Source organism: Eulemur rufifrons, chromosome 21 (genome assembly GCF_041146395.1).
Source record: "Eulemur rufifrons isolate Redbay chromosome 21, OSU_ERuf_1, whole genome shotgun sequence".
NCBI lineage: Eukaryota > Metazoa > Chordata > Mammalia > Primates > Lemuridae > Eulemur > Eulemur rufifrons.
In genome coordinates, this window is record NC_091003.1 from 18,115,587 (window position 1) to 19,269,019 (window position 1,153,433).

At 44.9% G+C, this 1,153,433-nt stretch overlaps 6 protein-coding genes and 1 pseudogene across 10 annotated transcripts; 5 read left to right on the forward strand and 2 right to left on the reverse strand.

The window, feature by feature from the left end:
* Positions 1–978: 978 nt before the first annotated feature.
* CCDC117 (coiled-coil domain containing 117) lies at positions 979–13,165 on the reverse strand. 3 transcript variants are annotated; one of them, XM_069496724.1, is made up of 5 exons: positions 12,835–13,165; positions 12,151–12,201; positions 6,065–6,289; positions 5,413–5,550; positions 979–3,845 (listed from the first exon to the last, which is right to left on the reverse strand). In XM_069496724.1, the coding sequence occupies exons 1-5, from the start codon at positions 13,014–13,016 to the stop codon at positions 3,608–3,610; spliced, it is 834 nt and encodes a 277-aa protein (XP_069352825.1). In that variant the 5' UTR covers positions 13,017–13,165; the 3' UTR covers positions 979–3,607. The 3 variants fall into 3 exon arrangements, with proteins under 3 accessions (XP_069352825.1, XP_069352826.1, XP_069352827.1); XM_069496725.1 differs by lacking the exon at positions 12,151–12,201; XM_069496726.1 differs by lacking the exon at positions 6,065–6,289.
* A 15,361-nt stretch (positions 13,166–28,526) lies between these two features.
* On the reverse strand, positions 28,527–35,704 carry HSCB (HscB mitochondrial iron-sulfur cluster cochaperone). 2 transcript variants are annotated; one of them, XM_069497172.1, is made up of 6 exons: positions 35,403–35,663; positions 33,736–33,832; positions 33,314–33,403; positions 32,570–32,714; positions 30,278–30,325; positions 28,527–28,618 (listed from the first exon to the last, which is right to left on the reverse strand). In XM_069497172.1, the coding sequence occupies exons 1-6, from the start codon at positions 35,636–35,638 to the stop codon at positions 28,527–28,529; spliced, it is 708 nt and encodes a 235-aa protein (XP_069353273.1). In that variant the 5' UTR covers positions 35,639–35,663. The 2 variants fall into 2 exon arrangements, with proteins under 2 accessions (XP_069353273.1, XP_069353274.1); XM_069497173.1 differs by lacking the exons at positions 28,527–28,618; positions 30,278–30,325 and having other exon boundaries at positions 32,529–32,714; positions 33,309–33,403; positions 35,403–35,704.
* A 235-nt stretch (positions 35,705–35,939) lies between these two features.
* Positions 35,940–70,976, forward strand: CHEK2 (checkpoint kinase 2). Its single transcript, XM_069497079.1, has 15 exons — positions 35,940–35,967; positions 38,710–39,064; positions 42,458–42,582; positions 42,701–42,848; positions 46,520–46,610; positions 52,087–52,195; positions 54,080–54,133; positions 59,005–59,066; positions 60,915–61,014; positions 62,529–62,615; positions 63,710–63,873; positions 64,094–64,209; positions 65,246–65,331; positions 69,626–69,706; positions 70,822–70,976. The coding sequence occupies exons 2-15, from the start codon at positions 38,716–38,718 to the stop codon at positions 70,909–70,911; spliced, it is 1,662 nt and encodes a 553-aa protein (XP_069353180.1). The 5' UTR covers positions 35,940–35,967; positions 38,710–38,715; the 3' UTR covers positions 70,912–70,976.
* Positions 70,977–94,664: 23,688 nt separating this feature from the next.
* On the forward strand, positions 94,665–621,319 carry TTC28 (tetratricopeptide repeat domain 28). The gene is made up of 22 exons (XM_069497389.1): positions 94,665–94,794; positions 352,321–352,468; positions 363,990–364,262; positions 365,239–365,369; positions 469,369–469,876; positions 523,053–524,394; positions 525,625–526,148; positions 529,861–529,970; positions 531,538–531,667; positions 533,790–534,008; positions 535,952–536,117; positions 579,830–579,970; positions 592,705–592,849; positions 604,105–604,284; positions 606,007–606,727; positions 608,574–608,698; positions 611,035–611,266; positions 611,855–611,931; positions 613,501–613,524; positions 614,277–614,406; positions 617,423–617,530; positions 618,888–621,319. The coding sequence occupies exons 1-22, from the start codon at positions 94,720–94,722 to the stop codon at positions 620,522–620,524; spliced, it is 7,146 nt and encodes a 2,381-aa protein (XP_069353490.1). The 5' UTR covers positions 94,665–94,719; the 3' UTR covers positions 620,525–621,319.
* Positions 251,415–251,697, forward strand: LOC138401834 (large ribosomal subunit protein eL43-like; annotated as a pseudogene).
* A 58,250-nt stretch (positions 621,320–679,569) lies between the features above and the next one.
* PITPNB (phosphatidylinositol transfer protein beta) lies at positions 679,570–742,073 on the forward strand. Of its 2 annotated transcripts, XM_069496761.1 has the most exons (12): positions 679,570–679,653; positions 684,170–684,200; positions 687,027–687,172; positions 698,319–698,410; positions 699,054–699,061; positions 699,571–699,645; positions 701,270–701,353; positions 721,597–721,674; positions 733,730–733,840; positions 735,459–735,581; positions 738,826–738,911; positions 740,105–742,073. In XM_069496761.1, the coding sequence occupies exons 1-11, from the start codon at positions 679,634–679,636 to the stop codon at positions 738,871–738,873; spliced, it is 816 nt and encodes a 271-aa protein (XP_069352862.1). In that variant the 5' UTR covers positions 679,570–679,633; the 3' UTR covers positions 738,874–738,911; positions 740,105–742,073. The 2 variants fall into 2 exon arrangements, with proteins under 2 accessions (XP_069352862.1, XP_069352861.1); XM_069496760.1 differs by lacking the exon at positions 738,826–738,911.
* A 38,711-nt stretch (positions 742,074–780,784) lies between these two features.
* MN1 (MN1 proto-oncogene, transcriptional regulator) lies at positions 780,785–824,935 on the forward strand. The gene is made up of 2 exons (XM_069497459.1): positions 780,785–784,547; positions 824,754–824,935. The coding sequence occupies exons 1-2, from the start codon at positions 780,785–780,787 to the stop codon at positions 824,933–824,935; spliced, it is 3,945 nt and encodes a 1,314-aa protein (XP_069353560.1).
* Positions 824,936–1,153,433: the final 328,498 nt, after the last annotated feature.

The following is a 1,153,433-nucleotide window of genomic DNA, read 5'->3' on the forward strand; positions in this document are numbered from 1 at the left end:
TCCACAAAAAATTAAAAAATTAGCTAGGCATGGTGGTGCATGCCTGTAGTCCTACCTATTTGGGAGGCTCAGGTGGGAGGATCACTTGAACTCAGGAATTCCAGGTTACAGTGAACTATGATCAGGCCACTGTACGCTAGCCTGGGGGACAGAACAAGACCCTATCTCAAAAAAAAAAAAAAAAAAAAAGGACAACATCTTAGGTATTGCTGCAGAAAGACTCTGTGAAAACTAACTGGTCAAGTGGAAAGAACACTGGACCTGGTGAGTGCTAAATTGTCACTATCTACTTAGGCTTTAGTCTCCAAACCTGTAAAATAAAGAAATTAGATAAATTTTAGCTATGATTTCCATATTTTGGTTAAAAACAATATCCTTTGTTTTCTGTAATTGCAACCCAAACTTAACTCCCTGCCCAACAAGTCAGGGAAGTACATTTACCAAAGAATAGTTGTAAATATGCAGGCAATACTGCCACCCAGTGACCTGTCAACTCTTAGGAAAGGAACAACCATGTCACAGTATCATTGAATTTTCTATTCCCCATTTCAAATGTCCCAAACCCCTCTCTGTAAACTCTATGTATCACTTCCAACTCCACATTTGAAGACATAGTCACCACTACCGTCTGAATACTGACAATCAACAGCAGTGAACTGCTCTGAGTGGAAACATTCTACGGATTTTAGAACGGCAAAATATAGGCTGCTTGTTTTGGAAACAGCTAGTTCAATTATGAAAAAACCTTTAACTCAACATAACCTTTCAGGATAAATTTAAGTCCCTCACTGATACGAATGCTGCCTCAATTACAATTTACAGGAAAGCAAAGAGATATCTGATTTCATTTACTTAAGTGCAGAAATAACAAATGTATCTCAAAAAGTCCAAAACACTTAAGTTTTATTGAAAATGATAAAATACAGAAACACCAGATTCTCACTGTAAAGTAAAATTGACAGCATCTTCAAGAACTTTCCTAGTACTCAATCATTCTTGTCACTACTGAAAAACAAAGCCAAGTTCCAGATCCACATAACAAATGAACCTGCTGGTAAATACTCTTCTCATGGTTCTAGCCCCTACCTTATTTTTCTAAATTTTACATTTGTACCTTTTTAAGAATAACGTTTTTTTAAATTGATTAATATTTGTGAGAACTGGACTTTCTTCATATTAATTACCAACCCCCCAAAACAAAAACCACACACACCCTACTCAAACTCAGATAAAATATACATTTGTTCATTAAAGCTCACCTGCTTTAGATAATTTTTTCTCTTCACACATTAGCATATTAAGCCAATGTTTGATCCATGCTGCAAAAGCTATACAAAATGAAAAGCCCTGTTAATTCCCTAGGGAAACCTTAAGGCAAAAGCAAAAGCCTTATGCTACAAAAGAAAAACAAAAAGCAGAGGCATTGGGACGGTGGAGATGGCTCAGATGAATAAGCACCACAAGGATGAAAATGACAATTTTTATACAAACATATGCAAGAAGATAAAGCCCAAAAAGAAACATTAAACATCCATTCTCCTGCAGAAATAATCATGTCAGATACCTTGACTCCTGAAACAAATTCTGTTTGGATTTTAATAAACAGAATCTTAATTCGCTCCTGTATTTACCAATAGTCTCAGAGCCTTGTTCTGGGGCTCCTCTTTCCTCTTTTCATCATATAGACCTTGAATCAGAGGACTGCCCAGGAATCCCTTTAGAAGAAAATCTTGGCATGTTTTGCGTCTTTCTTTGGAAAGCTGTCATCTCTCTTTCCACTGTAACACTAAGACTAACTCAAACTCCAGGCAGTTACTTCATGGTTTTGAGTTGTACTAGAACACATTTTTTAGCACAGAGATTGCTTTAAGGCTACAAACTTTACAAGTTGGTCCCATTAAACAATGGCCTCAAGGCAGGAGTTTTCCAAATGGCATGAATCAAACACTTGCACATTTCAACAGAATACAGTTTACATTCATCTCTAAGTCTGAGATTAAGAAACTATTAGCTGGTTTCCAACTGGTTTCAATACTGGTTTGAAGTTTGAATAATTTCACTGTGTAGACATAAATATTTTGTTTAAATATTAAACATTAAATCTTTTCCTGACTATCCAGACAGAAATAGAGAAAGCAGGAACAACAGGCAAGAGAAGAAACAGTCCAATTAACAGACTTGTGACTTCTACGCCATCTGTAACAAGGAGAGGGATTTCAGTATGGGTTTCAAAAATGCCTGGAAGCTGGTTTCTAAAAATTCACCTCTACTTAGCATAAACCATTTTTTTTCTACAAAAGGTATTTGATTCCTACAAAGAGGGAAGAAACACAGAAAACAAAACGAAAAGAACTGGGGTGGTCTCCTGCTGTGTGATGGAAGGGCCAATATTACACTATTACACTCATTTAATAACTTATAGTGAATATTCTGTACCAATAAAGGAACTGTCATTTTACTTTGCACTATGAGTGCTTGTTGCACAGAAGAGCTCTTCCTGAGAAATTAAAAAATTCAATCCTGGTTATCCCTAAAGGACACCTTGAGCTTGGTTTAGGTACTCAAGATGATCTCCTGCTAGCAGGAATCTATTCTCCACTAGCTTTTAGGCTTACTGCACAATAATTTTAAGCACCAGACAAATTGGCTAGTTCAGTAAACCTCAATGTCACTTGCCCATGTATTCCCAGTTAATTATTCATGGTTGTCTAAATTTAACATTAAAAAACTCAACTTGCTAATACAAGTAAAACTTTTTTTTTTAAAGTACTGAAGTTATCGATGCTGGGTTCAGCTGACAAAGCACTTCCTTAGGATTAACTAAAGGATGCTTCTCCCACAGGCAATTTGCAGATGGGTTATCTCATAATCATTTTAACTATCAAAGTGAATTAAGTTGTAAACATTACTGAATAATTGGGGCTATCAATTATGCAAAGGAAACCAAGGAGCAACAGTAGCACAAGGCAAAGCCTTAAAAGAAAAACCTTTTCTTTGTACTTTCATTGCATTTTCAGAGGCAAAGAGGAGAGCTACGATGCTACTGGCTATTTAATCAACATAGCTATAAAGAATTGACAACTGATTTATAAGTTTCAAGGCCTCCCTTAAACTTCTTAGCAATAAGCTTAAGCTACTGCTTTTTTCCCTCTTTCTCCTCAATCATATATAGTCACCATTGCTCATATCTATAGACTGATGTGTGACTTAATTGTTAAGGTACTTGTAGGAACACCCCTTGTTCTTAATCATCTTTTTCAACTCAAGAATATTCTGCAAGTGTCTGAATAGTTTAGACAACAGGGACAGATAGCTTCAGTTAGTCTTACACACACAGCTTCTATACTTGCCTTTGAAGAGACTGTCATCCAACATTCCTTTAAAAAGCCCCATAGAAAACTGCTTTTCCCTTGAGACAAACTTCCTTGGCAAAAAAGTTGAATTCAATAAATGGCTACCCAAAATGAGAGTCCCACCCCAAATCACAGGTGGAGATATTATTACACCCGTTTCATAAAACTTTCGAGTCCCTATACTACGCAAGTAGGTTCATGACTGAACACAGGAGTCTTCTAAAATTTGACAACTTTAGTGTAGAAACTGGTTTCTAGAGTTCCATCTCTTCTTCTGTGCTAGCAGCTGTCTCCAAACTATTGTAAAGAGGCATGCCTGTTGGCCGAGGTTCTAAGAACAGTTCAGTTCTCTGAGGGAAGGCAGTGCTGACAGCTGCATGCTTAGTTTGGCTCTCTCCTGTGTAGGTCTTAGCATTAGATGATGGCTTTGGCTTATCAGAAAGGAGTTCAGGGAGAGGTTTCCAGAGCACAAGCTCCATGGAAGGACGGCTCCTAAGACAAAAAAAAAAATACCGATTTTTATCAAAAATTTTAGGACATGGAAATAAAAGCTGTATGTTGAAAAGCTAACGTTTGCTACCTAATACCTTACAGTCAACTGATGGCATCAAAACAGTTTGGATTTAGGACAATCCAAACTGATCTTTGAAAAATGGAGCCCCTGATTTAACTTAATGTTACAAATTTTTCTTAAGGTTGTGCTTAATATTAGCAGATATGGGCAGCTATCTTGTACTAAATCACTATAAATGAAAATAAAACACTGGACAAATACATTAAAAGTGTCTCAGCCGCCTTTTGCTTAGTAGAGCTATGAAGTATAATGCTATGCAGTTAAGGCAGAAAGACCACGTTGTGCACACACACATCCTTCCCTCCCACCCCGAAGCAGTGATGGTTTCTGGGACCCAGAGGCAAGTAAGGCAAAAATAAAACACAAAACAATGAAGAACACCCCCAAAGGTTAGCTTCTGGAAAACTACCAAGAGAGAAAATGCTATGTTTTCTGCTGGAGGGTACTTTTTGCTAAACTATTTACTCACCCTCAGGGCTGGGTAGTTAATTATAAGCTCAAGCTCTGAAGCTAAAGCAAAACCTCTGTGATCTAACACCAGAACTTCCGAGCACAAATCACTTCCATTGTGTCCAAAGGCAATGGCTCATCTACCTAACTTCACTGGGCCTAGTGTCCTAAGAGGGTTTTTCAGACATCCGAAACTTACCCTCATTGAGTACCAACTCTTTTAAAGTCTTTTCTAGGCAATACCTAAATGGCACTTTATAACTTCCCTATTATACATAGCAGATAATGACGACTTGAGATCATGTAGGGTCAGGGACTACAGAATTACAGGGCTAATCATTAGTTTTTAAATTAATGGGCCCCAGGCCACTACGCTTTTTAGGTTCCTGTGTTTGCTTTCCAGTTTCCTCTCTTGTCCTCACACTGTACTCACAACTCCCTATTAGGAGTTTGTTCTGTTCTCACTTGATGTTTCTCTTTCTACTCTGATGATCTAGGAAACCAGATAACTGAGCTTATTAAATTAAGAGCAAAATAGCTCTGCTAAGGGCCCTGAAGGGACTATGCTATGAGCCAAGAATATGATCTTACTGCTGGGACACTTTATTTTTTTGTTTCCTAAGTCGCAATGGTGTTCCTGGATAACTTAGAGAGAGCCAGGTAAGAAAAAGAGCCTTTGAAATGTGGTTCCTATATGCTATCACAAGAATTTCAGAGAATGGGCTCTCTCTTGCCAGTCGTCCCATTCCCAAATACTAGACCGAAGTGCATTTCAGGACTTCAGAACCAAGGGGTAAGTAGGCAAGGAGCCACTCCTGCATACTTGAAACTCCCACTTGCAAACATTTTGCTCATCCCCAATGAACTAAGAAAAGGCCTCTCTCTAACCTGGGCTAAATATAAAATCTACTGTGCTTTCACTTGCATGATGATCAGGAGATGAAGAGCTAACTAAGATATAGGAAGGACAGTATCTAGACAATGGGTTTTCCCTCCAAGATCATAATTAAACAGAAACCAAGTACCAAAACTTACATGGACTCAATCATTTTCTTTGTAAAGACTTCATCAAATTCCCTCTTCAAACCAGTTTTCATGGTATCAGAAAGGACAAGACTGGGGAGATGATCAACATTTCTGTCAGCTTCAACCTCTTCATCTTCATCAATTATCCTAAATAAATTAAGGCAGCAGATGCAGAGAAAGAAAAATATTTGAGGTATTATATATTCTTCTAGTAATTCGACAAAATTTGAAAAATAAAAAAAAAGGATAAAAGCAACAGGTGCTACTTGCAAAAGACCAAGTAAAAACTAAGACTATACCTGGGTGAAAAAATTATATACAGAAGGTTGTTCAACATTTAACAAAAAAGTTTCACATAGGATGCAATCAAATTTGAAGAATGTGTCCCAGAAAACCATCTCATAAACCAAAAATTAATATTCAGGGGTAGTAAGTGAAAATGCTTAGTATAGTTCTATGAGAAGAACTCACTTCAAAAGTGTACACTCTGAATTCCTTGATTTCTAAACTCTCTCTGAGAGGTTGAGGATCAAGGTATTATCAAATGATGAATAAGACTAGCTTAGAAGAGTAGATTCTCCAGAGACAGAAAAAAGAAAAAAAGAAAAAGAGGAGATACATAGGAACAGCAACAAACCAGCGATACGCACTGCCCATTTACCTGTCCTCAATCTCCTGAAGCTTCCTTCGGGCGACTTCACACTGTGGTTCTCCAGTCGTCTGATCCATTTCTTCACAAATAACATCTAACATGCCAGGTACAGAAAGGCCACTAGTGCAGGGATTTACTCCATGACCCTCCACACCCTGATGTGCACCAAGAATCCAGTCATTAGGACCAGCACAGAGCTCTGCTTCAATTAGCCTTTTCTTTCTTACAGGACAACTGAAAAAGAAAAAAAGAAAATGAAAATTCAATAAAAACCTCAACTACTATAAATGAAATATATATCATCTCTATCTCTAATCAAATTTTTGTATGAAAAGCTCTAGCTTTTTGAACAGTGTGATTACAAGATGGAAACTTATGCACTTTTCCCCTGTTATTCTCACAGATGTTTTCTTCTACTGCTCTTCACCAAATTAGGCTGCACCTGCTAGATTTTGCCTCTTTAGATTATAAGGGTTCAATGTGAGAACTTAAAGTCATTCCTACTTATTTGGCTCTGGAAAGGTCAAGTGGGAAGTAAAGAAACCAAAAATAGCAATTTAGCATCAACCATATTTTGTTTTACTGCTGCTTTTCCATCAAACATAATGGGGAGATGGTCTGGCAGCCATCCTATACTCCTGTAGGGCAAAAATGTGCGCCTCATCAGGTGTGTTCCAAATACTACAGGTGGTGGTGATATCACTGATTTCTTGGTCCCCTCCAAAATGTCAGAGGCTGTCATCTGGCTCTATCAGTCCCCGACCTATAACAGGGTCAGCTTTCCTCCCACCTTGCAACATACTGTTTTCACTTCCTAGGCAAATTCACACTTCACAGAAACTTTAGAATTCATCAAATCCAATTTCTTTCTTCTGCACATTTGGAAAGTAGGACCTAGAAAAGCTAACCTACCCCTCCAAAGTGTCACAGTAAAGTTGTGAGTTGCATGTTGGGGAGCCAGACCCCAGAGCTCCTGAATCCACCTTCTATGCCATTTTTACGAAATCCTTCTACGCCTTAGGGCATAACCAGAATGTGCAAGCATTAAGACATGCCCAGTGTTTAGCTTAAAGCTGTCTGAAGCAAGTTAAATAGACAACTGGGCCTGTTCTATTTAAGTATTTACACCAAAAGTACTTTGGGTGGGTGTGGTGGCTCACACCTATAACCTCAGCACTTTGGGAGCCCTAGGAGGGAGGATCACTTGAGGCCAGAAGTTAGACCAGCTGGGGCAACATAGTGAGACCCCATCTCTACAAAGAATAAAATAAAAAATATTTTTTATTTTTCAAAAAGCCAGGTGTGGTGGTATGTGCTTATAGCCCCAGCTACTTGGGAGGCTGAGGCAGGAGGACTGCTTGAGCCCAGAAGTTTGAAGTTACAGTGATCTATGATCATGCCACTGTACTCTAGCCTGGGCCACAGAGGGAGACCCTGTCTCTTTAAAAAAAAAAAAAAAAAAAAGGCACTTCATTGCCCAGGTATAAGCAAGTACCATCTCAAGACCAGAACACAGCTCTATGACCAAAATAATCATTAATGGCTACCACAGCCTGTGATTCTTTAAACTGAGGGTCAAAGGAAGTGGCATGTATTTTACAAGGGGAAATTTCCATTCCATATTAAGAATAAAAACCAATGTTAAAGTCTCCGGCAATATACAATCTGACAAGTAGTAAGGCTCTCAAAAACCTAGATTTTTGATCAGAATCAACTATTAAACAGAATGTATGGTTTATGATTAGTTTTAAGTCATAAGAAAGCGTTAAAAATGTCTAGCTATACATCAAATACTTCTGTAATATTTGGATAGTTTTAAAGTATATGATGTTTTGGGAAAATGAAAATAAAGTTGGCCAGGCGAGGTGGCTCACTCTGGGAGGTCGAGGCAGGAGGATCACTTGAGGTCAGGAGTTCGAGACCAGCCTGAAAAAGAGCAAGAGTCCGTCACTACCAGAAATAGAAAAAATTAGCCAGGCATGGTGTTGCACACCTGTATTCCCAGCTACTCGAGAGCTGAGGAAGGAGGATCACTTGAGCCCACGAGTTTGAGGTTGCAGTGAGAGAGAGACCCTGTCTCAAGGAAAAAAAAAAAAAAAAGTTACATTTATACATATATATAGTAAAAAAAATAGCTAAGGAAAAGCAAATAAGCTGGGTGTGGTAGGACATGCCTGCAGGAGGACTGACCAAGCCCAGAGTTTGAGAACAGCCTGGGCAACATAGCCAGGTGGCACCAGCACTCCATCCCAACCCTCTATTCCTCACAACCCCCATATCAAAAAAAAAAAAAAAGAAAGGCTGGTCCGATGGTAGTGGGTTATCAGAACTTATTAACATTAGTGTCACTTAAGTTGGTATACCACTCCCCACTGCTAAATTTGACTAGAAAAATAAAATAAAATCAGAACAAGTCTAAAGGGAACAGGTAATTTCCTAGCACATCTAACCAACTCTGAAATACAACTAAGTACAAGAGGCGGGTTCTGCCCTCTGACCTCCAACAATATGATTTTGGCTAAGTTATTTCATGCCTGTAGGTCCACAGGTCCATTTTCCAAATAATGAGAGATTGATGATGATTAAGTCCCAAAGAAAATATGATATAAAAGACTTCTAGGCACTAACAGGAGCTACGGAGGTAGCAGCTGATAGCACACTTCAGGGTATCAGACATCCATATGTTTAGTCCTACCTGCTCCCGGGGTCACAATCTCTCCATTTGTAAATTAAAGGTGGTTAACTTTTTAAGCCAATAGTTTCCAAACTTTAAACTTTTTATTTATTTTAGCACTGGAACCCTTTGTTCAATAACATCTTATTAGGAATTCCAAAAGATAAAATCAAAAAGGTTTTCCTGTGTTATCCACAGAAATCCCAAGGCAATAAAGAACATAAATATTGTCTGGCCCAGTGGTTTTTAAACTAAGGCAACTTTCAAATCTACTGTTTTATGAATCTATGTATCAACAAGTTTAGAAAATTTCAAGTTTCTGATGGCAAAAAAAAAAAAAAATTCATATACAAAGTTAAAAGACAAAGGACAAATTTGAAGAAAACATTTGCAACACATATAATAAACTAACTGCCTTAATACAGACTTCTTACAAATCAATAGACCAACAAACCAATAAAAATTTGCATGAACATGTACAATTCACACAAAATTAAACGCAAATGGCTTAATGAAAAGATGTTCAATATCACTTATAATGAACAAACACATGCTGGGCATGGTGGTTCATGCCTGTAATTCCAGCACTTTTGGAGGCTGAGGCAGGAGGATCGCTTGAGGCCAGGAGTTTGAGATCAGCCTGGGCAATATAGTGAGACCCTGTCTCTATTAAAAAAAAAAAAAAAAAAAAAAATAGGAAAAATTAGCCAGGGGTGGGGAGTAGGAGTTGGAGGCTGCAGTGAGCCATGATTGTGCCACTGCACTTCAGCCCAGTGACAGCGACAAACTCTATCTCTAAAAAAATAAAATTTAGGCCGGGCGCGGTGGCTCACGCCTATAATCCTAGCACTCTGGGAGGCCGAGGCGGGTGGATTGCTCAAGGTCAGGAGTTCGAGACCAGCCTGAGCGAGACCCCCGTCTCTACTAAAAATAGAAAGACATTATATGGACAACTAAAAATCTATATAGAAAAAATTAGCCGGGCATAGTGGCGCATGCCTGTAGTCCCAGCTACTCGGGAGGCTGAGGCAGTAGGATCGCTTAAGCCGAGGAGTCTGAGGTTGCTGTGAGCTAAGCTGACGCCACGGCACTCACTCTAGCCTGGGCAACAAAGTGAGACTCTGTCTCAACAACAAAAAAAAAAAATTAAAAAATAAACAAATACAAATTAAAAGTGATCCAATTTCTTTAACCTTTTTAACTATAAAATCCTACACACATAGAAGTACATCAAACATACAACTTAATGAATAATTATTGAACAAACATCCATGAAAATATCATCTAAGGTAAACATTGCATCCCCAAATGGTAATCTATCCCTTCTTTCAAGAGGTAAACACTCGACTTTCAATCTTTTACAGTAATTACTTCCTTTTTAAAAAAAATACATTACCACCTACATAGGTATGTATTCCTAAACAATGTTTAGTTTTGCCTGTTTTTGAACTTTCTATTTAGGAAATTATACTATACGCATTCTTGTAATGTTTCTTTTGTTCTTAATATGTCTACAAGACACAGTTATGTTGATAAGTGTAGTTTGTTTTTGTTTTTCTTGTATAGAACTCCAATGCATGAATTTGTAATTTATTTTACCCATTTCACTGTTGGAGATATTTGGGTTGCTTCCAGTTTTGAGCCATTCTGAACAAGAAAGCTATGAGACAGGGCCTCACTCTGTTGCCTAGGCTAAGTGCAGTGGCACGAACATAGCTCAAAGTCCTGGGCTCAAGGAATACTCCCACTTCAGCCTCCTGAGTAGCTGGGACTACAGTCACATGCCACCACACCTGGCCAATCTTTAAAATTTTTTGTAGAGACAGGGTCTCAATATGTTGCCTAGACTGGTCTCCAACTCCTGGCCTCAAGCCATCCTTCCGCCTCAGTCTCCTAAAGTGCTGGGATTACAGGAGTGAACTTCAGCTCCCCAGCTGCTATGAACATTCTTGTATCTGTCTCCTGGTATACATGTGTACGAACATCTCTAGGAGGGGAATTGTTGGCTCAAAGGCTTCAGGCTGTGCACCGTGGTGGCTCATACATATAATCCTAGCATTCTGGGAGGCCAAGGTGGGAGGACTGCTAGAAGCCAGGACTTCGGGACCAGCCTAAGTAAGAGCAAGACATCATCTCTACAAAAAATAGAAAAATTAGCTGGGTGTGGTGGCACGTACCTGTAGTCCCAGCTACTCGGGAGGCTGAGGCAGGAGAGCCTACGAGTCTGGGGTTGCAGTGGGCTGTCATGACACCACTGCACTCCAGCAGAGGAAACAGATCAGAACTCTGTCTCAAAAAACAAACAAACAAACAAAAAAAGGTGCCTTCAAATTTATTAGATAATGCCACACTGTTTTCCAAAGTGTTTGCACCAATTTATACTCCCACCCACAGTGTTTCATAAGAGTTCCTGATGCTCCACATGCACTCCACTATCTGAGGGTAGAGTGGTAGGTATCTCATTGTGGTTTTAATTTGCATTTCCCTAATGACTGATGAGGTTGAACACTTTCTCACTTGGTTGGTCATTTGGATATCCTCTGTGGAGAACTCTTTTACTCCTTTTTCCATTAGACTGTCTGTCTGTGAGATGCAATTTTTCACCTATCATTTAAGCAGCGATACAAAATTTGAAAACAGTTGTGGTGAGAAGACGGAGAAACACACATTCTCAGTGTTAATAAGAATAAACTGGCAAAAACTCCCGTTCACAATCTGAAATGCACACACTTGAAGACCTAGCAATTCTGCATTAAGGAATCCATTCATCTACTTGCAAACTTATACAAAGAACTTCCAAAGAATGGTCATGGTAGATTTGTGATAGCAAAAGATTAGAAATAACTTAAAAATCCATCAGTAGGAGACTGGGTAATTATCTATACCTAGTCCTACAACAGAATTCCATTCAACTGTTGAAATTAGGTAAAACTGTTACGTGCTAATATGGGAACAAGCTGCAGTAAAAGGAAAAAATAATGTGTTGCACAGTTATGAACAGTATCTTTCTACAAATGTAAAAAACTAGGGGCATATGCAATTATAAACTTGTAAGTTTTTAGATTATCTTCCAAAGGACACATAGGAAACAGGTAACACAGGTTGCCTCTGGGGACAACTGCGTCTGCGGAGTACAAGACATTTCTACGTGTATTCTTTGAATTCTTTTACTCTGTGCATGCACTAGTAACATGGTTCAAAATTCAAACATTACAACTGGTTTTAGAGCGACAAGTTTCCCTGACCTGTCTGCCAGCCACCCAGTTACTCTGCCTGAAAGAAACCTGATGTTACTTTCTTGTGCCTCCTTCCAGATACATGCCTCATGTTTTTTCACTTAAAACAAGTACTTTAGGATAATTTAACGTAGGTTAAATTTAAACAGTGGCCACAATGTGAATAAATGGCCCCTGAAACTTACTCATCATCTTCCTCCTCTCGCTTGTGTTTCTTTTTACAGTGAACGGAAACACTGTTGAAACAAAAACACAAAAATCAGTCAATTGGGAAATTAGAGCATCTCTTGTTCCTTGCTCCAGTAATCTTGCTCACCCCCCCATTCCCTATGTCCCTTTCTTTGCCGAGTGGGATAGATACAGGTCACAAGGTCAGCCAGGTAATGTCGAGCGGTCCCGACATAACGAGACATTGAAATTTAAACTTGCCATTGTCAAGTTAATGGGAAATAGATTAGGGAGGACCGGTGCAGGGAAAACGTTCTCCGTGCGGGCGTCTTTATTTCTGTGCTCAAGCTAGGAGGGCCCATTCCTGTCCCTCGCTTTGTGGATAAGGAAACTGAGTGTCCAAGAGGCACTGAAAGTTGTCACCATCAGCGGCCGCGCCGGGGTCTGGAAAGAGAGCGCGGCGCACGCCGAGGGGACACCAGGCTCGAGTCGTCCGGGATCCAATTGGAAAAGTCTCACTCCTCAGGGGCGCACCGGGCCGAGGTTCGAAGCGGGGTCCCGGGCTCTGCCGCCTCAGGCGACTTACAGTTAACGTCTCGGAGATCAGTTTCCTCATCTGTAAACTGGGCTGAGAAGCCTCCCGCGGAAGGTCGTGAGGAGAGTTAACCAGCCCACGCCCGCCCGCCCGCCCGGCGCCTCACCGTCCGCGCGCTGCGCTCCCGCCGGGGCTGCTCGGGACTGCGCGGAGCCCTGCCCGCGGGGCCAGCTCGGCGCCGTCCGTCCCCAGCGGGAAGGCCCGGCCGGGGAAGGCCGGCGGCGGCTGCAGGAAGTCCGAGCCGCCGCTCAGGGGGAGGCCGCTGAAGGGCCGGCCGAGTGCGGCCATGGCCGGGGAGACGAGGAGGCTACGATCGCGACCCCGGCCGCCCGCGTCCCCAGGTCCGGCAGCTGCGGCCACGGCGACAGCCGAGAGACTCCCGCCTCTAACCCAGCTCCGGAGCCCGCTCTCGACCCCACGTCACACCTTCTAGAACCCTCCACCCTGGGCCGCCCAGGGGCATGCCGGGATTTGTTGTGTGTGGAGGCCCGCTACCGCGAGGGTTGCCGGGAGTTGCAGTCCTTGCAGACTACAAACAAGATGGCTGCCTCTAGCTTTCTTTGCCAGGGCTTGAGGATGGCTCCGCCTGGCCCATAAGGTAACATATGTTCAAATCCTCACTCTGCAAGTTACGTAACTTCTCCGTACCTCAGTCTCCACAGTAGTAAAGTGGGATAATAATAGTACCTACCTTCATAGTGTTTATATGAGTAAATGAATTAAAACATATAGAGCCCTTAGAACACTGCCTGGCACACAGCACACACTCATTAAATACCAGCTATTAATATAAATGAATCTATTAATACAAACAAAACAGTTTTAATGTAAATGAAGTTGGTGATGAGTTAGAGGGAACAGCATGGAGGATCAGTAACCTAGTGCTGTGAGAAGTACTGGCCTGGGGCATCCAGAGACAGTTGACAGTATCTGTTGCCTGGGGTTGGCAGATCGGCTTGCAGAGTTGGTAAATCCCAACCACTGGTCATGCCCTACTTTTTCCATCCCAAGAAATGGCACCATCATCCACCCTAAGTTGCTTATGCTAATGTCAATGCCCTTCAGCCGAAGACCACCCAGAACACACCTGTGCATAATTGAATAAAGATCAATCAGCCTGAGCTAGAGTGACCCCATCTCTAATAAAAAACAGAAAAATTAGCCAGGTATGGTGGAGCACTCCTGTAGTCCCAGCTACTGGAGAGGCTGAGGCAGGAGGATTCCTTGAGCCCAGGAGTTTGAGGTTGCAATGAGCTATGATGATGCTACTGCACTCTAGCCTGAGCAACACAGCCAGACCACATCTCAAAAAAAAAAAAATAAATAAAATAAAATCAATTTATTGACTCATCTCTATGAGGGAATGTGTCTTTAAGGAGGCGTTAGAAAGTGCTTCTTACAGGATTTGGGCTTGTGTTCGGTGATTTGGGGGAAAGTTCAAGAAAGCAGCTTTGCTGTGGAATTAATACTGTCAGGAAGCAAGAATAAACCTGTGATTGAGTATGTTAGCCAGTCTTTTCTAGAAGGTGGGAGGAATGAAGGGAGACTAAACCTGTCATTGGTAAAGAAGCAACAGTCCATATTAGCCAGCATACGGGGATGTTTGGCCATTTTTGTGGTTTGGACAATGTTCATGTTTTTGTCTGTGTTCAGACATGATTAAGTAGCGTTGTTTTTATCTTGATCCAGGAGGTCACAGAGTACCCTTGTTTGATGATGATGTTCTGTGAAATTATGTTTAACAGGAGGACACCAAGCCTAGCTAGTGGTATCAGGTCAGTTTCACCTGTCAGAAGATGCTTTCCTCTTTCTGACCAAAAAACTAGGCATCATCATTGATGCTTCTTTTTTGTTCACACCCATATCTAATCAGTTAGCAAGTCTTATGGGCTTTACTTGTACAATGCTTCCAGATTCTCCTCCATCTTTCCATGCCCTTGAAATGATCTAAGAAAAACTAGTGAACTTCCTTTGACTAATCCAATCAAATGGATTAGCTTTCAGTTTTCTTAGTGGCATTTACAATCCAGTTTTGCCTCCCTAAAGTAATACCCTGCTTAACTCAACTAAAAGATCCTTTCTTGAGGGTTTTTTTTTTTTTTTTTTTTTTTTTTTTTTTGAGACAGAATCCAGCTCTGTTGCTCAGGCTAGAGTGCTGTGGCATCTTCATAGCTCATTGCAAAACTCAAACTTCTGGGCTCAAGGTATCTTCCTGCCTAAGCCTCCCGAGTAGCTGGGACTGCAGGTATGTGCCACCAGGCCTGGCTCATTTTTCTATTTTTAGTAGAGACTCGATCTTGCTCTTGCTCAGGCTAGTCTCAAACTCCTCACCTCAAGCAATCTTCCTGCCTCGGCCTCCCAGAGGACTAGGATTACAGGCATGACCCCCATACCCAGCCTCCAAGGTCATTTCTACTAATAGGCTCCTCATTCCTCACCTTAAAAAATATCCTTCTAGGCCAGGTGCAGCCTTCTGATTTCAAGACTGTTCTTTTTTAAGCACCAAAGGAGACAAGAAAAGCTTCATCTTTCTCTACTGCACCCCTTTTAATAAAAGGATTTTTTTCTGTAAAATTTGGATTCAGTCAAAAGGCCACACTCAACGATCCAGAATCTCCCTCCAGTCTTTTTTCTTATTCGTATGTTTGTGTGCACAAGGCCCAGTGAGTGGTGGCTTCCCCATATAAGCAAGCAGGACTGTGCAGAGTTCATGTATTACCATGAACTTAGGCTCCATTATCTCTTGCCAGCTGGAGCCTCCTAACTGGTCTCCCTGCTGCCACTCTTGACCCTCCAGCCCATTAGCCACAGTACAGCCAGAGAGATTTGTTCACCATGTAATGCTGATGTGCTACCCTCCCGCTGTAACCTTTCCGTGACTCCCTATTACCCTTGGGAAAAGACCTAACCTCCTTGACAGGCTTCAAATTCCTTCAGGATCCCTCCCCTGCCTATCTCCTCATTTCCTCCCACTCTCTACCTGATCTCTACATCCACCTGTTTGGATTTTCTCCCATTTTCTTTTTCTTTTAATAGATTTAGGGTATGCAAGTTGAATTCCATTACATGTATATATTGTATAGCAGTGGAGTCTGGCCTTTTGGTGTTCCTATTGCCCGAACAGCGTACGTTGTAACTCATAGGTAATTTTTCATCCCTCCCCTCCTCTCCCTACTTTTATGTCTCCGATGTCCATTATTCCACTCTGTGTGTCCTTTTGTAGCCATAGTTTAGCTTTCACCAATAAGTGAGAACATGTGGCATTTATTTTTCTGTTCCAGAGTTACTTCACTTAGGATAATGGACTCCAGTTCCATCCAAGTTGCTGCAAAAGATAGTATTTCATTCTTTCTTATGGCTGAATAGTGCTCCATGGTGTATATAAATATATACACCAATTTTCTGTATCCACTCAGTTGATGGGCGCTTAGGTTGGTTCCATATCTTTGTGATTGTGAATTGTGCTACGGATTTTCACCTGTTTTCTATAGACTTTATCTTGGTTCCTTTCTCTTGCCTCCAAACTTTTTGTGTATATTTCTCCTTCTCCCTGGTTAACAACTGCTATCTTTTGCATCCAAACAGAGCTTTCCAGTCTATCAAATGTTTGTGGTGCTTTTGGAGCCAGAGGAGAGAGATACTGTAGATTGCAGTAAGTAGTCCTGCGTTAAACTCTTGGAATGCCTTGTGAAATGTATTCTGTCGAGAGCAGGCTTCAAAACAGGAAAATAGGGATTTTCACGCGGCCTGTTGGGTTAATATCGGTGAGAATGTCCACAATGTTCTTTGGTTTGTTTGTGCCCATGACTGGGGCAAAACAAATGGGCAATTTGTCTGAGCAGTGAAGCATCTCCCTTGTTGGCACTGTAATGTGTCCTACAATTTTCTTTATATTATTTCTGCACAGACAGTGTAGTAGAATGTGGATGTTGGCATTGGTCCACCTCAGGGTGGGTATGCTCTTCTCTAACCACAATGCATATTCCTAGGGTGGTTAGGAGATTTAATCAAAAGTTACTCTTCCAAAGCAGCTCTTACAAGTGCACTAGCTACCTTTCACTCTTCTGAACTCTAGAGGTTTCTGCTCATTAACATTATCAGTGTTAGAATGGGTTTTTCTTTGACAAGACAAGTGGTGTTTAATATGTGTGAATTAACTAGAATTGCTTTAGAAGTGTCTTTATCCTGGCCAGGTGCTATGGCTCACACCTGTAATCCCAGCACTTTGGGAGATTGAGGTGGGAGGATCATTTGAGCCCAAGAGTTTTAGGCTGCAATGAGCTATGATTATGCCACTGCACTCCAGCCTGGGGGACAGGGAAAAACTGTGTCTCAAAAAAAGAAAAAAAAGTGTCTCATATAGAAAAAATTAGCCGGGCATGGTGGTGCATGCCTGTAGTCCCAGCTACTCGGGAGGCTGAGACAGGAGGATCGCTTGAGCCCAGGAGTTTGAGGTTGCTGTGAGCTAGGCTGACGCCACGGCACTCACTCTAGCCCGGGCAACAAAGTGAGACTCTGTCTCAAAAAAAAAAAAAAAAAAGAAAAAAAGTGTCTTTATGCTGGCATTGATAACAGAGAGAAACATAGCTGGGACTTGAAGCTTCTGGAATAAGTTGTATAGTTGCTTCATGCCTGCTTGCTAAATGTCTTTATGGGAGGCAAAATTCTGTCTGAGACTTGCTTTCATTAAAACCTGGTTGATCCAAAGGGCCAAAGAAGAAATCACACGGGAAATTATGAAACACTTTGAGTGAATGAAAATAAAAATACAATAAAACTTTTAGAATTCAGCAAAAGCAATGCTTGGAGGGAAATTTGTAGCTATGAACACCTATTTTTAGAAAAGAAGATCTCAAATCAATAACCTAAATTTCCCCTTTAAGAAATTAGAAAGGAAAGAGCAAACTAAACCCAAAGTGAGCAGAAGGAAGCAAATAAAGATTAGAGCAGAAATAAATGAAATAGAGAGTAGAGAAAAATCAACCAAACCGAAAGTTGGTTCTCTGAAAGATCAATGCAATAGACAAACCTTTAGTTAGACAAAGAAACAGAGATTGAAGATTCAAATTACTAAAATCAGGAATGAAAGAGGGAATTATAATGGAATACTATGAACAAATGTATGCCAATAAATTAGACAATTTAGAAGAAATGGATAAATTCCTAGAAAGATAAAAATTAACAAAACTGATTCAAGAAGAAAAGAAATTCTGAATAGACCTATCAATCTTCCTACAAAGAAAAGACCACATCCACATGGATCAACAAGCAAACTCTACTGGATATTTAAAGAAGAATCAACAACAATCCTTCACAAACTCTTCCAGAAAATAGAGCAGGGAAAATTTTCCACCTCTTTCTATAAGGCCAGTATTACCCTGATACCAAAACCAGACAAAAGGATGTCATAAGACAACCACAGACCAATATCTTTTATGCATATAGCTACAAAAATCCTCAACAAAATACTAGCAAACCGAATCCAGCAACATATAAAAAAAGATTATAGATCATGACCAAATGGGATTTATTTCAGATATTTAAGCCTGATTTAATAAATCAAAAATCAATGAATTCAACCCACCACATAAACAGGTTAAAGAATAATAATCATGTGATCATTTCAATAGACACAGAAAAAGCATTTGACCAAATCCAACACCTTTTATGATGAAAACATTCAACAAGCTAGGAATAGGAGGGACATTCATTCCTTAACCTGACAAAGGGCATCTATGAAAAACCTATAGCTAACATTGTACTAAGTTGCAAAAAAATGAATGTTTGCCCCTAAGGTTGTGAACAAGACAGAGATGTCTATTCTTGCCACTTCTTTTCAACATTGTACTGGAGGTTCTAGCCAGACCAGATCCTGCCTGTCTTTCTTTAAGCAAGATAAAGAAACAAAAGGCATCCAGACTGGAAAGGAAGAAGTAAAACTATATTTATTCATATATGACATGATTGGAACTATAGAAAGTACTACTGAAGAAATCTACTAAAAAACATATTAGGACCAATAATTGAGTTTAGCAAGGTTGTAGGATACAAGTTCAATATTCCAAAAATCCACTGTATTTCTGTACACTAGCAATACATAATCTGAAAATGAAATTGAGAAAATAATTCCATTTATAAGAGCATAAAAAAGAATAAATTATTTAGGAATGACTTTAACAAAAAAGTACGGGATGTTTACACTGGAATTATAAAACTGTTGAAAAAATTAAAGGTGGTCTAAATAAATGAAAAGATAGCCCATGTTCATGGATCAAAACACTTAATATTGTTTTAATTTAATATTGAGTACTCCCCACATTGATCTACAGATTGAATGCAATCTTTTTTCTTTTTAGATTTTTTTCTTCTATTTCCACTTCTATGTACTTCTTTATTTACTCCTTTCACCATCATTCCCAATCAATACAATCCTTATCAAAATTCCAGCAAACTTTTTTTGCAGAGATCGATGAACTGATTATAAAATTCTTACAGAAAGGCAAGTGTATATATAATAAAGAATTTGGTTGGACTTTGTCACTTCTTTCTGGAGAGAGACCATAATTCCTTGTAATTTCCTGAGTAATTATGGACCCCTTGGATCACAGCAGAGTTATGCTAATAAGGTGAGAAGACTCAGATGGGTGCTGGTCACCAGAAAAACCAACCATGTGATTAGAAGGTTGGGGCTTTGAGCTGGATGCAGTGGCTCATGCCTGTAATCCCAGCATTTGGGAGACTGAGGTGGGAGGATTGCTTGAGGCCAGGACCTTCAGACCAACCTGGGCAACACAGAAAGACCCCTGTCTGGCCGGGCGCGGTGGCTCACACCTGTAATCCTAGCACTCTGGGAAGCTGAGGCGGGAGGATTGCTTGAGGTCAGGAGTTCAAGACCAGCCTGAGCAAGAGCAAGACCCCATCTCTACTAAAAATAGAAAGAAAATTAGCCAGGCAACTAAAAATAGAAAAAATTAGGCGGGTGTGGTGGCACACTCCTGTAGTCCCAGCTACTTGGGAGGCTGAGGCAGGAGGATCACTTGAGCCCAGGAGTTTGAGGTTGCTGTGAGCTAGGCTGAAGCATGGCACTCTAGTTTGGGCAACAGAGTGAGACTCTGTCTCAAAAAAAAAAAGAAAAGAAAGAAAGAGAAAGACCCCATTTCTAAAAAAAAATAAAAAAATGGTGGCATGCAGGCCGGGCGCGGTGGCTCACGCCTGTAATCCTAGCACTCTGGGAGGCCGAGGTGGGCGGATCATTTGAGCTCAGGAGTTCGAGACCAGCCTGAGCAAGAGCGAGACCCCATCTCTACTAAAAATAGAAAGAAATTATATGGACAGCTAAAAATATATATAGAAAAAATTAGCCGGGCATGGTGGCTCATGCCTGTAGTCCCAGCTACTCGGGAGGCTGAGACAGGAGGATCGCTTGAGCTCAGGAGTTTGAGGTTGCTGTGAGCTAGGCTGACGCCACGGCACTCACTCTAGCCTGGGCAACAGAGTGAGACTCTGTCTCAAAAAAAAAAAAAAAAAAAAAAAAATGGTGGCATGCAGCTATAGTCCCAGCTACTGGGGAGGCTCAGGCAGGGGGATCGCTTTAGCCCAGAAGTTCAAGGCTGCAGTGAGCTATGATCACTTCACTGCACTCCAGCCTGGGTGACAGAGTGAAACCGTCTCTTTTTTTAATTTTTAAAAAATTTTTTTGTGGAGATGATGTCTTGCTATGTTGTTCAGGCTGGTCTCGAACCCCTGGCCTGAAGTGATCCTCCCACCTTGGCCTACTCAAAGAACTAGGGTTACAGGTGTGAGCCACAGTGCCTGGTCAACTCTGTCACTCGGTAGATAGATAGATAGACAGATGTTTGGGGCTTTGAGCTAGCCTGGTCTTCAGAGAGAGGGAAGGAGACTGAAGATCAACTATAATACATAGCCAATGATTCAATCAATAATGTTTACATTAAAAGCCCCACTAAAAACTCTGGGCACTGAAGCTCAGTGGAGCTCCCTGGCTGATGAACATATCAATGTGCTTGGAGGGTGACAGTGCCCTGGTATCACGGTTGGTGGGCATGGAAGCTCTAAGTTCAGGACTCTCTCAGATGTTGCACTGTGTGTACCAGATACTAAACCCACCAGATGTATCAGTTCTGCCTGACTTGATGAAATCAGTAGTTTAACAAATATAATTTGTAACTTAACATCTTCTCCTGCGCTTCGTCTACCTGATGAGCTCTGTCTCATTTTTTTCACTTATTGGTTAAAAAAAATCACACATCACTTCCTCTGCAAAGCCTCTTCCCTTTCCTCAACTGAGTTAGCTGTTTCCTGCTTGGTGTGTTCATGAGACCTGGCAGCCTCGGGGAAATTTTCTATTAAAATTCCAATTCCTTCCAAACTTTCAGCATGTTAAAAAAAATTCCAATTCCAGCTTCTCTTGAAAACATCAAGAGATTGTCAAAGCAATGTCTGAACCTCTTCATGGACGCAATTACCAGGGTCAAGTAGTGTCTCCCTGCTTCCTCCTCAGTTTTGACATAGTGCACGTGCTCTCCACTTCCTCCAAGACTCCACCCCTCCTCAGTTAACACCAATGTTACCAGTGTGTGTTTCCTGCCTGGCCCCCTTGCTCCCCTGTACTCTTCTAAGTCTCTCTTGCCCTGCTGATAGCAACTCCTGAAAAGGAAAAGAGGGTGTCTTGCCTTTATTTATTCATCTGGCCATATCTGATATATCCAACATGTCACAAAAAGTGACAGAAACAATGAAATTTTTTGTTAAGGCAAAGATTAGGTCCAGGTCTGTTGTGGCCATTTGTCACTTGCCAATATCAACCATTGTCTCTTTGGCCTGACTGAGAGACCAACTCTCCAAAGCAGAGAGTTTATTTGGGAATAGCAAGGGATTGTAATCTGGAGTCTATGTGCTATGGTGGACCACAGGTGCATCTAAGTAGGTTGGGGCAAAGGGGAAGCTTTTAAAGACTAAAAGGAGAAGTCAATATAAGTTTTTTTTTGAAACAAAGACCATTGGATAGGAGGCTTATTGCAAGATTTGGCATTAGCTCATTGATGGAGACAGGCGTTGTTAGGCAACTGTCCCTGTGCAAGCAGTTTTAAACTGGAAGGCTGAGGTTTTGAAGAATTCTTTGTGTAGTTCCCATCATAGGCATATGCACATGAGGGCCCCTCCTTCATGGACTCCCGGCTCCATTTTGTTAGGATTTGACATTAGTGACTCCGTTTTGGTACTAATGACTTTTACACTATTGAACACGCTAGGTGGCATGACTGCTTTGTTGACTCAGAAAGCAGCATTTTTCTCTTTGCCTGGAGGGGGCCACAGATACAGGCAAAAGCCCTTCAACAATGGAGTGACTTCCTCTTTGGTTATGGATTATTTGTTATATTAGATGGTGAAATATGAAATGTCTGATTTCTAATCAAAAGCATAGTTTATCTCTCAAACAAGAAGCAGTACAATTAATCTAAGTATGCACCTAAACTATTCACATGGTTTTGCCGTCTTAACGGTAGCTTGTTTATGCCAGCAGCAAAGAAGCCTGGAGAGCGAGTGGCAATGAAATCCCAAAAGGCTTTTTCCACAGCTTGTTAAGAGTAGAATATTTTTCTTTGCAAGAAGTGGTCCAAAACCTGGAAGGAACGGTAGTCAGTTGGTGCAAGGTCTGGTGAATACAGTGGATGACAGAGAGGTTCAAAGTCCAGCTTCTATAGTTTGAACAGTGTTGTTTTTTGTGATATGTGGTCTTGCAAGAGGATTGGCCTGTCTGTGTTGACCAATGTCAGCTGTTTAATCACAAGCATCCTCATTATTCATCCAATTGGTTGCAGTAGACATCCGCCATGATCAATTGACCAAGTTTCATGCAGCTGTAGGGGATACCAGCACTGGACCACCAAACAGACACCATTAGGTTTTTGTGATGAATATTTGGTTTTGGACCGTGTTTTGGCATTTCTTCTTTATCCAACCATTGTGCAGAGTGCTTGCAATGGTCAAGAATCCATTTTTCATCACATGTAACAATACGGTATAAATGGTTTGCCTTTATGTCTTGACAGCAAAGAAAGTCAAGCTTTGAGACGATTTCTCTTCTGACGCTCGTTTAATTCATGCGGAATCCATCTATCCAGCTTCTTTATCTTGCTGATTTGTTTCAAATGGTCCAGTATTGTTGAAATAGTAATGTCAAACCTTGCTGCTAATTCACACGTAGGTTGAGATGGATTCACTTCCACTGCAGTTTTCAGCTCATCATTATCCACCTTGGTCTCTGGTAGCCCATGTGGCTCATTTTCAAGACTAAAATTACCAGAACAGAACTTCTCAAACCAACGACGTACTGTGCGTTCATTAGCCACATCCTTCCCAAACACTTCGTTGATATTTTTAGCTGTCTGCACTGCATTGGTTCCACAGCGGAACTCTTTTTTTCGAAAATAACACAATTTTTTAATTTATCCATGGTTTCACAAAAATTGCTCTAAAAAAAATTTGAAAGATAATCACAAGCCAAAATGTGCGTTTGAAAGAATGAGGATGTACACACACACACACACACACACACACACACACAAAACCCGCCCCCCAAAACCCAAAGAAATGTCAAAGTGAAATGTTAGAGACAGCAAATGTCAAACTTAGTACTTAAGGAAATCGGACATTCCATACTTAATAACCTAATATATTTCCCTTGCTGTGATGGGACCCCTTCACTTTGGATTTTTTGTAGAAAAGAGTTAAACATATAGCAGGCCTGATATTTCACATCCTTACAAAATTTTGCTTACATGGTCAGCTCTTGGCTAACGTCTGGAACTTGGACTTTGTGAGGATTTCCCTATACCCAGAACTGGTAAGAGTAGCCCACTGTGCCTAAATTGTTTGTATAAACAATGTAGTTTACGCCTGCTTTCCTTCTGGAAGTCTGGAATCTTGGTATGAAATAGGCAGATGGTGCTTATGTGACCAGCCACCCATGAAAAACCCTTGGTACTGAATCTCTAACAAGCTTCCATTGTAGACATGTGTTGTCACAATTGGGGAAATTAAGTATGTCTTGTGTGACTCCATTGGAAGAGGACTTGGAAAGCTTGCACCTGATTTCTATCAGACTTTGTCCCATGAGCCTTTTCCTTTTTTTTTTTTTGAGACAGAGTCCAGCTTTGTCACCCGAGGTAGAGTGCAGTGGCATCATCCTAGCTCACTGCAACCTCAAACTCCTGGGCTCAAGCAATCCTCACGCCTAGGCCTTCCAGAGTGCTGGGATTACAGGCGTGAGCCACCGCACCCCGCCAATCTTTTCCCTTTGTATTGTTTTGCTATACTAAATCATAGCCATAGGTAGTACTCTGTACTGAGTCCTTTGAGTTCTGCTGACAAATCGTCAAACCTGGGGGTGGTTTTGGGGGCATCTGACACAGCTTCTCTCCGCCTGTCTGGATTCTATTCCTCTGCTTCCCTGAAGGTCTATTTCCCAGTTACTGCACCAGGAAGTGTCCCTCCCTAGGCTTAGAGATGCTGTATGTAGTAGGCTTTGAAAATAGAAACTCAGATCAAACAGTGCCTCTGCAACCAGAACCCTTGTTATGAATTGTTTAACCTCCTCGGCTGGTACTTAATCTTGGTGGGTCCAGCCTCCCAAGGACACAGGCTTTGCAGATAGACTTGGGTTTATTTTATTTATTTATTTTGAGATGGAGTCTAGCTCTGTTGCCCAGGCCGGAGTGCAGTGGCACTATCATAGTTCACTGTAACCTTGAACTCCTGGGCTGAAGGGATCCTCCTGCCTCAGCCTCCTGAGTATCTAGAACTACAGGTGTGTGCCACCATGCCTGGCTAAATTTTTAAATTTTTTGTAGAGACTGGGGTCTTGTTGCCATGTTGCACCAGGCTAGTCTTGTATTCCTGGCCTCAAGCAATCCTCCCTCCTTGGCCTCCCAAAATACTGGGATTACAGGCATGAGCCACCATGCCTGGACTTAGATTTGGGTTTAAATACCAGCTTTTGACCCTTACCTTTGTTACTGAAAGCTCTGCACTTGTCCTCAAGGCCGCATCAGAAGAATGAGAACAAGAAGTTTGAGAAGAAGGAAAGAGAAGTTTATTACTTTGTTGGCAAAGGAGGAAAAATGGTAGACCATTGTCTCAAAATCCGAATTCCTGTCCATAAGCAGAAATACAGAGCTTGTAAAGGGAAGGACCTCAGTTCTAGGATATTGTTAAGACAAACCTGTGACCTCTGCCCATCTGGGAGGCCCACCCAGCTCTCCTGCAAGCCAGGCTGACAGTTCAGCTGAGCAATCTCTTGCAACACAAAGAACAAAATACACTCCCCTGCTCCTCACCTGCCTGCCCACCCCCATGCCCACCCCCAGGCGGGGATGTAGACCTCAGTTCCCAAAAAGAGTGGGAGAAGTTTTAAAGAGACAGAAAACATCTCCACCCCCACCCCCCATTCCCTCTGCCACGCACTCCCCACTTTCAACTCTGTTTCCATATCTATGGGAGGAGCGGTGACCACTCTGTTACACCTTCTCAGGGTCTGTTTCTTCATCTGTAAAATGAGTTGAATTGGGTTTAAATGGATAGAATCATGCAAAGTACTGCCACAGTGCCTGGCATACAGTAATCATGCAGCAAACGGGAACTTTTACTATTGATTTGGTTATTGATGTAAAAGCCATCGCCCCAGACAGACATGAAGCATCTGTTTTGTGTTTCTCTCCCAGGGCTAAGTAGTTCTTACACAAAGTAGGTGCTTGGAACTTTGTTGAAAGAATAATATTTGCTCTGCAATGAAAGGCCTGATTGTGTTGCCAAAGTAAAAATAATAAGAGTAGTAATTATAATTTAAGATATCACATTTAAACACTTACTGTGTGCCATGTACTATGTTAAGCAGCTTGCATAGATAATTTATTTCATTTAATCTTCATAATGACTATGTGAGATAGTACTATTACCTTTGCCCTTTTAAAGATGATGAAATAGTGGGGGAGCTGGGATCCAAGCCCAGGGGTATTAGTCTGCCTGGGCTACCATAATAAAATGCCATAGACTAGGTGGCTTAAGTAACAGAAATTCATTTTCTCCCAGTTCTGGAGGCTGGAGTCCAAGATCAAGGTGTCAGCATGGTCACTTTCAGTTTCCCTGGCTTGAAGAATCTTAATTATTTCCTTAGAGGCCCTGTCCAAATACAGCCACCTTGGGGGTTGGGGCTTCAACATATGAATTTTGGGGGGACACGTTCAGTCTGTAACATCAGCACTGTTTGACACCAGAACCTGGGAAGACATAGCCACAAATTAGTCAAAACCTCTGATTTGTTTTGACATGATATTAAGAACAAAGTGGGGAAGGGGTGTGGGTGCTTAATTTGCTTCACTTGTTGGTCAGAAACTTTAATCCAAATTGGGCAGCCAACTTTTCAGGCCTCTACAGCATACCTCCCACAGAGCTTTGATAGGGAACACTTGAAAGGGTTCCTGGATTTACAAATCCAGCTAAACTTGGGGTTTAGACAAGGGAATTTGGAAGAGAAAAAAAAAAAAAAAAAAAAAGGAGAGAGAGAGAGAAAGAAAGTAATCCCACTGACCTCAAAAGCCATGACTCAGAAACAATGTCTTTCTAATTTATTCCCCGAATCAGATATGGTTTGCTGGGAGGCCCAGCAGCCTTTCCAGCTGATGGCAACAGGTAAGGGAAAGTTTCTTTGAAGTTCCTCCAAAGATGTTGTTTGACGCAAGGTTAATCTGATTTCTTTTTGTGGTCACATTTTGTTTTCCTCTTGATCACTGTTCTGAAGAAGGAATGAAGATTATCTACACAAGTATTTCAAACCCTGCTTTCATTTTCTCCTTTTTTGCGGAAACACCTAATTTAATCAGGACGTTTGCTTGCATTGTAATTATTTACTTAAAGGACTCCTGCTGTGTTTTCAGATGAGTAATTCATCCTCCCTGTAAATTGTGAGGGTGGAGAATGTACTGATACTCCCAAGGATCATTAAGCCAAACAGCTGCTGTGGTTAATTTGCTTTCTGAAATTCAGTAAATCCTAAAATGTTAACTGAGTATAACTGAATCAGGATTCACAAGATACAGATTTTTAGACAAGGACAAGGAGCTGAAGTTTTAAGCTCTCGGAGTAGTATTTAAACCTTGGTTCAGACCCCTGACTTTTTCCAATTGTAATCAAGCTGTTCTCCACAAGAGTTCAAATGTTCTAGTTTTTTTTTTTTTTTTTTGGAGATTGGCTCTTCTTATGTTTCCTGGGCCAGAGCGCAGTGGTTATCATGGCTTGAAATCCTGGGCTCAAGTGATTCTCCTGCCTCAGCCTCCCGTGTAACTGGGACTACGTGTGCCTGCCACCATGCCTGGCTAATTTTTGTTTTTTGTAGAGACAGGGTCTTGCTATGTTGCTCAGGCTGGTCTTGGACTCCTGGCCTCAAGCCATCCTTCTACCTCGGCCTCCCAAAGTGCTGGGGTTACAGGCATGAGCCACCGAACTGGCCCAATTTAAGTTCTTGATCTGTTTCCAGAAAAAACCAAACATTTTTACAGTGTCTAGATCAGGGAGGATTAAAATAGCAAACAAAATTCTGATTAAAAAATTCCAAGAAACAGGCTGGGTGTGCCTGTAGTCCTAGCTTCTTGGGAGGCTGAAGTGGGAGGATGGCTTCGGCCCAGGAGTTCCAGGCTGCAGTGAGCTGTGATTGTGCCACTGCACTCCAACCTGGGTGACAGAGCAAGATCTTGTCTCTTACAAAGAAGGAAATAAAAATAAAGAACTTTAAGAACTTAAACTGAATTGCCAAAGATTCAGAACGGGAAGTGGAGCTGCTTTGGGCTGAATTAGAAGAGGATGGAAATAGTGACAAGAGTGTTAACTGTCCAGAGAGTAATTAAAACTGCTCTATCCCACTTAGGTGGAGCAGAAAATGTAGTTAGTGTTTAATATCAGATTAATTCTTTTTAATATTAGCTATAGCTTGAAATGTAGGCCAAAGAGACCCTTACGCAGCTTTGCTTGGTACCAAATGGAATGGCCCAAGGCCACACAAAGGGGACTATCTATCTTAGTGAAGCTCATGCCACTAGAAAGTTGGGGCTCTTGGGCTATGGTTGGCAGAGCCATGGTAAAATCTGGCCCACCACCTGTTTTGTAAATAAAGTTTGCTTGAAACACAGCCCAGTCTGTTTGTTTACATATTGTCTATGGCTGATTTTGTGCTACAAAGGCAGAGTTGGGTATGGTTACAACAAAGGCCATTTGGTCGATAAAGCCTAAAATAGTCACTATTTGGCCCTTTGCAGAAAAAGTGTTTTTAAAAAAATATAATTTAATTTTTTTTAATTTCAAAATATTAAGGGGATACAAATATTTTTATTACATGAATAACTTTTGTAATGCTTGAGTCAGGGCTATTACTATGTCCACTACCCAAATAGTGTTCATTAAACCTGTCAAGTAGGTTGTTGCCCCACCCCTGCTCCAAAGTTTTTGGACCTCTCCTTGTGGGGCCTCAGGTTGGCCCCATCCCCACCTCCTCACCCACTGGCCGAGGCTGGGGCATGTTGTATGAAGTATCAGATGAAGAATTGACCACCCAAGCTCTGAGTGGGCTGTTTCTTCTGGCACGAGAAACTGCCATCCACTAACGCTTAAGCCACAGGTTTAATTAAGAGGATATAAAATAGTTAAAGCATATTTATTCTCAATTAGCAGAGGCCAGAAAAGAAATATATAAAGACTTTATTTTTTAAAACATTAAATTAGGAACAATTAGAGGGGAAACTTCTTTAACTTGATCTTTTCTTCTACATTTGAAAAGTATCTCATCTTTGTTAAAATTTCCTTGGCTCCTTCAAAGTCATCTGAAATAAACAGAGACATTGACGTCAGGCTTCATTTCAAGCAAGAATAAAACCAACTCTAGGTGACCAAGGCAGCCAGGTAAAAGCTGAGCCCTGGGCCCACTGAACACTCGGTAAATCTGAGCAATGGAGAGGGAGAACATCTAGATTGTTAAGGAGACAAAGGGGTTAACCAAAATGGGGCAAAAGCATGCTTGTTTACACGATTCAGATAAATTAAAGAAGCTGATTGTCTTTAGGGGAGTCCCAAGTAATAAATGGATATGTTTTAAAAGTTTTCCCCTGACACACATGGTGTTAGAACCACATAGTTGCTTCCCATGTGCCAGATGCTGAGGCACAGCGCTGCCTTCAGGGGGCTTCCAGTCTCTTGGAATGATGTTCTTCGACCAGTGGTTTTCAAATGGGGGTGATTTTGCCCCCACGGGGACATTTGGCAATGTCTGGAGATATTTTTGGTTGTCACAACTGGGGATGTGGTACTGACTTCTAGAGGGTAGAGGCCAGGGATGCTGCTAAACATCTTATGGCGCACAAGACAGTCTCCCACAACAAAGAATTATCTGGTTCGAAGTGTCAGTAGTGCCAAGGTTGAGAAACCCTGACTTAGATAAATACAATACAAGGAGTGCTAAAATGAAGGTATCTTATAACTACTGCATCATGCCAGATGACTCCAAATATACAATATTAAGCAAAAAAAGCTAGTCATATAAGGACGCATAAGGTTTCATGCTGCTTATATAAAGATAAGAATAATGCAAAACCAGAAATACTGTTATATTCATATATGGTTAAAACTATCAAGAAAAGCAAGGGAATGACTAACACAAAGTTTGGGAAAGTAGTTACCATGGAAGGGAGATATTAATATAATTCATATAAATATTAATATAATGGCAAAGGGCTTACTGGGCGCTTGGAAGGCTGTGATCATGCTAAAAAATTTTTAATTGCGGTAAAATACATATAACACAAAATTTACCACATTAACCATTTTCTTTTTTGAGACAGGGTCTCGCTTTCTTGGCCTGGGTAGAGTGCAGTGGCATCATCATAGCTCACTGCAGCCTCAAACTCCTGGGCTCAAGTGATCTTCCTGACTCAGTCTCCTGAGCAGCTGGTACTGCAGGCATGTACCACCATGCCTGGTTACTTTTAAAAAAATTTTTATAGAGCTGGGGTCTCGCTATGTTGCCCAGGTTGGGCTTGAACTCCTGGTTTCAATCGGTCTTCCCACCTTAGCCTCCCAAAGTGCTAGGATTACAGGTGTGAGCCACTGCACTTGACCAGGTCTTATTTTTTGATCCACTCTGATAATCTCTATTTTTTAATTGGTACATTTAGATGTTCAAAGTGATTATTGATATAGTTACATTAATATCTACCATATTTGTTTGTTTTCTAATTGTTTCTAATTGTTGCCCTTGTTTCTGGTTCCTATTTTTGTCTTCCATACTTTTTCTGCCTTTTATGGTTTTGGCTGAACATTTTAAATAATTCCATTTTCTCTCTTTTCTTAGCACATACTTCTTTTCTATTTCCCCATGTACCTATCATAGGATGGGTATATAATAACTACTTATTGAATGAATGATTATGGCTCAATGCTTATAATTTCTTTCCATATTTAAGAAAATCAAGAAACAAAGAAAGTACCTTGTTCAAAAGCTCTGCTCACATTGTCAGTACATTCTTTCTGTTTAGCTGAAAAAGAAAAACATTATCTTAATTTTTCTATTTAAATAGACTTGTAATATGAAGATAATACTTTGTAATCATGGTGGTTTGAACACAACAAAGAAGGGAGCTTGGAATCGGGGTAAGGCTTCCTAACCTTTGTTTCCACATGTACCATGATGGCAGCTGCTGTTTAGTGCAGCACTGGTCGACCCTAGTTACACTCTGTTTTTCTACCCATGAAAGGTCTGAGGGGCAATCACCAAGGCTTATAAAATGGCTATAAAATCATTAAAAAGAAAAAAAAGAACAAGGGTATGCCTTGATTATCTCCATGAAGCAGTCTGAATCTTCCAAATTTTAGCAAGGAGAAAAATGAACATGCTGGGATCACCCACCAGCAAGGTATGACTGTTTCAAGCAACCACTTGCAAACTACGTAGCCTCCCAGGAAAATGAAAACATTTAGATCATATTGTGTCATAAGAGAGATGATGCCAAATAAAATAAAGGAGCAACTACTTCATATTTCTCATTTCCTTGTTAGAAAATGAGGAGTTTTACAGTAAGTGCATTTTTCAGATACAAATAGTATCAGTCATTCATATGGTTTCTTTTTCAAAGCACTTTCAAATACATTGTATTCCAAGGTAGGCAATGATAGGTATTGGGGGAATCATCCCATGGTTGCATGGCTGATGAGTGGAATTGCTGGAAATGGAATTCAAGTCACTTGATTCCTAGCCCATTGTTTGAAATTCACCTCTTAGGTAGAATGCAGTGTAGACAAAAGAACGTTGGATTAGGAGTCTGGAGACTCTGAAGTCCTGACCCCCAAATTAACTAGCTCTATGCCTTTGAACAATCACTTTACCTGAGCCTTAGCAGGTACCTTAAGGGAAGAAATTTAGGAATTAATCTAAATTAACATTAGTGACCTGCTCAAAGTCAAATGTTCACTGTAGGGTTATAGTAAGTGCTTTCCATGCTTTACCTCATTTAATTTAATCCCTGCAACAACTAGGGAAACCAAGACTGAAAGGGGATAAAGTTACTTGCTCAAGGTCACATAAAAAGTCAGTAGTAGTGCTGGGACTGAACCCGAGTCTGCCGTACTCCACCCAGAGCTTCCTGCTGCCCTGCCTTCCAAAATATGCAACACCTGAGTGTCTCTTTACCCCACACCACCCAGCTGACAGTCACCTCACCACAGCTTCTATTTTACCACTTTAAACTTCTTTGTTTATTATTATTCACTTATTTCTAAATAATTAGAGAACCTATTATACTCCAAGTACTTTTCTGTGAGCTGAGGATGTGAGGGAAGCAAAAAGCAGACATAATTTCTGCTTCTGCAGAACTTCCAGTGTAATGAGGGAGGCTGGCATTTGATCAAATAATGTCACATAGAACAGTAAAGTTATAACTGTGATTAGCTGTACAAAGGAGAGGTACCCACTACTGAAAAGTATAGACAGGTCAAAAAAAGCTTCCCTGAGGAAGTGATGATTGTCCTCAAATCTGAAGGAGGAAGAGTTAACTTAGATGGGGCAGAGGAGAGGAGGGTTTCAGGCAGAAGCAGCAGCACATGCAAAGGTCCTGGGGTAGGAGGGTGCCCAGTACAGAAGAGGAACTGGAAGTGGCCAGTGTGGCTGGGGCAAAATGGAAGGAAGCAGAGGCCAGGCCATGCAGGCCCTTGTAAGGCATGTGAAAGAGTTTGCTCTTAAACCTCAGAGCAGTGGGAAGCCACTTAGTTTTTAAGCAAGAGCAAGGGTGGTGATTAGATTTGGATTTCAAAAAGATCACACAGTGACAGTGTAGGGATGTGTTAGATGGGGCCTGAAGGTTTTTGACAGAGCAGTTAAAAGCCACTGCACAATTGTCCAGGTAAGACAGGACAGTAGCTTAAAAAGGGTGGTGGCAGTGAAAATAGAGACAGGTGGATAGATTTGAGACACATTTAGGTCAGTTCTTGAAGACTTGGTGATGGATTGATTATGGCAGATTCACACTGTGCAACTAGATGGTATCAGTCACTTAGAGAGGGAACACTGGAAGAGGAACAGGTTTTTGGGAGGCAGGCAGGGAATTCCATTTTGGACACGTTGAGTTGGAAGTATACAAACTCCATGAAGGCACGTTTCAGTATGATAAAAAAAATACTGAGTGATTATGATGACCAATATGTATTCTTACATTCATTTTTCACTAAACTGTGGACAAGTGCTGATAATAGCAATGAAATATGTTCAGTGGTATTTTATCTTTTACCTCTGACAATGGATTCAATCTCTTTCATGGCAGCTTCACTTTGAGCTTCTGCGAGTTTTTCATTGATTTCCATTATTTCCATGAGGAATTGCCTGTCCATTTCATAATCTGTTCCTTCAGGAATCTGTATTCCACGGAGCTTTAGCTATTGTGGCAGAAAGCAAGAAAAATAAGTTCAAGAAGCTATGGCCAGAGTCATGTAAATCCTACTCATCCTTCAGAACATACTACTACTCATGGAGAAAACTGGAGCTGTCTCAATAAAGAAAAAAGCAGGGTAGGGTGTCAAAAGCTTGGACTGACACAGGAATGCTAGGACAGGATCTCGCTTATGCTACCTGAACTGTGTGATCTTGGGGTAGTCATTACTCTACTTGGAGGCTGAACTAGATGTTGTAAAGATTTTATTTGGTTCTAAAATTTTCTGGATTCTAAGATGCTCCTGAAAACAAAACACCCCAAATTACTCTCCCCTAAAATCCATCATCATCAAATCCCTGAAATTCATAGAAAATGGTTTAAAAAATGCATTTGGGGCAAGTAAGATTTACAGAGAATACTCAGATTACTGAGACTACTCAGAGAAAACTATACTTGCTTAGTATCTTTGAGGGTAAATATCATTAGGTTCCTGGGCTACCTCAGGTCACAAGCACTCTTCTGCTGAATACAAGGGAAGGAGCTGTCCTACACTACAATGGGCACCGGGAAGTCACATGTAGAAGGGTTGGGAAATCACCTTACAAGGTACAGTCCCCTGCTCAGGGGGGCCAGAAGGGTCTTATAGGCATCATTCACCAGGGTCGAATGCTTCTCTGAGAATTCCTTTTCAGTCTGTTAGTGGAGATGAAGACAGTCTTATTACCATCCAGATCAGTCAGCTTATATCCACAAATTTTATAAAATGTTGGGCAGGCAGAAGATGGCTAAAATAGAACTGGGGATGGATGAGGTGTCTTTATTTTCAGCTGATGGGTTCTAAGTTGTCTGGGAAGTCAGAGAAAAGACGTGAGTGAGTGACAGCTCTGCAGCACAGTTGGCTGGGGTCAGGCTGCCACAGGGTGGAGCTGGTTCTTCAGCTTTGTCCCTGACAATCACATAACCACAGGGCCACTACCATGCAGTATGCACATGTTTGGGATTATTGGGGATGGCCAATAAGCTACCTGAGACCTCTGGCTGAAGAAATCTGGATGGACAAGACGCTGTAGTTGCTGGTACCTGTGCTGGAGCTTTGTAGTGTCAACTCTGAAGGAACGGTTGCTGGAAGGAAATTGGGAGATGAAATTCATGCAACAAATATATATAGATTTGTCTACCATGGGCCTGGTTCCTGCTCTTATGAGGAAGATGCAGTAAACATAGAAACATACTTTCAAAAAGTGGTAGGTGCTAGGAAGGGAAACAGAACAGGGTCGGAGAGAGTGGGAGATTCGGTGAATAAAGAGGTGACACCTGAGCTGAGACCTGAATGATGATGATGAGTAATCAAAGAGGAGAGGAAAGAGCTACGTAGGTAGAGGGAACTGCAAGTCCAAAGACCTTGTGGTGGGAGCTAGATTGGGATGCTTAAGAAACTTAAAGATCAGTGTTCTAGCAGCTCATCATAAGTGCTCAGAGACTGGTGGGGGCGGATCCCATAGTTAAGGGGAAGGGGCATTCCTGAATCCCACTGACAAAGACTGTTTGCTTGGCCAAACTTCAGACACGCTTCTGAACCTTCTCCAAGGCCCATCTGTGCCCTTCCTTGTAAAATGCAGTTTTAGCAAAGAACCCTCCTAATTCAGTTTAGCAGAACCCGTCATCCTGGATATTTGATCATCCTGGGTATCTGATCAGGTTCTTCATCCTCCCTCTCACCTTCCTCCCCCCAGGTGATGTCTGATCACCTTCCTCCCCCCAGGTGATGTCTGATCACTCTGCTCGTCTTCAGCAAGAATCCCATTAGGTAGGTTTAGCCAGAATCTCCCTGACCCCTGATGTTTCCTCTTAGTAATTTTCCATCCACTGACCCCCATTCTGCTCTTTGGCTATAAATTCCCTTTTGCTCATGCTGTATTTAGAGTTCAGACCAATGTCTTTCCCCCATCACAAGACCTCATTGCAGTGGTCCTTTTACCTATGGAGATGATCCTGAAGACAGTCTTCCCTCCTGTGCTTTAACAAGTGTCACTGAATAATTTTTTCTTCATCGCCATCCTATCTTTCCACAACCCTGATCCCTTCATCCCTGTCTCCCACTTTATTTTAATCTAACCCCTTTCGCTTTCTATTCCCAGAACCTTCTCTATATCCTCACCAGCTGAGCTCTGCCCACACTTCCCCACTTTTTCAAGCTCCTCAACCTCAGAGTGAAAGCGCCATTTCTTGGATCTGCTCCCTCCAATTCCCACTTTCCCCTTAAGCCTCACCCACAATATTGTCTTTCATGCTTTTACCCCCCAATCTTAGACCACACTTCAATACTCTTTTCTTAAAAGTCTCAACCCAACTTTAAACTTTTCTGTCCCTATTCTTCAAGTCTCCCTTCTCCCAGGTCCCACCCCTCCGGTCTCTCTCCATTGTAGCATCTGTGGCCCTATTTTCCCCAACTCAGTTCCCCGCCCCTCCAGTCCCAGTTCCCCGTCTCCGTACCTCTCGCCGCTGGCCTCAGTCCCCGCCCCTCAATTTGCACTCCTCTGTACACATCTCCAACCCTGCTCTCTAGGGCTCCGCCCTCCTATCTTACCAGTCCCGCCTTCTCCTTCCCAAGCGTGGCCGCCCCTCCCCTCTCGCAGGCCAGCCCCTGACGTCTCTCTCGCCTCGGCCCGTTTCCTGAAATCGTCATGCATACCAATCCATGAGGCTGAAGTAATCTCGAGTGGGGTCAGGTGGCTGCAGCGCGCGGCACTGCGGACAGAAGAACCGGTCCCCTTGCCCAGGGACCCCTGGGCTGCCGCAGTTCCAACAGCGGAGTGAACTGTTTCCCGCCTGAGACGCAGCATTGCAGCTTAGCAGTCTCCTTCTGGGGACCCCTGCCGGCCATAACCCCCACACCCGGAGCAAGGCTCCGGCTTTCCCCTTCCACATCTGACCAGTGGCCTATGTCGCCGCGGTCACCTGTGGCAGGAAAACCAGCAAGAGGGGCCGACCAGACTAACGCTGCTGATTGGTTGGAGCGCTGAGGGGGCGGGATCACCCGGGGGAAACCTAAATTGTGAGTTCCGCTCTGCCTTGTAAACTACAACTCCCAGCAAGCATTGAGGCTGCGCCTAGTGGCCATATCTGCTGCTTCTCATTGGTCCGCCGGCGGGGGAGGGCGTTTTGATTGGCTGAGGGTGGAGTTTGTATCTGCAGGTTTAGCGCCACTCTGCTGGCTGCGGCTGCTGAGAGTGTGGGGCGCCAGGTGGGCTCCCGCGGTGAGTCATAGTGGGGAACTTCTCTTGGGTGTTTGGTGGTTCGAATCCCATCCTCAGCACCTTATGCGAGTGGAATCTCCCGAGCTTCGCTTTGTCTGTATTTTTGAGCTGGAGGGGGTGTGTGTGGGCGACTCTCTTAATCGTCGAGGCGAAGTTCACTTCCCCTTTCACAAGCTGAAACAGGCCTGGACGTACAGGATAAGAACGAACAGAGTTGTGCTCTTCAGTATCTAAGCGAAGTTACTTTGTAAAGAGTTTAAGAAAAAAAATTTTAGTAATTATTACCATTAAAGAATGGTGATTTAGGTTCAATCTTAAAAATACTTATAGAAAATCCAATTCTTAGCTACTAGGCACCGCAGGAACTGGCAACGCACTGACCCTGTGTATCAGGATGTCCTGCGAGTGTCCATAAGTAAGTGTGGGATGGGGTGGCGAAGAGTGGGTAGGAGGGCACCAGTCCTCCTCGGGACTCAGTTTCCCTAGTGTGAAAAAAGGTTGTGTTGCAATTGTAAGGCCTCTTGAATTTTTTGGGAATGGAATTCTGTTCACAGTCCTGGGGTTTTGCCGCGGTTAGCTTGGCTGAAGAATGGCTCCCAATTAGCAAGCGTTCGGGGGAGGGGGAGCGTTACATGCATCACCTCATTGAATCCTTTCGATCATGCCATGGCTTATGAGGGGCTGTTAAAAAATATCTACTTTTTTTCAGATGAGAAAACAGGCTCAGAGAGGTTGCGATCTACCTAAAGGTTATGTAAAGGTTTCACTCAAAGGTGTGACTTCAGACCCGCTTGCCTGTAACCTCTCACAGCTATCTGTTGACACATTGTCTTTCTCTAGTTGTCAGGGCAGAGAAGTCTTGCTCAAAAAGCTGCAGGAAGGACCCAGCCTGGCTAGTATTAGAACAGCAGGTCTGGAGTGGCAGACTCAGCTGTGGCATCACCTTCCTGGTTATGTTTTAAAGAGAACTCATTAGGACCTTCATATCTTGAAAGCTGTATAAATGCAGTAGGTGTGAGTACAGTTAGTCGCCCGTTATCAGAAGTTTTGCTTGCTGTGGTTTTAGTTACCTGAGGTCAACTGCAAATATGAAATGGAAAATTCCAGAAATGAACAATTCATAAGTTTTAAATTTTGTGGTTTCACAGTTCTTGTGTTCAATTCACCCTTATTTTACTTAATAATGGCCCCAAAGGGCAAGAGTAATGATGCCAGACAATTCAGATATGCCAAAGAGATGCCGGAAAGTGCTTCCTTTAAGTGTAAAGCTGAAAGTTCTCAACTTAAGGAAAGAAAAAAAAATTGTGTGCTGAGGTTGGTAAGATCTACAGTAAGAATGTATCTTTTACCCCTGAAATTGTGAAGATGGAAAAGGAAAGTTGTGCATAGTATGTATAGGGTTTGGTACCCACAGTTTCAGACATCCAGTGGGGGTCTTGGGCTGTATTTCCCTTAGATAAGGGAGGGCAACATAATGTTGTTTATTGTGTTCTACTGGAGTAGTAGCTTGAGTGTGGGCAGGAGGAAGAGAATGCACCTTTTTTGTTGTTGTTTATGTCAGCGTTGAAAGTTACTTAGACTGTCTTTCAGGTTAATTCTAAGACAAGGATGGGAGCCTTTGTTATGGTCTTTTGTGAATCAACAAATGGTTCCTGCAAGATTCCATCAAGGCTGGAAGGCCATTTAGGGTGCTGAAAAGATGAGCTCCACAGTTACTTAGCATCACAAAGGGTTAGGTGGAGTTGTTTACAGCAGTCTTTCTTAGTGGCTCGGCCCTTAGTTAGGTGTTTGGAAATCTAGATTGAACAAACAGGGTGTGATTGCTTTGCTGTAGGAGCAAGCCTGGGGTAGGAGTATCGGTGAGGGTAAATGGACTCCCTGGAGTGTTGCAGGGAGTTATTGCAGTAATTTTTTTTCCTGTCTTCTATCCCATGCCATCTGTTCCTTCTCCTTCTTTTCCTTTCCAAAATATACAGATGCTCCTCGATGATGGGGTTACATCCAGAGAAACCCATTGTGAGCTGAAAATATTGTCAAGTTGAAAATGCATTTAATACACCTAACATACATTTAACCTACCAAATATCATAGCTTAGCCTAGCCTACCTTAAACATGGTCAGAACACTTACATTAGCCTACAGTTGGGCAAAATCATCTAACACAAAGATTGTTTTATAATAAAGTGGTGAATATCTCATGTAATTATTTGAAGACTACTGAAAGTGAAAACAAGAATGGTTATGGGTACTAGGAAATATGGTTTCTACTGAAAGCATATTGCTTTCACACCTTCATAAAGTTGAACATTTGTTAAATTTAACCATCATAAGAGTATCTGTATATGAAATTTAAGTGTAGTATTGATTGAATTAATATGTTAGGTTTCATTCCTAATTTTTGAAAATTGAATGAATGTAAGCTTTTATGAGTCCCTGCCCAACTCAATTTTATTGCTTTCTATTTATTTGTAGCATTCAAATTTTTGTTGTTGTTGTTGTTGTTTTTCCCCCGTGGTTTATGGCTGTAAGAAAAAATTCTGATCTGATGATAATGATCTGAAGAAAAGCTAAGCCCAGAAGAACTGCAGGTCTAGACTGTTAGGATTTTAATTTTTGCAGAGCATGCTTGCCCTGGATTTTTTTTTTAAGGCTGTTGCAATATGGCCTATGGCCATCCTTTGATTTTGAACTTTAAGTCTTGCTCCTTGAAACTCACCTTATGTTGGACACTTCCTTTTTGAGGTCGTGATGTCTCGGGAGACAGATGTGGAGGACCAGCAGTCCCATGGCAGTGCCTCCTCGCAGTCCCTCGGCGTCGGTGCCTGTGCACAGCCCCAAGGCGGCTTCTCCCAGTCCCAAGGCTGTTTCTCACAGTCCCACGGCTCCTCCTCGCAGTACCAGGGCTCATCTACCTCCTCTACCAGCACGGTGCCCACCTCCAGCCAGTCCTCCTACTCCAGCTCTGGAACACTGAGCTCCTTAGAGACAGTGTCCACTCAGGAACTCTATTCTATTCCTGAGGACCAAGAACCTGAGGAGCCTGTTCCTGCCCCTTGGGGTCGATTATGGTCCCTTCAGGATGGATTCTCCAATCTTGGTAAGACCTTTTGTTGTTGTATAGGGTAGTGTTTTGTTTGGAAAAACAGTCACAGAAAATTGTTGAGGGAGAAAGCTTGAGATTGAAGGTGATGAAAGATAAAACCTATTGCACTGGCTATTTTTTTTTTTTTAATTTTATAAAAATAATTTAATTTACAGGAGGAGCCTGAGACCTGAAACCCTCAAGTCCCACCTGGAGGTCAGGGTCTACCACCTCCATGCACTGGCTCTTAACCTGCTGTTAATCGGGCATTTGCAGTGTGCTGTCTTATCTGAGGATCTGAAGGGAGCTGTGGAACTTCTCCCTAGAAAAATGTAGATTTATGCAAACACGCAGACATTGTAATCTAATCACAGAACCTTGGCCAGTTAACCCCTGCTGTGGTTTGCCACACCTTCAGAGCACCAGAGCTGTTCAGAATAGGGAAGGCTATTTGTTGACTACCTGTTAGTTGTTTTTGTCTCAAAATAACCAGCATTGCAATTTAAATATGTTGATCCTCTCTAGCACCTGGTTCCAATAGTAACCCCCATGAATATGCTTGAAATAGCATTTTTTCCTCCCTCTTACATTAAAATGACCTCTTTGTTTAAAAAAAATGGGAACTTGATATTAATGAAATAGAAAATATTAATCTAAAGAAATGAATGACTAATGTACCACTTTGTACCTTGTCACTCGTCACCCTTTTGCTTTATTTCGTGCCCAACTTTGGAAAAAACAGGAAAGGCTGGTCTGAGTGCAGTGGTGTTTACAACTAATTGATCACAACCAGTTACAGATTCCTTTGTTCCTTCTCCACTCCCACTGCTTCACTTGACCAGCCTTAAATGAAAAGACAAAAAAAAAAGAGAAAAACCCGTAAAAAAAAAAAAATGGAGAAATACTACAGCAATATTCTACTATACAACTTTAAATTTAGAAGTAAGTATTTGAAGCTAATTTTTAGTCATTTAAGCCATATTTTTAAGATAGGCTTTTAGGCTTAGATGAGTGGCAAACAGAAATGGTGAGAAAGGGTGAAGTGGATTGTAGCACCTTTAAAAGTGAGAAAACGTAAAGAACCTGATAGAGTGACAAGCATAAAGTAGATGCCCAACAAACAGAGGCTATTTATTATTATTATTATTTGTTAATGATTTATGCCTATGTTTTCTTCTAAAAATTTAATCATTTTACCTCCTACATTTAGGTCTTTGATCCATTTTTAGTTGATTTTTGTAGATGGTGTGAATTAGGGGTCAAAATTCATCCTTTTGCATGTGGATATCCAGTCGTTCCAGTGCTATTTCTAGGAAAGATTATTCTTTCCCCCATTGAATGAGCATGGCACTCTTGTCAAGAATCATTTCATGATCCTCGGTGTCAGTTATGCAAAAAAAAAAAAAAAAAAAAAAAAAGAATCTTTTTACCATAAATGTGAGAGATTATTTCTGGATTCTCAATTTTTTTCCATTAACATATGTGTCTATTCTTATGCCAGTACCAAAAATCTTAATTATTGTAGCTTTGTAGTAAGTTTTTTTGTCTTTTGTTTTTAGAGACAGGGTCTTGCTCTGTTGCCCAGGCTAGAGTGCAGTAGTGTGATCATAGGTCACTGTAACCTGGAACTCTTGCGCTTAAGCGATCCTTCTGCCTTAGTCTCCCAAGTACTAGGACTACAGGTGCCCACCACCAGGCCTGGCTAATTTAAAAAAAAATTTTTTTAACTTTTTACAGAGATGAGGGGTGGGGTCTCACCATGTTGCCCAGGCTGGTCTCGAACTCCTGGCCTCAAGCCATCCTCCCACCTCCCAAAGTGCTAGGATTACAGGAATGAACCATCATGCTTGGCCTATGGTAATTTTTGAAATATAGGAGTGTGAATCCCAATTTTTTCTTTTTTAAGACTGTTTTGACTATTCTGGATCCCTTGCATTTCCATATGAACTTTAGGATAAGCTTGTCACTTCCTGCAAAGAAAGTAGCTGGGATTTTGATAGGAATTACAATTCAATCTGTAGATCAATTTGGGGAATATTGACATCTTAATAATAAGTCTTCTGCTCTATGAATGTGGGCCATCTTTCTATTTATTACAATCTTCTTTAATTTCTTTAAACAATGTTTTATAGTTTTCAACATACAAGTCTTATACTTTGAACAATTTATTCCTAAGTATTAATATTTATTTTAATATTGACTTTTTTTTTTTTTTAATGAGACAGGGTCTTGCTTTGTCACCCAGGCTAGAGTACAGTGGTATCATCATAGCTCACTGCAACTTCAAACTCTTGGGCTCAAGCGATACTTCTGCCTCAGCCTCCCAAGTAGCTGGTACTACAGGCACATACCACCATGCCTGGGTAATTTTTCTACTTTTTTTGTAGAGACAGGGTCTTGCTATGTTGCCCAGGCTGGTCTTAAACTCCTGGCTTCAAGCAATCCTCCCTCGTTGGCCTCCCAAAGTACTGGGATTACAGGCATGAGCCACTGCAGTGGCCCTTAGCCTGTCTTTCAATGAACATTAATTACCTACTCATGTGCATTGTCCCAGGTGACAGAACTGTACTCTTTTTTTTTTTTTTTTAAGATGTAGGTAGCAAGAACTGTACTCTTAACCAAGGCTGCCCTCCTGGGGTTCATGTTCTAACAGGGGGATATGGGGAGACAATATACAAGTACTCAAGGTAATTTCCAGTTATGGTCCATACTTAGAAAGAAATAAAACAGGATATCATTATGATAACAGGTGGGTAGTACATATATAGAAAGCTGAATGAGAGATGATATGTGAGTGCAGACAAAATAGGCAAGATGGAACAAGCCATTCAAGGGGTTGGGGAAGAGGAAGTGTAAAGGCCACAAGGCAGGCTGAGCCCGGCATACCCGGGGCAATGAAAGGAGGCCAGAGGTGCTAGGTGTCCTGAGCAAAGGGAGAAGAGTACCAGGTGAGGCTGGAATGGAGGCAGGGGCCAGACCCTGAGCCATGAGGAAGACTGCAGATTTTATACTAAGTATGGTGGGAAGTCTCTGGAAGGTAATAAGCAGGAAGTTATTGTATTGTAAGTATTTTTCCAAGTCATTAAAAATTTGATCTGTGTCCACTCCGAGGGGTCTTAAATTATTAAAAAAATTATTTGAGAACTTCTAGTGGCTATTAATTCATGGTTATATATAAACCATCATTTATTAAACTCATTGTTGGAAAATTTTGTTTTCTTTTCCTCCTAATTCTTAATCTTATATTGATAAGCAAATCAAGATTTGCAACGCAAAAGAGCAAGCAAATCTCTATAATTTTGATTGCCTTTTTAAGCTATTTTCCTACAAGTAGATTTATGAGGAATTTTTAAAGATGTTTGATACATGAAATTCAACAGCCGTCTCGTATGTGCTTTTGTTTTACAGACTGTGTTAATGATAGCTACTGGTTTGGGAGGGACAAAAGCTGTGACTATTGCTTTGATGAACCACTACTGAAAAAGACAGATAAATACCGGACATATAGCAAGAAACACTTTCGGATTTTTAGGGTAGGTGACTAATATCCGTATACTTGGGAGATCTGGTAGTCTAGTCATTGCTCTTATAAATTTTCCCACTTTAAATCCCTGCTGTTAAAAGTTTGAAATAAAATGTTCTGTATTTTAGGAAATGGGTCCTAAAAACTCTTACATTGCGTACATAGAAGATCACAGTGGGAATGGAACTTTTGTAAATACTGAGCTTGTAGGGAAAGGAAAACGCCGTCCTTTGAGTAACAATTCTGAAATTGCACTTTCACTGTGCAAAAATAAAGGTAATACTATTATCTTATTGTTACTGGATTTTGTTCTCCTCCTAAGTAAAAGGAAACTTCATGTTGTCTCCTTACAGGATATGGTTTAAGTAAGTAAAGTTAAGTAAGTTAGCATTTAAGATTAAACTTTGCTGTCCTAGTTGCATTTTTAAATTATGAAAAAGACAGATTTTTAAGGTTTAACTGGTTTTATCTAAAGCTACCTGCCATTGAATTATTATATTGGTTAAAATAAGTTATAGTTCATTCATTGATTTAGTTGACACCATATTAGTCTTAGATATCTGTGAGTTGTTTTAGGCCATTAATTCACTTTTTCTCCCTCCCTTATTGTTTCCTTTCATCATTCCTTCCATTCGTTCATTTCTGTGTGCATATATTGAGCTCCTATTATATGCCAGGCATTAGGCTATGGGTGTTTATGTCAGGTTCACTTAAATACCAGATAATTATCCTGCACAAGTGATGTTTATTGTCATTATCAGGTAGCATTTTATAAAAATCCACTCCCAAAACTTTGTGAACATCAAATCTAAAATGAACAGTTGTCATTCAGGATATGGTCTAGAAAGAATAACCGACAAAAACAACCTCCAAAGTAGCTCACAATGATTTTAAATCCTTGGACAAGAGGAATACTCTTTCTTTAATTGAAAAAATTATAGAGCTTCTCAAACCAAGGGGATGTGTGTGTGTGTATGTGTATGTGTTACTTTTCTTTCTTTCTTTCTTTCTCTCTTTCTTTCTTTCTTTCTTTCTTTCTTTTTGAGACAGGGTCTCACTCTGTCACCCAGGCTGGAGTGCAGTGGCACGATCTTAGCTCACATTTTAAAAATATAAGTTTACACAAGCGCTTTCCCACAGATTCTGGTACTATAGTTCTGGGGATTTAAAGACTCATGCTGCTAGGCTTGGTGGCACACACCTATAATCCCAGCTACTTGGGAGGCTGAGGCAGGAGGATTGCCTCAGCCCAGGAGTTCAACGCTCTAGTACGCTATAATTATACTTATGAATAGCTACTGACTCCAGCCTGGGCAACATAGGGAGACCCCCATCTTAAAAAAAATCATGCCCAGAGATTCTCATGCAGTGAAGTCTTCAGACTGGCCTCTGGGAACTATGTCTTTATTGGACATCCTAAAATGTATTTTGTGATTGACTTAGTTTTTTCTGTTTCGGACTATTTTGTTTTCTATCTGATAATTATAGTCAGGGTAGCTGCATAGGGTTTTGCTATTTGTGGGCACATAGTGGAGGGGGCAACTGGGCACTGAAATTTGGTCTGCCCTATACTTGACAAGCTATGTGATCCCTTTTTCTCATGGGTCTGCCCAAAGGGCAACTTTACTTTTTTTTATTCAATAAAATTTTAAAATCAATTTATTTCAATTGACAAATAAAAATTGTATATATTTACCATGTGAAATAATGTTTTGAAATGTGTATCGTGGAATGGCCAATCTGAGCTAACTAATATGCAGTATGTCACATCATTTTTTGTGGGAAGAACACTTAAAATCTATCTCAGCTGATTTTCAAGAATTTAATACATTAACTGTAGTGATGATGTTGTGTAGTAAATCTTTTGATCTTTTCTAATTTGAGCAAAGATGTCATGTAGGTTAAAGGTGATTAAAGTAGATCAGACTGGTACTCTGTGGACTGAATTTGGCCTATTAACATTTTATTAGGCATTTGCTGATATTTATAATATTAATATGAAAACCCAAATGTCTTAGAAAAGTTGGAATATCTGGCCACGGCGAGCCTACAATCCCACAACTTGGGGATCTGCAGGCACTGAGTAGAGGCTGCCTCCTTCAGATGGGGGTTATATTTTCTCTTTCAAGACCCCACTTCTCAACCCAGCCAGACCTTTGTGTAATATATGACCTTCCTGGCTTGTGCAGACCATTCAGTTTGCAGTCACTGAAGTAGACCTTAATAGTTGAGAAATATATCACCAGAGCCCCTCAAATTCCCAGATTCTCCAATGCTACTGGAACATATAGGTTCATAAATAGCCACAAGCATAGAGGGACAGTTGTACCTGGGTGACCAGCAAGTCTCACTGGACAAGTACCTGCATCATGTGTACTAGCCTGGAATGAAGTATACTCTAGTGACTCAGATTTGTGCCAGAGACTCAGACTGGATCTTTAGGTTACTCTAGGGAGGTCAAAACCTATCACCTAGCTGGGCGCAGTGGCATACGCCTGTAGCCTAACTACTTGAGGAGCTGAGGCGGGGAGATCACTTGAGCCCAGGAGTTCAGGGCCAGCCTGGGCAACATAGCATGACCCTGTTTTAACAACAACAAAAACAAAAACTGTCATCTAAAATCTGAGAAACTGAAGGTTTTTCACAAATTTGCTCTTTTAACATATTAATAGGCAATTGCAAATTTACCTTTGATAGTTATGTAGAATTGAAATATTTGATAACTTATTGCAGGCTTGGCCTATGTGGGTTAAATTATTAAAAGAGTAGTTTTATTTATTTATTTATGTGTGTATGTATGTATTTTGAGATACAGCCTGAATAATGAATAGAGAAAGAAAAAGGGAGTTCGTTTAGAAAATGCTATTTATCTAATTTTACAAATAGGTTCAAGATAGTTTGCACTATGAAAAACCAGATATATAAAGGTATAAATGGCTGAGAGAAGATATACTAGTATGGTGACTTATGGTCTAATTTTTATTGGGATATTTACTTGCCTAGGACATTTTTTCTAGGCTCACACTAATTGGTTTTTTTTTTTTTTTTTCCTTCTCTGAGACAGTCTTGCTCTGTTACCCTAGCTAGAGTGCAGTGGAGTCACCACAGGGCTCAAGTGATCTTTCTGCCTCAGCCTCCTGGGTAGCTAGGACTACAGGTGTGCACCATCATGCCTGCCTAAGTTTTCTATTTTTTGTAGAGATGGAGTCTCGCTCTTGCTCAGGCTGGTCTTGAACTCCTGACCTCAAGCAATCCTCCTGCCTCAGCCTCCCAGAGTGCTAGGATTACGGGCGTGAGCCATTGTGCCCGGCCTGAGACTAATTGCTTTTTGATTTTTTGGGACTGTGGTATCTGCATGAATATTTTATATTAGTGCAATTGATTAATATGCTGAGGTTGAGGAATATGAATAGCAGTTATGTTATGGGTTTTTGGCACTGTTGTTAGAACAATGCTGGGTAGTTCCATTGAAGGATGAAATTTTTTTTTTTTTAATTTTTAATTTTTTTTTAAATTTTGAAACAGAGTCTTGCTCTGTTGCCCTGGCTAGAGTGCTGTGTCATCAGTCTAGCTCGCAGCAACCTCAATCTCCTGGGCTTAAGCAATCCTTCTGCCTCAGCCTCCCGAGTAGCTGAGACTACAGGCATGCACCATTACGCTCGGCTAATTTTTTCTCTTTTTAATAAAGATGGGGTCTTGCTCATGTTGAGGCTGGTCCCGAACTCCTGATCTGAAACAATCCTCCCGCCTTGGCCTACCTAACACATATTGTAAATGTTTCATCTTAAATATAATTAAAAACAACTCTGAGTGACAGAGCTGTAAATCAATTAAATGTAATTAAAAACAACTGTCTTCTATACCATATGAATATTACATTTAGAATCAATTATGTTCTCTTTTTTGACTAAGTTAATGAACTCTATTTCTGCCCTTTTTTCCCTTAGTTTTTGTATTTTTTGATCTGACTGTAGATGATCAGTCAATTTATCCTAAGGAATTAAGAGATGAATACATCATGTCAAAAACTCTTGGAAGGTAAATTATTTTTTTTCTTGTATAAATTGTACTTCAGTTTTTCCCTACACATTTGTCATTGGGTAATTTTTCATTTCTGATTTCATAACATTATTTATTGATAACATATTTCTGGGACTTTTATTTCTGATAAGAATTTTATTTTTTTATTTTTTTGTGAGTTATTTGATACTGATTTTATTTTAAATTTTTTATTTTTAATTGACAAATAACAATTGTGTATATTTATGTGGTACAATGTGACATTTTGATGTATGCGTTCATTGTAGAAAAATTCAATAAAGATAATTAACATATCTATCACCTCATCAATTTATCATTTTTTTGTGGTAAGAACATTAAAAATATATTATAGCAATTTTGAAATATAGACTACATTATTATTGTGGTCCCCATACAGTGTAATAGATCACTAAAACTTATTCCTCCAGTCTAACTGAAACTTTGTATTCTTTGGTCAACATCCTCCCTTTTACTATCCCTTCCCTCCAGTCTCTGGTATCAATTTTTCTACTCTCTGTTTCTATGAGATTGACTTTTTAAGCTTCCACATAGAAGTGAGATCATATATAAATAGTATTTGTCTTTCTTTGCCTGGCTTCTTTCGTTTAGCATAGTTTCCTCCACTTCCATCCGTGTTGTTGCAAATGACAGGATTTCCTTCTTTTTTAAGGATGTATAGTATTCCCTTGTGTACATATACCACATTTTCTTCATTCATTCATTGGTAAACACTTAGGTTGCTTCCATGTCTGGGCTGTTGAGAATAATGTTGAAATGAACATGGGAGTGCAGGTATCCCTTTGACATACCAATTTCCATTCTTTGGATATATATCCAGAAGTGGGATTGCTGAATCATGTGGTATTAATAACTCTACTTTTAGTTGTTGGTTCTTTTTTTTTTTTTTTTTTTGAGACAGAGTCTTGCTCTGTCGCTAAGGCTAAAGTGCGATGGCTTGATCATAGCTTACTGCAGCCTCAAGTCCTGGGCCCAAGCAATCCTCCTGTTTCAGATTCCTGAGTAGCTGGGACTACAGGCACATACTACTATGCCTGGCTAATTTTTTTTTATTTTTTTATTTTGTATATATGTTTTTTAAGAAATGGGGTCTTGCTTTGTTGCCCAAGTTTGGTCTTGAACTCCTGGCCTCAAGCAATCCTCCTGCCTCAGCCTCCCGAGTCACTGGGATTACAGGCATGGGCTACCGTGCCCAACCCAGCTTACCATACTATTTTCCAAATTGTCTGTACTAATTTACATTCCCACCAACAGTGTACCAAGATTTCCTTTTCTCTACATTCTCCCCAACACTTACCATTTGTGTTTTTGATAGTAGCCATTCTAATAGGCATGAGGGGATATCTCATTGTGTTTTTAATTTGTATTTCCCTAATGACTAGAGATGTTGAGCATTTTGTCATATATTCTGATAGGTGTCTTATTGATTTATTTGATAATGGTCAATTGGAATGAACTCTTTTTCCTTACAAATTTTATTGGTGATAACTTTTTAAAAGTAGCTTTATTGAGATAAAATTTATATAACATATAATTTACCAATTTAAAGCATATAATTAAGTGATTAGTATATTCAGGAGTTGTGAACCCATCTACACAATCAATTTTAGAATTTTTTTTTAATTTTTTATTTTTATTTTCTTTTATTTTTTTTGAGACAGAGTCTCACTCTGTTGCCTGGACTAGAGTACCATGGCATCAGCCTAGCTCACAGCAACCTCAGACTCCTGGGCTCAAGCAATCCTTCTGCCTCAGCCTCCCGAGTAGCTGGGATTACAGGCATGTGCCACCATGCCCGGCTAATTTTTTCTATATATTTTTTAGTTGTCCAGCTAATTTTCTTTCTATTTTTAGTAGAGACACGGTCTTGCTCTTGCTCAGGGTAGTCTCAAACTCCTGAGCTCAAATGATCCACCCGCCTCGGCCTCCCAGAGTGCTAGGATTACAGGCGTGAGCCACCACGCCTGGCCTAGAACATTTTTATCACCTGCCTAAAACATATAATTACTGCATTTTTTCACTGTTCAGAATTTTGCCAACTTGGATGTGAAGTGAAACTGACAAGTGAATGTAACCTAGGGCAAAGTTCTCAATTTTTGGTCTCAGGACCCCTTACACTCTTAAGTTATTGAGGACCCCAAAGAGCTTTTGTTTATACAGCTTAAATATATTATTTACTGTATTAGAAACTAAAATTGAGAAATTTTTGTTAATTCATTACATAAACTCACATCCTTTTAAGATAAGTAACTTTCTAATGAAAAATAATTATTAATGAAAAGATTAGTGGGAAGAGAGGCATTGTTCTACATTTTTACAAATCTTTTTGATACCTGGCTTTCTTAGAAGGTGGCTAGATTCTGATATTTGCTTTTTCATTCAGTCTGTTATGATATCACATGTCATGTAGCCTCTGGAAAACACTGTGCACTCATGAGCTGATGAGAATGGCAAAAACAATGTCTTAGTATTATTCTGAAAATAGTTTTGACCTTGTGGATGCCCTGCAAGGTCTTGGGGTTCTCTAGTGGTTGTCCAATCATTCTCTGAGGACCACTTCCTTAGAGAAGGTATCCAGGACACTGTTACCATATTACACAATGTCTGTTGCCCATCATGCCCCACTCACAAAGGCCTTGCTATTCATCAGTATTTTGGAAAAGTGAAAGTTAAAAATACATAGAAGGAAATAATCGCCCATATTCCCGCCACATAGAATCAAGCACAGTATCCTCTTTATGACCATCTGTAGAAGAAATTCTGGTTTATAACTAACTGATTGGGTTTCCCTATTTGCATTGACTGCTTAGAATCTCACAACCAAACCCTTATCTAAGAAATATATGGAATTCAATGTTTTCTTAAGGAGGATTTAACACAGATTCTCTTAACTTATATCAGGTGGCAGAATCTCAACACAGATGAATCCGGTAAGAAGAGAAATTTATTGGTTGTTGTAACTGGGAAATATAGGGGCAAGCAAATCCTGGTTTCAGGCCTAGCTGGATCCAGAAGGTCATTAGGGCTTTATTTCATTGTTTTTGAGTTCTGATGATCTGTTTGACTTTATCTTTGACAGGGTCTAAGGGCTCCACAGTGTTACCAGGGCTCTAGCTCCATTTCTTGATTCAGCTGTTCGTTGCTTCCCTATAGAATTGCTCTATGTGACAGGAAAAATGGCTACCAGGAGCTGCAGATTTGTATTTTCGTTGTCTAAAAACTACAGCAGAGAGGATTGTTTCCTAGCATCAGCATTTGATTTCAAGGGAAACTCTGATTGGCTCAGTTTTGATTATGTATCCACCCTGTGGTCTTAGAAGTAGGGATTGTGTCATGGCAGACACCCAGCTATAGAGCTACATGGACTCGGGGAGGATTCCCCCAAGCAAAGGGTGGCTGTTTCCAGGAGAACAGAAATTGGACAGTGCTTTAAGCTGACTTAAAAAATAATAGTTACATGGACCCTTACCTCATACTGTGTATAAAAATTAATTCAAAATGGAACCAAGAACTAAATATAAGAGGTAAAAGTGTAAAACTCTAGGAAGAAAACATAGGGAGAGTTCTTCATGAACTTAGATTTGGCAATGGTCTCTTAAATATGATACCAAAAGCACAGTGACAAAAAAAAATAGATAAATTAGATTTCAAAATTAAAAGTGTTTCTGCTTCAAAAGACAACTGTAAAGAGAGTGAAAACACAACCCACAGAATGAGAGAAAATATTTGCAAATCATATATCTGATAAGGATTTATACCCAGAATAGGTAAAGAAATCTCAAAAAGATAGCTGGCAATTTAAAAGTAGCCCAAGGGCTTGAATAGACATTTCTCTAAAGAAGACGTACAAATGGCCAAAAAGTGCGTGAAAAGATGCCCAACATCATTGGTCATTAGGGAAGTGCACACCAAAACCACAATGAGATGCAACTTCACACCCACCCACTAGGGTGGCCATAATAAAGAAATGGAAAATAACAAATATTGGTGAGGATGTGGAGAAATTGGAACCACCATACACTAATGGTGGGAATGTAAAATAGTGTAGCCGCTGTGAAAAAGTTTGGTGCTTTCTCAAAATGTTAAACACTGAATTACTGTGTGACCCAGAAATTCTCCTCCTAGGTATTTGTATGCCCCCAAATTGTAAACAGGTGTTCAAACAAAAGCTTGTACATGAATGTTCATAGCAGCTCTAGTCACAATGATGAAGTCTAGTTTATCTTTTTTCTTTCGTTGCTTGTGCTTTTGGTGTCATATTTAAGAAACCATTTAGAAAAGGTGGAAGCAACCCAAATAAATGTCCATCAAAAGATGAATGGATAAACAAAATGTGGTATTTACACACAACGGAGTATTATTCAGGTATAAAAAGGAAGGAAGTACTGACGGATACTATAGCATGGATGAACCTTGAAAATAGTATGCTAAGTGAAAAAAGCCACAAGAGGCTACATGTTGTATGAGTTCATTGATATGAAATAGTCAGAACTGGCAAGTCAATAGAGACAGAAAGCAGATTATTGGTTGCTGGGGCTGAGGCAGGGTAGAATGGGTAGTGACTGCTCAACAGGTATGGGGTTTCCATTTGGGCTAATGAAAAAGTTCTGGTCTTGGTTGTAGAACGGTGGCAGTGCACTTAATGCCACTGAACTGTACACTTGAAAATGATTACAATGGTAAATTTTATGTTATGTATATTTAACACAGTAAAAAAGATGTCTTGGTAAACCCCTCACCTCATCCCCTCAAAACCCACAGTAGTTGCAATAGCCTACTTCAGGCAGGTAATGAGTGATGGATACGCTAGTAGCCATTACCTTGGGCTGACCCAAGCCTTGGAGAACAGATCCTGCTTAGGATTAAGTATATGCTGGGTAGCATTCCTCCTCCATTAGTAATATCTCACTTAATTGTAAATTTTTGTGAGAGGTTGCTGCAAGCAGGCTAATTGTGTATTCTGATTTGATTTAGGGTACAATTCGTGCTATCGATTGCTTATGCACTTTCTTTGAAGATAGAGAATAGGAAAGAGAAATAAATGTACCAATGGAAGTAATTCATTTGTGGATTCTGTTTATTGTTTTTTGTTTGGGGTGCTCATTTTGACCAGGGAAGATTGTTCTATTTGATATTTTTCTGACTTCTGGGATAAATAATTTCTCTCTTATTTGTTCTTAGTATCTTTCTGGGGCTGCAGTCAGATTTATGTCTCTATCACTCAGCTCAAAAGTGCAATTTGGAGCTGACTCAGTGTTGCTGGATGGTTCTTATCCACTAATGCCCTTGACATTTTACACTGGTGAGGTTTCACTGTGTCCTCTGAAAACAGGGACAATGGAAGGGTTGTTATATGGACTGTCTTTAACTTATAATACACAAAGTAGACTCGGGAGTAGTGGGTCTCATGATTAAAAACATCCTGACAATCACTGTCTGTGCTTTTCCCCTCTAGCGGTGCCTGTGGAGAGGTAAAGCTGGCCTTCGAGAGGAAAACATGTAAAAAAGTAGCTATAAAGATCATTAGCAAAAGGAAGTTTGCTATTGGCTCAGCGAGAGAGGCAGTAAGTACCTGTGTTTGGTTGCTCACCTTGTCTTGACACTTTTTCGTAACTTCCCAGAATAGTCTTAGAGCAATGATTTTCAATCTCAGGAATAGTTCACTGCTCAGATATGCGAATTTGTGAGTATCAAAGAACATGGACAATTTTCTAGTATCTTTAATTAATCTAGAATCTTTTACTTATAGGTAATTTCGTTCCAAAAATATTTGGTTGTACATAATAATGTACATAGCAGGAAGTTTTTTTTTTCCTTCCAAGTTCAAAGTAGATTGTTTTTACAATAAATGAGAGGAAATTAGAGAAAAAAATCCAGCCATAATACCCCCTGGAACCCCACAGCTGTTTTCAGTTTTCCTTTTCCTCCTAGTCTTTGTTCATATGAATTCATGTTTTTAGGTGGTTGAAATCATATTGTATATGCAGTTTTGTATTCTGCTTTTCCACATGTGCCTTATAGTGTAAACTTTTCTCTAATGCATCCTTTTTGATGATTAAGTGTCCATGTCATCAATTTTATCCTAATTTTTACAGCCATTTCTCCCGTTGATCATTTAGGTAATTTCCAATTCTTTGCTCTTCTGGGTAATAACGACAATGAGTATCTTTTATTTATGGATTAGTTATAGTTTTATAAATTTTTAATTAAATTATTTTAGTAACCTTTCTATGTAGTGCCCACTTGTTTTATTATATTTTTTAAAATCCACATTTACTGTATGGGTGAGATGGCTAAATGTATTGATCTTTCCACACATGACCCAATAAAGTAACGTAAAACACACTCCCTAATCACATTTGCCTTTTTGGCCAGCTGTTTCTTGCTATTATACTTTAACATTCTTTAAAGATCAATTTTTTTTCCCCCCTAGACAATGCCATTCTTACATGGCAAGAGGAATTTCCTTTATGTGTTCACTTTGTTATAGATCTTTTCCCCTGTGATTCTGGATTTGTTTTCCATTTGGGGGAGAAGAAAATATCTACCAGATTGTTAAAAACTTGGAGTAAGATTTTACTTCTTAATTTCATAATTCAAATCATATTGGACTCTTTATGATCACTGTATTATCAGAGTACACCCCGACTTGGTAATGAGTTTAACGGCTTACAGGAAGAGACAGGCTCTTAAAATTAAACATCTGGGTTTCTTAGCTGAAGTCCATTTTACATAAATATGTAATTCTATCTCCTCTTTGCTTGTGGAGGGTGTAGCCCAGGAAGTTGAGTTACTTGATTCATCCTTATGGAATTGTAACAGAGAACAACTTTAGTACCCTGAAGCTTCCTCTGTCAGAGCCTCAGTAAATATGTTAGCCACAGTTGAAGTTGGCACCTCTGTCTGTTCTATTAGTAGTAATTTGACTTGACATTTTCTTCATACAACTGTTAAATACCTTGTCCGTGGTTTTTGTTTATTTCATCATTTTTATGAATGTAAATAATTCCATAGCTAATGACAAGTAGAGTTTACCAGTTAAATGTGAAAACAGTAGAAACACATTTGTTTCTCTGGCTATGGGAACTGGGGCAAGTGGCTTCTCTCCTCTCAGCCTTGGTTGTCGCATCTGTAAAATGGGGAAAATTATACAATCCAGTTCACTTGGGGATTCTGAGGCTTATGTGAGATGATCCTTGGAAATAAAGAGCTTGGCACAGGGCCTGGCCATTTATTGAATGCTTACTATTTGCCATGTACTTGGCAAAGTGATTTTACGTGAGTTATTTAATTCATTGACTTCTGGGCTTTGATTTCTTTGTATGAATAGAACTGGGTTTGGAACTTAGGTAGTCTTTAGTCAACTAAGTTTAATTGCAAATATTTTTTAAAATATTGGCTATTATTATTAATAATAAACTCCAATGCTATTCTGTTTTGTATCAAAGGACCCGGCTCTCAATGTTGAAACAGAAATAGAAATTTTGAAAAAACTAGATCATGTAAGTATTGCTGTAAATATGACCTGTAGTTAAATTCATTTATCTCAAAATACAGGAAGAGTGTAAAGCATTTCAATATAATATAGCTAGTATTAACATGGGTTCCTTAATTTGTATGGATATGCACATGCATACACACCTGGCTGTCATTTAGCTGAGGAGTTTTACCCCAAAATTTTGAGAGGACAATACTGTATAAAGATTTCATGATTAAATAATTTTGTGATATTTCTGATGAGTTAGTTCTTGACCAACAGACATAGTAATCATAGTATTCATAGGGACTTGATCAACTGACTGTGTTTGTGAAGATAGTGCTAATTTTGGTAAATTTGGTTTAATTATACCTGAAGTTTCAATACCTTTAAATACCTTTTATTTGGAGTTAACCAAATAAATTCAAGGGTATCCAATAAGTATGATAGCATCCTATCCTTATGTCTGATTAAATGGTATCTGTAGCCTTGTTGGATGTAAATAGTTCTTATTTTTTGTATAATAATGACTTTGTGCCAATGGAAAGTGTGTCTCACTTTAAAAAAGTGAGAAGGAAAAGTTAGCATGTGGGACTGATCCCATCTTCCTTTTTACTGAGTCTTTGAATTTCTTCATTCATTTATGAGCACCTATGAAGGAATAAGCTTGGTAGGCGCTGGATTAAACTTGAAACAAGACCTCTAGCCTGTCCTGCTAATGATTGTCTTATTTTGGCTCTTCTCCTCCAAACAACACAAATATTTCTTTTCTTTTACCTGCCCAAATCCCTCAAAGAACAAATAGAAACTGAGAAGAAAATGACTGCCGTTGACACAATACTTCAACAGGGTCTTCTAGAACTCAATAGCTGGACTTGAAAACCCTTGAGAATCTGACTGACCTTCCTGCTTGGCTTTCTTCTAATTCTTCTGGAACTTCCTCTTCCTTGAATTTGCCAGGTCCTTTTTCCAGAGTCTTTCTTTAAGAAGAGCCCTCTAATTTTCTGGGGTGGAGTTGCAGCAAACATACCCTTAAGATAAACACTTAGGATTCTCAGAGAATTTTCTCTGATGTCAGAGGTTTCCCAAACGTAACATTTATACAAATCTGGTGTTCAGTGCAATGGAGAAGAATTCAGAACCCTATAAAAAGGTCCTTGAACATATTTCTTGGCACATGGAATCCTTGGGAATGAAACATGGGCCATGAGTTCATTTTAATGTTGGGAACAATGAGTAGGGTCTAGTGGCCAAGAGCCTGGCCTTTGGAATCAGAGATTGATTTGGTCAATTGTCAAACACTTATCATGCCAGGCTGTCTTCTAGGTCCGAGCAGTGTTAAGCACAGATGGAGCTGTCCATCACTCCCCTCATGTGACTTCAATCAGTTGTGGAGACAGACCTGGGTTCTATCCCATTTCTATTACCTCCTGTCTCTCAAAAGGTCATTTTACTTTTAGAAGCCTCTGTTTCATCATCTGTACGGTGGAGACAATAAAGATACTTACCTCACAAGGTCAATGTGAGAATTCAATGAAATGTGCTGCTGAAGCTTTCAGCGCAGAGTACATACTAGGGGAACGATAGTGATCTGTAATTCCCCGAATCCTTCCCAGTGTGACCTAAGTGGAAAGTCTGGGTTAGCAGCCTCTGCTTCCTCTGGTAGAGAGACACTTTCAGCTGGGACATCCCCAGTCAGTGACCCCAGAAGTGGCACAGATTAGAGAGGACAGTTTACTCTGGTTGTGACTGTTTTTTAATATTTATGTATGTATGTATATATGTATGTTTTTTAGAGACACAGGTCTTGCTCTGTTGTCCAGGCTGGGGTATAGTGGTGTGGTCATGGCTCACTACAGCCTTGAACTCATGGGCTCAGGTGATCCTTCTGCCTTAGCCTTTTGAGTAGCTGGGACTACAGGCACACATTACTATGCCCGGCTCATTTATTTTTTATATTTTTAGAGATGGGGTCTTACTATATTGCCCAGGCTGGCCTTAAACTCCTGGCCTCAAGTGATCCTCCTATTTCAGCCTCCCACGTAGCTGGGATTACAGGTGTGAGCCCCCAAATCAGGCTCTGGCTCTGACTGTTGGGCACCTCTTCATGCTTTATGAGCTTCTAGCCACACCCATGCCCATATGAGTATTGGCAATGCCCATTATAAGGCCATGCAGAACCAGGCAGTTCTCAGTTTTCCTTCTAATTGTGCCTTTTCCATGTGTGCCTTTTCTTCTGCTTCTTCTTTAAAAGGTAATTTTATTAAGATGTCAAGTGTATAAAGAGTCAAATAGTGCTAAAAGTTTTATTACACAGACCAGTAGCTCCTTGTTTCTCCTAATAGCCCTCTCTGCAAACATTTCACAACTCTTAGCTGTTTTTGCTAGAATTTACTCCATATTTCTACATAATGTGCATAAACTACTGTCTCTTGGTTTATCAATTTTAGATAGCTTGTGGACTTCCTGCTATGGTATGTGAGGATTTTAGCTGTCTCTCCTTTCTATTCCTCTATATTAATATAATGCTACAATGTGTGTCACTGTTTTCATTATTGTTATAATCACAACTGTTCATGCAGAGCCAAGTAGTCTACTATGATCTTAGGTAAGGAGTGGTAGAACTGGTTTGTTCTTAGACCAATCCTCATGGCCTTATGCTCCATGACTAAAACCTGGCTGACAGAGTCTGCCCTCAGTGGGTGCTGTAGCTGTTTTTGAGGTTGTTGATGTTAATGTGTGCAGCATACGCATGTCTCCTCTGTGCCAGCTGCTCATGCTGGATGTTGGGCCTAGAAAGGTCAATAAAACTTGACTAAGCCCATTTGGTGTCTGGTGGAAGGAGACCCATGGTGGGTGTTAGTTTTCTTTCTCTGCCCTCTTGGAGCTCACAGCGTGGTGGGGAGACAGATAGTAAGATGCAGTGTGGGGTGACACAGATTAGAACCACTGTAGGGCATGTGGATGTGTCCGAGGGGACATCTGAGTTGAGGCTGGACGCCTGAGGCCAAGTGTGCTGAGAGGGCTGGATCCCTTGCCAAGAGTGTAGTATATGAGCAATGGTGTAAACACCAGGAAAGAGTATAGAGAGCCTGGGGTGGGCAGGGAGTTTTGTTGTCTGGAGAGGATCATACATGGCACCAGGAACAGGAGATGGGGACGAGGTGGTGGTCAGGCGACAGGATGAGGCCGAGTCACAGTGGGTTTGGTAGTCCCTAACGAGAAGTTGGATTTTAGCAGCAAGGCAGCAAGAGGCCCAAAGTTTTCTTTCTTCTTGCCTTCCATCCTTCCTTTCCTCACCGATTTCTTTCTCTTCTTCCTGATTTCCTCCCTTCTTTCTTTTAAGTATTTACAAATTATATAATATTTGACACATGTAAAATAACACATGATAAATGGAAATTACAAAGCAACCCAATAAAATGAACAAACACTTTTGAACTCCCCATTCAACTTAAGGATAAAAACCTGACTAAATTATTGAAACTACCTGTGTACATTTTCCCCATCCTATCCCTTCTCTCCCCAGAGGTAGCCCCATTCTCTTGAATGCTGTATTATCCCTTGCTTTTTAAAAAGCCACATTTATATGTCTCCCCAAATAATGTATTGTTTTACTTCTTGTTTCTGAGTCTTATAAAAATGGTACAGGTTGAGTATCCCTTATCCAAAATGCTTAGGACCAGAAGTTTTTGGATTTTGGGGGGGCTCTGGAATATTTGCATTATGTTTACTGTTTGAGCATTCCAAATCCAAAGATCTGAAATCCGAATTGCTCCAATGAGCATTTCCTTTGACTGTCATGTCAGTGCTCAAAAAGATTCTGAATTTGGATTTTCGGATTTAGGGTACTCATACTCTTTGAAGTTTTTGCATTTTCCACTCAGCATTATGCTTCTAAGATCTATCCATGGTGGGGACATGGTGGGGTGTTCATTCATTGCTGTATGACAGTTCATTGTGGGAAGGTTCCAGTGGAAGATCTTAGAGTGATAGATATGATGAAATTTCCTTTGTAGGAAGATCACTCTGGCGAGTTTTGCCACCTTTTCAAATCTAAAAATCAATAAATCTTGTAGCTCTCTTAATTCTGATACAACTACAGTCCCTTTCTGTGCTGGGGTGTTTGTCTCTGATGGATATTCACCAAATCTTTTACTTACCCCTACCACTAAGCTTGGTTGTCTATGCTTTGATTGTAAAAACAGTAGGTGTACTTTCTAAGTATGAAATCATGATATTAAATAGGCATTGTGAAGTGTATAATACTGCTCAACGTTCTTTTTGTGCACCCTGCAGTGATAAGTGGTCACGAACTGTCAGCCATAGGGGGGTGTGGGTGTCCCCCCCCCCACCTAGGTGTGCTTTAGGGTTGTTATAAAATTAGAATTTCCCTCTTCCTTTGGAAAATGGTAGGATCTTGGTGTGGGGTCCAGTTCCTCCGAGGTTCCAGTTGCCTGGAGCTAAGTAACCTTTATTGACAGGCAACGTGGCAGGACTCCCCACCTGGCCCCCTTCTTTTAGTCATGCTACTTATCAGGCTCCCCCAGGGGTCTTTAGGCTGTCCTTGAGTAGCTCTGCTCGGGGCAGTGAGGAGGAAGGCTGGAAAGAGACCCAGCCTTCGTTCCTGGATGGCACCTTTGGAAATGGGATATAAGCAAGTCTCTCGCTAACATGGAGGGGCAGAAAGTTTTCTGTATGTTCTCACTGAGGAGTGGATAGGTTCTGTTCTGTCGTCTCCCCTGTTTGAACTTCAAAGCCTTCTGCGGGCAGGGAGCCAAATGCCTGGTCTTGGACTCCCTGACCCTCTGGGCAGATGTTCCAAGTTATACCGCACTTGTGGTTTTCCTTTTGGGAGTTTCTCACTACTTTTCCTTTTTCTCCCCCTCTTTTTAGCCTTGCATCATCAAGATTAAAAACTTTTTTGATGCAGAAGATTATTATATTGTTTTGGAATTGTAAGTAGTAAACTTTTTTAAAATTTATCTTCCCAAGTAAATGCTTATAAACCACCGAACAATCTAACATAGACTTGCCTTTCTCATCCTTGGCGCCCTCGATGTGTGTATGTGGTGGTGGGCCCTACAAAGTGTGTGTGTGGGGGCGTTAATATCAATTCTGAAAACCCCCCAGTGTTTCTAAAAGCAGGTGGTATGGGATTCCAGGCCCTGGATCTGTGGCCTGACCACCCAAGGGGTGAGTTTACTTCACCTCTGAGAGTCTTGTTTTCCTAGTGTTAAATGGGAATAATAATGATACCCCCACATGCAGAGTTCTCGTAAGAATTAAATGCTATGAGTGATGGAAAGCCCCCGGCAAAGCACCTATCACACGTCGGCGCTCGCCAGAGGTCGGTATTATTATAGTTGGCCCTCTGTATCTGCAGTTTCTACCGGGGGTTCAACCAGCCTTAGATTGAAAATACTCAGAAAACTAAAATGGATAGGTTGCATCTGTACTGAACCTGTATAGACTTTTTTTCTTATTATTTCCTAAACAATACAGTATGATAACTATTTACATAGCATTTACATTTTATTAGGTATTGTAAATAATCTAGAGATGATTTAAAGTATAAGGAAGGATATGCACAAGTTGTATGCAAATATTACCCCATTTTATGTAAGGGGCTTGAGCATCCATGGATTTTGGTATCCTAGGAGGGTCCTGGAACCAAGCCTCTGTGGGTACTGCGGGACGACTGTACTCTGGAATATCTCTCTGGGTGGACCTTTCTGCTTGGGTCACGGGGACCAGCTTGTGTGGTGGTACCTGCGTATCTTTCAGTGTCTTCTTAGTTTAATTCAAGGGCCATAATGTCCTGTGTTATTTGGTGTGATCAGGATAATTTCCTGTCCCATTCCTGGAAGAAGCCTGGCTTTGTGTCTGTCCCTGCTTACATATGCAGTGGTTCTGGGAGCAGCTGTTGTGGCAAGCAGGGAATGGTTTGGTTCTGACTAGCAAACAGTGGCTGTGCAGACTGACCATTAAGACTATGTCATAAACAGCACCAGGAGAGACCTTTATGTCTGTGCTGGTTGGTGCTTAAGGGAGTATCTATTGTTTTCAAATAGGGAGTGTTACCTGGTTGGATACAGTTAACACAGTTTAATAAAAGTGGTAATAATAATATAGTAGCAGTAGCTGGTATTTATTAAGCAATGACTGTGATTCAAGTACTCTTATGAGCATTTTACTTATTTTTCACAACAGTTGTACAACTGATTACTTACAGGTTACAGTTGGGTTACTATTTTTAGCCTCACATTAAAGAAAAGGAAACTGAATCACAGAGGGATCCAATAACCTTGTCGAGCACCTGTGCCAGGTGCTTTACGTACATCAATTATCTCTTAATTTTTACAACAACCATCAAGGTAGGCGGCATCATCCCTATTTTTTAAATGGTAGAAACAAGCTCAGAGAGGTTACATAGCGTGCCCAAAGTTGCACAGCTGGGACATGGTGGAGCAAGGAGTTCAGACCCCAGTTCTCTGATTGTAAACTCCTGTTTGCTCTTCTACATCAGTCTGAGAATCACGTGGGGTGTGTGATAAAAATGCAGAATTGGATTTTAAAAAGTTTCCCAAGTATCTCCAATACCCACTCCTTTCCTCTTGTTCCTTAGCTTATAACTGGGACATCTGATTGTAGATGAGCCTTATTACCTCATTAGCTTTAAAAATGGGATTCAGGAGTGAATAAAAATGGCAACCATTTGCTTGTCTTATTGAGTTTGTTTTTATGTTCTGTCCAAGTGAGCTTCCCTCCAGGAATGAACCCCCTGCTTTGCTTGTGTGTTTCAGGATGGAAGGAGGAGAGCTGTTCGACAAGGTGGTGCGGAATAAACGCCTGAAAGAAGCTACCTGCAAGCTCTATTTTTACCAGATGCTCTTGGCTGTGCAGGTAAGAGAAGCCCTCAATTCTTTTGACGATCTACTGTCTTTTAGGTGAGTTACTCCCTGAGTTAGGCAGAAACTGAGGGACTATGGATTAAAACTCAGAATCTGTGTGTTTGTTCTGTTCTTGGCAAAAACATCCACCCCTTTGACTCAGATGACAAAGCTCTCACGGTGAAGTTTAAGAGACAGTAGGAAAGGCAGTTACAGAGATGAACACTCATTCCTATGTCTCCTCTCTTTAGCTTGGAGGTATTTCTGGAGGGACATTGATTTCTAGGTCTGCCTGATCCTTGCAGAAATCCTCCTTAACTCCCTGAGTGGGAGCTGGGCAGGTATGAGGGCAAGGCTGGCAAGTTGGGGTCATTATGACAGATGGGTTGCTCCCCTGTGGCTCAGTACTAGGCGTTCCCTTCAGGTGCAACATCTTGTTAACTGCAGCAGGTAGGTGGGCAGGTCAGTGGGACATGTGTGCAGCTTTCTATATTCAGTGAAAGTGTTGGATGGAGGAATAGCTGGTGGCACTTTGCTTTGAGGAACGTCACCATTTCCCAGACAAAATTTGGTTGTGACTATTTCCTGCCAAGGTTTCTTCTCTTGAAAACCCACTCCATGCAGGAAATGTAGCCACTGGGAGCAGTTCTTGTATTGAGTGAGGATTGAGAGAGATTTTTCTATGGTTGGTCCACCTGGGTTTGCCCTCCCAGAGGTTTCACCAGATCCATTTCTCAGTGGAAATTTTTGGGAAGAATTTTTGCTCTAGCCCAGAGGGACATCCAGAGAGGGTTGAAGCCCATGAACATAAGTCCTTTTTAATGGTGGCTGCCACCTACCTAGTGTTCTACCTCCTTATTGGTTTATTCCCTCACTTATAGTGACCAAGAATATTAAGATAAAATAAGTGCAGATCAGTGAGTATGGGAAATTTTTATTTCCTAAAGAAATATAACATAGTATGGTGATTTTCTTTTCATTTTTAGGTACTAGACAATAGAGTTTTCAAAGACTAAGTTTTCACATCAAGTTAACTCTGAGTATTTAAACAGATAATTTACAAAATGTATTTTTACAGATTCCCTTTAAAAATATTCTCAGGGCTATAATAACCAAATATACCATTTTGGTGAAAGTTTTATGTTTACTTTGAAAAAAAATTTTAAAAACGTTAAAAAATGTTTACTTTGGTGTGTTCTCAAAATATTTTATATCACCTATTTAATTTTTTATTGACATCAACACCTTCTATTTCTACCAACATGTGAAGGGTTATTATCTTGAAAAGTGAAATCAAAATAAGTTTACTGTTCTAAGTTGCTTTTTTGGTTTTTCTGCTTTTTAAATCTTAAACAATTTGTAAACACTAACCCCTCTACCCCAGCAGTTTTCTGATTTTGAGGAATATGGTTGTGCATATCATGGCTTACAGTTTCACCCAGCTGTGAAATGTGTGTGTGTTGGTGACTGTCTCTGCTTATGTACCTACTGCATAAATCCAAGGGTCATGTCCCCCTTTCTCTGTAGTACCTTCATGAAAATGGCATTATACATCGGGACTTAAAGCCAGAGAATGTTCTTCTGTCGTCTCAGAAAGAGGACTGTCTGATAAAGGTAAGAAACTTACGCTCTGCATGTGGCCACTACAGTAGATTTCTGTTCAGAAACTCTTTTAATTCCTCAAGTAAAAAGTGGGAGCCTGAAAAGATTGAGAATTTGACCTTTCCAGTCTTACCAAATATTTGAGACCAAATATTTGAGATCAGGTGTTACTGCTTTTATCCAGATTCTAATGAGCTCCATTGTGTACAAGTCACTTTTGTTCTCAGAGGGAGAGAGGGGAGTCTGAATGGACAAGTGAATCACATGTATTGCCTTTCCCTGTTTCTCAAGCCTGGCTTCACTTCAGAATCTCCCGTTAGGATTTAAAAATATAATGACACCTAGGCTGGGCATGGTGGCTCACACCTTTAATCCTAGCAGTTTGGAAGGCTAAGGTGGCAGGACTGCTTGAAGCCTGGAGTCAGAGACCAGCCTGGGCAACACAGTGAGACCTGTTTTTACCCAAAAAAAAAAAAAAAAAAAAAAAATTTAAAAGTTAGCCAGGCATGGTGGAGCATGCCTATAGTCCCAGCTACTCGGGAGGCTGAGGCAGGAGGATCGCTTGAGCCCAGGAGTTTGAGGTTGCTATGAGCTATGATCATACCACTACACCCCAGCCTGGGTGACACAGTGAGATCCTGTCTCTTAAAAAACAAAACAAAACAAAAAAAACCAACATGACCTCCAGGCTGCACCTCAGACACTACCGGTGACATCCAGGTGTAAGTATCTTTTCCCAAGCTCCCCAGATATTCCATGGTGCAGCCCAGTTTGAGAAACTGGGGTCTAAGAAGAACCATGTATAACTAATTAGAATTCCAAGTGTCTGTGGTAAGGGTTATAAGCTTTTTGTAAGATTACAGAACACAGGTAAGTTGGAAAACCTGAGTCTTGAGGTCCCTAGGCTCAGGTATTTTAATTTAAGCAAAATTAAATACCTTAACTTGCAAAGACTTGAATTTGTAGATTTCAGATTAATGGCAGGTGTATGTGAATTATACACTAGAAACTGATCTAGCCTACATTTTTTCAAACTTGCAGACTATGTTAATCTTTTTATGTTATGACATTGATAAAAAATTATTTCCTTTTGTCCTTAATTTTAGATTACTGATTTCGGGCAGTCCAAGATTTTGGGGGAGACCTCTCTCATGAAAACCTTATGTGGTACCCCCACCTACTTGGCTCCTGAGGTTCTTGTTTCTGTTGGGACTGCTGGGTATAACCGTGCTGTAGACTGCTGGAGTTTAGGAGTTATTCTTTTTATCTGGTAAGAGAAGTTTTCATTGCTTCACAGTCTGGTTGGATGTGATTAGGTGAAATCGTAATGTGTCCAGGTAGAAAGTTTGTATTTAATTTAGGTCACTTTTGGACCATCGATTTAAAGAAAAATCAGATTTTTCATTATGCTGAAAGAGAAATCTATATGTCCAAATGCCACTGAGAATGCCACTTGATTTCTTTTCCTTTCTCTCTCTACCGATATTAAGCCTTAGTGGGTATCCACCTTTCTCTGAGCATAAGACTCAAGTGTCCCTGAAGGATCAGATCACCAGTGGAAAATACAACTTCATTCCCGAAGTCTGGGCAGATGTCTCAGAGAAGGGTATGAATACGAAAGGGTTAAGATTTTGTGGTTTGCTAAAATGTATATGTGCTGTGGTGGGAATTTCTTCTCAAAATTCCATGGTATTTTCTCCTGTCAATTCTGCTCTTACTTTCTATAGTTAGTTTTGCACCATTTGAGAGGTAGAGGAAATTATTAAGAGCATGCACTCAAGTCCTGGGTCTGCTACTTCTTAGTTGTGTCACCTTAGGCAAGTTATTTAACCTGAGTTCCCATTTTCTTTACTTGTAAAGGGGGTCTCAGTTAACCCCTACCGTAACGGTTTTTTGTGAGGGTCAAGTATAATGTACTCAAGTGCCTGATAATCTTATTTAAATGTGTAAAATAATAAGTCAATTTTTCATTACAAAGTTTCCTTTGAGTAAGTAAGCATGTAAAAGCTAAATGTCATTAGTTACCTTGTATTTTATAATTTAAAAGTGCAACTTTTTAGTTCCCTGAAGGAAAAATAGAAGGTTAAATGTTACAATTAAATGTCAAATAATGTAACTGTAGGTGATTGAATTAAATGTCAGAATATTTAAGGAATAATACTGTATGCAATATACAAGCCAGCCTGCAGTTGTTGCTTGCTGAAGTAGTCATTTTATTTCTGATGAGTCTGTAGTTCCAGGGAGCCTCTCTCTGGCCGAATAACTCTAACCATCAATCTATGGGTCTCAGGAAGAGTTTTCTGTGAATTCTGAGTATCTTAGACCTGGGTGGAAGTTCAGATTTAATTATTTTGAACGAGAGTCTAGCAATAAGAGAGGTACCAGGGAGTTGAGAGGTTGTGATGTCACAGCAGGAAGAGATGGGGAGTGTCATTATCATTCCTAGCGTTTTCAGAGTACTCAGAATGCAGAGAAGTGAGGAGGATTAGAGGGTACTGCCCACCATGTCTGCTGACTCACTGATCTCAGACCTTCTTTCCTCTTTCTGGATAGTGGTCTGTAATTCTAGCATGCTATAATACTGCCGATTTAATATGTTTATCCTTTTTACTATGATTTGCCCAATTATCTTGTTGCTTTAGCTTTGGACCTTGTCAAGAAGTTGTTGGTAGTGGATCCAAAGGCGCGTTATACAACAGAAGAAGCCTTACGACACCCGTGGCTTCAGGTGGGTGTGAGGCAGTGCCTGCTACCGTAACATACATGGAGAGCCCTGTTGCCAGATAGAGAGGAGCAAGAGGACAGAAACATGTCTGCTTTGTTGGGTCTGTTTAATTGTTTTAGATCATGCTTTAGGTGTATGGAGTGTGTGTGTGTGTGTGTGTGTGTGTGTGCGCGCGCGCGCGCGCGTAGGGGTGGGGTGAAGGGGATGGGTGGTATGTATAGGGGTTTGTTTGCAGAGGGGACAACCTTTTTGACATTACTCGTGGCTCTTGATGTACAAGCTCACTTTAGGGCCTGTTCTGATTCCACTTGGCTGCCTTGAGTCTGCAGTTTGGCCTGTGTTCCTCTGAGAGGCTGTTGTGGCTCCACCCTCCCAACCTTGTCCCCCTTCTACCCCACAGATGGGGTGAGCTACATTCCAGCCATCTTCAACCATAAATCAGGGAAGCTGGGGTGGTGGGGGGGGGTGGGGAGGTGGAGCAGGGCAGCCTCCCTGGAGAGAATCTAGCTTTTTCTCAAGCCCAGGTGATTGGGTATGAAGGGTCCCACTTGTTGTTCATTGTGAGTAACCATGCCATCAGCGTAGGCATCTTTCAAGTCTGCATTACCTTCAGCACAGCCATACCCCTTTCTATTAACTCTCTTTCGGTTTCTCTGTTTCCTGTGGGTAGCTTGAGCTAGAGGCTGTTACTTGAGCTAGAGGCTTTTCCTTGGGGGAATTACTGGTCCAGGAACTCCTTGGACAACCCAGCTTCAGCTCTCTACTTCTGGGACTCTGGGAAGACTGTCCCCACTCTCAGTTCCAACTGTCCACACCTAATAGTTTTGCTCAGACCAGCTCAGGTTGAGAACAACAAATTCTTAAAAAGGCAGATATATGTGTTTTGGATGTTGCTCTGGAAACTGCAGTCCCCCCAGAAGAAATCTGTCAGATGATTTAGCATTTAATAGACCACACAGATTTGAACAGCAGGACCCTGGAGAAAAGGAGTTTGGAAACAAAGGGTGCCTTTGCATGTGGGGATTTAATTTTGATGAAAAAGAGAAACATGCCTTTTGGCTCTTTTCATGTGTCCTAATAGGGGGACTTTTGGGTCTAAATGCAGAGGTAGAAGAACTGTTAGTCTTCAGAGGTAGAAGAACTGTTAGTCTTAACAAAAAAAAAAAAAAAAAAAAAAGAGCTGGCCAGTTAGGCCTGGGAACAAGGTTTACATCTGCCTGAAATTTACAAGCAAGCATAGCCTTGCACTTTTTTGTCTCAAAAGAAAATTGTTATTAACAATCAAGGAAAAGGTGAAGTTCAGCTCTGCCACAGGGGTTTTACTTGAGTACTCTTTATGCACATTTTGTTTTTGCAGCAAAAGATGGAGCCAATGTTGAATGAGGACAAGGATGCAGATTTCCCATCTAAAACATCTGTTAGTGATAATTTAGGTTTTATTTTGGGAAACTTCAGTGTTTTTGAACAAACCGAATGGTTTTGTGGGTCTTGCACTGCACTGTGCATTGAATGTGGGCTCTGGTCTCTGTTTGCTCATAAACAGAGTGTCCAGTTTTGGGAGTATCCTTTCTGTCCACTTTCTGCTTCATGTTTATTACCTGAAATAGAGGATTTCTTCCTGCTTGCCTTCAAGGTATATTATATAATAATTTAATTTTTTTCTTTTTTTCCGGCCCTTTGTGAATAAAATTTGAGTACTTGTGAATAGGTTGTAGACCTCTCAAAGGAAGGATATTTACAGATAAACATTGCTACCTGTGGTAACAATGAGCTCCTTCTTCGTATTATTGCTAATTTATGACATGTTTTAAATATAGGCCTAAGTAGACATGTGGCCCCTCAGACAGCACTGAGGGGCTGCCATGTGGAGGGCACTCTATTGTTGTTTCATTTGTTCATGCTTTCACTTTTTCAGAGCACAGTTAATGAGCTTGTGTGTCAAGCACTGTTAGTCACTGGATGCAAAAAGGAATAGGACAAGTCCTTGCCGTGGGGATCTGACAGTCTGGGTCAGGGCCAGCCCTGACCAGTCGCTACAGAGCAGTGCGATCTATGTGGTAACAGGGGTTGGTGTGCAGAGCATGGTTCTAAACCAGGACCAGGCAGGGCCACTGCCCACAGGGCTCTGGGTACCCACATCTTCACACAGTGTGAGGAATGTCTGGAGGCTGAATGGCCTGGCGATAATGTGGGGGATGAGTGGGTCAGCATTTTCAAACATTTGCTGAATCCCTCTGATATGGAGACCCTGTGCCTATTACAGTACCTGGCATCTGAGGGTGCTCAGGAAATATTTGTTCACTGAATGAGGAAGGTGGCTGCGGTGGATGGGCAGGAAGGCAAGGAGGGCATTCCTGGTGGAGATCCTAAGGCCACGAGAGAGTGTGAAGTGGAATACAGATGAGTGTGGTGCTAGCAAAGTGGCAGAGTATTAAGAACTCTGTAAAACAGTGGTGGAAGCAGGTGGTGATTGTAGCTACTAGATAGAGGATGGTTGAACCTCTTACTATATTAGTTCTCTAGTACTGTAGTCCCCAACTTCCGGGCCGCAGAGCTTCCCCCCAATCTTCCATGAAACTTAGGAATGGGGGTCTGCACAGCAGAGGATGAGCAGCTGGCAAGAGAGGGAAACTTCATCTGTATTTATAGCCGCTCCCCATTGCTCACATGACCGCCTGAGCTCTGCCTCCCCTCCTCTTCCATCGCTGTCTGTAGAAAAATTGTCTTCCATGCAATCGGTCCCTGGTGCTAAAAAGGTTGGGGGACCTGCTCTAGTACTATAAATTTCTATATCCATCAAATTGCTGAATGTTGGAGCCCTTTGTTCCTGTGTCCTCTGCCTTTGCCTACTTGGCTTAGTGGGAGTCGGGGGTGGGGTTGGGTGGGAAAGTACACGGTGAGACTTTGGAATCAGACAGCTCTGGGTCTGTGTTCTGCACAGACCACTGTGAGTGGCTGAGCTGGGCTTCTGGCCATCCTCACAGCCCACATTCCTAGTCATAGATGTTTCTTTCACCTTTCTGAAGGTTGGGAGTGCTGTACCAGGCCACCTCTCAGGGCTCCCAAATGCAAATCTTTGAACCTTGCAGAAGTAAGGGAGGTGGGAGCTACCCTCATACACATCTGGGCAGGAGTTCTCTGTGCTCTCCCCTCCTCCTCTTCCTGTAGCATGAAACACTTGTAATGCTATGTTCTGTTCATTGTCTTCCTTTCTCATTAGACCTGAGCTCTGGGATATTGTGGGCTTGAAGTCCTTCTGGCAACTTGTATAGTATCTGCTGGGTGAATTTTCGTAGGGTGCTGGGCTGGTTGTTAGGATGGCCTGGGTAACTGGCCTCATTATTGGCAGGGGTTGGGGGGGTGGAAGGTGGTGGTCCCCAAAGGATTTGGGGAGCTACATGTAGTCAGGCCCAGCCTCTGGCCTCCTGATTACCATTTTTTTTTTAATTAATTTTTTTAGAGACAGGGTCTTGCTATGTTGTCCAGTCTGGAGCACAGTGGCTATTCACAAGTGTGATCATAGTGCACTGCAGCTTTGGACTCCTGGGCCCAATTGATCCTCCTGCCTCAGCCTACTGAGTAGCTGGGACTACAGGCGTGTGCTACTGCACCCAGCTCCCAATTGCCATCTTTCTCAGGATCTGGGGTGCTGGTTCTGAAAGTCTTTTGACCACTAGGGACTGTGGTTCTCTCACCCACTGAGAGCTCTAAGGTACATGGGTTAGATTCAACCAGTGTTTTTTTTTTGAGACAGAGTCTCACTCTGTTGCCCGGGCTAGAGTGAGTAACGTGGCGTCAGTCTAGCTCACAGCAACCTCAAACTCCTGGGCTTAAGCAATCCTACTGCCTCAGCCTCCCGAGTAGCTAGGACTACAGGCATGCGCCACCATGCCCGGCTAATTTTTTTGTATATATATATTTTAGTTGTCCATATAATTTCTTTCTATTTTTAGTAGAGACGGGGTCTCACCCTTGCTCAGGCTAGTCTCGAACTCCTGACCTCGAGCGATCCACCCGCCTCGGCCTCCCAGAGTGCTAGGATTACAGGCGTGAGCCACCGCGCCCGGCCTAGATTCAACCAGTGTTGATGGAGCACTGACTGCTGATTACTCTGGGAAGGCAGAGGGGAGTAGCACACGGTCCTTTTGCTCTGGGAGCTTTGGCAAGGGGATGATCCTTGGTGGACAGACTAGATGTCTATGCCTGCTTCCTTTATTCCAGGGGTATCTTAGCCCTGTCATACTAGGACCTTTCTTTCATTCAGACACAGCCTATTTATGTTTTAATTTCTTCACAGGATGAGGATATGAAGAGAACATTTCAGAATCTGCTGTCTGAGGAAAATAAATCCTCAATTTTATCCCAGGTTCCAGCTCAGGTATTGTATTCCTTGCGATCATTAAATGTAGGCTGGGTTTAAAGAGCTGATGAGTGAGGATGATGAGTTTGAAGGTTCTCCTGAGTAGCAATTGCTGAACAATTTTTTAGCTATAATGTAGTAGATAACTTTTTTTTGAGAAAGAGTCTCACTTTCTTGCCCAGGGTAGAGTGCAGTGGCATCCTCACAGCTCACTGCAATCTCAAACTCCTGGGCTCAAGTGATCTTCCTGTCTTAGCCTCCCAAGTAGCTGGGACTACAGGCGAGCTCCACCACTTCCAGCTAATTTTTTCTATTTTTGGCAGAGATGGGGTCTCGCTCTTGCTTAGGCTGGTCTCAAACTCCTGACCTCACGGGATCCTCCTGCCTCTGCCTCCCAGAGTGCTAGGATTACAGAGCCACCGTGCCTGGTCCTGTAGTAGATACTTTGTTTTAACTTTCTCTGTTTCAGTACCCTTAGAAGACTTAAAAATGCAGGGTATGTTTAATACATTAGAGAAGCATAGCTAGGGATCATTACTCAAAAAGTTTCCTGCAGGGCAGGTTTGGAAGACTCTATTAGAGGCTCAAATTTAAATTTGTTGGAAAAATTAAAATTTGGGTGAGCGGTTGATTCCTAGATTATAATTTTATTCTTCTAGATTTCTTTTAAGTATAAGTTAATATGTGTTTACTCCTGTCCTGCTTTCTTTTGGTGAATGGTCTCTCTTCTTTTTCCCCACTGCTCCCTCTCAATTTTATAATTGGGAAAACAACTAAGGCACAAAAAAGATTGTCTTCTCACACAAGAGCAAGACTTGGGGCTCCAAGTGAAAGGTATCATAGTCCTCTTAAACTTGATTATTTAGGAGAAGATGATCAAGAGGAGGCTGGTTATGCTGCTTGTTTTCTGTAAATGTCATTTAATGGACAGAAGCCACAAGGGAGAGAAGTATCAATTAGATAAATGTGTCTGAGTTGGGGATGTAGTGGAGAGTCAGTTGTCAATGAATGGTACCATAAGTTTAACATGAAATACTCCCATATTACTAAAAGCATATTGGGAAACTTTGATAATCTTAAAGAAGCCAATGATTTTCTTTAGAACATTTCTCCATTTTCCCCCTTATTTCCAGCCTTCCACTAGTCGAAAGCGGGCCCCTGACATGGAAGCAGAGGATGCTGAGACCACAAAGCGCCGGGCTGTGTGTGCTGCTGTGTCTTGATCACTGTGGTTTGAACATGAAAGAAATCTACCTTCTTTCACTCTGTTGACGTCTTTTCTTTAAGTTTTTTTTTTTTTTTAAGTAGTATTTTAATTATGGGAATAATTGCTTTTTATACAATCATTGATGTACAATTAAAAACCAAATGGAACCTGGGCTTTGTGCATATGCTTGATAAACAGCAGTTTAGCTAAATGCCTTTTTTTTATGTTTGAAGTTGTTGTGTGCCTTTCATCTGGAGCTACACCTTGGCTGTCACCAGGCAGGTTTCTCAGGATGTCACCCTGATCTTAGCCTATGAGAGCTGAATACAAATTCCAAAGGCCCCTTTAGGAAGTTGCAGGGAAAGGGGCATAGCGAGTTTGGGGTGGAATATGTACAGACTGGCTGGCTGGCTGCCAATGTCCTTGTGGGATGGCAGGTACTTTGGTGCATAAGAACAGGCCATTTTTAAGTTCTCATCCTCACCTTCTTAAAGATACAGGTCTACAGTTCCTGAAACTTTGGGGCTAGGTAAGTTACAAAATTCAGTTTTCCAATTTTAGGAAGACGATAGGGCACATCTGTGTATTATGTATAGTACCCCAGTGGAGTCCTGTAACCAAACATGTTAATATTTCTACAGCAAATATTTAAGCAAGAGGGATAGCGAAAGATTATAAGTAGCCTCATTTCACTTCATATGAGTCTTTTCTGCCACATGAGTTACGGATGACCTGTTTTTCAGAACTGTTTGGGTCTTGGAAGTGGAGAAAAGGCATGTGGTTATGTCATGTTGACTCAGTAATGACCAGGGAGGCCCTGTGCAAAGCCTTACCCTTGTCTAGTCTTGTCCTAATGGTGTTCCTATGAGTTAGGTCCTCCAACAACCCTGGGGTTACAGGTGAGGAACCCAGGCTTAGAGGAGGAAAGTCACTTTTCCAGTGTCCCATAGCCGGTAAGGCATTGTGGCAGAGCTGGGACCCAATCTGGGTCTTTCTGACTCTATAACTAATATTCCTTGTTTCCTCAGTCACACGTGCAGTCACACTCAGGTTGACCCACACTGATAAAACTCATAAGAGACTGATCTAAATCCTGAATGTCAGTGTGTTTAATTATAGTTTGTTTTAAAAGAGGTCAGGGATTAGGATGATTCCTGAGCGAGGAATTGCCACTTGTCTGCCCATCAAGTGTGTTCAGTCCCTGCAGGCTTGCTCTAGGAACAACCCCGTGACTGGTGGAAGATGGGAACATCGTGGTGGCAAGGACCAGAAGACCACTCAACTTCATGGAAATGGAGATTTGTTTCAGGGTTACAGATGTCTGGGCCTGGGAGCCTTCAGGAGTGCAGACAGTCCTAATGGCTGGCTTCTCTTGTCTCTTTCGGACCCACTGAGTCTGCTGCTTTTGCTAGGTCACATTGTAGCTCACTGGCCATGCCATGAATTGAGCATCACAACACTGGTGATTTGGCCAGGGCAAGGTCAAGGGCACACAGCCGTTTCCCCAGGCATTTGGGGTGGCGGTTGGCAGTTTCCATTAGAAGGGTATACAGGCATTCTGAGGCTTGGCTGGCCTGATGCAGGGGGGCTAGATGGGGATTTAGGTGGTTTGTTTGTTTAAAGGAATGAGGCTGAGATTGCCAAGTTAGATGGGTTTTAGCTCATTTGAATATTTAATGTAGAGGCTGCGGTGTCCTAGGGCATTTTCCCCACTTGAGGCAGGAGTTAGCCAGCCCTTCTGTTTCCAGAGCACTTTGTATTAGCACCCTCTGATTATATCTACCTTGGTAGGCTGAATGACGGCTCCCCAAAGCTGTCCTCATTCTAATCCCCAGAACCTGTGAATATATTCCTTTACATGACAAAAGGGACTTTATAGATGTGATTAAGGATCTTGAGATGGGGAGATTATCCTGTTTTATCCCAGGAGCCCAGTGTCACCACAGTGCTCTTTTAAGAGGGACATAAAAGGAATCAGAGTTAGAGGAGGTGGTGATTTGATGACTGAGTGTCTTAGTCCGTTTTGTGTTGCTAGAACAGAACACCTGAGACTGGGTAATTTATAAAGATTTATTTCCTACAGTTCTAGAGGCTGGGAAGTCCAAGGTCGAGGGGCCCACATCTGGTGAGGGTCCTCGTGCTGTGTCATTCCATAGCAGAAGGCATCACATGGGTGACAGAGAAAGGGGGCTGAACTCAACCTTTTATTCCTAATATTAATTAGGAACCCACTCTTGTGATAATACCTTTAATGACCTCATCACCTCTTAAAGGTCCCACCTCAATACTGTTGCATTGGGGATTAAGTTTCTAACACACGAATTTCAGGGGATACTTTCAAATCATAACACTGAGCAGAGATTGGAGTGATGCACTTTGACACTGGAGGGAGAGGCAACACTCCATGGAATACTGGCAGCCAGTAGATGCTGAAAAAGGCAAGAAAATGGGTTTTCCTTTCAAAAATCTCCTGAAAAAACCAGTCCTTTACAACTTGACTTTAGCGAAGTGAAACCAGTTTCAGGCTTCTGGCCTATAAAACTAAGACTAAGTTTGTGTTGTTTTAAGCCTCCAGTTTGTGGTATTAATAATTTGGTATAGGCCGGGTGTGGTGGCTCACACCTGTAATCCTCGTATTCTAGGAGGCCGAGGCGGGAGGATCGCTCAAGGTCAGGAGTTTGAGACCAGCCTGAGCAAGAGTGAGACCCCAGTCTCTACTAAAAAAAATAGAAAGAAAGTATCTGAACAACTAAAAATATATATAGAAAAAAATTAGCCAGGCATGGTGGTGCATGCCTGTAGTCCCAGCTACTTGGGAGGCTGAGGCAGGAGGATCGCTTGAGCCCAGGAGTTTGAGGTTGCTGTGAGCTAGACTGACACCACGGCACTCTAGCCTGGGCAACAGAGTGAGACTCTGTCTCAAAATAATAATAATATTAATAATTTGGTATAACAGCCATAGGAAACTAATACACCTAGCAATGGGAGACAGCTGCTGATTTGGGGCCACCCAGTATCTACTTCCTCTCCTAACCTCACTTTAATTTTCTTTTGGAGGAATTCTTTTCCCTATCCCGTGAAGTCATTGAGGGGTAGGAAGGATGATAAAGCTAGTGTCTGCACCCTCACTATGGAAGCTGAAGGGGTCCCTAGAGGCTCCTGCTGTAGTGCTCCTCCCACTGGTCACCTAGCTAGAGGTGGGTACAGGACTTTGAAATATGAGCAAATGGAGCTGGGGTGGCTCATTAATGATGAGAACAATATTGTGCTAACCTGAGCTCTGCACTTCCTAACTTTGGCTTTGGATAAGTGACCTCATATTGCTGAGCCTTTGTTTCATGATCTATAAAATGGGTGCAGTAAGAGTACCAACCTCCCATGCTGTTTGTGAAGATTCAATGGAGGAGAGTCCATAAAGTGTCTGGCACGTGGTAAGGGATTCATCAATATTAGCATAAATGATGGGAGAGCCACATAAGTAGCCAGAGGGAGTCATAGAAAGTTCTTTAGCCAGGGCAATATGGGTAATTAGGTTACTTTTAATCAAACAGATTTGGGAAATGCCAGGCCTTGAGTGGGTGATGGGAGCAGAGGTAGGGGCATAACTGCCACTACCTTTTGTGGAGCAGCCAAGTTGCTCCATGGTGGACCCACTGCATGCCTACATGATGGTGCAGTGGATGGTTGTTTGTGCCAGCCCTGTACCCAGTGTGGTAATTGCATCCCTATTTTTCAGGGGGAAGCAGCCCTTCCCCTACTTCCCCATTTTCTCCATGTCCTTCTGGGGGGATGGCTCCAACCCCTTCCTAGAGGGGCTCCCTATAGCCAGGTGTGGCTAGTCTGGCTGTGGTGATTGGCTTAAGTAGGGACATGTGGCTCTGATGGGTCCAATGAAAGTCAACCCTGGGAATTTGGAACTATTGGGAAACAGCCCCTGCTTTCTTGGGGGCAGATCCAAGATAGGAATGACTTCTTAGGCCACTATGTGGAAAGAACTGCATGAGAATGAAATTATCACAGAAGGAAGCAAGAGGCGAGAGATTAGCGAGACTCAGGTGGTTTGAGCGCCTGGGTGCGGCTATGTCTAAAGTGAGGCACCAATCCAGGCCTTTTGAATTACGTGATCAGGGATCAGGTATGTTCCCTTTTTTGTTTTACTTGAGAGGTTTTTTTATTTGTGGTCACTTGTATATGAAAAAGACCGGTCTAATATATGGAACCACTTACAAACTCTGAGAGACTTTTGAAGATTCTTCTTTTTTCTAGCAGGGAAAACATTCTCTGCTGTTTTTCTGCCAACTTTAGGGTTTTCAGAGAGGTTTGGGGGAGAGAATGGAAAGTGAAAATGTGGGAAGAGTCCCTGCAGCCCCAGGGTTGGATGAACTCCTCCCAGCTAATTATACCACAGGGTTTGGGAGCAGAGCCCCTTTCATTAAACTTTTAAGAATCTTGGACGGATAGGGCAGGAATTACACCAGTGAACCTCAGAGAGCTTGGTGTGTGCCAGGCATTGTGCTCTGGGACTCACAGTCATTCGCTGAATAATGACATTTTGGTCAACAATTGACCCCATATAAGTCAGTGGCCCCATAAGATTATATTAAATTCCTATCTTCCAAGGATGTAGCCGTCATAATGTTGGTAGGGTAATGAATTACTCATGTGTTTGTGGTGATGCTGGTATAAACAAGCCTACTGTGCTGCTGGTACTATAAAAGTATAGCACATACAATTATATACAGTACATAATACTTGATAATAAATGACCATGTTACTGGTTTATGTATTTACTACATTATAGTTTTTATAATTTTCTTATATACCCCTACTTATTAAAAAAAAAAGCTAACTGCCAAACAGCTTCAGGCAGGTCCTTCAGGAGGTATTCTAGAAGAAGGCATTGTTACAGGAGATGACAACTCCATGAATGTTATTGCCCCTCAAGACCTTCCAGTGGATCATGATGTGGAGGTGGAAGACAGTGATATTGATGATCCTGATCCTATGTAGGCTCAGGCTAATGTGTTTGTGTCTTAACAAATTTTAAAAAGTAAAATTTTTGTTTAAATAGAAAAAAAAGCTTATAGGATAGGAATATAAAGAAAGAAAATATTTTTGTACAGCTGTACAATGTGTTTGTGTTTTAAACTAAGTATTGTTATCAAAGAATCCAAAAGTTTAAAATTTATAAGATAAAAAAGTTACAGTAAGCTATGGTTAATTTATTTTCAAAGAAAGAAAAATAATTTTTAATTTAGTGTAAGTGTTCAGGATCCTAGGCCTTCACTGTCTCTCCCCACTCACTGGCTAATGCGGCCAGAGAACTGCCAGTCCTGGAAGCTCCATTCATGGTAACTGCCCTATACTATTTTTTCTTTTATACTGTATTTTTACTGTATCTTTCCTATGTTTAGATACACAAATACTTACCATCATATTACAGTTGCCTTCAGTATTCAATACAGTAACATGCCGTTCAGGTTGTAGCCTGGGAGCAATAGGCTATACCATATAACCTAGGTGTGTAGTAGGCTATCCCATCTATTAATAGGTTTGTGTAAGTACACTCTATGGTGTTAGCATGACAACAAAATCGCCTGAGGCATTTCTCAGAACTATCCCGTGGTTAACCACTGCGTGACTATACAGGCATCTCCTAGAAAGCTCAGGTCAACTTTGTGAAGTACTACTGTCCCTCTCCCCCTTTGCACGTGTAGAAATCAAGGCCCTCTGGCTTGGTCAAGTGACCTGCTCAAGGGTTTCCCAGTTTTCGAGAGATGGAGGTGGGACGTGAAACGAGATTTTCCTTTCTCGAGAACCTGTGATTCTTAACCATTAAAACTACTTCAAGAGGTCTTGTCTTCTGCTCACCACCTGCTAAGTACTAGGCGCAGTGCTGAGGCCGATTATTTTGAGTCCTCAGGTTGTAGAGAAAACAGGTCCTGGAACACCTGACCCTAATCATGCGAGGGTTAATGGAGATGCGGAACTTGAATTGAGATTCTCCATTGAGTCGGGCTCTCCCCGGGACGTGGGCGTCCACTGTGCCGCCTACACTCGCACACGTGGTGCCCATCTCCTCGATGGGGATCTCATCGGCTTAGCGGCATCCCTTCCCCGGCACTTCTTGGGGGTAAGTCCCTCCTGGCCCGGACCCTCGCCCGCCGGGCCCCGCGTTGCGGGCCATGCAAAAGGGGCAATGTGGGGAAAGGGTCCAGGGGTCTGGCCCGGGGTGGTCCGCAGTGCGGCAGACGGCGGTGCTGAACAGGGAATGGCGAGCTCTCCAGCCAGGCCTGACGGGCGCGGCGGGGGTGGGCGCAACGCCGGGAACAGCGGCCAGCTTCAGAGGGCGAAAGGCGGGGCGCACGGGGAGGGGGCGCGGCGATTGCGCGCGTGCGTGGTGCGTGTGTGGCTCGCGGGGGCGCGCGTGCGCGCTGGGGGGGCAGTGTATATTGCCGCGGCGGCGCGCGGCACGGCGGGAACATGGCGCGCGGGTTCGGCGCGCGCGCCTAGCTGGCGGGACCGTTAGCTCGAGGCGGACGCGGCCCGGGCCCCGTGGGGATGGAGCAGTCGCCGCCGCCGGCTCCCGAGCCGACCCTAGGGCTCACTCCGGCACGGAGCCGCAGGCGGCGTGAGCCCGAGTCGCCGCCGGCGCCGGCGCCGGTGAGTGCGTGAGGGGCTCGGGCCGGGAGACTTTCTTTGTGAAACTCCGTCGGTGCGATCCGGGCCGGGCCGCGGCGGCTGAGGAGCGCCCGCCTCGCGGTCCGGGTTCGATCCCCTCTGCGAGCCGTCAGGCGGCGGGACCCGGTCCACTGCCTGCCTGCCTGCCTGAGTTTCCGCGGGAGTGTGTGTGTGTGCGTGCGCGCGCGAGGGGTGGGGGTGTGGTATACAGTCGGCGCCTAGAGCGCGAGGCGCCTCCTCATCGCCCCCGTCCCCTTAGGGCGGGCCCTGGGGACCGAGCCCACGGGAGCGGTAGACGGCATCTACGGGGAGACAGGTGTTGGCGCAGCCAGGGGAGGCTCAGGTGCTGCCAGTCCCGGGTGGGGTTTGTAAGAAGTGAGCTCTCCGTCCCCGGAAGGGAGCAAGTCTGTCCGCGGCTGACCACAGAGACATTGTAAAGGTTTGCAGTTACCTCGCCTTCGCGGTGTGTTTGGGCTGTCTGTGAGGGTGAAGGATGCTGAACGAAATGGACTTTGGAGGTGGGGCTCCCGCTGGATGGGATGGATGGCCCTGAGCTCTGGGCTCCAGAGCTGTTTTCTTTTTTGGGCCCCCAAACCAGTTAGGGCTTAGGAGCAATCCGGAGCATTTGTTAAGAATACAGGCGTCAGTCACACCCCTCCCCAAGCCCACGGACTCTGGCTGTCCAAGGCAGGAGAGCAGAGTTTGAATTTGTAACAAGCTGCGAAGCTGTTACGAGCGGGCGAGTTTGGCAAGCACTGTTTTAGAGAGTAAGCTTCCTGTGAGCAGGGACCTGCTCTGTTTATGCCTCGCCGTGTCGTGCTGGTACCAGGCATGATGCCTGGCACGTGGTAGGTGATTGGTAAATGTTTTTAGGAAGACCAAATGACTAGGGAGTGTGCAAAATAGGAGTTCTTGAGACATTTTCAGGAGCTTCTTGAGATTAATTTCGCTGTCAGATTTACTGTATAGTATGTGATTTTTCTTAGCTCCCAACTTTTGTGGCTGTTTAAAATGCCATGTTTTCAGTATGTTCTAGGCAAAAGGGAGGATATCTGTTGCTTAGTGTAAATCAGCAACTGTGTATACCCCAGCTTGGTTAAAATTCTGGAACGGAATTGTGAATAAAAAGATGCACATTTTTTTTCTCTTCATCATTTGGAAACCCTAGATGTAGAAGATTTTGTTCCTTTGAGGCAGGTGAATACATACATTTTCATTCAAAGCAAATCTTAATTACTGTTTATTCAGGAAAGTTACCAATTTGCTTAAACCTGAGCATTTGTAGTCTTTATGTGATATTTTGAAATTGAGATTTATGTTTAGTTCAGAGTCAATGCTAAAATGGAATTGTTTGAAAATTATTTTAGGTTTTCTCATTAAGTTGAATTTCATTTAGTTGGTTTCATTTTAATAGGATTTGTTCACTGGACAAAATATGCATGTATAGGAAGACAAGACTTTTGGAATTGAGATTGCACTGAAGAAGAAAAATTGAAAAATTAGGCACTTCAGTCTCTCAATGTATTTTTTAAAGTTTCGCAGATGTGTCTTTAAAAACTTAATTAAGGCTGGGCGAGGTGGCTCACACCTGTAATCCTAGCACTCAGGGAGGCTGAGGCGGGTGGATTGCTTGAGGTCAGGAGTTCGAGACCAGTCTGAGCAAGAGTGAGACCCCCCCTCCCCCCCCCAACTAAAAAAAAAAAAAAAAATATATATATATATATATATATATATATATATAGAAAATTAGCCGGGCATGGTGGTGCATGCCTGTAGTCCCAGCTACTCGGGAGTCTGAGGCAGGATCCCTCGAGCCCAGGAGTTTGAGTTTGCTGTGAGCTAGGCTGACGCCACGGCACTCACTCTAGCCTAGGCAACAGAGCGAGACACTGTCTCAAAAAAAAAAAAAAAAAAAAAACAAAAACAAAAAACAAAAGATAAATGAGATAAATTCACCTACTGTGAAATTAACCCCTTTAGTGTAGAAGGGTGCAACCATCACCATTATCTACTTTTTTTTTTTTCGTCTGAGGCAGAGTCTTGCTCTGTTGCCGTGGCTAGAGTGCAGTGGTGTAATCATAGCTCACTGCAACCTCAAACTCCTGGGCTCAAGCCATCCTCCCCACGTACCCCCAGTAGCTGGTACTACAGGTGTGCACCACCACACCGGGGTAATTTTTTCTGTTTTTAGTAGAGACAGGTCTTGCTCTTGCTCAAGCTGATCTCGAAGCCCTGAGCTCAAGTGATCCTCTCCCCTCAGCCTCCCAGAATGCTAGGATTACAAGCATGAGATACCATGCCCAGCCACCATTATTTACTTTTAAAGCATTTTCATCATCGCTCAAGAAATCCCATGCTTAGGAACAGTCACTCCTTATTGCCTTTTCCCTCAGCCCCTGGCAATAATCAGCCCACTTTCTGTTTCTATGAATGTAGCTATTTCACATAATGGAATCATACAATATGTGGTCTTTTGTGACTGACTTCTTTCATTTAGCACACTGTTTCTAAAGTTCATCCACGTTGTAGCATATATCAGTACTTCATTCCTTTTTATTTTTTTGAGACAGTCTCACCCTGTTGCCCTGCCTAGAGTGCCGTGGCATCAGCCTAGCTCACAGCAACCTCAAACTCCTGGGCTCAAGTGATTCTTCTCCCTAGGCATTCCAGAGTGCTAGGATTACAGACGTGAGCTACCGTGCCTGGCCTATACTTTGTTCCTTTTTGTTGCTGAATATAGTCTATTGAATGGATATACCACATTTTGTTTATTCATTTATCTGTTGATAGACATGCGGGGTTTTCCCCAATTTTTGGCTGTTAGGAATAGTGCTATGGATATTTGTGTACAAGTTTTAGTATGAACGTATGTTTTCATTTCTCTTGGTTATATCTGTAGGAGTAGAATGCTGGGTCACATGATAACTCTTTTTTAACCTTTTGAGGAACTGCCAAATCATTTTCTAAGGTGCTGCACAACTTTATCATCCCCACCAGCGATGGATGAAGGTTCTAGTCTTTCTACCTCCTGGCCAATATGCGTTATTGCCTAGCTTTTAAACTTTAGCCATCCTGGTAGGTGTGAAGTGGTATCTCCTTGTGGTTTTGATTTGCATTTCCCTGATGACTAATGAAGTTGGATGTGTTTTCCTGTACTTATTGGCCATTTGCGTATTGTCTTTGAATAAATGTCTATTCAGATCCTTTGTCAATTTTTTTTTGCTCATTTTTAAATTGGGTCGTTTGTCTTTATTATTGAGTTGTAGTTCTTTAAATATTCTGGATATTAAAACCTTATCAGATGTGATTTGCAATTTTTTCCCCCATTTTATAGGTTGTGTTTTCACTTTTTAAAATTTAATTTAATTTTTTTTTTTTTTTTTTGAGACAGAGTCTCGCTCTGTGATTGCAGAGCCTTGTCATTGCAGCCGTGAACTCCTAGGCTTGACTACTCCTCCTGCCTCAGCCTCCCAAGTAGCTAGGACTACAGGGGCACACTACCACATGGGCTAATTTTATTTTTTGTAGAGACAGGTCTTGCTATATTGCCCAGGCTGGTCTTGAACTCCTGGCCTTAAGCAGTCTGCCCCCCTTGCCTCTCAAAGTACTAGGATTACAGGTGTTAGCCACTGCCCTTGGGCTGATACTGTCCTTTGATGCCAAAAAAGTTTTTAATTTTGTTGAAGTTCAGTGTATCTGTTTTTTCTTTTGCTGCTCATGCTTTTTGGTGTCGTATCTAAGAATCCATTGCCAAATTCAAGGTCATGAAGATTTGCCCCTATATTTTCTTTAATAGTTTTATGCTTTTAGCCCTTATATTTAGGTCGTTGATCCATTTGGAGTTAATTTTTGTGTGTGGTGTGAGGTAGTGGTCCAAATTCTTTGTTTTGTATTTAGATATCCAGTCCTCCCAGCATTATATATTGGAAAGACTGTTCTTTCCCCAGCTGAATGGTCTTCTAACCCTTATTGAAAATCAGTTGACCACATGTGAGGTTTTATTTCTGGACTCACAATTCTGTTCTCCTTGATCTGTATGTCTTTAAGGCAGTACTACATTATATGATTACTGTAGCTTGATAATAGGTTTTCAAATTAAGTGTATGCCCTCTTTGTTCTTTTTCAAGACCATTTGGCTATTCTGGGTCTCTTATATTTCCATATGGATTTTAGTATAAACTTACCAATTTCTGCAAAAAAGGCAACCGAGATTTTTATAGTGATCTTGTTTAATCTGCTATTCCATTGATGTTTTGTAGTTTTCAGCATACAAGTCTTAGAGTTTAAAAAAATTTTTCGTAAGTATTTTATTCTATTTGATGCTATTGTACATGGAACTATTTTTAAAATTTAATTTCATATTGTTCATTGCTAGAAACACAGTTGATTTTTTGATATGTCCTTTAACTTCATCTAGTGGTTGTCCATTCTAATTTTTTGTTTTAAAATCTCCCCAAAACTAATGAAGAAGAATGGTCCTTGAAAGTTTAAGTATGAACTTTGATGCACATCTAGGTTCATATGTCTGTGTTTTGGCTCCACTACTTATAAGTTGTATGAGCTTTGACAAGTCTTAACTATTATGAATCTCAGTGTTCTCATATGTATAATCTGACAGTAGTATCCATCCCAAAGAATTGTTAAAGAGGATGTAGGTAGATATTTAGGACAATGCCTGCATGTGGTAGGGATCTGATATTTGCTGTTTACCTTCTGCTAATTAACTCCAGTTAAAAGCAAGCTAAAACCCAAAAGGAAAACAAAGCCAAAAATGACCCAAATCAAGAAAAACAAAAAACCCCAAAACCGCAGACTACAAAAAAAAAATTAAAAAAAAAAAAAGAAAACCCACAAGGAAAAAACCACGAACAAAAACCCCAAGCCTCTTCCTGTCCCTGTCACTTTTCTATAACCCAAGAAATCCCTGTGAGTGCTTGAGGAAATGTGAAAGAAGACGTCTTTCATACCGCATAATTGTGTTGTAAAAGCTTGCAAAATCTAGGCTGTTACATATTGTATTTGAGAATGTATTTTGAAGTATTACTCAAAATAATAAAAGTGTGATTCAAAGCTGTTTATTTTTACCCCACGGTTATTATTTAGTGTGCTGTTCTTTTACTTTCTCCTAAAAGTAGAAGCAGTATGTTTTCATTAAATTTGAGGGTTACAGTTATTGCCTCTTTTGAATAATTACTGTTTTTAAAAAAACTCTGTTAGCAAACCTGGTGTTTCCACTTCAACTGAGTAGCACTTTTATTTTGGTGTCTCTTTAGGAATAGGGATAGATTGTTATTTTGTAAGGGGGGAAACTAGAGACACAATATGATACAAATATAATGCTTTGAACATATTAATTGAAGGTATATTCACTGTGAATGCAAAAAAATAATTGTTTACTCTGTAATTATTTTAGCAATAAAAATTTACGTTCAAAATCACAAGTATATTTATAACCCCAAAACCCACAAATTGATAACCCACAGACATTTATGTAAGAAAATTTCCTTTTTTAAATCAAAGTTGATCTTTATTTTCAAAAACCTTTTTATTATGTATGCATTGTATAAAATTAGAAAATGTAAGACAAGCAACCCCCCAAAACTCCACAACATTACCAATATCCAGTGATTACTATTATCAATACCTTACTATATCCTTCTGGAACTTTTACTGTACATCTTTCTATTTAACAAAATTTATACATATATACACAAAAATATTAACATATAGGTATTTTACCTAAAATAAGATCAAACTGTTCAAAATATTTTTAATTTTCATATTTAAAATCAGCTTTAGGCATAATTTACATACAATAAAATTTACCAATTTTAAGTGTATAGTTCTGTGAGTTCTGACAAATATATAAAGTTGTATCATCACTACTAGTAAGCAGAAGTAATAGAAAGTTGTTCCATTTTATTACTCAGTACTACTCTATTGTGTGTGTATGTTGCAATTTATTGTCCATTCACTAGTTGATGGATATTTGGGTTGTTTTCAGTTTTTGGTGATTATGAATAGAGCTGCTGTGAACATTCATATACAAATATTTTATATGTTTCCTGTTTCTTTTTTTTTTTTGGTTGAGGGAGGTAAGTATTTAAGAGTGGGATTGCTCGTTTGTAGATGTGCTGCCAAGGTGAGCATTGGAATTGCTGATTTGTATGGTAAACATATACAGATACTGTTTTGAAATCTTTTTTTTTAAGTCAACAATCCCCCTCACTTTCCATTTAAGAGAATTTTCCTTAAATACTCAGACAATATCAAAATTTTTCGGAAGCTGTTGTGTCTATCTAAATCAGTATCTGATTCAAGACCATGCCTTAATTCATGTCCCTTAAGTATGTATCTCTTTGCTAGCATAGCCCCTTTTTTCATGAAACAAATACATTGCAGAGACCAGGACAGTTGTCCTGTAGAATGCTCTTCCTTCCGAATTTGTCTGATAGCTTCCGTGTGGTGTCATTTATCTTGTTCCTCTGTTTCCTATAAACTGTATAAAAGCTGTATAGAGACTTAATGGATTCAAGTTAAATATTTTTGGATAGATCATGTCTTTGGTGATGTCTGCTTAATCTTCCAATATAAGGCTTTATTGCTAAAAATAAAGTCTTATCAATATAAAATAAAGCTTTTGTCACAAAATTAAAATTGAAATAAAGCCTTTATCACTAAAAAAGTTTTAATTACTAAAAATCATGGCTGGGAGTGGTGTCTCATGCCTGTAATAACCAGAAATTTGGGAGGCCGAGGCAGAGGGATTGCTTGAGGCCAGGAGTTTGAGACTAGCCTGGGCAATGTAGCAAAACCGCATCTTTACAAAAAAGAAAATAAGAAAAATTATCTAGGTGTAGTGGTGTTCTCCCATAGTCCCAGCTACTTGGGAGGCTGAGGCAGGAGGAATACTAGAGGCCAAGAGTTTGAGGGTGCAGTGAGCTACGATTGAGTCACTGCACTCCAGACTGGGCGACAGACTGAGACCTGTTTTGAAAAAAAAAAAATCATTAACATTCTCTTGCTGTTGGGAAAGGGAAAGCAATAATAATGTCCTTTTATTCTTTGACTAGATACCAGTGACTAGTTCTTTTACTGGAGACCAAAAATAGTATTGAGAGAATTGAGGAGGCAGTAATATTAGGTCACTAAGTATGAAATGTCCAATTTCCTTAAGTACTAAGTTTGACAGTTGATATCTCTGAGATTTTCACTTTGACAATTCTTGTTTTTTTATTGTGAAGGTACATCCTCAGTCTTTCAAACACATGGTTTTTGTCTTGTGATTATCTTTCAAAAGTTTTTTAGAACAATTTTTGTGAAACCATGGATAAGGCAAAAATTCATGTTATTTTTGAATATGAGTTCCATCATGGAACAAATACTGTGTAGACAGCTCAAAATATCAGCAAAGTATTTGGGAAGGATGTGGCTCATGAATGCATAGTATGTCAATGGTTCCAGAAGTTCCCTTCTGGTGATTTGAGTCTTGAAAATGAGCCACATGGGTGACCTGAGACCAAGGTGGATAATGATGAGCTGAAGAAAGCTGTAGTGGAAGGGAATGCATCTCGACCTACATTTATATGAATTAGCAAGGTTTGACATTACTATTCCAACAATACTGGACCATTTGAAACAAATCAGCAAGGTAAAGAAGCTGGATAGATGGGTACTGTATGAATTAAACAAGTGTCAGAAGAGAAATCGTCTCGAAGCTTGCCTTTCTTTGCTGTCATGACAAAAAGGCAAATCATTTCTACACTGTATTGTTATGTGTGATGAAAAATGTATTCTTTTTGATAATCACAAGCATTTGGCACAATGGTTGGATAAAGATGAAGTGCTGAAACATGGTCCAAAACCAAATATTTATCCAGAAAAGCTAATGGTGTCTGTTTGTTGGTCCAGCGCTGGTATTATCCACTACGGCTTCATGAAACCTGGTCAATGACAGTGGATGTCTACTGCAACCACGTGGACGGAAAGCAGCCACGCACGATTGGTCAATAGAGACAGGCCAGTCCTCTTGCAAGACCGCATGTCACCAAAAAACAACCCTCCTCATACTACAGAAGATGTACTTGGAAACTCTCTGTCATCTACCGTATTCACTAGACCTTGCACAAACTCACTACCACTTCTTCCAGGCATTGGACCATTTCTTGTAAGGAAAAATATTCAATTCTCAACACACTGTGGAAAATGCCTTTGGTGATTTCATCACTGCTCGCTCTCCAGGCTTCTTAGCTGCTGGCATAAACAAGCTACCCTTAAGTTGGCAAAACTGTGTCTATAGTTTAGGCACATACTTGGATTAATTGTACTGCTTGTTTGAGATACAATAATCTTTTGATTTGAAATCGGACATTTCATGTTTAATGACCTAGTAGTAACTGGTCAGTAAAGCAGAAAAGGGGGAGAAATAGGTATCATTGTATGGCTCTAATTGGCCTCTCTGTGACCACTACAAAAAACCCCTTTTTTATCTCACAGTTATACTACCTCTAGGAGAGAGGACATCTCTTTCTGAAAAACATGCCTTATTTTATTTTATTTATTTATTTTTCCAGGGACAGGGTCTTGCTTTTTTGCTGAGGCTGAAGTGCAGTGGGACTACAGGCATGCATCCATGATACTTGGCTAATTTAAAAAAAAATTTTTTTTTAATTTTTTATTTTGTAGAGACAGGGTAATCTTATGTTGCTAACCTGGTCTCTCAAACTGCTGGCCTCGGCCGGGCACAGTGGCTCACGCCTGTAATCCTAGCACTCTGAGAGGCCGAGGTGGGTGGATTGCTCAAGGTCAGGAGTTCGAGACCAGCCTGAGTAAGAGCGAGACCGTCTCTACTAAAAACAGAAAGAAATTATCTGGCCAACTAAAAATATATAGAAAAGATTAGCTGGGCATGGTGGCACATGCCTGTAGTCCCAGCTACTTGGGAGGCTGAGGCAGGAGGATTGCTTAAGCCCAGGAGTTTGAGGTTGCTGTGAGCTAGGCTGATGCCACAGCACTCTAGCCCGGGCAACAGAGTGAGAGGCTGTCTCAAAAAAAAAAAACAAAAAAACAAACAAATAAAAAACCCAAACTGCTGGCCTCAAGTAATTCTTCTATCTTGGCTTCCCTGAATGCTAGGATTACAGACTTGAGCCACTATGCCCAGTCTATGCCTTATTTTAAGTGATTAATAGTGTAAAGTTAATGTACAGTAGTCTGGCATGTGATTTTTTGAGATTCTACCTGAAAAATAATTGATTTTTAATGAGGATGTGGTTCTATTTTGTGGATAAAGAGCAGGATTGCTAACAAATAGCAGGTGGTCTGAATAACACAACAGACCTGACTTTGTGGTACTGTCTTGCAGGAGTGAAAAAATAAAAAGTTAACTGTGAATGTTAAATAAGGGAAGGCACCCTTATTGTATGTGGTTTCTCCATTCCTGGAATGTACTTGGCATTTCCATGCTGTCACTGGCTAGATGAGGAGGGGAAAGAAATGATAAAATAAAGGAAAAGGATGTACTGGAAAAGAATCATCCAAATATGTAGAAAGTAGAATCAACTGGAGATGGGAGGAGAGAAGAGGGTGATGATTAGATTTAAAGGACAGATTCTAACAAAATATTGGAATCTCTTTGTAACTGGGCCATTTGTCTTTCTTTTGTGATTGAACTCTGCAGCATTAAGTGAAGTTGGAATGGATTCGGTTCTTTAGGGCTGAAGGTATTTTGCTTGGTTATTTTGTTTTTAGCAGTTGGACTGGGATGTTTCAGAAATGTAATTTTAAAATAAGAATAAATCTAATCTTGACATCCCATGTTCATGGACCAGAAGATTTAACATTGTTAATATGGCAGTACACCCCAGATGTTTTATAGATTAAACACAATCCCTATCAAAATCCCATCTACCTTTAAATTTTGGCAGAAACTGACAAACTGATTTTCAAATCCATATGGAAATGCAAGGTACCCAGAATTGCCAAGATAATCTTGAAAAAGAAGAACAAAGGTAGAGGGTTTAAACTTCCCAGTTTCAAAACCACTGCAAAGCTTCAGTTATCAAGACAGTGTGGTACTGGCATAAGGATAACATATAGATCAATGGAATTGAGAGTCCAAAAATAAACCATTACAGTTATGGTCATTTGATTCTTAATGGTCCAAAGACCATTCAGTGGGGGAAAGAATGGATTTTCCAACAAGTTGTGCTGAACAATTACATATCTACTTGCAAAAGAATGAATTTTGACCCCTACCTCACACATTACACAAAAATTAACTAAAAATAGACCAAATACCTAAATATAAGAGCAAAAAGAATAGAAGTCTTAGAAGAAAACATTGGAGTAAATCTTTGTGACCTTGAGTTAGGCAATGATTTCTTAGATTTGAAGCCAAAAGCACAAACAGCAAAAGAAAGAAAAGACAAATTGGATTTCATCAAAATTAAAAACTTTTGGGTGTCAAAGGACACCATCCAAGAGTGAAAAGAACATCTACATATTAGAAGAAAATATTTGCAAACTGTATATTTGATAAGGGACTTGTATCCAGAATATATAAAGAAGTCTTACAACTCAATAAAAAGACAATCCAATTAAAAATGGACAAAGGATTTGAATAGACATTTCTCAAAGAAGATATACAAATGGCCAATAAGCACATGAAAAAGGTATGCAGCATTATTAGTTGTTAGGAAAACTCACATCAAAACCACAATGAGATACCACTTCACATCTACTAGGATGGCTAAAGTAAAAAAGACAGACAATAAAAAGTGTTGATGAGTATGTGGAGAATTTGGAGCCCTCATACACTGCTAGAGTGTAAAGTGGTGCAGCTATCTTGGAAAACATTTGGCAGTTCTTCAGAATGTTAAACATAGAGATGCCGTATGGCCCAGTAATTTTACTGCTAGGTAGATACCCAAGGGAAATGAAAACACTTGCTCACACAAAAACTTGTACATGAATGTTCATAGCTTCATTATTTATAATAGCCAAAAAGTGGAAACAACCCACAAGTGCATCAACTGGCACAACACGGATGAACCTTGAAAACATTCTGAGTGAAAGAAACCAGTCAGTCACAAAAGTTCACATATTATGTGATTATATTTATGTGAAATAATTCAGCATAGGCAAATCCATAGAGGCCGAAAGCGGATTTGTGTTTGTCAGGAACTTGGGGAGGAGGAGTAGGGAATGACTGCTAATGGGTATGGGGCTTATTTTAGGGGTGATGAAAATATTCTAAAAGTAGAATATAGTAATGATTGCAAAAGTCTGAATAAACTAAAAGCCACTGAACTGTATACATTAAATTAGTGAGTTTTATGATATGTGAAATATATTTCAATAGGGATGTAGAAATGAGGAAAATCAATTAGAAAATAAGTCTAACCCTTAAAAATCATTAAATTTATTGTCCTTAGGATTCTTCAGCCAAAAAAAAAATCATTAAAGATATTCTCTTCAAGTCTTGTATCCCTCCTCACTTTTATTTTCATTAGTATGTGGTAAAATGAGTAAGATTACTTGATCCTGTCATTTACAGCTGTCTTATGGAGAGACAAACTAAATCCAACACCGATAGTTAAAATAGAGTATATACTATGTGTATAAAAAAATTCAAAATATGGAAAATTGGATTGAATTCAATAATAAACGTTTATATTTTCTCATTACTTCAATTTAATAATTAACATTTTGTTAATACTTGCATATATTTTGAGAAATAGTAGAATAAAGATTTGTGGAGTCTTTTACATCTTCCAAAATAAATTTTCACTAAGCATTTATGTAGCAAATACCTGAAATTAAGATGGATAAGAGGCTGGGCATGGTGGCTTATACCTGTAATCCTAGCACTTTGGGAGGCTGAGGCGGGAGGATCACTTGAGGCCAGAAGTTTGAGACCAGTCTGGGCAGCATAGTGAGACACCTGTCTCTACAAAATAGAAAAGAATTAGCTGGACGTGGTAGCATGTGCTTGTAGTCCCAGCTACTTGGGAGGTGGACGTAGGAGGATTGTTTGAGCCAGGAGTTCAAGGTTGCAGTGAGCTGTGATTACGCTACTGCACTCCAGCCTGGGCAACAGAGTGAGGCCCTGTCTCAAAAAAAAAAAAAAAAAAAAAAAGAAAAGTCACGTGAACATATTAAGAAATCTCAACTGTTTTTGTAAATAACATTTTTACCATAAGCATGTTAACCTTCTTGGGTTTATGAGGTTATTGTGCCAAATTGTAGAAAAACCAAGGAAACTGACAACACAAGATTTTCTCTGTGACCTGTCTTCTACTAGGAACTTGGTTTCCTGATTTTTTGTTAGTGCAATTTGATATTGAGGAATATATATTTAATAAGGCTAGGCACTTAGGTAGGGGTTGTACGTTTTATTTTGGAGTTAATGTGATACATTTGGGTATATTCTTCCCCTCTCAGGAATGTGCATGTTACCTTATGATTTTGGAATCCAGGCACATTTGGCCCTGTGTGTTTCTTATCATTAAGAAAATTATATTGCAGCAGGTTGCACAGAAGGTACCAAAACCACCGCCACAATTGCTTCTCTATGTAATATTTGTGTTTTGAGTTTTGTCTGGGATCCACGTGGTTTTAGCGTATGTAGCAACAGGAGTTTTGAATGTTCGTCCACTGTTGAATAATGCTTTTGTTAAATTCATTGCTTCCTAATCTTCACAAAGATTTATGGAAAGCATTTATAATAATTGTTCAAGAAATTGGCCACAAATTCCAAATATATTTAATGAAAAATAAAATTTTCATTAGATACTTGGAGGAACCCTGTAAGTTATAGTGTATTTGTGTGGAAGCAATCTTTCGTAAGTATAGGTGTTTCAGATTATTATAGTTAACATTTATATTGTACTTACTCTGTGTCAGGTGCTGTTTAAGTACTTTACATATATTAACTAATTTGATTCTCACAGTAACCTTATGAAGTACGTATGATTATCCCTATTTTATGTATGAGGAAACTGAGGTACAGAGAGGTTAACTACCTTGCTTAAGATCATGTAGCTAGGAAGCTGAGTTGCCCTGAATTCTAATTTAGCGTCTGGCTCTGGAGTCTGTGCTTCTAACCATTGCATTTGACTGTCTTTGATTTATATGATTACTAAGCAAATAGTGACCAATTATAACTATCTTTTGTATCAATTATATCTGACATAATTTTTTTTTTTTTTTTTTTGAGACAGAGTCTTGCTCTGTTGCCCAGGCTAGAGTGCTGTGGCATCAGCCTAGCTCACAGCAACCTCAAACTCCTGGGCTCAAGCAATCTCCCTGCCTCAGCCTCCTGAGTACCTGGGACTGAAGGCATGCCCTGCCATGCCTGGCTAATTTTTTCCATTTTTTAGAGATGTGGTCTTGCTATGTTGCCAAGGCTGGTCTTGAATTCTTGGCCTTAAATGATCCTCCTGCCTTAGCATCCCAAATTTTTGGGATTACAGATATGAGCCACCATGCCCAGTGGAATCCTCTACTTCTATACTTAGTCCTACATTTCTCTCTCCCTTGGAGGATGCTGAATATAGAGAATTATATTTTCATTAACTATGCATTTCTAAGTTCCTGTTGGGTTGACTATGTTCATTTCTGGCACCACTACTTTCTAATTATCTCATGACAGACTCCTTTTAATCATATTTATTTCAATAAAAGATAGCTTCTTTTTCCACATTCCAAGTGTACCATTCTTTGGGACTGTCAGGAAAAATTGTGAAAGACTTGAACCAAAAAGATTACTGGATGTCTTCAATGGAAAATTAGGTTGTCTGGAATTCAGTGTACCCTTCTGTTTTATCTGATTTTATGAGGTTTGCACCTTTCTCTGTCTTTGAGCTACTTTATAGTCTTATGCATTCGAGATAACTGATAGCAGTGCAAGTGATTCTTGTTTGCAGGTATGCAAATAATTCTTTCCAGAGAGAGAGGCAATTGATTTTCCTTTCCTCCTCCCTTGAAAAGGCCAGTTTTGTGTCTAGTATTTAGAAATTCATTTCAGCATTTGTGATTGCCTTTACATACGTGGTACTTTGAATTCTGTGAAGTGGTTGTAATATTTTACTGGGTCACTCAATTAATTAGTTAAATAAAGTCTTTGATATATTTTCATTTTGTGTTTGTATGAGAGGCATGATTTTACCTTTACAAAAACTGATATTTTGAAAGGAACAAGGTCCTTTAGAGGTTTTTATTCATAGTTCCCCCTCTCACAAAGCTTATCAACAAAAGAGGGTGTGAAAGTACCAATAAGTTCAGAGAGCAGTAATAGCCTCAGGGATTTTTATTATTTGTCATAATTGCTGAAAAATAATGCTTTTAAAATTTAATGGCATATGATATAAATTATTCATGCTTATCTGTGTGTTTAATGTTTAAATTACATGTATTTGTAAGTGAGTTGAATTTGAAATTTTAATAATTAATTTTGACCTTGTGTATTTGAATTTCTGTCATTATGAGTAAACAAGCAAAACTATTTTCTCTGTTAGCCTTAAAAGAGGTTGGCTATTTACCATATAAAATGGTAGTGACTTATTTATACCCATCTCAAGTGAAGAGAACCTTCTAGAAGATACAAAGGTTATGAATATTGGAATTATGTTGTGATAAATCTTCAAATCAGAGTTTGTAACGAATGGATTGTGATTTAGTTTCTACAGTATTATTCATGGGCATGAAACTATGGGAATTAACAAGTAAATACAATTTGGGGCTGATCAAATTAGACTTTCTTTTTTTTTTTTTTTTTTTTTTTTGAGACAGAGTCTCGATTTGTTGCCCGGGCTAGAGTGAGTGCTGTGGCGTCAGTCTAGCTCACAGCAACCTCAAACTCCTGGACTTAAGCGATCCTCCTGCCTCAGCCTCCCGAGTAGCTGGGACTACAGGCATGCGCCACCATGCCCGGCTAATTTTTTGTATATATATATTTTAGTTGTCCATATAATTTCTTTCTATTTTTAGTAGAGACGGGGTCTCACTCTTGCTCAGGCTGGTCTCGAACTCCTGACCTCGAGCGATCCACCTGCCTCGGCCTCCCAGAGTGCTAGGATTACAGGCGTGAGCCACCGCGCCCGGCCTAGACTTTCTTAAAACCAAACCTCAGCAGGCTACAAAAACTATAAACTAGGAACTGGAATATTTTTAAATGAGCAAAAGTAATGTTGGACAGGGTCTTACTCTATGGCAGTGGTGCGTCCTCATAGCTCACTGTAACCTCCAATGCCTGGGCTTGAGCAATTCTCCTGCCTCAGCCTCCCAAGTAGCTTGGACTAATAGGTGTGTGCCACCATGCTTGGCTAATTTTTTTTTACTTTTTGTAGAGACGGGGTCTTGCTATGTTGCTCAGGCTGGTCTCGAACTCCCGGCCTCAAACGATCTTCCTCCTCCACCTCCCAAAGAGCTAGGATTACAGGTGTGAGCTACTGTGCCTGATCCATAATTTTCGTGTTTTAAAAATAAATAGTATTTGACTCATTCACTCCCTTTGGCCATAGAAAACTTAGTGATTTTGAAAAATCAACATGAAAAACAGGTCTTAAATTGCCAGAATACAATTTACAGCTGAATATTTTTTTCTTTTGGTGGTCTCCAAAAACTGGTGTTTGTCTTTGAAGTTTCATGGTAGTATCCAAATTATAGTTACCACATTTGCTGGTCCAAAAAATTTCAGTGGTACATCAAAACATTTTTTAAGAGTTTATTTATTTATTATTTTTTTTTGAGACAGCATCTCACTCTGTTGCCTGGACTAGAGTGCCATGGTGTCAGCCTAGCTCACAGCAACCTCATACTCCTGGGCTCAAGCGATCCTCCTGCCTCAGGCTCCTGAATAGCTGGGACTACAGGCATGTGCCACCATGCCCGGCTAAATTTTTCTATATATATTTTTAGCTGTCCATATAATTTCTTTCTATTTTTAGTAGAGATGGGGTCTTGCTCTTGCTCAGGCTGATCTCGAACTCCTGAGCTCAAACAATCCGCCTGCATCGGCCTCCCAGGATTACAGGTGTGAGCCACCGCGTCCGGCCAAGAGTTTATTTCTTTATTTTAAAATGTTCATATGCTCATTGCCTAACATTTGGATATGGGAGAGAAATTTAAGAAAATTAAAATACCCCATAATTTTTTTTTTTTTTTGAGACAGGGTCTTGCTCTGTTATGTGGGCTAGAGTACAGTATAGTTAATATTTTGATCTTGTTCATTATTTTATTTCAGTTTACTTTTTATAGAGATGGGGTCCTGCTATGTTGCCCAGGCTGGAGTGCAGTGGTTATTCACAGGTGTGAATGCATATGCATATCCACATATGCATTCAAGGCACTTTGTTGGCTGCTTTGAGGAAAGTTTGCTATCTTTCAGGGCACAAAAGTTGACATAAAGTAAAGCAGATCAGGAAGAACATTTGTGTTTGAGGTTCAGATGACATCTTTGTCTGTTTTGTGTTACTATAAAGGAATACCTGAGGCTGAGTAATTTATAAGGAAAAAGGTTTATTTGGCTCAGGATTCTGATGGCTGGAAAGTTCAAGATTGGGCATCTGCCTCTGGTGAGGGCCTCATGCTGCTTCTGCTCATGACGGAAGGTGAAGGGGAGCTTCACCTTCTTGTGTAGAGAATACATGGCAAGAGGAAGCAAGAGAGAGTGGGGAGGTGCCAAGCTCTTTTTACAACTAGCTTTTGTAGGAGTTAATAGGATGAGAATTCACTCAACTCCTCCTTCCCAAGGGAGGGCATTAATCTATTCATGAGGGATCCACCCCCATGACCAAAACACCTCCCATTAGGCCCCACCTCCAACATTTGGGATCAAATTTTAACATGAGATTTGGAGGGGACAAACATCCTAACCATAACAGAGGAGGAACCCATATGGATTATCTGAACTTTGACAAAGTCTCTTTGTTTGTAGATTCCTCTCTTTGGTGCTAAGACTATTGGCCAGAGAAGTCCTGATGGACCAGTACTGAGCAAAGCTGAATTTGTTGAAAAAGTTCGTCAGAGTAACCAGGCCTGTCATGATGGAGATTTCCACACAGCTATTGTTCTGTATAATGAAGCCCTTGCTGTTGACCCTCAGAACTGCATCTTATACAGCAATAGATCTGCAGCCTACATGAAAATCCAGCAGTATGACAAGGCACTGGATGATGCAATTAAAGCCCGACTTCTCAATCCCAAATGGCCAAAGGTAGAAATTTTATTTACTTTCACAGAATCTTCTGGGCTGGCTTCTTATTTTAATGTAATATTTTATTGATTTAGTGCAGTTATGAATATTTTAATAATCTATACTTTGGCAAAATGTAGATTGACTTCATTGAGTTGGAACACTAGGGGAATGGCTTCCTTTTCTATGTTGTAGAAGTGTGCTTTCTCTGTTCAAGTTTGATTATTTTCCTGTATGTTTGAGATTTGAATTTTTTTCTTTTCACTCAGCCTCTTGATAGGATACATTCTAGTTATTTATATAGGTTGTGGACATCTTGTTTTGAACAGATGTTTTACATGAGGTATGGTGATCATGTTTCTTTCCTTCAATTTAAGATAATTAATTCCCTGTCAATGACTTTTTTTTTTTTTCAGAATGATTTTTTTTCAGGGAAATTTCTTGTTTTTTCTAATAAATCATTGTAATTATCTGTATTCCCTTGAATAGTGCAAGACTTCGGTTATTACCTTTGTTTTGTATGCACTTTATTTTCAGTGTGCCTACTCCCAGCCTAACCCTTAGTTTATTTTATAAACAATTTCTTAAGATGTGACTAAAGCTGGTGGGGAAGGTTGGAGGGAGGAAATGGGGAGATGCAGGTCAGAGGATACAAAGTTGCAGATATGTAGGATGAATAAGTCTAGAAATCTGATGTACAGTTTGAGAACTACAGTTAATAATACTGTATTGTATTTGGGATAATTGCTAAGAGAGTAGATTTTATTTTTTTTTTTTTTTTTTTTTTTTGTTGAGACAGAGTCTCACTTTGTTGCCCAGGCTAGAGTGAGTGCCGTGGCGTCAGCTTAGCTCACAGCAACCTCAAACTCCTGGGCTCAAGCGATCCTACTGCCTCAGCCTCCCGAGTAGCTGGGACTACAGGCATGCGCCACTATGCCCGGCTAATTTTTTCTATATAGATTTTTAGGTGTCCATATAATGTCTTTCTATTTTTAGTAGAGACGGGGTCTCACTCAGGCTGGTCTCGAACTCCTGACCTTGAGCAATCCACCCGCCTCGGCCTCCCAGAGTGCTAGGATTACAGGCGTGAGCCACCGCGCCCAGCCGAGAGTAGATTTTAGATGCTCTTACAACACACAGACACAGAAAGGGTTACAATGTGAGATGATGGATATGTTAATTTGCGTGACTACAGTTACCATTTCACTGTGTATAAGTATATAAAAACATCATGTTGTACACTTTAAATATATACCAAAAAAAAGATGTGACTGAAGTGTTTGAGATATTTTCTATAGAACCACGAAGCCATTTGATCCCATGCTTAGCTTTCTGTTGGGTTAACAAAGATAATGGATATTTCCTAGAGATTTAAAATAGGTTCTTACTATCTTATTAATAATATATCATGATACTTTATCCTTTGACTCGGGGGGATCTTTTTTGGCCTCATTTAGTAGAATTTCCAGTATTGCTGCTGCCTCGTAAAGTGTTTACTATTCTGTAATTCCCTAAAGGATTTCTTTTATTACCATGATTATTATAAATGAAACAAAAACTGTTTAGAAATATTGTATATGACACCATTTGGGAGTTAGAATGCTGTTTTCAAAGGGCACACCTAGGTTCACTTTCCTGCTCCTCTATTTTTTTTTTTTTTTTTTTAAGGCATGGAGTCTTACTCTGTCACCCAGGCTGGAGTGTAGTGGCATGATCATAGCTCACTGCAGCCACTTGTGGGCTCAAGTGATCTTTCTGTCTCAGCCTCCCAAGTAGCTAGGACTACAGGCAGATACCACCACACTTAGCGAAGTTTGTTTTTTTCCAGAGAGACAAGGTCTTGCTATGTTGCTCATGCTGCTCTTGAACTCTTGGCCTCAAGCTATCCTCTCACCTCAGTCTCCCAAAGTGCTGGGGTTATAGATGTTAAGCTACCATGCCCAGCCCTTACTCCTCTATTAATGACAGTATGGCTTTGAGTAAATCTCTTTACCTCTCTGACGTTAAGAAAAATGGGTATAATAATACCTATCTTGGAAGGTTATTGTTTAAGAATTAGAGATAATTTATTACTTTTATAGAGATGTTTGGTAAGTAATAGTTATGATTGTGACATTTTTACTGAAGGTTCGGATTAGTAGATTATTCTAGCAAGACTTGGCCTCCCCTCCCACCACCTTCCACAACTGTGGTTGATGCAATCAGTGAGCCTTATAAATAGAGAGCACTTAATTTTTAATTTAAGTATCATTTCTTTTCCTTTTTTGATCCATTTGTCTCCTTTCTATATTTGTGAACATCTTTAAACTTTTTTTCATTTTTCTGTATCATTTCCACTTTCTTCCGCCACTTCTGTGACACAAAAAAATGGCTAAAAAAAGTGTACTTTTAGCCAGGTTCAGTGACTCAGTCCTGTAATCTGAGCTACTGGGGAGGCTGAAGGCAGGAGGATCGTGTGAGCCCAGGAGTTTAAGACCACCCTGGGCAACATAGTGAGACCCTATCTCTTAAAAAAATGTACTTTTACTATTATAGAAGAAAAATCAGCCTTATGGGATAATTTCTATTAAGTTTGTCTCTGCTTTTTCTCCTCATAAGTGAGGTTATTATTTCTTTAAAATGTGCATTAATATTTCAGCTCTATATGTACCTTTAAGCAAACCTAACTTGGGAACATCCATAAATATATAAAATATAGGGTTTATTATTGAAATCATAATAGGATCTTTCTAAACAGTATGGTAATGAAATTGATTGATAAATTTTTACCACTGCATAAAAATGTTTCATTTTATAAAAATTCGATTTTATACTTATTTTTCTAGGAATATACTCATTATGTAAAAGAAAGTTCTCTTATACTCTCTTGTCATAAAGATATATTTGGTGAAATTTTACCAATTCTTTTTTCTTTTAATTTTGACTTTTCTAACTCTAGCTTTTTCATTATAGTGCTTTGCCTTTATAAAGTCTTTCTCTGAAACGTTATTGTTATCTAGTTTGATATGGGAAAAGCTACCTTCCAATTTCTGTCTTTCTCCTTAAGTATTAATTTTTCATGTAAAGATTCAAAGGCTCCAAGTAGATGGAGAGTTTTTTATTCATGTCTGTTTTCTCTGAATGAAAGAATGATTTTTCTGTGATACAGGTTGCAAAAGAGTATGAACAAAGCACTATGAGAATACCCCAAAAGCAATAAGTCCAGTCCTATTACTAAATTATGATACCTTATGTCCAGCTGCTTGCTAGATGGTTTTTCTTTGACTTCTTTTTATATTCGTTCTTTTTATGACCTGTTTTCTTAAATCTTTGTCTTACCCAAGATTACAAAGATTTTCTCCTATGATGTCTTCTAGAATTTTTATAGTTTTTACCTTTAGGTCTATAATTTGTTTTGAGTTAATTTTTCATATTGTGTGAGATAAGAGTCAAGGTTTATTTATTTTTTTCCTATATAGATAGCCAAAGTCCAACAACATTTGTTTAAAAGACTGTCCTTTCCCCGTTGAATTATATTGGCACCTTTGTCACAAATCATTTGATCATGTAAGTATGGAGCTATTACTGGATTCTCTATTTCATTGATCTATATGTCCTCCTTTCTTTTCTTTCCTTTCCTTTTTTTTTTTTTTTTTTAAAGAGACAAAGTCTCCCTCTTGCTCATGCTGGAGTGTAATGGCATAATCACAGCTCACTGCAGCTTTGACCTCCTGGCTCAAGCAGTCCTCTCACCTCCCACTCAGCTTCCTGAGTAGCTGGGACTACAGGTGTGTGCCACCACACCCAGCTAATTTTATTTTTTTGAGAGATGGGGTCTCACTATGTTGCCCATCCCAGGCTGGTCTCAAACTCCCAGCCTCAAGTGATCCACCTACCTTGGCCTCCCAAAGTGCTGGGATTACAGGCATGAGCCACCGTGCCTGGCCTAAGTGTCTACTTTTATACCCTAACCATAATGTCTTAATTATTGTAGATTTATAGTAAGTCTGACATCAGATATTGTAAATCCCCCAACCTTGTTCTTCTTTCTATAGGTTGTTTTTGCTACTCTGTGTCTTTGCATTTCTATGTAAGGTATAGAATCAGCCTATCAATTTCTTCAAAAAACTTTCCTGGATGTTAATGAGATTGCATTACATTTTTAGACCAATTTGGAGAGAATGCCATCTTAACATTATTGAGTTTTGATAATCCATCAATGTGGTATATCTCTTCATTTATTTAGGCCTTCTTTTATTTTCCTTTGCAACTTTTTGTAGTTTTCAATGTTCAGGTCTTACACATCTTTTGTTACATTTATTCCTGTATATTTTGTTTTTTTCATTCTCTAAGGTCCATGTGTAAAAAAAAAAAAGAAAAAATATTTTGTTTTTTGATGCTATTATAAATGGATTAATTTTTTTCATTTTCTAATTCATTGAGTATCTCTAGAAATACGATGTAGTTTTGTAGTTTGTGTTGTGTAAAGTAACTCTGTTAAACTCTTAAGTTCTAGTAGGGGTTTTTTGCAGATTCCTTAGGATTTTCTGTGCACATGATCATGTTGTCTGCAAGTAATCACAGTTCTATTTCTTCCTTTCTTTTGGTGTATGCCCTTTCTTTCTTTCTTTTCTTTCTTCTCACTCTTTCTTTCCCTCTTTCTCTCTTTCCCCTCCCTCCCTCCCTTTCTTCCTTCCTTTCTCTCCTCCCTCCTTCCTCCCCTCCCCTCCCTCTTTCCTCTCCTCCCCTCCCTCCTTCCTCCCCTCCATTCCCCTCCCCTTTGCCTTTGCCTTTCCCTTTCCCTTCTCCTCCCTTCCCCTCTCCTCCATCTTTACCTGCACTTTTCTCTGTGGGAAAGTTTTAATTATAAATTCAATTTCTTTGATTTTTATAGAGCTATTCAAGTTTTCTTATTCCTTTTGGATCAGTTTTGGTAACTGTTTCTCTCAGTTAATTTTTTATTTAATCTAGGTTGTCAAATTTATTGGCATAAAGTTGTTACTAATATTGCCTTATTATCCTTTTTAATATCTGAAGGATCTGTAGTGATGTTCTTTCTTTTATTCCTGATCTTGTTAATTTGTGTCTTCTCTTTTATCAGTCTACCTATAAATTCTGTTCATCTTTCTAGACCATCAGTTATTAGTCTCATTTATTTTCTGTATTGCTGTGCATTTTCTCTTTTGCTGATTTCTGCTCTTTATTCTTTCTTTCTTTCTACTTATTTTGCGTTTAATTTGCTCTCTTTTTCAATTCTGAAGATGGGAACAAAGGCCATTGACTTTATTTTTTATTTTATTTATTTATTTATTTATTTTTTGAGACAGAGTCTCACTTTGTTGCCCAGGCTAGAGTGAGTGCCGTGACGTCAGCCTAGCTCACAGCAACCTCAAACTCCTGGGCTCAAGCGATCCTCCTGCCTCAGCCTCCCGAGTAGCTGGGACTACAGGCATGCGCCACTATGCCCGGCTAATTTTTCTATATATATATTTTTAGTTGTCCATATAATTTCTTTCTATTTTTAGTAGAGACGAGGTCTCGCTCTTGCTCAGGCTGGTCTCGAACTCCTGACCTTGAGCGATCCACCCGCCTCGGCCTCCCAGAGTGCTAGGATTACAGGCGTGAGCCACTGCGCCCGGCCGCCATTGACTTTAGATCTTTCTTTTTTAAATAATATGAGCATTTAAAGCTGAACATTTCTCTCCCAGTACTGTTTTTGCTGCATCTCATGAATTTTGACATGTATTTTCATTATCATTAAGTTCAGAATATTTTCTAATTTTCTTTGTTAGTACATCTTTGATCCATGGATTATTGAGAAGTTTGTTGTTTAATTTCCAAATATTTATGTTTTCTTAGTTATCTTATTGTTGATTTCTAATTTAATTCCATTGTAGTCAAAGAACATACTCTTGATGCTATTAATGCTTTTAAATGTACTGGGACTAGTTTCATGGAGCAGCATATGGCTTTTCCTGGTTCATCTACCATGAGCACTTGGAAAGAACATGTATTCTGCAGTTGTGGGGTGTAGTCCTATAGATATCAATTAAGTCCAGGTGGTTGATTGTGTTGCTCGTATCATCTATGTCTTTGCTGACTTTTTAAATCTAGTTATTCTTTCAGTTGCTGGCATTAAGAACTTAAAATCTCCAGCTAAGATTTTGGAATGGTCTATCCCTTTAATATTGTCAAGTTTTGCTTCATGTATTTTGAAGCTCTATTATTAACATATAACATACTGTTTGTCTGCTTGATGAACTGATCCTTTCATCACCATGTGATGATTTGTTTACCTCTAGTAGTAATTTTTGTCTTAAAATCTATTTTGTCTAGGCCAGGAGCTGTGGCACGTACCTGTAGTCCCAGCTACTCAGGAGGCTGAGATGGGAGGATCACTTGAGCCTAGTTGTGGGAGTCCAGTCTGGGCAACATAGTGAGACCCCATCTCAAAAAAAAATATCTATTTTGTCTGATATTAATATAGGCACTCTAGCTTTTTTCTACTTATTCTGTGTTATGTATCTTTCTCTTTCCATATATTTTCAACTTTTTTATGCCTTTACATCTAAAATTTATCTCTTTTGGACAGCATACAGTTGTGTCTTGCTTTTTCAATCAGTTTTGTCAATTTCTGCCTTTTAATTGGAATTTCTGTTCATTAACAATACAGTTATTGATGCTGTTGATTTTGTATCTGCCATTTTATTATTTTTTTTGCCTTCTCTATTTTTTGTTCTTCAGTTAGTCTTTTCCTGCTATTTATTGGTTTATCTGAATACTTTTCAGAGTTGATTTTTTTTTCTCTTGAGAAAGTTTTCCATTGTTGTTGATGTCGTTTGGCAGGTAATTATCTTGGTTAGAATAAATTCTGTTTCTTGAGTGGCAGCTCTGGTATCAGTTCAGATGTTTTGTTTTTTGTTGAACTGCTTTGAATTTGCGTGTATATGTGACTCAGGGGTTATCTAAAGGTTTGGGTAGACAGAAGTTTTTTATTTTTTGGGGAAGAACTTGAGTATCCTTTTTATGTCTCCCTTCCTTCGGGAGTCTTCTTCCCTCTTCGCCAGAGGCCAAGGTTTCCTGGGCTTCATTACTCTTCTGGTTCCCCAGGCCAGAAAGACTGTTTTTCTCCACCAGTGTTTCTGTTCCCGTCACCATCCTGACTGTACTTGACCCTTGAACCTTGAAAATGGAAACTCACTTCACAGCTCTCTTTTTCCAGAATCTGCCTGTTTTTCTTCACTTTCAAGTGCTTTCAGGTAGCTCTTTTTATATTATGTCTAGATTTTATAGTTGTTTTCTCTGTGTGGGTGAGTCCAGTAGGATCCCGCACAATCATTACTGGAAGTGAAAGTGATACCTTTTCAGTGGTCTAAGCTTCCTCACCATCAGCGGATCTCCAACAAACTCATCTTGCCTCTTTGACCAGGTGACTTTCTTGATGTTTTGAGTTCCCTCACTGTGGTCATTGCTTCCACTTAGCTAGTTTCATACATTTAGGATATTTATCTTTTTCTTTTTTTAATTTTTTGCATCAAATTGGTCAATGATTCCTCTATACTCTTTCTTAAATGTATTCCACATATATCTTCTCAGTGTACTTCCATCTTTGGAGATAAAAATGTTCCTTTCCTCTGCATATAGGGAAGGCACTTCTTACATGGCCTTATGACCTGCTTAGAGAGTTCTTCCCGCATCTACCATTTCTTAAATTCCTGTAGCTTAAAATATTTAGCATGCCAAGGTATCACTACCGTAAGATAAAACCATCAAAGCAAACTGTCATTTCTTTTCCTGTTATGGATTTCATTACCAGAACAATTGCTACTACCAGTTTATCTTTGGGAATAAATTGTTTATTGTTATCAACATAGGCCATTATTTCATATGCTTTAAACACGTGATCTTATGACAGGTTTATAATTTGTATGCATTTAAGTCTATGTTCAGGTCTTTATGGTAAATCTATACATTGCACTCACATACATATATATAAATGTTTTAAATTACAAAAGTAACTCAGTTATTTTTGGAAAAATTTTAAACAATAAAAATTTTATTTCTCTATTGTCTTCTAATCACCCCATTCCCCATTCCAGTCCCTAGAGTTAACTATTTTTATGCAGTTTGAACATCTTTTGAGACCTTTTGCAAAATATCTATAACTACACATGTATGTGCACGTGCACTCACAAACATACCCCTACATAATTTCTTTTCTTTTCTTCTTTTCTTTTCTTTTCTTTTCTTTTCTTTTCTTTTCTTTTCTTTTCTTTTCGAGACAGGATCTCACTCTGTCACCTACACTAGAGGCTAGAGTGCAGTGGTGTCATCATAGCTCACTACAGACTCCAACTCCTGGTCTGAAGTGATTTTCCTGCTTCAGCCTCCTAAGTATCTGGGACCACAGGTGCAAGCCTCCATGCCTGGCTAGTTTTTTTTATTTTTTTGTAGAGCTGAAGTCTTGCTGTTGCCCAGGCTGGTCATGAATTCCTCCCACCTCGGCCTCCCAAAGTGCTGGGATTATATACTTTTGAAAGAAAAGGGATACTTAAAAAAAATTTTAAACTGACAAATAATAATTGTGTATATTTATGAAGTACAATAATGTTTTGATCTATATATACACTTCATAGATTCAATCAAGCTAATTAGCATATTGATCACCTTTCAAATTTATTTTTTTGTGGTGAGAACATTAAAAATCTATTTTAGCAGTTTTCAAATAAACAGTACACTTTTTTTTTGAGACAGAATCTCATTCTGTCACCCTGGGTACAGTACAGTGGTGTAATCATAGCTCACTGAAACCTCAAACTCTTAGGCTCAAGTGATCCTCCTGCCTCAGCCTCCTGAGTAGCTGGGACTACAGGTACGCACCACCGTGCCCAGCTCATTTTTTCTACTTTTTGGTAGAGTGGTGGGGGGGGGTCTCAGTCTCACACTTGCTCAGGCTGGTCTTGAGCTCCTGACCTCAAGTGATCCTCCCGCCTCGGCCTCCCAGAGTGCTAGAATTACAGGAATAAACCACTCCACCTGGCCAAACAATACATTTTTATTAACTATGGTCACCATGCAGTGCAACAGATCACTAAAACATTCTTCCAATCTAACTGAAACTTTGTACCCTTTGATCAACATCTTCCTAAAAACAAATACTTTTTATTTTTTATTTTACTTTACTTTTATTATTTTTCTTTTTAGAGACAGGGACTCGCTCTTGTCTCTCAGGCTAGAGTACATTGGTGTGATCATGTCTCACTGCAGCCTCAAATTCCTTGGCTCAAGTGATCCTCCTGACTCAGCCTCCTGAGTAGCTGGGACTACAAGTACATGCCACCACGCCTGGCTATTTTTTTTTCTTTTTTGTAGAGACAGGATCTCACTATGTTGCCCAGGCTGGCTTCAAACTCCTGGCCTCCAGTGATCCTCCCACCTCAGCCTCCCAAAGTGCTGAGATTACAGGCCTGAGGCACTATACCCAGCCTCAAGGATGACCTTCCCCAGTAGGAGAGGATGGTTTTTTGATGGAGGGTATGCAAGTAGCTGTACTCCTTGCTAGAACCTCCAAATAAGCTCTCATCTCTAATTATAGATTTTTATCTTCTTTGTAAGTAAAAACTCAAAATATTAAATTGGTATATTCATAATATGGGATATGATGTAGCTATTAAAAGTAATTAGATGTTTTCAGATATATATCTACCTCTGGGGAAAAAAGAAAAGAAACAAAGTAATTAGGTCTATAAATTGCCAGAGAAAAATGAACACATTGCAAGTCTCACATTAAAAAATATTCCAGCCAACCACAGTGGCTCATGCCTGTAATTGCAGCACTCTGAGAAGCCAAGTCAAAAATTAGCTGGATGTGGTGGCATACCTGTAGTCCCAGCTACTTGGGAGGCTGAGGCAAGAGGATTGCTTGAGTCCAGGAGTTTGAGGTTGCTGTGAGCTATGATTATGCCACTGTACTCTAGCCTGAGCAAGAGAGTGAGACTCTGTCTTGCAAAAAAATAAAAGTGGTTGAAAGGTTTCTGTCTTCTCTTGGATACATGTAAGAAGACACAAAGTAGTGTTTGTGTCTTTATTATTCAAGAAAAGACTACAAACAAAAGTATGTTTTCTAGTTATCACCATTTGATTGGTATAAATAGCTTTTCTACTTGGTGTTGAAATGAGTCTCTCTTAAGCCCACACATCATTGTTTACTTATTTGTACACTTAGTTTTTATTTTATTATTGCTGATCTAAGAGGAGAATTACAATTTTGGCTAAGAGGGATTTTTTTCTCATAAATGTCAGCCTAAAGCAATGTTGGATTCCACAGCATCTCCTTGGAAACTAGCCTTTTGTGGAATAGAAACAACTACTTTAAGATGGACGCTGTCTCCCTAGGAAGTGATTCAGGAAGTCTGGCAAAAAAGAAAGTCTTGCTGTGAAGGAGATTCAGGAAATAGGAACTCAGTTACTTAAGTTTTCAGATTTGTCACAATTTGTTTTAAGAATTTTCCGTCCTAATGACCAAGTTATAAACATGTGATAAATAGTAAGTTTCATTTCCAACTCCCAGATGGTATGTATTTATCACTAAGGAGTGTGGATGTATTGTTTTAAATGAAGAGAAAGTTTTGTTGTCATATATGCTTGACAATGACATTGATTAAAATGTACATAATATGCCTTGTGGGTGCTATTTAATATTTAAAAATGTATTAGGGCGTGTAACTTTTAAAGGTTTCTATTGGTCTTATCTCTTGTAATAAAAATTTGGTAGCATTTTCTATCTCAGTGAAAAGAGAAAACTATCTCGGTTCTTCCAGAATCATTTCATAGAAACTCTTTTTACTATTCTCCAAAAAGGATTTCAGATTAGAAGTTATGAAAGCAACTCCAGAAGTACTGGCAAATAAATAGTTTTTCCAAAGAAACTTTTAAAGTGATAAGATTGCTAGATGAGCAATATACTTAAATAAAATTAATCTCTTTTGGAAATTGAAGTATTACTAGTACCAGAATTGAAACATTCTCCTTATATTTGTGTTATAGCAATACTAGAAGTCGTTGAATAAATTTAGTCATTGGTTAAATTTAGTGATTTATTTTTTTCCTACAGAGATCGGCTAATATTTCTGAAGTATACTGTTTCAGTTTTGAAGAGGGATATGTAAAGCACTGTTTTTACATTATTATATTTTAAAAGTTACCTGTATATAACTTCATAGAATGTTTACATTATTACCTTTATTTGAATTCTCTGGAATGAGTACTTTATAATTTAATTTAATGGAAATATTTCTTTTTCACTAAAGTCCAGTGAGACTTTTAAGAACTAAAGTTAGAATTGCTTCACGTATTTATTTAATTTTTTCTTTTTTTTTTTTTTGAGACAGAGTCTCATTATGTTGCCCAGGCTAGAGTGCCATGGCATCAGCCTAGCTCACAGCAACCTCAAACTCCTGGGCTCAAGCAATCCTTCTGCCTCAGCCTCCTGAGTAGCTGGGACTACAGGCATGCACCACCATGCCTGGCTAATTTTTTCTGTATATTTTTAGGTCTCTAGCTAATTTCTGTCTATTTTTAGTAGAGATGGGGTCTTGCTCTTGCTTAGGCTGGTCTTGAACTCCTCAGCTTAAATGATCCTCCTGCCTTGGCCTCCCAGAGTGCTAGGATTACAGGCGTGAGCCACCACACCCGTTCGATTTTTTGAGATGTATTATACGCCACTGTCAAAGCATTTTATTTATTTTATTTTTAAACTTTTCTTTCTTTCTGGGTTTTTTTTTTTTTGTTTTTTTTTTTTGTAGAGATAGGGTCTCACTATGTTGCTCAGGCTGGTCCCGAATTCCTGAGCTCAAGCGGTCTTCCTGCCTTGGCCTCCCAGAGTGTTAGGATTACAGACATGAGCCACCACACCTGGTCTAGACATTTCTTTTAAAATATACTACACTTCATTGTCAAAGCATTTAAAATTTTATTTCTATAGTTTTTAATTTTAAATTTTGAAATAATATAAACCTTAGAGGAAAAGTGCAAGACTAGTATAAAGGACTCCTGTATGCCTTTTATCTAGATCCCCCAGTTGTTAACATTGTACATATTTGGCTTATAATTCCCTATTTATTAATATTGTTGTTTTCCAAACTATTTCAAAGTAAGCTGTGTACATGATGTCCCATCACTGTGAAATCCTTGAAAATGTAGAGAACACTCTTATGTAAAGCCACAGTATTTAGGACATTACCATTGATACAGTACTGCTATCCAATCCACAAAACTCCTTCAAATTTTAGTGATTGCTCCAATCATGTCCTTACAGACACCCTTTCCTTTCTGGTCCAGGGTCAATTACCTGGGAAAAAGTATACTAGGAGTGGCTGGTTTAGATAGAATGTAGAGTCAGGTCTGTAGTAGCTTCCCATATTATAAGTAACTTACTTTGTTTACTGGGTTTTGACCAGTCTTGGGTTCCTGATGATTATTTTCTTGGTTGGCATCTTGACCTTTGGTCACTGTAGTAATATATTCCATATCCTTTTTTTGTACTGTCAGCCTTCGCTCATACTACACAACCTGTGGTTCAGTGCAGCTAGTCTGGGCTGCTTGCCTGACTCTCCTGCTCCTAGCAGTTCCTCTCGTTGTCCTTAGTTTGATAATATGTAAGGGGTAAGTAATATTTTTGTGCCTGTGTGTACCAGGGGTACTCATGTCAGGTGCCTCCTCTGTGTAGGAGTTAGGCAGAATACACCAGAGTAGGAGTTGGCATTCAGAATAATTTCATTTGTCTCAGCCAGCATTAATGCTATGTAAAACTGAAGAAAGCTGCACACCTGCAACTGTGTGTGTGCGTGTGTGCGTGTTTAGAGTATACTCTGCTGTGAATCTTGGGTTAGGTAGAATGTACCCCTGAATTATTTTGAATTATGTTTCTGCCGATAGGCTCTATAATCTTAGTACAGTTGTCCCTCAGTATCTGTGAGGAATTGGTTCCAGGATCTCTCATGGAGAGAAAATCTGTGGATGCTCAAGTTTCTTATATAAAATGGCATAATGTTTGTATATAAGCTATACACATCCTTCTGTATACTTTAAATCATTTCTAGATTACATACAATATTTACCACAATGTAAATGCTATGTAAATAATTGTTATACTGTATTGTTTAGGGAATAATGATAAGAAAAAAGTCTGTATATGTTCAGTACAGCCACAGGGTGTTTTTGGGGGAAGGGGTTTGTTTTTAATATTTTTGATCTGCAGTTGGTTGAATCCGTGGACGCAGAATTCATGGATACAGAGGGCTGACTGTATATAATCTCCTTAGGTGGTGGCTTGTAATTTTGTGAGAGGGTGAACCAATGCCATTGTGGCCTACCATTTGGGATCAGTTGGGAAATCTTGGAATAGAACATTATAGGTAGAATATTCACTGCTCAATAATTAAACAGCTAATATAGTATGATATTGATTTGCATAAATTTCTTCTTTCTTTTTTTTTTTTTTAGACAGTCTTACTCTGTTGCCCTGGCTAGAGTGCAGTGGCATCATCGTAGCTCACTGCAACCTCAAACTGCTAGGTTCAAGCGATTCTCTTGCTTCAGGCTCCCGAGTAGTTGGGACTGCAGGCAAGTGCCACTATGCCCAGCTAATTTTTCTATTTTTAGTAGAGGTGTGGGGTTTTGCTCTTGCTCAGGCTGTTCTTGAACTCCTGACCTCAAGTAGGCCTCCTGCCCCAGCCTCCCAGAGTGTTAGAATTACAGGTGTGAGCCACTGTGTCTGGCCTGATTTGCATAAATTTCTAAAAATGGGAGGACTATTTCATATAAGTAAGTTTATTATGATTATAATCATTCAGTTGCTAAGCTTTAATGATATTTGAAAATAAACCTTTTAAGAATTGACTAGTTTCTAAACAGTAGGTCTTCCAAGGAGAAGGTAGACTAAAAGGTGGCATTAACTTCTGAATAAAAGTCATACTTTTTCTTAATGATAAAATATTAAATTGAGGCTTAAAGTCAATTTAGATAAGGAATTTAGATTATTGGAGAAGCAGTGATTTGATTTCTGGAAAGTATATTGAGAAAGTGCACTTGGCCTCGAGTACATGCAGGAAGAATCCTTTATAAATCCTATGTCCATGTTTTAAGAGCGGCAAATTGTTGAGTGAAATGCAACTTGCCTTTGGTTTTGTGAATTTTCCAGACTTGTGCGCCCTCTTGTGTTTATTCTATATTATGTGGCTTTTAGTAGTCTTGTATAGATTGATGGGTTGGTTGTTACATGGGTATTCTTTGAGGACATTATAAGTGTTCAAGTATAAAGATAAATATCCAATACATGTTACCAAATCTCATTATTAGAACAGTCTTATAACAGCTTTGTAGAACTGCACAACTGGAAAGAGTATTACATGTTCCCCTGGTTCTATTTTCTACATCTACTTTTGCATACTCTGTATCAATTTTTCTTGTATTTAATGAATGCATTAATTGAGATACATGTCCTTGAACACAAATTATTTCTAAAAAGGCTAAGCAACAAGGTTTAATTATACTATCATTTTTATATGAAGGTTCCATGGCAGTTGTAAGCTACGTTGGCTGACCAAGCTAGTAAATGCCTAGTACGTTGTAAGCCTTCAGAAATATCTGTTGAAAGGAAGAATGTGGAAGAATCAGGGCTGATGATCTTTATTTTTTTGTTGAATGAAAGACTTGAAATTAGTTGGATGGTTGCCAGATTGCTATATTCTGAGGGACAGTTTGTTACTCTGGTTCCAGATAACCTGGGGAACAAATGACTTTTAACCTTTGGGTCAGTATTTAATTGAAATACTGATCTTTATACTTCATTGTACTTACAACCATATTAAAATCTTTATAAACAGCCTTCTTCTAATTGACATGAAACTAGGGTTTCCCTTATCTGGACCCTTCATGGACTGAATTACTTTGATTTTGTGGATCCCCTCATAGTCAGATCAACCTTGGTGCTGGATTATGAGCCATTATGCCAAGCTGATAGAAGTTTAGCAAATGGTGTCCTAACTGAAGTGCTCCTTTCAAATGGGGGAGGAATTGAAAAGGTGATTCTAAAGAGTTAGTTACCAAAGGTTCAGAATTTAATAATGCCTTGCCTGCTTACTAGATAAATCCTCTTACATTTGGTTTGTATAGGCAAAATACAAGCTAAATCATACAATTTAGAAGTGGAGATAAAGGACTTGCCTTTTATCTGCCCTTATAAGACATGGCCATTCCTTTCTTTTTTAATCCTTACTAGTCGAAAGGATTTTAAATGGCCTTCTTGATTATATTCTCAAAATTAATACAACCTACCCTTTAAGGAATGAGATTCTTCATGTAAGTCCCACATAGTTTTATAACTATATGATGTCTCAGAGAAGTAGTTTTGTTCCTGATTTTAGTGTTAATTTGGGTTGTAAGAATATTGCCTGTGCTTGTGCTCTGGTAATTTTCATTGAACAAGCATTTCACTGATAGTTTTGCAATCTATCAAATCACTAATTCAAAAAGTAATAACGTTTGGAAAAAGTTACATATATTTCTCCAAAGAATTGCTGCTATGTGTTGTAAATAAGTACACCTAAAATCCTTTCCTTTCATGTATTTATTTTTAATTTTTTTAAAGACAGGGTCTCACTCTGTCACACAGGATGGAGTGCAGTGGTGCAATCACAGCTCACTGTTACCTTGAACTCCTGGGCTCAAGTGATCCTCCCACCTCAGCCTCCTAGGGTAGCTAGGACTACAGGTGTGAGCTACCATGTCTGGCTATTTTTTTTTCTTTCTCCTAAATGTTCTTGAGGATGCCTGGCTACTTATTAAAAAAAAAAAAAAATTGTAGAGATGGATCTTGCTATGTTGCTCAGCCTGGTCTCAAACTCCTGATCTCAAATGATCCTCCCACCTCAGCCTCAGAAAGTGCTGAGATCACAGGTGGGAGCTACCATGCCCTGCCATTAATCCTGTCCCTTTAATGTGGTGGGAATAAATTGTGCTTCCCTTTTGTTCTTGTTATATGTAGTATGTAGATTTATATTTTATATTTTGATTTTTTGAAAACTTTGACCTCACTTTTAGTAGATTAAAGAGAGTTTGTTTTCTTTTTCTTTTTTTTTTTTTTTTTGAGACAGAGTCTCACTCTGTTGCCCAGGCTAGAGTGGGTGCCGTGGCGTCAGCCTAGCTCACAGCAAACTCAAACTCCTGAGCTCAAAGGATCCTCCTGTCTCAGCCTCCCGAGTAGCTGGGACTACAGGCATGTGCCACCATGCCCGGCTAATTTTTTCTATATATATTTTTAGCTGTCTATATAATTTCTTTCTATTTTTAGTAGAGATGGGGTCTCACTCTTGCTCAGGCTGGTCTCGAACTCCTGAGCTCAAACGATCCGCCCACCTCGGCCTCCCAGAGTGCTAGGATTACAGGTGTGAGCCACCGCGCCCGGCCAGAGAGTTTGTTTTCTGTGCTCCAAATGGATAGAGAAAATTTTGCTGCCTTTTCATATTCAGGATGCTCTATAAATTATTTGACAAATATTTAATAAATAGGAATTGCATGCATAGCACCATGTCAACTATTTTCCTTGGTTAGAAGTAATGCATTTTTTTTTTTTTTTTTTTTTTTTTTGAGACAGAGTCTCACTCTGTTGCCCAGGCTAGAGTGAGTGCCGTGGCGTTAGCCTAGCTCACAGCAACCTCAAACTCCTGAGCTCAAGCGATCCTCCTGTCTCAGCCTCCCGAGTAGCTGGGACTACAGGCATGCACCACCATGCCCGGCTAATTTTTTCTATATATATATTTTTAGCTGTCCATATAATTTCTTTCTATTTTTAGTAGAGATGGGGTCTCGCTCTTGCTCAGGCTGGTCTCGAACTCCTGAGCTCAAACGATCCGCCCACCTCGGCCTCCCAGAGTGCTAGGATTACAGGCGTGAGCCACCGCGCCCGGCCAGAAGTAATGCATTTTTTGATTTTTTTTTTTTTTTTTTTTTTGAGACAGAGTCTCATTCTGTTGCCTGGACTAGAGTGCAGTGTCATCGTCATGGCTTACTGCAACCTCAAGCTCCTGGGCTCAAGCGATCCTCCTGCCTTAGCCTCTTGAGTAGCTGGGACTACAGGCGTGCACCACCATGCCCAGCTGATTTTTTTTCTATTTTTTTATAGAGATGGGGTCTCATTCTTAGGCTGGTTTCAAAGCATTTTTAAAATTTAGCTTTAGACAGTTTATATATATGTAGTAGTGTTTACAACTTTTATATTGCATTTACATTTATTATTTTTTCTGGGTTCAACCCTGTGAGATCAGCATGGTAGATATTTTTATTCCTGTTTCATAGATGAAGAAAACTGAGATCTGGAGGGATTATGTCTTGACTAAATGAATTGGTATATGTGGAAGTTCCTTGTAAAATATAAAAGGCTAAAAATATTATTATCTATTAAGCTATTCTCAAACTTAGGTCTTTTAATTTTAGGTCCAGTATTCATTCTACCTATGTACTATGTATTTTTCCATATAAATATATCATAGCACATTTGCTAGTTGCCGATAACCCTGCTTCTCTATATTAATTGGTGGTACTTATGGTGGATTAGAAGTAGTGCAGTGTACATTATATTTCTTAGTCACTTCTTCTGTGTTCCTGTCTACATACTAGAGGCAATTCTTAGCCCTTCCACTATACATATTTTGGTTTAGGAAATGGGGATGGAATGGTGTTTGAACAAAAACAAACTAAAAGACAGCCTCAAATGCTTGTGTACCTAGTTTCTTTTGTAGAGGCTTAGGTATTGTTACAATGTAATATTATAAGTTAAAAAATAGAAAGTGATATAGAAAGTAGAATGGTGGTTGCTAGGGGCTGGGACCAGGGAATAAATGGGGGGTTATTGTTCGGGTATAGAGTTTCAGTTTTACAGCATGAAAATGTTCTGGAAATCTTTTGCACAACAATACAAATATACTTAACACCACTCAACTAAACTCTTAATAATGGCTAATGTGGTAAATTTTGTGTTTTTCTTTTTAATGAAAATTATAAAACATATTAAAAAGGTAGAAAATACACAAAGTTTATTATAACAAATGTTCAAGAACCTGCCACCCAGAATGAGGAAATGATAATATTTTCTCTGAAGTGATTATTTGTGAGATTGAATTTAACTGAATCTTGGTGTTATGGCTTGGTATTAGCCTTGAGGCTTCCGAAGAACCTGTATCATCTTAGGTGAAATATGAACCTGACCTTAATTTCTAGGCTGTTGCTGTATTTTGTTCAGAAAATTTGGTGAAAAGTGTTCTCTCTTCTAAATGTATGCTACTTTTTCATCTGGTTTCTCTGGTAAGAGGAAGAGATTTATTTTGTTTAATGGCACTTTCATACTTTCACTGAGGAGCCTCCTCTCCAGATGTCTGTCTGGCACTCATCAGGAGCTATTTGGAGATATCTTAGGCTTTGTAAAATTAATAGGTGATTAGCATAAGATCCTAGTATAGTCATCTATAATGTATAGTGGTTTATGCAGGAGCTCTTCAATTTCTTCCAATAATGACTGTCAAAATCTCATTATTCTAACTTCTATTAAAATGTTAGTAGACACTGCTGTTTTATCCTTTAGTCTGAGGATTTAATTATAAAATAACTTTTCACTAAAAAGTAATTTATTAAAAAAGAAAAGCTCCCTAACCAATAGCATAGTAATTTTCCTAAGTATTAATTTTCCTTTTAGTGCTACCTATTAGGCAAATAGAGCAATTTAAATCAGCAAATATGTATTATGGAGCCTTAAATAACTTCCCATCTCACTTAGAATAAAATTCTTAGTATGGCCCAAGAAAACTCTGTTCTGACCTCTGCCCCACTCTCTGATTTCATCTTTTATACTAACCGCTTTCTCTACTATACTCTAACCACAGTCTTTTTTTTTTTGTTCAGTTCTTTAAACGTTTGCATTTCTTCCCCACTTTGGACCTTTTATACTTGCGACCTGGAATTGTCGTTTCCTCAAGTGGTTATGACTGGTTCTTTCTTAGATTCAGATATCAGTTTGAATATCATTGCCTAATCTAATATAACCACTTAGTCATCTTTAGTCACATCACTCTATTCGAATATTCTCTCTCTTGCTCTTCTTACTATCTGATTGTTTGGGTGTTTTTTGTTTGTTATCTGCCTTCCTTCGTAGAATGTATGCCCCATAAGAATAGTGAGCTTGGCTTTCTTTTTTTTTTTTTTTTTTTTTTTTGTTGAGACAGAGTCTCACTTTGTTGCCCAGGCTAGAGTGAGTGCCGTGGCGCCAGCTTAGCTCACAGCAACCTCAGACTCCTCGGCTTAAGCGATCCTACTGCCTCAGCCTCCCGAGTAGCTGGGACTACAGGCATGCGCCACCATGCCCGACTAATTTTTTCTATATAGATTTTTAGTTGTCCATATGATGTCTTTCTATTTTTAGTAGAGACGGGGTCTCGCTCAGGCTGGTCTCGAACTCCTGACCTTGAGCGATCCACCCGCCTCGGCCTCCCAGAGTGCTAGGATTACAGGCGTGAGCCACCGCGCCCGGCCTGAGCTTGGCTTTCTTACTCACTACTGTATCTCCTGTGTGTAGAACAGTGAATGTATGTAGCAGATGCTTAATAGTTTGTTGAACAAATGACTGAATGATTCATTGTTATGTCTTACTATGTGCTAGACACTGTGCAAAGTCTTCTAGAGGAACAGAGTTTAGTCAGAGAGACTGACAATCCAATAACTGTAATACAAAATTGTTAAGTCTTATAAAATGCTATGGGGCCACAGATGAGAGTAATTAATTTCTCCTAGAGGTAGGTCAGGGGGTAGTAGAGATAAGTTAATGTATTAGTGCTTCATATTTTACATTAAACCATCTTCCTGAGGCACTTTGCTGATTAGATACTGACCAGTTCTTGAATTTCTAATACTTCACTTAACCTTGCTATTTACTTTTCCGTAAAAAGATGGTGGTAATATTGACCTCAAGAATGTTGTAAGGATTAATCATTTAATGTTGACTAAGTGCTTTGAGAATGCAAAATGCTATATAAGCCCTTATGTTCTTAATCATTTTAACAACCACTTTCTATAATTAAGTTTTATTATGTATTTAGTTCTTGATTATTCAGATAGAAATGAATACAACACTTAAAAAGAAATTATTTAGGAAAGACCTACTTGTTATTAAAAGGCCTATATGGACCTTTTACATTGTATTATTAGTAGAAAATAATGTGTATTTTCTATTTATTATAGTATTATTTCTCAGCAGAGTAGTAATGTACTATAACCCCCAGGAGGCAGTAGTATACCAAGAAGATTGTGTGCTTAGGCATGCTAAACAGCAGGGCAAATCTGTTAGTGATTAGTGACTTGATTTAACATGCAGGGGCTTCCCTTCTTATTGATCAGAGAGTGAAGATTTCAGGAGATATTTTAACTTTCCTTTTCCTATAGCATTATATTATCTTGTGTTTAAGTGTTTTTTCTTCCTCAAAGAGAGGATCCTGTCTATTTCAGTACTTGGAGTATAATGATATCTAGGGATTGTTATATACACAGGACTACCTCACTTTTATTCTATATTATACTATGCTACACTATAGGTTTTTTCCTGAAAGTTTATGAATATGTTTGAATTTATGTAAATTGAATCTTACTTTAAATTCATTATTGCAATGACTCTCAACCTTTTTTCCTGCGCCAATGTACTAAGGGATAAGATAAACTTAAAATCCCAACAGTGGCTTGCTGCTTCAATTATTTCCAATTTATGGCAATTTTTCCCCCAGATCTCAGAGGGTTTCATGTTACATTATCTAATTAAAGAATCCTACTTAGGAGAGTTAGGGTCAGCCATCTTTACAGAATTAGGGTTAGTGGCTGTTAAAAGAATATTATTCTTAATATTTAACCCCTGCATACCACTTATCCTTAAGGGTTTTAAAAAAAAATTAACATATTAGCAACAGCATTTTCCTAAGGCATGAAAATTTTAAAGGTTTTTAACAGTGAAGCAGTTGGGCATTAGGTTTTCTCCATGCTTGCCTAATACTCTATCCTTATTCCTATCCTGAGTATTGACTTATCACATTGTGTTATAGTTGACTGTTAGTCCTGTCTATATCCCTGGACTATTAGGTTCTTGAGGGCAGAGACTTTGTTGATGTATATGTTCCAGGCCCAGTTTGTTAGCACATAGTGAGTGCTCACAAAATGCTGTAACTGAATACTGGATTTGTGTAGACTTGAGAGATTTTAAATAAAGATACTTAGTGCAGAAACAAGAAGATACCATTTGTACGAGTTTTCTGCTGTCAAGGTGTTTGGGAGTTATTTTACACAATGCATTGAACCAGTGAAATTTTAGGAAATTCTGAGTGGGAATGCTGGTTTCAGAGCTTCCTGAAGCACAATGGACACTTAAAACTGGTTTTATTCCTTTGTAACAAAGATGTGGAGGCTGATAGGTTAGATATTATTTTTAGAAGATGGTTATGCACATTATTTCATTGATTGCTAATTCTTGGAAATTGCATGGAATTGAGAAATAACATTTTAACTGATTTCAAGATAGATGTTGAGGCTTGATTTGAATGTTTTATATTAATCTTTTTTTTGGGAAACCCATTCTGTATGTAAGGCATTCTACACTCTCTATGGAGATATGAAGGTATAAAACCATTCTTCCTTCTGTGTTACTCTATCTTTAAACCTACATGTGTATTTTCCTGATATTAATGTTAGAGTAAGCACATGTATAGTTTATGCCAGTGGTCTCCAACCTTTTTGGCACCAGGGACCGGTTTCATGGAAGACAATTTTTCCACAGACTGGGGTAGGGGAGATGGTTTCAGGATGATTCAAGTGCATTACATTTATTGTGTACTTTATTTCTATTATTATTACATTGTAATATATAATGAAATAATTATACAAACCTCTCTGCTAATGATAGTCTCTATTTGCAGCAACTCCCCAGCACTAGCATCACTGCCTCAGCTCTACCTCAGATCATCAGGCATCAGATTCTCATAAGGAGCCCACCACCTAGATCCCTCGAATGCACAGTTGACAGTAGGGTTCGAGCTACTATGAGAATGTAATGCTGGCGCTGATCTGACAAGAGGAGGAGCTCAGGCGGTGATGTGAGGGATGGGGAGTGGCTGTAAATACAGATGAAGCTTTCTCCGGCTGTTCACCCCCTGCCCTTTGGCCCAGTTCCTAAGAGGCCAGGGACTAGTGCCAGTCCACAGCCTGGGAGTTGGGGACTGCAGCCATGGAGGTTTAGGCCATGCTGTCAACTCAGGTAGCTTAAAAAGATTAGCATCATAAAACACTATTCCACTGTTTAGTTTTGGAGAGACAGTCTTTGGCTAAAGTTTGGTTGACACTTTACTTACACCTGTGTATAGTTATGATAATTATACACTCATTACTATCATCTGTACTAAGAATTGACAGCTTTGTGTTACATAGGTTAATTTTTGTTCTTTTTTGTTTTTTGTCATGAGGAATGTGAGGAAATACTTTAAAAAATACTTAAAGCTCAGCCTGAGCAAGAGCAAGACCCTGTCTCTACTAAAAAAAATTGAAAGAAATTAGCTGGACATCTAAAAATATATAGAAAAAATTAGCCGGGCATGGTGGCACATGCCTGTAGTCCAAGCAACTCAGGAGGCCAAGGCAGAAGGATTGCTTGAGCCCAGGAGTTTAAGGTTACGGTGAGCTACACTGATGCCATGGCACTCTAGCCTGAACAACAGAGTGAGACTTTGTCTCAAAAAAAAAAAAAAAAAAATACTTAAACCTCCAGGATAAGACTTCTGACTATGTTTTTAAAGACAGTTTGGCTTAGGCAATTGAGTCTACTAATTGGCTTGGTTTGGGGCAGAACCATAGGTTTGTAAAAATTGTCTTCTTTGCTGACCAGGTGGGGGTCATAAGGCCGGTTGGGTCAGTTCCTTGCTATAGGCCACTGGTCTGGGTGGCTCAGCGTTACCACTGAATGCAGGACCTGGAAGGTATCTCAGAATCTACCCTTAGGTTTCAAAAAGGTGATGTTATCTCCAGAGAAAGCTAAGAGTCTTTATGACCACCAGGTATATGGCTCCAGAGTGGCAATTATAGAGATGCAAACAGGGACAGTGGCTAATTATTATTTTTAGCTAGGCCCTTACCACAGTTCTTGCCTTGCACCCCTTTATCAATTTGTAAAGGTGGTTTCAGGGTCATCTTGGTTTTTTTTTCTTTTTAAAAATGGACCATTTCACAGATTCATTAAAATTGCTTTGAACTTTAGTTCTACTTTCTAAAGCTATAATTCTTCTAAACTTGATTTTACCCACAAACAATAAATGTACTCTCAGTAATATGTGTAGACCAAAAATTTGTAGTGGGGTATGGTCCCTTTTGAATTAAATTTATATTTCTTTTGTCTTAGGAACAAAAGACAATGATAGCTTGATGATGGCTTGAAGCTATCATTGCAAGCCTTATCATTTGTAGGGCTTGTAGGTTTTGTAATTTATTTATTAGGCTAGATTGAACAAAAAGAAATAGGGCCTCATGGCTCTTAGCAATGTTGTATTCCTTAGTTACTGGTGCCTGAGGTTTGGTTCTTTCATTCAACAGATGTTAATTAAGTGTCTGTTATATACTGAATACTGTTGGAAGCACTTGGGATACATCTGTGAACCAAAAGAAAAAGTTGCCATCAACTGAGATAGAGTTTTCTAATGAGACGAAACAGAAATAATAATCAAAATAAATATGATATATTAGAAATTGATAAGTACTGTGGGAAAAAAATTTCTCAGATCTGCCTGGTGGGAGATGGGAGTAGGGTAGGTTTAATGCAAAAGGTACTATTTGAGCAAGGGGTTAAAGGATGTGAGGAAGTTAAGCATGAAGGGTATCTGGGGGAAGGGCACTGCAGGCAGAGGGAACGGCTAAAACAAAGGCCCTTAGGCAAGAGAGTACCTGGCATATTTAAGGAAGGAGTTTCACTTGGCTGGAGCAGAGTAAGCAAAAGGGAAAGTATAAAAGGATGTTAGTTCAGAGAGTTAATGAGGACCAGGTCATGTAGATCACTGTAAGCCATGGTAAGGACTCTGTAGCTTTTACTAGGTAAATATGGAGCCATTAGAGGGTTTTGAGCAGAGAAGTGACATGAGCTGACTTTCCTTTTAAGAGGATTACTCTGGCTGCTGTGGTGAGTCTGGACTGTGGGGATCAAGGATACAGAGCACAGAGGGATGTTAGGAGGCCACTGTAACAATCCTTGTGAGAGATGATGAGAAGTAGGTCAAATTCTAGATATATTTTGAAATAGTGGCTACAGTATTTTCTGATAGTCTGGAGGAAGTCAAGGATGCTTCATAGGTGTTTTGCTTGAGCATAACCTAGATTTATCTTCAACTGAGATGGAAAAGGTTGTAGTAAAGTTAGATTGGGAAGATCAGGAGTTTAGTTTTGGACATGTTGAGTTTGAGACACCTAAAAGATATCTAAGTGAAATGTTGAGTAGGCAGTTAAATATATGAGTCTGGAGTTTGGGAGAAAGGTCTGAGCTCTAATATGAAATAAATTTGTATTTTAAACCATGATATTGGATAGAATTACGGAGGGGATGTAGACAGAAAAGAGAAGAGGTCTAAGGACTGAGTCTGGAGATGGTCTACTCTTCAGAGGACAGGACGAAGACCAACAACAAGTGAAGGAGACCGAGGAGGAGTAATAAGTGATAGGAAATAAACAAGAGAGGGTGGCACTCCAGAGGTAATAAAATCATTGGATCGATTAGGCATGAACATGGTCAAGATACTAAAAATATTTATGATATCAAAAGATGCTTTGTGACTGTCATTCCTGAAAATAGTGTGTTTAGTTTAAGTGGGTATGGAAGTTGCTGATAACTTTCTATAAATATCCCTTAATTAAAATTTAAAAAATTGCAGTTTCTGTAATTGTTTTATAAAAGTTCATTGATCCTGCTAATTCACCACATAAGCAGATATCTTGCATCATTGCTAGAAAATTTGAGACTTCTTGCAGATTTGTTCTAAAATTTTCATGGAGAATATTATGGAGGCCCCTTGTAAGATTAAAAATTGAAAGATGCCCATGGCTGAGCGCAGTGGCTCATGCCTGTAATCCTAGCACCCTGGGAGGCCGAGGCAGGAGGATCGCTTGAGCTCAGGAGTTTGAGACCAGCCTGAGCAAGAGTGAGACCCTGTTTCTACTGAAAATAGAAAAAAATTAGCCAGGCATTTTGGTCCCAGCTACTTGGGAGGCTGAGGCAAGAGGATCTCTCGAGCCCAGGAGTTTGAGGTTTCAGTGAGCTGTGATGACACCACTGCACTCTGCCCAGGGTGAAGGAGCGAGACTCTGTCTCAAAAACAAAAAAACAAAACAAAACCCCTCATGAAATGAAATAGGAAGTTGTAGGAACATTGTCAGGTTCCCTGTTATTTTTCTAGTTCAACTAGGGATAATTGCAAGAAGTTACCAAAAACCTCATAGACTCCATAACCGTGAATTTACATATAACAATCTCAGATGATAAAAGAAAAACTTTAGACAAAATAAATTTAACAGAATTTATCTGGGCAAAGAATGATTCATAAATCAGGCAACCCTCTGAACCAGAGGAGGTTCAGAGAGTTCCCCTCTGCAATGTGGGCAGTATTATAGACATGAAGAGGTTGAAGAAGGCAGAAACAAGGAACAAAAAACGGATTGGTCCTTTCAAAGTTACTTTTATTGTAAGGGTTAAAACAGAGGTGACTTCTTGTCACAAGGGCTGCTACTGGCCTGTTTGGGGATTTGGCTATTGTCTCTCTCTCCTGATTTCTTGGAAAGCCAGATAAACAACTTAGTTTTAGTTTAGTGAAGTGGAACTTTAGCATGAGTGACTCCATTTTGGTTTGGTCTGTTGGGGCCTACTACAGGAGCTCAGCCCAAATCAATGGCCTCCTATAAATTTTATTTAACACAGGGAAAGGTCACTAAGATTGTACAAGAGTATTTGGATAAACTAGAGCTTGAAAGATAGGAGACCGGTAGTTTTATCTTGTAGGGTTTAGGAATGCTAGGTAAGAATTGGAGGGTTGCATTTATTATATACATAATAGATCTATTATATAAATGGATCTCATAAATAATTTTTGAAATGTTACCTTAAAAAAATCACTTAAAGATTATAGTCTCTGGGCCGGGCGCGGTGGCTCACGCCTGTAATCCTAGCACTCTGGGAGGCCGAGGTGGGCGGATCGTTTGAGCTCAGGAGTTCGAGACCAGCCTGAGCAAGAGCGAGACCCCACCTCTACTAAAAATAGAAAGAAACTATATGGACAGCTAAAAATATATATAGAAAAAAATTAGCCGGGCATGGTGGCGCATGCCTGTAGTCCCAGCTACTTGGGAGGCTGAGACAGGAGGATCGCTTGAGCCCAGGAGTTTGAGGTTGCTGTGAGCTAGGCTGACGCCACGGCACTCACTCTAGCCTGGGCAACAGAGTGAGACTCTGTCTCAAAAAAAAAAAAAAAAAAAAAAAAAAAAAAGATTATAGTCTCTGGAAGAGAATAATTAACCAAAAGATAGGAATTCATTGTATGGGTACTTTTAAATGAATTGTTTTTTTCTTTATTTTTTTGTCTTCTTTAGATACTATTTCCTCTTCTTTTATTTTTTTTTTATTTCTTCTAGTTCTGCTACATGCTACAGCAGAATCTTAAAATGAATTTTATGTGCATATAGTAAACTTTTTTTTTTAACCCTCCAAGCCTTTATTTCTTTTTTTTTCTTTTTAATTATTATGGATACAGAATAGTTATATGTATTCATAGGTACATGTGATGTTTTGTTACAAGCATAGAGTATGAATGAATTAATCAATTTAGGGTAATTAGAGTATCTATCACCAAGCATTTATCCTTTCTTTGTGTTAGGAATTCCAATTCTACTCTTACGGTTATTTTAAAGTATACCATAACTTATTGTTGACTATAGTCACTTTGTTGTGCTATCAAATATTGTTCATTTTTTCTAACTATATTTTTGCACCTACTAAGCATCTCCACTTCATCCCCTCCTTCCTGCTACCTTTCTCAGCCTTTGGTAACCATCATTCTACTCTCTGTCTCCATGAGATCAATTGTTTTTAATATTTAGCTTCCACATATGAGTGAGAACATGCGAGATTTGTCTTTCTGTGCTTGGCTTATATCATTTAACATAATGTTCTCCAGCTCCATCCATGTTGCAAATGGTAGGATTTTGCTCTTTTTTATGGCTATATAATATTCCATTGTGTATATGTACCACGATTTCTTTATCCATTCTTCTGTTATTGGATACTTAGGTTGATTACAAATCTTGGCTGTTGTGAATAGTGCTACAATAAACATGGGAGTGCAGATATCTTTTCAACATGCTGAATTCTCTTCTTTTGGATATGTACCTAGCAGTGGGATTGCTGGGTCATATGGTAGTTCTGTTTTCAGTCTTTTGAGGAACATCCATATTGTTCTCCATAGTGGTTGCACTAACTTACCTTCCCACCAACAGTATATGAGGGTTCTCCTTTCTCCCCATGCTCACCAGCATTCCTTATTGCCTGTCTTTTTGATAAAAGCCATTTTAACTGGGGTAAAATGATAATCTCATTGTAGTTTTGATTTGCATTTCTCTAATGACTAGTGATGTTGAACATTTTTTCATATACCTGTTGGCCATTTGTATTTCTTCTTTTGAGAAATGTCTATTCAAATCCTGTGCCCATTTTTAATCAGATTATTTGATTTTTTTCCCTATCGAGTTGTTGGAGCTCCTTATATACTCTAGTTATTAATCCCTTATCAGATGGGTAGTTTGTAAATATTTTCTCCTATTCCGTGGGTTCTCTCTTCCCTTTGTTAATTGTTTCCTTTGTTGTGCAGAAGCTCATATAGTAAACTTTTAATGTATGATTTTCCATAGCATTGTTATTGTTAGGTAGCCGTCAACTTCTTGGTGGTTAAGTCCTTTTTTGTGGTATGAGAGAGTGGGTATATTTGGCTTCTTGTTTTTTGTTTTAGATTTTTACAGTTAGTTTTCTTTGGGGTTAATGGTATACTCATATAATTTTAATTCCAGTGATAGTATTTTATACTATTTATAACTGCTCTATTCTTCTGGAAACTTTCTCTTCCCTTAGCTTTCACGACACTTTTATATTTCTTTCATTCTTTTTTTTTTTTTTTTTTTTGTTGAGACAGAGTCTCACTTTGTTGCCCAGGCTAGGGTGAGTGCCGTGGCATCAGCTTAGCTCACAGCAACCTCAGACTCCTCGGCTTAAGCGATCCTACTGCCTCAGCCTCCCGAGTAGCTGGGACTACAGGCATGCGCCACTATGCCCGGCTAATTTTTTCTATATAGATTTTTAGTTGTTCATATAATGTCTTTCTATTTTTAGTAGAGACGGGGTCTCGCTCTTGCTCAGGCTGGTCTCGAACTCCTGACCTCGAGCGATCCACCCGCCTCGGCCTCCCAGAGTGCTAGGATTACAGGCGTGAGCCACCGCGCCCGGCCTTTCTTTCATTCTTTTGTATAATTCTTGTATCTACTACTTTTTTTTTTTTTTTTTTAAGAAACAGTGTCTTACTCTGTTTCCAGGGCTAGAGTGCAGTGGTGCATAAGTGATCCTCCTGGTTCAACCTGCCAAGTAGCTAGACTACAGGTGTGCACTACCATGCCTGGACAATTAAAAAATATATATTGTTTTGTAGAAATGGGATCTCACTATATTGCCCAGGCTGATCTAGAACTCCTGGCTTCAATTGATCCGTCTGCCTTGGCTTTCCAAAGTGCTAGGATTACAGGTGTGAGACACTGCACCTAGCCTCTACTACTTTTTTAAATGTTACACATATGTAGGAATTCCCTCCGGAAGCCTTTATGCTAGCAGTTTTTCGGAATCTGTGACAACAGCTAAGAAATGAGTAAATAAGGAGAGATATCAGTGTTAGGACAAGGGTAAGGAAAGAGTGCAGTTAATTCAATATCAAAATAAAGGATGAATAGCAAACATTTCTAGGTTAGGAACCAAGTTGGAGAGCTAGAAATTCAGTATTAAGATAGTTGTCATTGGCAGGGGACAGGGGAAGTACAGTCTAATGTGCTAGGGATTCATGAGGCTGGGTCCCGGGACATCTTATGCAGCTGGTATTCTTTCATAGCATGGTTCTTTGAGATGAGTAAACTTGACTCCTACCCTCATCACAGTTGTTTTTTCTGCCATCAACTACATGGTGTGTTATACTAACTGCCCAAAGTTAGCACAGTCACCACAGGTTAAGGGCTTAGTTCCACAAGACTGTTCCTCTTCAGATGCCAGTCACAAGTCCCAGTACTTACGACCAACTGGCTGTAACTTTGGCGATTCCCACGAACCCCTCCTCAGGTTTGATGATTTGCTGGAATTACTCACAGAACTCAGGAAAACACTTTACATTTACCAGTTTATTATAAAGGATACAACTTAGGAACAACCAAATGGAAGAGATACATAGGACAAGGCGTGGCATGGAGCGTCCATGCCGCATCTGGAAGCACCACCCTTCCAGCACCTTGACATGTTCACCAACTTGGAAGCTTTCTGAGCCCTGTTGTTTAGGGATTTTTATAGGAGGCTTAATTATATAGGCATGATTGATTAAATCATTGGCCACTGGTGATTGAGCTTAATCTCTAGCCCCTTTCTCTCCTCCCTGGAGTTTGGGGTGGGTTTGTAAGTTGCAACCCTCTAATCAAGGCTTAGTCTTTCTGGCAACCAGCCCCCATCTTGAAGCTATCTAGGAGTCCTCTCAGAGTCACCCTATTAGCATAAACTCAGAGGCTAGTTATGAATAACAAATAATGCTCCTATCTCAGGAAATTCCAAGGGGTCAAGGAGTCATGTATCATGAATAAGAGACAAAGACCAAACATATATTTTTCATTATATCACATCTTGTGTTTTCTTCTGTAAATAGGGAGATGAGCCATGAGAAAATGACTGACACCAGTGTCTTAGGTAGTAGAAGTTTAGAATCTAAACTTCATGGGAGAGTACAGTGCAGGGCCAGATGAAGTCAGAGTAAGTTTCTCAGGTGTATTCTTTGGGTCTGTTCCCTCCTTGTGTATAAAGCATTACATAATGTTAGGGTGCTGGTTGGTGTTTGATAGAGTTCAATCTCCATGATTCTTTCTGGAGAGAAAGTAGCGTAAAGGAGAAGGGTTGATTTCATCTGTGAAGACAAATTGATCTATGTACTGTCCAGCTTCTTGGAGAGCCTTTGTTATTGGAGATATTTAGTGGATTCCTGGTATATACAGGAATTCCCTCAGGTATGTCATTAGTAATCAATCTTTGTTCTAGAGTTTGGCCTAGCAAAAGAGAATTTGTTGTCCAGCCTTGGCAGCCTGGAGTTCTATATGGTAATAACTAACAACAGGAGCGGTGTTAGATAAGATGATATAGCAGAAAGGGGTATTTTCCTATTGAGGCATAGATTGAAATGTTATAACAAAATTGGCTATCAGAATCAGGTATCTTGTAGATACATAGCCAGCAAAGTAGCACTTGAGGTTCTGATGGTCTGATTTGACTGAATGTTGACTTTCTGTGGACATGAATACTAGATAGACTTTTACTTGTAGAGCAAAGGAAAATACCTTTGTATGTCATTGCTATTGTATGTCATTGAACCTGTCATCCTTTTAAAGAAAGAAGTTGCTGCTCTTATGCTGGCCCATACTTGGCTTTAGTGATTTGTTACACATTTTAGCTGAATTTTTTTTCTACCAGGTATATAGCAAGTGGTGTCTGCTCCAGGTAAATAAGTGCTTGCTCCCTGTTTCTCCTTGGAGATACCTGTCTTTAAATTTCAGGGTCATTGGTTGTCCTGCAACTTTAGCTCTCTGGGGTTTCCTAGAAAAGTTGTACTTGTTCAGATTATCTATCTCTTTTGTATTGTAAGGGTGGGAGCAGCCCTATTTCCAGCATTCTAAATCCTAAGTGGAAGCCACAAATTATTTATGGTATTTTAAAATTTTAAACTTTGTTCTTATCATAGCCAAGCTTAAATGGCATTTAAAGGTAAATTATAGTTACTGATGACAGACAGTGTAATGTTCCATTACTGAAGGTCACAGATTTATACATATTTTAGATTACATTTTACTCTTAGTAGCAGCGTTTTTGTAAGTATTTATTTTTTTCTACTTTAGGGAAAATCAATAATACTTTAGAGGTTTAAAAACCATTTGACTTTGAATGTTTGTTTAAATTAGGAGGATTCTTTTAGAGTTCAGGATTCAAGATAATAGATCTGAAAGTTCTTTTTTTTGTTTTGAAAGTTCTTTATAAAAAATTAAATTGTGCTACAAATGCATGGTTTTAGCATTATTAATTATAAAATTATTATTATTATTATTTTTTGAGACAGAGTCTCTCTTTGTTGCCTGGGCTAGAGTGAGTGCCGTGGCGTCAGCCTAGCTCACAGCAACCTCCAACTCCTGGGCTTAAGCGATCCTACTGCCTCAGCCTCCCGAGTAGCTGGGACTACAGGCATGCGCCACCATGCCCAGCTAATTTTTTTTTTTCTATATGTATTTTTAGTTGGCCAGATAATTTCTTTCTATTTTTAGTAGAGACGGGGGTCTTGCTCTTCCTCAGGCTGGTCTCGAACTCCTGACCTTGAGTGATCCACCTGCCTTGGCCTCCCAGAGTGCTAGGATTACAGGCATGAGCCACTGTGCCTGGCCAACATTATTAATTATAAAATTGTTATTATTTATTAATTTATTTTTTTGAGACAGAGTCTCACTTTGTTGCCCGGGCTAGAGTGAGTACCGTGGCATCAGCCTAGCTCACAGCAACCTCAAACTCCTGGGCTTAAGCAATCCTCCTGCCTCAGCCTCCTGAGTAGCTGGGACTACAGGCATGCGCCACCATGCCCAGCTAATTTTTTTTTTTTCTATATATATTTTTAGTTGGCCAGATAATTTCTTTCTATTTTTAGTAGAGGCAGGGTCTCGCTCAGGCTGGTCTTGAACTCCTGACCTCGAGCGATCCACCTGCCTCGGCCTCCCAGAGGGCTAGGATTACAGGCGTGAGCCACCATGCCCGGCCTAATTATAAAATTATTAATCACACTTAGTTTCCTCTAATTTGTAGTAATTCCAGTGGAAAGTGACACTCTTATATCTTTGTATTATTTTTGAAAAAAATATAGCTGAGAACTGTATGAGTATGAAAAGAATTTTGATTCACACAAGAGAACATTGGTTTAAGCACTTTCTATACATGCTTTGAAAGTTTCAGATACCCAGCTTTATAAACAGATACCCAACTTTATTAAACATCAAGATCCAAGGACTAAAAACAAGCACCACATGTACTCTCTAATAAATTGGAACTAACTGATGGGCATACAAGTGCACAGGGGGAAGTAAAAGTCATTGGAAATCAAGCAGGGGAGAGGGAGGACGAGGGGAGGGGCAAAAACCTACCTAATAGGTACAATGAACACTACTCCGCTGATGGGCTCACTTTCATAGTCCTGACTCAAGCTATGTAACTAAAACATTTGTACCACCTTAATATTTTGAAATTAAAAAAAAAAAAAAACATCCAAGGACTGATGATAAAAGGGCAGTAGTTTTTCTGGTATGAGGTCCATTCCTCCCTTGTTTCCCATAGTGGCTAGGTCAAAATACCATCTGTAAACTTTCCTTTTTGCTTTCATCTTGTCACACAGGGTCTTGCTTTCTGCTTTACAGGGAAAACAAAGATCAGGTTTTAATTTCATCTATTTCCTGTCATCCCGTAAACCCCGTGTACTATAAATATATGTACATTTATACTCACTTGATTTCTGTCTTTCCATCTCAGAGGAAGTGATTGTCCTCCTCCCATGCAAGGTTAATATGTCTTGCCTGGACTCTGAGTTCCATTTCTACTTATCTTTTCCAGAGCCTTGCCCCATCAATTATTCTCTCACTCTCTTATGTCTTTAATCATTCCACAGATCCTTTACTACTTCAATCCTACATTTCTCTCTATGTTGACCTTTAAGAGAATGAGTTTTGGCATGAAAAAGACCCAGTTTTATAATCCCAGCCCCAGCAGGATGTTCCCTGCCAAATCACTTAGCCCCTCTGAGGCTTAATTTCAATAAAATGGAGATAAGGTTTACTACAAATTTGTTTTGAGGATTATGTTAAGTTAAATGGAGTAAGTTAATGTGAATGTCCTTATTTCAAATTCTAGCACAAGATAATTTCTCCATGATGTTCATTCCCCACTTTCTTCCTTCAGAGTCAGACTTCTTGAAAGAATGGTCTATATTTGTACTCATTACTTCCAGTCTAGGTTTCTGCTCCCAGTACTTTCCTATAACTTCTCAGTCTGAGTTTACCAGTGATCTCCCAATTGCCACATCTGATGAGCACTTTTCAGACCTTCAGCATTTGCTTTTTCTTCCCAGTCCCTGAAATCATTCTCCCACAAAGCAGCCAGAGAGAGCTTTCTAAATGTAAAGCTTTCTGAAATGTAAATCCAACTTTTTAGTAACTCTCCATCATCTGAAGGATAAAGTAAATCATTTCTGGTAGGAATAAAAGCACTTTTGATCTAGAGCTGCACTGTCCAGTAGTTGGTACTTGTTGTATGTAGCTATTTAAATTTAGATTCAAGTTAATTACAATGAAATAAAATATAAAAAAAAAACAGTTCCTCACTCACATTAACTACATTTCAAACATTGAATAGCAATATGTGACTAATGGCTACCATATTATTATAGTTGGCTCAGATATAAAATATTCATTATCACATAAAGTTCTATTGGACAGCGCTGATCTGGATTCAAGATATTAAAAAAATGAAAGAGACAGATTGGAATTACACCAGAGTTAGCTGGGTTGGACAGGGAAGCAGAGGGGGTGATGCTACAGAGCTCATATTGTTAACCTGCAGAGTCTTGGGTTCCTGGGGAGAAGCTGGAGCTGCCTTGAAATGAGGAATACTTTGAATGAGCAGCAGGAGCAAGGGTGGTGTCAGGAGAGGCAGGAGCTACTTTTGTCATTATGTTGCACTATGGCTGAGGAAGAAAAGGAACCACATTGAACGAAAGAAATGGAATACTGCTGGAAATTTTGCTTTTTGCATCAGGCTGAGTATTTCAGAAGGAAAAAACATGGTCTTTACTTTTATTATTAAGAGGAAAGAATAAATGATTGAGAAACAGTTTCTTGTGATGTTAGACCTGATATTAACCCATCTACTGTTTAGGTTTAAAAGAATTTTGCAGGTATAAATGCTCTTGCCAAGTTGAAAGAGATATTTTTATGTTTATATTCTGTAAAAAGTCATCTCCAGTTGTTAGATTTATTTTCTGTTCAGCTTATAGTCAGGAATGCTGTGACTGTTTTACTCCATCTGTGTAAGTTATTAATGCTATGATTTTTTAAAGCTCCTGGATATTAATACTTTAAGTTCCTGAACTTCTGCAAGACGAGTCCATACTGAAAGAAGCAGCTGTAAAATGCAGATGCTGACAAGCAGAAAAACAAAGAGATTTTTTCACAAGGAATTGTGGGTATTTAATGTAACTCTTTAGTTCACAGTTCAATAAAACTGTGTTGTTTCCATAGCACTACATTGTATATTAACCTTCTGGTGTACTGCACAGCCAATTTTAAGGAAGAAAGATGTGTTACATTTGTCATCTGCTTTTTATCCTGCATTTTAACTTTCAGTCCTCAGAAGGCAGGAATTCTGTTCCAGCACAATTTAATCTATTTAAAGTAGTACTGTACACATTCGTAACTACTTAATTATTAAAGAGAAAACTTCAGTTTGTATCTTATTATGCTTGTGAAAGTGAAAATGAACATGAATTATAAGTGAAACTGATCTTTTATTTGCACTTGCTTTGTTTTTTTCATGATGTTCTTTTAAAAAAGTGATTTTGTGAAATGAAAAGAACACTGAGGTGGTTGCATTGCGGGGGTGGATAAGGGAGCGGGCATTGAGATCACTAGGCAACAGGCTGTGAGAAATGTAGCATTTCTCATTTGTGTCGTCATGTAACTATGGAAGAACTGCCATCAGCCTAACCTGGTATTTCTTTTTAATCAAGTACAGCTGTTGATCATGTGAACATACTCTTTCCTCTGGGTACTAAGGCTGTGTTTCCTCCTTTTCTATGGTATCTGAAATTGCTACTTATCACCTGGAATGCACCTATGTGCTCTAGGAGTCCCTGTTACACTGACCATTTTTCTTTATGAATCACAAGTAAAATGCTCACCCCAAGTTGCATATAAAAACTTTAGAACAAAGAATGTGACTTGACCACATAAGTATTTTTTTTTTTTTTTTTTTTATGAATAGGACTCTTGTTTTTAATTTGATGAGCAGGGAACTTTCCAACTCTAACCCTTCTTTACAATCTGTCTTTAATTTGTAAAAAAGATGCATTCCAGTTTTTCAGACATAAAACTGTTTAATGGATTTTTTGGGATTCGCTAGTTTTCTAGTCATGTAGGGTTATCCTGAAATTCAACATATATCATTTAATGGATTTCAATCTCCTTTTCTCATTTGCACGTTTACGTTTACTAATTTGATATTAAAAAATAACTAGATGGTGCCTTTCCTCAATCCTCCTTAAATAATACACAGTTACAGCCGTTAGACTGTTTTTTATAGAGTGCTTTTACCAATCAGGTCTTCCTTGAAAGAAATATGAAAGAATTTTCAACATCTTGGATTACTTAGTTCATTTTACTTACCCTCTGTGAGACATAATTTGTGTGTAATTTTAAGGCTGTTCTGTGTTTGAAATATGGAACTTTTATACTCCATTATATGTTCTTGGTGGCACTAAGAAACAAACATTTTTCCTTCTGGATTCCTTTTTGGAATCTTCTTCTCCTTGTCACCTCTTAATGCTGTAGCAAATATTTAAGGCATTCTAAGTCCCAACACCAGACAGAACTTGGTCAGTTAATCATTCCTAATATATTCAGATAAGATAAATTAGAAAACTTGTACAGTAACCATCTATTTTTAGCTGAGCAAAATGGGCAGTAATTATAGGTATGAATATTTCCTTTATAATAAAGGCTATAAAATTATTACAATAATATTACTTTATTTTTTTAAAAAGGAACTAAATTAATATTATTTTGAGATTAAAGACATTGTACTTGCCAAAATGTTTTAAGTAATACATTTTTTCAAAAAGCTATAAATAAAAACTGTCGGGGAACAGTGAATACTGTTCGGGTGATGGGCACACTAAAAGCCTGACTTAAGCATTATATATATATTTTTTATATTTATATTTCTTTATTTTGAGACAGGGTGGTGCTCTGTTGCCCAGGGTAGAGTGCAGTGGCATTAGTTATCATAGCTCACTGTGACCTCAAACTCCTGGGCTCAAGCAATCTTCTTGCCTCAGCCTCCCAAGTAGCTGGGACTGTGGGTGCACGCCACTATGCCAGGCTAATTTTTCTATTTTTTGTAGAGACGGGGTCTTACTCTGGCTCAGGCTGGTCTCCAACTCCTGGCCTCGAGCAGTCCTCCTGTCTCAGCCTCCCAAAGTGCTGGGATTATATGCATGAGCTACCACACCCGGCCCCAATTTAAGCATGATAAAAGGTATCCATGTCACAAAAGCATTTGTACCCCATTAATATTTTGGGGGGAAAAGTCTATTAAGTTCTTACCTCTGTTTCATGCCTTGTCTCAGATACTTGAGATGCCACATATATCAGTGTATTGTGCTTACAGATACATGATTTATTTGAAGAGAATGCCAAGTAACACAGATATGTATGAAAATAAACCATGTGACAAAAGGAAGAAACATTCTTGTAGTGCTGTCTGCAGATCAGATTATTCAATTCCATTTGTTAGTGGTGTCATACTCCTACCTGTTGAAATTTCAAATTGCATGTATGTGTTTGATAATTACTCATGATAATTAGTTTCCTTAAATACTTCCATTAGTTATTTAGACTTTTCTCCACTAAATCACAACATATTATTTATTGATTCCTTGGAATTTTCTGATACTGTTTAGTTTACTACCAAGTCCCTATTTTGTGACAAGGGTGTATTAGTTATCTCAAGAGATGTATAAACTTATGAAAATAAAATTAGTTTTTACTTTACTTTGTATAAATGTTTTTCTTAACTATTTATTGAGGAAGAGAGCTTTTGGTAAGTCAAACATTGATAAAAGGAGAATATTTGATTTGAATAAATGCTAATTTTTATTTAGTCCCAAAGGATATAGTTTGAAACCTCTGGGATTTTAGCTTCCTAAGACAGCCTTTTCAGTACTTTCAGAATGAAATAGATAGCTGTAACCTGAAGAGTCACTGGTTTTCTCCCAAAATGTCATATTTTATGAATTATTTTAGGAATTTATGCCAGAATTGTCAAAGAAAAGTGTATAGATTCAGATAAAAATAATTGTAATTCTGCATTCAGTAGAAAGAAAGTTTACTTCTAGATCTTAGTACATTACTGACATTTGGTAAATATTTTTATAATTATTTACTTAATTTAAATATAGCTATGTTTGAAATTTGTATAAAAATGACATTAGTCTTAGGTAGGTAAATTCATGAGACTCATGAAAAAATAAACTGAATATAGCATAAAGGAAATCTTTGTAGAGAGGTCAAGAGATAGTGCAAGATGGCCTGGTAGCTTAATAAGATTTGGAGAATCACATTGTAAGACACAGCCCTATAATGAGAAAATCAGGAAGGTGCAGTTTTCCATTCAGCCTATATAATTGCCTATTATATGGTAGAGAAGGAATGGTTGGACAGAGTGTCCCTTCTTTGTGATTCTTTATTACCCTGTGTGTGTCCTTATTGCTGACTTTATCATACAATGCATTGACATCATCTGTTTAACTAGATATATATTTCAAAGAAATATTAATATATAAAGTCCTAATAATGTAAAGTACAGGTAAAGATTTTTCAATAAGATGTCTGTGAACAACCTAAAAGTCTTATGTTAGTTAGATGATCATATAAATTTGAGTTCATCCGTTCAGGGAACGTATTATGTTGTCCTTGTCCTCAGACTGGTGGCAAGTTGGCCACAGAAGTTCCAGACACACACAATCTCCAGAGGGAGAAGAGAAGTTATCTATACAGACAGAAAAAAAATGCCACCTTTAAAATTACCAGATTCATAGTTTTCATTTTTGTCAAAGTTATGCATATACCTTGTTCAGAGGCTCAAGGAACTCCCGCGCTTCCCTGCAGTGCCTCTCCTTGCCTCCCCTCAACCATCTAATTTCCGTGATCTTTTTAAAACATTTAAAAAAATTCTTTTATTTTTTTGAGTCTCTCTCTATAATATTACCCAGCCTGGTCTCGAACTCCTGGGCTCAAGCAGTCCTCCCACCCCAGCCTCCTAAGTAGTTGGGATTACAGGCATATACCACCCTGCCTGGCCCTTGATCTTTGGAGGCAAGAAAATTCAACTCTTTTATCATTTTGTTTTGGAATTTACCTGCCATATGCTTTTGCTTTACTTTTTTTTATTGTGATAAAATGTATAGAACATAAAATTTATAATTTTAACCATTTTTAAGTGTACAGTTCCATTAGGTATACTCACATTGTCGTGCAACTATCACTACCTTTGCTGTTACTTCTTAAAGTATTATCTATTGTCTCTCTGCAACAGAAAATGTGGATTTAATTCTCTCTTTTCTGGCACACATTCTGTATTCCCATTTTCCCAATATAATTATATCATATTATAATTTTGTATAGATTAGAATTGATTGTTTATATTAGTATAATGTTACTCTGAAAAGGCAATTCACAGCTGAATCATTTGGTATACTATGATTACTTTTCCTTTCTTATAAAACTTTGTTTTCCTTTGAGTTAATATTATACTAATTATTTTTCCCATTTTTTGTTTTCTGTGTATTTACCACTAATTCATTCCCAAATTATCCCCCAAGACTCTAAATCTCCTCTTACTACATTTCAAACACATTGAGTATTCTGTAAATTTCATCTTCTTGAGGTCATCTCTTCTGACTGGTGTTAGTAAGTACTGGTTGCTCTTTCCCCTTATGCTCAGTTGTTATCTTGACATCTCCCTTCCTCATCAGTCTGAAATTTCCCTTTGCCTGTATTTTATGTTGAATCCTGATTTCTGATTCCATGTCTTCATTCTTCATTCATTCCCTTATTTTGGTGGTGTACTTTCTCCAGCAGCTTCCTGACAAAGGATAGATGGGAAGTAAATGGAAACCCTGCAAGTCTTAAAAATACCTTTTTCTTCTTCCTGGCACTTGATATTTTCACTTATTATAGAATGCTAGGTTAGAAATAATTTTCCCTTAGAATTTTGCTTGGTTTCTGCCTGGGTTGGTCTTCTCATTATGAAGCCATTCTGAATCATAATCTTTTATACCAGAGGTCCCCAACCATTTTGGCACCAGAGACTGGTTTCATGGAAGATAATTTTTCCACAGACCAGGGGGGTGAGGGTGGGGATGGTTTTGGGATGATTCCAGTGCATTACATTTACTGTGCACTTTATTTCTGTTATTATTACATTGTCACTTGCCTCTCACTGATAGGGTTTTGATATGAGTCTTCAGCAATTGATTTATTATGGTCTCTGTGCAGTCAAACCTCTCTGCTAATGATAATCTGTATTTGCAGCTACTCCCCAGCGCTAGCATCACTGCCTCAGCTCCACCTCAGGTCATCAGGCATTAGATTCTCACAAGGAGCATACGACCTAGATCCCTTGCATGCGGTTTACAGTAGGGTTCGTGCTCCTGTGAGAATCCAGTGCTGCCGCTGATCTCACAGGAGGCAGAGCTCAGGCAGTGATGGGAGGCATGGGGAGTGGCTGTAAATACAGACGAAGCTTCTCTCACTTGTCTGCCGCTCACCTCCTGCTGTGCGGCCTGGTTCCTAACAGGCCAGGGACTGTACCGGTTGGGGACTGCAGTTTTATATGAAACCTGTTTTTTTCATATGGAAGTTTTAAAACATTTTGTTTTTATTCACAGAGTTATGAAATTTCTTGATGATATATTTTATATTGAGTGTACTATATTCAGTCTTTGATGATCTGTTTCAATCTGGAAACTCATGTTATCAATTCTATTTAATTATTGTTGATTTTCTCCTCTTGAATTTTTTTTTCTTAATTTTCTTTGTGACACTTCTTTTATACAGATACTAGACCTCCTGGACTGACTCTAGTTTTTTTCTTTTCCATTTCTGTGATTTTGTCTTTTTGCTCTGCTTTGTAGGATATTTTCTGTTTTATCTTCCAATCATTTTATTGAGTTTCTTATTTCTGCTATCTTCTTTCTGTTTTCCAAGAATCTTTTCATTTCTCTTCTTTTTTATTTTTAAAATCACTCTGTCTTGTTTTATGGATGCAGTGTCTTATCTGATGATATTAATGATAATATTTTTGAATCTTTGTTGATTTTTTTTTTTAGTGGAAATGAAAGACAAATCAATAAACTTAACATAGCAAGGTTGAAAATTTCCAAAATTCAAAGTTCAAAGAAAATATAGCTTCCTTATTTTTTGTAATGGCTCTGATCTTTCTCACAAGCATCTTACCCAGTAGTAGTAGGCAAAGAGAGGTTCAGGGTATTAGATAGCTTAAACCTGACAATTCACATCTGTCTCATTAGGGAATTAATTCAGCTTCTCTTAGGTATATGCTCAGCCTTTCAGACATCCTCTCTTTCTTCTTTCCCCTGCTGTGCCTCCAGATGCTGTTTAAGTGCTATAGGGTTGGTCCCTTTGTGATTTTTGTGATGGTGGTAGAAAATGTCTTGGAATTGTGCACCAGTCATTGGGCCTCAGTAGTATCTTCTCTGGGGAGCTTCTTAGACTTGTTCTGAACTGTTTTGACTACTTAGATGGAACGGGTTTCTCTGTGCTTTAGGAGTATGGAACTTCTGGATCTTCTCCATATATGGAGGCCATGGGTACTGACCCAAACTCGTTTACTTGCTGCCTGCCTCTGCTAAGGCTCTCGTTCCTCCTCCCAAACCATATTGTCCCAGGGCCATCCTACGTGATGGTCGACAGTGTTTCATGTGCAGAGCTAGGCAATCCCCCACCCCCATTTGATTTTCCCCTTGTTTACCTACTAGGGATAAAAGGGGTGGGCTTTCTAGTTCCTCCTAATGTTTGGAAGGCCCTTTATTTCATAGCCTTTTCTTTTCCAGAGTAGTGTTTATCCCATCCCCTCGACTGGAACCATAATGCCAGATGAGGTTTACCATTAATAAAAAAATCCAAACATATTATCCTAATTGTATTAATTAATAATTTTATTATATAGCAGGAGAAATATTGTCATCTCCTTTTTAAGTGATTTCAGCACTTCTATTTTTAACATGTTTAATAGTAAATGTACTTTTCTAAATCTGAATCAGTTGCTCTCAGTTATGACTTGTGAAATGTAATCTCAAAACAAAATTTGAAATTAGTAAGCACTTAGTAAAGAGTTATTTTTATACTCTTATGGCATTTCCAGGAGTTGGCTAGGACGTATAGATTCTATCATAGCTGTTTTTCATTTGGGAACTCCTGGATTAGATCCAGTTCTTTGAAAGATGGATTATGTGAATATATGTGTTAAGAGCATATCAAAATGTATAATCAAGGAATCCCTTTTGATAGTGTTTTAGCACTTTAGGACTAACCACTCCAAGCACCATATCTTATTAATTCTGTAACTTTCCTTTCAGGTATCATAAAGTGTCATCTTTGGTACATTTTGGGCAATTTAATTTTGTATGGAAATTTTGACAGATTAAAATTGTTCTTAATTTTCTTTTTCTGGAAACATACAGAGCATAGCCATATATTACCTAGGTATATTGTTTCTCTTGTCTTCCAGGCTTGATTAATAGTTTTTCTCTGCTATGGATTAGTAAGTTGGTAACCTGGAGTACTGTACTGTATATGGATGAGCCTCTTCAAACATAGCAGAGAATTTGACCTTTAGCAGGTGGTTATATTGCTCCTTGAGAATCTGATGAGGGCTATTGGTCACTTCCCTATCTTTTCTCCTCCAAATAATACACAAACATATTTGTTTCTACTTCATTTTTTTTTTTGCACTGAAATATATATAATTTTTGATCAGTGGTTTTCAAGATTGATAGCAGAGGTTGGGCCAGGTGGGAATGACAGGTGGGAGTGAGGAGGGGAGAGGGATCAGAATGATCTGGGGTATTTTGAAATTTAAACGTGTTCTTTCATTTTCCTTGAGGTATTCTAATATACCTTGTTAGGTAGATATGTCTTGCTGTTTGAGAATCACTGCTAGAGTGAGCCACTATTCTCAATGCATTATGTGGTATTGTTCAGATGTTCAGAGTGTTGAGGGTGGAAAAACTATGGAATACTACTCTCACAGACAAAAATATAACACATCTATAAGGCATTATGTTAATGTCATTTTAATGTCAAAATTAATAAATTAATGGCTGCTTCCTTAGAAATTGAAGTAAAACCAAATTGGGTAAATAAAACAACAGTCTGAATAGTCCACTAAAATTTCAGAGAATTCTTTGATGTGGCACTTTTTTTTTTTTTTTTTTTGAGCTAGAGTCTTGTTCTGTTGCTCCAGATAGAGTACAATGCCATCATCATAGCTCACTGCAACCTCAAACTCCTGGGCTAAGGAGATCCTCCTGCCTCAGCCTCCCAAGTAGCTGGGATGACAGGCACACCAGGATGGCCGGCTAATTCTTCTATTTTTAGTAGAGACGGGTCTCGCTCTTGCTCAGGCTGGTCTCGAACTCCTGAGCTCAAGCAGTTCTCTTGCCTTGGCCTCCTAGAGTGCTAGGATTATAAGTGTGGGCCATTGAGCCTGTCCTGATGTGGCATCTTGTAAGTTCTTTGACATTTATTTGATTTCAACCTTGGGTTTTAAAAAAATTATTTAAAAAATTTCTGCATTTAAAAAAATAGGTAAAATAGACATTACATAAAATTAATCATTTTAAAGTAAAAGTGGGATTTAGTACATTCACAGTGTTGTGCAACTGCCACCTTTATCTAGTTCCAAAACATTTTCACCACTCCAAAAGGAAATCTCATACCCATTAAGGTTTCTCCCTATTTCCTCCTTCTATCAGCCCCTGGCAACCACCAATCTGCATTCTGTCCCTATGGATTTACCTATTCTGGAATATCATATAAATAGAATCATATGTGATTTTTTCTGTCTGGTTTCTTTTACTTAGCATAATGTTTTTGAGGTTCATGCACATTGTATTAATAGTTGTACTTCATTCTTTTTTATTGCTGAATATTTCTTTGTGTACATTACAATTTATCCATTCATTCATTGTTGAATATTTGGGCTATTTCTACTTTTTGGTTATTGTGAATAATGCTGCTGTGAACATGTGTGTACATGTATTTAGTACCTGCTTTTACTTCTTTTGGGTCTAGGTACAGAATTGCTGGGTTGTATAGTAATTCTGTGATTACCTTTTTGAGGAACTGTCAAACTTTTTTTTCTATAGCAGTTGTACCATTTGCATTCCTATCAGCAATTTACAAGGGTTCTAATTTCTCTATAACCTCACCAACACTTTATTTTCCATTTTTTATTTTTTTTGAAAGTTATATTTATTTATTTTTTTCAGCTCATTATGGGGGTACAAAAGTTCAGGTTATATATATTACTCATGCCTCCCCATCCCCCCGAGTCTGAGCTTCAAGTGTGTCCATTCCCTAGACAGTGCACATCGCACTCATCATGTAGGTATGCACCCATCCCCTCCCCCCAGCCCCCACCTCTGTCCGATATCCAATTGGTGTTATTTCCAAATGTGCACTCAGGAAAACCAGTTTGCTGGTGAGTACATGTGTTGCTTATTTTTCCATTCTTGGGATACTTCACTTAATAGAATGGGTTCCAGCTCTCTCCAGGAGAATCAAAGAGATGCCATATTGCCATTATTTCTAATAGCTGAGTAATATTCCATGGTATACATATACCACATTTTGCTAATCCATTCATGAATTGATGGGCATTTGGGTTGTTTCCAGATCTTTGCAATTGTGAATTGTGCTGCTATAAACATTCGGGTGCAGGTGTCTTTTTTATAGAATGACTTTTGTTCTTCTGGGTAGATGCCCAATAATGGGATTGCTGGATCGAATGGTAGGTCTACTTGAATCTGTTTAAGGTATCTCCACATTGCTTTCCACAGGGGTTGCACTAGTTTACAGTCCCACCAGCAGTGTATGAGTGTTCCTGTCTCTCCACATCCACGCCAACATTATCCTAGTAGGTGTGAAGTGGTACCTTATTGTGGTCTTGATTTGCATCTCCCTAATGACTAATGCTGTTAAACATACTTTCATGTGCTTGTTGCCATTTGTATATCTTCTTTGGATCAATCTTTGGTTTTAATAAGAATTGTTAAACAGTTCTTACAATTGATTCATAATGGTATATGGAGGCTGGGCGTGGTGGCTCATGCCTGTAATCCTTGCACTCTGGGAGGCCAAGGTGGGAGGATTGCTTGAGCGCAGGAGTTCCAGACCAGCCTGAGCAACAGCGAGACCCTGTCTCTACAAAAAAAAATAGAAAAATTAGCCGGGTGTGGTGGCATGTGCCTGTAGTCCCAGCCACTCAGGAGGCTGAGGCAGGAGAATCACTGAGCCCAGGAGTTTGAGGTTGCAAGTGAGCTATGATGACACCACAGCACTCTAGCCTGGGTGACAGAGTGAGATTCTGTCTCAAAAAAAAAAAAAAGTAGTTCGTAGCAAAGCAAATCACTTCAATCCTTATTTGCTTTGCCAGGAATTGCTTATCTTATATCAATCCCAGAAATTTCCAAGGCTTTTGATTTAAATTCATGTTACATTTTCTTTGCCCTCAGGTCAATAAGGTTATCTTTAACAAGTTCAAAACATCATTGACTCTGTCTTCAGTAGTAAGAAAAGGATGACAAACATCTCCAATTTAAGGTCAATGAGCACAAAATTTCTTTAAAAATCTTTCTATAGATTTCTGTTTGTCTTCTCTTGAAACGCTTGAAAAGCCTTCCTCAGATGAAGTGATTGACTTTAATGTCAGAAGGCAAGACTTATTTTGGGCTTTTGGCAATTTTTGTCAATAAGGTTTGTGGGCCGGTTGTTTTGCTATTGTTTCTCAGCTTCAGACCTACCCTTCTATACTCTTCGTGATAAACATTTCTTTTTTTTTTTTTTTTTGTCAGCTGCTCCCTTCTGCCAATACAAGGTGCTAGGAGAATGAAAGTCAGGAAGGTAGGGGAAGGTATTAACACATGCTCATTCTTATTTGCTTACTGCTTGTTAGTGTCACTTCAGCAAGGGTACCTTAAATCTGGCAGTTGCAATTGGTTTGAGTCTCTGTTTTTTCACCATTTTTGGAACCAACCTTATCTTGCCTTCCTAGAAATACTAGCACCAACCAGTCTTCATGACAGTATTTCTCAAACTCACCTTTACATGTCAGAAATGTAAAATAACTTTTCTTTTGCTCAAACGCATACACTTTTACAATGCATCTATAATGGAGAAGTTGAAAGCATTTATCATGAATGTAGATACAATTGTAGTTGTTGCAATATAGTTGATGGTCTTCTATGAAGCCATTTTTCATTAGCCTGAAAGAAAGTGGCTATATTTCTTATTCTCTTTGCTGTGTACTGCCTAATTTTATTTTCTATTATATTTTTTGCCTCATTGTTTATATTTACTTAAAGTACTTAATTACTATGCTTAATTTAGTATTTTAAAGGTTATCTAAGTGTCTAAATCATCCTTTTGTGTGAGTATACATTTTAAAGATGCATTTGGGAATTCCACGAATATTTGAGTATCCCATATGTGCCAAGTATCATGTTAAATGTTATACTGGAGATATAATGGTATAATTTAGACATGATCACTGCCTTCAAGGAATATGCATTTTGATAGGGCAGACATACTGAGTAATTACAAAACTAAGACTTCATGAAGAGAAGAGACAGACTACTATAAGAACATATGGCAAGAGGATTAAACATAGTTAACCTAGTTGGGTGACTCAGAGAAGGCCTCTCTGAGGTGATTGATATTTAAGATGAGAATTAAAAGAATGAGTAAAGGTTAGCTGGATGTGAAGAGGAAAAGATATGGAAAAAGATCCAGGCATAGTCTTGAGAGTGTGAAGACAGTGGTTGCAGTTGAGGCAGGAACCACATCACAATGGGTTTTATAACTCATTTAAATAGATTGGACTTTATCTAAGAGTCAATGGGAAACCATTGAGGGGTTTTTAGTAGAGAAATGACATTATATTTATTAAACACATACTGCATATCAGGTACTGTTCTAGGCACTGGGAATCTAGAAGTGAACATGATAAAGTCCCTGCTTCCTAGAATTTGCATTCTCATGCAGGAAACAAACAAATATATAATATCTTTTCAGGTGATGATAAGTGCTATAGAAGAAACAAAGTAAGGAAATAGAAAATGAAGAAGAGGTAGCAATTTTAGGTAGAGAGGTCAGGGAAGTTCACTCTGAGGAGCTCGTCTGGGAAGGTCTCTCTGAGTCGGTGACATTTGAACAGAAACCTGAATGAAGTAAGGCATTGAGCCATATGAAGATCTAGGGAAAGGATGTTTCATGGGTTGGAGGAACTGTAGGAATTTTGTGAGTGAGAAGAAGGTAAGGGATGAGGTCAGACAGATAGGCAGGGCCCAAGTCCTAGGTTATAGGACCTTATAAACCATGGTAAGAAGTTGAAATTTAAATATGACTGGAAGCCATTGGAAAGTTTGGGCAGGAGATCAATGTGATTTATGTTTTGAAAAGGTCACCCTGGCTTCTGGTAGAGAATAGAGTGTAAAGGGCTGGAAGGTCAGTTGGCTGTTGCCACAATTCAAGAAAGAAATAATGATGACTTGGACTAGGGTGGTAGTCCAAGTTGAGCAGCTGAGGTGGTGAAAATAGTTGGATTCAGGATATGTTTTCTAGGATATAGAGCCAATAGGATTTGCTGAGGGGTTTGAATGTGTGCTGTGAGAGAAAGAGAGAAATTAAGGGTGACTCCTAGGTTCTTGACTTGTGCAGCTAGGTGAATGCTGATGCTGGTTCTGAGATGGGAAGGATTGAAGGAGAAATAGATTTTTTTGGGTGGGGGGAGCATGGGGAAGGGAGTAATACAAAACCGAGAGTTCTGTTTTAGATGATAGACTTGAGATTCCTCTTAGAAATCCAATCAAAGAAGACAAGTAGGTTTATCTAGCCCATGGGAGAGGTCAGTGTCTGACCTATAATTTTGGGATTCACCAGCACATAGCTGGTAATTAAAGTCATAATAAGACTTAATGAGATGCTTAGAAAGTGTATATACAGAAGAGAGAAGGTCTGAAGACTGAGCCCTGTGGCACTTAAACATTTAGAATTTGGGACAAGGTGGGAAGACCAGCAAAGGAGCCTGAGGGAGGAACAGCCAATGTGGTAAGAGAAAAAACTGGAGAATATGGTATCATAGAAGTTAAGCGAAAGAGGTTATGGTCTATTGTGTCAAATGCTAAGATATGTCCTGAAGAAAGACCACGTTGGCATGGACGACTGGACTACAGACTGTAGCTGGGGAAGTACAATACTGTTGCTCTACCCAGGGGAGAGATGATGAACACTGTCTTAGACTGGGGTAGTGGCAGTTGCGATGGAGTGTGGTAGATAAATTGAGGAGGCAGAATTAACAGACTTGGTAATTGGGTATGGGCTGAATGTTATAGATCTTAAGTTTAATTTTTTAAAAGATTGAACTTTAAAAGTGAAAGCGTTTAAAAAGCAAACAAAAAACCTGAAATTACTATGGCTGGAGTACTTTTAGATGCTTTGGAGGCTGAGGTTTTTAGTATTTTTTGAATTGATCAAGATTATACAAGTTTGGCTAAATCAAACTGTTTAATGACATTTTAACCAACATTTTGGATTAGGGCATAACAATTGACCTTTGTAGAAAAAGTGTTTCTAAGCACGTAGATAAGATATAGATCATAGAAGCATGAGCCGTCTCACTTGCAGCCACCCACGCTTGCATGAGCAGCGGATTGTACACCCCAGGGTCCCGGGTGCACATCCTCGCGATTCCCTGCGCCCGCAGCTTTGGCGCCGGCGGCAGGTAATCTGGGTGACCGCGTCTGCGAGGGACTTTGCCATCCATCCGCCGGGGGCTGGGGAAAAAGAACCAACAGCTCCACATCCTCTCCTCCTTTGCCACCATTTCGGACACCCGGGAGGGACTTGTTTTGGGGTTTCCACTGACTTTCGGGAAGGACGTGAACTCGTCTTTGACCCCAGCTTGAGCGACCACCTGTCTTTGCCGCAGTGACCCTTCTCCCGTGATGCTGAGGTGCCTCTGGCCCTCCAGGAATGGCCTGGAGGGACGCTGAGACAGTGGGGAACTGCTGGGCTGCTGTAGAGGTATCTTCGAGTTGGTGTGTCTGCTGAAGGCCCTGTGGGAGCTCAGTCAAGCAGGGTGGTACTGGGGAAGTATGACTGTTAATGAAGTCAAAGAGAAATTAAAAGAGGCACCACCAGGAACTTTCTTGATAAGAGATGGTGTGCATTAAGAGTACCTACCATCTGTTAAAACATCAGCTGGACCAACTAATCTGTGAATTGAATACCAAGATTGGAAATTCAGATTGAACTGTATCATATGTCCAAGCTTAAACAATTACACAGTGTGCTTCATCTGATTGACTACTACGTGCAGATGTGCAAGGTTAAGTGGATGGGTCCAGAAGCTCCCCCGGAATGGTGTGTCATCTGGGGTCTGCCTTTACCAACAAGACTGAAAGTTTACTTGGAAGAATATAAAGTCTAGGTGTAAGTGTTTCTCTTTTTCTAAACATGCTTCACATAGAGCATATTCTAATGTAGCTATATGTAAAAGAGAACCAAAACTTCAGTGACTGCTCTGGATAATTACCCAGAATTCTTTCTAAGAACAGCTGAAATCAGTCTAATTTAAATGTGTGAAGAGGTAGCTAGGTATTCAAAGTTCCTCCAAATATTTTCACCTAAGTGGTGCTTCCTTTCCTAAGGCTGGCCAAGACCACTGAAAGAGCATTTTATCGGAATGCCTTGCTTTCTGAGGTTCCCTTCCATTAGGTCAAAGGTCTAAGCTCCAGTAATAGAGAAAGAGCTCCACATAGGAGTACTGAAGAAGTGGAAGAAGGAAAGCTGACATAGTCTTACCTTCAGTTTTATCTGTGATCAGAGTCTATTTTAGGACATTTTATATTTTGCATTCTGATGTACCTAAGATCATTATTGAACACACCATGTGTGTGGGTATTTATCCTTCATTTTATGCAATTAACTAAATCAACCAACAAACGTAACCATAAGACAAATCCTATATCTTTTTACTGTAAGTATGAACTCATGTGAATGAATACTGTAGGAATTCATTTTAAGGGAGTCTTATTTCATAAATATTTCAAACTAGTGCAAATGGAAAAGATTTTATCTTTTCCTTTAAGGCTAAAAATAAGAATGTCATGATGTACAGGTTCAACTCCATCCCTGTTAATAAAAACCAATGTAGATATATACATTTTGCCCTTTGAGGTAGCTATGTCCCAACCTATTACCATTGATTTTTTTTTTTTTGGAAATGGCTTTAGAAATTTCTAAGTTGTCTTTGAATTGTAATCGTGGACATCAGTGGTTGTTTCCCTTCTACCATGTAGAATACATTGACTTAATTTTCTTCCACTTGCCTATTTTTCAAAACGTTTATTTATTGCTGTTACTGTTTGATTATAATGTATTAAATATAAAAACCTGACTTAAACGATAAAGATTCCTAGGGGCATGCTTGATTAACGCATTCATGTGACCCATTTTCAAGCAGTCGTTTTTGAGTAGGCCCTCTACATGTCAGTTCTTTTTGGGGTCACCATGTACTTGGAAATAAACTGAAATTCTTTAGGACATTATGTTATTAAGACTTTGCAATATTTGTGACATACTGTATCCTCACTTTATCCACATTAGTGAGGTGCTATATGATTAAAATACCCCAAGGTTTTTGGTTTCTTGGTGACAGTTTACATCTTACCATGTAAATGAACTCTGAATAACAAATTACTTACGATAAATGTTAAAATTAATCCATGGTAGTTCCTTTGGAATTATTCATCAAGTAAAAGATGAATAGATAAGAAAAGGACTTGGGTCTTTCACTTCTGAAAGAATGACAGAGTTATTTTAAAGGGACCTTTCAAAAAGCCATTAACTATAAATCCATTGCTGGACTTGCAGAAATTAAGGGAAATCCTGTAACACTCCTCAAAAGTAAAGCAAGTCAAAATAACAGCAACAAAATCCCAACTAAAAACTGTGAACTAAAACAGGAACAGTAAAAGATAAGCACACATGAAAGGTTACCCTGGAGGTAAATTTTCATATCAGCATAGCAGTTGGGAGTTTAAGACTTGAGTAGATGACAAGGTAAGGAAGCTGCTTATGAGACTCCAGCCTTAAGCCAGGGACCATAGACAGGAGTTAAAGGAGGTTGATAGAGCCCATTGTCCCTGGCAGAAGCAAATGCAAATTCTCTCTGAAGGAAAATATTCTTAATCTACCCCCTAGGATTCTCTCAGATTAAGATTAACCAGATTTGAAGTTACAATCAATGATCATCAAATACAGAAGGAAATAAGTCTTTATTGAGGAGTTGACAGTAAAAACAGACAACAGACCCCAAGGAATTCAGATATTAGAGGGATCTGATATAAAATACTAAACAACTATGCATAACATATTTAAAGAAATAAGAGGTGGACTTATAAAAATGAGCAAGCAGCAAGAGATTATCAAATATGACCAGGAAGATTTGAAAAAGAACCAAATAGAATGTCTGGAAGTGAAAAATGTAGTTGTTGGAATAAAAACTTTAACAGATTGTTAAAACAGCACATTAAACATAGCATCAGAGAGAATTAGGGAATTGGAATATAGTTTGAAGAATACCTAGAATGCATCACAGAGGCAGAGAAATGTGGCAGAGAGATTAAGAGAAATGGATTATGATGATCTAGTATAAGTTTAATCAGAATCCCAGAAAGCAAGACAAGGAAATGCAGGAAAGACAGTAGTTGGAAAGATAATGCGCTCAGAACTGGAACCAGACAAGGTTTTGCCTTCTACCACCGCTTCTATTCAACTTAGTGCTGGAAGTCCTAGCCAGAGCAATCAGAGAAGAGAAGGAAATCAAGGGCATCCAAATGGGGGCAGAAGAGGTCAAACCATCACTCTTTGCTAATGATATGATCTTATATCTAGAAAACTCCAAAGATTCTACCATGAGACTACTGGAATTGATAAACAAATTCAACAAAGTCTCAGGTTACAAAATCAATGTACAGAAATCAGTAGCATTCCTATATGCCAACAACAAACGGAACCAAATCAAAGACTCAATACCCTTCACAATAGCAACAAAGAAAATAAAATACCTACAAATATAGTTAACTAAGGAGGTAAAAGACCTCTACAAGGAGAACCATGAAACACTGAGGAAGGAAATAGCAGAGGACATAAACAGGTGGAAAACCATACCATGCTCCTGGGTTGGCAGAATCAACATTGTTAAAATGTCTACACTACCCAAAGTGATCTACAGACTCAGTACAATCCCTATTAAAATACCAATATCATTTTTTGAAGAGCTGGAAAAAATAATTCTACACTTCGTATAGAACCAAAGAAGACCCCGTATAGCAAAAGCAATCTTAAGCAAAAGGAACAAATTGGGAGGCATCAATTTACCAGACTTCAAGTTATACTATAAGACTATAGTAACTAAAACAGCATGGTATGGACACAAGAACAGAGACATAGACCAATGGAACAGAACTGAGAACGAAGATGTAAAACCATCCTCATATGCCATCTAATCTTTGACAAAGCAGACAAAAACATACACTGGGGAAAAGAATCCTTATTCAATAAATGGTTCAGGGAAAATTGGATAGCAACATGTAGAAGACTGAAACAGGATCTGCACCTTTCACCTCTCACAAAAATCAACTCATGGTGGATAACAGACTTAAACCTAAGGCATGAAACTATAAGAATTCTAGAAGAAAATGTTGGAAAAACTCTTACAGACGTTGACCTTAGGGAAAGAATTTATGAAGAAGACCCCAAATACAATCACAGCAACAACAAAAATAAATAAGTGGGGCCTGATCAAATTAAAAAGCTTCTGCACAGCCAAGGAAAGTATCACAAGAGCAAACAGCCTACAGAATGGGAGAAAATATTTTCATGCTACACATCTGATAAAGGGCTGATAACTAGAATCTATATAGAACTTAGGAAAATCACCAAGAAAAAAATCAAATAACACTATCAAAAAGTGGGCAAAGGATATGAACAGAAATTTTTCAAAAGAAAATAGACTAATGGCCAACAAACATATGAAAAAATGTTCAACATCTCTAAATCAGGGAAATGCACATCAAAACCACAATGAAGGCCGGGCGCGGTGGCTCACGCCTATAATCCTAGCACTCTGGGAGGCCGAGGCGGGTGGATTGCTCAAGGTCAGGAGTTCGAGACCAGCCTGAGCGAGACCCCGTCTCTACTAAAAATGGAAAGACATTATATGGACAACTAAAAATCTATATAGAAAAAATTAGCCGGGCATAGTGGCGCATGCCTGTAGTCCCAGCTACTCGGGAGGCTGAGGCAGTAGGATCGCTTAAGCCGAGGAGTCTGAGGTTGCTGTGAGCTAAGCTGACGCCACGGCACTCACTCTAGCCTGGGTAACAAAGTGAGACTCTGTCTCAACAAAAAAAAAAAAAAAAAAAACCACAATGAGATATCACTTAACTCCTGTGAGAATGGCCTTTATCAAAAAGTCCCAAAACAATAAATGTTGATGTGGATGCAGAGAGACAGGAACACTCATACACTGCTGGCGGGACTGCAAACTAGTACAACCTCTGTGGAAAGTAATATGGACATACCCCAGAGAACTGAAAGTAGAACTACCATTTGATCCAGCAATCCCATTACTGGGCATCTACCCCGAAGGAACAAAAGACAGTCTATAAAAAAGACATCTGCACTAGAATGGTTATAGCAGCACAATTCACAATTGCAAAGAAAACAACCCAAGTGCCCATCAATACATGAGTAGATTAATAAAAAGTGGTATATGTATACCATGGAGTTCTACTCAGCCACAAAAAACAATGGTGATCTAGCACCTCTTGTGTTATCCTGGATAGGGCTGGAGTCCATTCTACTAAGTGAAGGATCACAAGAATAGAAAAACAAGCACTACATGTACTCACCGTCAAATTGGTATTAACTGACTTAACCGACCAACACTTAAGTGCACATACAGTGGTAACATTCATCAAGTGTCAGGCAGGTGGGAGGGGGGAGGAGGGAGAGGATGGGTATACACACACCTAATGGGTGCGGTATGCACCATGTGAGGGATGGACATGCTTGAAGGTGTGACTCAGGTGGGGAAAAGGCAATATATGTAACCTAAACATTTGTATCCTCATAATATGCTGAAATAAAAAAAAATTAAAACAAAGATAATGGTTGAGAATTTTCTAAAATTGTTAAAAGACTTGAATCTATAGATATAGAAAGCATAATTTTTACAAAGCAGAATAATTAAAAATAAACCAACACTTAAACATATCATAGATGAAACTATGCCTAGTAACCAGCCTCCAAGATGATCCCCAATGATTCTTTCACACACTTGTATTGTTCCTGCTCATGCTTAATAGGGCTGACCTTCGTACATAATAGGATATTGTGCAAATGAAGGAGTGTGACTTTTGAGGCTCTGAAAGACATGGTAGTTTCCACCTTGCCCATTTTTGGGTCACTCACTTTGGGTGAAGCCAGTCACCATGTTGTGAGGTCACTCAAGCAGCCCATGGAGAAGCCTAAATGGGGAAGAACTGAGTCTTCCTGCCAATAACCAGCACCAATTTATGAGGCTCATGAGTAAACTACCTTGTAAGTGTATCCCACTGCCCTGGTCAACCTTCAGATGATTATAGCCCTAGCTAACATCTTGGCTGCAACCTCATAAAATACCTTGAGCCAGATCAGCCAGCTAAATTACTTCTGAATTCTTGACCCATGGAAACAGTGAGCTAGTAAATGTTTATTGTTTTAAGCCACTACATTATAGGGATAACTTCTCATGCAGCATTAGATACCTAATATCCCAAGGAACATCAAAGGCAATGAGAAAAATCTTAAAAGGGAAAAAATCTTGAGATTTTAGAGAATAATAACACTTGGACTGAGAATAGATTTCTCAGCAGCAAAAGTGGAAGCTGGAGGCCAATGGCATCATTTCTGCATGCATAGTGTGGAGGAAAATATCTGTTGGCCTAGTGCTGTATATTTAGCAAAATGATATTTTAAGAATGAGAGAGAAATGCATATTTCTTTGATAAACCAAAACTGAGTTTGCTACTAACTGACCTTTAGTAAAGGGTATGTTTTATGGTAAAGGAAAATGATCCCAGAAAAGTCTAACATGTATGAGGTTGAGCAAAGAAACTATTAAATGTGTAGGTAAATTTAAAGAATTATCTATATAAAATATTAATAGTAATGTCTAATTTGTGGAATTAAAAGAGACATAACTAAAGTATTGCATTTTTTTTTTTTTTTTAAAGAGACAAGGTCTCTCTGTGTTGCCCAGGTTGGACTTGAACTCCTGGGCTCAAGCAATCACCTTCAGCCTCCCAGGTAACTGGGACTACATACAGGTGCATGTCACTATGCCCAGCAAATACTACATTATTTTATGCAATGAATATTTGTTGAGTGCTTGCTATATGCCAGAAATTATTTTAGACCAGTGGTCAACAAATTTTCTGTAAAGGGCTTGGTAGTAAGTATTTTAGGCTTTGCAGGCCATGTGGTCTGTGTCACAGTACTCAACTTTACTCCAGGCATGGTGGCTCACACCTGTAATCCTAGCACTTTGGGAGGCCGAGGTGGGAGGATCACTTGAGGTCGGTTCGAGACCAGCCTGAGGAAGAGCAAGACCCATCTCTACAAAAAAGTAGAAAAATTAGTTGGGTGTGGTGGCACTCTCCTGTAGTCTCAGCTACTCGGGAGGGTGAGGCAAGAGGGTCACTTGAGCCCACGAGTTTGAGGTTGCAGTAAGCTATGATGACCCCACTGCACTGTAGCCCAGGAGACAGAGCAAGACACTGTTTCAAAAACAGACAAATCAACCAAGTACTCAATTTTGTTGTAGTGCTAAAACAGCCATAGACGATACATAGACATATGAGCATGATTGTGTCCAATAAATTTTATTTACAAAAACAGGCAGTGGGCAAGATTGGCTCATGGACTGTAGTTTGCTGATTTCTGCTTTAGGTACTAGGTATTGATGGGGTTCAGGGGATACACTACCCTAAAATATGGCACCTTGTCATGTGAGAAAACAGTGGCAGGAAGGTCATTCTTGTCTTCTCCCCCTAGCCACCTCTCCGCTCCCCTGGCCTTTTCTCCTGAAGCAGGTCATAAAACCTAGAAAGGATTTTCTGACCTTCCCCTGAAACAGCTTATAAGATCCACATGTGAGACATATCCTTCCTATACCTGGAGGAAAGAAACATCTTCATCTCTGAAGATGATGGCACACAAAAAGGAATCTGAACAAACACGTCTTGCTAAGTTTTCCTGATTTAATAACATCAAGTCAGACTCTTTTGTCCACCTATCATATTTCTCCATGACTGCCTACTCTTCAACAAACCTAGCATAAAAATACTCAGGTTTACCTATTTATTTAGCTTTTCATTTCCATATGAAGGCTTCATGTCACGTAAAACTTAAATAAATTTGTATGCTTTTCTCTTGTTAATCTGTCTTTTGTTATGGGGACCTCAGCCATGAACCTAGGATAAATTAGGAAAAGATATTTTCGTCCTCTACAGTATTTAGTTGTGAGAAAACAGACAAATATCCTTACTTTAAAAGACCTTCCATTCTAGTGGTAAAGGAAATAGTGGGTAAACTGAGGGAGAAGGAGGTTCTAGGTCCTTATATTGTTTGGAAGGAGAGTTGGTTAAGTTATTAACATTAGATTCTATTAAATTATGTATGCATGGTAAAACTTCAAAGGTAACAACTAAATAATATAAATAGTAGAGGGAAATATGGAATCAGGAAAACAAACAATTTTTTTGAATGTCTTTAATTTATTAAAAAAGTAATACTTGGATAAGGAGTAAGTTTGATGGATCCCCTGGGTGTTCTACCAAGTGCTAATTATATTCAAAATATAAAGTTAATTGTAGATAGATGTTAACTTTTGAAAAACCAGTAACCTTGACTTTTCCAGAATACTTTGAGTTTAATCAAGGAAATGATCAGTAAAGACTCTATTTGTTTCACAGTGAAAATACTACCAAGACGAAAATACGATAAGCAGAATAGTTAGAGGCCTAGTAAGCATTGCATACATTCCAAAATGTTAGACGTTAAATATGGGTATACAACTGGGGGGAATTTAAAAAAATTTTTTTTTTTTTGAAACAGGGTCTCACTCTGTTGCCTGGGCTAGAGTGCAGTGGCATGATCATAACTCACTGTAACTTCAAACTCCCACCTCAGCCTCCTGGGTAGCTGGGATTACAGGTGTGGCCACAATGCCCAACTAATTGTTTCTTTATTTTTTGTAGAGAGGGGGTCTCATTATGGGGTCTCTCGTTGCTCAAGCTGGTTTTGAACTCTTGGCCTCAAGCAGTCCTCCTGCCTGGCCTCCTAAAGTGGTAGGATTACAAGTGTGAGCCACTGCGCCTAGCCTTGTTTGTTTATTTATTGCTGAGATATCATTGATATAAAATAAAGTGAACATATATAAACTTTACAGTTAATCAGTTATAACATATGCGTTCACTTGGGCAATCATCACTACACTACAATCAAGATAGTATGAACATATCTATCACCTTCAAAAGTTTCTTTATACCTCTTTGTAATCCCTCCTTCCCCTTCTCTATTCTCTGCTCCATTCCCAGGCTATTGCTAATCTGTCTTTATTATGATAAATTAGTTTGCATTTTCTTGTGTTGTGGGGAATATTTCTAAAACCAAAATGTACATATGGAAAAATGTACAAATATATTTCAGACATTAAGTATAGGTATATTTGATCTGTCAACATACACCTATTAAATGTATATGAAATATTTTTACATATTAAACATTTATTTATTTAATATATTTTAGCTATTAGTTACTAAATATGTTATATAGTAAATATGCTTACCCCTTAAATGCACTTTGACTAATTAAATACCTGTATTTAGTGTTTGAAATAACACTGGCATATATTTTCCATTTGAGGGGCGTTTTGTTTTTTGGTTTCTGATAGGGAAATAAAGATAGTACCTTCTAGAAAAGTCTCTATTTATATGATATTCTACAGTTCATTTTTCATAGATGTGGAAATAGTCCATGGAAGTTAAGTAACTTTCTCAAGTCACATAAATAAAAGTGTGTTAGGATTTTGAACCTAGATCTTCTTTTTTTAAGTCTAGTGCTCTATAGGAGAAAGAACTAAAGACATTTGTAATTGAATTCCTAAACAGGATGTGCTATTGTAAATATTCTATATTTTAGGATTAAGCGAATCTATCCCCTGGTTTTTAGACTACATTTTTTCAAGATTAGTGCAATAATTTTTAACATTGGTGGAAGTCAGATTATGAGATGTGAGCCAAGTGAACAGTTTTGGCCATTTTCCTTCTACTTAGGTAATAGATCTCCCCATATTTTACCAGCAGCTCGGGCAGCCATGGCATTCTATCTTATCAGATCATGGATCTAATTAGCCTGTAGAAAGGTAGAACATCCAATAATATTTTAAGTGAATGATTACTGAATACACCCAGGCTTGTCCTTGGAAATCACTTAAAATAACTCCATTGTAATTTTTTGCTAGTTTTTTATTTTTATTTTTTAATGCTGGGGCAGTAGGTACAATTCTGTCAAGACTTATCAAATGTTTTGCTGCAGTGCAAGCTCATTAAACCTTTGCATTGATGTCATTACATTCTAAAATAGAATTTATGGAACATGGGTACATTTTAATGTTTCATTCTTTTTATAGTTTTTCATAGAGCAAAATAATGTTAGAGATCATTTTTTATATTAGCTTTGCTACTGATACGAATGATGGGGGTTCACTCTTTATAGAAGTAGGGCATGGAAGCTTGATTAGTCATTAACAGTGTTGCTTGCAGGGAGAGTACATTATAGTTATGGTTGATTCTTGAACACCGAGTTATTTAAATAGGTATGTAGAATTCTTGTGATTGATGAAATGAACTAAAACAGTCTTGTCTTTTAAGAAATGTAGCTTGAATGAGGAATAACGAAATCATAGTAACATATTATAGATAAACCCTACTGACACAAATTTCAAAATGAATTGTAGTCACAACTCTGATATTGTGGCTCTCTGCCCCTAAGAAAATTTTTAGAAGAATTTACTATTTACTTCGGTAAAATGTCAATAATATCATTTACCTCTTTTTTTTTAGGGATGTAGTGAGGATTAAGTCTTTGAAAATGGAAAAATATTATCTGTTGTGTCTCATCACTAGAAAAATACCTTTTCACTGAACAACTATAGAGAAAATGTTTATCACTGATCTTAAGAGTTATTTATCATACCCCGTATTGCACTAAAAATTTTCGGAATTAAAGTGCAGATCTTATTTGATTGTGAGCAAAAGAAATTTAGAAGTTTGGCTTGTTAATATAGAAATCGGAGATTTGAGGTATGATGTAATCATTTACAATTGTGTTTTGTTAAATCAGTGATCTCCAATCTTTAAAGAAAAGCATCGAAGATTACAATTTCTACAGTTATTTATCTCTCTCAGTTAGCAAATCAAGCACATTTTTTGTTTTGCAAATGTCTTGACTTTAAAAAGCATACAACCACATAGCTCTTCTTTTGAAAAGGGGTCTGAACTATGGAATGCAGTTGTTACTTAATTTTAAACTTAAAGATATTCTTGTTCAATTAATTGGCAAATATTTGATTAATCATTATGTTTTATCATTACAGTAGACACTGCAATGAATACAGAAGAATTAAGATAGACTTAAAAACAAAGAGGATACACTCTAAGTCCTTTGAAAATAGGACCATTCTTATTTTCATATTCCTGGTAGCTAGCACAGGGCCTGGCAGCAGTAGACATTTACTAAAGGTTAGTTGAATGAGTAGATGAATAAAAAGGACCTGATGACTTGCCTTCATGAAACTTAGTGTCCTTTGATATAATCAGATGAATATACAGAAAACCACACTGAATGATAGACAGTAATCATGTGGTAAATAATTCGAATTTAGTGATAATTAGATTTTGGAGAAAACACTAAAATAGTTTTCAGACATGGTGTTTGGAGTGCTGTTATCAGAACTGACAGTTGCAAAGTCAGGTGAAGTCTTCATGAAGAATGTGGGACTTAAGCCCTAAAGGATTGGTAGGATTTGGATGTGAATATGGGAGGCATTATGGGTGAGGAGAACATCATGACTAACATGGGGGTGAGAAAACATGTTTATGGGCCAATGAGAAAAAATGGCCTTACTGGAAAACATTAAACTATAATAAGGCTAGATTGGTAGGTGGTGTTTAGGCAGAGGAGTTTAGATTCCCAAATGGTAGTTTTGTCATTCACCACCAAAACCTATCTGCTGAATGCTTCCAGCCATATCCATCTGCCAGGAGCCTTCCTGGCACACTGCCTCTCAGCTACTGCTCAGATGGTTTGACAGATGCATAGGTGGTAAGAAATAGTGCTGTTAATGTCAGTAAAGCTGCCTTCTGTGAAAACTAGCCAACCAGCATGACTTCAAGCTTTATAACTGGTGATTCGTGATGCTGTTAAATCAAAAAATGTAGCTCTAAATGGTGTGGGATAGGCTGAGCTTGCCTTATTATTTAGAGGTATGATACTGGGCTGGAAGGTTTCTCTGCCCACCCTACTCCATACTTGCTCAACACCCTGAGATGCCAGAATCACCTGATTATTTCTTTGCCTACTGCTAAAACATATATCCTTCGAGAAGGGTCCATGCTCAGCTAACAATGAATGCATTTTTCAATCTTTCCCTAAGACCAGGGTTTAATAGAGAGGTGGATAGAAGGGCTGACATGTAAGTCCAGCCATTTCCCTAAACACTTCACTGAATGCCTGGTGAAGTAGGAAAAACAGTAAGGAAATATCACAGAGTGAGGAACAAAGGGCAGAGAGAGGCTTTGAAGAACCAGTGACAAATTTTGTCTACATAACAGTTTTGCTCAGAGCTTCACCTAGATATAATTACAGATTGGCTTAATGTTATTGCGGGTGCTTATAGTATATTAGTCAGGATTGCATTTGGTTATTAGCTAGAACTGTACACTATGGACTGGTAATGAGAATTGAGTTCTTCCCTTTCCTGTTAATTAGATATATGGTTTTTGAACAAAATTGTTCATTTTCCTTATTGAGGAAAACAGATTAAGAGAACCACATGAAATTATCTTTGAGTTCTTCTTTATTCCTAAAATTTTGTGAATCTCTGTGGGCAATAGAACAATCTGAATTAAATTCCTGGGTATATAAAACCCTTGACAATTTCAGTGTGGATAAAACTATTTAATTGAGGATGTATTTGTTTTCCTAACAGAGTGAAACTAACAGTTGTTTACAGGGTTTATACATTCTTCTTCGAAGCCAGAAATCTTTATCTTTCTGCTATTCTCCTCAGTTCTTTGTTAGCTTTGTGGTATTTATATTGTAATTTTAATGAATATATATTATGTTTTAAAATCATACATTTTTGTCAGCTATCCAAGTGTAAGCATTGTTAATTGATTTGAGCTCCTTAATAATTTTTGTTGATCCAGTAGAGGTACCATTAGACTGTAAATGACTTGAGCAGTGAGTATCAATTTAATACTAAATATACCTTTCAACAGATACCTACTTATAAGGTCTATTTGATTTAGTAGAGCCTCAGGAATCTTGGTCCTTGGTAGAATAGGTCTGGGATACTCAATCTAGCTTTTGATGCCTCTGGTGGGAGCCCTGGGAAGATATTTTGGTTGGGGACTAAAACTGAGGATACATGACCAAATTTATTAGTTCTTCATGCTGGAGTTGGTCTCTGCCCTGCCCCAGAGCAGAGTTCAAACCCTATAATTGCTTTGGGGATACCTTGTTCTTCTAAGATGATCTGGGGCTAGGCTATAGCCCTCAGGGTAACTACAAATTGTATTCCCCTCACTGTAAATCAGCGTCAAGAACATGGGTTGCTGAGATGGAAGAAAATCAAATGTCACTTGATAGAGCTTTTGTCTTTTGTTAGACAGTATTTAGATAATAAAAAACTAGTACGTTAGAATTATATGACATGAAAGAATTCCAAAAGAAAGCAGCAATATTGGGTGATAAGCAATAGATACAAATTAGAGACCTATAATTTTAATATATAGTATTCTTGATAGAGTGATTGCAGTGCTAAAAAAACTATAATTTAAGATGTCCTTACTTAAAATTATTTAATGTGTAGCCAGTGTTTAACTGTTGGTTCTGGTTTTGCATAGTTTAATTTTTTTTTTAACTAAGGAGAGTTAAATGTTACATATTTCTAGAATTATTTTATGACACTTTTCTTTAATGTGCCTCAGCATTAAAATGTTCTTAAGAATATTGTATTATAGGAGTCTGACTGTGGAAGGAATGCAACCATATTACAGTGGGTAAATTTTTCATGACTGCAGCCCATGGATGTTAAATAAAAAATGACAGCTTCTTGGATTTGGTTACAGTGTAAAATTGTGACTCAGAATACTAGATTTGTAGACAGGGGGTGGAAAGAAAACAGACAAGAACTTAGTGTGAGAGGCAGAAAATGTTTTGCATACTTTATAAGGGAGAGACAAAACTCTTGAGTGTAGTTTTATATCATTTATTAATGGCAGAATCACTTTGTTGAAATGAATTAAGTGTAGAGGCTTGTACCATTTCACCTTCATTCAGCTGGAGTATAGGAAGATGATCGGTGTTTAAATGAATCTTTGGCTGCACTTGTGCAGGGGAACACTCATTCGGCAGTCCCAATCACTGGACTGCATAACCACGGATGGTTGTAGCATAATTGCCAATGTTCCACGTATATGTGTGTATGAGAGAGAGAAACAGAAAGAGATCTCTTTTAAAAAAAAAAAACAAAAAAACCCACTTTAGGCTGGGCATGGTGGCCATGCCTGTAATCCTAGCACTTTGGGAGGCCAAGGCAGGAGGATTGCTTGAGACCAGGAGTTTGAGACCAGCCTGTGTAAGACCCTGTCTCTACAAAAAAGTAGAAAAATTAACCAGGCATGGTGGCATGCACCTGTAGTCCCAGGAGGATCACTTGAACCAGGGAGTTTGAGGTTGCAGTGAACTATGATGATGCCACTGTACTCTAGCTTGCGCAACAGAGCAAGACCCTGTCTCAAAAAAAAAAAAAATCACTTTCTTGAAGTATAATTCACACGTAATCAAATGCACCCATTTAAAATCTATAGTTCAATCAGCCTAACAAATATTTAAACATATGTAGTCTTATCAAGTGACATTTGATTTTCTTCCTCTATTCAGAACCCCATGTTCTTGACACTGATTTACAGTGAGGGGAGTACAATTTGTGGTCACCCTGAGGGATACAGCCTAGGCCCAGATCATCTTAGAAGAACAGGGTAACCCCAGATGTAAAAATCTGATTGCACAGATTTATATGTATCTATGCAGTCAAGATATAGAACATTTCCATGACTCCAGAAAGTTCCCTGTGCCCTTTCTCAGTTACTTTATCCCCTATGACCCCACCTGAGACAAACACTGAGTTGTTGTCTATCACTATAGGTCAGATTTGTCTTTTCCAGAGTCTCACATATATGGAATCACACAGCATGTATTCTTGGTGGACATGTAAAGTGGTACAAACACTTCTAGCCTGATGTTTTTGTGATTCATCTATGTTGCTCTTGTATCGGTCATTTATGCCTTTTATTGCTGAGTAGTATTCTATTGTGTTATGCTAGATATACTGTGGTTTATTTATTCACTTGTTGATGGACCTTTGGGTTAGTTTTATTATTTGATATTATGAATAAAACTGCTATGAATGTTCAGTGAACAAATGTAACCAATTTTAGACATCCTGGACTCTGCATTTGTTCAAGAGGAAAAACGTTCTAAAGATATAAAGAGGAAAGAAGTAACAGGTGATACGAAGTCAGATGATCCTGAGTTTAAATCCTGACCCTGACACTTGTCTCTGTGACCTCAGGGATGGTATTTTTTTAACCTATCCAAGCCTATTCATCTACAAAATGGAAATAATACCTACCTGTGAGATTGAATGCATAAAGCACATAGAAATTTATTATTTATTTAGTTCAGCTTAAACAACAGGGGCCATAAGCCCAGCGGGCAGCCATATGCTGTGGAAGTAACTTGGCCTGGAAACCCTCTGGCTAAATGATGAGTGTGTCTTTTCCACACAATTCCTGTTTGAAGGCACCTTGCCTCAGTGTTGTTTTTAACCCTCAGGTAAAATATTGTTTTCTTCCCCACTTCTGAGGCACATGAGCACTGACAGGCCAGCGCATAGTTTCCACATGTTTTCTCCCGCTTTCTCCAATGGTTGTGCTCCGAAGACATTCACTCTCTTGGTCCTTGTCATGGAATACATCATTTTATCGCCATGCATCCTGCTCTGGCTTTTAAATCACTCTCCATTTCCAGTGCTTTCAAAGACAGCATTCTGGTTGTAGCAGGCATCCATTTACCACAAATGCTGGCTAGTTGATCTTCCAGGCATAAGAAATACACACACACACCTTTGCCTCACAAACAACTCTTGTTCCCATCTTCTTAAAGTAATAGCGAATGGAACACTATCACTGTACATAAATCTGGAAATTGACAAAATAATGTTTCCATGCCAGTGGAAGGTGGGTGGGTAGGGGGAGGAGGAGAAATACAACCAACCCCTAATGGGAATTCTCCACTCTGCTCCTGTCAGTTAGATCTGCTCAGGGATGAGACTGGACATTCTGACAGGGTCATTTCCAGAGTCAACAAAATGTGCTTTCTCCTTGAATTGCCATGAGCTTGGGTGTACCAGAGGGCTAGAGAATGAACTCAGAATTATACTCTGGTCAGCTAAACAGAGTTGCTTTGGGGCTGTGTTGATACTCATAAGTAGTACCTTGTCTAATGAGTCCCTTCTCCCAGCCTCACAGTGTGCCATCAGACCATTGATTATACTTCGTTGCTAGGTCTGCTGTGGGGCTTTGATTGACAGGTGACTTAAGCCAATCAATTTAACAGGGAGTTAATTCCACTTCATTCCCTTTCCCCCTTGTTGAGTTGCAAATATTTCATAGATATGTCCTAACTTATAAAACCTCTTTGATGGAAAAAGAATAGCAGTCTTCTCCAGTTTGTATGTCTGTTATCTCCCTGGCCATTGTGGCAAGTTCCCTGTAGCCTCTTCAGGATGAGCCAGCAATTCTCATCGATGAATATTCTTTGCATGACTTTTTGGAATGAGGTACCACTCTAGGTACTTTGCTGAGGTCAGGAAAATATCAACCAATTCTTTCTAAGGTCTGGCCTTGTATGTATGGGCTATGATATATGCTCATTGGTATTTTGGTACTTGTGACAATCCAAAAATTCTCTGATTGTTTTCTCTTATGGGTTATGATATTTCCTCTATCTTAGAATTTAAGTTCCTGAAAAGTTAAAGTAGAATCAAAACTAATGTCAGCAGGAAGTTTTTTTTCTAACAGTTCACGAGAATATCTCTTCTCTCCTTTTGGGGAGGTGAATACTGCTCCTCCACACAACCATAACATCACATCTGTGCCCCCTGTAGCTACATATGATTACCAAAGAAAAAGAGGCCGTAGTAGTTCATAAGAACACATCCTTATATTTTAAAAGCTCTTAGGAGGGAGAAGATTTTGTAAAATTGAGCTCATAAAATTCTCTGATGGCATGATTATTTTGTTCCAAAGTTATTAATAGATTCCCGTTGCCACATTAATAGGATGACAAGATTAGTTAATTGTATCAATGATCTATTGCTGTGTAACAAATGACCCCAAAACTTAGCAGCTGAAAACAGCAAACATTTATTATCTTACACGGTTTCTAAGGTTCAGAAATTTGGGAGCTGCTTAGCTGGGTGGCACTAGCTCAGGATCTCTCATGAGGTTGCAGTTCATCTATTGGCTGGGGCTGCAGTCACCTGAAAGCTCAACTGAGGATGGAGGATCAGCTTTCAAGTTCACTCCCATGGTTGTTGGCAGGAGGTCTCAATTCGTTGCTGGCTGTTCCAGGGGTCTCAGTTCCTTGCCGCATTGGCCTCTCCTTAGGCTGCCTGAGTGTCATCCTCAAGTGGCTAGATTTCCCCAGAGACAGTGATCCAAGAGAGAGGAGCCCAGTACAGAAGCCACAGTCTTTGCAACCTAATCTCAGAAGTGACATACATTCTCTTCTGCCATATTCTATTGGTCACATGGGCCAAATCTGAAACTGTGCAGGAGGGGACTATAAAACGTCATGCATGCCAGGAGGCAGGTATCCTCAGAGCCATCCTGAAGGATATTTAACACATTGGTGAATATGTGTTGGCCAGTGGCCCAGCTTACAACAGCCTCTACTATGATACTAATTAAGGAAGCTTACGCCACCGAATATTCTAAAATTTGGCCATTCATTCATTTTATAAGTTCTTCTTGAGTGTCAGCTATATGCCAGTTTCTTTGTGTTTATCGTGGTTTGGATTCATTGAGCTTTTGGCTATATGGGTTGATAGGTTTATCAAATTTGTAAAATGTTCTGCCATTACTTGTTCAGATATTTTTTTCTGATCCTCCTTCTTTCTTCACCTGTGACTTCAATTATGTATATGTAGACTGCTTGATATTGTCCCTTAGGCTAGTGATGCTCTGTTTATTTTTATTCAATCTTTTTTTCTCTCTGTCCTTCAATTTCTATAGATTCTATTGCTGTATCTTCAAATTTAGTGATATTTTCTTCTGTATTATCTGTTTTGTGTTTAATTTATCCAGAGAATTTTTATTTCAGATATTTTTCATTTTTAGAAGTTCTTTTTGGCTCTTCTGTGTGCTGTTTCTTTAATATGTATTTTAAAAACACTTGAACATAGCTATAGCTTTTAATTTCCTTGTTTGCTAATTTTATCATTTAGCTATTTGGCTATTTCTGGTTTTTTTTTTTTTTTTTTTTTTTTTTTTTGAGACAAGATCTTGCTGTGTCATCCAGGCTGGGATACAGCGGCATGATTGTATCTCATTGCAGCCTCAAACTGCTGGGCTCAAGTTATTCCCCTGCCTTCGCCTCCCGAGTAGCCAGAACTATAGGCATATACCACCACATCCAGCTAATTTTTAAATTTTTTGTAGAGATAGAGTCTTGCTGTGTTGCCCAGGCAGGTCTTGAACTCCTGGCTTCAAATGATCCTCCTGCCTTAGCCTCCCAAAGTGCTGGGATTACAGGCATGAGCCACTGTGCCTAGACAGCTGTCTTTTTACTGATTAATTTTTCTGCTGGTTATGTTTTACATTCTTCTACCTTTTTACATTTCTGGCATTAAAAAATTGAATTATGGACATTGTTAATGTTTTCTCATTGTGCATTTGAATTTTATTCTTTTCCTTTAGAAAGTGTTCATTTGTGTCTAGTGGACAGTTATTTGAGATTTGTGGAGTTCTTTTACTGAGTGGCTTCTTTTGTGTACTCTGCCCTGCCACCTTCAACTGCCTAAGCGTTCCTAATTCTAACCTCTGACCCTCCAACTCAGCAAGATCTCTGTGCTTTGCTTTGGATTTCCCTCTGTGCTTTATGGCCTCGAATATTTCTAGAAGGCAAAAAGTCCTAAAGGCAGAAAGCCAGGGCAATCATAGGACTCACTTCATTTGTATCCCTTCCCTTAGGTATCACACTTTTGTGCTGCCTATTGTTCAATTTCTAAAAACAATTGTTTTATATATTTTGTTCAGTTTTCTGGTGGTTGTGGCAAAGCATAAATGTGGTCGCTGTTACTCCATCATGGCCTAAAGTGGAAGCCACCACCTGTCTTAATGTAGTTCACAACACTTTTGAGGGTGAAGTAAATAATGTATCAGTATATCAGACCAGGCATGATAGCTCACGCCTGTAATCTCAGCGCTTTAGGAGGCCAAAGTGGGAGGATCACTTGGGACCAGGAGTTTAAGACCAGCTTGGGCAAGGTAGTGAGACCCTGTATATACAAAAAATTAAAAAAAAAATTAGTAAGGCCTGGTGACATGTGCCTGTAGTCCTAGCTACTCAGGAGGCAGGGGCAGGAGGATCGCTTGAGCTCAGGAGTTGGAAACTTCAATGAGCTATGATTGTGCCACTGCACTCCAGTCTGGGTGACCGAGCGATACCCTGTCTCATTTAAAAAAAAAAAAAAAAAAAGGTATAACAAATATAAATTTTTTAAAGATTTATTTTTGTTTTTTTTTGAGACTGGGTCTCTCTCTGTCTTCACAGTAGAGTGTAGTGGCGTTATCATAGCTCACTGCATCTTGAACTCCTAGGCTCCTGGAGTCTTCCTGCCTCAGCCTCCCGGGTAGTTGGGACTATAGGCATGCGCCACCATGCCTTTCTAATTTTTCTGTTTTTTCTGTAAAGATGGGGTCTCACTCTTGCTCAGGCTTAAAGATTCATTTTGAGTAAAAGCCTGTGAAGATTGTCTGATCTTCTTGTCTTTTAACTAGTCTCCTTTGTTTTATGATAGTGGAACCCAGGAGTAGTTTGATTCAGTACCGCATATAAAGACTGGATCTGGAAAGATTCAATCCCACTTGGCTACTGACTTGTGTGTATCTTTAGACATATTTACACTGTTCAAATATTCATTTCTTCCTCTGTAAAATGAAGGAAGCATATTAGATTTACCTAATGTCTGAAGTCTCATTCAGTTGTGAAATTCTGTGATTCTATATTATATATATAAATGTTACTGAATGTTGAATGCCAAGCTCTGAAACCAGTTAAGCATTGTTTAAAAATGAAGAATCTGGTTCTGGCTCTTACAAAATTTGTTCCTAATTTGAACTAGTTAAATAATAAATCAAAGATGATAAAATATTAAAGTATTATACTATTTTATAGTACAAAGGGCATTTATTCATAAATATTGCCCACCCTAACAGTGTTTTTTTGCAAATAGATGGTGAAATGCTATTATGATATCTGTGGGTTTGCATAGGACCCCATTTAGAAACAGCTTCCTGCAGGGAGAAGCACAACTGAATATATAGATGTTAAATTTTTAATCCCCATTAAAAATTCTCACCCAAGTCCTTTAAAATATTAACGATTTTTGATTATGTAAAACATGTACATAGTTCCAAATACGAAAGGTAGTAAAGGGAATTCAGCAAAATATGTTTATCTTCTTACCACCCCACCCCAATCTTCAGCAATCTAGTGTCTCTCCGGAAGTCCTTCGCAGAAGCAACAATACCAGTTTCTTATTTGTACTACCACATATTGTCTATGAATATAAAGATATACCTATAAATAGTTTGAGACCAGCCTGGACAACATAGTAAGACCCCATCTCTACAAAAAATAGAAAAATTAGTTGGGTGTGGTGGCGCATACCTGTAGTCCCAGCTATTTGGGAGGCTGAAGCAGGAAAATTGGTTGAGTTCAGGAATTTGAAATTGCAGTAAGCTATGATGACACTACTGCACATTTAAAAGAACTTTCTAGGGTACCCTGAAGCTTATGGAGAGTACCCAAGAAAGGACAAAGGAAGGTTGGAAATCTTGTTGGCAAAGGTATAGATGTAGCCCATTGGATGGCAGAGAAGTTTCTGGTTTGCCTAGGCCAGAACTAGTCTACAGTTTCTAGGCAAGCAGGAAGCAACTCTCCAGAACACAGGCAAGCCTCAGCTAGTGACAAGTCGTGTAAGAGTGTAGAGGAGGCCGGCGCATTAATGCATGTAGGAGGCCTAGAGTACACCAGTATCCATGCTGGCTGTGGCATCAGGAAGTTTGCAAGAGAGAAACCTCTGGGGAAATGAGTGAGCAGAGAGGTTGGGGTGCCAGTGTGGGCAGGGGTCCTGGAACATGCAGTATTTGTGTTGAGCAGGCCACAGGAAGGTGATCACCAGGTTGAGCTGGCGTTGTAAATTTGCTGAGGGATTGTATGTTGTCAGCACTTGGCTGGGGCAGAGTGCCACCAGGTGTCCTCATATCCACACCACTGATCCCCTGTGCAGTGGCCAGAAAAAAATCAGGAGAGAGCTTCTTCCTCCTGCAGTGATCCTCCAGTGCCCTCTACTGAGAAAGCTCAATATCGTGTTCATTGCAAAGGGCATTGCAGAGCAGGTATTATAGGGTGAGTTTGGATGTAAAAGGCAATAAATTAATAACATAAATAGCATATACATCCATCCTCTAACTCTTCAGGCATGCAAGACTGTGGTGTTATGCTTGGGTTCTAGCTGTTCTGCACTGTGTGGACTTGGGAGTGTTCTCAGACAAATAGCCATATACACGCAGTTCTTGCCCACTGCAGTTCTCTTCTTTCAGGGGTTGACCCCTTTCCGTTTTCTGTCTGATTTCGGTTGTTGTTTGCCTCCAAATAGTTATTTTTGATACTTTGTTCAGAGTTTGCAATGTTTATCTTTGGGAGTATCCATATAAGCTACTTTGCCATTATTAGAAGTAGAACCTGCCTTTTTATTATGGAAAAAGAAATTTAAAGGTGAGAAAGATATTGTTAGAATAATTATATCTAACATATATTGAACATTTGCCATATATCAAATGAGATATTTTATCTTATTTCAACCTTAATACTAGGTAGTTATTATCTTCAGTAGTTTTATAGGTGAGGATATTGAAGTTCAGAGAGGTCCTTATTTTACTAAGATCATACGGCAGAACTGTATTTGATTTCAAATGTGTCCCAATCCACATCTCATGTCCCATACTTTCAGATATGACAGTAAGCACAACTTTGTTTGCAGTGTTAGTATCAGAAGTAAAAAAAAGTTCTGTAATTTATGTTTTGACTTGTTCGTTAGAATTCTAGTTCCTTAAGTGCTGAAATGGTATGTCACTTCGTTTTTGTGATGAATTCAAACAAAACCAGTAGGTGTTTGTTAAGTTGGATTTATTTTAATCTAAAAAGCATAGAAATATTTATAATATAAGTATTATATTATGGAGTTATTAAATAAAAGTGCTTTTAGATTTTTAATAAGTCAGTTAATTCTTCTTAAATATGTATTTTGTTTTCAGATTTATTTTCATGTTCCCATAGGCTTTAATTAATATTTGGGATATAAGAATGAATTCCTTGTTATATTTGTGGTACCTGCACAGACTCTATCTTGTATTTATGTCTTCTTTGTTGGAAACCTCATGGAGTATAAATAATCATGCTATTTAAACAAACTTATTTATAAAAGAAAAAATGCAGGTCTATTGTTTTAAGTTTAAATATTTTTCCCTTTCCCTAGAGTGATCTTAATTTTAATCATCTAGTTTAAAAAGATGTGAATGTGTTTCTGCCTGAAAGATTTGTACTAGGGGATAACTAATGAAAAGAAAACTTTGGCTTAAAAGAATTTTTAAATAACAGCATATTTAATTTTTTTAATTTTTTAAAAAACTTGTGTTTCTTTTTTATTTTTAATTATGGGTACATAATAGTTGTATATCTTTATAGGGTACACGTGATGTTTTGATACAGGCATACAATGTTAATTAATCAAATCAGGGTAATTGGGGTATCCGTCACCTCAGGCATTTATCATTTCTTTGTGTTAAGAACATTCCAGTTCAACTCTTTCAGTTATTTTAAACTATACCTTAACTTACTGTTGATTACAGTCACTTTGTTGTACTATCAAATATTGTTCATTCTATCTATCTAACTATGTTTTTATATCCATCCCCACTTTATACTCCTCTGCCCACTTCCCTTCCCAGCCTCTGGTAAACATCTGTCTCTGTCTCAAGGAGATCAATTGTTTTTAATATTTAGCTCCCGCATGAGTGAGAACATGTAAGATTTGTCTTTTTGTGCTAGGCTTATTTTGCTTAACATAATGTTCTCCAGTTCCATCCATGTTGTTGCAAATGGAAGGATTTCATTTTTTGTGGCTACATAATATTCCATTGTGTATATGTACCACAGTTTCTTTATCCGTTCATCCATTGATGGACACTTAGGTTGATTCCAAATCTTGGCTATTGTGAATAGTGCTGCAATAAACATGAGAGTGCAAATATCTTTTCAATATATGGATTTCCCCTCCTTTGGATACATACCCAGCAGTGGGATTGCTGGATCATATGGTAGTTCTATTTTCAGCTTTTTGAGGAAACTCCATGCTGTTCTCTATAGGGGATACACTAATTTACCTTCCCACCAACAGTGTATGAGGGTTCCCCTTTCTCCACATCCTCGCCAGCATTTGTTAATTGCATGTCTTTTTGTTAAAAGCCATTCTAACTGGGGTGAGATGATATCCATTATGGTTTTGATTTGGATTTCTCTAATGATTAATGCTGTTGAGCTTTTTTTCATATACCTGTTGGCCATTTGTATGTCTTCTTTTGAGAAATGCCTATTCAGATCCTTTGCCCATTTTTGAATCAGATTATTTGATTTTTTTTCCTGTTGAGTTGTTGGAGCTCCTTACATATTCTAATTATTAATCCCTTATCAGATAGGTAGTTTGCAAATATTTTCTCCCATTCTGTGGGTTGTTTCTTCCCTTTGTTGATTGTTTTCCTTGCTGTGCAGAAGATTTTTAGCTTGATATGATCCCACTTGTCCAATTTTGCTTTGGTTGCCTGTGCTTTGGAGGTATTATTAAGACGTCCTTGCCCAGACCAATGTTCTAAAGCAGGGTTGGGAAACCTTTTCATGTTGGAAGGCTGCATTAATTTAGCTGTAATCAAATAAGGCTGCATTTAAGAAACTTCAACTAGATATACTTAAAAATGTGCATTATTTTGTAAAAATCTAACTACTATGTACTTAATAATTTCAAAAAGTCAACACTATTTGTTAATTTTAAAGTTAACTAATCTTTTAATCACTCTGTTGTGTCTGCTTTTTGTTGGAAAGCTGTTGAATATGTGGTTGTAGCATGGAGGTCCACAGTTTCAGTTGATCCTCTAGATGGTATCAGTCATTTGTGACCTTAAGGGCATCTTGATTTGGGGTAGGTAGGAGAATGTAGATTCACAGCAATAAGTGGCTGAAAATCAGAAAGCATTTTTCAGGCATGTTGCTGAAAGTGTGGATATTCTGCATTTTTCCATGTCTCAATTGTATCTTTCTTAGCATCAAACAATGACTTGAAAATGTCATCTGCTGAGAGCTCAATCAATTCCATCTGTAGTTCTTTAGGTGCCTTGATGCTATCAACTAGGTGAGGCTGAAATGCTAATTTGAGTGTGATGTCATGATTCTCAAAGTCAGTGAACCTTTCATTGTATTCTCCAATTAATAGGTCGGTAACAGCTGTGCATTCTTCAAATGATTTGCATACGTCATCTTGCTCATCAGTAACCTTTGCTAACTGGGGAAAATGCTCATCCGAACTTTCTTTTTGAAGAAGTGTTTTGAAAAAAGATAGTTTTTTTCTGAAATGCTTGAATTTTTTGCCATATATCACATACAGACTTAGTTTTACGTTGCAAAGGAATATTCAAGTTGTTTTGATTTGACATGATATCACACAGAAATGCTGCATTCTTATAGAAATCTTCTTTCAATAATACACATTGCTGATTCTGTTCTTCATAAAATTTAACTATCTGTTCTTGCAGAGATAAAATTTTGGCTAATACCTGTACCTGCGATAACCAACACACTTGAGAATGATCCTGCAAATCCACACTTAATAACTTGTGTTAAAGTTTGACTTTAGCATGTTACGAAACTGATGATGTCATTTTGTATGACATTTTGTTGCAAAGTGTCACTTAAAATGGTAGCTTTAGCACAGAGATTTTGCTGCTGCAAGATACAGTGAAAAGGCCGGACGTGGTGCCTCATGCCTATAATCCTAGCACCCTGGGAGGCCGAGGCAGGAGGATTGCTCGAGGTCAGGAGTTTGAGACCAGCCTGAGCAAGAGCAAGACCCTGTCTGTACTAAAAATAGAAAGAAATTAGCTGGACAACTAAAAATATATAGAAAAAATTAGCCAGGCATGGTGGCGCATGCCTGTAGTCCCAGCTACTCTGGAGGCTGAGGCAGGAGGATTGCTTGTGCCCAGGAGTTTGAGGTTGCTGTGAGCTAGGCTGATGCCACGGCACTCTGGTCAGGACAACAGAGTGAGATTCTGTCTTAAAAAAAAAAAAAAAAAAAAAAAAAAAAAAAAAAGGCCGGGCGCGGTGGCTCGCGCCTGTAATCCTAGCACTCTGGGAGGCCGAGGTGGGCGGATTGTTTGAGCTCAGGAGTTCAAGACCAGCCTGAGCAAGAGCGAGACCCCATCTCTACTAAAAATAGAAAGAAATTATATGGACAGCTAAAAATATATATAGAAAAAATTAGCCGGGCATGGTGGTGCATGCCTGTAGTCCCAGCTACTCGGGAGGCTGAGACAGGAGGATCGCTTGAGCTCAGGAGTTTGAGGTTGCTGTGAGCTAGGCTGACGCCACGGCACTCACTCTAGCCTGGGCAACAGAGTGAGACTCTGTCTCAAAAAAAAAAAAAAAAAAAAAAAGATACAGTGAAAAGAAATGAGAGCATCTGGATCTCTTAATACTTCTTTTTATCTGTGAAATAAACCCTTTGTGTTTTCCTGTCACGGAAGGTGCACTGTCTGTACATACACTCACTAAATTTACTAAATTCAGTCCAGCTTCATGACATTTATCTCAAAAGTTGTTGAAGATATCTACTCCCCATGTTCTGTTCTCAAGAGTGCCCGAAGCAAGTAACTCTTTGTAGCAAAGAAAATCTTCTGTGATGACCCGAATGAAATATAAAACCTGTGCCAAGTCAGTAGTATCAGTTGATTCATCCGAAGTGATTGAATAATATATATTTTCCTTTTGAAGTATTGCATGAAGTTGTTCTGTTAAGTTGAAGGCTAATTCATGCTGCTGATCAGTTATGGGTCTCCTTGAAAGAGGCAGTTGTTTGTACTTGAAATGTTATCAGGGTCTAAGCATCCTAGAACTTTGAGAATCCATTCTTTCGCAATTTCTGCATCACTAGATGGCTTCCTCTTTTTCCGAATACATAAGCTACTTTTTGAGTTGCTTCAGTGACATTATTTCCAGGTCTTATTGCTGCTTGAAAGAATTATCTTTGCTTTTGCTTTTCATCTTTTAATTTCTGTAATACAACCTCTCACACCTCTTCCTGTAATTTAAAATATTTGTGGTCCTTATGAGTGTTATAATGCTGATGAGCATTGAATTTCTTTAATGTTGTTATTTTAATAACCCAAAACAAGCAAATCATCTTTAGCAGAAACAAGATAATATTGCAGTTCCCAGTCCTCATTTAAAAATCTGTTTTTTTCCTTTAGTATTCTCTTGATTTTCTTTGACACTATGGGCCGTTAAACAGACAGAATTAAAAAGTACTGTCTAGCTGTGCAACTATTTGCAAATTCCACTTCAAACAGAAACGCAGTGCACCATTGTCAAAAGCTGATAACAGACTGGTGTACTGGACCCTCTTAAACTTTCACCTACCAGCCTCATGCAGTAGTGGCACCAGTCAGATGGGGTAAGTTAGTACTAAATCATGAACATAGCAGCCTACAATTTAGCCTTTCTGGCTTACTAATGTTCTAATTGTGCCAATCTGGGAGGATTATTTGGTTGAAATTTATTTTATTTTTTGGTATTTTAAATACATTCATTTAAAAAATAAAATAAAAAAATAAGACGAACAAAAATGTATTAATAAAAATAAAAGGATTTGTTCAGTAAAATTTGGATTCAGTCAAAAGGCTGCACTTATGGCCCTAGAAGGTTGCATGTAGCCTTAAGACTGCAGGTTCCCCACCCCTGTCCTAAAGCATTTCCCCGGTGTTTTCTTTTAGTAGTTTCATAGTCTCAGGTCTTAGATATAAGTCTTTTATCCATTTTGATTCGATTTTTGTATATGGCGAGAGAAAAGGATCTGGTTTCATTCTTCTGCATGTGGATACCCAGTTTTCCCAGCATCCTTTATTGAAGAGACTGTCCTTTCCCCACTGTATGTTTGAGGCACCTTTTTTGAAGATAAGTTCACTATAAATGTGTGGATTTATTTCTGGGTACTCTAGTTCATTCCATTGGTCTATGTGTCTGTTTTTATAATAACAGCACAGTTTAGTTATAGATCATTTTAAAGATACATCAAACATAAAGAAAAATCACAATTTAACCCCCTAGCAATAAGCCCAGTGAGCATTTTTTTCCATCTAATATGTTCTAACCAGCTTTTCATGGATATAGAAACTTTTGAAAATATAATTTAGAATAATGAAATACTGTTTCAATATATATGGAGATAGCATAATTTTATTATGTCTTTTTTTTTTTTTTTTGAGACAGAGTCTCACTTTGTTGCCCAGGCTAGAGTGAGTGCCGTGGCGTCAGCTCACAGCAACCTCAAACTCCTGAGCTCAAGGGATCCTCCTGTTTCAGCCTCCCGAGTAGTTGGGACTACAGGCATGCACCACCATGCCCGGCTAATTTTTTCTATATATATTTTTAGCTGTCCATATAATTTCTTTCTATTTTTAGTAGAGATGGGGTCTCGCTCTTGCTCAGGCTGGTCTCGAACTCCTGAGCTCAAACGATCTGCCCACCTCGGCCTCCCAGAGTGCTAGGATTACAGGCATGAGCCACCGTGCCCGGCCTTTATTATGTCTTATTTATCTACTTTTCCATTAGGGGACATGATGATTGCTTCTGATTTTCAATGTTAAAATAATACTTGTATGAATCTTTGCTTATGATTCCTTCTTAGTGTAAATTTTCAGAATTGGAATTACATGGTTAAAGAGTACAATGATTTTTATGGCCAATGATGTGTAATTCCAAATTGCCTCCAAAAATATATATACGAATTTATATTTTCATCAGCAACATATGAGAGTGCTTATTTCACCATTCATTTGTCAAGGCTGGAATTCATCTTTTTTTTTTTTTTTTCTGAGGATCTCACTCTGTCGCCTGGACTAGAGTGTAGTATGGTATTGTCATAGCTCACTGCAATCTCAAACTCCTGGGCTCAACTGATCCTCCTGCCTCAGTCTCCCGAGTAGCTGGAGACTACAGGTGCCACTACCACATCTGGCTAATTTTTTCTATTTTTTGTAGAGATGGGGTCTCACTATGTTGCCTAGGCTCGTCTCGAATTCCTGGGCTCAAGTGATCCTCCCACCTCAGCCTTCCAAAGTACTGGGATTACGAGTGTGAGCTACCGCACCTGGCCTGGAATTTATAATTTTTAAGAAACTTCATGTTTTTATGAAACTAAGAATAGTTTCTTTGTCAGTTTGTATTTCTTTGATTTGTAGGGAGGGGTGACATTTTGCGTATATTTATTGGATACCATTAATTTTGGGGGGATATATTATCTACTCATGTTTATTCATCACCCCTCAAAAAATGACTTTTTAAAATTTCAAACAGACTCTATTAAAAATAGTTTTTAATAGAAGAACTTTGATAAAATTGTGGATTATTCAGAATTTGACTTTTCATGCTCATCCTCCTCCAGATTTTCTGAAATACTACTTTGTCTTCATGTAAGTTTTAAGGAGGCAGAGAAAAAGGGAGGGGAAGGAGGAAAAGGAACAAAAATATGAGATTATCATTGTGAAGCTCTTAGTACTATGCTTGACATTCATTAAGTACTTTATAAAAAGTATTATTATTGACACTGCTATTATTATTACCGTTAAAATTGATTTATTTTCTATTGGATTTCTATAGGACCCTAATTTTTAAGATTTTAGCTATTTGGGTTCTAGAGTCAGGCAGATCTGGCTTTAATTTACTACTTTACTACTTAAAAGTGTAACTTTGAACAAATTTCAAATTTGCTATCTCTCTGAGCCTAGATTTCTACCTTTCTAAAATGGAATAATATTTATCTCATGGGTTTCTTGTCAGGGTTAATGTGAAAATGAATGTACTATTTAGCTCAGTGCTAGTACTTAGTAAACAGTCAATTGATGTTTATATTGTAACGGATATTGTTGATTTAATGGGTTAAATCTCACCAATTGTGATTTTTTTATTGACAGTATCTTTCTGAAAATCATGGTTAAATTAAAGAAGTTACTTCAGTGGTGGGGATTTTAGACAGTGTCTCAGGAGGTAGAAAAAGCTGTTTGAGTAAGGAGCACATTTTGTTACTTCTTGGCATTTGTTCTTTCTATGCATGGTAGAGAGGAAGAAACCTATAGAAAGTTACTGTATTTTTTAAAATGAAGAAGAGAATTCACTAATACAGAGAAAAATTTTGTATGAAAGGTCCACGATTCTTAAGTGTGGCTCTCCCCTTAATAACTGGCACTATTGGGGTGCATTTTGAATGGTGAAAACATGCTAAAATGACTTAATAGATTGATAGGAGGGGTCAAAAAATTAGTAAATAATGCCATCATTGGCTTTTTCTTTTCCTAAAGCAAATTCTAAAGGGAAGTGACTTGCTAATCAAGATGGAAAGGCTGATTTATCTTAATCTAGGTTCTGGTGTAATAGGTTATGATTAGTCTCCATAGTTCCCTGCCACATAGTATTGCAAGCTTAAAAGTTTTTATTGGTAGTGTTTTTCAAAAGTCATAGGGAGACTACTATATACATAATATTTGGCTAGTTAGTACTCCTCCTCCTGATACTCAACAGACTTCAGACTTTGGTAAATTATAAATAACTGAAACAAATTTAAAAAGGCAGGGAGAAGATCATCATTAGCTCATTACTTGTTAAATAATTATTAACATGGTCTTCATGGTAATTTGTGTTTTGTGGCTTTCAGTTAAGGGCAACCTGTCCAATTCTTTATTATTTTGTTTGGCTTAAAAACTTACATTTTTATTTTGTCTTGTTCCTTAAATAAAAACCATTGTTGTTTTTTTCTTATTTTTTATAAATTGTTATGTAACTTAGGATAAATTGCTTAAGTGCTTCTGAGATTTTTCTACAAAAATATCCGTAAGAACAGAGTTTATTATTGCCTCTTGGGAAGTTTGGCCAGAGCTGGCTGTTGTGACTGGGAGAATTCTTTTCTAAACTTAGTAATTCATGTGAATTTTACATTTTACTTACTCTATAATTTATTGGTATTTGTTTTAATAACATGATTCAGGTTACTTTTCAGTGAGCAAAATTGATACTGCAGGAAGATGCATCATGTTTTTTACTGTGGTTTGGGTTTCTTCTCTATCGCTGCCTCTTTGCCAAGAGGTTCACCTATCAGTTTGGGAATTACTGCCTTTGGGTATTGCTTTGCCTTTTGGATAAATCTCAACTTAAATGGTGGACTGGCTAGAAGGTTATAGAGGATCTTTTGCAAAGTCTTGATCCAGGACTTAACTCGGATCACAGTGAAGCTATTTAATAGTTGCCCTTTTCTTGCCTCCTTTCTGCAAAGAATACGGTCATTTCAGCAACACGGTTGGTATTGAATCACAGTTGTATTATTTTTGCTAACTATGTGCTCTTAATCTTTCTAAGCACCTGTGTCCTTGTTTATAAAATGGAAGGAATGATGCAGTTGTTTTATCAGGCTATTTTGGGGATAGATGAGACAACATATGTAAAAGGCTGAGTGCATAGAAGGCTCTCAGATACTGAGTTTCCCTCCTTATCCCCACTTCCCACGAATTCCTTTTGAAAGCCTGAGACAGCAGAACTAGAGCAACTTCTGACTGGTTAAGGTGCCTCAGGGGTGGATCCCCATGACTATTCAAGGTGAGTATTAGTGATCTTAGTCCAGCCCTGTTCCTATTATGCTGGTAGCTGATTCAGGAAGGTGGAGGTTTTCTTTTAAAATAGCTCACACCCTTTTTAGCAGTGAAGACAGAAAGAAGCAGAATTATAGGATATAAATTTTGGAGATAGCATTGAAGGACTTACTAATGAAATGTGGTGTAAGGAAAAGAAAGAAGGCAAAGATGACTTTGATGTTTCTGTCTTTAGTGTCTGACTAGGGAAGGAGAGGGAGGAAATGAAGAGTTCTGTTTAGGACACATTCAGTTTGAGATACCTCTAATAGACTCAAGGGGAGATATAAAATAGGCATATTTGAATCTGGAGCTCAGAGAAATCAGGGCTGGAAATAAAAATTAGAGATTATCAGCATATAAATGATATTTAAAGCCATGGCATAGGATGAGATCTCTATTGATCATGTGTGGTTTCGGTAAGAGAAGTGGGCCTGTCTGTCAGTGAACCCTAAGGAACTGCAACATTTAGAGAGTGACCAGAAGAGCCAACAGGAAACTAAGAGGAAGTTCAGTGCAATAGGAGCATAGCCAGAAGAGTATGGTGTCATTGAAGCTAAGCAAGAAGACTGTTTCAATAAAGGGTGACAGTCATCTGTGCTCAAGGCAAGTGAGAGGTTGAGTAAGACAATTTCAGAGAAGTGACTATTGCATTTGGCGATATGGAAATATTGTTGGCTTTGATAAGTGGTTTCAGTGGAATGGTGCTGGCAGACATTGTGTTCATATGAGTGGAAGAGTAAAGTGAGAAGGAAGTTTGAGAAACTTTAGGGTTAACCAATTTTGGGGTGGGGGACAGCATTTTTAGAGAAGTATACTTGGAAAGGGAAGCAGAGAAATGAGATGATATTTATTTATTTATTTTTATTTTTAATGTATTTTGTAGAGATGGGTTCTCCCTATGTTGCCCATGCTGGTCTAGAACTCCTGGTCTGAAACGATCCTACTGCCTCAGCCTCCCAAAGTGATGGGATTACAGGCATGAGCCACCGTGCCTGGCCGATATGTACTATTTTACATTACTTGGTGTTGTGCCTGACTTGTTCCAAACCTGTGAAAAGGAGGCATTGAAGGGCACATTTTCTATAGCTAAACTTCAAGTTAAAAGTCAACTATATAGCATAGGACTTGAATTTCATTTTTAACCTTGTTAGAACATGACAAACAATACCTTCTGCTAAAATCTTTTCTGTTCAAATTATTAAGATTCTATTAACTAAGATATGATACTGATTTGTTATAATAAGCCTATTAAGGATAGTTAATTCCTGTAGATTCTTATATATTTTCTGTCTGCTTGTTGTATCAACCATTCAAAGAGATTTTCCGCAATTATTATGAATTTGTCTATTTTCCCCTTTTAGTTTTGTCAATCTTTGCGTTATTTATTTTGATATATGAATGAATTGTATCAGTCAGCTTTTGTTGTGTAACAAACAACTGCGGAAATCTCCGTGGCATATGCTACGTATAAGCATTTATTGTTCTGCCCATGAATCTGGTGTTGACCGAGGAGTTCTGCTTTAGGGTGAAGATTCAGTTTAGTTCTGCTTTATGTGTCTTTGTTTTGCAGCCCTTGATGATGGGGCAAGACTATTTGGGACGTTCTCTTCTTATGGTGTGTCAGTGAGCATAAGACTTAATCCAAACTGTGCAAATACATTTAAGGTATGTGCTCATGTCATGCTTTCTTTTTCTTTTTCTTTTTTTTTTTTTTTGGTGAACAAATACTTTTTAATGTTTTTTACAAATATACTGGAGAATCATGCAGTGCTGCCAGCATTGGACGCAATCCTGGGCCACAAGTCTGCACACTCCTTTGCAACGGGTCCTGTAATGGCAGAACCTTTCATCTTGCCTTTATTGTTTACTGTGACCTCTGCATTATCTTCAAAATAAAGAAACACACCACCTTTTCTCCAGTATGACGTTTGTTGTTGAATTACTACTGCCGGATGTACCTTTTTCTGAGCTCTGGTTTGCCTTTCTTACCTGTGGCTGTCACCATGTCACCCACATCAGCAGCGGGAAGTCTGTTCAGTCATCCCTTGATCTCCTTCACAGAGATGATATACAGATTTTTGGCTCCTGTGTTGTTACCACAGTTGATCACGGCTCCTACCAGAAGACCCAGGGAAATCCGGAATTTCGCACCAGAGGACCCACCATGTCCTCGCTTCCACATCTTGAAGGCTGGAAAAGGACAGAAAAAGCCATGTCATGCTTTCATGTCATATTACTCGAGTTAGCTATTGCTCCTTAGCTATTGGCTAATGCAAGTAACATGGCCAAGCCCAACGTTTAAGAGGGTGGGGGAGAATGTCTGAAGTAGGATGTGAAGGGAAAAGTATATTTGCTGATTAATAACCCAATTTAGGCCGGGCGCGGTGGCTCACGCCTGTAATCCTAGCACTCTGGGAGGCTGAGGCGGGTGGATCGCTCGAGGTCAGGAGTTCGAGACCAGCCTGAGCAAGAGTGAGACCCTGTCTCTACTAAAAATAGAAAGAAATTATATGGACAACTAAAATATATATATACAAAAAATTAGCCGGGCATGGTGGCGCATGCCTGTAGTCCCAGCTACTCGGGAGGCTGAGGCAGTAGGATCGCTTAAGCCCAGGAGTTTGAGGTTGCTGTGAACTAGACTGACGCCACGGCACTCACTCTAGCCTGGGCAACAGAGTGAGACTCTGTCTCAAAAAAAAAAACAAAAAAAAAACCCAATTTATCATGTGGGTAAATATAGATTTAGAATTGTGATATCCTCTTGCTGGATTAACCTTTAAAATTATTCTGAAGTAATTATTATTGCTACTATTATTATTTTAAATTATTGCTATTTATTACTATGAAATGTTTCTCTAATAATGCTTCTTTTGTTGAAGTCTGATACTCGTGTAGCTATGCCATCCTTCTTTTGGTTTTTGTTTACATGTTTTATCTTTTGCTATCCTTTTAATTTTCTTTTTCTTTTTCTTTTTTCTTTTTCACTCATTTACTTTTGATCTTTCTGTGTTTTTAAGTGTATCTTCTATAAATCACATATTGGGTTTATTTCACTTTTTTTTCAGTAAGAGCTTTATTGAGATATAATTCATGTACCATAAAAGGTACCCCTTTAAAGTATATAATTTAGTGGTTTTTAGTATATTCATAGGGTATTTCATGTATTGCCACTATTTAATTCCAGAACGTTTTTATCATTCCAAAAAGAAACTCTATACCCATTAGTGGTTCACTCCCCATTCTCCCTCTCCCCCTTTCACCCTCCAGCCTCTGGAAACAACTAATGTACTTTCTGTCAGTATGGATTTGCCTATTTTATATAAATAGAATCATACGATATCTTGTCTTTTGGGCCTGGCTTCTTTCACTGAGGTTGTTTTTCAGGTTCATCCATATGGTAGCCTGTATTAGTACTTCATTCCTTTTTAGTATTTTTTTCTTGCTATTACTTCAATTCATTATTTTCTGTTGACCTGCTTTCTAGTTCTTCAGTAATCTTCTGTTAAACTCATCTATTGAGTACTAATGTCAGTAGTTTTTCAGTTCTTTCAGTTTGTTTATTTATTTACTTATTTAAGAGACTGGGTCTCACTCTGTTGCCCAGGCTGGAGTACAGTGGTGCAATCATAGCTCTCTGTAACCTTGAACTCCTGGGCTCAAGTGATCCTTCTGCCTCAGCCTGCTGAGTAGCTAGGACTATAGGCATGTGCTACCATGCCTGGCTATATTTCTATTTATATTTTTAATATATTTTAATTCTCTGCTGCAATTCTCAATGTTTTTTTTTTCAATGTCTTCCATCTGTTTCTCGGTTTTCTTGAACATGTTAATCGTGGTACTATAAAAGGTCTTATTTACTAACTCTACTTTCTGAGCCACCTGAGATTCTCTCTTGTTTTTTCTCATGGTTGTCCGTCATATAATTCTTTTTTGGCATACGTCATAGAAAGGTAGACATTGTATATAAAAATTCTTGCGTCTACAGATAATGCTGTTTTCTAGAGAAGTTCACTCTTTCCTCTGCTAGGTAGATAGAGTGGGAGCTTATCACCTTAATCCAGTTAAGGATTGAATTAAGGGCTAGCGTGCAGAACTTTTGACCAAGAGCTCTGTGTTCTCCAGGCCTGCTTGCCCTGATGGGTTCTGTACTCTAATTCTTGTCTCCTCACCATTCTGAGACTGCTGACAACTTTCTCCTGCTTTTCAGAGGCTTTATGCTCAGCCTCCTATCCTGCACAATTTGGCAAATGTCTTGAGGGGAAAGCTGGCTGTGTGTCAGGCTTTGTTCTCTACCTCTCTCTTCTCTCTGGGATCTCGGCCTCTTAAGTTTCTAATTTTGTCTTACTATCCCCAAGAGACAACCAAAGCTCTGCTTGTTTTTATGTTTTCCAGAAGCAATCTTATATCTGGGGGAAAGCCTGGATGGATTCTCAGTCTTTTGACCTTGGCCCAGAATTAGCAATGTCCCAAGAGAAAGAGGGGCAGTGGAGTATCTGCTCACTTCTCTGTTTTCTCCTCTTTGGAATGTTGGCTCCTGTAATCCTAGGTGCTTAATCAGCTCTCTCTGATGCCATTAAATGGATAGTTTTAAGGAATATATTATTTGGATTTTTAGTGGGTATTTTAGTGAGTATTTTAATTTTTTTTAGAAAGAGTCTTGCTTTGTTGCCCAGGCTGGAGTGCAGTGGCATGATCATAGCTCACTATAACCTCTAACTCCTGGCTCCAGTGATCCTCCCTCTTCAGCCTTCCAAGAGGCTGGGACTACAGGGGTGCCATCAGACCTGGCTAATTTTTAAATTTTTTGTAGAGATGGGGTTTTGCTGTGTTGCCCAGGCTGGTCTTGAACTCCTGTCCCCAAGCAATCTTCCCGCCTTGGCTTCCCAAAGCACTGGGATTACAAGCGTGAGCCACTTTGCCCAGCCTTAGATAGTCACTTTGAATGAGTTTTCATTTAATATGTTATGAAGTATTGAAGCAATGTTGGAGAAGTAAAGAGCTGAAAGTATTTTCACCCTACAGCCTTAACTAGAGTAGTTGGAATGTTGCTTTAGTAAGAATTCAGTAAGTATTACATATTTGAGAAATTTAAATGACTTTGTGAAGTTTTTTAATTGGGATGAATTGTGGGACTCTAGGTTAACCAAGAGTTAACCCCAATTCTGGCTATTGGGAACAGAAATTCTTGAAGTCTGATGGCTGAGACATTTTGTGGCTTAAGAATTTACAAGTTTTCTTACCATACAGATAGCCTTGCCATTGGCTTGTATACTGTAACTAACTGGAAGTTTACTGGTCATGATTCTGTCTTCCTAGGATCTACCTAGAGCTTTACAACTTTATAGTAAGTCTCTTTCAGTTTGGCCAGTTTGATATAGAGGAAAGCTGGTGGGCTTTAGAGTCAGAAACACTTCGTTTGAAAACCTAACTCTGCCACTTAGTAATTGTGCAACCCTGGGTAAGATAGTATTATGTCTGAGCCTCAAGTATAAAATAAGTTATAATGAGTATTATTTACTTACTACACAATAGTGAGTTGTAGTGAATATTATTCTTCATTAATTTATTATTTTTTAATTGAAAAAATGAAAATTATATGTATTTATGATATACAATATAATGTTTTGATATATGTATACATTGTGGAATGGCTAAATCAAGCTGATTAATATATCTGCTACCTCACATACTTATCATTTTTTGTGGTGATGAGTATTATCAATAACACCTGAAAACCATTATATTATCTTGACACGTGGCACTTATTTTACAATTGAATCATTGATTTTTCAGAACCATTCTTGTGTTTTATATTTTTAGATAGATTTTATTTTTGAAATGCTTAAATAATTCTTAAGAAGCATCATAGTGTCTATTAGACAATCTTATGTCTCAGAAAATTCATAGCATTACCATATTAGTTCACTATATATGTTAAAATATGGACAATAAAAATCATCCCTTTTCCAAATCATAAGTTCACTGAAATTTTCTTGTACATAGAGATATGTTACTATCTATTTCTATTAAAAAGATCTATAAGTGTATTATATAATACTTATTTTGTAATTTTTAAAATTTCAGCTCCTACTGCATATACCATGTCTAGTGGCTGGCTGGTATCCCAGCCTCTTGTGAGAAGGGCAAAATGAAGAGATGCTGAGGCTTTTCAAAGAGAGTGCTCTAATCTATTATTGCATTGCCCAAAGATTAGATTTCTTGACATTTACCTTAAAACCCTGAACAGTTTGGCTAGAGAGCTCTGCTATTTGCTAAACTACCTTAGTAAACAGCGTTATGTGAAACAAGACCCCAATCGAAACATTTCAGTAATATCTTTTTATTTTAGTTTTCCCATCCTTAACATGTGTGGTTTTGTATTATAGACCATTGGAAAAAAATAATTTGTGTATAGTGTTGCTTTTCCCTCCAGTTTTTCACTGGTTTAAAAAATAATTAAGACGGACATTTAATACCTCTTTGAAAATAACTATCAAGATTTTTAACTATCTTAAGGGATCATAGAATCTACTATATAGTAATTTTAAAATCTTTTAAGTAAGATGTTTAAATTAGAAAAATCAGAACATTACTAAAAGCTTTTCTTTGATAGAGAAACTGCTTTGATTTTTATTTCATAATCATTAATTAAAAATATCAGTTACACGAATTATGATTTACAGCTTACATAGTAATTTTCATCTGTCTTCAAAATAAAAATTCACTCTATAATCTCTTCCATAAAAAGACAGTAAACAGCACCTGCCAGAGCACTTTAGCAACAAGAGCCATCAAGTATGTATTGACTTCACCATTCAAAACAACAGTGAAAGAGTTAATAATAGCTGAATACATTACAAGAGTACAAGAGTTTTTATTTATTAGGGGATAGGGAGGGTATGGTATATATGGGATGAAACATTAATAACCTCTCCATTCTGCAGGACTGACCTATTGCTTTGGAACTACTCTCTTAGCCCCACAGAGACTGTGAAACTGTGTTTTGGTGGTCTATAGGAGAGGTTCAACTTGGCAAATGTAGTGGTGAGTGATGTCATTGAATGCATACCATATGTATGGAGAGTCAGTGAATGCTGTTCTCACTGCTGTGCACAGGCATATGTAAGTGTTGGAATGGAAAAATCATTTTTATGAAAATATAGAAAAGTAAAATAAGAATGTTCTGTCCTGAGCCTGATCAGATCACCAGTAGCTGCCAAGTACGAACACTCCCTGTAAGGTTTTCTCTTCTTAATTCTCCAGCTTCCGGCCTTTTTTTGGCTCTCAAAAGTAGTCCATTCGGAAGGCCTTATTCAGCATGTTCTTTCTATTGATATGATATGAACACCAAATGAAAGTTCCATTTTCTCCATTAAAGTAAAGCTGGGAGAGTATTTTAGTGTGCATGGTTTGCGACAGATGGAAATGATTAACTGATTTAGCAAACTTGCCAGATCGTTCTCTTTTTCCCACTAGAGCAGGGTTCTATCAGAGAGATTCATAGTGCTAATCATTGTTCCACTTATTAATATATCAGAAAGAGTATAATTGTTGTGTTTTAATTATTCTCATTACTATTATTTAAGACATTATGCTCTAATGCTACATTAATGTCAAATAAATAAAGCAATTGATTCCTATTAGGGATTTACAGCCTCTAAGAGTAGAAGAATACATGAAGATACAAAAATGTGAAATACCCAGTTATTTAACTCTTAAATTTTTATTAGCAAATCACAGTGTCCTTAATACAAGTACAATGTCATTTTTTCTTAAGCTTGAATGGATGCCATATTATAATCTAAACTGTTTTGTATTTTGTACAAAGACCACCTCATATAACAGTATGATTTTAAAGTAATGTTTATAAAAATAAAAGCAATATTAATCCATTATAGGACATTAGAACATATAATAAATATAAATAATAAAATATATTATCAAAACAGAATTGTGTTAACATTTTCATATTTTTCCTTCTAGATTTTTTCTGTCTCTGTGTGTCATGAATACATGTGTGTATTAGACGTGTATATTTAAAAAATTTTTTATATGTATATTTTTATTTTTACAAAATTTGGAAATCCTCTGAAATTAACATTTTCTCGACCATTTTTACTTAATAATATATCTTGAGATTTTTATCATTAAAATGTTTTTAGATGTCTCATATTTAATGAGGAAGGAGTTTTTGTTTTATTGAGGAAATGCTACCTTTATGGAATAGAAAAGGTCAATATATCCCTTCCATTTCAGTCTTAAAATTTTAACCAAGGAAGCAGTGGGTAGAATTAAACAGTGAGGTGGCTGAAGCTATCACTATGACACATTAACTCTCACCTTGGCTCTTTTAATTTTGTGTTGGGGCATGACTGCTGTGGGTATAAAGCAAGGGCCAATACCTTCCTGAGTTTGCATTAGAAATTCAAAGTGTGGGCTGGTTCATAATCAGTAGTTACTGTGTTGTCCCGAGTATGAGTATTGAAGAAAAAATTTCTAGTGAAAATATCCAAAAGAAAACTTTTTAAAGTTTTATACTTTTAAAACCTTTCTCAGTTTAAAGAATGTTTATTATGAAAAATTTCAAACATATACAAAAGTCGAATTGTATAATAAACCTATGTAAAAAATTTTAAAAACTGTAGCTCATAGATCTTCTTTTTACTTCTAAATCCCCCTACCCTCTCCCATTGTATTTTTTTTAGAGCAAATATCAAGAAGGTATTTTTTATTAGGAGTATGTCTTCCTTTAGAGCTGAGAATGGACAAACTCAGAAGTTGATTATTGTGTGGTGTGAGTCAGGCATCAGAAAAATGTTATGATGGGGAAAGACTGTAAAATCCATTTAGCAAACATTCACTGAGTGCCTGTTATATTGAAACATTGTGTGTGCTAGGTGCTAAGGGTACAGATTCAAAAAACATTGACCATGCCTTCAAAGAGCTCACTCTAGGAGAGGATACAGGTAAACACCAAGGAAGTTTTGAGTTTCTCTCTCTATATGTGTGTGTGTATGTGTATATATGAGATAAGTACGTACATATACATATATATGCACATACATATGTTTGGGCCACTATAGGAATACCTAGGAAAACTATATAACCCAGGATGTAAAATTACATATGATTAATGATTACCTTGTATATATCTAGCTTTTAGTTGTTTACATAAGATTTTAAAAACAATCTTCTCCTTCACAAGAGAGTTACCAGAAAGAGGTTAATGAACAATTTGGTTTGTATTTATCACACAGATGAGAGAGGGAAAATAGATTTTTTTCTCTTTACCACATTCGTGATCAGAGTACTGTGGAACATAGGAAAAGAAATGTATGTTGTTTTATTGCCAGGTTTATATTAAAGATCAAAGTCTGTAAATGTAGCAGATATAACAAATTATTGATTTACATGAGTCTGTGGACTCAAGTATAATTGTGGGTGAATTGAAGAAGCTCATCTTTCACTATTGATCCCCACTTTAACTGGCGTATTTGTTCATGAGGCTGACTCCATAGGAAATGCTTCTTTCTGAAGCATGAATTGCAGTAGGCCTGCCAGGCTTTCATGTGAGATGGAAAATTATTAGGAAACTGGCAATCGTTAGATCAGCGCTTGGAATCTGTCACAGACTGCTACTGACTGGAACTAATGACTACTTATTAATTTTTGTCAGATAGTTCCATTATTTATCAGCATCTTGACAATCTATAAGATTTTTTAAAGATCTTAGCTAATATTATTAGTACTGGCTAAAGACAACATTAAATGTGAAATACCCTTGCTGAGAAAATAATAGATAAATGTTTTTATACAACATTTTGAAGTTTAGAGCTCACCATAAATCGCAGCAACTAACTGAGGTAGCATTTTTATTATCCTCATTTCATAGATATGGAAACTTAAGCCTAATGATATTAAGTGACCTTTTAAAATTTACCTAGTAGTTGTAAAGCTAGTTTTCAGGCTCATTCATTTACTCTACAAATATTCATTTTGAATCTGCTTGTAAAAGGGACTGGGGATAAAGATGTGAAAACTCATGGCACTTAACATCCTAAGGGAGCCAGATATTAAACTAATCAATCACAGAATTAATTATTTAATTACAGTAGTGATAAGTGGTACAACGGAGTACAACTCTGGTGAGAGCATATGATAGGAGGACCTGCTTTAGTTCCTTGAAGTTCCCTGAGGAAATATTTCTGAGTTCTGAAGCAAGTGGAGGAGGAGAGGAGTGTGTTCTAAGGAGAGGGAACAGCATGGGTAGTAGTCCTGAGGGGGAAGAAATATTTTTAGGTTTCAAAACTGAAAATAGGCAAGTGTGTATGGAGCAAAAGAATGAGTGATAAAGATGTCTGGTGAGGTAGTCAGGGACCAGAGTCCAAACTTCATGCTTTTTAGCAGAAAAATTCAGCAAATTGTTTAGCGTCTACCATTCATGAAGCATTGTCTGGTGTGGTCTGAAAGAATACAAACTTCCAACATAAATTAGAAAAAAGCTGACACGTAGTGTACAGTAGTAAGCCAAAGCCAGTTATGGACTTTTATGGGTATTATGATATTAGATGATGAATTTTTATTAACAAAATATGTAGCCCAAACTAGGATATGCTGGTTTTTATTCTTAGTTTAAAGGTTTAACCCCCTTCCTCTCACTACTGTGAAAATTGGGGAAGATCTGCATTATCCAAGTTTTCTGCAGTGACAGCCTTATTGTCAGAATCTCGTGGAAAGCTTTTTAGATAGGACTTTAGAATGCTACCTTTACATTTTCCTTTATAATTTCTTCAGAAAGGAGTCTGCACGATTCCTACTGTGTTGCTAGTCAGTCAGTGATATTAATATCTAGTGATACTGAAATCAATTGGTGAAGATTTTTCCATGCAGCAACCCTCTCAGGTGCAGGCATAATGGGGATTAAGCTGTATTAGATATTGGTGCTTCCTTGTGGAAACAGCTGTTATCTCTTAACTGATTGTTATCAGATGGATTTTCAAGGCTTTAGTTATAGACTGTCACCAAAAATAGTAATTCATTTCTGTTCCATTTGGGCAATATTTATGAGAGTACTATATTAATCATGTAAGTCTTAAAAGATGAAAGATATGGTGAAAAAACATATGCTTTTATTGATAGTAGAGAAAGCTTTTAGTACCAATCAGCTTTTTGGTTTAAAACATCTGAACACACTATAAAACCCAAAACTTAATGGCATTTAAAAAATTCATTACATCAAAAGAGAATAGGTATAAAGAAGTGAATAGGCAAGTCATGATTTTTAAAAAGTATATTTTCTTTTTTCTGTATTTTAAAAAATCTATTTCAATATATTTAGGGGGTACAAGTGTTTTTTGTTACATGTATGAATTATATAATTCTGAAGTCAGGGCATTTAGTGTATCTGTCGTCAGAATAATGTACGTTATACCCGATAGATAGATTTTTATCCCTCACCCCCCTCCCAACCTCCCCCTTCTTAGTTTTCAATGTCCGTTACACCACTTTATGACCATACAGTAATATATCCCTCATTTAGTTCCCACTTAGAAGTGAGAACATGTGGTATTTGTTTTTCTATTACTGAGATACTTCACTTAGGCTAATGGTCCTCAGTTCCGTCCAAGTTGCTGCAAAAGACATTATTTCATTCCTTTTTATGGCTGAGTAGTACTCCATGGTGTGTGTGGAGTACACCATATACATTGTCTTTATCCACTCATTAGTTGACGGGCACTTAAGTTGATTCCATATCTTTGCAATTGTGAATTGTGCTGTGATAAACACCAAATAATGTATGTTTTACTCTATAGATAATTTTTTATCCTTCACCCTGCTTTCAAACTGTCCCTTTCTTAGTTTCCAATGTCCATTATACCATAAAAAGTACATTTTCTGACATTGCATAGATTATGTCAACACCCCCCCAAAGAATAGCATAATGAAAAGACTCCTGTCTCATTTATTTACATTATCATGAAAATACGAAGTTTTGAAATTTACTAGGAAAAGAACTACTTAGTAAGACGTTCATTTACTTTTTAAAAATCAACAAGTAAGATTTCTTTAAACTTATATAGAAGTTGTTTTGGGAGATCTTGTTAAGAAGTAAATAGTAATAAATATCATATATATCAAATTGATTTTTTTCAGTTGTGAAATATAAGCCTCATGTGTTTTCTAGTAGTGTCCTGATCTTGTGTTTATTTTCTATCCTTCATTACATCATATATCGCATTCTGCAATTAAGAATAAAATCCATCTTCTTCTCTCCATTTGTACTACCATTGCCCTATTCTTGACCTACATTAGTTTTTAAAAACCCCATTTTGTTTATGTATAATATACACACAGAAAAGCACACAAATCATAAGTATACAAGAGTGAACACACTCAATATAACCACTACTAAAATTGAGGAAATGGAATATTACCAACATCTTTAGCTTTCCTTCTATGTGCTTTTTTCTTGATCAGTCCTCTCAGGAGTTTTTAAATTTAATTAGTATTTTTAGAGAATCAGATTTTGTTGATCATCTCTATTGAATGATTTTTAAGTTTTTTATCTTTATTATTTGTTGCTTTTTTTTTTTTTTTTTGAGACAGAGTCTCACTTTGTTGCCCAGGCTAGAGTGAGTGCCGTGGCGTCAGCCTAGCTCACAGCAACCTCAAACTCCTGAGCTCAAGGGATCCTCCTGTCTCAGCCTCCTGAGTAGTTGGGACTACAGGCATGCACCACCATGCCCGGCTAATTTTTTCTATATATATTTTTAGCTGTGCATATAATTTCTTTCTATTTTTAGTAGAGATGGGGGTCTCGCTCTTGCTCAGGCTGATCTCGAACTCGTGAGCTCAAACGATCCACCCACCTCGGCCTCTCAGAGTGCTAGGATTACAGGCGTGAGCCACCGTGCCCGGCCAGTTGCTTTTTAATGTTTTGAGAAGGATGCTAAGATTATTGATTTTCAGTCTCATTCTTTTTGCACATATGCATTCAAGGCTACGCATTTTCCTCTGAGCCCAGCTATAGTTGTACCCCACAAATTTTTATATATAGTACTTTATCATTTATTTCAAAATATTTTTACCTCTGTAATTTTTTTTATCCATCGGTTATTTAGGAGTTGATTGCATATTCCCAAACACATTCTGGTTATCTCTTTTTTAGTGATTTCTAGCTTAATTGCATCATTGTCAGAAAAATACTTTATATGATGAGTCCTTTAAAATTATTGAGATTTGTTTTAAGGCCAATAGTCAATTTTTTAAAAGTCAATTTTATTGATATATAATTTATATGTAACAAAATACATGTATTTCAAGCATATGGTTTAATGAGTTTTGACAAATGCATACAACCATGAAATTACCACCTCAATCAAGATATAAAACATTTCCGTCATCCAAACATTTTCCTCATGTCTCTCTGTGGACATTCCCACCACTACCATCCTGGTCCCAAGCAACCATTGATATCCTGTCATCATGGATTAGTTTTAACTGTTCTTGAATTTCCTATAAATGCATTTAAATTCATCTTTTGGTCAACATAATGTTTTTCAGATTTATATAAGTTGTTGCATGTACAAATAATTTGTTCCTTTTTATTACTGAGAAATAGTCAATTGCATGAGTATATCACAATTAGTTTGTCTACTTGTTGAGGGATATGTGGGCTGTGTCTAGTTTTCGACTACTATGAATGAAGGTGCTGTGAATAGAAGTGTTATGTAGACATATGCTTTCATTTCTCCCAGATGAATACCTATCAGTGGAATTACTAGATCAAATGGTATACATAACCTTATGGAAAACTGGAAGTTTTTTTCGAAGTGCTTGTTTTATACTCCCACCAGCAATGACAAGACAGGTGATTGAAATTTGAAGCTTATTGTGTTTTTAAACCTCCATTTCTCTGACGAATAATGATGTCATGCATCTTTTTCTGTGGATATTGGCAATTAGTATATCTGCTTCAGTAAAGTATCTGTTCATATTTTTTGCCCAATTTTTAATTGTGTTTTTTTTGTCTTATTGAGTTTTAAGAGTTTTAAAAATATATGTGTTGTGGATACAAATCCGTCATTAGACATATGTATTGAGAATGTGTTTCCCTAGTCTGTAGCTTGCCTTTTGATTTTCTTAATGGCATCTCTCAAAGAACAGAAGTGTTTAATTTTGGTAAAGTCTAATTCATCAAATTTTTCTTCTATGGTTTATGCTTTTTGAGTTATATCTAGGAAATCTTTGCCTACTTGAAGGTTGTGAATATTTTCTCCTGGATTTTTTATAGTTTTAGCTTTTATGTTTGGTCAATGATCAATTTTGAGTTAATTTTTATGGATAGTGTGAGTTAAGGATCGAGGTTCATTTTTTTTCACATCCATATATTCAGTTGTTAAAGTATCACCAGTTGAAAAACCAATTTTTTTCCCCTATTGCATTAACTTGGAAATTTTATTGAAAGTCAATTGTCTGTGTATACCTGCGTCTATTTCTGGATTCTTTATTCTACTGGTTTATACATGTGTCATTATAAGAATATTACATTGTCTGTCATTTTATATTAAGTCTGAAAGTCATGTAATGTGAGTCCTCCAACTTTATTTTTCTTTTTCAAAACCATTTTGGCTATTCTAGGTCCTTTGCATTTTCATGTAAGTATTAGAATCAGCTTGTCAGGTTCTATAGAAATCTAGCTGGGATTTTGATTGGTACTGTTATACATTGAATCTATGCATAAATTTGGGGAGGAATGAGATCTTAACAGTACTGAATTTTCCAATTCATGAACATAGTATATACTTTATTTATATCTTCTTTATTTTTCATTAGGATGACATTGCAGAACCTCCATGGTCTGACCTCTGCCAAACTTTTAGCCCCAATTCTTGCTACTTTTTACCTTTGACTTCTTTTGTCCATGTATGCTGAACTAATTACAGTTCCCATCACACATCATGCCATTTTATGCTTTTAGATTCATATGCTTTCGTTTACCTGGAACATCTTATATATCATATCTTCATGTGATTAATAGCAGGCCTAAGAGCCAGAAGGCCTGGGTTTGTGTCCATCTAAAGCTTTTCATATAGTGCCTGTCTCATGGTAGGTGCTCAATAAATGTTAGCTTTTCTGATGATTATATTTTCTGCATCCACTAGATTGTGAATTCCTTGAGAGCAGTGAATATTTTATCCTTTTTTAATATACCTAGTGCCTAAAGCAATGCTCAGCGTATCGTAAGGTTCTCTACAAATGTTTATTGTGTGAGTTTTTGCAAGAGCTCTAGAAAGAGAAACTGAGGAATATTATTTAAGATATTCAGACTTCACCCAGTTCAGAAATACTCTTCTGGACTCTGAAATTTTATTAAATTAGATGTCCTGTTTTTCTTTTTTTTTTTTTTTTTTTGAGACAGAGTCTCACTCTGTTGCCCGGGCTAGAGTGAGTGCCGTGGCGTCAGTCTAGCTCACAGCAACCTCAAACTCCTGGGCTTAAGCGATCCTACTGCCTCAGCCTCCCGAGTAGCTGGGACTACAGGCATGCACCACCATGCCCGGCTAATTTTTTTGTATATATATATTTTAGTTGTCCATATAATTTCTTTCTATTTTTAGTAGAGACGGGGTCTCACTCTTGCTCAGGCTGGTCTCGAACTCCTGACCTCCAGCGGTCCACCCGCCTCGGCCTCCCAGAGTGCTAGGATTACAGGCGTGAGCCACCACGCCCGGCCGTGATGTCCTGTTTTTCAAGTTTGCATTTCAAGCAAATTAAAGGCAAGCAGAATGGAGCAGTCAACTTGTTTTTATTCTAACCAAAGAATGCGGTGTCTCAAGTGATTGATCTGTTTCTAGAGTTTCTTCCTCTTGTCCCATTTTATGAAATTGTTTACTAAATCTTATTTTATTTATTTTATTTTTTTTTGAGACAGAGTCTTGCTTTGTCACCCTGGCTAGAGTACAGTGGCATCATCATAGCTCATTGCAACATCAAACTCCTGGGCTTCAAGGGATTCTCTTGCCTCAGCTTCCCAGGTAGCGGGGACTACAGGCATGTGCCACCATGCCTGGCTAAGTTTTCTATTTTTTTGTAGAGACGGGGTCTTGCTCTTGCTCAGGCTGGTCTTGAACTCCTGATCTCAAGCAGTCTTCCTGCCTCGGCCTCCCAGAATGCTAGGATTACAGGTGTGAGCCACTGCACCCAGCCTAAATCTTTATTTTATTCTTTCTACAACTTTATGAAACTCAAATTATTAGGAATCATGCAGAAGATTGTTACCGCTAACAAAAATTATTAGTGCTAATGAAAATTATGGGATTACTATGATAAGTAATTGTCTATTATAAATGTTAAAGTTTCTGCATACTGTGGACTTTAATACATATTAGCTATGTTCTGGCAAGATTACATATTATTCAAACAATAAAATTAATCTGATTATTAAAGATAAAGTGGACCTACATTAGACCACTTTTACTGTTACTATTTTATAGTCATTTTCTTATTGTAATGATGGATCCTTGTTTAAGAAAAATAGTTTTGAAAGATTATTACATGTACTTGATATCACCTCTGAATTTTTCCTCTTTTGTGAGCAAACTGGATAAAGCCATGTGGGCATAACAGTGAAAACAAATGATGCTTGAACACACTGACAGGAGAATTCTAATAGCAAAATGTTAGAATGGATGATATTAGACACATGCTGTCTCGGTAGCTCATAATAGTCTTTTAGGTTAAAGTGGCGATGGCTCCACCTTAGGGGCTTCTCTCACTTTTGGAGGCTCTCTCAAGGGTTTAACATTAGCACATCAACTGAAAAAAGTATTTATTCAGTACTTACTATTTGTATAGTTTGGAGGGAATTTAGAATTAAGGTATGTTATTTTTTTCAAAATTCATAGTGTTGGACCCACTGGGATGGCTAAAATTTAAAAAGGCAGAAAATAACAAGTATTTGGCAAGAATGTAGACAAATCAGAATCCCACTGCTGGTGGGATTGTAAAATGGTGCAGCCACATTGGAAAATAGTTGGCAGTTCCTCAAAACTTTAAATAGAGAGTTACCATATGACCCAGCAATACTATTCCTAGGGATGTACCCGAAGGAATTGAAAACATATGTTCACACAAAAACTTTTACAAGAATGTTCACAACAGCATTATTCCTAATGGCCAAAAAGTAGAAAAAACCCCAAATCTATCAACTATTGAATGGATAGACAAAATGTGATATATCCATACAATGGAATATTATATAGCCATAAAAAGAATGACGTTTTAATATATGCTATAAAGTTAAGTGAACCTTGAAAACATTATTCTAGGTGAAAGAAGCCAGAAACAAAAGACCACATATTGTATAATTCAGTTTATATGAAATGTCCACAATTGGCAAATTCATAGGGACAGAAAGTAGATTAGTGGTTTCTAGGAGCTAGGAATAGGAAGAAATGGTGAGTGACTCCTAATGAATATGGAGCTTCTTTTTGGTCTAATATTGGTGGTGGTGGTGGATGTACAACTCTGTGAATATACTAAAATCACTGCATTGTATGCTTTAAAGGGTGAATTTTATGGTGTGTGAATTATATCTCAATAGTTATTATTTAAAAAATCATAGTGTTGGAGTTTACCTAATTTAGAGCCAGAGTCTCAAGCTATTTTAATCCATGTATGCTGTCTCCACACTATACTTTAAGTTCTTTCAGGACAGAAATGGTGAATTTGTGCTTCCTTTTATTTCTAGAGCCCATCAATCTCTCTATGTTATAGTTCAGTAAACATTTGTTTAATGAGTATGACAGTTTACTGTATTGCAAAAACCTATTTTTTTCCTGGGGGGGAAAACTATTTCTTTTTTGTGGTAATATAAATAGTAATTGTAAGATGGGACTAAGGGGCTGTCAACTAGTCTATTTACCCTAAAAACAGTAGCAAACTTTAGTTAATAGACTTATTTAATGAAAGATGTGAAAATTACAGTTTTTTTCCTAATGCATATTCTTTCATAGTTCATATCAATTAAAGTATCAAAATTTGCTTTTTCTTTTAGATATTCAAAACTGTTGAAAAGTCCTGAAGTTCTCTTTCATTTTTACCTTTCTTCATAGTCACATCTTCTTGACCAGTGATCTTGCAAGGGATAGGAAAACATTTATTGAATAAATTTACTTATTAATGAATTGGCAATATTTTATTTATATTGTCCCAGTAAAATGAGAAACCATATTCCTCTTTATTTCTTATACAAGTTCAGAACTGGAGTTGCCCATGTGGTAAATCAATAAGAATGAACTCCCACTAAGTGAATGCTTATCGTTGTAGAATGCTGTAGGGACTTCTCTGGAGGCTCTTTAGAGCTCAGAAGCATGAGTAGATGCTCTAGCATGCTCACGTTCTTTCAGATGAAAGAATCATTTTAAACAAATAAAATAGGACTGTTACAATATAATGGTTTTACTTTTGTGAAACCAAGGGGTCACCTTTGAGTAAAGATTGCATATTGCTTCAGGTGAAACCTGGATTTAGAGTCTATCAAATACAGTAGGAATAAAGGATTAACATAAGGGCTTTCCTTGAAGATGTCCTCCTTTTCCCTATTTATGTCTTACTTAAGGAGTACTCATTTAAAAATAGTTTCTTAAGCATTAATATATACACATACTTTTAACTCCCAACTTATATTTGAACACATTTTAGCTTGGGTTTGAGTTTTCATAATTTAAATTTTTCTACCTTTCCCTTGTCGCCTGCATAAGGACAAAGGAAAACAAAACAAAACAAAAACCCAAAGTGAGCTACATTTACTGTATTCATAGTTGCCTAAGAAGTTCCTAGCTAGGATTCTAAGACTGTTACCTTCTATAGGGTTGAACTGTATTGTGATTGATATGCTCTTTGTTTCATTAAAGAGATATAGGCTCCTGGTGCTAGGAGAATCACCACAAATTCCTTCCTACCACCACCATTCTCATGCTTTTTTGGCTTCTTCTTCTTCTTCTTTTTTTTTTTTTGTAAAAAACTAAGGCTCAGGTCAATATTCTATTTACTATAGCCAGCTAAGATAGAATGTTTATCATTCTTTCATAGAAATCTTGGCCATTCTGTAACTGGAAATTTGTTTCTTTATGGACTCTAGCCTTGCCCTCATGTTACTGAGCCCCCACTGTTTCTTCTCTTCTTTTGCTAATTATTCCAACCTCAGCATTCCCATTAAAAATTCTAAGTTTAGTTTATTAAATCAAAATTCAGAGTCTAAAATGAAATATTCAAACTGACTTACAAAAAGTAGCCGTCCTCAGCCCTATTCCTCACTTCCTCCCCAAAGCAAACATTTCCAACTCTTGTAGCTGATTCTTTTTGAATTATAATGTTATTGATTTTTCACTTTTAGCAATTATCTATTGACTTTTAGTTAGGGAAGATGAAGATTTAACTCCTATTCACACCCCTTATCTCTAACATCTATATACCTATTTTTCATTCCGTAGTCTCCCGCTGTAGTTTTATTGTTATTAGATGAGTGCTTCTCAATCCTGGCAATACATTAGGATCACTGAGGAGCTTGAATGAACAAATACAGATACCTGAGACTCACCCTCACAGATTCTGCTTTATATGTTTTGGGGCGGGTCCTGCATATCAGTGTTTTTGAAAAAGTTTTCCGGTTGCTTCTGATGTGCAGCCAGATTTGAGAACCAATGAGTCATATTAATATTTATTTATTATGACTATGTAAATGCTTTTTATGGCTAAGCTATATAATATGTCATTACTTTTCCTTTCTTGATCATATTTTCCCCTTAGTGGTAAGAAATATTTTATTTTTTATTTATTTAGTTTTATATATTCCTTTTTATATATTCAGTAAATGTTTATTGAACTTCTACTCTGTGTTTGGAATATAGCTGTGAAAAAACATTAAAATTCTCCTTGTTCTACCAAAGTCTGGAGGGAAGATGTACAATGAACAAAATAAATAAGTAAAATACATGATAGATGTTGATCAGTTCTGTGGAGAATACTAAAGCATGGAAAGGAGACAAGAATATTGGACGTGGGGTGGGGTTATAATTTTAAATAGGATCATCAGAGACAGCTTTATGGAGACGATAACATTTAAGTAAAGACTTGAAGGCTATGAGTGATCCATGCAAATACCTGAGATAAAGGTGTTTCAGCAAGTGCAAAGGCTTGAGGTGGGATCCTTCTTCATGTTCTCAGGTGTTCTCAGGAGTAGCCAGAGGCAGTATGGATGGAGCAAGTAATTGGAGGGGGAGCAAGGGTGAATTTGGGTAAGACCTTGTGAGGCTGTTGTAATGATACTAATTTTCATTTGGAGCTAGATGAGAAGTCACAGTCTTTTTTTCTTTTTTATCTTTTTTTTAAATTTCAAAATATTATGAGGGTACAAACGTTGAGGTTACATATATTGCCTTTGCACCCTTCTGGTCACAGCTACAAACATGCTCATCCCACTACTGGGTATCTATCCAAGGTCACAGTCTTTTGAGCAGAGAAGAGATGTTATCTGATTCAGATTTTAAAAGGATTTCCCTGGCTTCTGCTTGGAGGCAAGGGCAGAAGAGGGCAGCCTGTTAGTAGGCTAAGGCAAAACTTAGAAAAGAGATGGTGATGACTTGGACAAGGGTGGTAACTAATAGTAAGGTTGATGGAAAGTGGTCAGATTCTGGAAGTATTTTTATTTTTTTATTTTATTTATTTATTTTTTTTGAGACAGAGTCTCACTTTGTTGCCCAGGCTAGAGTGAGTGCCATGGCGTCAGCCTAGCTCACAGCAACCTCAAACTCCTGAGCTCAAGCGATCCTCCTGTCTCAGCCTCCCGAGTAGTTGGGACTACAGGCATGCACCACCATGCCCGGCTAATTTTTTCTATATATATTTTTAGCTGTCCATATAATTTCTTTCTATTTTTAGTAGAGATGGGGTCTCGCTCTTGCTCAGGCTGGTCTTGAACTCCTGAGCTCAAACGATCCGCCCACCTCGGCCTCCCAGAGTGCTAGGATTACAGGCATGAGCCACCGCCCCCGGCCCTGGAAGTATTTTTAAAGTAGAACCAACAGGATTTTCTGATAGATTGGATATGGTATATGAGAGCGGAAAAGGAGTCAGTGATGACTCCAAGGTTTTTGGCATGAACAGTTGGAGGAATGGAATTTTTGCTAACTAAAAGGCAAAGGCTGCCAGGGGAGCAGATTTTTTTTTTTTTGTGGGGGATGGGAGGAGATCTGGAGCTTCACTAGGGTGAAGTGTCAGCCATTTTTATCTCTGATTAGAGAAACATTAAGTTAGTGGGGTAAATTGCTTGGAAGAGTAGAGCCCTGGACAACTGCTCCATTTATTCTATTGATAAGGAAGCCTAGGATCTGGAAACAGTGAATGCCTGAGGCTGTTGTTAAGTCTGTACTTCTCTCAGACCATCCTGTGGTTCTCCATTAAAGCCTAGCAGTGGAATTATTATATAAACATTCAACTGCATTCAGCTCAGCATTTGTTTGTTTATATTACTATTGGAGGTACTATTTGAATAGTGAAAATAACTGTGTGGTGGTCCTTATTGCTGTTCACCAATATTTCTGGTTCTTCTCATTCTGGGCACATGGTAGGCTTGTACTTCCCTCCTCCCTTCAAGTTAGGTGTGGTCATATGACTTGCTCTGACCAAGGGAATGTCAAGGAATTAGCACACAATTTCCCAAGTTCTTTTCCACCTGCCTTGGTTGTTCCAAATGGTAGAAACTCTCAAAGCTTCCATCCCTAAATGAGGACATGTAGCAAGATCAAGGAAAAAAAGTTTGTTACTTAAAACCAGGATGATTTTGGGATTATGTTACTGTGATGTAGACTAGTCTGTCTTTACTAACACACAGTGAATGTAAGACTTAGTTTCTCAGAGTTTGTGTCACAAATGTCCTACCGTTTTTCCCTGATTCTTGCTTAGAATGTAGGTAGTTAAGAACAAAAAGATACAGATGATGAATTTTTAAAAAAAAATTTATGGCTATTTTACTTTTATTTCTAAATTGTTTTTAGACAATGGTTCTCACTCTGTCATCCAGGCGGGAGTTCAGTAGTGCAACCACAGCTCACTGAAGCCTCAAATTCCCAGGCTCAAGCGATCTTCCCACCTCAGCCTCTAGAGTAGCTGGGACTATAGTAGCTGTGACCATGTCCTGCTAATTTTCTTTTGTTGTTGTTAGAGACAAGGTCTCACTATGTTGCCCAGGCTGGTCTCGGACTCCTGGCCTCAAGTGATCTTCCTGCCTTGGCTTCCCGTACGTAGTGCTGGGATTATAGGCGTGAGCCACACCATGCCTACCCTTTATAGGTATTTTAAAATTGAGCTTCAGTTTATGAAGGATGAAATTCTTAAATGCTTTCATGATGAGATTTTGGAGGAATATGTTCCTTACATCCTTAATAGTGAGGGTTGTATCATATGACACAGAAATAAAGCTTTTGAATTCTGAGCTTGTAGAAGAGTAATGATTTTTTAATGTTGAGAGAAAATATATCTTTCTCTTGAGAAAAGCAATGCACTTGAAGTTTCAATCTGTTGGGTTTTTTGTTTGCTTGCCTGCGTTTTCTGTCTCTTGCTCATGATGGCTTGTTTCCTTACATGGTTTAGTGATAAAACAAACAAACAAAAAAAAAAAAAACAAAAAAAACCCAAAACACCCTGAGTACATATTTAGTTGAACTTAATCTGTGAGAATCCTTATGGCCTAAATTGGAAATTATTTATTTCATGGATTGATTTACATTAATATCTGTCAGAAGCCAAAGGGTCTATAGACCTGAAATCACTTTAGCACCATTGGAAAGTCTTGGCTAAATTTAGGGGGATGGGATTTGTTTCTCATTTGGTTCATCCAGATTTAGTCTCTCGATGCCCCCCACTCTATCTCAGTTCATCATTCCTTTTTACTCTCTTGGAGCTTTCCCTTACTCACAAGCCCAGAAATACATTAAAACTAGAATACTTTTTTTTAACTAGCACATTCTGGATCTAGTTGTATAATAGAGAAAAAGTCTTGTTTCGTCTCTGCCATAAGCAAAAGTCCTAGAAAAGTAATTTCTAAGAATACTGAAAAACATATGGTTTCTATAGAAAAAACCATATCACAGGTAACCAAATAGCTGATGAGGTTACTTTATAGAAGTTTTCCAGTTAATAAATGCAGATGGAATGAAATAATTAGAAAGTCTTCATTTTGCAACCCCAAATTAATTTAAGGATCTAGACAATGATCATCAGTAGCAGCTAACATGACAAAAAGAAAAAATAAGACATTACTGCCTCATGATAGAAGTACAGCAATCCTTCTGAGGTGGTGTTATGCTTTCAATATTCATTCATAACCTATCTATTGACAATAATGATGTGTAATGTGTTATAGTCCTATAAGGCAGGTTCACTGAGAGTTTTGACATCTTATTTAATCTCCAGAGCAACAAAGTATAAAAACCTCAAAATAAAAAATGGTAGATTTATTATTAAACTTGTCATTTCCAAGAATGAGGAATTGGCTTTATAAATCACAATCAGGAAGGACATTTTGATAGTACTTATTTTTAATATCTCATTTGTTGTGTTTGACTTAAATATTTTCATGCAGCAATATAGAACATGCTTACAATGGATGACAGAAGGAATATAAAGTTATATATCTGTTATAATTATGAGAATTATATATTCATGTGAGTATTAGAAATAGACATGGCAAAAATAAAAACAGTTTAGAGTGTGGGGATATAGAAGTTGTATTCATTTTATTCTAGTGTCATTCTTATGGTTTTGTACAGTTAAATACACACACCACCTATTTAATCAGTATTAATCTCTGAGTTTTTATTAAAATTGATATATGCATTTATATAGAGAAAGAAGAAGTCTAGGATGATATGTATACTTATGTGTGTATTTATTTTTATATTGAAATTTTAACCACAATTATCTATGGGTGGCAAGATTTCAAGGAATTTTTAAAAATTTTATTTATGAAATTTTTATATCTAATTTTTCAAAACAAAGATAATTTATTAATCTTACAATTATATAAAATGACAAAGCTGTTTTTATTTTGTAAAAAAGTCCCATATGCTATAAAAACTAGGCTTTGATTAAAAAATTTATCTTTTAGTAGGGCTGAGGAAGAAAAAAAAAGCTTATGTCTAAAGAAAAAAAATTTCACAATGAATCTTTCCATGAGTCTTACCTCTGTGGTGAAAGTACATATACATTGAGGACTACATCCACTCAATTTCTCAACTAAATGTTGAGAGTCATTTGGCTTCAGAAGGTTTTATACTGTACTCAAATTTTCAGTCATTTAACAGTAAATCTCAAGCATTTAAATAAATGTTTGCCTGACTTATGTACTTCATTAGGATACTTTATATATATGATGTTTAGTATCATAGTGATCTATAATCTCACAACAGCCCTGCAGTGCTGGTATGTCCTTCATTTTGTACGTATGTGAAAATTGTGATGCCAGAAATGAAAATAGTGAGGCAAAGTCATTTAACTAGGAAGTGGAAGAGTTGGAATTTAAACCCAGGTCTGAATAATTGGAAAGACTTTGCTCTGTCCACATTACAGCATGCCCCCCCATGAAGAGTAGGTCCTTCCTGCTGTTTATCTTATTTGGTTTTGCTCTGTGTTTATACCATTTTCATTTGGCATTTGGTTATTTCAAAAAAGAAAGGTATTGAAAAATGCACACCAAAGTTGATTATTTATAATTCTCATAAGATTTGAGAACCATCCTTCTCCCCCTTTGGCAGTCTGCAAATGGTTAAACTTGATGAAATACTAATGAAGAATTACAGAGTTATTTGTTTGACTTTGCCACTCGGGACACTTGGCAAATGAGACAATTCATCTCAGTGTGCAGCTAGTCTCATTTCTTAAAGAAAATTAATTAATGCAGTTTGTCTTCCTTCCATATCTCTGATTATAGTGCTTTTATTATACCTTCACTTTCCTGCTTTACTTTCCTTCCCTGGAAATATCTGTTTTTCAAGCCTCCCTTGTTTCTTTCAACCTGATAAGTCAAAGCAATTTTCCTCAGTGTGAGTGTGTATTTGTAATTTAGTATACTTCAGACAAGACAAAGACATTTGTGCAATATCCCATAGGAAGAAAATTCCTAAAGAATTTCACAAGCACCAATGCCTCTTTTAAAGTGATTTAATCAATTTTCTCTTATAATTGTCTTTATTTCTCTTTGTCTTCTTTTTGGCAAAATGGGTTAGTACGGTGTATTTCTTACCACAATTGCCTTCTAGCACAACAGCTCATTACTTAAATTTATCAACACCATAATTTTGCTCTTAATACCTTTACAATTTTTATAATAATACCTGTGATTTTGGAGCTATATTTTACTGGTTTTTGAAGAACAGGGAGTTGTTTTCTGTAATTTTAACAATTACAACCAGAAATGCAATTTCTTTTCAGGAAATGGCTTGAGCAGTTTGTTACTCAGTCTCTTTGAATATATTTTTCTCTATTTTCACAGTGTGGACTTCTCATTTTAAAGGTAGAATGACTACATGCTCATTTTCTTTCTCTTTTCATATTCATCTGAAAAGTAGGATTTCTGAAAAATCTAGCTTTTAAATCACTTTTAACATTTTTTTCCAGCGTACAGACTCAGCAAGGAATCAGTTTAAGAATAAGATTGTTATCAATCATCTCCCATACCAATGGTGTATAAAAAATTTTTAATCATGCTGGTGAGAACATGGAGAATTGGCATGAATATATTTAAAACCAACTGAATGAGAAAAGATATGGAAAAGAAAGGATGAAAGTGAAGTTAATTAGGAATCAAGCAAATATCTTGTGTTAAGATAGCAGTTTGTATATTTATATTAAAATTAAATAAAAGTAATATAAAATCACTGTTACAGATTATTCTTGTTTGTAGATTATTATATATATAGAATATTGACTTCCATGTAACTAAAAATGAAATGTAATGAAATAGCTTGATTCATTACTTACTGAAGTACCAATTTAACAATGGAAGGATTTTATTTTTCCTGAGATATTGTAGTCTCTTCTAATTTTCTCATCATACTAGGTTTTAGAATTATCAGAATCATTTCATTCACTCACATCCTTTTAAAAAATGTTCACTATATAGATTAAAGAAATATTATTCCATTATTTGCCCCTGTGATAGCTGGTATGTGGCAGTTAAAGGGATGGTAACCTTTAAAATGAAATAAGCCTGTCATAATATCATGGCAGGAAACTGACAAGATAGTAAAAATATACTGGACTTTGAGGACCATTCTAGGGGGAACAGTTTACAGATATTTTTATTAGGGAGATTTACAGATGCCATGCTATTTGGTATACTTAGTGTCAAGCTGAGGAGACAGATCAGACATATAAATCATGTTTGAGGATACTAGAGATAACCCAGAAGAGTCTTCAGACTTCAGAGAATAGTTATGAGTTTGGTTGACTGTTCTTTTCACATTTTGCTTGCTTCTCTTATTTTATATTTTATTGAATTAATATAAATCTGTGTAGTTTTGTTATTCTAGGTTCTTTTGAGTTTAGGGTTATAGAGGATTTTCCTTGCTGGCCCTGGTGTATTGTGAGTTTAGTATCCATGGGAGAGATCTTTGGTAGAAGATCTGGGGTTCGGGGAAAGAGGATAATTACAGAGGTATACCTAGGACATGAGTTTAGAGGACACTTTTGAGGTTGTCTACCCCTGATGCTTTCAGGGAGGGATCAGAGGAGCTCCAAATATTAAAAATGACAAACCATGGAGTTTGCCTGTTTATACAAATAAGTTTTACATTCTGAAGTGATGGAGTAATAAAGCTTTTAATAAAAGTTTGGGAGTGATGAGAAATGACTGTAGCAGAGCTCTCAGAAAGCAAGGACTAAAGGCTATTGTTTATTGGTCTTTATAGAGTTGAATTGTATATTATGAAAAAATATAACCCTATTACCTACTTACCAATTCTGTTGTGAAATAGTATATTTCATATTACTTTTTGTATATGTAGCCAAACATTCAAAAAATTTTTCACTTATTTAGTATCCTGTTAAATTTAATAATGGATCATACACTTAATAGTAAGCTATAAACCCAGTTTCTCCTTCCAGTGATTATGAATTAAATTTATGCTATGCGCCTCTTCCATTGTTCAAAGATCCTTCTGGCATTGCTTACTATTCTAGAAGGCTACTCTGTTCTGATTATCAAATGATGAATAGGTAAGAATGTGTAACAGCTATGACCTGCATAAATTTTTGCCTTAGAAGAACCTCAGATTCTCTGAAAAGTCTGAGTTCAAATGGGTAAAATGGAAAGATCTTTTTCTTAGAATATTAATTTAGCTGATACTGATACTGTACTTGCCTTGAGGAGGAATGTCTGGGTTTGCATTTCAGCTCTGCTGCTTACTAGTTGTGTTACTTTGGGCAAGTGACTTATGCTCTTTTTGTTTCGATCCTACATCTGTAAAATGTAAACAATGATACTTCTTATTTCATACAGTTGTTAGGAATATAAAATGAGATAACATATAAGGCACATACTTAGTGGTATGTATTAAATGTCCAATAGTTGTTTATATAAGTACATATAATTAAGTATGTTATAAGCATATAAGTATATTTTAAACACTTTAGAGCAAAATTTCATTCATTAATTTTAATCATGTTTTTGAGGACATACAATATACAAAGTACTGAAATAGTCCTTTGGGGATGCAAAGGTGTATCAGACATAGATTCTGCCTTCACAGATGGTATAGGAATAATTTCGACATGTTAAAGAAACACTATGTCTCTAGGTTCATATATTCATTCACTTAACAAATATTTATTGAGTGTCTGTTATGTGATGGGAATTTTTTTAGGTACTTGGAGTACAACAATAGGCAAAACAAATCAGGTTTCCTCTCCCAAAGAACTTATATTTTTCAGGGAGGAAGTTAGTGATAAATACACCAGAAAAACAATTTCAAGTGTTTTGGTGTGATAGAGAGTGATTTGGTCTCACTGAGGAGGTGACATTTAAGCTGAGCCCTGAATGACAAAATGGAGTTATCTACGTGAAGATCTGGGGACAACGCTTTCTAGTAGAGGAATCAGCAAATACAAAGACCCTGAGGCAGTAATAAACTTGGTGTACCAGAGGAAGAGAAAGAAAACTAGTGTGCTGGAGCATAGAGAGTGAAGAGTTGTGATAGGAAATGGCATCAGGGCGTTTGGTAGAGACTAGGTTATGAGGCTTTCTAGTAGGATATGGTAGGACATTTGGATTTTTTTAAAGTGTTGTGGAAAGCCATTATAGAGTTTTAAACCTGGAAGTGCTGTCATCTGATCAGTGATTTAAAAAGATCACTCTGACTGCTGTGGGGGTTATAGGGTGTCAGAAAGGGAGATTAGCTAGGAGGAGAGTCCTACTGCACTGTCGTAGTAGTTTGAATGAGTAATGATGATGACTTGAACTAGGGAGACAGCAGAAAAGACTGATTCTAAATATATTTTGGTTATAGAGCTGATAGAACTAGTAGGATAGATGTGGGAGGAGGGAAAGAGAAGAATCAAGGATAAATCCCAAGTAATCAGCTTTGAGTAATCTGTTGCATAGAGGTGCTATTTATTGCAGTAGGAAGACTAGAAGAGGAACAAACATGGCAAGGAAAATATAAAATTATGTCCTGTTGTTAAGATTGAGATGTGCTGAAATGTGGAAATGGTTTGTAGGCAGTTGGATACAGGAGCCTTTACTTCAGTGGACAGGTTAAGGCTCAAGATACAATTTGGAAGCCATAAGCATACAGATGATAGGACTGAATGAAATCATCTGAGGAGAGGGTGTAGGTGGAGAATATGTTAAGTCCTAGTATATTTTTATGATAGAGAATTTTGTTCTAAAAGATTTGTTGTCGGCGAAAGAAAGAAAACTCAAATAGTTGATAATGATAGTTTTGAGTTTAGATTGAAGAAATAACAGAGGCAACTTTTGGATGAAGAGACTTAAGAAAGTTGATTGCACTTTAACCAGGAATTTGGAATTTTTAAAATATCATGGGTTTATTTATAGAAATAAAATATTAAGAACTTAAGAATATCTTTAGTCATATTGTTAAGATCTTTCTGTATTAAAGTAGACTTTGAGTCATCAGTCTTTCTGGGTTAGAATTCTACTTTTATTGTATATGTCTATGGAATCGCTAACATTTACTTTAACTTTTGATTTCTCATGTGTAAAATGGAAATGCTTACTCATATAACATATATATTTCTATGTATGTATCATATACATGTATATTATATATATTATATATATTTTGCCTAATTTTACCAGGCTTGTAGGCATTCAAAAGACAGCTTTAGAATATTCTGTGCTGAGCTTCTAATTTTTTCTGTATACTACCACCATTCAGTATATATTATATGCTCACCCTAGATGGTGATCTTTTGTTTGGGGTGTAAACCTCTAACTTCTTACTGCAACTATTTAGACTGGGGCTATTCTCTAAAGTAGGATTATGGATAGTTATTTCTTCATTAAACTAAATTGACTTAAAGATAGGCGAGGCACTATGTCATTGTAGCTGTATTTGGGTCCTTTTAGCCAACTCTTAGAGGCTTCCAGATGCACTGTTCAAAATGTATTTTTCAAAATAAAGTTTAGGACTGGAAAGACCTTAAGCAAAATATGCCCCCATCCCCCACAACCCAAACCCCAACACATACTTTCTGAAAACTGAGATCCAGAAAAGTAACTGGCTTGCCCAAGGTGGTAGACCAGTAACTAGGACTGGGATTCTTTTTTTTTCTCTTTTGAGATAGGGTCTCACTCTGTTGCTCATGCTAGAGTGCAGCTGTGTCATCATAACTCACCGTAACCACAAATTCCTGGGCTCAAGTAGTCTTCTCACCTCAGCATCACAAGTAGCTGGGACTATGGGCATGTACCACCATGACTGGCTAATTTTTCTATTTATATATATATATGTTTTTAATTTTTTAATTTTTGAGACAGAGTCAGCCTAGCTCATAGCAACCTCAAACTCCTGGGCTCAAGCAATCCTCCTGCCTCAGCCTCCCGAGTAGCTGGGACTACAGGTGCGTGCCACATGCCCAGCTACTTTTTTCTATTTTTAGTAGAGACGGGGTCTCGCTCCTGCTCAGGCTGGTCTCAAACTCCTGACCTCAAGCAGTCCTCCTACCTCAGCCTCCCAGAGTGCTAGGATTACAGGTGGGAGCCACTGCATCTGGCCATAGAACTGAGGTTCTTAACCCTGAGCCAAGTGTATTTGCCCCACTTTTGGGGTTTAATACTTTATCTGAGCTATTCGTGATTTGCTAGTTACATTCTTTCGGGAAATTGATGGTTTGAGATTTATAGAGTCCTGGCATTCCATAACATTTTATTTGATGATTACCTTTAACTGTAATCATATTAAAAATGTAGGTTTATTACCACAGAGCATACTGGTGATCAAGAAAATTCACCAGATGGGTTTTATTAATATTTTATGTTGTACAAAATAAATAGCAAGAATCTAGTATCTTTATATATAGTTACCAATTTGAATTAACATTCAGGAAAAAGTCACAAAGGGAACATTATTCAAACCAAAAAGATGAAAGTGCCTTGGAAAAATGTCATAAAAAAATAATGTTTCATTTAAAAAAATGTTTCACTGACTGTTGAGTCAGTATTTAATGATCTCATTTCATACTGTTCATGTATCAGAGAGGACTTTCCTGACAACTCTTTATAAAATAGTACCTTCTCATCTCTAAACACTACTTTGCTTATTTTCTCACAGCATTTATTGCCATCTGGCATATATACATATATATTAAAGTATATAATATAATTAATGATTTACTTGTTTATTTTTTCTCATTAGAATGTAAACTTAATGAGAGCAGGGACTTTATCTGGTATATGGTTGGTGCCCAGAAATGCTTGCTTGATTGTGGAAAACAGTTTGGCTATTTCTCAAAAAGTTAAACATAGACTTTATGACCCTACGATTTCACTTTTACTTGTATATTCAGAAGAATTGAAAACAGGTACTTAAACAAATACGTATACACATATGTTCTTAACAGCACTATTTATAATAGCTAATCGGTGGAAACAGCCCAAATGTCTGTCATTGGATGAATGGATAAACAAATTGTGGTATATACACCTATAATGAAATATTATTCAGCTATAAAAAGGAATGAAGTTCTGATACATGCTACAAAATAGATCAACTTCAAAAACATTATGCTGTGTGAAAGAGGCCAGACACAAAAAGTCATATATTGTATGATTCCACTTATATGAAATGTTTGGAATAGATAAATTCATAGAGACAGAATGTGGATCAGTAGTTACCAGGAGCTGAGGGGGAGGGAAGAATGAGGAGAAACTGCTTAATGGGTATGGGATTTTACTTTGGAATGATGGAGGTATTTTGGAACTAGATAGATATGGTAGTTGTGTAATATTGTGCAGTGTACTAACTGCCACTAAATTGTTCACTTTAAAATGGTTAATTTTATGGTATGTGAATTTGACCTCAATAAATTATTTTTAAAATGCTTGATGAATGAATGAATGTAATCAGTTTGTTTTGAATGCCTGCTATGTGTAGGTGATTGTATATAAAAGTCTGCCAATTAGTAGCGCTACTGTCTGAGCAGAATGGAAGAGTGGGAACAAGCAATGATTAGACTAGAATATCTACAGTACTGTTTGGTTCATACTGGAGAAGGAAAATATTTGATTGACGTGGAACACAGTTAGGAATAGTTCCTGAAACCTGATGTAATATGAGGGACAGAGCAGAATAAGATTGCTGATGCATATGGAGTCTGTGTGCGTGTGACGTTCACTTGTCAAGTTCAGAAATGCTAATTTTTTGGCTCTTTCCTTCCCATGGGACTGACTGCCTGCATGACAGAGCTCATTTTACCTACTCTTCCTTGCTTTACCCTTATTGTGGATCCTACATCACAGCTGAAACCCTTTGCAGCTTGGGGGTGGAGTGGAAGCATTGCAGCACAAAACCTACCTTTAATTGGCTAGAAGTATCACTCACTATTGAGTGACATGATCTTTCTTCCTAGAGGAATGAAGGAGGAGAACAATACCAAGAAATTAATCCAAATTCTATCTCAACATTTGAATTTATTCATTTTACCCCATCAGCTAGAAAGCTTGCTTTTCTTCAAAATAGAACAAATTTCTATTCCCTTCATTTTATTCTATAGCTTTGTTGGGTTCCACATGCAGACTTTCTGCCTTTTGCTAATCAGAATCTAGATAAATTTGGATTATTGTAAATTTTAATCAAGTATCCAGACTTGTTTTTCATACTAAGGTATAGGCTTTTACATATGTTCTGTGAAGTCCACAAAGTCATTGTATTTTTAAAAAACTTTTAAATTTTACTCTTACTCTCTTTTTAGTTTATAATTAATTATTAGCAATGATTTCCTATCATAGACATCTCTGAAAATGTGGAAATATCTAAGCAGTAAGCCCAGGGTTATTCTCAAATGTAGATTGTAACTGCTTTTCTATGTAAATTAATAATGAACAACCAGAATTTCTGTGATATGTCACCTGTCATATAAGTGACAGGAATAAAAGCTCAAAAAGAAACATTTCATTTTTTTTAAAAGTATCTGTCTTGAAATAGCTAGATTTTATGATGAGTAAATTTTATAGATGTAATTCAATATATAACAAAGAATAGAATAACAGAATAGCATGGTGGTTAAGGGATAGGGTTTTGGGATCAGACCTGAACTTGCATCCCATCTCTGCTATTTTCTAACTGTGCGACCTTGGAAAAAATCATTTAACCTCCATAATCTTTAGTTTATTCATTTATAAAATGTGGATGATCAAATTATGTCTCTGATATGACAAGCCCTTTAAAAAATAGGGCCCAACATACAGTCAGAAGTGATTATTCTTTTAAGTTAATGATTTTGAAAATAGAATGAGAAAATTTGCAAGGTACTTTTTCTTCTTTGCAGCTGTGAACACTTGACTGTATTTTTTCCTTCTTGGTTTTCTTTCCTCCCTAACTATTGTCACTGTTGTCTCTCATTTGATAGGAAACAGTCTTAGAAATCATTAGCCTACCAATGAAATGCCCTTTCCTTCTCTAGCTTCTGGAACCTCAGCTTTTGACTTGGTTCTTACATACGTATGCAAATGAAACACTGAAAAACTGTAGAAGGCACGTAAATAAAACATTGGTTTCAATCATCAGATTGTTAGTGCGCTAAAGAAATGTGCCAGACTGCTTTTGACAGAACCAGAACGAAAGGCTTTTTCAAACAGCATGCCAAATACTAATTAATTTCTGAACATTTCAAGATTCCTACTGAGTTTATATTCCTGAGTCTTTCTGTAGAGTCCATTACCTGACATTAGTGCCAGAAAGTTGATGATGAGGTCATAAGTGTAAAATTTTAGTTTTATGGCAAGGTAGCCCGGCATAAAACCTTAGTTAGGATCTATGTGTAGCTTAGTTACATGAGAAGCAAGTGTCTAAAAAAGAGAAAGAGAAGATTGTTGGTTATGTTTGCAAAAATGTCCCCAACACTCATTAAACAAATGCTTTTAGAATGACTGCTTGTAGCAGCACTCCTGTTTCTCATATATAGCCATTGTGAGCTTGCTGTGGTAATCATTGTGACTGACAGTTCACATCTGGAGACTTGTAAAATCTGCATATTGATAACCCCCATTTGGCTTTGCCTCATCTTCTGTGATGTGAGCTTGCTGCTTGCTTTTTTCTCTCCCTCAGGAAGGAGATGCTCAGTCTAATGGGTAAAAATGATACCTCTTTATAGTTTTATTTTTCATTTTTTATATTATTCAATAAATGTTTTTAAAATATGAATGAGTTTCATTTTAATGGAGGCTTAGGAGGGAATGGAAGAAAGAGAGGATAAGACAAGGGATTGGAATGAGTGTGGAGGAACAGAAAGAAAGAGAAAAGGGAGATAAATTGACAATGCATGGTAGGATGACAGAGACGGGGGTGTGGGGTTTATAGGTCAGGGAGAATGGGGAGAGGGAACAAGGAAAATTATTTTGAGGTGTCAGTGAGTTTTTATATGTTTCTGCTTATTTAAACTTTGAGATTCTGATTATCACCTATTATCTACTGTCCTTTGAAAATGATTATTAATTATGATTCACCAGCTTTAATACTTAAGTCATTAAAGGTTTCATTCCAAATATGGAAATCAGAGCAGCCTGCTAGAATAGATATGCTGTTAGATGCAACAGCAGTGACTAGTGCAAAGGTCAAATTTGTCATCCTCTTTGATTAGATAGAACTTTATAATTCCAAAGAAAAGAAACACTTATTTTTTTGTTTGAGAGTTCACTGTGAGTATATACGTGCAGAGCACTGGAAGTCACCTAATGGATTTGTAGTTATCGCTGATGCAAACATTGGAAGTGCCGTGGTGGTCATGGAGAAACTAGCCTGCTTGTAGTGAACAACCTAAGGCAGAGTGGCTTTCCTCATTCTACCTACTGTTTGTGTATTTTGAAGAGAGACAATTCAATTTGGTCAGCTTGTTACTCTGCATTAAGCACCCTTTTGGTTGTAGTTCTGTGAAAACATCTCAGAGGTGTTTCCCTCCCTTGTGCTTGGCCCAGCTACATTGCTTTGATTTATACATTTGAAAGGTGGTCCAGTCAGCTGTGGCCTGATTTCTGTATTTTTTTTAGCATTTACAATGAGCCAGATGTGTGCTAGATGCTGGGAGACCAGCAGTGAACAAGATAGGCCCCTGCTCAAATGGAGTTTTTTATTTTGGGACTGTGGTGGTGGTGAGACAAAATAAATGAGTGAACAAGGTGATTTCAGATGGTAAATCCTAAGAAGACAATAAATCTGGGTGATGTGATATAGAGTGACTTGAGGAGAGGGTCTGCTTGAGATAGGGTAGTCAAAGGGAGTAGAAGCAAGTGCAAAGGCCCCGAGTTTGGATGGCTTGCATTTTTTTAAAGCATTGTATTATGGAAAGTTTCAAACATAATGTACTCATCATCAGTTTCAATAATTATCTGCTCATGGCCTATCTTGTTTCATTAATGAACCTTCCCACCCCATCCCCATATTATTTTAACATGCTGTTATTTTCTAGACGTCATAGTATTTTATCTAAAAGTATTTTAATATGTACGTCTAAGAGATAAGGACTCTTAACAAAATATGGTCAGAATACCATTACTTTAACAAGAAAAAATTAATCATTCTTTATTATCAAATGTTTAATCTATGTTCAAACTTCCAGTTGTTTCATAAACATTTTATCAGTTATCTGTTGCCACAATTGTGCAGTATAACAGATAACCGCAAAACCTGAGAGGTAACAAGAATACATATGAAGTCTGTGGATCAGCTGGGTGGTTCTGTAGCTCCGTTGTCTTTCTCACACATCTAGGGCTTCAGCTGGACTTACTTAATTTTGCCCCACGTGTCTTTTCCTCTGGCTGACAATGCTGGGTGTATTTTCATAGTGAAGGCAGAGGAGCTGAGCAAAGCCCAGTTGTGCAAGAGGGCAGGTGGGAATGAATGAGTGATTTTCAAGCCTCTGCTTGTCTCACCTTTGCTGACATCCCATTGGCCAAAGTCAGTCAGAGTGGGAGGCAACTACAAAGGGATGCAGTACACAGCTGGGCAAATTCAGGAAAGCTATTCATTGGGTCCATTTATGTAATCAATCTACCACAAATGATGTGAATGATTTTCTTTTGCATTTTGTTTGAATCAGAATCCAAAAAAAAAAAAACCTCCATACATTGTGATTATTTGTTATTTCCAGATTCCCTCCTCATGTCTTTTTTTTCCTTGTATTTTACTTTTTTTTTTTTTACTTTTTTTTGTACTTTTTAAAAGATAATTTGAAATTTCTAATAAACAGAAGGCCAATATGGCTGGAATTTATTAATAGTAAGGAGGGATAGAGTGAAAGGTAAAGTTTGAAGGGTGTAGGCTAATTTATTCATTATCTTGTGAATCATGGGAAGGAGTCTGGGTTTGGGTTTTATTCTAAGAGTAATTGGGAAGCCATGCTGGGTTTGGAGCTGGGGAATGACATGATCTGATTTATGTTTTGTTTTTGATAAATCTGAAGTACATTCACATTGCAGGAAAATACACAGAGGAGTTTTGACAAATGTAAGTCAAGATATTGAATATTTCCATCAACTTAGAAAGTGCCCTCATACTCCTTTACAGTTAGTCTCTCCTCCTCCACTGATCTGATTACTATGGGATAGTTGTACAACTGCAGCTATCAATTACTTACACCTGTTCCAGAACTTTATATCAATGGAATAATACTGATATATTCATTTGTATCTGGCTCCCTTCACTCAACATGTCATCCATGTTGTTTCAGACACTAGTAATTTATTTTTATTGCTGTGTAATAGGTACTTGACTATCCCATAATTTATTCACCTTTTGATGGTCATTTGGGTTGTTTCCAGTTTTTTGACTATTATGAAAAAAGTTGCTATGAACATTCATATACAAGTCTTTTTTTAAAACATGTTATCTTAGCAAATACTTAAGAGTGTCCTTGTTGGGCTCTCTGGTTTAGAGTATTTCAATTTTACAGGAAACTGTCAAACTCTATTTTGAAATTGTACTATCTCATTACTAGTCAAGGAAATGCAAATAAGGACCACTGTAAGATACTATGTCCACCTAGTAGATTTATAGAAATGCTATTTAACACCGTTTTGTGGAGGATGATTATCACTAGGAACTGTTATATCTTGGTAGTGGGAATGTACATTGGTATAACTGATTCTGAAACTAGTTTGACCAGCCTAGGCAATGTGGCAAGACCCTGTCTCTACAAAAAAATTTAAAAAATTAGCCAGGCATGGTGGTATGTACCTGTAGTCCTAGCTACTTGAGAAGCTGAGCTGGGAGGATTGCTTGAGCCCAGGAGTTCAAGATTACAGTGAGCTATGATCATGCCACTGCACTCCAGCCTGGGCAACAGAGCGAGACTTCATCTCTTAAAAAGAAAGAAAGAAGGAAAATAGTTTGACAATATTTTGAAAGTTTAATCTTCAACTTTATAACTCAGAAGTTTGACTCCTAGGTAGAAAAACTCTTGTACAAGTGGAGTTATGTTTTAGAATTTTGAGGCAACACAGCTTATAATAGGAAAAAACTGGAAAATACCCAACTGTTGACTGATAGGATAAAGGATAAATAGTGCATATTCACACATTACAGTGTTACATTAATACATTAGGGGAAAATGAATGAACCATAATTACATGCATCATTGATAAAGTTAATAAACAAGCAAAACTAAATAATATTTTATTCAGGCATAATGTGATAAAACTATGTCAAAAAAAGCAAGGAGATGGTACATACAACATTAACAGTAATATTTCCTGAGGCAGGTGGAGGGGTAGGGAAGGTAGGTTCTGGTTATTGGTAATGCTCTGGTCTTGGATTGCTTTATAACTTAATATAATCTTCAATATATCTCTTGGCATGTCAAATATTACATAGTATTTTAAAAGATTGTACAAATGTAAAAATTACTCTGACTTTTGTGTAGAAGAATGGAGGCAAAAGAAGGACTTATTTCATTCAAAGCAGAATTTATTGCAAGTATTGCAGAAAAAAATTAGTTTAGCCTTTTCCTAGGAAGGGAACTCTGTATTTGACAGGAGAGGATAGGCCTGGCAACCAATCCCATACACTATTGTTCTTGGGTTAGTGATTCCCCATTCATAATTCAGTGTGTAGGTCCAGATTCCCATTCATGAGTACTGGTGGCATTGAGAAACTTGGAAATAACTTAATTAAAGTACATTTATAACATTGATTTGTAACTTACTCAATCTCCATCTTACTGGCATCATCTTAATTACTGGATTTATGTTATTACTTGTAATATAAATAAGAATACACCTTTTTTGATGGATTGATTAAGTCTGATTTTCCACATACATAAGAGCCAACCAAGAAGAGTACTACAGCAGGTTCTTGAAACTGTGTTTCATTCAATATACCTGATAAGAAAAAAAAATGATTCCCAGTGGGGACCCCTGTCTGTGTAGAGTTTGCATGTTCTCCCCAAGTCCACATGGGTTTTCTGCTTGTATTCCGGTTTCCTCTCGTGTGCCAAAGATGTGCCTAAATGGTTCATTGGCATGTCTAAATGGTCCCTGCTTGAGTGAGTGTATCCTGCGATGGAATTGGCATCCTCTCCAGTGTAGGTTCCCACCTTGTGCTCTGAGTTGCAGGGATAGGCTCCGGCCACCTGCGACCCTTAACTGGAATAAGCAGGTAAATAATTATCTTACCTGTTTTTATTATCTTTCTTAAATGTAACTCACGTTTACTTCAATGTTTGCTGTTAGAAGTGTTTGGGTCTTTATTTAGAAGTTTATTGATGTTTTTGTGACCAGAAATACGCTGTAGAAACTTAACTCTTGTTTGTATCAATTAGCCTATGGTAAAACTGGTATTGCTATAAGTGATTTGCAAGTTGCAGTTTCCAAGAACCTACTGATATTAAGTGAGGGCTTACTGTATTTTACTTCACAATTTAAGGCTTTCCTTCTCCCCTTTCCTAGTTCTATTTCTACTGTATAGCTGTTATCACAGAATTTCCCTTTTTCCATCATCTGAGGGATCTATTTGCTTCTCACTTTTTTGGATCTTCTTTTTCCCGAATCCCATGTCGTCGTCGTCTTTTTTTTTATTGGTTTACTCTCTCATTTTGGTAGAGTATCCTTTCCAGTACCTTCCTAAGGAAGGGATCATAAGAGGTATTAATATATTTTACCCTCACAATTAATTTAATTCTGGCTGAGAAATTATTTTCCCTCAGAATTCTTAAGGCATTCATTCATTGTTTTCTAGTTTTCATTGTTGGCAATTGAAACTCCAATGCTATTTTGATTCCTGATCCTTTGTATGAAAGTTTTTTTTTTTTTACCACTTTCTTTTTAGAAGCTTATAAGATCTTTTCTTTATCCCTTTAGAAGCTCATAAGATCTTTTCTTTATCCCTAGTATTCTTTAATTTCACAACAATATGCATTACTATAGATCTATTTTGATTCTCTGTGTTCAGGTAAATTTTTACAGAGTTTACAGGTAAACTTTGACAGTTTACTTCTTTCTACTTTTCTGTTCCTTTGTCCTAGAATTTCTGTTACTGGGATTTCAGACCTCTTAGACTTGTCCTTTAATTTTCTTACATTTTTTCTCCTAATTTTATCTCTTTATCATTTTGCTTTATTTTCTGGGACATCTGTCTCCTCAATCTTATATTTCAAACCTTCTATTGAGTTTTTCATTTTTTCTATCATATTTTTAATTTCAAAAATTCCTTTTGTTTCCTTATTTGAGATATAATTAATACATCATAAAACTTACTATTTTTTAAAAAGTGTACAATTCAGTGTTTTTTATTAATAGTATAGCCACAATTTTAGAACTATCATCACTATCTAATTCCTGAACATTATCGTCATCCCCTAAAGAAACTCCTATTCACTAGTCTTCCTCATTTCCTGATCCCTGAACTCCTGGCAACTACTAATCTACTTTCTGCCTCTATGAATTTGCCTGTATGGGGCATTTAATATAAATGGGATCATATGATATGTGTACTCTTATTTCTGGTTATTTCTGGCTTCTTTCGCTTAAGGTAATTTTTTAAGGTTAATCCACATTGTAGTATGTCTCCTTTTGTTTTCTGAATGTTCTTTTTTTAGTGCACCCTGTTCTTGTTTCATTCAAGCATTATCCTCCTATTATCTTTGAGGATATTAATGATAGTTTTTTGAAATTTTTATCATCTACATATTCTCAATTTTCCCCAAGTTATTTTTTCTATTTATTTTGGTGCCTGCCTTTTATATTCGATGATTTCTAGAAAATATCTGCCATCTTTATTTTTCTGCTTATATTTAAAAGTGAGATACAATAAAACTTAACACAAGCTCTCTGAGCAAGGGTGAGACTGGTTAAATATGCTGTTCTTCATGTGGTGATCTGGCTGGGCTATATCCTTAGGGAATGCCTGATAGAATTCATTTTGGTCTTGCCCCACTCCCTTTTTGAGTGTAGTCAGAATCTCCAGGACCAACTCTTCCCCTTTTCTGCCTGAGGATACATGTTTGGCTCCATGTCAGTATTCTGAAAGCCAAACATGTAAGCCTTTAATTCATCCACATGTTTTCATTATGGAACCCTCTAATCATGCCTAGTATCTCACCAACCAGAGACTTTTGTTTTCCTTTCTCCAGGTTTCTACCATAAAAGGGAGGAGAACAGTCTTCTGGGAGTACAACTGGTTCTTGAACAGAGTTTTAACCTATCTTCCTGTTTCTAGCCTTGCTTTCATCTTAGATTCTGGAGATGCATGGTACTGCCACCTCCTTATAGGGATTGTAATATAAATATAAATTGGTTTGCTTCTGAGCTTTTCTCGCTGGCTTAAGTTTTGCTTGTGCTAAGTCAGTTTGTTGGTTCTGCTAAGTCAGTTAACATTTGTCCATCTGCTTTCTAGCTTTTAAAACTTTGCTATTTTTGCCTCTTCTCCTGATCTTCTTTTTCCTTGTGAGTTTATACTGTTTACAAAATCCTTTTAATGTCATTTTTGTGGGATTTTTGGAAGAGAGAGGACCTTAAATGCATGTGTTTAATCCATCATGTTTAACCAGCAATAATTATTTTAGCAGGATATTAAGAGAACTGTATTAGTTTTCTAGGGCTGCCATAACAAACTACTACACGCTGAGTGGCTTAAACTACAAAAAAATTATTTTCTCACAGTTCTAGAAGATAGAAGACCGAGATCAAGGTGCCAGCAGGGTTGATTTCTTTTGAGGCCTCTCACTGGTTTGTAGATGGCCGTCTTCTCCCTCCATCTTTACATGGTCTTTCCTCTGTGTGTGTCTGTGTCCCAATCTCCTCTTCTTGTAAGGACACCAACATACTCGATTAGGGCCCACTCAGTGACCTCACTTTAATTACCTCTTTAAAGGCCTTATCTCAGTTAAATTTTGAGGTACTGAGGATTAGGACCTCAACATATGAATTCAGCCCATAACAAGAATATTTTTGAAGTTTACTAAATTGATTTTAATGTTTTTCAACCTGTATGTATTTTTCATTTTCATTTCATTACAATGTAAAGAAATCTTTCATGTTTATAGAAATAATTATGGGCTACTTTCTCTTTTTATTTTTTTGATTATGCTTTCCCAAAATACAATGAGATTAATAATGTTTTAGCTAAGGCACTTTAGGTTGTAAGGAATAAGAAACCTAAACCAGCTTAAATAGAGTGTTCCTATTGAGAAGTCTAAAGCCATTCTGATTTCAAATCCTTTCCTTATGACCTTTTAATATCTTCCTTTCCTTGGAAACTTACAAGATTTTCAGTGTTCTGATATTTCTTGTTACTATGCCTTGATGTGAGTGTGTTTTCACGCATGGTGTTGGGCACTTGGTGGGTTTTTTCGATCTGGAAATTAATATCCTTTGGGAATTTTCTTGAATCATTTCTTTAATGATTTCCTCCCTATGCTTTCTCTGTTCTCTTTTGTTAGAATGCTTATTACACAGATATTGGTCCTTGAATTTTTTTCCCTTATCTTTTCTCTTTTGCTTTCAGTTTCTTTATCTTTTCACTCTACTTTCTGAGAGACTTCCGTAGTTTTATCTTACTGTCCTTCCAGTGAATCCTTAATTTTTGTTAAAATTTTCAAGAGTTCTTTTTGGTTCTCTGAAGTGTTGTTGTTGTGTGTGTATTTTAAAGTAACCTGTTCTTATTTGATGGTTTCAGTTTCTTTGAGAACACACACACACACGTACACATACACAAATTTTCTTTTTGTCAAAATGTAATATGGAAACACAAAGGTATACAGAACAAGATGTATATAATTCAATGATTTATCAGTAAGCAAACATCTGTGAAACTACCACCCAGGACAAGTAATAGAATGCAGTTCTTTCCTTTTTGCCTCCCACCCCCTCAAGAATTATTTCTTCACTTCTTCAGGCTCATAATTCCCACTGGTAAAGAATGACTAAACAAGTCAGTCTGTACCATTATTCTTTATTAAGATAATAGCAGCCATTTAACTAAAGAAATGTCAATGTAGTTAAAAAAAGGAGTGATAGGGACATCAGGAAGAAAATTATACAGGGTGTGGAGAATTGGAACGTGAAAGGTAGATTTGATGTTTGATGTAAATTAATAGAATGAAAGATATAAATAAATGCTCTTTTGTGTTTATTAGTTTGGTTAGTGTATGGTATTTGGGGCTTTAATTAGCTATTCAGGAAAGGCAGATCTTTGAAGAAAGGTTTGTGATATTAACTTGTGTCATTCATCAATCAACTATATGTCATTTATTAAGTACTGCAGATTCAAAGATGCATTGAGCACAGTCTCTGCCCTCCAGAGGCTCAAAGATATTTTCTGGCTTCAAATGGACCTTTTTAAAACAGGTATATCCTAATAAAGGTCAGAACACGAAGCATTACATTTTTACCCTCACAGATGAGATGTATCTGAGATTGGCCTGGTGAAAGATTGGAATATTATGTTAATGTTCCCAGTATTCTTTCTCATGTTATACAGAAATCACACTCCACTGATTCTAAGGTTCACTGGATTAGAGGAAAATCTTAAACCTAGGAAGATTAATTCAAATCCCGTATTAACCTATTTGATCATTTCACAGTATTATTGGATAATTTGTAATTAGTGACAAGCATTTAGAGTTCACGAATAATCCTGTTTGGGTGATTGCTGCCTTGCTCTGACCTTCCATGCTCCCTGTTGTTTCCAAGTGATAAATGGTTATCACTTGGGAACAGTTATTGTTCTGGACATTCTGATTTTTCTTTGCCTAATGATACAATATCTTCCCAATTTATGTTAAGCATGCATTTCCCCCACCATCCGGCCCCCGCCCCAGGCCTTTTCTTTTGTCACAGAATATTTTCTAGGTAAGTTTTTCTTTATTCCTGATGACTTTAGTTGTAGCATTTCAACCTGGATTAGGTTTTTATTATGTTGGGATTTTGCTTTTCTGCATCACTAATCAAACAGTCTCTAATGATATTTTGTCTTTTGATGTGAATTGAAGATTGAGGCACTAGGAGTTCTAGCACATAATGACCTATCCCATAAAGGTACCACGAGGAAGGATAACATTTTTTGGAAAAAGAGCTGTGCTGTATACTGTTATAAACTTAAAAAGGCAAATTAAGGACTGATCAACTTTAATAATTATTTGCAAACATGCAATTTTCTAAGCTTGAAAGATGAAAGGATTGGGTGAATCTGTTCATTTCTTATTGTTGAAAGCAGAAGACTGCTTCTTTCATTCTTTTGAGATCTGGGATTCATGTTGGGAGAGTGTAATTTCTGTACTGAGCTTTTAAGATAGGTTTGATTTGTGAAATATATTTTGGTTTCTCATTGATCTTCTAAATCTGTAGGCCTAAGGCTGAAATGGAGGGAATCTGTTCCGGTTATCTCCGTGTTTTGAATCTAACCTTCTCTAAGCACCCACTTCTCTTGTATTGTTCTCTACCTGCTAAAACTCTCCTCCTTTTACATTATCACCTTATGGTGATAATGTAAATGACTTTTGCCTTTTCAGATGGCTGTTTTACTGTTCCAGGCTCTCCTAATTTCCTTCTTACAAATGCACCTTATCTTTGTCCTATTTCTTTAGGGGCAAATATAAAATTCTGTGACATTATTTGCTTGATAAATCCATGCTGATGTGTTCAGTTGATGCAATTATATTAGGAAATTCCATTCTCAGGTAAAAGTAAAGTTGCATTTTAAGGCAGGGCATTCTAGAGACAATACCTAAGGCTACAAGGGTGACTTCTATGTAGAAATTTTGGACACTGTTTTGACCTTGGGGGCAGGTATTTTTTTTTTTCTGGAGACCATGAATTACAGTTTTTTCCAGGTTATACAGCATAGCTTCTTATACTCTGATTGCTTGCTTATATCTTAGTTAAGATTCTGATTAGCTTAAGCAAAATTTTAAATGTATTGTAATGAAATACTGGTATCTCACGGAACCCAATGGCAAGATGTGCAAGCTAGGCCACATGAAAGAATAAAATAGAAAGAAAGCAGTTAGAAACCTAGCCAGCCACCTCTCAGTCTTTCTGTTGAAGGCCCTGTGGTCTCTGTATTAGTTTCCTGTTGCTGCTGTAATAAATTACCACACATTTAGTGGCTTAAAAAAACCTCATATTTATTCTCTTAAAATTCTGGAGGCTCAGAAGTCCAAGATCAATTTCACTGGACTCAAATCAAGGTGTCTCATCAGGGCTGTGTTCCCTCTGGAAGCTCTAGAGAGCCTTACTGTTTCCGTCTTCTGGAACTATATTTCTTGCACTCCTTGACTCACGTCCCCTTCTTCCATCTTCAAAGAAGTATAGCATCTTGCTTCAGTTATCACATTGCCTTCTTCTTCTATAGTAAAATATCCCTCTGCCTCCCTCTTATAAGGGTACTTATGATTGTATTTAAGGCCCACCTGGATAACCCATAATATTCTCCCCATCTTACGATCCTTAACTTGATCACATCTGCCAAGTACCTTTTGCCATATAAGGCAACAGATTCCAGAGATTAGGACTTGGATATATTTTGGGGCCATTATTCAGTTTACCAAAGTCTCTTATTGCTGTTTCTCTCTCTACATACAGTTCTTCATGGTTCTCTGTTCTTATGAAGACTAACTTTCTCTATTGTGGCATGCAGATGCCAAGCATATATAACCCACAATGGCAGCTCTAGGTCCTAGGTTCACAAGAGAGTAGTTCAGACTGATATAATTGTTGAATATCAATTCCAGATTTCCACAAGAAGTAGTTTGAAGCCCTAACTTGGTCGTGTATCCAACTCTGGTCCAGTGTCTTAGTCCAGGGGGCAAGTTTATGCAGAACAAATGTGACTTCAGACTTCTCAATCCTGTTGAGGAGGTACAATTCTCAGAGAAAAAAAGATGAGCACAGTACCTTAATTGAGGTTGTTAATTTAGCCATAACTAGTGACAGAATAAATATATAATCTTGAAAATCATAACCGGAGTGTTTGGTTGCACCTAGTAGGGTGAATCTTAACAAGAAATGATAGACACTTAATGATTATTATCCCTTTGCTCTTAAAACCAAATGAGAGGCCAGTTGTGGTGGCTCACACCTATAATCCTAGCACTCTGGGAGGACAAGCCAGGAGGATTGCTTGAGGTAAGGAGTTCAAGACCAGCCTGAGCAAGAGTGAGACCTCGTCTCTATAAAAAATAGAAAAATTAGCTGTGTGTGGTGGTGCACGCCTGTAGTCCCAGCTGCTGGGGAGGCCGAGGCAGGAGGATCGCTTGAGCCCAAGAGTTTGAGGTTGCAGTGAGTGATGATGATGCCACTGCATTGTAGCCGGGGCGACAGAGTGAGACTCTGTCTCAAAAAGCAAAACAAAACAAAGAAACCAAATGAGAGCAATCCTGTAATTGCAACCCTCACAATAGCACTATAAGAGAGGAACTCTTATATGTATGACAGAAGTGGAGGGCAAAAGAAATCTGAGTTTAGAGGAGGTACAGGACACACAGAGAATGAGATTATTGTGTATCTTTACTGTTTCCCCTCAGATTGCTTATTTAAATAGCTTTTACCATCACTCAAATAAATAGATTCTGTGTGTGTTGTAATTGCAGACTTGGGCCTCTCCAAGTTGCATTGTGAAACTGAAGATACCCTCCCATAACTGCTCCCGCCGTTGGCACACCAGCTGCAGACTTGCTGTGGGGATCCAGTTAGATTCTTCTCAGAGAGGATTGTGGCAGTTGTCCCCAAATCATGCTCGCATTCTTTGAGATTTTTTCCTTTTAAACACATGACCATATTTTCCTAGCATTCTTACTTTGTACCTTATTTCTCTGAAGTGAATCTCTTCTGGCATCTTTCAGATTTGTTTTACTTTTCTGATACAGCAAAACTTCTCAGTTTGTTAATGTTTGAGGCATGTCTTAATTTTATATTTACTTGTCATGTGTAATTCCTAATATGACAATTCTATAGAGAAGACTAATTGTGGATCCATTAATTGATGGCCCTTGAGATAGAAGAAAATGACCATATTCAGCAGTATATTGTTAAGTCTAGAAACAAATTACTACCACAGCTGCCTCACTGAATAGCCTCACGTGATGTGTCTGGTTGGAGCTAGATAGCATCAGATCAATAAATACAGAATTATTGTAATAATTGAAATCAGTTTTAAAATTTAACAAATAAAAGCGTTGGTTATAATTTGATTGCATTTTCATGAATTCCAGTCATTAGTGTGGGTTATTCTTCAATAGATGGAACAGGATTTCCACTATTCCATCTGTTTCCTGCATAGTATATGATTCTCATTTTTGGATAGGTGGTGCTGACTTTTCACAAATAGAATAAAATGTCCATTTTCAAAATTATCTTCCTAACGTGTTCTAAGGTAAAGTACTAGTTGCCTTTTCACGTCCTCCTAATATGTTACTTAGCAAGGTCACAGAAGATGTTGGCATGGGTGTATATATGTATTGGCTATGAGAATGCTGATTATGGGAAATGGGGAAAAATAAGAATTAGGGAGTTTATGCTAGGAAAGCAAGGGTGGATACTGCCCAAGCCTGGGCACCTATAAAGTATAGAAGCTGTGGGTGCTGACCCACGAGTATATGTGAGTGCTTGTCTCTAAAACCATCTGGCTTAATGCATTTATATGAGCAAATTAGAGATATAAATACGGCCGTGCAGGATTCCTCACGCACTGTGCTGCTCTTTGCTAGTCTTAGTGCCAGATCACATTTCATATTCTTGGTACTCTGTATGATTTCTTTAGATTTATTACTTTTGTTTGGTATACCATATCTTATACAGAATTAATGCTATGTAGTAAAATATTTTGATGTCTGTACCTGTAATGCAGAGGGAGAATCTCAAGGGGAAAGAGGAAATAGAGCATCAAATCAGCATTGTTTTCTTTTATTGCTCAAATGGTACCTAAAATCTTTGGTAAATTTACTGCTGTCCTTATGTTGAGAATCTTTTGGCATTCTCTGGATAATCCTATATTTTCTAGAATTTTTTCAGTTGATCCCTTTCATGCTAAGAGTTGGGAACTTTTTGTGAGAAAATGTAAATTTGCTTGCCTGAGGTAACAAGTTAAGTCCTGGTGCTCAGAAACAATGAAATGAGATTATCACTGTGGCAGAAATTGCTTGCTCTTCCCTAATATCCATTTCCCTTTCTTCCTTAGCAATAAACTGTGCAATTATTAACTGACCTTTGGCCTCCCAGAACATCAGCTACATTACCCAACCTTGTAGCTAGGGTATAGTCATAAAACTAAATTCTGGCCAGTGAGGTGTAAGCAGAAGTGTCAAGTACAATTTCTAGGACGTATCTTTATAAGGAGAAATGTGCTTTTCTTCCTTTCTCTTTCCTTCTTCCTTTCTCTTCCTGGCTGGAATGTGGGTATGATGGCTGGTACTTAAGCAACAATCTTGGGCTGTAGTCAGAAGCTATATGTCAAGGGCTAGGGGTCAAGATAGGAAACTAGGTCTCCAGTGATAGCTGAGATGATATGTCTACCTTGTATTTCTGATGTCTGGACTTTGTTAATACCAGAGAAAATTAAACTTCTCTCTTAGTTAAGCCACTATCATTTTGAATTATCTAAGACCTGCAGCTAAATCTAACCCTAATGTAATCATGGTAAGACATATTTTTGTGCCTATCATAAAGTTGAAGAATTGATGGTTTCTGAAATTTAGATTTTTTTTTTTTTAAATTAAAAATGTAGCTTCTGGTTCTCTTCTCCATATCTAGGCCTAACCTGTTTGTACTCCTGCAATTTTCCTACATGCTGAGTTTATCATGATAATTGTATTTTAGGAAGACAGCTGAAGAAAATAGTTTTCTCCCAAATGGGAGAAACCAGAGTTTGTAAACCTAAGTCAGTGACCAGAAAATATAAATCTATGATGTTTTATAATTCTGCTTGTTATACGTGATCATTGGACACACAGAGGTACAGAAATACAGTAAGAAAGTGAAGTTTTGGGGGAGTCTATAAAATGGAAAGCATCTGGTGTGAAGTCTATAAAAGACCACAATATCAGGTCATTTCAAGTTCTTTTGTGAATTGAAATCTGGCTTAATGTAAATGGCTTCCAAGTGGTATTGCTTCCTTCTGTTCTGGAAGAGGACATTAAAGTAGTGAAGAATGCTGTAGTTTAGTTAGATAGATGTGAAAATCCTAAGAGGTCTGTCACTGGGTAAGTATCATCTTTTCTGTATTGAAAATGAAATGATAACGGGGGGGAATACTTAAAGATAGTAGAAAAAGTAGAGATAAAATACAAGTCCTGATACTGAGAGAAAAAGGATATTTCATTTTAGATTCTGTTTAAAGAAGATTCAAGTTTTCAGATTTTTTTCTTTTAACACATTAACTGCCATGTGAGTTGTATTTAACTCATGCTAGTTTTGAGCCCAGGGCCTTGTGTAGCATATGAAGACTCAATTCTCTGAAATAAACTCAGTAAGTGTGTCGTGAGTCACGTACAATTCAGTCCGCCTGCAGTGTAAAAATGGATTCTATTGCCACATGAGTTGCACATAACTCATGCACAGAAAATAAAAAATGACAAATTTTTCATTCACTTAGAAAGGATCATTTTGTTTTTGAAGTTTCTATTCTATTTTTGTAATAAAACACTGTGGCTCCAGGGAAAATTTTTTTTTTCTAGTGTGGCAGTCAATGTTTTAAAGTGTATAATTCACTGATTTTTTTAATATATTCACAAAGTTATGCAACTAACACCACTATCTAATTCCAAAACATCTTCATCTCCCCCAAAAGAAACCCCTTACCCATTAGCAGTCACTCTTCATTCCCCCCACATCCTAACCTCTGGCAACCACTAATCTACTTTTTGTCTCTAGGGATTTGCCTATTCTGGACATTTCACATAAATGGAATTGTATAATATATGACCACATTCTTTTTTAGCAGCAGAATATCTGAATCCATGTACAGAAATACCACCATTCTTACCAAAGCATATTTGAACAAAACTTCAGTTTTATTGCTAAACTGGATTCCACATCTTAGGAATTGGGTGAGACAGGAGAGTATAGATATGATAGCAAATTCATCAACCCAGTGGAGGGAGCATGGCAAGGAAGTGCTCTTTTGTTTAGAATTATTAATGTTGCATGAGGGAGGACTACTTAGGAGAAATGTGAATATACGTGAAAGATGTGAAAATGTGCAAGATAGTAAATGAAGAAGGAAAATAATTAAAAATAATCTTTGTACATTTCAGTTAAATCTTTAACCCTATTTTGGTGGTGTTTTAGAAATTAGACTTGTGCTATTTATATGGTATATGCCTAACTCCAACTGCTAACATGGAAAGTTATCTCTTGCACTGTATTCTATACCCAGAACACTGCCAATAATTGTGTGAGATGGTATAGGTGATAAGAATATTTTTGTGGGGGTTGGATCTTCTGTATTATCTCCCATAAAAGTCAGTTAGTGTTTGTCTTATGTATGTACTGAGAACTTTAATGGAAAATTCTTTATGATCTTAATTGCTGTTGCTTAATTTGGTAATCAGTGTTCACTCTCTGACCCATTCATATGCTTTTGAAATAGGAAGAAAAAAGCCCTCTTATGGTTTTATATGGTGGCCAGATAGACAGCACTTTAAAAATTAGCATATGAATGTTTTGACTATCTTACTTAAGACAGCCTGTCAGTTTGGCAGCTCTGAGCCTGTTATTTCTGTGTCTTCTCTTTTTTCATTTTTATGTTTTGACAAATAAGATTGTACTCTTGACAAGTGATTTGTACTTCATCTAAGAATTTTGAAGTGTTTTTAATTTATTTATTAAACTATCTAAAGATCGTTTTATCTACCTATCTTTCAGTAATAAAGATTTTCCCTAATATAAATGAAGATAGAAAGTGATAGTGCTAGAGTTCTTACAATAAAAGACATAACTGGACAATAATTATTGCTTATTTTTCAGAAGTTTATGTTTCTTTCAATTCAGCATCTTCTCACTTAGGCCTGGGTATAATACTGACTTAAGAGGAACGGCCTCTTTTTGTATCTCTTAGGAGAGTATCTTTCAGGAATGACAGGTATCCCTTGATAAGTGAATAAATACCATGATGAAAATTTTATTGCAAAAGGAAATTCTATGTATTTAATCTTATCATATAACTGACATTATATTCATTTATTCAACAGATATGTAATGAGTACCTAGCATGCTGGGAGCTCTTCTAAGGACTGGACTTGGACTAAGAACAGTGAACAATACAGATAGCAGTCCGTAAAGCTTACAAACTGTTGGGGGTCACAGAAGTTAAAGTTAATAATGGAATTTCAAATTATAAGTGGTTTGAAGAAGACAAAGCAAAGTAATAGGATATATAGTAATTTGGGGAGGGTAATTTTGGTCATGGATGGCCTCTCTGAGGACTTGCTCTTTAAAAGAAACCTTGTGGAGAAGGAAACACCTATTCTGGAGGAAGAGTATTCCAGGTGGACATAACTGCAATTACCAAGGTCTTGAAGGAGGCACAAGAAGGCAGGTATGGCTGCAGCACTGTTAAGGGACAGTGAGGTAAGAAATGAGGGTGAAAAGTAGAGGCGAGATCATGTAGGACCTCACAGGCCATGGTAAAGGGTTTAGATTTTATTCTTCGTGCAAAGGAAAGCCTTAAGTGGGTCTTTAAACAGGGAAAATGCACAATCTGATTTTCATTATGGAGAGAGCATTCTGGCTACGCGGAGAGGTTGCATCACAGGAGACAGAATGGAAGCTATAGTAGTAGCCCAGATGATAATGATGGCATCTGTGGCTAAAGCGGAAGGGATAGAGGTAATGAAAAAGTGGCAGGATTTGGATTAGGTTTTGTAGAGAGAGAGCTGAGGACTTGCTAGTGGATTGGATGTTGAGGGCCAGGAAAGGAGAGGAATCAAAGGTGATTGTAAAGGTTTTGGCCTGAGCTGCTGTGTGAATAGAGATGCCATTAATTGAGATAAAATAAAACTGAAGAAGGACCAGATTCTTTGCCTATATAAGTCTAAGATGTGTGTTAGACACCTTAGTGAAGACATTGAGTAGGCAATTATTGATACAAGTCTGGAGCTTTGTAGAGAGGTAAGTATTTGAGACATAAATATGGGAGTCATGAATTAAGAGATGGTATTTAGAGGCTTGAGACTGGCTGAGATCTCTGAGGGAGTAATTATAGACAGAAAAGAGGGCAGAAGACCTATGGATATGTTCACACAAGAAAAATTTGTGTTCTAATATAAACAAAATCAAATGTCCTTGTGCATCAGTAAGGTTCTGAGGTGCAAGTAACAGAAAGCAACATGACTGTTTAAGTCAAAAGGAGACTTTATTGAAAAGATGTTGGGTGTCTCATAGAATCACTAAGAAGTCTGATGAATCAGGTTTAGAAAGTGGGCAGAAGCCAAAGGAGAACAGGTTATCTGGATCTCATCCATAATGATGCACAGCAACTGTTGTACCCTGGATGCCAGAGCTTGAACCACCACTGCTGGAGCTGGCTGCAGGATGCCCTTATGAGATCCACTGGCACTGATGACCCTAGAAACTGGCTGTTGCTGTGGCTGCTGCCAGAATAAATTCTCTCTGCTGCTATTCTTTGTGTCACTTGCTTTAATTCAATGTTCTGGCAGAGAACTGGGCCTAAGTATTATGTCTTCATCTTAGCTCAGGTCGTGGGGAAAAATAATTATCTGAACTTTCTGGTTGCTATCATGAGAGATATTCCCCACATTCCATCAAGACTTAGATAATGGGAAAGTCCCCCAAAACATAGCATAGGAGTTTAGATGAAAGGCAGTTCAACAAGAACCATAAAAATGCGCCCCTCCCCGCCCCCCGAAAAGAAGACTATGGTTATTCTCTCATGTCGTGACCATGTTTCAGTTCTGTGAATGTCATCCATTTGACTGCTTATAAATTCGTAATTTTGATGTTGAGCAATAAGTCATTAGAGGCCTCCAAATGGACCTCAGGAGTAATATTTTACCATACTGACTTTCTTTTCCTACAACTTCTTTCCTGTCCCAGGATTGAGAAGAGACTCACTTTCCTTATGTCTCTTTCTCGATAGCCAAAGAAATATAGCCTCTTTTGGTTAAAACACACATGTAAGTCCCCAGTTCAAGCATCTTTCTTAGGTAAAATATACATATTACAAAAAAGTACAATAACCATTACCACTACATACTCCGGGTTTTTTAAAGAAGGTTACTGGCCGGGCGTGGTGGCTCACGCCTGTAATCCTAGCACTCTGGGAGGCCGAGGTGGGCGGACCGTTTGAGCTCAGGAGTTCGAGACCAGCCTAAGCAAGAGCGAGACCCCATCTCTACTAAAAATAGAGAGAAATTATATGGACAGCTAAAAAAAAAAAAAAAATATATATATATATAGAAAAAATTAGCCGGGCATGGTGGTGCATGCCTGTAGTCCCAGCTACTCGGGAGGCTGAGACAGGAGGATCCCTTGAGCTCAGGAGTTTGAGGTTGCTGTGAGCTAGGCTGACGCCACGGCACTCACTCTAGCCTGGGCAACAAAGTGAGACTCTGTCTCAAAAAAAAAAAAAAAAAAAAAAAATAAAGAAGGTTACTAAATCCAAAGCTATGTATTCTGGCCCAAATGTCTGATCACTAAATCTACTCCAGGTAAGTTTTAATTAAAGGTAACATAAACTAAAAATTTCCTCTTTTTGGTAAATTTTCTAACAGCAAAAATTACACATGCTCTATAGCTACCTTGTAGAGAAAAGTGAAAAGACTGTAGCCCAAGATATCATAGTCCGTTAACCTGCTTTATATAAGATAATTTACAACACAGGCATAGCATTCTTATGATAGAAGGATTAACTGCTTGGCAAAGAGTACAATTAAAGTAGAGTAAGTCCTCACTTAACATCATTGATAAGTTCTTGGAAACTGTGACTTTAAGCAAAACAATATATAATGAAACCATTTTTTCTCATCAATTTTATAAAGAACAATGTTGAACGAAAGACATTATTCGAGGACCTGTTGTATGTCGTTTTGCTTATAAGTTGCCATTTCCAAGAACCTATATATGATGTTAAGTGAGAACTTACGTATTTCCAGGCTAGCACCCATGTCCTTTTATAAGCATCGTTGGAAAATAATTGAATGCTGGCCTTTTATATTGAGTGGTAGCTTTTGTTGTCTTCCTTCAATTGAACTCTGATCTCTGTCTCCTCAACTCAACAAGACCATTGTGTTCCACTTGGGATCCTTTTGCTGCCCTGTGGTCTGGAAAGTACCTCCAGGCAGAAAGGCAGGGTGATCATGGGGCTCATCTCATTTGTTTTGCTTCTCTAAAGGTTACTAGTACAATGCTTCCTGTTGTCTGGAACACTTTGAAAGCAGTATTTTTCCTTTATTTCATCCCATGTTTTAGTTGTGTCAGGAGAATAAGCCTGGTCCCAATTTCTGTGTCATGGACAGAAGCAGAAGTGCTATTAAAAGAATGATTATACCACTGAAACACATGAGCATTAATTCTGGTACTTTGTGGCCCTTAAAATATAGTCAGTACAAAATCCATGGTGAAGAAAGAGAAAAAAAAATCAGGGTTAGCATCATAAAATAACAACTATAATAACAATGCTAAACATGTAGGATTATTCTATGCATAGAATATATGTATATATGTGTGTGGATAATTACATATATAGTTTAATTTTTCCCAACAACCATGTTTAAGTAGGCACTATTATTATCTCCATTTACAGAGTTAAAAATTGAGATACAGAAAAAAAGAAGTAACACAAGGACACACAGGTAGTGAATGGTGGATCTGGTGTTTGAACCTGGCAATACTGGCCAAATAAAAATTGCTGCCTCATGAAACTGGGTAGGTCTCCCATCCCATCTGGGCAGTGAAGTGGGTTGTATTTAGAAGAATAACATTGCTCAAGACTCAATTCTATTCTCTCTCTTTCTCTCCATCTTTATTTTTAATCTTCTCATTTCAAACTCCATCCCTAGAAGAATTTTTTTTTAACTGAAAGCTTTATATATACTATCATGTGAATGACCCCCCATCTCTTTATAGCTACATCTATCTTCTACCAATCAATCAGTATCTATATGAGTAGATATCCTTCACTCTACTAGACCAAACCTCTGCCTGCCTACTCCACATCCCCATGTCTCTCCTGTCAGTACCTCAGACCCTACAAGTCTCAAACTGAATTCAATGTCTGTTTTTTTTATCATCCATACCTCAGTTAGTAGAGTGTCTCTTTTCCTAAAAGATGGTGAAAAATTTGGGGATCACCTTTAAATTGTCCCCTCTCTGTCCTTTTCATGAAATAAGTTTTTAGGATTTGCTTTATTTGTGAAATGTCTCTCAGGAAGGTCCTTTTTCTGTTTCTGCTGCCCTAATTCAAGACCTCCTCATCTCTTATTAATCTATGCAACAGAAACTTATTTGGCCTTTCTGTCTTTATTGTCCTCCTTTTCTTTCTATCCTCCACAGTACTTGCAGAATTATCAGCATAAAAATGAAATAGAATTGCCAATACCATAATTAAAATCGTGTGCTGGCTCATCATAGTACTCTAAGTCAGGAGTTAAGAGGCTTTGAAGTCTGACTGACTTGAGTTTCCTTTCTACCACTTTCTAGCCATAAGTTTGGAATTTGCTTAACCCTTTATCCTTAGATTCCTCTCCTATAAAATGGTCATAATAATTCCTCCTCATGAAAGTGTGATGAAAATGTTATTTCAATGAAATAAAAAATGTTTAAAATATTTCAGTGCTTGGCACATACTTAATAAAAGATAACTATTGTCATTATGGTTAAGAGGATAGCATTCACAACGTTCCAAGCTTAACTCTACTACAGCTTGGCTTGCATATAGGTTTTAGATCTATTATCATCAGTCCCCAACCTTTGTGGCGCCAGGAACCGGTTTCATAGAAGACAATTTTTCCATGGATGTTGAGGGTGGAGGCGGGTAGGCAGAGCTCAGGCAGTGATGCCAGTGATGGGGAGCAGCTGTAAATACAGATGAAGCTCAGCTCTCTTGTTAGCTGCTCACCTTCTGCTGTGCGGCCCTTGCTTCCTAGGTTTCATGGGAGAAAATTTTTCCTTTGCGGGGTGGGGGTGGGGGGCCACTGGGGAGGTGGGGGTGGTGCTCTGCAGTGGGTCCCTAATGGAGTTGGGGACTGCAGTATCAGATCACTTGCTAACGTGGCCCACATTTTCATACCTCCATATTTTTGCTCATGCTGTGTTCCTTCAGTATGGAACCTCCCATCCCCAACCCTTTAAACCCTGCTTGTTGAAAGAATACTGTGTAACCTCTCCTGTGAAACCTTTCTTAGTTACCACAGTCAGAATTACTCTTTAGGGCTTCTTCAGTTGTAATAAGAGAATATGTCATTAGTTATTCTGTTCTTCAGCACTTAGCTTGGGCTCTTAGAGTCAGACAAATAGCATGATGAGTTAACATTAGCTGCTATTGTTATTGTTGTTTATTTGTTGTGTACTATCTTCTTTAACCTCCACCAGGTTGCTCTCTCCTCAAGGGCAAAATCATCTGATTTAGTTTTGTCTCCTCTCCCAGTGCCTGGTATAGTCCCTTGTACATAATGAGTACTCTGTAAATGAGTGTTAACGTTAAAGGGTGGAATTTCAGCCTCTCTGGAGCTACCTGATGGTGGAAAGAGGTGAGGTGGGTAAGGTTAGAGGTGATCCTCTTTGGATGTTGTGGAGCAAATCTGCAGTAGCTCCATGCTAGGTGGAATGGGAGCATCGTCCTCCTGCATCAGCTGGGCTGTGTGGCAGAATTCTTACTGTAACGAGTTATTTTAGGGTTTTTTTTTTTTTTTTTTGCAAAGCAAGGCCTTTATAGTCTCAAAGCATCCAATTGTGAGAAATATCACTAATAAGGCAGTATTTTTTTTGTGTCAAATATACTTCTACCTTTGTTCCTTTATTTTCCTAACATTTCTTTAGATACTTGAAAATAATTTAGAGGTCTTTAGGAAAATTAATGTATTTTCCAAATACTGTTTCACATTGAGTTAAATATTCTCCTTCTAAAATACAATAAATGTAAATAAGTATGAGGCTAGCTTTTTCAGGCATTTACCCTATGATCAATGTCAGACATATCACTCCTTAGGAAATCTTGAAATTCACAACAGTGAAAAAAGGTGTGTTTTCTCCATTCATTTTCCTCTCTCTTGCTTTTGTTCAGATTTAAATAGACAAATAGTTATTGAGGAAAATACCATTTTAATAGACTGTTTTACAGTATCTGCTTTTAGGGAAGTGATTTGCAAAGTGCTATTTAAAAAATGAAGGAAATGTAAAAATGCCTGCAGATCTGGGAAAATGCGTTCTTACTGTTTGATGTTGGATCTTTAAAACAATAATGTTAAACTTTAACATTTTGAACTGTGCTAGCTTAGTAGCTCTATATAAATAATTCCTAATGGAAAAAGTATATTGGTACAATAGTAATTCTGTAAATATTTCAGGGGTAAATACTGATTCCATTTGGCTTAAGCAAGATAAAAAAAAATTAAGGACACAAAGAAGAAAAAAATAAAGTGATTTAAAATAGTGAGTATTTAAAGACTTTTAGGTAATGATCCTCTATCGAGTGGTACCTGTTAATGAAAGCTAAAACTTACCAAAACTCGTGGGAAGAAGTGCCATAGAAATTACAAATAAGTGACCCAAAGGAAATATACCTAAAAAATTGGAAACCAGTTTTAAAGATTTGCATTACTTTGAAGTTTTAGATTGATTCTATTTTTCTACAGAAACATACATGTATTTTCTCCCTTCCTAATATAATACTGATCACAGATCTCTGCCATCCCCGTTTAAATAACTTTGTATTCTATTAAGTCCAACAATATGTGAGCATACTCTTCAGTCCACAAACCACGCATAGTATGCATATGAATTCACACATGCCTTCTGAAAACCACACCACAGATTAGGAATTATTGGGTCCCTTAATTTACATATGGGAAAGTGAAGCCTTGAGTGGTTTAAATCAGCAGTCACAAATTAGGACTTGCAGATGGAATTTAGCCCTACAGGCATGTTTTGTTTGGCCAGTTAGGAAGCTTTAAAATTTTTGAGCAAACAGCTAAAAATCAGGAAATTTTTAGCTTCTTATGAAAATTTAGAGGATGTGACACTGTTGGACTGATATTCCAGCATGACATCAATTGACATCAATTGAGTTGCTTAGCACTCACCTCTGTTACGTGATTCATGTATCTCTAGGTTTATAAACCTCATAGTTCCCTTTTATTTTTTTTACCTGATTCTGTTTCACTATTCATGTTGTCTGCCTGCCCTTCTGTAAATTTTTGTTATGTAGCAAGTCAGAGACAGAGAGGAAAGTAGAAACTTCTCTCTTGCCTCCTAAAGCAGTTGTAGGTTCCTACCCCATCACTCAGGCAGTGGTTTATAAGCTTGGGTTCTGGCCTTTACATTGCCATTGGCTTGCTGTGTGGCATTGATACTTAACTCCTCTGAGCTCCAGTTTTGTTATCTGTCAAAAGGTCCTAATAAGCATTTTAGTCATGTACATAGTTTTAAGAGATAGCTCCATAAAATCATAGTTAATATTTTGTTACATATTAGGTTGCTTAAAAATGCTGTCACAACCATGCCCTTTTCCTACTGTTCATACCTTCAGTGCTTTGCATCCAATAGGGTAAAGTCCAGATTTCTTTGCCTTAAATTCAATGTTCCCAGCTATTTGGTTCCAACATACCTTGCCAAAGTATCTTTACTTTGTAGGGAATGGAATGGAATTTCATTTATTTACCATTCATTCTTTTTTTCCTCCCCACCATTCATTCTTTTATCCCATAAATTTGAGTACCTCTTCTGTGCCAGGTACTGTTCTAGGTATTGGGGATTGCAAAGTTGAACAAGACAAAGTCCCTGCCTCTAATATTCTCATACTTAATCCTTGTATTTTAGGTGGGTTAATATTTTGTACTTTAAATATGTTTTACATAGGTCTGCCTCCCTTGCTCACACTATTCTCCTTTTTCTTTTTCTTTCATTGTTGTATTCAACAAATATTTATTGCTTGCCTACTGTGTTGTCAGGCATTGTTTGCTGGGTATTGGTATTATAACAGAGTAAAGTTCCTGCTTCCTTAGAATTTATGTCCTTATGAAGTGAATAGACATTTTATAAATAAGCAAATACATATGTGTGTGTGTGAGAGAGAGAGAGACAGTGTGAGTGTGTGAGACCTAAGGGCTATGAAGTAAAATGTAGCAGCATGAGGGTCTTGGTGCTATTATTTGAACAGAATCCTGAAGGACTGAGGGAGGGAGCCAAGAGCATACCTGGAGGAAGAGTGATCCAGGAAGAGAGCACAAAAAACGTGTGCTTGGCACGGTCAAGGGACAGGGAGAGGGCAGTATGGCAGGGGCTGAGTAAAGGAGTTGGAAGAGTGTAAAAGGTGAGCTCAGAAGGATAGAGGGGTCCAGATCCTGAAGGGCATTACAGACTATGATAAGCACGTTGGCTTTTGGCTCCAGACTTAGTTATATCTTCTCTGAATTTTTACTTGAAGTTCCTTTGTGAAGCTTTCCTTGACCATCCCTGTTCATGATGATTTCTCCTAACTCCTGGAGCACCTGTTGACCACATAACTCATTTGTTGTTTAACTGACTAAGGCAGTGAGTGCCTGGTTGTCTTCTTATAGGTCTTCTGTTCTATCCTAACTTCTTTGTAACCTCCTCTAGCGTAGGGACTTGGTCTTAAACCTTTCTATCCTACATGATGCTTTGTACCTAGTTGGTACTTAATATACGTTTGTTTTGTGAGGCCCTGGCTTTAGATGACAGCAACAGGAATTTGAAAGTGATGTCTAAGAAAGAAGTAAGGGGACTTGGTGATAGATTAGACATAAGGAATGATATTAAAGTTTCAGTTTGTGGTCCTGGAAGAATAATGCTGTTATAGACATACAAAGGAAAGTTGGGAAGAGAAGCTGATTTTGGGGTAGATTGATGAATTTGGTTTGGATTTTATTGAACTTTGTATGCTACTAACATATCTATTAATAAGTGAGGTTGTCCAGAATGACTTTTATATGTTAGAATACACACAGAGTATTGCAGTTATTTGTGACTGCTGCCTGCAGTTATGTCATCTTCTCAGGAGGAGGGACAGCTTCTTACTCATATTTCTAGTACTTGAATAGGGACCGGCAAATAGAAGGTACTTTAGTACTTAATAAGGTTATTGAGATGAGGAATAAGATTGGCATGTAACTATGATGCATGTCATAAAAAATGCATAGGCTCTGAAAAAGTCATTATGGGTCTGAATTCCAGCCCCATCACGTTGTATGTGTGTGGTCTTGGTTGAACAAATGAATCTCAGTGTCCTCATCTGGAAAATGGAACAATAAAACCTTCTTTGCAGGTCTGTGAGATAATGAATGTAGCCACAGGTTCTAGCATAGACTGGTGGCTCAATAAATAGTACCTATTCATTCAGCTAAAATTGTTAATATTATTCTTATAAAGATAATGCATTCCCTATTGAATTTCAGACTCTCAGGCTTGGAAAAGATGTCAAAAGTAATCCCTGAGTTAATTGTTTTGGGTGTTTTAATGACATATTTACAATCTGATACAGTTATTGATCAATCTGCATATAATCTCATAAATTAGCCAATCTTGGCAATGCATACAGAACTCTGAGAGTAATAAATTATTTTTGGAACATTGACCTCATAGTATATCAGTTACTATTATTATGTACTTCTGTTGGTATTCTGGTAGTTTATACTACCTGGTATACTCCCAGATATCAAAACGGCTTTATGGTGGGATAGGAGTTGATAGACATGTTAGATGATGAATAATAGCAGAATTACATAGTATTTTATATTTGTAGATGGATCTCCTTAAATAGGTTGGAATAATTTCACAGAAATAGTAAACTCAATCCCCGTACCAGTATTTTTATAGTAATAAAATTAGTGCTAAATTTAGAGAAACAAATAGAATCTATTGACATTCATTTGGGGGCAAAGTTCTTGTTTAAAATTTTTTATTCTGTCAGTTACCTCAAATCTTTTTTCTTCAAATCAGAAATTAAGGTCTTTGGCCTAGAGTCCTTTCCCTTTCTTTTTTTTCTCTTGATATAACTCACTAATCTAAATATACCTTTTGAAATGGTTTCCTGCCTGTGTAGGTCTCCTTAGGCTCTGATTCCTTAGGAGCTGTTGGGTGCCTCGGAAACTGCATGCTTTAGTTTTTGTGTTGGAGCAGATGTCGTGGCACTAAGACCCAGAAACCGTTTGCTCTGTGTGGCTGGAGCTGGGCAGGCTGTGTTCGCACTGAAGGGAAGGAAGTCATTAGTGCAGACTGAGCTGTGGAGTTGGGTTCTTGCAGGATATCCTTCCAGCCTTTCCCCCACTAAGGTTCTTGGGAATTAAAAAAAAAAAAAAAAAAATCTAAACACACAAACCAAGTTTTCCTATTTACAGTGTTCAGGGAAGGTAGGCATTTCGGGAAGGGCAGATCCTTTCCCCAAGTTATCCAAGAAGGAAGAGAAAACAGCGTCAAGAAGCTCTGATTACAGATCTTTGGAATTTTCTTTGCTAAATTTTACAAACGAGAAATACACCCAGAATTTTGGGAATTGCTCCAGGCTGCGCGTGAGGGTTTGATTGCTTGTCTAATCTTTTTTGAGAAGAGGAGAATTCGCCAAAAGGGGTTTGGATGGCAGGAGCCCGACTGGGATTCTGTAGCAGCTCGCGTTCTCAGTCTCTTCTCTGAGTGAGGGTCTCTGCTGCCAGCTTGGAGACCCCCTGCCGCAGGCTCCTTTTGCAGGCGCCGGCCGGGGAAAATGCCCCGCTCTGGCAGCTCTGGCGGGAGTACGCCGGTGGCTGCTGGGACTTCCTAGCCCGCTGGGAAGTGTGTTCGTGGTTTGGGGACACTTTTCATTGACCTGAAGGCGAAAAGACTGGACTCTCCTGGGGTTTTTCCCTTCGCAGTGAATATGGGAAAGAATTAGGGGGTGGGAGGGAGGCAGCATGACTTGCAGTCGCCGCTGCCCTGCATCTGCCCCCAGCCCCCGGCCAACATCTTGATGTTCCACGTATCGGCTGTACAAATATGATGAAATGGCAGCCCCGGAAGAAGGTAAGTGTCCCGGAGTGGGGACGGGGCCCCAATGCCCAACCTAGGGAAGGGTGACAGGGGGCGGTTGCCCTCAGGTCCCTCCACCCCTTCTGTAGTTCGCTGGACCGGCCGGTCCAAGCAGCCCTGGTCCCTTAGGGATTTGCTCCAGTCCCGTAGGGACGAGTTACCAAGTCCGATCTGCGTCCACTGCCTTCTAAGTTTTTTCCTCTTGATATGCCTGGACCCTCAGGGTGACAGCTGAGAAACCCGTTTGCTTTAGAAGTCCTGTGGAGACGATTAGCTTTGTGGGAGCCAGCCAAGAGCTGCCAGGGTCTAAGGACTCAGTGTTGCCCGTCTCCTGGGGGCCATTTGGGGCTGCACCCGCGACACATTCCAAGGGCCCCCGCAGGTGGGTGCCGTAACACCTACTTCCCCAAGGGGTTAATAGGCTCAGAGCCGCTGGCAGCTGCTTCCCCAGGGCCCCGCTGGGGGGCGAGCAGCCCCAGCACAACCGCCCAGCAGCTGGTTCCTGGGCGGCGGGGCTGCGGGGCCTCCCGGCCGAGCGCCTGGGGCCGGGCCACGGTTGGGCTCGCGGCCCGCTGGGCTCCCGGCGGCCTCGTGGGCCGAGCGAGTGTGCGCGCCGGCCATTGTGCACAGGCGTGTGTCTGCGTGTCAGCGTGCACCAGCGTGTGTGAATCGATCGTGGGGAAGGGGGGAGGGGACACTTTGCTTTTTGCGAGATTATTTCCTAATATGGCTCCTTTGTTGAGAACTCAAGAAAAAAAAATCCAGTGGTTCTATCAAAATAAATTACTATTGGTCCCAGAAATAACGTTTCTAAATGTGGGGCTGGTTCCTACCCCAGGACGTTGAGGGAGAAAGACAGCTTTCTTCAAGTTGTTGGCAGCTGTACGTTTGACTAGGGCTCCCTTTTGCTAACTTGTCTGACTGCCCCTAACTGTTAGGTGAACCCAGTGGTTCACTGCATAACAGGACTTTTTTTTTTAAACTTCAAATACCTCATTTGGACATGGTTTTTATTGACATTCTTCTGAAGGAAAACATAGTGAACTGAATGTGCTGTGCCCCTCCCCAGCCGTGACCTGTCTCTGTTAGCAGCTGCCTGGTGTTTTATTTGAACTAGCTAAACTGACTCTTTCTTTGTGGCATGATGTGTGATACCGTGTTTTGCATCAGAGCTGAAATAGAAATCACATGTGGTGTGAAATGCATGAGAAGATATTGTGCATTTGTTTTATTGCTAGAGAATCTAACAAACCTGGCTTCAGTGTAGCCTGGTGAATTGAAAGGTTTTCTTTGATACCTAATTGATGTGATTTTGTCCTCTGACATTGTGTCTTTTGTACCTCATCTTGAAGTCAAGAATCTCTCATATGTTAGTTCTCATCATAGAGCTTCTTTCAGTGAGATTGGTTTCATTTACTTTGGTTGAGAGATCCATGTATTCCCCACCCCCATCTCCAACCCCTAGTAAAAACAGTTAGAATGGGGAAAACCCATAGAAGAAACCATATAATTACGCAATTTAAACAGATGCTGCATATTCCTAAAGTCCTCCATTTCTCCTATATTTGTAAATTGCATATTTATGAGTAGTTTTAAGATGTCTGCAAACTGTACATTCATAAATGTCTGTTTTTTCTATTTTACCCAATATGCAGTAACTCATGCGGTTATGTCTGTGGAAACCCCTCTGGGTACTGGTATTGCTTGAACCACGGAAGTATTATTCTTGGCAGTCAGGTAGATTTCTGGACTCTGGAAGATTCTGTTTCAAGTGCTAGGATTCACTCTGCAGTATTTACTCACTCTGTGATGCTTCAATTGCTATACCAGAAGGTTGTATTTATTCACTGTATTTATGATCTCAAATCATCATGTTATAAGGATCTAGATATAATTCTGCAGAGTTCATAGAAGATTAAAAAATAAGCTGAGCCATTAAATACTCTATGATTATTCGGTAGTAGCTTGAGAACAATTCTTGCTTCTACTACATCAGAAATGGCAGCTTCTTTGGAAGAGACCCCATATCCAACTCTGGTAGGGCACCAATAAGTCTTTATGAAGATTAAGTTTATTTTCTTACTCTTGCCAGAATACTCACATGATCAGATCATTACCATGGTTTCTGGCTGGGTCTGCCAGCACATTTGTAGTGGTATAGTCACATGCCATGTGTTTTACCAAACTGTTTCATAAAAACCATTTACACTGCAGATGAAAAGTAATACTGCATTGATGTGATTTTAATAAAGCTAAGAAGATCATACACAAAATGCTGCCCCAAGTAGCATTTGTGGTAGCTTGTTATCATGATGTCCTGTCAGCCACTACTAGTTTTGGCTTTTCGAAATGCTAGGCTCACTATGAGAGAGTGACTATAGGTTCTAGATTTCTTTGTTTCTAACTGAGCATGCAGCTGGGGTATATGATTGAAGGGAAACTCTTTCCTCCTCTTTTCTCTGCTTACTTGCTAGGTTAAACTAAATTCTAAAACAAGCTTTTTAAAGATGTGAATCTGGAGAATTCAATTCAAGTCTGCTACCTTTTTACAAAGAAACCATCAGAATGAGATTAATCATCTTCTGTCTCCAGGACCAGTGTGGAGCTTAGGACCCAGTGTTACAGAGCACAGTGGGTCTTCTACCAATTGCCATGTAATTTCCTTAGGAAGAAAGATTCACAAGAAAGAATATACTTATATCTCCAATCGCATCCAGTTAGTTGTATATATTAAATATATATAGCTTTTTCTATGTCAGTCATACCTCAAAAAAGTGGCTTAAAAAAAAGCAAGATTCTGAGCGGTTGTCCTGATTTCATCATGGTAAGAATGGCATTTGATATCATACAAACAGCAGCTACAATTTTTAAAGCATCTGCTCTGTGCTAGTCATCTCTAATTGGTCTATATGCATTTATTTAATTCTTATCCAATAAGGTGGCAGGTGTTACAATTTGCCTTTTACAGGGAAGGAAACTGAGGTTTAGAGGGCTGAAGTGCCTTACCCAGAGTCACACAGCATGGTAGGGTCAGAGCTAAGAATGGACCAGGCTTTATTTACTTCAAAAATGTGTTCTTTACCATTGCACTTGGGAACTTTGATGACCAGGGCTCTTTATCCAAGAAAGCTAGAGCTAAGAAGATCCCAATAAATGAAATTTAGGCATAGCTTTGCTCCCTTACTTCTGGATACCAGCACCAGGATGCTCTTCTCTCCCTTCCCCTTTCCTTTTAAAGAAACAGTGATTTTACCTACCTCTGAATTTTTGGAGCTTTTAAAATACTTTAGGTGCATAGTCTTTTATAGATTGTAATCTTTGTATCTCTTTGTGCACATATCTCTGTCTCTTTATACATATATCTAGCCTCCTCATGATACTTTGAACTCCTTGAGTTCAGGAACCATGTCTCACATCTCTTTGTTGGTGTCAAGGGTAATATAGTTGCTCAAGAAGTATTAATATTTATTTGATGTAAAAGTAAACAAGAGTGATTACTTTGTAAAACCTGTATTTTTAGACTTTCTTATATTTCAGTTGATTCATAGATATTATGCTGCAGTGGGTTATTAAAGAAAACCAGGGCCAGGCACGATCGCTCACACCTGTAATCCTAGCACTTTGGTAGGTCCAGGAGGGAGGATTGATTGAGGCCAGGAGTTGGAGGTTACAGTGAGCTATGATTATGCCACTGCACCCCAGCCTAGGTGACAGAATGAGACTGTGTCTCTTAAAAAACAAACAAACAAAAAGAAAACAAAACCAGAATGTTTTGTCACTCACTTTTAGTCTTTTGCAGACAATGTCAGCATGAGGGCAGCTATACTCTCTGCAAAATCTCAAAATCTCAGTGGAAGTCATGGTTAAGATACAGTACCAGGCGTTGTAGATGAGGCTCCAGATCCAGTGTCATGATCCTTTTATTCACATAACCTTACTGGCCTGGCAAATATACTTTCCTCTGTTTTTACCTAAAGAGGTTGTCATGCATCACATTGTTTTTATCATGTATTTGCAGAAATGACAGTAATTAAAATGCTCATCTCGTAAGAACATGTTTGTTTACAGTTCTGAAGCTATTTCTACTCTTTAAAATCCAAAGATTAGTATCAGAAAACACTATGTAAATAAGACTGCAGTCAAAACCTTCAGGAAAGCTGCTGCTGATTGGATTTTTCATTGCTTATCTAATGTTATTTTACTGTTCACACATAATAAAAGATCATTAATAGGAATATGTCACATAAGCTACATTAATTATGTCATTTGAGAGTCATATGATATATTTATCTTGTTATACTTGTCACATTAATAAAATGTGAATCTGTCTTCTTAAATGACTTCTCTGATGGAGTTTCATTTAAAAAGCTTGTTTGGAAGCTCACTTGTGAGGATTATGTCCTGTAAATTTGTGTCTTGGAATAGCTTATTTAACAAAGGAATGTGTTTCACTTGCCCTGTAATGAAGTATTTTGTTTCTGGATTGTAAGACTAAATCTCAAATTTTAATACCAAATTACTTAGTTACCTGCCTGGATCCTGTGCTAGTTGATATTATCATATGATTCATTTTGGGCCTCAATTTGTTTACTAATTAAAATTAGACTTAAAAAGTAAGCATTGTGGACAAGAGTAGTTATAAAGAGAAGTCCTAGAGATTTCATGATAAAGATCTTTCCACAAATCCACTCTGTAACACCATTCCAAGATCAGTGCAACCACGTTTTGGTTCTGGCACATCTCTTGACTCAAGTCCTTGGGCAGGTCATTTACTCTTTCTCATCTGACTCCCTACTGTACATAGTTTAGTACCTTAATATCACTTGCTGAATCTATTGCAAATGGCATTCCAAATGCAAATGGCATGACTTTTCTTTTTCTGGTCTCTTTTTTTTCCTTTGTTTTCTCCCTTCTTATTCTTTCCAAGTAATTGTTTAAAAAGCACACATATTGCATTACTCACCTTCTTAAAAGCTTGCCCTGTCTCTCCATTGTCTAGTAGAGGTCTCCAAAGTAGACAAGTGCACCCTGGGCTGAGGTAAGGGGTGGGTGGTTGCAAGAAAATAATTTATGGGGAAAATCTGAGAACTTCTGTTTTTATATGTTTTTTAATCTAAAAGAATAAGAAATAAATTAAGCTTTCCTAATCTGATATGGTTTGTCACTTGTGCTCTCATTTCTTCAGAGGCCAAAGTGATTCTTAGTGGTGCCCACTCATTCAAATCAGTCATTTGTTCACTTTCAGTGTGTTGTGGTATATTGTAGTTTCCATCATAAAAGATCTGCCTTAAGTGATTTATTAAAATTAAGATAAAGAAGAAGACTGTAGCATAGATTGTATAGTGATGAAGAAGATAGGCTCTGAAGCTAGATTGCTTGGGCTTAAATTCCCACTCAGCCTCTTAGCAGCTGTGTAACCAGGCTGCTTAACCCAGGGGTGGGGAACCTTGGAAGGCTGCATTAATTTAGCTGTAATTAAATAAGGCCACATTCAAGAAACTTCAATTAGATATACTTAAAAATGTACATTATTCTGTAAAAATCTAACTACTATGTACTTAATAATTTCAAAAAATGAAAACTATTTGTTAATTTTAAAGCTAGCTAACCTTTTACTGACTTTGTTGTGTCTGCTCTTTGTTGGAAAGCTTTTGAATATGTGGTTGCAGCATGGAGGTCCGCAGTTTCAGCTGATTCTTTAAATAGGTATAGGTCATTTGTGACCTTAAGGGCATCTTGATTTGGGGTAGGTAGGAGAATGCAGATTCACGGCAATAAGTGGTTGAAAAGCATGAAAGCATTTTTCAGGCATGTTGCTGAAGGTGCGGGTTTTCCCATGTTTCAATTGGATCTTTCTTAGCATCAAACAATGACTTTAAAATGTCATTTACTGAGAGCTCAATCAATTCCATCTGTAGTTCTTTAGGTGTCTAGGTTATATCAACTAGGTGAGGCTGAAATGCTAATTTGAGTGTGATGTCATGATTCTCAAAGTCAGTGAACCTTTCAATGTATTCTCCAATTAACAGGTCTATAACAGCTGTGTATTCTTCAAATGATTTGCATACATCATCCTGCTCATCAGTGACCTTTGCTAACTGGGGAAAATGCTCATCTAAAATTTCCTTTTGAAGAAGTGTTTTGAAAAAAGATAGTTTTTTTCAAAATGCTTGGATATTTTTGCCATGTATCATATACAGACTTAGTTTTACCTTGCAAAGGAATATTCAAGTTGTTTTGATTTGACATGATATCACACAGAAATGGTGCATTCTTGTAGAAATCTTCTTTCAATAATTCACATTGCTAATTCTGTTCTTCATAAAATTTAACTATCTGTTGTTGCAGAGATAAAATTTTGGCTAACACCTGTACCTGCAATAGCCAATGCACTTTAGAATGATATAGCAAATACCCACTGAATACCTCATCATTCAACTTTACCATGTTACAAAACAGGATGCCGTGTTGTATTTGCAGGAATATAGTTAGCGATACTTATAACTTGTTGCAAAGTGTTACTTAAAATAGCAGCTTGATAGCAGAGATTTTGCTGATGCAAGATACAATGAAAAGAAATAAGAGAATCAGTATTTTTTAATACCTTTTTTGTCTGTGCAATAAACCCTTCATGTTTTCCTGTCATGGAAGGCACACTGTCTGTACATACACTTGCTAAGTTTACCAAAGTCAGTCCAACTTCACGACATGTGTCTTGAAAATTGTTTAAGATATCTATTTCTCATGTTCTGTTCTTAAGAGTGCCCAAAGCGATTAGCTCTTTGTAGCAAAGAAAATCTTCTGTTATGACCTGAAGTATAAAACCTGCACCCAGTTAGTAGTATCAGTTGATAATGTGATTCAATAATATATATTTTCCTTTTGAAGTATTGCATGAAGTGGTTCTGTTAAGTTGAAGGCTAATTCATGCTGCTGATCAGTTATGGTTCTCCTTGAAAGAGGCAGTTGTTTGTACTTTGAAATGTCATTGGGATCTAAGCTTCATACAACTTTGACAATGCATTCTTTCACAATTTCTGCATCACTGAAAAAAGGCTTCCCTTTATTCCTTGAACATATAAGCTACTTTATAAGTTATTTCAGTGGCATTATTTCTGGGTCTTACTGCTGCTTGAAAGATCTGTCTTTGCTGTTGCTTTTCATCTTTTAATTTCTGCAATACAACATTTGCACCTCTCCCTGTAATTTAAAATATTTGTGGTCCTTATGAGTGTTATAATGCTGATGAGCATTGAATTTCTTAAATATTGATATTGCAGTATCACAAAGCAAGCAAATCATCTTATCTTTAGCAGAAACAAGGTAATATTGCAATTCCCAATCCTCATTAAAAAATTTGTTTTCTGCGGTGTTTTCTTGGTCTTCTTTGAGATGATGGAATGTTAAGTAGACAGAATTAAAAAACACTGTTCAGGTGTGCAACTATTCACAAATTCCACTTCAGAAAGAAACACAGTGCACTGTTGTCAAAAGCCGATAACAGAATGGCATACTTGACCACCGTAAACTCTCGCCAACTATCCTTGTGTGGCAGTGGTGCCAGTCAGGCGGGGGAAGTTAGAACTACATCATGAGCATAGCAGGCGTCAATTTAGCCATTATGGCTACTAATGTTGTATTTGTGCCAGTCAATCTGGGAGGATCATTTGGTTGAAACTTATTTTATTCTTTGGTATTTTAAGTACATTCATTTTAAAAATAAAAATATAAAAGATGAACAAAAATATATCAATAAAAATCAAAGGATTTTTTCAGTAAAATTTGGATTCAGTCAAAAGGCCACATTTAAGGACCTGGGAGGCTGCAGGTTCCCCACCCCTGACTTGACTTCTCTGTACTTCAGAGGTCTCAGCTATTTAATGTGAATGGCACCCAGCTCTTAGTGTGACTTTGAAGGTGTAATGTAAAATGCTTACAAGAATGCCTGGCATATAAAAAGTGCTTAACAAAATTTACCTTATAGTGTGATGATATCCTGTAGTCTGGCTGGACAATGCCTCACCAGTTTTCTTTCCTCTGCCTAGAATACCTTCTCAATGTTCTTAACTTGCCTTCTTTTTGTTATTTGATAGACCTTCAGAACTAAGTCAACCTTCTCCTTATTAGTGAACCCTGCTATAAGCAGTTCTTCTATTGCTGAGCGTAGTTGGTTATACTCTTCTTTGACCATACTTGTATAGGCCACAGTCATAGCCCTGTACTGTCACTGTCAGTATGTCTGTCTCTACCAGTTTGAGGTTTAGCGGGCATAGACATGGAGGAAGAGCTGAATGAATGAATGTTTGAATGACTTAATGCATTTATGGGATGAGATGCACAGTGATCTTCAACCAGTTGGCAAGATACTTTGACTTGCGAGTTATTGGAAATGCTTAGCTTGCAAATTTATCACTATCCATTTCTCACCCTCTCAGAACACCGTATTGAATATAAGTGAGGGTGACTCATAACTAATGAAGGTGACTCATTAAAGGGATGATCTGAACTATGCACCTATTAAAAATAATGTCATAGTTATAAGGTGGTGGTTGTGTAACATTGTGCTTGTACTAAATGTCACTGAGTTGAACACTTTAAAATGGTTAATTTTATGTTATATGAATTTCACCTCAACTAAAATAGAAAAAAAGTTACAACGATTTGTGATATATCTCACAACTAATCACAAGACATCAGTGTAGCAACGCCATGGTTGCAAACTACCAGAGTCAATCTTTATAACTTTTAGCCCTAAATATTTTTTATTCTATAAAATTGGTGGGCAGTAGGCATCTATAGAAAACTACTTCCAGGAACATTTGAGAAACTGGGAATAGCTGATAGACTTGATAGGAAGTGAAGGAAGTCAGTGATGAGGAAATCCGAGTTGGCACCTTTACCGTTCAGGAGCTAGCCAATAAACATTGCCAGTGTGAGAGGTACAGAGTTTAATTGGCCCAACTTCAAGAAAGGGCTCCAGCAGCCACCTTCATTTTGCTAGTCAGTCACAGTGATGACATGCTGTGGAAAACACAGCGGAAGCAAGAGAAAACCTGAAATCCCGGCTGGCCTTGTCAGCTTTAGCTTCCACAGTGAATTCATTATATCATTAATAACAATGTATGTCTCAGCTTTAGGACTTTGCTTTTATTGATGTGCTAAAACCGTGTCATTTTATTGAAAGCTATAAAAATTATATCATTTAACTGACATTCTCAGGATTTATATGAAGCTTTTGTCCTGAACTTTCTGTTGGTCCACCCTTTTTAGGTTTTTGTAGCTAAGAGGAGTTCTCACATTCTCACATGATTGAACCTTTTAACTGTATTCCTTTTTCAGCACACTTTGCCATTTAGAGTATTCTGTCATTGTTATTTTGAATATTCTGTCCTTTATGCATGTACTTTAAGTAAAGACATGACATTGTATCCTTTGACTTATACTTTTTATGTAATAAACTTAGCATTTTTAGAAAGAGTACATGAAATAAGATTGATGACAATTGTCGAAGCTGCATATAAGCTTTTTTGCTGGTTGATATCTCTCAGTTTGAACTATTAAAGAATGAAATTTCTCTAGCTTATATCTGGTTATGTAAGCCAATGTCCATTCATGAATGCACCCATATTCCAGCATCATTTACTTTGTGGGAGGTAATGTTTTAGATTTATGTCATGTTGGGGGCTGGGGGCTGAGACTTGTGGAAACACAGATATCGAGGCAAGTCTGAGTTATGGAGCAGACCTGGTGAAGTTAAGAGCCAGGAGGTCACTGTGGGAACTCATTGTGTTTGGACACATACTCTCCCAAACACCTGATATATATATATAGAGAGAGACTTGAACCTAGAAGGGTATTGGGTGGGGGGGGAGGGAAGAAGGAAACTTGCAGGGAAAATTTGTTACACACTTCGGAATAAGTTTGTTAGAATTCTGTATTGGCATAACAACATTTATTAGATTACAAATAGTTTTTTATTGATAAATGATTCCTTATTCTGATGTGTCCAATGTTGGTGTTTTTTGTTTTAAGGAAAATAAAAATATAATATTTTAAATTTGAAAATAGGCTGATTGCTAACTTATTTATGTAACTGAGAAGCTTGAATGTCCATTATACTTACCTAGCTCATTAGTTCATTGCTCTGACAATTAATTGTTAAGCATATTTTGTATTTTAGTATTTATAAATGAGCTTAGATGGAATGCACATACACATTTTCAAGATTATGCTAGATCGTGGTATCTGCGAAAAGCCAAGGCCAAGATCTATTAGATATTTCGGGACTGTGTTTGTGGAGTTGAGATTCTCAGACATAAATAAGATTGTTATGTTTTTGATTGAGGAGTAGAAAGAAATTGTCACAGTGAATGATGGCGGACCCACAATCATTTAGGTAGACTTTGGATCTTTATTACTTAACAATTAGTTTTTTTCCAGCAGAGGGTGGACTGGAGAAAAAAATAAGATGCAGGCCATTTTATTTTATTGTTAATAATTTTTATAAATATATTAGGTTGAACCATATGAAATCTTTGACCTATAAAAATAGAAATTTATTATGATTCAACTAATATTTGTGAGGAGGGTAGGAATGGTGGTATTAAATATTGAACATAAGACTAAAATGTGTTTGGGGGATGAATTTTAATATTTCATGGTCACTATAGTGTCCGTGGAAAATCATGACACTGGTCTTTAATTTATCTGTGTTGTTCTTGTGAATTTCCTGGTAACTCAAAGTAAATTCATTAGCTGCCAGCCCTTTAAAAATTTCAACCATTTTTTAAATGTGAGATTAAAAAAATATATATTTTTTGCCTGCTTAAGTGGAAAATACTAAGAATGATTTAACCTTCTCCTGATTACTCAGGATTATTATTACAAACATGAATTATTCTAATGCTGTAACACAGTAATCCTACAGGAGCTTTTAAGGAATGTAGAATTGTTTGTTCCTATACTGAATGACCACAGACTGATGTTTTGTTTCTTTTAATATAATTTTATGTCTTCTTTGTACAATTTTTATTTTTCTTTCCGTGTTGCCCAAAGTAATTCTACTATAAATATCACGTAGATCTACCCATTATCTGTTTATTAAACTAAGAAACCCAAAAAGCTCCAATTAAAGGAGCTGATGCTTTTGAAAAGCTGTCAACTCAAACCTGACTGTATCAATATTAAATCTATTGAAATATTGTAAAACTTAAGAAAGATCAGTTTTTTAAAAAAGCTTGACATTTTTTCTCTTTATACTTTCTGGATGTAGGTGGTGTTTTAGATAGTTGAGGTAGTTAAAAAAGTGGCCTTTTGATAAGTAAGATATGATTTATAATGCTATTAATTACCAAGAGTTAGATATATTTGAGGATGCATTGTCATAGGGACTGAAACATGTTGAATGATTTGATAAATGCCATGCCACTGTAGTTTTCCCTTTTCTGACTTTGCTTTGATGTATCTGAGTTGGCTTTTTTTTTTCCCCCCAAAAACTCGTTCAAATATATACACACAATTAAAAACCATGGCAGAAGGAACTAGTGTTAGTGGTTTATGTGAAGGGTGGAATTGCATATCCTAGGGAGTCTATGCAATTTCTTTTAAGAAGAAATGACCCAGGAACCCACATTATTAATAAATAATTAATATTTACTTAAATATTAATTAGTTATATATTAATTAACTAAAACATTCTTTTTAGGGACACAGATATTTGTTTTAAACAGCGCTTTTTGTTTTAGCCTAACTTTTGCTAGACAGTATTTATACTACTTAGACTAAAACATTTTTTAAAAAGGAAAAAAACTTTAAGAAACATTTAATTTTGCAGGTTAGGAAGCCAAGTAGAGACAGGGTAAATTGAGTCCCTCAGGATCACGTAGCTATTCAGAGACTGGCCCTTGTCTTGGGTACTCTAAAGAAAGACCATACCCACTGGGCTGCTCTGCTTCTACTTCTCCAGAAGTTTGGAAGCTAGGGTTGGGTCTGTTTATGAGAAAATACAGTTATATAGATGGTACATTTTGAAGACACCAAAAAATTTATTTGCTTTCAGACATATTTTCTATAACTTATTTTTCTGAAATTTCTTTGTGCTAAAGCTTTAAAAAGCCACAATAAAATGCAAATATGATGGTAGCATTTGTGTGCTGTTGATTAGTTTTGCTGGCCTGTCACCCGGCAAGACCTTGAGAAATGGGATCCCTATAACCACTCGATGTAGCTGGTAGGGAAGATTCATTTTCATTTCATTTTCATCAAGGACCATAGTGACTGAGAGTCCTGCTTTGAGGTGGAGATGGGGCCACTTTGGTGAGGAACTTGTGTAGCCAAGAAAATATTAAGGCAATGTGTACTTTTAGGGGACAGGAGAAGAAGGTAGCTGGGAGTGGAGATAGAGAATGTTGACCACAAACTTCACATACTTCATAATTTCAAGGGAGGACCAGCTCTAGGTCAGTGTAGATGATACAAAATGACCAAGAGTAAGGAACCAAAAAATTAATAGTTACTATCAATAAAGGAAAAATAACATGTGAAAAGTAAACAGTTTATATCAGTTTACACAAATACATAATAGACCTCATTGACAAGTAAATCATATCTGAATGTACTTGTCATTGTTCTAATTTTTTCTGATGCTAGTTGTGGTTCTCAAATTTTAATGAAGCATATAAATGCTATCCCATTTATAGTGGTCGGGAAACAAACAATTTAGAAGAACTAGCATATTTATTATAGAACCAATGTTTCTAATAAACTGTAACTTTAGGCAAATTATCTGGGTTAATTTGAGTAGAATTCTATGATGTTATTTTTCAAAGTGAATCTTTGCATTGCCTCATACTGGAGTAAGAATGAATGAATGAGAATGTAAAAGTCCTAAAGCTAATTTTTTTTTTGTTTTTCAGAGACAGAGTCTTGCTCTGTCACCCAAGCTGGAAAGCAGTGGTGCAATCATAGCTCACTGCAGCCTCAAACTCCTTGGCTCAAGTGATGCTCTCGCCTCAACCTCCTGAGTAGCTGGGGCTACAGGTGTGCACCACCATGCTCAGCTAATTTTTTTATTTTTTGTAGAGACGGGGTCTTGCTACATTGCTCAGGCTGATCTTGAACTCCTGGCATCAAGCAATCCTCATGCCTTGGCCTCCCAGAGTGCTGGGATTATAGGGTGAATGACCATGCCTCGTCTAATTTTTAAAGTATTATAAATCTGTAGGCTATATTGTTGACATTTAACCATTGATTAAAACAGGATGAAAATATGGAGAAACTGAGTACATTTCTTTATCTTTTTTTTTTTTAATTTAAGCATAAAAATGCTAACCTTAAGAGATATCAGTTAAAGGAGGGATCTTAAATAACAGGTTATTGACTGTGTGTAATTATATAGACAAGTAGAGTTAACACACTGAGGCCAGGCACGGTGGCTCACACCTGTAATCCTAGCACTCTGGGAGGCTGAGGCAGGTGGATCGTTTGAGCTCAGGAGTTCATGACCAGCCTGAGCAAGAGTGAGACCCCGTCTCTATTAAAAATAGAAGGAAATTAGCTGGACAACTAAAAATATATAGAAAAAATTAGCTGGGCATGGTGACGCATGCCTGTATGTAGTCCCAGCTACTTGGGAGGCTGAGGCAGGAGGATTGCTTAAGCCAAGGAGTTTGAGGTTGCTGTGAGCTAGGCTGACGCCACGGCACTCTAGCCCTGGCTACAGAATGAGACTCTGTCTCAAAAAAATAAATAAATAAATAAAAAATAAAATAAATAAAAAAACAAAAATATTTATACTGAACAAATAAACTATGTAAAGATTAATAGGCACAGAGGTTATAATCTCACCATGGGGGAGTTTTAAATATTGATATAAACATGTACAGTTTTTGTTAAATAAAACCAGATACTTGTTTAGAGTTTAAGATATATTCTAAATTCCTTAACAGATTCTGTAGCCATTTTAGATACTGTTTAAATGGTATGTTTCTAAATGGGAATAATTTCAAAAATCAGATTTATTTTAAATGATCATACTCTTAAACATTTACTGTAGTTGCAGGAAATGCAAATATGAATAAAATACATTTCTCAGCTTACAGTCTAGAAGAGAGGATAAGGCAAGTGCACGAATGTGACGTGGCATATGTTAAGTATCACAAGAGAGGCTGAAAGAGTTCTCTGGAGAGTGAATAAAAGGAGAGGTCACAGATGAGTTGGGTGGGAGAAAAGGAAGGGTTTGGAGTTGAGGGTAGGAATGAGTAGAACAAGAGGGTCTTCATCGTAGAATAGCATTTCAAGTAGACTTGAAGGGTGGGCTGATTTTTACCAGGCAAAGATGGGGAGGCCATTCCAGACAGCAAGAGTAGGAAAGGCAAGCTTTGGGCATGTTTTTTACAATGGTAAGGAATTTCAGTTTGGCTAGAGAATAGACTTCAAATGCCAGCTGAAATCCAGACGGTAATTGGCCCCAAAGATGATGAAATTAGGTTTTTACATGCTTATTCTCCTCTTGATGCTCAATGAGTAACTGGTTTTTCTCACATTTTCTTATTAAAGGAAAATGAAAAACTGAGTAGGCTGCAAATGATGGGATTTTATTTGGCTCTGCAAGGATTTTTATAAATACTACAGCAGCTGTTTACATGTTTTTCATGATTGCCCTATGCATAACAGAATGATTCTCCCCATTGTTTCATGCACACATTTGACTCAAGTTTATCTTTGAATGTTTGCCATTCTCATTTTGTTTCTGCTCCTTTGGGTGATATTAGTTACCTGATGAGGGGAATATCATAAATTTGGAATTCCAAGCTCTTCCAACTTCAGAATGCCATTTCTTTCTACATATATTATGTAGTGCAGCTAAACAATCAGTTTCAGATCTGTAGCACAATTCACAAAGCAACAATCTCTCCTGTATTTCCAAATAAAGTATTTGAAGGGAATGATATTTGCAGAATGTGCTATAGTGGTAAATTTAGAGAGTACAAGATAATTACTTGTAATTATGGCAATTTCTGTAAGGGAAATCATCTTAATTTGTTCCCACTAAGAAATAGAATTGCTCTACTCATAGCATTTGAATCTTTTTAGGAGATTAATGCTGTGTGCCTTCATTACTTTGAATGGACATTACAGCTTTTCACTACATCTGAAATTACCCCTTTAATTCACGCTTCTGTTTGAATTTCTGTTAAATGCAGTCTTCACTTTTAAAAAAAAATCATATTCCAGAGCCCTTGTTAGATAGAACTTACATATCCATCCTAAGCAAATTGTAAAAGAGTAATACATCTTTACTAGGAGAATAAACCTACAAAGAAGTCACAGTCTGGATGGTGAAAACAGTCTTTAACTCACACTTGGAGCATTCTCTTGTCATGCTATTCCCTGAAGATTTTAAAATTAGATGGCCTTTAGGCTGATGGATAATTGCTGTGGCTTAAAAGGAATGCTGTGTCTCTGGGCATTTTTGTGAAGACAGAATTCTGACTACTTTTTTATATTTAAGTATTTAATTATACCATCTGGGAAAGGTAACCCATATGCAGGTTAAGACAGAAATTGGAGTGGGAAGAGTAGGTTTACAATAGAGTATAATTAATTGGAAAGAATGTTGAAAAAAAATGATGGACATATGTCTAGATAGGTGACAAAGGTGCTAAGTATAGAAGTTAACTTCTTGTTGGGCTGTGATTGTCTGCAAAAATAAATGATTTCAGACTTCAGAGCTGTTGAGGTTGTTTAAAAAATTCTGAGTTTTTGCAGGTAGCACCTATTTCTTCATATTATGTAGGAATTTCTTTTGGCTGCAGTGAGTTGAGGCTAGTGCCTTAGTGCTAGAATTTCTTTCTCCCCTGATGTCAAGTGCAGTGCTCTCCATTGTGAAGATGCTTCTGTATTGGAGGTCTGGGAGAGGGGAAGGTAGCTTTGGCCGTCACTTCTCAGCAGCAATCAGAAGCGGTATTGCTCTGGGCTCAGGTCTAGTTAGTGGCCACATGGCTAAACACACCAAGAAGATTGGAATTGTGGGTACGTACAGGACTGCTATGGTGCCTCCCTCAGGAAAATGGTGGAGAAAATTGAAATCAGCCAGTATGCCAACTCTACGTCCTCCTGCTGTGGCAAAACCAAGATGAAGAGATGAGCTGTGGGGCTGGCACTGTGGTTCCTGCATGAAAACGGCAGCTGGTGGTGCCTGGACCTACAACACCACTTCTGCTGTCACAGTCAAGTCCCCCATCAGAAGACTGAAGGAATTGAAAGACCAGTAGAAGCTCCACCTTTTCAGACCACACTACCCTGTGATAAATGGGTTAATTTATGTAACAACAAAAAGCAATACTTGAGTGCTGAAGCAGAGCTTGGGATAGCATCTTTAAGGTAGGAGCAGGCAGAGCTAGTGAAACACACAAGCTACAAGTGACTCTAGCTGTTTTTTGATTTTGAAGTATCTAGCTCCTTCTACTAAGGTCTAAACTTATAGTTAAACTTGGATTAATTGAGTAATTATTTCCATATTCATTTATCAAGGGCCTACTATGTGCCAGGAACTATCTATTTATATCATAATGAGGAAAATTGAATAATGCTAATGGTGACTCCATTATTTCAAAACTTGGAATATCAGTTTACCCTATAAACGTTTGCTGAATTTAAGAGAACCAACTAATTTACTAACTATAATCTCTTTAATGATTTATGAAGTGTTAGACCTTGGGGAAGCAGATTCAGATATAATATGATTCCCGTTCTCAGTGAACTTACAGTATAGACAGGAAGTCAGATGAGAAAATGAATTATTGCAATACAGTATGACAACAGTGGTACCACATACAGGGTGCTAGGGGAACACTGAAAAGCAGGAGAAAGAGGGAGGGGGAGGTGATATGAACTAAGCAATGAACTATGTGTAGAAGTTGTCTAGGTTAATAATCACCACACATTTCCATAGTATAGACTTTCTTATTACTTCTCCCTTTATTATAATTAGGTTGATTTTTAAAAGTGAAAGAATTCGCCATTCCAAATTCATTTATTGTTTCCATGGACTCATATTGTTGTTTGTAGCTTGATTTCCTCTTAAATACTTTTGGAAGGTATGCATTTCCTACATATTCACCTCTGATTAGTTTTCACAGGTGGATTCTTAATAAATGAGTACTACCTCTTTCTTTTTGTATTTTGCCTTGTGGCATGATATATTCCTTTTTTTCAATATTTTAATAGACCTTTTGAATGTATTATATCTATGTTAATTTATTTTCCCTTGATTTTTTTTAATTGAGAAAGGCAGTTCTTAAAATATGTTCCACAGGATTTGTTGAGGATAAATTCAATAGTTGATAAAGTTGAGAAGACGTGTACCTACTGTCCCCTTCTTGGTTATTCATTTGGTACATTGTGAAGGTTCTGAGAAGTCCTACAATTAAACAAGAAAGGAAGGAGGGAAGGGAAGAGAAACTTCTTTACCTTTATTTAATGAAATATTTCCCTAATACTTCTACTTTTTTTTGATAACATGAAAATTTATTTGTTTTCAGAATTGCTTTCTTAACGCATCTTTGTTTTGGATTAGATATAAAAATTGATATACATAGTCAATATGGAAATATTCTTTTCCTCTGATGGTTGAAATTATTACTAATTGGAAGAAAATAAAAGAAAGGAGGCAAGAGAAGGAAATAAATGAGAAGACTATAGGGACAGAGATGAAAGAGAAAAATATTGGTAGCAGCAGAAAGGGAAAAAGAAAATGTATCTTGTAAAAGCACAAAATGGTATTAAAATGTGACATAGTGAAATCCATTTATCAGGTTCCTGGATTTAATATTTCCCCAGAGACATGAAAATATTGCTAAGTGCCAAAGTATTTTTCTCACATTTAATTTTTTTCAGTGCTTAAAACATTTCCCTACTGTTTTTCCTGAAAAATATTATCTGTGGGTTTCACTTTATTATTAAAGGACTAAAATTTTTAACAATATAAAGTTAGATAAGAGGGCGTTAGTTCCCTTGGCAGATTTCACAATTGGGAAAACATTTTTCCTTCCTGACTGTTCAGGGGCAGATAGTTTGAGGTGATATGAAAAGAATCTCGAAGTGTGATGCTTCCTGAGATAGTGTAAACTGTAGTAGAGCATCTTTAGGTCTTGAATGAAGGTATGAATTTTTGTTTGGTTATATTTTTTATGGGGTGCAGTTATTCTTTTGGACCTCTACTGGGAAAAAAGGCTGTTTCTGAACTTGTTTAGAGGGGAGGTCAGGAAGGGCCATTGAGTATATCAACCCTTGTCTTGCTATTATAGTATAGATTAGAATAGGAATTGAGGGGGAGGAGCATGCTTTAAGTCTTGTCAAAATATTCTAGTTAGTTATTGCATGGTAAATCACCAACGGGTCTCCTTACATCCAAGCAGCCTTAGGAAGTCGGAAGTAAGAAACTTGGGAAGTTGTACAGGTCCTTTGTGGTTAGAATGTAGCTATTTAAGATAGAATGGCCTGATCCAACTCTTGGGGCAAACCAACTAACCATATGAAGATGGATTCCGGACTCTGTGTGTGTGTGTGCAATATTCTCTGCTTAGTTTTGTTAACCTAGGTATTTTAAGTCTTTGTGAAAACGTTACCAGCTATACTGAAGAGAACCAAAGGAAGGTTTTGTTGTTGTTTTCCTCTACTTCCACTAGGTTGGGTCATTCATTCAACAAATGTTTACCAAGTGACTATTGAATTTTGATGAGGGAAGCAACATGCCTCTAGGAGCTAGTGAGAGGGTGACAGCCACTATCAAAGTAAATGGACCCAAGGGGAAAGCAAGACTGAGCAGATATTTTTGGGCTGTGTTTTAGTGAGGAGGAGTTTCCCCTACTGTGTCCCCAGTGTTCCTCATCCCATCACAACTTGCCCACAGTGAGCTCATTCTTCAAAGCCTTGCCCAAACCTTCTCTCCATGAGGCTCTCCCAGATCAACCAAGTTAGAATTAATCCCTTCTTTTACTGCACATTTTTATTCTCATTAGAGGAATTATTGCAGTTTGATCAGTTGATCAATGAATTGATTGATTAGTTTATTTGTTCAACATGTATTCGTTACACACAATATATCAGCCAATCAATATATCGGGGAGGGTGCTGAGGAGTACAACTCCATCCCTGTCTTCAAGGAATTAATTGTGTGCTCCTTTTGCTTGTTTATATTGGTTTCTCTCACTTGATCTTAAACCCCGAAGGGCAGTGATGGGCTCTTATTTATTTTCTGCCACGTACCTAGCATAGTGCCTGCATGTAAAAGGCGTTCAGCAAGTGCTTTTGAATATAATGACTTTGTTTTTGTTTCTGACACACACAGAATTGAAGACTCAGAGATACTGGCCCATTATAATTGAAATTTGTATAACAGGTTTATATTGGAGGAAAACAGTGTTATGACAGGTTATATTAAATGACACATCTAGCTGTATTTAGTAATCCAGTAACAGATGAATTCATATTCTGATACTTTTTATGTTAGTTTGCAAGCCACTGAACTATTGTGCCTTACTTTAGCTTATTTTAGATAAAACAAATAACTAAAGAACTGTGTTTTAAAAATGTAATTTGTAGAGAAACAAAGGGTTGGATCTTTGTTTATATGTACAATGATTTAGTAAGCAATAGAGTCAGATGTCAAAAGGCTTTTAGGTCACTGATGAGTAGCATTGTGGTTTATTATTTACCTTTTGCCTGCCACAAATGTTCTTCTAATCCAAGAACCCAGAGTAAATGTTTGCTGAGAGTCTCTACAAGGCCTAAACAATGAAATATTCACATGCTTTAGTGGTAGCAAAGTTGAATGGCAAACAGCTGCCAGCAGCCATTCCTTACTGATCTAATCCAGGAGGTTTGTGAAAAAGGAACATATGGATAGGGGCTAACTGGAAATTAGCAAAGATCAAAATGTTTGACTAAATGTGGTTATAATTTGGTATGGTAAAACCCAGAGGTGAGAAATGATGTATATCGAAGCCAAGTGGTAAGAACTTTACTGGAAACAGCTATGACACAAACACAAAATTGGGTATGAGACGCCTTTATCTGGGACTATATTCAAAGGAAGTTGTTATCAGACTTATACCGTGGCCTGGATAAAAATGACAATACTTCAGAAGGACCTAAAAAAGTCACGATGCCTGCCAGTGTATAGTTGGGAAGCGCGTATTAATATTTGACATACCAGTGTTCCAGGTATTCTAATGGAAATATGTACCACAGATCATGGGAACAATGAGAAAGGGACATGAGGGAAATAGAGAAAGTTTCCAGGCTTGAGGGAGCAGTGGGAGTTTGCCCCATGGAGAGGGGTAAAGGGTTTTGTTTCAGGTGTGGCATCACATCACCGTAGACAAAGACATGAAGCTATCAAATAGCGGTAGAACACGTTTGTTTGTTTACTCATTTATTTGTTTATTGTGGGAGTGTAAAATGTTATGGGCAAGTAACTACTAAGAGCCTGATTTCTATATCAAGACACCAGGGTTTATATCTTAAATATGTATAATTTCTATTTGCCAGTTATATTGGAATTGGCTGGAAAACAAAGAGCCTAATTTCTGTATTGCTTGATATAAATAGTACTAAGAATGACAAATAACCAGGAAAATATATTTCTCTGGGTCTTTATACCATTTCCTAATATTTAAGGCAGCATCTGTTAAATGAATGAAAGGACAAACCTATCGCATCTTTTTATGTGCAGGCATTTTGTTAGGTATTTTTCTAAGTTATTTCATAAGATTAATTCATATGAGCTGAGTATATCAAATAATCTTGGTGTTTCCAGATGTTAACATTCAAGATGTAAATTGTTTTAGTGATCCCAAAGAGTGGTCCAGAAATTGGTGATTTTGCTGAGGCATATAGTGTGAGTTGCTTAGCTAATGAGTGAGCCTAACTGGCTGCCCAGCAACCATATCTCAAACCACTTTATAAATATACCCACATTTGGATTACTGCTAGTGTAATCTGACTTCTCCTTGCTGTGCAGCGCCCATCCTCCTCTTCTATCATAATGGCCTATGTGCTATACAGTGGCTATCATCAGCACTTGGAAGCATTGCTCTGATTTTACACAAACAGGTAAGGTTAATATAACTACTATAATGATGTAACTTAATGGATTTTAGAGTTTATTTGCATGGTCAGATTTGTTTTAATGGCATTATAAATTAGTCTAGTATTTACAGAACCATTGAGAGTCTGAAAAGGATTACCTAAAATTTTATCATACTTTTCTGAATTTTGTAGGGGAAGCTATATTCTGTAGTATCATTTGCAAATATGGGAATTTAGAATGGTCCAGAGATCTTTAGGAATGTCAGGATCTATAGCAGTTTCTAACAGTTTTTTTAAATCATTTTTTTTGACTACTAATCTGGAAATTTTTACATGACAGATACATGGTGTGTAATATCTGTACTTCTTCATTAAAAAAAAAAAACCCCAAACTCTGCTTTCACTATTTCGAATGAAGAAGTAAGTGACTGTAAATAAGAAAATGGCAATTTGTATCATCCATTGATTGTTAGGAATCATTAATAATGTTAATAATACAATTTATATTATTGATTTTTAAAATAAAAATTAGACTTTCAGTGTTTACAGAAAGGATTTATCCCTGATTTTTAAAAAGGCATTTAAGCTTCTTATAGAGACATGAATAAAAATTAATGTATTTAATGTTATTGAATGGCAAAAAGTGAAGACTACATAAAATTTAGAGGTACATGAAATTTTAAAGCACAAATAAATGACAAGATGTGAAGATCAGAGTATTTGTGGTGTTGAGTTATATGGGTCCAAAAAAGGCTTTTGACTGTTAACCTATGAAAGCCATCTATACATCTGCCCATTTAGATATAGAAACCCTTACTGTGCATCAAAACCACTTAGCAGGGAGACCCATCAAGTATAAAGTGAGAGGAAGACAATTTCTTTCCATGTTTTTGAGCATTATACTGTTAGTTTTTATTGTGTTGAGTATAACATTTTATGCTCTGCTGATTTAGCAGAGATACTTATTTACTCCTCTCCTTTTAAAAATAATCATTGGAATTTTTTAAGAGAAATACAACTGAAGATCATAACATCCGCCATTAAATCTGTTTAAAGCTTATGTGAGACCACATTTCTTGCTCTTTGTTTTTGTTTCTGTTTCTTCTTGACTAGGTATTTAGTATAGCTCTTCTTGATTTGAAGTAGCAACTGTTGGCATTTTGTTAAATGCCTGAAACAATCATAAAATTTCATCAGGACCAGGTGTGGTAGCTCATGCCTGTAATCCAGCACTTTGGGAGGCCGAGGCAGGAGGATTGCTTGAGGCCAAGAGTTTGAGACCAGCCTGGGCAACATAGTGAGACCCTATCTCTAAAAAAAAAAAATAATAAAAATATGAGCTGGGCATAGTGGTGTGCACCTGTAATCCTAACTACTCAGGAGGCTGAGGCAGGAAAATCACTTGATCCCAGGAATTCGAGGCTACAGTGAGCTATGTTGAAGCTACTGCATTTCAGCCTGGGCAACAGAATGAGACCCCTGTCTCTTAAAAAAAAATTCATCAGTTCTTCTGTAAATGGTAATTTCTTTTTTAAATAGGCAATAAGTCATAAATTGATAATTATTGCTAATACATAGATGGAAAAAATATTCCAACCTCAGTAGTCATCATAGAAATGTACTATACCTTTTATGGGGTTCCATTTTCTTTTGTGTTTTTTTTTTTTTTTAATTTCAGCTCATTATGGGGGTATAAAAGTTCAGGTTATATATATTGCCCATGCCTCCCCATCCCCCCGAGTCTGAGCTTCAAGTGTGTCCATTGCCTAGACAGTGCACATCGTACTCATCATGTAGATATGCACCCATCCCCTCCCCGCACCCCTATCCCCCTCAGTCAGAACTTCAAGCGTGTCCATTCCCCAGAAAGTGCGCATCGCACTCATCAAGTAGGTATACACCCATCCCTTCCCCCCAACTCCCACCTCTGTCTGATACCCAATTGGTGTTATTCCCAAATGTGCACTCAGGGAAACCAGTTTGCTGGTGAGTACATGTGGTGCTTATTTTTCCATTCTTGGGATACTTCACTTAATAGAATGGGTTCCAACTCTCTCCAGGAGAACCAAAGAGATGCCATATCACCATTATTTCTAATAGCTGAGTAATATTCCATGGTATACATATATCACATTTTGCTAATCTGTTCATGAATTGATGGGCATTTGGGTTGTTTCCACATCTTTGCAATTGTGAATTGTCCATTTTCTTTTGATATGATCATTTGTAGTTTTCTTCAAAAAGCTAATAAATTACTATGTACAATGGACACAAAACAATTCTTTTTAAAGGTCTCATTCTATTACTTGTATTTTCCTAGATTGAGACAAGTTAGTTTACCAGGGTTGCAGTTTAATTTTTGTTGATTGATTGATTGATTGAGACAGGGTCTTACCCTGTTGCCAAGGCTAGAGTGTAGTGGTGTCATCACAGCTCACTGTAACTCCAAACTCCTGAGCTCAAGCGATCCTCCTGCCTCAGCTTCCAGAGTAGCTGGGAATACCGTCATGTGCCACCACACCCTATAATTTTTTCTATTTTTTTTTTCTGTTTTTGGTAGAGATGGGGTCTCACTCTTGCTCAGGCTGGTCTCCAACTCCTGACCTCAAAGGATCCTCCTGCCTCAGCCTCCCAAAGTGCTAGGATTACAGGCATGAGCCACTATGCCTGGCCTTAGTTGTTTAATTTTGAAAGATAAAGTTATCTGTAAAGTATGCTTTTAGATGTTTGCATATAAGGATGGAGCAGAATAGGGTACTGTGTACCAGACTCCTCTTCCATAGTTAGCTGAGACAGGAGAAAAGGAAGGAAGAAAGTAGAAAAAAATACTTAAACGTACAGGGAAGCACAGTTTGAGATCATATGGCTTCTTTGTAGATTACATTGTCAGGTAAACCAGAAATATGTGGCTATTTCTGAACACTTTGTTATTGGTCAGTATTAGCCTCTGCAGGTTACAACTTTGTAGTATTAATCGAATAAAGTCTCTCAGTACTTATATCAGTGTAATGGTAAAGAACATTTTATTATATCACTCATAATTATACTTTTTGGATAAAATGTGGCATCATACACTTGAATATATATCAGTTAATATAAAATATAGCAAAACAAGGGAAGGCATCTATTTTCTTTTCCAAGTGTGTCTCAGCTAAAATAGTGTTTAAAATTTTATATTCCTTGGTTTTATGACTACAAAAACAGAAATTAGAATTGCCTTCTTTCAACTACTTGGGGAGAAAAAAAGAGATAGCCAGAGGTCAAAGAGTTAAAGCTCACTTTCTCTCTCTCTTTTCTTTTTTTTTAGTATAATTTTGAGAATTACTGCAGCTGCAGAGAAGAAAAACTATGAGGAAAGCACTTAACTTTCATGTGGCATTTGTGTTTAGTAATTTCTTATTGGTATTAATGTTAGAAAAATAAAACTATTTTTATCAAAGAGAGAAGCTTGAACTTCTGTATTATATTAATGCTTTCTTAACTGTAACCCTAATTATTAGTTAATAGTGAATTAAAAATAGATTTTTAATAGAGGCAGAAAATTAGGCATGTTTATTACTCAAGATGAGCATTTAGTCATCCAGCCAAAAGCTTTCATCTGTCTTCTTTTACAATTAAAACAAAGTCTATTAGTCCTGTCAATCAGCAGTCATCTGGGGTGATGACAAGGGCTGTACAAACACTATTAGCAGCTGCCAAAGAATAAAAAATGTAACTTTTCAAAATCAAACTTGCTGGATAGAAAATAAATCAGTTTTTCATAATAAGATTGGTAACTTGGTTGTTTAACTTCCAGTAAATCTATAAATTAATACCCTGTAATATGGATTTCAGGACATCTTTCCTTTTATTTATAATCATCTGTAGCCATTTTTTCTTGAGAATGCAATGAGTCTTAGTCTCATTTTAGAGCTGCTATTGGAAAAATAGTATTCTAACTTGTCTGGATATTTATATTACTTCAGTGGAGTAAAACAGAGAAACTGTATAATCTTGAACTTAGAGTATGATTCTCAGATTTTATTTAAAGTGAAATAAACAATTTCTTTTATCATGATCAATTTGCTCATAATTGAGTGCTCTAGTTTAACCAGAATGCCGACATACCATGCCTAGAAGATGGTTGTTTTCTTATTTAGATGGTTGACTTGCGGTTTAACATGTTTTCAGCAAGAGTTCTAAATCATCAGTTCCTTAATAATGCCCTAGGTAAGAAAAGACTTAAGTTTTCTTATACTATGTAAGTTTAGTTCAATTAAATAAGTATGTGTGAAGCATCTACTTTGAGCAAGGAATTAGGTGCTGGAATAGATGTGTAGATTAAATAGGTGAATTTTTATCTATTAAAGAGGTTAACTTCTTATCAGCTGATCAGTGAAAACCTAGTGTAATATAAGACAGAATATAAGAAACATATTACAAAGTCCCACAGAATGCAGAGGAAGGAACAATTCCTACTTGAGGGATCAGAGAATGCTTCTTACCAAAAATAGCATTTAATTTGTCTTGACAAATGGGTAGAATTCTAACAAGTGGACATGGTATTCATTTTTTTTTCAAGTATGAGTTTGAAAGGAGATGCTGATACAATGAGAGATTGTGGTTTCAGATGTTAATAGTTATACAGAATTCTTAGTTATGATTCCTTGTTTAATAGGGGTTCTTTAGCTTTTAGGCCCTTAGGAGTAACAACCAGAACAGAAGAAAAACGAAAAAGAGTGAAAACAGATTCAATAAAATGTTAATTTGTAAACCTGGCTGGTCATTACAATCATTTAGGCCTAGGGATCTAAAAAATACATACTTTTGGTCTCTGTTCCTACAGTATCTTTCTCCGTAAATCTTGAGTAGGGCTCAAGATTCTGATTTTAAGCTCTCTTTGAGCTTAAACGTGTCCAGCCAGGTTTGGAAGATGACCGTCATCATGAGCTGTCATTGCTTACATACAAATACAACTTTTCATCCTCTGAATCCTCAGTGCCCAAATTCAAACAAAACAAATGGACGTATTTCAGTCTATGTTTAGTTATTTGATCTTTGAAATTTCAATATTCAAGTGGGATTGGAATGTATTGTTATTAACAGCTACAGGCACATAGGTACTCAATAAATATTTGTTGAATAGATAAAAAATACTAAAAAATCATAAGGTTTTATTGGAGAGTGCTCCACAATAAATTCCTTTAAGAGACTCTCATTGTTTTTTTGTCTGTTCTATCTTTGACTCCAGTATATGATGCTCTTAGATTTTTGGAAAAGCCCTGCAGGTTCCTTGTGGCCCAGAGTTTGAGCATCACTGCTCTCTAAGTTCCTGTAACATGAGGAGTGGCCAGATAAAGCCACATAAATTCTCACATGGCTGAGAATTTCTATAAGTTTAAGCTTCTTTTGTAGCATGTATTTTTGCTTCTTCAAAAATACCTGTTTTCTAGAGATTCTGAAAAAGGAATGCATGCTGGTGAGTATTTTGAAGTTCTAAGCAGTTCAACTGCTGTCATTGGGGGTTGAACTATGCAGTATATTTGATTTGTTACAGCTTCTTTATTCTACTCGCTCAGCATTTTCCTGGCAGTTAATTACACAGTGGCTTTAGGGTGCATTCCATAAGATGCTGAAGACACAGCTTCACTGAAGTCTGACACACTTTCCTCCTTGGTTACATAGCTAATGGCCACTCTGGGATAATTAGTGAGAAGAAACTCCAATGGCCCAATTACTGTCTTCTCAAGGTTTTCCCTCTTAATTCTTCTTTGCTCAAATCTTAAGAGATTGCCTCCACTGTAGATTATACTTGTGTGCTATTTAAAACTGAGTTTTCTTAGTTACAGTCAGACAAAAGGTAAAAGATCTATATTTTAGTGTGTTGGGAGTACTGTAAGAAGTTGATGGTATTTAAGAGAAACCATAGAGTAGTACCATTCAGAGCCAGAGATGGCTAATATTTTCAAAGCCACAGTAATTGCTGGCTTTTGATTTTTGGGTTAAGACTCATACCAATTGCCCTCATCTATGTTGAGAGGACTTGAGGTTTTAGGCTCAGAGCTGTTAGGGTTTCCATAGCTTTGCCTGATATGTAGATTAGTAATCAAATGTGCCATTTTTCTGTCAGGAAGCTTGACTTGGGGTATTGTAACTTACTAACGTTATGAAAATGCATGTGCATATGCCTCAATAATAAAATTGTGTGAACATTTCTACCGCAGTGTTTGGTAGGTAGCTAGAATCTAAATCTTATAAATTCCTGAGTCATCTGAGTCAGCCATATGTCATCTGCCTTTCTAAGACTGTCTGTCCAGCATAGAACAAAGTGATTTCATTCTTTTTCCTAAGGTCCATGTCAGCATAAGGTGGTTCTCATTGGAATTGTGCAAGCAATCCTCTGTTTCTGAACTTTGTCCAAACTGGGAAAAAATGACTATGTTAAAAGAAACTCCTTTGAAAAATTGCTCTATGGAAAGTTGTTAATATTATGGCTGTGCTGTGGATGTGCCGTTTTCTATGAATGTGCTCTTTATTTACAGAGAAGGTGCTCAGTGAATATTTGTTGATTGAATGAATGTAATGAAGTTTTATCATAGGAGTTCTAAATCTTTCTTTTCACTGCAGTCTTCCTGTTTGGTTGAAACGTTCCCAGCTCTCTTTGCAGAGCAGGCTACTTTCTCATCAAGCCTTTTTGTTTTAGTGTTGCTGTGCGCTGTGCTTTCCCAAGTGGCTTGTGAGGATTGCTAGGGGTAATCTAAAATCTTGGAGTGTTGAAACTGAGCCAAATCATGTTGGTTAGAGCTTACCCTAATGTGTCATGTATTTTTTTTTTTTTTTTTTTTGAGACAGAGTCTCACTCTGTTGCCCAGGCTAGAGTGAGTGCCGTGGCGTTAGCCTAGCTCACAGCAACCTCAAACTCCTGAGCTCAAGCGATCCTCCTGTCTCAGCCTCCCGAGTAGCTGGGACTACAGGCATGCGCCACCATGCCCGGCTAATTTTTTCTATATATATTTTTAACTGTCCATATAACTTCTTTCTATTTTTAGTAGAGATGGGGTCTCACTCTTGCTCAGGCTGGTCTCGAACTCCTGAGCTCAAACGATCCGCCCACCTCGGCCTCCCAGAGTGCTAGGATTACAGGCGTGAGCCACCGCGCCCGGCCTGTCATGTATTATTGAAGCAGTAAAAATGATGGACATGAGAAAATATTTCTAGGAGTATAACAACAACAACAACAACAACAATCACCATAAAAAGTTTCATTTTACAGCTTGGCAAATCATCCGCTGGTTTGTCTCCAGCAAAGTAAAGAGTTCTTTAGGAGTGGAGGTGGGGGATAGCACTCACTATGTAATGACCGCATGATATTCAAATAATCTTCATCACTTCAGATTGACAAATGGAGGGGGAGCGCCTTCTGAGACTGTTCAGAATCCTGCAGGAAATTGTGACTGAGTATGATATTTTCTTCTCATATCCTCTCAATTAATAAATATTTTTGGTGAAAGAAAATCTTTCAAAGGATAAAGGGAAAAAACCCAAATCAATCCATAGATTATTCGATCTGGTACACTGAAGTTAGTGGAACCAGAGGTGAGAGAATAAGACTATTGAATGTACACCTTGTAACCATGAGATTGGTCTCTCAATGTGTTTTTTAGAGTTCAGTATACTTTCATAAAAAAAAATCTCAGACAATTTTTATAGTGTTTTTTCATAGATAGGGAGATGTTTAGGAAAATTCAAAATTTAATGTTGAAATGTTGGAGCCTTTGTAAAAGAAAGCTTTTAAATCCTCTTTAGTGTAGGACTTTTCCAGAAATCTATGCCTTTTGTAGATACACACATTCTCAAACTTTTATTGAAGGTTGCAAAATGGGAAAATATATGCATTTGGTGTTTTTAAAAATTTTATGAAATTAATTTGGCCCTTTTTATAAGTTGTAACATTATTTGGATTTTGCCTAGTTTGAGAGGTTGAAATACCTGATAAAGCACTGAAGGAAGATTTATAACTGTAGTAGCACAAACTTTTTTTCCAGTTGATGTGACCCCTTTCCTTCCATTGGAACAGAAGTTAGCAAATGTAGGTTTGCTGGCAGTCTTTTTGTGTTCCAGCTGTGTGATCGTGGGCACATTATGTACCCATTCAGAGCCTCAGGCTTCTTATTTGTAAAATTGGATAAGGAAGTTTCTTGTCTCGGAGGGCTGTTGGGAGCATCTTAGGGGTTAATATCTGTGAAAGCATTTGGGAAACTGTAAAACAATGCATTATTATATCTCTAAAAGGGAATTTCAAATGATATTTACCTTTTGATTGCTGTGGTGTATTATAAATAAATCTGTATTTAAACTTTTATTAATTTCCTAATACGATTTCACTATAATTCTAGAGTCACATTGAAAATGTTTCATTCTGATTCAATAATATGATTGATTTTTTTCCCTTAAATCTGTACTATATATTTTTTTTATAATAAAAATTGTAACTTCTTACCTGTGGGCCTCCAAGGGATATTCTCCACTTTTCTATAACTGTTTCTTCATTTTAAATTTCTCTTATGTATCTCAAGGAAATTTCATTTATCTGATAATCTCTCTCTCTTTTTTTGTCATTTAAGGATTCTGTTAATTAAGCTCAGACCCAATAGCGACCCTGGGACATGCAGCAGACCCTCCTCTCATTTGACACATTTTCCTTGATCATTTTCCTATGCGATCTCAGAGCCACTTTTCAATCCATCTGGCAGTGTTCATATTGGGCCAATTTTAATTAAGCTTGTGATTTAGACTCTAAGACCCTGTCAGATATTTTACTAGGATACAGTTTTAGATCATTGGTTTTTGCCATAATTCAACAAAATATGCAATTAAAATATTAAAAGTAAATCGATGAAGTCTATCCAACCTGATTATACATTTTTAAGAGTTGTAAATATTATACTGATTACTGCTTATTACTCCATATATTTCAAAGGAAAATATTTTTTGAAGTTTCTGTACAAAATTGAACTACAGAGACTGAATTTATTAGACAATTAGCAGAATTTCATTCCATTTTTGGTACTTAGATCATTGCATATTCACTTTTCCTCCCTCTGGGGCTGGCTTATAACCCTGTTTTGTCCTCTCTTCAATTCTTCCCTCTTCCCACCCATTAATATAAATGATAACCTTGGCTTTTGAGATGCTTATTCCTGCTCCTCCCTGTTGATTGGCTACATTGCCCCTTCATCTCTGAAGCACACACCTCTGGGTCGCTTGTCTCCAGTTAGAATGCTTTTCCCACCATAGGCCAACTCTGCTGCAGTTTTTTAACTCAGAACCGACTTCTCAATCCTGAGATATCTCAGTCTGACAAGAACCATCTCCCTAGAACATAACACGCATAACACATTAGGCCGTCCCCACACTCTGCATCACCTTACATTATTTTAGAGGCTTGCAGTTAGCATCCCAGATGTTTCAAATATTCCTTCCTACAGGCACTCCCCAATTGCAGTCTGATCAACTTTAGATTTACTGTTACTCTCAAGAGAGCTGTTCTCTGTGCAGGGTGTTTGTTTCTGAAAGGTCATTTCCTGGTGCAAATTCCAACCAAAGGAGATCAGCCAGAGTATAGTCTTTTTTTCTCTGTGTACTTACTTATTTTACTTGGAAGAGAAATTAGGGCTTCTTTCAGATGTGCTACACATCACACAAAATTAGATGATGATGTGACATATTAATAACTGACAGACAGAAATAGGTGAAAATAAGAATATTTAAGCTCCTCTAAGCTTTGACATCTGTCTAGGTTTCATAGTGAATTAAATAGAGAATTGTTTCTGGGTTTGAATTAGTCAGTAGTTTATTCTTCTCCTTATTGTTTGTAATACACCCTGCAAAGCTTGACGAGAACATAGCTTTCTATCTCTCTGTTGGGTTTAATGTCATTTGACTGTCATTGTACTTTGCTTCTTAACAACACAAAGCAAGTAGTCCCCCTTCATTTATTTTGCAGTCAGTATCATCAGTAGTGATATGGACTACAGGTCATGTCAATGGTGGTGGAAAGTTAACCAATTTTTTTTGAACTCTCAACCTTAATTAAAATTTTTTGAAAATACAGATTTGCTTCTTTAGCATTCTAAATAATTTTGACAGGGTGTTTTGAAATGTAAGGCATTCCTCCTGCATTATAAATTTAAAATACGTTTTCCTATTGCAAAATTAATTCTCCTTAATTACTGTAGCTGCCTTCCAGGCTGCTTTTGGTATTGGTGTAAGTACCAGAGTTCATTGCAGCATTTAAGCTTTTATTGCTCAGTATCTCATGAAAATAAAACCCAGCTCCCATTGATTTTCAGTAATACATCATGTGACTATAAACCTTCTGATCTTAAAGGAGTGATTAAGTATGTTGATGCCTGGACTCTTGATAGAAGCCCACCTGAATATATTCCTAGGCATTAGAGATCTAAATGATGGAGCAAGTGAAATGATTTTTTACAAAGCTGATAACAAAGGGTTTAGATAAAATAGTTTTAATGGAGAAAGTTTGACTACCACTGTATTTTGCATTACAATACTGCTGTCTTTATTTTAGGAAACTCCAGGTTTGCAGCCCACCTGCCCCATTCCCTGCCTTTTCTGTCACCAAGCATCACCATACCTAAATACACAAAGAACAAATTATAGAAAAACACAGTACATGCTAAAATGTGAAATGAACAGAACAGTAGAGTAACAACTTTAACCTTGAGAGCAGAGCTGGCACTAAAGGAGGAGTAAAATTCTGTCAGATGGAGGAAGGGTATATCCAGTGCAGAATTGTGAAAACACATGGCATACCTGGTTGGTAGAGGTCACTGTAGCAGGATCTTAATGCATGTGGTAGGAAGTTATAAAGAGGCAATCAAGGCTAGAAGGCTAGGTTGGATCATACTGTGAAGGACTCATATGCCAGGCTAAGGAATTTTGGTTTTTAGGAGCCAGTGAACATTGAACAGATGTTTCCCAAACTTGGTGGAGAACCATGATTCTCTCTTTCCCATTCTTTCTCTCATTCTTCCACTCTTCCGATTGCATGGTGGAGGATGAACTAGAAAGGAGTACTTGTGGAGAAAGAGGTAGCAGGAAGACCTGCTAACCTGCCTGAGGAGATTTGCAATAGTTCTAATCATGTGGTAACAAAGAGCCCAGCATGGTGATGGCCAGGCCTGTAGTTGCAGCTACCTGGGAGGCTGAGGTGGTAGGATTGCTTAAACCTAGGAGTTTGAGATTGCAGTGCACTGTGGTGACGCTACTGCACTCTAGCCTGGGCAACAGAGTAAGACCTTGTCTCAGACCAAAAAAAAAAAGAGGTAACAAAAGGTGGACTAAGATGTTAATTCTGACCATGGCATAGCTTTCATTCATCTTCCATAGAACAAATCTTGAGACATCTGAAGGCAGTTTGGGTCCTTTATCAAGGCATATATTTGGGGAACTTATGTAGACCCAATTCCCCTCACCAACTAGAATAGGGCATAAGGGTCAGTGACTTGTCAACCTGCTTGTAGAACTTGCGTTACTATTCTCCACTCATTACTTTTCTGTGACTATACTATTCTTATTACTTTGAAGTTATAATGCTTTAACATATTTGATTATTTTCAAATAACATTGATGTAGGGTCTTTATTTTAGGAAACTCCAACAGAGTCTAGAGCTTTTGGAGGTCAGGATCTTCGAACCTGTATATTATGATTCTGTTAGCCAGATCTCAGACTGGCAACAAAGAATTTTGGTTCTCATATCACTTGTAAGAAAAACTTAAATGATTCAGATAGTACATTTGTTTCTGCTTACATACTGCTAGGGATATAGTGATTGGAGTTATTCTTTTTAAGGCACTATTTTCACTGCCTTTGTAACCATCGAGATCATCAATAGTGAAGGCTATTAATATTACTCTGACATAACTGTTGCTGTGAAACCAGTACTTTACTGCAGGCATCATTTAATCCTGTGCCTTTTTGGAAAGGATATAGTCCTCATTTAGTTGTCAAAGAACATGGTGCTATCTTACATACATTGCTTTCTAATGAATTCTTTCAGGAGGGACACTGTTCTTTGCAGAACCTCTATTTGAGTTTCTGAGGATGGATAATAATGATCTTTGAATCAAAATTCTTTTCCAAGACTATGTTTTGGGAATAGACACTTGGAAGAAGGTTGCTTTTAGATCACTAGATATGGTAAACATAGCTATTCTGTGAGTGGGAATGCCTTCCCTTTAGATTAAGTTGAGCAACTCTGCAGTTGCTTTTCCTGGCTCCAGATAGCTAGAATCTGCAAGTGTTACTGTCCTCGACTCTGCAGCTGGACTTGAGAGAAATTTTTGAGGGCAACAAACCATTGTAAAAATGTAATACTTTAATCCAAAATCTGTTAGAAGAATTTGATGTGGAGTATTGCTGAATTTTTTTAAACTAATGCCTACTGAATAGACTTTTATTGGAATATAAAAAATTTACTTGTAAAGCAAGAGAATTTAATCCATCTGTTTTTTAAAAGCAAACCTGAAAAGAAAGGAATAGAAATTAAGACTTATCCATAGCCTACCCAAATTACTGTAGAAATAGTTGTTCAGGTTATCTCTGTGTTTTGTCTTGTTTTAATTTCATCCAAGGTGAGAATTACTAATGAACAAGCTTGTATACTGAAGTTTGTATTATTAAAGATGGAATTATTTTCTTTTGAAAAGGTTGACAAATAAAGAATTCTACCCTATATATTTTTTGCTAGTTCACTAAATTACTATTTTTCTCTATTTCTAGGCATTTTATCTTTTTATCTTCACAAATGTATCCTAAATTCTTCATTTAAATACCTTTCTGATTGTATCTCACTAAATACCAGTTTTGTTATCCTCTTACAGCTTTGGTCTCTCTTAGGGTCCTCCCAACCTACTTGGTTATTCCCTCTTTTTGAATGACTTCAATTCTTTCTGAATCTCAGACATCTTCTGTTGATTACCAAGGTCTCAGCTTAGGATTCATAATTTCCTCTTCTCTTTCACACTAATACAATCTATGTTCCTTCTCACAATGAAATGTTTACTAGAGTTCCATAGTTTATTTTTATTCATTGTTTAGCATGTTTGTGAAAAAGCCTAACTAATTTTAAGACGAAACAGATAAAGCAGAATATGTTCAGGATAACCACCAAGGCCAGCAGAGTAGATGAGAGGGGTGGTTTTTAAATTATTTCAAATGAGGAATGAAAGAAGGAAATGGCTATGTTTAGTAGGAGGAAGAGACATATAATAACTTCCTCAAGTATTTGAAGTATTATCATATGGAAGAGGAATTAGCCTTGTTCTGTATTGTCTTAAAAGGCATCATAAAAGTAAATTTTATGGCATGTGAATTATATATATATATTTTAAGTGGTGTAAGGAGCAGGTGGTAAATGACAGGAACATGTTTTGGCTTGTTTGTTTTATTTAAGGGAGAACTTCCAAAGAGATTAGTCTCAAGATATGATGCTTTGGCCGGGCGCGGTGGCTCACGCCTGTAATCCTAGCACTCTGGGAGGCCGAGGCGGGTGGATTGCTCAAGGTCAGGAGTTCGAGACCAGCCTGAGCGAGACCCCGTCTCTACTAAAAAAATAGAAAGACATTATATGGACAACTAAAAATCTATATAGAAAAAATTAGCCGGGCATAGTGGCGCATGCCTGTAGTCCCAGCTACTCGGGAGGCTGAGGCAGTAGGATCGCTTAAGCCGAGGAGTCTGAGGTTGCTGTGAGCTAAGCTGACGCCACGGCACTCACTCTAGCCTGGGCAACAAAGTGAGACTCTGTCTCAACAAAAAAAAAAAAAAAAAAAAAAAAAAAAAGATATGATGCTTTGCCTACGGAAGCAGAAGTGCTCAACTGTGTGTGGTAGGGCTGCTGTTGATGGGAGTTAGACATCAGATAGGAGGTTGAATTAGATGATTGGTACATTGAATTTCTTTGATTCTGAAAGATGCACTTCTCTAAGATCTTTAATAATATGAGTCAGTAAACAATAGGATTATGAGAGTGACCTTTTGTAGTTTTAAGTTTAGAACTATTTTATTTAACAGTTATTTTTCTTCTCATGATTATCACTATTTTTTCACAGCAGCAGAAGGGTCAAGTAAAACTCCCACATTTTGAAGGAGGATATTGTCTAACATTGCAAGGAGGACAAGGAAGGAAGGATAGGAGTCATAAATTGCAGCTGGAAGCTTGGAACTGATTCCTCCACGCTACAGTAGCTCGGAAAGGATTCAGCTCTGAGTTTAATGAATAATGAAACATGATCTGAAGAAATTCTATACAAGAAATACTGTTGCCTGGTTCTTAGGTGACTTTTAGTAACTATACTATCTGTCCTACGTGAGAAGCAGCTCTCTTTGTTCATCTTATTTTTCAGAGCTTGAGGTGGTTCAGGATTCACTTGAAGAACTCATTTTAATTGCAGATTAAAATTTCCAACACATGTTGGTGGCCTGTGGTCTTTGCAGAGCAGATGTAGAAAAGCACTGGCTTAAGATTGAGTTTTTAAAATAAAGTTGAGACTTTTTTCTCAAAGTGTTTGCTGATTGTGTGTATAATGAAGTGAAACATTTTGAGAATCATGGAGTCTTCTAGGTGGAACAGACTTTAGAAGACACTTGGTTCAATTTCCTTGTTCTTCCTGAGGAACTATTAATAAAACAATTCTTTGAGAAATGGGACTGGAAAGCTATGTATTTGCCACATAAAATTGTGATGTTTTAGAAACTTAATTTATTTATTATTTTTTCAGTCCTTTGCAACTTTTAGGAAGTTTGCTTATTAACATCTTATTAATTAAATCTACTCTATAAAAATGTGTTTACAAAACAGGAAAAAACAGAAACTATAGCTGAATTTACAGTAATTCTTCCCATAATGTAACCAAAATAAAAGGGAAATTACTAAAATATAAAGGAAGTTAGTAAGATTTTACAAACATCTTTTCCGGAATACTTTTATTGAAAAGAATCAGCTATACCTTTACTTTTAATCCTAAGCATTGATACCTTGTAGACTTAGAAAGGATGTTGACTATATGATATTCAGTTCAGTTCCTTGGGGTTATACTTGGCATTGTGCCAAATCCAATAGGCTGACCCTTTGATCATTAAGCACCAATAGAAGTGGTTGGCCATGTGAGAACTAGAGAAATAGAGGAAATAAGAATTTGTCAGCAGGGTGATTTAGTCCTTGTATTCATAATATGTGCAAGTTACAAAGCACATAATACTGCAAAAATGCTTAAAAATGTTATTGTAACTTGTAACAATTGTAATTTTTTCTTTCTTGTAAAATAAGATTAGAGCTCTGAAAAATTTAATCAGTGAAGCAATTAAGTGGATTACTAAGCCACACCTACCTTGACCCTCAGCCTTATAGAGAATTAAAAGACAATCTGTCTTGTCTAAACATCCAAACCTTTTATAAAGCAGTGTGTGTGTGTGTGTGTGTGTACACGGAACAATTTTTCCATGTTCCCAGCCCAGGGAGCCTGGGCATGCTGGGAAAGGCTTTTGTTCAGCATAGCCTTAGAGAAGTACCAGGCACAGAATACCATAAGCTCTGGAAGTTAGCATTGCTGTGCTTGTCTTTGCTTTCCTCCCTCCTACTTTCTCCAGAATTATCTTTGTCTAAGGTCTAAGAAAAGACTAGACAGGATGGAAGAGAACTCGATTTCTTTCCTTTCTAATGAGGCCAGAAAACAAGTTAGAATAAATGAATGTCCACTAGTGTGCCATTTTTTGATGTATTTATTCTCTCTAAACAGGTGGAGATTTACCTTCTAATAAGTACCAAAAAATATAGTATTTATCTAGTTGCTAAAACATAAAATATATGTTTTTTATAATTGTTGCTTTTCAACACATCTCCATCTTGCTTCAGGCAGGCCACATACCTCTTTAATACAGGTTAGAATTTCTAGGGTGTGTGCTTCCTCAGAGGGCTAAAATTGGCCCGGAAAATACTTCCATAAGTTTGTTAACAGCTTTTTTAAAGTTTTAAAGCATTTCCATGAATTAATAATAAACTAAAAACAACCTAATTTCCAATAGGAAGTGAAGCATAGAATGGAACGCCATACGCGTCCTGATTCTTGTTTAAGAAGAGATTAACCGGAAGACTAGGGTTAGACCATGGACTTCTGATGTTCTCATTAGGTGTTATGAGACTTTGAAATTTAGAGACTTGTTTCTGAGATAAAGCATTCCTTCTCAGTCTTAGATTTTCATTAGTGCCAGGCTTTGGACTTTTAATGTAGCAGATGTTATCAAAGTTTATGATTGTCTTTCCGAGTGTCTCTAGGATTGTTTTGCTGGTTCCCAGTAGAAAATGCATCTCTAGGCCCACAAGGCTGCTCCTCTGCTACACAGCAGGGCCAGGCTCTTCCCCATCTGTCTCGAACATCGATTTTAGCCTGAAATTCAGGAAAATGTTTGCCGTGTTAAGTCATTAACAACTGTTTCAAAACAGTCTGATTTCTAACAGTTGGTGCATGTGGAGATACCTAATTAAAATAATTCTAGTCTCGTTAATAAGATAAGTGTGTTTTCTAGTTGCTATGGGATTATCGCTATCTGATACAAAGGGCATGAGGCTTAGCTGAGTGAATTATGCTTGTATTTCAGTCCCTTTCCTAATTTCATTGTAATTTAAGAGTTAAATCCTTATATTTTTTCTTTTATTTTCATTTCAGTGAATGAAGAGGTGACTGAAGGCATATCATAGGCAGCAATACTAAGAACAGACATAGTACCTGTAAATTCCACAGGCGATTTTGCTTCCCAGAGAAGTTCACAGAAATTGAAATGCTGCCATAGTGAAATAGCCTCTTGTCTGAACTACCCCCCATCACTATCTTTTCCATGAGTTCCTCAGTTGAAATTGATCTCTTCCTCCTCTGAACTCCCAGAGTACTTCATCTACATCCTTCTTCTGGTACTTTATACTTTCTACCTTCTGCTGCAGCTATTTATATACACACTTGTGTAAACGTTTCTCCTGGAAAGTAGGCTCTATGACTACCCTTTTGTCTCCCATGGAGCCTAGTGTACTGGCTTGCACATTGTGGTTTGCTCAGTAATATTTGTTGAGTGACTGACAGATAGAAATAGCATTTTACCATAGATTTTAATCTTTTTTTATGTAGTCATATTCAAAGTCTTTAGGGACTTGGAAACTGTTTTTAGGTATATAGGGATGCTTTAATTTTTAAATCTCAAGAACACTAAAAATCACTGGGGAAAAAAAAAAACAAAAAACCCTGCATGGTGAATTGTGTATGAGAAGAAACTGATATATGATCCTTTTAGCAGAATTGACAAAATCTTGCAGACTGAATAACAATTAAATCAAGCCTTCCTCAAGAAAACCCTGTGTGAACATAGAATTCTTCCTTAATTGTTCAGAGCTCAGAGCTATCACTTAAATCTCTTGTCTTGACAACATACACTATTAAATGGTGAACTACGGGGCAAACAGAAAAACCACCATGCATTTCAGGAGGTACTTGAAAGTAAAGTAATTAAACCCTGCTTCTTTCAGTCATTGGTCAATCTCAGCCCTGGAGGACTCTAAACAAGTTTCTACCACTGCTGTCTCACGCCTTTTCTGACCTGTGGTGGTGATCCTCATCATTCTCACTTCCCCAGACTTCATCGCCCCTAAAACAGTTGGGACTTTGGCACCTAATGGTAAAGCCATTATTAATGCTCCTAGTACGAAGTCATATAGGTGCACCTGAGAAGATAGTGAGAGAGAAAATCAGGGGTGAGTTGGAGAGAGGTGGTAGAAAGAATGGTAGAGGGAGGAAACTGGAGGTTAGGCGCTGGGATGCAGGCTCCGTGTGAGAAGCAGGAGAGGAGGGAATAGGAAAGGCTGACGTGTAGACAGGCACCTTGGAGAGGGTACCAAGTGTGTGTAGGAGGACAGTAGTCCACGTCTTTCAACAACAGCATTTCCTTTTTGTGTGTATGTCTTAAAAACCAATGCATATATTCTAGTTTTTTCCATTTTATTAATATTTAGGATGCCTTTTCTTTAGTGGTTGTGTGTCATTTGCTTCTGGAGCCTGTCATTTGAGAAGCAAAGAGATCAAAAGCCAAGCCACAGTCACATGATGATGAAGGCTTGTTACTTAAGCTTTTAGGGCAGATGTTTCTTTACTTAAAAAAAGAAAAGTCTGCCTTCCCTATTGCATTTCCAGCTCTGACTGACCTCCTCAGACCTACGGTGTAAATGGCCGTAGAGATTGTTTTCATGAGGAAATGAGAACCATGACCGCTTTGAACAACGCAACGCTGTTTACCTCTGATGGCAAGAAACCAAGTAAAACCTGTCTAATGCTACACTGTAGCCTCTCACACCCTTGTTATATGTGAAGCAGGTCAAATGAAGCATTTGTGAGACAGGATACTATTTGCAGTTAAAGAGACAGCTTTGATTACTTGGGAGTCAAGGCCTGATTTAATACTTCTCCTGAAGCTATTGGGTAAGTGAGCAGGAGGAAGGGCAAAATGGGCCTTCGTGGAGACACCTGGCTCAGAGTGGTATCTGTACAAAGGGCCTAAAACAGGGAGTAACATGAATAAATGTTAGCAAAGCTCTGACTTTAGAACCCGGTGTCGTGCTTAACAAGGCAACAGGACAATTGTCCACTTAATGAGTTAAACTGTCACTATGGATTCTACCTGCCCATTCACTAACCATGCCCTCTTCTGGACATTAGTATTACTAATATTATAAGGAGGTAGCAGGTTTATTCATAGTCAAATGGTCTGTGGCTAAAACAAAACGTTTTGGACCAGTTGTTTGTCCATGTTTTAGCTTTGTAGATAGTTGTGTTGGGTCTCTAGTGACAGTTACAATAGACTGTTGGCCAATAGCAAAGAGTAGTAATTGTGTTCTGTGTTCCCTCTGGTAAGTTTGGCAAGAGTCAGTTGGGGTCACCTTTTGTATACTTCTCTTGGTTTGAACAGATTAATGTACAGTTAAGAGATGTAAAAGCACATTTGTAGCTTTTGAGACTGACTACTTCTATAGGTTACCTTCTGGGGACTAGAAGATTGTATAGAAGTTGTATAGGCCTCTTACTAATCTTTGATCCAAGAGTGATTAGACTTATAATAAAAAGGACATCTGAAACCTTGGTTATGATTGGAAATAAAAGTTTTGAAATTCTTTTCCAGTTTCACAGAGGGAGCTAAACAGAGGGATAGACAAACCAGAGAAAAGTTGTCAACATTAATGGATAGTGATGGCTACCATTTACTGGCTGTATCCTGTGTGCTAGGCACTGTGCTGACAGCATTACATAGCTCCACATTTTAACAACACTGAGAGTTTTAGGATGACTGTTTTACAGGGGAGGAAACTGAGGCTAAGAGTGGATCAGTAACTTGTGAACAATCACAGAATTAGTAAGTAGTGATTTGGGGTTTGAACCTGGATCTGTCTCATACAGGTGTGCTGTACAGTTCTATACTCATATGCTTTAAAATGGGAAAGAATTACAGACAGGCCCAGAAAGTAGTGCCTAAAATTTGTAAGGCATGGAAGCCCAGAAAGCATAGCTTTCAACACATGTTATCAAGGATCACAAACCCACAACATGTGATGAGCAGAGTGAATTAAGAAGTGAGTTACTTAACATATCGACTGGCACCCTTGAAAAAAATTTTTTTCCCCGGGGCCATGGTGCTTTATTAAAACAAAACTATCCTTTCTAATTTGTTATTTTTTATTGTTTTCTGTGTATGAGTTATATGCAATGAAATCCATGTTTTTAGAATTAAATTTTCAATATTAATTGTAACAATAAGAACATCAACAAGTAAGATTTTGACAAACCAACTGCAGGGTTTTGCTTCATGAAAACTAGCCTGAGTTAAATACAACTCACATGGAAGTCAATGTGTTAACTAACACTCTGAGGTAATTTAAGGTAAAAGAAAGTATTAATAGGTCTTATTTTTTGTATGTGCCACCATAGGATTTTTAATGAACTGATTTTCAATGCTTTATAAATGGCTGTGCTTGTAAGCCTTATGTTTTCTGTCACCGCATTAGGCATTATTCAGTGTGGACCTCAGGAACTTGCTTTTTCTCCTTAATCTTTCTACCACTGCTACTGGAAACAGATGTTCTCCTGGGCCTACCATTCCAAAGCTTTCTCAGACTAGCACATATAAAATGGTGGTATTGTGTTTGCTATTCCTATTTTACCATTTGTGGGGCTCAACAGAAGACTTCAGTCTCCAGTGCATCAGCCTTTATTGATAGATAGATATGCTCTTTGGGAGCATATATTTAAGAGTAATTAGTACTGAAGTCAGACTTTACATTTGGATTAAGGGTAGAGGAACTTAACCAGTAAGCAGATGGGTGTGAGATCTTGGCTTTTATCTAAGAAAAGAGTTAGTTAAAAAATCCTATGTCTGAAACAGCTGTAAATTAGATGCACAGAACTTTTCTAACAAAATGATATTAGGTCTGGCATCATGGATCAGTAAATTAGTTGCTAGAGTGCCATGGTGTCAGCCTTGCTCACAGCAACCTCAAACTCCTGGGCTCAAACCATCTTCTTGCCTCAGCCTCCCTAGTAGCTGGGACTGCAGGCGTATATCACCACGCCCGGCTAATTTTTTCTATTTTTAGTAGAGATGGGGTTTTGCTCTTGCTCAGGCTGGTCTCGAACTCCTGAACTCTGACCCTCCTGCCCCAGCCTCCCAGAGTGCTACAATTGTAGGCTTGAGCCACCCCGCCCAGCCTGTAATGTCTATGTTCTGTGCGAGTCTCGTGGCTTAGTTTTTTAATGAGTGACTCTGATCTTCATTAGGGAACTTTAGTCCATTGAAAATATTATTTGAGCTGGGTAAAGGGATAAATTAGTTGTGCTTTTTCTTCTGCTTATTTTTTCTAATTTTAAGGACATTTTATGATTTAAAAGCCCTATTGTTATTCTAATAAAGGGACATTAATTTGATAATAGTTATCTTGACATTAGGGATGTGTGACAATAATGGTATATCTTGACATTAGGGATGTGTGACATATGCATGGTTATTGCTCAGTATGGTGCTTTTCACATTGTAGATTTCAAAAAAAAAAAAAAAAAATACTTGGTGAATGAGTGAAGGAATGCAAATATGTTTATAAATTTGGTTTCTCTGAATTTCTTTGGTCCAAAAGCTTTGGTTTGTATTTTTATTTTGGCCATATGACTTGAATGACCACTTAGAAAGCAATAACCCTGTTGCTGCTAATCTAAGGAGATGACTTTAGTGGAAGGGCCAGGTCAGCATTCATACATTTGCTTCTGTCTCACTGGTTGCTTGACTGGCTATAATATGCTTCTGAGTTTTCCTTTTGTTTCCCCTTCTATCCTGCTTTCTACCAGCCCATGTTTCTGCTCCTTTTTTAGACTGTAAACTACTCTGTCACCTTTCTTATCATACCCCCCTGGTTTCCATTCTTCCAGCCCATACTCCTCCTTTCTCAATTCTTAATAAACAAGAATTAAAGACAATAAAACTCAACTTAAAATAAAAATAGATGGCCAGGCGCAGTGGTCATGCCTGTAATCCCAGCACTCTGGGAGGCTGAGGGAGGAAGATCATTGGAGGTCAGGAGTTGGAGACTGGCCTGAGCAAAAGTGAGACCACGTCTCTACCAAAAATAGAAAAATTAGCTAGGCATGGTGGCATGTGCCTGTAGTCCCAGCTACTCGGGAGGCTGAGGCAGGAGAATCGCTTGAGCCCAGGAGTTTGAGGTTGCAGTGAGCTACAGTGACACCATTGCACTGTAGCTGGTGACAGAGTGAGACTCAGTCTCAAGAAACAAACAAACAAAAAAAAAAAACCAAAGAAGTAGCCTGGAGAATTGGCACTATTGTTGTTACCATCTAAACAACAATTTGGGTTATCCTAAATGTTTTAGCTAGCCAATATTGACATATTAAGTCACAAAATTCATTTAGATCTCAATCAGTCTGCACGATATGGCCCTAACTTGAAAGTTCTACTTTTTCCAGATTAGGGAGAGCTGTTCACTAACTTAAAGAATTTTGCTTTGCTTTCAGCTTTGTGTGTGGGTGATAAGGAAATGTTTCTAAGTGCAGGCTGGTGGTATCATTGCTGCTGTTGCCAATGCTACTACTACCACTGCTGTATAGAACTATATGTGGATTGGGACTTTCCTGCCTTTCCTACCTCCTCCTGTCTTCTTTCTCAACTCAAATATAAACAAGAATTAAAGAATAGAATTGGTGCTTTCTCAGTGTTTGATGAATATGCATTTGTAGCTTTTTAAAATGGGAGGAGCCCTAGCACTTTTTGAGATGTTGAGTAGAACTTGAGCTGTATAGACTGGCAAAGGGAAGAAGGCAGGTCATACCTGGCACGGGAGAGAGAGCTTTAAGTAAAAATTAGTTGATGATGGCTTCAGATTTGGTACTAATTGGGACAAACCAGATGGAGTCCACCTGGGATATCTGAATTTCATCTAGGAATTAGATGAGGTGAAAACTTATTGAAATGGAAAGGTGAAGATCGTTGGCTTTAAATTTCAGATTGCAGAAGGAGTATGCAGAGTAAACATTATTTTGGCGAAAACATGTATATAAATATGTACATGTGGGGCAGAGGGAAAGATAGGTATAACAGTGTTAAAGTGTTAATAAAGCTGAGCTCTCTGGATGATGGAAATGTGTAGTGTTTATTTAAAAATTTTTTGCTCATCTTCTGTGTTTTCTAATTTTCTATGATGCACATGCTTCCATTATTATGGAAGGCTGTTTTAAAAGTTTTCTGTTGAAGATTATCTGGTAAATTCTCCTGTTGGTTGTAGATGAGGATGGTTTATCAGACTGCTGTGGGGATAGGTGAGGCAAAGCGAGGGATGGAGTGCTTTGAAGGCTAAAATACAGACCAGTAACACAGTAACTTTGATAACATAAAACATCAAGAATAAAAAACTTCTTATCTGTGAATTAATAGTATTTAAGATAAATTTATCAACTTGTGTGATTATAGAAATTTACTTTCCTAATTGTCTTTTCGGATGATAATAAAATTAGTTTCTAGGCTCAGCTTATACACAGACTGTACTGGAAGAGCTCAGAGATGAGCTGGGTGGCTGTGGAAGCCAGCCTGGGATTTAAATTTTACAAAGATAATGCAGCGTTCGTGGTGTTATGAGTTTGCCAGAAATCCCCAGAAGCTAAGAAGTTTCAAGCAAAGGTTGACAGGAGACAGTTGGATAGAAAATGAAAAAGTCTGGAAGAGTTGAAGTATATCATACATATATTAAGATCACCACCAATGTAATGCATGTTCATTGCCAAATCACTGCAGTTAGAAATTTAAAAAACTGTTTTGGTTTCTGTAGTCCATATTTAAATTTAAAAATCACATGCTATCTGAACTAGCTATCGCAGTCCTGTTTTATAAAATTGAAGTAGGAAGAAGTATACAGAAGTGATAAACTGGAAATTAGAAGGAAGAATAATGACAAAAGACTGATGATACTCAGGTGATAGGGAGGAAAAATATTATTATGAAGATATACCTTGCAAGGGGTATAGGTTCCAAAGTCAGCATATAAAGTGAAAAATGGAATAATCAAAATTACCTTGAAAAAATCCCTTTAGAAATTCCATGTAAATTCAGCACAGCAGATTTTTCCTCCAGTGTTCTAACAAAGCAGCATTTCTTTGGTTGAGCCCCAGATATACCTGGCTTGCATTTAGGGGCCCTGATGTTTAGGGAAAAGTAATACTTTGTACACTGGAGCCACCCTCAGCATGTTGAAGAATTCACAGTATAACAGGTTCTTAGAAACTGAGGCTGACGGAAGGAAGAGCAGATTCACATCTTCCATCCCTTCCTTATGCCCACACTTCTATTTCTTGTTCCCATATTTCCTTTCTCCTCCTCCTCTTACTCTCTACAATCATTGTGTCTCTTTCCCTTCCCCCTCTCTGTCCTCTTCCTTCCGCCTGGCCCTCTGTCCATCTCCCCTGAGCACACGTGTGAGGCCACTGTAACCATCTGGGCTCCATAGTTCTCAGGACGACAATTTCAGGCACTCACCAGATCCTCTTTGATTTGAAATGGGGGTGGGGTCCAGTGTTCTAGCCTGACCAGGTTTACGCTGCTCAATTACACAGTACCCACGTTTCCGGAGCCATTTGGTCTTGGGGCGGCAAGTGTTTGTTGTCTGAACTGGGCTCTCTCTCAGGGCATCCAGTCTGGTGTTTTTAAAGTGCCTTTAAAATGTTCAGGCCTTATTCATAAGTTCTGAGGATGTGTGGGATTCTAGAGGTTATTATGAGGCTACCTAAGACTTGGCATATACTCAGAGATCCTAGACTGAAAGCCCTCTGGAGTATTAAAGGAATCCTTTCCAAAGTAAAATTCATGTGACCTGGATTTCCTTTGTACAGTCTGATGCTATATTTTACAGTAGAAAGAACACGGAATGAGAGATCAGAAACTTGATTCTATACCACCACTTATTGGCTCTGTGTTCTTAAGTCACTCTTTCTCAGCTTTTCCTGTTTGTGGCACATTTTCTAATAACAGTAATTTGGCGACACTGTTGAATTGAAGGGAAGGAAAGACTCAAAACAGCATCAATAAATCACTATGGTTCAGTAGAGTTACAGTCAGAGTATCACAGTCTCAATGCCTGCAAAATCATCCTTGGTTTGTATACTATTTATTTGTTCGTCCTTTCAGTGCTATTTTGCTGTTAAAGCTGTTCACTCCCTGCCTGTACTCTCTCATATAATTAGGATGCAAGAGCATTTGTGGTTTCATTAAATACGCTCATTCTTTGGCACTAGCTTTGTAGTGTTACTCCTCTTGCCTCTTATTCGTAGCAATTCTGACTCTGAATTTTGCTTTCAGCTGTTAAATGGGTGTAGTAAAACTATTTATACTTACATCAGGACTCTTGTGAGGATCAGTGAGCTATAAAGGATGCAAATGTTTTATAAAAGTTATGAAGGGCTGTAGAACTGTGAGAGATTTTTTTTTTTTTTTTTTTTTAGATTTTTTTTGTTGGTTCCATTGTTACTTTGCCTTGCTAGATAGTGAGACTATTGGGACCAGGGACTGGATTTCTTTTTTTCTTTTTTGCTTTGTCTACAGCATGTGGCTCCATGTTTTCCATATAAAATATATTCAATAAATAACCATTAAATTGAAATTTAAAATAATTTTTATTGTTAATATTGGATTGGTTTGCTGTACTGCCAGCCTCTTCCATGCAAAGCAGTATCAGTAATATAGAGACCCGGCTGTGGTCTGGTAAATTGCATTGTGTACAGAGGAGTAAGATGAGTGTTTGGTGCTTCTGGTAGGTTTGGAAAGAGTGCAGGGACGAGAAAGACAACCAGAGATTTAGATGTCCTGTTTTGGAGAGCATTCTTCCTAAATGTAGTCAACTGGATTATCACATGGCTGCTGTGGACAAATAAAGTGTAGCATTTTGTTCAGTTTGGTTTGAGACCTTCTGAGTGGTTTTTATTATTATAGTGCTTCTATTGGAGGCTCTTCCACAGCCCTATAGATTTCATTTTCTTTAATTGGGATGGGGAGGGAGGAAGAAAACAGCATTTACTTGGCATTCTTGCCTTTTAGAGCTGTGGGTTATTGATTCAGGAGCCTAGAATAGTAATGCTTGGAAGTAAAGGTTCCCTTTGGGAGCACCAGTGTTAAAGGGCAAAGGGAAAATGATTAGAATTTAAATCTCCAGACTCCACTGAATTTGTGGCTTCATTTAAAAATAGGAGGGAGAGGAGGAAATGATCTGGGCTGCTGCTGTAGGCTTTGCTTAACACTTGCATCCACAAACTGATAACTCAGAATTACAACCTTTACAAGTTGAGCTACATGGCCAAGAATGAACAGCCAGCCAGGGGACTGACTGCTTTTACTGCCAGGTGTCAGTTTGGGCCTTTCAGTGAAATATCTCTTATTTTCTAAGGGAGAATGTAATCTTTGGCTTTGGCTTTCTTTGAGCTAGTGAAATCTCTTCTGCCTGTTTATGGAACATGTAATCACCAAATTACACACATACTTTGTCTTTGATGTGTCGCTCTTTAGAAATTCTATTTCTCCAAAGTCAGGTTTTCCTTTTAGACTGATACCTAGCATTGCTGCTTTAAATAGTATATTCTCTAGCCTATTAGCAGAGGGGAGCAATGTGGAATAATGAGAAGAACATTGGACGATAATGACAAATAGGTTCTGCCACCAAGCAGCTGTATGTCCTTGGATAAATCAGTTAACCTCTCTGAATATCAGTTCCTTTGTGTTTAAAGTACAGGACTGTTGACTTCTGAGGTTGGAAATTTTATCTTTCAAAAAAATAAAATGTAGTCTGGTTAATATTCCAACCTTCAGCTAATCAAAAAATCATATCTATTTTCATGATGGGTGCAGTAGCTCACACCTGTAATCCCAGCTCTTTGGGAGGCTGAGGCAAGAGGATCACTTGAGCCAAAACCAGCCTGGACCACATAGTGAGACCCCATCTCTTCAAAATATTAAAGAAAAAAAATTAGCCACACACAGTGGCATGAACCTGTAATCCCAGCTACTCAAGAGGCTGAGGCAGGAGGATCTCTTGAGTCCAGGAATTCGAGACTGCAGTGAGCTATGATCATGCCACTGCACTCCAGCCTGGGCAACAGAGCAAGGTCCTGTCTCTAAAAAATAAAAAAAAAGAAAGAAAGAAAAAATAATATCTATTATCTTTGGAATGTATGAAAGGCCCCGTAGGATAGTGGTTAAGACTATGGGCTATTGGAGCTATAATGCCTGGTGATGGAATCCTTGCTTTGCAGTTAACTAGTTGATAGTTGAGCCTGGCTAGATAGTCAATCTCTGTAGATCAGTTTTCTCATCTATAAAAATGGTGATATTAATACTAACCCACCTCCTAGGGTTAAATTAGGTAATAAATGCAAAGTACTTATTGCAGTGCCTGGTGCATGAGTACTTAATAAGTGTTACAATTAATTTGTTGTTTTCCCTGTGAATTTGCCTCCCTAATGATTCTACTTAAGTAAATATTTAATGTAGCATATATTTTCTGGGCACATTCCAACAGATGGAAAAGGCTGTCAAAGGTTTTTGGAGTGACAAGGGAATGTCATCTTGAACTTAAAAATATGGAACAATCCATAAGAAGAAAATAGAGAGTTAACTAAATTAAATACTGTTGTTAAATAAATATACATTTCTAAAATCTGCAAAAAGTTCCCATTAGTGATATTTTACTCGTACTTAAATTTATATCAAAATCTGTTTTCTATCTTTTTTTTTTTTTTTTTTTTTTTAAAGCTGTGCAAAGAGACATTGTGGTACTCAGGAATCAGCAGACCTGGAATTCTAACATCGTGACCTTAGCCCAGTCACTTCCTCACTATGGGATTGCATTTTCTCATGGGAAATAGAAGTGCTGGAATATCTGATCTCTAAAGTACCTTCAGGTTGATATTTTAGAATTCTAGAATTTGAGGACTAAAAGCATAACTCAGAGGTTCATTATAATTTGTCTACATTGGCCATAGTTGTGAATATTTTTCGTATTCTTAGGGCTTCTATATGGAATTTATCAGTGCCTTCCCTGATTTTGTTTACTTTGATGAAAGATAAGCCACAGTTCATATTTAAATGGTGATTAGGCCTTGGGTGCATGATGTTTAAAAATGTCGTTGCTTTTGTTTGAATCTATTTCGTAATGTAAATAATTTGGTTGAGCAGCATATGTCAGGGATGAAATAACCCTACAAGGACATGGGAGTCATTTACTCAGGGTTAATATAAATACACAGTAACAATGACTATTGGAATTGTTGCTGTTTTGTAAAGAAAAATGTTTTCTGGCACCATATCCGCCTCCCTGGTAGGGATAGGAGAAGGAAAGGAGATTAATTTGCTCTCTTTCTGTAAAAAATTATATATGGCAGATACTTGTGTATGTTAAAAACAAATCCTGTTGCCGTGTACATGAAAACAGGCACATAGCGTGCACATCTCTAACGTGGGTTAAAGAAGCATTGTCAGGCCTGACGGGGCATACAGTACAATGTACAATGTGCTGCCAGTCTCTACGTTTTTAAATTGAAACTCAAGTTCCTGCCTGGGAACTCGAAATTAAAGTCAAAGTGGAGGCCTTCACTTAAAATGGTATATTAGTTAATTCATCTTGTTGACAATAAGTAGATCCTTTAAGCTGGTTCAAGTAGGAGTTACAGTTCCAATGTGTTTCTATTTTGAGGAGGAGAGGGACAAAATATCAAGCAACAATATAATATCCTGAAGGCTGAAATTCATACATTATTGAAATGCTGCGTGTTCTACATGCTCTAGGTTTCATGAAAACAAAGCAAGAGACCACCCTCATTATGGAGAGTGGGCTGTAGCCCAAGCAGCTGTGAAAATGAATAGAAAACTGTTCCCGTTTGTCTCAGCTTATCAATTCATTTTGGCCAGAAGTTTAAATCACCAAGCGGAAAGGTCACATTACTTATTGGGGTTTGAGAGTCATTCTGATATTGTTGCTGATTAAATCTTTTTATAACAGTAAATCGAATCTAGTATTAGCAGAAGCTGTTTAATTTAAGTAGTGGTTTTGGTGCGTAAAATGGAAATCTTACCAGGGAAGGACTCCTTATGTGGGGCTCAGGGTTTTTAGGAATCCCAGAGTTTGGGGTTGACAAATTGATTTTAAATTTAAGATCATGGGAATGGAGGCAAAATCAAATGTTTTTAGTTGTTTTCAAAATTGAGTACAATAATCTTTAATTGTTATATTCAAGGCACTATGCTAGTGACTTTGAATAATCAGGCATTTTACTATGACATATATGTACATTCTACAAAATTATATACTAAAAATAACAGAGTTTATGGGAAAAAATAGGGTTGGGTGCAGACCACTCCAAATCTACACAACTTTGACTCGTGGAACCAAAAAAAAAAAAAAAAAAAAAAAAAGAAAAGCTTAGACAGTCTAGGCAGACAACTCAACATGGGAGGGAGTTGCCATAGATGATATTAAAAATGCACCAAAAATAGAGTAAAAAATACTGGCTTGCAGAAATGTGAGATAATGCATTTGAAAGTGGACCCCTGAGCTAGTGGGATTGCCATTAAGGTAGGCACAGAAGGAAATAAGACTAGTTCTAAGATGACAACCAGGAATTACATCTCTCTTAGTCTTGTATATAGGCATTCACTTTGTATTTTACTTAAATACAAATGAAGGGTTAATATATATGTGCAATAGCCCAGATGAAGCAGTTTTATTTTTTCCTGCATTCTATTCTACTCTTCTATTCTATTCCAGCTCCTCTTGCCTAGGAAAAACAATCACACATGAACCAATACGACTTCTGTGTTCCATTGACATAACTGAAGTGGTGCTGTAGAAAACGTGTTGTAGCAGAGCAGCCTTTAAAAGTACAAGACTCTGCCTGCATGGAATTGATCATCTAGTAGAAAATAAAAGAAATAAAGTTAAATGAGGCCGAGTGGTGGCTTACGCATGTAATCTTAGCACTCTGGGAGGCCTAGGCGGGAGGGTCACTTGAGGTCAGAGACGTTGGAGACCAGCCATAACAAGAGCAGCGAGACCCTGTTTCTACTAAAAATAGAAAAAAATTAGCCAGGCATGGTGGTGTGTTCCTGTAGTCCCAGCTACTGCGGAGGCTGAGGCAGGAGGATTGCTTGAGCCCAGGAGTTTGAGGTTGTTGTGAGCTAGGCTGATACCATGGCACTCTAGCCTGGGCAACAGAGCGAGACTCTGTCTCAAAAAAAAAAAAAAGAAGAAAGTTAAATGATGACAGATTTAAAATTGTCTCAAGGAAATACTATAAGAAATGACAAAATGCAGTATATGGTTATTAAATGGTTAATGCAAACAGAATTGCTTAAAGAATTTAGAGATGGGGAAAGAACTCTTCAGAAAGGGATGGGCAGGGACAGTTTAGGTCAGGACAAGGTGGGTCACTGAGTTTAGTTTCCTTTTCTAACCCTCTAGCTTTCTGGGTAAAGCTAAATAAAAGCAACATTTAACTTAATGCTTCAGAGATGTTATACAATTCTTAAGATTCTCTAGCTGTTAGATATTTAGTGTTCTTTCTCTCTCATACTTCCTTCCTTTTTCCCTTTCATCCCAATGCATTTTTTTGAAAAGCTCATAGAGTAATACTTGATGAAGTCATAGCATAGAAAGAATACCTGTGTCTAACTCAGTACCCTTTCAAAGATAAATATTTTAGGGATGGATTTTTAGCTTTCTCTCCCATTGTGCAGTAACTTGTGATTGTTTAGTCAGTAAATTACATTATATTCAACAGACTTTTTCTGAATGCCAAGTATTGCACAGTACTGTACTAATTGCTGAATAAGATGTGGTCTCTGCCCATCAGGAGAGAGCAGGAAAACAGGCATAAGCAAAGTAACATGAAAGTATGGCAGAAAGAGATAAATGCCAACTGCTAAAACTAGTGAAGTCTTCTTACAGAAAATGGGACTTGAGCTGGGCTTAGAAAGTTTGGAAGATTTTGGCAGACATACTGGAGGGAAAAAGTATTTTTGGCAGAGGTGGAGCCAAAGAACAGAAGTAGGAAAATGCTGAATGTGATCAGAAATAGTGAGTAGAGTTGTGGGTGGAGTAAAGATTGTATGAGGGCCAGTGGATGGGAGTGTTTAGTGAGAGATAAAGTTGGAAAACTAGGTTGGAGCCAAATTGTGAAAGTCTTTGAATACCGGGTTGAAGAATTTGACTTATTCTATATATAACACTAAGCCAGTTAATGTTTTGAGGTAGCAAATGACCTGATCAGAGTTTAGAAAGGAAAAAAAAATTCAGAATGAGTGAGTGCCTACTATGTACATTACTACTAACATTATGTACCTTTATTTATTCCTCATAATAATCCTGAAAAATCAGTGTTATATGTGTGGAGGGACTGTGTGGGAACTCTGTACCTTCTGCTCAATCTTGCTGTGAACTTAAAAGTGTTTTAAAAAATTAAAGTCTATTAGTTTTTTTAAAAATAGTAGATATTAATTATCTTCATTTGTAAGTGAGCAAACCGAAGCCATGAAAATTTCAAATGATTTGTTTAAGGTCACACAGCTGGTAAATTACTGCTCCAGGAAAGTCTGTACCTGCCTACTCTTTAAAGTGTCGTCTTTCCACTTGGGAAATACATTAGACAAAGATTGGACGTAGAAGGAGCAGTGGTAAGTCTGTTGTGGAAGACAGATGATGAGGAGCTGATTGTTAAATGATAATAAAAATGGAGAAATGTAAAGAAGTGTTGCAGATGTAGACTTGAAAGAACTTAGAGACTAATGGAATGTGGGTGACAAAGCAGAGGAGGTGTTGAAGATACACAGTTAATTGGAAGAATACCTTCATTTGGTCACTAGATATTTAATGTATACCTGCCACGTACCTGGTACTGATTTAGGCAATAGAGATTCAGCACTGAAAAAACAAAAGTCCCTGCTTTCATGGAGCTATATTCTAGTGTGGGAGAGACAATAAATACATTGTATGGAAGATGATGAGTGCTCAGAAGAAAAATAAAACAGATCAAGAGGAGAAGTAAAGAGTGCTGAAGAGGATGGGGTGCAATTTTATCTTGGGTAGAATAGAAAGGTATTTCTTAAGAAGTGATACATGAGCAGAGACCTGAAGGAAGTAAGGAAAAAAGCCAGGTGGTTTCTGGGGAAGAGTAGTCCTGGCAGAGGGTAAAAGCCCACAGGAGGGAATATGCTTGTCATGCCCACAGAATAGCAAGGAGAACAGTTGGTTGGACTGGAGTAAATGAAGTGCAGTGGTAGAAGATGAGGGCAGAGAGGTTGTGAGTGGAGGGCAGATCACGTAGGGTTTGAAGGCCATGGTAAGGACTTCAAATTTTACTCGAATAGGACATTATGAGAGGGTTTTGAGCAAAGTAGTGACATGATCAGATTCATGCTTAAAAGGATCATCCTAGCTGCTGTGTGGAGAATAGGCAATAGGGTTGGCAGGGCCAGACCCATGAGATCTATGAGGCAGTTGGGAGACCCATGTTGTAATCTAGGCAAGAGAAAATGATGGCTTGGAAGTGATTGGGTTCTGAATTTTTTTTTTTTGAAAAGTAGGACTAACTGGATTTTCTGAAAGATTGGATGTAGGATATGAGAGAAAGAATGGAGCCAAGTTATTTGGCCTGATCAATTGACAGATTGGAATTGCCATTTATTGAGAATGGGAAGAATATGGATAAAGAATATTTTGGGGAAATGAAGTTAGAATTAAGAGTTCAGTTTTTGATGCCTATTAGACATCCAAGTAGAGATTTGAGTACACATTTGGAATTTAATGAAGTTGTAAATTTATGAGTTGTAGGTTATAACTATGGCCAATTACTCTGAAATTGTAATCATAAGTGGAGATGGTGAGGGACTGTGGGCAATTTGAGATTAACACATCAGTACTATGGGCAAAAGAAAGTATTTCAAACTCAATAATGTCATTTTCATCAAAGAAAGTGCTTAAGTAAAACAATAGATGTCATAAACAGCGGAGGGGTCTGAAAACCAATTCTTGAGTATTCCAATATTTAAAAAGAAAGATAGGGTCAAGAAGTAGGAAAGGAAACCAAGAAAAAATGGCCAGTGGATGAATGAATGAATACAATTGCTGGTTCTGCATCTAGTCTTTTGTATAATGCACTTCTTGTCTGGAAAGATGATAAACTTTAGAAGCGTGAAGAGAGAATGGAGCCCTTGAGTCCAAAAGAGGAAAATGTTCCAAGGGTGAGGAAATGGTAGGTCAAGTAAGAGATTGAGAACTGATCATTGGATTTAACAATACCAGAGTCATTTGTGATCTTGCTTAGAGGAATTTTGGTGAAAGTGGTTCAAGAAAATGGGAGACAGTGTGGTGACAGTAAGAATAGTTTCATACAAGGCTGGGTGTGGTGGCTTATGCCTATAATCCCAGCACTTTGGGAGGCCAAAGTGGGAAGATCATTTGAGGCCAGGAGTTCGAGACCAGCCTGAACAACATAGTGCGACCCTGTCTCTACATAAATAGAAAAATTAGCCGGGCATGGTGGCATGCACCTGTAGTTCCAGCTACTTGGGAGGCTGAAGCAGGAGGATCACTTGAGCCCAGGAGTTTAAGGTTGCAGTGAGCTATGATGACATCACTGCACTTTAGCCCGGGCAACAGAGTAAGACCCTGTCTCAAACAACAACAACAACAACAACAACAAAAACAATAGTTTTGTACATTTTGAGGTTCTATTGTTAGGTGCATACACATTTATGGTGATATGTCTTTCTGATGAATATGCCCTTTTATAATTATAAAATTCCCATCTTTATCTCTGATTCTCTTTATTTTGAAACCTACTTTATTTGATATTAATGTAGCCACTTGCTGTAGCCACTTGGATGTTGATTTGGTCTAGTATTGTACTTTCTAGCTCTCATTTCTTTTGGTAATTAAGAGTATAAGTTGAAAGTGTTTGTACAGAGATGTAGATTTAGTCTAATGTCATGCATTCTAGCTCTCCTGTTCATTTGATCATTTAATTGTGTTGGGTAGCTAATGAACTCAGGGACAATTACCAAAGGTCAAGTCCGTAGATAATTCTGCCAAAGAATCAAATCTACTCTGTTATCTACACTTTGAATGTGGCACAAGGTGAATATCATATTTGCTGTGCCTCATTTATGTCAGAAACAGCTTTGAGGTTCAGGGAATACTCAAGTGATGATGTGGAGAAAGCAGCTTAGAGCTCTTGCCAAGTCTAATAGAGAGTAATAAAATACCTTGATGTAGTTGTCATAATTGCTACTATGGTACTGTAGATTAGTATATTCCTATTTGTAACTTGAAGGAAAATGCAGAGAATTTACTTTGAAATTTGGTTGGTTTGCATGATGGTTTACTTTATTTCTTTTGATAGCTTGGATCATACCAATAGTCACATTTCTTCGTGACTACTGTCCCCGTCCCTTAATGAGGCTCATGTTGCTAGTTACAATGGAATAATTAAGTTTTATTGGGTTTTGGCTGATTCCACAATGCTTGTCTTTTAGCTATAAATCTGAATGTTAGGCTGGCTATCTACTGTTGTCCATTTTACCCTTTAGGTAAATCATGAAGAATAGGCATTTTCTCTTCTAGTGCCTCCTACCAGTTCACCTCAAGTATATCTTAGAGTAGTGCAGAGATCGAAGGGATACTTCAGTTAGTTTTTAACCCAATCTATCAGGATATCAGAGAAATATATGTTTTAGACATATAAATAGAACATAATTTTTTAAGGAAAAAAATAGGCTTTAAATCTTACAATTTTCTTTGGCAGAAGAATAGTATTAACATCTGGTTACCAAACTGTGGTACCCTTAAGAGAATTGGAGCTGGTCCAATTTCCAATAAAATATTGGATTAAGTGACTTCACATGAGTTTTTATTATTTTTAAGTACATTTTTAAACCTCTCTTCTCCCTGTAATTTGCAGTTTGCATTTACTTGCAGGCAGTGATTTTAGTTTACACGATGAATCATTCTCTATACCAACATTTGTAGGATACCACAAAAAATATCACCAGAGTGAAAATGCCAGGTTACTAAAATGCAGCAGACAGGAAGGCACCATCTGCTAAAAAGACAGCTTCATCCTTGAATCCTTTTGTTGGAAGAGAGGGAACTGATATCATTGGGCACTGATCTTACACCAGGAGCTTTCCGTATTTAATGTCTTTTTAGTTTGCAATAAACCTCTAAAGTAGGTTCATTCATTCCTCACACAAAAATATGCTGAATCAAGAAGGGCAGATATTATCATTTCTACTGGACTGGTTGGGAATCTTAGATAGAGAGGGGTTTGTGAATTGCCTGAGGCCACACAAAGCCAATCAGTAGAGTTGGGACCAGACCCCAAATTCCTCATTTCTAGTCTGTTCCTTCCACTGGGTCCCCCAACACTTTTTTTTTTTTTTTTTTTTTTTTTTGAGAATGTGGTGGTATTGTAAGCAACTTTAGTGCTTTGTTTTTCTAGTTCAACCTTCTTGCCTACCATTATCTCTTTGAACAACTAAATCTAGTGCATGTATATGTCTAATACTGAGGTGAATACTGTCCTATTCTGGGGGAGGTCATATATAAGGCAGGTGTGAAACAAATGCTAGACATGATATTTTACAAATGTTGATTTTCTAGGTCCCAGAGAAGTTGTGATTCATGTAAACTTTTCCAATGTCATAGAGGAAGATCCCGGACTGGAGCACTCATGTTTAAAAATGGGGATAATAGTACATTCTTCTTAGGATTGTCGTGAGGATTAAATGGATTATCAGAGAAATCCACGTATAAAATATTTAGCATAGTACCTGGCGTAGAGTAGCTGATCAGTAAATATTAGTTTCAGTTTCATGCTTTTTCTATTCCATAAAACTGCCTCTCCAGAATGAAGTAGGTAAGAAAGGTGAGAATTAAATACTTGCAGCTCATGGACAAAAACAATAAAGGAAAAAACATGCTTTTTTTTCCTTATGGGAATTTAACCAGAAAATTATTACCCTTTAGCAGAAAGGGCTGATTATAAGTCACTGGATTTTGTACCCAGCATGCAGAATTACACAAAGCAATTCTTTATTAGCATGTTCCTTATTCTTAATTCCTCCAATATCTCTTACGTACCTTAATCCCCACATTTGTTGGATTAGTTTTGGGATTTGTTTTACTGTCACATGTGTCACAGCTTCGGGAAGGAGGCATTTTTTATTTTGTTATGTGTAGACCACGAGTTTTATGTTGTTCCAGCATTGTTTGTTGACCTTATTATCCCAAATACTCCTACTTAATTAAAACAGACAAAACAAAATTGATTCTTTCTCCTATGAGTTAGACCTAAAATGTGCTCATTTTGTAGTTTACTCCTATATTAACAGTGGAGGTTTCAACTATTGTATTAGAAGAGCTATTCTAACCATACTTTTTTTTTTAAAGAAACTTTTTATTTTGAAATAATATTAAACTTACAGAAAAGTTGCAAAAATAGAACAGAGTTCCTCTATCTCCTTCATCTAGTTTTATTTAATGTTAACATTTTGAATAAGCATAGTATAATTAACATGGATACGATATTATTAACTAAATTATAGCCCATGCAAATTTCACCAGTTTTCCCACTACTGTCCTTGTTCTGTTCTAGGATACAAATTAAGATCCCACATTACATTTAATTGTCTCCTTAAGTCACCTCTGTGTGACTTTCCTTGTCTTTTTTTTGTCAGTCTTTCCTTCGCATTTCTTGTAGTGAAGGTGTTCTGCTGAAATCTTGCAGCTTAAAAAAAAATCTTTTTATTTTATTGTATTTATTTTTTATTGTGGTAAAGTACACATAATGTAAAATTTACCATCTTAACCATTTTTAACTGTATAGTTCAGTAATGTTAAGTGCATTCATGTTATCCAACTGATATCTAGAACTTTTTATCTTGCAAAACTGAGGCTTGGTACCCAATGAAACAACAACTCCCCATTCCCTGCTACCCTCAACCCCTGGCAACTACCATTCTACTTTCTGCTCCATGAATTTGACTACTTTAGCTACCTCATATAAGTGGAATCATGTAATATTTGTCATTTTTGTGACTGGCTTATTTCACTTAGAATAATGTCCTCAAGGTTCATTCATGTTGTAACTTGTGCCATATTTTCCTTTCCTTTTAAGGCTGAATAATATTCCATTTTATGCATATACCACATTTTGTTAATCTATTCATCCATTAGTAGAAACTTGGGTTACTTCCACCTTTTGGTTGTTGTGAATTATGCTGCTATGAACATGGGTGTTCAAATACATATCTGAGTCCCTGCTTTGAGTTCTTTTGAGTGTATACCCAGAAGTGGAATTGCTGAGTTATATGATAATTCTGTTTCTAATTTTTGAGAAACCATCATACTGTTTCTATCTTAGCTTTTATATGTCTGAAAATATTTTTTTTTGCTTTGATGTTTGAAACATATTTTCACTAGGTCTAGAGATTTCTTTCAGAAACTTAAGATGTTACTCCACTTACCTCTCTTGTATTGTTTCTGGTGAGAAGTCTGGTATGTCATCCTCAGTTTCGTTTCTCTCTCTGTAAAATCTGTATTTTTTCTGGCTGCTTCTAAGATTTTTTTCTTTATTAATGTGTTTAAGAAAATTGATCATAATGTGTGTGTTGGTGTAGTTTTCATTAAGTGTTTTTTAATTTAAAAAAGTTTGTATTAAACATGGACATTTTTCAGTTCTGATTTTCTCAAATATGTTTTTCTGCCCTTTCTTTTCTTTCCTCTTTGGTTACATGTATGTTAAGCTACTTGAAGTTGTTCACAGCTCACTGAATCTCTGTTGAAACACTGTCTTGTGTTTCATTTTCAATTGTTTCAATTGGTATAGCTTCAATTTTACTAATCTTCCCTTTCTAATTTGCTGTTAATCCTATCCTCTGCACCTTTTATGTGAAACATTGTATTTTTATCTCTAGAACTTTGATTTGTGTCTTTTAAAAAGTATCTCCCAGTCTTTCCTTAATGTGCTCATGTTTTCCTGTAGGTTCTTGAATATATAGGATATTGTTACATAACTTTTTTAGGAGACAATATCCTTGTCTACTAATCTATGTCATTTCTAGTTTGTTTTGTATTGGTTTATTCTTTTCCTCATTATAGGTTGTATTTTTCTGCTTATTTACATGGCTGATAATTTATGACTGGATGTCAAACATTGTGAGTTTTGCTTTGTTAGATGCTACATATTCTTGTATTTATGAAATATTTTTGACTTTGTTGTGGAGTTTTGTTGCTGTTAAGTTCCTTGCAAATGGCTTGATCCTTTTGAGACTTGCTTTAAATGTCTGTTAGATGGGACCAGCATTTAGTCTAGGTTAATTTTGCCCTATAGTGAGGCAGTACTGTTTAGAATATTTGAGATCCCATGTATTGCAAGGTTTTTCACTCTGGCTTGTGGGAGGGCTAGTCCAGGCCCTGCATAAGCTCTGAAGAGTGTTCTTCCTGCTTCTTTTCGGTGGTTCTTTCCCGCGTGTTGGGTAGTTTTCTCACATGGATGTGCTGATTAGTTCTCAGCTGTCCGTTTTCTCTCAGTGCAGCTCTCTCCTTTCTAATATTTTGCCCTGTAAACTCTAGCCACCTCGGCCTCTCTGAGCTCTCTGCTTTGTCTTCTCAACTAAGAAAGACCACTGGGCTCTTCTGTTCCCTTTCCCAGAGCGGGAGCCTAAAAACTCTCCAGGCAGAGAGCTTGGGTAATCATAGGGTTTTACCTCTTTCTTTCTCCTCTGTCAGGGATTATTGTCTTATGCTGCCTATTGTCCGATGTCTGAAAACTGTTATTTATTATGTATTTTTCCTGAGTTTTTTTGGTATTTAAATGATTAGGTAGATAAATCTTGTCCCTGTTTCTCCATCTTGGCCAGAAGCAGAATTTGAGCAAGTTATTTAATCTCCTTATGTTCTAGTTTACTCATTTATGAAATGAAGATAATACTATGGGTTTATAAAGATTGAATAAGACAGTGCATATAAAACACTTAGTATATTTCCTGGCACATAGTAAATGCTCAGTAAATGTTAGTTGCTGTTATTATTGGCACAAAAAAAGAGGAGAGCATGGCTTACACCAGCCTGGGAAACTAGGATCATGATCCAATTCATTTTATTCTGACTCACTTTCTCTGATTTGTGTTAGGATGTTCTCCAGAAAGACAAAACCAATAGGAGAGAGGGCAGAGAGAGAGCAGACAGAGAGAGAGAGAGAGAGAGAGAAAGAGAGAGATGATGACAGGGTATTTATTAGGGGAATTGGCGCACGTGTTTATGGAGGCAGAGAAGTCCCATAACAGGCCATCTGCTAGCTGGAGACCCTGGGGTGCTGGTAGTGTGGCTCAGTCCAAGTTCTAAAGTTTTGGAACCAGGGAAGCCAATGTTGTAATTCTCAGTCCAAGACCAAAGGCCTGAGAACCCGGGGGACCATTGGTGTAAATCCTGGAGTTCCAAGTCTGGAGAGCCTGGAGTTCTGATATCCAAGGACAGGAGGAGGAGAGTGTCCCATCTCCTGGAGAGAGAGAGAGAAAATCCTTTTTCTTTCCTTTTTTGTTCTATTGAGGCCTCTAGCCAACTGGGTGGTGCCCACCCACATTGAGGGCAGATATTCCCCGCTCAGTCCACCAACTCACACACCAGCCTTCTTTGGGGACACTCTTATAGACACACCTGGAAGTAATGCTTTACCTTAGTTCTCTAGGTATTCCTTAATCCTGTCAAGTTGACACCTAATATTACTATCACAGTGGTATAAAAAGCAAGAGCTATTAATAGAAGTGTTTTTTTACCCTTCTCTGCTCTGCTTTCCTCTCCCCTATTTATTTATTTTTACCAGGGCTAAAATGGCATTCTTAATGCTCTAAATCATGCAGAAGATAGTAACTTTCTCTGAAGCCATTTGTTGTTGTAAGTCAGAATAATATAGCAATTAGGGCACAGTCTGAGGAGTCAAACCTGGCTTGAAGTCCTTGCTTTCCCTTTTATTATCTGCAGCAAAGTTATTCTGCCTGCCTAAATCTTTAGTTTTATAATTGAGGCAACACCACATACTTCAGAGGGTTGTTGGGAGAATAAAATAATGTACATAAAGCCCTTTAGCACAGTGCCTGTTACATAGTTTGGGCTTAATAAATGGTAGCTATTATTAGCTTTTCTTGTATTAAAGTTCACACCAGGGATCTAAAACTGAAATGACCGTAACTCCAACTTCCTAGGGCCTGCTTTCATTTTTGTGACTTTTTCTTTTTAGTATATGTAACTTACTTAATAGTATTTATATATCACTTTACGGTTTATAGAATGTATTTACATATATTACCTTATTTGATGTCTGAATCTTTGTGTCTATTTTCCATTGAGAAAACTGAGACTCAGAGAAGAGAAGCAATGAATTTAAGGCCAAACAACTAACTAGTAAATGACAGAGGAAGAACTAGTTTAAGTGTCCTTTAACACTGTCCATGTTGCTTTCTAGTGAAACATTTTACTTGTGTCTAGGTTTCCATACTGTTTACCAGCAATGGATTTTGTATTCTTTCCAGGCAAGGAGTCTTATCCTTTTATTTCACTTAGTGGCCAGCATTCAATATATGGATGTTATTTACATGGTATCTATGAAAGAAAAAAGATGATTTTTGTGTTACCCTTTACTTCCCCAAACTGAAGGCAATTATTGAGTAATTAATACATATTTGTTTAAGATAGTATTAAATGATAATTTTTTTCTTTAAAACATAGAAACATAAATATCTTCTTGAGATATTTTAATTTGAAACAAATATTTTGTCTGTAGGTGAATTTACTGCATTCTCTTTTCAGTGTAAAGCTTTTCTACAATCACATCAAATGGAGCAGCTACTTGCCAATTTCATGGAAGTTATAGTAATTCCTCTAGTAGATTCCACTTATAGATCAAATGTCTAAGACTAAATATAATTACTTACAGCTAAATCTGATCAAAGCAATAAGCTCAAAATAACTTACATGGAATTTAAAGCAAAGAAGGGAAGCAGGATGTTTCAAATGATGGACATTTCCAATTGTTTCTTTTGAAAAATCGCCCTTATTTTGAAAAATGGCAGTGTTCCTCCATGTTTGCTTTCAGAAAAAATGAAACAAAAGCACGTTAACTTTTTATTTCATGGTTTTTGCCTATGCTATAGTATCCTTACGGGGAGATAATTTTCTTTGGGGCAGTTAATTATAGTTAATTATCATGATGTATTCATGGTAATTGTTTAATTATAATTTTTCTTTACTTTCCTTGTGTTAGAACAATGCTATTCTTTTAAGGAGCCTGTTTTGATGAGTTTTTTGCTTTTTAAATCTATACTGCTTATGGATTTGAGCAGAAGATTCTGTCATTTTCAGAAGCTACTTTTGGTCAAATCACTCTATAAACTTAATATAGTTGTTTGGTATTATTCTTATTTATTTCCTTAGCCTACTGGTTATATTCTTCATAATTACCTATAAAACCAGCTTGTTTGAAAACCCATTACTCTAGATGATAAATCTACATTCAATGGTACTTGCTGTCATAATTAAAATATCTAGTAAGTATAGATGTTGAACAGTGATATTTTTGAAGATGTGCTTGGAATCTGTAGACTCTGATGTTCTTCACCTGCTCTTCTCCAATCGAAGAATTCTGTGAATAGCTCCATAATACCCTAGGATGGTAAAAGATAATGTATTAGCAAAGCAGTCCAGTGCATTTGAGATCCCCTTGATTTGCTCATCTCTTATAAAACACTGGATGAGTATAAGACATTAAACCTTTATGTATCATATGAAGGGCCTCATGAAGTGTCTGAAGGAGTAAAGATGAAAGTCACACTCCAAGGTTTTTTAAAAAAATTTGTAAAATAGGAATAAAACTTGCCTTATATTTTGATCTCTTCTATATCTTGAACATCTGGTATAGTGCCTGGCATATAGGAGGTGCTTAATAAATATTTGTTATTTGAAAAATGAAGGGATTCAGTAAATAATGTGAAGGCACTTCCAAAGTATAAAGTTGTCTTTAGGTATGAGGTCACCAATATGTAATGTTCTCTCACTCCTTTTTTTCCTTGCTCTTTGTGCTATACCACCCTGCTGTTGTGGCATTCTTTGCCCGTCAGTCCTTTGCTATATAGTAGGAGAAAAGACGGGTTTGACTCAATGGAAGCTTCAGCTAGAAACATAGATTGTTGTTGTGGAAGGGATTTAACTAGCCCACATTTTATAGATGGAGGCATTCCTAGGGTTAGAAGTGATTTTGCTCAAGGCCATTTGGCCAGTCAGTGTGTGGTTTAAAGTCCCATTCTCCTGACCTCAGTGTTTGTTCCCTCACAGCACAAATCTTGCTGCTTTTTCCCCCTTTAGATGTTTGCTAGCTGGGCCGTGTTGGCAGGGGTGAGGGGCCAGGGAGACTGAATGAGGGGAAAGGAAAGGAAACTCTGACCACCAGCATCGAGGAGTCCCTGGCCTGGCCTAGTGTGTAGAACAAAGAACATAATCTTGGGGAAAAAATAGACATGAGTGTCTTATACTTCTTTTCTTCCAATTTTTAAAAAATGATAAATAGGGCATACTATGAACAATAGGGAGGTGGGGAGAGAAAGTGGCAGCTGGTGGAGAGTTCATGGAACATGGCTGGGACTGTAGGGAAAGAAAAACATTGCCATGTGGGTGAGTGAATGCTGCAATTTCAAAGCAGCAGTAATTTCGCATTGAAAATCCTGTAATTATGTGCTTGGCTGTTTAATAAAAACATCCTGTAGTGAAATTACTATATATTTACTCTGTATCTGCAATGCAGAGTATCTTAAATACATGTGTCATCATAGGATTGGTGCTGCATCTTAAACTTTTTTTTAAAAAAGGGAGATTAGATGTTTTTAGGATAGCAGCTGTTCAGAAATTTTCTAACTATGGATGATCAATTCAGAGTTACCTGATTATAACTATTCTGTTTTCTGAACTCTTGAAAGAAAATTTCTATGGAAACTCATGGTTATGTTATTAACTACTTACCTGTGGCCCCACTGTGAAAAAAACCCCGAGAGCATAGATGGTTAAGTTGAATCTGTACAGACATGCAGGCTACCTGGCCTGAGGTTGAAGTTTATCCCGGGTTTCTAAGTGTTGGAACCTCTTGACTTTCATATAGGAGTCAGAGTTCCATGGCTTTAATGATGGTTAAAATGACTTTAACTGTAGTGTCAGTGCTTCTCAGACTTTCAAGTGCATCTGAATCACCTGAGGATATTCTTCAAAAGATTGATTCTGATTCATTAGATTTGGGCCAAGGCCTGTGATTTCTGCCTTCTAACAAACTCCTGCAGTGCTAATGCTGTTGGGCCAGGGACGGCGTTGAGCAGCGAGGGTTTATAATATTGTCTCACTATCTTACTCTCCCCACTGTCTGTAGTTCTGTCTTTCTCTGTTTCTTGAACCATGTGTGTCTCCATCTGTCTCTTTCTGCTTCTGTCTCTCTTTTCTTCTTTCTGTGTATCTCTGCCTTCCTCTCTCTGCTTGTCTCTACTTTCTTCCTGTTTTCCCCTTCTCTGCCAACCTGCTTCTCTGTTTATCTCCTTTTAGCCTATCCCTTTCTCTCTCTCTCTTTCTCTCTCTCTCTCTCTCACACACACACCCTGCACTCACGGAGTCATATGATTTAGGTGAATTGTTACTTTGAATGTTTGCTACCTTGTACCCTGGGACAGTGCAGGGCACAGAGGCGCTCAGTGAAGAATGTTGACCAGTACTGAATGATGTTGATGGTGTATTTTCCATTTTGAGACTAAGCCAAAGTCATCTTTCTCCCTGTTTTCAGAGATAAGGACCAATGCCAAGGAGGTGGGGGGGTGGTTGTGTTAATGAATCCAAAAGGGGTCCGGCCTAGGTCCAGTTACTCATGGCACAGATAGCCAATTATCGAGACAACGAGGATTGCCAAGGAAGAAGGGACATTTTAATATGAAAGACATCAGTCACAGAACAGGGAATTATCCTCAAATCTATCTCCTGGGCTAATGGAGAGTATGGCCTTTTTAAAGAGGGACTGCATGCACTGGGGAAATTACAAGATGCTGTGCGCATTTTGGCAGGATGCCTTGAAATTAACAAGGGTCTAAGTGCATTGGGGCTCTTTAGTGAGGGGTGGTGAGACTTGGGTGAGGAAGTCTGCCCAGGGGCCTTTGGAATCTCAACTCCTTTGTCTTGCAGAAAGTCTGCCATTTCTGGGAAACAAGTCAAAAAGTCAAGTAGTTAGTTAAGAGAGAGGATTATAAAAAAATATATAAGGGTCATTGAAATTTGTTCATAGAGCCAATTACAGTTTGAATTTTTAATCACCATTGGGATTCTGGGTACTGAGACATCCTTCTGAAGATAATCACGGTTTCCTCAAAAGTATTAGAAAATCGTAACATTCAATAGCAGAGTAGGGTGACTATAGTTAGCAACAGTGTATTGTATATCTCAAAGTAGCTAGAAGAGAATCCTTGAAATGTTCCCAGCACATAGAAATGATAAATACTCAAAGTGATGGATACTCCAGATTCCCTATCTTGATCATTATACATTCTATGCATGTAACAAAATATCACATGTACCCCATAAATAATGGAAAATATTATGTATCAATAAAAAAAAGTATTGGAAAGTCATATAACTGCTCCAGGCTGGTTTGGTCATTATTGAACACTATAATGGTAATTCCGAATCTGGCAGCTTTAAATCCCTCCCCTTGATTTAATCACTATCTTTAACATACTTCTGCATACCCCCAAGATTTAGTCCTAATAAAGTTCAGACCAATTAGCTCTTTGAACAATTCTTTAAACCTTGGGCATTAAGTTCTTCATGTGTAAAATAAGAGTTTAACTAGGTGGTTTCCAAGACTCCTTTTAGTTGTGACATTCCACGTTTTTATCATTAGTTAAAAGGCATTTGAAATATCAGCTGTTTTGTTTAAATTCTTGATTATGTCATTTCCCCATCAAAATATAAATTTCTTTTTCTCTAAAATGAGACTAGACTTGATGTGTTTGGGGTTTAATTTGGGGATTAATCAATATATTGCATTCATCTCTCAATTATCTATACTAATGGAGATGAAGGATAGTCTAAACAAAAAAATCATTTTTATTTACCTTAGAACACATTATCTAATTATAACAGAATTTTCTTCCCAATCAGTTTGCTTGGGCTGGTATCTGACACAGTTTGTATTTTTGGAGCTATCGCTATCTGAGTGTAGTATCTAACAGTAGATAATCTGAAGCCTAAAAAGCCTAGCTGAGTGCCTTTCACTTTTTAGTGCTCTGGATACTTGTTTATGCTTTATTTATTATCACTGAACAGAAGTACAATTAATAGCTGTATTACAAGATACTATGGATCCTGGAAACATCCGTGGTATTTTCTTTTGGTTTTGGTGGAGAAGAAATGAGGATACAGGGTAGAAAGAGCAGGGCCTTGAACAACTGAATTCCTTGTGTATCCATATCTTTTCTTGTTTAAATGGTTCCTGCTTGTTAGAGCAGTACTCATGTACTAGTATTAGTTCGAATGTTCCCTGGATTCAGCATCCCAAAATAACACACATCATATATTTTCTGTTATTTAATTACCAAGAAACCAGAGGTGACTCTTTATCTTGTGAGCTAAGATTTAATCTTTTTCAGGGAAGCTTCTGGGTAAATATATAATTATAAATGTAGTGATATATGCAGCTTGGTGTGTGTTCAGTCGTTGGTATCACAATGAGAGTCCCAGTAGATTGAGAATATGAGATTGAACAAGATATAGAATGTTCATTTATCCCTCAAAATAGGTGTATCTTGCTTTAAAGAAATGCTGTATGTAGAGAATCAGAGTTTAACTGAAGAGACTATAATGAGGGTGTTATTTACAGAGGTTTGAGCAGGGGTAAGGAAACTGATGGTAAAGATGGTCAGATATCTGGGACGAGTTCACTGGGAAGAGAAGTTGTTACCACCTTCTCTAGGCCTGAAGGAGAAAAGGAGGAAATAGTGTTATTGAAGCGTCCCAAGGCGCCTTCTGATCTCTTGCCAGTGCCTCCCTTTGCCTGAGCCCAACCTGAAGCCAGGGGGCAAGAGAATCCAGTTGTCCATACAGGTTGGCCTCCTGTGCAGAGGGAGCCAATAAGGCAGGGTATGGATATGGAGGGTGGGAATAGCAAACAACGTAATCAGCACAGAAAGGATACCTTTTGATTTACAGATAGGATTCAGCCTTAATGTAAAATGAAGTACACGTATGATTTCATCTCATGTCTACTATATGTTCCTGTCATTCTTATATGTATATTTTTAGCATTTATCCCTTACGATTTTCACAGATAATAATTTTCACTGTGCCATGTGAATCCTTTAAAAAGAGAGACTTCTGCCAGGTGTAGTGGCTCACGCCTGTAATCCTAGCACTCTGGGAGGCTGAGGCAGGAGGATCACTTGAGCTCAGGAGTTCGAGACCCTGTCTCTACAAAAGACAGAAAAATTAGCCAAGTATGATGGTGGGTGCCTGTAGTCCCAGCTACTTGGGAGGCTAAAGCAGGAAGATCCCTTGAGCCCAAGAGTTTGAGGTTGCAGTGAGCACTGATGATGCGACTGCACTTCAGCTGGGGGGACAGAGTGAGACTCTGTTTCAATAATTAAATGAATGAATGAATGAGAGAGTTCTATATAAATGCTAAAGCCAAATTCAGCTTGTTCTCTAGATTTTGTTTACTTCTGTAAACCTTTATTACATTCAAGAGAAGGAGATGAGCTAGTTGGTAGTGTTGACATTTCTTTTAAAGCTGATGAAAGATATTTTAAATGAAGCATGAATCTTTGAAGAACCTGCTAGTTCATTTTTAAAACATGACCAATTCTCTGAAGTACATGGACTGTATGAAGAAAGGAGTCTTTCTATTTTAGCACCTCATCTTTTCCTTTGAATGATCTGTTACTAACCTAATTATAGTGGCTGTTACAATTGTTCACACAGACGATCACGTTTCTCAAAGATTCTATAGTCAATGTGCCCCCATGATACAACCTGGGTCTCCCCATCACCTACTATCTGTCTAGAGGTTTAAAAGCTCAGCTTTATTTGTGACCCATCAGAGTCACATACTGTGCTGTGAGACTCCATCCCCTCAGTGAGAGAGTTCTGTGTTAAAACAAACCAACCCTCAAATTTTTTAGTACACAGCCAAGCAAATAAGTGATTTCGTCTGCCTTTAAATGTAGCCCTTTTTGTGTTAAAGATGTGAGAGATTTTGCCACTCACCTTGATTCTTTTGTTGTCCCTGATCATTACCTTTTTTTTTTTTTTTTTAAATTGTTTTGAGACAGAGTCTCATTCTTTTGCCCAGGCTAGAGTGCTGTGGCATCAGCCTAGCTCATAGCAACCTCCAACTCCTGGGCTCAAGCGATCCTCCTGCCTCAGCCTCCCAAGTAGCTGGGACTACAGGCATGCGCCACCATGCCCGGCTAATTTTTTCTATTTTTAGTTGTTTGGCTAATTTCTTTCTATTTTTAGTAGAGACGAGGGTCTTGCTTTTGCTCAGGCTGTTCTCGAACTCCTGAGCTCAAGCTCTCCTCCCGCCTCGGCCTCCCAGAGTGCTAGGATTACAGGCGTGCGCCACCACACCCGGCCTGATCATTACATTCTTTAGAGTATAATACTAGAGTACTCTAGTATAAGCTTTTCAAATATAAACTTTTAAGAAAAAATACGGTTTTGGTTTTCCTGCAAGAGTGGTTTAGGACAGACAGAAAGCAGTGGATACTTTAAGTAGTAATTGTTTGAAAAGCCAGAGACCCTTTTCAGCTCTTGGTTCAGATCTAAAGTGCGTCAGCTTGCCATTGTTGTTTGATAAAGTAACTTCAAGGGCTTGTATCCTAGTCAGGACATGACCTCATTCTAGACGTTGGATCTCTTTCCCTTCTAATATTATTTAATAGTTGTCTTTTTTAGAATATATATATTTTTTCCAGAGCACATAGGTAAGAAAGCTGAAGTATTGAAGGGTATTTATTTTTGTCAGTATATTTTTATAAAATCTTGAAATGTGTGTTAAAAATTTTTAAATCTTCTCTTTTAAATGTTTTTTGCACATTTTTTAAAGCACCACCCACTGTTCTAAATCCATCAGTTTAAACACTCATCTTACCAGACAGAGCATTTACATGTTGTATTAATATTAATAGTATAGACACTCAAGTGTGTGTTCACAGGAATATTGCAGCGCCTGTTACCATGACGGGCTGGAAACATTCTTTATAGTCTTTCATCATTATAGGTAGTCAAAACAATTTAAAAATGAAGGTACTGTGTATCATTAAGCTTTTGCATTCATGGAAAAAGTAAGTTATCTGGATAATTTGAAGGAAAATAAAATAAGCAAAAGCAGATACCAGATTTCTTATGTAGGTACCTGAAAAGTTTGGTCTCTACTAATTGCATATTCCATTCTTATTTACTTTACTCACTTTATCATATGTAACTTTATGATAAATATGGAAAAATATTTGAAAATGCAAACCTCAGCTAGTGTCTGTATTGTAGTATTTCACATATTAAGCTCTCTTGCAAAGAAGAACGAATGAAGGGTAGAAATGAAATGATTGTTAACGCTTAAATAGAACGCTTTTATGTTTTTAAAAACTTTATTGAGATATAATTGACATAAAATAAACTGCACATATTGGATAAGTTTTGTCATAGATATACACCCATAAAACCATCATCACAATAGAGATAATAAACAGCGCCATCACCCCTAAAACTCTCATACTCTTTATCCCTCCTGTCCCTCCTTGCAATACCCTCCTCCCCAGGCAACAATCTTTGTCTCCTTCCTGTCATTATAGATTAGCTTGAATTTTCTAGATTTTTATATAAATGGAATCATTCGGTATGTACTCTTTTGTGTCTGATTTCTGTCACCCAGCATAATTAGAGATTTATCCCTGTTGTTGCATATATCAATAATTCATTCCATTTTATTGTCAAGCAGTATTCTATTGTATGGATGGATATATGATATCGTACTTATCTGTTCACCTGTTAATGGCCATTTGTGTTGTTTCCAGTTTTTGGTTATTACAAATAAGACTATAGCATTTGTATGTCTTCATATGGATATATATTTCCTTTTCTCTTGGATAAATACTCAGGAATGAATGTCTGGATATGGTAGGTATATGTTTAACTTTTTAAGAGATTGCCAGCCTCTTCTAAAAATGATCATATCATTTTACATTTCCACTCACAACTTGTGAGAGTTCCAATTTCTGCATATTTCTTGCTAACGCTTGGTATGTGTGGTCATTCTTTTTAATTTTAGTCATTTTAATAAGTGTGTAGTGGTATCTCATGGTTTTAATTTGCATTTCTCTACTGACTAGTGATGTTGCATCTTTTAATGCGCATCTTTGTCATCTATATATCTTCTTTGGTTAAGTGTCTAAATCTTTTACTGATTTTTTTTCCATTAGGTTGTTTGTTATCTTACTGTTAAATTTTGAGAACTCTTTATAATCTAAATATAAGTCCTTTTTCAGATTATATGCTTTGCAGAGATTTTCTTTCAGTCTGTGGCTTATCTTTTTATTCTCCAAATTGTCTTTTAAGGGGCAGCAGTTTTTAATTTTTATAATAATAAGATTTATAGAGTATTCTTTTCATGTCATATGTAAGAAATCTTTGCCTGCCTCAAAGTCACAAAGATTTTGTCCTTTTTTGTTTTTAGAAGCTTTATAGTTTAGGTTTTTTTTTTTTTTTTTTTTTTTTTGTTGAGACAGAGTCTCACTTTGTTGCCCAGGCTAGAGTGAGTGCCGTGGCGTCAGCTTAGCTCACAGCAACCTCAAACTCCTGGGCTTAAGCGATCCTACTGCCTCAGCCTCCCGAGTAGCTGGGACTACAGGCATGCGCCACTATGCCCGGCTAATTTTTTCTATATAGATTTTTAGGTGTCCATATAATGTCTTTCTATTTTTAGTAGAGACGAGGTCTCGCTCAGGTTGGTCTCGAACTCCTGACCTTGAGCAATCCACCCGCCTCGGCCTCCCAGAGTGCTAGGATTACAGGCGTGAGCCACCGCGCCCGGCCTATAGTTTAGGTTTTATAATTAGGTCTATGGTTGATTTTTGTATTTGGTGTGAGGTATGGATCCATATCCCCTTCCTCCTCCTCCTCCTCCTCCTCCTCCTCCTCCTCCTCCACCACCACCACCACCTCTTGCTCTTTTTCGTTATCATTATTTGGCATATGGATATTCAGTTGTTTCAGCACCCTTTGTTGAAAAGTCTGTTGTTTCTTAATTGCATTGCCTTTATGCCCTTGTCGAAAATCAAATGGATGGGTTTTCTTTTGGGCTCTTCTGCTTTTCTCGTATGTTGTTCAGCACTTTAAAAACAAAAGGGGAACAGATAAAGACCAAACTCTTTGGAGTAACAAACAACATCCTTAATAATCTGGCCCCAATTTAACTCTCCTTACTCATCTCCTATCATAACTGATCTCTTCCCATCTCCCCCTGTTTCAGCTGTGTGGAATTGCTCTCTGTTCCCCGTGCCTTTGGCTTTCATGCCTCTATGGCTCTCTACAAGCTCTTCCCTCTGCCTGAGATATCCTTTCTTCAGTGAAGCATCAAATGCCACCTCTGAGAAACCTCCCATGGCCTAAATTAATTGCTCTCTCCTTTGTGTCACCACTGTGGCACTATAAACAGACCTCTTTTCAGTACTTATTACTTTTTATTGTGATTATCTGCATATCTATCTTTCCTAACAGCTATGATCTAAGAAGAGAGGGACAGGGAGTATGACTAATTCATCTTCATATCCCTGTAGCTAGAACTCACTAAGTAAGAAAATTTTAAAGGAATGGGTGATTGAGAGAAGAAAGAGGAAATTAGAAGTGAATATTTTAAGATAAAAGCTTGTTGGTAAGAAAATACATTGTGTTTAGATTTGGTTTGCCTTTGTGGGCGGAATGTCATATGGACTATATAGGAAATCTTAAACAGGACTGGATATTTGTCCATGGGTTTCTTACCTTCACATGATTTGTGATTGAAATTTGGCATTGTTTCTTTACACAGTTAAATGCAGTTAGTAAATGGCAGAGTAAAATAGCATGGTATTTTCAACATGTATATATATAAAGGAAGAGGAAAGAAGTTGTTAAAATAACAGTACCAAATTGTGGCACTAGAGTGGTGGTTGCTGAAGGTTGAGGTGGTTGTGCCACAATTTTGGGTTCAGTTTTACATAGTATTTAGCACTTAGCCATGTGCAGATAGGAATTTAATAAATATTTGATTGGCATGTACCATATTTTGTGTTACTACTTTTAAGCCACTTGTGGTAAAGGACATTCAATGCTACTGCCTTTTTACACACAATTTCATTTTTATTCCTAATCCTGATGAAAGGGATTTAATTCAAAATGTGCATGGGAGCTAATTTTGGTACTATGTCTACATTGTGTCACTCGTTAGTAACGTTTGGCCATATTTCTAATAGACTAATAAATTCAAATTAAAAGAAGTAATAGATAAATATGCATGTGTACATGTGTTAATATCAACACATAGATTTAATTCTTTTCTTGTTTACAAGAATGGGCTTCACGAAAGAGAACAAGATTTGTGTTCTTTGAGCATTTGCAGAAGCAGCCTCTAAACAGGGGCCCTGAGCCCATTAGCACTAATGAAAAGAGTCACCCAAGGGAATAAGATGGATGGCTTATGTTTGTATGTGGTAATCTCATGTATGTTTTCTGTTACAAATAATTTCCTAAAGCTTGCTTCTGTGTTTTCTGGTTCATGTGCCTTTTTCCTGGCAGCTAAGCTGTTAGTAATGATGCTTATGTTTCATTACAGGCATACCTTGGAGATGTTGCGGGTTTAATTCCAGACTGCTGCAATAAAATGAATAATTGCAATAAAGCAAGTCACAAATGTTTTCATTTCCCAGTACATATAAAAGTTATGTTTATACTACACTGTAATCTACTAAGTGTGCAATAGTATTATGTCTAAGAAAACAATGTAGACACCTTAATTTAAAAATTTTACTATTAAAAAATGCTAACGATCATGTGAGCCTTCAGCGAGTCATAATCTTTTTGCTGGTGGAGGGTCTTGGCTCGATGTGGATGGCGGTGGTTGCCAAAGGCTGGGGTGGTTGTGGCAATTTCTGAAAATAAGACAATGAAGTTTGCCACATAGATCGACTCTTTGTTTCATGAAAGATTTCTCTCTGAAGCATGCGATGCTGTTTGATAGCATTTTAGCCATGGTAGAACTTCTTTCAAAATTAGAGTCACTCTTCTCAAACCATGCCGCTGCTTTACCAATTAAGTTGACATAATATTCTCTATCCTTTCATGTCATTTCAACAATGTTCATAGCATCTTTACCAGGAGTAGATTGCATCACAGGAAACTACTTTCTTTGCTTATTCATAAGAAGCAACTCCTCATTTGTTCAAGTTTTATCATGAGATTGCAGCAATTCAGTCACATCCTCAGGCTCTGCTTCTAATTCTAGCTCTCTCCCTGTTTCCACCACATCTACAGTTACTTCCTCCACTGAAGTCTTGAACACTTTAAAGTCATTGAGGGTTGGAATCAACTTCTTCCAAACTTATGTTAATATTGATCTTTTGACCTCCTCCCTTGAATCACAAGTGCTCTTAATGACATCTAGAATGGTGAATCCTTTCCAGATGTTTTTAATTTACTTTGCTCAGATCCATCAGAGGAATCTATCTGTGTAGCTATAGCTTTATAAAATATATTTCTTAAATAATTAAGACTTGAAATTACCCCTTGATCCATGGACTGCAGAATGGATATTGTGTTAGCAGGCAGGAAAACAGCATTAATCTCCTTGTACTTCTCCATCAGAGCTCTTGGGTGACTAGATGGATTTTCAGCGGGCAGTAACAATTTGAAAGATGTCTTTTTCTGAGCAGTAGGTCCCAATAGTGGGCTTAAAATATTTAGTAAACCATGGTATAAACAGATGTGCTGTCTTCTAGACATTGTTCTTCCATTTATAGAGCGTAGGCAGAGCAAATTGAGCAGTATCCTTAAGGCACCTCGGACTTTGAGAGCGGTAAATGAGCGTTGGCTTCAACTGAAAGTCCCCGGCTGCATAAGCCCCTAACAGGAGAGACAGCCTGTTTTTTCAAGCTTTGAAGCCAGGGGTCAACTTCTCCTCTCTAACTATGAAATTCCTATATGGCATCTTTTCCAATAGAAGGCTGTCTCGTCTACACTGAAAATCTGTTGTTTAATGTACTGCTTTCATCAATTATCTTAGCTAGATCTTTTGCATAATTTGCTGTAGCTTCTACATCAGCACTTGCTGCTTCACCTTGCACTTTTATGTTATGGAGTTGACTTTTTTCCCTTAAACCTCATGAACCAATCTCTGCTAGCTTCCAACTTTTCTTGTGCAGCTTCCTTACCTCTCTCAGCCCTCATAGAATTGAGAGAGTTAAGGGCCCTGTTTGGATTAGGCTTTGGCTTAAGGGAACGTTGTGGCTGGTTTTATCCTCTATCTAGACCACTAAACCTCTCTCCACATAGCAATAAGGATGTTTCTTTTTCTTATCATTTGTGTGTTCACTGGAGTAGTGCTTTTAATTTCCTTCAAGAGCTTGTCGTTTGCAATTATAGCTGGGTTGTTGGCACAAGTGGCCTAGCTTTTAACCTGTCTTGGCTTTTGACTTGACTTCCTCACTAAATTTAATCATTTCTAGCTTTAGTTTTAAAGTGAGAGATGTACAACTCTTTTTTCACTTGAACACTTACAGACCATTGTAGGGTTATTGACTGGCCTAGTTTCAATATTGTTGTCTCAGAGAATAGGGAGACTTGAGGAAAAGGGGAGAGACGGGGGACAGCCAGTCAGTGGAGCAGTCAGAACACACACAACATTTATTAAGTTTGCTGTCTTCTATGGGCTTAATTTGTGATGCCCCAAAATAATTACAGTAGTGACATCAAAGATCACTAATCACAGCTCTCTGTAACAGATATAATAATAATGAATAAGTTTGAAATATTGGGAGAATTACCAAAATGTGACACAGACATGAAGTGAGCACATGCCGGTGGGAAAATGACACCAATAGACTTGCCTGATGCAGGGTTGTCACAAACCTTCAACTTGTAAAAAATGCAATGTCTGTGAAGCACAGTGAAGTGAAATACAATAAAATGAGGTACACTTGTACGATCAATCATGGCCTTGTTTCCTAATTTTGAATACCAGCTAAATAAATCTAGCATACCGTAATTGGTCATGTGTACTGCTGATATTTAAAGAAAATTAATGTTTCTGAGTTTTGGATTTAATATCAATGTCTTAGTAAGAAGAGTATCCTTGTACCCAGCTGAGAATGTTGGACTTTGTTTCAAAACAAAGAAAATTCAACAACAACAAAAAACTTTTTAAAAAGAAACTGCCATCCCAAGATATATTTTATTAATGTTTAAAAAAATATTAATTTTATGTAAAAATAATATTCTAATTAGTGTTTGAAGCTAGATTTATTTCAAGCTATCAAGGAAGTAGGTCTCCTGATTTCAGGTACCGGTTCACAGTTTTCTACCCAGGGTCCCAGAGGAGGCTGCAGGCTCAGTTAAGGAGGCAGGATTCTAGCACATATGCTCTGCCTCTCTTCTCTGTTTGCATCTAAACAGGGCTTTTTAAATCTGTTTTATATGTTGGGGTTCTGGTTAAGGTTTTGTTTGAAGAAAGATATTGGCTGCTTAAAGATGACAACGGTGATGATAAAGAGGAAAGGAAGGAAAAAGAGTGAGAGAAGATGGAATGGGGGAAGGAGGAAGAGAGGAGAGGAGGGAGGTACATTTTTTGGATCAGACCTGATTCTTCTAGCTCCATGTCATCTTGGACAAATGATTTCTGGGCCTTGATTTTCTCTTCTGTAAATAAGGAGCGAAGGGGAGAGAGAGGAGGGTTTAAAACAGATGATCTCAAGGTATGTATTATCTCTGTAATGTCATGTCTATTGCTTGGAATGGGATCTGCTGGAGTTCTCTGCCCTGACCCAGTCACTCTTATACCACTGGGCCAAATGGTGTTGTGAAGAGACATCTAAGCCTGACTTTGATAGCAGGTCTCTCTAGTGCCTGGAGCTTCTCTTGTTACCAACATGCATCTACTTGACAGTTGGCAGGTGCCACTTGGACTTACATTGAGCCAGGTTCTATTTCTTAATATCTGCCTGTACAGTTTGTTACTTGATGAGCAAGTGATTATCACTGGATTCAGAAAGGATTTTTCTTTTCTCCAAATGTCTTAGGCACTAAGAAACACTGTGAAGCAGATATAGAAGCACTTATTTTCTAACTCTAGTAAAATATGTCTCATAGGAGGAAGTATTTTTAATAGATTGTTGGATGCTGGCTAAATGGATTATTGGGTTGGGCTGGGCCGCTCTTTTCCTTGACCCGATCACTAAACCAATTTGCTCGATCAATTTAAAATCTGATTTGAGAGGCTGTCATAGACAAAGGTTGTATAAATGGGCGAGGTACATGACTACAGTCAAAGAAACCTTTTTTTTTTTTTTTCCCCCCTGAAATGATTCTGATATAACACCTGAGATAGCCACCAGGGATAATGGAAGAAGAGGTTTTCTTAAAAAGTTTTTTAGAATTCTTTAATTGCTATTTAATTTTAGTCATTCTAATCCATATTCTAGAATTCAGTCTGTAGGCATAAGCCTATTAGTAATTAAAAATTACACCAAACTGTTTTTACCCTTGAAACGGACAGTTCTTCTTAATGAAGTAATCTGATGGTTAGAATTATTATAATTGATATTTTAGGAGTTGATTTTGTTATATAGTTCAGCAATATTCTAGGTTAAAGGAACCAGGGTACTTCACAGGTAAGATCCCATCTGTATTTTTTTTTTTTTTTTTAGGTTTTTTTTTTTTTTTATTTCATCTTGTTATGGGGGATACAGAATTGCAGGTTACATACATTGCTCCTGTACCGCCTTTCCCCCCAAGTCAGAGCTCCAGGCGTGTCTGTTCCCCAGGTCGTGCGCGTTGCACCCATCGTGTAGGTATATATCCCTCCCTTCCCCACCCCCCCTTCCCGAGTCAGCACCTTCAAGTGTTACCACTCCCCAAACGGTGCGCAATGCACTCATTGTGTAGGCATACCCCCATCCCCTCCCCCGCCCCCCACCTCAGTCTGATATCCAATTGGTGTCATTCCCAGATTTGTATTTAGGTGATGATCAGGGAAACCAATTTTCTGGTGAGTACATGTGATGCTTGTTTTTCCATTCTTGGGATACTTCACTTAATATAATGGGTTCCAACTCTCTCCAGGAGAACCATAGAGATGTCGTATCTTCCTCATTCCTTATAGCTGAGTAATATTCCATGGTATACATATACCACAGCTTACTAATCCAATCATGTATTGATGGGCACTTGGGTTGTTTCCACATCTTTACTATTGTGAATTGTGCTGCTATAAACATTCGGGTACATGTGTCTTTGTTACAGAATGACCTTTTTTCCTTTGGGTATATGCCCAGTAGTGGGATTGCTGGGTCAAATGGCAGGTCTACTTGAATCTGTTTAAGATACCTCCATAATGCTTTCCACAGGGGTTGCACTAGTTTGCAGTCCCACCAGCAGTGTATTAGTGTTCCTGTCTCTCCACACCCACGCCAACATGTGTTGTTTTGGGTTTTTTTGATAAAGGCCATTCTCACTGGGGTTAAGTGATATCTCATTGTGGTTTTGATTTGCATTTCTCTGGTGATTAGGGATGTTGAGCATTTTTTCATATGTTTGTTAGCCATTCTTATATCTTCTTTCGAGAAGTTTCTATTCATGTCATTTGCCCACTTTTTGATAAGGTTGCTTGATTTTTTCTTGCTGATTTTCCTGAGTTCTAAATAGATTCTTGTTATCAGTCCTTTATCTGCCCATCTGTATTTTACTTAAAGCTGAAGACAGGCGACGTGAAGGCTACCTAGAAAAGGGAGGGGCAGGAACCTGAATGGAAGCCACAGCCAGGAGGGTCAGGAATCACAGCCGTCCTCATTCACTGACTGCCTGTGGCAGCTCCATTGAAGACTGGTGGACACACGGATACCTCAGGCTGAATGCAGACAGTTACTTAAAAATAATAAGGTCTTGGCATGAAATGTTTCATCTATTGAGTAGGAGAATGAATTTTGTGATATATGAGGATATTATTGGCTCAGGACAAGGCTTTCTGTCCTAATTGGAAGTGCTTTGTGGGACCACTGTTAGCATACTGCTGATTCCTCTTGTGTTGCACTGCAAATTGCTGATTAACTGCTTTTATGTATGCAGAGCTGACAAGTTGCCTCATTTAGAAACAAACAGTAGTGCTCTAAGGAACCAGTCAGAAGTTCAAACTGACATTTAGAAATTGTAAACCCACAGACTTCGTGACAAGTAATGCTGTCAGTTTAAATTATGGCTTTTCTACCTCGAGATGGATAAAAAGAGCTAGTAATATAGCCTGTGACCAGTGTATTAGAGGGAGATTCTGCTCTAGTGAGCTGAGAGATTGTGCTATTTGGATCTAACATTCAGTTGCACTTCCTTTTTCTTGGATATTTTCTGGGTGATCAGCCAGTGTGAAGGGTCGACGCTGTGAATGGTTGTAACAAATGCATATTAGTTCAACCAGAAAAAGCTCTATTCTTGCTTTGAGGGGAGAATTTTTTTGAATAACTGAATTAGGAAACTGGAATGAGTTTAGAGTTTAATTCTCAAAATAAGGTATTAATAGTTTATGTTAACATGAGGACGTTTAGCAATAATTCCACTATCTGGAAAGACTGAATTATATAAGTATGTGGACTGAGGGTAAAGAAGAGTCAGAGTGAAGAAAATAGCTCCCTCCTTGATTCTGGTATTTCCTAGCCAAGTTCTTTCCCATATTACCTGTTTTTACATCTATTTGGCATTTTGAGGAACTTTCCACCAACTAAATCAAGGAATCAGCTCTCATGTTGCATCTCAGTGTAGCATGCTCTCACCTGCTTGCTCTGGAATTCCTTGTGGCTGACTTAGTGATTAGGGGTCCAGATTGGTGGGTCAAGGTGTATATTGGATGGGGTACACTGGGGAAAACACTAACTTTTTCACCAGTTACTCTTTCTCTTTATTCTCTCAGACTACATGTTTATATAAGGCATTTGAATTTTAGAATGTAAAAAAATGAACTGAGTTTTTAAAAATCTGACTGGAATTGACAGAAAATTGGTAAAAGTAATTTACACCAAATAACTCAACGGTGGTTCATGTAGATAAATGGTCGCTGTGCTAGTCCCCTCCCATCTACACTTGGGAGGTACATTACAATGGAGAGTCCTAGACTGGGAGTCAGGAAGCATGGATTTAGCACCTGCTCTACCATGCCTGGGCAATGCATTTCACTTTTCTGAGTCAGTTTCTTCATCTGTAAAATGAGGATTCCTATTCATATGTATTCATCGGTTTATTGTGAAGCTAAAGGAAACTGGAATCATTCTGTGGACTATGATGTTTTATACAGACATTACTATGATTATTATATAGCATGGCCAGGGCCAGCTTTCTGGGCATGCCACCAGTGCAGTTGCATGGGGTCCCATGCTCAGAAGTGGGTCCTGTGCTTGGAATTTAATGCTGTGTGGTTGTTGTCTTGACATTCTGGATAGTTATATCATGGATTTTTTATTTTATAAGGGAAGTCAGATAGAACAATGGAGTATGTGCTGGGACACGAACCCTCTATGATCCAGCTTTTTGCTACTTTCTATTCCTCGCAACAGGTTCCCAGCTCACCACTCTCCTGCTCCCACCCAGCGACTGCTGCCACCTTCCACCCCTGGAAGGGACTGGGTGTGGACACAAAAGCAGTGTGGATTGGGTGCCCACCTTGCACACCAAGTCGTGGGTGGTATTCTGGGTGCCGGTGAGAGTCTGCAGTGCCTCAAGTGTCCTTATGCCTGAAGGAACACAATATTAAGTAAAAAAAATTTAAAAAGCCATAACTTGTTGAGAGAGGAACCATAGGAAAAAAACAAAAAGCTCTTTTTCCTGCTTTTAAAACAGGAAACCCCTCATTTTCATTTTGTACTAGCCTCCACAAATTATGTGGCTACCCTACAAAATATATAACCAGCCCTGCCCTCAAAGAGCCCTAGCAATTTCTCAGAGCCCCATCAAGGCCCCCATGAGTAGGTAATAATGACCTTGACTAGGGCATTTGGTAGGGATAGAGTAGAGGAGAAGCCAGTGTGTGGAGGAGTCAGTGAAAGGCAAGGAAGTATAGACAGCAATGGAAACAAACTTGTTTAAAAGATTGGCCTTGAAGAGTAGGGAAGAGAGTAGCAGCTGGAGTGGGAGATAGAGGGTTTTTTGTTTGCCTTTTCTTTTTTAAAGAGAGCTGACATGTTTGAATGTTAATAAGATGAAGCTAGCTGAAGAGGAAAAGTTAAATGTCATAATTTCCAAAATATTTACTGAAAATCTATCATATAGTTTTTGTCATTCACTCTTGAACTGAGGTTCAGAAGTTTTCATTTTTCCAAAGCAACAGAAGGCACCTTAGATTTTATTCTTTATACCTAAGTGGGGGAGGGCAGTGTGAGCCCTTTTAACGTGGCTCAGGGCCATCTATAGTTGGCTGTCTTTTCCCTTGCAGTGGGCTGGTGCTGGAGCAGAAGGCCACACAGTCCATTCTTCTTGACTCCCTAGTAAAGCAGGGTGATCTTCTGCCCTTGAGCAATGTGTTTGGGTGTGAGATCTGTTGGGCTTCTGAATACTCAGCCATGCAGCATGCTGGGGGCAGCTGTCATATTGGCTCCTTTCAGGATCTGGGACAGCTTTTGGCAGTGACTACTATTCTTTGACTCCTTGGGGAATTGGAATTAATTGCCTCCCACTTGAAGAGAATATTCATCAGAATTTGAAAGTAGTGAATAGGAGTATTTAGGATTACTGTATTTTTGTTTCTTTATCTGTAAAATGGATAATAATCCTTTTCTCACAAAATTTTGAGAGTACTGAATTAGGTAAGATATGTAAAATGCCTATTGCAATGTCTGGCACATGATTAGATTCCTCTTTTTTTAAAAAAATATTAAGTATTGTGTAGATATACTTTTCTTGAAGTGCTAGAGATGGTCACGAAAATTCTGTGCAAAATCAATTTAAACTTTTAAAATATGCTAGGTGGAACTGACACTGAAAGAAAGCGTTCAGTGATAATTCCTTTTCCAAAGGGGGGAAATGTTTTTGTAAAGAAATATCTCCGGTTTACTTTTACAAACTCTTTTCCTCCATAGTATTTGTTTACATAAAGGCAAGTAGATTTTAACCTCCATGGATCATCCTTTTCTTATCTATAAAGTCAGGATAATAATACACACCACAGCATAGTGTTCTTATGAAGTTTACTTAAGAATGGTGACTAGCACAGTATATGTGCTCAATAAATATTAGCAGTAATCATTATTTTCCTCAACTGAGATTATTTAGGAATCCTGAGTTTCCATTTGAATCTTTTTAAAATCTGATCATTTTTCATGCTGTCCTTTTTTTTTTGTTGTTATTACTTCTCTTCCTTTCTTTATCTCCTTCAACATTTTAAGCATAGTTGTTTTAAAGTTTTCTTTAGTCTGTTGAATTACGTCTATCTCTTGTGGAACAAATTCTCCTATCCACATCACCACCGTGCCACGTGGCATCCCTATTTCCTGGGCAGACCTTGGTGACTCTTGGTTTAAATTTTATTTAGGTATCTCGTGTCCACCAAGCAGCATGCATGAAGCCTGCAGCCTGGGCACCCCTCGCTGAGGGGGCTATCAGTGGGTTCTCCCCGGTCCCCGAGCCCTATGACTGATTGTAGTACTTCTTCCTGGGAGCTTTATTGGCTTCAAACTCCTGCTTACCTCCTGCCTTTCCTTCCCTGCCTCCCCCTGCCCAGAGGGGGTCTTGTTCTGTCACTCAGGCTGGAGTATAGTGGCAACAATCATAGCTCACTGCAGCCTCAGACTCTTGGCTTCAAGCAATCCTCTGGCCTCAGCCTCCAGAGTAGCTGAAACTGTGGACAGGAGCTACCATGCCCAACCTCTCTGACTTTTATTTCCTCTTTGTTTCTGGCACTTGGGGATTTCCTTTCCTTGGATACGAGCTTGGACATGTAGCCTAAAATTATTTTCATATATTCTACGCATTTTTTTTTTTTTTACATTGGGAGCTGTGGGTCTTTCCATAGTAGCCTGATACACCATTTTTACCATATTGACTGGAAGCCTCTGCACTTGTCGTAACATATATGTGTATGTGTTCCTGTCTAAAAAGTCTTTAGAGTCTTTGATTAAGCAGCTCCTCCTTTTTGCAGCCCTAGCATAGTACTTTGTACATAGTTGGTACTTAGTAACTAGCTGTTAAATGAAGGAATAAATGAATGTGATCTGAGGCATTGGTTTCTAGTTTGGAAGTTTTATAGACCATTGGTGAAACTTTAAACTTTATTGTTGCTTAATTTTGCGGTTTTCTTCTGCCTTATTTTCTTCATAAATGGATCTATATAGCCTATATTAATTAAAGTGAACTGAATTAGAGGGTAAGTCATAGAGGGGAGAATATCTGGAAAGTAACACACAATAAAGCATTCAAAACTGTACCAGGAATCAGTGATCCAAAGAGGGAGGTAAATATCAATAAGCCACTAAAGGATATTCTTAGACAGAATCAGTAAAAAATCCCTAGGGACCCTTCTGAAAGGAGAGGGCAGTGTTATCAGATCCCCCTGATTCAACCATTTGTGTGTTTTCTTGAAATTCACCTCCTTATCTTTAAAGCAGACTTTGATAAAAGATTGCTGACTAAGTAGTGTGTTTTTTCCTTGACTTCTAAAGCTACTTTAATTTTCTCATAAACACCAAGATAATCTCACTTAAACTAAGTGCCTTCTTCCATCTCAGGCAGAACCTATTTTCCTGCTCTTCAGCTTGAGGAGGGTTAATATTGGCTCTGAATGAACATCTGCTGGCCCCATATTGACACAGGAATAAATTATTCAGCATGTAGTATTTGGGAATTTAAAAGCTCCGTGATGAATTCTACAAAACTATATTATGTCTCTGACATTCTAGGGTTTCATTATTTTGTCTTCAATTATTCACAAAGGCTTTTCACCTCTCAAAGCATATATGGGATTCTTGAGATCAAGCGAGCTCACGGCTGAAACGTTGGAAGACTGTATTAAGACATGATCTTATCCTTTTTGTTTTGGTAGTATTTTTTGGAGAGGGTGTACTAAAAACTCTTTTCTCTACACACATAAAACTGAGACCTGTTTGTTACGAGAGTGAGCTCTTTTGTTTGTAGAACGCAGGTTGTCAGGAAATGCTCTGTCTGTGCAGTGTTGCCGGTCCTTTCCTGATAGCTCTGGAGAAATGTTTCTTAAGGATTATAACAGTGATTCTCAAACTTTATTTACTATAAAAAATTAACTGGGTTTACTATATGTTAATAGAGTGACACTTTAAGATCTCAAGTAAACAAGGGAGTCTCCTAAATATATTTTCAATCATTTTCTGTTTTTTTTTTTTTTTTTTACTATTGGTGTATTAACTCCTGCCCTCTTTGTTTCTGGTTGCATTGCATTTTCACTAACTCAGGGATTCTTAAGCTTTTGTGTGTGTCTGTGTGCGCGCGTGTGCACACGCACGTAAACGCACACATGCTCCATGAGCCCCTTTAGTGGTCTGGTGGAGCCTATGATTACAAAAGAAACTGATTACAGAAATACAGTTCCATCCACAAGAGTTCTGTGCAGCTCAAAGTGTGAAATATCTTCTAGTGTAACCTAATCCAGATCTCAAAAAATATTCCATCAAGCTAAAACTTTCCATTTCTGTGATTGACCCCGAAGCAAATTTTTCGAGAGTTTGAGCGAAACACATTAAACCATGAAAAAACTACTTTTTTTGATGAATAACTTATTAGTCCCTAAAAAAAGCTAAAAACTCAGAAGAATAGAGATCCAGATTTTCTTACAGCATTAATTCATATAGACAGTACATGCCATTCCTAAAATTGCTAGTAAATCTGCTAGATGTACAGAATGTATAATAGGAAAATAAGTCCTAATAGCTGGGAGAAAAGTGTACTTTATCTGGAATGTGATTACTATTTAAACTTGCCACTTCAGTACTGCTCTTAGAGCCTTCTTCAGTTGCTATGTTATATGCAATATATGTAAGAAAGGACAAAGGAAGGTGAGCGATGATGGGCCTGTTTCTCTCCAGTGGTTATGTCATCTCTTCCAATGAGTTAGATATGGAAAGAGAGATGTTTACTCCTTCAACCTTCTAGGTACACACTGGGCGGGCATGTTGACTTTGTACGTGAAGATGACATTACTATCTCTTCTTCACTGAAACATAATGTTGGGTTAATTTTTTAGAAGTGTCGGGCACTCGGAGGGATTAATAATAATAATGCACTGGTGTCATGTCATTCATTCACTTTTTTGGGTCAACTTGTTAATATAAAGTTAATTTAAATGTTTTTTAGGTAACAGTAAAAATAATGTTTTGTTTTCTTATTTTGCCCCAAATACGTAATGACATTATTATAATTGCTTGCATTTGTACGTAACTGTTTACAAAACATTTTAACTTATTCGATCTCATTTTATGCTCATAGTAACTAGTGACACAGATATGGCAGGGATTATTTCTATTTTGAAGAAGAGGAAACGGAGGCCCAGAGAGGCTGAGACTTTACAGAGCTAAGACGGGAACTCGAGCGTCTTGGCTCCTTTCCAGTACTCTTTTCTGAAACTCCAATCTGCGATGGTTTGCTCTTTGCTTTCTCTGCAGTATTCTTTAGTACTGCTCAGGCAGATGGGTGGGCGTTTGTTCAGTTTTGGTAATGGACATGGATTATGTCCCCATCTGCTTGGTAGGAAATCAGTGACTATACTGAGCAATGTCCATTTAAAATATTAAATTGCATCAAAACTTATGACATTTAAAGTGCTTTTACAATTTAGTTAAGATAACAATTTCATCTGTTTCTATGTAATTACAGAGGTTTTGAGTCATTTTAATTTAGCAGGCTGGAAAAATATGACCTCTGGCTACATGGCCTTTTCATTTCATTTCGTGTATGTGTATGTATGTGTGTGTGTGTGTGTGTGGTGTGTGTGTGTGTGTGTGTGTGTAACTGATGAACTTGGGGATGTTTCATTACTTTCTGCTCTGCTTTTTCAAAGGCTCTAATTGTCTCTCCTTCAACCCTCAAGCCTCCTCCTGCTGTCTGCTGACAGCAGTCAGGATTTCCATGTGACATAGAGCAGCAGATTATTGATTTTGTTTTTTGTCAGGGCACTGTGTGTGTCATTTGAGGTGGTCTTGTGGACATTTAGTTCATCAGTGATTATGCACAGGACCCACTTGAGCTTCAGCTAGGAAGGAAATGTCAAACAGGAAAGGACTGGGACGATTCTTTTAAGAGTGAGCATCAGGGAATTTATACTAGAGAGAAACACTGACCTGTCACTTCTCCTTCAGCATTTCACTTTGATTTCCAGTTGGCATGTTTAAAGAGCCTGACATTTCGTTTCTCTGTGTTCACTTGAGCAGGGAGTATGGGATCAGAAGCCATCGATTGGTTAGCAGTAGTCTGTAACTCTTAAGTAGCGTTCAGTCATGAATGAAAGCTCCACATGTTTGGAAGTCATTCCCCAAACAATTGGGTATATCTCCAGCCCTTGGAAGTCCATCTTGTTGGGGTTCAGACATGGGGAAGTAGGTTCAGTTCGGTTAAGCTGCAGGGAAGCAACACCTCCTCTAAGGTAGAAGCTAATTCCAAGGACTTTAGGAAATCTGTGTGCTTTATCTTGGCTTTAGTTCCTCAGCACACTGGGCTTAACTTGGAATACCTGCTGGACTCTCCAGGTTCCCTGGCATTAATGTCCAGAGGCCTTCTAGGTTGGCCTACACCTCATACCTTCTGGGAGCCCCAGTGAATCTTGAACAGCAGCTCTTTCCCTTGGCCCTTCAGCTTCATTCTACCTTTCAAGGGAGAGAGGCATGTAAATGGACTTGAAGGCCGTTGTGCATGTGGGCGACGGCAGGGGGCTGCATCTCTTACTTTTAGACCACATATGAGTTCTGCAGATGCTCCTAGTCTCTAAGAGAGTAATGACTGTTTTCTCCTATAAATTTTACCCTAGGAGAAATCTTCTATCACAGCCCTCAAGCACTAGGTGGACTGTCTGAAACCAAGGTGCAGATTCTAGACTGACTTGGTGGAAAGGCATGTATTAGGCTCTTTCCCGAGTTGTTCATACTCAAGTGGCAAGTTTGCTTTTGGTTTTGATTGGTAGTTCTGGCGGAGGGTGCCAAGACCCCATTGTTTTAAGTCCCTCCATCAATACGTATAAGACAGTATAGGTGCTGTTCTTTCTGCTGCCCTTCTCAGTGGGCCTCACCTGCCCCGAATGGGTTAGGAGTAAACGTGCTGCTCTCAGGGCTTTAGGTGCTTTATACATCTGTGTTGTGACTGAGTAACATATAGATCATCGTTTCTGAAGCTACCTGTGGCAAAACTCTAGGGATGAAATATGAAATGGAATAGAGTGCACTGTAAGTGGCAAAGAGAGATAAGTAGAAGGAAATGCAGAAGCACGTACTGAGGAGAAAAAGGCAAAAGAGAAAAGCCAAAACCTCCAAAGAGGCAAAACAGAATCTCCCGTGGTCTCTTAGTCTTGTGAACAAATGTGAACTTGAAAGCGTCTATCCTTCAAGATGATTCTGAGTGGCTAACTGGGCCTAAGTTTAAAATAGAGGCAAGCAGCGTTTGCTGACTAGAGGTCACGTGTATACTCTGAGTTTCCTGCAAACCCACACTGCTGTTCAACTTTGGGGTTTTCAGAGCTCGCCTGAACCCACCAATCTGAGCTCACCTCCCTCTACTAATCAGGAGTCAGCTGTATCAACCAGCTGGAGCTAAGTAAGTTCAAATCCTCCATTTGCATAAACAGACCTGATTGGGAACCTGGGTGGGAGGGAACTTTTTGCTATAAAACCGAAACTCTCCATTCTCTTGTTCTCTGGAATGCACCTTCTCTGAAGTCCGTGCTTCCCTAGTTTGCAAATGGTCACCTGAATAAAGTCTCTTCCCCTCCCCACCCCTGGCCCGTGCCGCTCCCCACCCCCACCCCCCGACCCCACAGCCTTTCCTTTAAAATCTTTAGTTTGTTTCTACCCTGATTGCTTAACTGAATATTTTTTTTGTTTTGTTTTTTGCTTGTTTGTTCCTTGATTTAAATTTTTTGGTTTTTATTTTTTTTTATTTTATACTTTTTAGAAATGAAGTCTTGCTATGTTGCCCAGCCTGTTCTCAAATCTCAGCCTTCTGAGTAGCTGGGACTACAGGAATGAGTCACCCCACCCAGCTTTATTTTTGTTTGTTTTTTCCCTTTGATTTAAGTTGCTTTCTTTGCTACTGTGCCATGCAGTTAGCTTATCCACAGATCTCCGCGTCCCAAACCATCTCCCAGAACAATGGATCAGGCATCTTTATTTCATCCTTTCTTCTCCCTGCTTCTCTTCCTTTAAATCATCCACATTGTCTACATGTAAAGAGTCTTGTCTGTTACAGAGATTGGCAATCTATGAAGTGTACACCAGGAATAGCTGTTAAGCAGTTTTCATGGATACACAAGAAGATTATGTCCACAAGTCTCACTCCTTGTCACTTGCAAGAGCTATTGTCAGCCACCTGCCCCAACAGGTGATAGCTTTTGTAACTTTCCCCAATATTCTGTGGCCCATTGTCAGCCTTTCTGGATCTCCGGCTCTCACATTCTGGTGAGAGTTTGCAGCTGGTGTCTTCCCCCCTAGTTTTCAGAAGTTTCCAATGAGTATAAAGTAGCCCCCGGGTTTCAAATAAGAGCTGTTGGCCAGTACATGTCTTTGTCCCCAGTTATTCAAGTTGTGGTCGCTAATCCAGTCTGACACACTAGAATGAAAGTGATGCAAAACTTTTGTAGCCCATTTTGACAAATTTGGTGATATCTGGTATAAAGAGTGATGAACTGTGAACCTACATGTGGGGAGTTAGACCTGAGTTCATGCCCAGATCTTACTACCTTATGGCCTTGGGCAATTTATTTACCCTTCTAAACCTCAATTTCTGTTTAGTAAAACGGGCTAATACCACCTGTTTCATAGGTGGTAGAGATTAAATGATATTATATATGAAAAAGCATACAGCATAGTGCCTGATATTTGATATTTGTTTTCCTTTCTTCCACACAAACCACCACCTCCACAAATTCCCACCCCAAAGATTGAATAAGAACTTTTTAAGTCTGTAAGGCAGAATGAGTGACTCAGGCTAGTTATAAGAAATCATTTCTTGGCTGGGTGTGGTAGCTCACTCCTGTAATTCCAGCGCTTTGGGAGGCCGAGGTGGGAGGATCCCTTGAGGCCAGGAGTTCAAGATCAGCCTGAGAAACATAGTGAGACCCTCCTACAAAAAATACAAAAATTAGCAGGGCATGGTGGCATGCACCTATTTATAGGTCTAGCTACTGGGGAGCCTGAGACAGGAGGATCGCTTGACCCCCAGGGGTTTGACGTTGCTGTGAGCTATGACGACACCACTGTACTCTAGCCCAGGCAACAGAGCAAGATCCTGTCTCCAAAAGAAAAAAAAAATTTCTTGTTCGTGAATGCTGACTTTTTTCTGAGAGAGGGTTTTAATATTGAATGAATTACCACATATTTTAAATACTTTAATATGATTTTGTTTGAAATGAAGAAGATGGAGTAGGTAACTGTTCAAGTTCCCTTCAAGCCCTGTAGTTTTATGATTCTTTGTTGTTTTTGCAAAACCAATATAATATGCCTTTTTGGGTTTTAAGTTCTGATTTCTATGCAGTAAAAATCTTTGAAAAGAGACTGAGCTTCATTAGAAATATTTCTTGTTTTTGTAACCAGAGCATTAATGTTTTTGTGATGATGTTTTTCTCTTAAAAATAAAAACAACTAAAAATGAGTTTCTTTGCCAAACCCTCAAAGTTGCTTTGCCTTGGGCTCTGTGAACAAGCTCAGGCAGATCCATAAAAGGTCATTGCAGGCACCTCAGCTACCCAGCCTCCTTAGCTCTCTGACAAGAGTTAGGGCTAAGGGAAATGAGAAAACAGGAGAGCTTGGAAAGGAGATGGTTCCAGACTTGAGGATTCAATAGTCCCATGTACTGTATAAGTATTTTTAGGGGGTGATTATTAGCATTTTGGCTGTAGTTATTTTTTCTCCTTCCTGTGAGTTTTTATTTCGGGGGTCTAGCTTTGGAAGCTCTGTTAACTAGAACTTTATTGGCTGCAGTATGACATATTCCTTTGTGGTTCCAAATATTTGTGGCTGTTGTGGGTTTTTCTTTTTAATTTCAGTTCCTGTGATATTAAGACCAGCTGGTTAAAGTTATTTATTTTGATATAGAAAGGTATCGTGACCAAACTGTGTTCAGGGAGGTGCCCTACTGCAGTGGAAAGAGTGGGGGCTTTGAAGTTAGATCTGAGTTTGAATCCCAACTCAATTGCTTAAGGAATGTGTGTGATATGGCGTGGAGCAAACTGCTCAACCTTTCTGAGGTTCATTTCCCTCACTGGAAAAAATGAATTTGTGATTCTTATGTTTGAGGGTGGCTGAGAGCATTAATTTATGTAAAATGTCTAATATTTGCAGGTCTGTCATGTTAGTTCGCTCCTTGCTTCTCTTCCCTCATCTACTCCTTCATAAAGAATGATTCAACCTTTGATTTCACATGGGGACAAAGCCTTAGGAGCTCCTTTGGAGATGAAAAGAGAGAAAAACCCTCCCTTCCTCCTCCTAATTAAGGTCAAGGAGACTTATTTTCTCCTCCCTTCAGGAAACTTCACTACCCTAATGGTGGACTCTCTTTTACTGCATTCAGATTATAGAATTAGGATGATAAAATAACTTTGGGCACGGAGTACCTGTATGGTTGTTAGTTGTAGTAATTCTTGCCTCTAATAATACTAATCGGAAGGTTAGATCTATTATTTTCAATTGTATTTCCTTTAAACTTTCCAGATCTTTTAGCATGCTTGAGATCCATGTCTACAGTTTTCTTAATGCTTTCAGATTCTTGGTTTTTGTTAGTGATGTTATGGTTCAATACTAACAACAAGGTTATTTGTCATGTCTTAGTTCTTAAGCGTATTTCAAAAAGATCTTAACATCAGATTCTTTGAATCAGGAAAGAAAGCTGAAGAAAGTTTGTTGGGTGGAGATTGTTTCAAAGAAAGTCTGTTTGAATTTACTGTTATTTTCGTGGTAATGTTGTTTCAGGAAGTGTATGTTTCATTATTCCTCTCTGGTCAGTGGCATTCCTTCAAGACATAGCTTGAAGGCACTTGTTTTGAATGTAGCCTAATTTCTGAGTTGTGTTGCAGACGCCACACGAGATTGCAGGACCAGTGATCGCAGGATTGATACATGTGTGGTTAGCACGTTGTTTCACAGGCGTAGGCCAGATGCCAAATGACTAGTGGAATGAGGCCGTTTAAAAACAGTAAATGCTATTTGTTTCTGTTGAATTTTATAGTACTGCTAAAAAGTAAAAGTGACTTTATACATATATGTGGTTATCTTCATATATAAACAATAGCACCTATTTAATATTGAAATAAAGAATCTTTTTCTTTGTCCTTTCTCTAAGCTCCCAAGGAAATTTAAAATGTCAGATTTTAATCCAAGGTTTTATTATGCATGTAATTTTTTTAAATAGGTAGAAGCCAGTTTTACACAAGCATTTGAAAGCTGTAGAACAGCTGTATCTGGTGTGCAGAATGCATTGTCAGTGAAAGTGTTGGTGCAGACAGAACAGGCTCCAGGAGATGTTTATAGATGTTTGCACATGTTCCAAATTAAAGTATATTATCTCCAGTGCCACATTCTACAAATCTCACAAAAAGGATTTACCTGCGTTCCATAAAAGTAATCCTTTGGAATTCTTGCATTAGAGAGAGGACATTGTTATCCCTTTGTGTCAGAAGCTTTTAAAGATAGATCTGATTTTCCCATCCAGGTTTTTCTGTCTAAACTCTATTGTATTTTATTTTAGTTTAGTTTACATTTAAACAACTTTGTAGATTATACATTTTGGAAGTAGTTCTTACTATTAGGTAAATCTGTAAATTTTGTATGCATCATTCATAAGGTGTACTTTTGTATTATGTGTCCTTGTGTGTGTGTTTCCTTCTGCCACCAACTAGAAGTTGTCATAGGGAAAATATTTATTTTTGCTTCCCTTTTTTTTTTTGTGAGAATAGCTGGTTCTCTAATAGCAGAGACTGATGTAAATTAGAAAGGGTTTGTAATTTCCGCTTGTGAGTCTAATAAAAATTTTAATCTAAGTCTGAGTGTGCTTATGTTAATTTCTTACATTTATTTGAAAAATGTTTTATACTCTACGCTATTCTAGTGTCTCTTATTTGGTTAGTCTCCATTGTGTAGTTATAATGTGATCAGCAGCTTACAATTTAGCTATACTATATGGATACACTTATTTGATAGAATTATGGTATTTTTGACTTGGGGTGACAGACCAAAAAAAAATTACAGTATGATTTTAACTCTAAAATGTAAATTTGACTGGATCTGTATGAAAGATGAGCTCTTAACACATGATTTTTCATATATGCATATGTATGTGCATTTTATACACACTTTTGAATGTATCATACATATGTACATATATAAAATCATAAGTGACTTTTAACTTCATTCTGTTTTGTCCACTTTTATCTATGAGAATTATGTAACCAAATGACTATTTTAAACCAATTTAAGCCAAAAATACAAGTTTAGAGGAATTTCAAGTTTTATAAAATAATACATGTATGAATAGAAAATATTGGCAGCATATAAACAAAAATTAAAGTGATGGTCTGTAGGTGATGAGTTTAATTTTTTGCTCTGCTTTTAGATTTTTCCTGAATTTCCTAGAATAAACATATATTCTTTAATTAGAATAATATAAATTTCTAAAATAAAATAAATGTAGTTGAAATCTCTTTGAAGGAAACATTTAAACTTATTTAGTCTGTCTTTTCGTTGAGAAATATGAGTCTTTATTTGATTAATGAATGCAGCAAATATATTAGCATAAACTACTTAAGAGTCCACCTCAAACTTAACTATAAAATAATTTTTAAGTAATATTACCTTTTACCATTATAACATGTTAATCATGCACTGAGAACATAGTTTTCTAACCTAGACCACATGTAGCAATTAGGAAACTTAACACAAAAAAACCACTTTAGCTTTTATAAACCAAAGATACATCACTTTTTATTATAGAGTTTTTAACTAGATTGAGAGTACAGTTACATACCAAAATTTACTAACATTAAATGTCTTTATGATATAAGCTGAGCTCATTCAAAATTGCAAAAACCTGTAAGAAAAGAATCAGGAAGGCTGACAGATTCCAAAAGAAACAAGAAATTTACCCATGTTATTATGGCTTTGCAATTATTAATAGTTGAGCAGTTTTTTCTTCCTCTTTTTTTTTTTTTTTTTTTAATATATATTGGCCTCTAACTGCACACAATTCTTGTTTGCATTTATCTTCAATTCATCTTAATTAGCCAGTTGAACTTGGAACAAAGACAGGACTTTTGACCTTGGAGATAGATGCATCTTAGGATCCTCAGGGCATTAGTCATCTTTGGGATTGTTTTAGGCTTCTCAAGGATGCTACATGTTGGTACTCTTTGGAGAGTTTAAAATACAATATTTTCTCTTCCTACTCATCTAATTTAGTTCAATATTTCAGGGTATACTTCATGCTGGAAAAAAGGCATCTGAACAATAAGAAATGTGATCTTTTCAGAGCATTTATTAAACCCGTAAAATGTTATTTTCTCTACTTTGGTCATTTTATAAAGGACCTTAATTGGAGACCCTGTTTATTATTAGAGACTCCTATGTGCATAAATCAATTTTGACATTTTCTTTGGTCTAATGATAATGTGACTTATTAATAATTACTGTAGTAACTTCTAATTAATGAGAATTGTGACTTAGATTAGGTTTCTTCTAATTAGTACTTTGTCATTTTACATCATCAGAAAATGGTGTTTGCTGGTCTGGAATTAAGGAAAGGGTTCCATTTGGCAATAGGTGGTTCATTAACACATGGAGAAAAATAGACTGGCTCACACCCTTCTTGCCAATCGCACATGTTTTGTTATAATGAAAAGCTTGGCCTGCTTTGGGGGAATGGTGGTGGCAGATTTCTTATCTAAGACTTTATGTTAGGTTTTCTTCCTTTTTTTTTTTTTTTTTTTCCCCCAGGAAAAAAATGTTCAAAAAGGAGAGAAGTTGACATTGAAATGAAAACAAGTGTGGTAATCGTAAGGCTCAAAATGATAGTGAATTTAGAGGCATTAAGAAGTTTGGGATGCCTCAGCAATTAGCCACTTTATAAATAAATAAAGGCATAGAAGATCACATTTCATAGAGTAGAATTTTAGAATGTTATGGTTGTAAAGAACATTAAGGGGTCACTCAAACCAGCCTCTCACTTTAGAAATGATGGAACTGAGGCCCAGAAAAGGAAAGTAATTGAGATTCACATAACTGGTCAGTAACAAGGCCACGACCAGCCCAAGGTTCGTTCCTCATTCCCTGGCCAGTGCCATCAGGAACATTAGTCTAAATGTTTTGCAGGAAATGTGATTATGAGGGAACTAGAAGTTAGAAAATGTAGTGACTCATTTTCCTTAGGTTTTTAAAAAGTGTGGTACAAAATTATGTCACCGAACTTTAACTGCTTTCACTGTAATTAACAAAGTAAGTGATAAATAAGTATAAAAGTTTTTAAATTTGGCATGCAAAATGCTTTTTAAATTAAATATCATTTGGAATGAGAAGCTCAAATGTGTAATTTAAGAGACATTCCTGGAAATAGGTGTAGCTGCTACAGAAGTGTGGTTAGAGACACAAAATGATCAGGTCAGAATTGAATGTTGGCAGAACAATGAACATAACCTAGTTCATTTTTATATAGAAATCACCCCCTGGCATCATAGGACAAAGGAATATTCTTACCTCTTTACTTGAAATTCTCTCTCTGCTGTTTTAATGTTATCCCTACAGCTGAAAGGATCAGATTTTGAGTGGATATTGATGTCTGCAGACTATTTTGATTTCAAATATACTGATATCTGTATAATAAGTTATATCTATTTATGTTGAAATCAAGAGGCCTTCATTCTCAGGAGAAGATGAGTGAGATGGCAGAAAGAGTTCAAGTTTCTAAGCCCCCTTTTTGTTTTTATTACAGTGTGTATTGACAGTGGTGACATGTGTCCAGTTTTTAAAAAATTTATTTGTATTGTTTGAAACAAGCAAAAGAAAATCTGAATGATTTTCAAAAAGACTAAATTGGCTCTTGTAATTTAAAATCATTTGATTTTTGTTTGCATTGGGCCCTGCTTATTGCATTTAAATATTTCTCCAGGAAGGACCTCTTCTGATCTGTGGTCTCCCTGGCAAATGAAGCCAGTGTAAGCACTTGAATTTCAAATGCATGGTTTTTACATTTAAATTGCTGTTCTCTGCTGTAGGAAGAGCTCATGAAAACCATCTATAGTTCATAAGGGTGGACTCTTGCAGTGAAATTAGAGGCCATTAGAACTATTGGTCTTATTTCCAGCTGAATTAGTTAACTGCCTGTTAAGGTTCAGAGCTTATTGACCAATAGGCATTTATTACCCTGGCCATAATGACACAATGATTTCCATTAAATTCCAGAGTTTATGGAAATAAAAAAGAGATCTTGAAAAGAAAGTGGTTAGTGGTTGCATTTAATTATTAGGATTAATTGGGCATTTAAATGTGGATATAAAGTATGTTTTAAAAATAAGTATTTCTGTTTCATTGCTCTGAGCCAATTGTGCTGAAAGGAATGAAGATTTTGTTGTTCTTTCTTGAAAGTACAGTACTACTGGTTCTCTTATTTTACCATGTATATACACTGAAATTGCTGAGCTATATCTCCAGAGAATATGTATCAATATTAGAGAATATTATTTGGTAATTTAACATTTGCCATTAATAATATTCAGGATAATTTTGAAAATAATCAGGATGGTTGGTATAGAATATTAAATATACTCATCTGAGAGCTTAAGGAAATGATTTGACTTTTTTAAAGGACTTTCAACGTTAGAAATTTATTGTTTGTTATTTAATTTTTAAAGTTTTTTCTCAATGTTAGAAATTGAGAAACTGTATTCTTATTACTTCTATACTTTTATTATGTTCACAATTTTATAATTAACAAGGATTCTTTACATAAGATATCAATTCACTTAGGGACTTTGTGCATTGTTTTTGCACTTTAGTGGTTAAAAATGCATCTTAGGAGCTAAGTTAAAAGAACTTATTAAAAAATTAATGTATCCTGAAAAAAGGTAGAAAGGATGACAGACTATGAAGTGGAACCTAGTTTTTAAGCATTTGGGATTCTATTACATTAAAAATTGATGTGAGATCTGAATATTCATCTCTAAAACCATCTGAAATGATAAGCTGCAGAATCAGAGCTACTTCTCTGTAGAAGACTCATTTGCAAGTGTCAGCCAACATTCCTTTCAAACAACTTGAAATGGGTTTCTTAATTTGCTTTAGAAGCCTAGTTTCAGAAAGTTGATGCAACCGAGTTTCATTTGCATTTCCTCTGGACAGGATAAATCCACTTCATTGATATTAGTTTGGATAATTTCTCCCCAAGGGGCAATGCATCTTTTTCAAACTCAGAGATCCAAGAGTATTATGGGTAAGCTTCCTAGGTTAAATTCATATCTGTCCTGGCTGGGGAGTATGCTCAGCCACATAAAAGATATAAATACGGATTTATTCTCTCTGGATTTCAGCATTGAAGAAAGGAAGGAGGAAGGAACTAAGAGTTTGAAAGACATTGAGTTTAAATAATGAATTTGGAAGTGGTCAGGAGTGCATATTTAGGATAAGCAGAATGAAAGAAGGTGTACAAGTGGGATGGAATTCTTAAATGTTAAATGTTTATCCATGGACAGATTGTGTATCTTTATTAGGCTGCATGTGTATAGATATGAATAAAAATGACTCCTGCTTTTGAGGAGCTCATTTTCTGTTAATTTGTTCATTCATTCATCCTTTCATTCATTCAGAAATCACTGGGTACCTATTCTATGTCAAACCCTGTACTGGAGATATAAAGATGAAAAGGCATTGTCTCTGCACTCTAGGATCTTTGGGGTTGTGATACATTCCTGACAGTCTATTTGGAACACAGAAAAAAGTTTTCCTTATAAATTCTGCTTTAAAGGGAAGCTTCATATTAGAGGAGTGGAGTCCCAGTTTCGAAGACAGACAGTTCTGGGTTCGAATGTCTCTTCTGTCACTTTTAAGCTATTAGCTTGGGCAAGTTACTTAAACCTTTATCAGCCTCAGGATTCTTACCTTTAAAGGAAGACAAAATAATCTACCTTGCAGGATTTTTAAAACTAAATAAGACTATTTGTGTGAAAGTGTTTGTAGCATACTACTGAATGTCAATTCCATTTCTTCTCCTTCTGTAATGTTGCTAATCCTGTAAGTCAGTGTCATTTTATATGAACTAGGCCATTGGAACTGGACGAAGAATAGAACCACCCTTTAGAGAATTTTTTTAATGGAAAAATGCTTAAAACATTCTAAACAACTGACCTGAAAATGAAATTTTGAAACACAATTACTTTGTGAGTTGGGGATGACCCATATTAAATTTTTACATGCATTTGTTCTTATGTTGCTTCAAAACAATTCTTTAACTGTTTAAGGGGTAAGCAGTTACATATTTCCCCAAGTTGATTATATGCTTTTTGGCTGAGATTAAAATTATTTCTTCTTATATACCCCTGTAGCACTGAATATATTTGTACCTAGTAGGTAGAAAACACATTCTTGATGTAAGGTGAAATAATTACAGAAGAAAATGCCACAGATGCCTTTCATTAAATATGTGAAATTGTTTTGATTCTGCCATTTAAAACTTTTCAACAAATAATACTAGAAAATAATATGTTTCAATTTATATGTTTTATAGAAAGAATTTAAATGCCAGAGGGAATAATGTTAGCAATTTGTGATCTTTGGGAAAGGTGTGGAGACACATCATTGATGCACAAGAGGTACCTGTCAAATAGCACGCTGCAATTATGTGGTGCAAGGGACCCTCCCTGGTCAAAGAAGAGAGTTTTTTAGCCATTTAGCCATTGAGGCACCCATGGTCTGTGAACGTTACTGTCTTTGTGCAGTATTAACAAGACCTAGGTTTATTAATAGAGTTATGCAGCTGTTTTTGGTAGTTGTGCTTGCTTTCAAATGATTTGGTAAAATATAGATAATCCTAGATCATTTTTAACTGTATTGATATTATACCTGAATAAAATTTTGGAACATTTCTCAATCAAAATAACTTAAGTTTCTAGTTACGTAGGAACTGCTATGCTATTCTGGTGGCTCTTTTTAAAAGAGAATTCATTTGCCCCATCCCTGCTGTTTCTTTTTTTGGAATTACTGTCATAATTTCATACAAATGCATCACCAGTAGGACTATTATGCTGATGAATGAAAGCTTTCTGTGCCTTTTGGCAGGCACTAGGTAGGCTCTAAGCAAACTGAAATTCATTGAATCTTAGCAGTGCTATTAAGAAAATAAGTGCAAATTGTCAGGAGAAGAGAGATTTGTTCCTCAACATCATCCCTTGACTCTTGGGTAAGAAATGTTAGGCAAGAAAGAGACTGTTTCAATTTGTCATTCTCCTGAGACCTCAAGATGTTATCTGCAGTGCTGAAATAAACCATTCCTTTCTATAAGCAGAGAAAATGAGAAAATGGTTTATGCCCAGATTGGTCCATTTAGTTAGGAGGACAGTCACATAAATAACTACCTAAGAAAACAAAAACAAAGAAGGAAAATGGGAAACCTGAGTCCCTGGCACAGAACATTTCAGGATTAAAGTGTGTGTAAATACTATGTGCAAAATAAAACTGCCTGTTAGGACAACTGTAATGTGCTAAGAGGAAGACATTGTGAACTCTAACCTTTTTTTTTTTTTACCTTATTTTTATAAAGTAGAAGCCATTTTCTTTTCACGTCTCATTGGGGACAAGCTATATTAGTTTTTGATTAAGAGAAAGCCAAGCCCTGGCATAGTGTGGTTATAGAGATGTAATGAAGATAATAATGTAATTACAAAACATGTGTCAGGAGTGTGATGTGACTATTTAGAAGTACATGAGATCCTGGGGTGTACACTGACAGAGCCACAGCATATATCAACTGTACTTGTTGACATCAAGTCCTATTTATTAGGTTTCTGTGCTTTACTTATTTTTCTTTAAGCTTTGTGTGTGTGTGTGTGTGTGTGTGTGTGTGTGTGCGTGTGTGTGTATTTAGAATATACAATTTGCAGGACAGTCATGGGGTGAGTCATAGGACAGCAGGAAGAAGGTGGGAGGCAGCATCATGCAGGTAAAAGAGCACAGACTTTGGAATCCATCCACTCTGAGATTGAATTCTTGCCCACTGGCTGTGCAACTTTGACAAATTTCTTTAGCACTCTTTGCTTCCTGCCTTAGAGCTCTAGGAGGAGAAGACAATGAACGATAGGCCTCTGCATATTTGCCACTTTACTGGGAATCAGAGCCAAGGGGAATATGGTTTCCTTTTCCTCTAATTAAAGCATATAGTTAATTCTCATTATTTGTGGTAGTTATTTTCTATGAAGTTACTGCAAATCCTGAGTTAGCAAATACTGTACCATTGCTCCTAGGGGAAATGTAGGGTTAGGTTCCTGAGAGCCTCTGGTCACAAAATTTTTGTCAGCTGATCAATACATAGCCTTATTTTATGTGTGCTTCTGTTTAAAGATATCTGATTTAATATATATTGTTGATTCATTGACATTGAATTCATAGCCAGTGGCACTGTAACTCTTGCCTAAGCGAAGCTTACCTAATGTATTTTCTCTGTAAGGTGTATCACAGCCTTCTTGGCTTAGAAACACTAGACAGCAATCTAGTACTATACTTGGGGCCATTTTAAACAGTGAAGTTGCCACCCACAAGAATATTTGTTTTTAATATGAGTCCTGGGGTTACTATTAATAATGAATTTTAATGATTAGGAGATTTACAAATACAGAATCTGTGAATAATGAGATTGTGTATACTTTTTTTTTTTTTTTTTTTTTTGAGACAGAGTCTCACTCTGTTGCCCAGGCTAGAGTGCCGTGGCGTCAGCTTAGCTCACAGCAACCTCAAACTCCTGGGCTCAGGCAATCCTCCTGCCTCAGCCTCCCATGTAGCTGGGACTACAGGCATTCGCCACCATGCCCGGCTGATTTTTTTTCTATATATATTTTTAGTTGTCCAGCTAATTTCTTTCTGTGTTTTTCTTAGTAGAGATGGGGTCTCGCTCTTGCTCAGGCTGGTCTCGAACTCCTGAGCTCAAACAATCCTCCCGCCTCGGCCTCCCAGAGTGCTAGGATTACAGGCATGAGCCACCACGCCTGGCCTGAGATTGTGTATACTTCTATTCATCATTTGTATTTAATAATCACATAATTTAATTTTTTGGCTTTACTTTATATAATACACATTTATATAAATGTAATATTAGTATAAATAAGTCTTTTCTTCCACAGTGACTTTTGTCATTTGTTTTATATGAAGCCCATTTCATTTTTATGTATTCTTTTCATTTCACAATAGGACTTGAAGTTTGTGTGTATTTTTTTATATGCTTTTCATTGAGATGACCAAAGCACTATTTTATTTTTAAAAACAACTTTAATTAAAAAAAAAAATCTTCCACAGGTCTCACAATCCTGGATTGATCTTTATAGATTGATCTGTTTTTTTGGGTTGTAGTTTGATTCAGCTTAAAGAAATTGGCAAATGGGTTAAATGACAGTAACAAAAATATGACTTGAAAAATAAAAAATTAAAGCAGACTTACAAAGAAATTAGTTCATAAAGTTTTTAGAGTTTTTAGCAGATACCTTGACCTTGCTGTTGTAGAACTGTCAATGTTTTCTTCTGATGAGATATGTAAAAGGTATCTGTCTTTTGTTCTTTTTTTTTTTTTGGAGATTGGGTCTCACTCTGTTGCCTGGGCTAGAGTGCAATGGCATCATCATAGCTCACTGCAACCTCAAATGCCTGGGCTCAAGAAATCCTCCTGCCTCAACCTCCCAAATAGTTGGGACTACAGGCATGTGCCACCATGCTCAGCAAATTTTTCAATGTTTTGTAGAGTCAGGATCTGCCTCTTGCTCAGCAGCCTGAGTTCCTGGTCTGGAACTCCTGACCTCAAGCAATCTCCCTGCCTCCCAAACTGCTAGGTTTACAGGTGTGAGCCACCACAACCTGCCTATCTTTTGTTCTTAGTCTTTCATTGTAACAAGCATTTTCATCTCAACTGACTCATTTAGTGAAAACAAATTCACACGCCAGTGCTGTGATAAAATATATATGTAAAATTCAGCATTTTAACCATTTTTATGGGTACAATTCAGTGGCATTAATTACATCTAAACATATTTAAACATAGCAAAGGTATAGTAAAAATACAATATTATATTAATAATATGCAACCACTGTCATATATGTGGTTCATTGTTGACCAAGACATCATTATGCAGCACATGACAGTATTTCATTGCATGTGTATACCACATTTTATTTATCCTTTCATTTGAATTGTTTCCATCATTTAACTGTTGTGAACATGCTGCTATAAACATTCATGTAAAAGTGTTTGAGTCCCTCTTGTCAATTATTTTAGAGATATACTTGGGAGTGAGATTGTTGGGTCATATGGTAATTCTGTGTTTAATTTTTCAAGGAACTGCCACATTTGTTTTGTAGAGTGGCTAAATCATTTTATGTTCCCACAAGTAATATACAAGAGTTCTAATTTCTCTACATCTTTGCCAAGATTCTTCGTCATTTAAAAAAAATTATTTGGAGGCCGGGCGCGGTGGCTCACGCCTGTAATCCTAGCACTCTGGGAGGCCAAGGTGGGCGGATCATTTGAGCTCAGGAGTTCGAGACCAGCCTGAGCAAGAGCGAGACCCCACCTCTACTAAAAATAGAAAGAAATTATATGGACAGCTAAAAATATATATAGAAAAAATTAGCCGGGCATGGTGGCGCATGCCTGTAGTCCCAGCTACTCGGGAGGGTGAGACAGGAGGATCGCTTGAGCTCAGGAGTTTGAGGTTGCTGTGAGCTAGGCTGATGCCACGGCACTCACTGTAGCCTGGGCAACAGAGTGAGACTCTGTCTCAAAAAAAAAAAAAAAAAAAAAAAATTATTTGGTATCCACAGTGGTGTCCCATTGTGATTTTGATTTTCGTTTACCTAATGACTAATGATGTTGAACATCTTCTCATGTCTTTGTTGGCCATTTGTATGTCTTTGGAGAAACAGCTATTCAAATACTTTGCCCATTTTTAAATTGGGTCGTTGATCCCTTATACGTGACAAGTTGCCTCTCTCTTGATGCTTTCAATATTCTCTCTTTGTATTTGGCTTTCAACAGTTTGATTATAATGTGTCTCAGTGTATATTTCTTTGTAGTTATCCTTCTTGTAGTTTGTTGAGCTTCTTGGATGTATGGATTTGTCTTTTATCAAATTTGGGAAGTTTTTGGCCATTATTTCTTCAAATATTTTTCTGGTCCATTCTTTTTTCTGCTCTCATTTTGGAATTCTCAGTAGGCACATGTTGGTACCCATGATGTCTCAACAAGTTTCTCAGGCTCTGTTCAATTTTCTCCATACTTTTCATCTTCACAATTTTTTTCTTTTTGGTTCCTTTTTATAATTTCTGTCTCCATAATTATATTCTCTATTTATTCATACATTATTCTTCTGGTTCCCTTTATCTCTTTGTCCAGGGTTTCTTTTATCTCTTCATATTTAGCACAATTAATTTAAAGTCTTATCTAGTTCAATATCTGTGCTTCCTCAAGGACAGTTTCTGTTAATTTCTTTTGTGAATGGGCCATACTTTCTTGCTTCTTGACTGCTTTGTAATACTTTTGTTGAAAACTAAACATTTAAAATATTATGTGGAAACTCTGAAAATCAGATTCTTTCAGTTCAAGGTTTTTTGTTTGTTTATTTGTTCCTTTCTGTTTTTTTGCTTGCTGTGGGCTGTAGCTGTTTGTTGGTTTCATAGAAATTTCCTTGAGTAGTGGGGAGGGGGGCAGGGGAGGGAGAGAGAGAGAGAGAGAGAGAGAATGAGAATGAATGGGGGCAAGAAGAATCAAAGAGGGGGAAAAAAAAACCTCTCTTCAAGTTTGTACAGATTAGCTCTGTGCTGGGAAATCCTTCAGTATTTAGGTCATTTACAACTCTGTCTTAGCCTTCACTTCCTGCTTTCACTGAGCCTAGACATCATCTAGAGATGAAAGCTTAGGTTCTTCTCAGCCCTTTTCTGGCTACGTGTCCTGTTCTGGGCATGTGCATGGCTTTCTAAATTCCCCAGTATATACAGATGCTTTTGATTGCCATAATGCTTCAAAGAAACTCTTTCTGCAGTTCGCCCTGCCCTGCCCTTCTTCTCTTCTCTTCCTTTCCTCCCTCCCACTTCTTCCCCTTCCCCTTTGTTTCCTTTCATTCTGTGTTGTATTGCTCAACTGTAATCTTTTGCCCTTGATGGCTTGGAGTTGTTTGTTTGTATTACAGTGTTTTGGAGGAATCCTTGCTGCTTTTCTGCCCTGATGGAGTTGTGAATTAGATGGAACAAAGGCAGACACCTTACATCAGTCATTTAGATAGTCTCCAAACACGTTAGATCAGATAAATACAATTATTTGAGGATAAGGTCTACTCTGCTCCCTATGGAGCCTGGGATCTAACTCCCACAATGGGAATGCAGGCTGCCAGATTTAAGACTGTCATCAGGCCAGGGAGAGGACATGGGACAAGGCTAAGTTAAAATGTCACAAATCTTTTCTACCATTTTGAAGTTGTCTTTTTCTTGGTTTAGATTTTTTTTTTTTTTTTTTTTTTTTTGCTGGTGTAAACCTGTGAGACTGTGTTCCAAAGTTCAGACAAAATTGATCCTGACAGTTTTCCTTGAGTTTTTGATGTTGCTTTGGAGGAATAGGCCGGTGGAGCTATCTACTCCAGCCATTTTTGCTCTGATTCCTCCTTAGTGTCATATTTAAGAACTTTTTATCTAACCCTAGGTTAAAAACATTTTCTTCTAAAATTTTTATAGTTTAACTTTTTCATATTTAGATCTATGGTTCAGTTTGAGTTAATTCTTGTATAAGGTAAAAAACATGGGTTTAGGTTCATTTTTATATATATAAATGTCCAATTATTCCAGTACCACTTGCAGAAAAGAGTTTCTTTTCTTTTTTTAATTTCCTTTCCACCTTTGTAAAAATCAATTGTTCATATTTGTGGGGTCTATTCCTGTACTTTCTATTCTGTTCTATTGATATGTGTATAACCCTTCACAATATTATACTGTATTGATAGAGCCACTGTTTTTAAAAGTTCAGTTTTTAGTTGTTCCTTGCTAGTATGAAATATGATAGAATTTTATGTGTAATTCTTGTATCCATGACCTTGCTGAATTTACTTATTAGTTCTGGGAGCTTTTTTGCAGATTCCTTGGGATTGTCTATGTAGATATTCATATTGGCTGCAAATAGGAATAGTTTCATTTCTTTTTCAGTTTGTTCGCCATCTTTTTATTTATTTAGACTTATTGCACTGAACTTTTCTCTTGTGTATTCTCTAGTATTTCCTTTAGCATTTCTTTTAGAGCAGGTCTCCTGGAGACAGATTCTCTTAGTTTTCCTTCATCTGATAATGTCTTTATTTTATTATCATTCCTTAAGGATATTTCACTGGAGATAAAATTCCGGGTTGAAAGTTCTTTTCTTTCAGCAATTTAAAAATGTTTTTCCACTCCTTTTTGGTCTCCATGGTTCTTATAAGAAATCTATAGTCATTTGAATTGTTGTTTCCCTGCATGTAATGTGTCTTTTTCTCTGGCTACTTTATATATGTATATATGTAGTTTTTAATTTCACTAGTTTGATTCTGATAAATCTATGCATAGATTTCCTTGGCTTCATCTTGTTTGGGGTTCACTGAGCTTCTTGAATCTGTAAATTTCATAAAGTGTGGGAAATTTCCAGCCATGATTTATTCAAAAATTTTTTTCTGCGCCACTCTCCTCCTTGTCTCCTATTGGGACTCCAGTGACACGAATTTTAGACCTTTTGTTATTGTTCCCCATATCCCTGAGACTACATTCATTTTTGTTTTCAATTATTTTTCTCTCTTTTATTCAGATTAGGTAATTTCTGTTGATCTGTTTTAAAATTCACTGTTTCTTTTCTCTGTCATCTCCATTCTGCTATTGAGCCCATCACATAAATATTTTACATCATTTATTTTTATGTTTTAAAATTTTTATTTTTCTTTATATCTTTTATTAATTTCCAAAGTGTTTCTATCTTTCCATGTATTATAAGAGTGTTTGCCTTTATTTATTAGAACATGGTTGTAATAGCTACTATAAAATGTTTGTGTGATAATTTTAACCTTTTTGTCATCTTGGAGTTGGTGTTTGTTGATTGTCTTATTTCCTTATGAGTTGAGATTTTCCCGCTTCTTCATAGGCCAAGTAATTTTGGTTTCTATTCTGAATGTTTTGATATTATCTTATGAGTCTCTGCATCTTGTTTACATTTTTTCAAGTTTATAGACCTTATTTACATTTTAAGAAGAATGTAGTTATCGTTTTGTTTTAACAAGCAGTTTACCTGGTTTAACAAACAATTTCCCTCAGGCTACAAGTTTCAATACCCATTTTGTGGACTTTAGTTCCAATGTCAGTTAAGTTTTCAGAGCTTTTTTCATTCTAGTAGGATCTGCCCTTCATAACCGGATGGTAGCCTACCATGTAGCTTAGTTCTCAAGGCCTTTGGTATGCTATTTAGGGGCAGAGCCATACACCGCTTCATGAGCTGCTCTCATGAGCTCCCTCCTGTATCTAATCTCTCTGACACTTTCCAGCCGCCTCCCCCACTTCCTGTCTCTGGCCCTGAGCTAGTTGGCCTGTGTTGCTACACATGTCCTGTAATTATGTCTATGTGAAGTGAGGTATCCAGAAGTGAGAAGGCAGAGAGAAAAAAGCGTTGTAACTCATCCTGTGCTCTTAAGACCATAGGAGTCTGATCAGAGAGAAGGGTTCCCTGCCTCAGAATTTTAGCTGCTTGCCATTAGCCAGTGCTGTTGCCATCCTTACCACTGCTGGCTTGCCTAGGATGTGAGCTGGGAGAGAATATAAAGAAGATTTTAAAAACAGAAGATTTTCTCTAGACTCTCTGACCCTTAGGAGTCTCCTTTCTTGCTCTGACCAGAAAGAGAAGGTTTTTCTTGGAGCATTTTCTGTTTGTACCCAGTGAGAACATCCTGATTTTGAGCTGCCTTTTAATCCAAGTTGGGCAATAGCAGATAGGAAAGAAAAACCAAACTAAACCAAAACAGGAAACCCATTGCTGGCTTGGTATTGCTTTGAATTTTGGTCTCCTTCCTTGATTCACTTGCTACCATTTACTCTTCAGAGTCCTCACAGAGCTATTCTGTGAAGTGTTTCTAGGGTGTAGTTGTAGTCAGTAGAGAAGACTGGGAGGTGGAGTATACATACTCCATCTTGCTTAGAACTGGAACTTCTTTCCTTTCGAAAATATATAAAGTGTGTTGTATTTTTGTTCTAGTAAGTACTGAGAGGCCGTCATTTTTCTTTTCTTGTTTCTCATTTTGGTATATGGCACACCCTAGCACACGTGTGCCAATGCAGAAAGGTTATAATATGAGAAAGGGAAAGAGGTAGGCTGGAAAGTTTATTATTTAGAAAAACGTGTGAAATATTTGTGCAAGTATTTTAGGCATATATTTTTGCCTTTCAGCCCTGTTGTTACCACTTGCTCGTGTCACCCTGTTCATGTCCCTTCGTCAAATGCATATTCCTTTTCTTTTTCTTTTTTTTTTAAGTAGTGTCTCACTCTGTTGCCCAGACTGGAGTGCAATGGCCTGATCATAACTCACTGTAAACTCGAATTCTTGGTCTCAATGATCTTTCCTGCCTCAGCTTCCCAAGTAGCCGGGATTACAGACATGAGCTACCATGCCTGGCTAATTTAAAAATTTTTTTTGTAGAGATTAAGTCTTGCTATGTTGCCCAGGCTGGTCTTGAACTCCTGGCCTCAAGAGATCCTCCCACCTGGGCCTCGCAAAGTGCTGGGATTACAGGTGTGAGCTACTGTGCTCAGTCTCAAATGCATATTCTTTTCTGGAGACTCTTACTGCTAGCTAGCAATTGAAGCAATTGGCAAAGCTATTAGTTGTCAGTGGCTTAGCAGTATTTCTCAAATTTTGCTTTCCCAAACACCTAAAGCCAAAAGAGAGAGACTATTCCAAGAATTGGGGCTATAGGAGGAGTGGAGATTGACATTTCTTTATATTAATATTTTCTCTTTTAAAAAATTCTGTCAACTCTTAATTTTCTTCTATAATTTTTAATATAAAAATAATTCTTCATAGATTATAACAAATGTCCCACTGTGGTACAGATTGTCAATAGTGGGGGAGATTATGCATATGTGAGGGCAGGGGGTATGTAAGAATGCTCTGTACTTTCTGCTCAATTTTGCTGTGAACCTAAAATTTCTCTAAAAATAAAGCTTATTAATTAAAAAAAAATCTCAAAAACTTCAAATAACTTTGACATTTCAGGAGATGTGTCGCGTTAGCATATGGCTTTGCTCTTCTTTCTGGTATAATGCTATGGACTCCTGTTTGAATGATAATTTGAAAAGAAAAGCAAGAGTTGATGGCCAGAAAGATCAAAGGAGTGAATCTCTAATGGTAGAATTTCATCTGCCTGAAGAAGCCTTATATAGAGATCCCATATCCCAGTGCATAGCTGCTTGTGGCAAGAATTTTTCATAGACTACTTTCTGGAAGGAATGGATTTCCATTAATCTGGCATGGTTTAGGTGTAGCTACATTGTGGTAGGCGAGATGCCATCTGTTTTATTTTTTTGTCAGCAGTTAGTGAGAATTTAGATGGCTTTAATTCCTGCATTGTTGGCTTCAGTGTTTTTCCTAATCCACCATTCTCTCTGTCCACCATTATTCTCCTCCATTTGCTTCTGGGTTTACCACAGTCCCCAGGACTAGGTTAATGTACATGAAAGCACACGCGCTCTGTATTCTGGAGTGGGGAGAGGATTGGTAGGGCAGGGGCAGACAACTCATGCTGAAGCCAGATGATTTCTTGGAGAATGTTCAGGAAATTCCCTGGTTTTCTTCTTGGCATGACTTTACACACTTCCTATACCACACCCATAGAATGAAGGCGCAAGATATGGAAAGTTCAGAACCATTTCTCCACAGGACTGCAGACTTCTTTCACTGTTTATTTTAAAGTTTAGAAGAGAGACTTCAGATGATAGTATACACATTTTATAATCTGACGTAAACTGTAACTTTGGGAATCCCTCCAGCGCTAGAAAATGACACTTATGTAGTTATTTAATTCCTGGTTGGCATTTCATCTTTTCTTTAACTTCTTATCAAATTTCTCATTCCTTTTAAAAATATGGTTTTCTCATAAACTTGTCATCTTAATAACATTTTGATACAATTAGTTTAAAGTTAATTTTGAGAAAGTAAAAGCTTATATGCTATGAGACAATGAGGATTGAGAGAGACTTCCTTTATAAATTGATTCTAAATGTTTCTATGATGGCCGGCGTCAGAGAGACAAACAGTTCACAGCTGCAGATTTGGTTAGAACATTATGTTTAGGCCATTTGGGTCCCTGGCTCTGGGTTCCAAACTAAATAATGGTGTTTTCTAAAATAGCCCCTAATCTTTTTGCACATGCTTTCAGCATACTGTGTGATAGACTGGTAAAAAAAATAGAAGTGTAATTTTCTGGAGAGGTAGGAATGTTTCCCCTCAGCTGAGCAGGTAAAGCACATTGTCACATGAAGAATGTGTTCTTTGCTGATTCTCAAGGTTTTATTTTATTTTTATTTTTAATATAAAGTGTCAGCAAACAGAAGCAAGAGAAAATTCCCTTCAGAAGAAGAATAGCAAATTGTATTGCTGGTAAAAATCCATTTTAGCCACCAAACAAACAAGCCGTGGCTGAGAAGCTTGCTGATGGCTCCTTTTGTTTCTCTTTGATTTAAAGCCTCATGCCTGTAATCTAATTAACATCAAACTGAGTTGCAAGTACAGTGGCCTATTTGGTTCAATAATAATACATTTATATGAAAGGTTAATGAAATGAATTTTCCCTCCATCCAATTCATTAGAAATTGTTCTACAATCAACGGTTGCTAATGGAATAGAGATTAAATATTCATGTTCATAAATTTTCTGTGTCATTTCTGATTTTCCTTCATTTCTGCCTCCATACTTTGAATTTTATAAGTATAAGAAATTCCCAGACAAAAAGCTGATTTAGAGGTTAATCACACACCATTAATTCTTTTATCAAAGAGGCAGCGTGGAAAGTAGAAGGAGAGAGTATGGCAGCAGGTTTGTCTCACTCTGTAGCTGGATGATTTGGGGCCAGTTTTGTAACTGCCTCTCCTGTGCAGTGGCCATCACAGGAACTTCTTGCAGGGTACTGTGAGGATTAGTGATAAACTGCGGAAAGCACCCAGCACGGAGTCTGGTACAGAGTAGCTGTTCAACAAATGATAACTTAGAAAAAGTTTTGGAAAATAAAATACCTACATATATGCAGTAAAACTTGGGATAATTTATAGTGGCAGGACTGATATGACAATACTGGGCTCTTTTTCATTCTAAGGTCAGGCTTGGACCTCAGAAAACCCTGTAATAATTCTAATAATCAGTGTGTCAGGATAAAGTCCTTGGAAGGAAGTTGTGTTTCATGCTCCTATAGACAGATTCTTAGCCTTGCATTTTCTGCTACCTCTTTCTTCTTTTCCACCCAGGCGAAAGGACCTTATTTAACCTGTATCATTTGTTTGTTCTAAATAATGAACTTACCAGATATCTGAAGCCTACCCAGTCAACTGCCGAAGCATACACATTTTAAGAAACAATTTTGTTTGAAAAATTTTCCTCAAATCTGTTATCTACTATACAGGCTTTTGAAACAGAAGATGACAAACATAAATTAACTACTTCCTCAATGACTCAAAGTAGTCATTATGATCATTAATTTTTTTGTGTGCTTAATTTTTGTCAGCCCCTCACCCACTTTATTAAAAGGTGATTTGTAATCTGCGAGCTGGTGAAGCAGACAAACCACCTGATTAAATAGCAAGTGCCACATCTAGAGTAACACAGTCAGTGAGAGAGTCACTTCTGTTTAGTATTTTAAAAAGCGCCTTCTCTGTGTTTTTTATTTCATGTTAGTTAGCAAGAATTATTACAATCCTTTGAGGTCATGATTATCATCCCCTCTATAAGTGGAAACGGAACATGAAGTTTGGTAAAGTTAAGTGACTTGGCCAAAGGCACACAACAAAAAGGTAATCAGGTAGTTTCTAGAAAATGTAGTTTCTTAGTCATATTAGCCACATTTCAAGTACTCAGTGGCCACATGTGGCTGGTCAGAGGCTACTGTTATTAGACAGTACAGAGAACATTTCCATCATTGCAGAAAGTTGTATTGGATAGTCCTGTTCTGGATAATTTCTCCCTTGTCCTAAATGAAACAAATACATAGCGAAAGTAATTTGCATGTTTGTATCCATGCAGGTGGCTATTTGTTGCAAGACTGTGAAAACTTATTGAGGATGCGGATCCTGTGCCTTCTTTTTTATATGTAAATGAAGTGGCATAATGTATAAAATGTAGACTGTAATAACTTTTATAGTAGGTAGTATGTGTATATTTACATTTTTCTCATGGATATCTGTTTTAAGTAATACATGCAGTTTTTTGTTTACCCATATAATACATTCCTGAAAAAGCATATGAAAGTCAACTATGTAAAATATCAACTATGCAAATATCAAACAGAAGACTTACATGGTGGGCAACTGGAGAGTGTTAATTCCCAGCGAACTAAAAAATAAAATCTCAGATCTTCTTTCTTTTTATAACCATTTTTTACATATTCTCTAACTTTATTTTACTCTTTTCCATCATAGTTGAACTTAGTTGTTTTATGTACATACAACGATGTTGAAAGTTTTCTGGTTTGGGGCTGGGCGAGGTGCCTCATGCCTGTAATCTTAGCACTTTGGGAGGCCCAGGCAGAAGGATTGCTTGAGCCCAGGAGTCTGAGGTTGCTGTGAGCTATGATGAGAATACTGCACTCTAGCCCAGGCAATAGAGGGAGTCCCTGTCTTAAAAAAAAAAAAAAAAAAAGTTTTCTGGTTTGGGCATCCTATAATCATTTTTATTTTTGACCCATTTGTGTCAAATTATAAATTAGTGCTGCTGCTTTTTAAAAACTAGAACCAGCACTTCTATTTTCTTCATTTCTATTCATTTTTATTTTTTTTATTTTTTTTATTTCAGCTCATTATGGGGGTATAAATGTTCAGGTTATATATATTGCCCATGCCTCCTCATCCCCCCGAGTCTGAGCTTCAAGTGTGTCCATTCCCTAGACAGTGCACATCGCACTCATCATGTAGGTATGCACCCATCCCCTCCCCGCACCCCCATCCCCCCCGAGTCTGAGCTTCAAGTGTGTCCATTCCCCAGGCAGTGTGCATTGCACTCATCAAGTAGGTATACACCCATCCCTTCCCCCCAGCCCCCACCTCTGTCCGATACCCAGTTGGTGTTATTCCCAAATGTGCACTCAGGGAAACCAGTTTGCTGGTGAGTACATGTGGTGCTTATTTTTCCATTCTTGGGATACTTCACTTAATAGAATGGGTTCCAACTCTCTCCAGGAGAACCAAAGAGATGCCATATCGCCATTATTTCTAATAGCTGAGTAATATTCCATGGTATACATATACCACATTTTGCTAATCCATTCATGAATTGATGGGCATTTGGGTTGTTTCCACATCTTTGCGATTGTGAATTGTGCTGCTATAAACATTCAGGTGCAGGTGTCTTTTTTATAGAATGACTTTTGTTCTTCTGGGTAGATGCCCAATAATGGGATTTCTGGATCGAATGGTAGGTCTACTTGAATCCGTTTAAGGTATCTCCACATTGCTTTCCACAGGGGTTGCACTAGTTTACAGTCCCACCAACAGTGTATGAGTGTTCCTGTCTCTCCACATCCACACCAGCATGTATTGTTTTGGGACTTTTTGGTAAAGGCCATTCTCACTGGAGTTAAGTGATATCTCATTGTGGTTTCGATTTGCATTTCCCTGATGATTAGAGATGTTGAACATTTTTTCATATTTTTTTTAGCCATTTTTATATCTTCTTTTGAGAAATTTCTATTCATATCCTTTGCCCACTTTTTGATAGAGTTGTTCGATTTTTTCTTACTGATTTTCCTGAGTTCTAAATAGATTCTTGTTATCAGTACTTTATCGGATGTGTAGTATGCGAAAATTTTTTCCCATTCTGTAGGTTGTCTGTTTACTCTCGTGACTATTTCTTTGGCTGTGCAGAAGCTTTTTAATTTGATCAGGTCCCATCTATTCATTTTTAAAATAACAAAGGAAAATTTAGTAAAAAGTCATGTGATTTACAAACATTGTAGAACAAAGATGGCAATTATGTAGAAAGTATATATTGGCAAGCAGGTATACCACCATGTTATGGCTAGGGATAATTGTTCTTCAGGAGATGTAAAAAAGTTCAAATTTAAAATGCAAAAGGTAGATTAGGAATATTAAAGTATAACATTTGAAGAAATAAAAGAAGAAAAATTTGAAGATGTTGAAGACGAGGGAGGAGAAAAGAAAGAAGCAGTGACAACAAAAGGAAAAGGAGGTGAAAAAGAAGATCAGGAAGGGGATGAAGAAGAGCAAAACAAAGAAGAAGAGAAAGGAGAAGATGGAAAAGAAAGCAAAGATGAGGATGGGAAGGAAAGGAAAGAAGATGGAAAAGAGGACAAAGATGGAAATGAGAAAGGAGAAGATGAAAAAGAGGAAGAAGACCAAAGAGACAAAGGAGATGGAAAGGAGATTGAAGATGAAAAAAAAAGAAGAGAGAAAAGAGAAGGGAGATAAAAATGAGGAAAAAGATGGAAAAGGCAGAAAAGAAGATGAAGAGGAGGAAGATGGAAAGGAAGAAGGAGATGGAAATGATGATGAAGCTAGAAAAGAGAAAGAAGATGGAAAAGAGAAGAAAGAAGGAAAACAGATTAAATCAAAATCAAAGGCAGATTATTTGCAAATGCTTGAACTAAGTAATAGTTTATGCATTGTGCATATGAGAATAGTCTTAATTTTATATATCATTACGTATTACATACATTTGTTAAATATTTTATGTTATAAATATGCAAATGTACCTGTGAACATAGTAAGTTACCTCATCACTTATCTGGGCCAAGGGAGAGTAGGATGTTATTGACATTTTAGAATTGTGAACCAGAAATGGTGTGTTGAAAGCAAAGACTTACGAGCCTTCATTTATTCCAGGGATACTTACAGGGTGAGTAGTTTACTGTTTCACATTTAGTGTTTTTACTTTAACCCTCTTGGGGTGAGAGGAACAGCTACTTAATAGAAAGTAAATGTTAAGATAATACTAACAATTTTAACAACAGGGCATAAATACTTTAGTCATTAGTTACATTTTTTAACCTCTGAAATACTACATCATTAATTACTATACCATTTCTATATCTAGCAGTTAAGACATTTGTAGCTTTTTATATTTTTCCCCTCTAGACTGTGAGCACCTTGAGGAGGGTATGAGTCCTGTCTTTGTTTCTTTGTGTTAGTTGTCACAGTGCCTGGCACTGTAGATTTTTAAGGAATGATAATTAAAGGAAAGAAGGAATGGAAACTTATAATTCAGTTGTCTTTATATTATTTGTGATGTCATTTAGTAGCATACATAGAATAATCAACTGTAGCATCTTTGTGGTGAACAAGAAAAAAAACAATGAATGGAACACTAGAAAATCTAGGCATCCTACCATTAGTCTACATAGCTAACGCTTCAGCTAAAACCACTGTACTCAGGGTATAGGTGTTCTCAACAGTTAATCCATGTTGCCCTTCCTTCTCCATCTACTGCATAACCAGTGATTACAATGTGGTATATATGTGGTAGGTTCATGAGGCAAGAGTATAATATTATATGATGTTGACTGGACACCAAGTATTCAACATTGCCTTATAGACCCCCATCTTACCTCGGTATGCTGTGCACATACTACTGCCTGTGCTCAATCTTAGCAGAATTTGTCCCCCTCCCAGATGAAGTGGCTTCCTGTGAAACCTGGGATGGTAAGAGAAAAATTAGTAGTAGGAACGAGTAGGGGGAGAAGCAGATAGGCTGTAGCAGGTCACGTCAGTTTTCTTGAAGCTTTGGTCAACAGCTATGAATCTCAGCACATGTTGACCTCTGCTTTGGAGGAGGCTGGCAGAGGCTCCTGTGGGTGACTGCTGTGTCTCTCAAGACTTGATAATATACCAATTTCTTTTAGTCACGTGGCTTAGATTTTTGTCTGGAAGCCTTACAGCAATGAGAGGTCTCAATTACATAATTTCTTGATTGTTAACGGTCTTTTATGGAACAGGGGGAGGAGAGCATGAAACAGTGATAGGAATTGAGTAATATTATATTGCATAGTGAAGTATTTTAAAATATTTATTGGACTGCCTTGTATTCTGTTAGTCTATAATTATGTGTTCTTATTAAGTTTCTTTTTTCATTACTAATGAAAATTGCTAATTTTATTGAGTAGTTACTCTCTGCCAAGTACTGTAGTGAATTCTCTTTATTCTATCACAGTAATCTATGATCTAGATTTTATCGTCATCAGCTTGAACTCCATAGTGGCATATCTCTCAAAAAAGCATAAACAACTTATTTTTATTCAACAGCTATTTGTACATGCGATGAATATCGCATGGAAAAAGTTGGGAGAGCCCCACTGTTTGAGTTTGGAACAGGGGTTTGTCAGAGCTTGACTCATTATGCTATCTTGACAGGATACAAGTCTAAGCTTTTAACTGATAAAATCTTACAAAGTTGGATTAGGGACTCTGGAAAGGGATAAGGGAGGACCAAGGAAGACCTTTGAGCCTTTTCTCCTGTACCTCTTTTTAAATTTTTTTTTTTTTTGAGACAGAGTCTCACTCTGTTGCCCGGGCTAGAGTGAGTGCCGTGGCGTCAATCTAGCTCACAGCAACCTCAAACTCCTGGGCTTAAGCAATCCTACTGCCTCAGCCTCCCGAGTAGCTGGGACTACAGGCATGTGCCACCATGCCTGGCTAATTTTTTGTATATATATATATTTTAGTTGTCCATATAATTTCTTTCTATTTTTAGTAGAGACGGGGTCTCACTCTTGCTCAGGCTGGTCTCGAACTCCTGACCTCGAGCGATCCACCCGCCTCGGCCTCCCAGAGTGCTAGGATTACAGGCGTGAGCCACCGCGCCTGGCCTGTACCTCTTTTTAAAATCTCCTCCTGGAGAAAGGAAGCAACGATTGTGGGAGGCATGATCCAATGGTACCCTTTTTTCATCTAATTTCTAAGTGTTCTGAACAAAGCAGAATATATACGTTCTTCTTGAACTGCTATGTGAATATGAGACCATAGCTTGCATTTAACACTGAACTTTGCCTGTCTCCTAAGGGGAAGGTAAATCATACTTTTTGGTGATTTTACTTGGCAGACAGGGAAAGCCGTTGCTCTTTCTCTGTAAAGCAACGAATGATAAAGTTTTGCTTGAAATACGTAAGAAGTTATCAAAACTCATTGAGGCTAATTTAAGATTTTTGCGTTTCTTATGATATATATCTGAAATCAATAACTAACAGATTTTTTTGTCTTTCAGAAAACATTTACCGTATATAGGTATTTGGCATATTTATATATAAAATACATATAAGTATGTATATTTTTAGTTTAGATTTAACATAGAATTTCTAGACTAACATAAACTATGTTATTTTTAGTTGGAATATACTATTGCCTCTTAGATTATAGAAACTACCTAAAATGTGACATGAAAAAGGTAATGAAAAATGTTTGTAAACACATTAAAGATTAAAACAGTGGCTGAGTCCAGTGAAAGAAAGTGGTCTTATGAATTAGTAATGAGAGTGCATTTATAAGTTATTGTCTTGCTGGGTTCTGAATTTTAACAGCTGCTGATAGTTTAAAACTAATAGAAGTCTGAATAGCCCATAATAATTTAAGTATTTATTCTGTTTATGGATTGTTTCTTTTTTTTTTTTTTTCTTTTTTTTTTTTTTTTTTGAGACAGAGTCTCACTTTGTTGCCCGGGCTAGAGTGAGTGCCATGGCATCAGCCTAGCTCATAGCAACCTCAAACTCCTGGGCTCAAGCGATCCTCCTGCCTCAGCCTCCCGAGTAGCTGGGACTACAGGCACGTGCCACCATGCCCGGCTAATTTTTTCTATATATATTTGTCCATATAATTTCTTTCTATTTTTAGTAGAGACGGGGTCTCGCTCTTGCTCAGGCTGGTCTCGAACTCCTGACCTTGAGCCATCCACCCGCCTCGGCCTCCCAGAGTGCTAGGATTACAGGCGTGAGCCACCACGCCCGGCCTGGATTGTTTCTTAATACAAACACTGAATAGCATTCATTGTCTATTTTACATTACCTCAAAAAGTCATTGTAAAAATGAAATAAGGTAAATAAATATATTCTATAATCATGAAAGGTGCTGTCTCTCTTGCTGTCTGTGTGTATCCACATGTAATATAAAATTATAAAATCATATATTATTTGGTAGTTTTAAGAGTCTGAAACTCATTTAGATCCCGTGAATAAAATTTTTGATAATTTCTACGTATATTAGACTGAAAAAAGTTAAGTCTGTATTATAAAACAGTATTGTGAGAGTATTTCAGTTGAATAGGAAGCCAAGTATTTTAGAAGCAGATGTTGTCACATAAGCAATGTATGCATTAATAATGTTATTTTCATGTATTATTTAATTAGGTACAAGGTCCTTTGCTGGTTGCATACTAGTAACACTTTGTCCATTTAATTAGTTTACTCTGTGTACTTGAAAATAAACTGCAGTTTCTTGAAACTATTCTAAAATTTAAATATTTAAGCTCTAAACTTAAATATCTTATTAATTCTTTGGCCGTTTCTGCAGTTAGTTGGGAGGAGAAATGTTTTCCTATAATCACAGATGATAATACTAGTTTTTAAACTAACCCAATTAACCAAAGGACAGCAATCTTTTTTTTGTTATTTCTAAGCAAAGCACACGTATTTTAGGTAACTGCTTTTAAATATTATGTCTGAAACATTGCATTAAAAGTATGTAGCCATGTTGTATTACTCATTATTAAAATTATTTTAATAGTCACATTAATTTTTTCTTTTAATTATATAAGGGGAAAATATAAATAAAATAAAATGAATTTATCTCTCATTTATCTTGCACTGTGCCAGATACTTAGGTGAGATATAAATAAATCTCCAAGTCCCTGTCCTTGAGGTGCTTATGGCATTAAAAGTGGGATAAGAAATATTTTTAAAATAATCAAAAAAACAATAAAAACAATATGTGAATAAATGCTAAAGAATGTGATAAAATTGGTGTCATAGAGAAGAGTGAAAGTTTTAAATATAAATTGCCTGAAAGAAGTATGCTTACATTTTATGATGTTAGAAGAAATCAGTTGGTTTGATTAGAAACTGTTTACTGGGGTTTTAAACCAGGGACATCTCAATCTTAGTTCTGCTGACCTGTTGTTGCAGTAAAGAATCACGATCAGCTTATGACAGCACAGTGTAATAAGTAAAACACATATTTGCTTTATTTTCAGGCATACTTCCGACAGGGTGTTGCCCTCCAGTACCTTGGACGTCATGCCGATGCCCTGGCAGCCTTTGCATCTGGACTGGCTCAAGACCCCAAGAGTCTTCAGCTTCTGGTGGGGATGGTAGAAGCTGCCATGAAATCTCCCATGAGAGGTAAATGAGATAAAAGTACTTGGTCTAACATTAATTCAAAGTAGAACATTTCTAGCCTTCTAAGACTTTACGCTCAGGCACAGGAAACTGATAGGTTACAAATTTGCTAAGATCGGATATTTTAGACAAAGGAAGATCAAGAATCACTGTCAATAACTGATGTTAATGAGGCACAAGAGTATTGTGGAAAGGTCACTGGCCTGGAAGTTTGTGGCCCTAGATTATATTCTTAAATTTTTCATTAACTAACTGTATGACTGTAGGTAAAATGAATTGACATCTTTGGATTTTAGGGTATTTTAAATAATCCTTATTATTTTTTTTTTTTGTAGTTCTAAGATTTTGTAATTCTAAACCACAACACCTCTAGTAGTAAATTGATTTGCTCAGATGGACTAATATGCCTTTTAGAAATAATCAAATAAGAGAAGACATTTGACATTCTTGTATTTCATAAAAGGAAATATGTATCTAACTGTAGGCTGTCCCACATTTTTCAGAGGAGCATTAAAAGATCATGTTGAATTAAAAGGAGAGAGGGAGAGAAAGAGACAGATAGACACTAGTTTACATATTTTTTCCCTGTTCTGACTTCTACTTTATACCAATTGGTACTCTGGAAAAATGAGAGAATGGACTGAAAAATAGTGCTGTGGAGGTTGGAGGAGTTCTGAGGTCTCCTTCATTTTGAAGAACATTGATTTTTGAGGAATGAGCTCTTGGGAAGATTTGACTGAAAGTGTGTATCAATTGTCATCTTTAGGGAGTGATGGATACAGTAAGGCAAATCCATGGCAAATAGTAGACAGACAATAATGTTTCATATTAATTAGGTTATGTCAAACAGAACTCTGTTTTTCCTCTGTGAATGGTACATTTTTGAATTTTTCATGTGGGAGAATGAACCTAAAATTTCTGATGGCAGCATGATTCAACATTAAATCTAGTTTTAAAAATGTTTGCAGCATATAAGATAGCTTTAATATACTGGCTCAAAATATGTGCTAAATAGAAGTTTGATGAACTAAAGGGAACTCATGCAGTCTCTGGGCAATTAATAGCTATAAAAAATACTTTCCTGAAAGTTAGGGATCTCATGTTTTAGAAAAAAGTAGTAAGAAAACCTCTCTTCATGTGATTCTATAAACCATACAGAGCTGAGTCTTTGCTGCAGGAACCTAATGGCTGGAACCCACGGGGGACCTGCTGTTAATAAACTCTGACTTGGAGCAGATGCGCTTTGGAGCTCCAGGGCTTGCGGGGCGGGGAGGTAGGGGGATAGAAAACAACAAAAAATAATCTATCTCTCCTTTCCATTTCTCTAGTTTTTTTTTTTCTTGTTCTTTCCCTATACCCCTCCACAAGGAATTTACATGGAGCATTTTTTATTTTGTTCATAAAGGCATTACCTCTTTATTCTGAGGTATTTCTGCTGCTGCCATAGAATATTGGAGTGAATGTGTTGAGATCAGCAGAATCATACTTAACCATTTTGCCTTTGAAGCAATCTGTTTAGATAAATGTAAGGAAATCTTCACTGCAGTGCTAGAAATAGCTCAGAGCTGCAGTCACCCTTAGGGTTTTCTGTACCAGGTTCTTTCCCATCTTAGGTGAGTGACCTAAGGCCGACCCTGGAGAAAGCTGCTGCTTACAGGTACCTGGCGTGCTGCAATACCTTCTTCTCTTCCCTTAAGGCAATTTAGTTTATCTCATTCGTTTTTAGCATCGCCTTTACCACTGTATCTATTCCAGGCGGGCTTCTCTTATCAACATTTTATAGAGACTGTTGCTTTGCACAGTGTTGTTCTGTGCATCAACCCATGTCTTAATGACCTCTGTTTTTGTCATATGGTTGTAATCCACAAAATCTGTCATCATTTGCTGCCAATTCTTTTACCCACTGTTTAATTTAGCCTCCTGCAACTTTCTAAGTTTCTGCTGTTGCATAGCTGTGCAGTCTGTGTCACCTTATATAGGCCTGATCTGTTGTGTCAATTGTTTTTGTTTTGTAATTCTTAAATGCAACAGAGAAAACTCTCTGGTCCAGGTGTTTCTATAAGCAAAGGTCCTGTAACCTGTATAGCATTCCTGTGGTCTGCTCTTTTAAGAAGTTTTTTTGTTGTTTTTGTTTGTTTGTTTGTTTTGGAGACAGGCTCTCACTCTGTTACCTCTGCTAGAGTGCAATGGCATCATCATAGCTCACTGCAATCTCAAACTCTTGGGTTCAGGTAATCCTCCTGCCTCACCTCCTGAGTAGCTGGGACTACAGGCGCATGGCACCACGCTTGGCTAATTTTTTTTTTCTATTTTTTGTTGAGATGGGGTCTCACTGTTGCTCAGGCTGGTCTTGAACTGTTGACCTCAAGCAGTCCCCCTGCCTCGGCCTCCCAGGTGCTAAGATTACAGGCGAGAGCCATTGTGCCTGGCCTGGAAATTTTAAGATTTCATTTTTTTGAAAGTCTGGGTCAACATATATTAATATACCCTTGTTCCCATATAAATGCATTATATAATATTTACATTAAAACTCATTTGATTTTTTTTTTATTATTGTTGCCTATATTTCTAACTGAATTAAATCCGTTTCACTTCATTTTTATAATTTCACTCAGGCTTACAATCCAGATATCAGTTAAACTATTTCTTTTGTGGATGTATTTACATTATTATATATAATGTATTTCTTTAAATCATTAATGAAAACATAAACATAAGTGAAAATATAAATTTATACTTTCTTTTACATGACTTCTCAAGTTAGCCTTTTACCATATTCCATTTCTCCTTTTAAGATAGTCTTTTAGCAGTTTCATTTCATTGTATCTTAATAAATGTTTAAGCAAATTTGGATGTTGTAGCATGCTACGACTGCCAACCATGGATTTAGTAATATAATTACAAAGTGAGATTTAGTTTACTGTTATTTGTTCCTCTAAAGGTGCCAGGGCTGCTTCTTGCTGAGGGTTCTCTTGTGTATATTGTCTGTCCTCCCGTTAATTTGTTAATCTAAAGACTATTACATTTATGGACTGTCACCTATTGTGATGTTTCTACCAGCTCCAGGGAATCCAAGGAAGCTGATTTTATGAAGTGCTGATAGATAAATGGCTGTCGAATGTATATTCTTTTATCTTAGGGTCAAGTTGGGGCTTTTATTTGCCTAATTGTCCACCCTCAGAGGACTCTTTCCCTCTGGTTCTCTTTTAGGTGGGAGTCACTTTTTATAGGAGGCTTGCTTCTGAAATGTTATGTTAAAAGCATAGGCTTGGCCGGGCGCGGTGGCTCACGCCTGTAATCCTAGCACTCTGGGAGGCCGAGGTGGGCGGATCATTTGAGCTCAGGAGTTCGAGACCAGCCTGAGCAAGAGCGAGACCCCATCTCTACTAAAAATAGAAAGAAATTATATGGACAGCTAAAAATATATATAGAAAAAATTAGCCGGGCATGGTGGTGCATGCCTGTAGTCCCAGCTACTCGGGAGGCTGAGACAGGAGGATTGCTTGAGCCCAGGAGTTTGAGGTTGCTGTGAGCTAGGCTGATGTCACGGCACTCACTCTAGCCTGGGCAACAGAGTGAGACTCTGTCTCAAAAAAAAAAAAAAAAAAAAAAAAAAAAAAAGCATAGGCTTTTCTCCCCAAAAGACTGGAGTCTAATTGGAATTAGATTGCCATTTGCTAGTCTGTTGACTGAGCAAGGCTGCTTTCTTTCTCTATACTTCGGCCCTTATATGTACAGGAAAATTGTAATATTTACCTATTAATGTTGTTTTGAAAGTTAAGCACTAGAATGTAAAGGCAGGCCCCTGTAGGATGCTGCCTTTGCAATGTGATGCCCTTTTTCTCACCGAGGAGTGGAAGCAGTAGCAGTAGTAGTGGTATCAATCTCATTCTTATGTTTATGGCAGGCATAGTGCCATGGATGTAGAATGAACACTACACTGTACACAAGGTCCTCTTTATGAGTACTCACAATTTCTATTCAGATGTCACTTCCTCTGGGAAGCCTTCCCAGACTACCCTGGTAGAGGTAACACTTTTCTCTTCTAGGGTCCCATGGCATGGTCTACCAGTTCTAAGAACTCTGGATTGAAATTTGTGTCATTATTTTATATATTATTAAGAAAGAAGAAAATTACTAAGAAAAAGGATGATTAAATGATGACATAATCCTTTCTTATTAGTTAACTTTTTATTTTATGTATATTGAAAGAGCTCTATTTAGATACAGAAGTGACAAGCCATTGTGAGGCACCATTGAGTTCAGAGATATTAAGTCTCAAATTCAGAGATGTTAATATGTGGATAAATGTGCATCTCACAACTGATGGAATATAGTATATCTCTTAGGTGAGTGTGGATGTTTGTTTATTATTAGCCTTTACTACATTACTGCAGGCTCTTCAAGTATCAGTAAATATGACTTTGTTCATTCTAAATTCTTAAAGCCTTTGTACTTCAAAAACACATAACAGCAGATCAATTAATGTTGCAAAGGGCCTTTATGTTCTTATGGAGTTGGTTTGACATTGGCTATATTAGTTATTACATATAGATTCTAGAAAGAAAAACATCTTAATAGCTGTAAGCCGTCAAACTCTCTTCCACCTAGCTTGATAAAATCACAAAATTAGTCCCTTTGCTAACAGCCTAAATTTACTCTAAAATAGAAATTAGAGGCTGGGTGCAGTGGCTCATGCCTGTAATCCTAGTACTCTGGGAGGCGGAGGTGGAAGGATTGCTTGAGGCCAGAAGTTCAAGACCAGCCTGAATAATGGTGAGACCCCACCTCTACAAAAAAATAGAAAAATTAGCTGGGCATGGTGGCTCACACCTATAGTCCCAGCTACTCAGGAGGCTGAGGCAGGAGGATCACTTGAACCCAGGAGTCTGAAGTTGCAGTGAGCTATGGTGATGCCACCACACTCTGGCCCGGCAATGGAGTGAGACCCTGTCTCAAAAAAAAAAAAAAAAAGGAATTAGAATAATAAGAATAAAAGAGTTGGAAAGAATCTTACTGATTACTCACACATTAAAAAAACTTCTGAGACATAACAAAAAAAAAGAAAACTAGAGACCAATATCCCTTATGAATATATGTGCATAAATCCTCAGTAAAATGCTAGCAAACCAAATTCAGCAGCACATCAAAAAATAATCCACTATGACCAAGTGGGCTTCATCCCAGGGATGTATGAATGGTTCAACACACAGATCAATAAATGTGATTTACCACATAAACAGATGCGAAAACAAAGACCATATGATCATCTCAATAGATGCAGAAAAAGCATCTGAAAAAATTCAGCACTCTTTCATGATAAAAATCTTCAACAAACTTGGCATAGAAGGAACATATCTCAAAATTATAAAAGCCGTATATGACAAACCCCCAGCCAATATCATGCTGAGTGGGGAAAAGTTGAAAACAATCCCCCTAAGAACTGGAACAAGACAAGGGTGCCACTGGCACCACTTCTATTCAGTGTAGTGCTGGAAGTCCTAGCTGCTACAGTCAGGCTAGAGAAAGAAATAAAGGGTATTCAAATCAGGAAAGAGAAGGTCAAGCTTTGCTGATGACATGATCATATACCGAGAAATTCACAAAGACTCCACCAAGAGACTCCTGGAATTGATAACTGAATTCAGCAAAGTCTCAGGATACAAAATCAATGTACATGATATACCAATAACAGTGAAGCTGAGAGTCAAATCAGAGACTCCATACCATTCACAACAGCTACAAAGGTAATAAAATACCTAGGAATATACTTAACCAAGGAGGTAAAAGATCTCTACAAGGAGAACTATGAAACACTGAGGAAAGAAATTGCAGAGGAAACAAACAAATGGAAAAACATCATGCTCATGGATTGGCAGAATCAACATTGTTAAAGTGTCCATATTACCCTAAATGATTTACAGATTCAGTGCAATCCCCATCAAAATACCAGCGTCATACTTCACAGACCTAGAAAAATTAATTCTGCACTTTGTTTGGAACCAGAAAAGAGCCTGAGTAGCCAAAGCAATCCTAAGCAAAAAGAACAAATGTGGAGAATCACATTACCAGACTTCAAACTATACTACAAGTCTATAGTAACCAAAACAGCATGGTATTGGTACAAAAATAGAGACATAGACCAATGGAACAAAAATCAGAGATCCCATACATAAAACCACCTGTGTACAGCCAACTGATCTTTGACAAAACAGACAACAACGTACACTGAGGAAAAGAAACCCTGTGCAATAAATAGTGCTGGGAAAATTGGATAGCTACATGCAGAAGAATGAAACAGGATCCGTATCTCTCACCACTTACAAAAATTAATTCAAGATGGATAAAAGACTTAAATGTAAAACATGAAACCAAAAGAATTCTAGAGGAAAATGTAGGAAAAACTCTTCTAGATATTGACTTAGGCAAAGAATTTATGGAAAAGATACCAATGGCAATCACAACAACAAGAAAAATAAATAAATGGGATTTGATTAAACTAAAGAGGTTCTGCACAGCTAAGGAAACAACAGAACAAATAGACAACCTACACTATGGGAGAAAATATTCACAAGCTATATATCTGATAAAGGGCTAATGCCCAGAATCTACAAAGAACTCAAGCAAATCAGCAAGGAAAAAAACAACAAACAATCCCATTAAAAAGTGTGCAAAAAACATGAAAAGAAGCTTTTCAAAAGAAGATAGACAAATGGCCAATAAACATATGAAAAAATGTTCAATATCTCTAATCTACAGGGAAATGCAAATTAAAACTACAATGAGATGTTGCCTTACCCCTGTTAGAATGGCTTTTATTAAAAAGTCCAAAAACAATAGATGCTGGTGTGGATGCAGAGAGAAAGGTATGCTTATACACTGTTGGTGGGACTGCAAATTAGTACAACCTCTGTGGAAAACAGTCCGGAGATTCCTCAAAGAACTAAAAGTAGACTGACTTACCATTTGATCCAGCAGTCTCATTACTGGGTATCTACCCAAAGGAAAAGAGGTCTTTCTATCAAAAAAACACCTGCACTCAAATGTTTATTGCAGCACAATTCACAGTTGCAAATGTGGAATCAACCCAAGTGCCCACCAATTCGTGAGTGGATTAACACATTGACTGCCATACAAAAAAACCAGAAACTTTTCACTGGGGCCATGGTGTTTTATTAGGAGAATAGAATAAAAACTTTGAGTGTAATTTAAAGGTAAATATAAACAGAACAATGAAATTTATTGACTTCTATTCACTTAATCCATGTTTTTAGAATTAAGTTGTTAATATTAATTGTAACAATAAGAACATCAACAAGGTTTCATATATGCTTCATGTGGCCCTGGGGTCAAAACTAGAGTGAGTTAAATACAACTATCATGGCAGTTAATGTGTTAATAAAATGTGGCATATGTATACAAAGGAGTACTACTCAGCCATAAAAAAGGGTAAATCAGTGCCTTTTGGAACAATTTGGATGGAACTGGAGACCATTCTTCTAAGTGAAGTATCTCAAGATTAGAAAAACAAACACCACATGTACTCATTATTAAATTGGAACTAACCAGTGAGCACACATGTGCATAGAGGGAAGTAAAACTCGGTGGAAATCAAGTAGGGGGAGGGGGAGCAGAGGGAGGCAAAAACCTACCTAATGTGTACAATGAACACTATTTGGGTGATGGGCATAGCTATAACCATGACTCAAGCATTACAAAAGTGATCCATGCAACTAAAAACATTTGTACCCCCTTAATATTTTGAAAGGAAAAAAAAAAAGAAAAGAAAAGTCTATTACCATTTTTATTTATCAAAAGCATGTTCAGTTGCTAGCTAGAGCTTCTGATTCGTGGGCTTGGGCCAGTGAGACATAATTACAGCCAAAAGCAAAGCAATATGATATTAAAATTTAAAAAATTTACATACAGTAAAATTGACTTTTTGTGTATATATTTGTACATATACACAGATGTACATGTATACATATGTACAGATGTGTTTATGTGTGTATATTCACATATATACATATATGTCTACAAATATGCACATATATACAAGTATAGATTTGTGTAACCGTCATGGCAATTATAGCCTATACATTTAACAAAGTGAGAAACTGAGGCTGTGTGGCTTTGAAATATAGTTCTCTTTATCTGTAGCTCAGTGTTTTCTGCGTTATTCCACCTTAGCTTCCTCCCCTACAAATACTCTCTGGTCAATTCAAGCTGGTCTGTTTAGCATTCCCTGTCATTCTATGTACCTATCTTCTTCTGGTACCTTTGTGTAGGACAAACCTTCTGCATAAAATACCTTCCACTCTCAGAGAAAAGCAAAGACTTATCTAAGTCCCACCTTTGTTCAAGAAATTAAGTTCTGGCCAGACACAGCGGCTCACGTTTGTAATCCTAGCACTTTGGGAGGCCAAGGCAGAAAGATTGCTTGAGGCCAGGAGTTTGAGACTAGCCTGAGCCAAAAGTGAGACCCTGCCTCTACAAAAAAATGGAAAAATTAGCCAAGCATGGTGGCACATGCTTGGAGTCCCAGTTACTCAGGAGGCTGAGGCAGGAGGATCACTTCAGCCCAGGAGTTTGAGGTTGCTGTGAGCAAAAAAAAAAAAAAAAGAAATGAAGTTCTGTTTCCATGAAGCTTTATAATTGCCTTTGATCATCACTCCGTTTTCCATACTCTTACAACCTGTATATTAAGTTTATATTTATCTTTGCATTATAACTTATCTTTTAATATATTCATATTTTCTTTCCTATTCACTGCAAATGGAAATTTTATCATCTTCTCATTTCTTCAATTTCATTTTCATCTAGTGAAAATTTGCATAATTAACGATTTCTTTTTCTTTTGGGAATATTCCAAATATTTCCTTCAGTCCTCTAACTGTGGCAGTGTTCTCTCTTCTTTCTACTATTGTTGTATAGTTTTATTTTTATTTATTTATTTTTTTGAGACAGGGTCTCACTCTGTCACCCAGGCTCGAGCTAAATGGCGCATCACTCACGGCAGCCTTCAACTCAAGCAATCCTCCTGCCTCAGCCTCCCAATTGGGTAGCTAGGACTGCAGGCCCTGTACCATCATAGCGGCTAATTTTTTTATTTTCTGTAGAGACAGGGTCTTGCTATGTTGCCCAGGCTGATCCCAAGCTCCTGGCCTCAAGCGGTCCTCCTGCCTCAGCCTCCCAAAGCACAGGGATTATAGGCGTCAGCCACCACACCTAGCCTATTGTTGTATAATTTTAGAGGCCCAATTAGGTGGCTCTTTTTCTAATTTAGCCATGGTTGCTATGGGAAAAAATGTCACCAATTGAAACATAGTATCTTTGCTGGCCATCAATTGTTTTGATCTGTCAATGTCTGAACACTTTTTCTGTTTAGGGAATTCCCCATCTTACACTTCTGCTTCCTGCTTTCCACTGTAAAAGCTGAAAACAGCAGATCCTAATTTTCCCATCCTCCTTTGGAGCTGGCACTTCACATTTGAATCAGAAGCTAAAGGTTCAAAGAGGAAAAGATAGCACAGAAATTGTTCCGGTGGTGGAGGTAGCAACACTGACATCTATTTTCCAAGGGTGGCATTCAGTAATAGTGAATTGCAAGCTGTGGAATGTTTATGTTGCATTCACCAGGCAGCTTTTGTGGCATGATTTTGTCTGTGGGTTTTGAGGCCTGGTTTTTCACCCTCCCCAGTAGTCACTCAGTGCATTTCTTTTCTACTTAAAATCAGCCAAGATTTGATTCTCTTGCTAGCAACCGATAATCTTGCCTGATAGGGTATCTTAGAGCCTGGATTTAGAGCCCTGCAGTGGATTCTTGCCTTGGCTGTGTCCCCAGCTGCCTTACCTTGGGTGAATCACCTGAATACTCAGATTCTTCATTTCTAAAATGAGGATATTTTCAAAGTCTTTTCAGCACTACAGTTCTATTACTTTTGTTTCTGCTAATTGGCCAGCAGGATACTGATGTGATCACCATTGGCTGCCAGACTCATCGGCAGACACAACCAGAATTCAGCTCACCGTGTTTCAGTGTGGTATTGTTCTTTTCTATTGTAGCAATTCCTGGGTGCTTGTGCCTGTATTTAACCCTATTGGTTAGCCAGTGTTTACTGGTACTATGCACTGCTTGCATCTTGACAGGTGTAAAAATGTTCTTTGTTCTCTGTTTAGTGATCTGATTGAAGGGAAAAAAATGCTTTAGGCACCAGTAGGTTTCAAGGTTTCCGTGGTAATGTTGATTCAGGCGAGAGCTTTTTAGTGGAGAGTTTAGATTCAAAGTCATAAATTGTAAAAATTACATTTTAATGCAGTACTGTTGGCGAGGAGATTCGAGATTTAAAGAGACCAACCCTTTTATCGGGGTTTTTTGTTTTTTTTTTTTTTTTTTTTTTTACATGTGCATCGTGGAAAAACTAATGTGACATAGTTTTTCAGGAAAGCTAACAATAAATGCTTTATAAGTGCCATGTCATTGTAGGGCTATAGTTAATAGCTCTGCAGTTGTCTTCAAAGAAAAAAGAAGGGAGACTAGAAAGAGCTTGGAGATCATCTACATTCAAATCTAGAATGGAAATGAATGGAAAGAATCTCCTTGTGGCTTACTGACCCCTAATTTATGTCCTTTAAGTATGACATGAAAAAAATAAAATGAAATCAACATTAATTTTACCTTCCATCTTACCTTAGTAAATTCAGATTATTTCTTTATGGTTTCATTTGTGACCACAAAAAATTGATAATTTTTTTTATTTGGGCATACTGATCTCAGAAGCAGCAGTGGACACTGGGTTACCAGTGAGAATGACAGATATTTTATTGGGAGAGCTTCCTTTATTGCATCTTCTAGGAAAAAACATGGACAGGGTTTATTAATCAGTCATTCAAATTTATCAAATGCCAGACTTATTAGGGACTTTCACCTGTGTGGCAATGGTGAGTTTTCTATTGAGTGTCCACATTGTGCTACTTGCTCTGGAGTTAAAGTATTAAACAGTCCCACAGCAGCCTTTAGATTTAGCTGGGAAAGTATTTTTAAAATTAACACATGCAGACTAAAATTGTTAATGGCCTGACTGTGCAATACTAAATATAAAAAATGCAGCACAAGTTTGAATGCAGAGATTAATATATGCTGGAGGATGTAGGTATATTACCCAGTGCAGGTGGGACTTGAGGGATGTGCTTGTGATATTTTGAGAGGGGAGCAGGACAGAGGAGGGGAGCCATTCAGGAAGAGTGGCGTAGGTGTGTCATGGTAAAAAATAGAGATGAGAAAACAGAATGAGTGTGACATATGCACACAAGAATGAGAAGGACATTACTGGACTGGGGTTGGTGATACTAGTCATATGTGGTAAGTGGACAATTAATGTGGGTGCTAGCTTAAAGGTTGAAGAGTTTATACTTGAAATAGGCCATAAAAAGATATGATAAACATTTGTTTCTAGAGCATATTAGAAAAGCTTGTTTAATGTATCACCCTACATTCTCATGCTTTTTTGTTGTTTATTTTCAGACTCTCTCGAGCCCACTTATCAGCAGCTTCAGAAAATGAAACTGGACAAGAGTCCCTTTGTGGTCGTGTCTGTGGTTGGGCAGGAACTCCTGACGGCCGGCCATCACGGGGCCTCTGTGGTTGTCTTAGAAGCCGCTCTGAAGATTGGCACCTGCAGCCTCAAACTGAGAGGTTCTGTTTTCTCTGCCCTGAGCAGTGCTTACTGGTCTCTTGGAAACACAGAGAAGAGCACTGGATACATGCAGCAGGACTTGGATGTAGCCAAGACCTTAGGTACAGTAATGCTTCTCTCCTTGATTTCAGGGAAGAAATGAAACAAACAAAGCTGATTAGCTTGCAATGAATGGGAATGGCATGTGCAATGAAAAGTGAGGGTTTCTAGAACATTCTCTGTTTTAGAGTGCTCAGGTCCTTAGGGCTTTTTCATATAACAAGGTACCAAGGCTCCCAAAAGATCAAGAGATATGGGTTAACATACTCAGTGCCCTCCTCAGAGATTTGGGCTCACAAATTTAATATCCCAAATGTTAGCATTGATGGGTGAATCATTCTTCTTAATTTTATTTTTTTCCTCCATTAGAATGCATCATCATTTTGTCAGAGGAGATAGTGTCATGCAGAGGTTGAGTGTGTGTACTGTGGAGCCAGACTACTGGGGTTAGAATCTTGGCTCTGCCACTTACTAGCTATATGACTTTGGGCAAGTTTCCTAATCGCTCTGTGCACCAGTTTCCTCATTTGTAAGATAAGTATGGCTTGTGATTATGATGGTCATTATGGTGATTATTCAAGGATTTACAGGATTGCAATAAGAGAAGTGATGATATGGTGAATATACCACCAGCATACCTGTAAAGAAGCACTATACTGTAGTAAGTTTGGAGTCAAATGACTGAACCAACAAACTGATGGTTGTTCAGAATCAAAGGTCATTAGCAGAGCAGTGAGGAGACTCAAACAGCTGGTTTGTGTCAAGGTCTTTAATGTCTTATTTCCTGGACACCTAAGTCCCTCAGTGCAGTTGTATTTTATAACAGTAATAACAGTTGTTGTCTGGAGATTTAAGCTCTTGGACTATAATTCCCCACATAGGATCTGGTGTAAGAAGCAAATACTTTTCTAAAAGAAGGTAAGTGAAATCGTAGCTAATATGATAAATCTGTGGCTCTTAAATTAAGATGTCTATTATATATTATAAGTAATACTATAACTTAGAGAAATTTTATCTTTTTTTTTAAATCCAATTCAGGTGACCAGACTGGAGAATGCCGAGCTCATGGGAATCTGGGTTCTGCATTCTTCTCCAAAGGAAATTACCGGGAAGCTCTCACTAACCACAGGCATCAGTTGGTGCTCGCCATGAAACTCAAGGATCGAGAGGTAGGAAGTTTATCTACAGACCAAAACCGTTTTTTTTTTTTTTAAACATGAAGTCCTTTTTCTATTAAAAAAATGTTTCAAGTACCTTAAAATATTACTTTCAGAAGTTGATAATCATTGATTCTGTCTTTCACCAACAATCAAGTGTTGGTTGTCAACCCCATATAGCCCTTGGATAAGAACTTGTTCCTGACCTAAGGGTCTAACAGCTTGGCCCCATGGGTTGCTTTTATTCTCTTCAAATGTGCTATGGAGTAGACCTATGTAAAATTAGCAAAAAGCTACATCGTCATGACATAGTTGTTAAATTTTAAAAAGCAAACATGGGTTTTTTTAGATCAGGTATTAATTACTGTAACCTCTTTGTATAACTCATAAGCATATTAAGTTTGATTGAGAGACCTGAATTGTAATGATAAAGAAACATTCTAATGTTTATTAGAGAAACGAGATGGAATATTCTCAAAGAGTTGATATCCAGTAGATGCACCATGATGAGAAAGTATCTGCAGAGTGGAAAGAGGGTGAGGTTTAGAGTCAGACCCACACTTAAAACCCAGCTATAGTACTTCCTGGCTGTGGGATCTTGGGGTAGTTATTACTTAATTCATCTTTTTCTCCTGTTTTCTTACTTGGGAAATGATGATTATTCTATTTATTCCATACACGATTGTGGTCGGATTATAAATGATACAAATAAAGTGCCTATCATGGTGCCTGGATTTCCATAATGTCAGTCCACAAAGGAATGTCATAATTGATAGCTTTTGTTATAATATTATTAATAAATAAGATAAGGTTAATAGCAGAGGCAACAATAAGTTTAAGAATCAAGTGGAGGTGCAGTCAGCTCAGGCTCCTGGTCCAGCAGGCCAACCCCCCTGTGGAAACAAAAAAAAAAAGAATCAATCTGTGTGTTGAGAAATACGTTTAGTTATATTTACATCTCAGAATTCCACTATGGGACATTATAAGGATTAACTATATTATTTAAATAATCCGGCAACTTCATGTCTCTGGAATATGGTCAGTTCCTAGGAAGGAATTGGGGAAGAAAAGAAAAGGCTTGAAAAGCCACTAAAACAGACCATTCAAGGGATTTTTGGCACTTATATTCTTTAGAGAGTTGCCCGAACACTTTTTTCATTGCCTATTTATTCTTAGTTTGCAAACAATTCTTATAAGTCAGATGATCTGATTTCTTGATGTTCAGGGAATGAAATGAGGGATCAGATGTCTACAGACAGATTTACTGATGGCATTGAGAAGTGAGAGATAGGTTTAAGAATTAAAACAGCATAGTTATCTAGATAGGGCCATTTAGTGAAGGGATAGCTGTTCAGTATGTCAAAAGCTACTCTTTTTTCCTAACCTTCAAGGTGTATATATTAGCCCGATTACTGGACAGGATGGAAAGACTTTCAATTAGGTAATATCATAGGTATAAAAAGGAGGAATAAAATTTTTCTGCCTTCCCTCTTCTCAATAGTGTAATTTTTTTTATCACCTGTGTTCTCTGGGTTTTATAAACCTCTGCTGTATAATATGTTCTTTAAAAATCATTGAATTATGAGGATGGAAGGGCCCCTGAGATAATACTGGTACCTGTTCCTTTCCCCAAACCTTCCCATCTTAGAGTTGTCACCTACCACAGTCATCTCTCTCCCCTTCTGTCCCCCTCTGCGTAGCCATCACTGGGGTTGTTCACAAGCCTGCCTCTTGGGAAATTTTCCTTTTGTGTGAGTGAGAGGGCTGATTTTTAAACCTTTAAAATTCCCACAGAGGGGAATTCTTCTCTGTGGGGAGAGAATGTCTAGTTGCCATAATCCTTTTCTAAGTTGAATAATGCTACTCATTTTCTCCTCAAAGTTTCTGATTATCAAGACTTTAATAATCTCAACGACTCTATTCCGGTCATTCCCTTTTCACGCCGGCCCGCTTAGGTTGTCAGTTAGCCACAGCTTGACCATAGCAGAGGCCTCCTTCCGAGTAGCTGCTGTCTAGCCATGCTCCGGCTTGGTACTGCCCAGGCACGTTTGTCTGATTCCTAGACTGACATATGGAATTTCTCATTTCTGTCTCTTCTGTTGTGTTTGCCTCTGGAATTATAGAGCACCATTCATTTTCTTGAGAAATTTAATGTTATTTTCTTACCATTTTTCTTAATATTTTGTTCATAAATTTATTTCCTGTGTCTGATACATAGTAAGTGTTCAATAATTCTTTTTTAACCACTTTTCTACTGTGCGTGTGTAAGAACACTTGAGATCTCTCTTAGCAAATTTCAAGTATACAATATGATATTATTAACCGTAGTCCCCTGCTGTACATTAGAGCTCTAGAACTTATTATCCTACATTACTGAAACTTTATGCTCTTTAACCAACATCTCCCCATTTCACCTCCCCTCCTCCTGCTGGTAACTATCATTTTGTCTATTCTCTGCTTCTATGAATTCAACTTTTTAAAATTCCAAATATAAGTGAGTTCTATGTAGTATTTTTCCTTCTGTGCCTGTCTTATTCCACTTAACTAATGTCCTCCAAGTTCATCCATGTTGCAAATGGCAGGATTTCCTTCTTTTTTAAGGTTGAAGAACATTTCATTGTATGTTTATATGTGTGTGTGTGTGTACCACAATTTCTTTATGCATTCATTCGTTGATGGACACTTAGGTTGTTTCTGTATTTTAGCTGTTGTGAATCATGCTGTAGTGAACATGGACATTTCTCTTAATTTTTAAGGTTTTTTTTTTTGTTTGTTTGTTTGTTTTGAGTGCTCCTTCTTATCTGCCTGTGATTAACTAGAATTTTTTATTTCTATATCCCCAAAACCAGCCACCAATTGTTAAAACTGGAGTTAATATTGGTTCAGAACTTAAAGGAATATATAAAATGTCTAAAGGGAACTATTGTAATAATATGTATTTTATTTAGGTTCAAAGTTTTCGTTGGGCAGTCTTCTGGGATTTGATTCAGTTAAGTGTGATATGTACTCAGGAAACACTTAATACTGTGTTTAGGGTTCAGAGTCAGGGGTGGTGTTCTGTGGGGTCACTCTGCTTGAGGGACTTACATTCTCTTTCAAGCTAGCTTTAACACATGGAAATGTTCAAACATTGCTTCAGCAATAAATGATGAACGCTCTCTTAATCACTACCAAGGAGGCAGAGACTGGTTTAGACTTGAGGAAGCTTTGTGAAACAGGGGAAACTCAGTCTGTGGTTCTAAACCCTAGTTAGTATATCAGTCATGTTTTACCGAGTGATCAAAGAGTTCATGCCTTTAGCAAAGATCAGATATTTACCATAATCCTATTCAGTATAGGCACAGAACCTTGTTTCCTTAAAAAGTTAATATTTATTAGTTTTATCCAATTACATAAGAATTATATGAAAATAACCAACCATAAGTCTACCATTCTATTAATATTTTGGGTATACTCTTTTAGTCATATATACAATTATAATTTTTATATCTATTCAAACAAAAATTGAAATCTTTTTGTAATACTGTTTTATGACTGTTTTCACTTTTTTCCCCACTTAATTTTATATCTCTTAGTTTAATTAAGTGTTCTGTTGAAAGTCTTATAGTTGGCTGGGCATGGTGGCTCACACCTATATATAATCTTAGCACTCTGGGAGGCCAAGGCGAGAGGATTACTTGAGCCCAGGAGTCCAAGACCAGCCTGAGCAAGAGCAAGACCCCATCTCTACTAAAAATAGAAAAATTAGGTGGGCATCATGGCACGTACCTGTTGTCGCAGCTACTCTGGAGGCTGAGGCAGGAGGATCACTTGAGCTCAGGAGTTTGAGGTTGCACTGAGCTATGATGACACCACTGTACTCTACCCAGGGTGACTGAGCAAGACTCTCTGTAAAAAAAAAAAAAAAAAAAAAAAAGTCTTATGGTTTTCTTATAATTTATTTCATCTGTTTCTCCTACTGTTACATATTTAGATATTATAAAATCTAGAAAAACATTTTTTTTAAAGGACAAGGTTAGGATTTAATGATGGGTTTTTTTTTTTTTTTTGGACACTTAATTTTTTCTCTCCATTTTCCCATATTTCTGCAGACAAAACATATTAGGGCCAATTTATTTGTAAAATAAATTTTAATATCATTATACTTGGCTTAAGTATTTGCTTAAAGTGCAGTAAGAATAATCATTGGCCACAGGCTTCTTTTTTTAATTGGCTTTGCTGGATTTTTTTTTCATAAGGAATCTTAGGTCAGACTTAAAGCTTCTTGAGCCAAGCTAAGGCTTTAACTGCCTATAGATAGATACCTGTATGAGTTGGGCAAATTCTTCTTTCATTGAGGTCCCATAGTAACTCGGGGTTCATGGGCCTGTCGGAAAGTAACATTCTTTACTTACCACAGATCAGGAAATGTTATAGTTGAGGTACAAGGCCAGTTTTTTCCAGAGGGTTTTTTACTGGCTTTATAAAGTCAACCTAAATCCTAGTAGCAGTCTGGACACATCTGAAAATATGCCATTCCAGCCAAAACCTTGGTAAAATAACCAGCATCTCTAATTCTGTCCTGTTATAAAAGAAAAACAAATTCTTATTGAACTTATGCAAATAACTCTATTGGCATAAAATAGGAATACTTATGAATAGTTTCAAAATTTTGGAGAAGTCAAATAGAGAGAAAAATAAATGTTTCAAATTGTTCACAGAATATATTTTACTAATTTGTTATAAGATATAAAGAGCTCAAAGGAAGGAAAAAATTTGTTAACTTCTGGAAAACAGAATATAAAAGAATCAGCAATGTTTTCAATAAATAAGAAGTCATAAAAAATTAGTTGACTCCCATGTTCTTAATTTCTGTTTTGTGTGAGGTTGAGTTAGTAACCCTAATCAATGCATCAGCTTTTTAATTAAAGTCTTGGAAGTTTTTTAGTTCAAATGGTATGATCTCTAAAGTTATTGGCTGTAACTATATTTTAAGGTACCTGTCACAGTTCCTTCTATAAATTTCCTTGAAGAAGCAAATTTTGGACTGTAGCCAGCTAAAAATCACTTTTTTCCCCTAGAATTAAGGTAAAATAATAATTGACAAAAAGTCTTAGAATACCCATAGTTAAAGAGACAATTGATGAAGAAATTTGGTTTTGTGGCATATAAAAATTTAGCATAACCACAGTTATTAATGATAACATACATTAAAATCTATAAGAATATTAGGGATCTCATACAATTTTGGAACACCTATTAATAATGTGTTTATATGAATATAACCCAAAGGAAGTTAAACACATTTCATATTTAACAATGCTTCCTATTATAGTTTTAATATACCAAATAAGCCAAATGTGTTTCTCTTAGACTTTTAATGACCCTAATATTTAAAAAACTAGTCTGAGGTCAAAAGACTGAGTTTAGAATTTTGATTTTGGAAAAGTTTGTCAAATATCAAAGGTTTAAAACACTTGTCATAAAATATGATTACTGGTTAGTGTAAAATAAGTCATTTATGTTGTCCAAGTGATAATTCAAAGATTTTAAAAGCAAAACTTTAATTTTTTTTATTGAGTTTATAAAGTTGATAGAGAAGATACTCATTTTCCCAAACAATCATAAGACCTAATAAAGACAATCTGAAAAACAAGCTAAAAGAGGCAAACTGAATCTGCTTCTTTCTCTCTCCCCTCTGCCCTCTTTTCAAAAGGTGAACAAAAATCTTTTATTATATCTGCTATTATATGAAAGTCTTGTTTAAAAGAAAAAACCAATTTTTATCTTTGTATATTAAATGCTAAAGCTAATTTTAATAAAATTTTATAAACAGATCTGTTTAATCTTAATTAATTTGACCATAAGGTAAGATTTCTGTATTCCTTTAGATTTATTTATAAGTCTTTGATCTATAGATCTTTTTAGATTTAATTATTTTTTAAAACTTTTATATCATTTAATTTTTTTAATTAACCATTTTTAAAACCTTTAAATTAGGCAAAATTTTTTATTTAACAAAAACTACATTTCTATGTCATTTTATAACCTTTTTAAACAAAAACACATCTAATTTTTTATATATATGTAGAAGTGTTTTTCTTATGTCTAGTAGTTTTAATTATATATAAATATAATGTAATATATAATGTAACTATATATGTAATTACAAGTTACCCTTATTTTTAATGAAAAACCTAGGAAGTTAAAGTAGCTTTGATCTATTATCAATCCCCAGTTTTTATTAGCATATTTAAATCTACTTAGCTTTCTATAAAAATAAGATGTCGAAGTTTATAAACTTATGTTTAATAATTGTTTTAGTATTTTAACTTATAAATAACTCAGATATTTATGATTTAATTTAATATAACATGACTTTAAGATTTTAACACATTGACTACCACACTAGAAAAAAATTTTTTTTTCCCCGAGGCCATGGTGTTTTATTACGAAAATAGATTAAAAACTTCAAAAACAAAATGATCCTTTCCAATTTAATGAAAAATTTTTTATTTTTTATTTTTTTCTGTGCATGAGTTATATGCAACTTGAAAAATAGTCTTCACAACTCCCAAGGTGAAGAGATTGTGAGTTATGTATGCTTCACGAGGCTCTGGGCTCAAAACTAGCAAGAGTAAAATACAACTCACATGATAGTTAATATGCTAAATTACTGAAAAGAATTTTGAAACTACAACACAGGTACCATCCCAGCCCTCGTAGGTCTCAAGTAGCCACATGGCATCCAAGATGGCTACAAAGGACTGGGCCTGTCTCTGTCCTCAATACTAGGTGAAAAGCTCAGGACAGAAGACAGGATTCTTGGAGGATCCAGCCCCCCTCCCCCAATAGCCAGAAGGCAAAGCTGGGGCAGGGAAGAAGGGGCCATGTTGTGCATGATTGTGTCTTATAAGCTGGTGGTCTAGGCATCAAGAACATGTCCCCAGGCCTCACCATGGCCACCTATCCAGACCCCAGAATCCAGAGGCTCAAGACCAAAAACAAGCTCAGATTCAAATAAAAATATTACAGAAGCAGCAGTTTTATGACCTTAAAACATCTAGCAGAGATAGCATCTGCCCTGTTAGACCAACAGGTTCAGGTGAAAATGTATAAATTAAATTTTGGAGACATTTTTATTTTATTTTACCAATGATTTGAAAATTATCTTTACTCATTAAAGACTACCAAAGTCACATGAACTTGAAAAGCATTTGGACTGATTTAATTTATGACATACACACGTGTATACAGGGCACATACGTGTATGCAAGGACCCTGCCGCCTTGATTTTAAAACTCTAGCCATGAGACTGGCAACTCACTAGTCCAAGAAGGCGGCTGGATTCAAACCAGGCCACTGAGAATGGAACAAGGAAAAAAAAAATTATTTTTTTTGGTCTTACACATGGCCTAAGTCCTCACTGAGTCTCAGAGGAAATAGTGTTAATATCTTAAAGCACAGAGAGAAAATCCAAGCCATTTAAGAGAGAGTTTGGATGTGCTAGAGGAAGATAAAAATTAATACCAAGATAACATAAAATCATGGGAATTTATCATAAGACTTTAGAGAGAGAAGCCATGGGATGGAACCATGCAATGTTTTTGTTTTTATAATACATTTCTTATGAAGACATTTTTCAAATGTTTACATCACACCCTTTCTTATCTAAGGCCCAAAGGAGAAGCTTCTAGTAGTGTATTTAGCTGTCTCCAACATGGACTTTATTGTTTAGCCATGACACATCAAGGTCAAGATTTTCTCATGATACAAAGTAATTTTTGGTATTCCCGAAAGCCAAAGAGATCAGGTAACACAAAAGAGAGTAGAGTTTATATCTGAGAGAAATCTGTTTATAACTCTTTAGACTCTATAAGGAAAAGATAGAAGACCCCAAAAGAAGGGTGAGTGGAGCCTTTTTTTTTCCTGAGATCCTCAGGGGTTTGGGTCATTACCAAAGACGGCAAAAGAGGAACAAGGAGTAGGGAGGAGTAAAAGTAAATGGAGCAGACTTTAGCCTGGACAAATAGCTGACAATTTTGCTTTCGAACTTTTCAACTAAAGTACTCTTCTAAGTGAAACCAGTAAGCCTCAACCAAGGTTATTTCCTAATCAGGGAAACATGAGGTGTTTCCAAAGGGGTGGAAAACAGTTTTTGCAACATCCAGAAAAGCCACAAAAAACAGCTCAAGGAAAGGTCTCACTAGCCATACACCACATGTAACCCACATTTCTGTCCAGCCTGTTTCCTAGGGTCTCAGCTTCTCAGCTGATCATTTAACTTAAGTGCTAGAAGTCCTGTCTTGCCCCTCCAGAATACAGGAAATCAAAAGCTGTACATGGACGGGAAAAGAAACAATAAATGGCAAAAGTTACACAAATATCAAGCCAGAACATACTTATTCCCTGCCTGGGAATCAAACGTAGGCTGCTGAGGTAAAAAGCACAGAACTTTAACCATTAGGCCACAATATGGACTGGCTTTTATTGTTGTTCCCATTGGGACAGTGTACAATGGATTTTTATCTTTTTTTTTTTTTTTTTTTTTTTTTGAGACAGAGTCTCACTCTGTTGCCCAGGCTAGAGTGAGTGCCGTGGCGTCAGCCTAGCTCACAGCAACCTCAAACTCCTGAGTTCAAGCGATCCTCCTGTCTCAGCCTCCCGAGTAGCTGGGACTACAGGCATGCACCACCATGCCCGGCTAATTTTTTCTATATATATTTTTAGCTGTCCATATAATTTCTTTCTAGTTTTAGTAGAGATGAGGTCTCGCTCTTGCTCAGGCTGGTCTCGAACTCCTGAGCTCAAACGATCCGCCCACCTCGGCCTCCCAGAGTGCTAGGATTACAGGCGTGAGCCACCGCGCCCGGCCGGATTTTTATCTTTTAGGTCGTATTTTGCTCTTTAATTTTTTGTCGAGAGAATTTTTAAGGGGAGCCACAACATTATATATCTTTCTTTTAATGTAATTACTCTATTAATACAAATAATGCAATTGTTTAGAATAAGAGATCTCCAAAATTTATTTTTTTTAATTTATAAGTCTTTTTAATTTAAAAGACCCTTCTTTAGGCCATTAATAATTTTCAATGGTGTATTTTTTCCCCCCAAACAACTCAGTCCAATAAGGCTCTTCATAGAAAGCCCAGGTGGTAATTTTCTGGGTTTACGGAAACACATTTGGTACAAAGAAGGTGACGCTTAGAATCTTACATATCTCAGACTCCTAATCTTTTCAGGCTGGCCACCTGATGTGGTCCCCGAAAACCACACACCCTGGATGGAGGAGCCCAATGGAGAAAATTCCCACTTGGTCACAAGACAAGCTCTCAGGGACATGAAATAAGACAAGAGCGGAACCTGATATATATATTTTTTCTTTTCCAGGGAACTTAGCGAAGTTTGTCTTACTAGACGCTAGTCTAGTCAGAACCTTGTAACTGACTAGTCTGCAGGGCTGGCTTGAACAGGGGGTTCTAGGCCTGTGTTTTACCCTATGGTACCCCTCTTTATGACAGAACGACACAGAAAGACAATGACAAAGGAAAGCAACAAAAAGACTATTTCTGAAAGGAAAGGAATCAAAACAATATGAATATTCTTACCACAAAGTACCAAAAAAGGACACCAGCGTCACTTTACCAAGACTAGTCACATAAAATGCTTTTCACTCATTAATCTTAAATTTGGAAAGGAAAAAGGAGACAATGATTTTTACCATCTGCTTGACTGGAGGCCAGAGAGAGAGAACTCAGGAGTGACTGGTTCAAGTACTTAACCGTTTTGCCAGCTTTGTCAGGCCCGGGATTCCCTTCACTGCCCGAAAAGCATCTCTGTCAGTAAATCTTTGAACATCTCTTATCATTCCCTTTGGTTAAATTATTAGAAGTGGGCTGGCTTGGAGAAAGCACAATAAGGCTTCTTACACTTATTGCCAGTCGCTCCCGGGAAGGCTGCGTCTGTTTCATTCCTACCTGCAACGTATCAGAGATTTCATTTCTCTGTACTAGCTAACACTCGGCATTGATATTACAACCAAAAAGTCAATTTAATAGGTTTAAAAAAGTAGTTATCTTATTGTTTTAATTTGCATTGCTTTGATCACTATTTGGGTTTGACTATTTTTAAAAATGTCTTTTATAAAGAGCCTTAATACTCTTAATCTATTTTTTTCTACAGTGGTATTGGTTATTTTTTACTGGTGTAGTTCTGGGAATTGCTGTATCATTCCACTGAGCTATTGGGCAATTTGTGTTCTAATAACACACAGTTTTAATTATTATTGCCTTATAATACATTACATCTGCTACATGTCCTATACCATTTATTATTTTTTAAGAGGTCTATGATATTCTTCTTCCCTTCCCCCACAAATAAACTTAAAAATTATTTTGTTAGGTCAGGTGCAGTGGCTCATTCCTTTAGTCCCAGCACTTTGGGAGGCCGAGATGGGAGGATTGCTCAAGGCCAGGAGTTTAAGGCCACAGTAAGCTAGGATCGTGCCATTCCACTCCAGCTGGGTGACAGAGTGTGACCCTGTCTCTAAAAAAAAAAAAAAAAAAAAAAAAAAAAAAAATCATTCTGTTAGATTTTGGAGACTCTATCACTGGGATTTCTGTTGGATTTGTATTAAATTTGCATCTTAATTGTGGATACATGAATTCAGTGGGCTTTTGTTCAGGAGCCTGGTCTGTTCCTCCATTTATTCTTTTATGCCCCTTCACTGATCTATACTTTTGGGGAGATGTTTTTTCCCATATATTTCATTGGAATTGAGATTTTTTTTCTATTATGTTCTTTTAAAACTAGTTATTGATGGTATATAGGAACGGTGTTTATCTTGCATGTTTTATAATTGGATGTATGAAAATTCTCTTGTAATAGATCATAATTTTTTCTAGATTTTCTTGTAATGCAAATTATCTATAAATAATGATAATTTTGTACATTACTGTCCTTATATGCCTACTTTTTCTTCTCTTAATTAGTGCACTGATTAGAACTTTGAGAACTCTCTCAAACAGCAGTCATATGTTCTTTGGTATAAAAAGTTCAGAGAATGTACTTTTTTATGATTATCTGATTCTTACATTTTATCTGTGAATTTAAATTGTACCTTGTTTGCCCTTTTGCATTATTTTGATACTTAAATAAAATACAGTAAACTGCCTTTTGAAGCAAAAATTAACACTGTAAATGCTAGGAGCGCTGAGAATACCAAACTGTATCTTTCTGCCTCTTGCATCTTTGGCTATGATAAGTTTTAGGATTTTCCCAAATAACAAGATGGCAGCCCCAAACCAGTTTATCTGCTTGGTTTTCTCTTACACAATTACTGTCAGACACTTAATGGGGAAGGTGATAGCTTCTCCACAGGATTTTTTATTCTGAAAAACGTTGTGTCTGCTTTAATGGTTTCAAAATTAATTTCAGATGCCTACAGAGACCTTCCTGTGAGCTAATATTAATTGTCAGAAGAGTGTATAAATTACATTGTATTAGAGACATTGTTCTCTATTCAGGAAATCTGATATGAAAGTATGCTGATGACTTCAAAATTTTTTATCAGTCTGATTTGTCTCCTGAGCTTTATATTTCTCTATCCAGCTGTCTCCTGGGCATGCGTCTTCAGCTCAGTGTACCTTAGTCCTCTGTGTGTGCCTACTTCTGCATTCACCATTGTCCTGTCGCTCAAACTACTTCCTCCTCTCATTCTCATGTTTTTTTGCTTACTGGATTCTCTTCTTCCTGTATAATAGAAATCTGTTTCCTGTCTCCTTCCTTCTGCCATACCATCTTTTACATGGACTATGGTGGGAGGAAGTTCTGATCTTGCCATTTATATGTCTTCTTTGTAAAAATATCTATTCAAGTCTTTTGCTCATTTTTTAATCTGTTATTTTTATTTATTTATTGCTATTGAGTTATATGAGTTCCCTTATCTACTATAGGGTTTGCAAAATTTTTTCCCATTCTGTAGGCTGCCTTTTCATTTTGTTGATTATTTTCTTTGCTGTGCAGAAGCTTTTTAGTTTGGTGTTGTCCCACTTGTTTATTTTTTCTTTGGTTACCTGTACTTTGGTGTCATATCCAATACACATTTTAAACTAAAAGATTTTCTCAAATATTTTAAAATGCTCACCAAAAAGGCTACTCTAAAAATATCAGCACTTGATATCAATTTTTGAGATTTTTTTCAAATTAATTGGCAAACTGTGGCCCTCAGTGATCCCTCAGTTACATAGCACTTTTCATATATTTGTAGTAGCGGTTATCTCCCCACTGGACAACCACTGCCACAGCTGGGAACTTCTGCAGCGAAAGGCGCATAGCTTATTTATATTACTAACCTTATCCATTCACTCAACATGTTTTCTCTGTGCATACTATGTGCCACATGCTGTGATGCCTTTGGATATAAAGATAAATATGTTCCAGGCCAGTGGTGATAATTGCTTATTGGCCTGGAGGAAGAACATTGAGGGTGACAGTAGGTAAAGAGTGCTCTTCTCTTCTTGGTTCTTATGAGTGGTGGTCTTTGTTTTATTCAGAGCTGGAGAGGAAGCCCTATGAAACCAAGAGTAAATGCCAAGTTTATTCATCTTGTCTTTTCTGCAATGACTTTGTTCTCAGTAACTGAAATCTAAAATTCACGTTCAATAAGGATACTTTTAGCCAGGTGGGCTAGCACATGCTCGGAGTACCACCTACTTGGGAGGCTGAGGTGGGAGAATGGCTTGAGCCGAAGGAATTTGGGGCCAGCCTGGGCAACATAGCAAGACCACCAACTCTTAATAAAAAATACTTTTTATATTCTGATGATGCCTCTCACAGAAAAAGATCTTTTCAAATGAAATTTCATTCTTTGTGAAGAATGAATCGTTATCACTTTATGACACCTATGGGTTTGCATGAACAGTTACTGACCAAAAGAAAAGACTATTTGAATTTGTGAGAAAAATCGAGCTTTCTGGATTTCCTTTAGGATATGGCTACAGGAAATTAATTAGATGGTTTTTGATGACATCATCCTGACCACAGCACTTTCTCTGAAAACAATGCTATTTTTCTTGGACCTTTTTGCAGACATTTTCTACATCATGTGTATTATTCTATAATTTGCAGTAGTGCTAATATGAAATCCATACAAAGGTCTGTGGGGGATAGGAGTGTGTGGGGGTGTGGGGAATGTGTGTATTAGAGAGAGACAGAGAGAGAGAGAGAGAGGAAGAATGTAGTTGAGGTAATTACTTCTAGTAGTACAGGAGAGTAGATTAAAAGGTAAAAAGCATTCCATTTTAGCAGAGAATCATATTGTCATAGGATGTATTAAGTTCATGGGAGGAAGGCTTGGCAACCTTTTCTGGGGTGTGTATCTTACAGGCTTTTGAGAAACAAATAGGATTGTTAAACTAACTCTCAAATCACTGACAACTGGAGGACTTGGAAAGTAGGCACTTGTGAAGAATGGAGACACAACATCAATTTCTTGATTATGCTCTTTTTACTTTGTATGATAAATCAGCTGAATCAGACCTTTTGGGCCTGTAATGAGTTATAAAAAGCTCTTTTTCTTCTAATAAAATAGTTATTACCTCAAAAGCAATTGCACACCCAGTGAATATGTGTGCATGTGTGTGTAATGTATGATATGTTTGCAAATCATTCTGCCCTCAGCTATTCCATTTTTTTCCAACTATATTTTTTCAAGTTCTACTTTGTCATTACTTTATTATAGTTTTAGTTTTCCTCTTTCAACCATAACATTTGCAGTCTCTTCATATGTAGAGTAGAAAGAACTTCCGATTAGGAATTAGGAGATTGAAATTCAAATTCTGGTGTTGCCACCAGAGGCCGTATATCTTGAGCAGGCCTCTTTTGGAAGGTCTTTGGGCTGCCAGGTCATCATCTATAAAACAAGAAGACCAATCTTTTAGATTTAGATTTGGTCTAAATCTAATTTGGTGATTTTTAGAGCTGTATTGCCCATATGTATTAGGTATATGTGGTTATCTTAAATTAATTAAAATGAAATAAAGTAGAAAATTCAGTTTCCCAATCACAGTAACCATATTTCAAGTGCTCAGTAGCCCATTGTGGCCAGTGGCTGCCATATTGGACAGCACGGAAAAAAAAATTTCTATTATGTTAGAAAGTTCTATTGGATAGTGTGCTGTTGGGTCTCTTGTAGATCTACTCTTTAATCAGAAGACAAAAAGTACATCAGTGTGAATCATAGACTACCTTATTTTTACATAGTGTCTGCTGTTTATGTTAGGATCATTTATATTCTCTCTGTAGCTTCATAAAGGAAAGAGGGAAGGTTCTGCTTCTGATAATGGCAAAGTAGCTCATATCAGTCTAGCCACATATAACAATTGTAAACTCTGGGCAAAATATAAAACAAACAACTATGTGAAAGCACTGGAGGGTAACCAAAAGTAGGCAGAAATTGGAAGAGAATTAACACTTGAAAGAAGGGAATAACACTTGAGTGGATTTTCTATTTTTATGTCTTTTTTTTTTTTTTTTTTTTTTTTTGCTGGAGTGCAGGCCCCAGTCCCACAGTGCTACTAAAACTTGTATATAAACCTATAGTCTTATTGGTTGAGGAATCAGGGGACAGAGTTTGGGCCGTAACAGCTACCAGAAAGTGAGGGGAAAATCCTAGAAAAGAGAGAACCACGTAGGGGAGCCCCAAATTCTATATGTAAATTCTGATCATATCTCCAGGTAGCCCCTGAAGTAAGCATGTCGGGGCAGATTCCAAGCAACTCAGCTAAGGCTGAAAGAACTGAACAGACATTTTAGCTGCTGCCCACTTTAGGAGAAACAGTTTGGTGTTTGAGTTCATTAGAGTTAATGAACTCTAAACAAAAACAAAACTACTAAACAAAAAAAACTACGAAAACAAAAAAAGTTGATACTTTATGTAGAGTAATAGAACAAAATTTTAAGTGTCTATAGTGTATCATTCACAATGTATAAGATGTATTCCACAATTATTAGACATATGAAGAAATAGGCAAATATAACTTATACTCAAGAAAAAAAGGCATTCAATGAGACCAATTCCAAGATGACCCTGACAGATGTCAGAATTAACAGAAAAGGATTTTAAAAGTTATTATAACTATGTTCAAATATGTAAAGTAACATATGCTCATAATGAAAGAGATAGGAAATCTCAACAGAGAAATAGAATCTATAAGAAAGTAAAATGGAAAAATAAGATATCAAAATAAAAACATGCAATGGATGGGCTTAAAACATTAGAGATTACAGAGAAAGAGGCATAAATTTGAAGTTAGGTCAATGGAAAGCAAGTCTGAAAATAGATTAATTTAAAAAAAAAAAAAAAAGGCCAGGTGCAGTGGTTCATGCTTATAGTCCCAGCATTTTGGGAGGCCAAGGTGGGAGGATCACTTGAGGCTCGGAGTTTGAGACCAGCCTGGGCAACATAGTGAGACCCCCATCTCTACAAAAAATAGAAAAAGTAGTTGGGCGTGATGGCGCATGCCTGTAGTCCGAAATACTTGGGAGGCTGAGGCAGGAGGATTGCTTGAGCACAGGAATTCGAGGTTGCAGTGAGCTACGATGATGCCACTGCCCTCTAGTCCAGGCAACAGAGCAAGATCCTATCTCAAAAAAACAAAACAAAACAGAAAAACAAAAACAAAAACAAAAAAACAAACCAAATAAATAAACAGTGCTATACATGCTGAAGTATAATATTTAGGGGTAAAGTATATGAATATCTGGAACTTATTTTAAATTGTATCAAAAAACAGATTTAAGTAGAGATAGATATATGATGAAGCACATTTACTTAACAAAAGCACATTTAGCAAAATGTTAGGAATCACAGAATTTTAATGTGGGTATATAGGTATTCACTCTACAGTTCTTTTGACTTTTCTGTATCTTTGTAAATTTTCACCCTAAAATGTTAGAAAAACATTAAGAATAGAGGATTTAGTGGTGAAAGAGAGGTGAGCTGTAATTCCAGTCATTGGATCCCTTGGTGAGAGCTAACCCACGTGGAATAAACTTCACTGGGTACCCCTGGCTCTGCCAACCTCTCCCACAACACATACACCAAGAAAACAAAACTACACCACAACTCCCTTCTCTCTCCTGGCTGTACATGCATGGCATATTCTGGGGCAACATCACAGCAAAATGTTCGTGTGTGGCTGAAACCAGGTTCAACTAAATATCCGACGTCAATGAAGTGCATGCTGATCTAGAAGGGCAGTTTAGTTGGCAAGAGTGGACGGAGGGAGTGGCGGTCTCATCTTCTCTGCTTTAGTGATGTGGGAATGCTCATTTTGATTGCATGGCCGGTGGCCTTATAGCATTTGCTGTGGGGAGCTACCTCTCCCTTGAAAAAAGGTGGCAAAATGGGGCAGGGAATAAGATATAGGTCCCATGGGAAAAGTACGCTTTATGTAATTTAATGGAAATCACCAGGGCTAACCCTCTTATTTTTCCTGAAAAGTAGGAAGCCTATAGAAATTATATGATTTGTCCAAAATCAAGTGAATTGCTTCAGTTTGCTATATTTAAGAATAGTTTTCTTTTGTCATAATTGTGGCACTTGTACCTAAATTTGTTAAGTATTTAACTTATAATGATACAATTTGTATAATGTTAACTGGGTCCTAGTCACTTAAAATGATGATTATCATGGATAAGGAATTTGGTATTTGTATGTGATTAATATTTACCATTTACAAATAGATTTATTTTCCTATATATTATTTCATATTATTCTTACAAAAGCCCAGAGCAGGTATTTGTATTTCAGGAATGGTTTTATGTAGTTTGATATAGTTCAGTAAGTTCCCAGAGAGACAGGCTGCCTGGACTATACCAGAAGCCTTTTGCTTGGTACTGCATAGGTACATTATTAGAGACTGTGGACTGAACTAAGAGCTAAGAGATCTGAGCATAAAGAGTCAAAATTAGAAGACTTAGGGCCGGGTATGGTGGCTAATGCCTGTAATGCTAGTGCTCTGGGAGGTGGAGGTGGGAGGAATGCTTGAGGTCAGGAGTTTAAGACCAGCCTGAGAAAGAGCTAGACCCCATCTCTACTAAAAATAGAAAAAATTAGCTGGGCGTGGTGGCACAGGCCTGTAGTCCCAGCTACTAGGGAGGCTAAGGCAGGAGGATCGCTTGAGCCCAGGAATTTGAGGTTGCAGTGAGCTATGGCAATGCCACTGCACTCTATCTGGGGTGGCAGAGCAAGACTCTGTCTGAAACAAACAAAAAAATAACTTAGAAGCAAATAGAATCTGACATATTGGAGACTGCAGCATCATCCAGGGACTAAGAGGAGTTTGAGTGATATTGCTCCTAAAGGTACTAATGACAACCTGTAAGGCTAAGAATGTCATTTTTCCAGCTAAGATGCTGTCATTCTGCTCCGATGGGTGGTGGCAGGCTGTCCTGACAGAATAGCTGCCGGATAAACTTGCACTTACTTGAGTTTTAACCTTGGACTTACCTTTTCTGGGGAACAGATTGAGAAACTGAAGCAAATTAGTAGTAATAGTCCTATTTATAGATGAGAGAATGAAGCTTTAAAGAGGATGGGTGATTTTTCACAAGGCTCACAGCTAATAGTAAGTGTTATACTCATGGTTTTCAAAAATAACATGAAATATGTTCAGCTAGGTACTTGGAATAGAATTTTTTTGTACAAATCAGTAATCCTTTCTGTAATGAAATCCATCTTCTGTCCAGTTTTGAAAAAGATAATTTCCAAACAAAAATTACAGAAATGGTAATTTCCTATGGTCCATTTTAATTTTGTGAGGGCATCACTAAGGTCTGCTTAATTTTTTGTCATTGTGGGTTAGAACAATTAAAATCTGATTAGAATAAATTATAAGAACAATACCCTTCCTATCCACTGCTACAGATGATCCAAATTAAGAATCCTTTCTTATTTTCAATTTTAGTTCACTAAAAACAGTCTGTTTTCGATGTAGTAATCAGAATCTTTTATTCTCCCTGAATAAAGGCACTTTCCTCTAATTACCATAAAACACAGATGAATCTCTAAGTTCTCCTCTTCCACAGAGAAATCATCACAAAGAAATCACCATTAAATTGCTTATTGCTTTTATCTTAATCCATATTCCTCTGCCCACTCATTTAACCAGGTCTCCTCTGGTATCTGGAGGTATGTTAGAGCATATCTTTCAGCCTTTCCTGGAAGACAGAGCTTGAGAGTTCCAAGAACCTTCTATTTGTTTAGTCTCTGATAACACTTCACTAATTAATTAATTTTACTGATTTTATTTAGATTTTGTGATAATCGGTTCAGCCTAAATTTTACCTTTTAACTATCTTTTAGGAGATATTGCCAGGCAAACCAAGAGGCTAAAAATGAATAAAATACTTAAGATAATAAATATTCCCAAATTCTCCAGTAATATGAGACATATAAGGAATTTTCTATGCCGATCAGAATTTATAAACAGAATGTGGTTAAGATCATAGTTAAGATCAAATAGACTTTGGTTGAGTCCTCACTCTGACAGTTATCTTGTTGTGTGACCTTAGGTAAGTTACTTGAACTTCTTTAAGCCTCAGTCTTCTAATCCATAAAATAGGAATAATATGTAGTAAAGTATTTAGCACAGGGTTTAGCATAGAACACATGGTCAGTAAGTACTAGCTGCCAAAGCAGTTGTTGCCACAACCATCATCATCCTTAACCTCCTCCTCTAGCCTTGAAAGCCATTAGAGAAGTTCTAGTTACTGTTTATACTTGGCATCAGCATAACTTTACCTATCTGTCTAATCAAATCTTATTACTAATTCAGATCCTGAATCTAAATCAGGCAGGTACTTATTTTTCCTTTCACATACAACTTATTACTTTAGTCAAGATTTTAGTGTTGCATTTTGAAATGTCCCTATGATAAAAACAGTGGTAACAGTCCCTATTTTGTTGATCTCTCAGCCATCTATAGAACTATCCTCTAAAGCCCTTCACTTTCTGTATATCGGTTACTTTGCCTGTTTTAGTCCAATGCTGCTTCAACTAGGTCAGAATCACTCGGCCAGCCTTTCTAAAGCAAACTTACCAACTCCCACCCCAAACCTCCATTGACTGATTCAGTCTTCTCACCATTTCAGCATCAGAATGGAGTGGAGGGGTAGGCAGCATAGTTTGAAACAAAGTTTTAAAAAATATTTTCTCTTTTCCTCCCCTGCCACTGTGGGTTAAAAAATGATTGCTTTACTGCTGAATACCTTTTTGCTCTCTCCAAAACAGCAGCTGGAGTGTCCTCTTTCATAAAAGAGGCAGAAAGGGGGCATTTTCATGTTAAGAACAATTATAAATTCAGGCATGCATATTTCTATGAGAGACTATTTTTCCCAAGGGTCAGCAGAGTCTTGCAGAATTTCTGGAATAGAAAAATATTTAATACCTATAAAGCCTGGACTAGGGTTTCTGGTTCCTAACATTGTACACTTTGTTTTAAAGCCACCTCCACTGCATTTGAGATCTTGTAAGAAAATGATTAAGGAAAAACAACTGCCAAATGAATAAGATTGTTTTATTAACACTGTATCACAAAATATGTAATGATTTTATTGTTTGAGGCAAACTCATGATGGTGGTGGTGGTAATTTAATTTATGTGGCCTCTCTCCATGTTTCAGGTGAAACATGCATGTTACCAAATCTTTTACCAGACTGATAGATTTGCTGAAAGTTGCTTTAGAAATGCAGAATTTCTTATAGAACTTATGTAATGCAGCCTGAATAGTCCATACTATTTTAAAGCATTTTTCTGGTTCCTCCAGTGATTGCTAAATGTTTAATCTATCACTAATGGGCTCCTTACTGTGAGGCTCAAGGTATTGTATTTATTTTCTGGATCCACTCTATCAAATTACTGATTTCCTAATGCATCCTTGCTAGCATCTTTCCTGAAATCCAGCAATCTGTACTTTTATATTTGGTCACTGTGAATAAGCAATTTTTCCCCTCTTTCAGATTATTTTTGTTTTGCTTATCTGTAAAATTGGTTCCCCACAGAAACATCTTAAATGAGATCAGGTGCCCAGCCTGGCCCTTAGTAACTTACCTTATTCACTTCATAATCTACAGATGTACTATAAACTTAAGCTGCCATTTCTGAAACTATCTCATTCCTTAGTGTCTTTTGAACCCAAAGAAGGAGTAGTTGGAAGATACATTAACCAGTGAGTAGGAAGGAGGAAAGAAGCTGTGTATGAGTCATTAGTAAGATGAATCTGCAATTTAAAGACTGTTGTTATACGTTAATGTGTGTGTGTGTGTGTCTAAGTAAACTTTTACTGAAGTATACAGACATATAGAAAAGTATACAAATAATTTTTAAAAATGAATTTTCTGTGTGAATTGTCATAAACACCCCCTTCTAAGCTCTCTCCAGATTAGGAACTAGAATGTTACTAGAAACTCTCAGTAGTCTGGTTCTTGTCTCCTTCCAATATAACCACTCCCAAAGAATAACTACTATTCTGACTTACAACAGCATAGACTAGTTTTTCCTATTTTTGAAGTTTATACAAATGGATTTATATAGTATATCCTCTTTAGTGCTGGTTTCTTTTGCTTACTGTTATGTTTATTAGATACATTATTGTTGATGCCTGTAGCAATAGTTCATGTATTCTCTCTTTTATACAGTATTCCATTATATGAATACATACACTATTCATTTGGGTTATTTCCATTTTTTTCTATTGAAAATGCTCAGTTGTAATTATTGTTGTTGGTGAAGATAATGTCTTTTATTTCTCCTTCGTTTTCTTCTGTCTGGTTTTCAGCACTTTCACTGTGAAATTGCCTGGGTGTGGTTTGCTTGGTATTTATTCTGTGTGAGGTTCACTGAGCTTCTTGAATTTGTGGCTTGATGCTTTCATTAGTGTTGGAACATTCACAGCTATTATCTCTTCAAATATTGCATCCACCCCATTTTTCCTGTCCTCCCGTTCTCAGACATCTGTTGCTTATGTTAAACCTTTGCACCATGTTCCATGTGTTCCTTATGCTTCATGCTATGTTTTCCATCCTATTTTACTATTCTGTTTTCTAGATCCCAGATCTTCTGTCTTTAGCTGTGTCTAACTTGCTAAGCCTATATATCACATTCTTAATTTTAGTTATTATATTTTTTCCAGAATTTCAATTTGGTTATTTTTTGTAGATTCTAGTTCTCTGATGAGATTCTCCATCTTATCATTTTTTTTCCCTGAATGTATTACTAACAGTTATTTTAAATTCCTTGTTTAATAACTTGTGGGTTTGTTTCTATTTTCTATTTTTTCTCTTGATCCTATTATTGTTGTGCCTGGTTCAGTTTTTTATTGAATGCAAGGCATTGTGTAAAATAATATTAAGAGAATCCCAATGGTATCATCTTCTTCCAGATAGCATTTTCTTTAATAGCTGGTAGGTATTTAGAGTAGGAGTATATCATTTTAATCCAGTCAAGAATAAGGTATTTCACAGCTGGGTTTTAGTCAGACCAATTTCTGGTTCAACTTAGTCTTCAATGGTCCCAACTTTAAACCTGAGATGGACTCCGAACTTCAGTCTATCTTTCTAGTCCTATGAGAATGCCAATGACATGATTTGTTGTAATTACTTTATACTTGTCGTCTTCTCCTCCAGATGTATGCTACTTAAAAAATAGTGAGTATCTTTGGCTAGACATGGTAGCTCATGCCTGTTATCTTAGCCCTCTGGGAGGCTGAGGTAGGAAGGTTGCTTGAGGTTGGGAGTTCGAGACCAGCCTGAGCAAGAGCAAAACTTGGTCTCTAGAAAAAATAAAAAAATTAGCTAGGTGTGGTGGTGTGTGCCTATGGTCCCAGCTACTCAGGAGGCTGAGGCAGGAGGATCACTTGAGCCCAGGAGTTTGAAGTTGCTGTGAGCTATGATGACGCCACTGTGCTCTAGCCCAAGCAAGAAGGTGAGACCCCGTCTCAAAAAAAGAAAAAAAAAAAAAAAAGATTATGTAATAACATACAGTCAAAGAAAGCTAACCCAAAGAATATTGTCTTAGACTTTTGTAATTTACTTTGACAATGTTTGGGTAATCTTATTTCTTTTATCAGTCAAATTGATAGCTTCTCTTACAAAGGATAAACTTCTTTGCAAATTCAGAGGATATGCTATTGAATGGATGGAGCTGATTCTGGCTAAAGAATTTGATTTGGTTTATGGATCCCATAGAGGAGCCATTGACCAGGCCTTTTATGGTATCATAGCTTGATTACCTGGTTTCTCGTACTATACAAGGATGTACGAAGTAGCGTCTGGGTTGCGTATCTATTTGCCCTTTAGTTTTTATGTTAGGGAAAGTGAAACATAGGTAATAGAAATAGGTAAATAGAAAAGGACATTAATGGGGAATAAATATTTCTTAGCATTTGACCTCTGTATATAAGACAGCTATTTTAACATTTGTGGAGGTTTTTTTTTTTTTAATGTTGGAGTATAATCTGCATTTATGACAATCTGGAAATGAATTCTAGAGTTACTTTGGGTTCTCATCTTCTCCAGACAAAGTACATTTGTTAGACAATATCTGATCCAGGGATTGTTGCTATGTAATAGTATTGCCAGAGCCATAATTTTAGGTGCTTGTGACTTGTCTTCTCTCTATATATTTTGTTTTAGAATGACTATAACCCTGAATAATCACATTTGAAATATTTGCTTTTTTGAAAAAAAAATGCAGTTTTAGGATTCAAATGCTTCCCCAATGTGTCTTTTTGTCTTTTGCCTTTGTTTTTTTCATAAGAATTAAAGGAATAATAATTGAAGATAGTTAAGATAAACAACAGGAAATAAATCAGTGATTCCTTTGTATTCCGGCCTGAGGGATGTGTAAGAATTCTGGAAACATAGAATTTTAGAGTTGGAAAGGACTTAGTAGCACTGCTTTCATTTTGTAGATGAAGAAACCAAGGGACATGAGTCAGCTATGTAACTGGTTGGGGTGGATTTGGAACTAGTTTGCAGGCGTTCTGACTTCCAACCCGGTGTTCTTACCAGCGGCCCCTACTCTTCTTTCTGCGCGTGTTTTCTTCCAGCTGAAAGTCAGAGTGCTTTCGTATTTATTGCTGTGCAGCTTGGGTTGTATCCTGGGCTTCTCCTTCAGCCACCCTTCTGATGGTGCAGGTTGGATCCAGGACATTAGTTGTCACTTCCCTGTGTAAGCACTCCGTTTATCCTAGTTATCAGAAGTAAGCCTGTTTTAAGGAAAGCACATAGCTTCCCCCCTACCTCCCATTTCATAAATGTCTTTCTTCATCCCAGTAAACCATCCTTGAAAACCGCCCTACTTCTCCAAACTTCTTTTCTGATTAGCCAGTCCTTCTGAAAGCTTGAATCCCATGTGGAATGACATCAAGTAAATTTGGCATTTTTTCATATAAAGTCTTATTTACATCATGAGCTGTTTTATTGTGTTGTAGAAATCAGTACTGGTACATTATGCTAGAGGTCAAAAACTCATCCCCCAAGACAATGTTGTTAAATGTAGCTAAATAGGTCTGGCTAGAATGGGCAATGTATAAAAATAACTGTGAAGTACAAAACCGGGAGGAGTGTTGAGAGACCACAAGGACTTGAAAGCAGAAATTAAAAGTAAAATAAAGAGAGCGAAGCAATGTGTTTCTTGTTGGGCAGAGTTCCCCCGAGAGACCTTGTATTCAAATACTCTTTGACATTGCATTTGAATCCTTAGCTTCCAAAGGCCACTGATACCACAGAGACCCAACACTGTGTAATGGTTCCTTCATCTCCTGGGCCTCTAGACGCCTCCTATTACAGCCCCACATTTAAAAATAGCAGGGAAATGAGGGAAAATCATAAACTAGCTATAATAAAATTAGTGCTTGCGTGAAAAACTATTGCCAGAGAACAGCTTTTAGAAGGCCCAGCGCTGCCAAAAGGCCGCTGGGTGTTGGCAGTATTCAAACATTCACTGGCCAGCATGTTGAGACCTGAATTAGGCGTTTTATTAAAGATATAGCATCCTTTCTTTATGATCATGAGTACAAAGAGGTTTTTTTAAGGTAATAGAAAATGGATCAGAAAAAAATAGATTGTCATAATAAATAAATGTTACTCTTTCTCTCCAAAATAGAGGGAAGTATAACTGAAATAACTTTGACTAAAGAGCAAGTATGTCTGCTTCTCGTGAAAAGACCGCAATTAAGCGAAAGGTGTCTAACATTTAAGAAAGTAGATGTCTAGATGAGGAACAACAGCAAAAAACTAACTCTCCATTCATCTACAAAGGGGAAAAAATGTAGGAATTAGACATGAAGGTACGGTGAGGATCATTGCATTTCCCATTAAATGCATGCTCGTAGAAGATCTGGAATTCTCATTACCACTTGAAAGGAAAACTGATTCTCTTTTAGAATCAGATATTTTCAAACTAGTATGTCACAGAGTCCGCTCTGGTTCAATGGTTCTTGCTACTAAGTATGCATTACCATGGCAATTGGCTTTCATTCCCACATATATCATTAACATAGATGAGTCTTGAAGTCAGTCTGCTTTAAAGGATGTTTTTCAGTGACCTGGATGAAAAGATTTTTACCCAACCTCATGAATCAGTCTTTTAAAAGGGCTTTTGTTGGCACATGCCCCACACCGTCTCTGCTGCTGAACTTGTAGTACTCCTTTCCTGCGCCCACTGCAGGCGGTAGTTTGGATCACATTTCGCTGCAGTATTCTTGTTTCTAGAAGCCTTAGAAAGAATGAGCTAGAGGATTTCAGTGCTAATGCTGTTACAAGGGCCATTCAAGTGAAAACCTTGGTTAAATCGAAAATGTTGGATCAGTAGCCAAGCTTTCATTTTAAGTAAATTCTCCACTAAGGCTGCAGGGGCCAGAACATTAATCTGGTTCGCATATCCTCCATTTGCTTTTAATCTCTTGCGCATACAGAATATGCATCTCCACTCTACCCGGACAATAACAAGCCTATTCTTGATGGCATACTAGGCTTCAACATGCTCTTTAGGTTTAAATATCTGATATAAGATAAAATATCTGATATTAAACTTTGAAAATGTCAGTAAAAGGATTTCACTGCAGCTGACCAGTCCTAGTCCCAAAGGACTTGATCTTTGTCCTGTACCATTACATCGGTATGTGAGATATAAATCATTTCAGAGAGATTGCAAAAACAATTACTGAAACCTTGAGCAAAGACATTTGAATTTAGAAGTGCTCTAATTGATGTTATTGGCTTTAATATGTCTAGGGAATTCCTACTTCTGATTAGGGACTGCAGGTTTAATTCATGTGTGCTGATTGGACAATAGGATTAATAGTACTAGGTTTATTTCATATGATGATCTTCCTCTTAATAAAAAAAAATATGTTATATATATTAGCATATTCAGCATTATGACTCTCAGACATCCATGTTTACTTTTTGGTCCATTTTATTACTCTTGTTTGCAAAAAGAGTTGGACATAGGTAAAGGATCACAAGAAGACAATGACTTGGGTCCTCCTTCCACCAAATTCCAGAAACAGATATTTTGGCTTGGCTTGTTCCCATATGCTACAGTGTGATTTTCCCTGGCACCTAGCTGTTTTAGTGTCCTGAGTGACTATTAAAAGGAATGGATTTCCCAGCTTATAAAGTTTCTTCCACGTTGCGATGCCAAGATTAGACTCTTGAGAAGCCTACTGGAGAAGCTTTGCCAGGAAATAGGAATAGAAATGCAACTGCTCTTTCTTCTCACTAGAAACCGATATTTCTGTATAGTTAGGTCACTATCTTCTTTCAAGGTGTAGAATAAGAAATCAGAGAAATTAGAAATAGGAGACATATTGTAGGTCAGTTAGCCCAGAGTTTAGTATCCTGCTACTCTCCCACATGTACCTAGAGAGTCAGCTCTTACATAATTTTCTCAAATGCATATAATCTTAGCAGTTTTATATCCTTGATGCCTTCTAATTTTGAGTTTAAAAGTAGTAGAATAGGAAAGGTCCCATATTTGGTGCAACTCTGTATTGATCTGTTTATAAACACCTGAAGCACAGTGGCTCGTGTGTGCATAACTCATGTCATTTTTGAGATGCTGCCATGTAGTCATTCTGGTGGAGTCTGATCTTTTATAAGGTTAGTAAGTAAACAATTTTCAGATGTCTAATAATAATGTGTATCAGTTTTCTGTTCCTACAGTAATGCTCTGTGACAAAACAGCCACAAAACCTCAGTAGCCTAAAACCATACACATTTATTTTTGCTTACATATCTTTGATCTGAGCTGGACTCAGTGAGGCTTACATATGTGTCCGTAGTCAGCTGAGGTCAGCAGGGGCAGCAGCTTGGCAACTTCTCTGATCTTGCCCAGCCTCTCTCACATATCTGAGGCCTCCCTGGGATAACTGTGCCCACCAGGCTCTCATCCTCCAACAGGTCACCTTGGGCATGCTGTTATGATGAAGACAGAGAAGCAAGTACTTAGCAACCTTCTGCTTAGATCACATTTACTGACATCTTATTTTCCTGGGCTAGTGAACTACACTGAGCCCAGAGTCAACCCACATCCCCAACTGGAGGAGTAAAGAATTGGGGTTATCAGTGCACTCACTCTACCACAGTGTGGTGGCTTCATTGTCTGATAAGTGAGATGAATATGACTGAAAATGATACACCCAGGTTGCAGATACCTTAATCTGTATTGTTTTCAATATGATTCCTTTTGAAAAAGTAGCAAACTTGCTGTCCATGTTGTCAAAAGGAAGAACAGGACAAATAGAGACTAGAATCAGCTTACTCAACACTTTCATTTTTTTTTTTATTTAACCTCCCCCCCCTAAAACAAGAAGAACTCTTCTATTAATTCTGATAAAGATTGCTGTCTCTAAATATTTGGGCTTTATCACCTCTGTCTGGGTGCTGTTGAAGAAATATTGATGACATAACTTCTAAAGGCCATTTTCTATTCTAAGTTCTTTATGATTCAGTGGATACTACATAGTTTTTCTGAATATATGTTTCATTTACTATGTTATCTTAGCCATATGGCTGACTTTTTGTTTCAGCACTTCTCTCTCTAATATTTGTCTTGTCCCGAGAATCTTAAGTATAAAAATAAGTTTGTATAGCTAGTTATCAGCAACCTGACATAGATGATTTTTGAGTAGTAGCTCCTGGTCATTTGGCAAAACTGACATGATAGCAAAATCTACCATTTACTAAGCCTCTCGTGTCCCATGGGGTACATGTAGTATCTCCTCTAATCCTCATAGTCAGCCACAGATATAGGTGATATTGTCTCTGTTTTGCTGATGTGGAAATTAAGGTGCCTTCTTGGAGAATACATTTCAGCAGGTGATCTGGTACCTACCTCTTCTTATTTTCTCCCTCCACAAGGACTGTGAGAAAGTGAATTAGTGAGCACTGATGAGCCATTTGAAAAGCTATAGTTACTAGTTCCTCACATAGGCAGAAAAATCATAGGACAGATGCATGGTATGTATGACTCTCCAAAAGATATTTCCTTGAAATTATAATGGAGTAACATATAAGTCTTATAGATCTATTAATTATATAATTTGTGCAAATTCTAATAATAATTTCACAAAATCACATTAAAAGAACAATGAGCACATGATATATAAATATATGTTAATTACTTGATTCTTCCAGGCTATTTGTGAAATAACTAATGTAGATTCTATTCTAGAAATACTTATATGTTTATATATTGCCTTATTTTCAAGAAGCTCAGGGATAAAGTAGATTGTTGTGTTGAAATAGTCATTTTTGGAGGTCAAAAAAAAATATTGATAGTTTTATATGGTTTAACCTAGTACTCAATACTGTTATCTGGGGGAGAAAATAAGGAATCACTCGGAAATCACTAGAGATATATCTTCATCCTGGAGCTTGCTCTTAAATTTTAAACCCATATTTCAGACTTCCTCAGAAGGTACAGATATACCACCTCTACCAGTGTATGTCATAGGTATGTTCAGTTCACACTCTTCCTCTCCCTTCCCTCCCATGTGGTCTCTCTGACTATGCAGAAACCCAGCAGTGATGCTAGCCTTTCACATTCTCCATAGTCAAGGCAGTCTTCAGGCCCCAGCTAAGCACACGTGTGTGTGTACACACACACACACACACACACACACACGAATGAATGAATGTGTTTGAATATCTGAGATATATATGTATCTATCTCTTCTAAATATCCTTTCTTCTCCTTCCCAGAACCTGTTATGGACACCCTCATCATCATCTCCTGAAGACATTTAAAATTTTTTATTTATGTTCTGTGCTGTTCTACAAATGGTGGAAGAGGCATGGCCATAACAATACCTCTGAATTGGTCTTTCTGCCTCCCCAGTCCCTCCTTTGACCCATTCTCCCTGAGACCTTAGAGCAGAATTTCAAAGTGCAAATCTAAACACAGCATCTCCCTGTATCAAATCCATCAATGACTCACCGTAGCCCATAGATCAGTCTAAACTCATTAACTTTGGCCCTTTGTGATCCAGCTCCTAATTGCCTTTCCACTATCATTTACTACCACTCTGCAGATCCTGTCCTCTAGTAGCCTGACTCACTGCTACTCCTTTTGTTCTGAGATCAAAACTTAGATCAAGCTTCATCCTCTTTGGTCAGCCTTCCCTAAATGCTGCATCAACGTGATTCCTTGCCAGACAGACTCTGAGAACTGATCTGTTAACATCCCCATTAAGAATACAAAGCATCTTTTTTTTTTTTTTTTTTGCTCCACATATATATAAGAATTGACACAGGAACCTCCTGAATAGTGTAGATGTAGGAAAGTAGGATGGTTATATGATATGAAATGAAAGGAAGACTGCATCAGTATGTGGGAAATTGTCTTCCTTCAAAATTGAATGTTCATTATTAAAGAAAAAAGTAATACACATATTGCTAAATTGTTTTTGCTTGCTATTCATTTTTGTGTCACTTGGCATGAGATGTTTATTTTGAACTATTATATATAATATAATATGTGAATTGCAAATATAATAGAGTTTTATTGTTTAAAAAAAGTTGAGTTAGCTGCTCAAACTCTCTAAACCTTTGTTTATTCCTCTGTAAAATGGGGATTAAAGACAGAACATATTTCAGAGGCCATTTAGGAGATGAAATGCATCTAACACATTAACATCATGCATAGTACATAGTAAGGATTTACTATGATAGATGCTAGTCATTATTGATCTCTTGATGCCAGAAACTATCTCATTTATCCCTTATTCATCTCAGTCAGCACCTAACATAAAGCTTCACCATGAAAGCCTGTTGTCGGGCTTCCTTAAAAACCACTTTGGACATCTCAACTCTGACTCAAGAATTCTTCTAGACCACCTTCTTGGCTTTCTTCCTCTCTTCTTCCTCATCTTTGCTAGTCCAAATTCATGACCCACCCCTGCTTCCCACCCCTTAGTTAGTCTTTGTAACTTGGTTTCCACTCTTATACCTGGTGTTCTTGCTTGTCAGCCTATTGGACATCTGGTAGTCTCATAAAGGTCTGACTTCTGGTAGTCACTCTCAGGTCTCACAAACCATCCTCTCCCTGTAAGGAATGCCCTGATTCTCCACTGCCACTTGGGGCTTGTGGGATGACACGTTTGGCATCTTTATGTATTTAATACATGAGACAATTTATATAATACATGAGACAATTAGTCACTGCTCCTTGGAGTACTCAGCAAATAGAAGTCTTATTCCTAGATCTGTCGAACTAGGTCCCTTCATTAGCACTGATTTTATTTTATTCATAGCTTTTCAACTTTCAGAGGGAAATCTCATAGTTGATTGTATCAGAGATGAAACTATAGAAATAAGTTGTTAGTTTATATTAAGCTGCAGTGGCTAAGTGATATCATGGACATATGAAATTTATTTGAGATACTTTGATGTGAATCAGAAAAGATCAAAGAAACAAACTGGATGGTGAATATAATGCTTTGAAAAATGTAACTTTTAGCCTCACTGCAGTGTAGAAAACTCTATTTTTCTAATTTAGTGGCTCAAAACTATTATTTGCATAAAGTCTAATTTACAAAGTCAGTAGCTGAAATTAATAAACATTTATATCAGATATAAATGGCTGCGGGGTTGTAATAGTTCAGGCTGTAGAACTACACTTATGCAACGAACAAGCCACTGAGGGGTCTCTGCTTGAACTGATGACCTTAACTTTGATCTTGCCTAGTATCACAGTATGTTGAGAGATATTTTAGCCCTGACTTTGCTTCCAAGTATTCCCGATCGCCTTCTTTTTGTTATTATTTTACTCTAGCAAGAGAGAGAGAAAGGATGGACATCTAAAACCTGAAGTTATTTAATCTATTTTGCATAACAAACTTTGTTGAACCCACATAATGGCAGTTTAGTTAGGAGTCTTCTATTAAAATGTTTCTGATTCAGAATCTTAGAATATTAGATTTCAAAGGACCTTAAAGAACATCTAGCCCAGCATTTCCCTGCCTGGGTCCTGAACTGTACTCTGTGAGGTGTTTAAAGGGTGTTCCAACAGTAAGATGATTCTATGGATCCAGTAGATATATGAGATCCAAAGGTTAAAAAGTAAGCTTGTTAGGTTTCTTTCTGCAGGAGTTCTCAGAGCTTTAAATGTGCAAAGGCACTTTGTTAATCATAAAGGAAGACATTAAGTAGGGAAGGTCACTCAAATTTATTTGAATTCTTTTTATGTGGAACACCTATAAATGTCTATCAGAAGGACCCAGATAAAATAGTAAGTTAGACAGAGTATGCCTCTTTGTTGCTCAAAATTATCGAAATAATTATCTCACTCAAAATAAAAGCCAGGATCCTTAGAGTGGCCTTACAAGACCTTTCAGGGCCTGAGCTCCTGTTTTCTTTCTAACCTTTTCTCCTGCTACTTCTCAGTGTGCTGTGGGCACACTGGGCCTTCTCAGTGAGGCCTGGTGGGATCATCCTCTTGCCAATATCCCCTATTCTCCTTCTTGCTCTGTTTTCTTCCTAGCACTCAATGACTTCTCCTTTACTAACTACATCATTGCTGTATTTAATTTCTTTCTTGTTTTTAGAGGGGTGGGGGACAGAGTCTTGCTCTGTCGTCCAGGGTAGAGTGCAGTGGTGTCATCATAGCTCATTGCAGCCTCAAACTCCTGGGCCTAAGCAATCTTCCTGCCTCAGCCTTCTGAGTAACTGGGACTACAGGTGCACACTACCACATCTAGCTGATTTTTTTCTATTTTTGGTAGGGATGGGGTCTCACTCTTGCTCAGGCTGGTCTCAAACTCCTGACCTCAAGCAATCCTCCTACCTCGGCTTCCCAGAGTACTAGGATTACAGGCATGAGCCACCATGCCTGCCCTAATTTAATTGTCTGTTTCCTCCTACTAGAATGTTGTTCTATGACAGAATTTTTTATGTATTTATTTTAATAGTTCTCTGTTGTAACACGAGCATCTAGAATACTGCTTTGTACATAGTAGGTAACTCAATAACTCTTTGTTGAATGAGCTAATTGTCCTTAGGAGAAATCAAGAGAGTCTAAATTAGGGCAATATATTTGAGGCTAGGAAGAAAGGTACAGACTTTTCCCAGCTTCATCCTTAGTGGACTGGGCAGGGGAGCAGAGGCACAAGAAGATCAGGAGGATGCCTCTAGGAAGTCCCTGTATGAGAAAAGAGGAGTCTGATTATGATGATGTACGATAAATGTGGTGACAGTTTCCTTTTTAGGGGCAAAGGTGAGAAGAGAAAGTAGGCGGAAATTAGGAAATCATGCTTCTGAAATAGGAGTAGGCGATGGTGCTTATCTTACCGTGCTACCTTCTTCTGAAATTATAACCAGTCTAACATGAAAGGATGAGGGCAGCCCTCTAGCGTGGCCTAACAGTGACCCCTTAGTCTAGAGCTGAATTGGTCCTGAGTCTAGGAAACACTTTTCTGTCATTCTCTAAGCACAGATTTACTAGGTAACAAATCATGTCAAACAAGTTATACAAGGAACAGATTGATTTTGGGGATGCTGTTTTTTCCAATGAAAGATTTTGTTGTTTTGTTTTGCAAAACTTGCTCATTTTGTTTATGAGTTTTGATAATTTCCAAATATTTCCTTTTATTTTCCAAATCTATCATGTTAAAAATGAGTTCCCTTTTTGTCTTTCAAAAAAAAAAAAAAACAATAGAAGGCTGGGCTGAATGAAGTCTTAGTACTAGAATGGTAATTCTAATTCTTGCCACAAAGAAGTAGAGTTGTTTTTTCCCCAGATCTCTAGCTTATTGGGGTTCCTGTCTACTATCTTGTATTTATAAAAAAGAAATAAGAGAAAGGCTTCTTAACCCTATCCTTTTCTAGATGGGTAAAATACACTCCTTCTGTTCCATTAGCTAAATAGAACAGATACAGTACTGTCCTGGAGGTAGTTCAAAATTTGTATCTTTTAATGCACAATGTTATAGTACAAAATTACAACTACTAGTTTTTTACTTCTTCCATTTCTGCTCCATAAAAAGAGAATTGTTTAGAGGCATGTTTATGTCCCGTGAGATTATGCTTTAGGACACGTGATTGCCCTGAACAAAGCACAGGCTCCACTAGTTCCTAATAAATTACTATGTCTTCCACATCTGTTCCTGTCTTTTCTCTGAAGCATTCATCCAAGAGAACACAGCATCAACTGAAAAATCAGAATTGTGGGAAGACATTTTCCTGATAAATGCTTAGACAGTTGATTTGTTGTGATTAGAGGAAAACCTCAGGAGTAGAGAGTTTGGGGCTGAAAACTGACTTTCTGCCTCCATTGCCAGACAGTGTCTCCTTCTGGCCTTTTCCCCTCTTCTTGCAATTTCCTCTGAGAGAAATCATGTGACCCTGTCACCATAGTTTTTAATGCCAAATATCTAAGTGTCTTTAAAATGCAGCACAACACTTTTAAAGGCAAATAGTGAAGTAGTCTCATCTGACATTTCCATTATAGCTGCTCTTAGTGAATTCTAAGCATCATACGTAAATGTGGCTAGCCAACTCTTTTTTTTTTTGAAAAAAATGATGCAAACCCATTGAGCTGTCTTTTCATATTTGATGCTTCATCTGTTGAACATGCAGCACATTTTTTTCCCCTAGAGATGTGATTTGATGTGAGGATATCTACCATAGTCTGTACTAGATTTTGTTAACATTTGTGTTATATTTTACAGGTACAGGCATTTCTCATAGTTATGTGACATACCTAAGTATTTCTGAACTAACATCAATTACTCTGTTATCTTTAGTGCTCTAAGTCCTAACTGAAAAAAATCAAATGTTAAATTGCCACCATTTCTGCAGTTACTATCAAATTGTTTTCTGTATAAGTGAAAATTGTATTCTCAGACTTTGTATATAGTGTTTGGTTTTGCATCTTAAAAGCTTTATTAAATGTTTTTATTCATATATTAAATATATAATAAGAATCACTGTGGGCTAAGAACAGTGTGTGATGAGTTGGATACAAAGATGAACAAGTTTCAGTCCCTCCTCTCGAAGAGCTCACAGTCCAGAAAGAAAGGCAGATGGGAGGACAGAGAAATCACAATTACAGCAATGACAAATTTCTTCTAAAGAACCGTTGCATGTCCATTGTATTTGCTCATCTACCACATCTTACCAGTTGACTCCTCCACTTGTAGACACCCAGATTGCCTCCTTTGTGTCTGTTCCTTTATGTGCCTGGATGAGAATTTTTTTGGAATATATGCTTAGAAGTGGAAGTGTGAAGTCCTAGGATATATATGCACTTAATTCAACCAAACATTGGCAGATTCCTTTGGAGTGGATGTACCAGTCTACGCCTCCACAAATCTGTTTTTATGTCCTACATCTCCATCAACTCTTGGCATTCTTCAGCATTCTAATTTTTGTGGGTCTAAGAAGTGTAATATACTTCCTCATTGTTTTTAAATTGCACTTCTTTCATTACTAATGACTTTGAACATCTATTCATACACTTGTTAGCCTTTGAGTTCCCTCTTCTATAAATTGTTTGCTACTCATTTTTGGTTGGGGTTGCCGTCCTGTTGATTTTCAGGCATTTCTCATATGCTCTAGCGTTCAGATCACTTGCCAGTTTTAGACATACAAATATCTTTTCTTATTGCTATCTTTGTTGTGAGTTTGTGAAATTAATTTGTATATTTTATTGCATTTTGCCCTTATTTATAAAAATGAAATTTAAATATAAAAGTGCTAATATTAGCAAAGAGACACATAGGCCTCATAATCTAATACAATTGCAATAAAGATGGAAAATTTTTGACCCTGTCCCAAATAGTACATCTTTACTGTTGATTTGAATGTTTCTTTGACTTCTGCTGGTAAATGAAGGAAAAGAACAAGACCAAAGAACATATGTAAAATCCTGGAAATATATCTTTGAAGATCCTATCTAGCAGGATCCCTTATAATGTGAAATTCCATTGTTTGACCTCTGCACATTCAGGCTTTGTTCGCATTTTCAGAAACAAATTATGCATCAAACGTCATGCACAGCTCTGTTGAAGGATCAGTACAAGGACATTGCTAAGTAACATCCACCACTTTAGGGCACTGGCTAATCCCAACTATAATATATTTATAAAATTATACTTGGTTCCTGCTAATGGAAATAGAAGACAGGAGGACTAAAAAAGAGTATAGGGGGCAAGTATTTTATTCTTTAGGGGAATTTCAGGGATCTTTTACTCAATAATTTTGAATTAGTATAGAGAAAGGGAGTAGGATTTCTACAAGGACAGTGACGGTAAAAACCAACTAAGACTTCTTATACAGTTTGCTGGAAGAGCTTAGTTAAGGTTAATGAGCTATATGTAGTCTCTCTTTTCGGTCTTTAACCCTTGTGTTAACCTCTTTCTCTTCACCATCGGTGTATAAATATGTTCAGGTCTCTTTTATCTTAGAAAAATATCAGCCCCTTTTAGCTACTCTGCAATTTCTTTACTACCAATGTGTGAGCCACATTTCTTGAAAACATAAAGCTACCCTTAGCACTGACACTTCCTGACTATTTAGTCACTCTTCCTTTTTAAAATATCTTTAGTGATGTTAAACATATATGACCTTTTTTACAAGTGCTTCTAAATTATTGTTAATAATAGTGCAGGCCATTATTCTAGCCAGTCCTGTTCTAGACAGGGCGGGCTAGGTTATCCTTCAGTAACAAACAACCCCAAAATCTCAGTCATTTGGAACAGCGAAGGTGCAAATTTTGTTTATGCTGTATGTTTTTTGTAAGTCATTAGAGTCTCTGCTCATCGTAGTTACTCGGGGACCCAGACTGAGAAGTCAGCCACCATCTTGAGCGTCACCAGTTGCCATACCGGTGGAAAGGAGGGTTTCACACTGCAGCTGACACAAGTCGCTCACCTAGCTCCTCCCACAAGTGGGCCAGGAGGTGTAATCTTAGATGCCCAGAAGGCAAAGGCCTGGAAACATTTAGTGTTAGCACTAATGACAGTCACAGTTATATGATGCCACCTTTTGGGGTGCTAATTCTCAATTGATTGTGTCTTTTTACTCCCTCTTGGTGAATGACTTTTTCTTGTGTGCATCTATGCTTTTTTCATTTTATTTTATTTTATTTTTGTGTGTGTTTATTTATTTATTTTTTATTTCAGAGTATTACAAACGCTTTGGTTACATCAATTACCTCTGTACCACCCAAGTCAGAGCTGCAAGCGTGCCCATCCCCCAGACTGCGTGCACTGCATCCATTAGGTGTGAATTTACCCATCCCCCTCCCCCCTCCCACCTGCCTGACACCCGATGAATGTTACTTCCCATATGTGCACATTAGTGTTGATTGATTAGTACCAATTTAATGGTGAGTACATGTGGTGTTTGCTTTTCCACTCTTGTGACACTTTACTTAGAAGAATGGGCTCCAGCTCCATCCAGGATAATACAATAGATAGTTCACCATTTTTTTATGGCCGAGTAGTACTCCCTGGTATACATATAACACATTTTATAAATTCAATCATGTATTGATGGGCACTTAGGTTGTTTCCACATCTTTGCAATTATGAATTGTGCTGCTATAAACATTTGAGTGCAGATGTCTTTTTTGTAGATGCCTTTTTTTCCTTTGGCTAGATACCCAGTAGTGGGGTTGTTGGATCAAATGGTAGTTCTACTTTTAGTTCTTTGAGGTATCTCTATACTACTTTCTATAGAGGTTGCACTAGTTTGCAATCCCACCAGCAGTGTATGAGTGTTCCTATCTCTCTGCATCCATGCCAACATTTATTGTTTTGGGACTTTTTGATAAAAGCCGTTCTCACTGGAGTTAAGTGATATCTCATTGTGGTTTTTATTTGCATTTATTTCCATGATTATTAGAGATATTGAGCATTTTTTCATATGTTTGTTGGCTATTAGTCTATCTTCTTTTGAAAAGTTGCTGTTCGTGTCCTTTGCCCACTTCTTAATGGGGTTATTTGATTTTTTTTCTTGCTGATTTTCCTGAGTTCTATATAGATTCTAGTTAGCAGTCTGTTACTGGATATATAGCATGCAAATATTTTATCCCATTCTGTAGGTTGTCTATTCACTCTAATGATAGTTTCCTTGGCTGTGCAGAAGATTTTTAATTTAATTAGATCCCATTTATTTATTTTGTTGTTGTCTGCTGCATAAATTCTTTGCCTAGGTCGATGTCTGTAAGAGTTTTTCCAACATTTTCTTTTAGAATTCTTGGTTTCATGCCTTAGGTTTAAGTCTCTTATCCATCGTGAGTTGATTTTTGTGACGGGGAAGAGGTGCGGATCCTGTTTCAGTCTTCTACATGTGGCTACCCATCATTTTTCTTTGATCTAGAAAAAATAATTCTATGTTTCATATGGAAAGAGAGGAGACCTTGTATAGCCAATGCAACCTTAAGCAAAAAGAACAAATTGGGAAAAAACAATTTACCAGACTTCAAGCTATACTACCAGGCTATAGTAACCAGAACAACCTGGTACTGGCACAAGAGCAGAGACATAGACCAATGGAACAGGACTGAGAACCCAGTTATAAAACCATCCTCATATAACCATCTGATCTTTGACAAAACAGACAAAAATGCACACTGGGGAAAAGAATCTCTATTCAATAAATGGCCTGTGCTTTTTTAAAAAAAATTGTAACATCATCTATCTTTGTTGGGGGTGATCATGGAAGAGTTCCTACCAAATGGCTTTGCATTTGCTTCTGCTGAAGAAACTCAGGGGTTTCATCAGTTGAAGACTTTTTCTTCATGTTTATTTCTTAGCTTGATATCTCACATAATTTAGGAGGTATAAATTCGGACTCCACAGTTTATGTATCACATAAGCCAGGGGATTTCATTTGTGACTGGCAAATGACAAGGTTTCTTGTGTCTTCCAGGGATAATTTTTCCAGTTCCCTTTTCATGGATGGGGAAGGTCTTTCCAGGGTCCTTGCTTTATATAAGAGTATCAGTTCTGCTTCTTTGCCTTCTGTGAAACTAAGGCCAGGTTTTCTCACCACCCACCCCCCCCAATTCAGGTATGGTTCCTCAGGTTATGGCCCCTGAACCACCATTCTGTTGGCTTCCATACTTGAGTTGAAATGGTTTTGAGTTCTCTCTTGTTTTTAGCATCTAGGGGATTTTAACATGATACTGTATCTAACATTAATATGTGTTTTAGTGAGAGGCAGTCCACATCTGGGCTTTAGCCATATTTCAACCATTATATCTATTCTTCCCCTACTATAGTGAACATTTTTTCCAGTGGTTTCTGGTTGACTTCCATTTTATCGAATCCCAGGGATACTTTTCAGTCTCTTATCTAACTAGACTTTTTTTTTTTCACCATTAAGTATTCCTGATTAAACACTCCTTTTGAAATGCTCCTCTTCCTTGACTTTTCTTTTCTGATTCTTTTTTTGTTTGTTTGATAGAGACAGAATCTTGCAGTGTTGCCCAGGCTGGTCTCCAACTCCTGGCCTCAAGCAATCCTCCGGCCTTGGGCTCCCAAAGTTCTGGGATTACAGGTGTGAGCCACCGTGCTTGGCCTCTTTTCTGATTCTTTAGTGTTTTCTAACTGTTTCTTTGCTTTCATTTCTGGGCTTTCCCAAGTATATCCACTCACCAAATATTGATGTTCTTCAAATTTATGTTCTTTTCCATTGTGTTTTTTTCTACTTTCTCTCTTTGTATGATCCCATATATTTTCATGATTACAACTATTAACAAAAATATATTCCAGCCTCACCTTTTCCTTTCCTCATATATTCAGTGGCCTGCTGGACATATGCATTTAGGTGCCCAAACTAAGCTTATGTAAATGTGGACTCATTACTTTCCTTTCAAAACTCATTTCTATTTATGAATTCTTTATATTGCTTAATGATACCAACATTTAGCTATTCACTCAAACAGGAAACCTGGCCTTTCATCCTAGACTCTTCCTCTCCTTCAGCCCCTCATCTAGTCAGGTACCAGAACTTGCTATTTTACCTCCTAAAAATTTTAAAATCAGTATTCTCTGCTCTATCTCTACCACCATACATAGTTAAGTCTTCATTATTCATTCATCTCTTCATTCAACAATATATACTTGTTGAATGGACAAGTACTATATGCTAGATGCTAAGGTTGCAGTTGTGACTAAGACAGCAAAGTCCCTGCATCCATGGAGCTTTTATTCACATGTAGGAGACAGCAAACCAATAAATATGTAATATATATAATAATATGACGTTAGAGTGCAATAAGCCATTGCATTGCAGTGACAGTCCATTGTCACCTACTGGGGATTTGGGTAATTTGCAGACTTAGTTTTTAATAATTTTAAGAATGTGAATGAAGTCTCTTGAAGATTCTATATATAAAGTGCCAGAAAATTGCCATACTATAACTATTTCTAAGTTTCAGATATGCAAAACATAAATTTACTTAAATTGGTTTAGAAATCTGAAAATTGTTTCTATTATATTATTGAAGTGTATTTTTAAACAAATTTTGATTATATAGATATGCTATTTTATATGGTTGCTTTTTCTTTAAGCTATATTTAGAAAATTTCCCAGAAGTAGAGATAAATGCTTCCCCTCAAGAGTATTTATAAGTTTCTTTTTATATAATATTTTATTTTTCTGTCCATTCTCTGAAATATCTTTGCAAACATTGTATAGGTATTTAAAATGATTTGAGTTTTTCAGAAAAAAAAATGAAATTATAGCTACTGAGTCGAGTGAGCACCAGAGTACTCAAATCCCATCTGGGCATTTAACAGGAAGGGTATATACTTGGGTATCTTTGTGCCTACATAATGCTGTTCTTTTTGGCTTGCCACAGTTGGTGATGAATCAGTCAACATGTTTCTAAGACCAATAGCTGAGCTATGTAATTAATAACTCTCCCTGGGGGAGCAGCAGAACATTGATCTTGACTTGCGAGGTGAGCTAACTGCTGTCACACCTATCCCCATAGTCAGGTGCTGCCAGAGGATTGTGCCAGGTCTTTTGTGGCCTTTGAACACAAACCTGAGTCTTTCCCCTGATGTCTACATCTTTAAAAGACTCCAGCAGTGCTAATGGAGATGAACCTGGCAGTCTGAAATGAGGAAAAAAAAGGATCCCAGCATCTGACTTATTGCAAGTGAATAGCTTCTCTCTGGTTTCAGCTGTTTCATTTAGATAAATGCTTCTAGGGAGACGAGACAACAGCATTTGCATTTATGAGTTTAATCATGGCAGTTACAGCTTAACTATTTGGCTTCAGTTTTGTAGAAATATATACCATCATCCACCTCTTCCCCTCCTTTCTTGATCTTGCAGACATTCTCAACTCAGCACATTTCAACAGTTGGACTAGGGAGGAGCAGGTGTGGCAGGTTAAGAATGGTGATTGGAGACTTCATCATCTTCTTTCTCAGTGAAATGTTAAAGCTCTGTTTTTGTTAGGGAGTTACAGCTGATGTTTCCCAATGGCTGTAGCTACTCCTGGAAAATGGGAAAAGAGCTGTTGAAAATCTGCTGGAATTGCCCTACCAAATGAGTTAGAGCATAAGATAGAAATGAAATTACTCCATATTGGCCCAGGGCTGTTCGGGAAAGATAGTTATAGCATGTTACCATGTAGCCATCTCATATGCATAAATTATGATACCAAATAATTTTATGGCTATTCCTGACTTGTGCCACTACTATATATTAATATAATACAACTTAATTTCCTCTTCTACAAAAATGTTAACTGAATGGAGAATGGCTTGTAGCTAGTTGACATGGCTAATAATCAGTTGTTTGGGAGATCTAGGATAAATGTTTGTGGTCCTGGTGTGTCTTTTGCATTTAATCACATGGAATATGGAATATTGAGAGAGAGGTATATAGTTTATGATTCAGGATTTTTTTTTAATGGATAGGGAAGTGAAACTACCCCATCTCATAGCCCTTTTAATGTTTCAAAACATGCATTTTCTCATGTTTTCATATCATTGCTTGGAATAAATATTAACATTCCATACCTTAGACTGTGATACATGGCTCAAAAAGGTTAAATAAATTGCTTAAGATCACAAATAAATTGAAAATCATATGCCACCTTATATTCATGAATCACTTTACATTTTAGTTAGTAATTTATACATATTATATTTTTGTTTCTCCCAGCAGTGTTAGAGTTAGGTAGAGCGTCCAGTTCTGTAGCTATTCCTCTGAACATGATGTTGGCAAACTGTTTCTATAAAGGGCCAGATGGTAAACACTTTAGGTTTTTCAAGCCCGATGGTCACAACTAATCAACTCTGTCATTGTAGCATGAAAGCAGCCATAGATAATAAATAAATAGGTGTGGCTGTGTTCCAATAAAACTTTATTTATAAAAATAGGGAGTGAGTGGGATTTGACCAGCCCTTTCTCTAAATCAGTAGCTTCCAAACTTTTCCTTATTAAAGGGCCTTTTATGGTTCCCGTCTACGACTACTTCCAGTCTCCCATTTATTTTTTTTTTATTTTTTATTTTTTTTTGAGACAGAGTCTCACTCTGTTGCCCAGCGTAGAGTGCTGTGGCGTCAGCCTAGCTCACAGCAGCCTCAAACTCCTGGGCTCAAGCAATCTTCCTGCCTCAGCCTCCCGAGTAGCTGGGACTACAGGCATGCGCCACCATGCCCGGCTAATTTTTTTTATATATATATTTTTAGTTGTCCAGCTAATTTCTTTCTATTTTTAGTAGAGACAGGGTCTTGATCTTGCTCAGGCTGGTCTCAAACTCCTGAGCTCAAACGATCCTCCCACCTCAGCCTCCCAGAGTGCTAGGATTACAGGCATGAGCCACTGCGCCTGGCCAATCCCCCATGTTTTGAAAGTTGGACTTTCAGACAAACTTGATATTGAATAATAATGAGTTCACACTCCCGTTTTAAATTAATTAGAGGCATAAGTAAATACCGATCAAAACCTGTCATAGTCATCTTTCTTAAAAGCTGTGATGATTGAGTCAGATGCAGCTTTGTGATTTCCTATCAAGGGCACAGCCACCTAGCTGTTGACTTGAAAATTAGATAATGTTGTAACTCAAGCCCTGGATCCTGGCCCCTGGGCTGGTTGACCACCTCTTTCTTTAGCTTCTGTAGTCTGCTACTTGCCAACCTCAGAAAGGGGCACCTTGCCATCAGGTTGTGAGACTAATCCCCTGATGTCAGCATCTTTAGGCCTGCATCTCAGCCCCTCAATCCAATCACTATGCAGCGTTACCCAGACAAGAAGTTAACCCCCCAAATTACTTGTGAAAATAACTCTCAATATTGTTTGGTTTAGCTTAATCATTTCCTTAGTGAGTAAGCATTTTTTTTTTTTTTTTAGAATTATATATTGAAGTATATAAGTAACTCAAACCCAAGTATTAATATTTTTATATTAGGGAATAATTCAGCCTTGTGATTCTTAACATATATAATTGAATAATTGATTAAACTTATGATTTTGAGAACTCTTGAGAATTTATGATTTTAGAACTCTTAAGTTTGTAAACAATATTGGAATATTTTAGAGTGCCCAAGAATTATATTTCAATACTTAATTACATGAATTACCTACATTCTTTGAAAGAGTTTGTCAGTCAAACTCTCTAACTAGAGTACAGTTAGCCCTCTGTATCTATGGGTTCCACATTGGTGGACTTAACCAACAACAGATTGAAAATACTGAAAAAAAAAAAAAAAAAAAAAAAGATAGTACTGAGCCCGTTAGCAAGAGATGAAGACATCAAATAATAACATGTACTGCTGGCCGCTGATAACCACCTTCAGCTTTCAATGGATCAAAATATTGTGAAGAACAATAATCCACTTGTACTCCCTAAATCCACTTAAATAAAAAATGAAAAAAAAAAAAGGAAAAAATATATTGCTATTTTTATTTTCAGAAGGAAAAATATTCTGTTTAATAAAAGAATATGTTTCTTAAGTCATCAAAAAAATATTGCGAAGAATAAAAATTGTTATGTATTTCAGTAGCATCTTTACCTTTCTTTTGGCACTTAGGTGTTTGTTTTTTTTTGAGACAGGTTCTCACTCTGTCACCTTTGATAATACAAAGAGAATAATAAGAAGACTAAACTTAAAATCTTGAGAGAAGTTGAATTTTGAATTTTGAAACATAACAAATGAATAAATAAACCAAAGAATGCCTGAATAGTCTGTCCTGGTTCTGCCCTCTAGGACATTGCAAAGAAAACCTCGCACCGAAATGATCAGTGTGAGTAATCAGTGTGCTGTGCTGTGCTGATGGAATTCTAGGCACCACAAAGAAATGTGACATTTTAGATTGTACAGTTTACAGTTTCCTAGAGAAACCATATTTCCCTTTGAAATACTGAAAATGCTGTATGAATCTCCACCACTGTCTTCTAGGACCATGATTTGCCACTTATTACATGAGACTTCTCTCTTATGTGTAGAATTAATTTCTTAGTTGGTGTTAATTGAAATTTTACACTTAAGTAGCTGAGAGTCCTCATTTTAATCACAACAAGAGGAGTGAAATCCTCAACGATGCTCCTCTGAGGGACAGTGGATTGGTCTCAGCATGACACAGTGAATGGCTGGTCTTCAGGCCTGACCTCTGAGGTAATGTCTCAGAACTGAGTTTTCAATAAAATAGATAAAGAATTTTTATTAAGTTTCCTGAGCTGGAAACACATCCATCCTCTCATTTTGCTGGACAATGTGTTTACCATTAAGGGCCTGCCCGTCTCAGTGAGAGCGCAGGGCGGTTACGGAGGGCGCGCAGCCCCGCCTCGGGGGGAAGTGAAGCCTGGCATGATCCCAGTTGCATTACAGCCCTGGTGGAGGTGCTGACCTTGTGCCCTTGTCCTTGGGAAATTCATCAGTTCCTAGAGCTACTAGAGATTACAAGACATTATCTCATTCAGCCTCTGACTCCAAGTAGGAATTCACTTAAATTATCTCTGGCAAAGGAGAATGTCTTCATGTACTACTTGTATAATTAAAAATTAATTTTAAAGATTTTTTTAAATTACCTGTGGGAGGCTTTGTTCTACCTGTTTCTAAGATCTGTAGGGATGGTGAGTTGTCTTGCTACCCTATGAGAAGTAGTGAGGATGAAGATAATTAGAGCTCGCATATATTGAGCATTTTCTGTGTGCCAGATACTGAAGTAAAGGCTTTCTGTACATTCACTTATTTAATCCTCAGAGCTACCCAGTGGGAGAGATACTGTTCTTGTCCTCATTTTATAAATGGGAAAACTCAGGGTCAGAGCTCCCAAATGGGAGAGTTGGGATTTGAAACCTTGGTTTGTCTTATTCTAAAAGCTGTGCTCTTGACCTCTGCATTATTCTGCCTTCCCTAGTTACGGTACTTAGTTTGTCTTCTTAGTGTGGTCTTCTTCAGGGGCTACATTATTAGAGTCTGTAAAGAATTATATAATACAGTGCAGACTGAAGGATTTGGAGGATTAAGGAATTAACGTTATTCCTATGAGTCTTACCTATTACTAATTAACATGTGCAATATTTATGGTTGGAAGGAAGTATTTACTCCTATAGTAAAGCTGTATATAAGGAAGCAGTTTGCATAATTCTGTATTTTCCCCCTTTGCTAATTATCCCATACTACCTTAAGGGTTAGTTGGTTCTTACTATGCGGAAAAGTGGAGAAGCTAGACCAGTGAATTACCAAGCCCTTGTGGAATGAGTTAGGAAAGAAACTTGCAACAGAACTGTAATTTGAAATAAGAGTGGGGACTGGTTTACCAGGTACTTTGGGCAGGATCCTTTCTCTCTCCCTCAGTAAGCATCAATGGAGAGCGAACTCTAGCGTGGCTTCAGTGGAGAGAGAACTCTGGCGTGGCTTCAGTGGGTGTGTATTTTGAAGGACAGAGCTGCAACCAGCAAAGTGGGATCATATTCCAAGTCCTTCTTCCTCTTTAGTAATCATTGCATTGTAAAAAAAAAAAAAAAGTTATCTACTTATTTGGATAGTGCATAATTTAGGGTGTTTATTGGTTATCTTTGCAAAATGTTTATAGTTGGCAGGGTTGAAAATTGTGTTGTATTTTAAATTCTGATGTCTTCCTTAATTTGAATACCTCTGGAATTAACTCTCATTTTTCCATGACGAGTAAGAGCCTGAGAGAGTAGTGGAGAATAAAGTAAATCCGACCCCCAGCCTGGCCCCTGGTTTCCAGGCTGGCTACAGTGAGAACTGTCAGGGAGATAGATGGGGGCTCTAAGGTTTCCCGGAGTTTTCAGCCATGTGTGGGCACCACATGTGGTGTGTTCAGTGAATACAAATACAAGAACACATGCTGTTTCCATTAGGACACTTCAGACCTCTCTCTGTCCCCAGCCTTACTGCAGAGTCGGATGGGTCATTTATCATAGGCCACTTACTGATACTGACTGGGCTTTAGGCGCTGCTACAAGTAAGCAGCAAACAGTGTGACTTGGTTCTTTTACAATGTTTATTATACAGTGATATTGTTTCTTAACAATTCACAAATTCATTTACAAAGAAGAAGGGATTTACTAGCTGCTTCTAGAAGGGATTTATTTGTATTTAAAATGCAAATCTGATCATGTATCTATCTACCTTACTTAAACCTTTCGGTGACTCACAGTAGTCAGACCGTTCAAGATGGTCTTATTCTCTGCAATCTCATTGCCTTCTATTACCTCTGGAAGACTGAACTGCTTTTAGTTCTCCACATACATCGCACAAATTTTAGCCTTTTCTTGACCTCTGTTTCTTTGTTCCTTTTGTTGACAAGGCCTTTCTCTGCCTTCTTTGTCTAGGAAAGTATTCTCATTTTATAAGACTTAGGTCAGACATCAGCCCTTCTCGCCGCAGCAAAACCTCCCTACTTCTCTTCCCTCAGTCCCGGCGTGGTGCTCAGAGAACAGTGAGATGTTACCTGTTGTCAGTAGCTCCGGTCCTGCTGTCATGAAGCAGTCTGTTTCTGTCTCTGATTCACGGGACAGCAGCCTGAAGGCTGGACTGCGTCTGTCTTCTCACCCACCCTCGGGTGCCTAACCCAGTGCCTCCAGCAATGCGGAGGCAGCCACTAGTGATTCTTGAACTGAGCTGAACTGAGCTGGACTGCCTCGTAAGCAACTCTCGAGCTTCACTCAGGGACAGTCACATGATTTTCATTGCCTTTCTTACCCCAGTGACCTGCGCACCTGTACCATGAGAAAGTTCATGCTGAAGAACAGGCCAGCAGTGTGACTCCCTCAATTTTCTGTGATTAAAGAGCCCAGACATACAAACTGTACAGTCTGTTTTCCTTCATGTGTGTTGTCACTAGAGACATTCTCTGTTGAGTGTTGTCTCTGACAGTCCTAGTGGACGCCCGGCAGCCTCATCACCTATTGTTTATGCTTATGAGAAGAGTCGTGTCTTAGCAAGAGTGCCAGGTAGCTTGATCTTAATCACTTCCCTTTTGATTTGGCAAAGCTGCCCTGGGTTGGACAGATCTTGCCCTCAGCCAGGGATCTAGTAAAGTTTCCCATTGCTTCAGTGTGTGCTTGCATGCTGTTTACTTCAAGAATGCATTTTCTTCCTGACCAGGTGGTGGGGTGTATAGAATCTTCTTCCTTTAAAAACTCATTTTCGTTGAAGTATATATAACACAACCCTGCCTTCTGTTCTATCTTATTTTTACTAATTCGTGATACTTTGTCTTCCTTCTTCTTGTCATTTCTTCAAGAGGCCATGAAGCATAATGAGAAGAACAGGAGCTTTGAAGTCAGAAACCTGGGGTGAGAGCTGCACTCCACTACTTACTGGATTGTGGATCTTTGATGTGTTACGTAACCCCATTGATCTTTGGTTTTTCTCATTTGAAAATGAAGATAGTTCCTATGTAATTAGGTTGGTGTGAGGATTCAGTGATATTATTTATGCAGGGAAGGTGCCAAATACTTGGTCATTGTGATCATTACCACATACAACTATGCTAGGGTCTATATGGGATATAAAATACTGACATATGGAACAGGTAGCAAAGTACTGACACATGAATACAAGTAAATAGCAAAAAGGTATTATATGAAAATGGCGAGATTAGCTCATCAGTGAATCACAGAGCATTATAGACCAGAAAAGAGCCTTAGAGACCATCTAGTCTAGCCTCTATATTTCACATATTCAGCAAATATTTATTGAATACCTGTTTTATGCCAGAACTTAGGCTGGTGTGTGTGTTGGTACATCATAACTCATTCAGTCCTCAAAATGGCACTACGGTAGATGTTTTCATCCCTGTTTTATAGATGAGGTCACATGATCTGCTTGTTAAGTGGCAAAGCATAAATCAAACCCAGGTCTCTTGTGTTCAAGTGCCATGTTCTGTTACATTATGTTCCTTCTGTTTAGCAAATATATGAATGTGTAGTGTGTGTAAGGCACAATATTGGGCTCTTAGAGATGAAGTTTTTCTACCAGTAAAGCTAACAGTGAATAGTAAGAACAAAACTCCCTGTTTACTTTTGGCTCCATGGAAGAGGTATACTTAAGCTGCCCCTTGAAGGATGGGTGAGAGTTTGATAAGAGGAGTATATAGGAAACATTTCAGATGGGGTCATAGCATAAGTTAGGAAACAGGTGGGAAAATTCAAGGCACATTCTTGAATATTTACCATCACTCTTTGATTGGAGTGAAGAGGTTTATAAGGGAGCTAAGACTGGAAAGGAGCCTGTTGTAAGAGGTCTTACTGGCCAGGTGGAAGAGCGTAACCTTCATCCTAGACGCAGTGGCAGGTGCTAATCTGTCTGTAGAGCGGTGAGAGACTGAAAGCTGTCTCACCAGCTTGATCCAGTACCAAAGACAAAAATGCCAAGAAGGACTACCGTGTTTAACATTTATTGGTGAATTGCATTTTTTAAAATCTTAGTGTATCATGAAAGCATTTAGCACATGCAGAGTAGTATGGCTTGGAACATTCGAATTATAGTCATAAACAAGTTTGCAATATAGTGAGATATTCATTTCTTTTGTGATGTTTTAGAGTCCCCCTCAAAAAACAGGATTTCAGTTCTGGCTATGCATTTATTAACTGTATGACTTCAGATTCAGCCTCCTCATCTATAAAAACTAGGAAAATCATTAATATGTACCTCCTTACTTTACAGAAGTGGCCTATGGCTGAAATGGGGTCATTATTGTATGCTAGTAAATAATGGTATTGGTATTACTGTAATTGTTAATAATAGGAGCTGCATAATCTTCCTACTGCATTTTGGTTTTATATTAAATATAGTTGGAAGTCTGTGATTTTTTCCCCCACTTAATAAAGCATGGAAAACTCGTAAAATAGTTATTCAGTTTTCATGCATCTGTTAAAGAAAATTTCTGCTTCTAAACATTATCAAAACCCCAAAGGGAAGCTTCTGTTCCCTGCCATTTGTGAATAGAAGCATGACTTCTGAAAAACAACTTTCCATAATATAAAAATGAAAGTCTGGCTTTGCTTTCTGTCTTCACATTCTGTTCTAGCTAGCTCTAAGGGCATTTGAATGATAACTGCTTTCTCTCTTAATACATAATGTCTCCACTTGAACTCATCTTGCTTGTAGGCATGATACAAGCAACGTCAAGGCTGGGACTCGCAGTAGCCCTCCTTCTAGGTGTATGTGGATGGCCAGCTAGATCACTTTCACTTCACTGAGCTGTGAAATTGACACCAAATTGTGCCATTAGCTTGTTTCTGAAGGGTATGTTGTGGTGGATGTTCTCTACTTGCTTGCACGGTACATGAAAAAAGATGACAAGATAAAAATGTCCCATAAATGAACATGAGCAAGAAATTTAGATGTAATTTGTCATGAATTAAAAACATTGAATAATGTATCAAGAGTCCCTGGAAGCAGAGGTGCTGAGAATTCAAAGCAGGCTTTTACTACTTGGGGAAGAGAAAATACAGAGCTTTGGTTTCTCTTTTGAAGTTTTTTCAGATTTTCATTTGCCTTTTTTATACCCTGCTAGCAAGAGGACAATTCTTGAAGTCAATTAAATCATTTAGTAGCACTTATCTGTCTGTTCACCAGTTTAGGTGTAGGGGTGTGTTTACTCAAGTCTTTTTTCTCTCTGTGGTTAAATCACCCTTGACCTACCTTCTGATTAGAAAATCAAGATAAATTATTTCTTAGTAATTTCTTTCACCCATATTTGAAAGGAGGTAACTACAAATGTGGTTGGAAGAGATTTCTCTGAGTGAAGAGAAGCTGAAAGCATTCTGTGTGTTAAAGCAGCGCGTGGTCCCCATCTAGCCTTTGCCCTTTCCCCTTTGCTCTTCTCCCAGATCCACTTAGCTCATCCTCTCACCTCCTCCAGGCTTTTACTCAAACCACCCCACAACCCTGCCTCGCCTCCTTCCTTGTTTTATTCCCCCTCAGAGCATATCACTCTCTAACTTCCTGCCGTGTTTATTGATTCTTGCCATGTTTTTTACATCTTAACGTCCCTGACATCAAGATATATCCGACAATAAATGACATCTTAGATTCTGCAAAATAAATGTGTATAATAATTTTTTTCTCTATCATCTTTCCCTTGCCTCTAAAATATAAGCTCTACGAGGGCAAAAATGTCTCTTTATGTTGTGCATTCTGTATCTCCAGTGCCTGTAACAGTGCCTGCCACATAATGAGTCCTCAATAAATATCTGTTGCATGAATTGAATGAATTGTCCAGGTTCAAGGAAGTTGGGGGAAAGCTATTCTACGTTGACTCCACTATCCTTATATTCCTCTCCCTTACTTTTATCTTAACCTGCTCGTTTTTTTCTGTGTCAAAAGGCACTCTCGTTATACCCAGCCCCCATGCCACCCCAAATAGCTTGTGAGGTCACTAAAGCAGTGAGGTGAGGCTTCCAGTACATTCCTGTTCCTCATTCCCTAAAACTCAAGCCTCCATCTCTTAAGAATTTCCCTGCCAGGTCAAGCCTTACTTTGTCTAGCTCTATAGTCTGCAGTACGTGATAGGAGCATCAAAAGTCACACGGTGTGGGGGAGTGCTTTTCAAACTCTCTGTGGTTAAAAGAATAGTCTTAAATTTCCAATCCGTCACAAATTTACACTTTATAAAATATTTTTAAAACACAGAAAAATGAAATAAAATAGAAAAAAAGAGTCAGATATATAAGCCCCAATTTTTTTTATTACTAGATTAAATGGACATAAAATGACTCTGTCAAACTGATTTTTAAAAAGTTTCTGGGCTGGGTGTGGTGGCTCATGCCTGTAATCCCAGCACTTTGGGAGGCCAAGGCACGAGGATCGCTTGTGGCCCATAGTTCGAGACTAGCCTGGGCAACGTAGTGAGACCCAATCTCTACAAAAAATAAGAAAAATTAGCCAGGCATGGTGGTATATGCCTATAATCCCAGCTCTAGGAGGCTAAAGCAGGAGGATCACTTGAGCCCAGGAGTCTGAGGCTGCAGTGAGCTCTAAGTGTGCCATTGCACTCTAGTCTGGGTGACAGTGCAAGACTCTATCTCAAAAAAAACAAAAAAAAGTTTCTAAATGCTTACTCTCAATTTCTGTGCAAATCTCATCACAGACCACTAACAAACAGTTTCCAGATCAGCACCAGTCCAAGGACCACAGTTTGAGAAACAATGTTATCAGGTCATGGTTACCCAATTTGATGTCAACTTAATTTTAACATGTGATCTGAAATGAATCTGCTTATTATTGCTTCCAGTCTCTTATATGTTATTGGTCACAGATGTTAAGTAAAATAGAAGCATATCTAATCCAATCAGTACCAGTAATTGTATGGTTAATGGAAAAAAATCATTTAGTATACGAATCAAAACAAGTATATATACATTATTCAAACATATTATTTCAACTAAACAAACAAGAAAAAAACATTAACCCAACAACGTTAAGATATAGAACCAATGCCTTTTCTTTAATGCAGGGCTTAGAGTTCTGTAAAGCTGTTCTTGCACAAACCATATCCATTTATAATTTCAGTCTCTTCAAAGATATGAAAGAATTGAGCATATCATTTGCAAATAAATCTAAGTACAGAACTTTTCTATATTTTAATCATTTTCTAATACTTTATGGTTATTTTACCTATATCAAATTCACCTCAAATTCATTGTCTTTCTAAAGCATTCAGTGTAGCTTTTAGAGAAACAAGAACTTTATTGCATTTGTAGTTCATCAGTTTACATTACATTAGGTAATTATTGTAACAAGTAAATGTGACATAAACTTATCTGGGAGCAGTCATAACAGACTCTTGGTAAAGTGTACCTCTCACTCTACTAGAGAAGTAAAGGTGCCAGGGAATGCTAAAGAGTAGAAGGTGGTCCCAGGTGATCAGTGGGCACCAGGCAGTGTGTTTAACTGAGGGAATGGAAAGCAGAGCCTAATCTGTGGGTTGTTATGAAGATCTCCCCAAATAGTTTCTGCTGTGCCATTTAATTTATCAATCCTTCTTTTCTTATCTTCAAAGTACCACTTTTATGTATTAATAGTACCACTTTCTAGTATTAATAGTACTCCTTCTAGAATTTTGTTGAATCTTTTTGTTGAATGAATCTTTTTTCAGACATTCTATTTGTGATTATTAATGCTTCATTTATATCCTTCCTTAGATTTTGTTTGCTTACAAAAGAGCCTGTTTTTTTTAAGTGTATAACCATGAGACACATCCACATTCTTTTAATTATTTTATTTTCCTTTCTCTAGCTTCATTATCACTTTCTTATATTGTTATAACCAAGCTACTTTGAGTCCCATGCCCTAAAATATGAGGGGGGAGGAAGTTTATTTTATGTACCTTTTTATTTTTATGTAATTCTAAACTTACAAAAATGTCATAAGAGTAGTACAAAGAACTCTTATGTGCCTTTTACCCAGATTTAATCATTATTTCATTATTTTGCCCTACTTACTTTACTGTATTTTCTCTCTCTATATATTTTTAATCCTAAACTTTTTTTTTGTATCTGATAGGGCTAGTTAATCTTCCTTTATAACTTAAAAGCCCACTGTTACCTCATTTTAGCTAGAACCTCACTTAAAGCAATTTTTTAACTTGATATTAGAAATTATTAATAGAAAGGAGAAATTTGAGATTTAGAGGCCAATTAACTTTGCCTCTAAAGTTTTAATGGAGGTGAAGATGATTGTTCTTTCTTAGATGGAGTTGAGTGAAGGCAATAGACCAGTCATCAAATGCTAGTACAAAGGTACTCCCCTAGTCTCTTGGTCTCTTGGTCTCTTGGTCTTGCCTATTTTAGACTGGAAAAAACAAACAAACAAAAAACAAACAAACCCACAAAATAAAACAATGAGGATTTTATGAGAATATTTGGAAGAACATTAAAATCTGGACTAAAAGAAAGTGATCCGAGAACTAGGAGTGTGGCTTTGCCACTAATATCCTTTGTAACTCTGGGAGAGCTGTTTCATCTCTTTGGGCTTTAATTTCCCACCTGCCATATGAATGGGCTAGATCAAACACCTCAGTTTTTCCTTTTCCAATGTAGTAGGACTAAACCTCATAATTCTGTATATTAGAAAAAGCTCTTGCAATATATAGTAGTCCCTTCGTTGGACATAATGTAAAAAATCGCAACTCAAGTTGGAGGTAATCATTGGCTATCAGTGGGTATATTTTAAGAGCTTGTCACATCTAAGTTCGCATTCCCACTGGAACAATTCGGCATTGTAATTCTAGTTTAAAAGTAAATTCTTTTTTGGGAGGGGCTGCTTTCCTAGCATGCCTCTGAGGGGTCAGGGATTTTATTCATCCCTTTATTTTACTATGTATGGATAAACACTTCAGGGGATCTCGGCTTCTCCCTAATTCTGTATAGTGTTTAAATTAGAAGATGAGGCCAGCATAATAGCAATATAGTTTTGGATTCAGCGAGTCTCCTTTTCCCTAACAATTTTAGTGAATTCTTCCATTGTTGTTTTGCTAGTGATATATAGGCTGTAAAATGAGCATTAGTTATGACTCCTTGTGCTCTTGTAACAAATACAACACAGGGCTTTGAGTGGTGTGATGTATTGCTGGTAAATTTTTAATGTCTGAACGATACTTGGGAATATGTCCAACTTGGGAATCAACCTCTGGGTTGTTTATCATCATTTTATTTTATTTTTAACTATTTCATTAGTTGTGTAATGGGCAGATATTCACATATTAAACAATATGACAGTATTCTAGAAGAATGTATAAATAGTACATTGATTAAAATGTGTGTATTTTGTAGAGACATCTCCCTGCAATGAAGGAACATGAAAATAATTTAAATATGAGCAAAATTATGTGATAGTATGTGGTTCAATTTAAAAGCAGTGAGGTATGATTCCCTAAAACCTAGCCATAGAATAAGGCCCTAACTAGTTCATCTGGTAAAATGTACTCCCTGGGTACAGGAACATGTTTATCAGTCACAGCAGTGTCCTGACCAGGTTGTACTGATAGTTCAAAATTACTTTTGAATCATGTTATATTTTGAGTAAAATAAATGTGTTCTGAATCCTTGGCTGTCTACTTTCTTGAGAGAAGAAAAACCAGCATCTACCATTTTGGTGTCTAACTCTCTGGGTTCAAATCTTGATCTCATAGCTTATTATCTGCGTGACCTTAGGCAAGTTATTTAACCTCTCTGTGTCAGTTAATTCATCTGTTTTATTAGAGTGACTTCAGAATCAGACTGTGCTTATGAGCCATTCTTATATCATCTTTGATGAAGTGTCTATTCAAATCTTTGGCCAATTTTTAAATTGGTTGCCTTCTTCTTACAGAGTTTTAAGAGTTCTTTATATATTCTGGGTATAAGGTATTTTATCAGATATATTATTCATAAATATCTTCTAGTCAGTGCTTGTTTTTTCACTTTTTAAAATACTGTACTGTCCTTTGAAGCACTAAGTCATTTGATTAAGTCCAATTTATCTATGTTTACTCTTATGGATTGTGTTTTCATATCTAAGAACCCAAAGTTGCAAAGGTTTTCTCTAATGTTTTCTTCAAAAGGTGTTGTAATTTAACTTTCACATCTAGGTCTATGATCCATTTTGGAGTTTTTGTGTATAGTGTGAGGTAAGGATCTAAATTCATCTTTTGCATATAGAGATCCATGTGTCCCAGGCACCATTTTCTTCCTTTTTTTTTTTGGTTGAGACAGGGTTTTGTTATGTTGCCCAGGCTGGTCTCAAACTCCTGGCCTCAAGTGATCCTCTCAGCTCAGCCTCCCAAGTAACTGGGATTACAGGTGTGAGCCACCTCACCTGGTGCCCCACACCATTTTCTGAAAGGACTATTCATTCCCCATTGAAAAGCCTTGGCTTTTGTTGAAAATCAATTGACTATAAATGTAAGACCAATTCTGTTCCATTAGTCTATTCTTATGCCAATACCACTTGATTACTTTATAGTACATTTTATAGTACACTGTGAAATCAGGAAGTGTAAGTCCTCGAACTTTGTCTTTCTTTATCAAAATTGTTTTGTCTATTCTAGGTCATATGCATTTCCATGTAAATTTTAGGGTCATATTGTCAATTTCTGCAAAAAAGAGATTGCATTCTTTTGTTAGATTTATTCCTAAGCATTTCAATCTTTTTAGTGCTATTGTGAATGGAAATTTTACTTAATTTTATTTTCAGATTGTTCATTGTTAGTATGTAGAAATAAAATACATTTTTATATAATAATAGTAAAAGCATTAAAGCATGAAAAAAATTATCCAAAATTCAAATGTAAATCAATTGGGAGAACTTTAGACTACTCTTTCTACTAGTGTACTTGATTTTCTCCAAAATTATCACTGAAAAAAATCCAGAATTTTAATGCTCAGATAATATTGTAATATGAATAAGTATAAAGCAATAAAGGAAATAAAATTTAAAATTTAAATGGAAAAAATTTTAAACTAAACAATGTAGTGTCATCAAAGGAACCCTAAACATAAGAAAGAAAAACCATTTATTCAGAAATCTGCAAGAGATACTAGTGACATTATTTTATTTGTTCACACTACTGCTCTGTCTTGAGACACATATAGGATTCAGTCCTAGCTCTACCACTGAACTGATTATTTAATTACACATTGTTTCTTCATTTGTAAGATAAAGATTATACGTGGTTTCTTTTGGTTTCAAGAAACAGGAATTTGTGAAAAGCAAGTTAAGAGAAAGGGAGTTTATAGGGATACATGTGCCCTGGAATGGAAACTCCAAGGACTGCAGCTTTCTCTGTGTGATGGGCCACTTGGTGTGTCTCTCTGATCCCTGCTGCTCTCTGAGGATCATTCCCTTATCATCGGGCCTTGCCATGAGCTCCCAGGCCCAAAAGGCTGCCTTATGAGGCCTCTCCTTCTAGGCATTTTTTCAGCATTAGACTCAATCTTAACTACCTCATTCTTTTAATATTTATTAGTTTAAATTCCTGAAAGTGCATTAATCTGATTGGTTGGAACTCCTTTCTTCATTCCAGCTCACAAAATAGGTTGTTGGTCATTCTTTCAGTCAGATTGGCTGGCTTTCTGTCAGAGGCCCACACCTGATTCAGTCAGCTGCGACGGGGTGGCTGGAATACTGTGGTACTCCGTGGTCAGCTGTGGCTGTCAGCAGGGTGGGATGAAGAAGCAGTTTCTCTAGCACTTTGGGAGGCCGAGGTGGGAGGTTCGCTTGAGGTCAGGAGTTCAAGACCAGCCTGAGTAAGAGGGAGACCCTGTTTCTACAAAAAAATAGAAAAAAATAGCTAGGTGTGGTAGTGTGTGCCTGTAGTCTTAGCTTACTCGGGAGGCTAAGGCAGGAGGATCGCTCATGCCTAGGAGTTTGAGGTTGCACTCTAGCCAGGGCAACAGAGTGAGACCCTGTCTCAAGGAAAAAAAAAAAATCCCAAAACCCAGGAAAAAAAAAAAACCCCAAAACAACAACAAACAAACAAACAAACAAAACCCCCCAGCAGTTTCCCTTTAAAAGGGCTGTGGGCTGGCATTTTCCTATCTTTGGCTTGCCTGATAAAATAAAATTAATACCTGACTTACATGCTTGTAAGTTAATACTTTTAAAAATTAGCCATGGTTCCTAATTCTCTGCTGGATACTTTGATAGACATTATGAACTGCTGTGTCCACTAGGTACATAGGTCTAGAATAAGTATTTAAGTATCACATCAGAAAGAAAACTTCTCTTATATTTGGAAGCCATTGATTCTTTGTTCATATTTGAAGAAATCAAACTATTTTCAATTGTTTCTTTGCTATTATCAAAGCTGGAATAAATGTATGGTTAGAAGGATAAATGATCTGATGTTTGACTTTGGTTCTTTGAAACAACTATCTTCCTTCCAGACGTTTGGTTTCGTGGACTTTCATAGTGGCCACGCCTGGTCTGTTAGAGCTGAGTTCCTGATGGTTCTTGCCTGGCTTCTCCCTATCAGCCATGTGTAAACTGCTAACATTCCACCACCCCCCACAAGACTTACAAACCAAACAGAACGCAGAGCTGTTTCCAGCTGTGATCTACAGACACCAGCAACTCTTGTATTAGGTTTATCTTGTGACTCTAGGAGGAGTTAGAAGAGTTACAGATACAAGTTGTGTATTTTGACCTCTGCAGGGATTTGGATTTAAAGTTTAGAAATAGGACTCTAGGCTCAATCCCCTGCCTTGTGTTTCAAAAAACCCAAGCTCAGATGTCTTGATCTTTTAGCCCCTTCGTTAAAGCATTTATCCCATGTATTAACACATTTGTTTACATATCTGTCTCCTGCTGTTAACTATTGGTTCCTCAAGTGTATAGACCATGTTTAATTTATCTGTATATTTTTACCTTCTGCTTCTGACTGTAGCATAGTACCTATACATGCTAGGTATGTAGTCAGTATTTGTGATAGGAAAAGATTGTTGAAAGAAAAGCTAGAGATGCTAACTTTAGAACATACCTAAATAAGTTCAAATAGAAGGATCCCCAAAGTTATATACTAATATTTATTATAATTCACACCTGTAAAATACTTGGTACATTTTTCACTAGCACAAGCTGTCCACGTAAGCACACACAGCTCTCTTACTTAAATATTTTTGCTAAAAACTCACACAGAGAATTGAGTAAGGAGGTTAGACTTCCTGCGAGGTCATTTCTCTTGGCTGAGGAGGATTAAAATCCAGGGATTGGAATGAATGAGAACTCAATAGTTTGCAATTATGGGAAGTTTTTCCTGTCCATACAGAAAAAATTTTGGTTTAAGGTACACTTGACTTAATGTTCTGACCCTTCCCAGCTGGCACTATAGGATATACTTCCATGGGAAAATACCCTATTTCTGCTGAACCCCTCCCAGCCTCTCTCTGCATCCCAAAATATTAGTGTACTTCAAGTAAAGCACTGGGATGAATCTGTCATGGCATATAAAGGAAATGCTATGGAAGTTTCCTTTGAAAAACATCCTGTGATGTCCAGGTGTCACTTGAGACTAAAAGGGTTGTTTTCTTTTCTGGCCAATGAGAAGACAAAGAACCTTCCCCTCTTGTGTGAAGGTGCAGTCTTATGTTGTAGTCACCTGTGAATGGATTGTAATAAGTCTCGTCTGGATCTTTTGAGTTAGGTTTGATAACCTGCAGAAAGCGTCAGCAGGATCAATAAGCCTTTTACAGCCAACAGGCTCTCTGCGGACTGTTGCCCATGCTTGAGAAATTCTCCCTCGGTTTAGCTGGGAGGGGTCTTTCCGTGCTCGGGGATATTTGCTTGCATTCTTTGCTGTCTTTCTTGTGCATCATACTGCCACTTGGGCTGATGTGACCATTGCAAGCAGAAAAGGATCCTGAATTTTTCTTTGTCAGGTTCTGTTACCTTTCACAGTGGAAGCGACGCCAGTCAGAATCTGCTATTGCAGGATGCAGGCTACTGCCGCAATGGCTTTTTCCGCTCTTTCTTTTCCAGCTGGTGTCTGTCAGCTGGGGACCAGGCTGGATAGCAGGTTTCCACTATTCAAATATTCCCTCTGGAGTCCAGACACTTTGCGTGTGTGCATCCTACTTATTACCACATCATGAGGCAGTCATAAGAAATAGCATTTTGCCCTTCTTTAGAGTTTTTGTTAAGTTTAAGCATCTCAAAATGTTTTAAAGAACTGTAATTCTCAAAATCCTTTCATAGAGAAGGGAACACATCATCATTTCTGTCTGGTAGCGGAGGAAATTTCTGAGAAATTATGCTGTATCTAACCCAGAGAGTTCAGAATAAGGCTTCAGAGTTATTACTATCAACGCTGGATGATCATTCTTAACTCCTGATTCATATTCTTGTAGAACTGAAGGGATTGGTGGGGAATAAGCTCTTAAGACCAGGAGCCCCTAGGAACCTGCGTGTTGCCTCCCACCCTACTAGCTGATAACATTATTTTGAGGACCCTTGATTTCAATTATTGAGTCTCAAATATATGGTTAAAAGAATAAGAAAATAGTGAAATTAGTTGATCTGAAGTACTCAAATAAGCTCATTGCTTTCATATTTTATTTGTCTACTTTAGACAAGGGCTACAAGGTTGAATTGAATAGTTTTGGAGTCAGCCTTTGCTGGGAACAGTTGATAGCAGTTCATTATGCTAGCTGTTAAAAGTTAATTATCTTCTTGATCCACTTGGTCCCCCTTTATTTTATCTGGCTTAACTTAATTTTTTGGTTTGTATCTTTAAAGCCAGATGGAGAGCTTATTTGTTCTGTGTGTGATTTTTAAAGGTAGTAGATATTCTACCCGGAACTGCAAGATTATTTTATCTTCTCCCTTGAAATTGACTTTATTTTCTTATGGGGGGGTATAGTTTTTATTTTTAAACAATCTGGAAAATATTTATATTCCTCTTACTGATTTAAAGACAATTACAGAAGTATTTCCTACCAATAGAGAGGTCTTCACTATCTTAGCGTGACCCTCCTCAGATCTTGAGTGAAGCCTAGCATGTGTATTTTTTAAAATTTATTTTTATTGTGGTAAAACACACATAAAAATTTTTTAATACTATTTTAACTATTTTTACAGTTTAGTGACATAAATATGTTTACATTATTGTGTAGGTATCACCACCATCCGTCTCCAGAACTATTTTATCTTCCCAACTCAAATTCTATACCTACCGAGCATGTTTCCTCGTTCTCTTCTCCCTCTCGGCCCCTGGTAGCCATCATTCTACCTTCTGTCTCTAGGAATTTGACTGCTCTAGGTATCTATCTCGTGTAAGTGGAATCATACGATATTTGTCCTTTCGTGTCTGCCTTGTTTCACTTATCATGTCTTCCAGGTTCATTCACATAGTGGCATGTATATTTTATTGTATGTACATGCCACACTTTGTTTATCCAATCATCTGTGATGGACACTTGGGTTGCTCCCTCCTTTTGGCTACTGTGAATAATGCTGCTATGAATAGTGGTGTGCAAATATCTTTATGTGATCCTGTTTTGGGTTCTTTTAGGTATAGACCCAGAAGTAGAATTGCCGCATCATATAGTAATTCTCTATTTAGTTTTTTTAAGAAATGCCATACTGTTTTCCACAGTGATTATACCGTTTTACATTCCCTTGTAGCAGTGCATAAGCATTCCAATTTCTCTCTATCCTTGCCAACACTCATTTTCTTTTAAAAAATAAATATATAATAGCATCTTAATGGGTGTGAAGCGTATCTCATCGTGGTTTTGATTTGCATTTCCCTAATGAGTAGTGATGGTAAGTAAATATTTAACACGTGCTTATTGGCCTTTTATAAGAAATGGTTTCAAGTTCTATTCCTGTTTTTGGATTGGGTTGTTTTTATTGTTGGGTTGTAGGAGTTCTTTATATATTCTGGATACCAATCCCTAATTAGGTATATGATTTGCAAATAGTTTGTTCCATTTTGTGTGTTGTCTTTTCACTCTCTTGGTAATGACCTTTGATGCAAAAAAGTTTTTCATTTTGATAAAGTTCAGTTTATCTATTTTTAGTTTGTTGCTTGTGCTTTTGGTATCATATTTAAGAAAGCACTGCAAATTTCAAGGTCCTGAAGTTTTTCCCCTATGTTTCATTCTAAGAGTTTTACGGTTTTAGCCCTTATGTTTAGGTCTTTAATCCATTTTGAATTAATTTTTGCATATGGTGTAAGGTAAGGGTTGAACTTCATTCTCTTTGCATGTGGATATCTGATTTCCTGGCCCCATTTATTGAAAAGACTGTCCTTTTTCCATTGAATGGTCTTGGCACTCTGGTAGAAAATAAATTGACCATATAGGTGAGGATTTACTGGGCTCTCTATTTCTGTCCCATTGGCCTATATAGCTGTCTTTATATTGCTATATCTTTCCTAGTAAGTTTTGAAATTGGGAAAAGTCCTCCAACTTTGTTCTTCTACTTCTAGATTGTTTTGGCTTTTTGGGGTCTTTTGAGATTTCATACGAATTTTAGGATGAGTCTTTCTGTTTCTGCAAAAAAAATGTTATTGAGGTTTTGATAGAGATTTCACTGAATCTGTAGATCACTTTGGGTCATATTGTCATCTTTTTTTTTTCTTTTAGAGATAGGATCTCACTCTGTTGCCCAGGCTGGAGTGTAGTGGCCTGACCATAGCTCACTGTAACCTCGAACTCCTGGGCTCAAGTGATCCTTGTGCCTTAGCCTCCCGAGTAGCTAGGACTACAGGCATGCACTACCATGCCTGGCTAATTTTTTTAGTTTTTGTAGAGACAGGTCCTTGCTCTGTTGCCCAAGCTGGTCTTGAACTCTTGACCTCAAGCAATCCTCCTGCCTCAGCCTCCCAAAGTCCTAGGATTATAGGTGTGAGCCGCTGCGCCCAGACTGTCATCTTAATATTATGTCTTCCAATCCACGAACATGGGATGTCTTTCCATTTATTTAGGTCTTTAATTTCTTTCAGCAATATTTTATAGTTTTCAGTGCACAAGTCTTTTGCCTTCTTGGTTAAATTTATATATTTATTAAATTTTTCTTATTTCAGAAATTATTTTTATTTTTTATGCTATTATAAATGGATTTAATTTTTTAAAAAATTTATTTTGTTTTCAGATTGTTCATTGTTATTGCATATTAATAGAAAGGCAACTGGTTTGAGCATGTGTATTTTTGAAAAGCTTCTTAGGGAGATCTGATGCATGTCTTTGTCTAAGCTTGCCCAAACTTTTCAGTAGGTTTTGGGACTAGAAAGTGGTCTCAGTCACACCTCTGCCACTTACCCCCTTACCAGCTCATCACTTTAGACATTTACTCATCATTAAAATGGGAATGATACTCTTGATCATACAGGGTTGTTTTAAGGATTAAATGATTTAACTGTGTATATTACCTGGAATTTACTAACCCCTTAACAAATATTAATTAGCATCATTTTTTTTCTTTTTATTTCACTGTTATTCCTAGATAAGGTAATGCTTGAGGTGAGTTTGAAGGCCGAGTAGAAGTTAGGTGAAGGAAGAGTGTTCCAGGCAGAAACAGCCAAGCATGGGAATATACAGCTGTGGGCAAAAGGCTCGCCATAACTGTATGGTGGTTAATGACACAGGCTTTGGAATTAGGGAGATTTGGATTCAAAATCTACCTCCTCCACTTCTTCGTTTTAGGTCCCTGGGTAATTCATCCTTGATGACACTTGGGTCAAAAAAGAATTTAAAATGGAAATTGGAAAATATTTTGAATGCAGAAACAAAATATCAAAAATTTGTGGTATGCTGCTAAAGTGACCCTTGGGGGACGTTCATAGCTCTAAGTAGCCGCATTATAAAAGAAGAAAAGTCTCAAGGCAATGACTTCAGCATCCACTTAAGAAACTAGAAAAAGAAAAGCAAATTAAACCCAAAATAAGCAGAAGAAAAGAAATAATAAAGATCAGATCACAAATCAGTGAAATAGAAAGTTAAAAAAAAAAATACAGAAATTCAGTAACCCCCAAAGCTGGTACTTTGAGAAAAATCAACAGAATTGACACTCTAGCCAGACCGATAAGGGAAAAAACAAAACAAAACAAAAAACAGATAAGACATGAATTTCCAACGTCATGAATGAGAGAGCAGATATCACTACAAATATAAAAAATAATAAGGAAACATTATTATTTATATCAATTTATGCCAATAAAGGTGGAAACTTAGATAAAATGGACAAAGTGTGTGAAAGATAAAAGCTACCAAAGCTTACTCAGGAATAAATAGATGACTGGGATAGTCTTGTATCTAGTAAAGAAGTAGAATTGATAAATTAGGCTTCATTAAAATTAGAATTTCTGTTCTTTGAAAGACACCATTGAGAGAATGAAAAGAAAACACCACAATTTAAAAATTGGCAAAAGAGAGAAACAAATACTTGATCAAAGAATGGCAAAGAATTGCAAAAACAACATCAAAAAAGATGCTCAACATCATTCTTTTTAGGGAAATGCAAATGTAAACCACAGCAAACAACTCTACATGCCTATTAGAATGGCTATGTTTTTTTATTTGTATAAATTTATGGGGCACAAATGTAATTTTGCTACATGGATATATTGCATAGTGGTGAAGTCAGGGCTTTTAGTGTATCCATCACTAGAATAATGTACATTGTACCCATTAAGTAATTTCTCATCATCCACCCACTCCCACCCCCCCTTCCAAATCTCCATTGTCTATCATTCCATACTCTGTATCCACATGTACACTTTATTTAGCTTCCACTCACAAGAAAGACATGCAGTATTTGTCTTTTTGTGTCTGAGTTGTTTTATTTAAGATAATGGCCTCCAGTTCCAACTAAGTTGCTGCAAAAGATGTGATTTCAGAATAGCTAAAATTAAAAAGACTGACCACTCCATGGTGAAGATACGGAAGAACTGAATGAAACTCCCAAACATCGGTTCTGAGAACGTAAAATTGTACCATCACTCTGGAAAACAGTTCGGCACTTTCCTACCATACGACCCAACCATTTCATTTCTACATATTTATTCTAGAGAAAAGAATGCATGTGTCCACACAAAGACTTGTACATGAATGTTCTTAGCAGCTTTATCTGTAATAGCCAAAAACTGGATACAACCCAAATATCTATCAGCAGGTGAATGGAGAAACAAAGTGTGGTAGTATATCCAAATAATAGACTGCTTCTCACTAATAAAAAGGAACAGATTCCTGATATATGCAACGACATGATTAAATCTCAAAATAATTATGTTGAGTGAAAGAAAGCCAAAAAAAAAAAAAAAAAAGAGTGCGTACTACACAATTTCACGTATAGAAAGCTTTATAAAATACAAACTAATCTGTAGACACAGAAAGCAAATCAGTGGTTGCCTGGGGATGGGAGTGAGGGGAGGGGCCGAAAGGCAGGGAATACAAAGAGAAATGAGGAAACTTTTAGGGATAATAGTGTATGTTCACTGTGTTGTCTGTCATGGTAGTTTCACACGTTTGTACTTATATCAGAGCTTATCAAGTTGTACACTTCAAATATATGTTTCTTTTGTCAACTACCTCAGTAAATGAATTGCATGCTATTTTGAATTATCTGCACAGTTCTATCCTTTATTCTACCCATCATTATACTTTCTTTTCATATTTGTGTTATCATTTACCCATGGCGGAAAGTTAATCTCAATTTGAAGAAATGGAGCCAATTTCTCTTGGTGGAAGCAGGATTGGATAACTCGGGACGATGGAATGAAAATTTGAGGCACCCTAGTTTTTCTGGGAGATGCGGCTGTAGTTTGTGAGGTTTATTATTTGATTGCTAACAGGCAGCTTGTTCAGTTTAAGGAGCATGGGATTTGGAGGCAAAGAATTTGTGCTTTGCCATTTACTGGTTCTTACTAACATTGGGCAAGTTGCTTAATTTCTGAGCCATAGTTAACACATCTCAGGGTTGAAGGCAATTATTGTGAACATATTTTGGTCAGGAATCAGTTGTTTTAAGTGAAGAAACCTCCTTAAACTAGTGTAAGCAAAAAGGGGAATGTAATCACAGGATATAGAGGTATCTAATGAATTCTGGGGCAGGAAGTTCAGCTGGGGCCTCAGGAGGGACTGTGGAATGAAGATGAGATCACTTTCTTGTATTTGCTTCTCATCAGGCGTTTGCTTCTCTCCTCCCCCAGCCCCTGCGCCAGCCCATTTAGCTCAGAAACTTCCGTTTCTGTGGATACACAGCCATTCTGGACCTAGCCCTCCATCACTTTTGTCTCTCAGAATTGCTTGCCAGCTCCTAGTTTTCAGCAGAAACTTTTCTAGCGTCCCTGAGGCCTGATGACAGATTCTCAGGAAAGGTTGTCTGACTGGTTCAGCTGGGTTCTGGGGTCCCTCATCAAGCTATTATGAGCCAGGGCTGGAAGGGTGGAGAAAGGTAGCCCACTCACTAGGGGCTTTGGGAATAGATTTTTGAGAAGGGCTACATAAGACTGGCACGTTGAATACTACATGTGCTACAGAACCTTGGTGTTCCATGAACCAGTAACATTGCCATCACCTGGCGCTGGTGAGGGATGCAGAATCCCAGGCCCTGACCCAGACCTACTGCATTTGAACACAACCTCAGGTGGTGCGTGTGCACATTAGAGCTTAAGAAACATTGCATAGGAGAGGGTTTCTCCACCTCAGCACTGTTGACATATGGCAATGCGTCCTTCTTTATTGTGGGGGCTGTCCTGTACATTGTAGGATGTTGAGCAGCAGCACTGACCTCTGCCCACTAGTTGCCAGTGAAAACCAAACATGTCACAAGACATTGCCACATGTCCCCAGAGGGGGAAAATTGCCCTCGTTGAAAATCATTGCTATAGAAGATTAAAAGAAATAACATGTAAAGTGTTTTATAAACCATTAAGGTCTATACGAATATTAGTCGTTCCAATGGGATTTGCCCTCCAAAAGCCAAAGGCCATGTAAAAGGGTAGGTTTAATATCAGGCTTCTGGTGAGTTTTTATTTCTTCATAATGTCAGGGGTTTTTTATAACATTCTTGTAAACTTTATTATATTACTTTAAAAAGCCATTTCTTTTCATTTTTCAGTTACAGTGGTAAAATGTGTATTCACAGAGATATCATGTACACAGTAAATTTGAACTTAGCCACTTACGTAATTGTACTTGTTTTATGTAACATACCTCTTGTCACTGAACAGGGATCTTTTCAAAGAAACCTCTTTGGGAAGTTCAGGCTGTGCTCATTCAGGAAGTTCCACTGCTGTGGCCAACTGTGGGGATGTGAAAACAGATCAAATTCAGTTAAAATAATTTAAGTTCTAATGTGTGAGTGTTTGAAGCTCATTGAAATAGATTATAAAAACTGGAATCATTATAGTAGCTTCCTGTAAACTTTTAACAATAAATAATGAAAGTAAATTTTTTCTCAATTTCAAGTTCTTGTTTTGGAGAAGAAACCCAAGTATGCCTTCCAAAGGGACTTCGTTGGCCTCACCTAATGTGGTTTAAAAGTTCCCTTTTCACATCCTTCATTTATTACTTATGCTACTATTTAACTTCCCTTCTTAGAGGAAGGAGCCTATTTGTGAGGTGGGAAGAAGGAAGGCCAGGGGATGGACACGCTTGAAGCTCTGATTCGGTGGGGGTGGGGGGACAAGGGCAATATATGTAACCTAAACTTTTGTACGCCCGTAATATGCTGAAATAAAAAAAAAAAAAATCTAAAAAAAAAAAAAGGAAAGAAGGAAGGACCAAAGAACAAGCAGACAAGCCAGAATGCTGCACAGAATGCCACTGTGGCTACCTCTCCGTGGAACACACCTGCTGTGTCCAGTGTGGTGCTGAGCATCTCGACAGAAGGGCCTTCCAGTTTCTGGACGTGTTCTCTCCAGAAGCCAGACTCTAAGGACATATTAAGCAAATTAATTCCTTTTTTGTCAGCATACCTAATGCTTGTCCCTCATTATAAATGGAGTTCCTTCATTGTCTTAGGCCAAAGGGCCATTTTAAAACATGGATGTATGCATATTTTAAAATAAAATGAAAAGATGTGCGCATAATTTGTTCCCATTTCTAGGGTTTAATATCCATATTAAGTGGTTGCAAAGGGCTTGTGCAGATTAGCTGAGGCCTTGTTTCTAGCCACTCCCTGTTGGGGTCATCTTGAACATTAACAATCAGATCTGAAAGATTCATTTCAACTTAAAATCTTTCACCATAGAAGAGAATTGACTGATACTGTCACGCATGTCTGAGGATGATGAATAGCCCTTTCTCTCTGGCCCGATAGAAGGCAGACAGCTTCTGAAGATTTCTTAGTGCAGAACTCAATAACTAGCCTCAGAAGTAGTAATTGCTGGGTCTGCAATCCAACTCTGTGCTTGTACATTAGGTTTAGTCATTAAAGTCTCACATGCTAGGGCAGAAGGAAGACATTCTCACATGCAGAATGAATTTTGAAGAGGAAATACTTGTACTGTAGCTTCAGACATTGACGATACAAAGTGCCAAGACTTATGTTTTTCTTGTCAGCAAAGGGAGAGGGACTTAAAATCACTTTCAGGTCATGTAGATTTTCTGGGTTACCCACAGTGGCAGCCGTGAACTACACTTGGGATTTTCTCTCTTTTGAAAACATGTGGGTGTTGTGTTCTGCTTTACCTCTCACATCTGGTGATCAGAGCTCAGGGTCAACAGGGGAAATGTCTGACTGTGCACGCAGATTTGCAGTTTGTCCATAAAAGATTTAGTGCTGTTTTTTCAGCTCTCTGTGTCAGGCTTCAACTGCATTAATGCTCATTAAAGAGCAACAGCTATGGAACTCAGGCAAATACACAGAGCTCCCGTCAATATTGCGAGAAGTGGGTGTGTAGCAGGGGGACGTGGGAGTGAGAACAAAATTAGGCTCCTAAGGTAAGATCAATAAAGCATCATTTAACTGCTTCCTGGATTTGTTGTTTCAATCCTTTTTATCGAGAAACCACTAGATGCCAACCACTATTCCAGGAGTGAAGAATACAAAGTTGAATAGATAGATATAGCCCTTTCCCTTTCCTACCCATAGTCAATTAAGGTAAAGACATAAAGAATAAACAATAATTTCAGCCTCACCTAGTCAATCCCTGACCAAGTCAGTCTCTGGAGCAAAGATAGCCCTGGGTTATTAGCTAATGGAATCTGGAATTAGTCTTGTGCCCTAAACTATGGAATGCCCAGACACTCATAAGCTCCCTGAGCTCAGTAGCTGGACCCTCGCTCTCGCCTTGTCCACCCAGTTTTTGTGACTGTGCTTTTGCTTGGTTTCTGTTTAGCCTCCTAGTTCTCAATACTAGAGCTGGAACCTGGACTCTGCCTCTACCTCTTATCAGTCCTCCTCCTCCTCAGGCCTGTATTCTTTCCATATTCCAGCTGCTTGCTAGAATCCTGTTCCAACTGACAGCCCTCCCAGAGTCACACCATTATCACCTGCTCATTTTAAGTACCTGTGAACTCTTACAGTTGTATCCAACCCACCAGATCAGACTTTCTGACATACCAGGTACTATCTCTGCTCTATCTGGATTTGTTGCATCTCCACAGATGTAGATTTAGATCGATACCAAGTCTGCACTCTTCCTTCTTCATAACTGTCAAGCTCATTAATTCTCCTCACCCTAATCTTGCCTCTTCTCAACTTCTTTCTGTTCCCCACTGGCCACGTTGCGTGCTCCAGCATGTCTGTGGCATACACACTCTTAAGGTGGTCGTCATGGTTCTCCTGGTATTCATGCTCTTGTAGGATCCCCTCCCCTTGAGTCTGGGCAGGACCTGTGACTTGCCTCTAACAAACAAAACATAGCAGAAGTGACAGGATATACCTGATTATGTGCATGTGATTATGTTCTATAAAATTGTAGCATTCGTCTTGCTGGAGTCTCTCCTTTGCTGGCTATGAGGAAGCAAGTAGCCATGATGGTGAACCCCATTTGGCAAAGAACTAAAGGTAGCCTTGAGGAGCTGTGGGCAGTCTCCACTGACAGCTAGCAAAAAGTGGAACCTCTTAGATCTACAATTGCAAGGAACTGAATGCTGCCGACAACCCCACAAGCAGGGAAGCAGATCCTCCCCAAGCTGAGGCCCCAGCTAAGCTATGTCTGGACAGCATGGTGCCACAGCCCAGATTCATGTTAAGGCTCCAGGAGGTTTTTCCTACCATTGCTTTTGTGCTGTCAGTGCAAACATCAACACAATTAAAAAAAAAAAAGTCTGACTCATATAACTTTGAGATAAAAATGAGTGTTATTTTAAACTACTAAGTCTGTAGAAATATTGTCATGCAGCAATAGATAACTAATACAATGTCTCAGTGGAGCAAAACAAGAGACAGCAATTAGAATATCTGTTCTGGTTAAGTACTTGGCATCTGGTAATTAGATGTGTAATTGTGCTTTATTAAACATTTTTTCTCTCTCCTACTAACATTCCTAACGAAATGGGAAATTTTTATTTTCTACAAGGAATTGGTTCATCACCGTAATTGTCTCATTCCTGAAACAGGTGTCCTAGACAAAGGACACCAGATGGGATCCAGCAGCTGGAGTAGGAAAACTCTGAAATCACAGAGATTATGTTGAGTGCAACCTTGTGTGCAGGAGAGAACAAAGAAAAAAATAAAAGAATTCTTAAAGATTTTCTCGAGAGTGTTGAGGAAGGTGTCAGTAATACCTTAAGTACGGTAATAAGTGGTTCAGGATGAGTGTTTACCATCACTTCTGAAATGGAAACACTTTACAAATGTTTACTGGCAGAAAATATAAACATTTGTCCAAAGCATTTTCAAATCTCATGGTTTCATAACAGTGTTGGGTTGATGTGTTATTTATTCATCATTCTCACAGTAATTTTTCCACTTATTGTTAGTTCTTCTGATCTTCAGTCGTTTAACCTTTCTTGGGCTTTGCATATGTGTAAAAATGGGATAATGTCCATTTTATGTAGGGGAAAGAGAGTTGAAAATAATATATTGTGAACACCTACTGAGTACTTTGCTATTTGTTTCACATCTCATATGATCTTCTCCACAGTAGGTCTATTAAATGGGTATTTTTACCTTCATTCTGTTGAGTGTGCAAACTAAGGCCAAAAGAGGTTAAGTAATGTGCCCAAGAGCACACAGCTAGTAAGTCTCAGACAGAACCTAAATCCTGCTGATTTCAAATGTGCCTTTCCTTGACACCAGTGGTTCTCAAAGTATGGTTCATGGATTCCTTGGGATTCCTGAGATCCTTTCAGGGAATCCATGAAGTCAAAACTATTTTCAGAATAATATTAAGATATTACTTGCCTTTTTTTTTTTTCTTAACTATGTTGATGTTTGCACTGACAGTACAAAAACAATGGTAGAAAAAGCCTCCTGGAGCCTTAGGATGAATGTGGGCAGTGGCACCATGGTGTAATAGAAGTCATTGTATTTATTCTTCCCTCCCATAAACTTGCAGTTAAAAGCAGGGGAGAAAGCCAGTTTCTCGTTTAAAAGTGGGGAAGAAAACCAGTTTCACTTAAGAATGTCCTTAATGAAGCAATTAAAAATAATAACTTTATTAAATCTCAACTCTTAAGTACATTTCTTTTTAATATTCTGTGTGACCAAATGTGTGGCATGCATAAACTGTATATGAACCAAAGCACTGTGGTTGTCTTCAGGAAAAACACTTGTGCAATTGTTTGAGTTGTGAGTTGAGTGGCTGATTTTTCATGGAACACATTTTTTTTTTTTTAATGTGAAAGAAACGGACAGAAAAACTGTGGTTTTCCAGACTTGGATATTTGGAGAAATTTTATCAAAAATGAATGAGTGATGGGGGCAGTGGCACATGCCTATAGTCCCAGCTACTCAGAAGGCTGAGGCAGGAGGATCACTTGAATTACTTGAGCCTGGGAGTTTGAAGACAGGCTGGGCAACATAGCAAGACCCTGTCTCTTTTAAAAAAAAAATGAGTGAACCTGTCACTTCAAGGAAAATTTAGAATTTTGTAAAACTTGTATTCACCACTGTGACTGTGAGCTTGATAACTTCCTAATATTTAAAGAATATCCTGATGAGATTGGTGGTTTTTGATATTATATGATGAAATGTGTCAACATTTGGAAGATCTGTAGCCTCAGTGAACAGTATTTTCCAAATAGCCAATGCGTGATGTAATAAAATTATGAGTGGGTAAAAGATCCATTCAAAGTGTAAGATAGACCAGTGGATTTTGAAGTAATAGAGTACAAAAAGTTCATTGACATAGTCTCAGATTCCACATTGCAGCTAACCTTTAAAAAACTATTATGTGTCAAGTTTTTGAAATAGTGGTAGGGAATAGTACTCCCATCATCCCTTTTCCAAGTACATACTATGTGAGCCTGGGTTTTTTTTAATATAAATATATATATATATTTCAAACAAAACAACATATTTCAACAGATTGAATGCAGAAGCAAATATGAAAGTTGTCTTCTTTTAAGCAAACATTAAAGATTTTTTTTTTTTTTTTTTTTTTTTTGAGACAGAGTCTCACTCTGTTGCCCGGGCTAGAGTGAGTGCCGTGGCGTCAGTCTAGCTCACAGCAACCTCAAACTCCTGGGCTTAAGCGATCCTACTGCCTCAGCCTCCCGAGTAGCTAGGACTACAGGCATGCGCCACCATGCCCGGCTAATTTTTTGTATATATATATTTTAGTTGTCCATATAATTTCTTTCTATTTTTAGTAGAGACGGGGGTCTCACTCTTGTTCAGGCTGGTCTTGAACTCCTGACCTCGAGCGATCCACCCGCCTCGGCCTCCCAGAGTGCTAGGATTACAGGCGTGAGCCACTGCGCCCGGCCAGAAGCAAACATTAAAGATTTTTAAAAATGTAAAGTGATGCCATTCTTTCCATTGGCGTTTTAGAGGATATAGTTACTTTCCATAAAAATATGTTATTTATATTAACCTGTAATGGATTTATAATTTTATGGGTTAATAAATATTCAAAAATTTTAATTTGTCACATATTAAATACTGCTATGTGCTGTATAAGGTACATAAACAAAGCTCTTTGAAGTTGTGTTTGGTAAGTGTATAAAGGGATCCTAAGAACAAAGTGTTTCTAGAACTGATATTTTATACTGTGGTGTAGTCTCTATACACCTATTCTAAGACTAAACTGAAATTTATAAGCAGACTAACTTGCTAAAGCACTTTAAAGATGCATGTTCCTTTAAATAATGATAATGAGCCTGTTTCACCTTTATTCTAACTATTAGCCTTGATTTTGCTGTTGAGAAAGAAGATATCATTAGGAGATTATATACAATTATCACTGTCCTCTATCCCAATTCCTTTTTACTAAATGGAATCCATAAATCAGACGTGACTTGACTGAACTGATATAATAGGTATATGCTGAAATTCATTGCATATTCATTTCTGAATTTATTGTTAGGTCATCTGTAGGTTTTTCTGGCAATCTCGATTTTTCTGGCCCTCAATTTTAAAGGTGCAAAACTGCAGACTGTTTCACAGGTGAGTTTATGTAGTTTACAGTCAAACTTCCCATTGAAATAATTCCTTAGGCTTGCAGTCTAGAAGCAATATAAATTGAGGTTGTTAAGTATTCCTTTTCCATCGTTCTTGCGTAGCAGATTGATTCTTGGGACCACAACTTTAGGGCAACGTGTATCTTGTGTAGTCCTTAACACTCAGCTGTAAGGAGCAATGTGTTCTCTGACTTGGACCATTTAATAACACCTAATGAATATGCTGTAACTGACTATAGCAAATCTCTTGCCTCTGTCTGAGGGTATTGGTATTTTCTTCACACTTAAGCTAGATGTTTTCATCACATGAAATTTACTGTTGAAGATTAATATTTATTGTCATCAACAGTCCTTAGTGGACCTCAGAATCAATGACTGTGATGTTGCTGCACCTTTGTAGAAGCTGCCAATGTCCTTTCTTCCTCAGTGACTGCCTTTGGCTTTGTTTTTTTTAATTTTCTCTCATATATAAATAAGGCCATGTAAGGCATATAAATTCAGCTTAGTAGGATCACATATAGCAAACATGACATAAACACAATCAATTTCTTACTACTTCCCACCTTACAACACGTAACTCATGTGTTAACATGTGTCTCCTCCGAATACCTTATGGCTAAAGGAGAGTTAGATTTGTTAACGAATTTAGGCACTGAAAGTTCAGTTCAAGCTTACCTCTTCGAAGGCTTTTCTTGCTTTGCACCTCTACTTGCTGAACCCAGTCCATGTGGAATTGATCCCTCCTTCCTTCATCCCTGATTATATAGACTTCTTTCAAATGAGCTGTGATAGTTACTGTACTTGTTATGTGCCAGGTCTCCACAGTGCACTCTAAGCCTTTCAGAGACAGGGACCATGTCCCATTCATTCATTCTGCAAATGCTGCGTGCCTCTCCTTGTGTCTCATTGCTGTGCAGGGTGCTAAGGATGCAGCAGTGACCCAACATACCTGCCTCTCAGACCTTGGGCACGTGCATCCCCAGTGCCTAGCCCCCTAGGGTCTGCTATACCCTGAGCAGACCCTATGGGGCTTAACAAAAAAATGTCTATTAAATGGTAGGATGCTTTTCATTCACAGTACTTTCTGGTATTTAATTTTTAAGCAAATCAAAATTTATTGAGCCTCTACTTTATGCAAATATGGCTTTTTCTTCTCTGATTTCAAGAAAACCTTTGTGTCTAAAACTGAGGGGTTAATGAAAACATGCCTTATATTTGCACTATGCCTAACAATTTACAAATACCTTCCTACATTTATTTCATTTGATCTTATGGTAACTTTAAGATAAGTAAGGAAGGTAGTTTTATCCCCATTTTGTATGTGGCTAATGAGAGGTGGAACATCACTAGGACCTGAGTCTTCTGATTCAACCCTAACATACAATGAGAGGTGGAACATCACTAGGACCTGAGTCTTCTGATTCAACCCTAACATACCTACACTTACGAATATATCCCCCCCCCCCCATACACACACACACACACACACACACACACACACATCATTTTAGAGATTTGTCAACTTGAGATGGCCTTGCTTTTATTTCCATAGAGATAAATTCCATAATGAGTCCACTATTAGAGGGAAGCAAATTCAACACCAAATAAGGAGGCAAGGAACAAAGAGCGCCGAGGAGGCATTAGTTTTCACAGCCACACCCAATTACTTTGTTCCATCATTGGGACCTCTACCTTCCTTTTGTAGTGTGTGAAATGGTAGCACAGTAGTAGCAGTCATGAATGAACATGGCATTTCATTGCTGGAAGGCGCTGTGGGGACCAGTCTCCTCTTTACAGCTAAGGAGACTGAAGTACAGAGAAGTGAAATGATTTACCTAAAGTCTCTCAGCTAGTTTGTTGGTAGGTGAACTATAAGATCACTTGGCATGAAAATCTGAAACTATAAGAACAATGGCTTCTGTTTACAATGCTGTTTACAAGGCTCTGTGTCTGAGAACCCTTTTAATTCAGCTGACCTATTTTGAGTGAATGGCTTTAAAGTAATTTTCCTTGGCAGATCCCAGATGGTTGTAATGAGCAATTGCTCTTATGAATGATTGGAGATTGACCCTCTACTATGTAGAGGATAAGCACCTTCAGTCTAAAATCTGAGCACACAATTTTCTGACAGACCTCTTCCCAGAGGCTGAAATTGGTTTCTGGTCTATTGAGTCTCAGAGTCAGTTTTAGGTATTGACTACAACTTTTCTGCATCTTTGACGGTATGCGCATATATATATTTTTTTTTGGTTAGAGGTTAAAATACCATATTTTAGAAGGCCATGGACTGTGATAGCTTGAGTTCATAGACTACTAATTTGTATAGTGAAAGGCAAGTTACCATTGTGTAAATGAGGACTATAGCTATGCCTGGTAAACTAGGGGAGGTCATGTATGAGTGTGTGGCTATTTTTATTCCTAGATTCCCAGAATCTTTGAACTTCCTTGTTTTCTGGGTCATGGCACAAGAGATTAGAAACTGTTAAGATTCAGTTAGAGCTGAGACTTGAACCTGGTTCTCCTGATTCCTCCAGCGTGGTGCTCTTTTCAGCAATCTACCCTGCAAGTTTGTAGCTATTCCAGGAGTTTCTGCCGTTTCTGTTGTTTTAGTCATGTATTATATGGATGAAGAGCCTAACGTAGTGCGGAGTTTGTGACCATGGTTGGTGATGGATGATAATGAGAACCAGAGCAAAGCACCGTTAGGCTTGACTAATACTAAGTTACTTTGTCTTTAGTCATTACAAAATTTGCATTTGTGGATGTCAGTGGGTGCTATTTGGGAAACCCATGTGTCCTTCATTTGGAAAACATTTAAGGATGTTGCAGAATTTTAGGCAGGTTACAGAATGGAGAGAAGAGACTATACACACACACGTGTGCGTGTGTAAGCACACACCTACTACAAGTTCATTAGAAGAAAGGTGGCCACACAGAGTAGTTGTAGATGGAGCATATCATTTTTCTTGCCCCCTGGCTGCCTGCAGGGTGCACAGCTTCTTGAGACAACCCTCATACAAGACAAGTTCTGCCATGTTGGGTACCTCCTCCTCCCCACCCTTTCATTTTCAGGGTTCCATCACTGCTTCAAAAGACCTTACATTTGCAATCTATGTATGTTTACAAATATAGGGCTCTCCTTGGTCCTCCACCAGGATCAGTATGGACAATGCCAAATCCTTCCTGAGGGAGAGAAGACAGAGAACATTCCCCTGCGTCCTTGAACCATGTCTCTGCCTTAGCTTTCCAGTATCTCTGAAGCCCATCCCTTGATGCTGATTTCGATGATTCTAATACTAAGTTTAGAAAAATCTTTTTCTTCTGTACACCTCCTTTGTTCTAGGCATTCTGTTATAGGTTTATATAGTTAAGAACCTAAAGGGGTCAGATATTGTTGGCATCATTTTGTAGCCTGAATAAACTGAGGCCCAGAGGGATAAGTAGCTTGTCTGAGGTCATGCATAATAATTAGTAGAGCTATGATTCATTTCCACATGTTTCTGATTCCAAAGATGGCCCCTTGCCCTTTATGGTCTGCCATGTAGCCACGGATAGTATTTTGGGGACAATGTTTTCCAAATCCTTTTGTGTTCCTCCAGTGGAATGCTACAGTGATCTTTAGGTTGAATTAACCTAAAGTGATATCACAGCAGTAAAGAACTATTGAAGGCCCATTATTTTGTGCTCCTTTCTTATACAGCTACTCAGCCCCCATGAAATCAAGTGGCGTCCTCTTCAAAGGGCTTAGTCCTTGTTAGTTATTTGCACTCAGAATTTTCCCCTTAAGGGTTCTATATTAAATTTGTGGATAAATTTAGTAATAGATAAGTCCCAACTGGGACAATCCAGATGTCGTTTACATTTACAGGATTGTCCCAAATTTACCTTCCTAATAACATTGTATATTATCCAGTGTTGAAATGTTGGAATGAATTACTTGTTCTGACTAGTCCTTCCCTTTGTCCTTCAAGTTTTATTTCCTTTCCCCCTCCCGCTCCAGGGTACAGACTTTCCCCCATTATCTGCAACAACATGAGTCAGTAGAGCTTAAATTGCTTTTGAGTGGCTGTTTCTTGTAATAGTGCTGAGTAAAGTAATCATGAGAATGGCAACTAGAATGTAGTGTGGGTCCCAGGGTACAAAGATGTCAGTTTTCTTTTTCTGACTTACCCATAGCCAAAATTCAGTGACTTTTCAAACCCCTGATGAGAGGACTCATCTCTTTTGTTTATGAAACCCCAGTGCTATTTAAGGCAAAATGCAGCTCCCCAGTCTTAAATGATTTAAAAGACAAAATACTAATCAGAGCTCATCTACTACAAGGGACATATTAACCAGATTTGTATATCAGCAGAGTAGGCTAAATTTTCCTTTATGGCCTAATGTCTGAGCAGCGTGATAAACTAGGTTCTCTTGTACTGGCTCTGGACACTTAACTGCTGCTTGGGCTAGCACAAATACTGTAATTAGCATCTAACGTTATTAAAGTTGAAAGATGATTAGCAAGTGGACGTATTTCATCACTTCTCCAAAGAATTAAACAACAGAAGATCTGCAGGTGCTTTATGACCATAACTTGTGTCAGAGCCCATAGTGAATGAATGAATATTTTATACAAAGAAATCTGAGGGAGCTAGAGCATTTGTTAACCAAAATCTTCTTAAGTTTCTCCCTTCCTTTTTTAATGCATATATTTATCATCACTTACCAGTCTGTGATCATGGGCTGTTGTATTTTAATTAGCAATTACTGCAGACTACCTCACAGCTGACCCAGTGCATAACTAGAATAATCATGGGAGTAGACTTTGCAAGCGGGCTTCCAGGGGACTTAGGAAGAATTTTGAAGGAATGTTTTGCTTTAGATCCTTGGACTCTAACCTCTCTGCCTTTCCCAGTTTTCAATAACGTCCCCTCTTCTCTGACACCTCATGGCTACTTAGGTGTCTGTGCAGACAGGGTCTGCAGCAGCACTTTCTATTCACCAGATACTTAAACCTTAGTGTGAATCAGTGGGGGGGAAAAATCAATGTTATTTCATGAAAATCAATACGCTACTTCTTCCAAAGGATTATTTCCATTTAAGCCTGATCTCCAATGGTGAAATAAATGATTCTGTGGCTTGTAAAAGGAATTCATGCATGGGGAAAGGAAAAGGATTTGGGTCTATGCTGGCCCCTTCCCTGATCTAGGAAAGCATACCTTCATTTCAGAGTTGGCCCTGTTTGCATAAGTTTAATTTGTATGTATTTATCCCATCAAATGTTTTATTCTGTTTTCATTTAACGTCTTCATCACTGAAAATTCTCCTTTAATTCATCCTAGCCAAATAGGTCAGTCATTCACCAGTTTGACATTTTTCTATGCTAATCTCATTTCTCTCAGGCCTTTGGAAGCCACTAGATGGAAGTGTCATTTTATTAAAATTTAATATCAACTTGACCCTGGAGTGTGGGCAGTTGGCAGAATTATCATCGGGTGTAAATTGTAGTCTGGACTTTAGGTGCACATGATCTTTTTTGGTTTTGTCACGTGCGTTAATTACTGCGCTATACCACCTTGAACAGAGGCTCTGAGAAAAATGAGTTTTAGAAATTTGAGCATATTTATAAGGAAAGAACGTCTAAATCTACTATGGAGAAGCAAATGAAATTAAACAGAGTCATTTTTCTCTCTCTCTCCCTCCCCGCCCCCGTGGTGTGTTTGTGTGTAGCATTAAAATAAAAGAGCACCTCTTCATCTTCACTGTATTCATCTAAAAGGTTTAGGCCATTTTTATTCCCTGTTTCAGTCTGAGGTAGCAAAGGAACACGAAAACACTATAGGTAATATTTCACAAGGACCCTTACGACAGAGATAAGGCTGATAGTGAGTTGGTTGGATGTTCCTCCACTAAGATCATATTTTACCTGGAACACATATTAGTTTTTGGCATTTGGTCTGAAATCCAAGAGACTAAATAAATAATAAACAGTTTTTTAAGAAAAGGATAGGGAAAATGCAAGTAATAAAGTAGTATTTACTGCTACCAGGAGTCCTCATCATTTAGACACTTAATTTTCTTTGAATGAGAGTGCAGATACATGGCTGTGTTTTCCTGGTGTTCCCTGTAGTGTCTAACATCTATGAGTATGTAATAAATTTTATCATAATTAATATCCCAAACGGATTGGGATTTTTCTCTGGGGAATGGTAGGACTAGAGGCTTAGGAATCTGTGGAAAAGTATATATTTTATGAATTAGTGTTCGGCTATGTCTGAGGGCATCCTGATTCACTTATTCATTGTGTTCCTTGCCTCAAGCCCAGTTCTGTGTGACAGGGTAGTCTTTCACAGGGTGATGAAAGTCAGGCTAGTGTTTATTGTGTCGGGCACATGGAATGGAAAAAGCATGGGCCTTAGAGTTGGATGGAGCTGGTTTGAATTATGGTTCTATTGCAGTCTGGAAAATGGGGACAATTTCACTTTTCTTGGGGTAATATGAGAATAGAACTACATGTAAAGGACCGGGCATGGCAGAGGCTCCTGATAAGGATAGCTATTACTGTTACCCCGTAGACAGAGATATTGTGTCCATGTGGACATTAGAATAAGCAGGTTGCCCTACTCTGTGATAGTCATGGTTTGCATAATGGCTAATGTCCGTCACAGTGTAGCGTGCCAACTCCTAACAGTTACTGAGTCCAACTCAGCACATTCTTCATGAGTATTTCTGAGTGCCTATGAGAAAAGGGAGTGGGATGTCTTTGCCTCAGGGAGCTTACTATTTAATCCAGGGGACATGGGGCTAACTATTTGCTGAGCTTTGTGTAATAGGCACATGCTCTGGCATTCAGAGAGAGAGAGAGAAAGCACGCACGCAAGCGAGCACCCCATGGTGGGTCAGCAGGGAGAATCAGGATGGATTTTATGATAGAGTTGGCAATTGAGAGGAATTATGAAGAATGGGTGAAGTTTTGACAGGCATAGGTAGGTATGAGAAGTAGGATCAAGGTATTAAAAATAAGGCAATGAATAAACATATTTTCTTTTGCTTTTTGTGTGGTTTTTTAGTGTAGCAATAACATAACCAGAAGAGCTTTGGAATGTACACCATCAGTCTCCTTGAGATGAGCTAGGAAGAAATGACAGAAATAGCAATGCTTCTGCTAGTGTTCGGTCCTGAGCCTGAGTTCAGCATCTTTATTGAAAATGCAGATAAATGTTTGTTAAATTTATGGATAACACAGAATTATATAGCAGGATGGGTATTCGTCTACAAAAATGGAGGGCACGGGGCAGAGGGCTGGGGCACAGGGGTGGACTTTAAAAGACTTTTGCAAGTTAGACTCCTGATCACAGATATATCAAATGGCATTCGGTAGAGATCAAAGAATTGGTAGTTTGATTTTGTTATTAAAATAAACAAGCCAAGCCTAGCTGGATAGGGGAATTCATAAAAATTCACAAAGACTTGACCTGGAAATAATCACACTTCCTTCTATATGAGCACAGTCTGGCACTGGGGACCTTAGGGTCATTCTAAGACTTAGTTTTCCTAAACAAATGTGAAGAACTTTTACAAGTTGCAATAAAAATAGCTACCATTTATTGAGTGTATACGATTTTATTGTGATAAATAGTAGTGAAAATTTATTGAATATTTGCTTTATGCCAGACCTGAAGATAAACATTATACTTCCCAAAAGCCTTGCAAGGTAGGTCTTTATCCTCATTTTACAAATCAAGAAATGCACTTTGGAAGATTCAGTAACTTGCCTGTGGACCTGCGTGATGAAGCCACGATTCATGGCTGACTCAAAAGTCCATATTTGCCTCACTTCACCATGTTGTTCTTTACCAGCAACTACACATATGTGCAAATAAGCATAGAAAATAAAATCTGCAGAATGGTATGTGCAGTATGTTATTTATACAAAGTTTGAAAACATACAAAAACTATCAGTTTTTATGGATTCATAATACACAGTAATGTGCATGGGAGTGGTAAATATCAGATTCAGCATTATGGTTACTCTGGAAAGGGAAGGAAGGGTAAATATATCTGTAATGTTTATTTTCCTAAAAAAAAAAAAAAAAGGAACAAGAAAAAATTTGAGGCAAATATGAGAGAATGTTAAAATTTGTTAAAGCTGGATCATATGTATTCATTATATTATTTTTTTCATACTTCCTCTGTTTGAAACATTTCAAAAGATAAAAAACAAAAAGAAAACCAGGCCTAAATTATCAGGTAGAAAGCTTTGGTTGCACTTGCGTTGGAAGGAGGGAAGAGCTAGACGATGCATACACCTCTGAAGTCCCTCTTGGCCAGCTGTAAAACTCTGAGGTTCTCTCATGACCAAGGTCCCTGCTAGTTTGACGTCTTTATAGATTTATAAATCTAGATGCAGAATGATAATGCAAAGGAGATTCTTCTACCTAACGCTTATGTCTTTTGGTTTTAAGCTATTGAATAAAAGCATGATTTTGAAGATTCTAAATCTATTCAGATTTAATATGTCTTGAGAAGAGCCGAGGCTCTAAAGTCAGACTCACTGAGATTTGAATCTCAGTCCTCCCACATGAGACTGAGGACAAGTTACTAAACCTCTCCGAGCCTCTGCTGCTCTGTACAATGAAGATAAGACGACTTCCTAGGATTGCTGTGGGAGTTAGAGATGACCTGTGTAGTGTCGAGCACATAGTAGGTTATTTCATTTGGCCTCTGAAGCTCTATTAATTCCATTCAATTCTATATCCTGACTATTTCTCATATCAGTTCACTTGTCTGTAATCCCAGAGCCATCACCCTTATTCAGGCTACGTTCCTCTCTCACCTGGACTTGATGAATGGCCTCCTAACTGATTTCCCTGTGTTTGCATGGGCTCCCCTCCAATTTTTTGCTTCTCTGTAGTCAGATCTTTCAGAAACCCAAATCACACCTCACCCTTTTTCCTTGCTTATTCCAGTCTTTCTTGTTCCCTGTTGAGCACTCCTCTGACTGTCCTTGTCATCCTCTCTAATCTTTCTCACCACTGTCACTGCAACAGAGGTTGCATTTCATGCCTCACCTATGCTGAGTTTTCTTAGTAACTTGAAAGCTCCAATGTCCTCTGTTGCCTCTTGCTTCTTGTCCTCCTCCCCTGCACCTTGCCTCACCTCACCTCACCTCACCTCACCTTTCTAATTCTTGCTCATTCTTCAGGCTTCATTTGAAATCGCAGTTTCTCTGGTAGGCTTTCCCTGAACCCTAGAGGAGGTTAAGCCTTCTTGCTGTGTGTTCACCTCACCACCTGCCCTTTCCCAGTCCTCATCACACATTGCATTGTAATTTCATGTTTGAAGTCAGTGCTCTACTCTAGCCCTACACACTTCATGAAAGCAAAGTGGTCACTGTTATGTCCTCAGGCTAGCTGGCAGATAATAGGGTCTCAATAAATACTGGTTTGGTTGTTTGAATGAATTTGGAGATTGGTGAAGTCCTGCTCCTATACTTTACTGTTTGCCCCTGGTTAAATGACCTGGTGCACCCTCAGTTTTCCAGCCTCTGAAGTGAGATAACAACATCCAAGTCTAGTGTGCTGTGTGTTGCACGTGAGCCAATGGATGTAAACTGCCTGGCACGTAGTAGGTACTAATCAGTTCCCTATTGGCCATTTAGGCCATTTCTGATATTTTCTATTATGTTTGTATGTGTTTCTTTGTGTTTCCCTGGAAGGTGTGTTTAGAAATAGAATTGCTGGGTTGCCAGGTGTTACTTCTGGAAATATATTTTTTAAAATGATTTAGATTGCATTGTATGTACAATATATTAAACCACTCTTTATTTAGCATTATATCATGACACTGACAAAGACTGAACTATTGGTTTACCAGACCTGTTTTCCCTTTTTTCTGGACCTGTGACTAAACTGCATTTCCTAGCCTACTGTGTAGGTAGTGGTGGTCTATGACTCAGTTCTGCAGGACATGTGAGTGGAAGTGATTTTTGCTACTTCTAGGCTTGGTGCATAAGAAACTCCCAGTCATGACTGTCCATGCCCTTTCTCCAACTGCTAGGCGCGGACTAACACTCAGGGTAACTTTGGAAGCTACCGAGTGAATATGATAGAGCTGCCAGCAGCCAGGGTCTCCGAATGCTTGTGTGGAACAGGGCCCTATCTCCATCCTGTTCTGCCCTGTCAGCCTGACACCATCTTGGACTGTTCCATGAGCAAGAACTAAACATTTTTGTGTGTTAAGTCAGTGAATTTTGGTGCTTGTTATAGCAGCTAGCACGATCTTAATTAGTAGAATGAGCATTTTAAAAATTTCATTGTATATCTTAAAAACATTATTTTAAATAACTGTATGGTATCTCTTAACATGATTGTGCCACACTTTATTTAATTATTCTGCTATTACTGGGCATTTAACATGTTTATAATCTTTTTCTTTAATGTGACAACTTTACAAAAATCTTCATTCAGCTTTCTCATTATTTTGTTTGTATAGAGCAATGGTTCTCATCTGGGAAAGACTTTTCTCCCCAGGGGACATTTGGCAATGTCTGGAGACATTTTTGGTTGTCATGACTGGGGGTGTGTGCGTTACATTTAGTAACACCTATAATAGTTACTGGCATCCAGTGGGTGGAGGTCAGGGATGCTGCTAAACATCCTATAAAGCACAGGACTGCTCCCCACGGCCAAGAATTATCTGGCCCAAAATATCAATAGTGCCTAAGTTGAAAATTCCTGGTTTTGAATCTAGAAAGAAAATTACTTTGTCAAAGCACATTTTAGGACTGTTGACTTGTTCTCTTAAGTTGCTTTTCAGAAAGATTTTACCAGCTTATATTCCTACCAACAGAATACTCACCTCACCCCCAATATGCTGAGATTTTTTTCCTAATTTTTTTATCCTTTACTCTTTGAAAGGTAAAGTGAAATCCTTATTTTCTTTTATGACTCTTTTTTTTTTTTTGAAACAGAGTCTCGCTGTGTTGCCCGGGCTAGAGTGCCGTGGCATCAGCCTAGCTCACAGCAACCTCAAACTCCTGGGCTCAAGCGATCCTTCTGCCTCAGCCTCCCGAGTAGCTGGGACTACAGGCATGTGCCACCATGCCGGGCTAATTTTTCTATGTATATATTTTTAGCTGTCCATATAATTTCTTTCTATTTTTAGTAGAGACTGGGTCTCGCTCTTGTTCAGGCTGGTCTTGAACTCCTGACCTCGAGTGATCCTCCTGCCTTGGCCTCCCAGAGTGCTAGGATTACAGGCGTGAGCCACCACCCCCGGCCTCTTTTATGACTCTTAATTGCTAATGAAAATGAATTTTTCCATATGTCTGATATTTTTTTTTATATTCTGTTAGCAAATTGTAATGTCCTTAATGCCCGTTTCTTATTTGTGGCAGATGTTTTTTTCAGGAATTTTTTTTTTGCCATTTAATTTTCTTTATAATGTTATCCATGTTTTGACATAAATTTAAAAATTTCATTCCGTCATATCTTTTGATTTTATTATTTGTGATTTCTGCTGTTTTTAGCCTTAGTCCTTCCCCACTGAGATTAAGTAATCACTTATATTTGCTTCTAGTTTTATTCTTTATGTTTAACTTTTTTTGTCCATCTGATATTTATTTTGAAGAACTGTATAATTTTTCACCATTGGCTCCATCTCTATTTAGTTGGTAATTCTTTATTTCTGCATTGATCTTAAAACCAGAATTTTTAAAGGAGGCTTCAGCATAATTTGAAACAAATAAACCTGCATTTAAACATGTTTCTTATAATTAAAAATGTAACACAAATGTGAACCATGGCCTAGGAGCAGGAAATGAAGAGGATGTTTAGAGAAGAACAAATATGCCAGGAGGTCTGGGTTGTAAGGAGAGAGATGATACTGATCAAGAAGGTTGGAATCACAGTGTGAAAGTCATTACTTGCCAGGCGTAGGGGTTAGATTAGTATGCACTGGGAAGTCATCAAAGGTTTTGAAACAAAGGGATGGAATAATCAGAGCTATAGTTTAGGGAAATTAATAGAGTAGTAGAACAGAGAGGGTAGAGGCCAGGCCACCAGCTAAAAGGCTGGTTAAAGCAATGTGGGTGAGAGATAAAGGGGGCCCAGAGTGAGAAAGCCCTAAGGTAAGAACAGGTGTCTCAAAAAGCAAATTCCCACATCAGTCAGGCAGTACTGCAGATGAATGAATTGTGTTTAGATGTGGAGAGTGGTGGGGTCTATGGGGAACTTGAAAATGCGTATATATCCTCTCTAACAGGGACAGCCACTATTCAGTTAGGTGGTTTTTCCTATGTGGGAATTTGGGTCAGCGTTGTCAGATTTGGGTTTTTTGTTCCTTAGGAAAGTTGGAAACCTGGATTTTTGTGTGAGATTTCCTAATTAAACAAAACAGTATGTGAACCAAAGAAAACATGTTCGTTGGCCACCATCTGCTACAGTGGCATACCTCAGAGGTAGAATCAGAACTTACCCACCATTAGATACAGAGGAACAAGGAGGAATCAAAAGCCTTCAGAGAAAGTGGAATGGCCTAATGGTGATGCAGCACAGGATCTTGAGCTGGAATGACTGGGCTCCTCGCACAGCTTCTTGTTAATTGGATGGCCCTGGGCAAATCACTTAACCTCTCACCTGTAAAGTGAGGATGATGATAATATCTATCTCATAGGATTGTTGAGAAGATTAAATGCATTAATACATGTAAAATGTTTAGGCTAGTTCTTGACACAGACTACTCCCTCAGCAGGTGATTACTGTTGTTTTAAGTTGTCATTAGAATGAACACTGCAGGTAGAAGAACATGTTGTGAGCACAGCCAGCTTGGCTTTGAATCTCTGATACTTTTCAGCTCTGTGACATGGGAAAGTTACTTCATCTCTCTGTGTCTCATCCGTAGTGGGAAATAACAAATGATACCTTCCTAATTCTGTTGCTTGTAAAGTGCCCAGCACAATGCTCCAGTAATAACTAGATTTGTTGAATCTTTTTTTTTTCCTTTCAGACAGAGTCTTGCTCTGTTGCCAGGGCTAGAGTGACGTGGCGTCAGCCTAGCTCACAGCAACCTCAACCTTCTGGACTTAAGGGATCCTCCTGCCTCAGCCTCCCAAGTAGCTGGGACTACAGGCACTTGCCACCACACCCAGCTAATTTTTTATTTCTACTTTTAGTTGCCAGGCTAAGTTTTTCTATTTTTAGTAGAGACGGGTTGTCGCTCTTGCTCAGGCTAGTCTCTAATTCCAGATCTCAAGCGATCCTCCTGCCTCGGCCTCCCAGAGTGCTAGCATTACAGGCATGAGCCGCTGCGCCTGGCCTGTTGAATCTTTCTGAAACTATTTAATAAGCTTAATGAGAAAGCAAAGCTGAATGCCACACCCAGTTGATTGACTGTGATTAGGATGACATTCCTTTCCACCGCCCTTTAATTATTCTCCCCTTGCCTTAGCCCTTCATCAGCAAGAGCCTTTGTAGTTAACGTTACAGATGGAGCTTGTAAAGGAAGAAGGTACCCTCCGTCTCTCCATATCCTTAAACTGGCCCCTTCTTTCCATCCCCACTCCTGCTGCTCTGGTTCAGGCCCTCATGCCCTGTTGCCAGACTTTATCATTCAACTCCTAACCCACCTGCTTGTCTTCGGTCATGCCCCTGCCCCGGGCCATCCTTCATACTGCCCCAGTAATCTTTCAGTACTGCAAAATTGGACTTCGTTATTACTTTGGTTTTTGTTGCAGTGGTTTTGCTTGCTTTTCTGTGTGCTAATCGCCATCATCAAACTGTCCAGCTGAACTATACAACTCCCTTCTAGAGTGTCAAACATATCATATAATCTATACTTTTTATTTTTTCTGGAGAAATCCTTGCAGGCCTTTGTATCCTGCTCCAAACTTGACTTTTCTCTAGACCCCTGCATAGCTGCCATTCTGAGACTTCCCACCCCTGTGATCCTAAGATTTCCTTTTGCCTCTTTCCTGTGTTGCAGCCTCCGTTTCCTGGATACATCTTCTTTTTAGTGTACACTCAGGTGTTGCCGGAGTGCACTGCCCTTAGTTCCCCGAGAAAAGTGTACGATTGGTAAAGTTTTTGAGACTTTGAATATCTCAAAATTCTTTAATTTTACCCTTAACCTTGATTGATAGTTTGTCTAGGAATAGAATTCCAGATTGAAATGCTATTCTCTCAGACTATTGGTAGTATTTTATCCATTGTCTTTTAACTTTGAATTATTGTTGAGAAGTTGAATGCTACTCTGGTTCCTAATTATTTGTATATTACCAGATTTTTTCTCTCTGGAATATTTCACGATCTTTTCTTTATCCCTGGTGTCCTGAAATTGCAGAGTGGGTCTTCCCCCCCCCCCCTTATTTTTCATTGTCTGGAGTCTCATGTGTTTAAATTCTGGGAAATTTTCTTTAAAAAGATTTTTTTTTCCAGCAGAAGAATTTTTTTTTTGATAATTTCTTCTCCATTTTCTTTGTTTTCTATATCTAGAACTTTTTTTAGTCAGATGTTAGGCTTCTTGGGTTGATCCTCTAATTTTATGATCTTTCTTCTCCCCTCTTTTCTATTTCTTTGGGTTTTAAAAAAGTCCTATTTCCTGTGAAATAATATTCTTCTTAAATTTGTTCTACTTTATGTACTATTTTCTGCTGTCATTTAAAATTCTGAAGACTTCTTTCTTGTTTTCAGAAAGTTCCTTTTGTTTGGCATCCAAAAGTTTGATGGCTACAGTATGCTATGTTATATCTGTGAAGACTATAATTTTTGAAGGGTTTTTTTTGTTTGTTTTTTTATCCTTTCGTGTGTATATTTCCCCTGAGTTCCTTTTTTCTGTTTGTTCATTTTGTTCACTGTCTTTGAAGTGAGAGGTTTCCTCAAATGTCTAGTAATCTTTGACAGACTGCTCATATTAGGAGTGAGGCACTAAAAACTGATTAGCACCTTTGTATAGTTGTGTGGTCTTGTCCACAGATGGGTTTCAATGCAGGTTGAAAAGACAGGGAGGTTTTTTTTTTTTTTTTTTTTTTTTTGGTGGGGGGGAATCCCTTCTTGTTAGTATGTGCACATCTTTTCTTTGGGCCATTTTCCCCAGAAACTTGCAGTGTAGCTGCCAGCATTCTGGAAACTGAGCAGAGCAAAGGGGCTTGTAAATATGGGGAAGAAAGGTGCTGGGTGAGGAGAATATCACCTTTCTGAATGCAGGCTTTCACTGATCTCCCTTATTTTTACTGTAGCATCTCATTTCTTTCTTCATCTCTATATATGTCCAGACAGTAGGCTACTATCTTTTGCCAGAATCGGGGAGCAGATCTGGGGTCTAAACACTTCTTATGTAAGTTTATATCCCACCCTTTGTTTTCAGCCCTACACCCCTTCTCCTGAACTTCAGAAGCCCTCAGTGCCTCAATTCCTGCTCCTTTCCAGGGTTCTGAAGCTGGACTTGGCTCGCCTCTTATTGGCATCCCTCCTTGCAGGCAATTTGGTTTCCGTTTTCCCTGTCCTACTAAATTAGTTACCATTCATCCATCTGCTTTCCATCTTCCAAAATTTTGTGGATATCTTTCATCTGCTGTCATCTTTCTCAATCTTTTTGTTTTTATGAGCTATAACCTCTTTAAAAACTTTTTTGCACTGTTGTTTTCTGGGGTTTTTTAGCAGAAGTTGAGAAACTTGGGGGTTTCCATTTGCCCTATTCCTCCGGAAGTCTGTTGGACTTACTTTTTTCCAGTCTGTCTCCTCCTAAGCTGTGAGCTACTTTGGAGCAGATGCCTAGTCGCATTCATTTTTGTATTTTTGTATTTGCAGGGCCTAGTATTAGGCACTCAAATGTTTGTTGAATGAATGAGTGAATAAATAAATTGAAGTATTCTGTGTTAGTTGTGCCAAACATTCCTTTTCTTGATGTTTCTTAAAGCAAAGTGCCTACGACGACAACATGAGTCTAGATTCTGCCGTTGTGGCGAGGCTGATCTTTGAACGCAGCTGGTATTCACAGTATGTGCAAGTTACTTAGAGTTCCCAGTGGGCATTGTTATGCAGAGGATTTTATTAAGTATCCAGTGATGAATATATCTCCCAGACTCTTATTACCAAACCCCTGAAGCACATCCTTGATGCCCCCAGCTGACTTAATCACCACATTGCTCTCAAGTACCCAACACATGTTTAATGCTGCACTCTGGTTTGCCTCTGATGGCACCCATGAGAAGTATGAGGACCACTATTTATCTTGTTAGAGAGAAGACAGTGGAAGAAGCATCCCGGGGGAAAATGTATTATAACTCACCTGGATGCATCTGGATATGCTGTAAAAGATTGACAAATCCTGGGGAAAGCCTAGAGCGCAGGTTGTATATAGCGGCCTCTTCCTCTTATCATTAGTTCAGCAAGTTTAATTTTGTTATACGAAAAGTTAGGTTAAAAAATCAAAGTTCTATCTTTTTGATAGCTTCCCAAATGCAAATCAAGCTGTTTTTTTTTAAATTAAATTCAAGTTATCATGCTTTCATATTTATTAAAAACTATTTGTGATAGGGTAGTGTTTTAGTACTGCTGTTTTTCACTTTTTTCCAACCTTTATTTTGCATCCCGTTCCTTACATAATAAGGTAACCTTAACCTCTTGCCCTCATTTAATGACAGTTTCTCTCTTCAGCATTTCTACCTATTTTTCTTAGATTCTAGACACATAAACAAGTACCTAATGAAGTTACTACCAGTAACGTTAGAACTTGGGAAACAAAACTTATTTATTTACCTTTCTGTTTTCTTTTTTATTTCTTCCTTCTCTCTTCCTCTTCTGAACTATAAAACTAGGTAAAATAAGCTAATAAGCTGATCAGGTATAATCAGATATGATACAACATGTGCTTTATTATGGGGAAAATGTGCTGCTACTTCCTTGGGAAGAAGCCCACACAGGCAAGGGCTGTACCCCGCGCAGCTGGAATGCGGCATCCTCTGGAGTGCCATGACGCACCACCTCGCTTTCTCCCTGCTGTGACTTTCTCTCTGTAACAGCGACACAGCCATCCCCTCCCTGCCACCGGGAGCAAGGTAAATCAATCCATTCCTAACCCCAGGTGTTTTTTCCCCCCTAGAAAGAGGCTTCTGAGGTTTCCATAAAACTACATGATTTCTAGCAGTCTCTATTTAATACCATAATACCTCGAATGGAACCTTCTGGAAATGGGCCTTGCCATTCTAGGAATTGATGTAATTCTTCCTTTCTGTGGAGCTCCCAGGACACATACATTACTGAGGCACATTTAAATGATCCCGTCTGAACTCGAAGTCCAGTGCCACTGTTGAAAACCATCGGCATATCCCTGAGTGGAGCAAACTCGTATCCGAAGCGTAGCCCATCTTCTGAATGTCGGTGATTCCAGGCGTTCAGGAGCAGCTTTCAGGGATTTTTCAGGCATGGCAGACACAGTAGCCAGTCCTAGGCTGGGCACATTCTCTAAACTTTTCACTCTGTATCTCTGCATTTATATAAATAATTCTGATGATAATATTAATCAAATAACATACATCTCTTTTTACACTTATGGGCATGTTGGCAAACTTGAAGACTTCCAAAGGTGGTTTTTATATCTAGGAAGAAGGTGATAAAAACTTGTAAGTTGCTCAAAAAAACATTAGTATAGTAGGATTGTTCCAGATTTTTTCCTTAGTCTTAATAAAATTATGAGTCTATGTCCAGTCTATGACAGTTTGACAATAGCCATTTTTATAAAATAGTGCAAATAAGAAACACCTGCTAAGCTATTCTAAGCACTTAATTGTAAGCAGTAATAATAAAGAGTCGTTTTTAGAACAAATGCCCTTGCCTTTTTCCATATTCATTGTGTGGGATTTCTGGAGGAGGGAGTGTAACGTGATGGAAGTGCACAGGTTTGCAGTCAGGTGGGCCTGGATTTAAATCCCAACCTTGCTGTTTATTAGTTACTTGACTTTGGACCAGTTGCTTAATGTTTGTTTCTTTATCTGAAAAATGAGGGTAAAAATTCCTCCCTCTTAGGGTCCTATGTGGCGATTTGAGATAATGTAAGTAAATCACTTGCTACCATCAGCAGTCCCTAACCTTTTTGGCACCAGGGACTGGTTTCATGAAAGACAGTTTTTCCACGGACTGGGAATGGGTGTGGCGGCGGCTGCGGAGGAGCTCTGCGGCTGGAGCTCTGCGGTACTGGTCTGTAGGGGTTGGGGACCACAGTGCTATATCATAATTCATTGACTCTAATGCACATTTTTTAACAGTTTGATATCTCTGAAATCAGGATGGTCTTAGAATCAATAAATAAGCATACTGTCATTGTTTAATTGCAATAATTTTTCTGTTTATTCATGGTACGTAAAGTTCTCATAATTGATGGCAACTTCAATTTTATGAAATATGGTATGCCTTGCTCTCAATGAATAGAAATCACACTTATATATTTTTTCTAAGAGATTTTAATTATACCCAGAAAGAACCTGTATTCTACTAGTTTTCTCAGACTCTGATTTTTAATGTCATTACAATTATTAGGAAAAAGAGTGTTATAACAAAGATAATGGCCGCTCTTGTTTAATCATTTCAGGCCTGAATGTGCATGATACAAAGGTAAAAAGGAATAGATTACATAAGACTTAGCTAGAGTATGACTGATTGGATGAGGAGCAGCAAGTAGAACAAAAGCAGATATCGGGGACCATGAGTTCTGTGTAGACAGGCATCAAGGTGGCAACTCAGAAACACCTGTTTATGGGTTCCATATTCTTGCAGTTGTAGGAAAAAGTAAATAAGAATGAATTTTAGAGTATCAGAATTTTGCTTATGGAGAACTAGAGGTTGAAAGATTAGTACCACACATTCATTCTGGCATTCTTACCTTGGAGGATGGAGTTTTTTCGTTTTATATTCTTCTGTAGACCAGAAGTCCCATGCCTGTCGGTTTGGTTCTTCAAGTGTGTGCTGAGCATCTGCAAGGTGCCAGGCATTATGCCAGACTCTGGAGTCACAGAGGTGAATGAAACAGCCCTTGGCTTCAGGAAACTCCCCTCTAATCTATTTCCTGCTATGCTCCTCTTCCCTTCACCTACATCCTTTATCTTTTATTATTATGTTAAATAGATAATCTATGAATTATTTCTTTTTTGTTATAGAACATATTTCTTTTGAAGCTTAGCTCATTTTTAAACATTCATTTTCATTCAAAACAAGCATACCACTGAAAAACAAATTTTAAATTAACATGATAAATAATGTGATCATACTTGTAATTAGAAATCTTATCTATAAGTATAACCTATACTTAATGCCAGCTTATATATTGTTATGGCAAGCTATTTTTTTTTACAAGCAGTAGAACCAAGGAAGTTAAGCTAATTTTTTTTTTTAAAAATTAGGATCTTAATTAAAAATTTAATTTTTCTTCAGTGAACATATTATGTTCCATTTTAAGATCTTGGTGTAATGTCTTCTTTCTTTGGGGATTTCCAAAAAGGAATATTTATGTGCTTGCATGCCCAAATAATCTCTGTGCCAAAGGAACAGTGACAAATGCCACACAGGGGAAATGACATTTTTAGGATTTTTAATTAATATAATGAGGGAGAAGAAGGAGGGCACTAATTTGGTACATTTAAATTTTAAATAAGTGTACAAAACAGATTGAATTAATATAAATAAATGACTTTAAAATTGCTTAATTTATTCAGCTTTATTGGCATTTAGCATCTATAATAATAGCTAGCAGTAACTGAATACTAGCAATATGCCAGGCACAATTCTAAGCTCTTTAAATGTATGGTCATAACAATCCCATAAGGTAGATATCATTACCAGCATATTACAGATAAGGAAACAAAGAGTAAGAAACTTCCTTAAGGGAAAGTAGCCAGCAGAGACAAGATTCAGAGCTAGGCAGTTCTCATCGCTGCATTACCCTTTGATTACTAAGTCCATTATTATTCAGGGGACAAAATCAGCAGTTGTTAGAAAAGTTACTAAAGGTTGATTAAAGTTATCTAAATTTGCCATTGAATTTGTCACTGAATAGCTGGCTAGGATTTTAGAGAGCATAGCAGTATGTTTTTAAATGTATTACAGACCTCATCGGATAACATTGTCACATTAATTTTAAAAATAATTATATTTATAATTTAAAATAAAACTTTAAGAAATGCTAAATGGATCTTGTGTATAAATAATTGGTATTAAAACAAATATTATTAAATAAAAACTAGTATAATTATAGTTTCAGGAGTCTAACAAAGCTAGTTTTAGATGACTGCTGAATAAAAGGGTCAAAGAACAGGGAAAAGACAATAATAATGCTGAGCCTTATGACTGGTTGTTGGAAGAAATATCAGTAGCATTTGCTTCTTATGTTAATCACAGAAGCCACAAGATAGGGGAGACTCAGCGAAGGCAGTGAGGGCTTGATCTGAAGTGACTGTGAGGTGGCCTGATGAAATATCAGCAAAGCAGAATGAGGAGAGTACCAGCTGGGAGCCAAAGACCTTGAGCTCTGGTCCTACCTTTGCTGGTCGTTAGTGGGTTGACCTTCAGCCAAGGTAGTTGACCCCTTTTGGCCTTAGTTTCTACATCTGAAGACATTGAGGGGTTTTATTGTTAAGTGGTTTTCAAATTCTGCTCTAGAGAGTCCCACAGAGTGCCACAGTTTCCCTTAAGAGCTGCTTAGTGAGAAATGTAGACCCTTGTTGAAGGTAACCTAAACAGCCATACTTCTAATCACAGGAATCACACACAGCTGTGATTTGGTTTAAACAAAGTTCGGAAACCAGTGGACTAAGTGATCTGTGAGGACTTTTCTAGCTCTAAAATTCTTTGTCTCTTGTTTTGAAATCTGGGTTTGGAATTATCCACCAGAGGATAGAAGTTGAATCTGCTGGAATGAGTGAAAGTACAGGGAGCTGAGCTTGTGGGTCATTTGTTCTCAAGCATTCAGGAGCCATGCGCATTTCAGGAGTCTCAGCCTACATTGTGAGCTATCCTTTGTGGGGGAGGGCTGTAATAGTATTCCTTCACGGGTGAAAGCAGAAGTTCTTAGTTGTTTCTTAATTCCCTAAGATCTCTCCAGGATCCTTGAGGATCCCTTTCCATCCAATTTAAAGATTTCTTGTTTCAATTGTTATCTGCTGTCCTCTGCAAATAAACCATCCTTTTTTTTTTTCTTGAGCTTCCTCCCTTCCAGAAATATTTCCTCTGCCTCTCATATGAGCACTCATGCACATGTGTGCTTTCCGTCTCTCTCCTTCTCGGAGTTTCTCCATTATATCCTGCCCAGCCAAAGCCAGATTTTATGATTCAGTGTAAATGCTGTCTTTGAAGGGTGATTGACTACATTTCAACCCCCTACAGAACAATATTTTATAGCCCAGTGAAATTCAGGTTGGCTGACAAGTGTGGAATGGAACAGTTTTGATTGGACTAAAATAGCATTTTGTTAGAGTATGTTTCCTAACTCGGGCGAAATTATTACATAAGAAACTTGAGTGAATTGTGTCATAGAAAACTCGCATGAGACTCGGTTATCTGCCTTCCACTTCCCCAAATAAAACTGAAGATGTAGGTGAAACTGAGAGTGGGACATAAATTTCCAGAAATAATCTTAACTGATGTGAGTAAGGGAATTTACCCCTAGTCAAACTCAGCTCCCTAATAAAACTACCAAGACTCTAGGAGTTTCAGTTGGTCATCATTCTGTGGCCAAAGAGCTACATAGAATGGAGTTCTTTGTACGTGTTCTAGATGGATAGCATGGCTGCAGTGGAAGGTGTTAGGATGTGAAAGAAAGAGGAGAATTCTTAAGTAACCTGCGGGAGACATTAGGGAATAACATTACTCTCCTGATATTCATCATCAGCCTCACCATTGACAGTCCTTTAAGAGGAAGTAGCAAGCAGTCTTCCATTGGCTGCAACTTGGCATTTACAGCACATAGCACAGATGCCTCTTGTATTACATCAAGTTTACATGGAGCATCAAGTTTTTTTAAAAATAAAATCATTATAAATTCCGGCAGTTTTTATGGTATAATTAAAATGTCTAACAGGATACCTCTGGGAAACTAAATGCAGTTTTACTATTTATAGAGCCAGCAGAGGTAGTGTTTCTTGCCAACTTTCATATCTTGTGACCTATAAATTGCTCTTAATAGCTAATCTGTCATCCCAGCTTCTCATACCAGAAAGCTTGTTTTCTTATTAATCTGTTAATTTGCATCTGCAAAGGACATTTACAAATTCTTGGTTTGAAAACATTGCTGTATTAATGCTGGGCATTATAAATAATTTATCACCTGTGATAGCAACTCTTAGGTCTAGGTAGTATATCTTTCTGACATTGTGTTATTCTTCCTACCCTAATATAATTTTGATAAACATAATTATTATGAAAGCTTCTCTGGTCCTGCAGTATTAGAAAAGGCTGACAGGTTACCATGGAGAAGCTATAACGATCACTAATAGCTCTCTAAACTCAGAGTAATAGAATCAAACCAACTTTTCCAACTATTATGGTAGAAAAGAATTCACATATGTACAAATCACTGTTTTTAGTAATAATTGCAAAGTATGCCTCCAGCTATAGGTTTAGGCATTGGGAAAAACTGGTTAGATTGATGATAATAAACCTGACACCAATTATTAAGCATGTACAGCATGGAAATGATTTAAGACTATTAAAGACCATGTAATTAAAATTTTCCCCATTTGTGTGGTGTTTAAGCCTCTTCTTTGTCTGTAGGCCACGGCTATGTGTTCACATTCTTAGAGAGCCTTTTGAGAAAGCTCTCTCCCTACTGAGATCTGTAATATTTAATTGTTTTTTGTTTGTGTGTCATTGATTTTTCTACTTTAATCCAAGAAGGATTTGTGGGAGCAAATCCTAAAAGGGGAGAGATCAGAGTAATGAGGGGATTACTGTCAGATCATAGTCTGGAATTAGGACAGAGTCTGCACATATGTGGGGATTGTATCTTGTTGTTAAAGGGCTCTGTGTCTGGTCATAAGCTTCCTGGTGGCCCAAAGAGGTGAACGTGACCACTTAGAAGATTTACATTTTTCTTAAGAGAAAACCATAGCAGCTGCATGGTAGAAGAACTGAGATCTGAAAGAAATTTTTTTCATCTTCCTTATAAAGATGATATTGGGTGATATCATGGCCAGTGTCCTCAATAATATAGATCACAAAATTTCTTTGATTATTCTTGTCCAGTTGGTTTTGTGTGACTGTTGAGTAAGCAACTTCAGAAGTTTGCGACTATCATTTAACCTTTTATACACAATTACTTCATCAGTTTGGTTGCTGATTAAGAGTAGATTTTCAGGCTATAATATACTCATTTAATAGGGAGTGTATGTCATTTAAGACTAAATCCCACATTCAATCTCCTATTTCTATAGGTTTATTTTTGGGTGGCTATTGATTTCCCCTGAATAGGCCTGTAATTTGGATAAACTACTGCCATGTAGACCTTTGTATCTATATTAATACTGGTTTTTAAAAATTAGCCAGGTCTCTGATTTTAGTACCCAATTCTCTTCAAATTTGTTTTTTCTATAAAAATGCCTAAAATTTTATCATCCAGAAACCTGTGGTAATTGGCACATAATTGAACCATGGGATAGTGTTCACCATAATTACGATGAGTAGAGCATGAAATTATCAATTTATGCTCAGTATTATATTGGTCAGGATTGGCCAGATCATGTTATAATAACAATTAAAACAACACAGGTTTTTTTAGGCATGGGGAACCTGTGGCTTCATGGCCACGTGTGGCCCTCCAGATCCCCAGGTGTGGCCCTTCGACCAAATCCAAACTTCACAGAACAAATCTCTTTATAAAAAGGGATTATAAAAATTTGGATTCAGCCAAAAGGCCACATGTGGCCCAAGGCTACACATTCCCCATTCCACATGGCTATGGTTCTTCCTTGAAGATGAATTTTTTTCTTTTCTTCTCTCTCTCTCTCTCTTTTTTTTTTTTTTTTTTTTTTTTGAGACAGGATCTTGCTCTGAGTGCAGTGGAGCCAGAGTGCAGTGGAGTCATTATAGCTCACTGCAACCTCAGACTCCTGGGCTCAAGCCATCCTCCTGCCTCACCCTCTCGAGTAGCTGGGACTACCGGCATGCTCCACCACACCCAGATAATTTTTTCTATTTTTTGTAGAGACAGGTTCTCAGTCAGGTTGGTCTCAAACTCCTGGCCTGAAGTGATCCTCCTGCCTCAGCCTCCCAAAGTGCTAGGATTACAGGTGTGACCCACCATGCCTGGCCTGAAGATCAATGAAAACAGTCAAGAGAAGAGAGAATGTGATGAAGCATGTATTGGTTCCTAAAGCTTTACCTGGATGTGATCACATTTATTAGCCTCAGCAGGTCACATAGCCACCCACGCCTGACTTCATGCAGGCAGGGATGTGCAATCTTATCTGCCTGGAAGGAGAGAAGTTGGCATATTTATGAACATCCCTAAAGACTATCCGAAGTATTTTAGCCCTTAAAGTATACTTAATTGTATTCTAATTAGTTATTATTTTGTATGGCATTTTGTTGTTGTTGTTACTACTTACCTTCTTGGTTTTCATCTACGTCATGGAAATACGCAAAAGTACAAATGATCATGTCACTCCCCTGCTTAAACCTTCTGTGGCTGCGGTTGCCCCCTGGGTGGATTGTAAATTTATCAATAGAGAGGATACATTGTGTAGTCAAATGTGCACAAGATCTAGAATGTATCTGAACCCCGGCATGGTTATTAATTGTGTACTTTTGTAGGAATGCCACTTTGTGTCTGTTTGAGTCTTTGCCTCTTTGGAGGCTAGTTTTATCTCACAAATGGATACTGTAATAATGCACACTTAAGAGGTTTGTTATAATGATCAAATGAAATGACATACATGGAAAATACTTCAGATTTTACAAAGTGATGGACAGACAGAATTCATTCAAACTTAGCTTTCCAGACTCCTCTCTGGCCACTACCCAGGTCTAAATGGCTTCTTGCTCTCCATTCCTAACACACTCTGTCATACTTCATGTCTTTGCTCATGCTGTTTCCATTTCCTAGCATTACCCACTCCCCCAATGAGGAAAGCTCCAATGTATTTATTTTTAAATAATAGAACTTTATTTTTCAGAGCAGTTTTAATTTTACAGAAAATTGAGCAAATAGTATAGAGAGTTCTCGTATATCTGGTTTCTCTCCCATTCAGTTTCCTCTATCATTAACATCCTGCGTTGTGTGTGGTACATTTGTTACAATTAATGAACCAATATTGATATATAATTATTAACTAAAGTTCATAATTTACATTAAGGTTCACTCTGTATCGTATAGTTCCGTGGGTTTGGTGAATGTGTAACATCAATTACCCACTGTTATAGTATCATGCAGAATAGTTTCATTGCTCTAAAAATCCTCTGTGCTCCACCTTCATCCCTTCCCACTCCCCTGACGCCCCTGTAACCACTGATCTTTTTATTTTCTCTATAGATTTGGCTTTTCCAGAATGTCATATAGTTGGAGTCATATAATATGTAGACTTTTTAGAATGGCTTTTTTCAATAAGCAATATACATTTAAAGTTTCCTCCATGTCTTTTCATGGCTTGATAGACCTTTTTAAAAAAATTTTAAATTTTAATTACAATTTTTTTTTAATTTTTAATTTTTTTTTTTTTTTGGTGGCAGGGTTTCTGTCTATTGCCCAGGCTGGAGTACAGTGGTATCATCATAGCTCACTGCAACCTCAAACTCCCGGGCTCAAGCGATCTTCCTGCCTCAGTCTCTCCAGCAGCTGGGACTACAGCATCACTATACCCGGCTAATTTTTAAATTTTCTGTGGAGACAGGGTCTGACTGTTGCCCATACTGGTCTTTAACTCCTGGCCTCAAGTGATCCTCCCACCTTGGCCTCCCAAAGTGCTAGGATTACAGGCATGAGCCACTGCCCTTGGCCAATAGACCCTTTCTTTTTAGCCTTGAATAGTATTCCATTATATGGCTGTACCACAGTTTATTTATCCATTCACCTTTTGAAAAATGTCTTGTTTTCTTCCAGTTTTTAGCAATTATGAATAAAACTGTTATAAACATTCATGTGCAGGTTTTATGTCCATGTGTGGACATAAGTGTTCAACTCATTTGGGTGAATACATACCTGGGAGCATAACTGCTGGATCAGATGGTCAGAGCATGTTTAGTTTTGTAAGAAATTGCCCAACTGTCTTCCAAAGTGTCTGTACCACTTTTTACAGTAACGAATGAGAGTTTCTGTTGCTCCATGTCCTCATCATTATCTAATATTGTCAGTTCTTTCGGATTTTAGTCGTTCTAGTAGGTGGGTAGCAGTTTCTCATTTTTGTTTTAATTTTCAGTTCTCTAATGACATGATGTTAAGCATCTTTTTATATGCTTACTTGCCATCTGCATATTTTCTTTAGTGAGCTGTCTCTTCAGATATTTTGCTTATTTTTTAATTGAGTTGTTTGTTTCCTTGTTGAGTTTTTCTATTTTGGGTACAAGTCTTTTGTCAGATGTGCAAATATTTTCTCTCATTTTGTGGGTTGTCTTTTTTTTTTTTTTTTTCTCTTAACAGTATCTTTTGCAGAGCACAGTTCTTAATTTTTAATTTTAGCGAAATTCAACTTAATTTTTTTTTATTGATTTATACTTTTGGTGTTATATCTAAAAGGTCACTGACAAACCCAAGATCACCTAGGTTTTCTCTTATGTTATCTTTTAGGAGTTTTATAGTTTTGCATTTTACATTTAGGCCTGTGATCCATTTCAAGTTAATTTTTGTGAAATGTGCAAGCTCTGTGTCTAGATTTATTTTTTTCGCATGTAATATTAGTTTTTCCAACACCATTTATTGAGAAGAATATCCTTTCTCCATTGAGTTGCCTTTGTACCTTCTCAAAGATTAGTTGATTATATTTGTGTGAGCCTGGAGAATTTTCTTTTTTAAAAATTTACTTTTTTAATTGATACATTGTAATTGTACATATTTATGGGGTACAATTTGATGTTTTGCTACATATCTATGTTGTATAATGATTCATTCAGGGTAGTTGTATATCTATCACCTCATTCATTTATCATTTCTTTGTAGTGAAAACATTTAGAAGCCTCTCTTCCAGCTATTTTGTAATATACAGTATTTTACTGTTAGCCATACTCACCCTACTGTGCAATAGAACACCAGAATTTATTCCTCCTATCTAATTGGACCTTTGGACCCATTGGTCAACCTCTCCCTATCTTCCCCTGCCCCCTCTCCCCCACAGTCTCTGGTAACTACTGTTCTGCTCTATGCTGCTATGATATCAACTTTTTTTTTTTTATAGATTTATCGTATGAATGAGATCAAGCAGTATTTGTCTTTCTTTGTCTGGCTTATTTCACTTAACATCATGTCCTCCAGGTTTATCCATGTTGTCACAAATGACAGGAATTCATTCTTTTTAATGGCTGAATAGTATTCTGTGTGTGTGTGTATACACACCACATTTTTGTTATCCAGTCATTTGTTGTTGGACACTTAGGTTTATTCCATATCTTGACTATTGTAAATAATGTTACAATAAACATGGGAGTACAGGTAACTCCTCTACATACTGATTTCATTTCCTTTGGGTATATACCCAGTAGTGGGATTGCTGGATAATATGGTAGTTCTGTTTTTAATTTTTTGAGGAACCTCCATATTGTTTTCTGTAATGGCTGTGCTAGTTTACAATCCCATCAACAGTGTTTAATTGTTCCTTTTTCTCCACAACCCTTGTTTTCTTTTGTCTTTTGATAATAGCCATTCTAAGGGGAGTGAAGTGGTATCTTATTGCGGTTTTGATTTGCATTTCCCTAATATTTAATGTTATTGAGCATTTTTTCCTTTTACCTGTTGGCCATTTGTATGTCGTCTTTTGAGAAATGTCTATAAAGTTCTTTTGACATTTAATTAGGTTTTAATTGGGTTATTTGAGTTTTTTTGCTGTTGAGTTGTTTAAGTTCCTTATATATTCTGGATATTAACCTCTTGTATGGTTTGCAAATATTTTCTTCCATTCTGTAGGTTGTCTCTTCATTCTGTTAATAGTCTCCTTTGCTGGGCAAAAGCTTTTTAGTTTGATGTAATTCCATTCCTTTATTTTTTGTTTTTGTTACCTGCACTTTTGAGGTCTTATTTTAAAAATCCTTGCCCAGCTGAATGTCACAAAGTGTTTCCCCTATATTTTCTTCTGTCTTTTCCTAGTTTGGATTTTTACATTTTAGGTCTTTAATCTATTTTGAATGGATTTTTGTATATGTGAGAGATAGAGGTCTAGGTTCATCCTTCTGTATGTGGATATCTAATTTTCCTCCCAGCACTGTTTGTTGAAGAGACTATCTTTTCCTCAATGTATGTTCTTGGCAACTCTGTCAAAAATCAGTTGGCTGTAGGGGTGTGAATCCATTTCTGGGCTTAGAGAGTTTTCCTGAATGCATGAATGAATGAACAAATGAACCAACCAGCCAATAGACCCAGAACACTCCAATGTTAGTGTAAGCTTTGACCACTTGAAATAAAGTACATTTACCAAGATTATCTGCTGGATATACCAATGATTCTAAAATATCCCTAAGTAAAGTATGAATTTTCTCATGCATGTATTTGCAGAAGAGGAATAGGAGTAATACTCTGGTCTTCAGTGTATGAAGTTGATGACACTTCCCACCATCAGCCAGGAAAAGCTTCTTGTGTTGTCTTTTCAGTTGTTGTGACATAACTTCATGGTCTATTTTCTGGTCATCTTCTACCATATCTCTGAAATGAATAAAGCTATGTCAGTGGTATCTTGATTGGGTTAGGAAGAGAAACTGAAATCTAAAATTTTTGAGCATTGTCCATGTGCTAAGTCCTGAGCCACAGTCACTATATTATGTAGTATTCATGAAGGCTCTGTGGGATATTAATATTCCCATTTTACAGAGGTGGCAAAGAAGACTCAAAGATGTTACATGACGTACATTATCACACATTGTGTCGTTTGAACCCATATGTGCCTGGTTCCAGAGTCTATCCATATTCTTCTGTCTCTCTACCTATTGGTTTGTGGATGGTTGATCTAGGACCTTGGGTTGATGGGTGTGGAACTGGCAGGGAATACATGGCGCATGTGGATTTGGGCAGTAAAAAAGAAAATCAATATTTCTGGTACTAGCTGCAGGTACATCTCCCATTTTTCCAACAACATGCAGTGAATCAATCAACGATTATGTTGAAAATTCTCTATATAACACTATATTACACTGTGCATGTAATCCTCCCACAAAATATAACTCTTGTGAAAAATACATGAAGTAAAGGAAGAAACACACTAGATAGGAGGAAAACATGTTTAAATCTTCACCATAATATTTAATGGTACTGTCATCAGTGTGGTTATAGTTTGGGTAGCTTAAACTTTATTTTTCAAACTAAAAACCCTGAAAGGTAGTTTGAAGAAATATGAGCAAATTTCTTGCTCTGGCTTCACGTCCCATGAAACTAACTTGTCAGATGCAATTCTTCTGTAAATATTCAGGTCACAGAGTGAGGGGTGACTGACTCCTATGTGCCTAAGTCTGCAGCTGGAAATTATGCTTTGGCAAGGTCATGAGCAATTTGTATCTTATAAAAAGAGAGAAGTGTTGTTTTATTCCAGCCAGATAGTTTGTTAGCATAACTGTTTGTGTGCGTTTTAGTATTCAAATACAGATGTTCCAAAATGTTTCCACTGTGGGAAGCAGCTGCTGCTATTCTAGCACAAAAATCTCAGAGAGATTAATATACAAAGGCAGCATGAACCTTAGTGGCAAATGCAGCATCTGCTTGAGGTGGGGCCTGTGATTCCCCATAGATAGTGGGTCTTCAGATTCTCATTAACAGCCTGAAACCATGTTTCAGATCTAAGCTTATTCTACAGGAACAGGAACAAAGACAAGTGATTAATTTGTAATTCACTTAGCTGATAAATATCATCACATGTTATTTGCCCAGGGGCTGTAAAACACTGTACTTTATTTCCTGTGGCAACTGATAGGAATATAGATGTTTGGTCATAACGATTGATGTTTTCAGTTGCCATTACTAGCTTCTGCTTGGTAACAGAGCTCAGCTCAGCCAGCTTGCAGTCATAAAACATCGATCCACACTTCAGTGGTGCATTCACAGAGCACTTTACAGTTTGCTGAAGGCATTCACATGCACTAGTTCATTCGACCCATCCCAGCCCTGTAAAGTATGTATAATATTGCCATTAGAACCGTTTTATAAATAAAACATGGGTGAAAATGTACAATGAGTTTAATTAGGGTTATATAGCCAGGGCCTCTGACTCTCAATCCTAATCCACTCTTACACTATACAAAGCTGCCTTTCTAATTTCAGAGGCTATGATGTGTGCTTCATAAATTATACCGTCCTTTCTAGAGATGCTTACTTCCAGGACACCCACCACGAAGAGTCTCAGCCTGACAGCACTGCCTGGTAACTGCAGGGTGCCAGGCAAGAGCTAATGTAGTGGTCCTTCCCTCCTTCCCCCACATCCCAGAGGGGAAATGCCCAAATATTCCCTTTCCTTATGTTCAGAGAGCTTCAGTAAATGAGCTCCTGTGTCTCCCTGGCATTTGGAGAAATGAAGAGCCAGAAGCAGAAGATCCCAGGGCTATCATTTGGAGTCGCCATAAACCAGAAGTTCCTGAGAACAGTGACGCCTGGGGTGTTGTGCCTGCCCGGAGCCTTATAAATCTATCCCCTGCAGTGTTCAAGGGCTCATTGCCTCCAACCAGATCTACCATTCGGAATTATCTAGTGAATTATTTATGGTTTACACATTTGACAGGGTCTCATGGCTGGGTTTGAAAACACTCAGTTTCTGGCTTGCTGCTTGGGCCTAGAAATGTCTGTCTGGAAAACTGTGGCTCAGAGAAGTCAAGTTGCTAAAGATCCCGGAGCTAGTAAAGGGCAGAGCAGTTCTGAACCAAGTGTTGGATTCTAAGCTTTGCAAGCTCCATGGTGAAAAAGCCTGTATGTTTTGCTTGGGGGCAGCAAAGCTTTGTGAGGGGAGGTGGGGGTTGTGGACTGTGTCCTCCCTAGGCAGGTTTGGGTAGAGAAGAACCCCAGAGAGTAAAGTGAGGAGGGCCAACTACTGAAGTGGAGGGAAGAGGATGAGTCTCTGGCCTGCAGCAAGGGAGCAAAAGAAGATCGTTGAGGTAGGGGACGGGTCGGGGTGTGAGCGGTGGAAAGGTCCATGTACAACGTGTTGACATGAAGTCCTAACCTCAGTCTCAAAGAGGCTCTCAAAGTGGGAACCTGAGGCCAGTATACATCCAAATGGCATGCTCTTTGGTGACATCATTGCTGCCTCTGCCAGAATCGCACTGCTACAAGCATTGTTCCTGTTGGGGAATTGTTTCTGCTCTCCAACACTCAGGAAAAAACAAAAAAGTAAATTTATAAGTATGAATTTCCTCTCTATTTTCTAAATCTTTTTGTTGGAACATCTGTGAAATGATAAAAGCAACTTAAAACAATATAGGACTCTTTGCAAATATACTATTTGCAAGCACCGTTAAAAAAAAGGTCTCAGTCATTTTGATCAAGAACTGCTATTTCACAGGCAAAGAAAATAGGGTAGCAAATCACTCATATCTATAAAATATTAATAAAAGTGTTCTGAAGTGCACAGGCATAGAACACGTCTCATAAAGAAATGCCCTTCCTCCAGGAAGGACAGCATCCCCTCATTGTTACTCCCTAGCCCGCAGGCCCTTGGGGGAAGATTACTTGCCTACTTGTGACACCCTCTGTTCTGGCAGGATCACATGTTCCTGCTACTAAGAGGGAACACCATGAAGAAAGGGGGCTACATGACTCTAGCTATCAGCTTGTAATGAAAGAAGGAAAGGATAGGCAAGCCTCCAACTTTTAGAATAAAAATAAGGTCAGAAGAAGCCCAGCATAACTTCCCTTTTGTATCTCTGCAAAGGAATTAGAAACTGAAGACTAGAATCTGAGACTATATGTACTTAAGATTCTAGGAACCACGTAACATCTTTGTTATTTTTGTTGTCCCTGTGTGGTTCACTATACCAACATAGAGACATTTTCCTTAAAACCTTTAAAACAAAAAGGGTTTGTGTATTTTTCTTTGGACAAAAAATAAATGAGTGGCAAGCCATGTGAGGAGCTAGGAAGATACTATCTCTCGGCAGGGAGAGGCTAAGGTTAGAAGAAACTCTAGGCAAGAAAAGCAAAGCGTGAAGAGCCACTGTGAGTCTGAGAAGGGGGACCACCCCATCCAGAGGTAGAGAGATTGTAACCCACCCCTCGTTTTCCTCTGAGACTCATCCAAACCTAAGCCCTCCACAGTAACCAGCACTGATGAAGTTAATATTGAAGGAACAAAGAGACCAGGACCCTCCACTGAATCCTGGGTCACAAAATCATCAGTCATCTTGGTAAACATCTCCCTTACCATTAATGTATCCATCTGCTTTGGAAGAAGACATGAATAGAGAAATGCTCAGGAGTGCAAAGAGCTATGCATGGATTTCTCCTATGATTTTCCTATGGTCTATTATATGTAGTAATTAATTTTGATTTTCTTCAACATTTTCTTATACCACAGAGATTAATAGGTATTAACAGAGATATAATATCAATTATATCATTATAATATATCATCATAATTATATCATTAATATTAGAAATGTCGGTAAGTCTTTAAACTGAAATGAAGATTATATGGAATACAGCTTATTTCTGTGAGATTAGCTATGGAAAGTTACTGATTAAACTGCCATTTTCTTTTATTAGGGAATTGTTTGGATACGCTCTTTATCAGTTCTGTGTAGGTCTGTGGAAAACTGATAGAAACACCATCAGGAATTAGATTGGATAGTAACAGGCAAACTGTAAAATTTTATCTGCTGAAACATACCAAAGCCATTTTCTGATGTATTTTCATTTTTCTGCCTTATCCTTTCTCTCCAGGCAGCTTCGTCAGCGTTGAGCAGTCTGGGCCACGTGTACACAGCCATTGGAGACTACCCCAATGCCCTGGCCAGTCACAAACAGTGTGTTCTTCTCGCCAAGCAATCCAAAGACGAACTTTCGGAAGCCCGAGAACTTGGCAACATGGGGGCTGTGTATATTGCCATGGGTGACTTTGAGAATGCTGTGCAGTGCCACGAGCAGCATCTGAAGATAGCCAAGCACCTGGGGAACAAGCGAGAAGAGGCCCGGGCCTACAGTAACCTGGGCAGTGCGTATCACTACCGGAGGAACTTTGACAAGGCCATGTCATACCACAACTACGTGCTAGAGCTGGCACAGGAGCTGATGGAGAAGGCCATTGAGATGCGGGCCTATGCGGGCCTGGGCCACGCTGCCAGGTGCATGCAGGATTTGGAGAGGGCCAAACAGTACCACGAGCAGCAGCTGGGCATTGCTGAGGATCTCAAGGACCGGGCTGCAGAGGGGCGAGCGTCCTCCAATCTGGGTAAGGACTAGATTGCTTGCAAGACACCAGGTCAATGCCATGAGCTGAAAATAGCTGGAGTAGGTCACCAGCTTTTAAGAATCTGTGTGCTTATATTCGAAAGAATCTCCTTATTGTGTATGTTGTATCGTTCCTTCAGACATATTTCCTTGGAGCCTATCTGCTCTATGTCACATGAGTCATCGTAGTGCTTTAAGGATTAGAATTCTGAAATACTGGAAAAACAAAACACCCCAACCTTTTAATCTGCCTAGAGAGAAGAGCAACCAGATTTATCTAATTAGAGAGAAGGAAAATGAAATGATTCTGTAAAGCTATGTTTGGTTTAAATGAAAGAGAAGGAGCTGAAAAATAATCAGTGGATGGGAATTTGGGAGTATTTTTTGCTTACAGGGATTTCTTTACTTGGTGAATTAACCCCAGAGAAAATGCATTTTTTCCTCAAAATGATGTGCATTCACAAATAATATTGCTAGTTGTAGTATAAATGCAAAATGTTTTGAAAGATCTAAGTAAGACAGATTTGCAGTCACTGTTTTGATAGTACCTGGTTACAGTTAAAACATTTAGAATTTGGGGAGTTTATATGTAGTGGTAAGAAACAATAAGTAGTTGGTAACTGGCTACTTTTGAGAAGATATTGTTGTTATTTTATCTCTATATCCAAACAGATGTGGGTACATATGAATGAAAGATACAGATGTGTTTGGAAGTATAAGCTGAACTCATCCTGGTGCCTAGAGCCATGTGATTCATTCTATTTCCACAGGGATTCAGTGGGGGGAGAGGACAAGGCAGAGGTAACCTTATTGGTATTAGTGTATGCTTATCAGATTTTAGTAGCAGTAGAAAATAAAACTCAGCTCCTTTTTCTTATGAGACCTACCAAACCAAGGCATCTTCATCTGTATTTAATTTTAGCACTATTCTTCCCTCCTCTCTACCTCTGCTTATTTTAACTAAACGTTTCTTGAGTAGTTGTTAGAGAAAGTCTTGCAGACTCCTAGAGATGGTTCTGAAAATGGTATTGAGATCAGAATGAGAGTCTAGAGAGTCTGACAGGAACCACAGAAAGAAGCTCTTAACTTTATATATTCATTAAACAGATTACAAGTATGTATTGAATCCTGACTATGTGCTTAATCTTGGAATAGTTGCTTTAACATATACAGAAGTTAAAAAAAATCCTTGATCTCAAAGAACTTATTGTTTGGTTGGGAAAATAAGACTAATACATAGGATGATAGTGGCTTCCCTACAAGACAGTGTTAATAATGTTGTGTCACCGTGGAATTTTTAGAAGGGAGACGCTGCGGGACTGGAAATAGTCTGGAAAGCTTCTTGCCGATTAGACCCAAGTGGACCTTGAAGAATAGGTGAGATTTGTCCAGGAATGGGATGGCATTGATGGCAAGACACGTGTGAAAGGAGGTATGAGATGCAGTAGGTTGGCATATCTGAGGGATGGTGGCATGATTAGCCTTCAGGAATGTGCTAGAGGGTGGTAGATGAGTATGAAAAGTAGGCAAGGGATGTGCTAGTGAACAGGAACTTCTAAAGCTTTTGGAAATGTAGGAGTGAGAAGATAGATTAGGTATTTAAGGCAGATGGGTAAAGCGGTGGCATGCAGGATAAATTGGAGGACTTGGAACCTGGAGTTTAGAAAGCTGTGTATGTTGGGCGATTCAGATTTTCCTTTTCAACTTTTGTCAATTAAGTCATAGTTTTCAAAAATTTTGTTCATTTCGTGTAAGTTCTTGAATTTATTGGCCTAAAGTTGTTTATAATATTTTCTTATTATTCATTCAATGTTTGTAAGATACATAGTGCTATGCTCTCTTTCATACCTGATACTGGTAATTTGTATTATGCACCTGTACGCCCCCGCTTTTCTGGATCATTCTGACTAGAGATTTATCAATTTTCTTGATCTTTTTAAAGAACCAACTTTTTCTTTTGTTAATTTTTTTCTATTGCTTGTTTGTTTGCTTATTTCTGCTCTTTTGTCATTTTCTTCCTTATAGTTACTTTGGGTCCTTTTTGTAGCTACTCCAGGTCAAGGCTTAGGTCATTTGTTATAGACCCCTTCTTTTTTCTAATACAAGTATTTAAAGATATAAAATTTCCTCTAAACACTGCTTGACCTGCATCCCATAATTTCTGATGTATTTTATTTTCACTTTTCATTGAGTTTTTAAAATTTTCTAAGGTGATTTATGATTTCTTTTTGACTCATTGTTTAATTTAAAAATATTTGGGATTTTCACAGATGTTTTCTTGTTATCAAATTTTAGTTTAATTTTATTGTGGTCAGAGAACATACTCGATAGGATTTTAATGGGTGTAGTGGTCTGTAGATGTCAGGTCAAGGTAGTTGATATTGTCATTCAGATCATCTTTGTCTTTATCGATTTTTTTTTTTGTTTACGTGTTTTGTCAGGTGCTAAGAAGGGAGTTGTTAAACTTTCTACTTATTGTGTATTTGTCTGCTTCTCCCTTTAATCCTGTGAAGCTTTGCTTCATGTATTTTAAAGCTCTGGGTAGATAGTCATTTATGATCTTTTTATTTTCCTGAGAAAATGCTCCTTTTATCATTATGAAATGTCTCTTTTTATCTTTGGTAATGCCCTTTTGCTTCAAAGTTTACTTTATCTGATACTGATATACCCATTCCCACCTTCACATGCTTATTGCTTCTGTGGTTCTTTTTCTATTTTTATTTCTCTAATAGCTCTCTGGGCTCAAGTGATCCTCCTGCCTCAGCTTCCAGAGTAGCTGGGACCATAGGTGCTTGCCACAATGCCCTGCTAATGTTTCTTTTCTTTCCCTTTCCCTTTCCCTTTCCCCTTTCCTTTCCCTTCCCCTTTCCCTTCCTGTCCTGTCCTGTAGAGAGGGGCTCTTACTCAGCCTGGTCTTGAACTCCTGAGCTCAAGCAATCCTCCCGCCTCGGTCTCCCAGAGTGCTAGGATTACAGGTGTGAGCCATCGCCCCGGCCCAACCTCTTTATATTTTCTTACTGCTTTGGTTGCTCTCCAGTACCTTCTGGTAGGTCACCTGGCCGCCCCCCACCAGAATTTACAGGTGTTATTTATAGGAGGGTTGGTCTAAAAGGAGGAGTTACTAATCCTCCATTCCTGGAAGCTGAACTCCTCTTATTCATTTTTAACTCATTGCAGTTCAGTTTGCACCGTTTGTCCCCTGACAAAAGGTCAGCAGTGATTTCTCCATGGCTGAGCTGAGAGATCTTTTGACAGTTCTAGATTTCAGTATGCAGCAGTTGGGCAGGCTCTAGGTTTCTATGAAGCACCACTGTCCTGATTTTCTTCCTGGCTGCTCTTTCTGTATCTTTTTCATTGGCTTTTCTTGACCCCTTTGAAAGATGAACAATTTTTAAAAGTTACAAAAGTGACACTTTTGTAAAAAATGTTTGCAATCTAAGAATGTATAAAATAGAAAAAGTAGGTTCACCCTCTAAAATTATTACTGTCCTACTCCTCAGTTAACTACTTTTAACAATTTGATTAGAATACTTCCAGACCTTTTTTCTATGTATATAAACACATGTCAGTACCTGCATATGTGTGTAAATATACACATGTGTGTGCAGATTGTTCCTTTTTTGAAACTTGGATCATAATATATGTACTTTCCTGCAGCCTGCTTGGTTTTACTCTGCCTTCTTTCTTAGGCTTCCCTCTATGTCATTATTCAGATACCCTACTTTATTTTCAATGGCTCCTTTCCATCGTATTGTCACTTGTTGAATGTGGAGTCCTTGTGTTTTGTCCCTGATTCTTTTCTCTTCTTTTTTAGTATATTTCTCTTTAAGAGTTTTAACCCCAAACTTAGACTGCTGCTTCAGTGCACATTGTTTCTAAATCTGTATTCACCAGCTCTGACTTCTTTCTGGCCTGAGCATCACTTTCACCTTTCCAACTGCCTAGTGGATATTCCATCTGATTCTCGTGCTGATCTGTCAAAGTTAGTGAGTCCAAACATGAAATATCTTTTTTCTAAATTAACTCCTAGCTTTCCCAATTCTGTTCATGACAGCCCCGCCCTTTAGCCATCTGTCTTAGTTTCCTATTGCCATGTAACAAATTACCATAAACTTGGTGGCTTAAAACAATGCAAATTTATTCTTGCACAGCTCTGGAGGTCAGAAACCTAAAATCAGTCTCGTTGGTGTAAAGTCAAGATGTTGACAAGGCTGGTTCCTTCCTCAGGGTTCAGAGGAGAATCTGTTTCTTTGCTTTTTCAGCTTCTAATGGCTGCATTCCTCCTCCATCAGAGTCCAGCCCTCTAATCTCTGCTTCTGTCGTCACATCACCTTCTCTTCTGCCTCTTCCTCCAGCGTCCCTCCAATAAAGACTGTTGTGATTGTATCAAGCTCACCTGGGTAGTCCAGAATAATCTCCCTATCTCAAGATTCTTAATCATACCCGCAAAGTCCCTTTTTGCCATATAAGGTAAAATTCATGGGTTCCAGGGATTAGGACAGGGACATATTGAGGGGGAGGGAGATGTCATTATTCGGTCTACCATGCCATCTCGACTTAGAAAATTGAAGTCACCATTTGATTTCTTCCTTTTCCCCCCGCCCCCCCCAGGTGATTCCCAATCTAACAGTTGCCAAATAAATATTTTCATAAAGATTCTTTTCTTTCATTGCCCCATCCTAGCTGCCTGGTCTGTTGCATCAGCCTAGTAGTTGGGTTTTCCTCACCATCATTCCCTTCTTCCCATGTCTCCTCCATCCACGTATCAATGTTAGACTGACCTTCCTAAAGCTGTGCTCAAGTCAGTAGTTGCCGTATTGTATATCAGAGTCCTTACCTTAAAACAAAGGCTGTCATGATTACAGATGTACCTAATTTTCTGTTCTTAATTCTGCTACTTCTTTATATATATTCATTACCTAAAACCGGGCTTTTCCATCTTCACTAATCTCACCACATTAGCCATGCTTTCCTGCTTTAATAAATTTTCTCAAGCTATTTCTTCCACTTCACTCCTGTGTCTCTATCTTGCTTGTCTAAATTTTACCCCTCTTTTTAGGATTATCCCAAATACCATTCACTACTCTAAGCCCCTCTTGGTAAATTCTTTCCCTTTTGTGAGCCCTAATAACACTGTTAAAATTTCTCTTATTCTATTAATATTCAATCATAAATTATAGTTATTTGTATACTTGTGTAGTTGCCTACACTGGGTTAAAGTTCATTAGAAGTATGAACTGTGTTTTACTCTGTAACATCCCTATCACCAAGTATAACCCCTTACACAAAAATATTTGTATTTTTAGATTGAACGTGAGTCAAAGCTTATACCAAGAGGTTGTGCCCAGGTGAGAGGAAGACTAGTGGTGCCTTTGGAAAGAAACAGGAAAGCTGGGAGGGGGAACTAGTTTGGAAAAGCACACGATAAGTTTAATTTTGTATACTCCCGTGTATATTTCTCTTATTTAGTGTAACACGAGCAAATAGAACTGGAAATAGTGTTTTAAAATGACATCATCCTAATGACGTCTATGAGATAGAAAAGAGAGCCAGCCCGGGAGACTGAATCAGGCTCACAGAGGGTGGAGGGCATCCAGGTGGAGCTCAGAGAGACGAGAACTTCAAGATGTGAAAGGTATAACATTTATATCAAAGAAGCCAAGGAAAATGAGATTTGAATCACTAGAAAGGTTTTTGGACAATAGAAGCGTCCTGTGCTTATTTAAGGGTGAAGTGGATAGAATTTGTGGACATGGAGAGAAAGAGAGAGAGAGAGAAAGTGGAGATGACAAAGAAGTCTTTGTCCTTTGGTGGTCAGCATGTACTAATATTAATATTTATTACCCAGCTTTTGTTTTAAAACAAACCAAGTCGAAATTATTTAGAGTCTTCAGATTTCTTATCAGTAAGTAGCCTAGCTGTTTTGTAACCATGTCTTCCATGTGAAAATCATGTTAATGTACATTTTGACTTAGAAAATGGCCATCTTTTCTTTTATGCTCAAAACAACTGTAGTTGCTTGACAGTATTTCTATAGCCTCTGTCATTTTGGTGGCTTTCTTTATGGTTTTAATTTAGGCAGTTTAGAGTCAAACCTCAGATGTGCTACAGAGTAGGTTACTAGACTAAAGGCTCAATTAAAGTCCTTTCACTCAGATAATCACAAATCTTCTAATTTACTGGGAAACCAGGCAGAATTACCTCTCATCTCACTTTGGGATAAACTGCAATTAGGAAAGAGAAGGGAGACAATGAGAAGATTGGCTCAGTCTCTCCCACCACGACGACCACCACCGCCACCACAAAGGTGACCACTTAGTTTGCCACTGTGCTCCAGCAACAGATAAAGACAAAGGTGAGCACATTTCAGGAGCCATTTCCCATACACAGCAACGTCAGGCCTGTTGTCTCTAGTATTGGGTCAGATATGCAAGATGGAAAGTTCTTTCCTCCAAGGCCTGAGATCAGATATCTAATAATTCATCTATGGAAAATAATTGATAGTTTAAAAAAAACTGTCCCTTTTTAGTCAAAAAGACATTTTCGGCCAGGCAGGATGGCTTACGCCTGTAATCCTAGCACTTTGGGAGGCCGAGGCAGAAGGATTGCTTGAGGCCAGGAGTTCAAGACCAGCCTGAGCAAGAGCGAGACTCTGTCTCTACAAAAAATAGAAAAAATTAGCCAGGCGTGGTGGTGTGCACCTGTAGTCCCAGCTACTCAGGAGGGGATCTCTTGAGCCCGGGAGTTGGAGGTTGCAGTGAGCTATTACATGATGATGCTGTTGCACTCTAGCTGGGGTGACATTTTGAGACTGTCTCAAAAAAATAAAAAAATAAATAAAAAATAAGACATTTTATATCTAAAAATTATATCATTACTGTGAACATACATGAAACTCAGTATTCTAAAGAATCTTATAATTTCATTATATATAAAATATATTTATAATATTAAATTAAATATATTTACATTTTATTAAAATGTACTTTAATAAAGTATTTAATTAATATATTTAATTAAATTTTTGTGCCTAACACATAGCCTTGTAATGAGGACTAAATGAAATAATAATTTTATTAATATATTTACAGAATATATTCATAATGTATTTTTATTACTTGTTTTGTAGAAGAAAAACTTTTTCTGTGATATAGCAATCACTTTCCTTTATGTTTTTACATTTCAATTTTTATACATTGAGAATTTTTTAAAGTGTAAAGAGGCCTGGCTTTATAGGCAAAATGTTTATAATTGTTGGTAGTAATTAACTTATACTAATTAGGTATTTTTCTTTGGAAATCCTCAGAATGATATGTGGGCCTGTGTTCAAAATAACCTCTCCAGATGTCAAAAGGTCTAGGAGCCCTCACGTTGAAGTTCTTGGTATAACAGTGTGAACCTGTGATATTAGTGTTTTACAGCACTCACTTGTGCTCTAATAGCCCCATGAGGTAAACTATTATTATTCTGTTTCAGTGATGAGGATTCAGAGATTAAGGAACATGTGTGACTCACCTAAGATCATAGAGTAAGAGACAGAGTTGGAAGACTTCAGGTCTAGGATTTCATGTCCACAGATGTTTCCATGAGAGAACATTCCCACTGGAATGGTGGATCCTAGTGGGAGCCATGCTAGGATTACCTGGGCTAGGGCTGAAAGCCAAAGATGCTACTTCCTCCCCAACCCCCACACCCCCATCCACGGGAAGATGAAAAAGAAAAGGCACCGCTAGAAGGGTTATAGGCCACCATGAAAGAGTGTTTGCAGCTCGTGCCCAGGAGCAAGACAGCAAGCATTCCTAGAGAAGTGTAGGTACTGCCAGGACAGAAAAATCCTTTCTTTCTTCCTAGAGAAGCTGTCCGCTGTTTGATCACTTGCACTGAGCTTGGCAAACATTGTTTCATTTCATCCTCACTGCAGGGCTCTATGGGAGGCATAAAAGTGAAGGCACTGGCCCAAGTTCATGTAGTTTATAAGCAGCAGAGGCAGGATCCAAACTCGGGTCAGCAAGTTCTCTTTTGCTACAGCCCTCAGGACCCCTACACATTTATTGACCAGTTAGTTCTTCTGCTTGAGAAGCATAGACAAGACTACACAGGTTGTCAGAGTGTAATAACGCCCCTGATACAGCAAGTCAAACCGCACACCTCTGCTTTTCATCCAAAGCAGTTCCCGCTAAGGGTCATGAAAAGGGAAAATACTAATATAAATACAAAAAATTAATATGTCCCAGGCCCTGAAACAGATTTTTCTAGACATCTAAAAGAAAGGAAGAAGAATGTCTTTTCCCTGTTTAAAAGGAGACATGAGCAATGGAGAGCATCAACCGAAGCAGGAGATTTTTCTGATCAAGCACCAGAGGACTCGAAGAAAATGATTCAGACCCTCATTAAGGTTATGACATGCACATCCTGTGCTGTGCCCCACACCTATCAGTGCCTAATACATATTAATAATATTTATTCTCTCCTTTAGGTCAAGATTTGTCACCCTGCTTGTCTAGACATTGCTATTTAAAAGGAGCTGTGATTTGCTTACAGATACAGCACATCTGTAAACATGTGAGCCGAGGCAGACGGGGCAGTAAATCTTGGTCAGAGCTGCACTTTGGACTGTTGCAAGAGAGGCTGCAGAACTGTTGTCGGAATAATGAAGTGGGTGCTTGCTGCCAGGTCCCAGAGTTGCGTCTCCAGCAGGCAGAATCTAGCAGTAAATTAGCTTATGTTTCAGCTTGGCAGTTGGCACTTGGTTCATTTGTAGATGCTAATTGTAATCTGATGTTATCAGCAGCAGGTAATTGAAATGGTCTTGATGAATTACTTAATTTCTTTTAATAGCTGAGTCTTCAAGAACTGAATAAAGAAGATAAGGTGATGTGGGGGGAAAACACAACAGCTCTATCTTTCTAATTAGTGCTTGGAGGTTTTTTCTTCTTTACACAAATGATTATGAACATGTGAAGCTGAATAGATTTATGAGTCAAAACCGCCCCCCGGGGGCATTTCCCGTGAGGCAGCCCAGTCCTGAACATCGATAACACTTCTGTTAGGACTTCAGAAAGGAACACTTGAGTGGTCACTTTGGAGAATATGGATTTCTGTACTCGATTTTGTTTTCCAGGGCACTGCCTACTAGGGGTACTGCCACCTTGGTATTCACCCTACCCTCAGCCCTTTGGCTATTTTCTGTGAGCAGTGCTGCCTGGCACCATTCAGTGGACCTGGGAGCCTCACAGTGATGTTAGTTATTGGCTCCAGTACCCACACCTGGCACTGGCACCTCCCACACCTGCCTGTCCCTGAGTCTGTCCATCTGCAACAGCTCCTGTGTAGTCCTTTGCTTTGCCAGCAACGGTGAGTGCAGATGTGACCCTCGGTCCTGCCATCTGTGCTGGGTGCTGCACGCTGGACCTGTGCCACGTGACTCCTCTGAGCGTGGGGGTCTGTCTTCTGGAGTCATTTGGCTCTGGTTTTAGTCTCATGTTCATTCCCTAAGTAATCCGTTTGTTTTGGGGTGACTGTGAAGGTATTTGCTTTTAACTGGTTTAGAGAAAATCAAAATAACAGCAGAAAATGTAGAGCATCAGAATCAGGTCTTTTAGCTAGACATTTGGTGATGATATAGCAAATGATTATTCAGATCACCTCTGTGGTTCTCCTTCATGGAGGATTATGTTGGAAGACAGCTGAATTTAGAGGTGAAGATTCCAAATCTCTAAGCCACCTACATGATTGAGGCAGTAAATGCCTTTGATGAAAAAACAAAGTACGTTTCAGGGGCCCCAATCATGTTCTGCTTCTTGATCTGAGTGGTAGTTACACAGCTGTCCTCAACTTTGTAAAAATTTGTTGATCTGTATGCTAATGATTTTATGCCTTTCTATGTTTTATACTTTAATTAAAGGTTGACTGATTGATTTTTGAGATACTCTGTTGCCCAGTCACGAGTACAGTGGTATCATCATAGCTCACAGCAACCTCCAACTTCTGGACTCAAGTTATCCTCCTGCCTCAGCCTCCTGAGTAGCTGGGACTACAGGCACACCCCACCACGTCCAGCTAATTTTTCTATTGTTTGAAGAGATGGGGTCTCACTCTTGCTCAGGCTGGTCTCAAACTCCTGGCCTCAAGGGGTCCTCCCACCTCAGACTCCCAAAGTGCTAGGATTACAGTCATGAGCCACCTCGCCTGGCCACAGGTTGATTTTTAAAATCATATTGCACTGTGGGGCAGGGTAGAATTGGAATGATATGCCCTTCTTTTCTTCTTTTTTCCCTTTTTTACTTTTAATTGACAAATTATAATTGTACATTGTTATACAATTATATATTGTGTATTATATATAGTATATATTTATACAATATATTTGATATATGTATACATTGTAGAAAGATTAAATTAAGATAATTAACATATCTGTCACCTCACCTACTTATCTTTTTTGGTGGTGAGAACATTTAAAATCTACTCTTTTAGCAATTTTGAAATATACGGCCGGGCGCGGTGGCTCACGCCTGTAATCCTAGCACTCTGGGAGGCCGAGGCGGGTGGATTGCTCAAGGTCAGGAGTTCGAGACCAGCCTGAGCGAGACCCCGTCTCTACTAAAAATAGAAAGACATTATATGGACACCTAAAAATCTATATAGAAAAAATTAGCCGGGCATAGTGGCGCATGCCTGTAGTCCCAGCTACTCGGGAGGCTGAGGCAGTAGGATCGCTTAAGCCCAGGAGTTTGAGGTTGCTGTGAGCTAAGCTGACGCCACGGCACTCACTCTAGCCTGGGCAACAAAGTGAGACTCTGTCTCAACAAAAAAAAAAAAAAAAAAAAAAAAAAAAATTTGAAATATACAATACACTCTTAACTATGGTCACCATGCTGTGCAATAGATCACTACAACTTATTCCTCCTGTCTCACTGAAACATTGTACCCTTTGATCAACATCTGTCCTCTCTCCATCCCCCACCTCCTACTTCCAGCCTCTGGTAACCACCATTCTACTCTCTGCTTCTATGGGTTCAACTTCTTTAGATAGCGCATATAAGTGAAATCACACAGCATTTGTCTCTCTGTGTCTGGCTAATTTTACTTGACATAGTGTCCCTTAGGTTCAGCCATGTTGTCTCAAATGTCCTGTTTTTAACGCTGTATAGTATTCCATTGAGTATATGTTCACCACATTTTCTTTATCCATTCCTCTGTTGGTGGATACTTAGGTCGCTTCCCTATTTTTGCCATTGTGAATAATTCTTCAGTGAACATGGTGGTACGGGTATCTCTTCCACATTCTGATCACATTCATGCCTGTGGTTTTCACCACCATACACCAGCTCCCCAAACCCATATCCAACTTCCAGCTGTGACATCTATCTACTACTCTTGCCTCCTAGACACCTCCATCTGCACCAAATAGGCCTCTTTCCAAGTCTGTGATTTCACATTGTATTTTTCCCATTTCTGAGAATGATAACATAATTTCCTCAGTGTACAACCTAGAAATCTCAAAGTTATCCTGGAATCCCTGCCCTCTTCCCTCACAGCCCAGATCTAGTTGGTTGAAAGTCCTGAGAAGTTTGCTTCCCAAAGCAAGTTCTAATGTATCTGCAGGGTAGTTTTTTCTCAGCCCCCAGCCCTTGTCTTGCCCAGGTCATTGCAACAGCTTCTTGCATACTGGTCTCCCAGCTTCCTCAGTTCATTTTCAACCTTGTTACCATGGTAACCCTCTCAAAACTCCAACTGCTGAATCTCAGCTTATCATTTCTATGCTTAAAACCCTGCAGTGGTTTCCCACTGTCTTCAGGATGAAGTCCTAGGCTAACGTATGTGTTTGTGTCTTAATTTTTAACAAAAAGTTTCAAAAGTAAAAAAATTAATTAAAAAATTTAAAAATAGAAGAAAGGGCCAAGCACAATAGCTCATGCCAATAATCCCAGCACTTTGGGAGGCCGAGGCAGGAGGATTGCTTGAGGCCAGGAGTGTGAGATTAGCCTAGGCAACATAGCAAGACTGTCTCTATAAAAAATAAGAAAAATTAGTGTGGTGGTACCTGCCTGTAGCCCCTGCTACTTGGAAGCCTGAGGCAGGAGAATCACTTGAGCCTAGGAGCTCAAGGTATAGTGAGCTATGATTGTGCCACTGCACTCCAGCCTGGGCAAGAAAGCAAGACCCTGTCTCTAAAAAAAAATTTTAAAATAGAAAAGAGCTTATAGGATAACAATATAAAGAAAGAAAATATTTTTGTATAGCTATACAATGTGGTATGTTTTAAACTAAGTATTATCATAGTGTTGAAAGTTAAAAAAAGATGCGAAAGTTTATAAAGAAAAAAAGTTATGGTAAGCTGAGATTAATTTATTGAAGAAAAACATTTTTTTTTAATAAATTTAGTATAGCCTAAGTGTAAAGTGTTTAGAAGAGCTACAGTGGAATATAGTAATGTCTTAGGTCTTCACATCACCACTCACCACTCACTCATTGACTCACTCAGAGAAGCTTCCAGTTCTGCACGTGCCATTCATGGTAAATGCCCTATATAGGTGTACCATTTTTTATCTGTTATATCATAATTTCATTGTACTTTTCCTATGTTTGGATATGTTTAGATACACAAATACTTACTATCATGTCATGGTTGCCTACGATATTCAATACAATCACATGCTGTACAAGCTTGTAGCCCAGGAGCAACCAGTTATATACCATGTAGCTCATGTGTGCAGAAGGCTATCCCGTGTAGGTTTGCCCAGGTACGTTCTGTGATGTTTGCACAACGACAAAATTGTCTAATGATGCATTTCTCAAAATGTATCCCCATCAAGTGATGCATGACTGTGTATATCTTGAATAGATCAAGGACAGTGAGAGCCAAAAACTATAAGAAATGCTAGAAACTTATAACTGGAGCATAAAATTCAATTACTCACCTCTTTCATATTTACTGTGCTTGTTCATTTGTCCCTTACTACTGTCATTAGGTCCAGGTATTATTTCTGCTACTTTTGATTCCAGAGCCCAGAGAGACTACTTCTGGGAAATAATGGCAATTTCCATACATTTCATGCTGTATCATGACATTCTTATTGGTGTAAACGATCTCTAAAATTCTTTGCTACTCTAAAAAACCCAAATTCTCTGATTTTTTTCCATGGAAAGAGAATTGTTCCTTAGAGTTAGTAGGAATACCGAATTGAGCAGATTTTTCTCCTTCCTTTACATAGTCCTTTACCTTATAGCTAACTGAGACAATCTGATTAGCAGACTAACTAAATAATATATTAACCTTTTTGGATCTTTATTCAAGAAGTTTAAAAAGCATGGCTAAAAGGAAGCCCTGGGTGCGGATTTGAAGAACTCTAATGTTTATGACTTTTGGACAAAAGAATCACTAGGATATCACACTGTGTCTTCTTTTAAGTACATGAACTTAATAGACTATCTCTGTATTTAACATCTAGCCTTAGGAAACTGATGCTAGCTTCACTTTTCTAGATATTCAAATAACAGGTTCCATAGAGAATATATGAAAAGGCCCTCGTGATCTCTCCAGCACACCTTTGAAGTGGCTTAGAAGTCACAATAATAATAAAAGCAATGACACTTATTGCATGCCTCTACTGTGCTTTGTACTTGGTGTATCTTCTTATGCAATGAGTCATTTAAAAATTCAGAAAGATAGGATTTATTATTCCCATTAGAAATGAAAAACCCAAAGAACAGAGAGGTTAATTTGTCAGAGGTCCTGTAGCAAATGTGTGGCAGAGCCGGGGTGTGAGCCCAGAGCTGTCCAAATCCAAAGTCAGTGCTCTTTGTGCTATGTTGCACCACCTCTCTAAAGAAAATAGCTAAAATTATTTGGAAAAAAGATAAAACTCTAGCAATTTCTAAGTGATTGGGACAATGTGACATTGTGTTAATAACTGCAAAAAACTGGAAATTGAGCATTTCTCTTTACCCACAGCTCCTTTTCATCCTCGTTCCCTCATCCCCATCTCATACTGGGTACACGTAAGCGCACATACAGCCAAATGCAGGGTGGAGGCGTGGCTGCTCTTACACCGTAACCTGAAGTGTCCCCTCTTTTCCAGCATGAAATCCACAAGAGACGCAAGTGTTTAAAACTCTTCAACATAATTAGTAATTTCATGGTGACTTCAAAAAGTAGCTTTTCACGGAGAACCATTTTCTGCATGTTGTTCCAGAAATTCTTCTTAAGGCTGTCTCTGACACAGCAGAAAATGCATTTGTTGAATTGGATTAAAGCCAGAGTGCAACTTTCAGTTTGTATTGCTGACTCAGCCTGTTCCCAACTTGACTTTCAAACAGCTTTGTTAGCTCCTGAATACAGGCTCTCAGTTTTCAACAGATTTTTGAAAGTGGTCCTTTTCTGCCCTCCTACTGAAGAGTTAAGTTACTCTGGGAAGCGAGTGCTTTCATTTTCTAGTAAAAATTGCATTGGTGCCATTTAAAATGTTTCCAAGAGCAATTAAAAAGTGAAGTAAATGCTTTGTTGTTATGTGTCCAACATGCTTGTAAAGCAAGCCCTCATCAAAATAGCCCCAGTGGCAAAAAAAAAAGTAACGGATTTGTGTTCTTGAGCCAGATTGTCAGAGTTGGCCACTTATTTGAAACAACAGCTATTCTGTAATTGCATTTCCCTGATTCACATGGAAGGTTCCACCAAATCCATTATCTAATACCGAATAAGACAAAGACAGCTTCTAACATGGCCCAGCTGTTGGAGTGCTCTGGAGGGAGATATAATATGCTCTGTGACTCAGTAAACAGAAGGTAATGGACTAAAAGTTATCAAGCCCTTCACAACAAGGAGATCTGGAGTTTAACCAGAAATTTCAGACTGTCAACCTTGACAAAACAGATGGCATTCTCCAGTTCGTGGCACCATCAGGCGAGCTGGCATGTCTGCTTTGACAACTCCTGGTACTTCTTAAATGCCTGGTGGAGAAAGGCACCCTCTTTGTCATCAGTAAAGAACTCGCACTGCTCTGTGTGTGACAAAGGGAATAAGAAGCACCTATGAGCTTAGGCCTCTTACTGAGCATTTTCAGGATCTTTCTTCCCTGGGGCTGTGGCATTCTACATAAGCATCCTCTTGGACTGTTCTTTTACCTTCTTCTTGTAGCAAAGAAACCACTTGAATCATGTGGTGATTTCTCTCTGTTTTGATCCCTGAGGACCCCATATATAATACAAATGGCGTGCCTTCAAGCCAATGCTATGGGCTTTTACAGGGTTGTATAGCTAGGGTAGCCATATATTATAATTTATCAATGGGACAGTCCCACACACCGCTAGATTATAGAGTCACCCTATACGTAGCATGTTTATGAAAAACGAGTGCTGGAGTCAGATGGCCTGGCTTTGGACCCCAGCTGTGTGGCTTACTGGCTTTGTGAGCTTGACAAGGTGCTTAGCTGCCCTCTGCCTCAGTTTCTTTTCTCTAAAATGGGGATAATTATATCACCCATCTCATAAGATGGCTGTAAGGATCGAATGAGTTACTATGTGTAAAGCCCTTTGAACAATGCCTGGCACATAATAAATACCCCAAAATGGTTTAATCATTATCATCACCATAGTTTTGTTATCATATGTGGGAAGAGTATATCATTTGTTAACACAAAACTAAATGCTAGGGCCGGGCGCGGTGGCTCATGCCTGTAATCCTAGCACTCTGGGAGGCTGAGGCGGGCGGATCGTTTGAGCTCAGGAGTTCGGGACCAGCCTGAGCAAGAGCGAGACCCCGTCTCTACTAAAAATAGAAAGAAATTATATGGACAGCTAAAAACATACATGGAAAAAATTAGCTGGGCATGGTGGTGCTTGTCTGTAGTCCCAGCTACTCGGGAGGCTGAGGCAGGAGGATCGCTTAAGCCCAGGAGTTGGAGGTTGCTGTGAGCTAGGCTGACACCATGGCACTCTAGCCCAAGCGACAGAGCAAGACTCTGTCTCAAAACAAAACAAAACAAAACAAACAAACAAAAAAAATCTAAATGCTAGGCTGGGTGTGGTGGCTCACGCTTGTAATCCTAGCACTTTGAGAGGCGAGGCAGGAGGACCACTTCAGGCCAGGAGTTCGAGACCAGCCCAATGAAAAATGAGACCCTGTCTCTACAAAAAAATAGAAAAATTAGCTGGGCACGGTGCCATGTGCCTATAGTCCCAGCTACTCCGGAGGCTGAGGCAGGAGGATCGCTTGAGCCCAGGAGTTTGAGGTTACAGTGAGCTGTGATAATGCCACTGTACTCTAGACTGGGTGACAAGTGTAACCCTGTCTCAAAAAAACCAAAAACAAAGCGTAAATGCTAAAAGAGAGGTAAAGATGCTACTGAAATACATAACATTTTTTATTCTTTACAGTATTTTTTGATGATTTAAGATATATATTCTTTTATTAGAATATTTTTCTTCCTAAAAATGAAATTAGCTATATATTTTTCATTTTTATTTTATTTTTCATTTTTTATTTAAGTGGATTTAGGGGGTACAAGTGGATTATTGTTCTTCACAATATTATGATCCACTGAAAGCTGAGGGTGGTTATCAGTGGCCAGCAGTACATGTTATTATTTGATGTCTTCATCTCTTGCTAACAGACTCTCCATTATCACTGGCTGATATCCTTTTGATAAGAGATATTTTAGATGAAAGAGACCCATAAAATAATCCAGATCAAAACATCAGCTGGGGAAAACCCACCGCAGATGCTAACTCTACCTCCACTACGTAGTGATCTTGGAGTAAGGCGATCAGTCTTGGGTACCAAACAAGGAGAAACCCAAGCAGGTGCTCTGTCTAATGTTCTGTGGTGCAGAGATGGCTGGACTGGGACTTAGACAATCAGGTGTCCCCAAATGAGCTCTGAATCTTACTTTTTGTGTGACCATGGGCAAGTCACCTTCCTAGGCCTCAGTTTTCTGATATGCAAAAAAAAAAAAAAAAAAAAGGACCCATGATAATTTGTTTGATTCTCACAAGATTGTTATTAGACCCAAATGAGAACGTGAATGTGAAAATGTTTCAATGGCTAGACTCATATTAATGTGACTGTTGAGTACCTAGAATTCATTGTGGGGGGGTTTTTTTTTTTTTTTTTTTTTTTTGGTGGTGGTTGTTTTCCCTGTGAAGTAAAGTTTATCATGTGGCAGAGGGTTTAAGGAGATTATTTTCCTCTGAGGCCACAGGACATGGTGGCCAGAGTGTGGCTTCAAAGTGAGGGAAACTTGGGCTCAACCCAGTTCATAGCTGTGCACCTTTGTGTCACTTAACCTTTCTGACCCTCAGGGTCCATCTCAACTTCAGAGGATTGTTGTGGGGAAACCCGGGCTCCTCTAAGAACCGTTTTCAAATCCAAATCAGTCCTCTCCTGCACCCTGAGAGTGCTCCGTGTCTGACGGCGGACACACGCTTCACCCTCCGCTGTAGTGATCTGCGTGCGTGTCTGTCTCACCCGTAAGGTTCTTGGCCCCTGCAGAAGCCATGGGCTCTCCACAGGCTGCATTTGTGTTCCCAGTGCTTAGCCCTTAGCTTGTTGATCTTTGATGCTGTGTAGATTGATGAGTAATGCTTAGCATGTAGCAAACACTCAGTAAATGGTACTGCTGTTACTACACACCGAGAGATTTGTCTCTTACAATAAGCTCACAGATGTCTCCACTCATCTCAATTATTTGGATGTTAAAATGCAGACTTGGGTAAGGAATGACCATAGCACAGCAATTTTGGCTTTCTAGAACGTTTTTTACCAAAGAAAGACAACAACTGCCAGTTGTTCTGTAACAGTAAACATAGATTTTTTGAAACTCTGATCTCAGCTTATGTCTTTAAACAACTTGGGGTAGAACCGGTAGATTTCCAAACCATCTTCCACCATGAAGCCTGGTAAAACCATGCTTCCGGAGATTCTCAGCGGGGAGGGAGACTGTGGCACCCGAGAAAGAAAAACCTGAGCCTTGGTGTCAGCCTGGCCCTGGTTTGAATTGTAGCTCTGCCATTTATGAGCTGTGTGGCCAGGGAAAAGTTACATAAAGTGTAAAATGGAGTTAAGAATAGAATCTCCAAGGTAGGAGTGAAGGGTGTAGCTCTTGTGAAGATTAAATGAGATACACAGTACAGGCTCGGAAGCAGCGGCTGGCACTGGACTGAGACTTCCCCCTGCCCCGGAGGCACTGCTGGCTCCACTAGACTCTTATTCCTTCTTTTTCTGTCCCTTTCCCTCCTCCTCTGAGTGATGTCAAGCCTCTGGGGAAATTTAAAGTAGGGGGGAAGGTTTTGGTTTTTTTTTTTTTTGTAAAAAATTTGAAGATTCCTAACCTAGACAGATGATTGGAGCTAATTCCTTCTGTGCAATGAGATTCGCTAGAAGAAAAGTTTCTTTCTATGCTGGAGAAAAAATAACTTTCTTCCCTTATATGGTTTTAACTTTTACTGAGCCCTTTTTTCCTGTTTTAACATTTTAGACCTTCTATGTGATCTTGAAAAACAGTCTGTTTTCTTCTAAATGTGTTCCTAATAATTGCAGAAGCAAGGATATGCTCGTAAACTATATGCCTTTTAGTCCATCTCTGTCCTAGGCCCCTCCGCACTTGACCTTCCCTGTTCTCCTTTATATACATCTTGAAAAAGGGATTCATACTAAATGGTTGTCAAATAATCGCCGTCTTTCTTAAGAAACATGTTCATCCATGTTTGTTTTCACACTCATTATTCCTTTTGAGATATATATACCAATGCTCCCCAATACAATGTAATAATTGAAAAGAAAGAATTCTTGGCTTTTTTTTTTTTTTGATGTTTTGGGATTTTTTTAATTTTTATTTTTATTGTTGTAAAATATGTATAACGTAAAATTTACCATTTTAACCATTTTTAAGTGGCATTAAGCATAGTTGATTGCACTTATTCACCCCTCCCCCCTCCTCTGGTAACCATCATTCTATTTTCACTCTCTATGAATTTGACTATTCTAGGTACATCGTATAAGTGGAATCAAACAATATGTGTCCTTTTGTCTGGCTTATTTCACTTAGTGTGTCTTCAAAGTTCATCAATGTTGTAGCACATATCAGAATTTCATTCTTGTTTAAGACTGAAGAATATTTTGTTTATATATATATGCACACACACATACACACACACACACATATATGATGGATGTTTGAGTTGTTCTCACCTTTTGGAAAGTTTTTCCTTAAAAAATTAAACATAGAATTACCACATGATCCAACAAATCTACTTCTGGGTATATACCCAAAAGAATTGAAAGCAGGGACTCAAAGAGACATTTATTTGTACATCAGCGTTTATAGCAGCATTAATAATGGCTTTTTGGAATGGTTGTTAAGCATGGTCCATCTGGCTTTTCAGTTCTCTATCTTATTTCTGAAATATTTCATTGATGTGTCCCTCTTTGACCTTTTCTGATGATGAGTGTTGAATCATGGGGAATGATTCTGCTATTTGTTCATTCATTTGTCCATTTACTCATTTACTCACCTGTCCATCCATACCGCCATTCATCAGCCCATCAAAGAGTTTGTGAACATCTACCGTGCTGGAGGCATCATGCTTCAAGATAAAACTCGGTGGGTTGGGAGTCAGGAGATGTGTGTTTTAGTCCCAGCTCTGCCATTAACTCAGTTTCCACAGAGAGGAAAAGTGACTTGTTCCAGTTCACTTGTGACACAGATCTCTTTTTCCTTCTGACATTTATGATACATCCCAACAGAGGATGTGACCACTGTCTAGGGTGCCATGGTTGAAGGACATTTCACACCCCTTGAGAGTCATGAAAAACGTACAGGTGGCTTGGTTGTATGTACATTTAGGCACTTTAATTCATGTCAACATTCAGACATTCTTCAAAAAGTTTGCTTTATCCTGGGGACTCTCGTGGTGGTGGTGATGTTTATGACTGACAGTGTGCCTATTGTATCATTTTTGGCCTGTCTGATGGTTTCCCGAATGTTGCATTTTCATTTTGTGAAACCATGAACAATGGCGGACAAGGCATGTCAGAAAAGTCCAACCATGATTTTTCTTCTTTGCCTTTCCTTTGTTCTGTTTTTATGGCTCCAGTAACAGGAGTTTTATTACAGCAGTTTGTGTCCTCAGCTCTTTTGCTGAGGCTCTGCATAATTTATGATCTAGATTCCAAAATGTTAGTGAATTGCTCCACCAGAAATAATGGAATGTGACAGCAATGGATTCCACATTCTTGGCCCAAATATTTGTGTCTGTGGTTTACAAGTCATTTCAGAGCACTATTGCTACATTGCTCAAGCTGTTACTGAGAATGAATTCTGACAAAAGAAGAGGATTTGGGTAATTATAAAAACACAAAACGGGTCTGTGCAACAGTATTCTGCTTATGGGTATCAGGAAGAAGAACAGACTCCTCCCAACTCTTCCCCTCCCACAGACATGGTTTACCCCTCTGTTCTAGACAGAATTATTGAATATTAGATTTGTAGTTTAGAATTTGGAATATTTGTTATGTGAAAGATACACATGATTTGGTGAAGCAACATTATTGGACACTTATCATGCCTGAATAAAGCAGGTGTCTGCCTTCACGATGTTCTTTGGAGGCATCACTTTTTAAAAAATTTTTACATACCCAGGGAGAATATCTGGTGAAATAGTGAATATTAAGTCTCACATAAACCCTGATGAACCAAAAGGTTCATAATCTGTTTAATTTATTTTTCTTGAAATGCATTTTTTTTTTTTTTGAGACAGGGTCTTGCTCTTTGTCCAGGCTAGATTGCAGTGGCGTCATCATAGCTCATTACAGCCTCAAACTCATGGGCTCAAGTGATCCTCTTGCCTCAGCTTCCTGAGTAGCCGGGACTACAGGCACACACCGCCATGCCTGGCTAATTTTTGAAAAAATTTTCGTAGAGATGGGGTCTTACTATGTTGCCTCAGCTGGTCTCGAACTTCTGTGCTCAAACAATCCTCCTACCTTGGCCTCCCAAAGTGCTAGGACTACAGGTGTGAGCAGCTACCACAGCCAGCCTGAAATGCATTTTTATTATTAGGTACCTCTTCCAACTATTTCAGAAAGATCTGGAAGTAGACCCTACTTGAAATGCAAACTCATGTATAAATGACCAAAAGTTATAGTTATTTCAGAAGTACTGAAGAGACTTTTTTGGTATAATAAATGAATCTCTTGCCCCTGTGTTGATGTGGCTTTTGTTGGTGAGTCAGAAGAGGTTTAGTGGTTGTGGGATTAACTGTATAAAGGATCTGGGAGGTTTGTTTTGGTATTAAATTGTCCTTCATATGGCAAAAATCATCTGACCAAATTCTTGGACTCTTCATGAAAAAAGTCCTGTATATTAATTCTTATAACAGAGCTGATAGGAAGGAAAGATTGTTAGTGTGGAAAAGAGCACATTGCCACAGTTGTAAGGGTGTCCTTCGGTTTCCAGGAGACACCTACTTTTTTCTCTTAGTAAAAATATTGATAATAAGTCATCTCTGTAATCAACTGGAACCTCTTCTCTGTGATCACACCACCCAGATTATGGGTAGGATTAGGAGGCAGAATGCATATGTGTGTATGTATCTGCTTTCTTACCATTCCCTTTTAGTGGAATGTAATGAAAAATACATGCATTTTAGGGTCTTTTATTTAGTACCAACCATGTCTCAGGCACTATTCTAGGCATCAGAGACAAAGCAGTGAATAGAACAAAATCCCTGCTTAGCTTACATTCCAGTACAGCAGACATGGTTTTCAACACGTAAGTTCCATGAAACACACCAAAGATGGGTAGGGGGTTAGAAAAGGACAGCGAGTTGCTGGAGAGGAAGGAGGGAGTTAGGGTGATGGCTGGGATAGTTTAGGTGGTGTGGGCAAGGAAGGCCTCTGTGGGGAGGTAACATTTGCGCACAGAGCTGAAGAAAGCAGAGAGTGAGCCTCAGAGTGAGTGGAACTTGGGTTCGAATCCTGACATTGTAATTTACTCACTGTGGGGCCTCTCTGAATGTGTCTCATCATCTGTTAAAGTGCAGTTAATCAAACTTACTATCATGAATGTATCTGATGTTTAATGTTACTACTCTTCCTCCACCTCTTCTTCTTGTGCACTTAAAAGTTAAATACAGCTTTATATTCTCTGACCATGCTGGTAAACCCAGAATTTACAATGTTTACGTATTTTCCAAATAAAAAAATCAAGTCTTAAGAATCTGATCTGGAAAAAAATACTTATTTCTGATTTACGGGTTTACTTATTTATTTATTGAGACAGAGTCTCACTTGGTTGTCTGGGCTGGACTGCAGTGGCATCATCGTAGCTGACTGCAACCTCAAACTCCTGGGCCCAAGTGATCCCCCTGCCTCAGGAGTAGCTGGGACTATAGGCACACGCTACCATGCCCACCTTTTTTTCTATTTTTTGTAGAGATGGAGTCTTGTTCTTGCTCAGGCTGATCTCGAACTCCTGGCCTCAAATGATCTTTCTGCCTTGGCCTCCCAAAGTGCTAGGATTATGAATGTGAGCCACTGCGCCTGGCCTGATTTATAGGTTTATTTATATGAATAAATATCCAAGGGAGTTATAAAAATGAATTATATTTATTAATAGTTATACATTTAATTAATCTTTGCCCTTATTGAGAAGATTACATGAAGTTGGCCATTTCTGGAAAGTCCAGGCCCATGGATAGCTTAACCATGTCAAACACCCACAGGCCCGTGAAACTCTTTTTGGGAGTCTAGAGGTCCATTTTAACAGATAGAGATCTTAACTTCCTAGAATGTTACACGGGCCGGTGGGTGGCATGAATGTTGATCTAAGTGGAAAGTGACAGAAAAGCTCTGCAGTCAGAGTTTCTGAGGCAGTGTGTTGCCGAGACTGTGACTCCGATCCAGAGGGTGGGATTGATGCGGACGGCATTGCTGTCAGTTCCCAGCAACATTTAAAGCTTCTTTCGAGAAAAAGTCCGCTGGGACCTTATTAGTTCTACAGCCACGAGCTGCTCTGGGGAGAGGTTCAAAGGCACATCAGCCTTGAGGCCGAGTCTGTTTTATATCAGGTTTCTTCTCAGGGAGCAATGCAGCACACAGCTCTGTCTTGGCAAGACTTTCACCTGAAGGATCCCCAAAATCCAGAATGTTCGATTGCCATAGTCATCACTGTGATACTCTATGTTTGTACAGTGCCCTGTGAGTCACTCTGTTTTGTCCTCACCACAACCCTGCAGAGTGTCAGAGCAGACCCTCTTAACCTAACACACCCAAGATCAGCCAGGCAGTCAGGGCTGCACCTGTTCCCAAGGCCATGAGCAAGTGTTTTTCCCTGGCCACTTTCCTGGGAAAGATCAACCTCTTTACCCTGGGAGCTGCTGACATCTGGCAGATCTTTCTACAGAAATCATGTGGGTGACTGTAATGGGTGCTGTGATCCCAGTCATTTGGGTGAGGTAAGCCGGGAGAGAGGAGAGAGGAGGTTTGACTCAGGGCCTGAAGTCAACGGGAGCTGTGCAGAGAGAGGTGGCACAAAGCGGGGAAAAACATTGTCCTTGGAATATAATTAGGATCATAAACTGTAGATCTAGAGAGGGAGCATACGGATCGTGTAATTCAGTCCCCTTAATGTTTAGAAAAACAAAGCAGAACTTCAACTCAGACAAGTGAAGGAATTTAAATCACAGAGCTGGTTCATGGCCGAGTAGTGTAGGAGCCTGATGTTTCTGATGCCCAGCAAGCAGGTTTCTGTAGTCTTTTCCCTCCTCGTAGCAGGCTTGCTCTTCTCTTTCTCCCTCTTGCAATAGAAAGCCCTTTAATTTTCCATAGTTTCGTGTTTTAAAATGGTTCATCTAGTGCTCTGGGTTCCTAAAAGCAGTCCTGATTAAAATGTCCTTAATCAATACAAGAACAGTGATCAATGCCTTTCTATCCTTGTTACTATGGATTTATCCTCCTTACCATCACCTCCTTGATTTGTGAATGTACCATAAAAATGAAGCTCCCCAGGCCCTGGAGGCAGTTGCTTCTCTCTCATAACTGTGTTTTGTTTTCTGTTGTTTCATGTGTTGTTCTCATCTCTTCCCATGTTGCTCCTCCCACCTAGGCTGTGGGCTTCTTGCAGGCTTGGTTCCAGGCCTGCATCCTCTAGCACAGTGTCTGACCCACAGAAGGCCTTTGTTAAATGTGTTTGTTTTGGTAGCTTGTTTATACCCCATCTCCCTTAATCCCTTCAACTGTGCCAGATCGCCCTGTACCCCAAAATCAGAATCAAAGCTGTTGCTCTATAATCATGATAGTTCACAGACAGGACAATTTGGAAGCTCGTGAGTTCATTCTCATATTTGTCTTACTTCAGAGTATCTGTATTTTGAGAACTAGTGGTCATTGTTATTCTCTGTTCATTTGAACTATCCTCTATTCTTTGTTCATACCTTTGAGTTCAGTTCAACAATATTGATTTCCTTTTAATGGAATAGAAGCCCCCTCAGATCCTTCCTGCATATTGAGTTGCATTTTGGTGTTTCAGAGAGACAATGCCACCTAATGACAGAGTTCAGGCTGTGGACCCAGAGGGGCACAGGGTCTCTCCCATACTGCCTGTGGGGTTATCTGTGGGCAAGTTGTTTGGCCTTGATAAGCCTCAGGATTTTCCCAAACTATTAAAGCCAGAGCTGCATTGGACAAATCAGTGTCATTACCATTCCAAACAGCAACACATTCCTGGACTGTGCTTTGCTCTGATCATCCGTGCAGATGGAGGCATGGGCTTCTGCCAGAGTAGGCGTCTTGATGGTGATATTGGGTAGGAGAAAAGACAGGGAATCTCACATTTTCAACTCTCTTATTTTATCAGTTATCAAAGCTCCCCTTGTGCAAATGCTTGTAAACATTTGCTCAGTGTTTTTAAAATTTGTGACAGAGATTTATCGGAGCATTTGAAGATTTTTGGATCTCATTTCCAAAAATGAGTCTAGCAGTACATCCCTTTACCCATTATTAAACATTCATAAAAACAAAGAGTTCTAACAGCTTTTGATGGAATCTCAAGATTCTAATGATTTCTGTGTCAGACGTTTGTTTGCCTCTGACTCTGGCTGGTTAATACTGTCATTAGAAAGTATTTAGGGAGTGTGGTGGTTTTAAAATATATCTGCAAATTCCCTGGCACTGCTCCCTTCAAAAAGTAGAGCCTAATTCTCCTTCCCTTGAATGTGGGCCAGACTTAGTGACTGCCTTCTGATCAGTAGAATTTGGCAGAAGTAATGCTGTGTGACTTCTGAGGCAAGGTTGTAACAAGGATGCAGTTTCTGCTTGGCTCTCTTCCTCTGGGATCACTCATTCTGGAGGAAGTTGGCCGCCATGTTGAGAGGATGCTCAAGCTGCATCCTTGTGGAGAACAGAATGGGTATTCTCCCCTCCAAACCACGAGTTCTAAGAGAACTACTCATAGCATTTGAGGTTCTTGCAGGAGTGGGCATCATATCCTTCAGACAGTTGTGATTATGTAGAGAACTTTCTGGTCTGTTCCCTGTGCCTTTCTGAGAAGGGAGAGGGAAAAGGTGGGGAGAATGGTCAGTAGTAGAGAACTGGCACTATTTTATTTGGCAATTCATGGATGCATGAATTTCCTGTGAACTGGCATAGAAGTTGGCTTGAGACAACTCTCCAGAACTCCTCTCAAAGGGTCTGCCTGTGTGTGAGGAAGCCCCAGCAGCACGAGGCTGTGGAGTATGACTCTGTGGATGGGCTGAGAGGGTTAGACCACATCAGGGAATGGTGTAGTGTGTCGGTCTCCCCATAGCAGCCCCGAAGAACCGATATGAGACAAATGAGGCTAACATTTAGAGGCCTGCCATAAAGGAAGCATCAGTAGCCAGTCAGTTTGGGGCACAAAGCCAGCAACAGCTAAGAAAATACTGGTTAAATAAGAGTCGCTTGTCTCATTTCATGTCCCCTAGCTCAACACACTGGAGGAGTGAGAGGAAGAAAGGAGTTCTCTACTAGTTGTTTTCCAGTAGAACCTCAGCAGGACTTGCTCTTTGTTGCTTACAATTTACGTGATATGCCCAGGTTGTCCAGCCTCCTCAGCAAGAACGTGTTACTGCTTCTGGCCAATAAAATGTGAGGCCATGGAAGGCTCACGTGCCATTCTCCAGTTTCTGTGTGCCTGCTGTAGCCACCCAGGTGATGGAAGTGCAGAACTGAGCTTCCTGCTGACTCACCTTGGACATGCAGGGAGAGCAAGAAATAGCTCAGTTAACCTCTGAGACTAGAGCATTGTTTGTGGCTACATAACCTTGTCTACCCTAATCAGTACAAGCAGGGGCACAGAAGTGGAATGCCCTCTTGTTAGACACTTCCCCGGACATCTGGAGCTCAGTTGAGAAGTCAGGTTTTGAACTTGAGGTCTGTGCAGCCTGAGCTCAGCTTCAGAGAACAGTGCTGCTCTAAGGGTGGGCCAGGGCTCATTCACGAACTGTTATCTGCCCATGACAAGATAAGTACAGAAATCAAGAGTGAGCATCTCGAAACCTTTATAGCAACTGGACATTGCTGTGGTGTTTTATTATATTTTACAGTAGTGTTATTCTGCAATGATTGTAAAAAGTGCGGTTTGAGATGCGCTGCTCTCTAGTATATTCACATCAGTCTTAGATGTAGTTAAACCAGTAATCAGTTTTGGAATTCTTTCTTTTTTTATCTATTCTACATATCCATTCTTTTTCTAAGGTTTCTTGATCTTTCTTTTGAAATGACCCCTAGTATAATAAAAATTACAGTAGGAATAATAGAAGCCATCAGACAGAAATTCCTTAGATTAAGGTTATTAAGTATGAAATGTCCGATTTCCTTAAGTACTAAGTTTGACAGTTAATATCTCTGACATTCCACTTTGACACTTTTTGTGTTATGTTTATTGTGAAGGTGCATCCTCCATCTATCAAATGCACATTTTGGCTTGTGATTAGCTTTCCTATTTTTTTCCACAGCAATTTTTGTGAAACCACGGATAAGTCAAAAATTTGTGTTATTTTCGAATATGAGTTCCATTGTGGAACCAATGCAACACAGACAGCTCGAAATGTCAGATGTTTGGGAAGGATGTGGCTAGTGAATGCACAGTATGTTGATGGTTTGAGACATTCTGTTCTGCTGATTTTAATCTTGAAAATGAGCCACATGGGTGACCAGAGACCAAGGTAGATAATGATGAGCTGAAAGCTGTAGTGGAAGCGAATCCATCTCAACCTACGTGTGAATTAACAGCAAGGTTTGATGTTAGAATTCCAACAATATTGGACCATTGGAAACAAATCAGCAAGATAAAGAAGCTGGATAGATGGGTTCCACGTGAATTAAACTAGCGTCAGAAGAGAAATCATCTCGAAGCTTGTCTTTCTTTGCTGTCATGACATAAAGGCAAACCATTTCTACACTGTATTGTTACATGGGATGAAAAATGGATTCTTTTTGACAATCACAAGCATTCATAACAATGATTGGATAAAGATGAAGTACCAAAACAGAGCCCAAAACTGAATATTCATCCAGAAAAGCTAATGGTGTCTGTTGTTGGTCTAGCGCTGGTATTATCCACTAGAGCCTCATGAAACCTACTCAATCGATTACAGCTGATGTCTGCTGCAAGCAGTTGGATGAAATGATGAGGATGTCTGCGATGAAGCAGCCAAGATTGGTCAACAGAGACAGGCCAATCCTCTTGCAAGACAATACTTGACCACATGTTGTACAAACAACGCTGCTGGACTTGGAAACTCCATGTCATCCACCATCAGACCTTGTACCAACTGGCTACCACTTCTTCCAGGCTTTGGATCACTTCTTGCAAAGAAAAATATTCAGTTCTCAAAAAGCTGTGGAAAACATCTTTTGCAGTTTCATTGCCACTCACTCTCTAGGCTTCTTTGCTGCTAGCATAAAAATAGCTACTGTAAAGATGGCAACACTGTGTTGATAGTTGAGGTGCATACTTTGATTAATTGTACTGCTTCTTGTTTGAGATATAATAACCTACACTTTTGATTTGAAATTGGACATTTCATGACATTAATATTTTTCTCGGCCAGGCGTGGTGGCTCATGCCTCTAATCCTAGCACTCTGGGAGGCCCAGTCGGGAGGATCGCTCAAGGTCAGGAATTCGAGACCAGCCTGTGCAAGAGCGAGACCCCATCTCTACTAAAAATAGAAAAAAATGATCTGGACAGCTAAAAATATATATAGAAAAAAATTTAGCCAGGCGTGGTGGCACATGCCTGTAGTCCCAGCTACTCGGGAGGCTGAGGCAGAAGGATCACTTAAAGTCCAGGAGTTTGAGGTTGCTGTGAGCTAGGCTGATGCCACGGCACTCTAGGCCGGGCAACAAGAGCGAGATTCTGTCTCAAGAAAAAAAAAATATTTTCTCTGCTTCACTTTCCAGTTTGGTTTCACCTCTTCATCCTTCCTTTTCCCTCTCTTTCTTCTTAGCTGCTCATTTCCAAAGCTCCACTTCCTCAACACCTATTTACTTCTCAGCCACCTGAAATATGGCTTCTTTCCCTACCACTCTTTTAAATTTCTTTTGCTAAAGTCACCAGTGATCTTCTAAATGTCAAACCAGTTGACCTCTCCTTGATTTACTTGAACTTCCTGCCCTGTCTGTCTACTCTCCCTGCCTGAGATTTCTCCTTTACTTCCAGAGCTCCTCTTAGCCCTAAGGTTTTACCCCTCAACAACTCAGCCTATCAAAAACTGTGTGTAAAATTTTTATGCACAGTTTAGTGGGTAAGTTTTTTGAAATTTAATTTATTAGTGGATTTAATAAGCCATTGTACATATTTTGTAAAGAATCCTTTTATAATGTAAATAAGCATTTTATTAGTTGTAGAAGAGAGGATTTTTTTATTATAATTTTTAATGATAGAAATTAAACATACACACAGTAACATGAGCTGATTCACTTGTAATTTCTCTTTATCCCAAAGCACCATGAAACTATATTAAGTCATTTCAATTTCATTTGATTCCCTTCAGTCATCCTGTACTGAGTTGCTTTCCATTTGTTAAGCACTGGGTACAATAATTCTTTATTAGAGAGGTGAAGTGACTTGTTCAAGATTGCATCACCAACTTCCTCTTCTAGGAAGATGAAGTAGACGTACTTTCCTATTCCTCCTGCTAAGTACAACTAGATATTATGTATAAAACAAACACAAGAAGACTCAGAAAGGTAGAAAGAAGAAGGAAGACCATCCAGGAATCTCAGGACACAAGACACAATATGGCAGTGAGTTCCCTGGGTTTTCTTTTTACCTCATATATCCCAGACCGGACATTGCAGAAATCAGCAACCTGGAAACACCAGTGAATGCAGACAGACAGACAGACAAACAAACAAAATCAGCATCCCCAAGAAAGCTTGCTTTGTAGCCAAAGGAGAAAAAGGGCAGTCTTATAAGACAGAAAACTTCAAGACAATTTGCTCTACCCAAGCCAGACACCACAGAAAACTATGCCCCTATCCCCATCAGCAAAGGCTGAGCTATAAGCATAAACTTTACCTTTGCTAAGCTATAATGAGGCATTCTAACCTACCTTCTGGGGTAGTGTCAGAGAAGGCCAAGTAGAAAGCTGGGACCTTCATCTCTGTCAAGTGGGAATGAGCCTTCTCAGCCCTGTAACAGCAGAGATCACATGGGGAGCCTGAATTCTCACCCTAATCCAGAAACCAAGGAGTACGTTCTCCATCCCCCCAAGAACAACTGAAACTCTTGGGCATTATATACAAAACAAACATAAGATGACTTAGAAAGGTAGAGAGAGAAGGCAGACCAACTAGAGATCCTGGGACCCAAAGGATGATATAGCAGTGAGCTCCCTGGTTGTCAGTTCCCTCAACAGAAGCCAAGTAGAGAACCTGATTTCCACCCCTAAGAGGTAACAACGTAGCAACCACCCTCTCCAACACTGCTTCATTCACCAGAGTGGTGTCAGAGGAAACCTGATAAAATACATTTCAATAAGATCCAAAGTCTTATAGAATAATATAAAAAATATCCAGGTTTCAATTGAAAATCACTTATATAAGACCCAGGAAGATCTCAAACTTAATGAGAAGATAATTAATAGATGCTAACACTGAGATGACACAGATGTTCAAATTATCTGAAAAAGATTTTAAAGCAGACATCATAAAAAATGCTTCAGTGAGCAATTATGAATATGCTTGAAACTAAAGGGAAAAAAAGGGCAGCCTCAGGAAAGAAATAGAAGGTATAAAGAAGAACCAGATGGAAAGTGTAAAGCTAAAAAATACAATAACTGAAATAAAAAGCTCAACAGATGGGCTGAACAGCAGATTGAAGAGTAAAAAGAAAGAATCAATGAACTTGAAGATAGAACAATAGAAATTACTCATCTAAGCAACGGAGAGAAAAACAGAATTAAAAAATATGAACAGAGCCTTGGGGACATATGGGACTAAAAAGACCCAACATTTGTATCATCTGAGTCCCAGGAGGAGGAGAAAAGGAATGGGGATAAAAAAAAGTATTTGAAGAAATAATGGCTGAAATTTTTCAAAAATTGGCAAAAACATAAGCCTACAGATTCAGGAAGTATTTATAATATCGTATATACAGTAAGTTTTAACATTATCAGGTTCTTAGAAACTGACACTTTAAAGGAAGCAATGTATAATGAAACCAATTTTTTTTCCTCATCAATATTGTAACAAAGTGGCATTGAATAAAACAACATTACCCAAGGATTGGCTGAACTTCGTTTCGCTACAGTTACACTACACTGCTCACTCATTACACTGCAGTTGTATTTGCTGAAGAGTTTGAGGTGGCCTCTGCCCTTCGGTGCCGTTGGCTTATGACCTGAATAAAGCTGTCAGTGGGGTAGGTACTTCCCAATATTTTCAGGGTCATGTTAGAAAATCAGACAATTAGTGTATCCAAGGGTTAAAAGGGTCTTAGAACCATGGCATGTTGGAACTGGAAAGACCTTTTATAAAATATTATTCAGTCTAGCTCTTACTTTACTGATGAAAAAAGTTATGTTTGGGGAGATTTTTTGAATAACCTGAGATTACACAACAGATTTATGGCTGAGCCAAGAAAAGAACACATTGCTTCTGACTGTTAGTATATTGCTGTACTGCAATGAGAGTCCTATTGAAGTCACCAGGCTGGGAGTTGTGCTTATGAAGCATATTGAGACTGCTGGGTGGCTGGTTATGAATGCTTCTCTCTCTTCAGTATTTCCATATCAAAAGGGTTGTCTTATTAAAATGTGTGATTTGTTAAAGCTACAAACCTGATAGTGCATGATGGCTTCCAACAAGCCACGCTCAAGGATATGTGTCTCTAGTAATGCACGTACTGGACTCCAAGATCCCAACTTTTGCAGTTGGTTGTTTTATGTCTTCTCATTTCCTTCTTTTCTCTCTTTTTATCTTAGATAACTGAGCATTTTTCTTTTCCCTTAGAGTGTGACCCTTAGAAATTGTGGTCACCAAGATGTCACAACACTAATGGTCTCTCTCTAACTTAGCATAATGCCTACACATTTCTGAAATCAAGTTTTCTGAATCTTTTGAGTAATGAATGGTATCTTCTCCTAGTGCTATTTTAGGAATTAGTCCAGGGACAAAAGAAAATAATCAGAAAAAAAACAATTGAATATTCAGGCTATTTATAATAAAAACTATAATAGTAACCATTTACTGAGCTTGATTTCATTCCAGGAACTGTGCCAAACCCTAATCTGCATATCACTTAGTCCATAGACCAACCCTTTGTAGCAGGTATTACTACCATTTTATAGACAGGAAACTGAGGCTTGGAGAGGATAAACAATTTACCCACGGTCACAGTTATTACATCGTAGATATATACAGACAGTCCTTGACTTACGCACATTCGGTAGAAACTGTACTTTGATCTTTTCTCAAGCTAGCAATAAGCCATACAATACTCTCTTGAGATGCTGGACAGCGGCGGCAAGCACAGCTCCTGGTCAGCCATGCGGTCATGATGGCCAACAACTGATCCTCTGCAGCGTAGAGAACTGTGTTGCCAGCGATCTTTGGATATTGTGTCTTGTGTTTTCACATCCCGTCATGTCTTCAAAATGCTTATTTCATCTTAAATGTTTTCAACTTATGATGGGTTTATTGGAACATAACCTCATGTCAAGTCAGTAAGTATCTCTCACAGAATTGAGCAGAGACTGACTGATCTTCAGGCAAAAATATTTACCTTAAGGAAAAAATTCTTTTTTTTTTTTTTTTTTTTTTTTAGTTGAAAAACAGAAGCAAGCCTCTCAACATAATAGTCAATTACTAGATAAATCTTGCAAGTAAAAAGGGCCTTATTGGATTTTTAAATTCAGAATCCTTGCCTGAACACCTCCAGCACCTAGTACTGAGTTATGTGCTTACGTAGCTGGCGTCCCCAGTGTTCCTTAGCTACCCCGGCTATTGCCATTGTTCATCAAAATCACTGCATGACGAAGGGCTTGATAAAGGTGATGACTGAGCATCTGCTGAGTAATTGGCAGAAATGACTCATGGTTCCCCAGGAAGAATCTTCTTAATATATGTGGTTTAGAATCGTGTATTGTAACTTGGGGAAAAAGTATCTCAACTCATTCTTATCCTATTTGCCCTTCTCTGGTAACAGATAAAGTTGTGTCCCTCCCCCCCCCCCACCCCAAGAAAGCAAAAAATAAAAACAAAAAACAAAACAGAATCTGTATGGCTGGAAGGAACCTCTGTAGTGCTGATCAGTCCGCTCATGTAGCGAAATGAAAATCCAGATTTTCCAAAAGACAAAGTAAACTTTCAAAGCTGGTTTTCCAAATTATCTTTCATAGAAAACCTTAAATAGCCAGCTATCATCCTACATCTGCATTCACCCAGAAGTTTTTCATGCCCGTTTTTTTGAGGACATATTTTTATGTAAAGCTGGATACATATGTATAAAACCAGACTTAACCATCATTCTGATAAGGTGTTCACAGAATCAAGATTATTATCTAAAACAAAATGACATTGTTGAGAAACACCATCAACATTATGAAGATAAAACTAAGGAAGTTTCTGAAGCATCAAAGAGGCAGTTTATTATTATTTTCCAGAAGTGTTAGAAGCCCTAAGCTCCTTAGAGGTTGTAAAAAATCTGCTTTTCCTCAGGAGCCAACAAAGGGAGCATTGGACAGGCACAGTGGCTCACGCCTGTAATCTCAGCACTCTGGGAGGTGGGAGGATGGTTTGAGGCCAGGAGTTTGAGACCAGCCTGGGCAACAGAGTGAGACCCCATATCAACAGAAAATAAAACAATTAGCCATGCATGGTGGTATATGCCTGTTCTCTCAGAAACAGGGCAGCTGAGGTGGGAAGATCACTTCAGCCTAGGAGTCAAGGTTACAGTGAGCTATGATTGGGCCACTACATGTCAGCCTGGGTAGGGCAAGACCCAGTCTCAAAAACCAAAAAGGAGAAATATCTTTAATTGTCTTGAGGACTGGGGGGAGGCACAGTAAGTGTGTTTTCCACACTTCAGGTGTCTGTTCCTTAAGTTGAATCAAAGGTTGACTAATGGCAAAAAAAAAAAAAAAAGGAAAAATTATAAGGTGAAAAACAATCAGCTTAAATTTTGGGTCTTACATATAGGATCTCTTCTTTAGACTGGTTCCTTTATAGGTGTTAAGCTTGCTGTAAAGTTTCTCAAAAACAGTTTGGAGATTTAGTAGAATAGGTAATATGATGGTATTTCCCAAAAGCATGTTACGGAAATACTAGCAGTGCTTTGCTTCTGTAAAGAGCTTTACCACGTACAGTCTTGGTACTCAAGAGCACGGCCGTTGGATCAGTAGCATCTCGTCTCCTGGGAGCTTGTTAGAAATTTAGAATCTCCATTGGCCCCACCTTAGACCTGAGAAATCAGCCACTGTATGTTAACAAGGTCCCCTGTGATTCTTACTCACATTAAGTTTAGAGAAGCCTCGGTCTGCAAAGTACTTTTACGTGCATCATTCCCGTGCCAGTGTAGTGTGAACACAGGAGAAAGTGATATCAACCTCGCCACATGCAGGAATCATTTTCCCTGAGGTGGAGGGAATAAGGATAATGATAATAATAGCAACTGCTGTTCTTTAAGTCCACACTAGGTGCCAGGCACTCTGCATAGGTGTTCACCTCATCCTCACCATACCTCACGAGGGAGGTATGATTAGCTCCATTTTACAGTTGAGGGGGATGGAGCCCAAGAGGGTAAGTAATTTGCCTAAGATTACACAGCCAAGAAATGCTAGAGCCAGGATAGTTCCCTGACCTCCAAGAGCCTGCCTGTTCTTTCCAAGTGTTTGAGAACATGTTAGAATGAGAAAGGTATTACAGAGGTGGAGTTTAGCCTTGGCTGTATTTTGGAATTACCTGGGGAGCATTGTAAAACACTGATGGCCACCCTCAGAGATCCTGATTTAATTGGGCCTGGCATTGGGATTTTAAAAATCTCCCTTGGTGATTCTAATGTATACCCCAAGGTTGAGACCCTCTGGTTTATAGATTGGCTAAATGTTTGGCCCCGTTAATGGGACCTCCATCAGGAACGGTTCACCTGCCTCAGTTTACTTATTGCACGAGTGTACTTTGAGATTGCTGTCATTGGGAATTCCAGAGTAGTAGCATAAGTACCTAAAGCATCTGATGCATCATTACATGGAACAATCACACTAGGTTCAGGGAGAGGGAAATTGATGGTGGCCGTCCAGATCTGGCTACATGTCTAAAGGCAGTTAGGCATCTTTTGCAAGCTTTACAAGGAGTGCAGTTCTCATAGCAGTATGGTTTCCTCATTGTCTCACTCCCCACACAGCCTGGCTCTCCTTGTCAAGCACCACTTTACTTAAAACTCTGTGTTTAGGTCTGCAAGTGGGTCTCCCTGTTAGGTGTAGAAATGGCTGAAAATAGATACCGGAGTTCTAACCTACTCCATAATTTGGTGACAGGAGTTAGCTTTGTGCTTTCTATAAGTATGTCATTTAATCCTTACCATACCCTGTTTCTCAGGTGAGCAAACAGGTTCAGAGAAATTAAGCAATTTGCTGGAACTGCAGTTCAACTCAAAATAATTCCAAACAGCCCATGTTCTTTTCTCTTTACTGTATTTTCTAATAGGAAAGAGGATCTAGCCCTAGAAAGCCACCCTCTGGGAATTCAGGCTAGTTCAGCAAGATATATAGAGGCTCTAATGTGAGCCAGAAGCTGAGCTCAGTTCCAGGGATCTAGAAATGAAGACGGTAAGGTCATTGTCTTCAAGGAGCTCACAGTCTTGAAGGGTAGATAAATGAGCAAGCGCAGCGCTGTGGAATAGCAAAAAAAACCGCAAGGCATGTATGCAATTTAAATTTTACTAGTGTCTGCATTTTAAAAGGTAAAAAAAAAAAAAAAGTGAAATTAATTTTAATAATATATTAACCTAATATATCAAAATATTATTTCAACATGTAATCAATATGAAAATTAATGATATTTTATATTCTTTTTCTCACACTAAGTCTGTGAAATCCTACGTCTGTTTTACATCACAGCGCATCTCCATTCGGACTGGCCACATTTCGAGTGCTCAGCTGCCACGTGTGGCCAGGGGCTGCCATACTGGACAGCACCACCTAGGGAAACATTCAGGAAAGCACATCTTCGTTGTTGAGGGAGCAGAGATTAGAGGAGGTTGGTTGTTTGTTGCTACGACTTTCTCCTTTAAAGGGTACCTAAAAGCCCCACATTAGGTAAGTATAATGCTGTATTCCCAGGCCACGTCCCTGAACCCAGTGAAATCCTGCATTACACTTGTTAGAGACCCTCAGCTATTTTCGTATATCAAAATTTCAGGAAAATTAGGAAGATTCCAATTCCTGACAAAAAGTCTTTTCCTAGCCCTCCCTGGGGAAAAGCTACCTGTGTCTCCAAGGCCCAGTGACCCACTGATTCCTCCTGCCTGTAACAGATATTTTTAATAGGGCCTGACTTTGTAATGAGTATGGTTACATCAAACCTTTTAAGGATCAAGCTAAATAATAATAAATGTTTCACTTTAATTTATTAGGATATTCTAAAGAAAATTGGAGCTGGGCAGTGGCATGCTCCTAGTCTCAGCTACTTAGGAGGCTAAGGCAGGAGGATTGCTTGAGCCTAGGAGTTTGAGGCCAGCCTGGGCAACATAGCAAGACACCATCTCTTAAAAAAAAAATTTGGCTAGATCACAAATGGTGTTCTATAGGACCCTTCTTCCAGGACATGTGCATATGGCTCTCTTATCTCTGTGATCAAATAATTTGGGATTTTAGACCCCCTCCAGGAAATTCATCCCATGCATTAGTATATGAAAGTCTCTGGGAAGTCCTGCATTAACTTTGTATAACCCAGTGTTTCATACTTGACCATGGAAGATACATGCATCTCAAGATTTCTGCAGTATTAACATCTCATGGGATACGGCTGTTCTGTGGAGGAAGGTTCGGAAAATACAAAGCTAGATGATCACTTCTGTTACTTTGCCGACCTTATATTTATATAATGACTGCCTTTTCCATTAGAAAAGTGAGGAATAGAACCTTTCCTTTTCCATCCAAATTAACATAGTGGATACTAGAGAGTGGCTCTTGAATCCAGCAGACCTTGAAAACTGACATTATTTCTGTGGAAATACTGTCTTTGCACCTACTTAGACTGGAGTCACTCTGTATCTCAGTGAACCACGGTAGAAAGCAGGACTGGAAGACGAATGCAGAGCATGGATTAATGTCAGATACCCTGAGATGGCGGAACTGCCGCCCAGCACTGCGTTACAAAACACTAGAAACTCCATGGTCAAACCTGGCCATAGTTACATTTGTGATTTTGTTCAATCTGAATGATAAATGAAACCATTGTGTAATTAGATTATTTCATTGTATTAAGGAAAGGCCACTTGTTCTTTTGGGAAACCACACTGTCCTTTGTTGTCTACCCCTGGCACCATGTACTTTAGGAAATGTTATCAGGTGGGATGTTCATTATCTCAGGAGTTAGGGGACTCTGTCGATGTGGAAACCTCACAGCGCTACAGTAAATCATCTCACATCGCCAGATTCATTCTTTCTCTCCACTCCTCCCCGACCCTCTCTAGGACCAAAGCATTCCCTCTTATTTCATATTTGTTTTTCACCTCAGGGGATAGTGTCTTTGAGTAATAAAGAATACAGTGACTTTGCTGTTTTCTGATTTCCATTTTTCCAGATCCTCTAAGGACTGTAGATGGGTATGTGCAGTTTCTAAGACCCAAGTGTAGTTTTCTTCCCAGCTAATTTATGCAGATGCCTCATAAGAGAAAACTCATCCTTTTGTCTCTTATCCAGTTTTTTTATAATGAGCTATGCAACATTTTTTAATTTAATGGATGAAGCATTACTGAATTACTTATGAACATATTTTTATGCTGAATAAATTTCATTAATGGTTTTTTAAAATCACTGTTGAGCCAATTGGCTTATCTTATTCATGATAGGTGATAATTCTTTTTTTCAAACAGACCCTTATAAACTATTGCATATAAAAAGCACATCATTAAAAAAAAATGAATCCTCTTGCTGCAAGCCTACACAGTATTGATCTGTACTGCTTTGTTCCCAAAGTTCAAGGTGTGAAAGCATTCCTTATTTTCCCCCCGACCCCCATTCCACTTAGAAGACCCTTTGGCAGCATTAGTGGTCATTAGAGTGAGCACCTGGCAGCTAGGATGGTTTGTATATGATTTTCCCGCCTCCATACCCACAGCTGTTGCCCTGAGTTGTGACTGTGCCTTCTTTACCAGGTTGTGAGCAGGAACCTCATGCTCATCACCTTTTATCCCTGATGCCCACTAAGGTACTACAGTAAATGTTTGTTGAAAAAAATGATAAAGGCATTTTAGCAAATTAAGTCCACGCCAACAGAGATTAATAAATCAAGGTATTTTTTCACTCTGGAGGACTCATAGAACCTGATCCTAAGGAGATGACCTAGGAAACAGGTTCAGACTAACAATAACCAGCTATCTAACTCTGGGTAGGTTTCTCCCCTTCTTTGAACTTCAATTTCTGTATCTGGAAAATGAATTATTAATAACTTTGCATCCCTATAAGTAATACTATAAAGATAAAGGGGGCGAGATGGGAACATGGTGAGCTTTTAGGAGGAAAGGTCTATGTAACCCTCGGTCGTTGTCATTGCCTGTTATTATTTCTCTGGGGTAGGCAGTGTATTCGGGTTTATCCCCTGATGAACACAGAAGAGAGCTAGCTGGAGTAGAGGATTCATGCTGATGAGACATGGAAGATGAGGTTGGTCAGGCAGGGTGAGCCTAGTCTAGAATCCATCTGTTCAGTATTGGGGAACCTACGGGGCTTTGTCGTAAAAAATTACCTCTCTCCTGTCCCCCTACTCCAAGTACATGAAGTGACAGCCTGAGATAACTGCAGACACATGACTTAACCCCAAGTAAGCAATCTAGAGATTATTTGGAAGTCACTGGGCATAGATAGTGTCTCCCCAAATCCTGCTTTCTCTACCTACATCTTGCTCACAGAAGCCTTGGTTTATTGTCCAGATGTCATTAAATGCTATAGAGTGTACTAGTTAAGAGCTTGAACTCTAGAATCAGATTTCCTGGGTTCAAATCCCAGCTCACCACTTTCTAGATGTGTGACCTTGGGCAAGTTCTTTAACATCTCTGTGACTCATCTGGCATATGAGGGTAATTACAGCATTGAATATATACCCTCTTGTGAGAATTAAAATAACATTTATAAAATACCTACAATAGTACCTGGCACAAAGTAAGTCCTCAAAAAGTTTAGCTATTAAAATGCATATTATTATACTCTGGGAAAGGAGCTAGGCACTGTGTATATTATCATTCTGTCATCTAGCTGTAGTCTGACAGAGGGATTTGGCCAGCACCCAGGCACTTGGCGAATGGGGCCAAACCCCAGCAGAGCAGAAGCCACGTACTTTATTCGTGGGTAAATATTATGTCTAGATATGACTTGCTTTATTTGAAGGTCAAACAGGGGGGAAAAAACAGAGGTAAATGAAAAATTGCTACAGAATAACGGAGAGGCAATAGTGATTCTCAGAAGATGAATAGACTTTTAAAAAGTGTTTGCCGTAAGAGCTGAGAGAAAAATTTATAAAAGTTTGGCATCCTTAGTAGGATACAACAGAGAAGTAGAAAATCATTAAGAAAAAGCGGGTTGATAAGGGAGAAGGGATCAGATGAAAAAGAAGATGGGTGATAGAAGGCAGAATTGTAAGGAACCTGAAAATGTAATATCTGTAATAAAGGGAGAACTGAGAAAAACTGGTGCGGTGGGAAACTCAGTCAGTGGAGTGGACGCTCCACCACTGTAGAATATTGAAGAAAAGTACAAAAAGATGGAAAGAATGGAAAGCATTGATGTGGGGCCTGAGGGTCTTCCTTTGCGCATCTTGCTCCCGTATTTCAATTGGCTGATGCGTCGTAAGGTGGCTTTTGCTGCCAAAAGAAGTTTGAGCTTGTGGTACCCATCGACTGCCCTTCTTTGGCTCCTTAGTCAATAAGAAAATACGTTTCTTTTCCCACATGCTTCACTCCCCATTTCAAATGGAATCTCTTGTCCAGCGCGATACAATCAAAAGCCATAATTGGTGTGGTTCTGTCCCAGTACTTCCTAAAAATGGCTTAGTTATTTTTATGTGGTGAGAACACTATCAGAACAGTTACTCAACTAAAACAGTTTTTTTTTTATTCTAAAGCAGAGTTGTAGAGAGCAATATGATGACCATTTTTACTATGTAGAAACTTGAGAAATGATTGTGTACATCCTAAAAATATATATTGAATGACCTAAGTCTAAGCAAAGACCTAATGGCAGATGGCTGTCACCAACTCTTTTTCAATTATCTTTCTTTAAGAATCTGGACTAGTTTTAATTGTTTTAAAATCAGCACATAAAATATGATCTCAATAATGTAAACAAAACAATACACATCAAAACAAAACAAAATGAAACCACCACCACCAACCACAACAAAAACAGATTATCAGGAACTATCCTAAACTGTTTGTTTTGTTTTGTTTGAGATAGAGTCTCACTCTGTTGCCCGGGCCAGAGTGAGTGCCGTGGCGTCAGCCTAGCTCACAGCAAGCTCAAACTCCTGGGCTCAAGCAATCCTCCTGCCTCAGCCTCCCGAGTAGCTGGGACAACAGGCATGCGCCACCATGCCCGGCTAATTTTTTCTACATATATTTTTAGTTGGCCAGATAATTTCTTTCTATTTTTAGTAGAGACGGGGGGGGGTCTCACTCTTGCTCAGGCTGGTCTCGAACTCCTGACCTCGAGCAATCCACCCACCTCGGCCTCCCAGAGTGCTAGGATTACAGGCGTGAGCCACCGCGCCTGGCCACTAAAATGTTAACAATGATTATGTTAGTCACTAGGTAAGATAGATAGGATAGAGCTTTTTTGGTATTTTTTCATATTTTCTACATTGAATATAGTAACAGGAATCTTTGGCCATATGAAACAGAAAATTTGGTTTACAATGGCTTAAATAAATAGGGGCTTATTTTTCCCACAAAACAACAATTGTGAGGCACATGATACTGGTTCAGAGGCTTAAGGATAAAGAGGCCTATTTCTCTGCAATTCTCTTGGCCTTTCTCTCATTCTAGTTCCTTATACCTTATGATCACAGATGGCTGCTAACACTCTGGACCTCGTGATTTGTTCAAATTAGTAGAAGGGAGAGCTTCTATATTCTTTTATCAGAAAAGCAGAACTTTTCCCTAAAGTCCTAGAAGACTTCTGCTTTTGTCTTATTCACTACAATATTGTCACTTGACCAACTCTGACTGCAAGGGAGGCTGGGAAAGTGAATATTTAGCTTTGTAGCCCTACAGGCAGAGGCAGAGGCAGGCAGGAGAGAAGATAGAAGCTGGAAATGAATGTTGTGTGAGCCAAGCTTTGCTGTCTGTCACACACATTTTTTTAAATATTTATTTTAATAATTAAAAAAAATTTTAAGACTGCTATGTTCAATTTTGAATCTGCTATACAGTCTCAATAATGTAAATATATGCACAGTTAAAAAAAAAAAAAGCAAAAAGAAAGCCATGGAAACATGAAAATTGTCTGCTCTGGGTCTGGAGACTAGTGGTATTCTGCATTAGAGTTCCCTGCTGGCTGCTGTGTGTGATCAGAGGAAGGAAGACTGGGTGGCTTCTTTATTTGTATATTCATGGAAGAAGCTGGCTGGAGAAAGGAGTGTAGATGGACAGGTCTGGCAGGATAGACAGACAGGCAAAGGAGCCCACCCTCCCTGACGTGTTGTAGTAGGGTTGAGGTCTGTCATGAGCCAACAAATGTTTTAGGAAACCCAAGTTCAAGTGATTTCTACAGGTTACTCTGATCCTGTGAGTCTCCAACTTGAATAGAGGAGGTGAAGGGGGTTTCAGATTTGAAGCGGATCACAAGAGCTTTCTAGGAAGGCATATTTAATAGCACCTCTGTGATGTGCACAAGTGAGCCAGCCTTAGGAGCCTCCAGTTTCCTAAGTAAATCCCTCTCAATTAAACTGAAAGGGAAGAAAAACTGAAAACAGTAAATGGAGTCACAGTTTTAATCCCATTTTGCCCTTTTCCATGTTTTTGAAATTGTCTTAACCAAAAGCCCATGTACTAACAGAAAAATGAGCAGAATATATGAATCATTTGTTTTGATAGCATTATGCTTAAATCTAGTTAGAACACTTCACACAATCATAGAGTTTGCATTTTCAATCCAACGTGTATTTTTAAAAGGAAGCCTTTCAGACCTGATTGCCTTGGGAAGGCAGATTTCATAATTTGCTCTCCGGCCTTGCTAGAAAATCCATCTGTCTTTGTGATTGAATTTGCAAGGCAAAATCATTTTGAAGGGCTGCTCTTTTGACCAGCTCTTCTGCTTCTCCCTCCTTTTCCTGTCCATTTCCAGGGCCCCTTCTTGGTCTGAGCAGATCATGCCAGCTCTCATCCTCTCTGGGCTGGAGGAAGCATGCTGCTGTGGGGGGTGGGCTTTGTCCCCACCCCAGGTCGCACAGCTGAATTCTGCTACACTTGCTGCGTCAGGTTCTCAGAGAGGCACAGTAACCCAGGGGAAAAAGTTCTGGGCTGGGAGGTGGTGGGCTTAAGTTCAGGTCCTGGCTCTGCAACTTAGGGACCCTGTGGCTTCTGTGAGTGTCTTCAAAAACAGACTTAGCAACCTTGTGTTTGTTCTAGGATCAAATAAGATAATGAAGGTCTGAGGGCTTCGAAAACTGACAAGTGTCATAAAATGTTAGATTGAATTCAGCTCAACAATACAACAGTTTTGAGAATATTGGTTTCAGGTTACTGAGGTATATCCAGGTGGACTTATCCAGTAGGTAGTTGGATTGATGAGACTTATGCTTAAGGGAGAATTCTTAGCTAACGGTGCCTATTTGGAAGTCACATCCTTGGTTCTTGGTGTCATGTTATTGAATGAGATCACCAAAGGAAAATTTTGTACATTATTGACATTATTATTATTATTGCTACTACTGGTTTTTATTATTAGGAAGGGTTTTCCCTTACTCTTACTAATAATCATCATGAAATTGTGGAGGAAGCCCATAGATAGGTATCTTTTAATTTATCTTCTTAATGGTAAGAAACTGGTGAGGAGGATCAGTCAGTAAGCCAGATTTTAAAAGTAAGGTTTCCAGTTTCTCAGTCTTTTGCTTAAATTATTGGATACCAGCCAAAAGGCTTTCCAATTAATTAGCTTTGATGATTTGTTTTAACAACTTCAACTGGATGACAGTACAGAAATGAAGTTGTTTTTTCAGATTATTAAATAGTAGTGCCAGAATATAAAATTACATCAAAGCATCCAGTATTTCTCAACTTGGTGCTATTGGCATTTGGGGTATGATGGTTCTTCATTGTGTAGGACTTTCCCACGTTGTGCAGGCTGTTTACTATCGCTGGCCCCACCCACAGCCTGCCAGTGTGGTCCCCCAGATTTTTTTTTTTTTTTTTTTTTTGAGACAGAGTCTTGCTCTGTTGCCCAGGCTGGAGTGCAGTGGTATGATCGTAGCTTACTACAGCATTGAACTCCTAGTCTCAAGCAGTCCTCCCACCTCAGCCTCCTGAGTATCTGGGACTACAGGCATGTACTACAACACCCGGCTAATTTAAAAAAAAAATTTTTGTAGAGGCGGGATCTCGCTATGTTGCCCAGGCTGGTCTCAAACTCCTGGCCTCAAGTGATCCTCCCACCTTGGCCTCCCAAAGTGCTGGGATTATAGGCGTGAGCCATCATGCCTGGCCTATCACCCAGATATTTTGACAATCAAAAATTTGCCCCCACTGCTCATTTCCAAATGACCTCCTCTTCTACATGCACACACTAATACACTTAAGGAAATAGGTTCCAATGTCACATAACATGCAGAGCTTGGCTGTAATACTCTCAGAGTCCTTAATTTTGCGCTCGCCCTAGATGAGATGATCTGGTCTCAAGTTCCCTTTGATACTTAGGAAATATCATGACATCTAAGACTTACAGTGAATTATACTCCAGCAAAATAATGCTAGAGGGAGTGGCAGATTTTTTATTTTATTGATAATATTAAGGACTATGATAATTGAAGCTATTTGGAATGATACCAATACCCTAGAAAATGGAGCATCACACCATGGCATTCACTGTTTCGTTTGATCTTCCTAATAGCCTTCTGAGACAGATGGAAACCTGAGGCCAGGAGAAGTAGTAACTTTCTTAAGAGCACGTGAAAGTGAAGTGATGGGGCCAGGAATAGGGATCTTCTGATTCTGGTCACAGAGCTTTTCTATCATAAAGCACTATCTCCAAGTAACTGTTAAATAGCGCTTCTGGATTATTAAAGCCGGTAGAACAGGGCCCACAAAACAAATTGCAGTGCTTAGGCTGCAAGGTTGAGAAATGGCAGGCCAAGGGGGGTAGGCAGATTACCAAGGCAAAGTCAGCTGAGCATGCCACAGCTATAAAGAGTTTTTGATTGCTTGCTTATTTATAAGTTGTTTCATTCCACAAATGATTTTATTTAGCTTATATCAAATGATGATACAATCAAAATAGAAAATCAAGATCCAAGAGCCCAAACATTCAGCACATAGGGCTAACATAGTTATTACAGCAGAGTCTCATATTTGACTTAGAGCTTCCTGGTGGCTGAAGCAAAGAGAGAAATACATTCATGCATCATTTAACGATGGGGATATATTCTGAGAAATGCATCATGAGATGATTTCTCATCATGTAAAACAGCATAGAGTACTTCCACAAACCTAGATGATACAGCCTACTATACACCTAGGCCATATAGTAGAGCCTACTGCTTCTAAGCTACAACCCTGTACATCATGTTATTGTACTAATGCTGTAGGCACTTGTAACACAATGGTAAGTATTTGTGTATCTAAACAGGGAAAAGGTAGAGTGAAAACATGGTATTATAATCATATGGGACCACCATTGTATATGTGGGCTGCTGACCAGAACTTGGTTATGTGGAGCACGACTGTACGTTATTTGCACTACCCAGAAGATGGGAACACAGCATTCCTTGGGGGAAAGGAAGCTGAATCCTAAAAGAAATTTCTCAAGAGGTTTCTTTATATAAGGGATTATGGTGATAAAAATATATGGTATCAATAAAATTTTCATAGCAAAGATTATAATAATCAGTGTGCTTTTTCTAATACCAAACTTTAATTAAAAACAAATCAGCTAATCTGAGGGCATAATTATAACCCTTAATTCACTGAAGCCTATTCCGTGTGAGTCCAAAGCAATTTGGTTCAAGTTTATAGATTTTAATGGTCTCACTAGATCCAGGGCTAGAATTCAGAGCATCCAAAGACACAACGGCACCTCAGGAAGCTTCTGTTACTAGGTATCTCTCCTGTCACACAGACTTTGTTAGGGCACTGTTTGAAATTGCAGGCTGTGACAAGGGCTTGGAGGGTTGATATTGGATGATGCCACATTCTAGTACAGTAACAGCCTGCAAATCTTAGTGGCCTAAAACAATGAAGTATTCTATTCACACAAAGCCTACCACAGGTTCATGCGACCCTCAGGGGCCGCTCCCTAATCCAGGCCTGCCCTGGCTCTGTCTTCCCGTAGCTGCCCCATCACACGCTTCCGCGGTTGATGAGGCCTGGGGGAGGGGGGGCGGGGGGGAGCATGGAATACTGCACTCCAGCTCTTACACACTTCTGCCTGGAAGCAACATGTCACTTCTATTCACATTGCACTGGGCAGAGGAGATCACCTGGCTGTGCCCGCCTTCTCATGAGTCGGGAAATCCAGAGCTGGACATAGAAGAGAACCAGAGAGTAGGGAACATTAGTAAAGTCCACTGCAGACAGGAAGGAAAGGAAATCCAAGCCCAGTGAACAGGATAAGAAAGTCGCTCCCAGGCAGAAAAGGTAGGGCAGGATTGAGTGGAAGATACGGTATGTGGGCTGCTTCGTGGCTGGTGTAGCACTGGGCAGGGGTGGCTGGCTTGGAGCTGGATCGAGAAAGCCCATAGATGCCACTTTAATTGGTATACGCTTCGTAGGCCAGAGGGACCCTCAGAGGGTGCTCCAGGAGGTGGGACTGGTCCAGGTTTCAGGGGCTCGGCTCAAGGGAGGAGCAGAAGCCGCTATCTCAGCATTTCAGCGATTCTTGAAACAAAAGAAATGTTTGTTTCCCATTGAAACTAACTCCTTGTAACATTCTCTGCATTGCTAACTTATGAGGCTGCCTCCCACCTCTTCTTGTGATCCGGAATGAAAACCAGGCACGCTTTGCCTTTTCCAAACAGTGACTAATGGCGGGTCTTGGCCAGGCAGGCCCAGCATATTTTTCACTCCGCTCTGGGCTTCCCACCAAGTCTCTCGCAGTGGCCCGGCCAGAGCCGTTAGGGATGACTGTGCCTAGCACTTCCTACCTCGTCATCCATCACCAGAGCACCCCTCTCCAGCCACCTCCTTTTTAATAGGTTTAATTATTACTTCCTCTGCTTCATGGCACAATTAATCTTCCCACCGCCTCAGGATTTACAGCTGCACGGGCCCAGGGAATTTCTGAGCTACTTACCTGCAGTCGTGGTCTTTAACTATCCCAGGGAAGTAGGAAGTGGGGCTACGTATGAAGGCAGTGGAATATTTGTGGGCTCCCGTGGGCTCCAGGCTGCCCTCTTGCCACTGCCCATTCGTTCCAGGACTACAGAAGAACGGGCCTGGAGGGGCAGGGTTAAGCAATTGGGACCCGTTTCTCTACGTTTGGAGAAATAAATGTATTATAAGTAAATAATACATTTAGACTATAAAATGTAGTCTCTACAAAATGACTACATTCTATCTCCTCTGGGTTTGTTTAAAAAGACAGGTGGTTTCCAGCAGACTGTGCTTGTGGAAGGGAGGGTGGCGTGCAGGGGTTTCACCTCGACTTTGCTCCAGCAGGCTCCTCGAGTTGAGACAGCAGGGAAGGGCAACTGGGATCTGGGACAGAAGTGCCACTGAACTCTCAATGTCACAGAAGACATCCTAAAGTGCAGTTGAAGCAAAGGAAGATAACAGGCTCATAACTTCACTTATCCTTCGGAGGAACAGGCAGAGCCTGGTGGCTTTAGTAGAAAAAGGAGACAGATGTAATTAAGTTAAAGGACGGCAGAGTAGATGTGTGATGGCCCAAGGGTTCTCCAGAGGTGACGCCCACACAGATGTCTGCTTCCTCCCACTGCATTCCTGAGTCTCTCAGGATTTTCTGGTCTCTAGTGTGTACTTCTCAGCCCTCCAGACGCAAATTCAGCCAGGCCATCCATCTGTCCCTATACAGCTGCCGATAGCCTGGTTGGCCACAGCAGTGTACTGACGTTAATAAAGAGGAAACGGGCACAGAGTTGTGTCTCCCTTGCACAAGAGGTCACTCCAGCGGAGGGGAGTGGGTGGAGGCACAGGGACTCCCGGGACAGAAAGACCTGGGTTCCAGTACCGACCCTGCCACCCAGAGCTGTGTAGGCCTGAGTGAGCTCTTCAACCTTTTGGGTCTCTGAGACCACAATATCAACCTGGCAGGATTGTTTTGAGGCATGAAAGGGGTCATGGAGTAAAAGAAAGTCAGGCAGAGAGAGTTTCTCAAGAAAAGTTTACCTATCAGAAAGACACTTATAGCCGAAGTCAAATGATATGTTATTTTGGAATTACCTGCATTAAAAAATATCTGTAGCTTCGCTGTCTTCCACTGGCAAAAATAATGGAGATTTGTCTCCAGGTGCATAGTCACCTGCCAATGTGTTAGGTAAGGTGTCTGACTGGCTGCACTTCTTACACAGCACTTTGCTGTCACGCCTTCCATCCCAGACGTCTGTTTACTATCCAGGTCTGTCCCCTCCTCGTCATCCCCAGATTTGAGATATTTTAAATACAGTGTAGAAGAATCAAATATGAAAACTTGGGAGGGAGAGGCTTCAGGGACTCCAAAGATGGCAGGGGCAGAATCATGGGTTCGCCGGAGAACCTGGGGCACTTCCACCAGCGGAGGAGGGTGGGGAGCAGTTGGCACCGTGCAGCGCTCTTCCTGTGAAGCAGGTTTTCTCGGGTGTTTTTGTCATCCCCTCCCACCCTGCCTCTTTGACAGACAAAATATCACCCTATCCTTTAACATTATTTGAAAAGAAAGGTACAAAATCAAAACAATGGGACAGAGTACTGTGTAGTTTTCACTCTGCACACTTCCTCCCAGCCTGTAGAAGGCTATGGAGGCTGGTGTAGCTGCAGAGGCTGGTGACCGTCTGATTTCTTTCCCTACTGAGGTCCCAGAGGCAGAAAACGGGACTTAAATATCCACGTCAGGACTTAGCTACAAGGAAGAGTTTCCTGATCCAAGAGAGCTACAGAAGAATATGCAGTGAAAACTTCCCTGCATATCTTTTTTATTTAGCTTTCTGTTATGGGAATGTTTACAGATGCACGCAGGTGGAGAGAATAGTATTAATGAACTCCCACCTACTTGTAAGCTAGTTATCAAAATTATGCTAGTCTTGTTTCATTTATTTTCATAAACACATGTGTGGACACACACACACACACACACACACCTCACTGGAGTATTTTTAAAGCAAATCATAGACACCATGTTGTTTCATCTGTAAATGCTTCCATGTGCTTTTCTAGCTGATGAGAACTTTACAAAGCATAGGTCCCATGTCACACCTAGCGAGACTAATAACAGTTACTTCCTATCTCCAGCTTATCCTGAAAGCAGAGGGACCGATACCACTAAGAGTGCAGGCGTCTGTGAGTCTTTGCCTCAGCTCTGCCACTAACTCACTGCCTCCCACTAGGCCTTGCTCACACTCTCTAAACGCTGGGCACACCGTGCTTAGACACCATGTTATAGTTTACAAGGCATATTGATAAATGCTGTTAAGTTTTTCATACCATGTCTTTGTGATGTGAGAGGGCCTTTCTAGTTCCCAGATCCTGTGTTTCCTCTGAGAACATCTAGCGATTTGGCGAGGCTGGAGCAGAACTCAGTCTGTTCAAAAGCAGAGGGAAAGACCAGATCAGCTCTCGAAGCCCCATTTGGGTTGCGCACTATCAATAATCATAACTGCGTCTTCAGTAAATGTGAAGAATGCTTCCATTGCTTGTGGAAGTGCACTGTGGCCTGACTTTCAGAGAACTCACTAGAGAAAAGGCAGCCAGAATTCACTGCTAAGATGCTAAACGTTCTAGTTCTAATATTTTTCTGTTCACACCTCCCTAGGTGTTTGCTGGTTATGGCTAATAATAAAAGCAAAATGTATTGAGCACTTACTACGTCCCGGGCACTAATGCCAGCTGCCACTAACAGCCCTTTGAAATAGGTCTGATTGTTCCCATGGCGGTGACCGTTCCTGACCCACGGGTGGAGGCCTGCGGTGGTGATGTGTGAATTCACAGCCACGTGTCCTTCCTCCACGCGCCCTTGTGAGAGCTCAGCTTTGCGAGGATCTCCTGCCCCAGTAATCTTCATTTAATTCCCCTCCCCGCAGCACGCTGTCACCCAGCACGCCCCCGCTGCCAGGCCCTCTGTAAGTCTTCATCTGAATGACGGCCCTGGAAGATCAAGCTGTGGCCTCGAAAGGGAGGGAGGGTCTGCAGATCATGTCCTCAGCGTGCGCATTCCCTCCGCTGGCAGCTCTCGGGGCTGCTTTCATGTTGCCTCAACAAAGACGGCGGCTGCCAAGAGCGTGTCATGTTCCGTTCACACTTCCCCAGGCTGGCAGCGGCCGAGCCCGGCGGAGCCACAGGGAAGATGAAGAATCCCCGGCTCGGCCACATCCGTTTCCCCTTACCCTCCTCTGTGTGTGGAAGTCTTTGTTTTGAGAATCTTCCTCTGCTTCTTTACGGGCCCTTGGAAATGTAAGATGAGGAGGCAGGGAGGGGGACAGGAGAGTGCGTGGAGAAGCTGGCCGCAGATCAGATCACTTTGCCATGAGCAGCAGGCAGCGTCTTTCACAAATCATCGAACCCTGGGTAGCCATTATCATCCCAACTGCTTCCTATTAACTAGCCCAGACTCCAAAGGCCCGGAGAGTGAGAGAAATAGAATTCCTTGACTTTCTCACACTCTCAATGCTGGTCATACCATGCTTAGACACCATGTCACAGCTTAAAAAGCATCTTGAGACATAGGATTCTGCTTCTTACACCACTTCTTTGAGATGATTATAACCTGACCTTATTAGTAAGAAAAAACAAAAAATGCCAAAATATTTTCAGTTTAAAAAAAAAACAAAACACGAAAACAAAGGCTCAGAAACGTTAAGTGACTCTCTCAAAGACACTCAGTTTGTAAAACAGGACTTGTGACTTAGAGTCCTGTGCCTTTTCTCTTATGCTGTACCTTCCTGATGCTAGCCAGGTTCCTATGGACCGGGGTACAGTCCCACCCTGTAGGAGGGTCGGGGGCTAGCAAGGAGATCGCCTTTGGTGGCGATGGACCGTGCATGAAAACCAAGCTTACTCTGATCGCCTTCTCTGAAGGTCTCTCACTGCTTGCTTCCTGTTAGCATTTTAGTAACCAAGTGATGACATTGGCTTAAAAAATTATTGCAATAAAATCCAAAAGCTGTGGGGGGAAAAGAATCATTGCAAAGGCATCATTGTGGGAAAACTTGCTCCGAGGGAGATGCACGCACTCCAGCTGGCCTCCCCAGCTCTGGCTCTGTTGATAACGGTGGACTCGTGGCTGGGCAGATATTTTGTCCCCCATTTTAGAAATGATGAAGCTGAGGAAAGAGGGAGTAAATGATTAACTTCTTCTAAAAAGACCTGGACATTTGAAATGTAAAAGTTTCTCTTTAGGTAAAACTGGTTTAGGAATGCATGTTAAATGCAGGTCTTTAGAACTGAAATGTTTCTGTCACTAATAATTTTTTATCATTAAAAGGGTTCTGGGTGATGCTAAGGTATTATTTCCTCTTGAAAAGCTTAGATTTTCTAACCTGGAAACAGGTTCGGAAAAGCTCTGATCCTTCCAGCTAGGATGCTAGTGATGCTAATCCAGGAGGGTGACCAAACCCCAATACCCAGGAATGTTACTTGTCTTATTGGAACAGTCCAAAAATAATTTTTTTAAAACCACAGATTATGTGTTCATCATAGAAAAAATATTTAAAATACAGACAAGGAAAAAGAAAAAAACACTGCAATTCCACCACCCAAAGACATTTAAATAAACTTTAAACATTTAAATAAACTTTTTGCTATAGGTGTGTATTTAAATGTATATACACACATGCTATTAAATTTTTTATAAAATGTATTGTTTTGTGCCCATATATCCCCTTAAGATATTACAAATTTCTTCCCATGTCAATATATAAACTTCTACTTCATGATTTTGAATGTCATCATGTTTATTCCATTGTATTTATTTAGTTTTAAATCCTAAAGGATTTATTTATTTTTAAATTATGAAGTATTTTACTCATTAAAAAATATTCAGAAGAATTATCATAGTTTATTTAACCTCTGCCACCTTAAGAATTCCCTTTCCTGGAAGCACATAATGATTTCAGTAACTAATTGAATTTCACTCTGCAGTTTACAATGTACTTGCCCATATATTATTTCATTTGATCCTCACTACCACCCCATAAGGTTGGTATCATGATTATTATTTTCTTCATTTTATAGATGAACCTACATAAGGCTCAGAAAGGCTAAATGATTTACCCAATACCTCAAGTCCAGTTAATGTCAGAGAGATGGCCGGGTCCCAGGTCACATCTCCACGGCAGGCAGAGGAGGGAGTCGGGACCAGCACAGTGGCCCGGCAGGGTCACTCTGCACGTCCCCACCCCCACTCTGACTTCAGCATGGATCACGTGTACTGACAATTATCCATTTCTCGACTGTCTCCCTTTTGACCTTGTATGCTCTCTGAGGTCACAGACTCCTGTCTTCATTTCTCTCTCTCCCCCTACTGCCCACCACGAGTTCTAATGTACAATAAATATTCAGTTGTTTGCTGGGTGAGAGAATGAATGAATGAATGAATGAAGGGTGTCATAGAGGTCAGCAGATTGTGGAGGCTGGGTTTTGACAGCTTTCTGTCTCAATGCCTCTGTTTTCAGTTCAGGCATTTTAACCAGATCCCATCTTGGTGTTTTTGTGCTTCTGCAGATTTTAGTCACCTCTGCAAAACTCACATATTGATGCATGGAAAAGTATGTTCAAGACCAAGGGCAAAGAGAAAATTGCTTGCATGCTTGGTTCTCTCCACCTTTTCTAGTGGTGGCCCCCACGCCAGCCCCAACTGGGATGAACCAGGCTCTCCTTAAAGCCACTTCCTAAGTTACCATTATATCTTTCGTTTGGAACAACTTTATAGTTATGATATTTATACATCTCATTTTGAACTGCTTGTTAAAACAGCAGCTTAGCTTAGCAGCTACAGCATTAGTTGATGAGAGTTGTTTGAAGCACTATTATTGTTGATTGTAAAAGCAGTATAGCAGAATTACAAGAAATTTTAGAACAAAAATCACTGAAATCCCATCAGCTAATAAGGCAACTATTTTTAGTCTTGCATAATCCCCTCAAGGTCTTGTCCATATGCAAATATTTATTTTCTAGTTGTCACAGGGAGCATGCAGCATTGTTTCCTGCTTTTTTCAGTTAACATGATTATAAGAATATTTTTCCCAATTTTCTGCATAGACTTCATAATTATCTTTTTAATGACTACATAATCCTCAATTGAGTTGATGTACCAAAACGTACTTACACAGTCCCCCAGTGGTTGGCATTAAGATGTTTCTGATTTTCCATAATGCTGCAGCGAAGATTGTCATACGTATTGTTATGCAAGCTTTTATGTTTGTCGAATGATTTCTTTGGGATACTTTCCTTTGAGTGAGATTGCTGGGTCGGAGTAGGATCGTTTTTTGTGGGTCTTGCCATGATGCTTGTACAAAGGTTCCTGGTCATGTCCCCAGCTGTTGATGTGTTTAGCGATTTCAGGGCAACCTCATCAGTATAGGGGTTGTGTTTAAATTTTCTTTTTGCTAATTTGGTATACGTAAAATGGTACTTCAGGGTCTTATTTTGCATTTCATTGATTATTAAAGAAAATTAGCATTTTCCCCTGTGGTTACTCTTTGTGTTTCTTTGCATGTGAGTTGTCTGATGGCGCTTACAGTTCTTTGCCTATTTTAGTAAATTGGGATCTTGATTTTTTTTTTTTAAATCAAACTGAGTGAAATCTTTACACACAATACCTATTGATCTTTTTCATATTTCATATATTTTCCAGTGTGGGGTTTGCCTTTTAATTTTAGATCTGTATTTGTAGTACAAAATTTCTTATTTTTGTAATCAAATCTGTCAATGTTTTTTTCTTTTGCTTCAAAGCTTAGAAAGCTATCCTCCCTCTGGAGGGATGATAAATATTTAATTCTACCTTCTGTTATTTTAAATTCTTTAATTCATCCGGATTGCACTTTACTATAAATTGAGTTGCAAATTACATTTTTTTCAAAGTCGCTAATCAGTTAGTCCCCTCTTCTTCTTTCCTTCTCAGGAATTATACACCAGATGAAAGGCGATTATGACACTGCACTGAAACTCCACAAGACCCACCTGTGCATCGCCCAGGAGCTGAGTGATTATGCTGCCCAGGGCCGCGCCTACGGGAATATGGGCAACGCCTACAACGCTCTGGGCATGTACGACCAGGCAGTCAAGTACCACCGGCAGGAGCTGCAGATCTCCATGGAAGTGAACGACCGTGCCTCACAGGCCTCCACACATGGGAACCTCGCTGTGGCCTACCAGGCCCTGGGTGCCCACGACCGGGCCCTGCAGCACTATCAGAACCACCTGAACATCGCCCGGGAGCTGCGAGACATCCAGAGCGAAGCTCGGGCCCTCAGCAACCTGGGCAACTTCCACTGCTCTCGGGGAGAGTACGTCCAGGCCGCCCCCTATTACGAACAGTACCTCCGGCTTGCTCCCGACCTTCAAGACATGGAAGGAGAAGGGAAGGTCTGCCACAATCTTGGCTATGCCCATTACTGCCTTGGAAATTACCAGGAGGCGGTAAAGTACTACGAGCAGGATCTGGCACTGGCCAAAGACCTTCATGACAAATTGAGCCAAGCAAAAGCCTATTGCAACTTGGGCCTGGCATTCAAGGCTCTGTTGAATTTCAGTAAAGCTGAAGAGTGTCAAAAGTACCTACTGTCCCTAGCCCAGTCCCTGAATAATTCCCAGGCTAAATTTCGAGCCCTAGGGAACCTGGGCGATATATTCATCTGTAAAAAAGATGTAAATGGTGCAATAAAATTCTACGAGCAGCAGCTGGGCTTAGCTCATCAGGTAAAGGACAGAAGACTAGAGGCCAGTGCGTATGCAGCCCTGGGCACTGCATACCGAATGATCCAGAAGTATGACAAGGCCCTGGGTTATCACACGCAGGAGCTGGAGGTCTATCAGGAGCTGAGCGACTTGCCAGGGGAGTGCAGAGCTCATGGGCACCTGGCTGCTGTCTACATGGCCCTTGGGAAATACACCATGGCATTCAAGTGTTATGAAGAGCAGCTGGATCTAGGGCAGAAGCTGAAGGATCCGAGTCTAGAGGCCCAGGTCTATGGCAACATGGGCATCACAAAGATGAACATGAACGTGATGGAAGAAGCCATTGGCTACTTCGAGCAGCAGTTGGCCATGCTGCAGCAGCTAAGCGGAAATGAGTCTGTGCTTGACAGGGGCCGGGCCTATGGCAACCTGGGGGATTGCTACGAAGCCCTGGGTGACTATGAGGAAGCTATCAAATACTATGAACAGTATTTGTCTGTTGCCCAGAGTCTAAATCGCATGCAAGACCAAGCCAAGGCTTACCGGGGTCTAGGAAATGGACACAGGTAAAAATGACAGGGGACAAATGTGGTTGATAGTTCTGCAAAAAGAGCGGTTGTGACAATAATGGCAACTTCATGTCTGCATGGCAGTTTATTAATTCTAACAGTTCTTTGAGTTAAGCAGGTGATATTGTTACCCTTATGTTATGGAAGAAGAAACTAAAGCCCTGAGAGGTTGGGTTAATAGCTAAGATTACACAGCTTACAAGGGACAGTTGAGAGTCAAACCTAGGGCTCTGTCACTCCAAATGCAGTGCCTGCTTGACAGCATTATAATTAGCAGGATAAAAGACAATAGGGATGGGAAAGGTAAATAAATCACCTTAACTGATCTTTTCTGAAAGCCTCCCACATTATATGAATGTGTTTATTAATACAATATCTGTACCCACCAATTACTTGGACCTCATTGTGTTGCTTTTAGGAAAAGCCACCTGATAATAGGGGGAGTGCATAAACACGTACTAGGTATCATGCATCATGCCTAGGCACCTTGCGTAGGTGTCTTACAGAATAGTTAAAGCAATTTTGCATCTACTATGGGATGTGGGATTTGTTATCACCAGAAACTAAGGCTCAGGGAAAGGAATTCCTGTGCCCTGCACAACTGGTTTGATCGGCTGCCAAAATCCATGTTCCTCCCACTCTTATCATGTCATCTCCTAGCAGCACAAAAAGACACACTTAGCCAAGCTGATACTTTTCTCCTGGATATGGGGAACCCAAGAAGGTGTCTGTGTCTGCAGAATATATGGCCCCCACCAGAGAGGCAGGGGATTAAGGCTCCTGGAGTGGAGGAAGGGCAAGGGTCAAACTAAATCTTCACCCACAGAGTGCTCTGAGAAGCTCAGGGTGAAAGATTTATAGCCACTGTAAAGTGATTTCAAAAACATAGTCTAAGCAGTAGTGGAAATTGGGAGGCCCAAAGAACCAAACAGTTCACTTGCTATCATTGTGCCTATTAATATATTTTATGTTTCCTCTGGGGTGTATATCCCATTGAATCTCAAGCTCTTGGGAAGGTCACTAAGGGATGACTTTTGAATTGCTTTCCAGATTATGAAATTCCTCTGCATCTCACTCTAAGGGCACATGATAGATTTTAGCTAGAAGAGGAGTTAAGAGCTTCTATAGTAAGTGACAGTGACAAATGCTTTTCATTTTCTCAGGGGCTTTAGCATGTCTGCACCTGCACAAAATAATATCATTGCTTTTGTGTCTACATCCCCACAGGGCAATGGGGAGCTTGCAGCAAGCCCTTGTGTGCTTTGAAAAGAGGCTCGTGGTTGCCCATGAGCTCGGGGAGGCCTTCAATAAAGCCCAGGCCTATGGAGAGCTGGGAAGTCTGCACAGCCAATTAGGGAATTACGAACAAGCCATTTCCTGCCTCGAACGCCAGCTGAACATTGCTAGAGAGATGAAGGACCGAGCCCTGGAGAGTGACGCGGCCTGTGGCCTGGGGGGCGTTTACCAGCAGATGGGGGAGTACGACACAGCCCTGCAGTACCACCAGCTTGATCTGCAGATAGCAGAGGAAACCAACAACCCCACATGCCAGGGCCGAGCCTATGGGAACCTGGGCCTGACTTATGAATCCCTGGGCACCTTCGAGAGGGCCGTGGTCTACCAAGAACAGCACTTGAGCATTGCTGCACAGATGAACGACCTGGTGGCCAAGACGGTGTCGTATAGTAGCCTCGGAAGGACACATCATGCCTTGCAGAACTATTCCCAGGCAGTCATGTACTTACAGGAAGGTAGGTGAAAAGGCCCACTGTGGTCTCTTGATCTGCTTGAGCTCCGTACAGAGTCAGAACGCGAGACTCAGGGGGAAGCGTGCATGGTATTAGTGGCCACCTCTGCATGCAGTGAGGGTCTCAGACCACGTTGTCAGTTCAACTCCAGAACCACAGTGTCCCTCACCTGGTGTCCCATGATAGTACTAAGATGTTTCATTGTCCAGAACACCTTACCCTTTCCCTCTGCACCCAGATTGTCTTACTCTCCCTGTGACGGCATCTGCTGCTCACCAGCTGCCTAAGGAGCTAATACCCGCCTTGGTTTTCAAATCCCCGTATGGGGTGAACAGTATATTCTTATAGAACACGAATCACATAAGATTTCCTCCTCTAAAATTCCAAGGGTCTGCATCTGAAGAAAATGCCCATCTGCTCCAAGTTGTGTTGTCCCTCTAGAAAATATCTAAACTGTCAACACTATGTAGAAGTCAGTTCTGACGTGGCAGCTGGTCTGATCCAGAAGCATCAGTCTGAAGGTCACGCAAGCAGAAAACCAGGCTTCCTTCCCAGTGTTTATTACCTACGGTGCTTGGGCTGGTGCCACCGTAGGGGCTTGTTCCAGGCAGGCCTGGAAGCTGGAACCCGGCCATCAGGTGCCATGCAGTTTCCTGAGCACGGCTGGTCCTTGGACTGTTCCTTCCTCCCAGAGCACAAGTCCCGCAGCGGTGTGTTTACCCTCCAGGTCTTGACACCGGATGGGGCTTTCTGCTCTAGAAGCCCGGCCTCTCACACAGGCACACAGATCCTCCTACCCTAGAAAGGAAAAGGGGCAGGTATGCGGTCAGCTCACTGGTAAAAGGAAAGAGTTGCTGATTTTAAGCAAAAACTCTGATTTATATAAATAGTTTCCAAGGGGCTTTGCATATACAGTTTATTTAATCTGACTTAATTCTCACAATAACTTTGAGAGGCGTATCTTTTTATTCATATCGTTTTTGTAGCTAAGTCATCGGGGGCTCAGAGAAGTACACTGACTTGGTCCTGACTGTGTGGTCAGTTAGTTAAGGAGGAAGGCTCGGCCTGGGTGTTCTGACCCAGGAAGTTCACCCTGTCTGGAGTTGTTTCTGACCTCACAAGAGCCAGGCAGGGGTGGCGATCGTCTCCCCTGTTCTCCTGAGCCCCAGCGGGGAAGCCTGGAGAGAGGGCAACGGGCAAGGGGTTGGTGGTCTGCTGCGCTCTCCTTTGCGCGGCCCAGGGGTTGTGCTGCTGGCAGGCTGAGAGGTTACTGAGAGGCTGGAAGCCGCTTCCTAGACCTCATTTGCCCCCACTCTGTCCAGGCGGGGCTCTGCCTTGGTGTGTTAAATGGGAATGTTGGCTTTTGATTTCCTGAACCTTGACTGTGGTAAAATTCCAACAGACTAGGAATGATTCTCAGTTGAGTTTGTGAAAACTGTTAATTTCAGGCCCAGTGTCTGACAACTTTTCAGCCCTGTTCTTTTGTACTTCCTGAAATACTGTTTCCATGAAACAGCTGGTTTACCTGAGACATTGTAACATAAGTCTATATGTATGGAAAACACTCAAGTTAATTTTTATTGTTTCTTGTAATTTTTAAGTCTTGCAGAGATCTAAAACTCCTATTTGTAGCAACTCCATAGTGTCTGTTTCATGCATGTGTCCACTGGAGAGTGGCAACCAGTGTCGTCCCTCCTGGGCCACACCAGATGCCTCTCTTCACGATCTCTGAGCCGGTACAGGTGCAGGACACCTGGAAGGTGCTTGCTGAGCGCTCTGAGTTGGGTCTGCAGCCTCTTGCAATGACTAGTTCAGCTGGAAACCACCCCAGTGCTCGCTCTCCTGGCTTTCCGAGGGGAAGGGGCTGCAGATGGCATTGCCCTGCCCCAGTGCAATAGCATCTCACCGGTGGGCCCCGGTCTGAGTCTTGTGAACAAGCTCTCCAGATGATTTGCATGGACACCTCTGGTTAAAACTACTGGTCTCATCCAGCTTTTTCTCTTTTTGCAAATGAAGAAAGGGAGCCTGGAGCAACTTAGTGATTACGGGGTTTATATAACCAGTCCCTGGCTAACTGGGCTCCAGGAGAGGTGGATGAGTGGCTCAGATTCCTAAGAGGCAGGAGCAGTAGAAGACAGACACCACGTCTGTCCAGTGGGCTCATAATGCTTCATTACCGAACCCAGCGAGGTCCTACGTGCTGGGGAGACAGCACGGACAAAGCAAAATCCCTGCGCTCACAGAACGTGCCTTCCAGGGGGGGTTGCCTCAATGAATTTTACTTCTGACTCATTGACCTTGACCTAGCAGGGACATGTATATTGAAGATTAATGTGGTTAGCTTGTTGAAGGTTAAAATAACCAGTATCCTCCTGGTTTTCTCCCAAAAACCATCTTCTTTCGTGTGTTATCCTATTCTGTGAAATGTTTAAAAATGTGAATTATTGCCAGGCACAGTGGTGTGTGCCTGTAGTATCAGCTACTCTGGAGGCTGAGGCGGGAGGATCACTTGAGGCCAGGAGTTTAAGATCAGCCTGGGCAACATAGTGAGATTCCATCTCTTAAAAAAAAAAAAGTGAACTATTTGCAGATATTATTTTTGTTACCCAATGACATGATTTAAACTTAAAATAGTGTTTCTAAGTTTTCTGAATTATGCGCATCTTGAAATGTTAATATTATGAGCTTGAACCTGAGTATCACTTTTCTCAACCGACTCAGTTCCTTTTCAAAAGGCTGAAATTGCACAGTCCCAGCGTGATTAGAGGCAGGCTCCCATCCACCCTGAATTAGATCAGAGGAAGGAATTCCTTCCTTTGTGTGTGCGTTTGTACTGTGGGCTCCTGCATGCTGTCTCTGCAGAGGGTAGCGTCTGTGTGCAGAGAGCAGGATAATGCGGGCAAAGCGATTCTGAGCACTGCCCAGTGACCAATACCGTAAATGACGGCCCTCAGAGTTGGCTCTCACAAAACCCTGGAGGTTGCTGGTGTCCTGAAACCCAGAAGCTCGCTGTGGGTAAGTGACCCAAACTGCAGGTGTCTATCTGAAGGCTCTCAAAATAAGGACAGCCCCCCTTAAGGCTTTTGACTTCTAATAGCACTTGTTTTGCAACCCCACTGAGGTGCATCAAAGTCTCAGACTTAAAGGAAAAACAAATTGGACATGAAATATGTCAGTAGCATCGGTGACAGAAGACACGGTCAGGGCGTGCACATATCCTGCTTCCAGGAGAACATTGTAGGTGTCTCCCGTCAACACTGATTGGATGCTGTGCACGTGGCATAGGAAAAAGTATTATCTTGGCTTCTGCATTTAACTGTCAGGAAGAGCTTTCTCAGCTAAAGAAACAGACACATTTATCAGCCAGAAGTTTTCATTTGCAAAGCTAAGGATTTCACATCTGGGAGGGCGGCCAGGTTAGGTTTCATTTGTTCCAGTGTTTCTGCCTGCCCTGCAAACCTGTCCCCTGCTGACAGCCTTCGCCTAAGCTCTCGCTGGGGCATCTTGGAGTGTCCTGGAAACGTCGCTCCCCACACAGAGTTTGAAGGGAATGCTTATTCTGCCCTGGCTGATTCAGCTCTTGTCCTGAACTTTATCCGCTTGTGTTGTTCACATTCTTTACATACACCTGAAGCAAAATTAGCCTCCAGGACTCCTTGGGAGAGTGGAATTATCCGTCTTCTGTGTTTCCTTAAATTTTTCTATCTGCTTTCAGGTTTAAGGTTAGCTGAGCAACTGGGCCGAAGAGAAGATGAGGCCAAGATCCGCCACGGTCTTGGCCTCTCCCTTTGGGCCAGCGGAAACCTGGAGGAGGCCCAGCACCAGGTGAGCAGGAAAAGCCCTGACGCGAGTGGGTTGTGTTTGCGGAAGCATGGAAGACCTTGGGGTCACCGTCCTGGTAGTGGTGACATTCGCCAGAGGTGCTGACCTCTGTCCTTGAGTTAATTCATAATTATTGATGTAATGTCTGTAGGATTCTAGATACATCAATAGATACTCTTTCTCTCTCTCTCTCTCACTGTCCAGTGATAAGTCTGTGTTTCTGCATATGTACAGATAGTTGAAGAGAGGTCCATTGTTATGCGGGCTCTGGAGATGAGGAGGATCCCTAGAGCCCTGGGCTTCCTCTGTGAGGTGGGAGGGGTAGGGAGATGGCTGTGTCTGAGATCGCACGCTCGTCCCGATAGCCAGCGAACGAGTGCTGTGGGGGACCCTGTGCTAGGCAAAGAGGGGACAAGGACGAGGAAGCCAAGGCTCCTGTCCAGAGTGCTCACAGGAGATGAGGACGTGATGTGACTGAATTCGTGCCATAGCATCCCAGAACGTTAGGGCATTTTATTGTACTCTTAAAACTATTAAAGGCAATTTACAGAATCAAGTCTCTGCTTTCCTGGTTGTAAGAATTAAAACTTGTATGATATAGCGAATTTTCAATTTTCAGAGTACTTTCACTCCCTGAATTTATTCCTCGAAATGACCCCGTGAGGTAGAGTAACTATCCCCTTTGCAGGAAGGAAGAAACCGAGGCTCCGAGTCCTGCCAAAAGTCACACAGCAAATTAGTGGCAGTTAGGAACTCATCCCTCCCTCTTACCTCTCTCCTGGTCTAAATCTCTTAGTCTTAGAATTCTGGGGTTTTTTTAAGTTTGGATAAATTTAAAGTTTGATACTGAGTTTCCAGCATATAAACTATCAGAGTCAGAAAAGTCTCGTAGCCTCACTGCCGGAGAAGCCCATTAGAGCAACAGTACAGTGACTCTGTTAGGAATGTCCGTCGTCTGGTCCCTGCTGTGTCCGTGCGAGCAGGCGTGGCTCCTTGCGGAGCTGACCCTGGGGCACTGCGGTAGGGACAGTGCTCGATTCGGCTTTACAGCACCGAACCCCCTCAAAACGCTGTCCCCCCCACCCCCACCCCCACCCCCACCCCCACCCCCACCCCCACCCCCACCCCCACCCCCGGCAGTGTGGCGCTCCCTTCTACTCAGCCTGGTCGTTCCCAGCATGCCTTTGCCACACCTGTGCCCACTCCTGTCCTTCCACAGTGCGGGGCGGGCAGGTGGGAACTATGGTTGCCTAATGACAAGAGGAGAGGCTTATTGTTTGTTTTAATAAAAATCAGCACTTAGTTGGATTAATACCTGATTTGTTTTATATCCTTCAGACCATAAGTTTATAACCCCTGTCTTTTAGATCCCCTTTATATGTCCAAAATTAATCACATAAATTATAATTTACCGGGTATGATCTGATGCCTTTTCAGGTCCACACGGACCTATCTGGAAATAAAGATTCACTCTTTCAAACCTTTAAAAAATGTTTAGACTGTGCACCAAGATCTGAGCCAAAGCTGTCTTTTCTGGGGAATGGGTGACGTTCTTCCTGCCTACTTGCAGCTCTACCGGGCGTCGGCCTTGTTTGAAACGATCCGACACGAGGCGCAGCTGAGCACGGACTACAAACTGTCCCTCTTCGACCTGCAGACGTCGTCCTACCAGGCCTTGCAGCGCGTGCTTGTCAGCCTAGGTGAGAGCACCCGGGGTCGTGTGTGTGCATGTGCTGCCCGTACGTCCAAGGTGGTTAGTGACCACTGTGACAAAATGTAATTCGTTGTCACAACAGAATAGGAAGCCGCAACTACAACCAGCCAATGAACATCCACGCATTTATTCAACAAGGATGGGCAGAGCCCCTGCTGTGTACTGAGTGCCAGCCCTGGGGATTTGTAGTCAAGGAGGCCTGGCTGCTGACCTCAAGAAGCTGTTAACCCGTCAACCAACATAAGTCACTGAGTCCAGGACAGTGTGCTGGGCACTAGGATAGAGTAAACTCAGACGCTGCGGAAACGGAGTTGCTTGGCTGGCAGGCCCAGGAGCCAGAGAAGGTGTCCCCAAGACAGGGACTGAACCAGGTGACTTCCCCCTAGGTTCCCTCTCACCACTAACACCTGGTTCAAGCACCTAAAGGGAAGTACCTGAAGAGACACTTGGTCTCTTCCCTATTTCCTCAGCCACACATCTTTCAGTGTCGCTGTCTAATGAATGTTTTTGCCATCTCGGTCTGCTCCTAGGCCGTGACAGTCAGTGATAATTTTCCCAAGCCTGTGTGCCCATCACAATGGAGCAGCGTGTATCTCCCTTCACCTGGACATTAACTGTCACAGCCAGCCCCTTCCAGCTCCCCTGTCATCTGCCTCTTCCTGGGAGGTATTCGTTGGAACTAACAAAGTCTTTGAAGTTGGATGTTGAGGTCTTTTCAATAGCCTGTCCTTTGCTGTATGTGTAGGAATACTCAAATTTCCTCTTGAAAAACGTTTCTATTAAATGTGCTCATTGCCTGGGATTACAATTTATCTATTATAATCACAGTTAAGTCTGTCTAGCACTTTGAGGCCGATTTTCCAATGTGCACAGAAATTGTCCCTGCTGTTCCAGTTAATAACTTAATAGAGTAAAAGAAGACATTTGCATATGCACGTAGCAATCTCCACTTTCTACTGGTACCAGAACCGCAGGAAGCAAGGCATCCTTGAAGCGCTATCAGGGCCGCAGCATCTGCTCTCCTACTTCTGCCTGCTCTCTTTGGACCCTCGTTCTAGCAACTTTTTCATATTTATATGTACGACACAAGTAGAACCTCTGCATTGCATTCCTTCAGTACTTGTAAACAGTCCTCACTTGGAAGTATGTTGCTTTACGATTTTTGTGCTTTAATATTGGTGCAATTAGCTTTTAAACTAAATTATAGACAAGTTTCTTTGAGGAAGTGGGGCTAGAAATTGGGTTGAAAAACTGAGGAAAAGCTTGAAAGAGAGAAGCAATTTTAAAGGAATAGAGACCTCAGAGGCTTAAACCCTTTGCCCCTGGGGATAAGGAAGGGAAGCATGTGGGAGCCCAGAATGGAATGAGGTATCAGCTCCAACAGTAATAACGCCACCTGATACTCATGTGGTGCTTTAAATAACCTACCAGGCATCTTTACAGGTAGTGCCGCTTTTAGTCTTTACAATAGCCCTTTGAGCAGGCCAGGGCAGCTATGACAGTCCCTCTTTTGAGACAAGGTCAGAGACAGGGGAAAGGGCACACCCAGGAGAGGGACCTCCCTGGGTAAAGAGATGGAGGTGTGATTTGGGGGGAGTGGGGAGATGGGGCTGCACCGAGGAGAGACGGCCGGGAGACATGTCTTCTAGATCCCATCTGCCAGGGCCCAGTCAGAGTCGAAGCTGAGCAGGGAAGTGAGAGGACGGGCGGAGTACAAAGCGTGAGGTCCAGAGAACCACGTGACTAGGGCACGCTGTGTCAGAAGCCAGGTCAGGGGGCAAGTTAGGCGGTGAAGCAGAGAACGTGCAAGGCTGAGGACGAGTGCCCTGAACTACATCGGCTCTTTTTCGCTGGGTGCAAGACAGGGGAAGGTCCGATGGCTTAGGGTAGCGTAGAATTAGTCACACTGAGTCTAAAAACGTGGGGTTTTATCATAGTGGACACTGCACCTGCCATCTGAGGCAGGGAGTTGAATTTAGAGCAGTGTGACTGAGATTCTGTCACATATTGGAGAGCAGAGGCAGTGAGGTTTCTGCCCGGGATCTGATGGCCCTTTCGGAGTAAACACACTCACTGCGGACCCCTCGGCCTGTCCTTTTGTCTCCTAGGCCATCATGATGAAGCCCTGGCCGTGGCCGAAAGAGGACGGACAAGGGCCTTTGCTGATCTTCTGGTGGAACGACAAACAGGACAACAGGACTCCGACCCCTACTCCCCAATCACTGTGGATCAGATCTTGGAGATGGTCAATGGCCAGAGGGGACTGGTGCTGTACTATTCCCTGGCCGCAGGCTACCTGTACAGCTGGCTGCTGGCTCCTGGGGCAGGTAAGATCTCTTGCTGTAGGAGCAGGACGATGAAAACGCTAGAACTGGGAAGGGATAATGAGGTGCAGAAGGTACATTATCCCAGATCAGGCTGAGGAGCCGATGTCAGGTTTTAGCAAAACTCAGCTGTGGTGAATAGTCCGTGGTTGAGCATTCAATTAATAAGACAGCCCAGCTTTCTCATTCCCCTGCTGTTGAACGTGCAAATATTTATCGAGGCAGACTAAGAGCAGGAGGATTCATTCCTCTGGCATCCCTATTTGTCGGCAGCTGCTGTTCATTAGCTAATAAAGTGATGACTGCAAGTCCGATCTTTTTCTATCTATATCTGTGTTTAATAATTGTGACCCTTTGTCATGATAAAGTTAAAGATACTAAAATGATAACAGCAGCTCTATCACAGAATATGAATAAGTCTTGTGCTGAATTTTCTGAGTTTAACAAAACTCATTTTTAACCAGTTCTGTTGTAAATCTATTTCAGAAGTAAAAAAAAAATCCCCTTTGATTAAATCAGCATTAAATGTTCAGGCTGTAACAGTTTCACTAAATACAGAAACACTAATTAGCTGTTAGGGCCATATTTTTTGCATAATAAAATGCTGATGGCTTTACCATGTTGGAGACATACCAGATCCAATTAGAGTTTATTGACTGGGGAAGTGGATCTTATAATTGGGAATCTTGAAGAATGGGCTTCTTGAATTTCTGTAAGCTAATTTCAAAAACTTTAAGTGCCAGGGAGAATTGACAAGGTTTTCTTCATTATGTTTCTATCCCTTTGATTTAAAAAAAAAAAAATGATGGCCAGATGACAGCTCCCAGATGCTTTTTGGGTTCTGAGCATTTGTGCCTATACATTCTATGCCTCAGCATTATTTTTTAGAGTCTTTCCCTTTAATTCCATGTTCTTTGTGGGCCTTCCACAAAGAACGTCCTTACCTCTGACCGTTTTTATGCTCAAGGTTTTAAGTTGTGATTTTCCTGGTAACTTGGTGAATGAACATTGGCCACAGTGGAATCCTTGTATATCCCAGCTCCCAGAGTGGCACTAATACTCATGAGGACGAGGTTGATGACAGGGAGGTATCAAGCTCTTTCTCTCTGTGGTTGTTACATTTGGGGGACACGATTTAACAGGTGGTATATCCAAAGCCCTGTAATAATGAGCCATGTATAATGAGGCTCCTATTGTTTCTTTTTCCGTTCCTTTTTGCTCTTAATGAGGCTCTGAAGCTTCCACTGGGGGCTCTAATCCAATCAGAGAGGACCAGCATTTCCCAGAGCTGACACACCTCATTACCATTTGAGAGGATGTCCTATTTATTGCCAGAAAACCACTGTGGCTTGCCTCAGTTTCACATAGCCATCATTTTTTGCTCCTTTAATCTATTAATGACCATTGACCATTTTGTCTTACTTAAAAATGGTTTAAGATGTTTTTATCTGGCCTTTATACCACATGTTTATTATGATTTGCTTTTGTGAAATGAAAGGTGTTTTATAACACAGTTTCCATTTGGCCAATGCTGTTTTTGTTCAGGATTTCAGTTTCTGCAGAAAATGCACCTTGGCATACCATGCGCTAGTCCTAAAAGGAGACTTTCCCTAGTTAGTGCTTCTAAGAAGCATCTGTTTTGGAGTACATATGAAGTAGTCATAATTCCAAGAGCTTCTGAAAATACCATCAAAAGCAAAAGCCGTAGTTTGAATTTTCTGGTTTCAAGCACCAAACCTGATGGTAAAAGCTATAAAAAGGGCACTGACTAAAATAGAGAAAGCCCTCTTGAGACCTTGGATTTCAGGATTTCTTCACATGGTTTGCAGGATGGCATGCTTGTTAAAGAAGTCACATAGCATCAGCGTTCCTTGTCCCCTGCTTTTGACTTCTCCCTCCTTCCACGCCAATCGTGTTTAATGTCGGCCGTGCCTGTCTTGCTTCAGGAATTCTGAAGTTTCACGAACACTACCTGGGTGATAATACAGTGGAAAACTCCGGTGACTTCCAGGCCAGCGGCAGCACGGCCCTTCCGATAGCAACCAGCTCGGCTCTGGAGCAGTACATCGCCAGCGTCCGGGAGGCCCTGGGGGTGGAGTCGTACTACTCAAGGTAGGTGGTGAAATGTTCTCAAGCCCATTTGCAGGTAAATTTCAGGGTTATGTTTTGGCAAACATCGTATCTGTACTAATGGAAGAGATCTTTTGGAATTCACACTTTTGTGCTCAGTCTCCTCCCAGTTGCTGCAGCAGAAACAAATATGTGTCTCTGGAGCGCAAGCCCCGGAGGGGTCTGCTTTTATTCTTTTTGGTAATTTTCCTTCAAACTGAGATGGGCCTCATCAGAGATGCCCATTCTCTAGGCAGGGTTTGTAAACTGTTCAAGCACAAGCCTGACTTTGAATTTAACATGCCAGCTAATTAAAACTGGGATTATTTTTGGTTATAAACGTTACAATGAGTTTGTACTATAGCTGACACCTATTTGAGTGAATAATTTAGCACCAGTGACAGGACATGTGCACAGATCTGTGTGTTGCGGGACTGAGGTGAAAGGAGTCGAACTCCCAAATATGAAGACTAGAGAAGAGAGCTGCTTTGTGCAAAGGTTGTAAAAGGTGTAAGCTTATGGAAAGATTTTATCATAATGACTGACTGTTTTACATGTGGAAAATAATTTCCTCAGACACTCTCCTTCTGGGGAAAATCAAAAGAAGAGGGTTCTTGAGAGCTGGCTTGTAACTAGATTTCCCAGGCATCACAGTTTTCCAGCCAATGATTAACAAGTGTCCAGAGGCTCTGTGTGTCAGGGAATCTGTCGGGTCCCGAGAACATCTGCCTGTCTCCTGAATGATTTCATTTGTAATTATGAAGATCCTGAGGTGTCTCTGTGATTTCTTTAGAGAGGCTTCACCCAGACTTCTTAGTCTATGGTGGTCATTACCAGCGGCTGGACCGATCTTTGGGGTGCTTATGAAGTCGGGGGGAAGTTCTTAGGTGAAAAACAACTATCAGATAATATCAAGATCGAAAGGGCTGTAGTGGTCATCTGGTCCAACCCCTTTATTTGACAAAAGCCAGCACCGAAATAGGACTTGCTGACAGCCAAGTTAGTGTCAGAGCCAGAATCGAAACAATCTAGATCTCACCCAGACCTCTGGGCCAGTACTTTTTCTGTTTTTAATTATCAAAATTAATATCATATTTTCAGAAAATGGCCAAAACATGTAAGAATGTCATTCTAGCTTCTGTTTTTATGGCATATGAACAGGCTTTAGCCACGTGCACACGCTTGTCTCATTTCTCCTATGACTGCTGTGGGGCCCGGAGTGTCACTGTCAGAACAGAATGACAGACGAGAGTTTGGCAGTTGTAGGGGGTTGACAGTATGGTAACCCCCAAGAACTCGGAAGCAAGGCTGCACTTTGAGATTTAAATTATAAATGACCATAAAGTAGGTTAGGCCAGAGGTATACAAAGTTGCTTCAGCCGACATGAAGACACTTAGGCCAGTGTGATTAGACGGCGGCCTGACCAAGGGTGTTGCATATCCAAAGCAAGAGTTAGAGGGGATGGTTGGCCAGCAGTAGAAACACAAATAGGAGACAGTAAGCAGGGCAGACTCTGGCAATGTTCATTTCTGACACTGTCAACAGGAGAGAGAATCTTGGCTTGGGGACTCCTAGCTACTCCTAGTTTTCAGGTATCTAGATTAAAATTCACCATAAGAAGGAAGGGGACTACCCTTTGAATTACTCTTCCTAGCTCTCCTCCTCCTTGGGCACCATGGTTTCACTCCCAACACTAGTGCCTAAGCACTTCTTTTATATGGCACTGGAGGTGGAATAATTCTATTTCCAGGTGCCTTTTGAATTGAAAAATGTATTTTAGGTTATAGTTCATCTCTTCATCAATGGCAGGGAGAGAGGATGATGGACTGTAACTTGCTTGTGTTCCCCATGTTATTCTTTTCCCCTCTGCCCGGTACAGAAAGCTAACAAGCTATGATGAGTCCTCAAGATCTCTGGCAGGTCGTGTGGCTTGATGCTCGGCATCACTCTGTTGGGCTGCCCTCACTAGCTCAGTTCCTTTCCTGTTGCTGTGGAGTAATCTTGTTAGAAATTTTTTCATATTTGGTGAGCTTAAACTCATGTTTTAGATTATGATATTAAAATTGAACACTTTCTTGGCGTGGTTTGAATTTACTGGTATGGAGTTTTGTGAGACTCTGGTTTGTGCCTCATAGTTTCATGAAAACAGTGAGAAAATTTCAACGATAGATTATTTTTAATCTATAAAATTATTAAGTATTTTTTAAACCACAATGCTCAGTGATGGTAAGAATACAGTGAATGGGCAGGCTCATATCCTAGGCATATACATTGATTTAGCCTTTCTAAAACCAATTTGCAAATAGTATCAAAAATCTTTAATAGGTTCTTGCCCTTTGATCCCAAAATTCTCCCATTTTAGAAATGGAGCAAAGATCTGTACATAGGGATATTTGTCATAGGCCTATATATTATTTTTAAAAATGGAAAACAACCTAAATATCCAACAATAATTGAATGTCAAACAAATTATATCTATTCATCTATATTATGTTGCAAGTAAAATTATGTCTATAGAAAATTTTTAATCACATAGTAAAATGTTTGTGACAAAATATTGAATGAAAAAAGTAGGATATAGAATTATTATATGTAGTATAATTTCGATTTTATGATATATACCAAATATGGGTGTAAAAAGAAAAAATTCTTTGAAGGAAATAGTCTTAGTGTTAGTGGCTATTAAAAGTGTTAGTGTTACCATAGTGTTAGTGGTAATTAAGAGCAGATGGTGGGATTTTAGATGCTTGTTATTTTATTCTTTATACTTTTACTTATTTTTTAGGTTTTTTTACAATGGGTATATATTACTTTTAAAATCAGAAATTAATAGCCATGAATAAATGACTCTACCATTTAAAAGGAAAAAAAGAAACTTCTGTAATTTCACTTTATAGAGAATAAAACGCAAATTTCAGAGCCTGTCACCATGATCTGGCTCTAGGAAGGTATTCTGGGTTTATTATCTATTCTTATCTCTTGGTGAGCACCATGTTTCAGTCACTGCTCCTTCCTCTCTGCTCTCTAAGAGTATACCCTTATAACTTTTTCTCTGCTCTAGCTCAGGCATCTCTAAGCTCTGGATCTGTATGTGTAGCTGCCACTAAACGTCTCTGCCTGGGTATCTTATAAGCATCTCTAGTCTAAAATATCTAAAGCCCCATTTCTACCTTAATCTTTATCCTGATTCCTGCACCATCATGTAGCTAGTTGCTTAAGACAAAAACGTTAATTATCACCCATTATTCTCTCTTTCCCTCATCCCAACCCATAAGTAAATCTTGCAGATTCTCCCCATAAAATACATTTTGAACAAGCTACCAAGACTGAATCATCAAGAAATAAAACATCCAAACAGATCTATAACTAGTAAGGAGATTGATCAGTAATCAAAACCCTCCCAATTAAAAACAAACAAACAAACAAACAAAAAACCCCAGGACCAGATGGTTTCACTGGAGAATTCTACCAAACATTTAAAGAAGAATGAATACCAATCCTCAAATTCTTCCAAAAAATTGAAGAGGAAGGAACATTCCTAACTCATTTTATGAGGTCAGAATTACCCTAATACCAAAATTTGTATTACCCTAATACAAATATACTACAAGAAAAAAAAACTACAGACCAATATCCCTGGTAAATATTGAAGCAAAAATGTTCAAACAAATACTAACAAACCAAATTCAACAACTCATTGAAAGTATTCTACACCATGACCAAGTGAGATTTATTCTTAGGCAAGGATGGTTCAGCTATGAAAATCAGTCAATGTAATATACCACATTAACACAATGAAGGGCAAATCACATGATCATCTCAGTTGATGCAGAAGATGCATTCAGTGAAATTCAATGCCCTTTTATGATAAAGACATACAACAAGCTAGCAATAGAAGGAAATTACCTCAATACAATAAAAGCCATATATGAAAAGCCATACTAATTGGCAAAAAACTGAAAGTGTTCCTGTAAGATGAGGAATAAGACAAGGATGCCTTCTTTTGCCATTTCTATTCAACACAGTACTGGAAGTCCTAGCCAGGGCAGTTAGGGAAAGGAAATAAAAGGCATCCATATTGGAAAGGAAGAAGTAAAACTATCTCTGTTCACAGATGACATGATCTTATGTGTAGAAAACCCAAAGATTCCACCAGAAAACTGTTAGAGCTAATAAATTCAGCAATGTTGCAGGATACAAAATCACGCAGAAATCAGTTGTGTTTCTGTACGCTAACAAGGAACAATCTCAGGAGGAAATTAAGAAAATAATCTCATTAACAATAGCATCAAAAAGGATAAAATACTTAGGAATAAACTTAACCAAGGAGATGAAAGACCTATAATCTGAAAACTATAAAACTTTGCTGAGAAGAATTAAATATTTGAATAAGTGAAAGACATCCTATGTTCATGGATTAGAAGAGCTAATATTGTTAAAATGTCCATATTTCCCAAAGCAAATTACAGATTCATTGTAATTCCTATCAAAATCCTAGTGGCATTTTTTTTTTGCAGAAATAGAAAAAAATTCTAAAATTCTTATGGAATATCAAAGGACTCCACATGGCAAAAACAATATTAAGGAAGAAAACCAAAAAGCTGGAAGTCTTACACTTCCTGATTTCAAAACATTATTATAAAACTACAGTAATCAAAATAGTATGGTATTAGCATAGAGACAGACATATAAACCACTGGAATAGAATAAAGAGCCCAGAAATGAACCCTTCTGTGTATGGTCAGGTGATCTTCAGCAAGAGTGCAAAGGCCATGATGCGATGAGGAAAGGATGGCCTCTTCAACAAAGGATGTTAGGAAACCTGGATATCCACATGCAAAAAGAATGAAGTTGGACCCTTACCTTATACCATATACAAAAATAAACTCAAAATGGATTAAAGACCTAAACATAAGACCTGAAATTATAAAACTCCTAGAAGAAAACACAGGGGAAAAGCTTTACAATATTCGATTGCCAATGATTTTTTAGTTATGATTCCAAAAGCCCAGGCAACAAAACAAAAAAATAGACAGAGAAGACTATATCAAACTTTAAAACTTCTGCATAGCAAAGGAAATGATCAACATAGTGAAAAAGCAACCCATGGAATGGGAGAAAATATTTACAAACCGTATATCTGGTAAGGGATTAACATCCAGAATATATAATATAAAGAACTCCTACAACTCAACAACAATGAAAAAAAAACAAATAATCCAGTTTAAAAATGAGAAGGGACTTGAATAGACATTTCTCCAAAGAAACACAAATGACCAACATGCATATGAAAAAAACGCTCAATATCAGTAATCATCAGCGTAATGCAAATCAAAGCCGTGATGAAATACTTTTTCCCCCATTAGGATGGTCATGCTCAAAAAACAAAAACAAAACAAACAAAAAAAAACCCACCAGAAAATAACAGATGTTGGCAAGGATATGGAGAAATTGGAAGCCTTGTGCATTATTAGTGTGGATATAAAATAATGCAGCTGCTATGGAAAACAGAATGGAATTTCCTCAAAAAATTAAAAATAGGCAAATCAAAAAAACAATAAGATATCCCCTAACTCCAGTGAGAATGGCTTTATCAAAAAGTCCCAAAACAACAGATGCTGGTGTGGATGCAGAGAGAAAGGAACACTTATACACTGTTGATGGGACTGCAAACTAGTTCAACCTCTACGGAAAGTAGTATAGAGATACCTCAAAGAAAAAGTAGACCTACCATTTGATCCATCAATCTCGCTACTGGGTATTTACCCAAAGGGAAAAAAGACATTTTATAAAAAAGAAACTTGCACTCGAATGCTTATAGCAGCACAATTTACAATCGTAAAGATGTGGAAACAACGCAAGTGCCTATCAATACATGAATGCATCAATAAAATGTGGTATATGTATACCACGGAGTATTAGTCATAAACAAAATGGTGATCTAATACCTTTTGTAACAACCTGGATGGAACTGGAGACCATCCTTTTAAGTGAAGTATCACAAGAATGAAAGAACAAAAACCGCATGCACTCACTACTAAATTGAAACTTGTAGATCAACATTCATGTGTATGGTAATAAAATTTAATGGAAATCAAGCAGGTGGGAGGGGGGAGGAGGGGATCGGTAAATTCACACCTAGTGGGTACAATGTACGGTATATAGATGATGGACACACTTATAACTTTGACTCAAACTGTACAAAGGCAATTCATATAACCAAAATGTTTGTACCCCCAATATATTCTGAAATAAAAATAAAATTAAAAACAGAATTACTATATGATCCAGCAATCTCATTTCTCGGTATATAGCCAAAAGGATGGAAAATAGGATCTCAAAAAGATATTTGCATGCCCATGTTCATTGCAGCATTATTCACAATAGCCAACGGGTAGAAGCAGCCTAACTGTCCTTCTGTAGGTGAGTAAAGAAAATACGGTACATGTATACAATGAACTATGAGTGAATCTTAATAAAGAAGAAAATCCTGTCATATGCTACAACTTGGATGAACTTTGAGGTCATTATGCTAAGTGACATAAGCCAGACACGAAAAGACGAGTACTACATGATTCCATTTATATTAATATGAGGTATCTAAAGTAGCCAAACTCTTAGAACGAGAAAGTGGAATGGTTGTCATCAGGGGTGGGGGGGGGGGGGAAGGGAGTTGTTCAACATGAAAACATTCCAGAGATCTGTTGCAAAACAAAGTGCATGTGGTTAACACTACCATGCACTCAAAAATGGTTAAGATAGTAAATTTTATGTTATGGGTTTTTTACCAAAATAAAAAGTATTTTAAAAGATGTATGTAATCCATCCACTCTGTCTCCACTGCTACAAGCACAGTCCGGGACACTGTCATCTCTATCCTGAACCGTTGTTACCGCTTCCTGTCTAACCTCCCTGCTCCCTCTCCCTCCCGTGGCTTTCCAGTCCCCTTCAGCCATAGTGGTCTTTCAGAGGTACCTTTGGGACTCTGTTTCCTTCTCGCCCACCCATCACAAAGCTTCCCAAACACCCTTAAATCCCTTCAAAGCTTCTGATGGCCTTTGAACTCCAGCTCACATCCTTTATATTGCCCCCTGTCCCCGTGCGATCTGGCCTCTGCCGGCCCCTTCAGCAGCACCTCTAGTCCCTCTTTAGCTTGGTGTCTCCATTTGCCCCCGGCCTCCTTCCCCTCCTGGGGTACACCAAGGGCTTTGCTATGTCAGAGTTCTACACAGGCCATTCTTTCTCTCTCAAATTCTGCCCGCTGGTCTTGGTATGGCTGGTTCTTTTCATCCTTCAAATTCCTGATCAAATGGTAACTTCTCAGAAAGGCCTTTCAGAAGCTCCGTCATCGGTTTCATTCACCTGTCTGTATATCCAGTCCCAAGGGCAGCCCTGGAACATAGTAGATGCTTAATTAATGCGTGAGTGAATAACCGACTGACTTACTGAGTGAACGAAGTGCTTCTCCCTTCTGCTCAAATTTGCTCTTCGTCTTTTCCTATAGACAGCCTAGTCACCCTTTAGATCTCTGCTCAAGTCTCGCTCTCCTTCCATCAGAACTACCCCGATCTTTGTCAGTCCAAACTAGGTATTTACCCTAAATACAGCACTTATTTTGTGCTCTCTAATTTTATAATTACGCAGTTTGTGACACTCTGGAGAGTAGGTGCTGTCCTCCTCTCTGAATTCTCACTAACACCATGCCTGACCCCTGGTTAGATGTCAGTAAGTTTGAAATTTAGTCGCCAGAAGATGTTCTGCAAGCAGACTCTCTGTTCTTGCCGGGGTGGGTTACTGATTCTTTTTCTTTAGTGTTTGTAAAATATACTGTGCCCCTAAAAATTGAGTCTCTATGCCTTGGAGGACACCTTTATTCAATTAACCACAGCTTAGCCATGGCGTCCTTGCCATTCTGCAGACTGTTTTTGCTCTCCTTAATGGCATCTTGCTGCTGAAAGGAAGTAAAATGCTACAGAGGAGTTTCTGAAAATGGATTGAAAAATAAAAGAACTGCTTTTATTAAGTGTTTAATAAGAACTTCCAGTCCCTTCCTCTGAGATCAAAAAAGGCATAGATTGAAACCACTGTATAGAACATGAACCTCCCAAAAGGGAGAGGTTATGAATTTCAAAACACATCTTCAGTTTTAAACTGATATTTAACCAGCATCTTGCAGTATGTAAGTTGTTCCCTGGGCACCTGGAACAGTGCAGTGGCACTTTGGGGACTCAGACTGGTTAGAACACTGACAGGGCTGTGTTCAATAGTAGGTCAGGTCTGGAAGGAGTGCTCCCAAGGGGTTTTAAATAAATTGCAATTGTAGACTGCTCTTTTAATGGGGTAGATGTTCCTTTGTTGTAAAGGAATATTAAACCTTGATAAGCTATAGCTGTTATTTTTTTTTTTCCTTTTGGTGCCTTTCTATATTTCTAAATTTTCTATAGCAAAAGCTATTTTTGTAATCAAATGCATTTTCTTATTTCAAAACACTGATTAATTTAGATTATATTCATTCATAAATGCTGATGACACCACTTGGTTGTACAATGATAACAAACAGCAAATACTAACAATAGTCCCACAATATCAGGTGTTGGAGGGTCTACACCAGGGCCCACAAGCTATCTTTATATTATATATGGCTGATGGGAAGGTAAATTGCCATAAACGTATCAGAAGAAATTTGGCTTTACCTTCTAAAATTGAATATTGACGTGGTCTTTACACCCGAGGTGTAATATCCAAGTTGTGGTCTTTTGTATAAACAAGGATGTTCAAAGCTGCACTGTAAACAATAGCAAAATCCTGGCAACAGCCCACAGGCCTTCAGTGAGAAGTGGGTGGTAAATGGAGGCACAGTCCCAAATGGGATGTTGGCCAGCTTTCAGAAACAAAGGAGCCCTAGATGTGAACTCTTAGAAAGAACCCAAAGATGTGACTCTTAGAAATATAACAGTAAGGGGAAAAAGGAGGTACCAAAACATCATCTGTAGCATGACGTCCTTTTAGTCGAGTTAAAGACAAAACTAAAAACATGCTTTTGGAAATGCACATAGATATGATAAAACCGGTATAGAAAGGACCGCCAGGAGTGGTGGCAGTGGGATTAGGGGTGGTTCCCACCTCAGGCTGTGGGGGCAGAGGATGGACTCGGTGGGAGGGAACAAATAATTAGAGGTGTGCTGTTCTCAAGACCCTGGCTTTTGTTTTGAGTGGTGTCTCTGTGGGTGCTTGTTACATAATTAAAAATTACTAAATAAATGAAAGCAGGCCATGCATGATGGAAGAGTGTCACAAACCAAAGACCATGTATGAGTAATACAATCCCAAAGAGATTCCCTTTCACCCCCACACCTAAAAAAAAGAGAAAAAGAAGCAGAGGTTTTTAAGCAAATGAATTGCAAAAGCAAGATTGCAACAAGGACGTATTTAACCCATCAGTGTAAATGAACAGTTGATAGACTGAGTCAAATTATTTGTATCTGTTCTTTTTATTTTTCCTTAAGAGATGGGGGTCTTGCCCTGTTGCCCAGGCTGGAGTACAGTGGTGTCATCATAGCTCACTGCAACCTTGAACTCCTGGGCTCAAGCGATCCTCCTGCCTCAGCCTCCCAAGTAGCGGGGACTACAGGTGCACCACCACACCCAGCTAATTTGTAAAAATCTTTTTAGAGACGAGGTCTCACTATATTGCCTGTGTCTGTTCTTTAAAGCAAGTACTCAAGCACTGGTGACCATGCTATTGCTATGTCGTTAGTATCACTCAAGTTACAGTGGGTCCTTAAACGTTGAAAACTATCTTTACGGATATTTTCTAATTCAGGCTTTTTTTGCTAATTGAGACTGACCTCCCAGTGAATCCCAACTAGTACAGGTTTACTTTACAAGACAGTTTTTTCTTACCCCAAATCCTTTCCAGAGCTCTGTGTAGAAAAAGTGGATATAAAGCTTTTTGGCATTTATTTTGTCCCTTAAAACAAAGAGTTCCAATTTCATTCTAAACTAGGGTGGTACCATTCTGAAAATGCTTTATGAGCACGTAGTCTGTGCCAGGGCTGACGCTGAGCCTGGAGATGGATGCGTGAATAATAGCTGAAATTCTTGGCCTTCCAGTAGCTCACAGTGTGGAGCACGCAACACATGTGTAAATTATTCACCCACCGCATGAGGAGTGTTATGATAAAGGTCTGAACAAAGAAGGCTGTGCCTTGCACTGCCTGCTTGGGGACGCAAGGCAATGATTTGAGGGGTGACATTTGAGCTGGGCCTTGGAGGGTGAGGGGAGAGAAGGCATTCCAGGCAAAGGAGTTTCTCACCAGGCAAGGACTGGGAGGAAGGAGACGGCCCAGCCCTTTGAGATGTTGGATAGTGTTTGCAAGAGGAAGACGATCTGTCCTTTGCTGCAGGATTAGAGCCTTCCACATCACAGTCCCCCAGCCTCTGCCTGCCGAGGCTCGCCTCTTTTCCTCTAAGATCCAAAGTTGGGCTCCTTGTTGAATGGGGTAGGATCACTTGGCTGAATCTCTGTGCCCTGTCTTGCTGTGGCCCTCCACTCCTGGCACAACTGGGTTCCAAAAGGCAGGTTTAGTCTTAGCTGTGAAAGGACTCACTCAGGCTCAGCTATATCTGTTTGAGGAAAAAAAAGAGGGTGCCACGTTAGGAACTAGAGTATTGAAGAGACACAGTTGCAAGAATGAGTGGAACACACTGTAGGCTCTGGTCCTGTGCTCCTGATTCTTGAATTTGGATTCCTTCCAAAAGGCTGAGACCAAAATGAGTTCAGAAGGCTTCAGTAAGCTTATTGGTGTAAGTAGCTTAGCAAGAGGATAAGTGTCGTTGGTCTTGTTGTGTGACCTCTGAGATAGCCTAAATAGAATCCCCTTTCACGTTTCTCATGATCTTTTTTAAAAGCAGAATTCTTGCTAGGCACGGTGGCTCATGCCTATAGTCCAGCTACTCGGGAGGCTGAGGAGGGAGGATCACTTGAGCCCAGCAGTTTGAGGCTACAGTGAGCTATGATGATGCCGCTGTACTCTAGCCTGGGTGACAAAGTGAGACCCTATCTCTAAAAAAATAAATAAATAAATAGAAGCAAAATTCTTGAAATTGCCAGGTAGTTTCCCCATTGTACATGGAAGGGGTAACCTGGTGAATGGTAGAATCAGCCTAAAGGCAAAAAGCAGACAGCACTGATGCAGGAAAAGCTGTCGTGAGCCTGTCACTGGGCAAGCTGGAGGGCTCAGCACTCTGCATGGCCGGGCTCCCCTGGGCGGGGGCTGACACTTGTGCACCGCTGCCACAGGGCAGGGGCCAATTTGGTAGATGCCCTGAAGACCTGGCAGAGGCACTTTTGAACACCAGACATTTGCTTTTTTATCTCTTGTCCCAGATCCTTGGTTCATGGTCCCAAAGCTTGGAGTGGCTTTCCTGTTAGAACGAGGGCTGGAGGGAGAAGGGGCAGGGTGGGATTCCGAATCTGTTGATTAATCTAGACATTCAGTCCTTCCCTCTTGGTTTCCATGCCAACTCTTGGCCGGTTGTTGCCACAACCAATTCTGTAAAAATTCTTTGAACTTATCAAATCTCAATATCCCTGACTCTGTGTATCCTGCCCTTTGCCCCAGTTAAACTCCCTGGTCTTTTCTTTGTGATTGATTGCATACAGCTTTATTTAACAATCAATACTTAAGACATTTAATATGTAACTCTTGATTTATCTTGCTTTGGGAAAATAACCCCAGTATATAGTCACCAGGCTCCTCTTTGAACTGGCTGAAATAGGCATTCATTGTTTTTCATCCTGTTTGTACTTTTGTGATTTGAGCACAGTGGCAGGAGACCCAGAGGGGTGCGTCCCTAAAGGAGCACATTTGACTGTGCCAGATCCCCAACTCACACTGTGTCAGACCCCCGACTCACACTGTATCAGTCAGATTTTCCTCCGATAATGCCACTCAGCGCCCAGAATTTCAGAGACATGTAACCACAAGCTTGTGTTTCTTGCTCCCGGTCTGTGGGTCAGCTGGGATGGTTCTGCTTTTTGCTGCCTGTTGGGTTTAGGTCAACTCTGTGTGTCTCATCCTTCTATGAGCAGCAGTGACTGGGACAGACTCTTCTCACAGCAAGAGTCAGGATCGCAAGAGACCAAGCAAAACAAAGAGACACATTTCAAGCCTCTGCTCACCTCTCACACGCTCACATTCCACTGGCTAAAGTCAGTCACACACTGAGCCCGACATCAGAGGGGTGGGAATATATTTCTCCCGCAGGAGTGGATATGTGCTGAACAGTATTCCTGTCCCCCACTCCCACCCGCCACCAGACCTGGGGAGAGAGAAGGGTGACCTTCCGTCAGGCTCCATGCTCCTCGTTCCGTTCGGCATCTGATGGCTAACAACTGTTCTCCTTGTATCTCTCTCCCTTCAACACAGCACTCACTCCATCTCCTTCCATGGCTTCTCTTTTTTTGTCTATACGTAAGTCAGGATCCTTCCATGGCTTGTCACCTTCCTCTTGCTCCAACACTGTGGGCACACCTGGTTATTGGACTTACCCTTGGAAATTTAATCTGTCCAAGGGCACAGATCTACATCCCTGGCTCAGTGTCTGCCTTGGTTTCTAGGTTTGCCCTCTCCCCTATATACGAGCAGTTCCCCTGGAAGTCACCGCAAACTCAGCATATCCCAAACCAGACCTTTTCTCATGCAGTTCCTCAATCAAGTGTACATTTCTTCCCAACTTTTCCCATTTATTTTAAAGCCTCCATCTTTTCCCTCCAAGTTCCTTAGTTTTGAGGCTTTTGAATCCTTTGTCCTTAAATCTCCTTTTCCTTTATTGCTGTTTATTGAATCGGTTACTAACCTCCGTTTGATGTTACCCGTTGGCTCTCAGAATCACCCCTTCTGTCCCACACCGATGCAGGCTCTTGTGAGAACATGCCTGCATGACCAGCCTGGCCTTCCTGCCCCGTCTCTTCCTCCTTGTACACTTCTGGCTCTCCGCTGCCTGAGGCTTTTTCTAAGAGCTCACTGTCATCTAGGTGCTCCTCGCACATCAGCCCACAGAGAAGGGTGGCGGCGGAGGAGGGCCTGGAGATGAAGTCGGTCATCAGGCCCAATTGTTCTGCACTGCGTGTCCCACTCTATGTCCAGTGTCAACCCTCTGTTGTAACCGGGGCCACCTTCCCCTACCATCTCCGCACCGCGCACATTCTAGCGAGCTTGCATTCACTTTCTTCTTCTGCCAGTTTGAGGTCCCCTGGAGTTCTATTCCCCAGGGCATGGCTTTTCCTAAAGGTCTTCAGCACATGTTAAAGGCAGGAATTCCTTACACAGATGGGTAGGAGCCAAAAATGGGGGTTGGATTGGCTGAAGCAGAGGATACCTGCTGTGGAGTTGACCCATTTGTGCTTTGCCCCATTTCTTTACCTCTCACTCACGATTTAGCAAAGTCTGGGCATACAATACTTAGAACCCTGGTGGATATTTGCTGGCTAACTAGAATTCAATAATACAGATGAACAAATGAACTCAGTCCCAGCGATGAACGTTCCTGCAGGCCAGAGGGAGGATGGAGCAGTGATCATGTCTCATCTCTGCGCTCCCAGCTTCTGCCAGTACCTAGGACGGAAGAGGCCCCGTGAATGTGTATTGAATGAGTGGACGAGATGGGGTGAGAGAGCAAACTGCCAGGGGCCAGGAGAATAAACCACACCTTCTTCTGAACATATGGTCAACGTAGCATCATTAATGTGTGGTTAGTGTGTCATCCGCGTGACAAGGCATGACACAAGTGATCACATGTATTCCATAGTTATTTCTTACATTTCTCTAGCTGTTTCTTTCCCACTTCTACTCTACTCCTGTGAAGTACCAGGAAAGCACAATATTATCCAGATCAGATAGTTAACGGTGGACCCTGAGCTAACATGTATATTTCAAAACTTGACCGCAAGGCCGGCGTGTGAAACTCTTCTTAGTCCCACTAACACATTAAGTTAAGACTCGCTAAGGCTTCAAAAGTAACGAGATGTTCTCTCCTGGCTTTTGCTAGTCTTATGCTAATGCAATGAGGAGTCGTTGCTAATAAGTAGGGAGAAACATGATTGATTTAAGGATCTGTCACTTCCAAAACACATGCTGGCTGATGGAGACAAAGTTATAAACTTATATTTTTCTTAATTTTTATGTGTGCTGTCTGCTAATTAGAGATGTCAAGAGATAACACTTAATTTTCTGGCAGTGCTAGTAAGAGATTCCTGCTTTTAGAAAGGACTGATTACCCTGCGGCCTCTGGAGTTGGCCCCCGGCTGCCCCGCACACATCCCCCACCCCCCATTCCCCAACACCAGGGCCGCCTCCAGTGCGTTCCTGACACAGGCTTTGGTTCATTTTCTGTGTCCTCCCCTCCTGTCGCATGGGTGGATCATGAACAGTGGATGCGTACCCCTAAAACCAAAAGAGAAGTTGACATATCCTGCCCACAAAAGAATATAGCCATGAGATAGCTTGCAGATCAGACTGTAAGTTAATATATATTTATCAATTTAGACTTAATGGGTTGAAACTGTGTGCATCACATATATTGATGATTATTGTCTCAAGATCAGAGACAGCTTTTCTTGATGAAGATTAAACCGAAAGACCGAACGATACACGACGTTGATTTCCTTTCCTTTATCCACTTCAAACCATCCCTTCCTTCTTTTAAACTTGCTTCTTAATGATGTTTTGGGTACCACATCCTCGTAGAGAACTTAAGAAATCTCTTTGGAGTTGTTTGAACAAAAGCTATTGGTTAGGTCTGAGTAGTTTCACTGTTGTAGGTTTCCGCTGGCGTCTTCTATCTCAGCACCTTGTGTGTTTCCTTTTTTGGCCATCCCTAATCACAGTATTATGTATGGTGTGGGGGTTCATGTTGTAATTTCTGTCTCTCCCATTGGCCTGGAGGTGCACTGAGGCTGAGAATTGGGTCTGTTTGATTGATCATCAGTACAGTCCCTGGAGTGTGGTTGAGTCTCAGGGGATAGTCATTGAATGACTAAATGAATGGGACTACCTTTTCCCCCCCATATAAACACTGGTTATTCATAATTATGCTAAAGTTGAAGCTAGGAAAGTTTCTGGTCAATGCTAGAATGGGTCTCACTATGTACAAGAAAAAAAAAGTTTCCAAAGGAGGGTACAGAATGAGCAAACTGGGCTAATACCAGAGTGAAAGGGAGAAGAACAAGGGGAGTGTGTGTTGGTATACACTTTCTTTCAGTCTAGTTTAAGATAATGCTTTATTGTATTTTTCTTCTTGTCTGCATCTTCCTACTTTGGTTCAGTGTTAAGTCCTAGAGATAAAAACTCAGTAGATTTATAGTGAGTGAGTACTTTGGAATATGGTATTTTTGAATGTTAGAAGTGGCTTTGTTTAAAAGGAATAGAGAGGCTTGGCACGGTGGCTCATACCTATAATCCCAGCACTTTGGGAGACTGAGGTGGGAGGATTGCTTGAGGTCAGGAGTTTGAGACCAGCATGAGCAAGAGCAGGACCCTGTCTCTACAAACAATTGAAAAATTAGCCGGACATGGTGGCGCATGCCTGTAGTCCCAGCTACTTAGGAGGCTGAGGCAGGAGAATCGCTTGAACCCAGGGGTTTGAGGTTACAGTGAGCTACGATGACACCACTGCACTCTGGCCTGGGTGACAGAGCGAGACCCTGTCTCAAGGAAAAAAAAAGGCAGGGGGAGATAGAATTATATTTGGAAGAAACCTGCAGGAAGGGAACAGGCTATTTGTCTAATTTATCTTTGAAAATGAGTCAAACAGGCTGGAGAGTCCAGATTTCACATGATACTTACCATTTCAGTTTCCCATGGCAGATAGTATTTCTCAATAGATAGATACAACTTTGATTTCATTTTATGCTAGTAAATAATATTAATAAACCAAGATACATAAGATGCCTTGCTGGGTACTCTGTTATGCCAAGTTAATCCTCACGTTTTAAACTTCTATTCCCTATCAGAATCTCTCAGCTTTCTTCTTGTTGGACAAAGAGGCCTCATTGGGGTATTTTCCATGAGCCAGACACAGGTGTGTGAACTCACTAGATGTTTGTAACGTCCTCTGAGGTGGTGGTGTGGTCTCGATTTTACATCGCACAAAGCCAGGGCTCAGGACCTTTCAACGAATTGTCTGAGGACTCACAGTTAATCAAATGATGTAACTGGAATTCAGAGGTGGGCTTTAAAAAGGGCTTCTCAAAAACAGCATGCCAACGTGCCTCCTGGGGCTCCGGAATTGCTTTCAAATGATTTTGTTTGAGGATGAGAAAAAGACCAAAAGAAAATGACTCATTCACTGCCTTTCTAGACTTGTTCTGTCCTTTGGTTTTGTTAGATTTTTCTCCTCCTCTTCTGGAAACCTTCTTTTCCTCCTTTTGGTCTTTAAGTACTGGGAATTCTCCAGTCTCACTGACCTCAGCAGGACAACGGGGGAAAGAAAAATGTAGGAAAATATACAAGATGAAAGTAGAGAAATACTCTGTCACAGTGCAGTCTGACACATCATTTAAACATCTTACTACAGTGAATTTGAGAGCAAGGGAAATGATTTCTCATTGAGAAATAAAAGTCCTTTGGCTTGAAGAATATTTTCAAAAACTAATCCTTCATTACCCTAGATAATTCTTGAAATAAAAATAGTTCATATCAAGCCACATCATGAAAGAAATAATTCAGCAGTCCTTGAGAATTTACCTATTTTCTATTCAAACATTAAAGTGATCGTTTAATCTTACATACAATTCCCTGAACTCCCCCAAATAATTGCTTTGGTGATTTTAGCTCAACCTTGAAACAGACTTGTATCTGTGCATATTTAACTTCATTTGAAAGAGAGAGGCAATTTTAAAGAAATAGAGACCTCAAAGGTTTAAACCCTTTGCCTGTAGGGATTAGAGAAGAAGAAAAGACGCGATGTAGGTTGTGGGAGCCTAGAATGGAATGAGGGATGGGCTCTAATGACAATAATACTGTCTGTTGTACATATGATGCTTTCAATGACACCTGCCAGGCATCTTCACATATGGCGCCTCATATAATCTTTACAGTAGCTCTTTGAGACAGGCAGAGAGCCATTATGATTCCTCTTTTTTGAGACCGGGAAATTGAGCCCCAAAGACTGAAGATGACAGAGTCAGAACTTGAACACAGGGCTCCAGGCTCCAGTCTACTGGCCTTCCCACCAAGCCATTTGTGTCTCTTAAGGGGCAAGCATTTACTGTCGGCAAGCTCTTGTTAGAAAGATTTGTCAAGGATCATGTAAAATCTTTGCTTATAATGGACTTTTTCCTATGTTTGAAATATGTGGATGTTGCCTGGGGTTTATAACAGTATTTATAGAAATGGAATTTGAGTTGTAATAATGAAGTTGTGACTTATTTGCTGCTGTACTGCTAAGTTAGGGATGAGCCACATTTAAGTCAATAGTATATGACTAAACTGGTCCACTCAACTTCTGCATAGCTTGGGCTTGTGGGTTCCAGGATAAATCTGAAGCTGCCTAAATCAAAGTGGAATAAGAAGAAGGCAGCAAAGAGGAGATAAATAAGATGTCACTTAGTGTGATATAACTCTGATTAAACGATAAGCTGTGAAGTGTCTGGAATGAAAAGAGTACGGATAATTTTAAAAGCATTTTTCCAAGTAAGTTAGCCTTGTGTCCTAATAGAACTTGAAATCTAGTATCCAATTTTTAAGTTAATTTACTCATTCAGCAACTATTTACTGAGTAACCACGTCGGGCCAGTTGCTGTGCTGGGCCCCAAGCATTCAGAGAGAAAACATAGTTTCTGTCCTTGAGGAGCTCGTAGATCAGTAGGTTTGTAAGTGTCACGAGTAGGGACACTCAGAAACGGAAATGTAGGCTTCACAGAGGTCTAGCATTCGTCATGTGATGGACACCATGTTTGCCTGCCTTCCAAATTTCCAAATCTTTTCTTTTCTTTTAATTGGATTTTTCAGTATTTCATATTATAAGCACAGTATTTCATATTGCAAGCACTCTAGTTTGCAAGAAACCTAATTATTGAGACATTCATTCATTCAGCAAATATTTGTCAAATGCATCCTATGTGCCTTGATTTCTGCTGAGTATTGGGGTTACAAAGCTGAAGCCAGTACATTTTCCACTGTAAGGAGCTCTCACTTTAATAGGAGAGAAAAAAACAAATAAACAAATATGCGCAGTCCTGACTCCGCTACTTACTAGCTACATGACCTTTAGCAAGCAATTTAATCTCATGGAATTTTTGTAATAATAAAAAGATAATGCCTGAAAAGCAGGAGAGAGCTGGGCACATAAGAAGGCTTCAAGTAGCTGCCACTGTTGGTTACTATGGGAGAAGGGGGTGGGGGTGGGCTCCAGAGGCACACAGAGTTGGGAGGGATCCTAGGACCGGGGTGAGGGCTCAATCAGGAGGAGATTTCTGGAGAAAGTGCTGCTTGATCTGCATGGAGACATTACTGGGTTTTTGCCGAGCCACAGCAGGTAAAGGTAGCAGCGTGAGCCAAGCTGAGGCAGGGGGTGCACCCTGGCCACACTTAGGGAGATGCAGGGAGGAGTATAAAGCACAGGGAGAAGCCAAACTGGAACAGCCCTGGAAACAGGCTGGAGAAGTACAGGGTGGAGGGGACCAGACCCCCACGTGTCCATGCAGGGTGGCACACCCTGCAGCCAGGGGCAGGAATGTGGAATAGGCAGGTTTGCATTCCAGAAAGATCCCATGGTCCCAAGTTGTCCAATGAGACCCATATCATTTTGCCCTGTTCTCTCTGTATCTCTTAGGTCAGATATTCCACGTGGTCTGTTATTTTCAGGGAAAAAAACAAACAAACCACCATTTGTGACTGGGAATGGTGGCTCATGGCCTGTAATCCCAGCACTTTGGGAGGCTGAGGCAGGAGGATTGTTTGAAGCCAGGAGTTCAAGACCAGCCTGGACAACACAGCGGGACTTCGTCTCTACAAAAAATTAAAAAATTAGCCAGATGTGGTGCACACGTGTATTTCCAGCTATAGGCTAAAGCAGGAAGATTGCTTGAGCCCAGGAGTTTGAGGCCACAGTAAGCAGTGATGATGCCACTGTACTCCATCCTGGATGACAGAACAAGACCCTGTCTCAGGAAAAAAATAAATAAAGAAGTAAATAATAAATTTTAAAAATGTTTAAAAAGAACCATTTTCAAAACATGCTGGACAAACCAATACTGTGTGAGCTCACTTATATGTGGACTCTAAAAAACGCTAAAACTTACAGAAGCAGAGTAGAATGGTAGTTACCAAGGGCTTGGGGGTGGGGTAATGGGGAGATGTTGGTTAAAGGATACAAACTTTCACAGATGTAGGATAAATAAGTCTAGAAATGTAATATACAGCGTGGTGACTACAGCTAATAATACTGTATTGCATACTTGAAATTTGCTAGGACAGTAAATCCTAAGTTATCCCTCCCCGCATAAATGGTAACTAGGTGAGGTGATGGACGTGTTAATTAACTTGATTATGGTAATCATTTCACAATGTATATGTGTATCAAATTATCACATATACCTTGAAGGTAAACAATTATCAGATATATCTCAATATAGCTGAAAAATAGAGATATCTCTATTTTAAAAAACACCTGTGGACACTTAAAAATCATGTTAAGCATCTGCCTTTAAGTAAGAAATCTATGTATAAGGGGGAAGACTTGCCTTCTGGTTCTAGAGGAAACTAGAAAATTAATATTCCGGTTTGGTCCAGCAAATGCGATAAGAATAAATCAAGTATGAAATGTGTACGTTTCCCAGTAATGTCTTTGACTGTGTTGGCAGAGGGTTACCTACTGGAATCAACGTTCAGGGAGACAAGGTTTTATCTGTGTGCAGACTAAACCCAAACCCCTTGTCTAAACCCACCTGACACGGCCAGGGCCTAACCCAGTGGAAGCCTACCCCATCTGGAATGGCGTCAAACTCTCTTTCTACCCCATTTTCTTTTAGAATTAAAGTTGAGTAATTTTGTCATGATGTCATTCAAAAATAAGTGTAAAAGAAAACAAGGAAACGATCACCTTTTTCTGAAGGGCAGACAAGGCTGTGACACTCGAGCCGCCTCAAGTACAGAGCCATCAAAGGAGCTCACTGGCCCCCAGTTTAACCACAGAAAACATGTTTTCTTAAATTATTTTGGCCTTGTAGGGTGCTTTTTTTTTCTTTTAGAAAATATTTTATTTTATTTATTTATTTGTTTTATTTCAGCTCATTATGGGGGTACAGAAGTTCAGGTTATATATATTGCCCATGCCTCCCCATCCCCCCGAGTCTGAGCTTCAAGTGTGTCCATTGCCTAGACAGTGCACATCGCACTCATCATGTAGGTATGCACCCATCCCCTCCCCGCACCCCCATCCCCCCCAGTCAGAACTTCAATCATGTCCATTCCCCAGGCAGTGCGCATCGCACTCATCAAGTAGGTATACACCCATCCCTTCCCCCCAGCCCCCACCTCTGTCCGATACCCAATTGATTTCTTAAATGAAAAATGATCACAGTTGGCGTGCCTGACTCCTATTGGCCTGGCCATCTTATGAAGAAGAAGAATGTTATTAGGGCAGAGCAGTCTGAAAAGAATGTCAGCTTGCTTGGGTTGAAGATCCTCAGTGACCTCAGAGCATACTCTAAGTGGGTAGAGGAAGAAGATTGAGGGCCGAATGTGTAGACTGAACCGCGGCCGAGTAGCCAGTACTTTCTTCAGCGTCCATGGGTTTTCACTTCCTTCTTTGGAAGAATGTCATCTTGGTGGGTAGTATAATTATCCTTGCACATGCCACTTTGGGAAGAGAACGTGTGTCCACAGTCGCTGAAAGGAAATACTCCGTCCCGGCTGACCCCATGAGGTTTAGCAGCTGCCGCCAAGCCACTGTGCCAGGGGCTCGGCCTGGCTGGGGTACCAGAGACATCACTGGTTTCTGGATGCTATAGGGAAAGCCCCGCATTCCTATGTGTCGTGTATCAAAATGATGCGTTGATGTACTCAAGGCTCTCTTACATACTTGTACTCATTCACTATTTACATTTTTATTTTAGTGTTTGAATAAGTGATACTTGCACAGAGTACAAAATGCAAAGATTGAGAAGAGAAAACGGTAAACAGTCTCCCTCCCATCTGTTTTTCTCACCACCTAATTTTCCTCCCTGGAGCGCGGCCAGTGTTACAGATTCCTGTGTATAAAATACCTTCCCAGAGGTAGTCTTACTCATTTGCCCTCAAATGTCTGCTTGCTTCCCGAGGACAGCAACAGTGTTTGACGATAAATATGGTAGAACTGTTTTTCTGAGTTCTGCACAGAGAGCTGATGTTCAAAGTATGAAGTTATTTGGGGAGAGCGGTGTAATTTGGCCTGTTTAACAATGAAATATTATATATGATATTTTATAGTAGTAAATTGTTATTCCATGTTTCATTTGACCCTTATTATAATCTAGAAAATAGACAAGAGCAGATGTTATTATCCCCATTTTGCAGTTCATAAAACTGAGGTGAAGAGAAGTGCCTTTCATAGTGTCTTACAGCTACTTAGTGGCAGAATTAGGCCAGGGATGTTCTGCTGATTCTCCTTGTATTCACGCTTCTGTCCAGTGTTGTCACTGTAGGGGGATTCTCCATTATCATATATCTTGAGTTGTAACTGGATTCTGTTCTGATTTTAGGAATACTTTTGCCTCTCACCTTCAATAAAATATTGAAAGAAACAATACTAAGAAGGGTTATTAAAGAAGACCCATACCAAGAAAAATCATAACTAGTCTCTGAGTCCTTCTCTGTACCACGCATTGTGCTAGATGCTTTACACAGACTATTGAATGTCACAACAACCTTGTGAGGTAGATGGTATTAACCCATTTTACAGTTGAGAAAATGGAGGCACAGAGAGATGAAGTAAATTGTCATGGTTACACAACTTGGAAGTGGTGGCACTGGAATTCAAATCCAGACCTGTGCCTATGACTGCCAAGTAGTGCTGTTTGGTCCCATATTGGGTGACCAGAGCAGAAATGGTTATCTCTGTAATACAGATATTTTATTTATTTAAAGATCTAGCAAATACACAAGTCTTGATTGTTAGCAGTAATTAAAAGATTATAAACTCAAGTGTTGAACTGTTAAAAATATCATAGAACGTTATTTAAAGAAGTAAAATTTAGTTCTTGCTTTCAGGATATTGCCATTAAGTCAGAGGCACAGAAGTAACACAAATAAGCATCAGAACATAAATAACATGGTCATAAAAACCACACTCGGAAACACAGAATCAGAGAGGTTTGAAGTTAGGAAGGCCCAGGAGGTTATTTAGAGACTTCATCCAAGCCTGAAGTCATCCTTTTCCCCCTGATTTGTGTGTCAGTGATACCACCAGCCTCCCAAGACAACAAACCCACAGACATGGAGTTCTAATAATTCCTTCCACTCCTTCATCTCCAGTCTCCTGAGGCTCAGCCTCGCAAACTAAATTTAAAGTGGCCATCAATAGTGCACTTCTCTTTCATCCACAGGAAAATTAATAAGCACATGTCAGTTCTTTCACATCCATCCCCTACCCTGCCAGCCAAGCTTATCCTGTTTCATGTTCCATCAAATAAGAGCTTAAAAAAAAAAAAAAAAGGACACTAAACCATATTCCAGACCCCAGTCTCTTTGCAGTCCAGTTCAACAAACACTCTGTAGGCACAAGCACCTCCTAAAGCACAACTTTCCTGTTACTCCCCCGATGACACCTGCGTTGACTCCTTTCTGCGTGGGTCCTCGCTTCAGCTCTTACCCCACCTCCCCACAGCTATGCTTCTCTTCTCTCCATCTCCTCACCTACCAGGTTCACATGCCTACCTTTCTGATTTTGCTTGGCATGGTATCTTCACACAGGTGCCTTCCCACCTCACCTGGACTATGTTATTTGTGTGGGTGGGAACTAGAGTCCACCTGAGCTGGGCAGCCATCACCGGTAGAGTGGACAGGTAGAATGAGGCAGACGCACGCCATGGGGAATCACGCAGCAGTGGGTATTTCAATGGTCTCACTTTCAGAAGGGTGAAATAAACTCCTCCCAGGATAATCCTCCCACAAATAACAACTGAAAACTCTGGTAAAAAAAAAAAAAAATACCAACTACCTGAAGGTACTAGAGAATGAACAAAAGCAAATAGATTCTGGAGGAGGGTGAAAAGAAGGAAGAAAGGAATGGCAGAGTGTGTTTCCCATTTTTATGGCTTTTAGCCTGAGGTCAGAAAACAGCTAGTGGCCACATTTGGCATTTCAAGCTCCAATAGAAAACTACAGCCTTTCTGTTCTAAAGACCCATATGACGGCGTTCAGGGCAACCACAGCCTCTGGAAAATGAGGGGGACATGTATATCATATGCTGGGATGGAAAAACCCAGAGAGTGGAAAACCCAAATTTTGTGTATAAACTCTGCCTAAATCTCTGGCTGACCCCTGAATCACAAATGCATGGGACAGATTCTACCTAAAGATATAAGAACTAGGCTGGTATTTGATTTGCTACTCAAGAAACAGAATTTTCCATTTGAACCCAATCAAGTTAATTACCTGTTTTGATAAAAAACAAAATCAGTGCTCTTTAGAAGAGTAAAACAGAATCCACATCATAACCTTCACAGTGTCTAGGATACATTGCAAAATTATTTGACGTGCAGAGAACCTGGAAAGTGTGACTCATTTTTAAGAGAAAAGACAGTCAACTGAGACCATCCGTGAGTTGTAGACTCAGATGTAGAAATGAGCAGATAAAGATTTCAACGCGATTATAACTATGTTCAATGAACTATGTTCACAATGAATAGAAATATAAGACATTTTATCAGAAAACTAGATACTTTAAAAAAAGAACACAATGGGAGTTCTAAAACTGAAAAATATAGCCAAGCATGGTGATTCACACCTATAATCCCAGTGATTTGGAGTGCTGAGGCTGGAGGATCATTTGAGCCCAGGAGTTCGAGACCAGCCTGGGCAACATAGACCTGTCTCTACAAAAAAATAAGAAAAATTGGCTGAGTATGGTGGTGCACACCTATGGTCCTAGCTACTTGGGAGGCCGAGGTGGGAGGATTGTTTGAGCCCAAGAGTTCAAGGTGACAGTGCACTATGATTGTGCCACTTGCACTCCAACATGAGTGACTGAGTGAGACCCTGTCTCTTAAAAAAAAAAAAAAAAAAAGACAGTGTCAAATGGATTTTTTAAAAAGCAGAACCAAAATATCTGATATTTACAGATAAATTGAAAGTAAATGAGTGGAAAAAAGATATACCATGCAAACAGTAATCATAAAGGCAGCTGGAGTGCCTTCAGTCCAATAAAATAGACCTCAGGACAAAGAGTATTACCAAAGATAAAGAGGGACATTTCTTAATGATAAAAGAATCAACTCACCCAAAAGATATAAAAACTATAAATGTTTTTTATTTGTCTATTTTCAAAGTTGCAAATTATTGAAACATGAAGCAAAATTTAATAGAAGGAAGAAACAGATATTGCTATTTTATTGAGTGATTTTAATAACACTCTATTGATTGTTAATAACTACAATTAGAAATTGATAAAACAATTAGAAAAAAATACAAACCAGTGAAACATAGATGATACAAAAACAATTAGAAAAAATACAAACCAGTGAAACGTAGATGATACAAAAAAAACACCTACAACCTTGACCTTGACCTAATTTTATTTATAGAACACTATATCCCCAAACTGAAGAATATATATTGTCTTCAAGTGCCCATGGTACATTCAACAAATAGACCATAAAACAAACTTCAATAAATTAAAATGACTGAAATACTATAGAACATGTGTTCTGACCTCAGCTACTTGGAAATTAAACACTACTAAAAAATCCATAGGCCAAAGAAGAAAACAAAAGGGAAATTTGTAGAATTTGTAGTTTTGAATGTTTATATTAGAAAAAGAGAAAAGCATAAAGTTAGTGACCTAACGTTCTACCTAAAGATGCCAGAGAAAGAAGAGCAGAGTAAACCCAAAGTTAGGTAGAAAGAAGAAAAAGATAAAGATAAACAGAAATCTATGAAAGAGAAAACAGAGAAACAATATTGAAAAATTAACAAAGCTAAAATTGCTTCTTTGAAAAGAGCAAACAGTTGATAAACCAAACCCCCAATGAGATTGACTAAGAAAAGAGAACATGAATTATTGCTAACTGAAAGGAACCTTACACAGAAGAATATGTACTGTATGATCCTGTGTATATGAAGTTCTAGAACAGATTTAATTAATCTCTGGTGGGAAAAAGTCAGAAAGTTCATCTCTGGGTTAGGGGCAAAAATGGGCTGGGAAGGATCATGAAGGAAGTTTCTGGGGTGAAAATAATGTTCTAAATCTTGATAGAGTTTTGAACACAAGTGCATGCCTTTGTCAAAGTTCATTCAGTATACATTTGATTTGTGCAGTTCATTTTATGTAACTTCTATTTTTTACTGTATGTAAATTTTATGTTAAAAGCCATAAACAAATATGGTACTCTAGCTAATAATATGCCTTCCTGCAGTATTTAGGGGAACTTTGTAATCTGTATTATACTTTGAATTGCATTCAAATACAAAATGAATTGATGAATGGAAAAAGGGAAAAATAGTTGGATAGGTATGTGATAAAGCAATTTTATTAGAATATTAATTATATAATCAAGGCAGTAGGTATCTAGATATTCACCATAAAATTCTTTAAATTTTTCTATATGTTTAATTTTTCATAATAAGATTTTAGGAAAATATACAAAGCAGCATGGACAGATTGATCTTAAAAATATAAGATGAAATGGAAAAATAAGAAAGAATGAACTATATAAGATGATATCAGATGCATGATTAAAATACCTATATATAGATTTTGGGGGGAGAAATTCAGTCAAAGTGATACACAGTAAACACATTAGAATGGTTGCCAGAGGGGAAAAGGAATGTGAGGAGGGCCCAGGTGACAGGTGGGTGGTTGGATAGACAGGCCTTGCGTGGACTAAGGATGGTGATGGGGAGAGAGGGATAGATGTGGGTGGGTGTATGGAAAAACATTAAACTTAGAGGCAAATTCTGGCCCCACAAATTACTATGTCATTTGGGTCAAGTTGTTTAACAGTCTTTAGACTCACTTTACTTGTCTGTAAAATGGGTATTGTGATCTTTACTTCAGAGAGTTGTTGTGAGTCTTAAAACTAGATCATGTCCTGGAAATTCCTAACACAGCCCTTAATCTATGGTAGACGGTAAGCAAGGGTCTATTCCTCTTTTCTTTCTGTTCAGCTAAATCTTCAGTGTCCTGTGATGGGCTTGCCTGCCTTCTCCAACTCCAGAACACCATAGCTCTCTTTCTTGTTTTTCAAACACCTTAGCACTGTAGCCCATGCCATTCCACCCCATTTTGTCTTCGCACATACATAGAGTTCCTTTAGAGGTGGTGTTCTGTGTATATCTTGCTCTTGCACTAACCATCCCACTGACTCTTGAGAGCTCAAAGTGTAGCTTTAAGTGTCCCTCTTCCCAGTTGCCACCCAGTATTGTTCTTGACTGGTGGCTCCAGGAGAGCAGAGACTGTGTCTCTGTTACTCCCTATTTTTCCTCCACGTGGAAGAGGCTCAGCAAACATTTGATGGATGAATGAAGGAATGGACATTAGCTGTTTTTCACTCAGCCCTAGCTAATAAACACTGATTTATCATTGCTTTTAACCTTCCCATATACTGTCAGACTTGGTGCACTTATTGAAACAAATGCAACGGAATGAGCCCAACCCAGATCTGCTGCAGGGTGTGGCTCCAGAAACACACTGGACTCAAAGACAGGGACCCCCTCACTACTGCGGTGCTCGTTCAGCTATTCTGTTAAACTAGGGGTGACATTTTAGAGCTGGAAATGATCGCAGAATTTATGTAATCAAATCTTCAAGTGCTAAAAGTTAGACGAAAGGATCTGTTACGTTCAAAGCCACTTGGGATTGGTGAGAGAGATTGCCTTCATGGAGGAGGTAAATATTAGGCAGAGTTTATTGATAGGGAGAGATGTGGGTTGTCTAAAGAGAGGGTGGAACATTCCAAGGGTGTAGAGTGACACGAGCCAGGGATTGGAGATGGCAGCAGATCTGTGCTGGAGGGGAGCCACAGAGGAGTGCTGGCTGTACATCAGGATTATCACATTACAGAAGGGGACAAGATGGCGGTGGGTGAGTTGGAAGCCATCACCGTTCCCTCTCTGCTCTGTCCTTTGCAACACCCCTCTCCTGTCCTTGATATGGTCCTGACCTCCTTATCCTTTTATCTGGGCGGAAGACATGGCTCAAACCCTGATTTTAAAATGAAATCCAAATGACACATTTGGAACCCTACATTTCAGCCTGGAAATGTTGGTTTTGCATTGTGTTTGGTGCACATAGCATCCAGCTGAGATGGCACAGACCCCAGGAGGGACCACTGGCACAGTCTCAGCCTTGTATTTCCATGTTTTCAGATCAATCCGAGCTACTCATCAGGCGGCCTTGTTTCGGCGAGCAATCTGCCACATGCAGGGCCATCCTGGGATCACCACCGCCTTCCCCCTGGTTCATCTCATCATTCCCTCTCCATTCTTGCCTTCATGCATTTCTGGATCCTGAAAGACAGCCGCAGGGAACCAGGCCGCTCCCTGGTATCTGGCTCTAGGAAGGCCAGATACCTAGAATGTGTGCCCTTTCTTCCCCAAACAGGGTCTCTGTGTTATTTTCCTAATGCAGATCACCCCCTTTGACTTGATAAATGTATCAGGGATTTAAGACTTCCTTTGGCTAACAAGCATCAGGATGCATTTATATTTAAAAGAAGCATGTCGGCCGGGCGCGGTGGCTCACGCCTGTAATCCTAGCACTCTGGGAGGCCGAGGTGGGCGGATCGTTTGAGCTCAGGAGTTCGAGACCAGCCTGAGCAAGAGCGAGACCCCATCTCTACTAAAAATAGAAAGAAATTATATGGACAGCTAAAAATATATATAGAAAAAATTAGCCGGGCATGGTTGTGCATGCCTGTAGTCCCAGCTACTCGGGAGGCTGAGACAAGAGGATCGCTTGAGCTCAGGAGTTTGAGGTTGCTGTGAGCTAGGCTGACGCCACGGCACTCACTCTAGCCTAAGCAACAGAGTGAGACTCTGTCTCAAAAAAAAAAAAATAAATAAAAAAAAAATAAAAGAAGCATGTTTAATATGTTCTTAAAGACCTTAAAAGCAAAAATGTCCAGCAGTAGTCATTATTTTTTGTTCTAAAGGATACCAGTGAGCACTTTCTCCAGGTAAATACTGTCTTTTCAGAAAAGCTTACTTCTTTCTTTCCTAGGAATTTTTGACCTGTCCTTCCTTTTCTTTTCCCCAATCATTAAAAAGGAAAAGAAGAATGTAACTGTCTCAGTAACTACCCTCCTGGATTCCAGGGCCCCTGGAATATGCGCAGTCAGGGGCAGGTGATCTATGGAACACTGCGGAGTTAAGCAGGGAGAGGGCATCGTTCAGGGTGTTAGGGATTCTGTTTAATGGACAGGCACCATCATTTCTTCATTTAACATTGCTTCACAATTTAGGCAACAAAAATAACTCTACAGAAATCTAAGCTGTTATTACCCTTGCTCTTTAAATTTGGATTTTCCAATATTCCATCCTAAGTCTTAATGATGCAGATTATTGCAATTTGTCACTTCTCATGATGCAAATAGTAAATCCTGGAATCAGTCTCCAAGTATATCCTATCTTGATTGGAAACTACTATACTTATTTGGTTTCTCAGCAGCCACCATCTGATTATGCTTCTTTAAGGTTTAAAAAAAAAAAAATGTAGACCACCAACAGAATGATTTGGATACGTGTGGATTCCGTGCAGATGCCCAGCGGGAGAAGACGGGCCATCCTGCAGTCAGAAGGGGTGATAGACGAAGCCTCTGCCTCACACGGCTCACCGAGGACTGGTTTTCAAGCCTGACAAAGCAGAAGCCATTTCGTTCTTTGCATTTCTTTATGGCCAGCGTGCATTACATTTACTGAACTATGCAGACAGCCTCTGTAGCACCGACAGCTTTTATTCCTGCTTCCACCCGCTTGTAAACCTAGAAACAAATATTTAGCTGGCTGTGGAGTGCCATCCACACGCGTGCTCTCCCTCTGGGGCTCTGCTGCACACACAGTGCCTGACTGGTCCTTTCGCATCGCACAGGACATATAATATATTTACGTCTCGTGTAACCATAGAAACCTGTTGTGTCAGAGAAGACTTTATGATTTTGCTGCTCTCCAGAAAGAGACGAATAAAGCCACAGGGCAACCTGCCACCTCTTGTTTAGTTACTTTGTAATCATTTAGCAATTAAGACTGCAGAACATATTTACTATAAATTTCACATCTGTAGACATTTTACAGAGTATTGAATATACATAAGGAAATAAAAACACTTGAGACGTTACTTCAGAAGCCCCATAGCTAACACAGTTTTTTTTTTTATTACCTATGCAATTTGTACTTCATTAATTATTCTTGAAAATGGCTGGTGTTTTTTTCTATGGGAGCATCTCCTTTGGCATCCTTGGCTTAAGGAATACATTGATTTTGTTACGCTGGCTATAAAATAGGGCTGTAGAAAGAATACCAGTTTGGGAGTTGGGAAGAGTTGGATATAAAGCCGAATTTAAATCTGGGCTCTGCTACTCACTGGCTGCGCTTCTTGAGCCAAATGACTAAATCTTGCAGAGCTTTTTTGGCTTTTAACAAAAACCTATGAAATGGGAATAATAATATCTGCTTTGACGGATCATTCATTGTGAGGAAAGCAATAATTTAGGGAAAATGCCTGGCTCATGGTAAAGAATCACTATACGGCACTATTAGCATTGCTCTTATTCTTAAATTTCATATCTTTTGATCCAGTATGGATTGCACCATAAGTACATTCTGATCCCTGCAAAGCTTGTTTTGTTTAGCACATATATGGTACTTCGTACTTATTAAAGGCTTAACAAATATTTATTAATTATAAAACCTCCAAGGGAGCTGAGGAATACAAATTCCATCTATTTTCCAATTAATTCTGTACCTTTCCATTTGGCAAATACATGTGTTTCAGGGCTTTTAATAGAGCAAGGAACCCCCTTGGCTCTTTTGTCTATGCCTTGGATTGTTTAAAGGAATTATCCACAATGTCATGGAAGCTCTGATTTAGCTGCTAGATGACTTGGGCGACCCCTGCTGGCAGTCTGAGAAATCAGGAGTGCCCACCAAGCCAAAAGCCATACCCTCACCCTGAGGCCCCGTATAAATTCCCTGTGGCCTGTGTGGACTATGGGGGGTAGGATATAATCGTGGCAGTGAAGGCATGGAGTTTACTCTTATTGTTATTATTTTCTTTATTATTGTTATTTAAATGGAGGTATTAGAATGCAGGGGACGTTTCCTACCAGCTAATAACCATTTAAGTTGCGTTTGGGGGCTTTCATGACTTGACAACAGCTTTTCAGAATCTCAGGCTGTTAAACCCCCTGCCGGGTTAATGTGGCAGAAAAAGACAAGAACGACACCAGCCAGCGGCTTTTTGTACAGTGCCGTATCTTGAGCATCTGGAAGAGAGAAAGGGAAACAGATCCTTTTAGAAAATCCAATTAGAGAGAGAAGGAAATATGCTTTGCTGAGAGAGAGAGAGGTGTGTGTGAGAGGAGGAGAACAGGTCCTGCCCCAGAGCTAAAAGTCTGCAATATTAACAAAGGAAAATCCTATATTACTTCGACTTGTTTCAGAAAACCAGTGTTTCTGGATATCAGGAACCAAATAGCGCAGGCGAACAGGGAACTGTTTTTACCCAAAGTTCAATTTAGACAACAACAAATATGACTATTGAATGCAAAGGCTTTCCTTGATTCCTTCTAGAAGCACGGGAGTCACGTTCACCCTCTGACTTGTTTCTCAGTTTTAGATGAACTCCCCTCCCCCCAGTTGTTGCCCAACATTTGGTCACACTTTTTCTGCCAAGTGGTCCCTTCTCCAGACCAAATAGACTCGGTTTGATGGCTCTTGGTGACACTATTTGTATAGAAATTTTAAATGTTTGCAATTTACGTAGATTTAGAGGATTATAAATAAAGCTACCACGTACCCCCTCCAGTTTTCCTCATTAAGGGGATCATACTGTATTAGAATATGCATTTTCATTATGACATATTAGGGTCTGTTGTATTTATAACAACTCCGGGGGGGGCATTCTCACAGCACTCCGTGGAGGTCTAGCTGTGGGGCTCCTGTTATAAGCAGGCACAGTGTGAGCTTTGCTATAATATTCTCATTATCTTAAACCCTCATCTCTTTTTCATTTGTTAAAGGGGTCATTTGGCTTCTTAATATAACTTGTATTAGTGCAATTGTAGGAAACAAAGATCTTTAAACACTGAGCCAGGCAGGTCGCTCTTTAACAGATGGTGGAAGACAGGCCCGTGCTCCATACACGCTACCTTCGTGCGGCTCAAACCCCTTTATGTACAAATGCTCCTAAATAATATGTAGCACATACATCATATATGCAGACGTTCCTCCCAGAGACCTTCTTGGCTCTTCGTGGACAAAAGAAATGGACCTCATGGTGATCTTTGAAGACCATTTATAGTTCTCATAGCCTGTGTTTTCCACAAGGACGCAGGATCAAATGAAATTTAAAAGCACGCACAGCATATGGGAGCTGATGCTGCTAAGGAGGGCTGAGGTAATGGAAATGCCTCTGTGAACCTTGATTGCCTTTAGAAAACGTGTTCCCGGACCAGGCAGCTTCTGAGCCCGTGGAGGCTGGGACGGTGGCATGGGAAGGCACAGGCCAGGATTCAAGGCCAACTGTCTCCCGGGCCCAGTTCTGCCGCTTATTACCTGTGGGGTCCTGGCCAAGTGCCTGAGCTCCTCTGGGTCTCCCTTCAGGCGTCTTTAGCAACGATGAGATGATCCACCTCCTCGCTGTGCTACAAGGATTAATGATAATGGACTTCAGCTGTCATTAATACCCTGCCTCAGTTCTATTGCCCTTGGATTTTGAAGGAGGGAGCCCTACGGATCCGATTGGGGACTTTATTTCAGATGCGCAGGGAAAGGGCTCAGAGCTCCTCTCCTGATCGAAGGCTCTGTCCCCACCTGCTGTTGCTCTCACACGCACCCTCACACGCACCCTCACACACTCATCTCACATATGCATACGTGCACGCACACCCACACGCCCCAGGAGGAAGTGAAGTGGGGCCATCATGCGCCCCTATACAGTCCCCAGCCAGGGTGGGGAAAGGAATAGCCAAGTGCCGTGGATTTGAGACCAGCCTCCAAGGGTCCTCCAGCGCTCCAGGAACCTGGCCCCAAACCGCCTCTGCAAAAAAAAAAAAAAAAAAAAAAAAAAATCCTTTCTCTAACAATCCCTCCTTTCTCTGGTCACCTCAGAGAAAGAAAGTTCAAGATTCTAGGAAGGAAATGGAAGAAAGGCATTTTACAGTTGATATGAAACCACTGTTTACTTAAAGGTGCACGTTTTATTTTTCCAGTGACTGATTTGGTCCTCCTGGGAGGGGACAGGAGCTAGCCTGTATGGTGGGATTTTTTGCAGCAAAACCGTTTCACAGCTGTATCGAGGGTATCGTGCCGGTGCCGTGGGCGGTGGGGCGTCCCCCCAGGTGCAGAAGATGAAGGCAGGGGGCCCTCAGGAGCCCCTATGCAGCCACCCAGCCTGTGCTGAGCTCTGCTGGAGCCACGGCCGTGTGCTGGGCCTCGGGAGGGTCAGGGACACGTGAGACAGGGCCCCTGCCCCCACGCGTGTCCCCCCAACCAGGGGCAAAGGGGGGCAGACTGCAAGGCTCCTGACGGTCTGGATCTTGGGACTTGTTCACCTGGTGGGTGCTGCTGGAGGTGCTCAGAGAAGGAGGTCCGCAGGCGAAGCTTTTGAAAGGGGAGAGTGCTTGAGCTTGCCTTCGAGGGAGAGGCGCGATCCCCATGTGTGTAGGCAGCTCAGGGTTGATGGAGAGGGGGAGTCTAGGTCAAGGGCACGGCCAAAGCGAAGCAGGGAAGTGGCCCATTGCAACGTGTGCTCATGGAATGGGGTGCGCCTCACTTGGGTGGCGCAGGCCTGTCTCCGACAGTGATGGGAGGTGCTATGGGAAAGCCGGACCGGTGCTAGGTGACAGTGGTCTTGACACCGTGCTCTGCACGGTCTTCTGGGCATTGGACAGCGTATGCGAAGTCACGAGCTTATGCGGATAAAACCTAATCAAGGTGCTGGTTTACGGAAGATTAATCTGACGGTATTTATGTATTTTATCTTAATGCCACATCTGCGGTTTTGCTTTAGCTGTTTCTTCCCCGCACCTTCCCCACCCCAGATATCCTACTCTGCCATCCTCACCTGCTCCAGTCCTAGATCATCTCCTCAACCCACCTCAAGGGCTGCTGCCCCTGGGAGGACACAAAGGATCTCCCTGTGCTGTGAGGCCCCTCTCCTCCCCGCGGCTCTGTCCCTCTGCGTTGCACGCATTGCAGCTCCCGGCTGTGGTAGAGGCGTGTCTGCCTGCGCTGAGTCCCCCTCCAGGGCTCTGACACTTGTCGGGGTCTCTCATGGCACCTTGCACTTTGCAGGCCCTCCGGGACATCCGGGTGAATGAGTGCGTCCTCTTCTGGGCTGTGTGGCTTTGACCCTTCAGATTTCCTCACCTTCACTCCCCACAGGCGAGGAGCCCAGGCGTTCATGAATTCACCCAGGCAGGAAAAAACCCTCCCAAGTGGGCACAAACGGCCGCCTGCCCCGACCTCTGCTGCCCAGGACTGTGGCTCTGAGTCCGGGACCCCATTTTGGGGAGTGGGAAGGAGCAGGGAAGCTCTCTGCCACTTTGAGCAACAGCATACTCTGCTCTGGGACAGAATCGAGGAAGAGGACGAGGATGCCTCCCTCCCTCCATGCCTAAGGGCAATGTGGTTTCCTGGACCAAAAGGAAAAACTGAGCCCAGGATACTCTTATTATCAAATAAGAATTTAAGCCACTTAAATTCTTCTTCCTGTTAACCTGACCATGGTCATGTGCAGCAGCCGGAGTTTGTCCCATTGTTGCCAGGGAGAAGAGCACATCACACTCAGCAGGCCTGCCTCCCCCGCCACTCACTCGCCGCTGTGGCAGGGGGCTAGGAGGCGACGGACAGGACTGTTCTTGCTTGGCTATGTAGCTTTGGGAACTTTGGGTCTGGCAGGTAGTTAAAGTGGAATCTTGTTTTCTGCATTCCCTGCAGCTTGCTAGACCTGGAGGATATACCTGTAGTCCTCCATTTGTCTTCTCATCCCTTGGCATCTGGTGGTGCATCTCTGCTGGCCTCTCCAGATGGGCTTATTGGGCAGAACTCGAGCCATGCCTGCTCTCCCCTCCCTGTGGACCACGTGTGGTCTACAGGAAGTGCCATTGCGCCCCTGACCCCAAGGAACGCCAGCAGCATGGGCTGTTCCCTCCCTGGCCTTGCCCTCCTGGCGGGGCAGGAGCAGGGTGGGACAGTGGGACCCCACTCAGTGCAGGGTGGGCTGCAGTCCTCCAAGTCTCTCCCCTGACTGCAGGGTGCACGTTTCCAAGCTCTCTGAGTGGTACCTCCATGGAAATACCTCCTATAAGGCTTGAGGTGGAAGAGGGTCCCCCTCTCTCCTCTCCCAAAGGGCTTAGAGGAGGGACCGACTATACGGTGGTAGCTCTCTCCAAAGAAATCTCTTTCCCAGTCTCCTCACACCTTCCTTCTCTGATCCCTGATCCAGATGGGGACCCAGAAGTCTTGAGACAGGTTCTCAAAGCCGTTTCCTACATACGTCTGGACATGGGGAGGTGACACAGAGTGCCTGTTTCTTTAGTGTCTGATATTTATGGTGCTGACACCTCAGTTAAAGAGGCCCCACTCCTGTGCGCACACACATAGACAAACGTACACACACGAATATGAACATAGTGGATATAAACATACACACCCATCGCACAGGCTGTCTGTTCATACAGCTGTAGCCGTGCTCACTTTGTGGGAGGATAGAGGGGCTTCCCCTTTTCCACTTGGTTACCTTTAGAATCAATTTTAAATACAGTCATGCACCACATGACATTTCAGTCAAAACAAACTATATACATAGGAGTCCCGTAAGATTATACTGCTGTATTTTTACTGTACCTTTTCTGTGTTTAGATACACAAACACGTGCCATTGTATTGCAGTTGCCTACAGTGTTCAGGACAGTCACATGACATACAGGTTTGTGGCCCCGGAGCGATAGTGTGTACCAGGTGGCCTAGGTGTGCAGTGGGCTCTCCCATCTAGGTTTGTGTAACCGCATACTGTGATGTTTGCACAGTGACCACGTTGCCTAACGCTGCATTTCTCGGGACATATCCCTGCTGTGAAGTAATGCGTGACTGTACTTGCCGTAAGTGTCTTATTTTCAGAATAAAAGAAAGTAGAGAGGATGAAGTGACCAAACATTTTTCTAGCCTTTAGCATTTTCACCATGGACAGCACACATTGCTGCTAAATATTGGTATAGCTAAAAATCCCATGAAGTACTTCTAATAACAACACAATGCTAACTGTCATTGTGCAGTGTGCCTGTACAAAGGGCTTTCACATAGGCTCTTATTTGGTTCCCAAAGCAGTCCTGGGTAGTTGGCATGACTTTATTTATTGGATGTATCTGTACATGTGAGCGTGTATCTAATTCTTACGTAACACAGAATTCAAAAAAGAAAAATGTCCATTGAGTTCATCAGGGGCCTACTAGGTGCCAGGTTCTACACTGGGTGCTACACTCGCATTATTAATCCTATTATTGTCCCTATTTTACCTATAAAGAAGAGAGGTTTGCCTGCCCTAAATCCCACAGGTAACATCCAGAAGGAATGGGATTCAGCGCCGTGGCTCCCAGACTCCAGGGCTTTGACTCTGCATACTATAGGCCGAGCATCCCAAATCTCACAATCCGAAATCCAGAATTCTCCGAAATCTGAAACTTTTGAGCATTGACATGACACTCAAAGGAAATGAACATGGAGCATTTCAGATTTCAGGTTTTGGGATTTGGGATTCTCAACCGGTAAGTATAATGCAAATATTCTAGAATCTGAAAAAAATCCAAACTTCGTAACACTTCTGGTCTCAAGCATTTCGGGTAAGGGCTACGCAACCTTTACAACCCAGCATTCGTAACGGGTCAAATTGGGCTTTACGGATGTGACTGAACCTAATTGATGGTAGAGGGGGTTCAAGAGCCCTTTTGTCAGGGGAGAACTCAGTTGCCAACACTTTCTCAGCAAAGATTTCAAAAATAGACACCAAGTAACGGGGCCTTCGAATCGATTACAGTCTTCATGCACACAGACTGTTGCGCTAATGGAAGTGAAACCTTCTTATTTGTTTGATCACTGTGTTTACTGAAAGAAGAAAAGCTAGAGAAAAACCCAGTGTTCCTCCTTTTAACACTTAAGTGCAGACTAGATAATTCCAGGCCACGAGATAAGCAGGGTGCACACAAAATGCTTCTGAGTTAAAATTGCACAAATGTTCTGAATCCCAAAGGCCAGAAGTCTTTTTTTTTTTTTTTTAATTCAAATGATCTTAAGAAAGCATATTTGAAGAAGATTTTTTTTTTTTTTTTTTTTTTTTTTGAGACAGAGTGTCGCTTTGTTGCCCTGGCTAGAGTGAGTGCCGTGGCGTCAGCCTAGCTCACAGCAACCTCAAACTCCTGGGCTTAAGCGATCCTCCTGCCTCAGCCTCCCGAGTAGCTGGGACTACAGGCATGCGCCACCATGCCCGGCTAATTTTTTCTATATATATTTTAGTTGTCCATATAATTTCTTTCTATTTTTAGTAGAGACGGGGTCTCGCTCTTGCTCAGGCTGGTCTCGAACTCCTGACCTTGAGCGATCCACCCGCCTCGGCCTCCCAGAGTGCTAGGATTACAGGCGTGTGCCACCGCGCCCGGCCTGAAGAAGATTTTTATTCTTTTATCAGTTCAACAACCAAAACACATCAGAACTTACTGATCATTCAGACTTGTGTTTCGTGTGCGTTATGTGTATAGATTCTTAGCAGGTAAATGTAGTCATTTGCCTTCAGACCAACAGAGGGTTCATTCTCTAAATAACAGCTGTTAGACAATAGTATGGATTACAGTCTTGAGAGCATACAGAGAAAAGCAATTTCTAGAGTGACATGCAGGAGCAAGGAATGAAATCTAGTGTCATCCAAACATCAGCATCTCTAGAGAGACCAGCGAGTATAGGATAGTGACTGAATTTCTGGTAAGAAATTGTTAATTACCCCTTGGGTGGCGCAGCAGCGAATGCTGGTGTGAGTTTGAACCAGCGGATTCGACTTCAACGTCTGGGTTTGCTGTGCCACGTTCCCTCTGGTCGTAAGGTCTGGACTGTGACATGAGTGGGCTCACAGGGAGGGATTTCCTGAGAATCATGGCGTTCACATGGTCCGTCCCCTCGTGGGGATTCTAGCACATCTTTCCCTGGTGTGCAGCTTGTACTCTCTCTACCCACCGACTGCCGTGGCCTGCGCTCCTGCGTGTCCCACGAGTTTGAATGACGCCAGCACAACTCGGCAGCCGTGGCACTGGCGTGGCGCAGCAAGGCCACGTAGTCCCTGAGAACACTTCTCAGCCCTCCTCTTCCTCTCCCCTCAACATCGATCCTCTCCAAAGCATCCATAGTCCAGAGAAGGGGATTTCTATTAATAATAAGGTTATGGGGGCGAGGAGTCCCATGAAATCCAGCGGCAAAGCTTGGATCAGAAGAGGAAAGCCGGGCTGTGCGGGGCAGCCTGGGTCTCCTCATTACTCCAGCGGCAAACGCCATGTCAAACGCCCTCTGTTCCCCGAGTCCTGGAGTGGGGAAAGGGCCACCGTCTGTGGCTCCTGTGCTCACCCTCGGCCTACAGAACTAGCCACAGGGAGTCGCATCCGGCTCCCCTGGAGTCCCAGGGGGAAAGGAATCCGGTTGGCCCACTGCAGGGCAGAAATCTAGCTCTGGGACAGTCAGCAATGTGGGGGAAGAGGGTCACGGGCGTAAACTCACAGGAACTCACCCCTGTGATGCTGTGGATCAGGGAGGCGATTTCTAGAAGGAGAATCTTTATGATTAGGGCAGCTGCTCCGAAGCTGTCTGCTACACTGCCCGCTTCTCCCCATCCCCAACACGCAGCCTGTTTCCCTTCATTAAAGACACATCTGCTCCTCTGTTTCTCCGGTTCCATGTGAGACAGCTCATGGAGGAGGTCGCCTCCCCACTCTCCTTGCTGTCCCCTAAAAGTGAGACCCAGGCTCTTCTCATCTTAAAGGTTTACTAATAATCAGTATGAAAACACAGACAGGGACTAGTAAGTAATTCACATGGGAAAGCTTCAAAGGTCCCAGAAATCCTGAGTTCCCGAAGTCTCCTGTCCTTGGTGTCTGGCGCTCTGTTGCTAAGTGGCTTCTGGGGAAAATGGGCCCTGTTAGCTGTCAGCAGACTGGCCACGCAGACCCAGTAAATGCCCGTGGCATTGTCATCCGTGCGTCTTTTCATGTCTCCAGGACATTCTCTGCTTCCCGGTTGCAGCGTCTCTAACACAGGGTGCTGGCACAGTTGGTTAGCCCTGGCTCCTTGGAATCGGGGTGTGGAGGGGGGCGCTAAACGATTATGTGCAGCAGCAGCAAGTGAGCTCACTCTTGCTTCCTCAAGTTTTGCCAGTGGTGAAGAAATCCTCGCTTTGAAAGGAGGAGTATTCTGCTGCCTTTGATCTGCTCCCGCCGGCGTGGGGCTGGTGGGGTAGAACCGCCTCGTGGGGCTGGTGGGGTAGAACCGCCTCGTGGGGCTGGTGGGGTAGAACTGCCTCGTGGTCCCGTGCACAGGAAACCGAAGATGGAGTTTCTCGCCCACCGTTTCCAGCTTCAGGGGTGCGAGTGGTTGGTCTTCAACAAATAACTGGTTGTCAGTGTACGAGAAGCCTAGAGATGGAGGCAGGGGAAATGGAGAAAGGATGAGTTAGCAAAAGGATGTCGAGACACAAATAAAAGCATGCCTGTGTGGAGGTCCAGTTGTACCGTCGGGGGGAGGACAGGGAGTGTGTGCTTGGGGAGATCGGGAGGCCGTGCTGAGAATCCTGTCTGGAGCCTCTTGCCAAGCCCTGTCCCCAGGGACAGGATGAGCTCTGGCACGGCTCCGAGGTGCTTGATTCATGGGCCGTTTCCATCTCTCTGGGGAAAGCGGCCTGTGAACAGCATTTTGGAGCCGCATGATTTATATTCCCCAGAGCAGGCAGGAGCTGGGCTCCACCCAGGGTCCCTGGAGCAGCTGCTGGCCGGGCAGGTGGGCACCGTGAAGAAGCCGCTGCCCGTGTCTGGACTGCCCCTCTCTCCAGCTCCCCTCTCCGCCCTTGCCAGGCCACGTGCCTCCCTGTCCCGCACCGAGCCCAGCTTCTACTGACTTTGACCTTTTGCCCTCACTGTTCTCCATCACCACGACAATCTGAACTTCAACCTTCCGTCAGACTTCAGGCAGGGGACTGGAGCAGGGTGTAGCCAGGACTCCAGCTGATGGGCGAGTGCCAAGCCGGGGCCCTGGAGCAAGAACAGAGTCCTCTGCCACCCTCAGGGGTCCAGGAGGAAAGGGCCAGGGAAGGAAGTCTGAGCCAGAATCCTCAGGCCCAGAGAGCCACGAGGGAAGGGGAACTAGAGTGTGGCGGTGAGTCCGGAGGGCAGGACAGGTAGGCAGGACTGAGGGTCCAGAGCTGGGCGGACAGGACTGGAATATGAGCAGAATGGGGAGAAAAGGGAGCCGGGATCTTAGCGTTCGGCACCTCTCAGCTGGCCAGAGTTGGCAGTGAGGGTCAGGGGTGCGCGCCTTTCCACGCCCCCTGCCTTGCCCCCAGCTCACATCCCCGAGTTCCCTCGAGGTATCCTCCCTGCTGAGCTGTGACCACCACTGTTGTCTGCAAAGCCAGCGCTTCTCTATTGTTTGCTCTCTGTTTCAGAGTGTGGCCATCAGAATAGCGGCCAAAATCAGAGCATGAGTCTGAGTGCTCCAGGGTCGCTGTCTGCACAACCACTGTTTATTCATTCGTATCCTCATACTCGTTCCCTCCTCTTCTCTTTCTTTCTCTTTCTCTCCCCCTCCACCCCGGCACCAATTGTTCATTCAGTATATACACACATACACATGCCACTGTGAAATAATTTCCTTTTTGTGCTGCAGAGATTAGCATGCCTGTCTAGCACCTTCTCTGAGCTTCCCGAGGTCAGAGGCTTTCTTCATCTGAAGTCATCCCAGCCCCAGAGAAGGACCTGGCGCATACTGGTTGCACAACAAATGTTTTTGAGGGTCGGTCAGCCTCATGGCCGGACGAATACATGAGTGGTGCCAACGTTTATCTTACTTTTCTAACTCCCTCCCAGGGTTTGGTAACAGCTGGATTTATTTTATTTTTGACATTAACATACAGTACGTATCAGTCAGTATCAAAGCAGGAATAAGAAGTCACACAGCAATTTCAACAGAGGTAGTTTGAGATAAAGAGTTGTTAACTATACTAGATGCTGGAGTAGAAGGGATGGGCTAGTGAGAAGTAAAGAGAACTCCAAAGAACACCAGGCACATAGAACGTGACTCTCGTCTGTTTAGCCCCGACAGTTCTTCCCCGTGGGTCCCGCTCAGTCACCGTGTTGAAGCAGAGTGGGTTGAGTCAGGGCCTGTGGTGACCAGACGAGGTACGATGTGCCACTCTAGAAAGTCATCCTGAGAAGTGGGTGCGGGGCGTGATTGTGCCATGCGTGGTGGCGAGGCGTTGGGACCCCCACTACAGAGATGAGGCTTGTTTTGTAAATGGGCGATTCCCTTATCTGTGACATCGCCTGTTTGTTTTTCCCTTCAGTGTTAATACTTTGAAGGGTCAGGAAATAGGAAACAACCCCATTAAGCAGGAGATGCTGAGGGCTCCGTGTGCAGCTGACAGCAAGAGTGGAACTGTAAGATAATGGGGCCGATACCAGGCCCCAGCCAATCCTTCTCCCCTTTGCAAAGCGCTGAATGACAAGCAGATTTCTCAGCTCCAAGCAGGCAGTCTCATTCAGATGATGAATGTGTCCCCGGACGGAGGAGCTTGTTGAGTGATATTTACCAGGGTCTCTGCGAAGGGGCCTCGGTTCCCGAGGGAGCGTTTCAAGCCTTCGCCTGCTCGCCTGTTCAGCTGACATCCGTGGGGTGGCGAGAGGAATAAAAGCTCTCCAGCATGATGGGCGCCCTGGTGGTTTGTTTAGATGCTAGAAGTTTCTTGGTTTCTCTTGCTTCCTATATTGAGCTCCTAGCTCTCGTAGTCAACCCCCCGTGGAGAGAAGCATGGAGTCTGTGAGGAGCTTAGAGGCTTAAAGGAGGAGAGGCGGGAGGTCAGCGAGTGCCACAGACCCGAGCCAGGCTCAGACCCAGCCCTGCCACCTATTGCTCCTGGGCCGAGTTCCCGGGCTTCTCCAAACCTCCCTGTCCTCAGGTGTGAGATGGTGGCAATCTCACAGGCTACCTCCCAGGGTTGTCACAGAGATAAAATTAAATCTGTATAAAAACACTTTGCACATTATAAAGTGCTCTCTCCAGCGTAAGTCATTCATTCATTTAGCAAATCCTTGCTGTATACTACCGCGTGCCAGGCACTGTGCTATTTGAAGAGCCGGCTCCAGACGGCGCAGCTGGGAAGGAGAGCAGACTAATGGCCAGGACTTTACCAGCCGCCAGCGTGGCGCGGAGATAACCACCAGGTGTTTTTGTCTGTGTCCTCCAGAGAAACAGAACCAGGAGAAGACAGACACACAGGTACATATGCATAAATGGAATATATTCGTATATGCCAAATATATATCAATAGGACATGTTTGCATATATTTACTTACATAGAGGATAAAAGAGGTTTGCTATGAGGAATTGGCTCACACAGTTATGGAGGCTGAGAAGCCCCAGGATCTGCAACAGCAAGGTGGGGACCAACGAGAGCCAATGGTGTAAGTTCCAGCCCAAGTCTGAGGGCAGAGGACCGATGCCCCAGCTTGAAGATGGGACAGAGAGTGAATTCTCTTACTCTACCTTTCTGTTCTATCCGGGCCTTCAGTGGCTTGCTGGACGAGGCGCACTTCCCCTGGGGGAGGGAGGCATCAGCTTTGCCCAGTCCACCAACTCAAATATCAGTCGCATCCGGAAACCCTCACACACACTCCCAGAATAACGTTTAGCCAAATACCTGGGCACCCCGCGGGCCAGTCAGGTTGACGTGAAATTACCCGCCACGCCAGGGTCAGTGTGCACACTCAGCATTCACAGGTCCGTGGCAGCTCCGCACGCCGTGTCTCCTCTGGCCACCAGATCGACCCAGTGAGGGGCTTCTTACCCTCCTCCGTCACGGGCGTCACCAGCCTGGCCATGTGAAGTGGGCCACGTTTGCCTTAAACCCAAGTCTCCATGCGCCGGGACTCTGCCCTCTCGGCGACAGGAAGCGGCTCTTTCCCGAGCCCCTGTCGCCCAGCACGGGAGAGGACTGCGGGTCTGCCTTCCGCCCCCGCCCCCCGTGCCCCCGTGCTCCCCACTTGTCCACACGGGTCCTCAGTCGGCAGGGTGGTTGCAAAGAAATGGTCCCATGAGCTCAGAGTTGTCCGTGGACTAGAAGTCACTCAGCATCTCACAAAGTCTGAGCATGATCTTGATGCCAAAGGAAGGTGAGGGCTCGACCCTCGAGGTGTGACCTTCTTGGGCCTCAGGCACCGTGTGTGTGGGGGAGGGGGGGGCTGCAGGTGGCAGCACGCCTGGCCCGACGTGTCTGCCCTGTCTGCTGTCTGTGTCTCCTCAGGGCACAGAGCATGGCATAAAATAAGCCTTTTGTCATTTTAACCGTGCCGATGAATCAAGGCGCTTTCGGATATTTCTGTTTACTTAAAACCCCTTGTGAGACGTTCTGTTAAAGTGTGTCATAGGGGAAACGTGAATTTATTAATTCAAAGATGGTCGCTGTTCACGCTGAGCTTGGCAAATGGGCCAGATCAGCAGCGTTTCTCGAGCTCACACTTCAGAAAACACCCGCCCTGCCTGTCCCCGCAGCCACCGTGCGTGTCCCCTCACCTGCAGGATGCCTTTTCAGGCTGCACGTCCCCCACGCCTAGGACGGTACCTGGCACAATTTAGGCGCCTAGTCACTGTTTTTGGAGTGGACTGAACTTGTTCTGGGGGGATTGTCACAGCTGTACTCACCTAGCTCTATTCTGGGGAGAGCGCCTGCGGCCCGTCACCGACAGCGTGTCGCCTGTGTGTGTTGTGCGTGTGCCAGACACGGGAAGGCAGGGTTCAGACACAGCTCCTGCGTATAGGGAGTTGACAGCCGAGTGAGGGTGACAGGCCATGAACACCCAGCCCAGTTCATCTTGAAGCACCGGACAAACGAGGTTCAGGAACGGGGCCTCAAGGACGCCGGGGAGGGTGCGGGGCAATGCCAGCATCAGTACTAGGGGTTCGCTGGGTGGCAGAATGGCACAGGACCTCTCAAGTGACTTCCATAGCTCAGCACTTCCTTTCTCTGAGTGGCCTTTTCTGCAATTTTTCCTGCAGGGTCTGTGCCAGCAGCGAGACGGAGAGCGAAGCCGGAGACATCATGGACCAGCAGTTCGAAGAGATGAACAACAAACTCAACTCGGTCACTGACCCCACTGGCTTCCTGCGGATGGTTCGCCGCAATAACCTCTTTAACAGGTGCGTGTGGGCTCCTTCCCCAGGCCCGGGGCAGGGCGGGGTGCCCTGAGCACAGATGATGTGCGTTCGGTGGGTGCTGCTCGCAGCTGGCCAGGCTTCTGGCTCGTGTCACGTGTCTGCAGAAGCGAGTGTGAGGCGTCCGCGGCCCTGCACCCGTCAGGGCCTCTGCTTCACACCGGCACCTCCAGCTCCAGTGAGCAAACAGTGACAGGCTTGATGTGACAATCCTCATTTGGCTGGGATGGGAGGCCCAGGGACGGTTGGCTGCTTCTTCACATAGCCTCAGAGCTGACTTCCCAAACACCGGGCAGAAGCCAGACAGAGTAGCTTCGTGGACATCTTTGCCACCTTCTGCAAGTGACTCATGAGCCAGGCACCTGCGCTGACCTTCTGGCCTGAGACTGGGGGGTCAGGGAGAGTGGAGATGCCAGCATTTTTGGTGGGAGAAACTGGGCCTAGGAAGGCACCTGTCCAGACCCGGGTTCCCCCATCTGCCCTGAGACCTCAGTTCCTTACTGTGGGACCAAATAGGCCTTAATGGCCTTAGGACGAGTTGCAGTTGAAATCTCCAAGCCAGCACAGCCGTGCATCTTTTAATCAGGAGTGACACCCGAGCTGGGTCCAGATAAACAGGGGCAGGTGGCCGGAGTTCAGGGGCACTTGTCCCACTGTCATTTGGTTGCATGGCAACTACATGGGAATCCATTTTGATAGACCTCTCCAGAAACACATCCCAGACTCCCCAGGTCCCTGCCGCAGCCCGAGGGCCCGCCTGTAAAGGGCAGCTGGTTGACCCTGGCACACAGGAGGGAAGTGACTGTGCTCCGGGTAGGAGGCAGCCTCTGCTTGGCAGCCCTGCTGTGCCGGGCATTGTGTGCCCTGTCTGTTCTGCTCCAGGCCCCGGTTTCCTCTCATTATTGTGCTGTCAGGGTGACAAACGTGTGTTTACTTTCCCAGAGCTGAGCTGAGCTGAGGAGGAAGGGAGCCAAGGGCCAGGGATGGAGGAACTGGCAGCTTGGTCAAAAAGGAGGCAGAAGCTTCAAGCTGGTTCACTCCCAGTTCTTCTTCCCTCCCACCTTCGCAGGTGTCCGTCGTGGCTTTTGGTTTCATGTAGGGACGTGACAAGGTCTGAGAAGGCCTGGGGTTGGGCCTGGGCTCACAGCCTTGCTCCGCCAACTTTTTGGCCAGTGAGGCAGGCAATGCTCAGCCCTGCCAGGCGATGTGATTTGTGGTTATAAACTAGAAGAGCTCAGGGCTCGGCCTCTGGCCTTGTTGCCTAGCAGCTGTGTGACACTGGGCAGGCAGTTTCACCACTGTCAGCCTCAGTTTCCTTGTCTCTGAAATGGGGACAGACTTCCTACCCTGCAGGTCTCCTTTAACATGGGAACTAAAGGAGCTAATGTATAACTAACACACTGACCGACTTCCTGATGCATAAAAGGCACTACGCACCCGATGGCGCTCCACTGCTTTGAGTCAAATGGAAAGCACGATGCCAGACTCGGATTCTCACGATAGTGCGGTGGATGAGGTTTCTGGGATGCACCTGCTCAGCAGGTGTTGGCTGCCTTGATGGCAGCCTCGCCCGCCCTGCTTCCCGTCCTACCTCACGTCCTCCACGTGAGGGCGCTGCCAAAACAGACCATCCAGCATCCATGGAGACCTGGTCACAGGGGCTGCAGCGGTCCAGAGCCAGTGCCTCTGGGGCCTCAGGCACTACAGAAGGAGAGGGGCAAACCAGGTATACCTGGGACCCCAGCTTATCAACTCTGGGCCCGAGGTGGTGTGCATTTTGGGTGGCGGAGTTGCTCATTTAGGGAAGATGTTTTTTGTCCTTCCTGGCAGCCCTGAGATAGATTTTGTGAGCACAATGCTATGCATGAATTTGTTGGTTCATTTAAATAATACAGTCTGCGCCCCCAGCTAGGCTGAGTACTGGTCCCAGCCCTGGGGACCTGGCAGGGAGCAGCAAGGCCCACGGCACTGGACCCTGCACCCAGCTACCCAGCCACTCTGCACCCAGCTGCCCTGGCAGGGTCTGACCCAGCTCAGGACCTCGGTCGCACCTGCAGGAAGACAAAGCAGTTGGGAGGGATCTCTGCAGCCCCTTCCAACCCTGGACTTCTAGAGCATACCAAGGGCAGACTGGGTGAGGGAAGCAGCCTGCCTTCTTTCCACTTCAAAGCTGTGAGCCCTTAAGGGCCAGGACAGTTTGCCACACAGTGTGTTCTCTGCTGCCCTCCTGACAAGCCCAGACGGAGGGAGCTCTGGGCTCCATCCACATGGGAGCGGAGCTCAGCTGAGCAAACCACGGAGGCAAAGGTCTCCTCGTTAGTGAGAGCAGCGTGAGCACTCACAAACTTCTGGAGCAGCCTCACATCTTACGGGTGAGCACACACATGCCAGGGACGATGGAGCCCTGCCCGTGAGCAGGTGCCAAAACTGGATTTCAGGACCTGCCTGCCGGCTGCCCTGCCAGCCTCTCCCCTGCCCTGCTGTCGGGTCCCAGGCCTCCCTCTCTGCCCCTTCCATGACTAGGGATCTGTGCTAAGGGGTGTGCCGGCTTGTCACTGAACAGAACGGTTAAAAAGGGTTAAAAAGTAGCTTTTCCGTAGACTCCTGACAGTGACTCGCATTTGCAGAGCGCTGTCCCCTGGAGCCCGCAGAGGTGACGTGGAAGCAGCCGTGCGCGCAGGGCCTGGTTTGCTGGAGCAATACCGGCTCCCGTCTCCAGGGACCCTCCAGCTCAGTGATTTCGTGGATGCCATGTCCCTTTTGTTCCTGGGCAGTTTGCAGACTGGTTTGGCAATGAGGCTGTTGTAGTTGATGCAAGTCAAGTGAGACTTGGCTTTAGATTTTTCTCTCTTGCCGCTCTAGGAATTGGTCTTTGTTCTGCCATTGTTTCCGAGGTCTCTGCAACCACTATTTTTCTTCTTGCTTGTGCACTCTGGCAGAAAACACATCTGCATTCTGTACCCAGGGCGGGCACCACTCTTGAATGAAAAACAAGGCCCCTTCTCTTGGCTAGCATCCTGACCCCGGCGTGGCCACCGTGGGCAGGGCAGCAGCCCTAGACTCTGGAAGTTATGCTGAGGGCGGGTAGGCCAGCACACGCGTGTGCAGGGGTGGGGAGTATCTGTGGGAATGTATGCGTGTGTTTATGTGTTCGGGGGGTGCCCCTTTGCTGCATGTGTCGGGGGTGTGGTTGGCGTGTATGTGTGTGACTGAACCTGGGGACAGTCAGCAGGGCACATTTGCTGCAAAAAAGAGGAGGAAGACAGTGCAGGCCTTTGCCTGCAGCCGCGATCCTGGGCCCCAGGGCAGCGCCTTGGCATTAAAGGTGCACGTGTCCAGGACCATTCGGGACCAGTATCCCAGAGAAATAGCCTGACTTCTGTTGCCTGTACAATTTGCATCCTAGATTTTAATTTTCCACGTTATGGCTGTGTGTGACACGACGTGGAGAGGGACTTTCCTGTTGCCCAGAGAGCAGTGACCAGAGCCAAAAAGAGCACCAAGAAGTGTTAAGTCTCCCCATTATAAAAAGAGGTGCACAGCGGGCCAGAGCCCTGCCTCAGGTCTCTGCAGCTCCCCCTAGCACCCACCACACCCCCACCCGGCTCTCACGGAGACTGGGCAGGGAATCAGCAGGTGAAAATGCTCTGCCTGGTCAGGGGTCCCCCCAGAGAGCCACTCACAAGGAGCAGGGCCCTGCAGAAAGGGGAGAGGGGCATCTCCACCCCACAGCTCCAGCCTCCGTGACTGTGGGACAGGGAGAGAAGAAATCGGAGAGAGGGGCCGGCCACGGCAGGCTCTGCATGCCACGTTTAGTGTGGCGTGGGTGTGTGCGTGTCCTGCTGGGTGGGTCACATGGGCTCGGCCCCTTTCCCATTCCCCACCCGGGAGGTTGTCTGTGGACACCTCACTGTGGCTATTCTGGGCAGGGGCCGTCCCTGCCGGTAGCTGTTCCAGCCGTTGGTTCCAGTCACTGGGCCTCAGGCAGGAGCTCCTGTCGTGGTACAGCATCTCGAGGCACCAGGCTTCCCCACCCTCCAGGTCAACGGTCCCCTGGGTCCCTGCACACGTACCTCTGTCACCCTGTGCTCCACTCCAGGCAGCACAAATACAACTGAGGCGCAGGCGTGAAATTAAGAACTGTCTATCAGAAATCACTTCCAAAGCAGGTCCATCAGGGAGTGACAAGTTCATCCAAAACACAAAAGCCGTCCCAACAGTTTGCCTCCAGGTTGTGCCAAGATATTTTAAGGCACAATTTAATTTGTAAGTAATATTTTCCTTAACATTTGTTTATTTGTTCATTTTCTTTGTTCCAGAAATGATTTAAGACAGTTTACTAGAACTTACACAAATGCTACAAGATCAGATGAAAAATAAGCAGATAGATGAGAAAATTCAAGATAAGGTGAAAAGAAGGGTAGAAGGGAGGGAGGAAAGTTTATACACAAAACATGCACCGTTAAGCACAGCTGGGGGTGGGCGCGGACTGGACTCGGAGTTGCCCTAGCGGTCAGAGTGGGGAGGTCAGCTTCCTACCTGATTCCCTAGCTCCGGCCCAGACCTCCTGACTCAGGATCTTTGGTTTAATAAAGCCCCCAGGTGCTTCTTAGGAAAATTACAGTCTGAGTGGGGCTGCTGCCCCTCTGCCCGCAGCTCACCCCCCGTGCGTTTCTGGTGGGCTCCCGGGCACTACGCGCCGGGCCTGCTCCCCTGCTGCGTCCCCCTCGCCTGTCGCGGCTCCCCCACCCCGGTCAGCTCCTGCCCCAAACGCAGTCGCCACTAAGACCGGCAGGTTCAACCCTGTCACGTTTCCGGTCTCCATCCCTCCTGTGTGTTCCCACCGCCATGCCTGTTCCTTGAGCTCACTGTTGTCGTGAAATCATTGTTTCATGGAATCCCACAAACAGCCTCGAAAGGCTGCTGGTGCCCAGCAAGGTTAAATGCCCCAAGTCTCCTCACTGGTCAGTGACAGGGATGCAGTTTGCCCCTCACTAGGTGTGACTTCATCCCCTACCCTGTGACCCCGTTACCGCCCCCTTGGGGTGGGCCAGTGGCCACTGCTGTCCCCCCCTCTGGCTGGAGTGCCGTTGTGACGGCATCACTCTCTCCACGGTGGTCTCAGGAGCTCCCCGTCTCCCGTGATGTCTGCCCCTCACCCTCCGTCCCAACCCAAAGGAGCCCTGGCCCTGCCCTTTCCCCCCTTAGAGCCTCTGCTTGGGTGTGGGACACGGGCAAGGAGGGCTCTCCCTGAGGTGCCATCTCAACACAGCGTCTGTCGCAAATCCATCTCAGCCTGCGCTGCCTGGGAACAGTTTCCCCCTTCTCTGAAATGTCCTGGCGCTGGACCCGTCGGGTAGGGAGCCGCTGCCTTTCACTCCGCGTCTGTTCCCCGTGTGCACGCCCTCTCTCTGCCCAGGGCCAGGTGACATCTGCGCCCTCTGTGTCCCCCAAGGCCTAGCACAGTGCCTTTGGTTAAGTGGGTGCAGGTACTCGCTCACTTACGGAAGGTGGAAGAAAGGTCGGTCAGGATGGGAACAGACGTTTGATAACTGTGACAACACCACAGATGATGATGACGGCAGTGGGTGTGTGTTGGTTACTTGCCAAGTACCCAGTGCCGAGCTGAGTGCTTTACATGTGTTATCTTAGTGCCTACAACGCCGTGAGGGCTACTACTATGACACTGAGGCCTGCAGAAGTAAATTAGTTGCCTGAGTCTCACAGCTAGATAGAGACAGAGCCGGCAGTAGGATCCAGGTCTCTGACTCCAAAGACAGTGCTCCAGCCCCCCTCGCCCACCCGTCTAACTCCCTTGCTGAGTGATCCACCCATCCTTTGCCTGACTTCCTGCAGGGACAGGGTGCCTGCTACATCCTGAGGCAGTGCATTCTGTCTTTGAACAACGCTGACTAATCCAGCTCTGGGGGTTCTTTGTGAGCTAGTGAGTGAGATCCCACAGGTGTGTTTGTTTGCCCGAGGGTGCAAAGCCCTTTGGAAAGGGGTTTTGGTGCAGTGCTGGACATGCATCAGCTGGGCAGGCTGTCACATGCTGAGTCGTCTTCTCTCCAGCCCCGAGCACTGGTGACCCTGCCTCTAGTGACTGCCTGGCTTGGGTCTCTGTCCTGACCTCTGAATGGGGCAGCGGGAAGAGCCTGTGCAGGGGTGGCCTGGGCATCGGGGTCTTTAAGACGACCATCTCCAGGCCTGGCTGCTGAGCCTCGTGCATGCTACGGAGGCCAGGCACCACCCACTGCTGCGTGGCTCCTGCAGGAGGGCAGGCCCAGGCCCTCTTGGTGGAGGCGTGTGTGTCACAGCCCTTACCCTAGCAGGGAACCTACCGTGGACCTGATGAGCCCAGAAGAGTTCAAGAACAAGGGGAGAGAAGCCACGTGCATCCCCAGGCTCATTCCTGGGCTTGAGAGGAGCCAGGCATCGCTGGAAAAGCAGGAGTCCCTGCCTGAGCCCACAGAGGAGACAGGCGCTTGGTAATGAGGAGGGGGAGCAGGCAGAAAGCGCCAACAGCTTATTGAATAAGGACTTAAAATGCAGCATTTGACAGGCTCATCTCCCAAAGGGCACGGTCTTTCGTGGAGGAAAGTCGCTGAATGGTTTCAGAATCCTTTTTTTAAAATTGAATTGAATTGAGGCATCTCTGGCTACTTGAATATAATGCATTTGCCAATTAATTTTCTACTGGTAGTTTAAAACTCAGATCCAAATCTCAGGCCAGTTCCCATCCCTCAAAAGAGGCAGCTCAGTTCAGAGCCCCAGAGGGGATTTTGGAACATCCTGGTCAGGGCTGAGGTGAGGAAGGAAAGAGCCAAGCGATTTTCCAGACGGATCCCAGCAGAGCAGGCCTGCCCTCACCGTCTGCCAGGTGCAGCCCTCGCTGGCGAGGCAGGTGGCTGCAGCCAGGAGGGGCTGAGGGGCCCACCTGAGTGTGAGCACCCTCGGAGGAGCAATGACAGGGCTGAGAAAAGGCAGCCGTGTCTTGAATGAGCCACCTCCATCGAGGAAGCTGTCTTTCCTCCTTCCTGCCCCTGCGCAGCTGACCTGGGGGCAGGGTCCTGCTCCCAGGTGGCCCCTAGGAACATGCTCCCTGCGGTGTCTGCTCTTCTGGGCTAGAGGATGCGAAGGAGACGAGGGTCCAGGGCCTGATGCTGAACAGCTCTAGTCCCCAGAGAACGGAGGCCCCCAGGCTGCGGGCTTCCTGCTACCTGACTGCGCAGGGCACTAGGACCCCACCCCTGGCGTCGCTGCCTGAGGGGCGATGCTTCACCTGCGGTCCCGTTGACTCATCAGTAACAGTGGAGGAGGGGGAGAGGATTTGAACAGCGCACACATGCCACAGCCCAGCTCTGGGCCACCTGAGAAGATGCCGCATATCAGTTAGTTCCCCTCCCACCCCTCCCTTCCCGTGGTCCTAAAGGTGTCATGGCCGGATGTGCCCTGTGTCTAGACAGTCCAAGAAGGACCCGTCCTCCCTGGGGGGCAGATTCATGCACAGGGAGTGCAGCCCGGACCGGCTAGTGTGTGTCGTCATCCCAAAGACATAAACCACACCCCTGATGCCTCCGCCCTCCTCGGTGGCTCTTCGCGTACCATCCTGTGGCCCTGCGTTTCCTACGAGCAGAGACCAGACGTGGGTCTCACCGCTCCCGCTTCGCCACGCAGACTGCGTGCAGGGAGAAAACGAATGTATTTCTCCAGAAGTAGATGAATAGATATCATCTGAGGAATGAGCTAATAAAGACAGCGCTGTGTGGGAGGATCCTCCGCTGCGACTTGGGCTGTCGATTAGCCCCACCGGGTCCCCGCGGTTAACGGACCGGCCGGGAGGAAAGCGGGCCAGCGCCACCTGCCGGAGCCCCGCGGCGGTGCACCTGTGAAGCCGGGGAGGGGCCGCCCCGCCTTCATGGGCCGGAGGGTGCCGCAAAAACCCATCTCCGCCAGCGGGGAGAGGCCCGACCCCTGCCTGCCCAGTAGCTTTGTGCAGATCTCTTGCCCCCTGAATCTCGGTTCCTCGCTGTGAAGGAGCAGCAACCCCGCTGGGTGAGACAGATGTGGCAGGCCTGGCTGTGTCACCTCCTCTGGGCTGATTTCCTAAAGGGGCAGCACAGCCCCCGCTGTGGCTCACACTCCTGCCACACGAGCTGCACGTTTCCACCCCTTTCAAAGCTCCCGTTCTAATGAGTGGAAAGCGCTGAGCTCTCGTCTTAGAGTCCAGAGAGCTGGGGCAGAGAGAAGTCAGCCGGGCTGAAAGGCCCCGCAGAAATGAAAGCGGCACAGTGTCTGCGGGAGTCCCCTCGGCGCTCTGCGGCCACTCTCCGACGGAGCTGCGGACGCACTAGGCCATCGTGACAGTGCAGGGAGGACAGCAGGGAGCAGGTCGTCCCTCACACCCTAGTTCACCCCTGCCAGCCGCGGTGAGCGGTCTGCCTGCCTGGGACTCAGAGCCCGGGGCAGTGTTGCCAACCGCTGTGACTCAGAGGCGCTAGACTACTCTTCACCACCGGATCGTATCAGCAGTGCCAGCTTCCTGGGAGCTCACAGCAGTCTGCACGGGGCAGCTGTGGCGCTGAGGATCGTGGCGGTGAGGAGACCTCGGCCTGCCAGCGCAACCAGAGGGGCAGCGTCCTGGCCCGAGTCCCTGCCTGAGACCCTCCCGTCCCTGTGCCTCTGGGTGACTCCCACAGCCCAAGGGACTGTCAGTTCCTCTTGGCATTGATTTTCTGTCCCCCATTTCTCTGCCCCTGGGCCTGTCACTCCTGGAACAGCTCTCTAGTAGGGACCGGGCACATGCTGCTGCCGTCAAGGCACAGCTAGACGCCAGGGCCACCAGTGTGGAGAAACCGGGGGCAGCTGCCGCCTGAGTAGCTGCAGAAGACGAGGTGTGTGCGTGAAGGCAGGCGGGGAAGCCACCACGGGGGCTGGGTGGCAACAAATGCCTCCTGCTGGGGGGGGGGGTTGTATGGATTTACTTTGACCTCAAATTATGGTTTTAGGTTAGTTGGTTCTCTATTGTTTTATAACCACCGACTGATTATTTCTGGGCTTTTGTTTTTGTTTTCAAAGGGATATGCTTTGTGATAGGTACCCTCCACCAAATGGCGACACAGATCAGAGGGTGTTCTTAGGGGGCTTCCTGCCTGTGGCCAGGTCCAGGTGCACCCACCCAGGAACTGCTGCTCCAGAGATGGCTGGTCTGTGAGCCACCAGGCCATCAGAGGGGCCAGGGTGGGAGGCTGAGAGTCAGCACTTGACGTGGCATCCGGGGGGCAGAGGTCAGCAAGTGTCAGTGGGGCACGCGTGGGCTTGGCAGCCTGGAGAGAGCAGGACAAGGTCAAGTGTCAGGCAGGGAGGCTTGGCTGAGGCTCGGAGGCGGGGCTTCTGCTGGCAAGCCTGGGTGCCTGCCCTGCCCACCCCAGCAGGGTCTGGTTCTTGAATAATCTGCACTGCCTGGAAACATAACCACGTGCCCAGAAAGGGTCTCCCAGGAAACCTCCCCAAATCAAATACGTGCCATGAACAGCTGCGTGTTTACCGGCCCTGGCCAAAGACATCTGACTGGTTTCCCAACTGAAGTTGGCCAGTGGAGAGGGTGACATATGGTCTGATCATGGGTGGTCTGCGCAGCCCAGCCCGGGGGACAAGGGGAAAGCTCTCAGGGAGGGAAGCGACATAGATGGGCTCCCTCGGCTCATCCTCTAGGAAGCAACTGGTAGCACAGGGGGAGGAGCTTCCTGATTAGGTAAACCTGGTTGTTTAAAGGGGTAGCCGGGCCTGCTTCTCCCACAGGTAACCCCAGAGCCCCCGCCCTGGCCACCTGGCCCACCGTCTTCTCCAGCCTGCATCCCTGACCCTCCGTCCTCACGCCTCCTCACTCGCACTGCCTCAGGCACCATGGTCTCGGTTTCCCAGTGTTGTGTCTTTCCTTATGTTGTCCCCCTGCTTGGAATGACCTCCTCCACCTTGTCCACCAGGCAGGCTAACTCCAGATCCTCTCTCGTGGCCCAGATTGGATGGTGCTCTTCCAGAAAGATCCCTCAGCTCCGCCCAACCAGCAGCTGGACCGAGGAGCTTGTGCCTCGGTGCCCCTCCACCCCTGTTGGAGCCTGGTGCAGAGATCCACGGCCTGGCCCCCATGGACCACCGTGCCTGGCACAACACGGGCAGTGGTGTGCAGGAGGGGTTAGTGCTGCTGCGTCCTTTAGGTGCCTCTAGCACTCGCGGCATTCAGTAAAAAGACACCCCGCAGTCAGTACTTACACTCCGGAATCCCCACCCCAGGCCCCTGTCTGTCTTGCTAAGCCTCCCAAGCCTTCCTGGTCCCGCGTGCTGTGCAGCCGTCCCCTCCGGTCCTCACACCCCCTGCCTCTGGGCAGCACTGCAGACCACGAAGCGATGCCCAGAGGGTAACCGACTTGCCGGAGGCTGGGATTTCAACTCTGCTGGTCTGTCCTCCCTCCTTCCAGACCTTTTTCCTTTTGAATTGGTGGCTGGTGTCAGACTCCAGCCCTTCCCTGGCACTTCCTGTGCTGCTCAGCATTGTCAGCCGGGGTGCCCTGCCCAGGCCCCCAGGGACTGCCCAGCCTGACGTCCTGTGCTCCTCAGGGACGGGTCAGATGACTTAGGTGTTTCGTTCTGATTTGTTGGAGTAAGTAGCCAAGCTTTGGACCAGCTGGAAGGAGCTCTGGTGTCTCCCTGGGCAGCCTGGACCGTCCTGGTCCCCTTATGCCCCAGGGGAGAGCAGGGGGCACTCCTAGAGCTGGGATCTGTCTCCAGCAGGAGGCTTTTTAGCTCTGAGCCACAGCGGCTTGGGGTTTGCGGAGCACCTCCTTCAGTCACCGTGAGGACCTGGAGTGACAGCATCGTCTGGGGACATGGCACTGTCGCTCGACACCCTCAGCGGGATTGATGAGACCCAGGTGTCTCAGGTGGGGGGGACCGGAGCCCGCAGTGTAGGCAGTCGTTTAGGGCGTGAAACGAGAGTCGCACAGGGAGAGGGCGCCGAGGGCCCCGCTGCCCCTGTGTGCTGTCGGGATGGTAGTGCCGGCTCTTTAGGGCCACGCTCCCTGTCTGCCGAGGGTGCATGCGTGTGGGGTAACACACAGAGCCGTGACAGACACCACGTGTCATGCCAGAGCATCTCCTCCGGAGAGCAATTTGGTAATCTCTCCTTCAGGGGAGAGTTGCTCTTTGCAGCGTATTCTGTGGAATTAAGTGAGCCTCTGAGTGTCACTCCGGGGTTGTCTGTGCTTCGTTGGCTCTGATGGCCAAGACGTGCCACGGCCCCAGTCACTTGTAATTACACGTTTCCAGCGTGAGCGAGGCCAGAGCGCAGACACGCAGGCTCTCCAGCCCTCCGAGCCCTGCGCCCCGCCCTTCTCGCGCAGCCGGCAGGCCGGGCCGAGGCGCCCAGAGCGTGGCGTGACCCTAGAATTTAGGTCAAGTGGGACGTGGCGGAGATGACCCAGAGGGCTGGAGGGCTGCGGGTGGAAGCCGTACCTGGAAAGCACCAGCGAGTCTTTCAAATCATTTCTTTCACTGTCACGGCTCCTGGCCTGGCCCAGGAGGGAAAGCAGCCTTCTGGGTTTTCCCAGGCGACAATCAAGTTGCTGTCACTACCAGCAGCCCAGAGTGCTTACTGGAGCTCAGCAGCGTGTCTGGTTTAAGGGACAGTCATTGTCCTTAGGGGGTCCTGGAATACATAGCAGAAACTCCAAAACCATGCACAGTGTCCGAGTCCAGGGCAGGAGGTCGCTGTCTAACAGGAACACAGAGGGTGTGGCAATGGCCACGCTGAGGCCACACCGGCCAGGCCACAGGGCAGGTGCGGAGAGGACGCCTGTGGTCAGCCTCACCCCTGCCTTGGCAGCCGGGTTGCTTCCCCTGCCTGTGCCTCTTCTCCTGCTTCCCTCGAGTTTTGTCCTCTGTAGGTCCCCAGCAACCGTGCCATCTCTGACAGCCAGCCAGGGCTCAGGAAACGTTTTCTAAGTGAAGGAAGGGGTGAATGATGCTCCCATCCTGTGTCGGGAGTGTGAAAACTGGAGTCCTTGGGGTTGCAGGTGCCTCTGATTTAATAAAACTAAGCCTGGAAACATTGGAACAGAAATTGAAAAGCAAAATAAAACCACGTAGCCAGCCACACACGAGCTGACGCACTCCGCAGGGACAGCCCGGCCAGCAACCCCCAGTGCCCCCGCCTGAGGAGATGGGGGGCCGGGGCTTCCAGGGCCCTGCCGCAGAGCCTGGGCTGGGGCCAGGTGGGCGCCCAGTGGCCGCTCTGAGCCCAGGCCGGGGCCGACACACCCTTTGTCTTGACTGAGGCTTCTGGGCCGTGAGTTAATTGGTCCTGGGGCGCTGTCCTCGCCAGCCTGGTGGCTGCACTGATTCCTAATGGTCCTCACGTTTGTCTGCGCACAGTCACTCCACACAGGTTGTCATTAAAGCCTTTGAACAGCACTTTGGGACATTTGATTATGTAGAGAAACTCCACAGAAACCTAAGCTGTTGTGTGCAGCTGGTCTGCCCCGTGTTTCTGACGGTGCTCGCTGCGGTATGAACATTACCTTACAGGGAAGAGGGGGACGAGGCCGGAGGGAGCCAGCGGTGCTGCTGCGTGGGGCAGCGCAGCCAGAGGACGGCGGTGACCCCCCATCCCTCACCCCCACCCGCGCGGGCCCTGACTGATGCCTCTGCCCTTCTCTCCCCAGGAGCTGCCAGAGCATGACCAGCCTGTTCGGCAGCGCCGTGTCGCCGACCCAAGACGGGCCCTCCTCTCTGCCCAGCAGGCAGAGCTCGCTCCCCAAGCCCCCGCTCCGCGCCCTGTACGACCTGCTCATAGCGCCCATGGAAGGGGTGAGTGGCTCCCCGGGCACGAGGCCCCTGGGTATCGGGACACATCGCTTACCGGGCGGGGCCCCCGTGTATCCCCTTAGATGCAAAAACGGGCTCTGCAGACAACCGGAGGTTCTCCAGAACCCACCTCTTCTCTGTCCAGCTTCTCAGCATTCGGAAGCTAAAGTGGGTGCATGTCTGGGCCGGCTGCTGGTTAGCGAATGAGGCCTTGAGCTGCAAGTGGGCAAATCTGGGCTCACGTCCTAGCTCTGCTGCTCACAAGCCAGCGTAGACGTGGCTTGCGTTACATCACGTGCAGAATGAAACGGTGCTCCCTTCCCGGCCTGCCCAACGCCGTGACCTTGAGGCCCAGGGAGGTACGGGCTCCATACAACCGATCGGCCACCAGCAGGACCAAGCCATCAGCATGGGCCCCGCATGCCCGAGCCTGAGGCTGCCCTTCCCACCTGGCAGTGCCTCGGGGGACACGGCCTTGGCTCTGCTGTTCCCAGAGGGCTTCTCACCTTGTCCCCACAGCCTGCTGGGACTGAACGCTTCCCCACCTCTCATTCCAGAATCTGGTCTGAGCGTGTTCGAGCCAGGGCTGTGCTTCCTGGTGACAAGGAGTCTCAGAGTCAGTTCCCACCTTCCTCTCTCCCTCGGCCTCAGACCGTGTCGGGAATCACGGACTCCGTGTCAGGGTCCGGCGTCACAGGCACGCTCGCACACGCTGCCAGCAGGCTTGCTGTGGCGTTTCACCTGCCCTACTCTTTGCATGTCACTCTGTAATTCGGACGCAGCTCTCTAACTGGATGGGGGACACCAAGGGGCTCAGGGTCTTGTGGATCCCAGTGGGGAGCCCGTCAGATGCCTGCGTGCCGCGCTTGTCGGGAGAGCGCGGGGCGGCGGCCGGCCGCGGGCAGCTCGCATCTCAGCTGGGCGTGGCCCTTCCTCTGCGGCCTCTGCGGTCTGTCTCGTGGGTGTTGGGTGACCCCTCAGCAGCTCTCTCTCCGCTTCAGCCACCGGGCCTAGGTGAAGCCCGTCCTCAGGATACCATATCTTGACAATGACTCCTTTGTCCCAAGAAAATGCTCATATCTTTCCCCGCCTGGCTTTCCAAGTCTGCATCGCAACCTGCCTAACATCTGTAAGGAGGCCGTCCTGCCTGCCAGTGCCCTCTGGACGTTCCCTGGCGCGGGGACATGGGGGTGGTGGAAAGCACGGAGCTTCTGGGAACCCCCAGAGCTGGACGTGCATCTTTGTCTGCGCCTTCCTGGTTGGGCGACCTTGGTGAAGCCGCCTCCCTGCCTGGAGTGTCTGTTTCCTCATGGAAAGTGAGGGTCCTCCCACCGCGTGCGTCAGATTAGAGCAGGTTCCATAAAAGTGCCAAGCGCCTGAGGCAGCAGCAGTGGCGAATGTGCCCCTGGCGAGTGGTGGCTGCTGTGCCAGGTGCCTCGTCCACGTGCTGAGTCCCTGCCACTGTCCCTCCGAGAGAGCCTTCCCTGCACCCCAGGGCCTCCTAGATCTGATCACATCACGCGCAGAGGCCTGGCCCCGTCCTCTCCTCCCCTGCGATGCCACTCCTGCGTGCACTCAGCCGGCCTTCCCTTCTTAGGGTTTTTATCCTCTCCTGTGTCCTTTTAACGGGGTGACCAAGGCTGCAGAGAGCTCTCCACCTCCAAGCCTCTCAGATGCCGTAATACCTTACCTGATTTATGTGCCGTACCTTGGAGGAAGAAATATATGCCTAGACTGCGAGGCTGCTTTTTTTGAGTTTCCTTTTCTGCCATTAACTGTCACGCAGACCATTCCGGTGACTTACTGCCAGCCTTCCCTCCTGCCTGCCCTGAGGTCTGCGTCTCCCATGCGTCCCGCTCCAGTGAAGGGCATCTGGACTCCATTCTTCACCCACTAGGCCTTCTCCGTCCCTTCGTATCTCTCCTCTTGCATTCGTGTCTCCAGATCACTTGCTCCACCCGTGTTGAACTGGCAGGGGGGAGCGGGAGGGGAGCAGAGGGGGCCTGGCTGTGACTGTCACCACTGGCCCTGGTGAGGCTCAGGCCATCTGGACCCACAGGCCCCTCTGCTCTCTGGCCCAGCTCAATTGTCACCTCCTCTTTGGAGCCTTCCTGCCTCCTGAGCCCTCCACCCCGTCCCCACCACTGGGCCCCTTACGTACCCGGATGTCTTTTACGGTACCCGATACCCTCAGCTCTACGGTGCATCCCACATCCACGGAGTCAACCAACAATGGATTGAAAATACTCAGCAAAAAAATTCCACGGAGTTCCAGAAAGCAAAACCCGAATTTGCCACGCTCTGAGTGAGGTGATGCGCGGGCACCGCAGAGGTGTTGTAAGTGATCCAGGGATGCCGACAGCGGACAGGAGGGTTTGTGCAGGTCGGACATGAACACTAGGCCATTTTATGTCAGAGGCTTGAGCTTCCTAGGACTTTGGTATCCGTGGGGGTCCCGGAATAAATCGCCCACAGATACTGCGGGACGACGCGTTTGACTGGACTGGACCGTAGCTCTTTGCCTCTCGTCCCCTACTGTGCCTCCCTCCACACGCCCTGGAGGCAAGGACTGGCATTGGTTTCTGTGTCCCCAGGGCCTGGTACACCTTGGCACTCGGTAAAGTGTATGCAGTGGCATGTGGTCCAAAGCTGCATTTGCATTTTGGGTCTAGTTTGGCAGAGAAAGCGGGAGGCCTAAGGAAGAGACAGGCTAACGGGCTTTCTGTGGCTGCTCTTGGGAGCTTCCCGTGAGGAGGCACAGCAGGAAAGGGCTAGGCCTGCTCTCGAGCTTTGGATCTAGTGAGGCCCCCCCTCCACAAATGCCCACCAGCCAGCAGGGCTATTTCAGGGTGGGGTCACAGCCCAGTTGATATGAGTCCACGTCAAGCCAGGTGAAGGTGGTGACTGTCGTGGGGCTCTGTGCTTGAGGCTGGAATCTGCTTGGTGGAGACCACCAAGAAGAGGCTGAAGGCTGAGGGCTTCCTGGAGGCGGCCCTGCCCTGATCCCTCCCAGGGCTTCCACCCTGGAAACTGTCGCAGCGCCACAGTCATCCTGGAAGGGGTCCTCTGAGTTTATCGAATCTGCACTGTGTGTTTTAGACAGTTTTTCTCCCTGAGGACTTTCCCCTGTGACTTAAAGAATAAAAATATGCTAATGGGGTTGGTGGTAGCTGGCACCTGGACAACCTGATTTTCCTCTAGGAGTGCTAGGAAGGGGGAAGAGGTATGGACTCAAGCCTCAGACAAGTGAGAACAATGATCAGAATAATGTCTTTACAAACTAGGACAAGGGAAAGCCCGGCCACCAGATACGTGACAGCTTCTTAAAGGCCGCCAGTGGCGCCCTGTGCATCTGCCGCTGTCAGGAGCTGTTTGCAGGGACAGGGACAAAGGTGATGGGGCCGTGCCCTGGCCGTCGGGGCCGCAGCAAAGTGGGGCGTTTGGTTAGAAAGTACATCCTCAGTTCCTCATATTCGAAAATATTCTCTCGTGAATCACCAGTCTGAACACAGTGAAGGAGTTTGGCTGCTTCAAATGAGACAGTGAAACCTTTTCAAAGCCATTAAAGTAAATTATCAGAGCAAGAGTTGTTCCTTGGCAAACTGAAATGATTCATTGTATTTCAGTAAAAATGCTTAACAAAAAAGCTGGACTCCGATTGGGAGTCCTCTCCATCCGCAGCTTTATCCATTCATTCGGCAAATATTTATTAACACGTGCTAGGCACACGCTGTCCTGAACCCGAGGGGACGGCCGAGAAGCTGGGCCGGGGCCCCCGTTCCGCTGCTCACTCCCCGGCTGTGCCAAGCGGGGTGGGCAGGCCAGCGACAGAGGCCGGTGGGCTGCACCGAGTTGGGGCAGGTCGGCCTCGGTGGCCCCTTGGTCTCAGGAGAGTCCAGTCACCCCTCCCGACCAGGCCACCAGGGTGGCGAAGGTGGCCTCGGTCATTCTCCCAGTCCTCGCTGCAAGCAGCCGCGCCCACTAGGGGGCGACGTGACACTGTCACCCGGCCGCTGTCAGCTGCCACACAGAGCCAGACCCGTCTCCTCGTTTTCCGTGAGAACGCAAATCAAAACCGAAGGCCCCGGCTTATGAATCACTGACACTTCAAGACTAAAACGATTAGCCTCTTCACATGGGGCAAATAATTATTTGAACAACTGCCTTTGTTTAGCCGCAGTCCTGTTGCTGAGGGACTAGGTCAGACAGTATGAAGAGTGGAACAGAATAATATTTTACCGTAGGCCGCGCACCAGTATTTGATTTAATTTGGCTTCAGGGAAGCCCTGTCGTGGCTTTGCCCCGGAACCGCGCTGTCCTTTGCTGTCAGGGTGGGCTGAGCACGTCCACTCATCTTCCAGGCGAGCCCAGTTGCATCCGCGCACGAGCCATCATCTCACATTAGGTCAGAGCCTGTCTGGTACCCAAAGGAGAAAATGTCACCAAAGAAAAGCGGCAAGGGTTTAGTGTGAAAGGGACAAGGGTGTGTGTGCGTCTATGGCCCTAGTTTTTAATCAAGGTAGAATGAAGGGTGGCAATCCATGCTCTGACCTGGACCTTCCACTCGCTGTGAAGGGACAGATCTTGGACCAGTCCTGGCCCCACAGCCTGAATGGCCAGGGCCACCTCGCTCGGCCACACGCACGTGGTGAGGCCCTGCGGGGCTGCTGTAGGCTGAGCTGTTTGTGCATCCGGGTCCCTCAGTTTGTAGGCGGGGTCTCTGTCCAAAGACAAAAGGTGCCACAATCAAGGGACCAGATTTAGAGTCGGAAATTCCCCAGGTTTGGTCCAGTCACCCTTCAAAGGTCCAGATCTGGGGACCTTTTGGGATCCTTGGAGTTTCGACTTGTTCTAGTTAAAGAGCCTTTATATATGCCATCCTTATCTTTCTTTATTTTCCTATATTTGAATTCCCTGTTTCCTATATTTAAAGTCTTAAAAATGAAGGTTACGGGACAGGTGGCAAAAGTGAATGATTTGATCAGGAAGAAAAGCACTTGTCATTCACCTCTGCTCGCGATTCACAGAGCTGTGGGGTCACCTGCTCAAGAGCCTAGAAACTTCCTCAGGACTTGATGTGTGTCAGTGAGGCTGGTGCACTGCCTTCCTCAACGCTGGAGCTCAGGGAATTCTCCGGAGACCTTTCATCTGAGACGGAAGCGGGTGCCGGCTCTGCCAAGGGCTCGGCCAGGAGGGTAGCTTGGCTTTGGCCGGGTCACGACCGTGATTACTGCTCTGGGGAAAAGGACTCTCTGTGTTTTGTAAAATGCCCCTTGCAAAATCAGGTAACACGATGAAGTCAGTTTACCCTAGGGCAGATGCAGCAGGAACAAGACTGACCATTTCGGTGCCTGTTTTCTAAATAGATTGAGCGTCTTGGAGATAGCCGGAGGATTTTTGTCCCTAGGAACAATCAGATCTAGATTCAAGAATATGGGGTGGAGGATGGGGCCCTTGAGACCGGCAGCCCCACTGCCAGGCTGCCTAATTGATTTCTGATTGAGACAGCTGTAGCAATATTCAAATGAGGACAGACGTCACCCAAGGACAACAAGCATTTCCACAACTGATTAGGAGGAGGAAAAATGGAGGCAATTACTGGCAAGCTGTCTGTACGACTGAAACTGACGGTGAGAGCACCCAGGATAATCAGTTCCCAGAGGTAGGTGGTGTCCCCACCTCGGCCACTGCTGTTAGGCCAGTGTCATCTCTGTTCCCGCTGATGTTCGGCAAGCGGCCATCTCGGCCTCACCCTGGCAGGTTCTGGGCAGGCCAAGGCACTTCTGCCACTGAGGCCGGAAGTCTCCGTTGTACCAGGTCAGCCAGGATGGAGAGAGAGGTCCCCACACTGCAGAGGCTCCTGTGGCTCCAGCAGTCCCTTCGAGCTGCTTTGGCTGAGGCTGGACCCTGCCTATCAGCCAGGCCCCTCTGGCTCTTGCTGGCCACGGTCATGTTTCTCCAGCACCCAGACCCCCCACCCTGCCCTTCTTGGGTTCTTCAGACAAACCAATGGGCTGTGGTTTGGTTGACCAGTTGAATGGGTTGAATGTTCACTTTTCCATTTCCGGCTGGAATATAGTGTCTACAATCTTAGTGGGTTTCAGTCCTGGCTTGAGTGTTATTTCCAGTAGGTATGTGATATTGTTGACCCTGTATATATCCACCCATGATGACAAAATTTCTCGGAAGCATCACAGAAAATGTTCCTCCACCTTAAACAGTTCTGTTTGATCAATTCACTCAAAGATATGAGTCAGGAAAAAATCCAAAGCCCTATATGAGATTCCCAGCAGTCCTTTGCTGCTGGATTCCTTGCTGTATATAGTAAAGTACATTTCGCCCCAAATCTAATCAGCCCCCAAACTTACAGACCCAGGGTTTTTCTTTCCCTGCCCCGCGGTGAGCAGGGGTTTCCACTCCTCTGGCGTGTGGTGCTGTGAAGGCCCGAGAGGCCTGCCGCGTCCTCCAGTACTAGGGACACCCCCGGGCACAGCGCGGAGGTCACGCACTGATCCTGCGAGCCTTGGTGTTGCACACGGAGCACCTACTTCTGAAGCCAAAAATGAGGCCCCGTGCAATGTGACACTGGGTATCGGTGCTTTCAGAACAGCCCAAGTCCTCTGGCCACCAGGGACGCATACGGAGGACCCCACTGGCCAAAACGGTCACTGAATCAGAATTCCCCACCCAGACGTCCGGGGTCATGGGGGTTGCCTGGGAGAACCGCAGGCTGGACATTTGACGGCAGGACGACCGCTTGGTGGCGGCTCTGTAAGTGGCTGTGGGTGGCGGTGGAGGTGGCGTGGGGGGAGGGACGGGGCTGTGCTGGATCTGTCTTTCTCGGTCCCGCGGTTACGGTTCAGGCCTGGCTGCTCCAGGGAGGCCGTGGATGTGTTTCCGCCTCGTGAACGTCTGTAAACGCCAGAGGGAAAGGGCGACGCGGGCCCCGGGGAAGAGAATAGGATAAATAGCAGGGGCTGTGCCAGCTCATTCCGACCACCTGAAGACAGGTGTGAATTCGTGTTTGACCACCGTGTCTGGCGTGGTGGCAGGCGCTCCACACTGCCGCGGCGCCCTCTGTCGCACAGGCCCGGAACGAGTGACGTTGGCGCTGTCCTGTGCGTTTGGAAGCTCGGGTGCAGGGAGGTGAGTGTCTTGCGGACGTGCTGGGAGCCCTACTGCCTTCTCCCCACGTGCCACCCCACCTGGCAACTCCACGTCACTGTCACCAGCAGCGCCCCGACACAGCAGGCTGACCCAGACTCCGTGGCAAAGGCCTCGCCTCGGAACCCCAGAGTGCCTTCCTGTCCTGGTCCGCTGGCCGAGGGTTTCCGTCCTTCTGGAAGCATCAGGAGACAGAAACCACCCGACAGGCTAACCAGGGAAGTTCGGTATAAAGAACTATCACCTGTGAGGAAAGAGGAATTACAAGCTATAAGGAACATGGCTCTCTAGGACTGCGGAGTGTGCCCGAGCCAGGGTGCGCACTGGAGAAGGTGCGGTTCGGCCCACAGGACAGGGAAATGCTCGCGGCCGGCCCGGCCAGCGCCAGCCTGCAGTGGTGGGGCAGGCAGCGGGCCACCCTGTGACTGACGTGGGGAGCGGTCACTTCCAGCGGCATGCGTGTGCCGCACCCCTGGGAGCCTTCGGAGCAGGGGGGCTCTGCTCTCCACGTAGGGAGGGCTGCAGGGAGGTCACGGCTGGGCCAAGAGCGCGAGGCGCTGGAGGGACAGTGAGCCGCGGCTGGGCAGGCTGCAGCGGACGTCCTCGCACCCACCGCTGACCCAGGCCGGCAGGACAGCCCCTTCCTCCTCGGCGCCCCACACTGACGAAGCTCAGCACCGCATGGGAGAAATGGCTGTACCCGAGTGGTATCCCTGTCGTCGCGGGGCCACCGGGCAGCCCTGCAGCGCTGTGTGCGGTGGCCTCCCTGCTGGGACACTCCGTCTTTCCCTTTTGCATCACCCAGCCTGGCGCACAGCAAGCTCTCTAGTAATACTTGCTGCCCCGACTCACGCTGGCACGGCCGGGGTCGCAGCCCGTGGGGGAGAGTGATGGTGGCGCCTTTGGGGACCGAACAGGTCCGAGTACACCTGGCCTCCGTGTCTTGTTCTGCTTTAGAAGATCCAATTTCTAGAAACTTCAGAGGTCAGAAAACCTGGGTCTTTGTTAGAATTTGTTGGGCTCTGTTAGTTGCCGCTTATTTTACCTTTCGAACCCAAGAGTTCAGGAGCAGCCAGTGCCCTCTCTGCGCCGACAGCCCCAGGCGCAGGGCGGTGTCCCCGGAACATTCCCCGGAACATCTCTCCTCTGGAATCTCACCAACAAAATGCAGCTGGGGCAGAGACGTCGCCTTCTTTTCCCTTTTCACGTTCACGGCAGATGGAGCTTGTCTTTCTGTGTGAGGGTCGCGCTCACACACCAGCGGCAGAACTCGAAGCCAGTGTCCGGGCATCTCCTCCAGCACGTCCTGTCATTTCCCCCGCTGCCTTCTAACGGAGCTGTCCGTCTGCCGTCCACCCCGTGTCCCCTCCAGCCCACGCCTCTCGCCGTCCCCCGTCTCCTTTCACGCTGCCTGGACACGGTTCCCATCCGGGGCCTCACGCAGAGTTGTACCCGCGTGCCAGGCTCGGTGCCAGCCGCGGGGCACTATCCCCAGCCTGGAAATTGGGACATGAGGCTCAGCGAGCAGCCGTCCGATCCCCCAGGCCATGGCTTTAGACTTTCCCTCTCCTCGTCCCCTCTGGTCACTCTCACCAAGTCCCGGCCAGTCTCCTTGTCCCTTCTCTTGGTGTCCATTGCCTGGGTGTGACTTTCTCAGCACAGCTGCCTCCCGCAACGCAGGCTGCCTCCCCGTGCGCCGTGGGGCCCAGCTGGAGAAGGTGTGGCAGGTCCCTGCAGCCAGTGAGGGCCACCTTTGTGCCTGCCCTGCAGGTTCCACAGTCTGGCCCCGTCCCCTCCTCCCGCCTGCCCAGGCCGGGCCTTCCCCAGCCGTCACGTGCCGGGCAGCCTCCTGGGAAGGGCTCGGCTTCGAGCGCGGGTGGGCTCCCACCTCCCGGGCCGACGTTGCACACTGCTGCGGTGCCGTTGTATTTGACATTACTGAGTGTCACTCAACAGTGGCTTCTTGTGTACATTTTGTGTTTCTAAGCATGTCATAGTAAGCTCACAAGCAGGGACTGTGTCCTAAACTTACCTGGCTCCCTGCAGTCCACAGCGGGCGCCAGTGCTGATGGGAAAGCCGAGGCCCGGCTTGCGACAGTGACTTCCAATGACAGGGCCACATGAGGTGACCCCCTCTGCCCTTCGTGGAGTGTCAGAGAAGACACACGCGCTGCCTGCAGGGACGTGCGCTCGCTGGGCTTTAGGTTCATGGCTCAGAGGGGAAGGTTCTGTGGGTGGCCAGCGGAGTTCCTGCACAGGCACGCTGCCACCTGCAGCCTCAGCGCCCGTCCTCTGACCTTGCCCAGCTGCTGTTGTGCCCAGAGACTCAGCCACAGTGGCAGGTGTCCCAGTGAAGGCAGTGGCCTGTGGGACAACACCTGACAGAGACCTGTTGGGGTTTGGGCGAGGCCAGCACCTTGTCCCAACAAGGCTCAGTGACTCTGGAACAGTGGAGGGTGGGTCCAGTTTTGCGCGTGGCAGGTGGCTCACGCCCCACGTGGCCCACATCCCAGGCAGCACAGCTCTTGCTGAGCAGTGAGTGACCGTCTCTGTCATAGCCGCTGACCCCATCACTGAGGTCACGACACCATCAGCTCTGCCACCGTGGCCGGGTCCAGGTTCCCTGGCACATGCCAACAGCGTGGTGGCACCACCTCGGAGCAGCCCACTCGAGCCACATGCGCCTGCCCGGGCCTCAGGTGTGGCCCGAGGGGTCGCAGGGCCCAGGTTCTTACTGCTCTCCCCGCCTCCCTGTGCGGACCCAGAACTGACCCACAGACCACGTGGGGGTCACTGTGACGCCCCCACTTCTTCCTTCCTGGATCGTACACTGGCTCATTCACCCCTTCTTGGGAAACACTGTCGCCCTTAAAGCAAACCAGAAACAAATCGGCCTGACAATTTTTATTTCTGCTTTCTTTAAGTGTAGCCAGAATTTTTTTTTTTTTAAATAAAGAAAAAACAATCACAAGGGGTTCGTAGAGACTGAACGTCCCGCCAGGCATGTGTCACTTTGGGTTAGCCGAGTGGCTCTGCCACCCTGAGCCAAGCGCCCACAGCGGCACGTCAGCTGGGTCAGGCGAGCACACTTGCTGCCCCAGGCACAGCGGCGCCCTGGTGGGCACCCCGCTCGTCACCTCCCCTCGGCAGACGGGTGAGGGTGAGGGCAGCCAGCCCTGCCCCGGGGCACCCGGTGCGTGTGGGCTCGGGGACCCCGGACCTTCTTCCCCCGCGGGCTCTGGGCCTGCGTAGACCCGTCTCCCCGCTGCGGCTGCCGACCTCACTAAGACGCGCGTTGCCTGGGGCTCCGTGCGGCCCTTGCGGAAAGAAACATGTCCGCAGAGGACGGGGAGGGGCGGCGTCTGCGGGGGCTCTGCCTGCACCCCTCCCCCGCGTCCTCGCGCCAGGCCTTTCAGGAGGGATGGGTGTCACATCGGTGCATTGGATCCCCCAGTGTCCCCAGAGGGAACAAGTGGGGACAGCACCCCCAGGCCCAGGGCTAAGGGGCCAGTCCCCTCAGAGGACGAGCACATTCCTCCCAAAAGGTCACAAAAGGTCCTGGAGCCCGGCCCTGCCCCTACTTCTCCAGGGATGTCACCCCAGCCCCCAGCCTCCCATGTTCACCCTGGGGTTCCAGCCTCCCGTCCCCTCACAGTGGAAACGGATCCCGCTCTGGTCCAGTCCCCGTCACGCGCTGAGCGAAGTCGTTCCCACGCCGCGCTCAGGGTGTCCGTGCCGGCCCCGGGGTGTTCCACGACCCGCAGAGCTCTCTCTGGGACAGCCACGCTTTGCATGCATTCCCTGCCTCCTGCAGACACACTGGGTCCAGCTGGGTCTGTCTGGGGCTTTGTGGGCCATCCCCCTTGGTGACCGGTGACCCTGTTCTCCCACCTGGCTCCAGGTCGCCTGCAGACTTGGAGAATCTGTCCTCTGACCTCCTCGGGGCCTGTGAAGCAGGCAGAAGCCCCCGCTGAGCCGGCCCAGCCTGTGACCCGTGTCCCCGCTCGCTCTTGCGTCTTCTGACCCTTTCGTTGCCGGGTCGTCCCCGTGCCGGAAGCCCCCGCCTGGTGTCATCCTCTCTGTTTGCTCCGCAGGGCCTGATGCACTCCAGCGGCCCCGTGGGCCGGCACCGGCAGCTGACGCTGGTTCTGGAGGGGGAGCTCTACCTCATCCCCTTCGCCCTCCTGAAGGGAAGCTCCTCCAACGAGTACCTCTACGAGCGCTTCGGCCTGGTGGCCGTCCCCTCCATCCGCTCCCTCGGGCCGCAGTCCAAGGTAACACGCTCGCTGGGGGCGCCCTGCGCTCGGGGTCTCGAGGCACAGCCTGGCTGGACTCGGCCCTGCGACTAACGCGTGGGCTGTGACCCCCTTGAAAGTGCCATGTTACGGTTTGCTCCCAGGCAGGGTGACTTTAGAGTAGGTCTGGCCAAAGGACAGCCCTCATGACCCTGGCAGTCCCTTACTACCTCAGGACGCCCTGATTTTTCGCATTTCTAAGTTTCTCTGCTGTGACATCGGGGTCACGAGCTGCTTGGAGGCACAAAGCCAGGCCTGACTGGGGACTGAGGGAGCTGCCACCCACTGTTCACACACGACACCCGGTGAGGCACAGCAGATGCCACGCCGCTCACCCTGGGCCTCCAGCCGGCCACCGGCCGGGCACCAGGTGCCGCCCACGGGCCGGGACGGCAGACGGTAACAGGGCTGTCGGGCAGGAGAGGCCAGTATGCCGCGCAGGGACTCGGGTCTCATTTAGCAAGCAGAGTCGGTATGGAAAGAAACGTCCGTACAATCTGGGCCGGCCACAGTCACGGGTCTCGCCCCACAGCCGCTGGCCCTGCCCACCTGCGTGGAGGGACTTTTGAGCCAACCCCGAATCCTCTTCCCTCCTCCAGACTCTCCCGGGCCGGGTCAGCAGCCGAGGCCGCAGCCGCCACGGACCTGTCCGGGCCTCTTTGTTGACCGTGGTCGTTGGCTCGGTCTAACAGGGCCCGGTTTCTGCCTCACAAGTTTTTGGAGATCTTAATTTTGATCACTTCTGTTCCGTTATAGTAGTTTTCTGCTAGAATCAGCTCAAAGTGAAAGAAATGATTTTCTCCAAGCTTCTCAGCTTTCCGTGGCTGACTCCGTGACTCCCAGAATCCCAGACGTGCAGCAAGCTGACCCGGGTGCGGCCGCACCCAGCGGTCCCCACGGCTGCCCACAGCAGCGCCCCGGGTGTCAGGCGCTGCAGCCCCCGCAAAGCTGCTGTTCTGCTGACAGCAGTGAGTTAGCTACTTGCCACCTTGGCCAGGGATCCGGAGAGTCCCGTCTCCTGACGGGCACCCGGGCTTTCTCCCACCCAGAGTCGAGGGCATCCCTGAGCAAGAGCATCAGAAAGTTATTTTGAAATAACTTGACACTTGATGTTTCTCAAAAAGGATCAAAAGTCATCATGGCAAAAAATCAGAACGTATTGCTTCTTTATGCTGGTTGATAATTCAGTGGTATTTTTTATTTTGTAGCATGTAAGGTGGAAGGGAACTGTCACCTCAGTGCCCGGAGCTTCTGAAGGACCGAACTGCCCCTGAGAGTGACTTGCTTTTTTGCACAATTTAACAAAGTCGCTCCTCAAAGCCCCTGATGTACCGGGAGCGGGTGTTCCTCTCATGTGGGGCAGTGCATTGTCGGGCCAGGCGGGCCACCCTGGCCACCACAGCCTCTGCCGTGCTGTCCCCTCAGCCTCCTCCCCCACCCCTCTCAGGACTTGACGACAGGAAGTGGCCCTCCTGCCATCCTGTCCTGACTGTTTTTAAGAGCTTGTCATGACAGCTGTGATTCTGAGTCAGGCACCTGTGTCAAGATGAGGAGCAATTAGAGTGAGTGAGGTCACTGGGGGACGGGGGCGCCGAGCAAGACGCGGCAGGCGGCAGAACTGGCCCCGCTGTGCTCGGCCGGCTGCTGCGGGCAGCCTGGCTGCTCTGTCTGACGGGCGCTCTGCTTGTCGTCCCCTCCTAGTCGCACCTGAGGAAGAACCCGCCCACCTACTCCAGCTCCACGTCCATGGCGGCCGTCATCGGCAACCCCAAGCTCCCGTCGGCTGTGATGGACAGGTGGCTGTGGGGGCCGATGCCGTCGGCCGAGGAGGAGGCCTACATGGTGTCCGAGCTGCTGGGCTGCCAGCCCCTGGTGGGCAGCGTGGCCACCAAGGAGAGGGTCATGAGCGCCCTGACCCAGGCGGAGTGCGTCCACTTTGCTACCCACATCTCCTGGAAACTGTCCGCCCTGGTCCTCACGCCCAGCGCAGACGGCAACCCCGGCAGCAGCAAGAGCTCCTTCGGCCACCCTTACACGATCCCCGAGTCCCTGCAGGTGCAGGACGACGCCAGCGACGGGGAGAGCATCTCGGACTGCCCACCCCTGCAGGAGCTGCTGCTCACGGCCGCCGACGTCCTGGACCTGCGGCTGCCCGTGAAGCTGGTGGTGCTCGGCGCCTGCCAGGAGTCCAACAGCAAGGTCACGGCCGACGGCGTCATCGCGCTGACGCGGGCCTTCCTGGCCGCCGGCGCGCAGTGTGTCCTGGTGTCTTTGTGGCCTGTGCCGGTGGCCGCTTCCAAGATGTTTATCCACGCCTTCTACTCGTCCCTGCTCAACGGCCTGAAGGCCAGTGCGGCCCTGGGGGAGGCCATGAAGGCCGTGCAGAGCAGCAAGGCCTTCTCGCACCCCTCGCACTGGGCAGGTGGGTGCGCGGCTGCCGCCCTGCAGCTGGGGACGGGCAGGGTAGGGCAGGGTAGGGCCAGCCACGCAGGATTCAGGGAGAGACCTCATGTGCCGAGTCCCTTACCTTCTGCCAGACGAGTTTTTTCTTACTATGGCATTAAAGTCATCTTTTAGACCAGGGAGCAGCAGAACTGTTCGCCATCAGATATGAATGTAAAACTCCTGATACTAGTGCACATGGGATGACCTATTTATAGCACCCCCATTGAAACCGTGACTGTAGAGAAAAGGTGTGTGGTGGAAAGACTAGATTTGGTCATCAGAAGACTTAGGATTGATCTAGATCCATGGCTTGGCTGTGTGAGCTGAGATAAGTTACTTACCCTCTCTGAACCTCAGTGTCCTCAGCAGTAACAAGGAGATGATGGTGCTGGTGGTACCGCCCTACCCACACGGGAGAGGATCTGTAGGGAGTGTTTTGAACGTCTTGTGACGCGTGGGGCCCTGCACATTCTGGAAGGCCAACAATGCATGCTGTTAGCGCGCCTGCCTGCAGAGGGCTCGAAGGGTCTGGGAAGCGAAGGGACAAAGTTGCTGTGACAGCTGGTCCCAGGAGAGTGAGAAGGCAGGCACCCAGCCTGTGTTCAGAGCTGCCTCTCAGCTCTGTATGACACCTGCCTCCCCTGGGGTCCCCGGGGGAGTGTGTCCGCAGCAGCCCCCGGGGGCTCAGCTGTGCAGGACACCCTCCTCAGTGCAGACTGAACCCTGGGCCTGTCCCCTCACCGGGCCCTCCCCAGCCAGGGCCGTGTCGCTGACACACCTCGTGGTCCTTTGGTCTGTGTCTTCTCTCGGCATTGGCCCTGCCACCCCCCGGGCAGTGCAAAAGGCCCCGCAGTGGCCAGTGACGGTCCTGACCCGTACAGCAGAGTATCTGAAAGTGTCTTAAACTTTAGGAGACAGAGAAACACCAAAAAATACTCTTTTCTTAAAATCAGTCCAGCTGACATGTTCTGATACCGCTGGTGTCATTTTCCAGAGCTGGGGAAGCCTGCAGTGGAGCCCTGGTGTCGCCAGGCCCAGGGGCCACTGCCCACAGGCCCGTGCAGGCCCAGGGGGATGGGCCAGGTTGTTGAGAAATGGAAACATTTTGTTTAATTCACAAACACAACACAGCTGTAGGGTTTTGCAAAGAGCTATTCAAAAAAAAAACAGAATGTATCCTGTTTCTTCCAGCGGCTGAAGAGAAACGTTGGGCTGGTCCAACAGGCACATACCTGGCCTGCCTTCCCGTCTCTGCCCGGGAGGGTGGGCAGGCAGCAGGCACAGAGGGCCCGCGCTGGCCACGTTGCCACCCTGCTTCCGCTCCCGGGAGACGGAACTCGGAGGGGATCCTGCGGATTCCATTCCTGTTCTCATCACACCATGCGTGTTTTATGCTCCCGGCATCAGAAGGGGTTTGGGGCCCCACCGAGTCCCACACGACGTGCTGCAGGGTTGTGGGAACCTGGGCCCACCCTCTGCCTGGCCGTCCCTTCCTGCAAGGGCCCCTTCCCCTCCGTGTGGGTCTCCACCACGCGCTTGCAGACACGGGAGTTCTGAGAAGGGTGTTTGTTTCGTTTTAGCGATAGACAATATAAAAGTCACAGCTTTGTTCTGGGAGAAGCAGTTTTTAATGGTGCTGCCCTGGTATCATTAAAACAGCTCATTCTCTTGGAATCCCTCTCCCCGTACGATTTGGGGGCAGGTCCCCTGCCCGGGTCCTGCCCTCGCTGCGGGTCATCGTGGGACCTACGTGGGCCGCAGGAACCGAGCGGGGCTGGGGGTCTCCGGCCGCCCACTGAGGTGCCCTCCCGCGCTCTCCGCAGGGTTCCTGCTCATCGGGAGTGACGTCAAGCTGAACAGCCCCTCGTCGCTCATCGGCCAGGCGCTCACGGAGATCCTGCAGCACCCGGAGCGCGCGCGGGACGCCCTGCGAGTGCTGCTGCACCTGGTAAGGGCCGGGTGGGCGCCCGCACGAAGGGGACAGGCTGGGTGTCCCTGTCACTGGGACACGAGCAGGCGGAGGACACCTCGACTGGGGCTTTCTCTAGGACAGTGCTGACTGGCTTCCGCTGACGTCCCCAGGGTGACGGGGTGGGCACCGTGCGCAGCGTCATCCAGGGGGCTGTGGCCGTCCTCGCCAGGATCCCACACCCCGGCTGCTCCAGCCCTGCAGCTTTGGGCGAGTCACTTTGGCTCTCTGAGCCTCAGTTTCCTCATCTGGAAGGGGGATGATAAAACTTTAACATTTCAAGATCATTGTGAGAAAATGTAAGTACCTGGCCCGTCGCAGAGTCCCGGTACCTGGGAGACGTTATTATCCTGTAATCAGGTGACACCAGTCCGCCCCCAAACTCCGCTGGAGGAAGAGCCCAAGTGTGAGCGTGCCCCGGCCAGCCCGCCTGCTCTGTGGAGAGGGCGAGGGACACATGGAGGCCCCATGTCCTCATCTGCACGTTTAAAAGTTATAAACTGAGTCAAGGAAAGGTGACATAGAACTTGTTCTGTCTTTCCACCTTGTTAACAACCTGGCTGGAAGGAGGTTTCAAATAACGTAGAGTCTACGCCACAAACACCTGCCCCGCCCCAGCCCATGAGCCCACAGGGCACGGCAGACGGCCGCCACCTCCAAGCTCTGTCCACACCGATGCAGACAGCCACGCCGTGGCCACCCTCTGGGCCGGTCGCTGCACGTCCTGGCTCCATCCCTGCTCGAGACAGAGGACCCGGGGTGGGGTCCGCACAGGGCTGGGAGTGGGCTGGCGTCTGGGTTCCAGGTGGGCATGTCCCCTTGGCCATGCAGACTTCATGTCTCATGGGGACACCCACGCAGGGCCTTCTAGACCCCTCCTGCCTGGGCACGGGTGTGGCGGCTCCCAGTGTCCTTCTGACGATAGACGCGTCATGCACACGTCTTAAACTTCGGTTCTACCAGAGGGAGGTTTCCTCGGGCCTGCGGGTAATCTGCGTGTGAGCGAGTCGGGAACGCCCTGCCCCGCACGCCTCCCGCGGCTCTCGAGCCAGGCCTGAGGGAGCCCTTTGGGCCAGTGCTGGGAGCGTCTCCGCTGATGTCCCCTGGGTCTGCAGACTGCTCAGGGCCTTTCAGTGGCTCAGCACCAGGCCCCGTCTCAGCTCCCTGTCGCCCCCAAAGTCCCTCCATACCTGCCACCGCCCCAGACTGCTTTTCTTGGGTGGTGGAACTACTCTCTCCACTCACTAGGCGTCCTTCCCCCAGGCCGGGCCTCAGCTGCCCCCACTCAGCCTTGAGGACCCCACGACACATTGGAGGGTTTTCTCTGCTTCCTTGGCTTTATCTCCTAGAGTGGCTGTGGCGGCCATGGGTCAAGGTCACCAGCCCCCACCTCCTTCTAACTACCCTGTGTCTCCTTCGCTGCAGTGGGCAGCGTGTCTCTGAGGCCCTTCTGGCCCAGGGGACTCGGGGCTGGTCGCCTGTCCTGCCCAGGAAGGCTCGCTCCCCCTTGGCTGGTGCGAGTGCACACTTCCTCCTGCCGGGGACACCTGGGCCCCCGCATCCCTGGGTTTCACTGTAAGAAAAGCCTGGGGTGACATTTTGGACAACCGTCAAGCCCCTCCAGGGAGACCATATGAGCCTCACGGGCGTCCAGCAGCTCAGGACGGACAGAAGTTTCCCTGCAGAGAGGCCTGCGGGGGAGGCCGGGTCGCAGCTGTCGCCGTGCTGCTGAAATGCGCCCTCGGGGAGGGCTAACATCGTAGTCACTTGAGGGAACTCAGCGCACAGGTGCCAGGCAGGGGGGCGGGGGGAGGGGAGGTGTGGGCTCCGGAGGCCGGCACTGAAGGACGAGGGCTGAGTCAGGGGGACGTTGCCAGCCGAGGCCCCGAGACGGGCATGTGGGGGGGGGGCAGGGCTCTGAGCTGGGGGCAGTGAGGGTGTCTTAAAGGGCCTGTGGGTTCATCCTAGTTAGTGGGAGCCATTGTGTGGTTTGAGGGAGGCACCTGACCTGACCTTTGTCTTCGGACAAATCGCTTTGGTGTCCACGTTGCGCGGAGCCTGGCAGGGCCGTGGCTTAGGGCAGGTCTAGAATTCTTCAGTTGCACCTGCCCTTGCTGGTTCCGACTACGGAATCCTTCCCGTCTGCACACTCCCTTGCAGACACCCCAGCGCTGTGTCCTGAGGCCTGGTCACATGGCTGCCGGGGATGGCAGCAGTCAGCCCCGCTTCGCCCCTGGGCTCTGTGTGCCTGCAAGGCCACCCAGAGGCAAACCCGGGCTGGCCGGGCTCTGACTCTCGCCCCGCCGCCCCGCCAGGTGGAGAAGTCCCTGCAGCGCATCCAGAACGGGCAGCGCAACGCCATGTACACGTCACAGCAGAGCGTGGAGAACAAAGTGGGCGGCATCCCCGGCTGGCAGGCCCTGCTCACCGCCGTGGGCTTCCGCCTGGACCCGCCGGCCAGCGGCCTGCCGGCAGCCGTCTTCTTCCCGACCTCCGACCCGGGCGACCGGCTGCAGCAGTGCAGCAGCACCATCCAGTCCCTGCTGGGTGAGCCCGGCGCAGGCTGCGGGGCCGGGCGGGGGGCACTGAGGCCGACGGCAGCCGGGGCCCCTGGGTGCGTGAGGGTGCTGGAGCGCGTTGCTAGGAGAGCCGGGCACAGGCTGTACCGACCTGGAGGGAACAGTGCTTGTGACCCGATCTTCGCGTCTGCAGTGGCAAGGCGTCCGTGTCCAGCAGACACTGCCTCGGCTTGGCCCCTTCCCCGCACGGCACGAGGCCGTGTTGGCACACGCTGCAGCCCACGCTGTCGTGGCAGCTGGGGCTCTGACAAAGCCGCGTGGCCAGGGGGACGCTGGGCGCTTGGCTCCGAGGGAGCGGTGCTGCCTGAGCCCCGAGGTGGGGGCCTGGGATGTGGCTCCGCCTGGAGGACTGGGCAGGGTCAGCACTCGCCCCCTGCCACCCGCCTTTCTCAGAGACCCCTGTCTCCTCTCCCGAGTCACACGTGGATACACGTGTCCCGCGCTTTTGAAAAATTCTACCGATGCTGAGTATTTTGGGCTCTTTCCCCCGGGACGGTGGCAGGACTGTGGGTGCAGAGGCCCCTGAGTAACTTCCACTCCCTTCGTCTTGGTTTAGGTCTGCCCAATCCTGCCCTCCAAGCCCTCTGCAAACTCATCACTGCCTCAGAGACGGGCGAGCAGCTCATCAGCCGGGTGAGTGGAGCCCAGGCCTGGGGCTGCGCCGAGTTGTACAGGCCGAGTGCCTTGGCCCTAAAGAGGGGCCTGCGAGTGAACCTGGTCTCCTGGCCTCTGTGATTAGAAGGAAAGGCGGGCCCGGGGGTAAGGGAACAGCCCTCCCTGGCACGCACTAAGCGCAGAGGGCAAATTTTCACAGTGTTCTCTCTGGGTGCCGAGCCCCGGGGAATTGAGGGCCTTCAGAAGATGCTCTCGGGGCCCCTGTCACCTGTAGTCCAGGGCATTTCCTGAACTCTCCATGCAGTGGTCTCCTATACCTTGTCACCCCCACCCCCAACTTTCGCAGCTGACTGACAAGTGTCACGGCCCCTGCCCTAAGCCAGCAGGCGCACGGCTAGCACACCGGCATGGCCACAGGTGTCCGCACCATGCTTGAAGCAGAACAGTCACCCAGGCGCAGCAGCGCGCACACAGCCAACTCCAGCACAAGATACTGCGCAGCAGTGTTTACAGATGTGCTTTCTTTTAGGAAAATGTAGATCTAATTCTGGAAGTTGAGGATTCTAACTCTTGGCATCACGTAGGCCCTTCACAGACTCCCTTCTGACTCCACCCTGGCCAGTGAGGGTCCGGGACAAGCCCCAGGGCAGCCTGAATGCGGCGGCTGGGGGAGGGTGGAGCAGCCCCCGAGGAGCACAGAGCAGGTTTTTCAGTTCATGTCAGACTGTAATAATTTGAGAAGGTAACATGCATTGTTACGAGACATACTTGTCAGCAGGTTTCGTTTTAAGCAGACATATTTCCATGTGGAGATACAGCTGCTCCGTCTAGGATTTATCTCTGCGTTCTGAGTGGTGCCAGGAGCCTGCTCTGACCCGCGGCCGTTTCCACTGGGATTTGTAACGTAGACCCACTCAGTGACCTGTCTCCTCCTCTGAGTTGCTGCTCATTTTGCAATAAGTGTGTTACACCTCTTGTTGAATAGCATCAGGAAGACGCTTCCAGAACACTGCGTATTGCAACAAACATCCTGAACCCAGGAGGTCTAGAGGACTGTGTTCTACAGAAAGAGAAAGCAAGAATTACATTGCATTTGCAGGGCTAGGTTGAGAGTCCCAAAGAACCAGTTGCTTCATTTCTTGCTGTTGGTGCGAGCACGGGACTTCCTGCCCGATACAGTGTCCGGGCCCCGGGGGGGTGTCCCGAGGCTGCCTCCAACGGCGGCTGCTGAGCCTCTCCCGACTCGCTCTCAGCCAGGCTCTCCGGTTCAGTGTCCTGCAAACGCCCTGCCGTGCCCCTTCCCGCCCCGGCCTCTACGGCAGGAAGGGCAGGGCCTGGCTGACCGTGACCCCGACCCCGACCCGAGCCCCTCAACCCGCGCACGTCTGGCCTGGGTGTGGCTGTTCCTTCTCCTGTGTGTCCCCTGCTGACTCTCGCTCCTCTCCCCTCCCGGTCAGGGCCTCGGGCCTGGTGCGGCGCTTCCTACAGCAGTGATCAGCTCGTGTTGCATAACAGCCTGTGCTTGAGTCTAAACTCTCTTCTCTCTCTCTCTCTTTCTTTCTTTCTCTCATACTCTGCTGGCCGAAGGCTGTTAAAAATATGGTTGGAATGGTGAGTACTACTCTAAGTAGCGACTGTCGTCAGGTGAGCCCCTCCACCCGCCCACCCCCAGGCCCCCTCGCGCACTCTGAGCTCGGCGTGCACGCGCTTCGGAGCTCCAGGCTGGGGCCCAGTGCCGGTGGCCCCGGCGGCCGGTCCCCTTTCTCTGCTCTGGCTCCCCTCCTGCTCCGCCCTTCTTGCATCCTTGATTTGACCTTTTAAGTTCCACCAGAAGAGCAGGGGCAGAACCAAGTTTAAGTGAGTAACACCCTGCGAACTCACACAAGACCCCTGAGGCCAGACTAGGAAATCTGAAACGCCAGACACCCGCGTGGGCCACACGGGCTCTTCCTTGGGTGCCGAGGCTCTGAGATGTAACGCTGGTACCTCGTCACCATTTATTTCAAGATCCTAAACATGATTACATAGGTAAAAGTCGAGGGAGGGGACCAGTCCCCTAACATACCCCCTTCCAGTCCCCAAGCCCTTATGCGAGGCTGGAGGCAGAAGCCTGACCGCGCCGTCCCCGCCCCAGGAGGCCACACGGCCTCTTGCCCCACTGCCCCATGAGCTTCCCACAGACAGGACAGTAGGACCCTAGGTACGAAGGCACCTTGAAAACAATCTCAAATCCTATGTGCGCAGGAGGGTCGTTAGCGATGGCAGTGACGGGTGACACGAGAGTAACTCGGGTCGAGTCCTGAGGCGGGCCGAGGGCCGGAGACGGCGGGCAGGGCGGGCTCACGTCTGGCCTCCCTCCTCAGCTCCACCAGGTGCTGGTCCAGTTCCAGGCCGGCGAGAAGGAGCAGGACTTCGCCGCGGCGCCCATTCAGGTCTCCATCAGCGTGCAGCTGTGGCGGCTCCCGGGATGTCACGAATTCCTGGCGGCTCTAGGTAGGGCAGAGCATCCTGGATTTGGTGGGGTCTTTAATTCTACTTTTCTAAGTCTGCTTTTCCCCCTGGTTTCCGTTGGGTAAAGCTGACGGACCCTTAAGGGTCCTATCTCAAAGCTTTCTTAGATATTTTATTATTTTAAAACAGTTGAAGATTCTAGTGCCTCAGCGCGATTCCCAAAGGGCCCTCAGCTTTGTCCCATTTCCCGGCACGGGATCCCGTCGGCGAGGCTTTCCTATGAATCCGCTGGATTCCAGCAGTGTTGCAGGTCAAGCATGATTAGGGGCCAAAGAAAATAAAGATCAGAGTCCTAAAACAGTAGGTTCAATGCTGGTCTCCGCCACTGGCTGCTGGAAACTGGCAGGAAAACAATACTGTTGCGACCACCTCTGACGACCGCCGGCACCTCGAGCTGAACACGGCAGCGTTCAGGTGGTCCGTCCAGGACGCCCGCTTTCCCCATCTCGCCGTCGTCACATCCTGACATAGCACCTGCCGTGTCACTGTTCGCTTTCAGCAGATGCATCTGTTGCTAGAACACATGAGGCTGAGCCTCTCTCCTCCGGCCCCACTTCAGTGCCTGGTGACTCGCTCGGGAGCCATTGACTCCACAGCTTTCTTCTGAACGCTGCGATGGGTCAGGCAGCGTTGCAGGCACTGGAGACGAACAGCCCTGCCCTCCTGGAGTTTGCGTTCTAGCAGGAGAACGTGGGCAAACCTCAGTGCATCCAGTACCCGGGGGGCGCCCTAGAGGTGAAGGAGCCATGGACGGCAGAAGCAGGGGCGCGGGGGAGCCAGGGCGGGCCTCAGGGCACTGCGGGTATTCACAGGGGGAAGAGCCAGGCGCAGGGAGCAGCTGTGCGGTGGAGCCAGGAACGGGGCCTGGGGTGGGGAGAGGGGGAGAGGGCAGGTCCTGTGGGCCGAGGAAGCCTTTGGAGTTTAACCTGAGGGAAGCAGACGGCCTTGGGAGCGTGACGCAGTCTGACTTCACTGTACAGGGACGAGCCATCAGAGGGGGCAGGGCAGCGAGTCCTTAAAAAGGAATTTTCCTTCCCGCTTGTGAAGCGTGGGTATTCAGTGTTGGGCCATCTTGTCTAACCTTGTCGTGTGACCTTGCCCAGCCCACCTCGGCTTTGGGCTGGCTCCATTTGTTTCAGACACTTTGAAGGTAAAGGAGGAGCCCACAAAGCCCCATCAGGGGCTGCGTTAGACGGTTGGCATCCTTGAAGAGTCGGGCTACTTGTTTCCTTTCTCCTGTGGATCTAAATCATAGTCTTCTTGGTGTAAACATAGTAAATTTATACCTAAATCAATGTGGCCAGTAGCCAATGGCAGCAAGAGTGAGAAAGGCCAGTTCACACCCAGGGTGGTTCTGTCCTCACTTCTGTGACAGGCTTCTTGGGGCCAGGGACGCAGGTGAGTCGGCAAGAGGCCAAAGCCCAGACCTTTCTGTATAAAGGAAGCTCCCTCCCCGTCTGTGCGCTCCGTTGCCAGGTGTATCAAGGGGAACAGTCCAGAAGGAAACCCCCAGAATGTTAGCCTGGCTCTCTGGTGCTGGGATCGTGCGTGTGATACTCGAGGGCGAGTCCGTGTGCACACGTTTACAGTCGCTAAGTCCGTCCGACTGAGCGGGGGGAGGAGAGTTGCATCCGCAGGCCCGGCCTCTGGACAGGTGGCTCCGCTGGCTCCTCCAGGCCTCGGCAGTGGGCACCCGCCATCGGCACTCACCACAGGGTTGCAGGGATTGAGCGGACTCTGTTCTATTGAAGCAACCGATTTAGATCATTTTGGTAAAAGTAGAGGTTTCTAATGGAAACTATGTTTTAGTTATTAAATGCTGAATTCTCTGAAACCTTCCTGTTGCTTTCCGAGAGGAAAACGTCCCCCGGTGACCAGAATGCCAAGTGGCTCCTCCAGTGAACCTGACTCTACAGGGAACGATAGTGTCAGAGTCCGGGAGAGAGAACAGAAAGGCAGGAAGGATGGAGAGAGGGGGCGGGGCTGGCAGGGCACGGATTTCTCCCCGGGTGACGATGCTCAGCTGTGCAGGCGTGACACGCACAGCACGCCGACGACGGCAGCCCTGAGTATTACAGGTCCCTGTTATTTTCACGCTGGCCATCAGAGGAGAGGCGTGGCAGCGCAGGTGCCCTGTCCCCGGGGGGAGCCCAGAGATCCACCAAGGGAGGCCGAGGAAAGATTTTCAATGCCGAGGACTCTTCAGGCCCTCAATTCTTGCTTGGTGGTCCCCGTCTGTGGACACGGACCTGTCACTGGCCACAGGGTCTGTGTTTGGTTTCTCCCCAGGGAAACGTGTTTGTTGGTGCCGCTGTGATGTCTCTTAATAAGTCTAAGTGCTGTGTCAACAGCTCGTTAGCCGGCTTCTTGCTCTGGAAGCTCTGTGCCCTCTCCGAGTCTCATTAGAACCGTCAGAATCGGGGAGCAGCACCCCTGGGCTTTGGCAGAGCGCTCCAGCCAGGAGCGCAGATTCTCCGTGCTCAGAGCTCACGTGAGAGCCCACAGTGGCGATGCTGAACATGAATGAAGCCGTCGACCTTGCCTTTGAGAGCTCTGCACACACCAGCCTGAAATGTCGGTCCTGATGCTGAACCAAGTGGCCAGTGTTTGTGCTGGGCAGTCTTTAAGCAGACTGTTCTCCTGTGAGAGAATGAAAAAAAAAAACAACAAAATATTAATGAGCCTAAGTTCTGGTCCCCAAGCTCTCAGGGACACAGGCCACAGTGCCCCATGAAGGGACAGGGAGAGCCAGGCGGGGGGACCCGCACACGCAGCACACGGGGGCTGTGCCGAGCGGCTGTCCTGGGCGAGGCGGCCTGGCCCTGTCCGTTCACGTGGCTGACCACACGCAGACAGGGCGAGGCCCAGACCGGACGCTCGCTGAGGGGGCTTGCGGGTGTTCCCACGAAATGGTGCCAGGAGCCCCACAGCTCTAATCACGTTCAGGATATGACATCTTCCCTGAGGAAGCAGATGTTTATGTTTTTTGCTCCTCCAGGTTTTGATCTCTGTGAAGTTGGTCAGGAGGAAGTAATCCTGAAAACCGGGAAGCAGGCCAATCGCCGGACCGTGCACTTCGCGCTCCAGTCGCTGCTGTCTCTCTTCGGTAAGGCGCCCTCGGCCACCCTCCGCCACCGCCCGCCACGCCCCCGGGGCTGAACCAGCACACGCATTTTGGGAAGGGGAAGAAAAGAGAGTAAACGTTTTTGTGTGTATGTGTTAGGGACTGTTCAAGAGCAGTAAACAGAAACTCCCTGCTCCCCTGGAACTTACGATCAGCGGGGCGACAGTCAGAATGCAGGTAGTACGTACGAGGGGCCAAGCGCCAGGAGGAAGAAAGAGTAAAGCAGGGGAGGGCACTAGAAGCTGAGAGGGCTGCAGCAGAGCAGACAGGAAGTGGGGACTGTGTGCCTGTCCCTCTGCGGGGCCTGACAGGAGCAGGAGCCCAGGTCACGGGGGCCTGGGGGCCATGCCCAGCTTGACCTGTGTTCTCAAGGGCCCAGCTGGCTGCAGAGCAAAGGGCCCGGCAGGGGCCATGGTTTGCAGGCAGAACCAACAGGGTCCACTGAATGTGTGTCACGACAGAAAGGGTCAGTGGGGTGCCCTGCTGTTTGGAGCAACTGCCAGAGCGGGGTTGCTTTTGGCTGAGGTAGGAAAGCGGCGGGAGGATGGGTCTGGGTTCATCCCAGATACATTCAGTATTGAAATGTCCGTGAGACACAGTCACAGGCAGCTGGTCACATGCTGTGGAGCTCAGGAGGGACCGTGCAGAGATACCAATGTGCACGAGCCACCCGGGAGTGCGTGCGGGTCAGAGGGGAAGACGACTGTGCCCTGAGGAGGGGCCCGGGAAGGAGTGGTCAGTGAGGGCAGGACTGAGCAGGGGACACTGGATCTGGCAGCGTGGACCTCACTGGGGACCTTTACGAGAACAGGTGGGGACAAGAGCCTGAGTGGAGTAGGTTAGGAGAGGGGAGGAGGAGAGGCAGTTCCGAGAGTGACTGGACGACTCCTGAGGGGTTTGCTGGCCCAGGGGTGACGGGACGGAGCTGGAGGGGACAGCGGGTGTGGGCTCAGGACAGGGGACGTTGCAGGTTGCTCCAAGGGCCAGCCCCAGGAGCACAGGCAGCCCTGCCCAGAGCAGGCAGGCAGACGTGGGGTCCCTCTGCGGCCCCCACCCCATGCGACAGGGAGCAGACTAGGAACAGGCAGAGGCGGTGGAGGTCCAGGGTGTGTGTCACTGTAAGCTTGCCTCGGTGTTTTGTCCCCGTGTAAGGTTTGCTACTGCTTCCAACAAGGCTGTGCTTTTCAAGATTGTGAGATTAACTCAAGTAATACAAGTAGCACCTGCATTAATTCTTTGCTAGCATCTATGCATAGAAGGATGGTTTGTGATTCTGAAAGGAAAATCAAAACCATACAGAATTCTGACCGCCCTTTGGGCACTCCTGTTTTGTGCTTAGATTCTACCGAGCTACCCAAGCGCCTCAGCCTCGACAGCTCCTCCTCCCTGGAGTCTCTGGCTTCGGCCCAGTCTGTTTCCAATGCCCTGCCCTTGGGCTACCAGCACCCTCCCTTCTCTCCCACGGGTGCGGACAGCATTGCCTCGGACGCCATCTCCGTGTACAGCCTGAGCTCCATCGCCTCCTCCATGAGCTTCGTCTCCAAGCCCGAGGCAGGGTCAGAGGGCGGAGGCCCCAGAGGACGGCAGGACCAGGACAGGTCCAAGAGTGCTGCGTACCCGCAGCAGCGATCCACCCTGCCCCGCAGCCAGCTGTCTCCGCAGACCCGCCCTGCAGGCAACAAAGAGGAAGAAGAATACGAAGGGTTTTCCATCATCAGTACTGAGCCTTTGGCGGCCTACCAAGAAAACAGGACGGCTCGCTTCTCGCCAGATCACAAACAGTCCAGAGCCGGGACCGCCGGGGGTGTGAAAGTCTCGGTGAGCTCCAAGGGGAGCGTGAGCACTCCCAATTCCCCAGTTAAAATGACCCTCATCCCCAGCCCTAACTCACCCTTCCAAAAGGTTGGAAAACTAGCAAGTTCAGACACAGGAGAATCGGACCAGTCTAGCACAGAAACAGACAGTACCGTGAAATCCCAAGAAGAAAGCAACCCAAAGCTGGATCCACAAGAGTTAGCCCAGAAGATTCTAGAGGAGACGCAAAGTCATCTCATTGCAGTGGAGCGTCTCCAGAGGAGCGGCAGCCAGGCGACCAAGAGCAACACTCCGGAAGACGGCATCGCGGGGCCCACCAGCGCCGCCGTCTTCAGAGCCTCAGAAACAAGCGCGTTCAGCAAGCCCGTCCTCTCCCACCAGAAGAGTCAGCCGTCACCAGTCACTGTCAAACCAAAGCCCCCAGCCAGGAGCTCATCCCTCCCCAAGGTGAGTTCCGGATACAGCAGCCCCACCACCTCCGAGACGTCCATCAAGGACAGCCTGGGCCAGCACAGTGGCCGGCCGTCGCCGGGCTCCGACTCCCAGACTTCCCTGATGGACCAGCCTCTCTTCAAACTGAAGTATCCCAGCTCTCCGTACAGTGCTCACATTTCCAAATCTCCAAGGAACATGTCCCCAAGCTCCGGCCATCAGTCTCCTGCTGGCAGTGCCCCGTCCCCAGCTCTCTCCTACTCCTCAGCGGGCTCCGCTCGTTCGAGTCCAGCTGACGCTCCCGATATAGACAAACTGAAAATGGCGGCCATTGACGAGAAGGTGCAGGCTGTCCACAACCTGAAGATGTTTTGGCAGAGCACACCCCAACATTCCACAGGGCCCATGAAAATCTTCCGTGGGGCCCCTGGAACGATGACTTCCAAAAGAGATGTCCTCAGCCTATTGAATCTGTCACCGCGGCACAACAAGAAAGAGGAAGGAGTAGATAAGCTTGAACTGAAGGAGCTGTCTTTGCAGCAACGTGAGGACGCACCGCAAAAAGCCCCTCCCAACGGCCACTGGCGCACCGAGACCACCACGCTGAGCACGCTGCCCCTGCCGGGGGGCCCTCCTACCGGAGCCCCTGCGCGCCCTTTGAGACTTCCTTCTGGAAACGGCTACAAGTTCCTGTCCCCAGGAAGATTTTTTCCTTCCTCCAAATGCTAAAGCATCTTTTCTACCCCCCGACTCCGAGTGCAGCAGCCCACAGACGGGCTTGGTGCCCACTTGGGCCTGTTCCCTTGTCCGAGTGCAGTCACCCACACGGCCACCAGCGCCACCCTCCCAGGGTGTGCTCTCTGGGAGAGGGGCACCACCATGCCCAAAGGCCACCACACACACACTGGTGGCTTCTCTGGACCTCTGGGCCAGAGTCATCAAAAGCCAGGACTTCTGTGGGGTCAGTGCAGGAGGCTCATGGAATTTCCTACACACTTCACCAAATGTTTACCTTTAAACTCCTGCTTCTCATCTTTGATAAGATTCTTCAACAGGATTTTGTACAAAAATGGTCATGGTTCTGGGGTGGGGAGAGGAGAGGGAGCACATATTTTGCTAGAGGTGTATATGCAGTACCTTTTATACACAGAAATACAAATAGAGCTTTTTTTAAAGGCTTTCAGGTGCTGGTTGGGGGTGGGATATATAAAATCTAAGTTGAATTCTACATGAAAGTGTTATATTAGCCAAAAACAGAATAATGGTTTAAAAGATGCCAATGATTTATAATTAAATTGTAGCAATTCTGGTCTCATGACAGTGTGACATCACAGCAACGATGCAGTAACTCATGCTGAAACCTGCTTCCACCCTCAGCTGCTCTGCTCCACCGAGCTCTGCAAACCCCTTTGGGCCCCACTGTCAACCAAACTTGAATTTTCTTAAAAAATTTGTGTAACTCTTATCCAGGCATTTTAGAACTATGCAATTGTGATTTAAAATGCAACTTTGTGCTTTTAAAACATTGACCTTTTTTGTACATGGATGAACAACTTGGTTTTATTATCAACAGTACTTTGCATTTATAGCTATTATTTTTAAAAGCTCAAAAAATTTTTTAAACTGTCAAATTTTGAATAGTCATCAATAAGTAATTATCAAGTTTGGAGGAAAAGGTTGAAATTACTCAGTTTCCTTATAAGCAAAAAAAGGAAAAAAAAAAAAAAAATCCCTTGGCTAACTAGATTTAACCAGAATCTAGCCTTTGAGCTCCTATTCCCTTTTATTACCTGCTTAATTTTATTCTCCTTCCCCAGCTCCAGGCCCCTCAGACCTCTCGTATCTAAATCCACTGCTAGGTTCCCACAGTCCCGGCACCCCCGTCTTCCTCATGGCTGGCGTCCCCTTGCTCCTGCTGTCTGAAGGACAAGCCCCCTCCCCTACCGTGGAAGACCAATGTCTGTATCCTGAGAAGCAGGGGGACCTTTTGCTGGGATATACATCTGAATTATTCCTAAACAAGGGAAGAGATAAGGTGGACTTTTCCTCCAGCTGTGACAGTATACTTCAGTGGTTGCCAGCCTGGGGCAAGACAAGGGAATAGGCTAATTACACGTAACCATTAATTTATTTTAATAAAGAAATGAAATGCTAAAAACCACATTAGTACTAAGTTTAGTTGGAGAATTTAAATAAGTCAGTTTTGTTCAGTTTTCTTAGAGAGACAGTCTCACTCTGTCGCCCAGGCTAGAATGCAGTGGTGTCCTCATAGCCCACTGCAGCCTAAAACTCCTGGGCTCAAGTGATCCTCCTCCCTCAGCCTCCTGAGTTGCTGTGACTACAGGCACATGCCGCCACGCCTGGCTAAGTTTTAAGTATTTTCTTTTAGAGATGAGGTTTCACTATGTCACCTAGGCTGGTCTTAAACTCCTGGGCTCAAGTGATCCTCCCTCCTCGGCCTCCCAAAGTGCTGGGATTACAGGCGTGAGCTACCGCGCCCGGCCTACAAAGTATCTGTTAGGTGATTCTGAAATTAAAATCCTACCACCCTCACTGTGAGGTTGTACCACACAAAGGTGGGCAGCCACCTGGCCCAGGACACCAGCAACACATGGCGTGAACATGAGGGGCCTGGCAGGAGGGACTTACGTACATCGAGACTCCCAGGTGGAGTTTTAACCTTGGGTAGTATCTCACTTTATAAGCATACACTGACCATTTCACCTGCTCCTCAGTGTACTCCTCTGAAAAGAAAAAAGGATAATATTTATCCGATTTGTTTTGTCATCCTGAGCTACATCATAGAGATTTTTCGTTTAACCCAATAGCCAACAATAAGGATGTCACATTCTAACCCCGATCCCAACACTAAAAATAGAAATATTTTATAAAGAAACAAGCAACTATGAGAGTGTCTTTATGTTAGTAGGGGAAAAAATGGTAATAAAAGTACCAGAGTAGCAAATGAAAGCCAAATTTATAGCACTGTGCATTTAGCAAAATCAGGTCCTCAACAATAAAAAATAAACCTCAAATTTCTAACTCCACACGCAGGCGGTTAGGCTGTCCCTTTCTCAGCAAAGCTCTCGCAGCTTCTTTCCCAAGTGCCAAGGATCCCTGGAGTGAAGGCCCGGGGTCCCGACTTGCCCCCCGCTAGCCAACACCCTCCACGGCCCGGACCGCTGCCTGTGGTTCTCAAGCCAGCGAGGAGGCCTCGTGGACTCTAACCTGGTTTTAGTCCTAAGTACATTGTTGTTTAGGTTTCACACTGAAGAGTCAAATGGTATATGTGATTTTTTTTGTCCTAGGTATAAATTTCAATGAAGGGAAAACAAAGGTGATAAAATGATAGGCCCAATCTAAAGATCACTGTAGAGTCGCCGCTTCTTTATGTTACTCTCGGTCTTGGTGTTTCTGTATGACTGAAATGGATGTAAAATCATAAAATCAAGGTGAATTTTTCAGGCTACACTGTAAAAAGTATGCACTTAAAATCATGAGCGATTGTATGGTTCACAGAGGTTTCTTTGTATAGATCAGGCTCGGCAACTATGACCCACAGGCTAAATCTGGTCTGGTTTTTTACGGCCATGAGCTAAGAATGGATTCTACCTTTTCAAATGGTTATATAAGGACGTACATATTATTCTTGATTTTGCCTCTTGGCCCTCACAGCTAAAAATATCTAGTACCTGGCCTTTTAAGAAAAAGTCTGCCGACCCCTGGCATAGATGACAGAAGACATAACCGGAACAATAGTTTGTTTCCACAGTCTAGGAAGAGGCCGTGCAGTGGCTGCAGTGGCTGCGGCGGCTGGCGTGCCCGGGGACCCCGAGCACCGAGGCCACGCGGGTAAAAGCAAACGACCCGTGCAGAGCCGCTGGCTCTCTGCCCCACATGGGAGGAGTCAACAGATGTGGGTATATTTACAAAGATATTTTTCGCTTGCCATTTGAAGAAAAGCATTGGATATGTTTCCTTTTAGCTCAGGAAGCCGGAATGCCCCGCCCTCCTCCACCCCATCAGATGCAGATAGGCGGAAGACAAGCAGATACGCCCTCTTAGAAACCGTGGCGTGGCCGCAAATCTATCTTCATTCTCACCAGTGAACTACTCAACTACTTTAATGATTTTTAACTAGTCAAAATGCCAAGAGAAAATTAGCTACTAAAAATATATTTTGATCCATTTTGATTAACTGATGTGCAGCAAAATGAAATAGTTCTCACCTCAATCCCATGTTTTAAAAACTCACGGTTCACACGTTACTTGCTGGGTTCCAGCAGGAGACGAGGTGCCACCCACACTATCCTGGCCTGCTCTCGTCTGTCCCGGCGGCTCCCCAGCAGGCAGGCACTGTAGCAAGTCCCTGGTCCGTGCATGTCCCTTTGCCCCCCAGCCACACACACTTGCAGACCCACAAGGAGAACTGTAGCCTTGATAATTTCAGTTCAGGTTGGAAAAATACCACGCAATAATCTGGTTTGCTTTTAGTACGTAGGCAAAAAGTAAAAACTGTATAATTTTCATCACATATTTTGTTGTTTTCTCTAAAATGAGTGTACATGTGGTTTGTGAACTGGGCCCTTGTTTGTGCCAGATCCTTCAGAGATGTTCCACGTCAGCACACCTGTGGTCCCTCTCCCTCCTCAGACACCCTCCCCACTTGGCATTCACGTTCCTTATATGCAGTGTTAGCCATCTTTGGCCTATGTGGACTTTTTTGTAAATTACACAGTTTCCAGATGGCATTAAACTTTTTATATTACGAAATTTACCATGTAAAAAGAACTTCATATTTTTATTGAGATTGCTAAGGCACTTGGCCTTCTTCCTTTGTGATTTCAGTGTCTATTAAAGCATGAATTCCCTCAGTTTTAAGTGCTGTGTCTGAATCACTTTCTATACACATTGCACACTTGCTGGGTTTCTTTGCAATACAGAGTGGTCACGTGTCAATAATGAGCAGGTATCTTTGTCGGGAGTTTTAGCCTCATCTGTGAGCTGCAGCCTCACATACGCCAGCTGGCGAGCACGAGAAAGTGCGCAGCGGAGCTGTCCTGCCTGTCTCTGGTCCCGAGGCACCCGGGTCCTCTGGCGGGGGGTGGTTTGGACGGCTAAACCATAGTTGGAGGGCTAGAAAATTCTACAGCTGGATAATTGTTTAGACAAAAATGTAATTCATCACCACTAGATCCTTATAGCTAAAGAAACTTCCAAGTAAGTATTTCAGAAAGAAAGAAAATAACCCAACATGTGAACGTGTGAGAGCATGAAGGGACAGTGAGGAACTAGGCGAATGTGAATGAATCAAAGCAAATACTGTGTCACGAGAGTAACGTCCCATTTGGGTAACAACAGAAAATACCAGGCAATAATATGTAAAACTATGGAGTCAAAAGTGCTGTAAGTTTGGGAAGATAGACCAGATTATTTTTAGAATAAATTAATACATTAATATGTATAAGTTAATATGTAAATTAATCATGTACACATAAATAGAAATAGAAGGTTGTATTTCCAAACTAGCTAATGGAAGAGAAATACATCAATTTTTTAAAAACCTTGGTCAATCTAAAGGAATTGAAAAAGGAAGGAAACAAACAACATTTAAGAGGCAGGATAAGTATAAAATAACATGAAAGAAATAAAATTATCAGTAATCATGATAATGTAAGTGAACTAAACAGAAAGCAGAGCTGTCCTGCCTGGAGAGGAATTATGCCATGTGCTCTTTAGAAAGCTCTAAGCCATTTGAAAAACAAAAACAAAAACAAAAAACCCCAAACCAAAAAAACCCACCAAAGCACAGAGGCCCCAAATGGTTGACAGTAAAAGGATCATCAAAATGATCCTATAAGACACTAATAAACAAGATCATTTCCTAATGATAACCTCAGCAAAAAGGCAAGATTCTAAATTTGTATGCAGCTAATTAGCCTTAAAATTCATAAAGGAAAAACTGGCAGAGCTACAAGTTTGGAAAAATACACACTATCATGATGGGAGATTTTAACCACTATTCTCAATCATGAATAGATCAAGCAGACAAAAAATTAGAAAGCATACGGTAGGTTTAAACAGTTCAGCAAACAAACAGGCTTATGAAATGCAGTTGTAGAGAACCTGGTCTCCGATGGGGAATCCATGTTCTTCACATGCACACGTGGACTATTTCACGAAACCAGACCACATACAGGCCAGGTAACAAGTCTCAGCAAGTACTGAAGAATTAGCACCATTACCACCACAGAATCAGAACTCGATGCAATTAAGTTAGACATCAACAACAACAAGATAACCAAAAAGTTGCCAATTACTTAGATGTTTTAAAATGTACTAAACAGCATATGAACCACGGAAAAACTCGTACTAGAAATGAGAAAATACTACATATCAAAATCGGTCGATGGCTCCAGAGCCACCCTGGGAGATTCTGGGGTTTACTTCGTGAATGACAGAGGTGTGTCTCACTTGTTCCATACAAGCCTAGAAGTTTGCACAGTGGACTCCAAACAATCTCACTTTCACCCAATGAAATATACACTTATTTTTATTTCTGCTTACATGCTATTAATAAATTATGACAGCTTAAAAATAAGATCAATTTATAATTCTCTAAAAACTAGTGGAATACAGTATTTTAAAGAAAAATCTATAGCCCTAAATGTTTCCATTCAATAGGAACGTTCAAATTATGTAACTGCAAGAAACCCAATCAACAAGGAAGGCCACAGGCCCTCCGCAGCCAGTGCTGTGACGCTGGGGCACTGGCCTATGTTAGGAAAGAATAAAAACTGCCAAGCTGGGTGACCAGTTCAGAAAGTCACAGAAAGAACAATATACCAAGAGAGAAAAGGAGGGAGGGAAGTAAGAAAGGTCAGAGACAAAAGAAGACAAAGTAGAAGGTCGAGAAGGGCAAAATTTGCCAAAAAGGCAAATCAAATACACTAACTTCTGGGAAGGCTGATCCTGTGTGGTAGGGGACAGGACAGGGAAGGGGCCCAGGGGTCGGGGGGAGAGGGACAGAGGAGAGAAGGGAAGCAAAAGGGGATATAACTAAAGATGCAGCAGAGGTTGAAAAATAACGAAATACTATGAACAAGTTTATGCCGATGTATGTGAAAATGCAAACAACATCTTCCATGGTTCAGGCAGACGCATGTAGGTGAGGGATCTGGAAGTGCAGGGAAGGAAGGAATCACGTGCAGGACGGTGGCACCACCGTGAGCGAGGTGACAGATCCGATTCAAGAGCAGTATGTAGGCGACTTCGACCACAAAGTGCTGTAACATACAACTCTACTTGTTTATTTTTCGTAAGAAATGTAAGAACAGTGAAAAGTATTATCAGCAACTATATAATAATAGATTACACAAACTTTTAGAAACAGATGTTAAAAGTTCTGGAAAAAAAAGGATAAAATGTAAAAATTGGTGGAAAAGAAGTTAAAAGAAACTTTAAACTGGTAGCCACAACTCCTTGCCCTTACCCGACTCCCCAACATCGGGCTCAGATGGTTTTACATGAACTTCACCAAATTTTAGGGTCCAGCTAATTGCTTAGAAAATATAAAAATAATAAATGATATCCAAATCATTTCATAATGCTATTCTTAATTCTAAAACAGAGTGCATAGAAAAAAAAATGAAAGGCCCATTTCATTTATGGAACTTGACATAAAAATCCTACATATTAATAAAATATTGGCCACTGAATCTCTAAATTTTTAAAACTAAGAAAACACAAATTAAAAGTGGATCTACTGTTAGAGACTTGAGAACGTCAAGTCTGTGCTGATGGTATTCGTAAGGGGGCAGAGCTCTGGCCCTGAAAGGGGCATCTATAAACACATTGGACTAGGAGAACCTCACTACCCTGAGAGTGAGTGAGATCTATGGCTTACGCCGCAATTACACAAGAAGCAAAATCTATTATGCTCCCATTATACGATGAAATGTCAATGTAACAGGAATTCCAAGCAATTCTACCATTTTTTAAGAAACAATGTAAGAACTATATCCTGCTATTACTGTTAAAGTAGACTTTTATTTTAGTACAATAATCTATAGATTAAGTATGAAAGTTAATGAAGCACAATGCAAGGATTTATGAGCACAAGAGTGTGGTCCCTATTACCTTGGGAAATACAATTTATGTTCTCAGTTACTGCTAAAGAATTTGCATATTCAGTTGTGGAATACGTGTTTTGCTGGATGCTTACTTAGAAGGAGACAATGGCCCTTAATGAAGATTTGATTACATGCTTCAGGACCTCAATTGATAGCTAATATGAAAGATAGGTACAAGTAGGACTGCTCTTAGCTACTTTTGAATATTGTGATTCCAATGCTTTATTTATAGTCTCTTTGTTTTGTAGTTTTTAACCTCAGATGTTTTGGACAGGGGTCGCAGTTTGGTACCCTTCTCAATTTAAATAAAGCCTTTCTTCAACTTTGCGGACGAGCACGCTTGCTCCCAGCCTCTGCTACTACTAAATAACGGCAAACAGCAGGGAACTGACAGGCTAATGCTGCACCCACTCCAGCAAATGAGGCCAAACATCTGGACCCAAATACATTAAAAGGACATGTTGGCATTAAGCAAACATTTTGCTTCTAAAATGAATTTCATCCAGTCTCAAGATATTTATTAAATGTGTAGCAATTGTGCATCTGGGCTTCAGGGAATAATAATGTCCTTAAGTACATAAATATTCTCAATATATTTATCTTAAAAAGTTTTAAAATTCCAAAATAGTTTTAAATCCTAGGAGTAGAACTCAAAGTCTACCTCTTTAGTTAACTGGGGCAGGTAAAGGAATTTCAATTCTGATTTGCCTGGCAGCATTTTGCCAAAAGTCTGATTTTTTTTTTTTTCCCCATGTACAGAGCTTTTTGAAGTATAGCCATTTTCTTTTTGAACCAAAAATATAAAAGTAAAATAAAATTAATATATGATCAAGAAAAAAAGGCAATGCTTAGCCATCATTTCAAAAGTCATTTATTCCACAAATATTTGCTAAGAGTTTATGTTGTGATAAACAGAATGTAACCAATAAAAAATAAACAAGCAGAACGTTAAAATAGGTGTTAAAAAGTCCATAAAGTAAAGCTTACGTACTTCACTTAGATGTCATCATCCCCTGTGATAAATTCAAACAGCTTGATGAATGAGAATGCCAACCTCTGTGCCTCCCACCCACCCACCTCGACCCAGCCCTGAGGGCTGAGACAGCGAACCTGGGTAGTGGGGTGTGGCGGGGGGTGTTCGTGTGTGCCCGTGCGTGCCCATGCATGCGTGCATGCGTGCATGGGTGTGTGTGTTTTAGACATGAGGTCCTGCTCTGTTGCCCAGGCTGGAGTGCAGTGGTGGGATCATAGGTCACTACAGCCTTGAACCCCTGAGCTCAAGTGATCCTCTCACCTCAGACTACCAAATAGCTGGGACTGCAGACATGCGCCACTGCGCCCAGCTGGCAGCTGTGTTTTACTGAAGGACTCTACTCTCCTGGCTGCAGCTGATTAGGCAAGAACAGGGCCCAGGCTACATGGGCAGCCAACTGGGTGGGAGGCCAGAACCTCAGGAGAAGGCCTGGGGGCTGGCAGTCGGGTTCCCATTCTCGTGAATTCAATCCAGAAAGTCTCGACAAGATCAGGTCTTTGTCACTAAAGCAAGAGCCCAGAGGTGATGACGTTAACCGAGGTCAGTGGGGCCAGCATGGCCACGTGCAGGCCAGAGTGGCAGAGGCGCCAACACTGGGAATAAGCAGAGAGGGGCAAGCTGAGTGGAGAGAACAGATGCAAAGACACCAGGAGAGAGACCACGACAGCCGCTGACGTGGCCGAGTTCCAGGCCACGCTACAGCTCCAGGTTTAGTTACTTCCCACTTCGGGTAACTTAACTGGGACTCCTTTTTTTTTTTCTTTTGCAATTAATGGCCTTAATTGTGGATGTTTGGACCTATGGCATATTAAAAGCAAGTTAGAAGTGGACAGGGAGGAAGGCTATAGAATCAGGCTGACTGAAGACAGAAAAGACAGCAAAGGAGGAAGAGCTATACACAGGGAACAAAGGACAGCCCATAGAAGTGAAGGGCCACTACAGGCTTCCTCTACAGTCTTGCACAATTGGATGTAAAATTCAGAAAGGGAATTCCCACGTCCTTTCTTGCTGACTCACGTTCTCGCCTGTCTATCATCGTGGGAGCCATCTGGGCCCTCTCCACGGCCAACACTTCCGCCTGCTCGGACCCACTGGGCAGCACCTGCGGAGGAAGAGCGCCGGAATAGCTCTCCCTCCCCCGCACGGTCAGACTTTCCCTCTCAGATGCATCATTCCTGTCAGCACACAGTTATGCTACAAACTCTCCAATTTAGCCCTATCGCCCCATCCAGTTAATTTTGTCCTCCTTTCAGAACAAAGCTCCTGACTGCTCCATACTCGCTTTCCCCAAATCTGATCTTCCCCTCTCTCCTGAACCACCCCCATCAGGTTTTTGCCCCCAACAAGATTGATGGCTACATCCATGGTGCAAAATCTAGTGGTCAATTCTTAGTTTTTGTAATGCAATACAACAGACACAGCGTCACCTATGATACAGTCTTGAAATAAAAATTTAATCTGCATCTAATTAAACTTTCAGATATATGTATATAACTTTCAATTTTTTGTAAATATAGAGATTATAAGAATGAGTGACACAACATCATGAGAAAACAGTGAGGCAGACCCTCATTGGAACCACCCACTACTCCACATGTGCTTTTCAGTAGAACTGTCTGCAACAATGAAAATCCGTGCTGATATAGTAGCCACCAGCCACATGTGGCTACTGAGCAACTGAAATGGGGTGTGATCAAGGAAATGAATTTTATTTTTATTTACGTGGATATAGCTGTGTGCCTAGTGGCCACTGGATTGGACAGTACAAGATCACTGGCCTCAGGGCTTCAACAAGCCAACATCATAAAGAAAAAATTAGGGGATACATACTGTTCAAGAGTAAAAGAAATTTAAGAGACATCACAACCAAAAGTAAATCCAATTGTATAACTATATGCTAACAACAAACACTGGAAAATAAAATGCAAACCAATTCTATTTACCATATCAAAAAACATAAAAGAATTTATTGAAACACATTAAACTGTATACTTAAAATGGGTACATTTATAAATTAATATGTAAATAATACCTCAACAAAGTTAATGAAAAAATATATAATATTTAGAAATAAATTTAACAAAAGATATGCAAGACTTATACATTAAAAACTATAAAACACTACTGAGAAAAATTAAAGATGACATATATAAAAGGAAAGAAATACCATGTTCATGGATGGAACACTAAATATTATGAAGCTGTTAATTCTCCCCAAATTGATCTATAGATTCAACACAATTATAATCAAAGTATTACCAGGGAAAAAATCTTAGACTTTTTATTAGAAACTGACAAGTTAAATCTAAAATTTATTTGGAAATGCAAAGAATCTAGAAAAGTCAAAACAAACTTGAAAAAGAGGTTGGCTTCAAGACTTACAGTATGTAAAACTACATGGTTCTAGTATATAAACAAGTATGTTAGTGGACAGAATAGAGTTCAGAAACATATGGAGAGAAGAGAGTCAAGACATACATGGTCAAATGATTTTCAATAAAAGGTGCCAAGGTAATTCAATGGAAAAAAGATGGTATTTTCAACAAATAGTACCAAAATAACTACATATAATTTAGAAAAAGATAAACCTTGACAATTATATCTAACCATACTCAAAAATTAATTCAAGATACATCATAAACCTAGATATAAAAGCTGAAACTACAGGAAAATATCTTTTGACCTTGGGTCAGGCAAAGATTTCTTAAGTAAGATATGAAAAGCACTAACCATAAGAAAAGTTAAATTAGAGTTGGATTTAATCAAAATTAAAACCACCTTCTCTTCAAAAGCTATCACTAAGAAAAAGAAAAGGCAAGCACAGCTTAGGAGACAGCATTTGTGGTACTTTTTCATGGTACCTTTACCTGACAAAAACCTATACCTGGAATACATAAACCTCCCGCAACTCAATAATAAAACATCAAACAATAAAATAAAGGCAAAAGATTTGAACAGAAACTTCATGAAGGAAGATATATAAATGATCAATAAGCACATGAAAATATGCTCAGAATCATTAGACACAGGGAACGCAAATTAAAATCACAGTGAAAAAACACTTTATAACTTTAGAATGGCTAAATTAAAAAGACTGACCATACCACATGCTGATCAGTACACAGAGCAACTAGAACTCTAACACATTGCAAGTGGGAGCATTAAATGACACAACCACTTTGGAAAACTGGCATTTTCTTATAAAATTTAACATACACCCACCCTATCACTCAGCAATTCTATGCCTAAGTATTCGCCCAGAGGAAATGAAAAGAGATGTCCACAAAGAGACTTGTACAAGAATGTTCTTAGTTGCCTTAATTCACAGTAGCCCCAAACTTGAAAAAACTCGTATTTCTATGAGCAGGTAAATGGAAAAACGAATTTTGGTACAGTGGTACAATGGAATACTACTCAACAATAAGAAATGAACTGATATACCCACCAACATGAGTGAATATAAAAAACATTATGGGCTGGGCACAGTGGCTCATGCCTACAATCCTAGCACTTCAGATTAGCCTGGGCAATACAGCAAGACCCTGTCTCAAAAAAAAAAAAAAAAAAAAAAAAAAGACTGAGTGGGACCGGCACACAGATAGGAAAACCGATGAATGAACACAGTAGGGAGTCCAGCTACAGACCCACACATGTGTGGTCACCTGATTTATGACAAATACGACACTTCAGGACACTGTAGAAAGAACAGAATAAACTTTTAAACAAAGAGAGCTGGATTGATTTGATAAACTTTTTTAAAAAATTAATCTTGACCTCTACCTTACATCAATTCTCAGTGGGTTGCACATTTTATGTAAAAGGTAAGACAAAAAGGCAGAAAATCCAGGGAAAGTATTTAGAAGAAAACACAAGAGACCATCACCATAACCTTGAAGTAGGCAAATGTTTCTTCAACAGGACCAAAAAGTAGTAGCTGTACAGGAAACGTGATAAATCGGACGATCAACTCTAGGGTGAGTCACCGATGGTCACCCCTCAGCGGAAGGTGTCACGGCAAGTACGTGGAACCGGGATGAATGTCTCAAATAAAATGCTGAGCAAGGGAAACCAGACAGAATATCTACCTTTCCATTTATACGTAGTTTGAAAACTAGCAAACCAGATTTATGGGGTTAAAAGATATTGTTTACTCTTGTGGTGGGGAAGACCACGTACTCGCTTACTGGTATGGGTTCACCTGGTAAAAATTCATGTTGTTTTGAGTCGTGTAGTTTTCTGTACACGTTATATGTCACTATGTATAAATTTACTTAAAACTGAACACCTGATCTTTCTCCCCAGTCCTGTGCCCTCTGAAGTCTCCTACATCTCATGAATGGCAACTCCATCCTTCCAGGTGTCCAGGACAAAACCCATGGCGCCGCCTTAAGACATGTGCGAGCCTGTGGGTTGCTCGCATGGCCTGGACGGCTGCAGCAGTTCCCCCGCTGGTCCCTGCTCTCCACCTCTTTCCCTCCAGCCAGTTCTCCACCCGGCAACCACAGTAGCTGTTTTTATGTTTTATTTTATTTTACTTTTCTTGAGACAGAGTCTCGCTCTGTTGCCCGGGCTAGAGTGCCGTGGCGTCAGCCTAGCTCACAGCAACCTCAAACTCCTGGGCTCAAGCGATCCTTCTGCCTCAGCCTCCCGAGTAGCTGGGACGACAGGCATGCGCCATCATGCCCGGCTAATTTTTCTATATATATTTTTAGCTGTCCATATAATTTCTTTCTATTTTTAGTAGAGACGGGGGTCTCGCTCTTGCTCAGGCTGGTCTCAAACTCCTGACCTCGAGTGATCCTCCTGCCTCGGCCTCCCAGAGTGCTAGGATTACAGGCGTGAGCCACCGCACCTGGCCCGCAGTAGCTGTTTTAAAACATACCTCAGCTCACCTCACCTGTTTGCTCACAGCCAAAGCCCTTCTGTCACCTATGAAGTCCTCCCAGCGGGCTGCACTCCAGCGACAGTGGCCCCTTGCTGCCGCTCCTGCGGGAGCCTCTGGACGTGCTGCCTCCCGGCTGGGCAGCCGCATGGCGCACTCAGCCCCCCTCGGCTTTCTGCTCTGCTGTGGCCTCTGCAGAGGCCTTCCCCAGCAACGCTGTTTCACAGAGCACCCTCGCCCCTGCACGGTGGCCATGCCTGCAGTCCCACCTACACAGGAGGCTGAGGCAGGAGGACTGCGTGAGCCACCGCACTCCTGCCTGGGTAACACCGGAAGACTCTGTCTCTAAAAGGGAAAAAAAAAAGCCAAAGCACTCCTGAAATTTGAATTCACTAGCAATTAGTGTGCTCTCTGTAAGGCCCATCAAGGTTCACGACTATATCCCCACCACCTAGAATAGCGCCTGGTGCACACTATTCAGTGAGTGCTGTGGAATTACTACACATAATGAAAGAGGCACAGTACTCTCATGAAGAAAATTATAAGTCTTTGCTGGAAAACATTAAAAAGAAAGATGAATTATGTTCACAAATGAGAAACCTGAATAAGGTGTTGATTACCCCAACATTACTCTAAAAAATTAGGTGTAAATCCAATTAAAATCCCGAATTTTTCATAAAATTTAACAAGATCACCTTGAAGTTCGGATGCATGCAAAGGACGTGGAATCTCCATGACAACCGTGAGCGAGTGCATGCAGGTGGGAGGGGGGAGAGTCGTGCTACATGCCACGGGTCTGATGAGGACGACTGATGGCGGTGCTCGCCTCACCTCCCGCTCACCGGGCTGCGTGGCCGGGCGCTACGGTTCCCCAGATTCCTGCCAGCAGGATTCTGCTGAGATTCGTAGGGCACTCGTCTAAACTCTGAGGGCAGAAGAGAAGCAAAGTGTATTTTCGCTCCTTTGTCAAGGATGGACAGAGGCACGAACTTCAGCAGAGGTGAGAATTTGCAGCATCCTGCAGGTACCTTCTTGTAAATCACCGGCCTGAGTACTGGTGACAACTGATTATTTCTGGAGATTTTTTTTGTGGTTTCTGTACTTTGCTGACTCCGGGAAAGTTAGCGGTAAACCTGCAAGGTTGTGGCCTGTCACTTTCCTGTACCGTTTTCCTGCCAGTGGTTTTACAAACGCCTGATTCTCCACACTAAGTCCACTGTTGCTTGAAATACTAAGAATGCTTTGTTTTCTTGACCAGACCCTGGTGGATTCCAGTGTTATGGTAAATGAGAAAGTGTGGTAATGACTGGCTAATGAAATAGAGAACTCAGAATCAGGCCGACACATACATGAAAATTTGATATTTACAGAGGTGACACTGCAGGTCGGTGGGAAAAATATGAGCTATACGATAAATAGTGCTGAGACTCATTTCATAAGAAATACCCACTTCAAAAGAAAAAAATCTGGATATCTACTTGTCATGCACAAAAGTCAATTAATTCCAGGTGAACTAAAACCTTAAAGTGAAAAACAAAACTTTTTAAAGTTTTGTAGAAGAATATTCTTCTTCAAAGAAAAGATTTCTTAAATGAGACACAAGAAAACACAAACCATGAAGGAAATTAACTTCTATGCGTCAAAAAGCACCTCCCCTACGCCTCACCAGAACATTCGGAACAAAAGGCATTAGGTGGTTCTGAGGAAGGGAGGGAGGAGCCATGTGACCCTGGGAGGGATGCTGAAGGTGGTGTTGGGGGTGGGGAAGGTGGTGCAGGATGTCAGAGCACAGGCAGGGTGAGGACCTCCCACATGGAGGAGGGTGACAATGGCCCCACGTGGTGGGTGGGAGCCTGAGTGGGGTGAGGGGCACCCACGGGGCAGTGGTGGTGGCAGTGGGGACATGACACATACAGGGGGGCTGACCAAACACACAAATGTAAGAAGGGGCAGAGCAGTCAGGCTTCTCACTGTTGGAGAAGGAGTTACAAATTCAGATAACTAGAATGAAACCTATGCGGTGTAGGCCTGGAATTATCTAGGTAAACTTGGGGTTTACATCAGTTGTTCTTTAACTTTATTGAAAAGTTTAAGAGTGCTCAAAGAATGACTGAGACGTGTCAAAAAGGCACAGATGACAATCTGAAGGGGCTCCTACTGGCCAAATCAAGTACAATTTGAGTATCAAAATAAATAATGCTAGTAAATTATGACCCATTGACTAAAATAGGAAATTGTAAACCTATACTCACATAAACACACCAAAAAAATGGAAAGTTTGATGAGGAACAAGAGCATGTCCATCTGTAGAAATTATATTTGGGTTTTTAAAAAAGATTTCCGTTTCCTTCCTACCCTGCCTGTGCACTCTGCTGCCTTCTGGAACATATTAAGCATGTTTATAATTGCTGTTTTAATGTCATTGCCTCTATAATCCTATCATCTGTGCCATTTCTCTGTCAGCTGTGAATAAGTTTTCCTCCTCATTAAGGCTCATATTTTCCTATTTCATTGCATCCCTGGAAATTATTAATTAGATGCTAGACATTGTAACTTCTAAATCGTGGGGTGCTTAGTTTTTGTTTTTTTGTATTCCTTTAAATATTTTTGTGCTTTGTTCTGGGACATGGTTAAGTTATAGTTTGATCCTTTCGGGGCTTGCTTTTAAGCTTTGTTAGGTGGGACCAGAGCAGCCTTTAGCACAGGCTGGGTCAGCCCCTCTGCCGAGGTGGCCGCCTGCTGGGAACTCTATCTAGTGCGTGCACTAGGAGGTTCCCGCACTCTGGCTGCGGAACCTGAACTGCGCCCACCTCTGTGAGCATCACAGGTGGTCCTGCCTGCCCTGGGTGGTTCTTCCCCCGCCTCAGGTGGTTTCCTCACAAGGCCGCCGAGCACTCCAGGGGAATCCTCTGCAAATATCCAGAGCTCTCTGTTGCTTTCTCCTTTCCGGACTCTGTCCTGTGAATTCCTGTCATGCTCACAGGGACTGCGTGGGCTGTTGGGTTCCCCTCCCCGTGCTAAGGCCCGAAAACACTCCCAGGCGGAAGTTGGGGCAGTCTCGGGGCTCACCTCATTTGTTTCCTTCTCTCAGGGCACAACGTGTGACGCTGCCTAGCATCCACTGTCTGGAAACTGCTGTTTCCTATATTTCATCAGATTTTTTTTGGTTAATGTTTAAGACAGTAGGGTAAGTCCAGTTCCTGCAACTCCCTCATGGCTGGAAGCGGATGTGGAAAATGGGATATTTACATTGTTTCAAAGTACCTCTCCACAAGATACTTACCAATTACAAGGAGAAAAAGAGTAACTTTACAGAGGGAAGCCTGACAGATGTCATTTTAATGAAGTGACTAAAATAAACATCACCAGAAATGGACAAATTGGCCATTTATAATAAAGATCCCTGTGGAATGCACTGAGACCACCACAGCATTACTTCGGTGATATTTCTGCCAGAGATGTACACCGTGAATTATTCATGAGGAAACATCAGACAAACCCACAATAAAAGACATTCTACAACACAACTGGCCTGTGAACTGTACAAACATTTTGGAAAGTAATTTGATAACAACTATGGAAGATGCAGATACCCTCTGACCCATCAGTTTAATTCCTAAGTACATACTCCAGAGAAGCTCACACCTGTGCCCAAGAAGAGACCTACTGGCATGTCCATCATGGTATTTTTATAGCAAAATATCAAAATCAAGTTACATGCCCATCAAGAGGAGAATGACAAAATGTACGGCAGTGAAAAAGAATGAACCAGAGCTATACATAGCGACATGGGCAAATCCCGTCCACAGTGGTAACTAGAAAGAATCTACCACAGACACACACAGGACATGTAACAGTTATTTACGGGGTGGATGTGGATGAGAGAATACAACCTGGGAGGAACATACCAACACTTGCTATTGTATTGATGATGTTTTATTTCCTAGGGTAGATGGTAGACACGTAGGTTTTCATTGTTATTCTCCTTACCTTTATGTCTGAAATATTTTTATTGAAAAATGATACTAATCTAAGTTGAAAATTTTCCATCCAAAATGGTCAGAATAAAAACTTTGCAAAAATAGTTTTAGCACACCACTGGTTTTCAGGAAAACATACTCATAAGGAAGTCCTATGAAGGTAATATTAGGTAAACTTTCATTGTATTAACAAATAATTTCCAAAACATTTGGCTAATTCTGACAGTGTAGCAAGGCTATCCACTTTGTCTGGAATCTGACCACATTAATGATTAGTCCAATTTGAGTAAATGATGAAGCTTTAATCTTTAAAGACTGGGTATGATGGCCCTGTCAACCAGCCTTGACTAGCTAATAACTACCTAGGCTGTCTGCCATGCAGTTGTAGATGGTTATATGCAGTTAACTGCATCAAAGAAAATTAGCTCACTAACCTAAAAGTTACTGTATTTTTAACCAGGAGGCAAACAGATCAGAGGAGTGTGCGGGAAGAAATAACATTCTAGATGCCAGAAATCTAAGGTCTCCTGTCAGAGGTAACAGTGTGGAATGGTTTCTTTCCTAGGCTCTGGGCAAAAACAACTGCTTGAGAAGTGAAAACTTTCTCTAAGCTGGCTATGCAGGCTAATGAATGGTTATTTTGACTTTTAAAAACAGAAGCCAGGTGCAGTGACTCATGATTATAACCCCAGAACATTGGGAGGCTGAGGCAGGAGAACCACTTGAGGCCAGGAGTTCGAGACCAGCCTGAGCAACATAGCGAGGCCCTGTCTCTACAAAAAAATTTTTAATTAGCTGGACATGGTAGCACATGCCTGTAGTCCAGCTACTTGGGAGGCTGAGGCAGGAGGATTGCTTGAGCCCAGCAGTTCAACGCTACAGTGAGCTACGATCATGCCACTGCACTCCAGCCTGGGCAACAGAGTGAGACCCTGTCTCTAAAAAAAATGAATGAATAAATGAATACAATTAAAAAACTCAAAGTGGTTACATACACAGGGCGCTACAACACCAGTGATTTCACACCCAATAGAGTAGATAGCAGCTTGCACTCTGAGATCATGCCCACATCTAGCCCTCTAGATCCCATCCCTACCCAGACCCTGACACATAGTCTAGTTGTAAGTGTGATTTTTCAAACTTTTAGAATTCACAGAAGGATGCTGTTCTTCTGACAGAAGGATGTGGTTTTGATACATATTCCCGACTGCAAAAGAACCTCTGGCATTTAGCATACACTTTTTGAAGAATCAATTACAAACAATGGCTTTATTTTCTTTGAAAATTTAAAATCAAAGAATTCTTTTGAAAGAAAACTCATATGCAATAGGACCTGCATAATGCTTTCCATAAATTATGAAAAACCTGTTTTTATCTGTGTATTAAGATATTCTTGTTACAATAATACATGTAGGAATATATACACACACACCTAGTCTTCAATTTCCAAAGAGGTTTTAAGGAGCTCAAAATAAAAGTACAGAGTAAAATCCACAAAGACAAAAAAATAAACTGAGTCAAGTAATGAGAGGGAAAAAGAAGAAAATAACTGAATTACTCACACTAGGGAGGGGTTTATTAGACTGTGATCTGTGACCGACCACACAGCAGCTGCCACGGCCTCTATCCAAGGGCACTTCTCGGTAGGGGTGGTGTACTGGGTGGCACGGCACACTTTTTACTGGCAAACTCTTGTCCACACCAGCGACAAGTGGCATCTACTCTCCGTACTCAGAGACTTGGCCCGTGGTCCACACCCTGTTCCTCCTAGAGGCTTCCACCAGCTGCCCCAGACATCAAGGAATTAAGTGACTCATCCCACACAAAGGGCCAAAATCCTTAATGTCGCTCTGTTACTTTTTTTTTTTAATCATCATTATTTTTTTAATGACTAAGAGGACTTTGGTATGACTCCCAGAAAACATATCTGGGGGGTCCCGGCGAATCCTTGAGACCAAAGACTAGGTACTAAGTCACTGAGAGGAAAACTCACCACAGCCAAGTTCTGCTGGTCCCAGCAGCGCACTAAGCATGGGACATTTGTCATGGACTTAGGGATCAGAAGGTTACTGAACATTTCCCACTGATTGCTTTTGGATTTTCTCTTTTGGCTTGTTCCTCTCTCCCTTGCTGTGCTCTGAACTCTAGGCAGAGGATTTTATGTTTATTGTACAATGAACTGATAAAGGCAAATGGTGGAGCTGAGAGGGCTTTCTGTTAACATGACTCATAAACTTTAATGGTTTATTACCCTGAAAGACATCCAATTACCACAGCTCTAATATCTTGCTAATCTTGTATTAAAAAGTTTTTGTAAGGGGCAAAATGCCAATGAGTACTGTCTGTACTTTCCGTTTTCTGAAAATGAAGCTAAACTATAAAATTATATCCAGTGAGATATGAAGGTAATTTTGTTAATTCATCAGGATTTGAATATGGTTAACAGATATACAAATATTCCCCTCCTTTTATTTTCCAGATAAGCATAGCTTAGAATTTCCCTTTCAGAGCTGCCATGGGATAGTCTGCCGACAAGAGCGTTCAGCACGACCTACGGAAACACTCAGGCTGTTGCAGACCCTAACTTGAGACGCACTCTGGATTCGCTGGCCCAGTCTCCACAGCTCATGCAACACAGACATCTTACACCTAGGACAGATTCTCAACTGGTCATTGTAAGGCTGGTGGCAGGCACCCCTCCTTTCCCTAATGAAAAAAGAGGCGGCTCCTCCTGTCTCTCAGTACCCTCCCCAAAACTTAAACAAAGAAATTCCTTACTCCTGGAGCCCACATCTCCTGGCCGAAGAAGCTCCCATCCCCCAGCCCTAAAAACCTATATAAACCCACTCAGACTTCTGGGCAGCGCAGCTTTTCTGGGTACCGTGGGTCCCATGAGGCTCGCCCGGGTCCCTTTCTCAGGGGCTCGTTACCCCCACCCGGGAGCACCCCAATAAATCCTCTTTACTTATCCCTTTCAACTCTGCTTGTCTTTCTTTCTCTGGCGCCGGCTACTTCAAAGAAACCTTACATTTGGTGCCGAAGCCCGGGAGGGGCGTTTGGCTGCGCTGGCCCGCTCTGGGGCTTTGGCTGCACCACCCCTTCCGAGAACTCTCACTTTCTGGACCGGGACCTCCCCTGCCTGCCTTCCAGTCCCTGATTGACGACCTCGGCCTGGGTGAGTCACCCCGTGTTATCCCAACCCGGACCCCCCAGGAGCCTCCGTTCCTTCCGGGATACTGTTCCCTGTCCATTAAACCATGGGCCCACGTCGGAGACTCCCCCGTTCCGGGGCTGAGGCTATTTGGGGACGCCTGAATTCCTCTCACCCCTTTCTGGGCCGGCACACTAGTCTCGGGCGGAGACGTCCCCCCAGGCTTTTGCTGCCTCCGTAGCCAGGATACTGTTCCTGGCTGTTTTCCCATCCGGGTTGAGGTGACATGGGTGACCAAAATTCCCCGCGAGATGCCCCTGGGGTGTCTGCTGGCCAATCTGAAGGCCCTGGATTTAGGCATCCGGCCCAAGTGCCTCATTCTTTACCGCAACACTGCCTGGCCAATGTATAAATTGGACAATGACTCCCAATGGCCTGAAAATGGGACTTTCAGTTTCAATATTCTGCAAGACCTTAATAACTTTTGTTGCAGGAATGGCAAATAGTCAGAGATCCCATATGTCCAAGCCTTTTTCTGTTTGCGCTCCCGTCCTTCTCTCTCTCTGACCTGCCACCCCGCACAAGTCCTCCTTGTGCTGGATCCCCCACCCTCCTCCTCCTCTTCTCCCTCTAACTCTCCACCTGACGTCTCTTCAGATGCCCCTTCTGCTTTCTCTGATCCACCCGACTCCCTCAGCCCTCCCCCCCACTCGACCTCCACCATTCCCACAGGCACCCGCCCATCCTCCCCCATCTCCCAGCCGCTTGCTGCCTGCCGAGGTCTCCAGTCAGCCAGCACACTCGCTCCCACGCAAACCCCTCAGACCAGCCCCTCCTCTGTCCGTTATGGGAGCTGGCAGGCACCGAAGGGCTTGTACGCGTACATGCTCCCTTCTCCTTTCTGACCTTTCTCAGATTAAAAAGCACCTAGGTTCATTTTCTAATGACCCTACAGCCTACACTAAAGAATTCCGTTACTTGACACAGGCATATGACCTTACCTGGCATGATATTTTTATTATACTATCCCCTACGCTTACTACTGATAAAAAAAAAAAAAAAAAACCACATCTGGGCAGCAGAGGGACCACCTGTTGCAGTGTGTCCTTGCCGGCCTCCAGGCCCCCGCCCGCCGTGCTGTAAATTACAACAAACTCAGGGAAATCACTCAACAGGCAGACAAAAACCCTCTGGCCTTTCTCAGCCGCCTTACAGACGCCCTTATCCAATATCCCCGCCTAGAGCCTACCTCCCCCGCGGGGACTACTGTCCTTGCAACTCACTTTATTACTCAGTCCTCCCCTGACATCAGAAAGAAACTCAAAAAGGCAGAGGAGGGCCCTGAGACCCCTATCCGAGACCTGGTGAATATGGCATTTAAAGTCTTCAATTCCCGAGATGAACAGGCAGAGGCCCAAAGGGAGGCCCGTGTCCGCCAAAGGGCACAGCTACAGGCCCAAGCCTTGCAGCCCTGAGGCCGGGGAGACCCGAGAAACCATCGACCTCGTCTAAGGTGACCAGCTGCGCTCCGCCAGGCACCTACTTCAAGTGCGGTAAGGAAGGCCACTGGGCCAAGTGGTGCCGGCAGCCACTTCCTCCCATGACGCCTTGCCCGGCTGTGGTCAAGAGGGACACTGGAAAAGTGACTGCCCCTTGGGACAGAAGTCCGGAGGGTCAGTCCTTCCATCCCTAGACCTGCCGATGGCAGCTTTGGGTCTGGATGCCGAAGACTGAAGAGACCCCGACTCAATGACCCCATCACCACTGAGCCCAGGGTAACAATCAAGGTAGCAGGTAAGGCAGTGTCCTTTCTGGTTGACACGGGGGCTACCTGCTCTGTCCTGCCTTCCTTTTCAGGCCCTACCTATCCTTCCCAGGTGTCGGTCGTGGGTATTCACGGCAATCCCTCTCGACCCCCCACCACCGGTCCCCTAACTTGTCTAATAGATGACTGTCCCATCACCCATTCCTTCCTTATCATCCCCTCCTGTCCCACTCCACTTTTGGGAAGGGACTTATTAACCAAGCTGGGAACCACCCTCCACTTTTCCTCTGGAACTTCCGCCCTCCTTCTTCTCTCTCTCCAGATTCCTCAGCTCCGCCCACAGCCTCTCCTGCTTTACCGAGTCCTACATACCCCCTCCCACCAGAACTCGTAGACCCCCAGGTTTGGGACACCTCCACCCCCGTGGTGGCCACACACCACACCCCCATCCTCATTCGACTCAAAGACCCCTCATCCTTCCCTTCCCGGCCACAGTTCCCTATTTCACCAACCCACCGCAGAGGTCTAAAACCCATCATAGAACGTCTTCTGAGCGAAAAACTTTTAATTCCAACTGACTCTCCCTATAACACACCCATTATCCCGGTAAGAAAGCCAAATGGCTCATACCGGCTAGTCCAGGACCTCAGACTCATTAACGAGGCAGTTGTCCCCATACACCCTGTGGTACCTAATCCTTACACTTTACTCTCTCATATTCCACCCTCCACCACCCATTTTTCTGTCCTGGACCTCAAGGATGCTTTCTTCACCATTCCTCTAGACCCAGCCAGCTACAATCTCTTTGCCTTTACATGGGAAGATCCCGACACGAACATGTCTTGACAACTCACTTGGACTGTCCTGCCCCAGGGGTTCAGGGACAGCCCCCACCTCTTTGGTCAAGCTCTTGCCCAAGATCTTCTTCAGTGCCCCTTACAACCAAGCACTGTCCTCCAATATGTGGACGATTTATTACTCTGCAGCCCCTCATACTCAGATTGCCACACACACACTGCCTCTCTACTCAACTTCCTTGCCTCCAAGGGCTACCGGGTGTCCCCCTCCAAAGTTCAGCTGTCTAAGCCTACTGTCACAAACCTTGGACTTAGTCTCACCCCCACTTCCTGACATCTCACTGTTGATCGCCAGCAGGCTCTTTACAACCTCTAGTTTCCCACCACTGCTGAACAAATTCTATCCTTCCTTGGGTTTGTTGGTTTCTTCCGACACTGGATCCCCAACTTTTCTCTCCTTGCCAAACCCCTCTATGAGGCAGCACGTGATGCCTCTGCTGGCCCTCTCTTAAACCCTCACGCTGTCTCTCGCGCATTCCTAAAACTTCGAGACTCTCTCCTACAAGCACCCCCTCTAAGACTCCCTCATCCTGAAAAACCCTTTAACCTCTACACGGATGAGCGCCAGGGCCTAGCCCTCGGAGTCCTCACCCAACCTCTGGGACCTACTCCCATTTCCACCCCAGTGGCCTACTTATCCAAGCAGCTGGACACCACGGTCCGTGGCTGGCCGGGCCCCCCCGCCCCCCGCCTCCGCGCCTTAGCAGCGGCCACTGCTCTCACCAGGGAGGCCCTGAAACTCTCCCTGGGACAGAACTGACATGTCTTCTCCACCCACCGCTTACAGGACCTTCTAACTCACCGCTCTTTAGCCCTCCTCACTCCGTCTAGACTACGGGAATTCCATCTCTTGTTTATTAAAAATCCCACCGTTACTTTATCACAGTCCCTGACTCTAAACCCTGCCACTCTGCTCCCCATTCCCTGCCTAACCCTGTCCTCACACTCCTGCTCAGAAATGGTTGAAGCCTCCACTACCTCTAGACCCGATCTGTCAGATAAGCCACTTCCTACAGCGGACTTAACTTTCTTTGTTGATGGCAGCTCTGTCACAGGTGAGGACGGCAAACGCCGGGCAGCCTATGCCATTGTCTCTGCCTCTCAGGTAATAGAAGCCTCCCGACTTCCGGAGGGCACCACCTCCCAAAAGGCAGAACTCATTGCTCTCACCCGAGCCTTACACCTAGCCCAAGGCAGGAGTGTAAATATTTACACGGACTCCCAATATGTGTTATGATAGCTCACTGCCATGCTGCCATATGGAGAGAACGGGGCTTTCTCTCCACCAAGGGCTCCCCTGTTATTAACGCCACCCTTATCTCCCGTCTCCTCAAGGCCCTTCAGTTACCCACCCAATTAGCTATCATACACTGCAAGGGACACCGGACGGGCGGGTCCCCTGTCACTAAGGGAAACAACTATGCTGATACTGTTGCCCGTAGTCTAACATCCCCAAAACATCCTAGTCCGGCTCCTCTTCTTTTCCTTTCCATTCCTTCCCTCCAGCCTCACTACACTCCAGAGGAGCCCGACAGCCTTCTCGCCCAAGTGAGATCAACCACCACTGAAGGGTGGGTCCTTCTTAAGGATGGCAAGCTGGCTCTCCCTAAGGCACAGGCCCTGGAACTCGTTAGCCAGGTCCACTCTTCACTTCATATTGGCACTAAGGGCCTCTTCCACCTTTTACAGCCTCTATTTTCACACCCTGCCCTATATTCTCTCATCAAAACTGTTTACTCAAACTGTGACATCTGTGCCTCTGTTAACCCTCAAGAGGGCTTCAAACCCCCTGTATCCACCCACCAGACACATGGTCACCTCCCCGGACAAGACTGGCAGGTATATTTCACCCACATGCCACCTCACAGGTGTTTCAAATATCTTTTAACACTGGTAAATACCTTTACGGGGTGGGTTAAAGCCTTTCCCACTGCCAATGAACCTGCTGCTGTTGTTGCCTCCGCTCTCCTTACTGAAATTATCCCACGCTTCGGCCTTCCTTCCTCCATTCAGTCTGACAATGGCCCTGCTTTTGTTTCTAAGGTTGTTCATCAGGTCTGTGAGGCTCTCAATGTCAAGTGAAAACTTCATGTTCCCTGCAGGCCTCAGTCCTCAGGAAAAGTTAAAAGGGCTAACAGACTAATCAAAGACCACCTCACCAAACTCATTATTGAGACCCACCAAGCACGGCTTGACCTTTTGCCCTTAGCTCTCACCCGGATCAGGGCAGCCCCTCGACATCCTACCTAACTTTGTCCTTTCAAACTCATGTACAGCCGGCCTTTTCTCACTAACCACTATCTTCCAGCCCAGCCCCTACCTTTGGCCTCCCATCTCCCATATCTCTCCCTCGCCAGGCAACTTCTCCGGGCCCACGCAGACAGATATCTACCTCAGCCTCTGGAGACCGACTCAGATATCTCTCACACAGATGTCCTCGACCCTTGAGACCAGCATTAAAAAATTAAAGTCACAGGCAAGGTATACTAAAAAATACATGACTATTACCCTTCAGTGACTATTCACGTCAGCCGTGAATACGTTCTGGCCCACCAGACACAGGTTCAAATATCTATCAATATTCTAGAAGCAGAACAAACTCTAGCAGGACAACGTTCCTGCCGCCCTAAACATCCCCCTCTTACCTCCTGGCTAAATAGTATTCAACATACCCTTGCCTTCTTAAAACTCCTCTAAAACAATCTGTAATGTCTCCCACTGTTTCCTCTGTGCCTCCCTTCAGTGACTCCCTACTGGCCTCTGTTCCCCTCAACTTTTCTTACCCTTAAAAGACTCCCTCATCGGGTCCCTCATGCTCCACTCCACTCACTCGAGTTCCCCTATGGGAACCTGAGCCCACAGGCCACCTTATGCAGATCACATGTGCTATCTCACCTCCCTCACTGACCCCAACCTACAACTTCATGGACGCTGTCTCATTAACCATGCTGTGACCATGACCACCTCTTCTGCTCCAGGACAGTTCTTCTGATACAACAGAACACTTGCCCGCTGTGTCAATACATCCACCCCGGGTCCTTATTTCCCTGTCACAGTCGTCCCTCAATTAACTCAATATGGTGAGTCTGAATTCGAGTAGCTTCTCCTGGGACCCCGCTCAAAACAAGCCATCTTCTTGCCGGTCATGATAGGTCTCAGCTTGGTCTCCTCCATCGCAGCCTCAGGGTTTGCGGGAGGCGCCCTGGGCCACAGTGTTATTTCTGCCCAAGACTTTACAGATCGCCTACAGCTATCCCTGGAAACCACGTCGTCCACGTCACTAACTTCCCTGCAGAGACAACCCACTTCTCTGGCTCAGTTTCTCCAATGCCGCCTGCAGAAATTATCCAGAGTACCAGTAAACCAGATGCTTCTTCACCCCTACTCTCTTCTAGTCACCCCTCCACCAGCCGACTCCGGCCCACAGCCCCCACTACGCCCCTCAAAAGCAGGAAGTAGCCAGAAAGACTGCTGCGCCCTATTATTACTAAAAGGCCGGAATGTAAGGCTGGTGGCAGGCACCCCTCCTTTCCCTAATGAAAAAAGAGGCGGCTCCTCCTGTCTCTCAGTACCCTCCCCAAAACTTAAACAAAGAAATTCCTTACTCCTGGCACGGACATCTCCTGGCCGAAGAAGCTCCCATCCCCCAGTCCTAAAAACCTATATAAACCCACTCAGACTTCCGGGCAGCGCAGCTTCTCTGGGTACCGTGGGTCCCGTGAGGCTCGCCCGGGTCCCTTTCCTCAGGGGCTCCTTACCCCCACCCGGGAGCACCCCAATAAATCCTCTTTACTTATCCCTTTCAACTCTGCTCGTCTTTCTTTCTCTGGCGCCGGCTACTTCAAAGAAACCTTACAGTCATGAGAAAGAAAAGCGGTAACACTGTCTTCTAAAATCATAATCTACTCCTTCTGTGAATCAATTATGTTTATAAATGCTCATGTCGGCAGACAAATCTAACCAAATAAAAATGATGTTACCTTAAGTCTTATTTTTAATCAATACTCTAATTCTATTACAATAATTATGCCTAAAAATTGACAATGGAAAACTATTACATTTTGGGGTAAAACTTATCTAGAACAATCAAGCACAAAGTAGTGGTTCCAGAGGTTGGATTTATCATAACTAAATGAAAGAAATTTGGCATATCCCTTAATATTCCCTAAAGGTAAAAGAATGAGAACTACACACCTAACGGGTACAACACACTCTACCTGGGTGATGGACACACCTGTGACTTTGACTGAAACTGTACAAAAGCAATTCATGTAACCAAAATGTTTGTACCCCCGTAATATTCTGAAATAAAAAAAAAAAAAATGAATGAGAACTTAAGGTCAGGCATGGTGGCTCACCCCTGTAATCCCAGCACCAGCACTCGGGAGGCTGAGGAAGGGGGATCACCTGAGACCAGGAGTTTAAGATGAGCCTGAGAAACATAGCAAGACTTCATTTCTAAAAAAAAAAAAAAAAGAAAGAAAGAAAAATTAGCTGGGTATGATTGTGCATGCCTGTTGTCCCAGCTACTCAGGAGTCTGAGGCAGGAGGATCAATTGAGCCCAGGACTTTAAGGTTGCAATGAGCTATCACAGGGCCACTGCACTCCAGCCTGGGTGACAGAGCAAGACCCTGTCTCTTAAAAAATGAGAACCTAATTTTGGAATGATTTCTATGTTAAGTTTTTAACATTGTTATACTGTCCCATAGAATCGGCATCCCTTACTAACCACAGACAATTGTTTCTCATTTTGAAGAAGAAATTGGTTTTAAACATTGAAAGTTTTGCATTACAAACACCCAGACTCCTTAAAATGAAGAAACAAAAATAAACATTTTTAGGGTGGGAAAAGTTTCACTGAGCTGCTGTCTTATTGAACTAGATGTCATGAAACTGGGTTTAATTTTCCACTAAAAACTGAACTTTGAGTGGAGAGAAATAGGTTCTTTTATATGCTGTTCTTTAGGATTAACTCTGTAAAAAATATTTTCTATACTTAAATGATACATAAAATTATAGATAAGGGAAAATCATCCCAAATCCTACACGTAGATAAAACTACTTTTAGCATTTGCTGAGTATTCCTCCAAGCAGTTTTTATGCTAAAATACATATAAAATTTACCATTTTAATAATTTTTAAGTACACAGGTCAGTGGCATTAAGTACATGCAATGTTATACAACCATCACCACTACAAACTTCCAGATTTTTAGAGACAGGTTCTTACTCTGTTGCCCAGGCTAGAGTGCAGTAGCTTGATCACAGATCACCATAACCCTGAACTCCTGGGCTCAAACGATTCTCCCATTTCAGCCTTCCAAAGTACTGTGATTACAGGCATAAGCCACCTCATCCGGCCTATTTAACCTTTTAAAGAACTGTCAGACTGTTTTCCAAAATGGTGGTACCATTTTATATTTCCATTAGCAGTGGATAAAGGTTCCCATTTCTCCATATCCTCACTAACACTTGTTATTATCTGTTGCTTTGATTATAGTTATCCTAGCAGGTTGTCAAGTGGCATCTCACGCTAATGGGTGTGAAGCGGTGTTGTGTTTGTTTTGACTTGCATTTCTCTGCCAGCTAAGGATGTCAAGCATCTTTCCAGGTCTTCTTTGGAGAAATGTCTATTGAGATCCTTTGCCCATATTTTATTTTGGTTGTCTGTGGACCGTGTTGTAGTTTATATATCCAAAATACAAATCCTTTATCAAACATATGATTTACAAATATTTCCTCCCGCCACAGGTTGTCTTTTCACTTCCTTGATGGGTTCTTTTGAAGCACAGAAGGTTTTTTTTGTTTGTTGTTATTGTTTAAGGCTAGTCAAGGAAGCAATGGGAATGGAGAGGAACAAAGGAATCTGTAACTGGTTGGGATGAGTTAGTCATAAACACCACTTTGCTTGAACCAGCCAGCACAGCTTTTAATTAAATGAAGTCCAATTTGTTTTTTCTCCTGTTGTTTGTTCTTCTGGTGTATCCCAGAAACCACTGCTTAATCCCCAAGGTCACGACGATTTATGCCTACACTTTCTTCTAAGAGTTTTGTAGTGTTAGCTAAAATTTAGGTCTGTAATCCACTTTTAGTTCATTTTTGTATATGGTGTGAAGTAGGGGGTCCATATTAATTCCTTTGCACCTTTGTCTTGACTGACCATAGATGTATGGGTTTATTTCTGGATTCTCAATTCTATTCCATTGGTCTGTATTTCTATCTTCACGCGAGTATCACACTCTTTTGATCACTATACCCTTGTAGTAAGTTTTGAAATCAGGATGTGTGAGTCCCCCAACAAAGTTCTTTTTCAAAATTGTTTCAGTAACTCTGGATCGCTTGAATTTCCACGTGAATTTTAGGATCAGCTTATCAATTTGTGCAAAAAAAGCCTGCTGGGATTTTGACATTGAATCTATAGATCAATTTACAGAGTACTGACAGCTTAATAATATCTTCTGATCCATGAATGTAAAATGTCTCCATTTATTTAGGTCTTTCATTTCTATGTTTTGTACTTTTGAAAAGTTTCATAAGTTTCATAGTGGAACAAACATGTTTACTTCTGGTACTTTAGTGGGTTTTTTCTGCTTTTTAAAAATTAAATCCTGTTCCTGCCATGGATCCAAACCGTTTTAAGTATTTTAGTTTTATAGTACATTCTAGTATCTTACAGGGCAAGGCCTTCTCATACTGGCGCTTCAAAACTTTCCAGGGTCTTCTCTTGTTGATGAACTTTGAAATAAATGTATTAAAACAAAAAAAATCCATTCTATTTAATTTAAAAAATAAACCCTTAAACTTCCAAGTAATCCTGTTGCTATTTTTGTTGGAATTGCATTAAGTATAATGTTATTTTAGGAGAGTTTAATAATACCGTCTTCCTATTCAGGTATGTCTCTCCATTTATTCAAATGTTTCTCATTTCCTTTAGTACAATTTTATAATTTTCTTCAAAGAGATCCTTGCATATTTCTTGTTAAATTTATTCCTAGATATTTTATAGTTTTGTTGCTATTATAAAAGGGATCTTTCCCACCATTATATTTTCTAAATTGTTAGTTCTGGAATACAGAAAAACCACTAATTAAAATATTTTGTTTATATCTGGCTATTTTCCTGCTTCTGGGGGTCTTTTTGATTTTCAAAATACCCATAAAATATTTGTTTTACCTGATGCAACATGACCTAAGCAAGTAGTATGGTAAGTGATAGAGGGAGTTTGCTGAGTAGGACATTAAAGTTGTATCATAATATCAAGCCAACACTTATGAGTGTTTATGGAAAGAAACTTTGCTTCATGAGAATGTATGAGAGACTTGTCAGAGAAGTAAATAATTGTAGTCAAAGAGGGACATGTTGCTAAAAGCAACTTAGTGAATGTAACTGTGAATGCTTTTATAGATACTGTGAGACAGTGTAATCTAATGTTGCATTATTTAATGTTAAATTCTTCAAATGCAAAGCCAAAAATTCTAGTATTCAAAACATACAGTATGCTATGTCCTCGTTTAGGAAGAAAATATAAATTCTTTTGATGTTAATTTATATATTTAAGGTAATTTTAATTTAAAAAATAAGCTTCTGGTTAGTACTAAGTTTTGTTTGTTCTGGAGGGTTTTATTGTTGCTGAACTAGATACGGTGACTCTAAAATTTACTTGGAAACATAAAAGGTAGAAATATCTAGAGAAACTAAGGGGAAAAATATAACTATGACAGGGGGACTAGGCATACCAAATAGTAAAAGCCTCAATTAAGAAAGTTGGTACTAGCATGTACTAGGCAGACCAATGAAATAAAATTGAAAGAACAGAAACAGATTCTAATAAGTGGAATATATGATAAAGTTGGCATCCCAAGTCAGTAGACAGAAAATAGATTGTTCAGTAAACAGTGTCTGGACAACTCTACACCAGGATATATTCCATATGAATCAAGAGTTCAATGTAAAAAAATGAAACCATAAAGATGCTAGAAAAATGCAGCAAAGTTCTTTAACTTTAGACTGGGAAAGGACTTTTTACCTGGACCCAAAACCAATAAACCATGAAAGAAAATATATTTAACATAATAAAAATAAAAAAACTTCTATACAGAAAAACAAAACAAAACCCCAGCCAGGTACGGTGGCTCATGTCTGTAATCTTAGCACTCTGGGAGGCTGAGGCAGGAGGATTGCTTGAGGCTAGGCATTCAAGCACAGCCTGAGCTAAATGAGACCCCATCTATACAAAAAAAAAATACAAAAAGTAGCTGGATGTAGCTGGGACTACAGGCATGTGCCAAGATACCCAGTTAATTTTTCAATTTTTCAGCTGGGTATGGTGGTGCACGCCTATGGTCCTAGCTACTTGGGAGGCTCGGGCAGGAGGATCACTTGAGCCCAGGAGTTTGAAGTTGAGGTTGCAGTGAGCTATGATGACACCACTGCTCTCTAGCACTCTAGCCGAGGTGATAGGGCAAGACTCTATCTCCAAAAAAAAAAAGAAAAGAAAAAGAAAGAAAGAGAAAAAAAAAAAACCCAACCATAAGCAAACTCAAAACACAGCTGACAAAGTGGGAAAAATATTTGTAACTCATATTACAAAGGACAAATCTCCCTAATACATAAAACTGACCAAAGGTTAAAACTAAAATAAAATCATTTTTGGTAAAAATCCCAAAACTTGAGAACATATTAGGTTAGTGACGCTGAGGGGAAACAGGCATTCTCATACATCACTGGTAAGAGTGTAAATTGGTACAAACCCTCTTGTTGGCAATTTGCTACTACACACACACCTTTCATTTTACTTAGCAATTCTAATTCTTGGAATTTATGCTACAGATACATAAACACATGTAAAATAATATATGTAATGGTTTTACCTTGCAGCATCATTTGCAATAAGAGATCGTAAACAATCTTAATGTCCACTAGGAGACTAGTTAAACTATGGAACCAGTGGAATATACTCTAGGCTGTTAATTTTTTGAAAACTTAACCCCCTCCCACCCCACCCCTAAAAACTCACCAAGAGGCTGCTTTCAACGTACTGATACATAAAAATCTTTGAGATATCATAAGTGAAGAAAGCATGGGACAAAGCATGGGACAGTGTGTGGAGCAGACTTCTGTCAGTGTAAACAGGGGAAGGGGAAAAATGTTCACTTCCACCTGAATGTGTACACATTAAACAAAACCTTTATAGCAAACACAAAAAATAAGAGTAGTCTCTTATTTTGTGGGATGAGGGGACTTAGCAATAAAAATGGAGTAGACTAGAAATGGAACTGCTAGGTCAGTGGATGAACATATATGTAATTCTGTACATATTGTCAAATTCCCCTAGATAAGGATTGTACCATTTTGCTAGTGATGCCAGTGATGTATGAAAGTGCCTGTTTTCTCCATAGCATCAACAGTGTTATTACATTTTTTAATTTTTGCTAAGCTGTAAGAAATTATATCATAGTGTGGTTTTGACTGTTTTAAAATTCAATTTTAGGAGGTACAATTTACTTTAATAGGTACCTTTTTTGGGTGTGTAATCCAATGAGTTTTGACAAACATATATTCGTGTAACCGCCCCACATTTTTATCACCTCAAACAGTTCCCTCATGTCCCATCCCACTATCACCTGTCCCCAACAATCACTGATTCCTGGCCTTATTGCCTTTTTCAGAATGTCATATGATGGAACGGTATGCAGCCTTTGTGTATGGCATCTTTCACTTAATATTGGAATCAACAGTTTGTTCTTCCTTATTGCTGAGTAGTATTTCACTGTGTCACATCACAGCGTGGTTGTAATTTGAACTTCCCTTATGAGTGGGATCGAACATTTTTTCATATATTCAAATGCCATTTGACTTTCTTTCCTGTGAACTGAATGTTCAAGTTTCTGCCTAGTTTTTAATTGGGCTTTTGATCTTTCTTCTCATGTTTTGAGAGCTCCTTGCATATTACTGAGATCAGTCCCTTGTGACAAAAATTGCAAATCTTATTTCCCAGTTTACTATTTAAAGTATTTTTTGGATGCAAATGCTCTTTAATCTTTATGTAGCTACATTCATTAATCTTTTCCTTAATACAGATTGAGTCAGAAGGGCTTTTGATTTGGGCAATGAGTTTTTGGACAGGACCCCCAAGGCAACAAAAGCAAAAACAGACAAGTAGGATTATATCAGACTAAAAAGCTTCTGGCAAAGCAAACAATCAACAGAATGAAGAGACAACCCATAGATTGGGAGAAAAGATGTGCTATCCATACATCTGATAAGAGTTTAATATCAAAAATACACAAGGAACTCAACTTAATAGAAAGAAAATAAATAACCCAATCACAAATGGGCAAAAAACTGGAATCATAGGACATAAATGGCCAACAGGTATATGAAAAAAATGTGCATCACTGATCAGGAAAATACAACTTAAAACCACAATGAGCTATCACCTCACACTTGTTAGAATGGCTACTGTAAAAAAGAAGAAAGGTGTTAGAGAGGATGTGGAGAAAAGGGAACATTTTCATGCTGTTGATGAACATCTAAATTAGTACAGTCATTATGGAACACAGTATGGAGGTTCCCCAAAGAACTAAAAATAGAACTACCGATCCCATTTCCGGGTATACAGCCAAAGGGAATGAAATCAGTACGTCAAAGAGAGACCTGCACTCCCACGTGCAATGCAGCACTATTCACAATAGCCAAGATATGGAATCGACCTCAGTGCCCATTAACAGATCATTTGAAACACTTTCAATTGTCCAATCTATAGATTAAATTTTGGATTAAAAATTATTTGATTCAAACTAGACTAAAGATTGTTGGATTCAAAAGCATTTTACATTTGAGCTCAAAGCAAGTTTAGAGTTTTGGTCTTCTCTGTAGAAAGTATTCATATAACAACACTCACTCAAACTCACATTCTTTTAATAACAATAGGAAGAGGCAAAGGACAAAATAAAGCTAAAAGATAAAACTAGACAATTTTTCTTTAAGATGATCTTTTGAGGTTAAAATTAATGCATAATAGAGAAGCATACTTATATCAGCATCTGGAGAAAGAACTTTAGAAGTGAGCATGTTTATACTGTCACTTTTAAAAAACATGAAACGGACTTACAGTCAGTGGAAAGAAGCACTCGGTGTTTCTTATGACTGAGGCACCAATTAAGACATCTGAATTAAGGTCTATCTTAAGATAAACTGATACAGAATGCTTAAAAGTTATACTAACATTTAACCTAAAAACATTGCCATCTATTTAGACCAATCAGAAATGAGGACTTAGAAATTCAATGGAAAAAATCAGAACACGTGAAATAAAGATGACACGTCATAAGAAGTTTACTGTTCATACATACACGAGCAATAGTTTTACTATGTATTCATTTTTATAAAGTAGAACATGCATTCACTGGCTATGATTTTGTATTACCAACAATAAAAGATTTCACAGTTTTTTCCTTTCTTCTCCTCCTCCCCACCCGCCTGGTTTTTGTTTAACCGTATAGGTGTACTATCAAGGTACTCTGTGTTGCAATACAGACTTAATGATTATTTATCGATTGCTTCCTCAACACTTTGGATAATTTAATGATAACTCTTTCAAAATTTGACACTGTTTCAAAAGAGCATATCTTCTGGAATCTCTCCTCTGCCACTCCTTAACCTTATGAGAAGTGAACTGTAACAGAAACTAGCAGAGAAACCAGAAAACTTACTTTATTATGAATGGCAAGGAAAGGAGAACCCAAAAGTCACTGTACTACTCCAGTTTAACAAAATATTCCCTCTAGCACCAAGTTTTATCTCTAATAGATAATATGTGAGAAGATTCTACACAAGTGAAAACAGAAAATGCAATTACGTTTTATTGCAAGAAATTTGGAAAACGTATTTTTAACAAAGTTAGCTATTCAGAAGTGTTACCTTAGGCTATCTCTTAATAGCTCCTTTTCACAAGTGTGAAATTTAATGAAGGCAACAGCATTTACAAGTAAGACCAAAATGGTATCTTAATTACTAGCTGCATTTTCTTAGGCAACAAGAGATTAAATGGAAAGAGAAATTAGTTTTACAAATGGCATCATACATCTTTATGTTATACCCCCCTCCATCAAGTCACAGATGGTTATGTATCTTGAACTTCCTAATATTGTAGGCAATTTTCTTCTCCTTGGGCACACCCAAATCCAACACTACTCTAAATTATATATTATTTTGGAATCATTTACAAGGGCTGAAGCTGTTTATCATAATGATTTAACATTTACTGACCACATGAAATGGGCTTTTCTGTTACTGGGCTCTACATGGATATGAAAGTTAAGACTTCTGGAAACTACTGACACTGTTAAGTTTGCAACATACTCACTACATAGTTTGAGGAATACCTTGACCTCATCCAACCAACTCTAATAAAGGGTTCCTTGTCCAGTTACTACTGCCAAATCTACCAGCCAAAGCCTGGGGTAGTCATGGCTAATGTTAGTGTTGTTTGTTATGTAATTCGTATCTTAAAACAGGGACTCATGAGGGTCCACATGGGGCCACTGTCCTCAGATGAATGTCTATAAAACTGCATGCATTAAGAAGAGTCCAGGCCAGGCACAGTGGCTCACAGCTGTAATCCCAATGCTTTGGGAGGCTGAGGTGTGAGAATTGCTTGACGCCAGGAATTCGAGACCAGCCTGGGCAACATAGTGAGACCCTGTCTCTACCAAAAGAAAAAAAAGAAAATTAAAAAATGAGCTAGGTGTGGTGGCACACCCTAGTCAGGAAGCTGAGACAGGAGGATAGCTTCAGCCCAGGAGTTGGAGGTTGCAGCAGTGAGCTGTGATCGCACCACTGCACTCCAGCCTGGGCAACAAGACCCTGTCTCTTAAAAAAAAAAAAAAAAAAAGAAGAAGAAGGAAGGAGGGGGGAGGAAAGAGGAGGGAGGAGGGAGGAGGTGGGGGGAAGAGGAAGAGGAAGAGGAAGAAGAAGAAGAAGAAGGAAGGAAGGAACAAATAGCCCAGAGATTTTGCTTCCAATCATGGCCAAATGGCCAAGTAGCTATTATCACAATAACAATTCTGCAAATATCAACTACAAACTCTTGACAAAATAGAAAAAAAACAACTACATAAAGACACCAGAGACCAGTCAAAGCAGGAAGACTGTTCAGGGCAGGGGGACAGGGTTGAACACTGGAATGAGTTTTCCATTTTTTTCTTTGGGCCGACTCCAGTCCATACCATGCACAGATGTTAAAACTCAGAAGACATTTCAGTGCAATGCAGTAGCTAGTAATGGGGACTATGTTGTAAGGGTGAGAGTCAGAATGGAATACTCCCAAATAGTATTTGTGAACACTGCCCAAATCTCTGGCTAACCTCTGAAGCACACACATGAAGGGCAGACTCCAAGTAGCCAAACTAAGGCTAAAAGCACCAAACTAAAATTTCAGATGCTTCCCACTGTGGAGGGAATAGAGGTTCTAGTTCCTCGAATCTAATGGCTTAATTTTTTAAAAAGAAAAAAAAAAAAATCAATACTCTTAGGAAGAACATAACAGAATCCAAAGTCTTTACAATGTATTATTCAGAATGTCTACGATATTCTGAATCCAAAGGTAGGCCACATAAATAAAAATAGGAAAATGTGAACCATACTCAAGAGATAGTCAATGGATACTTACCCTGAGAGGACTCCAGATGTTGAAATTCACAAACAAGGAATATAAGCAGTTATTACAACTATGTTCAAGGACATAAAGAATATGTTTGTAAGGAATGAAAATATTTTTTAAAAATCTCAGCAGAGAAACAGAAACTGTGTAAAAGGACTAAATGGACATTTTAGATTTTAAAATTGTGATATTTGAAATATAAATTTTCTGGGTTGGTTAAGTAGAGTTTAAAGATAACAGAAAATATGTGAACCTGAAGAGAGAGAAACAGAAGTTAGCCAACTTTAGAGAGAAAAAAATATTTTTAAAAATGAAAAGAGCCCCAGGCACTTGATGCAACTATAAACAAAAAAACCAAAACCAAAAGGTGTAACATATTCGTAACTGAGGAACCAGAAAGAGAGAAAATATAGTAGAAAAAAATATTTGAAGGAATGAATAATGGCCAAACACTGACTCAGAATGGTAAAAAACAAACTTGTAAGAAGCTCAGTGAACCCCAAGAAAGATAAATATAAAGAAAGTCATTCTTTGGCACATCATTGTCAAAGTGATAAAAACCAAAATTAAAGAGAAAAATTTTGGCTACATGCCTGGCTAATCCTAGCCCTCTGAGAGGCAGAGGCAGGTGGATTGCTTGAGCTCAGGAGTTCGAGACCAGCCTTAACAAAAGTGAGACCCCATCCCTACTAAAAGTAGAAAAAATTAGCCAGGCATGGTGGCTGCAACTTGTAGTTCCAGCTACTTGGGAGGCTGAGGCACAAGGATGGCCTGAGCTCAGGAGTTTGAGGTTGCAGTGAGCTGTGATGACGCCACTGCAACTCTAGCTGGGGTGACAGAGTATGACTCTGTCTCAAAAAAAAAAAAAAAAAAAAAATCTTGAAAGCAGCTGGAGGAACAAAACACATTAATACACAGGGAAGAATGAAGGATTCAAAGTGTCTTCTGATTCTCATCAGAAACAACAAAAGTCAGAAGACAATGGAACATCTTTAAAGTCCTAAAAGAATAGAAAAAATTAACCCAGAATTTTATATCCAGTAAAAATATCACTCAAGAATTAAAGTAAAATAAATACATTTTTAGATAAAAGAAAACAAAGAAAATTCATTGTCAACAGACCTGCATTACAAGAAATACTAAAGGAAGCCCTACAGGCAGAAGGCAAAGGATACCAGGCAGAAACGCAGAACTTTACAAAGAAATGAAGAGGACCACCAATGGTAAATATGGGGGTAAATATAATTGTCATTTCCTACCCTCATTAATTTCATTAAAATACACATGAATAGGCCGGGAGCGGTGGCTCACGCCTGTAATCCTAGCACTCTGGGAGGCCGAGGTGGGCGGATCGTTTGAGCTCAGGAGTTCGAGACCAGCCTGAGCAAGAGCGAGACCCCACCTCTACTATAAATAGAAAGAAATTATATGGACAGCTAAAAATATATATAGAAAAAATTAGCCGGGCATGGTGGCGCATGCCTGTAGTCCCAGCTACTCGGGAGGCTGAGACAGGAGGATTGCTTGAGCTCAGGAGTTTGAGGTTGCTGTGAGCTAGGCTGACGCCATGGCACTCACTCTAGCCTGGGCAACAGAGTGAGACTCTGTCTCAAAAAAAAAAAAAAAAATACACATGAATGTAAAAGCAAAAATTGTAACATTGTATAGTGGGGGTTCATCACATTTCTAGATATATTCTGTTAATAGTCATACCATAAAGGACAGGGGAATGGCATAAATGAACCTATATGGTTGAAAGTTTCTTATATTTTATATGCTGTGGTACATAAAATCTTAACATTAAGTAGATTATGAATAAGTTTATACATTTTAATTACTATACTAACCACCTTAAAAAACACAGAAGAGTTAGAAAGCAGAAAAAGAACAAAAAACAAAGGAGATGAACAACAAAACCAACTAAATAAAACCACATCAATACTTACATTAACTATCAGTAGATTAAACATGTAAAACGCAAAGGTTGTCTGAAAGAACCAAAAAAAGGAAAGAAAGAAAAAACACCCAACTAGGATGCTATATGTAAGAGATGCAATTTAAATACAAAGATACAAATAGAATGTAAATGCACCATTCCAAAACACAAAAGTATGAAGGAGATGAGTGAAGTGGCTATAATTAATATCAGATAATGAGGACCTCACAACAGAAAATATTACTAGAGATAAACATTTCATAATAACAACAGGTTCAATTCACCTGGAAGATGTAGCAACCATAAATATATGTGTGTGTATGTATATATGTAAAAAAAATACACTTGGAAATTAAAATAAAATACCATTTATGATAACATTTAAAAACATAAAATGCTTAGGAATAAATTTAATAAAACATGTTTCAGACCTTTATAATGAAAAGTATAAAATACTGCCAAGAGATATCAAAGATGACCTAAAAAATTGGAGATATACTGGATTGGAAACCTCAATATTGTTAAGAGGTCAATTCTCCCCAGATTGATTAACAGATTTAATGCAATCCCACTCAAAAGCCCAGCCGGATTGTTTTTATAGAAATTAACAAGTTCTTTCCAAAATTTATATGGAAATGGACAGCCAAAATAATTTTTAAAAATAACAAGAACAGAAGACTGATTTTAAGATTTACTATAAACTCACAGTAAGCAAAACTGTTATTTGGTATAAGAATAGACATACAGATGAGACTGAAACAACTGAGTATATACAAAACAAAATGAACCTCAATCCTTACCTTGCACCAGAAGTAAAAATTAACTTGAAAGGGACTGAAGATCTATATAAAACAACTGAAACTACAAAAATTCTAAAAGAAAATGTAAGAGAAAAAAAAAATCTTTGCAACTTTGAGGTCGTAAAACATTTCTTAGGACATAAAACAGCAGAACCATAAGATCTAAAAAATTGATAAATTGGACTTCGTCAGAATTAAAGGCTTTTGCTTCTTAAAAAACACCATTAAGTAAATGATATATTAAGTAAATTATACATGTATCAAAGAACTCATATCCAGAATATATTACAACTCTTACAACTCAAGAAGACTAATAACCCAATTTAAAAAATGAAAGATTTGCACAGATAAACTTCACAAATGAAGATATATGAATGTCCAAAAAGCACATTAATCACCAGAAAAATTAAAATTAAAACCACAATGAGATACCACTACCCATCCATCAGAATGGTTAAAATTAACAAGATCTGAGAATACCAAACTTCATGAGTTTATGAAGTGACCGGAACTCTCATGTACTTTTGGTGGGAGCATAAAATGGCACAAGTTTTCAACCCACTTTTGAAAACTATTTGGCAGTTTCTTATTATCAGCAATTTCACATCTAGGTGTATAAACACAATAGAAATGAGTACAAATGTCACTAAAAGACAAATAGCATTATTTGTAATAGTCAAAAACTGGAAACAACTCAAATAACTATGAACATTAAAGTGGATAAATCGTGGCATATTCCCATAAGAATGAATAAACTGCTGTGGATGAATCTTACACTGTGAATGGACCTCACGTAGTGCTGAGCAAAAGAACCCAAGCACAAAAGAATGCTTATTTTATCATTCCACTTCATGTAAAAGTTCAAAATAAGGAAAAACTAATCTACAGTAACGTAAGATGAAATACTGATTAACTCTGGATGGTAAACACTAGGGGCTACAAAGAGGACTTCTGGGATTCTGGTAATGCTCTTTTATTTATCTATTTACTTTATTCTTTTATTATTGAAAATGTACTAAGTATATACTTATGATTTTTGCACTTTTTTGTATGTATGCTATATTTCAATACAAACTTTCCTTTAAAAGTTAGAGAAGAAACATGTTATCACTTACAAGGACCAGGAATTAGATGATTTCAACAAGAGCCATAGACAGAACAATAGTATCTTAAACATGCTCAGAGAAAACAAATCTCAACCTAGATTTCTATACCGAAGCATTTTTTAAGAATGAGGACAAAATGAGACATTTTCAGACCAAAAAAAAACAAAAAAACAAAACAAACCTCAAAACTCATAATTTATCATAACCAACTTACACTCATTAAGGTCAACTTCAGAATATGAATTTCAAGCAAAAGTAAAATTACCCAAGATGGAAGGGCTTAGATGCTAAGGAGAATGGTAAGCAAATATATTGATAAATATGTGAGCAAATGTAAATAAATATTTATTGTATAAAACAGGTACAAAAATGTTTGATTTGTAAGAGAAAAACAGGATGGAACCACTATATAATCCAGTATATTGTTCAAACTCTTATTCAAAGTTAGAGCATTATAAGGTCCTTGTCTTTTTTATGAGGAGGATAAAAATATTGCTTAAACTTTAAACATACATGTTATAAAAGGTAGGATAATGATTGAAAGCATGTAAAAAAAGCACATGGATTCAAATAAAGTAGATAAGCAAAACTGGACAAGGTCGGGCAGGGAACCTCTTAAATCCAAAAGATAATAAGGGTGGGAAAAAGGAATACATGGAACGGACACAAAATTGTAGAAATAAAACCACAGTAAATGAAAGAGACAAATGCACCGGTTAAAAGAATTTCAACATGTATTAAAAAAATCAGAAAATCAATGTTAAACATACAAATAATCTGGTTATAATCTGTTAACAAGAGCCACATTTAGAACATAAGGTAAAGATGAAAGTCAGGGAATAGAAAACAATAACACTTACAGGAGAAATATGATATCTATGCTTTAAAAATATATCTCCCAAAAAAATAAATTGCAGAGGGAGAATAAACAAGAATTCCAAATTGATAATTGTTAAAGGTGATGGACACATGGGAATTCATTATACTCTTCCAACTTTACATATGATAAAATTGGTGTTATAATAATAAAGTTAAAAAAAGACACAGAAAGAGATATTCCTGGAGAACACTGACCCAAAATAACTTCCTATAGTTATCTGAATATCGGATGTAAGGTAAAAGCGTATCTAGAGATGCATGATATATGATATCAATTCATCTGAAAGAGAAAAAAGTTCTACTTTTTGTGCATCTAATAGCATAGCCTCAGAAGCACATGGCAAAAAAATGGAATAAGGAGAATAAAAACCACATCAATCACCATATTGGGAAATTTTAACATATCTCTTTCAAGTTATTATTATCAAGTACACAGCAAAAAAATCACTAAGGAGGTAGATGAGTTGGACACAATTAATAATCTTGACCTAATAGTCACAGATAGAGCACTTCATTTAAAGGCTAGAGCAAACAGATTTTTCAAAAATAGAAATATTTATTAACATGTCATACATACAGAGAGCCTGGAAAAAACTGATATTTGTCGAAGTTAGCATATATGTCAGAGGACTGACTGTTCTATAAATGGTGCTAAGACTATTTATTATACATGTGAAAGGAAAAAAAAAAAAAAACAACTGGATCCCTACACATAACACAAAAACTAAGTCCAGGTAGATTAGAGACCCAAATTTAAAATGTGAAACTTAAAACTTTTAGAATATAAAATATTGACATCAGGACAGATAAGTGTATTATGTTTTAAATAGCTTAATCTATAATAATTCAAGATTGTGAACCCTGGGGGAAGATGCATGAAACAGGACGGAGGAAGGTGCAATCAGGTTCATGAAGGCTTCAACTTTACTAGCAATGTTTTATTTCGTAGCTGGTATGCACACAGATGTTCACTATGTTAGTCTTTTACCTCTTTTCTTATGTCAGAAGTATTTTATATGGAATTCTTAAATGTGGGGGAAAAAAGAGAACAAATACTCATCTATACTACTACAATATACACTATGGCAATAGTTCATGCATGAGGTTAAGGTTAGGGTAAAATGGATTAGATGGTACCCACGCAAATGGAAAAGAAGAGGATATGAGAAACTTGACAAAGAAAATCCTAGTTAGAAGGTAGAGGAAGTGGGAGTAATTAAGAACAGCTCTTCAGATATGGAACCTAAGAGAATGAGTAGAAAACCAGCCTTCGTACAGTGCCTGCTATATGTTAACATGCTTAAAAAATTTTCCATTTAATCTTGTAAGACCCTTTAAAATATATATTATTACTATATCAGAGATAAGGCTCAGATAGTATAAATGATGCAGCCAGTTTTCCTAGCTCCAAAGTCAATATTCTTCCCAACACTGTGTAACATGCTGGCATTAACAGAAATAATCCTGAGGGGAAGCTAATACACATGTGCATATGGGGACGACCACCAGTCTTTAAAAGATATTTGCATACAATAAAAATTATGTGGTTTTTGAGTCCAGTAGTGGTAATTGCCTCACCCAGATCTAGTCACAGAACCAGCATCAATCAAATAGTCACAAGATTATGGATGTTATTCAACCCAGCATAGTTCTGCAGGAAAAAAAATTTAAAAACTTCTCAAGCTACTATTTTAAATATTATCTGTCCCCTGTTGTAAAAGCACTACCTGAATTTCATGATGAAGCAACATTCTGCCATAAAATATGAAATGGGGAAAATTCAACCTCCACTTCAGAAAAACAAAATACTTCCTTCAATAAAATATTGAGTGATTTGCACTCTTTTTTGTGGATGTCTGCCTATGTGACTAAGTATCATCAGTATCTAGAATACAGGAGGGCCTCAATAAATATTTCCTAAATGCAAAAATGAAAACATAAATGAAGGAAATATTACAGCTGGTCTCCCTGCCCTTATGCTAGCTTACCACAATTCTCAGGTGATTCTAAGTGTGGGGTGGGAGGGTGGGGTCACTCTTCTAAATTGGGAAAACCTGAAGCAAGTATGTCCCATGCCCTTTACAGCTTTTAAAATCCCATGATTTTAAGTCAGCATATTTAAAAAATATACACTTAAATAATTTAGCAACAAAACTTGATATCCTTTAAATCATAAAAGTAATGAAACTGAATATTTATAGACTTTTGTGGAAGAGAAGAACTGTAAGCAGGATGGAGAGAGAAATCCAAAAGATAGTTCATTAGAAGAAATCAAGATTCTCAGTGTTGAGGAAAGGAGATGAAGGTAAGAGGTTAAGTATTAACAAAAATGACATAGTGTAACTACAGTTAGAAGTTAGTATAAATTAGTATGAAAGTATAACTTCATAACGTACTTTATCTTTTAAAAAGCTATTTTTTATTTATACTATAATCTGTAGGCTTAGATATTCCATTATTTATATATAACAGAATTTGTTAAATATCATATTTAGATGATATATAAATTTCACAGTTGACTCTTGAACAATGCAGGGTTTAGGGGTGCTAACCCACACACACAGTTGAAAATCCATATAAAACTTCTGACTCCCCCAAAACTTAACTACTAACAGCCTACTGCTGACCAGAAGCCTTACTGATAACATAAATAGTCAACACATTTTGTATGTTGTATGTATTATATACTGTACTTTTAAGCTACAGGGGAAAATTTTTAAGGAAATAGTAAGAAGAGAAAATACATTTACAGTCCTGTATTTATCAATACCATAAGTTTTTTGTCTGTTTACAAGAGGAATCGTATGTCTGAAGTAGTGGGCAACCACAGCTGTAGGCCCCACTCTCCGGTACCTATCAAGCAATTCAACTTTTTCTTATAATGTCCTAAGTTTTTTCTGGGCTTCTTGGGAGCACTTTCAGCATCACTGGTAGCACTTCATATGGGTCCCACGGTGTTATTCAACGTTTAAGGTATTGCACTAAACACCATAAAAAATACACACACAGGAACTGCGAGAAATAACTTTTTACTGCCATGCAATTTACTGGAAAGGATTAGCGCCACGGCAAGTTTCAAGCGTACACTCACAACACTTGAGCTCGCTGCTACAGCAACAGGAGGTGGCTGTGAAATTATTACAGTAGTACAGTATGTACTACACTTATCTTTATGCAGTGATAATTTAATACTGCATCTTTACATTTACATTTCTCTCAACTGCAGATGGTGCCATGTGTGGTCTTTGTGTGCATTTCTATAATGGATCTGTGTATATTTTATGGTAGTAAATAACAGACTAGTATCATATATTTTACGCATTCACAACATACCAAACTCTTTACTTTTCTCAATATTTCTAGGCTGCACGGTTTGTCTGTGATTTCTTAAAAGTTATCTCAAATCTCCAAAAAAATTTCCAATATATTTATTTTCAAAAATCCACATAAAAGTGAACCTACACAGTTTAAATCCATGTTGGTCAAGGGTCAACTATGTTTACGTAATATATTAAGTGTTCATGTCTTATTCATATGATTTATGTATGTATGCATTATTTGTATATTTCAGTGTACAAAATTTTTTAGCGCTAGCTACTAAAAAGGCCTAAAAATAATGAGAAACTCAGAAGTCATGACATACCTTGCATAAGATTGTGCTGTTGAAGTACTATTAATATTTGCCACTAAAAGAAACAAAGTTTAGTAAAACGGCATACTTCAGTCTGGAGAAACAGAAAACGTGTAAGAACAGCCTTTTGATGTTATATCTTGTCATACCAAGAAGCTATCAAAGACTACTAGGAACATATCAAAAGAACTCAGGAGACAATTTGAAGAGATGTGACTGGCCAAAGACAGGAGAGTCTGAGTAGTGGTAAGAATAGTAAGTGAAATAGACATCAGTACTTCAAATCTGTTGACATCAACAATAAGAAATAGTAAATGATCACCTTTTGAGGATAATAGGAAACTAATTCTCATTTTGAGAACTGGTAAATAATGGGACAAAAATCCGGGGTTTATTCTCCCTTTCCCATATAACTGCAGTGCTAAATGACCAGTTTTCTCTTTACAGAAGTATTCTAGCCAATTAATCAACAAATGACCAAATAGGAATACCATGGTTTTCTAGTTCCTAAATAAATGAATGAAGTTAAGGATTTAGCAGTAAAAGCTGCTATCATAACAAAAAGAAACAACATACAATACGTGTGTCCTGATGGAAGAATACATAGCCTCTTATGAAATAAGTTTGCCAAAAATATTGCAACTGAACCTGGTCAAGCCTGTAGATCTAACAGCAGCAAAATCCAGACTGCAGAAAATTCTATAGGTCAAACAGCCCAATTTCCTCAACAAGGTGTAGGGGGGTGGGGGGCAGGGAGGAGAACAGGATTTACACGTAGACTAAAAGCAACAAAAATTAAACTACACAGTTTGGGGGATTCACACTAGGGTGATCAAAAGTATGAAGAAAACCGAGGAAGTGATTCCCATAAAAGTCAAGAAAGCAGTTACTTTTAGGGAAGAGGGAGTAGTGACCACAACAGGGTTCACGGAGGACTTGCCGGGAGACTGGCAAAGTTCTATTTCTTGACCTGGTGGAAATAACTGTTGTTCTCCCTGTAGTAACTAATTTGTTTTGTGTTAATTTTTGTATCTATACCATATTATACAATATAAACGTTTTAAAAAAATGTTTGAAAACACTTATGTTGGAAGAGTTGGGGAAACGGGTACTCTCACACATTGTTGGTGGAACTGTAAATTGGTACGTACAGTCCATAAAGGATAATTAGGCAAAATCTGTAAAAGCTACAAATGTACATACCCCTTAACACATTGAAATGATCTATGTAAAAGGCTACCTATAGCAGGACTCTTAAAATAGCAACTTCTGGATACAACCTAAATGGCTACCAATAGGAGACAAATTATAGGCAACCCCTATCAAAATCCCAACAGCAGTTTTGTGCCGAAATGGAAAACCCATTCTAAAATTCATATGGAATCTCAAGGAACCCTGCATAATCAAAACAATCTCGGAAAGGAACAAAGTTGAAAGTCTCACATTTCCTGATTTCAAAACTTATTACAAAGCTACAGTAATCAAAATAGTGTGGTATTGGTGTGAACACATAGAGACCAATAGAACAGGACAGAGAGTCCAGAAATAAACCTTTGCCTGTATGGTCAAATGATTTTTGACAAGAGTGCCAGAACCCATTCAATGCGGGAAGAACAGTCTTTAACAATTGGTGCTGTGAAAACTGGATCTCCACATGCAAAAGAATGAAGTTGGATCCTTACCTAACACTATATACAAAAATTAATTCAAAATGGATCAAAAGCCTAAATCTATGACATTGGATTTGGCAATAATTTCTCGGGTATGACACCAAAGGACAGGCAACAAAAAACAGACATACTGGATTTTATAAAAATTAAAAAATCAATATAGAGTAAAAAGGCAACTCAAAGAATGGCAGAAAATATTTGCAAATAATGTATCTGACAAGGGATTAATATCCAGAATAGAGAATTCTTAGAGCTCAACAATAAAAAAAACTTGATTAAAAATGGGCAAAGGTCTTGAAAAGACATTTCTCCAAAGATAATGCAAATGGCCAAAAAGCACATGAAAACATTTGGAAAATGCAAAACAAAACTATGACGATTTACCACCTCACACCCATTAGGATGGCTGCTGTCAAAAAAACAGAAATAAAAAGTGTTGGCAAAGATGTGGAGTAATCAAAACCCCTGCAATGCTGACAGGAATATAAAATGGTACAGCCACTGGGAAAAACAGTGTGGCAGTTCTTCAAAAAACTACAAATAGAATTATTATATGATCCAGCAATTCCACTTCTGGATATATACCCAAGAATTGAAAGCAGGGTCTCAAAGAGATATTTGTACACCCATGTATGTAGCAGCACTATTCACAATAGCTAAATCGTGAAAGCAACCCAAGTGCCCATCAATGGATGAATGGATAAGCAAAATGTGGTATATGCATACAACACAGCATTACTCAACCTTAAAATGGAGAGATATTCTGCAATACGCTACAATATAGATGAAGCTGGAGGACACTATGCTAAGTGAAATAAGCCAGTCACAAAAAGGCAAATACTGTATAATTCCACTTATATGAAATACTCAGAGTGATCAAAATCATAGAGGTAAATAGTAGAATGGTGATCACCCAGGGCTGGGGGTAGGGTGGATGGGGGATTATTGTTTAATGGGTACTAGAATTTCTGTTTTTCGAGACAGATAGTGGTGACAGTTATGCAACATTATGAATGTAATTAACACCACTGAATTGTACACTTAAAATGGTTAAGATGGTAAATTTTGTTAGGTGTATTTTACCACAAAAAAAGTGGAAAAAAATGAGGCAGCTTTTGCATATCAATATATCAAGTTCTCTATGCTGAATTGTGCTGCGGCAGTATAGTTAAGTCTGGAACCGTGTTTTCCAAAATCCCCTTCCCTATATGGTTCTGAGTTAGATTCAGCCAAAAGGAATTTGCACAAGATTTAGAATGTAGAAGTAAAGCAGCAACCATTATTCAGTGAAGATTTCGGGATTCAGATACAGTGATGAACACACACAAGGTACCCGGAGGGCTTCGGATCGTCTATACTCTTCTGTTCCAGTCCAGCTCTTCTTCCTGAAAGCATACCCTGCCCAACTACCCCCAGCAGCTCCAGGGTCACTACAAAATCCTGGGTGGCAGGTCCAGAGGAGTAATGACACAGAGGCAACAGTCTCTCACAGACCTTTCCCTCTTTGCAGTCTCACTTTAGCAGCTGGATGTGTGTGGTTTTTCAGATTTTACTACAAGCTCTGACTTGTCCACCAGACTAGTCTTTCAGAAAGAGTCAGAAAGTGACTCCTTTTCTCACTGTCCAACTTTCCCTTCTGAACCCTTTATTTCCCCAGCAAGCCCTACAATTGTGTAAAGGCCAATTCATTTGATAAATGCCATGTCATCCACAACACAGTAGTAGCTCCACTTGCCTGACTGAACTCATACATTCCCCAAGAAAAAAAGCAAGATGCAGAATGATGTGTATACTGCAATTTATGTTTTGTCTTGTTTTTTAAAAGAGAAGGACAAATAAATTTGTGTATGCAAAATCTCCAGAAAAATACAAAAAAATTGGTAACATTGGATTTTGGAGATGTCAGCACAGAAACAGAAGGGAGATATCACTGTACACTCTTTTACACAATTTGAATCATGAAACATGATTGCATTACCTACTCAAAAATAAATGTTTTCAGAAAACCTCTCTTGGGTGAAAATAATGATATATCTTACATAGAGATCGTCTTTATTTTAAGCCAGCTAATTAATAAGCCATTAGTTTACCATTTGAAATTAAAATGAGCACTATTCATGAATATCTCTCATCTTCACAATTTAAATTGTCTCAACTATCAAGCAAACCTATCTTAAAATCGCAGCTGACAAATGTGAAATAAAAAACATAAAACACGATCAGCTAAAGTATACTCTAAAACTGCAGGGATGACTCAACTTCAGAAAATCTACTAATAGAATATATCACATCAACAGAACAAAGAAAAAACATGGTGATCTCAACAGATAGAGAAGAAGCATTTCACAAAATTCAATACTAAACAATGACAAAAACTCTTAAACTAGGAAAAGAATACCCATAATGTAATAAAGAACAGCTACTGGGTTGGGCTGAGTGGCTCACACCTGTAATCCTAGCACTTTGGGAGGTCAAGGCAGGAAGATCGCTTGAGGTCAGGAGTTTGAGACCAGCCTGAGCAACATATAAAGACCCTGTCTCTACAAAAAGTTGTTTTAAAAAAGTAATGGCTTTTATCGCAAAGTCCCCAAACAACAAAATGCTGGCATGGATGCAGAGAGACAGAAACACTCATACACTGCTGGTGGGTATGCAAACTAGTACAATCTCTATGGAAAGTAGTTTAGAGATACCTCAAAGAACTAAAAGTAGACCTACCATTTGATCAAGCAATCCCGCTACTGGGTATTTACCCAAAGGAAAAAAAAAAAATTTCTAAAAAAACCATCTGCACTTGAATGTTTATAGCACCATAATTCACAATTGGAAAGATGTGGAAACCCAATTGCCCATCAACACATGAGTGGATTAATAAAATGTGGTATATGTATATCATTGAGTACTCCTCAGCCATTAAAAAAAAAAAAAATGTGAACTAATACTTCTTCCATTTACCTGGATAAAACTGGAGACCATTCTTTTAAGTGAAGTATCACAAGAACGGAAAAACAAACACCACATGTACTCACCATTAAATTGGAACTAATCGATCAACACTTATGTGCACATATGGAAATAACATTCGTCGGAAATCAAGCACATGGTGGGGGAGGAGGGGATGGGTAAATTCACACCCAATGGGCGCAATGCACACTATCTGGGGGAAGGGCACACTTATGGCTTTGACTCAAATGGTACAAGGGCAATTTATGTAACCTATAATATTCTGAAATTAAAAAAAAAGATTCAATACTATTAAGATGTCAATTCCCTTTTTTTATAGATTGAATGAAATATCCATAAATATTCCATCAGGCTTCTTTTTTTTGGTGCAAAGTAACAAGATTATTATTATTTTAAAGACAGGATCTTACTCTGTCTCCCAGGCTGGAGTGCATCAGCATGATGATAGCTCACTGCAGCCTCAAACTCCTGGGCTTCAAGCAATCCTCCTGCCTCAGCCTCCCAAGTAGCTGGGACTACAGGCATGTGCCACCACACTAGGCTAATTTTTAAATTTTTTGTAGAGATAGGGTCAACGTTGCCCAGGCTCGTCTTCGACGCCTGGGCTCAAGCGGTCCTCTGCCTTGGCCTCCCAAAGTAGTGTGGGATTACAGGCATGAGCCACCTTGCCCAGGCTTGATTATTTTAAATGATTACAGAAATGCAACAACAAAAACAAAGCAAAACAAACAAACAAACAAAAAAAGCCAGAAGAGCCAAAATAATTTTGAAAATGTAGAAACTGGGAGGAATTAGACCATCTAACTCCAACATTTACTGTATAGCTATAGTAATCAACAGTAATCAAAGCAGTGTGGTATTAGCATAATGATAAATGTACTGGCTAATGGAACAGAGTTCAGAAATAGACCCATGTACATATGGTCAACTGATTTTAAACAAATGAGTAAAGGAAGAGTCCTTTAGTAACTGGGGCTACAACTGGATATTCATATACAAAAAAAATCAGTCTTGATTCTTACATCACACATACACAAACACTTATTTGAAATGGATCACAGACCTAAGTGTAAAAGCTGAAAGTTTAAAACTTCTAGAAGAAAACATAGTAAAATAAAGATCTTTGTGTTTTGGAGACAGGCAAAGATTTCTTAGAACACAAAAAGCATGAATCATAAAAGAAAAAAACTGATAAATTAGACTTCATCAGAATTTAAAACTTCTGCTGTGTGAAATTACCATTAAAATGAAAAAAAAAAGGCAAACTGCTGACTGGGAGAAAATACTCATAAGTCACATCTGAGAAAGGATTTAAATCTAGAATATACAAAGAACTCTTACGAATCAATTATAAAACGTGAAGATGGGCAAAAGATTTGAACAGACATGACAAAAGCTGATGCACAAATGACCAATAAGTACATGAAGAAATGCTTAACATCATTAGTCTTCAGGGAAATTCAAGTTAAACTACAGGGTGTCCCAAAAGTTGCCATACTTAAGGGAAGATGGGAAATTGTAGCTAAATATACATTTACAAAATATTCATTACAGAATTATACAAAATATTTACAAAATATTCTCTATGTGTTGGCCACCTCTTTCTACACACACACACGAAGTCTTCTCTCCCACTCATGGTGAATACGTTCCAAGATACCTGTTTTTATGCAAGTAACTGCATTTCAAATGCATTCCTGTAAATGATCCACAATTCTAATCTTTCCCTTGTACATCAAGGACTTTAAGTGGCCCCACAACCAAAATTTGAGTGGGGAAAGATCAGGGGATCTTGCAGGCCATTCCATGGGGTTGTGGCAACCAATCCATGAACTGGAAACTGTTGATCCAACCATCACTGTACCCTGATACCAGAATGAGGTGGTGCCCCGGCGTGTTGAAAATAAGACGGAAACTCTCCATCTTAAGACAGATGGCACTCAAAGAAAACAGGTCCAACAATGCTTGCCCCATATCCTGCACCACACCATCACTTTTCCAGTACCTCGCATTTCTGACGGACTCATCCAGTTTGGGTCGCTATCACTGCAGTAATGCAGGTTTTGGTGATTGACTTCTCCGTTGACATAAAAATTGGCTTCATCAGTAAAGAGGATCTCGGCTGTGAAGTCTGTCTTCGCCCAGTTTGTTTGGAGCCCACTCACAAAATTCAAGCCTCTTATCTGGGTCCTCTTCACTAAGAGGGTGTAACATTTGCATTTTGTACAGATGCTATTTTTCATAATGCACTGGACATGCGGTTTCTGCAGATAATTGCCGTATGTTTTGCAGATTCCTTGCAAATGCTGCCAGTACCTTGACGGTGGTGCCTTCGTCAGTGGATGTCCGTGGACATCCACTTCTCTTGATCCACAACACTTCCAGTTTTCTTGAACTTCTCAGTGAGTTTGGCAACGGTGTTGTGTGTAGCGTGCTTGCCATGCTTCCCGTTAAAGTCCATTGCAACCTTGCAACAGCTCCTTGAACCAGCCATCAGGATTATTTCAATATGATCTTCTTTTGACAGTGGCATTCTTTTAGGGCAAGTGTCCCCAACCAATGGTGAGTTTTATAATTATTTCATTATGTATTACAATGTAATAATAATAAAGTGCACGATAAATGTAATGTGCTTGAATCATCCCAAAACCATTCCCCCTCACTCCCCAGTCTGCGGAAAAATTGTCTTCCACAAAAACAGTCCCTGGTGCCAAAAATGTTGGGGACTGCTATTTTAGGGTATCTGAAAGAATGAAAAAAAATATATATGTATATAAATATTAAAAAATATATAATATAAAATACGAGTTTGTTTTTCCTATGTATGGGGACTTTTGGAACATCTTGTACAATGAGATTCCACAACATTTTCACTAGAATGGCTAAAATGTGTTGATGAGGATATGGTGTAACTGGACTCTCATACATTGCTAGTGGGAATGTAAAATAGTACAACCACTTAAAAAACTGATGTAGTAGTTCCTCCTGTAGTTAAACATATGTAGAGGATATTAGAAAAGGCATAAAGGCCTGGGTAAAGGGACTGTGAGAAAGCTGGAAATCTGGCAGTCCTGCAAATAGGACTTGGGACATGAATGTTTATCAGTTGGCTGCACACAGCAGGCTCTGGAATGTATGGAAGCGTGACTGATGTTGGGTCCTTGCCCTTTATAGCCTTAAGGAATAACAAGGAAATAAAAAGATAATTATAAATTTAATGCATATGGTAGTAAACAGACTTGTTTAGAACAATGTGCTTACTGTATGACACCAAAGATTTATTTATACTTTCTTTACTGTAAACACTTAGGCCTTTCCCTAACATGAATACGGAGATTTAGAGACGTTCCAGAGCTCTTTGAAAGGAAAAGAGTCTCTCCTCCTCCTTCAGCCTGAGATCATGGTCTGGAGCATTCTTTGTTTTGCCGTGACACTCGTACGCTGGATGATCTCTACAACATAGTTACCTTATAATCCAAAAGAAACTTTCCCAAGAAAAATGAAAACATACCCACAGAAAAACTTCTACACAGTCATAGCAGATTTACCACAACCAAACACTGAAAAGAACTCTAAAGTCCACCAACAGACAAATGGATAAACAAATTCTGGTATATATCCATACAAAGGAATACCACTGAGCAACAAAAAGGATTGAATTACACACACTGATGAATCTCAAAAACATAAAGAAGGAACATTACACTGAATGAAGAATATACTGAAAGAAGATACCAAAAAACAAGATTTCTCCTCTATAAAACAGAGACAACAATAGCACCTACGTCATATGCTGTTGAGATGAGTAAATAGGTTAGGGTTTGGTTCACGTGAAACACTTATGTCTTGCCCGGCCTATAATAAAAGCTCAAAAAATGTTAGCAAGATAAAATTTTCTTAAAGATAAATAACTCTGCACAACGGAGTCACTATATACCAGTGGTTCTCAACTTAGGGCAATTTTGCCCACCAGGGGACACTGGACAATGTTCGGGAGACATTTCTGATTGTCATGATTAGAGAGCTGTTACAGGCATCTAGCAAATAGAGGTGAGTGATGTTGCTAAACATCCTACGTGGCACAGAACAGCTTCCACAACCAAGAATTATCTGACCCCAAATGTCAATACAACAGAGGTTGGGAAACCCAGATATAAACAAAGTGACAGAACAATCCATAGACGGAAAGGAAACATTCAAAGTACTAAAGAAAATTGAATTCAAATCCAGAATATGTAAATATATACGTGTATGTGTGTATCCTGCAAGTCAAAAAATAAAAAACAAGACCAATAGGAAAAAGAGGAAAAAATAATATGGGCAGTAAACATGAAAAGATCCTTACCCTGCAGGAAACGCAAACTGTATACATGAGATAGCACTTTAAAACCAATAAAGTAGCAAAATATAAAAATTCTGACAATACTAAATGTTGGTGAGGACATAGAAGAACAGAATTCTGTATTATGCACTGCAGGGAAAAGGTGAATTACCACAGCGCATAGGAAGACATGTATGAATGCCCATATGCATTCTTATTTATGCATTAGAATAATAGTGATCAAAGACAGCAGTTACCTCTAGGGATTTATATCTTAAATTACTGTTCCTGTTTTATAGAAGCTTTTAAATGGTTCCCATTCACTGCACACCTATTACATATCAGGTAATGTGTAGCACAGGTGCTTTATATACTTCATCTTTTATTTCTTAGAACAAATCTGTTGTAGATGTATATATTAGTAGTCCTCTTTTAGATGCATAAATTGAGGTCTCTGAGAGATTAAGTCATTTTTCTCAAGGTTCAGACTAGCAAATGGCAGAGCCAGGATTCAGATCCAGGTCTTTACTCCAAAGCCCAACTCTGTCTCTCCTGCAACAGCACAACATTTTGATCTATGTCTTGATGTTTAACAAAATTAAAGCATTCTTGGGAATATTTCTAGTTTTCATAGACATATTCTGAATCATTTTGGAATGGGGTAAACAAAAAAAAACCGGATGGCAAAATGCAGAGTTAAGCGAGGCAAATGAAAGAAAAATGTACATAGACATGAAGTTATGTACATAATTTCACTGGTTCACAAATTCCTTGGAGCCCTACCAAAAGGCCTTCGGACCCCAGGTTAAGAACCCTTACCTTAGCTGTCGGGAAGGAGGCTAAGTTCAATTATTATATTTAAAGCAATGGTCCCCAACCTTTTTGGCACTAGTGACTGGTTTCATGGAAGACAATTTTTCCACAGCCCCAGGGTTGGGTGGAGGGTATGGTTTTCAAGATGATTCAAGCACATTACATTTATTGTGCACTTTACTTCTATTATTACATTGTAATATATGATGAAATAATTATACAACTCACCATAATGCAGAATTTAATACTGCCATTGATCTGACAGGAGGCAGCACTCAGGCGGTGATGCAAGCGATGGGGAGCAGCTGTAAATACAGATGAAGCTTTGCTGCTTGCCTGCTGCTCACTTTGGGCTGTGCAGGCCGGTTCCTAACAGCCCACGGACTGATAACAGCCCAGGGGTTGGGGACCACAAATTTAAAGAACTGTTCAAACTTCTTTGTTTAATCAGAGTTGTGCTATATTAACCAGTGCATAAAATGAGTGTTTCAACACTGCTTGTGCTCAGAAATCTTTTGGTTTGCTTCAGTGAAATCTACCATCATTCATACTGTAATGAGCTCTTTGCCCCAGAACTACAGATAAGAGAAGTAATGAAATTCGTGGTTATATAAGGCTGGGAAAATTAGTTTAATTCAACTGGACATTTTGTGCATAAAAGTTACCTTTATTGAGAATCGAAAGTTAGAACAAAGAACAAGAGACATCAGGCTTATAATGAGGTTGGATCTTTTTGATATCTAGACACAATTACTAATAAGTTATATTCCACTTTATATCCATATTTACAAAAATGTACCACAGGGTTCATCTTTAGTTGTAATATAAGAAAGTATCATACAATGGAGATGTTAATCCATTAGTCTTTTTTTCCATGAGTATTAGTCGTTTTCCTTATATGTCCTTCTTTCTCATTCTGAGTGTTGGTTCACGTCTTTCCAACTTTCCAGTTCCCCTCATAATTCTTTCATTTTGCCATTTTTATCATTTAAGTAGAAGTACTGCAGGATATTTTTTCATTTTGTAGATTTCATGTTTTCTACCCACCTAATTTTGAATTACTGTACTTTCTCTCAAAAAATATAAACTGGTTAGTTTCTTAATCTATCCTGTTTCTCAACTGAATCTTTTGATGACGACAAAGATTCTCTGCTTGATCAAACTTCAGTCAGGCCTAGGCTTATCTGTGCATTTACTGGTAAAATCCAGTTTTAGCAAGCACCCCTCATCTTTGCTATTTGATCATCCTTGATATCTGATCAGGTTCCTCATCTTCCACCCTCTCCCAGATCATGTCCGATCACGTCTTCAGCAAGAATTCTGTTAGGTCACTGTGGCCAGAATCTCCCTTACCCCTGCTTTCTTCTTAGTAATTTTCCAACCACTGATTCCCCCGCTCCCTTGCTTCTTGACTATAAATTCCCACTTGCCCATGCTGTTTTCAGAGTTGAGCCCAATCTCTCTCCCCTGCAGCAAAATCTCATTTGCAGGGGTTCCTACAGCTACTGTGAAGGTCCTAAATAAAGTCTTCCTTACCAAACTTTTACAAGTACCATTAAATAATTTTCTTCTTTAACCATAGGAAAGGCAGACACTGTTTATACCGAATACTGGTTCAGAGGTATGCGCCATCCAGCCCACTGTCTTATTTATTTTATAAACATTTGAGTAACATGAGCAAGAACTGTGCTATGCAGACAATGAAATTAGTGAACACTTGTGGGAAGACTTCAAAAGTTCGAGAAATGATCTGAAACGTCCCAATTTTTCTTAATGACTGATAGGGCATGTAATAAATTTATCCACATTTAAAAAGTTATTTATACTTTCAACAAGCACATCATTTGGGGAGAGACTGCAACATATAACAACCATTATATAAACCTGGCAACTAATCTTAGTATTACCTCCTTGGACTTTAAAGAACATCTCCTAACTCTAGTATACTGGTGCATAGTATGCACATCTGTAGTTTCTTTATTTTCGTCTCTAAACATCTTCTAGATTTTGATAATTTCCTTCTTTCCATTAAAAAAAAAGAACAATTATTTGTCATAAAGATTGTCTGCATGCCCCAACTATTTTACTTTTATCTAGAAAATCAGCGTTAACAGAAGACCAGACTTCGGCTCTGCAAACAGGCTGGGTAATTTTTGCACAAGTCACTTAACTTGGCTACCTGAATCTCATTTTTCCCCTTTCTAAAGCATGCTAAAATACTATCTCATAATGTTTTCTAAAGGTGCATAAAGCATCTCCATTACCCAGCACAGTACTTGGCATAAAACAAGTGTCGAACCAAAGCAAGGGATTCTCAGCTTCTGAATTCCTTGAAAGAGCGAGCATGTATTTCCTTACATCCCTGCCCTCACAAAAACGAGCACAACAATTCACATACAGCATAAACTCAATGACTCCCAGACACGGCCATCGGAAGAAGTTTTAGCATTTTGGTGGACATTTTGCTTCCATTACTTTCTTTGAGGCGGCCCAAACGCTGCAGTTGTATTCCAGTGTAAGATATACAAGAGGTTCATACAGAAGAGTTTTAATGATATTTTTATTCTTTTAATTAACCTTTCAACAGCTTTCCATGGTTCGTATTGAATGTCAATTGTGATCTAATTGGTCCCAGCTTATTTTCCTCCCTAAGATGGTCTAGCCACACCTGCCCTCTAGCTGCTCCCTAAATACCCTAAACTTACTCCAGCCTCGAAGCCTATTTTCCTCTAACTAGAATGCCCTTCTCCCATCTTCACAGGCTGGGCTCTAACATCTCCCATTTTCACTGCTCAAACACGGCCTACTGAGGCCGCCCTTCTCTTTTTTTTTTTTTTTTTGAGACAGAGTCTCACTCTGTTGCCCAGGCTAGAGTGAGTGCCGTGGCGTCAGCCTAGCTCACAGCAACCTCAAACTCCTGAGCTCAAGCGATCCTCCTGTCTCAGCCTCCCGAGTAGCTGGGACTACAGGCATGCGCCACCATGCCCGGCTAATTTTTTTTTTCTATATATATTTTTAGCTGTCCATATCATTTCTTTCTATTTTTAGTAGAGATGGGGTCTCACTCTTGCTCAGGCTGGTCTTGAACTCCTGAGCTCAAACGATCCGCCCACCTCGGCCTCCCAGAGTGCTAGGATTACAGGCGTGAGCCACCGCGCCCGGCCACCGCCCTTCTCTTGATTCCTCTGCCTCCACTGCTCTATTTTATTCACATCATAGCACTTACCACTACCCTCAAATTCTGTTTCCAAGTGAATTATCACCTCCTCTAGACTGTGAGCTTCTTGAGGACAGGAACTAGGTCTATTCTACTCCTAGGCGTATCCCCGTTGCCTAGACCTGTACCTGGCATGGAGTAAGGCAGTGACCCCTGGGCTAGGAACTCATCCAAAGTCCACGTTTTGGCTTTGAAGCCGGTGGGCATTCACTGTGACAGCGCTAATGTCCTCCCAGAACGGACCCCTTTTCTGGGTCTCATGGGCAAGCGCCTCTTTTCCCCAAAGGGGTCTTCGTCAGGAGTATTGGACACGCACCCTGTCGAGTCACGTATGAGATTCTGGATTCTCAGGCAGGGGTGGGTTTGGGCGTGGGGAAACTCGGGTGGCCACAGCTGCCGGCCCTAGCAAGCTGAGCGTCGGTCAGGCGGCTGCACTCACGGGGCTTCTGGAACCTCCACAAGAGCCGTGCAACAGGCGGATACATCCTCCTGCGGAATCTGAGCTAACAGGGCCCGGGAGGGAAACAGAACCCAGCGTCGTCGGCCTACAGAGCCCGTCAGAACTCTTTAATACGAACTTCTGGAGTGAGGTGTCGGTCAAGAAGGTGGGGCCGTTCTCCCAGCAGTGACACAGAGACGAGAACTCGTCACCGCTACACCAGGGAACCAACTAGAAAACTCACCGGAAAGCGTAGGCTGCACAGACGCCCCGAGGGACTTAGGCTGGAGGGAGGAGCCCTTGGACGCTGACGAACGTGCGCGCGCGCTGAGGTTGCGCAGCCGCAGTAGAGGCCGCACCTGCTCCAGCGGACCGCGCAGCCGCAGTAGAGGACTCGTGTGCCCAGGGTGGGGCGCGGAACTGGGCGGAGCTAGGCCGCCTCGCGCGCTGACGCAACGGGCCGCGGCGGAAGAGTGCAGGCGCGCAGGCGCGGCGGTGGCTCCCGGGGTAGGGAGGCGGGGCCGCGCAGGCGCCTTGAGAAGCGGTAGCGGCGGCGGCGGCGGTGGTAGAGGCGGCAGCTGTGAGGGGGTTCCGGGAAAATGGTGCTGATTAAGGAATTGTGAGTGGGTCTGTGGGCGCGAGCGAGGCTCCGCGACGGCGGTGGGGGCAGATTTGTTGATTGAGAACTGGCAGAATATTCCTAAGGCGGAGGGAGCCCCGGGCCAGCCGCTCCTTTTGCGCGCCTCCTCCCCCCGGCACGCGCCCCCGGCCCACCCGAGGCCCCTCCACTGGGCGCTGCCCGATCCTCCAGGCTTGGCCGTGATAATACGGCGGTACTCTGTCCCCAGGCGCAGGCGGTTGGGTCCAGGCCCGAGCGCATGGCTGAGGAAGGCGCGGCCGTGAGTTTCCGCTGGGACCCGCCTTCTCAGCAACCTCCACCTCCTGTCTGGGTTTAGGCCGGTTGGTGGGACGGAGCTGTAGTCCGGGGGTGGGGGAGACACGTTGGGTCTGAGTGATTTGTTGTCTGGGGTGAAGCCTCCTTGTAACCCGCGGGAGATGGGTTTGTCAGGTGAAGGCAGCCTTGATGTTAGGACTCGAGGTGGGACGTTGGCGCCCTGAAGTTCATGCAGGAGTCCGTAGTCTAGGAAACCTGCAGCCTCCTCTGGGCTTCTCAGACGACTTCACGGGAGAGCCATCTCTGCTCCGAGTCTTAGTTTCCGCATCTTTTAACATGAGGTGACACTTTGGGCCCCACCCACTTCACTGAGTTGAAGTGAGGAGTTAACACGTGTTCTGTCAAATGGAGGGGTTTCCAGGTGCATCAGACTGGCCAAGTGATTTTGTTGAAAAATCATAGCTTTTCGCACTGGCAAGGACTGTCTGGAAGTGAATGTTCAGCTGTCATAGCTGGTTCGTGTCGTCAGCATCCCTTGGGCAACTAGGGGTTTCGAGGACTGCCCCATTCTTTGTTGTTTTTCACATCCTCTTTTCATTTTAAATTCTTCGAAGTGCTTTTTGCTTAATTTAGTTATCTCCAGACACCATATTTGTAGTGTTTCCAAACCTTTCTTAAAAAGTCACTGATGTGATTTGTCTGCTTAATACCTTCCAAAGACCCTCTGTATCACCAAGAATAAAAATCAAAGTTTCTACAGCAGTCTACAAAGCCTTACACTGTTTTCTTTTCTGCTGTGATCTCATTTACTATTTTTTCGTCTCCCATTCCAGCCTAACAAGCTTCCTTGCTGTTCCTCCACTATAGAATAAGCTCAGTTCAGGGCTTTTCTGCTTGCTTTTGTTCCCCTTGCTTGAAGTGCTGTTCCCTTAGGTCACTGACTCACCCCCTTCCAGGTCTTTGCTGGAATGTCGTTTTCTCAGGGAATCCTCTGAATACCTAATTGCCACTCTCACCAATTGGTATTTTCCTTCCTTTATTGGTCTGCATAACCAATTGCCATCTAACATGTGACAGAATTTATTTATTTTTTCTGTCCTTCTACTAGATGTGTTCTCTTTCTGCATATAAGCTCCATGAATTTGCCTGCTTTGCTCACCTCCATATCCCCAGCTTTTGGAATAGTCCATGGGACATAGTAGGTGCTCAGTAAATATTTGTTAATAAATTGATGAAAAGTTATAACTTTGATCACCTTTTGTTGTAGAATGAAATTTTGCAATGAGGCTTATTTATAGTACTGAACATTGGGTTTATATAAAGTTTTGTTACATATTTATACAATGTATTGTGCAAGTGTTACCTTATTTGTTACTCTAACATCTCTCTGATGTAGGTAGGTAGCAGATATTAAGACAAATGGAACAAATAAGACAGAAAGAAATTGACTTGGCTCAACTTACATAGTGAGTTTCAGAAGTGATTTTAGATCAGAGATCTAGTCATTTTTTTTTAATTAGTTATTTCCTACCTCCAAAAATGTAAATTAGCTGTTCAGTAGATCCTGTGGACAGTTATGTGAGTAGTATCAAACTAACTCATGGAAAGCAATTTCCATTGGGAATTTGCACACTGTGCTTTTTGCAAACCTTTATTTTCATTATAAGAATTTAAATGTACTGAGGTAACGAATATTGAAATGTGCCCAAAGTCTATTTTTTCTAAAGAGTTATAAATTAAATTTCTTGATGTTCACTCCCTCATGTACCTCTCCCCTAGGTTTTATTTTTCTCTTTAGACCTTTTGAAGGTACAGGCTGTTTCTTATTTTAAGTATTCCCAAAGTCTAGCACAGCATCTAGTCTAGCTAGCACACTGTAAGTCTTCAGTGTTGAATGAAAAAAATGACTCTTCTACTCTCAAGTCAACTTTCTAAAATTGTTTTGGTCAGGAGCAAAGAATAGGTCATTCCTCTGTGAAGATAGTGGTAACTAAAATACTTTGGCAGATGTTTATTGTCCTATAAAATTCATCCATTTTTGATAAGAAAAGGTTAGAAATGACTTTAAGGGTGGGCAGGTTCCCTTCAAGTTATTACTTAAACAATAGACAAATACCATTAAAGTCTTGGTTTTAAAGAACTACTTGCTGGTTCTATTTGGAAACTTACTTTCAAAGATGTTTGAAAATTTTCGGATTGCACTAGAAGTTGAATACTGTTTTTAGAATGATAATGGAAAAGCAAAACCAGTATGTTCCTTTTTACTTTTGGTTGAGCAAATCTTGAAGTTACCTGACTCATCATCAGAATCTTAATCAGTCACTTTCATTGTGAAAGAAATTATTCTGAAAGTGTTGCTAAATAAAAATGGGAATCTTCCTGCTAAGTGCGTATTTGTTGAAAGTACTCAATTGTGATTCTTTGGTTTTGTGAAACTTCAGGGAAAACTTTTAACTCTTCCCCTTCTATCTCTTCCTTCTATTCCCTCTACAGTCCATCATCTTGGTTCAGGCCTTTGTTAATAACCCTTTCCCAGCCTCCCAAAAGGTGGCTTTTCTCCATTCTCCTGCTTCTCAGTGCTTTTAACCACTTGCAGATGACTTCCTCAGGTCAGCTTTACTTGCCGTTTACCTCTTGGAACAACTTCCCAGGATTCCTTGTTGCCTAATGAATTTGATAATTTCTTACCATATTATTCTAGGCCCTGAAAATATACTCCCAATCTGTATCTTTCTAGCCTCCCCTCCCCCAGTTTATGTTGTTTACTAAGACAGTGAGCAAGTTAGTGTGCTCCCTGAGGAGACAGCTAAGATGATTAGAGATTTTTAGGTATGGAAGGACTTACAAGAAGTTTATTCTTGATGGAGAATGGGAATTGGTAACCATTGTGACTTTGGGAATGTTCATTGTTTTTGAATCACTACTATCAGAAAGACAAAGAGTGATGAGTGACTCCCAATAGTCAAGGAGGAGAGAATACAGGAGATATGTTTTGGACATTTGGAGACTAAGGTGATGGGAATGTTCAGGCATAAATGATTGATGAGAATAGGGAGAGAGAAGTAGGTAGAAAGTGTAGCTGGAATGAAAACTAGATCTAATATTCTGGGTAATCTTTCATTTCATATTTATGTACAAGAAAGACCATTAAACAATAATGTCTAGATGGAAAAGATTGTCACTAATACAATAAACTAAATGACTCTTACTATAAGAAAATAATAAGAGAAATTGCAGCTGAAGAAAAATTGGAATGAGGAAAGCTGTTAGGAATTTTCTGTGAAATGACAGTTGTGTAAGATGTGGAGAGAAGAGTCTGAGAAGGACTGTGCCTCCTCCATCCCCCCCAAAAGTAAGTTGCTGCCTTGGAACCAGCTATTATTATGAGACAGGGAGGGTCTTGGTTTTCAGAATTTATGATGGAAATAAGTTAAGGAATCTCCCTGTAAAAACCTGGAGATAAAATGCAATATTCTGACATAAAATAATAAACCATAATATTTTTGGAATTCATCTTTAGGAATGTATTGTAGGTAAAACGGAGCTATAATGGTAATCCTTTTGGTATGTCCAATAACAGACTCCCTTGGACAGGATCATACACATCAACCTTATATGGAATCTACCCTGGAAGGGATTATTATATTTGTAAGGTTCAAGGTAGTTTCTATGGTAAAGTTTTTTCATATTAATTTTAAAGGACTCCTTATTTTATCTTGCTAAATTTGAGGAATAATTGAGTAGTGGGGGAACAGTTTCTGGACGAGTTCATTCATGATATTCAAGACATGTATTCTGTGAGAAGTATTATGAAAACAAAATGCACTGTATATAGATGGAGAATGAAAACCACACTAAAAATTTCATGAGGGCAACCTGACCAGACAATCTACAAATAATACATTCTGTACCTTGCAGTTTTCAATGATGAGTTTTCTCTTGTTTCTGTGCTCTTCACAAGAATCTCTGCTACTGCACTTTGGGGTCCCAGCATAATGAGGATGCTAAAAACAAATGATCATTGAGATCCAGGAACCATTGTTTTAGTTTCCCAGCTTAACCTGTATTTAGGGCTATAGACGTATTAAAGACCCTCTTCCATAAATGACATCTTTATGCTTTTGTAAGTGTCTTCTTATGTAGTATAATTGAATTTAAGGTAAAAGCTCTTTACAGATCTGTTTTAAAGCTGACTGTTTCATATGTAATGTATATATATTTTTTTCTTTTGTCTTTTTAGCCGTGTGGTTTTGCCATGTTCTGTTCAGGAGGTAAGTCTTTCTTGCTTCTGCATTGTTTATTGGTATAGGTAGTTTATTTCGATAGGTGCATCTAAACTGGTATTTTCCTAGTATCCATTTACCTTTCATTCCAGCTTATGTGACAAAATGAATTATGATGTGTTACGCATAATTAATTGCAAATGTATTTCTTGTTAACTGCCTTGTTTTGGAAGAGTCTAAGGAATGTTGTTTAACCTCTGATCCAGTGCTGTAATTCTTTCTCCAACATCCCAGAGAAATGAGGCTCCAGCCTAAACTTAAGCACTTTAAGGTTAAGTAGCTTGCTCCTTAGAAGAGCAGCCTACTTTACTGTTGGACATTTTAAACATTTGTCTCTAAACCAAAATCTGCTTTAGTGTAATGTTTGACTACTATTTATGGATCATCCACCTGAGCAATGGGAAATAAGCCTGTTCTGTCTTGCGTGTGGTAACCCTTCAGGTTTTCTGATGGCAGCTCTCCCCCACCTCCCCTCAGTCCCTTTCATTCCATCTTGAAAGTTCCCAAGGTTAAATATTCCCAGCACATTCATTTGGTCTAATATTAATTTACTAATAATAAGAGCTCTAGACTTCCTCACCAGCTGGTGTCATTACTGCATATGTTGTAGTTGTTGATCTGAACTGAAAACAGTATTCCAGAAATGGTCTGACCAGCACAAAACTGAGCACTTTTCTTCCACAGTCTGCATGTAATATAGAAATATATCACCTGTTCAACACTTGCATGTCCTGCAGTTGTGGTATAGCCAAGAATGATGATAAAAGCAGAAAAGTCTTGTGAGAAATCAAGATATGTGTAGCAAAACTCATAAAACTCTCTGGGCCCCTCTGTAACTTGCACATAGTTCCCATTTGCTCAATTATCGGTTTTCCTAGAACTAACGGTAGATTAGAAGCAGTGAATTGGAAGTGAGACAAAACAAACTGATAACCTAAGAAGTGACAGCTGACAGAAGACAGAAAAAAATGCAGGAACTAAAAAAGAGTAGCTGGCACTGTTTAGTGTAGACTTGAACACAGCTGTATATATCTCAGGAGTGCCTGAGGTTTCACTGTATCAAAGCACACTCCAGACCTGCCAGGCACCCCTATTCTTTATTTGCACAGTTGGTTGTTTGAACTTGAATGTGGAAATTGATATTTGTTTTGGTTAAATTTTTTCTTTTGGTTTCAGCTGGTTGAATCAGCTTGTTGAAATCTTTGAGTGTTCGTATTGTTACCCAAAATAATCTTCTTAGCTTTTTGTTATACTCGTATTTAATAGACACGTCTTCTGTGTCAATTTGTTATTCTTAAAAAAATGAGAATGAGAGAAAGCTTAGTAGCATGCCACAAAATATCAGTCTATTAATAACATTTTCTGGATACTATGTTGTTTCTGTGTGTATTTTTGTTAGTGTGTGTTCCTGACCAAAATGAAATTTACCTTTTGATTTAGAGACATTTTAATCCTGTTTTAGAATATGACAGTGTTGAAAAGTACATTTTGAAGATATTTAAGGACTGTGGCATTACTAGACTAACCCAAGTATTGTATCATGGAAAGCCAAAAGGAGAAATATAGTCCTCTCTGCAGTTTCTACAGAAATTTATTTTTGGAGCATTTAAGAAATATTTTTGGTTTCATCTTCCCAAACCCTTCCAAATTGAGTAAGATTGTGTGTGGGTCTGGGTTTTTAAATATAATTAACCTGCAAGATAGCATCATATCCCTATGAGCTTTTTAGATATGAATATTTACTGAGCTAACAACTACCCCTATTTTTTGTCCCTCAAATAAAATGCTAGTTTTGAATTACAAATTCTTAGAGGTAGATTTTTATAGCTTTTCTTTGAAAATATGCTTACAAAGAAGAAAAACACTTCTTTGGGCTATCTTCATTGGAAGGAAGAAATATAGCCAAATTTGTAGAGTTGGAAATAGTGCCATGATTGGGTCACTGGAACAAATTAGAACACAAGAACTTTGCTCTTACAATATTTGTTGGATCTAGTGGCTCCAGACTGGCAAAGTACAGTACTGCTGACTCACAGGTATTGATGCAGACCACTGAGAATTCTGGTTCACTTCAAATGAAATAAAAATTGCTACCAGCAATTTGCTGCCTCTTATGGTAATGCTTGTATAAGACTTTAAAAACAGTTTCTATTTACTGAAGAACTTCACAATTAACAGTTCTGATCCTGGGCACCCAGTCAGTGTTTCTGGTTGGCTAAGGAAGGGCCAAATTGGGCATGTAGTAATACATAAGTCATGGGGGAAAAAGATCCCAGAGGTCTATAAAAATTGGGACTGTCATGAGTGATTCTTTGGATCTTCAGGCTTTTGTTATTACACCATATGTCCCTCCTCTGTGTCAAGGTCAATATTCTGGTTGCTCAGCTTTAATTGGCAATGTGACAGTTATATTCCTGCCATACTTTCCTTGGAATTTTGTGAAACTGAATGAGATATAATAGATGTGAAAATGCTTTGGAAAGTACAAAATGTATATTGTTCAAAAGTTGAACCAAGTGGCAAGACATTTTCTTGATAAATGGATAGTATAAAAACACTAGAGTATTTGTAACTGGCAATTTTTTTTTGAATAATGGAAATCCCGTAAAATACAGAGTTTCTTAAAACTGTGATCATCTGGTGTTTGACTTCCTAAACACATTAATTTCTAATTTGAGTTGTGTTTTCATATAGAACATATGTGCTGAATAGTGTGGATATGCTTTTCTATATCTTCTATATTAAGATTTTAGCATAGGAAATTTATGCAGTTACTGCTGACTTACTGAAATTCTGTGCTCTTTGAAATTTCAGTATCAGGTTGGGCAGCTTTACTCTGTTGCAGAAGCTAGTAAGAATGAGACTGGTGGTGGAGAAGGAATTGAAGTCTTAAAGAATGAACCTTATGAGAAGGATGGAGAAAAGGGACAGTATACACACAAAATTTATCACCTAAAGAGGTAAGCACGGTATTCACATTTGACGCTTAGTCATTATGTTAAATAATTATGCTGTAACTACCCAGCTTACTTACGAAGCATGTAACTATCCAAATTATTAGTGGACACGTTGAGATACATTTTTTATTTCAATGTGATAATATGTTACATTCTAATTTTTTGAGAGAACTCCCTCATTGGTTATTTTTAATTATAAAAGTAATATATCTGCTTATAACAAAAATTCAAACAACAGAGAAGACTATAAAATAAAAACATAGCCCCACCCCTTGCCATGAAATATCTATAATCACAGAGAGAAACACTAGAAATGGCTTAGGGTTTATCCTTCCAGATCATTTTCTGTACATATTCAAATATTTTAAAAAAAACAGATACATCACCTGTATCATTTTTAGTTTCTACAACAAATGGGCTCATACTGTGTGGTTGTGCAGTTTGCTGAATTTTTCACGCAATGATATATCATAAACATCCTCCACGTTATTATTTAATATCCGTGTGATTCTTTTTAGAGCTGAGTAAAATTTCTTAGTATGGACATCACATAGTTTACTTAACCATTCCCTAAATGATAAGTCCATTTAGGTATTTTCTAGTTTTTGTCTGTTAGAAATAATGTTTCTGCGAGCATGGTTGTCTTTATGCCTTAAGGTTACTATTTCTCTAGGAAAAATTTATAAAAGTAAGATTGCTGGGAGGACATGCACATTTTAAATATTAATATTACTGCCAAATGCCCTGTAAGAGTTTGATAGTGTACATTCTTCCATATTTTTCTGTCTTTCAAATTTTTGCTAATTTCATAAACAGAAAACTGTTGTCTCTTGTTTAAATTTGTATTTTCCCTCTTTCGAGATGGGGTCTTGCTGTGTTGCCTAGATTGGAGTGCAGTGGTGTGATCACAGTTCACTGCAACCTCGAATTCCTGGGCTCAAGTAATTAATCCTCCTGCCTTAGCCTTCCAAGTAGCTAGGACTCTAGGCATGCATCACTATGCCCAGCTAATTTTTTTTTATTTTTTATTTTTTGTAAAGATAGAGTCTCGCTATGTAGCCCAGGCTGGTCTTGAACTCCTGACCTCAAGTGATCCTACCACCTCCTTGGCCTCCCAAAGTACTAGGATTACAGGCGTGAGCCACTACACCTGGCCTGTATTTCTTTATTAGTGAGGTTGAATGTCTTTTTCATGTTAATTAACCATTTGAATTTCTTGTGTGACTTGACTGTTCAAATCCTTTGTTCATTGTTTTTTCTCTTTGGTTTGTCAAAGTTGCATATTCCCCTACATTTGGCAGTCTGATTTGTATTTTTGGCATAAATATTTTAAAATAGAAAATGCATACTAATCTAACTCTTAGGGCAAAAGACTGTTAATGGCTTTTAAGAGTCAATTTTGTTAATAGTCTCCCCAGTTTATTAAAGGTAGGAGGGAATCTGTGCTTTTCTCCTGTTTCTGTTGTCTTTGTATTGAAATGAATCATACTCAGGTTTTATAGAGCTCCTTAAAGTTGCAGATGAAAATTAGCTGGGCATGGTGGCACGTGCCTGTAGTCCCAGCTACTCGGGAGACTGAGGCAAGAGTACCATATGAGCCCAGGAGTTGAAGGCTGCAGTGAGCTATGATCGTGCCACTGTATTCCAGCCGGTGTGTCAGAGTGAGACCTTCTCTCTAAAAAAATAAAAAAACTAACGTTGCAAATGAGCTATAGTGAGCAGTATTTTTCATATTTCCTCAGTTTAACTCTACTGCTTGATTTATATAGTGACATGTAACCTACTGGTTATCACTTTATAGAATATTAAATTTTATCATTTTTTTTCTACAATACAGCATGTCTTTACTTCTGTTACAAGTTTGACTTGAGAAGTAATTCCAAGAGTGAAGGCAGTACTTCCAATCAATTATCCATAGAGCTTGTCTTAGTCATATTTTCAATTAATTTGAAAAACCTGAGTTTTAAGCACCCTAAGTTCATCTGAAAAAGTTTGTATTGAAAGAGAATTTTGGCATTCTAGATTGTACAGTCTACATAATATGAAAGTATTGAATTTATATGTACTCAGCTTTCTTTTCCTAGCATTTTTGCATTTCTCCCTTGAATTCTACTAACACATATGAGTTCTTATTATAAACATATAACTCTTCCTGGGATTCTAAAATAAACCACAAAGTTTGATATGTAAAATTTTGTGTTGGTCTATGATGTCCTTTTTAGATCACTATTCCATATGTGAATTAATTTGAAATACATTTAAAATATCTTCCAGTTGAAAGCTAAGAGTTGAAATATTGAGGAAATATATATATATATATATGTATATATATTTAAGAGACAGGGTTGCTCTGTTGCCTAGGCTGGAGTGCGGTGGTCCAATCAAGCTCATTGTAACTTCAAACTTCTGGGCTTAAGCGATTCTCTTACCATCAGCCTCGAGAGTAGATGGGACTATAGACACCACCATACCTGGCTATGTTTTTATTTTTTGTAGAGACATTTTTATTTTCTGTAGAGACAGGGTTTCACTATGTTGCCCAGGCTGGTCTGGAACTCCTAGCCTCAATGGTGCTCCCACCTTGGCCTCCCAGAGTGCTGGGATCATAGGTGTGAGCCACTACACCTGGTCTGAGGAAATGTTAGATCCATTACTACATGGAAAAGACCAGTTGCTAAATAATATGTACATCTATAATATGTTACATGTTTTTTAAAAAATCAGGAAAAAGCCTAGAAAGAGGTTCACTAAAATGTGAAAACTGTCACCTAGTGGTGTGATGTGGGTGATTTTTAAAATTTTTTTATTTTTCCATATTTTCATTTTTATGAGAAAGGAAAGGAATGTTAAATATTATTTTTGAAACAGTTGATTTATGTAACACTCCAGCCATAAATAATCTCTTAAGTTGAAAAGGGCTGTATAAATATGGTTAGCGCAAGAGAGATTCTTATTCTCGAGAGCTTATTTGGGCACAAGGTTCAGAATTCCTCTCAGGCTTTTAGTGGATTAAATAAAGGAAAATTCTGGCTGTCTGGAGGCCAGCCTTCTGGCACACTAGGGTCTGGAACACGTCTTCATTCCTAGAAGGAGCTGAAATCATCTCAGAGTAGTAGCCTTTGGTTTTACCCCTTCATTTACTTCTCATTGCAGTCCTGAGAAATAGACAATATACATATTGTATATAACAAGACACTAAGGCACATGTTTACCCAAGGTCACACAGCTAATAAGTGGCAGAATGGTGACAGAGACCTGGATTCTCTGACTTCTAATCCCACACTCTTGCTTACGGTAGGAAGTCCCAGGTGCCTGGCAAGAAGCTCTCAGAATCCAGTGAGCACAGGTCTCCGTGAGAAGAGAGGGACGGAGGAGGTCTGATGGGATGATGAGGGCAATTTGATGGTCTTAGAAAGCTGGCCTTGTCACACAAAGATGGCAACTGTGGACAAAAACACAGTATATCAGGAAAGGGAAAAAGCAAAAGGGTGTGGCAATAATGAGTCTCAGGCAGCATGATAAATACTTGCCACTCTGTCAGCAATGAGAAACGACCACAGACCTGCCCACTGATAAAGACAAAGCAGGGACCAGTTGTTGCAGGAGACTGGAGGAAGGAATGGCTATGGGGCAAGGGCAGTCAGATGTTTACAGTAAAATTTGTCAGTGTCACATTGAAGGCACATTTGCCACAGGACAACTATTGGGAATGGCAAAGACTTATCAGAAGTAAGTGGTGAGGCCTTCGTTGTGCTGTAGGAAAGACCTTGATCCCAGGGCAAGGCAGGTGGTGCAGCCCCATCAGACGTGAGTTTCCTCAAGGGCATCAGTTTAGCATGCTGGAGACTCATTCATAGTTCCTGGTTTTAAGAGCTCTCTCCCTGCGGAAGTGAAATTTGCATCCACTAATAGGTTTCCTTTTATGGCACTTCATTAGTTAACCTAAGCTGTGTGCATTGTCACTGTGTAACATCAATAGAATTGCAAAGTTGGCCAAGGCCTTATTTTACAGTTGAGATACTTGAAATTCTGAGGTCAGCTTTACCCAGTGTAACCAGTCTGTGGATTCCCTGGCCAGTGTGCTTTCCCATTTCAGCAACACACCTCTTGGTAAGATGTTTACACTTAATCTCAACCAGAAGATTGAGAAACAACATTGACAAGGTACTAACAAAATCCAAAAGTTAATGACTCATTGCAAGGGACATTTCAAATATCTGATTTCCATGAACCTCAGGTAATACATTTTCTTGTGGGATAATGAATTCTCTCCATATTTTGTTTGATAACTTATAGTGAGCAGTCACCCATGGTAATTCTACACAGAGGATCTAGTGCTTATGTATTCTTGCTGTGTGAGAGTCACTGGGTTACTGCAAGTGCTCTGGGTGGGAGCTTTTTCATTCCCCACAGGAACCTCAGCTCTGAAGAAACTGAGATCCAGAAAGGTTTCAGTAACTTGCTCCATGTCTCACTGCTGTTTGGTAGCAGAAATGGGACTTGGATCCAGGCAGGCATTGTGACTCCAGAACCTGCCCTTTTAACCACTTTGCTCTACTGCTGAGCTCTGTGGGAGAGTTAGAATGTTTTCCATTTCCTGACATTAGCTCCCTGGAAGTTTACAGAGAAGTTCTTCCAAAACCTCAAGTTTCACCATATCTCATTTTCTCATAACTCTTTAAAGTCTCAAGTCTTCCTCCAAAATGAACCTAATTTAACAAGGTACTTAAGATTATCCACATATCCGCAATTGTTATAACTCCATCTGGAATAAAAACCCTTGGGTCTAAGCAAGCCAGTCTCTTTATTGTCCTCCTTAAGTAATCTGCAGCCCCCCACTCCCACCTCCAAGCCTTTGTTCAGTCCTTTATACTTTTTTCTTCTTTTGATGTCAGGCTTCTCACAGCCTGCTTGATTTCTGAGTTCAAGACCTGCCCTGTGCAGAGGTATTCCTTGGCTACTTTTATTCATATTGGTCCCTTTTCCCTAAACTTGTCACTTTTTGTGACTTCTACCCATTTTGAGTAGTCATATATTTCCATATGTGTACGTATTTATCTTGTTGTACCCCATTTTCCACTAAAGTCTGAGTATGTTTCCTTATTTAATACACACTTAGTAGTGGATGGTGGTAAAGGAGAAGGGAATTTATTAATACTAGGCAAAGACTTTTGAAGCAGGACAAGGAAATGTGTTACAACTTTTGAGATGGCATTTCAGAGAAAAACTTGGAGCTCCTGTGACCTCACTGAATGAACAGTGACCACTCCTTTTTGTTCGTTTGCTCTCCCATTTGGGGGAAAGTCAGCTTTATTCTTTTTTATTCTGCATAAGCATTATGCACCATCACTATCTTCAGTCAGTCCTGGATGATGGGGAATTTGAAAAGCTTTGCCAATTCCAGGATGGCCTTGTTTCCCAGAGGTTGAAAGAGCAGAGGTTTTATTGAAAAAATCATTATTTTAAATTTCACATGGTTCAAGGTAAGAGTTTTTTTGTAAGCAAGAGAAGACATGTGCCAGGAACCTAAATTATGTTTAAAAATGGAAAGTTTAAAATGACCTGAAAATTTAAAGATTGGTTGTGTATGATGCTTCACATTCAGAGAGCATCTTGTATAAGTAAGAAATTAATAAATGTCAGCCAAATACAGTAATTCTTGAGTTGAGAATTAGCCGTCATAGACACAACACATTGTTTTTTCTTTGTATGTAGTTCAGAGTCTTAAATTTTACACAGTTCAAAGTTTTTCCTAAAGCAAGAATGATCGTATTTCGGAAAAATACCAGAAATATTTTCTGAAAAACATTGTTTCCTCTTTATGGTATATCTCATCTTTCATTACTATTCCTCTTTTGTTGGATGAAAAATACTTATTTTCTCTGTGTTTTATAATTCTCTAATTCTCTAGAGTCTCCTTTCTTCCAGAAGTTAGCCAGTTTGTATCTGGTTATTTCCTTCCCACAAATCAGGATTTTAAATCATTTTTGTAATTTTGCCCCCTCATGTCTCTGCATTCTTCTGTCTTCCCTCCATCTCCATTGCTGCTGTAAATCTTAAGATACCATCATCTCTCTTGAACTTCTCCACTTGCCTCCAGATGGATATCCTGCCATCCCTTTCTTTTCTTCTGCTTTTTTTGGCTTTAAAAAAAATTGTGATACAGTTTACATGCCATAGCATTCATCCTTTTAAAGTATACACTTTTGTAGTTTTTTATTATATTCACAAAGTTGTGCAAGTGTTGTTGTTATCTAATTTCAGAACATTTTCAACACCCTCCCTAAAAAACCCTATTCCCATTAACAATCACTGCCCCCAACTCCTGACAACCACTGATTTGCTTTCTTTCTCTGTAGCTGTGCCTATTGTTGGCTTTTTATATAAATGGAGCCGTATAATATGTGGCCTTTTGTGATTGGCTGCTTTCGCTTAGCATAATCAGTACTTCTTTCCATTTGATTGCTGAATAATATTCCATTGTATGGAAATGCCACATTTTGTTTCCTCAGTTCATCGGTTGTTGAACATCTGGGTGGTTTCTACTTTTTGGTTGTTATAAATAATGAGATCAGAATAGGGAACAGAATAATGAATCAGAATATCAGAATAATGAGCATTTTTGTATAATTTTTTGTGCAAACATGTTTTCAGTTTTCTTGGGGAGATATATTCCTGTAAATGGAATTGGTGGGGTCTTATGATAACTTTATGTTTAATTCTTTGAGGAACTGTCAGATTGTTTTCCAAAGCAACTGTACCACTTTACAATCCCACCAGTGGTGTATGAGTGTTCCAATTTCTCTACATGCTCACTGACACTTACTATATATGATCTGTCTTTTTGATTATAGCCATCCAAAGTGTGTGTGAAGTGGTATCTCATTGTGGTTTTGATTTGTATTTTTCCTGATGATTAGTGATGTTAGCATTTTTTCTTGTGCTTTTAGGTCATTTGTTTATTTTCTTTGGAGGAATCTCTGCTCAAATCTTTGATGAATTTTTAATTGAGTTTTCTTTATTGTTGAGTTGTAAAGAGTTTTTTTATATATTCTGGATACTAGATCTTTATCAAATATGCGATTTGAAGATTTTTTCCCCCATTCTGTGAATTGTCTTTTTACTTTCTTGATATTGTCTTTTAAAGCTTAAAAAGTTTATAATTTTGATCAAGTCCAATTTATGTTTTTTTTCTTTTGTTGTTTATGTTTTTGGTGTCATATCTAAGAAACTATTGCCCAGTCCAGGATCACAAAGATTTATAACTATGTTTTCTTCTGAGAATTTTATAGTTTTAGTTCTTACCTATTTTGAGTTAATTTGAATTAATTTTGCCACCATCCATTCTTCCCTGCTCAAATTAATTTTCTACACAAAGCCAGGATAACCTTAAAACTCAAATCAAGGTGTGTCACTTTCCTTCTTAAAGCTTTCAGTGGCTTCCCATTATACAAAGACTAAAATCTAAACTTTGGCCTGTAAGCAGGACCCATGTATCTGTCTGCCCCTCCCCACCTCGCCAGCCTTATCTCGCTCCCCTCTACTCCTTCGATCACTACAGTCTAGCCATGCGGGAGACCTTAGCGTGGCTCAAACAGGCCAAGCCTTTTGCTTTCTAGGTCCTGCGATCATGCTGTTTCCTGTGCCTGCTTTGCTGTTCCCTGCTTCTGTAACCTCAGATTGTCATTGTAATGTCACTTCCTCAGAGAGGCCTTCCTGACCACCCTTGCCCCACTTACTTTCCCAAGTGCTGTGTTCCTTAATTTCACTTCACTACAGGAGATTCTCTTTGTGGTTTTCTTACCAGTCTATTTTCTGCTTTCCTCCTTGGAAATTAAGCTCTGGGTAGGAATTGTCCCTTTGTGTTCACCATTATTTATACGGCCTCTGGCACAATGGACATTCAGTAAATGCTCCAGGGAATGAATGAATGCTTGAATGAATGAGGTGTCCAATGTATTCCCCCCCCCCAACTCAACCTTTCCTGACTTGAGGAAGAACTGGAAAGAGAAGGCCTCCCAGTGTTTTTAAGGTGTATTTCAGTTGACTGTAAGATGAAAGAATTATTAGTTTATTTATGGTAAATTAATCTTGTCTTCAGATTCTTCTCCATATTTTTCTACATTTTGATGTTCATCGGCAGAAGGAGGAAGGGTAGAAAAAAGTAGTATTGCTCATGTCGTTTAGGGGAGGACATTAAAATTTCAAGTGGATAGTGTAGTTTGAAATGATTTGCAGTGGTGTTACTTATCTCAGGAATAGGATTTAAAAAAAGGAATGTCTTAGATCAGATGTTCAGTGTACATTATGGTCATTTATTCTGAATTTTTTAAACCATATAAGGCCTTTGTTTTTCTACACTACTATGACAGAGTTGCCTTGCCTGGAAACAAACAGGCTCACAACTATTGTTATATTAAAGTTAGATCTTAATATTACCTCCACTCAACACAATGGAATAAAAAACTTCTGTTGAATTTTACCCTGCAGTTAAATATTCTTAAAGTCTATTCAGAGTGGGACAAGGGCTATGTATTCTTAAAGAACCTTCATGCTTTTGAATATTATGCTGTGGGTGACTCATAAACAGCTGAAATCTAGACATATTTACCTGTTTACACTGAGGTAAGTAAGTACCGTTATGAAAGTTGGCTTATCACGAGAGAACAACACTTCTTGAATAGTTTGGGAGAACAAGAGGAAGACTATCCTTTTTGTGTTTGTTTTTGAAGGCCTAGCTGCATGCTCCATTTTGTTACTTTGGTTACTATTATAATTGTGCCTTTACGGAGGCTAGTCTCTAAGGTTCCAAAACAGGAATTTCCTGTATTTTACTAACGTGACAATTAAGGTGGAAAAATGATGTATATGTTTTCAATTATATATAAGTGACACACTTGAACTGCCTTGTTAGAAATATATTAAAAATGCCATTAATGAAAATTCCTGTTTAGAATAGAAGTTTTATTTACTCCATTTATGCATTTTCCCCAGGTTTAGTCACATACTTGGATTCATTTGAGATGTACTTATTAATGTTCTCATGTTAAATATTTTAAAAATGCCAGTAAATTCGAAACATAACTAGATCAGAGTTTGGACTTTATTAACTATTCAAACCTATAATGAATTATTGGAGTTCACGTCCTGGAAAAAATATCCTGGAAACAGATAGTAAGCATCTGGGTCTGGGTACAGTGGCTCACGCTTGTACTCCCAGCACTTAGAGAGGCTGAGGCAGGAGGATCCCTTGAGCTCAAGAAGTTCCATGGAGCTATCATCCCACCACAGCACTTGAGCCTGGGCAACAGAGTGAGATGCTATCTGTTAAAAAAATAAATTTTACCCATATGTATTTCATATCGGACCTCACCCACTTTTAAATGGATTTTGGTTCTAGTTCTTTAACAACATGAGAAATTTTTTGGACTACTAGATATTCTTTGACTTATTATTTTCAGTTATCCTGTCTTCATAGTTCTGAAGTTTGTCTGAATTGTCCCACCATTTGAAAAGAATAAGTTATCAAAGAATTAGGCCTCCTTGATTATTATTTTTTAAGGATATGAAGACACATGTAAATCTCTTTATGTCCTTGGACTCTCACTTGTACTGCCGCATGTCATAGGGATACTTTAGTTTTTCTTTTCCATTGATTTAATTTGTCAGGATAGTGGAACCCCCAAACTGTGTACCCATTTTTACTCAACAGTTGGCCCAGTGACTGAAAGGGGATGAATGAAAGGGTTGTCCACACTGCATCTTCTATTGCTGTATAGCTCTCCTACTGGCATGGGGTTCCTTACTACCTACCTTGTTTAGCTTACAAAATTCAGCATAGGAATAGCTCTGGCCAACTGCTCAGTCTTATTGTAGTGTCAGAAGTCCTTTCTGGCTCCCAGGTTTCCTTAGTTCTTTTAGTTGAAGCAGTTAAGTTGGTGCTTGAAAGTTTTCAGAGAAGCAGCTGTGATATGAAAAAATATATATATAGGGCTTGAAGTTTGAGGACATAGTTTTAACATAGTTATTTACCCATTTAAATGCTGGTTACATGAAATGATGAAATAATGCTTGCTTCACAGATTTATTGGAAGATTTAAATGAAGAAAGGCATGTGAAAGTAACCAGCTCTGTGTCAGCTTATAATTATAAAGAAGTAACTACCATTTTTTGAGCTCCCATTATAATGGGCAATGTGCTAAACACATTACAGATACTATCTGATTTAATCCTCAAATAACCCTGCAGAGTAGGTAATATGAACTCCGTTCAGCACATGAGGAAGCTTGGAGAAGCAAAGTACTACACCCAAGGTCACACAGCTAAGTGGTGATGTTGGGATTTAAATCCAGTCTGTGTGAAAAGCTTGTGCACATAAAACTGTTCTCTTTACAGTAGGCTCCACTCAATAGAAATGGTCATTTCATTTGCATTTCTTTGAAGACTGGTAAGACTGATTTTTCCATTTGTTTGTTAAGGAGTGGCATTTTCTAATTGTAATAGGTCTGTGGGTGTTCTTTACCCATTTATATGTTGGGATTGTTCTTGATTATCTTACGAATTTGCACAAACATCATAGAATCACATACTGAATCCTCTTTCTCTGACCATATGTGAGGCAGTGAGTGACAGCCACACCTATAAAATTTTATACTTGGATAAGCTTTACTTTCTCATTTTCTACATGGATCCTTCACGTTGTCATTTTTCTTTGGGTCTTTCAGGTCTTATTCAGCAATATCCCCTTATTCTGGGGCTTTGCATTAAAAAAAACAACAGTGTAATGTTGTCTAACTACAGGAGAGAACCTCTATGTTGTATAAATGAGCAGATTGAGTAGTTTCAGTTAATGCTTAGATGTCACATCATGGGAGTAGATCTAAAGCCCCTAAGAAAGAATTGCTTCTATTAAAAAAACCAAAAACCTTGTATAGTTAAACTTTCTTAACCATTTTGTTATTTTTACATTAATTTTCCACTTGATTACATTGGGGTTGAAATAAACTGTTGATAACAGTCTTGAATACTAGGTCATCAAATTTAGAACATGATCACCTTCAATTACAGTACTCTTTGAAGCAGTTTGATAGCTACAAAGAAAGAATTGATAGTGCTGTTGAAAACATATCTAGTATCTCTCTCCTCACAGCAAAGTTCCTGCATTCGTGAGGATGATTGCTCCTGAGGGCTCCTTGGTGTTCCATGAGAAAGCCTGGAATGCATACCCCTACTGTAGAACAAGTAAGCCTGGTCTCCAGCAGCCATTTCACCCTCCACCTTGAGGATGAGGAGAGGGACTCCTAGTGCCCACACCTTTGAAAAGGGTTACGCTGAGCAAGGCCTTCTGCAGGTTCTCGGATAGTCACTGCCTGAGCAATAGCAGAGGGGAGGCTGCATTGGGCTCCTCCCCGCACACCTTCGTGAAGGGCATAAGTTCATTCCCAGATGACAGCCACATCAGGGTCCTTGCTGACTGTACTGGCTCCAGGGATGAGCAAATGAAATCTTAAAGATCATCCACACTCAGAAGTATCTTTTGGTGTACTTTTATTGCCACATACTAGAGGAGGAATACACAGACTTCTGAAACAGCTTCTTGTCATTTCCTAAATTAACCTACAATGTTCTCCTTTTGTGACATTATTCTTTTTAGCATTATTTTAAAATTAGATTATTTTTCATATTATTTGTGCTTAATACTCTAAAGTATCCTACAGTGTCACTTGTATAGAAACTATGTTTTGCAGATGTAAGCTACTAAATGTTTTGTGTTTTCAGGTAGTTTAGTCTTTGTGATGTTATGTATTGGGATAGATTGTTTCAACTCCAATTAATATTTTGAAATTTTTCCCCTTTTATTGCCTGCCTCTCCATTATGCCTCAGTTGTAACGGTGAGTAAAATTATTTTCGTGTCACATTACTCTTCATCTTTAAACTTTCTTTTACATAATACTTATTTTTAACCATTCTTTGCTTTTTTATTAAAACTGCCTGTCACTGCATGGCTCCCTCCTCTGTGTTCCACCCCACACTCTTTTACCACACGTTCCCAGTGTTAATGGGCTCTTTCTCCACCCTGTCTCAGAATCTCCCTGTTGATTTTATTTTGCTTTTGCTACTTCCTTCGAATGCCAGGTTGGTTCTCCAAACCTCAAGGCTTCTTTATTAACCCTGTATACTGCACGACAAGTAGGATTGTTTCAATTATTTAAAAGCATGCAGCATTTGGTTTGCCTGACAAGTCTGTAAAAATCAGTAGCTAATGATTGTGTGTCACCTGAGGATCAGTCTCCTTGTAGAGTCAAAGCATGGATGCTTATACTGGGAATGGCTCCCTCAGACCTGAGCCCCAAAGAACCGGTGAGAGATCGCTGTCATTTTCCTGTTGTGTTTTCTGCAGAATGAATATATGAAAGATGATTTCTTCATTAAAATTGAAACATGGCACAAACCAGACTTGGGAACATTAGAAAATGTAAGTTTCAACTCTGCACTTTTAGTGCAGAAGCCCCTGGAAATGGAAGTACTGTATGTAGTTCACTTTATCACCAAAGTAATGTCACCTGTGTTGGCCTAGCACCTGGCCACACCAGGCAAGCTGAGTCAAATTGAGGTGAGGCAAGCAAGCAACCAGAAGGCAAACAGGCTCTCCCTGTCAGTCCCCTTGCCTTGACACTTGAGTGGACTTTGGTGAGTTGCTGTTTTCATCAGCAACTCTCTTTCATCTCCGATCAGGAGAACATGGGTAAACAAAATTCACAGGTAATCCCCAACCCAATTTTAGCTATTAGTTTTGCTAATTAGATTGCTTTCGTCTCAGAATATTCACCAGAGCTGCTCTACGTAGCAGAATTGATTGCTTTAATTGTCACCTCCTCTCCATTTGCTGGGATATGAGTTGACATTAGAGAAATGGCCAGAAGGCAGGAGGGAGAAGGTTCTTTTAATAATTTACAAAAATGTTACCAAGCTCCTGGCTTATGTAATTATAAATTGGTGCACATTTATCTCTAAGTTTCAAGAATATCAGTTAGAACTCAAATGTAATCATTAACTTTTGGTGAGGTTTGCCACAGAACTTGGGAGGGCGTCTGGTATAGTTTGATGCCCTTGGCCCAGTGGTCCTCACAAGTGTCATTGCTGGACCAGCCACAGCAGTACCTTATCTGTGGACTTGTTAGAAATGCCAGCAATGTTCAGGTCCCACCCAGGAGCTACTGAGTCAGAATCTCTGGGGGTGGGCCCAGCAGTCTGTTTTCTGGTGTACTCTCCAGTTGAGAACTACTGTTCCAACCTTAGGATACACTGTTAGAGGAGAGTAAGTTAATGGTTGTGGCAAATTCTATTCTTGCTATGTTCTGTTATGCTATTGATGCTGATTAATAGAACTTTTGCATTTTAATTTGTAGTATGTGACTCTGCTTTCAAGTGATCATTTGATATTTCATGTAGTTTTTCATAGTCTCTAAAATTTGGGGTCTAAATGAGATGATTTGGTATGTTTTAATCTGTGTCTGATCTGCCATTTTCAGCTTTCAAGTCGGCATGTCTTTGGCAGTTTTTAAACAATTCTTAATAGGTTCATAGATGAAGTTTCAAAAATAAATGAACAGCATGAAGTTTAGAGGAGCTGACATCATATTGAAACTGAATAGCTTTAGGATAATCAAATTCAGGAGAGATTTTAGACCATAGAATGCAGCATCTTGAAATCTAGTTATAATGTCACCTTATGTTTATATAGGATTTATAGGTTACAAGGATTTTGTTGGCTATCATTTGGGTTAAATATAGGTCACACAGATTTTGTTATATAAATCATCTCCAAGGACTACCAGAAAATAATATCGGCAAATTTTTGTTCTTTGGCAGCATCCTCAAACTCTCTCCCCCTTATTATTTGGGGTTAAAAGGGTAACAAAAGATTTCTAGATCTCTCAAGATTTCGGACAGCTAATTTAATGAAATAGTAATTTGGATTTAATTGCTCGTGATGTACTCTGAGAGACTCAAGATAAAGATTTTATATGTAAGTTAATAGTTTTACCCAACAAGAATAATCTGGTTTGTTTTGCTTCGTTTTTCTTTGTCATTTATAGGTACATGGTTTAGATCCAAACACATGGAAAACTGTTGAAATTGTCCACATAGATATTGCAGATCGAAGTCAAGTTGAACCAGCAGTAAGTATTACTTGATGACCTTTTAATTTGTTCCCCTTTACATCTAAAAATGATTTTCTTTCTTTCTTGTGTGGCCTATATTTCTACACTGAAATGAGCCTGGAGTTTAGTCTGGGTATGTGCAGCAAAAGAGACCAGAGAGAAAGAGAAAAGATGATTTGCTTTCTGTGTGGATTTTGCCTTTGTACAAGTGATCCCTTTAAGAGATCCCAGTATACCTGGGATGCATAGGTGTGTGTTTTCATTGGGGGTGGAAAAAAAAAAAAACCAGACACAGAAACCCACATTGTTTACAGAAGAATTCTTCCATAACCTTCTTTAAATAATACGGACCCCTATACTTCTCAAGTGTGATTAAGAAAGTAAAAATTAAATTTACATACAAGTTTTCAGTAACTTAGGGATAAAGTCATTTGTGGAAAATCGCTGGTGTGGAGTATTTTAATTTAACAGTTGTTTAGCTTTCTATTTTGATTCTTACTAGATATAACTACTTGTACTCCAGGCTTTGACTTAGTAAAGAAATTTTTTTCTACAAGTAATGATGCTTACACCTTATGCTAAATTAAGACCATTATCTTACCAAAGTCTGTGACTATTAAATGAGTTCTTATTTTGTAGTGCACTGGTTGCTGCTTTGGTTTTGTAGGGCACATTTGTGTACTTTTTACATGTTAATACAGCCACGGTGGTCCTCTTCCTGCTGATCTAGAAAGCTAAAGCTTTGGAATACAAGTGGCACCCATTGTTTGATCAGGGTCAGGCACAGTGTGTTCCATCAGTGTCCCCTTCTATTTCTATTTTTGGTGCTTATTCCCTGAACTTGAACAAAGCTAAACAGAAATAACTCAAACACCAAATGTCTGGTTTTGCTGCTGAAATTTAAAGGTAAACCTGAAACAAAGGTCCCTGACCTTGTCTCAGAAATCACTAGGGTTGGGACTGCCAGCAGTGGCCCTCTGCCAAGATGGGCTACTCCGTTAGGGCTGCCTTCCTGCTGAGAAGTGCGAGCACTGAGCAGGGACCCTTGTTCTAGAAGTTAAATTTTGGTTATGTTGTGATTTGAAGTTGTTTCAGTTTTAGGGACATTTCTGCATTTGAAATTATAGAGGGAGTTTTTTTAATCCCAAAAAGTGAAACGACATATCAGCTATGCCCTTTTATTTCTCTTGGTATCGTTTACAGCCATGATGTGCTGTATGTGAAAGAACAATGATGGGAAGAAAAGCAATTGGGAGTAATGAGTGAGTCGGTTAATGGCTAGGTCAGGCTAGCTTGCAAGCCTGGAACCACAGAGCCCAAGACGATACCGAGCAGCAGCGTGCCACACCAGGATTGGGAGCCCTGGGGAAGGCATTCTGGCTATGTTGTTGGTGTGTGCAGCTGCCGTGCTGGCCAAACAAAGTGGTTTCACTGACCCAGTCTTGTGGTTCATTGGCTTGCAGTCCTCGGTATTCACCAGCAGAGTACAAGCTACCTTTGGTTTTGCTGGAGCATAAAAGTAGTTCTTTTTCCCTGTCCTCAGGCGAAAATGGGCACTCAGTCAGTGTGTGCAGGCATGAATATAGGTGGAAAGAACAGTGTAAGGCAGATTGTACAAGAGGCCTGGAGGCCCTGGTTCCCATTCCTTGCATCCCAGTATGGCGATGCATGGCAGTAGCACTTTGGCGTACGTGCTCCAGGTGGAAGGCACTGCCCTCGCAGAGGCTGAGTAGGTGGTTCTCTGTGTGGAGTGATGATGTTTGGGGTGGACACTAGTGAAAGTGAATGGATTGGGCCCGAGTGAGGAGGCTTTGTAGGGTAAAGCCTTGGCTCTGTGACTAAAATAACTAAGAACATACATTCTGAAATGAGATGGGCTTCAGATTTAAATTCTTAGGCTCTGCCACCTGCTGGCTATTTAATCGTGAACGGGTTACTTAACTCTCTGTGCCTGTATTATCTTTTGTAAAATGAGGCTAATTGTCGCAGAGGATTAAGTGTGAGCACTTAGAGTGGTTCCTAGTTTAATAGATCCTAGCTATCATTGTCATTATTGGTAGCTACAGTTGTGCAAGAATTCTGAGTGTCCACATTCACACTAAGCATTGTTTGTGTAGTACCTGTTCGCCTCTGTATGGAGGGTTTTGTTTTTTAGTGTTCATAGCTCCAGTTTTCCCAGTCACATCTTAGATATTGGTAAGATATAAATTTATCTTAAAGTATATTGAATTCATAGTAGCTTTTTAAAATTGTGATAAAATACACATAATATAAAATTTACCCCTTTAAAGCATTTTAAAATACACAGTTCAGTGGCATTAAGTATAATACACTCACCGTGTCATACAGGTGTCACCACTGTCTAGCTCCAAAACATTTTCATCTCCTCAGAAGGACACCCTGTACCCACTAACAACCACTCCCCACTGCTCCCCCCCCCCCCCCAGCCTTTGGCAACTACTAAGCTGTTTTCTTTCTCTTGGGATTTGCTTATTGTGGATATTTCATATAAGTGGAATCATACAATACGTGGCCTGCTTTGTCTGGCTTCTTTTTTATGTTTAGCATGTTTTCAAAGTTCATCCACATCATAGCATGCGCAGTACTTCATTCCTTTTTATGGCTGAATAATATTCCAGTGTATAGACGTGCCACATTTTGTCTATGCATTCATCCATTGATGGACATTTGGGTTGTCTCCACCTCTTGGCTGTTGTTAGTTGTGCTACTGTGCACATTTGTATCACAGTAGCTTTTTGTTTATGTGCTTTCTCAGTAGTGGTTAATAAAAGTACAACTGATACCATGAGGGGCTGTCAGACCTTTTGACATGAAAAAAGAATTTTGATAGACATATTTGTCTGCTATAAAAAGAAGGAAGGGAACTTTATGGTAGCAAAGGTGCCCTTGGTGGTTTATAAGCCTGCAAGTGCCAGGAGCAAAGCATTGAGCTCCCTGGGGATGTGTGAAGGCTGGGGTGGGTGGTGGCAGGAGAGTCCCCCGGCCATAGGGCCGGACCCCCATTCCAGGGAGAAAATGATTGTGAGACCTCCTGGGGCAGGGACTCTGGGTCTGCCCTTTTCTTCTGCACATCCTCACCTGTCCACTCTACTGACATAGACGGTTACCCCCGTGCTCTTCCCCTTAGGTCCCACTCCATTGTTTTGGCCTTGACTAGTTAATGTTTCTTTTAGGGTTATCTTCTGTCACAAACACCTGGACCACCGGGAGCTCATTACTTCTTACCAGATCCGATTTGGTGTTCTGTTCAATTGGTTTGCTCATTTGATTCTGCTCTTTTATGTAATTTCGTTACTTGAAAATTCTGGTCTATGGTGTTGGGAAAAGGAAGAAAGTTTTCAGAAGACATTTACGGTTCTCAAATGGCAGTGCTGTCATAGTAGTCAGCAGGTACAGCGTGCCTGTCAGTGTGTACCAGCGCTGTGTACGCAGTGCTGTGGCAGCTATCGACGTTGGTGTAGAACCCACCAGAGGCCTAAGTCTGAGTGAGATAAGCACAATACAGTGAAATATTAACAAGTGGCAAAAGCTCATGTGTGGTCCAAAGTGCTGCAGGATTTCAGACACGAGAACAAACGATGTGTGAGGACGAAAATGAGTGAAAGCCTCCCGACATAAGGATGAGTAGGGTTTTGCTGGGCGGCACAGTCATTACACGTTTCCCTCTTACTCTCAGGGCTCTGACATGGTTTTATCTCTCTTCCTTCCAAACAAATGGAACGTCAGAGTCTTTGTACTGTTAACTAATCCCTGTCTCCCCAGCTCCTATAACAGTGCCTGAGATGTAGTAGGTACTCAGTGAATGCATGTTAAATGAATGAAGGAACTGTAGGCATGCAGACTAGTAATGAAGGTCCAGGTGCATTGTCTAACACTCAGTTAAAATAGTTTTTAGAGCTGGAGGAGACCTTAGCTACTTAGGCCTCCTTGCTTTCAGACTGTGCTTTGCATAATCCTGAGAGTTTCTTGGCGCTCCGTCAGGTTGTCAGGTTGGAGTGACTAGAATATGGGGCTGACAAGTTCCTGCCCTTTCCCCTCTACCAACACAGTTCTGCTTGTCTTTCTGACATTATTCTTGGCCGTAAGATTTACTTTGAGCACATAGTTCCGCAGCTATAGGAAGTTTGGCTTTAAGACTAACCTCCCTGTTTTAGAAGTGAGGAAACTGAAGCCTACATAAGTAAACTAGTTTTTTTTTGAAGCTAATGCCAGAAGTGGAAATTATAACTCTCAGTTCAGTCTTCTGTCCACTGATTCCTCCCACACTAAGGCCAGGCTGTGTCAGTTGCTCTTCCAGCTGCCACTTGAGCATGATCTTCCTCTCCGCAACCTGGTCTGCACTGCCCATGCCCTGTGCTTTCCTGTCCCAGCACACTGCTTGGCCTCACCTCCCTTTTGGGACTCCTTTTGTCTGTCCAAAGCCTGCATGTCCTTCAGGATCTAGGTGAGAGCTTAGATCCTAGGGAAATCTAGGAAGATTTCACCCAAGTTGATATCACTCTTCCCCTTTGCTGAATTTCAGAAGCTCTCGGTCATTTCATTGATGTGTTTTGTTCTCTGTTTGGTCACCTTTACCCTTTTCACAGAGTGAGTACTTCATAAATATTGGTCATATGAACCTGATGAGCTTAAGGATAATGATGCATCTAACCTATGTGCTTGAAGAGTTTGTACTGGAATATAGAATCAGTTTGATGGCATTTTGATAACACCTGGGTTAGCAACGGGTGAGGAAACAGGCACTCATACATTGCCTGTGGGAGTATAAATTGGTGTAACCGGTTTAGCAGAATTACAAATGTTACATGCGTGTTGACCCAGCAAAATTCCAGCTCTAGGAATTGATCCTACCCACTGTGAAGTGACAAGTATACAAACCTAAGATGAGAAGTAATCTGAAGTCTAAATGTTTCTCCATCAATCAGGAACTGAAGAAAAACATTATGATATATCCGTATGGTGGAGTTCAGTGCAGTCATTAAAAAGGAGTGAGCTCTATTTGTACTGATAAAGAATCCTTTTCAAGATAATTTGGAAGGAGAAAGATGCAAAAGAGCCTTTCGTAATAGGCTTCCATGTGTAATGTTTTAAAAAGGAGGAAATGTATCTTTATATGTGTATACGTATTTGCTTACTTGTGTATAGATGGTCAAGAAGAATGCATGAGATACTCATAATAGTGATTCCCTCAAGACAGGCGAGGGGGGAGGCGGAAGGGTTGTGGTCTGACAGAGATGTGTGCCTTGGATTGGGGGGATGTACTCCTCTCACTAACTGTATCTGTTTTCTGTTGCTAAATCACAAATTTAGTGGCCAGGTAATGTAACCTGATTAGCCAAGGAAATGACATCCTATTACTTTTGCCATAGTCTGTTGCTTAGAAACAAGTCAGAGGTTCTGCTTGCACTTAGGGGAAGGGATTATACAGGAGTCTAAGGGTTATCACCTTAGGGTGCATCTGCCGGACCAGCAGTCAATTTTCAGTGCCTAAAACATGTTCCTTAAGGTTGGAAGTGTCTCTTGAATTAATAGCTTAGTAACTATGAATAGGCCAGCAAAATGGGTGCAGGATCATGTTGGGGTGGGACTGCACCCAGTGGATGGGGTCACATGTTAGACCTGGGGAAGCTGGGGTGGGACTGGGGCATCGGGACAGAATCCCCTTCCCAGATTTGCTGGGTCTGCCTTGCTCACGGGGCCAGAGGAAGGCTTGTGGAGGCCCAGGTTGGATGGGGAATGGCTGATGGTCAGATCCCACCCCTCCACTCCAGCCCCCCAGCTCTCATCCTGCGCCTTGGCTGGAAGCATCGCTCTTCCTGCTTTGTAAGTAGGGACTGATCCCCTTTCACAAGGCCACCATTGTGTCTGGGCCTGTGCTAGGAGGCCGTGGCTATGTTCTGCCTTCATTTTTCTCAGTGCTACTTTTATGACCTGGCTCTTTGTAGGTGCAGCACCAGCTTCTTTCTATATGGGAGATGATGTGACTGCTTGGAATGTGTCTCCCATCTAATGCTCATCTGTTCAATGGTAACACCTCACGTGCAAGATGTGGTTACCTCTGTAGTCGTGAATACCCAGAAGTTAGGCAGATGAGTGTCTCTAGTCCTGCTCAGTTTAAAGGTTCACGATAAGATTTGACCCTTTCTCCCTCAAATAAATGTATTGGTGGTGATTTGGAAAAAGAAAAAAAAAGGTAGGGAGACCTTCTGAAGGTGTGGTGATCTCTCAGTTCAGACTGTGGCACCTTAAACTCCTGGAGGTTTTGTTCTGACTTAATTCAGAGATTTTTCATTCCGTTTTTAATGAATTGCACTGGTTTTCCTTGAGTGAGCTAATTAAAAAAATAAAATGGTTGAGTTTTTTTCCTTCATGTTATTTGCTTTAAAAGACATAAAACCGTTACATTAGTAATTTTGAGAGTATGAGTAGCCAAGTCCTCTGAGAATCAGGACGAATGGGGCATAGTCGGGAGTACAAGAAACCCAAGAATTTGGAAGTGAAGCTTGAATGCTTTAGCTCCACCTGGTGGGGAGTTTTTGTCACTGCAGGTGGCTTAATACAACATAGCCCTAAGTGTTATAATTTGGAGTGACTTTTGATTACTTTTAAGGTTTAACTCTCTCTGCTGGGTTGTCAGATGGCTTGTATACCACTCTTGTTATAGATTTGATGTTTTTTGGCCGTGCTTATGAGCTGTACCTCACCATACATAAAAGGGATTTGATTCCACCCATGTTACAACTGAATACTTGGGTGGATGCTTTGATGTGTTTACATAATTGAAGGGTGACATTGTCACAATAACTCCAGGAATGAGGATTTGTTGTAAAAAATCTGTCACTGTGACCGTAGTTTGCTACAGAAATCATACATATTTAAATATGTAGGTTATTAGGGCTTTCTGTTGATGACTTGTGGGATATCTATATAAGACTATTGCTTTAGACACCATTCTCTGTAATTTTCTAAAAGAGATATCATTGCCTAAGGAAACAAGTTGAGCAGTCTGGGATTTCTGCATGCATGTCCCTACCCAGTTTCTTTTGGCCCATTAGAATATATCCACCATACAAAACAGATTTCCTGTTTCAAGAGAAAATGGTGTTATGGTGAAGTATTATTAAGATGTTATATCCTTTGAGAAGGAAGCGTCCTTCTGTCCGACATCCCAGCAGTCACTGAACACACCATGCTCCAGCAGGGCACACCTACTTACCCCCACAGCCTCCTGCTCGCCCTCCTTTGTTGCCTGTCTAACCCAGGTGTTACTCCTGAAGAGCCATCCTCAGTAAATTGGGTGCCTCTTGGGAGCCAGGACTGTACTGTACTACTCACCATTTCTGTGTTTCCAGGACCTGGCAAGGTGCTCGATGCCTGACATGGAGTGAGCTTTTCAGTAGGGGGTTGGCAGATCAAAGAGAATTTGTAGAACCTTTTTTCTGTAATATTTAAAAAAAGAAGAAGAAGAAAAGGCAATTTAGAGGAATTGAAGTTTTTATTCAAGTAGTACATGAACAAAATGCTACTTTAATTCTTCCCTTACTTATTCTAGCTGATGAAATGTATATGATATGCTTTCAATCCTAAAAATTCTGAGTGTTTCTAAATGAGCAAATTCTTTTCTGGTCAGATTAAAAATTGTTCTTTGGTTAGATCAAATTGTAGCAAGAGTCAAAGTATTTGGTATAAAACACCAGACTATAAGTTTTAAAGTTTTCTTTTAATTTCTAAAGTTGTCATTGATACATAACCACAGTAAAAAGTTGGAGATTCTTTAAATGTCCTGATGAAATGCACATGCATATCTTCAACTCATTTTCAAAATATACACAAATGAGTCAGTTGACATCTGCTTCTCCTTTTTTTTTAAGGTATAAATTTGAATCTGGCCCTTTTTAATCATCTCCAGCACTTTGTCTAAGTAGCTTTCCATGATTTGTATACAAAAGTCACTTCCCAGGAGAGGAAGACTCTTTAAAGTGTAAGCCGAAGTGTACACACGATTAACATCAGAGAGACCTTCGTTTTTGGAAGTAATTTGAAAGAAAATGAGCATGGTTAACCAAAAAAAAAAGAAATTGGAACCACATTTTTTGGTATTTATGTGTAACAAGAAAGGATTGTATCAGCCTTCCTCTATAATACGTACTATGTGATTTTGTTTTTATTTCCAAGGTGGTTTTTTCTTAGTAGAAATAATGTTTAATTCAAAATTTTAAGGTTTACACATCTAAAAATGAGACAGTTTAACATCTGTTTTTGAATGGCAGTAATGAGCAAATATTAATGATATAAACATATTAAATTGTTTCAGAAATGTAGTTTAACAATGTAGATCTATTTCATATTAAAATGCAGCAAATTTAAAGAGGGAATAGAATTTTGTTTCAATGCATTTGAGTGTAATGTTTTAAGTTGTGGTGAAAGATTTTTCCCAAATGAGGCATTTCAAAACCAGGAGGGTTTTTTTTGTGGTGTTTCACTGAAGATGGTATTCCAGAAAGGAAAGACAAGCTAGAAACTCTGTGCCCTGTTGTTTGCAGGTCAGAAAGGATGTGCAGGATGTGCTCTGATTGAGGGTCCTTTACCAGGACTTCCCCACAGAGCTTGGAGGGGCCCTGTTTTGTGGGTTACCCAGTGAGCTTGTTGCTGTTTTAAGATAAAGCTCAGATTTCATTCATACTTCTCTTCCTCCTTTTTGTCCTTTTTAATCCCCTCCACCCTAATTATTACTCTCATGCCCCTCATCCTTACCTGCCCGGTGAGTATAATTCCCATTGTCTTTCTTATTTACCCCAAATCTTCATCCTTGTTTCTGGTCTCTCTCCCCATTTGCAGATGCTCTCCTTGAGGATGATGGGGGTGGGGCTGTCTCACAGTTGGGCTCAGAGTGCTGCAGTCCCCTCTGTAGCCCTGATGCCTGCCCCAGGTAGCCAGACTTACCTCCCTGGACTGTGGTTCTTGGGTTGTTGCTGCTGCTGGGACTCTGGGCTGCTCTACACCATCTCTTCCCAGCAGAAAAACTTCTTGAGAGCAGCCTTTTCAGCACCAGCTCCTGTGGCAAAGCTGTGGATCCACTCAGTAGTCACACGTGTGTCCTTAATACCCCAGGGGACACAAGCACTCCCAGGTGAGAAAGTTCAGCCTCCGTTTCAAGACCTGGAATCACCTCTGCTGAGTCCAGCTTACTCAGACCTCCCTCATTTCGGTTTGGTCTCCTTTAGAGAACACCTCCCCCACAGCCATTAGATAGGCCTGTACATGTGTGAGTCTCACTTGTGGGCTCAGTCTGCTCACCAGTCCAGTTCTCTGACCATTACTTGGATATTAGGAGGTGGTTCTTTATGGAGTCCCCTGAGGGTCTCTAGCTAACTTACAGCTTGCTTGTGGCTAGCTTCAGAGCTTGCCTGTCAAAGCTTTTAGTTAGGACCCAGGCCAAAACCCCAGTCCCTTTCTATTCATGCAGGATCTGCGTATAGGCATCTTGTTATAATAGAAATGCAAATTCATAGCCCCTCCCTGTTTATGTTCTCTGGAATAGGGTTCTGTCTACCCCTCCAGGTGATTCCTGTACCTGCTCACCCTTGAGAAGCAGTGTTCTAGTTACACTATTAACAGTAAAGATTGTAGGTGTAGATTGTAACATAGGCTTCCCTTCTAGGATTTTGGAAGCAGAAGGAATCTCAGTTGTAGGGCATGGTTCGACAACATTCACCTCAACCTTTATTTTTACTGTTAAGGAGTTTACAGGGAAGTGCTGTAACTTTCCCCAGCCATATAACAAAGGGAAGGACTCAAATATAGACCTGCTGACTTTATTTTTGTCTTTCTAGAGCATCTTCTTAATATGTAATGTTCCTTCTTTTTTAATATGTTGATAAAGACCATTCTTAATTTATTTAAAGGAAACAATCAACTGTCTATTCTTCCACCTGTCTTCTCTAGTCCCCTGAAACACCAGTTTTCATCAGTGGCCTTGGTCAACTCCTCCCACAACTGCTGAACTCTGGCATATTTTGAAGTTTGCATATGTATGGTAGGATAAAAGGACTGGTGACTCAAAGATGGGTTTTGGTGTGGGTACTTAAAGAGAACACCACTCATACATATTCTCATTTGTTCATTTAATAAACATTTGTTGGAACTTACAGTTTTTTCTGTGTTGGTACAGTAAATATTTTTCCAGTTAAAGAAACAATCATGTCTGTTAAAGACAGTGCATGATTCTTAATCAGTAAATACTAAAGAATTTCTAAGTGACTTGGAGTTAGTTTGTTCCAACTGTTGCTTGTGCAGTTATGTGGTGCTGAGTGCCCGTCCATCAAAGGGCTGTTTTCTCACAACTGATACAGACCAGTGCTGGGCTCCAGGCTGCAGTCGAAGTTCAAAGGCTAATCAGAGCTGAGAGGTTTGGAGTTCTGCACTTTACTAAATGAACATCCATTTTAATTGCATGTCAGAAGACTATAACGGGATTTTGGATTCATAAAACTGCTCATCTGAGCATTTATAGAAGTTCCAGGGAAAGCTTTTTAAGGATGGTGATGTCAAGGGAAATGAATTGGTTTTTAAGGTTTGTGCTTTTTGCTTGTTCTTTCTCCCATTGGCTGTTTTATTCTTTGGTTGTCATCCATTTGTTTGGTGAGTATGTTTTGGTAGGCAGAACAGTGTCCCATTTTAGTTGAGGCCAGGGATGGGGCTAAGCCAGTACCTGACTTTCTGAAATTCCATTTGCCTTTGGAAATGAACATGTATGATTCGCTTTTTCATGTATTTATCTCCTTTCACTTTGAACATGCCATTCCATTATTTCAGCGGACAATCTTAACACTTTTTGCTTTAAGCCATGAGTATGTACTGTTTACATAAAGGTATCTGCTCTTTTAAAAGACACCTTCTCCTAAATGTTAGCCTTGGCAAGCTGATGAAACTTGGTTTAATTTATTTAGGGTTGAATCTTAGAGGCATGTAAGTTTTGGCCACACCTTGAGCAGTGCTTGTTTCTTGTGCTCTAGGAAGGACTTGGCGTATCTTTTGATCATACATTCTGTGAGACGGTGCCCAGATGTTACATATTTGAGTAGATAGTCTAGATAACATATGCTTTACTGCACTGCCTTTAGAAAAAACTTTATAATTTCAAAGACATGTAAGAATCATAAAATGTGCTCTAATCTTTATAATACTAAATTTTTTTCTCTTCAAAATTAAAAAGAATGATGGATTATGACTGGAAAAAGTTAAATATTAGTTCAAAGCCTGTGAAGCTATTAATATTTGTCAGCTTACGTATGGGTTAACCTCATATATGCTCCAGACTAACCTTTGGTAGATGATACCCTAGGTGGCCAGCACTGACCATCGCTCCACTTGGTTCTCTCTCACAGCTTCAAGAGCTTTTGCATTTTGGATGTTATAACACGTTTGTTCCAACGGTTGCTTCTTATTTCCTAAGAAGGGCTTTCTGCTTCTTGGGGCTGTGCGGTGGCTCCCCAGTTCTTTAGATCTGAAAAGAGCTTTTGTTTATTAGAAATCTGTGGCTGAGATCCAGCAAGTCCTAGGAGGGCCTGTGGTTGCCAAATGCTGCTTTGGTTGTTCTTTGGCTCTGCAGACACTTGGAGTACCTCTTCCTTTTGCTGTTAAAACCTAGGCATTCATTTTTATCTTAAAAGTTTCTAACTTATTAACTAGTGTATGTCAGGGATCTCTAAAAGCTCTTTATAAAAGTGTGTGCGTGGTAAAGACGTGAGAATTGTGAACGAGCTCCTAGCGGGTGATGAACCTGTATAATAGTAGCCTCCTTGAACAAGGGGGAAGAAAAACAAATACAGGTTTTAGGCAGCAGTGATTTTGCTTATGCTTAAGAAATTTCCACCTGTCAAATGTTCATTTCACCTTGGCTGTGCTGTGAGACAAACCATTGTCAAGATCTTTTTAGTAGTACGTTAGAGATTTTCTCCCCCATCCTCAAAGAAGATATAAATAAATGTAGGCATGGTTCCTATTAAAAAGAAATGTGTAAATGTTTCCCGCTTTATTCGGCTGCCTTACATGGTCAGGTACTTTCAGATCACTTCCAGTAGTGGATTTAGAGAACATCCAGTATATTTGAAGGCATAGTTGGATGGCAGTGCCCTCTTGTGGGAAAATAACATAATTGCTTATTTCATGCCTGTTTAAATCTTAGCAAGGATTTTAGAGTTTGTGTTAAAAATTCTATGTGTACAAACATATTCTGCACAAAATACTTTTTCACTAGAAGCCATTATTAACTCAGTGTTTATTCCTAATTTCTTTCGTATTTTAAAAGTAAAAAGGCAGGGAGGGTAGAGGTGGTGGGGTGTAAAGCAGGATTTGCTCCAGTTCCTTGGATGGGGAAGAAAATTCTCTGCTGAGAGTCAGACAATATTGTTTTTGAGCAGCTAATGGCAGATATTTTTAAAGAAATTAGTATAAACAGCTCCAAGTTGAGTTTTTAAAGTTCATTGCTTATAAAAGCCCCTTTTCAGCAATGTAAACTCTTCTTCAGGGAAAGTTCTCTGGGCTGAGAGGGAGCAAGGACTCCTTCAGGTACCTGAGTCTGATCAAATGATAAAGTGTAAATCACATTTTTGTGATAAGTGTTGTGGTTGGCTTTGGTGTCAGACACGGTAGCATCTGAGTCCCAGCTGTTCTGCCCAGTAATGGTGAACTTGGGCAGAGAATTTCACCCCCCCTCCCCTAGTGGTGACGACAGTACACTACCTTTATCCCAAGGCTGGGAGGGTTAAGTGAGAGAACGTGAATGCCTGGCACACAAGTAAGTGTTCCAAGAATGGCAGCAAAACAATGCTACTTGGATTTTGCTCTTGCTATTTAAAAATGTTTGATTTTTTTCTTATTTAATGGTTATTACATTAGTGCTAATGGATTAAATGGGATCCTGGGACTTAGAAGCTGAAGGCCAAATCAAGAACCAACATTTTACTAGAGAGGGCTCACTCTGTGATTTGTCAGTAGGATGTCCTGCCCCAGTTTAGTTTAAGGTGTTTGATGTAATATGTTCAGTGATCTGTCATTTAAGAAAACAAATGCATTTTTGTAAATAAGACTCTCCTAAACATACCACTTAATGTTTCAGGTATTTGCAATTTAATTTTAAAATATGTGACATTTAACAAATGAAAATAAAATCGACTTGTTAATGTGTCTAAATGTATTTCGGTGGTGTCTAGAGTTTAAAATATCTTCATTTTTAAGTGCTATAATAAATATATACTAATAATAAATACAGTGTTACAGTAATAAATATATTGTATATTTGTACATGAAACACTCAAACCAGTAACTCACCTGAGGGGGACGCCCTGGGAGAAGTCCTGGGGCAATTGCTTAGGGCAGCCCACCAGCTCTGGGCTATCTAGGAAGACTCTTCTCAACACCCAAGAGCTTGCTCCTTTTGGCCTCACCTGCCCATCTCATTCTGGAGCCCAACTATTTGGTTTCCTTGCTGTGTTGTAGAATATGAAGTGTGTCACATCAGGCATTTGGTAGTAACCTCTTTTCCGGGCTGCAATTGTGTTTTCTTCTCTTTCTCTATTATATCTTTCCAAGGGCTTTGGGGGTCTGCCTTTATAAACATGACACTGCTGGTCATCTCTCACTGTGAAAAGGGTGAGATCAGAAAGCATGGAGGAAGCAGTTAGCCTGGTTGTGCTCCAGCCTAGCAGTGCCCTGTGCTGCGGCCACCTCATGTGGATCAGAGTGGCCACACTTAGCAGAGCTCTGTCAGAGAGCTCTGTTGACAACCCCTGCCCCCTCCCCCACCTGGAATGCCAAGATTACCCCACCACCACGGCCCGGGACTTGGAGGGTTTCTTTGAGATTAGAAAGATTACAAAAAAGTGTTCTGCTCAGGGCTGTAGATTTGACTGCATTTCGCTTTTAGGATTCATTGGTGGAAAGCCAGTAAAGATTAATGAGAGGGCTGAATTATAGAATATTTTTTAATGCAGTTTTGTTCCTCTGAGGTACATTCAGTAACAGAAACTAGGCCAACAAGTTATTGACAATTAGTGGTCCTTTGGGAATCTGCTTTAATGAATAGATAAGAATGATTTGTAATTAGCATAATAATTATATGCAAATGAATGCCTCTGAATTGCTCTAAAACACTTCTGAACTGTTTAAACAGCCCTCCTGAGATCTTGTTACTCTATTAATTTGTGTAGCAAATCTTTTTTTCATAGATCATGCAAAGATAAACTTCAGCCGGGCCCCTGTCCGAATGATTACGAATTCTAAGGTGATAGGACCTGAATTAATGAGATTTACTTATACTATATTAATGGTACTCTGTGGGAACCGGAAAGGTTGAGGAGTCACTGGGGAGATGTAATTAAAAATATAAAAGAAAGCTGCTTATTTGAAAATAACTATTGAAATCGGTTTCTTAAGCAAGTTAGTAAATGTTATTTCTCTTTACACCTATGTTATTTGCTATTGCAAAATTTAATGCAAACATTTTTTTTAATGGGCTTATTACCCTTTGGAGTCTGGCTTTAATTTTGTCAGCTTCCGTTAGTTGTGTGTTTGGCATTAGGGTGAACGGTGATATGATCCAGGAACACTTTTTTTTTTTTTTTTAAGTGCTGTGATACTGGAAAATTCAGGGCAGTGCTAATAAATGATCTTTGTTATTTATCTTCATATGTAATTCAGCTTTTCCCCCATTGTGGGCTTTATTTTTAGGATGGGATTAGAGGAAATAAGCTTTGCTAAGTTGAACTGCAATACTCGTGCATTTTAAACTTAGTGATTATCTTTGAGCTGTTTGAATAGGCATCTAATTAATCATCTTATGCTAAAGGAAAGTATTTTAAAACAAGCTGCAGGACCCTAATATCTCTCTCAAGTTTTTATATTTACTCTGTAAAACACCTGCCATCTCTGGGTTAGAGGCTGGGGCCTAGGGATTGATCTTACATAAGCGGGTGTCAAGGAGTTGCTAATGCTTATGGTTTGGGCACTCTTTTCCTTAGTTTACACTTAGCCTCACCTGTGATGCCTGGTCCTTTAAGCAGTTTCTGGTGTCTGGAGCTTATCTCAGTTTTCCCCAAGCTGTCAAGAAATTCCTACCAGCTTGCCCCCCCCCCCCACCTCCTACTCACTTTCCCATTCATAATTACGACTTAAATCTGGGCTCAAGGACATTTAGGTTGGCTCAGCACAGATTTTGTACTTGCATTTTGGGGGATAGCTACTGTGCTCAAAGATTCATAAAACTAATATTCTTTGTCTTTGAAATGAATCTGGTTTCTATTGAGAATTTCTATTGAGAGCTGTAGTGAGTAACAGATGTACACCCAAGAGGTAGCACAACTTTTGTATTCCAGTGACAGAAAACAGTTATTTATAAGAATTTAATGAATGTATTCTGTGGCTCCAGTGTGGAGACTCAGTAATCCATTTATTTACTATATTATATTTTATTTTGTTCTCCAAAGAGTGTCTTGACTTTCCACTTGCCTTTTTTACTTAAATAAGAGTTTTCAATTAAATAGAGTTGTATTAACACTAATCCGAATATACCTTATGCTGATACCATTGTATTTTTCTGTTGTTCAGGCACCATTATTGGTTGAGCAAGTAATGTCTAGGGATATTATACCTAACTTGATAATGATGGTTTTACTAAGCCCTTACCCTGGCCAGGCCTCTGGGCATTATACAGATAATTAAAATTGAATCATAAAAAAATTTTAAACACAGTGCACCTTAGCAATAAGATTTTTCTACTTTTAAACGTGATTTAAAACCCATTTTTAAAATGCATTTCCTTGGCCTAGTGAATTTGCTTTCTTTTTTTTCCCAAGGATTACAGAAAGTGCATAGCAAATTCAGCCTTCAGAATACCCAGGAGCTGAAGACTCAAGTAGGCTACAGCTGTCTTCACCCACAGTATTCTAAAAGAACTAATGAGATGAGAAGTCTGCAGCTGGTGGCAAGCACAATAAACCATGAGCCAAGGGCTTCTCTTCATCAGAGCCTCCCCTTTCCCCATGGGATCCCAAAGGAGACAGAATACTAACAAAGCCAGCAGGCTGTCTCATTCCACACTATTGCTCATTTGCAGCTATAATTGGTAGCTGAGGTTGCATTCTGTATGCTGAAACTGTCATACATGAAGGAATATATTTGTTCATTGTGATATGGATATAAATCGGCCAGTTTTCACATACAGAAAAACCAAACTATATGCCCAACAATGAAATTGCAGCAAAGAAGGTACCGTTCAAAAAATTAAATGGTTTTTGTAGAGATACAAAACTGAGGTTGTTAAAACTACACCTGCTTCCTGCTTTGTAGTATCTTGCCACTTAATTCATTCACCTGATTAAACATTTACGTATTCAAACTAACATAAAACACAAAAATTCCTAGGTTTTGACAAGATGCATTATCCTCATCTGTCAAGGTTAAGGTGCTATTGTTAATAATTGGGTTTTGTTACATTTTCAGTATAATATCTTTAATGTTTGCTGCTTTGTATTCAAGAGGAAAAAGCAGAGAGGGGAAGACTTAGTTTCATATATGCATATGTGTGGGTATAATATTTTATATACACACACTTGTGCCTCATAGGAATATCCACTCTGATATCCTTGGCGCTGCAGCTTCTTGGGCTTTTGAAATGTGTTTTGACTATCTGAGGTTTGTTGACACCTTTTGTCATTGTCCTGTGGGGTATACCAGAATGAGCCTTGGGCAGGAGCTAAGGAGGCTGGAGTTGAAGTGCTAGGATAGGTGAGCCATACCACCTCTGAGTCAGAAGGTGGTTTCCTCATCTTTAACATGAGGGGGCTTGGGTGGCCTTTAAGGTTCAGGTCACCTCTATGATTGTGAATCCATAGTTCAGAAAAGTGTCTCAGTGAACGACTAGCACTGATAATGAAGGCTTAGAAATATACTTTTGGAACAGTGAGGTCCAGAGTGGAAAAGTTTTGAAGTGTTGTTCCATTAGTTAATTAATCTATGTCAAATAGGTATTGAAAATCCCTAAAGCTGTCAGCCTGACGTGGAGCTGGGCTTGGGAAGGAGAAGAAATATTGTCAAGGAAGCCCATCTAACTCATCCACTGATATTGTCGCCTTCACTGCCGCCGTAATCATGTTTTGGCCTGTTAATCCACCCCTACATGAGGATAATTTATGCTGGCCAAAATTTAGATCAAGCTCTGTTTTCTTAAATTAGTTGTTTCTTTGTTATGTACTACCCTTATTGTATAATGTCATCGGTTTTATTCCTAATTTAGCAATAGTGATAATTGTGTGTACTTAGTCTCATGAATTTTTTTTTCCCTTGCAGCAGGCAAGTTTAAAATCCACAGAGGTAGTTTTTCAGTCTACGTCGTCAGTTCTAAAATCCTACTCCCTTCTTTCCCCCCTCGTCATTTTAATATAGCCAGAATCCAGAATTGTCTTCCAGTTATGGCATGTTTTATTGGCTGTTTTCTTTCTTAATGGGACATAAAATAATGAAGCACCCTATACCTGATGACCTCTTAGGTTTAGGAAATGTGGTACTTACTGTTCAGCTCATCCTTGCTACCTAATGTCTCAGATTTTGTTTAAAAAAATACTAAAATACCAAAACAAAAAAACAACAGCCACGAAAACAAAAAATGAAAACACTTCAGCATCATACCCATACCAGTGTCACACCCCAGTCATTAGTAAAAAGGAGAAAAAAGGCATTTTCCCCTGAAATGGAATAAACTGGCACTGGGCAGGCTTCTGGGCATTATACCGATACTTAGAATTAAATTAATTAAGGTGAGAGGATCCCTTGAGGCCAGGAGTTCGACACCAGCCCGGGAAACATAGTGAGAATACATCTCTAAAAAAAAAAAAAAAAAAGAAAAAAGAAAACTTTTTCTAATTAGCTGGGCATTGTGGCAGGTATCTGTAGTCCCAGCTACTCAGGAGGCTGAGGCGGGACAATCCCTTGAGCCCAGGAATTCAAGGTTACAGTGAGCTGTGATCATGCCACTGCACTCTAGCCTGGGTGACAGAGCCAGAGCCTGCCTGTTAAAAAAAAAAAAAAATATATATATATATATATTTATATATTATTTTTTAACACAATGCACCTTAACAATAAGATTTTTCTATTTTTAAACATCATTTTAAAATTCATTTAAAAAATTGATTTCCTTGGCTGGTTTGGTTTAGTTTTGATTCTGACTGCAATTCTCTCCATTCTCTGTTGGCAGTTAACGTGCACTTCCTGGGGGTTTAATTACCTTTTCTTTGTTTGCCTCTCTTCTTTCTACCAACTAGACTGCCTTTTTGGGAGCCGGGACCATGTGTTGGTTCTCCCTTCCTTCTCTGACTCCTTGGATTACTTCTTAACATCCTGTGTGCCACCTTCTATATGGTGGCTGTTTAATAAATAGATTTTGATTGAGGGAAATGATGATCAAAGTGATTATTTGATAGGATGTTAAATATTTTCAATTTTTGAGAAAAGTGAGCTTGTCTTTGAGTTTTAATTCCAAGCCTCTGACCTAGAAGGAAATGCTATATGGGGTTACAGGTTTATTTATGTTAGCAGAGTAGCTTATTTTTCATTGTGAATCCAGGCCTTGAGACCACCTGTGCAGTTGATCCTTTTGTTAGTCAGAACTGAAGTTGTTAATTTTTAGGATGCATTTCAAAATTGGAATTTAAGAATTCATACTAGCGGAGAGTAATTGAACTTTCTGCTGCTGTGCCCAGACATACGAAGTAGCTCCAATTGTCCGGCCCCTTGCAGACAGCTCATCCCAGTCGATGGTTCCTGGGTAAGCCCTATGACTGACCTAATGCCTATGGCTACACATTCCATGTTTCAAAGCATTAAGACCTCGTGTGGCCAGCTAAGTTTGCTTATTTAATTATTTTAGCTCATTATTGGGTCTTTTTGTAGCTTCTTAGATAATCTTTAGACAGACTTCATGTTCAGGATCACATATTTATACCCAATTATCTTTCTTTAAAGTTTTGTTTTCTTCCTGGACCTCACATTTTTCCTTCCTCACATAATTTGTTTGTAACTTTCTCTTTAGGAATTATTAACATGCCGTGTGCCTTTGCTGAGAAGCTGCCGAGTCTTGAGTGGGTGCTTCTCACCATGTTTTCTTTGATTTGTGAAAAGTTCCTGTTGTACTTCAGAACCCGTTCAGTTCTTGCTTTGTGCTTGCATCGCTCTTATCCTCAGAACAGTGATTTTTAGCCAGAGTTTCAGATCTGACTTGTCTGGGTGTTTTCCCCAAGGTAGGTGGTCCCCTCATGAATGCCACTGAAGGACTCCCGTTCAGAAAGTCTGCTCGAGAAGGAAGAGGCTCTTTTTCTCTCCTCGTAGCATTTTAAACTGACTAACTGACCTCTGTCCACTGTTACTGTTGCAACCTTTTTTTTTCAATCTGAGGTTTAGCTCTTCAAAAGTTATTTTCTATTTCTGTCCGTAGCATGTGTGTGTGTATGTTGTAATGACAAGAGAACTTTTATGAAGCAGATAGTTTAAAAAGATTTACTTTTTTATTCCTCTTTTCTGTCAAGAAGATGCTAAGGGAAACAGAATTTACACGTACTAGAATCTTGAATAGAACCTAAAGTTTTAGGGGCCATTCCCCTGTTGTATGATGACACCCCTCCCTTACCTCCTTTGACAGTGAGGGGCTGGCATGAATGCACTCCCTCTTCCGTGAAGAAGCCAAGTTAAGTGCACCCCATCGCTCTCTGCGAACAAGGGTTTGGAGAGGCTGGTCAAGAAATTAAGGTGTCCACTGCAGACCCAAGTGTAGAAGAGATGGGAGGATGCCTCAGAAGCAGTAGTTGTGATTTGTGTTCCCAGTCACAGTAGTTACTCTCTAGCAACTATATCAAAATGCCATCCCTATATCAAAATGCTGAAAATTAAAAAATGTTGGATGATTCATTATTGGAGATAGCTGTCCAGTAACCAGTCAGGGTGGATTGCTAGTCAAGACTTTTATTACTTACTGTGTAGTTGTTTTGCCTAAGGTAAAAGTTTAAAGCAAAAGAAACCAAACTGAAAACTTAATGTCGTGTAGAAGCATTTTCCTTCTTTTATGCAAAGGCACAGTCTAATTGGTTTCTGTTGTGTGATTTGGTAGTTGCAAAGAGTTGTTCTGGCAAGGGTAAAGAATATTCTCTGGGTTTTTTTTTCTCTGCCTCTGACTTTGTTTTTCTTTGCAGGACTACAAAGCCGATGAAGACCCAGCATTATTCCAGTCAGTCAAGACCAAGAGAGGCCCTCTGGGACCCAACTGGAAGGTACTAGATGCTGACCTTTCTGACAGCAGGATCTTGGCAACAGAACGCTTGACAGGTCCTGAGTCTTGAAGAGCTGGTGACGTTTAAGCGAAAAATAGAAATGGCACAAAAATAGTTTTATTTGCGATAAGGACTTACAGCCATTTGCAGTTGGCCAGCGAGTCTGTGCTGCATTAACAAACAGAACAGAGCTAGACTGTCACTTTCAGCATAATGTTATTCTGATAACTCTTAAAAGAGACAAGTGATTGAGTCTTTGGGGATTGTAATGTTCTCTTGTGAGACTTGAAGCAGTTTAAATATCCATGTTAAATGAAGGTTTATAGTTTAAGTTTAGTCTTAGTAAAAACTGAACAAGTTCCCTTTACCCAAGCTCATCCTGGCTCTTCCTGGCCTTTCAATAGTTATGGTTTTGGGAAGCAGGACACGAGAGGGCAATTTTTGTGGCACGTAGTTGTTTTTGAATAAAGAACGCACTTTTACGGTATTTATGGAAGTAAGAAAAGTAATGTGAAGGTAATAATTTAAATTACTATAGAAATATAATGCATTTTTAAGACAGCCTCTAAATGACAAATCCTTAAAGAAGGCTTAATGTGTGGATGGCAAGTTATTATAGCTAATTTGACAGGAGAAGAGGCACATAAAAACCTAAACACGCCCAGAGCAGAATTTCCACCCACAGGGTTTTTTACTTAGTCACCAGTCTGTCTGTGCTGAAGCCAGTCACAGGTCATCGATAAATGATGTCTAGGTGTTCGTTGTTGCTTGCAGATAGAGGGTTACTTAACGGCCCCACAGATAACTCACTGAGTAGTTCTCTGAGGATGTCAGACTGTTTTGTGGACAGTCTTGCACATCAACTAAAAGGGAGAATAAGTCTGACTTTGTTTAATTAGAAATGATTCATAATTATCTTATTTTCACATTTGTTCTTTGGGTAGTGTTCGGTTCAAAATTCTCCCAATTTAATGGCCATGACTGGAAACTTTTAATACCCAGAAAGTGATATATGTCATCATTTATAAATTAAGGAATAAAGTCAGTATTTGTGTTCTAAATTTACTCTAATGGATTTAAAAAATGTTCCCACCCTTTTCCAGATTTCTAGCTGTAGACTTTAGAACTCACCGTGAGTCAGAGGAGAAGCCTTCTCCTTTGAGATCTCACACTGGCCTTTAGACCAGAGCACTGCGCTGGAGCAGCAGAGAGTGGCTGCCTCCAAGGTGCTACAACTCCTAACGGGACATCCTGCTCCAATGAGGACTGGCTCTACCCGATGACACTTTTACAGGGAATAAAGGGGCATGAGCTTGAAACACGGGTGAATTAAATATTGAAATTTCTTCAAATTACCAGTTTTTCATGTATAAACTTTAAAAGGCAATGCTATGTTATATGGTGGAGCTATTGTGTTTGGGCTCAAATCTTTCCTGTAGGAACTCCTAACTGCTATATAATAGGCAGCAAAAGTAGTTTGACACTATGGCTTTTCCCTGATTTCTATCTTTTTGGAAACTAGTGACGTATGTTTATGATTTTTACTTTTTTTTTTTTGACTGACATGGCTTTGTCTTTTATTACTGACTAATGATTATTTAAAATTCTAGAATAAATTTATTTTTTAGAAATGATATGAATTTTAGTTTTGCAAATTGCAGAATAGCAGTCCCTTTTTTTTCCCTGTATTAGTAACTTATTATTATGCTGGTAGAATGCTGGCTGATTGTGATACCTTTCTACCCATCTGCCTGGTGGTTGTTCATTTTAGCCAAATGATGATGGGTGTAGCAACTGTTATAAATTGAGTTACTGCTTAACTAAATTTCAGTGATTGACCATGATCTCAGAAATAATCAAGCGTAATCAAGAATAACTAAACCATCCTCTTACTGCTGCGAAGGGAAGAGTAAGAAGGATGACAGTCCTGGTAAAACAACATTCAGAAAAATAGAAACCTGTGGACTTGATCTCATCAGCAAACGTGTTTGCAGGCCTTCCTTGTCAATAACTGTCTTTACCATGGCACTCAGGGTAGTACCGGGGAAGGATGATAGTTGGAAATTTCTATACTGCTGAAATATGAGGAAGTAACAGCAAACAATACATGGTAATTACGGTGAAAAGGAAGAAGAAATCATATTCTGAACCCACTTGCTTTCCCAGGGTTGTGTGGAAGAATGCTGTTGTGTATGTGCTACCTGGTAGTTCCTCAGCTAGTTTCTCATAAGGCCATCTGTGAGCCATCCCACCCACACCCTGCAGCAGGAACCTGCCCTGCCAGTACAGATTCCAAAGTATATTCAAGGCTAAGTGCAAATCCCATGACCTCTGAAACTTTTCCATGTGTATCCCATGGTAGCATTTTCTTTCTGAATTACTGCAGTATTTACTGGCTGGCTGCACCAGACTGGGTAGAGGGAAAGAAGCTTTTCCTTGATGCCAGGTACTATACAAGGTCACATTTAATCTTCACAACCTTCCTGTGGAGTAAGTACAGCTGCTTCATTTTATAGATGGGAAACTGGGCCAGAAAAACACAGGCAATAGCTAATAGTAAAAGAAACCGAACGATGTCTGCTGTTTCTGATTCAGTGCTAGTCACAGAGGTGTATAAGGTGTGGAGATGTAGCAGATTCTGACTCTTAATCCAGTGACTTCCAGATCACCAGTCTGCATCTTTTGTGCCCTGTTGCATCATGGCAGTTGTGTGGCTCTGTATTTGTGGTATTTGCCAGATTTTGATAATTTCTGTTATACCCGTGGTACATTTCCAGCGGTCAGGGAATCTGTAGGTGACAAAGGTGCTAAGGGAGATCCGTTAAAAACCCATTTAGAATCTACACAAGTTGTGGTTTAAATAACTTACCCTAACTTTGAGCTTTGGTTTCCATATCTCTAAAATGGGAATGATATTAGTAACTATTCTACCTCAGAATGTTGTGCGACTAAGTGAAATAATGTTAAGTTCCCAACGCTGAGGAAGTGTCACAATAAATGAAAAGAATTTTCAGCTTTCATCATCTCTTGAGGTTAAGTTCTATAAATATGCTATCTATCCTATTTATGACCAGTTATTCCTTATCCCTGTCTAGTAACCAGGGGTTCCCCTCATTCTAGTATCTGGCGATTGTTAAACACATCCTGGCTCACCTGTCCTTACCCGTGTGGTAATATGTGTATTTGACTTGGGTCTGCCATAAAGCAGGGGCCATGGTTTAGAGAGGATTTGCAAGCAGGGGATGATAGGGCTGCTAAGGAATAGCATTTTTCCACATTTGTTAAGAATACAGGCTGTTTTTTTAAGCCTATGGTATGATACATATCTTTTACTTTTAAAAAATCTACAAACCCGGAGATGCAGGCCTTAGTTGTATATTCATTTTCCCTCTAAAGAAGGAATTTTTTAAATCTGAGCACATGAATTATATTTTGTTACTTGGGGTTCAACACTTGATTAGGTGACTGTGTGTATAGTAATAGGAGAGCGATTTATAACCTGATTAAGATTTTTGCTCTAAGGCAGAATTGTGCATTTCTGATGGATGTCAGTGTCTTGCTTCTCTATAGCACAGTGTGCATGTGCGTGTGCGTGTGTGTGTGTGTGTGTGTGTGTACACCTGTACATGTTTTCATTTGTTTTGTGTTTGGGGGACGTTGTATGTGGTGACATTGACTTGACTACCTATTCCGATGGTTTATCAAAAGCATTTTACATGTGGATTTCTTTTAGCTTTCCAGTTTGCCTTCTCTGATCTAGGTGAGGAATTGTCATTTTAGCAAGTTGAAACACTACCTCTCAAGATTATGGTGTCATTTTTACCCTAGGGCAAGGCCTCATTTCTTCATTTAAACCAGACACCTCATGAAGACTAAAGCTTCTGTGTCTTCAAATATACGATGGTTAATAATTAGGCCTCTAAAGGTCTTTGTAGGAGGCTTTGCCAAAGCATCTGTCCCTTACAGTGTTTGACATGTCTCAGAAGTCTCAGCCAGTGCTCTGAATGTTGGAGTATATAAGGGGGTCAAGTCAAGTAAAGAAGCTGATCCAGAAATTATGGTGGTTTTTATATCACCCTTATATATGTTCTCTAATTACAAAGTTATGTCCCGTTTGTCTTCTGTATTGATCAGTCTAGTCTGAGCAAACGCTCCAGCAGTTGGAGCTGGAGCTTTCAGCTTGTCATACTGTTTACTTGCTCGGTGAGGCTTTAGATTCATTCTAGAGTAACTGTAGGGGCCATTCTAGATCCTCCAAGCCAGTGGGGGGCAGCCATTTGGTGGCTTAGAGAGTTCTGATTTGTTTACTGCCACATTACCAAGGTTCCTTTCTCTTTCTGCCCCACATCTGGGAAAAGATGGTGGTGTCCTTGCTGTCTTTGGCCTAAGATAAACTACAAGATTCTTTTGGCCGGGAATAGGGAGAATGGAAGTGGGTGATGAGGCAGAAGTCGAAATCCAGGTGTGGAAGTCTCTTTTGAGGTAGAGCCTGGCAGGAAAGCCACCCAGAAGCTGGAGTGGCTGGTGAGCAGTGTCCTTTACTTGGCAACTGCCCTAGTAGAAAGACCAAGGGTGCTCTCTTTTTTCTTAGTCTAGACATGTTTGTGCGGCCCAGGAAAAATATGAAGGCATTTGCAAATATGCTCCTTCCCTGTAATATGTTTGAAACCCCGTAGTGTGTGGCATAAAGAGGCTTAGTAAGTAGTTTCTAGTTAGACCACATTTTGGGTTATGTATAACAAAGCAGACCCTCAAACATGGCTGATTTTTTTTTTTTTTTTTTTGAGTACCTAATTTGGTGACTAGGTTTTTAATTCAATTTTTAAAACACATATTTAGCATGTAGTATGTACTAATTATACTAACTGCTACAGAGGATACCAAAAAAAGCCATTCCACGTGTTCAAGAATCTAAGTGCCCCCAAGAACGAGCTCTGATTAGTTCTAGCCTTATCTGGGCTACTGAATCCCTCTGTTCTCAGGCAGAGCTGAAGGATTCAGGCATGGACAAATGAGTGTCTTACTCAGGTTCAAGAAGTGATTTGGCAGTGTGGGCTTCTTGCAGAGTTTCTTCCAGACACTTTGAGGAACATAAAGTTTGCTTCATGAGTTTTATTTGAAGGTGAACTTGGTGTTACACTTGTACATGGTGTTGCTCCTCAAGCAGTTGGACACAAGCATGAAGCACATGTCATAGTCCTGTTTAGTAAAATGGGTGTGAGCCACACAAAAATTAAGTTCAGAGGAACATGGAAGATGTGACTATTTTTTCATAGCCAGTAAGCTTTCCTGTCTGAATTTCATTTTGCCTATTTTTGTGAAATTAGTTTAACCTATGATTAGTTTAATCTTGTGAACTTTATCTCACACTTCCTTCTCCCATTTAACATTTCCCGTTTGCCCAACCAGATGGGAATCTTCCACCTCTAAACTCCACTAGAGTCTTGTTGATGACCTTCTTGTGGCACTTAGCATGTCTTGGGTCAGGGTGGCGGTTTATGTGTTCCCTCCATCTCCCATTGCTCACACTGAGTTTTAAACCGTAGGTGCTGTTACCGAAAGCTCAGCACTTGTCCTCAGGGGTGCATCAGAAGAACGAGAACAAGTGGTTTGAGGAGAAGGAAAGAGAAGATTATTACTTTGCCAGCAAAGGAGGAAAAGTGGTAGACCTTCTCGTTTCAAACCACTTGTTGTCGTTCTGATGTGGCCTCGAGGACAAGTGCCGAGTTTTCGCTAACAGTTCTGCCTGACTTACCTTGATATGTGGCAATACTGAGTGTGAAGGTTTGCTCAGAGTAGGTGTTTGGTAAGTATTTGCTGGAATCATGTTAATTATGTTAAACCAAATAAGAATCAGTTTAATATTGGACTTGCCATATAGTTACAGAAATAAAATGGCCCACGTAGGTCTGTCCAAATGGCTACTGAAATAAATGGCTACCTGAATATAGTAGAGAGAGAATGGCTGTGAGTTGAGGAATGGATTTCCCCTTGAAATTCCAGTACACTCACTTCACATACATTCTGTAATCTTGTGTTGATATTTACTGATACACACACTGGCAGCAGCCCCAGCAGCGTGTTTATTTTTAGCTTTCTCAGTGAAAGCTGGGTTGGAAACTTACATCACAAAATCAACAGCTGAAATTGAGCATTCAAATTGCCTAACATTGAAAAATTAAAATATGAAAAGAGTGTGAGCCTTACAGAAACTGCTGTGTTTTTGCAAAGTATTAGTGCAGCAAATACCTATTCCATCTTCATCCCAACACATTTTTAAATAGGAACAAGCATGTGTAAAGTTGACATGTCTCATGAAACCATGAGAAGACTGCATTTTAAGTTTTCAGAGTGCCTTTGGATTCTTTTTTTCTTTTTTTTTTTAATTTTCAATTCTCTTTTACTGTTTGTATATATTTATTTGTCACAGATTCAAGAAACTGGTTCTTGTGGATAACATGGACTGATTGCTCACCCTTCCAGTTAAACACACTACATTTTGTTTAGTTATGTTGTGTGGCTCTAGTATACATTACTCCCCCTTAGGCCTCGACCACATACCTTAGAGTAACCTAATACGCGTTCTTAAATTAAAAACATGATTTGAGTTTGGGAGTTTCATTTTAGTTAGAAACATGAAATGTAAGGAATTCAGTGAGTATACAAAGTATTTAAATATAACTTTGGAAACATTTCACAACTAACTAGTGCTTGCTGTGTTACAGATGAAATTTAAATTATGTAGAGATGAGTCATAATTCGGGATTCTTCCGTTAGCCCATAACATTCATCTTATGGAACTTCTGATGGTTCTATTTTAACCAGAAGGCTTTACCTTCTTTTTAAAATTGTCCTTTTAAATTTTCATTCTTTAATCTATAAAAACCCTTTCTTACTCTTAGATTAGGAAAGAGTTAATCTTAACTGTTTCGCCTTAGGTGAGCGTATGTTATATTTGAGTTTGGTTGGAGTTATGTGTTCAATATCTTAATACAGATTTTGATTTATTTGCTTTGGGGTTATTTTTTAACCAATGAAGAGGAAAGAATCAGAAAACATTTGTATTCTTTAAGGCCAGATGGGAAGCTTTGCCTCACCCCAGGCTGTGAGTCTCCTGAGGGCTGGGCAGAACTGGAACTTCTTTGGGTCTTGTGGATCCTAGAACAGTGCTCTGAGTCTAGGGTCTCAAATGTTCTTCCTGTTGAGATTTTTCCCGTTTTGAAGGATACACATTTCTTTACAACAATGTTTCCGATACTCCTGAAGAGTTGATCATATTTTATTGTGCATGTATACCTTGTGCTTGCTTTTAAGGAAAATTAAATATAGGCTGGACTAAAGTTATATATTCAGCTTTTAGTTTGATTTCGTTTAGATTTGATTTATTAAACATTAAAAAGAAAAGCAGGAAAACATTTAGATTGTTTATAGTCAAAAGAGAATGAAGAATTGAAAGAGTATTCAGATAATTTAGGGCAAAGTAAATCTTTGTCCTAAAATACTCAACAGAGGGCAAAAACTTTTTTTAGAGTAAATATTTTTAGGTAAATTTATTTTTTTTTAATTTTTTTCTGATTATAAAATATGTGAATTTTGAAAATAAAGAATTGTGCCAAAAAAATAATAAAATGGTTGTAGTCCCACCATTTAATTACTGCTATTTGGTATGTTTCCTGATTCATGTAGATTATTTTGTTAGAAACGTTTATGCCATGCATTTATTTATTTTTGTTTTAATAATTATTCTTTTTCCTCCACATCATTAACCATTCTTTAAAAAGATGGTTTTTAATGGCTGTATGCATAATAGCCCATTGTTTGCAAGGCCTGTGAAGTATTTCACCACTCTCCTTTAGTGGGAATGAAGTTAATAATTAGTAAGTCCAGGCTTTTGCTGTTACAAATAAATCTTTGGTGTTGTTATTTCCTTACCTGTTAAACAGGATACATTTCTGAAAGTGGAATTACCAGGTTAAAGAGTACAGGGTAGGATAAGAATAGCTTTAACACTTTATTACGGTGTGTCAGATTTCACTCCAGAAAGATGGTATCAAAATTGTTGGTTTAGGTTTTAACTTAATCGCATTTAGACCTTTTCACTATTTTCTGTTTCACCAGTAAGTATGGAGAATTTTATAGCCATATTCTTAATTTACTCACTAGTTTTAAGACCATGGCTCAAATTAAGATGACTACCATGAGTCATTTTTAGAATTGGATGAGACCTTAAATGTCATGTGTATGTTAATAATTATAATTAAAGAAAAAAATACATATAACTTATAGGTTCTCAACTTTTTCCAGGGAATTTTTATGTTTCTAGGCAGCAGGCTGTTTGTTTACTTATTTTTTAGTTGGTTTACATGTTCTTCCCTGAAAGGTTTTTTTAGAAATAATTACTTGTAAATTGGATGGAAAACAAAAAGCAAATTGAGATTGAATATATATTTTAGATCTGGAAAGATAGCTTAGAGAACTGGTTCTTTTTTGTTCCATGACTTATAGTTTAAAATAAATTTTATAGACCAGTGTTACTTTATAAATTACCAGTATTAATTGATTTGAGCAGCTTGCCAGAGTCACTAAAAAGAATGTGAGAAACAAACTTGGGTCATTGTTGAAATCACGTGTGTGTGCTCTGTTCTTGGAGGCCAAGTTTGGTATAGGCATGTTGGTATTTAGCTTATTCCTTTAATTAGAACCATGCTTCATCCTGCGGTTTTTATAAAATTTTTGGAGAATTCTGAAGAGTCAGTGTTCCACTAGGTACACCCAAGGTTTTTATTTAGAACACGGTGTCCAGTGATTTGGAGTTGCAGAATGAAGCTATCAGCAGCTCATTAGTAATAAGACCTTTGAATGTTTAATCTGGAAGGTATCTTAGGGTTAATCAGTAGTTCGGGGTGGGGGGTACTCAGCCATAGAAGAAATTCAGTGTGGGTGTGTGGGCAGGGGATATTTTGTTAAGCCCCAGCATATTATAGAATAAAACACAAAATGATAGGAAGTTTTAGGTCAAGCCATTTGATGTCAAGGACATGTTGTGCTTACCACAACCCTGGCGCTCAGGGAGCTAAGTTCACTCGCCCTTGTTTTTAGGTTCACTCAGTGGAGGAAAAAGAGCTCTGATACAGTCTAGCCTTTCCTACTATAGGTGAAGAAGTGAGGCCCAGAGAGGTTAAGGATCCTGCCCATGTTACACAGGAAGTTACTTTGCGTAATGGCAACTGCAACCGAAGTCCCCTCTTCCCTAGTCTAGTGATATTGTTTGGCAGATATCTGACAATTTAAGTGCCATATTCTACGTATACCCAAACGGTGTTGCATATGAGGGTTTTCAGTGACACTCGTTGGATCAGAAAGTGCCTCAGCCTTGGCTCATTGCTTACTGACAAAATGATCTCTGAAAGACCACGCTTGTCATTTCAGTAAAGCTGGGTACTCAGAAGCTGGCTGTGTCTCGTGGAAGGCTGGTTGACTGCTTCTGTGTACAGGAGTCCAGCTTAAGTGCGGGGGCCTGAAGGGGAAGGAGGAGGTGGTGGTATGTAGTTGGTGATTTTGGTCCTGGGCCACAGCGTCACAACAGGAGGGCGTCTCCCGGATTATTGGCACCACGGGCAGCATGATATACATAATCACACGGTTCTCTGCCAGCCATCTTTATGTCCCCTGACAACACCTAGCATGGAGTGAAGTGTAAATGGTGCCCATTTAATATTTACTGAATTAAACTTATTCATAAAGTGTGTGGTAGGGTGTGCAGATGTGTTTATGTATACCAACACACACATGCTGACTTTTCACGTTGGTACTCTTGTTTTACGGAAGGAAAATCATGGAAAAATAGAGCTAAACTTAGCCAGGTTCTTCTGTTAGCATAGAATTTACCTGCAGAAGAACAGTTTGCTGTAATATTTTTGTTTACATGCTTGCTGGCGTTAACTCCTCGATTTAACCCAGGTATCAGGTCATTATTCAGAAGATGAAATGTTGTTACAGAATAGATGTCCTAAGAAAAGTTGATCAGTCATGTAGTGTGCTACAGAACTTTCAGTCCCATTAATAATACCAAGATAGAATTTTTTCATATAGCATATTCATAGAATTAACTGGAAACTGGAACAGCACATTATTTGGGAAAAAATGTGGTCTAGTGCTGTGATCGCGTAAATGAAGAATGATCTTGAAGTTTTAGAGGAGGACCTAGAAATTCAACATTGTTTGAATTTATGTGGCTGAATGGAAGGAACCTTTGCTCACACACAGCTCATTGAAAATGGAATGTGCAAATGAGTTGAAGCTGACAAGAGGCAGGGGTGGTGCACAGTGTGACTAATACTGGTATTGTGATGTCCGAGCTCATGTGAAGCTGAGGACAGTGGTGAAGGAGGGAGAGTCCTTGTGAAAAGCTGCTTTGGTCTTTGACCCAGTGATCTAGTTCTTATAAAAGGGGTCCCCGTAGTGTTGCACATGACTTCCCACTCATACGAGGAAATTTGTTTAAAATTGCCTTGCAGATTCAGAGTGGTGAATACGACTCTCATTAAAGAATAAGGGAGAGGGGGAACTAGTATGTGTTAAGGCCTTGAGTCCCACCTGCTAAGCATGGAACATACACTGCCTTACTTAGTCCTCACAACAGTTCTAAGATGATGTAGCCTTTTTTTAAAAAAAATCGTCACCTTACAAGCATACCAGCGTTGGGGTTTAGGGCTTACAGAGCCTTTCCCCAGATCATACCTGCAGTCTGCCTCTGCTTTCGTATGTGCCTTCTGCACTGGACTGTGCGCTCCTGAGACAGTACCATGCCTGTGTTTGCTCACGGCCGTGAGCCCGTCCCAGGGTCTTCTGGGTCAGCTCTGGAGTGTTTTGATCTCCTGCGTACATCACCTTGGAAGTGGACCGGTACACTGAGTGGGCCCATAGTGGAAACCCTGATGTGTGCTGCCAGTTCCTGGTTGACCCCCACTCACGCCTTCCTGAGAAGAAACGTGCGAATATATTGAACTCACCACAGCAGAGCTCGTATCGATAGGTTTCACAGACATGGTCGTTGATGCCACAGGCTGCAATCCCCACTCTAGTGTTTACAATGGAAATTTTCAGAACCAACCAAAAACCTAAAAGACTAGAACAGTAAACACGACCACCTGAATTTGCTTTCCCCTCCCCTCTTCTCCCTCTCTCCTTCTTTTCACATAAAGATATATTTTTAAATTTTTTGGCTAAACCTAAAATTTCAGAGTTGTATTTTACACTCTGAACCTACAGTGACATAATCTGGGGATCTGAATTCTAATTGCTTCTTTTTTATGTCTTCTTTTGAAAGCAAATTGCAGATACATTTTTATCTCTTTAGTCTCTTTTAATCTAGATAGTCTCTCCACGTCTGTCGCTTGGCTTTTTTAAAAAATATTTTATTTTCCCTTGTTTACCAGAACAAGTCTTGATTTGATTCCTGACTACACCATTTAAACTGAGGTGTCATCATCTGTGGAATTTAAAGTCCATATATATAGGATTTGCCCGTGAATACTTGAAATTACAGATCGTTTCTGCTGTTGCTCACTTTTCACACCCCCCTTCTGTTGAGAACGTCTCAGTTAATAAACGTGGCTCTTCCACTCGGCAATATTGATAGATGATACACAAGAAGACTGAACTTTCTCATCAGTTTTTAGTGTGCCTTGCCACATCCACGGTGGGAGTGTGATAATGGCATTAGGAGAACCCTTACGTATAACAGTCTCACTATTGACAGGATGCGAATAGAATTTGGTATTTAATATGAAATCTGAATATGTAATTTGAGGCAGAGCAATGCGCCTATGAAACTATAGAGCTAGGAAGTAACTTGGTCTGTGGAAGGAGGGTTTGCCCCAGGGGAATGTTACGGCCTCTGCTAAAATGATTTTGAATTTTCAAATATCTGAATTAAACACGTGAGATTGTAATTTTTTCATGTATGTCTGTGATGTCATTATACAACAGCCAGTTTTAATCAAAACATAAATATTTAAGTCATGACTTCTCCTTTGCAATTTTTCTCATCTAGAAGGAGCTCGCAAACAGCCCCGACTGCCCTCAGATGTGTGCCTATAAGCTGGTGACCATCAAATTCAAGTGGTGGGGACTGCAGAGCAAAGTAGAAAACTTCATTCAGAAGGTAAAATCTGTTACAATGTGGTGACTTAAATTTAGGGTAAGATTTGAGCTGGCTCTTAGTGGGGTGTTTTGGTTTTTTTTTCTTATTTTTTTTTCTCCTTTATGAATGAAAATTATCGTCCCTGCATAATTCATTTTCTGCCCTTCTTTTTATCCTTAGAAACAGCAAGGACAGATGCCACCAGATATTTTAAGGGGCTTTGTTTGGAGAAGAGCACAGTGCTTTTTTGTTCAAAGTGCTTTCCTTGCGGTTTGCCCAGCACTTCCATAGAGAGCCGTTTTCACATACAGCATTGTACCCGAGGGGACCTGGCATTCTGGCGCTGGCTTTAAGGGAAGGACAGGCCCAGCCTGCTGAGGGGCTCCTCTGCCCTGGCTCAGCTGGACTCCTCCACCCCCAGTGTCTCTCATGGCATACATACCTTGTGCCTTCATAGGAAATGTCTTCTTTAGAGGTCCTCTCCGAGTATAGGTACACTCTGAACTAAGGTGACACAATCTGAGGATCCAAATTCTAATTGCTTCTTTTTTATGTGGTCTTTATTAAAGTGAAAGTAACATGGGCAGTTAGGTCTAGGAAGGGGGAGAATTGCGGTTGTATAAATACACATGGTTATTAATACACAGGGCATGTGGAATTTCCTCGATATTTACTTTCCCTGTGGTGTGAATATTTATTCCATTATTATTATAAAGAACCCCCGTTATATCTCAGATTCCCACAACTGGTTGTATCTGTTTCACTGTGACCTTTCTACTTTTAAACCACAGCCGCTATAATATTTTAAAAGAAAAGGATCTTTAAGTGCTGGAAACTTCGATGATTCACGGGCCTGCTTTCAGTTGGCCCACAGTAGGCACTCTGTAAATATTGGCTTCCTTCCTTCCTCTTGGATCATGATAATAGATTAACAATCCAGTTTTAATAAATAGAAGTCACACATGTAATTGATGGAAGTCCCTTCTGCTCATGGAAAAAAATTAAAAAGTTGAAGATTGTCCAGAAGTACTTACTGTTCCGTGCACTTTTTCTCTATTGGGAAAGTTGAGTACAACTTAAATCATTCAGCAATTAAAACCAGTAATTACACACATGGTTTTATATATATAGTAGCAGTAACATATAGTGGAGAAAAGTTAATGGAGAGTATGTAATGATTCTTAATAAAACGTCTTTATTCCAAAGAACCCAGGACTCTCTTCTTTCAGTACTTCACAGTATTCCTTTGAATTGCAGGGAGGTTAAGAATGACAATGTATAGTTTTATAGCAGAAGAAATCTAGTTAACCTTTGCTCATTGACATTTAGAGAAAGGTAAAAATAAATCTGACCCAGCCAGAAGTATGTTGGATCAGATCATACACACCACGTTTTTTTTAGTTTCTACTAGATCATGACACGTTTGCCAGGGGAGATTATTTTCCATTTCACAGGGAAACCTTTCTTTTTATTTTGCTATACAAAATGGTAATAGGACGGAATCAATATTTTCACTAATCTATATAGAGTGGGCTTTTTAAACCACGCACATGTAAATTTCATAGGTTAATCAGGTTAATGTGTCATTAATCTTAGGTTTTTGCCATCCTAAGCTACTTTTTTTTGTTTGTTTTAACAGCAGGAAAAAAGGATATTTACAAACTTTCATCGCCAGCTTTTTTGTTGGATTGACAAGTGGATCGATCTGACAATGGAAGACATTAGGAGGATGGAAGATGAGACTCAGAAAGAATTAGAAACAGTAAGACTTTCTGCTCTATGGTAGTTCTCTAATTTCCCCTTTTCTTAAACTGTGTACATGCTTAGTAAGTGTAGAGTTAAAATTAGGAAGAGTTGTATTAAAAGTTTTTCCCTTAATCTGTTTATCCTCCTCAAAATGGAGTTTCTCAAACACTGATACACCTTCGCGTGTTCTGATTTCTCTTTCATTGAGCATCTTTCATGAAGGTAGACTAGAGCTTTCATGATCTAGAATTTGTTAACTGTAAAATATCCGGTGGTTTTGTATTCCTTCTCGTGCATTAATTCTCTGTGCTGGTACCTGGTTCACAGTAGAGCAAGTTGCCTTTGGCTCAGTTTGTGTCACAGCAAGTTACAAGTGTTAGCAACGTAAGTCCTAGTCCCCTCTTCTGTAGGAAAGGTAAGGCTAGTGGTATTGTCACGGATTCCAGAAATGCCTCCTTCCCTTCCCCCACTAGCAGTGGATCCTTATTTCTTCATAAGCTTTAGGCAGAGTCAGGAGGTCAGCATGTCATGTTTCAGTGTTAAAGGCCACCCCAGCTCTTCCCCGCCACCGGTGAGCAGGCCTTGCAGCCAGTGGGCGTCTCCTCTCTCCCAGGGACGGATTCTTCTTTGGCTTCTTCTTACATGTATCTGGTTTTGTTTTTGCCTGGGCCACGCATGTCTTCAGTTGGCAGTAAAGCCCCACGGGAGAAACGAACCCAAGGAATGTCCAGGGCCCGCTGGTGGTTTCCATGCGGTCATCTCGAGCCCTGCCAGCAGGCCCGGTTTTGGAAGCCCTGCAGGTGTGATTATTTGACGAATGCCTGTGTGTGAGGCAGGAACTCCATTTAATCACAGGAGAATGGCAGCAAACCAGGTTCTTTGGCACAGAAGGAAATCTGTTTCTTTGGCACATAGCATCGTTTGAATCCGTGTTTAAAATTGCTTACTTTTGGTGATTACAGCAGATCTGCTTCTAATTAGCTTTATACAAACCTTCTGAGAGGACTAGGACATATTTTCTTTATAAGGCAATAAAATGTTTTAACCTTATCTTATACATAAAGTAAACTACAGACAGACTCCAACTTATGAATGGATTTTGTTCCAGAAATTAAGTTGATTGTTTGAAATTTGGAACATATTTTCCCATAGAGACAACATTATAAATTGGGGTTTGGTTTCTAGATTCTCCAGTGGAAGCCTCTTTGGCCCCAGTTTCTCATACTGATGGCAAGACTCTGAGTTCTGGAAATTGGGAGTAGGGTGGTAAAATAGCAAGGGTGGAAGATGCTCCCTCACCCCCTTGTTTTTAGCCTGGCCACAGGCAAAATATTTAAACAGGTGAGGGTAGGTCATGGGCACTTCCTACTTTTCATGCCTCTCTCCCACTTCTGTTTTTTCTTTCTCAAGAGTCGGGTGCCTTTTTCTGACTCTAACAAGCACCCCATCCCCACCCCCACTCCACTTTACTCGGCTTTAGTCCCTTTTCCCTGCCTTGCCTGGTGTTGCTCCCTCCAGTGGCTCCAGGCTCTAGAGAGACCTGCCAGCGCTGCGTCCGGCCCCTCCGAGCAGCTGGTGTCCACCGAATGTGGAAAAGAAGCAGCATGATTATACTCACTCACGCTAAGTTTATGATACAGCACTGGCATTTCCAACAAGGATTTACCGACACCAAGAGAAACAGAAAACATTTATTTTTGTTGTCTGAAACTCTCAGGAAAGAGCCTTTCTCTCAGTTTAATTTTTGTGCTGAGAAAGTGATATCACACAAGGAAGAGCCGTTACCATGGGCTGGGTGATGAATGAAGCCCTCCCTGGCTTGAGCCCTTGGACAGAACTTGACTGAGACCTCTTGCTCCGGAGTGGTCCCAGTGTTGTCGTGGATCTGGTGGCTTGCACCCATCTACGGCAGTGGGTCTGCAGACTCAGCCTCTTCTCCATGCGCGTCAGTCATTTGTGAGTGGGGAATTGCACCCAAGAAGGTGTAAGATAGACAAGTAATTACACAGAAGCCCAATTTATTAGACTGGATCATCATTCTTGTGCCCACGTGGCATGAAGTTGGTAGAAATCTGTCACTGGTTCAAGGTGAAGGTACATGGTTTCTTGGTTAAATATTTCAGCAACATTTTAAGACAGATTTCAGCATTAAGAGCTGATCATCTTAATCTGAGTCCTTTTTACTGTAGGTCATTGGGGAGTGCTTCATTGCACGTGGCAGTGCTGCTGCCCTGAGTCCTGACGGCTGGTCTGTGAGCATCTTCAGAATCTGGGCAGCACTGTGCCTGCAGGCCCAGAACCCCTACCCGGAAAGCACCCGCCTCCTGAGGAGGCCTAGCGTTTGAAAGTCCTCTTCACCACTCAGGAATGAACCCTTTTCTTGAGGTCCTGACACCTGATGTTAGAATTTGATACATTGTAATGCTCTTAATTTGCAAATATTTTAAGAATTGGATTTCTTTCAAATGTGTTTTGGCCCTGGAGAGAAGGACTAGTATCTTGAGAGGTTAGGCCCGAGAGGAATGCCCCCCGGGGTTAGGTTTGGCAGCTGAAGGAGTACTTTGTTAAACCTTATACCTGTTTGTTTTCAACTGGCACTTCTAGGGGTGGAGGGTGAGAGTATGTGTTGAGTTTTGGAAATGTATTTATTGCATTTGTTTGTTTTCTGTGCATTTATTTTTTGATTTTTCTTGTTGAGTTTTTTTGTCCGTGGGCTGTTGTTATGAATGCTTGTCCTTTCTGGTGCATCTGATGTCCTGCATTGTTTGCCGTACGTTATTTCTGTGCTTACTCGCTCTTCTTTCCCTCTTCCTCTTTTCAGTAAACTTCCTTCAGAGAACTCCACTCAGAGACTCTGGTCTCAGAAGTAGCCACAGGTGGCCACACCGTCTGGCTTTCTGTCTGGTCTAGGGACCATAAAAATAAAGACCAGACTATTGTGGTATTTTTTCACATTATATTGGCAAACAGTTTATTTACCCATTGGCTATCTTTGACAATTAAATATTATCAGTCTGCGAGCTTTTCTACATTTAAGAATAGATATACATTTTTTATGCTTGTGTGAAAATAGCCTTTTGCAAGATTCTTTAAACCAAGATTACTAGAGAGGCCTCAGAACTTCTTTCTTAATGTATATAACAGTTATAAACTGGCAGCCATCACTTCATAATCTCTTCTAGACCTTTTTTCTCCCCTTGTTTACTAACCCCTTATTTAGAGTCTGATTTCAGCAGCTCACAATTTTATTTTACATTTAGATGCGTAAGAAGGGTTCCGTTCGAGGCACGTCGGCTGCTGATGTCTAGATGAGTCCCCTGTAGGGTCAGAGACAATATCAAACTGTGTAAGTGAAGACCTGGGTAAAAAGACGTTTCGAAACCTATACCTTTTTGCTGATGGGTAGTTAACTTTCTAAGCAAAGGCTCTAACTTAAATGTGATTTTATTTTTAGGATTTAAAAGATAAATATTTTAGAAATTGACAGTGAACACTTGAGTTATTCTTTAAGAATTTTCTCTGTGGAACAGGTTTAATTTAGCAATCTCAGGCTGGTTGTTAGTGTTACAGGTTAGAGCCCAGCTGTTAAATGCGCATGTTCATCACATAGCATTGTCCTAGAAGCTGGCTGATTTTTTGATAGCCAGTTAATTGTGGTTAGTAAGGAAATATGTAAAAGCATTTTAAATCAAACAAAGATTCTTCATTCCATACCATAAGGATCAACCTCAGTAATTCATTTTAGTTGAAATTTTTTCTGTGCACCAGAAAGTCTTCCTTCATGTTTAATCTTCAGTTATCTTTATAGTTAGCTTTACTCTGTGTAAATTCACTGTGGTTTTAATTTACAGTGTAAAACATTTCAGTGGTCTTATTTCTCTAAGACAAATTTATATGTCCAGATGACAGATTTTCCAGGGGTTGGGGGCGAGGCATCAGAATCTACCCCACATATTGAAACCAGTGTGAGTAAACAAATATCAACAGCATACTGTCGTCATTTGTTAATATGGAACTACAGTGTTTATTGAAGAAAAGAACAAGACAGAACACTCCTGTCCCTCCACTGTGGTTCTTTGCTGCCCCCTTACATGAGCTACCTGCTCTTTAATTATCGAACATGAAAGGATAAATGAAGTGTTCTGTTGCGAACAAAAAGTAGTTGTACGAAATAAGAATGAAGTAACTCTTCCAAGATTCCCCTAAAGCTCTTTGTTTAAATTCAATGTTCATTAAAATTTTTTTTTATTTTTACTTTTGTTAAGTTCTCTTAAGTTTCTGTGATTTATTTTGTGATTCTGCTTCTAATTTATTTTCCCCTCTGATAAAACAAAATGTGACGCCATTATTAGTAAGACTAAAATCTCTTTAAATAGATTAAGTTTTTAAAGATGCAGTAGTTGGGGTATATTTTATGCCAAAAGTTTTGCTACGTTGAGAATTTTTTCTGGGGAGTGTGTGTGACAGGCTGCTGTCTCACGTTTTCTGTGTCTTTCTGTATTTTAACCCATTTTGCACTGTCTTTCACTTTTCTTACAGTTACGTAATCAAGGTCAAGTGAGGGGAACAAGTGCAGCCAGTGATGAGTGAAGAAGAATCTGACCAGTATCTTACAGTGTTGAAGTTTCCCAGCGTTTGCTTGTAATGATACACACACATGCACAGGTTCCCAGCCACGTGTGTATACATGTGTGTGCATCTGTAGCTGTATATAAAACGCATGTAGAGCTACAGATCCAGATACACATATTTGTGTATATATGTACATACAAACATACTGAAGGGATTAGTACAATTTCTCCAAAGTACTGTACCTATCTTCAGCAAGAATGCAAAAGAAAATATTTTCAATATATATACCTGGAACAGATTTTAATAAGTATCAGAGTAATACCATTAATGGACAAATTTGACTGCATTGTAATACTAGCTGGTATGTTTCATAAATGTCAAGCTGTGGACCAATATATATAGCCTTTTGTTATTTTTCTGTTCTTTTAAATCAGTCTCTTATAAATTTTTATTTTAGTCCTATAAGCAGCAGACTCCCACAGAAAAATTTCTTCAAAATTTTTTGGTATTCCAGTGAATCTGGAATGTAAACTCAGAATGTATTTATAACTATTTATTTCTGGACAGTTATTATCTTGTAGCCAAATTTGACAATATCTATTAAGTAAGGAGTAAAGTTACAGGCCAGTTTTTACTTATTTGCCCTGAGGGAAAAATCCTTTTAAAAAAAAATGTCTGGTTTTTATTGGATTTTTATATTTTAAATTTCAAATATTTTTCTATATCAAACCTAGCAAAAATGGAGATGATGGTTTGTGATTTATAGTAAACACTAGATAATATTCAGGCTTCTGTTAGACAAATTCGTGAAGAAATTAATCTTAATAATATTGTAGGCTATGTAGAAAAATTAAAAGTATGGCACTTCCGTGGAGTCTTGTTTTGGAAATGATTTTTCTGGATTAACAGCTTGGAAACTATGCAAATGGTCGAGGTTCCTCACAGCTCACACGATACAATGTAGATAGTGATGACATTTTGCTCTTTCCATGTTGAAATACACTTCAAGGAGGAGATGCTGCCTTCGAGATAGGAGTTTAAGGCGCAGCTGAGTCCTGCCTGCGCACGATGAGGGGGCCCTGCCAAGGGGCCCGGGGACCTGACTCCGGGTCGCGCTCCCAGGTGGGATGTCGTCAGAACATATCCTGAATGGGCATCACGAGGATGCTGGTTAGAAGCCGCTGCCACCTTGTTTTGTTTTGTTTTGTTTTTTAAAGAACAATAGCTAGGTAAGATTTTTATAAGCTTTCTCTGTCCGAATCCAGTTTTTCTCCTGTCAGTCCTGGAAGCTTGAACAGAATAATATTGTTGAAGCCTTCAGGCCACAAACTGTCCTTTTTAACCTCCCGGTCCTTCTACAACACGCCAACCCCTGCAGTCAGCTCACAGCGGTCTGATGTGCTGCCAGTCCTGCCCTCCCTGCCCCTCGGTTTCCCACATGGCCCGTGTCCCCACTGGAGCGATTGCAGCGAATCAGACAAGGAAGGATGCTTAGGGTCACGACTGCATTGTGATACCCAGTTATCCTCAGCAGCAAATCCCACATTTCATATATCCTTTGTGTACTCAGGATAAAGACTGATGTTTACTCTCTGGGCACTGGTTGTAAGATAGGTTTTGTTAGAGCATCATCATTGTCTGCAAAGTGTTTGGTGCGAGGAAGATTATTGCTAATTTTGTGAAATAAAGAGTCTAGCCCTCTCTTTTTAATGAACTTAACTCTCACTGGCATCTGTAGTATCATTGGGAGCTTGGGCACACATGGAAATGAGAGCCCGGCGCATGGATTTTAATGTTTTTCTAACAACTGTGGAGATTGGAGGGAATGTGTGGTGAATGTAAAATACCTAGTTTACTTGGCAGTCTCTTGTGTAAATTACAGTAAAACAAAGTAAATGAAATTTAAACAAAAAATAAATTTGATCACAAAATGCCACTTGTGTGCTTGAGTGGTTGTTTCCCTGATGCCACGTCTGGTTTGGAACACCGCAGCCCACTTCTCTGCTGCTTTTCCAAGAATTCTCTAAATTGCAGCACTACCTACCACTCTGGGAAAAACAAAGAAAAAACATTTGTTATTTTTTATTGGCAACTCTTATTCTTGAAATGCACCTATACCACACTAAGTTGTTATGTTTGGTTTCTTAAATAATTTTCTGTCTTTAAAAGCTTAGCAGTAAACTAAAGAAGGATTATATATTATTAGTCTCAGAAGTTTTTAAAAATTATTTTTAAAAGGAAAAATAGGGAAACCCATAGTATTTTTAAAGCACTCAGTAAGGATTTTGCCCATGATATTGTGATTGTTTAAAGATTGTGGTTTGGGGCTACTTCTTACCTCTCCTCCTGTAGGACTGTGTCATTTCTGGTCAACTGTTCTTTGTACGAGTAACAACTGTATTCTTGTGGTTCCAGCTGACATTCTAGGGCTGCTTCACATGAGGAGAGAGAGCCAGTTGCGTGAATGGATTTAATATGTAATGTTCTATGTTTGGGTGTTTTTCGGTTTGTTTTCTGAGGTAAGTTTCTTAATGTTCTATTTCAGACACAATGTTTGCATTTGTGGTGACAGCCTGTCATTGGTGCATTCAGCAGTCTGAGGACGCAGCACTCGTGGCTTGCTAGAGGGACCAAGATGAAGGTGGTGCACACTCTAGTGTGGAACACAGACATGTAAACAGATAAATTACAAGTCAGTGTGCGAGTCGTTTAAGAGCAGAGAGTTGTTTGAGAGGGTCTTAGACACCATCTTCATTGTGTGGATAAGAAAGCAAAAGTCATCATAGGCAGCTGGGTCCCAAGGAGCCCAGGGCGCCAGCTCTTGGGCAGGGTCAGGCACACCTGGGGACCCTCCTGGTTCCTGGCTGAGTCTTGCACTCCTTGTCCGTCAGTGGAGGCCGTAACTCGCAGCAGCAAGGGTTGGGGTCAGTTAAGTCATCGTGTTCTCCGGCACACGGGAGGTCCTCTTCTGGGCCTGTTCCATCCATTTACCAAACTGCCTCTTAGTTGATGTAAAATCACTTGAATCTCCTGCACTTGTGGACCTAACACTTGGCTTTTGAAGTTGAGCTTTTTCTGTCCCTTCTTCAACTTTTACTACACTGTAAAGTTTCAAGGCCCAGCTTTCTCCACGAATCTTGTCTCTGAGGAAGTGAGAGACATTTGTTGACATTTGTTTTTGTACATCTCTCAGCAGCTTCGTTGATAAGGGCGCAGTGTGCGATTCCCTGTTGTTCATTTGGAAAGAGAATGTTCTGACTTTGTTCTTAGACCCTCAGATTTGATCTCTTAAGAGCCACAGAGTGTTATGGGATGGAGTTTACTGGATCCAAAACAGATTTTTTTTTTTTTTCCAAGTTACACTCACTGCCAATTTTAGAGTTTGGGACTTTGCGTGACTGGGCGGGGAGGAGAGTGCTGGAGAACAGGTTAAAGGTTGTCCTGCTGAGCTTGGAGCATCTCCTGCCGACTACAAGTGCTTCCCAGGAGCCCTGCTGGTGTCACTTGGGGTTACGCTTTCTCGTTTGGAAATGTTAAGCAACACAGGTCCCTTCAAAGCCAGTTCTTCAACTGGATTGCGATGGGAAAAGTAGAAACTGCAGATATTCTAACGCTGCCTTGCACAAAAGTTCCAGGGCCAGCCTAGCGATTTAAAACAGCGCTCAGCAGTCTGGGACACCTGACGCTTTGATGTCCATCCCTTCCACCTGAAAGTGCCCAGTGGCAAGGCATCTTCATTGTTTTAAAAGGAATTCAGAACAAACTTTTGTTTCCCCCACTCCCTCAAGATCACTTCTGTCCCCAGAGAGTCTTGTAATCTCACCTGAGGAAGCCCTACTTCATGACTTCCTTATTATACATTTACATTTCTCTCTCTTCCATTAAGTTACATCATGAATTAAAACTTGTCCCTGGCTGGGCACAGTGGCTCACACCTGTAATCCTAACACTCTGGGAGGCTGAGGCAGGAGGATCGCTTCAGCCCAGGAGTTTGAGGTTGCTGTGAGCCAGGCAGATGCTATGGCACTCATGGCAACAGAATGAGACTCTGTCTCAAAAAAACAAACTTGTTCCTGATGAAAAAAGAATGTTTCCTCCATTCCTGGATCTTCTCATTGTACCCAGACTATGTCGTCAGGATTCCCATCCTTTGAGTAACGCTAGAAAAACTGGTTTGAAAAAATTCAACTCATGTGAACTAGTGTTCTCAGTCCTGGGTGCACGTTAGAATTAAGTGGGGAGCCTTTAGAAATATCAGTTACCTTCCAGTTGTCTTTCGATGGCTTGAGTTTTGTGTGCCCTCTTTTCAGGGGATGGGTAGAGAGGGAGAAGAATCCCCATTCTCTCTTCCTGAAAGGTCACTGAGATGACTGCCTCGTCTCTGGGTAATGAGATTCCCACCCATTGTTCAAAGCCCTGGGGCCAAGTGCCACTTCCTCCAGGAAGCCTGCCTTAACTTTGACTCCCTCTGCAGTGGTTTCACACCTTCGTTTGGCTCTTACAGACTCTACGCCTTGGTTAATAGATGTCATCTTCAAATCTCTCTCTGTTTTGTGGCCCATGTTAGTTTGGGAACTCCTTGGGGGTAGGTGCCATAGTTGCATCCCAAAGTCACTTACCTGGCTGGAAACTGACTCTCAAATTGCTCCTTTTTTACCGGCAATATATAGTTGTCTGTCCTATGCCAAGGCTCCTTTAGAGTCCTGGGGTTTGAGCAGAGGGGGAGTTTATAACCAAAAAGTCAGTAAGATCTAACTTCTGCCCTCACTAGCTGCAACAGGATATAGTCGTTAGGTGGCTAACAGCACAAAATGCGGGGACAGGACAGCGGAGGGAGCTCCAAGTCTGCGTTTGCCTCTTTGCTTTCCAGACACCTAAACTGGAGGTTTCAGAGTCTCTTTAAAGGAGTCTAAAACAAAACTCTTCTTAGCCCTTACTCATGCCCCAAAATGTACTGTCTGTTCCTCCCATCAGTTAACTGCGTCACTGGCTGTGCTGCCTGAGCCAGAAATCCTAATTGGTCCCCTAGTCTCAGAAAGTGTCCCCAGATGCCTGCAAAATCCTGCCTCTCTTTATGTCCTGGTCCAATCCAAACCATGCTCTGCTGGACCGTCCTCCTATCTAGGGCAGGGGTCCAAAAACCCTGCAAAAGGCTAAACAGTAAAGAGTTTAGGCTTTGTGGGCCATGTCGTCTGTTACAGCTGTTCAGTTCTGCATTTGTAATGCAAAAACCAGTCATAGACAATACATAAATAGTATGTCTGTTCCAATAAAACTTTATTGACACACACAGCTCGATTTGACTAGTGAAACCATAATTAGTTTGCCAAGCCCTCGTGTAGGACATTGTACGGATAACCTTCATCAGGCTCTGCCAGAGTTAACTTTCTAGACCATTCTTGGTGGTGCTGTGCCCCTGCTTAACCACGAGCATCTCTCCTGAGGCCCAAAAGCCCAGTGCAGCCAAAGCCAATGTCCAGTGTGAGCCCCTTTTGCCACTAGTAAAGGAGCCTGTGGCAGGTCGGTCACAGGTAAAGGAACTAAGCTGATTTCCTGGTGGCCCTTAACGTCGGTGTCGACCACAGAAATATTAATAGCTCTAAGCATCTGATTCCTAACCTACAGGAGGAGAAAGTCGAAGGCTGGAGCTATGATGTGTTGACAAAAGCCATTGATGTATGAAATACAATGAAGATAATTCTGGCTAGTTAGACCCTTCTCAATTGGCATATTTTGTTTCTCTCTCCGTTGTCCAGAAAATACCATCGGTGGCTGTTAAACTAAATGCCATTCTCATGGAAAGGTTTGTAGATACCCTATACCTTTTCCACGATGGAAACTGGACTCCCTAGATGCCATTGCTAACACGTTAACCTGGGCTTGGTGTCGTGGCTCCTGATGGGGAACCCCATGCCTTTGCCTAGAAAATTGACCCAGGGTGTCCCTGAGTCAGTGACACTTGATCTTGGGTTGAGTCTGTTTACTTCCTGGATTTCTGGGAAGCAGTAAAGCACCGTGACACGCGTCCAGCTCGCTGATCCCTTATAAACTCTGACGCCGCCTGCACATGAGTCGGTGGCGAGTTGCCTTGCACTCCAGACCGAGGAGTTTCATGAAGTGGAACGGAGGAGTGGCTTACAGTGTTTATTAATGTATGTGCTGAACAAAAGCTTCGCCTCTGGGCATCGCATTGCAAGCTGGGCTCCCTGCAGCCCGGAATACTGATGGCGTGTTCTCTCAGCACCGCCTCTACGTTCCCGTGGCCCGGGAGGCCCTGGAGCAACTTGTCAGTCTGCCGAGAGGTGCTGTGCGTGCTTCCCATCCAGGGTGTCCTGTAGCGCTCTCTCCCAGAACATCCACTTCTCCCAAGTAAGGCTGGAGGAGGTGTAGGATCAGGCCCGGAGCAGCAATGCCTGGACATCACACAATCCGTTCATTCCTTTAAGTCAGGGGCCAGCAAACTTTCCGCAAAAGGCCGGGTACTAAGTATTCTTGGCCTTGTGGGCCATGCAGTCTCTGTTGCAGCTCTGCCTGTCTAGTGGGAAAGTGGCCAGAGACATCACATAAACGAATGGGCGTGGCTGTGTTTCAATAAAACTTTATTTACACAAACAGGCAGCAGGTTGGATTTGGCCCAAGGGCCGTAGTTTGCCAACGCCTGCTTAACATTCTTCCTACGATCGTTTCTCTTACCAGATTGTGTAAAAAAAAAAGAAAAAATACCAGCTGATACTTAATAGCACCTACTGTGTGTCAGGTGCTATTCAAAACACAACCCATAATTGGCCTTACAACCACCCTCTGAGGCAGGTGAAGAAACTGAGGCCCAGATTAGTTAACTTGCCCCAGGTCATGTTACTAAAAGTGGTAGAGACAGGGTTGTAGCCTGGGGGCCACTCCAGAGTCGCCGGTGACCACTGCTCACGCTGCCTCCCTGTCTTTCAGAACCGCCAAGCTCCACGCTGGTGGCGTTTACTGAGACCCCCACGTAAGGAGTGGCCCTAATGATAAAAATTCTATGACGAACACCCTATGTTCTTAAACACCCCTGAGGAGCAAACTTCCATGACTCATTCTGCCCAGAGCTCAGAGTCAAGAAAACATTTCTTCCTAGACAGTGTTGAATTTCCCCCTCGGCCTGTGCGTCAGGAAACCTCCGTGTTGCGTTTTACCTGCGACCGAGGCGATCTCCTCAGGCGGGGCTTCCTCCCTCACTCCCCGTCCCCCTCCCCGCCCCCCACACTTGATTTTGCTGCTGCCGCTCCTCCCGTTTCCCTGCCACCTATTGTAAGTCACCCCAAAGTTCTCAGAGGGAAAGGTTTCGAGATCATTCTGGAATGTGTGTGGAAACACGTTTCACTCTCCTGCCATGTGACACAGGAAACCCTCGGGCCTGGGAACCCCTGGACAGGAGCCACGTGGTGGTTTCGTTGGCTTGGTGGGTCGGGCCCCCCCCCCCCCGCCCCCAAATTGTCTTGCTGCGTTTCACTTGACAATCTTCTGGAACTCTCTCTGGAACACACAAGGCCTCAAGAGCCCTTCCCAGACGTGACTGCCCGGCGGTGCCTTCTGTGGCCGGGGGTGAGGTTTTTCGGTTCGGCATCTGGTGGCCCATGAGCTCACCGCTCTCCCCAGACGCGAGCCAGAACGCTGATGGGGGGATTGCAGGATTCCTCCCGGCCCCTTGCAGCGCGACAGGCTCAGATTTTCCACTCGTGCGACTGAGGTCAGCGCCTGCGTCCCGGCTGGCGAGCTCCAGCCCTGGAATGCATCTCCACGTTGGTCCCTTCTCCCCTCGGGTGCTTTGTGGGCTTCAGGGTACCCATGGGTGGCTCTGGACAGCCTGGCCCAGCCCTGGCTCTGGGCCCCCTGCATGAGACGGTGGCCTCTGTGTTTGCTCGGGCCTCCGTGGGAGTAGCAAAGAGACCTCTGTCCAGGCAGGGGACAGTGGGATGACGGTTGCGTGTAAGGAGCTCTGTCCCCTTACTTGTCAGCCTGTCCAGAGAACGTGGAGGTCTGCGCTCCTGGCTGGCACCACCAGCGTGGGGTTTTGCTAAAGGACGCTGCCCCTGGGGCTTTGGCATCGTGTGCCTGCGCGTCAAGCCTGCAGCCTCCCCGTGGGCTGGCAAGCCAGTCTCGGCCCCTCTGAGCCCCGGTGTCCTGCCAGCGGAAGTCGGGGTGATCATACCAACACGGAATGTGGCCGTGCGACCAGAAATGTGTAAGTGATGCATGAAAATCTCTACAACCCTGGGCTTGCCCCTCGGTTGGTCTGCTAGGCAGCTGGGGCGACCAGCCCTCCCAGTTGGCCCAGCACAGAGGGTTTCCTGGGAGGCCCGACTTTGGTGCTAAAATTGGGACATTCCTGGGCAAACTGGGACAGTTGGTCACCCTATTGTGACCTCAAATGTCAGCATTCTTTAAGCCGGCAGCTTTCATTTTAAAACAAACACAAAAGCTGAACCACCATCGTATAGGAAACAGGCAACCTTGTTTTGTAACTGGATGTGCCCCGAACCGACTGCCTGACCCCCACCCCCTCAGCGCTAGACTGCACAGGGTGGCAGGGTGGGGGTGAGGCACAGGTTACGTGGCGGCTGCTAGCTGAGGAGGTGCGCCTTGCTCAGACGGCTGACTCAGAGCAAATCCCTGTGCGCTGTCATGCCCTGTTCCCTCCCGACGCCACCCAAGAGTGGGGACTTATCACCCTTCCGTCCCTTGGAGGGGACTGGGGCGCACGTAGGCCAAGAAGCTGCTCTCAGCTGAAAGAGGCAGAGCTTCCTGCAGCCCAAGATCCCTCTTTGAAAGGAAGGGGGCTCGTGTCATTGCACATTTGATTCCAGACAGAGACGAACCTCCCTGGGCCCGCGAGGCCCCGTGCGTGGGCCCAGCCACCCTCTCCATCCTTGCCCAGCCGTTGCCCCTCACCATGGCCTGGGTCCAGCTCCACTGAGACCATTGCCCAGTGGTGTCCTGTAGGCCCAGAGCCCCTTTCCCGCCTCTGTTTCTCCTTCAACCTCAGCCCGGGAGCCACATCCTGGAAGAAGCCGCCCTGGGCCTCCTGACTCCACCAGCTCCCCCAACTGGGTGCCGCCATCTTAGCCAGGCAGCTACCAGGGGCGCTGGGGACAGGCCATCGTAGGCTCGGGGCCTGCCCCTTGCCTGCCACAGCGTGGGCCAGACTCAACAGATCTATTTCCAGTGAGTGGGGCAGAGAAGGCCAGAACTGAACCCCTCACCTGTGCCTTGGCCCCCTGAGCCGCCCGTCAGCCTCCCTGAGACGTCAGCCGTCCCCCTGCCCCTGCCTGCGGCGTGGCTCAGGCCCCGTCCCAGGAAGAGCCACCCCACCTCGATTCCCTCCCGTCCTTTGCGAGGAAATATTTCTGTTTTATGACTAACTCTGCTCCTCGTTCCTCTCGCGTTATCTTAATGAATTAACTGGGTCCCCACCGTTCCCCCGGCCCCCCGCAGTTTACGAGCTGCATGGCGATACCCGCGATCTTAGTCAACCCCACACGGTGGTTGTGCTGGTTCCTATTACAGTAATTGGCATAAACTTTATTCTTTTGCGGAGAGATTTTTTGGCCCGCTGAGACTGCATAACCATCTGCCATAAATTGAGACTAGTACGGCTTATTTGGGTGAATGCAAAATTGGAACCCATTCTTTACTCTGTGGCTTGATTCAACTTCCAGATGGTTAATCCACATGAAGTAATAGGAATGCACCGCGGCTCTGCTTAGCTGAAGATGGAGACGTAATATTTATTTGCTGATGTGGAGGCCTCTGAAGCTGCCCCGTCGGGATGTCAGTATATAACAGCAGCACAAAAATGTCAGCCTGTTCCACGGGGGCAACGGCGTTCCTCTGAGTTGCCATGGGGGACCCCCGGATGTCTTTTTTTTTTTTTTTTTTTGTCTGTCCTTGACCTAATCTCAAGAGGTTTTGTTCTCTCCTGGGCTGTTTCTTATCAGCTCTGTCTGCCCATGTAGCCGGCTTCACATCTGCTTTGACTTTAGTGCCTGTGACATTTTCATTAATACTTCCCAAGGTTGAGCCTTTATTCCAAATATCCCGCAGCTCATGGAAGCCGTAGCTCAGCTGTGCCCCGCTGGGGGCTGCTGGGAAATGCCGCCCAGCAACGCGGACGCGCTCGGACACCTCCACCCACTCGGGCTAATCGACCCTGTTTAATTTTTACTTCTCACACTGACCCATCGTGCTGGGAATGTGTCCTGAAGCAGATCCAGGTGAGCAGATCTGGGGTCTTGGATCTTACCAGCGCTTTCGCCCCGGGGGCGAGGGACGGGGGGCTTCGCTGTCCCCTCTGCCAGGATTTCTTGTGCTCTGCTGGACAGCTTTGCCCTCGCGAACTCCTACATTTCAGAGCCCGCCCCGGGGAAGACGGATTCGGAGCTTCCTCTCTGCACCCACCTGGCCCTGTGGCCTGCCCACAGCTGAATCACCTGCGGAGTCTGTTTCAGATGGGGACTCCCAGGTCCAGGGAGTCAGTTTGCCCAGGACTGTCCTGGCTTTAGTGCTGAAAGTCCCACCTCTTGGAGAAGCCCTCAGATCTGGACAAACGGGGAAGGGCTGGGCACCCTACCTGGGCCCTTCCTGCGGACGCAGACCTACAGAATGAGGACCTCTGAGGGCTCAGGCCTAAGGGGCTGTATTTTGATCGGTTCCCATGGGTGATTCTGACGAGCACTTGAACTTGGGAACTGGAGTAATCAGCCACAGGTGCCTTCGGGGCCCTGCTCTCTCTCTCTCCCGTGCCTGGCACACGGCGGACTTAGATAACATTTGGTGTGACTTTAGCACACAGTGTTGGCCTCTGTCTGCCGGGTTCACTTGACGTCTCTGTGCCTGGCCTAGAGTCATCACTCAGAACAGACTGGCTGAGGAATACGTGGATATAAGCAAATACTAGTAGGGAATGTGACCCACAGCTATTGCCCACGTACGTTTCTGAACTTCCGTGTGGACTCAATTAGAAACTAGATCAAGGAAATTCTAGTAGGGCAGGCATCAGATCTAGGCTTTTTTTTTTTTTTTTTTTTTTTTTTTTTTTAGAGGAATGAAAACCTTGAAATTTTCAAGATGGAACAAATAAGGAATTAGATCTAAGAAATTTTAAAATGGAATGGACTGGAACCATGAACGTTGTAAGATGGAGTTGTTCTTTCTTCCTTAATCATCACGGGAGCTTCTGCCAGCAGAAAGAACAAGAGGCTGGATCCCTGGCTTATTAACGAAGCCCAACATCCCTCAGTGCTTTCAAATGTTTAGAGTCCACAGCGCCCCGAATACTCCCAGCTGTGCATGAAGACGGACTTAGCGTGAAGTTTGCAGGCCGCCTAGGAGGGACCAGGAACTCAGGAAATAGGCCAAGCCACGGGGAGAGAGTGGGAACCAGTATCTGGGCCAGGCAGACTCCCAGCACATGATCCTTCCCTCCTCCACCTGTGCAGGGCACACGCAGGTGACGACTGTCACCCTGTCACCTGAGCACACCCCCCAGTTTCATTCCAAGTTGCCTTGTTGCCTTGAGCAGTGGATTTGACCACCTCTGTTCCACTCTGTACTAGGGAGATGCAAAGACTCTTCTCTGCACTGTGGCTTCGAAGTACCACGCATCATGTGGCAAACATGCAGTCTTATCTGTATGGGTTTTATCTGTCCGTGAAACACCGGGGCCTGGCGCCGTACCCTGCCCGAGATCCTCTTGTTGGTAAGAGAGAGTGGAGGTGAGGAGTAGGGTCTGCAGCTGCTAAAAGGGGGCCGAGTGCTCACCCTACCCAGGGATGGAACCCACTGGATTTGGCATGCTTGTGCAAGTGGAGACGCCGAAGCTCCGGCGACAGGCTGCGGTGAACACAGCCGAGCTGGAGATCCGCTCCCTGACTGGGTCAAGGGTGCCTCTCACGCCCCGCATTGGAAGCATCAGTGGTCCTGTTGGTTCCACCTCAAAATCTGTCCAGAGTCCCACCTTTCTCATCACCTGACCAAGCCGAGCCTCGCGCCACCCTCTGTCCCTCGATTGTTGCTCAAGAGCTTCCTAACTGGCCCCTTCCCTTCCTGTCAAGGAACCACAGTGATTCTTCTATCAAACAGGGCACATCCTTCCTCTGCTCGCTGTCCCGCGTAACTCAGAGCGAAGTGCACTTTCCCTGCTGTGACCCACCAGGGCCCTCTCTGTCTTCGTCCTCTCCCAATCTTGCACCCTCCCCGCCCTACTCCAGCTGAAGTGGCTGCTTCTGCACCAGGCAAGTCCCTCAGCCTTCGCACTGGCTGTTCCTTCTGCCTGGAACGCTCTTCCACCAGATCTCATGGCTCCCTGTCCTCAGTTGCTCAGATGCCCCCTCTGCAGGGCGCTGTCCTGGACAGCACTTTACTAGCGCTGTGTGTGTGTGTGTGTGTCTCCCCACTGTCCTTGGTGTGCCTGGAACCAGGCCTGATCCGTCCGTCCTAAGAGCTCCGCAAGCATTTGCAAGCGAGCAGCTCCAGCGTCTCTCCCCTGCTAGAACAGGCCGGCAGCTCTCTGCGAGCCACCCGGTATTTGCAAAGATCACATAAAACTGAACAGGGCTGTCCAAATGTAATGATTGCCATTAGCATCACTCCACCCCAGAGCGGCGATTCTGGAGCATTCTGTGTAATTGGAGCACAATTAAGCATATGGCAGTGTTTCCACCGGGCCGCAGAACCGATTCTGAGCTTACTCAACATGGCCTCTGGTTTCTTTCTTTTTCTCAGTAACAACAAATCCGGACCCACCATCGGGCAGGCCCTGTGGTTGGGATCACAGGGGAGCACTGGGGAATGAGAATCACGCTCACAGGACTTAATACTGAGACTCTGGGCTACATACCCAGTGACGATGTCCTGGATTTTGCAGCCAACATAAATGACAGCAAGAGGATTCGCGCCGCCTCGCCTGGGCTGCCACTGACGGACCAGGCAGGGCCCCCCGATGCAGTCAGAGCTGCACCCCACTCCTCCCTGTCCCCACACGCCACGCCACTCTTCCAGGCACCGTGCGAAGCATTCTCAGTGTGACAAGAGGCCAACAACAGAGACAAGAATTAACACACTTATTTGCCACCCAACTCAGCTGTGGAGTGAGATTTCTTCTGTGTAGCTACAAATCCTGACTCCCCGGCTAGACTGCGGACTTCCTGGGGGTGAGGTCTGCACGGGAGGTGGCCGGCCAGTGGCAACGTGGAAGTCATCTGTGGCGCTCCTCGTTATAGGTGAGGTGATTAAAGAAGGACGTGAGGTGTCTAGTCGGGCAGGGTTAGAAACCACTTGCGTGTTCATCCCTGGGGGAATGGACAGGTAAAAAAAGGGATAGTCATAAAGTGGAATATTATACAGCAATTAAAAGGACTGACCAGCAAGGATGAATCTTGAAAATTAATATTGACAGAGAAAAGAAAAAGTTGCAAATGAGTCACAAAGGGTAGTATCATTGGTGTTCATTTAAAAACCATCTGCCCAAGGCAATACTATTTGTTGTTCTTGGTTACGTAAGTATATACGTAAAGGGGTGGCGGATGACCTGGAAGAATGAACCCGTGTTAAATACATGATGACCCATGTCTGTGGCAGTGGGGAGGGGAATGGACTGGGTTTGAGGGGCTGTCTAGACCGATGGTGATATTGAGTCACTCACAGACAAATGTCTTTGATGGAATCAGTTCATTCCTGTCTAGCTGCCAATTAAGAATAAATCAACGAGGTCCCCAGTGTCTCCCAGCCTGCATGGGCATAACCCCTGCCAGGCACCCGCGAGCCACAGTGTGCCTCCCCAGTGGGTCCTCAAAAAAATGCCTGTTCAATTTGTGGGACTTCTGGATTCATAAAAATGATATAGTAGGAGAGCTTTCTTGGCCAATAAAAGATTCTTTACTGAAGCCTGAATATAAAAATTCACCCCCTAGAGCAGGGGTCCCCAACCTATGGTGAGTTGTGTAATTATTTCATTATATATTACAATGTAATAATAATAGAAATAAAGTGCACAATAAATGTAATGCACTTGAGTCATCCTGAAACCATCCCTGCTCTCCCCAGTCCATGGAAATATTGTCTTCCATGACCACGGTCCTTGGTGCCAAAAAGGTTGGGGACCACTGCCCTAGAGCATCCTCTACTCCCCCTGAGAGATTCTGAGTATCCTTGGATTTGTGTGGAACATCCTTGCGTCTGCTTGTTCTTGCTGTTGTATCTGTTTGTTTTTGCTGTTGTATCTGTTTTTGCTGTTATGTCTTCTGTTTCTTGCTAAGGGAGTCTGACACAGCTGTAGCACCCCCTATGCCCACACACAGGCCTTTTTTCTTCCACGACCAAACTTCTTTGGTTGTTCTTTTTTTCTTTTCCTTTTCTCTATCCAAACTCACTTGTCTTACATAGCTTCTCTGTGCCACGAGCTCTGCCAGGGTGGGATCCAGATGTCAATACAAAATAGCTCCGCCCCTCAAGGGACTGAAAATCTAGTACTTGCCCTTCCCCAGGCAGGGCAACAAGCGTAAGGCGGGGCCACCGGTGGAGGGACAGGGATCCCAGAAGGGAGAGGTCCGTGCTCAGCAGAAACTTTCATCAGGTCCATTGACAGCGGGCGTGTGTGCAGAGAAGGATGGGCAGAAGGGAGCGGGAAGTGGACAGTGGCTTTATGAGGAATGGTGGAAACATCTGGAAAGCAACATTGCATTTCAGAGGGAGGATCTGGTAATGTGGGTTTGGGGGAAGGAGGGCCCCAGCTAGGAGTCCACACAGGTTGAGACGATTAGGGGGATAATTTGGGCTGAGTCATCTTGGTGGAGGCCGGGAAGAGGGTGTCGGGTGGGTGGGGACCCCATCAGCGTAATTGCTCCAGACTTCTGGTTCTCTTTGACACGGCACTAAAATAAGTTAATCCACAGCTTGAAAAGTGTTGAATCTCCTCTTGCAGTGTAGCATTAACAGCAAAATCTGCCTGAACCTGACTCCAGGGTGACCTGGGAAGGACCCTTGTCTCAGGGGCAGGAAGCAGGGAATATAGGGGGGATCAGGCTAATTATATCCCTGCCCCAAGCCTCAGGAACGCCCTAATCAGAGAACGGGAATAATATTATATCCCATCAATTCTAACAAGTACTTTTTTTTGCATTTTAATATCTCTAAGATTGGGATGTGGCTTATAACTGATGGTGTCTTAGACTTGGTGAATTACAGTAATAAGAGGAAAATAGAAGAATCACTACCATTTATGGAGTGTTTGCTCTGCATGAGGCATGGTTTCCATGAACTTTATTTACAATTCAATCCTCTTGGTGACCCTATGAGATGGGTACCGATTTCGTGTCCATTTTATGGATGCAAAAACCAAAGTTTTGAGGGTGATTCACATGCCCTTAGTGGTCACAGTCAGTATGTCAGGAATGCAAAATCTGGCAAAGTGGTTTTGACACTTACACACAAACGTAATTTGGAAAGAGCGTACTTAAGTTTCCAGCTTGGTGCCTGACACATAGTAGGTGCTTGGATATCCCGCCCTTCCAGGCTGTCTCTGTGCAGAGCATGGCGCCACCAGGCACGTGGGTGCTGAAGAGGTTTGTTGCCTGGCAGACTAGATGGATGGATGAACTTCCCGCCCACGTCTGTCGGCCACCCTGGGGGTCATCGGCAGGTGGCCCCCGCGCTCTGGCCCGGTGAGTGGGCAGGCTGGCTAGACACGATGGAGAGTTAACACCCCCAACCCCACCCCAGAAAAGTATGGGTGTTGGCGGATAAACACCCCAGCTCCCTTGGCCTCCATCTCGGCCATCGAAGTGTGAGCCACAGTCTCCCCGAGGCTCCCGGCAGGACTGCGCCCAGCTGCCCACAGTGGTAATTCACTCTCTAATGTCACTGCCTGCCCCGGACTCTCTTCCTGGGGTCACCTGACAGACAAAGGACTTGCCCCCAAATCCTTTCCTTGGAGTCTGCCTTTGGGGGAGCCCAGACTGAGGCAGCGATGTGGACTTCAACCTGACTGTGCTGGCCAGGGTGGTCGTGGTGTCACAGGACTCCGGTGACAATAGGGGAGCCCACAGGAGGAAAAGGAGGGCCAAGCCCTGAGAGAACCCACAGCAAGATGCCACCAGTGGGTCACCGAGAGGGCACTCTGCTCTCCAGCTGGAGGTCGTTAATTCCACGGATCTGCCGAGGCTACAGGTCACAGCCACGTGGCAAGAAGTTGAGGAACCGAATGGGAATCCTTGACTCGCTTCTGTGCCCAGGGTGGCACTGGCTTCAGGGCGAGGCCAGTGCCGGCCCAGGCAGACACTTAGAAGCTGCTGCAACAGTGACAATGTGGAAAGAGCCCTGGGCTTGGAGTCAAGGCCCTCTGGGTCTAGATTCTAGCTCCCAGGCTTCCAGGCTCGTTGGGTGGCACCCGCTTTTGGAGCCTCCCTTTTCTCGTCTGGACAACAGCCCCTGTGTCGCCCCACTGATATAACATGGCACACAATAAACCACCCGCCATAGGGGCCGAGTGTGCGGGCCTAGAGTCAAGAGTTTAGAGATTAGGTACAAGAAGCTCGGAGTCAGTGTGCAGTGGCCACATGGCACATGTTGATCACTCACGTTAAGAGTTAATCAAAATGTATTTTATTCCCTGGACGATAGCTATACTCCTGCCGCACCGACCTTTCTTGTCCTCACCACAGGGCCTTTGCACATGCTGTTTCTGCTGCCTGGAAGCCCTCCACGACCCAACATTCTAACGGCATCTCACACCCCTCCTTGCCATTGTTCCGACCGTGCAGCTTCATGCACTTGTTGAATGTTGGCTCTTCCTTTAGTCCAAGCTCCGGGAGGTCAGGGGCTGTGCTTGTTCGTGGCAGCTTTTCTATCTCCATGCACAGATTCTGACATACAATCAAGCCTCCATAAATGTTTGTTGAGCGAATATCTGAGTAGTAGGCTTGTGTCTCCAAAAAGCTTCCGAAGGAGCGACTTGAAAGCGAGGAATTTGGGGCTGGGGTGGGTGAGGGAAGAGAGTCGTGGTTGTTTCAGCCGTTTAGCCTGGGCTGGAGGGAAGGGGCGGGTTTGGAGCCAGATGAGCCCGGATTCAGAGCCCAGCTCTGGCTCTTACAAGTTTGATGACGCTGCCTACCTGCGGGACAATGACATGCACCTCAGTGAGTTGTCGGGAAGAGTCGGTAAGACGATATAAATGCGTGGTCCTGTAAAGCCAGCTGTAAATGCAGACAGGTTGCTTCCACTTTGCTTAAAAGAAGGACCCCTTGCATACCGTGTGATGCTCTGTAACTCTCCGCAGAGCCCGGACACCAGAGCCTGGGGACGTGCTGTGGTTACGAGGCCATTGCTCACCGAGAAGTCATAACGGCCGGGTCAGATTTAATTGCATACTGAAGAGCAGATGGCCATGCCGGGCGGCTCCGACACATCGCTCTGTTTGCACGCCCTGCAGTGCCGCCCCGGTGGGCCCAGGGGCCTTTGTTGCCGAGACTCACACAGAGGTCAGGCTGTGGCGGTGTGGATATTTCCAGGCAATTCTTGTCCGTCGTTGGGGTATCTCTGGCCATTGCTCCTTCTTGGTCTGCGATGGGGGAATTGAGGCCACGTCTTAGGAGGGACAACGAGGGCACAGGAACGGTCACCTCGAAGAGAAGGCTCTAGCAGCAAGAGTTTTGCCTTCGGCTCCCAGGAAGGCTACAGCAGTTGCAGGCCCAGGTAGGGGGTGACAAACAGGACCACACAGGGGCTCAGAGTCAACTGCTGGCTTTGTCCCACCAGCCACCACTTGCAAATGGCTTCGCCTCCCTGGGTCTCAATTTCCTCATCTCTAAAATGGGCATACTAGTACTTATAGGACAAGGGGATACAATCGCAAAGAAACTTTTAAAAACAGCCACAGGTGCGGCCACTGTGATCACACAGCTATTTCCTCCCCTGCATTTTCCGTTCCCTCCCGTCTGCGCGCATTTCCCTGCCGTGGCTGCAGACACGGCGTGCGTCCTGCTTTTCCCAACCGCCGGTTAGATCGCAATTCCTCATGTTTCTGCATGCTTCTCATAGTTCACATTTTTGATGGTTGCTAGGTTGTCTGTTGTGGCGATGTCTCGGGAGTAGCTAGATCACACACACACTGAATCTTTGCCATCTGCGAGGCGTTCAGAGCGCTGCTAGCTTTCTGCCACGACAGGCAACGCTAGCATGAACACCTTCATGTCGATCCATTTATTTTTGCTGCTTTTGAATTCTCTCCTGAGGATAAATTCCAAAGAGAAAGTTCCCTGGATCGTGCTCCATAACAGTGCCATTTAGGGTCGAGGGTGGCGTGTCCAGCAGGGCTGTTCAACAAAGGGACAGACTGCATTGGATGACAGTGAGCCTCCCGTGCCTGGAGGTATGCAAGACAACTGGGGCAGCCATCCATTGATCTGATAACTATTTGTTGGGCCTCACAGTGTGTCAGGCAGCGTTAGGTGCTGAGGACATGGGTGACACGGTCCCTGCCTTCCTGGAGCTCACAGCCTGGGGGAGGAGACAGCGTAAAGGGACCAGGACCTCTCCGTGTGTCCCATGCCACGCCATGACCAGGGAAGCTCAGGGCTGGTGGCTCCCAGCTCCTGTCATGAGGACCCTGCCCCAGGCAGCCACAGCTCTGCACCTCCAGATAAATTATGCCTGGGCACCAATTCGCTATGATACCCCATGTTTCAAGGGACCTCAGCTCCATCAACCTGTGGCTCTTTCTTCCCCCTGGTGACCTTGTAATGCAGAGAGGCCGATGAGCGAGATGTGATTTGTTCTGGGAGTCCCAGGTCCTGTTCGGTCCTGACTTCACACCGGCGATTGCTAGAGAGTTCTCCCCTTTTAATAGTTCCCTGCAGAACTCATTCCTCCTGTCTAACTGAAACGCTGTACCCTCTGACTAGTATCTCCTCATCCCCGACACCCCACCTCCGGCCCCTGGTCACACCATTCTACTCGCTGCTTCTGTGAGTTCCACCTTTTTAGCTCCCACATATAAGTGAGCTCATGCGGTCCTTATCTTCCTGTGTCTGGTTTATTTCACTTACTAATAGCCTAATGTCCACCACGTTCATCCTTCTCGTTGCAAATGGCAGGATTTCCTTCTTTTATAAGGCTGAATAATATTCCATCGCATATATACGTACATTTTTATTTGTCAATTAAAAATAAATAAAAAATTAAAAAGGATTTGCCTGCAGCATTATTGGATATTGAGATGGGGCTTGCAAGAGGGCACTTTTTAAATTTCTGAGACTCCACAGGTGGCTTCTCTGGTCTGTTTCCAGGGAGTGGGCACAAATCCCAGCGCGCATGAGGGCCACGTCGTGAACGGTGGGCTCCAGGGAGTGTCTGAAGGAAGTTTGAAGTCCTACTGCCCTTAGGTCACTGCGTGACCTCCTGCCTGTCACTTCATCGCTCTGTTTCCACTTCAGGCAAATGGCAATGCTAATCCCGTGGATTCCAGCCCCGCGCTGGGGCACGTCACGCCCTCCCCTCCGTGGCCTATGGTCAAGGCCCCTGGAAACGGAATCCAGGTTGCTCCTTGGCGATCAGCCCCCTCCCATCCCAGCCTGTGGATTTGGGGCGGGGGCTGATCCCACTCCCTAACTCCAGGGGCGGGCCCTGATGCGGACCTGGCCAATGAGATACAGATACGACTGTGATTGGCTGAGGGGTGGGCCTATGGGAGTCAGCGAGTGCCAGCACTAGGGCTTTGGCGGAAAGTACCACGTAACAGGCTTTTTCTCTCTGCTAGGGATGCTAGGCCACAGGAGGCAAGCCTTGAGCTTCTGGGGACTATTTGTCATCACAGAGGGAGGGTCTGTCTGGAAAGAAGCCAGAACAGAGCCAAGACGTGGAGAGAGACTGCTTTCTAAATGGAGCACCTGGATCCAGCCATGCCTGAAGTTAAATATATGAGTCAATGAATTATTTCCAATTTTTTTTTTTTCTTTTAGAGACGAGGTCTTGCTATGTTGTCTCGGATGGACTGGAACTCCTGGGCTCAAGCAATCCTCCTGCCTCAGCCTCCCTAAATTTACATTTTGTCATCAGCCAGTTTGAGCTGGGTTTCTGTCACTTTCCTCCTAACAGTTCTGTTCCCTCCAGTCCCACCCCCTTCCAACACAACTGCTGTAGAATAGCTGGGATCATCTTTCCAGAGTGCAAACTTGACCTTGTCACAACTGTGTCAACCCTTCCATGGCTCCCCAGTGCCCTCAGGATAAAGTCCAGACTCCTTAGCCTGGTGTTCAAGCCCTAGACCTGTCAACAGTGGCCTCCTCTCCCACTCTGTCCCTCCAGGGCATTGTATTCAGCTACACACTCTCGTCTCTCTACACCTTTGTACCCTTCCTCATGCTGTTCCCACAGCTCCAACATCTGCCCCATCAAGCTTAGCCTTCCACGCTCAGTTCCAAGGCCATTGCCAATGGAGCTGGGTTAGGTTTTGCACATTGAAATTAGTCGCTCATAGGAGTGTGTGTGATAAATGCATTTCCTCCAACCCCCTACATATCCTCCCCCGCTGAGTCTCAGCTGCCTCATCTGTAAAATGGGTATCCTAAACCTACCTGAAAAGGTAACTAAGGAAGTGTGACAATGTGTATACGCTCTAGCCCTGTGAGGGACACTGAGTCGGGGCTCCATAATGATTTTGACGGTCATATTATTGCTGTCTCTTGCAGGGTGACTAATTGTCCTCATTTGCCCTGAACTGAGGGTTTCCTTGAATTTAAGGCTTTCAGTTTAAAAACTGGGAAGGGCTCAGGCCAATCAAGATGAGTCGATGACCCTACATCTCCTGCTTTCTTTTCCCTGGAACAAAGATCTTGCTTGTCTGCCCCGACCCCACGGGCCAGCAGAAATCACTAAATCTGGCTTCCCAACAGAAAGGCAGGAAACGCAGCGAACAAAAGCACAAACCATTTTTGAAATGACTAAGAGTTGGTGTTTTCCTTCCAGGCGTGATTCGGCCTGCACGTTGCCCCTTATTTCACGGAAGGGGTCACATTTGGACGCCCCCTCCCCTGGCCTCTCGGCCCCACCCATGTGCGTGACGGGGCCAAGAAAGCCACGCTGGCCAAACTCTGCCTTGTGTTTTCTGAGTTTTGGACACACCACACTATACGTCTAAATATTCCTTCCATTAGAGTCTTGGGGACGTTTTTTTTCTTTTTTTCTGCACTGAGTTCCTGGATTTATTTTGAGCCAAACAGCTCCTCACCCAAACTCCTCTGCCTCCTTTCAAAACCCAAGGCCACGTCCAACCTCACAGGCCCAAACCACGCTTACATAACCCGCAGTGACACTAAGTGTTTGTGAGGCCAGCCGGAGCGGGGCCGGGGCCGCCTGCTCCAGAGCACAGGGGACATTTTGTCCTGCAAAATGATGCCGTTTGGGGCGTGTGCGTGCGCCTGTGTGTTTTTCCCCTCCTGAAATTCAAAAACAGCTCCTTTTGCTCAAGCTGTCAAAAAGGAGAAGAAGAAGGGAAAAGAGCCTGCAATAATTTCAGTGTTGGGCTCAGATCAAGAATTGCAAACGCTAAGAGAATATTTTCCAAAGTTACGAGGCGAGTAGGAGTCGCCGAGTTACGGGAAATTGGAGACGACCTTGTGTAACTTCCAGGGGCCCCGTCTCCTGGCCGCTTCCTCAACAGCGATGGCTTCTCTCTGATCCTTGCAGCTCACAATAATCTTGTCCTTACTGGGTGCCAGGTGCCAGGTGCCAGGTGAGCCACTTCTGTCCTTTATCACGTTTCTTTCTCAAAAACGGGTCTTCTTACTATCCCCATTTTGCTGAGGAGGATGGGTCCAAGGTCCGTTTACTGATTACTGGGGAGCAGTGATTTGAATCCAGCTCTGCCTGACTCCAAAATCCAAGCTTACACCGCCCCATGAGGCTGGGCGTGAGCACCTACTGTGTGCAGGTAGATGTGGTTTCAGCTGTCGCGTGGCTTTCTTGCTGAATACCCAGCCAAGACTCCGCGTCCAGTCTAACCAGTTCTCCAAAGGTGGCGTTTGGTGTTTCCACGGGGAGAGTTCTGTTCCGGAGGTTGGTACCTGTGGCCACACTGTGTTTGGATGGACGGGCCCGTGACAAATGTTCCTATAGCTGAATTCTCTGAGGGAGAAATCTGAGGCATCGGAGCAACCCCGTAGGGTTACTTAACTCAGAACCTGCCTCCATGAAACAGTCCAAAGAGAGAAAGGAAGTGCCATTTGGTTGAACACCTACTATGTGCGTTATCGACCTTGTCTGATTTAATTCTTGCAACAACTTCCGAGGCCAGGTGCTGCTGTAGACACCCACCGTAGAGCCAGCGAAACTGGGCTTTGGGAGGGAAGGGATTGCCCGAGGTCACATGGCCAGGAAGCAGTGGAGCCCAGATGGAACCCACATTCGCCCATTCGACCCAGGTGTCCTGAGCTCTGGCAATGTGGAGGTGAATGTGTCACACTCTTTGTCCTTAAGGAGTCTAGTTGGGGAGACAGGACAGTGACCTCACAAGGTAACGGTGCTGGGATGGGGGCAGCTGAAGGGTTCAAGGGAGCAGTCAGGGAAGGCTTCTTGGAGGCGGTGATTACCTACAGTGAGTCCTGTCAGCCTGGAAGTTCCATGGTGGCAGAGGCTGCATTTGTCCTGATCATCACTGTGTCCCCAGCACAGTGCCTGAGCCATTGTAGATACCCAAAATGTAGGTTTTGAATCACTGAATGAGTCGGGGGTTAATCAAGATAAGAGGAAGTGATCATGGTAGACACAACAACGGCCTCCAAAGGTGTCCACGTCCTGGTCCCCAGACCCTGTGCACACATTACTTTAGGTGGCAAAAGGGACTTGCAGATATGATTGGGGTTACGGGATCTTGAGATGGGGAGATTCTCCTGGGTTATCCGGGGGGCCCACTCTGATCACATAGGTCCCTAAAAGCAGAGACTCTTTCCTACCTGTGTTCAGAGGAAGATGTGACTCTGGAAGAATGGTCGGAGGGACGCAGTGTGGCTGGCTTTGAAGATTGAAGGACAAAGCCGAGAGCCACGGAATGCCACAGCCTCCACGAGCTGGAAGAGGGAAGAGGACAGGACCTCCCCCGGAGCCCCCAGAAAGGAACACAGCCGTGCCGACACCTCGATGTTAGCCCAGGGAGACCCATGTCAGATTTCTCACGCCCCGAACTATAAAATAATAAATCGGTGTTGTTTTAAGCCTCTATGTTGGCGGTAACTTGTTACAGCAGCAATAAGAAACTAATACAGTGGAAGAGAGTTCCAGGCAGAGGGAACAGCATGTGCAAATGCTTGGAGGGGAGAGAGAACATGGCCGGCGCTGCAGGTGCCAGCAGGGGGCGCCTGCAGCTGCTCCCGCCCTTGCTCACACATTGCCCATGAGATAGGCCCACGCTTAGCGCTTACTCGAAGCCTCCCCGGGTTCCTCCATATGCCCACCCATGGAGCGCGCTCTGGAAAGCCAGCCAGGGCAGGTCACACTCGGAGAACCCCCTCTCGCCCCCGGCCTGGCTCCTCTCCAGGGATTTTGTGGACGACGTGACGTAGGGCCCTTTGGAAAAGGGAGGAAATCTTGACCCATGCAAGGGACGTCTAACTGTCAGCGCGGAGCCCAAGCGTTCTGTTCCCGTACACTCTCGTTACCTAATACTATTCCTTTAAACCACTCGGCATAACACTTTAGGGTGTGCCTTGTGGTCACCCCCCTGAGCCTCCCCTAGGCCCTGTGAGGTGTGCAAGGCCAAGGACAATAGCCCAATACACAGGGGAAGACAGAGATACCCAGAGAGGTGCAGCGACGTGCCCGAGGGCACCCAGCATGTTGAGTGGAGCCCAGCTGGGACCTGTGTCTTCTCATGGTCTTTTCTGTCCCCCACGGCCCCCTCTTGCCTGAAAGGGGAGTGACATACAGTTTTTTTTAAATCCTGGTAAAATATACATAACATAAAATTATTATTATTTTAGCCACTTTATGGCTGAATCATATTCCGTTGTGCAGATAAACCATATTTTGTTTATTCACTCATCATTGATGGACATTTAGATCATTTCCACCCCTTGGCTCTTCTGAACAATGCCGCTGCGAACGTTTGTGCTCAAGTTTTGTTTGAACACCTGTTTCCAGCTCTCCTGGGTGTGGCCTAGGAGCGGAATTGCGGGGCCACGTGGCAGTTCTAAGCTGAAGTTATTGATGAACCTGCACTACCTTTTAACTTGCCCTCGGTCCCACAGTCTGTGAAAATCAAGGTGGAGCTGGCGTTTCTGGTCCGGGTCTCGGTTCTGTGCCACAGTCCTCTCCTGAGTTGGAGGGATACGAGAAAGCGCCTGTCATCCCGGGTGCCCAATGGGGCAAAGCTCGGAGGTGGGGCTGTGTTCCGTGTCTGTGGCCATCAATAACATGAAGGGAGCACACAGAAGGCAGTTTGGAGGATCCAGCAAACCTGGTTCAAGGCTGGCTCTGTTATGTGGGCCAATGCTTCTCTAAACCTCAGTATTCCCATCTGTAGAATGGCACCACCAGTCTGAATCTCTCTACGTGCTGAGGTTTGGAAGTAACACGGACAACCACGCTGGCACCCATGAGGGACTCTGTAAACTGCAGCTGACATCGCTGTTATGATGAGCGTTAGGATTATTTGGCCTTGGAGACGTCTCTGCTTGGTCTGAGGCCCAAGTCTGTCCCGAGCTAATGTTGTTCCTGACAAGAAAGCATGGAGCAGATTCCATTGAAATGATCACCCCGAGCTTGCAACGTGTTCCTTAAACAGTTTCCAAACCGTTTCACAGTGTGAGCTTCCCTGCACTGCTAATATTGTCAGGGATTTAAAAATATGTATATATTTGCAACAAAGAAGCCTTTGTCCGCTGGGCCGGGCAGCCTGGTGGGGATGTTACCCAAAACCCGACCCGCAGACGTTGGCCACAAACCTGGTGCATTGTGCCCCAGTGGTGGCGGCCACGGTGATGGCGGCTGGATTAAATCAGACCTTTTGTCCTGGCGGGAAGGGCCACCAGCCACGTGACACAGCGCGGCCTTAACCCTGCAGAGTCCGAGGCCGGCAGCCCCCTTCCCTGGTGTGTCCCAGCCTTGGTGATCTCATCGCAGCAGCCCGGGAAGGGGGCACTGGCGCTGTCCCCACTTTCCAGATATGGAGCAGGTAGGGGACTTGGCCAAGCCCACCTAGCATGTGAGTGGCACAGCTGGGATTTGAACTCGGATCGAACCCAAGCCCTGTGCGTTGAGTTTTAAGTCCACCTATTGAGCAAACGTATGTTGAGTACCTGCTACTCACTCATTCATCCAGTACTTGCCCATCCAGGAGTTGGGGAACCCCGAAAGTCGAGCTGTCCGGTGGGTGACGCTGCGTCACACAGACCCAGGGCTCAAGGTGGCGGCCAGGTTTCTAGCTTTTTTTCCTGTTGTTTTCTCAGTGCCCAGCACCACGCCTAGCACATAGTAGGGACTCAAGAAGAAGTTACTCTATGTGCACACATGTTCACGGCAGCACTAATCACAATTGCTAAAAAGAGGAAACAACCCAAATGTCCATCGATGGATGAGTGGACAGAGAAACTGTGGCACGTGCACAATGGAGTATTAGGCAGCCCTGAAAAGGATGAGGTACCTATACCTGCTACAACGTGGGTGGGCCTCGAAAACATGGTGCTAAGTGAAAGAAACCTGGCAGAAAGCCACGAATTGTGTGTTTCCATTTATACGACGTGTCGAGAACGGGCAAACCCCTAGAGAGAGAATGTGGCTTGGTGGTTGCCAGGGGCTGGAGGAGGGAGGGAGGAATGGGGCACAGCTACTTAAAGGGGATGCGGTTTCCTTTCGGGGTGATGGAAATGTTTGGGTTTCCTTTTGGGGTGAGAAGTGGTGGTTGTACAACATTGTGAATATACTAAATGCCACCAAAATGTTCACTTTAAAATGGTCGATTTTATGTTATGTGGGTTTCACCTCCATTTTTTTAAAAAAGTGACCTTTCACGGTGACTCTAGAGATAGGATTTCGACTGCTCTAACTTAAGGATGAGGAAGGAGAGGCTCTCAGAGGGTGTGGCCTTGCTCAGCGCACAGGGGACGGACCGTGGACCTCTGGCAGCCCAGGCCTGCCTGCTGCAGAGCCCTCCGCAGCGGTCTTGGAAAGGGGGTTTTGCATTGCCCCTGAGCGCCAGCGTCAAGCCCCCTACACGGTTCCCCCAGTGGCCAAGGTCAGGGTGAGGACGCAGTTCTGTTGGGAACTTGTCTTAGCAGTGAGGACCCCAGAGAAGTCTGGGGAAAGCTAGTTGATCCGTTCTTCAGGGCCCGTTGTTCCTGAGACATATTTGTAACAGGCAGGGTGAGCCGTGCTCATCGGCTGCCTCTGCACCCGCCCGTCACCGCCAGGAGACACTCAAATGTCCGTGTCACATTTCTCTGGACATCGGAGGCCCGGTGGAGACGCATCTGCAGCCGAGATCTTTCTCACCGTCCAAACCCAGGCCTTCTCCGTGCTCATGGAGAGTTAAGCCCATGCTCAGGTCTCCTCCGGGGCAAAGTTAGATTTTTCCAAACCTCAAGTGTTTCGTGGGTAACCGTCTCGGGTTGGAGGAGTTGCACTGATGTTTTTCTCCTTTGGGGTTGGGGAGAAGAGGGTTCTGATTTTCTGGGACTACAGAAAATCACCATCAGGGGTCAAGAGATTCGTTCTAGCCCCAGGTGGGGAGTTGTCTTTGGCTCACTTGGTGACGCTGAGAAGTCCCCTTGACTCTCTGTAAGTTCATTTTCCTCACTGTGCCATGCTCTGGCCAGAGTGTTAGAAGGATCCAGAAAGATCAGAAAGATGAGTGTGGTCTCAGCCTGTTTTGTTTTGTTTTTAAGAGATGGGGTCTTGCTCCATCACCCAGGCTGGAGTGCCGCGGCACGACCATAGCTCACTGCAGCCTCGAACTCCCGAGCTCAAGACATCCTCCTGCCTCAGCCCCCTGAGCAGCTGGGACTACCAGCATGTGCCACCACGCTCAGCTAATTTTTGTATTTTTTTGCAGAAATGAGGGTCTCGCTATATTGCCCAGGCTGATCTCGAATTCCTGGCCTCAAGCTATCTTCCTACCTTGGCCTTCCAAAGTGCTGGGAATACAGGCATGTGGCCCGTGCCTGGCTTTTGTATTATTATATTATTCTTTATATTATTGTCACTACCCAGCCCCAGCCCTCAGCCTCTTCAGACCAAACTATTATTGCACACAGATTTTTTTAATAAAAATGTTAATATTTGTTTCATTTTTCTGCAGCTACAAGGCTCTGAAAGTTACAATATTTTTTTCCTGGCTTGAGCTATTATAGTTATCATTGGCAAACAATTGATCAAAAGAACAGAAGTAGTTTATGTATGTGTATATAATCCTTATAAAACACCTATGATGACGATTATAAAATAATCTTAATTATTTCATAAAATAATTATCATTCCCTATTTTGGGAAAGGTACCCTGTCACAAGCTGAATCACGATCAAACTTCTCTACTTTGAAGGAAAAATAAATGTAGAAGCTGCTTAGACCTAACCAGTTTGCACCTCGCCTGCTATTTTTCTGATAGTTGTTAATTGGTGGAAGAACCTATTAAATGTTGTGTGAGATGAAATGCAGATTGACTGTAGCTGGAATGCAACGTTTTGTGTTATGACTCAATAAAATGTATTTTAACACCTAATTGAATCCCACGTGCTGAATCCGGACAACTTCGCATAACATTTTTATCGGTGGGTTTTATTCAATGTATCTTGGAAAAGCTGCTGCCCCCGGAATACAGCCTAGTTGATTTCAAAGAATCAGGGTGTACCAAGTTGACTAGTGTCTGCCCCAAAATTCGTGTCCACCTGGCGCCTGTGGACATCATCTTATTTGGAAATAGGGTCTTTGTGGATGTAATCGCCTTAAAATGGGGCCACATTGCATGAGGGTGGGCCCCAAATCCGATATGACTGGTGGTCTTCTAAGAGGGCAATTTGGATACGGAGGCACACAAGGGGACACAGAGATCGGAGTGATGTGTCTCGGGAAAGCCCACGCGTGCTGGGAAGGAAGCAAGGAAGCCGGAAGAGGCGAGGAAAGGTTGCCTCCTGGAGCCCCGGAGGGAGCCCGGCCCTGCCCACAGCTTGGTTGCTGACTTCTGGCCTCCAGAATTGTGAGAGAATAAATTTCTGCTGTTTTAAGCCTCCCAGTGGGTGGTATTTCCTGAGCCCCTGGGACGGCCCAGCAGTAGCACAAGGGATCACGGCCCAGTCTGTGTCGGCTGCTTGAAGGTGGTTTTGCTCCAGATGGGGATGGGACGTAGGGATAAGCATTGAGACCGAGGGAAAGGAAGGAGGGAAGGAAGGAAGGAGGGAGGGAAGGAGGGAGGGAGGAAGGGAGGGAGGAAGGGAAGAAGGGAGGGAGAGAGGAAATCATGATTTATGTAATATCACAAATCCAATATCGAGAGGGTCAGCCCTGTGAGGGATAGGGCTTTGTCAATTTTATTCGACGTTGTATCTCCAGAGCCTAGAATTGACCCATGCAAAGAAGGGCCCACAGCACAGGCTATGTGCATATTTACTGAATGAACGAATGAGTGGAGATCACTTCCCCTTAGACTGGCCCCTGCCACCTCCTCTGGCCTCCCTGTTCTTCCTCAGTTCTTGAACTTTCCATGCTGCTTCCTGCCTCAGGGCCTTTGCACATGCCATTCCCCCTGCCTGGAACACCCTCCCTCTCTCCCTCTCCCCCCTTCTGCCTAGTTAACTGCTATTTGTTCACTCCAGTGCGCTGGCTTCAGTCAGACTCCTTTGTCCCAGACTCTTACTGTCTTTTCCTCTTCAGAGCCTTCAGGGCGCTAGTCTTTTTGTCATTTTATGCTGGCCTTGGGCTGATCGTGTTCATGCCCATCTGCCCCTGGACTGTGAGCCCATAGAAGGCTGAGGCCATGTCTGTTTTAACTCGTTGCTGTCGTCCTTGTGCCTGGCACATAGCAAGTGCTCAATTAAAGTCTGTTGAAATAAAATTGTCTTTTGCAGAAGTCCTGACCTTGTCTCTTCCTCTCTCTGGGCCTCCGTTTCCCCAACTGCAGGGGTTCACTAGGACTCAGTTTGCAGGGTGCTCGGGCAGTAGCTCCACGTCTGACCCAGGGTGGTCTGGATGTGTAGTTAGATTTGTGTTGGGACCCCCCCCCCCCCGCCCCGCCCCTGGGGAGGAAGCCCTGGGCATGGACAGGAACTTTCCTGCTCTTTCCCTCAGACAGGGGTGCCTCAAATGCAGATGCTGGGCTGCCTGGGGCCGGGCTGGGCTGGGCCTTCCTGCCTCCCCTCCAGCTCCACTGAGTTCCCCGCATGCCTCCGCCCTGCCTCCATCCCCTTGCTCGACTCCCCTCTGCATTTTCCTGCTTCTTCCTTCCATGCAACCTAGAGTGAGGGCCGGCTCTCCCATCCCAGCCCTGCAAGCAGGAAGCCAGGAGCCATCTGGGGCTCTGCCCTGCTGGCATGCTGTTCCACTGCCTGCAGTGCCCTTCTCTGCTTCTCCTGCAACACTCTGCTCAGGTGTCACCTCCTCCAGGAAGCCTCCCCTGACCTCCTTCCCCTCCAGGATCTCCTTTCTCTTGGAGGCCCAGAACTGTCCCCCACACAGGCATTCAACAACTGTCCCTGTGTTTAATTTCCCAGCCTGAGCAAGCCTGGCCTGGCACACAGTAGGGCTCATGGAGCCTTTACGGGATGAGGAAGGACTTGACTCCTCCCAAGCCCTAGGTGTAGTGACTGCACAACCTCAGAGGGCAGTGGGAGGCAGCAAAGAGGCCGGCTCAGAGTCAGACAGAACTTTCTGGCCTCAGTCTTCTTACCTGTCCAATGGGTGCTGTGAGGATTTGACGTGATAAAGATCTGCAAAGATCAAGAGGCAGGACCTGCGCTGTGCTGCTCACCTTGGCATCTCCAGGGTCTTCACTGTGCCTGGCACATAGTAAGTGCTCAGCAAATTGTTTTTATGAGCAAGACAACCATTCTGTGAAGATTAGTGCTCAGCACATAGTAGGCACTCAAGACATTTGTTGCATGAATGAGTCAATATTTCTAAAGCACTTAGCCTGGCATACAGCAAGTGCTTAATAAATGACAGTGGTTAATATTAGTGTCATTATGAATGGAAATGGAGGCCTCGAGAGGAGAAGTGAGCTGCCCAAGTTCACATAGCCAGGGCTGGAACTCAGAGTGAATCCAAATCTGAGACCGCTGGATTCATATGTCTTGATTGTTTCTAAAAAATGTGTCAGGCCCAGAGCCTGGCTCCTTGGGGACACAAAGACAGGCGAGACTCAGCCCTTGGCGCTGATGAGCTTGTGGTTGGATTCTGGTGATAAACAGCTAAACATAAGGTTAGACTGCAAGGGGACGTTTGCCCGGTGTCGTGAGTCTGCGGCACGAAGGGGCCTGGGAAAAATTAGCTGACCTTGACCCAAAGTCGAAAATATGTTTTTTGCAAACACACACATAGACACACACACACACACACACACATACACACATACACACACACATACACACACACATACACACAATGAAACAAAAGTTTCACTAGATAATTCTTACTTGTAAGATACACTTACTTGTATAGTTTAAGTTTTGTTTTTATTGTGGTAAAATACACATAACAAAATTTACCATTTGAGCTGTTGTGAAGTGTACAGTTTGGTGGCATTAAGTACACCCACGAGGTGGCACAACCATCACCACCAGCCATCTCCAGAACTTTCTCATCATCTCAAACGGAAACTCTGGACCCTTTAAACGATAACCGTTCCTCCTTACCCCAAGGCCCTGGAATATTCTGCGTGTCGTTTCTATGAATTTGTCTATTCTGGTTCCCATATAAGTAGAATCATACACTATTTGTCTTTTTGTGTCTGGTTTATTTCACACAGCACAACGTCTTCACTGTTTATCCATGTTGCAGCCTGGGCCAGAATTTCATTCCTTTTTATGGCTGATGAATATTCCGCTGCATGTTTATACCACACTGCCTAAATGGATTTTTAATCTACGAATGGGTCACAATTTGCAGTTTGAAAAGCACCAACTAGGGCTTTGCAGGATGAATAGGAGTTTGTAAGACGGGACTGCAAAGGCTCTTGCTGGTCAGTGAAACTGTTGGGCTTGATCTTAGGTCTTAGAACTGCTGCTCTGGACCCCACCCTCATCCCTTTCCCTGGCTGGCACAATGCCTTCACTCATTCACTCAGCAAACGGGTGAAACACAAACAGCAGTGGCCCGAAACAGGCAGAGTCCCTGCCTGCTTGGTGCTCACGATGGAGTGGCATGGACAGGGATGCATTAAAGGGTCCCATGAGATACTGCTGCTGGGTGTCTCGCTACCCAGACCCTGGGGCCAGGAGGGCACCCCAAGGTTGGGGTTACCCGGTAGGAGTGGCTGGGCAGGATTCCCCGGAGGACGTGGCAGCTGAGCCGAGACGTGGCTGTGCCTTCACTGAGCAAAGAGCCCCCCGCAAGCCGTGGGCACAACCCCTGCCAGGGGCTGTTACAGGGGAAGGCGGGAAGGGCAGAATAGGGGCCGGTGGGGCTTGGCTGGAGGGACCAGGCTGGGCGTGGCGAGGTCCCCAGGCTGGGCACGCAGGGCCTCCCAGACCGTGCTGAGGAATTTGATCTTATCCTCCAAGGAAGGGGTCCACCAAATGTGTTAAGGATGTGGGCGGGGGGCTGTGGGTGACCCGATTTGATCAGATTTAGACCCTGGCTGCTGTCCAGGAGGGGAGGGTGGTGGCCAGGGCCAGGGACGGAGGGGTGGGGAGGGGGAGAGATCTCAACAGGCCCTGGAAACGGACGGGATCCGTGCGGGCACGCGTGTGCATGTGTGTGCATGTGTGCGCGTGTGCGCTCGTGTGCACGCCCAGAGAGTGTGTGGGGGAAGCACCTCCAGGCCTCCCTCCCCCCACCTGCGACCCCCCTGGGGAAAGGGCAGTGGTCACACCCGCAGCAGGGGGAGACCCAGTGCCTGGTGGCGCTCCCTCCCCAGGCCTCTCCTTTGGAGCGTCACCGGGTCCCTGCACCCCTGCTCCTGCCCTCTCCCGGCTGCCTGTGATTTAGGAGGCATTTTCCTGTTGGGTGATATAGATTCCAAAACGCCGCATCCATCTCCTGGGCCGGCGAAGGCAGCCCGTCTGAGTTATAGCAGATTGCTTTCTGCGTGGGGAAGGGGGCGGAGGGCACCGGTTTGCTCCCTACACTCCCTGGGTCTGGAACATTTGAGCAAACATTCCTGGCCGTTTTGGAAGTTACCAAACCCAGATGAGCTCATCGGAGCCGGAGGTGGGGGCAGCTGGCGCCTGGAGCCTGCCTGGAGCTCACCAGGTGGCCCAGTGGCAAATGTCGGGGTGGAGGCGGCCAGGAGAGGGTGGGCCCTGCACAGCTGGGGCCTGGCCCCGGGAACCCAGGGGTGTGTCCTCTGCCCAGTGTCCCTCCTCGGTGCTGGCAGTGCGTTGGAGTGGCGAGGCCAGGAGCCTCGGGGCTGCACAGCCAGGGCCCAGGGGCAGCAGACATTGGGGCAGGCACCTCATCAATTCTCAGGGCTGCCCCGTGGGGAGCCAACCCGCCCTGCAGGGGCCTCGCTCCACGCAGTAGCTGCCGTTTATTGAGTGTTAACTATGTGCTAAGTGCTCCATGCTGTTCGCTCCCCCTGACAACCCCGTTATCCTCCTCGTTTGACAAATGGGGAAACTGAGGCTCGGAGAGGTAACCTGACTATGTGTGGTTGAGCCTGAGGTTGACCCTGTTCCCCTCTGGGCCACGCTGCCCTCCTGCTACTCACAGAACAGCAGAGACAGGGCCGGCAGGACTGTCACAGGGGGAACAGCAAGGATTTGTGGCCTTTTCCGAGGATCTGATCGGACAGCACATCTCGCTCCCTGGCCTCTGTGTCCCCGCTGGGTGAGAAGGGGCGTTCAAAGCTCACCAGCCGCATCGTCCACTTTTTAAGATCCCCAGGCAGCTTCGCTGGTGGCTAAGCGGGTGGGCAGTGGGGTGACGGAGCCCTCCCTGGGGTCGTCTGTTTGAGTCCTGCCCGAGCCCTGTGGGCGACAGGTGCACGCTCTGATTCCGGAGGCCCTCTCCCCACCCACGCCCCTTCTCAAAGCCACGTGCCCTCCTCTCCGTCCCCTTCTCTACAGCAGGCCCATGCACACCCTGCTGTAGAATTGTCGCGAGAATGAGACAGAATTTATGGGGAGGACTCAGAGCACAGCCCAGCTCCCGGCGAGCGCTCGGAGACCGGAGGCCGCTTCCCTCCCGTCGTGGGGTGCAAGAGGGTGTGCCCAAGACACTCCCAGGTCCCACACTGGCCCACACTTCCGGGGATCCCTAGAGAGGACGCCTCTCTCCTCACCTCCTGTGGGTGGCAAATGATTGTGACACTTAACCTGCATGGTGTCATTCCATCCTCACAAATGCCGTTGGATGGGGGTGCTGTTGAGAACGGATGTCACCGATGAGGAAACTGAGGCACAGAGAGGGGACACGTGCACCTCCGTGGCAGAATGGGAATGGGACAGTGCTGAGCTAACAGCGACCTGCCTGCCAAACACAGGCTGCTGTCGCCGCTGCTGGTACGCACGGCCCAGCGTCAGACGCCAGCTGTACATGGGGTTCCTTCCTGGGAGATAACCTTGGCGGGGTCGTGACCTTGGGGCGAGTTCTCCGGGTACCCCTCCGAACCCCGGTGCAGACAGCGCGTGGCAGCTTCGACAAGCCTTCAGCAGGAGGGGGACCAGGGACGGGGGTGCCAACAGCGTGATTTGAGAGGCCTTGGCTCATGACTGGCTCGTTCCAAGTTTCCCCATGGTACGTGCTTGTTTAGTTCTGTTGATGAGGCCGGTTTTCCAGCTAGATTCTCCGTGGTAATGAGCCCACACCGCCGGCTGCTGCGGGCGGAGGACAGCGAAGGGGTGGCGAGTCGGGGGTGGGGGCTGTGATCACGCTAAATAGGCTTGTTGAGTAATTACGAACCCTGCGGAACTTTTGCCTTTTCTGCTGAATCGTGTGCTGCGTGATGCTGTGTGTGACGCCTGTTAGTTGTCGTTGTCTCCTGCGTGGGAACTTTTCCAAGGGAAGCTAGACTGGGCCCCGGAGTCGCCGGGGCCTCAATTGCTGCCTCTGGGGCTGGTCTGAGTTATTTTGGGACCGGGGCCTGGGTTCGGCACACTCCGATTACAGAGTGGAAAACAGCAGCTCATAGCTGGATGCTGTCTGGGGAGGAGAAACCCGTGTAGACGGAGGTGCTGGCGGAATGGCTGGAGGACCGTGTGGACGGGGGTCTGCAACCAGCCCCTGCCAAGTGGCAGCCGTGTGTCCTTGAGTGAGTCATTGTACTTCTCAGAGCCTCAGTTCCTCGGGTTAATGGGGGACTGAGCTCCTGGGGGTGGCTGTTGAGATTCAGTGAGGGCTCGGAGAGTCTCTGTGCTCAGGAAAGGGGTGGCTTCTTACCATCGCTGCTATTCCCGGTTCCAAGCAACGGTCCCATTTCTGAGTCTCCATGTCACCGCTAAGCATTTTGCTGTGTAGTTGGGACATTGGCCCTGGCTCTGAGCTAGACTCGTGAAAACGGGGTGTGCCCACGGGAGCGGGGGGTTTCCGGGAGAGCTTGGGCCTGGATGCCAGCCATGGAGCCTCAGCCCGGTGTGCCTGGGTACCTGGGAAAGTTGACATGCCCGAGGGGGGTGACAGCTCTTTTCCAGTGCAGGTATCCCTGCCCGGCCAGGTGAGCTGGGAAGCAGTCACTTCCCATTCTGGGTATCATTGAGGGAGAAACTCAGTGGCTCCCCCAGATTGAAACCCTGTGGTCAGGCCCCAGGGCCTCTGGGAAGCAGAGAAGTAAAGAAAGGAGTGGAGCGGGAGGGGACCCCTCTGCGGGGCTGGGAGTCCCCCGGGGCTCAGACCCAGGCCCAAGCTGCAGCACTGTGGGCCAGGCTTCCTCCTTCTGGATGGGCGAGTCTCTGTGGCTGGTGTGTGGGCTAACGCAGAGGTCACGCCAGGCCCGGTTTGAGTCCTGGCTCTGACTCCTAACTCGCTGTGTGACCTCGGCCAAGTCCCTTCACCTCTCTGTGCCTCAGTTTCCTCCTTTATAAAATGGGAAGTATAATAGAACCTACCTCTCAAGGCAGCTATAGCATATACTAATATTATAATATATATTGTACATATAATTTATATGAATTATATAGCGGGCACTGGGTGCTTTCCCACACTTTTTGCCTCCCTGACACTCTTGGAGACAAGTCAGGGGGTGGCAGTACTGGGCTTTGTACCTGGGAGACACAGCTCTCTTGCTAATGCCCCAAGCCGACCCCAGCTGAGGAGTGGGCAGGAAGTTCTGCTCAGCAGGGAGCAGCATCTATAGTCACCCAGCTAAGAGGGGACTCTTGTCTGTGCACAGCACCGAGATGGGACAGCTGGCAGCGCTGTCCTGCTCTGTGCTGACTGCTCAGGTGCAAACTTGGAGCTTCCCCTCTCCCAGGCTCTATTTATGTCTGAGGAAACCAGGTGAAGATGGCTTCTGGGGCCACCTTGAACTGTCGCGTTCAGGTAGAGCAGCCAGCGGTGAAGAGCCAGGCCTGGTGCCGGGCAGATTAGAATCCCAGCTCTGCCACTCTTTGATTTTCGGAAAGTCACTTGACCAGTCTGACTCCATATTCTCATCTGTAAAATGGGTTCAGAGTCCCGACCTTCACTGACACAGAGGGAGCCTTCGACGCCCCATAGCCAGTGGGCAGACACATTCACTGTGGAGGTGTGTGAGAGTGTGTGCAGAGATATCCACACACTATGTGGAGGGTGTGTGTGTGCTGACACCTCCCCTATGGAGGTGTGAGTGTGTGTGTCTGTCCTGTGTGTCTCTTGGGTGACGAGCGTTGGGTGTCAGTCGTTTGGTGTTTTTGGAGAGCGCGGAGTTCACTAGCAGGCGCTTCCTGTCTGGCTGGAGCTCCTGGGCCAATTCAGCCGTACCAGGCTCTCCCCACGTGGTGACAGTTCTGGGCAGCTCACCGGGGGCCATTCCAGGCTGTTACCTGCTTGTTACCAGCTTGGAGCATCCTTTCCCAGCTCTGGGGCTGTGGCTCCTCCATCCCCGGCCCAGGAGGCCCCTCTGGCTGGTGCCAGCACATTAGGAGGGAGGGTCCCGGGGAGGGAAGGAGTAAGGAGAAAGGCCTGGGGGGTGGGATCCTGAGGCTCCCGCCACTCCTGGCTCTGCGCCCACGGGGACTTTGAATTCGTCTGAGCGCTAGGGGGCAATGTGTCTGTTCCAAAGAAACTCCGCAGGCGCTTGCAGGCGAGTGCACACACAGACAGCGAGCAGGGGCGCCCACGCTGTGGAGGCACACACGTCGGGTCGGCTCATCCACGGGCACAGATGGGCACAGGCTGGGGCACACACCCTCGCTCTTGCAGAAAAAACGGACACACTCGAGCAGAGATGCAGGCACACGAGGGGTGAGGCTCACACACAGAGAAACATGCGGTCGGGGGCCAGAGAGCACACACACACACACACACACACAGGCACCCATACACACACACACACACACACACACACACAGAGACGTGTACAGAAACACACACGAATGCCCTGCCACCCCCACACAAGGAAGACACAACACGCAGATGCACCGCACAACATTTGCAGTGTTCAGGGAAGGTGACCCGGCCACACGTCCCAACCAGAAACACAACTGGGCCCAAACACTCCCTTCTTTCAGACGCTCACACACCTTGTACAGCTAACTCTTGGAAAGAGCCCCAGAAAAATACTCCCACACCCCCTCTTCCTGGAGTGCACAGAATTATTCCACAGGAAACCTGCCCAGGTGTGCTGGGGACCCCTACCCGGCCCTTGCGTGAAGTCATGCCTCAGCCCGGCACACACACACCACAAGCCAGGTCTCCCCAGACGGCAGGCCTGTGAGCCATTCTTCCCACCCCGCCCACCCCAGGGCCCCAGACAGGACCCGCCTTTCGCTATTTCCTCCATACTCGGAGACACAGGCTCCTTACATCGGTGCGTGCTGAGACACCCCCAAGCCAGGGCAGATTGTGTGACCCAGTGCCATGGACTGCTCAGGCCTTTGCCCATGAGGGGCCCCCTCCTGACAACCGTTCCCCCACTGGCCCCCTTCTTGCCCAGGAGGTTCAAGGTCCCCCCTGCTCTGGCCTGAGGGGTGCAGAGCCCTGGGGCCCTGCACCCTGGGGAGGGGCTCACCGGAGTCCTACCCAGCCCCTTTCTTTTTTCGTGCCTACATCAGCAAAGCCTCAGTCTTTTCTCTGGCTCTCACTTCCCTGTCACTTTGCTAAGTAATAATTTCCATGTCCAATTCCATTTCTTTTCTAGTTCTGAAACCTCTAAGCTATCAGCAAGAGGATAGTTCACATGAAAACTAATTACACAAAATCAATATTTAATCACAGACCAACAACCTGATCCTGCAGAAAAATCCTTTAAAAACTCCGCCGCCCTGTACAAATACTTCTTCCCCATGCTTATTTATGGACCCCATATTTGGTGGGGGTCATTTTCATTTTTAATTTCAAAAAGAAAAAAATGTATATCTGTGGACGTCCACAACAGGGAGGCCCTGGGAAGGGCCTTGGATCTGAGCTTGCTTTGGCTTTCTGAGTTTTAAAGTTGTTGGTTTTTATTATTTGTTTTTTGTTTTTATTTTATTTTTTGGGGGGGAGGGGCAGGGTATTTTCTTCCAAATTCCCTGTAGACTGTGCTTCTTATCCCTCTCCCCCAAATGTGAGCCTATCGTCCAGGCATGTGGGGTCCCGAATACCCAGCGCTACCTTCCTATCGGCAGCAGCTCGGGGGAGCAGCGAATCTGTGCGCCCGACGTGGTAACTTTTTAACTCCCGCCCGCGACGATGGAGTGCTTAATCTAAGGTTTTTAAATAAAAAGGGCTCAGGGGTTGGTTTTATTATAACGTTTATTTCATTTCAGATTTCATGCGCAATTTAGCAAACGCTAGACAGACTTGGGCGATAAACACTTTCTTTTGTGGGGGGGAAAGGCATTTTTATACACCGTGTTTAATTTTATTTAGATTTAACTGCGATATCGGGCCACTTCAAAGAAAGTTCTTTTTTTCCGCCCCTTCTCCTAAGAATGCTGGCCTGCTAGCAAAATCGCCTGGTGCTATTTTATGGCAAGGAAAATTAAAGGCCTTCTCCCCTCCTCCTCTTTCCTACACACACTTTAGGGAGGAAAACACACACACACACACACACACACAGATACACACACACAGACACACCGAGCACACATACGCGCACACACAGGCACACAGAATAAACACCTCCACCACCCTGCATCACCTCTAACTTCCAACTCCTAATTGCAAGATAGATTTCAGCCTCGGTGGGGATCAGGAAGATCCAAACATTTTAACTAAGATTATTGGGATAAATATTTCATAAAGAGCAGGGCAGATATTAAATTACTCCTATTGATTTTAGTATCACAACCCAATTCCGTTCCGTGGCCTCTCCAGTTTAATTGATCTCTTAAGGAGGCCAACCTCACACCCGCAGAAGGCCTGGGCCTTGGGAGGGGGTGGCCAGAGCAAGGTGCTCGGCCCGCGGGCGCGTCCTCTACGCGCGAGTTTCTCGGGGTGCTGGATTCATCCGATGTGTCCCCCATAAAGTGTCGGAGTGGTCTCGGCTCCTTCGGGCCCAAGGCGGCGGCTGAGACCCAGGAACCACGGACAGTGGGGTTAGGGAACAATTGTGAGCGCCCCAGTGAGGGAGGAGTGACCAAGTGCCCGGGTCTCTCGGGGAGACCCCTAACTTCGGGGTTCCCCGTCTGTTTTAACCTCCAAGAAAATCCCATGGCCGGCTAACTTGGGCGCCGCTAGTGGCGAGCAGAGGGTTCTACTGAATTCAGGGCAGTAGACGCTTAGCGACTTTCCTTGGCGAGTCCAGGGGCTTTGACTGGCGACCCCATTGTCTGAGCGCCCCGCACCGCTCACCGCCCACCTCCCCGCCCCCTGCCCACCCGGCGGGTTTCGCTCCAGTTGGGGGTGGGGAGTTGGGAACAGTGTGAATGGGAAGGGGGTGAACAAAGCCAAGCTCCCGCCATTCCCCTCCGCTTGCGCCCTCTATGGCCCGGTGTGCCCGGAGGCCAGGGCGCGCCCCCAGCGCACTGACGGCGGACCCCGAGGCAATGCGGGCGCTGGGGACCCCAGAGCTGGGATAGTGCGGGTTCGTGGCTGGGGCCTCGGCAGCCAGGACCCGGGACCACCTTAAGAGCGAGCCCCGCCCCGGGCCCGGAGCTTGGGCGGCGCTGATTGGTGCAAATGTAATGGCTGAAATTGATTGCTGAAATGCAAAACTTGTTGCTGCTTCTCCCGGCGCTGGGCGAGAGGCAGACACAGAGAGGGGAGCCGAGACCCTCGGAACGCCCCACGCAGAGCCCCCCCGCCAGTCTGGAGAGGGGTGCGGAGACCCCCCAGAGCTGCCCCCGCCCCCCTATTCCAGGCTCCAAGAGCGCAGCCGGAACGCCTTAGCTTGCTCGCCCAGCGTGGCCCCACAACCCGCGTACGCCCCCCCTTCCCCGGGTCCGAGGGGGACTCGCGCAGCACCTCGGCGCGGAGGCAGGGAACCGGAGCCTTGGAGCGACCCAATCCCTCTTCTCGCTGCCCTCCCGCGCCTGCGACGGTGCGCGGAGACTCGAGCGAACTCCAAGACCCAACGGCGGAGGACAGAAGCGGCAGGCGGCGGACGTGGCCGCGAAGCGGCGCGCCGTGCGCAGCGCACCCACCGCCAAGCAGGGGAGCCGCGCCTTTCCCCCGACCCTCCGCTCCAACCCCCGGCGCCTGCTGCCTCTCCAGCCCCTCTGCGTCCTCAGCTCGGGGGCCAGCACCGGCGATGCCGAGCGGAGCCTCCAGTCTTCCGACCCGCTGAAGAAGCAGCAGCCGGTCGCCCGGAGCCGACGGGGACTGTGCAAGCCGATCGTGCTCGGTGGAGGCTTGGGCAGCGGAGCGCTGGGACTCCGGGGGGAGGGGGGAGGGACCGCTCGGTCGGTGCCCGGAGCCAGCGCTGCTTTGAAGGGTCTCCCTCCCCTGCCCTAAACAGCTCCGCTACGGACTCCGGGAGGCTGCGGGCGGCGTCCTGGGGCTCCCCAGCCGACCCAATCGGACTTAAGAAGGTGATCGCTCTGCTCTCCCACCTCCCTTCCCTCCCCCTTTCCCCCCACTTAACTTTTTGTCTCTGTTCACCCGCGGCTCCGTCCCCTCCCCGCAGACCCACCCGCGGCTGTGCCAACTGCCCGGGGTATGGGTCCCCCAACACGGCTTTTGGAGGCCCCGCGGCCTCGTAAGATATGAGAGGCCCTCCCCGGGGCAGAGCCAGAGCTTCAGGAGCGGAGCTGATAGCCCCTAGCCTCCCCACGCCAGGCGGGGTGGCGGTGCGCGCTGCGCCCCCGCGGTGCTGAGCGCCCCGGAGCACCCAATCCAGGGCTGGAACGAGTAGCTGGCCGGAGGCGCGCCGCGGAGAGCAAGCTGTCATGCCCTATTGATCCCCCCTGCCCCCCGCCAAGTATGTTTGGGCTGGACCAATTCGAGCCCCAGATCAACAGCAGGAACGCCGGCCAGGGCGAGAGGAACTTTAACGAGACCGGACTGAGCATGAACACCCATTTTAAGGCTCCGGCTTTCCACACAGGGCCACCCCCTGGCCCCGTGGACCCTGCCATGAGTGCGCTGGGCGAGCCCCCGATCTTGGGCATGAACATGGAGCCATACGGCTTCCACACGCGCGGTCACTCGGAGTTACACGCAGGGGGGCTACAGGCGCAGCCTGTGCACGGCTTCTTTGGCGGCCAGCAGCCTCATCACGGCCACCCGGGAAGCCACCATCCCCACCAGCATCACCCCCACTTTGGGGGCAACTTTGGTGGCCCGGATCCGGGGGCCTCGTGCCTGCATGGGGGTCGCCTGCTCGGCTACGGCGGCGCAGCCGGCGGCCTGGGCAGCCAGCCGCCCTTCGCCGAGGGTTATGAGCACATGGCGGAGAGCCAGGGGCCAGAGAGCTTCGGCCCTCAGCGACCAGGAAACCTCCCGGACTTCCACAGTTCGGGTGCCTCCGGCCACGCTGTGCCTGCCCCGTGTCTGCCGCTGGACCAGAGCCCTAACCGAGCCGCCTCCTTCCACGGCCTGCCCTCCTCCAGCGGCTCCGATTCCCACAGTCTGGAGCCCCGGAGGGTGGCGAACCAAGGAGCCGTCGACTCGCTGGAATACAATTACCCGGGCGAGGCGCCCTCGGGACATTTTGACATGTTTTCGCCTTCTGACTCCGAAGGGCAGTTGCCTCATTATGCGGCGGGTCGCCAGGTTCCTGGGGGCGCTTTCCCGGGAGCCTCGGCCATGCCCAGAGCCGCGGGCATGGTGGGCTTGTCCAAAATGCACGCCCAGCAACCGCAGCAGCAGCAGCAGCAACAGCAGCAGCAGCAACAGCAGCAGCAGCAGCAGCAGCATGGTGTGTTCTTTGAGAGGTTCGGCGGGGCCCGCAAGATGCCTGTGGGTCTGGAGCCCGGAGTGGGCTCCAGGCACCCGTTAATGCAGCCGCCCCAGCCGGCCCCGCCGCCCCCTCAGCAACAGCCCCCGCAGCAGTCGCAACAGCAGCAGCAGCCGCCGCCACCCGGGCTTCTGGTCCGACAAAATTCGTGCCCGCCTGCGCTCCCTCGGCCCCAGCAGGGCGAGGCTGGCACGCCCAGCGGCGGCCTGCAGGACGGAGGCCCCATGCTGCCCAGCCAGCACGCGCAATTCGAATACCCCATCCACCGGCTGGAGAACCGGAGCATGCACCCTTACTCCGAGCCGGTTTTCAACGTGCAGCATCCTCCTCCGCAGCAGGCGCCCAACCAGCGGCTGCAGCATTTCGATGCGCCCCCCTACATGAACGTGGCCAAGAGGCCGCGCTTCGATTTCCCGGGCAGCGCGGGAGTGGACCGCTGCGCTTCGTGGAACGGCAGCATGCACAACGGCGCTCTGGACAACCACCTCTCACCCTCTGCCTACCCGGGCCTACCCGGCGAGTTCACGCCGCCCGTGCCCGACAGCTTCCCCTCCGGGCCGCCCCTGCAGCACCCTGTCCCGGACCACCAGTCCCTGCAACAGCAGCAACAGCAGCAGCAGCAACAGCAGCAGCAGCAGCAACAGCAGCAGCAGCGCCAAAACGCGGCCCTCATGATTAAACAGATGGCGTCGCGGAATCAGCAGCAGCGGCTGCGCCAGCCCAACCTAGCCCAGCTAGGCCACCCCGGGGACGTGGGCCAGGGCGGCCTGGTGCATGGCGGCCCGGTGGGCGGCTTGGCTCAGCCGAACTTTGAGCGCGAAGGCGGCAGCGCGGGCGCGGGGCGCCTGGGAACCTTCGAGCAGCAGGCGCCGCACTTGGCGCAGGAGAGCGCATGGTTCCCAGGTCCGCACCCGCCGCCCGGAGACCTGCTACCCCGCAGGATGGGCGGCTCGGGCCTGCCTGCTGACTGCGGGCCGCACGACCCCAGCCTGGCGCCTCCCCCTCCGCCTGGCGGGTCTGGGGTGCTGTACCGGGGCCCTCTGCAGGAGCCGCTGAGGATGCCCGGGGAGGGCCACGTGCCCGCGCTGCCTTCGCCGGGCCTGCAGTTCGGGGGCAGCCTGGCCGGCCTGGGCCAGCTGCAGTCGCCTGGGGCCGGGGTGGGGCTGCCCAGCGCTCCTTCGGAGCGCCGGCCACCGCCGCCAGACTTCGCTGCGCCCGCGCTGGGGGGCCAGCCCGGCTTTCCGTTTGGCGCAGCGAGCCGACAGGCCACGCCACACAGTGGTCCAGGCGTGAACTCACCCCCGAGCGCAGGCGGGGGCGGTGGCAGCTCGGGCGGCGGCGGGGGCGGTGGGGGTGCCTACCCGCCACAGCCTGATTTCCAGCCCAGCCAGCGCACCTCGGCCAGTAAGCTGGGCGCGCTGTCGCTGGGCTCCTTCAATAAGCCCAGCTCCAAGGACAACCTGTTCGGCCAGAGTTGTCTGGCTGCGCTTTCCACCGCTTGCCAGAACATGATCGCCAGCCTAGGGGCCCCCAACCTCAACGTGACCTTCAACAAGAAGAACCCGCCCGAGGGCAAGAGGAAACTGAGCCAGAACGAGACCGACGGCGCGGCCGTGGCGGGTAACCCGGGCTCGGATTACTTCCCGGGAGGGACTGCTCCTGGGGCCCCAGGACCGGGAGGCCCGTCCGGGACTAGTAGCAGCAGCTCCAAAGCCTCGGGGCCGCCCAACACACCCGCCCAGGGGGACGGCACCAGTCTCTCCCCCAACTACAACCTAGAATCAACGTCGGGGAATGACGGCAAGCCAGTTCCCGGGGGTGGTGGCCGGGGACGGGGTCGCAGAAAAAGGGACAGTGGTCACGTGAGCCCCGGGACCTTCTTTGACAAGTACTCAGCAGCTCCGGACAGCGGGGGCGCACCTGGGGTGAGCCCAGGGCAGCAGCCAGCCTCAGGCGCTGCCGTCGGGGGAAGCTCCGCGGGCGAGACTCGCCGGGCAACGACACCCCACGAGAAGGCGCTCACGTCACCGTCGTGGGGGAAGGGGGCTGAGTTGCTCCTGGGGGACCAGCCGGACCTTATGGCGTCCCTGGACGGCGGGGCCAAGTCGGACGGTAGTTCGCCGCACGTGGGCGAGTTCGCCTCGGACGAGGTGAGCACTAGCTACGCCAATGAGGACGAGGTGTCGTCCAGCTCCGATAACCCCCCAGCCCTGGCCAAAGCGAGCAGGAGCCCCCTGGTGACCGGCTCGCCCAAACTCCCTCCCCGTGGGGTAGGCGCCGGGGAGCACGGACCGAAGGCGCCCCCGCCCGCGCTCGGCCTGGGCATCATGTCTACCTCTACCTCGACCCCTGACAGCTACGGCGGCGGTGGGGGTACGGGCCATCCGGGCACGCCCGGCCTGGAGCAGGTCCGGACCCCCACGAGCAGCAGCGGCGCACCGCCACCCGACGAGATCCATCCCCTGGAGATCCTCCAGGCGCAGATCCAGCTGCAGAGGCAGCAGTTCAGCATCTCCGAGGACCAGCCTCTGGGGCTCAAGGGCGGCAAGAAGGGCGAGTGCGCCGTCGGGGCCGCGGGCGTGCAGAACGGCGACAGCGAGCTGGGCAGCTGCTGCTCCGAAGCTGTCAAGAGTGCCATGAGCACCATCGACCTGGACTCGTTAATGGCGGAGCACAGTGCTGCCTGGTACATGCCCTCTGACAAGGCCCTGGTGGACGGCGCGGACGATGACAAGACGCTGGCGCCTTGGGAGAAGGCCAAACCCCAGAACCCCAACAACAAAGAAGGTATATGCGCACTCGTTCCCTTCTCACTCTCCCGGCGACCCGCCCCATCCCCAGTGCAGGCCTCGGCCTCTGCCCCTGGAGTCCCTTGGGGTTTGGGGGATACAGGTCTTCCTAATCCTCAACTCAGAGCTGCGCACCCCTCCTTTGGTTACACCCAGGGCTGTGGGGACAGACCTCCACCCCCAGCTGCTGCCAGGTGGATTCTAGTGCCGCAGGGTGGCGAGAACTTACTCAGCAGGCAGCCCTTTGGGAATCGTGTCATTACCTGTCCCCACCCCCAGTTCTAGCTGAGTTGCCCAGAGAACCGGCCCCTTCCTTTCTCGCTGGGATCGCCCCCCACTGCAGCATTCAGGTTGGTTCCACTTTTGAGGAGTCCTGGGCCCCCTTTCCTGGCAGGACACCTGAGAAGTTGCGTAAATGCCTTCCCACCTTTTCCTAGTTCCCCCGCCAGCCTCCAGCTCTGTAAGGAGCCAGCATCTTTAGCAAAAAAGTTCCCAGCCTCGGTGCCGGCAGCATCACTTGGAGGCGACGCCTAATTTGACATTTGTTCCTAATGAATGGCTGTTTTGTCTCTTCTTAACTATTAGAGTTGCATTGAAAAAGTGGAGACCTGTGGGGGTTGGAGGAGGCAGGGAACCTTTGCAGGGTGCAAAATCTCCTTGACATTTGGTGGTGGCTGGGGGGCCGGGGTGGAGCCCGCCTGTCAGAGACCAGGCCACTCATCAGGACATCATTTGTGCATGGGGATATGGATATATATTCTTAAGACACAAAGGACCCGCGTTTGTCAATATCTCCCTTGGCTTTGGTGACAGATGTCCAGTCCCAGCTCTCTTTTGCATTCTAAGCACCCCTCCCCACCAGGCCCGCAGGCCTTTAAGGTGGGAGGGGTGGGGTTAGTGAACTCACTGCCATTCCAGTTAAACTAATAACACTTCTTTTTCACCTAAAGATGTCTAGGCTGCAGTAGATACCATTTTATTTTAATGAAGCTTTTTTATTTAAAAAAAAAAACCCACATATATATGGCAAATGGCTTCTTAAAACCAGGTAACATCATTTTTTTTTTTTCTTCCTATCTTTTTCTTTTAAACCCTGGTTACATTCCCTTGGTTTCACCGGGCAGGCTATTACTATGGATGGCTGGCAATTTAACCCTGTCTTTTTAAAACTGTTCCTCCTGATTCTTGCCCTCTCTTGTGTTCTTTCCTCCCTGCCTGTGCTTTCCTCATCCTCCCCACATCCTGCCGTCTCTTGACCCTGGGTTTAAGGTGAGGGTAGGTTTTAGAATGTGATGGGGGCCGGGAGAGGCAGGAGGAAGGGGAAGGGGAGTAGGGCGGGAGTTGGGTTCAGAACTCGGGGCTTTCAAGGCGCCCAGCTCCGGTAGTTTTTCCCGCTTAGGTTTTCTAATTCATGAATGCAGCCTCTCTGCCTTTCTCTTTGTTCCGCGGTTACTGCCCAGCCCGGGACGCCCGGGACGAGCTCACTCATTTGAAGCCGGGTGTTTAGCATGCACAGCAGACGCCACCGCCAGCATCAGCATTCTGCAGCCTCCTCCCAGGCAAGGCCATAAATTGGTTAGTTTGGGACCCTCAGCTTCTTCTCCCTTTTTTTTTCTCCTCCTTTTAAAAATGGAGTTGGACACGGCATCCTGCTTGCTAACGCCCCCCCACCCCGCCCCCTTTTATTTTCTTGCACACAACATCTCGATCTGGCTGGATCAATAGCTGGTTAGCACAAATCTCAGCCCCTGTCACTTCTACCTGGCCTGGCCCGGCCGCCCCTCCCCCCACCTACCCCCCCTCAGTAATTAAGAACACATTGGCTAAAATGGGGTGAGAAAAGTTAAAAAAAAAAAAAACAACACAACCAAACCTGATTTAGAGAATTAATAAAGAAAAACCAGTAGCACTTCACCTTTGAGTCTTTTAAAGAGCCTTAGTAGACTAGATGGAGGAGTATAGGGCGGTTTTAATGAGATTTTTTTTTTTTTTTTTGTAAGTGTCTCTCCCCATCCCTTTCAAGTCATTCCTTTGGGGCGGGGAAAGATGCCGGGCTGTGACTGAAGAAATGTCAGTAAAGAAATGTTTTGTTTGTTTTATTATCACTGTCAGAGGAGCGAGAATATTTTTTTGGAAGCAGATGCTAGTCACTTTCGGGTTGATTTCCCCTGTAAGGTAAATGAGGCCCTCCCCTGCACTGAGGAGGACTGGGACTTCCTTCCTTCGGGGACCGGCGGGGGGACTGGCTGCCTTATAAGCATTGGCAGGGACACCCACTTGACCTCCTTTGTTTTCCACTCTGTGAGGTGGGAAGGACAGTTTCCTCGATAAAGCACTGAACTGAGGTCACTCGAAGCTCCTGCAGCCCTGGGATTGCTAGTTAGGGCTTCGTAAGATATGTGCATCCGATCCCTGCTCCCTCACTGCTAGTAAATAAGGATGATTAAACTTTTCATTATGATAACACCCTGCAGTTCCATCTGCACACGTTGTATAAATAGGTACACAGAGCTTACTACAGGCCCCTGAATCCCCTGGCTGAAAATCAGAGTGAATTGCGCCACTTCAAAATACAGTCAAAAAAAAAAAAAAAAAAAAAAAAATGGAAAGCAAAAACCTTCTGCTTTTCCTTAAAAATCATGCCCATGATCCCCTTAGCCACGAGCAGCGGTGAGCAATGGCCTTGAATACACCTTCTCTAGGTTCCAGCCCGGGCAAGCACTTTTTTTCCATCCACCCCCTCCCCCCTTCCAGGCAAAGCCCATTTTTGTAATGATATTTTATTTTGTCACGCCGTAAAACACGCCAGTACTAATGTGATTAAATATTAACACCGTTTCTGAAATTCTTCGCTCCAATGACAAAATACTAGTCGGTATTTAACAAAATGATCTGTGCTCGGATTGGAGGGAACGAATAAGTCTTCAGAACTGCACAAGGCGTGCGGCCACTGGGACGTGCCCAGAGTGTCTTATGGGCTTTAAGATGTCCTTGGGAGGGGAGGGGACATGACTGGCAAGTTGCAGTTCTCACAAAGTCTAGGCGAGAATCACATGTGATTACGATTTTTTTTTTTTAAACCAGGAAAGCTAACCTTTCCAAATTATGCTTCCCTTGACTTCTTAATCAACCCACCAAACAACTTTTATATAATGAAATCCTACATCTGAGCATGACGCTCTTTTTGCACAAAGTTGGAGTGGGGGAAGGGTGAGGTTATGGAAAAGAGAAAAAAAAAAAGAAAACCCAGCCAGCCTAAGTTTGGGCCTATTCAGACATCTCTTAAATCAGTGAGGATTACGTAAACCTAAAAATAGTTTGCGAAATCATCCGCCTATCTTCGTAATAGGTGTGTGGTTATAGAAGAATTTCTACACCGAGAGAGAAGGAGAAATAGTGATAGATTATAGATGATAATTGGAAAAAGTTGGAAAAAGTATGTTTTCCCTGCTCCTGCCCCTGACAATTTTCAAAAGTTGAATTAACTGTATTCTGTAGGAAGTTTCTCCTTGCCAAACTTCCTTTCCCTTGGTAGCTCTCTGTCTTGCAAACCGGGAGGGTCTAGAAATGCTCTTTCACGCACATTGAGATGGGAGTGGTCTCGGTATAGGCTCTGCACTCAATCCTGCCCTTTTTGGAAGACTGATATTTTTACAGTGATGCGGAAGAAATTTTTGGAATTTCATGCTTCTCTGTGTTCCAGTCGGAACATAGGAAGCAGCACTGAGAAATACTAGGCTGGCAGGATTTGAACATTGAATTTCTTTAGACGTGGGGCAGATGTGGGGAGGGGCGGCCTGGGGTAGGTCCTAGCCTCAGAGCAAAGCCCTGGTTTTTGAGTCCTTTTCCCCCTGCCCCATACCGTGGAGAGAATTTTTAAAGCTCACTCAGACTTGTTTGGGGAACGCAAGGAGCCTTGCAGTCCTGCTTCCCTGCGAAATCACCCAGCAAGGGTTGCATGCCTTCATGTGACTTTTGAGCCTCCGGAAGATGTAACCCAAAACTTTGCAGGTGTTAATCAGGGGTAATGTAAACAGATAGGGCCCCCTTTGTGCAGCTGAAGTTGGGGCCTGCCTGCTCCCTGGCTAGACCACGACATACAACTACTGTTCTTTGCTGCTTGTTTAATATTTCATGGCTGTAATAAACCTGTCTTCTTAGCCCGCCTCCCGACATAAAACCCCAACCTAGCACACATCTGCAATTATACATTTCTACTAAATATTAATAAAGGACAAGGATGTTTTAAGGGGCCAAAGCTTAGCGGTGTTGAACTTGTCATGGTTTCTGCCACTGGAGTTTTCTGGCTGTTTCGATTTTAAGTAGCCATTGCCTTCTACTGGGCGATATATACTTATATATTCATACATATAAAATGTGCAATTTTTGTAGATTGAAGGGCTTTCCTCAGGTATAGCTTTCTTTAATATAAATTCATTTAGATTTCTTGCGAGGCCCCTTTAGACCGGAAATAAGAGACTGTTGAAATGTACTTCTATTTTATTGAGGTTTCTAGGAAAGGAGTGAGGGTTGGTTAATCTAATTTCTCTTTCTAGCAATGAAATTCTATGATTCCTGATATGATTTTGTTTGCCTGACAGAGGTATTTAAATTTCCACAAAGAATCTTAATAGGTTTTGAAAATATGGCTGCTCTCGCCAAGAAGTTATTGGATACCCTCTGTTGATATAAAATATACATCTTTAATAAACAGTCTGGGAGGACCAGGTGAAATTAGAGGAGGAAAATTCTTCCCCCTGTAAAAGGACCAACTTGAGGGCATCGCTGGGATTGTGCGGGATCTCCTAAAGTCACTCTCTGCTGGAAAATTTAGCACAATCACTTGTGACCTGTTTGTCTCCACTTGAGTGACAATGACGTCGGATCGTGTTCTTTGCCCAGGGAGTGATCAGCTTTGCCGAGAGCATTTAGGCGATAAATACTCTTGGTGAGGAATACTGTATTTACCTCTGTTTGGTTATTTTTAGAGATTAAAAGGCTGTGGCTTTACATAATAGGATCAAATGTCTGGGGAGTGTGTGAGAGCAAGGAGGCCTCCCAAGTGCATCGCAACATAAAAACATCCAATCCTCTCATGCCAGAGGGGTCCTCTGTTTATCGGGGGCCCCCTGAAACCAGTGGGGTCCCCGTCTATCCTGTTCTCACAGACCCCTGCTTGTTCTACCCCAGCCTTTGGTCTGGAGGGGCCGGAACAGTCCAGCCTCATCGTGTTGACTCACGTCGGGATGGGGACTCGCCGGCCATGTGTTTGTTTTAGGACACGGTCTATATTTAGGTGCGTCTTGGGTGGACAGATTTGAGTGTGGGATTTGATCGCTCGTGGCGGAGTTGTTGATGTATACATGAGTGCGTGATTGAGAAGACAGACATTTGGGAGAAAGATTTTCAAGTTTCCTTGACTTCTCGCACACACGCTGGAGCCAACGGAAGGGGTCTGGGTCTCAGGGGAGGGAGGCAGGGCCCCGTGCAATGTGCAGTTCAGCGTGTGAAGGAGCCCCCCTCTCTCCCCGGCACCCCCCAGCATACGCACGTATACATATGCATGGCCAAGTGCATTTCCATCAGATCTGAAGCCACCCCTCCACTTCCCCCCTAATCTGCTTTCCGAAGGCGAGGGGGGACAGGAGCTAACCCTTCAGTCTCAATGGCCTTAGCTGACAGGTTCTGAGTCTGCAAAGGACTGAATGAGCTCCAGTCCTAAAAATAGAGGGAGGATTTTTGAAGATCCTAATTACGAAATCTCGGCCTCTCGGGGCCTCCTGGGGCCGTGGGTGACTTTGATCCGGAGTATTTCAGTCGCAGACGCACGTTGCCCCTCATTGGGTTTCGTGCGTGAGCGTGCGTGGAGGTGTCTCTCTGGCTGAGTTCAGCTCACACCAGTCTCCTGCCAGGAGAGGAATCTTTGAATCGGCGCCTCCCCCCACCTCCCCACCGCCCCCACTCCCACCCCCACCCGTTGTGGGAAGCGAACGCTGCTTCTCATTTATGGAAATTCCACTCCTTTATTGTAATCTTTTGGTACCAACGATGCGGTGGAGACGAAGCTGGGCTTTCGAATTAGTCACGGCCCTGCCTGCAGGGTCCCTCTGTGTCCTGAGGCACAACAGCTCAGCCGGAGTCCCCAGCTCAATGCCACCCAGGGTCCCGGGGAAGTGGCGAACAGGACCTGAAGGCCGAGATGGTTCGTGGGGCCTGGGCACATTTTGCTGGATGGGTCTCCGCAGCACAAAGGTGGCCCTGATCATTTCCTGCCATCTTCCAGTGACACGACAGCCGGCATCCAACCTCAGCCTCGCCGGAGCAATCCGTTGCTTCGTAGAGCGTGGCTGAGAAGACACCTTGTCGTGGGGTGTGTACTTCCAGGGTGCAAACACTCTAAACTTATTTTGTGAGCAGGATCGAAAAGCAGGCTCAGGTTTCACGTGCCCGAGTGCGGAGGGACGTTTGAAAGACATCACTCTCTCAGGGCGTGATTATTATAGGATGCTGAGACCCGCTTTGTTTGCTGGTCTGCATGTTAATCAACAGCCTCCGAGGTTTGGGAAGCAAACGGAGTGTCTGCTCCCAACACGCGTCTGCCCAGAGGGAGGGGCACCACGGGGAGAAACTGCCACAGGTCCCCCGAGTCTTGACATCCAAGGGTCTGTTTCAGGTTCCCCAGAAGCTTCCAGTGTTGGCCCGACACGGCCACGTTGGAGGCACCCTTGGTACCTACGGAGTAGGGGGGAGGTTGACTGTCGCCCAAACTCTCCTTCTCCTGGTTGGCTGAGCAAGCTGGTAGGTTTTCCTAATCAACGGCTTCCCTGTGAAGCCGGATCCGAGGGAACTTTATAGCAGGCACGTGCGTGTCCCTTCACGATTCATACACCAGCGTGGGGACCCAGATGCCCTTTAAACACAAGGCAATTGAATTTAATAGTTTGGAGATCTTAGCCCGTTCATGCTAACTTGCTGGCTCTCTTTCTGAAGGTCCCAGAAGGAACATCTTACATGGAATGGACGTGTCCAAAAAGGGAGGAAATGAAAAAAAAAAAAAACAACCCCAATAAACATCCCAATTCACACCCACATTGTTGAGGGAAAGCAGGTTTTTATGTTCTCGTCTTTAAAGCTCGGAGTCCAGTGAACTCCAGTTGTGTTTGTAGAATCAGCTGTGTGGGCCTAAGTCTCTGCCTGACCTCTCACCTTTGACTTCTCCATGGAAAATCTTGGCCTTGCCCAAAATGTTTGGTACTGGGGTCTGATTCTTCCATTGGTCCCTGGTTTTCTGGGTTGCAGACTGACTCCCTGATGCTAGTATCTGGTTTGGGTGAAGTGAGCCGTGTTGGAAATGCTTTGGGGAAGGCCCATTTGGGACCCACCGCTGTCGAAGCTCCTTGGAAAGTTGGGCACTTCGGAGACACCGGGAAGAGAACCGGGTCTTGTGTTTCCCCTGCATGTCTCGAAAATCCTCTCCACAGTTCCTCAGAAGTAGATGGCCCTTGTCACGCCTTTGGAGGAAATGAGGGCAAACTTTGGTGCCAAGACACTCGGACAGTTCTGTTTCTTCTGTTTTCTCTTGGAGCGGCCTGTCTTGGGAAAACTAAGTGGCCCGTAGACGCGTTCGGTTGTTGAGGCATTACAATTAGTTTTTCCTTCTTGGTGCTGATCAGAATGGAAAGAGCTTTGGGGCACGAAGCTTTCATTTGATTTTAAAGCTTCAGGGAAAAATTTCCCTGGCGTGTTGCGGGCTTTCTGACGGCCCTGGCTTTGGGTGGTGGTGTGGCTGGGGAGATCCCTCTGCTGTGAAGTTGAGGGCCCCAGCGTCCCTCGTCTGGTTTTTCTGGTGGTATTTGGGAGCTCCTGGAATGTGAGATGACAGCTAATGGGTGAACCCCTCCACGCACGCATGCACTCACACGTATACACACACACACACACACACGCACACTGTTTCCTGTTTGTCTAGTCATTCAGGGCAGGGTGAGGTGTCAAAAAAAGATGTGAACCTTTTCGGTTACAGAAGCAGTGTTTTCAGACGCCCTTGCATCTTGGAATACAAGCGTTGTCAAGTGATCGGCAACGACCACCAGGAGTAAAACACTTCTGAGGGACCATCGTATGATCAGAGGGGGGTGGGGAAGTCTGCGGGAAACCCAGCCTGCTTCGAAACCCCCAAAGCTCAGACTCCCAGAGAAAGCGAGGTTGGTTGAGACTTTCCTGAGAAGTGAGTTGGTTCTCCCCTGTCCTCGCGGGCCGTTTGAAAAAGCCCTGGAAAATTTTAGGGCCCAGTTCCCGATGTGGACGATCTGTCCCCTTTTCCAGAAGACAGAGAGAGAAACACCCCCAGTTAGGAAGACTGGATGGAAATTGGGGTGCGGTTCATTTTCTTGGGGGGAGGGCTGTGGTAGAGGGATGGATGGGGCCGGGAGAAACGTATGCCTGTGAATGGACACGTTATTTGCCAACTCTCGGGGTTCAGGAGTGGAAAATAATTTATAAGTGTGGAAGTCATTTATGACACCTCCTCCTGGGCAAGGCTGAGGGCGTGTGAGTTGCTCAGGGGGCCAGTGTTGGCCATCGCAAGGGACAGAAAGTGCTTGGTGAGCTTTCCCTACTGGACCGGGGGCTGTCCATTGACACCGAGGACCCAGCTGGGGACTGCATAGCAGCATCGTGGGTCTGTTAGCAATCAGGGCCCGTGTCTGTCTGGGTAATGGCCGAGGCAGGCTCATGGCAGGATGAAGTCCCAGACAGGCCCTGGGTGGGTCCAGCCCCTGCAACGTGCCTGTGGCCAACTCCTGCGGAGGGGGCGAGGCCCGGACCTTTCCATAAAAGAGGGACAATGGGAGTAGGGGTGGGAAAAGGGAGCGACCTTTATCCTGGTGACCCCGTCAGGTGGCCACAGGGGCTTGTCTCCCGGCCCGAAGCCCCTTCTGGCATAATCTTGGCTTTCACAGCCACTGAGCGCGCCCCGAGATGCCCTCCCACACGATGTATATTTTTTTCCTTTTTCTGAATGGTAGGCAAAAAGGGAACCAAAGTCAGTGACAAATTCAGCAAGAGGAAGATTTCCCCAACTCGAGAAAAGCCCAATGTGGAAAGGAGCTGGAGAAATGAGAGTCTCCTCTTTCGTCCCTTTCGGGGAACCCCGGGTCCAGCCTTCAGAAGCCCTTAATGCTTTCATGGAGAGGCCTAATTGGCTAAAAACAAATTGGCCATTTTTGTCCCCTGCAATGTAACTCTGGTGGTTGTTTAGTATTTGAGGGAAGGGAGACTAGGATCAAAATTTGGCTTTTAAAAACAGGAGCAATTTCACGATCCTTATGCCGTGACTATTTCTAAATTGTTTGGGCAAAAAGGTTTGGATGCCTTTTGCCGGTTCCTGCCTGCGTGCGCGCACACATACATACACACGCTGGCCCACAACGTCTTAAGGAGAAATGAAAAAATAATTTTCCCCCAAGAAGAAGCTCATAGAAAGTTTTGGCCCCGTTCACTTTGAAGCAGACGAATATTGATCTCCATGTGGTCAATTTTTGCCGAATTTGTAATCCTGTTAGGCCTCCGGGAGAGGCATGATTAATTTACTTTTACATTTCACTATTTTGGGTCAGTTTAGTTAATAAGCATTTATTTTGTGCTCAGTGCGTGTGAAGCATTTTGCTGGGATTAGAATTGTGCGTGCGTGTGTGTGCCTATGTGTGTGTGTGTGTGTGTGTGTGTGTGTATGGGCATTAGAGGGGCCCATCGCCCAGCATGGAATAATGCCCTCAGTCTAGGTTCCCACCACCTCCCTGGGACAGGAGGAGAAGGCGGGTGGCGCCTTGCCCCATCACTTGTCAGGGAGGGGGGATAAAAAGCCCAGAGGTTCAGCAAACCCGGCCTCCCAGAGCCTTGAGGACGACCAGAGAACACAGGCTTCCTCCTGGTGCCTCAGTTCTGGGACCCGGGAGAGTGTCCGAGCGTTAATTCTTAACGGACTGGGAGCCAAGCACCTTCGCGGACCAGAGGTCTCCGCACTTGGGCAGAGAGTTTGGGATGTTCAACCTCTTTGCAGCACCTTCCGTTCTGCTGCCTTGACAAATGGTGGCGGCGTGTGTGTGTGTGTGTGTGTGTGTGTCTGTGTGACTTTTAAGAAATGCATGGTTTGACTTCCAAAGAAGGAAGAAAAAGTATGCATAAGCCTGGAAAGCTGGGAAAAGGAAAAACAAAGCAAAACAGCCCGCAGCTCTGGCCTTTCCCAATGTGGGGTCTCTAACGGGAGCATGTGTCACTTTGACGGTGGGAGCGCGTCAGCCGGGCTTTGCCGGGTGGGTGCCCCTTCTCTCCCTCTCTGGAGTCCCCCTCGCTCTCCCATTTCTCTGTTTCCAGATAATGGGTTAAAATTCCACTTAAAAAAAAAAAAACAACAACCAAAAATCCAGGCTTTGACCATAACTCTTTCGGAGCAAATGGTGTCCCGAGCACCCCCAGCCTCCATGTGCTGAATTCCTGGCACATCGGTCGCCACCGAGGCCCTGCCTTTGCAGAGCGAGGGCTGGACGGAGTATTTTTCGGCACTGAGCCAGCCTGAGATGAACTGGAGGCGCTGGGGAAACAGGCATTTGGAGAGATGAGGATACAATTTCTTTTTTTATGTGGGCCCGTTAAAGTCTAATGGACGTTGGTGTCTGGCCTTAAATTTGGAGAGGGTCTTTATCTAACCCTTAAAACCAGAGTCGTTTCCGGTAATTACGACACCCCAGGCCAGGCCACTAAATCTTCCAGAGGCTCCTCTGGGCGACCGTGCTGGGGGCTGGGAGGGGCCGGGGGAGGGGGCACACCTGTTACCTGGCTCAGCTGTAATTATGACATTTCTGGACTCCTGGTTTTAAAGGAAGAATTTATGGGCCAGGCAACGCCGGAAGAGAGCAGCCAGAGGGGTCCTGGCTCCTGGCAGTGACATCGCAGGAGCCCCCACCCTGGGTGCCCATCCCAGCCCCTGCGTTTCCTTAATGAGCTAATTTAGCTCCCCAACATTTGGTAATAAGCAGGTAGTTATTTTGAGCATCCAAGAGAGAAAGAGCTGGAAGACTTCTTTTCTGAAAAAAAAAAAAAAAAAAAAAAAAAACCCAAAACTTTTTGGAATAAAGAAAAAGTATCGTGTTTTGAAATTTGGGACGACTTGGCGCCCAGGCGTGAGATGTTACAGGGGAGGACACGTTCGGGGCGACGTGGCCGGACGTGGCCGTGTGGCCGGGCCCCATCCCCGCCTGTGACTTTGCGTCTCCACGGAGGGGTTTTTTTTCCGTTGTTAGGAACAGTGGAGACCACAACACCCAACACCCAGACTCCGTGAAGTTTGTTTGGAAGGACTGTTTAGATTACTCTCGCTTTTCAAATGGAGAGAAACTTGGTTTAATGGGAAAATAGCAGTATTACTATCTTGGTGTGTTTGCTTTAGCGTTTAAAAATAGTTTGTTTTCATAGCCTGAATTTCATCCTTTCCTTCTTTGCTTGTTTGATGGAAACCCGTGTGTGTGTGTGTGTGTGTGTGTGTGTTTGTGGGATCACAGCACACATCTATATACATGCAGGCAGTGAAATGGTTGCAATCGTACACTCCCCCCACCCCCCCAAAAAATGGTTGCAATTTTACAGCTGGCTAAAGGGACCCGGAGCATTTGTTTTTAACTTAAACCATCTTGTCCCTTCCTCCCTCATCAACATACACCGCTCCCAATCTCTCTCCCCCCAGCCCTAGCAATATTTATTTCTTCCTTAAAAAAGGAATGCCGGCCCGTTTGCTGAGGTCCCTGTTGGAATAGATTTTCAGAGGTTGTGTATTAAATGTGTTCGAGGGCGATTTCAGCCCTAAGCCTGCTTGTCCCGGTACTAATGTCAGCGGGGCCTATTACAGAGAGGCAAAGAATATTGTAAATGGCTTATGCAGAAAAACCATTTAGATAAAAATGCAATTTTCCCTTCTGCATAGAGTGCTAAGAATTAATAGCACATTCTTTCTAAATGGGTATTTTTATATTATATTTTCCCCCTAATGAAATTCTTTTCCCAAACAGGAGCATGTTTCATTTTAAACTTCAGAGTAAAATTGATCTGTTTTTAAGCCTACAAAAGCCGGCGTCCCAGTTTCCAGCAGAGACCCCTTCCCTTCCTACTCCGCGTCCGAGATTTTTGAAGTTAGCTCGTCCCGTGGACAGTGATGGCAGTTCTGTCCCTGGGCTGTCCACGTGGAGGCTGAAAAGAGGGAGGGGGCTGGGTTGGCCCCACCTTGGGGTTTTTCCTTCCTTGGTCGTGGAGCAAGTCTGGGGGTGTTTAGTGGTTTCGACAAACAGAGAAACTGGTCCTGAGGTTTGAGCTGTTCGTGATTGGCCCTGGCCTGGCCTGGCCCTCGAGGGAGGCTCAGGGAATTCCCATGATCCTCTGCGGGGTGCACCCCACTCCCCCTGTTTCTGCAGGGGAGGCCCAAGTGCCCCTGTCCTGCTCCCCTTCACGTGACAGCCAGGGAGGGGGCTGCTTTCAGCCCCCGAGTGACCGCCGAGGGGCAGTTCTGTGGGCCAGCCCTCCGCCGGGGCCTACGTGGGCATTTTGGGAGGAGTGGAAATTCGGAACTTCTTAGAAGGCTGACTTCACGCAGACCGGCAGAAGCTCGCGGCAGCGTCGTCGTGGAAAGTCTTTGAGAGCTTGTTGTGCTGGCGGCCACGGGCCAGTGTCTGCTGACCCAGTTTTCCCTGCCCGGCTGTGTGTACGTGGAGATATTTGGTGGCCTTGCCTTGGTAGCTTAGGTGTCCAGACTTGACGGCGAGGGACACCGTGATGTCACAGTAGAAGAACATCCTAAAACACAGCCTTGCAGTTTGCACTGTCAATGCGGCACTAAGGTGAAAGTTTAGGTAAAATTCTAGAATGGGAAAGAACTACCATTTTTGTGCCTCTTCCCTATAACATTTTCTGGTTGAGGTAACTAAGGCCCAGAGAGGGCAGGCAACTTGGCCAAGGTCACACAGCACAGGCATAGAGCGAGGACCGGACTATAGCTGACCCTTGACCTTGCCTTCCCTTCCTGCCCCTTGACCCCTCACCTGGGAGCTACGATCCGATTTTGCCTGGCTAATCCTTGCACAGACCACAGTTGGGTCTTCTTGAGCCAGAAGTTTGCAAACCTTTTTAGGAAACACCACGACATACAACCTCTGTTCCAAGGTGGATATTGTGCAGGAAATGCCTTTTTGTTGTTGTTGTTTTTAAAGACAAGGTCTCATTCTGTTGCCCAGGCAAGAGTACAGTGGCGTCATCACAGCTCACTGTAACCTCAGACTCCTGGGCTAAAGTGATCCTCCTGCCTTGGCCTCCCGAGTAGCTGGGACTACAGGTGCCACCACACCCGGCTAAAGGAAATGATGCTCGACCTTGGGGAAGCCACAGTAGCACCATATCCCACCAGCTGAGTGGTCTGCGTTTCAGGCCCTTTGACTCTTCTGAGCTGTGCGACCTTAGACAGAGGCACTTCACTAGTCCCAGCTTGGTTTCCTCATTGATAAAATTGAAGAAGAAGAAGAAAAAAAAAATAGTGCTTATCTCATAGAAGTATTGTGAGGACTAAATAGGATGATTTTAGCTAGCATTGTAATAATGTTGTTGAGAGGACAGGCTCTGAAGCCAGACAAACCTGGGTTCAAACCCTAGTAATTCCACTTCACAGCTGTGTGACCTTGGGCAGTTTACTTAACCTCTCTGTGCTTTCATTTCCTCATCAGTGAAAGAAGATAATAATAATTCCTACCTCTTGGGGCTAGGAGGATTCAATGAGTTACTGTATGCATGAGTTGATACTCAGAGACCTGCCTGACACAGAGGAAGTGCTGTGCCAGCCCCAGCTTTTATTGATCACCTACTGTATGCCACGTGGTTCGTCTGAACCTACAAAGTGCACGATGACGTTGCTGCTACTGTTTATCCCATCTTAGGGAAGAGGAAACAGGCACAGAGAGGCCAGTGAGCGGTGTGGGCTGGAGGAGAACCACACCAGGCGGTACGTCAGGCACCAGCACTGGGTCTGGCACCAGGGACTCACTCAGTAAATGTCACAGTGTCACAGGGCGGGGCCCGGCTGGAACCTGCCGGCCCCGCAACCGCATTTTCAGTTCTCACTGTTGGACCAGTGTGTGGCCATGGAGGGTAGGGTGGGTGTGCTGACCTTCTGCGCGTTTGGGGCAGGCAGGCCCCGCGCAGTTGTCGGTGGGCTGGTCACAGCCTGGCACGGTCAGGCACGGTCGCTAGCAGCGGGATGGTAGCGCCGGGGTATTTTTTTCCACCTGACAGCTCTCCCTGTGCCCCTAAGGAACAGCCCCTGATATGCATGAGTAATGGTCAGCCTTCTCGCTGAAGGAATGCACGAGATGAGCCGGTCCCTGGCTCGGAGCACTTTGCCGGGAGCCCGAGTCAGCCCCAGACAGGCTGGGGGAGCCGGCGAGAGGAAAATCAAACCCCTGCGTCTGGCACCTCAGGTGGGGCCTCAGGAACCTGGCAGGCTTCGGCTGAGACAGCGAGAGCCAGAGCGAATGAGACGAGAGAGAGAGAGAGAGAGAGAGAGAGGAGAGAGAGAGAGAGAAAGGAGAGAGAGAGAGAGAAACCTTGAGTGTCCCCGCCCTGGGTGGGGGTGGGAGAGTGCAGGAGTCAGACAAGCTGAGTTTGAATCCCGCTCTGCCACTTGCATGCTTTGCGCGGGGAATTTACTTCTCTGAGCCTCAGTTTCCTCGCCTGGAAGACAGATATAATTCCTGGGACCGTCTCAGAGGGTTGCTGTGGGGGCTGCACAAGCGGGTGGGCTGGCGAGAGCACGGGCTCTGGGGTCAGCTCCGGAGGGAGGCGTCCTCTGCTCCCGTGCGGGACCCCCGGCCACGTTCCAGCTCCTCTCCGAGCCTTAGTGTCGTCGGCTGCAATCCGGGCAGAGCAACACACTTCTCACAGGGCGGTGGCCGTGGTCCTCGCCCAGCCGTGCTGTTGTTCCCCAGGGGGTACTTGGCAATGTCTAGACGTCTTTGGTGGTCATGACTGCAGGAGGGAGGAGGCCACTGGCTTCTGATGGGTAGAGGTGACGGATGGTGCCCAGTGTCCTACATGGCACAGGACAGCCCTCACTACCCTCCTCCCCAGCAGAGACCCATCCAGCCCAAATTGTCAACAGTGCCAAGGTTGAGAAACCCTGACCTACAGGGAGTGATTGAGGTTAGGTTCAAAATGATGCCCAAGACATGGTAGTAAAGGCTGCATTCAAAAGTGTCGGCGTATTTATTCATTCAACAAACACTATCAAGCCACTTGCCACATGGTGACACTGTTCTAGGTGCTGGGACAGACAGACAGACCGACAGACAAACAGCGAACAAGAAAAATGCGGAGAATTAGAAGGGGATAAGTGAGGGGTTTCTAGACTGGGCCACCAGGAGGGTCTCCATGAGGTGGTGACGGGCAAGAGGGAACCCCTGGATGGTGAGAAGGAGCCAGCCAGGGGTGTTCTGGTGACTCTTCAACACCCGGCTCTTTGCGGGAGGAAATGGAAGCTCTGATGTGTAGCGTCTGCCGATTCCCATGGTGTAAATACATTCACCACGGCCCAGTGGATTTCAGGCTACCAAAGTGATGTCAACGGTCAGCGTCAGCAGGTTGCAAAATTCCTGAATATCTGACACTTGGCTCCCACACCCCGGAGCCTGCTGTGTCAGGCTCTGCGGGAAGGGTGTCAGGTGGGGGCACAGGAAATGCGGGATCCCTGAGGCGGGACTGAGCGGGCCTGTTCCCGGAACAAGGGGGCGGCTGGGGAGGGGGAGAAACAGTCCTGGCAGGCAGAGGCCCGACTGCTCCGGTCAGATCAACAGTGTGGATTTTATTCTAAGTGTGACAGGGGTGGCGGGGGCGCAGGGGAGGGTGTTGAGCACAGGAGGAATGGCGGCTGAGGGCACATAGTAGGTGTGCAATTAACAGTGCTTCATCTGAGTCCAGGGGGCCTGAGCAAATGTCTGTTTCCCTCTCTCTCCTGACAGTCTGGGCCACCCAGGTCAGAGATGAGGCAGGTTAGGCCACCCTCCCCCCAGGATGGGGAGCTCGGGCCCCAAGGCAGGGACTCAGCCTGCCGCAGTTGGTGGGGGGGGGGCATGGAGGGTGTGTCTCCTGTCCCTGAGCCAGGCAGGCTGGGATTCATGTCCTGGCCAGGGAGACTCTGTTTCCTTCTTTCTCCAGGCATTGTTCTCCAGGCCTGGCAGGGGTCACGCTGACAGGAAAGCACAGGCCCAGCTGGGGCCAGCCCGAGGCGGCGTGGAGGGCTGGGCCCCTGGGTGACCCGGGCCTGGCGTCCACGTTCTGGAAGCTTTTCCTTTGCCCTCCTCCCCAACTCTCTGAGTGGCAAAGGCATCGTAACAGGCTGTGGTTACTGGGCACCCATCAGGCCGAGCCCCATTTTACAGATGAGAAAACTGAGGCTCAGAGAGGTAAAGTAACCTGCCCAAGGTCGCGCAGCTGGGAGGGGGCACAGTGTGGACTCCTACCTGGGCCTTTCTGAACCTGTGCCCAGAACCACTAAGGATACGGAGACGGGAAGCCGTATTTCCCGCCCACAGAGGCTTGAGATAAAAACCGACTCTGGGTCTTGCTCCCTCCTGGCAGTTGCCAGGTTCTGCCATCGGCTGCTCAGGCCTTCACCGTTTGCTTCCCACAGGGGAAGGGGCAGCGGTCAGAGCCCCAGGCCTGGGGGCCGGGAGGGGATGGGGGTGGGGCAAGGCCCCCTTGCCGACCCTCAGCCCGCGTCTCTGCCCAGTGGCTCAATTCTGGTATCTCGGAGGACCCCAGGGAGCCGGGAGTGTCGGCCTGTGTATCTGGTCCCTTCTGTGTGCCAGGGAGCACAGGGACCTTTGTCGCAGTAACACGTTCTGTGCTGGTCTCAGGCCTGGGGCGTGAGTGCCCCGTCCAGTGACAGTGTTGAGCGTGGCCATCCTGACACCCTGCTGCCTTTGGCCCCTGAGACTTAGGCCGGGGGATGGGGGTTTCCTCCAAGGGGACTGGGATGGGGCTGGTCCCCCCATCTCTGCAGGGGTGAGGAGGGGAGGAAGGGGTCCCCCACGTCCCGGCCCCTCTCCCCACCCCCACCCCCAACACTGGTCCTCGCCAGCCCCTCCTGCCGTGGGTTGTGCTTGCCTGAGCCGCTGTGGCCTGGGGCACAGCCACCGTCCCACCCGGGCGGGGCTCATCACAGACGTCAGGGCCTGCTGGACCACAGAGGATGTCGGAGTTTCCTCCATTAGTCACCTGACCACCGGCCATTGGAGGTGGATTTTGTGTCCCGGACCTCGGAGAGGAAGACTTGCACAAAACCAGGCCTGCAGCCTTCTGTTGGACCCACCCCTTCCCCACCCGGGCCTCAGTTTCCTCATCTGCCTTTTGGGTTCCATGGGGTTGTGGCGAGGATCAGGGGAGATAATGGAAAGCGCTCAGCCCGGCTCTGGCACATCAAAGATGTCACTGAGCCTGGCATAAGTACAGATGTGTCCTCCTCCTGGGCGGGAGGAGCCGGGACCCTCTGCGGGGAGGGAGCGACAGGCCGCGTGGACTGGAGGAGTGGGCGCCCCTTCAGGATGGCTCGGTCCCCGGTGGGCAGTGACAGATTTGCCTGCAGCGTGGTGGAGGGTGGTCTCGGATGTCGTGCAAGGCAGAGATAGTGGCCGCTGCGGTTGGCAGAAAATGAACCGCAGACAAAAACTGTGCCTTTTCTGGAACTCCTGAGAGTTTGCGGTACCCTGGCGCTCTGTGCCCACTTCTTAGATTCCCTGTTTGTGGAGGGTTTGGCAAACCAGCCCCTTGCTGGCCTGAGGAAACCTCTCTAAAGATCACGGCAACGGTGCTAATAATCTTTAAAAGAATATATTAACCTCACCTTCTATTCTGTAGATGCACGGTGATGTGTGCTTCATGGGCAGCTGTCAGACAAACCACGTGTCACCCTTAAAAGCCCCCATAGCTGTTAACCGCTGCTGGGGTGACCGACTGGGGGATAGAAGAGACACACCCTGTGGCACTTTTCTTCTCGCTCGTGTTTGTTTCTCCCCAAATCCATGCCATGCAAGCCTGTCTGGCTGGAGGTTTCTTCTCGATTTTGCTTCTGGAAGAAATCTCTTCTGATTCTCCGCCTCCAGCATTCATGTACGATTTGATCCGACAAAGGTGGGGTGGCGGAGAGGGTTGGTTGTAGGGTGCAAACTGCTATCTGCAGAGAGTGGGGTGTACCCATCTCCCCTCTTGCGTTTTAAAGGCCGGTGCAAAAACTTTTTTTTTTTTTGCACGCCAGTCCCTGGGGGGCAGAAAAAATATCTCCGGCTGTGGTTCCCCAGGTGTTTGCTGTGTCCCCCGCCACCTCCCCTTCCTCCTTTTTCTCCTCTTCTTTTTATTCCTGGAACAATCGTCCCTGGCCAGTTCCTCTGGGCTCTTCCACGTTCCCTGCCCAAAACAAAAACCATTCTTAACCCCAGATGACCAGGCCTACAGTCGTTTTTTCTGGTATGTGGCGTCCACCTTGGGTCGGGGGGACGCGCATGCTTCCAATTTATGTCCCTGCGTGCCAGCTTCAAGGGGAGATGGGCTTGCAGGACTGGGGAGCCCAGGGCCACATTGCCAAAGGGGGGGGGGGCGGGGCGAGGGAAGGATGGCGAACTCGAGGTGACCAGCAGATTCTAGGTCACGCCAGTCCCCCGTTTCAGACCCTCCCCCGCCTTCTTAGCCCCTGGTAGACTTTGGATTTTACTCTGCATTCTATTTGATTATTATTATTTTATAATGAGGTCAGGCTGAAAATCCATCTGCCTGGGCCTGCCCTGCCTAGGTTTGAAGGCAATTAAACCGGAGACTAACCTCTTAATTAGGGTTTCCCTGTGTAAATCTCATTTGATAAATTCCTTATCATCCTTGGCTTTAACTACAGTGCGTCCTCGAGACGGGATCGAGCTCCCCGGGGACCTCTAAGTGAATCCCCCCCAGAGAGAGGCTGCCCCGTCTGCAAACGCCTCCAGCCAGAGCCTCCCCCAGGAAGGGGCTGGGAGAGAGGCCCCTTTCAGGGTTAATTAATCAGAAAATTTAGTGGTGCCCGGTGATTCCGGAGAACTTGTCTGCCACCTTTGAAATCTCCTGTTCCCCCTTCTGCCTCTTTTCTAGGTCTTTAAAAAAAAAAAAAAAAAAAAATTTTTTTTTTTTTTTTTTTTTTTGGGTGAACCAAACTCTGCTTAAAGGAAACCTGCAGCCGCCACTCCTTCCCCGCAGCTCCCCTCCCTCCTGCCCAACCTGTTTGTCTGTGTGGATGGTTAAAATTTTTTTTCCCTTCCCTTTTTTAAACGCAAGTGCGGCTGCGAGTGGAAATGTCAGAGGTCAGGCTCCAGGCGGCCGGAGCAGGAGCGGCCTCAGCTGCCGTCTGCGCCACTCCGAGACTTCAGAGCTGCGCTTAACCCTTTGGAACCCAGCCCCTGCCTGGGGCTCCCGGGACGCCAGCACGTCTTGTCACTCTCCTCTCTGGAGTGGGGGTGGGGGGTGCAATGGCACCTGGACTCCTTTTTGAGGATTTTAAGCTAAAAGTTGCTTCTGGGGTGGAAAGGCGGGTAGTCACAGCGGCATCACTTTGAGGACTGTCGAGCTGGAGTTTTGGCCCTAGCAGCACGTGCTGAGCAGCACTGGGCACCTACGGTGTGTTGGGATCAGGGTCGAGATGCTGTTTGTTTGGATGCAGTCGTGTGGGGCGGGCTCAGCCACGGCCGTGCTCGCTGCTTTAACCCTGCCAGCATCCCGGGAGACGTCCCAGTTCACAGATGGGGAAACTGAGGCCCAGGAGGAACGGTGATGTGCTCAGGTAGGGGTGGAATCGGGGCCCAATGTTCCTAGTTCTGAACCCTCAATTCCTGCATACCAAGACCGCCCCCCCCTCCAACCCCCTATTCCTGGAGTCTGGTAAGAGGAGAAGCCTGAGTCACACACGGAATTTGGGCTGCTTACGTCATTCTATAGCTATTAAAAGGGCGGGGGCCAGTCTGGAGGGCTGAACATGTGCCGGGGCCTTCTCTGTGTCACCCGCAGCATCCTCCCACCCCTGGGAAGCAGTTACTGCTGTGGACCCATTTTACAGATGAGGAAGGTAAAGCCCGATCTGCCCCCCACTCTTTCTGCCCACTGGGCCAGGATGTCCCCCCGTGGGGACGCTGCCAGTCCACGGAAGCACAAAACGCCCGCCTCCCAACCACCAGGTCTCCATCATCCGTGGAGTCCCCCCAGGGCAGTGTGACAGGGACAGTCTGTGAAGTAGGGCTCAGGAGCGGGTGCACCTGGGCGGGGAGTGTCAGGGCGACACGGGGTCTGGTCTACCAGTGGCCCAGGTTGGTACCTGGCAGAGCCGCCCCCGGCCCCTGGGCCCTGTGGAATTGTCACAAATGTTGTTATCGCCGTGCCTCGGTTTCCTCCTTCTGGGCAGCAAGGACAGTGGCCGTGCCAGCCCCAGGGGGCTTTGTGGGCACTAAACCCGCCTGTACACAGGAAGCCTTACCGCCGGCGACTCCCACCGGGTGAGCTTCAGCAACATGAGCTGCTGGGATTATTATTTATTCCTAACAGTGGAAGAAAAAAAAAACATAGGCGCAGGGAAGTCCCCGAGAGAAGAAGCCCTGTGTTGTGACCAGCGCCTCGTGGACAGCCGGGGGCGTGGGGGTCCCAGTGGGAGCCGGAAGCAGGAGGCTCTGCCCCAGCCTGGCACATGGGCTGGGCCTCCGACCTGGGGCTGTGTGGCCCTGGGGAAGTCACCCCACCTCTCTGTGCTCTCGGTGGTGGGGAGGAAACGCCGGCTTCCTGGGTCAGTTTTGGGGGTGAGTGGGGGGTGGCCTTGGGCAGTGGCCTTGGGATCCACCCTACTGGCCAGGCCTCCGTGTCCCCATGTGGAATGGGGAAGCTTCGGGGAGGCTCAGAGGAAGTGATGTGCCCAGACATGTTTTGCAGCCTCCGAGAAGGCTGCTCAGACGTCAGAGATTATTATTAGAATAATAGAGAGTGGGGTTGTTTCTCTGCAGAGCCGAGGGACATCTGAGCACGCGGGGGACGCAGCGCTTGGCTTCCAGGAGCCCCATTTAGGCTGCAGGTCTTTGGAGGGGTCTGTTTGCTCCGCGTCTCCCTCTCCCCGCAAGGGGCACCGCGAGGTTGATGAGAGATAGTCCCGCAAATAAAAGGAGCAGGAGGATGTTTTGGGACCTGGGTCCGTCTCCCAGACTCTCACTGTGCAGCCGTGAACGAGTCCGTCGCTGCTCTGAGCCTCTGTTTCCTGGTCTGTAAAATGGGTGCAGCGAGTTTCTACCTCTTGGGGTGGCTTTGAGGATTAAGTGAAGTGGGGCGTGCGAGGTGCCATCCTGGGCTCTAAATGATGGGCTCTGTCCCTGATCACCGTGGGCCAGCTCAGGCCCGGCTGAGCCTGGGAAGGTCTGGAGCCACGGGCAGCAGCACTTGAATTCTCCCCTTGCTGGCCTGTGGCCTCCCTTCCTCCCTTGCTCTGAAACCAAAGCCCGGCATCTGTTTCCCCGGGAGCTGTTTAATATTCTGCCGCGGTAAAATGAACTCATCGGAGCCACCCGAAAACAGCTGAATGAGCCCCCCGGCGCCCAGTTGCCTTTCAGAGCAGCTCCAGACCTCCCTCGGGCCTCGGGGAGGCTGGCAACGGCAGCAGCTGCGGGAGAGGGGCCCCCTTTTCTTCTTGTGCCCTGGGGGAGCCTGTGCCCCTGAATGGGGCCCCTGGAAGGCTGGGTGGGGGGCCGGAGTCTGGGGAGGGGCGGCCTGGGATTCCCGGCCTGTTTGGGGCCTTGTTTGTGCTTCTTGGCTCAGAGGTTCTGTGTGTGGGGCCTCCTTGGGGAGGCTGAGGAAGCTGGGCCGTCCCCAGAGTCTGCTGCTCCTGGGCGCGGTGGAGGCAGGAAGGCCCCCCGCCAATAAGCCACACTGTTTGATGATGGTGATGATGATGATGATGGTGGTGGTGGTGGTGGCAATATCCACCACTTGCCAAGTACCAAACACTGCTAAGTGTGTTGTCTTGCTAGCTAATTGATGCCTTGAAACCGCTGGGGACAGTTTACTGTCCCTATTCCCATTTGACAGGTGAGGAAACCGAGGCCCGAGAGGTGAGCCAGCTCATCTAAGATCACGCAGCTAGGAAGTGGCCAAGCAGGGCTTCGACCAGAGCCTGCTGTCCCCACCACACCACTGTCCTGATACTGCCACACAGATGTCTGCACCTGCAGGGCTGTCCTGGGTTCAGGTGACACCAAAGCCATCGAGCGCTGCACCCAGGCATGCAGCCGGCACTGCTTAAGCGCCAGCCGTTATCCTTACTTGATCACGGTACTTTGTGCTTTGTAAGGCTGTCGCCTGTTCAGTCCAAACCTCGCGGCGCTCTCCCTGCTGACCCCACCCCCGCTGCTCCTCGATTTTCAGCCCAGCTCCCTCGAAGGGTGGACGGTAACAAAGTGCTTCCAGGTAGAAGCTGGATTAATTTCATATAATTATCCCTGACAAAATTAAATATTACTTGCAATTAGTCTTGGGCAATTTCTCTGCTGGGACGTGGCGAGGCAGTGGGGGGAAAAGGGGCCGAGTTGGTGCGTGCTGGGCTGGGTCCGGGCCTGCTGGTGGCCGGGTGTGCGTTGTACGTGCACTGCCCAGGAGCGCCCCGTCATCGGGACCTGAACCCACGGCAGCGATGTCTCCCGCGCAGAGAGCTCCAGGGAGGGCAGGAGGGAGGGCCCACTCCACAGCTCCTTTCCTCTGTCCTTTTTTATATCCGAAGAGCCTCAGCAAATAGTGCTGGGCTTCATTTTACCAGCAGGCGGTCTGACACGGGTCTGGTCCCGAAACCTCTCTGGAAGATCCTCACAATCGATCTCCGGAAATGGAACCCAAGATTTAGTGTTTTCTCCCCGGTGTTCAGACCCCAGCAACACCACCTCCCAGCTGCGAGACCTTGCTCAGATCACCTCTTCTCTCGGAGCCTCAGTGTTTCTCATCTGTAAAATGGGGGTGATTTTGACCACTCAATGCGTGGAGTCAATGCAGGGGTCGGCAAACCTTTTCTGTAAATGGTCAGATGGTAAATAATTTGGATTTCGCAGGTCATAAAGCCTCCACCTAAGTACCTAAGCCTGCCCTTGTCATGCAAAAGCAGCCGCAGGCAATGTGCAAATGAAGGGGTGTGGCTGTGTGCTGATAAAAATGTATTTATGGAAACTGAAATTTGAATTTTATATAATGTTTTTTGGTTTTTTTTTTTTTTTTTTTGGAGACAAAGTCTTGCTCTGTTGCCCTGGCTAGACTGCCATGGTGTCAGCCTGGCTCACAGCAACCTTAAACCCCTGGGCTCCAGCGATCCCCCTGCCTCAGCCTCCCGAGTAGCTGGGACTACAGGTGTGCACCACCACATCCAGCTAATTTTTTCTTTTGTTAGTAGAGACAGGGGCTCTCGCTCTTTCTTGCTCAGGCTGGTCTCGAACTCCTGACCTCAAGCGATCCACCCGCCTCGGCCTCCCAAAGTGCTAGGATTACAGGCATAAGCCACCATGGTGTCGCATATAATTTTCATTTGTCATAAAATAGTCTTTCGATTTTTCCAACCATTAAAAAATGTAAAAAAAAAAAAAAAAAAAAAAAAAAACAAGAAACCCAAAAAAGCCTCCCACGTTCTTAGCTCACAGGCTGCAAAAAGATTCCAAAACCCAAATTCAGGTGGTAGACCAGATTTGCCCGTGGGCTGTAGTTTGCCAACCTCTAAGTCGACTCTTGGAAGGTGCTTAGCATGGTGCTTCGCACAGAGAAACTGCTCAAAAAATGGAAACGATGACTATTATTATTTTCTGGCTCATAATACCTTTTATGGGTATATTTAAGAGTAAATTAAAACCAGGTTAGTACCGTGAGGTTCAGATGATAATGATATCATCCCTTTTTGCGGTCTTCACCTGTATCTTTACATTTTTGTGTGTGTTGTTTGACCATGGCAGGACTGTCACTCCCATTGCAGGGAAACTGAGGCCCAAGGAGGGAAAATGCCTTGTCCAGGGTCACATGGCTGGGAAAAGGCAGAGGAGGGTCCTGAAGCCAGGAGGTTGTCTGCCCGGCCCAGGGCGTGCCTGGGAGGGGGCCCCAGGGTCCCCTCTGGCAGTTTCTGGGTTGGAAAGCGACTGGTGTGGTTGCCCGAGTCCTCCCTTCCCTGAGCCTCAGTTTCTCCACCTGGAAATGGCTGCCCTTCAGACCCCTGTCTGTCCACTGCACTCTGACTCTGGGTGCTGCCTGGGTGGTGGGTGACAAGAATCTTTCCCCGCGATCCTTTTAGCAGTTCTAAAATCCGGGTTCTATGTGACCCATGTTTGCACTGCCTGTGGCTAAGGATCACGGGACCCCCTGCCGTGCCGGCCAGAAAGGACTTGGGGGGAAGGTTGTGAAGGGAAGCGAGGGCCTGCGTTCCCCGGGTTCGGGCCAGGTCGGGAAACTGGGCACGGTCACTGCTCAGCGCTCCGAGTGGCGTCATCAGTATCGGATGATGACTGCCTTGGACCAGTCCCTCTGGGTCTTTGACTCTCCCTCCACTCGCCATCTGGAAAGTGGGGACAGTCACGCATACATGGCAGGTTGTCATGAGAGTAAGGACTGGTGAAAACAGAGGCTTGGGGCTGGCCACCTAGCAAGTGATCAGTAAACTGGCGTCACTGATACTAGTATTGCTGGGATCCTCGTTCTTCGGTTCCTGCATTTCCAGCCCTCAATTTTGCGGACTGTGAATTTCTACCTTCCAGAGTGTTAATGGGGGAGGGCGGTGTGTGACGGTGAGAACAGCAGGGAGGAGCGAACCCTGGCCTGCCCTTGACTCGTCGTCTGACCTCAGGCAAGTCATTTTCTTTTTCTGGGCCTCAGTTTCTCCCTCTCTGTGGTTGGACTAGGTCAGATTACAGACTCAATGTCGAGTGCTCATCTGGATTGATTAGTTCTGGCTCCTGGAGTGTTGTGTTGAGAAAGACTCCGAGGCCGAGTCTGGGCTCCCTAGGCAGGAGTGCTGCAGTGGATTAGTAATGTCTGCCATGGGCTCAAGCAGGAATACGTTTTGGTGGGAGTTGCAGGTGGTCGATAATCCCAGAAAAGGTGACCAGCTCTTTCTAGCCCCAGATTGACCGCAATCTATGGAAGCTTCCTGTTAAAAAAATGATGGGGCTTGCCTTTTGTAAGAAGATGAGTTGTCATGGCAACCACTGACGCAGACTGGGAGAGACTTTGTAGATTTTTATTCTAGATCAGTGCCGTCCCATAGAACTTTCTATAGAGATTGAAATGTCCTATATCTGCCCTGTCCAGTACAGGATCTTCGCCGCTTGAAATGTTGCTAGTTGTGAGGAATTGATTTTTAAATTTTATTTCAAATTTTAAAAGCCACATGTAGCTAGTGGCTACCATCCTGGGCAGCCCAGTTCTCGACTCCCAGAGCCCCTGAGCTTGTAGGGGCTCCCAAGATCATCAACTTGTTATGCCCTAAGCTCGCCATGAACTTGGGGTGGGTCACGGGGCTTGTTGCTAGGCAACAGATGCCAGGCAGCTCTCTCTGTGGCTCCACCCACAGGCAGCTGGAAACCACCTTTGCAGTTTCGCTTAGGTGGGTGAACTCTGCACAGGAGGGCGACTGCTCGTCTCTTCTGCGTCGCACGCCTCCCCGGTTCCCCAGGGCTCAGACCCTGTGAGTGGGCGAGGCCTGGCCTGGATCAGATACCCACCCCCGCCCCCCAGAGGATGAGTATGCCCAGCTCTCATCCCCCTGTGGCACCCCAGGAAACAGGCAGGTGTTTCCAGTTGCAGAGTGGGCGGGCCCAGAGGGAAGGCAAGGTGACGGGCGCCGAGGAGAGTGGGAAACATTTGTTACTTTTTCCTTCCCTCCTTCCCTCTCTCTATTTCTGGTGTGGGGCAAAAGTGGAAGAGGCTTGGGAAATGGACTTGGCTTCCTCCTGCCTCAGCTGTGGGGTGCCGGGCAAGTCACCCCATCTCTCCAAACCTGTCTCTGCATCCTTTGAAAAGGAGCAACAGCCCCTCCCTCCGAAGGGAGGACCTGATGAAGTAATATACATGGAACGTCTAGAATGGTGTCTGGGATGTGGTTCCCTTCCCGGGGGTGGGGGGGGATCAGTTAAATTACCCTGCAGTGCTCTGATCCCGTCTCTCTCTTTCTCATCCCCCCCTAAAAAAACCCCAACCCACGCTCCCACCCGGTCCGCCCCTCCTGCCCAGAGATGACGTCAGAGCAGTGGGCAGGAATCTACCTGATTCCCGCGCCTGGAGTCCACTTAAAACTCATCATAGAGGCGATCCCGGCATGTCCAGTCTCAGGGCTGGGAGAGGGGCCTTCTTGGATCATCTCCAGGCGGGAGGAAATTGATGGCATTTTGCTTAGCTCATTCCAAGGGACTCTGATATTTTTCTCTCCACGAAAGTCACCCCCTGTCTTGTGGTTTCTTCACACATGGGCAGGATCTGAAATAAACCGGGAGAATTCTAACCTCCGCCCGTTGCAGGGATTCTGCTGGCTGCGTTGGGGTTCTGGGAAGCGAGTGGATGGGATTCCTCCATCTCCGGGCCGTCTCGGTAAATTTTGGGAAGGAGCGCCAGGCAGGACTCCCAGGGAAGCCTTGTGTTCCTGGCACCCGGGAAGGCCCGCAACGTTCCCGTCCGGGTCCGTGTGGAGGCCCGGGTGATGTGGTTTGAGTCTTCTTCATTTTAGGGATGCTTTAGGGTTTGCTCCTGCCCCCAGGAGTTGACGGTCAGCACGTGGAGGGCCTACTACGTGCCAAGGCCACAGTAGGGGAGAGAAAAGGCCCCCAGTTTCGTGGAACGCACATCCTCTGCCTTGTGGCAGAGAGCAGGACAGTTGTAAGACGTGTAGCATAATCTGGGTTAGCACGAGATGTTACAGAATGGGGGGCACTGGAGCCCACTAACAGGCTTGAAGAGACCTCCCTGAGGAGGGAAGATACAGAAGAATTAGTCAAGTGACAGAAGAAGGGACAGTAGCGGTCCAGGAAGAAGGGGAGAGCTGGCAGGAATAGTGTTGCCGCCTCTTGGTGACAGCGTACTACAAACTCCATGGTCAAGCCTTCTGAACGAGGAAGGGGCCTAGTGTTGGCTTTGGCAGTTGGGCCAAAATCCTCAGATCTTGTCACACTTCTGCCCTTGACTCGCCCCTCTCTGGCCTTGATTTCCCCAGTATGTAGTGCCTGCCTGCCAGCCTGTCTTCTAGGGTCTGATTCTGCCTTCCACAGAAGGGGCTATGACCTCTGCCCCGGGAGGGGAGGCCCTGGGGGTCTTAATCCTGCTTCTCCATACCGGAGATGTAGGCCAAATCCAGAAAATCCATCTGAGAGGTGGAGTGTGGGTGTAGCAAAATCTGTCGTGTCCGGGGAAAATGTGACGGAAGGTGAGGCCGGGGTCGACTTAGTCACTGAACCCCCACCCCTGCGCCTGCCGCTTCCCACGCTCCCTGCCTGAGAGCACCGTGGCGGCCCCCCGCCCCGCCCTCTGTTCTCCCCAGAGCCCGCGCCCCCCCCCCAAGGTCAGCGCCAGAGACAGCGCTCTGGGCGTTGCAGGCCCAGCCAGCAGGGGCACCTGGAGCCAGGCCAGTCAGCATAGCTCAGTCCCCTGTCCCACCCCAAGGTAGAGATTGGTGGACATTTCCCAGCAGTCTGCAGGACAGTGTGGGGTGGGGAACATCCACTTGGGCGGCCCTTCAGGTCACGGTGTCCCAGCTCTGGCAGTCGGTACTCTTGCCACTTACAAAGGCGTTGGCAGCCCAGAGAGGGCAAGTGATGTGCCTGAGGTCACACAGCCAGCTTCTGGCAGAGCCAGGAGGGGAGAACCCAGCCTGGAGGGAATGCAAGTTGGGGGTTGTTTGTGGCAGATGCTCGTCTCCCCAGAAAGCCAAAGGCTGGATCTGTCGGAGCCCTTGGGAGGTGGCAGCTGGGGATGGTGCGCCAGGCACAGGCACCCCAGGGCTTTGCTCCTGTTGTTTTCATGGAAGTAACCGCTCAGCTCCTTCTAAGCACAGACCAGGTCCTACTGCCCCACCTGTCTCTCCTGCAGGCCAGGCAGGCATTGGGGGTGGGGGTGGGGGGTGGGGGGTGGGTGGGGAAGAAGGCACAGGCTCTGGGCTCACACACACCCAGGTTCGAATCCAGGCTCTGCCATTTTCTAGCCATGTGGCCTTGACCCTCACAGAGCAGTTGAGAGGGTCCAGGCCAGACCCCGGGTCAGTGCTCTGCCCACCATTGCCCACTCGGGCCTCTCCTTCCCCACCTGTCACCATCACTCTGTCCTTCCCAGAGTTGAGGCCCAGCTGCTGTTTTACCACCCGGGCCATGGAGCCCCATACAGGCGTCCTCAGAGGCCTTGTAGGAGTAACACGGGGGGCCCCCACCCGAGTCCCCTCCTGCCTGACATGGCTGACTTACTCAACCCCCTCCCCCCAACCAATGTTTTAATGATTTTTTTTTTTTTTTTTTTTGAGATAGAGTCTTGCTCTGTTGCCCAGGCTGGAGTGTCATGGCATCATCATAGCTCATTGTAACCTCCGACTCCTAGGCTCAAGCCATCCTCCTGCCTCGGCCTCCCTAAGTGCTAGGATTACAGGTGTGAGCCACTACGCCCGGCCTGTTTTATTGATTTTTAAGTAGGAAGACAGGAAGGTTTCTGCTGTAGCTGGAGAAGGAAGATCAGGGCCACAGTGAACGATGAGGACATTCCCAATTCCCTAAAGGTCATGGTGCGAGTCTTTACAAATCAGGAGCCTGTATTGAGCACTTACTGGATGCCTGGCTGCCACTTCTGGCTTATGTGAACTTAGACAAGTAACATGACCTCTCTGAGCCTCAGATGCAGGAGTCAGCAAACTTTGTAAAGGGCTGTATAGTAAATATTTTCGGTTTGTGGGTTAGACAATACAATGGTTAATTTTATGTGTTACCTTGACTGGGTCCGGAGGTGCCCAGATAGTTGGTTAACCATTTTTCTGGAGAAGCCAGGCCAATACATATAACCTCTGTCGCAACTGCATGGAAACAGCCGTACACAAAATGTAACCAAATGGGTGTGGCTGCACAAAAATAAAACTTTATTTGCAAAAGCAGGCAGTGGGCCAGCTTTGGCTTGTGGGCGGTCATGGGCTGATCCTAGCAGGTTGTTCTTCTGTGAAATGGGGCTAAGAGCATAGATGTTGCCCTCCAAGTTTACGATGAGGAACTGGTGAGTTTAAAAGCATGAACTCATGATAGATGTTAACTCTAGTTATCTGTGATTGTTAATGTCATCGTGTGTCATTCTCCCAGCAGCCCGGCCCCGTAGTAGGTGCATGATCTCATTTCACAGATGGGGAAACTGCGACATAGAGAGATGAAGCGACTTGTGACTTGTCCTCAACCCTTCTGCTCACTGTTAGATGACCTGGGATGTATCTCCGCTCTGCTCGGGCCTCGGTTTCCCTACCTATAGCCTCAGAGATGTAATGCACAGGGCACGATGATCATGTCCATCGTGTGGGGGACATGGAGGCACAGAGGGGTGGAGTCCCTTGTAGGGCCACCAGCTGAGATGCGGCAGTGCTGGGATTAGGAACCGAGCTGGGGTTCTTGGGGACCCAAGTTATCACCGTCTGACTCAGATGCTGCCCAGGGTGCCTGGCCTCTTGTGGTTCTTCTGGAGGGGTCACACCTGGGTTTGCTGTGTTCCTCCCCCACCCCCCCACCGTCTCCCTGCAAAGTTCATACCCGTCTTTAAAGCCCCCTTGCACTCCCTCGCCTCTGCGAAGTCTTCCGGGATCCCCACCTCTGCCTCCAGATCCCACAACGCGGGCCACCTTTTGCCCCAGCAGGCGTTGTGCTCTATCTTGCGGGTTCGAATTTACCAGAGCGTCTCTCCACCAGGCTGGGAGTTCTGGGGGTCAGGACCTATGTTGGGGTCACTTCTCGGAGCCCAGCACCCCACACCCAGCGGGGGCACACGTTTGGCTGGGATTAGCCCATTGCCATGCTGTTTGTGCCCACACGAGCAGCCCCTTCCTGCAGGCTTCCCCGGGCCCAGGCTTGGGGTACTGATCGTAGCAGCAGGACCCTGAGCGCCCACTGGGTACCGGTTCATCCCCTCTTTGCAAGGCAGGAGTGACCAAAGCCGGTCCATCCGCGGGGCGCAGCAGCGTGGTGCGAACTTACGTGGGCCGACACAGGAAACACCCCAAAGCTCCTGGCAGACCCGCAGACCGTGGGTGTTGGGGGGACGAGGCAGATGACCCCAGGAACCTCCACCCAGAAGCATCAGTGCTTTGAAAACTTATCTTTTAAACTTCAGACTTGTCGCTGAGTCTGGTGCTTCCTCCAATCGGGCTGAAAGCGGTGAGATTCTAATTCTAAAGCAACGCAAATGTAGGTTTTTTGTTTTTTTAATAAAAATAATTATTTGTTGAAAGCAGAATGCTGGGAGCTCAGGGAGGTGCCGGACCTGGTGTTAAGGTGCCTCAGTTCACTCGTGAGGATGTTGGGGCTCAGAGAGGTATAGCGTCCTGCCCAGGGCCGCCCAGCGTTGGGTCTAACACCATGTGGGTGACTCTTGGGTGAGAAGACAAGGAAACAGAGAGTGGGAAGTGCGGTGCTGGACTCGGGGCTGGAGAGAAACTCAAATGCGCTATTCGCTAGTAATGCTGACAGCAGCTACTATTCAGTGGGGTGTGCTTGGTGCCTGGCATTGTGCCGAGCGCTGTGCTTGCATTATTGTCACTGGACCCTCCCTTCCGTGAGACCGATACTGTCCCCATCCCCATTTCACGGATGAGGAAACTGAGGCTGGGCGGGGTTGATTTCCCCAGAGCAGATAGGCAGCGCTCTCCCTGCAAAAGCACCCTGGCCACACCACCGTCCGAAGGAAGGTGCAGGCTGGGTGATTGGCCCCCAAGCCTGTCACATCTCAGCAGCATGCAGGCCAGGAGTGGCCCAGGGCGTGCAGGGCTGCATCTGTCACAGGTCACTGGCTGTGTGTGGCCGCAGGCACAGGGACAAGGAGCCCAGCCAGAGACGCTGCGGCCCGGTGTGAGGAGCCTGCCTGTCCATCCTGCGGCCTGTAGGTCCCATGCGTCCCCCACCCCGTGCCGTCCTCCAGGGCTGGGGACGGCCCCCAGGAGTCAGCCTACCCCACGATGCCCGGCCCTGCCCCCCGCCCTTGGCGGCCGGGCTCCGACGATGCCCTTGCTGCCCGTCCTCCGTGGAGCCCTCGGCCAGTTCTCAATCTAAATGACAGCTGCCCGCAGCCAAGTCAACTCACATTAATCTCCGAAGGCTTCCAGAGGCCTGGCCGAGCGTCTCGCCAGACGCCGCGGCCGCAGTGGCCGGCACGAGGCCCCCTCTTCATCCTCACGGGGCCTGGAAACGGGGGGGCCGCCCAGGGCCCCTGGGGATGGTTAGTTCGGGGACTCTCTTGGCGCCCGGCCCCGTGCCCAGGGCAGAAGGGGACACAGGCCCTCCCTGCCCCTCCAGCCCCCCGCCCCTGCCCTGCGCTGCTCCTGCGGGATGGGGCTGGTGTCGTGGCTGACACTCGCAGGCGGTGACCACGACGGGAAGCATTGAGGGGGCAGGCGGCGTCAGTTTTTGTCCTCAGCTGCTGTGTCACCCCTGGTAGCTCTCACCCCATCTGTGAGCCCTAGGGTTTTTCCCCCCCAAAAGCCAGTGTGTGTGGGGGGGAGAGGACAAGAAAGAGACAGAGGTTGACAGAGAAGGACAGTACTTTCAAGAGGACGAGAGAGAGACTGAGGTGGGGGAGGCAGTACCTGCCACTTTGGCAGGGGACTTGGCCCTTTTGCATGTGGCTTTGATAAAACCACGCACTCTGACATCAGCCAGCCCTGGGCGTGACCCTGGCTCTGCCGCTGGCTGGCCGTGTGACTGTGGTCCTGTGATGGCTGTGCGGGGGACTGGGGCGTCAGGCCCTCTCTCCCTGGTGTCGGGGTCATCCGTGAGACTGGCTGAGCCCACGGCCAGCGTTCTCTGTGACATCCCAGAGCGGACTGGGGTAGAGATGTGGTCCACTTTCCTTTTTCCTTTTCTTGGTTGTCACAGCGACACCATTGCTTGACGTTGTCACGGAAGGGAAGGCAGAGGAGGGGTAGCGGATGCGGGCGGAGGGCTGAGGAGTGGCCAGTCCCCCAGGCCTGCCTTGGGCCCTGCGTGGCTCCTGTGCGGTGGCTGGGTGGAGTGTCACTCGGGCTGCCGGCTGCCATCGCTCAGGCCCCAGTCCCTGGGGTTGTGGGTGGGGGTTCCTTGGCCTTAGGCTGAGGCGTCTTAGTGTCCCTCACTCGGGAGGGCTCCTGCTGACATCGAATGTAAAATGTCATTCCACCCACCACCAGTCATTTTAGGGAGGACCATATAGGCCCAGAGAGGCGAGTGACTTGCCCAAGGTCACACAGCAAGCAGGTGACAGAGCTGGGATGAGGACGTGAGTCACTCATGAAAACATTTGGCAAATACCTACCTGGTGCCTACTGTGTGCCAGGAAGCCGAGGGACAGCCGGGAGCCACATGGGCACGGTGGCCCTCAGGGCGTCCGGGCCGTCTTCCCTGGAGGGATTGTCACCGCCTTCTACCGATGGGGAAACTGAGGCTCAGCTAGTTGACCTGCCCAAGATCTTGGAGCTGGTGAGGGGCAGAGTGTTGAGATTCAGATCAAGGTGGGATTCGAAGCCAGTCCCCGGAGCCCAGAGTGGGGGTGGGGTGTGGCCGAGAGGTCGGTCCTAGGTTTGCTGTTCTCCTGCTTGGTTGGTGGCCATGGGGACCCTCTTTCTGCTGCGCAGCATCCAGCTGAAATTTGCTCCTCCTGTCCCTGAGCCAACAGGTGGGGATTCCCAGGTCCCATCTCTGTCCCTGGAGGAGGGACTCGGACCCGGGGTCGAATGTGGACAGGCAGCCAAGACGGGGTCTCCCTTGGGGCTGTGGGGCCCTGCAGATGGGCTCCCGCTGGGCCATGGGGGCCAACTCCACAGGGCTGCCCCCCCATAACCGCGGTGGCGGGTCCTTGCAGACAGGCCTGAGCGCTGCGTTACAAAGCCCGTGACCTTGCTTGCCACTGGGCACGACTCTACTCCTGCAACTTCCGTCTGCTCTGAGAGCTGGTGGCCGTTTCCTGAGCACCTGCCATATGCCAGGCACCACAGAGCCTGGCGTAACCCGGCAGGGAGCTGCGTGCCGTCCTAGCCCCACTTCACAGAGAAGAAAGCTGAAGCTCACAGGAGGAAGGTGACTTGCCCAAGGTCGACCTGCTGGGAAAAATGACAGGGACGCTGGTCATCTGACTCCAAAGTCCCCCCACGACGTTCTCCATCTCTGACAGCTTGTTGGTGAGTGGCCCTGACCTCAGGACACACCTCTGCCAGAGTGACAGGTGTCAGCGCTCCCTGCAGCCACATGGACATAGCCAGTGGCACCATTACTATCATGGTGGCCGGGGCAGGGGTGCCATCTGACAGCAGGGAGGGGAGGGTCACGTACTGCAGAGTAGGGGCGTGGAGAGACATTGCTAAGGGGCTGACAGCCAAGTAGAATGGTAGGAGTCAGCAGGGGTGAGGAGGGAAGGGTGCTCTAGGCAGAAGGAACAGCAGGAGCAAAGGTGTGGAGGTGGGAAGGGAGCGCGTGGCTAGGGCTTGGCGTGCGGGAGGGAACCCTGAGAGATGAGGCTGGAGGCCTGAGATGGAGGCAGGCCAGGTCGCGCACAGCCAGGGGCTTTGTCCTGGGGGCACTGGGGAGCCATGGAAGGTTTAAGCAGGAGAGAGGTCTGCTCTGGGGTCAGCGTGGAAGCAGTGAGAGCAGTAAGGTGGCCGCTGCAGGAAGGAGGTGGCGGAGGCTGGGCCAGGGTGGGGCAGCGGGGCAGGAGAAAAGTGGGCAGCTATTAGAGGCAGCCTCTTCCGTCCCTGGTGCCCGCGCTGCCTCTGGGGCATGAAGGAGAGTGAAGAGTGACGTGAGATGCCCAGGGCTAGCTCGGGTGCCACGGCCTGGCCCTTCTTGGGGATGGCGAGCAGGAGCTACTCAGGTCTGGGGGTCACGGATGTGTGTTTGTGTGTGGGGGGCCCTAAGGGACGCCCAGGCCCTGAGAGGTGGTGGTCCAGCCCTTCAGCTGAGTGGCAGCTGTCACAGAAACCAGCATCTCCCCCCACCAGGTCCAAATAAAGGAAAAACCAAAATACTTTTCCCTTTGTCGGAATCCGGCGAGCGTGAGTCGGGCGAGAGTCATCCGCTATTGTGTTCTGGGGCCCACACTGCCTCTTACATAAGCTCCGAGTTAAAAATACGCCCGGAATTCTAATTCTCCCGCTCTGCCTGGGACCGCACCCTGACCCCCAGCCGCAGCACGCAGGGGTGGGCCAGCCCCCAGCACCCACAGAGACAAAGAAACTGCCCCACGGCACAAAGCTGGCAAACGGCAGTTCTAGCTCTGGCCGTCCCCAAAGCCTGGGGCTGTTAGAGAAGAGTAAGTGTAAGAGCAGATACTCCCTTTCTGGTTTTTGAGACAGGCTAGAGTGCAGTGGTGTCATCATAGCTCACAGCAGCCTCAAACTCCTGGGCTCAAGTGATCCTCCTGCCTCAGCCTCCTGAATAGCTGGGACTACAGGTGTGTGACACCGCACCTGGCTAATTTTTAAATTGTTTGTAGTGGTAGAGTCTTGCTGTGTTGCTTAGACTGGTCTTGAACTCCTGGCCTCATGGGATCCTCCCGCCTCGGCCTCCCAAATGCTGGGATTATAGGCATGAGCCACTTTGCCTGGCTTCGCCTTTTCTGGGGGCTCACCAAGTGCTGAAGACTTTGCCCCTTCATCTTGCTTAATTCTCTCTGCAGCTTGTGGGGTAGGTTCACTCCTTGTCCCCCTATCACAGCCCAGGCCCCACCCTGCCCAGCCGCACCCTGGGTTGGTGCCCCAGCAGGCCTTGGTCTGGGCCTTCGTTGGACTCCGCACGCTTCCCCCACACCCTTGGCCTTGCCCGGGTGGGTCCCGGAGGTGGCTGGGCCGGATGTCCCCTTGCCCAGGGCTTGACGGTGGCAAACCACCGGGGCAGCACTTTGGCTTTCGTGGGAGGTGGCAGCCACCTCCGCCCAGCTCACGACGCCTGAGCACGTGGCCCATCCCGATCAGGTCCGGAGATTTGCAGAGCGGAGCAGGGTGATGACGGGGACCGTGTTGCCGACTTTAAAGACAAAAAGAAAACTCAGCCCCCTCCGCGGGTGGGCGGTGTCGTCCTCAGGTAAACACAGGTGCCCCTTTTCCCTTCTCCCTTCACCCCAGTCCTGGCCAGCAAAAGGGCCCCTCAGGCCTCCCCGTGCCCAGCCCTGAGGGTCCCCGCTGTCGCCCGCAGGCCGGTCAGCAGGGACAGACAGGCGACGGTCCTCAGGCCCCGTGTTGGCGGGAGCGCGATGCGTGCTGGGCACTTTGCACGGATCGATTCACTTAATCCTGCAAACTGCCTCCGCGACGGCACGTCGGTTATTTCCCGGGTCCCTAGAGCTGAGCTTCTGAGCACGAAAGTCCCTCGCTCCACAGACGGTGGCCCCTGTCGTCGTCGACCCCTGTAAGAGAAATGCGGTGACATTGGTTGTTCAGGCAAGTGCTGCTTGGCGCCGGCCCTCTCCTTCCCGTCCCGGACGTGGCTGTCCCCGCGGTGGACTGAGAAGCTGGGGAGACGGAACCCCTCCCGGGTGTCCCGGTCACAGAGGCAGCCGTCCGCACCCCCGCAGGACGCCACAGCGTCGGCAGGAATGACCCAACACAGCGCGTGGAGTTCAAGGAGCGGGTGCTGGGGCGGCGGGAAGAGGCCGGACGGGTCCCCGAGGACACGTCACATGGAGAGGACGCTGGGAAGGGCCCTCGGGAGGAGGAACGGCAGGGCTGTCGCAGCTGCAGGCCTTGACCCTGGGAGTCGGCGAGAGGTGGTTTCTTCATCGAGGTCCTCAAAGACCGCCCCGTGGTCTGTCCTATCCACACACCTATCCAGACCCGGGGACAAGCCGCCCCTCTCCCGGGCCCCCTGTGCTGCCTGTGTCCGGCGAGGCACATGAGGGTGACGTTTTGGGATGACGCCCCGGCCTCTGGGACAGACCCCCGCCCATGCACCGGGTGTTGCCAGCCCTTTCTCTTGTGCGGTTCCCCCCAAACTGCTCTGAGCCGGGCCCACTGGGAATCACCGTCCCCAAGTCACAGATGAAGAAACTGAGGCTTTGCGGACAGGGGGCTGCCCAGGTGTGGGCCACCTGGGATTCGACCTTGGCCCGACCGGCTGAGGGAATCCCGGACTGAAAGAAGAGAGCCAGCCCCGGAGCTGGTGACCCTCTGGGCCTCTGTGTTCCCAAACTGTCAGCTAGGAACGAGGGCCACTTCCCGGGCAATGCTCCCCCCGCAGGGCCTCCCCTCCCCCAGTCTGATGGGGGCGGCCGCCGTCTAGCAAGTGGGAAACGGGACGGCACTCACCGGCCCCGTGGTGTCTGCCAGCGCCAGGCGCTGAGTAACTCCAGGGTCTTCCCCCAACCCTGGCAGCTCGGGGAGGGCGCGATTTTATCTCTGGGTCCTGGCCCGGGGCTGGTGTGCCCGCCGGCCCCCTGTGAGCGGGACGAGAGCCTCTCCCCAGCTGGGGCAGGCCACGACTTGCGGCGGCTTCCGTGGGACTGATTTATCGGCAGCGACTCGGCAGCCCCGGGGAGCTGCAGTCTGAGGGCGTGTTGGGTCCCCCCGGCTGGAATGAGTCCAATGGGAGGATGAGTTCGGTCACGCTTGGGTTGTCGAGAACTGAAGAATGATATTCTGTCTTAAAAATATTCCCCGTGGACACCAGACTGGCTGGCTCTCTTGCTCGTCCCCGGCGGAGGCTGGGGAATCCTGTGCCTCTGGCCTGTGCTCTGTGACATCGGGCGAGCCCCTCGCCCTCTCTGGGCCGGCCCAGGTGCCCCTGCGAGCGTGGGCAGAGGGGTGACGCCGTTGGCGGGCTTGCTGGGGCATGGGTGAGATGACACTCGAAGCAGTCAGCTGTGTGCCTGGCGCGCCCTCGTTCAACCCACCCACAGAGGAAGAGCCATCGTCTCTGGTGTTGGCGCACGGCGTGGTGAAGAGCTGGGTGTCACTGGGGAACAAAAGCCTCTTCGGGAAATTTGGCCATTTGGGTAGGTCTGTAACCAGCGTTTTGCTCAGGAAACGACGACTTCCTTTCACCTTCCTGGTGCTCTCGGCCACCGAGCAAGGGAGCCCGGGGTTGGAAGCTCAGACCCCGGTCTTGTCGCTCTCCTTCGGCAAGAGGCTTCATCCCTCTGCGCCTCCGTTTCCTCATCTGTGAAATGGGCGCAGGCATTGCTATGTCGGTTTCTTGAGATAAGGGTATGTGCAAAGCGAAGGAAAAACACCCTTTCAGATTTCTCTCTCTCTGGCACATGCTGCCTCCCTCCCCCGGCCCCCCTTCCAGGTCTTGCCGTGCTTGGAATAAAATTTGTTTTGGGGGCTTTAAGCGGGGGGTGGTGGGGAGTGGCGCTGGGAGCCAGGCAAGCGTGGGGTGCTGTGCCTCGGTATTGCAGGAGTCCAGGGCTCGCTGTGTGCTAAGGGACTCCGCATCTGGGGCCTCAGGCCTCCTGGGGTACTTGCTCCCCAAGAAGCTCTGGGTGTGGCCTTAACAGCACCACCCCCCCCACCGGCTTTGAAACCTTGGGCTCAGAACCTCAGTTTCCCATTCTGTGGAGTGGGGCAAAGGCTCCAATGTCGTGGGCAGGAGCACGCCCACCGGGCCAGACCCCAGGAATTCGGGGGGCCTTAGGGACAGCCAGGTGGCTGCGAGGATCCCTCACCTCTGACCCTCCCAGATCCTAATGACAGTCCCAGCAATACAGTTTGGGGATCTCTCTGGGCGCCAGACCATGACCAGGCCCCAAGGAAGATGACATCACACCCCTACTTTACCAGTGGGGAAACTGAGGTTCAGAGGGGAAAGTGGTAGAGCCCTGGCCCACGCGGTGGGGGAGCCGTGACTGCGAAGTGACTGTGCTTTTGTCAAAAAGAGACGTTATTTCCTGGCCCCACCCTCAGCTCCGGGAGGAGGTGGAGGACAGCGTCCGGCTCCAGGCCCGACACACAGTAGGTGCTCAGTAGAGGCCTGTTCATTGAATGAATGAGCGAAGGAGCCAAGGAAGGAAGCTTCCTCCCCAGCTCCGGCTCCTCCCAGCGTGCAGGTCCCAAAGCTTCACGTCTCTGGGGCCGCAGGGTGGGGGCCCAAGCCCAGTTAGTCATGGCCTGTCCGCAGCTGCCTGGGCCCGTCCCTCTGGGAGGATTTTCTCTGCAGGCCACGGCTCATCTCCTGGGGGAGGCCTCCTGCTAATCCCAGAGGGCAGGGCGGGCGGGCGACTCCTGCCTGGCACGGGGCCCTGGCTGGGCTTGCGCAGTGCTGAGGGCGGGCCGGCCGTGGGGGTCAGTATCTGGGTGTGCTCCTCCAGCTGGAGCGGAGCCCCCACCCGCAATTTCAGCGTTTCTCGCTCCTACCGAGGCAGAAATGCACCACCAGCCCGTATTCAAACCCAGAGTCCTGCCTCTTGCCGGTTGTGTGACCCTGGGTGCGTGTGTCACCTGTTCTCTCCAAGCATCAGACTCTAGAAGAGCGGAATGATGAGACTATTCGCTGACATGTGGTAGCTCTCAGGACAGAGCCAGTGCTCACTTGGCAGCCATAAATTAGACGTCCTCCAAAATGACAGTTCCATTCCTTCCCTGCCTTAGAACTCCCAGTTCTTGTGCGCTGCTGGTCTACTTTATACTAAAGTGTGAATGGTTATCAGACTCCTGTCTCCTCAAGCGTACCTAACACAGGCAGCACTGTGATCTGTGGTGTTTGCTGAGTGAGAAGGGAATTGGGGGGATTTTCACTGGGGGAATGGGGGGAGGAATAGACTCCCATACCCCTGGCACCCAGAGTCCCTTCATGCAGCAGCTAGGAATGGTGCTTGGGTGCCAGTCTGGTCAGGGAGTCCAGACTCTCAGTCTTTACTGCCCTGAGCACTTCACCCTCTATCCCTGCAGTTCACACAAACGCCGCGTACGCTTGACAGCCTGGTTGACCGTCAAGAGAGGTCTGTGGGCCTGGCGGACACTCCCATTATCGGAGGAGGAGGATTTGACTCGGTCCCTTTGTGGGGCTAGAACTCGAGTCTCTCAGCCATCGGTTTGGAGCTGTGTGACCCCAGGAAAGTTTCTGTGCCTTTCTGGGGCTCCGACTGCTCATCTGCAAAGCGGAGGCTAAGCGTCGAGGGTAGGAGGGAATGAACGACGTAATAATCAGGTGTCCCAGTGTGCCCCTCCCCTCCCATGCCCCCACTCTCAAAGCCACCTCTTTCGGGTCTCAGCCCCTGCACACCGAGGAGGGGCAGACCTTCAGAGGCAGGAGGGCTTGAAAGGGGTTTTGGGAAAACACTGTCGGCTGGGGTTGGGGATCTCCCCCATCCTGCCTGCTCCCCTGGGGATGGTGCTGTGTGACTCCACACTTTCTCCTGTGTGACCTGGGCAAGTCATTTCCCCTCTCTGGGCCTCAGTTGTCTTAGCTGTGAAGTAGAAGTGACCATCCTCACCTCCTGGGGTTGCTATGCAGCCTGGCACTCTTTAAGGAAGTTCCCAGCACATGATAGTCCCTCAGCAAGTGTCTATCCAGAGAATGGGCTGTGTTCTGGACCTGGACAATCCTCCTCTCCACCCTTTCACTGCATCTGGCGAACTCCTACACATCCTTTGATGCCCAGTTTAGATGCACCTCCTCCAGGAAGCCTTCCTGACTTACCTCATGTCCACTTAATCTTTTGGGAACTCTAGTCTATCAGACACGGGCAAACCCTGAGTTTATCCTACCCCATTCTCCTGTTTCTCAAGGGGGAAACTGAGTCCCAACAAGGGGCCTTCCGTTGGCTGAGGCCTCACAGCTGAGTCAGAGGCAACAGCAACAGGATTCAAAGCAAACATCTCTAGATCCACTCGGACCATTGCTAGCCGTGAAAAGAGTGCGTGGACAATGCCCCTGTTCTCCTGCCTCCGCCACTTTGTACGTGCCACTAACGTCCTCTCTTCCTTCTTTCTCTGCAGCCCATGACCTCCCTGCAAACAAGGCCTCGGCGACCCAGCCCGGCAGCCACTTGCAGTGCCTGTCCGTCCACTGCACAGACGACGTGGGCGATGCCAAGGCCCGAGCCTCCGTGCCCACCTGGCGGTCCCTGCACTCTGACATCTCCAACAGATTCGGGACATTCGTGGCCGCCCTAACTTGAATGACAAGAAATACCCGGTCCCCTGCCAGGCCCTTCCCTCCAGACTCTCTGTCTCCTCCCCCCTCCCCTGGTCCCACCCCCCTGTTCATTGGAAAGGGCCACTATTGCTGAGTGGATGATTTTTTTTTTGTTTGGTTTTCTAGGTTGGTACCTGCTTAGTGGCATACGGACCGGAAAGGGTTAATTTAAAGGGGGAGGGGAAAAAAAAAACCTCAAAAGTTTTTTTTTTAAAAAGAAACTTGTCTGCCACAGTATGTTACCAGTGTTAATCCTTCTGCAGTTAGCAAACTTTTGCTTAAGCCTTTTTCCTGCTAGATAATCCCCCGTTTTTCTGTAATCTTGGCATACATTTTTTTAGCTGACCTCTTTCCTTGTTTTCCCTTCATGCTGCTGTATGTCCAAGTATTGTTATTTCATAATAAGGCAAGCGTCGCTTTCCTTTTTTTATTCTTTTTCCTTTTCTCTCCCCCTTCCCCCCGCCCCTTTTTTTTCCTTTTTGCTTTGTTCACTGCTTATTAAAATGGAAATCGTGGAGAATAAGTAGTTCTGGAATATTGCCGGGTGAAAGTCAAATTGTCATCACAATATTATATATTGACACCCAACTGTCATCAGTCAGGCAGGAGCCAAACAATTAATGCCCCCCTTAGGTATTCCGCCTGGGATTTTGTTTTGTCTGTTCCCTAAGAAAATAGAGAGATATATTTTCGTTCCTCCAAACGCATGCTCAGCCTTCAGCTCCGTTCAGCTCCGTTTTTTTTTCCTTCTCCTGCTGGAAGCTGGACTCGAGGAGGAGCCATCCAGCCCGGCACTTTGGGAGAAGGAGGTGGAATGTTCCACGGGGGTTTTCTCTCCTTTTCTGGGCCTCCGCACAGATGCCCGGGCTCTGCATTCTCACGCTGTGCTGAGCAGCCTCTGGGCGGCCTGGGGTAGGGTGCTCTTCCGGCTTCAGAGTTTCTGGAAGCTCCACGCTCCTGCCCTTGCTGCAGCCGGCCCGGCCGCGCCTCGGGCGCTGAAGGTGGAGGTGGATGAATTCTCAGCCTTTGCCTTTTTCCAGCGTCTGTTTCTGGCTGTGCATCCCAGGGCGGAAGGAGGGGGCTGCGTGGATCTCCCCCACCTCTCCCATTCCGTCCTGGTTCAGCTTGGGCAGCCCCATCCCTGGGAGGGGGGAGGCGCCCCCAGGCTCAGCCCGCAAAGCCCCTCCCCTTGGTGCCTGGGTGTCTTCCTCTGCAGTGCTTTGCAGACTCCTGAGGGCTCCAGGAGGGAGAAAGCAAATATAACTAAGGACTTTGATTCTGGGGCCTTTTATTTTTGAGCCCTGGAATCCCACCCCCTTTTTTTAATTTAACCTCACCCTGTTGCATAAGTAGAGCCATGTCCCATGTGTCTCACGAAGACATAACTTCTCCTCTGAGCAGAGAGGAGTGGCAGGACCCTAAGGTGCCGCTGATGCCTGCAAAAGGCCTTTGGGACTCGTGGAGGTGGGGAGGAGCACAGAGATTCCAGGTGGCTCAGACAAGGAAGAGGTGACTGCTATCACTTCACCAACATTGGCGACCTCGGTATTTTATTGCAGTTTTTGGTAACGGGCGTGTCTTCTTAAATGCTCCATGTTGAGCTCCCCTCCCCCGCCAGGTCCCCAGAGTTTGCAGATCTGGCTCTTTTTTTTTTTTTTTTTTTTTTTCAGCTAGTGACCGGAAGGCTTTGGGCTCACCATACAACACCCACATTGTTTATTTCAAAGAACTTTTCAGCAAAGGGAGAGGAGCTTCCAGAAAAACCTCAGATGCTTTCCCCTCCCTTCTCTTTCCTTCTGGTGGCCCTTTAGGCTGGGGTCTGTGTCTGGGCCGTCTTAGGTGCCCGCCGGGGCCATCTAGACGGAGGGCAAAACCTGGCTGCAGAGGGCAGGCACAGCAGGTGGCACGAATTTATCAGAGAATCGGTCACACTCTGGGCAAACCTCCACGTCCCCTCTGATTCTGCAACGTCCAGCTGTTTGAGAGCTTCATCATTTTACTTTTCAAACAGGAATGATTTCTCCTTCATTGCTTAAGGCTGGGGAGCAAAGTGTCTTAACTTCTGTCTTTGACTTTCTCAGCGCCGAGTCTAGCAACACTCGGCCATTAGCTCACGGTCCTCGCAACCTCGGAAACCCCTGAAGTTTGAAACTTTCTCGCTCCCCGTGACCCCGGAATGGAACAGCTTTAAAAATAGCCTTAAGCAAAAAGGATGTTATTTCATTACATTTGGTTTAATGGAAAGAATCAAAGCAAATTCAAAACACACCCCAACACGCGAGACTCCGAACACTGGTAATCGGTACTGCATAGCAAACTCTTCGGGAAAAGAAAACGAAAACGTTCTTGCACATGTAAAATATGAAAACTTAACTCTGCTGTGTGTTAGGCAATCCTGTAATCTTTTTTGACTCTTAAAAAGAAATTCATTTCTGAAATGCTTGGTTGGAAGACTGTGACGATAGCTCATGAAATTGAGTGTTATTTTTTTCTTTCTTTTTTAAAAAAAATATGTAAAGTGCAGTCTTCTGTATTCATGCATATTGTATATACCTGTATATGTTTTCCTGAGCAGCTAAATGACAATAAATATGACGTTAATGGTGACTGTGGTACATTTGTGGGTGGGGCTTGCTTGCTTTTTTTTCCCCCACCCCCTCTTTTTATCCCTAGGTCTCTTTGAATTCCGTGGGATGAGGAGGGCTGGGGCTGGGGGCTGTAGCGTTGGTGATGCTTGACACTATTGGCATTTGGGGTCAGATAATTCCTGGTTGTGGGGGGAGCACCTGGTGCATCGTACGATGTTTAGCGCAATCCCTGACCTCTACCCACAAGATGCCAGTGGCACCCCCTTCCCACCGTTGTGACAACCAAACGCACCCTTAAATGTTGCCCAGCGTCTCCTGGGTGGGGGGCAAGATCATGCAGGGGCTGAGCACCACCGATACTGATCAGCGTAGGAGGGAGGGGGCCAGGGACGGCCCTCCCTGCCTCCCCCAGGTGGCCGTGATGTGGGGTGGCTGTTCTCTGGGGTTCCAGCGTTTCGGGTGCAGGTCCCAGGAAGCTCTGTGACCTCCTGCTGGTTACGTAGCTTCTCAGTTCCTCCTTTCTGCATCTGTGAAATGGGTCTAGCTCGGGGGGTTGTGACGGGAGACAACGGATGTGAATGGGACATGTGGGAAGGGCTCCGTCTGCATAAACCGTCGGCACTGGTGTCATGGGAACCCAGCGCAGCTGACGGTGTCCTGGAGTCGGGCTGTCCTGGGTCGGAGGCTGCTTCCTGCTTTTACAGCCATGGGCCTCGGGCAGGTGGTTTAACTCTAGCCTCTGTTTTCTTGTTTCCGCAGTGGAACAAATAACACATTTAGCTTGAAGGGTACCGCCTTGTTCGTGGCCCTGGAAAAGCACCGACTCTCCCATGGGCCACGCTTGGGACAACTTCACTCTGGCACCTGCAGCCTCAACCTGAGGCCGTTGCAGAACCTTCTCTGCCCTTCCCTCTTGCACCTTTACCTCCCAGTGTTTCTCAAAGTATGGTCCATAGAACCCTGGCAGCAGAAAAGCACTTAAGGGCTCTTGTTAACGTCAGATTTCTGGCCTTGCACTAGGTTACTGACTCAGACCCTTTGAACTCTTACTTTGCACATAATTGTAATGGATGCAGTTACCTTCTCTCCCAGCCTGTAGCAGATCAGACGGCTGTTGTCAGCGGGCCGGATGCCAGGCTGAAGTGGGAGATGAGTCAGAAATGAGAGCGGCAGATTGAGAACTGAAGTGTAGCCATTTAGCGTGGAGGCAAACAGCTTACATATGTCTCTGTGATATATGTCTCCGAGACGAATCTACCCCTGAAAGCAGCACACTAACACACGTACATGGAAGCTCCCCAGACTGGCATTAAGCTGGTAAATAAGTTTGATTATGTGCAGGAAATTCCCCATCTCAGAAGCAAGAACACATGGAGGAAGATGTCTCGCCATGGTTGCTTTGACGTGAGTCTAGAGTCCGGAGTGGAAAGAGCTTGGGAGTCACCCCGTGTCTGGGAGGCAGGCAGGGTACGCCCTCTACCTCAGTTTCCTTGGCAGCAGAAGGGGCACGTGTGTTTCCGGTCCCACAGAGCCGATCCGTGGGCAGACTGCTGAGCGCCTTGCCAGGCACAGAGGGGAGGGGGCGGTGCCCGTGCCCGTCTGACACCTGGTAACTCCCATTGGCATCTGGCAGGTTGAGCCTCCCGGACTCTTCAGAGTTGGAAATGGTGCTCTCTTGTGACCATCTGCAGGGAAGCGTGACCTTGGAGGACATTTGCCGACTCAGAGACCTGGGTCCCCGCCCCTCACCAGTAACCAGAGGACAAATGCAGGTGCAGGCTACTCACACTGTTTCATTTCAGCTCAACAAATTGACTCAGCTCCTACCGTGTTCCTGGAACCGAGGATCCAAGTAATAGAACTGCCGTGAGTTGAGGACCAGACTCTGTTCTAGGCACCTCATAGACTAATAGCATCTCATTTAATTCTCAGGGCAACTTTGGGCCAGGACAGAATCATCCTACTTTTGCAGATGAGGAAATAGCCTCAGGGAGATGAAGTGTCCAGGGATGTGCAGTTAAAAAGTGGCTTTGAGTCCAGTTGGGACTGAGATCATGGATCAGCCTGCCCTTAAAATACTCACAGCCTAGAAAGGAGGCATGAGGTTGGATGGGCAAGTAAGTTGACAGTTAAAAGTGAGGGGAATATGCCCAATAACCCACGGCGGTACAAGGGAGGGATGTCACTCTGAGAGACTCACAAACCCCATGTGGGAGGCTTAGGAAAGGCTTGCTCCAGTAGGTCATGTCCAGGTAAGGTTTTGAAGGATGCATAGGAGTTTCTCCTATTTATCCCAGAATATAAATTGACCCTAATTGTGCAGAAGTTTTATCGTATTTTTTTTCTTTCAACTTTTAAAATTTTCTTTATATATAGCTAATGGCATATTTGTCAGAACATGAGGTTTAAGGACAAGGCCTCTATATTCCCCTTAATTTGGAGAAGCTTAAAAAAAAAAAATCTCTTTAACCTTTAAAGGTCTCCTGCTCAGAGTGACAGTGGTATATGATCGTGTTCAGGACCCAGGGAAAGGCAGGAAGACGGAAGAATAATGGGCATTGAGTGTGGGATTTGGGGCGACTTCAGGTCGCTGTGAAGTGAATGGATGGGAGTGAATGAACTCTCAGAGGGCCTAAGAGCCAAAAAGGCCACAGACTGGCACAACGTCGTATGTGTGGGGACATGTGACATAGGGGCCGCAACACTGGGGTGCACGTGGCCCTGGGGAGAGCCCGGAGAGGGTTCCAGCAGCAGGTGGAACAAGTGAGGCCGTTCCACATGGACAGAGAAACATCATCCTAACTAGACGTCCCCTCTCACACCTCAGGAGGCTGCCTCCACCCCAAGCTGACAATTCTGGGGTGCTGAGGGACAGAAGGCAGCCTGGGACCCTGACCCAGCTCGGAGTAGGAGGGCGGGGGCCCATGCAGCCCCTGCGCCGTGCGCAGCACCGGGGAGGTGCGATGTGCCTCCGTGGCGGCTGGATGTTGAGTGAATACCATTTTTTGCAGCCTCAGAAGGGACCATATTCTCTGGGGGACGATTCTGGACTAAACACCACAGGGAATGGTATGCATGCAAAAGCTTGTATACAGATATGCAGGGCAGTATTATTCAAAATAGCCAGAAAGTTGAAAACAACCCAAAGGTCCATCAAACTGTCTTGGAGAGACGTTGCTGGGGGTCTCAGTTTTTCTTTCTCTGCAGTAGGCTGGCATCATAATGGTCCCCGAGGTGAGAAGGAGGTGGCGGCACAAGACCCCATTGAATTGGGACATCAATTGCAAATTGTCAGAAACTTCACTCCATGATCAGGCTGTTTCAAAGGCATTTTTAGAGCCAGGGAGGGCCCGTCAGAGGTGGGTTAGCCCTTAGGAGACAAAGGAGAGAAGGGGGGGGCAGAGAAGTAATGATGTCACCTGCTCTTGGGGCCCCGTAAAGGCACTGGGGGCTGGGGCCACCTGGGCTGCGTGTGTGAGGAGGAGGAGGCTTCGGGACTTGGTGGGCTCCGGCCAGAGTGGGCTTCAGATGCCCCGGGTAGATGGTAGGTTGGGTCACAGTCCAGGCTCTGGAGCCCAGGGCGTCACCTCTGTGAGCCTCAGTTTCCCCATCTGTAAAGTGAGGGAGGACGTCCACAGTAACAACCCTTTGACGAGCAGATGTGAGGCTCAAGTGAGGGTTTTGCACTTGTCCTGCTCACAGTAAAGTGCTCAGTGAGTGGTAACCATCGGCAACGTCAGGAATCACAGACTCCTGTGGGCATCTGCCAGTGCTGGGCACCGAGACTGGGGAGGGGTGACGCAGGCGAGAAGGAGGGGCCCCCTAAGTATCCAGACCTGCTCTGTCCGGCGCAGTCACCACTGGCCGCGTGTGGCTCTTGAGCGCTTGGAAGGTGGCGGGTCCAAGTCGAGATGTTCTGTGGGAAAAACAAACGGGCTTTCAAACACCTCGTATGAAAAAAAAGAATATAAAGTATCTCATTAATCAAAGTTAAAATTTTGTGTAGCGATTACATGTTCAAATAATACTTTGGCTCTACTTTTAATATGCCAATAAGATAATTTCATCTATTTTTTTCTTACTTTTTAAAAAATGTGGTGTGTTACGTTTTCTATTGCTCGTAACAAATTGGCAACATCCGTTCTGTGGATCAGGAGTCCATGCGTAACTGGGCTCTCCGCTCAGGGACTCGCAGGCCAAAATCAGGGTGTGGTGGGCTGTGTTCTCATCCGGAGGCTGGACCGTGGAGTCGTCCACTTCCAAGCTCATTCGGACTGTTGGCAGAATTCGTCCCCTGGAGACTGTAGGACTGAGAGCCCCAGTTTCTCACTGGCTGATGATCGGGGCTGCCCTTAGCTCCCAGAGGTCCCTGAAGTTCACGTGGCCGACTGGCAGTGCCCAGCATGGCGTTTGCTTCTTCCAGGCAAGCAGGAGGGTCTCTCACTCCAGTCTGCTGAGACGGAGTCTTACATAACGTCGTGTTATTATGGGAGTGACAAGCCGTCACCTTTTGACATATTCTGTTGGTTAGAAGCAAGTCACTGGTTCCACCCACACTTAAGGAGAGGGGATTATACCAGGACATGACTCATTGGGGTCATCTTAGGGTGTGCACACCCACACGTGGGACTGCTCGAGAATTCTAACTGGAGCATTACCCATGCGGCTCGCATTTTGTTTCTATTGGACAGTGCTGGGCTCAAGACTACTAAGTTGTGCCTTGAGGGTTATGGTGTCTTTGATCGAGGAGGGAGAGCAGGGTGGGTAAGAGAGTGGGCTTTGGGTAACTGCTGGGCATCCGTGGGCAAGTCACCGCACCTCTCTGAACCTCAGTTCCCTCAGTTGTAAGTTGGGGGTGGTGGTACCTGCCCCTAGAAAGATCTATGTTTGTAAAGTGTTTCTCAGCCCAGTGCCTAGCACTTAGTCAGTGCTCAATAAATAGTAAGCATTATGCAGATTATTAACACATATTGATTTTTAACCTTTAAAGGACAGGCCAGTTGGCTGTCCTGAAACTTCGCTCTGCTGCTCACGGCTATGAGGCCAAAGGACTTAACATCTCAGGGCCTCAGTTTCCCCATCTGTGACATGAAGATGGCGAACTATGTTATTTCGTAAATCACTACCATTGGATGCGTTCTGAGTGCCGTGGACAGGGTGACGGCGGGTAGGGAGCCTGTCAGGGCTGTGGCCACGGGCCACAAAGGAGGGAAGGATGCTCAGCCACCAAAGAGAATGGGAAAATGATCTTGGGGATGTCACCCAAGCAGGCGACAGCTCAGGGTACCCCAGTGTCTCATGGGAGGGTGTGGAAAAGGAGTCACGTGGGTGTTCTGTCCTTAGCAAGCCTGGGGAGGTGCCAAGAAGGAAGCCCCACCCCACTTTCTTTTTAAAAAGATTAGAAAAGGGGCCGGGCTTGGTGGCTCACGCCTATAATCCCTGCACTCTGGGAGGCGGAGGCGGGCGGATCGTTTGAGCTCAGGAGTTCGAGACCAGCCTGAGCAAGAGCGAGACCCCGTCTCTACTGAACATAGAAAGAAATTACACGGACAGCTAAAAATATATATAGAAAAATTAGTCAGGCATGGTGGCGCATGCCTGTGGTCCCAGCTACTCGGGAGGCTGAGGCAGGAAGATCACTTGAGCCCAGGAGTTTGAGGTTGCTGTGAGCTAGGCTGACACCATGGCACTCTGGCCCAGGCAACAGAGTGAGACTCTGTCTCAAAAAAAAAAAAAAAAAAAAAAAAAAGATTAGAAAAGGATCCGAAGACCAGAGTGCATCACGGATTTCCCTACATGACAAGAGGCTCAGCGGGGAGGACGCCACCTGGGGCACTGCAGTTGAGCTGCACAGGAGAGAGAGGGTGTGGGGGATGCCAAGCCCCTGGCCCTGGTCTGGGCTGACCTGACCTGGAAGGGATTTGGGATGTTAAATCCTGCAATTATGACACAAGGATAGTGTGGGGGTAAGTCCCTGCATCTGCAGTTAGAACACAGCCTGATGAGGTGCCCCAGGAATCTGGGAAAAACCTTTTTTTTTTTAATTTAGATAAAATTTACATAACGTAAAACTCACCATTTTAATGATTCTAAAGTATATTATTTATTTATTTATTTATTTTACTTTACGTTCTCATGATGTAGTAGATAACTAAACACTAAAGCACTATAAGCACTTTAATTTTAAAGTATATAAGTCAGAGGCTTTTAGTATATGCGCAAGGTTGTGCAACCATTATTACTGTCGAATTCTGGAAAATTCTCTTCACCTCAAAAAGAAACCCTGTTCCCATGAGCAGTCACTCCCTATCCCCTGCCTCCCCCCGTCCCCTGGCAACCACAAATCTACTTTCTGTCTTTATGGTTTTGCTAATTCTGGACATTTTATATAAATGGAATAGTATGATATGTGGTCTTTCTTGTTAGACTTCTTTCATTCAGCATGCTTTCAAGGTTCATCTAAATGGTAGCATGGATCAATATTTTACTCTTTTATAGCTGAGTAATATTCCATAATATGGATATACCACATTTTGCTTATCCATTCATCAGTTGATGGACATTTGGGTTGCTTTTAACTTTTTAGCTATTTTGAATAATACTGCTATGAATATCTGTGTACAAGTTTTTGCATGAACATATATTTTCAATTCTCCTGGATATAGATCTATATATCTAGGAGTGGAATTACTAAGTTGTATGATAACTCTATGTTTAACTTTTTGAGGAACTGCCAAACTCTTACAGCACGGCACAGTTTTATATCTTGGAAGGGATTTTTTTGTTTGCTTATATAACCCAGCATTGCCTGCCTTTTTCACATTTTTAAAACTAAGATATAATTTATATACAATGAAATGCACAGATCTTAGATGTATAATTTGAGTATATTTCCTTAAATGTATATACCTATGTAACCCAAGTCCCTATCAAGATTAATCATGACAAACTCCCTAGAAAGTTCTCTCCTGCCCCCTCCCAGTCAGCTCCCCAGCCCCAAAGCAACCAATGCTCTGAGAGTTCCAGTTCCTCCTCTCATTCTTGCCAACACTTGATATTGTCTGTCTTTTTAACGTTAGCCATTTTACTGTGTGTGGTAATATCTCACTGTGGTGATAATTTATATTTCCCTAATGATATTGAGTATCTTTTCATGTGCTTATTTTCTATCTCTGTATCTTCTTTGGTGAAATTGCCTGCTCAATTTTTTTATTAAACTATTATTGAGTTGTGAGAGCTCTTTATATATTCTGGATCCAAGCACCTTCTCTGTGTTACAAATATTTTCTCCCAGTCTGTGGTTATTCTTGCAAAGCAAAAGTTTTAAAATTTCCCAATGTCCATGTTATCAAATTTCTTTTGTTTTCTAGTAGCTTTATACTTTTAAGTATAGCCTTTATGTTGCTCTCTGTGATGCATTTTGATTTAGGTTTGCACATGGTGTGAGGCAGAGGCAATTCCTCATTTCCATTCCATCCAGGTGTCCCCGCCCCTTTGTTAAAGAGAGTTCCCATCCTCCATTGGATTGCTTTGGTGTCATTGTTGAAAATCATTTGACGGTGCACGTCGGGTCTATTTTTGGACTCTCTGTTCTGTTGATCTGTTTGTCCATCCTTTTGCTACTTGGTCGGATTTTAAGCTGGGGTCATGTTGGAATTTTAGTACATTCCCTCTGGAGCATGGCCGAGAGAGGGGGTCTAGAAGAAAGGTACCCACGTGTCCTATCATGACCCTAAAATGGACACCCTGAAAACTTGGCAGTGTCACCATGGCCTTCTGGAGGCCTCTGGCCTGGGACCTACTCTCTGCATAAAAGACGATGTTACAGACCTAGTAGCCCTGAGCCGAGACATTCTCCTTGTAGCAATAGAAAAGCTTGGAAAGAGTTGAAAAAGGGGTGTCATTATCACTGGGACCTTTGAAATTATTGCATTTGGGATCCTCACATGCCACCCTTCTCCAGTCTTCCGAGAAACACCCTCAATTTCTCCATTTTATACCCAAAGAAATGGAGGCTCAGAGAATCATGTGTGTTGTTCAAGGCCAGCTGCAAAACCAGGGCCAGAGCCAAATCCCCGAACCTCCCTGGCCCCTCCCACTAACCGTCCCTTCTCCTGTGGACCCAGGTCCAGGGAATCTGGGGGAGAGTGAGGAACCTTGGTAACCGCGGCAGCCAGCACAGGGCCTGCACCCAGTAGGTCCTCACCAGACGTGGGTCGAGTGAAAGGGGCCACCGGTGGTGTCCCCTTCCTTGCTTCATGCCCACCGCCCTCCCCACCTTCGGCTGCTATTGGGGTTAATGGGCGGCGGCCTGGGGCTTGTAACCAGGGACCCTGGCTGATTGCTCCGACTCTGACTCCTGGGGCCGCTCATGGCGGTGCTCAAACACACACAACAGGTCACGAGCAAACTCCATTATGAAGATGAGTACAGCCAGGGGAGGAAATAGGGGGTGACAGGGAATTTCTCAGGGACACCCCCCCGAAGATGACCAGGAGAAGAGACTGGGGGTGTTAAAGAGTGAGCCAAGCAGATATCTGAACAGAGGGAACGGCATGTGCAAAGGCCCTGTGGTGGGAGCATCTTCAGCATGTTGGAGGGGCAATGAGGTGGCCACGATGATAACAATTCCACTGGGCCCAGAGTTTGTAGAGGGGCAGGACAGGGAGGGGCTTCCAGAACCCAGTCCCCATCCCATGGACCCCTTACTCCGAAGCATTAGAAAGCCCATCCTAAAAGGAGCTCCTGGCGTCTTCTTTCCTTCACCACTCTTCCCTGGGGTCCCAGAGTGTCCCCTTGAAGTTCTCAGTCTTGGTCCCGATGCCACCTGCTGCCTCATTTCCTGGGCCTGGCCTGCCTCCCAGGTTCTCTGCCTCGTTCATCAAAGCTTGTTACGTGTCAGCCCTTCAACTCACTTTATTTTGCCAAGGCAGGTGACAAAAGGGTCTATATGTGCAAAAGCTGCTGGGCCCAGAGGGACAGCACTCGGATCAGGGATGCAGGGAAGGAGACCCTTAGACCAACGGGGCATGGCTGTGAGACTCCCCGGACAGGAGCTGGCAGCTGCATTTTGCCTATGGAGGGTTTGGGCTTTGCAGAACTCTTCCTGGCTTGCTGGGACAGGGAGGGGACTGTAAATGCTGCTGCTGACACCAGCTGTCATTCGGGGAGCCCATGCCCAGGGACTTCCCGTGCATCAACTATAAGCTCGGGCTCCCTGTCCCTATTTTCCAGGGAGGGAAACAGAGGCTTGAAGATAGGGAGTGATTTGCCTTGAGGTCACATGCAAAACCGACTTGAACCCATCCAAACCTCTGCAGCCTCCAGAAGGCCCCAGTCCGGCAGGATGGGGCACATGGTGGGGTTTGCACAGACAGTGCAAGGAAGCCAGTGGTGAGGGTCCCTCTCTGGGCCTCAGTTTCCCCATCTAACAAATGGGCTTAAACCAGCCCCTGTCCCAGGTACTTCCCAAGGCAAGACTTCCCGAGAGAAAGTTGGAAAAGGGAAAGTTGGAAACGGCAAACTCTAGTGGGGGTGGGGAGACGCCCCTGGCCCCCCTGCCTGTTATCAGAACCTGGGCAGCCAGGGGTTGCTGATCACCTACTGTGTGCCAAGTGCTGGCAGGGCACTCAGGCAGCCGTGCAAGATGAGGGGTCAGAATCCTCCCTGGTTTGCAGGTGAGAAACTGAGGCTCTGGGCTGTGTGATCTGTGGGTCAAGTTTGCCCAGGAGGTGAGTGGCTGGCCCAGGTGCACGTCTGGGAAACTCTGAGCTCCCAGCCTGCAGGCCGGCAAGGGGGCATCTTCTGTTTGCACCTTTGTAGGGATTTGAGCAAACAGGGATAACCACGCCCCTCCCAGCAAGGTCCTGTGGTCACCTTGTTGTTTTAAGGAGGGTAGGGACCCGGGAGGGGCTGGAGCCTGAGTCTGGCAGTGGCATTGACCTTATTACACCAGAGCAGGGGCTGGGCGGCAGACCCTTCAGCTCTATACCCTGCTCCCTGGGGGGGGGTGGCCATTCGCTGAGCCTCAGTTTCCTCATCTGCAAAATGGGGCTGATTTTAGCATGAATGCAGAGAGATGTGAGGATTAAATACAGCAACAGGGACTTGCCAAGGGCCTGCCCCGAGTGAGCATTTGGTACATGTCAGCTGCTGGTGGTGGTAGAATAAACCACTCTGTGCCTCGATTCTCCACTTTGCAAAATGGAGGTAATAATATTAATTAACAACGACAGGAAATACGTGTGATGCTTGCCCTGTGCAGGGGCCTGACCTAAGCATTGTAGAGACACACACTGATGAGACTGTGGGTGGACAGTGTGTCTCACAGGGCCAGGGCGGGCCAGGGTGATACATATGAGGCTCAGAGAGGCTCAGCCACTTACCTGAGGCCACACAGCTAGTCCAAATGCAGGGCAAGGCCAACTCGGGTCTTTCGGAGTCCAGGGGACCAGGTCTTTTTTGCTCTTCCTGCCCTGCTTTGTCCCCTGCATGCAGTAAGCACTGGATAAATGCACAGCCCACTCCCTAGTCCCCCACAGGTCCAGGCCAACGCTTTCCCTGTCCTTCTGGCTGTGTTCTCGGAGGAGGTGGGAGGCAGAGGCCAGAGGAGGAAGAGGAGGAGGAGGAGGAGGCTCCTGATCAGCACAAGCCCCCAGGGCCTGGCAGCCTCCCTCCCGCAGGGAGGTGGGAACTCCTGCTTCTCCGCCCCTCCTCTCGGGACCGGAGCCCTCCAGGTCAGCCCGGTGGGGTGGGGGCCGAGGGGCCACGGGGACGGCTCAGATCAGTTCCAGTGTGTGCTGTGGCCGCGGCCTTTGTCCCCTCCTGAAGGGCTGGAGGAGCCTGACCCCATGGAAATCCCACCGGCGGGAGCACATTCTTCCCAGCCATGCCTCTGAGCCCCCGCCGGGCACCCCGAGCAGCCCCCACCCCTCCATGCCTTTGTCCCGAGGAGGGACCCTCAGTAGCTCTGAGCCCCTCGGAGGACAAAGGGCTCATTGAGGCGCCAAGGCCAGGCGGACGGGGAGGGAGGGGGAGGGCAGAGTGACTGAGCTCCTAGACGGAAACCCGATCAGGACCTTCCTGAACCTCGGTTTCCTCCCCAAAGCGGCACTGAGTTCATTTCCCTGCCTCCTGCGCTCGTCTATGTATTCACTCAACAAACCTGGGCTGACTGCCTGCTGCGTGCCGGGCGGGACCCAGCCGGCCTCAATGCTCCAGAAACTTCCAGTTTGGCGGACGGGGCCCTCTGTTCTCAGCCTCAACTCCTGGACTCTGAGACCAGAGGCCGCGACTGTGATTGTCCCTTAAGTGGCCGGAGAGTGGAGCATCAGTGGTAGTGTCCGTGAGGTGCCCTTGATACGGGCTGTGGATTTGCTGAGCGTTTCAGCAGCCGGAGGAAGGGCGTTCCTGGAAGAAATGGAGCTCTCTGCGCACAGCCCGGGCACAGGCCTGGCAGGTAGAAAGAGTTTCGGGGGAAACTGCCAACGCCCAGGACCTTGAGGCGGAGAGGTGAGGGCAGAGATGGGAGTTGGAGCCGGAGCCCCTGGAGCAGGTGCCCAGGGGTCATGTGACCTCAAATGCTCTCTCTCACCCTGGTCAGATCCTCAGGCCAGGCCCCCAGCTAAGATTTCTCCTTGGAACTGGGCACTCTGCGTGGAGCTGAGGGGTTCCCGGGCCCTGCCTCGTGGCCTAGATGTGTCAGGTTTTCCTTCCTCCCTCCTCCCTCCCTCCCTCCTCCCTCCCTTCCTCCTCCCTCCCTTCTTCCCTCCTTCCTCCCTCCCTCCCTCCTTCCTTCCTTCCTCCCTCCTCCTTCCCTCCCTCCCTCCAGATCAAATGCTGTCCCCAGGGCAGCACCTGACACCCAGGAGGTGTGCAGGTGAGGGGCAGGTGAGGGACCTTCCTCCCAGCCCCCTCCCTCCTTTCCTTTGCTCAGGAAGGAGGCTGTCCCCACCTGGCTGGCTCCTGTGGGACACCCTCCTAAGGGACACCCTCCTAAGGGACTCTGTAAGTCAGCTTGGTGGGGGGGGCGGGCGTGAGGGGTGCTGACGTCGGGCCGGGGAGGGGCCGGGGGGTGCTCTTGTGGGAGTCAGGCACCATCTGCAGCTCATTTTTCCATGTCATTTGCATTTTCTCTGAAATCATTTTTTTTTTTTAAAGTTTCCAGCCAAATGCTCTGTCACGCAGGCTGCAGCTTTAAAAGAGCGTGGGGGGTGAGGGAGAGCGGGTGGGCGCTGGGCTCGGCCCCCCCAGGCTTCTAGCCTCCCTGGGATCTCTCTCCAACCCCCTCCCTGCCTAAGGCAACCTGGGCTAGGCTCTGGCTGTGCCTGGATAGGAGCCAGGAGTCACACTGCAGGGACATCTCCGCACCGGGCTCCTGGCTCCGTGTTCAGACAGCCCCATTCAGTCTCCGCTAGAGCCCTGTGCAAGGCGAGGGCGCCATCCACTCCACTAGGGACCCTGAGGCTTAGAGCATGCGCACGGCGAGCAGAGATTTGGAGCTCCCAGTGCACCTGCATGGCCACGTTAATGGTGGGCGGATCTGTCAGGTGGAATGTCGGTCTGCAGGGTTCACAGGCTGTTGTCTCCCTGCTTGGGGCAGGAAGAGCCCCCAGAGGTCCTTTAGCACAACCAGCCATTGTATAGGCGAAGAAACCCGTCCTTCAAATAGTCGGGAAAGAGCAAGGTCAGGATTTGAACTAGGAATGTCTGCATCAGAGAAGGATAGATTATGTAACTTCAGCCGTAAAACAGGGGATCCCCTAAAAGTGTGGGGCCCACTCAGCTCAGAGAGGACGGAGGGGCAGGTAGCCTTCTGTGCGAAGCCCCTCTCTGGGACATCATGCCTGTTGGTGCGTCTCAAAGGGCGGGGTGCGTTCCCCTCAGTGGGATGTGGGATAAATAATTTTGAAATCCCCAGTGAGACAGCTATTTCTTTCCAGAGAGACTCCCGTTGGTTGGTGCTACGGTGTCTTTAACACCTCGCTCCAGCTCTTGCCCTTTTCCCGTTTCAATACGGAAGCCTCTTGCAGGTGATGCCGTCCAGCTCGAACGTGGTGGTGGTTTTAAGAAGGAGTCATTTGAGCTGAGCCCACAAGGGTCACCGGGAGCTTGACAGGCAATCAGGAAGAACATTCTGTGTGGAGGGGACAGTTGGTGTGTAGTCCTGGAGACACAGGCAAGCGTGGCATGCTTTGTAGAAAGGAGAACCATTTGATATGACTGGGATCGGAGGGTGCGGGTGATAAGGTGGGGAGGGTCCCCAGGTGGAAGGGCTTGGGCGTCATCCTGTGGGTGATGGAAGGGCTTTGAACGGGGGTAAGGGTTGGGGAGGGTGTGAGACTAGAAGCAGGTAGGCAGTTATGAGATTCTACCAGCCCTCCAAGTTAAAGAGGATGGTGACCTGGACAAGGACAGTGGCTTTGGGGATGGAGCTATCAGTGCTGGCCTGATAACTTGGCTTTGCCTGGTGGTGTTGGTGATGATGATGGTGATGGTGGTGATGGTGATGAGTATAAAGATGGTGATGGTGATGGTGATGATGATGGTGGTGATGGTGGTGATGGTGGTGGTGGTGGTGGTGGTGATGGTGGTGATGATGATGGTGATGGTGGTGATGATGGTGTTGGTGATAGTGGTGCTGGTGGTGCTGGTGGTGCTGGTGGTGATGGTGGTGTGATGACGATGGTGATGGTGGTGATGATGGTGATAATGGTGTTGGTGACGATGGTGATGGTGGTGATGGTGGTGTGATGGTGATGGTGATGGTGATGATGGTGATGATGGTGTTGGTGATGGTGGTGCTGGTGGTGCTGGTGGTGATGGTGATAATGGTGATTATGGTGATAATGGTGTTGGTGGTGATGGCGATGATGGTGATGGCAGTGATGGTCGTGATGGTGGTGTGATGATGTTGGTGATGATGGTGATGATGGTGATGGTGGTGATAATGGTGTTGGTGATGATGGTGATGGTGGTGATGGTGGTGTGATGGTGATTATGGTGATAATGGTGTTGGTGATGATGGTGATGATGGTGATGGTGGTGATAATGGTGTTGGTGATGATGGTGATGGTGGTGATGGTGGTGTGATGGTGATTATGGTGATAATGGTGTTGGTGATGATGGTGATCATGGTGATGGCGGTGATGGTCGTAATGGTGGTGTGATGGTGTTGGTGATGATGGTGTTGGTGATGGTGGTGATGATGGTAGTGGTGGTGATGGTGGTAATAGTATAAATCGTAGTATCAACTAACATTTACATTTGTATTCCCTATTTCATTGTCATTATTAGACCATTTTCCCTTGGGATTATCACCATTTTTATCCCCACTTTTCTGATGAGGAAACTGAGGCTTGCCCATGGCCACCCAGCTAAAGGATGGCCAAGTGAGGATGGGGCGCCCGGCTGGCCTGACTCCTGCGTACCAAGCCCTGGACTCCATGCCTCCTGCTTCCAGCCAGCATCTGGGAGAGCCCGTGCCCCAGCCTTCCCCTGTGCCGAGGGCACTGAGACGTCAGGTTTTTCTCCTCCCAGGCCTTTGTACTGCTCTGACCCCGTGGGCTAAGCCTTTGAAGGCGCCGGTCGCACTTTCCGCCGCAGGCTTGTCATTCCCTTGGCATTGGCAGCTGTGCTCTGGTCCCAAGGGTGGGGGGTGGGGAGGCTTTCCACATCCCACAGCTCTTTTGTGCCAAACCCTGGCCTGAGTGAGATGAGCGTGGAGGAATTTGGTGCACATGGATCCAATTTCTCTTGGAATATACAGCAAATGGTGCTGGACAAAGGCAGCCTGCCTTGGCTGGACCTAAAATATGTGGGCGATTGCTTCCGAGATGTTTGACAACTCCAAGACTCAGCTGAACGGGCCGGCGGCGCTGGGCTGTGGCAGCCGGTCCAGGAGTGAGCAACTGAATGCCACAGCTCATTCCGTGAGCGTGCCAGGGACGCATGGACGGGGACCAAGATGCAGGGGAATCCGGCCAGGCTGGGCAAGGTGCTGAGCAGGGCTGCCCAGGCACAAGAGACCCTTCCAGAAGACACAGCATCACATTGTGTTGGGAGTGAAGTTTTAAAGCCTGGTTTTTCATTTTCCTGCCTTGTGACCTGAGTGAGTCTCTTGACATTGCTGGGATTCAAGGATCTATATTTGTCAAATGGGCGAGCGGATCTTGCAGAGCCAAGACAGGCCTTTTGGTTTTATCTACCCAGAATAGACCAACCCCACCTCCCCAACCTTCCCTTCCTTTCAAACATCTCTTCTTCCTCTTTTCAACCTGTGCTTCTGATGGGGGCTGCCAATCATACTATCTCATTCTCTGACTGCAGTGATTGGTTGAAAGATGAGCATGTGACCTACACCTGGCCAATCAGAGCACTTCCCTGGGATTTCTGCTTTGAGCTGGGTGAAGGCAGCCCCTTTTCCTCCATGGAGGTAAATCCTGAGCATCTGTGACTGTGTGGAAATAAAAAAAGAAAGTGACTAGTAAAGAGAGAGGCAGATAAAGACCAAAGGAATGTCCAGATGAGGCTGGCATCCTGAAGGCCAGCCTTACACCTGTCCTCCTCACAGAATTTTCAGTGACGAGAGCCAAGAACATCTCCCGTTTTGCTTAAGCTAACTGCATTTGTGTTTCTGTCTCATATGGCTAAAACCGTACTGATAAATGCAAGCTTTTTCCGGCTTCCAAGGCACCTCCATGGTTCATTACCCTTGTTGTTCCTCAGAGCTGCTCTCTGAGATGGGTATTAACATTCCTGTTTACAGATGTTTATAATCATAACTGCTTCCATTTCCCCAAAACTCAATGCTCTGCCAGCCACAGAGCCAAGCCTCTTGTAGACATTATTTTATCGAATCCTACAATGTGCTCGGAGGTAGTGTTTGTTATTTTCCTCATTTTACAGATAAGGAAATGAGATGCAGAGTCCAGGGACTCACTCTAGATCACAGAGCTGGCGAATGGCAGAGCCATAATGTGAAGTCAGGTCAAAATTCAACTCCCATGCTACTGGTCTATGTGGGTGGTGATGATGGTGAGCAAAGATTTATTGAGCAACTACTGTGTGGCAGTCACTTCACACACATTGTCTCTTTTAGTTCTCATGCTGGTTCTATGAGGTAGATACTATTTTTATTCCCATTTGGCAGATGAAGAAATACAGGCTTAGGGAAGTTGGGTGACTTACCAAATACCACATGACTAGAAAATGGCAGATAAATTTTATACTGTGGGGTCAGTGGTACTAGACTGATTGAAAAATGCCTCAATTCCACCTTCCCCACCCTTTCCCTTACCATGCCTCTTTAAAATGTGGCTTTGCAGCTCCTTCTAGCAAGAGGATTCATCGCTTGAATCTGGATGTCTTAGTCAGCCCAGGCAGCCATAACAAAATACCATAGACCGGGCAGCTAGAGGCCAAAAGTCTGAGATCAGGGCACCAGCATGGTTGGATTCTGGTGAGGGCTCTCTGCCTGGCTTACAGATAACTGCCTTCTTGCAGAGCCCTCACATGGTAGAGAGAAAGAGCTCTCTCTCTCTCTCTCTCTCTCTTCATTTTCTTATAACGCCAGAATCCTGTGGGATTAGGGTCCCACCCTTATTACTTCATTTAACCTTAATCACCTCCTATCTCCAGGTAGATTCACATTGGAGCTAAGGGCATCAATATATGAATTTTAGGGGGAAACTATTCAGTCCATAGTACTCCAGTTGGCCATGTGACTTGTGTTAGTCGGTACGGTGTGGCAGAAATGGCATTGTGCCCATTCCAAGTAGGGCCTTAAGGAGATTTCAGTTTCTATTCTTTTTTAAAACCCTTCCCAGCCGCTACGAAAATAAGCCTGGGGTAGCCTGCTGGAGGATGAGAGACAAGTGGTTCTAGTTGAGGCCAGTCTTGACCCACCTGGCAGCTGACTGCAGATGTATGCGTGAGCCTGGCTATGACCAGAAGAATAGCCCTGCTGAGCCCAGCCCAACCTGTAGATCAGCAGAATTGTGAGCTAAATACATTTTTTTTAAGCCAATATTGTTTGTTACATAGCAAAATCTGACAGATACAGAGACATTACTGGGAATGGGTCCAGCTGGGATTGTTTCTAAGCGATCTGGGGCCATGTAGTCAAGCCAAGGGGAAGTGAGTAGAGGCAGGGGCTGAAGTTGAACAGCTGGAGAATATATCTTTATGCATCAAGCTGGGAGCTCCAGGAAAGGCAACAATGGAGCTAGTGTGAGTCTGCAGTGATGAGCTCTGACCAGTGAAGCAGGTTGGTTGGGCTCTCTGTTCATGGACACTGGGTCCTTGCAGGTGGGCTCCTGTGTGTGTCTCCTGCGATCCACTGTGGTCTGGGCTGGATGCTTAAACAGCCAGCTTAAACCTGATATCTCACATGCATTTCCACTGCTGGGAGGCGTCAGGGCACAGCAGCAAAAGCTCTGGTATGCGACCTCCTGGATTTACATCCTGGCTCCCATTTCATTGCCAGCTGCCCCTGTTCCTTTCTCAGCCTCAGTTTCATCATCAGTGAAATGGGAACGAAAATAGTACCTACTTCCCCAAGTGGGGAGGATTCAAGGAGATACTTGTTATCAGTATTGGCTCTTACTGTGGGGGGTAGCTGGAGTTCTAGCTCTGGGTCCAGGATCTTGAAATTAATCTCCCCGGGATGGGGATCACCTGGGGCAGCTATCGGGATGATTGACTTTTCAGGAGAGGCGCAGGTTCCTCCATAAACGGGCCCACGGCAGCATTCTCCATGACATCCAAGCCAGAGGCTCTGGAAGGGGGTCTCAGGTGATGACTTCCCAACGGGCCATTTGCTTTAGCTTGCCAGAGAGTCCGTGATTGAACTCTCAGCATTGGTTGAGCAAAAGCAAAGCAAACATTCAGTTTGTCTTGGGTTTGCTTTTCAAGCTTGATGAAAAAATGTGTACTCCTCATGGTGTTGCAGGAAGAAACCAAAACCACCCCCTCAATTCTACCCTTCAGGGGCTGCATTTCACGTCCCTCGTGCAGTTCTAATACATTTCTGTCAGTGAACCTTCTATCCCCCTTACAAAAGTCTCCCCTGGAAGCTGGGGAGGATGCTCAGGCTCCCTCTCTCCGCTCTGTGCTTACGGCCAGGAAGAGGTTGGGCAGTTTGGTAGATGGATGACAATAATCACCCCATTTCTTCACTTCTCCCTCCAACCACACCCTTTGCCATGTGACCCTGCAGGGTCCTCCTCGTCTGACTTTGAGCTCAGCCACGTGACTTGCTTTAGCCAATGGAATGTTAGCAGACAGAATGCAAGCGCAGGCCTGAAAAGTCTTGCTGTGACTGGGCTTTCCAGCTCTTGCCTTCTGCTGTCACCAAGAGAAGGACATGCCCGGGCTAGCCTGGTGGACGGTGAGAGGCACGTGGAACAGAACCGAGTGAGCCGAGTCGTCCCAGCTGAGGCCAGCCTAGATCAGCCGACAGCCAGCCGAGCCCCGGACGTGAGAGCAAACCCAGCCGAGACCCGTGGAGCCGCCTGACCAGCCACCCTGGATGTGCAAGCAATAAGTGCTCAGTTGGGCACCGCTGAGGGTGCGTCATTATTTTGTCACGCAGATTTATTGTGACAAAGAGAACAGTGGGAGAGAAAGGGCCAGAAGGTGCCTTCCCTCTGCCGGCTCTGGCTGTGTCTCCTCTGCTGGACGCCACGATGGAGGACCATGTGACACCACCTGCCCACTCCCACCTCCGCCCTCGCAGCAGCTCAGGAAGTGTGTGACGTTGGTTTTCTAGGCTGTGCTTAAGTGCTTGTAATTAACAGCGAGGCTGACTCAGAAGCCCCGTCCCAGCCTCCCCACCCCGCTCCGAGTAGAGTTCGTAGGAGTTGAGTAATTGTGTTGTTTATTGCCCTAAATGGAACATTAATCAAGCAGCTGGAAGGTGCTGAGGCTGTCCCCACGGGCCATGCTCTCTGCCGCGTGTCTAGATGGGAAGGGGACACTCACGGGACCTGCGTGGTGGATGTGGGGAGCTCCAGCTCTAGCTTCCCAGGTGCTGTCCCCACCCCAATGCCTCTCTGTCCTTGTGTTGGGATTCTACTTGACAGACGTGGAAACTGAGGCCCAGAGAGCTCAAATCACTCGCTCAAGATCACCCAGCAAGGAAGGAAGGAGAGCGCTGGAAGCCAGGTGCACGTGTGTCCAGAGCCAGGCTCCTCTGGGTCATCGGCTGGCACCGGGGCTGCAGGTGTGTGTCTCTGAGCCTTGCCGAGCCCTTGGAAGAGAGAGGGCGAGGCTGGCAGACGTGACTGGTGCGCAGAGATGATTTGTCTAAAGCGGCAGAAAGACTCTGGAGCCCGGAGCTCCGTACATCTCCATGAAGTTGCCGTGACCCTGTGCGAGGTGGCGGGGAGGGGACAGCGTTGACAGGTGCAGCTCCGAGAAGCGTCAGGTGACTCTCCACCTCACTCCTGGGCGTGGGGAGGGGGTGTCTCTCTTCCCTCCACCTCATGACAAGGTGGCTATTTTTAAACCCCTCTTTTTATAGCTAAAACGTGTTTATGTCAAAGTCACCACGTAAGGAGCACGTCAGGCATCCCGGGAAGTGACGTTCGGGACGGAGCTGGGTAGAAACCTTGGGGGGGGGGTGTGCTGATGTTAGAGCAGCCAGGCAGGCAGCCTGGGGCGGGGCTCTGGTGAGTCACCCCACTCTTCCTCACTGCTGCTCTGTCCCTGGGAGCTGTCGTGTTGGGAGTTTCCTAGGGACAGGGACAGTGGGTCCAGCCAGAAGTGACCGTCCACTCAGTCTCCCAGCCTGAGTCCCCTGGCAGTACAGCTCCTTGCTGCAATCTGTCACCCACACCCTGGCCATGGTGCTCCTCAAAGCCCAAGTCCCCCCAAGTCTCCCCTGCTCAAAACCCAATAGGACCAGAGACTAGACCAGGACGACAAGCTAGATGATGATGGAACAGATTTTCCTTGTTGCAGCTTACCTGGGGGTCTTCAAACTTGAGTTCCCGAGAGGAGTTCCTAGAGGCCACAGCAGGGCCCGGGCCCCCACTCACTCTATTTTTCTCTCCTCTTTCACAAATCTTTCCTGCAAGATTTCATTAGGAGGAAATGTTTTGCAGCTAAAAAAACAAAATTTGTTTGAAAACTCTTAAGTTTTGCAGTCGGACTGCCTATATTCATTATCCTGCTCAGCCTCCTAGCTGTGTGGCTTTGGGTGAATTACTTAACGTCTCTGAATATCATTTCCCTAATCTGTAAAATGGGAGTAATAATCGTACCTACTTCACGGTTGTTTTGAAGACTGTGGCAGATTGTATTTTTCCAAGATGTTCAATATCTCTCATCCCGCACACCCTTGTAGAATCTTGGCATTCCCTCAGCAAGAGGTTGAGTCAACATCTCCTCTCCTTGAACTTGGGTACGCATTTGTGAACGCCTTGGTCAGCAGAGTATGGTGGAGGTGATGGAATGACTTCTGAGGCTGGGTCATACGAATGCCACTTGTGCCTGGTTCTCTTAGGATGCTCATTCTTGGAACGTGGCCACCATATTCTGGCAGAGCCCACGCAGCCCATGCAAAGGCATGGAGACCCCCTGCCCCACCTTCCCAGGGAACAGCCCCAGCTAATCTCCCAGCCAACAGCAAGGACCAGCTCTCCAGCTGTTCTGGCAGTGGACCCTCTGCCCCGTCGGTGACCTGCCTCAGCTGATGCGGGGCGCCGAGGTGAGCTTCGCCTGCCCAGCCCTGCGTAAATGAGATTGTAATGATTGTTGCTTTAAGGCACTGCATGTCGGGGCGATCTGTAATGCAGCCGCAGGTTATTGGAACAAAGAATAGGTGACGTCACGTGCATAAGGGCCTTAGCACCAGGACCAGGTGCACTGCAAGCGTTTTTGACACAGGAGAAATTGAGCACAGAGACAGTGGTGGGTTGGCCAAAGGTCACACAGCTACTGGGTGTGTTTTCTGTCCACTTCTTTGGCTTTCTCTCCGCATGGAGGTGGTGAAGATGTGACTTTTGGGTTCTCAACCCATCCCAGCGCTGGGGCTCTAGCCCCTCTCCCCAAGGACTTGCACCCGTTGCTCAGAGCAGGGTTTAGCAGCCAGGACTGGGTGCCTCCAGACAGGCTTGCTGCGAGCCCTCTCCTCCTGCCTCTTCCCTCTTGGGGCCGAGTAGCCCAGCTGGGCGTTGGCACGTGAAAGGCCGCGGAGGTGGGAAGGGGACATCTCCTGGCACCAGCCCCTGCTTCCTGCCTGCCTGCAGCTCGTCCTCCCGAGCACGAGCGGCTGTGAGAGAGGATCTGGGTCACTCTTTCCTCTCGGCTTTAATAATACTGTTAATTAAGCGGCCAAGGGAAGAACACGGCTGGCGCCAATGAGGGGACAATGGTCTGAAAAGGGAACAGAGAGAGGCATCAACAGCTTCCCAGGCAGGGCTTTCAAAAGAGCAGCTGTGGGGAGTAGGCGGGGGGTGGGGGGGACAGAAGGGATGTCGCCAGGGCCGGTCATGGCGTGGATGGGCAGGGAAGCGCTGGGGTGAGCCCATGCCAGCTGCCCAGCTGTGCTCCTCCCTGGCACCCCCTGCCTGCCCGGCTGGACGAGGGCTCCTCTGGATGAAACAGGCAGCCAGAGGGCACTAGCCGGTCCACACAGACTCCCCGAACTACTCTGCCTCCGTTTCCTCAATTACAAAATAGAGGGGTTCAACTGGATTCCAGTTCTTCTTATATGCCCATATCCATTGAAGGTGGCTTCCTGGAACGCTGACTTGAGAATTTAGGAGCCAAATCAATGCTCCATGGGAAAGCATGCTGGGATCCATTAGTGATGTCTGCCATGAGTACAGGATCGGTCAGTTGGGGCAGGAGTGCTACCCATGAATTGGATCTCCAAAGGTATATTCATTCATCCAATGAGTAGTTAAAGAACACCTCCTAATTACAGATCTTCCTCTCTTTCTGGGCTAGTGTCCTTATCTACAAAATGGGGGCCCACAGAGAAGTACAGTTGTCCCTTAGTATCCATGGGGGATTGGCTCCAGGACCCCCCACGGACACTAAACTCCCTTAGGTAAAATGGCATAGTATTTGCATATAACCTACACGCATCCTCCCGTGTACTTTAAACCATCTCTAATTTACTTATGATACCTAATACGAGGCAAATGCTATTAGATAGTTGGTAAACTCTATTGTTCAGAGAATAATGACAAGACAAAAAAAGTCATGTTCAGTACAGTGCAACCATTCATTTTATTTTTGCCGAATATTTTCAATCTGTGGTTTGTAGAATCCGTGGAGGCGGAACCCACATATACGGAGGGCCAACTATATTTTGTTTTCCCCCCGGGCTGTGATTTTTGCAGGTAAAGGAAGAGGGAAGAGGGAAGGACCGAGAGAGAGGAGATACCAGGAGTGATAAGAAGAAAGCCTTGGTATTTGCAAATCACTTTAAATCAGAGGTTGGCAAACCACAATCTGTGGGCTACTAAATAAAGTTTTATTGGGATACGGCCACGCCCATTTGTTTATACATTGTCTGGGGCACAGAACTGAGGGCTACCGGGACGGAGAGCTAATGGCTGGCAAAACCTAAAGTATTTACTACCTAGCGCTTCCCAGAGAACCGCTGCCAGCCTCTGCTGTGTGCTTTTCAAGGCGTTTTCCCAGTTCTCCTGTCACTTGCTTTTCATGCCAACCCTCTGAGTTTGGCAGGGCAGATAATATGAAGCCTCGTTTTTCAAAAGAGGAAACTGCAGCCTGGCCACAGGAGGCAAGACCTTGAACTTGAGCATCCTATTTCTTTCCCTGGGCCGCCTTCTCTTTTTTTTTTTTGTTTTTTTGAGACAGTGTCTTGCTCTGTTACCCTGGGTAGAGTGCAGTGGCGTAATTATAGCTCACAGCAACCTCAAACTCGTGGGCTCAAGTGATCCTCCTGCCTCAGCCTCCCAGAGTGCTAGGGTTACAGGAGTGAGCCACCACGCCTGCCCCTGGGCCTCCTTCTCTACCTTGCCTTCCATCTAACTCCCAAAGCTGCCAAGCTTTTTGATTCTGCCGCTGAAATCCCTGTATCAGCCTCAGCCCCCAGCAGCACTCACCAGAGTGGTTCTGACAGCCTCCAGAATTTCTCCTTCTACATTATCCTACAGTGGCTGCAGCCTTGCTTGGTGGAAAGTCCCCCACTGGTGCCCCACCTGGCCTCCTCCCCCTGCCCCAGGAGGCTCGACGCTGCAGCGCCTCTGTAACCGGCAGTGCAGGGCGAATCGATCAGCCTCTGTGTACGCTGGCCACAGGGAACATAATTAACAGTGTTTGGGATCTGTTAATTGCACCAGTTAGGAATTCCAAACAACCTCATTTGAAATGTCACTTTTGAGCGTGTCTTTGCCTCCATCGGGCGCACGGGGAGACTGAATAGCTGCAGAGGCCAGTGGGGCAGACAAAGGCCTGTCTGTTGTCATGGGGCGGGGATAAGGACACTGAGGCAGGTGGAGGGGAGACTGTCCTCCTCCAAGAAGCCCTCCTGGATTGCCGCATGCCCCTCAGACAGCCTCTGGACTTGCCCCACACCCCCTTTTGGCTTGCAGCCTACTGCCTCCGTGGTTTGAGGCTGTTGTCCATGGATTTGTGCTGCCTCTTTTGTGATCAGAGGTCTTGTCCCTGACACCCGTTCATGGCACCTGTTAGTATTATTATTATTGCTGTCATTGTTATTTACCTCTGTCCTCAACCTAGTCAGGGCCTCGTCAGGGCCTCGGGGGAGTGGGCTTTGTGTGTTTTACCTTCTTTGTGACACAGGGCTTTCATTTGTCCTAAATGTTCCAAAAGCTCATATCTAAGGAAATAAAAATCAAACCAGTTTGGCTGTCTTACGACACTAAGAAAGGTTATCAGTAAAAATGTGTTGAGCTTCTTATTCACTGAAATATGAAGCTCTAGTTTATAAAAAAAAAAAAAAAAAGAAAGGAAGAAAAAAACCCTGCAAAATGTGTTGTGGATTCTTCATGGATGTGCGTGAACCTTAAATCCCTTGCAAGCTTCTGTTGCTGTCTTATCCCAGAGCCTGAATTGCCGAGAAACCACTGAAGACCTGGCCCCACGTCTTAATTATTGCTCCCTTCTCAAGTATCTCTCAGGCTGAAAGGTTAGGGAAGCCATTGTGGGTAAAAAGACCTTTGGCAGCATGGGTTTTGCAGGATGAGTAGGAGTTGGACAGGTGGAGAAAAGATTTGGGAAAGGGACCCTCAGGCAGAAGAAATGGCCCATGAGGCAGCGCGAGGGGGCTGAGCAAGGTGGAAACTGCACTGCAGATGCAACTTGGTGTGAGAGTTGGACAGAACTTGAGAAACCTGGAAACTTCAGTCTTGAGTCTGGGGGCACTAGGGAGCCAAGGCAGGGCCTATCCCCACCAGGGAGGGTAGGAGAGTTCGAGTCCAATTTAGGAGCCTCAGTAGCAGGGTCTGGCACACATTCTGCACCTTTCCTGCACTGTGCCGCTAGTTATGCCTCCAGACCTTTGTTCCTTCTGTCCTCCCTACGGAGAACGCCCTTCCACGCTTTGCCGGCCAAGGACATTCCTACACATTTGCTGAGATCCAGCTTAGGTCTCTTTTTCTGGGAAGCGTCTCTGGTCCACCTCCTCCCCGTGGGCTTACCCTCCCCTCCCCCATTCCTGTGCACATCCGCCTGTCGTTGCATCAATCGGACCGTGTTGTGACCCCAGGCTGAGGCTGGGGACTTCTCTTTCCTCGTCTCTACACACAGACACCTGGTACACACCTGCCACCCGGTCATCGGCTAGCAAACGCTGCGGAATGAACATCCTACCCCCGCAAGACATTCGAGAGGGGCCCAGGTGTGCACAGGTACCTGCGTGAGTGCACCTGTGCGCACCCTGGAGCTTGCACGTCCGCACGTGTCAAATGACGCATGTGTGTGCCCTGGGGGGAGCAGCGTGTGGTGTCTCCGAGGGGGTGGCCGGGACCGTGAGGGTGTGTGGGGGCCACTTAGGGGACTGGATTCCTGGTGCATCAGGGTTGTGCGGGTTGTGTGGGTTGTGCTCCGCTGTGGCCTGAGTGTTTGTGTCCCTGCAAAATTTGTATGTTGGAACCTAACACCCAAGATGACGGTGTTCGGAGGTGGGTCTTTCGGGAAGTGATTAGGTCATGAGGGTGGAGCCCTCATGAATGGGATTAGGGACCTTATAAAATGGGCCCCAGAGAGCTCCCCTGTCCCTTCCGCCACGTGAGGGCACAGCAAGAAGGTGCCATCTGTGAACCGGAAGCAAACCCTCACCCGACTCGGATCCCACCGGCACCTTGATCTTGGACCTCCAGCCTCCGGGAGCGTGAGCAATAAATCCCCGTGGTTTCTATACTGCCCGCTCTATGGTGCTTTGTTAACGGCATCTCCAAGGGGCTCGGACAGGGCTCACTTGTGCTTTCTGCCAACGCTCCTCAGACACGACTGTGGCCACACGTCCCCGGGGCGGGGGGCTGTTAACACGCAGGCCTGGATGCAGCGTGAGTTTCCGGGATTCTGCACGTGTAACCGTTTCCCAGATGCTGCGGATGCGCTGGTCTGTGCACCACACTCGGCGTTGTCGCCAGGCCGCTGGCATCCGGAAGGGGCCCGGGATCTGCCGCAGCTCGCCCGGCGAGGCCGCGCTTGGAGGAAACCCAGGCCTCCGTCCCCCACTCCGGAGGCTGCTGCCGCCCCGGGGACCCCGAGGCCGCCGTGAAGGTCCCGATTCTCTGCCATCCCCTATTTTACGGGCTCCGTGGGGGCGGCTCCGGCATCAGGGGGTGTCAGCGGGTGGGTTTAATGTGCTCGGGCAATTCTCACGGTTCAGGTGCCAGCGGCCATAATTCACCCGCTAAATTATGGCCATAAATTTCCTCAAAGAGATGGGTCCCCAGGCAGGTGGGTGGGTTGGCGCTGGTATCATTGAGCAGAGTTCAGGCTTCTGTCCTAATTACACGGCAGCGGGACACTGTGCAGGGCCCTGAGGCCTGGGCCCCGCGGCGCCTGGTGCCTGCTGTCCCTGGGCCTGAGCGGGGCAGAACGGGCAGCTGTCGGGGCAGGGACAGGGCACGCGGGCTCTGGGGTGTGCCCACGTGTAGAGCATCAATCCTGACACTGCCTGTAGCGGGTTGAATGGTGACTCCCCCCAGAGAAAATGTCCCCTGGAACCTGTGAATGTGACTGTTTGGAAAGAGAATCTTTGCAGATGTAACTAAGTTAAGGTTCTTGAGATGGGGTCAACCTGGATTAGGATGGGCCCTAAATCCAGTGACAAGTGTCCTTGGAAGAGGAAGGGAAGAGGACACAGAAGAGCAGGCCGTGCGGAGACGGAGGTGGAGACTGGAGTGGTGCTGCCACGAGCCAAAGAATGCCTGGGGCCACCAGAAGGTGGAAGGGCAAGGAAGGGTCCCCCTACAGCCTTTGGAGGGCGCATGGCGCTGCTGGCACCTGGATTTCAGACTGGCTGCCTCGAGAACAGTGAGAGCACCCGTTTCTGTGGTGTTAAGCTGTTGAGTTTGTGCTAATTTGTTATAGTTGCTGCAGGAAACAAACAAACTGCTGTAAGACTTTTGGGTAAACTGAGGGCCTCTCTGACCCTCAGTTTCCTCTTCTGGCACGTGGAGTTCAAGTTGTGTCTTCCACTCCAGCCAGGTGTAGGGCACGGTTTGACAGTGTCTGTAAAGTGCCTGTGGCAGCCTGGCATTGGCGGCTGGGATGCTTACAGGCCATGGCTGTGGGCTTGGCCCTATAAAAAGGTATCACTGGGCAAAGGATGCATCAACAGAGACTGTGCTTGGAAAGAGCTTTTGTAAACTGTCAAGGGAGGGGCCGTTGTTCGTGACAAGGTGACCCTGAGCTAGCAGCCCCCACCTGCCCCGAGACAGCCCCTCCGGCTCCTCATTTACCTTCCACTTTGCCATTTTTCCCAATATCACTCCCACCGACGCTCATATTTATTCAGTACCGTTCATGAACTGAACTCACTCGTTCAACTTACGTGACTGTATGTAAGAAGGACGCTTTGTGCCGCTATAGTAAATGGGAAATGCATTTCGCTTGCCCTAAACAGGGGGTGACCTTGCACAGAAACGCAATGAAAACGAAGCGGAACAAGTCTGAAATTCCAGCCAGGCCCTGCAGTCTGCTGGGGGCTCTGAGCCTGGGGCCTGCTTGTGTTTCATTAAGACGATGGGATGTGGGAGGTGGCAAAGGCGGCGAGGGCGCTAAAGACACATCGGCACCGAACCGAGACTTTCTTCTTCTTAGTAATCGGGAGACGATGATTTCATTATGTAATTCCTAGCGCTGGCTTCACCCGTCCCCCTAAACTGATTTCTCAGGGCACACGCCACGCACCGTGGGACGCCACGCACCGTGGGACACCACGCTGGGGTCCATCTCTCCCCTAGATGGGAGGGGAAAGGGACAAATGATCTTGGGGGGCTGAGAGTGAACTCTGACACTTTTCCAGCCTGCACCCCGCGAACCACCCTGGAGTTCTTATTCTTTTATACGAACAGTGGTCGTTCCCTCAACCTGCTGGAGGATGGAGAGGACCCTGTCTCACGTTACTATCTGAAACACCATGGGCTCGGGGTGTTCCTGGGGCTCCCAGAAGGGACCCTCAGCCCCTTCTCTAACCAGAACCCCCCACCGCCCAGCCCCAAATGCTAAACAGAACCCTCTTGGGTCACACACAGAGATGGGGTGTCCAATCGCAGAGACTCTCCGAGGGAGAGCGCTCCTCACTCAGACCCTCGTCTACACTGAAAGTCTCGGCTTGGTGCCGATGTGTCGTAGACACCTCTCTAGCCTCAGCTGACCCCGCTTTGCAACACAGAGAGAGAAGGCAGGCCCGAGGCTCACAGCACCAGGAAAACAGCAGCACCGGTTGTCTGGGATTCAGTGACATCTTTTTGTTTTCATTATATTTATTTGTATTCCCTTTTCAGAGCTTGTTATACTGCTTTTCCACTTTTCTGAAGGGATGATGCCTGGTTTCCTTGCCAAATAAATTTACATAAGAGAATCAAAGAAAACATAGTGCCCAGAAACTGTTTTTCCAGGTGCCAATGGACAGAACAGGACTCGGGAAGGTGGGGCTGGCGTTTGGGAACGGCTGACCTGGGCGCCAGTGGGAGCCATCGCAGGTCTGTGAGCAGGGGAGGCACCACCCAGGGCTGTCTCCCCAGAAGTGCTGGGCCCCCGGAATCAGGCCCAGGCCTATCCCGAGTCCATGAGGCCCCAGGCCCTGAACTTCCATGGTGATGGAGAAATACAGAGAGACAATAAGGCAGTGAACCGTGGCAGAGGGTTTATGAGGCGGCCATGCTCGAATGGTCGAAAGTTAGGGAAAATGTATTTATTACAACACTTTTCATGGGCAAGTTATCATTTTGTCAAACTTTATTAGAGGGACTAATTAATGGGTTGTAAAAAGTACTAGTGCGTGGCCAGAGAAAGAGCTGGTCCCGGGGACATTGGCAGCCCCAGGATTTATGGCCCCTCCGTTCCCCATTTATTAATGTGGAGAAGGAGCACGGAGTGCGTTATATATGGGTTGGTGCAGAGCTACCCTCCCTGCCCGGAGGCTGCTGGGCCTGGGAGGGGGTGAAGGCAGGGGTCCTCCGCCGCTGCCTTCTGGGGGAAGGTAGAGAGGTGGGTGGAGAGAGGGGGAGGGAGCCTGGGCTAGGAGGGGGACACCTGGCTGTGTGACCTTGGATGACATGTTCCACTCTGAACCTCAGTTTCCTCTTCTATGCACCTCAGGGCAGATTCAAGGAGCCAAGAGGGTCCTAAGCGGGAGCACACCTTGCAAACCATGCAATGCTCGGCCACCCAAGAAGGAGAGTGTGGCTGTATGGTAGAATGCTAGGTAGATATCAAGAATGACATTGAGCTCGAGCTCAGGCGTTCAAGACCAGACTGAGCAAGAGTGAGACCCCGTCTCTACTAAAAATAAAAAAAAAATTAGCTGGGCACAGTGGTACACGCCTGTAGTCCCAGCTACTCAGGAGGCTGAGGCAGGAGGATCGCTTGAGCCCAGGAGTTTGAGGTTGCAGTGAGCTATGATGATGCCACTGCACTCTAGCCCGGGTGACAGAGCAAGATCCTGTCTCAAAAAAAAAGAAAAAAATAAAAGGAATGACATTGGGGAGCCCACTCTATGGGGCAGGAACTGGGCAAATGCTCCCCTTGTTTCATTCCCCTAATCCACGCTTTTGCCCCAGATGCCGGACCCCTTCTCATCTCTACGCAGTCAGCTCAGGGGCCTCCTCCTCCAGGCAGCCCTCCTGACTGCCCCCACATGCTGCTGCACAGTGGTCTGTTCATCCCCCTACGGCCCCAGGCAATCTTTATTTACTTGGTGCTTGGTTCACTTCCCTGTGTATTATCTGTCTCCTCTGCGTGAGAGTAGAGCAGGGACACCCATCTTGTGCCCAGCTCTGTCCCCAGCGCCTGGCACAGCACCGGGCTGTCTGCTGAGCGGATGAGAGAGGAGCTGTGGGCATAAAGGCTGGGTGACGGGACCAGGAGAGGCACATGCAAGAAGTGAAAGAAAGTCACTCACTGGGTAGCAACCACAGTAGGTGCTCAATAAATGCACGTCATAGGTGGGAGGCTCCTCCAGACCCGCCTCGGGCAGCAGAGGGGCCGATGGGGACTCAGTCTCCTGGCACGAGCCCCCTCTGTCCGGGCCATGAGTTAGTTACGGGGCTGGCTGGGCCAGGCTCCCAACCGCCTGGCCCCAGTGGCGGGGACGCCCTGGAGCTCTGAGTGAGAACCCGTGTCTTTATTTGCTGTTTCTCAAAGGCCCCCGCGGCTGCACACACGGAACAAACAGCACGTGTGGGAGTGGGGAGGGCGTTCCCAGGCTGCAGGCACCCTCAGCAGAAAGCCACCAAGTTAGGAAGCAAGGAGGACGGGAATGTCCCAGAGACGTGGGTTCAAAGCCTGTCTCCTCCACTCTCCAGCCGTGAGACCTCGGGCGCATCACTCAACACTCAGCCTTGATTTTCCCATCTGTGCAGTGGGGGTGCTAAGGGCACACCCCACCCCCCAAGGCTGGCGTGGGGATTCGAGAGGACGTCTGGGAAGCTCCTGGCACCAGGAGGCCCTTGGGGACGGGGAGAGCCTCACCTGCTCCGTCTCAGTCTGGGCCGGCTGAGGGCGGGGGGTGGGGGTGGGGGCGGCTGAGGGGGAGGGGCCGGCGCCTCTGAGACTCGGGCTCAGCTTTCGCCTGCGCAGAGCCCTGTGACGACTGTGAGGACAGCTGGCCCCTGGCTGGGAAACAAGTTCTCCTTTTGGTCTCTTGACCGGTGTGGTATGAGGCCAGGGAGTGGTAACCTGGCAGGAACCGTTCCCTCTGCAGGGTCGGGGGGAGGACAGGAGAGGAAGGTGACTTTGAGCTGCAAGGAGGGAGTCACCCACGGTCTGCACCTCTGCTTGTAGCTTTCTTTCCCAGCAGGGGACCAATGCACAGCGGTTGTCACCCTCACTCTCCCCAGGTGGGAGTTAGCACTGCTCAGGCCCCCAGGGCTTCTAGGAGGGGCAGCTGATGTCTTCTCCTGCCCCGTGTGGCTTCCTTCCTCCCTGCAATGCGGGGCGGTCGGCATGATGATCCCATTTTCCAGCCACGGACGCTGAAGCTCAGAGGTTTAAGGCCTGGGACTCTATGGGACTCTGTGGTGTGGGGTCCTGGCCCGCTGTGAAGGGCTAAGACACAATCCCCACCGGCAAGAACCTTCTAGTCCAATGGCAGAGATGGACCTGGAGCATCAGACCAAGGTCACGGACAGACTCGGGGCCAGAGGAGCTTCCTGGAGGAGGGGACATTTTAGCTGGGTATTGCACACGAATTTGCCGGGCACAGAAAGAGGGACCAGCATGTGCGAAAGCGCAGAGGATGCAAAAATGACCTCGGAGTGGTCTGCAATAAGGAGGGAAATCTGGGACGTGGAAGGGGACGAGTCAGGCAAGAGCAGCAGGTGTGAGGCCATGAAGAGCCCTGGGGGGTCTGGCAGAGAGGGGACATCTGATGGGAGAGGCCGCCTGTCACCGCCACACATGGACTCCTTCCAGAATGAGTGTGCCGGTCTTCGCGGTTGGTGACAGCTCCGACTCTCCCTCGCCTCCGTGGGCAAGAACCTCCCAGCTCAGGGGGAAGAGGACGCGGTGGCAGCTCACGTGCCTGAGCCGAGGGCACAGATGCAGGCAGGACAGGGGTCCCCGTGGGGCTCAAGCCAGGGTTACCAACAGATGGCTAGAAACCTTCCCCCGGAGGCCTCTAAATTTCGATCGCCGACTCCTTTTGGCCCACTGAGCTTCACGCCATGGCGGCAGGTGCTGAGCGGGTTTGGTCGATAGTAAGAATCTCCCGGTGTGAGAAGCTGGGAAGAGGGGAAGCGAGAAGCCAGAGCGCCCCGGGGAAAGGCGGCGTGTTTACTGGAACGAGCGGACTCTCTTTGCAGCATATAAGAGAACCAGGGCAGGGCAGGGCACGCGTCACCCAGACAGCCACCAAGCGCACCGTGTGATGGCCGTGGATTCTTTGTGACACCCTGTTGTGGTTCTTGCCACGATCCCTGACTTGTTTAGCATGATTTTGAGTGATTTCATCCTTTCGAGAGGGCAGCCAAGGATTCTGGAGTTTGAGAGCGTGCCAGGAGCCCTGGAAGCAGCGGCCCGTGGAAAGGAGAGGGCCAGGTGCCCATGGATGCCAGGCAAGGATGCACCTGCTTCGAGCCGCTTAGTAGGGCAGGGTGGAGAGGGGAGGCTCCAATTCTGCTCAAAACTTTGTCTGAGCTTCCTGTTGTCTTTAGCATCAACCCAACCTTCTCAGCTACCTGCGGGGCCCTGGGGGGCCTGCCCCGCACACGTTTCCCTCTCCCTTCTCCTCCCCTCCCTCTCCTGGGTTCTCTGCTCTTTCCCATAAACTAGGGGTCCCTGTCTATTTTGTTTTACGCCCAACCCTGGAGGCCTAGCCCAGTGCCTGGTGCATACCAGGTGCTCATTAGATGTATGTTGATTGAACAAGTGACCTTTTTGCAGGTCCTGGTGAGCACATATCATCGAATGGTCAGAGGTCCCCTGCGGGAAGGCTGAGACAGGCCACCCTCTGCCAAGGATGGACAGCTGGAGGAACATTCGGGACACGTCTGTTGGTCTCTTCTGACTGTGCCCACCTGGCTCGTGGGATGTGTTTGAGCCTACAGTGGGGCAAGGCTTGGATCTTTTGCCCTAAATTCAGAACCTGGGGTCCCTGTCTTCATCTGTTTGTTCAGATATTTGGACGACCACATCTTCGTTCTCCCCTTACCCTGAGCCCCCCAAACACCACCCGGGGGAGCCAGTACCAGGCTGGAGAAGGCTATTTCCGGATCTTTGCAGCATCGACTGGTGACAGGGTGAGGATGCCCAGGGCTGACATGGCCCGCTGGCATCTAGTTCCGCTGCCCCAGCTCCCTGGCTCTCCCTCCCCATGTCTTCCCTTCCTTCTGGAGAAATCTAGGAATCCCTGGCATTTCACTCGGGGCCTCTGAGATCCTGGCTCTGGCCAGGTGTGGGGGTGGGGGTGAGCCTCCAGGCTCAGAGCCAAGGAGGCGGGAACTGTGTATGTCAGCGGGCTTTGGACACTTGTGTGCCAGGCACGGGGGCATGGAGGGAAATGGGCAGGGCTGCTGCCCGGGGACGGAGCACCCTGAAGTGTCAGACACACCCAAGGACACCTGAAGTGTCGGAGGAGCCGGCCAGCGGGGCTCAGGTGAGTGGTCCGGGAAAAGGAAGGTAAGAAAGTCCTCAGAGAGGTCCTGCTTGGGGGCGAATCTTACAACATAAACCATCGTTTCCAGATGGAAAAAAGGAATTCCAGGTGGAAGGCACAGCCGCGGCAAAGGCCTGGAGGTGGAAAACCATGTGTGCCTCCAAGAGACTCCCTGAGAGTGTCCAGTGAGCTGGTGGCAGGGCCAGGCTCTTTCTAAGGCCCTGTCACTGGCAGCGAGTGCTGCCCACCGAGGGCAGGAGGCTTGGCCCTGCAAGCAGATGCCGATTGCAGGGGGCACGTTTAATCCACTTAGGAGAACAAACTCTGCCCCAGTATTCTGGGGCCTCTATCATTTGCATGCAAATGGAGGCCACTAATTGCAGCAGGAATTCGAGCCCCGTGAAAGCAGCCTTTCCCGCCAGTTTGGAAGCTCTGTTGGCAGCATGAGCCTGTGCGTCGTCCAGAGGACGCCCTGCTTTCTTTACAGAGCCGAATTGTTCAGGCAGCCGCTCAACAAACATTTATCCACTGTACTTTGCATGCCACGCCCTGTGCCAGGCCCCGGGGAGACCTCCCTGCCCTCGGGCGGGTGGGGTGGGGCTAGATTCCCAGTGGGGGATGCAGAGGCAGTCTCTCTGTTTAGGTTGCTCAGGGACAGGGACTCAGGGGAAAGTGGCTTATCTGAGAGATTCGGGAGGTGCCTGCAGGGGCGTGGGGCATTGCGACAGGGAGGGGAGGAGGCAGCTCATACAGGGTGTGTGAGCCACGCCAGCTACCACGGTGGGGACCTGGAGCTCCAGCCTGTGTGGGCCTGGGAGGGACCGTGCAGGCCACGCCCCTCAGAGTCACGCTTCCCTGGGGTACTGACACGCCAGCTTCCCAGAGCCATGGGCGACCGGCACTCCCATTGTGCCTCCTCCTGCAGGCTGGCGGCCGGGCTTTCTGGAGAGCACAGAGAAGGTTGAGCTGAGGAACACGGGAGGGGGGGGGGCGGTGCTGGATTAGTTTCCTGTGGCTGCTGTGACAAATTGCCATAATCTCAGCAGCTTACGACAACACACGTGGATCATCTTACGGTTCTGGAGGTCAGGAGTCCTAAAATCAAGGTATAAGCAGGGCTATGTTACTTCTGGAGGCCCTGGGCGGAGGACCATCCATTCCCTTGCCATTTCTAGTTTTTAGAGGCTGCCCGCATTCCTTAGCTCGTGGCACCTTCCTCCCTCTTCAAAATGGGCCTTGTAATATCTTCCAGTCTCTCTGTTTCCGTCATCCCGTCACCTTCTCTGACTCGGATCCTCCCGCCTCCCTCTTAAGGCCCCTCGTGGTGACATTGGCTCACCCAGATAATCACGGATAATCCTCCCATCTCAAGGTCCTTGACTTCATTTTATCTGCAACGTCCCCATTGCCAGGTAAGGTAGCATAGTGACAGGTTCTGGGGATCAGGGCATGGATGTCCCTGGGAGGCCACTATCCTTGAGGGCAAGGATGTTGAGGTTGAATCTGAAGGATGAAAGGGTTTCCCTGTGCAAGAAGAGTGGGGGGACAGAGGATGTGTCACGTCCATGCAGACCCTGTGGCCTGGCTGTGTTCATAGGCTTGACAAGAGGCCGCGTGAATGGAGCAGAGTGAGCAGGTATGGGGAGCGGGCAGGGACTCCATGAGTGATGACATGAGACCACGTCCCCCAGGGAACTTGTAGGCTGTGGAAGGACCTCAGAGCTTATTCTGAGCGAGAGGGAAACCGTCGGAGAATTCCAAGCATGGGAGTAGTCTGGTTTGCATTCTGGGGTGCTCACTCTGCCTGCTGGCGGGAGAACAGGTCAGTGGGGTCGGTGAGGGAGGCGGGAGGAGCACTGTGCTCCGAGCCTGGCACGAGACGTGTTTGGGGCAGAGGAGGGGACTGAGGATGAAGAAATGTAGCAGGGCTTGAGGACCAGTGAGGGTAGAAACGATGAGATCAAGGACAGGTTGGTACCCACAGAGGAATCAAAGTTGCCCCCTACTTCCGTTGGAGGCAATTTGGTGGCATGGACCCCGGTCATGGATTTTAGACAACGTGGCCGATCACTGTGTATGAAAACATCCTTGGAAAATGGGAAGGACCCCAACTCTGTCCCAGGAGGCACCACCAGAGCCTGTGGCCACAGCACATAGCTGGCGGGGGTGAAGCGGGTGAGCAGTCTTGGAGATGGGGCTGGGGCTACAAAAGCCGACTCATCCCCCCTCCTTTTCTCTCTTTTCCTCTCTCCTTCCTCCTTCCCTTCCCTTTCCTTCCTTCCTTCCTTCCTTCCTACCTTCCTCCCTCCCTCCCTTCCTTCCTCCCTCCCTCCCTTCCTTCCTCCCTCTCTCCTTTTCTTCCTTTTCAACTCAAATATCTCATATTTTAAAACTGAAAGGAGAAAGCAGCACAAACTCATTATTCTAGGAAACTTCGAGCTGCCTTAGTGTATTAAGCAAAAAGCCACAGTCTTGTTCCACTCTGTTCCTCCAGAGGCAGCCACTGCTCACGGGTCCTTGTATGCCTTTCCAGGCATTTTTATGGTGGTTTGCGTTCTCACGTGTTTTGTAATTTAGGATTGCAAGCTCATCTTTGGCACGGCCACCTCCATGGGAATCTTGAATGCTTGAGGGTGTGTTTGCTTTAACATTTGCTTCTGCCTGGTTTGTGATGATAGCATCGACCGGGTTTATGTTTTCTCTGTTTGGCAGTTCCCTTCTGTGCAGGTAGTACAAACATAAACACAAATTGGTGTGATTGCAGGTCCATGGTTATATAGTTTTAGGGGAATTTTCCCCCCTCTTCCTGACCCTAAGCCGAGACAGAAAAAATTCCTCATTGCTATTTTTTGCCTGCACACAATTTTCCCCCTACTTTAGTCTTCCTTTGAGAATATTGCCCTCCTGGGAATCTTGGTTTTAGGTGGGGGTCTCAGTTCCAATACTCCACCTGTGGAGAGCTCCAGGCTTTGCCTTCTGTCCCCACATGGCTATTAAAACTCTATTTCCTTGATTCCCGGCAAACTCCTCCATACCCTGCACCTCCAGCTCTCCCCCAGCTGGAAGAAATGAAAGCCTCCTGTCAGTCATTCTGCTTGTGTCTGGGAGGCAGCGTAACTTAATGGTTCTCCTTCCTGGATTTGAATCCCAGCCTTGGCAGTCACTACAGATGTGACCCCGGGCACTCATTACTGAACTTCTCTGACCCTCGGTTTCTTCATTTATAAACCGGTGATGGTAACAGTTCCTACATCATAGGATTCCTATAAGGGGCAAATGAGGCAGTGAATGTGATTGGCTAAAATAGTGCCTTAATAAATGCCGATGATGGTAACAATACAATGTCCTCTTATTTTTACACAAGTGGGAGCGTAGGAGGCTCACTGTTCTCCACCTGGCTTTTTCTGTAGATTGTTCTGTATCGGCCCAAACAGCTCCATGTCATTCACTTTCTCTCTCTCTCTTTTTTTTTTTTTTTGGTAGAGATGGGGTCTTGCTAGGTTGCCCAAGTTGGTCTTGAACTCCTACCCAAGCAATTCCCCCACCTTGGCCACCCAAAGTGTTGGGATTACCGGTGTGAGGCATTGCGCATGGCCAAATGGCTGCTTAATACTCCATTGCATGGAGTATGCACCACACTGCATTTAACTGGTGTCCTGGCAGCAGGCATTTCAGATGTTTCCAATTTCTCCCTTTGACCAGCAACTCTATGACCAGCATCCTTGTCCATCCATTCTCACCAGTCACTCTTTCCTGTTTGTCCCCAGTTCAAGTCCACAGAAGGAGACTGTTGGGTGAAAACGAAGCCTCTTTCAGAGACCATTTCCCTCCATCTCCATTCCTTTAACTCCTTCCCTGAATGAGCCCAGGGGATATGATGGCTGTGGGGAAATGTACAATGAAGGACTCCCAAGTGGTGTGTGTGAAAACTTCCCCCTTTTTCCTGCCTTTTTTTTTTTTTTTTCCTAGAGTGAACGATATCTTGATTCGACAGTAATTAAGAGTGTTTTGGACAGCACGAGGCACTAACAGCCTCCCAGGTGCTTAATAAGTGTCAGGGCTGCCAAAGAGAAAAATTTATTTCGCATCATAACTGGCTCTATGGATGCCAGATTTGCCTTCAGCCATGACACTGTGACACCAAGGAACAGAAACAGGGCGAGAGCTGCCATGCCTGCTGGAGGGGGCAACAGAGGCAGGAGTGTGGGCAGGTCGGGAACATTAGTTGGGGGCCAGACAGTCATGGGTTCGAAGCCAGTCATTGCCACTTACCAGTCCTATGACCACGGCCACGTTGTGGACTTTCTCTGAGCCTTGGCGCCTCACTTATAGAACATTGTAGGTGTTCTACAGGGGGTTAAATGTGATAAAGCCCCTAAAATATTGTAGGCTTATATTTGTCTCACTGGGTTCTAAGAGGCCGTTAAGAATGAGAACTCTGGATTCTAATCTAGCCACTCCCACTCATTAGCCAATGACCCCGGGCAGGATTCTGAATCTTTTCCAGCCTCAGTTTCCTTGTCTGCAATGTAGGTATAATAATAATCCTATGAGCTCACCTTGTGGAATTGTGGTTATGACAAATAACAAAATGTACGGGAAGGGCTTAGCCCAGTGTTGGGCACAAAGGAAATGCTCAAAAGATCAGTAGCTTGTATTATTGGTATTAGACATTTGCTGCATGTTAAATGAGGTAATGTATATACAACTGAAAAAAATATGTATAATGGATATGGAGCAGTTAAGGCCGTGCCAGCTGCTGTAGCAGACGCAGTTGTCACTTCAGTGGTTTAACACAACCTAAGTTTATTTCTCACCGATGTCACAGCCCGCTGCTGGCATTCCTGGCTGGGCAGCCCTCCTCCACACGGTGACTCAGGCACCCAGGCTCCTTCTATGTTGTGGCTCTGCCATCTTTGACACATGGCTTGGAGTTTCCATTCGGTTGGCAGATGGGGAAGGAGGGGTTGGGGAGACAAACCTGCTTGTTAACCACCTCTGTCCTGACATGATGTACATCATCACTTCCTCTCACCGTCTATTGGCCAGAGCTAGTCACGTGACCCTACCTAGATGCAAAGGATCCTGGGAAATGTAGTCCCTGCCTCATTAGTAGCTTCCCAGGGCACGGATCCTTATTGGGTGGTCACCTCTACTCAGCTCAGTTTCAGAGGGTGACATGGAAATGACGCAAGAGTGGACTAGTCCTGCCCACTCCAGCCGGCTGGAGCCGGGGTGTGCAGAGGCGTGTCTCCCTTCCCTGAACCCGGGATGATGTGACTGCTGGGACCTGCATCATCCCCTGGACAGAAAGTAATGGGAGCAGCGATTCCTGCTGGAGCCCCCTGGACACGGAGCGCCCCACCCCCACGATCACATTTAGCCCCCTAAACCGCGCCTCACCCGTGTCACACACAGATTAGGAAACTGAGGCACAGCACGACTCCATGCCTTGTCCAAGGTCTCCCAGCAAGGCAGGGGAAGATGCATGACTTGAACTCGGGTCTTGAGCTGAATCCAGTCATCTTGGGGGCCAGGGTCACACCAGAGGGTCCCACATTTAGGGCTGGGGAAGGGGACTCTCCGCCCGCCCCTGGCAAATTTCCGGACACCGAGTCCCACTGGACAAGGCCGGGCTGCTGTGAGGCTGAGTAACAAACCAGCAGAGGAACAAGGAAGAGTAATTGTTCTTTCTGGAACCTCCAGTTTGTTCTTTGAACATATTAAACATGCCCCTGTAACCTCGCGGACTCTCTCCGTTGGCTCTGTAAACTCCCGGTGGCCGTCGTGGGCACTTCTGTGCACATAGCATTTAACACACGGCCGGCACACCGAAGGGCTCAGCGTATACGTGTTGAATAAAAGAAAGCCTGCTCAAGGGAAGATTTATCTAAATTACAGCTCCTTTTCCATGTGTGTGCGTAACTGTGGGCTGCAGAGATTGACCAGAGCCCCCGTAGGTACTAGGCCCTTCTCGGAGTCCTCTCATAGCCCGGGGAGGCAAGTCCCACTGATGGCTCCAATTAAGGGACAGGGAAACTGAGGCATTCCCCTGCGGCTCCTCCTTGGTCAGGCCAGCCTGACTCTGTGTCTGCTGCCTGGCACTGCTGCGGAGTCACAAGGGGCTGAAAAGTGACCTCTGGGCATCTATAATTAGGCCCTGCCTGGTGGCGGGGCAGACAGATATTCTGTCTTGGCTAACGTTGGCCTAGCACCCACTGCGTGCCAGGCACGGAGCTGAGCCCTTTGCATGCATGCTCTGACCCTTGCAACAACCGGCTGGCTGATGTTACTAGCCCCTCATTTTCCAATGGGGAAACTGAGGCCCAGGAGGGTCACACCCTTGCCAGAGGAATCTCAGCTGGGAAGAGGTTGAGGATGGATTTGAGCTTAGAGCCCTACAGCTCTGGTAACGACCAGGCGCTGTCAGTGATTGGTGGCAGCTCCGTGTTTCCAGATCAAAGCAGGGTTTCAAGTGAGCAGGCAGGAAAGGGGTGGGCTGAGGGTCAGTGGGCATTGGCTGTTGGCACTTCCGGAGACTTGCTTCCTGGTTGTCTCTGCTTCTTTTTCATTCTCTCCAACTTGATCCTACCTCCTGGCCTTTGCACGTGCCTTAACCTCTGTCTGGAATGCCTTTCACCCAGATCTGCCTGTGTCTGGCTCCGTACCCATCAGCCTTCTGTGTAACTGCCACCTCCTCCAGGAAGCCTTCCCTGGCCACACCTGCTCTCAGTCTTCTTTGCTCTGATCCCCAGATGAAATGATCTTTACTTGTTTACTGCTTGTCTCTGCCACTAGATGTGAACCCCACAAGGAGTGTCTCTCTTGTTCCCTGTGGTCTCTAGCCTCAGGGACACAGCTTGGCATACAGTAGGCATCCTATAAATAGTTGTCGAGTGAGTGACTGACCGAGGGTGAGGGCTTCTCAAGGGCAGGAGGCCAGCAGGCTGGACGGGCAGGTGCATGTCTGTGGGAACAGAGCCTCATGTTACCGGTGTGCTCCAGAGCGGGGTCCCTTCCAGCTGTGGGGGGCCAGGTGGGAGGATCCAGCCTCTCGGAGAGGAAATCTGGGCTCTGTGCACAGGGTACCAACGGCAGCCAGTCGAGGTCTGGGACAGCGTGGCCTCTCTTTGACGTGGGGACGTTGGACACTGGTGGCTCCTGGATCAGAGCCAGCTCTGGGATTGTGGCCTGGGCGCCCTGATGAGCCATTGGCCTTTGTCGGGACTGGCTCTAGGGACCTGCCCGGGTCGGGGGGCAGGAAGGACTTGGAGGTGAGGCAGCTGGAAGGAAAGGGACAGATGGGACCTGTGGGTAGGGAAGAGGGGCGTTTGTCATGACGCGGCCAGGCTGCCTTCTGCCCCAGGGCCTGGCATCCCCATCAGGAACGCTCGCTGAAGAAATGAATGAGGGTGTGATCCTAGACCACAAAGCCCTTTTTTCTTTAACAAACACGAGATGCCCAGCACAGTTCAAAGTGCTTTCCAAGCACTGATGCTTCTTCTTCATAACAATCTGTGAACTGGGGCCTGTTCCTAGGGCCTCCCCTGTTTTACAGAAGAGGAAACTGAGGCACAGAGTAGTGAGCGATCTCCCCCGGCTGCACCTGGGATTTGACCCTGACCTTCTGGCTCCAGAATCGGTGCCTTTAACCCTCTGCTGTTTGTTTTGGGCTAAAACATCCTGACTCCAAGACTCAAAGGCAGTGGCTTGCAAACTTTTGAGAAGGAGCTGGAGTTTTCCACAAGTGCAAGACAGAGATGGTGGGAGCCGCCCTGGCCGAAGGGAGAATCGGGGTCCCAGAGACCTCCACGCTCGCTTCCGTGTTCCCCCACCTGCACCACGAACCTCCCCCCATGGGTTCTGGCCCAAGTCCTGCCTCATATCTGCTTTTCTGGAAGATTCTCACATGCTTAAAAGCCGGAAACAGGCAGATTTGACCTTTCCATTGCTATTGTTGTTAAACTTTTTCTTGGGCCCCCAGCATCCTTGCAAATAATACACGTCTGGGTGCAAGGTCACCCGGCAGAGGACCCTCCGGCACTATTCCCCTCTCGAGACCTCTGAGGCCCCACTAGGGTCCTGTCGCGTAGGAACATGCCCAGGAATCTTGCAGGATTCTAAAATTCCAAGGCATTCGATCTCCCTAAGACAGCCTGACATTCTAAAGATTTTTTCCTTTTTATTGAGAGACAATTTATATACAGCCAAGTGCACAAATATTACATATTATACCCATAAAACTACCACCCAAATCAAGGTAGGAAACGTTTCTAGAATACCTGGCTTCTTACAGAAACAGTGTGTTCAGCCCCGTTCTGAAGGATTCCCGTCCTCTAGTACTTTCTATGATACCGGGGAGGGGTCTGGGTCTGCGCTGTCGGATAGGGTAGCCGTAAGCCACAGCATGGCCACTGAGGACTTGAAATGTGGCTCATTTGATCAAGGAACTGAATTTGAAATTTTACCTAATGTTAATTAATTTATACTTAAGAGATCTCGCTGGCTCCGGTCCTAAAAGGCTCTGAGCTAAGAGTACTGAAGATGCCAACGTCTGCACACCCGGAGAGACTCCAGCATTCTTGGGAACATGTGTGCCCGGGCTGGGTCGCGCAGGACGCCCCCTTCTACCCACCCCCCATCTCAGGCCAGCAGCTTTGGGGTTAACAAAGAGGCAGCCTGGGACTTCTGGCATTTTCTTCAAAGATGTTGTTCGTATTGATAGATTTTTGGATGATGCTTTAGCATTAAAAAAAAAGAGAGAGAGGGAGAGAGAGAAAAAAAAAAAAAAAGGAAAAAAAAAAAAATCGATGCTGGGCTGATTGTACCAGGAAGGGCAGTCGATTGCTGAAAAAGCTGCAGCCGCGTATTGGGAAATAGATTTTTCTGCCCTCCAGACATTAGCTGGAAATTCTTTGAAATGAGGGACCACAGTCTGTGTCAGAAATAAAAGATTAAGGAGGTTAATATGCTGGGCCTCCCCTCCTCCTCTTTAATTTCCACGTCCCGGATGCCCTTGGCCTCCTGGGGGGGCGAACAGGGTCCTGCCACACTCCCTCTGAGGTCCCCTTCCCCCTTTTCCTGGGGGCTTGCGGAGGGGCAGAAGCAGACGGGAGGGAGAGGCCCACAGGCCTTTGTTCCTGGAGGTGGGCTTGGGGTCTTGGGCTCTGGTGGCCTTCTTCCTGGGGGAGCCTTCCCAGGGGCTGGTGGCCAGGCCCTGGTCCCACTCCCTGCCCATCACTGACTTGTAGGGTCCCTGGGCTTCAGGCAGCTCCAGTGTGAGCCCAGGGGAGCCCCCTGGCTGGGGACACTGAAGTCCCCCCACCCCCCAATTTCATGCATTACAGATCCGCGACATGATATGAAGTTCAAACGTGTGGGAATGGAGCACGGGCGTGATAGAGAGGTGAGGGTCGTACCCCTGGAGAGCTAAACTAGATTGTCAAGTCCTGGGTAGACCATGTTTAGGCACAGTGGTCGACAGTCTATTTCCGGAATTTGGTGCGTGACCATTTAGTTAGCTCTTTTCCTTCCCAGTTGAACATACACCTGGCTGACTTTTCATCCAGTAACTTACTGGGGTAAGTTACCTAGCTGACTGGGGTGAAAGGTTCGCCACGTCTGGCCTGCGCTGTGTGGTTTCCTTCTTGGTCTCAAGAAATACCAAGTTTACGAGGCGCATCCTTCTTATCGATGGGATCAACACCGTGGGCGCCTGCTCTTCACTCATTTTGATAACACTTTGATGAAACCGTGGGCAATATAATGTCCGACCACCTGCACAGAAGTCTCTGCGGGGCAATGGCAGATGTAGAGAGAGGGGCTTGAGGAAGGCTGGGTTAGGGATTTGGGGCAAATGGGGGACCCAGGGTCCCCACCGGCTGAGGCAACCACATGGGATGTGCTACACGAGACACGCATGGGAGGCCATTTGGGCATTTCCTCAGGCAGGCCCTGGACTGGGCGTCTCCACCTGGGATCCGGGTTCAGGACTGCGGAGTCCAGCCCTCATTGCCTTCCCCACCCTGCAACCTGCAGCCCCTGCCCCTCCCCCGGGTTGAGGTCTCCCCGTTTCCAGCAGCACACGGGGGAAGGAGCAGGCCGTGGGTGCTGGCGTAGGCTGGGACTCCTGGCTTCGGGCTGGCTCTGAGCACACACTGGGAAGAAGGTTCATCCAGGGGAATGTCCCTGCTTTGGGGGCACCCCAGGGCAGCCCGAGAGCGTGTGTGTGTGTGTGAAGGATCAGAGAGGGCGAGGCAGGGGTGTCTTCCTGGCCCTGCCCCTCCGAAGGCCAAGGCCGGGGCCAGCCCCTGCCTGCCCTCCCCAGGGGCTCTAGCAGTTCTTGCTCTGTTGGTGCCGCGCCTGGGTGCTGTCTATCTCCCTGCAGACCGGCGGCTCCGTGAGGCCGAGGTCGTCTTTCATCACTGGCCACATCGCTCTCCCAGGCTCTGTCTTTCTTGTTCATTGCCGTGTTCCTAGAACCCGCTGAAGAACAGCGACGTGCAATAGATGTTAGGTGGGTGGATGAAGGCACAGGGTCACGGTGAAGGTGAAAAGGTCATGCGAGCACACACTGAGCGCTTACTGTGTGCCCGGTGCTGCTCTCAGCACGTCCGCGTACTAACTTCTCCTCCCCTGGGAAAAAGCCAGGAGCACAAAGAGGCCACTTCACAAATGATTCCAGATGCCACGGAGCTAAGCTCCACCGGGGGCCCTGGAGGGACCCCACGGCCGGCCCCAGTTCCCCCAGGCCTGCTGTTCCCTGGGGGGAGCCCGGTGTGAGCCCATCCTGAGCAGATGGCTTCTACACTCCCTTGATGTGCAGGTGTGGGAGCTTCCCCATGCATGTTGCTCTTGGGAAAGCCCAGATTTCTGGGGCTGCCTTTGTCTGGGGCCAGCAGGCCCCGGAAGGTCTACTGTCTGTCCCTATCCCCGCCCTGAGCCCTTGCCCTCTGTCATTCCAGCCGTGTGGATGCAATAGGACAGGCAGCAACTGGCATCAGATTTCCCGGACCAGCAGGACTTGGAATTTTATGAGAGATCTTGAATCGGAAGGTGTGGGCGAGATCAATCCATTCGATCATTCGTCCATGCCCACTTGCTGCAGAGACGGGTTCTCCACTGACTCCATTTCCCTTCCTTCCTGGCACACAAGTAGACTGCATTTCCCAGCCTCCTTTGCGCTTAGGCGTGGCCATGCAATTGAATTCTGGCCAATGGAATGTGGGCAGATGTGACATAAGCCACATTTAGGCCTGGCCCAGAAACCAATCCCCGCTCCCATAATCCTCCGCTTTCTCTCTTTCTCCATCTGCCAGTTGAAATCAGGAGACTCTGACATCGAAGAGGAGGGAAGAGCCACAACACGGAAGGAGCCTGGGCCCTTGGACGGCTGCTTACTGAGCGAAAACACCACGTGGCTTTCACAGGACAAGAATATATTAAGCCACTGAGAACTTGGGACTTACCTGTTACAGCATCTAGTGTTATCCTGACTAATACAGCTCATTGAACAAATACTTACTAAGTGTCTGCTATGTTCCAGGCACCAGGTTAAGCTCTGAGATAGAGAAATGAACATGGGAGACAAGGTCCCTGCCCTTGGGGAGCTTCCATTCCAGCTAGAGAGACAGAGCATAAACAAATATGATTATGGTAGAAAGAGGGATGGAGGTGGGAGAGGAGTTTTTTAATCAGGAGTTTTTTTAATTAGGGAAGGTTTCCTAGAGAAGGGAACATAGTATCTGTCCTGAGACTTGAGGGTTGAAAAGAAGCCGGCCGTGCAGAGATCTGCAGAACGATCATTCCAGGCATGGAGAAGAACAAAGGCCGTGAGGTGGAAACAGAGAGGACACCAGGGTGTCTGGAGGGGAGATGGGTTTGGAGTGGAAGGTGGGAGTCAGATCTGCAGAATGATGGAGATCACAGAAAGGAATCTGGATGCTAGCCCAAAGTATTTTAAATGTTTTAGGACCCATGCATTGTGCTAAGCATTGAAGATAAAATGATTAGCAAAAATAGATACTGTTTAACTCTCCTGGAGCTCAGGTTCTAGGTGCCTGACTACCCATCTGAAACTTGAATCCTCTCTCAAGTATCTCTGGCAAGCTGCATTTACTTGTTTGCCTCCAGTGACAGGGAGCTCACCACCTAATGAGGCAGCCCATTGCACCTCTGCATGGTTCTGATAGCTTGAAATCCTTCCTTAAGGGGACTTCAACTCAGTGGCTCTGGGATTACATAAGTCACCCCCTCTGTCTTATAGGAGCAGCACAGACACAGTTTGCCTGTCATCAAGGGTATGAAAGAGAATGAGACAAGGCCCTTGTTGGCAAATAGCTCATGTTGCTGTAGAAGTGATCTGTTAGGCAGAGTGATAAGTTTGTGGCTTTTGGATTTCAGAAGGTTTATTTTATGTCACTAGCCTCAAAAGTAGAAGGAGCCAGGGCATGCGGTTTAGAGAAAAACAGACGGTGTGGAAGACTGTGACCAGTCAAGGGTGGTTATTGGCTTCCCAGCGGAGAGGGCTGTTTCTGGGCTGGGGCAGAGGGAGGGTCTGGGAGATGAGACAGTTCCCACAGAGGGCAGTGGAAACCTTACCTCGGATGTAGGAGTGTTAAACTGCAGAGGAGAAAATTTTCTTTTGCAGAGTGCAAGGTTGGCTAGAGTGAGAACAGCAGTGATCAATATCTCACAAATACCCTGTTCCATGAGTCGGGCATTTGTTCCCACCTCCTGCTATCCTTGCTGCTAATCACCCAGTGTTTTCTCCTGCCAGTCCAGGGTTTGCTGGAGAGACTCTCTTTTCTGCTGGGTTTGCTAAGCCACAGGATGTAAATTTCAAGGGGGGGAGCATTTTGTCACCCCAAGGGGAAAGTCTGCCTGAAAACAAAGTTAATGAAGAGGAAAATTGACTTGAAAGAGACAGGTTGTTGTCATTGTTGAGACCCTGGATCCAGCCATACCTGAAGCTGTAGCTTCAAGACGTTTTCAAGTATTTGAGAAAACAAATTATTGTTCTTGTTTGTTTCTTAAGCCACTGGGAGTTGGGTTTCTGTCACTCACAGCCAGGAGTCCTGGTCATACCCTCTGGCAGTAGGGAGTGGAGGCGGAGGGTGACAGGCATTGAGCAGGGCAGGTTGCTTTTTCATTCAAGTCTCCCCACAACCCAGTGAGCGCGGGAGCTCACCCATTTTACAGACACGATGGCTGAGACGCAGAAAAGGCATAGAACTAGGCGTCCACGGCACAGCAGCGGTGTGGACAGAGTTTGAACACGGTTCTGCTTTATAATTTCCATCCACCTCACGCTTCGGGAGGAGGTGGGAGCCGAGGCTCCCTGCTCCGATGTGCTCCCGCAGCGGCTGCAGAGAAGCGACGGGAGGAGGGGTGTGTCCAGAGTCCCGAGGAGTCGAGGGAGCCGCTGCGCACATCTGGATGGGGGAGCGAAGCAGATGGCCCATCTGACTTCACCACATCGTGTAGGTTTATGGCGTCGGCAGGTTCTCCTCCCTGCTGCGTTTATAGGGATGTCTTCGGGATTTCCTTTTTGATATACGAGAGAGGCTCGTAGGCTGGGCCCCCTCCGTCACAGGGCAATCTGTGAGTAAATCACCGCCAACCAGCAAGCGATTGTGTGCGCAGGGCCGGAGCCCTGTGCGTGCCTTGGGATAAATCTTCTCACGGAGGTGCTTGGGCGTGTGACCCCGGGGACCAAACAGCATGAAAAGGTCAATTACAAGGGGCACAAGGGAACTTGTCCTTTGCTCCCACTCTGGAGCGGACGACGGAGCAGGGCGATGGTGGGAGGGTGTGTCGGTTTCCCACACCCTGCCATTCCCTGCCATGACAAAGTACCACACACGGAGGGGCAGGAGACCACAGACATGTGTTCTTGCACAGCTCTGGAGGCTGGAAGGCAGACATCAAGGTGTCCACAGGGCTATGCGCTCTCTGAAGGCTCCAGTGGAGAATCCTTCCTTGCCTCGCCCTGCTCCTGATGGCCCTGGCCGTCCTTGGCCGTCCTTGGCCATCCTTGGCTGGCAGACGCTTCAGTCCCGTCTCTGCCTCCGTGGTCACATGGCCTTCTCCCTGTGTGTCTGTGTCTCTGCATTCAAATCTCCCTCTTCTTTCTCTTACAAAGTCCCCAGTCCCCAGAGAAGGGACCACTCTAACCAGTCTGACCCCCTCTTGACTTGCTTACAGCTGCAAAGACCCTATTTCTAAAGAGGGTGGCATTCCGAGGATCCAAGTAGACATGACTCGTTACTGGACCCTGTTCAACCCAGCACAGAAGGGGACAGGGCAGTTCTCGCACGAAGGAGGAGCTTGTCCGGAGGTGAGAGGGTTTCAGAATGTGCACGTGACCCTTTGGGGTATCTCCTTACGATGACAAATCTCAGAGCAGCTTCTGTTCATCCCAACACACAGGCCTCTGCGGGGCCCAAATACACCGAATGAAGGCATTTCCTCTAACCCAGCAACTCCGTTCCTAGAAACATCCCCACTAGAAATGTGTCCTTAAGGTCATCGGAAGACATACCCTAGAATGTTCTCAGCAGAATGATTTATCTTAGCTGAAAACTGGAAAGTACCCTCATGTCTATTTTGGTAGGCTGCAAAAATAGCCACAGTTCTGTGCGGCCATCCCATTTAGAGGCAGAGTCTATATGCCAGTCATGTGATCTGCTGCAGCCAATAGAATGTGGCAGAAAGAGTGCGTGCCAGCTCCACGGCAAGGCTTCAAGAGGCCTTGCGTGCTTCCCTTTGCTCTGTTGGCACCTGCAGTCACCACGTGAGAAGTCCAGGCTGGCCTGCTGGAGGACGGGCAGCGGGTGGAGCAGAGATGAGCTCTCCCTGCTACCATTATCTGAGACCAGCCAGCCCCAGTCACAGAAGGCGGACACACGAGCAAGCCTGGTCAAGATCAGCCAAGCCAGGCCAGACCAGAAGAACCACCCAGCTGATCCCAGTCCAAATTGACTTGCGGAAGCTTGTGCTGAGTAAATGGCTGTTGTTTTAAGCCGCTGAGCTTTGGGATGCTTTGTTAACCCAGCAACAGCTAATTGATACATCACCAACAGTAAAATGGGTAAATAAATTGAGGCATAATCACACACGGGATAACAAATAGCAAATAACTAAACAACGGCTACATGGGGCAACGTGAATGAATCTCACAGATACTCTATGATTCCATTTATACAGAAAGTACAAACACAGGTGAGAGTAATCGACGGTGAGTTAAGTCAGGATGGTGGTTATCCTTGAGGGGTAATGTCTGGAGAGGGCAGAGTTGGGGGACCCTCTGGGGATTGGTGACATGGCTGGGCTCCCTTGGTGAACATTTGTTGAGCTGTACACTTAAAACACATGCCGTTTTGTGCACGTAGGTTATACTTTGGTAAAACGATTTTAAAAATATCAGGTGTCTTGCTTCTCTTCTGATCGCTGGAGAGCCAACAGGGTTCCTCCTATGCCGAGGACAGGTGTGTCGGGGGCGGGGATCGTGTGCAGTCAAAATGCCCTTGGAAATTCCTCGGGAGGCTGTCGTGTTGGAGCCAACTTCCATTTCCCCATAAACCCAGCACGGTCAGTGTTTCCTCCCTCGTCGGGACAGATCCCTAATTCTGCCAAACTTCAGATGAAGTAGAGGCTTTGTTTAGGGGTCACACGTGCGACACTCCCTGGGAGACGGGGGACCCTGCGGGAGGGCTGGGTTCAGAGCAGGCATCTCCAAAGTGAATGGCCTGGGCAAGCCCCCCGCCGTATAATCCCCCCGCTTTGGGTGGGGGGCAGATGTGTTTAGTTAAGTAGATCTCAACTAAATTTAACTCTCCAGTTAAATTCGTGTAGGATATGAGGCCAGCGTATTAAGGGCTTAACCCTTGGTTTACCAAATGTTCCTCCCCAATAACTCCCACTGAGCCATCTGGAAAGTCACCTCGTCTTTTCGGGTCTCAGTGTCCTCATCTGCATATCTGAGGGAGGGCAGGGACTTGCACAGAGTGGGCACTGTCTGTCACTTGGAGAGTCTGCGATTCTAAGCCGCCCTCTGGGAGATAAAAGCACCCCAGGACACGGGTGGTGAGGGCTGCCATAGACTTTCTGGGTGACCCTGGGCCAGTGTTGCCTTATTTGGCCACCTTCCGTCCTGTGCAATGGGGGGCCTCCCACCCTCGGGGCCTTCCCTGGGGCTGAGGGCAGCACAGGGGTCCCCAAGCCCAGCTGCTCCCTGGGAGACGTGTCCGGGAGACCCTCAGTTGAAGGACTTTTGCAGTCCTGGCCCCGACTCTGCAGGTGCAGCTGTGGGCCTGTGGCCCGGGGCCTGGGAATCTGTATTTGAGCAGCCACCGCCTGCCAGGCCTCAGGGGTTGCAGGAGCCCAGGTGGTGGACACGTGTCCCTCGGGGGGCCTCCCCCTGGGGCTCCCGCGGCTGTCGCCGCCACACACGTCCTCTGCAAACACACACGGCCCATGATTGATTCTCGCCGTTCCCCTCACGGCCCAGCGGGGCTGATTGAATGGCCGACGTGCTGCCCAAACACCCTGCTGGAACCACTTCCCTGCCCTCTGCCCCGGAAGTCGTTTGTTTGTTTTTCGACACAGCTTTTATGTCCAGCTGAAAGGCCACCGGCCTCCCCGGAGCCGCCCCTCCAAGCTGGAGTCGGACTGAGGACTGTCCCGGGGCCCAGGGGACCTGGCGGGGCCTCTCCCCCTCGAGGGTGGACAACGTGGCCACCCTGTGAAACCAGGGGGGACACCCCGTGTGTCCCGCGTCAAGGCGCACTAGAATTATTTGGGTATTTGTCCCAGGTGAAGACGTTTTCGTCCACCTTGACACTGTGAGCAGCTCATGGGTGGGATCTCTCCCTCCGTCCCCGTCTCTTCCTTTTGCATTTATTAAGCACCTGCCCTGAGCCCGGGCCTCGCTGTTCCAGGGTCTTCATTCTCTGCTTGAACAGATCCATGGGGCGTTTTGTGGTCAAAAGACCAGATTCCGCAATTCAACAGAGCCCTCCCCTCTGAGCCTCCGCGTCCTTATCTGCGAAATGGGATGATAACGCCAGCTTTGGGGGGTGGCTGGGAGGGTTCCCAGCATCCTAGATGACAGGAAGTACTCAGTGACTCTTCCTTTCTCTCTCCTCCTCCCCATCTCTCTTGGTCATTGTCACCTGGCCTTCCACCCCACCTGGATGTGTGCTGTAGAGAGGGGAGCACGGGGCCAGGAGTCTAGAACCGTGGAGCCCAATTCTCATTTTGCTGGACCCTGCTGTGTGACCTTGGGCAATTATCTGCCCTTCTCTGGTCTGGTCGGATCATCTCAGAAAGGCTTTCTTCTGTTGTGTGTCCAGATTGCGAGCTCCTGGGGGAAGCGGATTCAGTTTCCCCGAGTAGGGAACGGTACGAGTTCCAGGGACAGACATGGAAATGAGGGGAGTGGGTCATTAGTGAGGTCTGGGCAGCAAACTGTGCGGATTTGGGTGGGGGGCTCTGGGGGGTCAGGCTGTGGCTCATTCTTCCAGGAGAGCTGGGCAGGGGGTGGGGGAGGGGAGCCGTTGTTGCACTTCTTAGGTTTTGGAAACCCTGCAGCCTCATGCTGTCCCGGTAGCCCCGGCCTCTACCATTAGAGGAGCAAACACGAAGTTGAGGGGGGATTGGGAGCCAGCTCCGGGTTCAGAGACCTTCTTTCTCCCTCCCCACCCCCATACCTTGGGCTGGAAAGACACCTGGTCCTGTCCTCTTCCCTTCCAGGGACCGACTGACCTTCCTTCCTTCCTTCCCTCCTTCCCTCCTTCCTTCCTGGGTCCAGGAGGTCCAGGAAACAGCCCCACGCACACTGGCTGCTTCGCCCCCCACCCCATCTGTCCACCCACCCACCCCTCCCACAAGCACTGGCTGAGCAAGGCTGGGCCCTGGGCTAGGCCATGGGATGCCACAGGGAACAGAGCAGCCCTGGTTTTACCCTCAAGAGGTTTCGAGCCTGATGAGGCGACCAGGCAGTGGCCACTCGAGGCACTGGGGTCTGTGATGGGGATGCACAGGGCACGGAGGAGCCCACAGGAGGTCCCTAAATCAGCCTGGGCAACAGCTATCAGGGCAGGCTGCCTGGAGGAGGGGATGTTGGAGGAGACGCCTGCAGTTAACCAGTGGAGGAACCGAGGGATGGGAAACGTTCTGGGCACAGCATGTGTGAGGCTCTGGGGTGACAGTGGCACTCTGAGAAGTGGCCGGAAATGGCAAAGCAATCATAGTAATGATACCATGACAACAGTAATCACGACCACCTTCCTGATAGGCCCGGTGTCCTAGTGCGTGATCTCGCCGAGCCCTTCCAGGCAAACACCCCCATTTTACAGACCAGGAAACAGAGGCCTGGAGGGGTGGAGGCTTGCCCAGGCCCTGCAACGCCTAGGGGTCCTTCTCCCCAGGACGCACAGCCGGAGAGGCACCAGCACCGTCCTGGGACACTTTCTCCCAGAGCTCCCCTGGGCTGGCTGGGAGGCCCCGGGGAGGTGCGGGTGGGGGCGGGGCGTGGGAAGGCTGTAAGCTGGTTTGGGGCGGTAGGGCTTTCCTGTCACTGCCGGTGGCCCCCGCCTTTGTCCTCATGTGTCACTGAGGAATGCAGCTACAGTCCGGATAAAGGCAGCTTTGTTTGGAGGCCTCAGGAGGGGGGACGGGGAGGCTGGGGGCAGGGACGAGCGTGGCCAGGAAAGGGTTACCATCCCTCCCTCCTCCTGCTGACCCAGCCCAGGCTCCGGGCAGGAAGCACCTATGCCCCGCAGACACCCGCATCCTCTGCAGTTCCCTGAGTGCACTTCCTAGCTGTGGGCACGCAGCTCCCACCTCTCTGAGCCTCAGTTTCCCCATCTGGATAGCGGGTGTCATCTGTCAACCTCTATGGCTAGTTCTGAGGTTCCAGCAAATAAGTCACATGTTCGATTGTGCCTGTAAGGCGAATGAATGGATGAGTAAGAAAAAGGCAGCCCAGAGAGGTACAGCAACTTGTCCAGGGTCACACAGCTTGAGCTCAGAAGGGGTGATGCAGTCGATGTTTGCCAAGTGGGGGTGGCTGGGGGGACAGGAACACAGGCACCTGTCTGTCTCCCTCTGCAAGTGGCTGGGCTCCTTCGCCTTGGCAAGGAAGAGTGACAGATGGTCAGTCGAGGGTGTGCACTCGCTCACAGGAACCTCACGAGCGTGGGCACCGGGTTCGCCCGTGGTGGCTGCTGCCTTCATCCCCCAGGTGCCCGGCACAGGTAGGCAGTAACGCGCCGGATGGTTCAGACCCGTGGCCACCACCCGGGCGCTCTATGATCTCGCGCTGGTCCCAACCCTCTTTATGTCTCAGTCTCCCCCTCTGTAAAATGGATCTCATGTGAGCACCCACTTCCCAGGGATGTTGGGAAAGTTCAAGAAGATGGTAGGCGAGGGGGTGTCTCGGAGCCTGGCGCTGGCTATTAGGATCACTGGGACAGGGGTATCTGCCTGCCGGCTGCACAAAGGATTTTCTCAAGGTCACGGCCGAGGGGGAGCTGGGATCAGCCCGGGCTCCTCCTGGCTGTTCCTGCCCAGGAAGGAAGGGCGTGGGTGCTGGGGGGGCCGCAGTCCCGGTGAGGCGGTTGGATGGAGAAGGGGCAGGCGTCACGCGCTGCCCAGCTCCAGGCTGGGACCTGCCCTTTCGGGAGGAGGTGGCATGTGGGTCTGGAGCTCAGGGACGTGGCCCCCTGGCCCCTCCTCACAGTGACGGATGTGGACAGACAGATGGGCCCGGGCTGAGCACGCTTAGTCATGGCCCAGATATAACCTTGGCCCCACGGGGCGGCTCCCTCTGTCTCGCTCCTTCGCAGCAGCTGCAGCCGATCCCAGCGTGTCCGAGGCCTCACTTTGCTCACTGAGTGGATCTGAGCTCACTCCCTTTGGATGCAAGAGGAAGTGGAAGCCCAGAGAGGGAGAGTGACTTACCCAAAGCCACACAGCACGCGAGGGACAAAATCATTCATTCACTTACTCACCAACGTGGCAGATATTTCTGGAATACTAAGGGCGGGTGAAGTCCCTCAGCGGCTGTGGGAAGTCCTGGAGGAAGGCCTGGCTTGTACGAAGGTACGGGGCAGAAGTCCTTGGACAGTTAAGGGTGTGGGTGCTGCAGTCTCAGTCTGCTGGGGTCAAATTCTGGCTCTGCCACTTGCTGTGTGACCTTGAGTAAGTGAATGAACTCCTCTGTGCCTCTGCTTCCTCCCCTGGAAGTTGGAGGTATTCGCAGGGCTTATGTCAGAGGGTCTATGTAAGGATGAAATGAGACCATCCACGTAAGGTGCTGAGCAGGGGTCCTGGCACACAGTAGGTGCTCAACAAACATGAGCTGTTAAGACAGTATGGGGAGTAAAGGACACGTGGGGTTTGGGGACCACCAGCCAGTGGTAGGGAAGGTCTGGAGTCCAGAGAGGGGGGTTGTGGCCCGATTTGGTTGGAAGCTTGGGGACCGTGACCTGCCACTGTGAGGACAGTGGGTGGGGGCAGGGCAGACCAGAGCTGGGGGGTTTGGGGAGGAGGCAGGTCTCCCTGTTCAAAGAGCAGGAAAAAAAGTGCCAATAAATGTCCTAAAATAGAAAACGTTTTCCTTTCGTCGGTGCATCCCTTTGGCGCACGTATGTAAAATTATTAAGGATTTCCAGACGGCAACAGCAAAGCTTAAACCCAGCATGGAGCCGTTCTCTCTGAGTGCAGGGCCCTGTGCGACCGCAGAGACCACAAGGCTGCAACCCTGGCCCGATCGTGTCCATTTTACAGATGAGCAAACTGAGGCTCAGGGAAGTGAAATGTCCTGCTATTGCCCCTCCAATTCCGGAGTGCCCTTTATTGTCCTCCCTGCTCCTCCCCATGTCTGTTCATGTCTATTTTCCCCCCACCCATCTACGAAGAAGGGTCTGAAGCCATTTGTGGTAAAATGCAAGGGTGGGTAACATAGACGCAAAGGGAGAAGCAACACCGCCCCGTGGCAGGACCCTGGCCCAGGACGTGCGTGACCTTGGACAGGTCAGGCAAACTCCCTGTGCTCACAGTCCCTCGACAGAGACGGCTTTGGGCTCCGAACTCCCGCTCCCCCAGCCCGAGGCTCAGTGTCTGAGGCTTGAAGTGGTCATAAAAAATAAAACCACGGTCCCCCAGTGCGCGGGCTGGCTTCTCAGGCCTTATTTTCTTTGGCTGCTAAGGAGACTAATAAATGGCTTGCCACTTGACGTAATCATTAAGGGCTCCACTGAGCTGTGGGCAGCGTTTCCTCTCCTCCTTGGCCGGGCCTGGGGCGCCCAGCGACCGAGGGTGGCAGTGATGGATGGTGTCATCGGGGGGCTGGCCCGGGGGGAGTGCGGGCGGTGGTCGGCCGTGGCTCCCTCTCCCGCAGGCTGCCGGGCTATTCATTACGGGAAGAGGGAGCTGGTGTGTGTAGGGGACGGCGGCTTCCGGAAGGCGCCCAGGCAGGACTTCCAAGGGCAGCGTGGGCCGGGATGAACGCAAGGACCAGCGTTTGCGTGCAAGGATCAACTGTGAGTGGCTGCTGAACAGATGAAAGGAACAGACAGCAATCTCAGTAGTTCGCAATCCAACAACACACATGAAGACGTATTTCTGAAAGTTATAAAATTGGCAAAAATTGTAATTAAAAAAATTAAGAATTAAAAAAGAATTGTGACACTGGTTGCGTAGATGCTCTCGATTCTCTTCCCTTCCCTGTCTCTGTACCTTTTGCCATGTGGCTTTGCGGTTCCTCCCGTCAAGAGAGAGAGTCTATTTCCCACCCCTTGAATCAGAGCTCAGCCATGTGACATGTTTTGGCCAAAAGGATGTGGCAGGTGTGATTCTGTACCAGTCCTGAGGCTCGGCCTTGAGAGACTTTGCAGTTTCCACTTGCTCTTCCGCAATCCTGCTGCCGCCGTGGGAACACGCCTGGGCTGGATCGCCGGAGGATGAGAGACCCCGTGGAGTAGAGTCACGCCCCAGACATCCGAGAGAGCCCCGTTATGATCAGCAAAGCCGGCCACAGATGCACAAATGAGGCTGATTGACACGAGAATAATCACCTAACTGATTTGTAGGTGCATGAGCCATTGTAAATGCTTACTTGTTAATGCTTTGTAAGCCGTTGCGTTTTGTGGTGGTTTGTTATGCAGCAGTAGCCGACTGATACAAACCGTAACATCCAGTGTGGGAGATGGTGTGGAGAAATAGGCTTTCTCACACACAACTAGCAGGACGAGAGTTTGCTGCAAATTTGCATAACCATTGAAATAAATAAAAGATGAAAAAGGGTTATTGTGGACATTCAATGCCACAATAGAATGCCCAATAGAATACCCAGCGCTTACCAAATGCCCAAAATGTGTTGGTCCCGTCTCTGTGAACGTATCACAAAGGGTGACAACACTCAGGAAAGCTTATTCATGGTTTCAGCTTTGGGGATTAATTCCATTGGAAATCCTAAAGAATTTCTTTCTTGTGGACAAAGATTTATCAGTAAAGATGTCCATGACAGCATTGTTTATAACGAGCAAGTGGAAATAAACTAAATGACTGACACTCAAATAACCGTTGTCATTTATTTTGCTCTTTATTAGTGTTTATCGTTACTAATTTTTTACTTACATTGCTTGGCGAAATTAAGGTATAGTTATAGGCTGAAATACAGTTCAGCCACAAAGTCAGATTTCAGAAGAGAATTTACTGACAAAAATAGACCTTCTTTCATATAACCTGCAGGAGGGCAGTTTGTTAAAATTTTGTATATCCATTGAAGTAACTAAAAAATGCAAAGTCTTTATAAGTGCAAGGTGAGCAAAATGTTTTGTGGGCAAAATGTTGAGGTTGTTAAGTGAGGAAAAAATCAGATTACGAAGTAGAATGTGATTGCAATTTTTATTAAAAAAACCTGTTTTACATCTAACTCTTTAAGTCTGTGCAGAAAAAAATATCTGGAAGGAATGAACCTAAAATGCTGTCTGGGTTTGTCCCGGAGGGTGGAGATGTGAGCCTCTTTTTGGTCTTCATATCAATGCATTTATTTCGAGTTTCTTCCGTGTGCGATAACTTGTTAAATGCATCCATCGGGGGTCTCCTTTCGTCCTTATACTGAATCTGTGATGTAAAGACTAGGATTGTCCCCATTTCACAGATGACAACATCCAGGGTTCAAGAGGAGAAGTGTTGACGGATGTTCCACAGCTAGTAACTTAAGCAAAGATGTACATTGCCAAATTATTGTCTATAATAAGCATGTGCTATTTTGATCAAATAAAAAAAAACCTATAATGTTAATTAACAAAAATAAAGGAAAGAAAGAAGAAAAATCAATAACCACCCTAAAGATTTTGTGGATGAGGCCCTGGGCCAGACAGAAACTTCTGAATATATCTGAGTATTTTAATAGGCCTGAGACTTTATGGGACAATGACGGTCACAGGAGGCTGCAGAGTGGGAGCGGAGGAGAGTGACTGTCATGTTCCACTTGGGGCCAGTACCGTGCACTTGGAGAGACCTTGACCGCCAGGGGCACTGACTGCAGACTGTCAGCTCCTTGAGGACCAGGACCGTCTGCTCTGCGCAGAGCATCGTACTCGAGCGTACGATCTTGCGACCTGCTGGTTTTAAGCGGCATCAGCAAAAGTCCACATGGACAGAAACACAGCCGTGGAACATTCCAGCATGTGGGGATTCCTGACAGAGCTCACTGGCCGCTGTGGTCTGGGGAGCCCCCTGGTTTTGTAGGGAAGGATGGGAAAGGAGGAATTGGGTGCTGGGGTCCCAGCGCCCCCACTCCGAGCCCGCACAGCCCTGTGTCTAGCTGCTTTAGACGCTGGCGGGGCACCTACAAGTCTGATCAAGGAGGAGATTGCTCTGCTGCAGAAAGGTCCAGCCCAGCACCTGGAGAGGAGGTACCACCTGTTCAATGTCTCCCAGCACATTGGGGACAGACCTGGGGCGGGGACCCAGGATGTCTGCCTTGTGGGTTTATTGGACCGTCATCGGTGGCTGCTGTCAAATCAGCACCAAAGCAGAGAAGAGCAGAGCGGGCACCTTTAGGCTGGGAGAGAGTGGTGGCCTCTGGGAGGTGACCCCCTGAGTCCGAGGGCTGGGAAGAGTCAAGGCCGGTGGGGACAGCCAGAGCGAAGGCCTGCAGGCTCACTCGGTGTGAGCGAGGGAAGAGCTAGAGCGGCTGGGGTCAGAGGGCTGGGCGGGGCCAGGGCATACGGGGTCCTGAAGGCCGTGGTGACAGTGAACACAGGTTTTAAGCAAGGGGGAGATGTGACTACTGGATCCATGTCCTAAATGGCCACTGGCTGCCGCGGGGCTGAGGCTGGAGTTCTGCCGGGGCCCTGCAAGACCAGCCTCCCGGCGCGTGGCTCTGATGGGACCCTGCCCCCCGTTCACCCCTCTGGCATCTGTCCCTGGGAGCGCACGGCGCGTGGGTCTGTCTGCCAGGCCACAGGCCTGTCCTCCTCCTCGCACCAGGGGGTGGGGTGGGGGGTGGGGTTGGGAACCGCCTGCCCTCGCTGCAGGGAGATGGGAACAGCAAATCCCTTCCCTGGCCTGGCCAGGTCCTGCCTGCCATGCACGGCCCCAGTGACACTCCCCCACCCGCCCGCCCCCGCCCAGTTCCAGGGCATCTGCCAAAGCCAGGCCAGCCGTGTCCTGCTTTGCTCAGCCTCCCAGCGACCTCAGTGTCATGGCGTGTGAGGGCCCTGGTGACCACAACTCAATAGCCACCCCGGTCAGCCCAGAGCTTAAACCAAGCACCATTCATCATCCCTGCTGCGACACGCCAGCCACGCGTGCTCCAACTCCACCCATGTCAGGGCCACCCAGTCACCTGCCCGGGGTCACACAGCCCGTCGGGGGTGCAGCTGATCTGCAGGACAGTTCCCTGCAGGTCCTGTGTGGCCCCACCCTGGGCTCTGCTTCTCAGCCCCCGGGGGACGCCTATCACTGGGTGGGAAGAAAGAGGATGGGAAGGGTGTTCCCACCACTGGGAACAGCATATACCAAGTCCTGGAAGTCACTTTTTTGTGACTTTTTTATTGAGATATAATTTACATACTAAGCAATTCACCGATGCGAAGCGTACAATTCAGTGTATTTTTTAGCATATTCAGGAGTTGTGCAACCAACACCACAGTCACTTTTGGGATATTTCCATCACAAAAAGAAACCGTGTACTATCAGCTGTCGCGCTCCGAACCCCTTCCTCCTCCAGCCCCTGGCCCCCACTAACCTGCTCTGTCTCTGCAGAGCTCCCCTTTCTGGTCTTTCGTATCAGTGGGATCCTGCAGTATGTGACCGTTTGTGTCTGACTTCTCGGCGTGATGTCGTTGAGGCTCATCCATGTCGTAGTGTGTGTCACTCCTGCAATTCCTTTTTATGGCGGCATAAAACCGCATTACGCTGATACACCACATTTTGTCTAACCACTCATTAGTTAATGGACACTTGCATTATTTCCATCTTTCGGCTACCGTGAGTAATGCTGCTGTGGACATTCATGTGTAAGTATTTGCATGTTCACGTGTTTTTGTTACCCTTTGGCATGTCCCTGGGAGCAGAGTTGCTGGGCCAAGTGGGAACTCCAGGTTTAACTCTCTGAAGAACTGCCAGACTTTTCCGAAATATGTTTATTTATTTATTTATTTAAAAGAGACAGGGTCTCGCTCTATTGCCCAGGCTGGAGTGCAGTGGCTTGATCGTAGCTCACTGTAACCTTGAACTCCAGGGCTCAAGCCATCCTCCTGCCTCAGCCTCCCTAGCTGGGACCACACGGGTTCATGCCACCCACAACTGGCTAATTTAAAAAAATTGTTTTTAGAGATGAAGTCTCCCTATGTTGCCCAGGCTGGTCTTGAACTCCTGGGCTCAAGCGATCCTCCCTCTTCAGCTTCCCAAAGTGCTGGGATTACAGGCGTGAAATATGTTTTAAAAAACATATTTCAGCCTGAAATATGTTTTAAAAAACAGCAAATATGTGTGTGTGTGTGTGTGTGTGTGCACTTGTGTTTCTGTGTTAAGTACGTGTATGTGTCTGAGTGTGATATCGCCCTCCCTAAGTAGTTGTTGTGATGGTTTTTATCCACACACAGAGCTGGCTGGGAAGGGCATTTCTGGCAGGGAGATCAGTATGGACAAAATCTGGGAGGTAGGAGTGAGAGGTGGAAGCCAGTTCTCTCTTTGGAAAGTGCTGGAAAGTGTCTGGGCCCCCGGCGGGCCCTCGTGTGGGAGCCCACACGTCGTCTACCAACAGCCTCTCATGCAAATCTCATGCAAATCTCCTCCCTCCCGTCAGCCCCGAGGCACCCAGAGGAGGGGGAAATATTCTCGATTGGGTCCTTCCCTTCATTAATTTCCGAGCCGTAGTACATTACTCATGGATAATTAAGAGTGAGCTATTAATACAACATTTAATATTCAAGTGCAGCGAAGAGGAGAGAACTGTAAGTCACAGGATCCTATACGACAAGACGCTGTGGTTTAGCGATGAGATATTTTTTTCGCCTTCCAGATGCTCATGACTGTTTGCATCCCAGAGTGGGCCTGAGAACTTCGTTTATTGACAGACTATGAATAAAACCTTAAACCACCAGGACGTCCATTTGAAGGGCCCCAGGGAGACGAGGCTGGGTAGTAATGACACCCACAAGTGTAATTGTCTCTACAGGGCACGTCCAGAGCCGGGAGATGGCCCTGCTGTCCCTTGGCTGGCAGGGGACTGATGGCGAGGAGGTTGGGCAGAGGCAGAGACAAAGAAAGACATGTGGAAAGACGGTGGTGTCTGTCCACTCCTGGAGCAGGGCTGGGGTAGGGCGTGGAGCAGCTGGATCCCGGCCCACACACTCGTGTTCATCCCCCCTGGAGGCTAAGACAGCCTGGATCGCCCCAACTCCCTTCCCGTGTGACCTTGACAATAAGGATTCTCCTCTGTCTCAGCCTCACTCATGCCCAGGACCTGATCCAGAAAAAGAGCTCAATAAATATGGAGGGATGGAGCAAGATGTCTCTGAGCATCTTGGGGCCTCAGTTTCCAAAGCTATAAAATGGGCTTTCCGTGGAATAATCTTTAAGGGCCACTTCCCACCTTCCTCTGCCTCAAGGGGGTAAGTACATGTGGCATGTGGAGGGGGGTCACTTAAATGCCAGCAGCTATTAGTCACAGAGGCTGTGTCGCACGTATAGATGGCTTCGTACATCTCGAGTGCTCAGGAGGTAGGTGGTACCAGCTGCTGGTGGCGTGTGGCTCTGTTGCACGTATGTGGTGGCGGATTTTGTTGTGAGCTGATTGAGTGGCCCGTGGGGAGGTTGGTGGAGGGAGGCAGGCCTGGGGCAGAGGTGTGCAGGGGAGGGAAAGCCTGCTCTCTGCCAGGCATGAGCTGGGCGCTTCCCAGGGACGTGGACAGCCCAACTCTCACAACCAACCTGCTAGGCACCACCATGTTCCTCCGTTTTACAAGCTTGGCTGGAGAAGTCCAGAGACGTTGAGGAACCTGCCCAAAGCCGCCCAGCAGAGTCCAGGTCTCCTGGAATCTGTGTTTCCGAGGCCTGTGCTGTGTTCTCTTGCTCGGGACCCGGGGGCGTGCTTGGTGGGTGGGTGGGAACGCGGTGGCAGCTGGCTAAGGCTCAGACTCAGGTTGCCCCCGGTTTGAGCCCCAGCCCTGCCCGGTGTGATCCTAGGCAAAGACCCAGGCCCCTCATCTTGAGGTGGGAATAACAGAATCAGAACCAACCTGCTGGGGCCATTCCAAAGGGCAAACAAGTCAGCGTCCTCCAGGCTGCCCCGGGACCATGGGAGTTGCTCAAAGCGTCTTACCATTGGGAATTATCCCCACGCCCATTTTACAGATGGGAAAACTGAGGTTCGCAGGAACAAAACAACCTCCAAAGTCATAAACAACTGCACCATCTGAATCCAGAGTGAGCCTTACTCCACCCCAGCCATAATGACACTAGCGGTAATATCATAGGTAATGTGGTAGTAACCACAGTGATATTAGTACTAACTTCTCCCGCGGACCTCTCTCCTCCACCCTCAGAATTGGTTGGTGATGAGCCTCAGGGCAGTGGGGGAAGCCCAGAGAGGGACTGTGTCCAAGGTCACACAACAGGTCTGAAATGGCTGCCAGACACGGTGGGACAGTGTGGCCTTCCCGAGGCGGTGGCTCCGCAGTGTACCGGGGACGGTGTCTGCGCTTTGTCCTGGGCTTGTCTGTGGAATTCACGGGGCACCTGCCGTGGGGACCGAGATGAATCTGCCGGAGCCCCTGCACTCCTGGGGCTCACACTCTACCGGGGGCCCCAGATTCCTACAGCAATGTGGCTGTGCTGTCGCCTTAAGGCCCCCAACCCCCCGCCTGTCACGAAGAGCAAGCGTGCTACAGCTGGCATGGCCCACACGCGTCCTTTGTCTCATCTGAACCTCCAATAAGGCTGCCCTGGAGTTGGCGTTTGCACTCCCATTTTGCAGAGGAGGAGGCTGAGTTCGACTCAGAGAGGGCACAGCCTTGCCCAAGGCGTGGTGGCATCAACTACAGTACCAATTGCAAATCCTTACGAAGCGATAGAGGGTCCCGTATTCTGATCCATTGAACGCTCACAGCAGCTATAGGAGGCAGGTGCTGTTAGGGTCCTTGTTCTACGGATGAGCAGATGACAGATTAGGAGAAGGTGTCACGGCACGAGTTCACGTTGTCATCCGCACAGCCCGGACCCGAAGGCTGGGCTGTCTGACCCTGAAGCCGGGCTCTGCTCTGCTAGACCCTCCCCCGCGGGGAAGCCAGGTGTCCCGTGGGCTTTGTGAGCGGGGGACCAGGCCTGCGTCCATCCCCGTTAGAGCCTCAGGGCTCAGAACAGGGCCTGGCTCCAGAAGGGTCTGCTGAATGAATGGAGGAATAAGGGAAGGATATTGGGCCTCCCCACCCACCCACCCATCCACCCAGCTGCTGAAGGACTCAATGTTCGTGTCCCTGCAAACCCCCCAGTGTGACACTATTTGAAGATGGGGCCTCTGAGGAAGTAATTAAGATTAAAAGAGGTCGTAAGGGTGGGATCAGTGTCCTCGTGAGAAGAGACACTAGAGCTCAAGTCTCTCCGTCTCTCTGTGCAGCACAAGGACAGGCCGCGTGAGGACACAGCGAGCAGGCGGCTGTCTGCAGTCCAGGAAGGGAGTCCTCACCGGGAAACTGAGTCAGCCGGAATCTTGATCTTGGACTTCCAGCCTCCAGAACTGTGAGAAAATACATTTCTGTGGTTCAAGCCACCCAGTCAGCGGCATTTTGTTACGGCAGCCTGTCTTCGTCAGTTTGGGGCCCCGTGACGACAGACACTTACTCTCGTCCTCCTGGAGGCTGGGAGGCCTGAGCTCGGGGTGCCAGCACGGTTGGGTTCTGGGGGAGCCGTTTTCTCGCTGGCTCCTCACTTGGTGGAGAACAGAGAGAGAAATCAGGCCCTTTCGTGTCTCTTCTTCTAAGGGCACTCACCCCATCACAAGGACTCCACCGTCATGACCTAATGACCTCCCGAGGTCCCCACCTCCTGGCATGCTGTCATTGGGGGACAGGGTTTCCACAGAGGAATTCTGGGAGGACACAAACATGCCGTCCATAATACAGCCAGAGCAGGCTGCTCCACTCCCCTTCCCCGCCCCTCCTCCTCCCTCTTGTCCCTCCTTCTCCCTCCCTCCCTCCCTCCCTCCCATCCATCTGTTAATCAATCCTCCCTCCCTCCCTCTCTTTCCTCATCGGCCGTCCTTCTACTCTCTCCTTCCTTCCACCGTCGTCCACCCGACCAGGCACTGCTGGGGAGGCTCACTGTCACCCCGACACCCTCACACGACGCTCTGCACCGGAGCATGACCCCAAGCACATCAAAGCCTGCTTTGGGGACGCTGAGCCCAGGGTGTGATGGGGCATGTCCCTGTAATGTCCCACCCACGGGACCTTACCACAGTAGTCTCTCTTAATTCAGTGGTCACACGGGAATACCTTAAGTCACAGTATCTGCAAACTAACCCTCCAAATTTGATAGAAAAGCCCAACCAGCCGTCTGTTTGCACAATGAGGGAACAAACAGAAAATTCATTTTATTTGCACAGATAGGAACGATTAAACCCTAACAGCTGTCCCGACGTGTCCATGCTGCGGAGGCTGGAGCTTTCCGGGAGGCCTTCCCCAGGGGAGGCTGGACTGGAGAACACAGGTATCTGGGGACAGGAACCCCCCAAGGGGGGCTTGGGGACAATTCCTGACTGTCTTCCCCACCTGCTCCACCTCGGCCCCACCCAGACAGGCAACATGTAAATCACCCAGGAGCCTCATTTGCATATACACCAGCTCATTTCCATGTCCCCCGGCTCTGGGTGGCGCGGCTGCCACAGGGCTGGTGGACAGCAGCTCCTTTTGTGTTCTCGTGCCATCCAGGGACTTGCTCCTTCATCCTTCGAATATGGGGGGGGGGAAGAAAGCAAGCAAGGGAGGAAAAAGAAAAGGGAAGGGGAAAGCCCTGAAGACAAAGAGACAGGCACCATCTGGGCAACAGGACGGGAAGAACATGCCACTGTCTGCAGTTTGGACCCCGGGGAAGCGGGCGACAGCGGGACAGGGCCTCGGGGCTGGCTGGAGGAGAGGATCTTAGAATTGTCAGCACTGGCTCCAGTCCCAGCCTCGTCATTTCCTTGGCTCTGGGATCCTGGGCAGGTGACCGGGAGGCTCGTGCCTCCATTTCCCCATCTGGGAAGCGGCAGCCTCTCGCGCCAGCGGCCTGTGGCTGCTCGGAGGACCCTCCGGGGGCTACGCAGACGTCGCCTGGCACGCAGCAGCCCCCAGCTCCCGCTCCTCTGGGAATTCTGCTGCAGACCCCCCCTCCCCAGGATGGGGAAGGGGCTGCAAAGTGAACAGGCAGAGCTGCCCGGCGCACCCTCTGCTGGTGCCCACCCTGGCTCTGCCCTGTCCTTTCTCCTCTCTGGGCCTCAGTTTCCCCAGGGTGGTGGGACTCCAGCTCCAAGGGCTGGTTCCCTTTATTTCTCCCCTCTTTCCACGACATTTAGCAAACAGCCACAAAACCAAGGCACACGGTGATGGTGATGATAATGACGATGCAGATGGTAACAGTATGAATATTAATAGAGTGTGCGGCGAGAACTCAGCACGGGCCACGCCCTGTACGTCTGCTTTGTCATTTTATTCCCGTGACACCCCCCCCCCCATGATCTCTATTCTACAGACAAGGACGTGTGGCCCAAACCCAGGCCTCAGCCTAGGCTTTCTGCAGCGTTCAGAGAGGTAAAGCTCTCACCTCCTAGCAGACTTTGCCCGTGGCCCCTGCCTACTCCTGTCCCCACCAGGGAGGACCCAAGCCACCCAAGCCCATAGAGCAGCCCCAGACCCCCTCGTGCAATGCATTATGCGGGGGGCAGCACTCCGGCAGCGCCGAGGGCAAGCTGGCTGGGTCTGGCCCTATGCCGGGGCGGGGTGTGCCTGGCCTAGCTGAGGCCCGGTTTAGACAGGGTAGGCCGGGGGCTTGGTGGGCAAGAAGGTGAGGTGGCTTGGGAGTGGGGGAAGGACAAAAACGTTTGATCCTGCACCCTGTTCCTGACCCTGTGACCCCTCCATCCCTGACTGCACCCCTGGAACTGTCTCCCCTCACTTCTCACTATCTCCTACGTTTCTCTCATCCTCCAGCTTCCTGGGTGAGGAAATGTGGTGCAAAGGTCCTGGGGTCTGCACAGCCCGGAGTCTTTCGCCCTTCCGTTCTCACACATTTGGTTGCATCGTGGGTGTGTGTGCATGTGTGTGTGTATGTGTGCACATACGTGTGTGTGTGTGTGAGTGGGCGCGAGTTGGGTCTAGAATCTTACGTGAGCAGGTGTATACACTGTGCTCATCCACACGTGCACACCCACATACACTCGTGTGGACGTGTGCTTGTACACACGTGCAGGCTCGCACGGGCACGCCCATGTGTCATGTGCCTGTGTGAATTACGTGTGCAGTGTGCACGTGTGACGAGTCGGGTCAGACCCTGTAGACAAGAGCCACTTGTAAGGTGTGGATTTGTGCTTGGCCTGAACGTTTTTTATCAGTGTTCATTAACTTGATTAATACCTTAACCGGTGTGTTAAGTGTTTGTAGGGAATATAACTCACCGCTGCTGCAGGAAGCGTTAGTATTTGCCTCAAGGCCCACTAAGGGGGGACTTGTCTCTCTCCCTCTCTGTCCTTAAAGCTTGGAATCAGGAGCAATGCCCCCAAGGCAGGGACTGGAGAGCACTCGTGTGACCAGGCTGGGCTGGCGGAGCCCTTTGGTGGGGCTGGTGGCTCTGCCGCTGTCTGCAAGGCTGGCTCGGACCCCCTCCCCGGGCCCACCTGGCGGCCTCAGCACACCTCCCCCTGGTGTGCTCCGGGCCCGGGGAGGTGTCTGATGCTCTGGATTTGCCCCCAGTCCTTGCCCCCGTGTGCTTCGACTCTGTCCTGAGGTTCACGTTGCAGTTTTAAATTTAGCAGCCTGCAAAGCCTTGTGTAACCCCGGCCGATGCGTCTTTCCAACCCTGGCTCTTGGGGGCCTCTCAGAACCTTTTTTGGAAGAGATAAAATCAGAATGATCAGGAGGGTGGTCGCAGGGGCCAAGGGACCCTAAAGTCCTGCTCAGACTCCCTTGAAACACACCCATTTTGGGACCATCCCTCTCTCTCTGAGTGCCTCTGCGCCACCTGGCCACCCCCCCTCCCGGGTCAGATGAAGCCGGTGCCGGGACAGGAAGCGCTTATCAGAAGTCACAAGATGCTGGTATGAGACCTGGCCCACCTCGCGGTCTCTGTGTGACCTGGAGCGAGACCCTCCTCTCTGTGGACCCCAATTGCAACTCACCAAAGGGGGGGCTTTCGGTTCCTGCCTTGGGTGTCGCTGAGGGTGTTGGGAAGACTCGGTGGATGGGAGGGTGTTTGAGATCTGTGACCAACTTACTTATGTCTCCTCTCGAATTTTCCCAGGAGCCTTAGCTCTAGAAATCTCTGTTGGTTAATCTGCTGCTGGGGAGGAGGGTACGGGGTGTCGGCTGGGGGTGGGGGGCCCTGAAGGGGTCTTAACTTTTGTTCCCTCGGAGCCTGGCAGGCACACAGAAGGTGCCAAGCAGTTGGTGGTCAAGTGCATGACACCTTCCTGGAGTGATCGTTTTGGGGATGTGGCCTGTCTAAGATCACGCAGCCGGCAAGGACCAGCTGGTAGCTATGCTCTCTGGGGCAGGGGGGGGGGGGGGGGCGGGGGGGGGGCGGGGGGGGGTGGTGACACAGGCCACCATTGTGCAAGTCCTGTGTGTGCGTGTCCAGCAGGCAGGGGGTGGGAGATTAGCACCCAGGGGACACATCGCCGCCCGAGGAGGCCGCCTGCTCCCTGGGAGGCCGGACGGGGCAGCCGCTGGGCCAGCTGGTCTCAGGGGGAGGAGCGGGGAGAAACTGACACCCCCAAACACTTGGTCCTGTCACTCCTGGGGGATTTGGTGAGCGGGTGGGTAACCCGGTCGGGTACATGCTGTGCTGGGTGGCCGGGAGAGGGGGAAGTTGGCACTTCCCTTGTGAGTCCTGCACTGCAGGACAGTAGGACATGGCACATAGTAGGTGCTCCATGAATATTTTTATATGAATAAGTAAACAAAAGAACTCCTGGTCTCCCCACCTGAAACCTCAACCAGTCTTTCCCGGCTCAGTCTGACGTTCCTCCCACGATCCCAAAACCTTAATCCGGAAACCTGGGACCTGTGCTTTCTTCCCCCACGGGCTCACGCCCCAGAGCCCCCCACCCCATTTCCAAGGTCTGACAGCTCTGCCTCCAAAGCGCTCCCCGGACCCAGCCTCACCACCGCCCGCCACCCGATGCCTGCGGCAGCCTCTGCGGGAACCTCCTGCTTCCCACCACCCCGTCCTCCACCAGGTGATCTTGGCAGAGTGCAAGCGGCCGTGTCAGTCCTCTGTTTAAACCCTGGGACTTTCCAAATAAAACGGAAACTCTGCCCGCAACGCCTCCCTCTTCTCTCTCCTCACCAGGCCTCGGCCCTGCTCTCGGCCCCGGTCCCCAAACGTGCCAAGGACGGCCAGGTTCCCCCTCTGGGCCTTTCCCAGACTGCTCATTCTTTATGTTCTCAGTGCTGGTTTGCTCCTGTCCGGCAGGTCTCCTCATACTTGAAGTTTTCTTTTTATCTCCTTCCTTTTTTTCTTGTAGTCATGATCTTAAGCTATAGGGACAGGCCTGGGACGGGATTGGGATGAAGAAGGTGGAGGATTGGAATGATCTGGGTGGAGGGGAGGGGCCTCCCTCACCAGGATGAGCTGTTTGCCATGTAGTCTTCCATTAAACTATCTTCCTCTCTCCTTCCCTCTCTTCCTTCATTTATCCATCCACCCATCCATCCTTCTACCTTCCCACTCATCCATTCACTCAACTATCCATCTCTACATCCATTTATCCATCCACCCACCCATCCATATACCCATTTTTCTATTTATCCATCCGTCCATCCATCCATCCTCCACCTATTCATCCATCCATCCAAACACTTATCCATCCCCCATTCATCCACCAACCCATCCATCCATACACTCACCATACACCACCACACCTCTCCTTCCATCCATCCACTCGTGCATCCACCCTACACCTATTTATCCATATACCCATCCATCCATCCATCCAAACACTCATCCATACACCCATCCATCCAAACACTCAGCCATATACCCATCCTCCATCCACCCATCCATCCAAACACTCATCCATCTCCCCTCCTTCCACCCATCCATCCACCCATCCATCCATCCATCCAAACACTTATCCATCCCCATTCATCCACCAACCCATCCATCCATACACTCACCATACACCACCACACCTCTCCTTCCATCCATCCACTCGTGCATCCACCCTACACCTATTCATCCATACACCCATCCATCCATCCATCCAAACACTCATCCATACACCCATCCATCCATCCATCCAAACACTCAGCCATATACCCATCCTCCATCCATCCATCCATCCAAACACTCATCCATCTCCCCTCCTTCCACCCATCCATCCATACACTCGCTCATACACCAACACACCTCTCCTTCCATGCATCCAGTCTTTATTAGGCTCTTTTTAATTGACCTGGCCAAAGTATGCCATCTTGCCGCACCTCAGTTCTCTTTCCTTTAGAATGGGGCAACCACACATACCTTGTGGGGCTTCCCAGGAGACGACATGGGGACAACTCCTACAGGAGTGCCTGGCACACAGGGGGTGCTGGCATCAGCCCCTGGATTTGGGCGGCAGACACATGCCTGCTTCTCGAGCCCCTGTGCCTTTGCCGCTCCATCTCCTCCTCCCCCAGCAGGTGCTTCCTTGAGGGCTCCGGCACATCACACCACGCCCAGGGAAGGGGGCGGGGAGCTGCCACCCGGGGAACCCACGGCCCAAGGGGGGAGGTGGGAGCAGGGCAGCCTGTCTCCCCGCCCTGCCCCGCTGAAGGGCCAGGCTGTGTGTGTGGATGTGGGCGCTCTCTTTCCCTCTGGGTCTTTCTCTCGCTCTCTTTTCCGCCTCTCCTTCTCATTCCTCTTCCTCTTCCTCCTCTTCCTCCTCCTCCTCCTCCTCCTCTTTCTTTCCCTCTTGTTCTCTCAGCCTCAGCTGGAGGCCCTGCTTCTGCAGTCCTGGTTGGTCCCGGCTGCTCCATAGAATAACAAAACGACAGCCACATTCTTAGGATTGTAGAGTCACCCCATATGGCGCCTGAGCTGCAGAGGGCCTTAGAAACAGAGAACCACAGCATCCAGGCTCCTGTGATCTAAGCACCCCAGGACTCTGAAGTCGGGGCTGGTTGAGGGGTGGAAGACAGCAGAGCGTTGGGGTAGCAGGAGTTTAGAATCACAGACAAAGGGCTTCCCTGGGGCTGGCTCCGAACCCTATCAATACCCCATTCCTATATCGCCATCACCTTCATTCAGTGAATCTTTAATTGAGCACCTGCTATGTGCCAGGCACAGTTCTAGGCCCCTTGGGATAAATCCATGGAATATCCTGCCCTCGGGACCTCGCCCCAAGAACCCGTGAAGCGGGAGGAGGGAAGCGCTGGGGATTTTTGGCACAACTGAGTGTTACCTGTATTATTTGCTTAATAGTTTTCTTTCGGTAGCCTCACTTTACACACACAAATATATATTTTTAAAGGAAATTTTATAGTATTGAAAATGATGGGAAACCGATATTAGCGGCCACTGGCAGAAAGTGTCGTCATAAATAGACACCAGATGCTGTGATGAGACCCTAGCCTGGCGCTGTCCTCACCTCTTCCGAGGGAGCCCGAGGCCTGCACCACACCCTTCCTTTGCTGTGAAGGGGTGTTGCCAGGTATGGAGCCACCAAAGACAGGCAGGCTATAAATGGGACAGAAAAGAAAAAGATACTATTTAAATATCCCCCCCATGTACCTCCAAAACCCCTGGACCTGGCCTCAGCCTGCCCCTCCAGAGCCCCTAAGGAGCTGTGTGACATTGGGGAAAGTCGCCTCACCTTTCTGAGCCTCAGTTTCCCCATCTGGAAACCGGAGGATGATGAAGGCCCCTTCCTCCGGGGCTGATGTCGAGATTAATTACAGTAAGAGCTTAAGGTGAACCAAAGGATTAGATGGGCTAGAAATTTCCCCTCCCACCTTGTTCCAGGTCTATGTGGACACCCGTTCCAGGAAGCTTGCGGGAGGCTCCCAGGTCCAGCCCCTTCCTGGCCACCGACACCCTCACGCCTTCTCCTTCCACCCAAGCTGGCAGGGCCACCTCCTCTGGGCGGGGCCTGCAGTTGCCGCCTCCCTGGCTTCTCCCAGCTGGGAGGCTCTCGCCCGGCCCCCACGCCCACCCCCTTTGAGATTTAGGGTCCTGCCACTTTCTTGTAGGTAAATCGGGCCGAGGGGAATGTTGATGCAGTTTTATCGGCTGTATCAGGCTCGCTTAACTTGGCAGGGGAATTGGAGCTGGGAGCTGGGCTAGTGCTTGGAACAGGCGGCGTCTTTATTCCCTGTAAGAAGGGGCTGTGGGCCCTGCGGCCCTCGAGTTCGGATGGCTCAGGACTCCCCTCATCCATGTCTGGACCTTCCAAAGGTTCCCGGGACTTAGCCAGCTGTGACAGGTGTGGCTTATTCATTCATCCATTCATTCCTTCAACAGGTGTTTAACCATACCTGCCCTGGCCAAGCCCTTGGGGCTCCGGTTCTGAACAGAACGTGGCTTCTGCCCTCCCAGAGCTCACACTCCTGTGGGCAGCAGGATTTGTTTCAGGAAGCCCAGGGGGCTCTGAGCCTGGGAAGTCCAGGAAGGCTTCCTGGTGGTGGTGATGGAGGTGACGGTGGCGGCATCCATAGGACCTGAGCACGGGGGCAGAGGGCATCTGGCTTGGCAGGTGTCAGTAGGGCAGGGGACCTGGACCTCATGCTATCAGGGGTTGGTAAAGAACCGCTGGGCCCAGCGTCGCTGCATTTGTCTTCCAGAGGTGGAAAACCTGTCACATCAGGTAGGTGCCTTGGCGTGCTGGGGTGCGACGTACCTCCCGTATTCTTCCCCAGCAGGATGGGAGCGAGGGCCACCCCTGCAGCACAGGTTCCCCCTCCCAAGGGAGTCTACGAGCTCGGGGTGGGGCAGCGGGGCCCTTGGGGGCAGAGGCAAGGGAGGGGTGGCCTTTCTCCTGTCTCTCAGCCCAGCCCTCTTGGTTTCACTGGGGCCTCTTTGGTGTGTTGCTTTGTTTAAGGGAGACTCGAGTTTCTCTCTGCGATGCCCACGAGTTTCTCTCTGCGATGCCCACGGCTTCTTCCCTCCCTCCTTCCCTCCCTCCGTCCTTCCTTCCGCCCACCCGGTGCATATTTATGGGGAGCCTGTTATATCCCAGGCATGGTTCTAGGCTCGGGGAAAAAGCACAGAACGAATCAGGAAAGAAATCCCTTCCCTGACCTCACGGAGCTTACCCTCTAGGAGAGGGAAGACCGACCAGCAATAAAGTAGGTCAGAGTATATAAGACAAAGGTAAGCAGAGAGGACCGGATGCGGTTCTCAGGTTGACCTGCTGTCTGGAATTGCTTTACAGCACGCCCACGCCGGCCTGCGCTCGCGCCGTCCCCACGTGTGTCCGCGGAAGGTGCCCAGGCCGGCTTGGCATGTCGTGGGACTTCCCATGCACGCAAGCGTCCCATGTGTAATTCTCTGACTGCGTTTTTGGCTCGACCTCCTATTTTGAGACTGATCCTTGTTGATACGTGACGCTCCAGTTGACACACTGTCACTGCGATAGACTATTCCGCAGTATGAATATGTCACTACTCATTGAGTCATCTTCCTGGTGACGGACATTTAGGTTGTTTCCAATTTTTTTTTTTTCTCTTCTACCACCCAAGCTGCAGGAACTTTCTCAAACCGGTCGACACCCAGTCTGGTGTTTTCTAAAGGAAAAGCGCCTGGAGATAGAAAGCCAATAATGTCTTTCAAATGGCTCAACCTGGTCTACAATGATGATGGTGACAATGACAAAAAAAACCCAAAACAGCTCCCAGGTACTGAGGGGTTACTTTGGGCAGGATCATTCATTCCAATCACTTCAGCCCATCACCCCCTTTTCATCCTTACATGCTACGGGACACCCCGCCACTGTGCTGATGTAACAGACACAGGCCTGGAGCCCAGAGAGGTCAAGCAGTTTCCCCAAGGCCACTCAGCTAGGAAGGAAGACAGAGCCAGAATGCACACCTGGACCCTCTGAGTTCAACCACTGCACTGCCTGGTCCCCCTCTTTCCCTCACTCTACTCTATCCAGAGTGGCCTCCATCATCTCTCTCCAACACCCTCAGCTTGGTCCTGCCTCTGAGCATTCGTACCAGCTGTTCCCTCTGCTCAGAATGCTTTTCCCGTCTCATCTCTAGTGCTGCCTCTCAGACCCTTCCGGGATCCTTTACTCTCTTGTCCAAGCAGTCACTACTTCACGACTTATAATGAATTAGTCACTTGGCTGCTGGCTGAACATCTGTGGGGCCCATCAAGGCAGGCCCTTGATCTTGTCTGCCTCAGTAGCCTCAGTGGCACTGCACGGCCTGACGCAGGCGCTCGGTACGTCATGCTTGGACGGGGCGCTGGCACCGCGTCAGGGCCTGGGTTGGGCGCTTTGCAGATGGGGTCTCATTTCGTCTTCACAATGGTCTCTGGAAGTGGGGGATGGTTCTCATTTTACACCAGGGAGGAAGAGGAGGCCCAGAGGCATGCAGTGACTTGCCCGGGGTCCCACAGCGACAGCAAGCAGCACCCGCCTTGAACCCAGGTGTGCCCCTCCGCATGTCACCGCTGCCCTTCCATGTCTTCCTGGACACGAGGCATCACAGAAGTCACACATCTGAGTTTGGAGATGACACCTTCATTTCACAAGAGGGGAAACTGAGGCCCAGAGAGAGACCAAGACTCGCCCAGGGTCACCCTGTGAGTTGGTGGCAGGCAAGGCCAAGCTCCGGTTATCTCTGGGACTCCCAGGCCAGTGACACTCTGGCCACACTGCCTTAGGATCCACGGCCCCATCAGAATGTGGGTGACGTGTGTCACGTCTCTCTCTCTATCCACCTTGGGGGCCGGTGGCCGGGGCTGTGGCTGAGAAGGGAAAGCTTCCTGGAGGAGGAGGAGAGGAGGAGGAGAATGAGAAGCGCGGATCAGAGACGCGCCTGTCACTGTGGCCGGACGGCGCAAGGCAGATCCATTATGCAGGTCACCAGGCTGGAGCCACCAGGCGGGGGAGGGAGGCCTGCTGCAGCCGGGACGGTCAGCTGGCAGGGCTGCGGGGGGGCCGCAGGGCCCCGGGAGCTGTCACTGCTGACTGATGGATGGGGACAGCTTCCAGTCGCCGGCCATCCCCGCCACGAGCCCCGTGGCCATCTCTGTGGCCGCCCACGCTGGCCTCCCGCCCGGCGCCTTGCTTTGAACGTCCACAAGGCCTTTTGTTCCCGCAGCAGGAGCCGGGCAAGCAGCTCGAGGGGCCCCTTTCGGAGGAAGGAGCTGCCTGCTGGGTCTTCCCCCTGCCCCCGACCCCCACTGTGTTCCTCTAATTACCTGTGGGCAGGAGGGGTGGCCGAGGGGTCCAGCTGAGCCCTTAGGAATCTGCTGGGGGAGGAGGGGGAGGTGGTGGTGGGGTGGCCAGAAAGGCCTGGAATTCCAGCCTGCAGAGACAAGGGGGACATGCTCCTCCAGATCAAAGACTAGAAACTGAGGCCCAGAGAGGGCAATAGCCTTGCCTGAGATCACACAGCAAGTTAGAAGTAGGGCTTGGGCTGGACCCAGGGGCGTTTGGAGGCAGGAAGAAAACTGGCGCGTAGTGGTTTTTGAACCCCGACTTGACACCGGCCGTCCTGTTGAATCAGACAGACCCGTTTCTGGTCACCCTCCCTCCCCAGAGGTTAACTCCGTCTCTGAGCCCTTGTTTCTGCATCTGTGTAATACAGTTATTTATAGGGGGCTCCTCTATGCAAGACCACGAAGGGACATAACTTAGACATGGGCTCTGACCTCAGGGAGCTACGATGAGCAAAGTAGGGGCACGAGCAGGAGATGGCTGGGCTCACGTGGCCAACACTGTGGTGGATGAGCAGAGGTGGCTGGGGGACCCCAGAGGGGACGGGAAGGGCTTCATGGAGGGCTCAGTGCCTGAGGATTTGACCCGGAGGGCAATGGGGGCGGCTGGAGGAGTCGAAGCAGGCGCGGCCGGTAGACAGGAGTCCACTGCACCAGTCCAGGCAAGAGGTGACCGGGGCTGGGCTGGGCCCCAGTCTTTGCATCTTCGCATGGGCTGGGCTTTGAGCCAATGGGCTGCGGACTCTGGGTGCAGCCGCAGGTTGGCAGTTTCTTAAAAAGCTAAGCACAGATTTGCCACATGGCCCAGATAAACCACTCCTAGGAATGTACCCAGAGGAACTGTAAACAGGGACTCACACGATGCTCGTACATCAGTGTTCACTGCGGCGTTATTCACAGTAGCCAGAAGGTGGAAACGGCCCGAGTGTCTGTGGATAAATGGAGAAGCAAAGCATGGCACGTCCCTCCAATGGGATCTTGTGCAGCCCTAAAAAGGAATGAGGTTCCGAAACGTGCTGCAACAGGAATGTACCTTGAAAGCATTTTGCTAAGTGAAACTAGCCGGGCACAAAAGGACACAGACTGTGTGATGCCACTGACACGAAAGATCTACAATAGGCAAATTCGCAGACGCAAAGTAGCCCAGTGGTTCACAGGGACCGGGCGGGGGAACGAGGGGTGATTGCTTCATAGCTACAGAGTTTCTTTTGGGGGTGGGGGAAAAGTTTTGGAAATAGATAGTGGTGACGGTGTATGATGCTATGAATGTACTTGATGCCACTGAACTGTCCACTTAAAAATGTTTAAAATGGAAAATTTTATGTTATATATACATATATAAAGCCACAATTGAAATGATATATCAAAAATAAGCATTGCATTGCACGCTTTAAATGGGTGACTCGTATGGTGTGTGAATTATATCTCAATAAAGCTACTGAAAAACCAAATGGGTGGAAGCCATGGGTGGGATCCTGAGACTGTCACTAAAATGGGAAGACAGAGAAGTCCCTTAGGGGAAATGAAGGCCACAGTATCCCCAACTTGGCAAAAGATGACCAGCTGCCCCCGTCTGTCTCCTGTGGGCATATACATTTTCCCAGAGCCTTTTGGGAGATTCCAGTCCTGCTCCCATGCTGACGTGCTGTGCGCCCTTTGGCAAGTTGCACAACCTCTCTGAGCCTCAGTTTTCTCTTCATTCATTTGCTGAGGGCCGACTGTAGGCTGAGCACAGGGTCAGATAATTGCTCTGAATCATCTCACCATATTTGAGAGAAGAACTGGGAGGCCCAGAAAGGGTGGGAGCCTTGCCTGGGGCTCCCAGAAAGAGCACGGCTCAGACCCTTCGAACGCGGTCTGGGGCCGGCCCGGGGTCTGCCTCAGCCCCCAAGTCCCACTGGCCCCGAGGGCTCCCCGGCCAGCCCCCCTTCCCTCCCCTCTGCGACCGTTTGGAGCTGGTCACGGATTTTGTTCCCTCTGCAAATGATCTCCATGTGTCGGGGATTGGGTTTCTCCTCGTCTGGCCCTGTCCCTCTCGGGACCCCGGGCCCCCCACGGGCCGATGCGGCTCGTGCTGACCCTGGGCTGGGGCCCAGGCAGGATGGGGCCTGGCATCTGGTTTAGCCATCAGAGCAGGGGCTTGTTTGGGTTTGAATGACCCGTGGAGCCCCCGGGAGAGGGAGGGGGCGCAGGCCGGCGAGCGGGGTGCGGCGAGGCGACAGCGGGATGGCAGGGCCGGAACCGGCCAACGAACCCCAGCGCGCCGGCGGGGCGTCCGCGGCAGGGACAGCACAGTGACGCCCACGCATGCGCGGAGGCGCACGCTCATGCACACGCACGCACATGCACGCGCACGCACGCACGGGCACGCACCGACCCTGCGCACCTTCTGGCCTCCTTCGCCATTCTCCACGCTTGCCTGTGCTGTCCGCCCCCTCGGCCCGTGCCCGCGCTGTCCCTCCACCTGGAGTGTCCTTCTGGGCCATCCCCGCCAGAGCCAGTCCTGTGCTTTCCCATGTCCCTACTTCCGCTCAGCCGCCCGTGTGAATGCTCCGTCCCTACACCTCCCCCGAGTTCCCAGCGCCTCTCTGTAAAAAGGCCACCCCGCACCCCACTGGATCCTCCCAGTGACCCATCTGTGATTGTTCCCACTTTGAGGCTGAGAAAAGAGAGGCTCAGAGAGGTTTAGTAATTACGCCAAGGTCACCCAGCACCTATGAACGGTCAGCCTGGGAGACCGAGAGGCCGGTGTCTATTGCACCGTGGCATGTCCCGTGGCCGCCTTCTTGTTCCTCAGCTCCCCTTTAATGGTCGTTATGACGGGGGATATGATTTCTAAGGGCTCATTTCGTCCCTGCCCAGCCAGGGGGCCCAGGGCACCTGCCAACCCTCAGCCTCTGCATCTGCGGGTGGAGAAGAGGATTCCGCTCTCTTGATCCCACCCCCCGTGCTGGGAGCGAGGCTGGGTGGGAAGAGGTGCTCCAGTCCTAACAAGGGGAAACTGAGGCCGAGCAAGGCCAGTGGCCTTTCGAAGGAGCTACAGCCAGGCCAGGGCAGAGCTGGGACTTAACCCAGGCTTCGGACTTCTGGGCCCGGCTCTGCCGGTTGACCCCAGACTGCCTCTGCCCCTGCCTGCCAAGTGTCACCCAGACCTGAGGGTGCTGTGTGCATCTCGCTGACCCCCGCCCCGGGCCCAGCAGGACAGGTATTAGGGCTGGCAAAGTTCGGGGAGGTGACTGCAGGGGGAACAGCTCACTGGGGACTTGGGGCTCCGTGGGTCCTTCTGCCCAGCTCCCAAGTTGGGTGGCAGCTTTATTTCATCTGTCACATGGGGACACTATTAGCACCTGCTCTTAGGTGGTCATGAGGATGAATGTGAGGTAGCAGAAAACATGTCCAGTGCTGACAATGGTGGCTGTCACATCCACGCACCATGTGAGCATCGGTTACTGTGTTAACGTTATTTATTAATCATTGGCTTGGCTTGGCATTGGTTAGGTGCTGGGGCTGCCTTTTTAGCAAAAACCGAGTTCATTGTCACAGGATGTGGGTTTGAGTTGGGGTATGGCGATGGCCTTGGCCTCTCCAGGCCTCAGTGTCCACATCTGTGAAATGGGGATGGTGCCCACAGCCTCGCCCATCATTTGCAGCCACAGTGTTTAGCTGCTCAGGGCTGCCGGGTGTCAGGTCTGCTGAAAGGCCCGCACAGGCCTCTCTGCTCGTCTGTGACAGCAAGGACACACCCCAGGGCTCGGGGGGCGGGGGGGGACAGCTGCCCTGGGTGGATGGCGGGTGGTGGCAGTGTCAGGTTTCAGCGCCTGGTTTCTTTGCCTGCCAGGCTGGCCAGGGCCAGGTTGACCATCCAGACTGAAAATACCTGTGCAGATCTCTCTCTGTCACACCCCCAGCCTCCTCCCACTGGGGACACGCCAGAGGCTAAAATAAGACGTGAGGTCAGAGGGGGCCTGTACCCGGCTGCCACCTGATTCGGCCAGTCCCTTGGGACTCAGCGCTCCTGGCACAAATTCTGCAGTGACAGTCGGCAGACTGAGCCATCTCCAATCCCCGTGGGGTTTTAGGAGGCAGATTCCCCGGCCTGACCTCGAGAGGCAGAGCCAGTGGCCCGAAGTGGGGCCCAGGGAGTCTGATTTTCACAACCCGCCCCCCGCCCCGGGGATTCTGCTGCCGACTGATGTTGGGTGTCCCCCTTCTGCCACCCTTGACGCTGACTTGTGCTTGTTTATTACCACCTCTGTCTCCCTTGCAGGGACACCAGGAGCCTCTGAAATCAGGGCTGGTCTGAGTTACTACTGTCTGTCTGAGCGAATGTGGGGTGGAAGGATGAATGAATGGAGGGATGGATGAATGAGTGGATAACCAGCTTCCTGGAGAATTTTGGACTTTCCTTGCCACTGTCAGTGGGGAGAGCTTTGGGACTGATAATCCCCTTAACATCTGAGCTCAGCAGAGAGGCGTGAGATGTTTTCCTGATTGCTTGGAGCCCCCTCCTTCAGGCAGCCTTCCCAGATTTCTTCCTCACCTGCTGCGTGCCCCCCCCGCCCAGTCTGCCTACTTCCCTCACCCACATCATGCCGCTCTCTTGTGTGTCTCCCTCTCCCCAGGATGCACCCTCAGCCTGGCTCGGGGTAGGCGTTAGTGACTGTTGAATGACCAAGCGGGTGAATGAATGAAGCACCCGAATGTGACTGAATCCCTGGCTTTGCCTTACCACGAAGGGAAGTCTTGGAAAAAGCTTCCCCTCTCTTGCCACGCTCTCCTTCTTTTCCTTGGCTCCCGTCCGGTTGCATTTCTTTGATTTCTCTGCATTTTCTCCAGCCCCCAAGCCCCCGAGCCTTTGCACGTGCTGTTCCTTCTGCCTGGAACCCCCTCTGCCCTAGCTAGCGCCTCCTCCACGTTGTGGCTTCAGTGCCTCGGCTGCGTGCCCCGATTGCTCTGCCAGAGTCCCGTGTTCTAACCTAAGCCACCGTCTTCCTGCTTGAAGTGTGAGCTGCCTGAAGCATAGCCCATGTTGACTTCATTTCTGCTTCTCTGACCCCCAAGCAAGCTGGGAGTGTTTGTTGAATGAATGCATGAACTTGTTGAAAAACCTCAGCTGTGCTTTGTTAAAAATGTTGATTCTGACCCCCAGTGTGGCTGGGGGACCCAGGCTGGGGCTCCACGGGGGCGGGTGAATCAGGAAGGGTGCAGGTGTGGTGCCAGGGCAGGGCCACTTGTCCCCTGAGCAGCGGCTCTCTGGCCTGAGGCCGCAGCCAGACCTGCAGAGGCCGAGAAAGCGCTTGGTAACTTTACGGGCCACGTGAATGTCGGGGGCTGACAAGGGGAGCGGCTCCCACTGCCTGACCCGCCTCCCGAGTGAGGATGATGATGGTCAACACCCTCACGGTGGTGTCGCCACTGACTGGGAGCGCCTGAGTGCCGGGAGGTGGAGAAAGGGAATAACGCAGTGACCACGCTGACTGCACGCGCACGCGGGTGCCTCCTGTTTGCACTTCCGGTGTGATCTCATTTCATCCTCGTGAGAACCCAGTTTACAGATGAGGCAACCGAGGCCCAGACACGCTAAAGGAGTCTCTTGAGGTCACAGAGCTGGTAGCAGACAGAGGCAGGGTGACTCTGTGCCCCTGACCACGACAGCACGCGGTGTCTCAGCCGGCCACGGCCCCTGCCGGGCACACAAACACTGGACCCTGAAGCTTCCACAGCCGCCAGCTCTTCCCTCCCCACACGTGCACGCCTTCCTGTGTCCTCTCACACTTATTCAGTCAACAGACATTTGCTGAGCGCCTAGGATGTGCCAGGACTGTTCTTGGTATTGAGATACAGCGATGGACAAGAGAGCCCTGTCCAGGGGAGAAGTTGCCTTTTGAGCTTAGTCACACTCTGATATGTGCTCTGAAGGCAAACACCAGGTAAACGGGGGACTCACTGTGTGTGTGAGTGCACGCACAAAATCAGGGAAGGCTTCCTGGAGGAAGGGAAATAGCAATGGGCCATGGAGGGAGCCGGCAAAGACACAGGGGCCAGGGAGAAGAGAAGCCACCATGGCCAGATGATTGGTTGTCCCTCCCCCAGGCCTTTGCTTGGTCTGTTCCACCTTCTGTGACACTTTACCCTGTTCTTAGTCCGACTCCCGCTTGCCTTCGAGCTCTCAGCTAAGAAGTGGGCTCCTCCGGGAAGCCAGCCTGATGCCCCCTGGGCTGGGACAGTGGCTTGCACCGGGTCCCCACAGCTCCCTGTGCCACTAGAATTGCTCCCCAGGCTGTGAGCTCCCCGAGGTCATGGCCAGATGTGGCCACTATTCTGGTCCCCATTGAGTATTGAATAAAGGAAGAAGGAGTGAAACTGCTCCCTGCCCGGCTTTGCTGAGGGTGAAAGCCGCGGAGACTGGCGCCCGACGGACCCACAGACACGGACCCCTTCCGCCCCCAGGCAGCCCCACCCAGGGCTCAGCCCCCGGCTGATGGTCCCACGCGGACCAGTACAGGGTGGGCCGGGGGAAGGGTCCCATCACTCAAGGACAGTCTTCCCCCAGTGGGTCCCTTGCTGCTGGGCTGATTTTGTCTCAGCTGTTTGAAAAGTTGTGCCAGGACCCACACACACACACACACACACACACACACACACATGGACACAGGCACAGCTACATGCACGGACACACACAGACACATATGCATGCAACATACACAGACACATACACAGACACATACACAGAAACACACGCGGACACGGACACTCACAGGGAGGCTCACAGGCATGCACGCAGATACACACACAACATTACACATGGACACATGCACACACACATACACACGCACAGGGACACGCACGGACACGCACGGACACGCATATAGACACACAGACGCACGCACACAGACATGCACGCACATCTGCAAGCTTTGCGGCAGGAGGGCCGCCACTATGTGTTCCCCAAGGTGGTTGTGACAATTAAACGAGCAAACTCGGTGCGAGTCCACTTTGGTGCAGGCTCCCAGGAGGTGCTCAGTGGGTGTGGCAGGGCGGGTGTGACAGGTGTCGGACCTCTGCAGTCACTCGGGCCCTTTGCTCAGAAGGGTCTGCCCTTGGTTAAACGCTCTCCTCTCTCCATCTTGAAACTCTTTAATTTTTGAACAAGGGACCCTGCGTTTGCACGTTGCACCCGGCCCTGCAAGTTCCGTAGCTGGTGCTGCGCGTGTTCCTCGTCAACCGCAGCCCTGGGAGCCGCAGCCTGGGAACACCGAGGCGGGGTCCACGTGAACCCAGACTCTTGTTGGCTTGTTTGGAAGGTGACGAGGCCGGCCAGGGAGGGAGTGGAATGCCAGGCTTGGGGGCTGGGAGCCTGGCAGTTGCCGGCTGGTTTGCAGCGAGCATCTTGGGGGTTCATGAGCACAGACGGTGGGACTGGGACCTGTGGGCCCAGCCCTGGCATCACCAGCGCCTCAGCTGCGTGGCTGGGCCTTGCGGGGCCTCGGTTGTCCCCATCTCTGTAGTGGGTGGACCGGTCTGGGTGTTGGGGCCCCATCCCTGCTCGGGCTGTCCTGCCGCCAGGTCAGAAACTGAGGCCGGATGATGTATCTATCGACGTCACGATCTGGTCCCAGCGTCTTGTCCCGAATCCAACCCGAGCAGGCATTGGCTGGCCGGCGGGAGGCCCGTTATCTGCGGCTGAGCAGGTGGAAGGGCCGAGCTCGGGGCTGGCCGGCCGCCTGGTTTGTATTTTTAACACCCGGCTCTCGGGTGGTGACAAGGTGTCTGCTAAGTGAGGTAATAGGCAATTGAGTGGGTTCCGCTTTGCCGAGGGTGCTCATAAATCACGTCTGTCAGGGGCCCGTGTCGCGGTCCAGGGCAGTGGCCGCGCGTCGGCAATTAGCCAGCTCGCGCCCGGTGGCTGGACCGCAGCCCACGGGTCTGGCACCACGGCCCTGGCAGGGCCCGACGGGGGCTTTGGCCCCCACCCCTCCTCTTCCTCCTCCTGGCCTCCCCCAGCTCGGCCTCAGGCAGACAAGGAGGGGCTGACACCGAGCAGGACCGGCCCCCGGGCTGCTCAGGAGGCTTTGAGGTGACCTTGGCAAGTGTCTTCCTCTCTCGGGGACTCAGTTTCCCCATCTGTAAAGTGGGTGTGACAGTAGCGCCTGCGGGAGGACTACTGAGTGAAAGCTGGAAGGAGATGGGTGCGTCCTACCGTCAGGAAGCATCCATGAGCGATGACGGTGACAGCGAACACTTCGATGGCACTTGGTAGTGCCAGCACCATCCTGAGCTCCTCTGCAGGACACGCCGCCTCTTGTAGGGGGCTGGGAGGGCAGCGAAGCAGCTCAACTATCGTTAATGGCAGCAACCAAGGCAGAGAGGTGACCCTGCAGTCACCAACAATCCTGGGAGGCGGAGACCTTTCTATCCCCATTTCACAGACGGGAAAATTGAGGCACTGTTAGGTCAGTGGTGAGCTCCCTATCTGGCTAGCAGCAGCTGGACAGATCGCACATTGGCTATCGGGCAAGGGGTGAGAGGCCTGTCTCAGGAGGGGTTGTGGGAGGGACCTTCTCGGGGGTCTGAACTGTTTGGGCCCGGGCTGTGGACAGGGAAACCGAAATCAGAGAGGGGGATGGACTTGCCTTAGGCCACACGGCTAGTCGGTAGCAGGGCAGGGCAGGCAGGACCCTTGAAGCCTGCTAGAGTCTTGTGGGTCGGGTTCCGTTCAATTCCCAGCACTTTGTCACTCTGGGCATTGCACATATAAAATTAAGCCCTGAGCCAAGTGCAGTGGCTCACGCCTCTGATCCCGGTGACTCTGGAGGCTGTGGCGGGAGGATCACTTGAGCCCAGGAGCTTGAGGCTGCAGTGACCTATGACAGCGCCACTGCACTCCCGCCTGGGCGACAGAGCGAGACTCTGTCCACCCTGCCCCGAAATAAAATAAAATAACTTTTAAAAAATTAAGCCTCGAGGGGCAGCAGTCTCTCTGTGCACCTAAGTGCCTCTCTGTCCACAAGGCAGCGTCCTCTTCAAGGCCGAGTCTTTATCTGGTCCCGGCGTCCCCACTGGGCAGCTTGGTCCTGACCCCTGGCTCCCCCCGGCCCAGCCTCATTCTGCGCATCCTTAAAATGGGCTCATGCTAGTAGCTTCCCGGCAGGGCTGTGAGGACCCAAGGAGGCACGCAGCGAGGGCTCAGGCTTAGGCATGTTTCTAGGTGGTGTCGCTGTAAGGTTTTTTTACTTTATTCTTTTTGCATCACTTCGTTGTTCTAAATTTGTCTTTTACTAGGTGTGAGGCCAGGCCTGGAGTAGGGACATTCCTGAAGCAGGGTGGCTGGGCCCGAGGCCTACCTGGGCGCCCTCCTTGCCCTGGAGCCTCCGAGGAGGGAAGCAAAGCCCACACGTCCTTTTGCAGATACACATGCTGGCCCGGAGGGAGGAAAAATGCCACGGAGACACACACACACTCACATGCACACACATGCTCACACACACGTGCTCACATGTACACGCATGCTCACACACACACGTGCTCACATGTACATGCATGCTCTCTCACACATGCTCACATGCATGTGCATGCTCACACACATGCTCACATGCACATGCATGCTCACATACATGCTCACATGCACATGCATGCTCTCACACACATGCTCACATGCACACGCATGCTCACACACATGCTCACATGCACATGCATGCTCTCTCACACATGCTCACATGCACACGCATGCTCACACACGTGCTCACACACACATGCTCACTTGCACATCCATGCTCACACAATGCTCACATGCACATGCATGCTCACACACACATGTGCTCACATGTACATGCATGCTCTCACACACGAGTGCTCACATGTACATGCATGCTCACACACACGAGTGCTCACATGTACATGCATGCTCTCACACATGCTCACATGCACACACATGCTCACACACATGCTCACATGCACACACATGCTCACACACATGCTCACATGCACACAAACTCACATACACACGTTCACATACACACACACATGTGCACATCCCTCCCAGGCCACCTCATACAAGCTCAGAAACACAGACCCCACACAACACTCACTGTGCAAAAAGCTCTTAACACCGACTGTATACCCGGCATGGGGGACGCCGAGTAATCTAGATACAGAGAAATCCCTGCCCCGGGCACAGGGACCCCCCGGCCCCCACATAGTTGCCCATGGAGTCTTACCCACACTGCCGCCCAGAGCACATCTAGGAGGTCCCACTCCCCTCCACACCCCCCTCGCTGACTCCAAAGCTTCCAGCCCTGTTTCCTGGGGTGGGGGGTTGGGGGGGCGCACTAGGGGTGGCATCCCCCCAAGGCCTCCTTACGGCCTCCAGATGGGAGCCCTGTGGCCGCCAACAGCCCTGTCCCCTGACCCCCTGCCAGCCCCACCAAGCTTTGTGATGGGGGAGGGAGGAGGGGAGGCCCCAGGAGAAGATTCTTCAAAGAAAGCCCCAGGCCTCCCCCTGCCCTGCCGCATTCAGAGCCCCCGGAGGGCCCCGCTGGTCAGAACAGAGGCATCCCCCAGGCTGGGAGGGACAAGGATGCTCGGACCCTGCAGGGCGGCAGGGCAGGAGTTCCCGAACATTTCCGCCTCTCTGGGGGACCGAAGACAAAGCCCAGGCCGTGCACGGCCCGCCAGGTGCACGAGCCTCTGTCCGGCCGGCCGACGCCACCCACGGGCAGCTCTGTGGCGGGGGTGGGGGCAGAGGGCTCCGGGGACGGCCATCTGCGTGGCTGCCCCGTCTGCCGCCCCTCCCTGGGGGTCAAGAGAGGCCGGGATCGATGCCGGGCCCAGCTGCCCAGCGCCGCCCCATGACGAGCGGGCCCGGCCTGGGTCTAATTGGAGACACTGGGGCGTCTGCGGGGGCCCAGGTGGCGAGGCCTGGGCAGCCTCTGGCTCCCCCAAGGCACGGCCCGGCTGGGGACAGCGGAGTGGGAAAGAAAGAAGGTGCGGGGCGGGGTGTCCGTGAGTCCCAATTAAGCCACGAGTGGCACCGCCTGGGCTGCCCTAATTTGGTTTGGCATAATGAGCCGGGAATCGGCTCCTGTGTGACTCGAGGTTAAGCCCCATCTGGGCTGGGCCCTGGGAATAGCCTCTTCAGTCCCCGCCCTGTGGATCGGGGACGATGGCAGAGCCGGTGGCTGTGGTGGGCACGGCTCTCTATGGTTGCAATCACTTTCTCCCGCCTGCCAGCAAGGGCATCTGTTTGTTTGTTTGGGTTTTTTTTGGCCATTACTGCCCCCTTTTACAGATGCATAAACTGAGGCCCAGAGAGGGGAAATGAAACCTTCCAGTTCACAACTGGCTCAATCTAAGACCTCAACCCAGGTCTTAGATTTTTTCCCTTTTCCTTCCTGAATTTTTTTAATTTGTTTTTTAGGAGTATTCGATGGAGCCAATAAAAACATAGGATGCCCAGTGAAATTTGAATTTCAGAGAGATAATCAATACACTTAATATAAGTTTGTCCTATGCCATATTTGGGATATAACATACACTGAAAAAAATGACTTGTTCTATATTTTACCTGGCAACACGCTCCGCCATTCTTAAAGGCCGTGGGGCGCTGGGGTAGAGGAAGCAAACTTCGGAGCCAGTCGGACTGGGATTCCAACTGGTTTTGCCGCTTTCTTCCTGCGTGGTTGTGGTTGGCAGAAGGATGTCACGCCCCCAAGACGTCCACATGCTAATCCCAAAAGAGACTTTGAAGTTAAAGATCGTGAGATGGGGAATTTGTCCTGGATATCTGGGTGGGTTGATGTCATCTCCAGCTCAGAATGATTCTCTCCTAGAGCTTTCCAGAAGGAACACGGTCCTGCCGGTACCTTGATTTTATCCCCGTAAGATCATTTTGGGAGTCTGGTCTCTAGAACTGTAAGGTAATAAATTTGTGTGGTTTGAAGCCATTGCATTTGTGATACCAGCAACAGGGAGCTGACACAGTGGCCTTGGGTGGGCTGCTTGAGCTCTGTGGGCCTCTGAATGCTCATCTGGAAAATGGGTTTGGTCCCGTTCCCCACACGGGGTTGACGGGAGGTTCATCCAGGACAGAGCAGTGGGGTGTCCCACTTGGTTGTGGTTGGTATAAAACCTCTTTGGAGTCCTGAAGGCCCAGCCGCAGGCTCCTTCCTTGCCAATTTAGCCAGAGCATCTGAAATGCCCAAGGATGCCGAGGACCCAGCTTTCCAGGGGACGAGCTGGACCGGGCTCAGAGTACCCCCAAAAGCTTCCGACACTAAGGAGCAAGGCCACTCGGGTCTTACAGACCCCTGCTCTGCCATTTCCCAGCTGTGTGGCCTTGGATACAGAAGTCACCTCTCTGCCTCAGTTTCCTCAATGGGGCTCAGCGTGCACCCACCTCTCAGGGCCCTTCCGAGGAAGAAATCACACGCAATCCCAGGCCCGTGGGTGGGAGGCTCTGATGAGTCATCCGTGAGCCAGTTCCCAGCCGCTCCACTGCGTTCCCGTGTCACAGACGGGGAAACCACAGTCCAGCAGGACGCGCTGAATGTCGCATTGCGTGCGGCTGGCAGGCCCTGGGTTGCACCCTGAACTTCCCGCTGCAGGTTCTCCTGTGACCTGCCTCTCCCCTCTCCCGTCGGTCAGGGGACCCTGAAGGGTGTCTCAAACCTCTGGGACTGGGGCGCAAGTTTGTCAGAAGCAAAGAGGAAAAGGACCTCCCGGCTGGACGGAAGGGCACAGCTCTGGGACGCGCCTCTGATTCCTGGTGGGCCAAATGGCCAGTCTGCCGGCTTCCCGGTGACCGTGGACCCTGCCAGGTGGCCTCGGGAGGGGGCTCTCATGTTGATGAGGAGCAGCTGTGTGCATATCATGCCCAGTGTCCTCTCTGGGGGTGACCACAGAGCCAGAAAGCCAGACAGCCTGCTCCTGCCCTGCCTGGCTGAGACCCTCGTCCTCTGGGGGCTCAGACTGCCCCTCCCTTCCCTGCTGGATTTGGTCAGAGCCCTCCTGGCCTCTTAGGGACAGAGATCTCAGAGGCCTTCCCCCCACCCCCACATCCTGGGTCACAGATGAGGAAACTGAGCTAGGGGCGGTGAAGCGACTTTCCCGGGGGCCACTCAGCTAACAAGTGTTGGGAAGAGATTGAGACCTGGGACTTCCGGGAAGGCCCCCAAACGGCTCACCCCTTACCGGGAAGGAGGGACAGTCTAGAGATTGCAGACAACACCTCTGATGCCAGATGAACTGATTGCGTTCAAACCTCATCCCTGCTGAGCACTAGCTGTGCTGCCTCAGGCGAGTCACCCAACCTCTCTGAGCCTCAGTTTCTTCATCTGCAAAAGAAGTTGACGGTAACAGTTGCACCTACCTTGAAGACAGTGAGGGGAATGAAATGAACTAATAGACGTGAAGTGTTCAGAACGGGGTCTGGTACGTAAGAAACTCCCCTTGGAGCACTGAGACCCTTATGTTTATTTCTCGGCAAGAGACGCTACTAGTGAGACCGGGGTGACTGCTCACTGGAACATTGGACATGACATCAAGCAACCTCAAACCCCAGTGGGAACATTCGTTTTGTGCATGTCCGTTCAGTCCCCTGAGTCACCGTCCAGGCAAACGTCTCAGCTGGGTGCTGTCTGTGGTCTCACACTTGCTCGTCTTCCCTTTTTAAGGAAGAGGGGCCGGGCTGGGGGCCCCAGACCTGGCAGGCAAAGACGGCTGCCTAGAACTTACAACGCGACTTCACTGAGCTCATTTTTTATAGGTTGTTTTTATTTTGTCACAGCTGATAGCGATTTCCCACTTACGCTGCTGATACCAATGTTCTTTCAAAGCAATTGACTTGAGGACCAAGACCATGTCATGGAGGAAGGACATGTGCCCATGGCCCAAACGTCCCTGTGCCACCAGGGGTGAGCTCCTTGGTCTCGTATCACCATGTGAAACAGATCAGAAGTTTGGAGAGGGAGTTGCCGAAGACATTTAAAAAACTGGGATAGAAAATATTTCTCGTACAATTTTCTTTCTGGGATTTTGTGTTCCTACGTACACAAGACACAAATGATCGTTTGAGGAGCTGACCACATTTTTGAGAGCTCAGTGTTGTGTTCCAGAAACACTCCAGGAATCTACAAGTCTTTGGAGATTTTTGAATCTCCAAAGGAGCCTACAAAAAGGATATCGTCCCTACTGCAGCAACAAGGTCTCTGTGTCCCTCGCCCCCTCCCTGCCTCCTGCTCCACAGAAAACGGTTTCTAACCACATCTTCAGTGTCTTGGGAATTATATCATACTTTGTTTCTTAAGACTAAGGAACTCCTTAACTTTCTCCTCTCTAGTCTAGATAAACCCAGTCCCATCGTACACCCACCTTCCCTGTGGGTGAAAGTACACACATCGGCACGATATTTTTTGGAGGGCAACTTGGAAGTAGACATCCAAAGCACTGTATAAAAAAAAAAAAAAAGATAGTTATTTTTCTCTCTGCTCAGCCATTCCACTTCTAGGGCTCCATTTTTAGGAAATAAAGTATCACAACATCGCCTAAGGATTCAGCGATAAAAGGCTGTTCATTACAGCGAACATTCAGAAGCAACCTAGCTGCCCACCTATAGGGGATTGGTTTAATGAGAAGCCCTCCACGCCCACAATGGAATAGCAATATGGTCGGCTGTTAACAGGAGGTAGCAGAAGAATGTCAGCTCCACAGGGGCAGGAATTTTGTTCACTTGTTTGTTTATTCACTACTCTAGCCCCAGGATCTAGGACAGTGTCTGGCATGCAGTAAGTAGGTGCTCAATAAAGATTTGTTGGCTGCTGAGTGAATGAATGAGCGCTTAGCAACATGGAAAGATCATTTCACTATTGTCAAATTATCCATGTCATCCCATTTTGTGTAAACAGGCATAATGTATATTTAGGTAGAAAGTGAAGGATAATAAAATGATAGGCTTGGTGATTTCCAGACTTGCTGATTTTAGGCGATGTCGCCTCATGACTCTTCAGTTACTGGTCTTTTCTAAAATGTATACAATCAATGTGTTGCATTTGAAATAAAACAATGCAAGTGATTTCTTTTCGAGTTTGTGAAAATGCCTGTGGGCTGGGCTGACGATGGAGCCCTCCAGGCCCTTTTGATGAAAACATCCCCACCGTGTAGATTCCAGGTTTTCGAAACTCTGAGACCACAGTTCCTGAGAACCTGCGGTTAGAGCTCCCGGGAGCCACACACACAGGTCTGTGCTGTCCAGCCCTGGTTTACGCTCTGACAGCCAGTTCAAAGCTCCATGACCAAGATGTCAAATCTGGAATTTTAATCCATGACAAAGCGGGAAATTTTCTCATGTTTCACTGTGACAAGTCTGGATGCTGCACACCGAGGAGTCTGCCCACCCCCAGCCACCCCGTCTGGACGGAGCGTTGAGGGTCTACGTGGACGGAGTTGGCGGGGTCCGCTGCCCACCCCTGACCCTCCAAGGGCTGGGATTGGGGCAAAGACCCCCATGTCCTTGAGGGCCCTCCAGCAGCCACAGAAGGGAGATGCTCTGGGGGGGGGGAGGGGGGCTAAACCTGACAATGGCTGAGAGTGACTTGTAAACAAAGGAAAAGACAAAACCATCCTCCAGTGTTGGTTAAAGGAATTCCATAAATCCAGGCAGAAAGGGGAAGGGAGGTGGGAGATTTTGGGTGGGGGGGGGCTGTTGGAGAGAGAGATGCACCCCCTGCTCTAACCCCATGTGAAAGAGCCTTTTTTTTTCATTTGTAGATAAAATCAGCTACGCCAGACACTCTAGAAACTGGGGAGAAAGAGGAAAAATCCCTGTCACTGATTTTCATTTCTTTTCTTTTTCTGAACATGTCTCCCGTCCTGGGAGTTGAATACACTAAGACAAAAGCAAGGGGGCTCCCGTCACCCTCACGTTTGACTCGACTGCATGCGGGTCCCGTGGGGGGGAGGGGGATTCTCAAGGGGAGGGGGATTCTCCATTTGGACGCCACACACTGACGTGAGAAACCAGCCCCCCTGCAGGGCGGGGGCCCCAGGAAGCCCCCCTGTCCTCTCCACGACCGCACTGTGGCCTTGTGACAAATCTTCGGGCCGACCCTCAAGGAGCTTGTGGGTCCTCGCTCACAGAGGGGTGACGTCATTTGTCGCAGTGCAGCAGTTTGAACGTAGGCTCGAGCGCCCTGCTGGGATGTTAAGAGCGTGACTCTGGGTTCGAGTGACGCGCTTGAGGAAGGCTGAAGTCCCTGAGAGTGTGGCTGGGCCCGAGAATGCCAGGCTGCCCTCGGAAGAACCACAGATGTCCTCAGTTAGCCCTGGAGGCGTGGCGCTGCCGGCTACTCTTGGGAGCAGCCTGTGGCGGGGACAGCTGGTCACTGGCCTCTGGAATCCTGGAACTGCCGTGGGTCCCTTGCTCAGCATTGTGCTTGGGTTGATGCCCTGTGGACTCTTCTCTTCCGGTGGGCTGGGTCCCCCTCGTCCCCACCGGGCAGCAGGCAGCACCAAAACTTGCTTGGCAAGCTTCCCCAGCCCTGGGGAGGCTGTGTCATCGTATGGGGTGACATTCGTCCATGTGATGATGTGGTGAAGGAAAACGTCGACTCCTGGTTTCTCTTTAGGAGCCAGGAAATTCATCCTTGGCGAGTTGACAAACCCATCCTCAGAGCCCATACGACCCCAGCGTGTCCCCTAGAAGGGCCCTCCCTCCGATCCCCGCTGGGGCGTCTCCCTCCGTTCTGCCTGCGTCCGTCCCGTGGAAGCCAATGTTGTTCTTACTTTTCCTTTGTAGCCGTGGCGATGTTGGTGCAAGAAGCAAAATCTCTGAGAGCCCCAGAGATAAGACAGACCAGAAGGGCTGGGCTGGCCGGGGTGGGCTGGGGGCCTGGGGCCCGCCCGGCTCTGCCGTCCCCCACGTAGCCCACCGGGGAGCTTGGGGAAGCTTCCTAGAACCCCTAGGGTTCCACGGAGGACACTTTGAAAACCATCCCCATCTGGGATTCAGAGCTGGTCCAAGTGCCGGCTCTGCCCTGGCTTTGACACATGGACCAGCTCCTTTCTTCTTTGGGCCTCAGTTTCCCCACTTTTTACAGACTCTCAGAGTCTGGAGGAGCCAAGATGAAAAACAAGCCCCTCGTCCAACAGTGAGGAAGTGGGAGATCCAGAAAGGGGTTTGCACGTGGCCCGGGGCACGCAGCAAACGTCCTGCTGGAAAGGTCAAGGCTGCGGCCGGCATGGAGGAGAGGTCCCCAGCTGTCCCAGGCGGGTGCCCTCCACACTGCCACCACCCAGCGGGACGGGGACAGGCAGACATCAGCACCCACACGCCAGCCCTGCTCCCCTGAAGCCACAAGGCCGGCTTTTTACTTCTGTAAAGCAGGAACCAGCTCTCCAGGGCCGTGCTGATGGTTTGTGCGGCCGGAACACCGTCCTCGCTTTCAGGATTAAGACGGTAAATTCCTTCCCTGGGGTGTAACGGTGCAAACACTGGGCTCTCAGGGGAACGAGAAGGGCCACTGGGCCGTACCCCGCATCTGTAGTCCAGGCGGGGACTGGGGCAGGGCCTGGGGGGCTTGAGATGACACCCACCCCCTCCCTGCCAGGGTCCCAGTGGCCTGGGGTCCCTTCCTTCCCGCTGGGGTTGGAACTAGGTGCGGCTTCATTTTGCTGGTGAGGAGGAGAGGTTGGGAGGTCCCATCGGTGGGTGGGCAGTGGCTTCCCTCTCTGAGCCTCCTTACCCTCCTCGTCCCTAAACCAGGAGTGACCACGCAGTGAGGGCTCGATATACTGTAGCTGCGACAATTTCTGTTACTGCTGATGCTGTTACCGTACAGTGCGGTTGAACAGGACGCAGTCCCTGTCCCCAGGAAGTTGGCAAGTTGGGGACAGAGGGAGGGTAGGACCAGCGCTCACAGAGACAAATGCTATGACCCTGGTGGCTACAAGGAGGCCAGGGAGGGTGGAGGGGGGCTGCAAGACGCAGCAGGAGGGGAGGAAGGGTGCTCCAGGCACCCGCAAAAGCCCGGCTGGGAAGCAGATCCCTGCTTGGTCACGTGCTGAAGGAAGTTCAGCAAGGCTGGGTGGCCGTGCCGCGGGGTGGTGGCAGGAGGCAAGTCTGGAGCACCCTTGGTGACCCCGTCAAACACGCCCCTGTGATCCTGGCAAGGAGTCTGCAGTGTCCCCCAAAATTTGCATTTTAAACACTGGACGACACCTTAAGCCCAAAGGACAATTGCCGCTGAATGGTGAACTTGCTGGTATCCATGAGCAACAGAGGGTTCCCTTTGGGAACACTGAGGCTGGAGCAAGGGCCAGCGACACCAGGTGTGACCAAGTGGGGCTTTCCACCAGCCCTCCACGGCTGGACGCGCGGGAGGCTGAAAAAAAAAAAGCAGGTCGAGTGACGTGGTGATGTTAAGTGGCGAGCAGAGCGTGGCTCCTAATTCCTGCCTCCGTGGTTAATGCGCCAGTTAAGTAGCTATAATCGGGACCAGCTGGGAAGGCCCTGTAGCCGCCACCGAGCGCTGGGAACCACGGAGCCAGCTGGGCGGGGTGGTGGCAGTGGGGCTTCCCCAGCACGGTTGCCAGGGTGGGTGAGAGGGCAGGAACAAGGTGTGGCCGCTCCCCTGCTGGGGTCTAGGATGGAGGGTGAGCAGCCCCAAAGGGGCAGAGACCTGGTCCAGGGGAGCTGCCCAGGGACCTCCGCGGTAAGAGTCGCCTTGTGTGCCAGGGATCTTCGTTTGACAAAGCGCTCAGGGGTGCTCCGGCGTCACGTTGGTGGTGTTGTTGGGGGTTCTGGGTTCTGAAGCCAGAGGTTGCATTCAAATCCTCTCACCCCTTGAAAGCTAGCTGATCTTAGAAAAGTCCTCGTTCCTTCTGAGTGTACTTTCTCATCTGTAAAATGGGTTTGTCACATGCCTACCACCTAGTATTATATTGGGAAGGGCACAAGGTAGGATGCATGCAAAGTGATGCATACAGTAGGTGCCCAGGAAGTGTCAGCTGCATGGTAACATGATGATGATGATGATGATGATGATTCTAAGACAGTGTCTTTGCTCTATGCCTGGCCCAGGCAGGTGGGGACTCTGAGGTTAAAATGCAGAAGGTAGGTCGGGGAATCGCTCATGGATTCATTCCACCGACATTCATGGGCGCTGCCGAGGGCCAGATTCCATGTCCAGTGGGGACACTGCCAAGCCAGGGCCCTTCTTCCCTGCTGTCTCCAAGGCTCCACAGTGGGGCTGACTTCCCGCCACCCACTGCGTTCCTCCCTGTCCCGTCAAGGACCTTCTGTCTGCCCTGTTTCCCTTTCGCTTTTCTTCAGGCTTGTCTGTGAGCTCCTCTTCTTTTGGTCTCATAGGCTGGGGCTCAGGGCTCAGCCCAAGCCCTCTGCCTGCTCCCTCTCCTGGGACATCCCACCCACTCTCCGGGCTTGGTCTTCATTTTTAACTAACACTTCCCCAGCCTCTCTCCATTGCCGGCCCAGGCTCATTCATTCACGCACTCACTCACTCACAAATATTTGTTGCTGAAATATTGCCACTGCGGCATAAGGAACTTTGTCTGCTCACCACTCTCTGCCCAGTCCCTGGCACAGGGCCGGCAGATGCGGCTCCTCAATCCCATTTGCTGAATGAATGAATGAATTGTGGGCCTCATGGGGGAGACTTCCTCTCCCAAACCTTGACATACATGACCCTGATGCCCCGGAGAGGGGAGGTCTAGGAGGAGCCTGACAGCCTAGTTAGAGCCTAACGTCGTATGCAGGAGAGTTGAAAGAGTCCCGAAAAGATCATCCGGCTCACACCTGTCACTCGCATTTAGCAGATCAGAAAGCTGAGGCCCGAGCAACGAAGTGACTTGCCACAGTGACATGGCCATTCAGTGGCTGGCCTGGGACCTGGCGTGCAGGACTGGGCTCTTGCATCTGGTGTCGTCCTGCAGACCAGCGGGTCCGTGGCAGCCCCAGGGGCATCCAACTGCAGCTGGCTGTGACGTATTTCTGTCACGTTGCATAACGGCAGGCGGGTAATAACCACTCAGTCTCCGCCGTCTCAGCGCATAATAGGTAGAAAAATGAATTCAAATGTCATTCGCCGCAATAAAAGAAAGTATTCTTAGTGCTCGCAGCGCTCGGTGGGGCCGAGGCGCGGGTGCAGCTCACTCTCAATGAATCACCCGGCAAAGGGGGAGCGAGAGAATCTCAATTATTCCCCGGCAACGTCAGCCCCGATGAAGTGTGATCGCCGCGGTTATTTTTATAACGGAGGCTGGTGAGTGTGTGCGTGCGTGTGTGTGTGTGTGCGTGTGTGTGTGTGCAAGCGTGAGCAGGGCCAGGCGTGTGCACAGGGGGGCCTGGGGCACTTACACAAGCGTCTCTGTGGGTGGGGGGGACCCGGGAGGCGGCGAGAGTGGGCTTGTGCAGGTGTGTGCGTGTGTGTGTGTGTGCGTGTGCGTGTGTGCTTGCATGTGACATGCAGGTTTGGGCACAGAGTGTGCATAACGTGTGCACCCTCTGCACGGTCAGTCCAAGAGGACAGGGGTTCCCTCTCTGTGGCATTCACCCCTGTTTCCTTGGTGCCCAGCCTGGTATCTTGCACACAGTAGGTGCTTCATAACTGTCTGTCAAATGCACCAACAAATCCCCCAGCCCTGCCATTCCTTTCACCAACATAACCTCAGGTCGTCCTCGGATCTGACTGCTTTTCTGCACCCTTGCTTCCACTACCCCAGTCAAAGCCACCGTCCCCTTCCCGCCCTCCCTTCCTGCCTTCCCGTCCTCCCTTCCTGCCTTCCCGTCCTCCGTGGTGACCCTTCAGTCCCTGGTCCAAGTAGTGGCCAGAAGGGTCTACTTAAAACTCAAATTGGAGCAGTGTGTCACTCTCCTGATTAAAAAACAAAAGCAACCTAATGGCTCCCTGGGGCACCCAGAACAAAACCCAAACTCCGGCCTCATCTCCCAGGGCCCTACTCCCAGTTCCCCCTTCAGTTCTTCCCAGGGATGAGCCTTTCCTGCCCCAGGGCCTTTGCACCTGCAGTCCCCTCTGCTCTCAACACAGCTGGCACTTTCTCTTCCCCAGGGACACCTTCTCCAGGAAGCCTTCGCTGTCCACACTCTCTGATCTGCCCCCTACCCCCTCCCATCGTACCCCTGTCATGTGATTTTCCCTGGCACAACTTTGGGTCCTCAGGACACGTATGGCAACCTGTGAGGATCTCATGTGTCAATTTCCTGCTAGCTCCCATGCTTTGGAGGACAAGGCGGCTGCTGTTGGATTGCACAGAGGGTTGTAAGCCGCGGGTCAGCACCGGGCACGGGGCGGGCACCTGCTAAACGTTAGCACGTGGCAGGTGCAGGGGCGTGAGCAGGGCATCCTCCCGGGCACAGGCGAGGCCCGGAAACTACCAACCTGTTGGGACGGGAGAAACCACACTTCTCAAACTGCCATCCCTCCCTCCCTCCCGACGTTGCTCTTTTCCTTGCGTCTCATCTGTATTGATTTTTTACTTATGATGCGTTTAAAGAAACTTTTTATTTCAACAGGCAACTTTCTATCACTGTTTTGAATTGGAAATTGGCCACAAGTGCAAAGTCACCGTTGAGTTAGAATGCCGTGTCTTGGCAGTCTGGCCACCAGCTGTGCCTTGTCGGTGGGTGGGTGACGGGGGGTCCGGGGGCCAGGGGTGGCTCCACCTCTGTTAGGTGTTCAAGACGCAGCGGCACCCAGCGGAGGCTCATCTTGCTCTGATGTCCGATGGCGTTAGTCTTGCTGTCTGTAGCATCTGCTTTCCTGCCCAGAACTTTCTGGTCCCGGGGAATGAGCTGAGCGCCTCTCCTCCTGGTTGCCCCCTGGAACCCCTGCACCACATTCCAGGAGAGGATCGGGCTGGGGAGGCCACTGGCTTCTGTTTTCGGGGGGCCTCAGTTTTCTCTTCCAGCAAATGGGGATGCCAATCTGGGCCTGGCTGCCTGGCTGCCAGGCAGCTGGGAGGATGAACCGGATCCCGGAGGGCGAATCCCTCCTGCCTGGCGGGGGAAGGGGTCCTGGCTGCGGCCATTCCTGAGTCTCCATCTGCCTCCTGGGACAGTGCGGAATTTTTATTTTTTGCTCTTTGTCTGCAAGGGGGAAGCGTGGACCTCTGCATAATTTTCATTCCGTGGGGCCGGAAAGGGGGGTCTGCACAGGTGTCTTCGGGAGGCGGGAGGGGGAGCTGGGAGCCCCGGGGCGGCTGTCTCTAGCAGGAGGCCAGACGTGCCTGCTTCTCAGCGCAGAGGGACAGGAGGCTGGAGGCATGGCTGAGCACCTACTGTCTATCTACTCCTTTGTGAGCCGGCTGCCACGCACCTAAGCCAGGAGTCCGGTATTGCTGCCACCCATTTTAAAGAAGGGGAAACTGACACCCACGAGGGTGGCATTTACTCAGGGTCACAGAGCTGGGAAGTGGCAGAGCCAGGATTTGGAGCCAGGTCTGTGTAACCCCAAAGCTGGGATCTTAACCGCTGTTCTTTTACCTTTCTTTCCAAACAACAACGATGGTACTAACAGGAATAATAATACCCCCTCCATTTGGAGAGGTCTCTCTGAGCTCCCGGAGGGCTTCTGGGACACACGGGAAGCCCAGAGAGACAAGGTGACTTGTTCAGGGTCACACGGTGTTTCCGGGCCCTCTAGTCCTGCAGAAGCTGTTTTTGTCATTGTCCCCTTCCTCCTCGGAGAATCCCACCCTGCCTCACAGAGGCCCACATCCCTGACCCCAGCAGGACTGGCCAAGGGTGGGGGCGTAATTCCTCAGGACCCAGGAGCTCAGGGAGCACATGTGTCTGAGCCCCCTGCCCACCCCATGGTGGCGAGACCCCCGGTGGCCGCGGGGCTGGGACGTTATTCCCCACTGCGGGGGAGGACAGATTTCTTCTCCTTGCCTGTTGCCAGGTTCCCGGCTGAGGCTCCTGTAACAGACGACAGACTCACAAGAGAAAAGCATGCACGTTTATTTAATCAGTTTTATGGGACATGGGAACGCTCAGAAATGGAGACCCAAATAAACAGAGAAATCTGTTTATGCTAAATTTGACGAAGTGTGGCCAGTCTCGGAGACGTGTGATAGGACAAAGCGGGTGTGATCTCACGGTAATAAACTCGGGGGACTCAGCAAGGCCTGTTTGTTCTTCTGTGTCCTTGTGTCTTCAGAGATAAGGACGTCCGTCTCCTCTGGGTACAAGGAGGGCTCCTCCGGATTGAGGGTCTTATGACCGGCTTCAGGGGACAAGGGCGGGAGGAAGGTGAGCCAGACCTTCCTGCCGCTGCTGTTTTCTCAAATGCCAAAGTGCAATATCTTGGGGTAACATATTCTGAACCCCCTCCTACAGAGGAAGCATTTGGCAGGGAAATTATTGCCGTGATACGTTCTTCTCTGTCCTGAAAGTGCCTCTCTAGGTCTTTTTCTCTGTCACTCTCTGTCCCTGTTTCTATTTCTCTGTCTCTGTCCTTCTCTCTGTCTCTCTTTGCTTCACTTCCATTTCACTTCAAATCCTGTCCGTTTTGCCCCAAAGGATGGAATGGGAACAGAGCCACAAAAGGACACCAACCGTAGCTACACAATTAACCCAGTGTTGTGTGTGTGTGTGTGTGTGTCGGGGTGGGGAGGCAGGAGGAAGGACTCAAAGGGAAAAAAAAAAAAAAACCGTAACAAACAAAATAAACATGGTGTGAATTGAGGAAGCCATAAGAAAAAGGGACCCTCTTCAGGCAATTAAAAACAATGTAAAAACAAACGTACTCAGTTCCCTCTTCCCTCACATACGGGTTCTGAGTCCCCGTCTCCACTCACCTCTTCTCTGGGCTTTTCGGAGACCGGTTCCTTATCCCAGAAAGGAGACGAGGCCCCCCTCCCCCCACCTCCCAGGGGGGCCAAAGGGTGAGATGCTCAGTGAAGGCCCAGTGGATGGGGGGGGCGGGCCCTTGCCTTGCGCCTGCCCCAGAGTATGTGCTCACGGGGTGGTTTCAGCTGTGTGCCCTTGGGCAAGTTGCTTGCCCTCTCTGAGCTTTAATTTTCTCATTTGCAAAATGAGGACGGGTTGGAGGGCCTGGCCCTGCCACTCAGGAGTGTCTCCCTCCTGTCCTGGAACCCAGAGTGGGGGACGGGAGGGAGGACAGGTGAAGGTCGTGGAAACCAAGCTGTAGAGGGAAGCTCTGGGAGGGGGGTGGGGCAGCTGAGTCATCCAGGGACAGGCGGGGGCTTCTGATGGGCAGCTCTGGGCACATCGCCCTGTGCCCCAGTCCTGGGTTCAAATCCCAGCCCCACCACTGACGGTCATCTCCTGCCCCTCCCCTTCTGGGCTCCTGTCGGGCCCCACTTACGTCCTCGCCCTTCTTGGGTACCTGCCCCCCTCCTTCCTACCACAGGGCCTTTGCTCTTGCCATTCCCTCTGCCTGGGACACTCATCCGCCACTCCTTGCCTGACGCCTCTACTTCAGCTGCCTCCAGAAAGCCCTCCTCCCCCCCAGCCTCCACCCCTGAGTCTCTCGTGGCTTCTTGTCTTCCGGAGCCTCCATCTGGGTTGGGACCGTGTTGGTGTTTGCTCTTGCGGTAGCACCAGATCCTCAGGAAACAGCTGGGATAACTACAGTGCCTCCTCCCGGTGCATTAGGCTTGGGCTCCACCCCGGAGAAGAAAGGTAGTGAGCTCCCCACACGTCCCTGCATGATAGCAGCCAGGGCCCCTAGAAGATCACTGATCAGGGGGTCCCTCGTCCCCGCGGTGCACCCACCAGGGAGCAGATTGAATCCTCACCTCAAGTCTCCCAGCTGGATTTTGTGATTCCAGTTTTCCGGATGAGGAAACTGAGGCTCCCAGAGGTCTGATCCCTACACAGCCAGGAAGTGGCGCCATCGGGACTTGAACCCAGGTCCCCTGAGGGGCCGGTCTCTGGAGGTTCTTGCCACCCCGCGCGACCTCCCCGGTGTGCAGGGTCCTCGGTTCCAGCCTCCTGCCGCAGGGCTGGACGATCTGTGCCCGAGGCGCGGGGAGAGCAAGCCACTCCCGCCTGGGACGCGGAGATCCCGCCTGTCCCCTCGGACCCGCCCGGGGGCGCGGGCGCGGCGCCCGTGACATTGGCCCAGGCGACCCGCCCGTATTTCAGCCACCACCGCCGCCCGCCCGCCGTGGGTGCGCAGTTAATTAGCAGGTCGGCAAGTTCATCAATAATAGATCCGGCCGCGGCGGGCGGCGAGGCCCGTAAATCACCCCAGACGGGTGCTGACCACGCCGGCCGCGGTGACAGCGCCGCCCCGGGCCGCGGGTCGGGCGCGGAGCAGGCTCTGTCCCGTCGCTTTCCTCTCCATCTCCGCCTCTCCTCTCTCTTTTCTCGCTCCCTGTGCCCAAGTGCCAGCGCCACCCCTGTCGCCAGCCCACGGGGGGCCACACCCAACCCCCAACACTTGCACACCCCTGCACAAGGGTCCTCCGGTGTTCTTGTACTTGACATCATGCCAGCGCTGTGTGCCACGCACACGTGTGTCAGGAACACCTGCATTCATTTATGCAACACGTGTCTGCAGGTATCAGATCCACGGTGCATCCTGGTTACCTATGCAAATCAGCGTGGGGAGAAGGTGCACCTGGCAGAGAAAACAGCACGTGCAAAGGCCCTGCGGTGGTAGGGGGAACAGGTACCCTCAGGGACTGAAAGAGACAATTGTGGTTGCTTTGGCCACATTCCCTGGCTTTCCTCAAAGGGACCCTAGATAACCTTAGGGCAATTTTGTAGCTTAATGCAGGGCGTGACTCAGTCTCTTGCACAATGCTCCTTGGGTCTGGGTCTTTCTGCCCACCTCCATTCCGACTTTAACTGCTAGTCTGCATCGTGCCCCTCCTAATCCAGTCCCCTGTCCCCCTACCCCACAGAAGGCCTCAGGTCTCTGTGGCCAAGCCCGGGGATCTCAGCTTTGGTGTGAGTTGGCAGGAGGAAGGCTGGGCCGGGGTGGGGAGGCCGTAAATCTCCACTGCGTTGCCGCTGGCTGTTCTCTGCTTGCTGTCCCAGGCCATAACATTTTACTAGAGCGAGAGCTGCTGCGGGACAGGGAGGCCATGCAGGATTAGATCCCAGCAGGGTGGCAGCCCTCAGCGCCCCTGTCACCTGCTCTTGCCCCACCCCAGGCCTCATCTGCTCTGCCTGCCTCCCAGGGAGAGGATCAGCGCTGGCCACCAGCTGCCTGGGGCAGAGCACGTCCTAGTTTTAGGAAGTCAGTCTCACTGGCCTTAGAGGAATCTTCCAGACCTCCCAGGGAGCTGGGGGGCCGAGTTACCATGCTCCTTTGACAAATCAGGAAACAAGATCAGAGAGGGTACACTGACTGACCAAGGCTGCACAGCAGATTAAGTTGAGATGCCAAATTTGAATGAAGGATTCCTGAATTCTACAGCAAAAAAAGTATTTTTTTACCCATATTTTTTTACTTCTCTTTTTATATCTGTCTACTCATCCATTCGTGCATCCCCGCTTTGTTCTTTCAACTATTTGTCCATCCACCCCCTGCCTCTACGTTCCGTAAACATTTGTGAAACACAGATTATTTTCGAGGCACAGAGGTAAATAAAACACAAGCCTGTCCTCAAGGAAACACACGTGTTGATAACACCAAGGAGGAAGGTAAGTGAGCACCCCCTAACGTACCCATTGGGTGCCCCAGACTGCGGGGTGCTGAGGGTGGCGGCGTAACCAATGACCGTGACCGTCACCTCCCACTGCTGCTTATATTCCCTTTTGTCTGGGGCTCACTGTGTGGCAGAAACTGTGAAAAGTGTCTTAGTGTCCCCTGACCAATTTCTAGTTTATTGACAGTCTTGTGAGGTCGGAGTGCTTTGACTCTTGCTGGGAAATAGGGAACTGGGGTTGGGGGCTGGGGTGTGGGGCAGTTTCGGGGTGCAGGGGAGCTGGCTGGGGCGTGCAGGGCTTTGTCCCCAGGCGGCTGAGGAGCAGAGGCTTCTGGGAGGGCTTGCGGTGGCCCCGGGGCAGGTTGAGCCTGCACAGGAAACATCTTTGCCTGGGAAACAGGATGGTCGTTCACTGCCTGAGCCTCGGGCTGCACAGGCGCCGGGGCTAGCGGAGCCCAGAATAGCTGCTGCCCTCCCGCCGCCCCCTGCCCCAGGCCTGGCCCCTGCCAGCCTTTCCGCAGCCAGCTCGCAGCCCCTGCCCGTGCCACGGCTGGGGACCGTCACAGTGAGGCCGCTTCCTCTGAGCCTCCCACGGTCCTGAGACCACAGAAGGGAAACAGAGGCTTGGAGAGGGGAAGTGGCTGGCCCTGCGTGACCCAGCCAGTGCAGGGTGACCGTGACTTAAACCCACTTCCAGCTCCAGACTCGGGCCTCTTTCAGGATGTAGGGACAGGAGGAGGAAGCAGCTTCATTTGGGGGTCTCCCCTCTGGGACGCCAGCATCTGAGCAGACCTAGGTCCCCCTTTCCTTGGGGCTCCCAGCCCTTGTCCCTGCAGCCCCTTCCTCCAGGGCACCGGGGAGCAGCCGGTGACAGACCCTTCCCAGGGCACTTTTTTTTTTTTTTTTTTTTCCAAAGACCCTTCCTAAAGGCAGGGATCTTTGAGGTGGGATTTCAGGCATGGTGTACAGTGACACAAGGGGGAGGCACGGGGTGATCCTTTCTGTACCCAAAGGTCAGCTGAGTCCCCTTAGGCTCTGACAAGCCCTGAGTCTCACCCGACCCAATTGCTCCCCCCTCTCCCCCGCCACGCAAAGTGCCAGTTCAGAGAAGAGAGGGACCCGCAGTTCTGCCAGGGCCTAGGAGCAGGGGACATGCCGGGCACCACCCCAGCCTCCCCCTGGGGGGCCAGGAAGCCCAGCCCCGCCTGCTGTGTGATCTTGGGTGGAACATACACCCTCTCTGGGCCTCCTGACCGTGCTGAAAAGGACACCAATTGGGAGTCTTGCTCTTGAATGTTCTGGTTTGATCATCTTGAGATTTCATTGCCTTCAGGTTCTATGCGTTTATTTCAAGAATATTCTGATTTTAAGATTCTATGAGTCACAGATTCCAGAATTCAAAAGTCTTTCCAGAATTTTCCCACCCGTGTGCACAGGTGAGTGTTCCGAGATGCCGTGCAGGGTGAGCGAGGGCTCTAAGAAGGCCAGTGAGTCCCCAAAAGTTACTGTCACTGGCCTGTCACTCCCAGAGCTCCTGTGAGAAAAGGATGCCTCGGCTGACCTGCTCGCGGTGGAACCAAATTCCTTCCTCCCTCCTTCCCTCCTTCCCCCCTTTCTTCCCTTTTCACATTCACTTTCTCACTCCTTCACTCCTCTATCCAATCATTTATTCATTCAAAACACAACAAGGAAACCATCTCTCGCAGGGGATCTGTAGGCTTCTCTTCAGACGACATAAAAATGACCCAGGACCCTTTTCCAGCAAGGAGGGCAGGTTCTTTGGAATCACTCGGATCAGTTGAAGTCACTGCTCTATCACTTCCAGGCTGGATGAGCTTGGGCCAGTCACTTCTCCACTCTGGGCCTCAGTTTCCCCATGGAACAAATGGGCCAATGGTGCCGGCTCTGCTCCTGTTCTGCCTGCTGGGGAAAGGTTCGGGTGCCCCTCAGGGGAAGTTGTGGGCCCTGATAAGCCCCCAAGCCTGTAATCCCAGCACTTTGTGAGGCAGAGGCAGGGGGATCACTTGAGGCCTGGAGTTTGAGACCAGCTGGGCAACACAGCAAGACCCCATCTCTATAAAACACCAAACTCCCCCCCCCCCACAAAAACCAAGGGCTGCTATTTTGGCGAGGAGACAAGGCATCAGGTGGGGAAAGGGACTGTCCTGGGAGCCCCTCGAGGGCCCCTGGGTCCCAGCCTCAAAGGCCCCTCTGGGAGTGGCTTTGGGAGCCGCTGTGCTGCAGACTCTGCGAAGCGGGCCGTGAAATCTCGGCGCACGCGGAGCTACAAAGCCAGGGCTGGGCGGACGCGGACCGTCCTTTGATGTGCTTTTGGGGTGTGTAATTAACTGTAACTGAAATATTATTTGATCTTTTATGTGGAAAATCAAATTGTGTTGTGTCAGACATGAATAAACACACACCGTCGGTTTGTGCAGCAGCCGCGGCCCCGCCCCGCCCCCAGCCCCGCCCCTCGGTGGAAACGCAATTCTCGCCTTTTAAACTTTTCCCTTTGTCTGGCTGTGAAAGGCCCCATTGTCCCGGGCAGGGGTGGGAGGGGGCTGGGGCCCCAGTTGAGGGGCCGGGGAGGGGGGTCCTGCCCACAGACGGGGTGGGGCTTAGGAGCTCAGCCTTCGGAGCTCCAGGCCGCGTCCCTGGTCCCTGGCCACTGGGTGACCTTGGGCAAAGCACTGCAGCTGTCTGAGCCTCAGTTTCCTCACCTGGGTCCCCAGGGCTCCTCTGGGGGAGTCACATTTGTAGGTGATGGGCCACCACAGCTCTGGTGGTGGAATCTGAGGCACTGACATTTAGCTTTACACATGGGGTGACAGCCTCTCGGGGGACCCTAAAACCACTCCCAGTAGGTGACCTGGGTGCTGACCTTTCCCTGCAGGGAAGCCAGGGAGAGATGGGGGGACGGGGGGTGGGGGTGGGGGGCCGAGCACAGCCTAATGATGAGGGACAGATTTTGGGAACAGGCAGGCCTGGGTGTAAGGTATAGTCACCGTCACTCACCAGCTACGGGACCTCTCTGAGCCTATTTCCTCCCCTGTACAACAGGGATGACCTCCGTCTCGGGGTTGGAAGTGCCCTTCACCTTTGCACATTCTGTTCCACCTGCCTAAGATGCCCTTCCCTCCACTCTCCTCCTGGCTGTCACCTTCTCCTTTGTCTGGACTCAGCTCAGACGTCACTTAGGGGGAGCTTTTGTTGATTGTCTGAACTTGACCCCCTCCAAGCTACTTTCCTCAGCTCTCCCCGACCCCAGGCACTTACTTACTCTACATGGGCCCTGCTGTCTGCGCCGTGTGCCCAGGACGCTCTGGGCAGAGGGGCGGGGCCCGGCGCAGACGGGCGAGCAGGTGCTCAGGAAGTGGAAGCTGCCATTACACCCTCCAAACCTGGGCTCCATCGGGAGCCTCCCCAACCCCAGAAGGTGGTTCACCAGCCCCTACAGGATGGCTGGTGCTGGGAGCAGGAGCAACCGGAGACAGCTGAGCGAGAGCACGGGGAGCTGGGGCTGGGCCTAGTCAAACATCTGGGAATGACAAAACTAAACAAACAAAAAAAAAAAAGAGAGAGAGAAAAGCCACAATCATTGTCTGAACCTGTAATATTTACGTCACTGGCAGATGAGATGATGTTTCAGAGTGGGCGGGGGTGCGGGGTGGGGGGTGCGGGATTTGGGGGCCTCCCCAGACAGGAAGGCAGAGGCTGAGGGACCCCCAACTCCAGGACTCTCGCTGTACAGCTGGGGAGACGGGGGCCAGCCAGCAAGGGGACAGCTTCCAGAAGTCACACAGAGTAGGGCAGAGCCGAGAACACTTTCTGTCCCTGACTCCTAAACCAGTGCCCGTTCCTCTGAGGTCAACACCAACAAGGACAACAGCAAAAGCCGGGTGCCAGGTCCCGGCCGAAGGCGCTGTTTCCATGCAGGTACTTCTGTCATCTCCATTTTATAGAGGCCCCAGGATGGCTTTCGAGGGCCCCTTTCTGCATTACAGAATACTGAAACTTATATTTTATGACTACATAAGTCAAAAGATGAAAATGTTAACTTTCTATATTAAAACATTTTCTTCAAAAAACTCTTTCTCTCCCTTCCGGTTCTAAAAGAATTTAAAACATTTTCAAAGCTCCTAAAAGTATTGCGGGCCCTAGGCTCTGTGCCTGCTGTGCCTGAGGGCTATGTAGGCTGGGTACAGAGGGGAAACTGAGGCAGAGGGAGGCACCGGAGACTCAAAGAGCTAAGGCCATTCACTCGGGAACACACAACCCGTTAACAACAGAGCTGGGATAACCAGGGCCCACAGTGTGGGGCGGGGGGCTTGCCGGTCACCCCAGCAAAGTGTGGGGCAGCCCTGCTGGGCTCTGGGTCTGGCCCCTGCCCAAAGGCCCCCCGCCCCAGTGTTCTCGGGACCCGGCTGCAGCCACGCCGGCTGGTGTCCCGTGTCTGTGAGGCCCAGGGTGGTCCACAAGCTAAGACATTCCCACTGTTCCCCGGAAGCCAGCTCAGCGGCCTCCTATTTTGGGTTTCTGCAGTTTTGGGGTCTTCTGTTGACTGTTTCATGGGGAGCATGGGTCAAAAGCCACTGTGGTGTGTCTGAGTCACAGGGACCCCTTGGATTGTCCTCTCCCCGCCTTGGCCAAGGTAGGTCGGGACTTTGGGTCTTTCCAAGGGCTGGACTGCCTGCCCTGGGGCCGGAGAGGAGCCAGGTCAGCACAAAGGGCATTGAACAGCCCAGATCAGGCCGCAAAAAAGTGGTGCCCTTCTAGTTTTCCTTGGACCTTCTTATAACACCCAGAGAAAGTCTCAGTTGGGCGCTAATGGAGCTGTAACACCTCTCTCTGGGGCTCGCTAATCCCCCTTTGGAAAGCCGTTGGGAGGGGGGGCGTGCAACAGTTTGTCTCTTAACAGCATTGCTTTTTATGCCTCTTTATGTTTTTTTTTTTTTCAATTTATGGCATGCAAAGCTGTTTCCCATTGAAGATAGTGATAAAAAAGTTTTTCAAATATTTATTTGCTTCAATAAATCAGTTTATTGAAGTAAAAGAAGGAGGTCAACTGAGAGAAAAATGCTAAGTATAATAATAATATATAATATATATTATATTATATATAATATATATACTATATATATCATATAGTACAGTATATATATACTACATATAGTACATAGTATATATATTATATATAATATAGTATATATAGTATATAATAATATATGATATAATAATCAGGGAGAGGAAGGGAGGGGTAGAACAGAAATCATGCCCAGGGCACACGAGCCAGTGAAGTTTGGACAAGCTGCTGGAGGTCCGCGATTCATCTGTGTTGATTTAACTTTGGGGCACAGATGGGGCAGTGACTTGCCCAGGGTCACACAGCAAGTCCGTGGCACACAACTAGGACTGAAATTCAGGTTGTTGTGACTCAAAAACCTAGGCTTTTATTCCAGGGGTCTTTAACATTTTGGGGTGGCGGTCAGGCTCCTCGTGGTGGACTGCCTTCTCACAAAAGTCTGTGACTGTGCAGGCACAATTTGGCCTATAATTTTAGGGGTCTGGTGATTTGGGCTCAGGAGTCCTGTTCAGCATATACTCTGCCACCATGTCCTCAATGAATCCTCATCCTTGTATGATGACAGATGTTTGCCCTGGCCGTGACTCCATCCTTCTCCTGAATACATTCAGGGTGTCCCAGTCATCCGACTGGCCCCTTCTGTAAGGACCACCATGGATGTGGGAGGGGCTAGATGTGGCTGGGGGACGTGGTGTCCCTGTCATGTGTCCACATGACCCCAAAGGGTGTGCAGGGAGAGGCCTCCCCCAGTGGAAGAAAGTCCAGTGCAGTAGGGCTGCCTGGGCAGGGAGTGATCCCTCTGTCACTGGAAGTGTGCAAACACAGCTAGGGGCCTTGTGGTTGGAATTCCCACCCTGGGAGTGAGACCCCCTCCATGGCTCCTTGATCAGACACATTCCCAGCATGTCCACGGGGCTGGTGAACACATCTCCAGCACTAGCATCAGGCAGGGCTGGTGGCTCTACCTCCCCTTACGCCCACCTTGTCCGGCCTTACTGCCTCACCTGCCTTGATTTTTCTTTCTAGCACTCACTACTATCCCTCATTATTTTATATACTGTGCCAGTTACCTGTTGCCGTGTAACAAACTACCCCATAGCTTAGTGGCTTAAAACAACAACAACCATTTATTTGGCTCACGAATCTATAATTTGAATAGGGCTCAGCAGGGACGGCTCTTCTGTCTTCCAAGTGGGCGGGCGATGGCTGGGTGATTTGATTGGTGCCTGGAAGATCCTCTTTCCGAATGGCTCACTCCGGTGATTGCCAGGTCAACTGTTGGCTGGGATCGTCTTTTCTTCTCTGTGTGGGTCTCTCCTCATGCTGCTTGGGCTTCCTCTAGCATGGAGGCTGGGTTCCAAGAGCCAAGTCTCCCCAGAGAGTAAGATGGAAGCACAGGACATCGATATGACCCAGGCTTGGAAGTAAAATAGCAGCACATCAGTTGGACTGTGTCGGTCAGGCAGTCATAAAGGCCTGTGTGGTTTCAAGGGAAAGAGAACAAAGGCTCTACTTTTTGAGCATGAGAGACAGGAGGTATTATTTTGGCCATCTTTGGAAAATGGAATCTACTGCATATGTCTACTTGCTTCTTTGTTTACTGTCTCATGTCCCCACCTTGTCTTACTCACTGTTAGATTCCCAGCTTCTGGAACAGTGCCTGGCACGTAGTAGGTGCTCAATAAACGTATGTTGAAAATCTAAACGGAGAGATAAACGAAAAAAGAGGCAGAGATATGAAAAGACGGTCAAGTACAGAAAGAGGGGGAGTGAGACATAGAATGTGGAGACAGACAGAGACCAGGAGAGGGACAGAGTTGCCGAGTCACACGGTCAGGGCCTGGCACAGGGGCAGCTGACGTCCAGCTGGTCCAAAGGCTGGGAGGCCTGGTGGGTGGGGGGCTCCACCAGATCTGTCACGGGGGAGTGGGAGTGGGGCGGATTCTGGGGTCTGCAGCCTGTGAGCTGGGGTGGCCCCAGCCCAGGGAGGGGACTGCCGTCAAGGCACATGAAGGCTGCGTGCAGCGCGGGCTGGGCTGACAGCTCGGGACCGCGGCCAGCTGGGGCCCGTCTGGCCACGGTGGCGGGTATCGGCGGCCTCCTCCGTAAGCAATTTCCCTACGGCCACAGCAGCCGCAACCAAGAGTAATGGAACAGAGGAATGTCGGTGACATTTTTCTAAAGAGGAAAAATGTGAAGTTCCCAGTCAAACTGAAAGACTTATTGGGTTCGCAGCAAGGCTAGAGCTCACTTTGGAGAACAAACTGCGAGATAAGGGGCACAAGCGAGTCCCCGGTAATGTTCACTCGCGGCCCGGCACGACGCCGGCCGACACTGTTTTGACTACGTTGTTCGCATTGATTTTCCTCCAATTCCTCAGCGCACGGAGGCTCGGCCGTCTCCGGGGATCGAATCAATCCGGGAGGCCGAGCAGGCTCTCCGCAGAGAGATCCGGGCAGTCGGGTCTCCCGAGGCCGCTGGGCCGCAGCACTGGCTGGGCAGGGACACTGCCCCGGCACCGCGGGGACCATCGATAAAACTGATACCCACAATTTGCTCAGCGTTTTCCATTTTCCCACTGGGCAAGTTCATCTGTCAGTCTGTCTCTCTCTCTCTCTCTCTCTCTCTCTAGCACAGTCTTGTATCAGCCTTATTCTCAGCCACCCCACAAGGCGCAGAGCATTAAAGGGACTTGCCCAAGGTGGAGCGATCAGCCAGCAGCAGGCCCAGCACCACCCAAGTCTTCTGGTTCTCAGGTCACTGTGCCTTTGGGACAGGAGCAGTCTCTAGGGAAGTGAGGGCGCCCTGGCTAGTTTTCCGGGCTCAGATAAGACCCTGGCTTTCAGGACCTGCATGCGACACTTGCTGACCCATTTCCTGCTGCAAATGTCCCTTCTGTGGACCGTCATTCACCGAGTCCTCGGACCCGTGTAGTTTTCAACCTTTTCGTTTTTGTCTTGGCACATTTCCTGTGTGTTTAGCTGTGGGCAGTGGGTGTCTGCTACTCAGCCTGTCCCAGACTGAACGCACCGTCCCCCCACCTGGCTCTCCTCTGGGGCTGTCTCATCAATAGCAGGGCCACCTCGGTCTCTCCTAGAGGCCCCCTCGGCTCTTCTCGCCCCATCACCCCCAGACACCCCCACCCTCAAGACCTTAAGATTTTTCTTCCCAAATCTCTTTTGAATCTCTTCCTCCTCTTCCCACTCCCACTGCCGCCACCCCACGGAGGCCACCATCTTCTCCCCTCGACGGCTGCAGTGGCTCCCTGGAGTCCATCCCTACCCCCACAGCATCCCTAGCAAAATGCCTGGCACTCCTAGGTCCTCCATCAATGCGTGTTTAATATTGTAAAATAAACACCCCCCCCCCAGAGTAAGCCAGGATATGTAATAAATAGATTACAATCAGGAAAGTGCTTTGAAAGGATTATCATTTTACGTGTTTACACAAGTGAGCCACGTTCATTACAGAAACACTAGAAAATTTAGACAAGAATAATGTGCCCCCGCCCCCATAGCCACTATGACTATTTTGGTAAATAACCTTTCATAATTTTTAAGCTATATGCAGGGCTGGCTCATGGCCCAACTCCACAGGGCACTGTTCATAACATATTCTGAGTGACTCTAGTTATTCAGTGCGCAGCCTGGGCAACTGTGTATGGCAACCCTGGAGATATCTATCTCTATCTCTATATCTATATCTATCTATATATCTGTCAGTGTTTATTCTATAGAAATAACAGCAAACTACAAAATACATATATTATTTGAAAAGTTGTATTTATGACTAAAAAACACTGTCATCGTGTTACATGTTAATAAAAATCTCATTTTTAAATGTTTTAAAGATAAATTACTAGATTGTTTTCCATTGCATTCCATCTGATACCATAATGAATATTCTTTCTGGGTACTTGTCCATTTAGAGTTTTGACATAAAATCTAGAAATTCCAAGGAAGAGAATATTTGATATTTAAAGTTTTTGATCCAAACTGCCAAATTGTTCCCTAGGCAAGTTGTACCAATGTGTTGTTCCACCAATAATGCAGGAAAGAAAAGGGCTATAGAGATTTGATAAAATGGTTGGAGGCTAAAAAGGAGAGGGGATCATGGGCTATTTGACCTGCTAGGGGTCTGCAGAGAAGGCTTTCTCTTTAGGAGGTTGAGAGAAAAACAGTCTGTTGGTGAGGGCTCAGCCTCGTGTCCTGTTGTATTATAACAGAGCCACAGCATCCCAGCTTCTACCTTAGACTCTGCCTTGAATCTCTGTTTGACTGTGAGCAAGTCATTTCCCTCTCTGCAGCCTAGCTTCTCTCCCTGCAAACTAGCAAGACTGGACTACATCTGAACCGGTAAATTTGATCATCTCGTGAGTGATTGGTAATGCCTGCCTTAGAGGTCTGTGTTGAGATTGCCAACCTGTCTGAACGCAGCAGGAAAGAATGCTTGATCAATTAGTAATGTCTGCCATGGGTGTGAGATGTGAGGTGGTGGCGCCTTTGCCATGTATTTGCTATTCCAGGTCTAGATGCTCTTAGAGGCCATTAAAGCTCTGAAAACGCAGGGATTTTTTTCCTGATACCTTGTTCCTCGTAGATGTCGAGATTTGGGGGAAAGTTTCATTGAGTTAGCCAAGTGCCCTAACCCTGGTCTGTCTCGTTCTCGGTGTATTGCGATGGAGCTAAGAGGCAAATGACATCTAATTTCTGTCTCTCGACCTTAATCCGCATCTCATGACATCGTCTTCAGCCTGCAGCGAGAGGATTGGGGATTTCCTGCGATTTCAGTATTCCATTCAGTTTTTATCATTTTAAGGTTCATGCGTTTCTAATTGTTATGAATACCATGGCAAAATTAATAGTTCTATGGTTGGTTTATTACATTTAGTAAAATTATGTGCATGCTGTTTGCCAAGAGAAGACGCGGCAGGCTCCTTAATCAAGTAAAGATGATAATTTAGTTGTTACACTTGTTGAAATGATGGGATTAAATTTTTAAAAAGTTTGCAAACTGGAGGAGAAATGTAAAACATTAATTTAGTTAGACAAGCAAGCCGACAACTGACAAATCCTTTCAGCCAAACCTGGTAATGGAGATGCTACGGGCCCAGCGGGGAGGAGACTTAATTGAGGAGGCCTAAGCACTTTCAGGGAGTTGGGAGCTTGATGATGGAGTGTGCTGTGTGACTTTTGGGGAGATACTTTCCCTCTCTGAACTTTCATTTTTTTCTTCTATAAAATGGGACTAGGGGAGTAGTTTTCAAAGCATGTCATGCAGAGCCCTGGGGTTTCAGAAAATGTCGTGGGGGCTAAAACAGAGTCAGATGGAATGAGGTTTCAGTGGAGTGGGCATCGGTTTTGGGGACCTACCCAGATTCCCTTTTTGGGGGCTAGCACCCTGATTTTACCATAGACAATCCCTCTTCCCTCATTGTCATTAGTCCATGTGTTTCTGGAGGGGTCGTCTCATCCCCTGGCTCCAGAGAGTAGCATAAGACCCAGGACTGGCCAGTGAGATCAGTACATAGCCCTGGCCACAGTTTTGGAGCAATCACATGACTCAAGTCTGGCCAATCAGAGCTGATGAACCTTTTCCCTGGCACCATCGCTGGAACTTGCACCAGATCTCTGCATCACGCAAGCTCCAGGCTGAATTCCAGCTCAGCTGCTCTAGGGCTGCTCAACTGAGCTACTTTACCCCTCCACACCTCAGTTTACCTGATCCGTGAAATGGGCCCAATCTACTAAATGTGGACGGTCACCCTGAAGATTAAACCAAAGGACACAGCATTTGCAAATGGCTGAGGGGGGCGGGTCTGCATTTCGTCAGGGGTTAGGACAGGAGTCGGGCAAAGTTTCCATTTTTAATACTCATGCATTTGTTCTAGCGTGGCGGGCAGACATCGAATGTACACATGCCACCAGCGGTTTCATGGGTGTTATTGCTTGGGATGGGGCTGAGGTTTAGAAAAAACGTCACTAAACCAAAAGTTTAAAAAAAGGTCAACAAACAGTAGTTGGAAGGTTTACTTGGAGGGGCAGAGTAGACAGGTGGCCAAAGTGTGTCGATTGGCAAGGGAGCTTATGGGAAGTACTTAGCGTCACGCGTGGCCTCCAGGGTGGGTGGCTAGGAGGTGATGATGATGGTGATGATGATTTTTGTTGTTGTTGAGGTGGCGCCCCCTGTGTTATTGGGAAATGACAGTTCCTTTGATTAAATTGCTGTGTGGCCTGAGGCAAGGCCCTCTCCCTCTCTGGTCCTGGACCCACCACTCGGAGACGTTGGCGGACTCTGATGCCTTACGGTGTCCTGCGACTCCTGGGCTTGCCCCTTTTGCGGAAGCTCTGGATAGCAAGGCCTCGTTGAGGCAACCTCTGCCCTCAAACCCTGGGGAAACTTCTCGTGTAAATACCCAATAACGGGAGCATCTGATTAAAACCTGGCGGGCCCCAGCCACCGCCTGCCAGAGGTGGGACGGACGCAGAAGCTCTTCTGCCAAGCCCGGGTGACTGACGGACCCGCCCTGCAGGCTGTGACGTTTGCACTCGTGCAGCACGCGAGGCCGGGAGGGGACCGGGAAGAAGGCGTTTGATGAGATGGGTAAATATTAGGTGAGCGGTGGCATTGACTCCAGGCTGGGAGCTGGGCCGGGGACGTCTCCCCGGCTGGGAAGCCTGAGGGGTCCTGACCTTGTCGCTGGGGCCCTGCGACAGCTGCCTCAATCATCATCTCCAACTCCAGAGCAAGCATCTGAGCGACGATCCTTCTGGAAGGGAGGGACCAACCCTCAGACTGCCTGGCCTGAACCAAACAAATTCTCACCTTGTCTTCCCTCTCCAGGAGCAGCCTGGGAGCGGGAGGAGGAGGGGCAGGCCTAGGATCTGAGTCTTGGGTTTAAATCCTGCCTTGCGAGCTATGTGATACTAAGCACCATACCCTGCCACTCAGAACCTCAGTTTCTTCCTCTGTAACTGGAATGGACCAAATGCAGCTGAGATTCTAGGAGAAGAACCAGACTTGGACGGGGAAGATGATACTGGATACAAACCGTGCAGCGAGCAGAGAAGAGCAACCGCAGGGCAGTGTGAGGATGAAGCCATCCCATGCCTGGCAAGCCAGTCTTGAGGCTTGAGAATTTTTTTTTTGCATAGTTCCTTTACGCATTACCGATGTGCTATGGATTGAATGTGTCCCCCAAAGTTCTCGTGTTGAAAATCTAATCTCCAATGCAACAGCGTTGAGAGGTGGGACCTTTCAGAGGCGATTAACGCTGTTATCAAGAGAGTGGCTTTGTGGTGGCGAGAGTGGGTCTGTTAGAAAAGTGACTTCAGCTCTCTCTCGCCCACCCCCTTCCACCATGGCACGTCGCAGCAAGAAGGCCCTCACCAGACGCGGCCCCTCGATCTTGGACTTCCCAGCCTCCAGAACTGTGAGCCAAATGCATTTCTTTTCTGTATAAATAGCCCAGTCTCTAGTGTTCTCTTATAGCAACACAATATGAACTCAGACATCATGCATGGGCTTTTATACATGTGCATAAGTATCTTGTCACTTTTGTGTTTCTTTAGTGCTCACGGTTTTGCTTTTGTTTTTTTGTTCTTTTCTTTGGTTATATCCATTCCCTCCTCTCATCTCAGACCACCCTCCCAACCGGGTCACCCGGCTTAACAACCTTGTCTCAGTTCTCCCACCATTGCCATGATTGTCCCCAAACTCATGATGGCGTCACAATCAGACACGTGCAAATCTACGTGCGAGGTGCTGTGAATGACGCTCCCTTTAGAACATCGGGGTCGTACTGCACACACTCGCTTTTTCCTGCTCCAAACATCTCCTGCTGGTCTCTTGAGCCGATGGCTCCAGCTCCGTTCTCTCCTGCGTAATACTCCACGGCCTGGCTGTACCCTCACGCCTCCACCGTTTCCTGGCCGAGGGCATTCGTTCGGCTTTGCCTTTCTTCGTTTTTGCAGCTACAAACGATGCTACCAGTAAACACTCCCAGGCAGGTGGCCTTGCGCGCTGTGCGTTTGTGTCTCTGGGGGGGATCCCGAAGAGAAGGAGGGTTGCTGGGGCATAAGGTAGGTGTTGCCTTTTCAGAGAGGTAGCGAGATTGCTTTTCTAGGAGCTTTTAGATCGTCTCCAGCAGCGATGATCGAGAGGGTATTTTCTTCCCAGTCTAGCAGGGGTCACTGTTTGCAGCTCAGGGGGATTTGGGGATTTGGGTTTTCCAAGGCTCTCTCTGGCTTCAGAGTGGGGACTGAGTTCGAGGGCGAGATGCATTATGTGATCATTTGATTAATGTCTGTCTTCGCCACCCCTGACAGACTGTGAACTCCGCGGGAGCGGAGCCTGGTCTGTCTTGTCCACCCCGTGTCCCCCGTGTCTGGCGCGTGGCCGGGCACGGAGAGGGTGCGCACTGAGTACTGGCGGAATAGAAGGAGGCTGGACGGGAGGGTGAGGGACAGGTGGGCGGGGGGAGGTGGGAGATGGGAGGACGGGCAGATGGATGGGTGGAGGGTGGGCGATCGGAGAGCAAGCCATGGTTTCTGAGGGCTTCCGTCTCTCCCCAGTCCCAGGTGTGAACAAACACAAAGGTAGCAAACCATCAGCTCCTCCCTTCGTGCTGAGGAAATACAGCAGGGCCTGTCATTGCAGGGGGCTGGGGAAATGTGTCCCTGAGGGGAGAATTAATGAGCAATCACGATTACGGACAGCGTGAGTCGGCTCACCTTGCCCAGCCTGCGCGGGCTCGAGACGCGCGAGGTCCAGCACCCAGCAGCCACGTCCTCAATGCGTCCCCCGCCTGCGGCCCCGTCCCCCACGGCAAAGGCTCCCCTGGGAGGGCCCACCTGTGTGACGAGAGGCTGGAGAGACACCACTTCTCAAGATTTCATGAGAGTAACCGACATTTATTGAGCACTTGCTGTGTGCAGGGGGCTGTGCCTTACATACATCTCATCACTTCCACATTATCCCCACGGGCAGCTACTCTATTACTGGCAGGTTACAGATGACGAGAAGGAGGCTCAGAGAGGTTTGTCCACTCATCTGAAGTTGCACAGCAGGAAAGGGAGCAGCCGACTAAGCCTTAGCCGGTGCTTTTATCGACTTCACTTTGATACTCCGCTAAGGTCTACCCAGTGGCATCGCACCTGTGCAGGAAGGAGTCCAAACTACCCTCCCCCCCCGCCCCTGCCCACATTCACCGTCTGGCCTCGACCTACCTACTTGGCAGCCCCAAATCTTCCCCAAACGGCTAAGCTGCTTCCAGCCTCGTCCTGCCTCCTTTGCCACCTGGACGTATAGAATGGGGGGAAAGTGGTCGCGAAGGGGGAAGACCCAGGTTCTAGCTCTGCCTCTGCTGCTTCCCGGGCCTCAGTGTCCTCATCTGCAAACTGGGTTTCTGTCTGCCCTTGAAGGTGCCGTGAGGACCCACAGGCCGCCGTATTCTTGGGAGAGAGACTGGTATCCCTGACCTTGCAGGGTCTTTCTCGCCCACCGTGCAGGGCTGTGCATCTCGCTCCGCGGGCTCTGAGTGTCACCTCTACAGTGACATCACAACGAGGCCCCGACCCCCGACTCCACGCCCAGCCCTTCCTGCCTCCACCTGCTTCCAACATTGCACCGTCTCACCCTGTCCCTTGCTTTGTGCTTTTGTCCTTGTCTTAACCTTGGGGTTGACACCTGAGTATCTCCTCCCGAGTGCCCTTGGCCGCATGGGCGATTACTCTTGGGCTTGAACACCCAAGGAGGCAGCTCTGTGTGTGGCCAGCACAGTCTGCTCGTTCATTCAGTCATTCGATGCACTGTACTGAGAGTCTGCTATGCCCCAGACACGGTGCCAGGAGCTGGGGAAATAGCAGTAAGAACACTCAGCTAATTCTCATGGAGCTTATATTTTTCAATGAAAATAAAAGCAAATAAAAACATTTATTAATGGGATCTTGGAATTTTGCAGCCTTTGTTCAGTGTGGTCCAAGGGGTAGATGAATGAGTAGGGGATGATTAGGCTCAATAGGCAGCACATTAGTCTGTACCTGAAATGGGGAGTGAGCTGCCCATCCCTGGAGGTGTGCAAGCAGCTCACAGACACCTCCTTTACAGGGCTCCTGGCAACAGTGAGAGGGTTGGGCCTGGGGACTTTTAAGGCGCCTTCCAGCTCTGGGTGTCCATGTCTATGGGCTGGACGCTCACCAGGACCCCTGCCCGGAAAGTGCCCCAAGCCTGGTGGCTCCGGGCCCGTGTGCGCTCCGTCTTCCTCGCTGCCAGCCTGCGTCACGCTGGCTTCTGGCTCCTCCAACCTGTCGGGTTCTGCCGGGCTCCCCTCCTGCCGGCCCGCCCGCCTCCTCCTGGGCCCGTGCTGTTTATGAGGCTGTTGTCCAGGGTTGCTGGGGCGACGCTGGAGCCGCGCTGTGCTCTGAGCCCACTGACTTTTGGCCTCGTTCGTGCTTTTTGGAAGCAGCAGCTGCTCCTGCCTCCTGTCTGAGCTGGTCCCTGGGGTGGAAACCGTGTATGTGGGTGTTTCTGGGCACCGCGCGCTCATAGGAGCTCCCGGTTTTTCCCTCTGGCTCCAGCCCGGGGGCCTTCCTCCTGGCTGAGTAGGGTGGGGTTCAAACCCACGCTCTGTGGCTGGGCTGTCTGAGTTCAAATCCTGCCCCCGTCCTTAGCCCTCCCCGTGGAGAAGCTCGGCCAGCGTGTCTGGGCCCCTCTCTGCGCCGATGTGAATTGTGACGAAGCTTCAGTCTCTCTGAGGGGGCCCGGGCAGGCTCGGTGACGTGGCAGTCCTCCCGGGAGGAGGGAACAGATGCCACCGTGCCCGTCGTGACATTGCCACCCCAGCGCATTTCTCTTTCCCTCCAGGCAGAAGGCTGGGTGTCCATGGCGACCGACGGGCCTGCTTGTTCCCCGAAACTCCCCCAGCATCCCTGTCCCTTCTGTCCCATCCCTCACCTGACCCTGTGCCTGGAGTAAGGCTTGCGTCCGGGGCACCCTGTCCTTCTGGAGCCCCTGTCCTTCCCGGACCATGTGGTCCGAGTCCCTTCCTCCCTACCCTCGGTGGGCTGCAGAGCCCTGCCTTGGCAGGTGGGGGACATGAACGTCAGTCACTCTGCTAAAAATGCACTGTTTAGCTTTAGATGTGTCACTTCCCCTCTCCAGGCCTCAGTTTCCTGCCCGAGGTTAGGCTTGGGTCAAATCAGTGATTTTAGAGAATTACTCCCTCCATTCCGCTTTTTTTAATTTGCAGCAACGTCTTTCCTTTGAATCAAATCTTAGTGAAACACCACGGACAAGAGTGGGGCAGACCAGGACACAGGTGGCGATCTAGAACATTCTCCCCCGACGACAGAGGCCGAGTTGGGGACTCACAAGCCAAGAAGCTGGACAGGCAGGATTTAGAACGACCGGCTGGGCCACGCGCCCTGCCAACACTCGTCTGTCCCGTGTCCCATTCTCTCGTGCTCCTGTCCTCTGCTCAGAACCCATTGAGTACGGACGGTCCCCAACTTAGGATGCTTCAAGTTAGGATTGTTTTGACTTTCTGGTGGTGGGAGAGTGACGCACGTTCAGTATAAACGGTACCACAAGTACCCGCACAACCATCCTGGGACTCAATAAATTGCATGAGATCGTCACCACTTCATTACGAAACAGGCGTTGTGTTAGGTGAGTTTGCCCACCGGCAGGCTAATCGAAGTGTTCTGAGCGTGGCTGAGGTGGGTTAGGCTAAGCGTGCCGTCCCGTAGGTTCGGTGTGTTAAATGCATTTTCAACTTAGGCTATTTTCAACTTACTATGGGTTTGTCGGGAAGGAGACAGCCCGATTGTAAGTCGAAGAGCGTCTGTGTCCGGTTCTACACAGAGAAACGGATTCGTATCCTAACAGGGGCGTCGCAGGGACTTTTAGCCGCAGAGGATCCTCAGAGGGGACAGCCGGAGGGCTGGGGGCCCAGTGAGCTCCCAGGAGCAGGTGGGCCGCTGGCGGAGACGTGAGCAGCTCCTTCCCGGCGCTGAGCAGCACGTTTTGTTTATAATAGGAGGGTTTCTGACTTCACAATGAGAGTATTTTGGGAGAAACTGTCTCTCCCACATCTGGATTGGGGCAGGGACCAGCTGTTGCTCCCGTCTCTGCGTTCACACTGCTGTCACTCGTGGGGATAGGCCGCCAAGTGCGGGGAGGGGCCTGGATCCCTCCGAATTCTCTCCCTCCCGCGCCCCCTGCGTGTCTGCAGGACTCTGGCAGGGCAGCGGGATCCGGAGGGCTCAGGCCCGAGGGTCTGGGTTTGGCCTTCCCTGCACAGCCCCAGGGTCTCGTCTGTAAGATGGGGTGACTAGTAGGACCCACCTTGCTTAGAGTAGTGAGATCATGGGCACCTTTTGCCCCCCGCACCTGGGGGTTCTGCACACAGAGATGGAACCAGGAACCCTGTTCCTTCTGGGGCTGTAGCCAGTGCATTTAGCTCTGGGCATCTTCCCTAAGTATCCACACTCGCTCTCTCGGACACAGATGCATTGAGACACTCCGGCACACAAACACTGCCCCGAACACCCGGACACACACGCGTGCACACACACGCACACTCCACACAGTCCAGCCCCATGAGTGTGTTTGGAGCAGGTCGTGCCCGGCGACTCTTGCCAACTCTGGGAAAGGCAGGCGAGGGCCACGTCCTTCTGGAACGTCTAGCCTAATGGTGGCGGGGCAGACTCCTCGGCGAGCCCAGATCAAACCACGCAGAACAAAACCATTCAGACTGGGAAGGGCCGTGCTGGACATGACCTGGGCTGTGACGACCAGGGTCTTGGCGGGTGCTGTGGGGGGCCCAAGGGGACGCCGCCCTTCCTCCCCCACCCTGCAAGGCCATACTGAGATTGTGAAGGGCGAGCAGGAGTCGGTCCTGGGAAGATCTGGAGGCAGAATGTTCCAGAAGAGGGAACAGCAAAAGGCAAAGGCCTTGAGGAGTGGCGAGATGGCAGGATGGCGTGGGTGGAGATGTCACTGAGGGTGGAGGCGGCATCTCGGGGTCCCGGTGTGAGCCCAGATTTTCTCCCATGTGTCATGGGAACTGTGGAGGGGGTGTGAGCGTGGAACCTTCTCAGAGATCGTTCTGAGACCTCCACATGCCCCGTGCACACACACGCGGGGTCCACCTGCAGGCACACACACGTGTCCACGCTGGGCCCCACACGTGCCTGGCACCCGCTGCAACACACGTGTCCGTGGGCTCTCAGGCACACACGCGTAGCACACGTCGGGGCTCCAGCCTCCTTCGCGGCCCCGGGGGGTGGGAAGCTCTGACTGTACGGGGCCGTGGGTGCACCAGTGACAGGGGAGCCCCGGGGTGAGAGGCTGAGTGCCCGAATCAAACACCCTTGGGCTTGCATCCTCCCTCCGCCTTGTCCCAGAGCCACGCCTCGTCTGAGCCCTCCCAGCTGTCCAACGAGGATAAGGAACGGCGCTGGCACCACGGAGGCCTCCTGCAGGCAGGGCCCCGCCCGTCTCCTCCCTCTGCTGTCCCCTGTGTCTCGAATCCAGTGAATCCTCAGGCGACGTTTGTCGAAAGTGTGAACCACGGAGCTGCTGGTGAGGATTCAATGGGACAAAATACATTGAGGGCCTGTGATACAATAGGTGCTTAATAAATGATCACCTCCGTATTCATACGGGGTGCTTGGGACAGTTGTCTCGAAAATAACAATGCAATTAATAGTCATCTGGAATACTGTGATTATTTAGGCTTCTAAGTTCTGCGACAACAATCACTACACCGAGCGTGTTATAGCCAATGTGTTGTTAGGTGTTGCACAAACCCCATTCTCACTAAATCTTCCCCACGGCCCCGGGGCTGGGGGGCCTTTTTACACCCCCATTTCACTAAGGAGGAAACGGAGGCTCAGAGGTGCCAGGACTTACTCATAATTTCCAAACTAGGAAAGGGAGAAGCCAGGATTCGAACCTGCCTCCTCTGTGGAATATTCCCCGGCCTCAGTCTTTCTGGGTGGTTTTCGCCCCGTTATTTACCCAATCTCATTCTTTAAATCCACTTTACATGAACTCACTTAAAAAAGATCTTAGCCTCTGCCTTAGCAACAATATCCATGACATCCAGGTTGGAAGTGATGATATTTTTAATACATATTAAAATAAATATTTGAGAATTAATTTTTTTTATTTTTGCCTGTGCACGACTTACTACCATCTTCCAGCCATTGAGGTGTTTCGAACTCATGTTGGGACTCGCGGATCCAGGGTGACGGTCTTATTTCACCATGGCCGGGCTGCCCAGAGAAGTTCAGTGATTTGCCTCAAGCCACAGAGCAAATACAGCTCAGGCCTCCTGAGTCCCAGGCCTGGGAGTGTCCCCTGCCTCTCCATCAAGTGTGCACGTGAGGGGAGGCAGAGCACACCCAGGGGCAGCCCTGCCTGACTCTGGAAGGAGCCCGGGTTCAGCTTCACAGACACCAGCTCTGTCAACCCCCAGGGGCACGTCTCCAAGAATGCCTTCTTCCCATTTTAAAGCGGAAGGGATTGAGGCTCAGAGAGGCGAAGCGCCTCTGCAGAGGACACACAGCACGTAAACCGTGAAGCTGGGATTTGAACCCCAGATCTGGGTGTTGTGCTTTGGAGAACGTGGCTAAGGACACGTGGACCCAGGAGAAGGGACGCTGCTGCCTGGGGTCGTGACGATGTGGTGGATACAGCTGGGAGCCTTCAGTTTCGGGGCCTGACCGACCTCCTTTTCCCCCTAGCCTGGAACATGCGCGCTGCCGTACCTTTCCGCTTTCTGGAAGAGATTTAGGTTGCAGGGGCCTCTGCCGCAGCGGACGTGCTGCATATTTTTAACTGGGAGAAGAATGTGCTGGCCCTTCTGAGCTTTCCGCCAGCCGTACCTCCTTGGGACCAGGAATGCAGCCTGCTTCCTGCCGTTAGTAGCCTCTCATTTTCTCCCCGGCCCCGGCAGCCCCGTCTTCTCAAGGCGAGACGGCTAAAGGTCTTGGGAATTTTCGTAAAACTCTTAAACCTGGCAGCAAGCCAAAGGGAAACAGCTCGGGAAAGGCTGACGCTGTCTGGGAGATGATAGAAATGTGGCATTCCCGCAGCAGGCGACTTCTTGGATTTACGGGGGGCGGCAGGCGGGTCCGTGAGCAACTGGCCCGCCCTGATGGCCGGGTCTTTGCAGCACCCGGAGACACGGCTGGCGGGGAAATCGGAGGCTTAATTGCAGCCAGTTACCAGCTCTCGCTGTGGCCAGTGTGAATCGGCCTCACGCGCCGGAGGAGGTGGGTGCCGTTGTCAATGACTCATCATCTCGGAGGAAGAAACTGAGCTCAGAGAGGTATAGCAACAGGCCCAAGGTCACACAGCCAGGAAATGGGGGGGGGGCTGGAATTCGAGCCTAGTCTTTACCACAGCACCGCCCCGTCACACACGCCTGGACACAGCCGTACTCACATATGTACACACAACCACGGACACAGTACATGTATACACGCAAACACACACATGCCACGTGTGCTTGCACACAGACAACACATTACACACACACCATGCACACGTACGGATGCAGCACACAGACACGTGCATGTAACATGCACGCACACACGACACACAGTGGATGCAGTGCTCACGCAAACACACGTGCACACGTGAGTACGCCGTGTGCACACACGCGTTAACTAACACACACCGTCTGAGACCGAAGCCAGAGCGCTTACCTGGCTTTCTGGAGCAGGGCCAGGTCTCCGTCTCTCAGACCCTGGGAGCACCGGCTTCCTCCCGCCCCTCCGGCTCCCCTCCCAGATGTTTGCCGTGGTTCCCGCCAACTGGCCAGATGTGCTGCGCAGCCCAGGATGTCTCAGAGACCCAGAGGCTGAGGGGGCGGCCAGACCGTCCCCACATCTCTCCATGACACCGTCCAGCCCCAGGCAGAGAGAGGCCAGACGCTTGAAAGGACCCGTTGCCCCTCAAGGTCACGGGGCTCTCATCGAGAAGAGGCAGCCGGCCAGGGGGCGTCTAAATCCTGTGCTCGGAGCAGGAAGCCTAGGGCCGGAGCCAGCTTGAAGCCACCGTGAGACTCCTCTGAGCCTCGTGCAATGGGGATGGCTGGGCCAGCTTGGCCTCCTGAGGGTGTCACAGGGGAACTGCGCACATTTCGAACTGAAAGGCATCTTAAAGCTCTCTTAGTTCCCAGTTTGCTGATGGGGAAACTGAGGCCCGTGATCACGCCGGGAGTCAATGGCAAAATTGAGCTCGGAAGCCGGGCCCTGCAAATCTTGGCTGGATGACTTTTTATCTCTCACGTAACCAGCTCCTTCAGTGGCCACACGTCGTAGAACACATTGTCCCGTCTTCTTGCTAGCAGGCCTGTGCTGACATTGCCGTTTTGCGCCAAGATGTTTTTCTCAGGGTTACTGAGGAGCAAGATGGAATTTCTCCGAGAAGCGTCCAGATGCGCATGTCCTCCAAGTACCATTCACTCCTCCCGAACCCTGGCCCTGCTGTGCTTCACCCCGGGATCCCCGACCCCCTGTTGGGATTTCAGAGGCTTCGGATCAAGGACAAGGACATGAGAGCCACAGTGCTGTGCACCGACACGGCTGTCTGCTGGGTTCGGGCTGTCCCTCTCCTCTCAGGGAGGTAGCAAGGGGGATGGGTGTCAGCTCAAATCCCAGCCAGGGCTCTCATCAACTGGGCAACCTTGGGCATGTTACTTGACCTTTCTGAGCCTCAGTTTTCTCATCTGTAAAATGGGCATGACCCCATGTCATGAGGCTTAAATGAGATGACAGATGTGCTATGCTCACAGAACTGGCACAGGAAGTACCTGGTGGTTCGTTAAGCCTATTTTCCAGAGAGGAAGGGATGAGTCCGAGGGGGCTCAGCTCCGGAGGTTAAGCACTGGTTGGAGTCCGGGGCCACCAGAGCCGGCAGCTTGGCTCTGGCTGCAGCCCAGGCCCCCTGCGTGAGGTGTGACTTTGCTTTTCCAGGCTGTCCCTATGGAACAGACCTCAGGTTCTCTGCAGACACCACGCTCGCCTCTCCTAATCTCTCTTTCCAGACAAAAATCCCTGCGACTTGTCCCTGAAACACTCGCTCAGACTCAGACCTATAAAAAGCTGACTGGGGCTGTTATTTTAAGGACTGTCACTGCGTCTGTCTCCGAGGGTCTCCGTTAGAACTGGCCTGCGGTTCCCACGGCTGGTGGCAGAGCTCTGAGCTTTCAAGGGCAGGGAGCTGACAGAGGGTGGCGGCCGCTGCCCAGGGGTGGGTGCTAAATTTATGGTCCGAGGAGGGGCAGCCCCACCCACCTCCGGCCCTTGCCCTCCTTTCTCTCCCCTCCTTCAGCAGCCTAAGCACTAACTCTGTGCTCCCACGGCCTTCTGGGTAATCCTTTTACAGACAAAGAGGCTGTGGCTCAGAGACGCACAGCACTTTTTCCAAGGACACACAGCAGAAAAGCCTCCTGGTTCTGAACCACCTCTCTAGATGCCTCTTTCCTTCATCTGCTGCCTCTTCTCCTCTCACCACACTCTTCCTCCTCTTCCCTGACTCCTTCCTTTCCCCTTTCTTCCTCCCTAGGCCCCATTTACCCTTTCCTCCCCTCTTCTGGTTCTTTCTCCCGAAGTCTTCCTGCCCCTCCTGCTTTTCCTGTCGTGATCATCGTCACAATGACAGTGAAAACAGGAGCGCGATGACGTTCGGCAGCACGTTTGAGCCTCTCCCGGACCCCACGCTCCACGCTTCTTCCATCCCGTGCATGACACCCTCTGGCAACCCTGGAAGGGGACACCTACTTACGGCACCACCTTGGAGGCGAGCACAGGACAGGGGGACCCAGAGGAGGAAGCCGCCTGCCAAGGTCACACGTGCAGCTGGGGCTCAGGCTGGGGTCTTGGTTTAGGTCTGGCTGACACCCAGGACCTGATACTTTACCTTCAGGTTGTATTAGACACACACACACACACACACACACACACACGTGCAGACACACACACTGTTTAAAAATGGAGATTTAACGTACAAACTGTCAAGTGCACAAAGTGGAAGCAGGCAGTTCCGTGCATTCTTAGAGACACACACCGCCCGTCGCAAAATAGCACGGTGTCAGCACCAGAAAATTCCCCTGCGCCAACCTCCCAGCCGACACCCAAAATTCACAACCTTAACTCAGAACTATGGTCCTGGCCACATCTGGGCTGGAATCCCTGTTGTGCGACATCGAACAAGTTGGTTCACCTGTCTGGTGCCTCAGTTTCCTGATCTGTAAAATGGAGCCACAGCTCTCTCCCGTCTAAGTCAGCCGCAGAAAACCCTGGCTCGGGTTACACAGCAGGCACAGCCCGGAAAGGTGGGTCTTGCTGTTAATATTATTAATACGCCAGAGCCTCGGCTCCCCCGGCCCCCAAAAGTCTTGGAGGCCGATGTGGCCCATCAGATCCACAGCCCCTCTTGGAGTCCCGAGGCCCCCGCCTGAGAAGACCCCCGGAGACAGGCCTGCTTCTCTGGGCAAATGAGGCACGGTGGCCCCTGACCCCTGCCGTTCGCCGACCCCCAGGTCACAGCCTGCAAGAGACTATCCGCCCCCTGCCCCGCCGCCTGTGGCCCCCCCTGGCTGGCAAGGCTGCGGCCGCCCGCACCCATTCATGTATTTTGTATTATAAAATGACTGCCGTCGCCATGGCAACATAAAAGGAGCCGATCTCATTACTGGGGCCCAGACACGTTATTTTCTCCAAGGAATTTCTTCTTTTCATTATTTCCCTCCAAAGGTCAGTTATCCTCTCAGGCGGGGCGGGGGGTGGCGAGGGGGGGGTCCTAGAAAGGTGAGCCGGATTCATGGCAGAATTCCCCTGGCGGAATTTACAATCATTTTGCCTTTTTCCCCTGCTCTAACACCGTCCGAGAGATTTTCTTGCAACCAGGCGCTTCTCCTTAACCCCTGCAGCCCCGTCAGGCAGCAGGCAGGCTGTCCCTGCTGGCCTGCCCTGGGGACCCTCGCATTGTCCCCGTCCCCTGCAGCTGCCCGGCTTCGGGTCCTGAGGGCAGGGGAGGTGTGGGGTTTGCACGATTTGCCAGGGAGGATGGAGAGGCTCAAAGGCTTTTCCCTCTTAGTGTCCTGTCTTCTCGCTGGGCAAAACGCCCCTTTCCAAGTGAAAACGAGCCATGATAATAATTCATGTTGACGTCTGGAATTCAGCGCAGTGTAGAGTGATCCGGAATTTCTGTTCTAGAGTCAGACGGGTCTGGGTTCAAATCCTGCCTCTGCCAATGTCAGGCTGTGTGACTTTGGGCAAGTTGCTCCAGCTCTCTGAACCTCGGTTTCCTCATCGGTTAAAACAAGCCTCATTTCTTAGGTATGAGGAAAGGATGGAATGAGATGTGTATGTGAATCGCTGAGCAGCGTGCTGTCATGCAAGAAACAATAAATATGGGTGATTTATCTTTAGGTAGGTAAGTGTCAGTTACTGTGTGTATCAGTTTTCTGTTGCTGTGAAACAAATCACCCCTAAGAGTTAGTAGCTTAGAATGATGATAATCATTTATTATCCTCCATAGTTTCTGTGGACTGGGAATTTGGGAGCAGCTCAGTTGGATGATATTTTTTTTTTTTTTTTTTTGAGACAGAGTCTCGCTCTGTTGCCCGGGCTAGAGTGCCATGGCGTCAGCCTAGCTCACAGCAACCTCAAACTCCTGGGCTCGAGCAATCCTACTGCCTCAGCCTCCCGAGTAGCTGGGACTACAGGTGTGCACCACCAAGCCCAGCTAATTTTTTCTGTTTTTAGTTGCCCAGCTAATTTTTTTTCTATTTTGAGTAGAGATGGGGTCTCACTCCTGCTCAGGCCGGTCTTGAACTCCTGACCTAAGTGATCTTCCTTCCTCGGCCTCCCAGAGTAAAAGGATTACAGGCGTGAGCCACCATGCCCGGCCCACTTGGATGATTTTGACTCAAGATTTCTCTTGGTTTTGTCGCTGGATGTCTGGGGCTGCAGTCATCTGGAGTCCTGACCAGGGCTGGGAGATCTAATTCCAGCGTGGCTCACTCATGGCTGGCTTTTGATCAACGGCGTCAGTTCTTCTGAATCTCCCCACAGGGGTCTGTCCTCAGGGTTGCTTGAGCATCCTCACAAAATGGCGGCTGGTTTCCCCCAGAACGCGTGATCCAAGAGAGCAAGGTGGGAGCCGCGACGACTTTCATGATCTGGCCTCAGAAGTCACACACACCCTCATATCTACCATAGTCTCTTGGTCACACAGGCCAGCCCTGATTCAGCGTGGGAGGGGACTACACAAAGGTGTGCATGGCAGAAGGTAAGGATGACTGGGGTCATCTTGGGGGGTGGCTACCACATGCTGCCTCGTTTATGGAGATGATCTCATTAAATCTTCCCAATGAAGGTTCAAGGCTGAGTCTCATTTTCCCGAGGAGGAAGCGAAGCCAAGTCTCAGAGAAGGAATGTGGTTTTCCCAAGGCTTGAAGACCGTTGCGCCTCACCCCAGGTTCTTCCTCCCACTTCCTCCTTCTCGTGGACCCAGCAACCACGCTGACTGGATTCTGCCCGTCTGAAGGGCTGGAGAGCTGCTAGGAAGACGAGCTTTGGGCGGCCCAAGTGGGTACTGCCGCTGCTTGGGGCAGAGCGGAGCACAAACGCTCAACAAGTGAAGCCAGTCACAACACTCCCCCCGGCGAAGCCAGTAGAAGAAGCGTGTTTGGAAAACTGACAGCATTTTTGTTGACAGGCAAATGTCTATATTACATGGCAACAAATGGCAGGAAGATGCAAAAACACAGTCAATCATCAGGGATATATTTCTTTTTCCTCTTTAAAAAAGAAAAGATCTCCCAGCACCAAACGGGATGAGTGATGTTTTGCTTTGTGCCTGCAGATCTTTCTCTCTGATTTAGCAGGTTCCCGGGGTGTGGCTGGTGCAGACCCAGGGGCGGGCCAAGTCCTTCGGAACCGAGAAGAGGAGGGTTTTCGGGCTGTTTTCAGGGAGTGGGGAACTACGGACCCGAGGGAGGAAGGCGGTGCTGGGATGTGCGGCTACCCAAGGACAGAGAGAGCTCTGGGGGCGAGGGGACCCAGGACACCGGATGGGTTGTCAGTGGCTTGCCTCTCGGCTCATTTTGGCTCTGCATTTCCGACTGACTTTGAGAAGCGTGGCATTCCTCAAACTCTGATGTGCTCAGAGGCTAGGATAGCGGGGGAGAATGCAGATGCCCAGGCCCAGCCCTAGCAATTGTGATTCATGAGGCTTGGGAGGGTGGCCTGGGTGTCTGCAGCGTTGATACCTGCCTGTCCCTTCCCAGAGATGCTAATTGGGTGGTCCTGGGGACACTCTTGGAAAAACACGTGTCATGGAGGAAAACCCTGTGTCCCATGCTCCTTCGGCCCAGCACACTCTCAGTCATGTCAGGGCCAGCTGGGCTGCGTCTCCAGGAAGCCACCGCTGACCCACTCTTTCCTAGAACAGGTCATGACCTGTCATGACCCTGTGCCTACCCCCCTCCATTTTTTCTGACTCGGTTTCTCAGAACCATGCAAGGAAAGCGTGATGTCTGAGTCCTCTGCCTGATGCCAGTTCTTCCAATATGGAAACCATTGGTTCATTCATCCCTTCATTTGACGAGTCTGCATTGAGCGCCTTCTGCATGCCAAGCACTGAGGATATGGCAGTGACGGAGACAGGTGTCCTCACGGAGTCTGTAGTCCAGCAGGGGTGATGGGTCAAGCTAGTTAAAAGCCAAAAGTATAAAACATTGGTAAGCGGTGATTTTCCCAAGGGAATAAATGTAGGTGGAGAGTTAGGGGAGCAGCTGCTTTACACTAGAGGGCTGGCCAGGGAAGTCCTCTGTGAGGATAGGACTTTCGGTGTGAGATCCAAAGACGGGAGGAGGCCGGTTACACGAGAAGTGGGGCAATGCCATTCCAGGCAGGGGGAACAGCATGTGCAAAGGTCCTGGGGCAGGCGAGATCCAGAAGTGTTCAAGACATGGGGAGGAGGCCAGTGTGGCCAGAGTGGAGTGAGTGAGGGGTGGGGAGGGCCAGACTGAGCATTGACTACAGCCAAGATCGTGTTTTCTTCTGAATCAGAAAAAGAGCCATGGGAGTGTCATATGGTTAGAAGTTACGAGGCTCACAGGAGGCCATTCTTAGGGCCAGATCGGCCAGATCCCTATCCTTTGTCAAGTAAAGTACTAGCACGTTATCCATTTCCTAGGAAACCTGTGGTAAGCCTGGCCATTACCACTGCTATGACGTGTGACCTCACAGGCCACCTCCTCCAGGAAGCCTTCCCTGCGTGTGCTCTAGCAGCGTCGCGTTCACCTCCACCAAAGCGTTCGTGATGGGTACACGGGTACACCACGATCCACCGATATGTTCGCAGAATCGTAGCCAATGCCCATTTCGCCGATGGCCGACTCCACAAGGGCTCAGCCGTTGCCTCACATCTGTGTCTTCCCAATGCCGGGTGCGGCCTGGCACAGAGGGGCGCGTGCATAGCATGGTGGGTGCTGGCGAAATGGAGCTGGGTTCCAATCCTGGGTCTACCGCCTGCTAGCTGGGTGACCTTGGAAGGCTCCTTAACTCCTGTGCCTCAGTTTCCCTTTACAGGGAGTGAAGGAATAGCAGTGTTCGCTGAGCTGGGCTGCTATCATGCCTGGGGAAGCAAACACGCTCTGCAGAGCTAGGGGCACAGTGAGTGCCAGTGGCCGTTGGCTGTGCTTGTCACCCTGTGCTCGGAATATTTCTGCTGGATACACGTTTGTGCGGCAGCCTTACCACCCGCATCGTTCCCACCCACTTGCCCCTGCCTGTTCCTACCCTCCCATGGACGGAGTTCGGCTCATCCGACCCTCCGGCATTGGCTAGGGATGTCCTTCGGTTTGCTATCTAGGTGCTTTCAGTATCTTGGATTTCACGTTGGCAGGATTGACAGTCCGCGCGCACTTGGGACATCCGCCCGGGCATTTACGGCGACCTGGGCACTTTATGGTGAAAAGGCCAGAAGGAGCCAGGAGAGGGCCGGGGGCCGATTCTCTGGCTCAAAGGACAGAAGGACAGGACCCCTGGGAGGAGACGGGGACTGCGGGACATTGTCCTGCCGGTGGGATGCCTGGAGCCTGGGTGGCTCTCTAGGCATGTGTCCGTCCGTTGGGCGGTTACTCCCCAAGCACCGACTGTGCTGGCTCCGGGGACCCAGCGGAACGAGGCAGATGCCCCCCCCCCCCCCCCCGACCTCATGGAGCTGATGTTCCGTGCAGAATGGAAGAGGAGCCAGTGATTCGTGGGCATCCAATGCGCACTAGAAATTTCCCCCACGTGATTTTTTGTGCCCATAACCACCCAAGCTTGGTTTGCTGCCCCCTTTCCAGACACCAGCACGTGAGGCTCAGAGGGATGAAGCCAGCCGCCCGAGGTCCCGGGCTCAAGGGTGGCCACGCTGGGGTTTGCACGCAGCCTGATGATTTCCCAGGGCCCCCATCTTTCTGGGGACAATCCAGCTTGGAGGTTGCCATTCTTTCCCTCCTCTGTGGTGACCGGATTCCCAGCCTGGATCTCTCTGAGGCGGTACCTATGGCTCCTCCTTCCTGGTCCCATGTTGCCGCGCTGGTAGCAAGGTTGGGCATCAGCGCACAGAGTGGAACCAATTCCAGCATCCGCCGTCTGAGCCCTGGCTAACCCCCCTCTTGCAGGAGGCCTGCCCCGAGTGACCCAGTCACAGGGACCTACCTTCCTCTCTCTGGCCCCAAGGAGCCCAGACTGTGGCATCATCCGTATCACCATCCTCCTCCTCCCACTCCTCTAACCGGCAGATATCCATAAAGCACTTACTGGGGTGATCCACGCAGTGGTTAAGAACACAAATTCTGGGTTCAGGGAGTCTAGGCTTGACCTCCAGTTCTGCCTCTAGGGATGTGGCCCTGGAAAAGTCCCTTTACTGCCCTGAGCTTTAGTTTCTTCATCTCTCATGTCAGAAGGTTATTCTGAAATTGAAATAACATAGAATTTCCCCTTCCCCTGTGCCTAGTAAAGGAGTGACTCCGGGAGACTTTATTTTTTTTTTTTTTTTTTTTTTGAGACAGAGTCTCACTTTGTTGCCCGGGCTAGAGTGAGTGCCATGGCGTCAGTCTAGCTCACAGCAACCTCAAACTCCTGGGCTTAAGCGATCCTACTGCCTCAGCCTCCCGAGTAGCTGGGACTACAGGCATGCGCCACCATGCCCGGCTAATTTTTTGTATATATATATTTTAGTTGTCCATATAATTTCTTTCTATTTTTAGTAGAGACGGGGTCTCGCTCTTGCTCAGGCTGGTCTCGAACTCCTGACCTCGAGCGATCCACCCGCCTCGGCCTCCCAGAGTGCTAGGATTACAGGCGTGAGCCACCACGCCCGGCCTCCGGGAGACTTTAGAATGCGGCAGCTATAGCCAGAAAATTGCTCTTCCTGGTAGAGCTCCTGATGACTTGCTAAGAGCTGGTGAAGAGCTGTGAACAGGGACTGATCTCCTCTTATTTTAACTGCTCAGCTCAAGCCAGCAGAGCAGGTTTGGAAGAATGCGTATATATCACGCGTTTACTGCTGAGAGATGATCAAGGGACAAGAACAGACAATTCTCTGAGGTGTGTGTCTGAGCTTTCTCTCCTGAGCCCGGGCTCCTCTCCCCTGGGGCTCCACGACATTCTATAGCTTGGGGCACAAACCTCAGGTTCCTAAGAATTTCTTAACCTCTTTTGCTCATTAGTATTCCTGCCAGGTGCAGACCTCTAAGAAGCCCCATTCATTAGGCAGATGCATCAATAATCCAGATACATCTTTCAGGTACTGTTTTTGTTTTTTTAATGGATGTTGAGCATTTGTTCTTGTTAAGTCCCCGGAAAACATAGGCTTTGGTGCCGGAGCATTTGGCTTACGCAAAACACCATGAGTGCTAAAATTTGCTTCTTTTTGATTTAGTCCCTTGCTAGCTTGAAGGACTGGATTTTATAACAGGTCAATTTCAGACCATTTGATATTGATATATGAAGATCCTTAGGGATTATTGAATGCATTTTTCATCCAGCTGCGATAGTATCATATAAGGAAAATGGGATTGACTGTTAAGTACAAATTGAAAAAGACATGGTCATTTAAGATAACTCCTTATCTGTATACAAGGAAATGGTATCAGGGAAATAGACCACCAGTTGACAGAAATAAATTTCACCTTGGGTTCTTCCTCCACACACCTCCTCAACTGCTGTTCACACTCATCGGGGATTATTCAATTATTCCGGGAGCCCTTTCCTGGGCCCCTGTTAGAGGACGCATCTGCAGAGAGAGGAAAGTTCTCTGCTGCTTTATTCCGGAAGGAAGGGTTGGATAGGAGGAGTTGGGACCATAAATGATGTCACCCTTGGCGAGTTTGGAATGGGACAGTTTTAGCCTGGAATATGGCAGGTCTCCCAGCAGAGCCTCTGATGCTTGCTAGAACAGATGAAGAACTGAGAACAATGATTCCACACCCTTTTGTCATCTGCAAGGCTCACTCACATGACCCCTCTGGCTCACACTGGGGCCTGTGTCCTGGGTGACAGGCAGAGAATTCTGACTCTTGCAGTACTCATAGCTCACTCTTCATTGCTCAGATCTCCTTGAAACACTAAAGCCCGTGCAACCTTACAGAATGGAACATCGGCCATGGGAGCCGGCACCGGTCCTGCCTGACTCCAAAGCCTGTACTGTCTCCTGCGTTGTGCACAAGCAGAGTGGATTTGAAGCCCACTTGGGAAAATCCCCAGACCCCCAAATATCCCTTTTACTGGTCGGTGGGATGGCTGTAAACTTGTCTTGCTCACCCCGCAGCGGGAGTTGGCATCAGAAATTCCCTCTGATTTCACAGCAGAAAGGGCTCCCAGAGACCTAAAGGGAACCGGGTGATCTGGGGCGTAAATGTCAGCCCCTTAAGACTAAGTCACCATTCCTGAGGACCTACTGTGCGCCAGCTGAGGTACTTATGAAAACGAGACCAGTCTCTTTATCTGCATAATTTGATTAGAGCTCACAACATCATCACCCTCGTTTTACAGGTGCATCATCAGCTAAGCCTCAGGATCCCTGTTTTATAAGTGAGAAAAAACTAAGGCTCAGAGATGGGAAATAACTTGAGCATGTCACATGGATAAGTTAGTAGAGAAATAAGAATTGGAATCTGGGTTTGTTTGACTCCAAAATAATTCATTCATTCATTCATCCATTCATTTTCTTAATCCATGCATTCCTTTACCCACCTACCCTTTCTTCCATCCATCCATCGAGACCCATCCATCCACCCATCCATCGACCCATCCATCCATCCATTCATCCCTCCCTCCCTCCATCCATCCACCCATCCATCCACTCATCCATCCATCCATCCATCCACTCATCCATCCATCCATCCATCCACTCATCCATCCCTCCCTCCATCCGTCCATCTGCCCATCCATCCATCCATCCATCCACTCATCCATCCATCCATCCATCCACTCATCCATCTGCCCATCCATCCACCCATCCACTCATCCATCCATCCATCCATTCATCCATCCATCCATCCATCCATCCAATGTTAAGCAAGTACACGGCAGGCAATAACCACCCTTAATCATTAGGAATGATGTCCTGGGAATCAGAGGGGACCCCAGGGCTTTTCCCAGGGCCACCACATCCTGGTCTGACCAGCATCCATCATGACTGGACACGTGGACCATGTTGGAGGCCTTAGTCTAAGCTTTATCAGGAAGAGGAGGAGGCAACAGGTGTCTCCCACCCAGCATGGGGACAGGCATGGGACACCCGAGGGCACCCTGGAAGACGATGTGTGTGCGGGGTGGGGAGGCTGGAGTACGGAGCCCACTTGCCCCCAGAAACCCACAGGCAAGCTCTCTCCACCAGCCTAGAATTCCAGCCCACCTGTCGTTAGGCGCGAGGCACCGAGCCAATTCCTCCTGCAGCCTGTGAATCACAGCGCTCGATTCTTCAGTGCTAATGAAACGCGGTCTCTCTGGAAGACTCGACTGAATGAACCAGACGTCCCCCGAGATCCTCAGGCCTCCCCCTTCTCTCTCCCCCTCTCTCCGACTCTTCACTCAGGCAGGGCTTGGAATGTAGGCTGAGAGGGTGACGTGCCCTCTGGGGCCGCGGGTCCCCTGGGCAGGAGCTGTGACAGGCTCAGAAGAGCCTTGGTCGGGCCCAGGGCTGTGGGTTCTAGTCCTGCCAGGGGTACCTGGGCAAGGCGCTGCCACCCTCCGGCCCTGAGATACGCAGCCTCTTCCTGATGCTTCTGGTGTCTCTCCCAGCCTGGCTCAGCAGGGTCCGATTTCCTCTAGCGCAGAGTGGCTGGGGGGACCCCACGTATTTGTAGGCCCCCCAACATGGCCCTTGCATTCCAGGAATTCTCAATCTCGAGGGAAGGACAGACGTATAGGCAGCCGTAATTCACAATCAACAGAAGGAAGTCTGTGTTAGCTGCCTGTTGCTGCTGTAAAAAACGACCCCAAACTTGGTGGCTTGAAAATAACAAAAATGTGTTCCTTCACAGTTCTGGAGGCCAGAAGTCCAAAATCAGGACATGGGTAGGGCCGTGCTCCCTCTGAAGTCTCCAGGGGAGGACCCTTCCTCGCCTCTCCTGCCTTCTGACGGCTCCCGCATTCCTTGGCTTGTGGCCGCATCACTCCCATCACTGCCGCCGTGTTCAGGTGGCTTCTCCGCACCGGGTGCCTCTCCCGTCCTGGGCACTTTATGTTCATGGTCCCCATGAATCACGGAGGATGCCCGAGAGCGGGGTGGTGCCGTGCCAGTTGCACAGAAGAGGAGATCGAGGCCCGACCCATGTCCCCGTGGGACGCTGAGCCACAGAGCCCCGAGGTGGCCGCGGACTCTGGCTGAGGGCGAGGCAGGGGCGCTGTGCACCTCCGAGGGCCTGTTTGGGACGACGTTCAAGACCAGGTGCCAGTGAACCAGGTAACCGCACCTGCCGGAGTCAGAGATGAGCTCTGGGTGGAGGGTGTGACCCGAGCGATCCTCCTCATTTTACAGGTGGGGAAACTGAGGCTCAGAGAGGGGGACAACATGGCCAGGATCCCACGGTGAGGATGCGGCAGAACCAGGATTGGACTCCAGAGCTTTCTAGAACTAGCATCCTCTTCGCATGTCTCCCCTCCCCACAAGGGCACGGGTACAGCCTTCTGTGATCATGAACAGGCGCCTGTTCTGTGCCTGGCATGGAGCGGAAAGGTCTAGGGGAGGCGCCAGCTGAGGCCCTGGGGAGGACGGCTCCTGCGGGGCGGGCAGAGGCCGGGTGAGTGTCAGGGCAGAGCCCTCACCACCCCCGGCCGCCTCCTTGCTGGCTCCCCTGCCTCCATCCGTCTCTTCCAACAGCTGCCTCTAGCTCCAGCAGCTGGAGGGACCCCAAAACATGAGCCGGTGTCACCTACTGCACACTGCCCAGAGCTCCCTGTGCCCACAGACCCTGCCCTCCACCCCCAGCCCCTCAGCCTTCTCCTGACCCGTCTCAGACTCCCCCACACCCTCTGCCTCCCACCCCGCGCCTGCTGTTCCCCCTGCCCAGACTGTTCCACGTGGGCACATCTGCACGGCCACCGTCCTCATGCCCTTTCCGATCTGGCTCAGCTGTCACCTTCTGGCCACCCTCTTAAATTGCTGTCCCAGCCCCAGGACTGTTCCCACCGTCCTTCCCTACTTTACTCCCTGCTCGATAACACTTTTCACCTCCTGCCATATAACCTCCCTATTTATTATCTGCCTCCTCCGGCGAGAATATAAATCCCGGGGAGGCAGAGAGTTCTCTCTGTTGTGTTCCCTGCTCGGGATCCGGGAGGCTTGACAGCTCGTAAGCACCTGGCGAACCTCAGTACATCCTCCATGAGGGAGCACATTCGTGCCAGTGAGAACCGGGAGGGGCTCGTTCACTACCAAGAAGCCATGTAGGAGAGGGGTTGGGGGGAGGTAGACACTACATCAGATTCCAGCTGTGTGACCTTGGCAAGGGACTCAGCCTCCTTGCGCCTTGATGTTCTCATCTGTGCAATGGGCACGCTAGCTGCACCTGCCTCACACGGAGCTCGCGAAGACTGAGTGAGTCCACGCGCGGAGGGCACTTAGCCCACAGGGGATCCGTGACAGCTCCGTGGCTGCAGCTGGATCAGAGATTCTTGGAATTTCAGCAAGGCTCTGGGAAGATCGCCTGCGCTGTCTTCCTCTCGCCGGGGAGGAAACCAAGGCATATTCCAGGCCCGGGGAGGGTCAGAGCTTTGCTTTTCCCTCCGAGAGAAGAGCTCGGGCCTCCAGGTGCTCGTAGTTTCCAGGGTGAAGCTGAAGCTCCCGGCCAGGCCCCACTTCGGGGGCAGAACTCTGTGTTCTGCCTGTGAACAGCAAACGCATCCCGGACCAGGAAGTCGGGGTTCTCCGGAGAAACTAAACCAACAGGAGAGTGAATATAGGTGTGTGTGTGTGTGTGTGTGTGTGTGTGTATAGAGGGAGATTTATATATAAACACATATAAAAGAGAAAAAGATTTACATATAAAAATATAAAAGAGATTTATTATAAGCTTTTGGCTCTCGCGATTACACAGGCTGGGAAGTCTCATGATCCGCGGTCTGCAGGCTGCAGTGCCAGGAGAGCCGGTGGCGCAGCCCAGGTCTGTCACAGGGAGGGGTTTAACAGGGGGAACTCTTCCCAAGGGCGGTGGCTGGGCCGAGGGCAACTGGCACAGGGTGAGGCTGCCCGGAGATGAACGGTTAGTGGGAGCCGCTGCCTCCCGCCCCCAGGGCTGGGGGATGCAGGGCGGACTTTGGGCTGAGGTGTGGGAGGGGGGCAGCTCTGCTGACCGGCTGTGTGACCCTGGGCAAGTCACTTCACCTCTCAGTGCCTCCATTTCTCTAGCTGTAAGATGGGAAAATAATAGCGCCTGTTTCCCAGGGCGTCGTGAGGATTCAGCGAGCTGCTCCGCGGCCGTGCAGTGGTGCAGGGCGGAGCCCGTAGTGGTTTCCGCTCTGCAGACAGGACTGAGCGAGACCTGTGTGTAAAGCCCTCCGCACGGCGCTGGCACTCAGAGTGTGGCCCAGGCTGGCTGGGGCAAGCTGGGGGGGGGGTACCTGTGCGTGGGGGTGAGGCCACACCTGGCTGAGCCCCAGAGCCTGCCCTCCTGTCTGACTCCAGCCTGGGACATGAGGGGAGGGGACCCCCTGGGGACCTGTGGCATCTCAGGAGGTTCTGTAGGAACTTGTCAAGTGCACCCCTCCATGGGAGGGACCCCAAGTCCTGAAAGATGAGCCCTCATTCTGCTGGCACAGCTAGACAGTGACCACTGGGGCTGACCCCGGGGGCTGCTGTCATGACTGTGTCTTTGGGACACCTTGAGGTCCGGGCCGCTGGCGGCAGCTGGGCTGGACAAACAGGTTGGTGAGTTGAGGCCGGTTAGAGGCTGGGTAGATGTCACCTGCATTAACGATGCTTCACAGCTCGTGGGACCCAGAAAACCTCAGCTGGGAGGTCCCAGGTAACCCGGTAAGTCTCCTCTGCCCTCTCCATTTTAAAGCACACACAAGATCAACCCCTCTGATGTTTTCTCCCTCCCAAGAAGGAAAACTGGACTCTTCCTCACCCTGGGCCCCGGGTCCCTTGGATCAGGCCCCTTCCCCTCTGGGGGACCTCAGTTCCTGCAGCTCTGCCCCCTCCCCCTCCACTCCAGCGACACCAGCCTCGTCTCTGTGCTGTAAATTTGCTGAGCTTGTGTGGGCCCCAGGGCCTTTGCACACGCTCTCCTCTCCCCAGGAACCTCCTTCCTCCAGACCTTCACGTGGCTGCCTCCTCCTCCAGCCTCCTCTCCTCAGAGGGGCCCCTGGCATCACTCCTGTCTCATCACCGTGTTTTATTGTGAAGTTTTCTTGTTTCTGTGTTTACTGGTTTAACATCCAACTGTCACGGGGCTCCTCGGACATCTAGAACGATGCCCCGTGCAGAAGCAGTGCTCGGTAAATATTAACGACGTGACTGAGGACAGGCTCAGTTGCAGATGGAGACACAGAAGTTCAAAGAGGAGAAGGGACGTGGCTTGTGCTTCGCTGGGCAGTGAGTGGGTGGCGGAGCCTGGAGGAGACAGGCCCCTGACCGCCCGAGTGGCGGGCGCTCCTGCTGCGCCGTGTCCTGGGGGTTCCCGTAACTGCCGGTCTCAGCGCGGCGCCATCGGGTGGTGGGATGGGGGGACTGGAGCAGCGAGGGTCTGACTCCGGCTGAAGTGTGCGAGGAGGGCAGAGGTAGGTTCACCCCTGTGGACAGACAGCCACCGAGGGGGGTGGCAGGGGTGTGGCCCAGCCACATGGAGAGGCCAGACAGACCCCAGCGCTCCGGTGACCACGCTGTAGCCCCTGCCTTGGCCTGGCACAGCGTGTCCCTTCCAGCATGGACCTCTCACAGGGCCCGGGGGGTGAGTGGCCACACCAGCCGAAGGTACCAAAAGGTTCTGGCCTTCTGGAGCCCAGACAGGTGACCTACGGAAACCCGAGGCTGGCACGCCCGCCAGGGACACCCCCTAGAACCACATCCCAGAGCTGGGGAATAGCCCAGGGATCCTATAGCCCGTGGGTCTCCAAACTGTGGGTGCCCCGGAAGACAGAGTGGGGGGCTGTGGGCCAGGAATCCAGCTCAACGAGAGCAGCTCCATGTAGCATTCTATATTCGTAAAATGGGCTCTGTGGGTTTTCTTTTTCTTTTTAAATAAACGTCTAATGTTGAGATCGTTGTAGATTTGCATGCAGTTGCAAGAAATAATCCAGGAGCCACACCACGTACCCTTGACCCCGTTCCCCCCGGTGACAGCAGCTTGCAGAAACCACAGTCCAGTGTTGCAACCTGGATATTGACGTTGCTACAACCCAAACACAAAACATTCCCGTCACCACAAGGGTCCCTCGCGGTGCCTTTTTATAGCCACACCTACCTCCCTTCTGCCCCCCACCGCCACCTCCTTAACTCCCGGCAGCCACCGATCTGTTCTCTGTTTCCACGACGTTGTCATTTCCACGATGGCGTGCAGATGGAATCACACCGCATGTAACTTCTTGGGTTTTGCTGTTTTGAATCGGCATAATTCTCCAGAGACCCATCCAGGCTGTGTGGTGTATCGGTGGTGGTTCCTTATTGTTGCCGAGTAGTATTCCGTGATAAGGATGTGTCACAGTTTGTTTATCCAGTCACCTGTGGAAGGGCACCCAGGTGACTTCCAGTTTTTGGCTATTACCAATAAAACTGCTATAAACATTCATGTTCAGGTTTTTATGTGAACATAAGTCTTCATTTCTCTGGGAGGAATGCCCAGGAGTGCAATTGCTGGGCTGTATGGTAGAGTGTTTACTTTTTAAAGAAACTGCCAACCTGTTTTCCCCCTTGTGTGTTTCCGCCGGCGATGCACGGGAGATCCAGTCTCTCCCTGTCCTCACCTGCCTTTGATACTGTCACTGTTTTTACTGTAGCCATTCTGATAGGCGAATGTTGATATCTCACTGTGGTTTTAATTTGCATTTCCCTAATGGAATGATCCTCTGCTTTGTGGTTTAAAAAAAAAAAATGTTTTGAACCACTCTTGGGTCCCACTGGCCCATTTCACAGATGAGAAAAACTGAGACCCAGGGACTGAAACAAACGTGCACGGTGGCAGCTGGGTCTCCCAGTTCTCACCCTGACTCCTGGTCACGTCCCCTTTTGAGAGGAGAGAGAGGCAAAAAAGCTCTTTAAAGGGATGCTTTTTTTTTTTTTTTACTTGGAGGTGTGGAAAGCATTATTTTGGTATTTTAACTGATGCATGCATGCTTTCTGTGACGTCCTGTCACTCTGTATTCTTGCCCATATGGAGAGCTGGCTTCAAGCTGTCGCCGAGGGATGAGTTGTCACAGCGGAACTTTCTAGATGACCATTGGAGCATACTAGGTGGACATGCCTTTTTTTCAATAGACCTCGTAAGTGCCCCTGAGTGGGATGGTGGAGTCTGGCCATCGAGGGGGCTACTTGACACTGGTCCCCCAAAGGGGACAGAAGAGATGACCTCCATGCTTGGGGTGAGTCACTAAGAGAGAGACGTGGCCACCAGCGGGGCTGCAGGCCAGAGCTGGCCCTGGGAGCCGCGGGTCAGGGCTTGAGCCGCCCCTCTCTCCGGGCCCCCTCGCCCCTCACAAAACGTCTTCTCTCTCCCCCCTCGGCCTCCCAGATCCGTTGTGTGTCTTATTTTATCTTATTTTATTTTGGGAGAAAGTTCCGTCCGTGAGACCCGGGAGGGAGGGGCGCCCAGCGTCTGTGAAGGAAGGACGTCTAGAAAGAGACAACACACACAAAAAATTTTTTAAAGCATGGTAATAAATGCTATTCAAAAACAACAAAAAAAAAAAAAAAAAAAAGAAAGAAAGAAAGAAAAAAAGAAAGAAAAACCCACCCCACAATCTCTGAAAAACACAGCCCATTGAAATGACAAGCCGAAAATCATTTGCTAAGCGCCGAAACCGTTCCCTTTGTCACCCAAATCCTTGTGTTGGCAGTTACCTTTCAATCCTGCGATTGTGCGGCGAGGGCTGATTTTTATTCAACGTTCTATTCACTCTGCGTATTAATGAAAAGGGAGGAGGGAAAAAAACTTGTAAGAATGGTGTTTAATAGGCTGATAGACAAGCCGTCTGGATTCCCCGGCCGAGCCCCTCTTATCAGTGGCTCGCAGTGGGGCCGACGCCGTCTCCCTGTCCCGGCTCAACTTGGCGCGGCCGCCCGGTCCCGCGGCCCCTTGTCACGGAGACGCTGGGACGGACGGACGGATGGATTTTAAAAATTATATATATAATAAAGAAAGGTGTGATGATCTTTTCTTCTTAGCGGGGAGGAAGGGACAGACACAGGTCAAGACTCGACCCCGTGATGCAGACATGTATCTGACAATGTTTATTGGGCACCTATTGTATACCAAGGGATCGTGCTGGGAGCTGGGTTCGGGCACTGAACTTGGAACCAGGAGGTAGATCAGCAAGCCAGGTTGGTCCAGGGGGTCAGCAGAGGTCAGCCGGGACCCCACTGACTCCTGGGAGACTGAGGACCCCAAATCATTCCAGGTCCCCCCAAGGCAGAGGAGCCTGGGAACCAGGCGGCCACGTCTTTGCACCCATGGGCTGTGTGTTTCAGTGTTGCAGTGAGGAGGCTGCCCTGGGTTTGCAGTCGCTTCTCGTCTGGCCTGCTGGGAGGCAGGGGGCTGGATGAAGTGACCCCCCACCCCCGGGTCAGTTCTGTTTGGGCCGGTGCAGGATCGATCACGAGGCGGGGGTCTCACCGCCGCCATTCTCTTCCCGGGGAGCCTCAGGCAAGTGGGTTCACCTGTCTGGGCCTCGGCCTCCCTGGCGGTCACGTGGGGGTGGTGACGTCACTGCAGTGGAGTAGCTGGGAGGATAAAGGGAGGTTTGCAAGCTGAAGCCCCCGGCCCACTCCCTCTCCCTCTCCCCGCTCTCTTACTTCCTTTCCTTGTTTTCTTTCATGGCTTCTAGAATTCCAAGAGGGATGCTGGGCTGGGGCTGGGTGGAGGGAGAGCTCAGGAAAGCAGGGAGGAGTTCAGCTTCAAGATGTGTTTGTGACGATGCAACTGGCTCTGGCTGGGTGGTGAGCTCCCCACCATCCCAGGGATGCAAGCGGAAGCCAATGACAACCGAGGATGTTAGGGTGTTAGGGTGCAGGGGTGGCCATGCGGGTTGAGGGATCTGTACGGGCCTGGCGGCCAGCCCACGCCTGAAGCCACCAACCACTGGCTCTGCACTTGCTGGGACCTGCTTTGTCCCCTGCACAACCCAGCCTGGGCCCCCAGACCGCGTCTGCAGTTGGCCTCATTTTGCGTCCGGCCTGCAGGCCCCGCACCCGGGAGCCAACCCGGGATCCCCTCCTTCCCTCCACCCCCCACCGATCCCTCTGGCCAGCCCTCCCCCCGCCCCCTCTGGGAAGTCTCCCCTGACCCCCCACCCACCGCTCCCCAACCCTTCTCCAGCACGGATCACCCCTTTATACCCCATCATGTGTCTGTTCAATGCTTCATTCCCTGCCTCCCACGCCGGCCTGTGCGCTCCCGAGAACAGGCACCGTGTCCACCTGGCACTCGCTGTGTCCCCAGATGCGTAAATGGATTCACACGTGACCTCCAGGCCTGCAGCGGGGCCGTCCCTGCGTCTCATCCCGGGACATGTGTCCACCGACCTCCTGATTGGGAACCGCAGGGTTGTTGCAACATTGCTCCCTCTCTTAAACCCCAGTGCGGGCTGGGCAGCGTGGACCCCTCTCATCCTGACCGCTCACTCAGTCACTCAACAAACATTCATTGTCCTACGCCAGGCAACGTGTGAGTGTTTGGGACCCAGCTATGAACAAGAATGGGCGTGGAGCTGACACTTTTCATGGGGAGACTGAGGTCAAAAGTAAACCCATGTAAACGACGGTGTCAGCGGCTATGAAGAAGTATGGAGTAGGGACAGGGATTGCCGGGTGATGCCATTGTCCAGGGGGCAGTCAGGGAGGACTTCCTGAAGGAAGTGACAGTAGCAGAGGCTTCAGTGAAGTTCTATTATCGGGGGCAGGTTGGTGGGGGCATTGGTAAGGCAAAGGAAGCAGGTGCCAGCTGGTAAAGGGCCTTGTGTCCCAGGGAGGAGTGTGGACTTTGTCTTTGGTGTCGCACGGAGACTTGAATAAGTTTTAAGGAAAGGAGTTAGCACAGGACAAGTTTGAGTGCGTGACCAGGGACTGCCGAGTGAATGAAAGGATGAATGAATGAGTTGGTAAGTGAGCACCCCACACACACCACGGTCCCCTGGAGTCCAGTGTCCCAGCGTCTTTTAAACCCCCGTCCCCAAATCAGCCCCACTTTCTCCCTGCCACCTTCTCCTGGTTCCTCGGCTCCCCGGCCAGGAGGGGTTCAGCCTTCACGGTGAGCGTTTTCGGTGAGCGAAGCAAGAGAGTCTCCGGGCACGCAATGAGGTTCCCGTCCCCCTGCCTCCTTGGGAGGGAGCAACAGTCCAGACAGTCATTTGGTTCCACGTGGCCCCCTCCCTCTCCCTCACTTTGCACCATGATTGCTGACAATGCGGATTTTAATATATTCACGCTGGCAGAGCTATTTGCAGTCAGATGCAATTATGAGGCACGGAGCGGCGTCCTCCCAGCAGGCCCCGGGATGGGGGATTTGCTCCACCCTGGGCTCTGAGGCTGGGCGGAGAGGTCCTGGCTGGCTGAGTTCTGTCCCCTTCCTCCCCAGAGCTGCGGCACCCTTCCCGCCCGCAGCCCTGAGCTTTCGTGGAACCGGGTTTATTCTGCGCATCTCAGGGTGGGAAGAAGTGTCCGTGCCGGTGGCAACGTGGGCAGGGCGGTGTTCTCTAAACCCCTCCTGTGCGTCGGGCACTGTGCTTGTCCCCGGTCTTGGTCCTCGAGGACTTACGTTCTCAAGGGGGCCACAGCCAAGCACAAGTTAACAACTAAATAATCAAGGTAAGGACACACTGAAACGAGCGCAGAGAAGGAGATCAGAGAGGCGAAGTGACACGCTTTGGGGGTATTTCTTAGATCAGGTGGTGAGGGAAGGTGGAGTAGGTTGATTGCAAAGACGAACCCAAACTGCCACTGTTCCCTGTGGCCACTGCCCTTTGCGATGCGCCTTTGCAGCTCACTCCATTAAGAAGTGGAATCTGGTCCTCACCCTTGAATCTGGGCTTGACCTTGTGCCCTGCTTTGGCCGGCAGGATGTGGTAGAAATAATATAGGTCCATTTCCAAGCTGAGGCCCCGAGAGGCTTTGCGCGTTTCTGCTCACTCACTTGAAACCCTGCTGGCACCCTGGGAATAAATAAGCCCAAGGGAGGAGGAGAGGCACGTGTGGCTGAGACAAGCTGTCCCAGTGGAAGAAGCCACCTTAGATCAACTGGAGCCCAGCTGATCCTCCAGCCGGCCTCAAAGGCAGAGTGACCATTGGAGCAGCCTGAGCAGAAGAACTGCCCACGCAACCTGCAGACTCACGAGCTAAACAAACGCCTGCTCTTTTAAGCCACGTGGTTTTGAGATGCTTTGTTACGCAGCAGTAGCTCACTGACTCTAAAAGATCAGCCCGAGCAGGTGACATTTCATCCGAGACCCAAAGGATCAGAAAGTTGTAGTGGGAGAAAAGCTGCAGAACGGAATCCCGTGGAGAGAGGGGACAGCAGACACAGGGGCCCCGGGGTGGGACATGCGGAGGCTGGTTTTGGGGACAGAAAGGAGGCTGGCATGGCTGGGGCGTGGGACGTGGGTGACAGACGGACCGGGGCTCAATCACATGCGACCCTGTAGATGATCCTGGAGTTTGGAGAGCAGCAGTCACGGGTCTTATCCGAGCATCTAGAAGCAGGAGTGTGAATTAAGGCGCCCGCTGCTGTCTGTTTCAACAGTGTGGGTGGCAGGAGGTGGGAGAAGAAGCGGCATTTATTCAGTAGCAATAAGGGCCTGGTCCGAACGGGCTCGGGCGGCGTCCGGTGTGCGTGTGTGCAGACCGGGGAACGTGGGAGAAGGTACAGGGAGAGGCCGCCACGGGGCTGGCGTGTGGCTGGAGCACAGGGTGATCACCTGCCCCATCCCTCGTGGTAGGCGGGCGCGACAGTGCCCTAGGGCTGCCTTAGCGAAGCGCCGCAGCCTGGGTGGCTGGAACAACAGAACTGTCTGCACTCACAGGTCTGGAGGCTGGAAGGCCAAGGTCAAGGTGTCCGCAGCCTTGCAGATGGCCGGCCGCCTTCTCGCTGCGTCCTCACGCGGTCTGTCCTCTGTGTGAGCAAGTGTTGGTGTCTCTGTGTCCTGATCTTCTCTTATGAGGGGTGTCATGCGGGCCTGGGGCCCACCCTAATATCCTGCTTTACCTTAATTATCTCCGAAACAGCCACACGCTGAGGTCCTGGGGGTCAGGAGCTCGATGTGTGAGTTTAGGGGGGGATTCAGCCCGTAACAGGGGGGTTTTGACTCGTTTCCCTCCACTCTGGGAATGGTCCTTTCTGGCTTCTGGTTTTGAAGTTTTTCCTTGACGGGGGTGATTTCTCCTGGTTGTCCCCTGCCCTCCAGTTGAGTCCAGGGAGCTTGGGGAGCAGGGATGGGGGTGGCAGGAAGGGAAGGTCGTGATGGGAAGTGGGCCGCCCAGTCGGCAGGTGCCGGGGGCCCTGGCCACTCCTCTGACTTTAGAGCAGCACTTTACAGTTTACAAAGCCCTTTCCCCGCCATGGGTCCTTAGCGGTCACGACAACTCAGTGGCATACGCCGTTCTCACCCACAGATGGGAGTCCAGAGAGGCAGCCCCACCTGCTCTGAGACCCCTGGCCAAGGCCTCTCCTTCCCAGCAGAGCGTTTTCTGCTTGGGATCCCGGCTGCTGTTCCTTCTTCCTGGGACCCCTCCCATCTTCCAGATTGTTGCCTGATCAGCTCTTGGGATATATATATTTTTTAAACCCACTTTTTAAATCAGCATCACATTCAGATGCATCGAACTTCACAAGGTACACAAATGTATACACTGAAAACTGAAAAATTCCCTCCCAGTCCTGTCCCTCAGCGTCCCAACACCCCCTCCCCCCACAGGCAAACCGTGTGTTCACTTTATTAAATACGTGCACCCTTTCAGAGACATTCTATGCAAATGTAAGCGAATACTTAAGTAGATTATCCACCTGCCGCCTCGTACACAAATTGTGCCAGACTCACTCCATCTTTTTCCACTCACCGTAATGTGGAGATCTTCCGTATTCGGAAATAAATTGCTTCCTCTTTCACTTTATATAGCTGCATAGTGTTCCACCGCATGGACACGCCATGTCTTGTTTATCTAGCCTCCTATTGATGGGTGTCTAGATCGTGTCTGGTGTGTTGCCATGACTTCAAATACCTCACTGAACAACTTTTACATCTACTTGCATATAGGGGAGAAACTCTAGAGCATACATTCTTAGACCGGAAATTGCCAATTTATTGTCTCGATAGATTTTCTGAAAGTATCCCCCGTAGAGGATACCCATGGACACTCCTCCCAGCAGGATGTGAAAGTGGATTGGCTGAACTTTCAGCATTTTTGAAGACTGAACAGCTGTCACCTCCTCCAGGAAGCCTTCCTAGGCCTTCAAGCTGGCTCAAGGTCCTTGTCGGGGGCCCCTACCCCAGCGCCAAGCACACTGTATTGCAGCAGTCTACTTCCTTCTCTGTCCCTGTTGTCAGACTGGGAGCTCCCTGAGACCCCAGACCAAACCTTGTTTTATCAAAGAGTCAAAAAAAAAAAAAAAAAGTCTTCAGGCCTAAAGAGGCCTCAGCACGGGCTGAGCGCTGAGTAAATAGCAGGTCATTTTCTGCATGTCCCCAGGGCTGGGGTCCCCAGGTGGACAGCCTCTACTTACACCTTGTTCCCTCTGGCCCTGACGCCTGCAGGCTGCTCCGTGCGGTGCCCCAGATCCAGCCCCTTCTCCAAGCCTCTGGGGCCTCCACCCTCTCCCTTGAACAAATAATAATTGTTAGAAAAAGGCCTGTGGATAAATTATTATCGTGACCCTCATTCCAGTGCAAAAAACTTTTGCTAGCTGCCAAGTGAAAAGTCAAAATTTGCATTTAAATAGAAAACGTTAGGCGGGCTGAACGGGGAGGCCAAGGCCCCCAGAGGCTTCTCCTGGGTGGGGAACGGCACCTCCCCCGCCCCCGCCCGCCCCCAGGATCCTAGTTGAACCTGGTCCTCTCTGAGGTTCCTGGTCCCCTGGGGCCCACAAGTTCTGGTTTCCGCCACAGTTCCTCAAAGTTCCCACAGTCCTGCCAGATAGACCTCTTAGATGTCCTTTCTTCAGTACGCCTTGAACTTGAGTTTACCTCCCCTGCCCCGCGGTGGGCAGGTAACCACAAACGTTAAAGGTGGGTAGAGACTCCACGGGTACGTGGTGTCGAATGTTTAGAGCATGAGATTAGGGGTAGAAAGACTGATGGCTCGGGGATTGGCCACCTGCTATATCACTTAGCCTCGCTGAGCCTCAGTTTCTCTATTTGTAAGTGACAGGTAATAACACCTTCTTGGCCAGGTGTCATTCTCTAATAGCTATGATTTATTACAGTTAACAAATGTAGGTTTGTTTGTCAGGCCAATGCATAATGCCGGCTTCCATTCCGGCATCTTTGGCAAGTGCTTGGAGACCCCCTGTGACATTCATTCGCGTTTCTGTCTTCCTTTGTGACTCCACGAAGCCCTCCCTGGCTTCTGCCTGGCTCAGATTCAGGCCACCTCTTCCGAGAGGCCCACCCGATGGCCCCACTGGCTTCCCCTTTCTCCAGACAGTCCCACCTGTGGGCAGACCGGGGTGCCGCCGTCTTGTGGTTTCTGACCTCTTTTCTGGGCAAACCCCAGACCTCTCGTCACCTGAGAGCCCGCCCAGACACCCAGGGAATTCTCTCCCTGGGCAGCAGGGAAGTGGGTTGCACTTTCCCAATGCAGAAAGGAACGTCTAAAGAAAGAAAAGGGTCCTCCCGATGGGCAGGGAGGTGCCTGCCCTCAGAGGGACTTGACTTTGCGTCTCATTTCTACGTGGGTCCCTCGGACACCCTGCTTCTCAGGAGCTCAGCATCCTTCCTGTAAAATGGGGAGGTTTGTACTGATGTCCAGAGTCCAGCTCGGGGGTGTGTACCAGCGCTCCAGACACGCTCACGACAGCTCACAGTCCATTTGAATATAATTTGCACAAACTAAAAATAAAGACTTGCTAGTCAACTCAGCAATTGTATCTTGCGCCCCGACTCTTGCCCAGCACAGCGTGTGAGCTTCTTTCTTACATGTGATCGAATGCATCCCCGAGAGTGCAGGAACTCTGTCTGCCCGGCACATCGTAGGTGCTTAATAAATGTTTGCGTCTGGATGAATGAATAAAAAGTTGCTTTGTCTTCAGCCCCTAGGATGGTGCCTGGCACATAGTAGGTGCTCAGTAAATGCTTGGCTGGCTGGAGGAGGCAACGTAGGCACAGAGGAAGGAAGTCCCAGAGTTCTGAGCGGCTTGATCAGGACAGGCATTTGGCCCCCTGCAGATCCCACATCCATGGACACACATTGGCTGTTGCCCTACTGTGTGCTCACTCTGTTGGCGGGCAGGAGGTGGGAGGGGATATCGGTGATCTTTGTCGTTAGGTCTCGTGGAGGCTGGGGAGAAAGCAGATCTGGGTGGGAGAGCTTGCACCTGGCAAGGTGGGCACCGTCCCAGTTGAACTGTCATCGAGTCTGCAGAGGCGGAAAGAGGGCTGAGGGCTGGGGAGGGGCCTTTGAGACGGGCCAGAGCAGCCGCAGGACAAGGTCGAAGGCAGACATTCAGCCAGTGAATTGAAGTGTGGGGAGGAGGCCAAACTAGGCTGCAGTGTGGACCGGGGAGACAGGAGGCTGGAGAACGGGGCTGCCAGGGGCTGGGGCCCCAGGACGCTCTGCGCAGCATCGGTCCCCTGCAGCGGAGCTGATGGGCTGCCCAGAAATCCAGCTCACAGCAGAGTGCTCCTTAGACCCCCTGCCCTGCCCCCATCCCCTGGCCCTGCCGGCCGCTCTGCCGCTCCCTCTCCCCTCTTGTACCCAGGGCAATTACCTAATTGTCACCGTCGTGCCTTCTAAGTGCCAGGCTCGGAGCTACTTGTTTTCTACAAGGGGTGTGTCTAGCAAGCACGTCCCACGGCTTGTCTCAGATCCAAGATGTGAGTCTAAACCACTGCCGCAGTTTCTTGCGCGTTCCTTGAACCCCACAATCATCCTATTTTACACCCAGAAACCAAACCAGATAGGTTTTCTCATCCCCGTTTCACAGCTCAGGAAACGTACTCAGAGAGGTCAAGAAGTCAGCCCAGGACCACACAGCCGGACAGCAGTGGAGGAGCAACTCACACACGGCATCCGTTGCATTTTAAAGCCTCCTTAAAAAGGAAAAAAGAAAAGTCTATATAATTTTTTTAATGCAGCTACAATTGAAAGAGCAAAATATGCAATAATACCTATTATTCAGAAATAGACAGTTAAGAAATAGCTAAACACGTGGAAATTAGTTGCCTCTTGGGGGCAGCCTGGGAAGGGGGCAGGTTTGTAGTGGTGATGGGGGGGGCCCTTGTTTAGGCTACAAGCATTTTAGTGCCATTGGTTTATTTTTAAATGATGCTCCTGTATTCCTTTTGCAGAAAATAAAAGATTAATTCCAAAAAGGACGACTGGCCATAATGCAATATTCAAACCATCTCCAAGGGCCTCGGGTGGAATTAGAATTCAGCCCATGGAGATTCTTGTTTTAAGGGTGGCGCGATGTCCCGATGTCCCTGGCACCTCCACTGCCCGGCTGCATCTCCACTCACAGAGTGACTCCCTCGATGACAGACGTGGTGGCTGTTTTTGCACGTTTGCGGGGAGCCGCCGGCCGGGCGGAAGAAAGGGCTCCCAGCCGTGTGCTCCCTGGTGCCGACTCTGGGCTCATCGGACCCCTCTCCCGGGGGGAGTCCCTGAGGGCAGAGGCTGGGCCTCACCAGCTCTCTCCTCCTGGTGTCTGGCTCTTGGCCTGGCACAGTGGCCTCCCCAGGGTCCCCCCCGGTGAGCTCAGGGAGACAGATGATTACCCAGATAAACTTCCCTAATTACATACAGTCATCAAGTCTCTGAAAGAGGTCGCTTGTGCGGAGAGTTGGTGACAGGGAGGGCTTCCCGGAGGAGGTGATGTCTGAGCTGAGCTCTGAGGGATGGAGGGGCATGAAGCTGGCAGAGATGCTGGGAACAGAGTTCTAAGTCAGGGAACAGCATGCGCGAGGGGGATAAGATGGGAGAGAGGTTGGTTGTCCAAGGAATAGCCTGGATCCCAGTGTGGCTGGACAGATGGGGGGAGGAGGGCGGGGAGGAGGAAGGACGGGAGGAGGGAGCTGGGAGGAGGGCAGGGCCAGGTCAGGAAGCCCTGCGGATCATCTTCCCGGGAGGAAGAGATCAGAGCCCGGCTGCCAGGAAGCCTTGGTCCGGGGTCCCCCTACCCTGGGAGGGAGCAGGGACCTTTGAGGGCTGGAGTCCCTTTTGTGGAAGGGGGGTGGGGACAGGGCTTGTGAGGGAGACACACATGAGCAGCGTCCATGGAAAGGTTAACGAGGTTCCTGCCGTCCCCTCCCTAAAGTCACCGCTCACATTTACAATGTACCAGTCAAACCAATTAGCCGTAAACGTGTTGTAGGGACTACATTTTATTGGATTCTGCTCAACTTGGAATTGGCTAAATAATGTCAGCTAAGAGAAATAAAAGTGCCACACGTGGGGTGCGGTCCCTGCAGGCCTGCGATGCAGCCAGGGAAATGGGCTGGCCCCGGGCTAGGAAGGGCAAGGACATCTCTGCCCAGAAAGGGGTTGTGGGTGGTCCCTGCGGATCTTTCAGACCCCAGTCGGTCTCAGCCCTACCGGATCGCTCCAGCCCCCTGGGGAATTTTGAAATCGACAGCACCGATGGCGGGCTCCTTCCCAGACCCGGGTCCTCTGCGCGGGGGGACGGAGTGTCACTCATTTCTCACAGGTGTTCTAGTGTGCAGCTGGGGCCACCAGCCACTGTCCCATTCCAGACCTTCCCTCCGTGCCAGGGGAGGTCTGGCGACGTCTGGAGATGTTTTTCGTGGTCACAGCTGGAGCAGGGCAGCCACTGGCCTCAGGTGGGTGGAGCCCAGGGTGCAGCTCCTCACCCTGCAATGGGCAGGGCAGTCCCCACAGCAGAGAATGATCGGCAGGCTGAGACATCCTGCTCTAGTCTACACTATCCATTTGACAGATGAAGAAACTGAGGTCCAGAGTGGCTGATGGGGTATGTCTGGGGTGGCACAGGTTTCTGACACACAGCACTCATTCACGCTGAGGGTTTAGAGATCATTCTGCCAGACTCCATGAGCCAAGTTGGTCCAGTGACTTTTGGGGACAGAGCCTGATCCAGGTTGGGGTTCGTCTGAGGGTCTGGGGGCTTTACCCTTCTAGATGTTCATCTTCCTCTGTGGAAACCCCAGACTGACCCCATTCCTTTAGCAGGGGGATGGTTCTGGAGAAAGCAAGAAAGACCCATGTTGATGTCACCCAAGGGGCATGGCCCAAGGAGGTCTCAGCCCCACGCCACTTGCCACTCGTCGTGGACTGCCGGGGGTCTGCCCAGCGGCCATTTGTCCATCCTGTGGCGGTAATCCGAGCCATGTGCAGGGCTGGGGGACCAGGCTGATTGCAGGCTCGGAGAAAGCCACATGGAGCAGTGACGGCGGGCAGGCGTCTGGGGCCGGGATGGTACCTGATTAGCTAAATTGCCAGCACCTGCTTGCTTTTATTGCAAACATAAACACGGCCGCGCAGACGATCGCCGGCGAGCCTAATGTTTTCCGCATTCGCCACATCTGCAAGGGCCGGGGTCGGGCAGGGGGAGGCTCGGGCAAAACGGGGAGACAGAGGGGTTTGGGTGAAAAGGTGCTGGATTAGGTGTGGGAGGAGGGAATTCACCCTTGGTTAGAGGACTCCTCTGTGGCAGGACCTCGGGGGGCCTTTAGATCACCGTGCAAAGCCATCCGACCCACCAAGCCTTCCTGTAGAACATTATCACTTTTCTCGTTGAGACTCTAGAAAGTTAAGCGACGACCTCCAAGTGATCCAGCCAGGAAACAGCTGATGTGGAATTTGTACCCAGGTCTTTCTGTCTCCAAAGCCGCTGTTCTTTCTACTAACTGGGAATGGGGAGCCTGGGGGTTGGGGGTCCTATCCAGATTTGTTTAACTTTGCATCTGCGGCTCCCAGCAGCTAGCTGATGATTGCATGTGCGTTCTGGAAAAAAACACAATTTCTAGTCCTCCCGTCGATGTGCTAGGGGACCACAGTTTGCCGTTTCCTCTGTCTGTGCCTTGGCTTCTACGTCTGTAAAGTGGTCATCCAGTCGCCTGCGTTCTGTTCTCTGAACCCCAGGACAAAGAGGTTGGGGTGTGGGGGCTGGGCCCTCGGATGTGTCTAAGGTCAAGTCCAGCACGGGCTGAAGTCACCCACGCAGGCTCCTCGGTGCTTCAGGAAACAGCCCTGTTCTGCCCCGCGGGCCGCGTGGCCGAGGGCAAATTCCAGGCTGGCAGGGCCCCGCCCCACACGGGCAATATCTTCTTCAGCCATCGCCCGGCCGTGGGCCGACAAGACAAACGGCCGAGGAAACCATTTCGAATTAACTCCGGCTCCATTACAGGCGCTTTTATGAAGATAAACTATTTGGAGGATGTTTACAGGAGAGAGAGAGCCCTTCGGAGCCGGCCAGAAGGTCAGAGGGAAAGTCGGGGCGGCCGGGACCGCACGATTGTCATTCGAAAGCTGGCGGCACTTCTCCGGGATTCAAATGTGCGTCTCCCACTCGGTGACAGATGCTTCAAGCCCGTGACACGCTTTGTCAGAATTTCATTTGTCCGGGCGGCTTCGGCCTCATTCTTGGCAGATGCCGACGATAGGGGAGAGCGTTCGTTTCAATTCCCTTCTGCGGCCCTTGGAAATGAAGCGGGCTGTTTCCCCATCGCCGCATTTCAACTCGGGGACGGAAAAGCAAAATGCACCCTGGAGCCCGGGAGAAGGGCGCATTTTCATTCATGCATTCATGCATCCCTTTGCTTACTAATTAGTTAGCTCATTTATCAAACAATTCACGTAGTCTTTTAATAGTTTCCCCAATCGCTTTGGGTTTTGAATTTGAATCCTGACTTATTTGTGTGTGTGTGTGTGTGTGTGTGTGTGTGTGTGTATATATATATATATATATCTCAGTGCCTCAGTTTCCGCACCTGGGAAATGGGAATGACGACAGTGTAGGATGACGTTAGGGCTAAACACTTTGTTTACCCCCCGCCATGCGGCAAACGTCACAGGATGGGGTTGGTGTTATAAGGGGCTGGGACTTGATCTATTCTGCAGAGATGAGGTTGCCAGCTCGTGGTCACAAGGCCAGTGGGTGAAGGAGGTGGTTTGAGCCCAGGGATCTGCTTCCAGAACCTTCGTTCCTTCTTATTGATCTGAACTTCAGCACGCTCCCATTGTGCCGGGGCCTGGGGGCTCAGCCTTGGGCTCTCCAGGCTCCACAGCTGAGTGGCATTTGCTGGGCACAGACCCAAACTCGGATTCTCATGTCCCCTCTTGGACGTCTTTGGCGGGGAAGGAGGCAGAGGGTGCCTTCTCTGAGGTCCCCAGCAGCCAGCACAGGCCACGAGCGCTCACTGCCATTTTTCCAACAAGCAAAGACCTTCCTGGACCCAAGGGACCAGCTTTGTCTTTGACCTCAGGCAAGCCGTTCTCCCCTCTCAGGGCCTCAGTCTTCTCCTCTGCACGATGGGCCGTAGGTGGTCTCTGAGCCCCTTTTGGAGACTGAGACTGCATGACTTTTTGAGTAGAGAGAGTGGGGGTCACTACAACTCAAGGAACCCCTTTCTGGGGCATTTTGACCTCACAGTTGACATTAACCAGTGCATGGAATCTCCCTCCGCTCTGAGTTCCTGTCCCCAGGGAGCCTCCCCTCTATGGAGCCCTGGGTCTTTGGGGGACGGACCCATTCCCGCCCCCCCAGGGACTCTCAGTACCCGGAGAGTCCCTGAAGCTTCCGTTTTGCTTCACCAGACAAGCCAGCAGCAAACACCAAAGACTCTTCCTCTGGGCAAACACCTCCGTTTCTCCTGCACCCAATTCCTTTTCTCAACCCAGGGAGCCCTACCAAGCCGGCCCCTTTCCCCTTTGCTGTGGGTGACACATCCCTACGTGGCCCGTGACACATCCCTACCGGAAGGTGGGGGGCGGTGAGTCTAGTGGTGCGTCTTGATGGGAGCAGAACGTGACATACGGTGCTTGCGTCGGGAGAGCGGGACGCGGCCGTCGGGCCGGGGAAGAGGTTTTACCTGGTCGAGTGGGTTTCGCTCCGTCTTGCCAGAGCTGTGCTATTCACTTGGAGCGAGCCCAGAAAGGTGGAGACCTTGTAGAGTAGCGTTGGCAATGGCAACGGTAAAGCCAAGAGAAGAACATTCCAAGGTATCTGCTTAAGAGGCTGGGAGACGGGAAGGGAAAAGCAAGTTAGATTCTGAGAGTTCGCAGCCCGAGCAGGTCTCCGAGGCCCCGGGAGAGGTTGTGGGATCCAGATGTGCCCGGAGAAGGCGGAGGGGGAGGGGAGGCAGGGCCAGGTGGGGGCGGGGAAGGTCTGTTCACAATTAGCCTTGATTTTGTGTGATGACATTCAAATTGTGGGCAAACATGAAAGCGGAGTTGTGAGGACACGTCTGTCCGAGCAGCCTGAGGATTAATCCGACATGAAGGACACAGGCCGAGGGCTGGCACCACATGGAAGCATTTTGTGCGGGTTTTGATGTCGCGCCAGCTGAAGGGGCTTCGCCGCTCGGGCCGAACGGGGCCTCCACCCCCACTGCCGCCCACTCCGGGCGAGAGAGGTCAAGTCCCGAGCGCCAGGAGTTTCTGCCTCCTGCACAACTGCCCTCTGGGCTGCCCCGAACCGACACCAATATGGTGGCCCTGAATGTCCCCACAAAGCCAAGCTCTGGGGGGGGGGTGCTCTCCTGGCCCCAAACGCAGTGATGGTGCAGGCTGGCGATGCTGGGAGCGCCTGCGAGCTATTTTCAATATCTCTGGTATCACGAAGACTGAAATAACCCACAAGCTGGGGGATTTGGCAGGCAACGGCTTTCTTCTAGGGCTCTGTTGGGATAGGCGTTGGTTGGGAATCTTGGAATTTCATAGATGAGGTCATCTGGGGGCCTCAGGGTCACCGAGCGAAGGTTCCAGCTCAGGGGAAGCCTTTTCGTTGAACTAAATTCAGGAAGAGGCATCATTTTGATGTCTCCACACTGTGGTGAACGTCGGGACCAGAGAGAAAGGTGTGGCCCCAGGTACAACTTCAAGCTCTACTCCTCACCTTGTGAGTGGCCCCGGACAGGGAAGCCAATCTCCTGGGAGCCTCAGTTTCCTCATCTGTAAAATGGGTCCTTCCCTCTAGGACAGTTGCGAGAATTGGGCACTCCTAGTGTTGACGAAACGTTAGCATCTAATAGGCACACAATTGATCAATGGCTGTCCCAGTTTTCAGCCTTCCTGGAGGGAGTGAGCACTCCAAGAGAGCAATTATGATCATCAGCACTATTAGTGACATCGCTGTTTATTATTATTCCGAAAGGGCTTGGGGAATGATGCAGAGTGCTACGAAACATGCTGTTGCTAAAATTAGGGCAAGGATTCCATTCCGGCGATCCGGGCTGGGGCCGTCCCCTCCAGACGCTCAGCCGCAGGCCTGCAGCCCCGCTGTGTGTGACCTGGGGCCCCATCACGCGCCGGCGGGTGGACTGCCAGGCATCCAAAGCCGTCTGGAAGCCCAGAGCCCCTCAGATGGGAGCGGAGGAGCGTATTTCACGCAGTCCCTGCGACCCCTGGGGGTCCCTGGGGAGACAGGAAGGAAGGGGCTCTGTTTGGGTGGGGGAGGGGTTGGGGGAGGCTTTTTGGAGGAGAAAAGGAGTTGATGAAATTTCAGGATGTACCGAGGTCAGCCTCCAGCTGGCCTGTCTAGGTTAGAGAAAAGCGATCGCCACCCCAAACACGCTTCTTAATGAAGCGCAGCCTGCGCTGACAGCCTTTCCCTTCCTGCCTTTTCCCTCTCGGAGGAAATTCTAAATCCTCAACACAAATGGCCACCGAATTATATTTACATACATTTATATCTTATGGTCACACATATTTACAGAGCCGGAAGCTGGGAAGAAAAGACTAAGGTTGATTCCAGATGGTCGTAATGTTTCATAACTGAGCCTCTGAGCGTGTGGTAAGAGCAGGTGAAGAGAGGTGAACAGTGGTCAAGCTTGCCTTGGTGTTAGGGCTTTAAATAAACACAGAACCAACTCTGTCCCTCCGAGGCGTAGAATTAAATTGTTCAAAGCAATGAAGATGACAAGGTCCTCAAGGGTGACATGGATGGGAAGAGTGGGACAGGAGGTGAACTTGGCATAGTTGTTAGTGAGGTTTGGCTCAGCTGGGTCTAGGTGTGAGGTTTCGGGGGCTGATTGCCCAGCTAAGTTGAATGCTGAAGATTGCCTTGCTCTACCTTGTTGCAGAAGAGAGAGAAGGCCAACAGATCTGTACCCATGTGGGTAAATCAGAGAAGAGAGAGAAAGCAAGGCAGCTTGGCCATTCTGTGCAGGAATGCCTGGCGTGGCCACTAGCAAACCAATTTCTGCCCAGATCTAAGCAGTTTGGGGTGACTTCTTCTCCTCAGTGGGGGAAACAAACTGGGGAAGGGTGGTGTTGAGAGGGGGTACGTGTCCTGTCTCCCAGCATAAAACTTCAGAGACACAAGAGGCGCCCACACAGGGCCATGCACTTGGGCAATGGTGTCCCTGCAGCCTGACTCTGAGTCCCCATAGAAAAGGGAGGCCCAGACACCTGAGGGTGTTAAAAGGCCATTTTTGGGGGAAAGGCACCAACAGGCAGCTGTCTTCCTGCCCACTGGGCCCCACACGCAGGACCCTGAGGTCCGGAAGTGATTGGCCAAGGTCTTTTGGCTGCAAAATGGCAAAGACAGCGCTTGACCTGGGCCTTTCTAACTCCAAAGAGCAAACCCTTTTTAAAAATTTAATTTTACAGAGATAATTTATACAAATCAAATAAAATGCGTAATGTAAGCACGAGGTACGAAGCAAAACAAAACAAACAACAGCCTCCCCACCACCGAGCTCGAGATATTCAATTCTAACCACGGACCACCCTCTGTCCACACCCGCTCCCTGCTGCCGAGGTGAGCTCCTCTTCCGGGTTTGGGGCTGGCTTTTTGTTAGTGACTTATCACCTGTGGAAGATTCCTAACTAATACATCGTAGGGGTTGCCTGTTTGTGAACTTGATATAAACGGAATCTGGCTCCATGTTTTCCTCCTCCTTTCTTCATTGCGTTTTGAGCTGCCTTCCTATCGTTGCGTGCGCTGTGGTTCATTAATCGATTAGTCACTCGCAGGTTTTATTTCGAAATTGGTTAAGGCTCACTAGAAATTGAGAAAAGCACACAGAGAGATCCTGTGAACCCTTCACCCGGCTTGCCCCGGTGATGCCATCTTACGAAGAAGGCTTTAGAATGGTTAAAACCAGAAAATTGGTACTATACTATTAACTTAGGGACAGGCCTTATTTGGATGTTGCCAATTTTTTTTTTACATGCATTCTTCTATATTTTTCTCCTCTTGCCGTATAGTTCTATGAAAATTTGTGTGGATTTGCATAACCATGGCAACAGTTGGGATACAGAACTGTTCCATCACCACGAAAGATCTCCATGGTGTTACTTACCCCTTAACAGCGTGGTTCATTTCCTGTTAGTGCCACGTGCTGGTCTGTCCCCTGACTGTCCCACCACCGATCCATCCGGGCTCCCGGCCACGGCACCGAGGTGGCGTCCGGCTCGGAGCTCTCTCGCACTCGTTGCTACGAGCATCCGTCTCTTTGAGCACATCAGCCAGAATTCTTCCTGGGTCTATTTCTGGAGGTGACATTGCTGGGTCAGAGGGGACGCGCGTCTCCCACTTGATGCTCCACCGCCAGATTGTTTTCCAAGTGCTTGTAATAATTCACCCTCTCGCCAGCCGCGTGCTACGCTCTTTCCCAAGAGGCCCCAGACCAGGCCACAAACCCCGCGTCGCGTCCATCCGGACGGACAGCGCTGCCTGTTTACAAACCCCATTAACAGCCCCTGCCCCGGTTAACCCTCACAGCCCCCTGTGAGTGACACGGGCACGAGTTGTCACCCCGTGTCGGTTCAGATAGAGATACCAGGGCAGAAGTGACCTGCCCAAGTGCACACGGTGTGCCAAGCACAGGGGGCAGATTTCAGACCTTGTGACTTCCCAACAACAACAAAATCCAGGGCTTGTTTCGTTCTTATGAAGGGCCAGGCGCTGTCCTAATGGCTCCCCATGTATTGACTCAATTTAATCCTCGCAAGAATCCCGGAGGTGGATTCTCATTATTATACCTATTTTACTTACGAAGAAATAGAGGTGTGGATGGAGAGTCCAAGGTCCCTCAACCAGGAACTGCCAGTTCTGGGATGTAAACTCAGGTGGCCCTCTTGGGATTTTGTCTGTCCAACCCTCTACGCAAGGGGACACCCCCACCCTCCCGGTGCGTGACTTAGGTGTCACGCTGCCATCCCACTCAGGCACCTGGAGCACCGTGCAATGCAAAGAGCACAACTTGGCTGGGCAGAGGGGGGTGCCAGCCCTCGCTGGGCCCGGGTGAGGTGCCCGGGGGGCACCTGGAGCTCGGAGCCCACCCCCTGCCCCGAGGAGCCCGCAGGGACGTGGGGAGCACACGGAAGGCTCAATCCGATTATGCTATTACCTTGGCGTTCTGGGGCTGCGCTCTGCCACCGATTGACAAAACGCAGCCCCGGAGCGGAGCCCTGATCCCTTTAACCAGGCAGAATTGAGCTTGCACTTCCAGCGGCTTCTCCGTTATTACTGGTTTAGCGCCGCCGAAGAACCAACAGCAATAAATACGCCACCAATTTGCTCTCTGAATGTTCTTATGTGCAGCACGCCATGCAGAAAAAATATTAACAGAAAACAAACTCCTCGCTCATAGCAGGCTGACGAGAGCCTCTTTCGAGTGGCAGCGTTTGCCTCGATTTCTGATCTCTTTTCTTTCTTTCTAAAGGAGCTATATAATTTGAGTTAAGCAGCTGCTCGGCAATGCTCTCCTGGGGCACTGAGCTGAGAGAGGCGGACGGCTGGGGAGAAGGTTGGCCCACAAGGAGGACGATGGACGGAGAATCCCACCCCAGGGGCTCGAGACAGGAGGAGGAGGGGAAGCCCGTCTGCTGAATGGGGGATGTTGTCCCAGAGAATTGTCTCCAGAGGTGCTGGGAGATCCTGGGGACCCGGGATCCTGAGCACTAGGAAAGCCACTACCACTTCCTGGGGCTCAATTTCCACATCTGTAGAATGGGTTGGTTTGATGCCCTTTTCCAGCTCCGACACTCTGTATTCGCCAACTTATTTTTTTATTCTTTCTAGTCGTCTGGATCCTGATCTGGGGAGGATCTGAGGGAGTGTGAACTGTCCCATAATTCTGGGATCGCCGAGACCCTCGAGACACCAGAATTCTGCTGATCCATTGCTCTCTGATTTGAAGACTCCAGGAGACTACCAATAGGAAATTGGTGATATTAACAAGAATGACCGCAGGTACATCACGGGTGTGGCCTGGGGCAGCTTTGCGGGTGTGTGACCTGTGCAGTCACGGAGGGTCCTGTGCTCAATTTAATGCTCTGCTGTCACCAACTCGGGTAGGATGCGCCCACCCCTGAGCCCAGGCTTCACTTGCACCATGGAACCCTCTCCCCAGCCCGTGTGCGGGGACTTCGGCTCTGCCTTCCGCTGTGACCCCGTTCCTCCACCCACGAGAAAATGTGTGCACATGGCCCCCAACAAACTTGCTTGTGAGGCGCTTGCTCCTGGCATTTGGGCCAGCCCTCATTTACGAATGAACCCTTCCCCTAGTCAAGTGTGGCCCTGCGGGAATTGCTGCTTGGGGCAGAAGACTCTGGTCTTCCTGAGAGCTGGTAATGCTCCTTCCAGGATGAGAACCATCCATGGCTCCCCAGTGCTCTCAAGATAAGTACCGAATGCTGCCCATGGCTTGCAGGGACCCATATGGACCAACCCTCTGGTCTCTGCAGCCTCATCCTCTTGCTCCGCCCCCTGGACACCCTCCCATAGCCACAGTCGCCCGGCTCACGGTCCCCGTGCACCTTCCCTGCTTTCTTCCCCGAGCCGTCTCTTATGTACCCTTGAGTGCTAGTTCCACATGGAATTGTCACGTGACCTCTGCACTAGCCCTAGTGCTTTCTATCCCGAAGCCTCTGTGCTTCTCCTCTGCTGTGTTGCGAACTTGAGCTTACGTAAGTGATCATTCGTTTGCTGTTTCCCTGCCAAGCGATGGGTGTCATGTGGGCTTGTTGTTGACGGTGTTCCCAGGTTTGGCACCTCACAGGTATACTGTGGGCCTCTGGGACCGAGCGATCCAGGTTGGCTGATGGCCAGAAACGACTCCAGTTTTCTCTGCTTGGCACCTGGTGGTGTCAAACGTGCTCATCCTACACCCTTATCAACAAATGGGGAAACTGAGGCACAGAGAAGCAAGGTGACACAGCAGTTTGAGAGTCAGGCACACGTAGGCATCTGTCCCTGCCCTCTCATTCAGCCACAGATCATGCCTTCAAATATTTAAATCAAGTTCACTTTTCCTTAATTATGCAACTAGGATGGGATCCTTTTAGGAAATAGGGGGAAAAAATACAAAAGCTGAATGTAAAAATATCTAAACCCAAACATTCCTGACACAAACCCGGAAGTCCCCGTGCCAGACACAGCAGCCCCAGGCCAAGGCTCTCCTTTTGCTTCGATGAGAAAACTCTGCCCACTTCCACCAACCAGGGACGGGTGTGCCAGGTGCCCAAGTGCGTCCTTCCAGGTTTTTGTTCTAGATCTAATTTTTGGCACAAATGAGACCTGCTGTCCATGTCTAATGCTTTCATTCCCTTCTCATGACGTCCAGTCCCCCTTAAGGGTGGGACCCAGGTTCTGTATGTGCCTGACTCTCTGGGCCTAGGACGGACACTCACGCACAGTAGGTGTTCAGCAAATATCTTCTGATCGGTTGAAGGAGTGGGAGGGAAAAGAGACGTCCAATCATGGGAGACTCTGGGAAAGAAGAGGCCTTGGATCTGAGCCTCAGGGGAGCTTCCCTGGGGGTCGGGGAGGTGGGGGCGACTCCTGGAAACTTCTGGGCAGGGCTTGGCCCGAATCTCACCAGTCCCTGGGTATCCCCTGAACACGTGCACGTCTGGTTTCCCTTTGAGGGGACATGCTTGATGGCGGACGCTGGATTCCGGCACAATCAGCGCCGGGCGGGCAAGGTCGCCTTCTGGATGGTGTTTAGAAGTGGTACAAGCACAGGTTTTGGACTCCGAGAGAGCTGGGTATGAATTCTGGCCTGGCTCACGCTGGCTGTGCCCGGCTGTCTTCACGGGCACGGTACCTATGCGGTCCCCAGGGGCCCCGTGCTACATCGACTGTTCTGCTGTTGCTACTTTGCAATTGTTGATAATTCTTGAACAATGGACTCTGCATTTTCATTTTGCCCTGGGCCTCACAAGTCACACAGCTGCTCCTGCGGCTGTGAGACCTCGGGCAAGTCATTTGACCTCCCTGGGACTTAATTTGAAAAGGCTGATGGTCATCTCAACATCCCAGGGCTGCTGTGACAATTATAACAATTGTAACCTCATGTGCATAAATAATTACTGTCACTCGTATTGGCTGCGCACATGCTAAGTGCTTGACATCAGCCATCTCACTAACTCTCCCAGTCACCCTGTGAGGAAGGGTGACTACTGTCACGTCCATTTTATAGACGAGGAAACTGAGGCTCCAAGTGGCAAAGTCGCTTGTAGGAAGTCACGGTGGAGCCGTGAGTGCAACACGGCCGGGGGCCCCTTGGAGGGGTGAGCAGAGCGCGTGGCCAAAGGTACGTGCACAAGTAGATGCACGTCACCCCTGGCGGGAAGCAGACATTGGCGAGCAACCCGTCCACGGAGCTGTCTGGCCACTTTCCTTTCTGAGCTGGGAACACGAAAACCTCAAATTTGCAACAGCCGTTAAGAGAACAAACTGTCTGTAAGGAGGGTTGTTTCCACTTTTTTCCTATAATGAACAACGCTGCTACGAACACTCGTGCACAAGTTCTCGTGTGGACAAACGTTTTCATTTCTTTTGGGTCGATGCCTGGGAGCGGAATTGCTGGGTCGTATGTTCGCTCCACGTTCCTGGTTGCGGGCACTTTGGCTTTGTCTGGAGGAGGTGTGAGGAATCCACGTTTCCATCCATTCTCCCCTGGCATCACAGGATCAAGAATCAGCTTCTGATTTGGCTTTGACCTTCCACGGCACAAGCCTGAGCCACTGCCCAGCGGCCATCTCCTGCTCCAACCGGCGAGGCCGTTTGCTGTTTCCTGGGCAGAATGTTCACGTTTCCACCTCTGTGCCTTTGCTCATAACCATTTCTCCCACTTAGAATGTCACCTCCCCCCATCACCTCCCACCCAAACCCCTGTGGTCTCTGAGACCCCCAGCAAAGGCAGATTTTCCAAGAAGTCCTTGTTACCCCTCCTGGCCTCTGAGGCACCGTCTCTGCCTGTTTTAATGCCCATCGCTCATTTTCTTCAATTTGTAATTATTCGTGTACGTGGAATATCTAACTTATTGGATTTTCTGGAACCCTAATCTTTGCATTCCACAGTCTTGACATGGCCTGGCATGCACGGAGGGCCCAGCAAAGGTCTCTTAAATGCCCAGGTGGCGGGGGATGAGTTGACTGGGGTGGCCAGCTGGTCTGGAGACGCCACCACATTGGACCATAAACATCCCAAGGGTAAGATGGTGCCCGGGCTGGCCCACTCTGTCTTCCTCTTTTCTACCGGGAGCCTGGTATATAGTAGGCGCTCAATAAATATTTGTGAAACGGATGAGTGATTGATTAGACACTGAGCTTGAGCCAAGAGAGGGGGTGTTGAGCAAGAACCTTGCCTGGGAGTCAAGAAACCTGGGTTGAAATTCTTGTTCTGCCTCCAAGTCTCTCCCTTTGACCTTGGGCCAGTCCATCTCTCCCTCTGGGCCTCAGTTTCCCTATCTGTAGGATGGGGCTATTGGAGTAGATGAATTCGAGGCAATTTCTAGCTCTGCCAGCCTGGGATTGCCTTAGCCAGTGTGAGGAACCAGCATCGGAAGGGGACGCAGAGCAGCTCATTTCTGTCTGTCCCAGGAGAGGTGACTAAGGCGTTCTCAATTTTCATTTCTGAGATTGCTGGGGATGCTTGGGCAGGTGGGGAATACACATTGTCCCTGGAGCCTGACCTTGGGCCTCTGATCGGTCCCACGTGCTTTGATGCACATTTCACAGTGGAGAAGCTCAGAACACGCCATGCTAGGCCTGCCCCACCACCCGCCCCCTGCAGCGGCTCCATCCAGGGCTGCCTGAGCGCGTGCTTTGGCTCCATGCGGGTTGGCCCTGTTGGGTAAGAAAACCTCTGCAGGGCCAGGGCCTGGGGGCTCTGAGAGTGCAGACCCCGGGGGTCCGGGCTCTGGTGTGTGGGAACTGCCTTCTGTCTGTCTCTATAGACTTACTTATTCTGGAAATTTCGTGTTAATGGAAACATACACTATTTGCTGTCTGGCATTGGCCGATCTCGCCTCGCGTAGTTTTGAGGGTTACGCATGTCGTGGCGTGTGTCGGTGCGTCGTCCTTTGTCCCGGCGGAGTACTACCCCAGCGTGTGGACATAGGGCTCTGCGTTCGTCCATTCATCAGCCGATGGACGGTATTTTAAAAATTTAGCATCAACACCCCAAATGTGTGCATTATTAGAAAAGTTCAGAGAGTGGGGAGGGTTTAGCGTCAAAAACAAAGTCAGCCTCTCTCCTACCTCCCTCTCCAGGTATCCGCGGTCACCGTCACCGGGCTGTCGTGATAAACACGCGCACCTCAGACGCGCGTGCGCACTGAGATGGGTCCCGCCGTCTTGTCCTGAAGCTGGTTTTCTTCCCTCCCTTTGAAGTCCCCGGAAAGAAGATGGTGGCTCTATGCATCCTTCCCTGGAAATCTGCCGTGATGTGCCCGCATCACGTTCTCCCTGTCACCTGAGTCCAGCCGCAGAAGGGTTTCCCCGTGGGAGGAGGAGTCCGGTGGCAGCTGGGCCTGAGCTGGAGGCGCAGGGAGGCAGCCGGGAGGGTCCCCTCTCCTGGGAAGCTCTTCCCTCCTCCCTCCCTTTCTGGCCCAGCTGGCCCTGGCCTCATCTTCACGGAGCTTGCTAGAGTGCTCAAGAGCTGGGGTGAGCGGAGGAGGAGGGGGCCGGGCGGGGACAGGCCAGATTCTTTAGGGCTTGGATTTCCATCCAGATCGGCTTCCCCTTCCCGAGGTGCTGCTCCACCTAAAGAAAACAAAGCGAAATCCAGCGCAGGTGGCCGCTTGCTCTTTTCACCTGCGGGACGGGACGGATGGTGCAGGCCCGAGAAGGCAGCTTGGCTGGGGAGCCGGGGGCCATCTATGTGACCCCCAATTAAGGCTCCAGACTGTCAACTGGGGGCTGAGTATGGGGGCAGCCAGGAGACCTGGGGGCAGGGCTGGCTTCGTGGCCGTGGGACCTCCGCAATGGCACAGGGACCTGCGCTGAGAAGGGCCCAGTTTGCTGAAAACTCTGCTGTCGCTGTCTTGAACTTCTTAATACATTTTTAAACAAGGAGCGCTGCATTTTCATTTTGCACTCGGCCTGGTGAATTATGCAACCTGTTCTGCCTGGGCGGTCTAGTTGTAGCCTCGGCAATGTCACTTTCGGTTCTTGCGCTTCTTAACTCAGGACCTCAGCTTTCCCGGCTGCAGAATGGGAGGATGGAAGGGGCCACATGGAATTAATTTGGGGGTACCGCCAGCACTACTCCAAATATCTTCTTTTGAACTTCTCAAAAGCACCTGACAAGCCCCCGCTAGAGTCACTCCCTCTCATTTCACCTGAGAACTTGTTAGAAATGCAAATTCCTGGGTCCACCTAGACCTTCTGAATCAGAAAAAACTCTGAAGGTGGGGCCCCACAGTCTGTATTGTAACAAACCCTCCCAGGGGACTCCGAGGCTGCTCAGGTGTGAGGGTCATTGGTGTAGACCTTGGCAGCCTCTGCTAAATCCTGGGATCCCGACCCGGGAGTCAGGGAACCGAGGGCTCCTTCAGATCTGACTAACCGGGCTTGTGACCCCGAGCAAGTTGCTTCCCTGCTCTGGGTCTCAGCTTCCTCATCTGTAAAAGGGGCATCTCGGATCTACCTTGCAGGAGGCTGTGAGGGTGACACACTGCCTTGTCCATGGTCAGTACAAAGCATCCCAAGTGCAAATCATCTTAAAAACACTTTTATGAATAAGGAAATGAATGACTCTGGCCCTGGGTTAGCTGGGCAGGCAGTTCTAGGCACCCACAGCGGCCACCCCTTGCCTGCTACCCAGTGTGGACTGGAAGCTTCTCTGACCCCTGAAAAGAATTTTTTTTTTTTTGCGACTGAAGAATGATGGACCAGGTTGGTGGAGAGAATGATCTCTTTCTCTTACTTTTTTTTTTTTTTTTTTTTTTTGAGACAAAGTCTTGCTCTGTTACCCTGGCTGGAATGCAGTGGCATCAGCCTCACTCACAGCAACCTCCAACTCCTGGGCTCAAGCGATCCTCCTGCCTCAGCCTCCCAAGTAGCTGGGACTACAGGGCCATGCCACCACACCCAGGTAATTTTTCTATTTTTAGTAGAGACGGTGTCTCCCTCTTGCTCAGGCTGGTCTCAAACTCCTGACCTCAAGCAAGCCTCCCACCTTGACCTCCCAGAGTGCTAGGATTACTGGCGTGAACCACCGCACCCAGCCCTCTTTCTCTTAGTTCTTGAAAGAGAATTGCAACTGGACGTTTTTTTTTTTTAACTTCTCTGACCCTCAGTTTCTTCATCTGTGAAATGGGAGAGTACTGCCCGCCTTTCAGGGCTGTCATGTAGATTAAAGGAAATAGTTTATAGAAAGGGCTCAGGGAGGGGTGCAAGTGTAGATCAATCAAATATCCATATGATTACTCTTACGAAAAACACAACCGTCAGTTCCAGCCTGCCCTTGGTTGACAGGGGAGGGAAGTCCAAGAGCCAGAGGTCTCTTCTTTTAGAAAATGTCACTGGAGTGAGAGAGCCTGAAGGCGCGGGTGTCCGTGAGGCTGGGCAACCCATGGGCAGTGTATGAAGAGTGTCCCCACCCCGGGTCTCCTCCCAGCCTCAGGAGGGCCCAGCAGCCGCAACTCCATTTTGCAGAAGGGCCACAGCTCCAGACCGGCTGTGTCGCCCGCGCGGAGCACCCAGGGTCTGGTCCTGCTGCTGCCGGCCTCGCCTCTGCCATGGATCCCCGGGGAGGGTCCCTGCGGGCCCGGGAGTCGGTGGGCGGTTTGATGAGTGCATTTCAAGTGCATCTGCACCTTCAGCGTCCCTGGAGGCAGCAAAGATGCCACCAGCGCTCAGGGCTCCCACTGCAGGGAGTGAAAGAAGACGGTCTCCAGGCAGGGGCCCCTGCGGCAGGGCAGCTGGTAGCCCTGGTGCTCCCCTCAGCACGAGCAGGCTCGTGAGGACACAGAGAGACAGAGACCAGGCAGGGTGACGGCAGAATTCTTGGGACTTGATAGCCAGGGCTGGGGATGAAAGAGGACAGGAGGGGGGAGCCTCGCTAAGGCTGCCCAGGGCGTGGGGGAGGGGGCGGGAGGGGCTCCCCTGTCCCCATGTGTTTTGAGTTGGGGCTGGCTTCGGCTCTAGGCCCTGTTTGCTTTGGAAGGGCCTCCAGTTAACTCCTTCCTGCCTGGCAGGCCGCTGAGGCTGGCTGGAGAGGGTGGGCTCGGGGGCTGGGGAGGCTCCGGCTCGTCGTTTTTGCCTGGGGATCCATCCAGGGGGTGCCAGGGGTGGGACCAAGGACCCCCACCAGGACTGGGACTAGATGTGTTCACAAAGCGTGTGCCCCGGACACCTCGCTGACCTCCCCTTGGCCCTGCCCTGGCCCCCACACTTGCTCAGACAGTCACAGCTCCTCCCTGCACTCTGCAAGGGCTGTGCATGTGCACACACGCACACACACGCATGCACACACACACACGCATGCACACACACACGCATGCACACACACACACACGTGCACACACACACACACACACACGCCATCAACACACTCCTTAAGCTCATTTTCTCGTCCTCACCAGGACCCAGCCTGCCAGCTGCCATACCCCAGGCAGGATGGGGAAACTGAGACTCAGGGCAGGGCAGGGACCTGCCTGTAGTCACACAGTAGGTGACTCAATTGGAATCCGAACCTTGGTCTCTTTGGCTCTGGGCCCCTGCTCTGGGTTGGGCGTAGGGGCTGGTTTCAAATCCACCCGCTTCTCCACTCTGGGGTGTGGTCTGGGCACAACGTGGCCACCAGCTGGAGGCCCAGAGGGGGCGTGTCCTTGGCCCCATCTTCCTTCTGTTGGGGTCAAGCGACCGCTCCCAAGTCTCTCCCGCCCACATCTGACCAGAGTTCATCCTGTGCTGTGAATATGTGAACTAAAAAATATCGCAAACTGATTATTAGGGTTTGGACACCCTCAGGGAGAGGGGGGCCCTAGAGGCCTCCTCTCAGATGCCTTCCTTTGGGGTGGGGGCCCTCAAAGGCCATTTTTTTGTTTCAATCCACATTTAAAAAAAATTAACAGCATGCAAAGAGGTGACCCAGTCCCCAGTGCTGCAACAGCAAGGCCTGACGGTGACCAGCTGCCCACGGTAGGATGGGCTCCATCACCCCCATTTCGCAGATGAGCAAAGAGAGGAACAGAGACGTGCAGCCATTTGGCTGAGCCTAGGATTGTCTGAACCGTCAGCAACTCCTACAGCACCACCGCCCTTCTTGGATCCTCACGGTGTTCCTGGGGCTTCTTAGCAGCTGATCTGCTGATTGAGGGAACCCACGGAAGGGCCCCTCCAGACCTCCGCTGGCTGCGGGACAAGCCCCCCGCCCCCAACCTTGCTCAGAGCGCAGCAAGTGTCTGTGGGAGGCGGAGGGAAAGGGATGTGACGGAAGGGAGGAAGGAAGAGGACCCTTGTTCATTCGCCCACAAATACGAGCAAAGCCGTGTGCCGCGTGCTGAGACGCCCCAGAGACCGGACCCACGAGGACACTGTCGCACAGCGCTGACATTCCTCGTTCCCCTTCAGCCTCCTGGTCCCTGTGTGACTCTGGACAGGCTGCTTTTTCTCTCTGTGCCTCAGTTTCCCCGGCTCTAGAACGAGGAGACTGGACTCCGATTTCAGAGTTCCTTCCAGCTCCAAAGTTATTTAGCTGTCACTTCCTCCCGGTGGGCAGAACCTGGGCTCTTCCGTAATCCCCATGGCAGCCGCGCGTTGGGCTGACACCAGGATGGTGGGGCTGTCGCGCTTGGCTGTCTGCTGACTTTTGGTGTCCGCTTAACCAGTGGTTAAGCCGCTTGAGTTTTACCCTTGAGTATTTCTCCGCACACTTGGAGACACCGAGAGGTCACCTACGTGCCCAAAAAGCCCCTGAAAATTTGCTAATGTGTGGAGGACGGATGGGAGAGGCCAGGAATCGTGTGGGAATGACCGTCCGGAGGCTCTAGCAGAAATCCAGGAGAGAAGAGGGTGGCTCGGTATTAACTGGGTGACGCTGGGAAAGGAGATGACCAGGCGAGGGGAGTATCCGTCACCTGTTGACACAAGAGTGCTGTGTAACAAACCATCCCCAAATGCCATGGTGTAAATTAACAAGCGTCTATTTCACTTGTGAATCTGCAGGTTGACGATCTAGACGGGGTTTGGTTGGACAGTGCTTCTGATCTCGGCTGGGCTGGCCTAGGGGGTTGGCCTGGCTGTAGGTTGATCTAGAATGGCCTCAGCTGGGGACAACTCAGCTCTCTCCCCTTGCCGGTCATCCTCCAGCAGGCTGCCCTGGGCGTGTTCTCAGGGCAGTCCAGGAGGAACAGGACAGCGCAGGTGAAATACACAAGCATCATGATTGCTAACAGCTCATTGGCCAAGGCAAGTCACATGACTGAGCCCATGTGGGAGGTGGCTATAAGATCTAAGTGGGAGGGCACTGTAGGTGCCATGGCCAAGGGCATGGATGCTGGGGAATCAGGGCCATTCCTGCTGCCTGCTATAAGAGGGGAAGCTGAGGGAGAGAGAGGCACATCCACAAATACAATCACACCACCACATCCTGCAGTAATATTTTTCCGCTTAACAACCCATTGGGTTTTTAACTCCCTGTTAGTTCAATCTCACTTTTTCTGTTGCTGCCGACTAACTTCAGTCCGTACAACCAGCTGTTATTCTCTCCATAGGACACACAAAAAGACTAAGGTTCAGAGAGGTGAAGTAACCTGCCCAAGGCCACACAGCTATTATTGGATGGCAGAGACTGGATCTGTTCTTGGCCACCACACTCGCCTTTCTTCATTTCTTCCCCGGGAATCCTCCCAGGGCCAGCTGGAGCAATTCCAGAGGTCACTAGTGCTGCTTACCTGAGTTTCAGGAAGACTGGATTTCAGAGTCAAGTTCTTCCCGCTTCCCGCCCTCAAAAATCACGGAGCAAAGTTTTCCTTGTTGCTGAAAACGACTCGATGTTTTTGCTGTTTGGAGCAAGCTGAGAAGGGCTTTCTTGATCCAGAAGAAACCTGGGCCGGTGGAAAGAACCATTTCTTGGGAACTGCGTACCCAGGGCTTCGACTCTGTGGTCCATAGGTTCCTCACCTATGGCTGGGTGGCTTCAGATGGATCAGCCAAGCTCTCTGGGCTTGGGTTTCCCCATCTGTGAATTGTGGACCTGCAGTCCAGGGAAATACAGGAAACGCGTGGCACAGCCTGTTGAAACTTGGAAGAGAGTCCAGCTTGCTTAGGAACGTGTCCAGGAATGTTAGAGCCGGACTGCCAACGTGAGTCTTCCTGGGTCTCTTTGGTTTCACTTTCCTCCTCTGCAAATTGGGGGCAAAGGATCCACCCTGGAGGGCTGGTGAGCTCATGCAGGGAGAGGCCCTGACACAGACCTGGCCCCCTGCAGGTGTCCGGGGAACTGTAGCCATCAGCTAAATGCTGTTCCTCCAGCTGGCCGGCCAGCTGTTAGGCTGGAAAGAGCTTAGAGAGCCTCCGTCTCACTTTGGGCTTGGGGAAACCGAGGCTCAGGATGTCAAGACCTTTTCTAAGGCCCAGAGAATTAGTGACACTGCTGGGGCTGACCCAGGTCTCCGAAATCTCAGCCCTAAACTCTTGTTACCCCAGCAGGGTGACACCCCTCCACTGTGGAGGGATGATGAGGAAGATACTAACCACGTGCTGCCATTGGCTGTCTCATGGGAGATTTCTTTTCACTCTGACCACACCCCATGAGGGGTTTGCTATCGTGATCACCGTTTTATAGGACGGACACTGAGGCTTGGACACCTCGGGGGTGGAACGTGCGACTCCCGCATTAGGTTACTTGGAAATCTCTGGCTCTCTCCGCACTGGATAAAATCCATCAGGAGGCAAGGGAGTGAGGATGATGTCATTAGAATCCACACTAAATGAAATGAAAAAGGAACTAAGTCATTCTCGGGTGTCAGCACTTGAACTGTTATTGGCAACAAATGGCTTGGGCCATAATTCACAGCCACGGGTACCAGGGTGGGCCTTAGTCATCATCTGTTTAAATCGGAAATGATGTTGACATCCCCAGAGCTTCAGAGTCACTCAAGGGGCCAAGGTGGGGTAAATGGGGGCTTTGTAAAAAGATCGGGGGCACATAGACAGCCACGCAGGCTCTGAGATGGGCTTGCTGTGGGACCTCAGGGGAGTCACTTGACTTCCCTATGTCTCAATCGCCTCATTTATGATATGAAAGCATTTGGACCAGAGAATGCGTAAGGTCCCTTGGGACTCTGTCACCCAGGACAGCACCTTACATTCTGGTTAAGATAGTGGGCATTGGAATCTGAAAGATCTAGATTTAAGTTCTGACGAAGAAGCCAGCCCCTAAGAGGCTTAAGCAAAACAAAACAAAAAAAAAAAAAAAATGGGGAAAGGAGGGGGGAGCAGTACTAATAACATATTGGCTGAAGTAATTTTACATATTTGCATATGTTCAGCTTCAGGAATGGCTTGATCCAGATGCTGAAATGAAATCGCCAGGGCTCCATTTCTCTCTCTTTCCAGCTTCTGCCTTCTGCCATTTTTGTCATCACAATTACTGCCTGACAGGTGCATGCAGTGTTGCAGTGGTGACAAGATGGCGCTGTGCCTCCTAGATATAATTCTGTCACCTTTTCCAACTCCAGAGAATACAAACGTCCATCTGTTTCATTGTCTCTGATTGGATTATAGACACTTCCTGGAGCCAATCATTGCGGCTGAGAGGATGGGTGAAGCAACTAACCCAAGCCAATCAGGACCCACCCTTTCCATGTGGGTGGGAACAGGATGGGGAAATATGACATAGTAACATTGTTGCAGAAGAAGAGGTGAATGGATGCTGGGGGGTGCGATGGGGTAAAAACAGTCACCGAAGCAAGTGACAGCCTTCCTGAGACTTCACCTTTCCTTACGTAAAATGGGGATAATCCTTGCATTTTCCTGTTTACTGCTCATCTAAAATCCACATACTTTTCCCACCCCTCATTTCCCTTTCGCCTTGCAGTGACACAGAGCATGTGACTTTCTAGCCCAGAGAGACGCATGGGAGAGTGGATGCGAGTTCTTTAATGTGTTTTCCCTTCCTATAGTGAACATGATACCGAGATAGTATTGAGAGAGTAGAGCCATCGCGTGGACTCGGATTGGATCCCTGAGTCACCGCGTGGAGGACGGCTACCCTGGGGAGCGATCGGACTTAAATAAGACTTTGTGTGAACAAGAAACAAACCTTTTTGTATTAAGCCACTGAGGTTTTCAGACATATTTATTATTGCAGCACAGCCTAACCTAACTAATCTGTTACTTGACTTTCTTTATTCATGGACATCCTTCCGTGCCCGGGTATGTAGACCTAGCTCATTCTTTTACATACCCTCATAATATTCCAGGATATGGATACACCTTGACTTGTTTAGCCAGTCCCCTTCAGATAATTTTTGAATTACTGCTAAATGACACTTTAACAAACAATGGTGGCCGGGCGTGGTGGCTCACGCCTGTGATCGTAGCACTCTGGGAGGCCGAGGCGGGTGGATCACTCGAGGTCAGGAGTTCGAGACCAGCCTGAGCAAGAGCGAGACCCCATCTCTACTAAAAATAGAAAGAAATTATCTGGCCAACTAAAAATATATATAGAAAAAATTAGCCAGGCATGGTGGCACATGCCTGTAGTCCCAGCTACTCGGGAGGCTGAGGCAGGAGGATCACTTGAGCTCAGGAGTTTGAGGTTGCTGTGAGCTAGGCTGACGCCACGGCACTCACTCTAGCCCGGGCAACAGAGCAAGACTCTGTCTAAAAAAAAAAAAAAAAAACAAAAAAACAACAAACAATGGTGTTTCAACAATATGCTAGAATCCCTTGCACGTCCTTATACATCTTTGTGTACCTTGAGCCCTGCCAGTGGCATGGCTTGGTCAGGAGCGTGCACGGTTAACATTTCTAGAGATATTACCAAGTGATCTGCCAAAAAAAACGAATCCTGGTTTTTCCTTCCCACCACCAGCTTTTGAGAGAGCCTGTTGGCCCCACCTTTGTTAAGGAAGAAAGTTATTAGTCTTTTCATTCTGGTCGAAGTGACAGAACATGGTGTCTCATTTTAATTTGTGTTTCGTGGAAAGTTTTTTTTGTAGCGTTGGATCTTTCAGACATCCTGCCAGTTTCACCCTACTTGTTTGAGAGAGGAAAAGATGGGACTCGGGTAGACGCTAGAGGGAGAGAGTCACGTGCGTGGACACAAGGACAGGGCAGGGAGACAGAGACCAGGGTAATGACAGATGCTGACATGGGTGTAAAGACAGATTCAGAGACCTCTCCACGGGGGAGCTGCAGAGACTCAAACCTACAGGAAAGTGGGGGGAGAGAGAAAGAGGGGGCGGCACCAGCCTCTGTCTCTTTCCATATTCACACCCCAGCTCCCTGTCAGTTTCACTCAAGTAGGGCTCAGATCCTGAAGTTGGCCCCCGTCACCTCTGTGGCCCATAGCTGGGGGACCAGCCAGCATTTGGGCTGGGGAGGGCTGCTGGCTCCGTTCCTGTTGGCCCAAAGCCACAAGCCTGGCTTGTATGTATAGTTCTTCGTGCCTCTTCCCCGTATCTTGGTGTTTTTGGCTCTGAACTGGTCCCCTCCCAGCCAGGGAGGAGATAACTGCGCTCGGTCCAGGCCTCTGGGGCGCTGGGAAGGACGTCAGGAAATAGCCGGAGCATTACGCACCTCCCCACCTCCGCCGTCCAATCTCATTTTCATACAGTGTGGAAAAAGAACGAGGTTGCCGAGGGAGGCTTGAGCATTTCGAGCTGCTTCCTGTTTTCTCCCCGAATCAATCCTCTTCTCCGAGATGTTGTCTCTGGGCCTGTTGAACCCTGTCTTCTGGCGGGCGTGTGCACTGCGTGTCCACACACGTCCGTGCACTTGTAGGCTATGTACTCAGTGAGCCAATCAACAAACCTCGGAGAACCTAGGGGGAGGGGGACTTCTTTTTTCTTCGGACATGCCCCTTACTCTTGCATCCTCCCAAGAAAGAAAGAAAGGAGTCAGCCTAGATGCCTCTTCTTCCAGGAAGCCCTCCCAGATGCCAGAGGGACCTTCTTTGTCTCATTCACATCCACACCTACCATGTTGAGTATAAGACTCAGCACACAGCAGGAATGAGTTGATGGAATTAGGGCTGACACTTTTATTATAGAACTGAGAACAACTGGTCCACAGGGGACAAGGGAATTGCCTGAAGTCGTGCAGTGTGTCAGTGGCTGAGGGAAAAAGTGGAACTCGGTGTTCCTGATCCCGGGGAAGGTTTATTGTCATCATGCAAGATGCTCAAGGAAACTGACCGTGACGGATCAATGACCTTGCGGTTCTAACTTCTTTGGAATTTCTTCTATGGAGGAGCCACGATTTCCCATATTACTGATGAAGAGACCGAGGTTCAGGGAGGTTAGCGCCGGCTCTGGGTCACTTTGTGGAAGATCCAGGGTTCGAACCTTGAAGTGGCCGCTTCCAAAGCCTGGTGCTTTCGTTCAGTAGCGCAGAGGGCCAGCGAGGGCAGAGCCAGAAACTCCGAGTAGGCCTCTCTTGCTATTTTAGGCTCTTTGAGAGGGAAATCAATGATATTCAATTGAGTCAGACTTAAAATCGACTCTTTGGGGAAGTTTCATTCAAATCCGAGCCTGCTTTCTCCTAGAGCTCACAGAAAGTCTGCGAGCCGGCCCTGGGCGGAGAAACCCGGACAGCGGAAGTTTCCCTTCTGTCTGGGTATCGGCAGCAATTTCCAACTGGGCCCTGGCGAGGCTGACGCGGCCTCGTTGTTGGAAAATTGGAGAAATGTGGAGAGGTTTCCAGAATCACTGGAGGCTTGAGGGGCGGAGCGCCCAGTGCAGCTGCGTCGAGGACCACACCTGCTCCGAATCCCCAACTGTCGCTTCCTTCCCTCGCGACAGCCGCATCTGCGCACACGCACACAGTGAGCACACACCCCCACACCTGCGCACACACGTGAACACGCACAAACACACACACGCTAGCCTGGAAGACTTTGGAATCTGAGACCTCATCTTCCTCTCTCTCTGGGGTTGTTTAGTGACCTTGTTAATCTTCAGTTACTTTCACCTGTCAAAGGAGTACAATTCCCAGGGGTGAGTGGGGGATACAAAGTACCATGTGCAGCTGCGCCCTAACGTTACTGAAGTCGTGATGTGACCCTGTTGCTCTGGCTGGTGTCCCAGCTGGCGCTGTCCTCAGTAGAGTCTACTCTGTCCTTTCCTCTTAGGGCCCTTGCTTACTGCACGCTCCTCCGGGCGACCTCTGATTGGTCCCATTCATCCTCCCAGCCAGTTCCCATAACCCGCTGACCAACCAATGAGGGGCTTGCGCTAGGGCAGATGCCCATCGCTTTGCCCAATCAGGGTGCCCGGGAGGCAGGTTCCATGACCCACTCAAACAATGGCTACTTAGGGATGTAGGTGTGGCAGGTGGGGATCCTCCCAGAATCGGGGGAGGGTGGCCGGGCTCCCCCAAACAAGCCTGGAGCAGCCAGTGAGAAGCGGAGGCTCAAACCCTGCTCTGCCATTTGCAGGACGTGATAATACCCAGGGCGGTGCTGTGTTCCCGGCCCCACCGTGCCCATCCCGCTGCGTAATTCAAGCCAGGCCGTCAGCTCAGGGCCTGGCACTGGGTCCATTCTCAGTCCATGTGGACCCTGCTGTCTCCTGAGTCCAAGCATCGAGGGGTGTGGACATCCTCCTCTTTAACCTTTACTCAACACAACTGCCCAATGCTGACGACAGTTTGAACCAAGAGTGTCCACCTCATTTTAAGCCCCGATGTGCCACTGATTTATTTTGGTCCGTGAACTATTGCTCGGCACCTGTTGGCATCTTGGAATGCAAACTCCGTCTAATTTTAAGCACCAGCAGGGCCAGGTCTAATTTTGGATAGTTCCTGGGCTGGGGGCTCCCAAAGGAACCCAGGCTCTGTTGTTTGGAGCGCCCGGGGTGAGGCGAGTGCCTTCCAGAACAGATTAGGGTAGCGACATATCCCAGGGGGACCCACCCAGCAGGTGACCATGCAACATTACTATTTTTTTGGAACTTTTCTTGTGGCAGTTCTTGTACCAAGCCAAATGCTTTTCATGAACTGTTGGAGTTACTTTTGCTTCAAAGCGTCAGTTGGCCAGTACTTACTGAGTGCTTACTATGTGCTGGGTGCTGGGGAAATGCGGAAATGCATGTGACACAGTCCCCGCTGCGGAGAACTCCTGGTCTAGCGCTCACAGGCGAGTCAAGAACAGTGACAACTCCATGCCATCAGAGACCGGCACGTGGCTACCTTTGAAGAAACGTCTGGCCAATGCGTGGAAGCCACGTTCATGATGAGACAAGATGAAGTTGCTGCGAGAAAGAAAATTCCCATCGTCTTTGGGGGGATTTGTAGAAGGTTTCACGGAGGAAATTATACTCTGAATTGGAGCTTGAAGAAGGAACAGTGTTTGCTCGGGAGGGGCGGGGAGGAGGGTGTGACATGAATTGTTACTGTAACACCCAAGTCCCTCTTGGCACGAAACATTTCTATGCAGGTCAGCCTCATTCCATGGCCAGCATGGAATGTTCTTTGTCTGAGGGTTTGTCTGGCCTAATGAGGGGCAGGCAGAGAGGGGCCGCGAATTAACACCCCCAGAGAGCCTTCAGCCACTTACAGATGGGAGCTGGGGTATCAACACCCCAGCCCCCTCCCTCCTCAGGTGGACCAACCCTGGGTGTGTGCTACAGAACCTCCCAACCTCCCCCAGCGGGGTTTCCCGTTGCCCACGGTGGTGACCGCCCGCCTCTGACAATGCATCCTCTGTGCCGACTTCCTCCCTCTCTCGTTCGTTCACTCTTCACCAAGGCCTTTCTGCACATGCTCCGTAAAGTACCCATCTTGGGGCCAGCTTCTGGGGGGGGGGGGATTCAAACTAAGACAGCGGGGGCAGCGTGGATCCCTGACATGCTGCATTTCTGAAATGCGACGCGTGATCCACTGTCAACGATCGGGCTAGGAATCCGTCATCATTGGCCGTTCTCATTCCGTTCTGGCTTGGGCCAGCCCGATGGGGGAACGTGGCGATTCTTACATTGCAGGCGAAGGCAGCAGTGCTCACGGGAGTGAGGTGGCCTGCTCAGCAACGCAGAGCTGGTGTGGTTGTGCTGTGCGTACTGGAGCCAGCGGGGTGGGGGTGGCGAGCCCCGGCCTGGCGCATTTCCACACCGCCGTGTCTTGCTGCATGTCCTTCTCTGCAAATGACTACGTGATCCCACGGAGCCGGGCGCACGGTGTGTTTCCCCTGTGGGCTGGTGAGCTTGGTCCCTCAGCAGCAAACTACCTTTTTCCCTTGGGGCGGCTGCCAGGTCCCGCAGTCCCCGGGGACAAGGTAGGGGACAGCAAGAGGGTATGAGTGTTGTGGGGGCGGGGACGGGGGCCCACATCGGCAGCAGGTGCTGCTCTGTGCAGACAGCTCCAGCCCTGCGGGGTGAGGCCTGGGTGCTGGCCTCTCCCAGGAGTTGGCCATCAACCCCTGAAGGTTAGTTGAACGTACTCCCAGTATTTGGGGAAAGAGGGGCCGGGAAGGGTCCTTATAGGACGATGGCATTTGAAGAAGCCAAAAGAAAGAGAAGGAGCTTCCATGAGAGGTAGGTTGGGAATTTTCCAAGGGAGGGTGTCAGGGGGATTTGTCATTTTTCTTCTCCCAGACCAATATGTCACTGCCCTGGGGGCACCATCCCTCTCCCCTTCTTAGCCCTGTGGCTGGGGTGGTGTGGAACTCACCCTTTACTCCAGGGAATGCCTGATTGGCTTAAACCTACCAGCATTTTCCACCGCCAAGCCATAGTGATTGGCTCAGGGGTAGACCATGAGAGCCCCTCACAAGCCACAGAGATGCAAGAAGGCATTGGCTGGAGTTTCCCAAAAAGAGATAGTTCCTCTTTCTTCTGCTTGAGAGTGAGGGGTAAGGATATAACCTCTGAGATGGATGTGTTCAAATTGCTACCAGGCCAAGAGTCTCTGGACCTTACCTGGGGCCCCTTGGAGCTTGCTGGATGCCTCAGAGGGAAGTGAGAGAGAAACAAGCACCACAGAAGGTAGGGGGCAGAGACAGAAACTGGGACACTGGAGACAACATTTGAGCTGCTGGATCAAGCCTTACCTGAAAGCACTAACTCGAGACACTTCAATACATAAGTTTCTTTCTTTCTTTCTTTCTTTCTTTCTTTTTTGGAGGGAGGTTAGGTTTATTGAGGTATAATTTACATATGGTAAAATTCACATTCTCTAGTGTACAGTTCTATGTATTTTGACAAACACATATAGTCATAGAGCCACTGCCACAGTCAGAATATGAAACAGTTCCATCCCTCCCCTGCAAATTTCCTGGTATTCCCTCCCTGTCCTATCTAAAACTTCTTTTTTTTTTTTTTTTTATTTAGACCAATTTGAAGTGGGTTTTCTGTAAGGTGCATATCAAGAGTTTGAATGGATAAAAGTCCCCAAGATCACCTCCTCGATCCTCTCCTCCTCACCCTCTTCCTGCAAAGGTTAATTAGCTGCTTAACCCTGCCCCAGGCACCAGGCTAGCCCCAGCCCTCCTGCCCGCTCCTCTCTCCAGCAGTCAGATGGGGTGTCTGCATTTAGGGTTTGGAGGAGACGCTCACCTTGGGGCACAGTCTCTGGGCTGGAGGAGACCTGCAGAGTCACTTTGTCCAATCCTGTGGTTGTAGAATTGGGGAAACTGAGTCCCAGTGGGAGGCTTCACCCCTGAAGGCTCCTTCAGAGTAACCTGCGCATCACACTTGATTGTTTACAAAGCCCTCTCGGAGCCACCTTGGCTGTGGTCTCCCCACATCGCGAGGAGATCAAATCTGGAAGAGGACGGACCTTGGACCCAGCCACCTGGCAGAGACCCCGGTCTGACGGTGGGACTGCCTTCACCTGCATCTGTCCCCTGCAGCTCCTGCTCGGGCTCCGACCACGCCGGGAACACCTTCCTTCTCCAGGAGATCTGCCCTTCTCTAACTTCAAGCCCTGGAGGTGGTGGAAGAACCAGACAGACCTGGGTTCGAGTCTTGGTTCTACCACCGCTGGAGTGTGGGGCTCTGCCCTTCACCTTGAGATCAGGTGAGGAGCTCGTGCCTTGGCCCCACGTGGCCGCAAGGCGACAACGCCAGTGCTCTGAGTGCCTTCCCTGGAGGAGCCTGGGATGTGCCCGGGCTGCCTTTACGTTTCTGAGAGGCCTCTTCTCTCAGTTGAAGCCGCCCCCCTGCCCCTGCCTCCCGCCACCCCAATTCCTGCAGCTCAGGAATGAGGCTGGAGAATGAGTGGGCGGAAGAGACCTTGCTCGGGGATCTTGCAGGTGCCACGTGGCACAGGGTTTTGCCCTGGCTCGATCACCTCCTGCAGCAGCGGGGCCCCGGGAATGCTGCCAGGCCCCTCCGTGCGAAGGGGAGGGAGTGGCCACGCCCCAGTGCCCACCTAGGCCCAGCACCTTCTGTGTGTGGAGAGCTTTCCTCAGTTCGCCCTGACCCCAGGGGGCAAGGTTAGCATTCTTAGCCCCGTGAAACAGAGGCTCCCAGAGACTCAACCATCAGCCCGGGGTTGCACACAGGGACCTGGGGAGTGTGGGTACCTGGGTCCGATGTCGCGGCTGTCTTTGCTTTCTGAGTCACTTGGGGCAAGCTGCCTGTCCCCTTCTCAAGAGCCCTGGTGGCCCAGAGGCAAAAGCGGAGGAGGCGGGGAGTGAACTCCTCAATGGTTCTCAAGCTTGGGCGCCATGGGCACGCCCTGGGGGGCTGGGTGCAACAGCAGATTGCTGGGCCCACCCCCAGCAATGAGTGCTGGCTCCTTAGGTCAGGGCTGGGGCCCAGGAATGTGCATTTCCAACAAGTCCCGGGGAGACGCCACAGCTCCGGGGACCACGCTTTGAGAACCACTGGCCCAAATGAGCTCGGGTCCTTTTGAGTCGTGACACTGGATCGTTTCTTCCAAGTACTGCTGAGTCCTCTTGGCGCCCCCAGGATCCACGAGCCACTTCCGCAGTGGCTGTCTCAGGTGGGTTACGACAGAGACGATGACCTGAAGAGTTTCCTGGCAGAAGAAGGGCCCAGGGAGTTGAACCGAGGTCTCTGCGGCCACGCAGGTGGCACTCAGCAAACTCAAAACCAGCGCAGGTGAGAAGATGACATGGAGCTTCGGGAATCAACATTCCGTGAAGAATTGGAGTGCGGGGCTGGGGGGTGGCAGTGCGGGGCAGGGGGGGTGTTGAGGTGACAGCTCCCCGGAAGGCTGCACCCCGCCCCCCGTCCGCATTTGCGCCGTCTCTGCCGGGCTGCTCTGATATATCGGCTCTCTCCCGGGAGCCTCCCAGCTCGCCGTTGGTAAACAAAGCCTTTATTTCCCAGGCCGGTGGGGAAAAATTTCAGGCCTTTATAATTAAGTGTCCCGGTGAAGGGCAGCTGCCGAATTCTGGCGCTGGGTGCCTGTCAGGCCGGTGACGGATGGTCCCCACACATCATCCCACGGCAGCCGGGCGGGGAGCCATGGGGTCGTATATCACGGCAGGCCTGGCTGGTCTTCGCCGGGCACGGTGGAGGCCACGGTCGGCGGAAGTGGGGGCTCTGGCAGGGCTGGGGGGCTCCCCCAACCTCTCATGGCACAGACAAGGACGCTGGGGCCAGCGTGGGCTGGGGTCGGCCCCCAGGCCTGCTCTTCCCTGCCCCAGCGCCCCCGCCCATCCACCCCATTGCTCTGGAAGAAATCTGGAAGCCAAACTCGATCCTACCCTTTTCCTCGCTCCTTATGTCCACCCCATCGGCGCCATTCCTGTTCAGGCTGTCCCCTAAACGGCTCTGGAATTCATCTACTTTCCTCCTTGTCATGGTCCTCGTCCACGTCACCACCTCTCCCTCTCTCTTGCTGTGCTCGCCCACTGCCGATGGGACAAAATCGCCTGCCCCTGAAGGTGGCCCTGGGACTTTGTCAACAGAATGAAGCAGAAGTAAAAGCATGTCAGTTCCAGTCTGGGCCTCAAGGGACCAGCAGCTTCCACTCTCTTGCGCTTCTGCCGTCGCTCCGAGAAGGACACGCCCGGGCTAGACTTTGTGATCCCAGGAGGGGGACAGGACACGGGGGGCAAAGCTGCTCCAGCTAAAATGCTTCAGCCAAGCCCCCACCCCACAGCTGCCCCCAGAAGTGTGTGCCATGGTCGTAGAAGATAGCTTTTATACACCACCACGGTTTGGGGCTATTTGTCACGCAGCAATAGCTAACTGATACATGCAGTGCACAGGCCGTCACATGATTTGGGCCCTTCTGGCCTCTCCAATCTCATCTCCTGTCCTCTTCCTCTGGAATCATCGCTCTTCTGTCCCTTAGGGTCTTCGCCCAGGTAGTGCTCCCCACCTGGAAAGCTTTTCCATGGCCACGTTCTTCCTGCCTTTTAGGTCTCAGTATAAATGCCACCTGCTTAGAGAGACCACCCCATCAAAAGTCAGTTTCCCAGCTCATTCCATTCTCTGCTTCGGTCTCTTGTTTATGTGCTTTGTGCAACTGAAAACAACAACAATTTGAATTACTTTATTTTTCTATCCTCACCATGCTCCCCTCCCTCACCAACTTTGTTTTCTCTGTTTTTTTTTTTTTTTTTTTTTTTTCTGTGGGAACACACTTAGGCAAAGGGTCCCTCAGGTGTGGGTTCCACAAGCCAGGGCAGGGACACATGCCTGTCATGTCATCATCATGTCCCTGGTGCTCACGCCTTGCCTGGCCTAGAAACAGGCTCCTTGACTATCGCTGGATCAGCAGATGAAAGAGGAAGGCTCCTAATTCAGGGCTTAGGTGGCTTAGACCCAAGGGGCTGTGACCCTTTGAAATGGTGAGCACACAGCAGAGGTCACAGCCCCATGAGAGACCGTGTCACAAGACAGGTTCTGTGGAGCACTAACGCCCTTCTTCCGGGCTTCACAGAGTTAATCAAGTCTTTTTTCCTGCAGACCTTTTCAGAGGCTTTAATATGCTAATGCACCCTGGGATTCCCAGAGGAGATTAAGAATGCCCAGTTGCCCAGCAGTATTGACCAGGGGACCCTTTTATCTGGGCCCATTTTGTGGAATTCCCGGTCTGCAGGACACACTGGCCTGGAATAGGATCACAAGCTTCTGCCTCACAGGACAAACTCAGCCCATAAATACTTTTTTCGTTAGGTCCTTGTAGGGTTTTCAAAGTCAACAACTCTTATTTAAAAAACTAACTTTTTTGAGCTTCTCTCAAAGAATTAAGAAGTGGGCATTCTGGGTCCACATGCTTGCACGGTGATGCCCAGTGGGAGCTGAGGAGCCTCCTACAGGATGAGCCTGTATTGTCTAGTTTTCCGCAGTCCTCACCGCTCCCTACTACCTCTCACTCTGTTCTCTTTATGCATTTACCATCCCTGTCTGAGTTTGCTACCAGTGGCCCAGAATGTCCTGCAGCCCCAGCAAGCTGAGCTTTGCCCGTGGCTCCAGGGGAGGGTCTCTGGGCCTGTCTGGGGATAGGAGATGGCTCCAGTGACAGCCCCACCCTGAGCAGGACAAAGGGAAGGAGAGATAAAAGGGAAGGCTCAGATTTCTTTTTAGAGGCCTTAGGGTTTGGGGGCATGGGGGTGGTGACAGGGAGGGTGGGGGGATGGGGCCTGGGACTGGCTCCTCTTGCCTGAGAGGTCAGAGCTGGGTGCACCGGTGGAGCAGCTGCAGGGAGTCCTGGGGAGGTTGGCGGCTGCGTGACCCAGGGCTGTGACCGCCGGCCTGGGGGCCTGGGGGCCTGGGGCTGGCATAATAAAATTTTGGGCACAAGGGTCTGGTTGAAATCCCAGGATCTGCGTGGCCACAAGTTCTAACGGAAACAGGAATGTCATTATCCTTATTTATTAATAGCATGGCCAGAGCTACCATTTTGATGCTTCCTGTATACTAGGCAGTGTGTTAAGCCTTTTGCACGCACTAGACCAGTGGTTCTCAAAGTGTGGACCCTGGAACGGCAGCGTCAGTATCCCCTGGGTGGGAACTTGTTAGAAATGCAAACTCGGAGGGATTAATCCTGGGGTGTTCTGCGGGAGTCCCAAAGGTGGTTCTGGTCTCGTTTATTTAACTCTCACCATTGTGAGGCAGATACCACAAAGGTCTTCATTTTACAGATGAGGAAACTGAGGCCCAAGGTGGCAAAACAACTTGCTGGGAGGGCTTGAACCCAGGCTGGTCTCGACCCAGAGTCCCAGTTTGGGCCCCAGGAATAATGTAAATTCACCTTTGGATGTCCCATCCTAGGGAACCGTCGTGAACACAAGAATGGCAACAGGTGAGCAGACAGCCCATTTCACAGGTGGGCAAACTGAGGGCCAGAAAGGCAGAGGAGCAGCTCAATGGAGCAGGATTAGAACCAGGTCTCCTGGTCCCCACTCAGGACCCTGGGAGGGAGACCCAGCATTGCAGGAGGGTGGGCCAGGCATGCGTGGTGGCCCACCTTAGAGCGGTGCAGTCCACCTTATTGCAACTCACTGATTATGCCCGTTTGACAGACGAGGCCAGTGAGACAAGACAAATTGTCTTGGCCAAGGTCTCCCGGAGGGCAAGGGGTAGAGCAGGCAGACCACCGCACCCCACAGCTTTGCCAGAGGAGGGGCTGTGGCTGTCACTGCAGAGAAAACCACTCCGCCACCTTCCCGCTCCATCAAGGACACCCAAGTGATGCTCCGGGTGTCGGCCTCACCCCGCGACGGCTTTGCTCACCCAGGTCCCTCCACCTGGCGTGTCCTCCCATCTTTGTCCCATGAACCAACTCTTCCCCTTCCATTTCGAGTCCGTCCGAATGTTGTTTTTGCTCTGCTGCCTCCCATGATGCTCCGCGAAGCTGTCGCTTTTCCTAGACGAGCTCCTAGGTGGGATCAGGCCTCTGCTCCCCGGACGCCTTCCCCGAAGCCCCCTCTCCTTCGTGTGTGGCCCTCCCTGCACCTGACTCGCTCGGTGCCTCACACCCGCGTCACAGCACGTCCCCTCCTGGCCCGCGAGCCCCGCGGGGCACTGGCCACGTGTGTCTTGTCCCTTTCTCCCCCCAGGTGTCCCCCGGGCCACGCTCGCAGTGGCCGGGCTGGAAGAGGGGGCCCTGCCCAGGGTGCGTGCGGGCCGGGCGGGGGGCGGCTGTGTGAAAGGCCGCCCTGTCTGGGTGGCGCCGCTGCCCCGCCCGGGCCGTGCGGTCATGTCCTGTGTGGGGCTTAGGTAATGGGGCAGTGCATGGCGGAGCGGGGACCCCGGCGAGGCCGGCCCGGCCCAGCTGCGGGATGAGCCTGCTTTTCCAGGCCCCGCTGAGCGCCGGTCGATGCCACCCACGGTCTGGCCCAGCTGCCAACGCAAACATGGGGGCTCTTCCCTCCAGGGCTGCAGCGTGGAAACCGGGGTCAGGACACAGCGCACAGGGCTCCCTTTACCTCCCCCGCGGGGAGTTAACCCTTCGCACCCCACTCTGGCCCTGGGTCGCTTCAGAAGGGCAGTTGAAGCCGGGTGACTCAGTTTCCCCGAGAGCTCCATAGGCTTCTGGGTCCCTGGCGTGATCACAGCGCTTTGTGCTTGTCCAACCTTCTCACCTGGCAGGCGAGAAAGCTGAGAACTAGGACAGGGAAGGTGGTCTTCCGTGGGGATTCTGTGGGCCCCAAGTGTCCCCCCTTTTCTGGCCTGTGCATGGACGTGGAAGCAGGAATTCCAGACAGGTTGAGCTGTTCGAGACCATCAGACCGCGAGCATTCTGCCAGTGGGGAAACTGAGGCCCAGAGAGGAAAAGGAACTTACTTACCAAAGATCTCATTGCTGGTTGGCTGCAAGGCTGGAAGGAGGATAATGAGGAGATGATAATAATAATAATAGTAATAGCCAACAGGTCTCATGCTTGCTATGTGCCAGGGCCTGTTCTAGGCATTTTATGTTTATCAGCACGTTTAGTCCTTATAGCCCCAGGAGGTAGGAACGTATTGGTATCCCCATTTGACAGAGGAAGAAATCGAGGCACAGAGAGGTTAAACCCTTTGCTGAACCACACAGCTAATCTGTAGTGGATCTAGGATTTGCTCTCCTCCTACCCTCCCTTCCCAGTTTAGCGCTCCTGGTCCTCTCTGACCTCAGGATCCTCATCTGTCAAGTGGGGTTAAGAATCCCTGCACTCCATGCTTTCCGAGGCTGCTCAGAAGAGCCAGGGGTTCTCAGGAAGGGAAAGCATCTTGCAAACTATGTGCACCAGGCTAGGGCGGGCTTTGCAGGTGAAGATGCTTTTCAGCGTGTTACCCTGACACTGCCTCTGCTCTGCCGTTAGAATCTCCTGCAGGGCTGATCCCCAGAGACACCCCAGTAGCGGGGCCGCTTTCCAGCTGCGGAATCCTTCCCCCAGCCCTGTGCGGTGGGAACTGTGAGTGTACCCCCTTAACAGAGGCCCAGAAAGAGCTGATGGAGAAATCGCAGAGGAAGGAGAGGCCCAGGCCGTTCTGGAAACGCAAATTCCTGGTGGGAGGAGCTCTTGAGATGGGCTGGCGGAGACATAGGTAGGAACTGAGGGGTCGAGTTATTCCGGCAGACAGGTGAGTTGGCTTGATCGCAGGTGTTTTGAGGGGGAGGGTGGAAGCAGGGACTTTAGGACCAACGGGGGCAGCTAGAGGGATGGCCTTTCCCTGCAGGAGCTGGGAGCCGCCTGTGTTAGAGAGCCGATGGCGCGGGGGACACGCAGCCCAGGTTCCCCGTGCTGTGCAAGGATCAGGGATAACACATGTGCTGTGAAATGCCCAGGAAAGAACCACAAGCCGGGGCTTACCTACCCCAGGGCCTTTTCATCACTTCCAGTCTTGAGACTTTTGCTGGAAGAAATAGGATTGCTCATTCATCCTGTGGGGGGTTCAAGTCGCATGAGGAGCCGCTGTCCTATGTCCCCCCAGGCACGTGGAACTCAGTGCCTGATTGTTAATATCTGTCAGCAGAGGTGAGTGTGAAACGTCTAACTGGTAAGCAGAATCCTGCATCACCTGGTTTTCTGCGGGGCAGGAAGCGGGAGGGGATGGGGACACAGGTGTCTCTGAGGCTGAGAAAGGACAGAGGGGACAATTGCCATTGCCTTTCGCCAGCCCAGTGCTGCCTGTGCGGTTGTAGATGGCCCTGGAGGGTGATCAGAATGATCAAGTCCCCCAAGGAGGGTAGAGGCCCAACCCAGAGGAGCTGTCTTTGAACTTCACCCCGCATTGGGCTGCTTGCGGTCTGTTCCCTCTGCACCCCCAGGAGCTGGTGGTGGGGTTATGAGCCCGAAGCTTCTCTGGCTGCCCCAGCCCAGGGGGACCCACCATCGAGGCCACCACGTTCTGTGATATTTCCCAGCTGAGGCCAAAACACACTGGCCATGAGTTCTTCTCCCCTGTGGGCAGAAAGGCCAGTTTTCCTTCCCCGTTTCTTAATATTTTGGGGGAACCTTCCCCCAACTTTCTGAAGGGACAAGATGTCCCTGGCCCATCTCTGAGGGATGGGCCGAGGCGTTTGGGCCAAAGCACCTGCTAGAGAAGGCGAGCCGAGAAACTGCCGGCCGGGGTGTCGGGTGACGCCAGGAGTGCGCTCGCTGACCCGCCTGCGTGCTCTCTGGGCCTCAGTTTACCTGTAGAAAGGGGATTTCGACAAGATGCTCTCCAAGTTTCTTTCGGTTTGAGCCACTGCATAGCTTAAGGTTGCTTTGCCAGCTGTCCCTCATCTCATAGTCCCCTTGTCCCCCACCGAAGGCCCAGTCAGAGCCGTGGAAACCAAGGCTCAGAGAGGCAAGGACGGTGGTCCCAGGTCACCCAGCCGTCCATGGCCGAGCCAGGACTCACGCCAGGCCCTGCCACCGTGCCTGCTCCCCTCTTGCAAATGGTCGAAAGGAAATTCCTAGCTTCTGCCCATTACTCACCCCACCCCCAATTTGAAATTTTGGGGCAAAACACGATGAACCAATCAAAAACAAACAAACAAACAACTCACTGTCTTGGTTAAACCTCCCTGCTCCCTGTTCCTTCCAGAAGACCTGGGAACTCTTTTCTGGCACATCTGCAGGAGGTGGGGGCCGGGATGGGGCGGACAGCCTGCCCTCCGACTCTTTGTGACCGACTCGGGGGGAGCGTTTCTGAGGCCCCCGCTGCCTTGGAGGCCCGGTGCCCCCCACCCCCCTCGCCGCAGCCCCCGTCCCCTTCCCAGGTCTCCCGGCAGGGCCCAGGGGGGCCCGGGCCCTTGTCAATGCATCTTAGCAATCGGAATGTGCCCTCTGACCCCGCCTTCGCCTCCCCGTGAGTTTCAGAGAAGGTTCTTTTTTCCGAAGCCCCTGCCCCTCGGCCTTCTGGAAACAAATGGAGCTTGATTCTGTCTGTGTGTGGCTTGCAAAGTCTCTGTTAGGGGGGTTACTTTAAAAAAAAAAAAATGTCTTCTGAACCTCTGCAATGTTTGAAGGACTTTTATTTTCTGCTGGGAGGATGCAACTGGCGCTAGGAATGCGTTGTCCGCGAGAGGAAGGGGATCCGGCCCATCTGGGGGAGACAGGCCTGGGCGACCCCCCCCCCCATAGCCCAGTGTGTGTTTCCTGCTGACATTCCATTGGACTCCCAGTCTCCTCGCAAGAGGGGCTCCCGGGGTGGCTGGAGGTCCCCGGTGACTTGGACAGTCAGGGGCCACACTCTCCAGCACACACTGAAGCCCTGCAAGGAGCCCTTGAGCTGCAGAGAAAGGAACAGGGGAGAGAATTGGCCGAAAACTCCATCAAAAAAGTCAAAGCAGCCAATGTCTCCTGGCATCTCCTCTCGTCCACTAGCCGAGAACTTTCTCTGAGGCCGGGAAGGAGTCTTGCTCGGCCTCCCTTGCCTTCCCATCAGGGCGTCCCTGTCCTGAGTCCCACCGTGGCAGCATGCTGCTCCCTGGGGCTCCACCAGCCAAGCGGGTAAGGGACAGAGTCTCGAGGCCTCTGTTTTCTTCCCTGCTCTGCCACTGTGTGGCCTCGGCCAAGGGGCGCCCCCCCTCAAAACCCTGGGCGTCACTCTCTTCATTTCTGTAATGAGAAGCCACGATCCTACCATTTTTGGTCTAGATCAGGGCTCGGTACATTTTTCCTCTAAAAATTTCCTCGAAAAGGCCCCTACATAGTAAATATTTTAGGGTTGTCAGTTTCTGTTGCGAGTACTCGCCTCTCCTGTTGTAACACGAAAGACGTCACAGATGACATGTAACCAAGAGAGTGTGGCTGAGTTCCAATAAAGCTTTATTTTCAAAAACAGGCAGTAGGCTGGATTTGGCCCATGGTGAGCTGCGGTTTGTGAATCTCTGATGTAGATTCTTGGGCAAAGGTCCTTGGGGTTGCCATGTTATGAGTCCCAAATGACAGCTTGGTGGTGTCAAAGATGGCAGAGGGGAAAGGCAAATGGTTCCAAGCTTTGGGGTCAGGCAGGCCTTGATTCTATTTCTGTGTCTGTGAGTGACTGCTGTGTGACCTTGGGCCAGTCACTTCCCCTCTCTGAGCCCCAGTCCCCTCCTCTGTAACATGTGGACAATAATAGTATCTATTCTATGTGGTTGTTGCGATGACAACTTAGCGATGCCTGGTGCGTGGTAAACAATGACACCAGTCATTGTTTGTATCTGTCATAGCAAGGCAGCATTTCCCACCTGCTCCCTGGGTCCATGGTGAGCAAGAGTGGGAAGATAAAATGCTTCCTGCTTCTCACCCAGGGCTCAAATCCCTCCTCTGAGACTAAGTTGTTGGGTGGCTGTGGGAAAAACACTTCGCCTCTCTGAGCTTCAGACACTTTCCTCTCTAGAATGGGGTGAGTCATCCTTAACTCTGTGCAGGGTCACTGCGCAGAGAGGGAGCCCCTCCCTTCCACGGGCAGCCCCATTTGTCAGGGCAGATGCTCAGTTGGCCTCTTGTACCCCCCAGCAGCTCAGCATCCACACAGCACTTGTCCTTATCTTGATTAATGGCACCACTATCCACCCAGTGTCTCAGCCAAACCCCTGGGTGTTGTACCCAGTCTCCCTCCCCGCCCAGCCACAACTCATCCATGCTAGTCCTTGGCAGATGTGGCCGCCATCAATCCCTCCCTTGTCCCTGTGTGCACACTGCTCCTCCCTCCACTAGGTGGAGTCTATCTTCCTTGTCCTGGATGCTCAGCCACGTGACTCACTGTGGCCAATAGAATGTGGCAGATGTGACTCTGTGCCCGTTCTGGGTTTAGGTCTCAAGAGACCTAGGCTTCCATTTTTGCTCTTGGGGTGCCCTGAGCTACCAGGGAAGGAAGCCCAGGCTATCCTGCTGGAGAGAGAGGCCACCTAGAGGGGACTGGGGCATCCCAGCCATTAGCCAGACCTAAGGCCTCCGGCATGTGGGCGGATGCATCTGGAACTCTCCAGCCCAAACCAGTCCCCAGCTGCATGTTGCATGTGAGTGGACCCCTGCGACACTGTGTGGAACAGAGATGAGCCATCCCTGCTGAGCCTGCCCGGAGGTGAACCGTCCCCGCTGAGCCTGCCCGGAGATGAACCGTCCCCGCTGAGCCTGCCTGGAGATGAACTGTCCCTGCTGAGCCTGCCCGGAGATGAACCGTCCCCGCTGAGTCTGCCCGGAGATGAACCGTCCCTGCTGAGCCTTCCTGAACTGCTGACCCCTAGACTCATGAGCACTAAAGTGATTCTTGTTTTAAGCCACTAAGGTTTCGATGGTTTGTTACATACCATAAGCAACTGGAACACCATCTGCCAGTATATCCTGTCAAGGTCTCTCCGTTATTTCTTCAGAATCTGCCCTTCACACCATATCCCAGACACATTCATTTGTCCCCCATATTATCACAACAGCCTTCTTCTCCCCGGTCTCCCAGCTTCTACTCTGGTGCCTTCCAAACTATTCTCATTAGGACCAAAGAGCTTTTAAAACAGATCTCAGATCTGCTTAAACTCTCCAAAGGCTCTTTCTTGCACTTGGAACCGTACAAGTTTCTAAGCCTGTGAGTGTCTGCTGACCCAGCCTCTGGCCAGCTCTCTGACTACAGCCCTCACAGTCCTGCCTGTATCCTCTCTGCTCCAGCCACACTGACCTGCCTTCTATTCCTTAGAAACACTCAGCTCCTTCCTGCCTTGGGGGTGTTTGCTCCAGCTATTCCCTCTGCTGGATCATGCTGCCCTCTGGCTGGCTCCTTTTTGTCACCCAGATCTCAGTTTGAGGACTTCCCTAGCTACTCCAATTAAGGTGCCTCCTGTCCCCACTGTCCTAGTCACCCCCATATCCCTCTTTTATCTTCTTCATTGCACTTGAGATCATTTTTATAGACTCCTATGCTACCCTCCTGAGCCCCTTCTGGGGTGTCCATCCCCATCATAGGCCAGGATGTCTAATTTGTTCTCAGATCTGGATGACAGGTGGTAAAGAACTTTGACTATTCGTTAAAACAGATAACTAGTGTGACTCTTATTGAGCCCTTAGTGTGTGCTGGGCCTCTTGTTGAGCACACGACCACCCAGGACTTCACTGAATCTTCATGGTGATCCAGTGAGGGAGGTCTCATACTGGCTTTAGTTCACAAATGAGGAAATTGAGGCTCAGAGAGGGAAGTGGTTTGCCTGAGGCCACACAGTGAGTGAGGAGCAGGGCTGGGATGAGCCTGGATTCGGAAGCCCATATGCAGGCTCCTCCCCAGTGTGCTGTGAGGCCTCCTCGCTGAATCTGCCACCGTCAGGGGCTGAGTGACCAAAAGTGACCACTCGTCAATGACTGCTCACAGTTCCTTCCCTCTCTGAGCCTCAGCCCCTCCTCTGTGAAATGGGAACAAGCTCAGAGCCCAGAGCACCTGTCACAGGGATGCTGAGAGGACGTGAGGACAGCTGAGCACGGTATCTGGTGCATGGTCAGCGCTCGATAAATACCAGCGGTGCCCCAGACTCGTGGTTCCAACTACCTGGTGCATTTGTGTGTCTCTCCTGAGCAAGAGAAACAAGCGTGAGAAATCAAGACAGTGAGTGTGGTTATTCTGTTTTTATGGATGGAGAAACAGGCCCAGAGAAGGGAGGAGGTTTGCCCAAGGCCAAGAGCAAGTGAGGAAGAAAACAGGATTTGAACCCAGGTCTGCACACTCAGAGCCCGTCCTCTCTGACATGCCGGGGTCCACCATCTTCCTTCCTACCTTCAGTCACAGATGTTCAGTGAGCACATACTATGTGCAAGGCCCGTGCCAGCTGCCGGGAGCATGGTCCTTGCCCGTAGGGCTACAGGATGGCTTCTGTGGGCCCGTTCCTCGGTAGCAAACATAAACAATTATATTTTATGACTGTGTTCTTTTCCAGACTGGAATGTATTCAGTTTTTTCCCTTCTGATTTTAAAAGAAGTGAGAACATGTTTGTGGGCCTCTAAAAGTAGCTGGGGCCCTACGCATCGTAGCTTCTGTGCCTGATGGAGAACTCGGCCCTGCTTGCCCGACACAACCCAAAGAATCCCACAAGTGAAGTGCCAGTGACGACCATGGTGAGTTCTCCAACCGTAATGGGTTCTGGGAGTGGTGAGAATTTGTAGCTGGAGTTAGGCACACGTTGGGAGCTCAGAGTGGACATCCCTGAAGAAAGTGGTGACAAGTAGGGAAGGAGTGTCCCAGGCTGAGAAAAGAGCATGTGCAACGGCCCTGTGGCAGAAGTCGAGGGCACAGGGAGGCACAGAAGGTGGAGGCTGGGTCAGGGTGTGGGAGGCCCCTGGGGTTGAAGCAGAGGGCATTCTGGTCTCTCTCAATCTCTGGCATGATTGATGCAGAGGGTCTGTAGTGAATGGTGACTGTCCCCCACTGGGAAAAAAAAAAAAAAAAAGATATATCTACATCCTAACCCTGGAACCTGTGAATTGAACTGATTTAGAAAAAGAGTATTTGGTGACATAATTAAGTTAAGGATGTCAAGGTGATGTCATCTAGATCAGAGGTCCCCAACCTTTTTGACACCAGGGATCGGTTTCATGGAAGACAATGTTTCCATGGACTGGGGGGAGGCGGAGCTCAGGCGGCGATGCAAGCCACGGGGAGCGGCTGTAAATGCAGGTGAAACTTTGATTGCTCGCCCGCCACTCACCTCCTGCTGTACAGCCTGGTTCCTAACAGGCCTTGGACCAGTTCCAGGCCACAGCCCACGGGTTGGGGACTGCAGACCTAGATTATCCAGGTGTGCCCTAAATCCAATGACAAGTGTTCTTGTAAGAGACACACAGAGAAGAGACAGACAGGATGAGAAGGCACATGAAGGCAGAGGCAGAGACTGGAGTGATGCAGCCACAAGCCCAGGGACACCTGGAGCCACCAGGACTGGACAGCCACCTAGAGCCTTTATGGGTGGGGGCCCTGCTGGCACTTCGATTTCAGACTTCTGGCCTCCAGGACTGTGAGAGAGGAAAGTTCTGTTATGTTAAGCCACCCGGTGGATGATAATTTGTTCTGGCAGCCTGGCCCCGACCAGCAGGGGACAGTCATCCGGGCCACACCAACACGGGCCAGGCTGTCTGGAAGGTACAGAATCCACGTGGGAGGGCACCCAGCCCACGGTGGCAGGTCAGTGACCGGGACCTCAGGCTCCGGGCGCTCTGGCCAGTGCTCTGTCCCAGGACTACGTGTTCACAGCCATCTGGCAGCCGCCCGTGTGGTCACTGGCTCGTGTATTTATTTGGACACCTCCCTGTCCTGGCCCTTGACCTCCATCGGGATGGCTCCAGGGTGGACTCGAAGTAGGAGGGGCCGCTCAGGACCAAGGCCTTTCCTGGCCACCTGCCCAGGACCCCAAAGCAAGGCCATCTGTCCTCCCACTGCGGGCAGCCCGTTTACGTCAGCCAGGACGCCTCTCAGAGAGCAGACACACCCGAGAGGCTGACACCGGGTTCTGGGTTGGAATCGCAGCTTGGCTGGCATGGTTTGGCTCGAGGGTTTCAAATGGGGACACCGGCTGAGGACAAAGGACCATCGAGGACGCCTGCACAGAAAGATGGAGTGGAAGGTTTAGATTCAGCCTCTATCATTTTCTATCAGTGTGATCTTAGAATGGTGCCTCAGTTTCCCCTCTGTACACCCTTGCGGGGGCTGTAGTGAGGATCAGGAGTAACACATGCAAAGCTGTCTGCAAGGCACCTGGCCTGAGGTCAGTCCCCGGTAAACAGAAGCCGTCACTATTATTGCCACGGTTATCGCTGCGACACTTACTGCGACAATTATTACTGTTTCCGCTGTTACTGCTCTCGGCCCTCCACCCCGTGCCTCATCTGTTCATATTTTGCGGGTTACGTGTCCTGCTCTGTCCTTCTATGGATGAGTGGAAAGAACCCGCTTGTTCAGGTCCCTGGATACTAACGCCAGCTTAGTTCTCAATTTGCTGTGTGACCTTAGGCATATCAATTAGCCTCTCTGAACTCTTTCTTTAAACTTTTTATGGAAATTACATTATAGGCTCCCAGGAAGTTGAGAAGATAGTACAAAGAGTCCTATACACCCTCCCCCTCAACTTCCTCCAATGGCAACATCTTACATAGCTGTAGTATAATCGCAGAAGCAGGAAATTGACCTCGGTGCGCTGCTGTTGGCCAGTCCCCGAGCTTTATTGCATTTTCAACAGCGTTAACGTGAACACATGGTGTGTGCATAATTTGTGCAACGCGATGCCGTGTATGGATTCCTGTGACCACCGCCACCATTGAGACACAGAACAGCTTCATCACCACAGAGGAGCTCCCTGTGCCACCCTTTATAGCTCTGCCCACCCCCTATCCTGTCCCTGTCCCTGTCCCCAGACAACCACGAATCTGTTCTCCATCCCTGCAGTTCCGTCCTTTGGAGAATGCTGCGCCGACAGCCTCGTGGCAGCCTCTCGGAGTGGCTGTTGGCTCGTTTATTTACTTGGACACCTTGTCCTGGCTCCTGACGCCCATCGGGACGACTCCCGGACACAGGTGTGTAAGTCGCCCCCTCTGAACTTCGGCTTTCCGTTTGAGAAGGTGTCCTCAAATACTCTTCAGAAAGCCATGATCGCTTGCGTGTGGATGCCACCCGCGGTGCTTTCGTCTCTGTCTACGGAACAGAATGACTATAACGCAGTTGGGGAAACTGAGGCCCAGCAGAGGCGCTTGACCGGCCTCGAGCCACACAGCAAGTGAGCTCATGAGTCCAGCCTGCCTCCGCCCCAGGCCCCGCGGATTCCGTCAGCCCAGTGAAAACACAAACAAACAGCCTAACTGGGTGACAGATCTCCAAACAGCACCAGGGACCTCCCACCCACCTAGTTCCCTGGGTGGCATCTGTCTTCTGGGCTCTCCCGGGTGTGCGATCTAGGTCCCCTCCCTGCTCACGAGCATTTTCCCAGATGCGTCCCCTCCCGCCCCGCTGGGCCCCCTCCGGCGCCGGTGGAAAAGCTGATGGCATGGCGCCCTTGGAGAGAGCCCGCAGGTAGGCCCGGCCCGGCCAGGTGAGCGGGGCCGCCAGCCCCTGAGCACAGACAGGCCCCTCAGACTCGGGGCGCTGGCAGCGGAGCAGACGCGTGTGTCAATAAACGCCGATGTCGGAGGGCCGACCCACGCCCTGGCTGGGATTAAGAGCTTATTCATAACTCTCTCCCGCCACCAAAACACACTTTGGAGAGGGCTAGAGTAAACAGTGCCGTTTAACCTGACCTCCTCGGGGGGCCCAGGGCCCGGCCCGGGCCCTGCCACTCAGAGGGGGAATTTGGCACCTTCCCCCGCAGACCACTTGGACCACCCCCACTGTCGCCCACTTAGAGAAATAACCAGGTATTCCCCGGGGTCCGGCGAGGGGGAGGGTGCGTGGGGGCGGGCGGTGATGGATGGGGTTGCGGGGACGCGGCGGCCGCCTGTTGAGGGCACGATGAGGAGTCTGGATCCTATTCCAAAAGCAGCGGGAAGCCACAGAAAGGATTTTAAGTGGGGATGATGTGAAATGATTTATGTTTTTAAAAATATTACTCTGACCGCCGTGCGGAGAATGGACTGCAGGGGGCAGGGGTGGAAATTGGGAAGCTACCTCTCAAGCCCAAGGGAGAGGTGACCGCGGCTGGGGCAGGGTGGCAGCTCAAAGAGGGAGGGTCAGACCCACGGTGGGTTCCAACAGGAGGAGGCCATGGTGCCAGGGAAGTGGGACCTTTGAGGGACTATGGTGGCATCGAGAATTCTATGTGGGCATGTGGAGTCAAAGACGACCAAGGGTCTTCCAGGTGGCATTTGACAGGCCACCAGCTACACACTCTTGGAGCTCCAGGAGGTTCCAGGCTAGGAGGGACATTGAGCATCTTCCACTTGTCAATGGAATTTAGTCCCAGGAGCAGGTGAGATCACCCAGGCAGCAAACGCGAGGGACCCCCCCCCCCCCCGCCCACATCACGTGGGAGGGGCACCTGGTGTAGGAGACCCCCGACGTGGAGCCTTGAGTCTGGGGGGGATGAGTCAAGAGGGAAGGGGACGTCCTCTGAGCATCCAGTGGGGTGAGGTCTGAGAAGACCCGATGGAACTCAGCAATATAGCCAGCGTTAGTGACCCCGAACCAGAGAGCATTCGGAGGGTGGTAGGGACAGCAAGCCTCCTGGAACAATGACAACAGCAAAGAGCCCAGACATAGAACCTTGTGCTGACGGAAACGTCATACACGATGGGGGCTGCTTTACCAGTCAGTGGAGAAGGGGTGGACCATCTGAAGACCATGCTGGAAAATGATGATCAGATCACGTTCTGTGTCTGACAGTCTTTGAGGTGGCCGCTGCCATGCCCATGTCCTGGTGTCGTGCCCCTCCTCTTGAGTGTGGGCGGGACCTGTGCCTTGGTTCTATCCAACAGCGTAGGGCAAAGGCGATGGGCTGTCACTTCCATGACGATGCTATGTTATATAGTCTCTCTCTCTTTCTCTCTTTTTTCTTGATCTCTCTCTCCTCGTTGCTGGCTTTGAAGAAACACATTTCTGTGACTCCTACAGCTGCAAGGAAGTGAATTCTGCTAACAACCTGGGGAGCTTGAAAGCAGATCCTTCCTGGCCTCTGATGAGAACCCAGCCCTGGCCGACACCCTGATTGCAGCATCGTGATGCCCAAAGCAGAGGCTCCAGCTAAGCTGTGCCCAGACCCCCGACCCCGACGCACAGCAACTGTGAGATAATAAATATGAGTGGTTTTAATCAACCAAATTTGTGGCCGTTTGTTATGCAGCATAGACAACTAATATAAACAATATTATGTTAGATCCCAAGCACACCCAGTATACATACTCACAAATACCTTCAAGATGTGTTAAAGATCTAAATACAAAAAGAAAAACTTTTAAAGTTCTAGATGGAAATATAGGGTGTTTTCGTAACCTTGGGTGTAAGGGAAGCTTTCTTAATCATAGCCCAAAAAACATAAACCCTAAAGAAAAAGATTGATACATTTGACTATCTTAAAATTAAAAAAAATTCTTTTTAACCAAAGACATCATAAATATAATAAGTTATAAGAGAAGTCAAGACTAGAAGAAATATATCTGAACACGTGAGAACAGAACATAGAAGTGTGTCCATCATATGTAAAGTGCTCTTACAAATCAATAAGAAAGACACTGATCACCTAATAGACAAATAGGCAATGAATGTGACCAGTTTTCAAAAGAACCCAAATGGCCAATACTCATGGAAGATGTTTAACCTCAGGAGTAAACAGAAAATACAAATTGAAACAACCACAAAATCCTATTCATTTGTTTGCCAGAAATTTTAAAACTTGAGAATTCCAAATGTCAATGAGCCTGTGGGGAAGCAAGTCTTCTCCTCTGCTGTTGGTGGTTGTGTGGGCACAACCGTGTTGGAGAGCCACCCGGGAGCATTTGATAAAGCTATGCAACCTGACCTAGCTATTGTGTGTCTTGGTGAGTAGCCTCTAGAAATGTTAGCCTGTTGCCCAGGGGGACATGTTCAAAGATGTTCACTGCAATGTTGTTAGTAACAAAAATTCATTAATAGAAGGATGAGAAATATATTCACATATGCTCTTACAGTAGAACTTTATACAATGGTGAAAATGAACCAGTGCTGTGTTAATTGGGAAAAACAAGACTTCATAAAAAAAAAAAAATCAAGTTGTGGAATGATGCCTAAAGTAGGTTACCAACTATGTAAAATATTAAACTGTAAAAAAAGTACTCTGTATTGCTCATGGACCCTTACGGATATATTGAAAGCATAAAAGCACAAGTGAAAATGATAAATACCAACTTTAAGGTAGTGATTAACTCATCAGAGGAAAAAGCGAAACCAATTTATAAAGTTTTGTTACATAAAAAAATCCTGAAACAGGTATGACAAAATGTAGACATTTGGTAACACCGGTGGGTAGTAGGTACGCAGGTGGTCCCTGCGTCACTCTCTAGAGCTGAGTGGTCCGATGTGGCGGCCATTGGCCACACGTGGCTACTTAAATTTAGATGTAAATTCATTAAAAGTACATTAAAATTTCAGTTGCACTCGCCCCAGTTCAAGAGCTCAATAGCCCCACATTGCTGGTGGCCCCTGTATTGAACAGTGAATTTACAGAACGTTTCTGTGATTGCAGAAAGTTTCTTTCGGATGGTGTCGTTCTAGAAGGTTCTGTATGCTTTTGATAGTTCACGATGATTTTTAAAAAGCAAGGGCTGGAAAGTGAGCGCAGGAGGTAGGCAGGGAAAAGGGTTGTTTTGAAGAGTTCGGCTGTGGCTGGAAGGGAGAACACGGCGGAACAGCTGGGGGAGAGGGTGCGCGGGAGTGGGGTCAGGGGTCCGGCCAGGTTTTTATTTGTCATGGTGGAAGACGTCACTGACTGCTGGTGGCAATGGTCAGGTCAGCAGAGGGGAAGCTGAAGGTGGAGATAGGAGAAGAGGGAAGGCACAAGGCCCCGCCAGGGAAGGGACCCCAGAGCAAGACGTGGTTCCCGGAGGCCCCGAGCCCCCTACCTGGCACCCCTCTCTGAGTGACTCCCACCCCTCACTCTTTCAGGCTCTCGCGGGTGGAGATAAATAACACCTCCCACGCCTGTCATGGATATTTGAAAAACATATTAATCACTTTAATAAATATTAGCTCAGAACAACAATAAACAGTCTCTAGAATCTCCTCTTCGCGGGTGGATTACAATGAAAAATATGCTAATACGGGCGCCTAATTGATTGTGTTTGAGTAACTTCCTCTATGACAGTAAGTGTTTGCGGGGGCATCACTCAGAATTAGGACCAGTATCTCCCCAAACTCTCCAATGCCTCCTTCCTCCTTTCCGGCAGAGTCACCCCTTTGGGCGAAAATTCTCCAAATAAAGAAAATGGTAGACCTCTTGGCTGCTGATATGCAGAGACTTTTGGGGGGGCCCAAGGTGGAGGTGGCATTTGGGCTGTGGCTCGTATGGGCTGGTGCTTCCCACACAATATCTCCTTTGATCTTTGAAGCAGTTCTGCAAGGTCAAGGTTATGGTCCCATTTCCCAGAAGAGAAAACTCAGGCTGCAAGGGGTAAAGAGACTCACTCAGGGTTCCCGAGTGGCACAACCAGGATTCTCCCACAGGCATGAATCGGGAACCTGTGTGTGTCCTCTTGATCTGGAAGCCGGGAGAACTCATGGCAGAAACTTCTGGAAACATTGCCATCAGTATTAACCCGCTACGGACAACTCATCCTTCAATTGGATGGGCAACTGGGCAAGGCGACCCTCAAATTTCCTGGGCACTTGCCCTCTGGTGCCAAACACAAATAGCCGCAGGTTAGGCAGGTTCTCCTCTCACTTCAACCGTCACCTCTTGCAAGGAACAATATCGTCTCCTCTCACTTCGCTCCTTGCCGTGGTTAAACGTCTCCCGCAACTTTGTACCATGCGCAGACAAAAAGATTCCTGCGGGGCTGGGGGCTAATCAGTGCTTTAACGCCTGGTTCTTGCACCCTCCCCTCTTTCCGCCCGAACATCCATCAAACACTCAGGGCTGCTGGTCTGACCCCGAGTCTAGTTCAAGTCCATTCTCTCTTCTCCATCCTTGCTGCCTCCCCGGAGGAGTCCAGGCTGCAGCATCACCCACCTGCAGTCCCCACATCCCTACCTGGGGGCAGAAGACGTGGGGTCCCTTCTCTACCCAGTGATCCATGATGCTCTAGGTCGCGGCTTGGCAAACACTTTTCTCTGAATGGCCAGGTAGTGCAAGCTTTCTAGTTCCGCAGACCACAGGTTCTCTGTAGCAGCTTCTCAACTCTGCCGCTGTGGCAAGAACGCAGCCATAGACAATACAGGAATGAAGAACGTGACTGTGTTCCAAGAAAACTTTATTTATGGGCACTGAAATTTGAATTTGATAAAATGTTTATGTGTCCTAATTTATTCTTCCTTTGAATTCTTTTCAGCCATTTCAAAAAATGATTATAATTTTTAGCATGTGGCCGTACATAAAAGGATGCAAACTAGATCTGGCCCATGGGGCATCGTTTGGGGACCCTTGTTCTTGCTGATTTATTTTTCCTTAAAAAAAAATCTAACCATTTTAGTTTTTAAGTTTTCTGGCATGCGCTTTGTCGGGGGGCGGTGGTGCGCACCAGCACGGCCAGGACAGCAGGACACGTTGGGAAGGGAGAGGGGATTTTAAGGAACGAAAAAGGCCAACAATGGATCAGAGTTATGTTGGGAGCAGAGTGACAGCCAAGCTGGCTTCAGGGGCTGAGCCCCCTCCCCTCTCCATGCGGGAGCCGGTTCCACGGGGGGGGTTGACGTCGTGAAAATCCGAAGTTGACAGCCACACTTCTTTGCATGTACATTTCGCTTCAGTAAAAAGAAAAACAAAAGGGCTTATGGTGTCCCGTGTTCAGGAGATCACGGGCACACAGGCACTCCCGGACCGTGCGGGGGAGAAGGGGACGGGGGCAGCCGCCGTGGGAGACACGTTGCTTGTGTTTATCGCGTGCAAAAGGGAGCGCGCATCTCGCATGGTCCGGCGATACCACCGATAAGCGTGTGCCCACAGCTCCTGCTCGCAACGCGTGTGCCAAGATGTGTGTGCAGAAAACTGGGAAGATCTGACACCCATACTAGCTCAGTAAAGGCTGGCGCACCTGGGGACGGGACGCTATGCAGTCCCTGAGAAGAATGAGGATGCTGTCCTTGTGCCGATATGGAACGATCTCCTGGTGTGTTGTGCAGGGAACAAACGGAGTCGATGTGGACAGTCACCATTTGTTTATGGAAAACAGACACACATGCACATGTGTAAACTTTTATACATAAGTATAGAAAACGTTCTGGAGAGATACACCAGGGGCATGGACGAGGCAAGAAGGTGCACACCTGGGCGCTGCTGCATTCTTTCTAAGCACGTGTCCGGTGACTTTACAGTCAAGGACAAAAGACTCGTTTGAAAAATCAGGGGGTTGATTTCCCACACACTGAGTGCCCACGGAGCCCCCAATATTTTCTAAACCCTGGATGAATCCTCTGGTCCGTCCCTCGGAGAACTCGAGACAGCCCAGCTGCTCTGCAGACCCGGGGAGCCCCTTGCTGGTCCGAGGGGCACAGCCAGGCTGGCTGTGTCTCCAAACAATGGCCAGGACAAAGGACCTTTTGTGCTTTTCCTCCTGCCCCAGCAGAGCCGCAAGACCGGGGCCTCTCCAGTTACAGCCCCCGAGGGCTTTCCCACTCAGCAGACCGAGCCCCGGGGTAAACGCTCCTTCCAGGATCACCTGTCAGGCGAGGGGGAGGGTCCCCTTGGAGCAGGAGCTGCCGCAGGCCTTGTCGCATCCCAGCCTCCCAAACGCCAGCCCCACCGGGGGACAGGTGGATGACCCCGGAAGCATGGTTTGAAGCCTGGCGGCTGGTTGGAATCCTGGAACACCACCCAAGGGACCTGGGCAAGCAGCTTCGCACCTCTGAGCCTCAGTTTCCTCATCTGGGAGATGGGGTGATAGTCGTGCCCGCCTATCCCAAAGAAATGGTGTGCGTGAGCGCAGGGCTCAGTAAATAGTACTTTTGCAACCTAGGGGATGGCTGGGGGAGTGAAAAAAGGTGGCCCACTTTGGAAAACAGTCTGGCAGGTCCTCAAATGGCCAAATGTAAGGTGACCTTATGCAATTCCGCTCCTAGGTGTCAACCCAAGGGAAACGAAAATACACGGCTATGCCAAAACTTGCACGTGAATGCTCACAGCAGCATCACGCACCACAGCCGAAAGGTGGGAACAGCCTAAACGCCCACCGACTGAGGAAGGGATCCGTACAACGGAATATTACTCAGCCTTAAAGAGGGTTGGAACCCAGACACAAGCTGCAACGGGGCTGGACCCTGCAAACATTATGCTACGCCAGATGCAAAAGCCCACGTGCTATATGATTCCATTCATATGAAATACCCAGAGCAGGGAATCTCTAGAGACAGAGGGAGATCAGTGGTTTTCCAGGGGCCGGTGGTGGGGGTGGGAGGATGGGGTGGCAGCCGAGGGAAACTGAGTCTCCGTGCGAGGGGGTGAGAATGTTGGAACACTGACTGTGGGCATCGTTGCTCATGTCTGGGCATGCACTGAAAACTTTGAATTGTGTGTTGTAAATGGGTGAATTAAATGCTATGTGAGTTATATCTCAGTAAAGCTTTTTTTTTTTTTTAGAGAAAAGCTTTAAAAAGCTGTGATTTAAAAATAAACCTTGGGAAGAGGCTGCAGGCAGAGCCAAGACTAGACGAGTAGAAGCAGCGGGAGTCGGGAGGGAGGAGGTTAGGGAGAGAGAGAGGTGGGGGACCGGGCCCCCTTCTCGGTGGGCCCCAGCACCTGCCACCCATGGGGCCTGTCTCCCGGGAGGGGCCCCGTGACCGCGGCTGACCAGGAAGTTCGTGGTTCCTGCAAGGAGGGATCGGGGACGTTGCGAGGGTGACCTGGCCACCTGCTTGAGGTGACCCTTAGGGCAAGTCCCTGAGACACGCTCAGCCTCAGGCCCTGCCTGGCAAGTGGGACCTGCGTGGCTGCTTCGCAGAATGGTTGTGATGCTTGAAAGAGACGATGGGTGTCAGTGTGCCCAGCACGTAGTAGGTGCTCATTAAATGGGGAGGGGAGCGATAGGGAGAGAGAATTTTATTGCCTTTTTTTTCAGCAGCATCAATTTTAGTTTTTCCTACTTTCCACCCAAAATCTAAAGGAGCCATTGGAGGAAATAGCTGAGAGTCAGTGGGGACCAGGCAACCGGAATCCTGGCTGTCACTTTACCTCCTTAGGCTTCAGGCCACCCCCCGCAGCTCTTTACCTCCTTTTCCTCTTCCTCCTTCTCCTCCTCCTCTTCCTCCTCCTCCTCTTTCTCCTCCTCCTCCTTTTCCTCCTCCTCCTCCTCCTCTTTCTCTTCCTCCTCTTTCTCCTTCTTCTCCTCTTCTTCCTCCTCCTCCTCTTTCTCCTCCTCTTCATCTTCCTCCTCTTCTTCCTTCTCCTCCTCCTGCTCTTCCTCCTCCTGCTCCTCTTCCTCGTCCTCCCCCACGTGCTTCGTGCTTGGCAGTCAACACCAGGTTGTCACCCTCCTCCCCGCCTTCCTGGATGTTGTTGCAGGCACATCAGGCGCAGATGCTTTGACAGGGTCACATCGGGTCCTGGACTCAGGTTGCGGGGACCTCACGTGTCAGGGGGACACCGGCTCTGGGCAGTGCCCTTGCCTTCCACTTGGCGTCCGGTGGGGGGAATCCACCTCTTCCGGGCAGCGTTCCACAGGTGGGGGGTCCCTCCTGTCCTTCCTTCTGATCCTTTCGTAAAGCTGCTCCCAGACCGAACCCAAGCAAACCGGATCAGTCCTACACAAAACGGAAAAGCAGCAACCTTGGCCTTGAACGCTACCGTTCTGCTGACGTGAGTTTTGAAACCACCTCTCAAGGGTGGTGTTTTCTTTGCTGGAGCCACTTTCTGACTTGGAGGGACACGCCACCCTCACTGCATCCCCTGGTGACCTGTCTGGGAGGACTTCAACCTGGCTCATGAGTTTCAAGCTCATCCCTGCTCCCAGGCGGGCCAGGGCCCGGTGAGGCAGACCGAGGCCTCCGAGGATCGGAGCTGGGGAAGGGGGTCCCGGCATCTGATTCACCCCCTGCCGGAAAACCTGGGGCCTGGTGCGTCCTCCCCAGAGTCATTCATCTGCATTTGTACCGGGTGTGGACGCAGGGCCTGGGCCTCCCAGTTTTTTCTCGGCAGGAGCTGGGGCTCAGAGCTTACCCTGGAGGGGAGTTTGCTTCTGGAAGAAGTGCGTGGAGCCCGGGCAGGTGAGCAGAGATGGAGATGATGGAGGCGGGCAGGCCAGGGGGACACAGTCACATCTCTCAGGGCAGGCAGGGGTGGGGCCACCCGGGCAGGGATGGCAGAGGGTGGCGTGTTCAGAAGTCTCACTGGAAGTCCTGGAGGCCAGCCCCAGCCTCCCGGAGGCCGTCTTTGACTTCTCTTGCCTCCTCCAGCTGCCTCACCAAGGACACAGGCAGCCCGGGGAAGTGTCCCCCCTGCCCACCCCGAAGCCCCTGCCCCAGCCGCCTGTCATCTATGTGCATCTCCGTTTTAAGAGGTGGCCTTGTAAGTGATCGTCCTGGACCAGCTCCAACGCTGCACCCACGCGCAGCAGAGGCAGTTCCAACCCCCCCCACGCCACCACCCCTAGCTCACAGCCCTCCACGCTGTGTCTGTGCCAGCCCACTTCTGTCCCCTCACTCCCCTCTGCCACCCCCGCCCCACCCACCCTTCCTGACCCTCCCACGGGACAACTTCACGGGGCCTTCCCTGGCCTCGCACCTCAGGGGGACACATGACTGCATCGTCTGCCCGTCACCCCGCCGGGGCAGAGGCTCGGCCAGCCTTGCTCATGGGCAGCCGCAGCCGCGGCACACTCGGGGGCTCCGAGAATGTTTATTGACTTGAACAGAGGACTGGCCCCAACTCCCAGAGTGACCCGATGGCAGAACAGGGACGTGAAGGGGCAGGAGGGAAACGATCATTGATCACCTACAGCCTGCGAGGCCCGGTCGACGGCACCGCCGCAGACACCATCTCATATCTTCACATCAGCTTTGCGAGGGAGGGTGATCTTGTCCCCACTCTGCAGATGCGGAAACTGAGGCCAAGAGGAAGGGATTTCCGCAGTGCCGCATCACGAAGCCAGGACAAGGCAGACTAGGATTTGAACCCAGAGCTTGGGCTCACTCTGGAGCAGATTCTCTTGGCTTTAGAGGCCAAAGACCCTTTGCCTTTTATCAGTGGGGCATGTCCCGGGGCCGGGCCTCACCTTCGTCTCTTGTACTATGGGGCAGTGCCCATGTATGTAGGGGAGGCTAGGATCGCAGGAGAGTACCGTGTGCGTGGCGAGGCTCTGTGCACAGGCCAGACTGCTAGTACTTGTGTGAGCGTAACAGACACTGCTGGTGGCCACCATGTCCCCTGGGCTCTCACCATCCCCGGGCAGGCCCACCCCATGCTTCTGACTCAATGGAGTGCCAGGGAGTTAACGCTGAGGCAGAACCCCTCAGCCAGCAGCAGACCCTAGGGGTGTCGGCGGATAAGTACCCCAGCTCCCTTCATCCTGGGGTGGGGCAACTCCCAGGCATGTCCCACACTGGCTCCCAGAGGTCCCCAGTGGGGTGGAGCCTCAGTTGCCCACAGTGGGATCTCACTTGTGAACGAAGCAGCCTCTTTCTGTCTTCACCCCCCCTCTGTGTCTCTGCTCCAGACCCCACTTGCTCCGCAGTTCCTGCCTCCGGGTGGGCTTCCAGGCAGCCCACACTCCGATCAGGAAGGGAATTCTCCTTTGAAACAGGAAGCACAGTTTTGAAGCCGTCTGCATCTACCATCTTGGGGAGGGACGGGGACAGCGGAGAGAATGCTAAACTTCCAAACTCAGAGCCCTGGGTACGAAGGGAGGGCCGGGAAGGACGGGTGATCCGTGACGCCACCCTCACCTCCAAAGCAGACAGGGGCTCCCCAGGTGGGGCAGTCAGAAGGGGAGAAAGGAAGGCGGCTGCGTGTTGCGGTCACTGCATGCCGCAAGGTACACGGCAGTCGGGTGAGAACCTAGCTAGCGGGTTTCAGGCCTGCGTGTTCGGTTACAGGAAACTAACGTTCTGTATCCTGCATACTTGAGCTCGGGCCAAGAGATTCTTGGTATTATTCGGAAAGAGGCTTGTTTTTCTGACTCACTTACCAAGAACTCCCCCATCCCGCACCCCCCAGCCTCCTGCTCCCTGAGCTTCTCCCACCTGGCCCTGAGTCACCTCGTTCCTTCCAGCCTGGGGGCCCCAGGATATTTTCCAGGGGAGGAGCCCAGCCCATGTGGGGAAGAAACACCTGAGGGGAACACCTGGCTTGGGGGGTGGTGTCTTCTGCAGGCAGGAGGAAGCATCAGAATTGGGATTGGCCCCAGGGGAGGACGGGGCAGGCAGAAGAGCCCCAGATGCCAGGGAGCTGGAGACAGGCTGGCAGGGTATGGGGCACAGGGGAGGCACTCTCTGCTGGGTGACCCTGGGGAAGTCACATTCCCTCTCTGGGCTCTGTCTCTGTAGAGTGAAGGGCTTGAGGCTGAACTTCTGTCTCCCATTCTGAAAGCTCAGTTCTGGAACAGTGGGACTTTTCAGGGTCAGAAAGAGACTCGTGGTTGTTCTCTTGGTCTCTCCCTTCCTCCTGCCCACCCTCCCTCAGTTCATTCATTACTCCCCCCGGCGCCCCCACTCTGTGTGTAGCTTTCACGCTGCACTGGGGATACAGGGATGACCCATCGCGACCTTAGGGGCCCAGTCTGGCAGGAGACAGACATTCCACAGCCAGTCCCAACAGAAGGCAACAACGGGCACGTGGTTAACAGCTGGCATCTCTTCCTTTGTGTCAGGCCCCGGGCGTGTCTGATTCCACTGAATTCCCAGAACCTTCCAAGGGCCCGGTTCCTTGGTTATGTCCATTTTCCAGGACAAGAAACTGTGGGCCAGGGTCCCACAGCTAGGAAGGAAGAATGGGGATGGGGGTTTGAACCTGGTCTGCCAGACCCCAGGCCCACACTCAGAACCACTCATTTACTGCACCTGGGAACAGGCACGGGTAGGGGCATGTGGGAGCCAGGGGAGAGGGCACCCGGCCTGGCCCTGCAGGGGCGGGCAGGATCTTTGCCCTCTTGCTACCAGGACTCAGCTGGGAGAGGAGGGCGGCGTTAACATTGGTCACAATAATAGTAACACAGCTGCCATCCCGCATTTGTTGATGAGGACCCTCGATAGCTCTGATTGGTGGGGCTTCAGTCACGGCTCGATCCCGACCAATCATTGTAGCCGGAAGAATGGACTCAGCTGATTGGCTAGCGCTAGGGGGCGTGACCAGGTTTGAGCTGGTGGGCGGGGCCCGTGCCACCCAATCCGCGTTGAGAGTCAGGGAGGGCGCGTACCCCAAGGCGCTCTCGGCGGAGGAGGTCAGCATCGCAGACGGCCCGAATCCAGCATTTTAGGTTAATCGACTCATTCATCTTCCCAGCGACCCTGTGGCACAGAGAAGCTAAGAAACTCACCGGAGGTCACACAGATTGGATGTAAACTGTGGTGCTTGGCGTTTGAGCTCTCAGAGTCTGGCTCCCAAGTCTGTGTTTGTTAATTGCAGCCCTATGCTGTGGTTCAGAATATTGGTGAGAGAGGAAACGAATACATCCTGCTCGGAGGTGAAGTCGGGGAGGAAAGGGGAGCCGGAGAGGAGGTGATGATGCTTGAATTGCATCAAACTCCTCCTTCCCTTTGGACCTCGCCCAGACCCTACCATTGACTCCTAGGTGGCAAAGGTGGCCAAACCGGGCTGGCACCTGCAGCCCGACCTTGGATCTGTAGTCACAGGTGGTGAGAGCTCCGCAGGGTCTGAAGGAACCGATCGCAGTCACACCCCGCTCCAGCCCCAGCTGCCTCCTGTCAGTTCTGCGTGGGGGACCCATTTTGGGCAATGTCTATGGCAAGTTCAAGTGCCTGCTTTTTTTTCAATTAATTTTTAAAAAATATATAATTGACACGTTCAAGTGCCTTCTTGAGGACACTTCTCAGAGAAGGACCTCGGGGTCAATAGCCCAGGCTTTTTGTGGAGGAGTGTATGAGCGTGTTGAGGGTGGTAGCGGTTTAGAATCTACCAGTCTCTACCATCCTTGTCATTCTTTTGTCTTCCTGAAAAGATTTCTCTTTCGTTAATGTTTCTAATTTCATTGTTGCTTAAATAACCAGCGAGATGTCCCCAAACTAGCATTTTTAAATCAGGTTGTCCTTTTGGTGGCCTTGGTTAAAGACATTCTGGAAATAAATCTGGACCCAGCCTTCCTTGTTTCTTCCCCTTCCTGCCTCCCTCCTCTCCCTCTCCTTCCGCCCATCTGGCCCCGAGTAAACCTGAATCGTGCATTTGCTGTTCGTCAGGCCCCGTGTTAGCACCCCGGGGAGACCAAGCGAACAGGACGTGGCCCTGCCTTCAGGAAGCTGGCCGTCTTTTAGGGGAGATGGGTGAGCCATCGTCATCTAGCGGGGGCCCTTGAGGGCAGGAGAAGGGAGAGGTCATCTCTCCTGGGAGGAGTTTTCCGGACAGAGGTCCAGCGGTGGAGGTGGGGAGGGGAAGGCGTGTCCCGGGCAGAGGGCACCCCATAGGCAAAGGAAAAAGAGGGTAAAGTAGTCCAAGTTCATGAACGATATGTGGTTTGGTTGTACATATGGGGACTTCTAAGGGTTGAGACGAGGGACATGGCCAGGGCTCGGGCAGACCCCTTAGGGCTTCATCATGGGAGCGGGAGGGAATGTTAGTTGTCCAGGACCAAGAGAGCACTGGACTAAGAGTCCAGAGACATACCCAGGCTTTGTCGCTGTTTAGAGGTTGACATGGTGCGTCATAGTTCCTCTCCAGATCTTGGTTTTCATCTGTAGAAGCAGAGGCTTGTTCTAGTGGCCTTTGAGGCACTTTGGGCCTCAAGCCTTGGTGTATTTCGGTGATGTTCTTTTCCTTGGCTTTCCAGAATGCCTTTCCAGCTCTATGATCCTGCAAAGGTTGTGACCCTCCCCCCAGACACCCCCCTGCTGAGAGATACATGGATCTCCCTGTTCACAGATTTGAGGGGCGCTCCTGGGGTATCACTGCACACCACCTAATTGATTTTGATTTTATTTTCACAGCCGTGGTGTAATTATGAAAGCCTGCTGTAATTATCAAAACGCAACTCCCAGTATTTCATTATTAAAATATCCCTATGGTCTATTATTAATTCATTAGATAAATTTGGGTTATATCTCTCAATAATTAATGTGCAAGCGTGAATCTGGGAAACTTGGGCCACTGCGAGTCACTTGGCAGCCACAGGAAGCCACGGGAGCTTGGGAGGATGAGGAGGTTGGAGGCAGAGAGAAAGGAAACACAGAGGAAAAACAGGTGCCCGGGGAGGGTTGGTAACCAGCTGCCCTGTGACACTCATTTAACCATTAATTCTTTAATAATAAACATTAATTAATTCAATAAGCATTTATTGCTGGCCCACTATGTGCTGGGAAGCTTGAGTAACTTACCACCCAAATATTAACTATCACAAGGTGGTTTCTGGGATTTTCTTTCATCTATCTATACATTCATGACTCATCTGTCCACCCATCCATACACCCATCCAGCCACCTACCCATCCTCCCAGCCACCTACCCATCCCAGCCATCCATTCATCCACCCACATACTTGCCTGTCCATTTATCCATCCTCCACTCAATTTATCCATCCATCAAGCCATCACCCACTTTCCACACACTCATCCACCATCCTTCCTTCCATCCATCCATCCATCCATCCATCCACGTCCATGCATCCATCCATGTCCCCACCCATCCATCCACCATCCCATCCATCACTCAACCATTGGCTATCCATCCACCTGCCCGCCATGCATGCATCTATTCACCGGGCACTTTGTCTCCTCCAAGCATGGAAAGTATATTGAAGAACAAGCTATGGCCTCTGCCCGCGGCAGCTCACTTTCCACGCCGGGGCCGGGAAGCAGCCATGCAGGCCAGTGCTTGCAGTAGCGTGATGTGTGTTTTGACGGGGAAGGCCGAGGGGCTGTGGGAGCCCAGGAGGAGCCTGACTCTGCTTCGAGAGGAGGAAGTGTGCTCAGGGAAGACTTCCTAGAAGAAGAGCGGTTCAGCTGAGGCAGCTATGGGAGAGTGGCTAGCCAGGAAGAACGGCTCGGGGGCGGCTGGAGGTCTGAGGTGGGGTGTCTGGGGTGCGGAGGCATGACTTGTGAGGTCGGCAGGGCTCAGACGTGGTGGCCTTGTCAGCTTTGTGATTCGTTTTGAGAACGATTGGCTGTTCAGCGGAGAGTGAAATGGTTAGGTTTGTGTTTCCAAAAGGTTTCTCCAGCTGGAGTTTGGAGAATTGGCTGGAAGGGGCATGCCTGGAGGCAGGGAAGCTGGCGAGAAGGTGGGGCCGGCGTCTGTGTGGGCAATCATGGTGGCAGGGGACAGAGACGGAGCTACATTGGAGGGACATGGGGGAGTTGGTATCCTGGCTATGGGGGTGAAGTGGCTCCAACTGGACAAATTGGTTCAGTCCAAGGTTTTCTAGAGTGCCCGTGTGCCAGGCACAGTGTAGGAAACCAGTGGTTCCTAACCCGACAATTTAAGAATTTAATCATTGTGTAAGCAGAGCTCTAGCTGCAGACAGTCTAGAGGGCAAGAGCAGCATGTGCTAGGGGGCGAGGCGTGTGCAGAGGTCAGCAGAGGTCATATCATTGAAGGTATCAATGGTCTGGCTAAGGAGGTTAGTGCTTCTTGAGAGCACTGGGAGCCATGGGAGGATTTGCAGCCAGAAAGTGGCATGGCTAGAACTCACGTTAAGGGAGGTGGCTACCATGTGTTGAATGGGCCGGAAGGGGGAAGTCTGGAGGCTGAGACCTGCTGAGGAAGCTGCTGCTGGCATCTAGGGGTGAGGTCAGATGGACCTCTCCAGAAAGCATGGCTCTTTCACTTGCTTGCCATGTGACCTTGAGCAGTTACCTGCCCTCTGTGCCTTTGGAAAATAGGGATCGTGACAGCTTCGATTAGAAGAGATAACACTCTCGAAAAAGTGCTCGGAACAGAGCCTAGTGCACAACAGCTTGTGTTGCCCCCAGGGGCACAGCAATGACCTTTCACCTCTTCGGACTCAGTTTCCCCACCTGTAAAAAGGAGATGACAGCAATGCCTGCCTCAAAGGGTCGTCCAGGATGACACGATCTGATACACCCTACTGGAGACCAGACAGAGTTGCTGCAGGCGTGGCGGGGCCAGCTGCAAAATGAACACCCGGGGCCTCTTGTTCAAAAATAATTAAGAATTTCGAGACGGCCGCGGCAGAGCCTTAAACCAAGCCCGGGCCCCTTCGTGTCAGCTTGACAGGTTGACAAAGGGGAAATTCCAGGCAAGAGGAACAGCTTGTACAAAGGCTTACGAGGAGGCTGGAACAGAAAATTTGAAACAGGAATTGTCTCCGAAAATCCAAACATGTGGCCGCTATGATCCCAGATCATCGGCAGGACGCCTTAGGCACGGGGTCTCCGCCTTGGAGACCCTCCAGCCACCCCTCCCGTTCCCGATTTCGGGCAGGGGCCCAGATGGACCCAAATGTGTCCCTCTCAGGGCCAGAGACCCCCGCTGACTTTTCTAAGGACACACAGCCGCTGTTCAGGGCTCTTCAACAAGGACTGCCCAGACTCCGGGCGCTCCCTAGATGAAAAGAAGCACAAATAATTCAAAAAGCTTTTGGAAAAAAAAAAAAAACTAAACAAGCCAATCAGTCATTTTTGTCGTTGTCATGCTTCGGAGAGCATCTACTGGGGGTGATTAGAGAACAGGTCTATAAATGTGGCGTTTCCCCGTTAGCTCTTAAAAAGTTTTGCACAACATATTTTATGTGTGTTTATAGAAAAAAAAAAAAAATCCCAGACCAAATTGATTGAAAAAACGTGTTGTTATTGAAAGGGCTGAGTTGAACTCTCCACAGAGCACGGCGCGCAGGGAGACTTGGAAGGCGAAGATTTCACATAAATAGTTGTGCCGAGTTGTTATGGAAACTGAAATTTGAAAAGTAAATAGGTTTTGAAGAAATATTTTCCTTGTCTTTGGAGGAGTTTTCTGTCGGGGGTCATTTGCAAAAGGGGGAGTTCATCCAATGCCCGGTGAGCTTGGCGTATGTTCTGGAGGTACCAAAGTGGGGTCCCCGTGCTGGGGGTCTCTGTGTCGGTGGATCACGTTTGTGCTGTGTGGCCATGGGCCAATCACCTGCCCTCTCTGGGCCTCAGCTTTTCTGACTATAGAATGGGTTGGTTGAAATTAACCATCATGCAGTTTGATGACTGTCGTTTGGGGACAGGCGTCTGCTTGTGGATTTGACTCTCCATGTAGCTTGCTGAGGTCGGTGTGTTTATCTCCATTGGCGACGTGGGGAAACTGAGGCCCGGGGTAGAATGGAGGCTTGCTGGTGCTAACACAGGAGTGGACGCAACATGAGACACCTGCTTGGGTTCCTGGCCCGGGACATTTTCCCCACCGTGTTCCCGCACACTGTCCCCACGCATGCTGGCAGCCACGGGTCCTGCTTTCTGGGAGAAGTCAAGGCCCCCAGGGACGTTCAACTGCAGGAGGCACCAGAGACCCTCATGGACTGGGGGGACAGGACAGCTGTCCCCAGGCCTTATTCCGATGTTTGGGATACAGAGCTCTCTCTCCAAGCAGAGAGGCCTCTGTGGATCTATCTGTCCCCTGCTTCCCCCTCCCAAGGCAGGGACGCCGTGCACCAGACCGGGAGGGGCTCTCACGTGTCCCGCCTCCTTGGGGAAGAGCCGTACATGCCTGGCGGCATTTGACCCTCACGACCCTCGGAGACTGGTGTGTGATGATCCTCTTTTCTGGACGAAGAGACCAGGTCTCAGAGAGGGACAGCCACCTAGCTCTGCTCTCACGTCTAATAAGTGGCAGAGCTTAGATTCCGACCCAGGTCTGACTGATTCGTGAACCTGACTTTTCTCCCACCTGCCCTCTGGGAGCTGGCGAGGTTCAGAATGGACAGACTGGCCACATTCGTTGTTCCTCCCTCAATCCCAGTGGTTGATGGTGGGTGCTATGACCTCGTTCATGGTTATGTAAACTGAGGCACAGAGCGGGGAAGGGGCTTTCTGTAAGCCGTGTGGCTGGAACAAGAGGATCTGTCTGATGTTGTGAGCCGCCTGGCACTGGGGTGGGCTGTGGAGACGTAATGAGCTTCCCGTTCCTGGGGGCATTCAAGCTCATGCGCTCGACTTGGGAGAAGCTTCTGAAAGGTGGGGATTGAACTGGATGAGTCCAAAGCACCCCAAAGACTCACCCATGGGGGTCTGCAGAGTTGAAGTCAGATCAAGGATTCAGGTTTGGGGACTGTCGCCCATTCTGGGCTCTTTGCTTTTCTCTATCCTTGTTTGAGTGTTCAAGGTGGGGCGGACCACAGAAGGAACGTCTGTGAAAACTGTCTCCTCCCCTAAATCGGCGCCACAGTGACTGTGTGTCCCTGCTTGAAACACAGAGCATGCACACGTGTGCGTGTGAGCACGTGTGTATGCATGCATGTGTGTGCACATGTGTGCATGTGTGCACATTTATATGTGTATATGTGTGCTCGTGTGCCCACGTGCATGCCTGTGCATACATGCGCTTCCGTGTGTTCATGTGTGTGCCTTTGTGCATGTGTGTGCACATGTGGGAAAACAACTCCACTTCTACCGCTTCTGTCTGATTCAAAGTGACCTTTGATCTCGGATCACTATGGATTTAAGGACCCAGCAACCCCCCGGGATGGGGCTGGGATGGGGCCGGAGGACCCTGGTTTGCATCCCGGCTCCCCCACTGTCTGGCCGGGAGCCTGGTGGTGTCGCAACCCCAGGTCCTCACGGCTGAGGTGGGGCCACCCCAGCCCACGCCTGCCGGGCTCTCGGGAAGGTTTGGTGATGTCTGTCTCCAGGGGCTGCCCTCCCCCTCCTCAGGCTGGGGTCCGAGGGACGTTTGCCTCGCAGAGCCTGGTAGAGGAAGCCCCGCCCGCTGCTGGGTGGCAGGGAAGGCGCCACGTGCTCAGGGCAGGTTCGGACGCTCCTCAAAGCCCAGGGACCTCGGCTCCCAGCTCCTCCCAGCTCCTCCCAGCAGAGGCCCCGGGGTCTCCCCGCTTAACTACACGGAAGCAGTGAGGGTGGAGACAGACACCGTGGTGGGGCTCCGGGGGAGGAGGAGGCAGGGGTGCCTGGGGTCAGTGGGAGCACCTCATCTGGGGAAGGGTGAGCCTTGGCAAGCTGACATTTTAAGCATTTTTAAAAAGGGACGGGGGAAGGAAGGCGAGACAGAGATAGAGACGGAGACACAGACATACACGTTTATCTACCATCCATCTGTCTGTCTGTCTATCATCGAGAGAAAGAGAAACGGAGAGAAACAGAGATGAGAGAGAGAGACAGAGAGAGAGAGAGAGAGAGAGAACACACTCCGAATAGTCCAAGGCAAGCTATTTTGGAAAGCTTGGTCTCCCAGAAGCCAGCTCTGTCCCTGGCCAGCTGGGCGAGCTTGACCTTGGAATGGCTCTCTCCTCTGAACCCGGGTCCCCTCGTCTCCTACTTCACAGCATGTTCCGAGGATGGAGGGACGGGAGAGCACCTGGCACATTGCCAAGTGCCACCGGAATGCCTGTGGTGGGATCCTCCTTACCGGATCTGGGACCCTCCAAAGATCACCCTCCAGCTGGGACGTCCCAGGCTGCCTCGAGAGACCACTGCCAAACGGTGGGGGCGGCAGAAACTGAGTTACCTGCCGCAAATCTGTTTTCTCCCTCCCAATCTTTGGCTGGGCGCATGGCCTCCCAAAACAAGGACTATAGTTTTCAACTTCCCTTGTAGCTAGATGTGTCCAGGTGACTAAATTTTGGCCAACGAGATACAGAGTGCTGTAGAAGTTGCTTCAAAGAAACCTCTTTAAAACACAGTTGGTGGAAAACCCTATGCCTCTTCTTCTCGCTTGCCTTTTTCCACTTCCTGCTGGCTGGGATGTGAACACAATGGCTGGCACTCAAGCAGCCATCCTGGGTCATGAAGGAAAAAAGCTCCATCCAGAGGGTGGACTGCCTGCCTCTGGAATTCTGTGAGAAGGATCCTCCTATCCTATTGAAGCCACTGCTGTTTCACTTTTCTCTCAGCCAATTTTAATGCTAATGGGTAAAATAGGGAGAAGGTATTTCTCTTATCTGGTCTTCCCTCCTAGAATAAGGAAATTCAAGCTTCTCAGAGTTGGGAGAAACATGGGGGAAGTCTAGATATCTTGAAGTGCTGAGTCAGGCAGAAAAATACTATCAGCAGCACTAACAATACTGTCAGGGTTGTAGGGACAATAACAGCAGTCCCCAAGCGTGGCAACTTGGTGCCTGTTGGCCTCTCCTGCCCCCCCTCCTCTCTGCTCGTTAGGGGTGGCCCGAAGCTCTGGTTTACCTCTTTTTCCAGCCCAGATAGAGCCTGGCATCCTCCACGGTTCCCAAGGCAGGAGAAGCCACAGCCCTGGCAGGAGGTGGGGACACAGGGAAGGCAGGGGCTTCTCCCCACACAGAGACAGAGAACGTCCCGTGGTCGATGGGGGACACCACTCGGCCCGTGGGAGGAAGGTCAAGAACAGCCTCTGACCCTGAGGTTCCTGTCCCCTCGGGAGGCCTGGCTGTAGCCCTAGGTCTGTCTGTGGATTCTGAGAGACCCAGGTCCCTTCTCTACAAACCTTCCATTCCTGTAGAACGTGGCCGTCAAGCACGCAGTCTCTGAACTTGGGTGCAAACCCTGGCTGGCTCTGCTGCTCCTGGCCCATGACCTTGGGCAACTGACGTCCCTGTGAGCCTCGGTTTCCTCCTCTGCCAGATGGACATGGTGCCCCGTACACAAAAGAGAGAGAGAGAGCCGTCATGTAGGTGGACCAGAGCTTCTCAGACCGCTGTGCACGCCAACCCCTGGGCGATTTGGGGGGGTCTGGGGTGGCGCCTGAGGTTCTGATTTCTAACAAGCCCCTGGGGACGCCGATGCCGCCATTCCAGGGCCTGAACCCTGAGTCCTAACTGCTTAGCCCAGATCGGGGATCGGCAAACTACAGCCCACGGGCCGAGTCCGGCCTGCCGCCTGCTTTTGTCAATAAAATTCTACGGGAACACGGCCACGCATTTATTTGCGTATTGTCCACGACTGCTTGGTGCTACAGTGACAGAGTCGTGTCACTGAGACAGAGACCGTGCGGCCTGCACAGCTGAACGTCTTTCCCGTCCGGCCCTTCGCGGCATGAGTTCGCCGACCCCCGGAGGGATGTTGAGAGAATGGGACAAGGAGACGCGGTTGTGGCCGCGTGGCCCAGAGCCGGTGCAGTGTCCACAGCGCTGGGCCCTGAGCTAGACCAGCGGCACCTCCGCCTTCCCCAGGAAGGTCTCTCGGCTAAAACAGAGCAGGGCAGATGGAGACAGGCAAGGGAAGAAGTCGCAGGGAGAGGCGGAAGCAAGAGAAAGACATTCTGGAAAATTCTTCCCCGGGGTGTCTGCCTGGGGCACCCAGTGAAATCGGGAGCTCTGGGCTCCCCGAGGCGCTGGCAGGGCCCCCATGCTCCTCCAGCCCCCCACGGCCTCCCCGGCAGCCCCCACCGATGAGGACCAGCGGCTGCCCCCGCGGCCCGGCTTCTGGAAGCTCCTCCAATTCCGCAGCCTCCTCCTCGCAATGAGAGATCTGAGCCCGGGCGGCCACGGGGCGCTGATAACACCCTCCCAGGTGAACCTCCTCCCTTATCGCCACCAGGGTCACCTCTGTCTCCAAAGACTTGTTTTCCCTACAAAAAAAAAAAAAAAAAAGCTAGAGACGTGTGATGGGTTGGCTGTGATTAAAAAAAAAAAAAAAATTAAAAAAAAAAAGAAGAAAGAAAAAAAATAAAGCAAAAGGCAGAGGAACAGTTTATTTTTCCAGACCGGGGGAGGCAGGCGGCTGCAGCCCCCGCCGCCCGCCGCGCTCCTGCCGGGGTGGCACAGCGCACATTCTCCCCGGCCTGCCAAGCCCGGGACGGGGGAGGAGGGAGAATGTGGAATTATTTAGATCGGGTTTTCTCTGCACATGGCAACAGTTGCCACACGAAAGAGATCCCAGCCCAGACTCGGCCTGGGTTTGTTTGGCCAACAAAGCCCGTGTTTGTTCGGGGATCAATAGGGAGGGTGAGGAGACGGGATGGGGGCGAGGGGTGTTCGCGAGCCCCATGTCCTGTCCCCTGCCCCTCCACGCCCGGCCGCCCGCCTCTGAGCCCCCTCGCGTCTCGCCCCGTCTCTCCCAGCTTCAGGGTCCCCGGGGGCCCCTAGATCTCTAGCCCTCTGCCTCTCTGTCTCCCCTGGCTCTGTCCCTTGTCCCCATCCATCTGCCCTCCCCCACGCCCTTCCCCTTCCATCTCTCTCCCTCTTCCTTCTGTGGTCGCTACCTACATCTCTGTCCCCCGTCTCTCTGTCTCTGTCTCTGCCTCTCCTGTGACATTCCTCTCTGCCTTCTCTCTCCATATTTCTCTCTCTCTCCCCACCCTGTTCCAGCCCCATGTGTTTCTCTTCTCCCCGCCTCCGCCCCTTGTCCCGTGTCTCTGCCTCAACTTCCCCAGCAATTAGAAGAAAGGTTCCCTGCTGTTGGCCTCTCTGCCTCCCCCTGTGGAGTGACTGGGCCCTGCAGATGCCAGTGCAGACGTTCTCCTCAGTGTCTGGGTAATGGCTTGGGTCATGATGGGTCAGAGAAGAGGCTCAGGGTGTCAGAGTGGCCCACACCACAGGGTGCCTCCCTCTCCCCTCCAAGGACTCTGCCTGAGGAAGGGGCAGGTGTGGCAAATGGGGACAGAGTCCCTGGGAGGGAGGGTGAGTCCTAGGCATGAGAGGGGAGACTCAGGGCTTTGGGGGCTGAGAGAGCTGTGAGGCTCAGAGTTAGACCAGACCAGCCTCGTTCTCTATGAGCTCAGAGTCCCGCAGGGTGCACCCATCCCCAATACCAACCACTTGGTGGCCAGAACGCTTATTGCTTAGGGCAGACTTGTTTTGAGCCAGACTTACTAACTGGGTGACCCTAGGCAAGTCATTTAATCTCTTCAAGTCTCAGTTTCCTCATCTGAAAATGGAGATAGTGATGGCACTTGCCTCATGGGTCAATGTGAGGATCAAATTATTTAAATTATGTAATGTGCTTAGAATACTGCTTGGTACATAGTAGACACTCCATAAATATTAGCTTTTCTTATTATTATAGGAGAATCACAAGCTGCCACATCCTACCTGGAGTCAGAGGGAATAGGGCATTTAGTTGGGGTCCTGAGGGATGAGTAGGAGTTTGCCAAGCTTACAGAGGACTTTGGAGATTGATAGTATAGCAGGTACCAATATCATTTTATAGATGAGAAAATAAAAATCTAGAGAGAGGAAGTAGGCCTTAGTCCTATTTATATATCCCAAATCAGAGTGTGGCAAGCCTATAGGTTGATGTCAACTGTCACATCTGGTCCTGGCCCTGAGACCTCAGGAGGAAAAGCGTTAATAGATTGTTCCATCCTAATGTGAGCACAACTTCCCCCCGCTTCTCTTGGATCCCTTCAGCCCGCCCCTGTTCACCACGCTGAGAGCCAGCCCATGCTCAGCCCCTCAAAGGCCGGGACAGGGACGGACCTGGGATGGCGGGTGCAGCAGCCGCTGGCAGATCACACGGTCCTTCCTCCAACTAGAGCATTCTTGGCCCCCGAGCAGCTTGCAGATGCTGGAAGAAATGAGGAAAATGTTCCTCGGATCAGCTGATTGGTATTTAGATCTCTCCAGATCCAAAAGTCGCAGCCTCTTGCCAGCCCGGGCGGCTCCAAAATGCTGCCAGTTTGCTCGGTCTTCGGGGCTGCTTGGAAGAGTTGGTAGCTTTCTATTTTCTATATTTTTTTTCCTTTTTCTATTTTTTGGTCTTTGGGGATGCTCAGAGGAGTTGGTAGCTTTTTATATTCTGTTTTTAACCCCCTGTTCTTCCCTTTTCCGTATTTCTATCAGTGAGGAGAGCTCGAGCAGTGGGAAACGGCTTTTCCTTGCTGCCTGGGGTGCCCTCCTCACCCTCGAGGTCCGTCCCCACACTCTTCCTTCTCAGAGACCCCGCGGCGCTGGGGAAGACCAGACTGTCTGGGTTCGGATCCTCAGTGGTGACGGCGGCAGGCAGCTCCTGATGTGCCTCCCAGGGGTCCTGTCTCCTGCTACACACACCCTGGTGTCCCCTCCCCTGAGTGTGGCCTCGACCTAGTGACTTGCTTCCAAAGAATAGAATGCCGCTAAAGTGATGAGACGCCGATGCTGAGATTAGGCTAAAAAAAGAGTACAAATTCCTTCTTGGTCGTGCTCACTCTCTCTCTCTCTTTCTCTCTTTCTCTTCTCCTCAGCTTGCATGCTTGGAGGGAGCGAGCTGCTACGTTGGAGACACCCACGTGGCCAGGAAAGGAGCTGGGGGTGGCCCCTGGCCGACAGCCAGGGAGGACACGAGGCCCTCAGTCCAACCACCTGCGAGGAACTGAGCTCTGCCAGCAACCACGTGAGTGAGTTTGGAAGCAGATCCTGCCCCCGCCGAGCCTCGAGATGAGACCGCAGCCCCTGCTGAGACCTTGAGGGTTGACTTTGAGAGACCCTACAGCCCAGGACCCAGGGCAGCCTGGAACGATGGCCCAGAGAAACCGTGAGGTCATCCCTGCTGCTGTTTCAAGCTGCTCGTTTGGGGGTGATTTGTTACACTGTGTGGGTAACTAATGCAGTGACCCTGGGGGGCGAGTTCAGTCTCCCCGTCCGTAAAGCGGGGGCAGCGATGCCGGAAACGTCAGTGGGGAATATGTGTGCGGGCCTGGCGCCCAAGAGCAGCTCAGGAAATGAGTCTTTCACGTCTTAGTTAACAAGTCCTTCCTGGACCAACCCCGGGTCCTATGACAGGTGCTGGGGATATGGGGATGTCACAGTGCTGGTGGCCCTGCCTTCATGGGGCTCACAGTCCAGGGCAAGGCAGTCATCACAAAGTGGCACAGTCCACGAGTCCCTGAGAGCAAAGGCCAGGGAGGCCTGGCCCAGGCAGGAAGGGCTTCTGGGACAAATGGTTTACATGGGCTCTGAACAGGATGAGCTTCCCTTCACATTGCTGGGCCGGCCCTGCATCCACAGCGTGCACTGCACAAATGCGAGCTCCCCAACGACAGACCCCGACACAAGGATGTGGACGCAAGTGGCATTTGGGGGTGCTGACCCAGGAAGCACTGGAGGGGACGGTGGGGAGAGAGGGAAGGGAAGGAGCCTGCCTAGGGTCCCTTGATGAGCAGGTCACCTCCTGCTGGGACTCAAGCCCATCAGGGACCCAGTGTCAAACACGTACCTCGGTTACCCACTCAAGGAGCGAGGGAGCTGGGGTATCTATCCTCCAACTTCTGTCTGTCACAGGCACAGGGCTGCTCGCGGGACACAAACTCCTGGTGCTTCCCGCCTGCCCCAGGCACACGTCACCTGACGGGAAGGCCCGGTAGGGAGTGGCATGTGCTTGCGGCGGGACGTGCTCTCCCTGCACGGGGACAGTGAGTGAGGGGGTGTATGCAAATGCACAGGAGGACAGGATGGACAGAACCTCTACTGTGACAATGACAGGCTTTAGCAGGAGTCCTTCCTGCAGACTCAGCCCCTCCTGGAGCCCCCCTGTCACCTGGGACAGGCGTACGAGGCCGTCTCCCAGCTCCTGCCCACAGTCGGGTCTCACCCCCCAGAGCCTTGGTCTGACCGCAGGGCTCCTGCTGACTCCTGGAGCTTGTCCCTGTCTTGTCCCCACCCGCACCACTGATAAGCATCCTTGTCACCTGGCTAATCCCACTCATGGTGGGGCCCACGTGGGATTACTGGTGGTAGCTCTGAGATCCCGAGCTTCAAGGTATCACCTGGGTTCCAATCCGCCCCAGGGTGCGTCCCCCTCCGCCGGGATCCTTGGGAGCCCCTCGCCTTTCTGCACCTCCCTGGTAACTTTGCCCCAGGCTGAGGGTGGTGAGAGGATTAACCGGCCGAGGCCTTCTAGAATCCGTCTTTAACACCGAGGCACCCAGCACGATGCAGGTGCTGTGGGCACGGCAAGGGCCGGAAGAGACGGGCCCTGCCTTGCGGAGCTCACGTCCAGCGGGCAGACGGCGAATCAGTCCAGAAAGCCCTGGACGCCAGGCACACGGGGACCTTGTTGAGGCCAGACACCAGGAAGGAGCCTGGCAGTGGCCCCCTGGAATTGTGGGAAGAGCCTGTGTCCCTCTGTGCACCCCCATCACTGCTTATGCCCACGTGGTGTTCCTTTGCTGATCAGCTCTCTGCAGGTGGCGGTGGGGGTGGCTGCCCAGAGTCCCTGCATTACGTCCGCTCAGCTGAGTGTCCCGCTCGGGTGTTTTGTGGCTGCGTGACAAACCCACCCTGACACTGAGTGTCCTAAAGCAACACTGTTTATTTTGTTCACGAACTCGCAGCTGGGCAGACCCCGTGGGTCAGCTTAGCTCAGCTCCACGTGACATCAGCTAGCGCGACTCAAAGGCTGGAGGTTGGAGCCACCGAAGGCTCATCCATTTGCGTGTCTGACAGCTCGTGCTGGCTGTCAGCTGGGACCCCAGCGAGGGGCTGTCAGCCGGAACGCCGACCTCGGGCCCCTCCACATGCCTTGGGCTTCCTCACAACATGGTGGCCGGGTTCCAAGCGCGAGTGTCCCAGGAGCGACAGGCAGGTGGAAGCTGTGTCACCTTTTGCAACCTGACCTTAGAGGTCATGCAGAGTGCCTTCTGCCATGTTCTATTCACTGAGGCCATGGCAAAGGCTTTCCGTGTTCAAGGGGGCTCTGCCTGGGGGGGCAGCATCAAAGAATTTCCTGACATGTTTCAAAACATACAGTCCCCGCGGCGTGGACACCGATTGTCCTTCTTCAGGTCCCACGGGCACTCCTTGGACGAGTCCCTGTTATTGGGGGATGGGATATTGTCATTGTCCAGCTCTGGGTCAGACCTCCATTCCTGGGACCAGTGTGAATGGATGGGGAGAGGGCTGGGGCTGTGACCGGTGGCCAGACCAGAGCCACGTGCCATGAGAGACCGAGACTTCTCCAAACAAGGCGGGGCAGGAAGACAAAAACAGCATCTGTCCTCTCCAAATAATAAACAAATAAACAAACACTCGAGGGCATAATTATCCATGGTGACAAATGCTCTGTTGGCAAAGGATGGGATGCCTGTAAGAGTGACTGGGAGGTGGCAGTGGGGGTGGAGATGGGACACGTGATCGGGGTGGCCTTCAGAGGAGGTGATTTACATGGAGGCTTGATGGGTGAGGGGGAGCCGGCTGGCGGAAGGGCTTTGCAGGCAGAGAGCTTAGCCTGTGCAAAGGCCCTGTGGTGTGTTCAAGGACTTTAGCAGCCACGGGGCTGGAGCTGCGTGAGTGAGGTCAGGGCATGGCAGAGATGAGGTGTCATCATACAGTGTCTCAAAGGCCATGCTAAGAGTTTGGATTTGAGTCATGGAGGAAGAGGTGAGATACAACTTAAGTTTACACATGTTATACCCCAAATTCCTGGCATGACATTATTTTACACATGGCACATTTTCGAGCCTTGTTTATTCCTTTCTCCAATTCTTTTTGGCCTCTCACCCTGACTCCCCTAAAGAATCCCTACCAGCTTGGAGAGCAGTTGCCCCCACCCCATGTCCCCTCTCAACCTTTCCCATGACTCCCTCTTACCCCAGCTCTTTGCAGCTGCTGTGCCCACCCTGCCAGGCCAGACCTCTCCAGCTGCTGACTCCCTCCTCCTACACCTGCCATGAGTCACCAGGGCATTGCGCCGGAGACGTGCATGACGTCAACAAGTGGCAGTGCGACAATGACGTTTCTTCGCCCGGCCACCCCCGTGCCGCCAGCCCATCCGTCGCTCCGCGGTGCACCTGATCCAACCAATTTAAATAAACAAATCCCCCAAACAGGGCCGAGTAATGGAAACGCCGGCAGACCCTCATCTACAGCATCTCCGGGTGTGCACAGGTCTGTAATAATTTGGGCCTCACTGAGGCGGAGGAGTTATTGCCACTGTGCCGCACCTATGACAGTTTAATCAGATCTTGAAAATCAGGGGCATTACATTGTGCACCTGCTCATGGGGACAAAAAGGGAAAAGAATGGCTGGTAGAGTTTTCTATCATGGGCTTTTTTTTATACCCAAGCAGGACCTCCAGAGTATATGCTTCATTCGGGGGAGAGGGGTGGGAGTAGGGGGCGGGGAGGGGAGGGAGTCGGGGAAGTGGGAACTAGAATTCTGCTGAATGGTGACAAGAATGAGGGAGGATGTCTGCGAAGGGGTTTCTTTTGTCTATATAGGCTGTATCTGGGGAGGATGCTGCCATGTCTGGGCAATGGAGCAAGACAGACCTGGGTTCAAGACCTGTATTCCTCCCTCCCCTTCCCTCCCCTTCCCTCCCCTCCCTTCCCCTTCTCTCTCTTTCCGTCTCCTCCCCTCCCCTCCCCTCCCCTTCCGTCTTTGCCTCCCTCCCTTCTTTCCAAGAATATTTGTTGACTTGCAACCTTGTGCCTGGCCCAGTGCCGGGCACCAGGATGCTATAGTGACCCAAATGTGTCCGGGCTCTGCCCTCCAGGAACCAGAATGTACGGCCACGGAGAAAACTCTCACTCACGAAATGTCTTAGTGTGGGTCCCCCCAAAAGGAGGGCCCAAGACACACACAGACTTGGGGGGAAGGAAATGTATTTGGAGGTGACCCCAGGAAGCAGGGCTGGGGAGCAGGAGGAGAGACAGGGAAGAGAAGAAAATTCCAGTGAAGGGCATGTTAGTGATCTGGTTCTCAAGGTGGGCACCTGGGGCTCAATGCTGTTGGGAGTCTTCTAAGGGACAGTGTAGAATGGGCCTCAGCCTCGGAAGCCCCAAGTGAGGAAAGCAGGGGGACACCCACATATGGGATGCTGGCCACAGGCAAGGTCACGTCCAGCACTGATGCGCTGGAATCGGTGGGTCAAGGGGCCGTGGCTGGTGGCACCACGGACAGCTCCCGCACAGGTACCATGGGGAGCTAGCTGGGGGCCAGCTAGGTGATCAGGGTGGGCTTCCTGGAGAAAGTGACACAGGAGATGAAATTGACAACTGAGAAGGAGTTCAATGGGGATCATGGGGGTGGGGAGGGGAGGGAAGAACATTCCAGGAAGGGGGAACGGCACGTGCACCCCAGATCTGAGGGCCAGGCTGCTGGTGCTTGAAGATTGTTTCCCGAAAGGGCTCCCTGGCTCCAGATTCTGCAGAACACCCCATACTGCCTCTGAAGTGCTTGGGAGAATCCCAGGTGGATGGTCTGCTGCCCCAGGCCACTGGGTTTTAAGTGGCTGTGACATCTATGTTAGGGGCCTGTGTCCTCAGGCACAGGGAGTATGACAGGCAACTCCTGCCCTGTAGGCAGTGGGGTGGGGGTGGGGTGATGTAAAAGGTGGGCAGGAAACCAGGCTTATTGGCTGTGCAGCCACCCTGAGATCCTTCAGAGAAGTGCCAGGGCTCTGGAGATGGTGTTCGGATGGATTTGGAGAGAAGATGCAGAAGTTCTCTCCCACCAGCAAATCTCCGGGATTTTCATTCACTCACTTACCTGCTTCTTTGTTTGATGTCCATCCTAACTATTCACCCACTCACCTGTTGATTTTTTTACCCATCCAGTATCCACCCATCTATTTATTTAGCCACCCACCCATCCTTTTAACTACCCACTAACCATCCATCCATCCACCTACCCACCCCCCATCCACCGCCCACTCACCAGCCTACCCATCATCCATCCATCCATCCACCAACCCATCCATCTACCCACTCACCTACCCATTTACTCATCCATCCATCCATCCATCTACCCAGTCACCAACCTACCCATCATCCATCCATCCATCCATCCATCCTTCTATCCACTAACCCATCCATCTACCCACTCACCTACCCATTTACTCATCCATCCATCCACCCACCCACCCCCACTCACCAACCTACCCATCATCCATCCATCCATCCATCCACCAACCCATCCATCTACCCACTCACCTACCCATTTACTCATCCATCCATCCACCCACCCACCCCCACTCACCAACCTACCCATCATCCATCCATCCATCCATCCACCAACCCATCCATCTACCCACTCACCTACCCATTTACTCATCCATCCATCCATCCATCCACCCAGTCACCAACCTACCCATCATCCATCCATCCGTCCATCCATCCATCCATCCATCCATTCTTCCATCCACCAACCCATCCATCTACCCACTCACCTACCCATTTACTCATCCATCCATCCATCCATCTACCCAGTCACCAACCTACCCATCATCCATCCATCCATCCATCCTTCTATCCACTAACCCATCCATCTACCCACTCACCTACCCATTTACTCATCCATCCATCCATCCATCCATCTACCCAGTCAGCAACCTACCCATCATCCATCCATCCATCCATCCATGCTTCTATCCACTAACCCATCCATCTACCCACTCACCCAACCATTTACCCATTCATCTATCCACCCACCCACCCATCCCATCCACTCATCCATCCATCTGTCCATCCAACCCAGGCACCCAAATCCCTATTTACTCACCCAGCCTGTCATCTAGTCTGTGCCAGGACTTTTTCCATACAATGGGCACTAACGAGGCTGGGATAGGACCAACGCATTCAGAGAGCCCACAGGCAATGTTCAGGATAGAAACAACCAGTCATAACCTAGAGAAGTCAGCACTGTGATCGGGGCAGCACAAGGCCTCTGGGAGCTCAGAGCAGGACCACGCTGCCTCAGCATCCTTGGAGCCTGAGCAGATGCTGTTCCCCTACCTAGAACACTTTTCCTTCTCCTCGTCTTCTGCATCACTCCCACTTAAGTGATAGCCTGGTGCAGCTCTTCGGGGAGCTGTCCCCAGTTGCCCTTCCTCTTTTCTCTGGATTGCAATTATCCTACTTTTGGAGAGCCGGGTCTCTATGTCTTATTCATCCCTGGTCTGGCCCGTAGTAGGTGTACGGCAAACATTTGAGGAATGGACGGATGTGGGTGATTAGACCGAAGGTGGCAGGCACGGCCAGGCTAGGCCCCAAGTCAAGGCTGGGGCCCATGCAGCTGGGCGGGGATGACCATGAGATTCTGAAATCTCATGGGTGGGTCCAAATCCCGGCCCCAACACTTCCAGCCAGGCGAACTCAGGACTCCCTGGCCCCCTGAAGCTCGGTGTCCTCGTCTGTAAAGTAGGGAGAATTGTCACTGCCCTCTAAGGTTTTGTAGAGCATTGAAAGGTCCATAAGTTCATGTCCTCTGCGTGACTTTCTTGTTGCTGCTGTGATAAGTTACTACGAACTTAGTTAAAACCACACAGTTTATTCCCTTACAGTTCTGGATGTCAGAAGTCCAAACGGGTCTTATAGCCTAAGACTTGGTGCCCGCAGAGCTGTTCCTTCTGCTCCTTCGCTGAGAGAGGATCTGTTTCTGGTCTTTTCCAGCTTCTGGAAACCACCTGCATTCCTTGGCTCCGTCTTTAAAGTGCCTCATTCCCACTTCTGCTTCTGTTATCGCATCTCCTCTCTCTGACTCCGACCTCCTGCCTCCAAGGGCCCTTGGGATGATGTCGGGGCCACCTGCATCATCCAAGATAGTCTCGCCATCTCAAGATCCTCAACTGACTCACATCTCCAAAGTCCCTTTGGTCACAGAAGGTAACACAGTCACGGGTTCTGGGGGATTAGGGCATTGACATGTTTGGGGGATCATTATTCTGTCAACCACAGCCCCGGAGAAGCAGACACTGAGACGGGCATAGGAAGGGGAGGAGGCCGGAGGAGGAGGTGGGCAGAGCTGCCGGATGGTGACGCTGGTCTGACCCCTGTGCCAGGAGAGGGGCACGGAAGAGTCTCAGGTGGCTGCACAGGTCTAAGAAGGTTTCAGCCACACCACTGGGGACTCGTTGAGCCACAGCTGCCCGACAGGAGTCTGCCTCTCACGGGATTGGTCCCGCCTCGGTATTTCTTCCTGGCCTGGTACCTGGTGAGAACAGCTAATTTCTTTCCTTTCTATTCACCCTTTTCATTGTGTCATCCCCAGGGCTCTCCTTTAAATATATGAAATCACACTGTTAGGATGTCTACCTGTAGGAACAGATACCTGTGTGAATGTTCCCCAGAGTGCGCTTTGACTCTAGGAACAAGGGACGTGGCTGCATGACATTGGTGCCTCCACTCTCCCTTCTACGCCCCTTGCAGACATTGCTAATGGATCACAGAATTATTTCCACTGAGCTCGACATGGCCTCACAGTAGGCTTGCCATAGAATTTACTATGCAAACCAAGACACTTTTGAGAATGAAAAGTGGCGTGGCTAATAATTAGGTCTGAACAACAGGTGTCAACTGGGATGGTCCTAGGAAGACCAGGAGGTTTGGACATCCTGTTTCAAAATCTACTCAACTCAGTGTTCCTGGCAGCCATTATGAATCGATCACCGAGCTTGGCCCATGAGATCCACACTGTTCTGCTGCCTTTCCAGGTGTGGCCACATGTGGTTGGGAGGGAGGGTGTCCCCCTCTAAGGACATGTAATCCCGACTACCTGTCCTTTCTGGGATGGGATTCTGCCACGTCTGGTCAGACGCTGGGGCATTTTCCAGTCTGCTTCATCCTGTCCCATGCCCCAGCGGCCACGCCATCCTTTGGGGCGGGGGGGGGACCCACCTGTCACTCTGTATTTCTGAGCCTCCGTGACAGCAGGAGGCCTCATGTCTTATAAGATGTTCTTAGAAAGGACCATGCAAGGGTCTGACTCAGAGAAATAGCCAGGGAGGTCTTTATTGGTGGGGGCAGGGCTATGTTAGAAAATGCTGGGGCTGAGGGTGACATTTGGGGGTCTGGGGTGCCATGGGGTGACAGTCTTCTCGTCTTCAAAGCCTTCTCCAGCCCGAAGCCTGTAAACACTGCTTACGAGCAGACAAACTGGAAACCTCCACAACCACGCAGTCCCCGGCCTGCCTATGTACAGAGGCACGAGGGTGGCAGTGACCCTGTGGACGGGAGGGCGGGTGGCCTCTGTTGGCTCCCTTGTGATTTTTGGGTGATGACGGCAGAGCCCAGCCCTCCTTGCTGGGGGCTGGCATGTGGGGTTTTAAATCAGTTGCTTCCCAACTGTCCACGTGCCCAGGAACTGCTCAAAACTCCTCCTGTTAAAATACAGATTCCGCCCCAGCCAGCCTGGGGACCCCATCGGCAGGGCCCGGTGCAAAATGACAGTAAGAGCCCCTCGTTCAAAAATCGTTCAAGACGCAAACAGCAGAGCATCAGTCAGGCGTGGGGCCCTCTGAGCACCGGGCCCCGGGTTGCCGTGCGGGGCGGGTGCCCACAGAGCCGGCCTGAGCATCTGCATTTCTAACGAGGTCCAGGTGACACGGGTCCCGCTGGCCCCCGGCCACGCTTTGAGGAGTGGGGGTTTCCAGGTGGCCCAGGGGAGCATTAAGTGCTCAGCTGGTGTCCGGAGACTGGGGTTCTAGACCTCAGTATGCCATGTGACCTTGGTCTTTCTGGGACTCGGTCTCCCCCACTGGAAGGTTAGAGGGTCAGCCTTGGTGGCCTCTAAGCGCCTCCCCTCTGGCACCCTGGCTTCCCGTGTAGCCCCCAACCTGTGGCCCCCAAACCGCCAGCCGGGATCAAATTGCCAAAGTCGCCTCCGCCCTCCCACCCGGCTGGAAAGGATTTTTAAACAAAGCCCGCGTTCCTCGAGACCCTATTGATTTCCTGAGTTCCCAAGCCCACCGCCACGCTGCCGCGTCCTTGCCAAGCCAACACTGAGGCATAAACAAACGGGGAACCCCCCCCTCCACTCTCCCACAAGCAAATAAATAAACAAATCACCCCCTGTACCCCACCACGTCCCTCTTCGCCGTGGCGTCTTTTCAGAACAAGTGTGCTGGTGACAATGTCCAGACGTCAGGGGCCCTGCCGGGGACGAGGGAAGGGCCGGGGTGCTGGATGGGGGGGGAAGGGGGGAATAACTGGAATAAAACGGAGGTCAGACCCCCAAGAAGGACCGGCCGGCTTTAATCCCATAATGGAAGCCGGGGGTGGGGGGGGTTGTGCCTCCGAAGGCTCCCAATGGACTTTTGTCGCGAAGACAACAAGCGCTGTACACGGATAAAGTGGCTTTTAGAACTATTAGAAAGTGGGTGTGCTGGGAATGGGGGGGGCGAGGGGGGGGGCCCAGGACGGGAAAATTAAAATTCTGCTCCCGCCGAAGGTTCCTGGTCTCCAGCTCGCCGTGCAGGCATCGATCTGTTCCAGCATTTGACTTTCAACCATGACAAAACTGTGGGCAAATTAATTGTTCTCTAGGATATTAAGCATCAGACTCCATTAATCCTTTCTGAGCGGGACGCTCGCTGAATACTAATGGGGAGGGTTCCAGCCTGCCACGGGGTGTTTTCCTGCCACTCAGGCCCTGGTCCCCCCCCTCCCGGTCTCCCCTGGGTGTGGGTGCTGAAGGCCCTGACCGCCCCCCCCCCGCCACCCCCGCACCATGCCCCACTTTTCTTTCCCAGCGTGGCCAAGGACAGAGGGGGACCAGGTGGGCCCAACCTGCAACCTCCCCGCCCCCACCTGGGCGTCTTCTTCCCGGGAAGCCGTGGGCCTGGTAGCAAGATTGTTTTATGCAAATTCCAATATCTGTATGCAGGCACGTCCGTGAGGATGAACACAAGAAATAATTACCAAATTATGCACGTTGAGTTGGTTTTCCTGAATCCCGAGCCCTTAAAAGAAAGAGAGAAAACACGGCGACGAAAGTGTAGAAAACAGACCGACCACCCCCTGTCTCTGGTCACCCCGGGGAGGCGGGGGACTCGCTGTGCTGGCTGAGATCAGGACAGGATCCCTGGGGGCTCTGAGGGGGAGGGAGTGGCGGGCCCTGGGCAGGAGTTAGGGGGTCCGAGGCTGCCACCAGACTGCAAGGTGTCTTTGAGCAAGTCACGTCCCTTCTTGGAGCCTCAGTTTCCCCTCTGCAGAAGGGGAAAATGGCACAGGTCTGACAATGCTTTCTTTTGAAATGTGGGCGGGGGATCATGGGGGACCCATGTGAGAGGCAGGGCTGACCAGATGGGCACAGCAGGGGCCCATGGGGACAGAGAGCACCCTTGGGGCTTCTCTTTCTCTGCAGATCTTTTTCGTCTTATTGTCTATGGTAACGCTCCTCGGATTTCAACCAGGGTTTCTGTGCCGTCCAATCATGTCGCGGAGGCTGGTCTAGATTATGATCCCATTTCACAGACTGCAGCTCAGAGAGGTAGAGGTCCAAGCCAAAGCTCTGTCCTGCAGGAGACAGAACGAGGAGCAGACGAGGTGTCTGCACTTTCATCCTGGGACAATTTTACCGTCTTCCCACCCCGAGCTACCTGTCCTGGTGAGATGTCGCTGCTCACTTCCTCCCCATGTAGGGGGCTCGTACTGCGTGGAGCGGAAAGAGGGTCTTGCTTCCCACTGTCCCAGGGCATCCCGAACACAGGGAATTCACCTGGGGTGTCAACCCAATTTAGCGACTTCCAGATCTGTCACACAAGGAGACCAATATTACCTCCACCGCCATGGCCCCGCATGTTATAAAGCACTCAGCACCAAGCTCTTTCCATGCATCATCCTGTTTGACCTCCCACGACCACTTTATAAGGTGGGGGTCCTGCTATGACCCTTGCTTTCCAGATAAGGACACGGAGGCTCAGAGAGGCTAAGCCACTTGCCCAAGGTCACACAGCAAGTCAGTGACCGGTTCTGGGATTCAAATCTGCATCTGTGTGCCTTCAAAGCCCACTGGCTACACTATATATGCAGCTTATCTTTAATTCCTCTTTTCCCCTGCCCTGGGGGTGGTGGAGGCTTTCCTCACCCCTTGCGCTCCTTGCTGGTTTTACCGCTTCCTGTTTCTCCCAAGACGCCTTCTTGGACTTCAGCGGGCAGAGAGCAAACCGTGCCAGGCACTCACTAAACGCGTGGCTATTTATGCCTGTGCAAACAGCGCACACGCCTTCTGCATGATTTGGAGCTAAATGCAGTGTTACTTAATTAATGCCCATGTAACACTCGAGAATATTACACCTATTAGGACTGGTGGTCAGTTAACACTCTGCTGCCGCTGCGTCTCACAGACAAAGCTGGACGCCCCCCCCCCCCCCCACGCTGAATCCACTGCCCGGGGAGGGGGGTGCCTCCCCTCCCTCCCCATCTTGCCTCCTTGCCCGGGCTTCTTCCTCTTCCTCTTTTATTTGTAACTTTTCTGTATTTAACCTTCCAGCTTGGGCAATGTAGAGTCGTTACATATTAAAATTATTACATATAAAATACTATATTGTACATTGTATTACATAGAAAACATTTCTGGTTTGGAGGTGTTTTATATGAAAAAAAGTCTCTAAGCCCCATGCTGCCAGGGCTCATGGGGTCATCAAATAGTTTGAATTTGCTGATTTCCCAAAGGGACTGATTTTCTTTCTCATTTGAATATTTATAAGAGGGGGAAAAAAATCACCTCTTCCAGGAAGCACTCCCCTGATTGCTCCAGCCCTTTCGGATACTTTTCTCCACTGATAACCTCCAGCACTCAAGACATCGCAAGGCTCCAAGAGGGCTGGACCCCTAGCGGTGTCCCTCTGGAGGATCCTTGAGGGCCTCAGCTCTCACAAGCTGTGAGATGATGTCCAGAAAACTTTTCCACCTGCTCTCTGGGGGGCGGCAGGGGGGACGGAATAAGCTCTGGGTGTTGTGCAAACTGCAGCTGAGTTTGCGGCCACGTCGTCTCTGCACGTCCATCTTTCGGTCTGTCAAATGGGCGATGCCAGCACCTCCCTGGAAAGCTTGGCTGTGTGTTAAAGGAACCCAGCCTAGTGCCAAGCGCTGTGTTGGGTGACACAGGGCCTGAAATATTACGTAAATCGGGCATCTCCTGCCCATCCCAAAAAATAGTTGTTGCGCACCTACTGTGTGCAGGGTCTCGAGAGTAAGTTACCCCCGTGACCCCCTGTTTCAAGGGGCCCAGTCTAGTGGGGGTGATGGGCAATGAACCCCAAAACAAGTAAGTAAATGGACATGCCAGGTAAGAAATCGCTGAATGACACAGCCGTCCTCTCCCTGTCTTGCTTCCTCAGTCCCCTCTCGATGCTCCCTGAGGTCCCCTCCCAGATAAACTGGCCCCGGAGCGCTTAGCTCAAGGTCTGAGGGTGACATTCCCCAAGGGTGTCGGTGGGTGGCAGATCGCTCCGGGCCCCCAGGCTGGGGTCCCTCTAGAATCTTCCCAGGAGGCCCCACTCGGTGGTCCCCGGGCTCCACCTGCCCGGGCAGGCCGATTAGCAGGGTCCCCGGGGCCAGCCTTCTGATCCGTCCCCAGACACTGTTTCCAAAAAGGATTAAATAAATACGTCCAGCGGGAGGGGGAGCTACAGCTTTCCCTGCCCACTGGCGGGAAATTAAATAATGTTCGTTTCTGCCGCTGTGAGCCAGAACCAGGCTGGCCGAGCCGCAGGGCCAGGCCGGGTGGCGGCGATTGGCAGCTCGTGGCAAGCCCTAAATCAAAGGAGCCGATGAAATTTCTAATAGCAGGAGCGCGACTGGCATCCGAGTATAAATAAAGTTCCCCTCTTGAAAGGCAGCTTATTCCAGCCTGGCCGCCAAGGATATTAAGCCCGGAGGACCGGTGGCTGCGGCCAGGCTGGGCCCAGGCCAGAAGCCAGCTGGGCCCGGGAGGCCGAATCCTGCCCCAGCTGCTTTCCCGGCTGCGCTGAAACGGTCCCCTGGGTGGAGCCCACGGGCAGGTCCAGCCCCGAGCGGGCTGGGTGTGTGTCTGCTCCATGGGGGCAGAGTTTCTTGTTCCCACTGCCCAGATGAGCACACCGAGACTCAGAGCGGACACCTACTGTCCAGCCCGAGCTCACGCAGAGCTTAAACGCTCCCTTTGTGCGTGCAGGGCAGGGAAGCAGGGACTCCGGTCAGGTGTCACTCCGCAACATCGCACAGATTGCAGATGAGCCTGAGCCGCCCCGCAGAGGGGCTGGAGCTACTTCTCGGGCTGGCTGGGCCCTGTCTCTCTGTCCTGCGTCCCCAACCACTCCTTGCGGGGAAACAAGCCGGGCCCAGCATTTCCTCCCAGGTCCCTGCGGTCCCCTGAGGGTGGAGGGGACACGTCTGGGAACACCCTTCACGATCCCTCCGTGTGGGCTCTAAGCTAGCTAACCGAGTGGCTGAGCCCAGGAACTCTGGAACCAGACAGCCTGGGACTGGATCGTGTCTCCCCTGCCCTGGCCGCAGGGCTTCCAGCAGGTCCCCTACTCTCCCTGGGCCTCAGCTTCCTCATCTATAGAGTGGGGGCAATATCTGATTTTTGCAGAGGGTTTAGCACAGACCTGGCAAGAGTATAAGTGCCACAGAAGCGCACACTTGCATCTCCCACCATGCATTCATTCATCCATTCACTCTCTGTGGCGGCCACAGGGCCTGACACGTGATTGGTGCTTTATAAGCATTTAATTTCCTATAATTAGATGTGCCACTGCAGCGCTGGGAGCTGGGGACCCTCATCTCTACCAAAAAATATAAAAAGCAGCTGGCTGTGGTGGCGCATGCCTGTAGTCCCAGCTACTCGGGAGGCTGAGGCGGGAAAATCGCTTGAGCCCAGGAGTTCGAGGTTGCCGTGAGCTGTGATGACACCACTGCACCCTAGACCGGGCACCAGAGTGAGATCCTGTCTCCAAGAAAAAAAAAAAGAAAAAAGAAAAAGAAATGATAGGGTGTCATAAAGGGATGTTCAGGGCTACACATCTCCCTGCTGGGGGTCAGAGAGGACTTCCCCAGGAGCGGGGGGCCTCCCCGGGGGCCTGCAGGTCAGAGGAAGGGCACTCCAGGCAGGGTGACGTGCATGACCAAAGGCTGAGAGGCAGAGAGGGGCAGCCGTGCTGTGTCCCCTGAGCCCCTCTGTGGGTCAGGCTCCAGGGCAGAGCAGGAAACTAGGAGGATGTGGGCGGGCTCGGGGTCCTGCCTGCCCGTTTCACAGATGGGAAAACTGAGTCCTGAGATGACTCGACAGGTAGAGCCGGGATGGATCCAGGGTTTGCTGTCTCCTGGTCTAGCGGTCCCCTTGAAGGAGCATGAGCTCACGCCAGCTGAGAGATGTTCAAGCCGTGAGCTGAGCCGTGTGCTTGTCTCGGCTCAGCAAATTTCTCTGCAGCCCGAGGAACGAGGCGCAGGGAGCACATTTAACACGGGAGGAAGCTGAGACTTGGGGGGTTCTGTTGCTCCTATGAGCAAAAGACGGATTCCAACTGGAACCCAATGCTAGACCTGGGCTCGTGGCTTTGGGCTATTCTATCTGGGGAGCCGGGGGGTGGCGCTGAGGCGACGGGCCAGGAGTGAGCCAGCCCCTAGGACAGAGGTCCCCCTTGGGCCATGAGTGTCCTCGCAGCCCTGGCCTCTGCTCCTGGGGTCTCTCTGCCCCTCTTTCTTCCTGCCCCCATTGTCTCTGGGTACTGGTTCCATTTCAGACTCTGACTTCACAAGGCCTGGCCCTTTTGTGCAAACTCCAAAGCCTTTTTCTTTGTGATTATAATTTTTTTTTTTTTTTCAAAGAATCCAAAATCTCTTGACAGGAAAATCGGTGCTCGAGGTTGGAGAGGTTTGCTGTGTTCTCCATGCGAAAGCCATTACCCGGGCCGGCCGGGGTGAAGCCCACGCATGCGTGCGCACACGCGGTCTGACTCCCTTCCCCGCGCCCTGCAAAAGTGCGTCCAGCTGTCAGCCTGGAGCCTGCCGGGCCGGAGGTAATGCAAGCCAGGCTGCTGGGGAGACGTGCGTGTTTTCACGGGGCTCACGTCTGCGCCCCACCAACCCCGGCCCTGCTTGTGGCAGGTCCCTGCGCGCTCCTTCCAGGCAGGGGCTCCTCCCAGGCTGCAAATCCAGCTGGGACCTGGGCCTGGTGGTCCCCAGTTGGGTGGGGGGCGGGGGGAGGGCATCCTGACTGGTCCAGGCCTGTCTGGGTTGGCGTGTGTCCTGGAGCTCGGCATAGCCAAGGCGAGGGTGGTGGGGAGGCAGAGGGCACCCCCCAAAGAAGGTGTGAGTAGTGGGGGTGGGTAGCTACGCAAGGAAGGGGCAGAGAGAAGAGGTGGGAGGGAAAAGGAGGTGGAGAAATGGAGCATGTTAGACGGAAAGAGAGAGAGAGAGAGAGATTGAGGGAGAGAGGAGTGGAGTAGGAGAGGAAGGATTGAAGGAGAGAATTTTTAAAATTGGAGAGAGAGAAACAGAGAAGGGCAAGTAAGGGTGAGAGAAAGAAAACTTTAGGTCCTGAGATTGCTCTCCAGAAGGCTAAGGGAGGTGGCCGGGATCCCCAGGGCTGACCTCAGACAGCCCGAGTTTGATCCTCTTCCCGGCTCCTTCTCCCGCCCAGGCCTCAGTCTTCCCGTCTGTTAAATGGGAAGGGCTCCGCTGTTTCGGAGGCTTCTCCAAGGCGCCAAGGAGGGGGAAGCTCTCACGACGGGTGGGGGGGCCGGGTGGCGGGTGCGGTGGCTGTGCGGAGGCGCATCGTGCTTGCGAAATAAAGCGTGTTGCTTTGTCTTGGAGTTGGAGTTGTTCACCAACCAAGAAATGGAAGGAGTCTCAGCTCCGCGGGAGCGCGTCGCGAGCGCTTCTGAGAGCAGTTTGATTTCTGTGTTTGCCTTGGTCCTGGTCCCGACACCTGGCTGCTTGCAAGGCTGACGTGACCGTGCGTGTGAGCCAGCTCCGAGCTCCTTTTCCCCATCTGCAAAATGGGCACAGCAAGGTCTGCCTCACAGAGCTCCTCTGACCCCACCCTCCCGGGTACCCGGTCACCGTGCCGTCCTGCCTGGCTGAACTTTCTCTGTAATCGATGCTGCCGTCTCCCACCTCTGCCCCTGAGCACCCAAAGGGGGGCCTGTGCCTGTCTCACTCGCTTGTGACCCGGCGGCCGGCACGTGGCAGGTGCCAACACACGTCAGTGCCCCCAGCGGTGCCTCTCCGCGCTCTCCCCATTTTAAACCTAAGAATGTCCGTGTCCACACTGTCCTCCCAGCCCCTCCACCGTCTCCCTGCGAGACTGTGGGTGTGGCCGTGCAACATTCGGGGGCCTCAGTTTCTCTATCTGTAAAATGGGCGCAGGAGTGCCGCTGTCGCCTACCTCTCCGGTTTGTAGAAAAGATAAATAGACCCAGGGCCTGTGCAGAGCTCTGGAAAGAGAGGAACTCCATCGGAGGCCAGGTGGGGCTTGTTTTTGTGACATGGAGGAGCACTGGATCAGGAGTCCTGTGCCCAGACTGGCCACTGAAAGTCAGCGGGACTAGGGACAGGCCTCGGTTTCCCATTTGTGACTTAGAGAGGCTCATCCACAGTCTCTCCCGGCTCCCAGTTGTGTGCTGGGCTCCTGGTCTCGCCCCCCAACCTTGCCATAACGTCCTTATCGGCTCCCTCTGTTCTGCAGCCCCCGTCTCTGCTGCGTGCCCCACCCCCACTCATCCGTCCGCAGGGGTCACCGGTGGGGGACGGGCTCCCCTGCCTGCCTGGCTGAGCTTTATCTGTAATCTAACGCTGGCCCCAGGGATGAGGTCAGGGCCACTGCTGGAGTGAAACTGGAGGCGAGTGATCGGGTCTCAGGAGCGGGAGAAGCCAGGCGGGGGAGGGAGGAGGGCGGTGAGAGGCTCTGAGCTGCGGTCCGGCGGGGGCGGGGTGCACGGTGCGGGCGGGGGCGGGATGCACCTCCCGCTCCAGGCCTGTCTGCACCGCAGTCGCGTGGCCTCGGGCCAATCATTCCGCCTCTCGAAGCCGCGGGTTCTCCCCTGCGCAGTGCGGTCCCCGGGCGACCCCACGGGGCGACCCCACGAGCCCCGTGCTCCTGGCACAGCTCAATGGGTTCTCAATTTGGGGACTGCCGAGAACCCCGAGGACCAGAGAGCTGACGTCCCAGTCAGGGAGAGGACAAAGGGGGACTTGAAACCAGTCCTACGTGTCCCCAGCGACGGTGGACTTTCCACAGCAGACGGCGGAGGTCACAGCTCAAAGTCCAAACCGAGCTTTCTGCCAGTTCCAGGAAGAGGGTGAATTCTGTCCCACCGATAACGGGTTCCGCCCTGGAAGGCTGCAGCCCCTCCTCGGGACAGCTTGCAACTTCCTGAAGAAGCTGGCTCTTGTCATCGTTTATGAAGAGGTTTTATAGAAATTACCAAGATGGAAGAGGCAAGGAAGGGCATCTTCGGTAGTGGGAACAGCATGTGCAAAGGCTCAGAGTCATGAAACCGGATCGTGTTTGCAGAGAAGGGTGTGGTAGTTCCGTGTGCCGGAGAGAAGGATGCCTGAAGTAGTAAAATGTATAAGTGCGCGTCTGGGGACACAGCCGGGCTGGAGTGCATTTCTGGCTAGTGGTGGATCAAGCAGATGCATGTTTAGAATATTCTTTCTGGGGCCCAGGTGGGTAAACAGTAGGCAGGGGTAAGTCTGGGTGAGGCGGCCGTGGCAATGATGCAAGCATGGGAGCCCGGGGTCGGGTGCGACGGGTCCAAGTTCAGAGACATCTAGGGGTGGAACTCACAGCACAGCACCCGGTGCCCAGTGGGCAGGGTGATGGGGTTTCCATGGGCAGTTTGGGGGCAGAGAAAGTGAGCTTAGCTGGGCACAGGTCACCTCCCAGGAGCTGGTGAGTGTATCGGTTACCTATGACCACAAAAACGCTGCGTCACAGGCGGCCACACAAGCTCGGTGGATTTCAGGGATCAGCATGTGTTCAGCTCACGTGTCCACGAGGTTCGGCTGCTGCCGGCCGGGCAGCTCTGGCCTGGGCTCGGCTGATCCTGGCTGGGCTTACTCCGGCGTCCTGGGCTTGGCCGGCTGACCTAGACCAGCTCCATCTGGCTCACGTCTCAGCATCCTCCAGCAGGCCAGCCCGAACACGTCCTCGTGGCCTTGGCAGGGGTGCAAAAGCGAGAGCAAGCCCAGTCACGCAGGTGCTTGATTGCATCCCGTGTGCCAAAGCAAGGAACTAACCACGTGCAATGCTCACGGATTTGAGGTTGTTGGCCATAGACAGTCCCTACAGTCGAAGCCATGGGAGGGGAGGCCACTGACCACCAGGCCAGTGGTGTGGCCCAGAGGGGGTGCTCCATACCTGGGTGGTCCCCTCCTCCAACTTTACCTCCCAACCCTCCTCTGCCATCTTGGGGGAGAAAAAAAAAAAATCTCAGAGCTCGGAGGGCCAGTGGAGGTCCTGTCTGGCATGCACGTAGTAGGTGCTCAACAAAATGCAAGTTGAGGGAACACAGGCAGGCTGGGAGATTGACACTTTGTTGACCAGCAGGCCACCCCCGCCCCTGGCACCAGTGTGCACTGTGAGGGGTTTATGGGAGCTGACATGACCCCCAGGGCCCCTCCCCTCCAAAGACACCCCCCCCCTCCCCACAGGCCCTGCTTTGAACAAAAATGGCGACACATTTTCATTCCGGACTGGCATTTGACCTGAACGAGCTCCCTTCTTATCTCCAAGGTTCCAGACCCTTCTGGTTTAGCTCATTCCATCCTCCCAAAGCCCCCCAGGGGATGGACAGAGTGTCCCTTGTGTTGCAAATGAAGTCCTTGGAGGGACAGCAAAGCCCTAGGTCACACGCCCCTGAAAAGGCAGAGCTCAGAGTCCAGTCCGAGATTCCCACATCTTGGCTTCTCCCGGTGCAGCCCTCAGCCCCGCTCTGGGTGGGTTTCCGCCTTTGTTGTGCTGCACGAAATCCAGGCTTCGGCGGGGAGTGTTTAGTCAGGCGGCCTGCCCGGTGACGACCCCCCACGGAGCCACCCAGCCCTCCTCCTCCGCCAAGACCCCATTCCCCTCGGAGGGTATTTTTTTTTTAAAGGCAAGAAACAGCAGGAAAATCTCTCTCCCGCTGCTTCTTGTATTTCCTTTATAGTTTCCTTTGTTCTATATTTAATTTTTTGTTTTAAACCCAGTTGAAGAGCGATGGGCGAATCACCGATGGTTATTGATTTATTATTTATGGCGAATCAGACGTTGCTTTAATTGCATCTTCCGTCCTGCTCCTATTCGAACATCGTTGAAGGACAACCCAAGGAAACCGTCCGCGTCGGAGACTCCTGGTGACTGTTTCTGTTTATTTCTACATCGTTACCTGTTAGCTTAGAACTAGGGCCACTTTGGGGGTATGATGGCTCTATCTTTTCTAAGTCGTGACCCTGGGACTCGGCTGGGGCAGCGGAAGGAGCCAGTGTAACCTCTCCTCGGTGACGTGGGGTGGCCCCCAGGGGACGCTGCACCAATAAACAGCCTCTAAACTCTGTTTTCTGGTTACTGTGTCTTCTTCCCATTTCTCTCCTGCGGATGCCAAGGCTCGCTTTCGGGAGCAGTTCCCTGCAAAACTCGCTGCAACGTAACAACGATCGTCCCCCGAAATAATCATGCAATAATAAGTAATAACCCACAATAGCTAACATTTATTGAGAGCTTTGCTGTATCCAAGTACTCTGAGTCATCGTATTTGGGCTCAGCCCCTCGGGGTGGGATTTTTGGTTATTCCCATTTTATAGGTGAAGACACTGAGGCCAGAAACTTACCCAGGAGCGTGGTGGAGTCAGACCCGAACCCAGCGCTTTGATCACAAGGCTGTTCTGCCTGCTCGGAGCTTCCCGGGAGGGGCCGGAGGGAGCCAGAGGTTCACTCTGCACGTTCTCATCGTGCACATCCTGCGGCTGAAGGGCTCGGAGGGCATCGTCCCAGCTCCCCGAGGGCATGTCCGTCCAGGGCTGTGGCCCCTCTCCGGGGAGCCGTCGTCCTCTGCAGCCATTGCCTCCTGCGCTGGGTGACGTGGCACTCTCGACTCAGAGATGCTTTTGCAAGCCACAGAGTTATCCAGGAGTCTGAACACGTGACTGTGTGTGGGTGTGCAAGTGTGAACACGTCAGTGTGTGTCAGTGTGAGTGTGTGATAGTATGGGACTGGGTGTGAGCACATGCACGCATGGCGGAGCATGTGCGTGGCTTTGTGAGCGTGTCTGCATGTGAAGGGGAACATGTGAGCACAAACGTGTGAGTGTGACTCTGTGCGCGGAGCGTGCACGTGTGTAGGAGTGTGCGTGTGTGTGCACGCATGTACAAGGGTGCTTTTCGGGGACGCTACTTTTCCTGTCATTATCATTCCCTCCTGTACTCTCATGGTGACTCTAGGTCAGCCAACAGAGCTGAGTTCATGTCCCGGCTCCACCACCCACAAACTGGGTGACCTTGGGCAAGTCACCTCCCCTCTCCGGGCCTCAGTTTCCTCATCTGTAACATGGGTTTGACTGCAGCGCCCACTCGTGGAGTGACAGAGAGGTGCCCTCTCGGTGGTGGCTGCAGCCACGAGCAAGTTGCTGACTGCAAGGTAGGGCACGTGTTCCACCCTCTTCAGACAGGACAGAGCGCCCGCCTGCTTGCTGCCCCGGCAAGGCTTTCCTCAAACGCATCCTGGCTCCTGGGGTCATGACCAGGGAAGGTGGAGAGGTCCTGAGCTCCAAGGGGTCGTCACCCAGCAGACCGACGGGTCTCTCTGATTTTACCGGGCGTTCACAGGCACTCTCAGGGAGGGGACCCTGCGCAGCAGCTGTCCCCACTGAAAGGAAGCAGCTTCCATGGAGGTGTCTGAGGTCCTTGCTTTTCCACGGGAGGCAGACACGCCCCAAAGGGAAAAGGCACGTGTTGGGTGGCACAGTTGGCAGATGCTCGAGTGAGACCCTCCTCATGGTGGCAGAAGGTGAAGGCAGAGGCTGGTGTGGCCCTTTGACTGCCGTTGATGGGGACAATGTAGGCGATGACGGAGTGAGGATGGCAAGGCCTCCTGCATCGACCTTCTCTCCTTCCCTCCCTCCGTCCAACAAGCACGTACGGGATCCTGGTGCCAGGTTCTGTGCTCAGCACCAGGGGGCATGACAGGAAACAAGACGCTCCCAGTCTCATGGGGAGACAGAACTATACTACAACGATGACACAAATGATTGTATGATTATAAACTGTGGCCCACACTCTGAGGGAGAGTCACTGGGCTTGGGAGAGAGAACATTTAGCCAAGGAACCAACCTGTTTTTGGCAGTTGGGGAGGGCTTCCCGGAGGAGGTGATGCTTTGGGCAAGATTGAGGGAGGCATTAATCAGGTCAAAGGAGGTGGGCAGAGGAGCATCCTCGACAGAGGAAATCATGTGGGCAAAAGCCCTGTGGCAGGAGGCATGGTGGCATGTTCAGGAAGCGACCGGGGCCAGGGTGGCTGGAGCAAAGGGCAATAGGGAGGAGAGAGTGGTGGGTGGGGTGGTCAGAGAGGTGGGCTGGACATAAACTTGCAGGGTCTTGGAAACCTTGGTGAGGACGTCAGAGGATCAAAGCCAGGTATGGTGGCAACATGCTTAGATTTGCATTTTTAGAATCTCAAATAGCAGGCATGGAGCTAAGCCCTTCACGGACATCTGAAATCCAGTTCTCACCAGAATCTTCAAGAGGCGAGGTGGGTACGAAGGATTAAAGATGGCTGCAAATCTTTGTCACTTCCACCAGCAAGAGGTGGGAGGGATCCACGTGTCTCCTCCAGAATCTGGGTTGGCCCTGCAACTTGCTTTGCCCAGTAAAAAGTGGCAAAAGTGATGTTCTAGAACTTTTGAGACTAGGTCATTGGAAGCCCCGCAGCTTCCACTCAGATTTCATAGAACACCTGTTCTAGGTGTTCTGAGCTGCCATGTTGTGAGGAAGCCCAAGTCACATGAAGAAGCCTTGGAGGATGAGGTGCTGTGGGAGCAGGGGGTGTCAAGAAACCTTGAGGCGCCACGCATGTGAGTGAAGAAGCCATTTTGGGAGCGGATTCTCCAGCCCCCGTTGCCCCAGCTGATACCTCATAGATCAGAAATGAACCGCCCGGCTGAGCCCTTCCCGAGTTCCTGCCCCACAGTGTTGTGAGCAAAACAAGATGGTCTTTTTCAACCACTAAGCTTTGGATAGTTTATCACACAGCAAAAGTTGACTGAGACAGCGAGTATCATTATTCTCATTTAAGAGGTGAGAAAATGCTTTCCAAAAGGGGAAGGACTGTCCAGGCCCCGCAGTTGGAATCAGAACCCCGGGGCAGCCTGGCTGCCAATGCTCTGTTTCAATCAGGGTGAAAATATACAATTTATTCATGTTTATTATTGTAGAATAACTGAAAAAATTGAAATAAGGAAAAACTAAGCAGGGGGCTCATTGTTTGTCAACATTTGCAACAAGTGATGGTGGCTGTTAGCCCGTCTCTGTGTGTCCTCCCCACCGACTTATTCCCGGTGAGACATAAAGTGATATATCGACAGGTGGAGATGTGCAGATATTGATAGGGGTGGCCGTGGATGGCGGGGAGCCTCAGGCCCAATGTCTCTTCAGATGGCTTTGCTGACTTTGCTTTTAGCTCTCGTGATATCGTTGCAAAGATGGGCGGGGGTGAGGGAGAGGGGGCAGGCCTGGAGTTCACGGTGGCCAGGAAGCCACACGCATCCTTCGGGGTCATGACTGTGGGTGCTTCTCATCCTCATCCTGGCACTGCCAGGTATATTTACGTTGGGTTTCTTCTCTCCTTTACAGAGGAGGAAACTGAGGTCCTGCAAAGGGAAGCGTCTTGTGTCGGGGCCACCAACTGGCCTGTGGAAACGTAATGTACCAAAGGAGTCATCAAGGACTATCCCAAGTCACTGTTTTCCAGGCCATGTTCCCCAGAACACTAGCCCTAAGGGATTCTGTCAGCAAATAAGTTTGAGAAATGCCACATACATTCCTTCTCACTGGATGATTACTGCACATGAATATAGTAAAGGCACTGACAAGTCCTGCAGGAGAGCCATCAGCCTTTAGTGACTTTACATTTTCTTATTTTATAATGAGAGGGTAGAAGTAAGTTCAAGAGATCTATTGTACAACATGGTGACTATAGTTAATAACAATGTCTCGTATTCTTGAAAATTGCTAACAGACTAGGCTTTAAGTGTTCTCACCCCAAAAAACTGATAAGCTATATGAGGTAAAGCACATGTTAATTAGCTTGGTTGAGCCATTCCACAATGTACACTGATTTCAAAACAATATGTACATGATAATCATGTGTAATTATAATTTGTCAATAAAAAATAATAAAATAAAATGAGAGAGTAAACATACTCTCTCTACAAGTTGGTTGTGAGAATTACAGCTGTAGGCATGTATTGGGGGCTTACCGCCGGGTCGGTCTGTGCGAAGCCCTTTACATACGTTTACCTTGTTTAAATTACACTAGATGAGAGAATGATTGGGAAGTCCTTTCACCAGCAAAATGTAACCTGACTCCTCATCAGTAGGTGTAAGTAACTAAGACCCTGGCTGCTTGCTATGGGCAGGTCCTCCAGGGGTGTTGGAATAAGGGGGGAAGGGCTCTAGCTGTGGTGTGTGTGGGAGGAAGATGATGGGGAAGAAAGGAGAAGGACTGAGAAATGACAAAACCAAAAGATTTTACCGAGATCAGCCAACTGTGAACCACCTTCTCTTCCTCTCTAGCATGGAGAGAGCTTCCCAGTCTGTTGTGCTCTCACCTTTTATTAAACACATTTCTCCAGGAGAAACTAGGAAGTCAAAGTTCTTTATGTCTGTGAGGAGTCTTGGAGAGTAGAAAACCAAAAGCCTCAGCTCAAAGTGGCTTAAACCAAAAAAAAAAAAAAAAAAAAAAAGAATTTATTGGCTTCCGTACCTGAAAAGTCCCTGTGCAGATAGGCTTCAGGTATAGTTTAATCCAGGAGCTCTCTTTATGATGGCAAGGTGGCCTGAGTGGGCCTCAGACAAAAGGCAATGGGTGACCCTCGCTAAAGAGAGAAAAATCTTCTCCCACTTCTTAGCACAATCTCCTTTCATGCCACGGGCCTGCTTGGGTCCCCTGACCTGTGTGCCAATCTCGGCATCCAGGAGAATAAGAAATGTGGATCAATTTAATCCATCAGGTCCACCCCTTGAGTGAAGGGTGGGGCCCAATCCCACCTACACCACGTGGGCGAGAAGGAAGGAGGGGTGCTTCCCCAGAGGAGAATTGTGGGTGCTGTTGGTGGCACAAGGAGACAGATCAGGGGAGCATCTGCCAAGACCCAGGAAGCTCCTGGCATCTAGCGTCTCTGTTCTGGAGGGCTGAGGTCCCAGTCTGACCCCATTCCATCTCCTTCACCCTGGCATTCAGGGGTCCCATCAAATGGCCCCGAGCTCCTCCCACTGTCATCTCCCCACACTCTCCCTCCCAAGACCCCCAACAGGCCCGTTTGTTTCGTCTCAAGTGACGGCTTTTGTTCTCCCACCTGCAACCATTATGCTCCTGCTCTTGCCTTTGCTGTTAGCTTTTCTCATGATCTTTGCAAATGCTTCCCCATCCCGAAAACCCTGCTCAGACGCCACCTCCTCCAGGCAGCACTCACGGAGAGATGCCCCCGCTGGGACAGTCTGCACCAGAACATAGCTTTCGCGAGGGCGGGAGCTTGGTGGGGTCACCGCTGTGTCCCCAGTGTCCCCAGTGTCCGGGGCGGCAATAGACACTGGATGAATACCTTTTCTCCCCAGTTGCACCAACACCCTTAGGAGGTCGGGAACTACTTGCAAAGAGAAAAAGCGTGGATTTTGGAATCAACAGGCTGGGTTGGAATCCTGGCCTCCCCGTCTCTGAGCTGCGGGACCTTAATTCTTTCTACATTAGCAAAGTGATGATAATTACACTTCCCGAGATGATTTCCTAACACCTGGTCCACTCTGGCTCATCATCGGTGCCCACTGATGAAAAAAAAGAAAACAAGCCCATGGACCAAGGGCGCCTAACCTGGAGCAATGAAAAAAGTTTCAAACACAGGGTCTGTGTCTCTGAAAACTGACACCACCGTGGGCCCCCCTCACAGGGACTTGTTGGCACACGTGCTGCAGACGACACTGTTGAATATGGTGATTACAGGCAGCCAATCAATTAGCCCCTGTTCAGGAATCTGATCATGGCAGTCAATCGGTGATTGCCAATCTGCATATTTATTCAGTATCATTAATTATGCATCATGCGGCATTAATCCCCATCATATGCACGTGCGCGTGCTGTGGAGCAAGGCGGCCGGGCCTGTCTGGGGGGGGATGCGTGTGTCGGGCGGGGGGCGGGGACACTTCGCAGGGCGGCAGCCAATGGGCGCGGAGCCAGGCTGAGCGCCGCCTTTGCATTGGCCACGAAAGCTGGGACTGGGCTGGACGTTTAATCTCAGTCCCGGGTTGAAAGGGGTGGATGGCAGGTGATTCGGCCTGCAGATGTGTTTTGTTGGGGCTGAGCAATGACTGTTTAAAAAATGGCTGTAATGTATTATTAAGTCTGGGCTTGCTGGTTTGCCGCAAGCCCCCACCCCTCCCTATAGCCTCATACACTGTCACTCCCGAAGTTTCCTGCCTGGCCCCTGTGGGCATCTAAATCAGCAACTATAGATCAGTGTTTCCCCAGCCTTTTCTTTTTTTATTATTGTCTCCCTAAGAAACCTTTTGAGACATTTTTTCCTACTCATATCCCTCCCCATCAATGAAATTTTAATACCACAGCTATATTGGATGTCTGTTTATGTACCGTATGCAAAGCTGGAAGATTTTTTGCCCTCCAAGGAGCAACCTTTGCCCCTGTTGAGAATGCAAGCTCTGGGTTACGAGGTCCGCCTGCCTCTGGTGGTTTCCATGTTGCGGGGTAGGGGTAGGAAGGGGGTTGGCAATGAGGTGATCTCATCTGTGTAATCATTTCACTTTTATATTCCCCTGGGTGAACGCTCCATGTTGGCCTTCCTGCTCTCCTTTCTTCCCCCTAAACTAGCTCTAAGTGGTCCAGTTTCCATTCATTTTGTCTGTCGTCCCCCCAACTCCTCAGGAGCCCAAATCTTTAAGACTCAGGTTGAGTGTCGCCTCTTCTGGAATCTTTCTGGCCAATTAAAATACTGGTACATGGATGCCGGGCACGGTGGCTCATGCTTGTAATCCCAGAACTTTGGGAGGCCAACCAAGGTGGGAGGTTTGCTTGAGGCCAGGAATTCAAGACCAGCCTGGACAACACAGCAAGACCGTATCTCTAAAAAAAAAAAAAAAAAAAAAAAAAAAAAAAAAAAAAAACTTATTCATGGGTATTGGGGTGTCAGAGGGGGAAGCCTCTTAGGGAGTCATAATTTCTAAACTTGCATTCTACAGATGAGCAAGCAGAAGCCCAGAGATGGCAAGGGACTTGCCTAAGCCTGTACAGCAAGTCAGGAAAAAGTGAAAACCATGATCAGATTTTAAGGCCAATACTTTCCATCCACCCCACTTACTCCTTAAGGCAGGTTTATGAACCCTTGTATTGTCTGGGCCTGACACAGTACCTGGAACAGAGGTGGTATGTGTGGAGAGCTATAATATACATTGACACATTGAAACATTAAACGCTCTGACAAGTCCTGCAATAAAACAATTTTTTAGTTTTGTGTCATGCAGTTTTCCTTGAACTTATGCCTGACCACAGAACCTGTCTGTGATTATAGAACCTACTATGTGCCGGGCACTTGGGCACCAGAAGATAAGCCTATAGCCCTAAAGCATCTCAAACCTGAACGTGACCCAAACTGCATCAACAGTAAAATGGATAAAGAAACTCTGGTATATTCACAAAATGGAATATCACACAGCAGTGAAAATGAGTGAGCTACAGCTCATCACAACAGCGCGGCTGAATCTCAATACACAACGTTAAAGGAAAGAAGCCAGACCTGAAATGATGACGACACGGGGGCAGGGGTGGAGGTCGGGAGGGTTGAAAGAGCCTGCTGCGGCCACCCAGGCACAGGTGGTGGCCCGGACTGCCTTGGGGACCACCGGGATGGGGAGGGGAGCAGATAACTTGGCGATGGCCCGTGTGTTCGTCCATGTGTTTGGGCTCCAGGCGCTCCTGATGTAGTCCCCGGCGTTGGGAACCAGAGGCCGCCGCTGGCGCCCCGCAGGAGCGAGGGTGTGGAGGGCATCGAGAGCCCAGGGAAAGGCAGCCAGGCCGCTGAGTGCAGAGAGAGTGCCGAAGGGCCCGTCCCTCCGAGCTGTCAGCATGGGGGCCCCCGGCGCCCCAAGTTGCATGAGCCGCTTCCTGACATCACGTTTTTGGCCACCGCGCAGGGGTCGGGCAGCCAGAGTGACCTGTGCTCATCGGGCTGCGGTTGGAGGGGGGCAGCGATCAGTGGGTGGATGGAACTCCAGCCCCCAGGAAGCCCCTCCCCAGCTCCCCAGCGCTTGTTTTCTAGCGCCTTCTCTCCCGCCTCCCGGGGGTGGCCACAGTGTTTTCTGTCTGGCCAGCCGGGTCTGGCCGTGCTCGGGAACACAGGCCCCTTCAGAAGCGCCCCCCGAGTCCGCCGAGCCATCCGAGCCCTGACAAACTCTTGAGGGAAGCAGGCGTCGCGGGCCCAGCTGTGTAAATGTTTTTGGTTTTCTGCTGAGGCTAGAGGTTGAGTCGGTGCCAAGACAAGCCTCGCCTGAGTTTTCTTTGGCAGGGCGGCCCGGCTCAGGAATGTCAGGCGAACTTTCCAAATGGGATGGCTTGTCGGCGGGACCTGGGCCTGAAAGCTGAGCCCCGGGTCTCCTCTGCCGTCGTCTAATTACCGAGTCCCCAGTTAGAGTCGAGAAGCTGTGCCCGGCCTGTGGGATGGGGGCCATTTTCCCCGCTCACGCTTCTCCTTCCTGGAGGGGCAGGGGCTGTGTGGGGGGCTTTCTGTGGGCCCCCCAAGTGGGCGTGGGTGGCAAGGTGGTCTTCAGTGTCCAGAGCATGACGGAGCTTTGAGGAGGACGTGCGGACGCCATTCTGGGCCCAGGCTGGGAAGTTGGGAGAAGTGAGGTGCGCGTCTGTCTTCCTCCGTTTGGTTAGTTGTGACTTGGAGCTTTCTTGGTGGATGTCACAGAAGAGAAAATCCAGAGCACGGCTTCCAAATGGAAGATCCTCCAGCGGCAGAAAAACTACCTAAATGAAGGAAGCTGGCCAGGAGTGAGACAATAGGGAGTAGTGGGGACTGGGGCAGACTGGGAACTCAGGCCCCCTCTAAAGCGGTGGTTGCTTCTCAGTGCCAGCAGACCATGGCTCTGGGTGGATGTGATTCTGATGTGGCCCCAACTTCTGAAGTCCCAAGAGAGACGGGAAGTCTGTATTTTACGCAAAATCTCCCAATCTTTAAATATTGCCCACTAATTTGATTTTTGAAGAAATTGATGAAGCGCCGTGTCAGCCAAACAAAACACATCTGGAAGCTGGAAGAGGCCTCCGGACCACGAATGTGGGACCCCTGGGTTTTAACGTCCTGACCCATGACCGCAAGCTGAGTGGGCAGATGGACACAGCAACAGCACCCACACGGACACACGCTTCCCGTCTGTGCTCTGGGTTGACCCAGGTGTCGCGCTGAGCATTTCATAGGCTGAGCTTCACTGAATTCGCACATCAACCCGATGGGCAGATGTGGGGATCGAATGGTCATGCCCATTTTACAGGTGAAGAAACTAAGGTCTCAGAGAAGGGATGTGACTTGACCAAGGTCGTAGGTTAACAGGTGTCAGAGCAAGGATTTGAGCACAGGTGGGTCGGATTCCCAGCAGCGGGCTGAAGTCTCTCTTTGTTGTTGATGTTGAATTCGTTCATTCATTCATGTATTCGGCAAACACTTACTGAGTTCTTACTATGTGCCAGGCACCGTGCTAGGTGCCCTGCAAGGATTACATGAGGGAACATATATAAAGTGCACAGAGCATGCGTGAAGTGTTCGGTTTTTTTATCAGTATTAGGAGTGTGGGTCCGCCTGCAGTGGGTGTGTTCTGCACAGGCGTGGGGCGTCGGGTGGGGGAGGAGGTTGAAAAATATAAGTAATGTGTAGTCTCTCTTTTTTGAAGATGCCCGGGCTCATGGATCTCCGCTAGAAGCTTCCATGCAAGCCCTGGAGTTTACCCTTCCTTTCCTGATCTGTCAGATGGGCCACCGTGCACCCCAGTCAGCGTGCCTGGGCGAGGAAGCTCGGCTCGTAGTGGAAAGCTCGGGGTGGTGAGCTCGGGGAGGAGGCCTTGCTCATCTGGGTGTCTCTGGGCACAGCCAGGCGCCCAGCTAAGCCCCGGCTAGCGGGCCTGGGGAGGGGACGGCCAGCTCCGCAGCAGCAGGCTGGTGAATTTGGGGTACGAGGGTGGTACCAGCTAAGGCCCTGAGCCCTTCCCTGTGGGGCCAGCGGGTTCAGACCAAGGTCCCCAGTGCAACCTGACATTTACAGTCTGCAAAGCCAGCCTGTGAACCGCGCCCTCCACTGCTCACAAGCCCTCGCTGGCTCCCCGTTGCTTCTTCCATTTCCCGTAGCGAGCCCCTGACGGAAGCTTGGCTGAGCGAGCGTAAGTGACAAAGCGAACACCCCATACGTGCGTGCAAGCTCGGGCCTGGCTGGCCCTTCCCCAGCCACCCGGCCACGGCTTCCTCCCCACATGGGCGGCAGTTTGGACGGGGCTGGGTGCTGAGAGTTGGAACTCGGCGTTCCCGCTGAGTTCCGGGTGGGAATGCCCAGCACAGTGGCAAGGCAAACCCGAGTGGCTGCTTTTGGGTGTCATTTCCAGTGTCCTTCTGTGATGAGAATCCTGCTAGGGGAGAGAGTCCACCTCGGGGCTGGGGTTAAGGCAACAACCACGGCATCTTGCGTTTATGGAGTGCGTGCCCGGCACCATGCCCAGCGTGGCACAAGGAACGCCAGTGGGTCCTGACACAGGCTCCATCATTCCCATTCTACAAAAGGGGAAACTGAGGCTCAGAGAGATGAAGTCTTGAAGCAGATGCATGGAGAAGCCAGGACATCAACCTAAGCTTGTTTGTGACCAGCACATTCTGTCTACTCACACGTCACCCCCTACTTCACGGGTGGGAGAAGAAGCTCTGTCCACAGCCCAGGGCCACCTGAGGTGACCCCAGGACTCGGTGGCCCTCCCTGCCCCGGCACGGCTGTCCACTGTTCCCCGGCCACCACCCCCTGCCGCGCCAAGTTCAGCCAATGGTTCCCACCCGCCCCATCAGATGCAGCTCAAGGCCGATCGGATGTGAACACCCCACCCAGGAAGCCCCCAGGTGGAGGGTGCGCAGGGGGTGGGCGTGCGGCCCCTCCCCAGAGCCCGGAGCCCGGCGAGCCTCCAGGGGAGGGCGATTTGGAATGGAAACATACAGGCTCTTCCCTGCACATAATGAGCAGGGAGTGAGCTGATAGATATGCTAATTTCATTATTCATGTACATAATTACAATCTAGAAGTTGGCAGCTTTCTAGGTAATGACAGGAGGGAAGGGGAAATTTACCTAACTTTTGTAATATATGTGTGGTATTATTTAACTCTTAAATTAAGATCAGGGACCTAATTCATGCCACCAGGCCCGAGGATATGAGGCGCTGTCGTAGAGTTCCACCCCATCCTTCCTTCCTCCGGCAAAAATCTACCTTGGGTCAGGCCTCGTGCCAGTTTGGGGTTTGCTATGGTGATAGGAGCCGGGCAGTGTCAGAGGGCCAAGGCGGAGGAAGAGCAGGCAGCCTGGGGGGTACAGGGGGAGCTGCCCGCTAAACCCTGGGGAGGCCAGGAGGGAGTCAGGGAGGGCTTCCTGGAGGAGGCAGCACTTGGCTGGTCTTGAAAGGTGACATGTAAGAGTTGTCCATGCTAAGGAGAGAGGAAAGGTCTCAAGACAGTGGGCAGGGGCGGGGGCGGGATGGGGAGAAAGCTTGGGCAAAGGCCAAGAGGTGAGGCCATGAGGCATTTTTGAGGATTCTGAGCTGGCTGAAAAGTGGAGGGGAGGGGCCGGCGTGCAGTTCTGAGAACCGGCCTATCACATCGGACCTGCTCAGCCTCACGGGGCCCACAGCCCCTGCCTTGCCCCCCGCCGCCAAGGCCTGGGAAAGGGTGATAAGGGGAGAGGTTTCTGAGGCCCATTTGGTGCCTGCCAGCCCTTGGCTGGGCACCCAGCTGGGTGGGCGAGGTGCAGCCCGGGCCTCCGAGCAGGGAGGGGCCGTGGTCCGGGAGCGGCCCCCCGCCGTCCCCAGCAGCCCGGTAACAAAGCCGGCTTTGGGCTTTCTTCCAGCTGGATGTGGGGGCCTTGCAGAGGGGCCCTGTCACTGTGGGGGGCTGTGAAATTCTTGATTAGGGCTGACTGGGGCCTGCCCCTCCCCACACTTGGGGGAGAGGGAGCAGCTGCACAAACACAGGCCCGGGCAGGGAGGGGCCGGGACGTGAGACGCCGCGTGGAGGGTGGGAAGGTTGCCGCATGCGTGTGTGTGTGTGTGTGTGTGTGTGTGCGCGCGCATTGGCACATGCACGAGCTGGGTGCGTGGCTGCATGGGGGACGTGCGTTAGGATGTGGGTACATCGCCTGTGTGTACACCTGACTGTGCACATGCGAATGGCTGGGAGCGCGCATGTGTGTAGGTGCACACATTGTACCCATGTCTCTGTGCACACGCATGGACAGCTGTGTTGACATGCATGTGTGAGCATGCACAAGGTGTGGTGTGTGTGCATGTGCATGTGTGCACAGAAGGGTGTGTTTGTGTGTGTGCACGTGCATGTGTGCATAGAAGGGTGTGTTTGTGTGTGTGTGTGCATGCACGTGCATGTGTGCACAGAAGGGTGTGTTTGTGTGTGCGTGCACGTGCATGTGTGCACAGAAGGGTGTGTGTGTGTGCGTGTGCGTGCATGTGTGCACAGAAGGGTGTGTGTGTGTGCGTGCACGTGCATGTGTGCACAGAAGGGTGTGTGTGTGTGTGTGCACGTGCATGTGTGCACAGAAGGGTGTGTGTGTGTGCGTGTGCGTGCATGTGTGCACAGAAGGGTGTGTGTGTGTGCGTGTGCGTGTGCATGTGCATGTGTGCACAGAAGGGTGTGTGTGTGTGCGTGTGCGTGCATGTGTGCACAGAAGGGTGTGTGTGTGTGTGTGTGTGTGTGCATGTGCATGTGTGCACAGAAGGGTGTGTGTGTGTGCGTGTGCGTGCATGTGTGCACAGAAGGGTGTGTGTGTGTGTGCACGTGCATGTGTGTATAGAAGGGTGTGTGTGTGCGCGCGTGCATGTGTGCACAGAAGGGTGTGTTTGTGTGTGTGCACGTGCATGTGTGCATAGAAGGGTGTGTTCGTGTGTGCGTGCACGTGCATGTGTGCACAGAAGGGTGTGTGTGTGTGCGCGTGCATGTGTGCACAGAAGGGTGTGTTTGTGTGTGTGCACGTGCATGTGTGCATAGAAGGGTGTGTTTGTGTGTGCGTGCACGTGCATGTGTGCACAGAAGGGTGTGTGTGTGTGCACGTGCATGTGTGCACAGAAGGGTGTGTTTGTGTGTGCGTGCATGTGTGCACAGAAGGGTGTGTGTGTGTGTGTGTGTGCGTGCACGTGCATGTGTGCACAGAAGGGTGTGTGTGTGTGTGCACGTGCATGTGTGCACAGAAGGGTGTGTGTGTGTGTGTGTGTGTGCATGTGCATGTGTGCACAGAAGGGTGTGTGTGTGTGTGCACGTGCATGTGTGCATAGAAGGGTGTGTTTGTGTGTGCGTGCATGTGCATGTGTGCACAGAAGGGTGTGTGTGTGTGCGTGTGCGTGCATGTGTGCACAGAAGGGTGTGTGTGTGTGTGTGTGCATGTGCATGTGTGCACAGAAGGGTGTGTGTGTGTGCGTGTGCGTGCATGTGTGCACAGAAGGGTGTGTGTGTGCGTGCACGTGCATGTGTGTATAGAAGGGTGTGTGTGTGCGCGCGTGCATGTGTGCACAGAAGGGTGTGTTTGTGTGTGTGCACGTGCATGTGTGCATAGAAGGGTGTGTTTGTGTGTGCGTGCACGTGCATGTGTGCACAGAAGGGTGTGTGTGTGTGCACGTGCATGTGTGCACAGAAGGGTGTGTTTGTGTGTGCGTGCATGTGTGCACAGAAGGGTGTGTGTGTGTGTGTGTGTGCGTGCACGTGCATGTGTGCACAGAAGGGTGTGTGTGTGTGTGCACGTGCATGTGTGCACAGAAGGGTGTGTGTGTGTGTGCATGTGCATGTGTGCACAGAAGGGTGTGTGTGTGTGCACGTGCATGTGTGCATAGAAGGGTGTGTTTGTGTGTGCGTGCATGTGCATGTGTGCACAGAAGGGTGTGTGTGTGTGTGCATGTGCATGTGTGCACAGAAGGGTGTGTGTGTGTGCGTGTGCGTGCATGTGTGCACAGAAGGGTGTGTTTGTGTGTGTGCACGTGCATGTGTGCATAGAAGGGTGTGTTTGTGTGTGCGTGCATGTGCATGTGTGCACAGAAGGGGGTGTGTGTGTGTGCATGTGCATGTGTGCACAGAAGGGTGTGTTTGTGTGTGCGTGCATGTGTGCACAGAAGGGTGTGTGTGTGTGTGCGTGCACGTGCATGTGTGCACAGAAGGGTGTGTGTGTGTGCATGCACGTGCATGTGTGCACAGAAGGGTGTGTCTGTGTGTGCACGTGCATGTGTGCACAGAAGGGTGTGTGTGTGTGTGTGTGCATGTGCATGTGTGCACAGAAGGGTGTGTGTGTGTGCGTGTGCGTGCATGTGTGCACAGAAGGGTGTGTGTGTGCATGCACGTGCATGTGTGTATAGAAGGGTGTGTGTGTGTGCGCGTGCATGTGTGCACAGAAGGGTGTGTGTGTGTGTGTGTGTGCATGTGCATGTGTGCACAGAAGGGTGTGTGTGTGTGCGTGTGCGTGCATGTGTGCACAGAAGGGTGTGTGTGTGCATGCACGTGCATGTGTGTATAGAAGGGTGTGTGTGTGTGCGCGTGCATGTGTGCACAGAAGGGTGTGTGTGTGTGCATGTGCATGTGTGCACAGAAGGGTGTGTTTGTGTGTGCGTGCATGTGTGCACAGAAGGGTGTGTGTGTGTGTGTGTGCGTGCACGTGCATGTGTGCACAGAAGGGTGTGTCTGTGTGTGCACGTGCATGTGTGCACAGAAGGGTGTGTTTGTGTGTGCATGTGCACATGCATGTGTGCACAGAAGGGTGTGTCTGTGTGCGCGTGCACGTGCATGTGTGCACAGAAGTGTGTGTCTGTGTGCGTGTGCACGTGCATGTGTGCACAGAAGGGTGTGTTTGTGTGCGCGTGCACGTGCATGTGTGCACAGAAGGGTGTGTCTGTGTGTGCGTGCACGTGTATGTGTGCACAGAAGGGTGTGTGTGTGTGTGTGCACGTGCATGTGTGCATAGAAGGGTGTGTTTGTGTGTGCGTGCACGTGTCTGTGTGCATAGAAGGGTGTGTGTGTGTGTGCGTGCACGTGTGCTTCAAGGGGAAGGGGCTTGTGAGTGATGCCACCGCAGGTGAAGGCCTGAGTCACGGCTCAGCCCTGGCCCAAGCCCTGAGCGACAACTGCGGGCAAAGGTACCCTCCCAGGGCGCCCCCGGCCTGTGGCTCCTGCCCACCCGCCTGGCATCTCCCCCAGGGGCCCAGGCACTCCCTCCCGCCGGCTAGTCGTGGACGGCTCCGTTCCTCGGAGGAACAGTTTGTTTTCCCTTGAAGTCCGTGCTCCTATAATTGTTTCCATGTACTTCCCTTAATTTGTAGTTGGAAATCCAGCCCCACCCACCGCGCTCCCCTACCCAGGGCTTAGCTTCATTCTGAGAACACACATGGTGTCGCGGCCGCTGGGCAAGGGGCGGAGGCTGGGTGAAGACCTACTGTGTGCCGGGCACCTGGCCTGCCAGTCACACCCCTCCAGCTCCTGAGTCTTGCAAGTCTTGCTTGGAGGCCATGACCTTTATATTAAACAAGAAGACCCTGGGATTTACTGTCCCCAACCCTCAGGCAACTTGCCTGACGCTCCCAGAAGTTGGGACTCGTGCATCAAAACAGAGGACCCAGTTGGGGACTCAAGCCGGGATGAGAACCCAGGCCAGACTCCCAGCCCTGCCTTGCCTACTGTACCTCCTCGCAGACTCACCTACTGCGTCTTTCCTGGCAAAACTTTTTAAGAAAAGGGGGAAAAAAAAGAGCAAACGGCTGCTAGGAGATTCAAGATGAGTTTGAAGTTCTCCAGGTTAAAATGGAGACCAAGGGAAATTTATACGATTTCACTTTCCTCATCTCCCTGGATCTCTCATCGAGCCAGTAATGTATTCCCCCTTCTTGCTAACACACTTTTTAAAATGTTAATAGACTGTAAATTACTTTTCTTTTTATACTTCTTAAAATAAGCGTTTCCTCTTGTAGATGGCAAGACGATGCCGGAGTTACGGGCCTGGTTTTATTACTGTCGAGATGAGATGGACTGGAGAGAGCTCATACAGCTTTTATAGGAACTATTTTATTTATAAGAATTTTCCTAATGTCAGATGGATGTGACATGCCTGGCTTCCTTCTGCCCACTCTCGAGAGAAGAGGGCAATTTAGCATGGCCTGGGTCTGGGGCGAATTTCTTCGCCCTGGAAATTTCAGAATTGGACAAAGAATGTTCTTTAGCAGCCTTCATGCAAGAGTCTTCCAGTTTCTCTTTGCATACCTCTGGTGACGGGAAACTCACTTCCTACCACAACAGCCAGTCTAGGGCACAAGCTCCAACTTCCTTTCCTACACTTATTGGTCCTAGTTCTGCTCTCTGGAACCAGGGAGGAAATCCCTCCATGGTCCATCTTGGGAGGCTCCCAGGGATTTGAAGGCAGCCACCATTCCTTCTTCTGGGGTCTTCTTTTCTCTGTGTGAAAAAGCCCCCTGATTCTTTAAATATATCCCCATCACGTCATCGTCTCACCCACCCTCCAAAATGTATTCAGAATTCTTTCCTACAAAGTCAGAAGGACTATTTTAATTCTCTTAATTACCAAGACAAGTCATGACCATGATCACTTCTGAAAAATCCCAGTTCTGGTCATGTTTGGAGGCATTTCCTGCTCAAATGAATTTTGCAAATGCTGGGTTAAGGAAATATAAACAGGTTCCTTTGGTGCAGGACTTATCAGAGCCTTATATGATGACTGCACACTGTGACTCTCCAAAGGGGGTCTGGTAGGCAGTCATTTACAAACTCAACTGACTGTGGGATCGTGGGTTTTCGAAGGGCATGCCAGAGGCCATGCGTACCCAAAGAACACTTCAGAAATGCTGTTTTGGTGTGGCTCTAGGGTGCTAAATGTCAAACAAAAGGATAGTGCCCACTCGTTCTTAGGAAACCAGCCTGCTAGTTCTGCTCCAGCAGTTCCTCACAGTGGTTTGCCGCTGCCTCAGGGCCTTTGCACGTGCTGCCCTTCCTGCAAAGAACCGCCTTTCCAGCTGTATCCCCATGGGGCATGGCAGGGGCTCAATAAACAATATCTGAACTGCTGTGTTTTCCCCTCGCCGAGACCACCCAGATCATGCATGCACACAGTCGAGCAAGGCCTGACATCTGCCCTTGTCCTGCTTTCAGGGAACAAGCAGAACTTTCTATACATCCACCTCCAAGTCCCCATTCGAGCAATTTCCAGCAGCTCCCGGAGCAAGAAGGATTCAGCCGGGGGACTGCCAGCCACACACCCCGGCCACCAACCCAGCCTAGGGCCGTCGGTCGAGGTCACCCTTGCAAAGTGTGGCCAACGTGTTCTGGGCAGACCGATGATGCCTCCTTTCCCAGTTGCCCGTGCTGGCCACCAACTTAATCAATCTTGAACAATTGGCCACAGGCTGGTTTCCCTGAAAGTGATGTTACCTCTAATTATCTCCGACAGGACGCGGCGAGGCTCCCTTTTCAGCTCATCAGAGCACGTGGAGCAGCGTGGCTGAGATAATTGAATACCTTCTTTAAACCAACAGGCTGGAGGGCGGCGGGCTGCGTTCCCCTGGGCCGAGCGGGCCGGCCTGGGGCTCCCGCCAAGAACAGGACAGTGTCTATGTCACTGAAAGGCTCCACTCATCCAAAACGTCTCCTGCCATGACTTTGTCACGTGTCTGATATTTTACCATTTGCTGCATCTTTGGGTTGAGAGGCTTTGGGGCGGGAGCCAGATGGCCTGGGTTTAAATCCCAGCGGGGCCACTTTTGAGCCAAATGTGACCCCAGAAAAAATTGCGTAACGTCTCTGTGCCTTGGTGTCCCCATAGGTAAAATGAAGGCGCGAGTCCTAGCTCATGGGGTTTTCATATGTAGAATGGTGCCTGGCACATAGTAAGTGCCGTGTCACTGTGGCCACTATTACCGTCACTTTTACTATTACGTTTTGGGGGCTTGTGGGCAGGGTGGGGCAGGGGATTTACTGGAGGATCAATATGGATTCGTCAGTAATGACGTTACGTCAACCTTTTACCCTTCGGGCCGATGCTCTCGGAAATGGGTGAATCCCATCACGGCTGCAGTGACAACGCAGGGCGTTCAAGTGACAGAATTTCCGACCGGAGATGGTAAAGCAGCAAGGGTCTCAGAAGAGCATTTGCACCACCCCCTTTGCTTTTCAAATAGGGAAACTGAGGCCCAGAGCAGGGTGAGAACTTGCCCAAGGTCACGTGGGAAACGGTGTTAAACCTGAGTCCTAATGAAAATTGTCATCAGAAAGAAGACGCATTTATTGAACACCTACTATGTGCCACGGATGCCCCTTGCACTGTTTTGTTTAACCCTTACCACAGCCCTAGGAGGTAAGTCTTAGTACTGGGCCCATTTTCCAGATGAGAAGACTGAGTCTGAGAGGGACAGAACGGATCATTCAGCCTGCAAGTGTGGAATCAGGATTCGGACCCAGTGTGTCCAGTCCGGCTGGCGTTGCACCCACCTGGCTCTCTGACAGGCGGCCAGGAGGCACCGGGAGAGGTATGCCTTGGCAATTCAGTGGGAGACTCTTCGCTTCTCTTGCTTTAATCGGTCAGGGCTCTTCATATGTGAGCGTGACCACCAGGGTTTCCAGCCTTCCGCGGTGACAGTCTCCTGGAAGAGTTCTGTCCCCAGCAGGCGGTCCCGAGTGGCCTGTCCTGACAAGGAGGAAACCAGGAGGCTCCACACCACCGTTGCGGAGGCTGGAACAGCGGAGGTTTCCCTCTGCCCGGGCTGCGTCCCCAGCCCCTTCCCACCCCGTCCGTCCCAGAAGCCTCTGTTGGCCGTGGCCAGCTCTGCAAAGAGCTAGATTTCTTCCCACGTCAGCTTCATGGTGGAGGATTCCCTGCCTCTTCCCTGGCTTAACTGTCCCGAGATGCATATGGCCCAGGGTTATCGCACCAACAGGACCCTTAAGGACAATGACTGTGCGTCTGCCCTCAGGCCTCTGAGCTGGGCGCAGGCTGTGTGTTGGAGGAAGGGGACTGTCCCCCAGAGAGAAGGTTGCAGCAGGGAAAGAACATCTTCTCCATTTTCCAAAATATCCGGGGGGTCTGTTGGGAGTGCTGGACGCGGCGGGCTGGCAAAGCATCGCCCGACCGTGCCTCCATGTCCCCCTGTTCCCCCACCTCCTCCGTCCACCCCTTCCCTCCCTGTCGCCCACTGGGGACACATGGCGCCTCTGCAGACCCCAGCTGGGCTGGACTGTGCCCTGGAAGACAGACGTCTCCTAATGACCGATTTGTTGAGCAGGAGGGAGCTCTGATGCCAGGGGTAGAACTTTCTGGAAGGAAAGCACTTATTCCCAGGGTGAGTATTCTCAGCCTCACCCTCTGCCTGGGAGCGTCCAGCTTGAGGGCCAGAGCCCGGGGGCTGGGGCAGCTCAGCCCACGGCCAGGTGTCCTGGGAACAGAGCCAGGGAGACGATGCTAACGACTATTATTGTCACAACACAGTGCCTGCGCCCACCATGTGCCAGGCTCAGGGGAGGCGTCTGACACACACAGCCCTTTGAAGAAGAAAATGTCCACTATTCCCATTTTGCAGTAGGGGAAATTCAGTTTAGCAAAAGAGTGACCCAGAGTGACCTGTCTGGGTCAAGTTCATGGTTTTCAGCTCTGCGTTCACTTGTGCTCCGTCTAGGTCTGTTGCAGGGAGGGGCTTCCTGAGTGACCTCGGGCGCATCGCTTGGTCTCTCTGTTTCCCCCGTGGCAGGGAGGACGGTGACTCGCACAACTTCTGCAGCCCCGTGGGGGCGTGTCGAGGGCCGAGTGCTTTGCTCACGTGACAGCGTGTCTCTCTGCGCCAGCCCGGCCACAAGGCCAAGCGGAGTACTCCCCGTGTGGCCGTGCGCTGGGCGGGTGTCACCCAGAGGGTGGGGGAAATGTGCAGGGGTGCGGCCGGGGACTCCGGGGCGCGCAGATCTGAGGCAGACTCCCAGCTCTGCCACATCTTGCTGTGTGACCTGCAGCCTGCGGTTTCCTTCTCTGAGCCTTTATTTTCTGTAACGCGCACCTCATTTCCATACGACCCGTGTGGAGCTGTCGGGGCGTCACCAAGACAGTGCAGGTAAAATACTTTACCCAGCAGTTTCCCAATTAATAGATTTTTTTTAAAAGCCTGTGTACCAGGAGTTTGGCAACTAGACCCCCAAAGACTCCAGGCTAGAGGCTAAATTTATGGGTTTGCCTCATTCATTCATTCATTTGACAAATATTAATTGGAAACTTGTAAGTACCTAGTGGCACTGCTGGGTATTGGGTAGGGCGCGGTGATGAAGGAGCCACGGCCCATGCACTCATGGCTCTCACAGTCTCATGGAGGAGACAGGCACCAACTAGATTACTGCATGGATAATAATTCCAAGGGGGAGAAAACCTGACGGGGGGGGGGGGATGAGGTCAGAGGTGACAGGGAGGCCATCCCTGAGGAAGTGGTACTCAACCTGCAGTCTGAAGAATGAGTTAGCTGTACAGAAGTGAAGAGAAAGCAGGGAAAACATTGCAGTCATCAGGGGCAGCATGTGCAAAGGCCCTGTGGTGAGCCCCTAGAGGAGGAGGCTCCACTGTGGATGGAGGGTGAAGAGGGAGGGGCAGTGTGGGTTAGGAGGTGCCAGCAGGGGCTGGTCCTTGTGGATTCAGGGGAGTTTTGGCCTTTCCTCTACGATTTCAGAAGCATGAAGGGTTTAAAGAAGGACGTGACAGGTTCAGATTATGGGTTTGAGAACTCCCCCTGGGTACCCCAAGCCTCAGGATGGAGGATACATACACACGGCTGATGCCTCCATGTCAACCTGCCCTGCCAGGGCGCCCCCAGGGGAGGGATGCGGCCAGCACAGCCTGTTGGGGGGCAGGGAGCCCAGAGCTGGTGGGCTCATTTACATGATCCCAGCTTAATTCTCCCAGGGTATGCAAATGTATGCAAACCACCATCCAGGAGAGGCAAAAATAGCAGGGCGCATTAGCATCCCCCACGGGAATATTGTTTTATGCAAACGACGTGCTGGGGGCCTGCGGAGTGGGCGGAAATGGAGGATGGCTTCTTGGGCTCTCGTGGGTCCGCCCTGGCCTTTGCCCTCCCTCCGGGGGGACCCTGGCCAGGCCGCTGCTGGGAGGGGAAATCTCTGGGGTGCAGGGGAGGGCGGTGGGTGGCGGGCCCTGGCTGTCCAGTGTCCAGGGGCCAGGTAGGGTCCGCAGGGTGGGAGGACCCCTGACCTCACCACTGTCTCCTCCTGTCCTGGCCCCCACCCTCTGACTGTCTCACCTCCCTCTCTGCTTCTCTCTGGTCTTGTTTTCTCTTCTCCTCCTACCTCCCGCCCTTCTCTGCCTGACATCCTGGTCCTTCTCCCCCGAGGGTCCCTGCTGGTGTCCCCTCGGTGCCTGCCTCCCTCCGGGTCCCCATCTCCAACTCTCTGCGCCCTGTCTCTGCGGCACCCATCCCTCCCTCCCTGCCTGTCTCTGCAGTTTCCCGTCTCTCTGTCTCTGTCTCTGTCCCTGCCTGTCTCCAACTGGGTACGCACCTCTCTCTGCTCCCGTCTTTCTGGCTCTGTGGGTCCCTCTCTGTTTTGTTTCATTCTGCTTTAATTTATTGATAGTTCGCGGGTTCTGCCTGTCTCTCCACCTCTCCTGCTCTTTTCCTGCCCTTGCCTCTGTGCTGTGTCTGTCTCTCTCTCTCTTTTTCTAGATCTCTCCGTGGGTTTTGCTCGGTGCTGCGCCGCCCGGGTCCCCCTCCTCGCCTGTCCCCTGCATCCTCCTCCTCAGGGGTCCTGGAGACCATCCGGGGACACACAGCAGCACCCCGTTCTCATGTCCGGAGCAGGGGCTACTTACTGCACACCCCCAAATTCCAGTGGGCACCCAGAGCCCTGACAGCAGCCCACGGGAGGGAGCCTGTTCCCTCCAGGCTGCAGGTTTTGGGAAGGGGCCGGGTCCTCCCTGATCGCTGGCACCCTGGGCAGGTCTGGCCACGCCTCCCTGAGGCCGGGGCGTAGGGAGAGGGCAGGAGTCAGGCCTGATCCCCTCTGGACAGAGGCACGTTCTGGCTGCAGATGCTTCCTGTGTGTGTGGTCTCTGCTGGTTCTCTCTGAGCCTCAGTTTCCAACTCCGTAAAATGAGTCGATACTGGCGTCCCAGTCTTGGACCTGTGCAACCGGCCTGAGGCTTTGGCAGTGTTGAAGTGTGTCACACTCGGTCGATATCGTCTACGATGGCTGTATGATCAGCACTCTGTATTTCTCCTTAAGCTCTGTGCCTCAGTTTCCCCATATGGAATGTGGGGAGACTATCTCTCATGTCATTGGGTGGTGGTGAGAATCGGATGATATAGTCGCCAGCCTGGCACATAGTAGGTGTTCCGTGAACTACCCCTTTGTTTTTCGTCCTTCCAGATAGGCGGTAGGGTGGGGACCAGGCACGCCCCGCCCCCTCTCTGGGCCTTGGTGTTGGGAATGCCATCAGCACCCTCTCAGGTGTCTTGGCCAAGCTGGATTGGACGGGGGCTACTCGGCCAGTTGGTGGTGACTCCACAGTGCCACCAAGTGGCCGTCCAGGTCACCGTGGGGCAGGCGCGGGGTCTGGGGCTGGGGCCAGGGGTGTGCCTGACCTCTCTAGCCCTGCTGGGGCCCACAGGACCATGACACGGATGTAACGAGGGCTGAGACGGGAAGAGATCTGCCCAGTGGCCCACGCCACGAGTAGAGAGGATCTGGCTCCAACTTGCTGGGTGACCTTGGGGCAGCGCATTGCCCTCTCTGAGCCGTGCTTTCCTCGCCACATCAGACCAGCCCAGAGACTTCCCCCAGGGCCACGGCCTCCATCTCTGTGGCTGGTCTAGGGCTCTATCACCTTGGCAGTCCACAATTTTATTAAGTGCTTACTCTGTGCTAGACACAGGATAAACAACGCCAACAACGACAGGGATAATAATTGTCATTGTTCACCAGTCATGGAAGTTTGTTCTAGGTCAGGCCTTGAGCTTTAGCATCTCATCAGCACCAGCTCATTGAATTAACATGAGATCGAACTTTCTAAGCACTTTACAGCAATTAACTCGTTTAATTGTCCCAACACAGTGAGGCTCAGAGAGGAGAATTGATTTTTTGTCATTAAATTCTTTCACTCTATATTTACTGAGCACCTGGTATGTGCCAGGCCCTGTGCTTGGAACTGGGGGCCCACGTGAAGGGCGCAGATACGGTCTCGGGTCGCTTGGGCTCACTGTTTCCTGAGGCGACACAAGGTAAGCCAAGAAAACAGCAGTGAACGAAAACTTAGGGAACATTCTAAGACATCTGAAGGAAATGAAGAAGGAACAGTAGGAAGGAAGAAAGAGGAAGGCCAGTAACCAGGGAATGACAGCCTGGAGGAGGCAATGTGTGAGCTGAGGCCTGAGGGAGGATTAGAAGCCTGCAAAGTGTGGAGGTTGAAGGAACAGCATGTGCAAAGGTCCTGTGGTCAGAGGAAGCTTGTCCCATCAAGAAAAGAGAGGAAGCGTATGGCAGTCCTGGAACCCAGAGCCCCGTCCACAGCCCCAGATTCCAGTGGACACTGATGTTTCTATCCGGGGTTCTCAGGCTCTGAGAAAATTACCGGGAAGCTTTAAAGAAAAACCTAAGTCCCAGCCCTCTCCGGGCAATGACATTAGAGTCTTTGCAGGTGGAGCTAGCTCAAGTAATTATTTTAGTTTTCTGGGTGGTTCCAATGGGAGACTTGGGTCCCTCAGACTATGAGGCTGAGCGCTGTGTCAGACAGGAAGGTTTGTTTTGAGGACATTATTTAGCAACAATTTTCCCCTTTGTGGCCCAGCCCTACCCTGGGGTCACGTGGACCCCAGGACAAGTCTCGATGTGGAGTCCTGGCTTGTCTTACAGACCCTGTGTGACGGTGGTGCTAAGGAGCGTGGGCCTCCTGGGGTGATATTTGCACCCCAGCAACCCCCACAGAGCCTTAAAAACACTCCCAAAGGGTGACCCCAATAGGGCAGCCTTGGGCAGGCCCCTCCGAACTGTCTGTGCCCAGGATCGTCTCCCTCTGGCTGATGCTGTCCCACCGGTCGGGTCCCCCGGCTGGAGAAACAGACCGAGGCCACATCAGGGCTGCGTGAGAGTACTCTGGGATGGATTGGCAATGTCTGCTCTGGAAGCAGCCTGGGGGGTCCCCAGCGGTCACCTCTGATGGATGCTGGCTACATTCAGGCTGAGCACATGGGACCACCCCCAAGAAGGATCCACGCCCACTCTTGCTAGCTGGGGGAGCCTGTGGAGGAACCGACTCTCAGAGCTTTGTTTTGCCATCTGGAAAGTGGGTTCAATGACTGTATCAGTCAGACTGTACAGAACGGAGGACGCTCCCCTTGGCTTGTGTTAAGTAGGAGGAAGTCCTCTTCTGGCTGTGTTGTCACGTCATCTTCCTTCTTACACGTCTGCGCCCTCATCTCCTCTTCTTGTGAGGCCGTCAGTCACACGGGATCAGGGCCCACCCTAAAGACCTCGTTGATCTTAATTGCCTCTTTAAAGACCGTATCTCCAAACACAGTCGCATTCTGAGGGACTGGCAGTTAGGACTTCAACATTTAAATTTTGGGGGGACACGATTCGGTCCATGACAGCGATGGAGCATTCACCTTGTAGGGGAGGCGGGGGCCTGTTGACAGCTGCCCGTCATCCATCCGGTCGTCCGTTGCTGCGTAACAGACCACGCCAAAACTTAGTGGCTTAAAAAAGTGATTAATTTTTAAACTAATCATTTACATTTTAAAAAATGATTTGTAACGATTTAATTAATTAAAATGTCAACGTTGTTCATGGATCTATGAATTGGGCAGGGCTCAGCAGGGACAGCTCATCTCCGTTTCATGAGGCATCAGCTGGGATGGCTCCAAGGCTGGGAGTGGGAAACTTCTGGAAGCTTGTTCACTCACACGCATGGTAGGTGCCACCGGCTGGGGCTAAATACTTGCACGTGGCCTCTCCGTGTGGTCTGGGCTTCCTCCCAACATGGCGGCCGGGTTCAAGGGTGACTCTCCCAGGAGAGGGCGCCAAGAGGAAGCCGTATTACCTTTCATGGCCTGCTCTCAGAAGTCGTGCAGCGTCCCTTCCTCTGTATCGTTTGTCTATGCAGTTGCGAAGACCTGCCTAGTCTCAAGGGAAGAGGGATTTGTCTGCAGCTTCTTGTTTTACAAGCTTGGAAAATACAATTTGCCATCTTTGCACGGGGGGCAGGTGAGGCTCAGAGCAGGAAGGGCTGTGCACGGGCCCACACAGCGCAGGAGGCCTGGCCCTCCCTGCATCCCAGAAAGGCCCCTGGACTGTGTCTAATTCCCAAGCGGGGCCCAGTGGCCTCCCTTCCCCAGGCCCCACCCAAAGGCATGTCGCTGGGCCTCCATCAGCCTGGCCTTTGGGGTGGATTTGTTACCAGGAGGAAAATAACCGAGTTTCTTCTTTTTCCTTAGCTTCTCACCCACATGTTGCCCAGTGGGGAGTAATCAGGGTCCTTCTGGTTTGCTTAATGCGTCCAACTCCCTCCCTCTCCCCCCCTCCTCTTTCTTTCTCCTTTTCTCTTTGTTTCTCTACCATCTCTCCAGGTTTCCATCTCTTGGTCTGTGTCCCTCTCTCTCCCTTCTACCTCCCTCTAGTACTCAGATCCCACTGAGACCCTGCGGGAGGGTTATTTCTGCCCCTGGGAGGCATCGCCCTCCTTGGAACCACACTGCTGGCAGCTCGGTGCCATTTGCTCGGGACGCCTGCCTGCCCCAGCTTCCGGCCCGCCATGCCGCACCCACGAAGGAAGCCGGGAAGGAATGCCACAGCCGTCTGATTGGTTTGTTTCACTTAAAATTTGTTTTTCAATGAAGATGAAATTCATACAACAAAATATTAACCGTTTTAAAGTGGCCTTTAGTACCTTCACAATGTTGTACAAATACCACCTCTATCTAGTTCCAGAACATTCCCATCACTCCAGTATAAACCCTCATTCCCAGTGAGCAGTCACCCCCCTCTGCACCCCCCACAGCCGCTGGTCCGCCTTCCATTTCTGTGGGCTTGCCTATTCTGTATATTTCATGTAAGTGGACCATACACCATGTGGCCTTTGGTGACTGGCTTCTGTCATGTTTTCAAGATCCATCCATGTCGTAGCACGTATCAGCGCCTCACTCCTTTTTACGGCTGAATGAAATTCTGTTGTATCAACAGACCACCATTTGTTCATTCATTCATCTCTGGATGGATATTGGGGTTATTTCCACCCTTTGGCTATTGGAATAATGCTACTATGCCCATTCGTGGATAGGAATCTTTTTGAGTCCCTGCTTTCAATTCTTTTGGGCAAATACCTAGGAGTGGGACTGCTGGGTCCCATAGTAATTCCATGGTTAATTTTGAGGAACCACCAGATTGCTTTACTGCTGTCCTGTGCAGACCCTGATGATGTGTTTGAAGGGATCACGTTGGCATCCCGAACCTTCTTTCCACCATCACTGTCCTGCCCTTTTATGTCTGAGGGTGGGTGGCATTTACATCCGTGGATCATGGACTCGCCATTCATGGGCGAGACACTGGGACACTGTGGAAGGAGAGACCAGTGCAGTAGTGGCCAGGGCTGGAAGGCCAAGACTCTTCTATCCGTCCATCCATTCATTTATTCATCCATTCATCCATTCACTAATTCATGGGTAAAACATTTCCCAAGCACCCCTGTGCTGGGCACTGATGAATAAGATAGAATCTATGTCCTCAAGAGGATCACACTCAGGGGGTTGGGGGGACGCACATATACACAAGCAATCAGGAAAGAGTGCGATACCTTCCCCCTAGAGGAGGCTTTTTAGGGTGTCGGGGAAACACTGAGGAGGAAGCAGGTGGCTGGGAGGGCCAGGCAAGTGTCAAAAGATGAGCACCGTTTTGAGCTGGGTATTGAAGGATGAATAGGAGTTCTTGAAGCAAAGGCAGGGAAGGACAGTCCAGAACTAGGGAACAGCATGAACTGATTTGGGGGATCTGTAGATACGGCGAGTCTCAGATGTGGCTGAGGCACAAGATAAATCTGGTGGAAATAAGACTGAAATGATTAGTGGGTTGTCATAAGATAACCAGTGCCTTGAATAACACACTGAGGAGCCTGAGTTCTAACCTGTAGGTGGTGGGGAGGCACAAAACGATTTATACTTGAGTGATTAGAGGCAATAATTATAAACTTCACGTTCCTGTCTATGAAATAGAAGCATTATAGTAGCTTGTATTTATCAGAGTAAACTGAGTTACGCTTTGGTAACAAATAACCCCAAAGTCGGAATGGTACCGAACTCCAGGTTTCGTTTCTGTCTCACACTACATGGTCATTGAGTGTTGGCTGGGGGACGGACCTGCGACACATTTTCATGACCTGTAGTTTAGAACCCTGTCAGGTTGAGCAGGCACCTTCTGGAACATGGTGGCTACCGTGGCAGAAGAAAAAGAATTCAGATCTCAGCCCTGAAGCTTCCATGCATAATGTGACATAGGACACTAAGGCCAGTCCTGTGGTCGCACCTCTCTCTAAGTGGACAAGGAAGAGCCATGCTACTCTGAACCCTGGAGGAGAACAGGACCTATGAGGCCAGCAACGTGAGTGCCCGCCACGTATGTCCTCTCTGGGCTCCTTCCTTACTTATAAAAACAGAATTTTTACTTAGGGATATTCACTGCCACACCGGTTGCAGTAGCTTAAAGTTGGAGGCGACCAACGTGTCCATCAATGGGGGATTCATTAAATGTTGCCACAGGCACCCTTTGAAGTATCACACTGCTATCTGGAAAAAAAACAAGGCTGATTTTTTATTTGTTAAAATGGGGGAAAACGCCCCCAATAAATTGTTGAATTAAAGAAAAAGTCACTCCAAGGTGCAGACCCTGTACCTGGTATGATCTAATTCATTTCAAAAATAAAAACATGTCTGCGTGTGTGTGTGTGAGTTTATGCGCAGATAATTTCTGGAAACATAACGCAACATTGTTTAACCCTGGGCTAGGGCCTGGGGCAGAGTCTTTGCTGGTCTTTTACCTCTATGTCTTCAGAGCCTAACACATAGTAGGTTCTCAGTATTGCCCAACACATAGTAGGTGCTCAGTAAGTATTTGTCAGATGGATGGATTGATATTTCCAGGGAGAGAGAACTTGATCTTCTAATTGTAAGACCTTCTATGCACTTATACTTTGTTGCAATCCTCTATGAACATAAAACACAGAATTTTATTCTTTTAAATAAAAGACCCAATAATTCTATTTTTTGATCTTCCTCACCCATGGCTCTGGGAGGGAGACAAAGATTTGGGGGTCACGTTTTCTCTAAACATGCACGAAGAGCAGTAAATAAGTGTAGCTTTGAAAAATCAGGGGAAAACTGCCATGTCAGTCCTATTTAAAAAAAAAAAAATGCCGAAAAACAAACGAGGGTGCTCCTGCTTCGCTGCGGAGATTCTAGTCTTGCACGGCGCCCTGCAAGGCCTCCCTCGCTGGCCTCCCGGGACGAGGCTGCCACGGGAGACAGATCGTGCCTGAGGTCCCCGCGCTGCCCACCCCGCCCTACATCCGGGCTTCAATTAGTGGCATGTGTGCCACGCACGTGGGTGACACAACAGCGCTGAGCACCTGCGAGACCCTGGGCCGCGATCTGCAGCCTGCGTGCGCAGAAGAAGTGACATATATTTTAAAATTTTATATGTTTTAATTGTTTACGTGCTGACTTCTTGCCTGACACCCCTCCACCCTGTGAGAAGGATGCTCTTGCCGGAAACAGCCCTGCTTCACTGAATCTTGGGGTCTATAACTGTAGGGGGTGCCAGGAGGGGGGATCGTGGGAGGTGGGGCTGTGGGAGTTGGGGACTGATGGCCGATGGCACCCTGACTTCCATCCTGCCTGAGGGGGAAAGACCTCAGACCCCACGGAGACCTGTCCCTGGGTCCACACTGCCTGGGGTTCCTTTGTGACTCGGCCCAAGGCCCAGGAGTGCAGGGGACTTGGGCAAATGACTCCACCTCTTTGGCCTCATTTTTCTCATCTGGAAAATGGGGAGAATAATAGCAACTACCTCATAGGGTATTATGAGCATTTAAAGATACAAAGATTGTAAATAGCACTGAGATGTGTTCACTATGAATATCTATTTCATTGGAACATCATTGTCTGATACGCTGGCCACAGATGGAAGAGAGATTTGGGGGGGGGGGGGAAACAAGTACCCCACCCTGGAAGGTTTATGTTCCAAAAGCCGACAGCTGGCTCTGCAGGGGCTGATGGATGAACTTCTGGAAGTGAACATAATACCGGGCAAATGACCTCTAAAGTTCTTTCCGAAACTTAAATGTAAGTGGACGTAGAGAGAATAAACTTTTCCTCAGGGCCTGTGAGCCAAGTGCAGTACTGCTTGTGTACGAGGTCTGCGAACTACATCAGCCGTCTGTTTTTGTAGGACCTGTGAGCTAAAAGTGATTTTTACATTGCTAAATCATTGAAAAAAAAAAGCAAAAGGAGAATAATATTCTGTGACATGTAAAAAGTATATAAAATTCAAATTTCACTGTCCATAAATAAAATTGTATTGGAACACAGCCACACCCATTCTTTTAGGTTTTATCTAAGGCTGGCATGCTACAGTGGCAGAGTTGAGAAGTTGCAACAGGGACCATCTGGCCCAAAAAGCTGAAAATATTTACTATGTGGTCCTTGACTAAAGGATTTGGGTGGCCTCTGGTATCTATGACTGCGTTGAAGGCTCAAAGTAACATGGTGAGGCACATTATCACTATTAACCCATTTTATAGGCAAATAAACTGAGGCTTTGAGAAGCTAAGTTACACAGCTGACCCCAGGACTGTGTGTGTGTGTGTGTGTGTGTGTGTGTGTGTGTGGTGGGGGGGGGGTTGGTTCTTGATCAAAATTGTTATTATTCCCATTTTACAGGTCAGGAGACTGAGGGATGTGGAGGAAAAAATGATTTGCTCAAGATTATCCAGTGAGTGGATGAACACCATTAGGATGGTGGCATTAGAATCCCAGTTTTAGGACAGGGCTGTTTCTCTTGGCAGCTGCTCCTCTGCTATGGCACTTAGAGGGGGACATTCCAGAGAAATTGGAAGGGGTGTCTCCAATGGCTGGCTCACCCCAAATACTCCTGCAAGCCGGGAACTTAAGCCGGGCTGCCAGTAGATTGGAGGGTCGGGGGTCCCGGGCCAGGTACTGGCTTCTGGGAATAGGAGTGGGGAGAAGGAGTGGGGGGAGGGGGAGAATCAGGACACCCATGTCTGGTTTGCTTTCTAGCTCCTTCCATGGACTTACCCACGTAGTTGCCGTTGTTCCGATGATGGAGGCAAGTGGGACGCAGAGCTCTTACGTTCTTGTCACCATTTGGGAACTACCCAGTCGCCTGTGTCATCAGTAACCATTTCCAAACACAGACTCTAAAATGACAACCCCAACCCCGCAGCTCTGGGAGCATCTGACAATATTCTTCCCTTAACACGGTCTTCATTGCGGCTCAACCTGAATGCCCACGGAGAGGGGACTGACGTGGGGCACCCACGCATGGCAACACCGTATTGCTGTTGACTCGCAGACAGGAGCGTGAAATGACGTGGAGAGACGGCGAGATGTATTATATTGGAGAATCTAGAAGCAAGTTTCAAAACCGCATTCTGGGCTAATCGCGTGATTGCAGCCAACTTCTACTTGGTACGTGCGGTAGACGGTCAGGCAGACAAGAGTCTGGGTGCGGACTCTGCCTACGAGCCATTGACCTTCAACTCTTTATCCTTCTGAGTTTTGTGACCTGCAAAAGGAGGCTATTGAGAGTGCCACCTCGCAGAATTGGCATGGTGCTGCTCGTATGTGACGATGTGTATAAATGCTTAGTCTAGTCTTTTTTTTAAAAAAATAAAAACAAAAGAAAGAATGAGGTCTCGTCCATGAAAGGCAACCTGGGCATTTGTACGTAGGGTGATTGTGGCTCGGAGAGGACGAGTGACTTGTCTGTCTCAGGTCACACAGCAAGTAAGCAGAACGGTGGGCACTAAGACGCAGGGCTGAGCCGGAGCCCTTTCTAGCAGATTTTATTTTGCGCTAAAACCCACCTTTAGGGCTGGGCTGGTCCGTGCTACAGCTCCTGTTCTGTGGGCGAGGCGTGTACAACCTGCACGATGATGGATGATGGAGACCTTAGTAAGCGCCAGCAGGCGGGCCCTGCGTGGGGGGTCTGTCACGCTGTCTCCCTCAGTCCCCACACAGCCTCCACCGGCTTCCTGCTCCGTGTCCCCCCCCCCTGCACCCTTATGTCCCCACATGCAGGTGCTCAGCAAATATCTTGTTGGCTGAACAACCCCCACCAAGAAGACCTTCTCAGCCCCCAAGCCCAGGACGGAAACTGAGGCCCAAGGAGGTGAGTGTGGAGTCCAGAGTCTCACGGCTGGTCTTGGGTCTGTCTGACTCCGGAGAAGATCCCGGCGAGGTCCCCCCGGCCGGGAAAGCCCGGACAGCTGGGCCCAGGCAGCCACGGGAGCTGTCTCCGCAGAAGGAAGAACTTCACAGACAGCACGAGGAGCTCAGGGTAGGCACATCCTTTGACACAAAGCAAAAAAAATAGAGTATGATTTCCCCCCCTGTATGTTGGTTTGGGAGAGCCACGCTACAGAACAAAAAATTTGCTTTGCAAAACCCAGTCTCTGGGTCCCCTGGCTCCGGAGCCTGCACTGATATGCTAATGCCAGGAGCTGAGAGACCGCGCCCTGGGTCTCCGTGCTCAGAGCATTTGTGGGGGAGCCTCTGTGTTTCTCTCTCTCTCTGTGTGTGTGTGTGTGTGTGTGTGTGTGTGTGTGTGTACAGAGAGGCGTGCACGTGGTGGGGGCCCAGCAGGGGTCCTGAGAACCCGACTGTGCACGATCTGTCTGTAAGGAACCCAGGGATGGGGCTGGGAGGGAGACAGGTGCCACTCAAAGGTAGGAATGGTCTTCTAGAGGGAGAAACAGCACTTGCGGCACGCAGGAGGTATTTCAGGGTCCCCTCTGCGAGATCTGATCCTACACTCACTCGACAAATGCGTCCTGAGCCCCTGCGACGTGCTGGCCCAGGGCCCGGCACTGAGAACGCGGAGGTGGCTGAGACGACAAGGAGCGCCCCTTCTCCTGGGAGGAAACGCAATAGCCAAGTCCACAAAGAGATAACAAATTCCTTTCAGTTGGGGGAATAAATCTGGTTAAGGATTTAAAGCGGAGGAGGGCTTTGCACACCTGAACAGGGGACGGTGCCACCAAGGCGATGGGGGAAGGTTCTGTTTGAGCTGAAACTAACCAAGCAGTGGGATGCGCCACTCTGCCAAGGAGTGTAGGGAACAGAGTGCAGGCAGAGGGAACAGCAAGTGCAAAGGCCCCGTGGTGGGATCAGGCTGCTGGGGAGATGGAACTGGAGGTCGGGGGCGGGGGGGCTTGCCAAGCCTCCTCTGGGGACATCTTCACGTGGCGCTGCCACGTCACATTGAACCCAGTAACTAATTACCAGTGGCATCTTTTCTGCTACCTGGGAGAGCAGAAGCCTGCTGTCTCTTCCTTCTAATTCTCCCTCATTTTAACGACCTGCATTTCAAAATTATGTCCCCACATCCCCAGGCTTCTGGATACCAGGTATATTTCTCCACATCCCAATAAATAAATACAGTAAATCCATGTGCTTTCAGGGAGTTTTATGGGCCAGTCTGCCAGGGAAATGGGCTGGTTGCCCCGGAGGGCCGAGCCGCCGGAGCCGGCGAGGTAATCAGCTGCTGAGTTATGGGGGCCGCTTGCAGTCTAATTATTGAGAGAGCTGAGGCTCCCGCCTCATTTGGGTCCAGATTTACATGGTGCTCGGGAGGCTCCTTCCTTAGGCGTCTCCGGGGGGACGCAGACAGGAGGGCAGCTCAGAGAGGAGGGACTTGGAGGTAAGTGGCCGGAGGGACACCTGGGATGGTGTGTGCCCAGGGTGGAGGCTGGGCCACCTCGGGAAGACTCCGCATTCCTGCGGCGCTCGAGTGTGCTCTGCTTCCATTTTTTTTCTCTGGTGTGGAGCTATCTCCTTCTATCTCTTCGTTCACAAGTTTCTCTCTCCTAGGAGTCTCATGGATTGATTCATTCATTCATTCAATAAAGAGATCAGAAACAGCCGTGAAGCATCAGGGTTTGATACAAAGGTTGAAGAGATGAATGATCCTCTTATTAAACTGTGTGCTTGTGAAACAGTTGGCACCATATGTATTTGTTGAAAGAACTCAACAGTGTGCTGTCTCAATGTCGTAAGAGCTTGCCCTGCTCACCACTTAAACTCCAGGCTGTACAGGTTTGGATTGTGTGCATGTGTGTGTGTGCGTGTGCGTGTGTGTGTGCATGTGTGTGTGTGCATGTGTGTGTGTGCGTACGTGGGCTCACGCACACACTCAGACTGCAAGTCTCCCATGCACCAGGTGAGTCCTAGGGGCTCAGGGCATAAAACATCCCATACAGGTCACTGTCCTCTGTGGCCTGGATGGATGCGACAGCCTCCTCCCTGGTCCTTCCCCTTCTCCTCTCCCTGAGTTCTCTCCGCACATGGCAGCCCCGTGTGAGCTGCGGGTCAGCGAAACAAGCCATGCACCCCTCTGCCCCAGCCCTCCAGCAGCCCCCCTAGGGGAGAAGCCAGAGCCCTAGGAGGGTCTACAAAGTCTTGTATGATTGGACCTCCCACCACCCACCCTCACTGATTTGTTCCAGCCACTGGGGTCCCCTGTGGCTCCTCCCACACTCTGCACTCAGTCCCACCCCCGGGCCTTTGCACGCACTGCGTCCTCTGCCAGGAGTGCTGTCTTCCGGCTAAACGCCTCCCGCATTCCCTCCTCTCTGTCGTGTCTCTGCCTGGCCCTAACTCTCCATCCCGTCTCTATCTTTCTTCTTCTCCCATATCACTGCCTTTCACGGTACGTATTTATTTGACCGTTGTCTGTTGCGTCCTCTGCCCTCTGCCTCCCAGTAGAATTTCAGCTCCATGAAGGCAGACAGATATTCCGTCTCTTTATTTCACTGCCGGGTCTTTAGTGCCTGGGACAGTGACAAGACTATGACATGTGCTCAGGGAATGATTTTTGGAATGAATGCATTGAGGGTACCTTTTAATCTACGACAGCTAGTGCAGTAGCTGGCACCCAGTGGGGACTAAATAGCTGTTCAACTAAATGTGGAGGCGAGTGAATAGACAATGTGCTCGAATGGGATAAGTGTCGTATGCATGCCTGGTTAACGTGCCATGGCAGGATGCAGTGCCCATGGTGGGTGTGGAGGGTGAGAGACCTGCCAGGGGCATTTTCCAAGAGCTAATGACACTTATGTGACTGACGAAGGACAGGCAGGAGTTTGACAGATGGTTCACATGGGCAAGTGTCCAGGGGAGAGAAACATCACGTCACTAGGGAGACCTGACCATGCTCAGTGTCAAATGGCAAGAAGGGTAGGGGGCCCAGGGCTGAGATGCTGAGACAGAGACCTAATCTTGGAGAACCTTGAATGTCACACTAGGCATTAAGGTTGAATCTTGAGGCTCCCAGGGAGACCTGAGACAGATGTACACAGGGGAGGGACAGAGTCACGTGGGGTTTCAGAGCCATCTCTTTGGTGCTGGTGGAGACAGTATTGTGGGTGTAAGACCAGCCAACCATCCAGGAAGGGGACAACAGAGGGCTGATGTGAGCTGGGGACATTGGGGATCACAGGCAGGGTAGATCTATAGATGCAATTCCTGCATGGCTGTCGAGGTCACGCGTGGAGACACCAACATTTCATACTTACCACGCCCGCAAGACACAGGCGAGCCCAAGTGCCTTATTGTGTGGGACCCACCTGGCTCGAAACTCAATTAACCAGATTTTAAAAATATTGTAATTGCAGCCCCGGTCTCTCTCCCCTACTTTCTTTTCTCTTAAAAATTTTTATTATGTATTTTTTTTTGACAGTGAAAAGACTCTGGGATATTGATGTGCCGTAGATTAAGCAGAGTGGCAGCTGCGATATTGCCAAGCGACACAAAATACAAAATTTACAGCAGTAAATTCTTCTCTCTTCAGGGTGGTTAATTATCTTAATTACTTTTATTATCTTTTATCTTTTAAGATCCTAAATTGCTTATTTCTGCCTCTCCTGCCAAAGGCGACCACATATCTTTTATTGGTGCCTGCTGAGTAAAGACAGTCATATGTACATCTTTCTGGTGAAATTTAAAGGAAATTTGATTTATACTCGACTTCGCCTTGTGATTTTAATTGTACTAACTAGTGAAAACAAAGTTACGTGAAACATCAGCCGGCTACTGGAAACACACACACTCTTTCTCTCTCTCTCTCTCTCTCAATCTGACAAATGCATTTCTTTCTTTTTCATACCCCTTCCCTCTGCTCTTCCCTGCATTCTTTGTGCGACGTGGGGAAAACCATTTCTCTCGAGCAAATCTTAACTCGAGAGAGAAGAATTACAGGCTTTGTAGACTGTCACACTTTCCCCGGGAAACCAGGAAAGGTGATTTGGTTTGAAATAAATCCATTCGCGGTCAACATTTTAAAGCAAAAGGAAAGAAAGAGGCAAAAAAAAAAAAAAAAAAAAAAAAAAAAAAAAAAAAATCACCAAGCACCTAGAGCTGGGGATATCTCAAGCTGGGGGATTTGGCAATGGCTCAAGTGGTAGAAGACGAACAGGGTCGCCGCCGAGTCGGGGAGCCCTGGGGGTGCCGAGGGGTCCAGTGCCTAGTGAGTGACTTCACTAGGGGCTGTCGCTGAACTGATTAAGAGCTCAGGTTTGGAATAAACGGCTCGAGGTTGGCGGAGGCTGGGAGAAGCTCACAGTCCTACAGCCAGAGCCTCTCGGGCCAAATGCAGCCTGGAAGTTTGAATTATGGTCCGAGGTCAGAGCAGCCTCCAGCGAGGTCGCCCTGCAGAGCCCTGACTGGGAGCTACAGCTCGGGACCCCGGTGGACCTGAGTGTAAATCCTGCCTCTGCCAAGTTGGGAGCATGTGACGGGGCCACACCACCCACCCAATCTCTCCGTGCCTCAGTTTCCTCGTCTCCACGGTGGGGGTGACAATAACGGTATGTGCCTCTTGGGGTTGTGGCGGGGTTAGAATAAAATGATGGCGTGTGCGTGACGCCGTGAGCTCTGCTCTGCCCTCGACGTGATGGGAAACTAAAGCTCAGAAGGTCAAGTCACCTGCCCAGGGTCCCTCTGGTTCACGCGGGGAAAGGATCCCAGGATTCCACTGCCCAGCCGGATTCCGTCTGGGTTCGAGGCTCTGCGGACTCAGCCAGGGAGCTTCAAGACCACCCGGGCAGGGGGGTGCGAGATAGACGCAGATGGGAGAGGCAGGGTGGGGGTGGGGTGGAGGACAGGTCACCACGCTCACTGGAGGCTCAGAGGAAACGTCTATGGCTCCCTTTGCTGAAGTGCCCGGGAAGGTGCAGGAGCCGGCGTTAGGGAGGGACAGGTGTCCCCTTCAAATACAGCCATGTCATGTACAAGAGCATTGGGGTGGGGGGCGGTTCTTGGAGCTTCATCAAGGCCTGTGGGATTGGGGCCCCATGTCCCGGAGGCAACACCCACCCCCCTAGCCTGGCCTTGTGGGGGGACTTCCCTGTCCCTGTCCCCCACTCCCTCTGCTTGGCTCAGATTTTCCTCTTGCTGCCTGGGGTTCGTGCTGAGCTGATAGGGGACCTCTCCATTTCAGCACGGAAAGGCCCACATCCCATGAGCCCTTTCGGTCCCAGGGGAACCAGGCAGGTTGGTCCCCCTGCATCTTGGGCCTTTTCCCTTTGAGGCTTCCCTTGGCTGTTTCCTATCTCTGTGCTGCAGTGTCTGTGACTCTCTGTCTGTCTGTCTGTCTGTCTCCTCCCACACTTTCTCCTCCTTTCTCTCACGGGCCCCCCGCTCCCCTGCCGTCCCCCCGCCTCCTTCGAGGGGACAGCCAAGTCAAGGGACAGGGCTCAGAGTTGGAGGGCAGGTGGGGGCTGTCTGGAGGGAAAAGGGGCTTGTGAGTGGGGGAAGGGGCTGCATTCGTGAACCCCACGGAGAGATCCTCTAAATGCTCCTGGGGTTCTGCACACAGCCTGCTTTCCCACACACTTTCCTTCCATGCCGAGCCCTGGGAGAAGCGAGTGAATGTGTGCAGGTGTGTGTGCATGTGTGTGTATGCATAGGTGTGCATGTGTGTGCATGTGTGCATGCGTGTGTGTGCATGTGTGTGCATGTGTGCATGCAGGTGTGTGCACATGCGTGTGTGCATGTGTGTATGCATGTGTGTGCGCATGTATGCGTGTGTGCACATGTGTGTGCATGTGTGTATGCACATGCACGTGTGTGCGTGCGCATGTGTGCATGTGTGTGCATGTGTGTATGCATGTGTGTGTGCATGCATGCGTGTGTGCATGTGTGTGTGTGCATGTGTGTGCATGTGTGTGTGCATGTGTGTGCATGTGTGCGTGCATGTGTGTGTGCTCAGGCTCTCAGAGGGCGCCTGCAGAGGCCATTCCTGGTGGGCAGGGAGCCCGACCCCTTTCTGCCGGAGGATGTCTAGAGCTGTGAACCCCTCTGGGCCTGTGGCCTTTGGAGGAGCTGGGGCAGCAGCCGGGGGGCGGGGTGGGGGGTGTCAAGGAAAGCAGGATTCAGGGGCGGAGGAATCAGGATCACCACGGCCTCCCAGGGTCCTCTTGGGTAACCACTTAACACCTGTGGCCAGTGAGCACGTGGCACATGGCTAGTGGGACCGAGGAACCAAATGTCAAATTTAATTTCGTTTTAATGATTTAAAATTAAAACCTGATACTCTATTCAGTTATTGGGAAACTTTGAAGTATGTGAACTTGGCCGCATAGATCTACATGTTCAACCATAGCGTCTGAACTGAGATGCGCCGTAAGTGCAAAACACACACCGGATTGCAAAGACTTAGTACCAAGAATGAGGGAAACTATCTAGGAAACCTTTCTGACACCGGTTGCGTATTGCAATGATACTATTTCTGATCTGTTGGGTTAAATACGGGATATTGTTAAAATTAATTTCATGGTTTCTTTTTGCTTGGTAAAATGCGGCTTCTATTACAAATGGCACGTGTGGCTCCCATTCTGGTCCTCCTAGAACTTGAGGACTGTCTGTCCCGGGCACCAAGGAAGGGCGTGGTCAGCTTCGTTGCTCTGAGACATGAAGCCAGTCAAGTCTTAATTCTCTTGACTGTTCTCTTACTGCAGGGAAAAAAAAGAAATGAAAAAATTCCACTTAACTGAAATGAGCACTTTTTTGAATGGAAGGATTAGGGAAACCTCAGGGTGGTAATGTCGGTTTCAAGCCCTGCCCCCCCCAACCTGAGCCCACTGGATTCCTTGCCTATTCTGTGGGTGCCAGGCAGCGGACGGTGACGTCTGTCTGCGTTAGGAGCTGTTTTTAGATTGTGAGGTCTTAAGATTGCTCCCCTTGCTGCTGGCTGGAGCTTCCTCGTCAGAGGGCCAGCTGGGTAAGAGGAAGGGGACCCCGCCTCTTGGCTCCCAGCCTGATGTGTCTCTCCTAGGACAACTGTAGTGCTCTGAAGAAGATGGAGGGATTGGCCTGGGGCTCAGGTGGGTACCCTGGGCCAGGCAGGAAGCAGATGGGCAGGTGCACAAAGATGCTCTGAGTGTCTCTTATGGCCAGGCAGTGGGTGGACAGACCCCAGGGGCTCCAGCCCTGGGGGAGACAGACACTGAACAAGCACGTGCCCTGCTAAGCAACACTGCTGGTTGGTTACACGCATTACCTTATTTATTTGGCATGTCAGTTCTATGAGGCCAGGCTTACTGCTTACTCCATGTCACAGAAGAAGAGCCTGAGGTCAGAGAGATGGGGAGCCTTGCTGAAGGTGTGTATATGTTGGAGCTAGGGCTCCAACCTTCACTAGTGGGGCTCCAGAGTCCTGTAATCCCCTCTCCTGAGCTGCCTCCCTGAGGGGTTGGGGTTGGAGGGGACCCGCCTGTCCTTTGTGACTTGCCACCTCCCTCAGCCAGCTTCCTCCCGAGCACTCGCTGAATCCATCATCCCTGCTTTAAATGAAAACCCCGGGTGAACGAACATATATTTTTAGCCTGCACCACCTCTTGGGATAATGAGTGCCATACGTTGGCTTCCCACTGAGTAAAGCGCTATAGCACTTTAATTTTCCCTAAAATGCCTTTGAGTGTCCCTGGGAGATGTAGGTGAGAGGAGAGGAGAAGTTTATTCAGCTTCTCCCCGACCTGCCTCCCCGCACGGGAGCCTCACTGACTTGGAGGGGTGGCCCGTGCCACGCCGATGGCTCACCCTGCGATGGAGCCACCGTGTCTTCTCCTCGCGTCCCGTGTGTGTGAGGTTGTGGGCAAGACACTTTAGCTGGCCAAGTCTTTATTTGCTCCTCTGTAGATGGGGGACCAGGACCTGGAGCCTGCAGGGTGTGGGTGCCCCATGGAGGGTGTGAGAGGGCGCAGAGCACAGGGAAGCCCCCCTGCCCCTCTCGGCCTTGTACCTTGTGGATACACGTGGGTGGGAAAAGAATGGACGAGGGGCGTAAGTTTTAGATCTCGAGCACAAAACCCACAGGATGTCAGCCAAAGTCCTCATCCTCTTTCCCTCCCTTCCCCCCTCGGTTCCAGCTCCCCTGACCTCTCAGAATGCCCCAGGGCCTTTGCATCGGCCGCCCTCCACCCCTGGCCTGAAACACTCTTTCTCCCAATATCTGCAAGATCACCTCCTTCTCCTCCTCCAAGTGGCAATGCTTGATGGCTGCGTGTGGCATCAAGGTGTCATCTTTTCACTCATTTGCCTAAGCATCGCTGCCAGGTTGGTCAATATTACTATGTAACAAACACAACAGTAATAATATAATTGGGGGAGATCTCCAGGCTCAAACACATTTATTAATAAACTGATTTCTTTTTTTTAGGAGGGGCTGGGTGCGCCGGACTCACGTCTGGGGAATACTAGCTGGGAAAGGCCTAGTGAGACCCTCCTGCCCATTTCACAGATCAGAAAACTGAGGGTCTCAGTCTCTGAATCTAGACCCAGACGTCTGACTTCCAGGGCAGCTTTGGCAGGTCCTCCACAGCTTCCCCATCCCCTGCCCCAGACCCCATTCAAAAGGGGCTTCTTAGAGACACCATGCTGGTGACCGAGGCCGCCCAAATCCTGTCTAGGGGAAGCCTGGACAAGTGCGGGGACACTTGGATTCGAGCGTGGCTTACCTTATTAGTCTGTGGCCCAGATTCAGAGGTCATTATGGATATTTAAGAAAGATTTGTGTTTTTTTTTTTTTTTGGCTGCACAAAACTATCTTAAACATATGGGGAAAAACTCAACTTCATGAGAATCAGGGAAAAAGAAAAAAAAAACAACAACAGAAAGATACCATTTTCACCTAATTTTTAAAAAGCACATTTTTTTTTGGTTGTTAAGGTGATGTGCCCCTATATGTTTGATAAGAAGGGTCTAATTTTAGTGAAATTCATCATAACACCAGGGATCATTTGTTATATGCTGACTAATGTTAAGGCTGGCGCCGGGGACCTTACACCTTGATTTTGCCCTAATGTCCCCACCGTGGCCTTCTAAGGTGTGATTGGGCCCATTTTATAGATGAGGAAATTGAGGCTCCAAGAAGGAGGCGATTTGCCAAAGTCACAGGGCTGGGGAATGGAGGAACAGGAATTTGCCTCTAGTTGAGCTTTAAATCTTTACACTCTGTGCAGAAAGGAGCTAAGCGATGGGCAAAAAAAAAAAATCACAATTTCTTATAAAGAGTAAAAAGATAGACTATGGTAGGGAAAACACATCCCACAAAACAAAACAGTTGAGACGCCTTAGTTTCCATTTCCATCAGTGTAACTAGCGGGTATTTTGTTGTTTTGTTGTTTTTAGTGTCTTTGTCTTGTGCCTGTTTTTCTTTCCTTTTTTTTGGCCGGGACATATTTGCTATGCAATTTTGTGTCTTTTTTTTTTTTTTTTTTCCTTTGCAATGACTATTATGTTGCAATTATATTTCCATGTTGCTACTCATTTTTGGTCAATGTTGGAATGGCTTGTAATATCCTCTCCCATAGATCAGTCATAATTCATTTTTCATTTTCCCTTGGGTGGATAATTAGGTCGCTGCCCATTTGGGGGCTCATATTTAATGCTACAGGGAGCGTCGTTCTTTGCGGGGCGTTTTCTTTCCCGATATCTAAGATGTTCCTCTGAAACCACAGCACAGGGCCGCGGGATGCTGTTTGCAGAGCTTGGGATATAGCGCCACGTTGCTTCAAAGACACGCCGTCCGCGCTACCGGCGACATACCAGGGGCCCTTCTCACCGCGTCCTGGCTTTTGTGGACACATCCCCTTAACAACAACAAAAATGTGCTTCTTTAAAAAATGAGGTGAAAATGGTATCTTCTCGCTTTAATTTCTTTTTCTCTGATTCCCACCAAGCTGAGCTTTCCCCCCCATATGTTTGTTACCCAGATAGTTTCCACGTTGGTAAAGAGACTGTTTACGGGAGGAATAGTGTTGAAGTGAAAATAGAATTTGAAAAATATTCAGAAGCAAGAAATTAAGATGGAAACTAGAAACCAGGCAACGGACCCTGAGTTTGTCCCTTAAGCGCATCCGGCTGGTGTCACCCCCGCCCCTGGACACAAAGGTTTGATGTGCCTCGGTGGGTGAAGGGGGGCTGCGAAGGCTCCAGTGTGGAGAGGGGTCCCCACACAGAGAGGGCACGGAGTTGGGGCCCAGAGGACAAGCTCCCCAAGGGGTGAGACCCACCGACCACCCTGAACTCAGACGCCTCCCCTTCCCAGGACCAGACCCGGGCAATGATGCTGCGCTGCGCTCTGGCCCTGCTGGGGCTCACCCAGGGGCCAGAGAAGGGCAGGTACAAGGACAGTCCCTGACCCAGCCTGGCAGCGGGGGGAGGTAGCCATCCGGGGAAGCAGCCTCTCCTTACCCTCCCCCACCAGCAGGTGCTCCCTGGCCGCCATCATGGCTCGCTGGGATGGACCAGAGCCTCCCACTGGCCTCCTTTCTCCACCCCAGCACCTCTACAGTCCAACACGCAGTCACATATACCTGATCCTGCCACTCCCCAATGGGAGCCCTCTTTCTACCCTAAGCCACGCCGGCCTTCTTCACTCAGCCCTCCCAGGCTCTCTGGCCTTGTCGCCCCTCCCCCATCACCTCTCCCCAGGAACACCCACTTTTCTGCCAACTCAGACACACTCAGTGCACTTTGCACATACTGTTCCCTCTGCTTGGGATGCTCTTCCCCAGATCTGCAAAGGGCTGAATGTCACTGCCTCCAGGAAGCCACCCTGATTGCTGCTCAGACTCTCCCTTCCAAGACCCTGTTTCTTCCCTTCATGACACTGAGCTGCCTCAGAAATGTCCTCGGTTCCTAGCCTGTCATTGATTCTCTAGGCTGCCTAGGATCCCCCCAGGGAGCTTTCAAAAATACTGATGGCCGGGCCCCTCCCCACACTAATTAAGTCAGGACCTCTGAGGGGTGGGTGGAGGCCTGGGGGACGTTTTAAAAGCTCCCAGAGAGATCCCATTGCACAGCCAGGGCCGAGGCCATGAATGTGTGTGACGCAGTCGCTCATTTATTGACTGTCCCATTTGCCCCACCCCAAGTGTCACCACCGGCAGAGGCCACAGCGGTGCCCTCAGAGCCTCGCACCTTGCCTGGCACATCGGAGATGCTTCATTCGGGGAATGATTTTTCAACCGTGCCGCTCAGCCACAGCAGAGTCTGTGCTACCTCCGAGGACCTTCCAGTGGCTGGGACTGGCCGGGAGGGATGGTGGCTGGGGTCACAGCACTGTCCCCAGCCCCCAGATAAGGAATCGGAGGTTTGGAAACAGGAAGCAACTGGGGCACCATGCCCAGCGTGGGTTCGAGGACGCGTTACATAAACACTGGGATGAAGAAGGAGCATCCACTTGTCAACTCAAAGACTGACAGTTAAGATTTGAGAAAAATAAATGGAAGAGAAATTAGCAGGCCTTGCATCTCTTTCATTTGCAAAAAATAAATAAAAGGGCTGCGTGTCTTTAAGGCAGTGAATGTGGGGAGAAGAAAAACAAGGCGCCTCGTTTGTGCCGCTCCGGGGGCCTGTCAGTATCCCTGGTGGCAGCCCGGGCCGCATAAACATTCAGCACGCAGCACTTGCAGACACTTTTTAATAGAATCGCTTAAAACAATTAATTACCAGAGTTTTCATTCAAGCTGCAGTGCAAAAGATACGCCGGCAATAAAAGGCATTTATCCGCGGCTTTCTCGAGGCCTGTTTGTTATTAAGATGTAAATTAAATCATCACAGATGTTCCATTTTTTAATCTAGGCCTGGGAAGATCAGGGCCAAGCGTGGCCTAAACGGGTTTATTTCATTACTCGCACATTCATTAGAAACCCACCGTCTTATTGGATATCATTTTTCTTGGGTGACTTTTTTTCCTCTCTTCTTAAACAAATTATCGGAATCATTTGTTCGTTTCTCTTTTTATTTGTTCTTCGAGCTCCCGAACTCCCTGGTGGGGTCCGAGGGCTCCCGGTGAGGGGGCTCTGTTTGGGGGTCCTCGGTGAGGGGAGGGTCGTTTGTCCTCCTGGAGGTGGGAGACTCTCAGCATTTCCTCCAGGTGTGGAGTTTGGGAGAATCATCTGGAAATTTCTGGAAAATAATTCCCTTCCCCAGCCGGTAGTGATACACTGGGGAGTGGTATTGAAGTCCTTGGCTCTAGCTCATAAAGAGTTTCAGTCCTGAGTGGGAAGAGATGGTCACATGATTAATAGGTCCCCCCCCAGCCCCCCCACCCACCCCACCCCACCCCTGCTCTCTGCGCTTACTCTGTTAGGTGACACGGAGCACTGGTCGCCATCTGAGGTTACCCGCGGCCCTTGCCTGCTTCTTTGCATATATTCTGTCTCCCTGGTGGGCTGTGAGTCCCTTGGGAGCCAGAACTGTGCCTGCCTTGTTCACCACCGTGTACTCAGAGCCTAGCATAGTGTCTGGCACATAGTAGATGCTCAATTAATAAATAAATGAATGTTAACAGTTACTATTTAAGTGCCTTGTAGGGTGCTTAACACGTGCAGTCTTGTTTAACCCCCTCCCACACCCAGTAGCTAGAAGAGATACTGTTACCATCCTCATTTTAGCGACAAAGTCAGCATGTTGCAGAGAAGTGCAGGAACGTGCCCAGGCTCCCATGACTGGAGAGTGGAGGGGTTGGGATTTACACCCAGATCTGTCTGGCTCTAAATCCCTGTGACTTAACGTCACTGTTCTACAGGTGGGCACTTTGGGTGTTGAGTCCCAAACTCTCTGGACGTTTAACATATATTATTTAGAGCCGTGCCTGGTTCCAGGCACAAGGAAGCGCTTAGCATGGCCCGGGAAGGCCCTCCGAAGAGAGTAGGCATCCCCAGTAGCGTGATTTGGTCACCAGCCAAGGTACCTGTTGCAGGTGTGGACGCTGAAATGCAGCCATAGACGGACTATGTAGGCTGAGACTCAGGACCAGCGACCTAATTTGCAGGGCCCAGTGCAAAATGACAACGTGCAGACTTTGTTCAAAAATGATAAGAATTTCCACCATAGATGGCAGAGCATCAAACCAAGCGCCAGGCCCTTGGGCTTCTGAGGGACTACACGGGTCCCACGCCAGCGACCTGGCCCTGCTGAGACTCAGGGCTCACCCCATGAGTTCTTTCCACCACGTACTCAAAGGCAGGAGCATCCCGGGCAATGCCCCTCTCCTTCTAGGCTGCCCCCACCCCCCACCTTTCTTCTATCTTCATCCACATTTCCGTAGAATAAACCCATCTCAGCTCGTGTAAGCCTCCTAATGGGGGGGATGATTAACCCATCTGATCACACACCGAGGCCGGTCACTGCGTCCCAGGCTTGCTCTTTGATTATGTTCCTTGCATTTCTTCAAAGCTGAGTGAAGTAGACATCCCTGTTCTCATTGCGTAGTGAAGGAAACAGAGAGGTAAAGTGACTTGCCCAAGGTCACACAGCCAGTGGATTCCAATCCCGCTCTCCTCTGTGGCAGCAGTGGCTGTCACACTTGCTTCTTTTCAGAGAGAATCTTTGGCAGAAGCCTAACATGCCAGCAGGGTGGAAGCCCAAGCGATTTTTCTGAGGCCAGTGGCTGCAGGGGGAGGAGAGGATGTTCTTTCCCAGAGGTATACTCTTTGTCAAGTTCAAACGGTTAGGAAGATGCAGAGCGGCACATGAACTTGGGCCTGCTCGCACCCCTGAACATCTCCCGCCAGAAATCAGAAGGCATTTATTTGACTTCCTTAACTTCTAAAGACAAAGTGCAAGGCTCACCTAGACCCTGGACCTTACCCAGGGAACTTGGGGTATCCGAGACCGTCAGAGCAGGGGGGCCTTAGATAGGGCAGTGATGGGGACGCTGAGACACCCACAGAGGGGCAGGGGCCCCGCCGGGCTGCAGAGAGAAGACCATCTCTCGGAGGCCCCAGCCCAGACACCCCCCTCCCGCTCAGTGGCGCACTGCGTACCGGCGCAGCGGCTCCCTGCTGTGAAATGATCATTTTCTGCTTCCTGCCTGTGGATGGTTTCATGTTTTCATCAAGTTCTGCAGAAAAAGAATGGGAAAATAGCGTGGCTTTTATCCCCCCCTGCGTGCTGCAGAAATTGCCTTTTTATGAAGGTCCTTGTGGTTTCTTGAGTATTTCACGGACTCTCGGGGCAGCCAGACCCGTTAAACACACAGCTTCACATTCCCAAACTGCTCTGGCTTTGGAAACTCCAGACGCACTGGGTTGGATTTTGGGGAGTGAGCGGGACCAGCGGGTGAACGCAGACGGGGAGGAACCTCTGGGGAAGCAGGTGGGACCATGCATACGGCTCCAGCTCCCACCGGCCCAAGGAGGCAGTGCCACCATTCCCCTTGGCACCCAAAGAGCAGCTGGTGTCATGCAAAAAGCCACAGGCTTTGTGAGCAAACCAGCTTTCAAACCCTATCCGCGCAGGCTGAGTGACCTTGGGCGACCGCCAGGACCTCTCTGAGCCGGGTTCCTCATGCGTGGAATGTTATGGTGATGTCTACCATGTAGGGGTGTTATGAGGATTAAATGAGCGGCTGTTTACAAAGCCCCCAGCATGGTGCCTGGACACAGCACGCTCTCAGTACAGGACAATTTGCCACCAACCCACCTCGCTTCCCTTCAAGCCATTATAGGACAAAAAAATAAATCTCATGAGATTTAAATCTCTCTTTTTTTTTTTTTTCTTTTTACCCCCCTCCTCCACCTCCCCCAACTGGGTAAATGCTGAATGTATAAATAGTTTCAAAAAAGGCTTGGACAAATTCTTGCATAATTGCACCGTTGAGTTATTAAAGGTAAAACACCTGCTCTGAGACACTTAGCAGGCGTCTGCTCACACGTCCCTGGGCCGCGGCTTTGGCTCCTTTGACCGAAACCAGTGTGGCTGGCACCAGGGGAAGCTTTTGGCTGTGTGGTCTGCCCAGCCAAAGGCCTTTTTCATTATGCAGAGTTAATTGAAGGATTAATATGTTTTTTTCATTAAGTGTGTCTTTCGTTTTTTCAAAATCGAGTTCGTCATAATGAATGGGCGGTTGCAACCTTAAAGAACAAAGCATGCGCATGCATACGCCACGCATATATGGACACGCGTCTATTTTACCGTATATTTTATACAATATATTTTATTTTATAGAGATTGCAAAATCTATTTTAAATCCTTCAATCCTTAAGTAAGATTTTACTCCTAGGTACCAATGGGTGTCTTTCTTGCTATTTTGTTAACTGGTTAGCTTCGGGTTCCCTGCAAAAAGAAAATCACAAAACTAAGAGTGTTCAGCGGCTATGAACAAAGGGGCAAGAAAAAAACAGACCAGCAAGGAATCGCACGCGACAGAATCAGACGACGTAAGGATATATTTTTGCAGAATTATCTTTCCTGAAGTAATGCCATTATGAAACATGACTACGAATTTTGCTCCTTTGAGGGTACTGTTCATAAATTCATTCTTTAGCTTCTAAAGAAAGTTAGTTCTGTTTGATACATTACCTTTGGCATTCAGAGTAAGGACATATTTGGTCAACATTAAGGAAATTTTCTGGAAAGAGTAATTCATCTATTTGATTTTTTTTTTTTTTTTTTTGGCCTGGGCCTCTAGAAAGTTCTAAGCAAGATTTTTACTTCTAATGCCAGAACATTCTCATCTATTTTGGGGGGATCATTTTTTTTCTTCTTTTGAATTCCTACTGCATTAGCCTTATGGTATTATTCTACGAGTCTCTTTACTTTTCTAAGGAAGTTTCTGAAGTTGTATTTTTCCAAAAGTCATGGGGTGCAAATATTATTTGTACAAGTAGAAGACAATGATTCCGATTTTCTTTTCTTTTTGGTGTTCAGCTCAGCTGGTGTTTATGCACGATTATTGCGCGTACCATGCCTCATACAACACACTAAAGGGTTGATGTCATGGGGGCTCTATGCCAAAGAATCTTTCTTTGAGGAGATTATCAAAATAGGGGCATAATACGCCCATGAAATAATATGATGTGCATATATGACAAAATAGAAACAGCATTATATCTCTTCATCCTGAGAGGGTGAGATGCCCTTTGGCTTCAGATGGGCCCTGGGAATGGGGGCACGTTGGACCCAGTGGGGTCCCGTCTCATGGAGGATGTGGACCCAGCCAACTCGAAGACACTCAGGATCCCTCAGAAAGGCAAAAAATTAAGTCCTCTGTGTTGCTGAGGTGCTACTTCCGCTCCTCCCTCAGGGTGCCGGGGAGCTCAGGATGGATTTTCAGCCACGTTTTGGGTCATCCGAATTCCATTCCAAAGGGCAGGGAGGATGAGCTCACTGGGGCCTGGGAACTTCCCCTGTTGTTTGGGTGGCGGGGTTTCCTGGGGGCTGCCTGACAACCGCCAAAGCCGGGGAGTCTCGGAGTCCCTTGGACAAGTTCTTGAAGCACCTCCCTTCTCTCTCACCTTTTTATTCTTTTTATCTTTCTTGTCTTCCTTTCCCTTTCTGGGTCTTTTCTTCCCTTTCCCTTTGTCTCTCTCCTGAATGGCGTGTCTATGTTTCCCTCCTCTCTTTCCTTTTTTCCCTTCTCTCTGATCTCTCAACCTTTTTCTTTTCTTCTGGCAGTTTTGCTCATTTCTCTCACTTTTTCTCCCGTTTCTTGGTCCTCACCTCTCTGTTCTCGTTGCTTCACTCTTTTCATTTTTGTCTTTTCTTCTGCCTTTTCCTCCCTCTTCTGTCTCTCTTTCTATTTCCTTTCTACTTTCTTCTTTCTTTTCTCTCTCTTCTTCTCCTCTCTGCCCTGCCGTCTCCTCCCACCTCCATCTCCCACCCTTTCTCTCTCTCTCTCTCTCTCTTTCACACACACACACACACACACACACGCTTCCTCGAGGACACCGCAGATCAGGGACCAGACACTTTGTGACTTTGGTATGTATTCAAGGTACAGTGTCCTTACTAACCTGACAGACCAAAAAAAAAAAAAAAAGAAAAGAAAGAAAGAAAGAAACTCACCCAAGTCTCGCAAGCGCTCTGACGCTGCAAGCCCCGTGTTTGACACGGGCGCGAGGCGCCTTGAGGCTCTTATATTGATCAGCTCGAAGGGGAATTACTCCTCTCCCAGACCTGTCAGCGCTTTCGACATTGCTGCAAACGACAGGAGACTGGGAACAAAAACCGCCTCCCCGGGCGCCCTGACATCCCGCGTTAAGCAAACGAACACGTCTGCTTGGATTTTCCGGAGGCCAAAACTCCTCCGTGGCTGAAGGTCACCCGTTTTGGGTATTTCAAAGGACGGGGTGGCCCGGATGGAAAGGGGACGGGGGCTCCACATTGGGGATGTGCCCCTGGGCTGGCGACACCTGCCACCGGCGCCCTGCCCGGCTGCCGGCCCCCCTGGCCCTGCCTCGGTCCCCACGTGCTCCTCACGTGCAGGGCTGGCCTCGCCCCCTGCGTCCCATCCCCCTTCTGCACCGGACCCCCTAGGTGTGGGGAGATCTGGACCCAATGCCAGATCCTCATTCACTCATTCATGCCTTCATTTATTCAGCAAGCATTTATTAAGCACCTATTGTGTACAAGGCAAGGAGCAGTGAATACCGGCGGGAACCCGACACTCAAAGATCCTACGTATAATGGGGAGATGGAGATTGCAAGAGGGCAGGAAGGATCTTGGCAAGTGTGTGTCCGTTTGGCGTTGCCGTAAAGGAACGCATGAGGTTGGGTCATTCGTAAAGAAAAGAGGCTGACTTGGCTCCTGGTCCCGCAGGCCGCGCAAGAGGCCTGAGCAGACCAGCGTCCGCTCCTGATCAGGGCTTCAGGGGGTCTCCACTGGTGACAGAAGGTGAAGGGGGACCACGCGTGTCACATGGCAAGAGGCGGAGCAAGAGAGGGAGGAGCGGGTGCCAGGCTCCTTTAAACAACCAGCTCGCGCATGAACTCATAACGGGAGAACTGACTCATCATCTCGGGGAGGGGACCACGCCTTTCATGAGGGATCCGCCCCCTGGCCCAAACTCCTCCCACCAGGCCCCGCCTCCAACACTGGGGATCCAATTGCAACACGAGATTTGGAGGTGGCCAATGCACAAACCGCATCATCAGGTGAAGGCGGACACGCACTTACCTTCAATTTCACTCCCAGGCGTACACCCGGCGTCAGTGAGTCCGTCTGTTCACCGTGTAGTCGCAGTGTTTGTGACAGCCAGCCCCTGCCCCGCGGTAGCAGAGTGACTATGTAAATTGCGGTCCGTCCCCTCGATGGAGTACTGTACAGTACTAAAATCAGTGATCCACAGCTACACACAAGAACAGGGGCGAATCTCCCAAATGTAATGTTGAATGCATGAAGCGAGACACAAAATGATTCCATTGTATAAAAATGGAGAACAGGCAAAACTAACATGTGTGGTCAACAGGCAGGATAATGATTGTTTGGGGGGGCTGCTGAGTGGAATGGGGCACAAGGGCGGCTTCTAGGCTGCCAACAGTATTCCATTTCTTCACCTGGGTGCTAGGTACGCAGGCGTGTTGGCCTGGTGAAGTTGCTTGAGCTATGCATTCTGCTGTACGTGGTGGCGTGTGCCTCTTGCGTGCTTTTGTGTGTTGTGCTTCAATTTAAATATTAAAGAAAAAGTAGATCCTGGAGGACTTTCAGCAGCATGGTTGGCAGAGCCGGTATGGACTCGCCTCTCTCCCGATACAAACACGTGGAACTCCAAATACAACGTAATACTAAATAATAGAATTAAATAAATAATAAAGTCATAACACAATTATATGAAAAAATCTTCCCAGCATGACAAAACAAGGGACACCACAAGGGACCGGAGATGCAGCAAGTCAGAGGGCTCAGAAACAATCCCTCCCCTCTCCACCCCCAGAAGTGCTCCTGGGTCACATAGACTAATACAATGCACCCCTCTCTCTAGCCCAGCACAGCAGTCAGCACCGGGCAGTGTGGCCCTTCAGGTAGAGGGTTTTAAAGAAACATAAAGGGAAAAGAACATTTCCCCCAAAGTACTTGAAACCTTATCCCGCCCCATGTGTGGTTGCGGGGTACAAATGCTTATTTCCGTTGCAGTGTGAGGAATGCAAATGAGATAGTCACATAAGAAGTGGCCCAGGACGATTGAAATCCCTTGAGCTGCAGAGTGGGAAACCAAGAAAGAACTCGCTGTGGATTGCGTTTAGGGCACACTAGAATCGCCCAGAACAAAGGCGCTCTGCTGAAGATGAGCTCACAACAAAAATTACAGACAAGCAAGGGAAACAAATTATCCCAGGGGAGGGCCTGCAGCAAGAGCAATTAATGAAAAATTCATACCTGGAAAACTCAAACATATAGAGCAGTCTCAAAGAGATAACAGAGCGATATTTAAAATGATTAAAAGTATAAAAGAAGGACAAGAAAATATAATGAAAAAGAGGATGGTATAAAAGGCAGATTTGAAAAACTACCAAGGAGTATTTGAATATTTATTCTAAATATGTTATCTATGTAGCTAACTATCTACTCACAGAAATTAAAAACTCAATGGGGCCAGGTGCAGTGGCTCATGCCTATCATCCCAGCACATTGGGAGGCTGAGGTAGGAGGATGGCTTGAGGCTAGGAGGGTGAGACCAGCCTGGGCAACATAGCAAGAACCCTTTTCTACAAAAAGTTTAAAAATTAGCTGAGTGTGTTGGCGCATGCCTGGAGTCCCAGCTACTTGGGAGGCTGAGGCAGGAGGGTTGATGAGCCCAGGAGTTTGAGGCTGCCCAGAGCTCTGATGACACCACTGCATTCCAGCCTGGGCGACAGAGTAAGACCCACTCTCAAAACACAAACAAACAAACAAAAGAGACCAGCCTGAGCAAGAGTGAGATCCCATCTCTACTAAAAATAGAAAAATTAGCCAGGCATGGTGGTGCACACCTGTATTCTCAGCTACTTGGGAGGCCGAGGCAGGAGGATCACTTGAGCCCAAACATTCAAGGTTGCAGTGAGCTGTGATGCCACCACAGCCTGGGTGACAGAGCAAGACTTTGTCTCTTAAAAAAAAAAACCCAAACAAACCAGTAAAAAAAAACTCTGAATGCTTAAGATCAACAGCAGATTACACAGGGTAAGAGAGTAATAGTGAATAGAAAGATATGCTCTAAGAAACCATCCTAGATACCGCAGAGAGAAACAAAAAAATGGAATGTAGGAAAAGGCAATTGAGACGCGTGCAGGACAGAATGAGTGACTCCAATGTACGTGTGGAAGAACTTCCAAACAGGAGAGAAAGATGACGATGGAAGAGAGCACGAGTGAAAGAGAGAAGGCAGAAGGGAAGAAAGATGTGTTTTCAGACTGAAGAATCACGTGGGGCCCTTTGCCCCAGTAGAGAAATGAATGACTAAATAAACAACTAACTGTCTTCACCTAGACACGTCATGGTAAGCATACAGAACACCAAAGACAGAGAGAAAATCTTTAAAGCTGTCAGAGAGAAAAGACAAAAGACCTTCAAGGGAACAAGAATCAGACTGACGATGGACTTCTCTCTTCAGCACCACTCGATGCTGGGAGGCTGTGCGTAATATTTCAAAAGCATTCAGGGAAAATGACTGTCAGGTTAAAATTGTCTTTCCTTTTCGTTCTTTTTTTCCTTTTTACACAGCTAAACCATTACAAAAGAGTGGGGGCTAAATACAGACACTTTCCGACAAAGTGGAGAGAGCTCACTCACACACACACTCAGGGAAAGGATTTAAATAGACTTTGGAATGCAGTGGGAAAGCATAGAATGGAAGAAACAAAGGAACCGGCAGATATATTTAAAAATCCAAACTAACACAGAGACTATAAAGATATATAATAACCATGTCTATCTTTTGGGAGGATTTAAATGATTAAACTAAAATATTAGTTATGAAAGAAGGGGTGAGTTGGGAGTTCTAGAGTTCCTATATTGTTTGACAGGGAGAGAGGCGTGATGATTAATCTTAGAATTTAAGACGAGTTTGCGTGTTAAAAATATATTGGTTGCCATGGGAAGAATAAAATAGAACAAATAAATTCTAAATCGGTAGGATTAAATAAAAAGGGGATGAAAGAGGTTGTAAGGAAAATAATCACACAAAAGAAAGGGAGTAAGAATGAGAAGAAACAGGTCAAAATATATTAGAAGTCACTATGAATATATACTTATTTAGATCAGATTTAGGAAAAAAATGTAAAAATCCACCTTATTGTTTGTAAGTGATCCACCTAAGACAAAAGGAAACCAATCATTAAAAGTAAAGACTATAAAAAGAAAAACCTATGTGAATGTTAAACTAAAAGAAATCCTGTTGGTAGCAATATGAATATCAGATAAAGCAGAGAAACTATTAGGGAAAGAGAAGATCATTACGCAAAGTTGGAAGCCAGAGCGTGCCAGGAAGACAACAATGCTGAACCTACATGTCCTTACAACAAAGCCTCAAAATATGTTTCAGAAAATGGACAGAAGACATAGAAAAATCCAGAATTGTAGTGAGAAATGTTTAACGTAGCTTTCAGAAAATGACAGAATAAGGAGACAAAACATTAATTAAGACAGAAGATTTGAACAGAAGTGGTGAATTTGATGTTTATAGATGCTTGTCTTGAAATTATCAGAGGATTCAAAATACTTTCAACCACATATAGAATATTTACTATTTACCAGGCCACAGGGCAAGTCTTGGTATATGTCCAAAAAATCCACATCTTGTTCATTTACCATAGTGGGAAAAAAAACCACCCTAAACATATAAGCACCTTTTTCCTTATCATATGTTTAGAAATCGAAACACATAACTAATTCAATCATCAGAGAAGACGCCGTAAGCTGCCTGCAGTCCCAGTTACTTGGGAGGCTGAGGTGGGAGGACCACTTGAGCCCAGGAGATCAAGGCTGCAGTGAGCTATGATCGTGCCTGAGAACAGCCACTGCATTCCAGCCTGGGTGACAGAGTGAGACCTCATCCCTAAAATAAATAAATAAATAAATAAATAAGACATTTGGAGTTAACCAAAAATAGTCAGGCTTGAATGACGATAAAAAATGGGTAACAAAAATTATACACTTCCAGTTTCCAGTCCAGCATGAAGGGAGCTTAGAAATCGCCACTCTGTCCTAACAACAAGTAAAAAGATGAACACACTGAAAAATCAACAACCCTTTTTAGATTCATCAATGAAATGAGCCCACGGGGCAAGTCACTGCCCCCCAAATTGAATAGAAAGACAAGTGGACGCAGAAAATCATAATTTACCAGAGCAGAAACCCGTGAGTACAAACCTCTCTGGGAACTAGTGCTGGGGTAGGAAAATGGAAAGTGTAATTGACAAATTGCTGGAGGCTCAGTGTGGATAAGTCTGAGAGTTAAAAACTCCAGGGGGACCCAGTTACAGGGAGCCCCTGACACTTTTCAGAGTTTTACCATTAGGAACGTTACCAGGTTCTCACAGCAAATATTGGAGAAAAATCCCCTCATGCTTCTAGTAGGGAATGGAAAAAAGGAAGCACTTTGGAATAGGTCTGGGCATTCTGCTCTTAACAAGGCCTGCTCTCAGGAGAAACCATTTTACCAGCGCCCAACCTGATGGGGTTTTATCAGAGCTTTAATCAACCTGGGGGTAGGGAACACCAAACTCCAGCTAGCTCTAGCCTCGCCTGTGGGGAAAGGGAAATGCCCAATTCTAACCCCCTCTAGCCGTCCTGTTCCACCTAAGAGGGGAAAAAACCCTGACAAGCACCGGTGAAATCCACACCTAAAGACTGACGTCTCGTCTCATCGTAGGACTGCAGGACACTTCTTCTCCCTGGGCCCCTTACTAGAGACCAATTTTCCACAGTTTCTTTTACACAATACATCATGTCTACTTTCCAACAAAAATTTACAAGGTATACTAAAAGGAAAAAAAAAAATCACACAGTTTGAAGAGATCAAATAAGCATCAGAACCAGACCAGATGTGGCAGGAATATTAAAATAATCAGACCAGAAAATTTTTATAAATCGTAATTAGTATGCTAAGGACTTTAATGAAAAAAGTAGACAATATGCAAGAACAGAGGGATAATATATGCAGAGAGTCGAAAATTTTAAGAAATAATCAAAAAAGAATTGCTAGAGATTAAAAAACACAGAAATGCGGAATGCCTTCCAAGGGCTCATTACTAGACTGGACACAACCGAGGAAAGAATATCTGAGCTTGAGGATGTGACAACAGAAACTTCTAAAACTGAAAAGGAAAGAGAAAAAAGACTGGAAATAAAAATGGAACAGAATATCCAAGAACTGTGGGCCAACTACAAAAGGTAGAACATATGTATCATGATAATACCAGAAGGAGAAGAAAGAGAGAAAGAATCAGAAGCAATACTTACATCAATAAGGGCTGGGAATTTCCCCACATTAATGTCAGACACCAAAGCATAGATCCAGGATGCTCAGAGAACACCAATCAGGAAAAATGCCCAACAAACTATACCTCAGCACATCATATTCAAACTTCCAAAAAATCAAAAATAAGGAAAAAGTCTTGAAAGGAGCCAGAGGAAAGCAACAACTTTACTTACACAGATGCAAAGTGTGAATTACATCCCACGTCTCCTCAGAAACCATACAAGAAAATGGAGTGAAAATGTTAAGAAAAGAAAACCACCAATCTAGACTCTGAGCCTTGCAAAATTATCTTTCAAAAGTAAGAGAGAAATGCTTCCTCAAACAAACATCGAGGAATTTTGTTGTCGGTAGATATGGTTTGCAAGAAATATTAAAAGTTCTTCAGAGAGAAGGAAATGATATGCATCATAAACTCAGTTAGATATTTTTTAAAAAAGAGCATCAGAGGTGAAGATAAAAATAAAAGCTTTTTTTCTTATTCTTAATTGAGCTAACAGATAAGAGTTTGTTTAAAATAACAGCAACACTGTACTTGTTTATATACACACACATATATATACACACACACACACACACACATACCTATGTATGCGTATGTACAAATGAATGACTGCAATGACAAGGACAGAGGGGAGGATTTAGGAATATCTTGTTATTGCAAGGTACTTGTACTTATCTGTGAGGAGTTATAGTGTTGTTTAGAGTAGACTTGGATTAGTTGTAAATGTATGTTACAAACTCTATGAAAGTAAAAAGTGAAGTATACTTGACACGCCAAGAAAGAAGAGAAAATAGAATCATATAAAAGGCTTAATTAAAGCCACAAAAGGCAGAAAAACTGTAGAAGACAAAAATAAGAACAAAAATCAGGGGAAAAAAATAGAAAACAGTAACAGATAGTAATGGTAGATACTAATACAACTCTATCAATAATCACTGTAAATATCAATGGTCTAAATATACCAATTAAAAGACAGAAAGTATCAGAATAGATTAAAAAAGACTCAACTCTGTGTTGTCTATGAGAAACATACTTTAAATATAAAAATGTAATAATTAAAAGAAAAATAAGAGAGAAAAATATCCCATGTGAACAATAATCAGAATGAAGCTAGAGTAGCTATTTTAATTTCAGACGGAGCAGATTTCAGAGAAATAGAAGTTAGCAGGGGTAAAGCGGAGCATTATCTAATAATAAAAGGGTCAATACTACAAGAAGACATAATTCTCCTTAATGTGTACGTGCCTACAACAGGGTATCAAACTACATAGGCACAAACTGATACAACTTCAAGGAAAAATAGATGAATCTGCTATTGTATTTGGGTACTTCAATACCCCTGTATCAGAAATGGACAGTTCCAGTAGGCAAAAAATCAGTAATGACATACTTGAACTCAATAGCACCATCATTCAACTGGATATAATTGATATCCTTACTGCTTCACCCAACGACAGCAAATTACACATTCTTCTTGAGCACATATGGAGCATTCACCAAGATAGACTACATTCTGATCCATAAAATACACCTTAACAAATTTAAAACAATAGAAATCAGACAATGTCTGTTCTTGGCCCACAATGGTATTGAACTAGAAATCAGTAACAGAAAAATAGTTGGAAATTTCTAAAATACTTGGAGATGAGACAACATACTTCTAAATAACATACGGGTTAATGAAGAAATCTTAAGAGAAGTTAATAAACATATGAAAAAATGCTCAACATCAGTAATCATTAGGGAAATGCAAATTAAAACCACAGTGAGATATCACCTTACCTCAGTTAGAATGGCTTTTAGTAAAAAGTCCCCAAACAATAGATGCTGGAGTCGGTGCAGAGAGAAAAGAACACTTGTGCACTGTTGGTGGGACTGCAAATTAGTATAACCTCTCTGGAAAACAGTATGGAGATTCCTCAAAGAACTAAAAGTAGACCTATCATTTGGTCCAGCAATTCTACTACGGGGTATTTACCCAAAGGAAAAGAAGTCATTTTATCAAAAAGACACCTGTACTTACTTGAATGTTTATTATAGCACAATTCATAATTGCAAAGATGTGGAATCAAACCAAGTGCCCATCAATTCATGAGTGGATTAATAAAATATGTATATGTATACTATGGAATACTACTCAGCCGTGAATTAAGGCCTTTTGCAACAATTTGGATGGAAGTGGAAACCATTATCCTAAGTGAAGTGTGTAAAGAATGGAAAAACAAACACCACATGTACTCACTGTTAAATTGGAACTAACCAATGAGCACACATGCGCACCAAGGGAAGTAAAACTCTGTGAAAATCAAGCAAGGGGGAGGGATCAGGAGGGGATGGGCAAAAACCTACCTAATGGATACAATGAACACTATCTGGGTGATGGGCACACTTATGCCCCTGACTCAAGCATAACAAAAGTGATCCATGTAACCAAAAACATTTGTGCACCTGTAATATTTTGAAATAATAAAAGAGGCAAAAAAAAAAAAAAAACAAAAAACCAACCCATATTGCCATTTACATTGAAAATAAAGCATTTAGGTATAAAGCTAACAAAATGTGTACAAGATCTATATGAAGTAAACTAAAACACTGATGAAAGAAATAAAAGAAGAATTAAACAAATGGAGAGATAGTCCATGTTCATGGATAGGAAGACTCAATGTTGTTGAGATGTCATTTTTTTCCAACTTGATATATAGATTTGATGTAACCCCTATCAAATCCTAGCAAGTTATTATGTGGATATTGACAAACTGATTATAAAATTTATATGGAGAGGCAAAATACCCAGAATAGCTGACTCAATGACGAAGGAGAAGAACACAGTTGGAAAACTGACACTCTCTGACTTCAAGACTTACTATAAAGCTACAGTGATCAAGACAGTATATAATTAGTGAAAGAAAAACAAATAGATCAATGAAACAGTAGAGAGCCCAGAAATAGACTCACATAAATATTGTCAACTGCTCTCTGAAAATTGAGCAAAGATACTACAATGGAGCAAAGATCGTCTTTTCAACAAACGGTGATGGAACAACTAGCTATCCACACACAACAAAATCAGTCTAGACACAAACCTTCCACCCTCCACAAAAATTGACTCAAGATAGAACACAGCCATAAATGTAAAATGCAAAGCTATAAAACTCCTAGAAGACAACATAGGAGAGAATCTAGATGCCATTGGGTTTGGTGATAACTTTTTAGATAGCACACCAAGGCCATGATTTGTAAAAGAAATAGTTGATAAGCAGGACTTCATTAAATTAAAAATCTCTGCCTGCAAAAGACAATATTAAGAGAATGAAGCCACGGGCTTGGAGAAAACATTTGCGAAAGACATGTCTGATAAAGGGTTGTTATCCAAAATACACAAGGAGTTATTAAAACTCAACAATGAAATAACGAACAACGCGATTTTCAAAAATGGGCCAAAGACCTTTTCAGATACCTCACCAAAGCAGATATACAGATGGGAATATGAAAAGATAGCGCACATCATATGTCATCACGGATGTGCAAATTAAAACGACAATCAAATACCACTACAGACCTATTAGAATGGCCCAAATCCAGAACACGGACAACACCAAATGCCGGCACCACCTCCGAAAGGATTTGGAGAAACAGAAACTCTTCATTCATTGCCGATGGGAATGCAAAATGGCACAGCCACTTTGGAAGACAGTTTGGCAGTTTCTTGCAAAACTAAACATACTTTTACCATACGAGCCAGCGATCCTTCTCCCTGGTATTTACCTGAAGGAGTTGAAACTTATGTTCACACAAAAACCTGCACAAAGATGTTTATAGCAGATTTATTCATAATTGCCAAAATGTGGAAGCAACCAAGATGTCGTTCACTAGGTGAATGGATAAATAAAGGGTGGTACATCCAGACAATGGAATATTCAGCACTGAAAGGAAATGAGCTATCAAGCCATAAAAAGACATGGCGGAAACTTAAATGCATATTACTAAGTGGAAGAAGCCAATCTGAAAAGGCTACATACTGTAGGATTCCAAATACAGGACAGTCTTTTTTTTGTTTGTTTTTGAGACAGAGTCTCACTTTGTTGCCCAGGCTAGAGTGAGTGCCGTGGCGTCAGCCTAGCTCACAGCAACCTCCAACTCCTGAGCTCAAGGGATCCTCCTGTCTCAGCCTCCCGAGTAGCTGGGACTACAGGCATGCACCACCATGCCCGGCTGATTTTTTCTATATAGATTTTTAGCTGTCCAGATAATTTCTTTCTATTTTTAGTAGAGATGGGGTCTCGCTCTTGCTCAGGCTGGTCTCGAACTCCTGAGCTCAAACGATCCGCCCACCCCGGCCTCCCAGAGTGCTAGGATTACAGGCGTGAGCCACCGCGCCCGGCCCAGGAGAGTCTTTAAAAGGCAAAACTATAGAGATAATAATAAGATGAGTGGTTTCTAGAGGCAGGGAGGGACGAATAGGTGGAGGACAGTGGATATTAAGAGCAGAGAACCAGTACTGTATGTGCCACAATGGTGGATGCATGCCATTACTTCTTTGTCAAAACCCACAGAATGTCCAACACAAAGAGTGAACCCTAGTGTCAACTGTAAACACTGAATGATAATGATGGGCCAGTGCAGCTTCATTGATCGTTACAAACGCACCACTCTGGTGGGAGATGTCGATAGTGGGGGAGGTTGTGCGTATATACGGGGGTGAGGGTATATGGGAACTCTGTCGCTTCCATTCGATTTTGCTGTTCCCTTAAAATGCCATTAATAAAGTTTATTAATTGAAAAAACTATGCCAAGCAGCTATGGCTGTGCATAGTGGCAGGTATGTAGACCTAAAACGCACCTGTTACAGAAGGAGGGAGACTGAGAAGTAATGACACAAGTATTTGACTTGAGAAGTTAGGAAAAAAGAATAGCAGAGTTAACCCTTCAATGCTTTCTAGTGCACGCTGGGTAAAAATTCAAACTCCTACCTTGGTCTGCGAGTTCTGCCTGGTTTGGCATGTGTTCACTTCTTCAACCTTAACCTCATCTCCTCCCACTTCCCCCACCCCCAGCTGATGCACACAGGCACACAAATACACACACACACACACACATACTCTAACCACACTAGCCCCCTTCTGACTTCTTATATGTCAAGCATTGCCCTGCCTCAGGACCTTTGCACATGCCGCTGCACCTTCTTAGAACTCCCACTTCTCTCTCTCTCTCTCTCTCTGTCTGTCTCTCTCAACCACCACACACACACCTCTTCAAATGGCTGAACACCTGTCATTTGTCAGCCCTCTGAGAAGCCTTCCTGGGCCACCCTATCACACTTCTTTCTTTGTTTTCAACGTAACATTTATTATGGGTAATTATTTTGTTTGTTTACTTGTTTCTCTTCTTTTCTCTCCATTACACCCTCAGCTCCATGAAGACAGGGCCTTGAGTCTTGCTGTTGGCTGTTTTTCTAGTGTTTAGAACAGGGCTAGGCTCAGGCCCAGAGCTGTGACAAACTGTCCTGGTTTTCCTGGGACTGTCCTGATTTTAGCACTGAAAGTCCTGTGTCTTAGAAAATTTCTCAGTTCTGGGTAAACTGGAATGACTGGACACTTGAGCTGTTGTATTTTGAATTAAAAGTGTCCTCATTATATTTCAATGATCTGGTCTAAGAAAATAAACAGTATCCTTTAACTAAAGGTTACATTTTACTAATGTATATGCATGATATTATTTAAATTAGTTCTTAGGATTAACCTGCAAACTCTGCTCGATTATTCACACACTCTGTTGGATCTACTGGCCCGAGAGCAGGGGGTGCACAACTTTTCCTAGACGCCTGGTTCTACGGTAGCCTTGTCCCTGGCCCAGTGAGCAGCGGGCCCGAGCCCTGAGCTCTGGATTAAGCAGCCTTTGTATAACGTTCTCATTTTGTAAAGCCAGTGTAGGCTAAGAAATCACAACAAGAGAAGGACAAAAGGCCAGGCAAATTGCTTTATTAACCGAGCTAAAAGGCCCAGTAGGTGATAGCTTTGCTACCTATCAGGTAATTAGCCACCCTGGAAGCCTGCCTTTGTCCAGGGCTTCAGAGAAGAGCCGCCCTCCTTTGTCGCAGGTAAGCGGCCCATTTTCCAATCAGCGGCTCTAATTGCCAGATCGCAGGCTCACGCACCTGTTAGGGCCAGGCTTGCTGCGCTGGGGAGGTGAGTGTAGACACACAGCCCCCTGGGACCTAGTGACCTGGATCGGTGGGAATTGAGTGGGTATCCTGACGCTACTTCTTGTTCCCAGCTCTCCCTGCCTCCCCGTGTCCTTCTGAAACACCCCGACCAGCGCTTGTCCAGTGTGAACGTACTTGCCCAGGGGATCTTGTTAAAATGCAGACTCCGGTGCGTTAGGCCTGAGGGGGCCACGACTCTGCATTTTCAGCAAGCGTGCAGGTGGCAAGGATGCTGCCGGTCTGCGGCCCACACTTTAAGAAGCGGGGCTTAGGGGCGCCCCTGCACAGACTCGGGGAGTGGGTTGAAATGCAGACTTTCTCTGGAGACCCCTGAAGCCTTAGCTCAGATGTTCCCTCTTCCCCCATCCTGGGCTGTGCTTGGTGGCCGTTTGGTGTTCTGGTGACCTCTGTGGAGCCCGTCACAGTGTGGACCACACCGTGTTGTAAATGCCTGTTTACTTCTCAGGCCTGGGCACCCCCTGGAGGGCCAGGCGGACCCTGCACATCAGGACCTCGTTGCAGAGAGCGCACATCGTCACCGTCCACCGAACCGAACTGGGTTACGTGCCCTGCTCTGCCCCTGCGGCCACACTCTTCTCACCAGCCAAATGGGCACAGTAACAGGCACCGCCCGCTCCCCAGCTCGGGGGATACAAGGCAGGTCGTGCAGCTCCTTTCTCTGTCTCTTCTACTCAGTTTTGTATGGAGGACTAACTTCCGCAGAGTAAAAGGCACACATTGGTGGGTAGAATTTTACATTGGCATATACCTGTCTTAGTCAGTGTGGGCTGCCATGATGAAAAATATCACAGACGGGGTGGCTTAAACAGCAGAAATTCATTTTCTCGTTTTCTCACAGTCCTGGAGGCTGGTAGTCCTAGATCAAAATGCCGCTGATTTGGTTTCTGGTGAGAGCTCCGTTTCCAGCTTGCAGACCGTTGGCTTCTTGGCTATACGCTCACATGGCCATGGCCTTTCCTTGGTGCATGCATGGGGGGGCAGGGGGCTGGAGAGAGAAAATGAGCTCTTATAAGGACACCAATCTTACAGGATAAGGGACCTATGACCTCATTTAACCTAAATTCTTACACCTTCTAAAGGCCCTATTTTCAAATACGGTCATATTGGGGGATGGGGCTTCAACATATGAATCTGGGGGAGGGCACAGTTTAGTCCAATATCCAAACTACTACCACCCAGACTGCAGCAAGAATATTTCAGGTGCCTCCACAACCTCCCTCATGCCCCGTTTGGTCAGTGCTCCTCCTCCCAAAAGTAGCCACATTCTGACTTCTGTCACCATAGATTGGTTTTGGCAGTTCCTGACCTTCGTATAAATAGAACACTCAATGTGCTTTCCGTTGGCTTCTCTCACTGCACATTAGGACCCTGAGATTCTTCCATGTTGTCCCATTTCTCCTCCTCCATCTCCTCATTCTGTTTCTTCTTCTGTTTTTTTTTGTTTGTTTGTTTGTTTTTGTTTTTTTTTCTGAGAAGTATTGTATTATACGGATATACCACAATGTGTTGATCTTTTCACCTGCAGATGGACATTTAGGTAGTTTCTAGTTTTAGGCTATTACGAATAGTATTGCTATGAACATTCTTGTATAGGTTCTTCGGTGAAATACGTAGACATTTCTGTGTATATTGCGTATGGTAATAACCAGAAATGAAATCACTGGGTCACCATCTATCTCTCAGCATTTATAGCTACTGACAAACAGCTTTCCAAAGTGGTGGAACCAATTTGCACTCCCACTAGTAGGTATGAGAGCTCCAGTTTCTCTACATTTTCCCCAGCACTTGATGATATCAATCCTTTTATTTCAGCCATTCCAGAGGATGTGTGGTGATATGTCATTGTAGTTTTCACTTGAATTTATTTGATAACTAATGGTGTTGAGCTATTTTTATAGGCTTATTTACCCTTTATCTTCCTTTAGTGAAACTAAAGTCTCCCTTAAATATTCAAATTTGTTAATCAAACCTCCATGTGTCAAATTTATCAGGAAATCCACTTTATTTCTCTTGAGACCTCTTCCTCTGTGAGCAAACTGTCCAGAGAGTCTGATCTGAGGGGGGTCAGTCTTGATTCTGGAGCCAGGCAGAGAATAAACTTAAGTCTCATTCGTAAGCTGCCGAGGGCTAGTTTTTTCAGCCTCCACTAGGTGTCGCTGTTGGAAACGTGTCTGGTGCAGTCTTGTGTACCCTTTTCCTTGGCTTTGAGGATGCTGTTCCCGATCCCCGCCCAGATTACAGAGCTGCTCCATGTCCACGGTCTCAGGTGGTCTTTTAGACGTCACAGTAAATCATGCGGTCACAGAACACCATAGGTTGGTGGTTGTGTTTTAGTAAGTCAAGTTAGGATGCTGTGGCAGAAGGTCTACTCATTTCACTGATGGCCCTTTCCCCAAGAACTCAGATATTGTTGCGGGGGCTGCATCACTAAATCAAACACCCGCTTCCTTCACGGTGAGCTCCACTGCAGGGCTTTGGATGCTGTCACCAGTCAATTTGCTTTGCCTGAGACCTACTGAGTCCTGCAAAGAAGTCCTAAAAATATTGAATCTTGCAACAAAAGGAGTTCAAGTCTCAATCTTTTTCCTCCCAGAAGGCTCTTTTCCCACCCACTATGCAAACTTATCCTTGCTCATTGAGATCCTGGAGGGGAGAGGGGCAGTCACCTTTCCTCCAAGGAATTGGCATCCACTCACCTGCACCAGAGGGGCTACTCATACGCCTTTTCTGCCATCCACATTTTACCCCAGGGTGACTTACTATGTCCACTTAGAGAAGTGGCTGCTGGGTTCTTTCAATGAAAATAAAATTATAACTTCTGCTTCACCAAGTATCTCATTACAAATATTTATTCTACAGGGCTATTATCTTGGTTCAAGATCATGGATGAAAGCACATGGGGTCCTCAGGTTTGAAAGGTGGTTGAGAGGTCTGAGTTTGGGAATGATCTGGAAGACACCAGCAGTAGCTTCTAGGTAGTAGCAGGTAACCGAAGCTGTACAGGGGGCTGACAGTGTGTGGGGAAATGGTGTGGAGAGAAGAGAGGTGGACAGGACTGAATTCTAAGAGCGTCAGCATTTAAGCAATGGTGAGAGAAGACGCAGGAGGCTGAACAGGTGCGGGGCACATAATCAGGTGTGCCTGGTAGCAGATGCCCCTGCCGTTCTGCAGAGAGGGTGGCAGATGTGCCAGGTTGGATCAGAAGACCCCCAGGAGCTGCAACGGAGGGCCAGGAAGGAGATGATGGAAACCTGGGCTTGAGGAGTTGTGTCAATGGCGGGGGACAGGGGGCGGGGTTGGAGAGGGACTGGGCAGAGGGTTAGGGGACAAAATGAGTCAAAACATGTCCCAGCTCTCCAGCCTGTGTTGGTGACATTCTGCTAGATGGGAATGACTCAAGGGGACCAGGTGAATGGGCAGAGGTTCCAGGTCATGGGGAGATGTTTGGGCATGTTGGAGTCAAGCAGTTTGGGAGACATCCAAGCAGAAACGCTGCCATGGGCTGAACTGTTTCTCCCCCCACCCCCCACATATTGAAGCCCTAACCTAACCCCCAGAACGTCAGAATGCAGCTGTATTTGGAGACAGGGCCTTTAAAGCGGTGATTAAGTGAAAATGAAGCTGTTAGGGTGAGGCTGTAATCCGATGTGAATGGTGCTGTTATAAGAGGAAATCTGGAGGCACAGACAGCCCCCAGGGATGTGTGGGCACAGGGGAAAGACCCAGTGAGGACACCGCAAGAAGGCGCCATCGCCAAGCCAGGGAGAGAGGACACAGGAGAAAACAGCCTTGCCAGACCTTGACCTTGGACTTCCCACCTGCGGAACTCTGAGAAAGCCGCCCTGTCTGTGGCACTTGGTTACATATGGCAGCCTGAGCCGGCCCGCCTTGGGTGCTGTGGCCAATGACCAGCAGGTGTGGGGGACCAGGCCTGCGTCCAGGGAGCCCTCGCCGACTCCTCCCAACACCCCGAGCCCAGCCTGGAGCATCTACCTGGGCTTCCTGAGCACCAGAAGGCGTGTCATGAGGCTGCCCTGCAGGAAGCATGCGAAACGAGCAGGCTGGAGCTAGAGGGCTGACTCGGGGGCTCCCCGCCGCCTCCCTCACCCCTCGGCGCCCGCAATGCCAAATTACACATCGCCTCTGAGGGCCCGCGTCCGCGCTCTTCACAGACTGCGCAGTGGCAGCTCATGAATATTTACTGAGCTGCTCAGATATGCAGTGGGGAGAACAAATAATGAAGGGGGGGGGTAGGAAGACAGGGAGAGAGGAGGGCGGGGGAGAGAGCGAGGGGGGAGAGGGACCCACCCTGGCATTTGCATGGCTCGCAGACAGGCCCGAGCCCAGGATGCTGGTACGGGGGGGATCTTGTTCGAGAGCGCGAGCTTTTCCAGGGGGATGAAGGGAACAGCTTCTTGTATAATGAGATTGACTTTTAAATTGAAAGTGCTAGTGCTTGTGCTGCAGTTCAGACTTCCCCGCTGTGTGTTTATTCCCAGGGCTCTAACATTAAGACATCGTACATACAAGCTGGGAGCATTCAATTAGGGTTTCTGTTATTAATCAGTCAATTAAGCCGCAATCTCTGGGATATACATTTTCACTCTTAAAGAGGTGAGAAACGTGTCGGGGGGGGGGGTCCCTAATCTGGTTTGGAAAATGCCAGCGTGGTATGGAAGGAGAGGCCAGGGACCTGAGGACCGGATGGGGCAGCAGGAGAGAGTGGGACCTATGGACACTGCGGTGTTTGGGTTCTAGAGACTGTTGGAAGTTTTTTTGTGGAGGAAATGCCACCTGAAGACCAGGTGGAAGAAGGACCACTAGCTGTGGAGTTTGGCTGACTTTAGAGCCAGGTTTGGCAGGAGAAACAATGCTTTGCTACTCTTAGCCTCAGTTTTCCCATCTGCGAAAAGGGAACTTTTAATCTCTATTAAATGTGAACTTTTAATCTCTCTATAAAATGCAAGTCCAATATGATAATGGATATGGAAATCTTTTCCTAAGATATCCCATGCTAAAGAGGGTATAAGGAAGTAATACTGGCCATGATAGACAAAATAATGACATTTCTGTATAAATAAATTGAAGACAGTAACACCCCTTTGAATATGAAAGATTGGTGCATAGACTGAGTGGCTAATAAGCACCTATACTTCATTTGTTAATTTAATTTGATGGTTCAAAGCAAACAAACAAAGGGAAGAGAACATTCTTTCCCTGGGTAATACTTCTGAGCTTTTGCTAAGAGATGGGTCCTCAGATTTGTAGCAGCCCAAAATGCAATCCAATGGCAACAATTGGGCAGGATTGGGGAAGGAAGAGAGCACACAGAGAAGATCCCCAAATCTTTGAGGTATGGACTTTGTAATAAGTACCAACCAGAAGAAAGCTGTCGATCTGTTAAGACAGTGGATCCTTCAAGGAAACAGATAAGAACAGCTAATAATTAGAACATAAATCAATTGCAAGTAAGTGTTTGAATTTGTGATTACCATACAAGTAATTTGTTGTTAGATATTTTCGAAATTAAGTTTTGGTGTAATTAGCACATAAATCATTTGCACATGGGTGTTCCTGAAGTGTCTGGCGTGTAATTAGATATAAATCATTTGTATGCAGGGGCTTCTAAGGTGTTTGGTATGTCACTGGCACATATATCTTTTCTACATTGGTGTTTTAAAAGGGTTTGCTGTGTAATTAGCACATGGATTATTTGCAAACACTACATAGGTTTCGAATCATGTCCTGTGTAATTAGCATGAAAAGCTTGGGTGCATGGAATTTTCTAAGGTATTTGGTGGGCAATGAGCACCTAGTTAATTTATAAATGATAGTCTCTAAAACACCTTTTGTAATTAGCACATATACCAGTTGTATATGTGTATGTTTAAGTTTCTTGATTTGTAACTAGTGCACAGATCATTTTGTGAATGAGCTCTCTTGAGTGATTTATAATTTGCATGAAAATCATTTATCAATGGGTGTTTCTAGAGTACTTGATTTATAATTAACATATAGGCAATTTGTAGATGGGTCTTTAATAACTGCTTGAAAAAAGTTCTTCCTCTTTTAAGAGATGCTCTCTTATCCTGTTTACATTTGCTTAGCCAGCCTAATTGCACTTGTAGGAAGAATTTATCGGTTGCTGAATTTTTATGCTTTTCCACTTGCTGAAAGTCCTGGAATGCATCTCTCTCTACTCAAAATGTTTCATAGGAGTCTGCTATTGGCTTGTATAAGATCGAAAGCCTGGATCTTTCCCACAAATTTGGATCAGATCTCAAAGCCTCTTTCATTGAGGTAGAGGTGTCTCATGTGTTTTGGGGATCATAAAGTGTCCTATCTTGGACCTATTACAAGGCATCTGATGAAAATAATGACAGGCAATACCAATTTATGAATAAATATGAACTTTATCCAAATAAAAACCCCAACTATCTCAGAAAATGACTGTGAAGGAGACAGAAAAGAGAATTAAAGTGGTTGAGTACTTAGTGGATGCCAGCATCACCCTAATTATTTTCTGGGAGAACTCCCAATTAATTAGAGTAGCCATCACAAGAGGCGGGCATTGTAGCTTCAGCATTAACCAAAGGTACAATGGGCAAAAAAATTCAGAGCTTAAAGAAATCTCAATAACATATCTAGAAAAACATCACCATATTATAGACAAAATAATGAAGAGATGACCGTGATTGGAGGAATTCTGCCTTCAAATCCCAAAGGTAAATTAAAAATCTTTGAAGGATCTAGACAAAACAATCAAATATTAAAAGGTTCATTTTACCTTTAAAAGACTGAGATTTCCTGCTTGCAATCATAAATGCACCCAAAAGGGAATCTTAAAAGAATAAAAGATATGACTCAAGAATTTTATACCCAGCCAAACTGTTTTTAATATAGGAAAGTGACAGAAGAAGACATTCTTAAGCATTTAAGTGTTTGAAAAAGAATATCCTCATGTACCCTTACTTGAAGATGTATTACAGCCAATAAATGAACAAATCAAGAATGGTTAAACCACAGTAAGGAAGGACTTTCACATAAACTATTTCTTAGTTTGGACCCAGCAAGAGATTCCATCCGAATAATATAGTAAAGAATGTGGCTTAGAATTTGCAAAAGGAAAGAGAAGAAAAAGAGGAAAACTGTATATGGCTGTTTTCCTTACTTGAATAGAGGCACATAGCTAGTAATGCACAATTCATCTGGATTCGTGAGGTTGTGTCCAAACTCAACGATGAACTTATGTTACATCCCTCCCTCTTTCTGGGCTTCAGTTTCTCCTGTCCAGCAGAAAGAAGGAAATGAACAAAATGGTAATTTAGGGTGTCTCCAATCATGAGCCTTTCCCCCACTATTAAGAAAGGCTTGGACATGACACAGTACGCAGCCTTGCCAAATCATTTGCAGTAAGATTTCCCAATCTTTAGATGTTCATAAACCAGCTCACAGTGTCTGTGTTAATAGTGCTGTAATTAAGATTTTTCTTTAAATCAATCCACTTGATTGCTTTAACCATATCTATTTCAAAAGGTAATTTATGTAACCCCGTAAATGAGAAACCCTCATTGCCAACCATAAATAGAAGGCAACCACACATATAAAAACAGTGAGAATATTAAATTTTGTCATTAAACAGGATATGTTTGTTTTTATTTGTCTGTTTCTTTTTTTTCACATTGTAGCAACTCTGAAATTGAGATGTTACGTTCCAATGAATGGTCTTTTACAACTAATTAGAACCTTTTTTTTTTTCTTTCTTAGAGGTATGTACAAATAATGGTGCATCTTAACGATCGTGGCTCCTTACGGTGGGTGCGATAATAATAGTAATAATATGCTATTACACGTGCAGCTGGCCAGACATCAGCCCTCACTGAAAGTTCTGTATTTGAAGACTACTTGCTGCTAAAAAAAGGGAGAGAGATTAGTAAGTACTCGTGGGGTGTTAAAAACAGAATTGTAACAAGTGAGAGCTTCCCATATAATCAGAAAGATCGAAAGGGATTTGCGGAAGGTCTATTTCATTCCTTGGGTCAGGGCTATTTAAAGCTACATCTGTGTACACCCCAGAAGTAGCTCTTGCACGCCCAGTGGGAAGCAGCGCTGTATAAAATTCTTAAACAAGCTTCCCCCCAACGATGGTCCTTAGAGCTAAATGTTGTGTACACATGGATGTAGAGTGTGGAATAATAGACTTTGGAGACTCGGAAGGGTGGGAGGGAGGAAGGGGGGTGAGGAGGGAGAAATTAATGAGTACGATGTACATTATTCCGGTGATGGTTACATGAAAAGCCCAGACTTCTGCGCTATGCCGTATATCCACGTAACAAAATGGCATTCGTACCCCGTAGATTTATACATATATAAAAAAAGAAATTATACTCTAATAAACGTGTGCTCAGTTTGTTTGAAAAAAAAAAAAAAACAGCAAAAAGAATAGTGCAAGGTTTTCTGGGCCATGGGTCCAGCTTCGCTGCCAAAATCCAATTTGTTCAAATACAAGAAGATTGTCCCCAAGCCCACGAGAGCATGATGTCTTTGTACACTTTTGAAATGAAACGCAATTGGGGCTCACGATTTCTGCAAGGCATCAGTACCAAAGCCCAGGTTCACGGAGGTTTTCTGGGCTGTTGCTGGAAGTGAGCAGAGACAGGATGGGTTCAGAAGTCCTACTTAACCCCGAGCTCACTGCTGCAGGGCCACACTGATGACACAAATGCAACCATTTTGTCCCAGCACTTGCCGGCGATGGTGGAAACATTTCCCCAGGGTGGGGGAGTGGGCCATTCCGCGGAAGGTAAGGATGCCCCCACAGGGCCTGTCCTGTGTCCACAAAACCAGAGCTTCAGAGAGCAGTGCAAGAGCTACTTTTACAGCTCATGAAGTTGAGAAAATATTTTCTAAATATTTAAAATTGACATTGAATGACTGGATTTACTGGGCTTTTTTTTTTTTAAATTGAGAAAGACAAATTGGTTGCCTGGTAGCAGGTGTCAGGTGGCATAGAAGTGCTCAATCTATTGTCTTCTGCTTGGGACGTCTAAATGACCCAAGGTTAACTTAGCCTTCATTTGAACGAGTATGCATATAGGATATCTGATATACAGCATATGTCACATGCATTAAAAGACAGTGGAGAGTTAAAAAACAAATCCCACGTAGTTAACGGAAATGACCTCTTTCTTGGTTGGATTCGGATCGATTATTTCCACTCTATAGTTTTCTCTCTTTCCCAGGTGTTTGGCCATGAGTGCTCATTGATTTTAGAATCACAAGAAAAAAGACAAAAATTCGAATTTATAATGGTTACCCACCTATCAATCTTGAAGATGCTTGAACTATTTCAGCAAAAAAAAAAGTCTGATTGTTTCTGAATGACAGGTTTTGGGTGATTTTTTAATGCTTTTTTAATATATTAATTTTTTTTTTCTAAAATGACCATGGATTCATTTTGTAATGGCCATAATAAAGTTATTGAAAAGGGAACAAAAACATCTGGATTCAGCTGTGCGTTAAAGTGGTCCATCCCAGACTCCGCAGTTACATGAACAGATGTGTGTGTGTGTGTGTGTGTGTGTGAGAGTGTGTGTACACACATCTATACACATACACGTACATATATTTACAGCCATGCGTTGCTTAACAATAGGGATATGTTCTCAGAAATGTGTCGTTAGGTGATTTTATCATTGTGCAAATATCATCGAGTGCGTTTACACAAACCTAGACAGTATAGCCTATTGCACACCTGCGCTGTTCCGTATAGCCTATGGCTTCTGAGCTACAAACCTGTACAGCAGGTCACCAAAACTGTAACATGATAGTATTTGTTTATCTAAGCATATGTAAACATGGAGAACGTACAGCAAAAAGACGGTTTCATAATCTTATGGGACAACCATCATCATATATGCCGTCGTCATTGACTGAAACGTCATTACATGGTGCATGACTGTATATACATTTATACAATTTATTCATTACTAGATATATTAATTAGCTATTTATTAACCTATTTTGAATTGGGTTTTGTAGTTGACAACAGAAAGAGCTCTAATGAATACACGGCGGGAGCCCAGGTTGGACTTTATCTTATTCCAAACTCATGTTCATCCCTAAATCCCTCTCAGCCCGAACCGAAGAACCCCCTTCATCCAAGTCATTTTTAATGGTGTTTAGCTTCCAAACGGGTTTTCGAGGACACAGTCCCGGCAGGTTTGACGGAGCGAGAGCAGCCTGCCGTGAGCGTGGGCGAAGAGCCTTCCTGATTAAGTTACCGTCTGCAGAGGGAAGTGGACTGAGAGTGTTTTCTAAATAAGCCTCGACATCGCCTAACTGCACAAGCTGCTTTATTTCTGCTTGTTAGCTCTGACCTCTCTCCCCTCGCCAGCACTCCGCCGTGCACTCAGGACTAATTTGTCCAAATAAAACCCAACTGTTTGCAAACCCAGGTGAAAGAGATATATTTAAATACATCTTTAAAGCCAAATAATGTGTGTGCGTGCATATATATATATATATATATATGCACACACACATATGTATATTATGAGTATGCTGTTCTAGTTTTACCGGCCTCAATTGGAGCGAGAAGACCCGGAGAGGAGATCTCGCTCAGGGCTGGTCCCCTGGCTATGTGGCCTTAGGTAAATTCCTTGCCTTTCTTGAGCCTCTCCAATGGGTCCAAATGCTCTAGGGCTGTTCCCAGCCAGCACTGACTGGCATTTTCATTTTTCGTGAGAAATGAGAGGACGCATGGGCATGCTAAACATTTGTGCCTGTGTTCACTCGCTTCATCCCACCCCTCCATTCATGCATTCATTCATCCATCCATCCATTCTGGCCCTTGAGTGAGCGAGCAAGTGAGTTGAGGTAGGACAGCAAGGATAATCAGACAACCCTATAGTCAACTCCCTGTTCTGTGACCTGGGACAGCTCCGCCAGAGTCCTGGAACCTTAGTTACCTGCTCTGTAAAGTGAGTATAGCATTACCACCCCCAAGGGTTGGAGAAAGGTGACCCACATAAAGGGCAGATTAAAGGGAAGAATAAATATCCAGATCACACGAATGTCAGAGCCCCTGTTCACATTATTTCCTGTATCAGAACTTGATCATACAAAGACTTTTGCTGCCAGCCAAGATGGAATAACAGGGCCTGGATTTACCCTCCCACCTGAAACAACTGAAACAAAACAAAACACATGGAACAATGGTTTTCAAGCCATTGGACATCAGGCATCGAAGAACACGGATCCCAGAGAGATGGCAAACCGATGAGGTGAACCCCACGATTGTCACCACCTCGTACTTTGAGAGAGATTCCAGGCCATGTAGGGAGGGGGGATCCAGATATCTGAGTGTTCTCCTTGAACTGAGGCAGTAAGATTGGATGTTCAGGGACGCCAAGGCAGCTACAATAGTCAGAGCACAGCGCCAGAGAGAAGGAACTGGAAGGGAGAGCCCAGGGATTTGCAGCGGGTTCTCCCTGAGCGCTCAGCACATGCTTGTGAGGAAGTGACCAGAGGCGGAGGGGAAGCAGCTCTTGAAAGGATTAGCTCATCTAGTATCCAAAGCAATGGGGAATAAGTAGTCGCTTCTCTGGTCCCACCTGACAAAGCTTAAAAGCAAGAACTGAAAGGATCAAACTGTTTCCAGGTAACAGCTGCATCTAGGAACAAAGCTCAAGAATATTTATAGAAATACAAACAAAACAAAACAAAACAAAAAACAAAATTCAGCACTTAATACATACAATTCACAATAGCTACCACACAAGCAAAATATTACCAGGGATGCACAGAAGTAGAAACATAGCACCCATCATGAGGAGAAAAATCAATCAATTGAAACTAAGAAGGGCAAGAGTATTAGGAGATTTGATAACGATATTTCGTAGGTTCAAGAAACCAGAGGAGAGATTGGACCCATTAAATGGAAACATGGAAGATAGAAACGTTTTCAGAAATGAAATGAAAATGACAACATTTGAAATGATAAATATACGGGCTGGTATAAACAGAAGATTAGACATTGCCGAAGAAAAGATTAGTGAAGACACAGGAATAGAAAGTAACCAAATCAAACACACAAGACTTACAAAAATGGAACACAGTATTCGTAAGCGATGGGACAACCTCAGGGAGGCTAACGCACATGGAGTCGAAGGCTCTGAAGGAACGAGGGGCAGAGAAAACATTTGGAGAGAGCACGACTGAAAATTTTCCAAATTTGATGAAAACCCAGATTCGAGAATCTCAACAAATTCCAAGCACAAGAAACAAACAAACAAACAAACAAGCAAACCTATTGCAAGACAAATAATATCCAAATACCTAAAGTAATGATAAAGAGGGAATCTTACAAGACATCCAGAGAAGAAACATATTACATGCAGGTGAAAAAAAATAAAACGGATAGCAGACTTCTCATTAGAAACAATGCAAGCCAGGAGATAGGGAAATAGTTCCTTTAATTTCTAAAAAGAGAAAAAAGAGAGAAAAATATTTTTCGAGAACAAAGTAAAATAAAGATTTTTTTTTTTTTTTTTTTTTTTTGTCGCTTTGTTGGATTTTTTTTTTTAAAATGTGAAAAATGAAAGAACTGCTCTATGTGAAATGTTAAAGGAAGCTTTTCAGGTCAGAGGAAAAGGACACTACGGAGGAATACGGGTACATGAAGAAATGAAGAGCATTGGAAATAGTCCTTAAATAGGTAAATATCAAATACGTTCCCCCCAACATTGAAATCTCTTTAAATAATTGATGGTTTAAAAGAGGAACCATGACAACGTATTATGGGGTTAATAACAAACGTATAAGTAAAATGTTACAGGAAAAGCACAAATGCCAGGTGCAGAGAAATAGAAGCACACTGTTGAAAGGTTCATATACAATATATGTAGTAGTACAGTACCATTGGAAGGTAGACAGTAATAAGTTAAAGATGTGTACCGTAATCCCTAAAGCAACCACTACAATAACACAACAGAGAGTTGCATTTAATAAGCCAACAAGGGATAAAGTGGAATAATAAAATAACACTCCATAAATCCAAAAGAAGACTAGAAGAGAGGAAGAATAAAATAAAAAACAGATGAGACACATACAAAATACATAGTAAGATGGTAAGAGGATAGACTGAAACTCAATTCTATCAATAATCACGATACATATGGGTTATCTAAACACCCAATTAAAAGGGAGGTTGTGAGACTGGATTTAAAAAGCAAGACCCAACTGCAGGCTGCCTATAAGAAACCTACTTTAAATACAAAAGACACAGTCGGGTAAAGGTAAAATATGGGAAAATACATATCCTAACACTGATTATATTAAATAGAAAGCTTGTGTGGCCATATCAATAACAGGCAAAATAATTTTTTAAGCAAAAAATGTTATTATAGATAAAGAGGGATTGTTTTGTAACAAAGGGAGCAATCCATTGAGAGAATATAACACTCCTGAGCATTCATGCACCCAACAACAGAGCTCCAAAATGCATGAAACAAAAACCGATTAACTGCAAGGAGAAATAGACAAATCCACAGTTATAGTTAGAGACATCAGCACTTCCTGTTTAAATAACTGCTGGAACATGTAGACAGAAAATCAGTGAGAACGAGGAAGGCCCACGACCACTGAATTGTACCCTAAACTCCTTGTCACCCAAGCTTACCTTGCATGGTTAGGGATTTCTGATGAGAGAGAGCAGAGGAAGTCATCTACAAAAGCCAGTGTTAACCTTGAAAGAAACTTGCACAGGAATTCACGGTGTTAGTTTGTAGCATGAAGGGCACAGGGGGAAAATCCATCAACCACAGTTTTGCAAAAAACCCTGCAGTGGTATGGTTCAGAGACCGGGTTCTGACATCAGAAAGTCGTGGTGTGAAACCCAGATCTACTAATTTTCAGTGTGACTTAGGGCGGATGCTGTGGCATTTCTGGGCCTTCCTTTCCTGGGTCATACAGCAGGGACAACAGCACCCATGGGTGCTGCGCCCTCCAGACTTCATTTCCTTCCCTGGGACGCTTGACTCTGCTCTTCCTCCTGGCTTTCTGGGCTCCCTGGGATCTCCCTGGACAATTTCTCCTGGGTGTTCTCTTTTTCTAAATGCTCCCCTGGGGAAAGTCCTCAGTTTGGTCCTCTCCAGCCTACTGGGTGGGACTCAGGGGGATCGGATAGGGAAGTTGTCTTTGGGGAAGCCCCACACTCTTCATTTGTCAACAGCAACAGCAATAATAATAGCTACCACTCTTTGAGCTCTCACTTGGGCCCTCACAGCCACCTTACAGGGAGAATCTGCCATTGTTTGTGAGCCTCGAAAAGGTCGAGTCACCTGCTCAAGGTCACATAGCCCTAAGGAGGACCCAGGTCTGGCTGGTCCTTGATTCTGAGATCGTCCAGCCATTTCTCATACCGGCATCGCCCAGACTGAGTTAGGAAGGTGGTTGCTGTTGGGATAAGAACAAAAATGCCTCCCGAGCAAATCTCACCCAGACCTCTGAACGCAGGAAGAGAAGCTCTAACACACCTTAGCGCCCGCCCTTCCAGGCTCCTTTCCTTCTTCTCTAGAAGCTCTTGGCCTTGAGGTTTCCTCCCGGAGTGGTTGGGACAGGCTGAGCTCTGCTGCAGTAACAAACAACGCCCAGATCCCAGCAACTTGAGACAAACGTGTATTCCTGGCTTGTGTCACACGTCCCCCACAGGGCAGCTGAGGTTCTGGCAAAGCACTGTCCCCACTCAGAGGCAGGGCCAGCTGTGTAAATTGCAGGGCACAGTGCAAAATGCAGGACCCCTCGCCGAAATATTGTTATACTAAGAATTTAAAGATGGCGTCAGCAGAGCATTAAACCAAGCGTGGGGCTCTCTAGGTGTGGGAACCTGTGTGACAGCGCGTGGCACACCTGGAAAGCTGGCCCCCTGAGGGGTCCAGGGTGGTGGAGGCATCATGCCTGGGGGCTTTGCTGTCATCAGAACAGGGGCGTGGGAGCCTGGCAAGTCATATAAACTCCTCCCGGGAGTGCTGTCCATCATTTCCGCCCACTTCATTCATACTCTTCACTTCTGCATGTGGAAGGAGGAGGGGTGGACTATTTATACACAGACCCCAGGGGCCACCCACCTCCTGCCCCCACCATGGCCTTCTCCAGCGTGTGCCCCCACCTCTTCCTGCTATTCCTGTTCTCCAACCAGCTGCCACCCCCGGGAACATTGAGATGGCAGATCACAGCAAACAGGGCTCAGCCATCCTCCCCCAGGAACACACCTGCCTCCCGCCAGGACCCCGTTCCTCACCAGGGCTCCCACCCTTGCCCGAGCTGCCTTCGTCAGGAATCTGCGTGGTCTTCTAACTGCTCCTCCTGCTTTGCCTCTTGCCCTCAGCGTTTATTTTTCTAGACAGGAAACAAAGGGCTCTGTAGAGTGTCATTGCTCTGTCTCAAACCCTCCAACGGCTGCCTGCTGTGGATTGAATTGTGTCCTCCCCAAAAGCTACACTGAAGTCCTAACCTCTGGTGCCCGTGACTGTGACCTTATTTGGAAATAGGGTGTTTGCAGATGTAATTAAGGCAGGGTCATCCTGGAGTTGGGCAGGCCCTTTAATCCCATGTGACTGGTCTCCTTATGAGGACAGGAGAGGGAGCTAGAGACGATACACAGGAAGAGAAGGCCACGTGACGACAGGGATGGGCGTGGCGTGTCTACAAGGTAAGGAACACCAAGGGTTGTCAGCAACTCCAGGGCCCAGGAGACAGGAGCAGGAGGGATTTGTCTTCTAGAACCTTCAGCATGAGCCCTGCTGGCACCTTGCTTTCAGATTTCTAGCCTTCAGAACTGCGAGAGAATGAATTTTTATGGTTGACTGCCACACGGTTTGTGACAATTGGTCATGGAAGCCCTGGGGCACTAGCACACTGCCCATCTCCCTAAGAATCAAATCCAAATGCCTCTTGCCCCCGATCCCGGCTTGTGAGTCTCTGTGTGGCCTGAGCCCTGCCCAGCTCTCAACCCGAAACCACTGTGCACTGTGCTCACCTCATTCCCGCCATGCTGGCCTCCTTCCTGCCCCCGGGCTTTTGCTCTTGCTGTTCCCTCTGCCCGAGTGCCTTTTCGCCACAGCGAGATTGGGTCCTACTCATGGGTCAAGTCTCTACTGAAATGTTCCCTCCTGGAGAAGCTGCTTCTGGGGCCCTGAGCAAAACAGCTCCTCCTGTCTCCCCATTGTAACTGGCCCCTTGCCATCAAAGCATCCTGACATTTTTCACCATTAGTGATGATTTTCTTGATCTAGATACACATTGTCTGCTTCCCCTACTGGAACGTAAGGTCTGTTGGCAATGTGGTGGACAACCTTTAAGGTGGCCCCCGTCATCCCCACTTCCCAATACTCACACTGTTATGTGACACCTTTCCCTTGAGTGTCTGGCCTCTAGCCAATGGAATATGGTAAGGGATGGGTTGTCACTTCTGCGGTTATGTTGCATAAGACCGTGATGTCCCTCTTGCTACTGCATTCCCTCCCTCGCTGGCGTTGCTGAAGTAGGTGACCCTGTTGTAAACCACCCTATGGGGAGACCCCCATGGCAAGGGACTGATGACAGCCGCAAGCCAACAGCCAGCAAAAACAGAGGCCTTCATTTCTCAGGCTTCAAGGAACAGAATTCTGCCAACACACACACGAATTTGGAACCAGGTCCTTCCCCAGTCAACCCTTCAGGTGAGACTGCAGCCCCGGACCACACCTGGACTGCGGCCTCACGAGACACCTGAGCAGTGGACATGGCCAGGCAGTGCCTGGACTCCTGACCACGGCAACTATGAGACCGTGAGTGTGCGCTGTCTTAAGCCACTGAGTTTATGGTCATTGGTTACGTAGCAGTCGGTAAGTCACACAGGCGATGGCCCAGGCTGGTCTGCTGTTCGGGCTCGTGGTCTAGGACAGCGTCTCTTTGGTTGTAGGTGCTTAATGAACACACGTCGGCTGATTGAGAACATGATGCTGGTGCTCACTCCGTCACTGAGGCTTGTCGCCAAAGTGTGTGTGTGTGTGTGTGTGTGTGTGTACGGTTGATAATGTGTATATATAGTAGATAATATGATATATGGTGGATAGCATGATATATAACATAGTAGCTAATATAATGTGTATATATATAGAATCAATAATATAATAAATACAATATATTAGATATCATAATGGACACACACACACATATTAATATACAGTAGAGAGTTAGACTTTCCAACGTAGATGAAAGATGGCCACAGCTAGACCTGGCCTTATAAGTGAATAATTTTCTTTTGCCACAATCTTCCTCCCTGGCCTTCATCTTTTTTTTGACACTTATAAAGGTGCTAAATACCATCACTAAGATCTCTTGCAGTTTTACCTTCTACTCTAGCCTTTGAAGTAAGGTCATAGAAATGTTTAGTTTTACCTATGTTATGTTATTTATTCCTTTATTTGGCCTGGCCTCAAAAAGATGTAATATTGTTCACTAATATAATTAAAAGAAGAGGAGATCGAGAGAGATTGCGAGAGAGGAAGAGAGATTGCGAGATCGCAAGAGGGAGAGAGTGGGGCACAGAGCCAGCCAGGCGACCCCTCCAGCTGAGGCCTAGCGAGATGTTTATTTAATATCACGAGAAGGGTGAACAATTAGGACATCCTCTCCTCGCGCCTGCAGACTCCATCTCAGAGACTAATAGATATTTACTTAGTCCTGTCGGTCGTGCTGTGTTTAATATTTATCCATCACAGGAAGCGGCTGCATGTTAAATGTCAGCCTCTTCATCTCGACAGCTCACGGTACACAGCTCGCAGCCCGCGCAGCCGGGGTTGCACCAACAGCCCCGGAGGGCCCTGGCTGCCAGCCGGCCTGGCTTCCTGGCCAAGCCATGCCCCGTGTCTGCGCAGGGCCCAGGACTGGCCACCTGGTGGGTCCCACCGTCTCGGAGGGGTGTGACCCCAGGTCTTCCAGCTGGGGGTTCTGTTCGGGGTGCTGGTTAATGCCAAGGATAGAGGGCTGCTGCAGGAGGAGGGGCCTGGCCTTTAGTGGCTGACACACGCACCAGGGACCGGGCCAGCTTCCGACCTCCGCTCTCTCGTTGGGCCTTCAGCACAGACGTCGACATTGTTCATTCACCCCTTCAGATCCTTTCTGCACCCTCATCCCTACTTCTGTGCACCCCAAGACGCTGTCTTCAGCAGTGGGGTGCATCAGCTCACGGGGGTCTCCCTTGACCTCCAGCTGGGTTCAGCCAATAGGGAGCCGGGGCGGGAGATCTGAGGGTGGGGCAAGAGAGAGGTGGGGTATTTATTCCCCGTATTCTTCCCTGCAGGTTGCTGTAGGCTGGCTTCTGCGCATGCCTGCAGGTCCCAGCTCCGCCTGCTGGGAAGCCCTTCCCCCATTCATTCTCTCTCTCTCTCTCTCTCTCTCTCTCTCTAGCTTCCCCAGTCCCCCAGGTGCAAGTAATCGGGCCCTATGTCAGCCTTTTGGGCCTGAGGGTGCAAACAGCTCCCCGCTGTTACTAATCCCGGGGTGCGGCACCATCACTAATGGCTTCTTCCCAACTCACCCATCTTGGTGACTGGAACCTTGATTAAATGGCTCCAGTTTGAAATATGCCACCCCGTTCCTGCAGGCATTCTATCCATACATCCCCGAGAAGTCGTTATTGCTTGTCACCTTGTACAGAGGAGGAAACTGAAGCCCAAAGAACTTGGCTGGGTTGCGTGAGGTCGTAAAGGTGTCATGGACATTGCTGGAGTCTCCCGGCCACCTGTTTGGTTCACTGTGGCTGACATCTAACCCACTGGTCACAGGGAGTGACCCCAGCTTGGCTTTTCTCAAAAGCAAGTGTGGCAATGCGTGCTTTGAAACCTCATTACCATTCCTTCACCTGAATGATGATTTTCGACTGCATTAGACTATTGCCCTAGCCTTGTCTCTGGCTCCTGCACACACACACACACACACACACACACACACGTGTGTCTAATCTGCCTCCCATCAAAGTAACCTGTGCAGGAGCAACTGCTCCTTCTGCAAGGCTCCCAGAATCAGCCTTGGGGTGTTTCATAAGGTGAAGGTTTGGACTTAATAGCCATGACAGTGAATGAGCTCCCCGTCGCTGGAGGTAGGCAAACAAACCAGATCAAGCATCTCTCTGTCAGGGAGGCTGGAGAAAAGATTCATACAATGGGTGATGGTGGAGAGGGGGATGGGATAATTCTGAACTGCTCACCATCAGATTATGAAGAAGGTGAGAATATTGAGAATGCAGATTCCTGGGCCACACCCTTGGACATTCTTATTCCGCAGGTTGGGGTGGGGCTCAGACACCTGCATTTTATTACGAAAACCTCCCCAAAGTTTTAACTGTCGAGTTTCCATACCATCTGAGGTCCCTCCCAGCTCAGTAATTAGCCAACTTGAGGCTCACCCCTGCAGGGGGAAGGTGGGGAGACTCAGCCTCACCCCAGGACCAAGGGGGAAGAGACGGGCCTGTGTGGGGGCCTCCAGGGCTAACACTCTTGTTTTGTGAACCGTGCAGCAGGAAGACATGAGCTCAAATTCACACTCCAGAGCCGTGTGACCCTGAGGGGATGTTCTGCCTGAAGTTTCCAGAGCTTTCTGGATTACAGAATTGAGAACGAGGGATTGAATCTACCTAAGAAAGTTTCCTGGGAGGATTAAAACAAATCTTGCACACCAAGTCCCAGGCATACGGCTACTACTCAGTAAATGTTAGCTGATCAGTATCGTCATTAGCAGTGGCGTTTCAAGTAGTAAAATGCTTAGCATGAGTGCCTTAGATATAGTAAATGCTTAGAAAAAAAGTTTGCTGTAATTATTATTACAAGATTTCACCGATGTCCAGTTCTGTAGTTTCTCCATTGCTTTTTTTTTTTTTTTTTTTTTTTGATGACTAATAACAAAGGCAGAGAGACACGGGCTGCAAAGCTGCGAGTTTTGAAGGAGCAGCGTCTGTGGTCTGGGGGCTCTCTGGTCTCTGCAGAGCCCCCGTCCCCAAATCACGTGTCAGAGCCAGCAATTTCCCTCCCATTCCCCTTTCATTTGAGCAGGGTCTCTCTGTTCGGTAAACTGGATATTAAAAAACAAATGTACCTAATTAGAAATAAAATGTTTCCAACCAGCTCAAAATAAAATAAAATGTAATTACTAATGATATTTAAATGGTGTAGATATTTTATTTTTTAAAAATCCCCTTAATTTAAAATGAAGTATGACTTTAATTTAGTTGAGAGCGCATTCAGCTGGGAGGAAAGTGGGCTGGCTCCTGCAGAAGGTCCGCTGCTGCCATGGAAGAAGGAAGATGGGTGTTTCCTAGGGCATCCTTGGCGCGGCAAACTGGCACGAGGTTGTTTTTTTTTTTTTTTTTTTTTTTGGCCGGTGGGGGGAATGTCTTCCAAGGAACCCTGAATTTTCTATAGGAATCGTAGACACATTCGCTGAGTAGGTGGCAAAGTTTTCACAGAGATTTTTGCAGATCAAGATTTGTGCTGTGGCTCTGGCGTTAACCCACCTTTTAGGCAGGTCCCTGCACTTCTCCATGCCTCAGTTTCCCCTCTGAAAAAGGAGAATGCTAACCTCTTATTTAATGAGGTTAAATGACATCAACATCTCCAGACCGTAGGTAATACATTTGATAAGGGAGCAAATACATATGATATCACTTTTATTCTAACCTTCATAGGGACTGGGACCATGTTGATATTTTTCCCTTTTGTGTCTCAATGTTTAAACAAGTGCCTGGTGCATAGCAGATGCTCAGTAATTGAATTAATAAATACATGGATGAATGAATGACCCATGCGTAGGACATTAAGGTTGAGAGAAGTAATGCAGATAATCTAGTATATCCCAACTGGAAATTTGAAGCCCATATGTATGCAGTGATGGATTACTTTCTGCTTGTTTGCCCCCAGGGATGGGAAGCTCTCTCCCACACACCTATAGCCAATATCAGCTTTGAAGAACTCTGACTGTGACAAGCTTCCTTCACTCTGGTCCCCTCTAAGTTCTATAAGCTGGGCCTCTCTCTGCCCTTTGGGACCACATGGGACAGGATGGGGCCCCAGGAAAGGATTCATAGACTTGTCATTTCATAAAATACTTGCTCATCCACTGGGATGTCAGGATGATATGATGGTGGTTATAAGGTCATAAGGTCATAAGGTCAAGCCTGAGCCCTGCCACTTACCAGCTGCACGATACTGGAGAATTTACTGTGTGGCCTTAGGCATGTTACCTGGCCTCTCTGAGCGTCAGTCTCCTCCTCTGTAACTGGGTGGTTGAGAGAGATTCTGTCTGTGCTCACAGTACAACCAAATCCCACAGACTCTTGTAACTGAGCTGGCCTATAGCAGGTGACAATCAAAGAAGCTGGCCACCATGTCTTCCCTTCTCCTGGCTGAGCAGACATTTAAAGTGTCCCCCCTGGTGTGGGGTGCTCCAGAGTCCCCACCCTCTCAGCCAATCTGCTCTCAATGTGCCCAGTCCTGTGAGGTTTAAGAAGGAGATAGCACCTCCAAAGCCAGTTTATTTATCCTGATTCATTACAAATTAAACATGTTTCATTTAGTGCAATAGTTGGTTTTTTTTCTTTTTTTTTTAGTGGGGAGAGGCTGGTCTTGTCTAACCTACACTCATGTCTTGCCTGGACCCTTGCAGTAGCCACTCCTATCCTTGCTCCATTGAGGCCTGTTCTCCGTGTGGGCTGCCACAGCGTGGGCTCTGCACAAAACCGTTCAGATGGTGAACACCCCAAGGTGCTTCTCAGTCTTCCAGGACACCTTGTGCTCTGGGGACTTCTTCGTCCTCACCTCCTACCACCTTCCCCTTCCCTCATGTCCACCTCACTCCTGCTACACTGCTCTCCTCCCCGTTCCCTGTTTATGCCAAGCTCCTTCGTCCTGCCTCAGGGCCTTTGCACTTGCCGTGCTGGCTACCTGGGACACTCTCCTTGGTTCCTCTCATGGTGTGCTCCTTCCTTTGGGTCTTGGCTTAAATGTCACACTTCAGGGAGGGTGTGGGTGGACCCATCCTATCCAAACCGGCCCCCCACACATTTGTCACCTCCTGTCTCTCTCCTTCCTTGATTTGCTTCATGGTATATTACCTTTTTATTGTTTCTTTTTATTGTTTCAGGCCCTGGCTTTGTCACATCCTTGCTATGTGTCCTTGGGCAAGTTATTAGTACCTGGCCTCTCTGAGCCTCTGTTTCTTCATCTGTAAAATGCAGATGGTGCTTCTCTCTTAGGGCTCACCTGAAATTAGCCTAGATGCATGCCAGGGCCAGGTGTCAGCCACTCTTGTCATCCCTCACCTTGGGTGGGCAGGGGTGACAGTCCAGCCACCTCGGGCTCGACATCTAACACAACACTCACCCCGGCAACGGGCTTCCCTTGCAGCCCCTTGGCCTACCTGGGTCATAGTAGAAGCTCAATAAACGTGTGTCGGATAAATGGGGCCGTTTGAGAAGATAAATGATTCTGCCCCCCTGCGAACCTTTCAATACAACTTTGCTTTGGGGGACACACCAGTTTGTGAGAACTAAAAAGGAGCAACTTTCAGAAAAAAAATATTTTGGAATCAATTGTCGTGGTTACAACACTGACCTCATTAGTTTTCGGAGCAAATTCCCTTTTCCTTTTCCCTTGAAGTTGGCAAAGCAGGAATGGTCTTTCTTTGCCTGCTAACAAAAGTACTGTATCGTCACCGTGGACCGGTCCGTTCATGCAGAATATATAACAAAGGAGAAAACACAAATATCCTGCCGCTTAAGGGAAAGCCACAAGCTATGTTTTGGCATCATTTTTTTTTTTTTCTCAGTCCTTTTTCTGTGCACTTAAAACAAGCATTAGTGAGTTCATGTTGTATGCATATTTTTATTGGCTAGTTATTTTATTTTGCCTTTACTTTCCACCCTAAACATTTTCTCCAATCATTAAAAACACCTTCTCCCCGATAATAGTTAGTCACAGTGTTCTTGGATGTGGCTGCTTCGAAGTCCCTGCTGTCACCTTCCGAGGGCTGTCCCCTCACCGTTGCCATCGTAAGTAAAGTCACAACCAACACCTGTGTCCTGGGCCTTCCCTGCTTCCCTGATTATTTCTCAGGGCAGGAAGACAATTAGACCCAAGAACTCCAACATGTTTAAGACCCTCGCTGGAATATTTTTGCTCTCAGACATGCTAGGGAATCTAGAATATATTAGATTTATTTATTTATTCATTCAACATGTGTAAGAATAGAAAGAAGAAAAGGAAACTGCTTTTTCCTGCTGTCGCCCCTCACTGTGACACAACACAGCACCTCTAGCCACCAAAGTGTGTGAGATTCTCTCCCCACCAGCCACTGACCCTTTTATCCAGCAGGTCCTCCGGCGGACACCAGTTTTTCAGTTGAATTCTGACACTACCTGGAGAGAACATCAGCTCCCACGGGTTGAGGGCTCAGTCCCATAGGACTGTCCCCCATTTCAGATGCCAGGTGCAGGTCAGTCCTCTGCGACTTCTGACCGACTGGCTGTGAATTGGGATTTCCAGAAACCTCTCCCCGGGTCTGATTAATTTGCTGGGGCAGCTCACAGAACTCAGGGAAACACTTTGCTTATGTTTACCAGTCGATTACAACGGATATGAAAAAGCATTCGGATGATTAGCCCGATTAAGAGACGCAGAGATTAAGGCATGTGGGAGGGGCACCGGGCTGCCACGCCCTCTCTGGGGGCTGCACCACCCTCCAGGAACCTCCACCCGTTCAGCTATCTGGAAGCTTCCAGAGCCCAGTCTTCTGAAATGTTTCTTGATGGAAGCTTCATTACGTAGGCATGATTGATTAAATCACGGGCCACTGGTGATCGACTTCCCCTTCAGCCTCTCTCCCCTCCCGGGTGGTCGGGGGTTTGGGGGTGAAAGTTCCAGCCCTCTAATGGTGCCTTGGTCTGTCCTGTGACCAGCGGAAGCTATTTAGGGGTCACCAGCCACCAGCCTTCTCATTAGCATACAAAAGATGCTCCTCCCTGCAGAGATTCCAAGCGTTTTAGAAGCCTCATGCCAGGGGGATGACCAAATAAACATATTTCATGATATCACAACATGTAATTAAACATTTACTACGTGCAAAGCAATTTTAACCTTCTAGGAATAAACTAAATTCTCCATCGATCGATCCGTTCGTCCATCTACCCACCCACCATTCATCTGCCTTTATTTTTCACACATCTTTTTGTTTACAGTCCTGCTTTTGATCTGTTTATCTGCTTCTACCCCATTTTACGTATCTGATACTCCCGGCAAATATTTTCTCTCTCCTCGGATGCAGCCCCTCCCTTCTCTTCCTCCTGTCGGTTTGTCCTGACGCCTGCCTGTGCCTGTCTCCCGGCCAACCACGAGTCCCTGGGAGGCAGAGGCCGGGACACAGTTGTCCCTGTGCCCAAGGACCAGCACAGGGCCCGGCATGCACCAAGGGTCCGTAAACGTCCATGGAACGAGCATCCATCCTTCGTCCATCCATCCTTCCCTCCATTTTTCAGGATTTTTTTGTGGCATTATCCATTTCAAAAATGATTGAGCCTTAACGTTTCCATATAGGAAGATGAATGTTCAAACGACACAAATCTTCAGCGTACAACTGCATGGGCATTCTTTCATGCAGGCCCGGGTTCAGAACATTGCCAGTGCCCCGGAAGGTACACTCGCGTCCCCCCGAATTAATGACACTCCCCTCCCCGCCGCCCCAAGGTAACGGTTCTTCCGACCCCTGGCGCACGGCTTGGTTGTGCCTGTTTGGAAACTCACGCCAGTGGGGTGGTCTAGCTTTGCGCCTGGTGCTTTTGCCCTCGCCGGTGTCTGTGAGATGCGTGCGCGGATGCAGCAGGGCATTGTTCTTTGCTGTGAGTGGGACGTCGCGTTATTTATGTGCAGATCAAACTCCCCTCCGTTCACCTTCCCCGCCTGCCTTCCTGCCTCCCCCACCTCCGGCGTGGGCTGTCTAGTCTGTGTTAGACCCCGCGCCCAGCCCCAGCCAGACAGAGGTTGGTGGGGCCCAGCCCCGAGGGGACAGAGAGGGACAGGGGCCTTCCCCACCCAGGGATGGGAGTGAACGAAGGTGGCCCCGGGGCACGGAGGCCCTGGGAGTCCCGGGCTCCCCCTCTGCAGCCTGCTGGGTGCCTGTCTGCTAATGTCTCCGTCTGTCTGTCCGTCCACCCACACGCCCCACCCCAGTGACCCTTCCCAAGGTCGGCCAAGTCGCCCTGCCCCGCTTCCTTCTGCCCTAGTCAGGTCCTCCCTTCCTCGTGTCCCCCCCCCTTGTCACCCCCAATGTGAGCAGCAGTTCTCACTCCACCGAGCAGCCAACTGCATCCCAGCCAGGCACCGGGAGCCCACACTGGAGCCGGATTTGCTTTGGGGTAATGAAAAAAAAAAAAATATGGCCAAATGTTGGGAATCGGGCGTCTGAAGTTCGCACTCCAGGACGCCGAGCCGGGGAGATCGCACCTCCCTTGGCAGGGAGCCGCTCAGTCTGCCGTCCGGCTGCCGAGCCTGAGCCCCGCACATCGCGCCTCCCCCAGGAGGAGGGTGGGCCTGGCGGCTGCTCCGAGCCGCGCAGCCGACACCCCGGCTTTGGGAGCCACGTGGGGCCTTCTGTCTGGGGAGTGTGGGTGTCTCTGCCGCCTCACGTGGGCTGGCCCTGGGGGTGCCAGGAAGGGGGGGAGATGCAGATGGAGGAGATGCTGAGGTCCCCCAGGCCCGCCCCTGCCCGGGGTCCCGCCTGACCGCAGAGACTCAGCCCCAGAAATCACCTGGGCACGTCCAGGTGGCCGAGGCAAAGCCTTTCCCTCTGAGCCTCTGTTTCCCTTCTCCAACTCGTGGACAATACCGCATTAGGAGAATGTTGCTGGCAAAGCGCTCAGCGGAGGGACAGTCCCCAGTGAGTCCCTGAAAAACATTACCATTGTTTGGGCTCTCTGACAGCCTTTTCACTATGCTGAGCCTCAGTTTCCCCTTCTGTATGATGAAATGACCAATCCTTATTGCAGGTGTGGTCACAGGAAATTAATGTGAGACAATGTAAGTAGAATCCCTGCAAAGATCTGGCCCATCATAGGTGCCCCGGAATATTAATCCCCTGCAAGGACCTCTGTGGTCCCACATGTGGCCTTTCGGAAAACGAGAAGGCTGTCCCTTTCTCTGGGCAAATACAGTTCTCTGGCAGGGGACATGACTGTTACTGAGTGGGAACTGGGTTTCAGACGCTGGTCATTTACGCAGTCAGGAGTTCTTGCACAGTGTGCAACCTGCGCAGCTGTCTGCCTATTTAGCACCCTGAGATCCCCGAGTCTCTTGATAGCTCTTGCCTTAGCTCCTGAGCCCCGTTCTGTCTCATACTCTCTAGCTCTTCCCTTTTGCCTTCTGATCCTGTTTGCTAAGCCCCTGGCTGCCTCTCTCTGCAGCCTCTGACCTCCCGAAAGAAACAAGACTTGGATTCAAGCGGGTTGTGTGACGTGGGGCAAGTGACTTCCTCACTCTGGGCTTCTGTCTCCTAACTGCACAAGGAAGATATTTGGCTAGTTGACTCTGAAGGGCATTCAGTCTGTGACAATGAGATTTTTCCTCATTGTAAAAGTTCAATATACTATGACTCCCAAATATAGACTGACTGACTTTCTTTCTTTCTTTCTTTCTTTCTTTTGCAAACTTCATCTTTTGCTAACAGAGAACTCCCTGTTGTTCCAGAGGTTCCCAAAGAACAACTTCTGATGGCTGCAAGCGTCCTCGGCAAGTGGTGGCACGTCCAAGGCATTGCTCGGGTCGTCATCCCAGCCTGGCCCACCCCGCCTCACTTTTACCAACCTCTTTGTTCTACTCCCCTCTCCTCTCTTATTTTCTTCACTCGAGACTTTGGAATCTCCCTACTCTCATTGTCTCATGTCGAGGACTGGATCGTGTCCTCCCCAAATCCATATGTTGGAGCCCTAAGCCCCAATGTGACTATATTTGGAGACAGGGATTGCAGGGAGGGGATTAAGGTTAAATGAGGTCGTAGTGTCAGGGCTCTAATCCAGTAGGACCGGTGTTCTTAAAAGAAGAAGAACAAGACCCCAGAGGTGTCTCTGAGACACAGACGAAAGCCCACGTGAGGACGGAGCAGGGAGGCGGCTGTCTGCAGGCCGGGAAAACATCCCTCACCAGAAACCCCATTTGCCAGCACCTTGATCTTGGACTTGCAGCCTCCAGAACTGTGAAAAAATCCATTTCTGTTGTTTAAGCCGCCCAGTCTGTGGGATTTTGTTACGGCAGCCGGAGCTGACTAATGCTCTCTGTTTTAAAAGATTTCCACGAATTGTCTTTGCTTAGAGAACTCCTGCTCCTCTCCAGATGGATCTACACCGAGCCTGAGCCCGGGCATCCTAAGGGGCTGCCCCTCCCTGGTGTCACGCCCTGCGGGAGCTTGGTGGCCACACACAGAGCATGAGTGAGTTTGCAGGACTCAGACGCATCCAGACAGGGCCTGAAACCCCAGCCCACCTCGGACTCCCCCGTGGGCATGTGGCTTGCGCACCGCCATTTCTCCAGCTGTGAAATCACCTGTCGTGTCCGTGCCTGGGAGTTCAGGGCTGGGCTCCAGTTAGATGGTGTGTGTGGACCATGTCTGGAGGCAGGGCCCGGTGAGCTGTCCTGTTGGACAAAATGCCCTGGTATTTTGTTGGTATTGGCTGGGGACCAGTGCCCGTGGTCAGAGAACTTCACAGCCTTCAGTTGGTCTGGGCTGCTTATTCATGGCGGCTGGTGCTTGGGGAGCCCCAGATCTGACCCCAGCATTGACCTTGGGTCAGATGTTACATCCCTGGCCTCAACCAGTCCTCGGGCAGCCCTAGGAAGCGGGTGCAATGGTTAGGGAGCCAGACACCAGAGTCTGATGGTCTGCGCTTGCATCCTGGCTCTGACCGCTACCAGCTGGGCGACCTCTGTGTTCTCCTCTGTTAAATGGGGAGAGTGATCTAATCCACCTCACAGGGCGATTGAGAAGATTAGATGAATAAATACTCCTAGAGCCCTCAGAGTGCAATGAGTGTTCGTTATCATTATCATCCTCGTGTGACAGATGAAGAAACTGACTCCCTGTGGCTCTGGTCATATGGTCACAATCCAAACCTGGTCACCAACCTCTGAGTCCCTGCTCTGAAATACCACTTGCTCCTATTTGCAGTGTGACAGCTCTTCGTCTGCAAGAGGATGTTTGCATCTTCCTGATCTCCCCTGGCACCTTCACAATGAAGTGCAAATCCTCCTCGGCCACCAGGACGTGAATGCGGCTGCCTTCTCTCCACACTCACCTCCTGCCCCTCCGCTGATGTGCCACCGGATCACATTAAAATGACTTTCAGTTCCAGAACCCGTCACCTCTTTCCTGCCTCCATGCCCTTTGGCCACTCTCTGTTATTCATCCTTCAAGGTGAAGTTGAAACATCACCTCCTCCAGGAAGCCTTCTTGACAACCTCTTCACTTTTTTCCACAGAAGCTCTTGTCACACGGTGTCCTGTAACGTATCTGCTTGCCCATTCTCCTCTGGCTGTGGGCTCCTTAAAGGCAAAATGATTCCCCGGGGCCAGCACGATTCCTTCCATGTAGTATGTGCTCAATAAATACTTCTTGAGTGGATGAATAAATGGAGGAATAACTGTCAAAGTGGGTGGGAACCACAGTACCATGTTCTAAAGTTCCATGAACATCATTACATTTTATTATTACAATATTTTTTTCCCCAGCCTTTCTTAACAGTATCTTTGGTAAAGTGAAATTGTTTAATTTTAATCAAGTCCAATATATTGATTTTTTTTCTTTTATAATTCATGCATTTTTATTCTTTTTGTGTCTTACTTAAGAAATCTTTCCCAAACTCAAGGTCACTAAGAATTTTCTTCTATGTTTTCTTACAGGAGTTTTATATTTCTTGAGGTCATGAACGGTGTCTTTCACATTCCTCTCTCTGACTCTAGCTCTTAGCACAGTGCCCGGTAAGTCTCGATAAATAAATAAATATATGGATGGCTGAGCTGTGAATGAATAACTCACCCTACTCTCCCTCGGCTGAATCAGTGTGCATGGGGTAGGAGGGTACGTAAGTGGGTCAAAAACAAAAATAAAAATGAAAACAAAACTATGGAACCAATTTGCTCTCTTGGAAGTT

Coding starts and splice junctions, on each gene's coding strand:
- PITPNB (XM_069496760.1), top strand. CDS start 679,634: ATGGTGCTGATTAAGGAATT. Junction 701,354..721,596: donor GAAGTCAAGTTGAACCAGCA/GTAAGTATTACT, acceptor TTTTCTTTGCAG/GACTACAAAGCCGATGAAGA. Junction 735,582..740,104: donor CTCAGAAAGAATTAGAAACA/GTAAGACTTTCT, acceptor CTTTTCTTACAG/TTACGTAATCAAGGTCAAGT.
- CCDC117 (XM_069496724.1), bottom strand. CDS start 13,016: ATGGCCGCACTCGGCCGGCCCTTCAGCGGCCTCCCCCTGAGCGGCGGC. Junction 6,290..12,150: donor CGAGAGGAGGAAGATGATGA/GTAAGTTTCAGG, acceptor TTTCTTTTTCAG/TTGTCCTGTAAGAAAGAAAA. Junction 5,551..6,064: donor CTTCAGGAGATTGAGGACAG/GTAAATGGGCAG, acceptor TAATTTATTTAG/GATAATTGATGAAGATGAAG.
- TTC28 (XM_069497389.1), top strand. CDS start 94,720: ATGAAAATCCAGCAGTATGACAAGGCACTGGATGATGCAATTAAAGCC. Junction 526,149..529,860: donor AGTCATGTACTTACAGGAAG/GTAGGTGAAAAG, acceptor ATCTGCTTTCAG/GTTTAAGGTTAGCTGAGCAA. Junction 617,531..618,887: donor GTCGCTGCTGTCTCTCTTCG/GTAAGGCGCCCT, acceptor TTTTGTGCTTAG/ATTCTACCGAGCTACCCAAG.
- HSCB (XM_069497172.1), bottom strand. CDS start 35,638: ATGTGGAAGGGGAAAGCCGGAGCCTTGCTCCGGGTGTGGGGGTTATGG. Junction 33,833..35,402: donor TACTTCAGCCTCATGGATTG/GTATGCATGACG, acceptor ATTTCCTTCCAG/CAACCGTTCCTTCAGAGTTG. Junction 33,404..33,735: donor TCTTCAGCCAGAGGTCTCAG/GTAGCTTATTGG, acceptor CTCCACTAACAG/ACTGAAAAGGAATTCTCAGA.
- CHEK2 (XM_069497079.1), top strand. CDS start 38,716: ATGTCTCGGGAGACAGATGTGGAGGACCAGCAGTCCCATGGCAGTGCC. Junction 42,849..46,519: donor TTCACTGTGCAAAAATAAAG/GTAATACTATTA, acceptor TTTTTCCCTTAG/TTTTTGTATTTTTTGATCTG. Junction 64,210..65,245: donor GGCAGATGTCTCAGAGAAGG/GTATGAATACGA, acceptor TTGTTGCTTTAG/CTTTGGACCTTGTCAAGAAG.
- MN1 (XM_069497459.1), top strand. CDS start 780,785: ATGTTTGGGCTGGACCAATTCGAGCCCCAGATCAACAGCAGGAACGCC. Junction 784,548..824,753: donor GAACCCCAACAACAAAGAAG/GTATATGCGCAC, acceptor CTTTCTCTGCAG/CCCATGACCTCCCTGCAAAC.